The 1153433-nt window shown below is 39.0% G+C and overlaps 5 protein-coding genes and 2 long non-coding RNA genes across 23 annotated transcripts; 2 read left to right on the forward strand and 5 right to left on the reverse strand.

Annotated features, from left to right (window-relative positions):
• The first annotated feature begins 17763 nt into the window (after nucleotides 1-17763).
• Nucleotides 17764-742897, forward strand: RARB (retinoic acid receptor beta). Of its 6 annotated transcripts, XM_072793005.1 has the most exons (11): nucleotides 17764-17847; nucleotides 48617-48692; nucleotides 232442-232493; nucleotides 349361-349817; nucleotides 601514-601662; nucleotides 641019-641160; nucleotides 712962-713122; nucleotides 726261-726437; nucleotides 738358-738562; nucleotides 739413-739571; nucleotides 741386-742897. In XM_072793005.1, exons 4-11 carry the CDS (start codon nucleotides 349640-349642, stop codon nucleotides 741580-741582), a joined length of 1368 nt encoding a protein of 455 aa, XP_072649106.1. In that variant the 5' UTR covers nucleotides 17764-17847; nucleotides 48617-48692; nucleotides 232442-232493; nucleotides 349361-349639; the 3' UTR covers nucleotides 741583-742897. The 6 variants fall into 6 exon arrangements, with proteins under 6 accessions (XP_072649106.1, XP_072649112.1, XP_072649107.1 ...); XM_072793011.1 differs by lacking the exons at nucleotides 17764-17847; nucleotides 48617-48692; nucleotides 232442-232493; nucleotides 349361-349817 and adding an exon at nucleotides 571194-571317; XM_072793006.1 differs by lacking the exons at nucleotides 17764-17847; nucleotides 48617-48692; nucleotides 232442-232493; nucleotides 349361-349817 and adding an exon at nucleotides 571320-572158.
• Nucleotides 420595-424770, reverse strand: LOC140614475 (uncharacterized). 2 transcript variants are annotated; one of them, XR_012015330.1, is made up of 4 exons: nucleotides 424648-424770; nucleotides 423687-423880; nucleotides 422657-422767; nucleotides 420595-420864 (listed from the first exon to the last, which is right to left on the reverse strand). It is a non-coding gene; the product is annotated as an uncharacterized lncRNA (long non-coding RNA). The 2 variants fall into 2 exon arrangements; XR_012015329.1 differs by having other exon boundaries at nucleotides 424566-424769.
• Nucleotides 742898-742947: 50 nt separating the features above from the next.
• TOP2B (DNA topoisomerase II beta) lies at nucleotides 742948-801981 on the reverse strand. Of its 4 annotated transcripts, none has more exons than XM_072793002.1 (36): nucleotides 801830-801981; nucleotides 788497-788652; nucleotides 787244-787334; nucleotides 785795-785858; nucleotides 779877-780022; nucleotides 778832-778929; nucleotides 777499-777711; nucleotides 774418-774591; nucleotides 772884-772985; nucleotides 772663-772800; nucleotides 770979-771117; nucleotides 770492-770649; nucleotides 770118-770243; nucleotides 769073-769183; nucleotides 768888-768993; nucleotides 767265-767374; nucleotides 766834-766926; nucleotides 766629-766743; nucleotides 765116-765237; nucleotides 764775-764923; nucleotides 764017-764248; nucleotides 762323-762457; nucleotides 761565-761765; nucleotides 760368-760563; nucleotides 760132-760223; nucleotides 756915-757070; nucleotides 756692-756775; nucleotides 755730-755924; nucleotides 752685-752829; nucleotides 752310-752471; nucleotides 750534-750735; nucleotides 749454-749533; nucleotides 748111-748221; nucleotides 745931-746053; nucleotides 744334-744428; nucleotides 742948-743438 (listed from the first exon to the last, which is right to left on the reverse strand). In XM_072793002.1, the coding sequence occupies exons 1-36, from the start codon at nucleotides 801887-801889 to the stop codon at nucleotides 743271-743273; spliced, it is 4848 nt and encodes a 1615-aa protein (XP_072649103.1). In that variant the 5' UTR covers nucleotides 801890-801981; the 3' UTR covers nucleotides 742948-743270. The 4 variants fall into 4 exon arrangements, with proteins under 4 accessions (XP_072649103.1, XP_072649102.1, XP_072649105.1 ...); XM_072793001.1 differs by having other exon boundaries at nucleotides 788497-788667; nucleotides 801830-801942; XM_072793004.1 differs by lacking the exon at nucleotides 801830-801981 and adding an exon at nucleotides 789828-801084.
• Nucleotides 801982-847512: 45531 nt separating this feature from the next.
• On the reverse strand, nucleotides 847513-905237 carry NGLY1 (N-glycanase 1). 4 transcript variants are annotated; one of them, XM_072793012.1, is made up of 12 exons: nucleotides 905071-905236; nucleotides 894165-894279; nucleotides 889329-889577; nucleotides 879372-879537; nucleotides 869513-869735; nucleotides 866690-866811; nucleotides 865828-865973; nucleotides 863762-863872; nucleotides 862117-862281; nucleotides 857741-857926; nucleotides 850519-850696; nucleotides 847513-850143 (listed from the first exon to the last, which is right to left on the reverse strand). In XM_072793012.1, the coding sequence occupies exons 1-12, from the start codon at nucleotides 905199-905201 to the stop codon at nucleotides 849968-849970; spliced, it is 1968 nt and encodes a 655-aa protein (XP_072649113.1). In that variant the 5' UTR covers nucleotides 905202-905236; the 3' UTR covers nucleotides 847513-849967. The 4 variants fall into 4 exon arrangements, with proteins under 4 accessions (XP_072649113.1, XP_072649115.1, XP_072649114.1 ...); XM_072793014.1 differs by lacking the exon at nucleotides 905071-905236 and adding an exon at nucleotides 904519-904541; XM_072793013.1 differs by lacking the exon at nucleotides 905071-905236 and adding an exon at nucleotides 903262-903284.
• On the forward strand, nucleotides 904153-915551 carry OXSM (3-oxoacyl-ACP synthase, mitochondrial). Of its 4 annotated transcripts, XM_072793018.1 has the most exons (4): nucleotides 904153-904372; nucleotides 904473-904897; nucleotides 911394-912476; nucleotides 915064-915551. In XM_072793018.1, exons 3-4 carry the CDS (start codon nucleotides 911497-911499, stop codon nucleotides 915464-915466), a joined length of 1383 nt encoding a protein of 460 aa, XP_072649119.1. In that variant the 5' UTR covers nucleotides 904153-904372; nucleotides 904473-904897; nucleotides 911394-911496; the 3' UTR covers nucleotides 915467-915551. The 4 variants fall into 4 exon arrangements, with proteins under 4 accessions (XP_072649119.1, XP_072649117.1, XP_072649121.1 ...); XM_072793016.1 differs by lacking the exons at nucleotides 904153-904372; nucleotides 904473-904897 and adding an exon at nucleotides 910765-910835; XM_072793020.1 differs by lacking the exons at nucleotides 904153-904372; nucleotides 904473-904897 and adding an exon at nucleotides 910797-910839.
• Nucleotides 915552-991722: 76171 nt separating this feature from the next.
• Nucleotides 991723-999441, reverse strand: LOC140614476 (uncharacterized). Of its 2 annotated transcripts, none has more exons than XR_012015332.1 (4): nucleotides 999329-999441; nucleotides 996595-996649; nucleotides 996224-996304; nucleotides 991723-992078 (listed from the first exon to the last, which is right to left on the reverse strand). It is a non-coding gene; the product is annotated as an uncharacterized lncRNA (long non-coding RNA). The 2 variants fall into 2 exon arrangements; XR_012015331.1 differs by having other exon boundaries at nucleotides 999202-999435.
• A 69888-nt stretch (nucleotides 999442-1069329) lies between these two features.
• Nucleotides 1069330-1069764, reverse strand: LOC140614477 (large ribosomal subunit protein eL31-like). The gene has a single exon (XM_072793664.1). The coding sequence runs from the start codon at nucleotides 1069741-1069743 to the stop codon at nucleotides 1069366-1069368; it is 378 nt and encodes a 125-aa protein (XP_072649765.1). The 5' UTR covers nucleotides 1069744-1069764; the 3' UTR covers nucleotides 1069330-1069365.
• Nucleotides 1069765-1153433: the final 83669 nt, after the last annotated feature.

A 1153433-nucleotide genomic window follows, 5' to 3' on the forward strand; every position in this document is an offset into this window, starting at 1 on the left:
TTTCTTATTATCTTTTTTGAAAGAAAGTCCCTATGAATAGCCCATCCTTTAGAGTGGGGATAATGTTCTTCCTTCTATTCTAGAGGCAAATTTTGATCTACACAAGTTATTTAGAATTTTCCTAATGGGAGCTTGTGTCTCTATTTATTTGTTAATTCTATCATGTATTTATATTTATATAGATGTATTATTTTATATGCTGATTTTTTATTATAATCGAATAATACTTTATTTTGTTCAGGTTGTTCTAGCTTTGGAATTCTTTCAGCTGATTTCTGTGTCCCTTTTATATACCCCCAACATTACAGGCTTTATTTCCCCTCTAGCACTTCATTACTTTCTGGCACTGTAAGATACACCAGGCTTATCTTCTGTATTTTCTGTCCCAATCCTAGAGTCATCAATTTCTCCAAGAAGCCCTGGTTCTGTTTATAGGGGACTGGTATTAGAAACCAAGATACGGGAGCTAGGTGTGCTCATTGCTACTGGGGTGTTTGCCTCCAGGTCCACTCACCTGACAGAGCAAGAAGATACTAATCAGTACATATTAACATTTCTATAAACATTTGTATGTGTATCTATGTATATATACATAGTTAGCATATACTGTTATATTTGTTTCAAGTGCACAATGTAAACCATTCAGGAATTCTATACATTACTAAGTTCTCATCATGATAAGTGTAGCCTTTAATCCCCACACCTATTTTCCCTACTCACCTCCCCTCTGATAACCATGTTTGTTCTCTATAGTTAAGTCTATTTCTTAGGTTTTTTTCCTCTCTCTTTTTTTCCTGTGTTCATTTATTTGGTTTCTTAAATTCCACCTATGAGTGAAATCATGTGGTATTTGTTTTTCTCTGACTGACATTTTTCTTAGGATTTTATTCTCTAGCTCCATCATTGGCAAGATTGCATCCTTTTTTATGGCTGAATAATCTTCCATTGTATATGTATCCACATTTCTTTAGCCATTCATTTGTCCATGGATACTTGGGCTGCTTCCATAATTTGACTATCATAAACAATGTTGCAATAAACATAAGGATTCATGTAGCCCTTTGAATTAGTGTTTTTGTATTTTGGGGAAAAATACCTACTAGTGTAATTACTGGATCATAGGGTAGTGCTATTTTTAATTTTTGAGGAACTTCCATACTATTTTTGACAGTGGCTATATCAGTTTGAATTCCCACCAATAGTGAACAAGAGTTACTTTTTCTCCACGTCCTCACCAACACTTACTGTTTCTTGTGTTTCTAATTTTAGCCATTCTGACAGGTGTCAGGTGATATCTCATTGTAGTTTTTTTTTTAAGATTTTATTTATTTATTCACGAGAGACACACAGAGAGAGGCAGAGACACAGGCAGAGAGAGAAGCAGGCTCCCTGCAGGGAGCCTGATATGGGAGTTGATCCTGGGACCCCAGAATCATGCCCTGGGCTGAAGGCAGATGCTCAACCGCTGAGCCACCCAGGCATCTCTCATTGTAGTTTTGATTTGCATTTCCCTGATGATGATGATGAGCATCTTTTCATGTATCTGTTTGCCATCTGTATGTCTTTGGAGAAATGTCTGTTCATTTCCTCTGTCCACTTTTAGTTAGATTATTTGTGCTTTTTGGTGTTTAGTTACGTAAGTTCTTTACATATTCTGGACACTAACCCTTTATCAGGTATGTTTTTTTGTAAATATCTTCTCTTATTTAGTAATTTGTCTTTTGTTGATTGTTTTCTTTGATATACAGAAGCTTTTTATTTTAAACTAGTCCTAATAGTTTCTTTTTCCTTTTGTTTCTTTTTCCTTTAGGAGACAGATCTTGCTATCGCCCATGTCAGAGAAAATATAGCCTATGCTTTCTTTTAGGATTTTGATGGCTTCACGTTTCACATTGAGGCCTTTATTTTGAGTTTATTTTTGTGTATAATGTAAGAAGTGGTCCAATTTCATTCATTTGCATGTAGTTGTCCAGTTTCCCCAATACCATTTGTTGAAGATATTGACTTTTTCTCATTACATATTCTTGCCGCCTTTGTCAAAGATTAATTGATCATATAATTGTGGGTTTATTTCTGAGTTTTCTATTCTGTTCCATTGATCTATGTGTCTGTTTTTGTGCCAGTACCATACTGTCTTGATGATCACAGCTTTGCAATATTGCTTGAAATCCAAAATTGTGTTGCTTCCAGTTTTGTTTTTCGTTTTCAAGATTGCTATGGCTATTTGGAGCCTTTTGTAGTTCCATACAAATTTTAGGATGCTTCGTTCTAGTTTTGTGAAAAATGCTGTTGGCATTTTGATAGGATTGTATTAAATGGTAGATGGCTTTGGGTAATATAGACATTTTGATAGTATTTCTTTTTTCATCAATAAGTATGGAATGTCATTCCATTTTTTTGTGCCATCTTCAATTTCTCTCATCCATGTTTTAGAGTTTTCAGAGTAGGTCTCTTATGTCTCTGGTTAAGTTTATTCCTATTTATTCCTAGGTATTTTATTATTTTGGGTGCAGTTATAAATGGGATTGTTTTCTTAAATTTTCTTTCTGTTACTTCATTATTAGTGTATAGAAATGCAACAGATTTTTGTATATTGATTTTGTATCCTGCAACTTTACTGAACTCATCAGTTCAGTTCACTTTTTTGGTGGTATACTTAGGATTTTCTATATATGTAGTATCATATCATCTGCAAATAGTGAAAATTTTACTTCCTCCTTATCAATTTGGATGTCTTTTATTTCTTTTTGTTGTCTGATTGCTGCGGCTAAGGTTTCCAGTACCATAGTGAATAAAAGTGGTGAGAATGGACAACCTTGTCTTTTTTTAAAAGATTTTTATTTATTTACTCATGAGAGACACAGAAAGAAAGGCAGAGACATAGGCAGAGGAAGAAGCAGGCTCCATGTGGGGAGCCCAATGTAGGACTTGATCCCAGGACTCCAGGATCACGCCCTGAGCCAAAGGCGGATGCTCAACCACTGAACTGCCTACACATCCCATCTTGTTCATGACATTAGGGGAAAAGCTCTCAGTTTTCCTCCATTGAGTATGATGTTAGCTGTGAGTTTTTCATATACAGCCTTTATTATTTTGAGGTATGTTCCCTGTAAACCCACTTTGTTGAGGGATTTTATTATGACTGGATGTTGTGCTTTGTCAAATACCTTTTCTGCATCTATTCAAATGATCATATGGTTTTTATCCTTTCTCCTGTTGATGTGATATATCATGTTAATTAATTTGTGACTATTGAACCATATTTACATCCCAGGAATAAATCCCATTTGATTGGGGTGAATGATTTGTTGTTAATGTATTGTTGGACTCGGTTTGTTAATATTTTGTTGAATACTTTTGCATCTAGGGATGCCTGGGTGGCTCAGCAATAAGCATTGAGCAAATGAGCATCTGCCTTTGGCTCAAGGTGTGATCCTGGGGTCCTGAGATCAAGTCCCGCATCAGGCTCCCCACAGGGAGCCTGCTTCTCCCTCTGCCTATCTCTCTACCTCTCTCCCTCTGTGTCACTCATGAATAAATAAATAAAAATAAAATCTTTTAAAAAACATTTTGCATCTATGCTTATCAGAGATATTATCCTGTAGTTCTCTTTTTTTGTGGTGTCTTTATCTGGTTTTGGTATCAGGGTAATTTTGCCCTGATAGAATGAATTTGAAAGTTTTCCTTCCTCTTCTATTTTTTGGAATAGTTTGAGAAGACTAGGTATTAACTCTTCTTTAAATGTTAGGTAGAACTCTCCTGTGAAGCTATCTGTGGGTCTTATCTTTTAGCTATTCTGGACTTTTGTTGGAGTTTTTTGATTACTGATTCAATGCCATTGCTGGTAATTAGTTTGTTCAAATTTTATATCTCTTTCTGTTTCAGTTTTGGTAGTTTATGTGTCTGGGAGTGTATCCATTTCTTCTAGGTTGTCCACTTGTTGGAATATAATTTTTCATAATATTCCCTTACAATGTTTGTATTTCTGTGGTGTTTGTTGTTACTTCTCCTCTTTTTTCAGTGATTTTGTTTATTTGGATCCCCCCTCCCACTTTTTTTTATGAGATAGGCTAAAAGTTTATCAATTTTGTTGATTTTCTTCCAAAACCAGCTCCTGGTTTCACTGATCTGTTCTATTGTTTTTTTGTTGTTGTTTTTTTTTTTTTTTGGGGGGGGGAGTTTGCTTTTGTTTTTGTTTTTGTTTCTATATCATTTATTTCTACTCTAATCTTTTTTACTTTCTTCTTTCTAATGGTTTTGGGTTTGTTTGTTCTTATTTTCCAAGTTCCTTTAGGTGTAAAGTTAGGTTGTTTAAGTTGTTTGTTTGTTTGAGCTAGGCCTGTATTGGTATAAACTTCCCTCTTAGTACCACTTTTGCTGTATCCCAAAGGTTTTGGACCATTGTATTTTCATTTTCATTTCTCTCCATGTAATTTTTTACTTCTTTGGTTTCCTGATTGACCCATTCATTGTTTAGGAGCATGTTATTTAACCTTTATATATTTGTGCTCTTTCCAGATTTTTTTCTTGTGTTTGATTTCTACTTTCATAATGTTGTGGTCAGAAAAGATGCATCATATGATTGATTTTTTGAATTTATTGAGACTTGTTTTGTGGCTTCAAATGTAATCTATTTTGGAGAACGTTCCATGTGCACTTGAAAAGAATGTGTATTCTGCTGTTTTAGGATGCTGTATCCTGAATATATCTGTAAAATCCATCTGGTCCAGTGTGTCTTTCAAATCCAATTTTCTTGTTGATTTTTTGTTTGGAGGATCTATCCATTGATGTAAATAGGGTATTAAAGGCCTCTACTATTATTGTATTATTATTGATTTGTTCATTCATGTTTTTTTATTAACTGTTTTATGTATTTGGTACTCCCATGTTGGGTGCATAAATATTTACAATACTTCTATCTTCTTCTTGGATTGTCCTCTTTATTATTACATAATGTCTTCCTTCTTTGTTTCTTGTTACAGTTTTTGTTTTAAGGCTATTTCATTCAATATAAGTATTGCTACCCTGGCTTTCTTTTGACATCTATTTACATGATAAATGATTTTTCATCCCCTCACTTTCAATTTGCAGATGACTTTAGATCTGAGATGAATATCTTGTAGGTAGCATGGAGAAAAGTCTTATCTTTTAGCTACTTTGTCACCCTATGGCTTTTGATTGGAGCATTTGGTCCATTTTCATTCAAAGCGATTATTGATAGATCTATATTTATTGCCCCCCCCCCCTTTTTAACTTGTTTTGTGGTTGTTCTTTGTAGTTTTTTTCTGACTCTTCTCTTGCTGTCTTTTATGATTTGCTGGCTTTTTAAAATGATATACTTGGATTTCTTCCTCCTATTCTTTGCATATCTATTACTAGTTTTTGATTTGTGGTTACCATCAGTTTATATACAACATTTTTTTTGCATATGGCAGTCTATACTAAACATGATTGAGTAAACTTGAACCAATTCTTTACTCTCCTGCCCTGTGTCTTAGGTATATGGCATATCACTTTACATCCTTTCTTTTTTGAATTCTTTAACTGAGTTTTACAGATATACTTTATTTTTACTGGTTTTGTGTTTCTTACTTTTCATACATTTACTTATGGTCTTTCCTTCCCACTCAAAAAGTCCCCTTTAACATTTCTTGTAGAGCTTGATTAATGGTAATGAACTCCTTTAGTTTTGGCTTGTCTATGAAACTCTTTATCTCTCCTTCTATTCCGAATAATTGCCTTGATGGATTAACTGCCTTTAGCTGCTGATTGTTCCCATTCAGCACTTTGAATATATTGTGTCACATTTTTCTGGCCTGCAAAGTTTCTGCTGAAAAATCCACTGATAGCCTTCTGGGGTTTCCCTTGTATGTAACTGTCTTCTTTTCTCTTACTGCTTTAATTTTTTTCCATTTTAATTAGTTTTTACCATTTTAATTACTATGTGCCTTATTGTGGACCTCCTTGGGTTGATTTGGGGTGGGGGGCATCTCTGTGCCTCTTGGATCCAGATATCTATTTACTTCCCCAGATTAGGGAAGCTTTCAACTATTATTTCTTCAAATAAGTTTTCTGCCCCCTTTTTTCTCTGGAATCTTGGATCCTTATAATGTTATTATAGGGATCTGTCTGTTTCTATTTATTAGGAAAGTAAGCTATGTTTCCTGCTACTTCTGTTTGAAAGGAGTGAATGGGGCACACACTTTTTTAAAGTAAGCTCAATGTCCAACATGGGGCTTGAACTCATCATTCCAATACCAAGAGTTGCATGCTCTACTGACTGAGCCAGTCAGGCACTTCTGGGATGTATATTTTTTAACAAGGTGGAGCTTCTTATCTTCTATAGGGGATGGGCAGCTGCTGTGGAGACCAAGGCTGGCCAGGTAGTTGAGGGGTGGGGGGCGAAGTTTTAACAAGATGTACTTGTCCTCTTTGGGAGGTCACCAGCTGCCACTGTTGAGACCAATGCCTCACAAAGCACATGAATCAGGAGATGTGGTGTTTGTTGACAAAGTTTATGCTGGTCTTCTGGGAAAGGGGACCTGCAGCCCCAGGACTGAGGCAGGTGTAGGTGTGATTGGGAAGGGCAGATGTGTAGAAATGCAGGTTGTGGGCCTTGGTGGAAGCAATTTAGGTAGTAATTACAGGCACCATGATCATTCTTACAGGTGGCTGTGTGTTTATGTTGATAGCCAGGGGAGGGAAATGGCACCTGGGTAGCTCCTTTTTCCTGGAGAGATCTCCCTTTAACCCCTGCCTCTCTGGACATGCTCTGAAATGAGTAAATAACTCGTCTTTCCATATGCCCTGGGTGTTTTTCAAACTACACCTTCTATGCCTTATGTTAGGGAGCTATTTGTCATGCTATCTCTTTAAGGGCTAGTGCTTAGCTTCCTGCCACCTTAGGGCTCTCCAAGACCCCAGCTCACTGAGTTTTAAAATTCCAGGATTTAAATCCCACTGATTATAAGAATTCATGAAATCAGCCCCTCTTACTCTCAACACCAAATGTTATGGGGATTTATCTTCCCATTGTGGGCTCCCTGGAGTAATATCCCAATTTTTTGCCCTTCTCTGTTCCCACAGTTCCCTCCCCGACCTAGAGGGCCACAGTTTATTTCACTCCCTACAACGTCTCTGCCTTTTCTACCCTCTTTAAGTGTTATCAAGTTTCATCCATAGGATGAGGTAAGCTTAAGGTCCTCCCACTCCACCATATTCCCAGCTGCCAGTCCCTACAATAGGATTTTGAAAATCAAAACAGATGTTAAATGTACTTCTTAGAAGAGCATGTACAGAGTTCAGAACATAATAATATCTGGATCTCACATTCTGAAATTTTTTGGTTTTTGCTTGGAATATTTTGTGGGGAAGAAAAAGGTGTACAAAATTATCAATCTATCAGAATCATCTCTATGTTTGATAGAGATATTTAATTCCTGGCAAAGATAATGAAATATAGGTTAAGATGTCAATTAATAATGTAGAATAAAACTTGGTCATTATTACTTCCAGATCCCTAGAGAGAATAAGAAGGGAAATACTTCATCCTTCTAGTGAATTTAGGGAGCCTTGGTGGGTCAGTCAAGTGACTGACTCTTGATTTTGGCTCAGGTCATGATCTCAGGGTTGTGAGATTGAGCCCCATGTCAGGCTCCGCATTCAGCATGGAGTCTGCTTGAGATTCTCTTTCTGCCCCTCTACCTGCTTATGTGCTCTCTAAATAAATAAATAAAATCTTAAAAAAATAGGAATTTTTAAAAATCAAGCAATATTTTAATGTCAAAATTGTGTTTGTAACAAATTAATAAATGGAATTTTATTTATAATTCCCAAAGACTTTTTTTGGCAATTTACAGTTATATCTTTAAAGTTCAGTAAAAAAAAAAAATCCTACAAAGTCATTATAATTGTAAATGTAAAGAAAAAAATATGTATCATTTTGACATGACAGTTATGAAGAATTATCACCACCATCTGTGTAAGAGTTTATACACTCTAGATTTAAGGTCCTCAGTCCACAGTGAACAGGGAGGACTGTCCTTTTTCATCTTTGTGTTAATAGCCATACCACACGGCCAACACTTAGTGAATGTTAAATTGAAATGACCTTCCTTTATTCCAATTTAAGCAAAGGTGCATGATTGTTCATAGCTTTATGTAAAATCAAGGTAATAGTCCTTGTGGATACACATGTTGCAAAAAATATATATATAGTTTAGAATCATTGGAGATTTGTGATTCTTACACCATTTTGAAATCCAAGCAGAAAAGTGTTTATAATTTAGAAGTGATTATTAACATTAAAACAGAATTTACTCCTGGGGCCCTTTAAATTGGTGAGTACAAGTGCATTTATGTGTTGGTTTTACAGATCATTAAATACTTCACAAGGAGGCTTGATTTGATTGTAGGCAGATGTTTGAGAAGCAAAGAAGGAAAAAAAGGAAAAAGACACTTGAAGTTGAATCATCAGGAATTGGATATGATCTTCTAAAACTCAAGTTAAATTACCTGAGTATTGTAATAGAAATCAGTTACATGACTGGCATATAATTTACAGAAATTTGACAGACAAATGGTCTCAGATACATCTTTTTTGTTAATTGAAATTGACTTAATTTCACCCTTTGCTTAAAACCAATATATATATATTGGTGCCTGCATGGCTCAGTAAGTTGAGCATCTGACTCTTGGTTTCAGCTCAAGTTATGATCTTGGTGGTCCTGGGATCCAACTCTGCCTCTGGCTCTGTCTCAGCAGGGAGACTCCTTGGAGAGTCTCTCCCTCTGCCCCTCCTCCCCCACTTTCTCTCTTTCTTTAAAAAATAAATAAATAAATAAATAAATAAATAAATAAATAAATAAACAAACAAATAAATAAATAATAAATAAATAAGTAAATAAATAGTTTTTAATAAATAATAAGGCCTTTCTGGTGCTTTTTGTTTACTGCTTCTTATGGCCAGGACAGTGCTAATCGGCAAGATTCATGGACTGGTAGCATCAACCTGATCTGGTACTTGTTAAAAATGCAAATTATTGGGCAGTCTGGGTGGTTCCACGGTTTAGCGCTGCCTTCAGCCCAGGGTGTGATCCTGGGGACCCAGGATTGAGTCCCACCTCAGGCTCCCTGCATGGACCCTGCTTCTCCCTCTGCCTGTGTCTTTGCCTGTCTCTCTCTCTCTCTCTCTCTCTCTGTCTCTGTCTCATGAATAAATAAATAAAATCTTAAAAAAAAAAAGCAAATTATTAGAACCTACCCTAAATTAGAACCACCCTACTCTGGGGTGGAGTCCAGGTGTCTAAAGGTGTCTGTATTCTAACAAGCTTCCAGGCAAGTATGATGCATGTTAAAGTTTGAGAAATACTGGCTTTTTGTGTGTCTAGCTCTTTCCCAAACTTCATGTCCTGGCTTAAATGTCACTCCTCAGAGAGGTTATCCCTGACTATCTTCTCTAAAGCCATTTCGATCATTTTTCTTTTTTATTTATTAATTTTAAAATTTTGAAATAATTTTAAATTTACAGAAAAGCTGCACTAATAAAAAAATTCCTATATATACTCAGGTTAACTAATAGTTAATATTTCACTATACTTGCCTTATCAGTTTTCACACACACAGACATACACCTATACCTATATAAACATTTGAGGGTAATGAGGTGTCCCTAAATACTCGGTGTACATTTTCTAAAAACAAGACAACCTCTTTCATAACTATAGTATAATTATCAAAATCAAGAAATTAACACTGATACAACCATTTAATCAGTAGGCTTAATTACCTCATCACTTGTTTAATATCCTATGAAGCAAAGAAGAAACAGACTGATCACAAATAAATATTATGATCTCAGTTTTTACTCATAATTAATACAAGGATATGAGGGGAAAGAATTGCTACTTTATTAGCTATGCCTTATAGCTATGTTTCTTCCAGAGGATGAAAAATCTCCCTTTTTGTCCTGTCAGGAAGCTCAAAACTAATTTTGTGGCTTAAAAACCTTGACAATATTATGTTCTCTGCTTTTTCATAGTTTCCATGTGACATTTCTATTTTAACAGTAATCATCTCTCCACTTATCTCCATGCATTCTGTTGTGAGCTTGCTCTAAGACAGATAGAAGCAAATACAACAGATAATAATATAAAAATTAAATCTCCATGATTCTCCATATTGTTCTCATTCTTTAAATTAGAAAAACACTGAATTCCAAAGATTGCTTTGCATTTTAGAAATCTTTCTTAAATATTTATTGGGATTTGAAACTATCAATATGCCCTTTAAACTTTAAAAACAAACACATAAAAATAGTCAAACAATTTAATAATTTAACAGTATTGTTTATCAGTTGTTGCATGACACACTACTGTGAAAGTTAACAGCTGAAACAAAAATTATTTATTATCTTGCACCATTTCTGAGAGTCAAGTATATCAGGTAGATGGGTAGTTCCAACACAGGTTGCAGCCAAAGCTGCAGTCATCTCAAGAGGGCCATGGCTGGAGAGTTTATTTCCAAGGTTACACAGGGGGTTGTAGGCAGGCCTCATTTTCTTACCAATAGGTATCTCTAGGGGAATGCTCATGGCATGCCTCCACACCCCACCACAGTAAGAGAGCCCAAGGCAGAACCTGCAGTGTTTTATAAACTAATCATAAAAGTTGACAACTATCACCACTTCTAATTTTAGAACATTTCCATCACCCACAAAAAGAAACCCTGAAAATCTTTTGCTCTGTCAAAGACATTGTCAAGAGAAAACACAAGCCACAGATGGAAGAAAACATTTGCAAAAGATTTATCTGATATTCAAGATACACAAAGAACTCAAAACTCAGTGATAAAATGAAAATCCTAATTAAAAAATGGGCAAAAAGTCTGAACAGATATCTCATCAAAGAAGAAATACAGATGGCAAATCAGCGTAGGAAAAGATGTTCCACATCTTAGGTCACCAGGGACATGCATATTAAAAGAATGATTGGATATCAGTACATACCTATTAGAATGGCCTTAATCTGGAACACTAAAATTACCAAATCCTGACAAGGATGTAGAGTAAAAGAAACTCTTCATTCATTGCTGGTGCTTTAGGAAACACTTTGGCAGTTTCTCATAAAACAAAAAATACCCCAATATATGATCCAGCAATTCTGCTCCTTGGTATTTACCCAAAGGAGTTAAAAACTGATGGCCACACAAAAACCAAACATAGATATTTACGGCAGTTTTTTTTTTTTTTTTTCATAATAGTCAAAACTTAGAAGAAACCAAGATGTCCATCAGTAGGTGAATGGATAAATATACTCTAGTTCATCCGGAAAGTGGACTCTTACTCAGTGCTAAAAGACTTTGAAAAACCTTGTAAGACATGGAAGAACTTTAAAATGCATATTAATAAATGAAAGAAGTCAATCCAGAAAGGATACATATTGTATTATTCTATCTATATGACATCCTAGAAAAGGCAAAACTATGGAAACAATAAAGGATTAATGGTTGTCAGGGGTTAGACTGCTGGAAGGGAGCATAAAAGATATTTAGAACAGAGAAACAGCCCTGTATGATACTATAATGATGGATATGTGTCATTGTACATTTGCCCACCCCATAGAATGTACTACAACCAGAATGAACCATAATGTAAAAGTATGGACTTTGGGTGATAGTAATGTGCAATGTGTAGGTTCATCAATTTTAATAAACGTTATCACTTTTGTGTGGGATCTTCATAATGGGAATGTCTATGCATATGTGAAGGCAAGAGGTATATAGAAAATATGTGGGCAGCCCGGGTGGCTCAGCGGTTCAGCGCCTGCCTTTGGCCCAGAGCATGATCCTGGAGTCCTGGGATCGAGTCCCAGGTCAGGCTCCCTACATGGAGCCTGCTTCTCCCTCTGCCTGTGTCTCTGCCTCTCTCTCTCTCTCTCTGTCTCTCATGAATGAATAAATAAAATCTTAAAAAAAAAAAAGAAAATATGTATCTTTTTAAAAATTTTGCTGTGAACCTAAAACTAGGGAAAAAAAAGTCTATTTGAAAAAAAAATGAAACAAAAAACAAAAAGAAAAAAAGAAAAAGAAACTTTGAACTTATGAGCAATTACTCCCCATTCATTCCCTGCTACCACCTGCCCCTAGAAAACACTAATTTACTTTCTGTCTCCATGGATTTGCCTGTTCTGGGCCTTTCTTATATAAATCAAACCATAAAATGTGAGCCCTGGGTGTCTTCTTTCTTGAACTTAGTGTAATGGTTTGAAAGTTCATCCATGTTATAGGCTGTATCAGTACTTTATTCCTTTTTATAGCTGAATCGTGTTCTATTGTATGGAAATACCACATTTGTTTACCATTCCTTACTTTATGGACATTTGTTTTCACTTTTTGGCTATTATGAATAATGCTTTCAAAACCACTCATGTACACATTTTTGAGAGCATATGTTTCTTATTCTTTTGGGCTTACATCTAAGATTGGATTTGCTGGGTCTTTTGGTAACTCAGTGTTTAACATTTTGAGGAACTTCCAAACTGTTTTTCACAATGGCCATGCCTCTGTATATCCCCATAAGCAATGTATGAGGGTTTGAATTTCTCCACATCTTTACCAGCACTTGCTATTGTCCATCTTTATAAAAAGTATTATTATTCTTATTATACCCATCCAAGTAGATGCAAAGTGGTATCTCACTGTGGCTCTGATTTGAATTTTCCTTGACTAATGATGCTGAGCATCTTTACATGGGCTTATTGTACATTTGCAAATCTTCTTTGGAAAAATGTCTACTCAAACCTTTTGCCAACTTTAAAATTTGGTTATTTGTCTTTTTTCTGTTGAGTTGTGTTATTTATATCTTCTGCATACAAGACTCTACCAGATATATGATTTGCAAATTCTATATCTTTAAGGTTTAGTGTCGGATTAAGAAGGAAGTAGAAAACAGCCTATCTTTATGGCATTTTAGTAATGCCACGAACCACTCCACTTTTACTTTCATGATTGATGATACCACTGAGCACCCTGCATGAGATGACTATACTTTCTTGAATCTCAAACTGTAGAGCATTCATTATGTTGTATATTTTCTACCCTGACCTGATATTGATGTACACTGTGTTTAATGAATCATATTTATCACACTCAGTTTTTCCATAGGATGTACTGTGTCTCTTAGAGTCATGGTCCAAGTGGGAAATGCAACAAATGGGAATAGAATCAGCTAGAAGGCAGGTGAGGGAACTCTGACAGGAAGGAGGAAGAGAGAAAACTTGAGCTGGATTGTCCAGCTGGGCTTTGCAGAGCATGCCAAATACTGGTGAAAACCAACAGTGGGCTCCTACCATCTGCATGGTGGCAAAATGACAATGTCTGCAAAACCGGAAATCCTCTCAACTTCAGATTAGCATCTGAATCAATTTCCAACTGATGGTTGTAACAATTTCCCCAGGCGTTGAACCCATGTGCATATAACCAGAGCCAAACATTCTAAGCAAAATAAAAAAGTGTTTATATAGACATTCTAAATGAAATTACAAATGAAAGTAAGAAGAGAAACCATCCTATGCAAATTTCTAAACTAATATCTTTGTTAAAAAAGGAAAATAATTAGACTTACACATGGTATTTAACCACTTACATTATAGCTTTTCCTTTGTGCCTTGCCTTGCTAATATTTCCAACATTTCAGCGCATGTGATAATTGGGCAGGATATGTCCTCAGGCAGTGGACGAGCCTTGCCAGGCCACAACCATCCCAGCAAACACTGGTGTGGAGGCTCACCTAAGGTAGAAGAAGTTACTTGAGGACACATCACAGGAGGCAGGAGGCAGCCAGGAAAATAAATAATTCCAAATATAGCTAATTTATTGTACAAACTGAAGTGTAAACATGAAACTATTATGTTTTTCTCAAACCACTGGTCCCAAATGCGTATGTCAAATTTTCCTTTTTTACCAAGTGCGAGACCTCTTAACAGGACTTCAGGTAGATTCCCTAACTTCTGGATCACTTTTAGGTATTCACTTTCACCCATTTAAAATCCATCAAGGGGCGCCTGGGTGGTTCATTGTTTGAGCATCTGCCTTTGGCTCAGGGCATGATCCTGGGGTCCTGGGATCAAGTCCCCACATCAGGCTCCCCACAGGGAGCCTGCTTCTCCCTCTGCCTATGTCTCTGCCTCTCTCCATATGTCTTTTATGAATAAATAAATAAAATCTTAAAAAAAAAATCCACCAAGTTTACATTTCCAGTGTATCTCCAATTCAGAGCTCTGTCCCTAATCACAGGCCATGCTTAGGTCTAAGGAGCTCTAAATGGGAGGGGGCCTAGCTTGTGCTTATTTCTAAGCACCTAAGATTCAATATTTGGTTTTAGGATGTCTCTTTTTATTCTGTTTTAACCCTTCCCTTCTGGTCTTGGAAGGTGGGGGGAGGGGAGGAAGTGTATTGGAAGGGCAAATTCTCAAAATTTAACTGCTTTGGTGTGGCTTGTCACAGCTTCTCTGGCTAAGATGGGCTGGCCATCCATATATTCTCATGCCAGCATCCAAAATGCTGGCTCTCACAGGTGACAATATTAGTTGGACACTGCCAAATCAGCTGATAACTCAGCTCCATGAAAGGAGGTTGTCCAGGCTTCCTCAATACCCCTACTTTCAGAACCCATAAGATATCCCATAGCTACCTGCTGCTTTCCCAGTGTTGACCCCTCTTGGGTGGGGTTTCAGGTACTCAGCTTATGCTTGGTACAAGAGCTGGAAAAATTCACATATCAAAAGTCACGTATTGAAACAAAGTCAGTGCTCACCTCAGATACTCTCAAATCCTTTTTTAGTATTTTTGTGTGACATCCCACCTCCTCCATATTTCTGAGTTCCATTGCTTTCAATAGCAACGCTGACTTTTCTTTAAAGGACTACCCTCAAGCTACTGGAGCCTACTTAAGTACCAAGGAGTTTATTTCCCCTGGGAGGTTGTTAACCAATAAACTGTCCAGCAAAGGAATATGAATGCCCAGCTCTTTTAGCTCAGTTTGAGAGGAATTAGAGGCTAAAACTCCAGAGCTTCCCTGCAGAATGTGTCTAAGCCCTACTCACTGTGGGACTTCCCGTCCCTTGTTTGGCTTTCTCCTCTTTCCAGTTCTGCTTCCCCCTCTCCCCAATTCCCTTAGTGGTTTCCCCTGGGAGTGCTTTCTTCATAAATCACTTGCACATAAATCCTGCTCCTTGGAACCTGACGCAAGAAACCTACCCTTGACAAACAGTTCGGTAAGGATGGAGCTCTGCTCCCCTTGCCCCATGCTAGTTAATTTTAATGTGTCAATTTGACCGGATCACTTGGTGCCCAGATTTATGACTGAAAATGACTTCTGGGTATGTGTGTGACCGTGTTTCTGGAAGAGATCAGCATTTGAAGGGGTGGACTGAGTAAAGCAGATGGCCTTCCCCAGGGGGAGTGGGAATCCTCCAATCCCATGAGAGCCTGAACAGAACCAAAAGGTGGAGGAATGGATGATTTGGCCTCTCTCTGTTTAACTGCTGGAGCTGAAATGTCGGTCTTCTCCTGTCATCAGTGCTTCTAGTTCTCAGGCCTTTAGACTCTGGATGAAATGTACATGGTCACCTTCTTAATTCTCAGGACTTCAAAGTATGCCACTGGGTGCTTGAGACAGGAGATGGGGCTTCTCAGCCTCCATAATAATGTGAGCCAATAACATAATAATTCTCTCTAGCTCTCTATCTCATCTCTCTCCTTTTATTTCCTATTGGTTTTGTTGCTCTGCAGAACCTTAACACACCTCCTCTCTTTACCCTGTCATCTCTTTCCTTTTATTAAAAATTTTTTTTTTACTTATTTGAGAAAGAAAGAGAGAGAGAGTGAGCAGGGTGGAGTGGGGCAGAGAGGGGCAGAGGGAGAGGGATTGGCAGACTCCCGCTGAGCATGGAGCCCAACATGGGGCTCAATTCCAGGCCCCTGAGATCATGACCTGAGTAGACACCAAGAGTCGGTCGCTGACCACGCAGATGCCCCCTGCCATCTCTTTTAAATGTTCTTTTTGATTAATTTCTGAGACCTGAGCAGCAGTTATTGGTCCTTCCTCCCTCCTTTCCTTTTTTTAATTCTTTTTTTTTTGGGGGGGGGGTGTTATTCTTCCCCTTTCCAAACTCCCATCTAGAATAAGCCCTGTGATGCCAGATTTCTAGTTCTTTCTCTCACAACACTCATACAATTGGGGGCGGGTGCTAAACTGTTTCAAGTTTTTGATGGACTGGTTGTCTTGATAGTGATGCTCTCCTTTCATTACTTAAAATGGTAATGTTATTAGTGCTGGGAGCAAGTTGCCATTTTTGACGAAAACAGAACGTGACAGGAATGGAAAAGAGGTTTCATGAAGGTCCACCTGTTCTGGATATAGATGATCAGGCTTCCTTGAAGGCCCAAGCTTCTGGCTTCCAATTCTACCCAAAAGAACACTTCAAAGCCGGAATCAGTTTCTAGAGCTAGCGGTGGAAGCCAAAGCAGTCCCCTCCTTTCCTCCTTCTGACAAGCCATCAGCAGTTTCTCTGATGGCTTGTATTAGTATTTACTAATGTCTGAAGCTCTGGAAAATAGAGTAGAAAAAGGGTAGAGTGACATGACAAATAAAATGGTAAGGTGACTAAACAGCCAACTTTTATTTGGTTTTTAGAGTTTGAGCCAAGTGATGCCTCAGGAAGTTGAAAGAAGAAGCCTGGACAACAATGGGATGATTAAAATGGCTACATTGGCAGGGGATGGTTCCCCTTGTCTCTGATACATAGCACTTATGAATGAAAGTGCTCTGCATCCCAGTGGCTCTCCTTTTGAACTGGCTCATCCATTACTGGGGTAATGATTTTCCATCTGGGCAACAGCAAAGCCAAAGGCTTATTACACAGGCAACATAAAGTTAAAAAGACATTATGAATAAAACGTTGGCTCATGACGGCTTTTGCCAACTCTTCTTCTGAGAAGACTGTCTGATGCCGACACGTGTTTATTACACTTAATAATGTTTACATAATTCTTCCTTGAGCTCATTAGAGCTGTCAGATCAGAAGTAAATGTGTTCCCCCCTCTGTTTATCTCTAAAGACTTCGCAGTCAATAAAGCAAGATGAATGACATCCAGGGCGCAGACAGCGTACTCTCGGGCTTTGCAAATGCTGCCAAGTTAAACCTTCAGTTCGAGTGGGCTCCTGGATGCTAGGACTGCATCTGATCAACCCCTCAGTTCTCTGAGCAAAAGAGTAGTGCTTCTACAACTTTAATGTGCTTGGAATCGTCCCAGGAGCTCGCTAAAATACTTACTGTTAGGTCTTGTCCCTAGAGATTCTGATTCCGTTGATTTGGGATGGGGCCCAGAAATGTGCATTTCTAGCAAGCTCTCGGGAGGTGCTGATTCTGTTCCAGCGTGGACCATACTTGCCCTGTTCTAGAGGTCGTTTCAATCATCTCGTTTGTGTGTGTGAGGGGGGATCCCCCTCGACAATTCGGGGCTTCCTAGTCTATGCAATGCATCAGCAGCAGCGGCCACTCCGGCAGCGGAGGCAGGAGCCAGGGGCAGCGGGAGCTGCGGGCGGCACAGCGCGCGTGCAAACCGCACGGGGCCCGCGTGGCTCTGGGGGGCTGTCGGCCAGCGTGGAGGGGCGGGGCCTGGCGCTCGGGGGCGGGGCCTGGCGCTCGGGGGCGGGGCCTGGCGCTCGGGGGCGGGGCGCCCGGCGCCGGCTCCCGCTGCCTGCTCTCGGCGGCGGCGGCGGCGGCAGGGGCTGAGGGCACAGCCAGCGGGCGGCGCGCCGCGGACTCCCAGGCAGCCCGCGGAAAGGTAAAGCCGGGAGAGCGCGCTGGCGGGGCCTCCTGCCGGCAGCGGCTGTCCGAGTCCCGGAGCGTCCCCGGCGCCCCGAGCTGCGTCTGGGCTCGCAGGGTATTTGCACAGCATCCCGGGACCGCTGCCGAGCCAGGGTTTTGCGTGTACTGCGGCGGGGCCGGGGCTGGGGGCTCGGGGTCCGCAGCGGGAGCCTGCGGCCATCCCAGGACACCGGGACTCGGAGACAACTTTGCGCAGCGGTCCTCTCCCAAGTTCCCTTTATTGCTATTGTCTTAGCGCCTCCCGGCTGACAGTCTCCCCGGACTCCAGCTTTGTTCTCGTCAGGCCAAACCCGCGGTCCCCCAGGGCGTGAACCCGGGAGTCGTTGGCAAGTGGCACCTGCCAGCCGGGTCCGCCCAGGCTCCCTTCGCATCCCCGGAGACCCAGGGCTGCCCTGCGCTGCGCGCCGGGAGACGTGGCGCCCGCGGGGGCGCGGTGCTCGCCCCACTCCCCGGCGTGGTCTGGGTTACCCGCTAGGGCGTGCAGCCTCTGGGAGGCGCATGATTTGGGGCTGGAGAAAGGGCGAGAAAAAGTTTGGAGCCTCGGCTGGGGCTCAGGAGCCGGCAGCGCTGGGCTGCACATGGCAGGAGTTGGAGAGAGCGCCGGGGGCTGGCGCCAGGCAGAGGGACACGGACGGAGGGGGAGCCCTGGAGGCCGGGCTTAGGAGCTCGACTGTCGCAGACGCGGGGCCAGGTGTAATTGCAGAGAAGGTGGGCGAAAAAGAGGCAGAGAACTGTACTAGGGATAGACGTAATTGCAGTGTACCTAGTGTGCACCCCCCCCCCCCTTTCAGGTGTTTTTTGGGAAAAAAAAAAAAAAAACAAAAAACAAACAAACCCTGCGCCATGGGATGCCTTCTTGAACCTGAACTCCTGGAGGTGGGGGACGGAGATGGGGGGAGGGATAAGTTTCACCTAGCTCTAGGGCTACTGGCTTTGAAAGCGAACAGGTGACAGAAGACTTCTGAGTGTGTGTGTGTGCTTGTGTGTGTGTGCGCGCGCGCAGCGGCGGGGGGATGCTGGACCGCCCGTGGAGCCCCCCCCGCCCCCCCGCCCCCAGCTCGCCACTGCGCTGAGTTTTCCTGTCCCTCCTCGCCCGAGGCTGCCAGGCGAGAGGCTAAGCGATGGTCTCGGAGTGGAGCAGACAAAAGGGTGCACTTGGTGCACCCTCCGAGGGCGAGGCGGCTGGTGTGTGTGTGTGTGTGTGTGTGTGTGTGTGTGTGTGTGTTTGTGTGGAGGGCATCCCCTTCCTGCCAGCCAGAGAGAAAGCAGGTAGCGGAGAGAGGAGCTCAGAAGGGAGAAAGGTGAGATGGAGCACGGGAGAAGAAACAACGGGAGGAAGCAGGAGGGCAGGGATCTGAAAGCATCTTGCCTGATGGGCTGTAAAATTATAAGTTAATCTTAAAAAAGAGATGTCGGGTGGGGACCCTGGAGCTAAAATTTTAGAGAATGGGGGCGCATTTAGTTTGATGAATAAAGGTGAGCGGTGTTCAAGGAAGTCTGAAACCAGCGCCAAAGTTTATTGCTGGTTTTAGCTAACCTCCTTGACACATCTTTCCAGCACCTACTCTGGAAGTACCTTTTGACTGTCAGAAAGAAGTAAAAGGCATATATACACAAATAAAATGCAACTAAAATGAAGTTTAAATGAAGCTTTGAGCAGGATTAAATGGCTTGTGTAACTGCTGAATGTTGCTAAAGTACTGTCAGGGCTATAAAATAGCCAGGCAAAAATAAAGGAAAAAAATAATTGTAACAAGAAAATGAAGGCTTTACAAGAACTTCCGTAATGAACACATAACAATTGATGGTATGATGCAGTAATTATTTTCGTATTTACGCCATTAACGATTGTAATTTAACGTTAATGTCCTGGTATTTTATTCCTTCTCATTTGCAGACAAAAGCACATCTGAGACACCATCAGGGAGTAATTTGGTAATATAAAGTCATGAATAGAAAACACTAAACCATGCTCAGAACTCTGACAACATAAAGCGTGAAACAAAATAACCTCATTTGCTGTTTATTATCTGTCTTTATAATTCTGTTTACCATCATTTGCATAAATGAATAGCTAAATTGTATAGTATATCCTTTTTAGGAAAAAAAATACTTGATGCTTATAGATATACTGGCGGGTGAGACTAGTAGGTAACCCTTATATTGAGCAAGAAAGGGATAGAAAAAAAACTTTGTGGGATTAGAAGTCATCTGGAAATAATCAGAATGCAAATTCAGCCTACTTTAGGCATTCTTATTTTATTTAACTTGGTGCAAGTAGTTTTTAACAATATATATGTAATTAGTCAGTGGGCAGCCCTTAGACTTCTTTCCTAGCTAATCTTAACCAAACCAAACCAAGCCAAACCAAACCAAACCAAAGTACTGTACCTTACATCATGCAACAATTTTGTTAACCTGAAAAACTCTTTTTTTTTCTATTTCTATGTCCAAAGGGTAAATTTTCTAAAATTGAGAAGGAAGGAATTTATTGGAGGAAGCTCAAAAACAAAATTCTTTCAGCAGAAACTTAAATTATTAACATTTTGAGACAAATAAACATCAGAGTTCACACATCTTAAAATGATTGTGGATTACTTTAACTTTAGGATCTTTGCTAAAAGTGCCTTACTCATATGATAAAGAGAACAATTAATAACTGTATTCAAAAGGCTCTGAAGTAACATGCCAGCAAAACAGCTGAGCAAAACATGTAGTGGTTGGGAGGGATCAGTCAATCACATGAATGTTTTAAAAAAAAATCCATTTATTTTTGTGAGGCACAGAGAATATCACAATGATTGAATGCCCTTTTCCCTTTCCATACAGATACACTGGTATCATGTGGAACAGCACATAAAATCCGTATTACCTGAGAAGGGATTCCATGTGGGAATAAGGACCTTGTATGTATTTTAAGCTCTGGGGAAATAAAATAGTAAGTGACAAGCAAGCTTTTCATTACGGTGGGACGGGTGGTTGCATAAGATTAGGGCAAGTTCTTATCAGTTTTGCTGGTTACAAACTTGGCAAATGCAATTTTGTGAACAAACTACATTTTGAGTATAGGTTTAATTACTCTTTTCACTCTTAAAGAAAGTCACTACTCCTCTATTACCACTTTTATATGATAAATATTTCAGAGGCTCCCCAATTTCTCTATATTTCTATTGTTCTTTAAATCCCTGTTCTGTAGAGAAGTTCTGTTTTAAAGGCTAGACAGTCTGACTTTTGGTTAATTCATGGATTTCTCTATTTTTTAAATATTTTATTTATTTATTCGTGAGAGACACACAGAGAGAGGCAGAGACATAGACAGAGGGAGAAGTAGGCTCCCTATGGGGAGCCTGATGTGAGACTTGATCCTGGGAGCCAGGATCATGACCTGAGTGGAAGGCAGATACTCAACCACTGAGCCACCCACGCACTCCTAATTCATTCATTTCTATGACACATTTACTCGGTCCCTATTATTAACTACCGGATATTGCAGTAGGTGCCAGGGATTCAAGGATGAGTTTAGACTCAGTCCTGGTACTTAGAAAGTGAGGGAGGCACTTATTGGATAAATACATGTAATAAAGTGCAGTAAGTGGCAGTCTATCCTAGGGCTTTGGAATGAGATAGACTGGGCTCAACTTTCAGCTCTGCTTCATACCAGCTGTGAGTCCTTGATCAAGTTTTTAGACCTCTCTGAGCCTCAATTTTATTATCTGGTAAATGAAGGGAAATAATACCTCTCTAGACCCCAGCATTGGGAAGATTACATGTCAACATATTTTAATCTCTTCCATCTTTTTTTGTTAAAAGACCTTATTTATTCATGAGAGACACAGAGGGAGGCAGAGACACATGCAGAGGGAGAAGCAGGCGCCCTGTGAGGAGCCTGATGGGGGACTTGATCCTAGGACCCCGGAATCACGACCTGAACCAAAGGCAGATGCTCAACCACTGAGCCACCCAGGTGCCCTGTCTTCCATCTTGAAAACAAACCCTGAATCCCACACTTCTCAACATCCCTCACTTCTTTACTCTATGTCCTTATCAGATTTCTGATGAGGCTTGTCTGTCTAAGCCGTCTTCACTTTCTCTCTCCTTTTTTGTGCATCCCACTCTAAAATGACTGCTGCCTCCACCACTTACAGAAACAACTTTGATTGAGATCAGCTGTGGCCACTATGTGGTCTGATCCAGTGAGCTGTATTCTTATTCAATTTCTGGGAGCATTTGAAAGAATTGGCTGGTCCCTATCCCTTCAAAAGTTACCTTTTCTTGGCACCGGTGACTCTGGTATGGCTTCTGTCACACTGTACATCTCTATTTTTCCTCATTAGGCTTTTATTATTTCTCAGCTAGCTCCTCTTTCTGTCTCCAAATGAAGATGGGAATCCTTCCAATCTTGGGAGTCTACCCTGGGCCCTCTTCTTAGCTCCCCAGCCTCCTCCTGCCTTTAAGTAGTTTTTTCCATTCTCATGGCTCTAACTCTTATCTATATGCTGACTCAGTTTATTTGTTCATTCCTGGCCTCTGAGCTCCAGAAGCATCTATTCAGCCATCTGCTTCTCTGATGTTTCCTAAGCATTTCCAACTTCTTCCGTTAGAAATTAAATCTGTATTACTTCTACCACAATACACCAAATTTATTCTTCCTTCAATCTTTCTCATTTGGGGGAATGGTACTACCATACATCCAGTTGTGCATTTCAGGATCTTTACCCCTTTGCCACCAACATGGCACCAACGTATTTCTTAATTCATCATGTACTTTGTGTTCTGGGTGGGTGTTTACCTGATACACACAGATAAACCTGACGGTATTGATAGTTTATAGTGAGTAACTCTTCTGATGCAATGCCCTGGCCATACCAGCTAAGATATATATATTACTGTTATTCCTGTATTTACCTTCCTATGTCCATTCCCATTTCAACCTATAGGGTCCAGGTCAATAACACCCCTCACCTATATTTGTGTCCAGATATCCAGATATGATAGAGTTGTAAATGATTAATATCACTCTTTAAAGTTAAACGGACTTGCATTTTGTATGTTGTATGAAATACATTTTAAACAATTGAGTGTTAGGACATTGGACATCAATAAAGAAAGGCATCTGCTTGGCAAGGTATCCCATCAATTTAATGCTAAGTGGTAGGATACCTTATAAGGAGAAAGTCCTTTAGGGGAAGACAAATATCCTTGGTTGGATTCTATACTGACATGACAAATTATGGAATTTTAGGTTGTCAACATTTTGCCAAATTTGGAATACCTTTCCTGCATTTAATTTTGGGAAAGGGAAGTCAGATAAAGTTGTAAGTAGGCTTAAGTAATTGTAATCTTTAATGGTCTGTCTTTCTGTTCGTTTCTTTGTGTTTGGCCAACAGAGTAGATTTAATCAAAAAGCTAATCTAGAAACGTAAGAGACTGAGTATAAGGCATGTTAATTGTGGATATACAGATTTTTTGACAAATAGAAAATGAAAGCAAAATAACTGGATGAGATGAGGTGTATGGTCAGTTCACCCCAGAACTGTTTGAAATTCCAGCCTTGTCCACTTTGGTCCACTTACAAGTGTTCTTAGCAAAACAAGCATCTTTGAGTATTCTTCACTCTGTATTCATTCCCTTTGGAGTTATGAAGTGTTACTTCAACAGGGGTGGCAATGATGTACATCCATGTTACCATGTAAACAAGACTCAAATGATCACTCCATGCTGTCATTGGAACTCAAAGATCAAGAAAAGTCTAAGTTTTAATTTTCTAGAGGTAGAGGCATTTCCCTTTATAAAAGAGAGACAGGGATGCAAGAATTGGTTCAATTGTAAATGCACTTCATATTCTCTGGTAGTTTTACAGTGCTGGCCCTGCCTTTAACCTTTGGATGACACTGGGCTGCAGTGTTGGCCTTCTAGGAATCTTCTTTACTCACTTCTTTCTTGCTTCTCTCTCACTAGTATTTCCTTCCCTCTTCAGTGCTTCTCTTTTACTTCACTTTCTCTTAGTCCTTTCCTTTCTTACTCCCCTTCCTCTTTCCCTCATCTTTTGTCTTTTTTCATGTTCTTTTTATAAGCAACACCAAACAGAAGAGAAAGATCTACATGAGTTTTTGTCCCTGCTCTTATCATCACGGTAGGATTTAATTTACCACGTTGCCCCTGCCTTTTGTACTTGGCGGTCTTTGCAACCATTACCTCAGACTTACCTCCAGAATAAGTGAGATACCTTAAGGTATCTTAAGATTCTTGCCCCGTTTCCCCTCTGACAACAAATAAACATGTAAGGTGGAAGAAAGGGATTGGTAAATTACCTTGTGGATCCATGCTACGACATTCTAGAGTGACCTTTTCTCAAGAAGTAGTCTTTATTACCAGGTGATAGAAAGGTAGCAAAGCCTGCTTCCTGAGCCCAGGTACCATTTTGGAAGATGCATGTCCATCTTCACAATGATGATGACAGCTAGAATAATGGCCTAAATGACAGTGACTAATATCTATTGAGTGTTTGCTATGTGCCAGACTCTGTGTTAAATGTTTGATATGTGTGGTTTTATTTATTCCTCACTCTCAGTAGGCCTGTATTATAGGTGAGGAAACATTAAACAAGGTTAAATTACTTAAACAAAGATTGCAGGATTAAAAGCATGGGATTGACAACTCAGATCTTCTGAGCTGTCGTGCTCTATACTGCAAAAGAGGCACTTCCTCAGCAGCACCCAGATCCTGTATCTATGAATACATTCATATTGAGTGAGCTGCTGGAATGCTCCAAAGCCATAATATCAAAGAGATGATGTGTGTGGGGTGTGGCATTCATTGGTCCCATGGGTGCAACTGGTATAGATCAGTTGGGTAAATCTTAAGGTTAGATATTTCACAGGAAAGCATGGTAAAAGCAGCTCATCATAATCTGTCTCTCTAGTGTGATTAGTGGGGAAGCCTAAAAACTAGTGGGATTTGTAGAGTGAGATAACATTAGCACAACAGGCTTTGGAAGAATCTTAAGAGATTTAAGTGGCTCCCTGCTTTTCTTTGTCACTCTCAAGGCAATGTGCTTGTTCATTTTGGGGTACACATAGTCTTCAGTGAGAATGAATGCTATAAAACACTAGGTTTGAGCAGAGGAGAAATAAGAGGTCATTATGTAGGTGAAATGAGCCTTGATCAAGGAGTGATCAAACAGAGGTGATTGCAGTTAGTGTTCTCTTTGATTCTTCGCAGAAACCATGCTCCATGATGTTATACACAGAGAGGGACTGAGTATAAAGGAGACAACCATTGGCATTTGGTGTTGAATGTCTTACAAGGGACTCTAAAATGAATCCTGTGCTCCAACAAAGTTCATTAGGCAACTTAGTTTGAATTGGAGAACATGGAGAACACGGGCAGTCAGAAAACATTAGTATCCCAGTAACTTCCTGATTGCTGACCTTGTGTCTCCCAGGCCTCATATAGTAAATAGATTACCCTTTTTTTCAAATGTTACTCAGAATATGACACTTACAGTGTGAGGGTCCTCCAGTGGCTTCCGACCTCTCACTCTTACTAAAAGCCCAAGATCACAGTAGCCCAGGAGACTTCATGATCTAGCCCTCTGTTATCCTTCTGACTTCATCTGCTGATTTCCTTTGTTGAGTGAATGAATGAATGACACTTGAGTAAGCCAGGGGCTATCCAAGGTGCTCAGTCATATTGTTGAATAGATAAGGAAGGAGGGACTTCCTGTTTTAATGGGGACACTAGGGAAATTAAGGTTAGAAATCAAAGGCATAGGAACAATCTAGTGAGTAGGTAAATAAAGATAAAAATTAGTATATCAGAACAGCTGGATCCTGACTTAAGAGTTTTCATCACTTATTTTTTCATTCATTTAACGAGTATTTATTGAACATCTACTACTTTATACCAGGCACTAGTGTAAAGGCTACATGTACATCAATGAACAGGAATGTGTGGCTGACATGCTATTAAGAGACATATATTACAATAAAGTGGACACATAAAACTATAATTTTAGGTAACAATACATCCTATGAAGAATATTAGCATACAGTTACAGGAAGATATGTTCTACAGATCCCATATCTTCCTGGCTTTAAACACTGAGTAATGTGGTCATCTGTCCCCCTCTCTCCTGCGCTGAAAATGGTACTGCTTTCCGAGATGAATACAGTTTAAACAATCTTATATTGAGTGACTATATTGTAATGTCTTCCTTAAGATTTTCTTCACTAGTAAAATAAGGCTTACTTTTAAGGTATTTAAAAAACAGAGCTTGACAAAAGAAGGTCCCAAATTGATGGTCTATGAATGTGCTCTGCATTTGATTTTAAAACTGTAGCAAATGTCTCACTGATACAATGGCAACTGTGGTATTCTTTTGATAAATAATTTAATAAAGAAGTCAAATTTAGAGTAGAGAGCTCTTTCTTGCCAAACACATCAATACATTCAACATTATAGTTAAAAGAGATAATTCTGAAAAATTTAATTTGAAGAGGTTCAGTTTCCATGTGATTTATACATTACTTACTTAATTTTCTCAGTATCAATTTTAGCCCGTTTATTTTTCAGTTTGTGTTAATTTGTTGTGGCAGGGATAGAAAATGGATACAGGCTCCAAATCAATATGATTGGCTTAGAAACATAAATGATTAATGACAATGTCACATCAACAAAGAAATAATGATTGCTATGGATGAAGCATTCAGACCCTTTCTGATACTATCTACTGGGGTCACTAGTGACCATGGGACCTGTATTAGTTTTCTATCACTGCCTTAACAAATTAACACGCACTTACTGGCTTATAACATCACCAGTTTATTATGCCAGTTTCTGTAGGTGAGAAGTCTAGGCATGCAGGCATGACTGATACTCTGTTTAGGATGTCACAAGACAAAAAAAAAAATAAGATTTTGGCCATCCTGAGCTTTTAGCTGAAAGTTTTGGGAAGGCATTTGCTTCCAGGCTCGTTCATGTTGTTGGCAGAATTAATTTCCATTGGCTGTAGGACTGAGGTCCCTGTTTCCTTGCTGGCTGTCAGCTGGAGATCGTTCTCAACTTCTTAAGGCAGCTCTTGGCTCATGGACCCTTCTGTCTTCAAAACCAACAACAATGAGTTCAGCCCGTCTCTTCAAATATCTGACTTCTTCTTTTCCTACTTCTCATCTGCCTTCCAGCAGAGGACGTTCTCTGTTTCATGAGGGCTCACATGATTAGACTGGGCTCATCCAGATAATTCCAAGATAATCTCCCTATTATAAGGTAAACTGATTAAAAAAAAGATTACTGAAGATTTTATTCTTTTATTTGAGGGAGCAAGAGAGAATGTGGGAGTTAGGGGAGGGGTAGAGGGAGAGGGACAAGCTGACTCACGCACACTGAGCTTGGAGCCCTGTGTAGGGCTGGATCCCACAACTCTGAGATCATGCCCTGATTCAGATGCTTAACTGACTGAGCCACTGAGGCACCCCAAACCAATCAGTAATCATCATTACATCTGCCAAGTCTTTTTTTTCCAAACAGGGTAACGTACTTACCAGAATGACCTCAGGGAGTAAAAGATACGGAGGCCAAAATTTTGCCCACCACAGGGCCTATGAGATCTACCTCTGGGAATGTACTTATCAGCTGGGACAGACCAAATGATCTGACTGTATTAATTGGAAACCTCTAACTTTTGGTGAAGGTGAGAGTGGTGTTCTTTTAGCACACCCTATAACAGAGCCACTGCAGATTTAAAACACTCATGGTATTAAATAAAACAAAAATTGATTATTTAATTTTGGAAGACATGGTCTCCAAGAAACAAGCTTGAATAAATAAGGGAACTTTGTTTCATAGGGTAAAATATTCAAATGCCTACAAGGGTCAGAAGTCAGAAAGGAAGGTAGTCAGATGTATGACAATAGTAGTATAGACTAAGAATGTAAAAGAAGGTAGTGCTAACTCAGCTCCAGGTACCTGTTTTGCTCTCAAGCAATTTCTTTCTTTGTGTTTTTTCTTCAAAGATCCTATTTTTAAGTAATCTCTACACCTGACATGGGGCTGGAACTCACAACCTCGAGATCAAGAGTCATATGCTCCACTGACTGAGCCGGCCAGGCACACCTCAAGCAATTTCTGCCGGTAATGGCAAATATCTGACTTGAAATGAGAGTTTAGAAATCTAGATTTTTCTGCGAATCTGGAAATCTGTGTGAAATATCCAGGTTTTTTTTTTTTTTTATGCTGACAAAATCAAAATTAAAAATAATGGAGCATGAAACCTAATGTATTTGAAATTAAATTTTCCTTGTGGGCTACCAGTTGGCAATTCATGGTTTTACTCATACTAAGTAAAGTGCATGTTTGAGTAAAAAACTATTGAATTTGATGAAAAAATATTCAATTTAGGAATTGTCATTGACAAAGATATTAAAATACTCTGATATAGTAAGATGAGGAACTTTTTGGCTGCTGCTTTTGGACGTGACAGTATGACTTAATGTCCTACTTTGTTAACCTGGGGGGAGGGGAGGAAAATAATTAATGCAATAATATTGTTTCTGGAGTGTTTGACTTTACACAAGTATTTAAATACCACTTTTTCTTGATTTATATTCTTCAAGTTTGCACAAGCGAAAGGAATCCGGAAGAGGTGTGATAAATTATCAATTGAATTCTAAAGAGTGTGAAGAAACAGTTTGGATAATTCAAGCACAGATCTCAATCTAGACAAAATTGCATTTATCTTTAGTGTTAACCTTAAAAAGAAAAGTCGGTTATTTTACCAGTAAAAATAGATTTATTGGGGAGTAACAGAGAATTGCAATTTGAGACACGGAGGCTATGGCAAACCATAAGCAGGTCCAACAACCAAAGGAGAGGAACTTTATTTTATACAGAAGAAGGAGACAGTTGTGAGGGGTTGTTTTGAGTGAAAATCCATTGCAGAAAAGCAGAGTTCAGGGTGATGACGATTTTATACTGGCTGAGGTGCAGGGTAGTTGATTTCTTGTAGGAGATGCAATGTATATTTTGGGGCCTAGAATTGCTGATTCTTCCTGTTGAGATTGGTCTGTAAGGGCCTACAGCTGACAATGCTTCCTGCAATTGACCTTGGGTGGTCTGGCCCCTCCTTCTAGCCTTCTGATCCCCCTTAAGGAGGTTTCCCTTTATTGAGTTTTACAAGAGATAGGGAGCATAACCTTTAAAAATCTGATTTAAAAAGAGAATTTATTTTACAGTGTATCAAAGTGCATGAAGAGGCCTAAGGACCTGGATGCAAGTAGTGCTTTTACAACTTCCCAGCCAAGCCATGTGAAAATGGGCAATATACACACATCCTCTGAACTTTACATTCCCTTTGTATGAAAGAGAAATTCAAGTTCCCTAACTCACAATGAGTTTCAAAGGATTGCTTGAAGAATATATACTTTTTATAGATTTGGAATCTGAATGGTTAGTATTTGCTACTATCCCTACTGGGCCACTTTCTTTGATCTGGCATGAGAGAGAAGAAAGAAAAATGTGAAGAGGACACCCAGCACAGCCACTACTGAATCATTTAATAAATATTTGTTGAGCATCTATTCTGTTTCAGCTATAGTATGTGCAGAGGATAAAAACAAACAAATGCAAGCCAGTTACACAGTGCCTTCTGGAAGTCATGTTCTAGCTAGGAAGATAAACATCATAATATATACTGATTCAGGTTCTTGCCAAGTATTTTGGAGATCAATAGGGCAGTAGTGTGGGGAGAGAATCGAAGAAGACACCCTAAATGAAAGATTACAATATTTTTTGGCTGGAGATCGGTATCTAGGAGATGTTTTTTTTTTTTCTTTTTTAAGGATTTATTTATTTATTTTAGAGAGCGAGTGAGCACTGGGGAGGGGCAGAGGGAATGAGAGGAGAGAGAGAGAGAGAGAGAGAAAGTCCTAAGCTGACTCCAGGCTGATCATGGTGACCCATAAGGGCTTGATCTAATGACCCTGAGATCATGACTCGAGGCAAAAGGAAGAGTCTGACGCTTTTAATTGACTGTGGCACCCAGGTGCCCCTACAAGAGATACTCTAAAAGATAAAAACTAAGCCAAACTAGACCACGTTTTTCCCTATTTGCTTTCCTGAACTTCAGATACTGTGTATTTAATTGAACGAGTCCATGGACATAGTCCTAGTTTTCCACTCAAGGTCGTATTTCTAAAAGTATTACATAAGATTTAAAAATACAATTAGGAAAAAAAAGGAATTTACCTACCATAGCCCTAGTGATAACATCAGCATAGATTGTACATAAAAATGCAAACACAAATGCTGTGTCATTGGTCAGAATTGCTGCTTGGATGAGGACCACTGTAACTTTGCTAAGCTACAATAGCAAATCAGAAAATCCTTACTTAATGTAGGATATTCCAGAAGGTGCGTGATAGTTTTGAGGACTGTACAATACTGTACAGGATTTTAGTAAGGTGAAGCTCAGAGCTAGATTTGAAAGAAAAAAATTAAACCAAATTTATAGTAGCCCGTTATATCAAGACTGGATGCCATGCTCATATTTTAGATGAGTAGGAAAATTAGACTGACAGGAGGCAAGTTAATTATGTAATTCTAATCCTAATAGCCTTTTCTCATATAGCAAATAACAATACAATGGTTTACTATTAATGAAATCATTAGCAAACATTTTGTAATCACAAATAGGAGTTTTATATTGATTCATGATAATGGTTGTGCAGTAGGATTAGAAAGTACAGAAATTCTAGAAATTATTATTTTGAATTTATTAATGCATATATTTTGAGAATTTTATATCTATTGATTGTTATATTATTATGTGGAGCTAATACGTAAAATTATATATGAAAGAACCTATTAGAATATGTCACTTTCTGAGTTTTAATAATCAGAAGGCATTCCAGGACCCTTGTTTTTAATTGATGCAGTCTGTTTTTGTGCTCCAGAGGCCTAATGATGCATTAACAATTGTCCATTTTTGTTGGTTCGATTTTCTATTGAGCAGCATTCCTGAGAGTAATAGAATGAAGTAGGGAGGGACAAGATTGAAGACGCCCAAGACTGGCTACAGTTATGGAAATACGCAAATGATGGGAAATAATTCAGGTTATTTTCATTTTTAGTTCTTATCAGAGATTCATTGTATTTAGATATAAAGCATGGAAACCATCCCATTATAAATTCAAAGCTATAGTTAGATCAGCGTATTAAAGAGTACTTCAAAATGAAATTATTTTATCATTTTGAGTTCTTTATTTTCCTTATAGAAAAATAAATGCCAATTGGGCTGCAAATTATAGAGGATTATCTTCTCTTCTTTTAAGAGTTAGTAATATGAATATTATTTTGTGGGGGGCATTTGATTTGGGGATTGAGGGAGTGACCTTATTAGCATGAAATTCCTTGGCCAATAATCTCATGACTATGAGATATATATTAAATCCTTTTCTATTTATATTCTTTGGCAGGCTATCATTCACTGTTATCATGGAAATTTTGTTAAGTAATAGTTCTCTTGAGAAATCATGGGTGCTTTTTCGAGGTCATGATTTCCTATGAGCTTAAAGAGTGGGCTATCCATCCTTTCTTCAGTTAAGAATCCACTCTGTACCCATTTTCTTTAACACATACTTTATTTGTAAGGTTTCTGACATTCCTTTCTTCCGAGAACTTAAGAGTGATATATCACACTCTTTATTTTGTGAAGTAAAATTGATTAGAGGAAACAATAAACATAACTCTTTAGGCATGAAACTCAATATATTTTGAATACTGGGCCGGGCCACCATAGCAGCCTAAGCAGCCATTCTCTGGAGAATGCTGGGCTGTGCCAAAGGCCTCCTGGTAAACAGTCCTCACAGTATTTCTTCTTACGGTGGAAGGAATTTCACCCTTGACCTTTACTATTATTGTTTTGCTCTTACATAACAAAAATCCATCACTTCTAGATATTGATACCCGTTCATTGCTGTCAAGTTATTGCCAGAAGGGGAAAACTAGCTAATTTGGGGGGGGGGTGTCTATGTGTGTTTTAAATCTCTATCCAGAGGTTTTAATGGTAGCTGTGTTTTAAAAATTGGATTAATTGAGCAATACTGCTAAGCAGAGAATCACATATTATTTTTCACTGAGTTTCAAGGGTCACATGAAGGCAACTCCCATTTCTAAATCTTTGACACTTCAAACAATCTGTTTCCAGACAAAAGTCAGCTTGAATGGATGAGGGGACAACAGAAGGCAGCAGGTAAAACATGTATTTTAAAAGATAGGGAGACTTCATTTCAAGTCTTACCTTTACGCTTTACAGGCTGTGGGATACAGACAAGTGGCTTGCCTCTCTGTTCTGAATTTAAGTTTTTCACCTATGAAAGAGATGATGTAGTAGTGCCTGCCTGTGACAATTGTTCGAATTTACAAAGGCAAAGTGCCTGGTATCCTATAGGCTCTTTATACTGTGAGTGCTATACACCCATTTCCTTCATGGGCACATGTAGATTTAAGTCAAATAATACCTCCTGCCTGCTCATACAACGGCAAGCTGATAGATCACATCAACATGGAAAGTAAGTACATGTTTTACTTCTCTAAGTAGGATCCTCATGGAAGCAGCATCAGTATCATCTGGGAGCTTGTTAGAAATGTGGACACTCTGGCCCCACCACAGACCTGCTGAATCAGAACTTGCATGTCTCCTGGGGAATCGTGTGCACAGGCAAAGTGTGAGAAGCACTCCTATTGACTGTGTCACTTCTCTCCTGGCAAAGTTGATCCATTGTGGTATTTGCTGTTCATTTTTTTTTTTTTTTTCACTTTTCACGTGTTGTTTTGGGGATGTTTGCGGGGGGCATAGGTGTTCCCTCAGCACTGGTACCTTGGGGCACATCTGTGCATGCTCACCTCCATACATGTCAGTGGAACATCCCTCAGCATAGGGCCTGGCACAAGTGGGACCTCAATAAATGTTTATTGAGTGAAATAAAACAGTCCACAGTCAGATAGGCAGACTCTCCCATCTGTTCCACAGACTCACAGCAGCCCTAGAAGGGCCTGGAGAGAGATGAATGTGCTTGAGGTCTTTGCCAGGAGGCATTACCCATACCCAATGGGGAGGAGGGGTTTGCTCACTGCTGTTCTTGCCAAGAGATCTGCTGAGGTTCTGAAAGCCTGTCAAATATGTGTAGTCAGAACAAAGGACAGGGGGCTTCCTTTCTTTTTTATTTCCCTTGCTTGGCAAAGCTCATGCCATGATTCTTTGGGAGCAGTTATCTTTTGGTGGTAGTTTTTCTTGCTCATAAGGGACAATGGAGTGGGTACAGTGGCAGCGCACCATGGTCATATTTTCCTACCCCTGTGACTAACTGGCCTGTGTCTCAAATTTTCTCTATTTCAAATCGTGAAGCTGCTGATTCACAGGCTGGCATGGGGTATGGCTGGCCTAGGGGAAGCTGGGAAGCCAATGAAATGGCTGGACATGAGCTTTCTCTCTGGGGCACCGTGAGACACAGGAAGCTGTGACCTCTTCAAAGTTTGGCAAATGCTTTGCATTGCCATGGTCTTGAACAAATCAAACATGGTGCTTTCCAAGCCTATCGAATTGCAACAAATATATTGAGATCGAGTTTTGTCCACCTAAACCCAGAGTATATTTCCGTGAAGTTCACACACCAATGTTCCTGGACCTTTGAGATCTGGAACCTGCTTCCTTAGTGGTTAGTGCTCTACCACTCCTCTGTTCCTGTTCCCAAGGCCAGTCTTGGCAAAATTGTCAGGCAGGAGGCTTCTTTTGGGAGTCATCCCACCTCACTTTCTGACTCTGCTCAGTCTTAGGAATCTGGCGAACTCAGAATGACAAATGTCTTCCTCTTCAGCAAACTCCTCCTCATCCTTGCTGCAAAATCTCTCTCCTTATTCTTCTATCCAGCCATCAAACTCTCATTTACCCAGTGTGGCCAATCCCAGTGTGGAGTTAGGAAGAAAACAATGAGATGAATATACATTCAAGAGTAAAATTTCCCCTAATCCTTTTAAGGACAGCTTTCCTTTTTAACTTGGATGGAATCTTTATTCAAGGGAATTTGCAATGATCTGAATGACATTTAAAGTAGTCTATAGCAGATTAAAGAGAACTTTGATCAATATCATCTTTAGCTAATACCACCTACAGTAACAGACAAATGCTTGTATTTCATTTGCTTAATAAAATTACTTTTATATAATATGAAGGTAACAGTGTAATGGCTGCATGCCTGGACTGGGGAGGTAAGAGGATTGCTCCATGCATTCATTCAAGGACCCAGGCTGACAAAGTCTCTGCCACCTTCTATGCCTGGTTTGGCGGGTTGCCCTGGGTATTGGCATCCATTTGACAGTTGGGACGAGAGAAAGGAGCATGCATAGGGGCATCCATGTGGTACAAGAGCAGGAGGTATGCATGACCTCTGCTCACTTTCCATTGTTAAAAACTGAATCACATGGCATGCTCAATTGTAAAGGAGGCCGGGATATGTGGCCTAGTTGGGTGCTGGATTTGGTGATCATCCATTCATTGTTGCTGCTGTGGGCGTAGGAAGTGCCCTGTTCCTTTTTCTCTTTCTCCTGCAACTCCTTAGAGAGATTTGACATTCCCTCCCCCTCTTGAGAGTCAGTTCTCTGCAGCAGAAAGCCTCCCTCCACCCACCTGAAGAACAAAACTAGAATCTTGGCAGGCCACATTTTGATGGTTGCCAGCAGTTAATCCAGACTCAACTTCCTGTATTTCCGAAGGGTGTTGTGAGAATTAATGAATTATTTTAGGTGATTATCATCCCTTTGATCATTGTCTTTGTCCTGTGCTTTTATAGTTTATGTGATGCAGGCATAGACTTATACAGTACCTCAGTTAGAGGCAGAGTGCTTTTCTATTATCCTACCTACCACAGGAGGAAGTGGAGATGCACATAGGTCAAAAGACATATTCTTTAAAAAAATTTTTTTTAGGATTTATTTATGTATTTTAGGCCCACCTGGGTGGCTCAGTCAGTCTAGCAACCTACTCTTGATTTTGGCTCAGGTCGTGATCTTGTGGTTGTGAGATTGAGCCCTTTGTGGGGCTCAGAGTCTGCTTGTCCCCTCCCTCTGCTCTTCCCTGCTCACTTGCTCTTTCTCTCTCTCAAATAAATACATAAGTAAAGTCTTTAAAAAATAGTTATTTATTTATTTGAGAGAAAGAAAGTGCATGAATGCATATATATATATATATTAATTCCAGGAGAATAGGTACCTAGTACAGGGAATCCAAAGAAATGATAGAGTATGTGGCCTTTTGTTCCTGGCAAAAGTGAAGTGGAGATACAAAGTGTGACAGCAGCATTACCTATCTGCAGAAGGGAACATGCTGCCCTTTTACTAAAGTAAAAGTTCTTCAGAAAAGAATCAAACCTTCTAATGAGCCACAACCAATAAATCCTGTCCCTCCTTTGGGAAGTACAGAAACTTTTGCAAAGAGCAGGGATTCCTAGGTCGGCCTATGGGCACTGACTGTGTCCAGACTTCCTTAGTGGGCTGCGGTGGGCAACCAAGTGGCTGCATCCCTGGAAAGACCAGAAGACCTGCTGTGGCTTGAGCCAGTGTACATGCTCCATCACCATAAGCAATAGAGTTTTCTGTCCCTGGGGTTGAAGATAAGCTGTTTTAGCCATTCTGACCAATGAATGTAAGCAGCTGTGAGAAAACCAACGTTCTTCTTCTATGGTTGAAATTTTAAAAACTTAAAAAATAAAAGGAAGAGAAGGGCATTGAATACAGGCCCAGAGGACATTGAACATTTAGTTGTATTTATATATAGGAAGCAGATTTAACAACCTCTTGACAGCCCCTATATCAGTGCTTCTCCAACTTTATTGTGCAAATGAATCACTAGGAGATTTTGGTAAAATTTGGATTCTGACTCAGCAGATCTGTGGTGGGGCCTGGGATTCTGCATTTCTCATAAGCTCCCATTTGATTTGGATGCTGGTGGTCTGGGACCACACTTTAAGTAGCAGAATGCTACATTGCTTTATTGTTGGGGTTTTGTTCTGTTTGGTGAACAGGGCATGGAATAAGAGTAGTTCTCCTAGAATGGAAAAGCTGGGCCCTTCAGAGCAGTGGTTCACTGAGTGTGAGCCCAGCAAATCACCATGTGCATCCCTGGGGAACATGTTAGGAAAGCAAAATGTTGGGCTCCTCCCCAGATTTCCTCAAGCAAATAACCAGAGGTTGGGACCCAGCTGTCTGTTTACAAGCTCTGGGGGTGACTCTGAGTTGTAAACATTTGAGAATCATTGCAGGAAAGCAGCTGACAATGGCTTTGAAAGGTTTGGTGGTTACGTCAGCAATCCTATATAATGGCTGTAGGCTCCTGAACCATGTATCCTGGTCTTTTTCTGCTCAGTTTCAAACTGGATTCCTTGGGTTATTACATTCTTCAAAGTCTTAGCTTTTTATATGAATCCTTCCATCCTTGTTCTGCATTCTTTATGTGGGGACCACACAAAAGCAAATGTGCCTCCAAAATAAAGCCTGGGAATTATTTCAGGGTTCATTGATCACTAAGTGGCTGTGAGTCTCAAGTCTCTGCTGAGAACTCCCTTTGGTTGTGGTATTGGGACCAGTTGTCCAGATTTGTTGGAGACTGAGGATTCCCACAGCATGGGACTGTCCATGTTTACACTAGATCTGGGACCATGGGTCACCCTAATTGTAGGATGTTTCTTTTCCAGCTTTAAAGTGTGAATAACCTGAAGATTTTGTTAAAATGCAAGCTCTGCTGATTTCAGTACTTTCAGTTTGGTGCTGAAGAGTCTGCATTTCCAACAAGCCCCTAGGTGACATACTGTTGCTGGTCTGTGGACCACAGTTGGGCAGCAAGGTAGTATGCCAATCTTGGGATACAGAGTTGGCCTATATGCAGATAAATCGGGGTATCTATAGGCACTTATACTGCAGACTGGCTCCTTGGCCCTGACAAAGTCAAAGAAAATTTTTGAGCCATCTATAGGCATTAGAATTGTGAATTTTACCTACAAATATATGGTATCAACACATCTCTACCTTTTGGGGCTGTGGTTCTTTAACCCATCCAATCCAACACATGCCTTAAAAATTGTCCCTTATAAGGGCAGGTGACTTCCGTTATAAAGTAGAGTAGAACATTCTTAAGGCTACAGTTTTCTCAGTTTGCGTTTGAGTATTACTTAATAATTTTCCTAGTTTAGGCTAAGCATCTGCAGATGACCTGGGTATATCTGTCATTTTTGGTCTTGTCTTTGCCTCACGAATGGTTCATTTGTCCTTCAGTTTACAGCTGTGGTCGACCACAGGGTCTTTTGCTATTTGCAGGGTTAGTGCTTTTCAGCATAATGAGTTTTGCTTTATCCATATCCCCCTTTACTAATTGCAGCACAGCAGCACATTCTATATCCCATCTGTTTCCATGATTGATTGTCTTTTACTTCAGAGTGTCCTGGAGAGTTATTAAGAAAAAAATCAGACTTCACTGCGACCTTTAAAATCATCATAAATTGTGTTTGTATCCAAGTATACTGGTCTACATTATGACCACCCAAAGCACAAGAAATAACTTACTTGCTGTTGACTATGTGATTTCTCCTTACTTGTCACAGTGAGCTGTGCACTGAGCCTTTTTGCCTTATTATGTCTTCTTCATTCTGCTTATATCCTGTGTAATTAGTGTTTTTTGTCTACACACTTCATCTTTTCATTGATGAAGACAGAGAGGCAGAGCTTAGTAATGGCTCTTAAGAAGCTGCTGGTCATGAGTTTCTGGTAACATATAAAGTTGTTTTGATGTACTGTTAATTCTCATTATTCATGGTAGTTATGGTCTATAACAATACCTCAAATCCTGAATTAGTGAATACTGAACAATTACCCCTAGGAGAAATACAGGATTAGGTTCTTGGTCTTATGGTCACAACATTTTCATCAGCTAATTAAATGCATAAACTTGTGTTACATGTGCTTCTGTTAAAGACACCTTAAATATATATTGTTGATTAATTACCATTGAACTCATGGTCAACAGCACTATAACTCATGCCTGAACAAAGTTCATCTAATATGTGTATTTTCTCTGTGAGTCACTTCACACCCTTTTTGTACTTAGGACCACTAGACAGCACATAGCACTGGGCTTGGGAGCCATTTTTTTTTTTTTTAAGATTTTATTTATTTACTCATGAGAGACAGAGAGAGGCAGAGACATAGGCAGAGGGAGGAGAAGCAGGCTCCATGCAGGAGCGCGATGCGTGACTCGATTCCAGAACTCAGGGATCACATCCTGAGCTGATGGCAGACGCTCGACGCTGAGCCACCCAGGCATTCCTGGGAGCCATTTAGAACAGCAAAATCAACCAATACCACACAGAAAAAAATCATGGCACTAAAAAGGTATGACAAGTGCATTTGTTCACTGTGTGAGAAGTGAAACAAGAAGGTGGAGTGTTGCATGTGTGACCTCACCTAATGTATGCATAGGGTGACCCAGATTTTGGCCATATTCACAAATGACCATGAAAGTGCCACATGTTAGGATTTGGGGGTTATAATTACATATAAATTTTAGCAAGTAAGCAAATTCACAAATATGGACTCTGTGAATAATGAAGATTGATGTATGTTGTCATATAACCATACTCTTCATAGCTGGCTCTATTTAGTCTATGATTCTACTTAGTGGAGTAAAGGCATTTGCCTTCAACTATTGAAAAACTTCTAGAAGCATGTTGATAGAGGCCTGTTATATAAAGATATATCATCACTTTGGCAGCATCTTAGCATAATACAGTATCCAGGGCCCTCATTTATGAACAAACGTGGTATCAGGCTTTTTCCAGGTACCATGTATAGGGCACTAAGGCCAGTGCATGGATCTCTGTTTCAAGGAGCTTGCAATGTCCATGAGAAAAGAGGATCAACTATAACAGTAAACAGTAAGAGCCTAATAGATAGTACAGATAACGGGTATTAGAGAATTTCAAAACCACCACAGGTTGGCTAATTTTTGTTTCCTGCGAGACCAAAGTTCCACATCTGCCTTTTTACCATAGTGCCTAGCATATAGTAGGGGTTCAAAATTATTTATTTGAGTGAAAATGAAAATGAAAGTATTTGAGCTGATGTCTTGGGGCCTTCCATAGGTCAGTTTTCCAAACTCTACTTGATAAATTTCCATGGGATATTTATCAAGTAGAATTACATTTCACAAATCAATTGATTATACTTAGCATTTGTAGACTTTTAGCAATGTAGCATATAGGAATCACCTAGGGGAGATTATCACAATGCAGATTCTGATCAGTAGGTTAGGGATGAGGCTTGAAATTCTGTATTTAGTTTGATCCTCCCCCCCAAACATTTTATTATAAAAAAATCAAATATACAGAAAGATTGAAAGATTTTTACAGTGATTACACACACACACATATATATGTACACCATCCATATTTTACAATGAACATTTTACTTCATTGCTTTGCAGACCTAGCTATCCATACCTTTACTTATTCATTTTCTCATTCATCTTCTTTTTTTTTTTTTTTTTGTTTGATGCATTTCAAAGTAAATTGAAGACATCAGTGCATTCATCCCTCAATAGTTCATCCAGCCTGCATAACTTTAGCTAGAGTTCTGTATATGTTTCTGGATATGAATTTTTAATTTGTTTGGGTAGCAGTTTCTTTATGCATAAAAGTATAAGGTTGGGTAAACTTTCAGGTGAAATTTCTGTGGTTTTATGAGAACTTAATGCCTGGCTTAGTTACAGGGGTTAGAATGTGGGACAAATTAAGAGTAACCCCTAAGTTTTGAACCTTGGGCCAAGAAGGTTTTATTGGAACATAGCCATACGCCCATACTCATGCATTTGTAGTAGTTTCTCACCGTGCTTTCATGCTGCCATGGTAGAGGTGTGTAGTTATGGTAGAGACCATATGGTTTAAAAGGCCAAGATGTTTACTATCTGGACATTTACAGAATACATTTGCTGATCCCTGAGGTAAAGAAATAAAAATTACTATGCAGACTGGGAGAGATCTGGAAATTAGAAGAATGAAAACAAACTAAAAAAGTTGGCAGAGTTGACAGAGGAGAGTGGGATAACCTAGGTTCTAGAGAATTCAGATGTAAATGCACCTCTAAATAAGATTCCTTTCTAAGGTATGTTGTCCCCCCCCCACCCATTCTTTCTTTAATTGAAAAAGGGAAAAGCAACAGTGATTCAAGGTACATCAGTCAACTTAGGCTATTCTGTGCTGTAACAAATGGACCCCAAATCCCTGTGGCTTTTTTTTTTTTTTTAAATTTTTATTTATTCATGATAGGCACACAGTGAGAGAGAGAGAGGCAGAGACACAGGCAGAGGGAGAAGCAGGCTCCATGCACCGGGAGCCTGACGTGGGATTCGATCCCGGATCTCCAGGATCGCGCCCTGGGCCAAAGGCAGGCGCCAAACCGCTGCGCCACCCAGGGATCCCTCCCTGTGGCTTTCAACAGCAGCTCTGCTTGTCCTCCATAGGTCACCTTTGGTTCAGCTCCATGTTGTCCTCTCTGGACTCAGGTGATAGAGCCTCCACCATCTGGGCTATTAACAGGCTTGTGATAGTCAGGAAAGAGAGAGACAAAACATTAACCAACTCTTAAAGCTTCTTGCTTAGAAATGCACTTATCACCTTTGCTTAGATTTCATTGGCCAAAGCAAGTCATGCGGACAGACCTGGGTTCACCAGGATGAGGATCTTTAACACTCCTCCAGAGAGAGGAAGCAGATGAATATGAACAGTAGTGCACTCTTCCTTGCAAGGCAAAACTGTCAAGAGATTTTTGTCATTGTTTAAGGAGCATGGCTTCACTGTGCTTGGAGGAAGAGGGAAGAAACCTACACAGAGTGTTTTCTGAATAATTAATATCCCCTGCTGTTACTTATGGTAGGGGAAGTTTTTCACCTGGGCTTTATGAGTTTCTATGTCTGTGGGTTAGACCTGGTAGTCCATACTAGCTCAAGTTAATGATCTAGCACATAGAGATCTTCTGGGGAGATTGTTACAATGCAGATTCTGATCAGTAGGTTAGGAACGAGGTTTGAAATCCTGTATTAAAAAAAAAAAAATCCTGCATTTCTAATAAGGTCCTGGGGGATGCTGATGCTACCAGTCTATGGACCATACTTTGAGTAGTAACAACGATTTTCATCACCAGATGTTCTAAAACCAAACCAGAAACAGGTATTCATTAACAAACTATCTGGATCAAAAAGGTGAAATAATGAATCCAAAGGGAATAAAGTACCCAATCTGAAATGTTGAACATTTCTGGTCATTGCTCAGAACATCTCCAAGGCAGAGAAGAACCAGATATTGAGAGCAGGATTACGTTTCAAATGATGATGAGAGGATCACCTGGAGTCATGACTGGTGGTAGGGCAGTGGGTAGACCAAGAAGTGTGGCCAGAGAAGAGTTAGTTATTAGTTATAGATTTTGAGCTAGAGCAGTTCCACCCAGTGACTTTGGCCATCACCATTCTATCAACACCCTCTTTGTAGTGGAATGTGGGTCAAAGGAAACATCAATATTTTTAGTCGCAGATGGGACTTAGAAACTAGCAATAAATGTTTTTTGAGCACTCAAACATGAATAGCAGCTTTGTCAGAATTCATAACTTTAGATAGTGGCAGAGGATTCAGTACAGTTAATAAAAGCCATTCAGCAATTTCATTGCTATGAAGTATGTTTCATTTGAGTTTTGATTGTCATAAATATCTTGCTAGTTAAATCTGAAGCAAGACTACAACTATGAGATTTGATGTTTGAAGAGAATATTTTGAGGTGAAATGGTTCTCCAGAACTTTAGCATTGTTCCTTCAAAGGAACATCTGTAGTTATTAGGAACAATTGATTTTATTGTCTGTTGATTCCTCTTTTTAATGACATTGACAGAAGTGTTTTGGCCGTGATTAGCAAGATAAAGCCCATGCGTATATTTCAAATATGTCATGGTTTTTGCATGAATTGCTGTTGTATTTAGGTTTTGTGTCACACACATCTGGCATTGAATTCAGACTGCTACCTGCTTGCTAGGATTCCATGGGCAAATATTTAAACTCTGAACCTTATTTCTTTATTTGTGTCTTATAGGTGATATTGCATTAAAGATGGGCTAACTAATGTACATATATATCTTTAAAGATATATATGTATATAGATATATATGTATTTCTATATATATTTAAATATATTTATCTTTAAAGATTTTATTTATTTATTTGAAAGAGAGAGTATGAGCTGGGGGAGAGGGCAGAGGGACATGCAGACTCCCTGCTGAGTGAGGAGCCCCATGATATGGGGCTCCATCCCAAGACCCTGGGATCATGACCTGAGTCCTCTTTTTTTTTTTCTTTTTTTACCTTTGATGTCATGCTTTATTTGTTCATCCATTAAATATTTTATTTTTATGTCCTCTCTATACCCAACATGGAGTTCAAACTCCCAATCCTGAGATCAAGATCCCCCAACCAGGCCAGCCAGGCACCCCAGTGCCATGCTTCATAACTCTTTGCTTCCTTGCCTATCTCTGCATCGAACTGGAACATTGAGTCCTTGACGGGGAGCTTTAGTTACCTCAGAATCCTAGAACGTTCTCACTGTATCCCAATCCTAGATTGACATTTACCATTGAATAGCACTTTAAATAAATAGTCAGTACAATAACTACTACAGTAAAGGAAATTATCAACTTTTCACGTGTGTGGGCCCTGCTCCCTGGGCTCCCAGGGAAGCTATGGTTTCTTTAACATTGATCAAGGTCCAAATGACTCCACCACACCTCAAAGCGTGGGCTCAGTTTCTGCCCTGACACATGCAACACCTCTGCTTCAATTAATATGTATCAATTAATCAAAGGGAGCCTGACCGGCTCTGTGTGGTTCGTAAGAACATGGGATCCTGGGATCATGACCTGAGCCAAAGGCAGATGCTTAACCTATTGAGCCACTCAGGTGCTCCAGAGCTAACAGAAATGTATTTAAAGGACATTACACAGAGTAGGTCCTTAGTGAATGCTGGCTGTATTTTTTTATATTCGTGATACAAATTGAAATCACTCTTGTTTCAACATTTAGAGTGAACCATGTATATGGCTATAGTAAAAAAAGAAAATAGGCAGTAGCAAATATTGGACAGGATATGGAAAAACTGGAACCCTCATACATTGCTGGTGGGATTTTAATATAGTACAGCCACTTTGGAAAACAGTCTGGCATTTTTAAAAAATGTTAAACATAGATTTACCATATGACCCAGAAATTCTACTTCTAGGAATCTACCCAAGTGAAATGAAAATATATTTACAAAAGGCTTGTGTGCCAATGTTCATAACAGCATTATTCTTAATAGACAAAACAAAACAACTGTCCATCAACCAGTGAATGGATACACAAATCGTAATATATCTATACAATGAACACTGTTTGGCAATAAAAAGGAATGAAGTACTGCTATATGCTACAGTGTGGATGAACCTCAAAAACAATATGCTAAATGAAAGAAGCTAGACACAAAAGATCACATACTGTATGATTTCATTTATATAGCATTCCCATAAAAGGCAAATCTGTAGAGACAGCAAGTAGATTAGGAGTTGACTGGCTCTGGCAGGGGGTGCCAGTGGGTAACTGCACATGGGCTCGAGGTTTCTCTTCAGAAATGGTCTAAAATTAGATAGTGATGATAAGTGCACAGCTCTGTAAATTTACCAAAAAGCATTGCATCGAATGCTGAAACTGGTGAATTCCATAGCATGTAAATTATAACTCAGTAATGCTATTTTTTAAATAAAGTGTGAACTGTGTTCATTTTTTAAATTTTTGCTTATTTCTGTGTAGGTTCTCATTGTCATAAAATGAGGACAATCAGTGAAATACTTTTTCGCTTTCTGAAATGAGGTGGATTCCGGAGCTATCGTGAATGCTTCAGCTTTCTCAACTCAGTAGGGAACGCTTTGGTTTTTCAGGACAGCAAACTGAACCCTGAAACTAATAGCCTGCAGGCACCAGCTGAGGATCGTAACATCTGAAAACAATAGAAAGTCCAGTCAGTAAATGCAAATCAATAACACTGGCTGATGATTCCACGTAAGTAAAGAGAGATTTTTAAGATGGAGTGTCTTGACTCTAGCCATTAAACTTCTCATTCACCAGTTCTTCATTAAATGCCTGCCTTAACCAGGGCAATTGAGTCTAAGATATCAGACATTTTTGAGTTATGGAGATCACCTGCTTCATTTTTGGCCTTGGGCACAGGATAAAAGGAACTGAGTTGAATATTCCCCCAGAGAATGATGTAAGGAGAGGTAATTGGCAGCACCTGGAAGATACCATCTTGGAACAACTGCCATAGATGTGCTTATGGAAGCATAAGTACATTTAAGAAGAGGCACCGAGTCTCATTGTGTTAAAATGCTAGGGACCTCATTCAAGCATCAGATTTAAGAACTAGGTGTGTGTTTATGCGTGTGTGTGTGTGTGTGTGTGTGTGTGTGATAGAGAGAGAGAGAGAGAGAGAGAGAGAGAGAGAGAAAGAGAGAATTCTCTGGCCTTATTTTTGAGAATGGGAATAGCTTGGGCACCCAGGTGGCTCAGTGGTTGAGCGTCTGCCTTGGGCTCAGGTCATGATCCCAGGGTCCTGGGATCAAGTTTTGCATCGGACTCCCCACAGGGAGCCTGCTTCTTCCTCTGCCTATGTCTCTGCCTCTCTCTGTGTGTCTCTATTTGTTTCTTTTGTAGGGATCTCATTGTGGGGGTGCAATCCTAGCATTCTCCTGATCGGATAGACTAACACATATACTTTATCAGCCTTCTTTGGTTGGTAGTAAGTGAGTAATAGGAATAGAAGGTGTCCCAAAGTTGCTACCCAAACAGCAAAAACAAAAACAACTCATTTCTCAGTGTATAATATGAGGATCACTGGTATCAGAATAACCTTGTAGGGGGCAAGAAGTGTGAGTATCTTATTTTAACAATCAGAGACGTGAGTGGCTGTACTATGCCGTGCTCTGTTTCTGAGGAAACAGTGGTGCATAAAAGAGACCAAAGTCCCTGCTTCATGGAGTACTTGTTCTACTAAATTGTTCTCCAACTGTAGGCCCTGAACCAACAGCATCTCCTTTGCTTGGGTACATAGACATGTACAGTTTCTGGCCTTGCACTTGACCTACCTAACAAATCAGAAACTTTGAGGGGGCAGCCTGACAATACAAATGCTAATACGCTCTCTAAGTGTTGATGTGGGATAAGTGTTTGAGAAGCACTCTTCGAGGGCAGGGTTTCTCAACTTTAGCACTGTTGACATTTTGGGCTAGAAAATTCTTTGTTGTGGGGCTGTTCTGAGCAGTGTAAGATTTTTAGCACAAGAGATGCCATGTAGCTCTCTACCCTAGTTTTGACAATAAAGAATGTCTCCAGATAGTGTGAAATGTCTCCTGGGGGTGCAGAATCATCCCAGGTGAGAACCAGTGCCTTAGGGCAAGGCTGTTCAAGATGGCTTGCTGACTGGTACTATTAGCATCACTTCAATCACATCTCTAGGATGAGTGAGGAATCCACGTTTTAAAAAGTCCTTCTAGTGATTGTGATGCTGCTAAGGTTCAAGAACCACCATCCTAGTGGAAGAGATAGACACGTGCAAACCATTCAGAATGAGTAGTGTGCTACACATAAGATCTATAAGAAGGAGTGTCTTCACTTTACCCATTCAACATCTCCTTTCAGAAGGATAAGGAGGATATGGAAGGAGGACAGGGTGTTCCCAGGAAGAGAAAGGTTGTAGTTTTAAATAATATAGTCACGGAAGGTTTCATTGAGAAGGTGATTGATCAAAGAGTGAAGGAAGTGAGGAGTGAAGAGAGAATGGGGAAGAATGCTCCGGGCATTGAGAAGGGAAAGAGCAAAGGCCCTGGGGCAGATGTATGTCTAGTAGGTTAGAGGCTAGTAGGTAGCCCAGGGTGATCAAGTAGAGGAGTCTGGAAGTAGTTAGAAAACAAGTAAGAGAAGTAATACATGGATGAATCAATGAACAAGTTTACCTTGACTTCTATATATGCAAGTTATGTGGCTTTGAGTGTATTTTGTGATCTTTTTAGACCTCAGCTTTTTCTTTTATAAAGCAGGATTAATACTTGTTCCCTAGAAGTCTGCTTTGAAAAATAAAATGCTCAAATGATGGTAAACTTTCAAGAGGTTTGTCAGATTACATTGCTTATAGTATGTGATCAATAAATTGTATATGTGTTATAAGAAAACAAAACTAAACCTAGGAAAATTTAGACCTACCATGTCTGAATCTCTGTGATGGAGACTGGTAATCTGGGCTTGTAATAAGTCCCGCAAAATGATTCTTGAATATGTACACTATTTTGAAACTCTTTATTCTGCTCATATACAGTATTTGTATCCTGGTCCCATTGATTATTTGAAATGCCTTGTCAGTAGAATTTTTCAGGTGTGAATATTAACATATGAGGTTCCAAGGCTTTCCTAAGAAGGAACCAAATTGTAGATCAATATGGCAAGTTCAGGAGATTACACTGAGAGGCTTTTAACTTCCGGGTGAAGCTCTCTAGGGTGAACATTCAGAAGAGGACACCAGGGGAACTGACCCTTTTTTGGTTTGCTCCAGCCAATCAACAATACTAAGAAATAGAAATACTTCGTGATCCACTGTGCAAGGAAAATAACTGTGAGGTAAATAAGGTATTATGTCGACTATGATGTCCCTAAGGTTGGTACAGTTATCCAAGCAAAAGATTCCTTGTACCCAGTTATGTAAGTTTTTGTTTGTTTGGTTTTTTCTTTTCTTTTCTTTTTTGTACTCAATCCACCTCTCCCTGATGAGTTGCCTGTCTTTATCATTATGCTTTGGTAACTTAATATAATAACCTTGAACTTTTGTAAACACCTCTCCTCTTAAAGGCTCGGTGTTTGGGGCCATTTTCAGTTTTTAAAAATAAGCTATTCTTCAATATGTTACTCTCCGGTTATTTTGCTCCACCTTATTTGCCTTAGGGAACCTCGGAGATTAAATCTTACCAAATCTTGAAGCTGCCATGATTTGAACTGCTAGGTTTTTCTGCCTTAATTTCCCCTCTGTGAGTTCAAGAGGTCAGACGTAGTTTGAGGCAACACTTAAGGAGTCTGTATCTTGAAAAAGCAATTGGATTAGTTGGGTTGAATCTCTTTCCTTTTTTTTTTTCCACATTGAAATGATGGGGTGGGAGAGTGTCAAGATGAGTTTTAAATTGATTTATTTGGAGATAAAATGCACCAAAGCTGAAGAGGAAATGCCTTCTCATTATTTAGTTGCTGAGCTGCACCTGAGAGTTCATGATGATGCCAAGAGTATAAGTGAAAGCACCCAATTTTTGTTCAGTTAATTCACACATACATTATAAATATTATAAATTAATTATAATACTTATAAGATATATACCCAAGCAATTTAAGGAAGTTTAAAAAAGCAAGGGTGTTGCAGTTTGTCTTCTATCTACTGAACTACATTACTTTTAACAACTTCTCATTTTAGGCCCCTGCAATATTTAATTTATCACCCCTTCAATTTCACCTACTAGAGAATTGAGAATTAAGGATATTTTCGCCTGTTCCAAAGCTCTTATGAACTTTCACCTTCAAGGATTAGGCACAACACAGTCACCAAACCTTTTCCCCACTGCAGTGTCCGCCAAAAGACATTTTCAATTAAAGTTGCTCCTAAGAGTATCAGAAAAAATAAAGGACACCTGGTTAAATTAGAATTTCAGATAAACAGCAAGTACATTTTTAGTGCACATATTTTCCATGCACTATTTGGGATATAAAAATCTATTTGTGGTCTGTCTGAAACAACATTAATTGGGGAGTCTTGTAGTGATTTGTTAAATCAGGCCACCCTATTGGCTTCTCTTGGGATTGATGTTATTGGACTACAGGAATATCCAATTGTGATCATTAAGCTTCAACCTAAGGGAATCTTGGAGACAAGTTATTTGGCTTCTCTACCAGAAGGAAATTAGGACCAAATTCTATTCTCTGAAGAAAAGACAATTTAGAACCTAAGACTTCATTTTTTTTGAGAAACAGCTAGGGTCAAAAGCCACTGTCATGTTTCCCTAAGATGAGTGAAGCAGGAATTAGAGGTATTTCTCCTTAGGCCCTAGGGTGAATATTACCATGTGAAAAATGAAGAACCCAAGAAGATCACAACATGTCTTTTTCTCTTTTAAGTCTTCATGGATCTGGGTCACAGCTGAACGTTTATACAATCTACTTTTCAATTTGTTAGGGGATCAAAGGTCTATCCTAAAGGTAGCTACACCATTATCACATTTATCATCTGTGTGAATCCTTTTGCATACAGAAATACCTAGTTACATCTGAGTCCCGTTAATACAAAGCTTAGCACAAAGAAACCTGTGCCTCCTCACTTTTCTTCCTCTCGATGATCATGGCTACAGTGGACACAGTCCAGCTTAGTTTGAGATTTAGCAAAGGGGCTTGGTGGTTTCTTCTCATTATGACAAGGATGAACTTGTCACGTCGTGGAAAACGAGGTATTGCGAAGAAGGAGGCAAAGACCCGGAATAATCAAATCTACTTTTTTTTTTTAAGACCACTAACTCAAGGTATTTGTTATTACAGGATTCTGAATATTACTATGGTGACAGTCACCCTCCTTTTCATCTAGAGAACTGTTCTCAGGATCTACAGAAGAGAGGTATGCTCAGATTTACTCCTTTTAAACTCCTTAATACTCTTATTAGAAGCTACGTTCAGTAATTCCCTTTGTAATCCGCCTTATCTGGCTTCTGGAGTATTTATTTTGATTAATCACTTTGATCCATGGTAATAATTTCTTGCCAGGAAAAGCTCTGAGGAAAGAAATGATGTGCTGTTTTATGTTGAAGTATCTCCTGAAGGAACATGGTTCTGGGGGTTAAACAGCTCTAAGTCTGTTGAAGGTGGGGAGGTGAGTGGCCACTGGTAAAGTGAGGATGGATGCTGAGGGGAGGCATTTGTGTCAGAGCTATGTGGTAAAATAGGAACAGAGTTTCTCCTAAAACCCCCACGTAGTTATAATAAACAGTTTAACATCAAAATGACTGCAGGCGTCCTGTTATTGTACTCACCTGGAAGTGAAACAAAACAGCCTTTTCTCACTTCAGAGGACTGGAGTTTCAAACTGTGATATTCTGTTCTAAAAAGGATTTAGAATTCTAAATTTTTTGGGTTTCACATGTCCTACAAAATCCTAAACGCAACTGATAACTGTCTGCTAGACCATTATATTTTCCCGGGGTGAGATACACAAAGATAACAAAATCAGAAACATAAGCTTTATATATTTGCTGTTGGAAGTGGGAGTGCTTGAAAGTTTAGATCAGAGGTTTGCAGACTTCTGTAAAGGGACTAAATGGTAAACATTTTAGGCTTTGTGGGCCTCACGGTTTCCTTTACTCAATTTGGCCTTTACTCAATTGTAGAAGGAAAGCAGTATTAGGCCACATACAAGTGAAGGAGTGCAGACACTGAAATCTGATGTTGACATTCTCATGTATCCTCAAGAATTTTTTGTAAAGATATTCTTTGAGAGCACGAGGTTGCTCATGAGCAGAGGAAGGACAGAGGGAGAGGGAGAAGCAGGCTCCCCACTGAGCAGGGAGCCTAATAGGGGACCCAGTCCTGGGGCTCCATGATCATGACCTGAGCAGAAGGCGGACACAACCAACTGAGCCACCCAGGCACCCCTGTAATTTTATTTTGTGTGTTTTGTTTCACGTTTTTGTTTTCTAGCTCAAAGGCTAGATTTGGCCTTAGGTTGTAGTTTGCCTCTGCTTTAGATCCTAAACCAAGGCAAAGCCTCCTGCGAATCTCTGCATACTTTGTACTCATTATCATTGCAGAGACCTTATGCTACACTCCTGTTATAGTTTTCCAAAAAGACCCAGGCCCAAGGCAGAAGTGGTTAGTGCCTCACGGGGCCGGACAGCATATCTTAAGCTGTGCCTTGTGGGAGGAGGAAGGAGCGTCAGGTATTGACGATACCTGGTCTGGCTGTTTATTGCCAGAAGTCTGTGGACAAACCTTGTGCACCTGGGCTGTTCTGCTTCCCAGCCAGTGACCTTCCACCTGCTTTAACTTTAGTCTTGTAGCTCTTAAGCTAGTTAGCAGAACTTTAGGGAGCTAGAAGTTTGGCAGCTGTTTTTCAACATAGCAGAAGGTCAGAAGGCAGAAGGTTTCTTTATATTACATTTTTATTGTTTCTCTGTGATTAAAGGGTTTGATTTCAAACACTTGACAAGAGTTGTTTGAACATAGATCTGCCTCAGTGTAGGCAAACTCAAGTGAAAGAAACTAACAAACCCGTGGACCCCCTCCCATCCTTTATTCTCTACACCAAATAAATAGATCAATTGGGGCATGATGATTGAATAAAAATAATTCTTTGCAAAAGAAATAATTGTAAGCAGTTCTCAAATGTTTTCTTAAAATCACTGAAGCTTTCTCTAAATAATACACTTGCTGAATGTTGAAAATAAGACTATATGTAAAAATGAAAAGCTTTCCTTCCTTGTGTGAGCTAATAATGTGCTGTGTGACCTTAGATAGGTTACTTCACTTCTCTGTACCTGAGTTAAATAAAATGAGGAACTTGAGGCATATGAATTCAAAGGGTTCCTGGGTATACCTAAAAAGATGAAATAATAGAATATAGAGTGTAGGTGTCTCATAACCACTGAGTAAAAGAGCATTATTTTCTCACCATGGTGTTATAGGCTTAATTATGTTCCTCCAAAATTAATATATATTGAAGTCCTAACCCTGTAGTACCTCAGAATGTGACCAGGTTTGGAGACTGGGCTTTTGAAGTGGCAATTAAGGTTAAGTGAGGTCACATGGGTGCACCCTAACCCAGGTGACAGTCTTTGGAGATAGGCCTTCAAAGAGGGGACTGAATGAGACAGTAGGCTGGGGCCATTGGATGACAGCCTTTGGTGCCTTTTAGAGAGCTACTAGGGATGCCCTAGGACAGAGTGAAGGCCATGTGAGGACACAGAAAAAAGCTGCGTGCAAGCTAAGGAGAGTGGCCTCAGGGAGAAGCCAGAACTGCAACCACCTAGATATTTTAGCCTTGTCTAGAACCTCGAGAAATTTCTTAAGGCACCCAGTCTGTAGTATTTTGTTATGACAGCCTTAGCACACTAATATACGTAGTGTTGCAAAGAATGTGTGTAGGAGTGCCATCCTTGAGCTGACCTCATGAAGCAAAGGAGTAGTGTGAACTTGATTCCCTCCCCATTCCTTGCTCCGCCTAACCACTCCTGGTCTGGAGCGCAGGGTGGGGTTGGATTTGAAAGAAGAGGTGAGGGGTGCCTGAGTGGCTCAGTGGTTGAGCGTCTGCCTTCAGCTCAGGTCATGATCTCGGAGTTCTGGGATCGAGTCCTACATTGGACTTCTAATGGAGAGCCTGCTTCTCCCTCTGCCTATGTCTCTGCCTCTTTCTCTGTCTTTCATGAATAAATAAATAAAATCTTAGAAAGAAAGGAAAGAAAGAAAGATCATTGGATTGTGTGGACCTTCCTGGCTTTCTTTGGAGAAAAGTTTCAGGGTTCTGAACATCAATAAAAGATAAAATCTTAATCTGTTAGCAGCATATTTTTCATATGTCTTAGTGAGAATTCAGAGTTAAACTTCTTATTTGCCAGATACTGCTTTCATACCATTATTGATATAGAGAAGCCATTCTCAGATGTTTTTGTCTCTTTCATACCCTTCAGTCCTACAGGACTTCAAAGCTTTTATATGTGGGGTATGGCTATAGATATTTATATATTAGAAAGTAAAAATGAGAAATTTGCTAATTGCTTCATTTAGAATAAGCCTATTAACACAAATAACATTTTTTATGAAAAGGGATTTTCCCAAAGCAAAAACAGTGAAGAGCAGAACCTTTTCCTCCACATTTTTGTAAGTTTTTTAGTGTCTAGCCTAGTAGAAGGTAGCTGGATTGGCATATCTGCTTCTGCCTTCAAACTGTTGCGATATCACATATTATACTAGATTCAGAGAACTGCAGTATACACAAGAGCATGAGAAAGGCAAGTGCCACCTTGGCATCAGGAGGAAAGTACTTGAGGTTTCATGGATGTCCTGCACAGCCCTATCAGGACTTGTGAGATCAGTTTGAGAACCTCTGCTAGGGCAATATACCCAGAAAAAGGTGATTTATGGTTTCTCTAGTAAGACTTGGTTGCCTGCCCTGTTGACCAGGCACAAACTTCTCCTCGTAGTTGCCTTTTTAAAACTATGTCTAAAATGGTTGTCAGTGGAACACTTGTAAACATGTAACTGAACAACTCAAAATTAGGACCACTTCGTATGTAGGGCACAAATGGCCCTGCACAATTTAAAGGTACGGCTGAAAATAAATGAAGGCAAAGAGGAACTGTTGCTTGTAACCCACATGGCCTGTAAGGCATAGTGGGTTTTTTTGGTTTATTTTTTGCACCTGATTTAGATTTGCATTTACCTATGCATAGGATCTGTCTCCATCAGTCACATATTTGACGGCTACTAAAGACTGCAGTGATTAGAAAATCTAAGGCAGAGAATTTGAGCTATATGGCTTTTCATCCTATGAATGAGGAAATGAATGTCCACATAGGCTGGATGTATTGCCCAGGATTACCCAACCAAGAAATACAGCACTTGAGATAGGAAAGACCTTGTTTTTACATGGTACTGTGCCATACCTATACTACTATCCTCGGCCAGCTTAGCAACTCAAGCTGAATGTAATTGTGAACTAAATCAGAGACTATAGAGTCCAAGGGTGATCATTTGGTTGTATAAAGACTCCCGAAGACTGGAGTCAAGAGAGAAAAATAATAAGACTTCAGTGGATTTGGGGCAAACTTTGAAATTCAGGGAGGGGTAGGACGGGAACAGGTTAACCCAGTGAAAGGAAGAATTTTGAAAAAAAAAAACATAGGGGCAGGTGGCCAGAAAAAAAAGCTTTGTGAACATGGGCTGGTGGAGAGGTGGTGGTGATCAGGGGTGAGGGGAACAGTTGCTGAGGAATAAGGAGCAAGGAGACTGACAGATGGGGTGGTGGTAGCAACACCCTCTCTGAATCCAAGCTTTCATTTGTTAGATGCTTCATCTAACAGGGGTGGCAGGTAAGTGGCTCTTACCTGGAGCTTGACAAAGGATTCCATCCAAGCTTTTGGCCCTGAAACTCCCATCACTGAACCAACCCAGCTAACTAGCCACAGATGTTTTGTTTATAACCGGAGGAATTCATGTGAGGTTGGTGATGACATTTCCCTGTCTATAAAATGCTGATAGTTAAACAGTGATACTCTGTGCAGCATTTGGAATCTCCATCTTGAGAGGCAGTTCTTAAGTGTAATGGTTTAATGGTCATTTAGCATGATGGGCCTTTGGAGTGTAATATCATTTGCCTGCCAGTTAAAATGAACGCTTCTCTGTGGGAAGTCAAAGATCATGTCAGCATAACTTGGGTTAGGTGAAGGAGCGCATCAAGATGTGAATGCTAAAATTGAGAATAGGGAATAAAATCTCTTGTATGCCTAGCCTGTTCATAAATCCAGTGTAATTAAAGAACACCACTAATACCTACCAAATGGGAAATACACTCTGAATCGGTGAAAAGTTTGACTTATTTCTAAAGAAGTGATGCTTTATTATCTTGTCTATTTTTCACCTGTCCTCTGCGTAATGCTTTTCTAATTTATTGATAAGGTTGAGGTTACCACAATAAAGAAGCTGAACTTCTTGCCTGTCCTGAAGCTGCTGTGTCCCTCCTCTTGCTGCATTTGTGGAAGGAGGAGGTGTGGTCCCTGCCTTTCGGGGCCAGTGTTATACCCTTAGCCTCTCAAGGGGGCCTCTTCCCCATTCAGGAACATCATTGCTCCAATTTACCCTTCTCTCTCCTAGTCTCTTCCATCTGTTTCTGCTCACAGATTGTTTCTTTTTCCTTCACTTAGAAAAGCTCCCTGGCTGTTTGGACATACTTGTGTTACCCTCTGCACATAACCTTGAGCTGTGCACAGTCCCACCCTGGCTGCTCCTGGGGTAGCCACTATTGCATGCCTATGGCATGGCGGGGGCTGCAACTGATCACATCCATGTTCTTGGCTCTCTTGTCTGGCTCCTCATCTTTCTCAGTGTTTCCTCTTATTTTTTGGTCAGGATTGGTGGTCTACCTTCCTGCTCCTGCTCCATGCTCATCATGGGCAGTGTCACCTGCACCCAACTTTTCATAAGCATCTTACCCTGCCTTTGAATGTATATACCTTCAGCTCTGCTCTTTCCTTTAAGCTCCAGAGCCAGATACTCAACTGATAATCATCCACGTCTACCTCCAACTCACCATCTCAAAGCCAGACTTCAACATTGTCCTCCTTTACTGCTAGGCACAGCTGCTGTCCTCCACATCCTGGAGCAGGGGTCCACAAGCTGTAGCCAGTTGGCCAAATTCAGCCTGTACACAGTTCTGTAAATGATTTATTGGAACATACCCCTACCCATTTTTTAAAGTATTTTCAAGGGGACTGAGTGACCTGTAAAATGTAAGATATTTATATCTGACTGCCCCACCCACTTTTTAAAAAAGATTTTCTGTATTTATTCATGAGAGATACACAGAGGCAGAGACATAGGCAGAGGGAGAAGCAGGCTCCCTGCAGGAGCCCGATGTAGGACTCAATCCCAGTACCCCGGGATCACACCCTGAGCTGAAGACAGGTGCTCGACCACTGAGCCACCCAGGCATCCCTATATCTGAGCCTTTACAGAAGGAATCTGTCAACCCCTGTCCTGGAACGCGAAAATCCTTTGAAGGGCTTGATAGTACCCACCAAAGGGTTTTATCTCCAGACTTTTTTTTATTCAGAGATTGGAGAATTTGCATTTGTAACAAGTTCCCAGGTAATGCTGGTCTGGGAGCTACCCATTGAACAGACTCCCAGAACAGTGTTCTCAATTACATTGTCATTCACTTCGATCTTCCAAATGAGCTTAAATTTCTCCTCCTCATCAAATCTACATACTGAAATGATTTTTTAGAAATACACATTCATCTAAAACGTGACAAGTTTTCAGGGACTTCGTCTTACCTACAGGTAGGTTTCATCTCCTTGAACAAAGTATGGATCCCAGTAAAAGGAAAATGACATAAACCACAATAGTTAACCGCATGAGCGGTCTTTATTTTGTATCAAGCCCTTGACAGCATTAACTCCTGGAATCCTCACAATGACCCAGTGTGGTAGGAACTTTTATCAATTCCATTTTCCAGATGAGCACACTGAGATTCAGTGCCAAGGTCATGGGGCAGGAAGGTGGTACAATCAAAATTTGAACCTGAGCAGTCTGGATGCAGAGCCTATCTATGCTGCACTGAATCTCTTTATAACCCCTTACTCAGTGCCCCCCCCCTTAGTTTTGTTACAGTATTACCTTAATAGGTACAATTAGAAACCTAGATACATTCTCCTGTGCTAATAGTTCCTGTACAACTATAAAACCAAACCAAAGTGAATACAAAGACACAATTCCAATAAAATCTAAGTTAACATTAAATTGATGTTACACATGATACTGAATATTTTACTAAATATTAATTGTCTTTTGCAACATGAATTGGTATCTATTTGCTACAGTGAGGCTCTTGTGGGTTCAACCTAACTACAGCCTGAGGCATGTTCTGTTATTGCATTTCTTTTTCAAACTCCTGTGAAACCATTTTTACACAGTAATATAATGATTATTTGCCTGAATGTGTCATACAAATATTGTGTTGACCTCATTTCCCCTCATCAAACTTTCTAGGTAGTAAGACTTGCCACCCATGCCATCAAAAGAAAAGTGTTGGCTCTGAATCCTAGAGGGGTTCTGTGCTTTCAGGTGGTTAGTCACAGACCCTCGTTTGAGGAATCTGAAGTGTAGCTCCTGGGCGGACATCTAGAGCCCTTCACAGTGGATCCCAGGATACCCTTCCTTACTTCCTCTTACTACTTTCTTGTCTTTTAAATTTCACCAGTACTAAACTGCATGTAAGCTTAGGTGTCCAGTGAATTGCTTCATTTTTTCAGGCTTTGGTAAGAACTCTCCTCTGAATGACTCCTCCAATCCTTAAGCCCACCCCTCAAATCCAGTGTACTCCCAAGCCCTAGTCATCCTGTAAAATTCCATTTGAACACAGACTTCTCAGCAACCCACAAAATGGCCTGTGTGTAGCAGAACAAACTAATGCCTCAGTAATGCCCGGCAAGGTCCTTGTGAGCTACCTCCTGTCCTACACTATGGTTCGAGGTGAGCTCCACAGTGTCACAGCAAGCTTTAAGAAATAGGCTTTGTGAAGAATGAGAACACCGAAAAAGCCAGAAGCAGCAAGAGAAGCAGTTTTGTAGGTCCACTAACTTCCCCTCACCCTGCAAACTGTGCTGCTGGGTCCCAGTACTTGCTGGCCTCACTCACACTGGGGGATTTAGGTTCCACATGTAAAGTATTCTCCCTCTGTTTCTCTTCCTTTTCCAGGGAAAGCTTGAGGGAGCATCTCTCTCAGTGGAGGGATAATCAGACCTGCTTGGCAGCAGGCAGACTGGGTCTTGGAGTAGCAGCTATTCAATAGAGTTGTCTTGGAAAACCAGCTGCCCAGCATCTAGATACCTTAAAACCCATCGAAAGTTGCTTATCCGTCCTGTGGGAGGAAGGGAGCCTGCTGAGGTTGGGTCATTGGTCCCTGTGGAGGCTGACTTTGGGTGCAGTCCCAATAAATGGCTAAAGGGGGAACTGCTTCGGTGTTCAGGCAACTTGGAATTGGACCTCTGTGTTCTTTTCAGATCTGCTTGCACACTCCTCTGCCCTCATAATGTTCCAGTCCTGTCAGGTCTTCAGTGGCCCATTAAGTTGAAAAAGCAACTTTGGAAATTCTTCTAAGAAAAATGTACAAAAATAACAAAAGAATGTGTAGAGGCGGGATCCCTGGGTGGCACAGCGGTTTGGCACCTGCCTTTGGCCCAGGGCACGATCCTGGAGACCTGGGATCAAATCCCACGTGCATGGAGCCTGCTTCTCCCTCTGCCTGTGTCTCTGCCTCTCTCTTTCTCTCTCCCTGTGTGACTATCATAAATAAATAAATAAAATTAAAAAAAAAAAGAATGTGTAGAGGCTTGGGATTTTTCCATTGACTACCATTGAAATCAAATTGAACACCAGGCAGATTTCCAAGTCAAGTGTCAAATAATGAGTCCCCATTGAGAGCAAAGTAGTTACGGTGAGATTATAGGTGCCTATTGAAGTGATCAGAGATTGACAACTCCTTTCTACCAAGGAAAGTGCAATTCTATATCTCTGGATGGGTTATACAGAAAATAGGGCTTGATATGTGTGTTGTAAGAACTATCAAATTAAAATAATTTTGCTGGGCCACATTAGCACTGAAAATCCTTTCAATGCTGATTCGGTAACAGTATAAAGTGCATGTGTTACATGTGGGTGTTAGTTTCTTTTAAAATCTATCCTGATACTGTCTGGATGTAGAAAATCAAGGTTTTTGAAATCAAAATAATTCATTTAATATACAACAAGAATAGAAGACACTTCAGAAGCACATCTATAATGCATGATAGCATACTTAGTGTTGAATCCACTTTGAAGACTGATAAGGCTTTTAAAAAGTAAATCACTGTCAAAATACTTCATATGTTAATATCATTTGTGGCTACTTTCCATTTCTGTTTCTGTGAAGCAAGAAATCAACAGTCTATCTCCCTTTTGTACAAAAAAACTGAATAATTCTTAATACAGTGTAGTTCTTTATTCACTTAAGTAGATGTTGTTATAAATGCCTTACAGTGAACGTACACTTAAAATCACTCGTTGCAGTTGTTTGTATATGATTCTTTCATAATATTAAGTTGGCTTGTAAATCTGATCAACTTTGTATTTGTGTGCCTTATTTTTATATTGGAAAAAATCTGATATGAGGTACAGAGTGGATTTATAGAGTTCAGAAGAAAAAATCTGATATGAGGTACAGAGTGGATTTATAGAGTTCAGAATATATGGCTCTTATACAAATATGAAACTAATTTAAACTAACTAAAATAATGCTTTATGATCCTTATAAAATTTAGTTTAACACTTCTTGTAATTGGATAATTACGTTCAAAATCAAAACTTTGGAAAAGGGAAAAATAATGATGAATTATTCAAAGATTCCAGCTTTCTAGAATGTACACATATGGATTAATGTCCTTCCTCTAAATTTAGCATTATATAAGTCAAAAGTTCTCTAAGCAATAACCTGTTGCCTGTCATTAAATATCAGAAATTGGTTTTTTTTTTTTCGTATCTAGATAATTATCTGTTGTATGGATACATGATAGTGTATACTAACTATTCCTTTTGGTAGACCTAAAATACTTCTAATTTTTGCATCTTATGAAAAACCAACATACGTTTATCATCATTATTTCTTTAGGGTGAGTTCTTAGAAATGGAGCTATAAGATCACTAAGTCAAAGGGGGTCTTTATTCATGCCGACGGAGTGTTTTTCAGGGGAGGTAGATGAATTTACATTGCTATCAGTGAATTAAATTATTCATTTTACTAGTTTGCCAGTATAAGATTTTATAATTTTTAAAAATACCATTTGGTAAGTCATCTCTGCCGTCTGCTGTGAGATACTTTGTCATTAGGTCTATTCCTGGTTTCTGTATTTGATTCCATGGGTGCATCTGTTGATTCCTTAATTATTATAATTTTATAGCCTTTAATAATTGAGGGAGTCAGTCCCTCTCATTATTCTTTTTGTTGTTTTCAGAATTTTCATGGTCAAACCTGCCTACTTATTTGATGGTCTGATTCACATTTGTATAGTTCAGGGAGACTTTGAGTGCGGTATTCTTTCTCCAATCCAGAGTGATTGGCTTACTTCTATGGTTATCCATATATTTTTTTTCATGTTGGAAACCTGATGACTTTACCAAGGTGCCGCCTTGTTAATCACTTATTCTTTATCTTCCCTCCTGCCTGCTAGGACATAGTATAGACCTTTTTCATTTGTTGGTTTGGACCTGCCTTTATTTCAGAGAATTATTTGTGACTATTTTTGTTACTCATTTTGTTAAGACTATGTTTATAATTTTAATAATTTACTAGAATATATTTGCATTTCTTGTATAACCTTGATTCGATTTAGATATCAGTAATTTTTTTCTCCATTTTAACATGCAAATTTCATTTTGCTATTTCTCCTGGTCTGTTTTACATATATACAGAATCTCACCCCCTCCACTGCTATTACCTTGGTCTGATCCACTGTCCTCTCTTGCCTCCCAGTGGACCTCTGCTTTGTACTTTTGCCCTTCTACCGACTATTTTTAACACAACCATTGGTGTTCCAGTAATGTGGGTCCTGACACTCTTCAAAGTCCTGGAATGGTTCCCTATTTAACTTGGATAAAAGCCAAAATCCTTACAGTGGCCTACAAGGACCTACAGACTTTGTTTTCCTTCACCTTCCCGTAACATGTGTATTATCTTTCTGACTCCTCTGTAGCAGCATTATTCGCCTTGCACTGTGTCCCAGCATCACATGGCTATCCCATAACCACAGAAGGCACACTCCCACCTTGCAACCTTTTCCTTGCTTCCTCCTCCTACCTGGAATGCTGTTCCAACCAATTATTCATTTAGCTAATGACCACATCCCCTTCAAGTCCTGGCTCAAATCTTACCTTCTGTGTAAAGGTGCTCTACTCTATTTAATATTCTAAGCCATGAATAGTCCTTCCCTCCTAGACCTCTTCCTCTCCTATACCCTGATCTGCCTTTTGTCATAGCTTTTACTTTTGAGCCTTCTGTTTCAGAAGTTTCCTTTCTGAAACTTATTAACAGCAAACTTTCTCTGAGGGCCAGATGTAAAATTTTCTGCTTTGTGGACTCCATTGGTCCACAAAGCAGAATAGCTACTCAGCTTTGCCCTTCTAGCATGAAAGCTGTCACAGCATAGAAAACATGCTTTCTCATTATTTTTTTTTAAAGTAGCTGTGTTCCAGTAAAACTTTATTTACAAAAACAGATGACAAGCCAAATTTGGCCCATGGGCCATTATTATTTAATATTTTACATTTTATTACATTTGTCTTTTTCTAGGTTAATAGTATCTTGCATGAATGATTAGCTTATAAAACCATTTGGGCCTAGCATTTTCTTGGTGGAAGTACTTTTCTATTTCATTAATTGTTATAGAATCTTTCTGGTATTCCGGTTCTTTTCAAGTCTATATTACTATACTAAATTGTTCAGTTTTCTTTTTAATCTCTCTACCTCTGGTCATGTCTTTTATTCTAAATATTAATAAATTCCTTCTCTTGATTATTCGTGTCAGAGATTTTACTATTTTTAGTCTTTTCAGAGGATCAAAGGGATTTTATTACTTCCTATAGTATGATTTTCTAATTTATCATTTTCTATTCTTATTTTTAATGCTTTATTCTTTGAGCTTACTTTTTTTGAATAATTAGCTCATTAATTACTAGCTTTTTTCCCCCATAGAATTTATAGCTATCATCTTCCCTCAAACAAGTCATTCTAAATCATCCTACATGCTTTGATATGTGATATTAACATTTTTGCTTAGCCTGTTTTTGTTTTTTTTTTTTTTTTTTGATACTTGGGTAAGGTATGTTTCTAAGTATAATTAAAAAAATTATTAACACTTAACTAACTTGTTTTTTCATCAGAGACTAGGATGGTAAGGAAATACCGACTTTTTAAAATTAATTGAGCTTTGCTTCATGGACTAGCAGCAGTTCAACCTTAGAGTTTTTGGTGTTTATGTAAATTTGTAGTATGTTTCATGCTAGAAGTGTTCATTAAATTAAGCCTACTGATAGTGTTCCTCATTACTGATTCTTTTCACTTGCTAATTTATTAGTTACTAAGGCAGACTTGTTGGAATCTTCCAGGATGATGGTGATTTTTAAAATTTTTGTTGACATAGTTATATTAAAAATGCCCTTGAAATACTTCAAAGTCATGTTAATAGGAGCAGATAAATTTACAACTTGTGTTGTCTGCCTTAACATTTTACTGTGATGCTCTTTATTGCAAGTGGTACCTATTGTGAAATCTATTAATATGTCCGTATAGATCACTTCGATTAGATTTTGAAACATTTTTTCTGCTTATAATCTTGTTTTGTCCTTTTATATTAGGTGATTTTAGGGGTAAATATTATAAAGCTGGATTTGTTTTTTTATGGCTGTCTTTATCTTAAACTTTAGTTCATTTCTATTGATGGCAATTACTATAAAATTTCTAGCATATTTTATATTTGTCTTCATCTTTTTTCACCTTTGTTAAAATTTTCTTTGCATTTTTTTCTATACTCTACTAGAAGATATATTCATTGCCCTTCTCTTAATAATTGCTTTAGAAATGAATAATTATACTATTAAGTCAAAATCTAATGGTAATGAAAATCTTTACCTCTTCCCAAACAATATGCAAACCTTCAAATACCTTAACAGGAATAAATGTCTTCCCAGTTGGTATTCTTTTGTTGTGCAGGATTTTAATGCTATCTTATTTATTTTAATCCCAGGAATTTAACATTCTTCTCCTTATCCTCCCCATCCCCCACCTTCTCCTCCTCCTTTCTTCCATTTTAGATTTCCTTTCAGAGTCCTTTTCCTTCTTGATGTACATTGTTTTGCAGGTCTCTGCTGAAGGCTGTGTTGGCTGCCCAAGCTGAATGTAGATCTAGGAACCTTGGGCTGTGGGCAGGGTCAGATCCAGACGTTGGCCAGCTACTCAGGATGCAGGCTTAGGGCATACTATAGATCAGTGATGCAGTGTGCCAAGTGAGCATGCTGGCTCTGGGCTTAGGTATCCTGGGATCACATGGCAAATGTGCAATCTTGAGCAATTCCTTCTATACTTTAAGCTTTAGTTATTTTGTCCTTAAAGTAGGGATGATTATGGTACTGATTCACTGGTTTATCATGATGGTGGATGAAGTTAATGCATTCACAGTGCTCAGATCACTACTTTGGCTAAAGTGAACATTGAAATGTAAACAAATGCATTAATAGGATTAACTGACATTTGTTAGAACTTTTAAATGTTTTTATTATGATATAGTTGTCTATTTATAGAAATTTGCAAAGATATTTTGAGAAGTTCCCATACATCTTACAGACCTTGGTTGAAGTTAAAATCTTATGTAACCATAGTACAATTAAAAAAAAAAAAAAACAGGAAAATTACATCAGTACGATACTATTTATGAAATTGCAGGTCTTATTTAGATTTCACCAGTTATCCCACTAATTTCCTTTTCCTGTTGTAGATACAAATCAGCATCCTATATTATTCCAGCTCAGTTGGCATGTTGTCTTCATCTCTTCCCATCTGTGACTTCTTCATTCTTTCCTTGTCCTTCAAAACGTTGACCCTTTTTTTTTTTTTTTTAAATAAAAAGATTTTATTTATCTGACAGAGCACAAGCAGGGGGAGAAGCAGGCTCTCCATTGAGCAGGAAACTCAGTGTGGGACTTGATCCCAGGACCCTGGGATCACAACCCAAGCTAAAAGCAGACACTAAACCAACTGAGCCACCCACGCACCCTCCTGACACTTCTTAATGTTGGGGCTATTGATGACTGAAAGTTAGATTGAGGTTTCTTATTTTGACTAGCATACCACAGCAGTGATGTGCCCTTCTCAGTATATCATACCAGGGGCCATGACATCAATATATCCTATTACTGATGATATTAACTTTGATGACTTGTTGAGGTGTGGTGACTGCTGGGTTTCTCCACTGTAAAGTGAAATTGTTCCCTTTGTGAATAATAAATACCTCCAAGGTATTTCTGAGACTATGGAAGTAACTTGTTTCTCCTTCAAACTTTGAGCAACAAATTTTAGTATCTGGTGATCTTGACTGAAACAGTCATTATGAGAGTGTTTGCTTAATGGTGACTTTCTATTTCCCACACTTATTCTCTCTTTAATAATTCAATTTTTTCCCTAGAAGAAAGAGTTGTTCCTTTTTCATTTATTTAATTAAATTATTATGGGTTATAATCCAATAAAAATAAGTTAAAGTATTGGTATGGAGGAGAGAACTGCAGACAGGTAGTTAAGAATTGTGGAGTAATCAATGTTAATCAAATCAGAAATGTTTGAGTATGTGAACATATTAGCAAGCATTTAACACTTAATTTTTAGGGCAGCCCCGGTGGCACAGTGGTTTAGTGCTGCCTGCAGCCCGGGGCGTGATCCTGGAGACCCTGGATCAAGTCCCACATCAGGCTCTCTGTATGATGCCTGCTTCTCCCTCTGCCTGTGTCTCTGCCTCTCTCTCTGTCTCTATGAATAAATAAATAAAATCTTAAAAACAAAAACTTAATTTTTAAAGCCATAATACACTGGAATTCTAGGTATTATGAACTACATGTCTTATTTCTCAAACCTAATGATATAAACCAAAAATCTTAATTATATTGCAATTATGTGATTCTAAAGATGTGCTGTATATTTATTGCTTTGAGAAATAAAACTTGCCATGTTATATTATTCCAAAGCATGTATGAGAAAACAGCATTTTCTCATGTGTAAAAGCATAGTACCAATGAGAAAAATGGAATTTAGTGGCATTTTATTTATCAAGTATCTATTACTATGGGCTGATGTAAAACTGTACTATATAATCTCATTCCTAGGCCTCAGTATATTCAGAAGCAACAGTTACATCAATTTATCATAAAATAGTAGCAACAGAAATGTAATTTTATTAATGCTGGGGCTCTTCTGGAATAATAAGAATATTGAGGGCTGAGAGGTAATAGTACAAATTGGAATGGTGGGTCTCTACTAAAGGCAGACACACCTTTTTTTTATCCTGTGTATTTCCTCTAATTTTATTAGCAGTGCCTGAATTGAATAATAGTTTAGTGGTCAGATGTAGTAGATAGTATGTCAAGGTGATACCCAAATGTAACTTTTTGAAAACCGTTCCAGTTTAAATAGAAGCATTCCTTAGATGTACAGTGATTCTTAGAAGCTGTCTTTTAGCTATTTAAGTGTTGTTCTCAAAAAAGATAGATTAAAATCAGAAATTTTAATACATTTGCTTCGTGCATCTGAAATTGGTTCTAAGAAATTTTATATAATACAGTGAAGTTGGGATCCCTGGGTGGCGCAGCGGTTTGGCGCCTGCCTTTGGCCCAGGGCGTGATCCTGGAGACCTGGGATTGAATCCCACATCGGGCTCCCGGTGCATGGAGCCTGCTTCTCACTCTGCCTATGTCTCTGCCCCTCTCTCTCTCTCTCTCTCTCTCTCTCTCTCTCTGTGACTATCATAAATAAATAAAAATTTTAAAAAGTATATATTAATACAGTGAAGTTTTTTCAAAAAAAAGTAGCTATACTTTTTAAATATAAAATTCACAATCTTTCTAAAACTCTAGAAAGGCTTAGTAATAGAAAGCCCAAGAACCTTCAAAAACTGGAGTGCTGATGTGACTTGAAATAGGATTTGTCTGTAAGTCAGTGAAAAACAATTGCAAGGCCTTCAGCCTCCTTTGCTAATTCCCAAGGTTTGCTTGTGAAGATGTTGGAACACGGTCACACGATCACAGCCAAGCCATCCGGTACAGCTGTGACTGCTGTACCATGGTAAAGGCTGCCAGTTACAGTGAAAATCTACCTGACCAAGATGGAGAGTTCCAGGTCTGTTCCTCCACTTACCTCTGAGAACAGTGGCAGGTGGACAGAAACTTCTGAGGAGGGAGATTTAAGATCTCTGAGGGAAAATAAAAGGCCCAGAGGTAGTGATAATTGAGGGCCTGTTAATGGAATGGGAACACGCCCTATCTATAGGCCTTCAACATGCACATGAAATTTCTAAGCAGCCTGTAAAGATATTCATACACTTTCCTTTGTACTTACCTTTCAAGATATATTGTTTCCTAGGTGGTTTTACAACACAGACATGCTGTCAGAATGGGTGGTGTGGTGGAGAAGGCCCTGCTTACCACCCACAGAGACTACTTTCTTACAGAAAGGGAAAATAAAGGTGGTACAGGTGCAAGGTTCCAAAATGAGAACAGGAAAGGACACAAGATGAGTGCTTTGAGGCTGGATCTTTAGCGTATACATGTCGAGAGTTGTTAATTTTATGCTGGTGAATGGACTGTTAGCATTGCATGACAATTGTCCTCTAGGAAAACATTTGTCTTAAAATCTCTGGTTTATATTAATACCAAATTGGTTTACGTGAGACCAATTTTCTTTTTGTTGGTACTTTTCTGGCATGTCTTTTTCTTATCATCTTTAACTATTCTGTGCTTCCTATGGGCCCCTCATAAATAGCATATGGTTAAATTTTGTGAATTTTTTTTCCTGCTTGGCATATTTCCTTCATGTTGCTTTTTTTTTTTTTTAAGATTTTATTTGTTTATTCATGAGACACACAGAGAAGGCAGACACATAGGCAGAGGACAGAAGCAGGCTCCCTGCAGGCAGCCCCATGTGGAACTCGATCCTGCAACCCCAGGATCACACACTGAGTTGAAGGCAGATGCTCAACCGCTGAGCCACTCAGGTGTCCCTCCTTCATGTTGCTTTTTAAAAATTCTTTTTTTGCTTTCCTCATCCTCCACTTTTCTTGTAAAGATTTTATTTATTTATGAGAGACACACAGAGAGAGGCAGAGACATCGGCAGAGGGGAAAATCAGGTTCCCTGTGGGGAGCCTGATGTGGGACTAGATCCCAGGACTCTGGGATCATGACCTGAGCCAAAGGCAGTGCTCAACCGCTGAGACACCCAGGTGCCCCCTCATCCTCCATTTTAAATTCTTTCTTCAGATACCTCATCATAGTCTTGGTTGACTGTTTCTGGATATAGAATAGTGGAAAAGCTGGCTGGAGGCTCTGAGAGGTAGATGGGGCATAGCCATGATAAGGACTGCAAAGCAGGACTTCTCAGTACCAGCACTACTGGCATTGGGGGCCAGATCATTGTCAGGGACTGTCCTGTGTGTTGCAGGGCATTGAGCAGGCATCCTTGGTCTTTACCCATTAAATACCATTAGTACTCTGTAGCTGTGATAACCAAAAACATCCCCAGACTTTGCCATCTGTTCTCTGGAGTAGAGGGGTAAAATCAGCTCGGTTGAGAACCACTGCTGTAAGATGATCTACATGTACCATTTGGTGGGGAGCTCCCAGTGCCAATTTCTGTGGCTCTTTTTGGACTGATAGGATTTGCCAGGGAGAGAAAAAGAAACTATCTCCTACCTATAAAGACCTGGTTGAAAATATTTTTTTCTTTTTTCTTCCATTTTTTAAAAAAGATTTTATTTATTTATTTAAGAGAGCGCACATGAGTTGGGGGGAATGGCAGAGGGAGAGGAAGAAGCGGGCTCCCCTACTGCTCAACCAGCCCAATGTGGGGCTCAATCCCGGCACGCTGGGATCATGACCTGAGCCAAAGGTAGATGCTTAACTGACTGAGCCACCTAGGCACCTCTCATCCTCTGTGTCCTCTTTGGCAGAAGATCCATTTTGTTCAGCATTCTCCTCCTCCTTCCCATGAATATGGTTTAGCCAACACTGGCAGTCCCATTCTCAGAGCAATGATGGGTTGACAAATGCATATGTGACAGAAAACTATCTAAAGAGACTTAAGGGAGAGTTTTCACTGGTAATGGCAGAGTGTCTGGAAAAGCCTTCCTTAATAAAGAACACATAGGATGGGCAGTTTTCTCATTGGATGGATGGTGTGGGGATGGATTGTGATGCCTGGCTCTGCATGCAGCACTGCATGGAGCTAAAGTTGATGCAAAGCAGAAAGAGAAACAGCAAGGGGTCCTAGTGACAATGTGGAACCACTAATTCATCAACCCTGGATGCTAACTCTTAATTTTATTTTTCTAAACTTAGATTTTATAAATCTCCTTATTTAAGCCATTCATTTGAATCTGACTTTTTAAAAATTTGCCACCGAAGTCTTTCTCACATTTTCCCAAAAGTTAGTTGCATTTTTTAAAGTCCCGTTGATCTAGAATAATTACATCCTTCTATATGCATCAGTCCTTAGATACTCAGTGGTGAAAGATCCTCATTTACATAGACCTGTGTGAAGCCAGACTTTGAACAGTGTTCATGTGGGATTTTTTTTAGTTCCACTAAAGGAACATTTTTAAACCTGAAAGAATGGTGGGCTAAGAAGCAAATAAACTTTTAAATATTATAAAGTGCAAGAATTGAGAAACTGGGCAAAGCAGGAACACTATTGTTTTGACATTCTAATTATAAATACATTAGACTTGGTGCAAAAAAAATCATCAAACCATCAGTCTTGGCGATGGTTAAGTTAATTCACTTTTTGAAGTTCAATAACTCATCTGTGAAGTGTCAGCAGCTGGGTCTTGTTAATGGTAAGCCTTTCATTCCTGTTAAATCAATTGTAAATAATAGAACCCCTCAGAGAAAAATGATGAAATAAGCATTGATTTCCAAATTGGGTGTCAGATACAGCATTAATAAAACGCATTGCAAGCAAACAAGTACCTAATATACTCCGATCACTGAAATAGTAATCAAGAGGAAAAAAAATCATTGATTTTTGTGTAAGTTGCTAGTATTTTTACATTTCATTTGTATCTATGTATCATCTGATGAGATTTCTCATTTAGGCCCTATATGGTTATTTAATTTTCATTATCCTCATCAGCAGAACTAGGTTGTTTTGTGTAATGTTAGATTTGTTTCTCCCTTCTTTTAAATAGGTGACACATAGGTTTTTTTTGTTTTGTTTTGTTTTTTTTAGTTGACCGATACCAATGATTTTGTTATGTTTAATGCAATACAGTAATCATGTACAGCAAATCACATAAAACTGTGGAAAAAATGTAACCACTCTAATAAAATTTTTAAGGAAAATAAAGCTCTCTAGCAGGTGTACATGAAAATGCTTTATGCCTACGAACTCTATTTAATGTTAATGCCAGTATCTTGATTACTGCATACAGGATCTGGCTGAGATAAAAATGTGGCTGTGAACTGTTGATTATCCGGAAAACAGAGTTGGAAGGGCAATGTCATGTTATCTGTTAGACTGAAATACTGAAAACCATTAGGATCTCTATTCATTGAGCATTTTATGAAGGACTAGTTTGAGGGAAAGTACATAAATTTATTCTAAAGCCATACATAGGATGGGGGTGGAAAGAGAAAGGGTAGAACTTTCAAAAGGCATCCCAAACTTCATAAAGTTAAATAGCACAATTTTTTTTTTCCGAGGATGGTGTCTAAAGATAAAGTATTAGTGATGTAGTGGTGATTGATTTTGGCTTGATTTTTCTGTTTGAATGCTGTTTCCTCACATCTCATAACTAATTATATTTTGTCTTTTAGTCTATCGTTTTTTTTTTCTAGATTTCTTTATAAAACCTATTTGAAGGTATTCAGATAATGTTTTAACTATTGGTGATTCAATGGTATTTGACTATTTGCTATCTATTGTTGTCTTTGCCCTCAAGAGCAGACTAGTAACTCTTCATAGGAACTTCATTTTGATGTAGATGGAATCCAAGAGTAGATGATACTCAGATGCAAAAAAATTCACTACAAAAAAAATAGTCAGAAATGGAAGTTACCCCTCACAAGAAAGAAAATATTACAAGCTGAATACCAGATGTGAAGTGACCAATGTAGCAACATATTTACAGAGTACAAAGAACTTGGGACCTGACCTTGTTTTCTCAGGTCACACACAGACCAACTACTGTGTATTCCAAAAAGGAAAATGAGATGCTTACAGAACTTATGCCAGATGAAGAATACTTGAAGGTCATGGAAAATTGTGCTAGGCATAAAGAAAAAGTAGATTGCAGGTCTACCAGCTGGTCAAGATCTGTTGTATTAGGATGATCATAAAATTTACCAAACAAGGGGAACCTTTGAGGAAAAAAAGGAAAGTAATAGTAATGATTAGGTTGGGAGAACCATCACATACAAGGACTGCACTGGACAGGTTGTGTGGTCATCCTAATTTTGAAGAGTTTGACTACTAGCCTCAAAGCGTTCTTCAAGTAGGATCAATGGGAAGGAGAGAGGGCAGTGTGAGGGGGAGGCACTGGATTGCTGTCAAGGAAGGGATTGGTAAGGAACAGTTGACTGGCTGAAATGGGATGCCTATCCAAGAATTCCAGGTAGTCAATGGTATTGCTCAAATATGATCATGAGGCCATTTAAAAAGGACAGTTTTGTGGGGATTTGAGCATCAGAATTATGGTTGGACCAAATGAACTTGAATGTTCTTGCAAACCTTGAAAATCTATGGTTCTAAATTTTAAATGAAGTTCTGTGGAAAGATGTACTTTCTATGTCAAGTTGTCTTAAGATCCATTAGTAGAATTGTATTCTGGAATGAGTGCAGTCTAGTATGGCAGGAGTGTAGCTCTGAGTCACTGATGTCTGAATGAACTAAAGTTTTGTCAAGAATGATCTGGACAGAAACTGTTTAGGTTGTAGGACCTACTGTTAAGACCAGTACACTGAACTGGGTATGACACAAAATTAAGGTACAGTTTGGAGGCCTTGAGACATGAAGTAAAACTCCCTCCAAAGCAGGGTGTGTGATCCCTACAGTGCTCTTCCACTGGACTTGTGAGGCACCAGGATGATGTTTCAAATAGCACCTCTGAAATTTTATACAAGGAAGTTCTATCATATGTGCATTTATGCAATTTGAGCTGTAGAGATATATATTAGTGCTATAAAATTGTCCTCCGTATTTGTGTACTTTGCCTACCATGGATTTTATATATTATATGCTACTTCATAGAATGATTTAGAGATTTTTCAAAGATGATCTCAACTCCATGATCTTGTCCTCATTTGCCAACATAGCTCTGAACCCCTGTACTAAGGTACTCCTGATCTCTATCCAACAATTCCATTTTTCTAGGTCAGCTGTAGCTTCGTGTTCTTTGAGAAACCTTCCCTGCTAGCCATGGCTACACATGGGCAAACCTATCTTAGCCTTTGGTGGCATTTCCTGTCTGTAAGGCAGATTTTTGCACTGAATTATACCTGGCTCTGTTGTCCTCTATTTGTAGTTTGGGTACACCTGGCCTCTAACTAGACTCCACACCTCTTATTGGAGGGACTGAGTCACTCATTTCTTTGGAATCCTCCAGAATGAGGTGTACCCTGTGGATGGTTGTTCAGTTGAGCTGGGCTCCCTCTCCTTAATTGAAGAGACTGTTGCAGGAGCTTCATGATGCCTGACCTCCCAAGTGGAAACATCTAGAGATACTGCTTGCTACTCTGGGGGCAGCCTGATCCATACAGAAAGACTAAAGGGCAATCATGGGAAGGAGATTTTATTTGTTAATTCAATTTTAGACTGCTTTTCTATGTTAGACTTCAGTGTCTGTGGTGTCTAGGCCATGGGATCACAAAACGTTTCTAATTATATTTAAATGTTCTCCCTCCCTTTGGGAGTTACACATACAAACTGGCTGATTTCATAGTTAGGGATTCATATTTGGGATTCCTATTTTACATAAAATGCTGTGTTAATAGTTTGAAAAGTATTCCTCACATAAGAACCGTAACTTGAACTTCTTTAATTCCTGCTTTTTCGAATTACTGCCATGGAGGCATGAAAATTGGCATATTCTGAACACCTGCAGGTTTAGATTTCATAAGTAAGGACCATCAATTACAAAATACTCTGTGCATAATGGGATTGCAAGAGGATTTAAAGTCAGATTTCTTTTGTTAACTGGTATGCATGAGAAAAAAATGATATATGGAGAACTTTTAGGGGTGGGAGAGACAAAAGGGCACTTCTAGTACAACGGAAAAAATTTTTTTACAAACTATCTTCTCAACGTATGATTTATATCTGTAGTGTATTGGAAGGTAAATCTTGGCTGAGACCAATTTATTGTAGCACATCTCTGTAATGTATTAACTGAGCAATGCTTCATAAATGGGCATGTTGAACCTCACTTCAAGTACCCTTGCTTCTTAGATTAATAATTGCATCTTTGAGGCTCAATGCTATTTTATGAAAGAATGCATGGTTTTGCTTATGTACTGGTAAGTACTTAATTAAGAGACATAGCAACAAGTGAACAACAGATTGTTTCCACTTACTGTAATGAAAGTCTGTGTTGTGCAGGCCAGCCTCTGGAATAATCTAACTGGCACAGCCACTACTTCTGGATATGATGCTCAATATTATGGTTGACTATGCATTGTGACCTCTGAAAGCTTCTTTTTTCCTTCTGGTCTTTGCATTGTAATATAACCTTGCAGCTAGCTACTTGGGAGAAAGGACACTGTTGACTCGTAGCAACTCTGGTAGGCTTTGGTTCTGCCAGCAGTGCTTTGACTGTGGCATTAGTACTTGTGGAATGTGTAGGAGAAGGCTGACCACTACAGAGGACAGGCCAGTGCAGTACAGATTTAGGCAGTGTACATACCCCTAGTGGCTTTTCTCTAGATCTTGGTCCACGTGTGCTAGATCACTAGTTGGTTCATCAGCATTGTTAGGTGCCCATGGGATACAGGCACATGTTGGATACTATATTATAGGACTCTATTAGTGCTTAAACTACCATGAGTCTTCATTTTTAAGGATAAGAAAGCTTTATTCGTGGTATCACCAGAATAGCCATCTATAATCCTTTTCCCACACCCTGAAACCTGAAAGATAGGCTGTTTTACATAGGATATGAAGTTTTTTTTTTTTTACACCATAATAACAGTAATGAAGCTTAAGTAGAATAGCAAATACTTGGGTAGTTCTGGGTAGCTGCTAAGTAAATACTTCCTATATATTGATAAGCTGTCACCATAACCCTATGAGAATTAAAGCCAGAGAAGTAGGGATCCCTGGGTGGCGCAGCGGTTTGGCGCCTGCCTTTGGCCCAGGGCGCGATCCTGGAGACCCGGGATCGAATCCCATGTCGGGCTCCCGGTGCATGGAGCCTGCTTCTCCCTCTGCCTGTGTCTCTGCCTCTCTCTCTCTCTCTCTCTCTCTCTCTCTCTGTGACTATCATGAATAAATAAATAAAATCTTAAAAAAAAAAAAAAAAAAGCCAGAGAAGTAACTTACACAGATCCTAGTGGTGGAGCTGAAATCTGAACCTGGGCAGTCATAGCCTCTTCTTTTACCAGTCATGCATAGTGGTTTGAAGCTAAGGCCCAGTTATCTGTCGAAGTCAGATTTAAGTACTGACAACCTGAAATTTAACAATCAAGTTTTTTGTTGATGTGTTTATGCAGTCTGTAAAATGAGGATGGTCATAGGGGATCCCTGGGTGGCTCAGCAGTTTGGCACCTGCCGTTGGCCCAGGGCGTGATCCTGGAGTCCTGGGATCGAGTCCCGCGTCGGGCTCCTGGCATGGAGCCTGCTTCTCCCTCTGCCTGTGTCTCTGCCTCTCTCTCTCTCTCTATGTCAATTATAAATAAATAAATAAATAAATAAATAAATAATAAAATGAGGATGGTCATAGAATTTAATTCCAATGGTTTGGAAATTATGAGATCTCTGGCATCTAAAGCGCTCAATAAATGTTGGCCTTATGATTTATAGTGACGGAAATAGAAGGGTTATCCATTGATAGGTATAAAACAGTCTTGTGTATATATCCCATGTTTTATGGGCTGACATGAGGGAGGAACGGTCAGTGATAGGAAGAAGGGACTAGCCAGAAGTGAGGGAGGTGGGGGGTGCCCATATTCTTGTTTTGGACCACGGAGGTTAATCTCCACAGGGTTACCATCACCGGTGTGTGTGGAGAAACTTTACCTCAGACCTCTGGTTTAACTTCATTTATAGTAAGTTCACTTTACTTTACAGCTGACAGTCCTGGATCTTATTTAACTAGAAAACAGCAACTGTCAGACTAATTTCCTCCTGATAATTTTGTAAATTTCCTTCTCTAATTGGATAATAGAATTATTGGGAATTTTGCAAATAGAAAATCAGACAATCTGCTGAGGGCAGGAAGTGATAGCAGTGTGTTGGACTATATAAAACCTTACTGCACACAAACCAAGCCGCGTGTTGTGGATTCATCAAAATCCACGGAACGGCTGTATTGTTTCGTTTTACTTCCTCTTCTCACACTGCTGATGTGGGTCCGTTACCACAAACCATTATCATCTCTTTTATTTTTTATTTTTATTTATTTATTTTTAATTTTTTAAATTTATTTATGATAGTCACACAGAGAGAGAGAGAGAGAGAGAGAGAGAGAGAGAGAGAGAGAGGCAGAGACACAGGCAGAGGGAGAAGGAGGCTCCATGCACCGGGAGCCCGACGTGGGATTCGATCCCGGGTCTCCAGGATCGCACCCTGGGCCAAAGGCAGGCGCTAAACCACTGCGCCACCCAGGGATCCCATCATCTCTTTTAGTAGTTCTGCTTTTCTTCACTAACTCCTCCAGGGGCAGATGAATTTCACCAATATGATTGTCAACTTCATGTATTCAAATCAGGGTTTTTCCACTAGTGAACCAAGGGGGGAGAGAAATCTTGACTTTTGGAACCAAGGGGGGAGAGAAATCTTGACTTTTGGAAAAACCATGTGCTTGCCACATCTCCTTACTACACTGTTAACATTTTTTTCGTTACCTTTTATTTGTTAAAGGAGGGATAGTCAGCTCAGGAAACATCAGAAACCAATCACAATTTGACTATTTCAAAATAAATTTTTACATCAATGACATTATATGGTAGAAGTTGTTGACAAGTTTTGGTGATCTTCCAAGCACTGGCTTGGAATGCTTTTAAATTTTAACTTTCTACTTTCTCCCCTCTTCAAATGTATTTAGTTACCTTGTAAAGGAGTTGAGATTTTTGGCAAACCATTCAAAGTTAACTTCAGATTAAGAGTAAGAATGTAAAAGAAAAAAACTCTGAAAAGTTTGGATTGCCATGAAAGAAAATTTTTTTTTTGTTTTTTTTTTTAGAAAATTTTAATAATGAGTATTTGTATAGCACATTGGTATTTTAATGTGGTAAGCAGTACACTCAACAATTATATTTATCACCGCCCTGCGGTACCAAATGAAAAGAGTGAAGAATTCAGGTAACCCAAGTGTGACTGGTTTACTTCTGTTTGTGTTAACAATGATGTACTTTTTTCATTCTTTGAGGTTAACGTTTTTCTGTCCTCTATAAGTAGTTGCCTTGCTAGTGGGGTGTCTCGTGGCTCAATGACAACTATGCTGACTCCTTTATTTCCAGTTTGTCCTGAGCCTCAACCTGCATGCACTATTAACTTGTCAAGTCCCTGGCATTGAAGTTCCTTAGATATTTCTCTCACAGTAACTAATGGTAGATTCCAGGACACTCAGGACCTACCCTCTTGGTGATCAGATTTCACACTCTGAGAATTTAGACTTGGGGTTTTTGGGTAGCACCAAGGAGAAATGGGACTTTGCTATCTATATTTCCATTTTAATATAGCCTTGAAATGTGAGCCCCTGTAGGATGTAGGAAGACCTAGCTGAACAGAAAAATGGACTATCTGGCCTTAAACCAGTTCTTGAGTAGGGAGTTTTGTGTTCTGTCTTCCTGGGTGAAGAATTGTTTGTGTTAGTGCTGCCTAAATGCTTCAGTAGTGTTTCGTGCATTGATGGAGGCTCTCACATCTGATGGATGTGGTTTGAGTTTGGATTTAGTTATCAGTTGTGTGACCTGAGCAAATTACCTAATGCTGCTAAGCCTCCATTTCTTCTGTGAAATGGGAATTCTTGAGGTATTGGATGCATGCCCATCAGCAGCCTCTGTGAACTGTGGCTTAACACTTCTGAGTAAAGTAACCCAGTTACAAAGGGCATGGGAAGGTTTAGTGCCGTTACATCTGTCTGCAAAGTTGTGACCATACAGTCCATAAAATTTGATTTTTAGCAAATGAAGTCCTGGACATTAAAAAAAAAATTTACCAAGGACTGTAAATCTCCATTTTGAATGATATCCGGTGACATCTTGCCATAGAAGTCTCTATCTGCACATTTCTGTTTTTCACCTAGAGTGCCTTTGAAGCCAGGCTCTGTCTGGGTCAGTCCTGCAAGAGGTACCTTATGGTGTATGTGTCAGTTAGTACCATGGATTCTGGAGCCCAGGCTGCCTGTCTTCTCTGAGGGCTTACTGAGTGGTCTTGGTCAAGTTACTTAGGCTCTCCATGCTTTAGTTTTCCATCTCCCAAATGATAAGAATCACAACAGCTCTCTTAGAAGTTAGTTGTATTATAATGATTTAAGTGCTTTACCTGCCTTTCTCAGCATATGGTAAACATCCAGTCAATGTTGCCTGCTGCTTACTTACCGCCCCCCACTATAAGTATATAGTTAATGCTAATGAACATTTGCCTCAATCAGAATTTTTCTGTACAGCTAATTAAACATTAGGCATTAATGGGGCGGGGGGGTGGGTGGAAGATAAGTCAGGCAAGGACACAGGGGAGAGCAAAGAACAGTCTGACCATTTCCTGGCTTAGGAGAAATGAGGAACAAAGCAGTCAAACATTCTAGAATTAGGTTAATTGAAGAATTAAAAACAGCTACCTTCTTTACCTACAATTGACGCTGGGGAGCATCCCATCTCAGACTGCCCACAGCTGGGTGCATACCCCTAAATTTCAGTGCTTTTGAGTTACCTTTGATTCTGGAGGTGCATCTAAAGAAGTAGATAAGACAGTGGCCGAGAGCCTGCCTGAGGGGATCACTGGTGTGAGGAGAGTGGAGGGCTGCCAAGGAGACTTACAAGGCCCAGAAGTAGCCCTGCTAGACCGCTGAGGGAGTAAGAAGTCATGAGGAGACAGAAGGTGGGGAAAGCCATCCCTGCTGAAAGTAGTCAGCTGGACCAGGTCCTAGAGATGGACACCCCTTCTCCAGTTCCCTTGACTGCGATCTTAGAAAAAAGAACAGTGTGGGTGGCCTTCTTTAACCTTACACCTGCTGCTGTCCTAGAGAGAAAATAAGTTGCAGTTGGAGGGCTGAGGGTTCTTAGAGATGGTACGTTTTTATCCAAGGGAACAGGTTAAAACTTAGCTCAATTGATGGCATAAACTGGTCAATTATTTCCCTCTGGAGGAAACTTATGGAGGAGGCTTGAGACCAAATAAACCAGCTGGAGGAAACTTATGGAGAAGGCTTGAGACCAAATAAAAGAAACTTGCTTTTAAACTTAAACTGCAAATTAAACTTTGCAATCTTGATAGGCAAAATATGTGGCTTTTTGAAATTTTCCTATGAGCATTTTCCAGGGAGAATGACAAAGACATAATCCTTTCCTTGTTAAAGTAGTCAGTGACTCAAAACCCAGAGTTTGATTTTGCCAAAGATTTACCTAGGGAATTTGATTGTTTTCTTATTGATAAAATTCTAGCATATATTCATATCCTGTATGCTTTAAAGTAATTCAAAAGATGTACACTGAAAGCATAATGTTAAGTTCAATTGGTCTATTGTTTTAGGGTTTTTAAAAAGATTTTATTTATTCATGAGAGACAGAGAGAGACACAGAGACACAGGCAGAAGGAGAAGTAGCCTCCCTGTGGGGAGCCTGATGTGGGACTTGATCCCAGGATCCCTGGATCATGAGCTGAGCCAAAGGCAGACGCTCCACCCCTGAACCACACAGGCATTCCTCAGTTGGCCCATTGTAATAAAGGGACAGATGTTAGAGATCTGAGGCTTTCTCTGGATAAGTGATCTTGTGGCAGTTGCTTTCCAATCAGGATGGTATTCTTCGTGTTTTCATAGTGGTCACATTCAGAGTAGCTGATTGATAAAATTCTAAGTATTTTCTATTGTTAGACATGTAATAACAGGGTGACATTCAGTCAACAAGGGCTAGAGTCCTTTACATATCTACCCAAAAGAGGGAGACCCCTTGAGCTGCAGTAAGGACAACCACTTAACGACAACTTCACAAAGGTTTTTCCCCATTTGCATGGGATTAATTTGCATCTGAACCTTGTTGAAAGATTGTGTAAACCCGTTTGCTCTCTTGACCTTGGCAGACAATGAGGTAGCCCCATTGGAAAAGATTGTTTTATTTGAAAGGGCATTATTAATGTATGGTTACTCGGATTTGCTAAGTAAACAGAGCCTCGAAGTAGAGGAATAAAATGAGCATTCAGAATACATGGTCTAATACTTTAAATGTTCAAAATCTTATTCACAGTTTAATTTTTTACACTCTCTGTAAGGTACTAGGAGAGATGAATAAGATAGGGCTTTTGACTCTAAAGCTCTTACCCTAGCAAAATAAAAATAAATGCATGTATACAATAGTTTTATGTATGCCATCATGTGCATTTTCTAGGAGGAATGTCTGAACATATTTGCTTTTCAAACAAGCCAGTGACTCCAAAAGGTTAAGAACAATCACAGTTTTAGTCTACTTAATGTAAACCTGTGCTTTTCGATGATAATTATTCAGAAAGTTCTGGGCCTTCATCTGCTTTTGGCTAGCAGTGATGAATTTATATCAATAAGAAAAGTAATTCAATTATTGGGCATATTGGTAGAGTAACATCAAATAGGTGTTAGGGGCCAGAGAAACATGTAAGAAGGATGTAGTACTTGCCCTTATGGAGGCCGGTATCCAGTGAGAACAAAACATGCAGTACAAGTTCTGGCAGAGGTTTGTGCTAAGTTAATGGATAAGAAGAGAGTCGGTGAGGGTTCTCAAAGAAGTATCCTTTCAATTAACTTGAAGAACATAGATGGAGAGGCCAGTTTTTCTCTTTCCTTTAGCCAGGAAGATGTACTTAATTTATCTATTTTACTGAGTTAAGTAAGATGAAAATGAATCATATAGGACTTAATCCCCTTTATAACACTTAGGAAAAGTAAAACTGACTATTGATTACCAGGTGATATGCTAAGTGCTTTCCTAAGAATTATTTGATTTACTCAACCATTTAAGATAAAGGAACTGAAGCTAAGACATTTGTGAGCTAATATCACACAGCTAATTTATTAAATAAGTAGAGCAAATGGAGATATGATCCATCTACTTAGATTACAGGCAGCTCCCAGGTAGATTGGGAATGCATTTTTCAAAAGTTGCTGAGTCCCAGGATGGAGTCCCACATCTGGCTCCCTGCATGGAGCCTGCTTCTCCCTTTGCCTGTGTCTCTGTGCCTCTCTCTCTCTCATGAATAAATAAATAAAATCTATTTAAAAAAATGCACTCGAGAAGAGAGCCTGGGTGGCACAGCCTGTTAAAGCATTAGACTCTTGGCTTTGGCTCAGGTCTGATCTCAGGATTGTAAGACTGAGCCCTGCATCAGCTTGGAGTCAGCTTTAGTTTCTCTCTCTCTTTCCTTCTGCCCCTTCTCTCTCCCCAAGTAAATAAATCTTTAAAAAACACCATGCATTTGTGCATTAGTGACAAGTACACCATTTTTCTTTTTCTGTATGCAAATTCTCTCTTTCCCATTTGATCCCTACAGTTAGGCCCGTCAAAAGAAATTGAACCCTTTAGGATGGATATTGAAAATAAGTGCTGTTGGGCAGCCCGGGTGGCTCAGCGGTTTAGCACCCAGGGCCTGATCTTGGAGACCCTGGATCGAGTCCCACGTTAGGCTCCCTGCATGGAGCCTGCTTCTCCCTCTGCCTGTGTCTCTGCCTCTCTCTCTCTCTCTCTGTGTGCGTCTCTCATGAATAAATAGATAAAATCTTAAAAAAAAAAAAACTACCATTCCACAGTAACAAAACTATTAAAAAAAAAAACAAAAAGAAAATAAGTGCTGTTAAAGATATAGAGAAACTGGAATGCCTGTCCATTGCTAATGGGAATGTAAAATGGTGCATCTGTATTAGAAGACAGTATGTAGGCTTCTCCAAAATAGTTAAACATAGAATTAACATATGATCCAGCAAGTCAATTCCTAGGTATGCCCCAAATGATTGGAAGCAGGGTCTCAGATTATTTGTACACCCATGTTCATAAGAGCATTATTAATATTAGCCAAAAGGTAGTAACAACTCAACAGTGTTTACCAGGGGTTAGGAGGAGTGGGGATGGGAAGTTAAAATTCAACAGGTACGGTTTCAGTTTGGGATGAGGAAGTTCTGGAGATAGGTGGTGGTAATAGTTGTACCACATTGTGAATGTGCTTAATGTCACTGAACTGTACACTTAAAAACTCATTAAAACTGGAAAATTTTATGCCTATTTTACTATAATAAAAAGGGGACTGTAAAAAAAGGATTCACATTCCCTCTCTGACTCATCTGCCAAAGCATGCTTGAATAGTCTACACCATCTCATTTGAATGACTGAGATGTAGAGTGTGGCAGTATCTACTCCCCCAGTGGAAAACAGACCTCTTTTAGATACATCTAATACCAAATTTGAGCTGTTATGGAAACTAACCTAGAAAAACGACGTGCACCTTAAACTTGCCCAGAGGTTAACCCTTCATATCCAACTACAGGCCACACTGCCAGGAAAATGAGTCTCAATTTGTCTGAGTGGGAAGCCATTGTCTGTAAGTTTAGCTCATAGAAAATGGCTGCAAGTCAGAGACTGTCTGATTTGGCATCCCTGATGTCTGTCTCTGACACTTAGGGCTAAATTACACTGCTGCTAATTAAATAAACGTGTAAAGCCAGCACCATGCCCTGCCTCTCCTCTTCCATAAAGCAGGGCATTGCCACTTTGGGTAGTTGTCCGTATCCATCATTTCATAATTTCTAACCTTAGGCATAGCTGTTTAACTCAATTAAATGTGACTGAAGTAAACTGTGTTGAGAAACCTAATAGTAAAATAAATATATGGAGTGAAATGCTCAGGGTGATTTCTGCAACTCAAGTTGAAGCTATTAATTTTGGGCAGCATGTGCAGTTCTTGATCATGACATTTTTCAAAAGAAATCTCTTCTGTCTGAATTATCCTTTTGCAAAGGGAAAGACTGCTCCTGACTTGAATACCCTACTTCTCCTTTAAAAAAATTTTCATCGAAGTGACCAAGTTTTTCAATCCTTGCAAATACCATAACTACATACTCTAGAAGGGCATTAAAAATATAAGGCTATAGTTTAAAATATAAATTAGGTTCTTAGGTTAAATATTATTGGCTAGGAGATTAATACTTGATAATTTGTGGATGTCATTCTTTTTTGGTCTTCCATTTGTTTCACTCAATAAAACCTTAAAACCAGGAAGGACTTTTATCTAGAGAATACCTCAGTGTGCTCCATAGAATACAATGTTCTGAGAGCTGTTGACTAGTTTTCCTGTTTAAGAAAGTCTTGTTTTGTCAAGTAACTGTGATAAATTTTGGTTTAAATAAAGCTTAAACAAACAAAAACTACAGGACTTTTAAGAACCTTAACTTCCTAGTGTTTACACTGTGAGTTGCAGAGAAGAAATGTATGGAATTCAGTCCTCCAAAACATACTCATGGAACTTTGCTTTCCAAAAGGCATCTGTTAGAAGTAGGAGAAAATAAAATAGGCTCTGAGAAAGTCAAACTTTGTACCTAGGACAAATGGAGGATGTAAAGACTTCAAGCCTCATGGTTTATTTGGTATTCTGTGGCCTTAAAAATAGATTAGTTTTCACTTTGGAGTGGAAAGGCATGAGCTGAGGGTCCAAGCTAGAATCTGAGGCCCTTCTCTGAGTTGGCTGGCTGGATACCCTCAGACATCTCTGTAACTCTGATGTGTCCTGACTGGGTTGAGGCACTGATCCCTCCCGTGCCTCACTCAAAAGATTGTAGATTTAATGCTTTTGAAGTAGCCTTGCAAATTGTTAAGCACAATTGCAGATCACCGTCATCATAAGTACAGTTAGACGATAGCTCTGGTATTAATGGTTTTTCTGATTATATCAAGATGAATTTGATACGTAGTATGATTACATGGTTTGAGCACAGCAACATCCAAAAATAACCCTATGTATGAAACAAATAACATTGGAAGACAAGATGCCTGGATGTTAACCGTGTTTTGTTTTGATAAGGGTTTGGGTTCAGTACTTCTACTTTTTACTTGTGTATAATAGAAGTACAGATTTCTTATCAGTTCTACTGCCTAGGATTCTTCCTCCCCTTGAAGTAGAAACTCATACTACGATGGCCACTTTTTTAGCTTTCTGCTGTACTACGTTGAACATTTTGCTTTTGTCTTCCTCGTTACAAGATGGCTGTTCTGTTGGCCCCACTAGTGTGTTCTAAATGGGAGGGATGGAGAAGTTACTTTTTGGAAGGATCGTGCAGACTCAGGATGGGAGGCCCTTCTCAGTAAAATTCTAGTCACAATCCACTGGCCAAACTTTTGTTTTAGAACCACCTCTCGATTGAGGTGGCTTGGAAAATCAAGCGTTTAGCATTCTGACTTCCTGCACAAAGTGCTTTAAGTGTGGTCCCTAGACCAGCATCCGCATCACCTGTGATCCTGTTAGAAATGCAAGTTCTTCTGCCTCACCCCTGACTCTTTATCAGGACTAGCTACTTCCTTTGTGCAGCCTAGTGCAAAATAAAAATGTGGGGCCCCTAGTTCAGAAATGATTAAAATTTTCAAGACAATAACAGCAGAACATTAAAATCAAGCATGAGGTCCTGTGCAATGTCAAAGGTTACATACCCATGAAACTGGGCCTACCATATGTAACAGAAAATGTAACAAGTTTTCTAGGTGATTCTGAGGTATGCTCAGGTTTGAGAACCACTCTAGAGGTACGGAGAATAGGTACTTAATTATTTCCCAGATCTAACTACTTCTTGAGGAAACTGCCTGGCTATTTGTAGAAAGATTCACTCGCCGATCAGTCCTATGGGAGGCAGAATGTCCTATGATTTTCTTTGCCATTGGTGAAAAGCATCTCCTGACATCTGGGGACAAAAGCCCAGTGGGAACTGAGTAGGACCTGGAGGAGTTTCTGGCAGCCGACAGCTGTGGCCAAGGATAAATTCTAGATGAAAAAGCTGGGTAGTGTTGCTCTCCTGATGAATGGTTATTTCAAGGGGTTAAAAAAAATTGCTGATGAGCCTTCAATGAAAGTGAAATTAAAGTCATTTATCCCAGATCATTTGGAAATATCAACTCCCTTCTTAAAGAAGGAAAATATAATAAAGCTCCTTCATAAAGATATAAAATATTTAACATGTGACTTCTGCTTTGTACCAACATCACCTCTTAATAGTCACATTATTTTGTTAAGTTTAACTTCAATGAAAAATTTAGGAGGAGGGATGGCCAAATGTTTAACCCAAATCAGGATTTTTTGCCTGAAATCTGTGATTACATCATTGGCACATTTATATTGTAAGACACTTTTACGATATAAGCATTTTTTCATTTGGGCAGCAATCATAATAAATTGAAATAAAATTCAGTCTTGATTGATGTTGTAAGTGTCATGTACAGGGCAAGTGCCATCTATTAAGTGTGGTTTGCCAGGGCAGCAATAATAGTAGCATTTGAATGTTTTTCTTATTAAGGAGAAAAATGGTCAGTAACATTGGTTTGGTGGACTCCAAGGACGATGGTAAATGGAAAATGCCTGCAGCGTGTGTGACTCCTTCACTGGCTTTAGGACAAAGGTAGTCAGAAGGCTGCAAGAATTGTGTGTGTGTGTGTGTGTGTGTGTGTGTTTTTTTTTTGATTTTTTAAAAATTAGGATAAACTATTACAGTTTGTGGAATGAAAGAGAGAGGCTGATTACAACATAATGGAGTGTACCATATTCATCTCTTTGAAATATGACCTCACCCGGCCTTTTCCATTTTACAATCGATTCTCTCATTCCCTTAATGAACCTTTGCATTCATGAGTCTTCCTTGGAAGTATGCACATGAAGTATTGCTGGAGCAAAGAATAATTGTCTGCCAAGTAAGTAAGAACAAAGTGCCTCTCTTGTCGTTCGGTTCAATAACATTAGAAACTGTTAATGCATCATGTTGGGCACCGTATTGTTTTGCTTAATAATTATCTAATTTGCCAAAGCTTGCTTTAAAAAATGTTTTTTGAAAACTGGCACAATAGAGTTGTTTGCTATTTCTCTAAAGATGGGATGAGAGGCTGATGTAAATGCACTTAAGCACAATTTTTGTTCTTAAAAGTGTTTCTAAGCATGTCTAATTTGGGCAAAGTAGCACATTTATTTTGAGCAGATACTGTGACAGTGAGGCATAATAAACCTATAGAGAATACTTGGTTGCTTGTAACAGAAAGGAATACAAAACAATAAATGTAATTCTTGGGTTTTTGAATAATAACTTACATAATTTGGAATGCATACATACAAGGTTCATTGATCCAGTATTGGAAGACAATATGATAGATTTCGCATAACCCAAGACCTAAAATCTATTCTAGTTTCATTTTGATTTCTTCTCTCCACCTGTAGGGAAGAAATGTTAGCTCTGTTAAATGTTAGTTACATATATGACTCTGTAAATTGGGTGAAAAAGTTTGCATGAATTGATGGCATGAGAAAGGAAAGAACAGGATTGAACCATGACTGTGCTCGTCAGCCACATAACTATTTCAAAGACTTGTCCTTTCCTGGGAAGCAGGGGAATAGAATTGCCAGTGTGTGCTTGGCCATTTAATTGAGCCCAGGAGAATTATGGGTAGACACAACAGTGGAATTAGGAATCTCTTTAAAGAATATAAAAAGGAGACAGAAGTAGTGGGCATTACCACAGGGCTCCAATCTGAAAAGAGGGGAACCATAAGAGAACAGAAGTCCAAGCCTATGAGGGTAGTAAAAATAAAAAGCCAAGTACAAGGTTACCGAAGCCTGTGATAACCAATTCTTAAAAACATACATAAAGCATATATCATGCTACTGTTTTATTATAATGAATAAGGTTCCAAGCAGTGGTCCAGCATGTCTTTTGCCTCTTCTCTTCACCTAAATCTCAGGATGCCTAGTTCGGCTTCCTGCAGGGAGCCGTTTCTGACTGGCAGAGGGAGGGAGTGATTCCTCTTAGATCTCTTTCTTGCATAGAAGCACTTTAAAACTATACAATCATTAGGCCTTTGTGTATAGCTGAGGGTTTATTGAGCATTTGCTACAGCAGGTGCTAAGTGTTTCTACTTACATTTTCTTCCAATTCCACACTCTTCAGAGGAGCTAGGTACTGCTGTTTCAGTGAGATGCAGGAGGGTTAAGTGGCTTGCACAAATTCCTACAGCTGGCAAATAACATCTAAAATTGGAGCACTGATCGATCTGTCCCCAGAGAGTGTGAGCACTGCTTCCCAAAACACATCTCCTTATTTTAGGTAGGTTTTTTATGTATGTGGCATGCCTCCCTACTTAACCTGTAAACCCTTCAGGAGAAAGTAAATGAATCACTTCGAGTCTCACACCCACCTTCAGTTGGAACCAGTTCTTTCCCAGTTTTTGTCCACTTCGCAAAGGAAACACCTTTCACCCTCCCAAGTCGTGCCAGGGCTCATTGGTAGGGCTTTGAGATTTAGACCTATTCTGTTGAGGGCAACCAGAGATGATTGAATTAGGTCATGTGTTGAATTTCTGAATTTAAATACGTTGTAGAGTCAACTGAGAATGCTGATGATTCAAGCACTTCCCCTTTTTTGTCTTCTGATAAAAAGAATTGTCTGTCTCCCTGTCCATCTCCCTGTATGTCTCTAATAGAAAATGACATGGTCATCAAAGGACTGTGTGACATGTTTATTTGAAATAAGAAAACGAAGTCCTACCTTTGGTAAATCTAATTTTACCTTTTGGTTTGACACTGAGGACTGACTGTGCTAATTGGGTTATATAGTAGATGTTTTTACAGAAATTGTATACACTAAATCTGTAGTTGAAAGGTTTGAGTAAAAATTAAAAACAGGATAGGATCAAAGTATCTTATCAGCCTTACATTAGGAAAGGTGTTTTTAATTAACTTACAAATCTTTCAAAGTGTATTGAGATAAATAAGATGTCTTGAAGCAGAAGAGTAACAGGATAATTAAGTCATTTAAGTCTTAGAAAAACCATTTGAGATGCTTCCAAAGTTTACTGAAAAACTCAGCTTCACATCATTAAAATGTTCTAATAAAATTTCTCCTTATGTACAATGGCTATAAGAACTTTTAATATTTAATTTTAAAAACAGTAATTGTAATAATTCAATCGAAAATAATTCTTATTTTTCACTGTAGGACAGCTTTTCGACCATAGGAAATACAATTAAAATGAGGCATTATGGTGAGAAGTAGAATGCAGCTATAAACATACAAATACATTACGACAAAATTCTGTGATGTAGGTCACAGGAGTGCAGTAACCATGGTCCACTGATCGAGAGCTTTTCTAGAATACATTGTATTCTGTGTGAATAATACAGATCTCTATAAGCATTCAAATGATTTCATATATGCTTCATCTTTGTCAAAAATCCCTCAGATGCTCTGGTAGGTGATATTACCAGGTTTATACAGAAGGGGCCACAGACACCCAGGGATGCCCTGATTGACCAGAGTGATTTGCTTTGTGATTGAGCTCAGGATTAGAAACAAGCGTTCAGGCTCTTCTAGTCCTTCTCCTAAAACAAGTTTTCTTTATTCTGTTTTGTGAAGTAGACTCACCATCCAGTGTGGAGCCCAATGTGGGGATTGAACTCACAATTCTGAGATCAAGATCTGAGCTGAAATCAAGTCAGAAGCTTAACAGACTGAGCCACCCAGGAGCCCCCAAACCAGTTTTTTTTTTTTTTTTTTTTAATAAAAGAATAGGAGCAACTGGGTGACTCAGTTGGTTGAGAGGCCAACTCTTGTTTTTGGCTCAGGTCATGATTTCAAGGTCCTGAAATGAAGCCCTCGGAAGTCCTCTGGCTATGTGCTCAGTTGGGAGTCTGCCTGTCTCCCCCTCTCTCCCTCTCCTGCCCTACCCGCCACCTGTGCATGCATCTGTGTGGTCTCTAAAACAAGTAAATAAATTTTTTTTTTTAAAAGAAAGAATAAAGGGGAAAGGTACACAGTTTTTTTTTTTTTTTTTTAATGGCATAAAGTAACTGAAAATTACCAATAGTGGCAGATCCTTTGAAAAAAAGTCAATATATTAATGATGCAACTCTTAAGATGAGAGAATTTTATACTAAATCTGTTCAGGCCCTTGATACTCAAGTGGAATACATCCTGTTTCTGATTAATTTTCAGATAATGAGCAGAAAAGGAAGCATATTTTAAGAAACATCAATATTTTGTGTTTGGTAATATAAAACCTGAAATATGGGCAGCCCCAGTGGCCCAGAGGTTTAGCGCTGCCTTCAGCCCAGGGTGTGATCCTGGAGTCCCCAGATCGAGTCCGACGTTGGGCTCCCTGCATGGAGCCTGCTTCTCCCTCTGCCTCTGTCTCTGCCTCTCTCTCTCTCTCTCTCTCTCTCTCTCTCTGTCTGTCATGAATAAATAAATAGTTTTATAAAAAAAAAAAAAAACAAAAAACAAAACAAAAACAAAAAACCCTGAAATATATGCACCATACTTTTAAAAGAAGCTTTGGATTTAATTGGAGAAAAAAAAATTTTGCCACTACAATGTAAAATAGTTCTAGTAGGATCAACTACGAGACATGACTTATCTAACTACTGAAGTCACAGGTCTTAGAAGGAAGGAATACATTTCTGAAGGAATGCTACTACTCTGTAATTAGTTTTCCAGATCATGTTTGAAGTTGAATTACAAAGTTAGCCTCAATTTCCAGGTGTCTAGTAGAATCAGTCTTTTTCCTTAAGGTGGCAGAAAGTTGGATGTTAATTAAAAAAAAAAAAAATACTGGAATGCTTTACTCTGGCCCTTGCTAATCCAATGGGGGAGGGGCGGGGGCTATGGTTGAGCAATTTCTTTTTTTTTTATCATGTAAATAATATAAGTATTCTCTTTATTTTTTTTTAATTTAAATTCAATTTGCCAACATAAGTATAACACCCAGTACTCATCCCATCAAGTGCCCTCCTTAGTGCCCATCACCTAGTTACCCCATTCCCCACCCCACCTCCTCTTCTGTAACTCTTTGTTTCCCAGAGTTAGGGGTCTCTCATGGTTTATCTCCCTCCCTAGTTTTTCCCACTCAGTTCTCCTTTCTCTTATAGTCCCTTTCACTATTTCTTATAGTCCATGTATGAGTGAAACCATATGATTGTCCTTCTCCGATTGACTTATTTCACTCAGTATCATACCCTCCAGTTCCATCCACATCAAAGCAAATGGTGGGTATTCGTCCTTTCTGATGGCTGAGTAACATTCCATTGTACATATATACCACATCTTCTTTATGCATTCATCTGTCGAAGGACATCATGGCTCCTTCCACAGTTTGGCTGTTGTGGACATTGCTGCTATGAACATTGGGGTGCAGGTGTCCTGGTTGAGCCATTTCTTGAACTGTCTTCACCTTCAACTGTTTCTCTGCTTAGTGGGCAGTCTGCTTCTCCCTCTCTCTCTATTCCTCCTCCTCCCCCTACCCTCTCTCTCATTCTCTATGTCTCAATCTTAAAAAAAAAAAAATGTGTAAAGGTATGAATGGGGGACATGTGAGGAGGGAGCTAGGGAACACCAAGAGAGCCAGAGTCTGCAGTGAGGCAAGTCAGTGACCTCAATATGGTCAGAGGGAGGAAAGCGTTTAGACCTCCTGCAGTCTCAGGAAAGTTCACAGCTGCTGGAGCTCTGGGACAGGAGGTTTCCTATATTGTTGGAAGTCTATAAGGTGCATTCAGTGGCTCAGAATATGTGAAGATATCTGACACATGGCAGGTACCTGGATTTAGTTTGCATTGCTGTTTATAGTTTGAATCATTCTCCCCATGGATTCAGTTGAGTTTATTTTCTTAAGCTGTACTTTGCCTTCCTCCATTTTTAAGAATTTAACCAAAGCCCCTACCCTGGTGCTGCCTTAAAGGATGGTGAGTTTGTGATGTACTCACTTCACAGATGGTAGAGTGAAAAGCCATCTCTTCCTTACATGAGACCCTTGAGAGTTCCTGATTTGGTAGTTTCAGATGTGATTGTATGGGTAGTGAAAATGAGTTTTCCAAAATACAAATCCAATTATGTTTTTTTCTCTTTCTCATCATCTTAAGGCTAAGTACAATCTTGTAGCACACTATGAAAATCTCTCTGCTTACTCTGTGTCTAACCACATCTGTTCTCACTTTGTTCATCTTTCTGCTCCAGTGATAGTGGTGATGGTACTCAGCATTCATAGACTGACTCACTCCACTCTGCAGCCTCCTGCTCTCTGGGGATGGCCAACTGACATCATTCTAACCAGAGCAATGCTGGGGGAGATTACTAGGGTGGGCCTTGGGACAAACTATCTCTTTTCCAATTAAAAAAAAAAAAAGATATTTTTAAGCTGTTAAGCATTTTGTTCCTTGCCCTTCTTTCCTTCTTCCCACTGGAAACCTAGAGAAGCAGCATTCATCTTGAGAGAGGCAACAAGAATGAGAAACAAGCCATATGGTACACTACAGACATTGCTAGAACCTGGATCCTTAAAAGTGTCATTGAACAGTTGTACCAGACAAAAACACCCCTTGTCAGATTTCTCAGTGTTTTTTTTTATTTTTTATTTTTTATTTTTTTATTTATGATAGAGAGAGAGAGAGAGAAAGAGAGAGAGAGGCAGAGACACAGGCAGAGGCAGAAGCAGGCTCCATGCACCGGGGGCCCGACGTGGGATTCGATCCCGGGTCTCCAGGATCGTGCCCTGGGCCAAAGGCAGGCACTAAACCGCTGCACCACCCAGAGATCCCCCTTGTCAGATTTCTTACATGAATCTAGTTAACATCTGTCTATACTGGTCAGTAAGGTTTTTATGTTACAAATGTAATCTTGTTATTTCACCATAGAAGTATTTCATGTATCAAAGCATCTAAGATGTGATGTTTTGTTTGTTTCCTTGTCTAGAAGAGACAGTGAACTTTTTTTGCAGTTTACTATATTCAAGGCATTGTGTTAATCCCTGAAATACAGAAGTTCCCAATGACTTTTAGAAAATAGGTACAAGTCAACAAAAAATTACATCGAAGGAATGAATGTTGAAATAGCCTATACACCAAGGCAGAGAAGGTATCATGGATTCCTGAGTGGGAAATAGCCAGGTGGAGAGTATGAGTGAAAGTGGTTAAGAGTATGTGCAAAGTCCTCGAAGCCAGAGGGAGCACACACTGTATTCAAGGAACTGGAAAAAGTTTAGGATAGCCAATGTGAGAGCAGAAGAAAACTGTGGTAAGTGATGAAGAAGAACAGGAAAAGGGAGCCTTGCAGCTTATGAGAAAGAGTTTGGGTTTATCAGCAGTGTAAATATTGAGGATTCAGCAGGGATTGGTTAATGAGGGCTTTGTGGCCCTATCTCTGTTGAAAAAAGCTTGCTGTGCCTCATAGATGGCCAATAGGATGGAGTCTAGTAGAGAGCATTTTGTCAGATATCAGGGAGAGATACTGGAGTTTGGGGATGCAATTATGTGAGTGGGTTTGGAGAAAAGTGGGTGAGTACTACTGTTTGGATTGACAGGGTGTAAATGATGGAACAGAATGAAAATGAAGGAAAAACCAGAATGTGTCTAGATTTTTTACTTTGACAAAAATGGTATCACTACCACTCAGACCACTCATGTGAACCTTGGAGCATGGGAATAACATTTAGTATTAACCATTATTGTTGGATTTGGTTAAGTGAAGGAAGAGAAGGAAATCAATTTTGTACAGAGTGAATTTGAGAGGCTAAAAAATCATCACATGTAGAAAACCAATTGGAGGATTTGGGGCTGAGCTAGAGATACTCAGAATTTCTCATTGAATCAGCCAGTATTTATGGAACACTCACCATGTGATGGGTATTATACTAGGCACTGCTGTGTCCAATGGCAGTTGAAGCCATGAGAAAATGACTGTGGGCAAGCCCCTGATGAAACAGAATATTTGAGAGTGAGGGTGGAAGTTTTCAAACTTTAGCATCAGAATCATCTGGAGGGCTTATTAAATAGGTTGCGGTTTCTACCCCAGAGATTGGATATAATAGATCTGAAGTAAGGTGTGGGGCTCTGCATTTTAACAGTAGCCCTAGGTTATGATGTCGATGTTGCTGGTTTAGGGCCACACTTGAAGTAGACTAGGAAAGAGAGTGGCTATAGGGGACTGAGAAGGAAGAGCTAAAGGGGGATATAGGGAAAAGCCTAGAAAATGGAAGCTTTAAGAAGGAAGCAATAGATCTGTTAAATATTGCTGAAAGCACAAAAAAAGTCAAACTAAAACCACTCCTGTACTTAGTAAATCAGACAAGAGAAGCTAAGTAGTTGATGAGTAGGAACCAAAGAGTGTGAGTAGTAAAGATATATGGGATGATGTGGTTGGTCAACTTTAGAAATTTGCTTTTTTCCTAAATAAACAGACTTTGAGCACATTAATCACCAAAGTGCTTGGGTGAGGTAGATAAACTGCATTTAAATGGAAAGATTCTGTGGGAAATACCTGGTAGATACTGTCCATAGTAAAGCTAAACAGATATGAATATAGCAACATTTCTTCATGTTATTAATATGCAAATGAGCTTTGCACATTGCCAGTGGAATCCACTAAGCAATATTTCCCAAAATTATTTGACAATGAAGTAATTTTTTGTACAGCTGACTTTGGGGGCAAGCAGTCCAGGAACACCCTTTGGAACTAGTCTCTCTGCAATTTTAAGGCTGACCATGGTTTATAGAAGTCCCTGGGGAGGAAGGTCTCCTATCTTTATCAACCTCCCATAAAAGCTTGGGATTTGAGTGGGATCCCTTTTCAGAACCCAGGACTATGCACGAGTCACAGGTATCAAGCATCCTATCTGTGCAGTATCACAGTATATTCTAAGTCTTTAAGTGGATGGTAGACAACTTCAAAAAAAACACATTCTTGGCCAGGTATTTGTTTTCCTGGAGGTATACTTGGATTTTTATCATCAGAATGATTGAAAGCATATCTTCCCTTAAATTCTTCTGAAAGGTACCTGAAGTTAACGATAACCTCTATGTAACATAGAGTAGCTATATATTTTGGTGTTAATTATTTATTCCAAACATCTCTTTTCTTTAAAAGCTGTAGCAGAATCTCTACTAGAAGAGATTGCAGTTACCATATGCTCTGTACATTGAAAGCCAATACACACACAGCTTCCGTCAAGGAAAATCAATGAAGCAGGATCTTCTAATTGATAAGACTAATACTTCTTGGTGTGCAGCTTCAACATAATGAACAAAATTCAGCTGCTTTGGTTTGGAAATGGTTTTTTGAAGAGGAGAAGTAAGGTCAAATCAAAGACCTTCTGAGAGGAGGGATAAATTGGCTAGATAAACAGGACTTTACTAACTCAAAAATTCTGTAATTCTTGACAGGTAACCAGATCGGTGTTTTTTTTTTGGCTAACAAAACAGTTAATTCACATTTTACGGAAGATTGAGGGGGGATAAAATATGAAAAAGTAAAGGCAAAAAAAAAAAAAAAAAAAAAAAAAGGAAAGGCTTTGTTCCATACTGGCCCTTAGTATATTAGCTCTAGCATAACTTTCTAGTCATCTAAACCATCAGCATTTAAGAGCTAGTTGACCTGCTATTGTTTGAGTAAAATATAAAATTTTTGCCAATGTCCACTCTGACCGACCTTGCCTTTCCATACCCTTCACCTCTCTATGTGTGCTTCCCCCTTCCTGATGTAGCTGAATCCTAATTTTTCTATTAAGTGTTTCTTGGAGGGCTTCAACAGAAATGCATGCTATTAATATTGGCATCTGTCACTTGTATGATACGTTTGAAATGTCAAAGCATTTTTATAATCAGTATCTTTATTTTTCATGATAACCCTGAAAAGCAAGTTATCGCGATGGTGTATTGATGGAGGAAGGTACCAAGTTTCCAAGGGAGTAAAGGCTAATAAGTTATAGAGTTAGGACCAAGTCAGGATTTATGCTACCAATTTTATACTCCCTGCTCTTCTTTTCCTGTGTCTGTCCTCACTGATCTCTAGGTACTTATTTCTCCATGTATTCATTAAAGAAAAAAACTACTCTACTTGATTCTACTATAATGCATGTTTCTGCAATAGGAATTAGCACCACATACACAATTGGTAAAATGAAAGAGTGACATTAATGAAACATGGTGATAATCTTGTTTTTTTTTTTTTAATTTTTATTTATTTATGATAGTCACACAGAGAGAGAGAGAGAGAGAGGCAGAGACACAGGCAGAGGGAGAAGCAGGCTCCATGCACCGGGAGCCTGACATGGGATTCAATCCCGGGTCTCCAGGATCGCGCCCTGGGCCAAAGGCAGGCGCTAAACCACTGCGCCACCCAGGGATCCCTTGTTTGTTTTTTTTTTAAAGCATATACACGCTTAACATTTTAAAGTTGACAAAACCCGTTGAATGCAACAAGCTACGAGCAAGTGGGTTTTGCGCATGGTGCCCATTTCCTATATTGTTCCTGGCTTGGGGTGGCTATGTGTTCTGGCTGGGAAGCATTGATTTTAGTCTTCATCTTTTCGCGTTTTTACTTTGTCTCCAGGGCTCAATTGTTTGTTTTTGAAAGTCTGAGCATGCTTGCAAGTGGGGGAAAAGGGTAGAGGGAGAGAGACAATCTAAGCAGGCTCCATGCACAGCATGGAGCTGAACACAGGGCTCAATCTCCTGATCCTGAAGTCATGACCTGAGCCGAAATCCAGAGACTGATGCTTAACCGACTGAGCCAACCAGGTACCCCAAGGCTCAGTTTTAAAGTTTTCTTAAACCTACTTCCATCAAGCTACTACTTTCTCTTTATGTTTGTAAGTTGAGGTCCTTTTATATATAAAAGGATCATTTTTATATACAGTTTTACTTACTAGAAATTCATCATGTCTTTTAACTGCAACAGTATTTTTATTAGGATGTGCTCTGGATACAAGGTGCATGCATATGGAGTGGTCTCTCCTGACCTATTTTGTTCTATACCCTCTATTCTTAGTGTGTCATTTCATAAAGCAGAAGGATTTAAATAACATGTATTTGGCATATTTCCTTAAATGGCTGTATTTGTAGAGTAAATAATGAATATGCATGTATATGGTTATATCTGTAGATGTATGTATTCACCAGAGTAAAGTATCTAGCTTCCATAGCTTTCCATAAAATGTTTCTCACAAAAGTATATATATGTTTTCAACTCTATGTAGGAATTATGGAAAAGCTACCAGGTGCTAGGTACTTCATCATTTAATTCTCACAGCAAATGTAAATCTGGGTCTTTTGATTTCCAGTTTTGACAAAAGATTTGAACCTATCGCAGTCTGACTCTATAACCCTTGATTTTATGACCTATAAACACCATGTTTCCATTTCTTAAAAAGCTGAACATTGAATTTTATAATATAAAAATTATTCTACCTAAACCTAGAAACCGGGGAAGAGATGCTAGCAAAAAAAAGTTAAATTGTTTGCCTTTCTACTATCCCTTCAAAGACTTCTTAGTAATTTTTTGGTTTTCTCCCTCAGGTCCAGTCTCTTTAACACTAATGTTGAATTCTTTTTATCCTAAACTTTCTAATAATGAAACTACTTAGCAGAAACTCATTCAAAGATAAACACAAGAATGGCCATATGATATAAAGTGATAAATATACAATACAGAGTAAATAACCTTTGCAGTTTCTCGGGACACAGGTGCATCTGCTTCTATAAATGGGAGCTGTGTTGGTTAAACCGCTAGCTGCTATAACAGATACTCCTCTGATCTCCTCAAATCTAAATCTTAGAGAAATGTAAGAAAGATTTGTCACTCACCTAACAGTCCAACTTATATGCTCTTGGTCTGACAGCTCTTCTACAAGCTTGAATTCAGAACCTCCATTTCTTGCCATTTTGTAACCCTACAATTTTTAATGTATAGGTCTCAGATGGAGATGGAGATCACCTCCATTATAGCCAACCAGAGGCAGAAAAGGCCATGGAGAGATGGGAGAGTTTTATGTGGAGACCCCAAATGACAGACATTACTGCTGCCCCACGACAATGGCTAGAACTCAGTCATGTGGCTATTTCTTTTTTTTTTTTTTTTCATGTGGCTATTTCTAACCACAAGGAATATAGTCCGTGTGCCCCAAAGGAGGAAGAACTGCTAGTTTGTGAACAGCTAGCTGGTTTCTGCCACAGGGTCGACATAAGTTCTTTAATAGCTCAAGTTTTACGTCTAAAACTATTGCTTCCAGCAGAATAAATTTCTCCACGGCAAGCTGTGATAAATGTTATGACTTTATATTTTATTTTATAGCACCTCTGCTCCATTCCTGCTAAATTGCCTTACTGCGTTTCATTATGGGCACTAATGATGAATTAAGTTGGACTGCTTAATAATTAAAAGTATCTCTAGGATAAAACCATATTTTTCTCTTGGAAGAAATCTATTTGGCTTTGTTCACAGCTACAGTATTCAGTGTAAGAATTCTTGAATGACTTCTCAATAAGTGACATTGACAGGATTATTCAGCTTGTTTACTAGTGAAGTAACTTATATAAAATATAAGGGGGAGCTTTTTACTAAGATAAAATTTAAAAAATGAGCGGTATGAACTTTTAAGAATAACTGTGGGAATACTAAAACCCTTGGATAAACTGACATGTTCCAAAGAGAACTTTAGAAGCAACCAATTTCTGATGCAAATTTGAGAAAGATGGAGAAGGAATAGTCCCCTGGATCAGTATCAAGCATAGGTACTACCTAATTTTAAAGAGTTACCCATTTTTAACATTTTTGTTTTTGCTATGGAGTATATTTATTTGCCTACTTTTTAAAAAATATTTATTTGAGGGATAGAGTGAGAATGCTCAAGCATGAGCTGGGTGAGGGGCAGAGGGAGAGGCAGGCTCTCTGCTGAGCAGGGATCCGGATGCAGGGCTTGATCTCAGCTTTCTGGGATTGTGACCTGAACTGAAGGCAGATGCTTAACTGACTGAGCCACCTAGGTACTTCTAAAGTAGTATCATCTTGGGACACCTGGGTGGATCAGCGGTTGGGCAGTTGCCTTTAGCTCAGGTTGTGATCTTGGGATCTGGGATTGAGTCCCACATTGGGCTTTTGCAAAGAGCCTGCTTCTCCCTCTGACTATGTCTGCCTCTCTCTCTCTCTCTCTCTCTCTCTCTCTCTGTGTGTGTGTGTCTCAATGAATAAATAAATAAATCTTTAAAAAAGGTAGTATCATCTTAACATTGTAAAAGTTTGAGGGATGTTTGGGTGGTGCAGTTGGTTGAGTGTACAACTGTTGGTTTCAGTTCAGGTTGTGAGATCAGCCCTGCATTGGGAGGAGTCTGCCTGAGATTACCTCTCTTTCTCCCTCTATTCCTACCCTCCTGTGTGCGCTTGAACTCTTTCTCCCTACCCTTTCAAATCTTTAAAATTTTTTTGAATACACTTAGATCCTGTGATCACTCTATGGATAGTATTAGAAGATCTATGTACCAGATTGGGGTTAAAATGTGTAATTTGGGGTGCATTTTCCTGAAAAGAGAGTCCATGTCTTTGTTACATTGTCAAAGCATCTTGTGATACTCCCCCAAATGCTTAGAACCTGCTGAAATAAGAAGACTTGAATCTTAAGACTGGCAAAAACACAGAGCATATGGTTGCTTTAAAGAAGTTCAAATCTACAGGCCTAGAAGATATTACAGAATGCTAAATAGAATGAACATGGGATCTTAGAACCATTTTTAGTAACATTTACTCATGTACATATTCATCAGATATTGAGTGCCTTTTCCATGCCTCATGCTATGCTTAGATATTCTAATGGATGAAGGTAAAGTTGCTAAAAAATTTTAAATTAGAGTGGTCAAGAAGCAGGGCTCTATATTAGCATCTGAGCACTCAAGTGTGGGCATCAGGCATCCAAGGGTTCAAAGGCCACTTTGATTTAATATCTATATCATCTTGGGTAGTTGGGGAACCTCTCCATACTTCCATTTGTTTTTTATAAAAGGAGGCCGAATGTACCTATTTCTTTATGTTGTTAAGAAGAGTAAATTAATAATACACATAACATACTTAATGTGGTGGCCCATACGCAGTAAAATCTCAACGAGTGGTATAGTTGATGTCCTTTTAAATATTGTATCTAATAGGTATAAGACTGATTTAGACTTACTAGGGGTGATACTATAGATAGGATGGAAGCTGAGTTATAGGACCCAGTTCAGCTTAACATAGGGAATCTGTTAATAATTACAGAAATGGATAAAAAAAAGAACCAGGGCACAGGGTAATGAGGTCTGTCACACAGAGTATTTAAATAGAAGAAGCTGCCACTTCTCAGGGGATGAGAAAATCTTTACAAGATTAAACTAAGTTGCATTTGACATCTCTTCTATAATTAGTATCCCATTCGTGTTTTCAATGACTATCTTATCAATGATAGTTATAGAAGGAACTTGAATCTAGTTTAGGTGGTATTTCTGAGCTTCTCCAAGAAAAACATGTTTTCACAGAGGCAATTTATCCCATACAGATATAACTTCTTTAAAAATGCTTAATTGTTGAATATCTGAAGTGATAGTACATACATAAGGTAGTTACTGGCTTAACAGAAGTTTTCTTCCCCTCACTGATATTAACGTCAATTTACAGACAACTCTAGGGATATAGCAAATGTGATAGGTTATTTTATTTTAATCAGAGATCATCTATAGTGGTAAATATAGAAATTTATTTAACACGTCTCTTAGAGCAGAGTGAAAAATATACTTCAGAAAGAATTTGTGCCTTAGTCTCTTTCTAGAAGAGCAAAGTTGAAATTAAACGAAATACTTCATTAGAAAATATTTATGAAAAGTAGCTTCTTGTCAATCATGTTTAGTAGAAAACAATAAGCCAAGAATTTCTTCATGAAATCCCATGTTTTAAAGTAAGATGATGAAAATCAATGTTTATTCATCAGTCAAAAGGGGTTCCCCAGGTGGCTTAGTTTCTTAAGTGTTTGCCCTTGGCTCAGATCATGATCTCGAGGTCCTGGAGTAGATAGAGCCCCTTATCAGGGCTCCCTGCTCAGTGGGGAGTCTGCTTCTCCTCTCCCTCTGTCCCTCCTCCCTGCTCATTTTCTCTCTCTCTTTGTCTGTCTCTCTCAAATGAATTCTTTAAAAAAAAAAAAATCCAAAAAACAAAAAACTCCCAGAAACTAAGCCCGTCATGGATGTTAGTCTTCATGGTCCCATATTTTTTTACTTTTTTGGGAGAAGGAAGTTTCAAGATTAATTTTAATGATCAGGTCAGTAATTATAAATTCATAAATAAGCCTAGAAGTAACATAAGAGAATAATGGATGTCCAGTCTATAACAGTACTCTGGCATTGCCTATTCACATTAGAGGTTTACTTATTATCTCTTAGCAGTAGAGTAATTTATTTTGGAAATTTAATCCACTTTGTAGAATTCTTTGTAATACCAGCTTGTCTCTATCTATGCAGCAGAAGTAGGCACAAGTCCATCAGATGCTAAGGTAGTTATAACCACAGGGAAATAGATGGGCAGGGCCAAGATAGTGCCAACTGCAGTGAATGGTGTAGTCTGTGACATTAGTTAAACAGTGTTAAACAGGGAATCTGAGATGCCATCATCCCAAATCCTTTGCCCTCCACATTCTATAGGCCCGAGCATGGCATAGCTCAGGGTTCTGAGGCATGGAATGCTTAAATGCTTTAACATTCCTTAGCAGCACTGAAAGGATTCATATATATTCAGATCTCTTGACCAGTAATATTTTCCCAGGCTTTCCTGTAACATCTCAATGATGAGAGGGGCCTTGGATTGCTGAAATATTGACACTCCCCGAAGCATCAAAGTTTGAGAAGGTGGGAGATGATGCCACAGTATTGAGGCAGGGCAAGACAGGTACTGTGCCTTCTCAGATGGACCTCACTCTGTCCATGGGAAGAGGCAAATCCTCTGGAATTGGTACCTACAATACCTTATACCAATGACATTTAAAACAAAGTGGCCAGAATGATGTGGTATTCTCAGTACTATCAGAGGCGCAACTAGCCTGTTTTAACCACATGTATGTTACAAATACACTTCATTGCGATCTGTTTCTGATACTGTAGATTTGTCGTCTAACTTATTAAGGTGGATATAATACTTTTGCTTTCCATGGGAGACCCAGCTACTGTGTATGTAGCTCTATGGAGATCCATAATGTTTACCTTTAAAAAGCTAATTTGAAAGATTGAAGTGACCATTTAAAACTGTGCCCCTAGTGAAGGGAAGGGGAAAAAAGACTTTCTATAAGAGGTATATTTTTAAAAAGATTTTATTTATTTATTTGAGACAGAGAAAAAGCACAATTGTGGAAGAGGGTTAGAGAAAGAGGGAGAAGCAGACTCCTTGCTGAGCAGAGAGCCTGATACGGGACTCGATCCCAGGACCCCGAGACCATGACCTGAGCCAAAGGCAGATGCTTAACCAACTGAGCCACCCAGGTGCCCTGTAAGAGATATTTTTAAAGTGCTTGTTCTTTTGCCTTTAGATGAGAAATGCTGAAGTTGAAGTCAACAAGGATAAACTATTTTGAAAGACTTTCTTTTAAAATGCCCGAGAGCCTTGCCATCCAGTAGAAATGAGGTGCAACTCAAGTATGTTAATTTTTCCAATGGTCACATTGAGAAAAGACAAGGCACAGATGAGGTTAATTTTAATTTTACTTCCCTTGGATGTTGACGTATTTTGGGTGTACTATCAGTATTTTTTAAAATGAGCAAATTTTACCCTTTTTGCCCTATCTTTAAGATCCAGGGCACATTTCACAGTTGCAGCACATCTTAATTCTGAGAAGCCACAATTCTACTGGTGGAGAACCACATATGGCTAATGGCTATGATAACATATAGGCCGCTCTAGACAGAAGGCTACGCTCCTGAATTGCTAGGAAATCATGGCTGATCCATTGGAGCAATTTCCAGCTGGAGAGTAAATGCCCAAATTTTGTTTTATGAAAGAGCTTAAGCCCTTTAGAAAGGGAAAAACATTTTTGGGCTTTGTGTATGTGCTTGCCACGCAGCATTGTCTGTGATATGTGACTTTGGATCTGCTCCAGCTGACAGGTGAGATACTGTGACTCTCTCAGCTGTGGTGACCTCGCCAAACAATATGCTTCTGGAAATGCAATCAGTTCAGCCTTGGTCTCTACAAACGCAGGTGGGTAGGTAGAGCATTCAGCTGAATGATCAACCTGTGGAGATGGCTTCAAAATCCTACTCCTTCTACTGGATGCTAACCAACCTGGATAAGGAAGCCCTGGTGCCTGAAGTGAGCTCAGAGGATTAGAGGAGAGAGGCAGCTACAAGCAAGGCCAGAGCAGAGTGTTAATGCACATCAGAAGTGCAAGGCATTCGGAAGCTCCAAGGAGGTTTGTTGACTCTGGTTGACAAGGAGAATTAATAAAAAACCGAGCTTGTCAATATCAGTTTACTTCTCTGTAATGAGAGTACAAGCAGAGATGTCTGTGTTTACGTCTGAGTTAAGAGAGAGGAAAAAAGTACTCCCAGAAAGCAGCAGTAGGTCACAGTGAAGAGAGAGCTGGCTTTATGGTTGTATGCTCCTCCACTCCAGTCACAGCACAGAAGAGAAACAGTTGGAAAGAACTGTAGGGAGAAGCAACCTTTATACTTTCTTTAAATTTAATGATTTCATTAAAATTTAACACATTAATAATATGTCTGAGATCACAATTGTTTTCCATTCTATTTTAAGGTAAAATTCACATACATCAAAATGCACACATTTTAGATACACCAGTTGAAAAAAATTGACATGGTTTCCCGTATTTTGAAAAATTCAGTTTTAGCTTGAAATCTTATCAAGAGAGAAAAGATATTTATCACCCCCTAAGTTTTCCTTATATCCTTTCCCCCCTCAATTCCCAGCTCCAACTACCAATGCTTTGATTTTTTTCCCCCAAAATTAGTTCTTCCTCCTCTTCATCTTCATAAAAACTTCACACAAATGTAATGATCTAATATATATTCTTGGGCAATGCTTGTTTGACTCAGCAAAGTATTCTTGACATTCATGCACATGGCTCCTTAATGGCATCTCATTGTATGTACGTACTGCAGTTTGCTCATGCATTCTTCTGTTGGACACCTGGGCTGTTTCCCATTTTGAACAAGTATAAAAACCTGCTATGTACCTTCTTATACAATTTTTTGCACAGCTAACACTTAAGAATGAGATTGGGTCATAAAATAGATGTGTATTTTATGAGCAAGTATAAGATTTTTTCCTAAGTTGTGGTACCATCTTATACTCCCACAGTGGCATAGGAGATTCCAGTTGTTACTCGTCACCACCAACGTACTTTGAGTGAGGGAAAACCCCATTTTCAGAGAGGGTGTGTTACTCACTAGATCATCAGGTATCATCAGTGTCACACAGAGGAAAAAGACTTGTACAGTATGACCTGGGGAAATGTGTAATTTAACTAGATTAGCCTTCCATTTTATAAATGGGAGATCAGAACCTTCTCCCCAGGTCCTCTAAAGGACACTAAGATTTAGCACAAGCCCTGGAATAAAACATCACCAATCAAGTGACATGATATTGTTAGTCTTGCTCTCCTACTGCCTTTCTGTGGGTATTTGGAAAATAGGGCTGAAAGAGCATAAAGAAGGGGGTACCTGGGTGGCTCAGTGGCTGAGTGTTTACCTTCGGCTCAAGTTGTGATCCCGGGATCCTGGAATGGAGTCACTCATCAGGCTCCTCGAGGAGAGCCTGCTTCTGCTTCTCTCTCTGCCTGTATCTCTGCCTCTCTCTGTGTGTCTCTCATGAATGAATAAATAAAATCTTTAAAATAAATAAATTAATTAATTAATTTACTTTGACATGCATTAGAAAGATGAACTAACAGATGGCTGGATAAATGACTAAAATGACTACATTGAATGTTAACAATTAGAGTCTAAGTGATCTATGTACATATTTTCCCAACTTTTCTGGATTTTGACAACTTTCAAAATTCTTGAGGAGGGAGAGAGGGAAACAAGATTATTTGTAAACTCTGGTACGTCAGTGGGAACAAATTGCTGTTATCTCAGACCATAGACAAAAGCTAATTCAAAATGGAGCACAACCCTAAATATAACAGAGAACACTATAAAACTTATAGACAAATTTTCATGACCCTTGGGTTAGAGGTTTTAGATAAGACACCAAAATTATTCACAGAAAAAAATGGATAAATTGATAAATCATTGAGCTGATAAATTCAATAAAGTTCAAAACTTTGATGATTAAACATTAAGAAAATGTTTCCAAATCAGATATATGGGAAAGTGCTTGTATCCAGAATATAGAAAACCGCATGAAACTGCGGAGTAGAACAACCCAATAAAATATGGACAAAAGATTTAAATAATCTTTACTGAAGGAGGTACACAAAGATGTTCAGTGTTCTGAGACTTTAGTAAAAACCACATATACCTCCTAGCCACTAGAATGGTTAGACTCAAGGACACAAAGCAAATACTGGTCAAGATATGGAGAATCCAGGACTCTCATACATTGCTGCTGGTAACGTAAAGGGGTAGAGCTCCTTTGGAAATCGAGCAGTTTTCTTAAAGGCTAAATGTTCTAACCTTAGTATATGTGCTGCCAAAGTGAACACTCCAAAAGACTAACTGTAAATTTACCACTTGATCCAGCAAGTCTGCCCATGGGACTTTATGCAAGAGAAATGAAACCACATGTAAAGACTTGAAAGGGAATGATGAGAGTAGTGCCATTAATAGTAGCAAAAACTGAAAATCCTCCAAATGTCGAGCTGGTGAAAGGCTAGACAAAGTGTGGCATAGCTATACAACAGATTATTCAATAATAAAAAGGAACAGGGATCCCTGGGTGGCTCAGTGATTTAGCGCCTGCCTTCAGCCCAGGGCGTGATCTTGGAGACCTGGGATCAAATCCCATGTTGGGCTCCCTGCATGGAGCCTGCTTCTCCCTCTACCTGTGTCTCTGCCTCTCTCTCTCTCTCTCTCTCTTTCAGTGTCTCTCATGAATAAATAAATAAAATCTTCAAAAAAAGAAACTTCTTAAAATAAAAAAAAAATAAAAAAATAAAAAGGAACAAGCTAATAGATGCTCTGACCCAGCTGAACCTCAAAAACATTCTTCCAAGTAAAGGGGGCCAGAGACCAACAGACCTCATATTATAAGTTTTCATTTATATGGAATGTCTCGAAAGGCCAAACTTAGAAAACACGTAAGTGAGTTCCTAGGAGGGAACAGGGATTGACTGAAAATGAGCCAGGGGTATCTTTTTGAAGTGATGGAAAGTTTTTAAAGCTGCATTGTGGCCACAGTTGTATAAATTCACTTAAAAAGCATCACTGAGTTATACCCTTAAAACAGATGAATTGCATATTAATTTCTCAGCTAAGAATGGTATATGAAACCTGAAAAAATAGGTTCTCGTTCAATGGTGACTGAGTTTTGTGGCTAGGAGAATGGAATCTGGTATAGGATTTCCCTCATCCTTACTGGATGACTTGTAGAATTTAACCTCCCTGATTTATTCCACCACCACCCCCCCCACCCCCGCTTAAATGACAATAGTATCTACTTCATGTTAATGTAAAGACATTAAATTAGATAAACAGTGCTTTAGCACAGCATTAAGCACATGGAGAGCTTAATAAATGTCAACTCTTATGACCATGGTAATGGTGATCTAGGAGGATTGACCATAATTTCCCGGTTTCTTTTTGGCTCCAAGATTTTAATATATTTACTCCCAAGATTTGGTAGAGCCTAGAATTGTATGCTTCTCTAGTTCCTGGCCTGACTTTTAATTTTACTCTCTATCCCTCTTGGCCACAGTGCCTTTAATTTCTTCTCATCAGATTTTTCAGTGTTAACTGGAGCTTCTGCTTATTCCTCCTCATTTGTGGCTTCCTATGGTGCTGCCTAACTGTGATTAGCCTTGATAGCACTCTGTATGAAAGAAAAGTCCAGAATTAGCTATATAAGGGTCTAAGGTTTTCACCTACAAAGTATAGTGCATGGGTTTTAATACTCATTTTGTGATGACTTTGTTTAGAAACAGTTACTGTTTTATAATGCAATTTTTGGTTGACTCCTTCAGAGAGAGGGTCTTAGCTAAGAAAACTGGCAAGATAATGTTAAACCTGGTTGGGAGCCCATGGATCTGGGAGAAGTTAAGAGTTAAATTTCTGTTCACAGACTTGGGAGAATGCCAGTCATACAAACTGAAGGCTGAATTTAAGATTATTTGAAAATAAAAAGCAATTTTATTACTTTTCAAGAACACTAACAATGTGAACTAGCTGTTAACCAAGTGTTTTCATGAAGAGGTCCTGCTGGGACTTCTTTTAATTTGGCAATTAGCAGTACCATTTACATACAAACAAAGAATGCAAAGTCCTTAAACAGTCCATCCCCACCCCCAATTAAGGCAATAGCCAAAAGAAGTCTTCCTCTATTTGTGGAACAGTTATTTCCTAAATCTAAAATAGAGCTATAGCCTTAGAACTAATGTAGAAAGGATGATCAGAGACTTAAAATTGGGAAACTTGGAATTGACAGATCTAAATATTGTACCAAAAATGGTCCTCTTCTCCCTATACCTACTGTTATCTCCCCCTTTCCAGCTCTCTGTCACACATTTCAGCTTTAGCATTTAGTTTCTGTGGCCTTATCAGGTAAATTTAAAACTGGAGGTTAAAAATCTATTCCAGGGACATCTGAGTGGCTTGTGGTTGGCTCAGGTCATGACCCAGGGGTCCTGGAATCAGTCCTGAATCAGGCTCCCAGTAGGGAGCCTGCTTCTCCCTTTGCCTATGTCTCTGCCTCTCTCTCTCTGTCTCTCATGAATAAATAAATAAAATATTTAAAAAATAAAAATCTATTCCATTGCCTCGTTTTCCAGATAAAGAACTAAGGGGAAGGTGATGTCATCTTGGACAAGGTCATAATACTTGGCTGGCAGCTGTAGTGGACAGGAACTCTTCCTTCCTGACACCCAGTTATGTTTTCTGTCCCACACATTGTGTTAAGTTCCATCTGTGACTGTACAATAGTCTGTTTCCTTCTGCTCAGATCCATGTGTCCTAAGCTCACACCAGAGCCAACTTCTGCCCATGGCTCTTGCCCATGGCTCAAGCTTTGATCAGTCCCCCTTAGCCATGCTCATCTTTGTCAATCATCTTTTTAACTGGACACTGCATTTATAGCACATGCCCAGCAGAAGCCCAGTGAGAGCATCCTGCCTAGGTGACATGATTCTAGTGGTAAGTCAGAGTCCCCTTCACCCCTAATTAGCTTTTTGAAGCCATCTATGGAATCACATTACTTCCTGTGGTCTTTAATTCCCACTATTAGAGCCATGCATTCAGGTGCAGGCTTGCTAGTGCAGATGCCTCCAAAGCCAAGTAGGTAGAAACAGGTCAAGATGACATCTGCCAATGTTGTCAGATTGCTGATTTTGAAGGATATGTTAAGTCCAGTTTCTATGTAAAGTATCCCAATCAATAAATGCTGGGAGGGAATTCCTAGGTTTTTAAACATCAGGTAACCCTAGCAATTGGTGAGTATAACCTAATGAGCCTATCAATTGATGACTTACAGAGTTCATGATTTCATTCCAGGTTTCAGTTGAGATCCTGTTATGTGTCCAGTGCTGTGCTACATACTTTTATTCTGTAGCCGATGGGGTTGGAAAAATACTGCTTTCCCTGGTATAATGAACTTCTTTGCATCCCTCTGCTCTTTGAAGCTAGCAGTTCCTGGAAGTCTGTGTTATCCTTCTCCCCTCTTTTTTCCATCTTCTCATAAGTTCAGCCCTGACTCAGACTTTGGAGCACATTTTGGTTAGATGAAAATGAAGTCTTCCTGTGACCTTGCATCAGCACAACTGTCTCTGATCCTGCTGACCATGTGCACATGTTGATAGTGAGTTCCCTACCTTGCTCTTTCTCAGTACCCAATCATATGCCCTCTCCCCACCCTTTCTAGTCTAGTGTAGACTATATGATCTGTCCCAAAAAAACTACTCTAGTTTTCTTCATTCATGATGCCAAATGCTCCACCCCCCATTCATCCTCACTCTGGCACTCTAATCCCACTAAGATACACTTCCTCAGGTCCTAGTGAAAAGAATTAAGAGTGCATTGTTATGGTTTGAGTTTTGTGTCAACAAATCTTGCCTTTTCCTGATGCTGAGACTCTCTGAAATACTTCTGAACCTAGACCAAAACACAAAAATAGCAGGAAAAGAATGAATTTATGCAGAATAATCACAATTAATAACCCTATGGAGGAATTCTTAAATAATACTACAATTCTCAAAAATTATACATTTCTGATGCCCTGATTCTGGTATTGACTCATGCATTTGCTGACGAGGACAGTTTGGCTTGATGCAGCCTTCTGTCACCTGCCCAACCTTGCTGTTTTCCTCGTAGACCTCAGCACAGTCCTATCCTGTGGCCTGTATCCCTAGGGTCAGGAGATGCAGTGAGATCCCTAGTTCTACCTGCTATGATCTTATGAGCTGAGGCAATTTTGCTAAGGTGCCGTTTCCTTATGTAAAATGAGGATACCACCACCTTCCTCTTTAAAGGAAAGTATTTTGTAAAAGAACTTGTGTCAGAGTTTGATAACAGGCTTCAGAGTACAACAATCAGTTCAGATCTGGTTCTGCCATTGCCAGTCTGGGTCAGCCTGTAAGATGATGATACATATGGTGAAGAAAATATAGCTGGCTAAGTTCTAAAGATACATATGGTGGAAAAAAAATATATAGTTGGCTAAGTTCTCAGCACAAAACATGATACACAGAACTCTGTATTAGAGAAGATGATCCTTGTGATTTGGGAAGCATTTTTAAGTTGCTGTATCTTCACAGCAATCCTATGCTGTAGCTATTTATAGGAAGTGCTTATTCCCATTTCACAGATGAAGACATTGAGTTTAGCAGAAATAATTTGTCTAAATTCCTACATACCTTGGGAGAACCTAGATGCAAAGAGCCTATCTCCAAATCTATTCTTTCAACCCCTACATTAGGCTGCCTCACAGGTGGTGGGGAAAAAAGATGGGTGGAATCTGAGTCCAAGATACAAAGCCTTCCCTTCACAATGGGAAGATTAAATGTTCATTGCTACAGCTGGCTGTTTCTAGCTCTGCTGAGAATTTCTTGCTGAAAGGGGGTAGGGAGGAGGGGTTTTCAGAGTATAAACCCTTAGGGTCTCCATGGCCAACTCAGCTTGGGAAAATCAAATCTTGGGACAACAGGAGAAGGCTAAATCTATCAGAAAAATCACTGGGAAGTTATAAATAAAAAAAATTGATGTAGAGAGTATATTTTCTTTGTTCTTGGATTCTTTATTTATATCCTGCTGACTTACAAAATGATGACTTGCGGCAGGTTACAACAAAAGACACACAAACAATAGAAATGTTCAGACAAGGGTAAAAGGTCAAGAGACTGGGTATTTGAGCTATTCATTTAGTACATTATTTTCCCAGCTGGGAAATCTACTGCACAACTGAACTAAGATCAGAAAGGGTGCTTCATAAATATATAGGTTAATTCTAGCAATATATTTGAAGTGCTTAGATAGCAACCCTCTCCCTATTTCACTATAATGGCCCAGCTTAATTTGTCATCTTTTTTTCCCCTCCTTTTAAAGCATTGCTGAGACTTTAAGATACTCATTGTGAATTAATTTGGGATTTGGCATAATAACATTAATCATGCTAAAAGAATTCATTTGACAGTAATGCAGTATAATTAGTGATGTACTAAATCCATTGAGATCTACCAATAATTATAGAATCGCTATTTAAAACCTTATATAGGCATTCGTTTTTTCTTGTTCCCCCCCTGTTTTGAATGTGCAGCATGTAGAGGCAAAGTCTCAGCTCTGACAATTTGCTTTTTGAAATACTGGCCATGGGTATCCAGAATAAACCTTAGTAGACTTGGCTCTAACCTTAGAGGCCCCTTGCTAAGGGCAAGGTATAAAAACTGTCTGAAAGAAGACTATTTAATCCTGAAGATAGCCGCCCAAATCATGTGGAATTACTAAGGAGCCTCGAGAAAATAAATGGGTGTGGACAGACCTACAGTTTAAGAATTTAGAAAGCTTAAAGACTGGTGGAATAGAAAAGGAGACTTGAGATCCCTATTCCTAGATTGGAGTGAATGTTTTCTCTTTCTTGAAAGCACTAATGATTTGGAGTGAGAAGAGGTAAGGAAGATGGTTTCTGTGGTTGTAGCTATTTAAAAATTTCAACAGAAAGAGATCTGATTAAATCAACAGGCCAAATTGTATTATTTTCCATTATAGCTGGGGCCCATTGAGGTGTATGGCTTGTTCAGGTCCAAAATCTGGTGATCCAGCCAGGTCTAGACTCCCAACTGTCTGCCCTACAGTAGCCATGGTTTCCTCATCATGAGGTTTGTAGTTTTTGTAGCATCTCAGAATCTGTTCAATGGGAGTTAGTAGAGAGAAGCAAGCCTCAATGTCCTAAGGCATTTCTTGGTTCTAGAATGGGAGTAAACATGTGTTGTCTTTGAGAAAATTGTGAAGAGAGTCATCCAAATAAACTTTTGCATTCTTTGACTCACTGAGGAAACATGGTTGAGAAGCCTTAGCCTAGAACAGGATAATCCATTAGACCTTTCTGTGATGATGGAAATACTCTATCTGCTATGTCTATTACCTTAGCCACTGGCCATGTATGGCTGCTGCACTAGAGAAAGGAGGCTAGTGTGATGGAAGAAGTGACTTTTTAATTTAAATTTGAGACACAAGTGGTTGCTGGATGCCATATGGAGCAGCATAGCTCTCTGTATTTTTGCTTATTCAATATATAAAGCCACATAACAACCCTATTGCCAAGGGCATGTGAATATGTCCATGTTCTAGTCCAAGTCCTGTATTTTGGAATGAGCATAGCATTGTGCTTTAAAGGACATGATTTACAGGACCTGAGATCAAAACCTAGCAGCAGGGTGTGATTTAGAACAGTATCCTAACTTCTTGCAGGGTACTATCCTTACCCTACAGGCATGATGTGAAGTGTAAGGGAATTAATAGTGTGAACTACTTACAACAGAACTTGGTGTGTGCAAAGTGCTGATGGTGATGAACACTACCTATGAAAAATCCATGGTGGTGAACAATACACCTTGACTTCTATGACTCAGATACAGCTTTCTAGGTATTTAAAGAACAGTGGCACTTAGCTGCACAGACTACTTATGTCCTGAAGAGAAGGGACAGTGGTGGCAGTTAGCCCCAGTGGCAAGGAATATTTTATCAATGAAATTGTGTAGAATTACTGAAGCACAGTAATCATAAAATGCAGACAGACTTTTATTCAGTGTTTATTTAAAAATTCTCTCCAGGTAAAGCAACCCCGTAACACGTGTCACTGGACTGAACACTACCACTGTCCTCCACCTTCCTGCCTCAGGATCCTCTTGGCATGAATGAGGGCAAAATAATAAAGATCTAATTCACCTTTGTTCCTCCAGCCGTCAGATGTGCATTAATCACTGAAACAAAAATTATATCCCTATAACCTCATGTTCTACCTTGTATACCCAAGACATCTATATACTTGCTAAATGTAAGAATCTATCATTCTCACTTATTTGTAATTGTATAATTCTAGTAACAATATAAAAGCACAGAAAATCGGTGCCTGGGTGGCTCAGTCAGTTAAGTATCTGACTCTTAATTTGGGTAGAGGCCATGACCTCAGAGTCTCTTAGGGTCATGGGATCAAGCCCCAAGTCGGGTTCCCCACTCAGCAGGGAGATGCTTGAGATTCTCCCTCTGCCGCCCCCAATGCACACTCAAGTGCTCTTCCTCTAAAATCTTAAAAACACACACACACACACACACACACACACACAGAAAACATGACAGATTCCACTTACCCATAACTAGGTTTGTAGACAGTTAATATTTTGCTATATTTGTTTTTTGTATCTCCCTTTAAAAGAAATCTCCTCATGGTGTATAGTTATGAAAGCTGCCTCTACTGTTTTGGGAATGTAGTAGGTTACCAATAAAAAGATATGTCTTGGCATTTTCATGTACTATGGGATCCCCATGTTGTCTTCCAACAAGGAGAATGAGGCAAAAGTAGTAGGATATTAGTATATTAGAAGATAGGCAGAAAGGATGATAATAAAGTTGATACTGATTCCAGTGAAAAACATAAAACTGAAACCTATTTTTAGAGTATAGGTTACCTTGCATTGTGGGAATCAAAGCATGGTTTCTCTACAACTTGTTAAATTCTGTGGTGCTTTGTAAACAGATTATAATGTCCTTGCCCTCAAATACAGGTTCAACTGAAGAAATAATACTGACCCCCAGGTACATAGGTACTGAGGAGTGGAATAATTATTTGTGGATGGTGCTAAAATATCATTGGAAATGTGAGCAAGTCACCAGCACTTGGTGACTTAGGGTATAGCTATTACATAAGAAGGAAGACTTAGTGTTTGAGCCTGATTGAGAAAATGAGGTTACCAAGGAAAGTGGAGATCAAGAGCTATTTTTGTGACAAGAACAACAAGTTTGGTTTTGGGTTTATCAGAGCAGGAGAAGGCAACAGGGCAAGCATAAGTAAACATGTTGTATGCGTTTTGAAAACCAAAGCCCCTGAGTGTTATATTCTAGGCAGCTATAAGAACAAATTATACTATTGAGAGAGTTGTATTGTTAGATGAAGGATAAATTACCCAAATGAGGCTTAATATGATGTTCCTAACATTAACCTCTTCTCCAATCAAATGTGCTTGGCTTGAGAAATTAAGTGAAAAGGCCAGTCTTACTGTTTTCTTGTCAGAACTCAGCTGAACTTAGAGCCATGGGGGGTTGATTGCATTAATTTACAGAGTACACACAAGACTCTTAACGATAAGGATGGACTTCTGTCCATTACTACACCAATGAGGTAAACTGATCCAGTAATGCTGTTACCCTAACTGCCCTCATCCTGAAGTTATACTTTTCTCGCAGAACCATATTTATCCTTCCACTATCAAGTCAAATATTCCATTCAATGTCTGTGATATTTAACGACTCTTGGATCTATATAGGAAAAAAAAAAAAACCTGGAAATTGCCATGTAGGAGCTTAATTTTCATTAAATCTACTTAGCAGTATATAGTAATACCTTACCTTTTTCTGAATTCTTCGGTTCTGAATCCTCAAGTAAGTATGTATTCCATTGCCCTAAAAGAATAATTTAAAAAATGCATTAGTGGACTGGTTTTTATAAGGCAGTCTTGCAGGCCACATGGCTTCTACACAGCCATGGTATGTGGTGACCGTGATCTTTGTTTTTGGTTGGAGGATGTTTTGGGTTGAAAGCTTTATGTAACATCTGCTTATTTATCAGGCCTTAAACACTTGAGTGTCTGTAGCTGTTCTGATATAAGCTAAAGATCTATGGTCAGAGCCCAGAAACATGCAAAGGATACTGTGACTTTGAAAGTTTCTGTAGTCAAGGATCATTTATTCCCTGAATACATACTAAGAAATGCAGTTAGCCACAACTGATCTGTGTATTATGATATAGACTCTCCAACCTGTGTTTTTGCCTCAACAATGTAATCTTGTTAAACTTTATTTCTTGAAAGTATACCCCTTAGGCTGATTTTGATATGCATTCAGATGAGTTGGTTTGAGGAGGTGCTAGCAATTTTGCATGTTTTCAATACACACTAATGTGGATCTGCAGAGAAAAAAGGTAAAACTTAGTGTTCTGCAGCAGAAGTGACAAACACATCTGAGGGATTACTTTGTTTCCTGTAGTGTAGATGCATTGGCAAACCAGATCCTCACCAACTTTGTACAAGATGATAGTTTTATTGCTGGGCTTAATAGGGACAGGAGAGCCCTGAGGGGTTATGAATATTTTTGCACGGAGCGTGTTAAGTCTGGGTTCATCTTTATTGAGAAGAGAAGCAACTTGGAAAAGCAAAATTCACCTTATGGTAGAATTTTGAGGGGTAAAGTGGATTTAAGCTACTGGAAGTCAGTGAGTTGATGTGGATTGTTAGATACTTCTGTTGCTTATACAGTATTACCAATGAAGGGGTTAATTGACCCCTTACAAAAGTAACCCTGGTCTTAGGGGACAGGATTTGAAAGATCAAATGTTTTTTGTAGCTAGAGTACAGTCCATCTGCTATACGTACTCACAGTACAATCTGTACTCCAACCAAAGCATAACCCATTTATTAAATACACTTGAACAGCTTTCTGCGCATCATTAAATAGAAAGACGAAAAGACCTAAGGGCACCAGATAGTTCTTAATTCTTGAAATGCTTTACCACTTAAAAGAATCTTTTTCAATTTGCAAGGATTTTTCTTTCAGCTAAGTGATTGTTCTTTCTCTTCTTACAGTCTTAATCAGTTTTTATCTAGACTCAACCTCTGAAAGTACTTTTTTTGCAGTTCTGGTTTTTCCATGCAAGGTGTGCTTTTGTCAGCATCTGTGTTGTCTCACTATCAGCATGTGCTTTTTTTCCCAGTTCTCCTAGACTGCCAGGTAACATCCACCTGTCCCTCCACAGGTGGATGCTGGTGGTTAGTGCATATCCTCAGCCCCTAAATTCTCAGGTTTCCTCCAATTATACAAGCATTTTTCCTCCACATAGAGATAATCTCTTGTTTGGTAGAGCTCAGGGTGTGAGTCTGAATAATCTGGTAAAACAGATTTTCCTTGTTTTGCATTAGTGATGCCTAGAAATTGGGTTGATTTTAAGAACCCCGCTGGGTGCTTGGACATGGCAAATCTTGAAACAGAAAAAAAAAAATCTTAACACTCTGAAATGATCACTATTAGTATCTGGATCATGTTTTCCCCTAGTCTTTATTTTATACATTGAAATGCCTATTGTTTAGAAAAAGGGCTTTAGAAAATATGTTACCTAAAAGCAGTGATAGGAATATTCTCTTAAGTATCTTGCTGAATTTAAAATATCCTTTGAAAATGATACTTAATTAGCATGCTCATTTATGAAGAGAAAATATTTCCAAGTATTTCGAAAGAAAACTGAGTGAGGACAATAGGTCACTAATGTAATCCCCTAAGAGATGCACGTGGGTCCTAGCCTTACTTGATATCTTAGTAAATGATTTGGAAGTTAGAGTGCATAGTGAAATCTCTACGTTTGCACATTATACTAGCTTTTCTTATGGATAAATTATAGGAAGATCTCACCATGCTCTGAGAGTAAGCAGAAAAGTGACCGATGGTCTTTAATAAAAATGCATTTTAAGGGGAAAAATGTCATGAGCTGTAGTTTATAATATGATGGTTTGGAACCATCACTTATGAAAGAGCAAAGAAGAGCAATTTTATTTTGCTGTTTGAAAATATGATTTCAGGCAGAAAAAAAGCCAATAAAACATTGGTCATTATTCATTCATTACACAAATAATTATTGAGTCCCTAACATAATTATAAACACCATGTTAGATTCTGAAGTTGTTGGCTTAAAAAAATCCCAGTAATTTATGGCTCATTTTCAGCAGCTAGATTGTTAAATGCTTACTGCTGGCTCTCCTTTTTTACCCCATCTCTAAGAACTGTTCCTTAGCATTTTGAGAGGAAACAAAACTTCCAAACTCAATTCAATGCCAATATTTATGTTGTCAATATGGCCACCTGTAGTACCTGGGCAGTACTGCTACCTGGACCAATGCTGCTTCTTTGGAATTGATTCCTTAAACATATTCTTTTATTTTTTTTAATTTTTATTTATTTATGATAGTCACACACAGAGAGAGAGGCAGAGACACAGGCAGAGGGAGAAGCAGGCTCCATGCACCGGGAGCCCAACGTGGGATTCGATCCCTGGTCTCCAGGATCGTGCCCTGGGCCAAAGGCAGGCGCCAAACCGCTGCGCCACCCAGGGATCCCAAATATATACTTAATAATTATAGAAAACAAGGAGCACCTGGCTGGCTCAATGGGTAGAGCATGTGAATCTTGATCTCAGGGCTGTGAGTTCGAGCCTCATGTTGGGTGTAGACATTAAAAATGAAATCTTAAAAAAAATAAGTATGGAAAACAGTAACTACAAAGAAGTAAATATGAATAATGCTTCTTAATTATGAGGAATAATGTATATCATTCTGCTTATTTTAATATGCATTCTCTTGTCCTTTGAGCCCTCATTGTTAATCTGACATGGTTTATGATAGTTTAGTAAGTTAAAATCTAGTATTTTTAAGTAAATGACAGTGTTCTGGAGATCTATTCAGTAGATTCTGTATAAAGTAAAATTGCAACACAACAGCTGTCTGAATTTAGGCAGAGTGCAAAGAGCTCTCCTTTGGGGGCCATGTGCTAGGGGTCCTCCCCTTTATGATTCTGAATGAAAGGAAAGTGGGTAGGAGGTGGTATACATCTAGAGACTGAAGCTTTACTACCATTAACTTTGTATCTATGCATCCTGTTGGAATTGAAAAATATGGTTTGTACCTGTGGTCTTAAAATTATCAACAAAATTCCCTAAACCAAAGTAATCTTAATTCAGTCATTAAAGAAAACCAATGAAAGCCACTTAATAGGGTCTTAAATGCTCCTTTTTATAAATTATGTCAGAGCAGGTGGTTTCTTGTCTGTCTTCTTTATTTTTATATCCTCAATGCCTGGTACATGATAGAAATTCAGTTAATACTTGTTTACTATCCAACACTTATACAGTGCCTACTGTGTGCCAGACACCATTCTAAATGCTTTTCAAACAGGAACTGTTTGATTCTTACAGTGACACTATAAGCTATGCATCCACATAAAGGTGAGGAAAATTAAATACATGCCAGAATTTTAAGTGATTTGTTCAAGATCCCCCAACTTGTAATTAGTGGAGTTGGGATTCAAACACAGGCAGTCTGGCTCCACATTCCATGCTTTTAACTACCAGGTATGTCTCGTTGAATTGAATATAATTTGGAAAGAGCCACTGACTTATATGATTAATGCCTTCATTTTTCCTATATTTTTAAGTGTATACCCAATTATTTATCTCTTCTGCCTGAAAATTCTCCCACTCTCCAACAACACCAGAAGAGCTTAAATTTCTTGGCACATCATTTGTGTCTTTTCTTAATTTGACCTTGTTTATATTTCACCTTATTTCTCTGTCCTCCTCTATGGAAAGGAGCATGAAATATTCCAATGGCCTGTATAGGCTGTTTGTTTTTATACCTCAATGCTCATGACTGCCTTTTGCCCAACTTCAGTTCTACAGATCTGTCAAGACCAGATGAAATGTCCTCTGTTCTATGAAGTTTGCAGGAGCTATCTAATTTGCATATATCAAATTAGAGTCTAGCACCATGTCTGGTAAAAGGAACTGATGGGTACAAACACAAAGTGTGCACTGAATGGTTCCTGCAGACTACACACATGTGTTTGTAGGCATCCTCACACATGCCTTCGCTCACATAGTCTACAATATGAATTGTGACCCCTGGATTGGACAGTGCATGCTGGCACAACAGTACAGGGCAACTCTGCTGGTGAGTAGTAGGAACTCAGTATGGTTTTGTACAATGAGTTAGGCACTTCTTTTCTATCACAAGATCAGAGACTGTGCGAGTAGTTTGGGGAGTATTGACCATTCAGGACGTATCTGGATTTGTTTCTAAATTCATACCTTCTTCCACAAAATTTTATCTGGTAGAAAAACTAATGGGATTCCAACAGAATACCAAACTATATCTTGAGATACCTTTGACTTCCACAATAAGCAAAAATTCCTGAATTTTGGAATCTGCTTGAAAGAGTTACCTTTCTTCCTTTCTTTCCTTTCTTTCCTTTCTTTCCTTTCTTTCTTTTCTTTCTTTCTTTCTTCTTTTCTTTTACCTGTTCCATGAACCATATCCTCTGCTGTGCCTTGGAGTTTGAGCCTCTCACCCAGGGTGGTGGATGCCTGTTTCTTGATCTACATGACAAGCACAGGGAAAAAGAAGGAAGGCAGTAAACACCAAGAGTGTCTCAAAGTCACAGTGACAGTCATAGCCCTAGTCCTGAAACTCTCCCACTTGAACTATCCCAGCACCAACTTGGTGTATTGAGCACCAGATGATGTATGCAAGTGTTGAATCCCTATATTGTACATCTGCAACTAATACTGCACCGTCTGGTAACTCATTGGAATTTAAATAAAAACTTGAAAAATAAACACCCCAGCACCAGAACGAGAGATGTGGAAAGATCTGGCTGTGGTGGGTGCAGTAGCTCTTGTTTTTTTTCTTTTTAGCTCTTGTTTGTATAGTGACTTCTACCTGCTAGAACTGGTGAAGTTGCTGATAAGTTTATTTTAGTCCATCATTTCAATCAATATTAAATTCATGTTAAATAGCAACTTTGACAAGCTCATTAAGCATGCATTTTTAATGTGTTTTAAGCACACGTACACATGTATACATCTACATAGATAAATGAAGATACTGAATACTATTTTAAATTCTCAAGGACCCCAAAGTCTTCTATGTTGATCATGAGCTATGTTTATTAGATTTATCTAATGTGACAGTTTTAATAATTAGAAAAAATATAGAGACAAATAGTATTATATTCAAGTTATTCAGAGACTGTTTGTTAGAGGCTTAGATATGTGGCCAGGAAAATATTATTTATTAATCAGGAAACATCCAGTAGGATTAAATCATAATTAATTGCTACTTTGGTTGAAAAACTACCAATGACTGACAGAACTCATGGAGGTGCTAATCTCTCTTCAATTTTTATTTCTCTCTCTGCTTTAGAGAAAGTAATTAACCATTATGGAAGAGAGGAAGCCTATATAATTTGTTTACCAATAAAATATCCTTAAATGAGAGAACTAGCAGCTTCATTTAAATAGGCCTAAGAAATCAATCTTCTTTCAGAAAACTGAAATAAAATATGATTCAGATTTGTGACATTTCAGTGTGTGGCCATAATCTCTTAAAAAAGGTAAATAATTTTCTCGGAGGAATGAAGACACGTAATTGAATAAACGACTTAAGGTTATTTCCCTGTATATGAATCTGCTTTAAAAAAGAAAAAATGATGGCAAAACATGTAAATCCTGTATAGTATTCTTTCAGATGATTCTCTGCATTTTTTCAGTCTCTTAAAGGAGTACTGTTGACTTTTTACTTGAGGAAAAAGACAAAAATATTTCACCTAAAATTTCCTTCATAGATCTTGATGAAAGTGTTCTAAAATCTGAATGTATCAGGAAAGAGCATTTTACATCTTTTACATATTTTTTCCCAAGCTTATTTTTTGAAAGCCCCTAAATGTACACTTGAACTCTGGGAAGGAATTTTTTGAGAAGCCAACTCAAATAAACCTGAGTATTGAAATTTGGGGGCTTTCTTAGGCTTGTTAATGGCTCACTTTCCACACTTTGTCGTTGAGCAGAAGTGTATGTGTATGGAGCGTGAGCTCTTGCAGCCAGGAGAGGTAGGATGCTCCGATGGTTAGAGCAAGCTGGGACTTGGTGGCTGTGCATGTAGAACCACAGCTGAGCTCATCAGGAATGGAAATGGTTAGAACACTGAGCAACAGATGCTCGACAAGGTCAGAAACCTTATTCATTATAAAATGGCCCTTTTAAGACTTCTAAAAATAATTTACTTGAGAAATAAAATATCAGTAACTAGGTCTTTCATGATCATGTTTCCCAGCATCCCTTTCATATTTCTATTGTAGTGAATAAGATGTGGTAAGAAACATCAGACATGATATTAAACCACTGGCATTATAAACTCAAGTACACAAAAATATATATGCATTTATATTTGTGCTTTCCAATAAGGTAATAAACTACACACATTCTAATAAAAGTATAGAAACCTTTCTTCATATCCTTAGAACCTTTAGAGAAGGACGTTTTTGTTTTCTTAAGCAGACTTCCCAGCTTCTCAATAAAGTTCCCTTTGAAGGACATAATGATAAATAATGGAGCGATTTCAATTGTTATTTTGCCAAAAGGTATTGTCTGAGTTTTTGTGTTCATCATGACTTGTGAAATTCAGCTGTGTCCTTGGTCCTCCTAGCTAACCAGAGGAGGGAAAGGCAAAGCCATTCCATTGTGGCTCTCTCTAGAGTGAAAAATCAAATGCCATGGTTTAATGGTTGTTAGTCTGATAACTGCTTGCCTGCCATTCTGGCTGTGGGGTGGAAAAGTTACCAGCGCATCTCAGTCTGAATCATTGTTAACCCAGAGATAATCTAGCAGATCTTTCTGGTAAGAATAGCTCTTTCTAATGTATTGTTTGGATGACTTTGAAGATTTAAATTGCTTTTGTCTTTCCTACTTACACATCTGCTGAGGATCATACCATACGCCGTGAATTTCTTATTTTTGTTAAGTTGGATTTGGTCTGGGTCTGTAAGTTGTATATGAATAAGCCTGAAGTCTCCATTGATAGAATCTTCTGTCCTTTTGCAGTCTAATGCATGAAACTAATAATTTCATACCTCTTGTGCTATAGCTAGACCTATTTTTAGTAAGTGTTGTGGTTGCTTTCCTAATCAAAATAGGAATTTTGCCTGTCAGGAATATATCAATTTTAACATCAAGGAGGAAAATGCCTGGCTATATTCCTTATATTGTTAGGACCAAATATCATTTTATTTCAAACTTTCTTATTGAGGAATTTGCTACACTGGAAAAAGTTTTTGAGTGAGCTATCATAAAGCATAAAATGAATTTAGAGCCTATGAATGACGAATAAGATTTATCAAGCAGCAAAAAGCAAATTGGTACATTTAAAAGTTAATGGTATTTTGGAGTACCAAATTACAGTGGGGAGATGACAGAAATATTTTGCAATTCCGAAAAGCACCCTAAAGACTTGAAGTGTTTAACGAACCATATCATGTGGTATTATAATATTGGTTTACATTCCTTTTGGACCATGATCGCATTAACTTATGTTTTCCAGAGGTGGGTATTTTTGAAAGGCGGCTGTTTATTAATGTTTTGTCATTTTCTTCATAAAGCTCAGTAATGGGTTGTAGCTGGCTAATTTAATCCATAAGGCACTTTCATACTCTGTTGCAGGTTTTAAACAGAAGTCAAATTGCTTTGTTATATTTAGGATAGAACAAAGGCATTATGTCATTCTATATGTATACATCCCACTGAGCTCCCATAGTTAAAGGAAAGAGGACTTAATTCCTTTCTCCCTCTAGTAATGAAAGGCATACAACCTCCAAAGCAAACCAACAAAAACCATCATGCCTTTAAAAAAACACAAGAAAAAAACCCCAAAACACTATGGCAATATAGGCGAGCCTGGTAGCCTGTCCTATTTAAGCTATGGTTCCATGTTCATCTCTCTCTCTCTCTCTCTCTCTCTCTCTCTCTCTTTCTCTCTCTCTCTCTCTCTTTCTCTCTCCCCCACTCCCTTTTTGCTCTTCAATCCTTGCTCATACTGTAGTCTGTTCTGATTTCACAGAAATGAGTTTAATTTTAAAAATCTGTTAATGTTCTGAAATATTCACACTTCTAATTCTATAGGAAGATACTGGAAAACTAGTTTTGTGCTGATTTTTCACAATCCTTGGGTTGTGGAATATACTGCCATATGTTAGGGTAAGACTTTAGGATGGGAAATCGGGTAGAGTGTTTTTGAGCAGGCCTGGCAGGATGTGGGAATCTTGTTTAGATTCAAGAATTGGATTGTTTGTTTTCACTTTCTTACGTGATTAATGTGGCATAATCATAACAGAATCACAGCAACATGGCAGTCTGTTGGCTTGTTTTTATTGCAGGTTCATTGGCAGAGAGCTCTGATTGTTCATTGTTGCTACTCATTTTTAATCTTCTCTTGATTTCACCACCGATAAATTGGCACAGAGTAGGTGAATTTTGTTTCCTGGTATTTTAGGAGAATATATAAATTAAAAAATTGACTTGAGAGGATCTGGATGGCTTTTGGAACTTAACTGCAGGAAACAGTGTAGTTGCTGAAGAGCCAAACTGCGCCTTAAAAAAAAAAACAAAACAAAAACAGAAACCCTCTCAGGGTCTCAAAGACAAAGTCTTAGAGGAGTGCCTCTAAGTGCTTCGTAAATAGCATGTGTGATAGTGAAGGGGTCACAAGATTATTACTGAAATTCTATGTTACACATTGATACATTGAATAAAGTTTTCTGAATTGTATGTGTTGGCACCTCAGGTCACACAATAACATAAGAATATCCCAAGGCTATAGACTATAACATAATAATAAACCTTCTCAGGATACCCAACTTCAGATAATCTTTGTTAAAAGTCCTGGAGTAGTGCAGAGGATCGAAAGCCAGAAAGGCGTTTTTCACACCAGCTTAACCAGGAGTCTTATCTGAGGCAGCGAACAATCAGCCCAAATGACTAATTTGATTTTCTACTTCTCTTCCTTTCCTTAATCAGAACTCTGATAGAGGGATTAATTAGCAATAAAGCAACATGAGGAAGAAGGAAAGAAAATGAGGGCATAGATAATCCACAAACTATATATAATCATCCTTGCGTAATCAAAAGTTAACTGTCATTAACATGACATTTGCTTTTAAAGCCAGGCAGAAAATTATGATTTTTGGCACTAACCTAATCTTTAATTATAGCACAGTACCATTCTTTCCTTGTGTTAGTTCAGATAGCTATAAATTATATTAGTCTAGGGCTTTTGTGTCATTTCATTTCCTTTTCCATGATTTATATAGTCAGAAAACTGACCTATAATTAAGTGTACTTGAGAATGGTCTCTGGTTAATTAAATGCTGTGGAGTGTGTAGGGTGTGTTTTGCTAAAATTCCAAGGGAAAAGGCCATCCTTGGGTTAAATATTTATGAGGAGTCTGGATAAGTCTTTTCTGCTAGCGTTCTGTGACATGAGAGGTAAAAAGGAGTTTTTCTTGACTATTGTCTGTAAAAAAATGTAAGATTCATCTTTTTGTGTAATTAAAGGATATCATTTCAAAAAGTAATTGTGTCATTTGAGGCATACCCTGGTTTTTAATAACTGGTAACACAGATAAATTATTTGGAAACAAAAATTAAACTCTTGTCTTCCTTCCTCTTTATTTTTTGCCTTTTTGTGTTTCTCTGTAATGATTCTCCATTCACAGCCAGAAGAAACTAGTTGCTGCTCTATTTGATTCGATGTGTTTGAGAACTCCTTCTAAGCTGGACAGGGGCTTTATCAAGGCAAGCAGCTCCTAGCCAGAGTACCCACCCAGGTGCCAGAGATTGCCATAACTCCCGGACTAGGCTAAGACCACGTTCCACTTTATGCCACGTTCCATCCCTACCGCCCACTTTCAGCAACACCTCCCCACCCAGATGCACATATGCCCCAGATGATATGGAACTTGTTTCTATTTCAAGATCCCCAAAACAAATCCTAGGACCCAGACCATCTAAAAAGAGGGAGTGAGGAGAAGGGGAGGGCAGGAGGATGGAAGATTCTCATTCCTCTGTGGTTTGATGGAGAAAGGAAACTTTAGAACTGTCCAGGGGCTGCATTAAAACATTTATTCAGGCAGTTGGGTCTTCAGTATACAGCAGAAGAGGATATATACTGGCAGCTGGGTGGAGGGAGCTGGGCCTACAGATGTTTTCTTTGGCATGTGTAGTGTTTTAAAGAATTGAGCCAACGTTTTAAAAATTAATATTCCCATCTGAATCCCGAGTTTTGGCTTTTTTTGAAAAATTAGAGGATTGGCAACCTTGCATCTGTGTTCTCAGAGCCTGAGCTGACTGGGGGTCATAGGGTGATCGTATTCACTGTGTGATCGGTTAAATCACTCCTTGGCCCCTATGTGGACTGGAGTCCATGACCTCCCCTCCCCTTTCTCTTCACACCCACATAACCCAGTTACTGACTTGCTGGTTCGGGGTGATGTTTTGGATGGAGAGATAGAGAACTTGGGAGGGGATCAGGTTGGCAGAGCCAATATTAGCCTGAAAGTAAGGAGAGTGTCAAGGTAGCCTTCAGGTGTCAAGTTGAACCAAATGCAATTGACCTCCTCATAGCTCAAAACCAATCAAATACTGGCAGTTTCATATCTTCAATCCACCTTCCCTTCCTTTCTTTAAAGAAAAGTCCACGAGACCCCTAGAATTTTCATTGCTCTGTGGGGTTTGTTACAGGATGGTATGTTTTCCTTTTAGACCTCTAGGATTTCAGTGTGAGGTGCTTTTGTTTTAGGAGTGAGCTGACCCTTCATCCCCACCATAGATTTATTTTTTGATACTCAGCCTAGTAGATGTTGCTTCTCTCTAAAAAAAATGGGGGTAATTGATGGAAAGACTCACTGCCTTGTGATAACTCAGCTTTAATAACTTTAAACCCAGAAATAGTATTATATGCATTTGTTGTGGTCAAAAGCACATAACAAAATTTACCATTCTAAACATTTAGGTTTACAATTTAATGGCATTAAGTACAGTCACAATCTTGTATAACCATCAAAATGATCCATTTCCACAACTTCTCTATCGTCCCAAATAGAAATTCTATACCAAGTAAGTAATTCCCCATTCAGCCCTTTCCCAATCCTTGGTAACCCCCATTCTACTTTATATCTCTGTGAATTTGCCTGTTTCAGGTACCTCATTCAAGTGGGATCCTATAATATTTTTCCTTTTGTGTCTGGCTAATTTCAGTTGGCATAATGTCTCAAGGCTCATCCGTGTTGTGCCCAGAATTCCATTTCTTTTAAAGGCTGAATAATTCATTGTGTGTGTTTATCTCATTTTATTTTTCTACTTTTCTGTTGATGGACACTTGGTTTATTTCCCCCTTTTGGTTATTGAGAGTAATGCTGCATTGAACACTGATCTCAAGTATCTGTTTGAGTCCTTGCTTTCAGTTCTTCTGGATATATAGCTAGAAATGGGAATTACTGGATTATATGTTAAATCTATGTTTAACTTTTTGTGGAGCTGCCAAACTTAAATAATTTTATAGAGGTGACAAAGGTAAACTGCCTTACTGGTCCTTTTAAATCCAAGTATTTATTCCCTTTTAAACTAAAATAAAACTGGGGTCTTTTATCTTTTGCCATAGAAAATATTTGGTCAGAGAAAAAGGCAGATTTTTCCTAAATAATCAGAATTTCATGGGGGTCAAATTTTGTTCTACTGTTTCCAATTTTCAAGCCTCTTAGAAGTACTTTTTGGTTTCACCTTAACTATTTTGATAATGACTTCTTAAATTTCCTCACCATCATAGCTAATGAGACTGTTCTTTGCACAACCAGCAAAGTTAACTCTCTAACATTAGAAGTTAATTTGTTAGCACATTATAACACATTCCACACAGATGCCTTTATGGGATCATATGAACACTTGTGTTTTGCTTATTTAACTAATGCAGGTGCACACACACACTTTGAGGAAGAAGTTATACATGATGCAATCTATGGACATAAATGGCAGTTTGTGCCATATTTTTTCTTATAAAAAATGCCAGTCATTTTAGATAAATTTCAGGGTTCTCAGCAAAACAATTTTCTCACTCACTTAAATGCACTTTAATTTTATTATGTAAATGGACTCTGGGAATGACTATGTAGGTTCAAAGTGAGCTCTGAAATCCTTTACTGTTTACTTTAGTGGCAAAATATGTCAATACTGGCAATGACCTCAACACGTCTCCTTTAAATGGTGGCGATGGTCTGTGTCTGCTTTCAAAGGTGTAGCAGATCGTTTTATCTTTCCATAGTACAAAAGGAGTTCCATTTGACAATTTCATACCGAATAGTCCTTCTATTCAGCCATGGAAATAATGGAAGCAGCTCAGTGGGTGGCAGTTTCTTCATTGGTTCAAAAAGGTCTGAGGACTAAGACACAGTTCTGTGATGTTGACAATGTGTGTGTGTGTGTGTGTGGGGGGGAGATTCAGTGTGGAAAGGAGGAGCTATATATTTGGTTGAAAGATCTAAATTCCATTTGCTCTCACTTCTTACTGGAGGATCAGGGAATAGGAAGGACTTGATACCATTTCAGTTTTCCAAGTGATCATTCAAGTGAACTGCCTGGCTAAGCAACCACTTGGATTGCTTTGCCATCTAATTCCTTTACTGGATTTTTTTTTTCTTGTCTGACTTCTCTATGGCAATATCCCATAGGGTGCCCTCCTTCAGTGGGACCACAATGAGTGCGTATCCATGCGTGTTCCCAGGAGCCAGTCATTCTGACTCAGCATTATTCTGGGGAAGGCATAGACAGACCATAGTATTTCATCCTGCTATTGGACAGTGATGAAAGGCAGGGAAGGTAGGGACTCTGGGTTCGAGGCCTCATTCTGTCCCTTACTTAAACTCTAGCAAGTCAATTCTTGGAGCATTGAAAATACTCCTCTGATACGTTCTTCATGAGAAATGTACGAACTCAGAAAATGAAGATCAGGAATGAGGAAGAGGAGGTGGTTCTGAGGTAGAGTTGTTCAAGGGACTTTGAAGAGCAAATTCAGGCAATACTAAATTTTTAAGTTACCATCCCATGCTGTAATGGAACTCCTATTCCGTTACTAACATCTTATTGAAAAAAATATTGCTGATACTTTAGAATGGAAATGAGTTAGCAGCCCGGGTGGCTCAGCGGTTTAGCACCACCTTCAGCCCAGGGCGTGATCCTGGAGACCGAGGATCGAGTCCCACATTGGGCTCCCTGCATGGAGCCTGCTTCTCCCTCTGCCTGTCTCTCTGCCTGTCTGTCCGTCTGTCTGTCTCATGAATAAATAAATACAATCTTAAAAAAAATAATGGGAATGAGTTAAAGAGGGTTCTACTTCTGAACTAACAGAGCCTGCAGAGAGAAAAGAACAGCCATAGGTGAAGGATCTAGGGTGGATGGGGAAGTCCTCATAAACAGAAATCTAAGTGATTAGTAGGGGGAAATGGACCATTCCTGAGCATTCTTGGGGAGGTGGGACTAACTTTAGATTGCTATTTTTTTTAACATGTCCAAGAACGTTTAAAAAAATTACTCTTAAATCGTATTTCAATACCAAAAAGTAAGAAAAGAGCACAAAAGAGAGTGCTTTAAACTGAATAAATATAGCTTTATGAAAATTTCACTCAATTGTCATCTTTGACTCATTTTTTTTCTGTGGACTGTTGAATTCTTAATTTGTAGGCCAGCATTTGAGAATCTTGAGTCTAGATTTTAACTCCTTTTAAAGCTCAGGAGACTGACATTTATATAAAATAGCTTACCCAATTTGCATGGTTGGGAGGCTCAAACCTTAGGAGTAATTTCATGTTCTGGATTTGTGGTGTTTTGTCTTACCACACTTTCCCATGAGAGCAAAGTGTGGCTAATCAGGATCTCAGGCTGATGGATATAAATATTTTTTGCCCTGAAGAGAAGGCAAAGATTCCACAGTATGGGAATGATATGGTCATATTGATGTGGAAGATTTTTTAGATTTGGGGGGGGGGTCCTACATCCTCATTTTATGATGTTTTCATTGAAGCTTAGAAATGCAAAGTGATTTGTTCAAGGTAAAACAGCTATTTTGTGGTAAAAGTGATACTGAACCTGGTTTCATGATTCTCAGTTCATCTAGACACTGATCCATTTTTTTTTTTTTTAACAGCTCCTGGGTACCATCATAGCACTAGGTTCTGTGAAAGGGTAATCAACCAAATATTTTGTAACTGTGTTCAGAATTGTTGGAATAGGAAGGTGTCATCCCGGAAGCAGTAATTATAGATGTATCACACATTAAATTTGAAGTGGACCTTTGGGTTTATTTATTCTAATTCATATTTGAGATAATGAGGCTCTAATCTAATGAGGGTAGCATAAGATGAACAGACAGATGAGTAATTTTGGTGGGAAGCATCAATATGATGATGGCTAATTAACCATAGAGGCTGAAAGAGAAGTAAAAAATATACATGGAATTTAGAACCTGGGAGCAGAATAACATAGTAATTAAAAACAGGGACTATGGGGTTCTCTGCCTTTGTGTGACCTCAGTTAACTTATTTGTGAAATAATTATTTCAGTTTTAGGGGTTTTGTGAGCATGAGTGATACTGATTTATGAGAAGAATGAGATGTGTTGGTTTTGGGGGATTCTTACTCTATTAAATATTCAGGATTTCACTTGTGAAGCCCCTAGAAACCAGCTCCATCACTTAGCCATTATTTGTTTTTCTTGAATCCTTCCATCTAAAGGGTTTTTAATTGTTAAAATAATCTTAAGGAAATAAGTCAATTTGGGCTACCAAGGTTTAGTCATTTGTTCCAAATGAGGCCAGCATTTGGAACAAAGATTCACTGAAAATAAGCAGGGAGACCATCTAGTGCAGTCCAGGGGAAGAGTGATCTCCGAAGATGCCATAGTGTTGACGATGAACTCTTTAATGGATGATGCCAAAGAATTTCTAGACTTAGGTACCTAAATCAAATCCTGCAAGGGAGAATTCTTTTGGGGTAATCTTAGCAGTTCATGCTAGTTTGTAAAATACTTCTCTGAGTTGAAGGGGGAGAATTAGTAACCAAAAGCATCACATAAAACAAACTTCTATTTCCTTTTATTGCACTTGGTGAAAGTTATTAAGAATGTAATTCTTTCTGCTTGCTATGTGATTAGCAGTCGAACCTTTTGGGGGTAAATTTCCATTGCTACGCTCTTGTTATCGCAAATAGAATTTGCATGCCTAATTCTCTTCCCTCCATATTGAATCCATACCCCTTTAGGTCTAACGGCATGCTAAAAATGATTCCAAATCTCCAGTGTTGATTGTGGGCCATATGTTAGCACTAATTATATAAATGAGACTTGGTAGAAATGTGACATGCTAAGCATTCTGAGCTTAAGGAATTATCTAAATGAATTCTAGCTTGAGTTAGTGCTAGCAGAGGCAAGGAAATGCCGGCGCAGGTTTTGAGCAGATGTTAACAGGTCTGCATGGCTCTTCATTGTCATTATTTGTCTAACTACAAGGACCGCTGATGGAACATTGTGTCAGAATATTTTAAGGTGCCTTTTTCCTGAAGATTGCGTTTTGTACCTACAGATGGATCCATTTTCTGAATAAGCAGACTAGGATGACAGAACATCAAAGATTGGACTCTTGTTGTGAGTCTTGAAAACTTAGCATTCATTAGGCTCACTTGCTATGGTCATTATGGCACAGAAACTGGAAACTTCTAGAAAGGCATTTCATTTCAATATCAGGCATTCGTGAATTTTAGTTTTCAAAATGATAGTTGGGGTGGGGAATGTAGTTCTGATTCCAAGCAAAGTGAATAACAGTAATGAATAACAGCAAAAGTGAATAACAGACTATTTAAAACTCTGTCAAAAAATAAATAAAAATAAAACTCTGTGTCTAACAATTAAGAAAGATAGTGCGATGATACATGTTGATTGATGTGGTCAGGGGGACTTTGGGATCCTAAATAGTGTCCAGATGGAACTCCAACACATCTTTACTTGGAAATCATGAAGTCTTGGATGTGCCAATGATTGCCTATTTCAGAGCCCTTGGTAAACCTAACTAGTATCCTTGTTGATCTCACTCAGACTTTTTTTCCCCCACTCACAGACTTCTTTTTTTTTTTTAATTTTATGTATTTATTAATGAGAGATATACAGAGAGAGAGAGACACAGGCAGAGGGAGAAGCAGGCTCCTTGCAGGGAGCCTGATATGGGACTCCATCCCAGACCCAGGATCATACCCTGAGCCAAAGGCAGATGCTCAACCGCTGAGCCACCCAGGTGCCCCTCCACTCCTAGACTTCTTAAGATCGGATTGGATTGTTGTTTAAAAGTGGTGGGAAATGAGCTGGTTGGCAACAAATCCCCAAACAGTAAGCATACTTGGAGCATCTTCTTTAGCATGACACATATTCTACTGTCCTGCCTTTTCATATGTGTTTCACAGACTTTGATCCCCTTGAAGATGAAAATTCCACCTTTTCTTTCTGGGTCCCCAGACAAAGTCCCAAATAACAAATATTTGCTGAATGGAATGTTGGCAAACTCATAGAAATTGCTACCATTTACTGAAGACTTAGTATGTATTAATATTTTACTGGCATTATCTCATTAAATCCATACTACTGTGTTCTTTTTTTTTTTTAAGTTTTTTTTTATTTATTTATGATAGTCACAGAGAGAGAAAGAGAGGCAGAGACATAGGCAGAGGGAGAAGCAGGCTCCATGCACCGGGAGCCCGACGTGGGATTCGATCCCGGGTCTCCAGGATCGCGCCCTGGGCCAAAGGCAGGCGCCAAACCACTGCGCCACCCAGGGATCCCACATACTGCTGTGTTCTTAGATGGGTGCTACTCTTGTGGTTTTGCAGATGAGGAAACTGAAGCTAAGAGAGATTAAACAGCTTGCTTAAAAATCACAAGTAAGTCAGAGAGAGAGAGAGAGATGGAACTGAGGAACATCTGACACTGTGTCTGTTGCTCACTCTTGTAAGGTTGTGGATTCTTTTAGATACTTCCTTGCTAAGTTGATGTCCTCAAATGTAGGTCTCTAGCTATATTCTAGAGAGTTGCTGAGTTTCCTTGGGTGAGTTGTTCTGTATTTTGTTTGTTTTTATTGCAGTGGTAATCTAAGTAGAATGGATCTGAATGTATTCTTGATCATCTGGATGACCATATTGTGATGGTGTTTACTATCACGTTAGTGCCAACTAGTATTACTTTAATTGTAGAACATTATTCAGGGAGGAGCAGAGGCAGGCTAAATCTGGAAATGATAATGTATTTGTGCCAATGGAGGTTGGAGTGGTATTAAGGATTTGGAGTGGTTTAAATAGAGAACTGGAATACAAAATAATTTCCACAGAGCATAAAGCATTGGTGATACATAGAAACTGTGCCATTCCAGTCTGGCTGCCTTCACATGGGGCGCAGTGATAGAGTTTCAGTAGACTAATATTATCCATTTATATTTTAATTCCTTTACAGTCTACAGGTTTTTCTTTATGAAATTTTGGTTTCATGATCATATAGCATCTCAGACATAAGGAATTTACACTTTCATGTTTGTGCTTATTTATGTAATAGTGAAATGTTTCTGCCATAGTTTTTCTTATTTGGTTGTTTCAAAGGGATCTGTAAACTCTTTGAGATAGAGTGCTTGTATCATACTTTGGGTAATATGTGATCCCCAGGGATTGGAAAGAAACTAGATCAGGGTAATTGGTGTTTGTATATGTGTCTATGTGTGTACATACGCATATGCACACCTGCTAATCTCCATGAAACAAGTGGTGGCCCCAGAAGTTTGAGGGGGGTAGTTGGTTGACTATCATCTCCTGGGGCCCAACTATTTAGACCTTGATACAAGCAATGTTCCTGAAACACCTTTCCTTTCCCATAAAGCTCTTCTGGGAGTCTTTTTTTTTTTTTTTTAAATTTCTAATGTATCAAAGGAAGATGCCTTCTTTGGGCCAGGATAGTGCCAGAATCTTATTCTTCGTGATCCCTCCTTTGCCAAGAACTAAAAGGAAATTCTCTTGGCACACTTGGTCACTGTAATATCTTTATATCCTGGCCTCCAACCAGACCACAAACCTGAAAAAAAAGATGTATTCCTTATTCTTCCTGATGCCTGAAACAATGCCTGATGGTATTACTTATCTCGAAAGTCAGTAAGGCATCAAAGGGGCTTAAGGATGGTGACCAATGAGACCAGTTCATAGTAGTTAATATTCTACTTTCCAGTGGACACTATTTCATCCTTGGAAGTTTATTTGCTACTGTTCTCTTTGGAACTCAGACTCTACTCTCTCAAGCCATCTTGAGAACCCTATAATGTATCCCTAAGCATGGTTGTAATTGAAGTGGTTCTATCATTAGTGGACAATATCTTCTCCAGAGCTGAATGTTTTTACTAAAAGTTGGCCATTTCAGAGTGATAATTATATAACCAAGTCCCTTGCCTTTAAAAATTAAGAAGTAGTGAGAAGTCGGGGACAGTCAACACATAGTAAAGAAAGTGCTATGTGCTTTCTTGGAAGAATGTTGTTGGAAATAGGGTCACCAAGCTAAAGATAACACAGATGTTTCTGCTATAATACAATATATGCAAGCTTGGAAAAACCTGGAGTTATGGGAAATGACACATTAATAATGGCAAGGCTCATGGGAAAATATTGTTAGACCACTCAAAAGACATGCAGCTTTGTAATCCTAGCATAAATAAACCTAATTAAAAATTAGTCATGTTATTGAAAAGACATACTTCGTTCCTCTTCTTTAAGGAATGAATTATTTATGGAGTGTTATCTTGAAAAAAGTGAAAGTAACTTGATGGTAGGGCTGAGACTGCTGAATTAAGGAGCTAGATTTAATGGGGTGAACCACGTGATTAGCCTTTCCAAGACAAGGCATGTGGCTAAATTGAGCCAAGAAGAAGAAACATGAGTGAATTGAGTATAGTACAATATTAATCAACAATTTCTGTTCAGGGGTATCTTGTGTTCAACTGCTATTATGTGCTAAAAAGTATTAATGTACTGGGAAAAGTCATATATGACCCTATATAACTTCTCCCTTAAGATGACATCATCCCTCTATTTACCAATTCCATAATGCTAATCTCTTTTTCAGATGCACATCTGTAGCAAATCAGACTGTAAGTTTATCAGGATATATGGACAATAATCCACCTGATTGAATCTCAGGCATTTTATGTTTGAAGAGGAGTGTTGCTTCATGTTGAGAAGTAGAACAAGTGTAAACCATGAAATCAGGCAAAGGGAACCTCAGGCTATAAACTGACACCATCTCTACTCCATGAAAGCATGTACATCTCTACTGTGCTTTTATGGCTGCAAGGTAGACTCACACGTATAGAGAAGTATATTTAAACCAGCATTAATGGTGGTTTGTGACAAAAATTTTCCACTTAGTCTTGTGGGGTTAGAGTAGCAGGGTTTGGTTTCATTACCCTAATAAAGTATAATCCTTAAACATTACAAAATGACTATGTTTTATTTTTTCAGAAGGTGTGATAAGTAGTATGCATATAAATCTCCTTAGCATGATTCTTTTCTCTGTGTGGAATGACATGTACTCATTTGATATCCTTACCGTAGTCCAAACAATCCCATATTTGGATCATGGGACAATCTCCTTTGGATCATGACTCAAGTCTACTCTCTCAGGCTAGCTGACCTGGGGAGTTGTGCTCAGATTATTAAAGATGGTGGAAAGGATCTTTGAGCAGGAAACACTGGCATCCCTTTAGGGCTTAAAGTCTTGATGTGTCATTGGAGGAACACCAGTTATAGAAACAGGCCTCTTTGTCCATGATTGGAAAGTCAGGCAGTGGAAAGTCAGAGGGAGATAGAAAGAGAAACGTAGATATGACCTAAATTCTGGGTTCAAATCCTAATTTCTCTGTTTCTAGCTGGGTGACCTCACTTTCTTCATCTGTTATATGTGGAAAGTTGACCACATGGAGTACAGATGAAAAGAAGCTGGAATGATGTTTTCCTTGGATCTCTTCTCTAGAGCTTCTTTTTGATTTGCTTAATCAAAGCTGAAAGAAAATTTAGGAGAGAAAATATAACTCTAATTCTGTACCTCAGTATTATTTAGTATCCTATCCATATAACCCCTATAATTAACTCTCCATCTATTTCTGTAGGAAAAATACCATCTTAATTGTCATCAGTTTGGAGAGCAAGTTCAAAAGGACATGCCCTGATCCTACTGAAAGATCAAGACCTTCCCAGCCCCAGGGCCACATTTGCCCCATGTTCTCAACTGCCTATAAACCTGGGAAATCTCACTGTACTTCCTTCACCTTGTCGCTTACATTCATAGCTTTCCAATATGCAAGCAATAGAATAACTCACACTGTAGAAGGGGGAGTAGAGCTCTTTCCTGCTGGTGACTGTAGGTGGCAGGTTAGCTCCCCGAGAAGGGACAGCCAAGTTGCAGATGGCACCACAGAAGGGAAAAGTGTCACAGAACACACCTGAAGAACTTTTTCTAGGATATGGAAAAATATACATAATGCTCTTTCCTCCCTACACAGATTGTGTAAGAGGTGGACTCCAAGTTCACCTACTTGGAAGAGGGTGTATGTGAAATGGAGGGTCAAATTGGATTGCAGGCAAATTGTCAAAATACATAACGTCTGGCTACTAAAAGATTGTGAAATGATTTTATGTATTTTTATACTCTCCACGAGGGTGCATAATAATTAGAAAATGAAAAATAAAGTATTACTATTAAATATAGGCATGAGGATATATTCTTGACTCTTGTTCGAAATTTTACTTAGCTCTTTTGAAGCATGCCTGGGATTTTCCTCTGTATAGGACATTACCCTAGAGCCTCTGAGATAGAATGAAGTACTTGTCCATTCCAAAAACCAGTTTATAAATTGGATGCCTCTGAATGGACACATGATGCATTTGATTTGTTCCTTTAATTTTTCCTCTGATATCCGCAACTGGGTAGAAAAGACTAGCCTAGTTGGCACAGGTGTAGGAAATTGATGCAAGAGTCACCAGCCAGCCATATTATCGTACCTTTGGAATGCACCCAAGATCAGAGAGAAGAGGGAAGGGGCAGATTGCAGCAGTTGCAACAGTGTGTAACAAAAATATTGTGCCATTGAGATGCTAATGTGGGTGAGCATCACATTGTAAAATTCACATTGTTAGAAGGCAAACCTAACCACTTGAATCACATAGACTGATTTTTATGGGAGACCTCTTATTTTATTCTTGGGGTATTTCATTTTCATCCTGTGTTTTCTTTGGAATTAATAGAGCCTCTTAAAAACGGCTGTCTATAAATTTTCTCTCCTACATATGTCTCGAAACAGTTTCATTTCTTCATTTAAAACATTACAGCCATTTCAAAATGCCCTATTTTGTATTTAATTTCACCATCTCATATAAAATACATGTTCTTCACATAATTATGTAAAAATGGGTTTGCAAATGCCCTAGAGATCCATATGATGGGCACATTATAGGATTCTAAGTAATAATAATCTCCTGTTTACATGAGACCTGATTTTCATGCCAGTTTTTACACTTTAATATATCCAGAACACGGCTTTGCTCAAATATGCTAGTTTATTCTGGTCCATGAAATGCATTTGAAATATCACAGATGAGTTTGCCTGGCGGAATGTGCAGCTATATCTGGTATGTTAGAGGTGAACATAATGGAGCCAGAGATGGAAGCCATTGTTGTCCTGGTTGCTGTGAGCGTGGCTGAACAAAGCCCAGCTGGGTGACAGGAAGGTGTAGGCATGGGCTTCTTCCTCAAGAAGCAGAAAAAAGAAATTTTGGGGAAAAGGTGGATAATTAGACAAAAGGGAGAAAATGAAAAGGGATTATATGACTTAGATGAGAGCTTGAGTATGCCACAGGCAATGAATACAGAGAAGGCATAGTGTACAGCAGTGGTTTACATTGTGGTCCTTGGACAAGCAGCATCAGCATCCCCAGGCAACTTGTTAGAAGTGCACATGCTCAGGCCCTACCCCCATCCCCATATGGAATCGGAGACAATGGGGGTGGGGTCCAGGAATCTGTGCTAATAAGCCCTCCAGCTGATTCTGATGCACATTTAAGACTGAGCACTACCAGTCCACTGGAGGGTCCCGAGAGCTTCCGTTCGGTGTGCTGCTCCAGGCACTACGCCTGTGTGTAGGAGGGACACCAAGTGCACTTGCAAGAAGGGGAAGTCAGAGACCTGAACACCGTGTAGTTGAAGAGCAGAACACAGCTAGTAGAGCTGGATGGGAGTGGTTACTCCTTCTGGAGCAAATGTCTTTTCAGTGACTTAGGAAGTAATAGATGTCATGGTAGAGTTAAGACAGTTGAAGGAACCATGTTAAAGGCATGAAGGCAATCTTGGCCTACGGGTGGGGTTATGTGCTCATTCACAGCACTCAGTGATGGCCTTTTCCATCTCTTAATCCTCTTTGGTGAGACTCAAATTCATGGTGTAGGCAGTCCTTCAGGAGGAGTGGCAGAAAGGAGGATCCAGGCAGAAGACATAGCCCATGCAGAAGGAGAAGGTCATGGTACTGGGTGGGAGGTGAGAGGTATGTGGCGGGGGGGTGGGGGGGTGGGTGGGTTACTGGGTGGGAGTCAGGGCATCCAGAGCATAAAAGCGTGAAGGGGCTGTGGCCAGAGTCAAGGTTTAAGAGTACTTAGACACCCAAGGAAGAAAATTAGGTTACTTGGGACTTAGAGAATTAAATGAGTGAAGTAAAATGCTTGTGGAAGTTTTGTGAGATTAATATTACCAGGACAAAGTTTTGGGTCCCCTGGGAAATGGGAATCTGTAGTCTCCCCCAAACCCCAACCCTCCATAGGTACCTATTGTAGGGCTATGGGGTTCATCCCTGGAATACCTGATTGTGATCTGGTCCAAAGGGACTCGTCTATAGATAGTTGAGAGAATGAAAATCATCAAGTCAGTAGAAATCCAATACCAACTTCTGAAAGAAGCAGAAGATGCAAAGAGTAGAGATGCTGCTCCTTAAGACATTGAGTTCTCAGGAATGCCTGGTGGCTCCGCAGTTGAGCGTCTGCCTTCAGCTCATGGCGTGATCCTGGAGTTCTAGGATCCAGTCCTATGTTGGGCTCCTCACAGGGAGGCTGTTTCTTCCTCTGCCTGTGTCTTTGCCTCTCTCTGTGTGTCTCATGAATAAATAAATAAAATCTTAAAAAAAAAAAAAAGACATTGAGTTCTTTCTTTCAAGTTCATGAGAGTATTCAGGATAAACAATTTATCACTAGATCTTAGAGATGATGAAAAAAGGGGTTTGATTCATATTTATTTTCTTACAGAGAATAATTTCCAAAAACTTGGAATATGGGAAACATGGTAAATATATTTGCTGTATGTGGTGCATTGTAATTCTGTATTCAGGGGCAATTATCAAAATATTTTACCATCTGTTTAGACAGAAACAACTAATTCAGCCTTGTCCGTAACTTCCCATTTTAAAAAGTAGTGTGTGCTTCTCTCAGTGTTTAAATTTAAATAATGATTACAGAAAATGTATCTTAAATACTATTTTCATTGTGTGTTAATTGGATGTTTTTTCCCCAACTTTACAGAATTAAATGTACACAGATTTCCTGAGCTTTTCAACTTGTCTTTGACCCTTTCTAGAAATATTTTCTAGATTTTCCTTTTCTAAAATTCATTCTATCCTCCACCACCACTCCTAACCACTTAACAGCATTTCACCCTTGGCATTTAAGTGGCTTCCCTTCTTTGTTCTGTAAGGGCAAGATAGTATGGGCTTGGCTGGCCTCAGCCTCTAGCACGGGCCTGGCCCAGTAGGTGCTCAGTAAACATTCATTAAACCAATTGTCATCAAAGATTGCTCTACATACCTGCTTTTTGAAGCTGTTCTTTCTCCGTTGTCTTCTCTTGCCCTCTCTCCTCCCCCTGTCCCTGGTGGATTCATTACAAAGACATTAAACTCAGTCCTCAATTTCTCTGAATTGTTCATGCAACTCATTGAATTATATTAAAAGATAACAAAGCCCCACAGTAAAACTAATTCCTTTTTGCACCAGAAGCTGTATAATTTAGGGACATAAGGTAATTCACCATGCACGTTAATTATGAAAGAATGTATAGTACATCCTATAGACACTAAACATTGTAGCAGAAAAAAAAATCTTTTTGATTGTCTAGTGTCAAATGGACTCCCATTTAGTTGTAGCCTCTTCCAGGGAGAGGCTAACAAAAAGTATGAGCTGGGAATCAGTGTGGGGGCAGGGAAGTACATAGATGCATGTAGATAAATGAGTTCACGGGCAGAGTTTCATGAAATTTGAAGAAGTGGTATTATGCATCTCTTTTATTTAAATAACCTAAAATGAGTAATTCACTCCCTAGAACATTTGATAAAAATCCTTGGAAGTTTGCCAGCAGGCACAGTGGGAGGAAGAAATGCATATTCAAAAGGAGATGGGGGGGAAAAGGGAAAATCAGGAAGCAAAAACCTGAAAAAGCAATCTATACCTGATACAGTTTCTAAAATAAATTGGAACATCTTGGTTACAATTACTTTAAAGGGCCAGGGGCTCACTTTACACTGCTAAGCAATGTAGTCTTCTGGAAACACTCCTTTTGAAACACCAGTGCATTTCAGGAAGGACACAGAACACTTTCTCTGCATTGTGTTCACCTTAGGCGACAGATCCCATGAACTGGAAGCTCGGTTCTGGGGTGTCAAAACACCTACGTGCAATGGTGATTGTTGCCATAGAGATAACTGGATGATAGATAGCTAGATGATAGATAGACACTGAATAGATAGTAGATAAATGATCTCATATGTCAGAAGAGGCCTTTGTGCCTAGGAAATTACAGATTTTTTTTTCCAAAACAATTCTTCTGTCAAAATCAAAAATAGAACTCTTCTTTGCAGTACTCCCACTCTGTATGCATTCTTACTCTTCCAGGCTTTTTTCTTATCACATTTATGATGTGTTACGCCCATTCGATTTCCTACCTGACTTCTTGTCTGGGAGATTAACTTTCTTCAGAAGGTTGAATGTACTACCAGTGCTAGGGGGCAAGAGGGTAGAGAGCTGACTGCTAAGGTTTCTTCGTTATACAATAAATAGGGGTTTCATTCGTCCTTCCTCCTTCCTTTGTCCTTTTTTTTTTTTTTTTTCTGTACTTAGACCAGTTTTGCCCCCTTTGTGTTCTTTGTTTCTTGTTACTTGTCTCTTCCTTTCTGCTTATCTTTACTTTTTGGTATTCCCTGAGCCCTATCTCTTGTTTCTCCCTCCATGTCCTCCTGTCTTTGTTGCCTCCCTGTTTTCCATCTCTGCTTTTTTGATGTTACTTCTATGTATTTTTTTAATTCCAGACATTTTAACACATGGTGAATCTGCTTGATTCTTAAAATGACAAAGGGCAATTTCAACAGATCAAAACATTTTGTAAGGCGATAGTGAGATAGGACCCTGAAAAACTCATCTTAAAATTCAGCGTGTGCCCACTGGTGGGAAGGACTTTGTAGAATAAACAGGGAAGACTGAGGGTGCAGTCCTCTGCAGTATAACTCTGACAGCCTGAAAAGTCAGACCCCATTTTATAGGCCATCAAATGATGACAGAGGCCTGGATTTTGCTAGAAGCCATGGGAAATCATGAAGAAATCAGAAATCAAGATGTATTCCTTGGAGCGGCTTTAGAAAATCATGGAGCAAGTTCAGTTCCATCATTTTACAGATGAAAAAATATTGGGGTGCAGAGGGCTTGCAATTTGCTCAAACTTTTATAACTGACAACTCCAAGATTTTAGAATCTGGGGATTCTGACATGTGGGAAGTGACTATTTCAGCCCACCCTGCTATGGACAGGTGCAAGAGAAGATAGAAAGGAAGAGTTATTATTGCTAAGGGAGTAGAATTTGAGGCCCTTCTCCAAGTTGGAGATGAGTGAAGAAAATATTTTTTTTGAAATATTTTAAAGTAAGAGAGACATTAATGTTTCTTCTGAGGCAGATGAGGGAAGTGGGGACAAAGAAGATAATCAGGAATCTCTACCCATCTGTGGTTTCTCATTTGTCAAATGTAGATAATATTTTCATAAGCAGGTTGTCATTATTACATGAGAAATTTAGAGTGGTGATCTATAGAAGGCAGTCAGCAAAGAGTAATCATTACTGTTTTGGATTTAAGACTAAACTTTCTTCTTAATGACCCTCCCGTGAAGAATAGCAGTCTTACTGTTCTAGAGTCGCTGAGGCTGCTTTTAAACCTTCCATCTAGTTCCGAAACCAGAATCTGAAACTTGGCTTCAAGCTATTTGCTTCTTGTCACTGTAATCCCAGCCAAAGTTTGTGGCTTACAACCATAACCAGGGAAGCTAATATATGGACAAAAACTGCTGTTTGTCACAAAGGATGAACTGATGCCATGTGCATGAAAATATCTTTAACTTGATGTTGCATTACTGGGGGCTGATAGAGTGGATCTTCTTAACATTGTAGTGACAGAGCATGGTCATAGGTCACACAAAGGTTTAGGGTAGTGGTCCTCGTCTACTTCCCCAGGAGATGGGCTGTCAGCTGTATACTCATGCACAGGAAGGTTATTGGAAAGTGCCTGAGGGATTTATACCTGTGAGAGAATGGGGAAAATTGGAGTAGATGCAAGGAGGAATTCAATATAGTTTTAGTAGTTACTGTGGTTCCCAGTCCATCCTTTGAGGAGTTAGGGAGTTGGTATTGTTCTTTTGAATGGTCCAGAATTGAGGCAAAGGGCTTAGATCTTTGTACTTCACACCAACCAGCTGTTCAATGCTGGCTGCCTCTGTATAGGAGTGACCTTGAACAAGGTGTCTGTATTCTGAAACAAATTGTCACACAGGGCCTGAGCTATATAGGGTGAGCAACCAACACTGCAGGCAGCAGGGGACATGAGTACCTCTCTTCTGAAGTAGGATCTGGACCCAGCACTACAGAAGCCAAGACAGAAACACAAGGTATCTTCTCAGTAGGCAGGAGCAGCTTGGAGAGTGGTAGCTTGCTATTCTCAAGGTATTGTGAGTCCCAAGAAAATGACTAAGGTCTCTTGAAACCCAAGGAAACATTTGTCCTTCCTTGAGAAGTCTATAACCAGAGCTCCTTGAAGTTTTAACAAACATTGAAAAAATATCACTAATTGGACACTAATTGGGGACTTTGTTTGAAAACAGGCCCCATGAGGGCTGTCAGTCTGTGGAACTGGAGAGAACACCTTGGAAGTTCTCCCAGTTTGCTTCAGCATACTGTTGGGAGAGACTAAATGGCAGAGAAGAGAGCCCGGTATGTACCATCAGAATTATGAAAAGGAAGCAGATGAACTAGGTTCTGAGTATAGCTATGATTACTCATGGGACAAAATTCTTATTCAGATAGTAGGAGATTGAAAGTTAATCTCTTACCTTGATTATTTGGAGGTTCCCAGGAAAATTGTGTGCTGGTTGTAAGAACTTTGGCCTCATTTTGCTCACACAGAGTTAAGAGCATTGCTGCAGTATCTGTAGTTTTAAACAAAGCCATATTCTTCTTGCATATTCATCAACGGTTGATAATCTCCTAAGAGTTCTTTGTGTTAAGTCTAGTCTCAATTTCTTTGTCAGCAATTTCCACATAAATTTTATGGTGTTAGTCCAACTCATTCATCCATTGCATGAGCATAGAGAGATTAAAGCAAAGCTTTTGGTGTGGATGAGTGAAAGCCTGTATGAACTAATGTGTTGATCTCCAAAGACAATTTGGATAATTCAACCTTAACCCTGCTCTTGAGACTAAAATAGTTTTACCAGAAATATTACTAATAATCAACCTCTTTTTTCCACGGACGACTGACTTGCCTAATAGCCACTCTTTTAGAAAACTAAACTGAACATAACTGAAACAGTTAAGGTCCCCACCTTTCTTCCCCACTGTCAGCTCATCTGATCTTGCTGCTGCTTAGGCCTAGCAGTAAACTTAAACACTTGCTAAAACCATTAATTGTGCCAGTCAGAATATAGCACCTGTTTGACTTAGTTGCCAAAGCCAGAATAAGGAAATATTAAACTTCTTTTTCTCTTGTACTTTGTATATTTGCTATGTCACCAAGTACTGCCAATTCTCTTTTCTAGATACCTCATCTGTATTGTCTTCATGTTTCTCCTTCTACTTTATTTTGATCCAGGTGACTCTTACCTAGTTACAGTATTAGGGAAATCCCTATAAGCTGGTTTGGCCCGCTCCCACCATCTTCCATTCCACCAGTGTAAGGATGATCTCAAACAAGTCCTTCATTATTGCCCTTTTAACGGCCTAGAGTAGATGTTGGATCCCCATGAATGTCAGACAGTTTTTCATGATCTGGCCCCTATCTGCCTCATTCAATTAAAAAAAAATAATTTGGGAGAGATAGCCAGAAAGAGACCACAAGCAGGGGGAACAGCAGAGGGAGAGGGATAAACAGGCTCTGCTGAGCAGGAGAGTCTGACGTAGGGCCCCATCCCAGGAACCTGGCTGGGATCATGACCTGAGCCAAAGGCAGAGGCTTAACCAACTGAGCCACTCAGGCATCCTTGCTTCATTAGATTATTCCCTTCATGGACTCTTGCTCCATGCACTCCAAACTATTTTCCCCTATGATCCCGAGACACTTTCCAGAGCTAGACATGTCCTTCACCCCCAGGCCAACAGCTCTTCATTGCCCAAGACTCCACTTAAGCATTGTCTCCTTCATAGCGTTCCTTTGATGTCTCCCAACCCACATCCCTTTTCCGTACTTAGTGTCAAGCATAGTGTTTGGCATTTAATACATGTTCAGCAAGTGTTACCAGTTTCTCATTTCAGTGGATGAGGATGTTGTACAAAATGCTTTTAGCTCCTTAAAGACAGAGAAATTAGGCTTTTAATTATAATACAGTATTCATTCTTTAGTCAAATGAAACCTAAAATAAAAATTATTTTCTGATCAGATTAATTAAGTGCTTGGAGTCCTCAGAGCTATGGATGTATATTAATTTTTTTACCTTCCACTCCCTGCAGGAAGAATAATCTATCAAAATAATTCCCTACGTGGTTCATTCTAGAATTTAATATAATTTTAAAACTCTAGATGGTTTTGTTAGGTCTATTTTCTCCCAGAATCTATAGAGCCACTGCCTCAATTTGTGTCTGGTTGTATGAAAAGAAAGGGCATCAGAGATGAAAACATTTAATCATAGGAATATGTGTGGGGAAGGGTTGGGGAGACAGGGCCCCCAGAGTAAGAGCCACTGTGCATTGCAGACTTAGAGTATGAAGCAAAGGACAGTTCTGGACCAAGGCAGCTCTGCCAGCATAACCCAAGTCAATGACTACTCAGTGGATTAGCTACTATTGGATCAGGTGCCCTCCTGAAGTCTATCTAGTCTTCTGTCTGTATGAGAGTCCAGTGACAGACAAAATATGGTTGCTGAGGTGACCCATGATGTGAGCAGACTAGAAGCCCTTAGCAAAGAGTGGGTAGGTGGGGAAAAAAAATGACTCCTCTCTCCAGTATAACCACTGGAGTCCTTATTTTTTCATATATGCTCATACCTTACAGGTAAAAATAGGTGTAAGTAAACCCAAAATAATAGTAAAACATAAACATAAAAGACCAAAAATAGAAAATGATGAACTTTGAGAGTTGTTTACTTTGGTCTGGATATCATTTAACTGTAAATTTACATACTGCAACTTTTATTGGTGTTAATTTTATTAACAATTTGCTCACGAAAGTCCCTGAAACTTTAACACCTGGCTGTCAGAAGATTCAGCACACCCCTGGAACGACCCTGAGAGCTCTTGCTCCCTAGCTTCTGATAGTCATTTTTTTTTTTAAACTTGAGCATTCACAGCAAAGGGTATCTGGTGTTGGACTTTTTTAAAAACGCCAAAGAAAGTGAAGATGACTTGTCTCTTCCCCAGCCAATTTCAAGATTTCTTAAATAATCAGGAAGCACCCAGGCAACTTGAAAATTAATAGTTTACTCAAAACTCATTCTCCTTATATGCCCTCTAATAAAGGCAAAGAGAAAACTGCTTTCTGTTCTTAATTAGCCATTTGGTTCCCAGACGTCTGCCAAAGCGACCATAAAGGCAATTTAATTAAACAAAAAAAACAAAGAATCATTTAAATTCTCTCACACCCTGAGTTTTAGAAATACATGCTGCTCTTTTTGGGATTTTCTTTTGTTTTTCTTTTTTATTGGTTGGAAGTTTCATTCTCATTCCTTCTAGAATGACCGTAGGCAAGTTTGCATTATGCAATGAGGGGTAAACCTCATCCAGACTGCCACTGTGATAAAAGCAAAGATGCCAAGCATGTCTTTAAGAAAATTTATGGAGTTCTGGAGTTGATCAAATTGATATTTCCTAAGAAGATGTTTCTTGATGCATGGTGGGATGAGACCTTTTGGCCATGAACACTGTATCGTCACTGTCTTGTACTTAGACCAGGAATTGCACCTGATCTTTTTCATGTCTTTTCTAGCAATATTTTAAGTCTGAAAGGTGGCTGGGATAATAAATAATAATAATTTGGCAGTGATCTTTGTTTTTTTTAATGCTCATTGAAAAAAGTTATAAGTTATAGAACAGGGGGAATGAGGCAGAGGAAAATGTGCCTACTATGTTCCTGTCCCCTTTTTTTTAAGATTTTGTTTATTATTTATTCATGAGAGACAGAAGAGAGAGAAAGAGAGAAGCAGAGACACAGGCAGAGGGAGAAGCAGGCTCCATGCAAGGGAGCCCGACATGGGACTCGACCCCAAAGGCAGCGCTAAACTGCTGAGCCACCCAGGGTGCCCTACTCCTGCCCTTTGTTTATATTCATTTTATTTCATCCCCATAAAGAACCCTGTAAGGTCAACATTATTACCATAGACTTTTACAGTTGAAAAAAAAATGGTTTCAGAGAAGTTAGACTAATTCAAGATCTGACAGTTGGTAATTGGGTTTAAGGTTGGGGTCCAAGTCTATCCATAGAGGTCAAGACAGTGACTTATCCTTGAAAGAAATGGTACACAAACTGAAAGATCAATAAATCACAACAGAAGAAAGGATGATGTGTGGAGACCATTTTTTATTTATCAACCATTTTTTCCCCTCAAGTTCTAAACCTGAATATCTTCTGTTATAATGGCGTGATAGCCTATTTTGAAGGGGGGAAAACCAATGTCATAGCTACATTGGAGTTTTTAGTGAATAAATCTTTGGGTATTAGAAGATTTCTTTCAAAGTGTTATTTAGATGCAGGTTATGAAATTAACATATTGTAAGATGTGAGTAAGTTATGCATTACACCTGCTTTTACAAACGTTGAGATGTGTCCTGGGAAAAATAATTTAACTTCCAGGGAAAAAATAACACTGAAATGATTTTTGTCCAATCTATGATGAACTCCATTCTTTATATTTGAACCAGCATCAAGCCCTGCATGGAACCCCATATAAGACTCCACGCTCAGCAGGGAGTCTGCTTTTTCCCTCTCCCTCTGCTCTTTCCCCCCAACTTGTGCTCTCACTCTCTCATTCTCTCTAATGAATAAAATCTTAAGAATAGAAAATGGCAATTTCCAGTTGAGAATTGGGCCTTCAGATTTTTTCCCCAACTTTGTGACATGTAATACTTGTATTTCTACATATTTGTGGGTTAATGATATAAATTTATCAATCTATTTTCCTCTTTTGAATAAAACTTAGAATCAAACCTATGATGATAGCAGACTATCCCTTGACACAAACATAAGATACGTTTGGGAATGGGAACTTTGACCAGGAAAGTGCAGATTAGGAAATCTCTGACCATAACAAGTGCTGGGAGGCTGGTGGAAAGGGAGGAGAACTTCTCTTAAGTCTGTTTTCTTCTTGTCAGATTTGGTTAATGCAATCTGTCTTGTTGAAGTTATTAAATGACAGAAGAACTGGGAAAGCATTTTTGAGAACCACAAAGCACTGTTCAAATCTTTGTAAGCTACTTTGTTCTTACAAATATTGATGATAAATGGGAACCTCGGGTCTATTGTTGAATAAATATTTACTAAGCATCTACCGTTCTAGGCACCCTGCTAGGGTAGTCACACAACAGCTCTAATTTCCCCCTCCTTTTCCAAACCAAAAATAAATATTGTGCAAATATTGTGCAATGAATAACTGGAAATAACATTCACGTTCTCATTGAAATCGTCTTAACAGACTAATGGCTTCATTGCTCAGCTTTGTGGGTATTAACTGATGATGAAATTGATAAATCACATTACAATTAGCCATTTTCTATATCTGAGAGTTTGTAAAAGCAGAATTAATTTTTTTAGATCAAGCAATCTTCTAATAAAGGTAATAACTCATGATTTCTTTGTGACGGGTCATCTGAGACTCTTCAGGTCATTTGCAGAGATGAATTCAGTGAAGCTTGCCATACTGTGAGAAGGAGGGGACATGGAGTTTTGATGATGATCGAGGTGTCTCCTAGTGTTGGAAAGGAAGGATCAACTCAAAACCAAATAACCAAGATGTCAGGAAACAGGATCCCAGAGGCCCTTTGACCACCAACAAAGCACATGACTGACACATTGGGTTAATTGGAGTTTCCTAATCTAAGCTTGAGAACACCATGTAATTAATGTCCAGAAAAACAAAGCACTTGGATTTTCTAAAAGGATGTGCTTGAGAGAGAGAGAACGATACTGAGATCTATAGAAGATACTGTGTTCCATTCAGAGCGTCTTTGAAAGTCTGTTCTTAAATCAGGGTTTTTAGGCCTTGGCATTTGACAATTGGGGCCAGATAATTGTTTGTCATGAGCTATCTTGTTCATTATAGGATACATTAACAACATTCCTGGACTCTATCCACTAGATGTCAGTGACAAACCCCAGTCATATGACAATCAAAAACGTCTCTGGACATTGCCAAATATTGCTTCTGGACAAAATCACCTCTGGTTAAAAACCATTCCCTTAGCTGGTACACTAAATGATGTAAATGACTATTATGTATCAGGTACCCTTCTAAGCCTTTGATGTGTGTTCACTAGTTAATTATCATGGTTACTTGATAAAATAGATTCTAATATCATGCCCATTTACAAATGAGGAACTGATGCACAGAAAAGTTAGTAAGTAGCTTGCAGAGATCACCCAACTATAATTTTTTCAAAATCCTAAAAAGCATTGTTTAAAAAACTTAAATGTTTTAAATGTTGTTTCTACTTAAAAGATTTTATTTATTTATTATAAGAGACAAACACAGAGAGGCAAAGACATAGGCAGAGGTTGAGAAATAGGCTTCCTGTGGGCAGCCCAATGTGGGACTTGATCCCAGGACCCCAGAATCGTGACCTGAGCCAAAGGCCAACGCTCAACCACTGAGCCACCCAGGTGCCCCAGTTTCTGCTTTTTTTAAACAGAGAAGTTGGGTCTTGTTCTAGAAGTAAGGTAGATCTCTCCTTAATCCCTTAGTTATTTGAAGTGGGTTAACCTCTAGGCAAGTTCCTTTGCAATAGCAAACAAAGGAGCGCATGAATGTAATTGCCAGAGAATTAAAGAGGCTCTCTCGGGGTGAAACACTGGGAACTCATCTATTTTCCTCCTTGGTCAGCTGTGCTGTATCCAAAGCATTAGGGTCTAATGGCTTCCCCTCCTTGTTGTCACGCTCTTGGCTTCTTGATGTAGTTTGCCTTCTCGTGCTTGCTTTGGCCTTACTATAGCCTCCTCCGAGAATGAGATTATTGCCTATTGCATTATGACTGTTATTTGCTTAATGAACCAAATTCAGGAAGGAGAATAACTTTAGAACAAAACCCTCAAAATCCTCAAAAACATGATGGCCTCGGAGAATTCAACAAGACTGGCTAAATCTCACCAGTCACACAGATGAGAAACATTTCCCAAGCATCACGTGAAGAGGAACCCAGTCAGCATGAACATAGAGTCCCTACCAGAGCGTATAGTTCATGTTTTCTATCTTAGAGATCCTTCTGCGAGAAAGTGTCTAACAAAATTAGGAATCTAGAATAAAGGACTCCTCTTCAAAAGACAATTTATTTAGGTTCAATCAATATTTAATTAATCTTCAGAAGAAAATTTAGGGACAGATCCAATGCAATTTTGGGAGGGAACCTTAAAAAAAGTCATCTCCAGGATTCTAGTATATTGCCTTGTATACGGTCTTGACCAGCAGAGGGCTTCCATACCTGACAAATGATGTCTGAACAGAACAAAAGGGACTTGGAAAAGTTCGTAGCATTTTAACATGTTTTTTTGCTGCTGTTATTACCAAAGTCCTTTAAAGTTGAGATTTTTCCTGAAATATAACACATTGGTGTTTTTTTTTCCAGCACATATTGTACAGGGTATAATCAGCTCTCCTTTGTGAAAACTAAAGTTTGAATCACAGGAATTGTTTTCTCTTTATTTGGTTAGATAAAAGGCTGTTCCTAGGATGATTGAGATTTTCTAGGAATTTGCAAATCAAATACATTCAAAAGAATTGGTTTATTGCTAACCCTCATTAAGAGAAATACCTTTTTTTCCCTACATATATCACATGAAGCATTAGCTTTGGAATATAGTGAGTGTTTGTCTCTAGCAACTGTTCTGGAATCTGTGCTTTGGTACATGGCTGCCAAAGAGAACTTATTTTATCAGACCACTGCTTTCTACTCCCTATTTTATATTCTAATTTTTTTGACATCCAGAAAACTTGAGATCCTGAAAACACACCCAAGGCTCATAAAGATTGGTGTACATTCTGAACATAGGGGTAGATTCAGAGGAAGTTCAAAGATGTTGATGCCCAGCCTCCCAGCCATGTACGTAGGCTGGTGAAGTCAGAAGTGACCACTGGCTAATATGATGAATTCTGCAGTGCCAACAGTAGGAAGTATAGAAGGGACACCCTAGTAATCAGCTCTCTGCCTGGCATCCTGCACAGCTTTGCTGAAGTCCTGTGAAGGTAGTGCCCTCCTTTGGTGTTTTCCCTCAGGAGAGTTCTCTAAGAGCACGCACTTAGAGCACCCTCAGCCTTGTGGTGAAATTGTGGGCATCACATAGTTGGATGCTTATGTGTGCTAATCTCACTTAGGAGCTGTTCATGATGATAGGAAATACTGCCAACAAAAGATAATGTGAAGGTGAAGCACTTTGTTTCTAAAAATAGAACTGGAGCTCAATTCTGGATTTACTGAAACTCTGTCTTATGTAACAAATTCTTCTTTCCATGTTGGCAGTTGGAAATTTCACAGCCACATTTACTAGACTCAGCTCCAGTGAGGATACAGGACCTTAGGACAACAAGTATGCTCTCCTCATTTTTTCCACATACTTTCTTGTATTGAATGTATTTTTTTTTCAGGTACTTGGATCCTGTTGAGTGCCCAAGAGAGTATAAAAATATAGAAATACCAATACTGGAGCAGAATGGTCATGCTAAAGCATAACAAAATGTTGAAATGCTAAGGACAGGGAATACTTAGGTTGAAATCATTTTGAGGAAAGCCAGTGAATTATCCTCTCCTAATCTATGGAAAAACCGGTAGACTTTATTGCAAGTTTGTGAGCAAATCAATTGGGCAGAGTTAAGAGTAGATTTGGAACCAGGAAACCAAAATTTGCATTGTGAGGAGGCAATATTTTATAGCTTAGTTTTGTCACCTATAAAATTGGGTTGTAAGGATTAATTGAAGGTAATACAGGTAAAACACTTTAGAAGGTGTCTGCTCCATAGTAAAACATCAATAACAGTTACCTGGTTCTGTTACATGATTGGAGCTATGACTGTAGGTGAGAGTCCCAGTAACCCCCCCTGCCCCCAATAACAACAGCAACAGATATAATCTACTTGTGAAGATTAAGGAAGATAATTGTGAAAGAATTTGTAGGTGCAGCGCAATGGGGAAAAGTAATGTGGTATTAGTACTGCCTTTTTTGTGCATGTCTGAGTTTGGTATTAGAAAAGAATATGCAGCTGAACTCTGACAGGTGCTGAGGCCTGGTTAGCTTCATTTCTGTAGAGGAGTTGGGGTAACTTATGCAGAAAAGTTAAAAATACAAGCTGAAGTGGCACCTTTATTGTTGAAAACTTTCTTTTTTTAAAAATATTTTATTTATTTATTCATGAGAGAGACACAGAGAGAGAGAGAGAGAGAGAGGCAGAGACACAGGCAGAGGGAGAAGCAGGCTCCATGCAGGGAGCCTGATATGGGACTTGATCCCGGGTCTCCAGGATCACGCCCTGGACTGAAGGCGGCACTTAAACCGCTGAGCCACCGGGGCTGCCCTGTTGAAAACTTTCTTTGTTATTTTAGATGGTCATTAAATTATTTTTCTTTGGCACTGACCTTTGGCAGTTTTTAATACTTAATTGAAAGGCGTTCCAAAGTAGAGAGTTGACATATCTCTATGATTGAATTTGGAGAGATCAGAAGGAGAGGGAAACAAGGTGGGAGGGAGAAAGAGACTGTTAGGTCAGCAAGGAGTAAGATTGAGGATGGTGGAGGTGGGAGTTTTGGGGGAGCTGTACCTAATCACTTAAGAGAAACAATTTTGGAAATTAAAAGGAGGGGATTGGGTGTTGCTTTAAAACTTGGGGATTTCTATCCACATTTGTCTCTTACTATCACTTGTGCAATATCAGCAGGTGGCTTGCATTTCCAACCAACCCGGCTTTCTCATTTCCCTAGTGATATTTTATGGTTTCCACACCTCAGTGTGTGTTTTTCTTAGCACACTCCTTGGTCTGATTAAGTACAGGAATGTCAAGGGTCACTTTACCATCATCTCTGTCTGACCTTGGTTTACTCTCGTCTCTGTCTGTCTCTCTGAAGTCCCTAACAAGAAGCAGAGCAGTGAAGATATTGGGCAGATGCTTAGCAGACCAGGAACGTCTAACATAATGGCTAACTCACTTTAAAGAACAACCACCACAAAATTCAGACTCAGCTTTTACCTTTTTGATTATAAAAGCTTAAAATATTCCATAGATATCCTTAATATGGTTCAGATGGCCATTATATACATTAATAACACCTTGCACCTTCCAATTATATTGACTCACACTCTTGCCTGAATTCACCATACATTTTAATTCCTCCATATTTTGCTCATATATACTGGAATGCTTTCTGTCATGGATATCACAACCAGCTGCTTATATTCAAAAGTAAACTCTATGATAGGGTTCTTTTGCTTTGTGTAGTTTTTTTTTTTTTAAGATTTTATTTTTAATCTCTACACCCATCATGGGGCTTGAACCTGTAAACCTGAGATCAAGAGTCTCATGATCTACTGACCGAGCCACCCAGGCACTCCTGCTTTGTGCAGTTATTTTCATTTATTAAATAAGACTTAGTTGCAAAAGGAGTAAATGATTTTCCATACAGATTTTCCATATTACCTTAAAAAAGTTCAATCTGGCAACTTTGCTCATGATTCTCTGTAGCAGTAGTCAGAAATGTGTGGTAGATGTTAACTTTGACAGGGTACAAACTCTCTCATTGGTCACGGTTGCCAGCACTTCCGTTTGCTTTTCTTTCCCCTGGCTAGATTGAGTCCCTAAAGTATCTCTGTGTCTCCTATAAGGTTTGGCCTTAGGACTGTGAAGTAGAAGCCAGATCCTCCCTCATTGCTTCCTGGGTTTGCTCAAGCTTCTGGGTGTCCCTTAGCAGGTTGGTAGAGTAGCATTCATTTCTTTTTTAGATTTATATGTAGTTGCTTTGTAAATTTATCTCATCAACACAAATGGTCATCTTTTATGAGAGAATCTGGTGCCTTCCCACTTTGTTTCCTACAATACCAAGTATAGTATTTTGCCAACGTACATGTGTCTTTCAGCATCTATTCCTAGAGGTAGAATGAACTGGTTGAATGATAGTAAGAGCCTAGGAATGAGTTATTACCCTATCACTGGACTTTATGAGCTCCTCTACAGTCATGTAATTAAGAAGGCATTCACAGTTTGCTTTATAGCACTATCAAAGTTTCCAAAATGAATAAAATAGCTTCATCATTAATAATTTGGATTCCTCATCTTTGACCCAGAGTCATCCCACACTAGAGACTGCAAATATTATTTTAAGCAGTTTAATGGATTACTGGGAGAGTAACTAATGGATTAACAGGTCAAATAAATTAATGGGTAAATTGATGTGAACATGTGGTTGAACGACTTTCCAATTGTAATTGTAACTGTAAAAGGCAGACACCCTGAGGGGGAATTAAGCAGTAGCAACAAACACTATTATCATTAGAGTTTCCGGAAGCAAGCATAACAGACAGGATGTTTTCTAATGAAACTGTAAAACAATTATAATAGCTCTTTGGAGCTTTGGTGGGTTTTTTTGTTTGTTTGTTTGGTTTGGGTTTTTTTTTTTTTTTCTAGTGTATCCAAAGGCAGAAGCTGTGTTTGGAATGTCAGCCAGTTCAAGTATTACAAATATTATAAATAACCATCTACTAGAGGGGCAAAAGATGGACAGCAAAGTAGACAATTAAACATGTGCTACGTAAATAGCCATAAATCCAATACCATCTGCCACATTGTCCAATTTGACTAGTTGTCTTTATATACCTACCACATAAATCAGTTTAAAAGGGTTCCCTGAAGCAGTGTTCCCTATAATGACTGGGTAAAAGATCTTCATTCTTTTAAGACTATGGTTTTCATGTTTCCCATGACAAAAATAACATACTTTCCTTTTGGGGGTAGAGAATCCGTTAACTTTGCCATGTAATAAGCCAACTTTGAACTTAATGGCTTAAAATACCAGCCAATTATTTAACTCAGGCCTCTGCCAGACAGTTCTGGGCTGAGTTGAATCCACCTGATTTTAACTGGCCTGCCTCCTACTTCTGTGGTCAACTGACATGTCAGCTGGGGGCTGGCTGGTCCTCCATTGGCTTCACTCATACATTTGGTGATTGGCTGGCTATTGGCTGGATCACATTATCTTTCTTTCCCCTGCAGGCTAGCCCGAGCTCATTCACATGGTGTTCATGGGGCTGTAAGAACAGTGAGAGAGGGCAAGCCCTTGTGTGCAAGCTCATACTAAATTCTCCCTCACAATTGCTATTAAACCATTGGCTAAAGCAAGTCACATGGGTAAGCCCAGAGTCAGGCTGGAAGCAGTCTACCCTATGACATGGATGTGGGGAGTGATGGATGAATGGAATGCCATTATTCTGACCAGCTACTACAAGTAATTTTTCAGATTGAAATTGATTCACATTTATTGAATATGAATCACCTCTTATGTGCCAAGCACATTTCTGGAGAATCTTAAATATATTTGGCCATTCTTTTCTTCTTCTTTTTTTTTAATAAGAATTTATATAATGAAGAAATTACCTTAGGGATAAACTAAGGCAGAGGGAGGGATATACTGACTTGTGATATTGATGTAGTATTCGTTGTCAATGATTTACAAAATGCATGAATGGTAAGTCTTCTGAAATGTAAATGTATGTGAATATTACACAAATATGAGAATACTTGTCATTTTTATGCATGTTTATTTCCCTGTCATTCTCAATTTTCTCATCTTTAAAAACAATATGGCAGGAGTACCTTCCCTGTAGAGCTGCTGTGAAATTAAAAGCTTAACGTAGTGCCCAACACATAGTAAGCACCTTCTTGATGTTATCTGTGAGGGGCAATATGGAACTACAGTGATGCCTTGCTGCTGTTATTATTGTTAAATAGCAGTAATAAAGTCAGTTACAGTGACATTCTAAGAAGAGAGATTCTGATCCTATAAAAGCCACATATCACATCTTTCAGATGTGAGGACTCAATCTTTGCATAATTGTGTGTAAGTTTTCCCTGGCTCTCTTTTATTTATGTGCCATTTCATTTCACCATACCGGAGCTTGGATACTCATTATGTCTTTCTCAATACATCAAATTTCCAACTAATTTTGTTTTAAGAAGAAGAAGAGAGATAGAAAGTGGGTTGAATTTCAATTACTGTTTCCTCACTAAGCCCTCTGTGTAATTCCCAATGACTGTGATGAGACACGAAGTTCTGCTTCAGAGCTTTGGATAATAGGGGATGTGGAGAAGATGTTTCCTCAGAGAGTGGTGTGTCCATTCAGAGCATTACAGTTTCATTGTTAAATATAGTTTTAGGTATGCATTTCTTTCCCAGCCAAACCTAATATATAGCTGAAGAGCTCTGTCTACCACACAATACTTAAAGCTGTCTGTAAATCTTGTATTGGACAGGATATAATATACCATGACCTCATTTTAAAGGAAAAAATAAAACCATCACTCAAAATAAGAGTCAGCAAACTTTTTCTTTTCTTTTTTTTTTTTTTTTTTTGCTGATAAAAAAAGAGCCAGAGATAGTAGCTTAGGCTTTGTCGTCTGTAAGGTCTCTGTTGTAACTGCTCTAATCTGCTTTTGTAGCAAAAGCAACCACAGACAGTAGGTAAATGAATAGGTGTAGCTATATTCCAATAAAATTTTATCTGGCAAAATAACAACCAGATTTGGTCTGTGACCATAGATAACCCAACCTCAACCTAGAAGGAAATGTAATCTCTCAAGCAATCAGAAAAAAGAACATGTATTTTCAAGAAAGTGTAAGATGTAGGTATAATTTTTATGGTGGTAAGAACTAAATCCAGTACTGGTGTCCCTGCTTCCTTCTGGAGTGTGATGTCATCAATAAACATTTAAGATAACCAGAGAAGATTGTTTCCTTTATAATGAATGATTCCATTTGGGGGTGAGGGTCATCTCTATGTGTCTTTTAAATTTGTAGTTGGATATTGATAATGGTGTGTTTAACTGGACTTGTGAATTTCACAGAGCAGTAAATTTAAATAAGTGTTGGACCAATAGTTTCTTTTCTTTTTAGATTTATTTGCTTTTATTTTTTTAAAGATTTTATTTATTTATTCATGAGAGACACAAAGAGAGAGACAGAGACATGGGCAGAGAGAGAAGCAGGCTCCATGCTGGGAGCCTGATGTGGGACTCGATCCTGGGACTCCAGGATCACGCCCTGGACTGAAGGCAGGTGCTGAACTGCTGAGCCACCCAGGGGTCCCGATTTATTTGCTTTAAGAGAGAGAATGTGAGACACCATGCAAGCAGAGGGAGAGGTAAAGGGAGAGGGGGAGAGAGAATCTCAAGCAGATTCCCCACTAAGCATGGAGCCTGATGTGGGGCTCCATCATGACCTGAGCCAAATTCAAGAGCCTGACACTTAACCACCTGAGCCACCCAGGTGCCCCAATAGTTTTTTATTAAAGTAAGTCATTAACTCATTTAAACTCATATAGCCACTTTGCCATCATTTACTCTCAGACCTGTAGGAAAGGCGTTTGTTTTTCACACACAGAGAACACTGAAAGGGTATTCCTTTGAGTTAGAAAAATAGCATGGTGTGTAAAACATTGCCTATATTTTCTTCATTGCTTATAAATACTTTGTCATGGAACAATTTCAGTTCATAAACTTTATTTCAGACTACTGAGTCAGAAGACTGCTGTTTCCACCTGTTTGTGAGTCAGAATAGGGCGACTTCTTAGGAGCTTTGTGGCTTTAATGTCAGTTGAATAACTTGGCACTGGATGCCCAAACTGTTTGCTCTAATGAGTCAGCTCCTCGCTTACCAACATGCACAAGAATTGTCCCCCTTTCAATTACAACTGCGAGTTGCTTTCTTGAGGATTCTGATTGGGTCATCATAAGAATCCTGTGAGCTAGGCATTCATTTTTCTAATTGAAGCATGAGGAAACCAAGCTTCAGAGCAACTGTGGAATTTGTCTAACTTCGTGAATCTAATTTGCCTAAGCCAGGGCTTGAACCCATATCTCTGAGGCCAGATGTGTTTCTTTGGCTATTCCTGCTCCGTTCCCCCAGCAGCCACAGTGGTGATGCGCCCTTCATACTGTGAATCAGCTCAGAGCTGGACACGTTCTGTTGCTGACAAATTCTGCACTTTGGTACTCGCCGTATCCTTATTCTAGAGTCCACTGCGTTTGTTATCTGGACTTGCTCAGTGAGGAAGATCAAGGCATCACTGAAAAGATGGCAGCAATAATCAGAACCTCAAGATGAGGTCATATAATGAAGTCACTCCTGACATCTCCTGAAGGTTTACGCTGTGCCGAGTACCATGCTAGTTGCTCTCATGCATTATGTCATTTATTTTTCATGACAAGTCAGAGGTAGATACAATCATTCCAACAGACAAGGAATCTGAAGTTAAGAGGTTAGGCATTTAATCCTTTGCTATTTACTTTTGTATTGTGCTTATTGTTTGGACTCTAGCTTAACGTTATTTGAAAAAAAAACTATATTGTACACATAGTGTTTTGATGATAATCCTTAGAGTTTTTTGAACATGGATATGTCTCTAATGATAGATTTAGAATAGCATTAGTGTTATAAATCAGAAATAAACCAATTCTAGTAACTTGTTATGCATCTGAGTATTTATGCAGAGTATTTCTGTAAGTGATATTTCTAGATAATTAAAACTTTTTAACTGCCAAAACTTCAAAAAAAATTTGAAGTGTTTTAAAAAGCTCTTTCTAAAATAAGTTGCACATACCTATCTAAGGGAGCATTAATGAAGTAGGTAAACATCAGAATGATGACTTCAACTTCCAAGGGAAGTAAGGTATCATGCTTCTGACTTTTAATCGGTGTTTTTATTAGTATAACTTGGGCTTGGCATGGTTGGCTATTTGGGGTACAAATGACCCTATTAACCTATATCCAGATTATTAAAAAAATTGGTGATTTCATGTCAAATGTTAAAATATTCTCAAAATCATGAATCATGAATAAATATTAACTTTCAGAAGTCATGTCCTTATTTTTTAAAAAATTTATATATATATAAATATATATATTTATATATGTGTATGCACACACACACACACACACACACACACAAAGGGAAAGAATCTCAAGCAAACTCTGCTCTGAACACAGAGCCTGACATGGGGCTTGATCTCACCACCCTGATAGTGACCTGAGCTGAAACCAAGAATTAGAAGCTTTACTGACTGAGCTACCTAGGTGCCCTCAAAGTCCTGCCTTTTATTTATTTATTTTTTTGTATTTTTTTATTGGAGCTTGATTTGCCAACATATAGCATAGCACCCAGTGCTCATGCCATCAAGTGCCCCCCTCAGTGCCCGTCACCCAGTCACCCCATCTCCCCACCCCCGCCCACCTCCCCTTCCACTACCCCTTGTTTGTTTCCCAGTTAGGAGTCTCTCATGTTCTGTCATCCTCTCTGATTTTTCGCACTCATTTTCCCTCCTTTCCCCTTTATTCCCTTTCACTATTTTTTATATTCCCCAAATGAATGAGACCATATAATGTTTGTCCTTCTCCGATTGACTTACTTCACTCAGCATAATACCCTCCAGTTCCATCCACGTCGAAGCAAATGGTGGGTATTTGTCGTTTCTAATGGCTGAGTAATATTCCATTGTATACATAGACCACATCTTCTTTTTTTTTAAGATTTTATTTATTTATGATAGAGAGAGAGAGAGAGAGAGAGAGGCAGAGAGAGAGGCAGGCTCCATGCCGGGAGCCCGACACGGGACTCGATCCCAGGACTCCAGGATCGTGCCCTGGGCCAAAGACAGGCGCTAAACCACTGAGCCACCCAGGGATTCCCAGACCACATCTTCTTTATCCATTCATCTTTCGATGGACACCGAGGCTCCTTCCACAGTTTGGCTATTGTGGACATTGCTGCTATAAACATCGGGGTGCAGGTGTCCCAGCGTTTCACTCCATCTGTATCTTTGGGGTAAATCCCCAACAGTGCAATTGCTGGGTCATAGGCAGGTCTATTTTTAACTCTTTGAGGAACCTCCACACAGTTTTCCAGAGTGGCTACACCAGTTCTCATTCCCACCAACAGTGCAGGAGGGTTCCCCTTTCTCCACATCCTCTCCAACATTTGTTGTTTCCTGTCTTGTTAATTTTCCCCATTCTCACTGGTGTGAGGTGGTATCTCATTGTGGTTTTGATTTGTATTTCCCTGATGGCAAGTGATGCGGAGCATTTTCTCATGTGCATGTTGGCCATGTCTATGTCTTCTTTGGTGAAATTTCTGTTCATGTCTTTTGCCCATTTCATGATTGGATTGTTTGTTTCTTTGCTGTTGAGTTTATTTATTTTTAAAAAAGATTTTATTTATTTATTCATTCATGAAAGACACAGAGAAGCAGAGACACAGGCAGAGGGAGAAGCAGGCTCCATGCAGGGAGCCCGATATGGGACTCAATCCCAGGACCCCAGGATCATGCCCTGAGCCAAAGGCAGATGCTCAACTGCTGAGCCACCCAGGCATCCCTGCTGTTGAGTTTAATAAGTTCTTTATAAAACTTGGATACTAGCCCTTTATCTGATACGGCATTTGCAAATATCTTTTCCCAATCTGTAGGTTGTCTTTTAGTTTTGTTGACTGTTTCTTTTGCTGTGCAGAAGCTTTTTATCTTGATTAAGTCCTCTTTTAAAAAAGCTCACATGGAGAGTAAGAGTTTGACATTATAGCTCCTCCCTTCATTTGTTTTCCCCATCTCATCCTTGGTCCCAGTTTTGTGGGTGTCATTATAGATGATGGAGTGACCTGGTCTGCTGTGGCTACTGAATGGCCACTTCAAATGTAGTTAGCGTGGCTGACGAAGTGAATTTTAAATTTTATTTAGTTTTAATCAGTGGAGTTGAATTGCCAAAATAAATCAGGGGTGCATTTCTACTCCACAGTGAATAGCATAAGGATTTTAGTTTAGAATCTGTTGAATATCAGTTGAACTGTTAAGGTTAAAACTTGGTTTTCATGGTGAGAGGTAGCATGGATAAGCGATTGCTATTCTCTCTCCTCAATGTTAATTGCTCAATAAGTGACAGCCTCTATTATAGTTATTAGTGTTATTACTTAAATTAAAATTTATTCAAGATTTTTTTCGAGCACCTACTACATGCCAGGCACTGTTTTTGGTGTTGGGGATGCAACAGAGAAGAAATCAGATAACATCCCTGCCTTCATGGAGTTGCCATTCTAGTGAATTATTATTGAGCTAAATTCTACTTAGATGACTTCATGAGATGGAATTTTGCTTGTGCTACTCTGAGATGTGCAGAGATCACATAGGTTCCATTTTCTTATCATTAGATCTATCTTTCCCAGTCCTGTGGGATGGGGAAGAGGAAGAATTTAAATACTTGCTTCTATCCAGCAATTTTGACGGAGTCCAATGGAATAATTAATTTTTTTTTCTTTTTGGTTGGGGAGAGGCTAGGGAAAAAAAATACACAGAGTTGGAGTTTTACCTCTTTGCTCCTAAACTCTCAGATGGTATAGGAGCCTCTGGACAAGTAGTTTGTCTGTGAACTGAAGACAGTGGAGGGGAGGTAGGGAATCCTGGCAGTGCCCAGAATTATCTGTGTGCTGCTCCGGGCCCCAGCTGGCCTCTGCTACGGCACTGTCTCATGTCTGCCGGGTCGGTGTGTGCCCTGCCATGTGTGGTCAGATGATATCTGCAGGTGGTGGCACTCGTAGCCTGGGCTCTTTGTCAGCTTGGTCAGGGCCCAGCTGATTTTCCTGCTGCCTTGGCTCCACCTCTGCTTTCCCTGGCTGCACAAGCTCCCTGGGTTGGCTGTGACTCTGGCCAGGTGGACCCCCTTGCAGCTCTTTGCACAAGGCCACTTTGTTTTCCTTGCAGTCACTTCTTCGAGCTTAATCCTTATCCAGAACCTTGGCTAATCTGTACATCCCCTCTCAGAGTGTGTGGGGGTTTCAGGCTTCCTTCCAAACCAGAAGAACCAAGGCTAATTGAGGAGAGCTAAGCATGGGCTCTCTTTCCGCCTGCCCAGCCTGAGCTGCTTAGTTACTCTGGTGCAGCCTTTCTGTGAGGGGGGAATAGGGTGGGAGACTCTCTTCAATTATAGTCCTGGGTCAGCTAGGTCCATCCTTGGCTTTCCTGTCTATTTGTGTGATAAAAACTTTCTTCTGGGCAGAAAAGAAGAGAAGAGAGATCAGAGAGCAAATGTCTTAACCTCTCCCTTTTCTCCTCTTCCCATAATTCTCTGGAGTTGTTATTAGTTGTTAGTTTTAAATTCTCCCCCTTGGCTCAGCCCCAGCTTTTCTGTCAGTGTGTCTAAATAGTTACACCATCCTGGGAGGATTTTAGAAATGTGCCAGTCAGTATTTTGTGGTGGGGGTATCATAATAATTGAGAGACTCTATGAACATTTAGTCCAGGGATGTCGAACATCCTTCAAAGCATGGGACTCCTATCCAGCAACTCATACATACATCTTGTGTCCGTATGACCTTCAAGTGTCCTTGCAGAAATTCACATAAATGAGAACACTGTTAAAAATGATCGGAGCCTATATTATAACCCTCCCTTTTTTCTACACAAACACATATATGTAGGATGTTGAATTTTCTAAGAATGTAACAACCAAACAAATGGAAAGAATTTTACTTTATTTTGTTTGTAAATTTCTATTCATCACTGATAGCAGTGCCACTCCTGACATTTCAGTTGCCAATAAAACACACATATGCTAGTCAGAATTTGTAGCATCACATTCCTGATGATACTGCACATAGGTGTACACATCTGCCAACCTCATTATATCTTCCAGTAGAAATTTACCTGAGAACTTTCAGACTGAAATACATATTTCATCTTTATCATTCACTTTCCTTTTGTTTATCACTTCTGCTAGTGGTAGAGAACTGCTAAGTTTTTTGAATTATATTTGTAGATAGGTTGTATTTTTCTATGAATTTCATTTCAGGCCATTTTATAAAATGTTAAAGATTATCTTTAGTTTGCCCTACTTCTTTTCCATGACCTGAGCTTCTTGGCTGAATCATAACGTGGGGAAGAAAGTGATTAGCTTATAGCATAGAGGTAAAGGGAGTGGTCTTCACTTAAGTTTTAAGATACCAAAGAACACAAAATAAATACAATCATAAAAGACGTGTAGGCACAGACAATGCAATAAAAGTAAAATGAGAAGCACAAGCAATTTCCAATTAATTTCTATTTAGTTTTCATTTTTGGTGATTTTCATGAATTCCAATTTAAGTTGTAGTAGAGCCATTCTGCTGCTACCTTTGGTATCATTATAGATTAACAAAATTATTTGGGTAAGCAATTTGGCTATATAATGCCGAGTTCACTACAGAGTGCATTCCTATTTATCTGGCAGTTCTTTCATGAAAACTTAAGTTAAGCCAAGCAAAAGGGAAGAATTAAGATACGTCCATCACAGTGTAAAATCATATAAATAAGCATAGGTGGAAATGTTAATAAATACAGGAAATTAGCAAAACAGGCATAAATAATTATATTTACTCCAGAAATATGTTTGTGACTATTTACTCATTTTTTTTCATTGGCTCAATTAACATTTACTTAGTATATGCTAGTGAGAAGCATTATATTAGGTCCTGGGAATATTAGAAAAGGATAGGAGAAAAGAGGATAATAATATGCAAGAGGATGGGTTTTTAAAAATTCACATGGCATCGTTAGCTCAGTAAAATGTAAGTGCAAAAAGCAATAGCCTATGACCTCCTGATTTGAACTCTACTGCTAACCACCTGAGTGCTATGGGGCGGGTCCCTTCCCCCTTCTGAGGCTCAGTTTTTTCATCTGTAAAGTGGGGAGTTCGACTTTCAGAATTCAGAGGGGTCACCTGGTTCACTGATTCTGCAAATGCCTTAAACAAACATTGGGCTCTTCCGTCTCCATCATATCATAAACTATTACATCCACCTCATCTCTAGTACTTCTTGTGTAGAAATGGGGAGACGCTCTTTCCCAAATATCAGTAGTTAATATGTCTTTCAATTCATAGCCTTTTACTTGTTCACATTTTAGCTTAGTAGTTACCGTATATTGCGTGTTGTAATAGATCATAAGAATTTCCCTTCCTCACCATGAAATTTAATGAGGCATTGAGATTGCATATGAACATCTTAAAACCTTAAAAGCAACAACTGGATGTATGCTGCTTTCATCACTGCCATAGCATTTTGCTCGTGGTTATTTTTGATGAGAGTATTTCCCAACTGAACAATATTATATTTGGGTTAAGCCAAGGAGACAGTTTATATGACTTTGCTAAACCTGAAGGGGATAAACAAACAACAGACAAACCTTTGGCACAACAGTTTAGCTAATGTGTGATTTTACACAAAGCAATTTTATCTTACAAGTTTTCCTTATGGGAAAAATTTAAACAAAAATCATAATTCAAGAAATCCGAAATACACGTCCAGTGCCTTTCAGTTCGATCCCTCTAGATGGGCGAAATCTAAAGAATGAAAGCTTGCCTTTTTGCAAATGGGGAAATGTGGGTCTTTTGTTCCCAGAGATTTTGTTCAATGTTTTTCCCCCATTTTACGAGCCATGCTTTTTCCAGAGCACTTCCACTCTTTTGTACTTCACACAGTAGCTACAACAGCTGTGTTAATTAAATAGATATGTCACAGCTCTGAGGCCGGTGCCTGCTGCCACATTGGCAGCCAGGAGCCTCCATGCATGGCAGTATGTTGCCGCAGACGAACAGAAAGGACAGGGCGGACCACAATGAGGAAAATAATAAACTAAGAATAGAGACTTAGCGCTCATCTGTGTCCATATTAAATATACCATAAAATATTTATGGGATTAAATATGAGCACACTTTTCTCCCCGGCCTTGGAATATTTGAATATAATTCTAAGAAGCATGGGTAAGATCACCTAGAGTGGTGACAAGCTGGTTTTAAGTGCTTAAACTATAAATTGTTTGGTTCCGAACACTGCGGTACAGTTCATTGACTCGGGAAATATTTATTGAATGTCTGTGTGTACCTGCCCTGTGCTGGGGCTAGAAATACAGAGGTGAATAAGGTGGGACTTTAAAATTACACAGAACATGTTCAATTCTCATAAACATTTCCCGTGTAGCAAAAAAGCTAAATATATTGTGTGCGTGTGTAGTTATTCAGTATTACTAGCCATATGCCCAAGTCCTCTCTGTAAGATAAAGATCAGAGATCCAGAATATGAAAGTGATTTTAGATACATTGGAAAAAAAAATCACATCTCTGCAGTTCATTCTTGCCAGAGTTTCACTTTTTCCCAAAATTAGTCTTGGCTGTTTGTTGATTACTTTGGGATTAATGTCCAAATGGGTTTTGTGGTTTTAGTTAAAGAAATATTAATAGTAGTTAATGTTGTGTTGTTGAAATTTAATTTGTCTTCTTTGGATTCTGCTTGCATAATGCTATTTTTTGTTCTAATTGATTCATAAAGATCATTAAACAAGAGAATAAAAACAATTTGTAGTTAATTTCTGGGAGATTGCAGCGTGTGTGTTTTATGGTTCAAATAACAGATGTTATTTTGGAGAGGCTAAGCAGTACTGTAACTTCACTGGAAGTCAGCATGGTGATTCACATGGCAGCCCTCCCCTGTTATCTCCTGATAGCTGTGCAGTGAACTCCTGCCCCTTTGCCGAAAAGAGTAGAAAAGCAAACCTCAACAATTTTACCTCTCTGTGGGGGCTTTATGCTTCAGCTGGGCTAAAGAAACTAAAAGTAGCCTATCAAAACCTTATGACCTAAGAACGTTTGGAATACAACTGTGGTCATCTTTCCATTTTCAGAAATCTGATATTCATTCAGAAAATTAAAGGTTTGAAAACAAAATGCCTCTCATCCAAGAAAATTCTGATTTTAGTGCTTTTAGTGCTTTTAGTGCTATAGCTTTTAGTGCTATAGCTCTTACTAGCCTTCAGGAAGTTACTTGACTAAATTTTTGGGCAGTGAGTGGAATATATATTAGCACAGAATGCAGAAGAAATTATTCAGGAAAATAAGCCCTTAGCAATCTTCTATTTCTCTTGTACTACAACCTGAACAGTCTCCTTATCAACATTTGTTCTTTTATTCCCCTGCCCCATTTTTTTTAATACAACATTTCAAGTTAAGGACTCACACCAATGAAAACCTACAGAAGAGTCAACAGGATGGAAGTCTTTAACAGGAAAGTCGTTTAGTGGCTATGAAAGGGAGACCAGAAAAGAAGAAAGGCCTTAAGAAGGAGAAATGATGTGTGAAAAATGATGAACCCCAGAGGGGCAGATGGAATCTTTATCTTAAATACACCCTGCAAGAGGGGGTCAGAAAAAAGGAGACGGTTCCTCTGATGTGAAGTTGTTATACTATTCACTTGCCTTGGGGCAACGTGAGAAATATATTCCATTTTTAAGACAAGAGACTTATATCCCTCCTGAGGGAATGTACCGCACAGCTAAAGGCCAGGCTTTGAGAGAAAAATATATGGAAAGATTATTTAGGTCTGAATCCTTGTGGAAAATGGAAAAGAATTTCCAAATTTGACTCCACATACTTTGAAATGGGTAAATTGAAAGTAAGGTAATAGATTTGAGCTTTAGCCATGCAGCTGTCTTTTGCCCCCCTCTCTGAGCCCCTCTGCTCCCCAAACACCTACAGACAAAGGTTTCAGACACATATGCACGTGCACACACAAATCCAAAACAAAATACAAATAACACCAACAAAAAAAATAAAGCTCTTGACTTCTCTCCTTTTACACAAAGTTTAAGAACTTTTGCTCATTTTTCACATAATTATCACCCTTAGTCGTAATTGGAACTTTCTACAGTAAACATTAGAGAACTTGAGAAATTTTCTTGATTTTGGAATGAGCTTGAGTTGCTAGATGCTAGATCTCATACTGTTCCATGAGAAGCCCTTAACTAAGGCATTTTATTTTTTTTAAGATTTTATTTATTTATTCACGAGAGACAGAGAGAGAGAGAGAGAGAGAGAGAGAAGCAGAGACACAGGCAGAGGTAGAAGCAGGCTCCATGCAGGGAGCCTGACGTGGGACTCGATCCCGGGTCTCCAGGATCACACCTTGGGCTGCAGGCGGCGCTAAACCGCTGCGCCACCAGGGCTGCCCAACTAAGGCATTTTAAACATAATTCCAATTTCTGGATCTCGGAGTACCTCAGGTCATGATGGTATCCTCCATGGTTACCATGTATTATTTGTGTTATACTATATATTTTAATACTATGATTAACACAATTCTACTTGTTTACCATTAAGAATGACTGAATGTAAAGTCAAAGCCCTTCTTTGAGCTAGGGAGGTATGAGTAGTTATGGGCATTGAAATCCTGGAATGGATCTCTCTTTCAATAAAGGTAAAAAAAAAAAAAAAATTAGTTAAAAAAAAAAAGCAAGGTTGCTGATCCATTTTTTTTTCTGTGTACCATGTTTTTTAAATTATAAAATATTTCATTTTTTATAAAATATTTCAAATGTACTAGGACATATGAAGAGACGTATATCTTCCTTTTTACCAGACTTAAGGAATGTTAATTGAGAAGATGTAAATATTCCATGTGTAGTGCAAGATTTGTTCAATCTCATTTCCTTCCTTTGTTCTGCAGGTAGGTAATCCTAGCCCTGACCTTGGTAAATGTACTTCTAGATCATGTATTCATGTGTTTGTCCTTTGGTAACATATGCTTATTTCCTTAAACATACAAAACAAAATACATAGTTTTGGTCTTTCTGTTAGGACATTTTACTTTAATATTATCACATTATGTTTTCCTTTTACAGATTGATTTTTAAAAATCTGGTATTTTGTACTTAATAATACCAAATTATTTTAGGGGTACCTGGGTGGTTCAGTCGATTGAGCTTCCAACTCTAGGCCTTGGCTCAGGTCATGGTCTGGGTCGTGGGATCAAGTCCTGTGTTGGGTTCTGTGCTCAGCATGGAGTCTGCTAGAGGTTCTCTCTCTTTCTCTTTCCTTCTTCTCTGCCCCTCCCCACCACTCAGTTTTCTTTCTCTCTCAATAAATAAAATCTTTAAAAAATATATCAAATTATTTTTAGATGCACAAATTGTTAATCCATGTAACTGTCATGTAATAGTCAAAATTTTAAACAGTCTGTACAGCATAAGTGCCAGCCCAGCAGAATGGGATACTGAATTGTAGGTGTGGATGCCAGCCATCAACAGTTGTCAAAGCTGTATCAGGTGTGCCAGCTAAGCAAGACTCCTGTGTTCTAGAGTTCTTCTTAGATACATATTCTAAAGTAGGAATGTGTCACAGGGAGATACTCAACTACTCAATTAGAACTGGCTCTCTAACAATGTAGTATCAATGTACTCCTTCTACCAATACATTAGAGTTTCTACTACCCTACAACCTCACGAATTCTTGTTATTGCAACATATTTTAACATTTACATGCTGTGCATTTGAAGTATAATTTCTCCTTGATGCTTAATAGATATATTGTTTTGATTATCAGTGAGAGGGAACATCGTTTCATATGCTTACTAAAGATTTCATATGCCATCTGTGAGTTACTTACTTGCTCGTTTTCTATTTAGGCAGTAGTTAATTTTATCATGTTGAATACTAGTTCTTTATGAATTATATGCAAAGCAAATATAACTGCCCTGCCTATAGTTTGATTTTCAACTTAATATGTTGCTTATTGTCATATTTGTTTTGCATATCAAATAGTTGATTTTTTGTATTTTGTTTTAAAAAATCATATTTAACATCATAAATGATCTCAGTTATACTTCTAGAATTTTGAAGTTTTGTTTTTTAATTATTTTTAACTCATGTGGTATTTTAAAATGTATCAAAGAGGTATCTGATTTGCTATCTTTTTAAAACATAGGTGAAATTTAAATACATACATAGGTCTTTTCTGTCCCCTCTATTTAGTTCCATTATATCTAATTTGTCTAGCTCTGTATCAGTACCACCATGTATTATTATATTGCCTCTATGTTACATTTTTTGTTCTTTTTTGTCTCATCTCCCTATTAACTCTTCTTCAAAATGTTCTTTTTCTTGGCACTCAACTCTATCATAGGAATTTCAAATTAATTTGACAAGCATCCAAGAAATCCCTGATAGGATTTTGGTTTGGAACTACACTTAATTATAGAATAAGATGTATTGACATCTTTAAATATCAAATCTTTTAATCTATAATTTTGTTAAACTGATTTCTAAGTACATCAAGGCTCTTCTTGCTATTATGAATATGCTTATTTTATTTTATTTTTTTAATATGCTTATTTTAAAAGTTGCATTTTCTAATTGGCAGTTTCTACTGTATAAGAATGTTCTTGTTTGTACGCTGGCCTGTAACCAGCGGTTTTGATAAATTATCTTATTTCCTATTGTCTGCAGATGTTCTTGAATTTGTAAATTGACAGTTCTTAGGGGCTAAACGTTTGTGTTCCCCAAAATTCATGTTGAAATCTTACTCCCCAATGGGAGGATTTTAGGTTGTAGGGCCTTTGGGAGGCAATTAGGTTATGAGGGATGGAGCACTCATGAATGGGATTAGTGCCCTTATAAAAAGGACTCAAAAGCTATCTTACATTCTAATTTTGTTATTTATTCTTGTGTTTTATTAATTTCTGCTTATTTTTTCCTTTTACTTACTTTCTTTGGTTTTATACTTATTTTTCCAGCAATTTCTGAGTTGAAGAATCTTCTCATTGAATTTTTAGTGTTTCTTATTTCTTTTATATACATTTAAAGCTGTAAATTTGCCTCTGCACAGCCTGTAAATTATTGTATATGGTAGTTTCATTCTTACTCAGGTGAAGCTTCATTGTGATTCATTGTTGGGTTTATAGAACTTAACTGTATCTTAAAATGCTTAAACATAAGGATTTTTTTTGCTCTTTTTGTTATTTATTGCCAACAACAACATTTCTAATTTAATTGAATTGAATACTAAATTTATTGCTTTATATGCCTTTGAAATATGGAGATTTTGGAGAACTTTGCAGCCTATTCAGCATAAATTTCTAAAATATTGTGTATATATGTAAAATGTAGATTTTCTAAAGATTGGATTAATGTTCTACATACATTATATTTTTTTAGTTGAATTGTTAGAATCCCCCTTATTCTTTGAATTGTAATAAATGCATAGATATTCTAAATCATTTTAATCTTAATAGTGAATGATTCCTTTTATCACTATGTAATGATTTTCTTATCTTAGTATTTTTAGCCTTGTGATATTTTTTGTTATTGTTTTTCAACATCAGGATACTTAAACATTCTTTTGATCTTTATGTGTGCCTTGATTCTAGAGGTTTTACTTTTTTTTCAAACTGGTATAGTGGTTTTTTTCTTAGTTGCTTGCAGTTTGAGAATGTCTTTCAGGGCGCCTGTGTGTCCCAGCAGGGACCCTGCTACTCCCTCTGCCTCTGCCGACTGCTTGCCCTGATTGTACTCTCTCTCTCTGTCAAATAAATAAATAAAATCTTTTAAAAAAAAGAGAGAGAATGTTTTTCAGTCTTCACTTTCAGCTTTTCAAGAATTATAAACATTCTAGTAGGTGCTCATAGATTATTTTAACTCATTGGATACTCATTCTCCCTGTGGTTATCCTCAGTTGACTCCAACTTATAGGGTTCATCTTCTTCTGATTTGTGACTTTTGCTGGGTGTTTTTAGCGTATTATGGACTCTGGTACCCCAGGAATTTGAATAACAGAAAAGAACTTAAATTTGTTGTAGTGGGATCTTCCACCACTAAAGCTGAAACCTTCTATGTGTGTGACAGAATTATGGTGTTCATGGTTTGCATGGAAGATTTTTTTTCTCACCAATGAGACTCCTGACTGAAACTAACTGCATTTAAAGACCGTTTTTATAATGCTTGTTTTTGTGTTCTGGAAGTCATTTGAAGGTTTAGGCCTTAATGGGCCTAAGGTCATAGGTCTGTTTCTTGCCTTTTATCCGAAGGAGTTTTATCTAGTTCGATGTCCTTGATATTTCTACAGTCTTTTGGGGATGACCACTCTGACTTTACAGTTCTTCTTGACTTCTATCTTCCAGAGGGTTTCTCTTGTTATTCTCCTCAGAAATTCAACTAGTTTGCACATGGGTATGTAAATTAGGTTGAAGTCCTAACAGTCCTACAAAAACTCTAGAATCCTACGAGTTCCTAAAAACTTGATTGACATTGATTCTTAAAACAATATTTATACATAATGACCACAGGCTGGATACACTGCTAGGAACTTCCATATGTCTGATTCTGTTGTGTTGTAAAGGTCATCTGTGAGTATTACCCTGACCCTGCAAGGAAGAGATCTCGGATACAGCTTGTGCATAATAACCTAGAATCCTAACTATCCCAAAAGGGATGGAATTTTGGCTAGTTAAACTAAAATGTACAGAGCACTTTCCTGGATTGCATCAGGTTTCTTTATATTTTCCTTTTCTGTTACATTGATTAATAGCCTCAAATTTATTCAGAATGATATATTAGAGTCAGAAGTCCTTTATGTGTTCATTGAATGTTCATTTCCTGGTGTGAAATTTGAGATGGCTTGCATTACACTTTATGTAGCATGCATAAATACCCTCAAAAGCCTTTTCTGCCCTATACTTTTGTATAAAAGTGATCTATTTCCTGCAGCAGCAGATTCTACTAGTTCAGGACAGTAGTAAAGGCATCTTCTCATCACTCACAGCTCACAAGCCATGAACGTTGTGCTATAAGGCACTTCCAGTTAAGTAATCAAAGCCTACAGGGGTGCATCTCCTTAAATGTATTTAAGGTCAGTAGTTGATGATATTGAATGGTCAGACATAGGCAGAGAAGAAAGAAACATGGGCATTTCCTGGACTGTAGTGTGCAAATTGAGGACCAGTAAAATGGCATAATGAAGATGATAGCTGGTACTCAGGATTCCCAGTACAACTTAGACTTGCTTTAGCAAAAAGGACTTGTTAGCTCCTGTAGTTAAGCTCTCTAAGAGGTAGATTGGGCTTTGATCAGGGTGATGTGCCTCTCCCACTCCATCTCTTGTGTCTGTTGGGTGAACTTTAATTTTAGGGATATTCTCCCAAGTAGCAAAGATGGCCCTGGACACCTCCAGTATTACTACTACTTTTTATAGCCTTTGATGCAAGAAAAACAGAGACAAGAAAAGACCGATCCCCCTTTTTTTCCCAGCAGCTACATTAATCCAAGAAAACCCTTTGACTAGCTCTGCCCTGCTTGAATCTTCAGCTTACTCCTGAGATCTATGTATAAGAGAAAGAGGCTATGTTGTCCAGAGTCACATACCCAGTTTGGTGGCAGTGGCTTCAAACACTAGAATGACAGAGGAACAATTTATACAAGAAAAAAAGATTCTATTTCCTGAAGAGAGGATGCCGAGAAGTCAAAATGACAGATACTAACTACAAAATTTTTACTTTTACATGGGTACAATGACAGAAAGGTTCTGATAGTTTCATGAATTTAAAGTACCTGGTACTATACTTATTTCTGAAACATAAGTTTTAGATTGGCCTCATCTAATCTCTTTCTTTTCTTTACTTTTTTTTTTTTTTAAGTATATAATGCTGCCAAAATAAGCACTGGCTCCATCTAATCTCAATACAAAGTAATACAAGTATTTCATGAACCTTACTAATGGTAGGGTGGCAGGGGGACGGATAGAGATCCAAGTCCAACAATACCATAGGCACTATCCAGATACCTGTGTGTACTCAATTATAGACCACAGCTATTTTGGCTAATTTCTCTCTCTCTCTCTCTCTCTCTCTCTCTCTCTCATATTTCATTTATTCAAGAGAGACACAGGGAGAGAGGCAGAGACATAGGCAGAGGGAGAAGCAGGCTCCCTGTGGGGAGCATGATGTGGGACTCCATCTCCGGACTCAGGGATCACAACCTGAGCCCAAGGCAGATGCTCAACCACTGAGCCACCCAGGCATACCTCTTTCTCTTAATTAAAGAGAAAAGTCCCCTTCCCCTCCCAGTTTTTATTATCTGTTTTTGGAGGGTTTTTTTTAACCCCATGGAAATCCTAAATTTTCCCTTAAGAACTTCAACTTACCCCTGACTTTAAAACAATTTCATTGTTTGTTTTTAACCGGTAAATGCAAGTTACGCTCCTGAATTTTATTAGAACTAAAAACTTTTCCATGAAAGGCAATGTCAAGAGAATAAGACAAACCACAGAATGGAATAAAATATTTGCAAAGGTATATCTGATAAAGGACTATTATTGAAAATATACAAACATTTATAACTCAACAATAAGAAAATTAACTCCATTAAAAATGGACTAAGAGCTTAGCAGGCACCTTACTGAAGAAAATATCTACAGATAGCAAATAAGCACATTGAAAAAAGTGGTGTATATCTTGTGTTAGGAAATGCAAATTAATACAGTGACATGCTACTAGACATGAATTAAAATGGTGAAAATCCAAAATACTGAGAACACTAAATGTTGGTGAGGATGTGGTATAAGGGGAACTCTCACTCGTTGCTGGTGGGAATGTAAAATTCTATTCTTATGAACTCTAGAGTCTATGTATGTATTTGTTGAAAACCTTTAAAAAATCTTTTTTCAGGATCCCTGGGTGGCTCAGCAGTTTAGCACCTGCCTTTGGCCCAGGGTGTGATCCTGGAGTCCCGGGATGGAGTACTGCTTCAGGCTCCCAGCATGGAGCCTGCTTCTCCCTCTGACTGTGTCTCGTCCCTCCCCCGCCCAATGTCTATCATGATTAACTAAATAAAATCTTAAAAAAAAAATTTTTTTCCAGCAGGGAGTGTTTCAGTTATATGTAATTTATACATTGAAGTTGATAAACCTGATTTTGAAATGAGTAGAATTTAGAACAGTGACTCTCCCCAAACATGGACTTGAGCCGTTAAAAAAAGAGGATGTTTATAAACATTTTCTGAAATTTCAGTCAGTAACAACTTATTTAATGTTTTGTCTAACATTTAGAAATTTGTGGGAATGAGGAGGGAGAGAGACAAAGGAAGGGCTAAATCATGTTAGGTAGATGACAGTTTTTCTACTAACACTGCTAGGAACAAATAAATAAAGGCAAACCTTAATGTATTTCTAACAAAAATACATAATATAAAACCAGCTGTGGTTTTTATTTTTAAAGAACACATATGCCAAGCCTTAGAACTTTTTAGCAGTGGCCATGTTTCAAGAATGTGAAGACATTCCATCAAGAATTCCTATTTATTCAAAGGAACAAATAAATGTCTTTCTTAAGAGGTTTTGATAGGTCCTCAAACCACTCAGCAGAAGGGTAATATGGATATTTTTACCTTCCTTCTCAACTGTCTCCCCTCCCTCAGCAGGAACAAAATGGGAGTGGTAAGAGAGATTTCTTTTACACATTGATGTTGGCAAGCACCTCGGTGATAGACTGCAGGCCTGACCTCCTCGAAGTAAGCTGAAAGATTAGCTATTAGCCTGGTATTTCAGTTTTCTCCCCAAATTGTTTGTTCTTCTACTCCTGTTGTACTGAGAAGAAATCAACTTACATCAGTATGCCTGACTTGAGAAACATTGATAAATATTGTTCTATCTCATTTGTTGTAAATGGAAATCATGTGGACAATACTTTTTTTGTATCTCAAATTCTCTTGTACTATTTTTCATCCCAGGAGTGTGTTTATTGGATCCTATTACTACTGTCTATACATGGGGTTCACAGACTGGTGATTAGGGAAGGAGTCTCAGTTTATTTTTTTTATTTTTTTATTTTTTTTAATTTTTTTATTTATTTACTTATGATAGTCACAGAGAGAGAGAGAGGCAGAGACACAGGCAGAGGGAGAAGCAGGCTCCATGCATCGGGAGCCCAACATGGGATTCGATCCCGGGTCTCCAGGATCGCGCCCTGGGCCAAAGGCAGGCGCCAAACCGCTGCGCCACCCAGGGATCCCGGAGTCTCAGTTTAATATAGGGCTTCTGAAGTTGAAATTTAAAATCTGTTTTATGCAGTGATTCTCAACATTTATTGACCACCCTCTCTTGACTGTGATTGTGGTAGGGTGCAGTGGAGATGGCCCAGTTCCCACCTTCAGCAGGGTTCCTGTCTGCTTTAGGAAATCAGCAAGGTAATTTGTAGCTCACTGTGAAACATATAACCTTGTCCTCCTGAAGTGTTCACACATTGTCTCCCTGCCAGTGCTTAGAGCAGTACCTGACAAAAAGCAGGTGCTCATGAAACCAGCAGATGACAATCATGCAACCACACACCGGGCATTGTTCAGACTAAGATGCTGTTTAGAGTTAATTCAGTAGGTCTAGAGTGCTTGTATCTTCTTTTAGGGATTAAAAATCATTGTTTTTACATAATAAAGTCTACAAAAAAAAAACAGAATAGTTTTAAAAATAAGCAGAAAGTTAATATTTGGGCATATTTTCTTTTTTTTTTTAAAGATTTATTTATTTAAAAAAAAGATTTATTTATTTATGATAGAGAGAGAGAGAGAGAGAGAGAGAGAGGCAGAGACACAGGAGGAGGGAGAAGCAGGCCCATGCCGGGAGCCTGACGTGGGACTCGATCCCGGGACTCCAGGATCACGCCCTGGGCCAAAGGCAGACGCTAAACCGCTGAGCCACCCAGGGATCCCCTGGGCATATTCAGCTCTTTGAGTGCTACATATATATTTGAAGGTTTGTAAGTATACATGTATGCATATATGAAGAATCTATACACATAAATATATATAATATGGGCAGCCTGGGTGGCTCGACGGTTTAGTGCTGCCTTCAACCCAGGGCCTGATCCTGGAGACGCAGGATTAAGTCCCACGTCAGGCTTTCTGCATGGAGCCTACTTCTCCCTCTGCTTGTGTCTCTGCCTCTCTCTTTCTGTGTCTCTCATGAATAAACAAAATCTTTTTAAAAAAATAATAAAAAAATATATAATATATATGCTTTGGATACCAGATTATACTGTATGTGAAATATATATGTAAATTGAGCATGCATTCTGCATTTTTGTTTTGCATACTGGCTCCATAATTTATCAATTTATGATCAGACAAGTAACTTAATCACTTAATGCTTTGTTTTCATCCATAATATGGGATCAATAGGAATATTTGTCTCATAGTTGTTGGGAAAGGTCAATTGAGTCTATATATAAAATGCTTGGAAAAGACCTAGTACCTGGTTAATGTTATATAAGTTTGTTATGATTGTGCTGATGATGGCTTTACAGCAGTAAAAGATCTTTGTGCATAAACTTGCTGTGCAGGTATCCTTTGAACTGATATAATGAAATTTATTCAGTTTTTGGACATCCAATCATTTATGATTCTTCTGTATCACATATAATGCTATAATGGTCATCATTGATGTAATTCCTCACAGTCTTTGCTTCTCTTTTATAACTATGTGAATTGTTCTAAGGATTAAAGACTATAATGTAAGAAAAACAAAAAGATGCTATTGAAATGAAGTTTATTAGGAACAATTACAGAGTATTTCATTTAGGAAAGAAAACAAAACAGATATGAGATATATAGTCAGACCACCTTGTCAGGGGAAGTTCAGCATTATCAGTGGACCTGAGACCAAGGGCAAGTGACTATAGCCCTGAAATTACAAAATGAAGTCTACTAGTCAAATGAAGAGATGATCTTGATTCTTGTTTCTACTTTAGTCAAGTATATAGTAGCATTGGTATACATTTTGGTCAATTCCATAGATACTTTATATATTATGACACAAAGAGTAGCTGAATGTTTTCTTTGATACAAGTACTAGCCTCATTAATATGTCCAAAATTTATTGGGTACTGTCTGTGTCTGTATGTTAGGCACTTGTAGAAGCAGAAAATGAAGACAAAGATTCTTCCTTGAAGGGACTTATAATCAGTTAAAATATGATCTGTACTAGAATAAAGGTATTGACTAAGCAAAGTTTTATGAGGTAAGGGAGTAAGGAACCACTCCTTGCCTGGTGGGGCATAGGGATGGAAGGATATACAGCTAAAACCCTTGGAAAAGACTCAGGAAAATTAACCTCTGCTTTCACTGATGGGCTCCATACACATAGGACCAAATAGTTGGTAGAGGGTATGGTTTGGCAGCAGTTTTGGGCTACCTTCTGGCCATGAAACCTCCCTGAGAAATGAGTTTGATCTCTGAGCCAGATCATATATGGCAGCATAGTGTAGATTTTGCTGTGATGACAAACTCCAAATCCCAGTGGAGCCTATAAAAATTTTCTTTATCACACAAAGGCTAATGCAAGTTCCTCCACATGGAGCTTCAGGAATCCAAGCTTTATGTCTTATGATGCCACCATTTCAAGACATTGTAGCAGTAGGGAAGAGAGACGATGAAGGTTGCATGTGATGTTTTTAAATTCAGAGCTCTGTGTTATGACATCTTTCACAACCATCTTATAGGCCAGAATGAAGTAACTTGCCCCAGCCTAATATCAGGAGCCTTGAGAACATATTTTTTTTTTCTGTCTGCCCCCTAATAGAATTTAGTGAAAAACATCATATTGTCACTTCACTTCATGACATATAGATTCCCATTAAACTGTCCTGCTTCTGTTCACTCTCAGCATTTTGAGATGTAAGACATGAGACAACTGAAAAGTTTAAGTCATTAAGTAGAAGTTTTATGATAGTATCTGTAAAAATCAACTATTGAGTAGTATTTTTAGAGTTTTATAAAATATAATTTTATCATTATAATTTTTCAGTGATAGAGAAATTCTGACTATTTGATTATTTTACATTTTAATTCTTCACTCCTGTTCTTTTTGGCAGCTTTGCCTATTCAGCCAATGGGAATTCCATTCATCACCGAGGTCAAAATCTTGGAGTCTAACCTCGATTCCTTTCTGTTTTCTCATACCCTATCTCAAATCCCTAAGCAAACTCTGGCCCTACTTTCATAATATGTTCATCATCAAACTACTTCTCAGTGCCTCTACTGCTGCCAATTAGTCCAGACCACCAGGTCTCCTGCATTCCTGAAATAGTCTCCTATCTCTCTGCTCCACCTTTGCTTCACTGTTTCCATCTTTGTATCAGTTCTCTATTACTGTGTATAAAATTACCCCAAAGCTCAGTGTTATAAAACAACACCCTTTCCCTGTTTCTGTGGGTCAGGAATTCCAGTGTACTTTATCTGGTGGCTGTGCCACAGTGTATCTCAATCAGGTCATGGTTAAGATGTCAACCAGGATTGTAAGTCTTACTTGGGGTTGGAGGATTGGCTTCCAAGGCAGACTCACTTGAATTGTTGGCAAGTTAGTGTAAGCTGGCTGAGAAAGTTCCTGCTACATGAGTCTCTCTGATGGGCCATGTGTTGTCCTCATAACATATGGTGGAACACATGATTCAAGAGAGGAAAAAATGGAAATCACAATGTCTTTTATAAGCTGGCCTTGGAACTCACACATTGTGCTCTCCACAATGTCTTTTTGTTTGCATGAGTCAGGCAGGCCACTACGTTCCTAGTTGAACTAGACAAGACCATTAATACTTGAGGCAAGAAACATTGGCACTATCATGGCTATAGGCCACTATCCTCCCTGTGGTCTGTTCTCTTCCTAGCAGTGACAGTCTTTTTAAAAATGTAAATCAGATTGTATCATTTGTCTATTAAAAAGTGACCAGTGGTTTCCCATTTCATTCAACATTAAAATCAAGGTTCTAGAAGGTCCCATATCATGTAGCCCATTACCATCTTTCTGACTTCCCCTCTCTCTCTTTTCCTTTTCCCCATTTACACTAGACATTCCAGCTTCCTCACAGTTTGTAGAACAGGAAAATGGTAATCCGACCTCAGGGCTTTTGTACTCCCTGTATCCTTTACCTGAAACCGTCTTCCTCCAGACATCCAAAGGGTTTATTATTAGAAAGGCCTTTATTGACTACCTGACAAACTAGTCTTCCTTCAGTATGCTCTCTCCCTTTGCGCTGCTTCGTTTGCATTCATAATACTGATATTTCAATTTGTCAACCTCTTCGAAGTCAAGCAAATCTTATAAATGCAGACATTTTATCTGTTCTGTGCTTGCCCTGTCTCAATACTTGTGAATATGCATGGTATACTATAGTTGGAACCATAAGAAATTGCCATGTGATTCATCCTTCATTCGTATAAGCAGATAAAATCTTGACTGTAGGCTTTCAAATAAGGAAAACCACATATTTTGTATTGAATGGCTGTGGAATTAAAACTTTGATGTTGTTAAAAAACTTAAAAAAAAATACCTTTTGACATCCTCTTCTGGCTTCCAGTTAGGAAACACTATAATATATGTTGCACAAGACTTTGGAAATGTCATAGTTGGAGGTAAATTTGATTCTTTGTATGTCCTGTCACTGAAAAAATAGAAACAAAGTTAATATTGTTCATTGGTATACAGGAAAACAACTGACTTTTGTATATTAATTTTGTTATATAAGGAGTGCACTTGTTGTGATGAGCACCAGGTGTTGTATGGAAGTGTTGAATCACTAAATCGTACACCAGAATCATACTACACTGTGTGTTAACTAACTAGAATTTAAATAAAAACTTTTTTTTAAAAGTTCAACATCACTAATTACCAGGGGAATGCAAATCAAAGCCACAGTGAGGTATCACTTTACACCTGTCAGGATGGCTAAAATAAAAAAGACAAGTATAGGCAAGGATGTGGAGAAAAAGGAATCCTTGTGCACTGTTGGTGGGAATGTAAACTGGTGCATCCACTGTGGAAAAGAGTGTGGAAGTTCCTCAAAAAATTAAAGATAGAAATGCCATATGATCCAGATAATTTCACTACTGGGTATTTCTACTCCTGAGTATTTACCCCCAACAACCCCCAGAAATCATTAATTTGAAAAAGTCTCTGCACCCTCCTGTTGACTGCAGCATTATTTATAATAGACAACGTATGAAAGCAGCCCAAGTGTCCATCAATAGATAAATGGATAAAGATGTGGTGTATTGTTCTGTAGCGATCAAATGTTGTACCAGTATCTACTTTACTATCTCCTTACTTTATTGAAAAAAATTTAAGTACCAAATAAATACATTTTAATGTTAGAGCAAAAAAAAAAAAAAAAAGATGTGGTGTATTATGTATATACATAGTACATACAATGGAATATGACATAGCCATAAAAAGTATGAGATCTTGCAATTTGCAACAGTATACACTAAGTGAAATAAGTCAGAAAGATGAATACCATATGATTTCACTTATGTGGAATTTATAGAAACAAATGAGCAAACAAAAAGCAGAATAAAACCTATAAATACAGAGAACAAACTAATATTTGATGGAGGGGAAAGAGTGGGGGGTATGACAAAATGGGTGAAGGGGAATGGAGGTTATAAACTTCCAGTTATGGAATGAATAGGGCACAACATAAGGGATATAGTCAGTGACATTGTAAGAGTGTTGCACGATGACAGATAGTAGCTGCACTGATGGTGAGCATATAGTATGTAATGTATAAAGTTATTGAATCATTACATTGTATACCTGAAACATCATGTGTCAACTAAAATAAGAAAAAAACTTAAACTCACAATACCATTTATATTGGCACCCCCCCAAAGAGAAATCCTTATGTATAAACATAACCATACATATAAGATCAATATGAGGAAAGCTGCAAAACTGAATAAATCCAGGAAGAACTAAATGGAGAGAGATCCTGTGTTCACAGATAGAAAGACTCAATACTGTCAAGATGTCCATTCTTGCCAAGGATTTAATGTAATCCTAATCAATCCCAGTAAGTTATTTTGTGGATATTGACACACTGATTCTAAAGTGTATATGGGGAGCAAACCTTAAGGTAAACCGTATACTTGGGGTTATTATGATGTGTAATTAGAGCAGTTGTAACCATTGTACCACTGTGGGCGGGAATGCTGATGGTAGGAGAAGCTGTGCAAGTCTGGTGACAGGAGGTGCACATCTCTCTCAATTTTTCTGTGGACTTAAAACTACTCTTCCAAAAAAAATTAAAAAGGTAACTAATCATAAAAAATGGAATCAGGGTTTGATTACTTCTGGTTTAATCAAAGCCTGTTATAAAAGGCCTTATATCTTAGATAATTAAAAAAATAATGAGTACTGAACATGGATTTTTACTCTTATCTATGTTCCTCTAGTTGAGACCACTCTTACTCCAGAGGCAGGCATTACACCTTGGAGTTGTGTATTGTGTTTTGCTGTTTGATGTATATAATAATGGATAAATTCATTAAATAGACCTTTTTCTCAACAGAACCATATATTTTTATGTCGTGGAACTCCTTATGTGGAAGAAGAAGGCCACTGAGTTAATAACCTCCAATGTAACCTAGTAATAATTTATGGTATTTAAATTCATATTTTGATGTTCTGTGTCTTCCAAGTAAGAATGAGGAGCATGGTTATTGTGGGGAATCCTGAAAGGAACTATGAATTTCAGCCCTGCATTTGACTTAAACTTGAAACTTCTAGCATCTGCACAGCTCAAAGATACAACATAAATGCAGTGATACTTAAGAAATCTGCAATAAAGCAAAAGAGCATCGGACCTGAATCTTCTGATTACTACACATAGGAAGATGAAGGAAAATAAAACATTTGTCCCTTTGGTCTTATCCATGTCAGTCGAAGTCACTGAGGGGTACCTGATGAATAAGGGATGCCATTCTAAATGTGGGGTTCAATGCTAGTTGCCAGAATTGCAGTGGTATTTTTCTGAAAGAAGTGCATGCATTTGTTAGAAAATAAATACATTGGGAAGAAAATTTTTTAAAAAGTTCTGATAAGTTCTGGTTTGGTAAACCTAAAGTGTCTCCTGCACAATAAATGGGTTAAGACTTGAATCTAACACTTCAAGCTCTGTGATGCTCTATGTGTTGTGTGTTTGTGGTACAGAATGGTCTGGAATTGAGGTTAGATGATTCCTGTTCAATCCCATGACATACCCAGGTGTTAGCTTTGGGTGCATGATGGAACTAGAGCAATTATACCATGCTGAACATTGTCTGCCAAAGTCATAAGGTTTTCATGGATTTGTTAAACTAAGAAAAAATATATAAGTCCTAAACAGAACTTTTGGCATATAAACTCACACAGAAATTTGCATTTGAAGCTCCTGTAATATGTAGTGTATACACAGAAACCTTGACCCACAGGCTGATACATGGCTCATGAAAGTGTTTTGTTTGGCGAGTACAGAGTTTTTAAAAAGTGAATTTGAGTGTCTTTGGACACTCTGTGCTCATCTTGGCAGTTTACAACAAACCCTATCATCCTGTGACTGTCTTACTTTTGAGTAGGAACCTACCTTGTGCTGTCCTGACCCTATCCTTTCCTCCTACCCACAGATCACCGCTGAAGAGTTGTCTTTCCAAGGGAGTTTGGCCTCCCAAGTCCTAGTGTCTTAGCAGCTCTTAACTCTGATTCCATCTTGTGAGAATGGTGAACACAGTCTGAGGAGCTGTCATATTTTAGCTCCTCAAGGGCACTGCTGAAGACTCTTGGAATGCCTTGCAGGGAAAATTAGTGCTGAATATTGGGCTTGCTTCAGTGAGCTTCCTTTTTGGACCAAGTCCTGGCTGCCTTGGCTGGTATTCTCTAATGCCTTGAAACAGAGTGGTAATGATCATCATTATCACTATTGTATCCAACTTTCTGAGACCTTCTCAACAAAAAATTTCATTTGTTCCAAAGAAGTCTACCTTTCCCAGAAGCAGCCAACTCACTCTAACCCCAATTCACACATTTATTACCAGATTGTGCCTCAAGGTATTTGATATGGACACTTCCAATTTAATGTAGCCAATTGTAATTGTAGTTTGGTCAGGTGAACAGTGGTCTTCATCCTTTGTATGCTTTCCAAATTCTTATCAATTCTAGGCTTTTCACTATATATATATAGTCAAATCCTAATTGTAGGAAGCAGTATCTTCATTAGTTTTAATTTCTCAAGATATAGTATTTCTAGTAGTCTTGAATTGGCTTCAGAATTCAAAGTCATGAAGTGAAATCTGCTTGCCTAAAGAAGCAACATGACCTGTTAGGAAGCCCTGATAAATGAATCAGAAGACCAAATATAGGCTTTGTCACAATCTGTTAGTGTCCTTGAGTGAATCACTTAGTTCTAAGTATACTAGGCTAACTGTAAAATCTCCAAAATTCTATGTCTCTAAGAAGAAAAAGACCATGGGTGTGAAGGTAGATAGAAAGACAGAAGATCCTTATCTACTTGGATCCAGAATTATGTGACTGAGTTAATAGAGCAGTTTTCTTTTAAAATAATCGTTAATATATTTCATTTCTTCACATTGAAACTATGCCAGTTATTTACCACATCCACAATCCTACTTAAAGTTATTGTAACCTTCAGTTTTTCTTCTCTTACCCTACAATTTTCCTCACATGTAAAAATGGGTAATTGTTATCAGCATAAAAATTCAAACACTGTGGCTCCAGTAAGCAGCTCAAACTCCAGAGTTAAGATCTCTGACTTCACGTCACCCCTTAAGAATAGGGGCTCCTGACTGGCAGGAGAAAAGTCCCTATTCACACCATGGGTTCACTGCTGGCAGTACAGTCTACAGTTGGAGATCCCAAGAGATCTATACCCCAACCCCACCACAGCTGACCTTTTTTCACCAGGCTTCTCTGGTCAACTTCTGGGATTGTGAATTGGGATAAACCTCATTTGAAAGCTTAGAAGGGAGAGGAAAATAGGTTCATTTGCCTTGTTCTATCTGGAAAAGGTCAGAGTGGACTGGCTGTGGTGTCAGGGTTAGGGGAAGTGGTGCACGGGAGACAGGCAGGAAGGAAGGGATAATTTAACTGAACCCAATTTGAACCTTTAAGCAGTTCACTTCAGGGACACCACTGACGTCAAAGCTGTTTCTTATTTTATAAAAGCCAAGCTGTCTGATTTAAGTGGCCCCTCTTACCTTCTTCCAGCCCAAAGTGCTGGGTCATGACCCTTTGGTGGATTGTTCTTTATAACCTTAGTTCAGGTGAAGGTTTTCCTAGGATTACTTACCCCTTTTTCTCTCTTGTCAGATAGGGCTCCAGTAGGAGGACTAAATGACAGAGGAGCTAAAGAAAAACTTAAGAGTCACATCTGATTAGTTTTATATTCTTATTCCATCAGATTCCGTATCTTAAATAACCACCTCTCCTACAGGGATTTGATGCCTTCCCCAAATTTAAACATTCCTTTCTCTGTCCTGTTTAACATCAGTATAAATTTTTAAAATTAAATTAGGTTTTAAATAATTGCTGAGATAGTCAATTTTACAGCTGTGTATACACAAGATTTTTTTAAAACCTGTATAATATACAGTGAACCTGATATAGAAGTATGTCGGGCTTGGAAGGTATGAGCTTTTACTTTGCATGCGGACTTGTTATACAGCACAACATTTCCCCTGTTTTCAATCTGTGTCCATCATCATAGTTGAAATAACTATTTTTAAACTTAAATGTAATTAATTAATATATAGTGCATTATTAGGTTCAGAGGAAGAGTTCAGTGATTCATCAGTCTTTATTTAACACCCAGTGGTCATTACATCATGTGCCCTCCTTAATATTCATCACCCAGTTATCCCATCCCCCTACTTCCCTCCCATCCAGCAGCACTTAGTTTTTTTCCTATGATTGAGAATATCATATGGTTTGTCTCCCTCTCTGATTTTGTCTTGTTTTATTTTCCCTCCCTTACCCTATGATCCTGTTTTGTTTCTTAAATTCCACATATAAATGAGATCCTATGATAATCGTCTCTCTCTTATTTTTCACTTAGCTTCTGGTTTTTAGTTCTATCCACATCCTTGCAAATGGCAAGATTTCATTTTTTGATGGCTGAGTAATAGTCCATTGTATATATACACCACATCTTCTTCATCCATTCATCTCTCAGTGGACATCTGAGCTCTTTCCATCATTTGGCTATTGTGGACATTGCTGCTATAAACATTCCTCCTATTTCTCCATTTTGTAGGTGAGAAAGCTGAAGGACAGAGAAGTCAAGTGTCTTTCTTTCCTTGCCTTTAGATTGACCAATGACATTTTAGCATCCTGCTGAAAATCCAGTTGAACATTAACATCCAGGTCATTCTTGCATCCATCCACTTTCTTAGTAAGCTCTTACCTTCCACCTATTCTGGAAATTTCCAGGTAATTTCCAAGTACTTCAAGCTTGAAAACAATGTAAAAGAAACTGGCATGTCCTTGGTGGACTTTAATCCACATAGAAGACCTGTCCCATAACTAGGAATCAAGTCCAAGGCAAAATATAAACAGTATGGATTCAAATTAAGAGCATAATCACCAGGACGTGGAGTTGGTCAGAGTGTTGCATTTTGATCCAGTACCTAAAGAAAAGAAGCACCTTTTGGGGAGACCGGTCATTCTTCCCAAGCAAGGGCATAGGACCCTACAGTGTTAGTAGGTAAGGAGGACTGATATCTCCCAAGTGGGATTGGAAATCCCACACTGAGAAATAGTGGCACATGCTTCAAAGATAACATATAAATTTAATAGCAGTGGGGAAAAAAACAATTTAGCTTCTTTTAGTTTCTGACTTGGACAGAGTAAAATGTCCATATGTCTCCACATCTCTAAATTAAATAGGCTCAGCCTCAACACTGAACAGGAAATCAAAGGTACTTCAAAGTTGTCTGGACTTGTATGCTAAATATTTCAAGCTGATAATAACATCCTAGAATACTATTAAAATGTAGGAAATCCACTTTGATTTTTAAAGAAGTTTGTTTCTTATTGATGAGAAAGGGGTTCACAAATCTAGCTGACAAGCTGAATCACCTGGGAAGTGTTTAAAAAGCTATTCCTTGGTCCCCCACCCAGATGTTTTGATTCAGAAGGTCTTGAATAGGGCAACTGAATGAGTATTTTTAACAAGCTCCACATGAATTCACATAATCAGCCAGGTTCAGAAATGCCCTGTAATGGAGGGCTCAGCATTACACAGGTCTGTTAGCTGCTCACATCTACATGTTAGAAACTTGAATGATATACTGATTTCAATTTTAACTGTCTTATTACACTTTAGGAATGAAAAGTAAAGTGTCCTGTATCATTACTTCCTCAGGTTGGCATATTTTGACTTTCTAATAAGTGAGCTTGTAAATGTTGTTTGAAGTGATTTAGATTTCTTTTCTTTTAGGTAGAGAAAATTAGACACTTTTTTTTATTTCTAAGGGAAAAGTAATCTACACAAATAAAGTGATATACAAAATCTGTGCTCATAAGATGGAAAAACTTGATTTTTTTGCCTTTAGTGTATATAAGCAATACGATGGTACACTCTTTAAAATGAGAGTAATGATGGGGCCAATTCCATAGATCAAGTAAGAGATTTATTGTAAGCCATCTGGTATAATTTCTGGTATATAGTTAGGATTTCTAAATAATAGTACTCACTATTATTATATAAGAATCTCCTTAATGTCTTCCACAGACATCAAGACCTGACTGGACCAGATACATAAAATAATATGTATATATGGAGGAAGGATAGATGGGTGAAATAAAGGGTCTCATTTGCTAAGGACCATTTTACTGTTGCAAACCTGTTGGTTCTGCTCAAGTTGTAGCCTATTTGAATCAGCATAGCCTTAGGCAGTTCATTGCAAACAGTATTGCCTTAAGGAAATGACCAAGTGGTTACATTAGATTTGGAGTAGGTCAGGGTTTAAGAACAATTTTGGCATGAAGACCAGAGTTTAATTTTGCTAAGAATCTCAGAACTATTGCACATTCTTAGGTCAACCAGGAACATACTTTTGTCCCCTGGGAAATGTCCCATATGAAAGATGCGTTTGGTTGTGTGGGGTTCCTTTCACCTAGCTGGCACATACCTAGGCCATTCTGCTGTCATCACATAAGCCTCCAGAACCTGCTTTTGGTTTCACTGAATTCATGACAAACCATTGTCCTAACTTATTTTCCTCGTTATTTCTGTTCATCTCATCTTGTAACTTTGAGGTTGGTTTTTCTGTTTCCATCCTGATGCTGCCATGAAGTCTTCACAGTTGGTACTGACCTCTGACTTGGGCCCTTACCCACTTCTTCCTCTCATCTCAACACACATCCAGTTCTAATCTAGGATAATCAAGAACAATATAATCTAAATCCTGAGTGTAGACTTGCTAAATGTTAATAGCAAAATAAGAGCTGGAGAAGAACAGAACCATATGCTGTTCAGACAGCTTTTTGTCTTACTCAGAGCTTTGAGGTTCAAGCAGAGTGAACTGAGCTAGTTCCTCCTCTCTGTGCTAACCTAGGCTGTCTGTGCCATTCAGGATTGTTTTAATTATAGGCAATAAGAATGCTATTAAAACTGACTTAAACATAAGAGGGAAGATTTTGACTCAAAAAATTGGAACATCCAGGGTAGTACTTGACTCAGGAATGGTTGTGCTCAGGTGCTTAAAGAATACTGTGGAGACTTAAGCTCACTCCCTTTTTGAGCTGGGAGGATTGACTCCATCAAGGTTCATCTATGTTGTTACCAATGGCAAGATTCAGTTCATTTTTATATCTGAGTACTACTCTACCCCCATGCTGGTGTGTGTGTTTATCTGTCAGTATTATACAGACAATCTTTATCCATTATATTCATCAAAGGGCATTTAGGGTTTTTTTTTCTTATCTTGGCTATTGTAAATAATGCTCCCTTGAAAATGGGGGTTCATATATCTTTTCAAATCAGTGTTTTTGTTTTCTTTGGTTAAAATACCTGGAAGAGGAATTGCTAGATCATATGGTAGTGCTATGATTTTTTTGAAGAACCTCCATATTGTTTCTCATAGTGGCTGCAGTAATTTACATTCCCTCCAACAAGTGTACAAGAATTTCTTTTTCTCTACATTCTTTCCCAACATTTCTTATATCTTGTTTTTTGGTGACATTCTAATAAGTGTTAAATGATATCTCATTGTAGTTTTGATCTGCATTTCCCTGGTAATCATTGATAGTATTTTTTCACATGAATGTTGACCATTTGTGTATCTCCTCTGGAAAAATGTTTATTCAGGTCCTGTGTCCATTTGTTAAATAGGATTATTGGTGGTGGTGGGGGGGATGCGGTTTTTTTTTTTTTTTCAGATTTGTTTTGCTATTGAATTATATGTATTCTCTCTCTATTTGGGTTATTGGATATATGATTTGCAAATATTTTCTCCCATATAGTAGGTTACTTCATTTCATTAATGATTTCCTTTGCTGTGCAGAAGCTTTTTAGTTTGATGTAGTCCCACTTTTTAATTTCGTTACCTTTGCTTTTGGTGTCAAATCCAAAACATCATCACTAAGGCCAATGTCGAGGGGCTTACTACCTATGTTTTCTGTCAGTTTGATGTTTTCACGTCTTACATTCAAATTTTTAATCCATTTCAAGTTAATTTTTGTGTAAGCGGTTGTCTAGTTTCATTATTTTGTGCATGATTGTGCAGTTTTTTCCCAGCAGTATTGATTGAAAAGGCTGTCCTTTCCCTTCAGTTTATATTCTTGCCTCTTCAGTCAAAAACTAATTAATCATATATGCGTGGGTTTATTTCTAGGCTCTTTATTCCATTGAATGAGTTGTCTGTTTTTATGTCAATGCCATACTGTTGTGATTATAATAGCTTTATAACATAGTTTGAAATTAGGCAGTGTGATGCTTTGTGCTTTTAAAGATAGCTTTAGCTATTTGGAGTCTTTTATGGTTAGAATTTTAAGATTGTTCTATTTCTGTGACAAATGCCATTGGAATTTTGGTAGAGGTTACATTGAATCTGTCAATTATTTTGGGTAGTGTAGGCATATTAACAATAATGTTGCATTCTATGAGCACATAATATCTTCCAATTTTTGGGGTCTTTTTAGATTTCTTTCATCAATGTCTTAGTTTTCAGTGTACAGGTCTTTTACTTCCTTGGCTAGATTTGTTCCTAGATACTTTATTTTTTTCTGATGCAATTGTAGATGGAATTTTCAAAAGAAATTTTATATTTTGTTTTTAGTGTATAGAACACAACAGATTTTTTGTTACTGATTTTGTATCCTGGAACAATTCATTTATTCTAATTGGATTATATTAAATTTTTTGTTGCAGTCTTTAAGGTTTTCTGCATATAAATTTATGCCATCCACAAATTTAAGCAGTTTTATTCTTTTCCTTCCAATTTGGGTGCCTTTTCTCTTTCCTGCCTAATTACTCTGGATAGAACTTCCAATATTATGTTGAATAAAAGTGGTAATAGTGGGTATCCTTGGTAGTGATGTTAGCTGTGGTATTGTCATATGAGGCCTTTATTATGTTGAGGTATTTTATTGCTATACCAAGTTACTGAGAGCTTTTATCCTAAAAGGATGTTGAGTTTTGTCAAGTGCTTTTTCTGCATCTATTGAGATCACATGATTTTAATCCTACATTTAACTAAAATGGCATATCATGCTGATTGATTTGTGGATGTTGAAACATCCTTTAGTCACTGGAATAAATCCCACCTGGTCAAAATGTTCTTGCAATGTTGAATTTGGTTTGCTAATCTCTTTTTGAATATTTTTGCATCTATGTTCATTGGAGATGCTGGCCTATAATTTTCTTATGGATCTTGTCCATTTTGATTATCAGGGTAATGCTGGCTGCAGGGAATGAGTTTGGAAGCACTTGCTTCTCTTCAAGTTTTTGAATAGTTTGAAAAAGGTTGATATCAATTCGTCTTTGAATGTTTGGTAAAATTCTCTAGTAAGGCTGTCTGGTCCTGGACATTTGTTGGTTGAGATGTTTTTGATGACTGATTTAACTTCCTTATTAGTAATCCATCTACTCAGATTTTCTATTTCTTCATGGTTCAGTTTTAAAAGGCTGTATGTTTCTAGGAATTTATTCATTTCTTCTAGGTTTCAATTTGTTGCTGTATAATTGTTCATAGTAGTCTTATGATCCTTTGAATTTTTGTGATATCTGTTACAACTTCTTTAATTTCTGATTGGAATCTAGCTGTTTTTTTTTTCCTTGATGAATCTAGCTAAAGGTGTATGTTTTGCTTCTTTTCAGAGAATCAGCTCTTCATTTGATTAATCTTTTATTGCCTTTTTAGTGTTTGTTTCATTTATTTTCTCTCTGATCTTTATTTTCTTTCTTCTACTAATTTAGCTTCATCTGTTCTCCTTTTTCTAGTTCCTTGAGATGTAAAGTTAAATTGTTTGAAATTGTTCATTGTTCTTATTTCTTGAAGTAGGCCTCTATCACAAAGACATTCCCTTTAAACTGCTTTTTGCTGTACCCTATAAGTTTTGGTATGTTATATTTTCATTTTTCATTTTTTTGGAGGTATTTTTCTATATCTCCCCTGATTTATTCATTAACTCACTGGATATTCAGTAGCTTTTTTTTTTAAATCTCCACATATTTGTGATTTTTCCAGTTTTAATCTTGTAATTAATTTCTAGTTTCATACCATTGTAGTCAGAAAAGATGTTTAATACGATTTCCGTCTTAGATTTATTGAGACTTATTTTGTAGCCTAACATATGATCTGTTTTAGACCTTGTCCTTTGTATACTTGAGAGGAATGTGTATTCTGGTTTTGGATAGAATGTTCTATATATATCAAGTCTATCTGGTCTAGTGTGTTGAGGCTGCTATTTCCTTATTGATTTTCCATTTAGGTGGTCTGTCCATTGATGCCAGGTATTAAAGTCCCTTACTATTATTATGTTGCTGTCACCTTCTCCCTTTAAATCTGTTAATATTTGCTTTATGTATTTGGGTTTTCTGATGTTGGATGCATAAGTATTTTAAAAATGTCATATAATCTTGCAGGATTGATCCTTTTATTATTATATGATGCCCTTCTTTTTCTCTTACTACAGTCTTGATTTTAAAGTCTATTTCATCTGATGTAAGTATAGCTACCCTAACTTTCTTTTGGTTTCCATTTGCATGGAAGATCTTTTTTTATCCATTTACATTGTGTGTGTCCTTACTTTTGAAGTGAATCTCTTACACACAGCATATAGGTGTTCTTTTTTTCTTAGTCACCTGCTGTATGTCTTTTGATTTGAAAATTTAGTCCATTTACAGTTAAAGTAATTATTGATAGGTGTGTATTTACTGCCATTTTGTTAATTGTTTTCTGGCTGTTTTGTGATTCTATGTTACTTACTTTCTTCTTTGGCTCTCTTCTTTTGTAGCTTTAGGGCTTTTCTTAGAGTTATGGTTAGATTTATTTCTTATCTTTTGTGTATCTATAGATTTTTGCTTTTTGGTTACTATGAGGCTTAGACAACTACCTATACTGATAACAGTCTATTTTATGTTGATAACTTAAGTTTGAACACATTATAAAACACAGCATTTTTACTCCTGCCCCACATTTTGTTTTTTGGCAGACTGCAATAGCTGGTGCCATTCTTGGAAGTATCGGGTGAGATCAACCCTCCTAGAAAGATGCGGACTGAGAATTAGGGCTATTTGACCATGGGAAACTAGGATGTTATTATAGGAATAATTATGCAGACAAATCCTCAGATGCTCACCTCTCTTTCTACTTTGGTTATATTTCCCTAACTTCATCTATACTACTGTCTTCATGGAGCATCTAAAGAATAAAACCGTCTCTACTTTTTTTGCATTTTTCTATGAGTATGACACATCAGGGAAAGAGTATTGTTTATATACAAACAGATTTGAAATGCTTATAATCAGGAACTTTCCACATTTTGTGTTCTCCTGTTTTGAAAAATCTGGCTTTCAGAGTGTGCATATAAGCAGATGGCTTCATATAAATGCTCAAGAATTGAAGTTCTGCAACAAAAAGCAAAACAAAACAAAAAACCACAATGGTATGACTTCACCTCAAAAATACCCACTAATACTTGCCACAGTAACTTACATTAAATCAAAAAGCAACGGGAGGCAATTAAAGTACATATAGGATGGCAGCTGTTAAACACAAAGAATTTAATATTCATGGGTTTTTTAAGTTCATTCTAAATTTCTTATTACAGTGTGTTTTGTGAGGAGGTGTGAGAAATGCTTTGTACTTTCGAGAAACTAAATATTTCATGGGGAGAGAATATTATCTTTACAACTTGTTAAAATGTGAAATAAATGGACTGTTTTCTTCGGAGTGGAAAGGCTGGTTGACACCTTTCCTCATTTACGTGTAAGAAATATTTTTTTTTTCTGAATTAGGCATAATGGGAAACTCCCTAATAGGATATGTTGATAATTCCAAACTGATATAAAAAACTCATCTACTGAATGTTTAGACAACAAAATGAGCTTGGTTCCCACAGCCTCCCTCTTGATGCAGTTTAAAATTTCTAAAAGCCATTTATTCCTCTATACCCTCTAAGTTATTCCAAGGACAGAGATATTTTCTCTTTGTGGTCATAGATGAAATAGATTTAGTGCTTTTAGACTAAAGTCACATGAATATGAACTGCAAGACATTTCAAGAAGTCAGTAGACCAGCACATAGAGAACCAACAGCAGATTGTAAATATTATAAATATGGACCAGTCCAAGGCTCTTTGATGCCTTATAAGTAAATTTAGCCATATCCTGTTGACTCCTCCCACCACAGTTCAAGGACCCCCATGGATTATTCTCTAAGATTTTGCTTTGACTCTTTTTACAGCAAAACATTGTACAAAATCTTAGAATGTATTTATTTCTTTAATTATCTCCTGATAAGATCTTCAGACCTTTGGTAGAAAGATTTGGTGCCTGCTCTTTGTTGGTTGAATTAGTAAGTGGACAAGCATTTGAAGTTAAACAGGAGCAAATTCAGCCTAAGTAAGACAGAAGTCAACTACCTGTCATTGGTAAGAACTTTTGAAAGTGCTAACATTCCTGAGTAATGTGTAGAGCACACTGTACTTGCAAATTTACACATGAAAGAAATGAAACAGGATTAAGTATTTTGTGGATATTTTTATTGGTACACATGAGTCCCTATTCAACTAAGTCATGTTCAGAGAAAGTTCTTAGGGCATTAGAATTTGAAGAGTGTTTCTCAACTCCAGTGATATTGACGTTTTAGTCTGGATAATTCTTTGTTGTGGGAGGCTGCCCCATGGACTGTAGGAAGTTGAGCAGCCTCTCTGACTTTCTACACACTAGCTGCCAGTAGCCCTCTCCTCCCCCAATTGTGATAACTAATAATGTCTTTGGACATTGACCAATTTCTACTGGTGCAAAATGGGAGAAGAAGATAATCCTAGGCAGAGAACCACTGGTTTGAAACTATCACAGATACCACACATGTAGCTTTCAATCACTTGTCATGAAATACTCTAACCAGAACATCAATAAAATTCATCATTTATCCTACAACGCTGAGCTCAGAAGAAATTGCAGGGGGCATAATCATCTGACCATACACTTAGATGTGGTGGAAATAAAACTTCCTGGAGGGGGACGATTTTATTCTATTTTTATTATGATAACTTCCTCCAGTCCTATTCCATCAGGGTGGCAGAAATTTAATCATGGCCATTTGACAATCCTCCCCAACCCCCACCCAGAATATTCCAAGTGCCCAGGAATTAGGGGTGGAGTCCAACATCATTTGCCTTTACCGATATCCTTTGAAATGTCCATCATTCCATCTGGATCTCAACCATTGATCCTTGTTGGTCCATGCTAAATTGTTCTTATTCCCCATCCTCAAGTCTCCTCAAGATTTAGCTAGTCACTCTGTTACTCTTCTCTTCTGCTATTTTTAGACACAAGGAAGTCTTTCTGATGCTTTTACATTATTGTGAAAGACGAGAAATTTCACATTCTAAACAATTGGGAAAGTTGGAATAAAGGGTGAATGTTATCTAAGATGGTTACAGTTAGGGGCCATTTTTGTGTTCTAAGAACCTTTTGGTTAAAGATGGACTAATACCATATTCTATATGATTTTCCCTTCTTTTTTCCTCCGTCAACACTGGCTTTTGAGTTGTTTTCACTTTTATTTTGTAATAAATTTCTATAACCAGAGCTTTTAGGAAGTTACTATCTCTACTCTCTCTGAAGGGTATCTAGTTTAGTTATTCTTAAATCAGATCTAAATGAATTCTTGTGCCCGCAGTCTGTTCTTCCTTTTCTATCCACTCCCACCTCATCTCTACCCCTCCTCCTTTTTCTTTCCCTCCTCCTTCTCCTCTTCCCCCTTCCTTTCTCCATCCCAACTATGTTCTTGACATTTGTCTATATTCTAAAGTATCTCTGTTAGAATTCCTATTCCCCATCCTCACCCTTCTGGATGGTATTTACAAGTAATAAAAATTGATAGTGGCTAGCCAGACACAAGCATTTCGTTATTTCAGTAGATCCCCTAATTTCTCTGACTTCTGAGAAGAACATCCATTGCAAAAGACCAAGGCAGAAGTTGTAAGGTTTCTCTGACCTAGCCTTAAAAGTCACACAACATCACTTTCACTGCATTTTATTGGTTATAAATGAGCACTCCATATAAGATGAGGGAAGTTAGGCTCCATGCCTTGCTGGGGAGTGGCAGAGTCATGCTACAGAAGAGCATATGGGATGAGAGATTCTGTTACCACCATCATTGAAAAAAGCATTCACCACATCCATGTTTGGATACTGGCCCTGTTGTTTGCTAGTTGACTATTTTTTTTTCTTTTCCTTTCAGAGCCCAAGCACCCAAATCTCTAAAATGAGAGTTAACCTCTATTATAACTAATTTCTCTCCTATTAATAAAAAGTTCCTGTTTCTACAGAGACACCACATAACCCAGGCTATGCCTTCCTAAAGTTTAAACAAGTCATTCATCATGTTTAAAAAAAAGGGCGGGAGGAGAAAAATTCTGCCATTTTGATGAATCTACTGTCAACAATTAATTCAAATATAAAATTTAAAAGGAATCTGAAGGTCAGGGTTCCCCTAGAGCATTGGCTTATCTGTAGCATTTTTTTATATAATTTTCTAAGAAAGCAGTACACCTAACTATCTTGACTTCAGCTATTTGATTGATCAAATACCTTTGTGTTTAAAGATGAATAGCTATATGACAGGAGATGAGATAGAAACAGGAAGACAGCTTGTTAATACTGTGTCAACTCTAATTCTTTTTCTTTTAAGGTAAAATAAAAGGCACTTTTAATAACTACTACTAAACTTAATGACTCTGAATCAGGGCCAATCATTTCCTTTTTAAACAGAAGATCATAAAGAATAGCCTCAACCCTTAATATGTAGGTAGATTTAAAGTTTTAGAAGGCTTATTTTTCGACATTTAAGTGAATGGATGACATAATTACTACAAGCACAGATATGTTGCAGGAGACCAACGTATTATGCCCAGAGCATAGCAAATACAGTCAAATCTACTTCCTATAGCTGTAGGCTATCATATGTCAGTAAATGCATTGCTAAAAAAAAACAATAAGTATAATAATTCTTCTTATTCTGTTCTCTTATAAACTGGAGTACTAATTGTTGAACTGGTCATCATAGGCTGGAATCAAATAGGCAGAGGATGGAAAGAGAAGTCCGTTTTTTTTTTTTTTTTAAGATTTTGTTTATTTGAGAGTGAGAGCAAGCACAAGTGGGTGGGGGGGAGGAGCAGACAGAGAAGCAGACTCCCTGCTGAGCAGGGAGCCCAACTCAGCTTGATTCAGGACTCCAGGATCATGACCTGAGCTGAAGGCAGATGCTTGAATGACTGAGCCACCCAGCCGTCCCAACAAGTAAGTTTAGAAACATTATTTCAGAGAGTTGTCAAGAATTTCAGTATCTTGACAATATGTCTCAGAGTCTTAAATGGTATTTTCTTTATCACAACTATTTTTCTCTTTGAATTTTATCACTAATAATAGGCAATTGTTAAGACATTTATTTACTCCTTGACCTCAAAACCTAGGACAAATAAGCAAATAACATTTATTTTAAAAGTTAATATGAGGTGTGCCTGGGTGGTGGCTCAGTCAGTTAAATGTCTGCCTTCTGCTCAGGTCATGATCTCAGGGTCCTGGGATCAAGCTCCATGTTGTGATCCTTGCTCAGCAGGGAGTCTGCTTCTCCCCCTCCTTCCGCAGCTGCCCCTGCTCATGTGCATGCGGTCACTTGCTCGCTCGCTCTCTCTCTCTCTCTCTCTCAAGTAAGTAAGTAAATAGATAAATAAATAAATAAATAAAATCTTTATAAAAAAAAAGTTAAGATAATATTTCATGTACAGTTGACCTTTGAACAACACTGGTTTAACTGCATGTGTCCCTTTATATGTGGATTATTTTTCAGTAAATATAGTAGTATAAATGTATTTTCTCTTATGTTTTTCTTTCTCTAGCTTACAAGAACATAGAATATAATACATAAAACATAATGTGTATTAATAATTGTTATCCATAAGGCTTTCAGTCAATAGTAGGCCATTGGAAGTTTAGTTTTAAGGGAATCAAAATTAAACAGTGATTTTCAGTTACACAGGGGATCAGCACTCCTAAACCCAGTGTTCTACAAGGGTCACCTGTAATTGGAAAAACCACTATATGTGAAGTTAGAAAATTTGGAAAGCCTGGCTTGGAGTTTGCAACTCATTCACTTTGGGTAAGCACCTATCCTACCCAAGCTACAGTTTGCCTATGTAAAACTCTGATCCCTTCCAGTTCTTAAGTTCTACCCCTATTAAATTGTCCTTACATAGCAAGTCTTCTTGGTGATTAATGTCGAAAGAAATGCTCACCAGCACTAGCCCCTGGGCACACATAATTTTAAACTCTCAGTCATTTTACCCTTACCTTCTTAGCTCAAAAGTTGATGCTATAAACCCATTTAGGAATCTGAAGTCTGGGCAACCTGCGTGGCTCAGCGGTTTAGCGCCGCCTTTGGTCCAGGGCATGATCCTGGGGACCTGGGATTGAGTACCACGTCAGGCTCCTTGCATGGAGCCTGCTTCTCTCTCTGCCTGTGTCTCTGCCTCTCTCTCACTCTCTTTCTCTCTGTGTCTCTCATAAATAAATCTTTAAAAAGAAAAGAAAAGAAACCTGAAGTCTTCAAATTAAACATGCTCATATTTATAATGGCTTAAAAGTACTGCCTGTTTATACCATGAATAGAAGGAAAAACAAAACTTGTTTACATACTGAGCTTCTTTTGAAGCTAATTGCCCCCTTTTTTGAGAAAGAGAGCATGCACGTGTGAGGAGGGACAAAAAGAGGGGGGAGAGAATCTCAAGCAGGCTTCACACCCAGTGCCAGCCCAACAGCATGGGGCTCGATCTCACAACCTTGAGATCATGACCTGAGCAGAAATCAAGAGTTGGATCCTTAAGAGACTGAGCCGCCCAGATGACCCTCAAGGTAAATGTCTTGAACAGAGAGATGAATCTTGAGAAATCATCTTTTCAATGTAGACATGGAATTCCTGTATCATACCTTGTTTGAATGTTGGACTGTAGCATCCTCTGACGTATACTAAGTAGAAAGAATTTTATGTCTTATATTGTTGAGTGATTATTTTTTTAAATGTTTTAAAAATATGGAATCAAATTTAGAACTATATTTGAGTACAATAGAAACTCAAGAAAAAAAAATTAGTCAAAAATCCAGCATGATTGTTAGAGAAGCCCAAAAGAGAAATAGTATGACATAGCGTGTGAAGGATTGTATAGAGGGAAGCAAACTCTGCAATTGTGGATGGGGCCAGGTGGGGATTGGCATATGAAACCTAGCTGTGTATGTGACAGTACCAGTGATACCAGATCCCTTTTACTTTTTTTTCTTCATAGGTTTATAACCTTCTAAAAATAATTCTTTGTAGCTCAAGGTTCAGAAAGCTTAATTTGCATTAATACATAATGTGTGGTGAATGTGAATATCAGAGCTTTTTATCTATGCCTCTGAGAGGGAAGCAGAAACAATAACCAAACCCGATAACTAGCTCAAAAGACAGACAGGTAGGGCATTCATTTTCATTCCCCTTTGCTGCGGGAGGAGGATGGAGGAGGCTGAGGCATAGCATGATTATTCTCTTGCTTTTTAGGAGAATACCTAGCAAGATACTCAAGGAGAATGGAAGGATATTGTAGGAAGCACTCTTCTCCACCTCAGGCCAACCCATGATAAGTGGTTTGAACTTTAGTTGGTTCCATGTTGTGAAGTCTCCAATGGGGAACTTTGCTTTGTAGCCAGAAGGGCAGCACTCAGAATTAAAAGTTGGAAATTAAAGAAATTCTAGGTTATTATAGGTTTTGAGAAGCCTGCCCCAGAGAAGCTGTCCATCCACCCCATCCCTCAACCCAAACCTCATGCCCTAACCTCTGGGGAACAGATCACGTGGTGGTGATGGTGGTGGTGGTGTTGGTAGTAGCGGTAGCTGTGTCCCTTTGGGACCTCTCCAACATCCATAAATCATGCAGCCTTTCATACTCGACTGAATGTAAATTGGAGATTATGCCCACAACAAGCCCTCAGAATAAAAGGTATGAATTTATCCTGAGGTCTTTATAAAATGTTTCACATGTAAAGCAGTGTCATGGTCACTTCATTTTAAACAACCAAGAATCCTGTTTGGGTGAAACACATCAGCCTAATACATCCTCCATTGATGCTGGTTTTGAATACCTATAGAGCCACGTGAGAAGAATTCATCTTTTAAAAAAGAGATGAATGTTAACACGCTGTTGGATTTTGCTGGCTAAAAGACTTTTGAAGATTATTTGCAAAAACATGGAGCAAGTGCTTGTGTTGTGGAGTCACAAACACTTAAAGGATGAATAAGTAATGAATCCTAACGTTTTACAAATGAGTGCTTAAGGCTTGACTTAAATTTTCCAGTGGTATCATTTTACAGGGACTCAAAAAGTCAGCATCTCAAATGGAAATAAAATGATACTCTGGAAAATTCTTAGCTGATGAAAGTATGGTTCTCTTGATAGTGAAGACAGATTTAAAAGATGCATGTGGAATTTCAATAATATTGTTTGAAAGACGAGTGGTACTTCTGAAGGTAGTATATTGTGGGTATAATAGTTTTACATCTTAAAGTAAGAGATGAAATACCCTAAATCTGTACTTAATCATTTAATCTCCATCCCTAAAAACAATCTTCATCCTTTCTATGTTCAAATCAGTCAAGAAGTTTTTCTAGTGTTGCTGGCCTAGGGGGAAAAAAAAAAAAAAAAAAAAAAAACCAACAACCACAAACGATCGACAGTCTCATCATTTAGAAGCCCTGGTTGATTACCTATTTCTCCAATTAAGTCAGAAGTGTCCTAAAGTGTCTCCTTGTAAGTGGGCTAACAACCTACCTCACAAGCTGTAAGTTGACCAGAAAAACCAGATACTAGTGGGATCTGGGCCCATGAGGTGATGAGAATAAGGACTAGATTACACTCTACTGTAATTGTAAGAAAAATCCAGTCACAATTTTACCATGGGTCTGATTAATCCAGAAATCTATTTTGTGATTTCTAGGCACAAGAAAGGGAGATTATTAATTGGCTAACAGTTAAAGTGATGGGCTCCATTGTCTTTTCTTCATTTACTGTAGTTGAGATGAAAGCTGGTTTTGCTTTTTTATTCGTGAAATGAAAGCCTGGGACTACTATCTCAGTATGCATTGATGAGCACTCAAGATAGACTGATGCAGCCGACGTTTACTCCAATATAAAGGAAAGGTAGATGACAAGACTTTGTGACAGAAGGAACTTACCTTTCTTGTATTCCAGTCAAAACTATAGTATGGGTTTATAGGCCAGGGGTCATTATTATTAAAGATTTAGGATGAGTTTTTGCCACTGTGCTTAGTCATGAGAATATGAAATATGTAAATGTGATACATTGTTATGTATATACAATATAACTATGAAGGGATAGAGTGGAAGTTCTTTATGTGAATTTTTCTCGGGAAACCTCAATAGATTAGAATAGCTATCTAAATAGTTATTAAAATGACAACATAATCTAGAGGAATTAATTAAGAGTAAATTAAAAGGTAACATGCAGAAATCTGGATGTGGATGTCTTGGGATATAGATGAAGGATATATCTGAGTAGGATATGTATGTTTGCATGTACGTGTGTTATTATCATGGACTGAGGCTTATTATTTAGTCTTGTTGAACAATTCACTGCTTCTCATCAGACATTGGTTTGTACATCTGTGAAATGAAAGAATTGGCCTTAGGTAATCCTTAAGGACTATCAAGCTCTGATGTCTGGGTCTTCCATTATTAATCAGCCATAGGAGCATGCTCTCTAATGAGCCCTCTGTAACAGTCTAATCCCTTACTTTCAAATTAGAAAATTAGGATGATTACAACATGGAATGCATGAGATTTTTATAGGTTTTTATTTGTAGCCTGAGGAAATGTAGACAGTTCTATTCTTTTTTTTTTTTTCCTTCATTAGTTTTTGAAATGATTGTGTGATTTAGTGGCTATAGCCAAAATGCAGTGATTTGGTTAATATTATTTATTGACTCTTAGTCAATAAAATTATCAGAGAATACTTAGGCCAATTCACACTGAGAAATATTTCCAAACTTTGAGACCATAGAGATACATTGTGTTGTGCTTTTCAATCCATATAAATTGACATGATTAAAAGTAATAACATTTGAGTGTGATTATGAAGACTATCATAAACATTAATTAAGCAACAAATTGTGCCTTTGAGATCAATTTCTATTTATTTTCCTTGCAGATAAGAAACTTCTTTTAGGCATCTTTTCTTATCAATAAAGCAACTTAGAATAGGCCTTAAATACTAGAAATAAACCAACTAGCAGGCCAGAGATTTCAGTTGCAGCAAGATAAATGAAATGAGATCTTGATATTAAAAAAATAGGTTAGAGAGAGCTGTATCTGCCAATAAAAGTTCTAAGCATTTACATGAATAAAGATTTGACATTTTTCCTTTGAGGTTGTCCTTTTGAAATACAGTAATTATGACATTTTCATCTTCATAGCACTTCCAAGGTGAACTCTAAGTGTCATTTAATTGCATTTGGATGATACCAAATACTCATGGGAGTTGTCAGAAAATATTTCATTAATAACTTTGGTATCCATTGGTTTTGGGCCTCAGAGCCTTTCTCCACTTAGGTGCAAATGTGAAGTGATGTTTTTATTATGTCAAACAACTCTGTAGGATGGTGTTGAGTCCTGGGGAACCTACCTTTCTAGGCTTACCATCTTAACTTTAGATGATTCGTTATCTCACTTTGTATGTATCCTACTGGCTGATGAAGTGTGAACCACATAAGGAAGTAAAAATAATAGGAAGGATATATTTCAGAGTTACCCACATAGATATGTCTAGGACCAGGCAGGTATTACAGATACATGGTGACATGGGTAACATGGCTTGTATAAGGGATTGAGACTGTCTGGAGAGTCCAGATTGAGGCATTGGTTGCCAGGAGCGACGTGGACACAGTATTGCATGATCATTCATGTTTCAAGGAACTCAGAATCTCAGAGTTCTTCGGGCACTTGCTCAGTTTTTAAATGTTGGGAGCTAGTTCGAAGTGCAAATAAACACCTTGTGGGACAAACAGTATTTGTCTGTGGATCATAGGAATCCTACTCATAATCTTCAGTTTGCTAAAGCCTTGCAAGGATAAGTTACCTGACTTAGGTAGGTCCCAAGGAGCACAAATTCTATGAAATTGAACCATAGGATGTTGTCATTTTCATAACTCAAAAAAAGGTCAAAGCTAGCAATTTCCTATGGTTGAACTTAATAGTTGGCAGTTCCAAAATATTGAAATTGGTAGTTTGTACTGTAAGAACTAATGTGCAATTTAGATGAAATAGAAGAATAACAGAAAGTGAGTTTTAAGTTTCTAAGGGACCTATTCTTGTTCTTCACTGATGAATTGGTTAAAAGCTGTGGACCTTCATAGACATCTGCACTTTTGCCTAATGTTGTGGGATACATGGAGAAGGGATTTATAAAACCTCAAAGTCAAGGATTTCATAGTTAGAAACTCTTTGTGAGCAGGTCCAAATACAGTTGTGCTAGCTTGCCCAGCCTACCATAACGAAGTTCTAGACTAGGTGGCTTACACAAAAGCAATTTATTTTCTCAGTTCGGGAGGCTACAAGTCCAGAATCAAGGTATTGGTTTCTTCTGAGGCTTCTCACCCTGGCTTGCAGATGGCTGCCTTTTTGCTGTGAGCTCACAAGGACTTTTTTTGTCTGCGTGCATGTCCCTGGTGTCCTTTTATGTATCTAAATTTTCTTCTCCTGGAAGGGCACCAGTCAGATTGAATTAGGGCCCATCAATATGAATTTTCATCTGAATTACCTCTTTTAAAGGCCTATCTCCAAATATAGTCACATTTTGAGGGAGGCATAATTCAGCCTATGACAAGTAGCGTGCTGATACATTTTTAACAAACATCTCTCTGGGAAGAAAAATCCTTACTTGTAGCATTTGCCAACTTCTGTGGTGTAAATACTTCCACCATGGCTGATTTCAGGTTACCAATAGGACTTCACTGAACCTGACTTGGGACCAGAAGTGTGATGGCATACCATTCCATAGAAATTCCACCATCCATATGCAGTAGATATAAATAACCTCAAGACCATAGATAATAGTAAAATGTAATAAAATAAGAGATGAGGTTTTAGTCTTTTCTATGATAAGCTCATTGGTTTTTTGCAAGGTAACACAATTTAATTTTTTAAGATATTTTATTTATTTATTCATGAGAAACAGAGAGAGAGGCAGAGACACAGGCAGAGGGAAAAGCAGGCTCCCTGTAAGGAGCCCGATGTGGTACTCAGTCCTGGATCCCAGGATCACTCCCTAAGCTGAAGGCAGGCACTCAACTGCTGAGCCACCCAGGCATCATAACCCAACTTAATTTTTAATGGCTGTGTTTAATAATCAGGTAGCAAAATTTCTGAAAATTTAACAGAGTTCTCAAGAGCTAATACAAACTAGCTCTAGCACACCACTGACTCCCATAGTTAAGTAGAATTCTATCATGAGGAATGGAAAAGTAGAACAGCTTCCTCCCAAATTTTAAAGGGAGAATCAATTGGACATAAATGATAAGACATGGGCAGAAGTAAGCAGGAAGAATCAAAAATAAATTAGAGGAGAAATGGAAGGGAAAGCTATTTAGATGAGGTAGTGAATTCACAGAGCATCATGGAAAGAGAGAGCCTTAGAGTCAGTTGACTTGAATCTTTGTCTTACTTGGTGGCAAGGACAACAACTCTGAGTCTCAGTTTCTGTGCTCTAAAATATATCCCCTCTGTATGATTTCTCAGGTGACTCTCAACTCTAAAATCCTGGGATCCTATCACTTATTATATAATTGACAAGTCCTTTTCATTTTTTCTTTTTTTAAGAGTGGGGGAGAGCAAGAATCTTAAGCACGGCTGGATCTCACAACCCTGAGATCATGCCCTGAGCCAAAACCAAGGGTCAGATGCTTAATGGACTCAACCACCCAGGCGCCCCAAGTCCTTTTCATTTCTGTCTATATAAGCCAGAGACACATAGGCATGTATCTATCTCTTACATATGGTACAGTCACCCAAAAGATAAATTTAATATAAAGAAAAAAAATTCTATTGTCTCTCATAGTTAGCACGATTTTTATCAAAAAGATTTCTTTTGAAACTTTTTTTTTTCCTTATGACCCTCAGAGGCAAATATAAGTAACCTATTTAAATGTACCTTTGGCTTAGAAGAACCAGTATGTGAACTGTATCAGAAATGCAGGCAACCCCAGAGGGATTCTCCTTTCAGTTCAATAGTTAAGCCTCAGTATATGGTTTATGTTTTGACTACATCACAGCAGGGTGTCTCGTTGCTGTACTCCTGAAAAGGTTTTTTAAAAAGAAACGGGTTTTATGCACTTAAGACCCTCTGGGGGGAAAAAACAGGTCTTCTTTGGCTCATGGATTTTTCAGACTCTCCCGCAAATATGCCATCATCATCATTTCAAAACTGTTGTGTAAGTAGCTACATATTGACTAGAAATGAAAACAACCAGGTTTATAATATGTTGGTCACTCCACCCACCTCATTTTGTGATGTGATCCTTCCGCCAGTGCTTCTCAAAACATATTCCTGGACAGCAGCCTCAGCAGCAGTGCCTGGAAACTTGTTAGGAATGCAAACTCCCAGACCCTCAGAACTGATGAATGAGAATCTCCAAGAGTGAACCCCAGGATTTGTGTTTTAATGAACTCTCAAGGTGACTCTGATATAGGCCAATTGAGAGGAGGCTCTGCTGTACAAAACTCCTCTCATTTGTTCATCACATTTTTCATCTCTTTAGGTCCGTGATGCATAAAGTGAAGTCTTGAACCAGCAGCATCAGCATCACCTGGGAACCTGCTAGAATTGCAGCTTCCTGTACCTCCTTTATATTTCTTCCATTGAGAATTTGGGAGACAGGGTTCAGCAAGAGGAGAGTTATTGCCCAAGTGTAACTTAAAATGGTGGACTTGGATAGCTCCACTGGACTTGGGGAAGGAGGACATTAGTCTGGCAAAAAACACATCTGTTTTGGAGATAGAGTGGAGGTAGAAGCAGAAGGAGGAGGGGTGAGAAATGATTTTGTGGTTTCAAGTATGTCGGAGTAAAGGTGAGTTGGGAGAGATGAAAGCTATCCAAGAAGAGAGCCTTTCTTGTGGAAGTAGATTTGGCTGCCCCCTCTTCCTGATATTACTGTCCCCATTCCACTCTACTCCACCCCTTTTCCAGTTCTGGCCTGTCACTGGTACGGGGGAGTCAGGACATATTTTCAACACCATCCTGGGGATGAGGTTATTTCTCATTCCCCCGAGGAAAGCCCAGGGGAGCACATTTGGATAGGGTCCCTGGCAAAATCCTGACTGCTGTGTATACTAGCTCACTTCATCTTTCCTTTTGCACCTGTTTTAATGAGATGGTGCTGTTCAGCACTTGGGTTCTATACTTAGAGGGCATTTTGCAGAAGAGGAAAGTATTTCGGAGAAGACCTGCTCACAGTCTGAAAGCTGAGTCTAAAATGCAACCCTTCTGTCCCCCAGTATTTTTCTCACTAATATCCTTCCAATTCTCATAAAACCATAGGTCAGCATTGAGGAACCCAAGAGTTAAGTGACTGATACATTTTCTCCTCTTAGAAAGCAGAAGCCTCTGGGGCCCCCCCCCACCCCCCACCCCCCAAAAAAGGGAAAAAATCGCAAGGATAAGAAATAAATTAAATGAATTGGTCTTGAGTTTGGCCCAACTCTGATTTGCATAACTGCTTCAAAACTAGTGACCTGGGAATAAATTCCAAGTGGTAAGTATTTCCAAGTTCTTATAGATAAATGGCTCACGGGAGCCTTTTTCTTGGTCTTCACTGATGAGCCTTCTTAGCTTTTTAAAATGTGTGGCCAGTGGGGAGTTTACTTTTCTCCATGTGATTCTGACCCATTTCTCAACCACTTCACCGACACCCCGAGGCACCATTTAGCACTCCAGGATACCTTGTGTATTAAAGATAATCCTTCGAGAGATCTGGGTCCATAAACCAGTGAATAAGTCACGTGTGGCACAGCAGTGCTGCTTTTCATCTCAGGAATGGGCAATAAGGGTCATGCTACTATTTCATCTAAATGGGAAAAGGAAATTAACATGGTACAGAGTAGAAGGCAGAAATCCTTTCATTGCATTTAGCTGCCATAGAACGCTAGGTCCGAGAAATCCTACCAGAGTGAAAATATCTGCTTGATATATGAGGCAGGGCACCTGAATTTGGGGATGCATAGAATATGGTGTCAGGCAAGACAAATCACATCCTTCAGTTGTAGTGCAGTTGGAAAGCCCTTTTATTCCTCTGAGAGACAGATATCTCATGCCATCAAATTGAGCTTTCAGTGCTAAGAATGGAGTCATGCAGGGTGATCAAGTAGATCATATTGCTGGTCAATACCTTTATTATTATGTTACTGGAAAATAATTATTTTCTTCTGCTCGAGCCTGTGTGAGATTGAGAAAGATCAGGGAGAGGGAAATATTGCATTGTTCCACTTTTTTTTTTTTTTAATTCAGCCAGCAATGTGAGGTGAAGATGACTCTCTATTTTTAAAATCATCACCCTTTTGTCTTTTTCTGTGGTCATTAAGCTAGGTTGGGAATGTGATACTGAATTTTATAATTAAGGAAAGAGTATTGGACTTACCAATATTTAATTCTGTATTCTCCCATAGATTTAATTTTGGTTAAAAACTTGAGATAATCACAATAATGTCAAAGATGTTTAAAAAAATTGAGTGAGGAAAAAATGTTTGCAATTGTATTACATTATCTCATGCCTCCTCCTGATAACTATTAAATAAATTTGGGCTAGAAAACTTTAGCTCTTTTCAGTTGGAGGACCTGAGGGAACATTCAATATTTTGTCACATAACTTTGAAGAAGTCCTACAGCTTTCTGGAAAAGCTGTGGAGAATATCAGGCCCTGTTGAGGACATAGGCTTTTACTTGTATCATGTTCTGGAGCCCTCTCGAAACTATGAAATGTGTCTGTCTGCTTCTGATAATCCTAAAAGTATGTTCTTCAAGAGCAAAAGGTCTTGGAGTGTTTTCTTCTCATTTGTCTTCAGTGCTTTTTAGATACTCTAGTATTAGTTAACTTTAAACAAACAAACAAATAAAAAAAAACCTCTCTTTCCCCTTTCAACAGAGATATCCAACAGAAAATCAGTCTGACAACTCTCCTGTGATTTTTATTCTGGAGGCTTCTTTCCAGTCATATTCTCTCATAGAAATATAGAAACTTTGCTTTAATCAACTTTTGATTTGGGGCATGATCATCTTTGCTATGAAAGACTGTCCCTTGCCTTGTAGGATGTGTAATCCTGGCTTCTACTCACTGAGGACCAACAATACTTATTACCACCACCTGGGACAACTGGAATGAGCTCAGACATTGTCAGATGTGCCTCAGGGGTACAAATGCTTCCCTCTCCCTTTACATTGAGAACCACAGGCAGTGCCACTTCCCTCACATACACACGCAAGTGTGCATCAGTTCTCACACTGTGAAGTTAACAGCATAAATATATGGGGCAAGTTCTGAGCAAGTTTAGTCATCCTCTTCCTGACCCATGAACATTTCCTATAGATTCCCAGGGGAAGAGGGCTAATTGTTTGAAGGAAAGGATGGTTTATAAGCTTTGTTATAAACCCCCTGAAAAGTGCCTTTGTTTTGCTGATACCTGGAGTAGGGGATTTGGGTAAGAAGGTAGGGAGAAGATACATTGCAAAGAGAATGCAGTGAAAACTGAGTAAGTTCCTTGGTGTTCCCCTATTTTTGTGACCTCTAATTTCCTCTTAGCTAACAGATTGTCTCCCACCTCCCCCTCCTATGTAGCAAGTACATGGGGGCTAGTGATCAGGAAAAGAAGCCTCCGTGGACAGGCTTGTTTCCATTAGCCACACCTGTGAATATCAAACTTTTTGCCTTACCATGGTCTGAAGGACAACTAAAAAGGATAGTTGTAAATAATTCCATGTCTTTATATACTTTTCTAACTCTTAATACATATTTAGGGGATTGTTAATGCCCAAAAAATAAAAACCAAAAACCAAACCAAAACGCCTGCGTAGAATCAGCATCAGGAAAAAATACAATAAGAAAATTAATAAATTTGACTTTCCTTAACATGCTATTGTTACAATTAGTAACTTCTTATTCCTGGGAGATCTTGTCCTGATTAAAGCCATTAGAAGATTTTCCCCCCCTAAGCATCCACACCCATCTACTAATCCTGTAATCAAGGCAGAGTGTCAAGCTAAAAATATTTTCTTTCCCCCCCCAAAACTATTAATAGGACCATAATTCACAAACGTACTAATTGTTTTTCTCACTGCTAACGCTAGCTAGCCAATGTTGGCAACAATAGCATTGAGATTGCATTGTAAAAGACATCTGCAAACAGCGAGCTGTCTTATTTATCTTAATTAACCTATAGTCGGCATAATGGAGCCTGCCTTTCTACACCTTCCACTTACCTAATGCAAGAATGGTAAAACAAAGACAGTAAAAGCTAATGTCCCTATGGGCTATGATAATTAGCAAAAACACTTTTTTTCTCAAAGCCAGTTCCAGTCATTAGTTGAAGTGCTACATAAATGCTAAGTATCCCTTGTTGGTTTGTAAAGTTAATCCCATCCCAGGATGAGACTGGTTTATTGATTACGTGGATCTGAAGAGAAGCAGAGGTGAGAACTTAAGGCACTATTGGCTAGTCAAAAGGAAGGTTAACTTTAAACAACATTGATGGGCCATTATTCCCCTATCAGATTGGCACAGATAGAAAAGTTTGATCCTATACAGGTTTGCTCAGGGTATGTGGGAAACAGGCACTTTTATACACCAATGGTGAAAGTATAAACTGATAAAACGTAGATGGAAGATGTTTCAGCAGGGAGCAGAAATTACAACTGAACTACCCCCTCCCTGCCCTTTGTTCTAGCAATTTGACCTCAGAATTTATCTTACAAATCTCACAGAAGTTCACAAAGATGTAATTCAAGGTTATGTTGTGGTTGTTTTATATTTGTTTGTTTTCTAACAAAGCTAGAAAAGAAAACTCAGTGGTCAATCATAAAAGAATATATTACCTCATGCCATGGATATAGTATTTTGTAACCCATAGGCACTCAGTGAAACCTGTTAAGTTGAATTGAAAAGTCACTCATCACACATCAGCTTGTCATTCATTCCTTCTACTCATTTATTATTATTATTATTATATATATATATTTAAAGATTTTTTAATTTATTTATTCATGACAGACACAGAGAGAGAGAGGCAGAGACACAGGCAGAGGGAGAAGCAGGCCCCACGCAGGGAGCCCGACGATGGGACTCGATCCTGGGTCTGCAGGATCACACCCCGGGCCAAAGGCATCTCCAAACCACTGCGCCACCGGGGCTGCCCTTATTATTATATATATTTAAAGACTTTTTACTCATTCATGAGTGTCTCTCATGAATGCCCACAGAGAGAGGCAGAAACATAGAGGGTAAAGCTGGCTCCCTGCAGGGAGCCTGATTTGGGGCTTGATCCTGGGACCCTGGAATCACGACCTGAGCCAAAGTAAGATGCTCAACCACTGAGCCACCCAGGTGTCCCTTATTACTATTTTTTAGAGAAAATGTGCTCATGGACAAGGGACAGGGGAAGGGCAGAGGGAAGAAATCTTAAGCAGGCTCTACACCCAGTGTAGAGCCTGACATGAGGCTTGATCTCACAACCCTGAGATCATGACATGAGCTGAAATCAAGAGTCAGACACTTAACTGACTGAGCCACCCAGGCCCTCTCATTTACTGAATTATAAAATGTGTTTTGATTGCCAGGAATTCACTTGGAGTTTTGCTACTAATAAACTTTGTGCTCTTGTTTTCAAATTAGTTGGATAGTTTGATGATACAGATCATTTAATGCTTATATTTTGTTAATATTTGTTGACCAGACACTATTATGAGGCTCTGGAGACTTAAGGGGAAAAGGGTCCTGTCACAAGCATTGAGGTAGACACAACATAGTCATCGCTGAGCTATTATAGAAGAACATTGCACTGACCTGGGTTAAGTCAGGAAAGCAGAGCCTGCAATTAGTGTAGGATAAGGGATTCATGCTAGGAATTGGACCGTAACTGTAGGAGGAGCAGGAAAGCAAATGTCTGAAAGAGGAAAAGGTGGTGAATCAGAGAAGTCACCAAGCAGTAAACGTGACATGAAAGCAGTTCCACTTTTCAAAATGGGACTGAGAGAGGAAGTGCACGGGAGGACTTAGGGCAGCTGTCTCTCTGCAGCTACTAGTTTGTGGCACCACTACCAAGCTTCAGTGAGGAGCCTTGGAACGCTGCCTGGCAACCAGCTGAACAGTCAGGAAGAGCAAGAGGTGAACCTGCAGGAGAGCAAGGACGAGCCAGGACTGCATCTAAACATAAGGCCTGGGGATCCCTGGGTGGCGCAGCGGTTTAGCACCTGCCTTTGGCCCAGGGCGCGATCCTGGAGACCCGAGATCGAGTCCCACGTCGGGCTCCCGGTGCATGGAGCCTGCTTCTCCCTCTGCCTGTGTCTCTGCCTCTCTCTCTCTCTGTCTCTCTGTGTGACTATCATAAATAAAACAAAATAAAATAAACATAAGGCCTTCAGAAAGGAACGGCCATGGCTTCCTTTCTGCCTTCCAGGCCTTAGGCAGATTACTCTTGACCGACTAACTTGAACCCATGCAGAGAAGATGGTTCTGGGGAACAAATCTCAGCGTAGGGGCTTTGGCTCAATACAAAATGCCACAATAAACATTTGTGAGCTTAAGCCTTCCATCTCACATTACTGAAAAGCTTCTATTCAAGAAGAGTGTTCTCTCAGACCTCATCTCACAAGGAAGAGTAGACCATTTAAATGTTGGTTGAAATCTGCCTTCTCAGGTGTACTGAGGCCAAGAGGTGCAGGACTCTAAAAGATGCTGTGTCGCCCTGAGGGTGTTATGAGCCTTTGCTCACTAGTTCACACTCAGGTCAAAGGATGGATGTGTGGCTGTATCTCACACCTAAGGGGCCATGTTGGAAGGACCTTGGCATTATAGTTAATGACCTTTAAAAATGGGAGATTGTGCATAAGTATGCAAATCTCCAGTGTCTGTTGGAATCTGGAACACCTGGAAATGCTGGTCTGCTAATTCCATGTGACAATTTTGACTGGACCTCAGTGGCTCCTGCTCTCTCCTGATTGCCATGGCCCCCGCTGATTTGAATCATCCTTTGATGCAAAGGCTGCACATCCTTTGCTGTTTATCATTTCACATGCCATATGTTTTTTGTAAGTGTAGAAATATTGATGGGTCAATGATAAAGCTGCTGCAACTTATTTAATTCTTACCGTGTGCCAGGCACTCTGCTAAATACCTTAATACTTAATTTTTTCTTGAATTTTCCTCACCTTTTCAGGATAGCTATTATTTCTATCTTATGGATGAAAAACTAAAATTAAGGGCCTTCCTTGAGTTCAAAAGGAAGAATATAGCCAGCATTTAGGTAACAGGAAAATAGTCTTATGTGAGAACCCAGGTTCATGAGTAGGGTCAGCAGACTTTTTCTGTAAAGAGCAAGGTAGTACATCATTCAGTTTTAGCTCTGTGGGCCCTGTGCTCTCTGTTGTAACCTCTCAGCTCTGCCTTTGTCATGTGAATGTAGGTGCAGACAGTACATCAAGGAAAGGGGGTAGCTTATTTACAAAACCAGGCAGGAACTGGGTTTGAACTGGAGACCAGTTTATCTACACAGGACCTGTGAGTGAACGTCACCACTAAGGATGGTTCTACCACAGGGGGCGGTGGATGTTGCTGCGTGGTCCTCCGCATAACCCTCCACAGTAGGTGCAACTGTATGAAATTACTGTTGGGAAACATCAGAGATTTCATGAAGCACCAGTGCCATGCCAATCTGTGGATGAAAATTGAACTAATGTTTGCTTTGAACCCTTTGTTACGTACGGTTCCAAATTTGAGTTGTTTCTGGCTCCATTTGTTTTTCAAACACATGAAATCCTAACCATGGGGGCCAAAGGAAAGGCACGAATACCAGAGGGCTCCTGAGAAACCAGAACAGCCTCCTGGTGGCAGCTGCATGAGTTAGGTGTCTTTAGTGGCCTCTGCTGTACAGAGGGCTGACGTTCCGCGGTGTTTGGAGGCATGTACAAAGTCACACTGCTCGTCCGCAAGGTGGAATTTGCAGCTGCATGTTTTTGGTCCTGTGGGCCAAGCTGTCTTTATTTTACTGTGTCAACATCTGGTGTACCTTTTCTGAATTCAGCATTATTAAGTATTTCCCTGAAAAAGGCAGACCCACAGTTCATCCTTTCTTTTAAATGTGATATTCTTCAACATTATTTATTGGGGGCCTACTGGGTGCCAGGCACTGGGAATGTGATGCTGAATGAGGTAGAAAACAAGCCTGGAGATCACATTTCAGTGGAAAGAGAGATTGCAAATATCTCTAAGTGACAACAGTACCCGGCTAGCCCTCTGGACCTCAGGCTCACATGGGTACCTGACTATGGTGTGGACAGCATGAACTGCCTTTGTGGACAGGGCCACTCTGGAGAGCAATGGGATTGCTAGGATGTCAAAAAGGTATCACTACAAGCCATACGGCCAACTGACTCTCGAGTGTGCTTGTTTGTGTTCAGGGTGGGGTATGGGGATCTGGCCAGATTCTTTGGTGTCTTGTCCAAGAGCTACATTCTTTTGTCTTATAAACTAAGTATTGTCTTCTAACCTCTGGTAATTTTAAGATCACATATGAGAGGTGTCAGGTAGGCTCTGCGGGGACGAGGATTTACAAAAGTTGGTGTGTGTTGTGGTTTGATCCCCCCACCCTTTTAAGATTACCGCTGGCTCTAAGAGAGTCAAGAACTCAAACTTGCATGAACTCTTCAACACCTCTCCAAATTCAACAAAACTGACATTTATAGCTTCGTTGAAGCGGAGACATGGCATTTGGCTTCAGATTGTTTGGACTGTAGAGTGTCAGTATAAATAGCTTTGATTGACTTTTGTATCGTGCACATCTGGAAGCAATCTATGGCATTCCAGCTAGATTAAAGAGCGTTTTAAAGGAATTTCTTTTTTTTTCTTTTTCTTTTTTTTTTTTTCTTTTTTTCTGTTGGCCATGGTGAATAAAGTTTCAAAGAAGGTTTAGCTGCTGTTCTTAATGTAGACGATGGTGAAGTCAAATTCAGGGCAAATGCTGGGGGGGGGGGGGGGCGGGGGGAGGGAAGAAAGGAGGCAGGTTTGTTTTGCCAAAAGAGCTAAACACAGAAGTGACTTTTCCTCGATTGTTTTGTTCACACTGAAATGAGAGATAAAAGATCAGACACCAGGAAGTTGCTATCACTACACAGAAACCATGAACTAAGTCGTTTTTAAAGAGAAGAATAGATTGACCCAAGAGAGGTGAAAATAGCTAAGTATGTGTCACTTGGCTCAACTACCAGAAGGGCTGGGAAGAAGCAGGAAGATAGACTTTCATTTATGGAAAATGTACTATGCTGTTCATTTAGCAAGTGCTTATGAGACACCATCTCCTTGCATCCACTGTGGTCTAGGTGACAGAGTAGGAGCAAGCAAAAATGAAGACAGACTTGTTCCCCTCATGGAGCTTCTGCTCTGTCAAAACAGAGACCTGACAGACACAGCACTTTCCCCACACATTATTTAATCACTTTTGTGATGAAATAACAGTGGAGAAGTACAGGTGTCCTTGAGTGCCTATGGACCTAACTCAGAGGGATCAAGGACGTCCTCCTGGAAAGACATGAAATTTGTAGACAAGACAGGAAAGGGTCATACTTAACTGGAAAAGCAAGTCGAAGGAGAGAGAAGAAATAACATTCTGGGGGGGAGGTGGTTGGATTTTGATTTTTAAACCTCTAGAGATGACAAGGAGCACCTCAGTGAAGTATTTTTCTCATTTAGACAGGGGAAATATGAGGCTCAAATTGGTTCTCGCCTCTCCAATTTCTCTATTAACTGCCTTCCTCACTGGACACTATAATCTACCTTAGAAGCCATTTAATCCCTTTGCCCTGGTAGTCCACATAGGTGAAGGCACGTCAGGTTACATCTCTGGGCCTCAGTTTCTCCATTTGGGTGATTAGGGGAACTTTACAGATGCTCTGTGAGTTGAACCTTCAAGGAAGACAAGGCATCTATGTCAAGGAAGTAGTATGTAACATGGATAACAGATACAGATGGAAACAGTGCTGGTCACAGCATTTGAAGATGAAAAAAACTCTTGGATAAAGAGACTGAGAAGAACAGTAAAATTCTTGGAGGCATGAGAATGTACCCTCTAGTTTTTCTTAGATAAGAAAATGAATTATCCGTTATTAAATCGAACTCCTAAGCTTGGAGAGCCCAACCCCCACACGTTGTTAGAGCTGTAATATATAGGTCATTGTGGTCCTTCTTTTTCTTTTCGTTGCTGAAGGAAAGTGATGAAGTGGTGCCAAGAAAGTGGCAAATTGCCCTAAAAATCACATAAAAGTGCAATTTAGCGCACACAGTTCTGCTGAAGAAAACCACCTTTGTTTCATTATTAGCTTCCCAGGGATTTCTTTCCTTGGTTGGCATTTAAGTGTGGAAACTTGTCCTTTTTTTCTTAACATAATGAGACAGTTCTTATGTGTTAAGAACAATAGAAAAAAGCATGAAGAGTGATCGATACATTACCTGAGATTTATTAACTACCAACCAGAGCCTTATTGCCAACCTTTGGGTATGATTTGGAAAGACAAGGAGGCATAAACCTCTGTTGTTTTAAGTAAGAATAGAAAGAAATCTAATCTCTGAGACCATAGGATGAAAAATGTTCTATTAGGGACTTGCTTTGCCTTTTTCCCCCCTAATTCAGGTTCAAGCTTTGACCTATAGACAAAGGAGCAGCTACTTTGCTTAAAGGATTTTGAACTAATAGGAAGGTAAATGCTGAAGTTATTTGTTGACCTCATTTCTGGCAGTATTTTCCCAGCTTCTGTTTCAGTCCTCTTCCCATTTGTCTGTACAGGCTTGACAAAAATACATCAGAATAACGCTGTGCTAATGTGATCCCATATCCTATTTCATGCACTCTGCATTTGATTAAGAAGCATACATGAGACAAAATGGGGTGAGGTAGAGGGGGAAGTGATAGGCTAGGAGTGTGGAGTCCTGTTGACAATAGCAGGAGTTGATTGAAGTTTAGACCAGAATGAATGAAGACAGTGGTCTAGTAGATTAGTAAAGCCTTTCTATTCTGTTGATGAGAAATAGAAAGGTGATTTTGTGTAAGCCTGATCAGAGGGAGTCTACAGTTCAAATGATGCATTCCCTAATCTATTAATGGTTTAATTCAACAAATAGTAAGTACCTCCATTGTGGCAAGAATTATATCAGGCAATTGAGACACAGTAGCACAGAGTCAGATTGGAACTCAGAGCTTCCGTTCTTGGTGGACAACAACGTCCAATAACTAAGCACTATAAGTGGATTATATTGGTATAATTGCTTTATGCATTACAGAGAGGTATGGAAAGCTAAGAAACCATATGAGGATGAAAGCTAGCACCTAGAGGATAATGATCTGTTTTGTTTGCTACTTTCATTATGGTTGGTTAATATGAAAGTAGAACTTGGGTGCTGTATATGATTTTGGCTTCTAGAGTCTTGCATATGTTAATAAATTTCCCAACCTGAACGAGTGTTAAGTATGGATGTCAGGATGTCTTTGGGGAGGAGTCGGGAATGGGGAGAATCACTGCTGACTTTTTTGCCGAAAATTAGATGTGACTGCTGGGCAACTTAATTATATACCATTTTTAGCTGAATAGAAGACAAAGGGTCTTGTAGATTAGGATAGAAAATGGAGAAGCAACTGCTCACAGAATGGTTTTGCTTGGCTTAGAAATGAGAAAGAGATGTTAACTGGAGAAAGTCAACTTAATGGTGACATTCTCCCAATGACCTGAAGATGAGCCCTCCTGGCCAGGCCAGGGGCATTTATGGTAATATGAGTGTCATGTACATTTTTATTATTTGGTCTGAAATGTGGAAACAGTGAAAAAAATCAGAGACAAATTGAAATGGAGAAAAAAGTGGAGTTCTTTGGGGAGCAGATTATTTAGTTTGAATGTATCTATGCGACGGAATTTAGACAGGTTCTCTGCTTGGCCTTTTTAATATGGTCAGTGGAGTTACCATTCTTTTAAGAGAGTTGCATCAGATTTGGGTTATGGTAAAACCAATGGCAGTATTTTGTGGTTCATAGGATAGAATCCATTACTATGTTTTTTTTTTTCATATCATGACTGGCCATATGAACTGAATCGGTCATTGACATGTTAGAATTTACAACAAACATTTGTAGAGCCCCTTGATGTTCCAAAACATTTTTCCTGGCCATTGTCTCAGTAGACTGTTCAACAGTCTTAGAAGGTAAATGGGCTGTAGGTCTAATATTTATGTAGTGTCCTGTAGCCTGGATTGGCTTCAAACAGAGCTTATCCACTGGAATGTGAGCTCCTTGAGGGCAGGACTTTTTGGTGGTTTGATTCATGCTGTATCATCAGCACCCACAACAGTGCCTGGCATAGAAAACAAACTCAATAATTATCTTTTGAATTGAATATTAAAATTTTGATATGAATTTTACTTGCTCCTTAGAGGTTTAAAAAAAGGATGGGGTGGTAGTTAGTGAGATTATGAGAATGTCTATATTGTTAAATGTTTAATAACAAAAATTCTAGGGACATTCAAATTTGAGATTGATTCCTGGCTATTGCTAATTGTTTCCAAGACCTGAGAGATGTCACTTACCCAGTCTGAAATTCCCTATCTATAAAATGAAACATCTCTCCCAGCTCTAATATTCTATGCTAGAGTAATTTTTCTACATTTCAATATATTTTCTCCATAAGTTTTTTTTTCAAGATTGCCATGGAGTATTTAAATACTTAAATCTTGGGATTTCTGGGTGGCTCAGTGGTTGAGTATCTGCCTTTGGCTCAGGTTGTGATCTTGGAGTCCTGAGATCGAGTCCTGCATTGGGCTCCCTGCCAGAAGCCTGCTTCTCCTTCTGCCTATGTCTCTGCCTGTCTCTGTGTGTCTGTTGTAAATAAATAAATAAAATCTTTTTAAAAAATTAAATCTTTCAACAGCATCATTCAGAGGTTGCATTTAAAGTTTCAAGAACAAGGTCCATGGATCTGGCTCTCAAATATATATTCTGTTCTTCCCCCCACCGCCCCCCCCCCAGACCAAATAACATGCTTGATATCCTTAAAGGCAGTGGGGGGTGGGGGTAGAAGGCTTGAGGGTGGTAAAGACAGAGAATTTAGTTGAGAGGGAGGACATATGACAAAATTAAAGGTCTTGACCTTGTCCGCCTACAAAATGTAGAAGATCAAAATTTATGGTCTGGCACAGGCTCTCTGGCTAAGAATTTTTTTTTTAATCCCTGCTATGCTCCTCCACTCTGAAGTCCTCTTTTAGATTGTGAAGTTCTTGAAGTCATAGATTATGCCTTATACATCTATTTGCCCATTCTTAATACCCAATTAGTATAAAATAATAAGTAAATACCTATTGAAAAAATAAATGTGGGCAGCCCGGGTGGCTCAGCGGTTTAGCACCGCCTTCAGCCCAGGGCGTGATCCTGGAGACCCGGGATCCGGTCCCACATCGGGCTCCCTGCATGAAGCCTACTTCTCTCTCTGCCTGTGTCTCTGCCTCTCTCTCTGTATGTCTCCCCACCCCCCCATCATGTCTTTCATGAATAAATAAATAAAATATTTAAAAATAAATAAATAAATGAATAAATAAATGAATAATAAATAAATGTATGTGCAAGTGGTTGAGGATGGAGTTAGAGTTGCTGCAGAAATGCAGGAATAATGAATGAATAAAGGTATTAAGCAGAGGTGATAATATAGCATCCAAGGAACAGAGTAAGGCAAAATACTGAAAAGCCTAGATTGTTTTAATTGTGCAATTAAAGATCGAAATTTTCAAAGCAGCTGCCCCCAAATGCAGAGCATATAATAAAGTCAATGACTGAAGCCCACCTTGCCAACCTCCTCTACCTCTAGTCTAATAATGTTAGCAGTAAAAGAGATTATCCTAGATGGAGGGCACATTACCATTTCAGAGGAAGGTAAGCACTACTGTGATCCTGTTGATTGATGCTAATATGGCAATATTGCTGGTGTTACCCATTCTTTGAAAACAAAACAAAAGAAAAACACTCAACTAGATCATGTGGTTGGTTATACAAAATCTCACATTTAAGCTTGGCTGGTGATTTCTAGTAATTGTAAAACATTGCATGGCTCTCCCAGGCCACACTCACTGACCAACAGATTGACTAATAAAGAGAGAGGATAGTACAATATTTAATGAAGGCATTGGGAATGTAGATTAAGTTCTCAGATTGTGTCTAAGGCAAAATTAAGTAACTATTGTCTCATTCAAATGTTCTAGAATGGTATCTGTGTTTTAACACCCAGTAGTCTTTGGTGCTATGCTCCTTTGGTTTGCGGAATGCCTTACTATCTGCCCTTGACTCCCTGTGGCTAGTCGATTTAGCCCTTCCACGTTAAGCTGCTGCTCAATGGGCAGACTAGAGAAATGATACTAAATTAACACTGAGATTTATAATTGGATGGAATAGCTTGATGTGGAAAGGACCATTCAGAGAACTCTGGTTTATGCCACTTGACAGACACCAAATAATACGTGTATGACACTCTAATACACTGCATGATTGGTTATTGAATGTCCATAACCCCCAGAATATGAGCTCTGAGATCATATCTGTCTCCTTCACTACCATGTCCCCATTATCAGATACCGTTTTCTCAATTCTGATGGTTCACATGTTGTGGCTGTTGGTAGGCGCAACTTCAGATGTCCCTCATCTAATACCTGTCTTCACAGATGACAGTGTTCAAAACACAAGAGCGATGTTGTGACTTGGATGTGCCTGCATAATATAATGAATGAAAGTAGAAGAGTGGGCTTCAGAGGCCACTGTAGTAAACTTAGGCTTCTACATGCTCTTCCTGTAACCTGAGCATTTTCTTTTGTCCTTTTTTTATGTCCTTAACTCACCAAAACCCTGTTTTGACAAATACTCTAACGTTATTTGAATCCATTTCTTTCTTTAATGTTGAATTCACAAGCTGTATTTCTATGACATAATTATTTAGCAGTCACATAAAATGTGTATCTGGTCATTCTTAACAGGCTCATTTATACATGGGCCACATAAAATTTGCATTCTTACACCAGCGACTCATTTATTAATGGTAATAAATACACCCGGCAACAGGCCAAGCACACTTCAGAGGCTTGTAACCTGAGCATGGTCAGAGTAGATGTAAAATGTAATGTGTTTCTTTAAATTACATTAAAAAAAAAAATAAAAGAAACACTTTCATCAGAACTTGGAAGTGAATCAAAATTTTAAGAAAAAGAAAAAGGAAAATTTGGAGTGATGTATTAATACATTCAAAAAGAAGGTCTTTGTCCAGAAAGAAAGAAAGTTTATTCCTATTAGGGAATTCAAGGAGAGGAAAGGAAAAGTAAGCATTAGGGAACTTTTCTTTAAAAAAAAAAAAAAAAAAAAAAGCTACTTATAATTACATCAATATGATTCCTGTCTGAATAGCCTATTAAACCTTATAACTAAAGGCAGCTTTGACCATTTTATGACTACTCGGTATGTTCCCTAAGATGGAAAAAGGTTCGCCCATGGGTCAGAAAAGTATAGGGAATCTCAAGCCCATGGTAGGAGGTTAGACATGTGCAATAAAAGACAATCATTTCATGAATATTGGTGAGAATTAATAACACTTTATTTTGTAGCTCACTGAGGAAACGTGTGGTTGACACTGTTCAGGAGTACTTCTCAATGGTTTTAATAGAAACCGTGTGTGTGTAAGGACATGGAGCACAAGCCATCCCCACTGGGGACCTGATGCTCTACAGACCTCTCCGGCTTTCCCATTTCTTCTTTCTTTTCTTTCTTTCTTGTTCCAATCCAGTGAAATTTTTAAAAGTACATGAAAAGATCAACAGAAGGTAAACAAGTTCAGGGAAGAAATTCAGACAACAAAACCTTTCGGTCAGTCCTTTAAGAGACTCTTCCCTTTTCTTTGACAAAATTTGTATTTAATGCCTCATGGCCCTCCCACACACTCAAGGACTAATGACATTTATGTTTTCACTCATAAGTGAAATTTAAAAAGTTTGAGCTCTAAGAATCACTACGGAACAGTGATTGCCAGGGGTAGCGCATGGTGGAAATAGGGAGATTTCGGTCAGAGGACCCAGACATCCGGTTATAAGATGAGTAAGTTCTGAGGATCTAATGTACAGCATGGTGACTATAATTAATGCTATATTATGTACTTGCATTTTCTAAAAAGTAGGTCTCGAGACTTGGCACCACACACACACAAATGATAAGTATGTGAAGTGAAAGAGTAGCTTAATGGTGTTAATCATTTTACAGTGTGTACACATATTAAATCATTAGGCTAGACACCCTAAAAAAATCATACTGTGTATAACTTAAGTTTATTCAAATTTCATCAGTCATACCTCAATAAATTTGGGGGACAAAAATATACCAAGGATGAAAGACAGTTGAAATTTTAGACATTTGTATAATTCTCACATTAATATCTTAATCCCAAATTGGGCAAAACTTGAGAACTTGGACTTGTGTCAAGTGTTGTAAGTATAAGGCAGGAACCATACCTAGGTCTCCCACTGTTGTATCCTGTGTAGGGCTCTCTATCCTTCATGCATATGTATTAGAATAAAAGATGGAAGGGAGGGATGGAGGCAGGAAGCCTACTTATATAGATTCTAAAGTTCCAAATAATCCTTAAGTTCTTCCTTATCAGGCCCTACTATAGTAATCAGAGCCCTGAACTGGTGCATCGAGGTTCCCTGTGTTGGGACCCGTGGTGTGTGTGGCCAGCATGTCCCTGGCTTGTAATGAACACTCAGATGGGAAAGTGAATGAATTGTGTCTTCGGTGGCTTGTAAATAGTGTCTGGAGAATAGTAGGTACCCCATTTTTTGTAGACTAACTGAATAGTAAATTGAACCTAAGGGTCTTTCTAATGTAGAAATAATTTCTACAATTTTTACGCTTCTTTCTAGTAACAATGGGATCTGCAGGAAGCAATAGTTAACCAACTATCTAAGGCTAGTCCTGGAATCTTTGAACCGTTCCTGCACCTAAAACAGCAGTCGTCTCTCTCTTTGTCTCCATTATTTTCAGTGAATGCTCCATTTGCCTCTAGCAGTTTGTAGCTTGCAGGGGAGTCAGAGCATTTCTGTTGTAATTGGAGAAGTGGACGATAGCCAGAGACTTCCGAAGGACAAAGTCCCAAACTATGCTCTAGTTTGGTGGCACCAAGAGGTATAAGAAGAAGAAAGATGCCAGGTGTTTCTAGGAAATCAGTGGTCTAAAAGCGTGAGTAAGCACAGTTCGAGTGCATCCCTGCAAAAGCAACTTTCCCAACTGTTTGATGGAGGAGAGTCTTAAACTTCAAGGCTGGAAAGAGAGAGTGAGAGTTTGTCATTTATAGATGTCCCTGAGCTTTCTGGCCCCTTTTCTGCTCTTCCCAAATGAACAAAATCGAGAAAGAATAGGGATCCAAGGTAGGGGACAGGAATGTTGATCAGAAGGCCCTTCCAGGAGAGACGGTGAGGTAAGTATTCTTTTCTGGAAGGTTTAAGTTAATGGACAGCCTGTTGGCTCCCTTCCAGACATTCAGAGCCAGAGGAACCTCCCTCTAGGGGAGGGTACTGTTTCTGTGTGTTCATTGTTTGGGGCTCTGTTTGTGTTTAACTGTCAAAACGACTTCAGTGTTGCTACTTCTACAATGTACGCTTTGGCTTACATACCAAAGAATCAGAACAATCAGACTTGACTGAGTGGTTTTTCTGATTTATTTGTTTTTTCCTAAAACCTATGAAATTTTTATAAAATATGTGCTGTGAATATTTGGAAAATAAAATTCATTGTCATGGACTCAGATCAATAATTACTTCAGTAAATGACAAGTGTATTACTAGGTTCAGCCACACTAGTGAAGCTTCTGAAGTTCTTTAGGTTCAATATTACTCTAAACAGAATTTAATGTGGCTTTTTTCTTAAAATGTTTTAATGAACTGGAACTATAAAGGACAGTTCTAAATGCAGTTGAATTATGAACATGACTTAGTATTTTATTATACATTGGAAAATGCCTTGATCAGATTTAATATCGATTAGACCTAGCTGTTCAATAGCTTGGATAAATATGCATTTCTTTTTATTAGAAATCTATCATATCCAGGGCATAGGCCAACATGTTGGCTTTGTAAATCATGTAGTCTGCCCAACCTTTTAGACTGTAGACCAGAAAGAGGCTTTTATAAATCCACCATTCCTGGGGCCAGATAAGAAATTAGGGGAACCAGAGGGTCAGGAAAGGAATGAAGAGAAGTCTATTGTGCCTTTTGGTTCTGAGCATCCCCTGGAAAATATCCAGGGGCCTGTGTGACTTTCCTCTGTATTCCTTTTCAAAAGAGAGGGGGGAAAATCAATATAAGAAGTCTCCTAGTCTATTCCCTAAGTTAATAGAGACTGAACAACTACAACTTAATCGTAGAGTAATTCTAGAATATATTGGAGACTTTGGTATTCCACATGGCAGCATTCTCCTGCCTTGGTTTGGTATCGAGGTTTTATCAGAATAGTAATCAAGTTTTGCTGGTGGTTAATATGTGGCTCAATTATAGCAGATTATAGATCTGCAGATGTCTATAATGTATAAATAAATAGCACATATTTTGGGACTGCTTACTAATTTCTTAACTGATGAGATGTACACTCAGCCACTGCTGTTCTGGCTCAGGAGTGCTTCTTTTCTAAGAGCCAGCAGGGAGAATCTGCCTCATTAACTTATTGCGTGCCCAAATTTTTCTCCAAATTCATTTGTAGCATATCATTGGACCACTCTAGTCACCAAGAACATCAGGGTCTCATGTGGCAAATGATAATATTATTCTAAGTTCTCCTCCATTTTCAAAGACTTCTGGAGGAATTTCAGCCTTGAGCTTTACAGATTACTTACTGAAAAGATCCTGGGAGTTATTGCTATCCATTGGGTAATTAGGTAGTTCCAAGGAAAATAATAAAACTATTTTGTGCCTGGGAGATTAGAATGGCACACGGTGACTCATATTAGTCAGCTGAGTAATTATGTAATTACAAAAGAAGGGGAAGAAAACCCTTCAGATTGTTTTTCCTAAGAGGCCCTTTTGGAAGCTTTCCAGCCCATCAGGTACTTATGTAATTAGGTCGGGGGTGCAATCCATAAGGAAAGGCTGGTTGGGGTGTGGGGGAGGGATTCATTAAAAAAAATGTTTATGTTTATGTAAAAGAACCTGCTAGAAGAAGAGAAAGGAGTTTTTAAAAAAATTCACTCAGTTTTCATACCATATGTAAAGTAGCATAACAAAACATCAAAGAGTTTCATATTCAAATATGACCATGTGTATGTGGGTAAAATACAATGAAGGGCTGTGGTTTATTTTGGAGAAATCATCACTATTTATTAAGCCTATGCTGGGTCCTTTTTCCTAATCATTCAATATAATGGCTCTTTTGTTTGCCCTATTTTTGTAGATAAGTAAACGGAGAGGCTCAAAGAATTTAAATCTAGGTCCTTTGGGTTCCAATCCCTGCTCTTCCCACTGCATCATGCTCTCTACTAGCATTTCTGAACTGATTTATGCAGGTTGTTCTGTTCATAAAGATTAGCAAGATCATTGTTTATTTCATCCCTTTGCTTTGTATAAGTATTGTCTACATAGTGAAAAACACAGGATTGAAAAACAGTTCAGTTGGTGATTTGGGCCATCCAAATTACCATTTTGTATTTCCTACATGTTTTATCTGAATAGCTGTACATTGTAGAATACTTTATACAAAGTAGCTCCACCCACCCCTCCAGTGTATAATATCCCAATTCAGTGCATCCAACTTTCCCATGTTAATGCATGTCAGTAAAAGCAGAATGTTGATATTTTGAAGGAATGTATTGTTATGATGTCAAAGGGCTTACTTCATTGTACAAGTTTTGCTTATACACATTCACTCAAGTTGTTAAAAAATGTTTATAATGGTGTCTACATTTCTGAAACATCGTGTATGTGCTGATTAATCTTTATGGTGGCAGTGAACTAGTGGATTCTCCTGCCAGACACTTGCTCTCAGATTTCTTCATTCTTTATCTGATTGTTTTACTTCATCCAGCCATGCTTTCATGGTTTTATAGGACAAAAAAGATCTGCAGAGAAAGAAATTCAGGCTGCTGCTTTTTAGTTCAGTAATGATATAATTGTCCCTGGTACAGAAATATAACCAGGCATATTTTTTCAGCTGATTTAGAGAAGTCTTGTGGACCAGGCCAGTTTGGGGTAGCTCAGAACAAGAGTGGGGCTCTTCAGGAGTGCCTGTGGAATCCCTGAGATCCCAGGAACTGAGAGAAAGGAACTAGGTTTGGAAGGGCAGGCTGAGGCTCATCAAAAGACCTATCCTGCTGCCAATTCTAGATAAATTTGTCATCTTCCACTATAGACTCTAGCATTCATATGATTTGATTGAGAATTGTCAAAGTTCTGCCAAATATTGATGTAGAGTTTCAAGAATTTCAGCATTGACATTGGAATATGTACAGTTCACACCAGCAGTTTTTTTCTTGCTTATTTCCATCACTCTGACCCTTCTTTTTTCCAATTTAGATGCTTGTCATGAAAAAGCTAGGAGACTTTCCAGGATAGGCTGTGAGATTCATGAATGCAAGATTGCATACTTTGAACATTTTAGCTCTGTAGGCATATTTAAATAGCATACTTCTTGTATAGTGTTAAGAATTAAAATATGTTATCTTAGCTTACCATCTTCATATTGGTTGAACTTCCAGATAGAAGCAGATGCTGGGCTATGGGTGATTTCCTGTAAAATTAATGAAATTTCAGATATTTAATAGGAGCCATCTAATTTCCTGAATCTTTTTATTTGATAATATTTTGGCACTATGAATTAAAAAAGAAAAACTGCAGCTCCTTCCCTCAAGTACCTCAAAGTCTAGTAAAAGGGGAAGGCGTGTATGTAAAGAGGTAATTGGCTGTGTGTGATGTAATGAATAATCAAGCAAACAGGAAGGGGGCACCATTAATTATTTGAGGAGGAAAGCTTCAAAGAAGAAGGAGCATTTGCTCTGAATTTTTAAAACTATGTAGGTGTTTTCTAGGTAGGAGAGGAAAAGTTGCTTTTCCAACTCTTTGAAAAGCATATGCCAAGCTTATGTAAGAAAGTATGGCTATCTAGTCTCTAGAATCACAGTTTCATGTAGCAGCCTTTAGATGGCAGGTTGAGATGACTGTGGAAGAATCAAGCCTAGAAAGCTCTGCCCCCGCCCACTCTTAGACTGTGATTATGGAAAGGGATCTTGGAGGTGGCATGTTTGCCACCAGAGGGTTAGCTTTCTTTGAACACATGAGACACATTTCATTCCTTAACAACCAATGCCATCACGATATGGTCAATATTTTACACGAGAGATAATCTCACAAATGGAACCCTTGATTTAATACTTTTTAAATAAACCTTTACTTGTCAAAAGGCTCATGATTTCAGAAATATTAAAATTACATCATTACACTTGAGTTAAATGATGTCATTTTAAAAGAAAAGTATCACATGTATTCAAGAAGTCAAGTAGTTCTCTAAACCTAACAAAATACAGCAATTCCATGATCTACCATTTTCCAGCAGAGATTCCTACTCTCTTGAGGCTACCATTTCCAACTTTACAGCAGTTTTCTTTTATTCTCTTCTAATATTTCTAATTTAACTGTTCACGTTTTGTGTTGTGGTTATTCAAAAGGAGCAATCATTTTCTGACACACAACTATAGAAGATAAAGGTTTAACTCTTTGCCATTACGTTGGTGTGCTCATTGTTTATTATAGTTATATCATTGCTTTTGATCAGTTGTGCGTATGATTGTGCAAGTGTTGCTTGGAGATGTCCTTTGCTATGATTGCATTTTCTTTTGTTATATGAATTGATTTGGTTCTTGATGACCGTCTGCTCCTCTTTGACTCAGTCCACAGTTAAATGTTGTATTTCTCTGTGGTTTACTAAGTTTCCCATATAGTTTTCAGTTACTGAATTTTTTTAATGTGTTTCACCTGCTATTGTCCCCTCTCCCATTCTCTTTGACCTTATGGATTGATGCCATTGAGGAGCAGGTAAAGATGAATGTGTTATCTTTGATATGCCATGTTAAACAAAAGTGGAGTAGGGCTCTCTATGTGGGGCTACAGAAAAGGAAGGAGTAGAATCTTACGTGAAAATGTCTAATCCTTACAGAGGAAAAACAGGTGTGGAGATAGTGCAAAATTTAAACTATTTGTCAGAAATATTAAGACACAGATGAAGTACATGTATGGGGGAGGAATAGAAAGGTATAATTGTTATGAACATTCTGTTTATAAATGTAGGAGAGAGGGAGTATTTACAGCAATAAGACTGAGGGTTATGAAGAAAGAAAAAAGCTTGCAAATACTTTCAAAGAACTGTCTCAAGATGCCTCATACCAGAAACCATAGTAGAGTTCAGCTTCTTTGAATTTTTAAGTGGATATAAATATGAGAAGCACAAGAGGAAGATAAGGATATTTGCAAAAATAAAGTAATATAAATCCTTGAATTAGTAAAGAAAAAAGTTTTATTGTTAATAGAGCTTTGTTTGGTCACTAACCTGTTGAAAACTAATCTTACATTCAATTCAGTCAATATTTTTAAAGATATTAATGCATTAGTGAGTGTGAGCTATCAGTTAACAGATACCTTGAGTAAGTTATAGCTCAGAAAAGTTGATGAGGCAAGTGTATAAATAAAATAGTGCAAGATGAACAAACCTAAGTAGAGAGGAAAAGGGAGAGAAGGAAACCGGATTGAGTTAAGAATTTATGAAATGAGAAACTACCTTTATGCTTGAAGAAGGTAACATCATAACGGCTCTGAAATACACAATTCTTCAGCCTCCCTCCATCCCCCAAAATGGTGGAAAATGAATTCTATTTGAAGAGTTAAAATGCATGATGATGTAAGGGCTTGATGCCTTACCATGTCCTTACATGGAGGACAACTGGTAGTGAACTTGGACAAGACCCTCAGGTTGATGTTTCAAAAAAGTTGGTTAAGAGACTCATGAGATATACTGATACCAAATTGCAAACAGATTTTATCAGGGTTTTGGTGGCATCATCCATCTTCTTTCACCTATGGGTTCTTAGCATTTTGACAAAAAGAAATAAAAACCAGACAGATTAGGTACCAACAGAATTGCCAGTAAAGCTGGCATGGAGGGGATCCCTGGGTGGCTCAGTGGTTTGGCATCTGCTTTAGGCCCAGGGCAGGGCCCTGAAGTCTCAGGATCAAGTCCCGCCTCAGGCTTCCTGCATGGAGCCTGCTTCTCCCTCTGTCTGTGTCTCTGCCTCTCTCTCTCTCTCTCTCTCTCTCTCCCATGAATAAATAAATAAAGTCTTAAAAAAAAAAAAAAAGCCTGGCATGGAGGAATGTAGTATGGAAAAGAACGGAGTCAGACTTTGTAAATTTTGCCCATTTGGTCCCAACAGAGCATGTAGATAACTACAAGCCTCTGGACCCAAAGGTGGAATTAGTTGAAGAAGGGAAAATAGGGACCTGTCATAACAGACCACTGCCAAAGAAATCAGCCAAGCTCAGCTACATCACATATACACAATGATCTTTATCCCAGTCTTTTTTTTTTTTTTCTTTATCCCAGTCTTAATCAGGGTTTTCAGGATATGAATATTCTCTCCAAAGCTTCTCTATTCTGGAAGAGGGCCTGGAAGTGAGATTCCTTCTTTAGAAATGTGATGTGGAAAATTAAATGTGTCCACCAACACATTGACTGCTAAGTTGGAGAATTTGTGTGGAGTTAGTCGTGCATGGTGAGCCACCACAAACTTTGGATTATGATACAAGAGTGGTAGAGCTACACTGTAGGAAGAAAAACCAAGCAATTGTGTAAGTAAAATATTTTAGGATACAATGGAAAGAGAAGCAGGATGAGAAGATATGATGCTGAGATAGCAGCAGTGGAAATAAAAGGAAGGGGAAAATGTAGAGCAGCACACTGACAGGGGCTGTAGAAAAGTGAGCCCAAAGTTGAGGAAGGGGATAGAAAGAGCACTCTAGGACATTTGGAAGCATGGAGCAAAAGGACTCCATTCCATTCATTGAAGCATAGAAGTTATTAGAAGCAGAAACTGCAGAGGAAATGCGTTGTTTGGGGATCATAATTTCAACTTATCAATTGGCCAACCATAGGAAATGGTCCAAGGGAATGAATGCTGGAAATGTGGATTGAACTTCAGAAAGAATATGACAGCTGAAAGAGTCTGCAATGAAAGTAAAGAGCATGGGTAGATCATTCATCCTACTGTTTAATTTAGCTGCCTCCTTCCAATGCACCACCATCCAATTAAAAGCTTTTATCAGTGAAAAAAGCGATGTGCTGATTTACATATTGGCGTATACACCTTTTCTCATCATCTGCTATCCCTTTTAATTGTTCTGATCACATAACCAAACTTTTAAGTTAGCTAAGGTAGGCCACTTAATTTCCCTGTGCCTGTCTCATGGAAGAGACGAGGATAGTGATAGCACCTATCCTAAAGGGTGGTTGTAAGAATCAGATGAGTTAATATTTGTAAAGTACTTAGAACAGTGTCTGGTATGTGGTTAGTCCAATAAAGATGCTGTGGCTCCTCATTCGTGTGCTTTTGTTGTTGATGAAGTGATTGAGGACTGTGATAGTCAGTAAAATACACAGCATTATTGGGCATACTGTGAACATGCAGTCAATGCTCATTATAGTGAATCTCAGGTTGACAGAGAATCATCAACACTGTTTCTGATGCTTGACCTGTGGTGCAATTTGCCACACATCACAAAGCTAATCAGTAAAACATTCTTAAGATTGAGGTATATGTCTTGTGACTTCAGATTGATGCCTTTTCTCTCAAAAAAACTGTTACCTTACAAATCTTGCTAATTTAGCCCCCCAAAATGTATTTGTCATTCATGCTACATGCCTGTTATAAGATACCCTGCTTATTGTAGATATTTAGAGACCCATGCTAATGGAGGCTCTACTTCAGTATATGCCTCCATGATCACTCCAGAAGGGGAGAGAAAAGGGGCTTCCATTCTCATTTCATTGGCCAAAGCTAACTGGCCACACCTAGCTAACACTGGACAGAAGAAGTGGAATCGGGCCTTATATTCCAGAGGAGATGAGTATCAAACTATTCGTAAAAGTCATAATTATTATCACAATACGTGATATACACAGGATGCAAACTATTTTGTCTGATTGTAGAAGCTTTATTCTTTTTTTTTAAAAAAAAGACCGATTTATTTATTTAAAAGGAAGAGAAGACTTAGAAGCTTGTAGAAGCTTTATTCTTGACCAGCATACTAAAAACTGCCTCCCAAATCCTCTTGTAGGCCCATTAAAACTCGTTTTTGAGATATAAAAAAGTATAGTTGCCATATATTGAAAATAAGAAGCTACAGCACTGAGGCAAATTGGAATTTCAGATATTTTAGTATAAGTATGCCCATGCAATCAATATTTGAGACATATTTATTTATACTCGGTTGTTATTTATCTGGAATTCAAATGTGTTTCTTAATTTTTGTCATGATGGCTTTACTTTTTTCTTTAAGTTGAAGTATAATTAATAGAGTGCTTTATTAGTTTAAGGTGTATACATAATGATTCAGCAGTTCTATACATTATTCAGCACTCATGACAATAAATGAGTCACCATGTGTCACCAATGTTATTATCATCTTCTTGACTATATTCCCTATGCTGTACTTTTCATCTCTGTAGCTTATTTTGTAACTGGAAGTTTGTACCTCTTAATCCCCTTTATGTGTTTCATCCATGTCCCCATACCCCTGCCCTCTGGCAGCCACTAGTTTGTTCTCTGTATTTAGGGGTCTGGGTTTATGTTTTGTTTTGTTTTGTTTTTCTTTTTTTCTTTTTCATTTTTTAAATTTTTTCTTAAGTTCCACATATAAGTGAAATCATATGGTATTTGTCTTCCTGTCTGATTTATTTTACTTCTCATAATATCATTTAGGTTCAATCATATTGTTGCAAGTGGCAAAATCTCATTCTTTTTTATGGCTGAATAATATTCCATTGTGTGCATATACCACATCTTTATCCATTTAACTCTTGATAGACACTTAGGATGCTTCCATGTCTTGGCTATTGTAAAGAATGCTGCAATAAATATACAGGGGGCAAATATCTTTTCAAATTAGTGTTTTGGGGATTTTATTGTCTAAGTATTCAGTAGTAGGGACACCTGGGTGGCTCAGCAGTTAAGCATCTGCCTTCAGCTCAGGGCATGATCCTGGATACCCAGGATCAAGTCCCACATCAGGCTCCCTGCATGGAGCCTGCTTCTCCCTCTCCCTGTGTCTCTGCCTCTCTCCCTGTGTCTCTCAGGAATAAATAAATAAAATCTTAAAATAAATAAATATCCAGTAGTAGAATTAATGGATCATATGGCACTTTCATTTTTAATATTTTGAGGAACCTCCATACACTTTTCCACAGTGACTGCACCAGTTTGCATTCCCAGCAACAGTGCATGAGAGTTCTTTTTTCTCCACATTCTCACCAACACTTGTGATTTCTTATCTTTTTTAATTTAGCCATTTTGACAGTAGTTTTGGGAGTAGTTTTATGCTCTCCATCTAGAAAAAAATATATAAACCAGTGAGTTCTTGGACATGACAAGAAAAAAGAAGCCAGGATTAGTGAGGATGGGGCCACAATTAAGATGTGAAATAGTCATGTATTTTTAAAGAAAAAAATGTAGGTCTTGGAGATGTTGAGGAAAAGTACTGGGCAGAAGCAAGGAGATTGTCCTGCCTCTATGTTGCCTGACTCAATTTTTAATGCTTATTTATAATTTGGGGGTATTTCTACTTAATTGGGCTATGAGTTCAAAGCAGAACATCAAAAGTAATTAAAATTGGAAAGTATCTGGGGCACCTGAGTGATATCTGACTTTTGATTTTGCCTCAGGTCATGGTCTGGGGATGTGGGATGGAGCCCCACATGGGGCTCTGTGCCCAGCACAGAGTCTACTTGAAATTCTGTGGCTCCCTCTACCCCTCCCCCGCTTTCTTGCTACAAATAAATAAATAAATGGGTAGATAGATATCCTTTAAAATTGGAAAGTAGCCACAATAAGGAAAGGCAAAAAGAACTAAAGCAGGCTGGGGGAAGATGTGAGAGTTCTGAAGCAAATGAAGGCACATATGACCTGTTAGCAGCACCCCTGGGCCACTTGGGAGTAGGGCTTATGACACAGTTTGGTGGTGACAAGCCTACTGGGAAACCATGATGAAAGCATCCCCCTACACACACACACACACACACACAGGTGTACACGTAAGAACTTAAGGTGAGGGCCAGATGACACCCTTGGGTCTAGTTCCTGAACATTCTGTGGGTTATAGGGAAAGACACCAGAGACATATCCAAAACTCTTACCAGCTCTTGAATATATAAGTTATGAAATGAAAATGAATCCCTTTATACTGTCACACTGGGTGTCTTGTTCTTACAAGCTGTCACAGCTTGCCCCCTCTGCCCTGTAGCAACGGAATTACTCAAACCTTTCTTTCCCTCTCATATGATTGTAAGCTTTCTTGGGCTAAGAGGTGGTTCCCATCCTTATATGTATTTATCCTTATCCTTAGGTATTTATATTTGCTTTATTCCATATCCTTATCCATCCTCATTCTTCATCCAAGTGCAGTTTCCTTTGCTTTAGCAGGCACATGGTAAGCACTTCCTGAACTGAACTAAATCTTTGACAGACTGTAAGAGCCAAATACAGAGCATTGTTCTGGCATCCCAGCTCAGAGCCCCCTTCAGGAAAGTCTGATGTCCTTTCCTCTTAGGAACCTGTGATCCCTGGAGGGAAGTGTCTGCAACATTCTTGAGAATGACTTGCAAGCCAATAAAAAGAAATCCCATATCAATAAATAAAGCCCCCGTGTTGTGTCCCCTCAATGTTGATGGAGTACTGATAGGTCAGTGGGTTTGGAGGTCCCTTTGCTTTCGACATTAGGTAAAAACTTCCAAAGCTTCTGCGGAAGAGTTCAGTCAAATAGGGCGCCGGGGCAAGGTTAGAGTTTGTGGGTAAGGGCCCTATCTCTCTCCCTCACGGACCCTACAGACCCTCAAGCACCCTGATCCATGAAGTGCCTGACTGTAATCATCTTTTGAAATGTGAACTTCGGAAAGAAAAACTGACGAAATGCTAGGATGCTATGATCCTGCACGTTGCCCCGAAATGAACTGGAGCTCCTACTGGGGGTTTTGTGCACCATTGCCCTTGTCTTGCCCTTGAGGAGTTCTCAGTTTAGTGGGGGCTGTGTGGGACCCACATGGACACAGCACCAGTACAACTTGATCAGGGCTGGCATCTGTGGAGAGACCAAGGCAAATGGACCAAACTTATGTGGGAGGAAGTAATGTGGATTCATGTGGCTAACAAGAGAGAGACAAGCCTCTTACCCCAAGTACTCATTAATCCCCCCCCCCGTTACTTTATTTATTCATTCAGACTTCTTTGACAAGGGACACAGCTAAGCATTGCATGAAATATAGACGAATGGCTTGTCATTTGTTACCTTGAGAAGCTGATAGTTTAGTGAAGGAGAGAGATATGTGAAAACCTCTAAATCAGTAAGAAGAGATGGAGTCTCGAAGAGGCAAAGAGGAACCTAGCAAGGAACCACTTGTTTTCTTTTACCTGAGGAGATCCCAGAGTCTCTCTGGATCTGGTGGGCTGCCATGGGAACCCTAAGCTCACTTCCTGGTGTATTTGGATATGTGGGCTGAAGGCTACTTCAGGCAGAGGGCACAGGATTAAAAAGACAAAGGAGTTAGAAAACTCGGGTGTGTCAGTGACTTTCTCCTATCACTTGCCTCTGGGGTGGAGTGGGAGAGAAGAGGAGAAGAGGGCAGGGGTGGTAACGAGAAATCTGGAGAAGTAGGAGGGGCTGTATGTGCTAAAGAGACTCTGGCAAATGGGCTGTGGGGGGCAAACTGTGTCTGCTTAGCTATTTTGCCAAAGGGCAGCTCTGCTTAGGAATCTGAAAAGAAAACTGAGATTATTTATGTGCTACCACTGGCAATACGTCGGAGGCCAAGAGGAACGGAGAGTTATTGAGCTAGTTCAAAGCAATCTCGATTATTGAAAATGAATGAAATTGAATTCCACTTCCTACAGAGTCATTTATTGAGAGACAAAAGCAATTAATATTGAAAATAAAATAATTGTGAACTTCTGAACTAAATTACCATGCAGATATAATGTACTGTCTCATCAGTCTTTAAATACTTCATGTATTAGAAAATTGTAACACCAGTCTCTGAACTGGGGTCCTCAACATTATTAGCATTTATTCGCTCTGCTTTTGCCAGAGAGCGATTTTCAAGAGTCACAAATTAAAAGCCAAAGTTTCAGAAGTGTTATTCCAAATGTAAGCTTCACAACCATGTTGAGGTATGGGATTTCAGTTTGTAAATTAATGCTGGCTTTTGGTGTATTAAATACAAAACAACAACAACAACAACAACAACAAAAAACACAAACACAAAATCTGAACAACCCTGAACTTGTAAGGTATACCCACAGTTAGTTAACAGTCATTTTGGGGTATCATTGCAAATTTGGCATCGTCACGCGGTATATACTGCCAAGTACCATGGATGCATTTGATGGATGATGCTGTCATGACCTCAAGCATCTTGTGTCACTGAGTTATATACTGAGGGCCCTTAAGAACTGACAGTACCATGTGTGTACAGAGATGGCACATATACTGTAAGTCACACAAGGTCCAACTGGAACCACTGTTTTGGGAGAATAGTATAGGGTCTTGATGAGAACTGGTCACCCATTTTTCTTATTCGTCCCGGCTCAGGGAAATGAGCTGTCCTAGGTAGGCTTCCCCCAGCACAGCTGATGAGGATTGAGGAATATATTTAGGAAGAGCTGGAACAGAGCGGGACTGGAAAAAAGAAGCAGCCAACAAAGGGACAGTATCAGAAAAAAGTTTCCAAAGAGGAAGTTAGGTCCTATCTTGCTAGGCAGCTCTGGAACAAGTGTGGGACATACCCCAGAGTCCTCATCACCAGGAGCACTCCATTGGCATATTTATACTTCTTGTATCTGATGATCAGCCCACAAAATTATAGGTGCTGCCTGCTGATGTGAAAGCACACGAGGAAACTGGTCTGAACAAAGATGGGAAGGGATGTGAGGGGATGTGCACAGTGCCCTGAAAGTAGAGTATGCAAACTAGAAGAGGAACGCCTCTGAATAGCCAGAGATAGGCTCATCTAGAAAGGAATTGATATTCGGCCATCAAGAGTACTGGCTCAAAAATACATTAGAGTGCACAATTAGACCTATAACCACTAGTTTGCAAATTCAAATGTCTAAAATAAATGGTCTTAATATGGGTGTAACTATGGTTTGGACATTGATAGAAGACTTTCCAGAATATAGAAACCAGGCATAAAAAGCAAAGACTATCAAACCCTCTAGAGTCCTGCCACCTGTTTAAAAGTTGGGAGCATCTATTACTCTGACAGAGTAATAGATGCTCTTAGTATCCATTGTAATAAAATCTTTAGTATATGCCTAACACTTGCTTATTCATTTAATAATGACATATATCTCAGGGAAAATAAACCTTTATCTTGGTTGAGGGTTTTGCCATCAGCATTTTGGCAGGATAGGATTCTTTTAATTATTCCACAAAATATGGTGTTGTCTTTTAAAGACAAAATGCTGTCTCAATGCAGAGCTTCTGTTAATCCTCAGGATTTCCTTAATGGCCAATAACCCGCTAAAGTCCATGTAAATCAATTACTAGGCCTGGAGGTAAACCACACCATCAGTGTATAAGCCTTTGTTGTTAGATCTGCACCAGGTTGTATTTCATAATGGCATTCTCAAGTGTTTATCCGACATACCAGGACAGTTTTGGGTTTCCATAGTGATTTACCCTCAATTATCAGGCAGGTCACTAAAATGTTAGCTTCTAACCTTAAAGCTTATGAGCTAGTCTGAATGATTCCACTGTTACATTTAAGCTTTGCAAGTGTTTTGGCCAGAGACTTCTGTGCTTATTGCATTCAACACAGACACTAGGTCCTATTGACCGTTACAAACCAGTTGGGGATAGACGTTTCAGGAATGCTTTGCAGTAAGCACTCTTGTGTGATCAGGACTTGAAGTAAGATATTCCATTGTTAAGGGACTTAGGGTTACCATCATAATCTTTCCAGTTGTGTTTGAGAATAGGAGTTGGCTCTTGATAGCCCAATTACTTTTCCCCCCAATTAAAATTTAAAACAAAAATATTTATCCTGGAGACTGAATTTTAAATCTCAACTCTTTTAGAAAAATCATAAGCAAAAATAAGTATGAAAATAAAGCCTCAGTCTAGGTTGGCTTGCCTCACTGCCTGGATTTGCCAGAGAATTGAGTAGTTTTCCACTTCAGTTTTTGCTTTGAAGACTTGGCATAGGAGAGGCTTACTCATTCACGGATCCTATGGGATGAGAGCAGCTTCAAAGGAAAAATGAGAAGGACTTCTTTTGTTTCAGCTTCTTCATCTTGGAATTATATTTGTGCATGCTTTTATATTTTAAGAAGATGATGAACTTTTGTTTCAGACTCACTGGAGGAAGACTAGTCCAAATGATGGAGAAAGCTGAACTGTCAATTATTTTAAAAAAGAAAGAATATTTTTACTGTGAACCATACTTTTATTGTGGAGCTTGACCAATACAGACCTTTTAGAAGAGCTCTGAAATGGAATCACTGCTTAGCTAAGAATAGTTTCTCTAGAATTGGTTTAAAAACATGTTGCTTTGGAAGCCTGTCTTTATAGGTGATATAAAGATAGACTTCTGAGCAATCAGAATGTATCAATCAGTATGTATAGTTTTTTTTAACTAAACTCTTTCTTGATATCACCCAAGCTAATGCTTAATCATGCACTTTCACTTTGTTCAGGTTGTAAAAAAATGGCTTTCAGCATGAACTTCCTGCCCATTAACTTTCACCTAAATGGCACTAGGGTGCCATTTGGTTAATTATATTTGGAGTTCAAAGTTTTGATTATGGCTGATTTATCAGATGTAATCTTTTAAAGGCATAAAATTAAATAATAGGCAGTACATGTAAGGAAGATTAAATTTTCCTAAATCATCAAGATTGATGGTCTTGTTTTTCACAAATATACTGGATGCTGATATAGTATACTTTGCTTTTGTGTGTTAGGTTATGTAAGCTCCAAGTGGTTAAGTTCTGGGAATATTGTGCCAACCCATGGGTCGCAGGAACAAACTGAACCAGTCTAAGGACTTTTGATTTTAAGATGTTATAAAGCTTAAGTAGCTTTGTTCTTTTATCTAGTCCCACTGAACTATTTAATGAGATCTGTGCTAAATGAAGCAAAAAGAGAAAACTAGAGCTTGGATGGACACAAAACCAAGTAAAGGCAAATAAGCACAATTGTTATCATTTGTTTTAAAAAAGAGTAAGCAAACAAAAAACTTGGAAATTAAAGATCTGGGGTCCCTGGATGGCTCAGCGGTTTAGTGCCTGCCTTCAGCCCAGGGCATGGTCCTGGAGTCCCAGGATCGAGTTCTACGTCGGGCTCCCTGCATGGAGCCTGCTTCTCTCTCTGCCTATGTCTCTGCCTCTCTCTTTCTGTGTCTCTCATGAATAAATTATGAATAAATTAATAAAATCTTAAAAAAAAAAAAGAGAAATTAAAGACCTCAGAGAATGAGAGGGATGTGAAGGGATTGATGATCTTATTGCTCATTATCACTAGTTTTCATTTTCTTCAATACAAAGAAAAAATTCAGTTGATTATGCACCAGATCAAAATTATTAGATTCAGTAGAAAGGAAACACATACTGAATCCTTGAAATGACCAACTCCTTGAAGGTCTGATTATATAGCTAGGCATAATCTAGACATTTAAGTTATTTTTATAACTATAATTTACTACTCCTAAATAATTCTTACGGTAAACATAATATGTGATCCATGCAGTAATCTTGAAAATTACCAAAAGATCTACCTATAAATCTTTCAACAAGAGGTAACCAGAATTCACGTTTTGGCAGGTATCCACCCAGTCACTTTCTAACATGTGTAAATATTTATACATACGTATTTTTATAAGAAATAGAATGCTACTATACATTATTTTACAGCCGTTTTCTACTTTTTAGAATGAACATTTCCTCATGATCTTTTATATTGTTTTACATTATAATTTTAATGTCCACATGGTACTTCATTACATCGTTGCATCTCACTTGCACTCACCCAGCCAGTATTTACTTACATTTAAGATTCCAGGTTTTTATTTCTCTAAATAATGGGATGCCTGTCCTTTTCCTTACCTTTCATTATTTCCTCAGGGCATACTCCTAAAAATGGAATTTCATGGTTAAACTCTTAAGGCTTTGGATATATGCTTAACAATATCCCCTCAAAGGATCATACTGATGCATATACTTCACTAGCTGGAAATGTGTCCCCTCTCTCCATATATCGCTTGAACTGGATTCTTGTTTTGATTTTTAACTTTTTGTCATTGAAGCAGTCACAAAATGATTGTGAGAATGACTACTTTTATCTTATGTGATATTTAAATATATGTTTAATGACTTAGGATTTGTAATGTTGTTTTAAAATAAAACTATAAACAAAATCTAATTTAGAGGAAATGGGATCTGAGCATTCCGAGGACAAAGTTCAAGGTGATGATCTTTACAAAAGCAAGTCAACAAATTACAAATAAGAACATAAATAGAATGGGAACAAAAAAAGAAGTCCTGCTTAGAGAAAACAAGTTTGGAATCAGGGTAGAGAATCTTTATCCCCAAGAATTATAATTTGTTTTGTAATCTGATGAGAAATTTACTTCTAGATGGAGTTTTGAAAATATGATGGTATCTTAGAATTCCTGTGACTATTCTCTTTAAAGAGATTATAGTGAAAAAAATCTGAGAAGTGTGAATGGTCTGTGAAGACTATATTCTAACAAAAATAGTAAATAGGCTCTCCTGCAAACATCTCTGCTTATGACTGGTAGTTATCGAAATTAAATGATACAAAGAAAATTGAGTTGCCATGTTAAATACAGTGATAGAATGTTAGAATTAAAAGGAATTTGAAAGATTGTCTAACCCAGCTCCTTATTTTACAGATGAAATAGAGTACTGCAGAGATGATGTGATTTGCCCAAGGAGCCATACCTGGTGAGTAAAGAAAGAAGAAATAAATGAATTTGATCAAGTAAACATGATAAATGTCCTGGGTGTAGATAGAGAACTAGATTTGGGTTTCCATTACTAGCTGTGGGGAAAAAGCAGAAATTTTGTACAGACATGAACATAGATGAAGCATTTGGGCAAGGAAGAATTGACCAAATTTACTGTTACCCTGACAAGTCAAAGACTTGCATCACACAGATCCTCTTAAAATTCATGTTTTCAGATGTTTAGCAAAGCTTGGCTAGGCATGACTGTGCTAGAATGGTCCTGAGATTCCTCAAGAAAAGATTAACATCCTTGGCATGGAACTTTGCAATAAAGGAAACACTATAGTTTAATTCATAGTGATTTAAGAAGATGGAAGATTCTTGAGAGAAGAAATCTAATTATGGTGAAAATAAAATTTCATTTGCCCATCATTTCCTCCATTATTCATTAGAAAGATAAGTATGTACAAGGAAGAGCAAAGAGAAACATGAAAGTGTACTGGGGAAAAAATAAGGAATTGATGTAATGAATGCTATTTAACTATGAATTTCTCATATTGTGATCATATTTTAACTTAATCTTCAAGTGAACCTATTGGGTAAATTCAATTGGTTATTTTAAAACAGAATTCCTATAGCAGTTCCAAATAACTTCATTGCTTTTTCTAATTCATTTGGAATTTAATGCATTTTTTAATGACCTAATAACTTTGTTTTCTTCTCTAGTTGGTAGAGTTATTTAATGCATTTCTTAATGACTTTAATAACTTTGTTTTCTTCTCTACTTGATGGAGTTACATATTCTAGTTATAAACTTTAAGATTTGAACACAGCTTTCTTCTGCTTTATTTTGTTGTTGCTTTTTCTTATTAGGAGCCAGCTCCTTTCATCCAAATTTAAATGTAAACTGGAATAATTCTAATAATGCTGCAGTTTCACACCAATATATTGATCTCTTTCATTTTATATTCCTGAGAGCAAAGCATTTTATGCTTATTAAAGATTATTACTAATGATTATGGCACATAATTTAGAGAAAAAAGTTAAAATGACTCAAGCTGATATAATGTTCATTTTTGAGAAGAAGTATGTGAATAAAGTCAAAACATTTTAGAAAATGAACTTCTCCAACTTGATAATCACAGTATATGTTATAATGAAACTGAAATAATTAAAACGTTTTGGCACTGGCTTTTGAGTAAAGGAGATCGGTGGAACAGTCTAGAATGAAATCTGAAATATAGGAATTTCATGTAGGATAGAAGTGATATTTCAACTTAGTAGGAGAAATGACAAAAGGGTGAAGTAGCGAAGAGAAAAACAGACAACATAAAAATATAAAATATCTTTACAACAAAAGACAAAGCTAAAAATATAAAATATCTTTACAACAAAAGACAAAGCTAAAGCTTTTTTGTCAACAAATAGGGAACATACACATGTAGACACATCCATAAAAATAGGATAAACAATTCAGTGGGAATATAGACAAATAATATGAATTGGATATTGCCCAAAGAAATATCAATGGCCAATAAACAAAATGGAAAAAAAGGACACAAGGATACTAATACTTATATAGTATTTTTATTTTAGACTGACAAAATGTATGCTTAATAACTTAAAACATCAAGCAATGGGGAGACCATAGGAACATGTCTACTGCCTTTCATTGTAGATGGAAATGTGAAGTGAAACAACTTTTCTTGAAGTGAAATTGGCCACTATCTACTAAAATTCCAGTAATAGGTATCCTATCACTCAACTGTCTAATTTCTTAGAAAATAACTCTTAGAGATTACTCAAGTTCCAAAGGTAGATGTTCAAGATGTTCATTGTGCTTTGTTTGTAATAGGAAAAAAAAAATAAAATAGAAGACTTGCTAAATAAATCATGATGCCTCAAAATACAGAAATGATCTGTAGTTTTTATGAAAATACAGTAAATTGACATCAGATGACATGATAATATGTTGATGGTGATAAATACTATATACATTGCATAATCTTGTTTCATTAAAATAGTACCTTGTAATTTAAAAAGTACTTGTCTCTGGGTATGGAATTGGAGAAGTAGGTAGGTTACTTATTCATTTATATATAGTTGACACACAGTATATTAATTTCAGGTGTACAACTTAGTGATTTGACAAGTTTATGCATTATGTTTACCAGAAGTATAGCTATACATGTCCCACTGTATTGTTATTACAACATTATTGACCGTATTCCTCATGCTGTGCTTTTTATTCCCATGACATACTCATTCCATAATGGAGGCCTGTATCTCCTTCTTCTTTTCACCTCTTCTGCCCAACCCCACCCTCCCCTCTGACAAACATCATTTTATTTTCTGTATTTATAGTTCTGATTCTGCTTTCTGTTCTTTTTTTTAATTCCATTTGTGAACGGAATCATATGGTATTTGTCTTTCTCAGTCTGACTTGTTTCACTTAGCATAATAACCTCTAGGTCCAAGATGTTGACTCAGAAAGCAAGATCTCATCCTTTCTATGGCTGTATTAATATTCCATTGTGTGTATGTGTAAACATACATATCACCTTTTCTTTATCTATATTGATAAAAAAGAGATTAAACTGTCACTATTTGCAGACCACATGATACTACACATAGAAAATCCTAAGGATTCCATCAGAAAACTATTAGAAGTAACAAATTCAGTGGAGTGGCAGGATACAAAATTAATATCCAGAAACCAGTAGGATTTCTAAACACAGTGAAGTTGCAGAAAGAGAAATTTTTAATAATACCATTTACAATTGAGTCAAAAAGTATAAAATACCTAGGAATAAATTTAACCAACGAGATGAAAGACCTTATTTGAAAACTAGAAAAAACTGATGAAAGAAATTGAGGATGACAGAAATGGAAAGATATTTCACACTCATGGATTGGAAGAATTAACACTGTCAAAATGTACATATTACCCAAAGGTATCTACAGATTCAAAACAATCTCTCTGAAAATGGCAAGGGTATTTTTTGCAAAACTAGAACAAGTGACACTAAAATTTGTATGGAATTACAGAAGACCCAAACAGCCAAAGGGATCCTGAGAAAAAAGAACAAAGCTGGAGGTATTACAATCCCAGGTTTTAAGATATACTGCAAAGCTGTAGTAATCAAAACAGTATGGTACTGGCACAAAATAGACACATAGATCAGTGGAACAGGATAGAGACCCCAGAAATAAATCCACATATAATCAATCTATAGCAAAGAAGACAAGAATGTACAGTGAGAAAAAGACAATGAAACTGGACTACTTTCTGACACCATACACAAAATAAACTCAAAATGTATTAAAGACTTAGACATGAGACCTGAAACCATAAAAATCCTAGAAGAGAAAACAGGCAATAATTTCTCTGATATCAGCTTTAGCACTATTTTTCTAGATATATCTCCTAAGGCAAGGGGAAACAAAGCAAAAATAAACTGTTGGGACTACATCAAAGTAGAAAGCTTTTGCACAGCAAAGGAAACCATCAACAAAACAAAAAGACAACCTACCAAATGGGAGAAGATATTTGCAAATAATATATCCTATAAAGGGTTAATATCTGAAATATATAAAGATCCCACACAATACAACACCAAAAAAAACCAAACAGTCTGATTAAAAAGTGGGCAGAGGACCTGAATAAACATTTTTCCAAAGAAGACATATAGATGGCCAACAGATACATGTAAAGATGCCCAGTATCACTCATTATCTGGTAAATACAAGTCAAAACCATGATGAGATATCTGCTCATGCCGGTTAGAATGGCTAAAATTAAGGAGACAAGAAACAAGTATTGGTGAGGATGTGGAGAAAAAGGAACCCTTTTCCCTTTAGGTGGGAATATAAATTGGTGCAGCCACTGTGGAAAACAGTATGGAGATTTTTCCAAAAGAAACTTTTTAAATTAAAAATATAAATGCCGGGGATCCCTGGGTGGCGCAGCGGTTTAGCTCCTGCCTTTGGCCCACGGCGTGATCCTGGAGACCCGGGATCGAGTCCCACATCGGGCTCCCGGTGCATGGAGCCTGCTTCTCCCTCTGCCTGTGTCTCTGCCTGTGTCTCTGCCTCTCTCTCTCTCTCTCTCTCTCTCTCTCTCTGTAACTATCATAAATAAATAAATTTTAAAAAATATATATAAATGCCGTCTGATCCAATAATTCCACTATTATTTACCCAGAGAAAATGAGAGCACTAATTAAAAAAGATAAATGTGCACCTGTAAATGCACTTGTTTATTGCAGCATTATTTATAATAGCTAAGACCTAGAAGCAACCTAAGTGTCTGTCAATAGGTTATTATCTTACTGTCTGTTTTTAATATGTATTCTGGTTAAAGGTGCTTTTAAATGTATTATATTTTTCAAATGAAATATATAATTAGCATATAAACATGGAAAATAATAAAAAAGTGAATGTAGAACAATAAAAATAATGGGTACCGAATCTATTTTAGTCTTGTGGTAACTCACTGCATAATTACAATTTTTGTTTTTTTAAGATTTTATTTATTTGTGAGAGAGAAGCAAGAGACAGAGCATGGGCAGGAGGAGGGGCAGAGGGAGAAGCAGACTCCTCACTGAGCAGGGAGCCCAAGGTAGGGCTCGATCCCAGGACCCTAAAATTTTGACCTGAGCCAAAAGCAGACGCTTAACTGAATGAGCCACCCAGGAGCCCCCCAAATTATGTTTTGATATATAACATAAAATGAGTTATCTTCACTGAAATGTATATCTTCAAGAGATTTTACCCTTAGGTATATACCCAAGGAAAATGAAAATATGGCTGCACAAAATTTCTTTATACATGTTTATGAGCATTGTTCATAATTAGCCAAAATATGGAGACCACTCAGGTTTTCAATGATGATAATGGATAGATGTGGTACATCCATACAATGGACTATTACAATAATAATAAGTAAGGTACCAATGCATGCCATAACCTGAATAAACCCTGAAAACAATATGTTACATGAAAGAAGCCAGTCGCAAAAGAACACATGTAGGATTTAATTTATGTGAAATGTCTAGAATATGTAGATATAGAGACAGCAAGTAGATTATTGGTTGCCTGGTGCTGAGGCTAGAAGTAGTAAGAGAAGGAGCTACTGCTAATGTGTGTGGGCTTTTTTGGGGGAAAGATAAAATTGTTGTAAAAGTAGGTCCTGGTGATGGCTGCACAACTTTGAACATATTAGAAACACTGAATTGTGCACTTCATATAGGTGAACTTTATGGTCTATGGATTATCCTAATAATGACTTTTCAAAATACCTAACTTCCCTTGGATATTTTAGACAATTTCTGAGATCCTTTCTCAGAGTAATAAAGATTAAGAATAATGGAGTGTTTCAGTAATCTGCAGTTGAGTCTGAAAGGTAACATAACCTTTTAATAGCCACAGAAGATTTCCCAGAAGCTGGGATCACACAGTGGTTGTACCAGCCATAAGTTAAGCCCTACAGAAAGGAAAGTATTTTATGCCCCTTTCAGTTCTCCTCCAAAACTTCTGATTCTCTTGATAAGAGAGGCTATTTGATGGCATTTCATCTGCTGTGGCCCTTTTTAACAAAGATAGACTAGTCCTGACTCTCGGAGCTAACCTCAGATCACACCATCTAACCAGGACTCAATTAAATTGTTTCCATGCTTTTTATTTTTTATCTTCTACATGAGGTCCATGAAGCTGATTTATGGCTTTTGGAAGATTATAACCGTCCATCTTAAACACATTTATTCAAGTAAAAAACGAGTGTGCTAACCTAAAGAGAAATAATGAAAGTTGTTGACCTAAAAAGTCAAAATGTGTGCTAATGGAATCAGTTTACCTAAAGTCTGAGGAACAATTTAAAGACTAAGCAGTCATAAAATCTTGGAGTCTAAAGATGTCTGTAGATGATTGAGTTCAAGACATTTGTTTTATAAATGAGGTAACACAGACCCTGGCAAGTTAGGGACTTACACAGGTTCACATTTTCAGACCAGGCCTCAAGATAAGAAAAGTGCTGGTAACTAAGACAAGGTCTCAGAAGAAGGTGTGGGTTGGGTGAACTGAAGCAATGTTGTTAACTGCTCCATGCTTTAGCGATGCTCAGTTAGGGAATGCTGTGATTACCAAATTCCAGGTTACAACTGTCTCCCTATTTCTAGTTGCATTGGGTGTTTGTGAACTTTTGTTGTCAGACGCAGCCACAGAACTACAGAGGGAGGGGGGTTATGAAAGCCAGTGGGGAGGAAGGGCAGGCCTATCTTGCCTTTTTGTAAATGCCAAAGCTAATTTCAATGATTGCTTTAGCGATATAATGATAACCAAGATTAAAGCAAGCAGGAATCCACTTTAGGATATGAGAGCTGGAATTTTAGATTTCATTATAAGATTGGCATTTCAACAAAATAGTAATATAATGGCAATGGATTTCCATTTTTTCTCCATTTCTATTGAAATATTATCTCATAAATATACTTTGATACAAAAGAGATCTCTCAATTTCATGAGAGCCCTATTTTATTCTTATGCTGACTTATCCCTAAAATATCTTTTTGATGTACAGCTTCAATATTCTTTCCAATGTCCATGACATCAGCAATCAAAAATGGCATTAGTTTTAGTTTTTTTCACATATAGTTGTAGGTTATCCAAAAAAAAGAAGAAGAAGAAAGAGTTCCTGCTTAGTGCTCACTGAAACATCCTTCTGGTATTATCAAGAGATGTTTCTGGTTAATGCAGCTAATTCTTCCAAGAGGAGGAAAAAAAAATACCATCCATGAAGGGAGGCAAACTTGCCCACTACTATTCTAAAATGTATGTAAGGTATACAGGGAGGGAAGGAATACTTTTTTTTTTTTTTTACATATTAGTATTTCTTGTATTAAAGGAAAGGTCGTGTTTTCCCAGATTCTGTTTAAGAGATGGAAGTTGTGAGACCACGCAACTGGATGCCAGAGTTCTGAATCTCTCTATCCTGCTATGCTTATAGGTCCACGTAGTTAACTGCAGACCACATCCACAGGGGTCAGCCTTCCCAGGCCCCAGGAATGAAATCTTTCACCCACCAAAACTGTTAACTTATAAGGGTACTGATCAATGAGGATCATTTAGTTGGAGAAAGTAATAAATCGGTTAAGTATGCTTGATTTTAAGTACCATTCTGGAACCTCACTTTACTTTTAATTTTTTCTCCCTTCTGGAGTTACTCTGACATTCTTATAAAGTTTTTGTTAGGATGTTACTTATGAAAACCCCTTGCAAAGAATCTGACATTCACCTGGTTTGCATATAACTCCTATCTACATCAAATACTACTTCACGGAAACTTTAGCTTTTTGAAATACTGGCATTAGAGAATTAATCATTGGGTTAATAACCATGCTTTTTCTCTAGATGGTCCATTTTTTTTAAAAAAAGATGAATGCTTTGTTACACAAAGAATGTGTTAAATTACAGCAAAAACATAAATGAACCTTTGAAGTAGATTAGCAGCACTAGCTGGTGTTGATAGTGTTACACTGATTCTAGCATTATAGAAGTATTTTCACTAGGCATGCCACATATTCTGATCAATTTCTGTTGCTATACCTATGATCAATTAACAACCATGACCAACATATAGACATGAATATGATTGTTTCAGCCAAAGCATGACCAGAATTCCTGGCTACTTTCCCTATCATGGTGGATAGAAAATAAAAGTCCCTTAAATAAATGTGTAGTTAGGTAATATTCAGTACCATACCTGAGGCTCTAGGTTGTGAATGTCCTGTATAAATCAGCCACATATGTGAAAAATAATGCCAAGGCTGGCTCATGGATGAAAGACATTGGTAGCTTGACCCAGGAGGAGGAGGAGCTACTGTTACTTGGTACAGCTCATGGTATCCACACTTTGGCCTTTGATATTGCTCTCAAAAAGGATTCTGTAGAATCCCTCCCTCTAAACAATAAAGGAAACATTTTCTTTTTTTATTTTTAAGATTTTACTTATTTATTCATGAGAGACACAGAGAGAGAGGAAGAGACATAGGCAGAGGGAGAAGAAGTTTCCCTGCGGTGAGCCTAATGTGGGACTTGATCCCAGGATCGTGAGATCACAACCTGAGCCAAAGGCAGACACTCAACTGCTGAGCCATCCAGGTATCCCAGGAAACATATTTTTAAGGAATAATTTTTAAAAGGAAGAAATTGGTACTGCTTTCCTCTATGATCCATTAACTAGTCTGGCAATGTGCTCTACTCGCCACCCCCACCCGAACACAAGGATGAAAAAGTTGGACAGTGCCAGCTATAGAATAAACATTTTTTTTCTGAATGACCCACAGCTCCCTCATTACTGTGATGTCTAAAGAAGCTGCTGCCTTTTCATTTTAATGTGAGAGACATAATTTTCTTGTTGTTTTCCAAGGCTGTCAGATAATAGACAAATTGCCTTTGATAAAACATGCTTTCAATTTCTCCAGTGTAATAATTCAATTTTCATTTTCATAAGGGATTGTTTATTTTGATGGCTTGAATTGGTTGACTAGGATGTCAGTGTCTAGTGCTCATCAGTAAAGATTGTAGTGTGAGTTATAATTCAGGAGAGCATATGTTACTCTCAAATTTATTATGTACAAATGCTTTTCTGTGTTTAATTCTTGAAAATCAGGAGTGACAACTCATTTGAGGAAATAATTTCTCTTGGTCTGTTTCTCTCTAAAAGTCACTTAGACACAAAGACAATTTGTGCAACTATTTATTCAAGAATTTGCACAGTGCTGTTTATTGAAGAGATATGGGTTCTAACTCCTGGAAATTTCAACTCCTATAATTCCTGCAAATGGCTCATGTTCCTCTTCTTTACGTCACTACCCTGACTGTGTGTATGGACATACATACCTTTCTCTCTTGCTGTATCAATACATAAAGCAGACCTCAAAAGAACTTTAGTTTAAAAAGAAATAAATGAAAGTAGTATATATACATTGTAGAAAATTCTAATATCAGAAAAATGTTAAAATCATCTGTTAAATCCCTGTTTACTTCTTTGTCCCCATCTTATTTAAATCTCTTATAATTAAGAGATTAATATCTGAAAAGTTCTTCTGTTAACTATCTTATCTTATCCAGTCATGTATTCATTGTGCTAAGGCAGAGGAATCCAGCACCTTAGTATGATGCTGTGCCATCCTTCCCCTAAGCCCTGCCCTAATTCCAGTCAACAGCTGGGCAAATAGTGAACCCCTAACACACACCAGACACCCGTGTGAGGACACACAGGTGAATAATTCATAGGTCCTAACTAGCAGATATAGATAGACATGAATGTGTTGAGGAAGTGCCCTAGCAAGGGTCTGGCTAACCTTGAAAGGCAAGCATTTCACATAGCTTATAGAGGGAAATGTCTGCCTGGAGAGACCATTTGAATGTTCTTGGTATATGAAAGATGATCAAAACCATATGCTCAATTATATTCCCTAAAAAAGTATAGAGAAGAGAAGTAAACACAGTTCCAAAATTTGGAGACCTCTAATGGTTGGCAGGAGGAGGTGAGCTGTGAAAGAAATGAAAAAGAAACAGAAGTAGCTGAAAAACAAGAAAATGTGGTATCCAGTAGGCACAAGAAGAGAACGTTTCAAAATGGAGGAAGCGGTCCATTGGATATAATGCTATTTGTTAATAAGGTATGAAAGATGATCATTAGTTTCAGCAACATAAGTGTTATTGGTGACACTGACAAGAGCTGTTTTATGAGATGTTAGCAAGAAACCAGAGAGGAGTAAGTGCAGAGGCATTAGCAGAATCCCTAAATGCCTTTTATCACATTTTAACATGTTAATGTAATTATTTGGTATATGGTTCTGATGTTTCCATTATTTAAAATGTGGGCTCTGGGGATCCCTGGGTGGCTCAGCGGTTTAGCGTCTGCCTTTGGCCCAGGGCATGATACTGGAGACCCGGGATCAAGTCCCACATTGGGCTCCCTGTGTGGAGCCTGCTTCTCCCTCTGCCTGTGTCTCTGCCTCTCCCTCTCTCTGTGTATCTCATGAAAAAATAAATAAAATCTTTTTTAATTAATTAATTAATTAATTAATTAAAATGTGGGCTCCTTGTGTCTTACCTTTGATGACCCTAGTCATAGTACTATACTTACTACATACAAGGTTGTCAGTAAATACTTGGTAAGTAAATCTTGTTTCCCACAATTGCTCCTCCTTCTGGACTTCAAATTCTTCTTTCTCCTTGCTTTTCCTACATTTGATAGACTGCCAGGTTTTATCCATTTTTCTGCAACATCTCTTGATGTCACAGTTTTGGTTAGTTGCACATTAACTCCTTTTACTCCAAGAAATCAAATCTTCAGTTAAGAATTAAATTATAACCCCAAAATTAAATTATATGTATATAAAATCCCTCCCCTCCCACTCTGTATGTGTATCTCCTTCCTCCTCCATCTCCTCCCCTCCTCTCCCCGGAGTAAGTGTATGTATCTCCTCCCTCCCTTTCAACTCCTTTTCCTCCCTGTCCATCCTTTCCCTCATCTTTACCTTTTTATGAGAACCTAAATGCCATTTTGACTCAGAACATACAAGTTGTGGAAGTAGGGAAGAATCACTAATTACCACACTTGTTTCATGGAGAGATATTTGAAAGCTAGTTTGAGGACCATAAGAGATTGACGTGAAAACTAAAAGAACAAATCTTAAAGGAGTAAAATTTGGGGAATATTTAGATTAAATAAAAAGTCTCAAATTGTTGAACAATGAAGATTCTGTGATTCTGTGTGTGCCAACTTCCCCTTTGGTTAATGACACCAAGAGAAAACAGAAGTTAGGAAGTGGGATATTAGCTCCTCTTCTCTTTGTCCCATCCATGGCGATGCTTTAATCCTTAGGCACCCATTAACTAAATGGATTTGACTGAGCTTCTGTGTCCGGTGGTGCAGTCCCTCAGCGCAGAGCACTGCCTGGGCTGCTGAAGGATGAATCTGATTGAGGCAAGAAGCGCCATCTATAATGGTGGCCTCATCTATAATGGTGCCCGCCTTTACCTCCTGTAATGCTCAGGGGAGGAGCAGCTTATCTTCAGGATGGCCAATTCTTTATGGTTAGTATCAGAAATGAGCCTATCAATCAGCCACATGAGACTTTTAAAGGGGCACCAGGGCCATAAACTTTATGAAAAAGGCTAGAGATTGCATTCAGCCCTCAAGCAGATACACAATTACCCTAAACCCAGTTCAGGGCAGGGAGACTAAATCTTCTTTTTAAAAAACAAAACAAAACCTGACAAAGTCAAGACCCCCACACTCATCAAGGCTTTTAGAAGCAAAGAGATAAGAGATAGCAGTTGTCAGACAAATCATCTCTCCTATAGCTGCGCAAAGACAAGAAGAGGAAGGGCAAGGAAGGAAATGGTAGAGAGAAAGGAAAACTATTAGGCTGGAAGGGGAAGAAAAAGAAGAAAGACTAAAGAGAGATGTTTCTGGAGTCTGTAAATCCTTGCCTGCTTATGAGATTAACTCATTGATATTGAAGGGACTTGAAAAATCTCATTGATTTATTCACTGTAGGCAGAAGTTAGAGAAAATCTCATTTTCATGAGCTTCCCTTCCTATCACTCAGTTCCCTGGTGACACAGAATGTAAACCTTTTCTAAGGGTTTTCCCAGACAGTTTGACATTTTGTTGAATTAACTGGCATATATTGTACCAAATTTATATGTGGCATCTTTCCACCCAAGCAAGTAATGATTTTATGCTGAATAGAGTTTTGGGGGGTACTAGGAGAACTCTGGAAACTTTCTAGGGTGATCTTGCTTCTGAAGTCACCTGTCTGCCTTGAACACCCCCCACCCCCTATATCTCACTGCCTACCCACCTGGATATAAATGGTGAGGGCATTCTAAATCTCAGCAGGATTCTTCTTTGACACCAGAGATTGGTCCCCTGAGGCTCCCTGTGTATGCACTGTCACAATGTTTTATCTGGTAGATATCAAGAACATCTGAAATATTTGGAAAAAGGTGTGAGGAGGAAGGTTAGATGAATGAAGCATCATATTGCTGGTACAGCTGGCTCTGTTTTGATCCCAGTGGCAAATATTCCATATATAAATGTTGAGCTAAAAGTGAACAGTCTATATGTTGGTGTGTCCTCCGTTTAGGAAGCACATGCCATCTAACTACTGCTATGAATGACTGTGAGGCAGAGTATGTCTGTAGTTTCCGAGGGCTGCTGAAATGAAATTTCATGAAATGGGTGGCTTAAGATAACAAATTTATCATCTCTCACTTCTAGAGGCTAGAGGTCTGAATTCAAGTATCCATGGGCCATGCTGAAACCTATAGGGGGCAAGTCTCCACCTTTCCCATCACCCCATATCTTCCTTATGTCTTTATGTCTTCACATGACTGCCATCTTATAAGACATGGAGTCCTGTTGCATTGGGGCCCTTCTTCCACAGTGATTTTAACCTATTTATATCTGCAGTAATTGTATTTCCAAATAAGATCACATTCAGGGATTAAAACTTTTTTTTTTTTTTTTTGAGAGGGGCGGGGGCATAATTTAACCTGTGACAACAAGAAATGTTTGTTTGAAATCTTAACCAAATAGATCTAGACATATTTCTAGTTCAATATAATACACAATTAACTAGAAATCACTGGTATCAAAGGTTGTACTAGGTGCTGTTTGAGTTCTATGAGATGATCAATATAAGATCCTGTACACATACACACACACACACACACACACACACATATCCACAACCTCTAGGTACCTGAATACAGCAGTATTGCATTATTAAACATCTTTCAGACAGAGATATAATTATATGAAAACTTTCATACTTTTAATACACAGGTCAAAATGGATATCATAGTGATTAATAATAGTTGCTAATATTTATATAGTACAAAAACATTTGCCAGGCACAATTCTAAGTGCTTTACATTCGTATACTCTCCATGACAGTCTTGTATGGGGTGTACAAATAAGGTCAAGCCTTTTTCTTATGGAACTTATATTCTCATGGTTTGTTTTCTAGTCCCTGTGGGTCTGAATAGTTTCATCTTTGAAATGAGATTAAATGAACCTCAGGATCCTTTCGTGCATGTCTAGTGCACTAGTACTGTTGTCTCCATTACTTAGTTGCTGTAGTTTTGGGAAGATGCAGGCACCAGAGGGTTTTAGTGTTTAAAACATAGCTGGAATGGATTTCACTCTTGAAATTTCTTTGCCTTGGGTCGCTGAGTTGACATTGACCAGACTGAGTCCGCCATATTTGTTTGCGGTTTTGAGTGTTGCAGACAGAAATGAGTAAAACAGTCACTAAAATAAAAGATGGCCATTTGAAAGTAAGCTCCATGACCGCTAGAATTTCTCTCTGTTCATTGCTATTTCTGTATTGTCCAAAAGAGTAGCTGGCCCGTTAGAAGATGTTCAATAAATATTTGTAGAATGAATGGATGGCAGTAATTAGCAGGCATTTGAAACCCAAAGCTTAAATCATACCATGGAAAACAGTGTTACTGGCTTTTGGTACTTACAAACAAAATGTCCACTGTAAAATTGAAATTATATATTATGCTACTTTGGATAACTGATTTACTGAAACAAAACCACACTAGAAAGGCCAGCAATATTTCATTCCCAGACACCTAAACCAACATTAATAATCCATTACTTTGTCTGACTTCAGTGAGTGGGTAGTTTGTGTGGCATTCCTTCTTTTAACTGCTTCACACCAAAGGAGGAAAATAAACAGGAAGCTCCTTTACAACCTTAGTTCCTTTCACTTCTCCTCTGGACCACAGATTACCTCCTTTTTTGCTGGCGATATAATTAGTTGACTTAAAGGGATGATAAGGAATTATGAGATGCTGATGTCTGGCATGATTGAAAAGGTAAAAGGTGTGAGTTGGAAAATATTTAGAGAAGAAATACATTTCACAGTACAAGAAGAGATCTTGCTGAAAATCACTTTTCAGTCTAAGGTGGTGAATAAAATAAATGGTAGGACATTGGGTAATAAGCAAAAACAAAAACAAATTCCCAAAGGTGCTTGGGAGCCATCGATACAGTGTCTCACATGCTTTTGGGATCTACTGTTTTCAAGATAAATCATGCCATGAGTAACATATACTATTTGGAGAATACAAGTGGAGCATGAGCAGAACAAGCTGCCTCTCACCTTTCTCTGTAAATGCTTTCCTTTGAAAAGTTCTTATTTCTGTGTTTATATCTCCTGCTAGAAGAAGTCTGCATGAAGATTATGTGTCAAGTGGCCCGTGTGTGTGTGTGTGTGGTGTGTGTGTGTGTGTGTGTATATCTTTCCCAGTTCCCCTGCCTCTATGGTACAGTTTACAAACTAAAGTACATTTAATTTTAAAATCTAGAAAAATGTGGGAGTTTTTTTTCAGTGACACCTTTAAAAAAAAGAATTTTAGAGAGCTGAAGGGTGGGATGGGACAGGGGATGGGTAGAGGGAGAGAGACTGAGAATGAGAGTTTCAAGCAGACTCTGTGTTGAGCATGGACCCCGACATGGGCCTCAATCTCACAACCCTGAGATCATGACCTGAGCTGAAACTGAGAGTCAGACATTTATTTTTTTTTTTTTGAGAGTCAGACATTTAAACTATGCCCCCCACCCCAGGCACCCCTTTCAGTGACACATTTTCAGTCATACCACTGAGCAGTTTATCATATTACCTCAGAACAGCCAGTTGTTGGGGTTGGAGCCTAAAAAGATCTGAAATAATAAATAAGGAATGATCCCATTCAGAAACAAAGAGCCCTTTTAGGGGGGTACAAGTGAACTACCTCATAGTAATAATGTTTTATAACATCCCAAGATTCCTATATTAAGTGGATTATCGATTTGCAGATGCAAAAACGAAAAGGACAAAAGAAAAAGGGACTAATACCATTTAGAAGCCAAGACACTGATACAGGTACCTTCTTATTTTTTCCTCGAAGTTTAGCAGGCATAGAAATTACTTTGGATAGCTAAGAAGGGGGTTTCATATTATTCTGACCTATTTTTTTCCCTGCCATTTAAATACTGGCATTCCTTTATCCCAAAAGAGTAAGAGGGACAACTGAGTGATTAAGCTACCTCAGGATATGAGGTCCAAAGTCAAATATCAGCAGGAACCAGGCAAGTGATGTACATGTGAGAGATGATTTGGGAATAATAAGAGAATGCCAGAGTCATAATGAAGCAGAGAGTCTATGTTCCTTATAAAGGGGTAGTGGGATTTTTTTTTTTTTTTGGTAGTGGGATTTTTTAAAAGATTTTATTTATTTATTCATGAGAGATACAGGCAGAGGGAGCAGCAGGGAGCCTGATGAGAGACCTAGGATTACACCCTGAGCCAAAGGCAGATGTTCAACCGCTGAGCCACCCAGGCATCCCAGGGATAGTAGGATTGATGCTAGGTCAGGATGTGGCCCCGGGCTGCCAGGATGCACTAACTGTTCTCCCTGCCCTCCCTCTCAGTGTGTGGGATCACTCAAATTTAAAACACTGTACAGGCCATCAGTTTGCAATCTCTGCCTTAGGTGGTTGTCCCAAGGTTGCATCTCAGAACAGCTGTTCTGAAAGTGAGTGGTGAGGTTCCTTAGGCAAAACAGTTTGAGAAACACTGGGTTAAACAGTTAACTAGCTTTCTTGACTGCAGGGATTCTCAGAACCTTAAATGTATTACTTATAAAGTGAACCTTCAAGAGGAAGTTCAGGGTACCCATCATTTCCCAAACTGCTCTGACCTTTGGACCCCTTGCTGTGGATACTTCATCAATGTACTTTGAAGGACCATGCAGTAATTTACTTTGCAGTAAATAATGTGAGTGTAATTCCTGTAAGTGAAAATGCAAGAGGAAACTGTAGATGCAGAAAACAAACAGCCCTGCTAAAATTAAGATGCCTGTAAGTGACCTTGACAAGTTGGAAACCATGATTTCAAGCTATGGAGTAGATGGGGGAAACAGTGGTGTTTTTTTTTGTTTGTTTGTTTTGTTTTGTTTTGTTATCAGCTACTTTGTGAATTAGACTTTGTCAGCAATGGAGTGTTTGCGTTTTTGAGTTTTGAAGTGAGAGTGAGACTGGAGATAAAGGATAATCTATTCTGCAGAATTTGGTGAAATCTTGACTTCTGATAGTCACCCATTCAACAAATTATTTCTCATATCCCTACTGTGTGCCAGGCAATATGCCAGGCACTGAGTAGAGTCTGGGATTAAATTATTGGTCTCGCCCACACCAGTTTTAACCTAAACCCAGGAATCAAATTAAAGTATGTATTTTCAATTCATAATTTATCACAATGGAAAAGTGTAAACACAAAAAGGAATACTGTTTCCTTTCCTTCAGGGTCTTTCTGACATTAGGAAAGAGAATAGCTCGGTTCACAGCCATTACCGAGTCATAATATGACCTGACTTGGTTTGTAGTTATATAAATAGCTATGAACAATATTTGCTTCCCCATCAGATGCTGATAATCAGAATGATAGGAGTGTGTTCACTTTAGCCTGGATGATTCCTACGGACAAAATACCACTTCCCCTTCCTGTTAATTCCTAAGAATCCTCCACGTGTGTGTTCAGGCTCTGTTCTTTGTTTTTCCTCTCTGTCATTCTGAACCCCCAAATATTTATCAATACTGAAGGCCACATGTCCATAGAGTCATCTTGGATCTTCCCACCAGAGATTGGAAGCCCATCATTCATATCTAGAACTTTCTTACGTCTGTGATTCTTTTCTCCCTTAGGTAAGAAATATTAATTCAATAATATATTCAGCAAATGTATACTAAGGGCCTATTGTGTGGACTGTACTGCTGACAATTGGGGTTGAAGTAGACGTCAAGGTGAATGAGATAGATGATCGCCAGCCAGCCTGACACTGGTAACGCAGTTGTGTATTTGAGTATGTCTCCTTCTGCATAATTGAAGCTATAGGATCACTAACTAAATGAATGATTTCATCTCCTATCTGGAGTATAGTGGCTTATACATATTTGCTAAAAAGTTTACTAAGCATGGGCTTGATTATTCCCTCATTCCTCAGTCTTAGTTTTCACTGCTATGGTTTGATAATGCTTCGACGAAGAAAGTTCATCTTCCTGGAAATCACATGTCTGTTTCATCATGAAATGCTGTTGACTACCCCTGTTTATTTGCTGTAATTTCAATTCCATTTACAGGTAAAGATCTCCTCTGTTCCTAGTCATCAGGCATAGAGACTGTATAAGATGCAGATGTGGCTTCTTCCGAGAGTTCAGCAAGTGCTTGCCACTTGACAAGAAAATTACAACTCAATTAGAGTGTGTCTACTTGTGTTTTGTCCTCGAGTTTGCTCCACTTGTTTTCCATGCAGATCCAGCTCTGTTCTCTCCTCTACCCCATCTTTCTCTGTTAATGAAAATTGTCCTTCAATCTCTGTTTATCCTTTAGCCAACAAACTAGTTTCAGTGGCAGCATTATGGTTACAGCCCACAGAAACCTTTTCTGTGCAGTAATTTAGCTGTCAGTCTGGAAGTGGTAAAGCAGCAGAAAGATGGATGCTGAGCCTGGGGCATGCCTGAGCAGATACCCTGCATGTCCCTACTTTGGATGTGCACTTATTAAAGTAGAAAGGAAAAATGCTTGCACCAATTTCTCTGGGCTATTACTGCATTATAGCTAGGGGTTTTTTTGTTTGTTTTTTGTTTTTGTTTTTGTTTTTACTGGAACTCTGCTAATTGCTAAGAACCCTCTTATTATCTATACAAAGGATGGGGTAGAGGGTGGCGATCATTTAGTGAGAGAATTGTCCTCGAATAAAAACAACTGGAAAAGCAAATGACTATGACATTTGTGGTGGAATCCCTGGATACAATAATTATATTAGCACAATGTTTTGGCTTTTTTTTTTTTTTTTTTTTTTTTGGCAGGGAATAACAAAGATGAACTTGGGAATTTTCTATAGAAGAACTGGTATGTGAAATAATAATTTCAGGTCCATCCACTGACTAATGACCATGAGCAATCAACAAATTGACAAATTAACTCTCTTGACACTTTGGTTTGTAGACCAACAAGTTGTTTGATTGTGCCATTAGATGTCTGAGAGTGCTGGAAAACTCACAGTCAGCATCTGGTCATCAAAGTAAATTTTTGACCATTAATTCAGATACAGTTAATTGCATTGTATTCTCAACATACTTTATTAGGATGAACAGTCTATTCAGGATTTAAGCCCTCATAGTAATAAACCCACATTGAACAGTGTCTATACAAGTTTTTTTTTTTTTTTTAACTTGGGAGCATTATATATGGCTTATACATGGAATGGCAATTACTAGAATTCTGTGGCTTTTTTTAGACATGAATTTACCCACATGTTGTTTTCATTTCTTGAGCCCTTAAGAGAATGACAAACACTACTCTGCCCTAGTACATACAAAGTGTGTTTTCCCCAAAACTCCTTATTGCTGAAATTTTTAGTGAATAAATGATTTCCATGCTCAAGTAGGTTTGAAAAGTTTTCTCATTGGGTTTCCATTTTTGAAGAGTCACTCTGAGCATTTGCATATCAAAGATTTTGAAGAGGTCCTACAATAAATTAAATATTTTGAGTTTGTTTTTTGTTTTGTTTTTATTGTTTGTGATTGTATTTTTTTTTTTTTAGTGAAACAGAGTTCCCAAAACCTACTAAGCCACTGAAATCTTTATTCCAATCAAATCAATTACCATGTGGGAGAACAAGAGATTCTCACCCTGCTTTGAGAAGGAAGCTACCTTATGAACTGCAGTGCTTCTCATGAGGCAGAGGTTCTGAGGCTGGGATTTCTAAGAAAACTCTGGTCTAGTGTGATGAGAACTATAAATGGGGATCATGACAACCAAAGACATCAGATCTCTTTTTCCTAGTCTTTTAGATCTTTGTGTGAGAAAGCCACTTCTGTCATTTACTTTGTATCATCTATAGTAAGCCAACTCTACCTTAGGCTGAAAAACAAATATGTTGGTCTTAAAAAAAAAAAAGGAAGGTGGGAGGGAACATGTGCATGTGTGACTCAGTTGGTTAAGCATCCAACTCTTGATTTCAGCTCAAGTCATGATCTCAGGGTTGTAAGACTGAGCCCCACCTTGGGCTCCACATTAGGCATACAGCCTACTTAAGATTCTTTCTCTCCCTCTGTTCCCTCCCTTCTCTCTCTCTTTTTCTTTCTCCCCTTCTCTCTCCCTCTCCCCACTTTTCCGTGTGTGTGTGTGTGTGTGTCGGTCTTCCTCACATGCTCAAACCCAATGTTGATCATTAATGTGCTCCTCAAATGAAGAGTTTTTGTTTTCTTAAACTATTCCTTATGAACCAGCTGAATTTGTGCAACATTTTAAATATTTCTATTAATCAAGGTATAACATACACAGAGTGAAATATGCAGATCTTCTGTGTAGAAATCAGTGAGTTTGACATGTGTACCTGTATGCAGTATCCCTGTCAAGATATATTGCCATCCCTCTAGAGTTCTCTCAGTTTGATCAAACTCTTCTCCTCCCCAATTCCAAGTCAACCTGTGTTCTAGTTTCTATTGTCATAGGTTAATTTTGTCTGTTTTCAAAGTTTATATAAATGAATCTACCATTTTTTATTCACTTAGTATAATGCTTTTTAGATTCATCTACATTGTAGCATTTTCAACAGTTTGTTCCTTTTTACCCTGAGGAATATTCCATTGTATGAATATACCTCAATTTGGCCACATATGTGTGGGTTTATTTCTGTTCTCTGTTTCATAGGTCTTTGTGTCAGGCTTTATGTGGATACCATACCATTTCTTTTTAAGTTTATTTATTTACGTTTGATAATTTCTGCACCCAATATGGGGCTTGAACTCATGACCCTGTGAGTCAAGTCACACAGGCCCCTGACTCAGCCTGCCAGGCACCCCAATACTGTACCATTTTAATTACTATAGTTTTATTATATAGTTTGAAATCAGGAGTTGTGATGCCTTTAGCTTTGTTCTTAAGATTGCTTTGGATGCTTGTGTCTGGTGTTTACCTTACTGATTATGAAGGATTTTTGTATTTATTTTTTATCAGGGATATTTGTCTGCTATTTTCTTGTGAGGTTCTGGTGCAGTGTTGGTATCAGGCTAACAAATGAGTTTGGAGTGATCCATTCCATTCCATTTTTTTTTTTTTTTCAAGTTTAAGAAGGATTGGTATTCATTAGTTTGGTAGAATTCACTAAGCTATCTGGTCCTGGAATTTCCTTTGTTGGAACAACTTTTGCTAATGATTCAATTTTCATACCAGGAATTGATCTGCTTGGAATTCCTATTCCATCATGATTCAGTCTTGGTAGTTTTGTAGTTCTAGGAATTTATACATTTCTTCTCTATTGTCCAGTTTTGGGCATATAATTATTTCTTGAAGTCTCTTATGATTCTTTATAATTTTGTGATATCAGTTGCAACATCTCTTATTTTTTGAGTCTTCTTTTTTTCTTGGTGAATCTAGCTGAAGGGTCGTCTATTTTATCTTTTCAGTAAACCTGCTTAGTTACATCAACCTTTTTGATTGTCTTCTTAATCTCTGTCTCATTTATTTCCTCTCTAATATTTGTTATTTCCTTCATTATACTAAGTCTGGGCTCATGTTGTTCTTTTCTAGTTTGTTAAAGTGTAAAGTTAGATTAAGATCTTTCTTTTTCTGAAGATTTATTTATTTGAGAGAGAATGAGTGTGCACATGTGGGGTGAGGGGCAAAGGGAGAAGGAGAGCGAGAATCTTCAAGCAAACTCCCCACTGAGCATGGAACCTGAGGAGGCGTTGGAAACTATGACCCCTGAGATTATGACCTGAGCTGAAACCAAGAGTCAGAGGCTCAACTTACTGAGCCACTCACATGCTCCATCTTTGTTTCTGAGTGTAGTTGATTATCACAATGAACTTTCCATTTAGAACTACTTTTGCCACATCCCGTTAGGTTTGGTATGTTGTATTTTCATTTTTATTTATCTCAATGTATATTTCAAGTTTTCTTTTGATTTCTATTTTAACCCATTGATCGCTAGGGTGTTATTTAATCACTTTTTTGTGAATTCTCTGATTTTCTTCTTACAATTGATTTATTTTTTTAACGTTGTGCTTGGAATGGATGCTTGATGTGATTTTAATCTTCTTAAATGTACTAAGACTTATCTTGTGTCCTAAAATATCATCTCTCCTGGAGAATGTTCCATATGTGCTTGAGAAGAATGTATGAGTTCTCTTGCTTTTAGATTGAATGTCTCATAATCATCTGTTAAGTCTGTCTGGTCTAACTTATTGTTTAACACCAATATTTGCTTATTGATTTTCTGTCTGGATGATCTATTCATTGTTGAGAGTGGGACATTAAAATCCCCTCCAATCACTGTATTGCTATTTCTCACTTTACACTTATAATATTTGCTTTATATATGTGAGGTGCACAAATATTTACAAATGCTTTATCCTCTTGTTGAATTCACCCCTTTATCATTTTACAATGACCCTCTTTGTCTTGTATTACAATCTTTGTCTTTAATTCTATTCTGCCTGGTAAAAGTACAGCTACTCCAGCCTTTTCCCCCAGCCATTTTCCATTTGCAAGGAATATCATTTTTCATCTTTTCACTTTAAGTGTCTGTGTGTCCTTAAAGCTGAGGTAAGTCCCTTGTATGTGGTTTGCAGTTGGGTCTGGTGAGTTGTTGTTGTTGTTGTTGTTGTTGTTTTTTAATTCATTCAACCACTCTGTCTTTGGTTGGAGAATTTAGTCTGTTTATATGTAAAGTAATTATCATTAGGTATGGACATACTACCATTTTGTTAAGTGGTATTTGTTGTTGTTGTTTTGTAATTTCTTTGCTCCTTTCTTGCTCTCTTCCTTGGTGATTTGATGACTTTATTTAGTGGTATGCTTAGTTCCTTTATGTTTTGTATATCTACCATAGGTTTTTGCTTTGTGGTTATTACCATGAAGCTTATATTAAACCTCTTATATTTATAATAATCTATATTAAATTAATAAGTTAAAACACATTCTAAAGCTCTCCATTTTCACTATATTCTTCCATGTTTAATGTTTTTGATATCACAATTTGTCTTTTTATCTTGTGTATCTATTAAGATATTATTGTACTTAGAATTACTTTTTACTATTTTTGTCTTTCAACCTTCAACTAAGATTTGTAAGACATTAATTTACCACCATAAGAACATTCTATTATTCTGAATAGAACTAACTACATTTTACCTTTGCCAGTGAGATTTATATTTTCATATATTTCCCTATTACTAATCAGAACCCTGCTGTTTTAGTTTAAGAAAATCCCTTTACCATTGTAAGGTCTTTCTAGTGATGCTGAACTCCTTCAGGCTTGGCTTGTCTGGAAAACTTTTTATTTCTCCTTCCATTCTGGAAGACAACTTTAACACATAGAGTATTCTTGGCTGGCAGGTTTGTGGGGTTTTTTTTTCATCATCACTTTAAATATATTGTGCCGTTCTCTTCGGACCTGCAGTTTCTGCTGAAAAATCTATTTATGGTCTTATTGGTATTCCATTTTAAGTCATAAATTGTTCTTTTGCTGATTTTAAGATGCTCCCCATTTCTTATGACAGTTTACTCATAATGTGCCTCACTATGGATCTTTTTGGATTCATCTAATTTGGAATTCTGTGAACTTCCTGGATCTGGATGTCTCTCTCTTCCTTCTTTACTTCTTCTCTTTTCTTTTCTTTCTTTTCTTTTCTTTTCTTTTCTTTTCTTTTCTTTTCTTTCTTTTTCTTTTCTTTCTTTCAATGATTTTATTTATTTATTAATGAGAGACACAGAGTCAGAGACATAGGCAGATAGAGAAGCAGGTTCCCTCTGGGAAGCCTGATGCAGAACTCCATCCTAAGACCCTGGGATCACTACCTGAGCCAAAGGCAGATGCTCAACCACTGGGCCACCCAGGTACCTCTTGAAATCTATTTCTTTTCTCAGATTAGGGAAGTTTACAATGATCATTTCATCATATAAGTTATTTGCCCCTTTCTCACTCTCGTATTTTTCTGTGACACCTATGATGTGAATATTGTTCCATAAGCCCCTTAATCTAGTCTCACTTTTATTTATCCTCCTTTCTTTTCACTTCTCACTGGATGAATTCCACTGCTCTTTGAGTTGGCCAATCCTTTTTTTCCCTTCATCCCATCTACTATTGAACTCCTCTACTGACTATTTCAGTTCAGCGGTTGTATTGTTTAGCTCTGTGATTTCTACTCAGTACTTGTTAACATTTTCTGTCTCTTTGTTGAAATTCTCACTTTGTTCATGCATTGTTCTCCTGGCTTCAGTGAGCATATTTATGACTATTATTTAGAATTCTTCAGCAGATAAATCACTTATCTCCATTTCATTAAAGTCTTTAAGATTTGTCCTGTTCTTTTGTTTAGAGTATATTTCTCTGTTTCTTCATTTTTCTTGACTCTCTGTGCTGGTTTCAATACATTATATTAAAAAAGCCTCCTCTCCAAATCTTGAAAAAGTGATCTCATGTAGGAGATGAAAATTCTTTTTCAATCCTGCCCTACTTCTTGGTTGTCTTTCAAATCTTTGTGATTGTCCAAGCAGCTTCCTTTGTTCTTAGTGACTCCAAGTAGTTGAAGGTGTTCCAAGAACTGTCTGTGTCCCAAAGGGGAGGATATCAGGCTGCATCTAGAAGTAGGCTGATTGGAATTTGAACCCTATCGCAGCAGCTTTCAAAGTGGGCAGAAATACCTCTTTTAGCAGAAGACTGGGAGATGAACATTTCCGTTTGCTCCCTCTGCACTGAACTTTGGAAGAGTAGTCAGTTAAGAACTTTCTTTTTGGCTGCTATCCTATTGAACTTGTAAGCATAAGCCCCCCTGGTGGCCAAAGGCAGGCTATCAAGGGATATGTCCTCTGGGTGGCAGCCACAAAAGCTGAGGCACCAGATTTGTACCTAGCTCCCTTCTCAGAGACAGTGACAGTCTCAGGTAAGGTAGCAGGTGAGCACAAAGAGTGCCCCATCAGCATCTCCTATCTCTGAGAGGGTTGTAGTCAGCCTCTGGATATATGTTAAATTAGAAGCCTGCCCCTCAGGCCACAGCTTTCAAGATAAGCAAAAAGCCTTCTTTCAGGGAAAGATTGGGTTATTTCATCTGCTGTTTCTATACTGTGTCCAGGGCGATAGCCAGTTAAGAGCTATGTATTTGTTACAGTCATGTAGGACCCAAAGATTTGAAATATGTAGGATACCAGAGCCAGTTGATCAAGTGGGGTCCCCTGCATGGCAGCCACAAAACTGGGACAGCAGAAATGTACATAAGTACTTTTCTAGAAGATATTAGAAACCTGGAGAATATTACAGTCAGACTTTAGATGAGTTAAATTAGAAGCCTGCTCCTCAGCAGAAGCTTCTGAGATGAACAAATAGGCCTCTTTCACTGAAAGCCTGGGCACGTTTCAGTCTGTTGCCTCTTTGCTGGTTGGTTAGCCATGGTGAATCTATGCAAGTCCTTTGGGAACTATCTCTTACTTCACTGTAGCCTTGTGGGTCTTGTGGTTGCAAACCCCATTGGCTTTCAAAGCTGAATGTTTTAAGATCCTATCCCTCAATCTGAAGTCTTATTAGTTGGGTCACCAGATAGAGGGTCCAAACGCTTATGTCCTTAGAAGTGGAGAGTTTTGAATTCCCTTCCAGTTGTATGTCATTGTACATAGAACTGGAGGGAAGGGGTTTTTGGTAAGATCTTGTCTCGGATTGTCATACTCAGTTTTTGGTAAGTTTTTGTCTTATTCTCCCAATGTGTAGGAGTTTCTCTGTTAGTTTCTGGATTTCTTTCAGAAGGAGTTGTTTTGTATGGAGCTATAGATTTAGTGTGTTGATGAGAGGAGGTAAGTTCAGGAGCCTCCCACATCTTCAAATGGAACTGAAACTGCATAAACATACTCTATCATTATGAATTATACCTCTTTGTTTCTGATAATGCTCATCTTGAAGTTTACTTTGCTGATACTTATATACCCACTCCAGCTTAAAATACCTGTTTCTGTCATATTCAGTATTTTTCTCTTTTAAATTCTATGCCTTTATTTTTAAAATGTGTCACTGAGCATAGAAGTGAGACTTGGGTTTCTTGCCTAAATCCAGTCAATTTATTATTTTTAATTATTTAATCCATTTACATTTAATGTAATTATGATATGTTTGGATTTAGGTATAGCGTCTTGCTATTTATGTTATATTTCTCCCATTTTGTCTTTTCTTCCTTTCTTGCTTTTTAAAGATAATTTGGAAGATTTTTGGTATTGTTTTATCTCTAATATATGTTTATTAGCTATACTTCTTTATATTCTACTTTTGTATTGTTTTAGGGATTATAATACATGTCTTTAATTTATGCTGGTCTACTTTGATTTAATCTTATATCTCTTTAAGTATAATATTAAAAACCTTACAGTAATATCTTTCTATTTATTCCCTCCTGTCCTTTGTGTACTGCTCTCATTTCTTTTATATATTGAGTGAACCCCCAGGCATAGTGCTATTTTTATTTTAAGCAACCATTTGTCTTTTAGTAAATTAAGAAACAAGAAAGAAAATATTATTTATGTTTACCCACACATTCATCTATACAAGTGCTCTATTTCTTCGTGTAGGCTTAAATCTCTCTCAGATAGTATTTCACTTCAACCAGAATAACTTTATATGACATTTATTATAATGCAAGTATATTCCCTGGTGCTGGAATCTTTAAAATTTGTTAATGTGAAAGTGTTTTTGTATCACCTTTGTTCTTGAGGAATATTTTTGTTGGATATAGAATTCTAGTTTATAGGGTGTCTGGTTGTGTTTTGTTTTGTTTTCTTAGTTGCAGAATTTTAAGATGTTCTATTACCTTCTTGCCTGCATTGTTTCTAATCAACACAACTATTATTGTTTCTCTATGTAATATGTCTTTTCCCCTGTGGCTGCTTTTAAGACTTATCAATCTTTTGTTTTCGGTATTTTTAATAAGTACTTAATGTTTGTTACCATTATGTGTGAGATTCATTAAGCACCTAGAATCTTGATAGTTTTAAACAGTGTAGTGTTTTGGAATAACATGGAACATAATTGACCAATTTTTGTTTAAATACATTTCTTCTGCCCTAATCTGTCCCTTCTTTCTTTTGAGGACTCTGGTTCCATGTATTGCTAAGGCTCTTTTTTTTTTTTTTCCTTTTAATCTTCTATGTGCTTTACTTTTAGAAAAATTCTGTTGATATTTCTTCAAGTTCACTGGTCTTTTCTTTCACCATTATCAGTGTGCTATTGCTTTCATTCAGTGATTTTCTTTTCTTTTCCCTTTTGGATGCTGTTTTTCAATTCTGGAATTTCCATTTGGGTTCTTTTACAGTTTGTATCACTCTGTTGTGATTGTCACTTGTTCACTTATTATATCCATCTTTTATTTAAATAAATGAAAATATTCATAATAACTTTCAAAATCCTTATTTGCTAACACTGATGTGATATCTGTATTTTATATTCTGTTTTATCTCTCATTGTCATCCTCCCCACTTTTATTATCTATTAATTACTGAATATATGCTACATGTGATGAATGCTTTATTGTTGAGATTCTGGATTATATTATACCCTTTAAAGATAGCTTTGCTCTAGTAGGCAATTATGTGGAGTTTTTATTTTTTTTATTTTTTTTTAATTCTTTTTTTTAAAATATTTTTTATTTTTTTTAATTTTCATTTATTTATGATAGTTACAGAGAGAGAGAGAGGCAGAGACACAGGCAGAGGGAGAAGCAGGCTCCATGCACCGGGAGCCCGATGTGGGATTCGATCCCGGGTCTCCAGGATCGCACCCTGGGCCAAAGGCAGGCGCCAAACCGCTGCGCCACCCAGGGATCCCTATGTGGAGTTTTTAAACTGGAATTTTAGGTTTATTTTAGTCTTTGTTGGTTGGGACAGATCTATAGTAGTTCTCCTTCTAGGTCTAGAGTTGCCATACTTCTAAGGCATGCCTTTATAAAGTCCCACCTGGGTACTCTAGATATTCAACAAAGTCTACCCACTTTGAATCAAATTGAAATTCTTCCAGTACTGTGTGACCTTTGGAATCTTCATTCATCTCTCCTTTGACTGTAGCTATTCTCTGCCAGCCCTTAATTTCGACTTCAGGATGAAAACAGTATTTGACTATTCATTCATTAATTAATCTTTTATAGTGTAGAATAAACTATTCTTAAATATTTTTACAACTAGAAAAGTATTAGCATTTTGGAGGGTTTTACAAAATACTGTTTAAAAAGGAATGTGTAAACCATTTTTTTAGAATTCATCAGAAAATGCAAGGGAAGGGATGCCTATGTATCTCAGTGGTTGAGCAACTGCCTTTGGCTAAGGGTGTGATCCCAGAGTCCTGGGATCAAGTCCCACATCAGGCTCCCTGCAGGGAGCTTGCTTCTTCTTCTGCCTGTGTCTCTGCCTCTCTCTCTGTGTCTCTCATGAATAAATAAATAAAATTTTGAAAGGAAGAAGAAAGAAAAAAAAGAATGGAAGGAAGGAAGGAAGGAAGGAAGGAAGGAAGGAGGGAAGGAAATGCAAGGGGACATTTTTCACTATTATTTTTCTGGCTCTAATTATATTTTTGTATTTCTCCCCTTTTCATATTCCATTGTTTTGGGGGTCTTTAAATGTTTGTTCCCAGATCTTTGGATTTGTTTCTCTCTCTCTCTCTCTCTCTATATATATATATATATATATATATATATATATATTTATTTATTTATTTAAATCTAAAATTTTAATTAGATTTTAAAGTTAATTTGAGTACATATATTAAGAGGGCAATTGCCAGTATAGACCCCAACCATAAATCAATTTAATCTGCTAAATATCAGCATTTTGTCCACCACTTCACTGAATGATACATTTTTTACGTAAGAATCATGAAAAATAAATGATTTGTGTACTGTCTTCTCAATAGAAAATTATAAGGTAGAGCTTATAGTTCTTTCAGTTCCATAGGCTACAGATTATTAGAATCTATTATTTTGAATATGGCACAAGACATGCATCATCCCAAAAGCAGGATACCAAGAGGTTACAACTCTAGGTTTGTCATCTGAAGTTCAAAAATACTGTATTATTTTATCATTTGGGATTGATTCTTTGGCAAGAAATAAAGTCCTCTCTTTCATTAAGTAGGAAAACAAAAGATTTCTTTAACATATGTAGCAAAAGTCACAGAAAACAGAATGATTAGATACCCTACTGAGAAGCATGGGAAAATCATTCTCAGGTTAACGTGTTTTCAGGTTTTGTTCTTTTTAAATAATGGATCTACTTTTGTCTATTATGTCATGGAATGGAAAAAATTGAAATAAATTGTTCTTGAAGGATTTTTGTAAGATTTTGCTAAGAAGTATATTTGGGGGGGGCGGTTATTGGTTTAATTTTGTTTTACCATTTTCACATTTCTGTCTTCTCTCCTTCCCTTCTTTTTCTGTAACTTTTCCTTATTCTAGCATCTCATTTGCCCCCTGCCAAATTTTCTTAAACCTTTACCTATTTAGTTCATTTCCTTTTATTCCAAACACAATATGGAAAGATGAACACTGTCAAATTTTAAGAATCTAATTTCTTAGTCTTTATCAGGGCCCTCTTCCTCCCAAATAATGAATTAGAAACAGTTGGCTTCATCATCATCTTTCTATCTTACTGCATCTTCTTTCTGCCTTACTAAAATAGAAAGAAGTCTCATAATTGTCCAAATTTGTTCTGAGTTCATTTTCATGGTCTTCATTCCAAATTATATAATGAAATAATCTAAACTTAAAGTGTATTCACTTACATTGTTATTGTATTATCAAGGTAGGCTACCCTGCTGTAATAAATAAAACAAAATATATAATGCTTAAACCTGAGAAGTTCATTTCTTTCTTATATAATGACCTACCATAGGTATGTAGATTGGAGGTACCTCTTTTCTGTGCAATCATTCAGGGATCCAGGCTCCTTCCATCTTGTGGCTCTGCCATCCCCTATACCCTTGATGAGTCAGCATGCTCAAGATTGGTTTACCACATCCAGGTTTTTTTGCTAGAAGAGGAAAGAGAAATGAAGAGGGTCACTCACCTCTTAATGGTCTGGGCCCAGAAAGGGCCCATATCATACCCACTCTCATTACACTCTGACTGTGGGAGTGATGAATTCTGATTAGGCCTGAGTCATATGCCCGCCCACCACTTGTTCATTTCCTACCAGAAGAACATGAGGTAGATCTACAGGAAAAAGTAGTTGTTATTAACACAGACAAAGTGGTCACAGGCCAGGTAATTTCAGATGTTCTATGTAACTTAAAACATTTCCCTTCTATATTTGTATACAATATCATTTGATTTTCACAACTCACTAAGGTAAGAGGAGTGGGGCAAGTGAGAATATCTTTCCTCAGGAGTGAAGATTTTGAATCAATTTTTAGTGATTTAAGGAAGAATTATGTTTTTTTTTATTTTTAATATTTTAAAAAGTGTTTTATTTATCTTTTTTTGAAAGTGAGTGAGCACACAGGCATACTTGATCATGAGTGGGAGTGGAAGTGAGGGGGAGGGCCAGAGGGGGAGGGAGAGAGAATCGCAAGCAGGCTCCATACCCAGCATGGAGATTGATGTGGAGCTAGATCCCATGACCCTGAGATCATGACCTGAGCCAAAAAGTCAGACGCTCAACTGACTGAGGCACCCACATGTCTCAAAGGGAGATCTATATTTTTTTAAATTTTTTATTCCAAACACAAGGATTGGCATAGTGGTTTAAGAAGTCCTACATCCTGGATTCAAAGCCAGGATCCACCATATCTTTCTTATGTAACTTCATTCATTCATTTATTTGTTCATTCATTCATAATTTTAAAAGATATTATTTACTTGAGAGAGAGAGTACAAGGGGTGTGGGCAGAGGTAAAGAGGAGACACTACAGGGGGAGCCAGATGTGGGGTTGGATCCCAGAACCTTGAGATCATGACCTACTGAGCCACCTAGGTGCCCCACTTGTATAACTTCTTAACCATGCAACCTCCAACAGGTTAGCTTCTTTATGCATCAATTTCTTCTGCCATAAATTGGAGAGGATAATAGTCAATACTTGATATGTTTGTTCTAAAGAATAAATGAGCTTATACACATAAATTGCTTTGAAGCCTATCTGGCACATAGTAAATGCTCAATGAATGTTATAATTGTTACTAGAATTATTATTCTCTCACTCAAGTTTGTGTTTTTTAGGTCCTAGCAGTTTGGGTCTCTGATAGAGAAAGCCCTTGACAGATGTTAGAACTCAAAGATTAAAAAAAAAAAAAAAAAAAAAAACCTAGAAAACTTACAGTATTATTTATTTAATTTCATGCCTTCTGCACTTGCTTTGCCTCCTGATGGTATTTCTATTTGTTTTCACAGAAGTCAATATTTTCCTGTTTCTCCTTTTAAAATAGATTTTTATGTGGGGCATGTGAACAGTATCTGAAACAAGTGAAATTAAATTCTCCCAAGTGAAGGTTCAAAATAGAAAGAAAAGTATGAGCCTGACACCATGGTTCACAGGAAAGTTGTAAAGGCCAGTAAATTTGCTTACAGAGAACCCAAAAATAAGTGAGGGAAGATGGGAGTAAGTTTGATAATTAGAGATTTCGCAGTAGGGCTCTAGGGCAAAGGGTCCAATTTATATGGATAAAAACAGTACTTGGCAAAACTTTTCTGATCAAGGAAGAGCTTCATTTGGTTTCATATTAGCTTATTCACACTTCTCCTTGCTGTTTTCTCAATCAATCCTTAAGCGACTTGATACACCATGTCTAATTCTTCATAAATCAGCTAAACTTTAGAGTGATATTGACAGGGGCTTTGCTAACTCCATTGTTTCCTGTCAAGAGTTTTATTCGGCTTCAAAACAATTTGCCGTGAACGCCCTTGTTTGCTTGCCACACGGGTCTTTGTTTGGACTGAAAACTTTGATTTATAACTGTATATAATTGATGGCTGTGGGGTAGGGGGGACCATAGCTCATGCTCCTCCTCTTTTAATCTAGCTTTGCCTAGAAATCCATGTAGTGGAGCATTCTCAAGGGAACCAGGCTGGGAAATTTTCCATATACCCAATGGGAGGCCATTAATCATGGGGAGGAGTGTGTTTGTGAAAGTAAGGAAAACAAAAGTCAGGCCACCTCAAGATGGCTTATCAAAAGAATAGATGTTAAAGCTAATGTATTCATTGTAGAGTATTTATAAAGGAAAGCTGAGCTATTTGGTGAACCAGATATATTTGTTACTCCAAAAGTGAAATTTGACATTAGTACTTCAAATTATTAATATTGAAAAGCCACTCCGGAGTGCCTGAGGAGTCGCTCAGTCATTGACTGGGGAGCAGTTGAAAGCTCATTTTTAAAGGCACAAGTCTCTCTCTTTTTTTAATAATGAAAAAAAGAGGAAAGGGAAAATACTGTATTTTTTTGGCAGCTGCATCACAATGTAGCTTGCAGTACCTGTCATTCTAGAATTTGCTGAATTTAAGGCCTTGTTCTCTCCTCACCCTGCCCCCTTTAGGTTTTACTAATTCAAAAAGAACCTGTGAAAGTTTCTGTGTGTGTGTGTGTGTGTGTGTGAGAGAGAGAAACTTTCTAAGTTGCACATTTCTTTGGAGTGCAAAGAGTGTTATGAAGTTTCTTTTTTTTTTTTTTTTTTTTTTTTTTTGTTATGAAGTTTCTAAATGCAATTAGAGATCCTCAAGGGTGGAAGGAATAGAGTAAACCAGTTTTATTTCTTTAATATTCATCATGAAGATATCAGACTTTATTATTTGTTTGTGATTTATTTTGTTCTTCTGTAAAAACTGTCTTGCCCTGGTAAAGATATTTCATGATATTTCAATAGCTTATTTAGGAAAAAAGATTTTACATGTATTCTTGCCAAATGGATTATAATGCCAAAATTACAGTAATGCATCACTAGATACAGTAAATTTTAGGTGGTTTAGTTACACAAAGTATTTTAGTGATTGAGAATGTTGATCCAGCAGGGATAAACAAAGGAAGTAACAAAATCAAAGAGAGTTATAAGCACCAATGGGACTGGATCATATCCCACAAAAATATCCCAAATTGTGACCAAAAACTGCATTGAAATACTGCTTAATGTCAGGTCACTGTATTTACTAATTAAGCTGTGTTTATCATTGAAGTGGCACTTACAGTGGTCTGAAGCAACAAAGGTGGAGTTTACTTTTTTCACTTACCTATTGATATAGGCATTATTTGAAGTTATTTTTTTTTTATTTTGCATCATTTTATTTCAGTCAGATTCAGCAATAGCAAGCCTCTCCTTGGAAGAGAAGCCAAGAATATTTTCAGTTTCTTTCTTCCTCCTTAAAGGCATTTGAACTGATAAATAGTTCCCATGTGAAGGATGTTAAAGTCGCAATGGAAATAGTGCTTTTCCTAGATTCTATTCCTTGTTATATCAGAATCCTTTGAAATTAGGAGAAAGACTGTTCCCAGATGTTGGTACATTAGCACTCAGAGTTGCCGCTTAATGACATAAGAATCAATGGGTCTTGGAGAACAATGCCTTAACATTGACCCAATGTGGGATGTAACTTCAATCCAGGTCCGCTGATGTGACTTATCAGAAAAATATTCATTAACCAAATGACAGGAAGCAGTAATTAAAATCCATAATTAATCTGAATGAAAGCACAAAATAACACAGACATAGGACAACTTTGAAGAATTAAAAATCCACTTCCTTGAAAGGGGCAAGAGACAAGCTCTGAGCTACCTTATCATCAAAAAGAACTAGGTACCTTTGCACGTCATTGGAAAGCTTTGTTCAAAATAACCCCCCTGTAGAGATGAGACGCATGCATGGGAGTGTTTTTTTAGTTCTTTCTTGAGAAAAATGAGTGCTAGAGGAAAGACTGTATTAGGGGATACTTTTAAGCCTCTTCAAACTTCTGATATTTGTTCTTTGTTCTAACAGCTTTGCATTTCAAAACCAATATTTGTTTTGTACGAGTGTTCTAATCTTACGAATTATTTCGCTACCCATGTTCAATGTGTAACTTCCCTCCCTTACAAAAAAAAAAAAAAAAAAAAAATCTTGTCACTGTACTCACAATCCCCTATGCTCTTAAGAAGTTAAAGCTTCGGAACAAAATATCACGCTGGATTTTTTCCACTGAACCACCTTCCTGTTGTCTTATGCTGTTCATATAATGTGGATGTTTTTGCCTTGGGGGACAAGATTTTTTATTAGACTTTCAGGATATAACCCCTTTAATAGACAATCGATGAATCTCTTCTCACGTCCTGGATAAACAGTTCAGATTAGGCAAAAATAAAATATTCATGCCATGGTACTAAAGAGACAAGAATGCCCCCAAATAAAGGATAGAGTTTAAACTATAGCAGAGAAGACTTTCAGAAACAGCCAGTGTGCACTTAAATAAATAATTGCTGTATGGTGATCATAACAGGCATCTCTTGTTCAAACTCACACTCCATTTTTCATGTGGGGGAAGAGATGGCTTCCTTCAAAAAATGTTTAAAATAATCCATGATCTCAAAAGTACTGGATACATATTATTAAAATAAAATATGAAGGCCATTGGCTGTGTTCCAGAAAAGCTGAACTCCGTTAAAGGACATAATGAACAGTCATAGCTTCGTGTGCAATTATTTAATTGGGGAATAGATTTTTCTATCACTGTCCCTGGCAGTAGCAGCCATTTGATCCCGAGGCTTGGATTAAATGTTTCATCAGTAGTGCCTATTTAAGGATCTTTATGGAACAACAAGTCAGTCCCCTGGGCAAGCCCATGTCAACTGCGATAAAGAGATCTGCACAAGTGAAGGAGAGGTATTTTTTTGCAACACATGTACAGAGACTTGAACGTGCCCTGGGTTATCTGGATGCTTTCCGAGATTTGAGGGTACACAGTCTCCTGATGGCAAAGGTTGGAAGCTGAACTCACTTTATCCATGGGATTGTGTGGCTTCCTTAGGAAAATGAATTCTCGAGCTCCTACCTTCTTTCCAAGCACAGGTGAGTCCTTGCAAACAGGAAAATAGTACGGAGACTGTGACTTGCCTTTCTTTTTCAGGAAATCACTGCTTCTGAGCCTGAAACTGGACAGCTCATTGCTTTATGCTTTCTACAGAATCCACCATCTGTTTCACAAGGAGTAGATGTAAATTTTATAGACTTGACAATTATCTTTTAGTTGGGTTGGTTTTTTCCCCCCACTTACTCTCTGAGTGGTCGTAGACATAAATGCACGCAGCTAAGTAGGACTGGATTATTTGTGGAGTGGGCACTAAAAGGCATTTATCACATTAAAACAGTTGAATACATTTAAAAGCATTCTGAAAATTAAAGTCTGAACATCTGTAATTTTTTAAAAAGGCAGATGAGCTGTTGCTACCATCAATAACCTGGTTGTTAAAGGGTTTAATTTGGGGTTTGTTTTTCCCCCTTGATGGTGTGATCATATTGGTTTAGTCTGCATAATCTCTAAGTTAACTCCAAATTGATAAAAATGCATCCTGCAACATGGTTGAATCAGAAGATGTTGTGTGGAGATTTATTTTCAGGACCTGGGGATGTGTCTGGGCACGCCGTTTCACTCAAATTAAGAAACCAATTGCAGCACAATGTTCTTTTATAGACTTCTAGTATTTGGATAATTGAATGGCTATGCTCTGCCTCACTATAGCTTAAGAGGCATCTTTCGGATCGGGGGAAAAAGTGGAAATAGTGCTTTTACAGCCAGACTCTAGGAATCTGCTGACGAGGCACTTAGGAGAGATGAGGCGGTCCTGTCGGTTGCTTAGAAAAGTTCACAAAATCTTTCCCATCTGTTAAATGACAGGGGAAAAAGTATCCAACCAAAAAGGTTGCAAACCATTGTGATGTTTGGGCCCTTTTGAGACCAGGAGGGCAAAGAAATACTCCCAAATGCCTTTTGCTCTCAGTTTCATGTAGGACTTTCTTTTAGTTCATTTGTTTGCCCAAGATCTTAAAAAAAAAAGTGAGGTTGCATCCTAAATAAAGCATCCCAGTCTTAATTTGTGGGCAAGCATTCCTCCAGAACTTAGGGGAAAAAAAACTGAAGTAAAAGTGAGTGTCTCTCACTTTAATTTCTGCTGCTGTTTCTAATAGCCTCTGTCCCAGTGTGCAGAGATGAGATGCAGTCTGGGCTCCCTGCCCTGTCCCGTCCCCACACCACCGAAGACAGGCTGTTGTCTGGAAATGGCGATCTGTGACTCCGATTGCATCCTTGCTCTTTTTTCCCAGAAAAAGAATGGAAGGCAATATTTACAGTTGTGCAGAAGCTTTGTGCCTCCCTTATTTATAATAAAATATGTCTCTGTGAAGTATGTTGTCCTGCTATGTAATTGCTGTTGGCTATCGAAATAGTTTTCCACTGAATACATTCCCAGACAATAATGTCACCTAATGTGAGTTCTAGGTGTGAGGGAGAATATTCGATGCAAGCATTATTTTTCCTTATGCCCTTAGTCCATCTGTAATAGTAACTGAGGGAGGGGGGAGGCCTGAGCCTATAGCTCAGAACAACTAGGGCTTTCCTTAGAGCATGACAGGGATGTGACAGAAGGGATATTCACTTACAGTGTTCTGGTCGCCACATTCAAGTAAATGGTGGTCCAACCTAAATTGTACAAGTGTTGTTCACCACGGTATTGACTCTGGATTAGTCTCATGTTTTGATGGCCCCTTGCTCTGATGCAGGTGGTAAACTAGAACCCTCTTGCTCCTAGTGGACATGTTATTCTTCATGAATTTTGCTACCTTCTCCACTGGAAGGTTAGCTTTTAGTTGTTTTCATTTTTAGTTATGTGATCCAGCACTCCTTAAACTTCTGATTTTTGCCTTTCTTTTGTACAAGTATGTGGGTTGGATGGATTTCTCTTTCTTTTTACTTCAGTTTTTATCCATGAAAGCAAGGAATGCTACTTCTCAGGACCCCCTTTGGGGCTCAGAGTTTGTAAATCATCACCACAGTGTTATTCAGGATAAAATACAGGATTCTTCCCATGGCTACCATTATGCTGGGGTTGAAATATCTTTAGAGCACCTTCCTCTTCCTAGCTAACACATGATGAATTGTCCATATGCTTTCGCTTATCAAGTGCCTACTTGTGTATCTGGTGGGAGTGCAGAGATGTTTAGGACAGCTCTTCTCAAATGCTGGTGTGCTTTCAAATCCTTTGGGGACAGGGGGACTTGTTAAAATGAGATTCTGATGCAGAAATTCTGGGACAGGGGGGGCTGAGATTCTTCAGTCCTGAAAAGTAGCCAAATGATGTCAATGCTCCTGGTCTGTGGGTATCAAGAGTTTAGGATATGAACTTACACTGTACCAGGCTTTATGTGACCTTGCACAAATAACAGGACAAACTGTGAAGAGGACACAATGAGCTGACGTTGATCACCTATTGCTTGCAAGTCATGTGCTGTGCTGATTATGGTGTGGTTCTTTGTATTTTTGACACCTTCTATATGTTTGAGAGACAGGCATATAAATCACTAATTTCATTAGACTGTGACAGACAGAGCCCTGTACCAAGATGGCAGTGGCACCAAGGGAACAGAGCAGTTTTGCAAATGTGGGTCAGGGAAGCTTCACAGAAGTGATACTTGTTCATCTGGGCCTCGAAGGGTGAGAGATTTCCAAGCTGATGACATGGGAGATGTCTGTGAAGGTGAAGAAGCACAGTGTAGCACAGAGTATCAGAGGGAACTTGCATTTCCTAGGGCAAGGGCTGCATGTATCCGGAAAGGTAGTTCATGTTTATCAGGAAAATATATATGCTGTGAGGCTCCTGGGTGGCACAGTTGGTTAAGTGTCAGACTCTTGATTTTCAGCTCAGGTCCTGATCTTAGGGTCATGAGCTTAATCCCACATCAGGCTCCACCCTTAGCAGGAAATCTGCTTAAGACTCTCCCCCCACCACCAAAAAAAAAGAAAAAAAAAGACTCTCTTTGTCCCTCCCAAGCCTCTCTCTTTCTCAAAGTAATAAATCTTTATTTTTTAAAAAAATTAATTACTTGACAGAGTTAGCACAAGCAAGGAGAGCAGCAGGCAGAGGGAGAGGGAGAAGCAGGCTCCCTGATGAGCAGGGGTTCGATCCCAGAACCCCGGGATCATGACTTGAGCCAAAGACAGACACTTAACCAACTGAGCTGCCCAGGTGCCCCTAAAATAAATAAATAAAGCTTTACAAAAGAAAAGAAAATGTATGTGCTAGACATTTCACACTTATTAGTCCTAATCTTACAACAAACTTGAAAGGAAGTAATATTTTTCTCATTTTGCAGATAAAGAAACTGAAGTTCAGGGAAATTGTGGAACTCTGGCAGATGTACAGTTTGTAAGAGGTCAGGCTGGATTTTAACTCCTAATTTTAATAACACCAAAGCCCTGGCTATATCCCCCCCTGCCAAGCTTGGAGAATTCGGCAGAGGCCTGATCAGAAAGAGCCTTACAAACTGCCCTAAGGACTTTTAACTGGACCCTATGAATGATAGGAAACCTTGGAATACTTTTAAGTTGAGAGAGAAAATTTGTATTGTTGAAAAAATACTCAATTTCCCATGTAGGGGTAATTAAGGGGGCCTCGTGGAAATAGGTGAGAAATTGATGACTGGTAAGCACCAAAAATTATCAGCCCATGGATGCTCTAAGAAAACACAAACCTCATGAAATTCAAGGATCTTGTAGGCTAGTCCAACAGAAGAACTTGTATATACAAAACAAAATATCACATACAAGATCTGAAGGCACCTTCAAGTTCAGACTAGTACATAGGGAATCTGAAGAACAAACCACCTTATAAATGGGTACTGTCTAGATGCAGGGGGAAAGGACATGGTGCTCCCTAATTTTAAGGATGCTGCTGAGTTGAATCTTCATACACCCACAACTGTCTCTTGTCCACTTACGTGAGGTCTATTTGATGCTATTTTTCAGCCTTTCCACTGTTAATTTCACTAACCTCTGTTTGGATGTCTTCCCAAGGGGAGGCCTTCTCCATATCAAGGGATGATGACATATGTAATATATATATATACCCATTACATATGCCATAACAGTCATTTCTGGGGCATGTACTGTGTTCCAGGCAAATAGCAAAATTGCTCTGAAGGAACACCATCAGGAAGGTAGTGACATTCTGGCTTCACAAAGGAGGAAAGTACAGCACAGAGCAGTTAAATTCACTTGCTCAGGTCACAGAGCTAACCAGAACTGGGGTGCTGACCTGGGCTTCCTGCTGGCAGTCTTTGCATCACCCTGGGCAGCACCACCTCCCTTGCTATGCCTTGTATCTGTAGGCGCCTTCCTAATTTTCAAAACCACTTTACTTGTTTGATATATTTTTCTTGCTACTGGTGCTTGAGAGGCAAGTAAAGGGGTGGTCACCTTGTTTGACAGATGAAAAAGAGAGACTAGGTAAAGAGGATGGTCCCAAAGTCACAATTAATAAGGGTTATTCTTTCTTCTCCTCCTCCTCCTGGTCTCTGATCTAATGCTCTTTCTCATCATCTCCAAGCCTCATCCCAAGGTTCAGTGGTTCTCAAATCTGGATGTATCTCGTGATTACCTGGAGATCTTTGAAAATATAGATGCCTGGCTTAGAAACCTGAATGCCTGCATACATATTCTGATTTACTTGATGATTCTGAGATGCTGTGGTGTTTGAGAACCTCTTCTTTATCTTTAGAGATAGTAGGTTTGGGATTGGTTTAGAGCAGCGATTTTGATAGTATGGTTTCCGGACCAGCAGCATCAGTACCAATTGGGAACTTATTAGAAATGCAAATTTTTGGATCCCACACTAGACCTATATATCAGAAATTCTGAGGGTGGAGTCCAGAAATCTGTGTTTTAAACAAGCTTTCCAAGTGATTCTGATGCAAGCCAAGCTCCTTGGCCATACTTCCTCCCAACAGGTTTATGGTGTGGAACATGGTGACCAGCTGTCTGCTATTTTTACTGAGGCCAGAGCTCAGGGGAAATATATTTAAACCCAAATGACAGTACAAGGCATTCAGATTTATATTAAAGATGGATATCCTGGTAGTGTAGGTTGCCAACTGCAGGAATAAAAAACTGAAGAAAGATTCTGGAATCTTTCTGGGGGTGGGCAGAATACTGTACCATCAGAAGCAAAAAAAAAAAAAAATGAAAAGGAAGAAATTGGCCTCTGGAGAAAAATGAAAGCAATAAGTATTGTCATCTGATTTCACTTTAGTCATTTACAGCCCTTCCTTCCTGAACTTTGAAGTTCATGGTGATGTCTTAACTGGCATCTCTTGTTTTCTCCTGAAAATCTCAATGCAGTTGAAACCTCCGTCTTCTAGTTCTGTGCTAATGGCAGAAAGCAGGCATTCAGTGCCAGAGAAGTGAAGGGCTGAGTTATGGATGGCAAAGTGACTTTTCCCCTGCCTCTTTCCCATTACTGGGCCACTAATTGGCATCATTTCCCTGCTACCGCAATTTTTTTTCAACATTATAATTTTAAGTAATTCAGTATATTAGCCAATTTCCCTAATGCCCTTTGTTGCATGTTCATTCAATGTAGCTGGTTTTTGTCATATTTTTCTAAGTATTCCCAACTGGAGTTCACTCAGTAACTGCTTGGGTTAGGTCAGATGGGCTCTTAGGACAATGGTTTATGAAAGAATTAAGGGTCCAGCACTCCAATATTGGAGTGAGGAAGGTGTTAATGGGATATAATTGTTTAAACTGAGAATTTGTATGATGCTCCCCCAGGAGGGGATAGTAAAAGGGAAATATTTATGTAAGGCTGGATACCATTGCAGAGATTGTGGGAAGAGTTGGGAGAGATTGTATCTAAATGAATAAATTTAATACAGACTTAAAAAAAAACCAGCTGTTAGACTTCAGTCATTAGTTACCAATCCTACAATGCTTTTATAATATATGCAAAATGTTCCCCTATAATTTAGTAAATTTTTTATTATTTTTAGTTGTACCTTTTTCAACGAGTAAGTGACTTCAAGTTTTGACTTTGGCATCGTTTGACTTGTTCTGTTTTCATCCTGCAGTGAGGAACCTGTGTTTAAAATGTCGTGAAAATTCTAAGGAGAGGAGGCAAGAAAGGGTGCAGGGAAAGAGGACAGCTTAGCCGCTCTTACCTGGGGTAGGTGGGTGTTTCACCTCCTAGTATCTCAAGATGATTAATCTGGGGGTGGACCCTGCATATTAATCATCCATCAGCTAAGGCTCCTGGGAAGACTAATCTATTCATAGACAAAACCTTGACAAAGGCAGTAGGCCCCTCAGGAAAAAAATGGTAACTACTTCATCGTCAAAGAAGTGATATGGGATGTGAAATGATGTTTTATCTTATGCTACCTGAAACCTCTCAAATAGAGGCTTCCCCAGCCTGTGGGGTTGAACAAGGGAGGGACAGGCAAACCTTCATAGCACTAAGAATGAAATAAGCATCTCAGCACATCCTAATAACACCTTACTTTATAAGTTATTTCTTCTAGTTCTTTGCAGTGGTTGAGCTAAAAGGGTACAAGTGATTTGAAAGGTAGAAAGAGGCACGCCTGGGTGGCTCAGCGGTTGAGCGTCTGCCTTCGGCTCAGGGCGTGATGCCAGAGTCCTGGGATCAAGTCCAGCATTAGGCTCCCCCATGGGGAGCCTGCTTCTCACTCTGCCTGTGTCTCTGCCTTTTTCTCTGTTTCTCATGAATAAATTTTAAAAAATCTTTTAAAAAATTAATAAAAAAAAAAAAAGGGAGAGGAGAACAAACGGTGACAGTGTAGTCAAGATTCTGTCCATCATGTTGACATCTTTGGACCATAACTCAAAGACCCACTGGAACAAGAAGACATGTGGCTTGATAGATGTTGAACTCTAAACTCTTCATGGACATAAACCAAAGACTATTTGGTGACCACACCCAACAATTGAAAGCAGAGAGACTGGAAGAGAAGCTAAAAAGGAAAGACCAAGAAGCAGCATAAGTTAGAATAGAAATCTAACCAAAGCATATCCCCAGGTACTAAAAAAGAGTAATATGAAAACATTTAGGGTGTTACTTGAATGTTCTTATAACAAAGTCCTACAGCTTCATCAAGGGAGGGGAGGGAAATCAATTTCACTGAAATTGCATATGAAAATGTCTGCAATCAAAATACTTTCCAACTCTGTAATGAAAAATAAGCTACTTCAGGGAGGACATTGCCACCAGTAAAGTGACAGTAAACTCCTGGGCATCATCCCATCCAGGTTGTGCTCTCCTACTCACTCCTCTTGCCTCTTCAAGCTCAGTTTCATATCCACGTCCCAAGCCATCAGTGATTCCTCTTCTAGAGAATGTAATTTTTACCTCCCTTTAGGCTCATCCAAATCTTACCCCTATTTATGAATTTGGTAATTCAACTTGTGAATCCTGAACATCTACTGCACAAACATTGGGCTAGACTCCAAGAAGTAAAACAATAGTTCCTGCCCTTGAGTTGCTCACTGTCCTCAGGAGATTCAGACTTGGAGATAACCAGCCCATCGTGCCAGGTGATAAGCATTGTCAATTTTTGTTTGCTGGTCTTAATTTTAATAAGTATTATATAAATGTCGAAAAATGTGCACATAGGGCTATGGACTTTCACCAGGTGCAAAGTGAGCACTGTAAAGGGAGCATCTGACTATGCCTGAGGATTCTGGGGAGGCTTCCCATAGGAGGTGAAGCTGGAAGTGAGACCTGCAGACTGAGTAGTTATAGGCAGGCAGAGGTAGGTAGGGGAAGAAAGGGTGGGTATTTCAGGTCAGGAATGCTGCCAGCCAACTTCCTCCAGAAGGATTTCTATAACTGCTTCAACGTCTGGTCATTGCACCTAGTAACCCAGATTATAGCACTTAAGTTGGAAATCGGAGACCTCTAACACGCAGTATCTCCCAGACCTGTTTGTTTTATTCACCAACTACAGGAAGTTAGGAATGCAGACCGAGTTAGGGGAATTCTTACCTGTGTAACCTTAGGTAAAGGATTCTATCTAGTATAAATTCAGTTTCTTCATCATAAAGGATTGTTGGGAAAAGACGAACCTAGATGAGAATTGGCAAACAATGCATGTGGGCCAAGTCCAGCCTGCAGACTCTTTTTATGAATAAACTTTTATTGGAACACAGCTGTGGTCATGTATTTGCACATTGTTTTTGGATGATTTTGTGCCACAATGGAAAAGTTGAGTAGCTGGAATACAGACTGACCCACAAAGCTTAAAATATTCACTGTCTTGTCCTTTGCAGAAAAAGCTATTTGATCACCAACCTGTGCTTATTTGTCAGCCTATGTTTGTTTTGGTGGTGGTGGTTGTTAGTTTTGGATAAATCTAATTTTTAATGCTTCCTTTTTTAAAGTGTATCCTCCTCAACACCAATACTCTACCCCTACATCCAACTTAAATTATAAGTACTCTTCATTTTATTAGGCTTATTGTTTAAGGAATTTTTAGAAATGTTTTCTCTGAGATATTTAAGATACTACCACTCTGTGGCATACCTGCTTTGAGTGGCTAGGATCTCAGCCCCATAAAAGCCATGAGGTCCTTTCAGTGCTGTAACCACAATGTTTGGTTACGTGTCTAGCACAGAGAAGTCATGCAAGAATGACCCTTCGGGGGTGAAGTGATTTGTAGTCATGATGGGAGCTGGGAAGAATAAAAAGAAAGATGGTAGTAAAACAGGTAGGCACTCCTCAAACCCCTGGGCTTTAAAGAAAGTTCAGTTGTTATCCACTCCCAAGGAAAATTGCCCATACCCTGCTTACTTTTCTGTGCTCTTTAAAAAAAAAAAAAAAAATTTATTTATGTATTCACGAGGGTCAGAGAGAGAGAGAGGGAGAGAGAGAGAGGCAGAGACACAAGCAGAGGGAGAAGCAGGCTGCATGCTGGGATCCTGATGTGGGACTCCATTCCAGGACTCCAGGATCACAACCTGGGCCAAAGGCAGGTGCCAAACTGCTGAGCCACCCAGGGATCCCCGTTTTCTGTGCTCTTGAGCAAAGTCCAGTGTTGCTTGTCCATCCTTGTTTCAGAGAAGACACGGACATATTGCAGATAGATATTTTTTTATGTGGCATTTGGATAAAGAGGAGGGCTAGAACAAACTTTGAAAGGAAAAATATACAAATACAACAGAATATGAACATGCTGAGTGAAGCATTTCATTTATAATGTCTTAGAAAAGAAAAACTTACCAGGGAAAAAGTTCATCTGAAAAATACCAAGATTAAGATGCATATGTATCATTGAATCAAATTATATCTTCTAAGATATTATTATATTATTAACATTTTTCCATTACTGTCAATTTTCCTCTAACTTTTTCAGGAGTGTTTTCGGAATTAAAACACACACACACAGACACACACGCACAAAGGCTTTCATTATGCAGCGGATGATGGCTAAACATCTATGATAGGATTTTATTGATGTAAGTCTGTCCGTGGAAGGCCACTGGAGTTCTCCATTTGTCCTTTGCTGCCTTTGTTTCAATTCTCTAGTGTTTAGTGATCATCGGTAGACCTGGACATGGTGTATCTCAGAAGTACTCGAGGAGAGCTTGATATACCTCTACCCTCCATTGACTTTTGCCATTTTTTTTAAAGATTTGATTTATTTATTCATGGGAGACACAGAGAGGGAGAGGCAGAGACATAGGCAGAGGGAGAAGCAGGTTCTTCACAGGAGCCCAATGCGGGACTGGATTTGGGATCCTGGGATCACAACCTGAGCCAAAGGTAGCCGCCCAACCACTAAGCCACCTGGGTGTCCCATACTTTTGCCATTTTTAAATTAATTCCCCTGACTCAGAATAGGCAGGAAAGCTGGAGGAAGATATGACAGGCTGTTGGCAAACACTTTGCCTAATGGACTACCTTGGCTCCTAGACCTTTAGTCTTCATTCAGTTTAAAATACCATTTCCTGGTCCAGTTTCATTCTTTTGCATGTGGCTGTCCAATTTTCCCAACACCATTTATTTAAGAGACTGTTCTTTTTTCCAGTGGATATTCTTTCCTGCTTTGTCAAAGATGAGTTGACCATAGAGTTGAAAGTCCATTTCTGGGTTCTCTATTCTGTTCCATTGATCTATGTGTCTGTTCTTATGCCAGTACCACACTGTCTTGATGATCACAGCTTTGTAGTACAGCTTGAAATCAGGCATTGTGATGCCCTCAGGATTGGTTTTCTTTTTCAATATTCCTCTGGCTATTTGGCAGCGTCTTTTCTGATTCTGTACAAATCTTAAGATGATTTGTTCCAACTCTGTGAAGAAAGTCCATGGTATTTCGATAGGGATTGCACTGAATATGTAAATTGCCCTGGGTAGGTAGCATTGACATTTTCACAATATTTATTCTTCCAATCCATGAGCATGGAATGCTTTTTCCATCTCTTTATGTCTTCCTCTCGATTTCTTTCATAAGTGTTCTTTAGTTTTTAGAGTATAAATCCTTTACTTCTTTGGTTAGGTTTATTCCTAGGTACATTATCATTTGGGGTGCAATTGTAAATGGGACTGATTCCTTAAGTTATCTTTCTTCAGTCTCATTGTTAGTGTACAAAAATGCCACTGATTTCTGTGCATTTATTTTGGATCCTGCCATATTGCTATATTGCTGTATGAGTTCTAGCAATCTTAGGGTGGAGTCTTTTGGGTTTTCTATGTACAGTATCATGTCATCGGCGAAGAGGGAGAGTTTGACTTCTTTGCCAATTTGAATGCCTTTTATTTCTTTTTGTTGTCTGTTTGCTGAGGCTAGGAATTCTAGTACTGTGTTGAATAACAGTGTTATTCAGTGGTGAGAGTGCACATCCTTGTCATGTTCCTGATCTTAGGGGAAAGGCTCTCAGTTTTTCCCCCAATCTCTTACACCATATACAAATATAAACTCAAAATGGTTGAAAGGTCTAAATGTAAGACAGGAATCCATCAAGATACTAGAGGAGAATATAGGCAACAACCTTTTTGAACTTACCTACAGCAACATCTTGCTAGACACATCTATGAAGGCAAGGGAAACAAAAGCAAAAATGAACTATTGGGACTTCATCAAGATAAAAAGCTTCTGCACAGGAAAAGGAAACAGTCAACAAAACTAAAAATCTACAGAATGGGAGAAGATATTTGCAAATGACATATCAGATAAAGAGCTAGTATTCAAGATCTATAAAGAAATTATCAAACTGAACACCCAAGAAACAAACAATCCAGTCATGAAATGGGCAGAAGACATGAACAGACATTTCTCCAAAGAAGATGAACACATGTCCAACAAGCACAGGAAAAAATGCTCCACATCACTTGCCATCAGGGAAATACAAATCAAAACCACAATGAGATACTACCTCACACCCATGAGAATGGCTAAAATTAACAAGACTGGAAACAACAAATGTTGGAGAGGATGTGGAGGAAGGGGAACCCTCTTGCACTGTTGGTGGGAATGCAAACTCGTGCAACCACTCTGGAAAACAGTGTGGAGGTTCCTCAAGAAGTTAAAAATAGAGCTACCCTATGACCCAGAAATTGCACTACTGGGGACTTACCCCAAAGATACTGATGTAGTGAAATGCCAGGACAGCTGCACCCCAATGTTTTTAGCAGCAATGTCCATAACAGCCAAACTGTGGAAGGAGCCATGATGTCCTTCGACAGATGAAGATGTGGTGTGTGTGTGTGTGTATATATATATATATATATATATATATATGTGTGTGTGTGTGTGTGTGTACACATACATACAATGGAATATTATTTGACTATCAGGAAGGACAAATACCTACCATTTGCTTCGATGTGGATGGAACAGTAGATTATTATGCTGAGTGAAATAGTCAATTGGAGAAGGACAATCATCATATGATTTCACTCATACATGGAATATAAGAAATAGTGAAAGGGATTATAAGGGAAAGGAGGGAAACTAAGTGGGTAAAAATTAGAGAGGGACAAACCATGAGAGACTCCAAACTCTGGGAAACAAACAAAGGGTTGCAGAAGGGGAGGTGGGTGGGAATATGGGGTAACTGGGTGATGGGCATTAAGGAGGGCACTTGATGGGATGAGCACTGGGTGTTATATGTTGGCAAATTGAATTTAAAAATTTTTGTTAATAAAATATCATTTCCTGGGATGCCTGGGTGGCTCAGTCTGTTAAGGCCTGCCTTAGGCATAGGTCATGGTCCCAGAGTCCTGGGATCAAGCCCTGCATGGGGAGCGGGGGGGAGGGTCCCTTCTCAGCAGGGAGTCTCCTTCTCCTTTTCCCTCTGTCCCTCCCCCTGCTCTGATGTCTCTGTCTCACACTCTCTCAAATAAATAAAATGTTTTAAAAACATAAAATACCATTTCCTGGTTTTACCTAGCCTTTTTCCTACTAAACAAAAGCGGTACCTGCTTTGCCTTTTCCACCCCAAAACACCTGGCTTCCCTTTCTAGGGAATAGAAGGTGACAGAGTGTTCACTCATTTCACTGGAAAATGATTACCCAATACTACTGTGTTCCAGGGAATATACTGACAACCAAAACAGACATCATTTCTGTTTTTACAACATTTATATTTTGGGAGATGGAAAACAAACCAATAATACTTTAATACATAGCAAATAAAGAGAATAATCATAAGTAACGTGCAGAGAATTAAAATGTGACAGTACTTGTTTGGAGAAACAAACACAGGTGCCATGGAAGCTGTGATTTAGATAAAAAAGGAGCCAGCCTCGCCAAGATCATGGAAAAGACTGTTCTATGTAGAAGATCAGCCGAAGACTGAGGGTGTACTTTGATTATTTAAAAAAATATTTGAAGATGAATGGTTTAGGGATGCCTGGGTGGCTCAGTGGTTGAGCATCTGCCTTTGGCTCAGGCCATGATCCCAGGTTCCTGGGATGGAGTCCCACGACAGGCTCACCATAGGGGGCCTGCTTCTCCCTCTGCCTATGTCTCTGCCTCTCTCTCTGTGTCTCTCATGAATAAATAAATAAAATATTTTTAAAAAATGAATGTTTTAGGAAAAGTAGAGAAGAAATTAACTCAGAATAATAAAGCCTGAAGGCTAATCAGGCATCTGATTCTTAAGATTACATATATCTGCCAGTAGCTTGACCAACTAAGTTGGTTATTTTTACATGTTTTTACTGGACAAAAGGAGTACTATTAAGCATAATACTTATGTGCCAGCAATGAAAGGTAACTCTGCTCTTTATTGTCTTTCTAATCCAATTGCAATTCCAGGTAAGTTTAGAGCAGAGTTGAATTTTTGGATTGGGTCAAATTTTTGAATGGGTCCATAGAAATATTCATCCTGAGATTACTGTTCTGATTAAACCAGGAGATTCAGGTGTTAGAGAGGAGATCACACAGGCCGCTGTATATCAATATGTAACCCATCTTTTACATGCTTCGTGAGGTGGGCAATGGAAAGTGGAAAAACTGGGTCAGTACACTTAAGTTGCAGTTCAATTCATCACAACCTCTTCTTGGCTCTTAGTAGCACATCCAGAGCTGAAGCACAGATCATGCTCTTAGATCAGAAAGGCAGCTATATAGTTAATATACTTCACATAAGGCACATTTAAGGGGTAGGTAGAGGTGATTATTGGATTTATTTGGCAGAAGGTCATCTCTGGAATTCCATGATGTCATCTGTGGAGTTTCTTATTACTGTAGGTCTTTGGTCTATATTTAAGGGTCGATGGAGGTCAAGTTTAACTGGAGGGTGATAGGTGTCTTTGGTGGATGGAGACTTCCTTTCATGCCATTTGCAGTCTCAGGAAAGATGCTAGGTGACCTGTACTATACCTGGGCCTTCTAGAATTCCACAAGCTCCCTGTCAACCAGTAAGAGCCACATATGCACGTGGCAAAGCAAAAGGTTAAAAAACACACATAATGAAGGGTGAAAGCCTCCCTCTCTTGTTTTCATCCCTAATCATTACCACCTGTCATTTCCCATAAACATATGTGTAAGGGAAAAGTTGGCTTATTTAGAATATAAGTATATCCCTAGAAATTATAAAGATCATATATACATGTCTTTTATATATTTACTATACTACAAACTGCTTGGTTCCCTTACAGATTTATTTTGGGGACTTGTCCATATCATTACATCCAAGTCTACTTCATTTTCATGTTTTTAGATGTTGCATTGTATCATTTTGTGAAGTTACACCAAAATTTATTTAACCAGTCCTTACTGATAAACCGTTTTTAAAAAAAAAATTTTAAGATTTTATTTATTCATGAGAGACACACAGAGAGAGGTAGAGACAGAGGCAGAGGGAGAAGCAGGATCCCTCCAAGGAGCCCGATGTGGGACTCGATCCTGGACCCCAGGATCACGCCCTGAGCGGAAAGCAGAGGCTCAACTGCTGAATCACCCAGGCATCCCTAAAAATATTTTTATATAATATTCAATATGGCATACTCCTGACATACTCTTTTGACTTTTTCTGCAGAGTACTTTGCAGTAGAATTGCTGGGTCAAAATACATAATCCAATTTAAATTCCGTGAGAAAACTGCACATCACCTCTCAAAGTTTATCCCAATATACATTCCTACCAATAGTGTATAAGGGTCTCTGCTCCCCCACATCCTCTTCTACTCTGGATACTTTCAAATTTTTATTATTCTATTACATTCTTTTAGGTGAAAGCCTGTGTCCTCTTGTTTTGATTTGCTTCTCTTTAAAATAATTCAAACAAAAGTGTAAACACTCAACAGGACATACAGCTTGAAAACTAGGTCTGTTAGGAACGTGGTACATGTCTACAGTTTTTAATCCAACACATTTGGAGTCAGAATTATTTCAAAATTCAAAATTTTTCAGAGCTTGGAAGGTATTATGTATAGATGCAGTGAATCAGTACCACTCCCAACCCAGTCTGGGCCAGGACTCCCTAAGCCAGTCTAGCAGTCCTTACACAGCAAACTGTATAAATCTCCCCACAAAGTGGACCAAGTAAAGGTAATAAATATCCTCACATTAGTTTAGGAAAGGCTTTTGCCATCAAATAAATTTGGATTAGGTAAGATCTTGCTCCCAAATGAGTTATAAAAATGAAATTTGAGGGCTCAGAGCGATTTGTATTTCAGAATTGCCATCAAAATATTGTGAGGTTGTGTAAACAACTGCTTCATAAATAGGGAAGGAAAGAGCCTGAGTAGGATGAGTAGACAACACAGAAGTGGAATTCATTACCTGCCTGTGAGGGCAGACCAAAGATACTGAAACCATGCAAAGGTGGCCAAAAGGAGCAGCAGTGGGGTCTGATGGTTTTCCTTTCCTTTCGTAGTTTCCTTTGGGCAGGAGTTATGGTTAGGGTGTGCACCCTGGGCCAGTGGCTGATCTCATTGTTCCTAAAGAATCCGTGTGAGGACCTCTGCTAAGATGAGGTGAGTAAATTGAGAACTCTACAAAGCCTCAGATACAATGGGCACCATTGAAGTGTCATGGAAGGTGACCTTCTCCCTCTGGTAATTCCAGCACTGAATCTTCCTGCATACTTTTCCATAGTTACAAACAAAATGACCCAAAAAGTAAATGTCTTGATTTAGACAAAAATCAGGAAAGACCTCAGTGACTCATGGTCATTGCCTAAATTCTGGTATCCTCAGCAGGCTTTTAAGAAGTATGCTAATTCAAGAGCCAGTAGGTTCACAGAAATCATAAAAGATTTGTGCCTGGTAGAAACCTGTCCTTGAACAAGGGGAGGGATGATGAGAATTGGAAATGGTACAAATCTTTTTTTTTTAGTCCATCTTCATGATACTGCTTTCTAGGGATGAAGTAACTTGCCAGGATCACTCAGCTCAATTGAACATTGCTATGATAAAGCAAGTCATAACAACCTGATAAAGACAGTGTCACAAAGAGAAATCTTTTCTGCCATGGTGAATGGCAGATCTGAAATTTAAACCCAGAGCAATCTACCTTAGCCTTTTCTACTAGCTCTTCCTTTCTGCTTCTGATAAACTTTATCTGGTCAATAAGATTCCTCTTGTGAGTTTACTTTGTTTGCTTGGAAATGACTGTGTAAAGAGTTGTATCTGGAAAGTTTCTGAAGCTGAATCCAGGTCAGTGATCCATTGCATTGTATTCCAAAGCTACGAGAAGGGGTGGTATGGGCTTTAGTGGGGACATATGTGCCATACATTTGCTATTCATGCACTGGGTCATCTTTGAGATCCTTTACTATCGCAGGATTCTGTAAAATACACATTTATTTAAAAATAAATCAAAAAGTCTCATTCTGTTGAATATTATTAGCAGGGAAATGCAAATTAATATCATAGTGTAATTATACTGCACACTTACCTGAATGGCTAAAATGAAAAACACAGGTAATATTAAGTTTTAGTTGAGGATATGGAGCCACCAGAACTCCCATACATTGCGAGTAGACTTATAAATCGGTACAACCACCCTGGAAATACAAATCGGTAAACCACCTTGGAAAAGGTGTCAGTATTTACTAAACCTGAACATGCATACATCTACTGACCTCTTGATTCTATAGAGAAATATAAACCTAGTAAAAAGCACTAGCATGTGTACACCAAAACACATGTACACAAAACTCATACTAATGCTATTCCTAATAGCTCAAAACTGGACAACACACAAAGGCCCATTGACATTAGAATGGACAAATAAACTAGGTATATTGGCAACAATGGAATATCATATATGTCAATGAGAATAAACAAAGTACACTGCATATGACGTATGGATGAAGTTCATGGATATAAAAGTACAAACTGATTCTAGGGTGTGGATACACATAGGCAAAACGAATCTCCAGCGTTCAAAGTTCTGGGAGTGGTTTTCCTGGTAGAGTGGAGGTAATGACTGGAGTTTCTGTTTGTTGGTCCGGTTCTACTTCTTAAACTGAATTGATGGTCCTGTGAGTGGCGAAAATACATTGAGCTATATATTTAGAATTTGTGTACTTTTCCTTAAGTATGTATAATTGAATTATATGTTAAAGTATTTTGAAAATTCTTAATGAAGAAAATCATTCTATTTCTCACATTTTTATTCTAAAGGTAAAATTTTTTCATAATTACATTATTTTCAGTATGTTAGAGAATTTTTATTTTGGCTCCCTACAGTTTACACCACATACAAATATCCTGAGTCCCCATAGAGAATCTACACTTGCTGGACGTTATTCCTCTCCTACCTAATGAGCTTTAGGATGTGCATCCAGGCTTCTCTGAGACCTACTGTAAAAGAAAAAAAAATAAAGACAGTAAAAAGATAGTAAAACAAGTGCTTTGATAGCACTTTTAAAAAATTCATAACAGATATAAAAAGAGGTGACAGCTGTTTAGTGTGTACATGCACAAAAAAAACCCAAACAACAACAACAACAACAAAAGATTTGTGGTGCCATAAAGGGTATCAGTCATATGTTTTGCCAAGTAAGACTGCACTGCTTCTGACATAATAGTCTTAGTTTCCTCTTTGCTTTTATCTTGTGAATAATGGATTTGGCCGTTTATAGGCCTCAATACATTTGGAGGGAGAGATTGGAAGAATGTGCTCACCAAATTTGCACTCTCTGAAATTTCTCTAGTATGTAGATTGAAGCACCTTCTATTAACTGCCTCACAGTTGGGATTGTTTCCCATTCCAGTGTTTTTACTTGTCAGTCTCCCCCCCGCCAACCCCCATAGGCCACTTGGTCTAAATCATAAATGCACATTTGGTGGTACAAGCATGTCTATTATAAAGCAAATCATACCCACTTTATAAAGTCAGAATCATGAACAGGTATCTTCTTTTTTATGCATTATCAGTTTTAACGTAATAGGAAAATTAAAGCATGCATTTCCCAAGTATAGAAATCAAAAGTAATCTAAATGCAAGCCCCAGGTCGATTACACAGTAATATGTGGTAGTGTGGCTATTATTAATCCCAGCAGGAATGCCACCAAGACCACTTCTGCAGTTTACAGTGTGTGTCCCAAAATGACAGCAGTGGAAAGATAACCGGATAATAGGGAATGTGAGCCTAGGCAACAACTTGGGAGAATGAGTTCTTGTGATTCACATCAGTGAAGGAGGTGGTTGGTTTCCCATAAAATGGGACTGCATTAAAAAAAAAAAAAATGGAGACTCTTCCTGATACTCTGGTTTATCAAATCTAAACCCCATTTGAGTTTCCTGCAGGATTTACAGTTATGATGTTACAAAGGATTGTTTCTTAGATAAACAAATGCACACTGATGTACTGCTTTTGCAAATTTATTGTTCTATATAAGTAAATTTTCCAGCCAGCTAAAACACATCTTTTAAGCAGCAGGATTTTCTCTTTCTCCTTTTCCTTTTTTTTTCTTAATGTTGACCATGTCAGTTGAAAAATATTCACATGCATGTTGTAACACTTTCTTGCTTTCTTAAACAGAACTTAGGAAACATGACTTTTTCATCACTAAGCCATCATTATAAACATCTACTGTTGAAAGGAGCAATTATACTGTGATTCCTCTGAAAACTCTAAGGGTTAGTGGAGCTATAGCCCTATACCAGATGGCCCCACACTGCATACTTCTTTCTTACATGGTTTCTGTATTCCTTCTACCTCTTGCTTTGCCATCAAGCTATCAGCTGCCCATTTTTGATTCTCTTGGTGGTCTTTTTTATCTTACAGATAAATCTTTCTCTTTGTTTTCTAGTTTTCTTCTTCTGGTCTAAGGTGTGAAGATGTGAGGGTGGGAGATTTTCTGGACCAGATGCTGAAGGGCCACACAACGTGCCCACTCATAGTTCTATTGGCTGGGACTCAGTCAAGTGACCTGACTGCAAGGGAATCTGGGTAGTGTAGTCTCAGTCAGTGCCCAGAAAGAGGAGGAGGTTTTGATGGATCTCAGTCTCCGCTAGGATATTTTGGTTTTGTTTCCCTATGTATGTATTGTGACATTCACTTTAACAATTTTCTTCTCTGCAGTTTTTACTATGTTCAAATTGTGCAGGGTTTTAACGTTAAAACTATATATGAGCTAACGTTAATATATATATTACAAACAAGCTGATTTTTAAACTTACTTTGCTAAAACTGGTATCGCTTAAAATTAGCTTCACCATGTCAGCAGTATTTCTGCATCTTTTACTTCAGGTATTCTCTGCCAGTTTCCAGGTAGCAACTCCATACGGAATTAATCTTTATATGAAAACAATGAGATATAGAGCATAGATCCTGGGTGTTGGCACCACCCAGACCATATTTTATCCCTGCATTGCCACACACCAGCGGTAGAATCCTGGATATGACACTTCACTTGATTTACTTTCCTTCCTTCAAGCCCTACCTCAGCCATCCTCTTCACCCAGGAAGCACCAGTTTCTTTCAGTAGCTTCAGCTAATTCCAGTCTGTAGCTTTCCCAGCACTCCCAGAACAGGTTTCGAAGCCATAAGCACCTGTCAGGCAGTGTCCTCTCCTCTGAGATGTGGGTCCTTTCTTTGAGCTTTAAGTTGTGACAGTTCCAACCTCTCCCCTTTGTTTCTCCAGCCTGTGAGTGAAAGCTGATTCCTGTAATTATTATCTGTAATACTTCTGTTCCCCTTTTCCCTTTTTGGAGAATTTTCAGTTTTACCATAACTGGTTAAAAATTCTTGACATTAAATCCTGTTAAGCTACCAGTATTGTTCCTGTCTCCTGCCTGACTCAGAAATTCATGCCAGGACCGATCCCAGAAACAATCCCCTAAAGATGAGATGTAGGGGTGACAGTGCTCATAAATTGACAGTTTATCATGTCTAGGCTAAACATGTGTCAACATGTCTCAGTTTATGGTTTTCATGGTTCCTGCTCCTGATGTGACCTAAAATAACAAACTAGTATATTTGTAAGCATTCCTCAGTTTTCAAAGGGTATTCATTTGTGTTATCTTATTCAGTCTTCGCTGCATATCTCTAAGGAACTTTAAAAATGAGGAGACACAACTTCTGAGTTGTTTGAAATCACTGAGTTGGTAAGTGGAAGAGCCAGGGACTCAAAATCAGATATTTCAGTGCTTTTTTTTTTTTTTTTTTTTTTTGTCTGTAATAAAGCTAACTTTTAGAAATGCTTTAAAAGCACCAACTTCTTCATTAAGAGCAATTTGTGTTTTAAATATTAAGATTTCTTCCAGTGAGAGAATATAGTGCCTGTTGAAATGGTGAAGGGGAAAGATAATCCAAAAAAATTGGCTTAGTTGATTCGTGGAGCTACAGCCTTAGACAGCTATAATTATGTCTTGTTCTAGGAGAGAAATAATTTTTGGCTTTTCCCATTTTAAAAGATATTAAGTTTCAAAATCTCAGGAAGAAGGAGTATTTTCTGTATTGTAACAGTTTAAATTGATCAAGTAGTAAAAATCTGTTCTTAATTACCCAACTCAAATTGAATAATCTCAGTGTTGCCCCAGGTATCAAAATCTCTCATCCTCATTTCTCAGGGAAACAATGAGATACATTATGTGAAAGACACATAAAGCTCCAAATTTAAGTTTACTTTGACATAAATAGAGTGTGCTCTTACAAATGTGTGCGGATTATGTACATTTTTATGAGTTTGACAGAAAAGAGACAGTGGAATGGGGAGATATTTGTAACATCTTGGCTCTTTTTCCGGCCTGTTGAGTTTTTCCAAAGCTTGGCAGGATTATTTTCATACCAGTTAAATACTTGTATGGCCATGGCAGCAAGAAAGTCTAGAATTCATAACAAATCCATCTTGTTTTTTCAGATGCAAGTAATCAATCCTAATACTGTTTTGATTTCATTTACTGAGAGATATGTTTTTATAAAGCCTTTGGAGGAAAAGTTAGTGGCATAATTTTAGGAAATGCTTCGATTATATTTGAGAGTTAAAACTATATTTAATTTTAGTTGTTAATTACTAGCTGCTATTCTTAAATCTTCTACCACCTTTTTGAAAATAAAAAATATATATATTTAAGGTGTACAACATCATGATTTCATACACACACATAGCGAAATGATTACTACAGTGAAGCTAATTAACATATCATCTCCTCACATAGTTCCTTTTTTGTTCTTATGAGAGCACCTGAAATCTCTTAGCAAATGTCCAGTATTCAGTATAATATTAACAATAATCATCATGCTCTACATTAGATCTGTAGATTTGTTCATCCTTCATAGTGGCAAATTGTACCCTTTGACTAGTATCTCCCTGCTTTTCCCCGATTTCCCTACCCCTTGCAACTACCACTCTACTCCCTGCTTCTATGCAGTCGACTTTTTCAGATTCTACTTATAAATGTGATCACGCAGTATTTTTCTTTCTGTGCCTGGTTTATTTTACTTAGCATGATGCTCCCTAGTTTCATGTATGTTGTTGCAGATGGCAGGATCTCCTGTTTTGAAAAACGGAGAAATTATATGTGTATAATCATGTGGGTACACACACACACACACACACACACACACACACACACACACATCAATCAATTTTTTTAACTAGTCCTCTTATCAAGGGCACTCAAGTTGTTTCCATATCTTGGCTATTGAGAATAATAGCAATGGACATAAGAATGCAGATATCTCTTTGAGGTACTGATTTCATTTCCTTTGAATATATACCCAGAGAGGGTTTATTGGATCATACATTAATTCTATTTTTAGAATTCTTTCTAAAATTCTAATTTCTTTTTTGAGAAATTCCATACTGTTTTCTATAACACCTGTACCAATTTACATTCCTACCACCTGTATACATGGGTTCCCTTTCCTCCATATCCTTGCCAACACTTTTTTTTTTTTTAATAATAGCCATCTAAACAGATGTCAGGTGGTATCTTATTGTGGCTTTGATTTACATATCCCTGATCACTATTAGTAAATATCTATTTTAACCACCAAAATAGTGTTGACACCTACAGATGTATTTGCCATTGTGCATGTGGAAGTGCCCTGCTGCCTATCAAACTGCTTTCTTATCCTTTCTGAAATGCCACACTCTTTCCTAGGGAATCGTGCAAAAGAAACTCACAGCTCAATAATATGTTTTGCAGTTTGAGCTCCCTAAGTGAAATTATCTCTGTTTCCACCAAATTTTATACTCATTTTCTTTCCTTTCACTCCAAAAACAAATGAAACCTTTGAGTTGGATGTGGTTTAATAACATGCATCTGCTTTGGTGTGGTTTTCTGGTTTGGAGTATCGTATACACCCCAATACCAATGACTTTGTGTTAGACTATAAACTCTTAGGGGTCAGGAGTCTTTTTTTCTCCATTTATAACCTAGCCTGGCACTCCACAGATATTAGGCAGCTGTTCAGTGTTTTGGTTATGATAATGATTTTAAATAAAAGGGAAATCATCCTCTTAGAGAAGTTCACAGTTATTTGGTGATCTTAAACCAAAATAAATAACTGAGTCCAGACATGGTTCTAAGCTGGAAGTTAGTCATCCTTTTGGTTTACATATGGCTGGTGAAAGACTGCACCACAAACAGGGGCCACATGGTAAGTCTTGCTATTTAAATCAGGGTCCATAGGCCAGTAGCCTCCACATCTTTAACTTAGAAGTTGTTGAAATGCAGATTCTTGGGCCCCAGTTTAGACCCTCTGAATTATTCTTCATTTATGTGATCCCCAGGTGATTTGCATACACTGAAAACTTTGAGAATTATTGATGTTAGAAGATATGTTGATCTATTAACTGATTTACAGTTTAGTATAAGCATCAATTAAGTATCCTATTTGAAAACATAATCCATTTGAACTATTACACTACACTAGTAACAAAATTTCTCGAGAATCTTAGAAGATAATTTAAATATTTACTTTAATATAAAAATTAAAGAGACATTTTCTTACATACTAGGTTTTGTTTTTGTTTTGTTCTGAGAGAGAGGGAGAGAGTAGGGAGGAGAAGCAGAAGGAGTCAGAGAGAGACAATCCCAATCAGACTCCCTGCTGAGCCCAGAACCCCATGTAGGGCTCTATCTCATGACCCTGAGATCATGACCTAAGCTGAAATCAAGTGTAGAACACTTAACCAACTGAACCTCGTAGGCATTCCTGTATACTAGTCTTTCTTTCTATCTGTATTATGGTGTATTAAAAAAATAATATTTCCTTCCAAAAATTAATGGACTAATAGTTTTTCTAACCCTGGTCCATAGGAAATTAATGTTCAGTGTACTTTTTTTTTCATGCAGAGTCCTATCAGCCTCATGATATAAAAATTACAGGGACTGTAAAGTATCCTGTGTTCTTTTCAGATATATCCTCTGTTTTTTTCTGAATGTTAAGGTTTTTTCTATTTATCTAGTAAATACCTATTTTTTTGTGGTGTTCTGATAGATAATCAGCATCACTAAAAGCCAGTATTTTTTCTTGTGTCTTTGTCTTGACTTGCCATTTATTTTAAAACACATCCTGTTATAAAGTGATCTGTCTTTTGGTTTATTTTTGTTCTGATCTTTTTCTTCTTATTTCCTTTCCTCACTGATAATTTCCTTGCTTTTGCTCCTTTGTATTTGCATTATCTGACCTGACACAGACTGGTACCAGTGCTTGCAATTAGCTTCTTTCTGTGTTCCCTTCAGGAATTCTTTTTGGACTTGGGCACATTCTGTTCCCCATTTCTCTTGGGAGACTGATAAGGAAATTAAATTACTGCTGCTGTGATGCATTTCTAGCAACACTGTAAATTTCCTAAAAGCCTAAATTTTCATACAGCATTTATTTTGACAACCCTAAGACCCATCCTTTCTTAATTTAACAATAAATGTCCAGTGAAAATATTTTTGGCTTGTTTTCTTATTTGGAGAATAAAGTCATCTTTCAAATACAGAGGCTAAAAAAAATGGTAATTACTCTATTTAGTAGAAAGAGAGTAACTTGCATTATTCTTTTTGTACAACTTCCTGGTTATAATTGAGCTGACATTTAATTCTTCAAATTCTGGTAATCTCTACCCAGTGCTAGTTTCAAGTCCTTGGAACTTTCTCAACTAGAGAAAGCTGTGGACCCAAGGTTTCACAGGTAATAGTCTTGCCACCCAGCTGGGATGTAGACTCTGGATTTAGGAAAGACTTTGGAATTAAACAGTGGTAAGTAGAACTCTGGCTGGAAAGTTTCCCAGCAATAAATAATGGCCACCAAGCAGGAAGAATGGTCCCTGAGCGGACAACAGGAAAGCTTGGTTGCATTGGCAGTACCCATTCTTCCTTGGAAGGCAGAGGCTGAGAGCATGTGTGTACAGAACTGTGAGAATAAAAAGGCCTGTTCTATTCCCCTGGAAATGATTGGTGTCATTCCTGGATTTGTGTGTGGAAGCATTTGTGAATTAACCAAAAAGTTCAAGTGATTTGAAGATGGTATATAAAAAAAACATGCCTTGTCAACCTAGACCCCTGATTAACTAGTTTGGTTTCTTGGGTGTTTGAAGGTATGCACTTTGTATCATCATTATGTGTAAAAGGAAGCATGGGGTGAGGTAGGTAATAATATGTTTAAGCCGTTTGTGTTTCAAGTCTGTCCTTTTGCACCCACTCCATCTCTGTGTAGCTGGGAGAAGTAAAAAGTATTCCCCTTCATGAAACTTCTGCTTCATCTGGATCAGGATAGCTCGTGGTGAAATTCCTTTCACTAAAGAAGTCCCATGGGCCCAAACTGACTAGCTGGAATTATTATCAGTTTGTGTAGATTCTAACTACTTTGGAAATGTTCTAAAAGTGTTTTTGAGTTAAAATACTTGGTCTGGCAGAGGTAAAAATGATCAAGCCTGTTTTAAAGGGATTTTACTTTGTGTTCTAGAGTGACTCTCTAAGATTGTATTTCACTGATTCTAAAATATATTCCCCTCTCCACCTCACATCCACATTTTAGTATCCCTAAAATCAGGATTCAGCTTATACTTTATGGCATCTTGATGGTATTGTTGGCAGCAGCCATACCATAATTGCCATTCTTTGCATGTATGACCATGATTGCTCTTTCTAATTGCATGACCAGACAACCATAATGTCTTGACATTTAAGATAGCCATTCAAGGACCATTTGATGAAGGCAGGTTAGATTATTGACACCTGGTAAGATCAAAAAAGCTCTAGCATGAAACCTGCCGACTCGTTGGCAGTTTAGAGATAATAGTGGACCACTCTTTGGAGAAGTACTCCTCTCGGTATGCTGGGTGGCTCAGCAGTTGGGTGTCTGCCTTCAACTCAGGGCATGATCCCAGAGTTCTGGGATCGAGTTCTGCATCGGGCTTCCTGCATGGAGCCTGCTTCTCCCTCTGCCTGTGTCTCTACCTCTCTCTCTGTGTCTCTCATGAATAAATAAATAAAATCTTAAAAAAAAAACACCCCTCTCTTTCAGAAATGCATAGTTATCAAATACTGAATTGAAAAGTGACTTGTATGAGTTGAACTCTTGAGTATAAAGACATGTTAGGAGTACCTTAGCCAGTACAGGTTTCCCTTGTTTATGCATAAGAATGACATGTGCTAAAAATATGTGCTAAATCTGAAAAGAGCGACATCAAGGAGTATCAAATAAAAAAACAAGTGGTAAGAAAGTCTCTTATAACCATTTAATTCACAGTACTTTTGTTTGTTTTTTAGTAGTATGTAAAAAACAATGTGCTTTTTACTGCGAATGGCTTTTTAAGTCTATAGAACTCAGTTGTTAGAAAGGAGCAGATAATACCTTGGTCAGTGTGTACACATGTGCAGAGATGATTACTTAATTGTGCTGAATCTAGATGCAGAAGCCAGTGTTTCCTACTGTGCTTGGAATTCTTCAATCTTTCATTTTTGAAGATAATCATTTCTCTTTAAGGGGAGTGCAGATTCTCTCCTACATTGAGAAGTTCAAGAAGTAATTCTCTTTTTCCTCTAAGAATCTGTTATTTAAGACCATCTGTGTATCTTATTGATTGAGTTTACTTGCTCCATTAGTTGAGATTTTCTTGGTTGCAAGTTAACAGAGTTACTGAAGAGGAGCACAGAGCATCTGAGAGAACCCAAGGCCCAAGATGTAGCAGAGTCAGAAATTGAGTACTTTAGCAACCCAGAAGCCCCCTCTTCATTTACAAGTAACTAGCATTACTTGAGCATTTTAACTAGTTTGAAGATGTACATCCTTGAGTTTAAATGTTTGTTTTAGCACAGGTAAGAGTAATCATTTTGTCTGACTTTTATGGCAGTTATAACCTACATGATCCTCATGTATATCAAACAGGAGTCTCATTAATTTATAAATGAGCAAGAGTCAAGAATGCAGGAAGTAAAAGAAGTGAAGCCAAGCACCTGATAGACAATGCTAGGTCTATTTATATACTTTCAGTCCAAGAATAGAAGCCTGTGATATTGCTTGACTTTATAGTATGTGGCCCCTCACGCCCCAAAAAAGGTAACAGTACAACTTATTTTAACAGAAAGCAGAAACTACTGATGTGATGAGCAGGTTGTTTTATATGGATTGTGCAGGGGAATGTGAAGTTACCAGTGACTTTGTCAACCCAACAAGATCTTTATATTACTTGTTAATTAACTCTCTTCTCTGATTTCTCTCAGACAACCAAAGCCTTTCTTTAAATCTAAATAACAGTATCTTTTGATAAATAGAAAGATCTCTGAAGATACACCTTGCCTTTTATTGCTCCATTATCCTGGATGATTTGTGGCATCTGAATAAGTCATCAGTCAATAATCCTGGGTTGACAGTAGTCCTGTCAACCCAGGAATGACATGCTTGTTTGAATTCTCCTCTTCTCTATTTTAAAGTGAAAATATTGGAAGATAGAAAAGGACCAGTCAAATATAATGAATTTTTTTATATTAAATAAGAGCAATTTTGCAGGTTGTTTCATTACATTTGTGGGCTCACTAAGGATACACTCACCAGGAATCTTATATTGGCATTTCCTAATTTATAAATTATGGTGTTTTAATGGTGAGTCATCTCATTCAATCAATCAACTTGTATTTATTGAGTGCCTATAATGTGCCAAGCACTGGGACTAGAGCAGGGAACAAGACAGATGCAGGATACTTTCTGTCCTGTGGTGTAGCAGAGAAAACAAACTCTCCAGCTAGTAACTGCAGTCAAATGTAATAAGCCCACATAGTAAGTATTTTTGAGGGTAATGGGAATGGGTAACCCAACATAAGAGTCTAGGAAAACCTCCCCCTGGGAAAAAAAAATAGCATTTACATTGAGAACTGGAAACTAGGTAAAAGCCAGGGGTGTGAAATAAGGGTGTTTCAGGGAAACGGAGTGGCAAGTGCAAATGTCCAAAAGAGGGAGGAGGAAACATTGTATTTGGAGGAAGAGAGATTTCATGGGTTAAGTGAAAAAGTGTTCATTTCAGATTTTTAAGGGATTTTAAAGGTCTTTTAAGGAGTTTAGACTGTAACCTAAGGCCAAAGGGAAGCCAATATAGAGTTTCCAGCATAGCTGAAGCCCAGAGAATAGGTTGGGTAAGGAAGTGGACCAGACAAGAAGGAAGACAGACCAGTTACAATACTGGGGTGGAGTTATAAGTAGATGGAGTTAAAACAGAATTAATTATATGGGCATGAGGGAGAAGAAAGTCAAGCTTAGCTTTCAGGGTTTCATGGTAACAACTGGATCAATATTGGAACTAGTCAGTAGGGGGGGAAAAAAAGCAAAATAATTGCATTTTTACCTTTTTAAAAAAAATCTTACTAAAATGAATTACTATTATCTGTTCAGAATAACAAGAAAAAATAGTTGAGAGGAAGAGACCCAGCCCACTGATCTCCAACTTCCTTTGTAAAGAAGAAATATATAATTCACACTGAGCATTCAGCAGCGCAAGAGAAGGGGCAAACATGATTCATAGTGTTCATAAGTGAAATGAAACCCTCTGTTTGGAGAAGCCCCATTCTGGCTGATACTGAGGCCAAAGAGGAATTTCTCTAATAAATCTTTCTTGAAAGACATCATATAATGTCACGAACAACATCTTCATCAGAAACCGTGATAGCCTTCATAAGCTCCTTCCTATGTGGTCCCTCAGTATAGACCAGTGCACCTGCCATGGCAAAAGTAATTGAAAATCCATGCTATGAAAAAAGAGAATACTTCCATCAGATTTAACCTCACACGGTTCTGATTGTCACTCTCTGATGATCTGCCATCAATCCTGGGGGTGGAATGTGGAGTACCTTTTTCTCACCTTGTGAGGTCCCTGAACTTTTATTAAAAAAGAGTAAATATACATTCTGTGTAATTGTTTTGAATGTCAAAACAGGAAAGAGCCTGTTTCTGAGAAGTAGACAGACCTAGGTTTGGGGGAGTTCTCCAAAGTACATTTTCTCTCAACCAAATTTTTGAAAGACATTACTGGATCAGTAATGAATTTAAGGTATATTCTTAGAGAGGTACATGGAGAACAGCTGCTCTATTTTGTCAGCAAGTGCTAAGCCATGTGCTTTTTTAGTCAAGCTGGGGGTAGAATTAATACCCTCCTGTGGAAGTCAGGGTGTTTAACAATGAGATATGCCTCAGTATGAAGGTACCTGGTTTTGCTTAGCTATGAGCCACTCGAGTAGTCCCAGGCAACCCAAGATCCTCCCCAGAAAGTCATTCTGAGTCCATTATAACACAGACAGATGGGAAATGGAAGTCCCAGAGTTCCCAGTTTTAAGGTACAACTTTAATCTTTATTTCAGAAAAATTTTAAAGCAGCTGTAACCAAATGCCCACTTTGGTCATAAAAATAAAAATCTCAGCAAATAGAGTATCCAGAGAATAGCAAGCTTTGAGCAATGTCATTCCTAGTATACACTGAAAAAAATTATAATGCAATTTTTAAATTATCCATTAAATTTTTTTACCAATATCCCAGCTTCTTTAAGCATAGGAATAGTAAATCTGTATTTTTGTTGCTGTTGTAACTAAAGGAGAATATGAATAGTTCTAGAATGTAGTCTTACTACCATTAGATTTCAGTGTTATAATTGAATTAGTCTATTGCTAGCACTACCTTCAGTTTGAAGTTGATTGAACAAAAGTGTTGGCTCTGCTAAAAGAACATCTAGTAAGTATGAGGAGGAGGTGGCTGTTGAGGTTAGTAATTAAGAGAATACACTTTTTAAAAAGATTTTTGTTTATTTATGGATGAAAGATACAGAGAGAGAGAGGCAGAGACAAAGGCAGAGGGAGAAGCAGGCTCCCTGCAAGGAGCCTAATGTGGGACTCGATCCCGGGCCCTGGGATCATACCCTGAGCCAAAGGCAGACGCTCAATTGCTAAGCCACCCAGGCATCCCAAGAGAATAGACTTTGAAATTACGTTTCCTGGATCCTAATCCATGCTCTTCCATTGATCTTGGCAAATTACTTAACTTTTTGTGTCATTTTTCTCAGCTATAAGATAAATATAATAGTATATACTTCGTGAGTGTATTGTAAGGAGAAAACAAAATAATACAGGTAAGAGATCTTAGATACCCTTGGATATAGACGATACTCCATAAACATTGACTGTTGTTACAGGTCTTAGTTGAACTATATGCACTGACCCATTCCATCTGTATCACAAATGCAGACCGTAGGACATGAGGCAAGCTAGATGAATGGGTATCATTCAACCCAGCTCTTCTAGTGAGGCAGTGATCCCAAGGACATGTGCTCTCCTGCCAAAAGTAAGGGGGCTATCTTCATATTTGAAGACCTGCTGATTCGCTCAGATATAGCAAGTAACTACCATATTCAGATGCACTTTTTACTAGAACTTTAGATGCCTATTAGCTGGTACCTGTATTTTATCATTAAAAAGTACATGAGCATTTGCATTTTTTTAAAAAAGAATCTGATAAGTACATAAATGAGTTAACAGGAGAGATTTGCGCAATGTGAAGGCTGAATCAGAGCTGGAGGAAAGGAAAAGTGATGGTTTGAATACAGCACAAAGAATTTTAGGCCCCTCCCCAGTTTGGGGCACACAGTTTTAGAATTTATTTCATCACAAAACCTGGTAAGCCTACCTTGGGTGTACAAGAAAGAAAAAACAGAAATGGGTGCAAGAAAAGTGGAGGGCTTGTGCTCTGAAATCATCCAAGGATTCTTAATGCCTATAGCAGAGGTTGCAAACTCAAATGACCAGAGGAACCAGAAAGATAACATAAAGAAAGAGGCGAGGCATATGTAAGATGATAAATCGCAGCAAACACTCCCACTCAGTGCTGGAGAATAATAGAGAGTAGTGTGACTGAAGACCTGGAGATTATGTGCTCCTTTTATTTTTATTCTTTTTTTTTTTTTTTTTTTTAAAGAGAGAGAGAGTGTGTGAGCAGGGGGAGGAGCAGAAAAGAGAGAGAATCCCAAGCAGGCTCCATGCCCAGCACAGAGCTGATGCAGGGCTCAATCTCATGACTCCAAGATCACAACCTGAGCCAAAATCAAGAGTCACGCTTAACCAACTGAGCCACCCAGGCTCCCCTTATGTGTTCCTTTTAAAAGATAGCTACTTCTCAGATCCAACTGATTGTTGGTGAAGGTAGATGGAGTAAGGCCACATCTTCCAATTTGTCAGGAAACAGTGTTCTAATATTTTCAGTAACTATTTTAAAATATTATCAGCTAATTGAAATCTAAGGCACTGTGTGGGTCAACATTATAGGCCAAAGAAAACACATTTGTCTGCATACTTGAATGTGGTTTCTTGAACAGGTAGCTTACCTGCTTCACATTGGATGTGAGTTACTTATGTTACCTAAAACCTTTTCCAAAATTTCTCAGTTGAAAACCCATCCCGTTGGTAAGGTGTCCTCACAGAATTGGAAGAAATGGTTAAAGACCTAGCATGTTTTATGACGATAAATGATCTAGGAGACTTTATAAGCAATATGGGCCTTCCTGTCTTGAAGATTTGGATCAGAGGTTCATAAATTGTTGACCTTTGGCCTTCACTCAAAGCTTTACCAAAATTTAGCCACACCCAATGATTTGCTTATTGTCTCTGGCAGCTTTCCCATGGCTATGGGAGAATTGAGTAGTTGCCACAGAGACCCTATCGCCTACACAGTCTAAAACATTTATCATCAGGCCCTTTTCAGAAAAAGTTGGCTCACCACTCATCCAAATAAACACATCAACCAAAAATGGTTGTATAATCCCAAAAGTACTATAGCAGAAATACATATATAGTAATTCATGCACGTGTGTAAAGTGCTGGAACAGCCTGAAAGATGGGGAGGGATCCATTCCTTCTGGGAGGTGGTGTGGAAGGCTACACTGGAAAGGTAATATTTGACTTAAGTCTTGAAGGACAGGACAAGAGTTCCTCAAGTGCAGAAGGTAGAACTTTAAGCTATGACATGTTTGAATCACAGCTAATGATTTAAGCTTGTGGAAGAGAGGAGGCAAAAGAGGGCTTAACACTCCCAGGAATATGTCAGGGAAGCAAAAAAGAACTTTGCTCACATCCCTTTCAGCTCTCATACTCTCTAGGTCTTTACTTCAGTTTATTTAATGAATAACTCCTTGTAGTCAACTTTAATAGTTGAAAAGTAACCAAGCATAGCAGGACTAATCAAAGTGTGAACTATCCAGTAAAGATAGACAATGAATATGGTCCATAAGAAAAAAGTCTTACCACACCAATCTAATTTTTTTTTTTTTTCAGGGAACAATGTTGAAAACAGTGGACCTTTGATTTTTGGCTTACTGAGATACTAGAATCCAATCTGTGAAATGATTGTGGATTCATTCTTCCTACAGATACTATTCAACGAATATATTCTTTGAAGAGTGGTAGTGTGGATTTTGTATTTTAATACTCAGCAGTAAAGTATACATAGTGTTTAGAAAATACTGAATTAGTAGGCAAGCTATTCAAAAATCATTTACATTTATTCATTTCCTAATCATTCCTCAAACTTTGTCTAGTGAACATTCCAGAATTACAATTTGATAAGAGAGCCAGGAATAAGAGAGCCCTAGAAGTCTGGAAGCGCAGGCGGGGCTGGGGCTGGGGCCGGGGCTGGGGCCGGGGCCGGGGCCCACCCGGCTCCCCCCCCACCTCCCACTCCCGCCCGGCGTAAAAAAAAAAGAAAAAAAGAAAAAGAAAAAGAAGTCTGGAGGCCATTGGTGGTTGGTCATGATCTTTGGAGGGTTACATCCCAGAGAGCACTTGTTCTTTAATGTTCTTGCTCTTACATTTGGTTAAGCCCTCAAACAAGCAGTAGTGTGCCTGGTAAATCCATGTCTCATTCTGATTCAGCATGAAACTTTCTTACATTTGTTTGAAGGCTCTCCAAGAATTTAGTCAATGCATTAGCTAGAATAATGGTAATTATTACAACAGAGCAGCCCCAAATGCAAATAACACAGATCAATTTCAACATAAAATTTCACACTACATTCCTTTAGGAGATACCATGTCTTTGCAAAGCTGGTTTCTTTAGAAATTGTGATTTTTAAAAGCAAGGATTGAGCGAAAGTCAGTGTTGAATAGGAAATGAGGCTGATGGTATTTGAAAAGTACAAAGTTAAACATAAATCCCATCAGTAATTATGATTATGTAAGAACAAGATTATTTCTTGACTTCCATGTATTATTTTTTCAAATGACCAGTAGATTCATTAGGATATGAGTATTTTTCTTTTAACCTAATTGCTTTTACATGAAATTTATTTAGGATATTCTTTTTTTTTTTTTGGCCTGGGGCACTGTGAAAAGATTACTTAGACATAGAGTGCCATGACCTGTGAGGTTTTGGAACCTCTCTTCTGAGGCATTTTGGCAGGTGAAATGCAGAGGTTAAAGCCCGCTTACAGGTGTGTCTGTGCTGACGCTTAAGGCAAGGGAAGGGAGGGCAAGAGATGTCCACTCTCTTGAAGGTTTCCACCGGGTACTCTCATATCACTTTACTCATATTCGATTAGTGATGTCTTAAATGATCATAAACAATGGCAGGCTGGGGAATGTAACATAGCCAGCTGACGTGATCCAGGAAGCTACTTTAGAGGGGAGAATAAATTTTGGTGGACAGCTAAGTCTTTGTACAGTTCACTCCTCTAGCCACATATAGAATAGTCTCACTTTTCATAAGAAAAAAAAAAAAACAATAGCCAGAGCCCTTGATACTGTGATTTATATTAAATATATATTTGGTCTTCATCCCATTTTTGGCACACATCTCCTAATACCCTTGGAATTTCCTAAGTGATGAAAACAACAAAGGTGTCTTTTGTTATGTTAATGGTTTTGGACCACACGTAAGGTATAAGGCTGGTTGCCAGGGGAAATAACCAGGAGATTAGAGGGTTGGAGCTTTTATACCCACCCCCTAGGCCTCTGGGGAGGGTAGAGCGGTTGCAGGCTGAATCACTTGCCAGTGACCAATGATATCATCAATCGTGCCTGTATAATAATGCCTCCATAAAAACCCCAAGGACTGGGTTTGGAGAGCTTCTGGATTAGTGGATACATAGAGATTTGGGGAGAGTGGTGCACTTGAGCAGTCCAAGGAAGCTCTATGTCTTTTCTCTGTACCTTGCTCTGTGTATCTCTTCACTTGGCCATTCCTAAGTTGTATCTTTTATAATAAACTGATGATCTAGTAAGCAAAATGTTTCCTGAGTTCTGTAAGCCACTCTAGCAAATTAAACCCAAAGAGAGGGCCATTGGAACCTCCAATCTATAGCCAGTTGGCCAGAAACACAGATGGTAGCCTGGACTTGGGTCAGGTGCCTAAAGGTGGAGAAACAGTTTTTTGAAATCTGATGCTATCTTGTGTACATAGTGTCAGAATGGAAGTAAATAATGGGATTCTTAAATGGTGTTGGAGAATTTCTTAATAGTGTGGGGGGGGGGGGAATCCCCTGTTGACCAACAAGAGACAAGAGTGCAGACTGAAAAATAAAATGTGTACACTTATTTTGAGGTCTTAGGGATTGGCAGTTGGGAGACACAGAGTGGACCAAAATCGACGAATGCGTCAGAGAGACAAAGGAGTTTAGGGTTATTTAAAGAGATAAGAGGGAATTTATGTAAGTTGTTTTGAACGAAATGTGAGTGGTGCTAGTATAGCTGCAGTTAGGCTGATCTATACATGATTGGTTGCTAGGGCTATTACTAGGCAGAAAGCCCATTTATGTCCATTTTAACATGCAGCAGGTGCCTTGGCTTTCGACTGAGTTCAGCATCGATTCCAAGAATCTGAGACAAGAGACGTACATAAGTCCCACTTCCACCATGACCTTGTGACTCCATTTTAAAATGACTCTTTTAGCCATGCTTACTCTATTTGGAATCCTCTTTCACACCCCTCACTGCCCACATACCTCCATTGGAACTGGGTATTCTGAACCCTTGTAAGTCCCCAGCCAGTTACGGCATCGAGCTCAAATCCAGAATGTCTGATAACATTCAGTTGTTTTCATCAGGTTTCGTGTTGGCCCCTCCTGTTCTGCGCATTTAAATAATAATAAAAAAAAAGTTGTCTACACAGAACTCTCCCCCCCACCCACACACATATAAGACACACAACACAGTGGTGCCTCAAGGACAGTATAATGCATAACAAAATTGTCATTTAGATAAAGAAAGAATTGGTGCATAGTAGTAATGGAGTTCTCTTACACAGGAATTGGGGATACACTTGGACCTGGCAGGAGAGGGTTGGTGAGGGATGGTGGTAATTGGAGGATTAGTGTGTTTCTACTTCCTGGGTAAAACTCTCTTGTCCACTATTTTCTGTGGCCTCTGGCTCCATCCACTGACAGGTTGGTTTGTTTTGTTTTTTTTCCCCCATTATCTGCCATTGTTTTCTCTTACGTGGAAATTGGGACATCTGTTTCATAATCCTGTTACATAATCCAGTTTCTGCTTGTGTCACTTTGGAGGAAAACATCCATCTAGGGCCTGAATCATCACGGGCTTTCTTGCAGATGAGTTCTGTGATTTCTTTGGCAATATAATTTCCTCAAAATCATAGTAGCCTTCTCACCTATTTATGTCCAGGAGCTTCTCATGCCAGTAACTATACCCAGTGTTCTGTGCTAGGCACACTTCCCCCCTTTCTTTGTTACCTTGCTCTAACCATTTCTCTCACATTGATGGTGGTTCTTCTGAGGCCACTGAAACGTTAGACTTTGGTGGGAAATCCACAGTTGTTTACCCCTTTCCAGTCATATCAGTCCAGCACCTAGCTGCTGAACTACTTCCTCCCCTCATATTTGTGCTGGCAAACCAGCAACTTCTCTGAGCTCATCTCTTTCTTGTAACATTTTTTGGCAAATGGAAGCAAGCCAACATTCACTAAAACTCTGGCTCTTTTAAATGACTCTTCTACATTTAGGGGTTTAGTCTTTGTAAATCCATCTATTCAACCCCATCATCTAGGATTTTTTTTTTTAATCTCTCTGCCTTCAGTGATATTGATTTAATTTTAAGGTGGTTGCTTTACATGACTACTCAAGAGGCTTGCTTCCTGTGGCTTTCTCTGGGACTTCCCAAAAAGGCAGTAGCAGACATCTTCTCATAACTTCTTGACCAGATATCTCAGTCCTGAACTAATTAGTACCAAGCATAACTTGGAATAATCAGGAATAACATCTCTTAAGTAGAAGTAAATTCTTCAAACTACATAACCAGTACTCAAGTAGGGACGAGTGGAATGAGTATTGAAGACCTGAGCCAAGCAGGGACGAGTGGAATGAGTATTGAAGACCTGAGTCCATCACAGTGTCCACTACACAGGACTTGCAATTGCTGACAGAGCCTAATAGGGTCAGCATAATGGGCTAAACTGCCTTTCAAAGGTTTTCCTAGCTCCAGACCTCTGACTATTTAGCAATGAAATTTTTGGAAAGCTAGAGAATATAAATATAATTAAGCTTTCCTTTCTTTCTCAGATATATTTATGGCCACCCCTTTTAAGTCAATATACTAAGCTTCTTTCAGTGGTTTTGGTAGGCAAGTATATTAAACTGTTGAGTAGAAGACAAACTTTAAGATGCTAGTAAAAATGGGCAGCAAAATAATCTGTAGCCTCGGTGATACTAGCATTTGTAGGAGGCTTCCTTTAATTTGCTTACCTTTCAATTTATTTTTTAATAATCGTTATTCTTTTTATCATGAAAAGTACACTGAGAAAATTAATAGATATTGGAGCCTGAACTGGGAATTTTATGTAATGTACATGAGAGTCCCTCTTTTCTACCTTTATGGGCATAATAGACCTGGGAATTAAAATCAACTTGTAGAATTTTTTTTTTTTAATTTTGGAAGCAAAATGAACTGCTTCAGTAATTTTTTCTAAATATTTCTCCCAATCTCACTGTCTTCCTCCCTGTGAACTGATTAAGCATATTTACTCAAATGCAGTTTTGAAGTTTTGACCTAGAGACAAATTTAAGTAGAGGTATGCTTTGTCTTTTCACTTGATTGATGTTTCTTATTTGTAGCCCATCAGTTTTTTTCGTCATCTTTTTGTAGTCAGCCCACCTGTAGCTGTCTGTGTATGAACCAGGGACCATTCCATTGTGTCACATTGGTCTGTGTTCCTTACATATTTTCTAAATAGATCGATCTTTCTAGATTTCTTCTTTGAAATACATTATTCATTTGGCTAATATAGCCAAAGGTACGTAACCTTAATGAGAATTTTGCTACTACTGACTTACATGTTGAGCTTAATTGTTTAGCTTTTAGTAATGGATGAAAATCCCTGACTATGGTCATGCAGCTTACTACTGGCTTCCACATGTAGATCCAAATAAGAAAAATCAGGAATTAAAGAAAGCAATAAAAATGTGCTAATATTTCATGATTGCTGGATGATTAGGTCAGCTGAGATTTAGAATCAGAGGTCTCCAAAGATCGTGTCCATTCTCTTTTAGATAAATGTACCTGATATGCATATCTACCTAGATACACGTTGTGTTTCAAGTGAATAAGCAGATGAGGAAGAAACATAAGAATAGATGAGGTTTACTTAGGGCATCTGAAATGAAGAGGAGGTAATCAGTGGAGCAGAGCAGAGATTTGGCAGTTAATAATTTCATGTATTCACTCAACATATATTTATTGTCTGCCATGAAGAATCTTCTGGTAGGCAGCTCATATTCTCTGGGGAGCAAATCAGACCAGCCTCTGTTCTCAGGAGGAGTGATCTTGTGAGAAGACAGAGCAAAAAGCAAATAAAGATACACAAAATTAGAGCATATCTTAAATGCCCAGAAAGGAAAGAACTAGATTATGTGAGAGAGCAACCGGAGAGAACAAAAATGGCTATGCAGTTGGGTGGGCAGGAAAGATCTCTCTTAGTAGGGGCCATTTCAGCAGTATCATGAGATTCAGATATATAAAAACAACGGGAAAAGAAGACCCAATAAATTTCATACTCCAAAAATAGAACTGAATCTTCGGCACAGTTAGCGTTTTAAGCAAAGTTCACTCCTTTTGTCTTTGAAATTGTCAGCATGGAAACTTCTCTTCAAACTTTGGTTAATAATATCTCCACAAGCCAATACATAGACATCGGCACCTCAGCTCTGGAAAACATCTTGATTGAGTTTTGAAATGGATGGCTTTTGTGTTCAATTTTTAGGTGACTTTTTCCGGGAAGGAACCCCAGATTTTGAGGGAACTTCTCAGGTTCCCCTAACCTCCAATGAGAAATGAACTCTGTATAAATGGTTCCATTCTCAGTAGATTCACTGCCGGTTGGAAATGTAGTTGAGTACATAGAGTTTTATTATAATATTTGCTGCTCTGGTGTGTGTGATATATTGAAGTGTTGGCTTCTTTGCCTTTTTTTCATTAAAAACATCATAAAACATTTAGGGGTCTGTGCAGAAATTGCTGTGACCTCTATTTATAATTGAAGAAAGTAATGTTTTCTTTAAAATATTACTAGAGAGCAGTATTCCTGACCACAAGACCTGAAGTCTGCTAACCAGATTTGTGCAGATTTTCATCCTCTGGTGTGTAATCACTAAAATGACGAGAAAGTAAGACCGCTGGCAAGGGAAAGAAATCTGGTAGGCAAGATGATTTGAAACAAGCCTATAGAAGCTAGGTTTTATGTTTTGTTTTAGTATTTTTGTTGTTCCAGTGAAAGCTCTTTCTCTTTTTTTACGGTTGCTGTTGCTCAACTAGCATGGTACCTTTGTATGGTTCTTAAAGCAAGGGATCTGGCCTCCAGCTTGAACTTCTCCATCCCACTGCATCTCCAACCTTAGTATGCACACATATCCCCTGGGGATCTTGCTAGAAGCAGATCTGGATTCAGTGGGGCTGGAGTGGGAGTGAACACTGCATTTCCAACCAGATGATTCAGTCGTGTTGTCCTCAGGCCACACTTGAGTATCGAAGCTCTAAGTGCTGACTCATGTTTCCTGAAAGGTAAACTACATCATCTGTCATTTCAACACGCTTTACAGTCTTTCTCATTTTTTCCATGTTCTGGGACAGTGTCTTGTGGATAACTTGCCAAGATTGCTTGGTTGAGTTACTCAGCAGTTGCTTCTTTCATCTGAATTAGTCCTAAAGCAACTACAAGGCGAGACAAAGCTCTAGTCACCTGTGATTCCCTCTTCTTCCACAGCACATTCAGTGGGTCAGCAAGTCCTGTCAGCTGTACCTTCAAAATACACCTGTAGCCATCCTGTCCTCATAATCTCCACCACACCATTCCGGTCCGATCCTTTGCTATTGCTCACCTGGGCTCTGAGAATCCCCAGACTCCTCCTCCTACTTTTACTCTTGCCCCATAGAAGCTAGGTGATCTTCTAAGAGTATAAATCAAACTCTGTCACCTCCTGCTTAAAATCCTCCAGTAGCTTCCCACACACTCAGAATAAGACCCAGGCCCATGACCATAGCATGTAGGAGCCAGCTACCCGATCCGACCCTGTAAACACCTTAGTCCAGGCCCCTTTCCTTCAGTGAGCCTTACTCCCTCCCACCAGCCTCCTGTTTACTCTCTGAACACAGCAGTCTAAGCTCCTTCTTTCCTGTGAGCTTTGCACTGGTGTCTCTCTCATTGGGAGGCTTTTCCTGAGGCTCTGTGCCTTATCTTCAGGTTATTTCTTCTTTTTTTTTTTTTTTAAGAAAGATTTTATTTATTTATGCATGAGAGACACAGAAAGAGAGAAGCAGAGACACGGGCAGAGGAAGAAGCAGGCTCTATACTGGGAACCTGATGTGGGACTCGATCCTGGTACTCAAGGATCATGCAAGGCAGATGCACCCAACCGCTGAGCCACTCACACATCCCAAGGTTGCCTCTTCTGAATGGCAATCCCTAGGGGCCCAATATAAATTAGCTGTGCCCCATATTTCTGTGTTTTATCTGCCTGCTTTTTTTTCACTCTTAGCTCTGATCACTATCTGAAAGTATTTTTATTAAAAAAAATCTTTATTTACTTATTTTCTGGCTTACACCACCACACTAAACCATAAGTTCCTTCAGGACCTGGCATTTCATAGGAGGTTGGGATGAATGGTGGGAGGGAGAGAGGAAGGAAAGAAGGGAGACAGGCAATCCCAATTCCTTTGATCAAATGTTACCCATTTTTCTGTTTGATACTGAGTACTATTAGAACTTATTTTTCTCTCATGTTCTAGAAAAGACAGAAATTATCATATGTAATTGAAAGGCTTAAAAATATTTTTCTATATAAAGAGTAGTTCACTTCTATGTTGAGTTTTAGTAACATCATTAACTTTTATTTCCAGAAACTCAAATGAGTTAAGAAAAGGCACCATTTGGGGAAATTTACATGAGAATGACACTCTTCTCCACTATGGATAGTGCATTTGTGCTGACAGAGCTCTGGGCCTACCTGCTGCTTCAGGATATCAGGCAAACACTTGCTACATGGTCAACTGAGGCTGGGGCCATCTGTGGTCATAGGGCAGAATGTACTTCTCTGGTTCACTTTGGTGTTTCTTCCCTCCCCATGGCCTTCTTAGCAGGGTATTTGAAACTTTCTGCAACCCTGGACCAAAGGATCAGGAATCCCTGTCCTAGAGTAATTGAGCCCACCATTGGATGAGGCAAAGAATGTATACTTTGGAGTCCACCAAGTTGACATTCCAATCTTGGCTCCTTAGTCCTGTGATTCTGAGAGATTACCTTAGCCTTTCGGAGCCTCCTTATTTTCACCTGTATCATGAAAGAAAAGTCTGTTGTGAGGTTTTTAAATCACTAAGGAACCTGGGCTTGTATCTCTGGAGGCTGTGGGAATGTTGCAATTCCAGGAGGCAGCCTTTATTTTACATCCATGTAAATGGCACCACCACTTACATTCTCTCTATGTAAATGATTCCCCAGAGTGCCAATTCAGAATGTAATTTTGTATGGAATTTGGTACAAATGGTAGCCCCAGATTTATTGAAGGAGGCAGGCCTTGTTGAACTAGACACCCAGAACAGTCCTCTCATTAACAGCAACTCAGTATGTTGGGAGAGGTTAAGCGTCAGTTACTGGGGGAGGAAGAGAGAAAGTGGGGGGGGGGGGGAAGGGGAATTAAAGACATTTTATGAGAGATTTAGGGGAAAAAATCAAAATAAAAATTGTTAAAAATAGGGTTGCCTAGGTGGCTTAGTCAGTTAAGCATCTGCCTCCAGCTCAGGCATGATCCCAGGGTTCTGGGATAGAGCCCCATGTGGGGCTTCCAGCTCAGTGGGGAGCTTGCTTGCCCTCTCCCTCACCACCTCCCTCCGCTCATGCCTATGTGCTCTCTCTTCTCTGTGTGTATATGTCAAATAAATAAATAAAATTGTTAAAATTTTAACATAAAATTTTAAAAATTGTTAAAAATAAAAACTCAGGAAGAGGTAATCAACAGATTAGACCCTGCTGAAAAAAATTGTTGAGGAGAATCTAGATAGGATACAATGAGAAAGCCTAACATATATTTTAATGAGGAAGAGACAATCTAGGAGCAGGGGGTTAGCCCATAATATAAACAGTGAATTAGAATTTAGTGTTCTGGAAAATATTTTTTTTTCCTTTTACTATTTCACTAGATGTATGTCCTGCTATTTTGTTGGATGTAGGTAATAAACTATTAAAACAGCAGGCAAGTTTAGTGAAAAAAAATTAGATTCATGTCTCCACATATTTTAGTCAAATATTTTTCCTGTGTGTCAGTATTAGAACCTGTGATTTTTGAGTTTTCATACAAAGATGGATTTTTTTCAACCATTTCAATATATATTTTAAACTACCAATAGACTATGTCTTTTTGGAGAAATGGTCTCTGTTTCCTGAGCTTCCACTTTTTAAAACCCTCTCCAGTATAAATCTAAAACTGGGGCAGCCTGGGTGGCTCAGCTGTTTAGCACCGCCTTCAGCCCAGGGTGTGATTCTGGAGACCCAGGATCGAGTCCCATATTGGGCTCCCTGTATGGAGCCTGCTTCTCCCTCTGTCTATGTCTCTGCCTCTCTCTCTCTCTCTCTCTGTGCATCTCTCATGAATAAATAAATAAAATCTTTTTAAAGAATAAATAAATAAATAAATAAACCTATAACTGGCACATTTAGAATCAGATTATATAGGTTCTATTTGTGTTAAAGTAACTAATATTAAGACCTAGATGAACTAATGTCACAATCCGAGTCTTCATATTTAAACTTACTGTTGCTCTAACTCCTGAATTTGTCCAGATTATAGGCCAGAAAATATTTAATTGTAAATAAAAAATCAGAGCTAAGATTAATCCTTAGCATAGTGTTGCTATTTAGTAAATATTTGTCAAATAACTGAATTAATGACTTGGAAGTTAATATCAAATTTTAGGAAGGTTGATTAAAAACGTTTTTAAATCAAAGCATGTTTTTCCATTTGTTTGGATTGGCTATTGTCCTAAATGTTAGTGTCACCATTTGTCATCATTCTTGGTGTTAATTACACACTCTTTTGACACAAACTGACAAAGGAAGAAAATGATTAGGAAGTGTTTAGCAGTATTTCCTGCCCATTAAAAATTGATTTTTACGTTTTTATTTTACAAGCTCTTCTTTATAAGTCCTTGCATTTACTGTCCTCTATCTAGTCCCTAAAATAAAATCTTTGGATTTGATAACCCAGCTGAAAACATCAAGGCCTCGGTGAGACTTTACAACTCCCTATGGGAAACTGGTGGCAAAATGGTCTTTGTATAAGGACAGACAGGCACATGAAAGGCCCAGTGAGGGGAAGAGCTTGATGTTAGAGTGTAAGTAGGGGAAGAAAGCCAACTCTTCCTTTAGTAGGAGTCTTTGCTGAGCACTTTTGGTCTGGGAATGTCCTCCTTCATTAGACGATACAAGAATCTACTCATCTCGCAAAACTCAGCTGAAACTTCACCTCCAACAGCCTTCCCTGAATAGTTTCAGCTGAAATCCTAGCAGAAAATATTTTGTGTTAGGTAAATAACGCCCTCTGCAACTGACTTTGACAATTAGAGGGTAAAGAATTGTTCTAAGGTGCTCTGTTCTTGGACGACTTTTGCAGAAAGACTGAGCATGTTGTGATATTTTTTAAAAAATTGTGGCCAGGTTAGTGATATGTGGATTTGTATTTATTCTCCTTCCTCTCTGCCTCACTGCATTTCTCTCATTCTTGCTGTACTGGGATTACATCTCCTATTAAGCCTTATATTTTTTAAAAGATGGAGGAGATTTGATTTTTCTGTTCAAAATCAACACTGATCATTGTCATCCGTTACAATTACTGTTATAAATGTCTTGACTTTCTTGTAGTAATTCTGAGAGTCCAGAATCCTGTCTCATTCATCTTGTTATATCCAACAGTGCCATCTTTGCTTGTAGAAACTACTTGCTCTGGAAATTGGGAATGAACAAATTGCCCATCCTTGCTTCTACCTCATATCCCATACCACTGTGTCTCAACAGACTTGGAAATATGTATCATTAATTCTTCCAAACCTCTGTATTGATTTATATGAGGTCAACTTCTTTGTCTGCTGAAAAGCAAGCCTGAAGGGAATGTTGATTGAGATCTTAGGACATGCACAGAAATTAGACCCAAAGTTATGCAAGATGAGGTGCCTACAGAATAAGCCAAGTGTTGAGAAAAGTTCACAAGCTTAGAGCCAAGGACAACCAGACCCAGTGCAGACCCATGCCTTCCTCCTGAGCTCCTAATCATTTTGTGTTTAGCTTGAGTCCTTCACTCTTTAACATCAAGCTCTCCAGTGACTTGGCTCCTTCTGCAGATATCACACTCAAAATAATGGGCTTTGGAAAATAATTTTGGCATAGCCTTGTTTCTTTTTAAACATTTTTTATCAGATGTAGGGTTTTATGGTCATATTGTTTGTAAAATGCCTTTTCTGTACATTTTTATCATGGCAGTGTTTATGTTGCATGTCTAATTAGCTTCAACATACCAGATGAATTGTTTAAACCCGTCTGGCATGTTATAATTTTTCGAAGTTCCTCATCTGCTAAGAAAAATAGATTTGTAAAGGTTTTGGATTTCAGGAATTGAAAGTCTATCATGGATCCTGGTCACCATAAGAAACATTTCAAGGGAGGTAAATGGCATAGCCATTGCAGGGTAGCCAGTGGGAGAGAAGACAAGGCCCCAAACACGTTTGCAATTCTAATTTGAGAATCAGTGCAGAGATCAACACTCCTTCCCTTTCCCACCACCCCACCCCTCCTCAGGATTAAGGGAAACAAAATATGGAGCTGAGTAGTTTCTTACCATTACCATTACCAGTACTAGATATATTTAGGATGAAGGAAACCAGAGGAAATCACAGGCTCATGGGAGAAAGGATAGGCGATGGGATTAAGGGTGCAAAAGATGGTGAGGTTGGAGACGAGGAGAGGTTGGAGCTGAGCAGGGACCTAAGGTCTATGGCTCCATCCAAAGTCAGGTACTTGCCTGCCACACATTTCCTCAGTCTGACACATTATGCTAGATCAACGCATTAAACCTTATTGATAATCATTTTCAAAAAATCTTGAAGGAAGAGATGATCTGATCTCAGGTTCTCCTCTTCTAATCCCCAGAAAAAGTTTCAGTCCTTCTTTCAACCTCTGCTTGAACCAGGTGGTAAATCCCTTTTGTACCAAGGTACTCACGTAAATCCCTTTTGTACCAAGGTACTCATAACGATGGGAGGTGATAGCTTTGTCATTCAATGGAACCAATTGCTATTATAATGACAAACTATAATAGCGTATTTGCATAGCAGTTTACCATTTTGTGCTTTCGTAAGTATTCTTGTGTTTGGACACCACAACAGCCCTGTGAGATCAGACAGAAAATTTTAGACTCAACTTGACAATTAAGAAAACTCAGCAGCCAAAAATGTTGTGACTTTGCCATATTACACATATAATACTCACAAGAGCTAACATTTATAGAGTCCTCATTGTTTTTCCTGCATTATCTCATTAATCTTCCCAAAATACTGTGTTAAGTATTTTTTCTATTTTAATTTGAAAGATGGTGAAATTAAAAATCAAGGATGTAAATGAATTCATCCACAGACTCATATTTAATGAAAAGTAGAGGATTGAGGACTTATCTTGGCTTTGACTAATGTTCTAGCCACTGTGTTACAGTATTTTGTCAAATCTAAGATGATATCACTGTAAGACACACCATTTTTTTGTGTAGGTCCACTAAGAAAGAAAAAAATATTAATTAAACTACAGGACTATGCTTCTTACCTCTTAGAATTTTTGTTTTTAACTAATTGAAAGAGTTCTTTTGGATTTAATTTAGTCATAGGTTCTTATCATATATAAATTTTAGCCAAATGAAAGAGGGAAAGTATAAGTGAAATAAACTGGATAAGATTTTCCTAAACATCTCTACACTTAGAGATTGCTTCTTTATAATTACTTTTCAACTCAGAGCTACCAATTGTCTCTCCCCAAGAGTATCATACCTTCTTTTGTCAACAACACTGGTGATACGGCGTATCTTAAATGAGTACTCCACTATTTTAGGATTTTTTTTCAAGTTTCTGGTACTCCCCACTCCCCATGTTTTGAGGTACAGCACCCGTAAAGACAGAAATTGTAAGCAGAAATGTTCAAAAGGGAGAAAATCTGTGGTTTAGAATCAATGACCTATGGTTTGCTGCCTCCTGGGTTAAGGTAAAGCTGAGAATAAATACCAGGTATCTAGTATACCTCTTAAGTTAGCCGAAAAATTCACTCAAATCATGCAAATCAGCTTATATTTTTTAACTTCTACCAATTTTTAAGGATATTGTTTCCTGTAACTACACATTATCCTTAGATGTTTTTGGTTTTGTTTTCTCCAACACAACAGCCTTTTAAGAATTCAAACAAAGGCATGAAGACAAGATAAAGAGAGTTTTTGGCAAAGATAAGACCACATATTTCAAAATAAAAGGTTGATCAGTACTGATGAAAACAAGTGTGTGTGTAAATTGGAAGGAATGGGGGGAAGGTTGTGGCAAGATCATTACCACTGAAACATTTAAGAAAAATGAGTATAAAATATCATCAATATGTTGATCCAGCTGTGAAGTTAATTAAATATTACAGTCCTGGTTGAACAAAAACAAAAACTGAGATTTCCTGGGGAGTACTGTTTTTGTTTAAAAAAAAAAAAAAAAAAAAAAAAGACATTTTGCCATTATTTAAAAGAGCATTCCTTTTCTTGCCGCAATTCCTGTCAATCCTGCTTTTCATGCTCTAATTTTCTATTTTCTGACTACTGCCAAGGTAGAGGAGTAAGCCAGTTGCCTTACATTTTGTTAACAAACCTCTTTGGCACCAACACTGTAGAGATCATTAGTTTAGTAAAAATTCTTGCTCATACTAAAAATCAGGAGATCTGGTAACATCTGAATTGTTTTCTGAGCCACTAAAGAAATATTAAATGATACTTAGTGGAATTTTAGAACTGTGTATCATGGAATCTCTTAACTGGCCAAGAATTCAAAAGATGAACACAGGTTCTAGAGTCAGCCTGCGTGGTTTCAGCCCAGGTTTTTACTGCTTATTAATTGCCACCGGGGTTCTTATATTTTGTGTACCTCCATTTTTTGAGGATCCTACAAGTACCTTCTTAAAAGATTTGTTGTAAGAATAAAATAAGCTAATGTGTGTAAACTATTGACACATAGTAATCACTCAATGGTATTAGCTAGTATGATAATATATGTGGTTACTTTTTGTCAACTAAAATATTTTATTTCTCTGAAAACTTGATTTTCCATCCTTCCCATTTACAGAAAACAATTGACCCTTGAAGGACACAAGGGTTAGAGGTACTGATCCTCCAAGCAGTTGACAATCCATGTAAAAATCTTGACTCCCCCTAAATTTACCATCCTACTATTGACCAGAAGACTTACAGATAACATGAACAGTGGATTAACACGTATTTTGTATGCTACATGTGTTATGTACTTATAATAAAGTAAGCTAGAGAAAATAAAATGTTAAAATCAAAAAGAAGAGATAATATGATTATAGTGTTGTACTATAGTTCAAGGGTCGACCATGTTTTACTTTAGAAGCAAAAAGCCCCCAAACTCTAAAAGGTCCATATTATATTAGAATTGAGTTTTCTTTCTATTCTTCCTCTTTTTTTTAAAACCAGATTTATGCTTTTTAAAAATCCTCACATCCACCTTAGAAGAACTAGAATATAGCTAGGGATCAATCCCACCTAAACCATCACTGCCTCTCCCTTAGTCTGAATTATAAAAACATCACATCTGAAGCACTTTTGCTGTTTCACAGACGTTTTCCCCATAAGTGGATTATTTACTCTGTGAACTTTAAAGTTACTAATACTATATGAAGATTAAACTGTAGCTTATGATGCTGTTGCTTAGAAATAAGGTAATGAGAATTTAGTACAGGCATGATAAAGGTCCTTTGGAGTCCATCATTTCTTTACTTTAAATAGTCTATAATTTTTATAGTCCTTGGAACATGTTTTCCTAATCCTCTAAGGTAGCACTGTCCAGCTAAACTTTCTGTCATGGTGGAAATGTTTTTTTACACCATCTGATAAAGTAGCCACTAGCCATATGCAGCTGCTGAGCACATACAGTTAGTGCAACTGGGGAACTGAATTTTTATTTTAATTCATTTCAATTTGAATAGATACATGTGGCTAGTGGCTACCATATTGGACAGCACATTTTTAAAGTGTTTTCATATCATTTCTATTTTCATGGGAATCAGAGATACAACCCACTTATCTAGACATCTGATTTTTAGAGAACGTGTATATCTAATTGCTAGCTGAAGAAGCACAGAGGTAAGTAGAAAAAACCTAGAATGACAAATATTAGCCTTTGCTACAAATGATTCTTGGTGATGTCAAAGTGTTATACTCAACACTTTGAGGATAGGTTGAGTCACACTGGGACTCTCACCTAAACAACAGTGCATAAAATAAGACAGCCAGGAAAGCCAGGAACACATTGATGTCAGTGTGAAGATAAAGCTAAATGGTAGAAAGAAAAGAGAGCAAAGACTTTTTTAAAAGCAACTACTGCATTAAGTCATTTTTTTTAGACAGGCAGTATATGAAGCACAAATAAAAATGAAATAAAATAGAAAAAGTAGACAGTAGAACTATAAGGGCATATCTGTCTGAGGCCGTTTACCAAGGGGAAAAGCTCAATTTAGGGCAAACTCCAGAAAATGTCATAGTATCGGGGACAGTAGTCATAATGCTGAAACTAATTCATCAGGAGGAAAGAAAAAGGTGGGGGGAGCTTATTATCTTTGAAAAATTCCTGAGAGTAAAGTATAAAATTTTAAATATTTTATATGAAAACATGTGTAAGAAAAGTCTTGGCTTTTCGAAGGATAAGCAATATTCATATGTGGAAACATTCCTTATCTGGCCCAACCTCTTTGGAATCAGCAGTTTTTATTTCTGACTCCTTTTAGAATACAGGAGTAATATGCAATCTAAAATCACCAGAATATACAGTATTTTTGGCCCACTGGTCTCTTAGCATGCCAGGAAAATAGACTGAACCCTTGATGGACATTTGTCCTGATGAGAAAGCTTTATCCCAAGGACTTACTAAAAGATCTGTTAAAGATAGTAGGTACAACTGCATGATTAATACTTAACTAACAGGTCGAGGATGCATCTGGATAAGCTGTTGTCTTTATACCTTTATATAAAAAGAAATTCCCTTAGTTTTAAATTAAGAGATGGTTGTATAAAAATTCATTATGTGTGGTTCCTCTTTGAATGTATGGCTTATTGGGAAACTTTGCTTGATTTTTAACCTTAATTAGTGTATCTAGATTTTGATAAACATAACCCATAGAGCATGTTGAATTGGTTTCTTTCATAAATATCTGGATTTCCGCATTGTTAGGTTACAGCATGAAAATATTATACATGACCAATTAATGACAGTGATGGACATGGCTATAAAAGACCTCAATAGAAAAACCCACACAAAACAGAATATAATATGTGTCTCATAACTCCAATTAATAGTACATCTATTAATAGGTACTGCACTAAACTGGGAAGAGACAGAATAATGTGATGGGACTACATTTCAATGCTGAAGGATGCGGGGAGAGTTTGGGGATGAAAAAGAGGACCTTGGGAAAACCATCATTAGCTTAGAATTTGGGCTCAGGGAATTTGGACAAGGGAACTGGTGGTGTCTTGTGCAGATAATTCAGTGGGGAAGTAGAGGAATATATATTTGATGAGTTTGGTTGCACTGAGATTGTTATTGGTGCTGAAATCCTAATAAATTTGTTGAGAGCACAGAACAGCCAACAATTTCTTTGCACCTAGATTGTTGAAACAGAAAGTGTTAAGCAAGGAATAGCAGGTGGATTTTGAAGCTGTGTAATCAGTGAGGTACTCAAACATTGCTTTCAGATGAAGGTACATTAGTCTCAGACTTTTTAATGTCAACCAAAGTCCTATTATTTTCTTCAAATGCTGAATTTTTTTCCACCACTTTAAAATACTTGTTTTCTTATTTTATTTTTTATTTTTATTTATTTTTTTACCAAGAGTAGGATTTAAAAGAATGGGTTTATATAGCCAAAGAAAACAAGCTATAAGAACTTAAAACTTAAGGAATTTTGAATGCAGCTGAAATGGTTATAATTTCTCATTTCTCACATAAGATAGAGCTCAGTATTTTAAGATATGTTTTCTGCTTCAACCATGAGGTGAGCTTCTGCAAAAAGTATGATTCCTGTTCCCTTTTCCCTACCTTTTAAAACGACTTGGTAATGTTGAGATTCAGAAGTACTGGATCATGTATACAGCATGGTTTTGGTTTTGCTTGTTTACTTATTAATATTTTACAGTGACTTATAGAAAAACTGAGTGAAATCAGGTTGGTCAGATAACAAGTCAGCAAAGAAGTTTTGGCTTCCATAGAAAATTTTCATATTTTCCATGTGGGTGTTGAAGTTTGAAGAGCTTTATAAACTAAAAATGTGTCTTTTGATTTTGTGTGTGTGTGTGTGTGATTGTGATTCTGTACTTCCAGTGGAAATTAATACCTTAGAGCAATTTTTTTTTTCCTTAGAGCAAAATTTACCAGACCTATGAGTGCCTCTTAGCTGAAACTTGGTTTATTGCCATTTAAATAACCTGTGTAATATGAGGCCCTATACTCATGTTAAGGTCCCACTGGCATTTTTAAAAGAATGTTGGCCAAAGAGTCCCTCATTTTAATCCTTAATTGCCTCTGTCTTTTTAGCTCTCAGCCATGACTGAGAGGTGGAACATTTTGTAAGACCTAAAAGCAAGACGTAGTTGAGTTTAAAAGAAGCTTCTGCGTTTGAAAGACTAGAAGTCACTAAAGTAGCCATTGTCTACATAGAAGTAAAAAGGTACTGAAAACATCCTTTTCACCTAAGATCAATTTTGAGATCTCATTCACGGGGATGCCCGGTCAGGCAACTGAAGAGATAAAAGACTCCAGCAGAACAAGTCAAAAAAGCTTTGTTTTGACTTCAGATAATATACCTTAGGGTTATAGGGAATTCCAGTCTTTAGGGAGCTACAAGACCTTCTTTCAAGCAATTCCCCAACATCTGGCATGGCCAGGAGTCAGGAGGTGATTGGAGACTGTTAGGGAATGCTCAAATTACAGTTGTGCGTAGATGAAAGCAGACATAGCCGTGAAGAAATTACCAAAAGTTAGCTGTTTATATCTTGCCCCCAGGCTATGATACATCCTTTTAAAAGCAGCACCATAACTATGATATTAAAAAAAAAGAAAGAAAATGTTTCCAGTTTCTTAGATTGAACATTGGTTGAAATGGGACCACTCACTCAGTCCCTGCCCCTGGTTTGTTGAACCAAGGTGTACAGGATAGTGCAAAACAGACAAATATTCAACTTGCATTTGTGTCTTACTGTTTTTATTTAAGCTTGGAGCCTACTGTTCTAATTAGCAATGTAAGTAGTCATTCTTGATATGTTAGAGCAGGAAGGACATTTAAAAACAATATTCGTTTCTAAGACTCCTAACTCTGGGAAAAGAACTAGGGGTGGTGGAAGGGGAGGAGGGCGGGGAGGTGGGGGTGAATGGGTGATGGGCACTGAGGGGGGCACTTGACGGGATGAGCATTGGGTGTTATTCTGTATGTTGGTAAATTGAACACCAATAAAAAATAAATTTATTATAAAAAAATATTCGTTTCTAAGAAAAGAAAATCAAGGTGGTTGTTTGAGATTATTTGGTTATTACACTTATTATCAATGATCTGCAGAAATTTTCCACATAAATGATGTTTCTGTAATAGACCACTATTTTTAACTAAGTCCACATCACTATTTTTAACAAAAAGAAGAGTTAGTTTCAACCTTAACCTGACTAAATTAGTATTAGAATTATTAATTAATAAGAGTTCTATATTTTTTAAGGGAAGTATGGTTCTTTAAGAGAGTGTGCACAAATGCTGTAGGGACAAAATTTATAATACCAGGCAACTAATAAATGTTTTCAACAGATATTTACTTTTCCCTGGATAACTTTTGACACTGACAGTTACACATTCTGCCAGTATCTGAATTAAATATACTAGATGCGTAAGGATGGAACAGAATCAACTGTGGGTTCCTTTCACTTGTTTTCAGCTTAACCTTGTATCTCTAGTGGCTTTCAAATAAGCACCTGACCTATTTTTACTGACCCAATTCATTCACTTCCCAGGTGGCCACTCGTAGGTGGAATGATTTGCCAATTTTGGAGACTCTTTGGAGGGGAGTATCGACTAGAATCCTTCTGCCAATTGTCTGAGAGTAGCTGAAAGCTTGAAGACTCTGACAGAGTTAGCCACTTATTTGGTTAGCCAAATAAGCAATTAACTTATTTTATAATATCTCACCTTAGATATTTACCAGTTTGATCATGAATGATTTCTTATGTTTTTACATTCTAAGTAGATCTTTTAAAAATTGGTCCTTATTTTCCTAATAGAGGAGCTTTCTACTTACAGGAATCCTAAAACGAGTTCTTTTTTAAGAGAAATCTGATAAATCCAGATTTTTATCAAGTAAAGTTGCTTTTATAATTGAGGTGTGTCTCTCTCTCTGCTTCTACAGGCAGCATGGTGACATGGATGTCAGATGAGCGAGGTGTATGCATGTGATGGGTTTGCAGGTTGTAAGATTGGGCATTGGAAATATGAATATTTCTGATGACATGTATAGAATAGACACAGAATTCTTAGCCTTGACCCTCCCAAGGATAGCCTGGGACTAGCCACATAGGCTGACCTGAAAGCTTCTTAGAAATGGAGAATATCTGGCCCCAGAAAGCCTGGATCAGAATCTGCACTTTAATGGGATCACCAAGGGGCTGGCAGGCACGTTAAGGTTTGAGGAGTCATGCCCTGCGGCTTTGTAAATTCAGCACTAGCTCCTGTACCCCTCGCAATGATACCATGAGGCAAAGCTATGATCTCTGTGCCCTCGGCATTGAGGTTGGAAGTCTTCTCTGTTGCAGGTCGCTGCTAGTATTTTTTAATTGAGAGCATATCTGAGTACAGACATTTGCCATTATCATTAGCTTTCAGGGAAGGTAACTTTGGGTTAACAGGCAGATAATGCTTCTGCTTTTCTAAGAGGGAATGCCTCCTCCGGAAGAGCCCACAGGAACCCAGAGCCAGAGCGTGAAAGTCTGCAAACGGGCTATAATCCAAAGCTGGCTGGTTTGTTTTATCTCAGGATCTGTGGTCAAGATAAGAGAGAAAATGGGGTTACTGGGGGATTTTAGCTGTTTAGTAAATAAAACCAGAGCTGTCTCTATGTCTAGGCTGCTGCTTGGATGGATCCAACCTCAGAGACAATGACATATGCATGAAACCTTGTGATTTTTTTTTTTTTAAGTCATACTAGTGATAGGAATCTTTTGGACGGTTCCTGAAGGATTAAGTGAATGCTGGGACATGCTGCTAGGTTGAGTCTTTAGCTGAATGGCATTTACTCTGAGTAAAAGTTGGTGTGGAGTGTCCACTGATAGGTGAATTGTCTCTTGCCAATGACTTCTTTGCTCACTCTGCCATTCTGTCGAGAGAAACACACTTCCCTGACTGACCTTGCTGTTTCTTGAGGACCTTGCTGTTTCTTGAGGTGATAACTTAGCTAGCAGCTGCTAATGCATGGAGGCAAATGGAAAGGGGCACCTACTGAGCTTCTCTGACAGTGAGGGATGATGAGGGAAAGTGAATTGCTAAAGCCCTTTAAGAACTGGGTTTCTTGTATAAATCCCAACTAGACTTCCATTTTGTATGTTTTTTTTTTTTTCTTTCTCTCTTTAACATTTCTAAAACTACTACAGAATGCAATTTCGCTAAGCTGTGTAATTGGGTTTGGCCTAGTCCTTAGATTTAGATTGAGGCTACCTGATTCAATCCATGATGATGCTGCCTCCATGGGGAGCCTCCCAAAAGCATGTGCCACATGAAGTCAGGTTAGGTTTGTGTCCCTGGGCACTTCATTATGTGACCTAGCCAGCTAATTGCCATCCTTGCTGTACTTTTTGGCCTTCTCCTTAGCCCAGGGTTGTCCACAGAATGCCCTTTTAGCCTCTTTAGGTTTTTACCTTCCTTTCATGAGAACCAGAGTAACCCAGAACTCTCCCACCTTCAGGCCTACCAGTATAACTCAGTCGATGAGTTCTCTCTTTGGAATTTGACCATCAAGATTGCAATGCTGCCTTGGCCCTTGGGATTACATGGCTCAAAGCATGTGGCTTACCTTTTTTGGGTCCTCAATTTCCCGATCTGTTAACTGGACTGCTATTGTGAGGGCTAAGGTAACTTATACACACACACACACACACACACACACACACACACACACACATATATACACACACACATATATATAGTGCCTGGCACAAAGCCTGATACTAAGAGGGGAAAAAAAGCACAGTGCCTAAAGCCAAGCAATGAATTTATAAATGTTCATTTCCTTTTCCTCCAGTCCTGAATAGGAGAAATTATGCTAGTTCACCTTCAGTGTAAGTATTCATATGAACATACAGAGGCCAAGAGTCCCAGAACAGAAATTTTTATTGCAGAAAACAAATTTTCCTTCCTCTTTAGCTACCCAGGTAGAATCACCTGACATTGACCACCTTCACTTTATACATTCGGCAAACTTTGTTGGTCAACTATGCAAAGTTTCTAGTCTCAGGATTAGGAGTACTTGGAGGGGTGATTTAACATAAGTATCTAGAAAGCTAAAACAAAGCAGAAAACGTCAGGAGACTTATAAATGGTACAGAACTAAGAAACAGTATAGGTACCGAATCATTCAAAGAGCCTTCTTGAAGAAATGAGGTATTCAAATTGGGAATTTAATGGTATATTAGGATTTCAACCAGCTAAAATTAGGAAGAGTGTTTCAGAAGAAAAAGATGAGGCAAGCCAAGGTTAATTGGCAAAAAGGGAAAGAAAGGTTTTTGGAGAGCGTTTGGCCTAGCCCATTTTGGTTTCCCCATTTGACTGGGAAAAGGAGTCTGCCGAATATAGAGCAGAATTTGAATGTATTCTTAGGAGAGGGTGCACTCTGCTTCTCTGCCTTTCTGGGGCTCTGTGTGCTATAAGAAATAATAACCCAAACCTTGGAACATCCCATTCCCAATCTCTCCAGCTAAATCTGGACTTTCTAGATTATAACATCAGCTGTTAAAAGTTTTAGGTCCTTGGTTGTTATCTATGCTTGTGACCTCACTTGGAAACCATTCAGATGAATAATTCCTTCTCCCTTGTAATGTAGAAAAGAGGGTGCCACCCTTTGAGTGAAGAGGAGTCAGTAGTCCTTTCTGAATCCTGAGAGAGAGAGAGAGAGAGAGAGAAGCATCCTGGAAGAGGTTCTACAGCAGAGTTAGGGGTTAGGTACTACAAGGAAAGCTGTTCCCGAAGTATAGGGTGGTAAGAGAGGAGAAGGCCATCAGTAAATCTGAGACTGGAATTCTCTGGTTAAAGAATTCGGATCAAATCAATAGTAAACATTAAAAAAAGACAAAACAACAGTGTGACATAGCAAGACCAAAAAAGAAAAGTTTCATTGACTAAATTGAAAAAGCTTCAAATAATAGCTGGGAATCTGGCATAGTGCCATATGCTAAACAGGCTTGTCTGAACTGTTATGAACATTAGGTACACCTAGTTCAGCCCTTTGATTAGTGAGTAAGACCACTATCAGCCTTACCGATGGCCTTGCATTTTAAATGTCTGGTCTGCAGTGATAACAAATAAGGCTAGAGTGTGATTTCCAGCCAACAAGAATATGTGGCCAGGCATCTCAAGGGTATATGGGTCAATGAACAATAAATTAAACCAACAGAGGGAACTTGGTGACACAGTATGACTCAGGACTCTGTTCACCCTTCATTTACTTTGTCTGATTAGCATTTTGGCATATACTGTGCCTAATTTTAGGAATATAAAATTGTGGAATCCAAATTGATTAGAGAAACACACAGACCTTTTGTGGCTTTTACCCTTGCTCCTAAGATGATGTGGGCTCTACTATGAGTGGCAGATGATCTGGAAACTACCCCCAAGGCTCTTTTGTGGGCTAGGTTATCTCAGCATATAATTTATATGTTTCAATTGCTTTATTGGATCCCTGTAAAGCAAAATATTGACAATAAAATTGCTATTTTTGTCTTACCAGCCACTGCATGATCTTTGTTCCTCTGTGTTTAATGGCTACATGTTCTTCTCTTCCAACTGCTTAGCTGTTCCCCTGACAAACAGCCACAGCAAATGGAGATTCCAGAATAATGTCTAATCTTTAGCAGCAAACTGTCTATCCTGCTGACCCTGTGGAAAACTAGGAACATATTGAATATATCACAGAACAAATTAAGGGTGTGAGGCTTAATGCAGCCAAGGAAGTGATCATAATGCCATATGTCTGGGAGCCTTGAGTGATTCTTAGAGCTCTAGCTTATAGAGTTAGTCATATTGAACATTGTAAATTTCAAAAAGAAAAAGAAATTGTACAGTTCAGCACTCACCATTTTTCAAGCTTGATAAAAGAATGAATCCTTTTCAGTCTGACTGCTCCAGTGGACATTAGGTGCAAGGAAAAAGACAAGAGGTGGCTTAGATTTTTCAGCTATCTGTCCTCCTGAGTCACCCTTTCTCTTCTTACACCTTGTCACAGAAGTCATGCCTAAGAACTATATTAATTCAATTTAGAAGGGACATACTGATGTCTGGGAGTCATACAGCCTGCACTCAAATCCTGACCCTGTCCTTGGCTAGCTCTATGACCCTATATGAGTTTTTCAACCTCTCATATCTTCAGTTTCCCTATTAGGAAAATGTAGATTGAATTAATAGGTACAGGGCACTCAGCACCATGTCTTATATATAATCAGAGTTTATTGTGACTATAGTATTATGATATGTTAACTACCTATGATCCAGATGTTCATGGAGTTCAGGGATTGGTAAGCTTTTTCTATAAAGATCCATATAAATATCTGGGGCTTTGTGGGCCATATAAGATCTGTCACGGCTGTTCAGTTCTATGATGGTAGGTCAGAAAATAGCTACACATAGAAGATATGTAAATAAATGGACATGACTGTGTTCTAATAAAACTTACTTTACAAAGCAGGAAGAGCACAGGGTTTGGCCTATAGGCCATGGTTTGACCCCTGAACACATTCCTATGGCTGCCTCAACTCTTCTAAGCTGTTGTACTTACATATGGATTTCTATGCCATAGCCCCTGCCTTTGTCAGATCTGCACATGGATGTCCTTAAAATATAATTCTGGGCCACATGCTTTGATATTTTGGGTTAGAATCGGGTTCCAGTTGTTGGTGTTTTATATAAGCTCTCCAGGAGCTTCTAGTGAGGAGCCGGAGTTGAGAATCATAGATGATAACATTTATTAGTGCACTTATAAAAAAAAAAAAAAGGAAAAAAAGAAAATAGATTTTCAGACCTCTGTCAGCAAATTCTGATTCCCATTCTGAGTTACCCAAGAATCTATATTTGTCATAAGCACTCCAAGTGATCTTTAGGCAAGTTTGGGAAACTTGTCCTTCCTTTCCTGTTTCCTCCATTAAATACTACCTGTCCTATAGTTTCTTACAACACCTAGGATAGGAGATCCATGTCAGGGAAGTCCTGGGACATGGCTACATTTTGGGAAGGCCATATAGAGGCCAAAGGAAGAGTTACTTCTAGAGTAGGAATTTTGAAGTTTGTTCTGGTCTAGGAAGTATGACCCTTATATGATATGGATTTTCCTGGGAATTGAGTTGAAGTGATAGGTCTTATTTCCAGAAGAAGAGTCCCAGTTTTATATTAAAGTAAAAAATGTGTGGGAAATATCAGAAAGGGAGACAGAACGTAAAGACTGCTAACTCTGGGAAACGAACTAGGGGTGGTAGAAGGGGAGGAGGGCGGGGGGTGGGAGTGAATGGGTGACGGGCACTGGGTGTTATTCTGTATGTTAGTAAATTGAACACCAATAAAAAATAAATTAAAAAAAAAAAAGTAAAAAATGGATACTGTACCAAATAAGGAGATAGTTTAAGGACAGAAAGTCTTTCCATTTCATCTCAAGTATGGAGGAAACCAGAAATTATGTAAGACCTAACATTTGTGTGCAGGTAACACTAACTATAGCCTGTAGAATACCCAGGTATTCTATGAGTGCTTGGAAAGTACTGTTAGTATGAAATCAGCAGTGTTTGGTTATTTCTTGCCTCTCATCCAAAGTTGAAAAAATAATTATAAAGGGAGTCTAGAGGAGACTTCATATCAGGCTTTGCAAATTCTTGTAGTACAGAAATATGGTAAGATGTGTGTTGAAATCTGTACTAAGAGAACATGTGACATTAACAGTCTGAAACAAATTACTCTTTTCAAGTCAGCACATCAGTAAAGCACATAGCACTCATTGCCAACACATCAACCCTCTTCTCCCATATGGCTTTCACTAAAGAAGCTAGAAAGCTACTCACTTTCCTAGCTTGCTATCCAGCAAGGTTCTGCCCAATGAGACTTAAGCAGAAATATTCAGTCTTTTTAAGAAAGCTTTGGTTATCCTAGTGAAAGGTAGACATACCTTTTTACAACTCTTCTTCCTGCATTGATTGTAGAGATTATGACCATGAGGCAGGAAGTGAACATGTTAGTGAAGTAGAAAGAACACAGGGGGATCTGGGATCTTTCAGGATTTCCTTGAACTAAACTCCTTTTCTGGTTTGCCTTTTCTCCAGACTGTTGTGTATGTAACAAAGTCAAGCACGTCTACTGCTTTGACCACTCACATATTCTGTTACATGGAGCCAAAAGAATTCCTAACAGGCATATGTAAGGTACCTCTTTCTCTCTTACAAAAGATGCAGTGTTTAATAGGCATTAACACCCTCATATATTGATGTAAGCCTTCTGAATGAACCAGCGGGGAAGTCCCTTTGCTGACAAATTTAAAAAGCACAAATTGGGGCAGTTCAGGTGACTCAGCAGTTTAGGGCTGCCTGCAGCCTTGGGTGTGATCCTGGAGACCTAGGATCAAGTCCTACATCAGGCTCCTTGCATGGAGCCTGCTTCTCCCTCTGCATGTGTCTCTGCCTTTCTCTCTCTCTCTCTCTGTATCTCTCATGAATAAATAAATAAAATCTTAAAAAAAACACACACACACACACAAATTGCCTTGGCCAGAGGCAAGATTACTTCCGTTAATCTTGGGCAGAAATTTGAAAAGAAAAGGTAGTTGTTTACTAACACAACAGTTACTTTTCAAAAGTAGTTTTTAAATGCTTTGACAAATCATGACTTTCATGCATTCCAAAATTATTGGGAGAGTAGATCCCACTGAATCAGTGAGGTTGGATTCATGAGAGCTGGCCCTTCCTTTGGTTTGGATCTGGATCTTCCTTTAGTTTGACTCGCAACAAGGGCCATTTCTAAAGTCTACACCGCAATGATCACTAATTACTCAGTGATGACTATGACTTTTCTCTTAGGAAAGGAGCCAGTGCAGTGGATAATGCAGGTTCAGATCCTGTTTAAAAATTTCCTACGTTTGTGACCTTGAGCATACTCTCTAATTTCTCTGTGCCTCTGGTTCTTCATTTAGAAAGTATGGATAATAACTCATTGGCTCTCAGCATTACCAAAAAGGATTGAGTGAAATTATTATAAATCGTAATCCCGGACTCTTTTACCTATGAAGTACTTGCCAGATACTCTCTTACCTTTTCTTTTTTTTTTTTTAAGATTTTTTTTTAATTTTTCATGAGAGAGAGAGAGAGGCGCAGAGACACAGGAAGAGAGAGAAGCAGGCTCCATGAGAGAGCCTGACATGGGACTCAGTCCCAGGACTCCAGGGTCACACCCTGGTCTGAAGGCGGCGCTATACCCCTGAGCCACCCAGGCTGCCCTCTCTTACCCTTTTTAAAACACAACTTGGATATCTAGCCTACCACAGCTTAGCCTCTGAAAGTAAGGGGCTGTGAGCTATTTCCTCTACTTTCTTTTCAATTTTATATCCATCTCAGCTCATTTCAAACATTCCTCTCCATATCTGGTCTATCTTTGCAGTCTCTGCATAGAAAAAAGATATAAGATGGGACCAAAGAATTAATTTTATTCTGAAATGCTGTGGAGATGGACTGAAAACCCATCTCCTATTACCTTTCTCTGGACTTCATCCAGAAGCTCTTGAGCAGGGAGGAAAATTAATTGCCACTTGAATACATTTGGGAGAGAGGAGGGAGACAGGAGGGATGGGGAGGATGATTTAGTATGTAGGTAATACATAGAGTGGCATTCTGTAGGGTCTTCCACAGGAATAAATTCTAAAATCTAAAAAAAAATGCCTCTATTGACAATTGAGTATTGTCCAAATTACCCTAGAAAGTTAAATTATTTATAAACACCAATCATGTGTGGTTTGGTATCTACAATCCCTCATAGTAATACTTGCATATAAATGTATAACCTACAGCATATATGCTCTTTATTATATATATGTTCTTATTTATATATAAGAAGCATATATGCTGACCATCATTTTACCAGAAATTTTGCTGGTGGACAAGTTACTTCTCTAAGCCATTTCTAATATCTGCTAAGTGTGGTAATGCTCATACACATGCCATGAAAGCTGCCTGGGAAAATAGGCCAACTGAACACATTGACATTTAAAGCCCCCATTTCACACTGGTGTTGGAACACAAACTCAGAATAGGGAAGACCATCACCATCTAGTGTTTAAATTGATTGTTTTTGCCTCCCACTTACCTCCCACATCCACAGTCCATATAATTTAACTGTGCATGAATGAATGCATGTACGATGCAGTCTCTCTCTTTCTCTCTCTCTTTCTCCCATGAAGAAGGTCTCCACTTGTGCATGTCATTCTTTGTCTACAACTCCGCTGCAGGCCTTGAAAGAGTAGGTTATCAAAAATTGGCTGTTTATAAGTTTAATTATAACAGCTTCACCTATATTCATGAGCATTAAAACCATTTGCAAGGAATCTTAAACTAGATCTGAAAAGTTGTTAGCATAGCAAGTTAACACAGAGCAAACACTCGACAAAGAGGCTGGTTTATCTGACAGAAGAGCAAGCCTGGAGCTGGTTTCAGGAAGAAGAGCCTCCCCAAGAGAAAACAGCTCCTGTCTGTAGCCCCAGTTGCCTTCAAGCACCAACTCCTGGATCCCCTGTTTTAGAGCCCGTTGCCTGCAGCTGACACTGCTCAGCGTATTCTCTGGACACTCAACACAGTGGGGAAAAGCCAAGTATTTTATTTCTCTTGGCTTAGATACTTTGGGTAGGGAGAGTTTCATGTACAGACTCTTGGACATTCAGGAAGACAGATGCAAAGAAATCATGCCCAGCCTGACTTGTGGCAAACTCTGGACAAGTAAGAAGTTTTCTCCGTTACCTCCCTAAGATCCCCTGCCCAGTCTTCTTACACATGCACAGAGTACAAGCATTTGATAAAAACAGTCACGTATTGTACATTAGTGCACTACTCATACGATCAAAATGATCTTTTTAAACAGAATTCCACAAGAGCAGGAAAGAACCTCTCTGACTTTCATGGGAACAGAACAGTATGTTGCAAAAATAATGAGAAATGCTTAAAGACTCAAGCCTTCCAGTGGTTTAAGAATAACACAAGAGGCAGGATCCTGGTGGCGGTGCTCTCTAAGAAAGATGCCTGCACAGCTGTTTTCATGGGAACAAGCAATGTACAAATTGAGCATCCACTACCCAGAAGGAATTTCCTCTGTCTTTTTAAAGGCAGGTACATGGTATGTGTTGAGTAGGACGCTGATCTGCATAATATTTTTCCATTTACAGACAGTGGGCGATTGGCTCAGAGGCTCTGTATATCTACTCAGATCTCTTTTGAGTAGATTGGCCTGGAAAAAAAACATTTTGTGTTTTCTCTTTTATGGAGATACAGCTGGTCACATCACCCATTTTGCCCCATGGCTTCCAATTTGGCAGACACAAAATGCAGGTGCTGCATCTCTGAAGCGTTAGTTTGGTTGGAGAGGGGAGGATGGCACCTCCTGGAAATGTTTAGACTTACAGTTTGAGGGAGCGTTTTTTGTCCTGCATGATTATTTTGTTTTTACTGACATTCTTTACATTTTCCTAAGGCAAATAACAGGAATAACTTTAACACCTAGCCAGCTTTGGACATTTTTTTCCCCTATGTTTTCTTTAATCGTTCACAAAGGAGAAAGCCCCTTTATGCCAGACAGGGAAAGGCAAGAAATTAAGTTTCACTTCATCAAAGAGAAATCCTCCAACATCTTGCAATACTTTTCTTTTAAGAGCTTCATTTCTTTTTCTCCAGCTGCCTTCATCTCTTTGATACATAAGGGTACACTAAGTTGAATCTATAAACAGAACCCACTAATTAAGAGTGATTGCTTAGGAGATTGGTGCCGACGATTCAGCATTATATGCGTGTTCTTCTCAGATATCCATTAGCTGCTAATAAGATACTACAGATGTGCCAGTCTGTTTCCTGTTTCCGTCTATTGTACCTTTATTGCCATATATGGACCAATCGGATGGGCAGAACAATAAGTGGATGTCCTTTTGCTCCCAGAACATGTCTCAAAGGAATGTTTGTTATTAGATTGCTTTTTCTGTTTCACATCAGTATGTTAATAAAGAAAACATAACACAGAGAAAGTTTTTTGTTGCTTTTCTCTTCTTCACTTCTGCGACTGTAACTGGTTTATTGTTTAATTAAAACCTCTTGTATAGATATTTTAGAGTACGTAATGCAAATATGCCTGGCCGACGTGCGCAGAGGGAAAATGACATTCTTCCTCTCGCTCTCTTAAAGTTTCCATCTAAATGTTTTAAGTACTTAAAAATTCAGCATGAATATCATGTTGCTATATTTGACTGATTTACACTTGAGACTTGGTAAAAAGCCTATGAATTATTCATTCCCAAGTGATTCTATAAGCCAGAACACCAGAAATCACATCCCCCGTTGAAGTTTATAAAGTGAAATAGTTTAAATACTCTCTAGACGTGTGGATGTCTATAGAGCCGCTTTTCCCTCTGATTTCAAATCACTGTGCTTTCAACTCACTTATCATTTTATTTTAGGATAACATAGCTAAAGATCTTGCCTTTTTCCACAGTAAACCTGCTTAACATATTTTTAAGTTGGTACAAAATAGTATGTTATAAAGTAGACTAGTATTTGGTACCTTTGTTCCTCCTAGGTCCAAAGAGATTTTATTTCATTACAAGAAAAAGCAAGAGGGGAAAATAATCATTGACTTTGTCTTTGATTTATATGGAACTAAAAGTGGGAAAAAGTAAACTATAATTTATTAGGTAGAATTACACCATACCTGGGGATGGAAACAAATATGTTACTCCACACTACTATACAACTATCTCTCTACACACACACAGACACACACACACACACACACACACACATAAGGAGAGAGAGAAATACCTACCGGCCTGGTACTTTAAAACTACTTGTAATATGTGATTCTATGTAGTCTTTATACTGTGGAATCTACAGTTGTGGGTCTTGGCAGCTAACTTTTTATGGGAGTATATTAATATCACTTAAAATGCTACTTAGAGCCGTAACACTTTGACCTATGTGCTCATCAGAATTCATAAACTAAATAAGGTCAGGTGGGGCCACTAGCTGGATGACACTTTCTAAGAACAGCCAAAGCTTCTAAAAATATGTAAGCTCTAGAAGTAGACTGGAGCTTTTACTACCCATAATTTTGAGTGGAACTGTGACCGACCATTTTGAGGGGAGAAGAGGAGTGAAATTCTCTAGGGGAGAAGTAGCCAGAATTTTGAATCTGTTCATGGGTGCTATTCATTTCATGGAATTCCTCACTAATTGCCTAACCTCCATAATCCAAGCCATTCAAATTATAGACCTGAGGCTTGTGCATGTACGTGTGTGTGTGCACGCACATGGGGAAGAGAGGTATCTTGAATTAGCCTTTGCTAGGAAATGTGAACAGGAGTCATACAAACACAGAGGCACACACAGAGACATGTTTTATGCGGTGCACATCATTCCCAGACTCTTAATGAGACATTTCCAAATAACATTAGTCATCAGAGTATCACTAATAAACTGCCAAAATGTGGTTCAAAATTTCATTCACTACTAAGAACATAGAGAGATTATTTATTCGTGGAGAATCAGTATAAAGTACCCTGCCTCAAGTCTATTTGTGCAACTTCTGCTGTTACTGAAGGACTGATGAATAGCTACCAGTTGGGTGAAGTTGGCTTTAAAGGTCATGCCTTGAAGTTTGTGGGCACTGAGTTGATACCCAACAGTAATAGAATCTACAGCTACAATTAAACAATGTGAATATCTTCTAACTTGTTTTGATGAGTGGCTGCTACTGTAGTTCCAAAGAATCTTCCATTTTACAATATTCAGGCAAATGGATATTAAGTATTCACTGGGATGTGGACATATCTGAGGCACTGAGGATACAGCAGAGCACCTTCTGGAAAGAACTTCTTTCCCGAGGGAGTTTAGGTTGTAATAAAGGAGTCCGAAAATTCCAGTTTTCTTTTTATGCTCAAAATGTTGTTCTTGGACTCTAAAATGCATAGACCTTTTGGGGTATGGAAGGAAGGAATAGTCTTAAAGGAAATCAAAATACATCCTTATGTGAAATTGGAAATTACCCTTAGAAGAAACAAAACCATAAAATCTGAGCTAATTAATAATATCATCTATCTCCTGGTAATTCACTGTAAAGGATTTGCCCCAAAGGAAAGCAATAATCATTGCTAGTGGTTAAATTGTTTTGAGGAGGCCAGTCTACTCTTGAGAAAAGTGAAGAATAATTCAGATGCTCGAGTAATTTAGGAGTAGGAAGCTACAATTTGGCCATGATGAACCCTTTGTTTGTCTGCCTCATCCAAAATCTGAAACTTTTCCTGAGCCAAGATTGGGATGACCCAAGTAGGGCACTCACCTTGGTTACACAGTTTAAGGGCATGCAGAAAAATTCAATCAAGCTAATATTTTAATGAAAAGAGCAGTTTTTAAAAATTAATGCACAAAAATCTGTAATGAAAAAAGTACCAAAAATGGAATACAGACTAGTGCTCTATTGTCACTCGCTGTTCACTTGGACTATGTTTCCCTGCCCACCCTACTCTAAACTCCAAGAGCACTTTGGTTGCTCCAGAATTCCCAGCAGGTTTTATTGTGTGTTATGGTCACTTGCTTCTATGTCCTGTTGTCCGCAGGGGTGATATATTACTATGAATAGCAAGGCCATGTCTGTTTTGGTATTCCTCACTTTACCCAGCATTGTACATAGCAGCTACTCCCTAAGTGCTGGTTACATCAGAGGGCTGGGCAAATTAGAGCTCCAAACCCCTTGACATTTCCTGAGCCTTCTAAAGACCATTTTCTCTAAAGAGATAACTAAAAGAATGCAGAGAATCCACACTATGTGAAAGCCTTTTAAATTTGAGGCGTTATCTTTTTATGCTTTTCACTTTTATTGTATTCATTCTAAATTACTCTGTTCTGTGATCGGGCTGATTTTTGAAGAGCCGGTTATGTTGATGTACACAATTAGAGATACCTTGTTTTTTTCCTTGTACATTTTGACTTGTTTCAACATCGATTTGTGCTAATGAGCATGTCTGCTAGTTTGCCGCACAGACACTTGAAATTATGTCATCCAGAGCATTCATTCTTCCTTGAAACTTGTTGTTCCTTCTCTATTCCTGGTCTTGATGGAAGGCACCATCATTTGCTTCATTTCTAAAACCGGAATTCGGGAGTGATCCTTAATATTTTTCTACCCTGTATCCAATCCATGTCATATTTTACCCATGCTACCTTATGAATATCCTTGGGATTAATCATGGCCATGGACCAAAGTATCAGGCTCTCTAAGAGGGACCATTGCAATACTCTCTTGTGTAGTTTCCCAGCCACCAGTCCAGTCCAATCTCCACCCAGCTGCCAAAGGCGCGTCATAAAGTACAAACCCAATAAACATCACTCTCCTACTTTCAACCCCCTGGTGAATGACTTACTGGCCATTACCTTCAGGAGAACAGACCCAGTCTTTGTTTTTGTTTTAAAGATTTTATTTATTTATTAATGAGAGACACACAGAGAGAGGCAAAGACATAGGCAGAGGGAGAAGTAGGCTTTCTGTGGGGAGCCCGATGCGAGACTCCATCCCAGGACCCCGGGATCACGCCCTGAGCCGAAGGCAGATGCTCAACCACTGAGCCACCCAGGCATCCCAATCTTTGTAATGATGCAGTCAAGGTCTTTCTCCATCTGGTTCCTTCCTTGCCAGTCTCGTCTGGCACTATTCCCTGGCTGATTGCCTGCATTTTCTGTGTTGTGGAAGGCCCTTCTTCCAGTTCAACTGTCATCCTTCCTCTACCAGCCCTTGTTTGACTAGGTATTCACCTTCTGTGCTTCCATAATATTGGACACATACTTCCATCAAACATACAATAAACCATGACAGATTGCTTTTTACCCACCAGGATGTGAGCTACTTGGGGAGGGGTGTGCATGGCAGGAGTATGTCTTTTGGTTTTTGTGTCCCCGTATCCAGTGTAGGGTAAAGCAATCACTTACGAAACTCACCCAGGTCATTCAACCACTTGTTAAATTACATTATTCTCATGTCTGTCCCCTCCTGTTCATTCTCATAGCCATCTTCTGGTTTAGATGGGTATCACTCTCTTGCCTCTGCATGTTTTATATTCTATCTAACTCAGACTAATATTACTCCTGGAAGATATCTGTTTCCCCCTCATCTCTATATGCTGAAACCCTTTTGGTATCTTTCAGTATTCATCTTCTAAACTGTCTGCTTCATCAGATGTTTTCTGCTTTCCTGCACGTGAAAATAATCCCTCTTTCCTCTGGGCACTTCTTCACTCCCACCGCAACCCCCAGCACACATACACTTTATTTACATTGCATTGCTGTAATTGGCAAAGCGGTCAACATTCCTTCCTTAGATTGTGGGTAGAGACTGTTGTTTCTCCCTTGCTCTGTTCCCCTACAGGTCTAGCTCAGTGCTTTGGTCATAGAAGGGGCTCAGAATTGAATTGGAACTGAACTGAATTGAATAAACTAACCATTTATGAAATAATTTGCTTTAGAGTTGCCAGAATTAAATGGCTGCTCCAGTGGCAATATTACTCTAACTCACTAATATCATTTGATCCACTGAGGAGCTAGTTAATTAAGTAGGTGGATTAAAAATATAATCTGCTAGAGAAAGAATGTTTTGGCAGGGACCCATACATTGTGGTTTTGTTTTGTTTTGTTTTTTTAAAGCATTATGATCTCTCAGCTGTAATTCCTCTTGCTTCCACCCAACATAGCAATGGGACACTCTGCACATGACTGTTGATGGCTGGTTTAGGAATACAAGACCATACACCTGTGTGCCAGATGTGCTCTGCAGCCTGTGTGCTACCCCAGTCCATCTGCAAAGCCTACCCCATGCTGGCTTCTTTCTATAGACAAGGGGGCATTGGTCCCCAGCCTTTTTACATGATAGGTTCCCTGGTGCTTGCCTGTTTTCCTGAACTTAAAACCCCCTTCATTGAATTTCAATGTCTTGGATGACCTTTGCCAACACAAGAGGCCTTAGTTCATTTGCTTATCAGGGAGTCTGCTTTTTTTCTGCATGTTTGATTTTTGGCCTGGTGCTTTTTTTTTTTTTTTTTTTTTGACTTGTATCACCACTTGTGAGAATGCTGTTGGGTCTTCTGTAGCCAAATCAGCCACATCAGCACCAGCAGTAGTTAATAGCTGATCAAATCCTTAGGATTTCCATGTAGTGCCTTAAGAATGTCATCTGATATTGAATGTAGCTTTAACTGGAATGAATGGGATTCAATAACGAATGGGTCTGCATTGATGGGCACTGGAGACAGGATAGCTTTGTGATCCTCTTTGTTTCTGTAAGAATGCCTCTGCAACCGAATCCGGCCCATTTCTATGCCAATGTGCTAATAGTTGTGGAATCTCATTCATCTCAACAGAGGCCAGTTAGCTCTGGAATCCCATCTGTTTGAGTGGATGCAGTAAAATGTCATGAAAATGTGGCCATTCATTCACATCACCAGTGAGAGCTTTCTCACTATTAATTTCCTTTCATTTTAAGTGACTCCAATCACACAGTTTCTTATACCAACTGAAAAAAAAGTGTTTAGAGTGTTCACTTAATTTTTTATTTTGATTTTTAAGTGCTCATCCACAAGAGAGAATTAAACAGTTATAAAAATATGCACAGAGTCTAAATGGAGATGCTTGCCATCCCTACAACAGATTTAAAAAAAAAAAAATGCTTCAGCCAGATTTTTCAAGTCCCTCTTAGCATAGGATGCCCAAGGCTGTGTTTTGGCCCAGAGGAATTTTTAGGCTGATTTTTTTTTTCTCCTGAAAATATAAAGTTTAAGCAGTAGAGAAACAGGATGAGTGTTAACGAGAACGGGGTAAAAGAGTGCTGTCTCTTATAGATTGCTGGAATGACACAATAGTTAAGAATGTGGCAAGCCTTCTAGTTCTGCTCCTGGCTAGTTGGCTAGCAGAAATGCTGGAGCCAGGCCAGCTACAAATTGTAGCAGGAGCCCGTAAAATCACGGTCAGTAGGAATTACAACCGTTTTCATACATTTTGTCATTTCCTTAAGAAATTCCCTAAATTGATTTTTAAGTCAAGAAATTTGACTTCTAAAATAGAGTATCTGTGTGTATGCTTTATGTATTTCAACATGCATCTGATAGAAGTAAAGGAATGGATAAAGAACATAGGAGATAATCGATTATTTGCTAAAAATAAATATGGAGGAAAAGTGCTTTTCTCCCCCCCCCAGGTACCTGTAAGCATATAAATGGCTTAATCGCTCAAATATGTTTAAAGGTATCAGACATTTTTCATGGACTCAACAATATTAAGAATAACTAACCATTGCTTCCTAGGTGCCAGGCACAGTTCTAAGTGTTTTATGTACATTAACTCATTTGATCTTTGTCACAAAATTGTGAACTACTGCTGTCATTTCCATTTTATAAATCAGGAAAGTGAGATTCAATGAAGCTGAGACTTTATCCTTTGTCTCTAATATTAGCTTTATTATCACTTGATTCCTAGAATGAGATTCACCTTTTTATTTGCGAGGTGTGAATTAACAAAGCAATGTGCCTACCAATTTAAATCAAACATGCCAGAACAAATGCAGCAGACTACTGTTTATCCAGAATGTCTATAATTTGACACATTCTGAACTAATAACTTTTCCAAAATGTGGATATCTTGACTTTGAAAGAATGCAACAGTTGATAAACATAATTTTATCCCAGAATATGATATTTGCACAATTGAAGCTAAATGCTTTGAACATGATTTCCTGCCCAACATATAAACAACTAAGAAACATTACAGCACAAGTATTACTAGCCAAGCTGTTAAGATAATACTGTTCTATTTCTTACAAACTTCCCTTCTCTTACTCTTATTCTGGGGACTGGGCTACTGTAATTTCACCTGGGAGATCAAACCATCACTTTATACCATATGTTAAACCAAACCATGCTTCAATTATTAGAATGCTGTGATTATTAAGATGTTAATCTTTTAAGGTATTCTCATACAATGATCTCAATGCTTGAATTCTTATTATAATTTCTTATAAACTCTGCTCTGTATTCAAATGAGTGCTATTGGTTTTCAAAGATGATCCTTAAAGAAGTTATAGACATATTTTAATAGTGCTACTAAAGATTAAAATTTCTTTGAAATTCTTCTTCTTTTTTCATTTGTAGCAAGCATTAATTTATTAGGAAGTGGCTGTTTATCCTTGGAATTGCCTTAAAAATGTAATTTCTGAAGATGTAAATAAATGATAAGTTATTCCATATTCATGGATTGAAAGAATTAATATTGTTAAAATGTCCATACTACCTGAAGCAATCTACAGATTGAATGCAATCCCTATCAAAATTCCAGTGGCATTTTTCATAGAAATAGAACATTCTAGCAATTTTCAGGGATATTCTAAAGCTTCTGATAAACAATTAAAAAATAAAAACTATGTCACATGACATAGCAGAACGGCAAAAATAGTTACATAAATATTCTATGTACTTGTTCAGGAACAGCTGTACATTGCCGTCAAAGATAGCACAGTCTTGCATCTTTTCTTGGTACCACTGTGACCCCTGGCCTCTTTTTGAGCCCATGTCTTCCTCAGAACTGACATCACTTGGCTTCACCTCTGCTTTAATGCAGTAGGAAGTTTTAGAAGCCAGTGCTGATCAACTTTGAGATTTTCGCCCTGACCAACACCACACATTGGGTTTTTCCCCAGGAGAAAAAAATTATATTTTGGCAAAACTGGCTACTGGTTTCAGGATAAGTATTATGTCAGTGTTTGTGGTTTATGTTCTCGAGTAGGTCCTTGAAGGCTCAGAGTGGACCAATATATTCATTTCCCATTTCTTCTATAAAAAATGACCACAAACTTAGTGGTTCTAAAACCACACAGATTTATCCTTTCAGCTCTGGAGATGAAAAGTCCAAAATCAGTTTCACTGGGGTAAAGTCAAGATGTCAGCAGGGAGAGTTCCTCCTGGCTCTGAGGAGAGAATCAGTTTCTTTGCTTTTATCAACTTCTAGGGGCTGAGTATATACCTTGGCTTTTAGAACCTTTACCTTAACAGCAAATCACTACAAATTCTGCTTCTGTCATCATACCACCCCTTCCTGTAATCAGACTTCCCTTTGTCTTTCTCTTATAAGGACCTCTGTGATTACATTGGAAGACTCCGAGAATCCAAGATAATCTCCCTGTTTCAAGATCTTTAATTTTAATCACATCTGCAAAGTTCTTTTGGCCATATAAGATTACATTCCTTGGTTTCAGAAATTAGGACCTGGGCACCTGTGCGAGCCATTATTCAGTCTACCTTAGGTGGCTCAGCTACCACAAAGGCCTAAATCTGTGTCTGCTATGGTCTGAATGGTTGGTGCCCATGCAAATTCATGTTGAAAATCATAACCCTCAGGGTGATGGTGTAAGGAGGTGAAGCCTTTTATGAGTGATTAGGATATGAGGATGGAGCCTTTCTGATTAGTGATCTTAGAAAGGAGAACCCAAACGGCTAGTTTGCCCCTTCCACATGTGGGCACACACTGAGAAGGTACTCACCATGAGAGGTCTCACCAGAGCAGGACTATGTGGGAACCTTGACCTTGGACTTCCAGCCTTCAGAACTGTGAGAAGTAAGTTTCTACTGTTAATGAGGCACTTAGTTTGTGATACTTTGTTAGGGCAGCCCAAATGGATTGAGACAGTGTCCTATTCATGTTCATTACAACTGCAGGACTGTAAGTTGGCAACATTTCTGCTCCTCTACGCTTTCTTCATAGTCTGCCCTGGCTCAGAAATGTAAAACCCTCATCATACCTTTGCATTCTTTTGCCTTCCCACTTGTCTTAGAACATATTTTGGGGCATGCTTTTTTGCAGAGCTAGTTCTTACTATTTTTTTTTTTTTTCAAAATGTTTGTTGACTGTGTTTTAAGGAACAAATGCAGGTTTATTGACAAAATCTCTTCCAGGGGGAATAAAAGTAGATAAGAACATTTTAAAAAACTGAATTTATGAATTTAAGAAAAGACAGAAGAAATAAGGAGGGAGAGAAGGTGAGTAAACGTTCCCTAGAGGTAAGTAGAGAGCAGGAGTCCATGAGGCCTGGGAGTGGTGAGGACCCAGACCTGATCCTAACAGAGGGCCTTACCAGAGTAAATGGCTGTGTGATGCTCTGCAAAGGCTGGACCCTGTGCCCAGGGCACCAAGGCCAAGAAAGCCACATGTATGGGTAAATCTAGGCTTAGACTTTGGGTAAATCTAGGCTCTATCAGTAGAACCTGTGTGGACTGAGTCTACCCATTGGAGGTTTGTTGGTTTATGTACCTATTTCTTTTTTGTAATTATCAAGGTATAATTTGCATAACATAAATTCATTCTTTTAAGTTATATGATCAGTGGTTCTTTAGTATATTCTCAAAATTAGGCCGTTGTCATCATTACTCACTTCCAGAATATTTTCATCACCCAAAAAGGAAATCCTATACCCATTAAGAGTCACTCTTTCCTCCTTCCTTCCAGTTTCTGTCTAGGGATTTGCATAATCTAGACATTTTGTATAGATGGAATCATATGATATGCAGCCTTCATAGCTAAGGCTTTTATGGCTTCTTTCCCTTAGCACAATGTTTTCAGGATTCATCCATGATGTAGCGTGTGTCAGTACTTCATTCCTTTTGGTGACCAAATAATATTCCATTCTACAGGTATACCACATATTACTTATACATTCATTAATTCGTGGTCACTGTGGTTGTTTCTATTTTTTGGCTATAATGATTAAGGCTGCTGTGAATACTCATGTACAAGTTTTTGCTTAGATATGTTTTCACTTTCCTCATATATTCAATAGTGGGATTCCTACATCATATGGTAGCTCCATGTAACTTTTTTCCTTCCTTTTTTCCTTCCTTCCTTCTTTCCCTCCATCCATCCATCCATCCATCCATCCATCTTTCTGAAACTATCAAACTGTTTTCCGAAGCATCCAGACCATTTTATATTCTCACCAGCAATACTAAAGGGTTCAAATTCTCTCCAACATGCGTTATTGTCTTTTTTCTTGTAGTCCACCCCCAATGTTTTGGTTGCATGAGACCCCAGGTCCTTTTAATAACCCTGGAAAAGAAGAAAAATCTTAACAGATTGAATCTTCCCACTATCAGGTAGTATAAAATTTAGAGTCCATTCAAATATAATTTAAATTAGGCATCCTTCTACATTTGAAAAAATATATATTTGCTTGCTTGATCTGACCTTCTCTTTGTACTATTGTAATTCTAATGTAGTGCTTCTTAACCTTTTTTCCATACAACTACGTATTTGAGTGGCCCATGGTAGTAAACAAAGGAGTCACTAATGGATGAATAAATACATTGAGTCAAAGGCTTTGTTTTACCTCCCTACTATACTATTTTGGAGACTCTGACTTCTTTTGTATGAATTCTTTTATAAAAAGAATAAATGTGTGATGAATTTATTTTCAAATATCAGTGAATTTGTATACATACTGAACTTGACTATAGCAAAGTATATTGTATGTGTTTTCATGATCTCCATATTATTTCAAACTGCAAGATTCTAGAGACCTCAAATGTGTCCCTTGCCATAGTGATTTTCCAGCAGCCTGCCATTTACGAATGGACATTTACAAATCCTACTTGATAATGTTGTGTCAGTCTTAATCCTAACATATAGGTTGACATCCCATCAGTGGTCTATTACCACAGTCAGCTAAAGACTAGCCAGTTGGGCACCTAGGTGGCTCTGTGGTTGAACATCTGCCTTTGGCTCAGGTGGTGGTCCCAGGGTCTTGGGATCGAGCCCCACATCTGGCTCCCTGCATGGAGCCTGCTTCTCCCTCTGCCTATGTCTCTGCCTCTGTGTGTGTGTGTGTGTGTGTGTGTGTCTCACGAATAAATAAATGAAATCTAAAAAAAAAAAAAAAAAGAAAAGAAAAAAAGAAAAAGATTGGCCACTTTATCCTTCCAAAAGAGACAGAGTTAAGTACTGGGATAGTAAAGTTCTTCTTGGAGTTAAGGTCTAGCGATATAATTTGAGAGTTTGTCAGATAAAAGAGAAGGAAAAAAAACAAAACAACTGAACAAGTGAAACTTGGGCCTCAAAAAAGTCAGAATGATGTTCTTAACACTAAAGGTAACCTAGAGGCACAGTCATAACTATTGTGACCTGATTCATCCCCTTTTCTACAAATGTTTTGGTTCTATGTACTCTCTATCTCCTATTTCTCTTTCTCTAGGTTTCTCTAGTCTCGTGGCTTCTGTGAACTTACTTTCCTGTATATCTTTCCATTTCTATGCCAGTCTTTTACCTGCGTCTGTCTTTGCGTGTTAGGCATTCAAAAATGAATCAACAGTAAGAATGATAGGATAGACAGGTCATCATTCAATGTAGAGAATCTTCTAGGGTCCGACTGCATCTTCTAGGCTGCCTCCTAGGCTACTAGCCTGCCTCCAGATCATGGACTTTTCCTCGAATCAAATCCTAATCCAGTCATTATGCCCAATATGGCAGAACTCCACGATGCAAAGCATGGGAACCATTGTAGAAGGAGTTGCCTACTGTCGCTTCTCTTAGAAACAAGCCATGAGGGGATCCCTGAGTGGCTTAGCAGTTTAGCGCCGCCTTCAGCCCAGGGCATCATCCTGGAGTCCCAGGATCGAGTCCCACGTCGGGCTTTCTGCATGGAGCCTGCTTCTCCCTCTGCCTGTGTCTCTGCCTCTCTGTCTCTCTCTGTGTCTCTCATGAATAAATGAATAAAATATTAAAAAAAGAAACAAGCCATGGTACTAACAGATATTTGATTCAGTACATTCTCTACACCTTTCTGTTTTGGAATCCATATGAAAAGAACTTAGGAGAAAGCTGGCTCTTCAGGAGGTAGGTTTGGCAACGCTAGTGTATGTAACACCTTTGGTTTGAGTGTTGACTCCCTAAAAATTCATCTATACACTATTCCTCCTATAATTTATGAAATTAAAATCTTAGAGTTTTATGCTTTCTAATATATGTGTATTCCCTCATCATTTTCTGAGTCATATTTTCTCTTTGTATTTCTTTAGCAGATGGAATCTTATAAAAATGGCCCAAAAAGGAATGCAGGGACATTTTGTGTATGCTTTAAAAATATGTCTTCAATATGCCACATGACCTCTTCCTAAAGCAGCAGAGTGATTCAGCTTTCACTCTGCTCACTTGGTGGTCTGAGGGACTCGTTGAAGGCATCATTCTAAGTAAATTTCCTCTCTTTCATTTCTAAAGTAAAGAGTGGTAAGATTTCTCTTTTTGGCCAAATTCAAGTTACTCATTGTGTCATCCTCTTGGTTTAAGTTGACCATAATTTTATCACTAATATTTACAGTGGAGACGGTGTATATAAGAAAGGCTGCAAAACTACCAGGCAGGCAAACCTGACTTCTTTATAGCCGTGTTTCTTTTCTATCAAGACCAGCAGCAAAAGAAACTGACAGAATTTGTGCTGAGTTTGGCATTTTTGCTGAAAACAGGTATTTTTGGCTGAATGCATTTGAGAAATTTTAAGTGGCATTACCTGAAACCAATGCCTTAAATAAATAGGGAGGTTTGAGCTAAAATAAACTGGAAGAAGAGGCAATATACATGTAGTATCTGTTGAAGCAAAAATATCCCCCACAACAAATTCTAAATGAAGTGAAGAAATAGAGAAGAGTTTAGAGTGCTCCACCATGAGAATTTTAAAAATCTATCTTTTGTTCATCTCTGCATGTGTTTTATGTTAGCCACATCAATATGGTGTCACTAAATTTCAATGGAAGGAAATGGATACAATGTTTTCTACAGAAATCTTTTCTGTCACTTAGATTATACTCAAAGGCAGAATGGTGTGAAATGAACACTTTTCACCAGGTTAAAGTGTCTGGCTCCTGTGTCTCAAGATAGACTCTCAACAAGTGTCCTCTCTCCAATTTGGAGTCTTCTAGAAAGCACATATCAAATCACCAATGCATTAAATGACATTTCTAATTATCCAGTATGTGTGTAGGTCCGTGGCTAAGACAGGTCAAATTCCATTTTTATTTTATTTATTAGTAGAAGGCTTTTGACACAGCCCTGTGGCAAAGTCCATGATGGCAAGTCAAACCTCACTTTTTTGTTCAATTTCAGATTGAGATCAAACAAACAAAAAACAGACTCTTAAATACAGAGAACAACTGGTGATTGCCAGAAGGGTAGTGGGGGAGGGGTTATGGATGAAATAGATAAAGGGAATTAAAAGGTACAAACTTCAAGTTATAAATAAGTCACAGGAATAAAAAGTACAGTGTAGGGAATATAGCTGATAATACAGTAATAATGTGTAATGACAGATGGTAACTACATTTATTATGGTAAGCATTGAGTATAGAATTGTCAAATCAATATATTGTACCTTAAAACTAGTATAAAATTATATGTTAATTATATTTCAGTAAAATTATCATGAAATATCATATGTGACAAAAGAAAATTTAGTGAATTTCTAGGGAAATATAATGGGTAATAACATGTATTTTTACCTATTCCCTCCCAAATCTTAAATAAAATTATAGAAATGGGATATAAAATGTATAAACCATTAAAATTAACAAGAATATGAGAGATGCTAATTGCAGATAAGAAATGGCAACAACTAAAAAGAAAAAAAGAAACAGTAGTAACTTTTTTGAGGACAAAAAGTAAATGGGCAGTAATGAGTAAATTAGTAAAGTGCAGAGAGTAGAATGCTAACTGAATGCCTGAAGAAGGAGACACAAAGAAGCAAGGAAATGCAAGCTATAGGATTTTGGTCAGTCCCAGAAAGTAGAAGCACCAGATGTCCAGAAAGATGGAAGTGATGATTGAAATAGTAAGATTGGTTGGAGTTCTGAACAAGGAGTAGTTAAATTCACTTCTCCACCTGTTACATTCTGGTGATTACTGTAACCCAACCCTGGTAGGAAAGATAAGTCTCCTCTTTGAATAAATTAAATGAGAGACATTAGAGTTCTGGACACCAGGCATAAATGTAGAGTGGGGAGGTGTAGTGTTAAACTGAACACAGGAGGAAGAAGTGAAAGACTACTTATTTAATAGTAAGCCCACAGTCAGCCTGAGCCTTACTGTTCCATTCATCTACCAGAAGTGTTTTCTGTCAGGCATTTTCTTTTTTTCCCCATTTTGGGTAGAATCTTAGAGAATTTCTCAGTGAATTTACCAAAGAGCCTATAGAAAATGAAAAATCATTTCTCCTCTATCTTTCTGAGTTCTTGGCTGAGACCACTGTAATAAAAGATCAAGAAGGAAAAAACAACAAAAGTTTGTTAACATGTATACTTCACGCATACATGGGATAGACCAGAAAAAAATGAGTAAGTCCCTGAGATGGCTTAGAATTCAGAATTAAATACCATCTTGATAGGGAAAGGGGAAGGGGTGGGTGCAGTGTCTAAGGAAGTTGAGTGGGTCCTTAGAATAGACTGGAAGTATGATAGCTTGTGACAAAGTTTGTCTGGGGGTGCTGTTGACTTCTAGCTTCCTCTCCTGTGGCAAGAGTCCATCTTTGCTGGTTGATAAAACTCCCATGGAGGGGATTTATAATTGTGTTCCTTTTGGTGGCTATGTCTTCAGGCATATCAGGAGAGTTTTTAAAAAGCCCCTCCCTACTTTTATTGTTTTTCAAGTACTTACAACTCAAATAATCAATATACCAAATCATATGTTGGGGTGGCATGTCCTGAATCCCTACAGTTATGTTTTAGGGTGGTTTATTCTGCTACTTTCAATCCCCAAATAAGAAGTCCATAAATCTAACATTTGGGAAATCTCCCAAAGAAATGTCCACTTAGATCACTTTCTCATAAAACTCTCATCAATGTAGAAATCAGAGTAAAACATTAAAAAGAACTATCCTTAATATCCTAAAAGAAAAGATAAGCCATTTGTGGCAAGAACCAGAATGTGTAAAGAAGAAAAAATAAGAAAACTCTTCACTATTAATAAAATTCAATCAATATGAAATTCAATGAAGTTAAGGGTAAGGTTATCTTGCAAAAAAATGGATTAAAAGTTAGAATATGAGAGAAAATATAATAAAAATAGAGAATCAATTAGGAAGGTGCAATATCTCATATTTCCAAAAGGAGAGAACATAATATATAGAGAGGGAGATATTATCAAGGAAATATTAAATTAAGTTTTCTCTAACAGAAGGATATGGGTCACCAGACTGAAGAAGTCTACCAGAACTTAGCACAGTGTAGGAGGAAAAAAGATCCATAGGGGATAAAGAAAAGATTATGAAGGCTTCCAGAAAAGGAAAAAAAAAAAAAAAAGTAACACACAAAAGATTTGAAATCAGAGTGGTTTTAGAAATTTCCAAAGAAATGTCGAAAGCCTGAAAAAGTGGTGTAACATACTTCAAACTCTAATTTAAAAAGTTATTTTCAGGCAGCCCGAATGGCTCAGTGGTTTAGCGCCGCCTTCAGCCCAGGGCATGATCCCAGAGACCCAAGATTGAGTGCCACGTCAGGCTCCCTGCATGGAGCCTGCTTCTCCTCTGCCTGTGTTTCTGCCTCTCTCTCTCTCTCTCTCTCTCTCTCTCTCTCTTTATCTCATGAATAAATAAATAAAATCTTTAAAAAAAAAAGTTATTCTCAATCCACAATTTTATACCTACCCAAACTATCAAACAAGTGTGAGATATAAAATATTTTAATACATGCCAAGTCTCAAAAAATTACATCCCACATACCATCTTTCCAAAAGATCTTAGGGAAAAAAACCCACAAGATCAAGAAGCAAACCAAGAAGGAGAAGGGTGTGAGATCCGGGAAGTTTCCAAAAAAAGACAGAGAGAGAGAGAGAGATGTGCTAATTTGAAGTCTTAGTTTGACATCCATGCATGAGGCTAGGAAAACACCAATCAGCCTTGTGGCAAGTAGAATGTCTCTAATTATGGAACTCCTATATCATAGGACATGTCTGGGAGTTGGGGAAAAATTATTCGTAGATGGAAAATAATCCAATTATATAAACAAAGCAACTCTTAATTCCAGGAAAAACAAAAATTATTTGTAAGAACTGAAAATGTAGTATGTCATGTGGCTCAGCTATAACAATATTTACCTATTCATAATTAGGTCAATATAATGTAAATGATTTTCATTTTTTAAATTGTGATGACATTGTGAGGAGAGTAAGAGAGAAAAGAAGGTTTAGCATGTGTTAGCAATAGCTGAAGAAACTTTAATCATATTTATAGTAGAAACCAATAGGTAGTAAAGGAAATCTTAGATCATTATGAAAAAAATAGTTTAAGCACATTATCTAGAAATACAAGTAACAGGAAAAACCCAACTAAAATAGTTTCAAGTAATTGCATATAGAGAGGGGAGCTAAAGGATTGGGAAAGTTGGCTGCTGTTTTTCTTAATTAATCTAAAGCAGAGGTCAGCAAGCTATGGTCCATGAGCCTGGTTCAGCAGGCTGCCTATTTTTGTAAATCATGTTTTATTGGATTACAGCCATGTCCACTCCCTTACAGATTATCTGTGGTTGCTTTTGTCTCACAAGAAATTGGTACAAAAACAGAGTAGAGTATTTGTAACAGAGACTGTATGGCCTGCAATGTAAGTTATTTACTTTCTGTCCCTTACAGAAGAAATGTGCCAACCTCACATCTAGAGCATCTCAAATGTTAGGTACTTTAGAATCATCCAGAGGGCTTCTTAGAACACAGATTGCTGGGTCTTCCTTAGACCCTGATTCAGTCAAGCTTGGGCCTGGGGAATCTGTGTTTCTAACAAGTTTCCAGGTGATGGTGAGACAGCTGGTTCAGGGACAGGATAGTGCTTTGAGAACCACTGGTTTAAAGGAACCTATTTAAAAAAAAAAAAAATCATACATAAGTACCATGTTTATAAAACAAATTTTAAATGTTTAGAAATATAAGCTTGAAAACTCACATGCAAATTTAGGCTAAAATAAATACAGAAACGACCTCTGGTAAATTAAATGTGACAAGAAATTGAAATGCAATTTAATTTAAAAAAACATCTTTTTAATGGAACAAAAACATTAATAAATTAAACTGGAGAAAATATGCTGTGTGTTATTAAAATAATATCTCACGGATGCAGGCATAGATGTTAACAGTTCCCAGGATCCCTGTCACTGCATGGGCACATTTCATCCAAGTGGTTAGTAGGTAGACCTCTTCTACTACCTCCTGTCATTCTGCTGTTTATCAAAGGCAGATTATGCAGAACAAAATCAGCTATGCATACAGTTATGGAAAAATCCTTTCTTTTTTATTTCCTCTTAAATATTTTCAGGATTTCCATTTAATGTCTTAGGAGAGCACTTATTTTCTGGACAGCAGAGTCTAGAAACTTGGTTTAAAACCTCAGCAGTTTAGTGCCGTCTTCAGCTCAGGGCATGATCCTGGATACCCGGGATCAAGTCCTACGTCGGGGTCCCTGCATGGAGCCTGCTTCCCCCTCTGCCTGTGTCTCTACCACTCTCTCTCTGTTTCTCATGAATAAATAAATCTTTAAAAAAATATATATATATAAAATAAAACCTGTTCTTCCCTGTACCCCTTTCACTGACGTTGAAACTGACAGCAGGGAATCTCCTGGGTGGTAGATCCATGATCTGCTGACCTGCTGCCCACTTCCTTCCCCTTTTTCAGTCAGCTCCCATTTGCTTTGCTTCAGATTGTGAAGGAAGGAACCCAAACCCAAACTGAATGAACCCAAACTCAAATCAAGCATGAAGAGGGAAAAAAGAAGCACTGCTAATACCGCTAACCATCTTTTTTTTTTTTTTTTCGAGAAGCCTAAAACAAAGGAAATTCTCTGCTTCCAGAAATAGCCTTAATCAGTCACATATGTGAACATAGACCCAGTGACTGTTCAAACAATTTTCCAGCAACATAACAGGATTTTCCCAACGCACCGATTTTTTTTCCTTTTGCCCTATTATCAATATGTTTCTTTTTTTGTCTTTCTTTTTTCTTCTTTTTTTTTATTTTTTATTTTTCAGGATCCTAGGCATGATACCACACTTTTCAATCAGGCAGGCAGGATGCTGAAAATCTGCAGTGTTTGAAAGCAAAGAGAAATGAAGGATTATTGAGAGTAGAAATAGTCCCTGGTTGGTAAAAACAAACAAACAGCTTTAAAACTCTAAGAATTGTGCCCTGCGGGGGTGGGTTTGCTGAACTGTCAGCTCTACCAGTTAATGAGGTAGTTTGTCTAATGGAGATAGAAAAGACCATTTTTAACAATGCTGGGTTTTGTGTGTGTGATTTAAAAATCAAATTGAGTGGAAATGCAGCAAATACGAAATGGTATTGTTTATTTTCTAATTAATTTGCTACAAACCACAAAATAAAAGTGTTAAATATATTAGATGGTGTGTGATATTTTAGAAGAGAAAGCAGGGAAAACATTCACCTCTCATAGTCCATTTACTTTATTTTCATCAGAGAAAAAAGTTGTGGTTTGAAAGTGTGAAAAGGACAATGATATTTGGGGAGGGCATCACTTTTAGGGATAAATGTGTTACATAAGCAAATAGCAAATACGGTCTCCTTTGTAAGGGACAGCGAAGTTCTGGGGAACCTGGGACCAGATGGTCTCACTGTTGATGACATTCATTTGTAATATTAATAGGCCAGGGACTCAAGGCCCTGGGGAGAATGTCATCTGAGTGAGGCCAGCCACTCACATCACAACAGCTTGTGGACTTTTTCCTGTAGGGTACAACTAGGACACCTCAGGCACTCAGTGACATAAAAGCACAGCATGGTAGAGGGGAAAGCACAGAGATGTAGCCAGATCTAGGTTCAGATTGTGACTTAGCCACAGGCTGACTCTGTGACATTGCTGTTAAGTCAATTAAACTCATTGAGGGGGTGGCTCCATGGTTGAGCATCTGCCTTTGGTTCAGGTCGTGATCCCAGGATCCTGGGATCGAGTCCCACATCAGGCTCCCATAGGAAGCCTGTGCTTCTCCCTCTGTCTATGCCTCTGCCTCTCTGTGTCTCACATGAATAAATAAATAAATTCTTTAAACAAACAAACTCATTGAGACTTAGTTTTCTCACCTGGAAAATGAGGATAACTGCCTATGGACAGCTCTAAGGGCCAGAGCTTAAAGCCCCTAAGTCAAGTGCTTGACAACACAGTAAACAAATGGAAATTACTATGAATTAGAAAATGTGGGGATTCATAATCAAGCTGGCCAGCTTCACAGACTGAGAAGTCAGGAAGCCTTAATATGTCTTGGTTCTCCACTGTACCCGGATCCCACCTTTCCTTCTTCCATGACAAAAGTTTTAGTCCTAATGTTTTCCTCAAACAACTGTGCTGTGACTTCCTCCCTGCCCTGATCCCAAAGCCTCTTGTCTATTCCAGTGAGCTTGTTCTTAGAAGCATATCATTTGATGAGACAATACATATGTGAATAATGAACTTTGACTTAGTGGTTTGTTTTTTTTTTTTAAGATTTTATTTATTTATTCATGAGAGACAGAGAGAGAGAGGGAGGCAGAGACACAGGCAGAGGGAGAAGCAGGTTCCATGCAGGGAGCCTGACGTGGGACTCAATCCCAGGTCTCCAGGATCAGGCCCTGGGCTGAAGGCGGTGCTAAACCACTGAGCCACCCGGGTTGCCCTTGACCTAGTGTTGACTCCACACAGGGCACTCTTCTTCTCTTGATGTTACTTCATTTCCTCATGTACCCCTCGTAACCACCCTCTGAAGTAAATTCTATTATCATCCCCATTGTGTAATAAAAACTGCTATGTTGAGAAGTAAGATCACTGCCCATGGGATGGAACCATGATTTGAACCTAGGCAGTCTGGCTCTAGAATCATGCTCTTGACTGTGACTCTGTGCTGGCCCTGAGATATTGTTCTTGTTTTGTGTCATGTGGGTTTACTCTCAGGGCTTTCCTTCAGTGGAGTCTAGAGTTTGAGACTTTTGCTGAATATTGGTCTTCAGGACCAAAATGAGCCCATGGAGTCTACAGTCAGCCCACCCTATAATTGATTTCAGGCTTTTTCCACTCCTGGTCACCAGGAGTCCTAGGTCTCGATCATCCCTTGCATGTCTTTTGTGAGGGCAGAGCAATTTAACCCTCTTTAACAACATGATCTCAGTTAGAAGCTGTTAAAACTAGACAGCTCTGTGATGGCAGGATCCACATTAGCATTGTTTCATACTGTATCTCTACAGCCTACATCAGCACCAGGTGTCTAGTAGTAGTTTGCATTCCACTATTATTCCACAATAATATTTCACAACTGCTTTATTCCACAAAGCAGTTGTGTGGATCTACGGATGGTGTTCTTACAAGAAAGGTATATACTATTGACAATGAGAAACTGATATATTTCATGGGTCTTTGGCTATATCTCTTACTTACCTTTCTTTAGGATCTAGGGGTCTCCTAGAATTATATTTTATCTCGTTGGGCATCTCATTCCAAAAGAATGGGTTGAAATCCCGAATTTGTTTATAAAACGTATGTAACATCTTGAAAGAACCTAGGTTAGGACATCATAAAACAATGTGTCTCTAAAAGAAGCAAGAAAAAACATTCATTCATTCATTCATTCAATCAATATTTATTGAGTATCTGTGGCCTATCTGGTTTCCTTTTAATAGATTAAAACGTTGTGGTACACAAAACAGAAAAACTCTCCCCTCCTGGTCAGTTCATTCTAATGGGAGACTGACAAAGCACTCTCACAAAAACTTAAGTGCCATGGAGAAAACTTAAAGCAGGATGAGGAATATGGAGAAAGATTACCCCAGAGTGGGGGGACATGGCTATTTAATATAGGATAGTTGTGGCTATTGTGAAATTATTTGTAAATTTGATTCTATATTAGAATATAAGAATTTAAGAATAGTCAATATAGGGGAATAGCCAGGAGCTAGGAGAGCTAGATTAATACCTGAGATTTTTCATATAATTTGATAAAGAAGAAGATATTTTTAACTTGTGATATTTATTTATTTATTTATTTATTTATTTATTTATTATCTATCACTCTATCTTTTTTTTTCCCTTACAGAATTAGCAGCTCTGAATCATTAAAGTAATAGCATTTCCCAGCCTTAAATTGAGACGCTCAACAAAAAAGGCATCCTTCTTGTAAATCAACACAACAAGATGAGAGGTGGAAAAATCATGCTGAGAAGAAGCAAGGTCATATGTTGAACTGTTTTGCCTTTTGCCCAGAAGACAGCTCAGACTCAATCCTTGCCCCATATTTACCTCCCTCATTTTGGTTCAAGACCTGAAGTGATGTGTTCCAGCCCCAGAGCACCTTTCATCCTGTGAGGCCTGAAACATGACCACCAGTAGCCACGCATGTCCCGTCCCGGCAGTGAATGGACACATGACTCACTATCCAGCTGCACCCTACCCATTGCTCTTTCCACCAGTCATTGGAGGACTTTCCCTGCCTCCCCTCCATGGCCTTCACGGCCACCCTCCTCCAAGTGGATGCAGTACCCCATCACCTGCAAGTAAGTACCACTGCAATTTGGTCTTTTCTCTTGGTTGGCTGGCTTAATGGATGTCAGAAAACAAGGTGTTTCATATCCCTGGGTAAGTTTTTATTTTGGGGGGGGTTTGGTTTCTCTTGGTCTGCAATTGTACTTTTAGTTCTATTGCAGAAATCTAATTTGAAACCTGACAAATGATGCGTTTTAGAATGTGGTCCATTCAAAACTCTGTTTTATTTTGCTCCATTTCTTAAAATGTAAACCTAAAAAGTAATCAGCAGATATGTATGACTAACATTCCTGAAGAAATTGGCCGCTTGATAAATAATGTGGACAGAGGATTAGAAGATGATTCCATAAAAATCACTTAACAGTAATGCTGGACTTAACATCAATTTTGGTTGTGAGGTCTTCTTTGAATCTCTAACTCTGCTCCTGGGTATAGATAGTATCTTTAATTGTTTAATTCATATCACATAAGCTTTTGTGAGTGTCTTCATTCACTTTTGGTTCTGTACTAAGCTGTTCCTTACCTCTGCTCTTAACTGGAATGTTGGGTATAAAGTATTATAAGATAAAAATAGAGTTAGAATTGTTCAAGACTGATACGACTTACTTATAGAAAACATACATATTATGTGATTTTTTTTTTTAAGACCTGCCTATTTCCGCACAAGCTGTGGTTAGCCAGTGAGCTCTTTCGCCTTTGAGAAATAGGTTGGCCATATGACACCTGGAGGTGACAAAACACATTTATCCTATGGGGATGCATCAGGGTGCCATAGTGCCTTCTCCAGACTCTTTCACAGCTCAACAATAACTTTTGAGAGCTCTGTCTGGTGATTATTTCAAATTTTACTGCTCTTTAAGGAGTTCTTACCAGTATTGGCTTGGTACTTAAGAGATTTTCTTTTGAAGTATTACCTTAATTGTTTTGATATTTTGGTCTTTGTGCCTTAACTTCTTCTTCCCACTATGTTGTTAGCTCACTGGGAACAGGAAGTTTGCTCCACCTAACTCGGATTCCTCAGCAAATGGTAGGGTGCCTTCAGAACTAGTAGGATGTTTAGGTGTCTGGGTGTTTGGGAAGATGTTTGGATGGATGGACAGACGGACAGAGAGATGGAATGAATTTTACTACAGGGATGCTGATTGCAATCACAGTGATTATCATGCCTGATATATGCTAACTGGTTTTCCTTCCTGGTATGACCTGATCATAATTCTTCCCTTCTGTGTTTTGGATTTCTGACCAGAATATGTGATCAGTAAAGTCTTTGAAATTGCTTAATAACATTCTCCCATGCTTCTCAAGTTCAAATGGAAAGTCGATACAGCCAAAGTGGTTTCTTGGCTGTCAGGAGAAGTAGAAAAAGAGCCTGTATTCAAAATATCTTGCTGACCCACGTGCCAGTTCAAACCCTGTTCACTCAACATGCAAATGATAAAATGAAGTTACTTTCAGCTAACACACGAAGCAGTCTGACAACATGATTGTTAAAGCTATTAAAATTTCACCCAGAAGCGCCTGTATCCAATTCCATAGGTCAGCCAACCTAATGGATAGCACATTTGAATGTATTTCTTTCCTCAGATCACAACTATATTTTGTAGATGTAGCTAAGGAGTTAAGGCAGTATTATTCCCATCCTGAATGATGTAATCTTGCAGATGGCAAACCCTTAGGCAGCTGTAGACCCGAGGTCCCAGCAACTTTGGGCTACTTTAGGTGCTTATTAGTAAGATCTTTGTGCTGAATTAGCATTCATGAACACTTGAACACACTTTCAATATACAGATCCCTCACCCATCTGCTTGCAGATATTTTTAGGTCTAAGAATTCTATAGAGCAGTGCTTGGCAAACTACAGCCTGTGGGCCAAATCCAGCCTGCCATCTGTTTTTATAAATAAAGTTTTATTGGAACCCAGCCACACTCATTTGTTTACATATTGTCTATGGCTACTTTCATGCTACAGTGTTAGACCCCGAATAGCCCACAAATCCTAAAATATTTACTCTCTTGCCCTTTACAGAAAAAAATTTCTGACCCATGCCATGGAGATAAGAAGTCAAGTCATCCCAAATGTAATCAGGCTCTGTTCTCTAAGTGGTGATGTTTGATCTTCTAATTCCTTATGCTATTCTGAGTCTCAGTAGCTAGGCCTATACCTGAATGAACTGGGCTATATAATACCTAAGGCTCCACTCCATTTACCTCTAAATAAAAGGCTGGTTGGTTGGTTTGTTTGTTTGTTTGTTTGTTTTCATTTCACAGTTACTAATAAGGCACAGAGACTGTCACTACCAGGTTGAACTGTAATGCAGTTGTCATTGTTCTAGATCAGAGTTGATCAAATGATGGCAATTTTATATGATCCAACCTATAGGAGAGGTTTTGCAGTTCAGAAGAGGGAGGATAATTACAGTTTTTTTGAGGACCTTGGGGAGAGGGTGCTGAGTACATTGAAAAATGACTGGAAAGTGGCAGAAAAAGGATGAAGAACTGAAAATTCAGGCTGGAAACATTGAAATTGGCTAACTTTATATGCTGGCTAATATCTTATTTTATTATTTCTTGCTACAGACAAAGTACATGAAAGCTGCTCAGATGAAAATCATTAAAAGAAGCTGCTGTTAATATGCAAGCTGTTAGTTGGCCCTTAAACAGGGAGTTGTCTTTGTCTTTGTTATAGTCTGAGGTTTAGAAAGACCAGGAACAAGGGTAAGGTCTTAAAAGTTAAATGTAGACTTTCTCTTGGCTAAAATTAACCATCAAATTTTATTCATGTATTGAGGTTATTTAGGGAGGTAGCTGAATTCTATAAAATCTCAATAACTAGCAGAACACATGCTTGGGTGGAAAAGCCAGCTAATCTGGAATGGGTGTTGGGAATGACTCCATAAAGAGGGTCATGTCATTGAACTATGGGATTTGCTGATGTTTCTTTCCTAATCCATACACATCCAGATCCTGTAGTTCAGCCAGAAAGAATAAATTCTGCTACCCCTGTAACAAGGTTCTTTCAGCACCATGGAATTACAGAAGGCCAAGAACCTTCTACCTCAAAATCTAGTGAGAACAATTTCTGTAGCAGCTACTGATACTACCCCCATTCCTGACACTTCTCACCATTCACTTCTGATTCTCTAGTCAGCCTGTTCTCCCAGATGACAGCTTGAAATCTGTACATTAACCTCTTCCTTCGGGTAATACACATATCCCCATTCCCACATAGAAAAAGTCCTTGACCTGCCATCTCATTTATGGTCATTAAACCTCTCTAAAGTTTTCTTACATCAACTATAAACAATTTTTATTTAAAGAATAGTCTTCTATAGTAATCGTATTCAAATCTTTTAAAGATAAAGATGAGGTATGAACTTGAAAGAAAAGTTGTTCCAATAAAGGGGTAAATTCAGATAATCTCCAAGGCCTTTACAACTGTAGCAGGTGAGGATTCTATATATGGCAGTTCTGATTTTCTCCATGTCTTCATGCCCTTTGCAGCCAAACATGCCATCTTTCTTTGGTGTGTGTCAATGGTGAACTCTGTTCTGTAGCATGGAGCACTTGGCCATTGGTATGAACATTTGTGACAACTCACAATTATGACAACTCACAATTATGAGTGAAAGATGTGACCGCTTTCCAGAAAATCTGCTCTCCAGAACTTTATAACATAAAGGAAAATAAATATTTGCAGGGGAGAGGTGGATTTAAAAATTTTCTATGTGTGAATGTCCTTGTCTTTGAATTCTGACTTAAATCTCTATACTGTAGAGTCTCTATGAGATTAGAAATCTGGAGACAGTAAGAAAAGAGGAAGTTGAGATAAGTAATAAGAAAAACTAGCATGTATTGAGCATCAGTATATAATCCACTGAGCATTTCATGTATGCCATTCTTAATCTTTTTTAATAGCCTCCTAATACCACTGCTAAACCATTAGTAACAGTCCCATTTTGCAGACGAAGACTGTGAGGCTTAGAAAACGCAAAGAACAATTACAGCTGGTTCATGTTGGTGCCAGATTCCAAGGCCAAATCTTGGAGCCCCTAAGTGAATATTTTTCCCAATGTGTTGGGTAACGAGGCCAATTTAACTGCTCAGCTAATCAACTCCACCATGGCTGTCTCTTTCCCATGATGCTTCAGAGTCTTTGGAAATGAAGGACATTTAAAGGAATTCACAACCTCTTTAGTTCCATCCATTACTGTGGAAGCAGATATTGTTTTTCATCCACTTGAGGCATTGAGGGTGGGCCCCATTGTTAGGAAGTCACTAACATTGTTAGGAAGTCTCTGTCCTAAAGGCAGAGATCCTGTCACCTCCAGGCAAGCATGACTCCCCACAGGAGGAAAGCCTGATATACTATGCCAGGGAATGCTCAAAATTGAATGTTCCAGAGCTCTCTGTGAAAATTGGACAACTGTCTGTCTGTCTCTCTTTATGGTTCCTTTCATGGCTGCTTGTTCTGTTTTATTGCCACACATGTGCTTTTTTATAGGTTGTTGTAAGCTGGAAAATATTATTAACAGTGTTGGCTTCAGAGACTCTCTCAAAATGATCTCCGTTTAACTCTACAATCTTAAAATGAGAGTTCTTTTCCTTGCTTCTTTAATGATCAGAAAGTGCTCTCCTGTCAAAATCACAAAATAGGGTATTGACTTAAAAAAAAAATCAACAGCCTTTTGGAGAGACAGACTGAGAGTCTCAGAGTTACCAATGACAGGACATAAACTGAGTATTATTTCTATCTCTTGTCTTAAGCTAAGAGAAGCCATGTATATGCAGCTTGTCTAAAGCAGTGTATGTGGCCAAACTGGAATTCATGTTGGGCCTTTAAGACAACTGGCCCATAGGTGTTGATCATGTTTTGAATACATGCAGATTGATAGTAACTAAAACCAACTTGTTAATTCCTATTGTCCAGCACTCTTTGCTTTATACTCTTGTCTTCTTTCTACTGTAAGTTGTATTTGTCCTTAAACATACACAATGACCCCACTGGACAGGGATCATTTCTAGTTTTAAGATGTCTGGAGCTTAGTATATTATTGGTATTCAGTGAATATAATAATATGGTCCACATGCATGTATTTGTCACATTTTTTAAAAGATTTTATTTATTTATTCATGAGACACAGAGAGAGAGAGAGAGAGAGAGAGAGAGAGAGAGAGAGGCAGAGATATAGGCAGAAGGAGAAGCAGACTCCCTATGGGGAGCATGATGTGGGATGGAGTCCCAGGACCCTGGGATCATGCACTGAGCCAAAGACAGACATCCAACCACTGAGCCACCCAGGTGTCCCATGTACCTTTTTTTTTTGAAGCCAGATAAAACTAAGTTAAAGTAAGAGAAACTTGTTAGGAATTCCAGTAAACTGAGTATAACAGTTTTGCTCATTTTTCTGTCTTTGGTCATTGAGGATCTCTGAATTTCTGAGGTTTATGGAGGTCAAAGACTTTTACCTGGATGCTTTATATATAGTTTAAGTCTTTGGCATGATCAGACACTTTCAGTGGTCTTGTGTAGGCCTACAGCCTCATGTACAGTATGTAAGAGTCTATTCCTTAAAGGTGGACAGGTATTGATTACTGGAAGGCAGTGCCTCTCTTCCCCAATAATAAAGGAATCTTTGTGTCTTCTTCTTGATGTCTTTACAATTTCTCCAGACTCTGGTCGAGTACAACATGTAATCCTTTGAATAGTTCTAATGAGGAGCTGGGTTCATTCTGTTTGTTGAACTTTACCCCAAAGGGATCAAGAATATGTGAACATGAATTAGAAACAGAAAGATTATTGTTCAATTTCATCAAATTAACTACAATGCCCAAAGGAGAATCTCAACTCTGGAAGTGTGTTCTTGAATAGAAATAGGCTTTCAGTCTAAAGAGACAATTGTAAAAACAGGAATGGATTTTCCTCTGACTTACTTTTGCCAATGACTATTCCTACAGAGAGCATGATTGAAAGTATACCAAAATAAAAAAAGAAGAAGACTCAAAATGGAGAGAAGAGAGAGATTGGTGGTTTAGACGTAATATTAGATTCCTTTAGATACTCTGTTTATTAGATAAACAGAGACATTTTAAAGGAGCATTTTTGACCTTAGGAAGATGAACTTCTGAAAATAGCCATAACAGCTCCGAGTTGGCTATGAGATATGAGACTTTCCATGTGTTCCAAATTTCTGTACTGATGAAATCATCAATCTGCAGCTCCTGTACATTTCAGATGAATTATTTTGGTCCTAATGATGAAAAATTCATTCATATAACCTTGAGTGATAGGAGATTAACCTCCATACAAGGTAGATGAATATGAGGACAGGTAAAATTGCCACCAGATGGCTGCCCTCTGGGCCATCTTCAGGATATATCTCAAGCAGTACCACAGAAGCTCTGGTGATTTATGCTGTGTTATCAAAGTGATACAGCCCCCTATTATGTCTTTTTTCTCTATTTTCTATTTTGGATCCCTCAAACAGTTGAATGGTTTTTGGTAATTTATTTATTTTAATTATTTTTTAAAGATTTTATTTATGTTTCATGAGAGACACAGGGAGAGGCAGAGACACAGGCAGAGGGAGAAGCAGTCTCCCAGAGGGAGCCTGCTGCAGGACTCGATCCCAGGACCCCGGGATCACGACCTGAGCCAAAGAAAGGCAGATGCTCAAACACTGAGCCACCCAGGTGCCCCTGTTTTTAGGAATTTAAATGAACAAGAGAGAGGGAGAGGAGGAAGGGAATGTGGGAAGGAAGAAAGGAAAGAAGGAAGGAGGAAAAGATAGACAGGAGAAAGAGACATTCTGGCCCTATTATGTTCCCTCCATGCCACCTCCAAGAACTTGAGGCTGCTGAACCAACCAACAGCCAGTGGTACCATCAGCACTCTTGCTTTTTTCACTTTCCATTAGAATAAGGATTAAAAGAGCTGTCATCTGTTTAGTGTGCTACATACATTATCTCTATCTGCCATCCGGAAAAGAGAAATAGAGGAAGACTAATATAACCAACTTTCCTAAAATTGCTCAGGCAAAAATGATGGAACTGGGTTTCAGTTCTTCACTCTGGCCAGTCATCTTTTCACACCTGTATGTTAGATGTGGATGTTGAGGTGATACAAAGGTTTTAAAAACATTCTGTCTTTAAGGATCTTGCACTCCTATGGGGAAATCATAATTGCCTAAAATAATTTCGATCTCAAACTCTGATTGTTCTCTATTCTTTAAGGCCTTGATTTTATAAAGCTTATAACACCCCTCCCACCCACATACCTGCTATGCATATGGTAATTTACTCTACATGTCCTGTTCTGCTGTCTTCAGTAATTTTCATAGCTTTCCCTCCTTTACTCATCTGTTAACTTGATGCCTGGCTACAGTGAAAACTCATTTAAGGTTCACAGAATGACCAAATTTATGATTCTTGTTGATGGGGGACTTTGACAATTTGCAAGTGTGCTTTTGGATGTCACCATGATTGGCAACACTATAGGCATTTAGGGGGTAAGGGCTGGGAGACTGAATGTCTTGCACTATGCACAAGAGTTGCAAATAATACAGAATTATTTCATGTCCTCCTTGACTTCCCATTGTCCCACCAGACATTCATGTTAAGAACACTCCCCCCCAAATAAATTATGATTAACTGAACTTACCTATAACTCCATTTTACATATAAATGCAAAATACTATGTGCTTTTATTATACCGTGAATTATTTATAACTATAATTGCTGTGTAGATGGAGAGTAGGCTGATCTTTATTTTGTTTGGAATGTTCCTAAGAGTCATTTACAATTTCAGATTACAATGTCACCACTGACTAACCCATACCACATGTTTTTATCAGTCTGCATTTGTAGGTAAAATATTCACTGTAATTCTGCACAATAATCATCTTACTGCTTCTTTATTCCCGAGCATTTATACATTGAAATACTTATTATTTTATTACAACTTACTTTCTTTGAATTCATTCTTTATATTGCAGTGAAGGCCATATATTGATTTCTTTGAAATTATATGTATAGGTGGGCTATATTATCTATGACTGTCATTTTAAGATAGTAAAGCACATGTTATAAAATATGTTACTAAAAGAAGTATTACATTCAATATCTTGAAGATTGCTGGAATGATAGGGTGGGTGGGTGGATGGATGGATGGATGGATGAGTGAGTGAGTGAGTGAAGAATAGAACAGTGTCAACTAAACTGCTTGGAACTTAAATGTTCTAGCCGTTGAAAGAAAGTCAATAAGGGTCATGGACAGGAAAAGATTTGTGAAACCAAATCTGATGATCATGTCAGGCATGGGGCAGTGATATGGCATGGGGAAGTCATATGCAGAAGACCTGTGGAAAGTGTTTAAAGTTTCCCATCTTGGAAGGCATGTGGGGTTGGCAAGGAGCCATCCAGCCCTTGCCCCTATTTCTTGATGTGTAAACAGTGTCTCCAAGGTATACAGGAGGGAATCAAATGTTTTCTTATTCATGAATTTACTCTTTCAATATTTATTTGACTCATATGCGTTAAGTATTGAAATAGGCACCTTTGAGTCTCTCTGATGGTTTACTGGGTAAATTTATCAGAGTAATTGGTTCTTACTTGTGTGTCATGTCAGAGTCTGTCACCAAAAAATGCTCAGTATCACTCATCATCAAGGAAATGCAAATCAGAACAATGAACTATCACCTCACACCTGTCAGAATAGCTAAAGTAAAAAACATAGGAAATAACAAGGATCCAGGAGGATGTGGAGAAAAAGGGATGCTTGTGCAGGGTGCTGGGGATGCAAACTGGTGTAGCCACTGTGGGAAAACAGTATGGAGGTCTCTCAAAATTTTAAGAAGAAAATTACCCATAATCCAGTAATTCCACTACTGGGTACTTACCCAAAGAAAATGAAAACACTAATGCAGAAAGATATATGCACCCCTATGTTTATTGCAGCATTATTTACAATAGTCAAGATGTGAAAGCAACCAAAGTGTCCATCTATAGATGAATGGATAAAGATGTAGTGTGTATGTACACATGCACACACACACACACACACACACAGGAATATTATTCAGCTGTGAGAAAGAATAAATGCTTGCCATTAGCAACAAAATGGATGGATCTAGAGGGTATAATACTAAGTGAAATAAGTCAGAGAAAGACAAATATTTCACTCACATGTGGAATTTAAGAAAAAAAAAACAGACTCTTAAATATAGAAAACAAACTGGTGGTTGTTAGAAAGTGGGTGGGATGGATGAAATAGGTAAATGGGGTTAAGAATACACTTATTGTGATGAGCACAGAGTACTGTATAGAGTTTTCGAATCATTATATCATGTTATATGATCATTATGCTGTACACCTAAAATAATGTAATACTGTATTAATTATACTTGCATTAAAAAAAATCCACTTCCAAAAAAAAAAAATCCACTTTCAATGATACATCATTTTAGGATTTACCAGGACAAACGTATGGAACTGTTCTAGATTGAGTTTGCATATCCCAAAAGATGCTGAAGTCTGAACCCCCATTATACATGAATGTAACTTTACTTAGAATCTTCTCAGATGATCATGTTAAGATGAAGTCATTAGGGTGGGTCCTAATCAAGTATAACTGTGTCCTTATAAAAAGGGGAAATTTGGACACAAAAATAGAGATACAGGGAGAGTGCCATGTAAGGGTTGGAGTTATGCTTCTACAATGCAAGGACCACTAAAGATTGCCAGCAAATGAATAGAAATAGGGGAGCGGCATGGAAAAGATATTCCTTCATAGTCCTCAGATGGAAGCAAGCCTTCCATGTACTTTGGTTTGGGACTTCTCGTATCCAGAGCTATTTGTGGTACTTTGTTATAGTGGTCCTAGGAAACTAACTATCAGGACTCTAATTCGAAATTATACCTTCCTACTACTGAAGGAGGAAAAATCGTGCTTTTGGTCTCCCCCCACCACCCCCCATCTGAAAGTATCTAGTAATTTAGCTATTTTTCTCATAATTTTATGCTCACAAAGACCTCTTCTGCAATATGTGGCTGCTTTGGCTTGGAATAATGAATAATATTTCAGGAAAGTATTTTTTTTCCTTTCCTTTCCAAGCCAATCTCCCTTGATTCTGGTGGCTACAAGTCCATGGTCATAAATCACAATGGTCAATTTTTTTTTTTAATGAATATGTCTTTATTTCTCTGGCTTTATTTTGGTCTTATCCTTGGATACTAAATTTATACTCCCTTTCTTGACCTTCACATGTCTTTAATATCTATTTTACTCTTAATTTTAAACCCTTTGCCTCATGACTCTGCAGGGTTACTCATCACTATTGTATTGGAGCCTGTAGAATTCTCCAGAAGAGTCCTTCATTTAACAAAATCATATTTCAGGGGCACCTAGGTGGCTCAGTGAGTTAAGTGTCTGCCTTTGGCTCAGGTCATGATTTCAGGGTTCTCGGATTGAGCCCTGTATCAGGCTCCCTGTTCAGTTGGGAGTCTGCTTCTCCCTCTGCTGCTCCCCCTGCTTGTGCTCTCTCCCTGTCTTTCAAATAAATAAATAAAATCTTTATAAAAAACAAAAACAAAACAAATTCATATTTCAAGTTGCAGTCCCTGGGGGTTGGTGGCTGTGATCTTACTATAATTATTGGTCATTGATTATCTCAAACATCATTATTGGTTCATCTGACAGCCCTGGGCACTTGGGCATTCTTTCTTTAATACTGTGTTCTTCTTTTTTTGTCTTATGGTTAGTTCTGTTTGTTTCCTGGTCTTTACATCGATTCCCATTACTTCTCTGTATCTGGGATTTTTTTTAGTTACTTATAGCCAAAAGCCTTTTAAAATATTTTGGAAGCCAAATAAAGTTGTACCATGTATAAACTTCACGATTCTGGGCCTCACTAAACCTTTGTCTGGTTACCTTCACCCTCTGTAAAGTGGGTGCCTGGGCCATTGTTTTCTTATATAATAAGATACATTTAATAATATGAAAATCTGTATATATAAAGTTACTTTTTTCAGTTTGCTAAAATCTCAAAAAGTCATCATATTGATGAAAATGTCCCCTTTCTAATGAGAGTACATATTGTTAATTTAGTGTTGAGGTGTTTTATCAAATATCTGTTAGTTTTGCAGATGTTTAGACAAAACAAAATTTCTAGGGAGTTCTGGGACCAAGGACAGTAGTTATCTGTAGCCCTGTGGGCACTAATGACAGTAGCAAGTTATGTAGCCATTGCTTTGTGGTGGGCTACAAAATGTGGCACTAGTGAGAGGTACTGCCTCCATATTGCCTTTAACCTTGGGGAATTTACAAAGACAAATGTACTAATTAGGAAAGCTTCATCCCGTTGAACCAAAAATGGTATTCATGTAGATAATTTTGGGGGATGGAGGAGGATGTTTAAAAATGGGGGAGTTACTATTTTCAACCCCCAAACTGGGTCCTTGAACATAGTTGAACCTCCGTACATCATTTTCCTCAGCTTGTGAAATAAGGGTAATAACAGTACCTTCAAAGGGTCACCACAGTGAGATGGCTGTTAGTTAAGGCATGGAAGCGTCTACTAGCACTGTCCAGCTACCAGTGCTTACACTGTTTATAATAGAGCTATAACAGTAAAAACCATATCAGTAGTAGCAATCATTGTTATCAATGCTCTGCATTCAAAATCTGGCCACTCAGAGAAGCAAACACCTGTGCTGTCATAGGACTGACATTCTGATGATTGCTTCCAAAATATAAAGGCTGTTCTACACTCACGGGTACTTTTCTGTATTTCTTAGAAGTCCATATTATGCATGTAGAAGTTTTCACTTTCCAGAATTTGTACCCTACAAGATTTTCCTTTCAGCCAGAATTCTCCAGAGGGTGATTTTACACTTGGGTATTGGAAAGGACTCTCTTTCATCAGTAACCATGGCCCGTTTAATAATTTTGTACTTATCACAGAGGCCACATCCAAGAAATACACATGTATTCGGGTTCTCTTTCACAGATGAGCTCCTCTCAGAGTCAGAGAACGTAAGCAAAAGCTGAACCTCCCTGACCTCTTAGGGCCTGCAGGCTCTGCAGGTCACTTTGTTCCTATAAACCATCTCAAATAATGCTTGCTTGAATTTCAGTGATGTGTATAATAATGCACATTTCTCAAGCATTATGGTTTTGCTTCTACTAATACCAAGTTACTCTAATATTTAATGGTTGTGAAATTGGCCAATCCAAAAATAAGTACTTAGAGGAAAAAGTTATCTTGACATTTCATACAAGTGAATAGAGCTTTAATAATGACCACATAGTTCAAAAGAAAGCTACTCTTCAGCATTTTATCAGAATGGCTTAAAGGAATATTTGACAAAACAAGGATTAGGGATTTCCTTGACTTCTGATGGAAATCTCTGAATTAGGAAGTGGTCTTCATATCATCCTTGACTCTTGTTCTGACCTCCTATAGAAAGTTTTGGGATTTCTTTCTTCTTCCACAAAAAATCTTATTCCAGAACCAAAGCCAAAAAAAAAAAAAAAAAATCAAAAGATGCATGTAGCACTATCAATAATACTGTTTTGTTCAGTTCTGAATCCCATAATGGGTTAAGTATATGCATATTGCTGCAAAGGTTAACATGTTCTTTTTTTTTTTTTAAGATTTTGTTTATTTAAAAAATAAAAATAAAAAGATTTTGTTTATTTATTCATGAGAGACACAGAGAGAGAGGCAGAGATGTAGGCAGAGGGAGAAGCAGGCTCCCTGCAAGGAGCCCCAAGTGAGACTCAATCTAGACCCCAGGATCATGCCCTGAGCCAAAGGCAGATGCCCAACCACTGAACCACCCAGGCGTCCCAGTTAACATGTTCTTTAGTACTTGCCACAATTTTTTAATCCCTGCTTCGAGGACAGAAAGCAACGATATGTGTCTGGTATTTGGGCAAACAGAGAAGTGCTATGGAATAACAGAAGAAGATAAGGCTTGACACTGGGAATCCACCACTTCCATTGCAAACACAATGGGCAAAGACAGAATGTAAATAATATGTAAAGAACTTGTCCAATACAGAAAAATAGGCAAATAATTCAAACCAAAAATATACAATAGATTTCATTCTACTCAAAAAGAATTCAAATACACCGTATCAACTTCACATTAATAATAAGGATGTATAATTCAAGACCAAATGCAATGCCTTTTTATAGCCATAAAAGTTACATGAATTAAGTGTGGTGACAATACCAAGTGTTGGAGAGAATGTCAATCAACAGATACTCTGAGATATATTCCTGGTGAGAGCCTAAATTACTATCATCTTCTTGGAAATGGCTCACATTATCCTATAAAATTGAATATTCAGATTTCCTACTATTGAGCAGTTTGTCTTGTAGGTAACTATCCTAGAAAAACTCTTTAATATGAATACTAGGATTTATGTTTAAGAAAGTTTATAGTAGCACTGTTTGTAAATTGTAAAAAATTAGATACCAGCCAAATATTTATGAACAGATAAATGCAAAAATAAATGGTGGCATGGTCGCTAAATTCAGTAGTACCCATCACTGAAAATGAAGTCATAGCAACAACATGGATAGATCATAAAAACATAGTGTTGAGTTGAACAAATTTTTTGGCTATGTATAAGATTGTAATATTTTTTATAAATTCAAGAGAAATAGTGGTTAGAGAAATATATATAATAAAGCTGTGCATTAAGGAGTCAAGGGAATAATAAAGACCAAATTCAAGGTAATATATACCTCTGAGAGGTTAAACAGAATAGATAAGTAAGTGGATGGGATAGAGAAGGAGCACATGGGTGTGTGCAGCATAAGTTATAGAGTTCTAATTATTAAATATTTATTAGTATGTTTTATAACACATGCACATGTTAGGTTTATTTTTGTAGTTATTAAAGGTACATCAAAAAGATAAACTATGATTATATCTATTATGTGCTAGAACTAGAAGACAGGAAAAATAGCAGTAGCCTGAAGCAGGAAATTCACATACTGAAAGAAAGGGAAATGGCCAGTGAAAATATTTTTTTTTTAATTTCTGTCTTAAAAGTAATTGTACAAAAGCAAATTTAAAAGAAAAATGCAAATTAAGATTTTATTTCTTACTTAGAAACCAAAGATTTAAAAGAATGATCCCATTGTTATTCAGGCTACAGAGAACAGCATACTCAGTGCAGCCTTGATAGGGAGAATGAAAATTGATACATCCTTTCTATGGAATAATTTTACAGTAAATGACAAGGGCCTTAAAATATTCATACTGACGGCTTTGCATTTTTGCTCCTGTGAATTTATTTGTGAGAAGTAAATGTTTTAGTGTGCTTGGGAAAACAGATATTAGCACAGACTTGTTTATTTTTTTTTAAAAGCTGGAGACAACCTTCCTTGCTAATAAAATGTGACTGATTATAATAGAGAATGAAAATAATAAGCAGACTGTTAGAATGTTGATGGAGAAGCGAATATATTGACATGAAAATGCTCAGTGGAAAACACAAGTTACAGAACTAATAGAACGAAGTCTTAACTATTAAAAACTAAGATATTCAAAATATTTAATATTCTTTATCTTAGATATATATTATGTATATTTGGGGGTGTTTTGTGAGTTTAGGACAGAGACTGGGGAACATACTCATAGTTTTTATTTCTGGATCCATAATGTTTTTTTTATCTGTATTCAGGGGTCATGCTTACCCTAATCACCTCACTGTTCAGTGCTTGGCCCCTCATAGTAGACACTCACTGAATGCCTCTTGTGTGCATGAATGCATTGAATAATAGCTTCTGGAATTAAATAAAAGAAGGGACACTTTTCATTGTGTTAATTCAGTTAAATTTAACTGAAACAAATATCCTACCTCCATTAGTATCCTTATATTTGAAGTATCCCATTAAAGGTGTTCATGACTGATTCCATTTCATTTCCAAGGAATTAACCTTTCAGAGGGACATTTGCACTTTGGAATAGTAACTTTTAAGCTGAGATCCTGACTTCACTGAGACTCTGGTAGAATTTCCAAGGAAATATCTTAGGGTATGAAATTTATTCTCTCGACTTCTTCAAAGATTGTACCATATGGTATCCATATACTCTACCCATGCCCAAGGCCTCTTCTGTGCTAATAGACTCTAGATAGATTATAAATGTTATTAGCATCACTATGTATAAAAATCATAATTACCACCTATGAGAAACTATATACGTTGTCTCATTTTTTTCACAACAAATAGGTAAGCATTTTTTAAATTAACTCATTTATATCCTATTTCATTTGGGGAAAATTTTTTCATGACAACTTATAAAAATTATATATATAATTTTTAAAAATTATAAAGAAGTTTATTTGGGGAAGGGGAAAATAAATATTAGGAAAATGGGTGGAAACCATCTTGAGGCTAGTGTGTTAAAATGTGTCCTGTGAGGTAGATAATAAACGTTGCTCAGACAACCTAAAAGCCAGTCCCAAGTAGAGGGTCCCCACAGTCATATAGTTGATAGAATTCGTAAAATGAAGTCACCTGGCCATCTAAAGAAGCACAGATGACTGAATCATGAAGCACATCCCAAAGACACAGTAAATCCAACTCTGTATATGTGTGCTTGTGTTTTTAATAACATCCCTCAATGTAGGCCAAATTAATCATTCCAAACCTCATTCGGTGAAAGCAGGTCCCTGCGGGAGTCCCAAACAATGTCTCCAGGTACACAGCTCTCTCACAATCCAAACTTAATCCAAAAATAAATATTAGAGTGTCAAGATAAATAAATGGTCTTCATAGCCTTCCGGCAGTTCTCCATAAAAACTGTTTTCCTCAGCGAAGGATTTTTGTGAGCATTGAGAAGCCATGAATTTGAGGTTATACTCCCTTGACAGGGACCAAGGAGCCCAAGGCCTGCTTGGCCCATAGGAACAGGGTTTTCCCTCACAGAACAATTTTGAATCCACGCCAAAGGGCACCAGATCATGGAAAATGGAGAGCAGCACATTTAGAAGCATAGATCTTCAAGTCAGAAAAACCTCCGTGTGACCCAGCTGTAAGATCCTTGGATAAATCAGCACCCCTAGGACTGTCCTCTTGGCATTGCTATGTCCAAATTTTATCTGCCTGGAAATAGGGCCACATTAGGACTGAGTGAAAGAATGCTTGGAGGTGCCCTACATAGAGCTTCAGTCAGGCCTGATTTGTCCCTCAACGTGGGATATTTATAAGGAGGCGGGGAGTTGTGAGAAGAGGAATAATGTGAAGAGGAGAAATTGAAATGGAAAATAATAATATCAAGAGCGAAGCCTCTTTCTCACAGGACAGCTACCTCAGCAGAAGCAACTGGATTCAAGGATGCATTTTCCTCAGTTGGATTAATTTTCTTTGGCCACTGGAAGGAATAGTCGGCGAATGCACTCCCACACACCCAGCCCTCCCCACCCAGCCACATCCCCCAGACACACACTTGCAACACTGAAACACCCACTGGAGGAGACATTTTATGCTTCCAAATGTCTAAGCCTTCTTTTGTGTGGTCATTAAGATCCTGATATGTGCAATAATATGTTCCTTTTATTTGGGGGAAAATATGAAGTATTCCCTAATCCTATTGTGGACTTGCATTACAGAGCACAGCAGGAGATGTTTAACTGGCAAGTTCTCTCCGAGGTCACAGTGTGCCACATTTTTTCATGGAAAGCTTCAACTGCTCAACTAAAGAATGTGTTTCTTTAACAGACAAATGAAAAAGAGACTGCTGGGTGATTCCTTGAGGTATGCTTAATTAATTCCAATCTATTAATGACGGCAATTTTCTAGTTTCGGATGATAAATGGCAGCCCTTTCTAAAAGGCATCTTGAAGAGAAAGGATCTTCTCCCCACCCCCAGATTTTTTTTCTTTGTCCTTGGCTACTTCTGTCGCTTGGTGCTCAGAATGAGCTCACATCAGTAATAGTCATAAATGATTTACAAAAGTAATTCCTGTCTAATCACTTGGGACTTGGCGGTTTTATGATGTTGCCAGATGTGCCATCAAAAAAAAAAAAAAATCATCCGGTTGAGAAACTTGTGATAAATTGAGTCAGAATCCATTAATTCCCTGAAGGCAACTGGTTGGTTTGCAAGGATTTGTGTTGGGGCTTTGCCCATCTTCTTCTCTTTATCCCTCGTTCAAGTGTATAGAAGACAAAAAGAATTCTGTGAATACAAAGTTCCTGAGAGGTGGTTAGCATTTATTAAAGTCCCTAGAACAATTTTTATGTTTCTCTCATGTGGTAAGAGGACGTTTAGCCCAAAGGATAGGAGGGGGAAATGTGAAAAACTCTAGGGGATCCTATTTCTCACATAGATTCCTTCTGTCCCTCACAATGCTGATGTTTCTAATACTCTCCTCTTTTGAATGAAAGTTCCCCCTCAATTCATCTTTACTTCATCTGGACCCTCACCACATGAGTGTTATATCTCTAAAAAAGAATTTTGGGTATTCCACCTTATAAGTGGTTAGTGGTTTAAACATTTTTCCCTCCCATGAAATTGTCATTTTGTTAAGTTTGAGTCCCACATTTTCTCCAAGCATACTTTGGATGATATCTTTCACCAGGGAGAGTCTAACTAATTTTGGTGAATGAAGGAAAGAATCCCTAAGTGGATGACTGTGAATTTTTATCCCACAACCCATGAAGGAGTAAATGGAAAGATCTGTATTGTGTTTCTTAAACCACTTGTTGGATTGCATATAGTAACTAAGCTGGGCAGTCGAAGACTTTAAATCAGCTTATGCCATCTACCCAAGGACTTGAAATGGTACCTTCTCAACCAGGAATTCTCACAATGGAGATTAAATTTTCTATAATCCAGTGCAACAAGGCATAGTAGTGTGCTTTGCTGACGACTCTTTAGGGAAAAAGTTCCCCATGTTGTCTCTAATTACAAAGTCAAGGAATCCTGTGAATTTGCTAATGTATAGGTTTTCTTTTAATGTAAAAACAGGCAAGGAAGGGGGGTGGGGAACGTGGAGTCCTTTTGGGGGAATAGACGGAGTATTGACATAATTCAAAGTCTGGAGGTGCTTATTTATTTTTTTAATATTTTATTTAAATTCAATTTGCCAACACATAGTATAACACCCAGTGCTCATCTCAATGCCTGGCGGTGCTTATTTAAACAGCTTTGCTGGATGCCTGGGTGGCTCAGTGGATAGAATCCTAAATCTGGCTCCCTGGGGGGGAACATGCTTCTCTCTCTGCTTAGGTCTCTGCCTCTCTCTCTCTCTCTGTGTCTTTCATGAATAAATAAATAAAATCTTTAAAAATAAATAAATAAACAGCTTTGCAAAAGTGCACCCATGACGGAGAGCTTTGAATGTTCAAAATCGAATATTGACATAATTCTTCATCTTTGGCTCTTCTAGGACATAAAGGTAGTATCTTTTGCCCATTGACTGTAAATATCAGAATAGGAGTCAGAAACCTTTTTGATATCATTCTGTCAATACAACTAAATAACCTCTCATAGTTGAATAATTTATAGATCAAACAAAGGGAAGCACTGTAGCCTCTTGGGGCCCCTCATAAACTGATTATTCTCCAGATTTCCTGCTACCCTTTTAAAAGATTTTGACTGGTAGAAATGAATGTAATTGTTTTAAAACTACTAGCCAGTAATATTGGGGAGTTAGCTATGTTTTCAAGGACTATATTTACAATGAAGATAGACATTAGCCACTACAACTTTGATGACTTTCTCATATTAATTGATACCCTAGCCTGTAATTTATTTTAGTGCATGTGTTTATTGAATAGAAATAGCTTATAAATGTCCCAATATTGGAACATCAGAGTGTAATCTATCTAAAGTATGGCTCTAGAAAGTTAAACTATATTTTCCTCACTTCTATTTTGGTTTTGATCCATATGCAGACATGGTTTTATATTATTCCAGGCATGAAGCAAAGACTATTTTTAATTGTGGTTCTATTTGTCTTTCCATTACAAGTGCATGCTGTTGCTTGTCACTCTGATGAATATTGTTGAGGATATTGCTTGCTATATTCAACAATGTTGTCTTTCTGAACCATTATAGGGGAAAGATCTTTTCTGTTTTCTGTCATGCAATCATGTTTCTAGTGAGAAAAAAAAAATTATTGTATGGCCAGGAAGACTCATTTGGCAATCACATCTCCCTTTTGGTGTTGCTTCTCAGAAGGCTTAGAGTCACTGTGACAGTTAGCATCAAATACAAGATTAATGGTGAACATTTTCTAGATTTACCCACCTTTGTACATTACATTTTTTCTTTCTCATCCAGTTCTACTCTGTTCAACCAGTTTTCTGTTTTATTTCAGTTTATTTTATGTGTATTATATAAAGCACTTAAAATCCTTTTTACAGAAATTTTCCTTTTATTATTATATGCTTCATAATTATTGTCTTAGTTTCTGTATGACATTCTATGAAGTGGAGGTAAATGATTCTATGCATCTTTAGCATTTAAGTGGTTTCTATTTTTTTCCTACTGATGGAGAAAATAATAACTTTCACATCCAAGTTTTTTTCTTATGTCTATTTTTTTTTAAATTTTATTTATTAGAGAGAGAACACAAGTGGTGGGAGGGACAGAGAGAGAGAGACAATCTCCAACAGACTCTGTGCTGAGCACAGAGATTGATGTGAGGCTTAGTCCACAACCCAGAGTTCATTAGCAGAGCCTAAATCAAGAGTCAGACATTCAACTTACTGAATGACCTAGATGCTCCTTCTTATGTCCATTTTTAAAAATTGTTTTCTTTGGATAAATTTTCAAGGATGAAATGGCTTATTCAAAAATTTTACTCTGACAACCTTGATCTAATTTGCCCTTTTTGGAAGATAGGGGCAAGAATTAATCCATGATAAATCTGTATTTACATGTAGACTAAAGGATGTCATTTATTGCTGAAAATTTACTTTTTATAGGAAGTAGTTAAAACTTCACATTCAGATCTTCTCAGTGAATACCTTGTTTTTGTGTGGAAATGGGCCAAAGTGAATCTGTGTTTCAAGTCTCAACATTCCTTCTTGATCAGCAGAAGAGAAATTACAAAAAATAAAATATATTTACTCAGCAAAATATAACATAGACACTAAATGTGAACTTTTAATATGCCTATAATATGATTTAAAAGCTTTGTATAAAGAAGCTGTCATGCTCTTTAGTGATTTAGCGTTAAGTGACTTCCTTTACCACCTAGATTTTCCATCTGTGGTTCATAACTGGAGGTATAACTGTCCCCCAAAAACATTTGGAAATGTGTAGGAATTTCTTGGCTTGTCATTTACAACTGAGGGCTGCCATTGGCAATTTATGGGTGCCAGCCAAGTGTGCTCAACATATTACTGCGACCAAACAGTCCTGTACCACACACAAAAAAATGGTTCTGATCAAAATGTCAGCAGCCTCCACTGAGAAAAACAAGTGTCTATAAACTGGTCTTACTGAACATTGGGAGCAAATGGTTGAGTTGGTGCCTGGTCCATTGTAGACAAACACTTGCTGAGCACCACCTATGTACCAGGTATTCTTCAAGGCACTTAGGATATACATCTGTGAATGAAACAAAGTCAGCCCCTCATGAAACTTACATTCTAAAAAGGGACTCTTCATGAATCTTGCTTCAGTCCACGAAGATGGAAAAAACAATATGTAAAATTTCATTCACTCTATCACCAAATATGCAAAAGGAAGCTGAGTTAGGGGAAGGGCCAACAGTGGTAGCTAACATTCCACTCAAGAGAAAAGCACGTCACTTGGTCTATCTATCCACCCCTTTTGAGTTTGACCATTTTGGCTTAGTTGTTTGTCTCTCTCTCCCACTGATCCCACCTTCACCAAACACATGGTTTTACATTCTGCCTAAACCACAGAAAATTCATCTCTCATGGAATGGAAGCCATCTTCCCTTGGCGTTTAGACACCTCCCAGACTGTTCCAAAGTAGAAAGAAATCTTTTGAATATTAATTTTAAAGCAAAAAATAAATCAGCACTAGGATGAAAAGATAAGAACATTCAAACATTAAGACCCTAAAAAGTTCAGAAATCACTTCTTTGTTCTATGGAATTGCAATCTGATTGTGCTTTTTATTGTTTTATATGTTTCAATTAACTCAATTGTAATTGCTTGTCAGCATTTCATTCTAAGCAATAAATTTGTCATAAAAAAGAGTAGAAATAATCAAATTTCATTGTTCATCATTTCAGTGTTTATTCCCCTTATCTGTTTCTGCTACTTTGGAATATATTCTTTTGCTAGCAGCTGTTGTGATATGTTTTATAGGGAGCTATTTTAACAATTTTCTTTCTAATTTTCTTTCAGTTATATATGTAGATTATTGCTTTTCAGAGTAAGAAAGGAAATGATCAGATGGGAAAGGAAAAGGGGAAACGGAGAATATATGAAACATGGGCAGTGTGTACATTTTATATATTTATATGACATGTATAGTTTGCACACTATACACTTAGTTTTTTAAAAAAATCAACATTTAAAAACTATGTGATTAACCAATTAGTAAAATGATTATTTAGCTGTGCAGTTTGAATGAAAATATTTGTGTATTAAGATCAGACTGCCGGATATTGTTGGTATCTGTGAACTCCAGTAGATATTTACACTGGTCTGGACCTCTTTGAACATTCAGTAGCACTCTCTTCTTTTCTTGATTCAGTCATGCTTGAAGGAGTGTGGTGGGAAAGTATACTAATTTATACTAAAGGGTAGGTGACTAATACAATTTACTATCTTAAATATCCTGTGGATATTTATTTTAACAGAAACACAAGTTTTACTCAAAAATATTAAAATGTGACTCAAAATGTATGTGCTTGGCATCAGTCAGTATTTGGAAGACAGGAGATATTTCTTGATATAAAAGATCTTTGTAGTACCACTGAAATGGCATCACACAAACTGTTGATTGTTCTCCTTGTCATTCTTGATGGGAGAATTTCTTTGCCAAACAGTTTCACCTGTAGATATTTATCTCTTATGCGCCTACTAATTAACTACTTTTCAATGTGGGCCTTATTCTTGAAATCAGGTCACTTAAAAAATATGCAGTATCTTCTATGCCCAATTTCTGATACCATCATTTGTCAAAAGCTTTATTCTAGTTATTCATGGGCTAGGGAAATAGATTTTTAACATCATTGGATTTAGTTGGTAGGTTTCAGTAGTAACATGCTAAAGTAATATTTCTTAATATGATTTTAAAAAAGGACTTGTGGCATTAGCTTGGTTATCCCCTAATACTCTATTCAGTTTCTGCATTTATTCCAGATAAATCCATCAAGTTTCATTCCTATTACTGTTCTCATCTCTACTGAATTTCCAAGCATTTTCTTAACACCTTATAAAGTTCATTGAGTTTAAAATGCTTTTTATGGAACAAAGGTGCATTAAAAATTTAACTTGATAGTGAATTTCAATTCAGTGAATTGTATTTTACCACTGACTTATTGTGAAATTAGTTTCACTCCCAGAATGAAAAAAAAAGGGGGGGGTGCTAAATAAATCTAAGTTACAATTATATATAGAAATTTTGTGAATCTAATCACATGTTTAAAGAAACACCATAATGCTTTCATAAAACATGGGTAGTGAGAGAATATCAAAATATAAACAACTCCTGTAAAATACCCAAAGCTATATATATCTGAAGTGTATGCAGTTTGTTAATTTCCTAGAATCAGTGTTTTAGTATTCGTGACTCGATTTTAAATAAAATATTTTGTCAGTGGACTAATGCCAATGAGGCTGTTGGGGAGTTTTGTGGTTATGCTTCCTTGTTTCTGTTTGTTTCAAGTCATTTCAAAACCATTCATCATGGTCAGCTCCACCTGTAGAGTTAGGTTATCAGGTGTACCATTAACAGAATTTCAGATTTGCATAATCCCTTATATCTGTAGGTGAAATTTTCTCCTTAGTGCCTGCCTTTTAAGTGGGACATTCTTATACCTTGTTATTATTATATTACTCAAGGGGAGCTCTGACAGGCCAGAAAAGAAAAAAAAAAAAGAATTCCAGATGCATCTGTCAGGTTCTTAGTTTGTCTTCCCTTTGAAACAGACTCTGAGACAAAGATTTGAGTACAACTAGTTGTATTAGGAGGTACAAGAAATTAGAGGAGTGGAGGATATGATTGTAAGAGAATTAAGCCAATAGAGTATGTATTATCATGCAAACTACCATGTGGGCAACTGGCACTTCATCCCTCAGGAGGATTCTGGGAGACAATGTAGAACCTGCATCTGAGTCACCCTACCCAGGGGCAAGCAGCTTGGTTATTTACCCAACAGTCCACTGACTGAGGTTCTCAGGTAAGGATCCTCGTTGCCCAGTGTTTCCTGCCCCCACACCCTTGCTGAAAATGGACGCTGTGGCCAGAGAAAGCCCTGTCACAAAGAGTTGCAGTTACTGGCTGTTGAGACGCTCTGATCAGCCCCCCTACCCCTGCGGACAGCATCTGCTGAAGCAATTATCAATTCGCGGCCACCTAGCCTTTTGATCATTAGAGAAATATCACATTGCCATTTCCCTGTAAAATGAACGAATCATCACTAAACATTTTAGAAACAGCATAGATAATACCTACCCTCAGATGCCTTTTCTAATGTATCTAATTGCCCAAATATCTATATACTCTATAGGCTAATACTACAGCTAAATATTTGCCCAACTCTACTTTACCAGCCCTGAAAATATTCCATCTTGGATGACCCCCATCCTCTGGAATTTAAATTTCTGATGTCCTTTTATTATTAAGTTGATATTTTAAGGCTTCTCCAAGTGAAATTTCTAATTCTAGAGAGGCAATCTCTATGACTCACTCAAGTTTTTACTCCTAAATCATTCAGGTCACATTTTAACATGCAGGTAAAAATGATGTATAAACTGCTGATGTGCTATATTGAATATTTTGCTGGTTGGTCAGGGAATAATGAGGTCATTTGCCTGCGGACATAGTTCCAGCTTAGGTCTACTAAGTATGTTTTTTATTTTGAGCCTTAACCGAAGAAATCTCTAGGGGTCATCCCCTGTGCCTATCGAGAAAACTTTCCATTCTAAGCTTCGTATGTGTTTCAGGAACCATTTAATGAAAGTGCATCACCACATTAATAGTGTTCGGATGCAGCACAATAGCCTAATGAGACAAAAATTATGATGGGAATCACTGTAGATGCGAGAGACCTTAATTATTCAATTATTCTTCCTGAACCCCCCACCCCCACTAACGCCTGATACCTTTCAGGAGATTCCCCAAACCCTGGCTTTACTTTTCCTCGCTCACATTTCAAACTTACCTTGACTGTTGGATACCCTGAGCATTGGAATCAATTTTAGATGGCTTTGCAGTAGTTGGTCCCAGGCATGTGGCATGGGACAGCTCTCGGGCTCAGACCTATTCAACCGCATAAAAGTCAATCACAATGAATTCCATGAAAGGAAGGGATCTGCCCCTGACATCTTTCTTTTCCTGGGTGTTTGCTTCTCTCTTAATAAAGCCACGTTTCATTCTTTAAGTCACAAAATCATGAAGTTAAAATGAAAAGGAACTTTGAAAATACGTTATGAAGTTTAATGCCCTTATCCTAACAATGAGAAACCTGAGATTGCCTGAGGAAATCAGCACGTCTGGGACATGTACTCACATTTCCTCTTTCCTAGTTCAGTGTTCTCACACAGTCCACAAAATACTTACCCAAACATATAGAAAAAATAAACTACTTGTTGTTAACAAGTGGTGATAACTAGTAAAATTACAAAAGAAAAATAAAAACGTTAGTATTCCTTTTATCACCTGCTTTATTTTTTTTCCGTACTACTAAACCATTTTAATATACCAGATAATTTGCTTATTTATTTTGTTTCTCTGGCTCTGCTAGAAGAAAAACTCCAAAGAGAATAAGGATTTTGTCTGTTTTATTCCCTAAGGGTACTCCAGTCTTAGAACTGCATCAAGATGCTCAGTAAATATTTGTTGAATGAGTTAATGTATGGGATCCAGACTCTTCATAAGGATAGTATATTTTATCATTTTGAATTAAATCCTAAGCATCCCAAGATCTGTATTTCTATCAGATGAAGCTAATTTTGCAATCAGAAGAAATTCCTATTCTAATACTTTGAATATTTGAATTATTAACTATCAGAATAAATTCTCTTTGGAGATCATGATTCATCAAAAAGCTCTCCCACATATTGACAGTTAAATACTGATTGCTCAGCTTTATTCCAGTGACTGAGTTGAATTTCTGCTATTGACTTTTCAGGCAAGTCATTTACTCTCATTTGACGTTTCTTTTCTATATTTAAAAATTCTACAAATAAGGCCCACCTTGAGAGCTCCCCCCTGCTCTCTGACCACCCAGTGGATAGTCAGAATGTAGTCTGGAATGTAGTCTTATCCTAAATATCAGCATGACTCCTTTTTTTTTTTTTTTTTTTTTTTTTCTCTTTCTAGTCACTGTGCTATACATTAGATCCCTAGGATTTATTTATCTTCTAACTAGAAATTTATATTATTTGACCATATTCACCCAATTCACTCACTTCACTTCCACCTCCCCACTGCCTTTCCCCCTGCCCTGCATCTGCAGTCACCAATTCTGCTCTTGGTTTCTATGAATTTGTTTTAAGATTCCACATATAAGTTGGATCATTACAGTATTTCTTTCTGATTGATTCCACTTAGCATAATACCCTGAAGGTCCATCCATGTTGTGTCAAGTGGCAGGATATCCTTTTATGGCTAAATACTATTTGTGTGCATGTATACATTTTCTTTATCCATTCATCCATCAGTGGACACTTAGGTTGTCTCCATGTCTTGGCTATTGTAAAGAATGATCCAGTGAACACGGGGTATGTGTGTCTTTTAAGAGAATGATCATGTTTCCTTTGGGTAAATACCTAGAGTTTGAATTGTTGGGTTTTATGGTAGTTCGTTTTATTTTTTAATTTTTTGAGGAATCTTCATACTGTTTTCCATAGTGGCCAAACCAGTTTACACCAACAGTACATAAGGGTTCCCTGGCCAACACTCATTATTTCTTGTCTTTTTTGTATTATAGCCTTTCTGGTAGATGTGAGATATCTCTGTCGTTTTGACTTGCATCTCCCTGATGATGGATGATGTTGAGCACCTTTTCATGTACCTGTTGTCCATCTGTCTGTCTTCTTAGGAAAGATGTCTTTTCAGAGCCTCTGCCCATTTTTTAATTGAATTTTTTAAGTTGCATGAGTTTTTCAAACAGATTTTGGATATCAATCCCTTATCAGCATACAATTTGCAGATACTTTCTACCATTTCATGAGTTGCCTTTCCATTTTGTTGGTAGTTTGCCTTTGTGTCTGTACTCCCATTCTCTTGTTCTCTCCCATTTTGTTTTATTCTTTTTCTTAGAAAAGAGACAAGATGTCTGTTGGACCATCCATTTCACTCAGCCCTCTGACCTGACATTTTTATCTTCTTTTCCTCATTTATTTTACAGAAGAACTGTATTTCCTTTCTTAAACAAAGCAATGAGATCATACTGAACCGTTCAGTTTTGGCTGCCAGTTCCCCAACCTGCTGAACTTGTACCTTCTCTTAACCAGGAAGGGAAGGTGACCTGACACAGGGCCAGCCACCCTCCTGGGAGGCACTGGCCTGCTTCATTATCCTTGGGGTTCATGAAGAGGTCTTTCTTCTTATCAAGAAACCCTTCACTTGGGGATCCCTGGGTGGCTCAGTGGTTTAGCGCCTGCCTTTGGCCCAGGGCGCGATCCTGGAGTCCCGGGATCAAGTCCCACATCGGGCTCCCTGCATGGAGCCTGCTTCTCCCTCTGCATGTGTCTCTGCCTCTTTCTCCCTCTATGTCTATCATGAATAAATAAATAAAATCTTTAAAAAAAAAAAAAGAAACAAAAGAAACCCTTCATTTAATAAAGTGTCCCACATAGAATGCGTAAGCAATGAAGTACCCTGGGTTCAGTCTAGTGTTTGAAAACAAACATGAATAACTGCTCCCTGTGTTGAGATGAGGGCTTTAAGTTAAAAGGAAAACAGAAGGCTAAGGACGTGTCACCTATTCTCACTGTCATTGTGACGAGTAGCCACAAATATATGGGAGTCCACAGACCAGTGAGTCCACTCTTGGCTTCACATTTCTGTGTATCCCAGCCACTTGACCCCTTCATCAGTCAGCTGGCATCCTGCTTGCAGGCAGCAGAGTCAAGTTACTTATGCAAAGATCGCTGGAGACAAGAAAAAATGATCAACCTCTCACTATGTTGCTTCTGGCTCACTATTTCCTCATTTAATTTCTCTGTCTGAAAGCGTGAGTGCCTTTTTAGGTGCACAGTCATTCTGTGAGTGGGCATTGAAGACACCTTGAAGTTTCTTCCTTTTCTTTTTTTTGTTAAAGATTTTATTTATTTATTTATTTATTTATTTATTTATTTATTTATTCATGAGAGATACCAAGAGAGGCAGAGACACAGGCAGAGGGAGAAGCAGAATCCCTGATGGGAGAAGCAGGATCCCTGCGGGGAGCCCACTGCAGGACTCGATCCCGGGACCCCCGGGTCAGGCCCTGAGCCAAAGGCAGACGCTCAACCACTGAGCCACCAAGGCATCCCTGAAGTTTGTTCCTAACAGACATGTTTCTAGACGCAATGAGGACCTGTGATCCTAGGGTGATAGCACCCTTCATGGCCATGTAGTCACGATTCAGTGACAGATTTACTAAAGTCCCTTGTATACCAGACTGTGGGTAAACCATAGGATGCCTTTGTGAGCACTGAAAAAGGAAGCAGGCTGGCATGAGGCATACCCATGGATTCATGACTTGGAGGGTGTGTTTCAGCCCCTACACCGCCTTAGCTAGACTCCCCCTTCTGGTGGTAGCAACATGCACAACTGTGTAGAGTGGACTTCTATTACTTCTCCATCCCTAGATCTGTTCCCCACCGGTTCACTTTGGAAATCTAAAAGATGAGATTTCAGAATAGGCTCCATAACTTCTCAAGTGATCGGTGTGGGCCAGATTATAATAGAATTTGCTGCTAGCTCACAGATAAGATTTGTGAAGGAAGAAGGCTCAGGATGGATTCTCAGGGTATACCGGTCAGCAACTGATTCCAGAGATAATTATCATTACACCTTTCCTCATTCCAATGCAATACACCCAGCACAGTGCTAAGCACAAGAAAAGAGTAATATTTGTGGGTTAGCAGAATTATCTGGACCAAGGGTTGGCAGAGCACAGATGTGGGCCAAATCTAGTCTGCATCCTGTTTTTTAAAACAAGGGTTTTTTTGGAACACAGCCATCCATGCCCATTGGCTTATGCATTGTCTATGACTGCTTTCTTTCTTTTTTTAAAAGATTTTATTTATTTATTCATGAGAGAGACAGAGACATAGGCAGTAGGAGAAGCAGGCTCCATGCAGGGAGCCCGATGTGGGACTCAATCCTGGGACCACAGGATCACATTCTGAGCCAAGGGCAGACACTCAACCATTGAGACACTTAGGTGTCCCTCTATGACTACTTTCATACTATGGGGTCAGAAGTTGCAAAAAGACCTCATCTGATTCCCAAAGCCTGAGATATTTATTATCTGACCCTCGATAGAAAAAAAAGTTTGTACACTCTTGCCCTAGATCTGCCACATAAAAGTCCATGCAATAAACATTGATTTTTAATACTAACATGAATTCAGTTTCTGGCCCACACCCCAATTAACTGTGTGACTTCAGGCAAATTTTGTTTCTGTACCAGTTTCCCCATCTTGTTAAAATGAAGATAACCACACCTATATGATAGAGTTCCAAAGATGAATTTAGGTAGTAAATGTGAAACCTCAGAGCCACACCTGGGACATAATAAACACTCAGAAAATGTTAGCTCTTACTCATCAAATCAGTTGGTTTTATAGGTTCTGAGGATATGTCCCTATTACCAAGGATCAAGACATGTTCGAGGCATTTGATAATATTTTTTTCAGTGTGGCAAGAATATGAAACAGGACAGGGTCCTAAAAACTCCCTGACAACAGAATGGGCATTGAGTGGAGGGAAGGAATTTTATAAGCTCTCTTAGTGTACATTTGAGCCATTTCTACAAAAACATGACAAATAAGATTTTCTGAATATATATCATCACAGTGCCTTGGCAATTAATAACCAAAGCAGCAGAAGGCATGGTGCCCTGCATATACTTATATTTTGCAATATATTACAGAAGCCATTATGGTCTAGTGGAAATTTATTAATAATGATCACTGGCACATAGGAGAAGATGTATGGATTTTACCATAGCTGAGAACTAAAGCATCAAGGGATAAAATAGCTGCAAGTTTCATCTTCTCATGGTTCAAATCTGAAATTTGAAATCTAAGTGTATATAATGTCATCTAAACCAGGAGTTGGCCAATTTTTTCTGTAAAAAAACAGATAGCAAGTGGCTTTAGGTATCATGTGGTCTTGGTTACAGTTATTCAACTGATGTTGTCACACAAAAGGAGTTATGAACTACATAAATCAATTAGCATGGCTGTGTTCCAAAAAAACTTTATTTCTTTTTTTTAATATATTTTTTTATTTATTTATGATAGTCACATAGAGAGGCAGAGACACAGGCAGAGGAAGAAGCAGGCTCCATGCACTGGGAGCCCGATGTGGGATTCGATCTCGGGTCTCCAGGACCGCGCCCTGGGCCAAAGGCAGGTGCCAAACCGCTGCGCCACCCAGGGATCCCTAAAACTTTATTTCTAAAGACAAGTGGTGAACAACATCTGCCCCAAGGGCCATGATTTTCAGACCTATGATTATAAACAATTACAATTCATATTTTCTTTTTTCTTTCTCTTTTCTCTCTTCTGTCATTCTCTCATTTTTTTGTATACTCTATTCCCCCCATTCAAGTAGTCTCATTTTCAGGGACTATAAGGTCTACCTGAAGGAAAGAAGCATATTATGCTCTCTGAATTTCAATTTATTTTGTCAGATATTTCTGTGCAGTTAGGGTAGGAGTGAGGATGAGCTTTGCTGTTTTCTTCTAGTAAGTTGAAATGAGATTGTCCAACGTGAATGAACAAAGAGCCAGTAGTAGAATGAGGCTGGAATGTTTATTTAAACTCCATTCCCTAGTTTCATATTTTGAGAATAGAACTGAAAGGAGAACAGGCAAATTACATAAGTTAAGCCTAAGGCAGAAATTAATTCAATATTATAGACTCTGCCCAATTCATCATCAGTAATCAGCCATTAAATAGCATCTTGCTGTTTAACATTGCCTATGTTATACACAGGAATGTGTATTTTTTTGAACCACTTGAGATAGCTTTGACATAAAGAAATTGTGTATATTTAAGGGCTACGACTTGATGTTTTTATATATACACATACATTATGAAAGATCACAATAAAACTAAATGGCTTATCCATCACTTCTACAGTTATCTGTGTGCTCATGTATGTGGTGAGATTTAATTTAAAATGCTTCCTCTTAGAAAATTCCAAGTATGCAATCCAATATTATGATTGCTACCATACTGTACATTCTATTGACAAAATTTATTCACCCCACATAACTGAACCTCTGTAACCTTTGACCAACATTTCCCTGACCTCCCAGCCCTTGGCAACCACCATTTTGCTCTCTGTTTTTATAAGTTCAACTTTTTCAGATTCCACATAGATGTGGAAGACAGACAGTGATATCTATCTGTATCCAGCCTATTTCACTTGGCCATAATGTCCTTCATATTCATCATTGTTGTTGGAAATGGCAGGATTTTCTTTTTTGAAGGCTGAATAATATTACTCTGTGTGTGTGTGTGTTATGTGTATATCAATACCACTTTTTAAATCTCTTCATCCATATATGGACATTGAAGTTGTTCCCATATTTTGGCTACTGTGAATAATGCTGCAATGAACATGGGAGTACAAATATTCAAGATACTGGTTTTATTTCTAAAGAAATGAGTATCTTATTAACTACGAGACAGTGTACTATCCAGAGCATCATGTCACTAAATTTTCATGGCATCTATCAAATTAGATATTATAGTCTGATGCTATTTTCATGAATGTGCCAAATATTTGATTTCTCATTTTTTTATGAATGTGGAAGGAGAAAAAGAATTAAAACCTCTGGTTATCAGCTTGAAGTCCATATCCAAATAAACTGAAAGACCAAGGTGACTTAACTAGAAAACTCCAGGTTAAGCCAGGTGTAGTAAAATCTTAATTACTGGGGATTATTTACTTGGGAACCCAAACTAGGGCACAGAAAGGAAATAAGGGATGTCCCCGAGCATCATGACAACTGATGCTTTCATTCTTGGCTCATCAGCCAACCTCCCAGGCTCTCCTCAGTGTTCACATAGTTTTAATTTAAATAGAATTATTTGCCTTTTTTTCCTTGCTCACACAGCTTTTTATTTTTAACTTTTTATGGAAGCATGATACAAATACAGAAAAGTGCATATATCATAACTAAACAGCTCACTCAAGTCACAGTAGCCAGGTCAAAAACCAAATCACCAGTGCCCTGGAGCCTCTTTTCTCCTCTCTTCCCACTATCACTGCCCCCAGGAGTCCCACTATCTTGACTCCTAACAGCATGAATTTGTATAGCCTGTTCTTGTACTTTGCCTGCTACCATCACACAGTCTGGGCCATTTTGTTCCTGGCTTCTTTGACTCAATGTTTGGGAGATCATCCATATTGTTGCACATAACTATTATTTCTTTTTCATTTCCGTATGATACTCAGTTGTATGTGAGTGCACTGTGGTTTATTTACCTGTTTGATTGACAATGGGCCTCTGGGAATTTTCCAGTCTGGGACTCTGTCCTGTATGGCCACTGTTTAACTTCCTAGTACATGTCTTTTGGTGACCACTTAAGCACATCACCACTGAGTATACTCCTACAAGTGACACTGCTGAGTCATGCTACAGGAATATGCTCAGCTTTAGTCATTTTTCCCAAGCTCTTTCTTGAAGCTCACAGCCATTCTTAAACAAATTGGAAGTCAGTCCTGCTACAGGCAGGCATGCAACTGGCAACAATAAAAGCTAGAGTGACATTTAAAGAGTGCTCAGAACCAGGTCTCTTTACATAGGAGCATTGCTGTACTATGGCAAAGTAGTGGTAATTGATTTTAATTCTGTTGACCTTGACTGACCAAGAATGTTAAACCATGGTTAATCATTTCTGGTTTTTTGTTTGGTTTTGGTTTTGAGAGAAAGAGAGGGAGCCTGAGTGGAGGTGAGAGGGGGCAGAAGGAAAGGGAGAGAGAGAATCTTGAGCAGGGTCCACACCAAGCATGGAACCCAAGGCAGGGCTTGATCTCATGATCCTGAAATCATGATCTGAGTTGAAATCAAGAGTCAGATGTTCAACCGACTGAGCCACGAAGGCAGCCCAATCACTTCTGTTTTAAATAGCAAGAAAGGACATTTTTGATAATGTAACCATCATTTTTTTTTGTAAACATCATTTTTAAAGTCTCCACTTTTATACTGATAAATGCCTCTTGGAAACGTCATTTTTACTATCGCTCATTGTCCAGTATGACCCACTCTTTCTTTGGGGAATAAATTAACAAGTTCTATGATGTATTTCTAAACTATTGGCTTATCAGAACAGATATACTAGTAAAAACTGTGACTGTTTAGTAAGCCAGAGGAGCCAACTCAGCAAAACTATGCATAGAGTGTTTCCTATATTTCTGTGAAGTTGCACTATTTCAATTATAATTTCATAGTCAGGATAGAGGACCTTGATCTATAAAAGTTTTAAGGTCTCCAAGCATGTAAGAAATTCAGAAGTTTGGAACTCTAGACTATGGTGTAAAGATTTGTGCCATGACTACTGGGAAGAAGCTCTTTAATGGTGCTTTATCCTTGGTTTCTTTGCTTTCTTGCTCTTTTCATTGGTAGAGCTCTTGCTGACTTCAAAGAGAGAGCCTCTCACCAGGTACAGGAAGTGCCCCTGGAGGTGTTAGAGTGAGATGAGCAAATGGACTGCATGGGAGGTATTCCCCACTGGTAGGGGCTCCTGTTAATGCAGAGCACCGTGTTAACTCAGAGGACTATTAGTGCTTATAATATGTATGTCAGCCACATGCATGGAGACTGTCTCTGAGGAAATGGGGTGGCAGTCACTTTTTTTGCATTTAATAGAATATCTAAGTAGATATGAATAGAAATATAAATATTTGTGCATGTAGGTCTTATATATTTTTCACATTAAATTCACATGGCTGCAAAAGAAATCTATCTCCCTGTTGAAGAACCCGGAGCATTTTGTCAGGATGTCCTAAAATGCACATGAAAGGACTTAAGAACTTGAGCGCATCTGGTGCAAGTTACATGGCTTCCAGGGAGATTATGAGATTCCAGGTTCCCATGTTTTGTGCCCTCGACTATGGGCCAGGTTCTTTCTGATTACCATTTCTTATCTTATCTTCACAATAACCCTGAAAGGATAACATCATTGTTCCCATTTTATAGATCCAATGTCCTGTACTTAAAAAGTAGCGGAGCTGTGGCCTTCATCAATGGCCTTCCCATTATCCCCCTCCTGAATTAGGGGTTTTGCAGGGGCTGTTTCTAGGGGTGCCTATAAACCACAACAACCACAATAGGAATGACTGGGAAGAAGGGGATGGCAAGTGGAACCTATGCACAGTGAATACCAGATGGGAACTCTGAAAAAAAAAAAAAAAAGAGAGAGAGAAAAGAAAAAAAAAAAAAAAAAAACCCAACCTATCACATGAGGCAATTGATTTCAGCCAAATTTGTAAAGATCCCAGCCAGTGGTTGTCAATTTCGGCTGCATCTGGAATCACCCAAGGCCCAGACTCCAGTAGCCAAGCTTCTGTTTCCTTAGGTTTAGGAGATTTAGGATGTAGCCCCAGCAGGAGTATATTTGAAGCGCTTCCCAGGTGATTCTCAGCAGCCAGGGTTGAGAACCGTAGATTGAGATTAAATGCCTTTGTAGGCTGAGCAATTAAATCTAAATCATGAATGTAATTTTTTAAAGAAAGCATGAGAATGAAAGCATATATGCGAAAGGGCTTGACAAACTGCAAACTGTTCTACATATGGCACTTTAATGAAGAGATAAATGGTGAATGTAATGTATGAATGTAATTGGACACCTGGTCCATGGTGGCAAGGGGGAGGGGGAAACAGGACGTGTTGAAGGCTACCAAGGAGAGAATTTTTTTTTTATGTGACAAGATTGGGAGCCAGGCTTTCATGGTAACTGGACCTTCACAGCCCCTCTGGCCCATGGTCTGTGGGAAGGAAACATGGGGTGCAGAGCAGCCATTGTACCAAAGGGAGACACACAGAGAGGCAGAGACATAGGCAGAAGGAGAAGCAGGCTCCCTATGGGGAACCTGATGTGGGACGTGATTCCAGGGCCCCGGGATCACCACCTGAGCCCAAACCACTGAGCCACCTAGGCACCCATCATTTTAGTCAGGTTTTAAAAGGGATTCTTCAAAAAAAATAAAATAAAATAAATAAAATAAAAGGGATTCTTCTCAGAAGTGCATTTTGCACTAGAGGACATGGCCTAACTGTTTCAGAGCTCAGAGCCCTAGGCTACCATGTGAAAATGCATACTTGAGGCAAGTCAGAGAGGCACAGTCTCTCTCTCTCTCTCTCTCTCTCTCACACACACACACACACACACACAGTTTTATCTAAAAAGTAATTGCTAAAGTAACACAAATATGTAGCATAGTTATTAAAGGTGAATAACCTTATAACCACCACCCGTGGAAGGAGCTAGACTTTGCCAAATACCACAGGAGCTCTCTGTCTCTTCCCAAACACAACCCTCCTCCTCCAAGAGAAACCACTATCCTCATTTTGATGATCAACTTTATGATTTGTTTTCTTCAGATATTTTGTTTATCCAAATTTATATCTCCAAACACCAGAGGTAACACTACTTTTTTAATTATTCGTTTAGATCTCTTTTAATCTGTAGAAATCTATTTAAAAAAATTTTACTGCATGACAGTTGATTTGTAGAAGCAGACATTTCACATCTGTACAGTTTGCCTCAGCCTGGACTTTGCAGGTTGTGTTTCTACCTCATGGTTTCACATCTTTCTTTGGCTTCTACACTCCCTGCAAAACAGTAGCTGACTCTGAAGAGATCAATCATGTTCACATTTGGACATTTGTGGGGAGGATATCTGCTTAGGTGATGGGTGACATCTTCTTCATCAAGAGGTATGTACTGTCTGACTTTTTCTTTTTGTCTTGGAAGTAGCCACTGGTTCTCTGTGCTTACATCCTTAATTCGTGAGGAGTAAATGGTGATATTTCCAGTTGTGTCCTTCTTTGTTTGTTGAAATACTTCTGTGCAGAGAAACTTCTACTCATCTACTGTTTGCTTATCAGTTGGTATAGTTTGTAAAACCAAAATAGGACAAGTGCTTGACTATGTCATTTTATTTACCACTGTTCAAAATAGAGTCAGTTCCCCAACATCCTCTCTAAAAGAGGTCAGTTAATTTTTTTGTGTCATTAGGAACTCATGAAATAGACATACATTATTTGTTTCAATCTATCATGGTTGTGATTTATAATCTCATTAGGAGCTTGTGTTCATGGCTGCACAATGGCTGCAATCCTGTCTGTACAGCCATCAGCCCAGAAATGGTGGCTGGAAGATAAAGAGAGTCTGAAGGTTTCTCCCCTTCCTTTCTGAACCCTGAATGTTATAGGACCTAGGGAAAGAAAGACCTCATTTCAGAGTCACTGGAAGAAGACCTGGGCTTGACTCTGAGCTGTGTCATTTCTTAACTGTGTGACCTTGGGTCTCTCGCCAAGCCTCTCAGAGACTCTCCTTCCTCATCTGTGAAAGTGAGAGTAACAGCATTTGCCTTAGCTTTGTGCATTAATTGAGAATGTGCACACACACCAGGCCCAGTGTCCAACGGGTGGTAGGGATAGGATACAATTTCTTTCTCTTTCCTGCCCTCTGCAAAGCACAGCTCTGGGGATGTACTGAGTCTAAGAGCAGAGGCCCAGCTGGGGCTGAGGTTATCAGGAATGGAAGCATGTGAAGAATGGGGTCATCCCTTTGGAACATGTTGTTCAGAGATTTCAGCCCATCGGTGCATGCAGTTTTCCTTTTTCTCCTTCTTGTCTTTTTTTTTTTTTTTTTTTTGCTTCTACCTGAAGAGACTTTTCATTATTTGATAAAAACTATTTTAATTCCCTGTGTTTTCTGAGGAAAATTAACTGGTAACTCTTAGGAGCCCTTTACTATAACACAAATCAGCCTCTCCAGCTTTGAAAAGGATCATCTTAACCATAGCGCCATGGGCTTCCCAGGCAGACCATGGGCACCCCGGCCTGTGTCTAGTTGGAAGGACTCCAGCTTCTAGGAAGGGCAGTTTTCTCTGGCTACATTTCAGAGGTGCTGTGACAGTTGTCAGCTTTGCACTTCCTCTCCCCTACCCCCTACCCCTCTACCCCCCAACACACACACCACCACCACCACCACCACCACCACCACCACCACCACAGTCACTACTTATGTTGCTTTTTTGTTTTGCCCTCAGGCCCCTTTAAATTCTCAGGGTGCTGTTCAACATTTTCCTAAGTTATTCCTTTTCATTTGTGAGAACATATCATCATAAAATGTAAACATGCTTAGAAATTGCCATTTATTTCCAAAGAGAAAGAACGTCTCTCTGGGAAAGCTATAACTGAAACCAGATGCAGCTAGGTACATCCCAACCAGTGGTTTACCCAGCCTGGACGACCTCTCCAGCAGACAAGGAGGATTCCGGGGCATTCTGCCATAGTAACTTAAAACTTTATCAACACATAGATGTTTTTTCAGGAGAGGAGCAGGAAGTCATTTGCTAAGACCTTATGTTGCTATAGGGTTTGACTGTATCAGTGAAGGGATGTTCGAGACCACTTGTGCCTGTGGACCATGCAATAATACTGAAGAAAGCTAAGGAGATGTTTCTTTCACCTTTAATAAAAGAGGAAACTGAGGCTCAAAAAGGTGACTCAAGGTCAGAGCTGCTAGAGTCAGGACTAACACTCAGGTATCCTTGCTCCTTATCCAGTGGTCTCCGTGCTGCCCTAACCTGGGTGTCCATTTATCTCAGGCAGTGTGACTTCCTACCTCCACACATACCTTGCTCCCCCAGCAGGATGGCTCCTGGCCTCTGCACTTGAACTTCTAACTAATGTAGGCCCTGAATCTTATCAATTTCCCTTGTAGCCAGCTTGTCCTGAAGAGGCCCATTCATTCACCTGTAAGTATGTACTCAGCACCTAGTATATATCAAGCACTGTGACCCTGTTAGTAGAGAACCAAACACTCTCAGAGTGCTTACAGTCAGGGGGAAGAGTGATTATCTATATTGAAATTGATAAAAGAACCATCTCCAGGTTAAAAAAACCAATGTGTGTCCATATATCACCTTGTAGTAAAGAGGAGGGAAGTCTCAAAGTAACTTCACATTTCCTGGCTGCTTTGATGAGAAAAAAAAAAAAAAAAAGGAAGAGAATGTACAAGCACAAAGTTGAGAATAAGCACCTAATCACTCTGAATTGCTCTTGTACCTAAGCCGTTTTGTCTTGACAGTTTGAAGTAACACTAATATGTTGTTTGGGGCCTACTAGAACGCAATGCACCTTTTGGTGCCAAGACAGAGATCTATGGGGTGGCGGAGGGGGCTGACCCTTCGTTATTTTTCATCACACCTGCTGACAGGCTGTAAGCTGCCCTCCCCCAACTTCCCAGGACCAAACTCTGTTTTGTTAGAATCTTCAGATAAAGCATATGCTCACTCTTCTTGTTTTCAGAAGTGGCATTTTCAGGACAATTGTATTGGATCATGAATCATAACTTGAAGTTTTCAGAAAGTCCCATTAGGTTTATCAAAGAACTGTATTCCTAAATGGTTCTGGAATGCAGGCTTCTACAGACTCACCCTGCCAGCTCTGTGAAGATTTTTAGGCTCATACAAGGAGAGTCAAATGTGATCCTTGAAGTAGAGAAAAAATAATCTGAAATAAAAAATAGAAGTAATATCATGGCGCACATACCTCATTTTAAAACTATTATTGCTGGGCAGCCCGGGTGGCTCAACGGTTTAGTGCCGCCTTCAGCCCCGGGGCGAGATCCTAGAGACCTAGGATCGAGTCCTGCGTCGGGCTCCCTGCATGGAGCCTGTCTCTCTCTCTCTCTCATGAATAAATAAATAAAATCTTAAAAAATAAAAAAATGAAACTATTATTGCTGTGTTCAGAGTAAGACATTTGAGAAAAGTGTGCTGATTTGAATCCTTTTCTGTAGAGAATTATCGAATAGGCGTATATATAGTATTATCATAAAGAATGCATCTGTAATCATCTTACATACAAAAAATAATCTACTGCTTAACATGTTTTGTAAAACCTTCATATGCAACCAATGATTGAATATTGTTATTGCACTGCCTTTGGACTCCTTCACTGTAACTCCAGCTCAGCCAGTCAGTTTGACAGCTGTGTTGCCCTCCCTGCATGGTTCAACACACACTGACTAAGAGACAATTTTCTTTTGTTTAAAAAACAGAAGAGTTCTTTTCTGTATACGAGAATTCATCTTGCTACAGCTTAGCTGTTACAGTTTTAACCAATCTACTTAACAGTCACCTAAAGACTTTTGATTAGTATTGTGATTAATTTGGAGAAAGCACTGTGTAAGAGAAAGAGAATGAACTGATTTTGAGATTGCAGGATCCAAGTTCAAAAACTAACCCCTCCGCTTACACCTTATGTGGTATCAGACAGTCATCTATTAAGTAGGGATGGTCATTCGTGGTCTTGACTATCTAATGGGGTCACTGACGCAGGTCAAATGAGATGAGTACTTAGCACCTGCAAGAGTGTAAAGCAATGGATAATAAGACATTGTTGTCCTTTAGGTTTTGTTTTTATGCTCCACACATAAATACACAGACACTCAACAGCTTCACAAATTTACTTTTTTAGTTGTAATTTATGGTCTACTTCCAAAAAATTTTTTAAACTGTCTTATGATACAAGACACCGATATAATAGAATCGATCAAACAATGATATATGAACAACAACCAGATAATGATGGCAAGAAAATTTAGCTGCAGAGCAGTCAGGACAAAAGGAAAAACACATTTCTTGCATGGTTCTCCCAGTCTGATTGTGAAAACTCTTTTTGTTCTCACACTGACTCTTACTTAAAAAATAGGCTTCGGAGATCATTACCAAATACTTTTTTTAGGAAAGCAGGATCTTTCATTATTAAGGTACTTCATTTGGTAAAATGTTGTTACTGCATCTAAAGTTTGTCAAACCTCTTTTAGAACAGTGTTAAATGAAAACCACTTTTCTAGTGCTGTGTCCACATTTTGAGTGAACAGAAAATGTCCTTCAAAGCATTTAGGCCTGGGACGCCCATGTGGCTCAGTGATTGAGCATCTGCCTTCAGCTCCAGGGTGTGATCCTGGGGTCTTGAAATCGAGTCCCGCATCAGGCTCCCCACAGAGAGCCTGCTTCTCCTCTGCCTATGTCTCTGCCTCTCGCTATGTGTCTCTTATGAATAAATAAAACTTTAGGGATGCCTGGGTAGCTCAGCAGTTGGGTATCTACCTTTGGCTCAGGGCATGATCCCACAGTCCTGGGATCAAGTCCTACATCGGGCTCTCTGCAAAGGGCCTGCTTCTCCCTCTGCCTACGTTTCTGACTCTCTCTCTCTCTCTCTCTCTCTTTCTATGCCTCTCATGAATAAATAAAATAAATCTTTACTAAATAAACAAACAAACATACATACTTTTTAAAAATCTTTTTTAAAAAATGAAGTCCCATTGCTTTCATAACATTTCTATATCACATGAGGGGCACACGTGTCCCTGACATGTCTGTTTTTGTATACTCTAGAAATGACCCTAGCCCTGAGTTTTATTAATAGCTCTTTAATTTTTTGTTCTGGATTCTGTTAGTGGCATCTGGACCTCAGAGGTGACACTAAGAAATGGGAAAATAAACTAGATTATTTCCAAATTCAAATGTGTGTTGGGTTCCAGTTGAGGCAAAAAGTCCACCCTTAAAGATCCATGAAGTCTTAGAGGGTGCCTCCTTCACCGGAGAGCCACACAGACAGGAGTTTATTTCCAATTTTGGCATTCACTGCATGGCCATAGGAAACTCACTTGGTACTTCCAATCCTGAGTCTTTCTGTCTGTAAAATGAGATGACCAACTCCAACTTGCAGAGTTGCTCTATTCCCGGTGCAGCAGCTGCCATAGAGACAGAAATCAACACATATCAGTTACTACATTTCTACTAGCCCTTATCTGTGATTGTAAAATCCCCAAATTTCCAGAATCTGAAAATTCTTCTCCTAAGTCATTTGACAAAAATGTCTCCCCTGAAACTCAAGTGTAACCTGACCTGAACTGATGTAAGGATATTCATAGTCTTTCAACTATTCAGAGAAATTGAAAAACAAAAGCAGAAGTATTTATGCGTTTGGTTATGGAGTGCTGCCCCAGACTCTGTTGGGGATCATACATAACGAATGGCATATGCACTAAATTACCTTTCCAAACTCTAAAAAATTATGAATTCCCAAACACATCCAACCCCAGTGGTTTCAAATAAGAATTGATGACCTATTTTATTCCCAGGGTTGCAAATTTCCTTAATGTCTAGCTTGTCAGAGCATGCACCAAGAGGAGAAATCTCTTCTGCATCCCTAATGCACACTAACCTCTCCCTGGCCTGCCCTATCCATTTTGTGCTTTTTTCACTTGGGGGAGGTTGGTACTTTGGTAATAGGTAGCCTGGTTCCCTGATCTAGTAGTTAGAACGTTCTTTCTTATACTAAGCTGAACTCTGCCTTTCAATAAATTCTCCTACTTATGCCTATTCTGCAGAGCTGAGGAAACAGAGGATAAGTCAGCTCACTCTTCTAGGTGACTGCCCTTCAAATATTTGAGAAGAGTTCTGCTCTTCCTTAAGTCTTGTTTTTTGTTTAGTTTTGTTTTCATAGACAAACAGTTGCACTCTCTGTTGCCAGTCTTTATCCAGCCCACTTCCAGGCCTTTTCTAACTGTTCTTTGTCAGTTTCCTATTCTTTATTTTGTCATTGAACATATGTTATCCAGAATTAAGAACTTTATGAACTTTGTCTTGAAAACTCTGTTTCCACCCATTGATGATCAGCATCCTCTTCTCTGGCCCCAGACAGTATCTTCCTAATGGCTGAAGAGCCATGGATGATGCCTGCCCAGTTCAAATTCTACATTATCCATTTGATTAGATTTTAGGCAAGTGATATAAACTCAGACCCTCAGTCCCCTTATCCGCACAGTGGAGATAATTGAGCTTTGTGGTGTTGCTTTCAGTGTTGAAGTGTCTAGCACCTTGCCTGACACAGAGTAGACTCATAATTCATAGTAATGATCATTATAAGCAGCTTAATAAATAAGCCTCCTCTTCCTCTTCCTCATCATGTTCTTATTGCTTTCTTAGGCTGATCCTGGCATACACACGCCCAAGACATTGGTGGGTTTATTTTTAGGTCTAACCCATATGAAGGTAATCTGTCTTCATGAAGATACAATTTGTATAATAAACAGCCCCTGTCAATCTTAAAGGGAAGTCACTCTGCTTTTTCCTCCTCTTTTACCCATTTCTTTTGAAACAAATACAGCTGCCACGATAACTTGATCGACAAAAGCACTCAAACTTGTATCTTTCAGGCACCTATTTAGAGATCTACGGTAAAATTTTGGTTTTTTCTAGCCTAGAAACCAAGTGGATTCCAGGGTGTCTTGTTTCACAACTTGAGACTGCATATCCTGTGTAAGTGTTTCCAAGTGTACAGAGTAGAGCCATAAATTATATTTTGATCAGTGCCAAAAACTTGGTGCCAAAGAACATCTTGACATTACTATTAGTATATGTTGTATCCTGTAATTAAGCAGAATCGGCTCGTAGATGAGTTCTTCTGAAGATAGAGCCCTCCTTTCATGGGAGCATAATCGAAATGAGCTATTGCTCTCATTAAGTTACTTGGCAATACATCACCAGTGTGGCCTGTCATTCTAATGATGCATTAGTGTAATTCATCAACAGGGTGAATCCCACTAATAAGGTGTTACTCCAGAGGCAGGGCTATCCAGTGCAGAAAGCATCCAGGGGCAGATGTAGGATGGCTGCAGCCTAAGGCCCAAGAGGCTCTATGTAATGGATTGACCCCCTACCCTTCTTCTTACTTTATGAAGTTTAGCTATTTTTTAAGCTATCCAAATTAATGCCCATTTGTCCCCGGACTGTTCTAATTTTTCCTTTCTGACTACTCCCAGAATCCTTTACTGGCCCAGGGATATCCAACTTGAATTCCTTTGGGCATATATGATGGAGCCACTTTGTTCTTTCCTGAAGAGTTCTACTTTGAGAAAATTCAGTGTTATAGCTGACTTTGTCAGAGCACTTCTGGATTTCTATGATTTTTACCCTATTTATTCTAAAGGGTATAAGATTTTTTTAAAAAGACACACATTGATATAATGCCAATAAAAAGTAGGTGATAATGATACTAAAAATCAAGGCTTTGCAACTAGTAGATAAATAAATCCTAGAAATCTAATACACAATATAGAGATTATAGACAACAAATCTGTATTATAAAATTAAACTTGCTAAGAAACTAGATCTTAATTGTTCTTACCACTAGTAGAAATGATAATTATGTGACATGATAGAGGTGTTAGCTAATGCTACAATGGCAGTCATATTGCAGTATAAATCTGTCAAATCAATATGTTGTACACTTTAAATTTACATAATATTGCATGTTAATTACATCTAAAAAGGTTCTCTATGGAAAAAAAAAACAGAAATAAAGACTAATAAGGATGATGCAACTGAGTATCTCTGAGCTTCCTGGTAGCAAACTCAAAAAGGGATGATGGACTGAAAGAATGAAAAACATTTTGTTTGGAAACTTACTTTCTAGTACTAAATGATTTGGATGGATATCTAAGGAACTTTAAAGAACTTAATAGACTTTGCCTTCAATAGTGAGATCCCTGAAAATACAGAAATATTGTTCATAGTGATTTCTTATTGCCATCCTTTGATAAAGTGAAGCATATAATTATGGTATAGATTTTTAAGACATTTTCTTTGCAAAACAAAGAGAATGTGGTTCAGGCATATAACTTACCTTGGGAATAAAATCAGAAAGCCTATAGAAACAAATGGGACCATTTCTTTGTACTATTTTTCTCTAATATAATTTCTCTCCTGTGAATATTTTTTAGGAAATGGCTAAAGGGTTTTGGGGTTCCTGGGTGGTTCAGTTGGTTAAGCATCTGTCTGGCTTGGGTCATGATCCCAGGGTTGAGTTCCCTGATCAGTGGGGAGTCTGCTTCTCTCTCAGCCCCTCCCTGTGCTCATGCTCTCTCTCTCTCTCTCTCTCTCTCTCAAATAAATAAAATCTTTTTTTAAAAATATGTTTTTAAGCTTTACTCGGCTATAACTTAAAACCGATAAAATTTACCCTCCATAAATACACATTTTGATAAATTTTGAAAACATATCATCGTGTAAAAACTACTACAACCAAGATACTGAATGAGAGGTCCATTTTGCTGAAAAGTTCCTTCTTGCTCCTTTTTGGTGGTTCCCATCACCTGACACCCAGGTCTGTGCAACCACTTACATCCTTTCCATCATCATAGTGTTCCCCTTTCTAGAATTCCATACATATGGAAGATTCAAAAGTCATTTGCCTGACTTATTTTATTTCACCTCTCTGTTGTTGTGTGTACTCCTGTCTTGTTCATTTTTATTGCTGAGTAGTATGTCATTAGGATTTATATTTCTAAGGAAAAAGCTTAAAGGATATTAAAAGTAGTTGCTGAAAGAATATCCATATGAATTTAATAACAAGCATAAAGATGGCAATATGTATTCTCGCTTAAAAAGAGAATTAATGCCTTCTATTCCAATATATTTTTTTAATACTTTACAATGGCAAGCTTGAAAGCTAAATGATGGCAAGAACCATGTTCTACAGCTTGCCATTATATCTGCAATATCTAGCCCAGTGTCTGCTTTTACTAGGTGCTTCATAAATCATTGTTAGATGAGTGAATGAAGACATTAATAGATGTTCATCATCCATGCACAACAGTCATGTGAAGAGAACAGTCCCTCAAGATAAGGAACAGTAAAATATAGAAAGAAAAGTTACAGTCATTACCACTTATTGAGCACTTATCATAGAGGTGCTTGTAAAGTGACTGAGTATTTCGTACATATTTCAGGTTCCTTATTTTAAGCTCTATAACTTGTGCATTTTTAAAACCTTTTGATCTTGTGTATTTTATCCTGAACTCCCAGCTTTGGGATAATCAAGTGCATATATTACTATGCCTTGTCCTTTTATTTGCCCTAATAGTATTTATAAATATTTAGTAAGTTTCTGAATCATGCACTTTTCAGCTCCAAGAGTTTTTCTAAGATATAAAAGTGTAATCAAGGAATGGTGTACTTGGAAACAGAAGACCATAGAATATTAATACTTCAAGGTGGTTTAGACTAATGTCCTCATTAGAAAAGAGAAACAACTCTCAAAGACTGAGCTGCTCCAATTCACACACATTTCATGGGAAGTGTGCAACTGAAGATAAATTCATTAATAGCTGATTAATCCCAATAAGCAAATAGATAGTTTGCAGAATTGAACTGAAAACAAAAGGAAGATATTTTAGTTTGCTTGCTTGTTCATATTCAAAAGGGGAATTGGGAATGTGTTGTCTGTATTTTATTGAGTGGTACTTTAGAGCATGTCAAGGAAAAAATAATGTACTCAAAGAGAAGCTACATAGCTTGTAGTAGAATCTATGCCAAGGTAAGAAAAACAGATAAAATAAGGCCAAATTCTTTTTTTTAAAGATTTTATTTTATTTATTTATTCATGAGAGACACACAGAGAGAGATAGAGACACAGGCAGAGGGAGAAGCAGGCTCCATGCAGGAAGCCCAATGTGGGACTCGATCATGGGATTGGGATCATGCCCTGAGCCTAAGGCAGACACTCAACTGCTAAGCCACCCAGACATCCCAAGAAGGCCAAATTCTATATGAAGCAGATTGAACCTCACCTCAATTGGACATCTCAGTAGATGGCAAAGTCTGTTAATTATATGACTTAAATGAAACCTTTCTTCGTCTTTTAAGATTTATTCTCTCTGCCTAACCACTAAATATTCCAGAAATTAGGTTTTCAGGTGGATTGTTCATCTAAAATCTTAATAATTACTTTTGGCCTCTGTCAAATATTTATCTATACAACTTAACATCCATAAGGATTTGAATCCATCAGATAAAAATCCTTCAGGCTTCTGTAATATTCTGAATTTCATAGATCTGGTGAAAAATTAAGATATGACTGAATTGTATTGGTTTTATAAACCCAGCAAGATAATACTCAAACCAGTACTTGAGATGTCCCCTTCCCACTAGATGAAATTTTGGTTTGTTTTATCCATCCATTAATACAAAAAATATTTATCAAATGCTTGTCAGATGCCTAAGCACTTTAACACAGGAATAAGTAAGGTGTTCTGATGATGTGAAGGAAAATCAAAGGATTTCAATGTGGGATGGGAATTTAAGAAAACTTCAAGGGAAGGCAGCTTGTGGGTTGGGCTTTGAATGAAGAAAAGCATTTCAGAAGGTTAACATGATAATTCTTGGGAGTACAAAGGGAATCTATGAAAAGAGCAATAAGCACTGCACAGGGAAGCAAACAATTAGCAAAACTAAAAGACAACCAAACAAACAAACAAAAAAAAGACAACCAAACAGAATGGAAAAAAGATATTTGCAAATGACATATCTGATAAAGGGTAACCATCCAAAGATAAAGAACTTATAAAACTCAATACACAAAAAAACAACAAATAGGCAGAAGACATGAAATGAGATTTCTCCAAAGAAGACCTATAGAAGATGGTCAACAGACACATGAAAAGATGCTCCACATCACTCAGCATCAGGGAAATACATGTCAAAACTGCAATGAGCTATCAGGGCACACCTGTCAGAATGGCTGAAATCAACAACACAAGAAACCACACAGCTTGAAGAGGATGTAGAGAAAGAGGAACACACTTGCACTGTTGGTGGGAATGCAAACTGGTGCACCCACTCTGGGAAATAGTATGGAGGTTCCGCAAAAAGTTAAAAGTAGAACTACCCTATGATCCAGTGATTGCACCACTATTTGCCCAAAGAAAGGAAAAAATACTAATTCAAAGCAATATGTGCCACTAATGTTTACAGCAGTGTTACCTACTATAGCCAAGTTATGGAAATACCCCAATTGTCCATCAATTGACAAATGGATAAAGAAGAAATGGCATATGTATACATGTGTGTGTATATATATACACACACACTCGAATATTACTCAGCCATAAAAAAATGAAAGCTTGTCATTTTTTTTGAAAGCTTGTCATTTGCAACAACATAGAGCTAGAGAATATTAGGCTGAGTGAAATAACTCAGTCTGAGACAAATACCATATGATTTCACTCATATGTGAAATTTAAGAAACAAATGAGCATAAGGAAAAGGAGAGAGAGAGAGACAAACTAAGAAACAGACTCTTAATTTTAGAGAATAAACTGATGGTTACCAGAGGGAGGTGGTTTGGGGGCGGGTTAAACAGGTGATGGGCATTCAGAAGTGCAGTTGCTGTGATGAACACAGGGTATTGTATGAAAGTGTTGAATCACTAAAATATACACCTGAAAATAGTATTACACTGTACATTAACGACTTGGACATTAAATAAAAACTTAAAAGCAATAAGCAGGGTGTCTTTTCCCTGGATTCATTTTGGAAGAATATGATGCTTTCAAATGGAGGTGTAGATCAGTAGGCCAAAATGACTTTAGCCATATTTCAATACCAAGTAGATGGAACTCACTCATTTAAGATCCCATACTTTCTGGAATCCTTATATTTCCAATAATAAATATGCTATAACAAATGTTATGGTATTGTCAAAACATCCTGTTTTATCAATATTGCATTTTTGAGATATTTCATGTTTCATTAAAAGTAAGAAAAAGTTTTTTATGCAACATGACAACTAGATATAAATGATAAAGATGTGGATCCACTTGCATATACACATATTCTTGTAATTGAGATAACTACACCTCTACTGACAATAGTCATTTCTGATAGATATTTTTAATTTGTTTTAATAGTATGATGATATCTTTTATTGGACTTTAAAAAAGAAAAAGTTAGATTTGAACATCCTAGCACCCATTATAGATTTTTGTGTTACAAAGTTCTTCAGTCATCATCCAAGTAAGGATGTGTGTGTTACCCCCAAACCAGAAAATAGATACATGATAAAAGTCATTTTTTAAGGCCCCAGTGGTTTCAATGTTCATGGATAACTGTAATTGATGAAGACAACTGTAGCCTTTTTAGGAAAACTGCCCAACATGAACATTCAGTTTCATATGATGCATAAAGGATGGAGGTCCACTTTTCTAGAAGATCTGCCATTAGATTTTGGTTTTAAATGTTGTATTTTCCTTGTTCATTTAGATAATCCACAGAGTTACAAAATATCTGCAATTCAACTTCATGTTTACTCTATAAAATTAGGCACTTCTATTACATTATCATAGTTTATTTTAGTAGGTAATACAAGAGCCCTTATTAAACAAACAATGGAGCTAGATCATAATTACTTTAAAATAGCAGTGAACTTGCTCTGACTTCAGGATAATTTAGTTTTGCCCCCAAACCAGCCCTATTGCAATATTTCTCTTAGTAAAAAAGTACCATGGCCAGTCTCTTTTAAAAAGGAACTTAAAATCAGCTTCACGATGAATTTCTCAAGCATTTTATAGACCTCTCTATACAAATTTTCTAGTTTTCTCAGACTAAAACCTGCAAACTTGTCAATCCTTATGTCTTAATATAATCTATATACATTTATGACAGGTGAACATGAACAACATCTGCTGAGGGACATAAATTTGATTTTACATTCAACTTCTCTTCGAGCAGGTTGGCTGCTGTCTGAATTGCTAGTGGGTACTCAATCAAAAATAGTGTTTCCCTTCACTTTTTCTGGCAGGTTCTCCCAAGCTCTGTGTCCCTCCTTATCAAACTGCTCTGTGAATCAAACACAAGGAGACACACTAGAAACTGATCAGGATGTGACAGGTTCTGAAAGGCTGAGTGTAGGGACTTTGGAAAGACCCATAATTATCCATAATACCTCAGGACTATTTAATTTTGTGATTTTTCTCACAATCTAGAACATGTCATACTGTAAGACACCGATTGTATGACACCCCACAACATTTAACATTAGAGAGATTATTGTCGATTAATTTGGTTAGGTGCTTTGCTTTTCTCGATGAGCCCTATTAGCCAGGCTCCTGTTTCAAGCTGTAGCCTTTTATTCCAGAAGCTGATGGTTGGATGCTCTAAGGATACTGCTCAAAGAGATTCCCAGTACTGAGAGAGCATGGTCATTTAAAAGATGGTTGTTTGATGGGCTCATGAGCTCTCTTACCAGGTAAATATGTGTGCTGAAACTATATTTAAAATTTAAACAAGAGGTCTTCCTGGATGGTTCATTGGGTTGAGTGGTTGCCTTTGGTTCAGTGGTTGCCTTTGGTTCAGGTCATGATCCTAGGGTCCTAGGATCAAGCTATGCCTGGGGCTCTGTGCTCAGCAAAGAGTCTGCTTCTCCCTCTGCTCCCTCCTCCTGCTCATGCTTGTGCTCTCGCTCTCTCTCTCTCTCTCTGAAATAAAGAAATAATTTTTTTTAAAAATTAAACAAGAGAAATCGATGTAAGTCTGACTATTTTACCTTGAGTTAAAACAAAAGAAATATTTTCAGAAGATTAAGTTTTGCAGTAGAATCACTGAAATCATCAACTAGACATTTTGACTAAGCATGGAAGATAAAACATTTATCCATTCAAAAGGGGAGTTTATTTGGTATTAATTATAAAAGCACTGCAGAAATTTTATACTGTTGGTGTTAACTAAAAATTTTCTTTCTTGCCAATCCTAACCCTCTCACACCCTCCAGTTCACAGTTAGAATCATGCTACATATATACCTCTACTGTGTTGTTTTTTTTTTTTTTCCACTTTTCATCATAGTTTCCATACAGACACACAGTGATATCTTTAGAAAGTAATCTTTGACACATTGCTTTGGGAGATGAAGAATATGGCTTACGTACATTTCTTCCCATCACAACTACATTTTATTTGTTATGTTAGTAGATTCGCATTGTGAGTGTTTATAATATTTACATTCTCTTTTATAATCCTAGTTCTCATAATGGTTGATCATTAAGTTTCTTCTAAATTTATGTGGGATCAATTCCCACAGACCATCCCTTTATTTTATAGTTTTCCTTCCCTACGTTATATATCCTTTTCATTCATTTCTTGTTGGTCTGGATTCCATTCTCAACTAGACTTTGTCAATTATTCACTTATTTTTAGAAAGACTTTTTATGTCATTAAAAGTGACCAAAATCTGGGCTGGGTATATTATTTTTCTTTTTCTCTTTTCTTTTCTTAAAGATTTTATTTATTCATTTGAGAGAGAGAGCACGAGCAGGAGGGGCAGAGGGAAAGGGAGGAGCAGACTCCCTGCTGAACAGTGATCCTGATGTAGGACTCAATCCCAGGACCCCCAGATCATGACCTGAGCCAAAGGCAAATGCTTAACTAACTGAGCAACCCAGGTGCCCCAGTTTTATTTTTCTTTTAACAGTCAGGAGAGATTGTTTCTGTGCCTTCTGTGAGTGGGTGTTACTATGGGGAAATCTGAAGCCAGCCTGATTTTTATATCTTGTAGTTAATGTAACACTTTGTCTCAATACCTTTAGATTTCTTTCTCCATCCTTGCAGTTCAAAAACGTGACTGGAATATATCCTTTTACTAATTATTTTGTAAAAATTTTCTTAGGAAAAACTACCATGCCATGTGGATCTGCAGATACAGAACTTTGTTTTTCATAAGAAACTTTTCTTCTAGTGTGTCTGTGAGAGTCTCTTGTCTGTGATAGTGATTGTTGTTTGAGTTGATCATTTGTTCAATTCTCTACTTTAAGGATGCTCTACTCCAAAGAATGGACAAATCTGCCATGCCTAATACAACTTTGACTGAGTTTTGGGCTTCCTTTATATTGATTACTTTCTGATGCTTGTTTTCCGTGTTATTGCCTCTATTTCTAACAGTATCCATTTTACTTCTAGCTGCTTCTGATTGGCTTTCTTTTTCTTAATAATGGCTTAATTACTTTAATTTCTTTCCACACCATGGCCAGATTATGTTTCATCTCTTTAAGTATCTCTTCTTTCATCTCCTGTAATGATTTTTCAATATTCTCCACACCAATCAAAAATTCCATGTTTCTTTCCATTTTTTAAGAGCATGAGGGAGTGTTTGTCTGTAGTGTTCTTCATTCCCAATTCTCTGAAACGTATGGAATGCTTTTTATGTACCTTTTGATTTTTCTTGTTATGGGAGACAGGACACTATAATGGTAACTATGTGCAGATGTCATGTTGGATCATTGTTGAATAGTCATCTATCTGTGACTTTCTGTTTGCTTACCACTAGTATAAGCAAAAATATGCAGGTGGAGAGTAAATTGAGACTGACAAAGACACTTTCTCACTAATTAATGTACCTTCTGCTTTAGAAGAATATTTTTCTTTTGGTACAGCAAATTACGAAGGCAAAGAGGTTAGGATGGCTCATCATGAAGCTTCCTCACCAAGCTGCAATTTGTTTCTCTTCATTTTTTCTCATTTATCCTTTATTTCCTTTCTCCTAAGTTATCTTGGTATTATAAGGAGCCAGAATTCTGCAAGGACATTTCTATATTCTTGATGCCCTTGTCCACTAACTAATAGCCTCAGTCTTCTAGGGATGGGGCTATTCCTTGGATCTCTCAGAATGTGCCAATTCACTCTTAGAAAAATTTGTACTTTGCTAGGGACATCTTGATGGCTCAGTGGTTGAGCATCTGCCTTTGGTTTAGGGCGTGATCCCAGGGTCTGGGATCAAGTCCTGCATCAGGCTCCTTTCAGGGAGCCTGCTTCTTCCTCTATGTCTCTGCCTCTCTCTGTGTGTCTCTTATGAATAAACAAAATATTTTTTTAAGTTGTACCTTGCTAGAAAAGTTTGCCAGCATTTATTGGCATTTTTTAAATCTCAGTTTAAAACAAATGTCACTCTCTTGGGAAAACTATTTTCCTATCTGTGATTTGCAGTTGTTTTATAACTTAATTATGAATTTTATTTTGTTACTCCTTTTGTTCATTTCCATGAATTTTAGTAAAGGGACTCTACATACCTTTACTTAATCTTTTCTGTGTGAATTTCATGTGACTTTTTTAAAAAGTACAAAATTTAAAGATCTCTAAATTAAATTTGATAAGTATTTTCAAAATAAAAATCGTCTCCCAAATCCCTGATAGAAAATAATAATTTTCCATAAATAACCATCATTTATAGTGCCATTTACAAATAGATATGTTTTACTGATTTTTGTCTACTTTAATGGGTAAGTAAACATCCTACCCCAGTAATCCTTGGCTGTATTGTAAGTGGTTAAGAGATGTGGGGATCTTCTGCTACTATTTCCTTATCAAAGATAAACTGAGAGAACTTAATTTCACTGACATATACATCTCTGTTTTAAATGGGTGCCTTTTTTTTTTTTTTTTAAATAGACTTTTTCACCCCCAGCAGTCATTGTTAGAAAGCATTAAATTGAGCATTCAAGATTAATTCTCTGGCAGGTCAAGAGGAGAACAGCATGTAGCCAATCCCACCTTAGTGTTTCTTCTTAACGGCTCCAGCACAGTGTGAAAAAGTAAACAGTTGTGACAAGAGATGTAATGGATGAGCTAGTGTGACAGGTCACCCCAACTAAAGCTCATCCTCTCCCTAAGTATACTCTGTAATGAAGTGCACTATAGTTTTTCAGATCATCAAAGACTTGTATTGTAAACCCTATTTCTGGAGTGGGGAAGGATCTTGAGTAAATATATTATGAGTGATGGTGCCTAGTGACACCAAAGGAATAAAAACAAATAATGAATAAAGTATGCTTATCCTGAAGTATTAGCCTAGGAATCCCTGGTATTAAGATCCCCCTTCCCTCTTTCACATTCCTACCGCCATTCTCTCTTATGTATAAACACTTTCTATTCCAAATAATTTAGTTTCATAATAATTATTTAGAGAAGAAGGATTTTATAATTATTAAAGACATTAAGCTTATAGCATCCCCCCCAAAACCAACCAGCATTTCCTCATGCCTTTTCACACTCTGGGAACACAGAGATACATGGAAAATGAAGTTAGATAGTGGTCAAGCTGTCCTCCCATATTTCATGAAATTATAAATAAAAATGGGACACTTGCCTCTTCTACTAATCTGCAAATATCTAGAAGATAGAGTGATAGGAAGAAATAAAAGTAAAGTCCAAGCACCAACATAAATTGTTTCTCAAAACTGGAATAGGCTATTTCAAAGAGAAGTTAAATTCCTCAGTTAAGTTATATTTTTCTGGTGTTAACTGTCCAATAATAACTATCATTATTGTTAATATCGTCTCGTTTCCTCTTCCCAGATAACAAGCATTCTTTCTTCAGTTTACAGAAAGCTGAGGTTTCCTCAAGACTGTAGAATGGAAACCATAGCCTTTCAGACTCCCAAAGCCCACAGTCTTTATACTCTACTGTTGCAGTGCTATCCACTCTAGTAACCACTAGCCACGGGTCACTGTTGAGCACTTAAAATATGGCTAATGTGATTTAAAAAAAAAAAACTGAATTTTTAACTTTAATTTTGAATTTAATTAGCCACATTGAGTTACCATATTAAACAATACAGATTTAGTCAGTCTTCTATAAGATTTTTTTAAATTTTGTTATGCAGAAATGATCAATGCATTGAACATTGACTATGTATGATATCTTATAAAAATCCCTGTATCTAAAATTAAGAAAATAAGAAAATCTTATCAAAATACAAAAGTTGACATGTTTGTTTCTTTGGCTCTTGGCTCCTGGGAATACCTCCTTCTTAAAACAAACAAGTATTTAAAACCCAGTATCTAAGAACAAAATTACATTTTGTTGTTAATACTTTAAGGGTTATGCCAAAGAAACTTTTGAAAGTAAGAACTCAGTACTTTCAGCAAATTTAATAAAAAGCCTGTTGGTCAAGACATAGAGCAGTAAGGCAATGCCTGTTTTTCTCAGAAAACAGAAGGATTTCCTTTATTTGACTTACACCCACTTTGGTCCTTGTTTATTTATTTTTTAAAGCTTTTTTTAAAATTTTTATTTATTTATGATAGTCACACAGAGAGAGAGAGAGAGGCAGAGACACAGGCAGAGGGAGAAGCAGGCTCCATGCACCGGGAGCCGGACGTGGGACTGGATCCTGGGTCTGCAGGATCACACCCCAGGCCAAAGGCAGCGCCAAACCACTGCGCCACCCAGGGATCCCCTGGTCCTTGTTTAGAAGCACAAATGCAAATTGTTTTTGACTCCTGGGTATCCCTCAGCTCCTATGAAATGAATTTCAGAAGTCTTTGTAGGCTTTTAGTTTTTCTTCCTTGTAGCCAAGCAACACTACTAGGAAACAATCAGTACCCTGCAACATTGTAGGTTATTCCTTGGAGAAGTTAAAGTTGCATCTTTGTCTGTCAGTGTGTGAGAGTTCCAGATGCTCTAAATCTTGGCAGCAGTCGGAAATATTTTTTTTATTTTTAATATTAGCCATTCTAGTATCTCACAATACGTAGTTGTGGTGAAAATTCGCAATTCCTGAATGACTTTTGAAGTATCTTTTCTTTGCTTACTTGTCACCTAATGTATTTCATTGAAGGATCTGTTCAAGGTTTTTGTGCATTTTTTAATTGGGTTGTTTGCTTTCTTATTGTTGAATTTTTAGAGTTCCTTATTTATTCTGGTTAGAAGGCCTTTGTTGGGGATGTGATTTTCATTATCCTAACACTGTCTTTCACAGACTAAAAGGTCTCCATTTTGATGAAGTCCAATTTATCAGGTTTTTTTCTTTTGGTTTCCTATCTAAGATCTCACTGCCTGACTATGGTCACAAAGACTTTGTTCTTTGTTGTCTTCTAAAAGTCCTATGCCTTTATGTTTAACATTTAGATATATGAGATACTGTTTGTGATTCATTTTCCTTTTGTGTATAGATGTCAATTTTCCAAGGACCATTTGCTGCAAAGTCTAGCAATTCTTCACTTAACTGTGTTTGTACCTTTGTAGAAAATTAACTGGCCATATTGTGTAGATCTATTTCTGGATTCTATTGTATTCCACTGATCTATGTATTTATCTTTTTATCAATAACATACTGTGTTTATTTCTGTAGCTTTATCATAAGTCTTGAAATTGGATAATATGGTTGCTGATAGTTTGTTCCCCTTTTTCAAAATTATTTGACAATTTTAGTCTCTTTGACTTTCCATGTAATTGTTAGAATCAACTTCATGGTGTTTACAAACTAATTCTCAATGTGATTCTGTTGACTCTACACGTCTATTTAGGAAGAATTAGCATTTTGGCAATATCAAGACTTCTAATCCATGAACATAGCATATTTTTTCATTTCTTTAGGTTTTCTTTTCTTTTTTGACCAGTGTTTTATAATTTTCAGCATACACATTTTATATTTTTTAGATTTATGTGTATTTATCAGTGCTATTGTGAAGAGTATCTTTAAAAATTTTGCTTCTTAATTTTACATTGCTGATATATAGGGATGCATTTGATTTTTTAAAATATTGAACTTGTATCCTGATATCTTGATAATATCACTTATTCTAGAAGGTTTATGTATGTTTTTCTTAATTCCTTGGAATTTTTCATGCAGGCCATCATCTCGTGAATAGAGACACTTGTATTTCCTCTTTTCTAATCTGTATTTATTTGTGCTTATTTTACTTATTTTAGAGCACTGGTTAAGACTTCTAGAACAATATTGAATAAAAATAGTGAGAACAGATGTACTTGTGTTCATCCCAATATTATGTAAAAAGCATTCAGTCTTTTACCCTAAAATTCAATGTAAACTATAGATTTTTCTAGATGCCCTGTGTTAGGCTAGGTGCATTTATTTTTGTCCTTGGTTTGCTGGAAGGTTTTTCTTTTGTTTCAGGTTTGATTTTTGTTTCTGAATCCTGAATGGGTGTTGAATTTTTGTCAAATGATTTTTCTATATTCATTAAGAGAATCACATTTCTTTTTCTTTAACTAGAAATACCATGCTTAAATCAATTTTGAATGTTTATCCAACCTTGTTTCCCTACTTTGTTGTGATATATCTATATTCAGTATCCCATATTTTGTTGAGGATTTTGAGATTTTTTTTCATATTGGTCTATAGTTTTGGGTTTGTTTTGTTGTTGTCATTATATGTAATGTCTTTGTTTTTACTATAAAGGTAATGCTGGCTTCATGAAATGATTGGGAAATATTATTTCCTTTTGGATTTTCTAGAAGAAAATGGATAGAAATGCTTCTTTCTTTCTTTCTTTCTTTCTTTCAGTATGTCCTAAAATTCCCCATGGAAACCATATGGGTTTGGAATTTTATTGGAATTTTCCAACTTCTTTAATATCTACAGGCTATCCAGGTTATGTATTCCTTCTTGAGTAAGTTTTGATAGTCTAGATTTTTAAAGAAAATAGTATATTTCATCTCAGTTATCAAATTTCAGGTCTGTAGGGTCTGTAGTGATATTCTTCATTTATTCTTTATATTGGTAATTTGTGACTTTTCTCTTTTTTGGTCTACTTGTCTAGGTGCTTATGAGTTTTAATGATCTATATAAAGAGCTAGCTTTTATTTTCTCTTTATAACTTCTGTTTTCAATTTCATTCTATTCTGCTTTTATCTTTATTATTTTTTCTTTGTGTAGGGGAAGAAAAAAGTCTTTCCTACTACACTCCCAGGTTCTCTGACTGGGCTTCCATAAGTTAGACTGACATAAGACAGATAACAAGAAAAAAGCACACCATTTATTTATAATAAGTTTCACATGATGCAGGAGCCTTCATAAATAAATGAATAGTGGAAAGAATAATTAAACCCAACCTTTTTAGTCTAGGTTTTTTTTTTTTTAAGATTTATTTATTTATTTATTTATTTATTTATTTATGATAGAGAGAAAGAGAGAGAGAGAGAGAGAGGCAGAGACACAGGAGGAGGGATAAGCAGGCTCCATGCCGGGAGGCCGACACAGGACCCGAACCCAGGACCCCAGGATCCGCCCTGGGTCAAAGGCAGGCGCTAAACCGCTGAGCCACCCAGGGATCCCCCTTTAGTCTAGGTTTGATGAAGAGTGAAAAATCATGAGTAAACATGGTAGGACAAAAAGATATGAGCTAAGAATAATAAATTGGAAGAAACATAGCAAGAAGGCCTGTTCACTTGGATTCCACTCTGTACACTTTCATCTTCACAGAGATAAGAATGTTCCTTTCCTCCAACTATAAGAAGGGCACTTCTCACATGGGGTTCTTATGACCTCCTTCAGGAGAGGAGGCAGAGGTCAGAGTCCTACCACCTTCTGTTTCTATGATCCACTTTAGGTAAAAAAAAAAAAAAAAGTGGAGTGGGAGGAGATCAGAGAGTCCTTTCTGTATCTGACATTTCTCAAATTGCTCCAGCATAACGTATTTAGTATGCCAAATCACTATATTTTGGAGTAGCATGTTCTGAACCCCAGAATTTGCATGCATGGATTGAAAGCCTGGGATTTGTGTTAATTTATAATATAGAATTAGGGGATTAATTTTTCCAATCCTTTCTTCCCTGGGATTTTCTCATACTCTCTGGTTCCAGAGGGAACTTATACTGGTTTCTCTGGCCAGATGGTTGTTTCTTCCCTTAACTTTTTCATATTTCTAAGTGACTATATCCACCCTTGGAGTAAAGCAACAAGAGAAAAGAAGGAAGAAAAAAATTACAGGGATTCTCCCCACATGCTTCAGCCCTCAGAGACCTCTTTTTCTAGTTTCTATGGCTAGAGAGACAGGTTTTTCTCTTGGTGTTTTATATACCCATGCCACTGTTGTCACTGTTGCCACTGTTACTGTCCCTACCACATCAATATAGCTCATGACTGGGACTGTTCTCAGGGCAGGGCTGAGTGAGAACAAAAAATCCTCCAAACTTCAGGTATTTCCCCTATAACTTCTGGCTCACTATCCCCTCTTCCCCAGTTGTCTGGCCACAAAGATGGATTTCTCTCCATAGCCATTGCTTAATTCTACAACTTAAACCATTGGGCTATCCTAACCAGAAAATTCAATGGAACTGGTCATTTGTCAAGTTTTTCTTTTCCTCACTATTGGCTTGCAATTGAATGTTTACATTTTAGAAACCTCAGTTGTTTTTTTCTATTTTGTCTGAACTCTTTGGTTATAACATAGAGAGAACATCTCCAGCTGACTTCCTTCATCTTGGCAAGTACCATCCATTCTCTCCATCAAATATTATAAGGGAAATTTTATTCAGAAGACCAGAGAAGGTTCTGTAAGTTGAATATCAAGTAATAATAAATTTAAAAAGTTAGGGACATTTGAGGTAAGTTAGGATACTAAACTCTAGAAGAAACATCTTTCTCCTCATTGAAAAGAGATTGCATATATTTTCAGAGTTCCAGCAAAGGTGAAGGGTGTTCATTCTTCATTATAGTGAAGTCCAACTGGCCTCTTTCCTCTGTGTCTGTAATAGCCATCATGCCTTTTACTCACTTAAATCACAGACAAAACATTCCATAGATGTAATAAGCAAGTCTGCTGTTTCATGTGGTGGATCACTTTTCTCTTACTTATTACAGCCCTTGTGTGAGGTTACAAGGTAAGAAGGCAGACTGAAGAAACATACACACAGATATACACATGGAGTGGAATGTTTTGTTGCAAAAAGTCCTTCTTTGACTATTACTTTTTTATTTGTGCTTTAAAATAAAAATAGAAATGTCCTGATTTTTCCCATAGCATTTGTATCTGGGAATAAAAAATGCTTTAAACCACTCCAAATGTGTTCAAATGCTAGAGACTTTCATCACCTCTGTTTTCCATATTATCAAATATCTCTAGATATCTTATAAGATCAACAGCCCCAGGTCTACATAGCCTGAGAAAGGAGTACATGTGAATTGTTTCAGGGGATCTTAGTTTTAACTCTACTTCTTTGGCCTTTCTAGATACCCTTTTTGTGTATCCCTCAGAAATACTCATGTTTCTGATATATTTGTAGTACAGTTTTCTCATATGAATGAATGAACTTGTAGCTATAGCTTCTTGCCCTGCTATATTCATTTGGCAAATACTAATTGTGCCAAGAGTAATGCTGTTAGAATTACACAGTAAATAAAAAGAATAGATATAACAGAGTTAGGTGAACATCCACCTAATTTTAATAATCAGAAGCATTTAAACTACACATACTTTCAAAGAGAGTGATACCTTGTTTTTTCTTACCTCAAAACAGCAGATTGGCAATTTTTTTCTTTACATTTCTCTGCTGAAATATTTATTCTACTGGCTTTCTAAAGAATGAAAAGGCCTCTTCTAAAATGCCTTGCACCCTTCAAAAGCAAAAACTATGAGCAATATCTAAATGGCCATTATATTACTAATAAAGAAGAACAGAAGGAAAGACTGAAGTGTAGGATCTAGTGAAGAAGAGAGGGAAAGAAAGAGGGAGGAAGTCAGAGAGGAGGAAAGGAATATTTTTTCCCCTCAACATGCTTTCTAGTTGATGAAAGAACTGGTGGTTTAAACTATTAATACTAATATATACATGTATAATAGAGAAAATAAACATTAAATTTTACATCAACACTCTTCTTTTGGTTTGGTGACCTAGCATTTCATAGTGAATTTGGTAGAGAATGTAAGAAAAATAGAATAGAACTCTTCCTCATTAATTATTTTTCTTACAAAAAGTTCTAGGACCAGTTTTGAGTTTAGATGTTATTTATCTGGAAGATCAATTCTTATGGTTAATATACTTTTTCAATATTAAAGTTTTCACTTAAAACCTTAGAGATTGTAAGATGTACATAATTCTGATAATTATGTCCCTTTTTATCCCTTTATTTCTCTCTGAAACTCTAAGCATAGGTTATAAGTCTTCCAATATTGAGCTAATCAGACTATGCACTTTCCACATTTGATATTTTTCTCTACTTTTGGTATTGCTTGAAAGAGAGCATCTTGTGCTATTATCATAATTGCCAACTTTCCATTTAATAAAGTTCACTTTTTCATCTGAAAAGATTTCCTTTAATACTTAAAAGCTTTCCTGCATTAATACCTCACAACAGAAGGATTCTATATAGAACAATATTCAGTATACTTTGGGCAATCCATTTAGAGAATTTGGTTACTAAAGTACTAAAGTGATCTTATAATAAGTTGATGCCATTTATTAGACAATCGCTCAGAATGACTTCCAAAACAGCATTATAAAATGATCTTAAAGTAAGCAGAATATTATTTTAATACATTTTCTGTTTCTTTTCCCTTTCGTCTTTTATTTTCCTCTTGTCGCTTTCACATTCCAAATACCGTGTGGCATTTTACTGGGTCTTGTTTTACATGGGCTGGTAATTGTTGTTTAAAAATCATTCTCCAAAAGTAATGAATACGTTTTATGGCCAGTAACTCAGATATAATTTTTTTTAAAAAAGGAAAAAAGTACACTTATTTTAATAACAGCTTTACTAATAGATAATTCACATGTCACAAAGTTCACCACTATAAAGTGTACAATATAGTGGATTTTATTATATTCAGAGTTCTGTAAATACCACCACTACCTAATTCCAGAACATTTTTGCATCCCAAAAGAAACCCCAAACCCATTAGCAATCACTCCCTATTCCACCTTCCCTCAGCATCTGGCAACTACTGTTCTCCTTTTGTTTCCATGGATATGTCTATTCTGGACATTTCATATACATGGGCTCATATAATATGTGGTCTTTTGTGACTGGCTTCTTTCATTTACAGTGATGTAGTCAAGATTCACCTATGGTGTAGCAGGCATCAGTACTTTATTCATTTTTATGGCCAAATAATTTACCACTGTCTACATATACAATGCTTTGTTTATTCATTTTTTGCTTGATGAATGTTTGGGTTGTTTCCACTTATTGGATATTGTAAATAAGGCCACTATGCACATTTGTGTACAAGCTTTTATATAGATGTATTTTTCTAGTTCCCTTAGGTGTATACTTAGGAGTGGAATAGTTGAGTAATATGGTAGCTCTCTGTGTGACTTTTTGAGGGACAAACTTTTCCAAGGCAGCTGCACAATTGCACACTCTCATTATCAATGTATGACGGTTCCATTTTTCTACCTTCTCCCCTGTACTTGTTCATTCTAGCTCTATGTGATAGGGTTGAAGGGGAAACTCAGCATGGTTTTGATTTACATTTCCCTCCTGACTTTTGGTGATGATGTCTTTTCATGTGCATATTAACATTTGCATATCCTCTTTAGCAAAGTGTCTATTCAAACTTCGGCCACTTTTCCCTTGGGTTATTTGTCTTTTTGTGGTTGAATTTTAAGAAGTCTCTATATATCCTGAATAAAAGCCACTTGTAAGATATATGATTTGCAAATTCTTCCTCCTATTTTTTTGGCTTTTCTTTTCACTTTTTTGATGGTGTCATGTGAAGCCTCAAAGTCTGTATTTTAATGAGATCCAATTTATTTTTTTCTTTTTGATTTTGGTGACCTATCTTATGAATCATTGCCTAATCCAACGTCACCAAAATTTAGACCTGTGATTTTTCTTTTCACAGTTTTCTAGTTTCAGTTTTAGTGTTTGGGTCTCTGATCCATTTTGAGTTAATTTTTGTATGTGGTGTGAGGTTTTGGTCCAACTTATTCTTTTTGCATATGAATGGATATCCAGTTGTCCCATCATCCATTTTATAATGGATGAACTTCACCAATTCAGAATAAACAGCCTAAAAGAACAGTTGCAAACATGTTGTAGAATTGCATTTTTTTAAAGATTTTATTTATTTATTCATGAGAGACACAGAAAGAGAGAGAGAGGCAGAGACACAGGCAGAGGGAGAAGCAGGCTCTTTGCAAGGAGCCCGATGTGGGACTCGATCCCGGGACTCCAGGATCATGCCCTGGACTGAACGCAGGAGCTAAACTGCTAAGCCACCCAGGGATCCCTGTAGAATTGCATATTCTAAGGAAAATGTGATGCAATGATCTGAAATAAAATGTCAGCCCATTCAGTTGGTTGGCATTTCATGAGACATGTAATGACTCACTATTATAAATTTGTCTGGGTTTCCTGAGTGTTATCCAAAGGAGAGTTATATGTAGCTTGTATGGTTCATCAAAGATATGCATTGACTGCATTGACTGTAGAATGGAAGTAGTTCTTCAGGTTTTTCTACAGCCTGGATAGTAGGCTCCAGGAATATTTCCCCTCCTCTTTAATTTCTCTGGTACCCTACATAGAGAGGCAGTTCCATGTAGAACAGGATTTGCATCTCTGGGCATGGGTAGCTTCTCTACTTAACTAGTAAATGAGCATCCGTGCTAATAATCAGTTTCTTCCAAATTTGACAAACATGAGTTTACCTACAGCCTAATCATCTCTGAATCAACAAATGACATCCCACTTCTATTTCGCAAAGCTGAGAACCTGATTAAAGATAGCAGAAATGCTGTAGCTGAGGGCTCAACTTAATGGCCGGCTGGTTCTTCCTTCTCTGATAGCTTTCCTTAAATGTAGCACCTAAAGCATTAAAAGCATGCTTAGAATGTGTCCTATCAAGGAAAGGCCTCAGGGTGTATGTGGGAAAGGAGAATGCTGGATGACCTGGGAGCCTATCAAGCCACAACGTAAAAGTACTTAGCAACTACCCTACCTGTGACAAAAAAAAAAGGCGAGGTAGGGTAAAGCAGAAGACAATGCAATTGTATTTGGAGAGATTCTAGGCCCTGTCACTGACTGACTTTACAATGTTGGGCCATTTACATGTTTATGTCACGCTTGGTGATCTCATCTGCTCATCCATAAATTGGGCCTGTGTATCATTACTTGAATTGCTTGACATGGAACGTTTAAGGCACAACCAGAACCGTTCCGAATACTTGGCAGATTCCACAAATGTTAGCATCCTAGCTCTCTCTGCATCTAACCTAGGCACTGCCCTTGATATTGGTGAAGAGGTCAAGTTTGCTGACAAGTTTAAATTTGGAGTTCACTTTAGGGTAACACGCACCCACCCATTTTTTTTTTTTTTTTGTTACCAGTCATGATCACAAAGGAAATGCCTGCTGAATTCTCTCAAATATCTGTACCCTCAACTTCCCAGACACACTGGATTAAGACAAATAGAAATTTTCTCTGGAGATCAAGACCTAGATGTTTAATCTGTTGTTAGGACACAAAGCAGGTCCTTACATCTCTAGCCATCTCAGTGGTGATTAGCGGTGAGTGATCAGAGATCATTCTTTGTGCCAAAAACAATTTCTTTCCCTCACACCTTGAATATCATTATGAATTCCTCATGGGACTCTATTATTATCTGCTTTGTGTCACTTTTGTGAATTTCCTCCTCTGCCTTCCCCATCCCTCAGAAAGGGTGCAATTACAAATTCACAAAACAATTGAACTTGGAGTTTGAAACAGCATTTCACCCTTGGCAACCAAAATCCTTAATTATTATGCACCTTGTAAGTGAAAAAATAAAAGCTAAAAAAGATAAAATTTATCTTGACGAGTAAGAATCAGTACTTGCCATGAAGGGCTCTCACAGAGCTGAATTTTGGGAGAAAAAAGCTGTAATTTGAGATTCTGATTGTACAGATTTTATACCATATTAGAGTCGTTTGTGCAGTATAGTTTTATTTATTTTTTTAGTTGAGCTGCTAAAGTCCATAGGCTATCAAAACCTGGTCTTTTGTTTTGTTTTTGTTTTATTTTTTTGTATTAATAACATGAGATCCTTCATTCATTTGGTTATTTTAAGTACCATTACTGGGAGATATGATGGGAACAAACTTTCCTTGTTGGCCTGATAGAGAAATTGAGGATACAGAGCATATACCTGCATAGAGTCATAGTTTTGTTTTTTACTGAGATAGAATTGACATAAAATTCCCTTAGGTTCAGGTACGATTCAATATTTGTGTACATTGGGAAATGATCACCATAGTAAGTCTGGTTACCATCTCATCAAAGTGACACTTTTTTTTGAGATAAGAAATGCTAGGATTTACTCTCCTGGTAATTTTCAAATATACATTCTAATATTATTGACTATAGTCATCACACTGTCATTACATCTTGATGACTTATTTTAAAACTGGGAGTTTGTACCTCTTGACCTCCTTTAACAACCCCCCTCCTGTCTCCCTGCTGACAAACACTATTGTGTTCTCTGTATCTGAATTTTGTTTTGTTCGATTCCTTTAGGTTTTAGATTGCAAATACAAATGAGATCACAAAGTATTTGTCTTTCTCTGACTTCTTTCACCTTCAAGGTGAAATAATACATTCAAGGTCCATTTATGTTGTCATAAGTGGCAAAATGTCATTCTTCGTATGGCTGAGTAATATTCTAGTGCGTGCGTGTGTGTGTGTGTGTGTGTGTGTGTGTGTGTACACCACTTTTTCTTCATCCATCTATTTATGGACATTTAGTTGTTTCTGTATCTTAACTATTATAAATAATGCTGCAATGAACATAGGAGTACATATATATTTTTGAATTAGTGTTTTCATTTTCTTCAAATACCTATATGTGAAACTGCCAGATCTGTGCTGTTCCTATTTTTAATTTTTTGAGGAACCTTCATACTTTTCTCCACAGTGGCTGCACCAATTTACATTCCCACCAACAATGCATGAATTTCCCTTTTCTCCACATCCTTACCACTTGTTATTTCTTGTCTTTTTGATAATAGCTTTTCTAAAAGGTGTGAGGTAATAGCTTACTGTGGTTTTGATTTGCATTTCCCTAATGACAAAGGATGTTGAGCATCTTTTCATTTGCCTGCTGGCCATCTGTATGTCTTCTTTAGAAAATTGCCTGTTCAGATCCTCTGCCCATTTTTAAATTGGATTGTTTTTCACCTATTGAGTTGTGTGAGTTCTTTATATATTTTGGATATTAATCCCTAATCAGATATATGATTTGTATTTTCTCCTATTCCGTGGGTTGCCTTTTCATTTTGATGACTTTATTTGCTATGCAGAAGATTTTCAATATGATGTAATCCCACTTATTTATTTTTGCTTTTGGAGTCAGACCAAAAAAAAAAAATAACAAGACTGATGTTAAGGAGCTTACCACCAATGTTTTCTTCCAGGAATTTTGTGGTTTCAGGTCTTACGTCTAAGTCTTTAATCCATTGTGAGTTAATTTTTATGTATGGTAGAAGACAATCTAGCTTCATTCTTTTGTATATGTTCCAGTTTACACCATTGTCCCATTTAAAATCCACTTACTGAAGAAACTACCCTTTCCCCATTGCATATTCATGCTCCTTTTTTGCAAATTGTTCATATATATACATGGATTTATTACTGGGTTCTCTATTCTGTTCATTGATCTATGGGTCTGTTTTTATGTCAGTATCATCTGTTTTGATTGCTATAGCTTTGTAGTATAGTTTAAAATCAGGAGGCATGTATCCAGCTTTGCTCTTCTTTCTCAAGATTACTTTGGCTATTTGAGATCTTCTGTGGTTTTATACAAATTGTAGATTGTTTTAATTCTGTGAAAAATGATATTTGGATTTTGGTGGGAGGTGCTTTGAATCTATAGACTATTTTGGTAATATGGACATCCTAACAGTATTCTTTCAATTCATGAGCACGGAATATCTTTCCATTTATTTGTGTCTTCATCAATTTTTTTCATCACTCTGTTATAGTTTTCAGTGTATAGATCTTTGATCTCCTTGGTTAAATTTATCCTCAATGGTTTATTCTTTTAATTCATTTGCAAATGGAATTTTTTTCTTCATTTCTCTTTTGGATGGTTTGTTGTTAGTGTATGAAAGCACAACAGATTTTTGTACCCTGCATCTCTAATAAATTAATGTATTAGTTCTAACAGCTTTATTATGGAGTTTTTAGGATTTTATATATAGAGAGAGAGAGAGACAGACAGACAGACAGAGACAGAGACAGAGAGACAGAGAGAGAAAATCATGTTGTTCACAAATAGAGCTTTACATTTTCCTTTTCAATTTAGATGCCTTTTGTTTCTTTTTTCTTGCCTAATTGCTCTACCTAGGACTTCTAATGTGTTGAGTAAAAAATATTTGGAGTGGTTCTTGTGTTCCTGATCTTAGAGGAAGAGCTTTCAGCTTTTTACCATTGAGTATGTTAACTATGGGCTTGTCATATATGACTTTTATTATGTTGAGGTATTTCCTCTATACCTATCTTGCTGATTGTTTTTATCATAAATGCAGGTTGAATTTTATCAAATACTTTTTCTACATCTATTAAAATCATATGATTTTTCTTCATTTTGTTAATGATGTGTCATGTTAATTGTTTTGTGGATGTTGAACCATCCTTGCATCCCTGGAATAAATCCCATTTGATTATAGTGTATGATCCTTTTAATAATATTGTTTAACTTGGTTTGTTAATATTCTGTTGACAATTTTTACATGTATGTTCATCAGAGATATTGGGCTATAATTTCCTTTATTGATGTCCTTATCTGGACTTGGCTTTATTGAATGAGTTTGGGGAAATTTCCCCCTCTTCAATTTTTTAGTAGCATTTGAGAAGAATTAAATTTTCTTTTAATGTTTGGTAAAACTCATCCTCAAAGCTACCCAGTCCTGGACATTATCTGTTGGGAAATATTGATTACTGATTTAATCACCTTACTAGTTATCTATTTAGATTTTCTAGTTATGTTTCAGTCTTAGAAAATTGTGTTTCCAGGCATTATCCATTTCTCCCAGTATTATCCAATCTGATGATGTAAAATTGTTTATAGTAGTTTCATAATCCTTTTTATTTCTATAGTGTTAGTTGTAAATTCTTTGATTTCTTATTTATCTCTTTAAACTCTGGTGCATCTAGCTATAATGCTTGTCAATTTAATCTTTTAAAAGAACAAGCTCTTAGTCTCATGGATCTTGTCTGTTTTTTTAGTCTCTGTTTTTGCTCTGATCTTTGTTATTTTCTTTCTTCTATGAAGTTTGAACTTCACTTATTCTCATTTTTTCTCTTCTTTTAGGTATAACATTGTATTGTTCACTTGAGTTTTTTTCTTATTTCTTGAGGTAGGCCTGTATTGCTATGAACTTCCCTCTTAGAGCTTTTTTCTCTGCATTCTACAGATTTTGGTAAATTGTATTTATATTTTCATCTATCACAAGGTAATTTTTTAGTGATTTCTTCTTTGACCACTGGTTATTTAGTAGTGTATTATTTAATCCCCAACTATTTGTGATTTTTTCCAGTTTCTTTTTTTTATAATTGATTTCTAGTTTAATACAGTTGTGGTCAGAAAATATACTTGATATGATTTCTATTTTTAAAACATCTTTTGAGGGCAGCCTGGGTGGCTCAGTGGTTTAGCACCACCTTCAGCCCAGGGTGTGATCCTGGATACCCCAGATTGAGTCCCACATCAGGCTCCCTGCATGGGGCCTGCTTCTCCCTCCGCCTGTGTCTCTGCCTCCCTCTCTCTCTGTGTTTCTCATGAATGAATAAATAAAATATTTATTAAAAAAATAAAAAGAAAAAAGAAAAAAAGAAAAAATCTTTTGAAATTTGTTTTATGGCTTAACATATGATCTATTTTGGAGAATGTTCCATGTGCACCTAGGAAGAATATGTATTCTGCTGCCCTTAGATGGAATTGTTTGTATAAATCTATTAATTCATCTAGTCCAATGTGTCATTTAAGACCCATGTTTCCTTATTGATTTTCTATTTGAGACATCTATCCACTGATATAAGTTAGGAATTAAAGTTACCCACAATGATTGTATTGCTGTACTCTTTCTTTAGGTGTGTAATATATGCTTTATATGTTTACATGCTCCTATATTGGGTGCATAAATATTTATCAATGTTATATCCTCTTGTTGGGATATATATCATTATGCAATGCCCTTCTTTTTTTTCTATCTTTAAAAAATTTTTGTTGTTTTTAAAATTCCTGTGTAGTTAACATAGTATTACATTAGATTAGGTGTATAATATAGTGATTCAATCATTGAATCCATTACTCAGTGTTCATTGTGATTAGTGTATTCTTAATCCTCTTCACCTATTTCACTAGTCCCCCTACCAAACACCCCTCTGGTAACCATCAGTTCTCTATAGTCAAGAGTCTGTTTTTTTGGTTTGTCTGCTGTCTTGCTTTTGCTTTCTCTAGATCCATCCATGTTGTTGCAAATGCTAAGATTTTATTCTTTTTATGGCTCAGTAATATTCCATTGTGTATATATATACCACACCTTATTTATACAATTCATCTATCATTGGGCACTTGGGCTGCTTCCAAAATTTGGCTATTGTAAATATCAACATAGCAGTACATAAATATTTTTAAATCATATTCTTTTAGTAAATATCCAGTAGTGAAATTACTGGATCATACGGTAATTCTACTTATTTCTTCATACTGTTTTCCATGTAGCTGCACCAGTTTGAATTCCCACCAACAGTGTAGAAGGGTTCCTTTTTCTTGACTTTTTAATAATACCCATTCTAATAGGTGTGATGTAATATGTTATGGTGGTTTTTTTTTTTTTAAGATTTTATTTATTCATTTATGAGAGACAGAGACAGACAGAGAGAGGCAGAGACATAGGAAGAGGGAGGAGCAGGCTCCATGCAGGGAGCCCGATGTGGGACTCGATCCTGGGACTCCAGGATCACACCCTGAGCCAAAGGCAGACTTAACCTCTGAGCCACCCAGGTATGGTCCCATTACCAGGGTTTTGATTTGCATTTCCCTAATGATGAGTGATGTCGATCATCTTTTATGTGTCTTTTGGCCATCTGAATGTCTTCTTTGGAGAAATGTCTATTCATGTCTTCTGCCCATGTTTGAATTGCATTATTATTATTATTATTATTATTATTAGTGTTGAGTTGTATAAGTTCTTTTTTTAAATTTTTTTACAAGTTCTTTATACATTTTGGATACTAACCCTTTATTGGATATATCATTTGCAAATATCTTCTCCCATTCAGTAGGTTGCCTTTAAGTTTTATTGAGTTTTACTGATTGTTTCCTCTGTTGTACAGAAGCTTTATATTTTGATGTAACCCCAATAGTTTATTTTTGTTTTTATTTCCCTTACCTCAGGAGACCTATCTAGAAAAAGGTTTCCATGGCCAGTGTCAGAGAAATTACTGCCTGTGCTCTCTTCTAGGATTTTTATGGTTTCAGGTTTCACATTTAGGTCCTCAATCTATTTTGAGTTTATTTTTGTATGTGGTATAAGAAAGCTTCATTTTTATACATTTGTTATCCAGTTTTCCTAGCACCATTTCTTGAAGAGACAATTTTTTGCATAGTCTTTATGCTATGTTCTTTTTTGTCTTTCATTATAATTTTTGTTTAAAGTCTATTTTGTCAGGGATGCAATAAAATCTTTTTTTTTTTTTTAAGTCCATTTTGTCTGATATAAGTATAGGTACTCCAGCTTTCTTTTGTTTTCCTTTTTCATGGAATCTTTTTCCATCCTTTCACATTCAGTCAGTGTGTGTACTTAGATGTGACATGATCTTCTTATCAACAGCATATAGATTGGCCTTGGGTTTTTGTTTGTTTGTTTGTTTTAATGCATTCAGCCATGCTCTCTTTTTTGATGAGAGAATTTAGTCCATTTACCTTTAAAGTAATTATTGATGCGTATGTACTTATTGCCATTTGTTCACTGTTTTTTGGCTATTTTATAGTTCTACTTGCTTCATTTCTTCTTCTCTTGTTCTCTTTTCTTGTGGTTTGATGACTTACAGTGTTATGCTTAGATTTCTTTCTCATTATCTTTTGTGTATATACTGTAGGTTTTTGCTTTGTGGTTACCATGAGGCTCACATATAACAGCCCATATATAACAGTGTATTTTAAGTTGATAGCAAGTTAAGATTTTACACATTCTAAACCCCCACATTTTTACCCCCACCCTATGCTTCATGTTTTTGGAGTTGTTTTGTTTTGTTTTGTTTGCATTTTTTTTTTTAATTTTTATTTATGATAGTCACACAGAGAGAGAGAGAGAGAGAGGCAGAGACACAGGCAGAGGGAGAAGCAGGCTCCATGCCGGGAGCCTGACGTGGGATTCGATCCCGGGTCCCCAGGATCGCGCCCTGGTCCAAAGGCAGGCGCTAAACCGCTGCGCCACCCAGGGATCCTTGTTTGCATTTTTTAAAAATTTTATTTATTTATTCATGAGAGACACACAGAGAGAGGCAGAGACATAGGCGGAGGGAGAAGCAGGCTCCCTGCAAGGAGCCCGATGCAAGATTTGATCCTGGGACTCCAGGATCATGCCCTGAGCTGAAGACAAATGCTAAACCACTGAGCAACCCAGGAGTCCCTGTTTCATGTTTTTGATGTCACATCTGACATCGTTTTATTTTATGCATCCCCTGATTATCACAGTTATAGTTATTTTTGTTACTTTTGTTTTAACCTTCATACTAGCCTCATTTAATTAATTCACTATTTTTACTATGTATTTACCTTTACCAGAGAGATTTATACTTTCTTATGTTTTCTTGTTACTAATTAATGATCTTTCTTTTCAGCTTAAAAAAATCTCTTTGACTTTTCTTTTAAGGCTGGTTTAGTGGTGGTAAACATTTTTGCTTTTTGTTGACTGAAAAGCTTCTTCTCTTTCCTTAAATTCTGAATGATAATCTTACCAGATATGGTTAGTTGGAAGATTTTTCCTTCAGCATTTTGAATATATTGTGTCATTCCCTTCTGGCTGGCAGTTTTTGCTGAAGATCTGCTGATAGTCTTGTGGGGTTCTTCTGTTCATAATAAGTTGTTGTTTTTCTTTTTTTTTTTTTTCTTTTTATTTTCCCTCTCACTGCTTTTAAGATTCTCTCTTTAACTCTTGACATTTTAATTATAATGTGCTTTGGTGTGGGTCTTTTTGGTCTCATCTTATTTGGAATTCTGGGCTTCTTGCATCTAGATACCTGTTTCCTTCCCCAAATTAGGAAGTTTTCAACCATTACATCTTCAAACAAGTTTTCTGCTCCTTTCTTTCTCTCTTCTCCTTCTGGAACTCATAACACAAAAATTACTCTGCTTGATGTTGTCCCATTGTCCCTTATGCTGTCTTCACTTTTTAAAATACTCTTTTCTTTAGCTTCTCTGTTTGTGGGAGTTCCACTGCCTTGTTTTATAGATCATTTATTCTTTTTTTTTTTTTTTTCATCTAGTCTGCTCTTGAACTTGTCTAGTATATTTTTCAGTTGAGTTATTATGTTGTTCAGCTCTGTGACTTCTGTTTGGTACTTTCTTATATTTTATTTCTTCTTGTTGAAGTTTCTGCTATGTTCATTCTTCTCCCAATTTGGGTAAACATCTTAATGACCTTACTTGAAAGTCTTTATCAGGTAAACTTCTTATTCCATTTTATTAAGGTCTTTTTTTTTCCCCCTGATGTTTTATCTTGTTCTTTCATTAGGAACATATTACACTGTTCCCCATTTTGCTTGACTCTCTGCTTCCATAGACTAGTCAAACAGTTACTTCTAGGCCTGAAGGAGTAGCCTTGTGTAGGACATAAACCTTCTCATTCACATTCGCCTTAGCTCTTGATTTATTCTTGATAGGTCCCATTTGTTGAGGGTGTGCCAAGACCTGTAAGTGTTCCAAGGGGAGGAATCTTAATCAGTTTTAGTTTCATTCTGATTGTAAGCCAGATCCTCAGGCAGCAGCTTTTAAAGTATGCAAATATAAATATGCAGTCCTTTGTGACTGGAACTGTTATACCCTAATGCCCTTTAAACCAGGTGATATAGTATGCCCTTGGTGACTGTTGCAAATATAGGGGCTCCAGACAAGTGTATGAGCTCCTTCCTACAAGTTACTGGTGATCTGAAGAAAAGGATAGGAAGAGCACATAGATGGCATTCTTCGGCCCATGTTCCCTGACAACTTTGTAACCTCTAAATGTGTGGCAAATCTGAACTCTCTTCCTCAGAATGAAGGTCCAGGAGAAATAAATAACGCTTTTTTTTTATAGGAAGACTTGGGATATGTTTTAGACTGCTGTCTAAACTCTGGAGCAGTAGCCTACCAAAAGCTGTCTCTGATTGTTACAGTCCTTTGGGACCCAGAAATGTAAGCCCTTCCTGCTACCAGAGCCAGATGATAAAGGGGCACCCCTTTGTGGACTTCATATGCACACTAGCTTAGCAAAACTGTGGGAGAATGCATGGCTTGGGCACATCCACTGGCATTAGTAAGGCAAGGGGAGACTACAGGGCTAAGGTGCATTTGCCAGTGCTATGAAGGTAGAGGAAGAGTGCAGAAATGGCTCCTGCCAGTGTCTCAAGTCCCTAAAGAAAGTCCCAACATAGGCCTGTCCCTCTTACAGATGTGTAAGATTAGCAAATGAACCTCCTTCATATATAGTCTAGGTACCATTTCAAATGTTTTTTTTTTTTTTTTTTTTTTTTTTTTTTGCTGGTCCTGGGGACAAGCGAGTCTGCATGTGAGCTCTTTAAGAGAAGTACCTCTGTTCCCTACAGCCCTTTTGGTCTCCTGGATATAAATCCTATTGGTTTTCCAAGCCAGACCTTTTGGGGACTCATCTCTCTGTTGCAAGTTCCAAGGGTTGGAATGGCTTATTTGGGACAGGAACCCCTCACTCCTCAGAAGCTCCTAGTTTGTGAGATCCCTCTCAATAGTGATTTACCACCCTGGGTGAGGGGAGGAGTTGGGGGGGACCATGCCCCTACTTTTCATACTCATCTCAATGTGACCCTTTTATCATTTGTTTGAAGGATTTGTTCAGCTAATTTCCAGGATTTTTTCCATAAAAAAAGAGGAAATTGTTCAATATATAGCTGTGCATTCAATGTGTCCTTGAGAGGAGGTGTGTTCAGGAGCTTCCTATGCTACCATCTTGGACAGCCCCCCAGAATCAAGTCTTATATAACTTTTTTTTGGGGGGTGGGGGGAACTTTAAAAATGAATTATTTTTATACTTGCCGTCTGGGCAAATAATGGCCATTGTGGATGTGTGTTTGTGTGTGCTTATAAATTCATTTATAACATTTATTTCTTACCCATTTACTGACTTTTCAGTGAGACGTTTCTAAAGGTAATTTTTTTCCTTGTAAGCTGTTATTTATTCATGACCATTTCTTGACCTATCATGTAAATGCCTGTGTTTATAGATATTTCTATGAGGAACGGTCTTCTAAGCTCCAAGATTTTAATTGCTTCAACCAGAATGTGGAAATTTGTGTACATTTAAACATTAACCCATGTTGTTGTTGTTGTTGATAGTTATTCAAAAACATCTGTCGATCCCCTATTGTGTATTTGCTATTCCTCTGTGATAAAAGAAAAAGAAGTAGTATTCTACAGAAAAGATGTAGCTTCTTCCTCTCTACTTGTGAGGTTATGAACCAAACATACATACATGGAAAATCTGCAGAATACGCTGTTATCTTTACTTTTCTTTTTTCTTGTGGTTCCCTCATTGTAGAAAATCCATTTTCTTTGTTCATACCACCTTTGTTGACGTAATCTCCTAGGATGCAAGAGCAACAAGGGAAGCTTATTTAATCATTAAGTGAGGAAGATTGAAGGATGAGAAAGAAATTGATTAGGAAGGTAGATTTCTCTAAGGATGTCCATGAATTTATACAGAAAAAGAAGCAAGATACTGTACTAAGAAATGGTTCATAATGAGACGTATAACCAAGACTTGAGAATTTTTTTTTTTAAGACTTGAGAATTTAAAAAAAATATTTGGGCAAACTTAGTAGAAATAGATGAACAGCAGGGTGCTGGGTGGCTGTCAGTTAAGCATCCAACTGATAATTTTGGCTCAGGTTATGATCTCATGGGACATGGGGTTGAGCCCCATGTCGGGCTCCATGTTTGGTGTCTCTCTCTCTCTCTCTCTTTCTCTCTCTCTCAAATAAATAAAATCTTAAAAAAAGAAATTTATGAATAGCAGCCCAATGTATAGTCTTCCCAAACAGACTAGGAAGGTGTCAGAAATGAAATTCTGATTGTGTAATGTGTGAAGCAGACAAGGACAAAGAAACGCAAGGAACTAAGCTGGCCGCTGCTCATGGACTTCTCTGATTAACCCAGATATGAAAATAAAAGATGTTAAAATATGGGAAAACATAAGACCAAAGGATGAAGACAAAGAGTGATACAAAGAGTTTATGCTTTAGAGGTCTTTTGTGACAGTTTATGGAGTTCTGTCTCAGCCTTGAATCAATATACATCATTATCAAGACTGTGAAAGAGGACATTGGTGTCATGTTTATCATACTTGCCTAAGACATCATAAAATGAGTACTATTCCAAAGCTCTTGACAACATAGAAAAATGGACCAAATCTTACCAAGGGAAACATTAACTGATATCTGTAAAGTTACACACTCACATTTAAAAAAACATCTGCCTGTGAATAGAATAGGGAATGAGCTTACCAGCAACACTCACAGTGGTTGACAGGAAGTTCAGCATGACTCAGTAATGTGGTATGCCTGCTTGGTAACTTCATTTGATGCTCAAATGCAGATCAAAGATTATGTGGGTGAACCACACTGAAATAGTATGTTGCATCTGGGTGCCATATTTTAAGGGAAATGTGGACCAAATAGAATATGCCCAGGACAGAGGACTATGATAAGGATGAAAAGAAGATTAAAAACATACAGAAAAACACATATGAAGGGGGACTTTAGCCTGGAAAAGAGTAGATACTCATGGAGCTCTAATAACTGTCTTTGGACTCTAAAAGGGCTGATCTATGGAATAGTGATTATGCTCCGTCTCTGTGTCTAGGAGAATAGAACCAGGGCATAGGGTAGGAACTAAGGCAGGTATTGGCTAAGTATTGAGAAGACCTTTGGAACATCTAAAGTTGTCAGATGTGAGGTTTGTTTCCTCAGGAGGTCTGTATCATTAGAGATGTTTACACCAAAGGCCCAATCTCCATGTCCCTTCAAGTCTATCAGGATGCTTGCTGCCTCCACTCCCTCTCACACTTGGCTCACCCTCTGTTTCACAGTAGTCCTCTCAGACCTTCCCTTTCTATCCAATTTACACCAATCCATCCATCTCATTTCCCTTCTACCTTTCCCAGGCTCCTTATTCTTTCCTAAACTTCCTAGGCTTCTTCCATCCCCAAGTCCCTTATAATACTTATAGTCTCCCCAAGTATGTGCCTACTGATACTGTCACTACCACCCTAGTGTTTCAATCTGGAAAACTCAACCTTTTCCATTGAAGCACACAAATCAATGTCTTCTAAGAAGCCAGTCTAGTCCCTCCCTCATTTGTATTCCACTGCATTTCCTTCCTACCTGAGCCTTGGCATTTACCTACTTCCATTGTAAAGATCCACCTATGTACTAGTCTTTCTTATTAAACTATGAGGTCACTAACTTATTTTTCACTGCATTGTGCTCAGGACACATGATGTTGAATGAATAAAGGTTGAGGAACTCTTGGCAGAGGCATAATAAAAAGTATGGACAAGACAGAACGTTGAACTCAGGAGCCTCTGTGGTTCCCTGAAGGTCAGTGACTACACGTTTTTACATAGTGCTGTCACAGAAGATGATTCCAAAAGGACAGTTCTGAAACATTTAAAGAAATGGTAACCTTATTACATTAAATGGCTAGTCGCCCTGAGGTGTTTGCAGTGGAGTCAGGCACATCGGTATATGGTCACATCTGCTATGGTAAAGTAGGAAGAACACATGACATTCTAGGGAGATGTTAATAAGAGTGGAACCCACTGGAAGGTTTGTTTGATGAGATAATTCTGATATCCTGATCCAGCAAGAGTTAACAGTTGGCTGATACTTTGAAGTTCTGACTTTTTGTGGTTTTCAGCCATCGTAGTCCCAACCCTGAGGAAGACATTTGGAAATGTATAGCATTTTTGGTTGTCATAGTGTCTGGAATTACTCTGGCATTAGTGGGCAGGGGTCAGAGATATGAACTTACCACAGTGTGAGACACTGTCCAGCAATTGAAGAAGTGTCTCACCTAAAGTGACAATAGCTCTCTTCTCAAGAAACACTAATTAAACAGAGCAGGGTATTAATTTGTGATTTTGCTTCCTCTCTTCCTCTATTGTTTTCCAAACCCCTACAATAAGCAGATGTGGTAAAGATCAGCAAATCCATAGGAAAATAGACATCTTGCTTCCACCAATGGTGGTGTTCCCTTTCCACAATGGGGAGTTTTTGCTGGAAAGTGGTTGCCCAGCCAAAGGCTACATCTCCCAACACTCCCAGTATTTAAGGTGCAGCCATGTGACCAAGTTCTGTCTGTCAGTGATATATAAGCAAAAATATCATATATCACTTGACCTGGTGAATAAAATCTCCTGTATAATTCTTATCTCTCTTATCTTTCTGCTAGCTGGATCCAGAGCAACCTAGGAAGCTACATGTGTCAGATGACAGCGCTATCTTTATGCTAGGTCCCTAAATGACTGCCTAGAGCAGAGCATTGCTGTGCCCATCCACTGGTTGGACATTCCATGACCAAAAAATAAACTTCTGTTGTGTTAAGCCACTGAAATTTCAAGTTTCTCTGTTACAAATAGCTATTATTGTTTTAATCAATACATTTCCAAATAAGTGTTTCAATTAGGATAGCTCTACATGTAAATAATATAGAAGATGTTAAAGCATTTCTGTTTTTGGTTTTGTTTTTTTTTTTTTTTCATTTTAAACAAAGCTTACTTTATTTTATACATGAACCAAAACCATTTCCTCTCTCATTAGAGTCAGAGCTCTTGGTCTCTGTCATTGCTTTCCAAGCAAGTCAAAAGATTAAAGCTCCTTTCTAGGCAAGTCTAGGGAAGCTTTTCTTTCTCAAGCCCTGTCTCTCACACATTCATGTGGGGTCCAGTCAGGATGGAGCCAGCTTCTCAGCCTGCCTTTTTCTCTCCTCAGTTTGTTTTTGGAACTTTTTTCCCTTTCTCCTTCCCCCGTGGTGTGAGTTCATGTGTGGCTGGTTTTCTTGGGCACAAGGCCCAGCTGAGTTTCAGTTCTGTTTGTTGTTTGTACTAACTGTGTTCAGAGATCAGCCTCTGATACCCGGTGGTCAGAGTTCCCTGGAATAGAGGACCCTGATTGCATTCCTGCAAACCTAGTTGGAAGACAGCAAATGCAAGAACACTAGGGCTATGCAGGACTTTGTTCACAGAGAAAAAAGCTGCAGTATTTTTTGTAGCATTCCATTTATATAGGAACCAAATGACTAAAAGTTCATTTATTTGGAATTTGTTCACACTCCTTTATCATGAGGGGGGGAAAAGTAACAAACCCCCAAAAGGCAGAATGGAATCTCCCACAATCCCACAGGAGACAGAGACTCTCCACGTTGCTAGTCAGAAGCCTGAGAGTCTATGCCCAAGGGATAAGAACAAAGCAGAATTGAACTAAAGTTTAAAAACTGATCAGTTCTTGATTGGATGAGATTAGCCCCTCACTTTATCTCCCAATTAAGAGACAAGAGAGAACTCATGTCTTAAAACAGAGGGAAGGGGGAACCTATGTCTTATGAGGGACATAATCCGGGGCCTCCTCCCTCTGACTAGGCTAGTACTGATTAGTTACAATACACAGGTCAGTTCATTCAGCCTGATCTCAGCCCACCGCTGAAGCTGGCTGACCTTGGGCAAAGTTGACTAACTTTGCTGATCCTTGGCTCCTTTCTCTTCAATTAGGATGATGGTGGAACCTAATCACTGGCTTATATATGGTGAAAAATAAATGAGATAGAACGTGAGATAGCAGTGCTTAGTGGTTAAGAGTCACATCTAAAGAGGCTTGGCCCTGTCACTTACTGAGTAGTTTTGGACAAGTTACTTAATCTCTTGTGTTTCTATTTCATTATATATAAAATAGGGTTAGCAGTAGTACCTTCCCCATAGGATTGTTAAAGGAATTAAGTAAGTTCAAACTTATTGAGCACTTAGAGTAATTTCTGGTAGGATATATGTGGTACATGTGTGTTGGTTAAATAAATGTCATAATGTATTGGTTGCTATTGTAGTTATTATTATATGATGATCAGAACCATCACCACCACTATTACCATCATCATCTTTCTAAATCCTGCTACATTTGACCCTATGTCTCCTTCCCTTCCCTTCTTGAAACTATTGCCTTGGCTCTGGGATGCTATCCTTGCTAGTTCTTGCAGCTATTTCCTGCTCATTTCTCTTTCATTTTTTTCATGAGCATCTCTTTTTTTATTCCAGCATTTCTTACATGCTACTATCTCCCAGGACCCTGCCTTCAGCCCACTGTTCTCATTCTGGAGTGATGTCATCCTATCTTACTGTTCAATTGTCTTCTATACACTTTAAAAAAGGAACTCATCATCTTCCCCTAAATCAACCCCTCTTCTCTCCCATTGTATATCTTGTTTGTGGGCACCTTCATCTCCTTAGACCCCCAAGCTACAAATGCAGAAGTTGTTCTGGATTCCATCTCTATCCTCATACCTCACATTCAAAGCATTATGATTAGGCAGCCAATTTTGCTGGCCAATATCTCCTCAAATGGTTCTTCCTTTCCTTTCTGCTTCCTACAGCCTTAATGCAGACTCTACCAACCCTCACTTGGAACCTTGTACATGATCTCCTCTGTCTTGGCATGCCCTCTTCAAGCCTGTTCTCCATCTTGATACTCTGGTAACATTTCTAAGACAGAGATGGCCTTATTATTCCCTAAATTAAAGCCCTCTGATGCCCCCTTTTTTATTGGCTGAAGACTATATTCCCTATTATGCCATATTCTTTATGACTGGATCTCTGTAAATTTTTTTAAAAATATTTATTTATTTATTTATTTATTTATTTATTTATTTATTTATTTATTTATTTTTGAGTGAGAGAGAGAGTGGGAGGAGAGGCAAAGGGAGAGAATCTCCAGAAGACTCCCCATTGAGTGCACAGCCCAATGTGGGGCTTGATCATATGATCCCAAGATCACGTCTGAGCCAAAAATCAAGTGTCAGACACTCAACCAACTAAGCCACCCAGGTACCCCTGGGCCTCTGCAGATTTATGCAGCCTCATTTAAAAATATTCAGTCTCTTAATTTTGGGTGAATTAAACTATCACATCTGCATCTTTGTCCAAACTAAAGCCTCGGCCCAGAATGTTCTCACTATACATAACTACTGTTTGTCCTTCTAAATGAGTCTTATTAGACTAAAATCAAAGCTTCTACAGGTCTTGTCCCTTTCTATAGGCTTCAAATAGATCTATATCCTTTTTCAGGTTCTACAAGCCTCCTCTACTCTTTGGTTCATGGTTTCCTTTCTCCAGTTTCAAATCCAGTAATGTCCGGTTGAGTATTTCTCACATTACATTGGTGATTCATTTGGCTTCCACCCACCCCCCAATTTTAAGGATATTTCTGTTTATATTGGACCCACCCAGAAAATCCAGAATAGTCACCCTATTTTATTTTATTTATTTTATTTTATTTTATTTTATTTTATTTTATTTTATTTTATTTTATTTTATTTTATTTTATTTTATTTTTCATTTATTTATGATAGTCACACAGAGAGAGAGAGGCAGAGACATAGGCAGAGGGAGAAGCAGGCTCCATGCACCGGGAGCCCGATGTGGGATTCGATCCCGGGTCTCCAGGATCGCGCCCTGGGCCAAAGGCAGGCGCTAAACCGCTGCGCCACCCAGGGATCCCCAATCGCCCTATTTTAAGGTCAGCTATTTAGCAATCTTAATTTTTCCTTGACATATATGTAACATATTCATATTTTCTGGGGGTTAGAACATATGTATCTCTGGACAGGCTGTTGTTAGGCTAACCACAATGTTCCTTCCCACATTCCCATAAAATTCTATGTGTGTCTCTATCATTCCATATAATAAATATTGTCATAGAATTTTGGTTTTGTTTTCTGGGTTTTTATTTTTCAATTGCTATGTAATCGACACATCACATTGTTCAAGTTTCAGGTGTCCAACATATATGATACATTTATATACTGCTTCAGCATTCGTGCATTTGTCAGTCTCCTTGACCTAACTTTGATCTTAGAGTCTTACTGATTTTTGAATTCCTGTTTTAAGAACAAATAGTAGACCCTCAGTAAATGTTTTTGAGACAGTGTAGATAATTCCAATCCCTAGTGATAACTGAAAATTCCTTTAAGGATCAACACACAAGAGGGCTTGGCCTGTTCACAGTATTACAGTTATTCGTGTCAATAATTGAGTTTCTCTGGACATTGGTCCACCAATTTGTGATATGAATAATATAAGTTGCATTATTCTTGTTGCAATAGCTAGCAAACATTTATTGTATCTCTCAGTACATCTCAGACACTGTTTTTAGTGCTTTCCACGTACTCGTTAAGGTTTACAACAATCTCCTGGTAAAGGTAGAATTACTGTCACCCATTTTATGCATGTGGCAACTGAGAGATTAGATGACTTTCTTGGTGTCGGCCAGCTTAGTAGACAGTAACTCTGAGTTAACCACTGTATCCTGCCAACCCAAACAATCCCTTCTATGGCTGGTCTACATAAATGGGAGGTCGGTGTAGTTAATTTGAAATTTTGTTTATTTCTCATGAAACTCAATAGCCTTTAGCCTCCTGGGTTTAAGGAAAGAACTGAGTGAATTAGCTGGCTCCATATGAGATTTTTCAACCAGCCAACTTCTAAGGCACATAGGCTAAGGCCTCAAGTGTAAAAATGAGCTGTGTATTATCTTTCAAAGCCACCTTGGTCTTTGGGAAAATCCGTGGGCCTAACCACGAGTCCACACACGATCATTTTGTCAGTTTGATGAGAGTCGGTCCCAAGGGAAGGCCAGTGTGCCAGGGAGGAAGGATGGAGGAAGAAGCGCATTAAATCTGCAGTTGCTTACAGCATCTGCCTTTGATGCCGTCTCTGGGGGACACACTGATCGCCTCCTCTCAGTCAACAAATTCTACGTCTTCTCAGCAGTTCTGAAGGGGGAGAGCCCTTTAAGGCATTTTGTACTGACAAGCTTATTTCTCTTAGAGCTCTAGAATGTAATAGAAGCCATCAAAGGCAAGGGATATTAGGAGGTTGTTTTGCACGACGGCAACAAAATTCATGTTTTCAGGCAACTTCCTCACTTCTATCAGCAGTTCAATTAGAGGCCTGGTAAACTAATAATATGTATTTTTTAGTTTGCGTACTGTTTGTTTGTTTTTTAGAGGTTGATTCTGTTTTGTTGCAAACAACTTTAGAAAGCCAATGGCATTTTTCACTGAATTCAAAGCTCTTGCTAAACTGTAACCTGGTCGATTTATAATCTGAGAAAGTGGGGAGGACCATGTGCACAACCTGACGGGGTGGCCGCCATCCCAGTATGCCTTCAAGAACCCTGAGGTGAAGGGGAGACTGTTTTTCCTCCACTCTATAGGCATGGTGTTTGAGAGACACTATTCTGTTTTCTTCTGTGGGAGACAGGCTGAGACATGCCTTCTTGATAAAACTTGAACAGTGCCATGTGAATTCAGTCCTTCTCTCGGTTTTCTGTTGCTAGCATCTTCGAAAAGTTTGAAAGAGCTAACTGAACAACTTGCTTGCGATGAACTTACTCTTAGTTACTTTGGAGCCATAGTTACATTTTACTTGTTTTAGTGCAATCTGATGTCAGTGTCTTTTTTAAAATAGAAAACTAACATGTATATCAATTTTTATAAAGTTGAGACACCACACAAAACAAAGTTATAGTGAAAGCCATAATCCTCCTATATTCTTGCCCCAAGATTGATTCAATTGATTTGGTGTTTCTTTTTTAAGATTTTATTTATTTGACAGAGAGAGAGAACACAAGTAGGCAGAGCAGCAGGCAGTGGCAGAGGGAAAAGCAGGCTCCCTGCTGAGCAGGGAGCCAATACAGGACTCAATCCCAGGACCCTGGGATCATGACCTGAGCCAAAGGCAGACACTTAACCAACTGAGCCACTCAGGTGCCCCATTCTGATTCAGTATTAAGTACCTGCATTTTACTCAGATTTTATTTATTGAATGCATTATTAATTTTGAGTAGCTACAGTATATTAGACCATGTGGGGAAATGGTGGCAGCACAGAAATGTTTTGGATGGTTTGAAATGTTTCAAATGTTTCAAGCAGTGAAGGCCTCTTTTTAGAAACCAAATAGTGGGCCCTCTCTTCCACCTCACACTGCTGCTGCCAATTCTCTATCTGGATGATTTCATTGTTTTTATTTTTAGCCTCTCTCTGTATGTTTAAACTGTTTCCCCAACTCTTCCACTTACTCCTTGATGTGCCTTTAGTTTATCACCTCTTATGTTTAGTGTCCTCTTGTTTTTAAGAATAAAATTCCATGCTTGGCAGTGGTGTTTGGCAGCTGTGATCCTAAAGGACCCTTTCTTTTCTGCACTTGACTGAGGATATTTTTATTCTATAACAAACATGACAGGCTCTTTTTGGAAAGACATTTTGAATGTTTGCAAATTATTCTTTAAAAAAAAAAAAAAGATTTTATTTAGTTATTCACGAGAGACACAGAGAAACAAGCAGAGACATAGGAAGACAGAGGAGAAGCAGGCTCCAAGCAGGGAGCCCGGTGTGGGACTCATCCTGGGACTCCGGGATCACTCCTTGAGCTGAAGGCAGATGCTCAACCACTGAACCACTGAACCACCCAGACACCCCTAAATTATTCTAAAATACAGTCACTTGCATTGTTCCAATTTGGGAGTTTTCTAGGTGGGAGTTCATTCTATATGAGCTGAAGAAATTTGTGGTTACTCCAATATTTTCTTAAATATACAGCAAAAATCAGACCATTATATATAATAATGGCGTAGAATTAAGTACTGTTATTGTCCAGCATATGTGGATTGAGATATTCAGGATTAACTATAGAAATCTAATACGGAAAATTGGCAGATGTACACACGTAATGCTGAAACTAATACATTTTCTTAATTTTGATTTCTCAAGCTTTTTATAAATGCTAGAAGGGTTATATTTTTCCTAAATTATCTGTGGTTCTAATGTCAAATTTTTTGGAACATCTAGTTGTATGGCAAAATTTTTTGAACAAAAGTATATAGTAAGAAAATTATATTTGAACACACAGATGAACCCTCACACATGAATCCTCTTCTTTGAATCTTTTAACAAATCTCAACTGTAGACTTATTTTTCCTTTCTCCAGTAGAGAAGATTTGGTGACCCTCACTGGTTTTTTGAAAGAGCAAATGAATCCAATATTGAAGGGCTCATCATTTGATATAGAAGAAATTAATCTTAACTTCCTGTTGAGTATGTGTACATGTAGAACATAGTATTTTTAATCCAGACCAAGAAGTGTCTTACTCCCTGGATAATTCTTTTTCATAATGCTTCTGATGCATGCCCCACCCCCCACTCCAGGTGAGAGAAAAATAATCCAGGTGTCATGTGCTCTACAAGAGCAGTCTATATTTTTGTATTTTATCTCCCAACACAGATCTTAGATGTGGTGTATTTCAGCTCTGGTCCCCACCAGGGTCACTGCCATCTGATAAATTCTGCTCTTGTCAATTTAACAATAGAGCTCAAGGAACAGCAGAGTTAGTGAGTTTCAGCTCCCCTTTCATGCTGTTCTGCTCACCCTTACTTCTCATTATACAAACAGTCCAGGGAGACTCTTGCTTTAGGGCTTTAGCACTAGTTGTTCCCTTTGCCTAAAATCCTCGTCACCCATTATTCGTTTTCTTATTTCATTCTGGCTTCTCTCAAACATCATCTCAACATAAACACATTCCCTGGCAGCCCTGTCTAAAATGTCAGTCCCTCCTCACACCCTTAGACCTTCTCTCTTCTCTTATCCTGCTTTATTCTTCTTCCTAGAACTCACCATTACTTGATGCAGAAATTGTTATGCAATTCCATGTTCACTGCCTGTCGTATCTTCCTTCAACACCTAGTAAAGCACCCATTATGTGTTTGTATACCTAGGAGGTGGACTCATTCCTAGCACATGATAGGCACTCAATTAAGGTTTGTGGTGTTTCCAGTGTGTGGAAAATGGATAAGGTGAAAATGTGCTCTTCCAGTAGTCTATAAAAATACTGAACACCACAAGTAATTATGCCTTACCTTTATCCTTCTAGTAAACTGTTAAGCCATGACAGTATGGTGTTGTGGAATATAATTTTTCAGGCATATTCCAAAATACATCTCATCTTTGGGCTATTAAATAAGAGCAGATGATAGCCATATTGCTGGATCGCTTCAGAAGAACATAGAATAGTCATAGAAATGAGTCCATGAATCTCCTTAAGTATTCTGAAATGAAAGATCATGAGCAATAACCTATTATTTATTGTTCCTCTAACACACATGTCCCATAAGGTTTGTCAGTATATCATAGAGGAGCATTCATCATGGAGAGGTAGTCATGTATGGTGGTTAAGAGCAAGGATTTTGACATCTGAGTTCAAATTCCCCTTCTTCCACTTAGTAACTCCATGAAACTCAACCACATTGCTTAGCTTCTTGAAGCCTCAGTCTCTTCCACTGTAAAATGGGAGTGCTAATAATTTTTGCTTTGTAGAATGGGTGTGAAGATCCAATAAGTCTATACTTGTGCACAATTTAGCTCAGTGCTTGGAACATGGCCAGTATTTGATCATTTTAGATTAAATAGCAGTAAGAATGATAAAGTTTAAAATAACAGTAAAAACAATAACAATATGGACTCATTTAACTGTTACTTTTAAGGACATTATGACGTTGCTGTTAGATCCTAAAACTTTTTTTTGACAAAATGAGTAATACTCTCATTGACATTAAGAATGTCATGTTTAAATGGGCAAAATACTTCAAGAAAAATTTCTCCAAAGAATATATACAAATGGCAACAAGCAAATGAAAATATATTTAAATCATTAATCACTAGAGAAAAGCAAAGCAAAACCAAAGTGAGATCTACTTCATACCCATTAGGATGGCTCTTATCAAAAACAAAAAACAAAACAGAAAATAACTGAGGTTGTGGAAAAATTGGAATCTTTGTGCCTTGTTGGTAGGAATGTAAAATGGCACTGCCTCTATGGAAAACAATGTGGCAGTTCCTCAAAAGATTAAAAATAAAATTACCATATGATCCAGCAATTTCACTTCTGAGTATAAACCCAAGGAATTGAAAGCAGGAACTCGAACAGTTATTTGTATACACATGTTCATAGCAGCATTATTCACAATAATGAAAGGTGGAAATAAGCCAGCTGTCCATGGACAGAAAAATGGATAAACAAAATATGGTGTATATATACAACAGAATATCACTCAGCCTTAAGAGAGGAAGTTCTGACATACGCTACAGCACAGATGAACCTTGAGACATTATACTAAGTGACAGAAGCCAGACTCAAAAGGACAAATACTGTATGATTCGGCTTATAGTAAGATACCACAACAGTCAAATTCATAGAGTAGAATGGTAGTTGCCAGATGCTGTGATGGGGAAAGGTGGGTGGAAGGGCGGAGCAGTTGTTTACTAGGTGCAGTGTTTCGGTTTGGGAAGATGAAACAATTCTGAAGCTAGCCAATGGTGATGGTTACACAGCTGTGAATGCATTTAATGCCATTGAACAACAGTTCACATAAAAAAATGTTAAAATGGTCAATTATATTATGTCTGTTCTACCACAATAAAATTGTTAAAGAATATTAATTTTACATAAAAACAAACAAAAGAATATCAGTTCTGAGCCAAATGAAACCTATACACATAGGGTCAAATCTACCATGGACCCCAGAATGAAGGGCTATATGCAGGACTTGGAAAAGAAATGGCCACGTTATCCCATCCTGATAACTCAAACCCAGATAATACTTTCAGTTTACAAAACCCATAAAGATGTATCACCTTATAATGTTTTCACAGCCCCCCGTGGGCTAATATTGTTGTTATGCAGATAAGGAGAACGGATCTCAGAAAAATTAAGTGATGCATTACTCAAGGTTACATTATTGGTAAATTGGTGTCAGGGCTTAAAGTTTAGCCTACAGGCACCGACTCCTGTGCACTGTCCTCTAAATTATACTACCTCTTGACTAGATCTTCTTTTACTCCATAAATGAATGGCCTCTCCCACCTTTCCATGAAATACAAAGAATGCTTATCCTCTGGCTGGCGAAGAATCAGTCATCGCTCATAACCACTGGTTTTACAATAGTGAAATGAGGTTGGCCAGACCCATTACAACCACCAAGTGTGATGGACCATGGCTTGAATTCATTATCCTTCAGATTTTAGAATAAATTAAGTAACTCTGTCAAATATTTAAGGATGAGATAAAATATCAAGATAGAGATAACGGCAGGTTTGCATTTCCGTGGGCATGAGGTGGTTTTTCATATGAAAAATAAAGTGCTGACCAAAAATAACTGACTGTTGGAATGTTTCATGGGAGAAGCATACCAACTTCCCAGGAATCTCATCTCAAGTGCAGGCCCAAAAGAGTCTGTTGCTGGAACTGAAAGAAGTAATCAAAAAAGTTTAGTCACGTTCCTTGGCCAAGGGTCTCTGCATTAGGAGAATTTGGTGCTTAAGTGTAACTGGGAGAGTAAGTTGATATTGGCATTCACATAACTTGCTTTTGGAAGAGTTTCCATGGAAAGGTTGTCATTACATGAAACAATAGCTCCATCATTCCTGCAACCTGACTCTCAAGCATCTGAGAGCAAGGCAGTTGCTATAAAACATTTGCTGTTCCTAAAACTTGTCATATACTATAATATTCAGCAAGAGCGTTCTTATTAAACTCCATGATTTTGTTTAAAAGGAAAACCAAACACACAAAAGTACTTTAAAAAATTAATGTTACTTGTGCCTTTATTGTCAAAAAACTAAGGTTTTTTTATTATTAATGTTCAATCTTGCTGAGCAAGCTACTGACGTATAAATGAGTAAGTGACAACATGGTTTGAAGTTAAAATATTTATCTTCTTCATCTACAAATTTCTATGTTACCTACCTGGTTGGGATAGTTCTAAGACGACTTTTTCATTGTCCAATGCAGTGGTCACTAAACATGTGTGATATTTAAATTTAACATATAAAATAATTTAAGAGGAAATAAGAATTTCTTCATTCTCCTTGCAACTTTTCAATGCTCAGTAGCATATGTGGCCAATGGCAACTGTATAGGGCAGTGCAGATAGAGAATGTTTCCATCATTGCACAAAGTTCTATGGACAGTTCTGTGTTGCTTTAAAAACTTTTTCATCTTAGGTTGGATACCATCCTGGTCACATGCAAGTGGGGTGGAAGAGTCTACTGTTGCACCAACTGAGAACAAAGCTGGCATCACCCAGTCAGGACTCATAGATGTGCCTTAATTTTTTCTGGGCACCAATAAGGTGACTTTGCAACTCACCAGTGTCAGTCTGGCTAATAAAAAAAGTCTTGAGGTAAAGATAATATTGCTAGCTTTATCTCCACCTCCTATACAGCTGAATCGTCTAGATTCAACCTGGACATGACAGTTCTCTCAATCCTCTCAAAGAGCCTGCTTTGAATGCTGAGTCTTCTCTAAAATTGTTCAGGTGCCCCCTTAGGCACTAATTCTCAACTACAAATTAGAATCACCAGGAGAGCTTTTTTTTTTTTTTTTAAATGAAGATACCCAGAGAATCTGAATTAATTGCTCTGGTTTGCAGCCAGGATTTTTCCAAAATTCCTCCAGGGATTCTAGTATGCAGCCAGAGTTGAGAACCATCACCTAACACCAGATCCTAGCATCTCAAGTAGCTTTATGTCAAGACATCTCAGCCTCTTGGGTCAGCTTACAGGTAGCAAGTCGTACAAGAAATCTGAGCAGGACAGGGACACAGGAGACTCCGTTTGGGTTTCCAGCCTTGCACCTGAACAAGTTGTGGCCCTTGGATGGGTCACTATCTTGCCTGGGTCTCGGTATCTCCCCGTTTGATGAATAGGGCTGATTGTCACTTTTACCTGAATTCTACTAGTCTATGAAATGCCAATTCCTCCTCAACCTGATCAAATAGAATTCTTCATACTCGTTTGTAGGAAGAAATATTTTTTTATCTCTTGCCACCCAACTAGTTCGTATGCATTTTGTATCCAGTATAAGCTGATGTTGTGTCAGCCTCAAATAGCCCTGAGCTTCCCAGACAGCCTCAGCTGTCCTGCTGTACTGGGGGAATGGGGGTCACCTGTACTAAGCAGTTCTGTCCACTGTGATTAGAATCCAGTGGAATATTTAGTGGCTTCTGTGTTGTAGTCCATGTAGAATCATCACTGATGTTGGTGTAGCTCACAAAGGTCTCTAACTGGACTCTGTTACTGTGCGTGAGAAGCTAATGTTTCTTTCTATGTCCCAAGGAATTTCCAGGTCCTCACTTGTACAACCATTGTATTTTCTGCTCTAGAAGTTTTTACAGCCAACCTTTAAAATCTTCACCTAATGGGCACAGAGGTGAAAGTTGTGTTTATAGGACATTCTAATATGGTTACGACTTGCGTTTCTTCCCTCCTGCCTTTTTGCCAAAGCAGGGCTGGCTTTGTTTGTGGCTGCCCAATTTATCTTCACATGCTCCCGTATCTCATGGTGCTGTTGGAAGTGACATCTCCCTGCTCATGCCGTCAGAGACAGTGATGGGATAACACCTTTCAAGGTGACAGTGTATGTGACAGCAGGCAGAGGGGAGCGTGTGCTCACTGGCAATGATAAGAAATGTGATATCATTTGGTGTCCATGTTTCATCACCGTAACTGCTTATGGGTTCAAATTGCCCATGAATCAACCTGTAAGGGCCTTAGAATAGCAAAGCAGTTGCTAGCTAGCACTTGACTCCACTACTGCAAATATCTCACTTCCTCAGCACCGGCCAGTCTCCTCCTGTGATCCCCCACCTAATGTCTTTGCAATGCCTGGCCTTTCTGCCTTTAGAAAGATCTCTTTCAGGCCCCTCTAGGAAATGGCTGCGGCCCTCAGTGTGGTGTTCAGGCCTCCATAGCTGTGAATCCTCCTGGCCTGCTACTTCTGCACTACTTAGCCTGTATGCCCCAGCCAGGCTGCATGGGATAATCTAACCTCCACCCCACCTCACTTGCTAGGCTTTGCACACATTGTCTCATTGTCCTGGGAATCTCTGGAGCCCAGAGCTCTCCAGTAGACATGTACTCTGGGCCACCTATGCATTTTTAAGCTTTCTCATCACTACAGGAAAAAAAAAAGAAGGAAAGGAAAGGAAAGGAAAGGAAAGGAAAGGAAAGGAAAGGAAAGGAAAGGAAAGGAAAGGAAAGGAAAAAGAAAAGAAAAGAAAAGAAAAGAAAAGAAAAGAAAAGAAAAAAGAAGAGAAGAGAAGAAAAGAAAAGAAAAAAAGAAAGGAAGGAAGGAAGGAAGGAAGGGAGGGAGGGAGAGAGAAAGGAAGAAAGAAAGAAAGAGAAAGAAAAAGAAAGAAAAAGAAAGAAAGGAAGGAAGGAAGGAAGGAAGGAAGGAAGGAAGGAAGGAAGGAAGGAAGGAAGGAGCAGGTGAAGTTAATTTCAGCAATGTCTTTTAACCCAGCATATCCAAAATGCTATTTCAACATATAGCAAATACAAGAATTGTTAATGAAATAGTTGACATTCCCTTTTTCATACTGAAGTATTCAAAATCCAGCGTGTATTTTATACTTCCAACACACCTCCATTTGAACTAGGTACATTTCAGGTGCTCACATGTGGCTGGTTGCTGCAGGCTCCCCTCCTGGACTGTGTACTTCCAGACTTTCCCATCCCTGTCACCAGCCTTATCCCAACTCCTCTTGTAAGATTCCAATCAGCTGTGGCCCTTAGCAAGCCAGGTCTGACTCCAGCCTCCATCACCCAAGTTCAGTGGTTCTCAACTTTTACTGCATATTAGGATTACTCAGGGATTTTTTTTTTAAAGGCTGAAGACCAGGTCTCACTATGGGTCAATTTGATCAGAATCTTTCTGGGACCCAGACTTTAGTTTGGGGGTGAGGAAAGAGGGAGGGTTGGGGAGACAGGAAATAAATAAGTAGATCACATATAAAATGGTTATCTATACAATATGGAAACATAAAGCAGAGGAAAAAAAGAACAGAGACTGCTGGGGGCAGGGTGCTTGCCTCTCTATAGCAGGTAACTGGGGAAGGCCTGTCTTACCCAGGGCTACTGAGACAATGGGGAAACCAGGACAAATTTCTGGATCCTAACCATCTAGAAATAAGACACGAGGTACATCCTGTGTGTAGCTGCTATAATAATGCTGTGAAACAACCCTCAAATCTCAATGATTACAACAGACATTTTTTTTTTCTATAGGTCAGCCAGATTCTGCAGGGTCTTGCAGGCCTTGGAGTCAAGGATTGGCCTCGCTTGGAGGTTGGGTTCAGGTGTATTCCCCATGTCTCCTTGTTCTGGGACCAGTAGCTTCCTCTTCACATTTTCTTCCCATAGTGGTAGCAGAAGTACAAGATGGCAGCAGGGGTTGAAGGGACACAGGAGGCAACACATAAGGCATCTTAAGGCCTAGGCTTGGGACTGGTACATTGTCACTTCTATGCACATTCCACTGGCCAAGGCAAGTCAATGACTCGGCCTGATAACCTAGCATGCTACTACCCCTAGCAGTAATGGGGTGAAGTGTTCTGCACCCACTGTGATTGTGGCAGGGGCAGGAAAGGAAAAGGTCTGAGCCAAAAATCCCCCTCAGATATTATATAAGGATGATTAGCTGGCCAGCTTTTGCTTGGAAGCTTGAAACATTTTGTTTTGTTTTTTAAAATAAGAACCATTCTCCTTTGGCCACATGCTCTCATGTGCTCCTATCCCTGTACGCTCAGTGGGCCCACACACTTCTCAAATAGTGATTACCTTATCATAGTCACAGGCTCTCCATGTGGTACTCTTAGGAACTCAGAGTCTTGACTCATTCACTTAACGGATATTTTAGCAACCAGCTTATTCCTGAAACTATCCCCCCTCCTTACACTGTCAGCCACAGGAGGACTCGCTGCTCTGCCCCTTTTGATACTATGTACCACTCTCAGAACCACACATACTCAATATTATGTATGCCTTACAGCCTTACAAACCCAATGAGGATGATAACCAGGCTCCCTTGTTCAGACTGAATCTCCAATGCCAAGTTCAGTAACTAGCACATTATAGACTCTTAATAGGTGTTCATTCAATTGAATGAAATTATCCTAAAATGTACAGCAAAGTTAGAACTACATAAAGCGTCTCATATAAAACCAAGACATCTCTAGACCACTCAGTTTCCTCTTCTAGTAAATTTTATTTTATTATAATATGAAGTTTACATCATGGGGATGATGTAACGATTAAATGAGATAATTCATGTAAATGCCTTTAAATACACGTACATCATAAAAACTCAATAAATAAATAGGTAATTTGTGGAATGGGAATATAGGAAACCAAATGAAGTGAAATATAATAGAAGGAATTTCATTTAGACTCATTCTACACCTCATTTGCTCTCTCTTATAACTAGGGAACTGGTCAAAGTAATCCACAGCACATTGGCTGCTACTTAACAAAGTTTTGGGAAAAAGAAAAAGTGTCAGAAGATAATGTCTCTCTAATTTCAAAGTAGGGCTGAGGTGATCACAGAAATGATAAGCTGAACACTTAGCATAAGAAAGATCTGGGAGAAAAAACAAAGCCAGCTCAAAATCCATTTGCAGATACCTGGAAGTTGGCAGAGCAGAGTCATTTGTAATATGCCACATGGCTATGTGAAGACCAAGCTTTGTCAGATCAGGTTTAGGGATCAAGAGCACTTGACTACTACAATATATCTTGGCTGTCAGAAGTCCGTACTATAAACATTGCATAAACTGGAAACTTGTGTCCTAGATCCAGCACTGGTCATCTTTTCTGGTTGGTTAAGAGTTTGAACAGGAGAGGAGAAAAAAGGAAAATAAATGAATTAGATGGATAGATGGATGAATATTTGCTTGGTTGAAAGGATACAGATAAAGGGTTTTGCCATTCAAGGCTGACAATAATAATAATGGTAAAGCCTATATCCACACATTACCGGGGAACTTCCAAAAGTTAATTGACTAGCTGACCAAGGAGCAGAGCAAAAACATAAAGCTGCAAGGTTTGTTTTAAGGTGGAGCTGGTGAGGAAGAACTCTAGGCAGGTGTCAAGGAATTAGTAGACTGCATTGTGGAGACTGCTAGAAGTAGAGAGGGGGCTGATTGGAGTCACTTGGGTCACCTAGAAAAGCAGCCTGGTCAGAAGGGTCCAGGATGTTTTCAGCCGCCCAAAAAGCATATTGATTCACTCATTCAACCCCAGGAGGTCACCATTAACCTAAGCTTCTCACTTGCAGAAGTAAGGAGAACAGATGCACATTAAATCTCCCATGGGTCAGAAACAATAAGAATTCCTACCCAGGGACTGAGCTTTATCCTGGCTTTTATCCAGATTCCCCAAAACAGCAGCTTTCAAATAACAGTTTGTAAATGGAGATTGATCTTGGAAAGGGTCTAGAGTCTAGAGATCCAGAGCAAAATGAGCAAAAATATGGCCAATATACAAGTGGGTTTTTTCTAAATTTATGCAATATAAACAACTGTATGTCTTTCCTACTTTTTAGTGCTGTCTTGTCCTTTCTTAAAATGTATAGACTGGGGGATCCCTGGGTGGCTCAGCAGTTTAGTGCCTGCCTTTGGCCCAGAGTGTGATCCTGGAGTCCCGGGATTGAGTCCCACGTCAGGCTCCCAGCATGGAGCCTGCTTCTCCCTCTGCCTGTGTCTCTGCCTCTCTCTCTCTCTCTCTCTGTCTCTCTCTCTCTCTCTGTCTATCATGAATAAATAAATAAAATCTTAAAAAAAAAATGTATAGACTGTGGTAATGGAGGGTAATTGGTGGTTGGTTGATTTATTTATTTATTTTTGTAATGCCCTTAGCAAAATAGAAGTTGGCTATCCTGTGTGGGTCCCTCTGCCTTTTGCGTATGTGTAAATTTTTACTGAAGTATAACACATAAGTGCACAGCTTGATTAATGTTTACAAAGTGAACACACAGGTTACCAGAAACTAGATCAAGAACAGAACATGCCATGTATCTCTGAAGGCCCCTGTCTTGTCGTTTTCTGTCATAACCCGTTTCCAAGCATAACCACTGCCAGACTTCTGACAGCCTGCTTGTGTAATTTATATAAATGGAATCATACTGTATTTTCTCTTTTGTGTCTGACATCTTTCACTTGCATGACATTTGAGAGATTCCTCTCTTTTGTGCAGCTCATTGTAGTTGGTTCATTCTCCTTGCTGTGAGGAAATCAGTGTTCTGTTCATGTTTGTTTCTTCATCCTGAGGATGGAAATTTGGGTGTGTCTAGTTTGGAGCTATCATGAATCCTGTAGCTACTACTCATCTTGTATATGCCTTTTGGGACACATATGTTCACATTTCTGTGTGGTTACACCTCTAAGCACCTGTTTAGAGCTAGAAAATGAATATTCATCTCACAGGTTTATTGTAAAGATTCAATGAGATGACATATTTGAAACTTTGAATTTAAATGTGAGGCATGTATAGGAGTTGGCACTTTTAGAAAGAACCTTTACCATTTTTCTGTACCCATTGAAAAATCCAACACATTTCTTGAAATATTCTCTGACCATTCTCAGGCCTTCCAAACCCATATAGTGCATGGCATCTATAGTGGTGCTCAAGTCTAGGCCAAAATATGTAGGTACACCAATGTCTACCTGGGGCCATTGCCAAATACCTGTCGACATGTAGATTTTATTTCTATAACTGAAACTCCATTAGGTTATAATAGCCTCTGTCAAAAAGAAACACTGAGTAGGTTATATACACAGATGGCAACCAAGACAGCTTATTCATAGTGAAGGGAAAGAGAGATAGCAAAATATCAACCCATCTACAAGGCAATTTGCATATTGATTAGATTATATGTGAAGTTAGCCTTAGGAACATATAAGAGAACATAGTTGGAGAGCGACATTCTACTCAACCAGAACCACTATTAAAGATCAAACATGAGAGCTAAGAATATTTTTGTAGATTTAGGGAGATACTGAGATACGTGGCTGTGGTTTTATTGTAACAATTCTTGATTACTATGTTTGATTTCTTTTTAAAAATTTTTTTTTATTTTTTTAAGGTCTTATTTATTTAAGAGAGGGAGTGAGAGAGAATGAGAGCAGAAGCTGGTTGGAGGGCAGAGGAAGAAGCAGACTCCCCACTGATCAGGGAGCCCAATGTGGGGCTCCTTCCTAGGACCCCGGGATCATGACCTGAGCCAAAGGCAGACACTTAACCAACCGAGCCACACAGGCACCCCTAGTTTCTTTAGTCCCTCAACCATGACACCAACTTTTTTAACATTTGAACCCAAAAAGATTGTGTACCAATGGGAGTTGCACTTATAGCTAAATAATGTGTGTTATTTCTCACATAGTGATCATAGCAATGCTGTACACTTGTACCATGCTTTATGGTTTCCATAATGCTTCTTTACACATCATTCCCTTTTATCCTCAGAGCCAACCCAGAAATGAGGCAGGGAATGGAGTGTTCATATCCCTGTATTACTTAAAACTGAAACTCAGGCTGCTTATCTTGTCCATGAGTACAGCATTACAAAGCAGTAGAAGCCAACATTGAACCTTGGGTTTCCCTGGTTTCTAATGTTCTGCACAGCCTCTTGGGTATATATCCACCTCCCCTGCTACACTATAAATGCCCAGAAAGCAGAGGGTACCCATTATCCTGTGTTCTGTTCTCTTCTGCATTCTCAGCAGAGTGGATGCTTAAAGTACTTGGAACTACATGTGCTTCTTTATAAGCTAGTTACAATTTAAACAGGTTGCTCTAGGAGTTAAGAATTGCTAGTAGAGAGTGAAAGGCATTCTTTTGTTTTTAAGAGTTTTTTGTTTATTTATTAGAGTGTACACGCATGACCATGAGTGAGGGTGGGGGCAGAGGACGAGGGAGAAGCAGAAGGGAGGTCTGCTCAGCAGGGAGTCTGACTCAGGGCTCAATCCAAGAACCCCAAGATCATGACCTGAGCCAAAGGCAGACGCTTAACCAACTGAGCCACCCAGGTGCCCCAAGAGTGAAAGGCATTCTTGAGTGAAAAAAAATATCTTAAAGAATCTTTTGACTATGCAAAGAGAGATCTCAGAGCAAATCTAGAAAAGAGACAGATTTTTATTCACCTATGGGTGAAAAAAGTTGGTATTTTTTTCCCTGACACCATGAGAGGAAGCCTGGTACCAAAAGAGAGGAGGAGGAAAGATGAGAGAAGTTCTCAAAAATATGGTGGATAGGGAACCCTGGGTGGCACAGCGGTTTGGCGCCTGCCTTTGGCCCAGGGCGCGATCCTGGAGACCCGGGATCGAATCCCATGTCGGGCTCCCGGTGCATGGAGCCTGCTTCTCCCTCTGCTTGTGTCTCTGCCTCTCTCTCTCTCTCTCTCTCTGTGAGACTATCATAAATAAATAAAAATTTAAAAAAAAAAAAAAAAAGAAAAATATGGTGGATAGCCAGAGCCCATGAGAGAAACGTGGTCTGTGGTAAATTCTCTGTGGTGAGGAAGGTTGGTGCTGGCGATATCTAATATTAACTATTAGGTATTTCTGACTCTGCTCTTTGTTATAAGATCTCACTGGACAATTTTGCCCTGAGCTTCAGTAAAATTATATATATTGTGTTAGTGATGCTTTAGGAAATGAAATAAGGATTAGATCAGTCTTTGTTCTAAAGAGGGAAGACATTATAGAGGCCAATTGCTCCAGAAGGTGAGACAGAAAAAGGAGGTTGAGAGATAGGTCAAGAGCAAGAGTGCTGAATGGAAATAACCTGGGATGTGAACCTCCTCAGGTATGCTTAGAAATGTGGGAAAGGTCTCTAGATTCACTGTAGAATGTGGGATAGTGGGGCTAATCATTTTAATTGGATGTTGAACAAAGCATTGACCTCAGAAAGCTGGAAGACTTGCAGACAAAAAGGGGGTACGTCTGTATTTATTGAATGATTCAAATTAAGATCTAGTCCCTCATTCTATGATCAGTTTACAATTTAAAATAAAATTGTCACTTTTTCACCTTCCATTTTATTCTTGTTGTTACCCACCCCACCCCTATTATTCCACTGGGAAATGACTTAATTTAACATTCTTTGCTTGCTTACCACATGACAAACCAAGGTCATGTGCAAATCCAGGATCCTGGTGGTATGGGGATCTTTGTATGCTCTACCCCATCCTGAGTCTCAGAGGGTGTGTGTGTGTGTGTGTGTGTGTGTGTGCACGCACGTGTGTGTATTTAAGGGAGGGAATAAGCAGGGTCACCAGGAGAAGGAAGATCGCTTACCAGCTTAAGTACAAACTTGTTTACTCTTAAATATACATTTTTTTCAGAGTCAGCAAAAGCCAGAGCCATCGTGCCTATGAAACTGCATTTGCATTTATAGTACAAATAAGAAAAATGAATTCTAGCTAGAGCATGTCCTTAAAGAGATTATAAATCCACTCTCTTGACTGGAGTGCTGGGCAGTACTTTGATTGGTATATGAGCGTGTATGTTGCACTTGAAAGTTAAGGGAAGCGAGAAATTTGGGAAAGGAGCCAGTGGGGACATTTTACCATGGGAACAATTTAGTTCCCAGAGAGCCATCTCTTCTGTGGAAAACTGCTTATACCTGGCTAACTTTGTAGACATTTAATCCACAATGAAGTTTGGCTTATGGTGGGTTAATAATTAGATACTCTTTGTGTATAGTTCAAGTGAAGGCCACTAGCTATGACTTCACTTTGGCTGGGGTTTCCCTGTAATCCATTTAGCAAATTAAAGAGATTACTTTGATTGGTGCCATTATCTCCTATTCTCTTGCGGGTGAACCACTTAACCTGTGCTTAATTGAAAGAGATAGAGAGGGTACAGTAACAAATACAATCAAAAGGAAGGGGCAATAGGATCTGTAGGCCAAACAAATGATGGCACTGAGCTAACAATAGCAGATTAGAGGTGAGATCAATTAATTAGAAGCTATTGTAGGCGTTGGGTGGTTGCCAAGGTTTCTAATGGCCTAAGCCATCATGCCAGCTCTGTTTAGGAGGATTTTAATGACTGGGAGTTGATGTGGTTATTTCAATAATTACTTACTTTTATAATTACTTCATTAGAATACTAAATGTATTACTTCAAGGAGGAAGATCTTTATCCCCCACACATCCAGCCATATTGGGAGGCTACATCTTTCCACAAAGAAGTCTCCTGTTTGGAAGAGGCAGTGGTTTGGAAATAGTTCTCCTCAAATAGTAGTAAGAATTACATATCAGGTGTATGCTCAGTAAGACCCTGGGCTAGGCATTTGGAATACAGAGATAAATAAGGCACCACCTTTGTGGCAGGTACAAACAAGAAAGCATAGTTTCAGGGCAACTGGATAAAGACTGGGATCAAATTATGCAAAGGGTATGCATGTACTGGTAACCATTTAGTAGAAGAAAAGAGAAGTCCAGTCTAGTTGTTTCAAGCAGAAAGGGATTTAATATAGGGGAATTAAGTAGCAGGTCTGGCCTGCCACCACCTGACTGACCTATTCCGCCCTCTCTCCCCCTTGCCCTGCTTCAACACGTGAACTCCTTCCTGTTCTTTGAGTTGCCCAGTCACACTCCCAATGAGAGGTCCTGCAGCAACTTTTCCCTCTGTCTAGAATATTCCCTCTTCCTTCAAAGCTGTCCTCAAATGTCACTTCTTCAGCAAGGCTTACCCCAGCTGCCTGGTTTCCTTTACAATATTTTGCCTAGCCCTTAAATTATTTTTAAGTACAAAACATGTGCTTAATATGTTTATTCCCATGTATGTGGTAGGGTGCAAAGTCCGCAGACAGGATCCTGTGCCTCTTGATCACTGATGAGTCCTAAGGGCCCAAGGCAGTACTTGGTATGTAGATGGTGTTTGAGAAATATTTACTGAGTGAATGGGGGCCTATAGTATCCCTGGAAGAGCTGGTGGAGAGGAAGCCATGGCACTGCTACTGGACTGATGGGTTGAAGGTCACACCACCCTAGCTGGGATCCATAGTTCAGGAAACCGTTGCTGATGTCCTGCCGGCACAACACTGAGGCAGCTTGTACTGCAGCCGCTCCCATGATTGGGATTATTTCAGGCCACAGGAAGATGGCTTCTGCTTCACTCCAAGCCCAAGGAAGACAAGCTGACAAATGCAGTATCTAAGTTTTCAACTTCTCCAAGAAAAAAAAAGAGGGATGAGGGGGTGGAGAAAACAATTCAGCTGTCATAGGACCTTGTGGGCACGTGAATGAGGACCCCTGTGCCCCCTTTCAGGTGAGCTGCCCGAGACTCATGGTTGCATAATGTGCTGTAGGGCCCACCTGTCTCAGAACCAGGCTTATCCCGCAAGAGATAAGCTTCATTCTGAAGCCTTTGTTTCACTCCACCTCCTCTGTCACCGCAAAATACCCGTAAGACCAAAATCAAGAGTTTAGTTGTCCACAAAGGCTTTGATGTATCCTGGAATCATGGCTGTGAGCCCTAAGTTTTGTCAACATAGACCAGACCAGAACGTAGAGCTGGCTATGGACACCAGGCAGAGCCCTGAGCACAACGACTCAAAGCGTGGGCCTTTTCCTGGGTAGGTTCTTTGTTATTATACACAGTCCACTCAAGGAGGAAGAACATTAATGACTTTCCTCTCTATTTTGGGCCTGACCCCGAGTGGAAATTCTTCAGTTGCTCTGTATCTCAACACTGGTGTCACATAAATCTGACAGAAGGCCACATAATTGCTGAAATTAAAGCGTAATACCTGACACCTTGGAGGTGGCTCGCTAGAGTCTGTGAATATTTATTTAATGGAAATGGGGTAAGTGTGACCTTGCAGGGTCAAACTGACTGTTTCTCTCCCTGACATACTTTGTGAAGAAACAAGGAAATTTTAAGCTGCAGATCAGTAGGTCATCTGCTCTGGGGCTGCCCTACTGAGCAGGATTATTCCATCATCAGAAACACCCGCAAGCCTTCCTAAGGGGACAATTTGTGGATGGTACTGGGTTAGGGTCCATTCAAACAGGATTAGGGATGTGGTCACTGAGTAAACCCTACTTTTGCTCATTTGTGTGAGTGGGGCTGCCAGCCTTCTGAAATGACTTCCAACGATCCCCACCTTCTACCATTCACTCCCTTATATAACTTCCCTCCTCCTGTGTATGTACAGTGGACCTGCTGACTTCCTTCTGATAAATAGCACATGCAACGATGATGGGATGTACTTTCCAAGGTTAGGTTATAAAAGGCTGCTGTGACTTCTGTCTTGCTGGCACTCTCTTACTAGCATCTTTTTTCAACAAAGTAAGCTACCATGTTGGAGAGGCCTACGTGGCAACAAACTGAGGGTAGCTTTCATCCACTATTCGCTGAAGAACTAAGGCCCTCAATCTAACATCTCCTGAGAAACTGAATTCTACAAAGGTACAGATGAACTTGAAAGTGGATCTTTCTCCTAATCAGGCTTTAAGATAACTGTAGCCTAGTCAAGACCTTGTTTATAGCCAGTAAGCCTGGAGTAGAGAGCCGAGTTAAGTTGTGCTCAGATTCTTGACCAAAAGAAACTATTGAGATTATAAATGTTGTTGTTTTAAGCCACTAAGCTCGGAGTAATTTTTTAAGCAGAAATAGATATTATGAAGGAGACAGCCTTCTAAAATATGGATAATCAGAGCTCCATAAATCCCTGTAAGATGAAAAGTAAAGGAGGGTTTCAAGATGCTTAGTGAAGCCATTTGGATGTTCATTCAGGAATATTCAGAATTATAAATCAAAACCGTGACTCATGTTTGAATAGTAATTATGTTTACCTAGAGTCCTTAGAGCAGCTCTGTGAGTTAGGTGTCCCCAAATTCATTAATTCATATATTCATTCATGTATTCCTTTATTCCCTCATTTATTCACCTGTGCCTCTCTGGGTACTGCGTTAGCTGAATGGAGAGTCCTCATGGACCTTCCAGTTTAATAGGTAAGGGCAGCATTGCCTCAATCATCACAACAATGAATGTGTGATTAAGACCTAAGATGTTTCCCAAAGTAAATGCATAGTCCTACCAAAGGAGACTGACCCATATCATGGTGTGGTCAGGGAAGGCTTCTCTACGAAGTGATGCTTTGAACACTGATGTATGAGTTAACTAGGTGATGTGGGAAAATAGAAGCCATCCAGCTAAAGGGAATAGTATATACTTAGGCCACATGTTGGATAGACCCATTGTTTGCACTCAAGAGAGAAGAAGACATAGGTGTGACATGTGGGTGGAGGCCAGGCTTTGCTGGGGTCTGTAGGAAACATGGATAGGAACCCATCTGAAGAGGGCAGTTGGTGGAATGTGATCAGATATCCACTGAAAGGTCACTCTGCCTACAGTGTAGAAACCTGTTGAAGAGGATCTTGAGTTTACCCTGGGAGACCAGTTAAGATGCTCCTGCAGTAATCCTGATGAAAGGATGGTGTTTTCCACTGGGGTGGTGGCTGAGATCTGGAGAGCATTTTTAAGAGAGACCTATCTGGTGAACACAGGCTGAGTGATGAACTGGAGGTGATGCAGATGAGGTTTCATGACTATCTCCATCTTAGAGATGATGCTCTTACTGAGGCTTACAGAAGGTAACAACGTGTCCAAAGTCAACAGCAGAGCCAAAGAAGTAAGATTATATATACTAAACTCCACTTTAGACAATTGAGAAGACCAGGTTTTTTCTGTCTCCATCCCTAGATAACCACTGGTACGCACATACAAATACATCTACACAGGCTCATGCGTGCCCAGTAACATGGGTGTCCGCAGGACCACACACGCAAATTCAAACTGTTCAAAGCCATTTTTCTGCCCTCCCTCTCCGTGTTTCCCTTAATCCCTCTATTTCAAGCAATGGCTGTTGTTCAGCTACTGAACCGCATTCAGTTAATTGCTAATTAGTAATCCTTCTCCCATACGCTCTCTTGAGTCTGTTTTCTTCTGTCTCCACTGCTATCCCTCTGCAGTAGTGCAATAACCTTTTCATGCTTCCTCTCCAGCCTCTTTCTTCTCTTCTGTGTCCCCTACAGCACAGCTGGATTGATTTTTCTTTTCTTTTCTTTTCTTTTCTTTTCTTTTTTTAAAAAGATTTTGTTTATTTATTCATGAGAGACACAGAGAGAGAGGCAGAGATACAGGCAGAGGGAGAAGCAGGCTCCACGCAGGGAGCCCGATGCGGGACCAGATAGATCCCAGGACCCCAGGATCACACCCTAGGCCGAAGGCAGGCACTAAACCACTGAGACATCCAGGGATCCCCTGATTTTTCTTTTCGATGATCTCTTCTTAACACACCCTGTTAAAAAAAATTTCGGGTGCTCCCCAAGCTAAAAGTCCCAACTCCTTGTCTGCCCTTTATGCCTTCTCTAGGAAACTTCCTAATTATTTTTCTTTATTTTTGAAAGATTTTATTTATTTATTCATGAGAGACACACAGAGAGAGGCAGAGACACAGGCAGAGGGAGAAGGAGGCTCCATGCAGGGAGCCTGATGTGGGACTCAATCCTGGGACTCCAGGATCACGCCCTGAGCCGAAGGCAGACACTTAACGACTGAGCCACCCAGGTGTCCCAAAAGTCCAGGATCTTTAGCACAGCTGACTTGATGTGGTCTCTGTCTACCTTGTAGCCCCATCTCATACCACTCCCCTCCAACCATCATGAGCTCCTTTCAGTTCCTCAATGTCAAATAGCAAATTCCCTCCCGCTACAGCGTCTTACTACATGCTGTTCTCTCAGGAAAATTTCATCCCCCTTACCTTACTAACCTCTACTCCTTCTTAATAGCTCAACTTGTCTCATTTCTTTTTTTTTTTTTTTTTTTTTTAACTTGTCTCATTTCTTCAAGAAAGCCTTTCCTATTGTTTTCAGGCTAGGTCAGTTTCTTCTGTTGCATAATTCTACAGAACTTTGTTCCATTCCTTCACAGCACTACCCCTTTTTTCAGGGTCTTTATTTATTATTTTCAGGGAAAAAGGATCACAACTGTCCTTACTCATCAGTGTATCCCTAGCACCTAACACAGCATGTTGTAAATGCTCAACCGCTGAACCACCCAGGCGTCCCTTCTTTATGATTTTTGGTTCCCCCAAAGTGGATTAATCTTTACACACATCTAACTGGTCATTTGAATATTTTAATAGTACCTAAGAATTAACAAAGTTCTTTCTCATGTTCAGGGCAACCCTACAAGGTTGGCATTTCCACATTACACAGGGGAGTAAATTGAGGCTCAGAGAGATGATTCTACCACAGTGACTAACCACCTGTACTATTACTATTATTCTCTCAACACTTCTCTTTAAGCCTATATTTGTACTTAAATGCATTTCTTTTGCAAGAAACATTATACACCATGACCATAAATGAAAATCTCCCTATCACTCATGATATTCCCTCTCTTGAGGGAATATAAGAGATGTGATAAAGACACATTGCAACACATGAAGACTTTCTTCTGGCTGTGATTAGGAGAAATCGAAGACGCCATTTGTTTCAAGCTGTGTGACTCTGTTTTCTCATTTGTATTGGTGAACCACATAAAATAATCTGCATCCAACAAGTGACACATGTCTCACATCTTGGGTGGAAATGCATTGTTGAAATGGACATCATCTTGAACAAAGTTAACAACTCGTGGTATTCTGTAGATTCTGGTGCTCTCCTTTTTCTAGCAAACATTAAATATATCCTCCTTTCTCCACCCAAAATTCATTTCTGACTTGGCTTTGTTTTTCCCATGTACTCTGTGTTCCAAATTACATCTCTTCCTATGTTTCCACTTAGGAAAAAAAAAAAAAGAAGCTAAATTTTTGGAATAAGCAATTTCTCTATGGAGAGTCCCAAGGCTGCACTCATATCAAAGCTAAATAACCTCTCATTCTAAGGGATGTTGGTCCCTCAGGCCAGGGCTGAGGTCATCAGCAGGGCAGAAGGAGGAAGCATGGAAGGTAAATGCTTCCATCTATCCTGGTCCACACAGAGACACCCTGAGCTTCCCTTAGCATTGTGCCAGCAGCCTTCCCTGGCATTAGGAGTCATCGCGCAAATTCTGGCTGCTTCTTTATGAGTGCAAACATTTTAAGGGTTCTGCCCCTTTGTCAGCCAATAAGATGCATGGCAAATCTTTTGTAAATTACAGAATGTTCTACATAAATATAATGTCTTCCATATTTCATATTTTTTTCCACTCTTCAGTTTCTTTTGGAAACTAAATCCGGGAAGGATGCAAATAAACATTTTGAGAAATGATTGTAGCCTGTGATAGAAGCATTTCTCTTCATTTATTGTTGTCCATATTCACTTAGAGCTCAAATAAAGCAGATGGACTGTGATCCTAAACAATTTAGGCAGTTCATGTAGAATCATGAACTTACACATTCAGTGTGCATTAAAAGGGGGAGGAGCATAATTTCCCACTATTTAGTTTTCCTTGAAGCTGGTAGGTTTTTAAAATATAAAAAATTCATATTTAATAAAAATCTGTTGACACAACTAAAAATACCTAATTTCGTGTTAATAAGAATTGGCAAATCCAGCAAAACATTGTCAAAGAGACTCAAGCTGTGCATACTATAAAGCAATTACAGGGACTTGTCCAAGTGGATTATAGGCACTATTGCATTTAGCGGTCAGTTTTGTTTGTAGTGTAGCCCCAGCTTGGAAAGAAGAGGCAGTAATGGCTAAGATGCTCTGGAATATAAAAATAAACAAACAGCAAAATAAATGATCTAGAGAGACTTTGGAACTGAGTTCAAAAGCGGACTACAAAGCAGTTGGTCACTGCCTGTTCACCTAATCACACCAGGCTGGTGGGGGAATTACTGTAAGACTTTTGGAACTAACTGAAGCTGAGAGGACACAAGTCAACATGCTATTTTCTTTGGTCCAAGTCTTTAGTGCAGAATATTCTCAGTATTGTTGTTGCCACTCCATATCAAATCCCAGCTGTGCCCATTGAAATCACCCCTGAGCCCAGGACCTGATGTGGGCCAATTTGCATGTGTGAGGGTTTACCCCAGGTGGTAGCCATTTGGTAAATGATTACCTGGCTACAGACTGCCTTTTTCCACTGGAGAATCTTCTGTTCCTGAGCATCAGCAGAATTTCCTAGGGCAGAAACAATGAAAGAGGAAAGCCAAGCAATTTCATCCCAGAGTTGCCCTCTTCAAAGAGAATCTGCCATCCTTTGGAGCTGTGCTCTTCTCTTCTTTCTCTCCTTCTCTCCTGAAGATTGAAATTTCTGCTTTTAACTGTCCCTGCAGAAATTTGAGACACTGATCTTTACCCAACCTGTCCATAAAAAATATTTTGTTCATTTATTATTTGAGATAGAGAGAGAGAGAGAGCAAGAGCTAGCAGGGAGAGGGGCCAGCCGACTCCATGCTGAGTGTAGAGCCCTATGCGGGGCTCAATTTCATGACCTGGAGATCATGGCCTGAGCTGAAATCAAGAGTTGATCATTTTTATGCAAGTTCCCATTCAATGGTCATTTTCTAACAGGCAGAAAACCTCTATTATTCCTTATTCCTCATACTTCACCTGTATTTGGAAGCCTAAACTTCTGGAATAATAATCCAAAGAGTCAGAAGTGTTAGCTCAGTTATAATGTCCCACTATTGGGGCAGTGCTTCATGACGTCACAGTGCATGCAGTTTCCTGGACCAGCAGAGATGTTCATATGTGCCATGTAGTAGGTAAGAGACCAGAGTTAGAGCAAAAGTTGAATTCAAATATCAGCTCCATCTCCCACACGCTGTGGAGCACTGGTCAGGTTCCTTAGTGTGTCTGATCTTATTTCTTCATTTGCCAAAAATGATGAATAAGGCTTCTCTTATGGGGATACTGTAAGGTGGAAATGAGATATGTTTGTAAAGTAGGAAGCACCGTGGTGGAGACTGGGCCAATGCTCCATGAAGACAGCTTGATGAACTGCAGGCTCTTTAAGAGACAGAGTATCTACAGTCCCTGTTACTACCAACCACCTCTCAACCACAAAGAGTTACTGCTTTAGAATGCCAGGATTGTCCACAGATGTCTTTATTGTGTATTTGTGCGTGTTGTCTAACAAAACTGAGCTGCAAGGAGGTGTAGATCAACAGAATGGCATGTCTTCATTCATCCAATGTTAGCAAAAACAGATTCTGTTAGCCATAGCTCATATCCACTTGAAATAATTTCCCTTGACTTCATTAAGCTTGAAGAATTGCACTTTTCCTTCACCCCTTTCTTCCTCATACTTACTTAGCCTTTACAACTCAAAAGATAATTGCTCTATTAACAAATGTTTATAGCATAATAAAGGAGTGGGAGGGAGGAAAGGATTTTTTTTTTTTTTTTCCCCCTGTCTGGGCCATTCCCTTTAGTTTCTTGGAAGTACTGGAGAGCAGAGGAATAAGCCATAAATTATTTTTGGAATTAAACCAAAGGATTCATTTTTCAGCCACTAGCAAATAGTTCTTAGCCAAAAGCCTCCAAGACCTTGTGGGGAATGAGGCTACCAGGAATTCCTAATGGTTGAAAGGCTGTCACCACGACTCAGAACTGTGAAGAAATGCTGGCTTTACTGGAAATCAGGAAAAGGCTCTGGCAGGTATTGGTAGGGCCTGTGGAAATCCCCCTCTGGGACCTGGGGTTGGGGGATTTAAGAGAACCTTCTGCAGAAAGCTCCCCTCTTCTTCAGACTGATGAAGTGTTGGACTCTTCTCGTAGTTAGATTTGTGCTGAATTGTGTCTATCCAAAACTCCTGTATTGAAGTCCTGCCCACCAGTATCTAAGAATCAGACTATATTTGGAGATAAGTCCAAAAGAGATAATTAAGGTTAAATCAAGTCATTAGGGTGGGCCCTAATCCAATCTGGCTGGTATCCTTATAAGAAGAAGAGATTAGGACAGGACAAACAGAAGACCATGAGAAGATGGCCATCTGCAAGCCAAGGAGAGGTCTCTGAGAAAAAACAACCCCACCAACACCTTGACCTAGAACTTCTAACCTCCAGACTGTCATTTAAGCCACCAAGCCTGTGGCATTTTGTGATGGCAGTCCTGGCAAACTGATACATGTGTTAAAGGACACACATAGCATCCCCTCATGACCGAAGGAGATTCCTTCATGGTCTCCCCCAAAACATCCATAAGACTTTACAAGTCATACACCTGAGATGAGGAGGCTCCATTTGAGCACGTGGCAGGAAGGTTCAGGACTCAGAAGTGACCCTCCTTACATGCTTCACTTCCTTGAAGAGACTGCACTTTATTACTTGATAACCAGCCTCTTGGGCTGTCTTGACCTCTCTCTAGGACATTGTTTTCTTTATAAGGGCCTTTGATAGTGAAGAGGGTACTTAGCTTCTTGCTTGCTCTTCAGCTTCCTCCTCCTCCCCCCTTCCCTTGCTCTCCCCCAGAACATAAATTATAGTTTGTCTTTGATCCAGTGATAATATATTCCTTAGGAATTAAATGCAAGATTACTCCATCATCAATATCCAAGCCATCTCCTTACCTCTGATTCTGGTTTTCTACGGTTTGCTCAGCAGTAAGGATGGGTGGCAAGGGTGTTGATAAAGAAACAGTGTATACTCTACCTCAGATCACCTATGTCACACTGGGTATATTCCCTGGATTCTGTAGTACCTCAGTTTCCTCTCCTGAAAAACAGGGGGTCCAGGCTAACTTTTCTTTAAGATCCTTCTAGAGTTAACACGCAGTGCCTCTAATCCACCCACTCAACAAAAGTAGACACCAAAAAAAAAACAAAAACAAAAACAAAAGTAGACACCAATACACACACAGATATACACATCTCTCTCTACTTAGATCACAAAGGCACAACTGTATCGGAAGATGAGTTTGAATTCAAATATTGAATCCTGTGCATCCTCTAAAATAATTGAAGCACTAAGCTGCCCTTGCAGAAACCAGTCATTAATAGCCCCAAATAGGAAAATGAACTTTCTTTGTACTCGTGTTTTTAAGGGCTGTTAAAATGCTTGCCCTAAGTCTTGGATATAATAAGTCATAATTTAAGAAAGATGTGTGAAAATGCTTGAGCCAGATGTTTGATTTTTTTTTTTTTTTAAACACATACAGCTTGTTTGCACACTGCCTTTTACCCAGTGCAGCAGTTTGGCCTCTGAGGATAACTAAGAAAAACCTCTGAGATTGTTAGGGGGAGCTTCACCTGCCAGTCTGGGCTGCAAGATCTCTATAGCAACCAAACATAAATCAAGGAAATGGCCCCTTTTGTAAGTTGGTTAATAGGCACAACATGCTTCTTTAGAAAATCCAACCATTCTTTCAATAGACTTTGATTGAAAGTCAGCCTTTTCTTCAGACACATTCACATTCACATCTAGTAGCAGCTTGTATGGCTGTCCACGGGCTAATTTATTACCCTTTAAAGATCTGGCAAAGAAAAAATGGCTCTCAGAACAATGTTTACATTCAGAGGCATAAGCACAGAGCCACAAAAGAGCATCCTTTTGTTCTGAACTTGGAATATTAATCTTTAACCTAGGACTTTAACTTTCCCCTTCTAATGGAGGGTTCCACAGGACCATCCTCTCATTAAAATTTTACCAATTTAATAGGACTTTGTTTCTAATACCAAGAGAAGGGGGAGTAAACCTTCCTCCCATTGTTTTGCCAAACCTTGATAGAGATTAATTGTTCTCAAACTCCCTGCCCTTTGCATGCAGAATACTTCAGGGATTGCTGATGAGGAAAGTTGGTTCTCTTGTCCGTAACAGAAGAATTTGGCTATTAACAAAAATACAAGGGATGCTCCTCACCCCTCTTCATGGAACAAGGGAAGGGCCATCCTTTGATCAGTTGGTGAGTTGGCCCCTCTTACCCCATCCCACCAAAATGTAATTTGGAGAAGCATCCAAGAAATGCCTCACACTGAGCCAGTCTTCCCCGATGTCATAGAGAGTAAAGGTGAAGTGGGGACACACACTAGCTCCTCCTTTCATATAGGCAGGGGCACGTCACTAAGTAAATGGTATGCTTTCTCGCAAGTGGAGAGCCAAACTCTGGGTCCTCTCTTCCTTTGAGGTAGGGAGAGGAGATGAGGAAAACCTTTAGAAACAAACCTTTGTAGTTTTTTTTTTTTTTTTAAAGTAGATTATGAGATGAAAAGGTACTTCTAAAACAAGAGGGAGCTTGCATTGCTCTGTGTAGCTTCATATCACAGATGGAGTTGGGCAAGAAAAGATTTATATTAATGCCTCCCTCTTTGGCTTTCTTAAATCTTCAGAAACCAGAGTCTTGAGAAACCAGACTCTTCAGGAGCTCTCTTCCCTTTGATATGGTCAGCTGTCCCCACTGGCATGAGGAGAATAAAGGGTTGGTTTCAAAATGTGCGTGTTCAAACGTGCCCTTTATTATAGTCATAGCACTGTGTAAGTAAAAAAAAAAGAAAGAAAAAAAAGTCGCCCTTTGCTATGTAGGGCTGACTGCTTAGAAATAGCTTTGCCTTAGCATTAGCCTGGAAATACCTTTGGGGTCTGTGAAACCGAAGGGCCTTCCAGAATGTAACACAAAATAAGAACAGTGTGTCTGAGGTCCTCTTAAAGGCAGGAAAAGATCTTAGATGCTCACTGAAGGGAGTTGAATTTTCTTTTCTGCGTCTGGATGTCACATGGAGCCAAAAGGTAGCTCTCCTAGTTATTCACAGCCTGGCCAGATAAAACACATTGTGCATAATATTCCACCACATTCCCCTATCCATGCTCTGACACATCTTGGAGACACAGTACAGTAATCAAAATGGCAAGCAAGGCTCCAAATGATCAGTGTTCAAATTCCATTTCTGCTCCTTACAAGGCTCTGTCACTTTGGTCAAGTAACTTCAACCTCCTTGGGCTCAGTTTCCTCATTTGAAAGAGAAAGTTAGAGTAGTACCTACTTCATAGAGTTGTTAATAGGATTCAATGTGTTATAATAAGCGACTTAGAACAGTGACCAGCCTATCATAAGTCCAATGTTAGTTGCTCTCACACTTTTAATGTTTCTGTTGTACTTGATGCTATTGTAATGTTGATATTGTTGACTACGGGAAGAATGCACATTACCCAACATAAAATGTTTTCCAAGTTCGGCTGACATTTTGCAGAACACTGACCAAGAAGAAAATAATTTCTCAAGGCTGGAGTTACTCCATTAAGAAAATCCAGAGATAGGAATCAGGTTGTGTCTGTGGCAATAATTCATCCCACTTGCCTAAAACTATTATCACCTGATATCTCCACTGTTGGCTGTTTATCTCAAGATTAGGAGTTCTGGCTCAAGAGGTTGTGTCCGTGTGTCTCCCATCTGTTCTCTGCCACCAACATGAAGACCTAGTTGCATTTCTGCAGTTCAAGTACAGAATGCCGGGGCCCAATTTAACATCACCAGGAGTGGTTATCAGAGCTCATTCATCCTCAGCCTGTTTGTTTAAAGGGCTTTGTTCCTTTCACTAAGCCCATTCAGCTTCTGCCCAAGTATTAAGGAAACAATAACTTCAGAAGAGATAAGAAGGGATATTCACCAAAGGATTCACCGAGGAAAATGCAGCCTGACTCCCAGGAAAGAGCCCCACATTAGGATGCCTGGGTTGCTCAGTGGTTGAGCTCTGCCTCCAGCTCAGGGTGTGGTCCTAGAGTCCCAGGATCGAGTCCCACATCGGGCTCCCTTTGAAGAAACTGCTTCTCCCTCTGCCTGCATCTCTGCCTCTCTCTGTGTGTCTCTCATGAATAAATAAATAAATTTTTTTAATTAAAAAAAAAAGCCCCACATCTATAAGAATTCCATAAGCAAATAAGAACTTGCCAAAAAAGATCAACGGACCTAACAAAATGACTGAGATCTTGTTTTTAATTGCGATTTTGTCACTAATTTAAGAATTGTAAACATTGGATACTCACTAAGGAACAGCACATTCTAAAGGAAAGGATTTAGGTTTTGAAGACAGTTGAACCCCAGGAACTCAACTTCTGTACTTATGGTGTGGCCTTTGGCAAGGCCACATCTTGACCTCATTTCAGCTGGCCATCTGTCAATATCCAGTAAGGAAAAACAAACACCATTCCAGCAATTTCTGACGGAAGGAATTGAATACAGGGAATTGATTGTATAGTTAATGAAGAGCAGAAAGAGGAAGCTCAAAGCTAGGACAACTCAGACATTCACTTCAACAGAAAGTTGACTCCAAGACTAAAGAGACAACGGGAAGAGGTGGTGCTTCCAGAGCATAAGACCTTAAGACAGTGGGAGCTAGAACCCCAGAGAGGATTCAGTTACACAGGAGAAACCCCTAAGACAGAGAAAGAAATGTCCTAGCTTCTCCTCTCATCTGCCCCCCATGGTAGGAACTTCCTGGAAGCCAGTTGGCCATGTATTCATGTTTTCCCAATGTCTTTCTCCATCTGTTGCTATAAAAATAGAAGAGAAAATATTTTTCTTTTCTTTTCTTTTCTTTTCTTTTCTTTTCTTTTCTTTTCTTTTCTTTTCTTTTCTTTTCTTTTCTTTTCTTTTCTTTTCTTTTCTTTTTGAAGGGGGGGAGGCACAGATTTGCTCTCAGATTCATTCCTTGCCCTTTCCCTGCTCTGCTGCTCATCAGGGAACTGAGGCATATAGGTGGATAATAATGGGCCGTTAACCCAATATTATGTGTCATCTCATGGGATACCAGAAAATATTTCTATGTGTTTCTCTCCAAAGACAGTCTTCATCTGTTCATTTTCCCTGATGGACCATATATAGCCCTAAGTGGTAGACTTGTACATGTCCATTTACCACGTAACTTTCTTCTGCTGGAGAAGCAATATGATATAGCGTTCAAACCCTGGCTGTGCCTGCTGTGTGATGTTGGGCAATTGAACTTCTCTGTACTTCAGTTTTCTCATCTATAAAGAGGAATTAAGAACAGTCCCAACCTCATGGCTTGCTTGCTTTCTTTCTTTCTTTCTTTCTTTCTTTCTTTCTTTCTTTCTTTCTTTCTTTCTTATCTACCTGATGATACAGGGCTGTGTTCTCCCAGGTATTAACCAAAAAATTTCCCAGGCTCTGCCTTAAGTTCTGGCACACCAGCAGCCTGTTTTTATTACTGTGATAGGATGATGAAATGGGACTCTTTCTGCCTGGGTTCTGATACCAGTATTGCTAGATATTAGATACCAACCTGAGGGTAAGGCACATCATCAAAAGCAAGAAAGAACATGTTGAGAATAAATTCTATGACTCTTCAACTCCATCACCACCAGCAGCCACAAGAATTCAGAAGTATCAAGAAGGGGAACAAGTATTTGTGATGGATTTGCAAAAAGGAGAGCTTTGCCTCATGTACTTAAGGTGTTTCTAAAAACATTGTCTTGCTGACTAATTCCACAAATTTCCAAGGCTTTTTATATCACAGACTAGGTCTGGTTGAGGTGTTTGTCCAAGAGAAAGTACATTCAAAGGTACATGATCTAACTTAATATTATAAACTCAGGGGATAGTCAGATAACAAAAGAGGCAAAACTTGAGCTGAGCCTTGAAAGAAGAAACTTGGGAAAGGATCAGGAGATAAACATATCATGAAATGTTCCAGAATTAAGGAAAAGTCCTCTTATTCACAGTAGAAAATATGAATGGAAAGGCAATCTGAAGTACTCCAAAAAGACTCTTTCTGTCCCAAAGAAGCTGGGAATTAAGGTTTTCATTGGAAGATACCCTTCAAAGGAAAACCAAGATAGCTATATCCATGGGAAAAGGGTCAGGAATAAATTCACCATTTTCTAGCTTGGTGACCTCATGCAAATTACATCTCTGTGCCTCCATTTTATCATCTGTAAAATTCTGATTTTAAATTGTGTCTACCTCTTGATGTGAGGTTAAGATGAAATTGTAGGTGAAAGTGCTTAGCATGATACCTGGCAGGTAGTAAACATCCAAAATTCTTAGTTCAGTTGTTACAAGTATTTGGTGGTAAAGGTCTGATAAATTTAAGGGGGGAAAAAAAGGATGGGAATGATCTGGATCGCTGTGGGGGAAATAATCTCATTCTACTTAGGAAGGTAGTCTTCTTCCCTGTCCAAATTGTTTTACTGTCTAATTCAATGATTCTCAGGGTGATCTCCCACCTGACCCATGAGGCTGATCCATGTCATTATTATTGTTTTAAGTTGGAAGTCCTACTACTTTTGTGCTTTTGACTGGATCATGAGATTGGTCAAGAGAACCAGCCTTCTCATTAGAATGCCATCCCTAGTAGTGCTTTCCTTCCCAGCTATTCTGGAGAGAATGTTTTATAGGAACAAGGACATGTTCCTTCAGTATCCTGGGAGATATCTGAGGCCCATGAACCAAGATAGTTCTTAGAGACTTTGAGTTTGATACAGGGCTCTTATTCCCTTTGTATCTATCATCTAGACAAAGAATTCAGTGGACTACAAAGTGGCTCGAGGTCCAGTCCCTTTATCTGGCCTCTGTAAACTTTTAAGAGTTCTGCATATATAGACCTTAGAATATTCATATGCCTCTGTGATGAGATGCAAATTGATATGTGCCTAATATGAATGTACATCTTTCTTAGGAGAGGATTCATGGATTTCTTCATATTTCAAATGATTATGAAAATAATAATGACTGGCTTATGATAAAGCAAGGGAATTACAGTCTAGATTCCCTACCAGCAGAATAGTCAGACCAATAACTGCAGCATTGTATAGTAGAGAAAAGGAAGGAGCTTATAATCAACTCATTTATCCCCAGCACCTCCCTGCCATCCCACTCGCTGCAGAGTTGAAAAAAACGGTGGACCCAGAGCCACTTTTCTTTTTCCCAACTTCTGGTTTACTTTTAATTTTCTTTTGGATTTAGACTGGTCAAAGGCTTTCCTGCTTTCTCTGCAGAGATGTAATACAATATGAACTCACAAGAATCATGGTTTGTTTGTTTTCTTGTAATCTGAAACAGCTTTTATCAAAAACCTAATTCATGAGGAGAAGATAATCATGTGCAGGAAAAAGCAGATCTTTGTGGGGGTCTTTTTCCTTTCATTTAAGATATCAGGACTATATTTTTTTCCTTTGTTTTCTTTCCTATTAAAAGCAAGAGTCAATCCGATTTTTTTTCCCTTCATCTTCGAGTCTAGTCTCACGCATGGGATTAATTAGACAAGACGAATCACTGAGAGAACATTTATCTTTATCCAGGAGATTGTTTTCAGAATTTTTTGATGTTGTCCTGGCATTTCCACTTTTTTAGTGGCTTTTCATAATGACGGATAGACTCCACTGCTTCTAATGCGTGGTGAGGCAAGCATTCACTTATGTGTGTGTATGTACATATGAGAAACATTAATTTTTAATTTACTCTGTTTACCTTGAGAAACTGCCAGCGGATGATTCAGATATTCCACAAAAAGGGGCTTTTCTTTTGTAATATAGGACAAAGGACAGCTAAGCTTGTGTTCTTTCTTCAAAGCAAGGTTCGGAGGGAGGGGGCAATAGTATTTATTTGTGCAGCTTAGAAAAGGACTATTTTGACTATGTAAACACTCATATAATTGTATTAAGAATTGCTACCAAATCTTTTCATCCAGTATATGCTTAAAAACTAGGCTTAGATACAGTGATAAAGAACCAGCATGGGCTGTTCCCACGTTCCTTTATTTCAATAGTTCGTTGTGTGACTGTTTAAGAAGAGAATGTCAGGATAGTCATTTGCATAGTGGTAAGTTTAGACTGGTCTCTGATTTCTCGACCCAGGTATGACACCAACATTGGGAATGTCCATAGCCTTCCTCACCTGTCTTGGGCTTGGGTACCCTAGAAGGATGGTTGCCTGGGGTCTGCTTGTTCCAAGGGGGAGCAATACCTTGCAGCTTCTTTCTGGGGGCTTGGGAAGGAAAACTGGAAAATTCTGGAGGATCTCTGAGAACTAAGGTAGGCAACTTTACATAGGAGATTGGAGACCTATTCAACTCTACCCCGAAATTGTCCAGAGACTACCAGGGATTTACTCGGAAGCAAGGGGCTAGTCCTGATCCCAAATGCCAGAAGACAGCTGGAGAATATGAGTGAGTCACTGCTGTCACAGCTGTGCAGGGCCTCCTATTAAGCCTGCCTTGTCCAGTTGCACTCATGTGCACTGCACAAGGGCAGCACGTCTGAGAGGACACAGTTCACATCCTCAATATCATAGATGTGTCATTATTAAAACCGTTTTCTGGCAGACAGCATTAAGGTAACAGTGTATTAGCTCAGTTTTAGGTAACATGAAAACTTATTAGTGCAGTTTTCATGTTAAATAGCTAACATTTAGTGAGCATTTACTGGATAATGGTGGTTAATTGCTTTGACCTCTCCCCTTAGAACAGGCTTCTTAATATACATTCAGAGGATCTGTCAGCTTTGATAGGAAAACAAATTGTATCCCCATTATTACTCACTCCTAACTGAAATCTAGGATTATGAATGGGGATGCCAACCACAATACTATTAGCAGTGCCTATGGTTTCTTTTCTCATAACACATTTAAATTATCACAATATCTCAAAATATTATTCATGCTCATCACTTTTTCAAAGTTGTGCTAGTTGTTAAGACCACAACTAATATGCTATTTAACAAGTTAATAAAAAGGAACATCTATTATTATATCACAAAAGTTTTTAAAACTACTTTAACTGTCTTTTAATAAAATTGGCTTCCGTGTTAATCCTGTATATTTTATCTCATGAAACGTTGTTCTGAGAATGGGTTTATAAGACTCACCAGCCTATGAAAGAGTCTGTGTCACCAAAATAATAACAATAACAATAATAATAATAACATTAATTAATTAAATACAAAGAGATTTTGTGAAAAAAGTACAAGAATAGGAAATACTGTTATCTCTCCTTTCCTTTTTTTTTTTAAGATTTTTAAAATTTATTCTTGAGAAACACAGAGACATAGGCAGAGGGAGAAGCAGGGAGCCTGCAGGGAGCCTAGTGTGGGACTCAATCCCAGGACCCTAGGATCACGCCCTGAACCCAAGGCAGATGCTCAACCACTGAGCCACCCAGGCGTCCCTTATCTCTCCTTTTCAAGAATCCTTTGACCACCCCTTGCCAAAAAAACTGGGGAACAGTCATAATAATTGTGTGTGTTCACCTGAACAGTTTGCCTTTTGTGTCTAATTGCCATGCAGTATAATTACAACGATGTATGGTATATAATGTATGTCCAATTGATCTTCAGTTCATTTGATTGGATTTCAGCACCAAAATCCAGTCATTTTAGTAGTCTCTATCATTTCGTAGTTTGTGCCTTTGAAAGATCAGGTTAAGGGATAGAAGATATCACATGAAGTCACTTGAGAGTCACTGCTCTAAATTTAACCTGTGCTGTGTGATTGCTGCTGTGATGTCTGACAGACACTCTCTTATATAACAAAAAATGACTGTTTTTGACAAAATGTCCTTGCATTATGTCTAACATAAATACGTGCTCTCCTCAATGTGGAAAAATGATTAAGATGCTGCAAAATGTGTCACAACTTTTAGGTTGCGTTTCTGTGGAGGAAGGACAGCAAATGTGTGCTGAGCAATACTCTGATTTTTTTAAGTACGCAAGATGGTCACATGCAAAACACAGTCTCTCTCTATAGCTCCTGAACCCACATGGTCTCTTCATCTAAGCATTAGCAAAGATGATCTAGTCTCTGAATCATTCAGTCCAAATTCTAGAAGGAACAATATGACTGTCCAAGTCTGATGTCCTCTGGGCCCACTCAGGAACCAAGGAGACCAGGTCCCATAGTACAAACAATCCTGCAGGGACCCCTGTAGGTAGAGGATAGATCTCTGAGAAAATGGAGAGAGCCAGAGCTTTCTCTAATGGGATCATAGGGACTTAAAAAGGAGAGACCATAAAGGCTTCTTAGGGAAGCCAAGACTGTATGCATCCCTGCCCATGAGCATTGACTGTACATACCCTCTGTGGCCCTGAGTGACCTGAGACCTGAGCACAAAGAAGAGGTTCACAGTTCTTTTTTTTTTTAATTTTTATTTATTTATGATAGTCACAGAGAGAGAGAGAGAGAGGCAGAGACACAGGCAGAGGGAGGAGCAGGCTCCATGCACCAGGAGCCCGATGTGGGATTCGATCACGGGTCTCCAGGATCGCGCCCTGGGCCAAAGACAGGTGCTAAACCGCTGCGCCACCCAGGGATCCCGGTTCACAGTTCTTTATATTTTCAGGGAACACAAAAGGGTCTTTTACATGTGTGACTCTGTGTTAGGCAACTTTTAGGTATATTGTCTCGTTTAGTCTGAGACTTCCCCCACACTGCACCTGCCAATATTTCTGTGACATCAATCCCATTTTGGAATTTCTTCATAGGATTTTAATCCTCTCTTTAATGCCAACTATTTCCAGTAGTCCCCAGGCTCACATACAAAACAGCTTCCTGATATCTCACATTTGCTCCTCAACTTTGCCTGCTGAGCCATTTGCCTTCTCTTCTCCTTGGCTGTCTTGAATCATGGCAGTAGCCGAGGCCTCTGCTGCTTCTGGGGCTGCTAGAGGGTTTTATTCCAACACCATGATCCTGGTGCTGTGCCAAAGATACTTTCCCTGATCTAGTACTACCTCCACTGGTTAAAGTGGTTAAAGCCACTGGTGACAGCAACTCCTACCACAGGAGCCGCAGATGCTGAGGACAGCACCAGGATCTCTGTCCTCATTGAGACCAGGACCTTAAGACTGCCTGATATTCTGGAATTTTAAATGTTCTGAAGCTCTGCTGAATTTCCAGTTCAAGATTGGAACACATGCAAACACTGACTCCTAACACACTCAAACAAGATGCAGAAATAAGAAATATAATTAACAAATCTATTTCTATACCCAGCACCAAAACATGAAAGGGATATATTTTCTACTAAGGAGAAATGAAGGAAGCAGGCAAGACCCCGTGGTTATAAGCAGAAGATCCCATGCTTACACACCCCTGCACAGAGCTGTGAATAACTCACCATCTCCAGAGAGCCAACAACATCACAATGCTGCTTCACCTCCAGGCCATGACAGTGCAGGACATGCAAGGGAAAATCCACCCGTGGAAGGTAAGCATAGAACTGAGAGTCCCCAAATATCCAAGGGAGACGAATCCTGAGGAAAAGATTCAACAAGTGCAAGAACTAATACCACATGAAATAGGAATATTAGAATAATGTTTAAAGGACTTTAAAATCCAAAAAAGAAAGGAGGAAAGAAAGAATGAATGAATCAGCCTCAGAGAGCCAAAGGAGGGAATCCTATCACTAAAGTACGAATAGGAAGTCATGTAAAAAGAACAGAGTTGTTAGAAGAAAAAAAAAGAGAGAGAGAGATCTTAAAGTGAAAAAAACATTATTATTAAAATTTAAAACTCCAAAGATTAGCTGGATTGTATCCTGGACTCAAGTGGAAAGTCACTCCCTGAGCTGGAAGATAAATAATGAGATAGGGATTAGCAAAAGAACCATAAACATTGTACAAAAAGGGAAAATAGCATGAAAAAGAGAAGAATGGTCATCATTTTTTTTAGGACATGAGTCCTCTGAGTACGTTTACGCAAATGCCAAGCTGAATGAATAAAAGCAAGTCATAAGCACAGTGATGTTACTTCCCAGTCACTAGGGAGGCTAAAACCAAAAAGTTGGACAATAAAAAGTGTTAGCAATGAGTGGAGAAGTTGGACCCCTCCTCCATTCTGGTGGGAATTTTAAATGGTGCAGCAGCTATGGAAAGTAGTCTGGCAGTTCTCCAAAGGTTAAACGTCAAGTAAACTATAGGAACCAGCAAGTGTATTCCTCAGATACACCCAAAAGGCTTAAAAACAGATTTGTGTAAAAACTTGAAAACACACACACACACACACACACACACACACACAAAAACAAACTTGAACACAAAAGTTCATACAAAATTATATATAACAAAACAAAACAAAACAAAATTATACACAACAGCCAAAAAGTGGAAGCAATCCAAATGTTCATTAGTGGATGAGTGGATAAGCATAAAATGGAGTATTATCTAGACATGAAAAGAAAGTACTGATGTGTGCCACAGCATGCATGTACCCTGAGAACATTATGCTAAGGAAGCCAGTCATGAAAAGCCACATATCCTATGATCCCATTTGGATGAAATGTCCAAAATAGACCAATATGGGCAGCCCGGGTGGCTCAGCGGTTTAGCGCTGTCTTCAGCCCAGTTCATGATCCTGGAGACCCGGGATCAACTCCCACATCGGGCCCCCTGCATGCCTGCTTCTTCCTCTGCCTATGTCTCTGCTTCTCTCTCTCTCAGTGTGTGTGTATGTGTCTCATGAATGAATGAATGAATGAATGAATGAATGAATAAAAATAAATTTTATGTTCTGTGAATTATGTCTCAAACTATTTTAAAAAAGAAGTCTCCCCAAAGCTGGGCTGTGCTGTGTCAAGGTCATACTTGGTCCTGTGAGAATAATTCCTTTAACCCCATACTTTTGTGGTTTGGGTGTTAAAGTACTGTTCTCTGTTTGTCACAAAACTTGTTTGTGTGTGTGAGAGGGAGAAATGGCCTTTTCTGTATTTTTCTTGACACCCTAGTATCTGTTTCTAAGGGGACTGGGCAGGAAGATCCTGTGAAGGGCGGGCTCGCACTGTCCTGAGGATGGCTCCAGCCCTCTGTGCATGGATGCATGGATTCCCTTCAATTCTTTCCCCGCAGGCTCCTTGGTCCTTCCCAGAAGCAGCCTTTAGGCCAGTGCAGCCGCTCCAGCTCGGAAGCCTGGTGCGTTCTGCAGGACCCCAGGTGGAAAACCCGAGCTCAGAGAGACTGTGACCCCAAAAGCAAAGAAAACAGACACTGATTTTAACCTCTTGAGCCTCCCCATCCCCCTTTAACTGGATTCTTCAAGTGCTTGTAACCGTGTGTGAATCTGTTCACTAAATTTGTCATAGGCCTTTCTGCTCAATAATAACCACAATTAAGCTAGAACATAACATTTGACAACAGTGGCAAAGCTGAGTTTCAGTTAATTTTTCGGAGCAAGCCCAGAGAGTTAGTAAAACAAAGGGCCATGAACAAATGGGTGCAAAATGCAGACACACCCTTGTCTGACTTCAGATTTTTTTTAAGGATCTTATTTATTTATTCATGAGAGACAGAGAGAGAGAGAGAGAGAGAGAGAGAGAGAGAGAGAGGCAGAGACATAGGCAGAGGGAGAAGCAGGCTTCCTGCGGGGAGCCCAATGTAGGACTCGATCCCAGGACCATGGGATCACAACCTGAGCCAAAGACAGACGCTCAACCACTGAGCCACCCAGGTGCCCCCTGACTTCAAATCTAACTGATTCTCCATGACCCTCAGCTGGGCAGATACCAGCAGTCACCACCCCCCCTCACCATGGCTCCCCCCAACACTGTTGAAACCTCACCAAGTAAAACTGATTTTTTCATGGCAGTATTCATCATCCCTCCTCCCTCGGTAATTGGGTTGTTTAGATCCTCCGGTGCCCGTCTTTGTGGAAGTTGGCTGTAGTAACACCTTACCACGATCACTGGCGTAATTTCGACAGAGCTTCTTCTGAGCCCCATAGAGCCACCACCAGCCTGCCAGAATGTTTCTATTTTATTTTGTCTGATTTGGTCTTGGTTTTTCTTTTTTTTAAGATTTCTTTATTTGAGAGGGAGAGAGTATGTGCATGTGTGAGCCAGGGGAGGGGCAGAGGGAGAAGGAGAATCCCAAGCAGACAGATTCTGTGCTAAGTAGGGAGCTCAACAGGGCGTTGGATCCCACAACTCATGAGATCATGACCTGAGCTGAAACAGAGAGTCAGCTTAACGGACTGAGCCACCCAGGTGCCAGTTGGTTTGTTTCTTCATTGCAGACTGCAGTGACCAGGGTTCCCTGGTGAAGCATAACTGCCAATGCCCACTGGTTTAACAAGCTTTGTGAATACCTCCAGGTCATAGTCCATGCAGTCCTGAGGCTTAGGGGTGTCAGGTATGACAGAGAACACAGAGCAGCTCAGAAGTTCCAGGAAAAAAAACAAAACAAAACCTGGACACCTAGTAGTTCTTCCTAGATCCCTCTCCCTCCAGCACAGGCACCTACACACCCGACACAAACACATTTAACTTCCTTGACCTCAGTGATAAGAGCATACCTTGCCTTTGCTAATCTTAAAAATAAAATAATCTTAAAATAAGCCAAATAAACCTAAAGCAGTAGATCTCAAACTCTGCCACACATTAGAATCACCCCAAAGGATCTTAACGATCCTGATGCCCAGGCCTCGTCCTGGATCAATTAAATCCTAATCTCCTGGGCCTGACCAAGCAGCAGGAGTTTTTAAAGCTCCCCAGGTGATTCCAGTATGCAGTCAAGACTGGGAAGCAGTGCTTTGAACAAATTTGCATCTTATTCAAGGCCTACATTTTAAAATCCAAGATTGAAAACAGAAAAAATTATCTTGATAAATCCTTTAAATTGCCCACAGAGTAGAGTAAAAGTGGCTTTGCATCTACAGTCCTGAATGGTTAATATGTGTAAATGCTTAATGCACCTAGAAATGTAGAGCATAGTAAATGGTACATATGCAAAATATAACTCTGCTTTAATTACATAACTAAAAGCACACACTGAGTTGAATTCGGGTTATTAAAATCTACGGATGGTGCATATCACTGTCCAAATGTGGAGTCAAAGTAGTGTTTGTATAAATGATTAATCTTTAAATTTTAGGTCACCTGATATCAATTTTAAGATCTGAGGGTTTTCATGACATGTCTCTGGTAGTAGTTTGACAGATTTACTGGGGTTCATGAAACAAAGTACATTCTCTTGTGATGCACAGATCATGCTAAACCTAGAAGCCAGCCAGTCCCGACTCCTAGCCCATTAGGAGGCCAGAGCAAGTCTTGCAGAGTCGAGGCCTTCTAAAATCCAGCTCACCTGGCTGCACTAGCCTTATTTGCAGTGCTTCCTGGAAAAGCTGCTTTATTCAGCTCTATTAGTCTCTTCATGACATGAAATGTTCATTCCATTCCCACAATCTTGTTCAGGCTTTGCTCTCTGGTCCTTTAAATGCCTTCCACTTGTCCATTATCCCAAACCTACCAACCTCTGTGTGCCATTGGTGACTAGTATTGCTCCCTGAGTGTGCCGAACGTGGCCTATTTCTTCATTATTCAGCTTGCCTCTTATCCTCACTCTTTGGGACTTTTTCATTGACCTCGATCAATTCCAATTGGTCATTCTACACTTGGAATAAACTTTGACTATTTTTTCCTCTTATCCCCAACATTTAATCCTCCCATGAGTCCTATGGGCTCTAGCTTGAAAGTCACCCAGAATCTAACCGCTACCTACCGCTGCCACAAATTCAAGACACCAAATGATCCCACCTAGGTTATTGTAATAATCACCAAATATCCTCCTTGCTTCTACTTTGTGCTTATGGACTGGCTTCCAAGGTGACCCTTTCAGATAGTAATTCCAGTCACATCCCCTATCCAGAGCCCTCCAGTGACTCCCATCAGCCTGAGGATGGAATCCAAAACTCACCAAATTCTGCCAAGACACACTAGCTAGCAATCCAGACTTTCTCCATGGAGTTTTACTATTCGTATTAGCAACAACAGCTGGCATTTGACAAGCATTTACCCTCTATAAGGTACTGGTGGGAGCCTTTGACATATTTTACACGTTAGGAAACCAAGGCACAAAGAGGTCAGGAGGCTTTCACAAAGTACACAGCCCAGAAGTGGTGAGCTCGGATTTAAACCTCAGCCACAGTCTTGACCACTGTCCCGCCTTTCCTCTGTGGGCACAAGAGACACCAAGATGTGCCACAACCCACCCTATCAACCCCTCATTTTCATTTCAAATATTTCAGCAAGAACCCCGGCACTCTATTTGTTTTCTTACATTCGTGGATGTATCAGTGTGTGACTTTAACTGTAGAAGGAAAGGTTTTAGGGAAGAACAAAGAGAAAAGGAGGGCTGGAGCCTGAATTCATTAGGGAAACCCAAGTTGCTCAGACACCAATGCCCCAGAGCCAAGCTGGGAGCCAAGAAATTTGTTTTAAAAATATGATCTCTCCCAAGCCGGAGATGATGTAAAATATAGGGTGATATACCACCCAAAAGGCAAAACCACAGTTTGCTTGTTTAAAGGCTGTCTTAGGTTGGTTTGGCTGCTGCCCGGAGCCGTACCACAAGCAGCAGGCCGCAGTTGCCAGGCAAGGGTTGAAAAGTTTTCAAGAGAAAAGAAACTGAGGTCCTCCCAGCCCAGAGGCTCTGAGCCTTTAGAGGGTCATCCCCCAGGGCTGCTGGCTCTGAGCCTTTAGAGGGTCAACCCCCCCAGACTGCTGGCTTGCTCCCTGCTGCATCTGAGCAACAGTGTCCACTACCACCTCCCTCTACCTCGTGAAGAGGGAGGCGTCCCATTTGTTGAGCAGCAGAGAGCCCTTGGGCTGTAACTGGAATTTCCTCAGAAGGAGTAAAGTGTCACCCAGTGGTATGCAAATCAGTGAGAGAGAAGGGTCTTCAGATATTCTGGTAGTTAAACCAAAGAATGATGAGGAGTCCAAGGCAAGTGACTGGTTGGTTGAAACATTCAAACATTTCAAGTGACTCAGCCTTGTCCCAAGTGCCCAAGCTCTTTGGCTTCTGGCACTTTAGTGACACACAGGTGACCTTACTGGAGCCCTGTGTAAGTATTTGGGGGAAAAGAGTTGAGGAGGCTTAGCCTGCCCCCCACCCCCACCCCCTTGGCTATATTCTAAACAGTTGTTATCTGGAACAATTAAGGACCCAGGAGGAGAGGCCAGTCACCCTCAGGAAGTGCTGCCGGCACCCTGGTTTTGGCGGAGGGGAGTGAGAGGCGGTTGGGTTTCCCTGATTGGGTCTCCGCGGCAAGCTGGCTGCCCCCCAGGAAGGCCTGGTATTCCTGTCCTCTCCGTGAACCTGCTTGAAAGGGATACAGGAGTTATTGGGTAATCAGGACTTGTCAGCACCTCGGTTATGCAGGATGGTTCAATCCGATAATGTGAATGGAACCTGTAATAGTGCTGATGAAAAGCACTCCACTTTCAAAAGGGCCTTGAATGATTTTTTGTTCATTTTCTGTTTACATGTAATGTGTTATTGATGTCATTACCTTATAATACAGCGGCTTGTTTCATAGAAAAACCAGGAATTATTCATTCTTAAAAAAAAAAAGGGCGAAGAAGAAAAAAGAAGGAAAGAAAGCGACCCTGTTACGTGAGGAAAATTGCATCCGAATGCTGCAAGCATATTGATTTTCTGGCACCAGACTTTTTAGATTAAAAATGCCAATACTAAATCCTTTCATGACCTATAGTTCATATGAAGTTCGCATGTCATTTACTATTATTCTGGGGGGAAAAAAAAGCTGAATCTTTAATGAAAACATAGTTGGAAAGAATGTCTGCCGTTTCTACAATTTGCATACCATTATAATAATGCCTGATTATGAGCTAAGCACGTTGCTGGTAGGGTGGGTTGAACATTTTTCTTAGTTCAAATCAAAAGGCATTTGTCAGTTTTAATTGTCTGCTTGTCATGGCTGCATCCTTGGTGAGAGCCATGGATGTCCACACTCTGATTGTCAAGGCCTGTTAAGGATTGGCATGTGAAGGTCCACCCGATACCAAGACACATTCCTTCACATTCTACAAGGGTCGGAGACTTGCGTCTGGTCTTACCCTAGTCCAGGAAACATTAATGGTAATGATTAGTTGTTCTTTCCAGTTAAGAATTGTAATGTAGCCACATAAGTCCCTGACATAGTCCTGATTTTGTTATGTAGTTACTACCAATCTCAAAAGTCTCTCAGTGGACATGGGGATGCCTCGAGAAAGTAAATAAATAAAGTTTTTTGTAAATAAAGCTTGTAAATAAAGTTTTATCAGAACACAACCTCATCCATTTGTCTATGTGTTACCTGTGACTGGTTTGGCACTTCACAGCAGAGTTGAATAGTTGTGATAGAGACCATATAGCCCACAAACCTAAGATATTTATTATTTGGCCCTTGATAGGGATTTGCAAATTTCTGGCCTAAATATGATATTCTTCCAAAATCTTTTCCTATATTATGATGACCAGGAGTAGGTGTGGCTGCTTTTCAGAGTTGTATCGCAAGCAGCTAACTTAAGAGTAGGTGAAATCAGGAATTTTAAATCATGGATTTTTTTTTTTTTTTAAATTCATGAGAGACACAGAGAGAGAGGCAGAGACATAGGCAGAGGGAGAAGCAGGCTCCCTGCGGAGAACCTGATGCAGGACCAGATCCCAGGACCCCGGGATCATGACCTGAGCCAAAGGCACTCAGCCACTAAGCCACTCAGGTGTCTGGATTTTTGAATGAGACGGAATCTTAATTAGAAGTCACATGGTTCTACTTCCTAACTGACTGATGTTGAATTACCCTCAATAGCATTTCCAGTATTGGGAAAACTATTTTAAAACATGCCATTCTGTATATTGATATTTCGGTTAAGAATTCTTCCTTGTATCCCCTCATAGGTTCTCTCCATTGGTCAGATTCCTCTGCTTTGTAGGCATACAAACTAGTATGAATCATTCAGGAATTGAAAGCTACCTCTATTTTCTCCCAGAGTGTTTTCTTCTTCAAATTAAGTATTCCAGTTCATTCCCTTTGTTCCTTTTGAGCCCTTTATCAACCTACTCACATTTCTCTGGACGCATAAATCCATCACTAGGTACTAATACAGAATTCCAAATGGGGTTCTACCAACGTGGAGTCAAAATCATCACCTCCATCATTCTAGAAGTAATATTTCTGTTACTGTAAACAATAATTTGCCTTTGGGGAGACCACATCTCACTGTTGATTTAGATTATGCATGAAATCAACTGTCTTAGTCTGCTCAGGCCGCTATAACAAAAGACCATAGACTGGGTGCCTTAAACAGCACGCATGTGTTTCTTAGAGTTGTGGAGGTTGGGAATTCCAAGACCAGGGCTGACAGATTCAGTTCTTAGTGACAGCCCACTTCCTGGTTTGTAGACAGCCACTTTCTCACCATGTTCTTGTATGGTCTTTCATTGTGGATGCATGAAGAGAGACCTCTTTGTCTTCCTCTTCTTGTAAGGACACTAATCCCATCATGAGGATCCCACCCTCCTGACCTCATTTAAACCTAATTATCCCACCCTCCTGACCTCATTTAAACCTAATTATCTTCCAAAGGCCTCACCTTTGGTGTTGGAATCACCTTCACTCTATGAATTTGGGGGAGACACAAACATTCAGCCCAAATCTAACTCCACTACCTTTGCTGATAAATAGGAAATTATCCTGCTGTTCTCCTACCTTTGTTCTCTTTCTGCCCTCAATCATACCTGGCTGAACTACATCCTTATTTTTACAATGGAGCCTGATCCCTTCATATCTGATAATTGTCTCTTAATTGGGAAGGAATAAATGTCTTTAATTCTTCCTTCCCTTATCCATTCATGCGAAGGGTGATGTCTTCCAGACTAATTACTCTTTTCCAACCTACTTTATCTTCTATACGTGGAAGGGAAGTGGTTAAAAGCAAAGTTACTTTATGGAAATCACAGATGCTGCTCTACACATATTTCTGACTCTCCTCCTTTTGTCAGCTTAGTAGGATTGCCAGCCACGTGATATGTTCTGGCCAATTCAAAACACTACCTCCCTCTCTCCCTCTCCCTCCCTCTCCCTCTCTCTCTCTCTGTCTCTTTCTCTCTCTGATATGGTGACCAACAGCATTTAAGATGGTGGCTGTTTTATCTCTCTGGCTCCCAGAATAAGGTGGCATTAAGCAGAGTCCCATCCTGACTCAGGACGGACACAGAGCCTGAATGAGAAATAATCCTTTGTTTTCTGTAAGTGGAGGAGATTTAGAAGTTGTTCTTGCAACATAGCTTATCTAACTGATACTTAGGTTTTCTGGTCACTGATTCATATCCCATTAGTCAGCTCTTTGTTTTGTGCCTACTGTGTGCAAAGCACTTAAACTGTGAGCAAACTAAAAATCTCTCTCCTTGTAGAAATACAGGGTTTGGACCTTTGGTTCAATGGCCGCACTAGACCAGACTCCTCCATAAACAGTGTGGCAGATAGAATGTAGCACATTCAGGCCATCTCCAGATGTATGATGATCACTGAACAGGTTAGAGAGAGACCTCACTGGGAGTAGGAGAGCCACTTTTGTCTCTTACCTACCATATGATGTTGGGTTGACCACTTTACCTGTCTAGGCCACTATTTCCTCTACCCATTTCCACTCCTGCTTAGTTTGTTTGTTTGTTTGTTTCTTTCTTTCTTTCTTTCTTTCTTTCTTTCTTTTTTTCTCCTGCTTAGTTTCATTCTATACCGTTCATGCATGCCAATGGTTGTCCAGTCTCTACTTTAAGGCTTTCAAAGATATGATGCTTGCCACTTCCCAAGGCAGTGTTACATCTCTAAGCACCTGTGTCTGCTCCAATGTTTTTTCCTCTGAAGCTCTTATGTTCTAGAAGCCTGGAAATATGTTGATTTATTTTTTGTTATGGAACCCCTTCCCCAATGTCCGAATTTGCATGTAAATAAATTTTTATTGAATTCCTATTCTGTGCCAAGCACAGCCTTGGAATAGACACTCTGGAGGGTAGAGAAGTATACATGATGACCTTCAACTTAAAGTTCAATCAGATAAGAGCAGCATTTAGATACTAGGGCTCAGCATATTGTGCTACATTGTGGGACAGAGTTGGACACAAAGGAGGTGTAGAAGGGATAAGGGTAATCAAGGAAGCCTTCCTGGAGGGCACTGGACTATGCTCAGCTTGGAAGGACTGCCAGTTCTAGGTAGGTAGAGGGCATCAGGGAGAGGCACATCTGACAGGGGGAACGACTCTAGAGAATGCAAAAAGAGGGTGAACATGGTGGGTTGCAAAAACAGAATGACGTCCCGCATGGTAAGAACAGAGAATGGGAGCGAGCACTAGATTCAGACCAGCTCTGTGTGGACAAATTTTAGAAGAATTCACTGACAAGAATTTTGAAAGATAGCGTACCTTTGTCTCTTACCTATCATGTGACTTTGGGTTGACCAGCCCAAAAACCAACCACCATGCTATCTAGGTATATAGTAAAAGATGTCTTTTTTTTTTTTTTTGTAAAAGATGTCTTAAATTCCCTTTTATTAAAAAAAAAATCTTTGCCACTATAAGACTTACTTTTATCGCAGATTCTCCACAGTTATTTAATTAACACCAGCAACTGTATCATATTATAGATGTATTTCTCTGGACATTTCTTGTGTTGATGGCAGATTTTGTCATGTCATTATAAATGGGTCAGTCAAGAGCTCCGTGGGAATGCAGGGTGGGGCTTAAGCCCGTCTTTGGGCTGTAACAAGACATTTGGAGAAGAGAAATATAGAAAGGAATACCTTTGCCAATGAGTTCCATTCTTTATATGAGTGATGGGTTTATTTTGCCTTTTAATGAGAATGGCTTTCTCTGCGGGCACATCTGGTACATAGACAGTTCAGGCTCATGACATAGACTCAAAAAACACATGGAATGACACACACTCAAGCTGCCCTTGCTCTGCCTTTCCACTGCCCTAAGTCATTCCGTCTTCTCATTCAAGTTAGTTTCTAATCTCTATGAAACATCCAAGTGAGAACAAAACTCATTAATGTTGTATTTGGTTGGGATGTCTGGGTAGCTCAGTGGTTGAGCATCTGCCTTTGGCTCAGGTTGTGATCGCGGGGTACCAGGATTGAGTCCCGCATCAGGCTCTCCGCAGGGAGCCTGCTTCTCCCTCTGCCTATGTCTCTGCCTCCCTCTCTGTGTCTCTTATGAATAAATAAATAAAATCTTTTTTTTTAAATGTTGTATTTGGTTGAAAAAAAAGAGGTGAAAAAATAGATGCTATGTTCAAAATGTGGGTTAGTTGAGGCAGATGAGTTGTTTCCCACTGTGTAATAGGAAGTGGATAATGAATGTATTGAATCCAAGGCAATCATTTTTGAAATGCCAAGGAGGATGGAGGTAGAATCAGAAACAGTGAAAAATTAATGTGTTATTTTCTATAAATGGGAAGGGGGAATTTTAGCTAATTGCCTTTAGGAAAATTAAGGTTATTAAAAATAATAAGTTAACTTTTCTATAGATCTTGATAGTTTTCAAAATACATTGAGATGCATTATTTCATTTGATTCCCTTAACAACCCAGGAGGAATGCAACCCAGGAGGAATGCAGATTTTTTTTTTTAACCTACATTTTATAAATGAGAAACTAAGATTTTGAAAAGTTAAAGGACTCACTCTAGATTACACAGCTAATAAGCAGGAAAGTCAGGGCTTTATTAAAACCTCAGCCCTAACTCTAGTCTGGTCAAGTATAGAGGAAAGCAAAACCTGTGAGCTAACAGCGGGTTTATTAAAAGCAATTGACTTCACAGAGATGGTGTAGCAATCAATGTAGTTTAGTGGGCAGGGGCTCACTGAAATTGCAAAGAGAAGCCTGAAGTCATAATCTGGAAGCAGATGAGCTTGCACAGCTATGGCCCAAACAATATTTACAGGTTTCTTCCATTTTTGACAAGATTTAAAAACTAGGACATTTTATACTAAAATCTAGATATCTGTCTTCTCTTTTAAAATCAAAATCAGTATACCTGATCTCACTGGCCAGTGCTTCCACATGAGCACAACTATCAGGAGCCTAGAGGCTGCTGTTTCTCTTAGATGGACATGAGCTCTCTGGTTTGCTACAGTCCCCACCACTCCCTATTGCTGCCTGCCCTCAAAACCAAGGATTCGCTGATGTTTTTCATCACATCTATGTTGTTATTTTTCACTTACCCATCTACATCACTCACTGAGTTCTGTAGGCATTTGAATTTGTGTACGTACTCAGGTCTGGAGGCAGCTTCTGGCCTCTATCAATTTTGACTATGTGAACATGGGCAGGTTACTTTCACCCAATGGAAATGCTTCCATTTCTATTTCCATTCTTTGAAAAAGAATGATAATTCCTTTGGAAAAGGAATGATAATGGTGTCATGCTAGTGGATACTTAGGACTTTGTTGTCACTGTCATTTTTTTCTTTCAACATTATTTCTTCCATTAGAAGTTCCCATCTTATGGAGATGAGGAAACCTACGTTTTCCAAGCATCCTTAACACCTGGGGCACAAATGAGGAACTCTGATACTCCAACCAAATGGATTTGACAGCTCATGACCCAAAGGAACACATGTGTGCTATTTATCTTGCAAGAGTCTGAGGATAACCATAGTGGATGTGTCAGTGGTACCATTCAAAACTCATCATCAGTATGTTGGTGGAGTATGAACTGGAATGTGTGTTCCCATTATAGGAAGCATCTGGGCTTCCTCCATTCTCTGATATGATGTTAGCCATTATCTCTGGTTGTGTAACTTCCAAGCCTGGTTCTCTGATCCTCCAAGAGAAGCTGTGAGCCCTGTAAGGTCCTGTTGCCTATTTCTTGCCTGTTGGCTCTCAGATCCATTCCCCACCCTTCCCCTGTACTATATGAGTTGCACAGGGTGATCACTATAAAGTACATTTGCCAAGATCCTATGTCAGCAGGTAGGGCCTAAAGTTTATGCACGCTGGGAGCTTTCTTTTATGAAAAATAATTTAAAATTATAAATACAAAGTTATGTACAAAGGGAATGTTTATTTTAAATCAGAAAAAAATCACAACAAATTATAAATCTTTTTTAACAAATTACAAATCTTAAAAATTTCGAATGAGAAAAAACAACAAATAAAAAATTCAAAGCTGGAAAAATAAGATCACATTTTTATTTGTGAACTGTTGATCTCTCTCTCATACATTTTTCTGAGAATTTTTTACTTTATATATTTGCTTATCTCTTCCTAGGAAATAATTTTCTGAAGAAAAAAACAAAAATATAATTATGTCTTTCCTCAGTATGCTAATGGAATTGACATTTTTTTACTATTGACAGCTTTAAAAAATTTCCATTCTCCTAATTAATGTGGTTAGGAAATTTTTAGGATCATTTTCAATTGCAGGCAAGCCTCTGCAAGTTGCTTTCAGAGAAGAGCTGTAAGATTTTAAGGCAGTTGAAGTTTCTTATGTTGCAACCAAATGGCTTGTCACTGGCATCCTCGTGGTGAGACGTCTGAGGTGAAAGCCAGAAGAAATGGCATAATGGACACTCACGTTTTACTGCAGGCCATCCTGGGATTGATGAAAGACTTGGAAAAATTCTCAGGGGTGTGGGACAGTCTGATATCTGCAGGCAACTCCAGCCTCTACATACTCAGTAGAAGCTCCGTCCTGATGGCAACCACACCAAACTCAATTCTACACAGAAATAACTGTGAGCCACATATATACATCCCACTAAATCAGCTTCCCCTAGCCAGCCCTTAAATATAGCCCAGGCCACTAACTGGAGAGGAAGTATGGGGAAGGGGATGTCAGAGCACAGAGACAGCAGTCGGAACCATGAGTTATAATGGCATATTTTCAAATTCTATATGTAGAACTATGCACACAAGTTGCTAGAACCCTCCTCGTGCCTTGTACTAAAATGAGAAGCCCTTAAGCTTGGGTCTCACTAACTTTGCTCTCAACCTACTTCTTCTAGCCTGGTTTGGCCAAAAGCTCACATTGGTAAGACCTTTGTTAACACCTTCTCTTCTTTATACCCCTCCAGTTCTAGGAAGGGTAGATAGTGGCTTCCTTCCTGTTAACCTCTGTCACTGTTCCACTGGATTTTCAGTTATGGCAAAACATTTGTGAAAAGTAATTGTATTAGATTTGTTCTACTGGATCACCTAGAATAGGTGGGCCCTGGTCCATATTCTTTTTTCTGCTTAAAAGATACTTGAAAATGTCTATTTCTAAATTTGACCTAAAACTTTTGTATAAATAGATGCTTATTGTCTTCAATAAACTTTAAAAAAAATTTTAATTTAAATTCAATTTGCCAACATATAGTATAACACCCAATGGTTATCCCATCAGGAGTCCTCCTTAGTGCCTGTCACCCAGTCACCCCATTCCCCAACCCTCCTCCCCTTTGTTTGTTTCCCAGAGTTCAATAAACTTTTTATACGTGGCACCTGGTTGAGCCCACAGGTTAATCTGAGGGCCATTATATCCATATGCACTTTTTTTGTATAATTTCTACTCTGTTCAGAGATAAAGTGTCATTTTTCTCCATAATTGACAAATACATACAAGATGACATATACTATATTAGAAGGAAGTCATAATTGTGGTGAGCACAATTCAGAACCCCTACAAGCACCAGACATAATACATATGATAGGACTAAATTATAAAAAATGGTACAAAGTGGTATCTGTAAATATTTTAAGCCAAGGAATCTAGTGGGATTAGAACTAGAAACGGAAAATTAAATTTTATTTCATTTGGAAAAGCGTGCCCGGGGGAAATAATGTATAATTCAGATATATCAGTAGAAGAGAATACCAGGATAGTGCTGGTACCGAAAAAGGAATGAATCGTAGTGACAACAAATTTGGTGCTGCACTGTAATCAGATAGTTAGAATTTTTTAGGACCATAAACTGGACTGTAAATTGATGCAGGAACAGCAAATCTGATGTTGTTAGTAAATGGTAAAAAGAAAAGATGCAATGGTACAAATTGCATTACTGAGGACTAGCCAATACAACAATGATGAGATTTTGTACTTCTTTGTCTTTTTCTATATCGGAGACATTTTCATAAATGGAACACATTATTGTAAGAGACAGCACAAATTATTCAAAACCTAGAAGGTGAGAAGGAATAGTCGAAACTATCTGGTTGACCCCCTCATTAAACAGAGGAAGAAATGAGGACCAGAGAGAGAAATAGTTCACATCGGGTTAGCCATATTGGCCAAACAAGGGCCTCTCTTTTCCCATAGAATTTTACTTCTATAGCAACTTACAACTCTATAAATGTTGAATGAAGGAAAACTTAGAACTAATCGTAAGTATCGAGGATTATAAATGGTATTTAAAAACCATACAACATGTTTGCATAGATAAAAAAATAACATAATCATTGAAAATATCTTGTTATCAAAGAGTAGCTACTCTGTCTTGTTCTTTCCTTGTATTCTTCCTTGTGTCTGACACAGAGAAGGCATTAAGTAGATGTTGGATATTCATGAGCTGGATCATTGGTTGATGAGTGGATTATTAGGTGGTTGGATGAATGGGAGGGAGGGAGGGACAGAGGATGGTTGGAAGGATAGGTGTGTGACCTTCGAGGGGGAAATTTAATCTATTCTCTCATTTCCTGAGGAACAAGTGACCTTGGCAATTCTGGGCCGTGCTATCTCAGAATGAACACAGCAATAAACACATTTTTTAATAATCCTAAATGGCAAGGACTTCATATCAGGTAAAATAATAAAGCCAGTCAGTCTCATTTTCATCATCAGCAGACTTGAGATTTCCGAGAGAGGTGCCCAAGAGTGTCAATAGCATGGATAGTAATCATTTGCCTAAAATTACAAACAAGACCTCACTATTTGTGACTAAGTGGAGGAATACCAACTTAGTAAAGAATCGGAATTACAGAGCACAATTTTATTGCTTCTAGAAACCTACAGGAAAATGGAGGCAGCTCATAAAATATTATCTGGAAGAGATCATTGGGGAAAATTCTTCATTAATTGATAAGGATGTGTAATTATCATCTCTTATAAGTGAAAGTGCACCTCCTACAAACTTCAGGATGCTTTTAGGGAGTTCTCTGCATAAAAACATTCTCCTGGCACCTCTTTTACACTCTTAATTAGATACACAAACTTTTCTGTTCACACCCCCCCACCCCCACCCCAGCCTCTGTCTGAATTTTCCCAAGTTTGGAATTAACACAGTTATTCTGCATTAGTGATGATTTCCAGGACACCACTATTGTTGGTAACAACAGGCATCCTGTTGAATAGTCCACTAGAGATCTGGACCATGCGCTGCCGAGAGAAAGTTTCATTTGAACGTGCCTTCCCCTCGTAAGATTTGTCTGTCTCACTGATTAATTGTGTAATTATTAATCTGCTACGTTTTGTAAACCGATGAACAGAAAATCCGTCTGCCATTTCTCTCCCTCTTTTCTCCTCTGTAGCTGAATTCAGTCACCATCAGCACTAAATTCTGCTCAGAGTTCACAGCCGTCACGATCGCTGGTGCAGTTTTAGGTTAAGCATATTTTATCCATAAATTGCTATATTTGGTTCTCGAGTTATTATTGCAGTTCCTTGGGGTACATTTAAATCCACCTTATTGTAATAGATTATGGAATATAGTGGCTAATGTGTCTAATGTAAAATAAATGACTATAATGATTTATGATGCGACACTTCAATTTTATTGAACATAAGGATCATTGTACTAAAATGGATGGTGTATTGCTGGTTTAGCATAAAATACTGAATAACATATTCAAGAAAATGAATGGCTCGGCCAGTTCATAATATCCTGCCCTTTCAGCTGAGAGGTCTTTAATAAGCAAGAGTGTCATTACACTTGAAAATGTATGTATAGGTAATCCATTATCTAGAACAATGACAGGGATCTGCTCCAGTCCTTATTAAGAAGGGACTCTTCAGGAGAAAAAGCCATTCTTTGGTCTTCCTGAAAGAATGATGTCCACCCAACCGCCGGGCAACTATAACAGTGCTTAGCAGAATTGTAAGTGGCCCCCACATTTAAAAATTATCGCCTTAAGACTCTCTTGTAACCTGTGAGACAGAAGCGAATTTCAGGGAGGTTTTGATTTTTTTTTCACCATTGTCCTCAGGCAATATCCTTAATGTCCTTTCTGTGTCCATTCGCCAACCTTTTGTTTTAACTCTTACAGTGCCATTTACAGGAACTCCTGCTGTGTGTCTTTCCCTGCGACCCCATGTTTGTGTTTGAACACTGAGTAAGGAGGTAGACTGAAGAAGACCTGAGTGAGCTGTTACTTCTTATTAACTGTGATATTAAAGATAGTTTTCAGTGATATATTGAGCCAATATATGTGTGTTCTCAGGCCTGGCAAATAAAAGGAAATTCTTCTATAAAAGGTAGCAGGTTCAAATTAATGGTACAGGTCTATCTTCCAAAAAGTAGGGGGACATGAAGAATAAGTGAAGTGATATGAACATTTTATCCCCTTTGTGATCTGTGATGCTGCCCTCTGAGCCCCATGATTCTCCTGGGGTCTGATGTGATGATGTAGACAATTCCCACCAAATAATTCTATCCTCATAGAACTTTCTTAATGGTGTCCATCTCTCATGGAAAGGATAACTAGCTTTCCTCCTCTGGCATGGCCATGTTGTTCTTGGGGGTGAGGGAACTGGAATATTTTGAACCAAACTGCTATATTTTGGGTTGGACTCTCACAAATTCACTACCTGTGCCCTCCTCCCCCAGCATGCTCTGAGCTTGTGCCCATCCTCCATCCCTCAGCCCAGACAAGCTCATCTGACCAGCCAAAACTGAGGCGCGGTCAGGTGCCACAGGAGCTCGTGCAGGCCAGAGAACACAGGTCAACATGATGCCATGCATTCCATGGCAGTTTGGGTTTCTTTCTCCTCAACAGAAGATTTCACCACTGCTTGAAAAGACATGGGTCACAAAGAGAAGTTAATAAGACCGTGAGGTGAACACTGTGTGTGGAGTTAAGGAGTTTTACATTCCAGAACTGAAACATAATATTGACAGTGGATCTGCACTATGTGGATTTCAGGCATTTATTTATTCAGGATACACTCTGGGGGCATTATTATTATTATTATTATTATTATTATTATTATTATTATTGTTTTGAAAAGGTAACAAACATAGCCTAGAGCTATTCACTGCAAAGAGTGACTAGGGATATCTTGATATCCTAAGTGAATTTGGGAGGTCAAAGTCTTGTGGTAAAGCAGTCTATTTCTGGAACACTGTGGATGTTTTCTCTGTCATCAACTAAAAACGAAAGTGATTAGTGACTATCTTTTTGCTAATGGTCAAGTTGCTTTTGGATCTCTTGATACATTAATCTAGAAAAGACCAAGGCAAAGGGTGCTGAGATACTTCTGGCCCCAAAAGACCTCTTGACCTCTGTAACCTGGCCATCCTCCATTTTTAAACCTCAGGATTCTTTTCCACCATAAATTCTGCACTGTCATCAAAGATTGCCGGGATGTTTTCATAATGCATATTAGGGCTTTTTCTTTTTTTCTTCACACCTTCACTATTTTCCCTCAAAATATTGTAGTACCTTTAAATGGTTCATAAGGTCTTACCACTGCCCCCTAAGACCTTGTTTTCTCCGCATTATACACCCACACTATCTTCAGATTGAATCCCTATCGGATCGTCTTGGGAATGGTTCCACAGTATTACAACTACAGAAAAGGAGCTTACCAGGGCCAAAACACACAATCTAGAGATTGGCCATTGAAGGGCCTTCTTGCTCTGACTCCATTACCAGTGCCGCAACCTACCCTACCTCCCCACCCAGTGTTCCCAGCGCCTTCTCCTTCCTACTGCCCCTTCATACTGTGCTACCTACATAGTCTTCTGCTTTCACTTGTTCATCAAGGCAAATGTCTACTTGACTTTCTAAATTCTTATGTCTTACATCTAGTGCCATGATAATATTCAGAATCCAGGCTTCCCTTTACTGTGGGTCCATAGGTAGAGTTACTGATGTTAAATGTGTTTTTCAAAGTGCTAAAGGAGCTCTTTCTAAAACCTGGGATTTGCATCCATATTTTGACTGGTGGTGATATTTGACTTCTTTCCCAGTGAATTCTTTCCACTATTTCTTCTTTCAATCCTGAATCATATATTAAGAACCCAGGTAAACCCTCGATGTTCTTTACTTAATCCCCTCAAAATACTTTGATTTACAGAATAGAGACTTCTACCTGAGAAATATTGAAATATCCACCCATCATTAATATTTAAAAATTGTTTAATCTCTATCCTCCTTCAAATGACAAGCTGTATAAACTCATCAAATGAGCTCTGGGTTTCTTTGTAGGAGCTCTGTTTCTCTAAGTGTTATATTATCTGTATGATAATCTGCTTCAGGTTAACAGGCAGACCCTATTCTTGAGTTGGAGGGCTCAGTGTTAATAAGTCGTAACTTCTCTATAGAATGAACTCTGAATTCAGTGGGATAGCTTCTAGACCAAAAAATAGTTGTTTGAGGAATGTATGGAGGCAGGCAGTTGGAGGATGGATGTGAGGATTCTTAAGCTCATCTGGAAAAATTTAAAGACAATTAAAGTTAAAAGAAAAAAGTTTATGAAAAGAGACAAAGAAGAGAAGACCTCCTTTCCGTATAATAAAATACATTATAAGCAGTGGCAATTGAAACAGTGAATGAGTGGTGTAGGAGTAGCAAGAGAGGTGGTCCCAAGTATATGAATCAGTACATGAGGTGGCCATTTAGATGGTGAAATGGTGTATCACTTAATACATGTTGGAGGAGAAATAAAGCAAGCTTTCTATTTCATTCCTTCCACCTGAAATAAACTTCAGGTAACTCACAGAGGGACAAATGATCATAATGGGAAAAAATATATAGTTGCTACACAAAATTTTTAAAAGAAAGCATAGGTGTATTTATGCTAAAGAAGGGAGAACCTTTCTGGGAGTGACATGAAATGCAGGAGCTGTAAAATAAAATATTGATACATCTGACTACAAAACAAAATTAGGCTCTCATCAAAAATCAGAAGCCAAACAACAAATTAGTATAAGATATTTACAATACATATTTCAAAGATCTGACTTCTTTACTGAGCAAAATAATTCACTTATATATGAATATACATATGCAGATAGAGACACATGATGTATGAATACACAGGTAGCAGTTTAACTTCTCCAAATAGATTCATGATCTTTATGTGCTCTGGGAGGATACACACAAATTTTTTACCCTGCTTTTTTGGATAATCTTTCATTGAATATAATTTTGGAATCTTACTCTTCTAATAGTACAAGCATGCATTATTTTTACAAAGAATGAAAACCAGGATACCTGGGTGGCTGAGCCATTGAGCGTCTGCCTTTGGCTTAGGGTGTGATCTTAGAGTCCCTGGATGGAGTCCCACATTGGGCTCCCTGCGTGGAGTCTGCTTCTCCCTCTGCCTGTGTCTCTGCCTCTCTCTCTGTGTCTCTCATGAATAAATAAATAAGATCTTTAAAAAGAAAATGAAAACCTTTGTTGATACTGTGTTTAACTTTGAGTGACCCATAAATCAGTGGTTCTTACTCCTTTTGGAGATAAAGACTCCTTTAAGAGTCAGGTGATAGCTATGAGTTCCATTTCCTGACAGGGCACAAAAATATAGACACTCCAAATGCCGCCTAAATTATGAATCCTTGCTCTAAGTGATTCTCCTAAAGTGAGTTAGTCACAGTTACAATTGCTATATAACCACAGCTAAACATAGTGGCTTAAAACATGAACCATGATTCTGTGGATCAGAAATTCAGGCAGGAAGGATACAGCCAAGTGCAGCTTATCTCTGCTTCAGGTGAGATTGGCTGTGTATAACAGGTTGTGAGGATCCACTAAGGCCTTGGTCTGGGGCCTCGGTCCTATCTGTCACCTGAGGTGATTCAGTACTGCTCCATGCAGCTTCTGTCTGACAAAGTCCCCTGACCTAGCTACATGATCTTTGGAGACCTGGACCTGGCAGTTACACAGCATCATTTTCACCACCTCTATTGGCCAGAGCAAGCCGTGGTGGCTACCCCAGATTCAAGGTGAGGGGAATTAGACTCACAGTCTTTTTGCAGACAGAGACAGCATAGTCATCCTGCAAAAGGACTCGAGGTAGGGTTGGGATTGCTGTAACCATTTTTTGAAAATAAGCTCCCACAGTTTGACTCTGAAAATGTGGTACTTTTAGCCAACATATGAATTTGTCTGTGACCTAACATTCATATTCAACAAAACTGATCTAGGAGTGACTGTAAACTTACAATGGTCATCTATTCAATTTAAATACCCAAGATTTTTGGTGGTGGTGGTGGTTGGTTGGTTGGTTGGGTTTTTGTTTTGTTTTGTTTTGTAGCTTATTCAAAATTACTATATGTATGGAATGGAAAAGTAGATGCCATAAGTTTAGCTGCTATATAATGTATTTCACCCATTTTGATATAAAAATATTTTGCCTATAACTTGACAACTCCACTTTCTAGTTTGGAAGCTCTTCAGAAAACTAATGCTGTCCTGGGTAATGAAAGGTCATGCATTTTAATGCTGGACCTTTAGGCCCACACCAAGGGGAAGAACTGGAAAACAAAACAAAACAAAACAAACAAACAAACAAAAAAAACACAAGCCATGGCCTTAGAGTGGATTAATATAGTGAAAAGATGTAAAAATTAAGGCTAATTTATGGCCCCAAAGCCCAAGGGAGCTTCTAGTTAAGTATGATAAATTGAGCCACAAGTTTATCTTCCTTCTGAAACACCAGTCACACACTAGTACTTCACTTTTCAATGACAACAGACAATTAAGAATCACTGGACATATGAGGAAAGCTTCTGATATAAACTAGGCCCCAGAATAAACAAACAAGAGAGGAACTTGAAAAAAATATGATAAAGGAAAGAGAAGAAAACCATGAAAATTACTGCTTGCAGTCTCTGATAAATTTGAAGCTATTTTAATAAAGATCAGAAAAATGAAAAGAAGAAACAAGAAAGAGCTCTTGGAAATAAATGTAAAATAGCTAAAGTAAAAAAAAAAATGTCAACTCCACATTTTCTTGTGGTCTCAGTTTTAGCTGAATTCAAAAGAAATGCGAGATGATTTTTCATTCTTATCATCACTCACCTTAAACATATGTGAGAGAAGGTGAGGAGATCTATGGAGGAAGGGCAGTATTGAGAATTTTTCTAGAGAGAGTTGGTGTCTTTTTTGCTCAGTTTACCCTGGGGAAAGGAAATTAACTTTTAGAGAAACATCAGAGATGTTGCCACACATCTTCCTAAAATGCAGGAGGACAGAATGGTGTCTAACTCCAACAAGAGAACAGGGAGAAAAGACTTTGCACAGTGCATCCCACTGGTGCTTGAACAAATGTTTGTGCTTCCCATGGGTCACATGGGGAAATTATGAAAAGGAGCAGAAATGGAGTCACTCTCAAAGGGACCCCTAGATGGGCAAAATGTCCCCAACTGTCAATTGAGACAGTTGCCTAATTGAGTCTATTTTCAATACCTGGAAGAGGCTGAAGTTTCTTTCAAATGCAGGATGAAAATATTCAAAATAATATGGTCAGCAGACTATGGTATTAAAAAACAATGCCCTTATTTCCTGAATTCAGCCTTCCAAGTCCAACTTTTTTTCAACAGAGTAGTTACATTTGTGGTCTCACCATCCTTTAGCATGCCCTTAGAGGATCAGTAGCTCCTATTATCAACCCCTGAGTCTCTTCTGAAAGTCTGAGGTAATCTGAAAGTCACAATATCCTTTAATAAACATTAAAATATTTAACCAGTAGACTAAGTGAGAATGTTGACACATTTCCAAAAAATGTAGAATAAAAAGACAAAGGGATTGTAAAATAAGAGGGAGAAACAAAAAGAGTTAGATTAACCCAGAAAGTTTAACATTTGACTATGTAGAACTCCAGAAAGAGAAAAGAGAACAGGTGGGTAGGAGGGAAATAAAAAAAGGAAGTTTCTAAGATCTGAAGGGCATGAAGTTTCAGACTAAAAGGACACAATAAATGCTTAGGTACAATAATTGAAAAATTAATAAATACAAAGATCCACACCAAGAAATGCTACTGGGATATTTCAAAATAATCCATAAAAGAAAACTCAGAAAGCATTCAAAAAAGGGGGAAAAGTCATACTGAAAGTGATTGGAATCAGAAAGACATAAGACTTTTTAATAGACACATTAGAAGAGAGAAAAACATAAAACCAGTATTTTTTATCATTCTGATTGGAAAATAATCTGATGCACCTGCCTAAACTTTTCATCCAGTGCGAGCATAGAATAAAGACATCTTCAGATATGCATGGTCTCAGAATATTTCCCCTGCACACTTTCCTAATGTGATCCTCAGGATTTGACTTTAGCCAAATGAGGCAATTAACTCCAAAATAGAAAGGATCCACGAAATAGAGTGTTCAACACAGGAAATCAGAAATATAAAACAATATCCAGACAATGGGAAAGATAAGGTACTAAATGACAGGCTATACCATTAGTCTGTAGAGAAAGGGGTTCAAGATAGATCAAGAGAATAAAGTGCTCTGGGAATGGGTTCTCCAAAGAGGGAGTGAAAAGAAGTTGATATATTATCTGGTCTATTTGACTATTGGAAAATAATACTTATAATAGGGCATTTAAAAGAAAATTAAGGATATGTAGAAAACTAGCAAATTTTTAAAAAGAAGCAATTTTGAACTCATCTGTACAAGAAATGAAAATAAATCATAGTACACTACTTGGCTCTGCAATAAATAATAGTCCTGAAAACACTGTTGATTTCACAAATCTTTATTAGGAATTATAAATATTCCTGCTATATCATTATAAATATACACTTAAAATTGAATGGGGAGGGCAGCCCAGGTAGCTCATTGGTTTAGCCCTGCCTTCAGCCCAGGGTGTATCCTGGAGACCTGGGATCGAGTCCCATGTCAGACTCCCTGCAAGGAACCTGCTTCTCCCTCTGTCTGTGTCTCGCCTCCCTCTCTCTCTCCATCTCTGTCTCTCATGAATAAATAAATAAAATATTTTTTTAAAAAATGGAATGGGGAGAATGATGTAAAAACTATATTTTCATGTCTCATAAAGAATATCAATATATAAACTATAAAATTAATATACTAATAAATATTAATATAAGGAATTTGGCAATCTGGTGACCAGAATAAATTGCTCAAAGGAGATTTCAGGAAAAGAGATGGGAGTTCAGGGTATGGGGAAGGAGGGATTGCATGTTATATTTCTTTTTCTTTCTTTTTTTTTTTTTTTTTTTAGCAATGTATGTGTGTCACTTTGGCAAAGAAATTAAAAGGAAACAAAAAGAAGGATATCCAAAGTGGATTGATTCAATTTCATCATTCAATATTATTTTTTGGTCACCTTTTTTCCAATCAGTATGAGTTGCGGAGAGTGTAAAAATGAGACCCAACCATTTTCCCCGTGGAGGGTTTGGCATACAGAGGGAGGAAAATAGGGGAGTGGTGTAGTGAATGGAGAGCACCAACTCTGAGTCTAGCCTCCACCCTTAGTGGGTAGCTGATTCCGAGTAACCTCTGTGCTTGTTTCCTCATCTGTATATGGAAATGATAATGGAACAAACCTGTTGTGTAGATTTGTTGAGAGGATTAAGTGAGCAGATATAGAGTGCTTCAGTACTTAGCACATAGTAAGTGCTCAATAAGCAGCAGTTATCACTAGATTTTAGCTAATAACACACACATCATGAACTGGTAAGTGCAGTGCTAAAAGGCCACCCAAAATGCTTAGGAAACAAAACCCATGGATTAAAAAAAAAATGTGTGTGTGTGTATATATAAATATATATAATATACATATTATAAATATATATAAATATAAATATATATTCACTGATAAAGACAATATTTAGTTACAGGGCCCTGATTGTGAAATGAAAAGCTTTGCAAAAGCAATCCATCATTTGACAGATTTCCAGAACCCAGCGTGTCAGTATGTAATTGCTTGGCCTCTGTCTCCTGCATTTTGCACGTCAGGCCAGGTTTGGCGCTTCATTACCTTGCCTTGGCTCCACTAGGTCCATCGGGGCAGTTGCCTCTTAAGGTTTCTGCCCCAGCATAACTGCTAATAACATTCATCCCATCTTCTGGCTGTCAACTGAAAGGCCACTGAGAGTTTACTTCCTGAGAGGAGCTCTGCTGAAGAAGAGATAACCGAGCCAAATAGCCAGAATCCCACATGTTTACTTTTTACAAGGGCAGGCAAGCAAATACTGAGCCTGTGCTTCTGAGGCCCTTATCTATATGTTCTCTGCTATATTCTTTTCTTGAACTGATTTTGTCACCTATGCAACCAGGGAACAGACCAAAGGAAAGCACCACAGAGAGTGGGAAGCATCCAAATATGGAAATTTTGTTGGAGTATAAAGTAATATAGCCATTCATAAACTTTCAAAGTGAAGTCAATAAATCATTTATTTGATTATTATTTACCCAATAGACAGAGATTTTTAAAACATGCTAAACATACTGTGACCTTAGGAGGAAAATAGGAAAGAAAATTATGTATTCCATATGATCTTATCTATGTAAGAAGAGGACAAAAAAACAACAACAACAACAACTGGAAGGAAATAAACCAAAATGTTAAGAGAGGTCATTCTGAGTTCAAAGATTATGAATAGTTTTTATTTCCTTCCTTATTCCTTTTCTTTCCTTTTTTGTTTTTATTTAGGAAGTCTATTACTTTATCATGAAAAAATATATATATGATTTACAAATAAGTAGTAATAGCCTCAAGATAAATAACACAAATTTAATTCCACAAATATTTGAGTACTTATTTTCTAATACCCCGTTAGATGCTTTTAGAATTCAGTACACTTTGGTAATGAAATTTATTTTATTCATTTAGTATTTAGTTTAATGGTATCTTGTTTTTGCCATTTTCCTCAGATTTTAAAACTTTTGCAGGCAGGAACCAATTGTTAGACTTCTCTGTAACATAGGTGCCTGGCCCAGTTCTCTTCTGATATCAAGCACTTATAAATACCCCAGTCTTGGAGAAGAAAGGAAGGAGTGTGATGTTCCCACCAAGTTAAGATACGTGGAACAGATTCTCGACAATGATGTGAACCACTGGAATATGGCCACCTCTCTCATTACTTGGAACTCCACTGAACTGTTCCTAAGTTTAGTGCCAATTACCTAAAGGTTAATGTGCTGAGCAATACCAGGAGAATTGGGGTTTTCCCAAGAAATGGTCTGTAGCACATTATGTTCAGGCTGAGAGAGTATGATTGTCCGCTTGGAAGCCCCGGAGTGTCCTGTGGTGTTTCTCTCCAAGTACTGTTCTACTCTAGGAGGCTTTAAGAGAGGAAATCAAAATGCCAGGGAAGTAAATGAAACTGGACAGAGTATGAACATATCATCAGTAACTATTTGCAACTCATCATGGATGCAGTGATGAACACACCCCTGCCCTCATGGAAATTACATTCTAATAGAGAAGCTCCATTAGATCCCAGTCTGTTGGAAAGGGATACCATTGACAAGTGAGACTGGGAATAGAGGGAGCTTTGGATCTGGGTGCTAAATGAGAAGAGGCAGGAATTGGAAAGGCGTACTTTGTTGTTTTTCATAGTTTTCAGTTTGGATGTGTCAACCACTATCACCACCACCCTGCACCCTACTCTTCCCCACATGCAGAAAAGAAAAAATCAGAACATGTCTGCTATAGAATTGTATGGGAAATCATTCCATACCATGTACCAACAGTCATAAATATTTATTTTTTAGGAATATGATTCTCCAATTCAGGATCCTAATCACCACCAGTTTAGCTATTTTAGGAAGCATTTTGTTTTTCAAAGAGAACTTACAGCATTTATTTGAAAAGTTCCCCCAATCTGACGGAATGCTGACTCTTCTGGGGCTTTAGCAAGAGGAGCAATCAATCTCATCTCCTTCATTTGCACCTTGTTCAGTCTGCTCCAGAAACTGGATTTCTTGATGTGACTTGAACACATCAGGAATCCTTCCCATCTCAAGGCTTTTGCTGTTATTGTCCTCTGTGCCTGGAAAGGGCTCCCACTGAATACTTATCACTCTTTCTTGTTCATTGTTCAATTTCTTGTTTAGAGGTCATCTCCTTACAGAGGCTTTTCCCCTAACCATGCTAGCTATGACATCCCCAGCCTTTATCCTGCTTAAATTGTCTTTAGAGTACTTATTCTTTCCTGAAATTATAAGTATTTATTTGCTTATTTATTTTCAATTTTTTTTCCCTAGGATGTAATTTCCATAAGTATAAATTTCTTATTTGTCATCTTCTCTTCTACATCTCCAGAGCCTAAAAGAGTAGATGATGCAGTGGATACTCAATAAATATTTGTTGAATGAATAAATGGATTAATTTAATTGAATTGAGTTTACCTAGGGCTAATAATTAAAAGCTCAAGAAAATGAGATCTAAAAATTATAAGTTACCTCTACAAATAATTAATAGTATGTCATTCATTGAATCATAGGCTTTAAGAATAAAATCACCATTACTGAGCACCCCAAAACACACAGAAATAGGAAAGTACCAAAACATTAAAGTTTCCTTGGGCTTATTTGCTCTATTTTGATCATAGAAGATGACATAACCTGTAATTTCCAAACCCACTCAACTTTGAGATCCAGCCTATTTTGCAAGAGGCATCCCATGGGAGAGCTAGAGATAGAATCTAGAGGCTATGTTTACCAAGGGAATGCTCTCGTCTGTAGGTCCCCTGGCTATTGTCACACTGTTTGTTTTTCATGATTGGAATGTGTAGCACTATTTGGGGGTGGGCTAGTGTCTAAATTGAATGGGTGAAGAGAAACAGAAAGACATTCTCTTTGCCACCTTTGTAGAAAGGCGGCTGGGAATATATGTACTGAATTACCCGCTGTCAATTATTGATGGCTTTGGCTGGAGTCATTTACCCTCTCTAGTTACTTTGACATATGGCCAAAAGGCAGCTGTCAGCCTGCCTTTTCTTCACCAACCCCTTATCCACAGGAAAGTTCTTAGGAAAAACTCAGCAAACTGAACTCACCCTTTAGAAGCTTCAATGGATTTCTGAAGAATTTAAGACAACCTGATTATCTCTAAGAGGATAAGTCAGTCATCTGTTGATTCATTTAATTTCATCTAGGAGAGTAAGGCTGTCATTTAGCAGTTCGCAGCAATACAGCTGCTCTGGTTATTACAAGAAATACTTGGGTACCACATGGTAAATAGCCATTACCCTGAGCACTCTGCCCCCCACCAGAGTTACCTGGGTTTCCCTACAAAAACCTGTTACTAGACCTTCCCCAAACCACCACTAAAAGGTGACTGCCTCACAGCAGGGAGCCTTCTGGAACTGGTATTTGAGAAAATAGCTGGGATCTGTTCTGAGTAGCAGTGCCCATTACCTTTCCATTTGATAAATATTTTAATATCTCCCTGCCCAATACTGTAAGCAATGAAACCTTCCTTTGAAAGTTCCATGTCCTTTACTTCATAACAATCCAAGCACAGCTTAACAGAGATGGAGCTCACATAACCTGAAAATATTAACTGGATTCAAAACATACTAAAAGAGAAGTCTCCCAGGTTCTATTTCTGTTGCCTTACCAAAACAAACCTCACACTCGTTGCCTAATTTGAGAGCCTTTCCAAAGAAAGGACATTCTGGTTTTACCATGTCCACCCATGAGTACACGAGCTCTCCCACTCCCTCTCCCGCTCTGTCCCTGCATTTGCCGCCATGGCTGGGATAGATGAGTATTAGATTCCCAGACTCTATCGTTGCACTTCCAGAGAAGTTCTGAGGACTGGATCCAGCCAATAACATATATTGCGATGCTTAGCAACCTGTTCGTCTTCTGGAAAGGAACTTTGTCCTGGTAGTTTCCACATAACACTGCTTGAATTCCACATAACTCTGGCCAGTTTCTGTGCTGTGATTTAGACAGTTTCTCAGAAATAAATTAATAAGAGCCCCACTGTGAAGATGACCAGCAGCTTCAGGCATGCAGGAGGTCCTGAATCGGTTTAAAGACTCTTAAACAGGCAAATGAAAAACAAGACCTCAGCCTATTAGCCATTGGTAAGGAACACATAAAGCAAGATGGAACACTAGGGACCAAATATCATTGACATTAAAGTGCATTTTTCTTCCTCTGGAGAAGAATGAAGAGTGTTAGGTGCTGACCTCCCCACTCATTTTGCTCTGCTGACTCCAAAGATTGTGAAGAACCAACGGAAGAAAAAGGGGTGGTGGTGGGGGGGGGGCTGTCTTTAACCTACAGCTGCAGATTAGCCTCAGTTACCTCATTACACCATATTAGCAATATTCATTCTTTTAGGGAGTTCCTTTTGTGAGTTGCTTTCACCTCCATGGGATAAAAGTTTAACTGTCCAATTACTTGACTACTGGATTTAACCATCCTTCTATTTTGGGTCCTGGTTTCCTCAAAACTTCAAGTCTATTCTTCAGTGCACGAGGGATGAGCCACCACCATCAAGCTCCTTTTGGTAGAGAAAAGAAATAGAAATGCAGATTGGTATCAGTCATCATGCCTCCGATTTTATAAGTTAGCCTGGACACGTAAATTGATGTGTGGTACTGACCAAAACAAAGTGTGACTTAGAAAGCAAAAAAAAAAAAAAAAAGTACTTCATTTTTCTTTGGTTCCTCAAAGCAGGAAAGATATACTTTGCCTCCCTTTCAGCCTTCCTGTCCTTGGCAACCTGACTTGGCTAGACAGGTGATAAACAAAATATTAGGGGGAAGCTCTGACTTGGGAAGAAGACACGAGAAGGAACTAGGTCAAAATCCTAGTAGAGTAGGGCCTGGGTGGCTCAGTCAGTTAAATATCTGACTCTTGATTTCTACTCAGGTCATGATCTCAGGGTCATGAGATAGAGCTTCATGTTGGGCTCCACGCTCAGTGGGTTGTCTACTTGAGATTCTCTCTCCCTCTCCCCTGCCCCTCCCCCCATGTGTTCATTCTCTCTCTCTCTCTCTCTCTCTCTCTCTCTCTCTCTCTCTCTCCCTCCCTCCCTCCCTCAAATAAGTAAATAAAAATAAATCTTAAAAAAAAAAAACCTAGCAGGGAATTTTAGGAGAACTCTCACTTTGGGAAAGTTATCAACCAAATGTGAAGCAAATAAAAACCAGTGTCAGTAGTTCAGCAAATAATTATGAAGATCCAAACCTACTGGAATTGCCACTTTGGTTGCAGGTTGTCTTCGTGAGTGTAAAATCATTGTCATTAATCACTTAATACCAGAATTATCTTCCATCAAATCCTCCGCTGATATTCTCTCTATAATGTCATAGATACTGAATTGTGAACTAAATAGGCATTGCCCTTGCCTCTCAATCTGTTTTCATTTGAAAGAACATGAGGACAACAGAAACTAAGGGATTGCACACAAAAGGTGTGCCTCTACAACTCAATTAGTTTTGTACTGAGTGAGTTAAGAGAAGGTGTTCTCGGAGATCACAGCTCTTTCCTTATGCATATTGATCCTGTAGCATCTAGAACAGTGCCTGGCATGAAATAAGCCCTTGGTGCCTGTCTATGGAGTAGTCGAAAGAAATAAGTATCCAGGGTATCCATAAGGTCTGGAAATACAGGTGAATATGCACAATGTCCTCAAGACAGCTTCCATTTGTGAAAAAGTAAAATAACATTATGTTTTCAGACTACATGGGTACCCTGTAGTTTGCAGAATATTGAGAAGGAAAAGATCACAGGACTTAATATTTATTCAGGGTATGAACAAAGGGAATTTAGCACCAATTTTCTAATTATTCAACAAACACTTTGATGAGAAGAAGTAATTTTTTTTTTTTTTTTTAGGGATTTTATTTATTTATTCATGAAAGTCAGAGACATAGGCAGAGGGAGAAGCAGGTTCCCTGTGGGGAGCCCAATGCACGATTGGATCCCAGGACCCAGGACCATGCCCTGGGCCAAAGGCAGACACTCAACCACTGAGCCACCCAGACGTCCCAAGAAGAAGTAATTTTTTAAGGCTTTTTGAATAAAGCAAGAAAGCTTCCAAATGTTATCAAAGGAAGAGGTTTGGCAGAAAGGTGAACACAAATTTTTTACCTCTCCCTTTTGGTACGATTGAGTCAATCTCTCATTTACCTTTCAAATATTTGTGTCTTTGTTTAAATCCTTGGTTTCCAGACTAGGGGCGATTTTACCCTCCTCTCCCCCCCACCCACTCCCCCATCCCCAGGAATAATTTTTAATGTCTAGAGCTATCTTTGGTTGTCACAACTGGAAGAGAAGAGCCATTAACATTTAGTGAGTAGAGGCTAGGGGTGCCACTAGATACCCTCCAATGCACAGGACAGCCCCTCACAACAAAAAATCATCCAACACAAAATGTCAGTGGTGCCAGGCTTAGAAACTGCAGCTTCTGTGTACTATGGGGAAGCTTTACCTCAAACTATGTTAACTTCCTATGATACCTGCGTTTCACTCTTTACTTTCCTTCTGTAGTGTTTATCACAATTGTAATGAAATGCATCCTATTTGTTTCTTCTGTTACAGCCCAAGCCTCCTGGAAAAAGAAATAGTGGGTATCTCATTCACCACAACATGACAGCACCTGTCACAATGGCTGGCACTTAGTACGACCTCAACAAATGTCTGTTGAATGAATAAATCAACAAACAGCTAATAGTAGAAAATAATCAAAATATATAGTCTCATTAAGTAGAATTGTAGTTGTAGCAATCATTTGAAGCTTTTCAGGTGGTCCTGGATTTCTCCTCTATTTCACCTCAAGAAACTGATGAGTTTATCTCTGGTGTCAGGGGAAAGTAGAACTAATATTCAAACTCCTCTGTGTATACACTTAGTTTATAGATTTAATGCAGTATTTCACAATTTAGCTCTTTGTCGGTAAAGTCACTGGCATATCAACTATGACAAAAAATGTTTGGAAGTTGAACGAGGATTGATCTTGTGGCAAAAGCTCTTCACTGGCTCCCACAGTACCCATTCAGGTTCACTTCACTTTCTCATTCTCTCTTGCAGACATGGTGCTTTTCAGTTATCCCAAAAAGGGGATCTTTTAAGACAGAATTTCTGGAAGGGCCTTTGCTTTCCTCACAAAAGGGAGAGGTAAAACTGGCACCAAACTTCTTTCTCCTGGATGGAACAGCAAAATGCCAACCCTGACACTAATTATTAAGTGAGAAGAGTAACCCAGCTTTGTTTTTAGCCACAGTTAGTCAGGTTTTTCTCTTACCTGCAGCTAAACACAGCTTGACCTGATGATAGATTCTTTTGCCTTGGCAGCCAATCTATCTCCATGGTCTTTTTTTTTTTTTTTCTCCATGGTCTTTTTAATGATGTAAGAGCAGAAACAAAGATGGTAGCCATCATAGTTTGCCCTGGGCTTAAATCTCATCCAAAGTATGAAGTAAATAAAAGATCTGAGGTTACAAAGATTGTGGCATTGAAATATTAATGGGGGGGTCCAGTCTATAGAATAGTGAGTACAGCAAGGAGAAATGCCAGAGCTCATGGTTTAAGAGGGAAAATAATCATATACTTAGAATACAAAGTGTACCTGGCTGATTTCCTACTTACGTTTTGCAGACCTTTTCTTTTTTCTGGTTGTGAGTGGGTGACTAGATGAGAATTTCAGATGCAGATTTAAAAGTTCTGCATGGAAGGGAAGCCCTTAGGATAAAGCAGCTATCCTACAAATCTTCGTGGATCCAGGCTTCAGAGTGTTTCTACCTCATTCTGCTCCTTTTTCTCCATTAGACTGAGAATCTTGGAGATGGGGACCATGTCTTCTTGATCTCAGTTTTTTCTGGTCCCAGCAGAGTGCCAGGCCTACAGGCCATTCTCAGTCAATACTCTCCCAACTAAACAGTTTTCCCCTCTTTGGTATTTAAAGTGCATAAATCTGAAAAGAAGGGACACTTGGGTGGCTTAATGGTTGAGCGACTGCCTTTGGCTCAGGTCGTGATCCCAGGGTTCTGGGGTCAAGTCCCACATTGGGCTCCCCACAGGGAGCCTGCTTCTCCCTCTGCCTGTGTCTCTGCCTCTCTCTGTGTGTCTCTCAGGAATAAATAAAATCTTTTTTTAAAATTTTGAAAAGTGGAGACAAAATCTGGAGAAGGAGATAGATTTCATTTTTTACTCCCATCTCTTGTTTTTTAATTGCAAGCGATAGTCCCTATATTTTGAAGAGAAAGATTAAGGAAAATCCTGACAGTAAAAAATAATGTATTCAGAAAAAGAATATTTTAAAAAGGAAATTTTCCCAAATTAAATTCCTCAGAACCCAGTTATTTAAATAAATGAGTAAATAGCATTTTTTAGGAAATACTGTGTCTAATGGTTACTGCCTTTGATATGCCAGTGTGTGCTGTGTCTTTCCAAGAGATATGTGGTTTGCTACCATTCAAAATCCTATTTATATAACCCAAAAAGTGTTCTAGGACAAGAAGATCATAAAATAATGATCACCCAGTCACTTGCTCACTTGTGTCAAAGTTTGGGAACTGCTGTTTAACATCATGAGGATAATAATGGAGCATAAAAGAAAGGACCAAATGGATAGAACAGGAAAATTTAAGCAGACAGACCCAGAAGTTAGGAGAGGCAAGTTTGAGTTTCATTCTTGCCGTGACAGTCTCTATATATATAGCTTAGTATGGAAATCAAGGAAAGAATGTTGGCAGAAGTTTTAAGCCAAAAATCAGGAACCTGGCTGTATATTCCAGAAACTTCCTGTGAATAACTTGGATTACCTCAGTAAATGAATTGCCTCAAGGATAATGGGATGATAAAATTCTTCATTTCTTCTTTCACATACTCATGTTTGAAATGAGTTGAAGCTCAAGTTGGTGGTGAATTTTTTATTTAGTTAAAGAAGGATCAAATAACATGAATAAAAGACTTGGTCTTTTGTGAAAACGTTACGTTTATTAATTTTTTCTGAGTTTCTGAGAATCTTGGGCAAGTTTTCACATTAATGAACCAGGAATGGTTAACTTCTGAGCAATGTCTATGTGAGAGAGACTTACAAGTGGTTGGGCCAATTAGCAAATAAATGAAATAATTTATCATAGTATGGTGTGTGTAGTGAGCACTGTCCAAGTAGGAAATTGAGTCAGGAGTGGGCCCACCATTCATGTTTCAGAAGTATTGGGTCTGATACTTGGTAGTGAATTTTAAAGTTCAAGTAAACAAGCATGTGGTTTTTCCTTTTGACTGAATTAAAAGCTCTAAGATGGGAACCCGAAAGCCATAAACATTTACACAGCTTGGCAAGCTCTTCATTATGTAAATACTTTGTGAAAACAACTTTGGTCCATAAAGTATTAATGCTATTTAGTAAAAATCAGTTTTTGTTTGGTGTGTCTTTTGAAGCTAGTGTGACTCCTGGTTATTCTATATGACTATAAAAGCTTTTTGGAATCAAATCCTAATCCCAACATGTTTTTCTTGTTCATTTAAACCTTTTATATACATGTGGGAGCCAGAGAGAGTAGAAAGCTTTTAGGGATTAAGCTTAAATTGTTTGTCATTCTCATGCATGCTCTCTGAAAAGTATTTGCCATGTTTGTGTTTGTAAGTTAAGATATACATTTGTGTTTTGAAGCATTTTCTTTCTTTTTCCCTTTATGCTCATCTGTTCGGTTCACAGAGACCATCTTAATTTGGGAGAGCCGATACGCTGAAGTTTTGATGTTTGGCTTACCACCTTGTAAAAATATCTGTGGGTGTTGATTTGCTAGGTTAGCCCCTGATTCAAGCTTCCAAAGAGAAAAAGGTTTCTCAAACCAAAATCAATAGAAGTAATATCCCCAGGAGCCGAAAAAGCCGAAACAAACAGACCTGGCCAAAGCTCCTTGTTTAGTGCTATAGGAGTCAAATTGCCCATCTAGAATATTTTTTTGTTGTTGTTTTTGTCATGAAAAAGAAGCAACTGAGGCTCCTGAGCAGAAATTCATAGTACTTTCCACCCATGTCCAGTAAGCATGAGATTGGCAGATGGGATTAAGCTACATGAAATTCCATCAAAGGATTAAATTTAAATGGACTTCGAGGAAACGTCAAAAGATTTTTGTCTTTTAGTATAGCTGCAGATTGAAGCCAATAAGCATTTGTTTCTCAAAAGGTGATCATATGTGAAGTGAACTGTATCAGTTAGCTTTTGCTATAAAAGGAACATCTCCAAAACTTGTAGTTTACTATTAACCCCACCATTTAAATTGTTCATGATTCTAGAAGTTTGCATTTTGGAGTGGGTTCAGATGAGTGGTTCTCCCGATCTGGATGGACTTGTCTGATCTTAGTTAGGTTTGCTCATGCATCTGTGGCCAGATGCTGGGTTAGTTGTGGACTTTCTGCTCTAGGATAGCCAAAGCAAGGACAGCTGAGGCCTCTCTTCCTGTGGTCTCTCAGCCTGGTCCTTATTCAGATAAAAATTCCATATCTTCTTTCATTTGTTTAGAATCTGTCCATGTTTCTCAATTCCTTTTCTCATGTCCTTAACCTGTATCTTATTAGAACATCCCCAAGGGCAGCACCCTCTAGCATGGTTGCCTAAATTTTCTTGAGATAGGGAATGAAGAGAAAGGCAACATTTCTTCTGATGTATTTTCAGTAACTTTTAGGGTTATTTGTGGGTTGTTCTGTTTGTTTGTTTATTGGTTGGTCATCAGCCCCAAGGCTTTCAGGGAGGAGCCACAATCTAAACAAAACAAATTGATTAATAAGATGATTAAATGGTTAAAAATTGATGAGTAAATGAATTAGCATTATTATGGAATTTATTGCTTTTTATTTCTACTTCCTACTTCCTGTATGTCTCAGAGAAGCTCACCAGTCCTTGACAACATTGCCTTTAGAAATTTCATCCTATGGCTGACATGGGACACCACTTATAAACTCTGCAGCCACTGCAGAATGTGCCCTAGTTGTCCCTCACTAATTAATCAGGAAGCTTGTGACTGATTGCAGCCTCCATCAACACAGGATGTTTTGACACAGCTGTTTGGACAAGGCTGTTTGAGGCCCCCTACAGGGCTTGCTGGCATTTGGGAGGGGACATGGCCCAAGGGTCAAGGTTTGAAAGCAGTCACTCATCTCTCAACAAAGTCAATATTCATATGCATACCAGAGCACCTACCCTGTGCTGGGTCCCCAGAAGACTACGGTGAGCAAAATTGATATTGACACTGCCCTTGTGAGGCTTGAGTCAAATTGGTGAGAGAATGGTTGATTAGTAATCTTCCAAAAAGGTACAAGTTGGAATGACTGCTGTGAAGAAAAAGCATTGGGAAAGGAAGGTTTGAGGACAGGGAGGAACATATAAAATTGTGATTGTAGAGTATGAAAGAGCAGATTGACCACGAAGACATACCAGATTCCCAGATGGCAAAATTAACACCTAAATACCATGGATTTTCTCCCAAAGGGCTTGGCTGCCTGGGTGCAGAGCATGGGAAACTGGATAGTTGGATATGTCCATGGCCAGATGCATGCAAACTGGATATGATGAAATTATCAAGGTACAAGGGAGTTCAAAGCATAGGCAAGAAAGTTCAGAAATGATGAATTGTGGAATGTAAGCTCAATCATGTAAGTGAAGAATGATGAGACTCCCCTCCCCTCCAGTGGAAGACTTGACTAGCGATCTTAAGCCTGTAAAGAGGTAAAGAGTTGCCTGATTGTTGGAGTGTCCATCCCATCTAAAGGCTACCATTGCCACTCAACTGAAAATGACACTTGAAAGTATTCTAAAAAAAAAAATGAGAAATGGTAGGTAACAAAGATTATTATCTTACAGGCCCACTTAGAATAAAACTTCATTGAAAAATCTAATTTTTGTTTATAGAATCCCTTCTTTCAAACTTATTTTTCCAAACACAGTGACAAGGGAGTCCATGTAAGTGGCCCAAAGCAGTAGAAGATAAGATAGTAATGAAAACCTGCAGCATGTGTAGACATCTTGTAAAATCAGCAGAAGGCCTGAAAGCCCGTGCTCTTTAAGTCCACACCAGTTTCCAGGATTTGTATTTTCTGAAGAAGGGTATATCTGTATGATGTTGCGAAATGGTTAATACAATGATGATGGCATTCAATCATGTGTGTTCATTCATTGCCTGCAAGACACAGGGCAAGTCCCATTAATAGCACCAGAGATGCTATATGAGATTCTTCTCAAGAAAGTTCTGCCTCCTTTGGCCTTCCTACCTTCCTATCAACTAGTCTATGAGAATACTTCTGGCCCTGTCTTCTCAGAATCCATCAGGTTCTCTGATTAACACAGAGAGTCTCCAACCTGACTCCAATTTGTAAGGCCCACCTGTATCTTCTGTCGTGATCATCATGGGATTCATGGGCTGAAAGACCACATTTTGGCAGTCACCTCATAACAGCAGTTTGTAGGATCCAACGGATGCTCTAGAGTTTAAATCTATCTAGATTTTTTTTAAGTTGAGACATAATTGACATATAATATTATATTAGTTTCATGTACAATATAATGATTCAATTTATGTTTACAATGCAAAATCTTTGCTACAGTAAGTCTAGTTACCATTGATCACCACACATAGCTACAACTCTTTTTTTCTTGTGATGAGAACTTTTAAGATCTACTCTCTTAGCAACTTTCAAATATACAATAGAGTATTATTACTAACATGCTGTATATTGCATCCCCAGGACTTACTTATCTTATAACTGAGAGTTTGTACCTCTTCACCACCTTCACCCATTTTGCCCACCTCCTCCCTCGCCTCTGGCAACCACCAGTGTGTTCTCCGTATCTTTGATTTGTGTTTGTTAAGATTCCATATGCCAATGAGATCAAATGGTATTTATCTTTCTCTAACTTATTTCATTCAGCATATTGTCTTCAAGGTCCATCTCTCTTAGACTTTTTGATAAATGTATGTGACTTCTTGGATCCTCAATTTCTTCATCTGTCAACTAGGGTTGATCAAATACTGATGTGAGATAGAGAAATGCTGTATCAAGTCTTATTTATAAAACATCTTAAATCGGGCAGCCTGGGTGACTCAGCGGTTTGGCACCTTCCTTCAGCCCAGGGCATGATCCTAGAGACTCAGGATCGAGTCCCACATCAGGCTCCCTACTTGGAGCCTTCTTCTCCCTCTGCTTGTGTCTCTGCCTCTCTCTCTCTCTCTCTCTCTCTCTCTGTCTGTCTCTCATGAATAAATAAATAAAATCTTTAAAAAAAATCTTAAATCTTAACTGTGACCATTTCTGTATAGTGGTATCTACTAATTTTTGTGGCATTGATTCTGCCAAATTTAACCATTTTAAAATATTTCATATTTGTATACCACATACAGGTACCTATGTGTCTCATTCCCAAGTAGTCTCTGATTATTCTAGTAGATACCTTCCTTGGATTAAAAATCTTGGATTTTTATCTTGGATTAAAAATGTAACTTGGCTGTGGAGTCTCCATAACTGATTGTACAAACCTGTTCATATACTACCAAGAAATACATTTTTGTATAGATTTTTAAATTTTATTTATTTGAGACAGAGAGAGAGAACCTGAGTGAGAAGAGAGGGGCAGAGGGAGGGAAAGAACGAGAAGCAAACTCCCTGTTCAGTGGGGAGCCTGACATGAGGCTTGATCCAGGGCTCATGACCCAAGCCAAAGGCAGAGGCTTAATCGACTGAGCTACCTAGGTATCCCAAGAAATACAATTTAAAAGAGCACAATAGAGTATATGTATCAGTATACTCTATCAATGAGAGGTGCCTGGCTGGATCAATTGATGAAGGGTGCTATTCCTAATCTCAGGGTTGTGAGTTTGGGCCCCACACTGGGTATAGAGACTGCTTAAAAATGAAACCTTAAAAGTAAAAATAAATAAATAAATAAAAAGGTATTTAAGACTGAGTCCCCAAAATATGTACAGGTATATATATATTCATATATGCTGTGCATTAATGTATTTTTATATTGTCAAATATAATAATAATATATGTTAAGAGATGATGTAGGTAAAGTATATAATATCTTAAAGAGTTCCATTATATTAAATAAAATTAAAATTTTGGTACTCGCTAAAATAGTCTTTTAATATTTATGATGGGGACAGTGTCATAGCTTGTAAAAGTATGAGCAGATTGTAAAAGTGTCAACTCTGCCCATTTTTTAAATTTGCTTCAGCTTGGTGGTCTCTTTGCAGAAATCCTTGAAGCCACATGGCCATTTGAGACAGGTTAGTAAAAGTAAAATTGGGTAATATAATTTGTAAATCCACCAAGGGGCATAAGCAAAGAGTGATATTTTGAAATAAGCTGCAAGCAAATGAAACAAGTAGGGATAATAATCTTAAACCCTTTGGGTTGTAGAAATTTCATATCACATATGACATGAGACTTAAGGGTTAAATCAGAAGAGGAGAGTCTGTTGCTCTTAGATGTTAGTAAAACTTAAGGTTTTTCCTTTTTAAATTATAAATTAATATACATAGAAGTTCTCATTTTTTTTCTTTCTGAATTCCAGTACATTTAGTGGTTCTCAAGCTTGCGTGTGCACCAATATCAAGTGGAAGGCTTGTTAAAATATAGATTGCTGGGCCCCACTCCCAGAGTTTTAGATTCATTCGATCTGGGGCAAGGCCCGAGAATTTGCAGTTATAACAAATTTCCAGGTGTTGCTGATGCCGCAGGTCTTAGGACCGTACTTTGAGAATCACTGTCATAGATCACCTTGAAGACCCCCTGGGCTGTATCCTGTCCCAGACTTTTGATATATATAATACAAATGTAGTTAAGATCAATGCCACCAAGAAGTAATGTTCCCATTACATTTTGGTTTGCCCATTCGTGGCCTACGTTTCCCTACCCTGCATCTCATCCTTGGCCCTTCCCCCACAACGGAGGAGGAAAGGGCTCAGGGGACAAGGGAAGGATGATGCATCCTCTCTGTGAAGGCAGCTGACAGTTTGCACTACCTGGTGAATTCATGGCCTCAGCATGTTTCCCTAGAGTGAATTAATTGCTTTGCTTTTCCTTTTCCTTTGCATAAAGCCAAGCAGATTTGTCCCCTGTTTGGACGAGACCTTGCTGCTAGCACTTTCCGAGGATGGCCAGAAAGTGGCTGCTGTATGAGGTTGATAGTGTTGTCAGGAATTCCAGGGCGGGGTATTGTCACTTGAGTTGGGAAATGCTAACTGAGGTCAATTCTAGTTCAGTTTCCTACCTACAGAATTATGGCAGGACGTAAGTTTGGCCCGCGTGAGATGAATAGGTCAGCAGAAACGTATTCTTGTCTTCCGAATAGCAGACGACTCTATTTTTAAGCCTTAAGTCAGAACATATTTTTCCCCCTATTTGAGATCCAGCAATTCCTGTCCTCAAATGAGATATTTTAAAATCAAAGACATATACAACAAAACCGAGAAAAACCTAAACCAAAAAAAAAAAAAGGAATTTTTTTCCGAGTCAAAATTGTACATAAAAAGTTGTCATCTTTATGGGCCATTATGGGTGGCTCAGTGGTTGAGTGTCTGCCTTTGGCTTGGGTTGGGATCCTGGGATCCTGGGATCAAGTCCTGCATCAGGCTCCTCTCGAGGATCCTGCTTCTCCCTCTGCCTATGTCTCTGCCTCTCTCAATCTATGTCTCTCATGAATAAATAAATAAAATATATTTTTTTAAAGTTATCATCTTTAGTACCTGAAACTAAAAATCATTGTTCCAGCTAATCATTGCTGAATAACAAACTACCCCCCAAATTTAATAGCTGAAACCAACAACCCTTTTATTATTTTGCTCATGGGTCTGCATGCTGTGCACTGCTCAGTAGAATAGCTCATCTCCACTCTCCTTGGGGTCAGCTAGGGTGGCTTGACTGGTGCATGACCATCTACTTCCAGGTCAGCATCACTCACCCTCACCTCTGTTGACAAGACGGTATCAGGGCCGTTGGCCAGCACCTGGATTTTCCTCTTTGTGGTGTCACTATGCGGTGAGGCTGGGCTTCTGGCAGCCCAGTGGTCTCAGAGTAGTAGGGCTTCTTACAAGGCCCCATGTACAAAAGCAGAAACCACCAGACCTTCCTAAGGCTTAAGCCAGGAACTGGCACCCGCACTGCTTCCATGACATTTTATTGGTTAAAAGGAGTCACAGAGCCAGCACAAACTCAAGAGGACAGTCTACAGGAGGCATAAACAGCAGGAAGCGTGGGTTAGTGGGGCCACCAAGGAGACAGTCTACCACACTCACAATGGCTGGATTTTCTGCTCCCTATTCCTTTGGAGCTCTCTGCATTCCGTCCCACGTACAGGCTGTTCAGCATAAACCGGAGCAAAGCATCGATTTCAGGTGGACATCAGTGCCTCCCAAAGATAGAAGTGGCTTTGACTATATCTACCAGAGAGTTTTCAAAGCACGAGGATGTGTATCTGCTGAACAGGCATCTCTGTTGCACTTCCTGCCAAAACTTCCCCTCTAAGTCACTCCCTTACTTACCCTGTTGTCTTTTCTTCCTTCACAAGGCTCACCTCGGCCTAATACTTTATCAGGTTGCTGTTTGCATGGTTATTTTCTGTCTTCCCCTACAGAAATGTTTATGGAATGCAAAACCCTCTGGGGATGGGGACCGGGCACTCACCACGTTGCCTGACACAGAGAAGGCTCCGCAAAAACCTCGATTGAAGGAATGGGTATAGAAACGTGGTATTTGAGAGTATGCCTACGAGGCAGAAATGACAACCCGACAGGAAGTTGTTCTACTGCAGAGGCTACAGCTAGGGTTTGTGTCTCCTCCAGAGGCTCGGGCAGTGCACATCCTGGTTGCGTACGGTGTGTGCCCTCTGCCAGTTCCCATGGTGTCATTGTTCAGAGGTGTCAGGGGGCATCAATCATGGGTTTAGAGGGTTTGCTATGGAGCCTACAGCTCCTTTATTTGGCCAATTAGGCTTTATGCTCCTGTTTCCAAATACAGAGGTAGGAGAAACCCGAACCTTGCTTTATCTAATGCCTTAGTTTTAAGGAATAGCCTCTGGTGCAATGCTATCTTATTTCCAATTAAACCGTGGATATCCTCATCCTTGCTAAAACTGGTTGGTGAGCATTAGCTATTCATTCCTAAAAAGAGGCTTAAGCAGATAGGTTTTCATTTATGTTCTGCTTTTTACTAGGCTACCGTGAGGGGTTCTCTTTCTTCCGTTCTATCTTTCTCTCTTTTCTGCTTTCTACCAATCTGTATTCCTTCTTTCTTTGCTCATTTTTCTTTTTCCCTTGAAAAGTTGGTACTATTGGTGAGAATCCTTGTTTGTGCTCATTCCCCTGTCCATTTACTCTTTTGATTGTTTATCGATCACAGAAAAACACATCAGATTTCCTTAATGAATTTTACGTGCTTGCATCTGATTTGCTTACAGGTCACCTAGGTCTGTCATTTGTAGAGACTCTTATTGGAACGCCCTGTCTATTTCTTACCCTTTAAAGAGTCTTTATCAGGGCTGTGGCTTTCAACCCTCTTACAAGCCCCAGAACATTTGTGTGTTTTCTAACAAGGCTAAAAAATTTCTTTGGAAAACCATTTTAAATGTTTCCCTTGGACTGTATCCTGGTTATTTTCCTCCTTGTCTTGTTTCCCTTTTTACACATACACACACACACACACACACACACATTCCTGGCTCTGCTTGTAGTACTAGAGTGTGTCAACTCTTTCCATGGGAGCCTCAGCCCTGTATAGTTGCAATAGGAGAGCATCTGGCTAAGACGGTCTTTCAGAAGCACTAATATGAGTGCTGTTTCTGATTATGTTAACCTTACCCAAATTCTTCAAACATGCTAAAGCTGTGCATCAGAGTTCTCTGGCATTTTAGACTCTAGGCCTAGAGATGCATGAACACAATTGTGTGTCTTAAGTTCAAATAAGAGACCATTCACGTCCCGTGGAGTTTGCACCTTGTATGAAAACACCACTCCATGTCACTTACCAAGACACAGCTTTAAGTTTATGAATCTGGAATTGTACATTGCAATGGTCCAGTTGAACTCCTGAAAGCAAATCCAGTCCAGGCCATGGGCATGGTGGGACCTCAGCAAAGAGAGAATGTGAACTCCAGCTCCTTTGGAGTCATCCCAGTTTCCTCTCTCTCTCTCTCTCTCTCCATTTGAATCCCTATCTTTCCAGCTCCGGCTCTTCTAAAGTGGAAGAAAACAAGCCCAGATTCTCTTGGGTTTGGCAAAGCCTCAAAGCCTTTGGTTTCGGCTCAGGTCTTGCCTAAAGTCTGCCTAAAGCTAGAGTAAAACCACTTACCTTCTCTCTTCACCTTTGGCAAGTAAGTCTGCCTTTAGCATTGCTCATGTCTGATTTTTTTATGTGCTTAATGTGTCCCAATTTTTAAGGAACTTGATGTTTTCATTTATTCTCTTTTTCTTTCTCTCCTGCGTGGTTCCAGTTTAGTAACTAATTAGCTAATTGCTCATTTCCCTCCAAACTTGCCCATTTAATGTCAACAGGGCAAAATTACCAGGCAGCTCTGAACAGAACTAAATGCAAGTTTACAGACCCTCATCTTCCATGATTTTCTGCATCTATTTCAGGAGTATAGACAAATCACTCATTACTCTCTACCATCCCGTTGGGCTATGTATGTAGTGGGAGGAACACTGAACTGGGAGCTGAAAAGTCCTGAATTCTAGACATGGATCTCCAGTGTGTCAGCTGTGCTACCTTTAGACATCCACTTACCTTCTTTAAAACTAAGATTTTCTCATCTGTATAGTAGGGATAATCGTGACTACCCTGCCGGTTCTGGAGTCATTGAACAAACAAGTAAGAAGCAAAACTTTCATCTACTCAGTGAGCACTAATCATGCACTTACTATGCACTAAGTGAGGCACTTAGACTATAGAAGTAAAGTGAAGACACTTCCTGCCCTTTGGAGGTGGTGTTGTCATCATCATCATCATCATCATCATCATCATCATCACTACCACCACCACCACCACCAACACACAACTGCCTTTATTTTGTGTTCAGATCCATGATAGCATGGAGCCCACAGTTTGGCTTTTGTTCTCATGATTCAGTTGACATCAGCAGGCAGGAAACCTGGCTCTGAATATCCACAGTACTTTATTGTTACTTCTGGACAGGGGCTGCTGAATCAATTTAGAATCTGCCGCTTATTAGAGTCTCAATGGAAACTCACTTAAATTAATTAATGAATAAGTAATGAATGAGTGAATAAATGATTAAATTTTACCCTGGGAAATTTATATTTGCTTCCTATGCTTGATAGTATCAATGAAGATCACTGTGAAAGTCTTATTTTTTTTTTTCTTTATCTGATTCCAGCTGGTTTTCACTGGAAACTGATTCTCTCTTCTTAAACTTAACTGTAAGATTGATTCTCTCTAGGGTAAAACTACTGCTGAGATTCTTTTATCTTACCCAAAGTAGATTCAGAAATATTTGTGAAAATAAGTGATTAAAACCAAAATTCAGTTTATCCCTTGCCTCTCTGATAACTCTTTTTTTTTTTTTTCTAAAGATATATTTACTTATTTTAGCAAGGATAGAGGGGCAGAAGGAAAGGATCTTCAAGCATACTCCTGTGCACAGAGCCCAACACGGGGCTTGATCTGATGACCTTTCAGATCATGACCTGAGCCAAAACCAAGAGTGGGATGCTCAACTGATTGAGCCACCCAGGTGCCCCAACCTCTCTGATAACTCATAACATTGGAAGTGGGCAACCATAGCTGAATATTTCCATACTTCCTACCCTTACATTTCCTCCTTTGGCCAGGTGATTGTGTGGAGACCAGAGAGTTGCTGGAGTTTGGAACAATGGTCTTTGACCTGTTTGCAACAATAAGCCTTGCTCAAGTAGTTCCATACCTTCATCTTAAACCGTCAGTGGAATTCCATTAGTAGCCAAACATATAACATGGTTTTCTAAGGACAGGGAGTTAAGAGGTTTGTGAACCCCAATGAAATAAAACGCAGTGTATTATAACTCGATACCCATGCATTCTTCTTTTTTTTAAGATTTTATTTATTTATTTGAGAGAGAGAGAGCATGAGCAGGGGCAGAGGCAGAGGAAGAGGGAGAAGGAGAAGCAGACCCCAGTGGAGTGTGGAGCCCATGGTAGGGGCTCGACTCAGTGATCGACATAGGGCTCCACACGGGGCTGGATCCCAGGACCCTGAGATCATGACCTGAGCTAAAGTCAGATACTTAAACAACTGAACCACCGAGGTACCCCTATACCCATGCATTTTTCTGGGGAGCACATGCATCCTCCCCACCTTTCCTCAAATTATCAAAGGGATCCATGACCCTCCCCATTTCCACCACCAAAAAAAAAAAAAGTTTAAGAATGATTGATTGAAAGATTCTGGTCCACTTGGAGAATGTGATTTTTTATGACTAAATATTTTCCTTTTCCCAGAACTGCTATGTAGCAGTAATAAAATTGTAACCCTCCAAACTGCCGGTGGTAGACTTCAAATTAGACAAGTCTATCGTGTGACTCATGGAACTTTCTCATGCTTTTGCATTCAATAATCAGGAAAATCCCGTGTAACTTTTTCATGCTTCTGAAGACAGTAATCAGGAAAATCCTTGAGGAGACTGTGGTTTTAAAGGATGCGAAATCAGGTTATGATCGTGTGTGCCCTGATAGTATGCTTTTCCTCTCTGGAATTTCCTCTTGGGGGTGGTCTGTTCTTCTCGTTTCCAAAACTTGTATCAACATCCTCTTGGACACAGAACTGTAAGCTACTAATTTATTTTATGTTGTATTATTTTGTACAAAGGAGAAAGGGAACTACCATAGACCATGGCATACCTTCCCATGGTATAAGCAAACCAGATTATTATTTTTCATCATGTATTGTAGAACTGAAAGCTAAACCTGCTAGCCCCCTCCAATGCCTGCCTTTCAGCCACTCAGTGTAAACTAAACCATTCATCCCCGATAGCCTACTCTGAGTTAAATGCCCTAGTTATTTTGTTTTGCCTTTGCTGGGTTTGATTTATTGGTAACAGAGTTGTACACTCTTAGGGAACATAGAGGTGCTAATACTTAAAAAACAGCCTGTGCTCTGCTACTACTCAACTGTTGAAGGATGAAAGATGTTCCCTAGGAGTTTCATGAAGTGGAAAAAACAGGAGTTTCGAGTCACATAAATTCGTTGGCAATGTTTTTTCCATTTCCTTCCAGCACAGCATAGTGACCATGTGCGCACACTCTGGATTCAGAATGTCTAGGTTTGAATCCCATCTCTGCCACTTACAAATCAGGCCACTTTGGGCAGGTTTAAAGAGTCATCTGCATCTACAGTCCCTATCTAGAGACTAGAGATACTAATACTGCTCACCTCATAAGGTTTGTGGAAAAATTAGATCTTTGTGAAACTCTTAGAATACTGCTTGACATGAGCCAAGTGCTGCATAGGTCTTCTTTATTTATTTTATTTTATTAAAGATTTATTTATTTATGTATTCATTCATTCATTCATTCACTCATGAGAGAGGCAGAGACATAGGCAGACACAGGTTCACAGGGAGCCTGATACAGGACTCGACCCCAGGACCTTGGGATCACAACCTGAGCCAAAGGCAGATGCTCAACCACTGAACCATCCAGATGCCCTGCCTATGTCTTTTAAAAATCAGTCTGGTGACAAAGGGAAACACGAGAGCTTGTGTGGATGTGTTGAACTCAGAGCAGGCCTCAGAAGCCAGTTGCTACTGTGAGGCCAGTTATAGTGGTGGTGGGTTTTTTTGTGATTTCCTTCTTTCCCTCACAACTCCTCGGAGGGCAAGGTTTCCCTTGACCAGCCTCCCCCACCATGCTCCAAGGGCTTTCAAATCTGAGATAATCTGATGGAATGAATCCCTGTCATTTAACTCTTTTGTCACATAGTGAGGTGCTTCAATCAAAGCCACTTCATTATTCTTGTCAGGAGTTTCTTTGGCCGGAGGGGGTTTTGTTTGTTTCTTTCTTTTTGTGCCCCTTCTTTACCTGTGGTTAACTTCCAACCAGCTCTGAGAGGAGCCATGTGTCAATTAATCATGATGTTCATGATTAAATATAACCCCCTGTTAGTAGGCTTGACCAGAAAAGAAAAGCAAGACTCTTGGACACGGTAACTTTTCAAAACCTCATAATCAGCTAAAATAGTTTTAATGTAAGAATCACAAGATTCAGTTCTGTAATGCAAGTTGATCCTAGAGTCTCGTGAAATACACTCAGGCCAGAACACAGAGAATAATTTTGTTTGCCTCGTGATTAGGTTTATTTTTTATGGGATGCATCTACAATAGACTTAGCTATTATTATTTGGGGAAAAAAATGATAAACAGGAACTCAGAAAAAGACTCTTTTTAATCCTTACACAGAAAATGCCCAATAGCATTCTTGAGAATTTTCTTTTATTTAAAAAAAAAAAAATTCTCTATTTGCAAGGTAATAGCAAAGAGTTGTAGTAAAGGTTACTCACTGCAAGATCTAGTTCTTACTCATATTTATGCTGATCACATATAATTTCAAGCAGAGCAAATGGTGTATTGCCAGCAATTTGAGTGATTTAATAGAGCCATTCTGGTTTTTTCAAGAAGTATTTGCAGAATTTTAGAATCTTCTAGCCAAGTTTCTTTATCTTTTGGATAAGAAACATGAGACCCACCAAGCCACTAATTATACCCAGCTAAGTGAGAGCAGAGTACAATAGCGAATTTTCAGGGAAACTTTTTTTAAGTTTGCATTTTGCCTTTTGACATATTTTCTGTTCTGTTTACAACAAATATTCTTAGTGTTTGGGTTTTTTTTTAATAATCTCTTCTAAAGAGAAAATTGGTTTGCTAATGATTTACACTAAAGAGAAAATGAAAACAGACCCTGAATTTTATAGCAAATACCAAGCAAGAAGAAAAGAAAACGAAGTTATTACTTTTAGTCCATGTACAACGTCTTGGCAATTGAAATATGAAAGCCTAAGGGAGAGGAGCTTAAACCAGTGTTTTCTGGAGGCAAAACAAGGGATACAAAGCTGGACAGAACACAATTTGAGGACTTTATTGTCTAGTAAGGAGAATGAGAAAAGCATAGAGAAAACTAGAGTACAAAGAAAAATGTAAAAGTTTTCACTAGGGAAGTATAGCAGAATGTCTTAGAGGATAAGAGAAGGATTGCAGGCCACTGAGGATTGCTCTCCTTATTATCTATAATTGATGACTCCCAATCATTTATCCCCAGCTGAACCTTCCCCTGGAATTTCTGACTCATCCAGCTGCCAACTAGACATCCCCACTTGGATATCTAACTTACCATATCCAAAGTACAATTCCCAGCCTTGCTCCCAAAAAAGTACTCTCCTGTGGGCTTCTCCAACTTGGTTGATGGCAACCATGCTTCCAGTTGTTCAGGTTACAAACCTTGGCATCATCCTTGTCCCCTTTCTTTCTCTCTCACATATATCTGACCTGTGACAACATTCTATCAACTTTGCCTTCAGAGTATGTGCAGAATCTGATGATTTTTCCACTCCATCATTCTGGTCCAAGCCACCATTGTTTTTCACCGAGATTATCAAAGTAGCCTCCTGGGTGGTTCTTCTTGCTTTCACTGTTTTAATACTTTACAGATTCTTCTCAACACAGCACAGATCAGATTCCATCATTCATTTCCCAGAATCCTCCTAGGCTCCACATTTATATAACAGTACCTCACAGCCTTGTCTCCTACTCTTCTCTCCTTCCCTAATTTTGCTTTAGCACATTGGCCTCCTTGCTATTTCTTTTACATGCAAGATGGACTCTCATATTAGGACCTTTGCACTGGTTTTCCCCCATTCTTGAGTGCTTTTCTCTCAGATATCCATATAGATCACTTGTTAACCATCTTTAGTGCTTTGCTTAAATGTCTTCTTAATGGGACCTATTTTGAGCATTTTATTTAAAATTGAATTCCTCCCCTCCAGCACTTCTGATTCTCTTTATACACTTTTTTTTTCTTTTCCCATAGGACCTTAAATTTTTGCATACTATATAATTTATATATCTGTTTTTCATTTATTTATTATGTGATCTATTTTCTACATCCTTCTGCTAGAATGTAAGGTCCAAGAGGATAGGATCCTCATTTGTTTTGTTTGTTGCTGTATCCCAAGTGCCTGGAATAATGCCTAGCACATAATAGGCACTAGACAGACATCTGTCAATAAGTGAATAAGTGAATTCATGGGGGAATTAGGGTTTTCTGTAAAAAAAAAAAAAAAAAAGGGAAGGAAAGAAAGAAGAAAGAAAAAAAGTAGTGGGTTGTTTTGTTTTTGTTTTTGTTTGAAGATTTTGTTTATTTATTCATGAGAGACACAGAGAGAGAGACAGAGACACAGGCAGAGGGAGAAGCAGGCTCCATGCAGGGAACCTGATGCGGGATTCCATCCCAGGACCCCGGGATCATGACCTGAGCCAAAGGTAAATGCTCAACCACTGAGCCACCCAGGTGCCCCAGAAATAGTAGTTTTTAAAAAGGTTTGAATTACAGTCCCCTTTGTAAATCTGGTCAGTCTTAATAAACCTCCTTCCAAGAATGGCACACATATGCAAATTTACACAAAATTTTGCATTCACTTTCAGGATAATTTTGAATTCACTTCTACATATTCAGATTCATCCATGAACCCAAGTTGAAAGACCCATGTCCTAGCCAGAAAGAACAACATGCACAAAGGCTCTGAGGTGTTTGAGGCTCAGCAGGAACCATTTGGCTTGGGTGGGTAGTAAAGGAGAAGAGTAATGGAAGATAAGTTTGAGCTATACTGGATAGGGCCTAGAATGCCAGAGTAAGGGTTATTTCTATTTGATATAGAAGGTGAGAGGGAGCCATGAGGAGCAATGCCTGGTTGCCTGGTAATCTTGCCCTGTGGTCACCTCTAACTCGACATGGACCTGAACACCCTCCATTTGCTTTTAAGTAAGTGAAATTAATAGAATTGCTGCAACACTTTTACAAGCCTGCTCTGTTTATAAAAGGTATAGATAAGTACTTTATCATTATGATAATTAAAATGCATCCATGCTCCTATTAAAACTATTTTAGTTATCAGCTTTCGTTACACTTCTGAGAATATGTATCAGTTCTGTCATTCTCCAGGTATCTGATTATTATCACTGTCATTTGATTAAGAACTAAGTTTTCAATTTGATATTACCCATCTCCTGCCGTGCTTTGCTTATGATTTGGGGGCTACCTGAAGGAGGTTTTCCATAAGTCAAAGGCCCTAAAAAACCCCTCTGAATGAGAGGATATGTAAAAGGAGGCCATCTATGCTCCTAGACTCCATATGTCCTCTGTAAAAAAAAAAAAAAAAAAAAAGAGGCTAAATAAGCCATCTATGCTTTCTATCTCCCCAAGTTGAAAGTATGTTTCAGTTATAATTGCCATGTCACAAACCACTCAAAACTTAATGATATAAAACAACAAACTACACACAACTTAGTGTTCTAAAGCAACGATTGATTCTGTTCAGAGATCCTCAATTAAGAATTTGGACAAAGCACGACAAAGGTGGCTTATCCCTCCTCCACTATGTCTAGAGTTTCTGCTGACAATACCTGGAAACCAGGAGTGATTGGAAAGCTGGACATTGTAATCATGTAGAGGAATACTCATTTACATGTGTAAAACCTGGGATAGAATAACTTGAGGAGGGGATCTCTGGGTGGCTCAGCGGTTTAGTGCCTGCCTTTGGCTCAGGGAGTGGTCCCGGGTTCCAGGATCGAGTCCCACGTTGGGCTCCCTACATAGGGCCTGCTTCTCTCTCTGCCTGTGTCTCTGCCTCTGTGTGTGTGTGTCTCTCATGAATAAATAAATAAAAATCTTAAAATATATATATATAACTTAAGGACTGGGATTGTGGACCAAAGTGCCTCACTTTCCATGTGTTTTGATCTTCCTCACAGTATAGAGGCCTCGGGGTAATCAGATTTATTATGTGGCAGCTCTGATGAACAAGGTGGAAATAGCATAGCTTAATGACTTAACCTTGGAAATCACATGGCAACACGTCTGCCATACTGAAATATCCACACTGTGCCTCTATTCAAAGAGAAGGAACAGAGACACCACCTCTCTATGGGAAAAGTGTCCCCCAAAATTATGGCCATTTGAAAGTCTTTATTTATTTACTTTTCAATTGAAGTATAGTTTGAAATGCAACATTACATTAGTTTCAGGTATACAACATAGTGATTCACCAAGTCTGTACATTATGCCCTGCTCACCACAAGTGTATCTACCATCTGTTACCATGAAATCTTATTACAGTGCCATTGCCTATACTCCCTGTGTCATACCTTCATCCCCAGGACTTATTCATTCCACAGCTGGAAGCCTATATCTCCCACTTCCCTTCACCCATTTTGCTCATCCCCTCTCCCCGCCCCCCCACCTCTGGCAACCATCAGTTTGTTCTCTGCATTTATGGGTCTGTTTCTGCTTTTTGTTTATTTGTCATTTTGTTTTTTAGATTCCACATATAAGTGAAATCATATGGTATTTTTGTTTCTCAATCTGACTTATTTCACTTAGTATAATAGTCTCTAGGTTCATCCATGTTGTCATAGGTGGCAAGACCTCATTGTTAGTGTGGCCAACTTTTTAAACACCACACTCTTAGAAATGTAAGCATCCTATGGAGAATGTAGGACAGATTATTGGACATTTTCCTATGAGACACAACTAAATTCACCATTAATCCAGTACCTGCACAAAAATACAATTAAGTTCTAGTTGTGTGAAGCAAATTATCAGATTAACAGAAACAACGTATGTTTTGAGGGGCTGTAGAATCTACAGAGACAGTACTAAGATTCATGAAAATGGTTGGAAACCATTTAAAAATGGAGAGGAGGAGGAGATCACTAAATAAATGAAATAATCTACAAGGCACAAATTATTTATAGCTTATGGTTCCTAAACACCTGTCAACCACTCTTTTTAGAAGTTCACCTTTCTAAGGGGACTTGTTCTTATTAATCTATATTGAGAGTTGTTTGTTCTATTGCCTACATGTGTTGGATCTCTGCCAATGAACTCTCTGTAGGACAGAGAAAATGGGTTATTTCAAGGGTCTTCAGGGAGAGCATTTCCCAGATATTACCCTCACATCTGGAATAGTTCACAGGTCTGAATTTACTCATAAAGTGAGCAGACTACTCCCAGAGTGGTGAGCACATAGTTAGGTCCAGACTTAGTCATTTTTGCCTTTTCTGTGATAGAATCCTCTGGATTATAGCAACAAAATGCCATTAAAAAAAAAAAAGTTGATTGAGACAGGGGAAGGAGAGGATGACCCTAAATTGGCAGCCTGTTTGGTACTCTCTTTATGCCAGACAAGAGTTCATACTCCATCATTATCTTCTTGTCAGTCTGAACAGTAGAACTAGAAATCTAAAAAGACTAGCATTCTCTCAGGTTGTAATAAGCCCCAGGAAAAGCAAAAGATAGACTTGCTTATTAATGCATACTTGAAAATTGTGTTTCTAGCATTGGCATGGGCATCATTTTGGTGGATAGTTCCAAGCTATGGTAGCATTTGAACACTGTCTTTCAACACCTAGCATAATGGCATCTATTAGTCATAAGAATTTTTTCCCCTTGGGCACCTGGATTGTTCAGTTGGTAAGGGGTCTGCCTTCAGGTTCAGGTCATGGCCCCAGCATCCTGAGATCTGGGCCCTCAGCGGGCAGCCTGCTTCTCTCTCTCCCTCTGCCTTTCCTCTTTCTGTCAAATAAATAAATAAATAAATAAATAAAATCTTAGGAAAAAAAAGAATTTTCTCCCCATATTCTGGTTTTTGTCAGAAACTCATCTGGCTGAAATGACAAAAGGGAGCATGGGAATGAACACAACTTATAGAATGGCATTCCTGCTTTGTTGTCCTTTGGCAAAGCATCTACGTCAGGGCTGAGCACATAGTAGGGCCTCAACACATGCTCGTAGAATTGCATCAGCCCCCAATATGGCCTCGTGAAACAGTGGCCATATTGGATTTCATAGGAGAATTTCAGATCAAAAGAACTATGAAAGCAGCCAAACTGGAAAGGTGATTTCCTACTGCAGGCATAAAGACAATCCAGTTTTCGGTGCTCCTCCGTGCAACAAGAAAATATGAGAAAATATTTTTGTAAAACTTAAATTTTTTTTACAAACCTGATTTCTTTAAGCTAAAACACTTCCCCTTATTCTGAGAATGTCCCTCTGACCTTTTAGGGGAGGTAGGAGCTTAAAAATTGTTCCTTTTATGAAATGAGATGGTAGTAAATAACTTGTTTTTCTTTCTGAATTTCCTTCCTTGTCAAAATGAAAAGCTGGCAAGCTGTAACAAACCCCAAATTTGTTTATTGGTTTGCTTTTTTAATCATTCCATGGAATGTGAAGATTGGGGAACTTTTGTAGACCAGGCAATTGAGAATTTTTCTCTTGCATTTCAGAGAAACTAAAGAATTCCTTAAACAGAACAGGCAACAAAGTAGTAAGAAATAGTTCACCACCTTATGTGAGAAAAAAATTTGCATTTATCATTCATATAGGCCATAATTAGGACATATAGTATGTTTACAGCACTTATTACAAGGACAGGTTCAGAGATGTTCATTATTATACATTGTTTACTTACACATACTCTCTTTCATATAGTTCAAGACCAAAAATATATCAGCACACAAATGCTAAGGGCGGCGTTCTGCTTATGAGGAGTTGTATATGTTTTCATTGAAAACTCCCATCTTCTCAAGGCATTCCTAGTCCTGCTGCCTAAGCCTCTGACATACAGACCTGGCCTTGATAGATGAGTTCATTATCCCTTTCTAATTGCAAGCAGATTTCCAGGTGTGTTCATTACGATTTAAATGCAGTCTGCCTAATTGTATGTGGTGCTAGCCCAGGGGTCAGCCAGTGGGATCCATTGTTCCTTTTCTCTCCCTGGCCTCCTTTTCTTACCTGCGAATTCCTGCAGATAATGTAGGCCCCTACGAGTAATTCCTCACTGAGGAATCAGCTGTCCACATGCGCTGCTTCATAAATACAAGTGAGGAGGCAGAGATACGCCATGGTATGTGCTCTTGTAAAGTCCTACTTATACATAGATTTGATTATGTATTCAAAATGCTGATTGCATTTTTTGACTGAATGTGTGACATCTTCATTTATAATTATTTTCATTTGGGTAGGGAAGTAGGTGGAGAACAGAGTTTCCATGTTTTTAACTAAATAGCAGTTTCTTTTGCTTACTCTGATTTTGATAAGTGCCTAGATGGTATACACTCACACATACATACATATAACTTGTGTAATTTTTAAAAACACATAAAATAATAATATACATTTTCTAAGATTTAGGTACACAAATAAAATAGATTGGAAAAATGCAAGCTATATCTCTGGGGAGAACAACAGGTTTTGGGTAGGGGTAGTAGGGGGTAGTTAAAGGGATCTTTTAGCTTTATAATGCTCTTTTTAAATAAGGAGATTTTATTCATGAAATGCTTTATCATTAAAACTAATTAATAAAATGTAACCATCAAGATATAATAGCATAAAAATTAGTGTTACAGTAAATGTAACACTTCCAAGTACCTTCCAGTAAAAGTAACAATTCCAAGCTCTGGAGAGTTCATAGGGAAGTAACTGGCAGCATACAGTAGTAGAGTGCTGGCCTTACGTGAAAGTGAAGAACCAGGGCAATATACACTGGGCCTTAAAATATGAGTAGGAGTTTACTAGCATAACTATAGTGGGAAATGGGTGGAAGAGCAGCACAGGCAAAAAGACTAGATTAAGCATAAAAGAAGAGGGAGTTTTTAGAGAACATGAATAATCCTGACTCAAGCAGAGCTTGTGTACCTGCAAAAAGTTGTGGCTTATGGAAAGCAGTTCTAGGACCTGGAGATAAGACTGTAAAAGCAGGGATCCCTGGGTGGCGCAGCGGTTTAGCGCCTGCCTTTGGCCCAGGGCGCGATCCTGGAGACCCGGGATCGAATCCCACATCGGGCTCCCGGTGCATGGAGCCTGCTTCTCTCTCTGCCTGTGTCTCCGCCTCTCTCTCTCTCTCAATGTGTGACTATCATAAATAAATAAAAATTAAAAAAAAAAAAAAAAAGACTGTAAAAGCAGAGGCCAGAACCAGGAGAACCTCAGTGACAAGCTGAAGTGCTAATTGTATGTCACTGCAAGTATTTGTGCTTGTTTCCTATGGCTCCCCCCAAAAATTACCAAAAACTTGGTGGCTTTAAACAATGAAAATTTAATATCTCAGAGTTGTGAAGGCCAGAAGTCCAAAATTCAGCAGGGTCACACTCCTTATGGGGTTTCTAAGAGAGAATCTTTCTTACTTTTTCCAGCTTTTGAGACTTGTAGTTACATAGTTCCAATCTCTGCCTCCATCCCCAGAACCCTCTCCTCTTCTTCTTCTTCTTTTTTTTTTTTTTAATTTACTTATTTGAGACTGCGAGCAGGGGGAGGGGTAGAGGCAGAGGGAGAGAGAATCTCAAGCAGACTGCACACTGGGTGGGGAGCCTGATGAAGGGCTCGATCTCACAACTCTGACATCATGACTCGAGAGGAAATCAAGAGTCAAATGCTCAACCAAATGAGCCACCCAGGCGCCCCCAGGCTCCTCCTCTATCTGTATCTCTCCCCTCTGTGTCCCTTCTAAGGACACTAGCCATTGGATTTAGGATAATCCAGGATGATTTCATCCATGGATCCTTAATTATATCTGTAAATATTCTCTTTCCAAATAAGGTCACATTCACCAGTTCTCTATGTTAGGATGTGGACAAATCCTTTTTGGTGGTGTGGGAGGAGATGTGGTGGGGGACACCATCCAGCTCACAGCAGTGCTGATGGGGCAAATCAAATGTGGAGAAATAATATTATCATATTTGATTTCTTGGAAGGTGATGCAGGCAAGCCAAGCCCGAGAAGTTTCTCAAGGACAAGAGATGTTTTTTGTCTGTTGTTAAGAACAAAGGACCTACCATGATTTCTGACATGCTGATTATTGAAATAATAAACAAATAGATAAATTATGCAAGACCAGTGAAGAAGAAAAGGTGTAGCTGACATATAAACATTTAGAGATGAGAAGAGTACTTGTCTTGTGGGAAGTGCTCATTAAGTGTTTTGAAAAATGTTGTTCCTGGAGAAAAAATTACTCTTGCAGATAGATGTTCTTTAGGAGGTCACTCAGACACACAAAGCCAGAGGATCCTTACTGTAAAAACATCAAGTTAATCTATTCAACAAATATTTATAGAGCATTTATTGTGGCTTTTATAGATAAAGGGCAAGAAGATTCCCAGCTATCCTGAGCTAATAATCAATACATAGGCAATATGTAAACCAGAAAAAATAACAGAGTAATAAATGCAAAAAATAAAATAACATACGATTATGTAAAAGAAAGTACAAAGAAAGAAGATATTGATGGTATTTGAGATTGGGTGGTCAGGGAAGGCCTTGCTAAGGAGGTGACATGTGACCTGGAACACTAAAAAATCTGGGTGATGGGCATTTTAGCCTTCATTGGTAATTTGAGGAGCAAGCCTGGCCTGCATGAGTGGCAATAAGAACAGGGAGAAGGGTTACATAATAAGGCTCAGTAAGCATGAAAGGACCACATCATTCAAGGCATTAGGGGCCCTGGTAAAAAGTATTTTTAATATAAGCAGAAGTCATCAGAGCATTTTAGAGAGATGTATGGGGGCATCTGGATAGCTCAGAGGTTGAGCATCTGCCTTTGGCTCAGGTCATGGTCCCGGGGTCCTGGGATCCAATCCCACATCAGGCACTCTGCAGGGAGCCTGCTTCTCCCTCTGTCTATGTCTCTGCCTCTCTCTGTGTGTCTCATGAATAAATAAATAAAATCTCAAAAAAAAAAAAAAAAAGAGAGAGAGATGTATGACTTGGTCTGATTTCCATCTAAATTATGGCTTCTCAACCTTGGCAGTCTTTTAACATTTGGGGCCAGACAGTTCTTTGTTTGGGGGGCCATCATGTGCAGGTTTATCAGCATCCCTGGCTTCTACCCACTAGATGTCAATAGAACCCATTCTCCCAGTTGTGACAACCAGAAATGCCTCCAAACATTGCCAAATGTCCCTATAGGACCAAATCAGCCCCAGATGAGAACCATTGATTTAAATAAATCACTCTCTGACTACTCCAAGGAGAAATGTTTGTAGGGAAGATAATAGTGGAAGCTAAAAGACGAGTTAAGAGGCTTAACATGCTCTAGGCAAGAGAAAATGATGGTTTCTAATTGCCAAGAGAGAGAAATAAGTGAATTTGGAATGTGCTTTAGAGGTGGAATCACAGGACTGACTGACAATTTAGAAGTGTGGGTGCAAGAGAAAGAGAAGAACCAGAGGAAGGTTTATGGCCTTCCTCTGATTGGCTGACTAGTGGTATCTTTAGCTGACATGAAGAAGAGTGACAGAGAACAAGGTTGGGTGGAGATCACTGGGTAGGAAGGAATATGGCATGTTCTGATGTGGATATGTGCATTTGGAATGCCTATTAGACATCCAGGGGAGAAAAGAATTCAAGTAGACTGTTGGATACACAAGTCTAGAGTTCGGGAGGGAGGTCAGCCTAGAGGTATAATTTTTGGAGTTTTTGGCATGTAGATGGCTTTGAAAGCCATGGTCAAGATGAGATTTCTTGGAGGGAGAGAAAAAGAGGGAAGAGACAAGGAGAGAAGAGAGAGAATAAGAGTAGAGCAGAGGCAAAGGGGGTCCCAAGACTGAGCTTGAAGTTCTGTCGAGGAGAAGTCAAGGTAAGAAATCAAGAGAGAAGGGGGCCGCTTGGCTGGCTCAGTTGGTGAAGCATGCAACTCTTGATCTCAAGGTTGTGGGTTCAGGCCCCAGGCTGGATATAGAAATCACTTACAAATAAACTCTTAAAAAAAGAAAGAAAGAAAGAAAAGAAAAGAAAGCTCAAGAGAAAGAGCCCAGTGAAACAGTGCAGAAAACAATCCCATAAAACAGTGAAGGCCACTAGAAGGCATATGAAAGACCTAATACTTTTGAGGTGTTGCTTTTTGGGGAGCTAGAAAGAAAAAGGGTAAGAAACAGCTGCTAGAAGCTAGAATACACAATCCTATTAGTGTTGAGAGATCCTAAATGTTTTTCTCTTCTAATCATTTTTCGTTATAAAGTCCCATCTATAAGCTAATTACCCAATATCCTGAAGCACTTAAAGAACTAATTGCTTCATAGTCTTAAGATCTGTATTTTTGGGGTTTTTCTTCTTCTCTGATAAACTGAAAGGGGACTACAGACTTCCTTTTACTACCATGGTAGAGGATGGACCACATAACCTCTCACAGTTCCTTCTAACTTGTGAGTCAGTGTTACATACCTAACAGGGACTTAAACTGTATCCAGATAGAAAATCCATTTTTCTTAGTCTTGGTTTGACATCCCACCTCAGGTGTTGGTGGACTAACAGGCAGGAAAAAAATTAGCCAGAAACTAGAGTAGTTCACAGATGAGAAGCCAGAGCAATGTATGGATTGATAGAGCACATTGTTGGGAAACCATTCTATCTTAAGTTGCAGAAAAAAACAAAAAAACAAAACAACAACAACGAAACACACACACACCAAAAACAGTGAAGGAGGCTCATGATGATATTAAGTCTTCAGGTGTGTTTTGATAGTTCAAGCCACTGGCAAACAAAGTCAAGTTTGAATTGGAATCTTCCTCAGCCTTTCAGAAGTACAATGAGAAGCACAGGCAGCGTGAACAGTCAGAGTAGGAAGGCTGAGTGGACACAGTGGGATGGAGAAGCCAGGAACTGGGGTCAGCATTTAAAGAGGGATGTAGTCAGAGGGATGCCTGGGTGGCTCAGTGGTTGAGCATCTGCCTTTGACTCAGGTCGTAGTCCCAGAGTCCAGAGATTGAGTCCTGCATCAGACTCACTGCATGGGCCTGCTTCTCCCTCTGCCTATGTCTCTGCCTCTCTCTGTGTGTGTCTCTCATGGATGAATAAAATAAAATCTTAAAATAAAATAAAGAGTATAGTCAGACACAAAGATATGTTCACATGTTAGATCATGCATGAAGAAACAGTGGACAGCAGAAAACAAGATCTGACGACTGGGACCAGATGAGCAAGTCTCAGAATCAGTTGTTTCAGGCCAGGACTTTGTTTCAGATATCTTCCCTGCAGAAAGCAGGTTAACTGAGGAGAATACAAAGATGTGGATAGGGTTAAGAGAGATCAACAAGAGATGAAGAACTACTCTGGTACTAGCAATAGCAGGGCTTTATTATCCTTCCTGGACCTAAAGAGTGGGTGGGAGAGAGCCACCCCTATCGGAGCGGGGGCCCTTAAGGTAGAACACTGCCAACCTGCTGTTCCTGGGAGGTAACTGGGGGAGTGGGCATCTCAACTTCAGTCTCGTTTTACCTGCCAATCTATCTCCAACCAGAAGCCAGAGTAGATGTTAGCCTCTGGGGGCATGAAAAGTAGGGTGGGGATCTAGAGGGACAAATAGAAGATGTCCCCGACAGATGCCTTCTGGGATGAGTGAGGTCAACCTAACAAGTATGTTTTGTTCTTCAGAGTGAACAAGGTGTCTGTCTTCAAGTGTTAATGACTTTCATAGAAATTTAGCTACACCGAGCAGTGCTAACCTTGACTTTGCCTGGGGAAGAAACAACATCCAGTTGCTCTGGATGTTCAAGACAACATCCAGAAAAACCCCACAAGGGAGAACAGATGCTACGATCATGTTGTGTTTCTTGTGCTTTCCTAAGTATCTTTTCTAAAACTCATGTCTTTTATTTAGTGCAGGAAGCACTGCTTATCTTCCAGGCTGAGAATGAGAGTAGCCTTACTGAAAACTTAAAGCACAGAGAAATAAACCAGGTTGTCAAAAAAAACATGAAAAATCATTACTCTGAGGTGCTGGGCACCAAAACTGATACAGGATATCTGCCAGGAAGAAAATAAAGCCTGGAAAATTATTCTCCATCAGCATATTCCACCTCTGAAAAACCATTAGCTTCAAACTAGGGAATAAATACAGAACCCTACGCATAGTAGGTGAGCTGGTGCCTTCTCAATAATAAGGATATATTTCTACCTTTCTATTGTTGGAGCTGAATTGGCTCATAATGATGATCTATTTTATGTCTAGAGAACCATAAGTGTTGTAGGCAACATCACAGCCATCAATCCTCAACTGTGAAGTTTCTTGTATGAAGTGTCGTTGATTTAATACAAATGGTTACCACCTTACAGAGGAGCTCCGCAGTGATACAGTGATTTTTGAGTCAGACAAGGTGATTGGTTACTTTTGGGTCCTCTGGCTCTTGTAACTGTTGAAATTGAAGAAGTACCATTTTAAAGTTCTGATGGATAGAGACACCTGGGGGGGGGGGTGCTCAGTGGTTGAGCATCTGCCTTCAGCTCAGGGTGTGATCCCAGGGTCCTGGGATCAAGTTCCATATCAGACTCCCCATAGGAAGCCTGCTTATCCCTCTGCCTGTGTCTCTGCCTCTCTCTGTGTCTCTCATGAATAAGTAACTAAAATCTTTTTAAAAAATAAAATTCCGTTAGAAAAGAAGGCTAAAAGGGGCTGTCACATATTAGTTAAATAATAAATACATTCATCTGAAGCAAACCTGGATCCTTTCTTGGCCTATATTTTGTTATCCAGCAGTTAATAGATGATCACTACCTATTGGGTGAGAAAATCTGTACAATCCATTTTATGACTAAATTCTCTATGCAAAAACATAGATGGATGCTGGGACACATGTGTCATGATCAAAATTGAGGTTCTGTTTGTGATCAGCTATAATCTTTGTAATCTTTGAGCCAGACATTTTTTTTTTTTTTTTTTTTTTTTTTAGTAAGCATGATTAAAAGCATGGAATCCAAAGCCAGACTCGCAGGATTCAAGTTTCTACCAACCATTTGCTAGCTCTGTGGCCTAGAGGGACGTTACTGAACCTCCCTGTGGTTCAATTTCCTCATCTGTGAAACGGGGATAATGTTACCCCTACCTCTTCAGGATTAATGAGGAATAAATGAGTTAATCCATGTAAAGCTCTTAAAACCATGCCTGACCCATAGGGAGTACTCCGTAAATGTGAGCTCTTAGAGTATTATTTTTTTTTGCAGGTCTAAAGTATTGCACTGTTTATTAAGAAAACCTCAAAGATAAGCTGTTATCACTTCTGTATGTAGAATCAGCCACACAAAATGGCATTTTTCTCACTCCACTTTGCATATGTTACCATTCCCCTACTCACCACGATATTATCTTCCTACCTCTCCATAAACCCATATTAACCACCCAGAAGAGTGCCTGATGCATAACATATAGTAGGGATGCCACTAAGGTTTGTAGGATGCATGTAGTCCAATAAAACATGCTTCTATTTTGTATCAAAGTATTATCTCTAGTGTAGAGAACACTGAAAGAAAAAGAAACTTTTGTCTCTGAGTAATTACCAGCCCCTGTGGTCCCGGATACAATCATGTCTTCATGTCACCTTGTAGTCCATGCTTTACTCAAAAACTAAAGTCCTCCTGGGAAAGCCAACAATAAATGTGCTGTTCCTGAGTAGTAGGGGGTTTTTTGTTTGTTTGTTTGTTTTTTGGAAACAGGCTTCTGCTGATAGATGTGTAAAAGTGCACCAACCTATACAATTCTGTATCAGCTTGACAGCTGTGGATAGCCAGGAAACTGCACTATTTCTTTTTCTTTGGCATTAATGGACACTTGAATTTTTTTTCCCAGGTCTACCTGTATCTGATGATATCAGGCTGTCCCAAGGATTGTTTGGCTCATTGCATCCACTTGGGTTTCCTGGTGGAAGCAATTCTAACACAAATATTGAAGACGTGCAAATCTGAACTTTCGTTTCTTTTTTTTTTTTTTTTTTATGATAGTCACACAGAGAGAGAGAGAGAGAGAGGCAGAGACACAGGCAGAGGGAGAAGCAGGCTCCATGCACCCAGAGCCCGATGTGGGATTCGATCCCGGGTCTCCAGGATCGCGCCCTGGGCCAAAGGCAGGTGCCAAACCGCTGCACCACCCAGTGATCCCTGAACTTTCGTTTTCTTCTGGAGGAAATGAGAACTACCAGGGTGTCCTTAGTTGGGCATTGGTCCCATTTCCAACCCCCTATGTCCCTCAGGGTCTCCCCAATACTCTATGTAAAACATGGACTTAGTGGGACCTGGGTGGGCTCTTTTCACAATAGTGAAGAATGCCTTGTTTTTATTCTGTGTTATCCTCTTTCAATCCATTAGGTTCATTTTTTTTTCATCGTTGTTTGAGAAATACTAAGTAAGTGATTAATAACCGTCTTGGTTTTGCTTTTGCTTTTTACTGGCTTGTAGAGAAATAATGTGACCTACAGATGTTTGGACAAATAGTACATTGTGTTGATGACAGATTCCGCTCAGACATGCCCCATGCAATTGAGCTTTTCAGCACTGAAAGGACAGGTATTCCTGGACTTTGTCTAATTGTCCCTTCTTTGCTTTTCTTGTTAGACTAAATACCAACCATATTGAAAAGAGAACTGGAAAAAACGGTGTTCAGAGCTGTGTATTGCTTTTGTCCTCCCCGAGGCAGACAGAAGGAGAAATGTGCAGATAAGCAGATGAGGAGGTCATATAAACAGTCCTAACAGAATAGAAGCATTCTTCTTATGTGCTAGGCATGGACTGTGTAGGTCAGATATTTCTTTATTTAAATTGCTTTTTATTTTTACTTAAAGTGTGGTAATAGGAAATAGGGTTTCTTAAGCAGATAAAAATTACCAGCCAGAGTTAATTAAGTCATCTTTTATAGTATGTGGTTTCATTTAAAATAGGTGATAAATGATAACTTAAACTCTCTGGGCTGGTTTATAAAAAAGGTTTAGCTGGGATTGTCAAGCAAAAGGAAGGATAGAATTTCCATATTGAGTCATGTTCCTTGGATAAGAAAATTCAAACATGATTAGAGTTACCCCTGAGTGAAAAATCATTAAATTTAAAATCCAAATTTTAGAGCCAGCAGGAACCTAGGATTAAGTCATCCAACATGCCCATTTTACCAAGGGGGAGGTGACCCAAAGGGTTCAAGTCACATGGCCAAGGTCATATGGCTCTTCCATAGCTGAGCAATAGCCAAAACCCACCTTTTTTAGCTGTCAGTCTTGTGTTTTCCCCACATTGCTGCCCCACACCTCTTCCTAGTCACATATATATTTTTTTTAGTTCAAAAATATTTGTTAAGCACATACTAGACACAGGGCACTGAAGTGTGGTAATTCCGATGAGAAAATAGAACGTGAGAGTTCATCACGTCAGCCATCAAAGTAATGTTTTTCATCTGCAGCACAGAGACAGCTGCAAAGCATTTGATCTTAACAATGACAATTAAAATGAGCCTTATTTGAAGTTGCAAAATCACCACACTGCATTAGCGCAAGACTCCAGCATGCGTGCGCCAGGGCACTTTGCAGATGGCGTGCAGAGACTTAGTTTATATAGGCACTTTAGGGAACAGATGGAACCCATGGCATCCCATGGTAAATGTGGATTTATAGCACGACCGTCACGAGCCAGAGGGGCTCTCTTCTACCTGAGGGAGCAGCTGAAGTGATATGATGCCTCTGGCCTGTGAATCAGTGAATCACTGGCATAGGAGTCCCCAAAGGAAATTTCGTCCCTAGTGGTAACATTGTCTCCATCCTGTGCCCATGCAGTGAATCATCAATGGGTGTTTGATGTCAATGAAAGATTCTTTTTATTTAGACTTGATAAAGGGAAAATGAACATCCCCCAGAAGGCTAGATGATTAAGAGGTAAACCTGCATGAGTCTAAATGCTCATTGTCATAAACCTAACCTAGTTTTTGTTTTCCTTCCAACTTCTGTCTAGGATGGGTGGTACCTACCTCCTTCCCTCATTCATCTGCCCCCAAATGTTTTAAGCATCCAAGATGAGAGAATTAAGGGAAAATACATACAAAGCTGAGCTTAAAAAAACAAAAAACTGATCTTCATCAAGATTCGGCTAATGGGAATCTTCAGGGTCTTTAGTCTGTAAAATACTAAGAATGTGTGTCCTGGTTCCTCCTAGGATAGAATCTCAGCATCTCATAAAGAAGTCATCAGAGAAGATAGCTGCTTTGGAAACACACACACAATATCAAACAAAAGGGATCAATGAGATGAATGCCAAAGATCTTACCGGGAATGTAGACTACCCTATGATGGCGTCTTCCCTAATTATTTAAGATCGCTTGTAAAATTGATTTTATGTAAACACAACAACACTCAGCAACAGCCAGCTCCTTGGAGGCAACATAAGTTGTCTGGGATTTATTGACCTGTCGTTCACATGTGTTACTTTACTACCACTTAATGGCCTGTTTAGATAGTCTTGGTGTGTACAGGCTCCCCCCACCCCCCCATCAGCCCCGAGCAGGTAGCTGCCGCAGAGCTAGAGTAAGGGACCCCCTCCCAGAACACATGGAGGCACAGGAAGTTTCATTTTTCTCCACTCAAATGCAGGGCTTTTCTCAGGAACTGGAATGAGAGGTGAGCAGTCAGTATCTTTCTACTTTTTACTGTCTTGAACATGGAAAGCCTAGAAGAAGGCGAGACGTAGATCTGATTTTGCGTCCTACTCCTGCTGGCAATGTGACTGTGAGTATACTATGTCACATCTCTGGGCTGGCCAGCTATATGACCGGCAAAATTCGGTACCTGCCTGGTGCCTGAATTTCTTGGGAAAATTTAAGTATAAAATGGGTGCAATGTGCTGTGCAAATGCATAATTGCACACAGACACACGCTCTCTCTCCCTCATTGCCTGCCTGCCCCCCCACCCCATCTCCCTCAATTTAAAGCTGTTAGCAAGATAGCTTTGGAAATACAAAAAGCCAATCTCTGCCTTGGGGTGACTTCAGAGATAAGAGACTACAGTATAGTCCCTACCTGCAGAGAGCTTACAATCTAGCAGAGGAGATTCCGCATTTCATGGATTTTGAGGCAGTGTTCATTTAACATAACTTCTCTGCAGTTGAGATAAATCTCACAACTAACGATGGATCGTGGTTGAATTAGCAGGCTTTTTCTTTCTTTAGTGGCTGATGAAATAATGATGCCTCTTTGTAAAACTCGTGTTGTCTTAGATGCAATGAGATATAGTAATATGGCTCACAGATAACTCTCCTCCAGGATCAAGGGAGCTCTGGGGGAAGAGGGTGATGGATCCCCAGAGGACAGCTTCTGCAAGACTTTGCAGGAAACGTGGCTATGTAAACTGCAGGGCTGGATAGGAGCTCATTTTAGGGGAAAAGAGAATAAATTTTGCAAGCATTTCATTTTCAAAGTCAGGAGTTTCCTATTACATCAAAAGAGAAATGTGTGGAAAAGAACTGGACAACTGATGACAGGAGGTAGAGTAACAGGTGGATGCTGCTCCCCACCCATCCTTTGCCCCCATTTAACGGAACAGCCACCTTCTAGAGAGGTTCCAGAGTGGTGAGATGCTCCCATGCAGGACGCAGGCCTTCAGACGAGCTGACATCATCCACGCTCTTCCCCACGCTGTACCCCTTGAGTGAACCCAGCTCTTAATCTAAAACAGAACGTTCAGAGTCTCAGGCTCTGTGACTGGCCTCTGAGGCGACCCCAACTCGATCCCAGGGCAGAGCAAACAGCCTTCCTGCAGGTTTCATTTTCCGCAGGCCTTTCCTCTCAGGAATGCAGTTATGTGGCCATTTCCCTGACCCGGCCCTTGTCATAATGAATCCTTCCTTCCCACTGAATTATTTCCCCCTCTTTCCTCTCAAAGATTTATCCCACATGCCAACCTTTAGTGAAACTTCTTTTGCTCAAGAAAAAATAAACAAGCAACCAGAACTTGAGTAGCCAGAGTTGGGACAAAATCAAATGGCATTTCCTGTATTTTAAAAGATTGCAAAATATTCTAAAGATGAAAAAGAATGTTGATATAGCTTAAATGCCCAATTATAATAACTGGAGTTCAAAATCCAATTAATGGCATCTTTCATTCCCACCCCCACCCCTCCTAATTTCCCCTCCTTGTTTCCTGCATTCCCTCCTCTTGACTGGTTCTACTCTTAGATTTTATATTTCTATTTTCTCAGTGTGATATCTACCCAGAGTTTGACTTTCCTATCATGCATGTTTCGTTTTTAGGATTTTTTTTCTCCTGTAGAGCCCTTACTCCACATGTTTTAACCACCCTGACCTTTCCATCTGGTTATTTTTACCCTTCTTCCTATTGCTTTATTATTTTCGCTTTCCTGTTTACCATTTCTCTTCCTTCACTCACGTTTCCATTTTTCTATTTTTCAAGTCCTTCTACATCCCTTGTAAAATAATGATTGAATCAAAGGGACTCCCAAGACGTCAAGGTGTAGGCAGATAAGAAACTGTGCCCTCCTAGAGTTACTAGGTTTCCAAAATAAACTTGACCAAGGCTACCCCCAACAGGTCGCCATGTAGGGAGGGGAGGCTCCCAAGTGGTGCTCTCTTAAAGGAAGAGATGTCCTCATCCGCCCAGAGATGAGGACAAAGATGGAAAAGGAATGGGAGTGGAAAAAAAAAAAAAGGAATGGGAGTGGAAGGGAGAGGACGTGTTGTATAGTGGTTCTAGCCTCTAGGGCCAGAATTCCTGTGTTCAAACCCCAGCCAAATATACAACTCTTAGACAACTTTTTGTGAGGATTAAATGAGATAAACATATTTAAGCACTTAGAACCATGTCTGTAACACAGTAAAACTATGTAAGTCCTAACTGTTACCATTATTTGCCTACGTCACTTGAGTTTATATCAGGTATAAGAAAATACAAATTTGGGGAAATATATTTTCTCTTGCATGTGTCCACCTGGGATCAAGTTTGAAAAGTCTTAAAAATAGTGATTCTTAAAGTTTAGTTTTCTGACCAGAAGCAGCAGCATCTAGGAACCTGTTAAAAATGCAAATTATTAAGCTCTACCAATGATACACCCCCAGCCAAACTGAATCATCAACTTTTAGTGGGGTCAAGCAGTTCAAGTTTTAACAAGCCCTTTAAGTAATTCTGCTAATGCTAAAGTTTGAGGACCATGACCCTATGGCAAGTATCCTCTCTATTCTAATGGAGCATCCAAAACACAGTATAGCTGTATCCACCCACCCCACCACCTACAGCAATATGATGAGCCTTTGTATGGTCCATGGTCATGCTTCTTGGAGCAACTTGAAGACAAGCAAGCAATAGGTACAATGTAACTATATTCTGAGAAATATTAGCATCATATCTTCCTTTGGCATACAGTAGTGAACTGCCTATTTCTTTGGATTTAAAAAGTAGGACCCCAAAATCATAGAGTGGGTAAGGACAAAGAATGTCCTTGACGCACATGGAATAGGCAAGCAAGACTAGGTAGTCCAGACATAAACTCAAAGATTAGTGCCTTTCATTTCTCAAAATAATCAGGTTGCCTGGCAAAAAATACTCAGTGACCTCTGTTTGATGTTTCTAAGTTGTTCATTTTAGGAGATGTTTGGGAAATTTTGAAGTTAATATTTAGGACAAATCACCATGTTCTCCTTCAGGAACCTCTTGATTGAAGTTCCCCTTTCAGGTACGTGGACTAGGTAGCCCCATCCATAGGTGTGATTGTGTGTGGCAGTGCCTATGTCCTGTGAGCACTGGGTGATCCCTAAGGACCTGTGAAGCTCTCTGTTGAATATGAGGGAAGGTCACATACATCTTTCTTCTTAATTGAATCAAGTTGACAGATGACATCTGCTGACATCCTCAAAGAGACAGTAGCTCAGAGGCCATGGCTTTCATCCATAGGCAGACTTCCCAGAAATCCTCATAGAAGAACCAGAATGAGGGGCACTAGGATGGCACAGTTGGATAAGAGTCCAACTCTTGATTTTGGTTCAGATCATGATCTCCAGGGTCATGAGTTCTAGCCCCATGTGGAGCTTCACACTTAGCATCAAGTCGCTCAGGATGCTCTCTCCCGTGTCCCTCCCATTCATTCTCTCTCTTCTCATTCTCTCTCTCTCCTTCTCCCCAAAATAAATAAATAAATCCTTTAAAAATAAAAAGAAGGGGCACCTCGGCGGCTCAGTGGTTGAGGGTCTGCCTTCAGCTCAGGGCGTGATCTCAGGGTACTGGAATTGGGTGCCACATCATGTTCCCTGCGGGGAACTTGCTTCTTCTTCTTCTGCCTAGGTCTCCCTGTGTGTCTCTCACGAATAAATAAAATCTTTTAAATTTTTTTAAAAAGAAGAGGAGGAAGAACCAGAGTGAAAGCATCTAGTGCAGAAGCCTCATTGTCTACACTACAGTCTCAGAGCCACGATTCCTGAATGCGTGGTACCAATGCAGTCATTGTGCAAGCACGAATTGTTGTATTTGATTGGATATTATACCTTGCTGTTTACTTAACTGGACACATTGATTTGGTTATCTCCAGTTTATAGATGCAGCAACAGATGCAGCTCAGAGAGGCTGTAAGGACAAAAGGCACAAAACTAGTCATATAACCAAAGTGAGAGCCCATGTTCTCTGAATCCCAATCCAGGGCATTTTCCACTTCACCATGAGGCATCTCTCTGCCAGCCCATAACATAGGATGGCCTGTAGGTCTTTAGCATAAAAAGAACATGGATTCTTGATGGGAAAGCCCCTTTTAATATCTTAGAAATGAAGAGGTGATTTGCTTCCGGAGTTTGGCAGCCCCTGTGTTGACAACCTCTGCTATCTGCCAAGAATTTTCCCAGATTTTAACCTGATAGAACTAGGGGGCTGGGCAGTGCTAGAAAGGATGGCACCATTGGTATATAGCAGTACTTTCCAAGAGAACATTTGTGGTTAGAGAAATTTATGTATCTATGCTGTCCAATATAGTAACCGCTAGATGAGTGAGTTTTTAATTTTATTTGATTTAATATAAACTTAAATAGCCACAGTGTAGGTAGTGGCTACCATATGAGACAACATACATCTATAAGATCATTTTTTAGTTGGGTTCTGGGTAGGTTCTACCTGGAGAAATAAGAAACAAAAATATAATTTAATCTCCATCCCCTCAATCTCTCAAACAAAATCACTTATCCCCAAATATCTATCTATTTAGACATGTGTCCCCAGCAGAACCCCTTACTGCATCAGTTGCTAAATTGTCTGGTTATCTGCAAAATCAGTACAGTGGTTCTCTATATATATCTTTCTCTCTTCCTCTCTCTCTCTCTCTCTCTTTGAGCAAATTCTGTTTATTGTCGTTTCCTATTAACCAACAGTAGGATGAGAGTCATGTATAGACTAACAATGAACATGCTATTCTGTGCATTGGGCAGTGAAAGGCGTGGATGGTGATGTGCCTGCATGGTTGTTTGATGACAGAGTGTTAGAAATTGGCATAGGGACTTATTCCTCAGCTCGCTCTCGCTCTCTCTCTTTCTTTTAAAGCATCAGAACCCCAGCTGTGTAATCACACCTACACACAGGACTGGCTCCCCTTTCTCTACAATGAGGCTGGCATTCCTCCTCACCTGAGACTGTTCTTTTCTCTGTGAGGAGCTGGCAGTGGCAGGAGGTGGGCTGATGTGCCATACATTTAGCAGTGGTGAGTTGCAATTTATCTCAGCTCTTTACATACTTTCCGTGTCAGAGATCCTTTTAGAAAGTCCAGCCTTCTTTATGCTTTTAGTGTAGAAGACCAGCTAGCCAAACTGTTCATTCAGAAAGCGTAAAGGGAATAAGAAATAAATTGTTTTCCCAGTTCAGCACACTTCTTTCCTTCATTAGCATGTTGATGATAAAAAAAAAATTGTAAGGTGCACTTGTTCCAAATCATTACATATTGCGTAGCATCTACAATCTGTTTTGCCTTAATGCATCATAAACTTTTACCTGTGAGGTCGTATGTTGAGTAGCACCCATGGCCCGAACAGGTACTTGTAGGCAGAATGACACATACACCCTTCACTCTGTGCTTGTCTCCAATTTATCTTCCTGGCCTTGTGGCGTGCCACACATTCTGCATATGCGACACTCCAGTCACACGCATCTGTTGGCTATTTCTGAGTTGTGCCCCCTCTCTTCTTACAGTGGACCCAGACTGTTCCCTTTGTCTCAAGTGCCTTTTCCTGACTCCTTCACTTGCCAAAGGTTTGAAAAAAGAGACCTGGGCTCCAGATATTCACATACTTCCTCAATTCACATTTATAGAACACCTGGACTGTCAGTCACTGAGTGGGACCCAGACAATGAGAAGATGACAGGCTAGGTTTCTGTGTCCACATCAGGCTCTGTGATCCTTCTAGCTGGATAGCTCTGGACAGTTGACTTAATAAACCCCATGTGTAAAATCACGAGAATGCTGCTTTCCTCTTGACGCAGTGGAATGAGATCACGAGCCTCCACCTAGTTGAAAGGCTTGTGTGTGAGCTAAGTCTTCATTGTCACTTCCATCCTTCTAACTTTCTGCTCAGTCCCACCCATTCCAAGGACACGTCCTGAGCTTACCAAGTTGGAATTCATCTCTCCCTCTCTGTCACACCCATAGCATGTTGGCTGAATGAAAGGAGCACATATTTCTTTCTGTTTTCTACCAGTTATTTACATGAACTTCAGCCTCCAAAATGAGATTTCAAGTCTTTAGGGGAGGTGCGTCAGGTGTCTGTCCTCTGTAACTCGTTGATTGCTTACGTTGAATTCAACATATAATTTTTGACTGCCTTCTGTGGGCCAAGCACGGTGTTAGATGGGGCCTATGGCAACAGGTATATAATCACATTTTCTGAATGCATAAAAGTTATAGCCTTACCAGGGAGAACATAATGAGAATTATTGTTTTTGTTTGCTTAGCACCTGTTCCTTCTTGCAGAAATTATATCATCCTTCCTTCAAAAAGTCCTTCCTGTAGTAACTGGAATCATTGGCCTCTTATCTTCACCCCCTTCTGGATCCATGCCCTTAGCCCTGTGACTGTTCTGGTCCTTCCCACCTAGTGGTATGGTACCTCCCTCACCCTTTGACTTTGTGCTCAGCCATATAACTTGCTTTAGCCAACAGAAGAGTGTAGAATTCAATGTGCCACTTCTGAGCCTGGTCCTTAAGATCCACGATGGGCTTTCCCTTCTTCTCTTGCACCTCTATAACTGCTCTAAGAAGAGTTTTCCCATTCATTCAGCCTGGTCACTAGAATGAGGCATATTAATAGCACATGCCTGAGTTTAACAGGCCACAAGAACTATTCAGCCAGACAAGCCACTGAAAGAGCTACCTGGTCTAGATCAGTCAACCTCTAGCCAACTTACAACCGCATAAAAAATAAAGGCTTATTATACTTTGCCACTGAGATTTTGCGGTTGTTGATTTCGTGGTAGTAGGTGGTCCAAACACTGGCTCCTGCTCTAATTGTCTGTCCTCCTTCATGTTCTTTGCTCTACCTGAGAGTTTGAAATATCTCAAGGGATGGCCATCTTCCTATCTCCCCCAAACCAGAGTCGTAGTCCTCAGTCTAGGGCAAGCACGTGACCCAGGAAGGAGCAATCAGAGTTCCTCCGTTTGACCTGTAATGTTAGAACCAAGGAAAATGTGAGCCTCCGCCCACCTGGCAGACACGATTCCACAATTCCACTTTTCTGGTGAGAGCCAGTACATCATCAACAGAAGAAAAGGGACAGAGAAGAGACAGAGGCAGGGAGAATAAACAGACCAGCATACTAAGAACAGTTGTCAAAGCCCTGACGCAACATCTGGGATTTGAGAGGCTCCCCAGTTTCAGCTTTCCTCAAACTTGATCAGTCAAGGGGCACCTGGGTGGCTCAGTGGTTGAGCATCTGCCTTGCGCTCAGGTCATGATCCTAGGGTCTGGGGATCAAGTCCTGCATGGGGCTCCCCACAGGGAGCCTGCTTCTCCCTCTGCTTATGTCTCTGCCTCTGTGTGTGTGTGTGTGTGTGTGTGTGTGTGTGTGTCTCATGAATAAATAAATAAAATCCTAAAAGAAAAAAAAAAAAACTTGATCGGTCAGTATTTCCCTCAGCTTCGTGAGCTAACCTAACGTCCAATAAATTTCCTTTTCAGATTAAGCTGATTTGGGTCGAGTTTCTATCTCTTGCAACCTCAAAAACACCAGAGACAAAATAAAGAGGCAGTTCAGCCTGAGGCAGCTATCATCCCCTGAGGTGGGTGGGGGGAGGAGAATGAGGGCCATGGGAGCACCGAGGGAAGGGCCTCCACCACCGGGGCTGGTGGCAGCAGAGAAGGCTTCTGGGGAAAGAGGCAATTTCCCTCCTGTCTGCAGGATGAGTGGGACAGGCTCAGAAAAGGGAACAGCCTCTCCAAGGGGTGGAGGCCAGGGGCTCAAGGTGAGAAGTGAGTTTGGGAAGTTGTCAAGGGCCAGCGTGGGAGGACCTTGCGAGTCAGCCCAAAGGAGGACTTCTGATGGCAAGTGGGAGCCCTGGAAGGATTTTGAGCGGGGGAGTAGCAGCCTTTTAGAAGCCCTTTTCTTCTCTGGCCTCAGGGTGGACATTGAGGTCAGAAAACCAGTTGGGAGGCTGTTAAAAGCATCCAGGCATGAGATGAAGGGCTCCTGCGTCCTGGCAGAGGCCTGAGGCTTTCTAACAGGGTTTTTTTTTTTCCTGAGTCGGTGTGCAGTATTTGTCTGTCGAATTGTGAATTGGAAAATTGAAGCCATTTTCTCCTTTGAAGGGACTTGTGCCTCCCACTTCAGATCTCGAGGAGCCACGCTGCGATAAGGGGACAATTGTTTGGCCACTTGTTCCCCGGTTCTTCTCCTAGGAGACTCTTCTGAATGCGCACAACCTGGGTGTCACCGCCCTCGGGCCATCAACTCCTCATTGTTCAAGATGTGCTGTGTTGCACTTACCCAGAATAAAATGATTCTCATTTACTTACCTAGCAGCTGTCAAAGCCTGAAATTTCATTCTGTGGGCGTAAGCAATTTCTCCCCTGTAAATGTGGCTTCATCTTGAGTTTGTTATCTGCCAGCAACAGAGAACGGCGCTGCTAGTCGCTTTTCCTTTCTCCTACAAGCAACAATTAAAGGCCAATTCTGCCCAAGTACCAATGCATCTGTTAGTGATTGTCACTCTGGAGTCAGGAGCTCAGGAGCTTCACTATTTTGCCGGAAGACCTGCAGATGAAAAAAAAAAAAAAGGCTCGGTGATATACAGAGAAAACCCAAAAGGAAGAAAAAAAAAAAAAATTAGGGACTTAGCTCCTTTTGGACCGAGCAGGGAAGAATCATTTTGTTTCCTGGGCAGACAAAGGGACACTGGCTTTGGGAGAAGGCAGAAGCCAACTCTTTATTGAGGAAGATACATTCAAATGGAAGACATCAGAGAAAGTGCTTAGATGAGCAAAATTTGAATTTCACCCTGGTTGGCCTGATTCCTGTGGCCCCTATAGATGCAAAACGCGATGGCCAGATTATGTTCTGTGAACTGAAGTGGGGAGAAGGTGAACGAGCAAGAAGAAAATAATTGGTTTCCAGATTGTGTGGGCAGTCTTTCCAGTTTTTGTAGAATTCTCTTTGTGATATTGCCTATGCATTTCCCTACAGGCCCTTAGGTAGGCAGGGACAAGGCGACCCAGGGCACCTGCCAGCCCCAGCCAGGCTCCAGGACACAGGAGGGCCTTGGCTTTGATAGCAGGTCCCTGTGAGTGCCCAGAGGCTCACCATCAGGTCCCAACCCACGTCTCTTTGGGGGTTTTGACCACACACATAATGAGGTCGCACTTCAGCAATGTCTTTGTTCGACCCCAAATGATGTTCCCACCCTCCTGACAGAGCAGCTTTTGTGTCTTATGTCAAAATAATCACTTACCCAAAATGATGGCTAGGCTCAGAAACATCCCTGCTTTAACCTTAGGGAATATAAAAAAAAGGAGTGTTAAATGTTTAACCTGGATTGATGAGGTTTGCTGAAACTATTGGATAAAATGAAAACTTTCTTCGAGGCATAAATCACTGGGGAGATTTCCCCCTCTCTCATTGATTTTTGGGCTCGGCTAATGATTCCAGCACTGAGAACACAAGACTAGGTAGAAGTTAAAGAAATGGAAAGCCACATTAACCTCTAAATTTTACCTATATGTTGATTTTTGACAGTGAAATACTATAATTAACCCAGACTATTTTCCTAAGATTTAATTTTTTGCTGATGTTCAAAAGTATCGCAGAAAAGCTGATTCCTAATTATTACATACAGCATTGCATAAATTTCTTCCTAATTAAAAAGCCTCTAAATTCTAAATAATCAATTTATGAAGACATATGGTTTTGAAAAATTGGGCATTTAATTTCTAAAGATTTATTGGTAATTTGTACCGTAGCTAATTAATTATGGTTATAATACTATTGCAGTCATAGTAGAGATTGATGTGATGATACAATTGCAAATTTATTTTGATATGTCTTCTTTAATATCAGAGCATTACATTATACTTAGTTTTCCAGCCCCTTCTTAATTATGCTTGAAAGCATTAGTTTAATGAAAGATAAGAGGGCTTGATAAGTGTACCATCAGAATTTATTTGAAAAACTATTTTCAACATGAAACAAACAAATTGTTTTTTGCCCTGGCAAAATGAAATTTGCAGTTGGTAATAAATTAGCAGACAGAAATGCCTTAAAATTAAATAGTATTTGGTACAGAATTTCCCATTAACCATTGTGACAATTTGCAGAGAGCTTAGCATGAGAAAGTAGTTAAACTGTACAGAGGAAGTCTGCAGACAAAAATGAATAGAACCCAACATAAACAATGATGGCATTGTAAACACTCACAAACACATGGGCTAGGTGGGGAAGGGTTTTTCCTATTTCCTTTGTCATGTGAATTTCTAGGCATTAAAAAAGAAATCTAGAAGCTGTTTTAGATATTACCAGGGTTTTCTTTGAAGTTGTAGGAAGAGGGAGATTTTTGATTTAGTGGTAGAAAAATGCCGCTGAACCCTTTTATTGAATAAAGAAACACATGACCCTGAGGAATCATGACACAGAAGCAAATTGCTGGTTGCCAGGAAAAAGGAGAAGAGGGCAAAAGTAGCTTCTGAGCTGGGCTCAGAGTACAGCATGCCAAACGCAGGTTAGCTAAAGAGCACGGTTCCACATGGAGGGCCCTCCCGGGGGAGGTGACAGTAACTGTTCATCTGGACATCTTCCCAATGAGACCCCAGGTACCAAGGTCTGCCCTGCCTTCCTTGTTTTACCTGGTAACGAACTGGGGCTTTTTGTTCTGCAGCTTCTCTAGTGGTCACCTTGCTTTGGATTGCTCTTGTTGACTTCTGTGACTTTTCCCAGACAGGGTCCCTTTGCTTCAGATTTCTTCCCTCTTGTTTCCATGGCACGATCTCTCTGTCAAGCTGTGTGACTTTGAGAAAGTCACTACGTAGCTCTTAAGTAAGTCCCACTTTCCTCTTCAACGAAAGGGTGCTACTAACAGAATCCACAGTAGCATTACAGCGAGGATAAAACGTAATGCGTGCTAACCCCCGCTCAGCAAGCTCCCGGGAAGCTCACCATCACAGTGCGCGGAGGAGAGGGCCAGCTCAGAGGACCGGGTGTCTGGTTTGTGGGAGGGCTTGGCATTGTTCGTTCATTCATCTTACAGATATTGATTGTCTGTCCACTCTGTTTTCAGTAGAGCTTATTTGCTATGGATACAGAAATAAATAGAATGTAAGCGTATTTGCTCTCTTGGAATCCACAATCTAATAGAAAAGAAAATTGTGTGCATAAAAATAATGCAAATCATAGTGGTTGTGCATGAGTTACACGGGGGCACCAAAGGAAGAGCCTTAGAGAGCTCGAGAAGGCCTGAAAGAGAAGACAATAAATCTCAGAGTTTTGAACAAAGGCAAAGTAGGTAGGGAAGAGTTCTGAAGCAGATAGTACAGCAAGAAGGAAGCTTCCGTGACAGATGTTAAGGTGCTCCAAGGAACTGGAGTTGGTTAGAGCTAAAGAGGCAAAGTGAGGCTGGTGACGGAAGAGTCCGGAGGCTCAGCAGGGCCTGGGATGATCTACTGGATACAGGCACCTGTGAGATGCAGAAATGCCAGAGGTACCTGTATAGTAGTGGTCACATTGATTTTTCCTCTCCAAAAATATAGCACAGGTTTTTTTTATTTATTTATTTATTTATTTTTTATGATAGGCACACAGTGAGAGAGAGAGAGAGACAGAGACAGAGAGAGAGAGGCAGAGACACAGGCAGAGGGAGAAGCAGGCTCCATGCACCGGGAGCCTGATGTGGGATTTGATCCCGGGTCTCCAGGATCGCACCCTGGGCCAAAGGCAGGCGCCAAACCGCTGCGCCACCCAGGGATTCCCTAGCACAGGTTTTAAAATAGGTAGTGGGAATCTACTCCAAAAAGAATAACCAAATGCATATCCTATTATATTGATCAAGTTTAGACTTCACAGTAATAGTTGTCGTCAAAGGAAAAAGTGATATAGCCTAAGAAATTACTCTTTGGGAATGTTTTATCACATGCATGATAAGCTTTTAACACGCTTTCTTCACTCACCAAATATTTATTCAGCTCTTATTATGTGCCGGCATCCTGCTAAGCCCTGCATGACTATATTAGCTGACTTCTCCTAGTCCTCTTTAGTAAAATATGAAGAATTTTGACAATTTTATATCCGTTTAGCACTGTTCTTTGGATTTTAAGAACCCGATATTGAATTTATTTAAAAAGTATTTCTTGAATAACCATTCTGTTCCAAGTCTGCATATATATACTTATTCGGTGGTCAGGTTCCACATTATAATCTTTTCAAAATTCATGGTCAGGGATTAGAATTAACTGTATGACTGTGGGTAATTCATTTAAACTCAGTGGGCCTCAATTTCCTTTTCTATAAAATTAGTCCATCTCAAAAACAAGTGTGAATTGTGAAAATGAGTGGGATCTTTTGATTAGGAAGAAATGTATCTCCTTGTATAAATCTCAAAGGCGGATCTCCATATATGAACTTTATTTTATTTATTTATTTTTTTATTAACATCAGTGGCAGATTTTTTTTTCATTGGAGTTCGATTTGCCAACATATAGCATAACACCCAGTGCTCATCCCATCCAGTGCCCCCCTCAGTGCCCGTCACCCAGTCACCCCAACCCTCTGTCCACCTCCCTGTCCACTACCCCTTGTTCGTTTCCCAGAGTTAGGAGTCTCTCATGTTCCGTCATCCTCACTGATATTTTCACTCATTTTTTCTCTATATGAACTTTAATTGAAGATGATAAAAATTTCCATATACTCTCTAACTAAAATTCAGGCTAATGCCAACTTACATCTTTTGGGTGACAATGCCCCTAATTTTGGATTTTGGCTATCACACAGCCTTACATGAAATTTATCGTCACTCTGTCTCCCTTTATGTGTCCATGCACTAGCTTCTATCTAAATAAAAAGGTAGAAAAGCTCCAAGTTTGGGGGTTAGCTAAAACAGGAAATGACTATGCCCCCTCCATTCCCATCCATTCCCCTCTGAGAGCTTACGTAACTGAGACGAGCTCCTGAACTCCAAGCCATGGTTTCAAGGCTGGTCAATCACCATAAACTACAGGAGCCCCATAACCAGCCCATGTGCTCTAACATAGCTCCCATTATTATCGATAAAAGTTACACTACTGTTCCGAAGGGAGAGAAAGGCCACAATAAGGCTTTTAAAAAGCTATTTAATATATCAGCTTTCACAAAGATAGACGGCATCACTAAGACAAAACAAGAAAAGATGTGCCCGACTTTGCAAGGTATTGGCACTGTTAATCATATTTTGAAATATTGCTGGCATATATCTTGGAAAACACAACACAGTTGCCATATTTCCAATGGGAGAGATGACAGTTTTAATGTTGAGATACACCGATAATTCCAAGCCCTCTTTGCCCCCCCTCCCCAATATGGGATAAACCAAAGAAGATTAGGCATCTAGGTGGGTTTGAGAAGCTTAAGTACTGAAATTGAACATCATAAATTCTGGCACATTCCAATACAAAGTTATCACAAAATTTCCTAAGCAAACGACTATATATGTGTGTGTGTGTGTGTGTGTGTGTGTGTGTGTGTGTGCACTGTGTGTATATGCTATCATGTTATAAAATTATTTACATTAACATTTTATTTATATATACAAAATGTTAAAACATAGATTTATATGCATATATAATTTTGGATGAACTTACGAAAAGGTTATTGAAATAATTAGCTCATTTCCGTTCATACTTCTCTATTTCCAATTTTTAAATACCTTGTGAGAAATCAGATGCACAGGTCAATAGATTTCACAGCTTTTCCATGTCCATTATTTTGGTCACACCAGTTCTGTGAAGTGGGTAGGACACATGCATTGATGTCCATTTTACTGATAAGGAATGTAATGTTTTTATCTTGCCCATGGTCTCCCAGATTCTATGTGGCAAAAGCAGAATGTGATGCCTGTTCTTCTGCTTCTGAATTCAAGGCTTTTCTTACTACACTATCCTGGCTGTGTAGCACGAGATCATTTACAGATAGTAGACACATAGACCTGATCCAGGGGGACATGGGTTTGTTGCTCAAGCCCCATGTATCACAGTGATGCTCCCCAAGAAATATGGCCCATGGGGCATGCTGATGTTTGATGAGGTTCTTTCCTCTCATTTCAGCTAGGACTTTATTAATAATGGCAAACACTTTGGATTGCTATTGTCCTTTCTTCCTTATTAAAAGAACCTTAATTTCCTTCAGTGTAGCAATGGTACCCATGTAAAATATCCCAGCGCCCATGAATATGGGGTAGCCATGTGACACAGTCCTGGCCAGCTAGATGTGGAGCAAGTCCCCAGATGGGGCTTCTGGAGAAGCTATTTAAATAGAAACAGAATTATTGGCTTCACTCTTTATCTTATCCTCTTCTTCCTGCCTAAAATACAAACACAATGCTGAAGAGGTAGCAGCCACCTTGCAAGCATGAGAATGAAAGCGACATATTTAGTTGAGTAGAAAGGTAGGAAGAGCCTGGATCCCTCAGAGCATTACTGAGCCACATCAGAAACCGATCTGCCTACCTTCAAACTTCTTATTCTGGGAAAAAATATAGGCCCTTATCTCATTAAGCCACTATAGTTGCTGTGACTGAACTTTGTCCTCATTGATAGAGTTAAAAGAGTTAAAAATGGGAAGAAGAAAATGTTAGATGGAACCAGAAGGAAACCCAAGGCATGTCTCTTGGGCAAGGATCATTGTATACAATTAGCAAGTCTCCCCCCAACTATCCAACCAACTCTCCGTGGCTAGAGGCCATCACCAGGGATGCCTCATGCTGGGACCAGGATCCACCACCAGTAATGCCTTGAGTTAGTCTCAGCTGCTGTTTCCAGAAAAGTGAGCCTTAGGGTTGGGTCTCTCTGTTTCTTTACTTGGAAAATAAGGATGATAATAAAACCTACCTCTTAGGATTGTTCTAAAGGTTGAATGGAAGAATAGATGTAATGTGCTTAAAATAATGCCAAGCACACTGGAAGCACTTAGTAAACGCCATCCTAAAATCTGAGAAAGGAGGGGCCAATCATTACTGATTCTGCATAAGTGAGATCTAACTTCCAGAGACCCAGTTATAGCAATTCTTCCTTTTATACTGGCAGGAACCTATAAAAAGGGTCAATTTCTTCTCCTCATTTTTTCTCATACGAAAGATACTGGAAGTAGGAAAGCTTGCTCAGAGAGTAATCATAATTTTAAAAAAGAAAATCCAGAAATATACATTGGGTGATTTGGAGGTTACAGCATAAATATCAAACCTAGTTCTCTTTAAAAGAACACACAATCTGATGTGGGGGAGGGAATAGGGGACAGTTTATTAACTAGGGCTTTGTGGCATGTTGCTCTGCCAGGTGCTGATAATAAATAGCACAAGGTTTCAGAGAAAGAATATTTGAATATTTGCCTGAGTCTTCGAGCAAAGGTTTATTGGTGGTCTTGAACTAAATATTAAAAATGAGCAAAAAGGGAGGATCAGAATGGAATGGAATTAAGTGTGCCTTAGAAGAGGTCTGATAGGATGTGAATGCCCCAGAGTAAGGATATCATCTTACTCATTTTAAAGCCCCAGTACAAGTACACACAGAATGAATTTCCCCAGTTGGATTTTTGGTAGTTTTCTGCCTCTAGGATTTTGTTTTTGCAAAAAACCACAGTTATTCAACATTTCTACATATGGGGCCAATGAAGTAGCTTATAGCACACCAATGGTCCCGGGGGGATAACAAGAAATACCAGAGAATTTTTTGAAGTCATCAGAGATCTACTATGGCATTCAAGACTTGAGGGCCCAAGCTCTCTGAGAAAGGAAGGCCCCAAACAATTCCCCCCCAACAATTTTCTTGTTCTTAATTGCATAGGGCAAGGAGTTAAAAACCCAAGCAAATGAAAACTTCTAAGAAGCAGAATGGGGTTTTCAGGATTTCATGGTACCTCAAAGATAAAAACTAGAATTTAGGAGGAGAGGCTCTTGTAAATATCCCAGGCTCCTCTTGGGATCCCTAGAAGACAATACCCCAGGAGAAGGTGAACCCACAGTTGACCCACCCTGACTAGGGCAAAACTTTCTGGTCAACTGAGCCCTTAATTAGATTGAGGTAAACTTGCCCAGCATTAGATATCTAGATACCTACTGCTTTCAGAGAGGTCAATGCTTTCCGAAGAAATATTATATCATCCAAAGCCTCCAAAATTTTTCATATACAACATCTCTCATTCTAACAAAACTACCAGATATATTGAGAAATGGGACCAAGAAGCAATAGATATTAGAAGCAGACCCATGGATGATCCAAATATTCTGCTTCTCTTTAAAATAAATGTGATGAGTATATTCAAGAAATAAATGACCAGATGAAGAATTTCTCCAGAAAATGAAGCTGAATGAAAAAAGAATGAAATAGAAATTCTGGAATGAAAAATGCATTACATTCATTAAATGAAGATGAATGTCCCAGTAGAAAAATTTAATAGCAGATTAGATACAGCTGAAAAGTGGGTAAGTGCTCTTTAAGATAGGTCAGGAGGAAGTGTTCAGACTGAAGCACAGAGGAGAGCTAAATGTATAGAAAACACAGAAATGAGACACAGGAGACCCTGAAAAGTTTGAACATATACATGTGGATTCCCAGAAGGAGAGAAGAGAGATGATAGGACAGAAGCAAATCCCAGGAGAAAAAGACCATGAATTTTTCAAAATTGATGGAAGATATTAACTACAAGTTAAAGAACATAATTTGAACCCTAAGCTAAATAAAACCCAATTACTTAAAGCTAGTTTCATTCAACACTATTGATTTGTTTATGATTTAGAAGTAAAATCTTTTGAAGCTTCATTGAGTACATGTGATTTCAGCTAAAGAATAAGATACTAGTGTTAATTTGACCTTGACTTTGCCTTTAAACCAGAGTGAACCTAGGAAGATCGGGCTAGGATCAAGTTACTCTGGCTTAACTTTAGAACCAGAACAAAAATACAGATTTCAGCCCTGTGATTTTATTTGGTTTAATTTGTTCTGAGGCAAGAAGAGACTGGGTCCCAAACTCTACTGCCATCCCAATAACCTTTCTCAGCTTTTTCTTTTTAAAAATCAGCCCTGATATTTGCCTGGAAAATCTTGTCGTTTTGACATTTGAGTGTTGGTATTTAGCACTTTTATTTCCATTTCTTATTCTTGTATAAAGTCAGCCATCATCTTTACTTTTTAGAAAAGGTGCCAAGTTTTACAAGCTGTGGATTCTTTTTTCAGAAAAAAACACCTAGATCGTTTTTTCCCCAAGAAGCTTACTGTTGAAGGGCAAAGCCTCCCTAATAACTTTTTACTGAATAGTTCAAGATTTCTTCTTTTCCTGGACAGAATCCACCTGGAGTCTTTCAGAGGCTGTTGATATGGCAAGGAAGAGCCTAATCTTGGACTATGAAAACTCTACTTAGAAATTACTCATGCTTTCACTGCTTGATTCTGATTTGAGGAAAGCAGGGAGGAGTGATATTTGTCAACATGTCATTGGATTCTCAGATTGTTTTACCACTTTCTTCAGTGATCTTTGTTACTTCATTTTTTCCAGAGGACTCTTCTCACTGATGAGTAGTCCTGGCAAAGCCCTGATGGTTTCCTTCCACATTCACAAGGGGTTGGCTGCACTCTGTTTAACATTCCAACAGGGTTAGCTTAGCCGGCCTGGAGTACTGCATAGCCAACAGTAACATGCTCCCTGGTAGAAAGCTGACTTGCTATTGCTTATCCGCCTTTAACTCCCCAGTGCCACTGGGTTTTTGTTTTTTTGTTTTTTTCCAAGAGTTTCTGCTTATTAGACCAAAGGAAGACCAGATGGCTGACTTAGTGTCCTCCATTTTTATAAAGGATATGGTTCTAGGGAATAGAGAATTGACCCAACGGATAGAAAGTAAGAATAAATATCCCTCAACATTCTCTTCCTTTTATTTTCTAACAGACATTATTTAAGCAATAAACAGAAGGGGACCAAATGAATTGAGGCAAGGTGTCTGTATTTCAAGGGTTACCCACAAAGAGAAAGACCCTCTTTGATGATATATCAATGTTATAGTTACATAAGACAAAGTGAAGTTTTTCAAAGTTTCTATCCTGAAAGACCTCCCCTCATTCTTCTTCTACTTCTACCCTCTAGTTGTTGATTGCCTCTCAAAGAATATAATGTGCTGACTGCATTTTGTCAAGGATCCTAACATGTTTCATGTCCTATCACCATTTAGTCTATATATTTTTTTCAATCTGAGGAAACAGAAAATTGATTCCATAGGATCTAAGAAAAAATACTAGGAGTTTAATCTGAAGTCCCTTCAGGCAAACCACAGGTCTGCCTAAATTGTATTTTCATTCACTTCTCTGCTTATTCCATGAGACTTGAGCCCTTCCAGGCTAAGGCTATATTGTAACTATGTCTTAATTCCCAGAGACTGCAGCAGAGACCTGGCATCCAGTGGAACTCAGGAAAACCATTACAAGTTTATTCTCTTGAGTCACAAGATTGATAAGTAATCTATATCAGTGATCAAAGATAAAATGGCAACCACAGTATGCTCACAAACATGATAAAAGTATTACTGTAATCCATTACTAGCTTGTTGTTGTGGGAATGCATAATTAAGAGAGAACCCCAAGTCTCATCTGGCTTGAGAGAGTGTGGTGAACAAATGGAGACAGGTACAGAAATATCCATTACCGAAGGCAATATGGGATGAGGCCAGGAGTATAGTAAACACTCTAGATCTGTATTGCCAAACATGTTAGCTACTAGCAATATGTGGCTATTTAAATTTAAATTAAATAACAAGATAAAATTTTAACTTCTGTCCTTTAGTCACACTAGCCACACTTCAAGTTCTCAGTATCCACATGTGGGTAATGACTATAGTATTATGGAGCACAGATATAGTTCCATCATCACAGAAAGCTTTATTGGGTAGTGCTGCTCTAGAAGTTCAGAGAGATGAGAAGGCGGTTCTATTAGGCTGGTCATGGGAAGTTTCATGGCAGATGTGACATAGGAGGCAGCTTTTGGCAGAGGGGAGACAAGAAAAGGGAAGATCTCCCAGAAGAGTGGTGTAAGCCAAGGAACCTGTTAAAGCATGTTTGGTGGTAGCATTAGTAGCAATAATATAGTCACTCTCCTGACTGTATTCCTTCTCTTCTTGCTTTGGTTGGATCCCACTAACCTAACAATGAGGAATATTTATGATCTTTGGTGCTCCTTCTTTTTCCTTGATAACTTTTTTTAATTTATTTATGATAGTCACACAGAGAGAGAGAGAGAGGCAGAGACACAGGCAGAGGGAGAAGCAGGCTCCATGCACCCGGAGCCCGACGTGGGATTCGATCCTGGGTCTCCAGGATCGCGCCCTGGGCCAAAGGCAGGCGCCAAACCGCTGCGCCACCCAGGGATCCCTTCTTGATAATTTTTTTCAGGGGGTTGCCACCGGTTTCCATGACTAACCTTTACCAACATGTCCTGGCATCCTTCCATATCCTGAACTGGCCTCACTCAGATCGCAGATACACAGATACACATACGTGTTGTCTGCGTTCAAACCCTTCTTTGGAGGTTTGAGTAAGAGAATAACAGTGAGTCAGAAGAGTTGCCCTGTGTGTGGGAGCACACGCTCTGAGGATGAACATAGTGCTCATCAGGAATTTAGTTTACTAGGGCTTCTATAACAAAATACCACAAAAGGGTGGCTTAATCAACAGAAATTTATTGTCTCACACTACTGGAGTCTAAAAGTATGAAATCAAGGTGATCATAGGATTGGTTTCTCTCAAGGCTTCAGTCTTTGACTTAAAAATGGCCACCCTCCTGCTGCCTTTTCATGTGGGCATTCCTCTGTGCACACACACACCCCTGGTGTCACCCTAACAATCTCATTTTAACTCATTTACCTCTTTAAAGACCTTCTCTTCGTATATGGTTATGTTTTGAGGCACTGGCAGTTGAGACTTCAACTTGTAAATTTTGCAAGGACACAGTTCAGCCCGTAACAGCAGTGAAGCAGGACAGGGGTCAGCTGCCCCACAGCCCGATCAGCAACAGCAATGAGCAGAGTGACAGAGGCCACAGCCACCACTGTCACACTGGACCTTTATGCTCAAATATTTTGCATTGCCTCGATTCACAGCAGTAACAACTGAGTTCTTCATTCCAGACAAGGCTTGGTGATGGCTGCTATTCACCCCACCAGCCCCTTGTCTTTTTTTTTTTTTTTTAAGATTTTATTTATTTATTCATGATACTCCATCCCAGAACCCCGGCATCATGCCCAGAGCCAAGGCAGATAGATGCTCAACCACTGAGTCACCCAGGCGTCCCAAGCCCCTTGTCTTGACATCTCTAAGTTAGCTTTGCCTCCCTCTGTCTGCCTTTATTGTGGAGTAGTTTACCAATCCCATGAGATTTTCTAGAGTAAACACTGTCTCTCTCAGCTATTTTTTTTCTTTTTTGTCCCATCCACACTGTTGGACAGTTACCTAACTGGGTGCCTCCACCATCATCTTTTCAATATCTTTTTGCTGGCCACGTCACGTGCCTCTTTGTTTAACATGCCTTCAGTGCTTTCCGGCTTCCGGTGGTCCAGTATTTGAGAAGTTTCTCAGTAGAGACCAACAACCTAATCTGCCACAACAGGCTTCATGACAGGTGAGTAAGCTTCCCAGTAAGCCCCCCAGATTGCTTCCCAGGCAATGTGGTAGTCAAAAGAACAGTCTTTAGAGTAAAAACGGATTCAAATTCAAATTGCTCACTGACATTTGAGACATGTCAAGTGAAGCAGAGGTTCCTCATCTCTAATGTGAAAATAATAATATCTTGAATGTTGCTGGAGAAGATCCTTTATAATATATACAAGGTGCTTGCTTGACTATAGAATGTTCTCAGTTAAGGGTGCAATAATTTTTATCATTCCTGACTCTCCTTTGAATACCTTCTTTCTGTACCTTTGAGCATACTACTCCACCTGCTGCCTGTGAGTGCTCTCCTTGTCATGCCTATCTTAGTTACATTCTTCATGGTCCATCTCTTTTTTTATATCTATGTGCACACACACATATGCATGCACACACACATATAGTTGCAAAAAAAACGGTCAGAGTCCTATTTGTATCCTTCCATCCTCCCTTCTGCACAACAGAGGTTGCTTATGTGAATTTCTGCAGTTCTCTGCCTGAAGGCATTTTTCCTGGCCATGAGAACATTCTTGGCTCTCATGCAGTACAAGCTAGAAGTGGCAGAAAATTAAACAGCCCTCAGCAAAAACAGATGGGAAGTTGGTGGATAAATCCTTGAGCCTTCTTGCTCTTTTGGGAGGATAACTCTCAAGTGCATTCTACACTCTTTCCAAGATGCTCAGATAGATCGAACTCCATTGGCCCACAATGGCACCTTCTCAGTAACACACCCTGTATCTCTCTGCCCCTTCACCATTTCCCTATCACTGCTTCCTGGGATTCCCCCATAGAAGCTACATGCACTGAAAACCTGTCAATATCTGCCTCAGAGAGAACCCAACCTAAGACACAAACATGGCAGCTGTCCCTTTTGGTCAACTGTGTAGAATAGGCTCAGTCCTTCATCTCTTGACTACTCAGTAGCACCTCCCTTTACAGGCTGCAAACAAATGGTGCTCACTCTGGACAGTTGCCACAAGGAAGCTGGAATTCATGCATCCTAGCATTATCAGAAGTTCTTTTACCATTAACGAATTGTTAAGAGAAGCCCTATTGGCTCTATGTAGCAGGCAAAGCCATGACACAATAAATGCCACCACAGCATATAAAATACGACACCAAAAACTAGGGGTGAGAGTGCTGGTGCAGCAACTTCTTTCTGATTGTGATGACCTGGTGCCCTCTGGCCTCAGCCCACAGCCATGAGCTCACTCTCCCTTGTTCCTTGAGACCAGAGGAAAAATGTGTAGCTCACAAATATCTTCTACTGACATGACAAAAAAAAATTTTTTTTTACCTTTATTTTCTTGTTGTTTCCCTGAGAGGCCATACAACTGACTTTGCTTTTGTCATTGAGCATCTGCTAGTGAAGGTTCTGCAAACCTTCTTCCCCTTCATCAGATCACACACCATATGCCATTATCTGCTGGGGTTGCACATTTTCCCGGTTGACAGTCACCGTAAACTTCTGCATGTCTGGAACACATTCATCATAAACTCAAGACATTATTCAAAATTGTGTTAACTCTATAGTGCCGTGCAGTACAAGGACCTCTTCCAATTGACTTGAATATTCAGGATTCATAGATGTGAAGCCCCAGAATTGTGTATTTTTAACATTGGCCATCAGAGTCTCTAAATTGGGACTGTGCTTGAAATCTCTGAACACTTGACAGCACTAAAAAGGTATACAGAGTATAGGCTGTACAAAATTTTGCTCTCTTTATTACAATGGACTCTGTGGTATCTGTCCTTTTCCAGTAATAAGCAGACTTTAAAGCTGCCAGTAGAACCTGGTGTGCACATCCAAGCCACCTGAGCATCTCCCCATGTCTGTTCTCCAGAAATTTCACTGCGCATGTCTCTTTGTATACAGAAAATACTTTAATGCCTTTTATACAATGGGGTCTTACTTTCATGGTGCTCTTTGTATAGTTCTTCAGTGTTCTTTGTCAGGAATTGCAGAAACACTGGAAGTATTGCTAACTTGGGTCCTAGACAAATTCTAAATCAGACATGCATGTGTTTACACTGGGCAGTTTCCCATTGCTGCAGATCTTGATCACTTTTTCATGTTGGTGCACCATTTACATTAATCCAGTTCTTGTTACCATCCATTTGGTTAGCCCATAATCCATCCACCATTCTCTCCTGGTGAGATTTTGTACTCTGGCCAAAACTGCCTGGATACCCTAGTCCTTAAACTGACCAACAACAGGACAACTGAACGTGGGTTATCCCACTGCTCACAATAGGCTGCCCTTCTTTGATCTAGCACCTGTTTACGAGCTAAGGTATGACCAAGTAGACCTAGTCTATAGCCCATGGATTTCCATTGCCTGGCTAATTAAAGGATGCTTTCCCAGGTGCTTCCCTTAAGTAGTTTCACAAATGTTGTCTCCAGTGTTTTCTTTCAAACCAGCAGCAAAATAAATGCTAGTAACATATTGCCATATCCCCTAGTTCTCATCTGAACAGGGTATTTCTTTTTATCCTGGAATCTCAACTGATTACAGCTGATTTTTAAAGAATTGTTTAACTCATGCTTGTCTTTATTTCTTTGGAACAGTGAACTCCCTGAGCCTACAGGTATCTGTTGTTACCCATATTGGGTCTGACATGTTTGTTTCATTTATTCTTTGCTAATTTGCTTCGTGGTCCTCTGCGCCTTGTTAGAGAAAACCTAGAAAAAAATCAGGGTGGTATCTAAGCAGAAATTTGATTACTAATGGGTGATGGGGTTCTCTTACTTGTAGAAGTTTGCAGGAGCTAATTTTTGGTATCTTTACCCAATTCTGTGTCCAGTGATGTCGTGTTACGTAATTCTTGAAATTGGCTATGGTCAGAGTATTTACACCATGGAAATCAGCAAATACTGCAAATCAGGGCTTCTCCCCCACAGAGAGTCAGTTGTTAAATATTTACTAGCACACCACTGGGCAAAGGTCAGCCCATATTTGTCATTAAGAGTCAAGATTTTATAGAAGCATTTTCAAATGTTTCAGAGGAAAGTGGAGCGGTTTCTCTAAATCCATGGATCCCATCCCTTTCAGGCCCAGTATTTCCTTGATATACAAAATATTTTATAACACGTCCTATACCATTCTGAAATGAAATTCATAGATAATACACTCTATCTACACAAAACTTTTTAAAAATAAATCAGCATAATATCCAATGACAGTACAAATGAAAAATAAAAGTTATTTATAATATATTACTTTGTATTTTAATAAGTAAATATCTGGGCATTACTAAACTGGAAGACAAGATAAGATAGCCAAATGCTCATGCTGTTATGTAGAACCAGTATGAAAGCAGGAGCTACAGTGCAAACCAATGGAAGTGAAGTCCTGGTAAATCAGAGTGATTTTCTGTAATGATAAACACTTGGTAAAATTTTGTGCGGTACAAAATATAATCCCTCAATGCACAAGGTTCTTGCATGTTTGAAGATCCTACAACAAAGAAACAGTTTGTGTGTATGTATAAGAAAGAATTCATTTCTAGGTTCAGGTTATTTACTATTATGAATTACCTGCATTTTAAAGTTGTGTGGGATCTAGGTAGTTCTTGATTGCATAGAACAGCTGACATCCTAGCACCCCCACCAAATGCCATCAGTAACCCCCATTATAGAGGCAAGCAAAAATATCTCCCAAAGATTCACAGAGTGGCCAAGGAGTAGTACTGCCATGATTGGAAATCAGTACTCTAAATCAAGGCCAAAGAACTGCCCTCGAGGGCCTGGCCTATACCCCTTTGTCTTGATGCATTGATATCAAAAAGGAAAATTTACTGGCTGAAAGGATGGTGACCCCTGGGCATCTGGAGAGGAAGTCCCAAGGTATCCAAACTCAGCAAATGGAACAGGTACAGATTACTGGGAGAGATAACTGGGGGGCTCTGAGGAACAGGAACAATATGGAAAAGACTCCTGTCCAGCAGGGGCAGTGTCGCAGGAGCCCAGGAAGTAGGAGACTGGGTGAGGAAGAGGGTGGGAGCCGCTTACTGACTTTGGGGAAATGGTAAGCTGCAAATGGAAGAGCCAGTTCTGCCTTAGAAATGGTCTGTTAGCAAAGAATTGTAGAAGGCACAAGAAACAGTCAGTATGGGTCATTACAGACCTGAGGACTCCTTAGAAATAACTGTGAATTATCTAATGGCTCTTGGCTCCTATTAATACATTGTGGTCAAGGTGCATCTTAGTGGAGAATTGATAGCAGACAGTTACTAGAAGAAAATTGATATTTGCTTTATCTTTTGTCCTATATGCCTCATTCCCTTTTTTCTCCTACATTTAATTTCTTAGATATTTATTTTAAAAGATAAAAATTATGTACTGATATATTAAGGCTTTGGTATTCATTAGGTGTTGCTATTAACCAAGGGATCTAGTTATATAGATGCTGACATAAGTTTTCATCAAAACGCTCTTTGTACCTTAGAGTTAAATATTCAAAGGTAGTTCTTTAGTGACTCCTAGCCTCTTCTCTTCTTCTCACCCCTGTATTTGACCTGCTTATGGTACAAACACATTACCTTCTCAATATTGTTGACTAGATTAGTTGTTCTCAAAATTGTTCAATACAAGGATCAGTTAAGAAGATTTTTATTTAGAAATTCTGTGAGTCATGTGTCCCATCCACTCTATTTTTTTAAAAAGATTTTATTTATTTATTCATGAGAGACACAGAGCGAGAGAGAGAGAGGCAGAGACACAGGCAGAGGGAGAAGGAGGTTCCATGCAGGGAGCCTGACATGGTACTTGATACTGGGTCTCCAGGATCACAACCTGGGCCGAAGGTGGCACTAAACCGGTGAGCCACCCAGGCTGCCCCTATTTTTTTAAGTGAACATTTTTATTGCAATATACATAGACATGCATAAATCACAAGTGTACAGTGTGATGGGATTTTTTTTTTTTTTTTACAACTGAATATCTAACCAGCACTCAGATCGAGAAACAGAATGTGACCAGAACACCAAAAGCCACTTTGTACCTTCTTTTATTCACTAATCCTGACACAATGGTAACAGGTGTTTTAACTCCTAATAGCATAGATTAATAAGGCCTATTTTTTATCTTTATATAAATAGAATCATAAGGGATGTACTTTTTTGTGTTTCTGGCTTTTTTTCATTCAATATTATGTTGTGGCAATTACCCACATTCGAATACAATGAACTTCATTCATTCTCATGGCTGGATAGAATTCTATTGCATGAATACATATTTTATTTATTCATTCTACCATTGGTATATACTTGGGTAGTTTTCTGTTTGGAGCTATTATAGTGAATGCTGCTATGACCATTTCTTCTACATGTCTTTTACATAAACATATGGATATGTTTCTATTGGGTGTATATGTGGGGATGGAATCATCACATCCTAGAATTCAAAGAATGTCAGATTTCAGTAGATACTGACAAATGATTTTCCAAAATAGTTACACAAATTTCCATTCCCATTGGCCATGTATGACTATCTAGATTTCTTCATATGTTTGCATACCCTTGGTATCATTGCTTGTTTGTTTGTTTGTTTTAATTTTAACCATGCTGATAGGTATATTGTGCTATTTCATTATGGTCTTAAATTTTGTTTCCCAGAAAAACCGATGAACACCTCCGTGGCTACAAGTGGTTGATTGGTGTTCAGTCGCAACATGCTAGCATGGTCAATATTATCTTCAAGGATTAATGTCTGTACTATACTTGTTAAATGTTTTTTTAAATACTGTTTTCTATGACAGCTTTATTGAGGTATGATTGACATTAAGCTTTACATATTTAAAGTATAAAATTTGGTAAGTTTTGACATATGTATATATGTGTGTGAAACCATCACCATACTCAAAGTAATAAATATACACAGCAAAGGAAACCATCAACAAAATGAAAAGGCAATGTACCAAATGGGAGAAAATATTTGCAAATCGTGTACCTAAAAAAGGGTTAATGTTCAAAATATATAAAGAACTCAAAAAATCAATAGCAAAATAATAATAATAATCATGATCTAATTTAACAATGGAAAGAGGATCTGCATAGACCTTTTTCCATAGAAGAAATACAGATGGCCAATAGGCATATAAAAAGGTGCTCAACATCACCAATCATCAGGGAAATGCAAATCAAAACTACAATGAGGTATCACCTTGTAACTGTTAGAATGTCTACTATAAAAAAGACAAGTTAATAACTAGCATTATCACATCCGATAAATGTTGGAGACGATGTGGAAAAAGGGGAACCTTTGTGCACTGTTGGTGGGAATATAAATTAGTACAGCCACCATGGAAAAAAGAATGAAGTTTCCTCAAAAAATTAAAAATATGTTTACCATATAATCCAGCAATTCTACTTGTGGGTATTTATCCAAAGGGAAATAAAAACATTAACTTGAAAAAAAAACAAGAACACGGACTTCAAAAGATACCTATACTGCCATGTTCACTGCAGCATAATTTCAGTAGCTAAGACTTGGAAGAAATTGTCTGTCCATGGATAGATAAAGAAGACATGGTATATATATATCTACAGTGGAGTATTACTCAGCCATAAAAAAAGGAAATGTTGCCATTTGCAACAACATGGATAGACCTTGAAGGCATTATGCTAATTGAAACAAGTGAGACAGTAAAAAACAAATACCATATGATTTCATTTATATGTGAAATCTAAAAACTAAAACCAAGCTCATAGATACAGAGAACATATTGGTGATTGCTAGAGTCAGGTGGTGGTGGGTGGGAAAGATAGATGAAGGTCATCAAAAGCACAAACTTTAGGGGTGCCTGGGTGGCTGAGTTGGTTAATTGTCTGCCTTCGGCTCAGGTCATGATCCCAGGGTCCTGGGACCAAGCCCTGCATCAGGGGAGAGCCTGTTTCTCCCTCTCCCCACCCTTCCCCGACCTATGCTTGCTCCCTCTCTCAAATAAATAAATAAAATCTTAAAAAAAAAAAAAAGCACAAACATCCAGTTGTAAAGTAAATCCTGGATATGTAACATATAGCCTAGTGACTATAGTTAACAATATTGTATTTTATATTTGAAAGTTGTTAAGAGAGTAGATCTTAAAAGTTCTCAACACAAGAAAAAAAAATTGTAGTTGAGTAATGATAAATCTTAACCAGACTTATTGTAGTCATCATTTCACAATATATACATAAATTGTATAATTATGTTGTATACCTGAAACTAATTTTTATGTCAATCATCTTTCAATTTTTTAAGAAATGAACATATCTACCACCACCCCTAGAAGTTTTCCCATGTGTTTTTTTTTTTTTTTCAATCCTATCTTTCTGCCTTATTTTCCTAAACCCCATCTTTAGGCAGCCATTGATCTTCTTTCTGCTACCATGTATTAGTTTGAGTTTTCTAGAATTTCCTTACATAAGTGGAACCATACACTAAATACTATTTTGTATCTTTTTTCCCTCAGCATAATTATTACAGAATTCATTCTAGGTTGTCACATTTATCACCAGTTCATTTCTTTTTATTGCCAAGAGTTTTCCATTGTATGGATATACCATAGTTGGTCAATTCACCTGTTGAGAGGCAATTGGATTGTTTCCAGTTCCTGGCTGTAAAAAAAGGTTATATGATTTTACAGTTCTACTATTAGATGAGAGTTTCAGTTTCTCCACGTCCACAGCAACATTTTATGTGGCAGTCTTTTTCTTTAGTGATTATAGTAGATGTGTCATGGTGTCTCACTGTGGTTTGAGTGTGCATTTCCCTAATAACTAATAATATTGATGCCTTTTCATGTGTTTATTTGCCATCCATATATTTGATGACATTTTTGTTAAATTTGCTCACTCTCTTGGGGTGAGGGTAAGGGGTTAGCTTTGTTATTTTTGAACCTGACTTTCTTTATACTAGATATCACCTCACTATCTCATATATGTTTTGCATGGTTTCCTTCTTGTTTTTTATTCATTTTCTCATTCTTTTAGCAGAATCGTTCAAAGAATAGAAGTGTTTTGTTTTGTTTTTAAGTAGGTTCCATGCCCAACGTGGGGCTTGAACACATGACCCCGGGATCAAGAGTTCTGTGTTCTAAGCCAGCCAGGCACCCTTCAAAAAATAGAAGTTTTAATTGTGATAAGATCCACATTATTAATTTCACTTATTATGTCATACTTTGGTGCCATTTCTGAGAAACCTGTGCCAACTCAAGGTCACAAGACTTTCTCCTATTGTTTTCTCTTCTAAAAGTTTATATTTCAATGTTTTACATTTAGGCCCATGATCCATGTTGAGTTAACTTTTGTATGTAGTGTCAGCTATGGATCAAATCATATTGTTTTGTTTATTGTTTTTTTGCAATGGATACCTAAGTGTGCTTGCTCTATTTTTTGAAAAGACAATTAATTTTTTTTCTTCTGCTCTGTGTAGAGGTTGAACTTCTTTATCAGAGAATTAAAAGAATAAGGCTTATGCCATAGATTTCATTTTTAAAATGAGATCATTTAATAATTAGTCTTAATTTTGTTTTGGTTGTAGCAGGGCCATTCTAATCGATTGGAAGCAATAGATTATTGTTGGTGCCGATTTTAAATTTTTACCAAGTTTTATGTGTCTCTACTAAGCAGTGTCTGCCAAGAGGGGCTATTTGTTCATTCACTCATTTATTCACTTGACAAACATTTGTTGAAGGATTGCTATATATCATGTAATGTTCTTATTATGAGGGTCATTGCAGTGAACTAGATAGAGTTGCTGCCCTCAGTGATATTACTTTCCATTATATAATAAAAAATAAGTGTTTGGCAGGTAATAATAAAGGCTATAAATTTCAAAACATAGGGGCAAGGGAAAGAAAGTAATGGTCATGACCTGGAGGTCTTGATTTTTAGGATCATTAGTATCTCAAGGCAACATATTCAAAAAGACTTAAAGAAAGGGATGGAATAAGTCACTTTTATATCTAAATGAAATATTCCAGACAGAGCAAAAATAAACTCTAAACTAGACACTAAAGAGGTCTATTTGGCATGTTTTAGAAATAGCCACAGAGGGTTCTTAGGTATTTGAATTAAGAATCTTAGACCGTGAGAAAGCCCTCAGTACTACTATCCAGTTCTAGGATTGCCAGTAGATTTCATCTTCAAAGCCCCTTCAAATGGATTGGTAGTAAATGCCTGGAGCTGCACTCAGCCTTCCCCCCACCCACCCCCCGCCCCATAAAGGTCCAGATCATAAATATTTTCAGCTCTGTGTGACATAATGTTTCACTCAACTCTGTTGTTTTGTAAAAGCAACCATAGACAGTGTGTAAGCAAACACATGAGTGTGCTGTGCTCCAAGCAAACTTTAATTTTACCAGAGGAGGTAGCCTGGACTGCCCAGGAAACCACCAGCCTCTGGGCTAGTGTGGCGTTGAGCAGCCTTGCTGGGATCTTTCCAAGGAATGCACCTTAGCCAAGTCTGCCCTAGGCTTTTGGGAAGTACCTGAGCCATGTACTTGCCACTGTGACTAACAACAGCCTCCTCATGTTACTGATTAGACCAGACAAGTTCTCACAAGGTGTTAGTGGAAAGTTAGATTTCTGGCCTCACCGCCTCACTGCTCAGTTTTGTTACACTAGCCCTGCCCTTCCTCCTTCAGATTTGCCACAAATTACTTTACATATAGGACAGTAATAGAATTCTGAGGGTTACCTCCCCAAATCAGCCAAAGCCTGAATGGCAGTATTTCCTGGGAAGCTGCTGGTAATGTCCAGAGTTAGAAATGAAGGCTTCTGCAGAGCTTTCTCTCATTTTGTCTGTGCTGCAGAAATACAAATGAAAAACTCTGCCATTTGTCTCTGGATCCGGAGCACAGAGGACAGTGGAAATCAGCTGTGTCCCCCTGCCACTGACCAGTCATCCCAGTGGGAAAGGAGAGGGGAGCCTGGCTCAGTGAGGGAAGAAGAACAGGCCTTTAATACAAGGTAGATCTCAAAGGGGTTGGGCGATTAATTGCATAAGGGAATACCAAGATGATCCTTTCTCTGATTTTCAATTTTATTTTTTTTCTTATTTTAAATGTTAAGCACTTCAAATGAGATTCAATTAATTAGAATATAGACTAAATCTGATTTTAAGAGATACCCAAAACTATGACAACATAAATGTGATAGAAGTTTATTTTCTCTCTCCTGTAACTGTCTAGAGAGAAATAATCCAAGCTGGTAGGGTGGCAGTGCTTCACATGATGTTCACAGTCTCCAGTTGCTTCCATCTTCATGGCTTTGCCTTCCCCTGGGCTGCTGTCCTCATCTATCCAGTCTGTACAGGGTCCTGTGGCATTCCAGTTGGCATGGAAGGGGGGAAAGAGAAAGTGGAAGCTGGGAAATTACTTTTTAAGGAAGTGATACAGAAGTAGGGCACAGCACTTCTGATCACATTTTGCTGCTGAGAATGAGGTCACATGATAGCCACACCTAGCTGGAAAGGACGCTGGGCAATGTGGCCTCTATCTGTGAAGTCCTAAGCTCAGATAATAATCTACTCTGGATATTTATTTTTTTATTTTATTATTTTTACTGTGGATTTTTAAAGGGGATTACAAATTAGATGGGATGCTAGATTAGCAGTTTTCAGCAGAGCTTATAAAAGAGTGGAAAATTTTTTTTGTTCGTTCTACCACATGTGTGAATTGTAATGACTAATGTTACCTAATACTTTAGAGATTTATAATTTTCCTCATACATTATTTTGCTTAATTCTTTAACGTTAGCTTCCTTTAAACTAGACATTATCTTTGGAAGTAGACATTAATCTTCCTAGATGTGAAGAATAAGTATGGTTCAGAAAGATGATGAGATTACTCAAACCCACGTATCTGCAGAGGACAGAGCCAAGACTTTTGTCCAGGCTCAGAGCTCTGCCATTTCCAGTCCTCACAGTCTTTCTTAATACCTAATCCTTTGGAGGGTTTCCTGTTCCTTGGCATTCACCAAATGGAATGTTCCATCATAGCAGAGGTCTGATACTTCAGTGTGCTGGGTAAGTACCTAAGCACCTGGATTAAAATACCCATTACTCTACCAGAACTTGAGAAATTTTCATGAGGTACCTGTAGGTGTGAGGCCCTAAAATTGCAGTGCTTTGGGAATCACTGCAGTGATCTTGCATTTTATCATTGCATTTGCTTGAACAGAGAGAGGAGATGTTTCATATTTCTGTCTTTTTTTTTCTTTTCTTGCCCTCCTGTGCTTATATGCATTACCTTAAATTTTGGAAAATTGCTTTTGAAAAGTCTTTGCTAATCTCTTTTGAAGCATCACTAACTCAGAATGAAAAAGCAAACAATGACAAAATGTCAAAAACTAATTTGGGAAGCCACCATGGTATCTTCTCAAACAGAAGTTTTCAAAGCCCTTGGTTGAAGTAGATGTTCAGAAGGGGGCTTTATACTCTGCAGTTTGAAAGGAAAGAGAGAGAAAATTATTTTTTCATCAAAAATCTATATAATGTATTCAGAGTGTGTGTGTATGTGTGTGTGTGTGTGTGTGTGTGTGTGTGTAAGGTACACATATACATATCATTGTTTCCCCAACAGAAATTTCACAGAGATTTCTACTTGACTTCGTGTTACCCTCAATTCCCATTAAATCACATTGGGCTTTTTTATTTGCCCTTTTCTCTGTCAGACACCAGGATGAATTTAAACTCCAATCCCTTTCCAATGGCCTCTCTGATGTATTTGCTACTTTTTACATTCCCTTTCCCTGTAGAGTCTGATGGAAATTCCTTTGGAGCCTTTAGCTTTCCCTCAGAGTCAAAAACTTTTGTGTTGCTAATAGAACCCAGCCTCATTAGCATTTCAAATCCTAAGATGCTCTTAGAGATCAGTGTGTTAGATCTGAGGGGCTCCCCAGCCACAACCTGATTTATCAAACTTGTTTAACTAAAATCTCCAGTGGCCTGTGCCTTTGACCTTATTTCTGCCAGCACATCTCATCAGGAAATCCTTTTCAAGGAGTCTAGGGAAAGACACATGCATAATCTGAGAAGCTTTACTGTTGTCCCTCTCTCTACTCTATATTGCCTGCTTGAAAAGCCAATCCATGCTTTCTTCTTCACTTTTGATCCTTAGATCATGGGTAGATGATGAGTCAGAGCATGGATAGATGGGTAGATGGATGAGTACATGAGTAGATGGACAAGTAGTTGGGTGGGTAACTAGAAAAGCAGATGGATTGTTAAATGGGTAAATAGATGGGTGGGCAGATAGTTGAAGTAGATGAATGAGAAGAAGGATGGGATGGATGGATGGATGGATGGATGGAAAGACAAGATAGATAAATAATGCAAGTCTTCTGTTTTGTACAATCCTTGCCATCTAATTAACCATAATTGGTCTTGGTGTTCTTGAGGCTGAATACCATTTCTGCAGAAAACAGCAAGTCATGTGATATGGCAAGAACAGGGTGGGGCTTGTCAAATAATTCATTGCTATTCTGACTCAGTGTCCAATTTGTACAATGAAAGAAATCATTCTCTTTTCTGAAATTTATAAAAATGTTTCAATGTAGTGATACTTAACCAGACCTATACAGCAAAATCGCTTGGAGAAGTTGCCCTAACTGCATATGCCTGGCCCCCAGACCCTGAAATGTGCATCCTGATTGAAAATTAACTGCCCTGACAGACTAGTCTCTGTGCCTAATAGCAGTAGTATTTGAGCTATGTGTCCTGACTTTATTTTCTTCTTGCAAACATTCCACTAACACTTAAAAAGTTTTACTTACTCTATCTTGGGCAATGTTGTAAGTGCTTTTTACTTGTATTACCTCATTTAATCTTTACAGCAATATTTTAATGTATTTACCATTAATATCTCTATTTTACAGGTGAGGGAATTAAGACATGTAGAGGTGAGGTAACTTGCTCAGGATCACACAACTAGTATGAGGCAAATCGTGGGTTCTAACACAGGCAGTCTGTGTCCAGACTCAATGGCTTCACCCACCATGAACGTCTCTGATCACTAAACTGAGCTTTCAGAGCACTGTGATCCAATAGAACTTTCAGTGATGGTGAAAATGCTCTATATCTGTGCTGTCCCATGAACATGGTCGCCACTAGCCACATGAAGCTTTTGAGCCGTTGAAATGTGGCTAGTCTGACTGAGGAACTAAGTTTTTAGTTGCACTGAATTTTAATTAATTTAAACAGCACAGTTGATCTCCAAAAAAAAAAAAAAAAATGAAGTGTTGAATTAGGTACTAAGGTAGGCATCCAGTTATAGACATTCTCCTTTATTAATAATATTAACGTGAAATAATTACAAAGCACTCTTAGAATCCTTTGTGCTTCTTTCCATCAGTGAAAAGAGCCTCGCTGTTCTTTTAAGCCCTCTGCCAACTAGGTGGCACATCTACTCTTAGCTCATTGGAAGATGTATTGAGATGAGACAGAAAAAGTAATTCAGGCAGAATAATACAGGGACGTCATGGGCAAGTTGTAGCGTGGTGGTGCCATTGGCATTTATTCTCAGGAGTCGTTGTTATATTTTCCATCTCCTCAATATTGCCATCATATATTAGGGGGAGAAGGGGTTGATGGAAATAATGGACTTTAAAGCAGGGTTTGATGGTGGAGGAAAGAAAGTACAAGGGCATCTGGGCTCATGTGAAGGAGATATGCAATCCTGCACCCCTTCCTAAGGACGTGCAGAGTGAAGTAGGAAAGTGGGAATTAATGAGCCAAGAGAGAAGAAGAGAGGATTCTAGATGAAATAATATGATAAAAGAGCCATATCATTCTTGGTATACAAGTTGAAACTGGGTAAAGCTTTTAAAAGAGAAGGAAGATTAAAGTGTTAACAGAACCCAAATGTATAGAGCTGGGTTTTGAAGAGAGAAAGAAACAAGACAGTATAAAATTTGGTGCAATTGTTAAAGGAATGGTTTAGAATAGAGGTGGACAAACTGTAGCCCATAGGTCAATGCCAGTCCACTGCTGATTTTTGTAAATAAAGTTTTATTGAACATGCCTACACACACACACACACACACACACACACACACACACACACACACATTTATATCCTTTATACTACAATGGCAGAACTGAGCTGTTACAACAAACTATATATACTATAAAACCTAAAATCTTTCCTATGACCATAAGCAGAAAAAATTTACTGACCCCTATTTTAGAACAAAAGAGGAATGTATTAGCACAACCATTTTGGAGTACAATTTTGTGTGGTCATCAAATTTTAACATGCACATCATCTTTGACCTGGCAATACTGCTACTAGAATTTTATCCAGCAGATGTTTGGCTACATATACAGGTAGGTCTTCTTAAACACTGAAAACCTGGAAACAAACTAACTATCCAGTAGGTGAGCACTAGCCAAATGAATTATATGTATTAATGTAGAGAGATACTATTCAGCTTTTGTTATTGTTTTTTTAATTTTTATTTTAATGATTTATTTATTTGAGAGAGAGTGTCCATGATGTGGGAGCAAAAGTCTACGGAGGGGCAAAGGGAAAGAATCCTCAAGCAGACTCCGCACCAAGTGTGGAACCTGATGGGGGTTGGATCACAGGACCCCTAGATCATGACCTGAACCAAAACCAAGAGTCCAACACTCAACCCACCAAGCCACCCTGGTGTCCCTTCTTTTTGTTTTTTAGTGCAAGTTCTATATGTACTGTTTATTATGAAGGAATTTCAAGAAATGTGCCAAATAGAAAAATGTTACAGAAGAATATGTATTATTTTATCATATTTGTGTAAAAGCAACAACCCTCCCAAGAGATATACAGATATATGCCCAGCAACTTTTCACTTTATATCTTCCAGATCAAAGTATGAGTTTTTATGAATGTGTATTACTTTTTTAAAAAATTTTATTTCCAATGTAGTTAACATACAGTGTTATATTAGTTTCAGGTGTACAATATAGTGATTCAACACTTGTATACATCACCCTGTGCTCATCAAGATAAGTGTGCTCTTGATCCTCATCACCTCTTTCACCCCTCTCCCCCCTCTGGGAACCATCTGTTTGTTCTCTTATCGTTAAAAGTCTATTTTTTTGGTTTGTCTCTTTTTTCTTTTTTCCCTTTGTTCATTTGTTTTGTCTCTTAGATTCCACATATGAGTGAAATCATATGGTATTTGTCTTTCTCTGACTGGCTTATTTCATTTAGCATTTATATTCTCAAGATCCATCCATGTTGTTGCAGAATGTATATTACTCTAAAAAAAAAACAAAAACAAAATCTAAATTAAAAAAATGAAAAATAATGGGATTCCCTGGATAGCTCCACAGTTTAGTGCCTGCCTTCAACCCAGGGTGTGGTCCTGGAGTCCTGGTATCGAGTCCCACATCGGGCTCCCTGCATGGAGCCTCTTTCTCCCTCTGTCTGTGTCTCTGCCTCTCTCTCTCTCTCTCTCTCTCTCTGTATGTGTGTGTGTGTCTCATGAATAAATAAATACAATCTTAAAAAAAAATAAAAATTTTTTTAAAAATAAAAAAATGAAAAATAAGAGGGAGAAAAGAAAACAAACAAAGCTAGGTCTCTCCCAAACTGAAAAATTCAATACTGAGGTATTCATTCAGGAGGGTAAGTGCCAAGTTGGGACCAACAGAAACTGTCGGACTTGAAGAGATGTCTTTATGAGTCCTGTGCAGCGAAAGCAGAGAAGTAAAGTGCTAAAGAAAGCAAGTCAAGGGTGGAAAGGGAGAAGTGTTCCCCTTGTCTTGAGGAATGGCATTTGTAAGTTCCCCGGGTGGGAAGACTTCATGGAAGAAACTAGAAAAAACAGGAAGCTGGAGAGAAAGGAACCAAATGAAAGAAGGACACAGTGGCCAATGCTGAAGATGGAGAAACATTTTTGAGGAAGAACAGATGTTCCTTGGGATTCTGAGAAGACCCAGTCTCTACACAGATGCGTAGACCCACTCCACAAATTCATGTTTGCAGAGCACTTTGGTGTCTTCTGGCCTAGGATCCATGGCCATCAACAGTCCTGGTACGTTATCAGGTGTTCAGATGGAAGGGCCAGAAACAGTTTCCCTGTGTTGACTGGTGTGAGAACTTCCCCCAGCCCCCGACACAGCAAGCAGCTCTGCCTGGTGGGGGGAAGCCCTGGGAAGTGCCTCCCTGCTCGCCTTGTGCCGCAGCACGTCCCTGCCTTGGCTTCCCAGACCAAAATGCACACAGCACTCAGTGCTAGTCATCTCTTTTTCTGGCAAAACTGTGGCAAGAGGAGTTTGTATGAGATTAACGGTTAAGAAAACCACACAAATAAATAAAAGTAAAGCAAACCAAAAACCATGGAGGAGGCAGGTGTGTTTTTTACAATGAGCCGTGTCTACCTCCCTGCAGCCCACCCCCATGTCTGCCTGCACTTTGCATGACTTGTGCCTGGGGTGGGTATGTCTGCGCCTGTGAGAATCTTTTTATTTAGACATCACAAGGCATTTGACCAATTTTGAACACGGCCGGCTTCAGTACGGGTACACAGAGACGCCTGCTCTTTCTTCACAAACCTCTCCAGTTCAAACATGTTTGCAGAGCATGATTCATGGTGTTTCTTTCTGGATTGTCCAGTGGGTAATTGCTATACGAAAACCAGAGAAACAGATGTAGACCGTGAACCTTGGCTATAAATTTTTGTTTTATGATTATGGGTTTCAAATGTGCTGTGTCACACTGACAAATCTACAGTTACTCCGAAACAAAATGGATTTTGGTCTCAAACTTTTGCTTTTTTTGTTTGTGGCTGGAAATACTTTTATTAGAGTTTCTTTTATCGTTGATCAAATACAAAACAGAGGAGATGACACATATCAGATTGTTATTCTATGTCACACCAAGAGAATATTTGTGAAAGGTTCCTTCCAACTGTTGGATTCATGTTTAAAATAGGCGTCGATAACTTAAACTTCATTTATCCCCAAATTAACTAGGCCATTTTTTGCCGTCTACCTACTCATTAATCTTTATGGTACATGGATATGTTCTTTAAAGAAGTGTGGATTGTTTGCCTGTCTTTCCTAAATTTTACTTAAGATGAAGAATGTGGGGGAAGACAGGTTTTCCAGAAGTATAAGAATTAGATTTCCTGATGAAGAAATGATAAGAAACATGTGGCTAAATTTGGGGGCTGCTTTATAAATTAATACTTGGATTAAATAATAGCTCTAATAGTTGCCATCAGCATAATTAACTCATGATGAGAAATGATGAATAGACTAGTGAATGCTGTTGCACTATAAGAAACCCATACTATTCTATTCACACGCATTGAAATAAAAGATCAGTATTCAAAAGCCCAAGTTTATTCCTCTACAGTTAAGAGAACCCCAAGATGATTATAAATTTAAAATGTTCTCTTGCAAAGAAAGAAAATATCCAATCTCCTACCATCTCCCCCCATCCCTGCACACTTTGTTATTGTTTTTGTGTCATGACATGGTATTCAGGGTAGAAATTAGGGAGCAGTCATTTCCCTTCCTAGGCTGTCCTCTAGCTTGTGAAATGAGAGTAAACAGAATTTGGGAGACACCATCCCCATCTTTACCTCCTTGTGACCAGTGCACCCTTCCCTTTGGAAAGATGTTTGAGCAGGAAGTGCTATGCATCCCCACCCCAACAGATACCTGAATACACACACTTGGGAGTTTGGGGGTGGGGAGATTTCTCTCTTGATGCCTCCTGCTGTGCTTTAAATGTAGCTCCTTCCTCCTTTCATCCGAAACACCTTTTCAGTGGCTTCCATTACAGCATATAAGATGAGTCCAGTTTCCAAGGAACTCTTAAGGACCGTAAGGACCGTAAGTTAGCATTTGAGCTGTAAGTCCACGCACACATGCAGAGGTTGGTACATAATGTGGTGCTTTGTGTATCTTTACAACTATCTTAATGACAGTGTGTTAAATGTTTTGTAAATTCCTCTGTGCAACCTAAGTCGTGTGTTTTCTTTGTAGTTAAAGAGTTTCTTATAAACCCCTGTTACAAAATGATGGCCACTTGAGAGAGAGAGAGAGAGAGAGAGAGAGAGAGAGAATAACAAACATAGTTTCAGCAAAATCTCACCCTTCTATTGCCCTGGACTTTTCAATAGCAAGAACTGAGCTTGCTGGGCTGAAAATTGTTTTAATGTACCTTCATAAAAGGATCTTTGACTTAGTAAGTGTGTGTGATGCATACTTTTCATGTTACACCATGAGTGCCACTTAGCAACTCCTGAAGACAGAGCAGCCGTTCAGCATGGGGCGGGGTGCCCCCTGACAGGCTTTTAAAGGGCCTGGATGCCAATGAGCATTCCAGCATTATCCACAGAAAGGAGACTGGGGCAGCACTTTTCTCTGAAAGGGGCAAGGAAACTCCCTCATGCCCACTTGCTTGACTGCCCTGTTTTGTGGGAGAGTTACAACAAGTAAATCCTGGAGAGGTAGTAGAGGAGATAGGGTGTTTTAAATCATCCACAGAGTTTCCTTCCTTTGATGTACTTTGCATCCTTTAAGCAAGTTGTACAAAATGACTGCAATGTGGATCGGCTCTCCCTTTGAAAGCTCTCTGCCCGGGTTTATTTGTAAATTTTGCATCTGTCCTTCTCAGGGTTTTAGGACCTGCTACAAGCTTTCTCCTTCCTCTAGGTGGGTCAATATGGGAAGGATAAAAAAGAATCTCTCTTAAAATTATTCTAATAAGTAACCAAGATTGGGCAGGGGCTAATATTGGTGAAAACAGGCCTTTGGAGGTATAAAACCTTCACACTTAGCCAGTTTTCAAAATATGTGTTTAATTATGTGGTGGTGGTGGTGTGTGTGTGTGTGTGTATGTACGTGCATGAGGTGATGGAGGTCACCAACATGCTGTTCAGGGTGCAAGGCTGTGGGAACAGCAAAGTAATTTTCACATTGGGCTGGGATTCCGGGGAGTTGCGTCTGGTCATAGTTCTCAGCTTTGCGGCCTCAGACAGGTCTCAGCCTCCCGTCGCAGGGCTTGTTTCCCCAGTGAAAAATAAGAGGGTGAAATGAGAATTAGTACTTGTTGCAGGGTACATACTGAGTGCCATACAAGCGCTTTGGGGGAGGGGAGCGGCTCACAGCAACCCACCCAAGTGGGTAGTAGTCCATCTCCATTCTACAGATGAGAACACTGAGGCTAGGAGAGATTAAATACTCATCCCAGATCACACCGCTGGTAAAAAAAAAAAAAAAAAAGAAGTGGAATTGGAATCGATTTCAGTTTCAGCCCCACATCCACTCCTGACCAGTCTGTCTCCTCTGATCAGGACCTGAAATCCTGTGTATCTGTGTGATTTCTGTGTGTGTGCGTGTTTGGGGCAGGAATCATGCCTTCTTGACGGCCGCCTCCAGACTTGAGAGAGTGCTTAAAAAAGTAAATGGATCCACGAAGTTGGATTTTTACTCCGGAGCAAATGCAATCCCTCCGGAGGCCCGAGGCTTTTGCAGGAGGGATGCAGGAGTGGGGGGGGGGGGGGGGGGAAGCTCTCCATCCAATGGAAAGTTTCTCGACCCAAGGCTTCCCCGAGGAGCAGCTCTCCCCTGCTCTACAGTTTAGGGCTTGCACGCGCTTTGTCGCGAGTGGAAAAATCCGTAGGTTGCGAGGGATTGAGCAGCCCGGCGGGCGCTCGGAGGGCTTGACGGGGCGGGCGCGGGGCGGGCGCGGGGCGGGCGCGGGGCGGGCGCGGGGCAGGCGCGGGGCGGGCGCGCTCCCGGGCTCGGGCCGCCGCGGCGCGGGCGAGGGCGAGGGCGCGGGCGAGGGCGGACCCGGAGCGGAGTCGGCGCTCGGCGCGAGCCGGCGGCGGGGGCCCGGCTCCTCCCCCGCCCGTTTGCACAAGCACCCCTTGCATTGTTTTTCAGGTGAGAAATGGGAAAGAAAGAGGCGGCTCGCGCGCTCGCCCGCTGCCTGCCTCCCGGGCTGTCTGCTTTTGCAGGGCTGCTGGGAGTTTTTAAGCTCTGTGAGAATCCTGGGAGTTGGTGATGTCAGACTCGTTGGGTCATTTGAAGGTTAGCAGCCCGGGAAGGGTTCACCGAAAGTTCACTCGCATATATTAGGCAATTCAATCTTTCATTCTGTGTGACAGAAGTAGTAGGAAGTGAGCTGTTCAGAGGCAGGAGGGTCTATTCTCTGCCAAAGGGGGGACCAGAATCCCCCAAGCGCGCTGCTGGAGGACCGGGATGCCGAGGACGCGAGCGAGCCGGGCAGGGTCTGTCTGGGCACCGTCGGGCTAGGATCCGGACCGCCTTCGGAAGGCTTCTTGCAGGCATTTGCTTGGAAGGAGAACTTGGGATCTTTCTGGGAACCCCCGCCCCGGCTGGATTGGCCGAGCGAGCCTGGAAAATGGTAAATGATCATTTGGATCAATTACAGGCTTTTAGCTGGCTTGTCTGTCATAATTCATGATTCGGGGCTGGGAAAAAGACCAACAGCCTACGTGCCAAAAAAGGGGCAGAGTTTGATGGAGTTGGGTGGACTTTTCTATGCCATTTGCCTCCACACCTAGAGGATAAGCACTTTTGCAGACATTCGGTGCAGGGGAGATCATGTTTGACTGTATGGATGTTCTGTCAGTGAGTCCTGGGCAAATCCTGGATTTCTACACTGCGAGTCCGTCTTCCTGCATGCTCCAGGAGAAAGCTCTCAAAGCATGCTTCAGTGGATTGACCCAAACCGAATGGCAGCATCGGCACACTGCTCAATGTAGGTTTATTTTTTCCCTTCTTCTACCAAGAAAAAAAAAAAATGAATTGTCTCTCTTGCATGCAATAAAGACGTTGGAAGCAAACTGCATTGGTAGCAAGACAAAGGATTTAATGATTTAATGCTGAAAGGGTGTGATATGCTGGCGTGCATATTGATTCCCTCTGCTGAAAATTTCCTGTTAGATGTTTTCTTCCCAAACAACCCCTCCCGAACCCCGCTCCTCTCCTTAACCAACCTTAGGGTCTCTCGAAAAACGGTTTTTAAAAATATGCATGGAGGGGGTGGTGGTGAAAAGTAGAGTGTGACCACAGGACTTTGAAACATTCTTCAAGTAAGGCAGTTTGACACATTGTGCAGTTTTTTACTAAAATGTATGCAGAGGGGAATTTAACTTTGCTGTTCTTTGGATTAGCTGCTAGTTGTATATATTCCCCCCTTGTGTGTTTCAACAGTCCCAAGTAATTAAAATATGACATCGTCCTTGCAAGGAATTTAGCCTAATTAGGGTGGCTGCTGCTCCTGAAGTTCATAAACCACCAGTTAAAGCTGCTGCTTCCAATGTTTTCCTTGCTAAGGAAAGGCAATATTTCTTAGCATTGACCCTGCTGCCACCTTTCCGAGTCACTTTGTTGCTCTAAGAAGTTGCTGTTTTGCTAGAAAACTACTGGCAATGAACACCCCTTGGGCTGAGCCATCCATTATTTCCATATCTTGCAATTCATCCTCGAACCTGGACATCACTTAAAGGAAAGGAAATATAAGTGGAGTAGCCCAGTTTTTTTTTTTTTTTTTTAATATTGACTATTTGGTTATCTGATGCTGACATGATGCCGAGGCACGCATCTGGTCAACAGTAGTGTGGCTGCAAGGCTTGAGAAATGACCAGGAGCCCCAGAAAATCCCACCTTCGGGTGGCTGTGGTGGGAGCCTGCAGGATGCATCGCTGCCCTGACAGTGATTTAGATAAATGGCTCAGCTATCTATCAAAATGTTTTTAGTACTTTATTTGACAATTCATTGGAGCATTAGCCTGAAAATGACATTTTAAATCTTTGTTTTCAAAGAGGTCAAAGTTTAACTGGAAGAAATTGAGTTTTCCTAATAACATGGTGCCTTATGTAAAGAGGGAGAAGAAAAGGGAAAGAGAGTGGACAGTGACCAGATTTAAATTGCTCTCTCTGAAACTTTGTCTTAGCAATAAAGACTCGCTTCTTGGGCCAGGAAATCAACAGGTTTGTAGCTGAAAAATCAATAACCATTTGATGCCAACAGTCTGGCTGTCTGACTTAATATTTCGTAGAGCCATAACCAGGGCAAAAAGAATATAGTTTTCAGAAAGTGTCTTCATCTTCAGCGGCTCCCCAAATGCCTTTTCTTTCCTGCTGTGCCTGTTTTCTTTCTGGAGAATTCAAAGAAACTCAGTGTTACAAAATAATTTTTATAATCCACTAACAGATCTTTCAGACCTGTCCTCTCCGTAGCAGTTAAAAGAGTGTGAACAGTTTCACTCGGGATCTCAGGGAACTGGGGCTCTCCAGAAGTTTTTCTTATAAGAGAAAGTTCTATGAAACATATTTTTAATGAAGGGAGGGGGGGAATGCTCAGGACCCTTGGCGGAAAGCTATTAGACCTAACAGAGCCTTCACAAGTAGACATTCTCCCTTTTGTAATTAACCCTCCAAACATGCCTATTAAGTTGTAGGAGTAGGGGGAAAAGCTTTGTTTGTTCTTGAACAAGTTAAACAAGGGATTTGCCTTATCTAGGGAGAGCGAGTGGTGAATGTGTCATTCGCCTAGGGCCAGCCGATAAGCAAGAAGTGTTGATAACAGCAAAGTTCAGCTAATCAAAGAAACTTGCATTAGAAAAAGTAAATAAAGGCGTTTGACAAAGGGATTTCAGAAATTCCAGTGTCTTATTTTTGTAAGCAGGGCAATTAGAGCTTATTGTGGTCAATTTCACAAGAGTTCCACTCGCATACCCCCCAGCTATAGGTTAAATGAATAAATTGTAAAAATTGCATATGCCCCTGCAGAGCACTTTATCCTCCATCAACCACTTTATGACGGTCAGTTTAGTTCTTCAAGAGATTCAGGTTTTTAAGCGTAAATAAAAATTCTAACAAATGTCTGCCACATGGTGTTTGGTTCGGGGTGGCATGGGTAGTAAGGACTTTTGAAATGAAAGCATATTAGGGCTTCATTTGGATAAGTAAGAACATAAAAACCACAACCTTTTCCATTTTACTTAATGACTGTTTTGACGAGAAGCAGATCTGTTTGCGCTCTTCACACAGAGGAAACAGTGGGCAAGGAGAAAAAAAAATAGCACTGAATTCCTACCAAAAGTATTTTCTGCTTTGAGATTCTATTTTTGACATGTGGTGTGTATGTGTGTGTATGTGTAGTAATTGGAGTAAACCCTTTGAATGAAAAAACACATCAGAAGCGGTCTTTGAAAGGGGTCAGGATATTCTTTTTATTTTCTTTTTAAAATTTTAACGACAGATAAATGATATGCCAACCAGCTACCGGTTGGAGTAGGGCCTGCAAATGGCTTGTTATAAAAATTCGAAGTCAGGATTAGCGGGCTCTAAGGGAATGTGGTATAAATAATACGATTTCAGACTGCCCCTGGAAGGTATCATAGTCACAAAGTTTCTATTCATATGCCTCCTGGATTATCTCGGTTTTAGGGCTGCTCCAGATGTTTTCAGCATTCATTGCTCAGTGGGCATAGGATAAATCCTAATATTTGTGGTCTAAATATAGTTGCTTACGGTGAAATCCTGAGTGTGACAACTTCTTGGCCCTCTTCCCCGTCATCTCCATACTCAGCCCATCAAAAGAAAAAAGGAAAAAATATTTTCTTTTTGAAATAGTATTTTGCCCATTTAAAGAGGATAAATCATCTGTTTTAAAAACAAACAGTGATGTGTGATCAAGGAAGGAAGAAAAGTCCCCTTCTCAAAGCCCTGGGACCTGAATTTTAAGTATTACACAGTATCCAAATCCTCTCCTAGTGAGATATAAATTGGGGTCAAAGTGGCAAAATCAAAGATACTCTCTGAAAGAGACGAAATAAAGACTGAAATAAAGACTGACAGCCACCGTATGAATTGAATGGGGTTTTGAATAAATATTTCGATGAAAAGGCTCAATTGTTTTTCTAAAGTAGGACATAATTTTCTGCTTCTCAGCCACATGACAGTGGTAACTAATACCATCAGAAAGAAAAAAGAAAAGGAACTTTTGCTTACATCTCCCGAACACAAGATAGGGTCACTTGAAAACAAGCAGAAGATTCACAAAGTTTTCCTCCCCTGTAGGAAAAAAAAATACTAAAATTTTGTCATTACGCTGATAACTTGGTACTTTGGGTAGGGAAGAGTTGATGAGCAACCTAGAAGGAAAGAAAAAAAAAAAAAAAAACAACGCAGAAGTTTTAAATTTTCTCACCATAGAGTGTGGATTCCAAAAAATAAGATAGGAGAAGTAGACCTCTGTCTTCTTAAACTTAGGCTATGGAATTGATCTGGAAGCTCCAGCTGGCGTTCGATTCGCCAGCCCAAACGCGAAAGCCTTTGGTTTGAAACAGGCCTTTTAAAAATATTTATTTATTTATTTATTTATTTATTTATTTATTTATTTATTCAACCAACCTTATTAGATAAATGATCAGAATTGCCGTTTCTGATAACTGACCTGAAACAGAAGTTTTGTTCTTATTTCTGGAAGCCTGGCTTTGACCATATATAACCAGTCAGTACTGTCATGAACTTTAAAACATAAAAGTAAAAGAACGTTCTTCTGGATATCAGATGCTTGTAATTTTATCTTCAACATGTTAAGTCTCTGAGATGAAAAGAGAAGAAAATCATACATTTTCTCCTTTGTACATTCTCCCAGCATCAATAAACTATCTCTGAACGGAATACATGAGAAATGATTAAGATTGTAAGTTCTGCTCTCAAGGAATTTGTAATCTTTAAAATCAGATTTTTTTGTTTCTTTCTTTTCTTTTCTTTTTTTTTTTTTTTACAAAAGGCTAGGAATTTTTAAATGAGAAAGTTACTCTCTAGGAGGAAAATAGAGATGTGAAACCGAGATGCAAAATACAGAACTCTCTTCAGGTCACACAGGACTTATTAAACAATAAACGCAGTATTCATATTAGAACATCTTAAAAAGAATCTTCTACAGAGTTTGAGTTACATGTAAGTGCTAATAAATTTATCTTTAAATGACATTTTTATATTTTAAATGTTCTACTATAGATTCAGTTAACTGTCAATTAAATACATTCTTTTGGAAATGGGAGCTTTTGATGAAGGTTAATCAGAAAAATCTTGGCTAAAAACCTTTCCAAAAGATATTAATGTAGAATCTTGCCTTTCAAATTATAGGGTAGTTAGGGCAATCGTACATCTCTGGTTTTCTAGAATAACCCACTTCCAGATATACTGCCACAATTCCCACATAAATCATGGAAATACGCCAGATATTTCAATATTACGACATTTCTGAGGCTGCCCCTTGAACCCAGGAGTGGCACAGAAAGTCTTTGTTTGGATTCTATGGTCAATATAGCTAGAGCGCTCGCAGTTTAATTTTTCCATTATGACTGAACACTGCCTTGTGCTTCTGGGTCATTCTTCTGAACACGAATTCCTTTTGTGGCAAACTGTAGATCTGTAAATAGCACCCCTTGCAAAATGGATTTAAGTATTATGGCTGTGGTTCTGATTCCAGCACGTGTGTATTGGGAGTGGGGGAGGGGTCGACTTATTAAATGGAATCACTAGGAACAAATCTGTATCAGTTCTCTGCCAGCTTCTTTTAAAAAGTTGAAATGGGTGGTGATGGGGAGAGGAGAGCAGAGTTAACTCAGGTTCCAGATTTATCAGTATCCTGTCTGTAAGTGGCTTGGCCTAAGTACCTCTTGTTAAATAGGAGATGAGATAACCTTCCCCATCTGTAAGATCTAATAACACAACCTCATCAGTCAATATGTTGCCCTGAATTCTTTTTTCCTTTCTGGCTTCCTTACCTCATCGTTAAGAAGTTATGATTCCCGCCTCACCCCACACCCCTAAACCCCTTTAAATGAATAATAAAAAAAAAGTTGCCCAAGTTCTCTCCACCTGGGAAGTAGTAAGGGTGAGTCTGCAGGTATCATTTATCTTGAGCTTTATTATTTATCTTGAGCTTTCAGAGCTTCTTAGATGAGAATTCAAACAGGCAATGGAACTGCTGACTTGCTTTTTCTTTGGACTTGCAGGGTGGGGAGCTGAAAGGGGGCCATTCAGTAAGATAAGACTCTTGGTCCCCTGTACGATAAGGCGAGGATAACAGGAACTGACGTCAGCCAGGCGACCCAGGCTGGCCAAGCATTTCCTCTAGTCAGGGCCCATGGATTCCAGGAGTCTCCAGGCCTCCCCCCGCTGCTGCTGAACTGAACCAGCTGGGGGTGGGGGTTGGGGGGGGGCATGAAGAAAGCTACTTTCCACAGGAGTGATGGTGGGTGACCATGTCCCTATTCCCCAAAGGAGATTCCTCTAAATAGAACAAAGAATCACTGGGGTGGAAGGGAGTGATTTCTCTAAAAGCAGATTCTGAGAATATAATTGCAATTTTACGTTGTCCTAGAATAGGTATTTGTTTTCCAGCTGTCCACAGTTTTCCTCTGATGTGTCTTGAGCCGGTCTATCCAGCACTCACCAAATCCCATCATCCCTGAGCCCCGCCAACTCTCTGTATAACAAAATGGGAGGGAATTCACCTTGTCAGTCAGTCCCTGGGACTCCTATTTACTTTCCCAAGTACCGAGTTCCCACCCCCATCCGCATCATATGACAGCGCTGCTAAAACCATTTCATCTGCCACCAGCCCTGACAGCGTCCAGCAGTTTTTGCTCTCCTTTCTCCCGTCTTTTCTCTTAAACACAGATTATTTTTGCCTTCGCGAGTATCTGTGATTTGAGGTCCGGAGGGGAATCTCGAATGAAAGAGCCTATTTTTTTTTTTTTTTCCCAAGTTCACAGGTTCTCCAGACTCTACTCTTTTCTCAAAGATTGCTCTGTTGTTGTTGTTTTCAAGTTTGAGTGTGGAATAAAGGGTGACTCTCCTGATTTGACCCAGATATGGTGAAATGTTTTTTTTGTTATTATTGACCAATTACTGTTTGCCACAGATTGCATTTGACCACATCAGGAAAGACCAAATTGCTGATTCCAAAATACTCTCTGGTAGAAGTAATGCAGATGAGACCATAAGACGAGTATGTCTGTTAACTGGTAGAAAATTTGGATCAGACGTTTATCTCGGTTTTTCTCTAATTTCCAGAGCAAATGAAGACCTCACCTAATAAATGCCTCTTCTCAGAAATATTAAAGCTTTCGGGGCTACAGTACCTATGTCTTGTTATCAAAGTCCATAATTATAAAAAGGCTGATGATCTGAAGGCTGTTTCAGCTTCAAAAGATTTTTTAGGGTCTGGTCTATTGGAAAGCTTGGGGGTATAATTAAGTAAAATGGAAATGGAGGCAAGCGAAATTTAGTTCCTGATGTTTTAATTTAGCTCAGTACTGCCATGTGTTATTGAAGAGAATTCTTAAAGGCAAACATAATTATTTCATTATGGTCCTCAGAATGCTTTCATTGGCTTTAATGACAAGAAGCTGTATAAAAAGGCATACATTTTAATTAGTCCTTCTTATATTTACATCAGATAAATAACAAATAATTGATGAAAAACAAGTCTTTGGAATGGATGATTTCACATAGTGCGCTGGTTACAGTTTAATGATGAAACATTTCTCTGTTGCTTTGCATTTTAATTATCCAGACATTACAGTAGTGGTGCCATGGAGTTAAAATACTGTTGTTGCCATTTTATTACAAAAAAATCACAATTAATGCCTATGAATCAGAAGTGGAAAAAGGTAGCTAGAAGCGCATCTTAGAGGAAGCAAATTGCCAGTCCCATTAATTTTACTACGTTTGTTAGCACTCACTTTGATCACTTTTTATCTTTTATGCTTTATCCTTTTGGGTTAAGACTGTCAGGGGTTTCACATGCGTTTTTATGGCCACATCTCCTAAATACCTTTCTGTCTCTCTTGCCGCCTGTTAGGAAGACTTGCCTGAAAGGTACTTTGCCAAATGTGTGCTGGAAATTCAGAGCCTTTTTTCCATGTTGCAGGCTGCCTTACCTTTGATTTTATATGAAAACCCATTTCACATGATTCATCCGTTTTGGTGTACAGAACACTAATTGTTATTATTGATTTTAAATTCCGTGACCATTACAAGTAACCCAGATGACTGGCAGATAAAGGGTAATAATCCATGGAGTTCTGGAACTGTTTCATGTTTGTCTGGAGTACTTTATGTGATCAATATTAACTGCCCCATTGAAACTAACTGCTGTATCAAATAACAGTCAATCAAATGAATGTGCTTAGAGATTATTTATTGAAAGCTTTAATTGTTCACTGGGGCCCTGCTTATCAGAGGGAACAATAGGAATTAGAGATAGGATGAACAGGTTTGGATTTGCAAAGAAAGTTGGAGGATGCAGTAGAACAGGGCATCTCTCTGCTACTTGGGCAAGTTTCCAGAAACCCGTGTTGGGCTTACAGTGGACAGAAGTTGCCTATATTCTGACAAAGGTTATCCTATTACCTGTCCCTCTAGAGCTCTCTGGCAAAGAATGATTTTCTTGCCCCCAGACCAGGGGCTGTGAAAAGTTGCCATTCTCTCAGAGTTTTACCACTTCTCCTCTGTGTGCCCACTCGTGTTGACTGCCCTCCCATGCATCTCTCCACCCGTGTGCCCTGCCACTGCCTGCTGGTCTGAGATGTTGGGAATAGCCTGACTTGACACAGGATTAATTTCTGCAGCTGTGAAATGGGCATAATAATGTCTACATTGCAGGATTTGCAGAAAGATCAGAGATCCTGTAAAGGAGGATTCTGTTCTCGCCCAGAAAGCATATGGAAGCCACCGAGGAGACAGACTTTCTGCTCTGATTCCAGCGTGACACCTGTGGCTCATGTGTCTTTGCTAATAGCAAACATGCTGTTTCAGTTGGTATCTCTTGTCCCCAGTGAAATGGTTCCTCTGTCTGTGGCTCATAAACTAGGTGACAGTTCTTCCCACTGGTTGCTGTTTGGGTAGCCCTGGCCCTGATTCAGTGGCATCCATTGAACCAAACCCCCAGATTTAGAACAAATGATTGCTTTTTTACATGTGAGCACTGTTACAACGCAGCTTCACCCAAAGGTGCATCAGGGGTGTAGTCCATTTTATTGCTCAGCGATGGATTAGATCTTGCATTGTTACTCAGCAAACACCTCTTGGGTTGGCCATGTTCCAGGCACTCTGTTATGTTCTGTTCTATGGGCAAACACCAAGATGATTCCTACCCGGTTCTGGCTCTCTCTGGACTCGTAAAGTGTGGGAGAAATTGTGTACACAAGTCACCGTGACACAGCCCCCTTATAACACAGACACAAGTATCTCCTCGGGACTTGGCACATGACTTTGATTATGGAAAGAACTCAAAACTCCTGTAACTGCAGCTGGCGCATCAGGTGAGGGATCAGGCGGGTGAAACATTTTTGTCACAGGAGCAAGCAGAGGTTTTCCTGTGTGTAGGCCTCATAGGTAATTTCTAAATGTGGCATACGTAGCAGTGTTTTAAAATTCACTTGAGCAGTAGAGTAAGTGTATACCTTCTGAACTTGCTTCATGAAGACTCTTGTGTGGATATTTTTAGTGTGTTTGTTAAATAATGTTCTTTGGGGGTACGTCTCATTAGCTTAGCTTTCTTTAATTTTTAAAAAAGTTTTTTAAAGATTTTATTTATTTATTCATGAGAGACACACAGAGAAAGAGAGAGGCAGAGACACAGGCAGAGGGAGAAGCAGGCTCCATGCAGGGAGCCTGACGTGGGACTCAATCCGGGTCTCCAGGATCACACCCCCCGGCTGAAGGCGGTACTAAATCGCTGGGCCACTGGGGCTGCCCTTAGCTTAGCTTTTTAACAAATCACCTCCTTCTCTACGATTGTTTCTATGACTTCTTGCTATGTAACCATCCACCCCCCAAAGTTAGTGGCCTAACAATTTACGATCTCATTAGTCTGTGGATGGACTGGGCTCAGCTGGGCAGGTCTTCTGCTCCACATGATGTCAGCTGAGGCTGCACGGCGGCAAGTCCCGGAAGGCTCACTCCCATGGCTGGCAGTCAATGATGTTGCTCGTTGGCAGAGAGCTCAGCTGGGGCTGTCAACTGGAGTAGCTGCATGTGACCGGCGCTTCTCACAGCATGGCAGCAGTATTCTGAGAGGCAAGGAGGAAACGGAAGCTCCCAGTCCTCCGAGGGGCTGGATGCAGAGCTGGCACAAGTCACTTGCACAGTATTCTGCTGGGTAAGGTGCCCCGGGGCCAGCCCAGATCCCCCAAAAATCCGCCTCTGAATGCAGATTGACAAAGAAAGTGCATACATCCTTAGTCCACCATAACAATCGTCTTCTCGAAGAGGCACACCTTCTCTAGGAAAGGAATGATTGTCTTCTGGCAGTAGAGGCTAAATTGAAGCAGTATGGTGGGCTGTGGTTTGTTATTGTTTGGCTATTGTCTGGTTATGTATTTCACAAAATTCTACTCTCACAACTCTGGGAACGTTGTCATCAGTTGATCCTCGCAAACAATCCGATGTGGAAGGTGCAGTTCTCCTCATTGTATAGGGGAGGCAGTTGTCACTCAGACAAGGAGAGGAGTGTGGCCGAAGGCACAGGGACAGGGAGTTGCACTGTCAACCCCGGGAAGGTCTTGCCTCCATCCTCCGTGTGGAGGTCCTCACTTCCAGTTTAAATCTCATCTCTGTCAGCTGCGTGAAGAATTCCTGGAAAAATTTCTTAGGCCCTCATCATGCGGAGAAAAGACCATGGCGTGTTTTGGTTTGGGGGGAAATGTGAAAAAGAGAGAAGTCAAGGAACTGTAACTCACCTAGGTCCCTCTGACATTATTCCTCCAACAGAAGCCACAGGCTTTTATGTTGTGGAAGAAAGTGTGAGGCCATTTTCTCCTCTTTTGTCCTGTTTTCCATCCTGTTTGTGGCTCAAGTCCACATGGTTCTTATCCCTCCACAGCTCGTAGGCATTGGGGCAGGATGAGTCTTGTATTTATGGAGGAGTCACAGGAAGGTGAGAGATGAGGAGTAAGGTTTCTTGTGTTATTCCGGTTCATTGGTTACCCTCCTGTAGGGATGGCTACTGGCAATCCTACTGGTGATACCTCCGCCTGAAGCATCACCGTTGTACACTTCCATCACTTGAAAGGAAAGGGCGGGCAAGAAAGCTTCCTAGGAGATGATGAAGTTATATCGCCATTTTGGGATTTGCCATCTGTCTTAAGGATGTTTTTTCTTAAAGATTTTATTTATTCATGAAAGACACAGAAAAAGAGGCAGAGACATAGGCAGAGAGAGGAGCAGGTTCCCTGTGGGGAATCTGATGTGAGCTCCATCCCAGAACCCTGGGATCACAACCTGAGCCAAAGGCAGACACTCAACCACTGAGCCACCAGGTGCCCCAAGTATGTGTTTTCTTTTTCTTTTTCTTTTTTTTTTTAAGGTTTTATTTATTTATTCATGAGAGAGAGACACACACACACACAGAGAAAGAGAAAGAGAGAGACACGCAGGCAGAGGGACAAGCAGACTCCATGCAGGAAGCCCAACACAGGACTCAATCCCGGGACTCCAGGATCACAGCTGGAGTGGGCTGAAGGCAGGTGCCAAACCGCTGAACCACCCAGGGTTCCCCTAAGTATGTGTTTTCTGTAGAGGGTCCCAAACCTCACAAAACTATTACTGCTTAATGAAATTTACATAAATAAGTACGATTATTAGCCTCTCCCATAATGCTCTTATTTCAGTGATTTCAGGTACATTTGAAATGCATTATAGTGCTCTGTGTTTTGGATTTTTATAGGCCATGTTCTACCTGGGGTTTTGTTTGTTCGGTTGTTTGGAAACTATTGTTGAATTATTTATGTTGAGGAAATAGAGACAGACGGATGCAATGAGGTGACTTACTAGAGATCATAGTAGGTTCTTGGGGATCCCTGAGTGGCTCAGTGGTTCAGTGCCTGCCTTCGGCCCAGGGTGTAATCCTGGAGTCCCAGGATCAAGTCCCTTCATGGAGCCTGCTTCTCCCTCTGCCTATGTCTCTGCCTCTCTCTCTCTCTGTGTCTCTCATGAATAAATAAAATCTTAAAAAAAAGAGAGAGAGATCAAGGGATCATATAGTAGGTTCTGAATGGAAGTGGATCTAAATCTGGAAATGCTGCCCTGTGTTATAGGAATACAGCGCTGTCCTGTGTCCCTGTGCTCATGTGTGATGCAGTGGAGCTGGACATTCTTTATGCAGTGCATCTGCTATGGGAGCTAGAACTCCAGGTTCCCTCATTTTTCCATCTGTAAAATGGATCCAGGCTACTTACCCTGAAAGCTTACCATAGACTTAAATAAAAATGTATATAAAGACCCTGTAGTACTCAGTAAATAGATGTTCCCCCCATATTTTATTCAGAAAGTATTTTTGAAATATTTTCAGAAAAGCTGAAAAATTTTACAGGGAACACCTAGCTACTCTTGTGTGTCTACCCGTTTCTCCTTTTTTGTGCTTGTGTTTTTTTCTGTTTTGTATTATCAGTTGTGTTCCCTTTCTAAGCTGGCACATTTTTGAGGTCAGGTATTGTGTCTTTCTGTTTTCCAGTCCTAGCTTAATACTTAGTACCTGGTCAGTACTGAATGGATTATGGTTAAGTCAATAGATATGTTCAAGCACACCACCACTTGGTATACTAGTTATCGGTGCTGTCCGATAGAATTTCCTACAGCGATAGAAATGATCTATAATTCTGCATTGTTCAATATAGTAGCTGCTCGCCCTGTGTGGCACTGGAAATGTGGCTAATATGTCTGAGGAACTGAATTTTTTATTTCATTTTAATCTATTAAGGTTTCAGTAGTTGCATGTGGCTGGTGACTATTGTATTGAACAGTGCAGCTCTCCATACTATTAATACTTTCCCAGTATTTGTTCCTTCTCAATTTTCCTTTAGCCCTTCTTCTTTCCTATTGCTATTAAGGAGCTCTAATTATCTCTTTATGTAGATGGTGAATAGATTGGGGGAGTGGAATGTAAACAGAATATTAGGGTGGTGATTTGGGTCATTGTTTAACTTGTTTTCCTTCTGGGTGGAACTAGTTTTCCTAGGGCCTGGCAAATGCAGAGCAGCACTTATTGACTAACTATAGAGCTAAACCAAGATTTTCCCAGAATCCCGGTGCTCTGGACTTCAATTATATTCCTTGTAGCAATCATATCTCAGGTAGCATCAAATTCTATTCCTGTGCTCTGTGCCCTCTTGGCTTTCAAATGAACACACAGTGTCTTCCAACATTTTCAAGCTATGTTCAACTCATTTGAAAATCTTCAACTGCAGGGAGGCAGAGATGAACAGGTTACACTCTAGGGAAGGCTCACTGTGTGTTCTAGAGAATGCCATGCTGTCTCTCCCACAGGCACCTTCTCCTGCTCACGTAGGCATACTCTACTTCCTAACCCAGTGCCCGGCACACAGTAGGTGCTCAGGAAATATGCTGAGAAGAGTTCAGTAGTAACGAACATAAAATTCAGAACATCTCAAGTGGTTTCTGATTTATGTGTATATTTTGGGGTCTCTTAGAAGACCCGAAGTAAACTTGCAGAGAGCTGTCAAAACTTGGGAAGTACAAGTTGGCTGTTAGGATGAGCCTTAGTCCATGTGTTAGCTGAAAAGCTGGCCTGAACGGGCATGGGATGTTTTCTTGGACTTCTGGCACTTGTTTTCAGATCCTGGGAATGGATTTTCTGTTACCCAGGACATGGTCATTCCTCTCCTCCCCATTTTTTTATTGTCTATCCTAGGAAATGATGTCAAGAAGGTAAAGAGAAATAAGACCAAATCAAAAATCAAGAGAAAATTTGAGCAAGGTCTATTCCACCCACCTGGGCCCCAAATGACTTCAAGCTGTGATTGATTTTCATGAGACTGCAAAACTACCATCATCGTAATTATTTATTAAGTGCATATTATCTCTGCCAAGTGCACAAAATGAATTATGTCACCTGGGGAGGGCCCTGTTACCGCTCTTTTGTTTCTTACAGATGAGAGTTCCCAGGCACAGGCCGGTTCTGGGACCAAATTCAGGTCTCCCAAGTAGGAGCAAACAGTTGGAAGCTCCCATCCTAGCTTTGCATAATGTGGGTTGCCTTCCCTCTGCCAGCTATGCAAAGTAAACTCCTATTTGCTTTGTGGGGAGGGGGAATAAGAAAGTTGGAAGCCTCAGAACCCACAGAATAATAGGAGGGTTTCCAAGTGAAAGCTGGAAACAATACATTTTTAACAAAATGGGCAGTTACTCTAATTGCTGTGCCCCTACTGTTCAATTCCTTTTTATGTCCTAATTCATTAAATTATGTGCACACACAGGCTTATTATTTACAGATGTATGCACTTTTAACTGGCTCATATGAAACAGATGTTTCACGAAAGGTAACGGAGAGCAAGTGTTCTAAACCCTCCTTTAGTGGGTATCAAGTGAGTATTATAGCCCATTACCTGCAGGTCTTTTGCTATTATTTTGAACCACAATGTCCAGTGTGGGGAGAAGAATTCAATCTGTCCCCTGGAGGAACAAATAAAAATACAACGACCCTATAAGCAGACATCTGCATCTCAAAATAAAAGAGGGTGTGTGCAGGTGAGAGGCAGGTGGTGTTCACATGTGGGCTCAGGTGGATATGAATGAGTTTTATAAGCAGTTTGAGAAAAAAAAAGGACCCACTGCATTACAGTCAACTTTTGAAAAAAAAATTAATAGCCTTATTCTATGATATTTTAGTCATTACTGTCCTGGAATTTATAGCTGAGCAATTATCCTACTCCTTTTCATGCAGAATTTCTTAATAATTTTTTTAGATGGAATTATTCCGTTGCTCTTGTACCTGACAGGGATGCATGCAAAGCGCACAGTACATGAGATGTCAAGTTATTGTCTAAAGAATCTAAGAGTTGAAGTGAGCCCTTTCTGCAGGTTCTTTATGACTCTGCCAAAATTATCTTTAATTAATAATTATAGAGTTAATTAACTTATTGCTATGTAACAGACCAACTCAATACTTAAGTGGCTTAAAATACAATTGATTAACTTTCAAGGTTCTGTCTCACTTGGGCTCTTTCGCATGGCTGCATTCGGAAGTGACCAGGGCTGGACTCATCTCTGGGTTTGAGCTGGCTGGATGTTCAAGAAGGCTTGTCAATGTGTCCAGCTCCCCAGTTGAAATTGCTGGAATGGGTAGAAACCCCCATAAGCATCTTTCTCTCCCTGTGGCCTCCTCCCGTGATGTGGTCTTCCTTATGGCATGGTGGTCACAGGGCTCTGTATATGGCTTCCCCTAGAATAAGCATTCCTGGAAACCCAGATGGAAGCTGCGAGGCTTCTTATGATCTAGCCTCATGTGTCACACAGCATTACTCTTGCCACATTCTGTCAGTCGGACAGAAATCACAGTAGCAGCTCAGATTCAAGAGGAAGGGCCTTATACATTGGCATGGATTCCTGGAGGTGTGGTTCATTGAGCAGGCCATCTGTGGAGGCCGCTTACCATACAAATAGCTGTAAAAATAAATGTATACCTCTGTCAATGCAAGGCAACACGGCCTAATTGAAAATAAGCATGACCAGTTCACATCGCAGTGGACTGGGTGGCATATGTCAGAGGACAGTCATTTCAAGTACCTCTTCAGAATATCGGGGAGCAACAATAGTCACCCCTGAGAGTCCACAGTGAGATTTATTGTTTATGATTTGTCCGGTCTCTAAACAAAAAAAAAAAAAACAAAAAAAAATTGGAGCAAAAGATGGCTGAAAAATATGTCATTTTGCACATTGAAAAAGCTGGAAACCATCACAACTGAAATATAAAATGGGACATGAAATATTAAGTGGTATATTATATTAGGTCTATTGCATATATGACCATGAGAGTGCATTTTATTTTGTCTTATGGAGCTCTAAAAAAAAAATCCATGTAATGGATTAAAGGTATTAAAACTCCCATATTCTGCTTGGCTCTGGGCCAGGGAACAAGGCACGATAAATAATCCCAATAGACAGAATATGTAGGAAGGAATTTTAAAATGTATTTATGATAGACATATTGACCTCCCTAACTAATAAAAATGTGTACATGAGGTTAGTTTTGAAGGAAATGTGCAGACCTTACACATTTATAGTGCATATAAATACTATATGCACTATAGTGTTAGCATCCTTAAAATACTTCCCACATCTCTGTGACATATGGCTGTCATACTCTATCTTTACCCTGGAAGCAAAGAAAAGCACGGATTTTATAGTAACAAGTACAGTTACTATAAGAAGGGATAGTTTTAATTTCCTTTATCTTAAAGCAGGGGTCAGGAAACTAAGCCAAATCTGGCTTGTAGTATGTTTTTATAAATAATGTTTTATTGGAACATGCCACGCCTGTTCATTTATGTCTTGTCTAGCGCTGCTTTCTTCCTACAGTGGCAGAGTTGAATCGCTGTGACAGAGACCATATGGTCCTCAAGACTAGTATTTACTACCTGGCCCTTCACAGAAAAAGTTTGCTGACCTTGTCCTAAAACATTAACAAATTAATAAGAGGCCTCGGAATAGAAACGAGTGCTTTGTTTCTCATTTATAATAACCCCCTACGTGGATTCAGGAAGCCCATTCTAGATCGAGCCATTCCCTGTGTGACCTTTACCAAGTCTTGTAGCTTCTCTGGGCCTCAGTTTCCTCCTGTGAATAATGGAGATTAACACACGGATAATGATAATAAAGCCTGCTCTTCTTCATGCTCTAGTCACAAGTGAGCACACAGGGGGTAACGTGAGAGCAAACACATCGCGAGTCATCCGATGCCACGTAATGGGTGCTGTTGGCACATTCCCCTGAACTGGCCACAACAATCATCATTGGTTTGATACTGCATATGAAAATTTTTTTTTTCCAGATTGTGTTTATTTATTCATGAGAGGCACACAGAGAAAGGCAGGGACATAGAGGGAGAAGCAAGCTCCCCGTGGGGATCCCCATGCAAGACTCAACCCCAGGACCCCAGGATTACACCCTGAGCCACCCAGGTGCCCTGCGTATGAGAATTTTTGCACAGATTTTCTTCTTTCACTCACTCGGTTTTTCAACTAATGTGAATTGAGTCCCTCCTGGGTGCCAGGCACTCCTTTAAGCACCAAGTGGCATGTAAGGAGGTATTCAAGGAAGCTGTTTCTGAGGGTGCTGTGCTTACAAAAAAGGGATGAGCCAGGAGAAGAGCCAGGAGAACCCATGAAGAGAGGATTGTAGTAGCATGTTGGCTTAATGCCCAAGTGGCTAGGAAGAAAGGGAGTTGAGAGAGATCATAAGGAGGTAGAGCTGACACATAACTGCTTTCCTGGTATAAGCTTGTAAAGAATCTCTTCTGTGAGGAAGGACAACTATTTGGGCAAGGAAAATGGGAAAATGGAAGTGAAGTCAGCAAATCAAGACATGAAAGTGTAGTGTAGAAGAAAGATGGGAAGGTAGGGGCACTTTGGCTGGTGCAGTCAGTAGAGCGTGGCTCTTGATCTCCAGGGTTGTGAGTTCTAGCCCCATGTCGGGTGTAGAGATTATTTAAAGATAAAACCTAGAAAAGAAAAGAAAAGAAAAGAAAAAAAAGAAAAGAAAAAAAGAAAGAAGGAGAAAGAAAGAAAGAAAGAAAGAAAGAAAGAAAGAAAGGAAGGAAAGGACATTGAGATTCATCAACACAAGTGTATTCTTGATACCTTAGTGATGTTAACTGCACCATACTATGTGACAGGCATTGTGCTTGTCATTGTGTCACTTTACAGTGATTTATAATTTAATGCTCACGATGACCCAATGAGGAGTACACTCTCATTGTGTACAAGGAGAAATTGAAACTCAGAGAGGTTAAGTAACTTGCTCACAGTCACACAGCAGGTTGCAGAATTAGGATTTGAACCCAGACACATCTCCAACCACATGCCTTGACTTATCTGTAAAGTTGGAAAGTTCCCTAAAGGAAGGAATATCCAAAAAAGACTCGACCTTGGGGACTGCTCATGATGGGAACTTTGGTGAACATTTCTTTGAGTTAGCCATTTTGTTTTTAAGAACTACAATTAAAACACTTTGAAGCTGTCATTCTTCTCAAGAAACATTGAAAAAAAAATCAGTTATGAAAGAGAAACACAACAGTTACAGCATTTCCATAAACCTCATTCCATATAGAAACTTCAGATTCTTTTAAATGTCCCCAAGCGCATCATTCTTGACCTGATGTGTTAAAATCTTCTTAGGTAAGTAGAAGGTGCAGGGAGTATGTTCTCTATCATCCTTCTTCTAGTTATTCTCTGACCCACCCTGGTCCTCCTGGGAAGAGAGTAATGCAGCCCCTAACATGGAGAATTCCAGATCTGTAGACAGTGACCCAGAAGCCACGGCACAACTTTAGAACTCTGGATGTTGCCTTCATTTCTTGTGCCAATTAAGCTTTGGTTAGAGGAGTATATATGGCCCACTGGCAAGAGAGGGGGAAAAACCAGCTCAGGGTGGGGCTTCCAGAGCTGCCCCCCACCCCCCACCCCTGGCCCCCAAAGCTGGCAGTTGTGCAGGTCACATTTGGCCTGAGTGACTGCTCCCGACAGTGTGTAGTCACACGCCCTTGGAGCACCGCCAAAGGCCTCTGCAACCTTGGTTTTAGCTGCTGCCATTCTGCCTGCTGGGGGTTGGTTTCTCGGCAGGGCAGGGAAGATGTGGGAGGGGTTTGTGGGTGTGTGTGGGTGTGTATGCGCCTTCTAATTCCTGTGTTTGCTTCTGGGGGACTTTCCTACTTTATTGCTCTGACTGGAAAGAAAAGAGGGCATTATTTCTCTATGCGTAGTTTCTTTTTTATTTTCCAGTTTTACTTTTAGTCTTTATGCTGGGATAACTGTGTGTGTGTGTGTGTGTGTGTGTGTGTGTGTGTGTGTGTATCTTAGATGTAGTCTGTATATTCTCAAACTTGCTGGCAGGGAATATGTCAGCCTCTTGCTGGAGAAGTTCCATGTGGTCGTAGGGGCGTCATTATTTTCTGCCAACACCATGGTCACACTCCTTCTCATGAACCCCAGACCATTTGCATCCCCATCCCTGCCCATGGGTTCCCATCTGTGTGGCCTTAAACAGTTACGTAACCACTGTGCCCCCAGTTTCTTGCCCGTAAAGACAAAATACTAAGACTGCTTATTTCCTAGGGTCATTATGGGGATCAAGCCGGTTACTATATGGAACGTTCTTAGAACAGAATGGGGGCTGGAGGCTAGGTCACAGTACATGCTCTATAAATGTTAGCTATTAATATTGTTATGTTACTATTTGACTAGACTCTAGAGATGTTTCTGTCATCTTCTCAGGTAACAATATTAGTCATATTCAGATAGGACTTATCCACCTTTCCCTAAATACCCTAATAATGAAGTTCTGACTGTTATTTTCATGTATTTGTATAGAGTTCACAAAGTGTTAGCCCTGCCATGTAGTAAGTATGCTTGCCATCTCCACGTTTCAGATTCGGGAACCTGAGGCTCTGGAAACTAAAGTGACTGCTGGTATGTGACAGGGTTAGGAACCTAGTATAGGCCTTCTGTCGGCTAGGATGCTGGGCCCACTTCTCTGGCGCTGCAGGAAATCATCTTCTTTGCTGTTCCACAGCTTTGTCCTAAAGTCTCCCCACAAGTACCATCCTTACCCTAGATTGAGGTTTTCAGCCTCAGCACTCCTTGTAATTTGGGCCAGATAATTCATTTGGGGGAGAGGGAGGGTGCAGGGCTGTCTTGTGCATTGTGGGATGTTTAGAAGCTTCCCTGGCCTCAGCCCACTCACTAGCTGCCAGTAGCAGCCTCCAATCATGACAGCCACAATGTCTCCAGAGATTGCAAAATATCTCTTGGGGGGCAAAATCAATGTTGGTTAAGAACCACTCCTTGGGTTAAGAAAGAGAAGGGAAATGTTGGGGGAGGGTGATGGAGGTAAGGGTTGGCTGTCACTCATTAACCACTTATTGTGTGCCAGGGAAGTTGCAAATATTGTCTCCCTTTCACCCACAAGAATTTTAAGATTATCTGCATTTTCATGAAAGGGAAACTGGACTCAGAAAAGTAGAGAAAATAGAGAAAACTGTATGGCCATTAAATTAGTAAGTGCCTAAAGAGGGACCCAAATCCAGGTTCATCTGGCAGGAAGCCCATGCCCTTCCCATCACTTCCTACGCACAGTTTTCTGCAGGCTTCTGTGTTGTAGTTCTTCTTAGGACCCAAGAAAACCCACCCCGTGAGGATTATGTGGGTTTCAAAGTTATTTTGACACCACTCATGAGTGTGTACCTATAAAAATAAAACAAAACCAAAAACCTTCTTTGCAGCCAACTTACAAGCCAAGTAAGCAGATCATCATTTTGTTGAGAAAGGTAGTTTGGGCTCAATTTTGGTGTCACCACCAAACTTGAGCTTTCTCAGCTCTCGGGATATAGCAAGAATCCCCATGTGATACAGCATAATTTCATTACCCTCTCCTTTAAATACAGTATTCCAAAAACTATCCCTTCATAACTCTTCTGTTAGGCTGATATCACCGTGGTTTTTAGTATATATTAGCAATACATAAGCAAAGAATTTTGTATGTGAGATGATATATATTTTAGTGCTACAGTTTTAATCAACTTTATGTGCAGGAAATTTGAACAGATAATAGAATGTCATTTATTAGTGCAATAATTGCTTTTTTAGAAATTATGGGAATCCTGATTAGAAGTAGAATATTGAACTGAATCATTTGGTGTTGAGATAAACTCTTCAGGGGGACCTTAATATTGCAATGCAATTAGCTTCATCTATACATGACTCCCGAGACTGGTTCCAGCATTTGCTCAGTTAATGCAGTTCCATTTCTGATGCCTCTCAGTTCAGATCATTAATAAGTAGTTAGATGTGTCGGCCCGTTAAGTGATTTTAAGGGAGAATTTATTTGAACCCTGTCATAAGCTATCTTAGTATGTCCTAGAAAATAGTGATATAAAGCATCGTCTGTTAAAAACGTCACCCAAAACAACCTATGAGATAATTTTCGACTATGTTCCTTGAAGCAAGAAAGCATATTATCAAAATGAAATGTAGGTGTTGAACGTGTCATGGTCCCTTATGAAAATATGACAGCACTTCCCATGGTAAAAGTCAGTCCCAGGAGTAATTTCTACTGCTGGCCGTGAGCCCAGGCAGGTGTAGCTATAATATAGAGTGATTAGTGGATGCTGAGCCTCTCTCTCTCTCTCTCTCACTCATTTTAAAGCCCAAAGTATCTTGTCGAATTTAGCCATGTCTGGAATCAGATCAGTGTTTGGAAAATTATCACCATGACTTAAAAGAAAGGGGGGTACACATCCTGCAGGTCTCAATTTTAGTCAATAGGCCTGACCAGACCAGATCCGGTGACGTTTCTAGCAAAGAAAAAAGAAGGTTAAAAGCTGTGGATCTTCATAAAGTAATAGCGATAGATATTAAGCCATTTCCGCCTCTTTTGTAAAGGCTGAGAGTGGTGTTTTTTTAAATTCCTAATCCTAAAGTGCGGAGTTCCTGGTCCCTTCCCTTCCCCTGGTTTTGGGGAGGAGTCAGATGTGTTAATAGGTATTAAGCAACTAGCACCGCCCCTGGCACCTAGTAAGTGCTCAGTAAATAGCAGATACTATTAGTTCAGGCTCTTCCTGTGCAACTTTGAACCCGCTGCCAACTACAGTCCACTGCCAGGATTCTGGTGAGCATAAACACACCGCCTGAAGTTCTCAATGTATTAAGTACTTAACAAGGTGGGGTATTTAGTAAGGACCTGTGCAAGGGGGAAGCTGACAGAGTTTCCACGCCAAATTGACTCAGCAAACTGGGATTCTCGGAAGATTAGAGCAGTAATAAGACATTATCATGTCACGGTGTCTCAAATGTTCACACGCATAGGAATTTTTTTTTAATTAAAATTTTTTTGTTTTGTTTTGTTTTGAGATGCCTGTTTTGATCCGGCAGGCCTATCGCAGGTGGAGCTGAGAGCCTGCCTTTTAACCAGTTGCCAGGTGATGCCGATACTGCTGGTCCCGGGACAAAACTTTGAAAAGCAAGGCTTTTCTATAAGGACTCCAAAATCAAAGTCTCCCCCAACCCCCCTTCCCCACCCCCCCACCCCGCCCCTGCTTTTGTCCCCTGCCTGTGTTCAGCACCTGTTGCATGTGTGGTCAGAATAGCAGGGATTCTCATAACCCAGCTCCAGCCCTCGGCCAGGATCCCGGGTGACCCGGGCAAACACACACTCCTCAGGGTCACGGGCAGGTTACTGAGTCAAGACTGCCAGAGCCCCGCGTTGATGTTTTCCTTCTCCCCCCGCCCCTTTGCCAGCCCCAAACCCAGGACTAATCTTGGAGCTGCTTAATAATAACAAAGCCAGCAGCAGAGTGAGGCGAGACCATTGGAAAGCAAAGGTTTTCTTGTTTGGCAGTTACCTAACTTCACAATGCGATTCACAGATTTGCAAATCCCATGCGTGTGGAAACAAACCGCTTCTACTGAAAGACGATCAAAAGCTGACCTCGCCCACCCCCCCCCCCAGCCCCCGCCACCGCCAGGAGGAGGCGACAGGAAAATTAAATGAGCGACAGTTTGGAGGAGCTTTTTTTTCCCCTCCCCCATTCTACCGTGTCGAGGCGTGCAGATTATATTTTAATAAAACGTCTACACCCGCGCTCGCACGCGCATGCGCACACGCAGGCAGCGGAGAATCTGGTTCTAATTACTTGTACTTTAGTTGAACTTTGGCGTTTCCTTTGACTTTCTCCCTAATGTATGTGAGCTGTGGGCCCTGCAATCCTGCAGTGAATCCACAGAAAAAGGGGGAAAAAATCCAGACCGGCTCTCTTTGGTGCCAACAAAAATGAAGCCCCACTGAATGTTTTGACCAAATGCAACACTTTGCTATTCTCCCTTAATTAGCTGAAATTACTCCCTCCCACCGGGTCCCGGAGCTCTGGGCTCAAAATTCCCCCGGGGCCATGCAGGAAATGCCTTTTGCTTTACAACTCCTTTTTCTTTTAAGGTTCAGCTGCCCAGAGAGTGCATTAAAATACTGTCTTAATCATCCGAAGGTTCTAGTAAAGAGGCAGGGCTCTCATAACGTTTGATGCCTGCCTGCTGCTAATCAGGCCCCACATAAAATCCTGAAATCTGTCAACATGGTTTAGGCAGCACTAAATTAGTTCTCACAAAGGGGAAAAAAAAATAGTATACTGTGCTCTCTCTTAAAAATGTTATCTGCTACTTAATCTAACCTTTAGAAAAATGCCAAGCATGTTAGGAATCGTGAAGGGAGCTATTGTTGGAGACTTTCTGTGTGTTTAAATGACACTCAGGTGTGTTGTAACAACAAGGACATTTATACTGTGTTTTCTCAGGTGAGTTAGGTTCGCAAGTGCCAAGTCCTTTTAAACAGGCAACAGCGTTAATTCTTTTCTTTTTCTTTTCTTTTTTTTTTTTTTTTTTTTGGTTTTCTTTTCTTTGGGGGCATGAATTCACTCCCAGGGTTGGGGCAGTCACTTGGGAGCGCTGGTATTGTGCATTCACGCCGGCTCAGTCGGTGGAGATTCCCTTTACTTTGTTTTTGTTTTGTCTGCCGAGCCCTGGAGTCGAAGGCCCTCAGAGTGGGTCTCCTCCGTGCCACCTGCTCCCAGGAAGGGAGGCATAGCGGCCGGACAGCCCGGGTTAGAAACTTCTACAGCAGCTTGACAGAGTAGTTTTATGTCGAGTCCGGCTTTCCTTTTCCTTTAAGGTGTCGCTTGCATTTCAAGCATCTTATTCTTTATTCCCTTTTTCCAAAAATTCACTTTGTGTGCATGTGTTTTTTTTTTTTTTTTCTCCTAGGGACGTGTTTTTATTGGATTTTGTCACCCCCCAAGGGGCTGGGGCGAGGGAGTTAGAAACGGTCCTTTACCTAGAGAGTCTGAAAGTCACTAATTTAAAGCAAATGCCTCCCCCCGCCCAGGAATGCTGTTGCTGGTTGCTGATCTGGATCACACTTTGAGGAATATTCATTCATTCTTTTAAAAAGATTTTATTTATTTGAGAGACACAGAGAGAGAGAGGCAGAGACACAGGCAGAGGAAGAAGCAGGCTCCATGCAGGGAGCCCGATGTGGGACTCGATCCCGGGACTCCAGGATCATGCCGTGATCTGAAGGCAGGTGCCAAACCGCTGAGCCACCCAGGGATCACAAGGAACAATAATTTAAAGGCAAACAAGACCTGTAATGAATTTTTTCCAGAAGGAAGGTGATTCTAGCTTTGTTTCCCCAGTGACAGCCATCTTTACATTGCGGGGATGGAAAGGTCTCAAATAGGGGCTAGAAGCTTCTGTCAGTGCAGGTTTGAGTTCAGCTCACTCTCTCCTTTTGCATGTGTGCAGCCCAGAGAAGCCCCCTCAGCACCCCTGGTGCTGACTCTGCTCTGGGCAGGGACCCACGGAGCCAAGCATCCATCTCACTCGAGGAGCAGAAGTTCCTGTGTCTTGGCCATTCCCTGACAAAGCAAGGCAGCCCATCTGGTTAGCAGTTTGGATGCCACATTGGAGGCTGCTGCTTACTGGGGATGCACTCACCAGACAGACTGAGTAAGTCAATAAGTAAGCAAGGAAATAAATAAAAGCAGGAGGCAAAAAAACAGATCCAAATTATTCCTCAAAGACTGCTTCCCCAAACTGAAATCACATCAGGATGGCTGGAGTGCAGTTGTTTTATTGAATGACACAAGCCTCTTTCCCCCTGGGAAGTCTAAAAACTGCTTTTTTGGCCTGCCTGAGATCGCTGAATGAGCTAATACAGGACACATTGTCTGCTGAGCCTGCAGAGTTTTCGAGCAAAAATTTTATCATTCCATAGACTGATTGTGCTTGCCTGGAATAAGGAACAAAATGTTTGAGACCTCTCAAGGGCATTTGATGAATCTAACTCTAATTTAAAGGGACTAATAGATTATTGATTTAAGCAGGATGACAGTGAACAGATCAATGGCCAAGCACTGTGTAGCTCTCTTAAATACCAACAATGGCTAGTGAGAGGGAAGCTATAGGCTGCCCCCCCTCCCTGGTTTCCCATTGTCTTTATTGGTGGTGCTGCTAAGGGGTGGGTGGGGGGTGGGAGGAGGTAGGGACAGGAGGGGAAGGGGATCGCTGATAAACTTTGCCAAAGTATATTTTACTGAAAAGTCCAGAGGTTGCGTTAAAGTACAAATGTGCGTTTATACTGATGCCATATCCTGGTTGTAATTCTAGAACTTGTCTTGACGAGTTTGCTTAAGGCTAGCTTTGGCATTCAACCATACCACAGAGATTTGCTTTTCTGTTTTTGCTTTGCATTGTTCTCTGTGGTATAGACCACACAAAGGAAATACAGGACCATCGATTATCAATTTGGAGGGGATATTTGAGTGTATATATAGCACCAGTATTGAATTCTTTACCACCAGTGGGACAATTTTTCTGAAGATGATTATTTCTTGTCATATATGTCTTTTCTATTTATGTTTGTATGGGATTCATTTATGGCATTTGTAGGACTCAGATTACAAACCTCAATAGAAAGAATTCATTCATCCTTCAAAACACAGCCTGGTCACTTCCTCTGGGAAGTCTCCTGTGATTTCTCTGGGCTCAATAAGGCTTTTAGCTCTCCATGTCATTGTATTTTATCAGTGGTTCCCAAACTGCTACGTTTTGGACTCACCTGGGATGTTTTTTGTTTTTGTTTTTAACACCGATATCTGACTCCCACTCTCAGACATTCTGGCATAATAGTTTTGGGGTACAACCTGGGCATTAAAATGTTTAAAAGCTCCCTACATGGGTCTAATGTAAAATCAGGTTAGAGAACTGTCTGTATCATATTCTCATTGTTGGTTTACTATCCATCAGGCGAAACCATCAAGGCTAAGGCATTATACCCATTATACCGTGCACCATCCATAGAATATAACACAATGCCTGGCATACTCTGGTCACTCCAAAAATGATTGAACACGTGAACATCCACTGCACAAATATGGAAAGGTTCATACAAACATTACTGCTGAAACCACCACAGCTTTATTTTTTTATTTTATTTTATTTTTATTTATTTATTTATTTTTATTTATTTATGATAGTCACAGAGAGAGAGAGAGAGAGAGAGAGAGGCAGAGACATAGGCAGAGGGAGAAGCAGGCTCCGTGCACCGGGAGCCTGATGTGGGATTCGATCCCGGGTCTCCAGGATTGTGCCCTGGGCCAAAGGCAGGCACCAAACCGCTGTGCCACACAGGGATCCCTATTTTTTTATTTTATTTAAAAAATTTTATTTATTCATGAGAAACACACAAAGAGAGGTAGAGAAGCAGACTCCTGGCAGGGAGCCTGATGTGGGACTCCATCCCCGGACCAGGATCACGTCCTGGGCCGAGGGCAGATGCTCAACCACTGAACCACCCAGGCGTCCCTCACCACAGCTTTAATAAAAGTCTAGAGCCATCACTATTGGTTGGTTACAACAGAACTTCTCCATTCATGGCAACTGCTCAGGAAAAGCATTCTGGATTCATTTGTTTGTTTTAAGCAACTCTTATCCATAGAAAAAGGCTTTTACCAAACCTTGTAAAATGTTTTGGGGTTTTTAAGGTCTCCCCGTTTTTCAAAAGTGTGCTTTGCCCTAAATTTCTTGGGAATTAAATTGCCCAAGTTCTGCTTCCTCTCTTTGGGAGGGTGAAATGCTGGATTCCCTTTAGGACATGTATTTGAAGTGACATATTTATGGAAATTACCACCCACTTTTGAAATTCAGGGCATAACTCTGACAGCTGAATCCAGCCCTAACAGAATTCTATTTACAACTTTCCTAGACAAGCCAGATTAGCTGTTCTACACGAGCGAATACACGAGCAAGTAGAACATTAAAACACACACACCCCACATTGCTTCTGTGGAGAACACAATGCAGGATTGATCATGTTGGTGATGACACAATTCTTTCAGAGTTGTTGAAACACTTGGGTGGAAGCAGAGCCATACAAATAAAACTAATCCAAGAGTTTGGGGAGGCATTTAGGGAAGGACTCCTTATGTTGATGTATTGGGAATGACATAGCCTTTCTAGAAGTCAGTTTATCAATGTGAATTAAAAACTAACAAAATATTTCTAAATAACCATACCTTTTGAGCTAGTAATTCGGCTTCTGAGAATCTATCTTAAATAGGCATGTGCTGAGATTAGCTACAAAGAGTTTCATCATAATGGAAACTGTTTTGCAGGAAAAATATTTATGGACATAGAAATAAACTCATGACATAAGTTAAACAGAGTCCCAAACAAAATCTATGCTATAAATCCACGTTAGTAAACAAACACACCAAAATCATTTATCTGCATAGAAAAGTGGTTTGGAAAGATGTATGCTAAGGTGATAACAATGTTTTTCTCTAAGCAGAAGGTTTGGGGTGATTCTCTGCATGTTTGTTTTTCTTACATTTTAACAAAGAGCGATAAATTATTCTGTACTTTTAACAAGTACTGTTTTCTTGTTGATGTCATTATTACTAATTTGCTTTCAGTGAAGCTGATTAGTGTGTGGACTGCTTTTGCATTTACAGCTTGGTAGCTGATCTGATAGGCCTTAGTGACATCTCAGATGCCAACCTTTATGTAGCATACTTGTCATAATTGTGCCAAACTACCCAGAGTAAGGACTGTCTTCGTCCCGGATGTCTTGCTTCTAACCAGTAAGGACTGTAATAGATTTATCTCCTAGACCTGCATTACTGTAATGAATTCATTCCAAGATACTTCTGAATTATGAAAATACTGTAATTATAGTTGATTCTACTCCAAAATGGATAATTAACTTTTTAAGGAAGCAAATGAGTATATGAAAGCTCTTTGATTTGTAATTGTGTTACCCTAACACATTAGAGGGGCACTTGGTACTTAGAATGAAGAAGCATAAGGAATAGGGAAAAGTTCATGTATTAATTCAACAAATATTTATCGATAGCCTATCTACCATTTATCGATAACCTACCTGGCACCTAAGAAGAGGTGCCAGGATCTCTTCTTGGCCTGGAACATAGTTGTAAATGATGCAGTTAAGTTCCTTGGCCTCATGAAACCCATAGTTGGAAGGTAACAGAGGTAGAATATAAAATTGTACATAGGGGGATTGCTGGGTGGCTCAGCGGTTTCGCGCCTGCCTTTGGCCCAGGGTGCGATCCTGGAGTCCCAGGATCGAGTCCCGCGTCGGGCTCCCGGCATGGAGCCTGCTTCTCCCTCTGCCTGCGTCTCTGCCTCTCTCTCTCTCTATGTCTATCATAAATAAATAAATAAAAATAAATCTTTAAAATAAAATAAAATAAAATTGTACATAGACTTTCTAAACTTTGATACTAGGTAGGGTTTTGCAGAAAATAATGTGTAGTGATTAGGAGCGGGGAGGAGCATTTTACTTAGAAAAGCCATCTCTGAGGAGGTGACATTTGCTTTAAGATTTAAGAAATGAAACGGAACCAGATGTGTGAAGTCTGAGGATATCCAGGTGGGGGAAATGGTAAGCAGCCTACATTGGCATGAGATCTTGGCCTATCCAAGAGCTGGCATAGAAGCCAAGTATTTAGAAGTTGATAAATGAGAATGATTGAATTCAGTGATGTTGATGTTGCGAGGGGCCATATCCTAAAGAGCCTTATTGAACACAGCAGTGAGATTGACTTTGACCTAACTGGTGACTCTTGGAGGGCCTTAGACATGTAAGGGAGAGGGATTGCTTTTAACTTTTTGAACAGTTATCTGACTATGTATTTGAAGAAGGGATCCTAGGATAGAAGCACAGACACAGGGAGACCATTGAAGAGGCTGTGGTAGTAGCTCAGGTGAGAGGTGATGGTGGCCTGCTAGCCTAGCATGGTAGCAGGATTATGAGATGAGGATGGATTCACAGAGTGTGTAAGGAGTAGAGTTGCCCTGACTTCCTGAAGGTTTGTCTATAGGACAATAAAGTCAGTGGAATGCCTAGTCTGGAGATTGTGAGTAATGGAACAACTGGAAATCTTATAATGTGGGGGCTATCCTGTATATTGTAGAGAAATTTGGAGATTGGAATATTCTGGAACATTATTTGATGACTTTGAGTCACACCCTCCCTTCTCCATTACCTTCAAACTTTATTTGCATTTTTGCCTGTGGTTGGAGAAGGGCCAGGTCTTGCTTTGACTTGGAACGTAAATCTGAAGAGAAGGGATGGGAGAGCCATTGGGTCTTAAATTTTATGTATTCCTATTTGGGTGTTTAGAAAAACGAAATGGGGAATACTATATTTTTAAATCTAGGACAAAGAGCAGTGTGACTCTGCCGTCATCAGCATATGCTTCTCAAACATTAATTGTATATTTGGCAATCTGAGAGTTTTGTTAAAATGCAGATTCTGATTCCCTCGGCCTGGGCTGGTCCTGATGCTATGTTTGCTGATAATCTCTGAGGTGATGCTGTGCTGCTGGTCCAAGGAGCAGTCCTGGCGTAGTAGCAGAGGTCTTCCGGGTGCTGTTATTAGTGGAGATCCGTCATGGCTGCATGCTACAGGCCCTCCTCATATGCTTGTCACATGGCTGCTATGGCATTTTCTTGATTTGTCCTAGGAAATTTACTTTTGGTTGAGTGAGCAACAGGGTCAAAGAAGTCCTTTCAGAGACTACATGATTCAGAAGCTAGGGGAAACAGAAGAGCAGAAAGAGCTTGGGGTTTGCAGTGTGAAGATCTGACTTTGTGTCTTGGCTCTACCACTGGGCCTGTTCATGTCGGAGGAGTCTTGGCACTCCTCTGAGTTTGTTTCTCTCGAGGGCAGCAGGGTCCTAAAATCATCTCCCTCACAGTGCTGAGGTACGCTGTGAAGAAGAGAGGTGAATGGGCTTGCTCTGTGAACTACAGAGCACCACGTCGATGTCCATATCCCCACTGCTGTGCCTACAATGACGACTGTTTCTGTGGGCCTATCCTTGCTGGTGTTCTTGCTGGATTGGGAGCAGAGACCTATGATTCCGCTGGTGAAAAAGAAATGACACATTTTCTCTTTTCTCTCCTTCCCCTTACTCCCCACCCCGTCTACACCACAGCGATTGAAACACAGAGCACCAGCTCCGAGGAACTGGTCCCAAGCCCTCCGTCTCCACTTCCTCCCCCTCGTGTGTACAAACCCTGCTTCGTCTGCCAGGACAAATCATCGGGGTACCACTATGGGGTCAGCGCCTGTGAGGGCTGTAAGGTGAGTATCCACGCTCCTGTGTCCTGTGGGGGTCACCTGCTCAGCTCCAGAAGCAGGTTGCTTTGCCACCTGTAATGCCACCTCTGGTGTGATGGTCTCAGCTGGACTTGATGGTTTAATTTCTTCCTTATATCTCATGAGTTAAAAATTCCTTAACTTCTGCAAATGACTGATTGGGGCCAAACGTTCTGGGGCCCTTAAAATAACATAACAGTTCTTTGCAGGTAACAAGAGCTTTTTGAAGGAGTCCTGAAAAGCATCATCCTGTTTCTCTTTAAAACGTGCCGTCTGCTGTCTTTGTAGTTTTATTTTATTTTTAAATATGACTGACAATCCACTAAATCAACTTGCTGAGAATCCAAGGTTGAAATTGGGATTTATCTTCTGGCTGTTTCCTCAGCCCTGTGGCCTTTGAATTACAGTTTGATTTTCAGCCTGTAGGGACTTGCTACTGTGTGCATGTCATAAATTCAGGAGAGCTGGATTTAACGTTCCAGCCTGCAGAGTAGTGGAGGCTGAACATGTGTCAAAGAGGGTATGGCTGCTTTGAATCAAGCTAGACAATTGCTATCGAGTCCAACAGTCTTAATTGAATGAGAGAGCTGCTTTTTTTTTTTTTTTTTGAAAGAGAGAAAAGAAACAAAGAATGACTTCATAGACAAGTCCAACTCATCCACAGATAGTTTTTCAAAGGAACTATTGCTGTCTAGAGCTAGCCCTTCCCTAGATAGATAGCTTCTTTATGGTCTGTCCTACAGTTGGTCAGACCTGTTCTTTATATAGCTCCATTGGATGATTCTTTGTAGTGGTAAACATGTTGCAATAACATTACAGGTGCTCCCCTCAGGTGCTCTGTGGCATTTTGTATTTGGCTTGTCAGAGCTAGCTTCATTGTCATTGTATGTCTGGGTTAGGCACTGTGATGTAACAACCATCCTAAGGCTGAATGGCTTAACACAGCCACTTTTCATTCAGCCTACAGTTCTATGTGGTAGCACTTGAGGCCAGCCTCCTCTGGATGGTCACCTGCTCTCAGCCATGCTATCTCTGGTCAGCTGTGGGTTCACTAGCTGGATGTGTTTCTGGGGGTTGCAGAGGGCACTTGTTGGCTGATGACTCTTGGTGCGCTGATGACATATGGTGTCTCATGCCTATTGGGCTGGTACTGGCTTATTTGCACTGGCAGGGTTCCAGAAGAAAGAACAGAGGCATCCAAGATCTCCTGAGGCCTAGGCTCATGTATGGCACACCGTCACCGCTGACACATTCTGTTGGCCAAAGTAAGACATAAGGCCAGTGATACTTGGGAAGGTAGAAATATAAACTCAACTTTCTAATGCAAGGTGCCGCAAAGTCACATTTTAAAAGACAGGAATATAGGAAAAGGAGAAACGGGGTCATTTTTGCATGAAGTCTACCACACTGAATGCCTTACTGTCCGTGACGAAGAGTTGGAATCCTAGCTTGAGTGTGCAGAGCCTCACACACAGTCTGGCGTATAGTGGGTACATTAAAGATATAGGCTGAACAAACACAGGAATGTCACTCAGCTCCTAAAAGAAATGATGTGAGTTTTCCCTTCTTTTCAAGCCACTTGAATAAACATGGATTACTGTACTGAGGAAGGCTAATTTAGAGAGCATCTCTCTCTCTGCCTTTGGGATTGTGTTGGTTGTTTTAAAGGAGTGTCTTTTCCTCTAGTAGCTTCAGATAAGGTGGTCAGGAAAGTTCACACAACTGCCACTTGGCAGCTGGAGAAAAAGCAAAACATTTGTGTGTCTAATTATTACTTTTATTATTGATTGCTAGCTGAACCTGCTTAAGTGTATCTTGAGATTTGAGAAAGCCACAACCAAACACCAGTTTACTTTGCCCACTTGTACAACATATAAATAAACCCTTTCCTAGTGATCATTTGAAAGTTAAATCAAAAGACACTCTTTTATTTCAAAAAATGTTAAGTCATGTCCTGTCCAGAAATTGGAATGCAGTTATGTTCTAACTCAGCTTACCTGCTCCCATTATGTCCTAGGAAAAAGAAATTATCCAGCATCTCTCGTCCCTGCCAGATTCCAGGCCCTACAATATTCAGCTGTTTCACAGTCTGTACAGTACACACTGTTTTAATCAGCTCTTAGTCAGCTAATTCCCTGACCTCTTGCTTTAATTTTGAACTCTGATTCTTTTTAGGAAAAACCCCAATAAAAACAAAGTCCGTACCAGCACAGGCAACTTTGATAAACTTGGTGAAGCTGTTCAAAGTCATGTTATGGCATAACTTTGTAACAGAGTAAGAGGCCAAGAAGGCTGGCCAGACTTATTGAGGTTTGAGGGGTTCTGTATTGTGGGTACGTCTCTGAAAACGTGGACTGCCTTTCCCCTGGGTTTGTTGAGAAAGACTGGTCTGCGTTTTGGCTTACTGGGAAAATATAATTGTAGAATTCACAGAACTGAAAACCGTTAAGGCCAAAGTATAACGTAACAGCTGAAGGAGAAGAAATACAATTTAAAAAATTAAATATAACAGCATTTTTGAAAGTTACTAAGACAGTGCAAAATTTATTGTATAAAAAATAGAAAATTAAAACCACCATAGTTCTACCCTGGGAGAAAACCTCTGTTAAGTCTATTTTTTCTATGAATATATGTGTGTGTGTATTGTTATCTTTGGTTTTTATATATATATATAAAAGAATTTTGTGCTGCATGCCGGTTTTAATCTGCTTTTTAAATTTAATAATCTTTCATGACCAAAATTTAAATAACTGCTTAAGTGTTTGTTGTTAGAACATTAATGAGTAATTTATGGTTATATCATAGTTTATTTAATGAATTCCCTGTTGTTCATTTAAGGTGTTTGCAGGTTTTCTCTGTTATAAATAATACTTTAATACATAACCTTGAGGTATACCTGTGATAATTTTTTTTAGGATAAATTATAAGAATTGGAATTCCTAGGTCATTGGCTTTGAATATTTTAAAGACTTTTGATACACATTGCCAAAATGCCCTCTAAAAGAGACATATCAATTTACGTTCTGTTAGTCTGTTAAAAGGTAATCATTTTAGAGACTATCTATTAGGAATCTATCCCATGTGATAATAAGCTAATGAATCAAGAAACAACTTCTCTTCTGGAGTTATGCCTATATTTCCTTTGGTTGTTTATAATGAGTCTAATACATGTTATCATTTTGGGCTCCCAGCAGATGGGAGCCTGATTGACCTATAAGGGCTGGCCTTTTTTGGCTAGAGATCAAAGATCACTCTTCTGGGTTTCCCAACCCAGAGCCTCTGCTCTAAAATAGGACTCTCCAACAGAACCTAGTTGACAGCTATAAGAAGTAATGCCCAAGGTGGCTTCAGTCTGTCATGATCAGGATGGCCTTATTGACTATTGTTTGCAGAAGACAACTTTCCACTTTCTTAAGGAACAGGTGGCAGTTTCAGACTCAGAATTTAATGAATAGGTTATGGTCCATCTCTGGGAATGGCCAGTGGCTACTGCATTGACATAATATTACCATGGCAACATAACCACTAAATGCGCCCCTGGGATGTCCCCTTTAGGGGATTTCCAGCTAAGCAATGGCAGTTTTTTGCAAGAGATACAGAGTACATAAAGTGAACATGTGTTGTGGTTAGCCAAGAGGGTTCAACAATATAAAGTGATAAAGTTGATTTTCATGTGTCCTTGAGAAACAGCTTCATTGCTCATAGCTAGAATTTATGCAAACTTTTGGCCTTCATCATATTTTATATTAATTATGGAGTTTAGAGTGAGAACACCAGGATTTAAATTCTAGTTAGGCTACTTAATAACTTTGTGACCTTGGGCAAACATCTTTAACTCTCAGTGTCTCTCTCTTCTCATCTGGAAAAACAGAGTTAATAATACTGCATATTTCATAATCTTGTGAGTATAAAGTGAGTTACTATGAAGCATACAGACAGTACCTGGCACATAGTAAATGGTATATACATTCGGTTATGGTTTATGTTATCATAAACTTAATGACTTTTGTACAGTGATGTAACATCAATTATACTCTTAGTATACTTTCTTGTAAGCTCTTTTAGCAATTCTCCATTTCTTTATACCAAAGATAAACACTGCCGCTTTTCTTCAAGACTCAAGTTAGGACCCAACCACTTCATGGAACTTACCCTGATTACTCCATTACAGGGGTTGGGAAATCATTTCTGTAAAGAACCAAAACATTTTAGGCTATGAAGGCCATCTGGTCTCTGTCACAACTACTCAACTCTGTCATTATAGTATGAAAGGAGCCAAAGATAGTATGTTAAAGAATGGCCATGGGCATGTTTCAATAAAACTTTATTTATAATAATAAGCTGTGGGACACACTTGGCCCTTGGGCCTGGTTTCCTGAGCTCTGCTAAAGTACATGGTGATATGCTCTTTTTTTTTTACAATATCTAAAACTCAGAAGCTGATGGTCCAAAGCACTCATGCCAGAGGAGCCAGGCCAGTTGTTTCTTGTGGACTGCAGCACAGGGAATGCGGTACTTCTTCCCCATTTCCTTCAGAAATGGTGTTTAACAAAAATTGATGTCCACTTGCCCAGAGCTCCCCAGTGGGAGCTTTAAGACTAGTCTCTGTTTTTACTCCATCCCCTCATTCCAACTCAGCTCCTACTTCTTTATCATCCAAAGTCAGAGAAATTAGCTTCCAGAAACACCTAGAATCTTACTTTGGAGAAGTTTGTGGGATGTATTCTATGAACTACGGTGTTGGTAAGATTTTCTTGCTTAAAAAAATAACCTAAATGTTGTTGGCTTAAACAATAGGCATGAATCGTTGGTCACAATTCTGTGCAGGTTTTCTTATCTTGGAGGGCTTGTCTTGAGTCAGGTGGTTTAGATGGCCTCATATGACTGGGTCCTTGGCAGGATGACTGGATCCTCTTCACATGTTATCAGTTCTCATCCATTAGCCTAGCCTGGACTTGTTCACATGGTGGTGGATGGGTTGCCATCAGTAAGAGAGGATGAGCACCAACGTGCAAACCTCTGGTTGCATCACATTTGCTCACGTCCCATTGGTGAAACAAGTTATGTGGTGAAGTTACATGGTCTGATGGGTGGAGAAATTGACTCCACCTTTGAAGGGGAAAGTGGCAAAGTGACCTTGCAAAAGAGTGAGTATATTAGAGCTGGCATTTGATTACATACCATCCTCAACTCCTGATTTCATGTGTAAGTCTGTTCTGACAGCTGGATTCACCATCCCTTCATCTGTTAGCAGATAATTATTGAACACCTACTAAGTTCCAGGGCCTTTGCCAGACACTGGAGATACAACGCCAGAGACATGTTCCTCCTGGACCTTACTGTCTCGTGCAAATGACATACAGATGATATCTGTATTGAGTTGGAAGAAAAGGGACAGAAAGACTGGTAAACAACAGTGGAGAGGTACCTGATTTACTGGGGAGTCAGAGGAAGTCTTATGACCAGCTTTGTGAGTAACAGGGAAAAGTGTTTCAGGGCAGAAACTGAGTACTTGGAATCCAGGACTATTTCTTCCTTTCTTTGCTGTATCCTTTGCCTTCCTTTCTTTGCTGCTCTGGGCCTCAACAGATTTATAAAACTCACATTCACAAGTTTGAACCCAGTCCTACGCCAAATACAGTGGTAAAGTTATTTCTGACTAATTAATTATGTGCAGTATTGTACTCATTTCTTGTTAGGGATGGCTAATATGATACGGGTATTTATAAGTTGAGGGGTGGGTAAGGGGAAGGAGAAAACTGCCCTTGTTGGGTACCTTCTCTATACCAGGCATTGGGGCATTGTATACTCTTATTTATTTATCACAAGAGCACAGTAGGGGGTAGGCTCAATAATACCCATTTTACAGATGAGGAAACTGAGTTTCAGAGAGGTAATGGAACTTGGCTAAATTCACACAGCTAGTCTTTTCGAGGGCAGGGATTGAACTCCTAGGGCTGCTGGAAGACATTCATTCCCCTGCTTTTGCCACATTGAAACAGAAGGCGGGAAGCAGTGATATGTTATGTTCTGGAGTGGGGGGTCTCATTAAAAACAGGTGGGAGTATCGTCTCAATCATTTCATAAAAGAAATGACATTTCTGTAACAAAAAGTAAAAGAAAGAAGAGCATACAAGGCAGTCTTTCCCAAGAAGGGATGGTTAACAGACATGACCCACCCACGGGCACAGTCCCAAATGCTGCTTTGTCCCTGTTTGCTCTGCTCTGCCATTGATGGGTGGGAACTTCCCATCCATAAGCTGGCGTTGGGGAGCCTCTGTCCAGCTCCCATGGAGAGCCTCCGGGTGCCGCCATGATGGTGCGCCTTCCCCACAAGGGCACAGAGGAAATGCTTGCTCAAGGTCACACTGGTAGCCTTCTATTTAAAGCCGCCTTTAAGAGTTTAGACTCCACTAGCCCCCTCAGTCCCTCAGGGCTAATTTTGTCCATTTTCTCATCTGCCTTTGTTTTCTTTGCTGCTGAAGAAGGGAGGCCCTCATCTCCATGACAGTTGGGCTGCTGGGCTGTTTTTTTCCTGGCAGACAGCAAAGTAGTATGCTCTGTCACAAAAAGTTTTGCAATCAGGAAGATGGATGTCTGCACTTAATTTTAGACCTTCTATTAAATACTACAAATGTGCTTAATGATTTTATTTGACCAAGGGCATTTAAAACAACTTTTTTTTTCCTGGTTTTTTTTTTTTTTTTTCCCGTTTTTTCCGTTTTTGTGGTTTTAATTGGCATGGATAAACATGAACATTGTGCTCTGTCTGGAGACCATTTCTGGCTTTGCTGCCCTGAGAGTTGCTTCTGTTCAGAGTTTCCTGCAGTATTGAGCCCCCAGAACGATATACCATGCTAAAGGCAAGAACAAAATCTGGACAATGTCTGCACTGCATGCTTTAATAGCTGAAAGTGAATTGTGAAGCTTGCCATTAAGTTCGTTATCATAGTTCTTGAACTGCACAAAGTAGGTCCTCTAGTAGACCCAAAGAGCTATTCTCCTTATTAACATCGGCTAACAGTGGAGAATTGACTTATTCTCTCATTAATCAGACATCTATTAAACAACTTCTGAGATAGGCTGTAGGTGTATTTTGTTCCCAAAGTTGTATCCCAGTGTTTATAAGGTACATAGGTCAGTGCCTGTTGGGTACATGGTAAATATTTATGGCCTGAATGGATGAATGAAAAGCAGGGAGACAAACAGTGCATGTACCATGTGCCGGGACACCTAGGGGGTTTGGTGAGTGCAGAGACAGAGCCTCCCATCCCTCTGATACGTTCAGGGAAGACTTTATACAAGAGACGATTTTATAGATGTAGAGGCAATTTCTAGATGGGAAAAGGGAGAGAAGAGTTCGAGGCACAGGTTGAAGACAAGAGTACTTGGAATAGCCTATGAAGAATTATGTGGAAAATGAAATTTATCCATTCTGTTGACATCAGTTTTGCATAGCCCTGTGCAAGCCACTGGGGATCTGCCAGGCTTTTTTTTTTTTTTTTTTTAATTTTTTATTTAAATTCAATTTGCCAACATAGTATAACACCCAGTGCTCATCCCATTAAGTGCCCTCCTTAGTGCCCATCACCGAGTCATCCTATCTCCCTACCCCCCTCCCTTTCCACAACCATTTGTTTCCCAGATTTAGGAGTCTCTCATGGTTTGTCTTCCTCTCTAATTTTTCCCCATTCAGTTTCTCTCATTTCCCTTATAGTCCCTTTCACTGTTTCTTGTATTCCACATATCAGTTAAACCATATGATGATTGTCCTTCTCTGACTGACTTACTTCACTCAGCATAATACCCTCCAGTTCATCCATGTCAAAGCAAATGGTAGGTACTAGTCCTTTCTGATGGCTGAGTAATATTCCATTGTACATATATACCATATCTTCTTTATCCATTCATCTGTCGAAGGACATCATGGCTCCTTCTACAGTTTGGCCATTGTGGACATTGCTGCTGTGAACATTGGGGTGCAGGTGTCCCAGGGTTGCACTACATCAGTATCTTTGGGGTAACTAACCTATAATGCAATTGCTCAGCCAGGCTTTAAAGACACTCTGGAGGACTCATTGCATATCATTTCCTCAAAAAGCCTTTTCCCAAACCCCCTTCGATATTTTTTATTGTTCTCCTTTGTAGCACTTCACTGCAACTGGAAGCAGCTTATTATTTATGGAGTCATTGGTTTGATACCAGCCTCTTCTTTCAGACTAGAAGTGGGCTGGGCTCAGTGCCTAGCACAGTGCTCTGCACCTCGTAGGGCCTCAGTGCATGAAGGATTTTCATCACCAATTAGTTCTAATTATATAGTAATACAGTAATATATGACATAATCAAGCAGGTATATAATTCTATGGTAATGCACATAGTAGTATAATTTTATACATCCTATCTAATTAATTGCATCTAATTATATAGGGTTGATGATGCGTTATTGAAAACTTTTATAAAACTTATAAACAGGAAAAAGCTTTTCACGACCAGAGTGCAGCTCATTTTCTTAATAATTCCTGCCTTCTACCTCAGAGTTAACCCTTCTGTGCAAAAGATTTATCTTTTCTTTGATGCCATCCGGAAGCAAACTGTTACGGCTAGCAACTAGAATGATATACTCAAGAACACCGTGGGCTCTTAGTGCTTTAAAAGAAATAAAAATCTCAACATCTAGAATCTGCTCCCATGTGGAGAAACATCAAGACCACTGAAATGGCAATCTGGCTTTTCCCAGTAATAGATCCTACTGAAGGAGAAAACACTTTTCTTCTTCTGGATAAATGTTCTAAATTGAGAAATCATTTTGTTTGAAAAGGCAGAAAGGTCTTTTTTTTTTTTTTTTTCCTGGCATATGAATAAACAGGAAGTGGAGGGTATATTTTGAATTAGCCTGCAACTCTGTATTTTTCTTTGCTCCTGCTGTATTGGTAAAATACTTTATTTAATTTAGTGGTTTTAAATGGTTCATACATTTTCTAATTGTTAAAAGTTCATAAATGCTGTTGAAATGCTCACTTTGCTTGTATTTAAAAATATCTGGAGCACTTTCATTGGCCATTTTAGTTACATCAAACAAGGTAAAGGTCCAACATTTTTGGTGAGAGTTTTACCTCCGTCATACAGTAGAGAAGCAGTTCCCAATATTCATGTCATAGTTAACCTGTTGCTTTGAAAATGGCTTACCTCCCAGGGATGTCTCAAGTGCCTGTTTCATGTTTTGGTCAGTTAAAAAAAAATCACCAAAAACCAACACTATTTTTTTCTGATTTAAAGCAAATGGTGGGAAGGTGGGAGGAAGCAAAAGAAGTTGCTTTTACAGAATTCCTAGGGACCGTCATCTAAAAGTGAATTGTGACAATGTCTTACAATTACACCAAACAAAAACAAAAATATATTTTTGTCAGAGAAATAAAAGTATACTTCCAGGGTTTCCTGAGAGTGCTAGAAATTATGACTGAAATCATTTCTGTTTAAATCAAATTTACACCATCCTAGGTGATGATTTAGTTACTTTTGGGAAATGAGTGTTTTCAGCCTTTTCTCTTTCTAAACCTTTTACTAGAGAGGTTAAATAGAGAGCTTTCAGTTCGGTATTTCCTCCTCCTAGGTGAACTCTTAGAAAAAAGTAATAAGTGAAATTGGCAAAGGCATCCTGTTGTAGCAGCCCCTTTATTTCTCTTCATGAGGGCACAACTGTGAGCTCTCAGTTTCCCCTCTATTTTGGTTGCTTCGCTCCCATCTGCAGACCAGGGTAAGCCCACAGAAACAATAAAAATATCTTACGTTGATTATTGCCTTTTAATGTTTCTAGAGCACTTTCACATATAGAATTAAGCTGAGCTTAGCTGCGGTACCAAAAACAAACCAGAATAACCCAGAAACCACACTAAAATGTGTGATACCTCATACAGATTTTTTTCCTTTTCATATAACAGTTCAAGGTATGTATTCCAGGTAGATTTCTTCTCTCTTCCACACAGAGATTAGGAAGTCTGGCTCCCTCCAGCATTCTAGCTTGGCATCCACTAGGTCCTTAGCATCATGTGGAATGAGAAAGAGTGCATGGAAGAAGCAAGGGCCTGAAGTGGGATGCATCATTCAGCCAGAACTGCTCATATGACCAAAAGCAAGTGCAAGAAACGTAGTCTAGCCATATGCCTGGGTACAGACCGATTGTTCTGGAAAGAAATAATGAATTCAATGGAGAGCTAACAGTTTCTGCCTTAGGTTTTTTTCTATTTGATCTTTATACCAATTAGAGAAGTAGGTGGCATGGGCTTTGCCCCCTCCAATATTTGAGGAAACTTTTAAGAGTCTATGGGACCAAGTTCTACCATCCACACTCTTGATTTATAACCTAATTCGGTTAGTTGAAGTGATTTATTGTGGAAACCAACTTGAATACGTTTCTGCATTTAATTTTCCCCGAATCTTATCAAACTGTCTTTTCAAAGTGTATGATTCTTAAACATCTCCATTTTCCTATCATGTTCCGTTTTGATATTTTGAGAGACTTACCCTTACAGCTAGACCTCTAGCAGGGGTTAGATTCCACAAGGCAAAAATCACAGGTAACCAGAATGACCCCAGAAAATCCCTTCGGCAAGCCGGCTCTTGGAGACTACTGGCGTGTGTCTTGTCACTAAGACCTACAAAGCCAGTTCTTCCTCCAGCTTTGGAAACCAGATGGAACAGTTGCTTTGTTTTCATGCTGTACCAAACATATGTGTCCTTAAGCACAAGAATCATACTCATGTCATGAAAATCCCACATCATTCTAGATACGTCTTTGTTAGTGAACTGCCTCTACCATAATAGTTTCTTTGGGATTTGGGATTTCTCTTGTGCCCTATACGAACTGGTTCTTTTTTTGATTTGTTTCTGTATTTGTTCAGTGTTTTTCCACTTCAGAAAGGCAGCTAGATGTGTCATATGGATGAGCAGTGCCAGAATGGGGAAAACTTTGTCCTGTGGACCCTAGAACTCATCCCTGAAAAAAACTCTAGAGCGGGGAATAAAACTCTGTGCGCCTCTCTGCCTGTACAATGCTAGCATTGTCTGGGGTGGAGAGGAAAAGCGGGGTTCTGGCGGCAGGCCTGCCCCATTAGGGCCTTGTTCCTTGTTCCGTATTGAAAAGATGACATTCCTTTGCTAGCAACGTCCTGCCCGGATTTCTGGCACCAGTTCTGTGGCCAGCACTGTCGCCTGGGGCATTTTTGTTTGGGTTGGTTTTGTTTTATTTCAGAAGTAGCAAAGTGCAAGCTGCATAAGTGTACAAGGTAGAACTGTTTTTATAAAGCTTGTCATCGAACTTGTCAGGAGAGGCAAAGCGGCCCATCTGCCAGGGCGTCTGCTTCCTGTTCACTAGTGTCACAATGCAAAAGGGCGTATATAGTAAGTTTAACTTACTAACTTGTTCTCAAGTGTTTCTGAGGCAGCCTTTGGGCTTTACCATGGGCCACCTCCTCCCTCTCATGATTTCAGTGTAATGCTTCATTTATAAGAGAGATTGGTGGATTTGCAAAGTAAATATTCCAATAAGGAAAAGCAAAATCTTCAGTGACCCTCTCAGTTCTGCTTCTATGGAGGCTTTTTTTTTCTGCGTCTGGAAAAGAAAAATCCTTTCTATTGGCTGCAGTTCTGAACTGGAGCATGTAAAATGTACTTCTCAGGATCTGTGAGCCTTAAAATAATGAGCCTTAGAAAACTCTGAGGTAGGTCAGTGAGGGGGAGTGTACTTTGGTTTTATAAAGGATTTTCATGGCTACACAAATTTGGAGAAACTAGAATGATCTGGCAATTCTGTGCCTCTGAATCTGAAAATAGCAGCATTCTAACTATACAACACCACTATTCATACGGGCCTGGAAAGTCCCCCAAATCATGAAAATTATCCTTATCAGTCAAACCCAGCAGGGATCATCTGACTGCTCCTCAGGGAAATGAGAATTTTAGTTTGGATCTCACATCCATATGTCAAACTCAAATTGTAGATGAGCTATGCTATATCTGGGGACCTTGGGAGTGTGGGCATACTTCTAACCAACAAGTACTTCTGAAAGCTGCTGTCCTAATTTGTATTATTCCTCGGTAACATAAAGAATTAGTTTTAGAATAAGAGAACTGGGGAGGGGTTGCGTGATTTTGATATTTATTAGTTTCCAGAGGCATGTCCTGCTGTGTTAGATGCTCCTTCAACTGGTTGGTACCTTAAGTTAACAAATTTATAGACACAGTACTCCATAAGATATTTTTGATGGCATCTATTCCATTTGAATGTACAATGTATTATGTTTATGATAGGATCAAAACATTTTGCTAAAATGCTCGAATAGTTTTCAGTATATGTGTTGTGTTGAATTGTGACAGAAAAAGTAGGAAAGTTAGCAGGCCAATGCCAGAAATTGTGGGAAGAGGGTATTAGAAACTGAGTTCGCAAATTCTGATTACTTCCCCAAAATGGAATTAAATGTAAACTTCCTCATTCAGTGGTGTTTTGGTCTTACATGATTATTGCTTGATTTAAGAGTCATGTGGGAAACAGGTTTTGTTTCAGTGCATATGTCATGCAAATTCTTGCCTGTTGACCTACAGTTTGAATTTCATGTACATATCACACATACGGATATGGTATTTATGTCTGTAAATATTTGTGGCAGGTAGGATCTGAATAAAACTGTGAGTTACATAGCAAACCTAAGTGAGTCTGTCACTACCAAATGTACTTGTTCTTTTCCTTTTTCTTTTTTTGAGATTTAATTTATTTGAGAGAGAGAGAGAGAGCACAAGCAGGAGAAAGGGCAAAGGGAGAGAGAGAAGCAGATTCCCCACTGAGAAGGGAGCCCGATGTGGGGCTCCATCCCTGGACCCTGAGATCATGATCTGGGCCAAAGGCAGACCCTTAACCAACTTGAGCCACCCAAGTGTCCTCAAGTGTACTTGTTTCTAACATAAACTCCTAATGAAGTCATTTCTTTTGCTATACCCAAATGTGGGATGTTTGTTATGAGAGAGTTCACAAGACTGATATCAAAACAAAACAAAACAAAAAAACAAGACTGATATCATGGATCTGGTGGTTTAAGAAACATAAAAGAGTATTGTTGAATTAGTGAGTCTAGATCAGGTATTCCTTTATTATTTGATTCTGTTTCATCCATCTTTTTTTTTTTTTTTTTTTTTTTTTAAAGATTTTATTTATTTATTCAAGACAGACAGAGAGAGAGAGAGAGAGAGAGAGAGAGAAGCAGAGACACAGGCAGAGGGAGAAGCAGACTCCATGCAGGGAGCCTGATGTGGGACTCGATCCCGGGTCTCCAGGATCACGCCCTGGGACCAAGGCGGTGCCAAACCGCTGGGCCATCGGGGCTGCCCTGTTTCATCCATCTCATGAGCTCTAGGCCTCAGAAACAGTATTCCTTTCCTCCACTATCACTGGAGAAAAAGAGCACTGATGATAGTGACCTCCAAGGAACTAATCTTTACCTGTATCGTATCTAGACATTGTTAGTTACTCTAGGCACACCGAGGTGGTTTGTGTTCTAGCAAGGCTTCAGAACCTAAGATTAAGCCACACCACTTTACACTCCTAGGTGGCTTGAATAAAAGAAGAAAGTGTTCAAAGACATCATGTTTCAAAAAAATCATTTTTTCTAACCAATTTAAATTGCTGTGTATGTCCTTGTAGGAATTTCATCTTTATTATTTTAAAATAAGTTATTAAAATTCTAAATGCTGGGATGCCTGCATGGCTCAGTGGTTGAGTGTCTACCTTTGGCCCAGGACATGATCCTGGAGACCCGGGATCGGGTCCCACATCGGGCTTCCTACACGGATCCTGCTTCTCCCTCTGCCTATGTCTCTGCCACTCTCTCTCTGTGTCTTATGAATAAATAAATAAAATCTTTTTAAAATACTGAATACTGTAATAAACGTAACCTAGAACACAAACCACCTCTCTTCTCCCCATCATGAAGGCCTTCTCTTTGTTGAGGCTGTCACTTATATGTACAACTGTACTGAGTAAAAATAACTTTTATGGCCCTACCCAACACAAGTGGAATAGAGAGATGCAACCATACTGTGTGTCTAGGAGGATGGGCAATATTGCCAGTATTTACCCCCTCCCTCTCCTTCAAGAATCACCACAGATTATTTCTTTTCTCCGTATTCTTGTGATTGTCGGTGCACTTGTTACATACACATGGTTGCATTCACATGCCATGGGAGATTTCTCTCCCCATCAGTATCAAACTCTATTGGGCCCTTAGCAAGGGGTTTACAGAAGACCTCTTGGGTAAAAATACTCTTATGAGTTTGTGCTTTCTGTTTTTTATACCATTAGTCTCTGCCAAAAAAAAAAAAAAAAAAAGCTTTTTTTTTCTTGCCAAAAATATTTAAGAGTTCCTTAAGCATAGTTCATAGGAGAGATTTAGGGAAGGAATTGTGTTCCACCCCAAACTGCCTCTCTGAACTGAACTTGATCATAACATATCTGTCATTTTATTTTATTTTTTTAGTTTTTTAAAGATTTTATTAATTCATGAGAGATATATAGAGGCAGAGACCTAGGCAGAGGGAGAAGCATGCTCCCTGTGGGGAGCCCGATGTGGAACTCGACCCCAGGACCCCAGGATCATGACCTGAGCTAAAGGCAGACACTCAACCACTGAAGCCACCCAGGTATCCCTCTGTCATTTTATTTTTAAAGAAATTTTAAATAAAAAATTTTAAATGAATCCCTGCCCCTCTGGGAAACTCTGCCAAGAAGTTAAAGGGCAGCTGCCTTCCCTGTCTTTATATGAGAGACCCAGTCCTGAACTTACAACTATCCTTTGCTGTGCACTCAACATTTCTCCAGTGTGGTCTGTTGGGTCTTCAATGAAATAAAAGTGCTGGCGGCCATCCTGACGTGCCAGGGCTCCCGTAGTGAAGTGGAGCTTTCTTTGTAGTACTTCTACTCTTTGAAATTATTTCATCATCTACTGATTTACTGGTTTTCTCTCCCACTGGCATATGAGTACTGTGAAATTAGGGGTTTCATGCGAGTCTTATTTACCTGTGCATTTCCAGTGCCTGTGACAAACTCGGCATGATATAGCCGCTCAATAGATGTTTGTTGAATCAATGTAATAAGTAAAATGAGAAGCAATAGGAAGGAGACAAACTGGATTAGAGTGCATTCGTGCCCAAAGATGGTGTTAGGTCCAAGTTAGCACAGGGCAGAGGCTAAGGGGCGGATGAAGGAGAAAATACTTAGGATGATGTTGGCTGAACATGTCCAAACAAGCAAGAAAGGGAGAATGACAATTTCAGTAGGCATCCTGCTCCGTTCCATTTTTTATTTTTAGGCGAGGTCTCCTCTGAGCACTCCCAAGTTATACAGGGGCATCTGCTCCATCTGTCCCACTCCCTCTTTCCCACTCTCCATTGCCATGCTGCTCTTTGGCATCAGGTAGATGATGCAAGCACAGCACTCAGGTTCGTTTTGCCACCTGATGAGATGGCCCTTTGGTGTCTGCCAAGGGTGACTATTTTCTTATCAATTATTAAGGTCACTTCTTGGCCTCAAGTTGAACTGGTTTTGAATTTCAAATATGGGTCTTTCCCCACTTGTCATATACACCAGTGAAATAACAGATACCTTTTTTTCATTGTGAAATGATAAATCTTGTAATAATAAGCACAGGACATACCGCAGTTTACAGAGGATTTATAAGTGCAGTATCTCCTTGCTTCATATTACTTTACCATGTAGGGAAGACAGGAGAGTACAGTCCCTTTCCATTTAGGGCTTAATTTCTAAAATAAGTAGATGAGGGAAAAATTGTATAGGGTTGAAATGACCCCGAGTCATCCAAACCATGTGCTCCAGTTACCCTTGCTGTATAACAGACCATCACAAGGGGCACCTGGGTGGCTCAGTGGTTGAGCGAGGGTCACTTTGGAAGATCTTCTGGGAAAGGAGAGGTCACCTAAGGTGGCCACCTTAGGTTTTATTTCCAACCACAGGCTCGCTCTTTAGTTGGATGCCAGAAGGAGTAAGTGAAGTGTTTTTCAGACCTTATTGTAGGGAAAACATGCATCTTGGTATTTTTGGTATTTTTCACCTTGAAAAATAGATGGGAACCAAGAGAGAGCAAAGGGCCTATGGATTCCCACCACCAATCTTACGTGTTAGGACGTGCACTCCCTGAGTTAACAGGCTGATCAGCATTTGCCAACCACCCCCCTTTAAGCTGCTGCTGTGAGTGGCTTCGTGCTTTCCAAATAACTAGAAAAAAATGAAATGCACATAGGGTGTAATAATGTCTGTGACAACAGAGAGGGAAAGAATTTCCCAGAAGGCCCGAGTGAGACCTCAGCTCTGCCAGCTATCTCAAAACAGACGGCCAGCTCATCTCCCAGGGAATGGCTTCCAGTTCAGGGCCCCTGCCTTCCCCTGGCTTGTGTCACATCATACAATTATTACCTTATTGATTCTAAGCCACTGAATGAATTTTTTTTTTTACTAACTGTGGGTTCTATTGTTTGATGCTCTCATCCTTGTGCTTCCCTGTGTTTCTTGCCAGGATAGTTATTTATTCCTTTTTGGGTGAGCTATTCTTGTGCATGGTCAGAGTGCTGAACTCCCACTGACTTCTACTGCAGTTCTCTTTGGCCTCAGTTTAGAAGTTGTCTGTGGGCCTTTAATTACACCCTCTGGCAAAGGAGAAAGAGCGCTTGAAACATGCATAAATTCTGTACATATTTCCAAGGCTGGCCTGTTTAAAAAATGTTGTCTGTCTTTCTTCTTTTTTTTTTCCCCCTCTTTGAACTTGGACATGGATTTTTTTGTAAAGTACAGTATGTCAAGGGAAGGGCAGTGAGAAAATATGCACGGGTATTTACTTAAAAATTACTTAGTAAATCCATCACAGTGTGTTCATTGGTTTTAGTATGATATACCATATCCTGAAATGAGAGGTGTTTTACTATGTTTATTTAGTATATACTATATGTTTATATGCCTTGCCATACATAGTATTAGGCAGTCCATGCCCGTCTTGGACCGTTTTGTTTTCCTTTTTTACAAATTAGATTAAAACCCCTCCAACTTTATTAATTTGTTCCCTTTTAAAATTTAAACACAAAACTGTGAAATGTGAATTTTGTTCAAGTCTGTATAAATAAATACTTGCAATTACTTTTTTTAAAGTAGCAAGTTTCATGGATCTTGAGATCTGTAGAACGATGGAAGGGTTTTTCATTGTTGGTTGGTTGGGCAGTTGTGAGATCTTGAAAGTCTTCAGATCTCTTTCTTAGCCAAAACATTTCCTCTGGTTACCACCTGCCACGCCTCTGCTATCTATTGTAGAGGGAGGCTGGATTATCACTGATCACAGAATCCCCAGGTCCTATTAATGCCTGTCTGTTTCAGCTCCTCCCCTACTGGATGTTTTGAATAAAAGCCGCATGGAAGTGAAGTAGGCTGATTCAGCTTCCTCCAGGTCCCCGCTTCATTACCAGCGGTGCAGTGACCAGGAAGCTAGTAAAGAACTTGAATGATCCACAGACTGACAGTTATCCCTGAATAACAAAAGGTTGGTTGTATTCCCATAGAAAAGAGAAATTTGTATCCTTTGCAGCAGGCTCAGTCTTGGTGAGATGGAATATTGCAATCTTGTGGTTCCTGGTGTTCCTCTTGATGGTTTGCATCCCCTCAGCCTGAGCTGGTCATTTGCATTTGTCTGGGAACCTGGTGGCCTGGTTCATAGCCTGCCCACTCTGCACCTGAAACCTAGTTTCATCTTGTGTAGAATGAGGATAATCCCTTTGCCATCAGGACGCTAGAATTATTTTGAGGAATAAACACTACAGTGTATATACCCAATGTTTCTTTAGCGAGAAGAGGACTTGTCTAGCACTTTCTACATGCTGGACATATATTTTAACTCCATTAATGTTCATACCAACTCTATGAAGAAGACACTGTCACTGCTCTCATTTTCCAGGCGAGGCATAGCCCCTGGGCCAGGTCAGTGGGCCCCTGGCTTATTTCCCTTTTTTTCCTTCAGAGACCTGATTCTCCACCTGTGATATGAGCCGGGTTAGGCTCAAATGATAATTGAGGCTACTAACTTTCATCTTTGAAATTCTCTGATTCATTACTTCCTGGAAGTATGGCAAGGATGCATTTTGGTCATGTTTCATGTATTTCTAGATGTAGAAAGTTCATATTCCAATCTGTCTAAGGTTAGGATAAAAATGATGCCTGATTGTTTTCTTTTTCTTTTTTCTTTTTTTTTTTAAGATTTTATTTATTTATTCATGAGAGACACAGAGAGAGAGGCAGAGACACAGGCAGAGGGAGAAGCAGGCTCCCTCTGGGGAGCCTGATGTGGGACCCGATCCCAGGATCCTGGGATCAGGCCCTGAGCTGAAGGCAGCCGCTAAACCACTAAGCCACTCAGGCATCCCGAGGCCTGATTGTTTTCTACCGAAAGTAACCTCATTAAGAAGTTATGTTTACTTTTTCTTACTGGAGTTAGCTTTACAGTTGGAGTTTAGAATTCAGGTGCCTTATCAGGAGGGCCAGGCAAGGAAGTGAATGATGCAGGCTAATTTGGGATAATAGGGAGGGGTGGAGAGTATGCCCAAGATAAGGTTATCTTCCCAGTAGTTGCTGCTCTGGGTGAGTGGAGTTCAAGCCTTAGCATGGATCAGCCTCATCAGGATGGCCTGTCAAACTGTAGATTGCTGGGGCCCACCACCAGCGTTTCAGGTTCAGGAGCTCTGGGTGGAGCCTGAGAATCTGCATGTCTAACCTGCTCCCATGTGATGCTCCCAAGCCTCCACTTTTTGAGAGTTCCTGCTCAGTGAGAATGTGGAACTATCATTGCCAGGTTTTCCGATATTTCAAGTGAATCTCTTTGTTACATGAGCACTGTGACTTTTTCAAGGTCTTTTCTAGTCCTCCAGACATTTTACTACTGAAAAACACTCAGACCATACAGTGATTTGTCAAGAAAAACAGGGAGAAACATCAAGTCAATCTCTTCTGTAATTGAAATCTACTTTTTAAATGTTGGCAACACATTTAAAAGTTTTTAAGTCCGTGCTGGCCACCACTGCCTCAGCCAGAAATAAACATGTCTTTTGGCTCAATTCAGCTTATAGATTAACAGTTTGCAACTTCTGCTTTAGAAATTTAGGAGACACCATGGATGAGAATAAAATAATTTTTTTAAAAGATTTATTTATTCATGAGAGACACACACAGAGAGAGGCAGAGGGAGAAGCAGGCTCCATGCAGGGAGCCCGATGTGGGACTGGATCCCGGGTCTCTAGGATCAGGCCCTGGGCTGAAGGCAGACGTTCAACCACTGAGCCACCCAGGTGTCATAAAAGAATTAAATTTTTAAAGAATTTCTGTCAGTAAAAATATTAGGAGAGACTTCCACAGAATAAAAGAAAAGCTAGTGTAGAAACCTACCGCATGTACTTTGCTTTTATAACAGGAGACGGAAATCTATAAACTATTAAAATGAACAACACATCATCCCCTCCAGTAGGCATACGCATCCTGTGAGTTGTGGCCACTAAGTGAGCCTATCATCTAGTGACAGGCATGGCTCACTCAAGAGACCCTAGCAGGGTAGCAGCTTTTTCCTTTTATGAGAGACAGAGAGACAGAGAGGGAGAGAGGCCGGCAGAGACACAGGCAGAGGGAGAAGCAGGCTCCATGCAGGGAGCCCGATATGGGACTCGATCCCGGGTCTCCAGGATCACACCCTGGACCGAAGGCAAGCGCTAAACCGCTGAGCCACCCAGGGATCCCTGGCTTTTTCGTCCTCACCTTGCTCTACCCGGGGTACATCCCAGACTCTTCTCTGAATTCCCCCTGCAATCAGCTTGCTGGCTTTCCGGATCTCACTTTATTTTTGGTTTCAGCTTCCCTTGCACCTTTTGCCACTCCCATCTGTGCTATGAAAGCTTCTGTTTGCCCTTCTGGTTAGACTAATAATAGTCACAATGACAACAGCTCACTCATATTTGTGAGCATTTGTACTGTTTTAGGCTCTCCACCTGTGTTCACTCATTTAATCTTCATGACAACCCCACGTGATGGAAAATATTATTCCTATTTTAAAGGTAAGGAAACAAGGCACAGAGAGGTTATGTGACTTGTCTAAGATCACACAGTTAATAGCAGGAAGAGGCCTTTAATCCAGACTAACCAGGGCAGGACACAAGCCCTGGTTATTTATTTATTTATTTTTTAAAAGGTTGTATTTATTTATTCATGAGAGACACACAGAGAGAGGCAGAGACACAGGCAGAGGGAGAAGCAGGCCCCATGCAGGGAGCCTGATGTGGGACTCGATCCCGGGACTCCAGGATCACGCCCTGGGCTGAAGGCAGGTGCTAAACTGCTGAGCCATTCAGGGATCCCCACAAGCACTGGTTATGGTATTAACTAGAACAGCCCTGTACCAAAGAAATGTGGAAATCACACAGTGAGAAATTCCTGAAATGTCAAATGCAAATGGGAGAGGAGCCGAAGAGAAGAAAATCAAGAAAGCATCTGGATACAGTTATAAAGAAGTAATTTTGTGGGGCACCTTGGTGGCTGAGTTGGTTAAGGGTCTGACTTGATTTTGGCTCAGGTCATGATCTCAGGTTCATGAGATCGAGCCCGGCATCGGGCTCCACGTTTGGTGGGGAGTCTGAGATTCTCTCTGCCCCTCTGCCCCTGTTCATACTCTCTCTCTCCCTCTCATTCTCTGTTTCTAGAATAAACCTTAAAAACAAAACAAAAAAAACTTTAAAATAAACCTTGGAGGAAGATAATGAGAAACTTTGGGGAAATTTTGCTAATTGTTGGAAAGTCTAGTTGGAAAAAAAAAATACATGTGTTTGCTCCTCACTGATTTAGTCAAGTTGATTTTTATTCAAAGCTAGGGAAAGAAACTACACATGCCATAGTTGAGGACGTTGGATCATAATGAGAGAGAACTTCAGAAAGAATGATTTGAGGACCAGAGTTATTCCATTTGAATGGCTTAAGCTTCTTGACCTCTAGACAGACCCTTTCAGCTTCCTAGATCAGATGAGCATAATGAGTGTTTAAATCATATTTCCTTTTTTTTCCCTGCTGGTGAGAAGATGCACCTTCAGCTCTCTTGTCACTTTGGGTTCGGATGGTACAAATAAAGTGTTGGCTTTCTAGGCCTTGTTTAAGTAGTGTGGAAAAAAAAATCACACAGATAAGAGCCAGGGAGACTGGAGGATGTGATTATGAGTAAAACTTCTTTAGATATGTAATGCCAGCAGCACAAACTGTTTTCATTCCCATGTTAGTTAATGGCTAATCTAGAGATTGTACTGCCGTTTGCTGATAGAGCACAGTTTAAAATATTTTATCATTAATGTGACAGGGAGTTGGATAAAGAAAATGAAGCGTGATTATAAAATGCTAATTATCGTCCTCAAGTGCATATTGGGCACTCTCGAATATTTGCAGCGTAATTTGCTTTATTTATTATTTCGGTTTGGTTATAAATGTTAATTCAATTGCAGATGGTATGTTGGCAATTTACAGAGCTATAAAGTTATTTGGAAATCCTAATATTTTCTACCAAAATGTTCTATTGGTGATGGATGAGGTAAATTAAAAAGCCCCTGCTCTTTAGAGTTAAATACATTAATTGGCAAGTAGGCTGCAGGGATTTCCAGAACCGCGCTGTCTACGTTAACTCCTTAAAGGAGTAAAGGACATGATTTGTAATTTAGAGTAGGAATTCTCTCCATGAGAAAGGGTGGGAGGGGCGAGGTCTCTTTTTCCCTACCACCCTGCTAATGTTTCTTCAAGGCTGAGATTTTCTTCATGTTCTGGTTCACAGGTCTAGACACATGCTTGAAGCCACATTTTTGCTGTACTACATCAGTGGTTTCAGAGACCATGATGTTGACAGCTGAGGTGTATTTGTGTGTGACAGTGTATGTGTGTGTCTGTGCCTGAGAGAGAGAAATGGAGTTTTCTCCAACCTTACTGATGACTTAAAAAATATACACCTGTGTGAGGCCACTGGTTGCCAAACTATGGCCCACGGGCTTTAGGCAGATTTATCTCGTTTGCCACCTGTTTTTTGTAGAGTCGAAAGTGAAGAATTTTTACATTTTAAAACTTGAAAAAAAAAATAAAAAAATAGAGTATTTTATGACACATAAAAATTATAGGAAATTCATATTCAGTAACTATGAATAAAGTTATCTCAAAACGCAGCCAGGCCCATCCATTTATGAATTGTCCATGGCTTCTTTTCACCCTGCCACAGCAGAGTCGAATGTTTGTGGCAGAAACTATATGGCCCGTAGCCTAAAAAGTTTACATCTGGCCCTTTACAGAAGCAGTCTGCCAGCCTCTGGATCAGACTATCTAAGGTGTAGTTTATAAAATGCATCCTTGGGGATCCCTGGGTGGCTCAGCGGTTTAGCACCTGCCTTCAGCGTAGGGTGTGATCCTGGAGTCCTGGGATCGAGTCCCACGTTGGGCTCCTGCATGGAGCCTGCTTCTCCCTCTGCCTGTGTCTCCGCCTCTCTCTCTCTCTCTCTCATGAATAAATAAAAATCTTTTTTAAAAAATGCATCCTTAACCTTTGTGTGTGGGTTTGTTTTTCTAACTCTACAAAATTTATCGGAACATAAGCCATTTGGGGAACAAATAGGTTCAAAACACGACTCTTCGTTTTTGAAAGGTGAGAAAGAGATTATAATACCAGTGCTGGCTTCCTTCTTTGTGGCCACGTTGATAATTCAAAGAAGTGACACCATATTCCTCATGTGAATAATTTTGTGCTTCGCATACGCACAATGTGCTCAAAACATTCTCTTCGCGCCCCAAATCAGGAGAAAAATAAAGATTGTTTTCTCATATTGTCAAATTAAAAACATAAAGTAAGCCATGTTCCTGGATCATTCTATTTGCGTTAACAATTAAGGATCGTACATGGAAAATATGGCTACCTTATAGAACTCATCTGGAAAAATGTCATTCTTTACTAAGAAATACTGTGCTTAATTAATTCTTGCTCCTAGGAAGTCAACTTGGGGCACTCATTATGGCCTTAATTGGTGGTATAAATTCTGAGACCCCGGAGGAAAACACACTTAATGGTTAGTGGTCTCTGGCCCTTGGGCTGAGCATACACCAGTGCCAGCCCCATCTCAGAGAGTGACAGCTTCTGGTTTTGATGGCTTCGGATCTGGCCACACTGATATTAGGTTTAAAGGCCAGTGTGCACTAAGAAAAGAAATGCAAGACTTGTCCCGGTGTTTTGCATTAAACAGTGTGAGACAACCTTCTGACTTGGAAAAATGTGTTTCTTTGAACTCCGGTTTTTCGTATTAAATTATATTCATTATACGGCCCATCTGGAATCTCCTGCCAGGCCAAAAATCATCTTACAGACATTAGCAAAAGGAAGTTAAATGTAATTTTTTTTAATTGTATACTTTTCATTTCCATTTATTTTTTTCCCTTTTATTGGAGAAACCAGATGGAAAGGAAGGCAGGAACCTCTCCCTCACTCTGGTTCCCTTCGGGAACAGAGGCGGAACATTCCTGGCTCTGCTCCTCTCATCTACTGACTTGAGGTGATGACGGGGCTGTCTAGATTCTGGGGATAATTGCTGGAAAGGTCAGGAGTTCAATTTGAAGCACACACCGGATCGGAGTGGTGGGGTTTGGAGAGTAAGTGTGGTGTGGTGGCTAACTTTGGGCTTTCACTGATGTGGGTTGTCACCAATTATACTTGACAGCATGGAAATGAGACTCACAAATATCACATGTGATGTGGTCCATTTTTGTAGACTGGTATTGACTGTGATTTTGCTGGGAGTTGTTTGTTTGCTGGATTTTGACCCTGTGTGAAAAGGACCCATATTTGGGAGACTTCTGGCCCTCTCCCTCTCTCTGCTTCTTACCACACCAGACACGTCCCACAAAACGTGCAGACCTGAGGCTCATACTGGGAACATAGGAATGTGTTTTTCCTTGTTCAGACACATGGAAATCTCAGTTGTCAGCACTAGAAGGTATAGAGATAACTTCAAATGTGTGAAATGGAACTGCAAGGACAGCTCAATAGTTTGCTCTGACGGCCCAAAGCCACATAAAGGCAGAGCATAAACCAGCCCACTACCCTCTGGACTTACACTTGCGTGCTTTTCTCTTCAGCCATCTGCCAGAGAATATTTGGCAAACTGAGTCCTTTCCCCATGCAACCCTCTGCCCATGTATATGAGCAAATTTTTATTGAAAGCTGGGTAAGGTACTGGATTTGCTGTGGAGGATACAAAAACTAAAGAGTGTTGACAAGTCTCTGGCTTAATAAGCTACATCAGAATGATGCTAGTCATTATCTATATATACTCTACCACTCATCTGGAGATTGACCCAAATGAATTCCGAGTTGCTGTCTTTTGAAGGAATATTTTAAATTCAGATAAGGGTGAGGTACTTTTTGGGAGCACACTAACATACCTAGTACCTATGATCATTTATTTTTTATTTTTAAGATTTATTTATTTATTTATTTGAGAGAGAATGAGGAGGGGTAGAGATGGGGGGGGGGAGAGGCAGAAAATCTCAAGTGGACTCCCCGCTGAGTGTGGAGCCCAGCTCCAGGCTCGATCCCAGGACCCTGAGATAATGACTTGAGCTGAAACCTTTAGAGTTGGACACCCAACTGACTGAGCCACCCAAGCACCCCTACCTGTGGTTATTTTTTGATGATGGTCTTTGTGGGTCAAAAGAGAAGGGAAGCATTAGGACTCATTTTGAATTTCTAGTAATGAATCTTCATATCTTATGTATGATTTCATTGCAGTCAGGTTCAAATCACAGATTAGTAATTTAATTATCTAAATATATTGTCATTGCTCTGAATATTTTTTTTTCTAGGACAGTGTATTCAAGCGTACCTAGAGATGATCTCCTCTTATTTATGTTGCTTTTTAACACATACCTGGGAAGTGGAGGGCAGAGGGCAGAGGAATGCAGGGTGATCCCCCTTGTCGCTCACACACAATGGGTGCCTTTGTGCCTGGGTGCTGGTGTGAGGTGCGTGCTGTCACGGATTCCCTCACCCAAGAGCTTCTTTATGGAAGCCGCCTCTGTCCTACCCTCGTTCGTGTTTGACACAGTAATAGACACACATTACAAACATAAATAGCAGCTCCAGGTTTTCTCTTCCTTAGCAGTGTGTTAAAAGGTACTTCCACTAAATGGGTTACTTTGGCTTTAAATAATAGACCCCATCACTTCTGGTCCTCAGCGTGTGAGGTGGTTTCACATACCACTCTCCACTTTCAACAAAGCAGATAAGGTATCAACACAATTAAAAGTGAAAAATAATCTGTCTGCTTTGCCGGTAGTGAATGCTTACAGAACACACACTGATACAATAGATTTTAAATAATTTATGTCCGGCACTTTTTTTTTTTCCCCCAATCTGTAAATGAGGACACCTAATGCGGAATAGCCAGCATGGTACTCTATCCCTCCCCCATTAAGATAACAAGATGAGGGGGCAACGATCAGATCGGCATGTTTTTGGAGCAACGTGTGGATAAAAATTAAAAATTAAAAAAGATGATGCTCTGAAATACTTTGGGTAAGCAAGCTCGTAAAAGCTGTTAGGAAACCTGGAATTACAAATTAATTCAGAATCTCCTTCTGAGGGGCTCCTAAAAGCCCTTTCCGTTTTCTTGGCAGGATGAAAACATTACTTTTGTGTCACTGCCTGGTGTTTTCACAAGGTCTGTTCTAACACCCGCTAAGGTGGAATGCTCAGTCCTAATGTGTCTTTGGTCTGAACCAGGTAAACTTCTGGTGATGTTAAAAACAAACAGGAATTAGTATATGATACATTAGGTCTTCCTCTCCCCATAGATATGTTAACTCTTAAATTACCAGGATAATGTGATTAGTGACTCCTTTTCTAGCTAGCCCTGAAGGGTTGGTCGGATCCTGAAGGATTTATCCAGCTGCCCTAACTCCTGTTGGCAGTAAAGGGAATTGCGCCCACAGATCCCTGAGGTCTAGGGACAGTGATTTCCCACAGAAACAAAACTGCTAAACTGTTTACAAAACTGCATTCAGTCCTTTGGTGGTTAAATGTAGCTTGATCATGATTTATGGAGGCCCAGCTCTTTTTCCTACACCTGCCCATGGACATCTCCTAATTATTCATTTGAGAAAACACTGGATAAAACTCTCAATCCTGAAAACATGTGTGTTCCAAAAAGAAGGCCAAGCATGTCCAAGGATATTTTTACTCCCGTTTGATCTAAGGAAAATAATTCCCAATTTCCATGCACAGGCCAATGCTTAAGGGAGGCAAGTTCTTTCAGATGGGTTCAACATAAGCATACCCTCTTAAGTTCTCTATTCTTGGCTTTTTGAAGAAACTGAAGGAGGGTCGGTAAAGTTCCAGCGGATGATCATCTGAAGAGAGCAAAAATAGGGCAAAGCACCCCCAAACTCCCACGTCAGCCTGACCCCTCCATCTTCCAGAGTGGGGTACAAGATCAGGGACTGCTTGCTGTCCATTAGCAAACCCATCGTGGGCAGCAGAGCTTTGTGAAGCCAAATGGGAAGTAGCCACTGAGGAGAGAAATACAATTTCAATACAGGAAATAGAAGAAAATCATAGAGCTTTTCACTCAAGATAGATGTTTCTTCTGTCTAAAGCCAGCAATTTTGGAAAATGAAGCTAAGAGTTTAAAAATAAGGGCTCTGTTAGGGAAAATAAAACAGGTCCCCCTGCATCCATTAGGCTGTCTTTAATTGAAAACTGGAGAACAATCTAACTAATTGGCAGGTACCTCTTTTATTGCTGGGCCTATCTTCCCCCTTCTCTCCAGTGTAATCAGAAGACAACTCCTTTTTTTTTTTATCAACCAAAGTCAGGTATGAAATGGAAAAGCGGAGAAGTAACACTTAAAAATTAATTGTGTGTATTCTGCAAAATTTTCTCTTATAAAATAGGAAGAGAAAGCACAGAAGTTCAGGTCTTCAACACAGCAGTAGCTCCAGGAGTGGATTTTTATATAGCGCGGTGCTGAGGTGGAGGCTATAACGTGCTTAATTGCAGGCAAATTCGTGTTGTTTAAAAGAACTTTACCTTTTACATTGGGGACCTATTTAATTTCAAATCCTGGCAACTATGCTGACATTATACAGCAACTTTAATTTTAAAGATCAAGGAAGAGGAGCTATGGGTGAAATTTGAGCCTATTTCTTGCTAATTTGGAGTAAGAAAGAAGGGAGGTTGGGATAAATCATGAAGTTAGAATTGCTGTCTGAGTTATGATATTGGAGTTTCGCTCTTGAAAATAGAACTTCCTTCTTTCTTTTCCTTATACTGAAAGAATTTAGGTGGTGGTTGTATTTATTGAAGTTAGGGTTCTCTGCTAATCTTTTTCTTCCATTCTCCACTGAATCTCCATATGATTTTAAACAGCAAAATAACTTTGCAACATGTTATTTTTTAATTATAAAGGTTGCATGTGCGCCATCACAAAGACAATTAAGATACCCTCAAAGGATTCTGGCTTTGAGGAAGAAAGAGACACAAAGATCAACGGTTACAGCATTGTACAATGAATGTTAAACAGGGTATGCTGGTACCCTGGTATGTGATTCAGAGGTGCCTTATGCTATGTTGGAGCGTAAGTAGGTGTGAACAAGGCAGGGAAAGGACTTTTGAAGCCTAGGGAACAGCATGTGTAAAGGTACAAAGGCAAAAGAGAACACTCTAGATTTGAGGGGCCTGGCTAAGTATGAGTACACAAAGGGCCCAGGTGCCACTGAAGGCCGCTAGGCTCTCAACTATTTCGCCAGTGGTGTCGTTGTTCAGATGCTGTGGGTTTGGGATAACATGGCACATCAGCTCTTTGCCTAAAGCCACCAGGGTTTTTCCATACAAGGACAGAATGCGTTTTGAGAGCTAGAACTTTAGGCAGTATTTTCTCAGTAAACTGTTAGCAAGATTTTTGTACTGTCTGAGCAGTGTCTGTGCTGAGGAGAAGCAGAAGGCTGCATCCGATAAATGCCCATTATTTTACAGTTGTCAGGCTCTTGAAGACCTAAATGTAAATGCCTGACTGGCTTCCCTTCTGCTCCCACATCCTCTGTGATTTCTTCCTTTTCAATTCAGATTCAGGATGTAACCACCTATAAAATAAGCAGGAAAGATTCCAGTGAGAAGGTCCCAGAATGGCCCTGGAAATTAAGTTTACTTGGAAAGAGTGCAACACATTGTGGACAAGCATTTTTTCTTTTCAATTTAGGTCCTTCCTAGCATTATGAAATAATGTAAGTGCATGATGATCATTGGATTCTGTGAAAGGCTTTTGAATCATGTGATATGTAGAGTTGCCATGGTGATGTACGTTGTCATCAACCCACATGTTATGACAGACCTAAGACCTGGCTTTGTTGATGGTGAAATGTTGCATACCAAACTTCTAAAAGAGATTTAAAAATTTATGCTCCTCTGCAAAGGGTTTAAGCATATTTGAGCATGTTTTGGCTCTGTCTCCTTCTGCCTGCCTCCCCACCACCCCTTCAGTACAATTGAGGATCTTGAATTTAGGTCCAGATGAGATTTAGTAATTAATGTACAAAGCACCTGGGGTCTCCTAACTCCTGGGCTGTAGCTGAGGAGCTATTTTGGTGCATTTTCTCAGTGAAATATTTGAGAATTAGAAACCTTAAAATGCATTGGCTTCTTGCCCAGTTATATTTAGAGTAATCCTGATAATAAATCGGTAACTATGGGTTTCACTGAGGAAGGGCACAAAATAACTGACCCAAGTAATCTAGAAAACAGATGTCTCTAGTTGGTTTAAAGTAAATTCTCAAGACCAGATTTAAAGAAAGCTCTATGGGGCTGAGTGAAATCTTCCATTTCAGATTTTTTTTTTCCTGTCTTAGGGTTCTTTTCCCTACTACCATATCTCAACTCAAAGTCTTGAGAAGAGGGGTAGTGGTCCCCAAGGTACAGTGTTGATAATATTTAACCCGCTGTGCAGAAATGCTTTGGGTAACAGATAAACTGCTTGACCTCATATTTCTTGCGTTCTTCTAATCCACTCTTTATTTCAGTAGCTTCCAAGTAGGGATCAGAGTCATCTAGGAGGTGTATGAGTGAGCTTCTGGGCACCCTCTTGAACTCACAACTAAATATATATATGCTATTTGGGAGGATGCTGTATCCCAATCTTTTTTTTTTTTTTTTAAGATTTATTTATTTATTCATGAGAGACATAGAGAAGGAGCAGAGGGAGAAGCAGGTTCCCTGTCCGGAGCCTGATGCAGGACTCGATCCCCATACCCAGGATCACGCCCTGAGCCAAAGACAGATGCTCAACCGGTGAGCCATCCAGGTGTCCAACTGTATGACATTCTGAAAAAGTTCTTTTCAGTCTTCATGTTCCTCCTCCAGCTCCCTCCAAAGGCCCTTATCCATGGGGAAAATAAAGCCCAATAGTAGAACATAAGATGATTCCCAAATGGTTTTCCCTTCTGGCTCTTGCTGGGGTTGTGGACTGCTCGGAAGCACCCCTGAGAGATCCTGGATGAAGTGTGACCGTGGTAGACTTTCTATCTGTGGTAGCATTTCTATCTGATCTATAGTCTTAAAACTAGCATCGAGGTCAACCAGAGAAGAGAGATTACCCAAGACTTACTCATCCTCACTAACATAACGCGTTGGAAACCTTTCCTGTAGATGGTATTCTAAAGCCCAGACTGGCGACTTAATTTGCAGGACCCCATACAAAAATACAAAATGAAAAGTACTGTCCACTTGACCAAAAATTATTCAGAATTTCAAGACAGTGACAGTGGGGCAGCAAACTAAGCATGAAGCCCTTCCAAGGACCAGGCTCCATGTGTGCCCAGGTCACACGCCTGTGAAATTGGCCCTGCCCAGAACAGATCCTTTCAGTTTTTGAAAACAGCCAGTTTAACTAGCAGTGTACATACCCTATCAAAGGTGTGTACACCTCAATCCCAAAATTGTGTTTTGAGATTACTGGCCCCCAAACCTGGTGGATGAAAATGGTGTTCTAATAATCAGACCCATAGGATAGCTAGTCACATAAAAAAAAATTATCCAAGGTCATGTTTTTGAAAAATAATAAGACATAATAAGACACCTAAATTAAAAGACCTTTTATCCAACTGATTAATCTCTCCTTACTGTTGGTTTCCAGTTTATATTACCTTGTAGCATTTCTTCCCCAGATCATGTTACTCTAAAATAAAGAACACTGTGAACTGAATGTATTGGCTCAGTGCCCTCCTTGGAACATTGAACACTTTGGAAGTTTAGACCGTGATTTTCTGATGTTGTGAGTTCAGGTTCTCAGTTAAGAACATGGGTTGTCTATTCATTGGTATTCCTTCCCAGGGAGTTTTAATTAATTGGGGATTAAAAGGGTTGAGAGTATTGGCCTCTGGGTCTCCAGGGGTTGAGCTTTCAGGGGTTCACCTGACAAAGTCCAGGGAGATGCCATCATCACCCTCTACCAGAATGACTGGTTCCCACAGAGGTGATGTTTTTGCTAAACCTATCGTCATTGTCTTTTGAGTACCATCTTTCTAGAGCTTTTCCAAAATTAAGGCTTGCCTTGGTAACCTAGGGAAGAGCATACACGCCAAGGGAGCTACTGGTCCAAGGGACTTGAAAGGAGACAGACCTAAAATCTATGGTCACTTTTTTTTTTTTTTTTTTTTTTTTTTTTAAGATTTTTATTTGTCTATTCTTGAGAGACTCAGAGAGGCAGAGAACATAGGCAGAGGAAGAAGCAGGCTCCATGCAGGGAGCCTGATGCAGGACTCCGTCCCAGGACCCTGGGATCACAACCTGAGCCGAAGGCAGATGCTCAACCACAGAGCCACCCAGGCATCCTATCTATGGTCAGATTCTAAGTGAAGGGACAGGAGACACTTTCCCGGTTAGCAGGCAAGAGGCAGTGTGGAATGACAGACCTTCTAGAAGCCACGGTTACTAAACAGTAGAGCACTCAGACTTCACTATTTTCATTCATTCATTTTTACTAAATTCCCAAAAGTGGGACCTTGTCCTGTCAGGAATTTTTTAAACAAAAAAAAATAAAAAATAAACAACTCTAAGCCTCTACGCCTTGGGACAACTCCGCTTTCTTGTTTGGAATATGAACCTTAGGTTGTTTCCCTTTTCGTGGCTCCAAGTGCCGGCGGGGGGGGGGGGGCTCCCCCAACTTGATCAGCATCCTTTGAGTTGCATTCATGCCCACCCTCCCTGCTTAGGAGGAAACTCTGTTTGTCATCAAAAAAGTAGGCTGTTTTTCTACTTTCTCCCTCCCTCTCACCCATTGTCTTTCAGTGGGGTGAAAAGGTCTTCACTTTTCTCTTTCTCCCCCACAAATCTTGCTATTAATAACTTTTTAGACGTTGTCACGCATAGACTTCCACTCACTCCGGAGGGTGTTTTTTGTTTGTTTAAGGCAACGTGTTTCCTGGTCTGAAAACCGTGTTTCCCAAAGTAGCCGCGATGGGATTATTCCATACTCGCCTCCCACTGGCAGCGTCTTTGCTTCTGGCTGGAAATGGGAATTACAGCTCGATGCTGGCCTGGGGCTGCACGTCACCGGCCCGGCCTTGCTGGCCAGGGCGAAGGACTACCCCAGGCAGCCACCTGGTTACTTTTTGATTGAGATGGGGTTGCAATATTTTCCCTTTAATGACCGAGGGCAAATGCCTAAGTAACACTCCTTGATGTCTCTCTCTCTCCTTTCACTCTAGAAGGAAAAATTACCCTTTTGAACTTTGCATGGGATAGAAATTAACTCTGCAAAAGCCTAGTGCAAACAGATGTGCTTCCCACACTACTTTTTGGGTGGATTTCTCCTGATCCAGTGCTTTTTATGACTAACTCTGCGCCAAGTTGTCATTTTGTTTTGTTTTGTTTTTTTAATAATAGAAATAAGTGTGGTACCTGGGTGGCTCAGCAGTTGAGTGTCTGCCTTTGGCTCAGGGCGTGATCCCAGGGTCCTAGGATGGAGTCCTGCATCAAGGTCCCTACAGGGAGCCTGCTTCTCCCTCTGCCTATGTCTCTGCCTCTCTCTGTGTGTCTCTCATGAATAAATAAGTAAATAAACCTTAAAAAATAATAATAATAGAAATTAGTTTTTTCTTAGTGCTTTTCTTCAGTCACGACACATTTCACACATGTTGAACCTGATATAAAGTAGCTCTAGGCCTAAAAAGCTACTTCCATTCAAAACACCACGCTTTGAATTCTCACAAGTAGCTTTATGATTAACTATGAATCAGCAGATTGCACTGTTATTTCAGAAATCAAGGATTCTTGGGCTACCTTCCTGACCAGACCTGAGGGCAAATTCAGGGGTATTGGTATTTATATTCATACCCAGAGCTCACTATCCACTTGAGTAGGTGTTAAATTAATGCATGATGAAACCAGTGACTCAGGACCTCCTGAAGATCCTGGCAGATTAGCATTCTGACCCTAGCTTTCTCCTGTACAGAAGAGTGAGTGCCTTCCCAGGAAATACCTGGCGTGGCCGTCAAGATCCTGCTCAGTCTGATTGATTGTCAACCTGCTCTTTCAGTTGTGCTTTACACACACACACACACACACACACACACACACACACACCGTCCATTATTTACATCTCTGCCAACCTGGACCACAGCCCCTTCCCTGTATGATCGCACCTGTGATCTTGGCAAAGCTGAGATGTTCCTGAGGGGGGTGGGGGGACTTGCTGTTCAAATCCTCCTCCTTCATTAGAGCTGGAATCAAGTGCTGATTCCCTTCTAACTCCTTTGAATTCCTGTGACCTTTACTCTAAATATTTTAAGTGGGCCTATTATGTGCCAGGTACTATACTGGGCACTTTTCCACTTTGTGCGTCCATTAAATTCTTATCACACTGCATGGTGGCATCTGCTCCAAGGTGTTCACTTGATTTAATGTTCCTGGTAAGCTGAGAAAGGGCAGGAGATCTATCTTTGTACACTTAAGGGAGCCCACCACATCCACTCCAGTTAATTGGCATTAGATAAATGAATCAGTATGGAAATGAATATATATATAAAGATGGCCGTTGGAATCATGAGGCTGTCTACCCACAATAGTCTGTATTGTTCAGAGATTCAGAATAGTGTTCTTTCCTCTTCGGGAATCTTTATTTTAAATATAAAATGTCTATTGGAAGTTTTCTAGAAGAAAGCTTTGGAGAGAAGAGGTTTCATCCATAACAAAAGCTGCCATTCCCTGGGCACTTGCTATGTGTTGAGCATTGGCTTCCCACCTCATACGTGTCCCCTAATTGGGTACAGTAGGTAATCCCATGAAGTGTAGGTATGTTCATTATCCCCACATTACAAATGAAGAAACAGGCCTTCGCGTAACTCACTTAATGGCCCACAGATAGTCAGCAGCAGAGTCAGAGTTCAAATCCACAGGTACTCAAGCTAAATTCCAGTTTTTAATCACCAGGCTAGTATCTAAACCAACAAAAAGTGCTCTATTTGGGGGACAGTGGGGAATATTATGTGTGATGAAATCTGAAAAACAGAAGTTGAAATGTGATCCATGAAAGAAAAGAAAAAAATTAATCAGAATTAGAGCAATGGTTTGAGAGTATTAGAGGAGAGAAGGTGGCCCAAGTTACTCTCAGATCAAAACATGAAGCAGGGAGTACAGTGAGCCACATTTCTTCATGTCCTTGATAGATTTGGGCCATATAACTGGTCTCTCAGGTAATTATGAATTTTGGATACTTAGGGACAGAGAATATTCAGATTTAAAAGAGATGGTTGCCTTTCCTTTTGATTGAGGAGTGTGTCTGCACTCTAGATAAGACAGGATTACGTAGAACCTCTACAGGTACGTAGAGGGTACCTCGTGTCCCCAAGGGGAGACAGAAGTAATCTGAGTAGGCAATGGGAATTCCAGGATTATTGCTAAGACATGAAGCAGATCACCCCAATGCATATGTGACCTTCTCCACCATAGAAGTAGTTTCTTTTTATTCCAATTTCTTGATAGCAAGAATAGAAGAGCATGAGCTAAGAAAGGTCGGAAAAACTGGTCAGAAAACACGGGACTCAGTTTGTGGTGAAGACCTATCCTGTCGATTTAAGTGGCTAGAGTGTTAAATGTGTTTCTCACAAACCACGGAAGTCCTGATTAACCACTAAAAGTCATAATAAGAGAAATCGAGATTAACCAACAGAAAACATAACTAACCAACATGAATCATGGTTAACCAACAGAACTCTTGACTTTCTAATCTGATTACATCTCAAACCGGTGGATCTTCTACTAACTTCTGAGAAATCCAGCTGCTCACTTTATTAAGTACACCCAGTATCATCTTCAGCGAATGCATGACTGTGGAGGAATATTTTATGGAATTAAGTTTTAATACATTCAGGACTCTTACTCGGATTCTGCTTAGAGCTGAGGATATCATCATTCACTCACTCATTCATTTAACAGCTATTTATTAACTCTCTACCGTGTGTCAAGTCCTGTCCCACTACTGAGGATATTCAGCTAATATGCACCAATACGGTTTTATTAGGTGTTGAAATACTGAAATACTTCCCTACCATCTGTCAAATAACCATTGCATCCAGTCTTTTGATCCTCTCTACCCAAGTCCACTGTCTTGCTTCCAGGGAAGACATTTTAAACACTGCTTCAAGGGGCGCCTGGATGGCTCAGTGGTTGAGCGTCTGCTTTTGGCTCAGGGCATGATCCTGGGGTTCCCGGGATCAAGTCCCACATTGGGCTTCTCACAGGGAGCCTGTTTCTCCCAATGCTTATGTCTCTGCCTCTCTCCCTGTGTCTCGAATGAATGAACGAATGGATACATACATACATACATACATACATACTGCTTTGAGGCCATGTGGGAGCCCAACAACATGCCCATTTTAGTTCCAAGAAAGTTGGTCTCCACGTCCCTGCCTCTTATCTGTCAGGGTATCAGCAAGGAGAATGTCACACTGGGTGGTAGTACTGTTACATCCAGTTGTGGATATCTATGATGCCCATTTGGCTCCCCGAAGCTGTGACTGCTGGCCACAGGCAGGCATTCCTCCCTGTCACCCATGTATCCTCTAAAGTGAATGGTACTATTGTTTACTATTTTTAATATTATACTTGAATTGGAATAATATAGAAAGATAAGCAAAATACCAAGGTCGCCTAGGAAAGGAAGCATTTATGTGGGATTGGATTAGTCAGAGAAGGCTTCCTGGATGAGGTGACATACATCTTGAAGACAGAATTTTTCTGAGTTTATGGGGAAAAGTATGTTTCAGGAAAGAAGAAATAAAATTGGGGGGGCACCTGGGTGGCTCAATCTGTTTAGCGTCAAACTCTTGATTTCTCCTCAGGTCATGATCTCAGGGTTGTGTGATCTGGCCCCGTGTCCAGCACATGCTGAACATGGAGCCTGCTTAAGATTCTCTTTTTCCCTCTCTCTCTCCCTCTGCCCCTCCCCTAGCCCCTCCCTTCCCTCCCACCCCCCAAAAAAGAGAATAAAATTGTGATCTCAGTTACCCTAGACTAATCCTCTGCAAATTGCAGTATTTGCCTGTATAGGCAGAGGACCAACACGTTCTTCCTTAGTCTTCAAACACCACCTCTTCCTTGGCCAATTTCTGTGCTCCCAGAAACTCCTTCATCCTCACTTGTGAGGTGTCCCACCTTGTCACTCTCTGGTATGATAATGTACTTGGAGTCCCAGAAATGTACAGCTGGAAAGGATCTGGGAAATCAGCTCCCCAACCCCTCACTGAGGAGGTAAGAGAGCTTTGCCTCCTTGAGCTGACTTGCCCAAGGCTGCACAGTGGTAATGAGGCTGCAGTCCAGCCTTTCCTGGACTTCTTTCCTGGGCTCTGCCTCTACTGCTTCCTACCTCTTCTGTCTCTCTGTACCTGCTCCCACCCCACAACCCTCACCCTGGGACTGCTCCTTCAAGTGGGACCAAATCCTTCCTTTTATATGCTCAGCTTTTCAGTGTTTTCTCCTCTAGATGTGTCTCTATCCATCCACTTGCTTCAAGGACTGTCACCCATTGAATTCAGCACTTCTAAGCCCATTTTTTTTACGTATGACAGGTTTTGGGTTGCAGTTTTGTTTCTCAAAGCATGAGGCTTCCAATTTTAGGTGGCACAGATTTGTGGCTTTATACTTCAGTGAACCACATAATGAGACACATTTTCTCTGAATTCCTCAAAGAGAAAGTCTCAGTCAGGGCTGATCTAACACTTGCTTAGCTCCCTTTTCAGTAAGAAGTGACACGGTCTGGGTGTTAAGCCCTTAGCAGATCCAAGATCCAGTGAGAGTGAGATAATATCTGATTATCATTTTGTTTGACTTTCATTTTATTTGTGTTACATTTGCCTTTTAATATTGACAGTAGGTATTGGTTTTCAAATGAAGCCAGAGGTTAAAGGTCTCCATTTTAAGGAATGTTAAAAATAAAAGGAAGAGGCAACCTAAGTAAAAATATTAAGTAGATGGAACTTAGGGGGCATGTGGCTACCATTTCCCATACAGGCACACACTAGATCCTCAAAGTGGTGGTCTGCAAGGAAATAAAGTTTAAATAATAACATCTACTGGGGAGGAGGATTTATAGAATGCAAACCTATCTTTGGCCTCAGAGGGTTTTTCTGTTTAACCCAGTCAATGTATAAAAATACCTCCCAGCATATATGTTAGTCAGCAGGTATTCTACTATGGTAGAAATGATTTGCTGAAACTTAAACCGTCTCCTGATATCTAGCCAAAAATCTGATTTGGGAAACCAAGAAGTCCTATTTAGTTTCTGCCGACATGGTTACTGAACCAGGCTGAGCGGATAACTAATGACACAGAAAGTTCCTTAATTCTCTCTTCTTCAGGGCACCTGGGTGGCTCAGCAGTTGAGCATCTGCCTTTGGCTCAGGTCATGATCCCAGGGTCCTGGGATCGAGTCCTGGATTGGGTTCCCCATAGGGAACCTGTTTCTCCTTCTACCTATGTCTTTGCCTCTCTCTGTGTCTCTCATGAATAAAATCTTCCTTCATTTGAGTATCAGGAGATTGTATTTCTCCCCCTCTTGGTCACTCACTAAGAATTTGCTGAACTGAGTATTTGGTTTTTAATAAACGGAGCAGGTCACCTTTGCCCATACCTCACTTGCTTCACACATGCAGAAAAGACTGGGTCTTCCATCGTGTCAGTGTTTCTTGGCAGGAGAGCAGTGCAGTTTCTGTAAATTGAGTTTGTACATCTGGCAACCAAAAGCGTCCCGTAGGTATATTTTTTGCATGCAAAGATATGTTTGAGGTGACCACTCTGCACAGATTCTATTAGAGGTTCGGAGCATTGGTAACCTGTTATTTTAGATTTGGAGCATATTTGTAGCTCCAGAGGTACCAAAATAAGCAGTGTTTTCTTGGAAAATGTGTGTGTCTGGGATGTGACAGGAGTTGCAAACTTAAACAAGATTTTCAGGCATTTACAGTTGAACCATACCAGTAAAAATATGTTTATTTAGACATTAGAATCCTAGGGTGCCCACGTAAATATCCTAAACAATGTGTGTTACATGAGCTTCCTTTGTTAATGCACTTTAACTTTAAATGTTTTTAGTTCTGGCTCCTGGAGTGCTAATGTACTACAGGGAAAGTTGAACTCAGATGGTGAGTCTTATGTGCTGTTTAGCACATTCAGTGGTGTGTTTCTTACATCCAAGAGAATTGTTGCTAGTGTCGGTAAAAGTCACATCACAGTGGAGAAGGTAAAACTCCCTACTCTTAATACTCATAGCAACATAGATGTTTTTGTTGGGCAATTAGGAGACAGAAAAGACAGCAGGTATGCCCTTCACTCACTGTTCATTCATCTGTGTAGTAACAAGCATCCCTTGATTATCCATTGTCTGCAAAACCATGTGGGAGAATGAGGAGAACAAAGAGGACAAAGTGGCCACCATGTGCTCATGAGCCTATAATCTGCTTTATCCCATCAGTGTTTCACAAAAATCGGGATAAATTGCTTCTCTTGCCAAAATATAATTTTCAAAAGTTGAGAAGTAACAACGCACTCAAATATTCAGTAAGCATGTAGTCGAAGATTCATTGAACTTGAGAATGAGAAGTAAGATGACAGAGCTGGTTCAGAGAGGGATTGGAGCAAAATATCGAGGTGGCTGGAATAAGACTGCAGAGGTAGATACAGAACTGGTTAATGTCCTACAAGGCAACCAAGCCATGCTCTTTGGTTATATTTCAGCCAGACAGAAATCTTTGCACTTATCCTTAACAAATAGATTTGTAATTTACCAGCCTTCTACAGTCTTTAAAAGAGTCTGTGTCCAATCAATGGCAAATAGTAAGTCAAACAAAGTTACATTTCCCAAGAGTGTCAGATGACTCTTAGGTAAGCTTGTCAAAAAGCCAATGCTGCAGGACAGTGCTGCCCCACAGAACTTTCTGCCATGATGAAAATCTTCTATATATGTGCTGTCTAGTGGGGTAGCCACTAGGTGTATATGGCCAGTGCAACTGAGTAATCGAATTTTAAATTTTACTTCATTGTTAAAAATTTTGATTTAAATATCTGCATGTGATTAGGGGCTGCCGTATTGGACAGTGGCCGCTCGTTTGTGCCATTAAATGGGCAGTCCTTTTTATGCCTTGCTTCCAATCTTGGATAATACTTTTTTTAAAACACTCTGTAAATTAAATCACATTTTAAAATACTGTAACAAGCTAAATATGTGGGGAAAAAATTGGAAGAGACTTTCTCGAGCAGACCTAATTCTTCCACAAATCTTATCATTTCTTTTACAAATGGGATGCTTCTCGTATCCAGTTTCTTGAGAGTGGGCTCACCTGAAATTGTTCTCTCTCCCTCTCTCTTTTTAAAAAAAAATTGTTCTAGCTGCTTATGAAGCTAAGCCTGTTTGGAGGGAACCCAGCTCCGCATTATGTTTTCTGAGTGAATCAGCTTCGTGTTCATTTTCCTTCAGCAAGATGATAACGGTCATGTGTAGTTTTGATTAAAAGGGGCTTTCTGATTTGAAACAAAGGGAGAGCTGACTATTAATATCTCACAAGGATTTTTAAGGCTTAAATAAGTGAACTTTTCTACTGCCATCACTTCATTACTCAGACCAAGCAATCAATGCATTGATAAGGCTGGTTTTGATTTCTCATGAAACTTGGTAGTTTTACTTAGTTTTCTCATCTTCTCACTTGCTTGCAGGGGTTTTTCCGCAGAAGTATTCAGAAGAACATGATTTACACTTGTCACCGAGATAAGAACTGTGTTATTAATAAAGTCACCAGGAATCGATGCCAGTACTGTCGACTCCAGAAGTGCTTTGAAGTGGGAATGTCCAAAGAATGTAAGTGGAGTCTCAAAAACTTTTTTTCTGTCTTTGCCTTATCTATAAATATGATTTGCTCAGCTTCCAAAATCAAGTTGTGGAGGGCACATTATGTGGAATTCAGACATGACACTGAAGATATATTGCCAAAGCTAAGTGTAAACAGAGGTAGTAGGACAACAGAATACCTGTGGGGATTTTCAGATAAAACTTGAGTGGCTGTTGGGGAAAAGACAGGAGCTGTGTGTTGTGGCTGGCAGATTTGTATTCCTGAGCAGTACTCGCTCACTGTATGTTTCACAGCCATTGGTAGCTCAAACATACCACAAAGTCACTTAGAGACTCCATTTCCCTATCCTGACAATGGGAACAAAAAGTATTGCCTGTATCGATGAGAACAAGATGAGGAGCTCCAGTAGCACAATTGATTAGTGCGTGGTACTTATACAAGAACAAGATGAGATGATAGGTGTGAATATTAACAGTAGTAATAATTAGCCCTTTTTCAGACAGAAGGGGGCATAAAACTTCTGTTGTGGAAGAAATACTTAGAAACTTGGTGCATTGGCAATTTTCCAAACTTGATTTAGCTTTTTTTTCCCTCCCAGCCACCCCCTCCTCCAAATAATTACACATTTTTTTTAATGCAAAAGAGAACATTTTAGTAAATAATTAGTGGTCTGTAAACCTCGGATAATGGGGACTTGAAATATATATCATTTAATACAGATAGTATATACACTACAAAAAAATTGCACTACTTATATTTCTCTCTTTGGTGCTTTCAGTTAGGACAAGAAAGTGACTGGCAAATGGCTTGACTAAGGCAGGCCTAAGGAAGACATAGGGTTGTGTGCCAGGTGAAGTGCTTCACGTGGTTGCTGCTTCTCCATTCATCCCATTACTTGGGGATTTGGTGAAGGAAGACTGTTAGTGAGGTCCTGGGCTAGTGGTATGAGGGGACGCTGGAGATGCATGAGACATGGCCCCTCCCCTCTAAGAATATGGGACAAAAAGCCAGGTACTGGGGTGCCTGGATGGCTCAGTCGGTTTAGCATCCGACTTTTGATTTCGGCTCAGGTCGTGATCTCAGGGTTGTGAGATGGAGCCCTGCATTAGGCTCTGTGCTCAGCAAGGAGTCTACTTGAGATTCTTTCACTCTCTCCGTCTGCCCCTCCTTGGGTTTCTATACTTGAGGAGAAACAGCAGGATTGGGAATAATTCAGTTGACTCAAGCCGAGCATCCTTTTCTGTGTTCCAGCCTGTCATGTTACTGGTTCATGGTGTGAATCTGTAATCTAGGCCAGTCCAATGAGAATGAAACTCAGGCTTATGATCCACAAAAGAGTAAAAGATAAATTCAACTTCATCAAAATAGGAAATGTCTGCTCTACTACAAAATGAATGAAAAGACAAGGCACACAGTAGGAGAAAGTATTTACAAATTGCACATCTGACTCAGGACTTGTATCTAGAATATACTAACCTCTGAAAACTCAAGAAGAAAGCAAATAACCCAATTTAAAAAAAAAAAAAAAACAAGCCTTAGTGCCCTTCAAAAATGCCAAGAGTACATGGCAAAGGCAGACTGAAAGACTGTTCCAGATTAAAAGAGACATGCCAGTTACATGCAGTGCATAATCCAGTCTTGATCCTGGGGTCAGAGGGAAAATAACTATAAAGGACATAATTGGAACAGTGAGTGAAATCGGAATATGGACTATAGATTATAGCATTGTAATATACTGTTGTATATTATTACATACTAAGAATTGTGAATTAGATGAAGCGTGTAAAGGGGTTCTTTGTACTATTCTTGTAACTTTTGAGCAAATTTGAAATTTTATCCTAATAAAATTACCCAAACAGAACAAAAGACTCATGCTTAGGATATTGAGACAATTCCTGATGCATGTGAACAGGGAAACAAGTAGCCCGAAGTGCCCCTAATAGCTAGCTTCCCACTCCAAGGGAAGTCACCTCTAGGACAAAGCAGACACTATGGATGGAAGGGTGGAAGAATAGATAAATAGGGCCCTGAATGTCATTCTTGAATTGCTAAACCAACCGACCCTAAAACCTCTGCCTCCAGCTAATTTTGTTATATTTGCCAAGAGATGCTCATTAAAGCAATTGAGGTTGGAGCTTGATCATATTTAGGGTCCTGATGAACAAAAATGGACTGGGTCATTGGACAGGCAAGCATCCTACCATTTCTCCTAGGAGGGTCTTTTTTCTTCTAGAAAGTTCTATCTGTGGATGTTGGGTCAACTGACCACAGTTCAGCCAGTTGTCTTCGATCCCTCCAAACTTTAGAGCTATTAAATTACTTAAAATCAATGAATGTGAAGATATAGAGCTAATATTTACTTAGCTCAGGCCCCCAACGCCACCATTGAAGAGAACAGCGTGACATTCCCCTGAAATAACTGGATTTTTTATATGTCTAAGTGAGACTCGCAGAGCAATCCCCTGACACTCCATTTTTGGTCTGACATTCTGTAGACATGGATGTCACACTGCAGTTCTGTGGGAGAATTTTAGTCTAGGCTGAAATTATAAATGAGTAAGCCAGATGTGGACTCGGGGTAAATCAGTACTTTTGCATTTATTTTGTGTGGGCTGGAGACCCATTTCCTGCTTACATTACTTAAAACCCATATCCTGCTGCTCTGTAAAAACTGGCAGCTTGGTTGCCAATTAAAAAAAAAATAATGTTTACACCCACAGGAAAACTCTAGTTTCAACCCTCAAGGAACTTATCACCTTAATTAGATTTAAAAATATAGAAATGAGAAGAAAATGGGATCATTATGCCCAAGTATACAAAAATAAATATATTTTCCTTAGAAGGGAATTGAAGGGGAAGGAATAAACACTTGGAATATAGAGACTGAGGGTCTAATAGGGTATTTTTTTAAGGTGAAACCCAAAGAAGCAGGAAACTATGAGAATCAGTAACCAATTATACCACGGTATTCACAACTGAAACGAATCCAGGCATAATAGAGACTCATAGAATGTTAGAACTGAAAAAAGATCTTCGAGATTGATTTTCACTCACCTCTCTCACTTGACACACAAGCACACTGGGACCCAGAAAGATGAAACGGTTTTCCCAGCAATCACCAACTGGCTAAAGACAGAAGCAAGATTACCGTTCAGGTCTTGCCTTTTCTCTCCATGCTTTCTCTGCAGTATCAAGATCAGCAAGATTTGCATTCAGTGCCTGTGTGGGTCATAAGGATTCATTAGTATGCATCAGAATTTTTGGATGCAAGTGAACTCTGAGAACTCAGCTCAAACTTGGCATAAGCTTTAAACATCAGTGCAGGTAACTGGACAGTCCAGAGTAACACACCTGCGTGCATGGGCTTGCGTTCCTTTTCAGGGGGGCATGTCTCACCTTTCTGTCCCACAGCTGTTTTTTACTGTGTTGGTTTGGTTTCCAGGAAGATTTTATAAATGGCTAAGTGTAAAGATACCACCAACCACTGTGGCTGAGAGTCTACCTGACAAAAAGAGAATCTTGGATCCCCATCATCCCATTGGTGTCAGGGAACTGGTTCTCATTGGCTTAACTGGAGTTACAAGCCCCTTATAACTACCTGGCCTCGGGGAGGCTGGGGGTGTTAGACCACTGTGATTGGCTAGATCTGGATCATGTGCTAGTCCCTGGAGCCAGGGGATGGAGTTTGACCCCACCTGAGCCAGGGGGCCCGGAGTGTCATGTCCCGGAGGACAGCATTCCTAGGTAGGGAATCAGAAAGACAGAAGGTAGAAATGCTCCATGTTCACAAAGCCCTGTCAGTCCCCATGGTGCTCTTGCTTATTCTTCATGCTGTAGAAGGAAAGGAAGACACCTAAGAATCCTAGGATAGTAGTAGCTGACATAGGCTCCGTGTTTTCTATATGCCAGGCACTGCTTAACTATTTTTAATACTTTATCCCATTCGATCCTAACAATAACCCTATGAGACAGATCAGTTATAAACCCTTTCTTCCCCTTTTTTTGGGGCAGATGTGGAAGCTTAGGTACAAAGAGGTTGATTAATTTAGGGTAACACAATTAGTAAGGGCAGTGTGGGGATTTGGATCCCAGTAGTAATATACACTATATGCCATAAAGAGCAGCTTTTAAAACTCTGACTTCCCTTCTTGACGCTATTGCAAGTGGTTAATTAAACAGTACTCGCACTGCTTATTGTATATGAGAGATGTACCCCCTAGAAAATCATGTGTAAATTTAATTTTTATAGCTCAAATTTGGTTTAAAATGTATAAGGGGATTACCTCGTAAAAGAAATCCTTTAGTGTGGCGGATCAGAAAAGCATGATTATTTCTTCACATTTCTGTTCTGTAAATGCTGGTGGGTATACCGTGTATTTTCCAAGGGCTTTGTAAAACTAGGGGAGCCTTTTTGCAGAGGAATAGCTATTTGTCAAAGCATGGGATTTGAAAGCGGTAGCAGCAAGTGAAAAAAATCGATTTTCAGCAGCATTCTAAAAGTGGTACAAAAATTTATGAAGAACTTAGGGAGGAGGCAAAGGAAGCAAAGTGACTCAAAGTTGAGTGATGAGCTTCTGCTGGTGGGGTGGGAGGCTTGAAACGATGTCAGCAAAGGAAAGTATGTGGCCCTAAAATAAGAAATAAAAAAGAGAATAAAGGAAGACATAAAATTTGGGATTGTGAAAGACATGTCAGGACAAGCTTATGATACAGATAAACCACTAATTGTCCATGATGGAGAAAGAGAAGATTTAAAACGATACCACTTAGAGACCGTAGGAGTACATAAAGCCTGACCATGTGCATTTGGGTCTGTTACAGAAGTCCAAATGAATAGTTCAAATCCATAAGCCAGGGATTGGCAAACTTTCTTAAAAGGGTCAAATAGCAAGTATTTTTGGTCTTGTGGGCTGTGTGATCTCTGTTCTGTCACCATATCCCAGAAGGAGCCAAGAAAGTACATACACAAAGACTGTGTTCCAATAAAACTTTATTTACAAAAACAAGCGGAGGGCTAGGTTTGGCTCAAGGCCATACTTTGCCTACTTCTGCGGTAGGAGGCTCACCCAGTGGTCAGATAGGCCACTTAAGGCTGCTCTGTGATGTCATGCTCGGCTCACCTCCCACTGCCGCCTGTTCCCTCCTACCAAGAGACATCCCAGCTTCCAGCCACACTGGGCCATGCTGACCCATGAACCTTGCAACTCCATGTTCTGTAGGGGCTGTGCCCTGGAATTGAGTTTCTGCCTCCTTCTTCTTCAGATGAGCCCCAGCAACTGGCAGAAAAGTCAGTTGCTCTGGGAAGCCCCCATGAACCCCAGCCCTGCACTCTACTTAATTTGTTCTTCGTTATATTCCTCTAGCACTTCGAATATCCCTCCATGAACTGTAGACTTCTTACAGTGTGATTATTCACACACCGGTGAGGCTCCCTGGCTCAATTATGAATTCCTACAGGTTAAGGCAAAAGCGTCATGTCCTCCTCACCTTTGTAGCTCTGAGGTTAGCAGATGCTTTGCCCAGTGATGTTGGATTGGTCACAGGGTTAACAGTAGCTATTTATTTTATTTAAAGTGTAAGCCGGCTCTGCCCCTAATGAGGGACTTGAAATCATGACCCTGAGATCAGGAGTCGAATGCTCCACAAACTGAGCCAGATGGGTGCCCCCGAAAGTGGCTGTTTTTAAAAGGCAACCAAATCCGACATCTCCCCAGCTTTACTTCTGATAAGTTGTCAGATGCAAAAAACTATTCTGGTTATGCTTGGTATTCATCTCTCAGACATTCACTTACCTGCTGCGAGCCCAGGAACAAGGTGTGTTTTCTTTCAATGTAATGGGAACAGTAATATTGGCGGACAGCCTGAGCATGATGTGAAAACTGATGCTTTTAATCCTGTTTAGCCAACAGTGTTTCTCCAATCAGCTTCCTCTTGCCCAGTTCTCTCCCCTCTGGAGGACCCGAGATCTTCTAGTGGATTTTCTCTCGAAAATGGTTGAGCTGAGTGGGCATCTTGTACAACTGTGTGTGACAAAATCCCACAAAGGGGGAGAGGCTAACATGGACAAGTGGTGGGATTTGGGACTCACTGAGCCAGTTCCAGGCCATCAGTTTGCTTGCTGACAAGAAGGGGGATCCAAGGATGGGCTAGACCCTGGGGTCAGGAGGCCAATAGGAAAATGAAAGATAAAAAGGAGATCAGAATCAAAACTCATGTACCATGATAAAGGGGAAGTAGTGGACTCTGGATGCCTCTGACATTTGACCAGATTCCCTGGGCTTCTGGCCTTCCAGATGGGATGCCCTCACCTCACGTCTGTGACAGAAACATTGGAGATTACTGTGCCTGCCACCCTCCATGCTATTTCTTTTCTTTCTGAAAACCATTGGCCACTGGTTCACAAAGGAACATCTTCATATTGCCTTTGAGCTTATGTTTATGTGGGCCATGCTTTTGAGTGGTGGGCCAGAGTTGTCTTGGATTTTGTTGGAGAATGCTGCTTAGCTTATTTTCACAGCATCCCCCCCATGACAGTTGCGTAAGTCTATCTGTAGAATAAAGCAATTGAATAATCTCAATTTAGGAACCCCCTACTCATTGACACCTTCTTATTTAGGGCATATTGAGCTTAAAAACTTTTTAGGGTCACCTGGGTGGCTCAGTGACTGACCACCTGCCTTCGGCTCAGGTGGTGTTCCTGGGGTCCTGGGATTGAGTTCCACATCGGGCTCCCTGCAAGGAGCCTGCTTCTCCCTCTTCCTATGTTCCTGCCTGTCTCTCTGTGTGTGTCTCTCATGAATAAATACATAAAATCTTTTAAAAATAAAAGCAAAAAATAGCTTTTTATAAAGTCTCCAAATTCTGATTTATGCTTTGGACATGAACGCCCTCATGGGTCGATTGGGTAGAAGGAAAGTGCTTTGCATGGATGCCTTGATACCTCCACGAGAGGCTTCTGTTGTTCTGTGTTTTCCCTTTACTGTTAAACTTACATTAAAACAAACCTTTTGGATTAAAGGCACTTAACCTCAGTTAAAATCACCTCTGTTGATGCACAAATTCTACCTATGTGCTCATTGGTTCTATGGATGGATTTTACTGGCTTTAGAATGAGGAAATTCACATTGTAGGTTGCCCTGTGTACTTGGGAAATTACATAAAAATCATCATCAGGCATTTAATGTCTTTCTAATTTTAGTTTATTTCTGCCTTTGTCCCCATATTGCATCCCAGCCTGTTACTGTGTTCCCAGGGTTCGGTGGGATCGTTTTGTTCTGCTCAACAGAGTTAGCATTAACCCTGCACCTCTCTTTTTTGCCCCGCCACACACAAGTTCCTCAAAGAGCCCCCCAAAAGTCAATGAAAGGCTGGAAACTTTATATTTTTGTATCTAAAAATGTCACGGAAGCTGGAAAGTAAAAATCTGCTGTCCCTTTCCACTTGCCAAATGTTAATGTTTTCCTGCATCTGTTCGGGAGATTAAAAAAAACCCAATTCCGTTTGGGCACTGGCAGCCCGGTGATGTCAATGCCACTGTGGGACTTCAGGCCCATTAACACTCAGACTGCAGAGGAAGTATTAAAATTCCTTCAGCTTTACTAACACATTTCTCCCTGCAGCCTGTCTCCTAGAATAAGGGACGCTTGGCACATTCTCACCTCAGAAAAAGGAGAAATTTCCATGACACGATAGGACAGAGCAGAGCAAAGGAACAGAGGGCTTCAAAGTGAGCCTGAGCTGGGTTCAAATCCGACCTTGCCCTCTGGCTGCCTGTGATTTTGTTTCGAGTGGAAGGAGCTAATGTTGGCCAGTAGATCAGCCTTGCTGGATTGTTTTGTGCCTCGGACCTCATGAGGGTGATGCCTTTAGCACCCTGATTGGCACCCAGTAGCTGCTAAATAATGATAGCTGTTCTCTCGGGTTCTTCCTCTGGTTGGTGACATGGGCTCCATCCTTTGCTCGCCTCAATTCTCCCACAGCTGCTTTTTATATAAATAACTGCACAGCCCGGCTCCTCCTTCAGGAGAAAAGTGAAAGGCAGAGGCTCTACCGGGTTTGAATTGTTTATAACACCACAGTGTAGACCTATAGCCCCAAATATTATGTCACAGCCTTAAAAATAAAGCTTGCAGGCTTCATTTCTAAAAGAAATATCTGCCTTCCTCGGCTGCTGTAAACTGGGGGGCAGATGGCTCATTTGCCCGGAGATGCTGGGACATGTGTAATCAGAGAATGGGATGGGATCCTGGTATCATGGAACCCAACTCCATGGGGAAAACCGAACTGGGGTATTAGAGAGGACTCCTGGGCCCCTCCCAGCATCAGTCAGCTCAGGGTGAGGCCATTGGGGTGTCCTGGGCAACATCCACTTGGCACCTGCTCACCAAGGAGGCTAAGTCTTTTTCACTCCCCACTTCCTCCTTTGTTTATCCTTATGGTACCTCCCATCTCTCCCCAGCTTTTATTTGGGACTCTGAGGCCCACTTCTCCAAGTCCATCTCCCTCCTCCCAACCAAATCTTACCCTGTCCTGTTCCCTGGTGCTGCTCTAGCAGTCAGTCATGTGGCAGGAAGGCTGCAGAGGACATGGGTGGTAATATGGCAGTCAGTGGTCACCAAGTGCTTTACCAGCAGCAGAGTCTCCCAAGACTTCGAGTCATCCTACGTGGCAGGTGGATCAGGAATAGTACTTGGATCCCAGGGGTCCCGACATCCAGAGAGGCCAAGCGACCTGCCTGCCGGCACGCTGCCAGCCCTAAGCCCTGGGTCCTCATTCTAGTTTCTGTGAGCTTTTCAACTACTCTTTGCTTCTCTAAAGACATGGGTCTTGTGTGAATTTAATGCTACACAGTTTCAGTATCTTCACCCATTTTTGCTCCCTAATCACATCTTCTACGGTGTATGATTTAATGTCAAATATGTACAAGTTCAGTATGGTTTTTTTCCCAGAATAAGTTCTGCACAAAGCCTATGAAATCTAAATTGGGGGAGTCCTAAACTTAGCAAGCAACAATCTCAACTCAGAGCGTGATAACGTCATTCCCTTTTCAATATTCATTCAGTCTTTATATTGCTAATGAGAAGATATCAGTTTGACGCCAGTCCATCCTTAATTAATACCTCTTAAACCTTGGCTACTCCCTCTTTTTTACAGAGGGCGGGCAGGCAACTGGACCTAGTTAGGACTAAGTTCTATTCATTTCAGAGATGTGCAAACTTTCTGATGTGGCCAGACAGCACTTATTTTAAGCCTCACAGGCCATTCAGTGTCTGTTGCAACTGCTTGACCCTCCTGTTGCAGCATGAACGCTTCATGAGAGAGCGTGGCTTTATTCCAGTAAAACTTTATTGAGGCAGTCAACCTGAGAACCCCATTTATTTTTTTACTCTTCACTTCTATTGATGTCCAACAATACTGCTTTTACCTTTATAGTAGTAATATAAAATTCAGTAAATTTTATTTAAGCCAAAAAAAGAGAATCAATTTTGGGACACTTGGGTGGCTCAGTGGCTGAGCGTCTGCCTTTGGCTCAGATTGTGATCCTGGGATCCTGGGATCCTGGGACGGAATCCCATGTCCCCACAGGGACCCTGCTTCTCCCTCTGCCCATGTCTCTGCCTCTTTCTGCGTGCCTCTTGTGAATAAATAAAATATTTTTTAAGAAATCAATTTAGATAGAAATCCTAAGAGTATAGGGGCCTGTGTGTGAAAGATCATGAAGGGAGTACAGAAAGCACAGAAGTTGGTTTTATGTTAGTTGGTCAGGTGCCCCTATATCTTGGCAAGATTAGAGGAGATTCCGGAGGAACCTCAGCCCCTTCCAGAGCCTGTGTAGTGCTTCAGTTGTTGGTCAGCAGCTCACTGACCTGCCTTTGGTTTACTCAGGCCTCTGAGCTGAGAACAGTTTGAGGATTGACAGCTAGGTCTTACTTTTCTGGGATCCTCTAGGTTTGGTCTATCTCCTCTCCTCTCCTGATGTAACAGAGGGTCAGTAAAGGGGTGGATCTGTCTTGGTGGGGTTTCAAGGATCAGGTGTACCTGGTGGAGGGAATATGAGGAACAGGGGAGATTTCAAGTTGCATCTCTCACTCCCCCTTCCTCAGAGCAGCAGGGTAGTGTTGTGGCTTAAAGCACAGACTTGAGGGACAGTCTAGATTCTGATCCCAGCCCACCACTCATGTTGCTCTGTGTGATCTCCGATAGGTTACTTAGCATCTCTGTGCCGCTGGTTTCTTGTCTGTGGCACCAAGATGATAATAGTACCTCATGGACTGCCTGGGTGGCCTAGCCAGTTAAGTATTTGCCTTGGGCTCAGGTCATGGTCCCCGTGTCCTGGGGAGCAGTGGCGGGGGGCGGGGAGGGGCGGGTCCCTTCTCAGCGGGGAGTCTCCTTCTCCTTCTCCTTCTGCACCTGCCCTGTTTGCACTCTCTCTCAAATAAAATAAATAACATCTTTAAAAAAAAAATAGTGCCTACATCATATGGCTATTGTAAAGAGTAAATGGATTAATTTATGGGAGGAACTAAAGACATTTCTTAGCTAAGTGTTAGCTCTTGTTACTCTTCACCCTGCTATGCTAATGATCCATTCTGGCCTCCAGAAATCAGCCTGTTTGATCATCAGTGTAGTCTTTAGTGACTATACGGAACAGCTGATGCTCCTTATGGTCCAGTGGTCCATTTACTCAAAACAAAAGGTACTCTTAAATTTGACATGTATCCTTGGGGCTCAGACCTAACACCCACAAAGCAAAATGTCATCACTGAGCCAAATAATCCCATGCTGGGATTCATGGCCCTTCATCACTTACAGAATCCATTCCAAGTATATCAGCATGGGCAGGGCCCTGCACAGCTGGCTCAGCCTGCCCCAGCCTGCCCAGGACACTGACCTTCTGTCATGTTCCCCCAAATGACCCCCACCCCACCCCGAACTAGTCACTGCTGACTACTCAGCATGCCTGTCGTGTGAGGCAGTCTCAGGGTGTGTGTGCTGCTCTTTCTGCCTGTGATGCCCATCCCCAGCTTGCCCTCCCACTCATCTTCCTTTTCCTTTTCAAGCCACCTTTTTCCTAAGTATGCACCCACATTTCTCTAATAAGAGGTGTGGGTCACCCTCACCTCTCAGCAGTGTGACATATTCCAGTGTAACACCTCTATTGGGTGACTTTGAAAGTCAGACTTGCTTTGGAGTCCAGGAGGGAGGTAGGAGTGTGTGTGTGTGTGTGTGTGTGTGTGTGTGTGTGTGTGTAAAAGAAAGAAAACATACACAGGTTTTCTCTACACTCATTGTGAGCATTTTGAAGGCAGGCACAGAGTCTCCTTCCTATCTGAATCCTCAACTGAAAGCCCAGTGCCTTGTACCTAATAGATATTTCTTTTCTTTATTTTTTTTTAACATTTTATTTATTCATGAGAGAAACAGAGAAGCAGAGACAGAGGCAGAGGGAGAAGCAGCCTCCCTGGGGGAGCCTGATACGGGACTTGATCCCAGGACCCCGGGATCACACTGTGAGCCAAAGGCAGATACTCAACCACTGAACCACCCGGATGCCCCCTGATAGATATTTCTGGAATGAACTGGAGGTAAAGAGCAATTGAGGAGTAGAAATCTGAATTTGGGAACTTTCATCTGATCTTTCCAAGAGTTCGAGATTTAGATCCAGTCCCACTGACATAATGAGCTTGTTTTTCTCTTTTCCCCTGTGCGTCCTTCCCGAAACTTGCACCATACGATTTCTAGCATATAATCCCTTGCATGACAAGGAGTCTCACCGTTGGCTGGTTCGTGGTGGACACAGCCAGATGGAGCTTGTAAATCGGTCCTGACGGGGAAGATTTGCTCGCTCTCAAAACCGTACACACATGCACACCATAGTTCATCGAATCTATAATTTGTTAAGGCGCACTGTTATTTTACGTGCCACTGAGAGCAAAACAGCAGCAATTAAACGAGGACACGCCAAAGATTGTGAGACAGGTGGCAATTTCAGAGACGGAGAGAGGGAGAAACCAGATACCAGCGCCCTAAGAAAAGGCGGCATCTCACATTCTGGGCTGGAAATATTCTATGTTTCCATCTTGAGCTATTTTTCATTCTGCTTTAAATAGACATTGATAAAACCTCCGTGCCCAAAGACAATCCCCAGCACAGAGTTGAGTGAATAAATATGCAAGTGCTTCTGGAATAGCTGGCAGAGAGCCCTTTGTTTGGAAACAAATGTCTCCGTGAAAATAGCAACCCGAAATGTCCCCGCGGTCCCTGTGTTCCGGGGCGATGAACGTGGCCCTTTAAGTACCTTGTCCCAGTGACAGCGGTCTCCGGAGGTGGCTGCCGAAATTGCTCAATAAATCCGTGCATAGGGTACGCTCTGCATTTGCTCTTCCTGGAGTGGCATTGAGCACTTAAACCACTTTCTTCTCCCCCTGCCATCGAAAAATATTAACTCTCACAGTTAGGTTATTTCTCTCATCTGTCTCCCCTTAAAGCCAGCAAACAAAGACTTGAGCAATTATCCGATGAACTAGACTAATGGAGACAGGTGTCTTTTTAGCACCAGGGCCGAGGAGCACCAACACCCCGTTTCCTCACGAGAAAGAATGTTTTTGTCCCAACTTTGCACTTGATCGTTCCAGCACTTCATCTCAGTGACGTGAAATACCTACATGACTTCCAAAAATTTCTGATTGCCTTCCTTTCAGAATAATTTTAGGACAGAAATGTTCCTTTTGGGTGTTGGAGAATGCAAGTCCCCCGTTTTTCTCGTCTTTTTAGGGGGGCAGGGTGTTTTATGACATTACGTGGTCAGGCTTATAAAGCAGTGTCTTGGTTCAGCAATGTTGGTTAAATCTGTTTTAAAATAGCACGAAGGAATTCCACTGGCATTTCAAAAGGGACCTGCTTAGGATCCGGTCATATGATATGGCTCTTCCAAAAGGAAAGATGAAAGTTGCGTCTAGTAAACTCTGTCAACTCAGGGGATTTAATGAGGACAGGAAGGGAATCCAGTGCAAAATGTAATGAGTGAAGGATTCCCACTTCGTGTCCTAGAAGTGTCGGGACAACGCTTGAGCAATTTTAGACTAAATGGAAACTTGGCTGAGGTGCCCTTGGACTCTGAGCTCTCAGAAATGTGAAAATATGCAGGCTCAGAATGTACTCCTCCCTCCACCCCCCACCCCCCCCCAGTGGATGTGGCCCAGTGAGTTATTTCTGGAAGAGAGACATCAGGACTTCCTCCTGCCTCCTGGGGCCGAGCAAATCTTAGAGATGGCTTTCCCCACATTCCCCATGATGATGATGGGATCCAGGTCTTCAGAATGCAAAGCCCCATTTCGTTTTTTAAAAATAATGCCTTTTACGTAGCTCTGTGTTCCTGAATAACAGAATTATGTCCATGAAATTAAAATGTGGTGCTTTACTCCACCCGAAAGTCTGACGTTAAAAGGACTGGCAATACCAAGTGTTGGCGAGATGTGAAGTGACTGGAACTCTCGAATGTGGCTGGTGGAAGTATAAATCAAGCCAGAGTTTGGTGCTATCTCCTAAAGCTAAACATGAATGTGGCTCAGTAATTCTAGTCCTGGGAACATCTTCAAAAGAAATGAGTGCATAGGCCCACCAAAAGATAGATACAAGAATGTCCACAGCAGCTTATTCACAATAGCCAAGGACAGCAGCATGGATGAATCTCATAGACATAATGTTGAATAAAAGAGAGCATTCTTTATAATTCTATTCCCATATAAAGGAACAAAACTAATCAGTATGATAGAAGTGAGTGTGGTGGTCACTCTTGGGACTTGAAAGGGACACCTAGAAGCCTTGTGGCGTATTGGGCATTCTAATCCTTAACTGGTGTGTACTTAACTGTGTCTAATGTCTTAACCTCAGTCAAAACGAAAAAAGAAAGATGGAAATGTGGAGTGTTGGAGAGCACCATGCCATCCTGTGCATAAAGAAACTGTGTTATCACAGACGAGAAGTGTAACATCCTTTCGATAAGAAAACCTCCCTCCCTTTCAACACATTAAATTATCTCCTGAAAATGTATTGACCTTTCTGCCTTTGCCTTTTTTTCTCATTTGGGACCTTTCTCACTTGCAGCTTTGAATGCATAAGGAGCACCAGAGAGGGGATGTTATCCCTGATTTACTCTGAGCTCTCTGAGGATGGTTATGTAATACCTGTAATCCCATCAACGCACCTAAAGAGCTTCTCCCTTTGGTGCCATGCACTGCAAATTAATAGCCCATGGATCCATTTACAGCTTGTTGTGTTTTGGAAAACTGTTTCAGCCATCAAATAATAAAACGGCTTAAAAAATGAGAGTTGTTATTTTTAAATGTTAAATTAGCAGTAGTGTCAGTAATTCTTCTCAAATATATAGTATGACCAAAATTGATTTATGAGCCTGTGTAGATTCTAGTTTATTTTTTTTTAAAGATTTTATTTATTTATTTACGAAAGACACAGAGACAGAGAGAGACAGAGAGAGGCAGAGACACAGGCAGAGGGAGAAGCAGGCTCCATGCAGGGAGCCTGATGCAGGACTCCATCCCAGACTCCAGGATCATGCCCTGGGCTGAAGGCAGTGCTAAACCACTTAGCCACCCAGGGATCCCCAAGATTCTAGTTTAATAATTAGCCAACCCTCCCTGTTTTCCCAGAATGCAAAAAAAAAAAAAAAAAAAAATCAAAATGAGAGGTCTTCTCATTTTGATTCATTCATTACAGGCAAATGGGACTTTATTTAGTAAGTGACCAAATTGAGACTGGTTTAGAAAAGTTAACAAGAAGGTTTGACTGACAGAATTTTCTTTTCGTTAATTTTTTCCTTTTTTTTTTCTTTTTTTTTTCAGCCATCAGAGTCATTTCTCTGTGAGGTTGTTCACATTCAAAGAAAGGGTTCTGGATTTGCAGAACATCTATCTTAGTTTCCTTGTCCTTTTCAGTATTTTAAAAAAAGTATTTAGTATATACTGACAGCAGAGAAGAAGGCACTGAAAATTGCAGTCCTTTCCTAATGCCCATTGGCAGTTGAACAATTAATTCAGCATCAGAAATTTAGACACAAAAACAGGTTTTGTGGGATAGTATATTAGAGTTAATTTAGGATATAGACTATGACTTTAAACATATCAAAACTAACAGAAGCAGCATTTCTGTAAATTTATAAATATAAATAAACTCCAGCCCTTTTTAGAGAGATATATTTATCTCTCAGTGCCATCTTTGAAGAATTCAAAAGAATTTAAAAAAAATATTGTTCTGGGCCTCTGGGTGACTCATTTGGTTAGGTGTCTGACTCTTGGTTTGGCTCAGGTCGGAATCTAATGGGTTGTGGATCAAGCCCCACATCCGGCTCTGCCCTCAGCAGTGTGTCTGCTTAAAAAGATTCTCTCCCTTTCTCTCTATCCCTCCCCCCACTTGCGCACGCTTTCTTGCTCTCACTTTCTCTCTCTCTCTCTCTCAAATCAATATATAAAAAATGTTTCTGAAAAAAAAAAAACTTTTTAAACAGATTACAACTCAGCAATAAGACAACCCATTTAAAAGATGGGCAGGCAGGGGATCCCTGGGTGGCTCAGTGGTTTAGCGCCCCTTCAGCAAAGGGTGTGATTCTGGAGACCCGGGATCGAGTCCACATCAGGCTCCCTGCATGGAGCCTGCTTCTCCCTCTGCCTGTGTCTCTGCCTCTCTCTCTCTCTCTGTATCTCTCATGAATAAATAAATAAAATCTTAAAAAAAAAATAGATGGCCAGGCAGCAGATTTGAAGAGACATTATAGCAAAAATGATAGACGGTCAATAAGCACATTAAAGGATCCTCAGCATCTTTAGTTATTGGGGAAATACAAATCAGAACCACAATGAGATGTCACCTCGCACCCATATCAAAGAGACATTAACAGATGTTGGCAAAGATAAGCAGAAATCTGGACTCTTGCACACTGCTGGTGTAAAATGGTGGTAAAATGGTAAAGCCACTTTGGAAAATAATTTGGCAGTTCCTCAATTAAACATAGAGCTTACTGTATAAGCCATCAGTTCTCCTAGGGTGTTTACCTGTGAGAAATAAAAACATACACCAACACAAAAACTTGAGAGGCTATTCATAGCAGCGCATTATTCATAATAACGAAAAAGTAGAAATAACCGAAATGCCAATTAAGGATGAGACAAAGACAGTGTAGTGCATCCATGCAATGGAATACTCAGCCATAAAAAGGCATGATGTATTGACAGGTAGAATAACATGGAAGACCTTTGAAGACATGATGCTAGGTGAAAGAAGCCAGACACACAGGCTGCAGACTATGTATTCACCTATGTAAAACATCCGGAATGGGCAGATTTATAGAGACAGAAAATATATTTGTAGTTGCCAGAGGCTGGAGACATTGGAAATGGGGAGTGACTGCTAATGGGTTTCTTTTGAGGGAGATGGTATTATTACTTCAGAAATAAAAACCACTGAATTTCACACAGTTTTAAAAGTATGAGCTCTGGGACAGCCTGGGTGGTTCAGCGGTTCAGCGCCTGCCTTTGGCCCAGGGCGTGATCCTGGAGACCCGGGATCGAGTCCCACGTCGGGCTCCCTGCATGGAGCCTGCTTCTCCCTCTGCCTGTGTCTCTGCCTCTCTCTCTCTTTCTCTGTGTCTCCTATGAACAAATAAATAAAATCTTTAAGAAAAAAAAAAAGAGTATGAGGTCTGTAGCATGTGAATTATATCTTAATTTAAAAAAAAAAACACCATAGAACTAAAAAACAAGTTAACTTATTGGCTTAAGGGGAAAAGAGGAAAATGAACTTCGAAGTCAGATATGGTCACTAAGGTGTATATATATATTAGATAAGGATCCCATTTGGGTCTGGTGTTCTTGTGTTCTTGGTAGGGCAAAACGGATGAAGTCAGTGGCAGGATTCTGGCTGTTTGCATCTGCCTTGTTGTGCAGAAGAATCACAGATTTTCCAGACACCGATGTTGGAGATGAATGTCTCTCGTGAGTCCTTGTGAAGAGAGTACTGGGAGATGTCATTTAGGATGTCCTTGACATTTTTCATTGTTCTTCCTTAGGACGGAACTTCCATGTAGTTAAATCTCATCTGTTTTCCAAATTGGAATAAAAAGAGCATAGAAAAGGAAGACAATCTTTATCACCTTAGACTCCAAAAGATATACTTACAGATATGAAACTGAAGAGTCCGTAAAGATCGTCCCCTCAAAACACCGGTTGGCTCTCCTCCTCATTCCATTTCAAATTTTATCATTTAAAAGCTCTTTCCTGGGATGCTTGGGTAGCTCAGTGGTGGAGCATCTGCCTTTGGCTTAGGGCATGATTCTGGAGTCCCTGGATCGAGTCCTGCATCAGGCTCCCCAGAGGGAGCCTGCTTCTCCCTCTGCCTATGTCTGCCTCTCTCTGTGTGTCTCTCATGAATAAATAAATAAAATCTTTAAAATAAATAAATAAATGAATAAAAGCTGTCTCCTTCACATAATGCCTTTCCAGGTATTTCCTCAGTTTCTTTTGATCTTCCCTTTTACAGCAAAAATCAATAGTATTCTAGAACATTTTTCTCTTTATTGAGGTATGCTCTACATATCTTAATGGTACAGACCTTAAGAATACTGTTTCATAAGTTTGATAAATGTATACATCCTTCTAACTACCTTCCAAGTCAAAATACTAGAAAGAGACTAAGAACTTTCTGGGTTTGAAATGTTCGTTATCTTGATTTTGGTGGTGGTTATGCTGTAAGGTACACTGTTCTGATGTCCACCTCCAGAGATTAGTTTTGCCTGTAGAACTTCATCTGCATTGAATCATGTAGTCTGCACTCTTCTGTGTTCCATGTCTTTCCTTCGTCATTGTGTTTGTAGGATTTTTCGATAGTGGTACAAGTATGGGTTGGTTGTTCCTTTTTTGCTGAGTAGTATTTCATTCTATAGGTACACAGTTCTCACCTCGATGGATGTTCAGGTCATTTTCAGCTTAGAGCTACTATAATGAAAACTCTCATGAAGATCCTTGTACATGCTTTGTGGGGGACATAGATGCTTACACCTCTTAGGTACATACTCAGGAGTAGAATTACTGGGTCATAGAGGCAGTAATGGGCATTTCATTTTATAAAAGATGCCCAGTTTTCCAAAGGTTCTACGTACCATTTACACTCCAGCACTGTATGCGAATTCCAGTTGTCCCACATCCTTGCCAAACCTTGATATTTCAGTCTTTTTAATTTTGACATTCTACAGGATATGAAACAGTATCTCTTTTTTTTTTGTATATTTTTTCATTAGAGTTCAATTTGCCAACATATATCACCCAGTGCTCATCCTGTCAAGTGCCCCTCTCAGTGCCCGTCACCCAGTCACCGCAACCCCCCCGCCACCTCCCTTTCCACTACCCCTTGTTTGTTTCCCAGAGTTAGGAGTCTCTCATGTTCTGTCTCCTTTTCTGATATTTCCCACTCATTTTCTCTCCTTTCCCCCTTAATCCCTTTCACTATTTTTTATATTCCCCAAATGAATGAGACCGTATAATGTTTGTCCTTCTCCGATTGACTTAGTTCACTCAGCATAATACCCTCCAGTTCCATCTCCATGTTGAAGCAAATGGTGGGTATTTGTCATTTCTAATGGCTGCAGTAATATTCCATTGTATACATAAACCACATCTTCTTTATCCATTCATCTTTCGATGAACACCGAGGCTCCTTCCACAGTTTGGCTGTTGTGGACATTGCTGCTATAAACATCGGGGTGCAGGTGTCCCGGCGTTTCATTGCATCTGTATCTTTGGGGTAAATCCCCAACAGTGCAATTGCTGGGTCGTAGGGCAGGTCTATTTTTAACTCTTTGAGGAACCTCCACACAGTTTTCCAGAGTGGCTGCACCAGCTCACATTCCCACCAACAGTGCAAGAGGGTCCCCTTTTCTCCACATCCTCTCCAACATTTGTGGTTTCCTGCCTTGTTAATTTTCCCCATTCTCACTGGGGTGAGGTGGTATCTCATTGTGGTTTTGATTTGTATTTCCCTGATGGCAAGTGATGCAGAGCATTTTCTCATGTGCATGTTGGCATGTCTGTGTCTTCCTCTGTGAGATTTCTGTTCATGTCTTTTGCCCATTTCATGATTGGATTGTTTGTTTGTTGTTGAGTTTAATAAGTTCTTTATAGGTCTTGGATACTAGCCCTTTATCTGATATGTCATTTGCAAATATCTTCTACCATTATGTAGGTTGTCTTTTAGTTTTGTAAAACTAAAAGTATCTCATTGTGGTTTTCATTTGAATCTTCCTGACAACTGGTAACATGCATTTCTTTTTAATTTAGTAAAAACTCGACCTCTTGTTAAATGAGAAAATATAAAACACAACTATACATAGTTTGATCTCATAGTTGTAAAAACAAAGCTTGGCAGATATATCTCACGATGTTAAAAGCTGTTATTTTTTTTTAACTTATCTGTATTTTCATTTTATTATTTAACCCCTGTGCACATTTGTTAGTTGCATGATAAAGAAGAAAAGCTGGTTTTTTTGTTTGTTTGGTTTTGGTTTTGTTTTTTTAAGAAAAAGAGGATAGCTCTTAGATTGGGGTAGAACTTCTGTTTTCCTAGTTGTCTAACATTTTAGGCTTAGGAACATTGGGTATTGACAGTGCTTTAGGCAGAAATGGTTGAGGAAATAGATGCCAACACTGTTTTTGCATTTGTCTGTTTGTTTCCCCAGCAAAAGACAAATCCATTTCCATACATTTAGACATCTTGATTTCTGAGGATAACATCCATTTTTTATCTCAATTTAATAGACCATAAATCAGGGGCGCCTGGGTGGCTCAGTCAGTTAAGCCTCTGCTTTTGGCTCAGGTCATGATCCCAGGGTCCTGGGATCAAGCCCCACATTGGACTCCCTGCTCAGTGGGGAGTCTGCTTCTCCTCTCCCTCTGCCTCTCCCCTCCACTTGTGCAGACACTCTCTCTTGCTCACTCTCTCAAATAAATAAAATCTTTTTTAAAAAATATAATAGACCAGGGACACCTGGGTGGCTCAGCGATTGAGCATCTGCCTTTGTCCCAAGGCGTGATCCTGGAGTCCCGGGATCGAGTCCCACACCAGGCTCTCTGCATGGAGCCTGCTTCTCCCTCTGCTTGTGTCTCTTTCTCTGTGTCTCTCATGAATAAATAAATAAATAAAATCTTAGAAATATAAATATAATAGACCATAAATCAGGGGTCAGCAAACCTAAACCTTTAAGCCAAATCTGGCCTGCCTCCTGCTTTGATCAATAAAATTTTATTGGAATATAGCCATGTACATTCATTTATATATTATCTACAGCTGCTTCCCTGCTCTAATAGCAGAATTGAGTAGTTGGGATAGAGACCATACAGACTGCAAAGTCTAAAATATTTACTGTTTGGTCCTTTCAGGAGGAGTTTGCCAACCCCTGCCATAATCCATTCACTCTCTTTAAATTTTCTATTTTAATTCAAGCACTGGTTTATAAGAGTTTAGTTCTATGCCAGACATATGCGCAATTTGTAACTGCACCTGTGTTTCTGTCCAATTCATGTAAGCTACTAGTGGTTATGCGCCTTACAATCATATCTCTGTACTTCAGTAGGGACCATGTCTAATTTCAACTTTGCACTGGAAATTCATAAACAAATCCTTTTCCAGCATCACCCCCAAATCCTTTCATGTTAAAGGGAGGAAAATTAAAAGGATTTTGTTCTGGATGGAAATGCAGCTAACTCTGAAGCCGTCTCTCTCCTTTAAACACATACACACATGAGAACTTAAGCATCCAACTGGTAACTCTTTTTAAGGTAAACTAAGTAGTGACTGAATAAGCGAGCTTGATTTTCTTGTCCAGAAATCGTGGAGAGAGAGTAATGTTGTGAGCGGTAGCACCAGAGTTGGAACAGCATCCCATGACTTCTCTTTGTCTAAATGGTCACATGTTATATTGAACCTCATACATTATGTATAATGAAATGCTTGAATTCTTACATGCACTCGTCACAAACATATTACTGTATACCGGCACCTTTTATAAACTTCCACCAAGGAGGAACACATGAAATAAGCTAGCATGGTGTCCTGGCCCATTGTAAAGACGAACTCCAAGGCAGAAGAACAGCCACTACCTCTGTTTTATAACTTATAATATGAAGATACACATTCCTACCCTTTCTGCTAGATATCTAAGGAGTTTGAGAATAAATTATCAAGAGTAAGAAGAAGCTGTGAAAGTACTTTGATGAAACAAAATGCTTGAGAAACAGGAGATGTGATTGTGGTTCATTTTATTGGCCCACAATGATAGAGGATAGGGCAGCACTTGGGTCCTGAAATCCCATCACCCATGCCTTCCCATGTGCGCAGCGCAGAGCCCAGCTCCAGTGGGGGAAGGTACTCTCTGCAGATCCGTGTTCCGGTAGAACTTCTCCGACCTACTTAGCCTTCCAACTTCGCTCATCTAAAAGATACATTCATCTTTCCTCGAGTTTCCTCCTAGAATCTAATTATATGAAACCGGGGGTGCGCCAAACATCGCCTCACATCCGAACTCATCACAGAGGTTTCTGCTTCAAGGGTGAATCAACATGTGCACTTTGCTGCTGCAGGAAGCTGACAGCTCCTAAATTATTCCTGGTGCGTCTGACAGTTTCTAGGATGTATATAAAAAAAGAGAGAGAGATCGATCCACTGGGGCTTTGGTTCCGCTGGACTGTAACTCATTAATAAATGGACAAGAGATCTGTGCAGTAGGCATGAACATACCCTCCATAGCCTATTTTAATCATGGTCTGTTAAAAAGCAGTATGCTGGGTGCCTGGGTGGCTCAGTCATTCAAGCGTCTGCCTTTGGCTCAGGTCATGATCTCAGGGTCCTGGGATCTAGCCCTGCATCAGGCTCCCTGCTTGGCAGGGAGTCTGCTTCTCCATCTCCCTCTGCCTGTTGCTCCCCCTGCTTGTGCTCTCTCTCTCACACACACATGCTCCCTCTCAAATAAAGAAGTAAAATCTTTGAAAAACAAAAAAAGCATACTGAGAGTCCCAAAGGTGAGACCTAGGGAGTAGCCATGCCCCCAGCTAGCTGGGTAACCATGTGCAAGTTACCTCTCTGGGCCTTACACATATGTAACTCAGGGCCATTGAGGCAATGATTGGTACCATCCTTTCCAGACATTGCCCCATCTGAAACAAAAGACTATAACATTTAATTAAAATTGGTAAGACCTCTTCATTGAAAACCATTTTTACTTCCAGGACACAATTACAGTGAAAGCTAATTCCTATTGTGCTCTGCTCCTAATAAAATAGAAAATTTTCAAGTGGTTTTGGAACATATGATGTGCCAAAATTGACTTTTCTTGCTGCTTTTTCTTCATATGTCACCTCTTTATGTGGGGATCTCTGAACACTCCTGCCATGGCAAGCTATGAAAGAGTAGGACTGTCTTTGAGATGAAATACCTGAGACACAAAGCGGTTCATTATTTTGTCCAAGAAGATATATGATACAAAATACTTTAAACAGTAGTAGTTGAAAGGTGGAGTTATAGGCTTGGCATAAGAGAGGTAAAGTTGTACTTATGCACTCTATGATTTTTAGGGCTTCAGCATTGATATGTTAAATAACATATCAATAATAAATTTAAATAAATTTTTAAATAAATTTAAAAATCCATGAGATGTGTATTTGCTCCATCCTATTGTTTCTAGTCAATAGTTGGGAAGGTAGAAACTAAGAGGATTTGTGTAAATAACCCCCAAGGAGACATGAGGAGCCGGGCATATCTATGAGTAGGTGGCAGTGTTCACCCATTCCTTCCACCCCAAGTCCCAGGCAAAGCCCACTCATCACTGACTTCCCACCTTGACTTTGAAGGATTCTTCACTTAGTAGGAAGGTTTTCTTTATAATTCCATGAAAATAAAGTTCCCAGGGAAAGGTGGCAGGTTTATCACTTTTTAGTATTTTAGAGCAAACAAGTGTTGGCTCTTATTCTGTGAGCACATTTTGAAGAGGGAAAAAAGGTTTGGGGGCACTCTAGGGGAGAAGTAAAGATGGAGAACACAGGGGAGGTCTGGCCCAGAATCAACCATGGCACAACCCCGGCTCTGGGGAAGTGAGAGGTCTACAGATCCTCAGAGAGCTCCCCCAGCAGCCCCCATTCCTGAGGAGCCTCTGTCCTGCCCTCCATGCCTATGCCGGTAGTAGACCTGGGGTGTGTTTGGGTTATGGCCCTACATTCTTGGCTCAGGTTCTGTCCATAGAGCAGGAGACCCAGGCTGGTTGGTCTCCAAGAGTCCATCCAGACACGGCCTCAGTAGGCACTGGATAGGGAACAAATGGATGCATGATCAGAATCCAGTTTGAATGGTCATCATTTTTGTGGTGCTATCTAGGAAGTTCTCTTGGTTACACGTTTCAATTGGTGACAACTTTGCTCAGAAGCCCAGGGCCTAACATGTAGTGGTATCACGATAAACATGTGCCTGAATGTATTGAAAATATCACTGTTTTCCAGTAAGTTCTGCTGACAATCAGAAGCATTTTCTCTTCACATATGAGAAGTTGAGGGATGTCTTCCCAGGGGAATGGTTTTCTGCCTTTGTTTCTACTTGATTTCTGATCTCTTGATTTCCTCTTACAGGATAAATCAAATCCTTATCAATAGGAAACTTTGTTTTCACATATACAGTTGAGGTAGGGAGATCACTGTTTAAAGAAGGTGTGGGGTAAGGTTTTGCAGAGCAAATAGTCCTCAACATGAGCAATCAATACCTTCAGGTAGTGGGGTCTTGGCAGGTATCATGTGAAACAAGCAAGGGAGATACTGAAAAATCCTGTAAGACTCAGGAATATAAGATGTATACAACTTAAATGACTTGACCAGTGTCAACAGCTGATAGCAGTGGTGCCAGAAATAGAACGTGGGTGCCCTGATTCTGAGGGGAGTGCCCTTAATCGCTTAGCATCCTGCTCCTAGGGGAGCATCTCACCAGCTGAGCTGAATCAGCTGCAAATTGGGAGCCTCTATCACATCTACCCCGTGTACTTTATACAGTTTCCTCAAAAACCTCTTAAGTGCTTCTGGAAAATGATGAGAAAGAAAGCTTACCTATCACTTCCCTTTTTGAATAAAAAAACCAGCCCTCGCTCACACCTGCAGAATGGGAAGGGGGGAAGAATAACCATAAAACTTCTGCAGTGATTTTTTTTACACTCTTTTTCTTTCACAGGACGTATTAGTAACATCACATATTTTTTTTTTTAATGGGCCATTTTTAGCAATAGAAGTAAGAAAAAAAAGCCTCTCATTCCCATTCCCATATAAAGTATGATTTGAAAAGTGCCTCTGACAAAGTTGTAGCATCGCATCCTATGGGCAAGGCCTCAGGCTGGTGCACTTTTAATTTTCTGTGGGCTTTCACTATGGTGCCCTCAATATGGAATAGGTTGCTCACTGCAGCTGGGAGGGAATTTGTTTAAAAAGTAAAGGGAATTCTTGAGCTGAGAAGCATTTTGAAGTCGGAGCTAAATGGCTCGCTGCCTTTCCCTCAGCAACAACATGTGGCTGAGGCAGACCCTTGTTTTCTGAGGAGCTTGAGCTTGGAGAGTCACCTGACAGTCCTAATGGAGTCGGAAAGACACGCAACCCAATCACGGTGACCTACTTTTGTTACCACGGCACCCGGCATAAACGTTGAGCTCCTTGAAAATTCAGATTGAACAAAAGGTGAGGTGCATTAGTGGTTTTTTTTTTCAGCTCTCTTTAGTCAAGGTGTTGGTCAGAGGAGGAAGATCAAAGGATAATTTAACTGGAACCTTTTCCCAGTAGGAATTAGGGTTAGATTTGAAAAGTGCCGGCAGCCCCATTGTTACTGCCATCTTCTCCATCTTGGTTGGAATAAAGATGAGGCTCCTGAGTAATTTGGTGCAAATCTTTTTCATCTCATAAAGGCAAGCATTAAAACCTCAGTCTAACAAACACCTTCAAAAGAAGTTCTTTCTCTCTCCTCCCTCTGCCCCCCTGCCCCACTGTCCCTTCTGCTTGCCTCCATTTTGAATGGTTTGCTTTTATGGCTCTGGGAATACAATCTGAAATTAGGCTTTGTGTGGAAGTTTTTCAGCTTTCAATTTATTTCACAACCTCATAAAATGTTCTGACAAAGCTCTCCAAAAATCCCCAGGCTTGTGGTGCTAAATGGAGGGCCCAGAACAAGCACTCTCACAGATCTTTCATGAAAATAGAATTCCCAGGAGGCTGTTTTCTCCTATCTTGGAGTGAAAACACCCAATATTTACTTGAAGGCAAAAACAAGATGAAATTAAAGCCAGGTGTCATTTGGAGGGGAGAGGCAGAGGACAGAAGGGGCAGAGAGAGCTGGTGTTGAAAGGAGCAGAGAAGGGCTATAGATAGGATGCTGATGGGTGAATATTTATGTGTCACCAAGTTGCCCCTGTCCTGTCCTCAAGAGTAAGGTCCTTGAGGTCAGAAATTTTAACTTCATTGTCTTCATAAACCTCCCCCTGTGCCTCTAGCAAATATGGTTTCTGGCTCATGACAACATGAGTTCACTCATTTATTCATATATTTCTTGAGTATTTACCATTTGGTCTTTCAACATAAAATGTTTATTGGGTGCCTGTTATATAGGTCAGATGTTCTGCGTGCTGAGAATCAACTTTGAAGAAAGTCCCTGATGTCATGGAGCTTTTGCTTGGAGGTGGGGAGAGAGTAGACAGATGCTATTAGTAAGCAATTTTACATATTACATCAGATGGTCATCACTGCTTAGAACTGGGCTGTGCAATGTGGAAGCCAATACATATGGCTCCTGAGCACTTAAAATATGAAGAAAAACATAAAGCAGAGTATTTGGAGTTGATGGTGGCTATTTAATAAAGCGTGGAGAAGGAAGGTCTTGTCTGGCAGGGTAAGATTCAGTCAGGAAATGGGGGAGTGGGCCGGGGTAGATATCAGGGAGTGTTCCCAGCAGAGGAATAGCAGGTGCAAAGCTCTGCGCTGTATGCTGAAGGTTGGGTGGTAAACGAGAGAGACAGTCATAGTGTGTCCCCTTGGACCTTTCACTCTTCAGGTCAGGTGGATGTAAAACTAGGAAGCAAAGAAATACATATGCAGTTGACCCTTGAACGATGCAGGCTGAGGGGCACCGGCCCCACACCCAGTCAAAAATCCATGTATGACTTTTGACTCCCCAAAAACTTAACTAGTAATAGCCTTACTGGTGACATAAGCCACAAATTAACTTATTTTATATGTTCTATGTATCCTATACTGTATTCTCACAGTAGAGTAAGCTAGAGAAAAGAAAATGGCAAGAAAATGCTGTACTGTGTTTACCGAAAAAAATCTTTGTGTAAGTAGACCCACACAGTTCAAACCCATGTTGTTCAAGGGTCAACTGTGTAGTTAAAAATCAAACTATGAGGGCAGCCCTGGTGGCGCAGCGGTTTAGCGCCGCCTGCAGCCCAGGGTGTGATCCTGGAGACCTGGGATCGAGTCTCACATCAGGCTTCCTGCATGGTGCCTGCTTCTCCCTCTGCCTGTGTCTCTGCCTCTCTCTCTAGCTGTGTCTTTATGAATAAATAATAAATAAAATCTTTAAAAAAATCAAACTATGATAGAAAATAAGTGGGAAAAGGGACTTCAAGTTGGTTGATGAGAGAAGAACTCAGTGAGGCAAGTGTGAAAAGGAGCTGACCATGTATTTAGAAGGGAGAGGCTATTATAGGCAGTGGGAACCACATGTGAGAAGGTCTGAGGCTGGAATAAATCTGATGCTTCTGGGAACCCACATGAAAGAAGATCCCTGGGGCCGGGCTAATGAGTGTGGGGAGATATGGTCTCACATGCCCTCGGAGAGGAAGCCAAGGGCCAGATTAGCAGACTTTTGTAGCCCACCTGAAGGAATTTGATTTTATCCTTATTGTGATGTGGCACCACAGATAAGTGCTGAACATTGAGGGACATCACTTCTGTGGCTTTAAAATATTCACTGCTCAGGCTACTGTGTGGGGAATGAGTTGGGACAGAGCTGGAATGAAAGTGGGACAACCAGTTAGGAAGTCCAGGCAAGAGTTGCTGATGGCTTGGACTGAGATGGTGGCAGTGATGATAAAGGAAAATGAAAAATAAAATCTGAAAATAAAGAGAGGTGGAAGGATTTTGGTAAATTGGAGATGGAACCGACATGATATAGCACATAAAAGGCACACAGGGAATGTTGGATAAATGGTGGTTTGGATGGATGGATAGATGGGTGGGTTGATGGATGGATGGGTGTTTGCATAGCCAGGTGAGTGGATGGGTGGAAGGATGGATAGATGGGTGGCTAGTTACTAGTTCTCTGGCTTCAGTACAATTCTGATAGCCAATCTCAACCTTTAAGAGGACAGAATGATATTTATGCTGGTTTCTAGAAGTGTTCCCCTTATTCGGGTGGATCTCTACTTTTCCATGACTGCTCACTCATGATTATAGTGATGGAGTTCTGCTGGTGAAGGTATTACATTATTTACCAGCAATCCTGCCAGAAAAACTTATTTACGGTTAAGCATGCAACTGGATGAGTGATCATGTGTGTGTAATTACCTGGGAGCAGGGTCTGTAGAGAGCCAGCTTTTTTGCAGTCTTTATTAGGCCAGGTAGTATGCTGGCTGTTTTTTTATACATGACTTCGTTTAATCCTTAGGACTGCCCTATGAGGTTGACACCATCCAGCCCCTTACACAGGTTAAAAAACTTAAAGCTTAAAGAAGGCAGGTCACTCACTTGAGGTCACAGAGGGTCAGTGGTGGGAATGATTCTCTGTGTGACTCAGATGTGTAGTTGAGAAACTCGAGTATCTATTCTAACTTACTAGCCCTCCAAATTCTGGTTTTCTGTGGTAATTTAATGACCATGATTTTGAACTGCAGCCCTGAACATTCAGTGTTCTAGCTTCATTCCTCAGTGAAGCAAAGGCTCCAGGAATCCCCATGAGCCACTGCTAATGTAGACCCAGTGGTGGGCACTCTGACTCAATTTCTTCCACAGGGAGACCTAGCTAGGAGTCCCTTCAGCTGAGGAGCACTAAGTTGGTCGTTGAATGATCATTGCATGTTTCCAGTAAACCAATTCCCTTAGGGTAGTGGTCAAGAAAGTTGGGCTTTCAAGGCAGTTAGCTGTCGGTTCAATTCCAGCTCCAAGCCGTCCATGAATTGGAGTTTCCTTAAGTATAAAATAGGGCTAAGCAAACCTCAGGAGTGTGTGACAGGATTAGCTTATACGTGAAGCATTTAGTCCAGATCCTTCCAAGCACAGAGTAAGTGGAACAAAGGACCACTATTACCCTTATGTCTCAAGGCAAGGAGGGTTTTTGTTTTTTTTTTTTTTTTTTTTTTGAGGGTAACTAGATGTCGTTGGCATTCTTCTGACAAACCTAAATGTGATTATTTCTCCTTCAGTGAATAAAAATTAACTGGAGGTAATTATCTTTGCCTCCACAGAACTTAAGAGGAAAAATAAACAGTTCACTCTTTAAACCTCAGAAAAAAAGCCTGCTCCCCCAGATTTCTTACTGTTTGTTTCTTCCCCTCAGTGTCTCCTATTCAGAGCATAATGAGCACTGCCTTTGCTCCATCCAGCAAGGCCCCCTCACAAAGCCAGGCAGGAGGCCTATGGATGAGGTGCTCCACAGGCCGAGCCAGAAGCCTGAGGAAAATGCTTGCCAAACACTGATGTTTGACTAATTGGTAATGTCTGGGGAGTTGGCACCAGGAGAAAAGAAAATATAGAGGCTGGTAGATGTTGAGGAAGGAAGAAAGAGAGACTTGAAGCCAAGCATCAAGATTCTGGAGAAAGAGCTTGGCCAACACGGAGTTCAAGGAAGTTTGTCAAACTGTTTTGAAATGGTCAATTAAACCCCTGAAGGACAGCTGGCCTAAGTTTCCAGCATTAGCTCTAATGGAGTCAGACCGCGGGAGGGGTGAGGCAGGAAAATGAGTGGAGTTTCGGGTGCGCCTTCTTGAGGCCAGACAACTCCATGCAACAATGGCCTGAGACCCCCGTTACAGCGTTTAGTGGCACCAATCAAGGGTAGTGGGTCAGGAGTCTAGGAGCAGGCCTCTTCTGGGTTCAGCTGAGGTAACTCACCCATCCTATTCCCTATGCTAGTGAAGCTGGAAATGAGCGGCCTTATGGAGGAGAAAGGTTTCTACTTCTCTGTTTGCACATCTCTGATAGGCCACTCTACATAGAATCACCCAACTGGTGCAATTCCAGAAGTGGGCCGGCAGCTTTGAAAAGGTTCCCTTCTTCTTAAAATAGAACCATAAAAAAAAATAAATAAATAAAAAATAAAATAAAATAAAATAAAATAGAACCATAAAGAGCCACCTCATTAGGAACCGTTCTATGAATCTGATCTGCTCTTTTCAGGTTAGAATATTCTGTCCTACACATTCTTCGGCCACGTTCATTTTCTCATATTTTCTCTTGGGTCATAGTGGTCTTTCTGAGGTAAAAAAAAAAAATGCAACTATGGTGGCACTCTCTTGCTGAAAATTGTTCAGCAGGGCAACGAGATGAGTAACTGGAATCTTATTCACAGCTGTTTAGATGGTGAATGACCCAGCAGCTTTGAAAAAATAATTTAGCATTATCTGGTGAAGTGGGAGATATGTGTACCTGGTGACCTACCCATATTCTCTCTTGAATATATATGTGTGGGTTTTTTTTTCTTCTCCTAGAAAAAAATGTATATAAGAATGTTCCTGGTCAGCAGTATTCAAAGTAGCAAAATGCTAGAAATAAGTCCATTTTCCGCAGCAGTAGAATACATAAGTAAATTCAAACTAAGAAATACTATACGGCAATAAATTGTAGAGTACAGAACATGAATGAATCTTAGGTGCATCTTGCCATAGGATTAAGTCACAGAAAAATCTAGATGTTTTCATATATATAAATTTCAAACAATGTAAAACAAAAACTGCCTTTTCTTTATGGATGGAAATGTGGTGAAATTAAAAAAGAAACCACAGAAATTATAAACACCAAATTTATCATAGAGTCGCTTCTGAAGGATGAGGAAATGGGAAGGGGAACCTAGGAGACTTCGAAGGAAGACAAGGTGTGTGCTTTGTCTTAAAATACTCAATGGAATTTTGGGAGGTAAGGGAACTATTCTGTATCTTGATCTTGGTGGTGTTCACAAGACTATGTATTTGTTAAAATTCCTAGAACTATCCACCTAAAAGGGTGAATTTTGTAGTATGTAAATGAAAGCTCAGTTGAAACAACACTTTGAAAGGAAAGTGTATGGTAGGCACATGGTATGTTTATTATACTGTGATTTTATTTAAAAGATTTATTTATTTGTGGGGAGAGTGGAAGCATACAGGTGGGAGGAGGGGCAGAGAGAGGGAGAGAAATCTCCAAGCAGATCTGCCTCTGAGTATGAAGCCCTTATATTGTGATTTTTTAAAAAAATATCTCATATGGAATTTATATTCTTTTTTTTTTATGTTAGAGAGAGAGAGAGAGGCAGAGACATAGCACATGGCTTAATACATAATAGGAGTTCCAAGATTTGCACGGTTTTGTCAAGACATAGACATCCATCCACATTGATGCTGTTGGAGCAGGAGCAGTGCGAAGAAATGGGTGGGGAATGAGAATGATACATGACTGATACTCACTTCAGAGTTGCTAGTTCTATAGGTTATAATGGTGAATGGGTTTCCTATGGCCCTGATAGCAAACTACCACAAATTTAGTAACTTAACACAAATTTATTATCTTATATTTCTGGAAGTCAGAGGTCTGAAATGAGTCTCAGCTCAAACTAAGGAGTCAGAGGTCAGTGTTCCTTTCTGGAGGCTCTAGGGGATGCTGTTTCCTTGTCTTCCCCAGCTCCTAGAGGCTGCCTGCCTTCCTTCCCTGTCTTTATTATTTTTTTAAATATATATTTATTTATTTATTTATTTATGAGAGAAAGAGAGAGAGAGAGAGAAGCAGGCTCCATGCTGGGAGCCCGACGCAGGACTCGATCCCGGGACTCCAGGACCGCGCCCGGGGCCAAAGGCAGGCGCCAAACCGCTGAGCCACCCAGGGATCCCCCCTTCCCTGTCTTTAAAGCCAGCAAAGGCTGGTCTCTCTCAGTCTGGTCCTTAAGGCTTCTGGCCCCATCTTCCAAGTTTAAAGACTTTTGTGATTGGTCTACCTGGATTATCCAGCCTAATCTCCTTATTCAAAGGTCACTTGATTAGCAACCTTAATCTCATCTGCAACCTTAATTCCCACCCCCACCTCCATGTAATTTAATACATTCACACATTCTGGGGCCCAGGATGTAGACATTTTGGGGAGTTTGGTGAGGGACAGCATTCGTGCAGCATATGTAGTAAAGAACTAATGAAATTGCTGAAATTTAAGAGAGTGACAGCATCTAGCAAAGCACCTGCTTCTTGATTTTGGGATGTCATTGGACTGAACTTTTAGTGTGTGTACCCCAGAAGCAGACCCAGAGGATTTGAGTGCATACAGTTGGTTTTGTTTTTGTTTTGGATAATCCCTGGAACACTGGTGGGCAGTGAAGGCAGATGGGGAGGAGAAGACAGCAATAAAAAGTGTGTTACCAAGGTACTTACCATCTGCGCAGTAGAATTTAACTAGGATCAATGAGAGGCAGTGGAAAATGTGAGCCTCAGAGTTATCCCTCAACAAGCATTAGTTTTTTGTGGAGGGCTGCTCTTGGGGAAATTTAATTCTAAGACCTTTGGACCACATGCACTCCAGGCCAAAGAAAGCACTCAAGCAAAGTGTTGGGCATTGGAAGTCAGGTTAGAATACACTGAAAAAGTCAAGGCCGAAGGAATACACACACACACACAAACACACACACACACACACACACACGGGGGCACCAGCAATGTCCACTAAAACTTGCATTGGAATTTGGAAATCTGAATGTAGTAAAATCATGGTGTTGAGTAACTAAATAGGTTTTTTTTTAGTGACAGTTCATGGAACTTTCCAACCTGTTTTGTGAAAGAGGATACAAAGAAGCCCCACAGCTTCTTACAGGAAAGTCCCCAGCCTATCCATGCTTCAACCAGAGGCATTCCTGTTTTGTTTTCTATGTCGATAGATTTTGTTTGAGAGAAAGGAAAGATACAGACACTTAAAGAAAAAAAAAAAAAACCCAGAAAGAAAGAAAGCCACTTTCTTGGCCTACAAACGACAAAAATTGTGTGTCAGGGATCTTTTCTGCCAGGTAGGAATTTGGGGAGCAGAGAAGAGCACAATTTAATTTCCCTTGGGGTCTTTGCTGAAGGAACAAGAACAGAAATCTGGTTTCAGTTTTGTTGGTAAAAATAATCTTTCCAACAAAAAAATGTGAAAAGCTACATTGTTCAGGATCTTTGGACTTACTCATTTTAACACAGGCTGGGAGGTAGGAGTGAGGAGGGGAGATTTTGAGCTGTTTAGTTTTAATGAAATGTTTAAGGCTGAAATAATGGTTCTATGTAGCCTTTGACATAATTTATTCTATTTTGTGTCAATTTGCCTGAAGACTGTAATGTTGCAGGGTAGGGGGTTGGGAACTGCAAGAGGCTCTCACTGAGTCATGGATTATAATTTACATCTAGAAAGTCTACATATTCCATAATTATGGTGTGCTATGAATTAGTAGAGTAATATTGAATATCTCCAAACCTCTTATTATGGCTTCTCACTTGAAATATGTTTTCAATATACATTTATTCAGCAGTGCTTAAACATGGCAAGTCATAAACACACGCTTTTTAAATCATGTGGCTACATTTTCTTCCTGCTTAAATGTAAGATCAGATGTTATTAACAGCAGAGGGGGGTGGAGCGAGGAGAGAGGAGCTGTTAAAAAACAAATAGTATTTTTCATTTTAAAAGAAATGTCTCCTGTTTATGATACTGTTTTCCCTTGACAAGAGAGGAAAGGGTGCTTAGAGGCTTTTGGTAGTTTCTCTGGTGACAATTTATTTTATTTTTGTAGCACTTTACCTCGTAAGAGCAGTGTGTTTGAAGTCTGCCGTATATTACATGAATATGCTTGACCAACTGATTTGGTTAGTAATGCTCTCTGGCTAAGATCCAGGAAGAAGAGCTAATGATCCAGCTCTCAGATGATTAAGAACGTGGTCCAAATGGCTGAAGCCCTGAAGAGACTTCCTATAACTGTCTCTGAAGTGAGAATTTAACTTCATTCTTGTGGCACTGAGCCACAAGATGAGGGAATTCCTCCCAGGGAACACAATTAAGTATTTTGGAAAAAGGCATTGCTCTCCAGGACATTTAAAATTCACTGTAGAGGCTTGTTTCTCCATGTCGAGGACTCCTGAACCTGCTGGAGTCCTATGCTTGCAATTTCAGCATGCTGACACCAGGTGGCAGGCAGTGCTGAGGTCCTGCCAGATTTCCTATTAGACACAGCAAGGTTCTCTTCAGTGCAGCAAATGAGTTGAAAGATATTGAGGAATCAAAGAACAAAAGAGAGTTCTTTATAAAAAAGTAACACTTGCTAAAAATACTCCAGAGGTCACCTCCACTTTTAAATTGAACGCATTCATTGTAAAGGTCATGTGAATATGCAGCTTTACCTGTTTTTATAAATATATTGAGCTTAATTATACTGTGGTCTTATAGGGAGAACATTATTGTGTTTATGTAAACACAGTACGCTCACTACCGCAGTTCAACAAGACATATCAAGTTTTGGATATACGGTATGTTTTAATAACCTTGAAAAACAAATCCCATAGATAAAATAAATATATTAGTATCAGTAAATAATATATAGAAAATTACAATAGTACTAAAGTAAATCTAAAATACTAAGATGATGGACCAAACTTTATGTCTAATGAGTTGCCTGACTTGTGGCTTGTTATTTCACAAGAGGATAAAATTATTATTTTACATCTGTGCTTTTGGTTTTCCATAGGTAGTATATGCATATGAAATGCAGGATAATGTTTGAATATATTTTATTAGGAGGAGAGGGGAGATTACATTCATATGCCAGCAAATAAAATAAGCATTTACTTTGCAAATGATATATCCAGGTTTCTACTTGGTTGGTTTGATTCTGCTCAGTCATTGGCAGAAATCAAAAAGTGATCTGACAAAAGGAGCAAAAGGTAACCCATTAAAAAAAAAAAGTTACCTATAGGGCTTGATAAGTGCTAAATGAATTAAACCAATTACAAGGTTTAGGTTAAAAGGAGGAACTGTTGTTGTTTTTTAAGATTTTCTTTTTTTGAGAGAGAGCAGGGGGAGGAGAGGGGGCAGAGAGTGTAGGACAAGCAGACTCTTGCTGAGTAGGGAGCCTGATACAGGGCTTGATCCCAGGACCCCAAGATCATGACCTGAGCCAAAGTCATGCTTAACCGCCTGAGCCACCCAAGTACCCCAAGGAGGAACTGTCTTATTTAATAAAAGTTATTAAGTTATATAATTGAGAGCATGATTTAAAGAAATGGGAACTCATAGGCAAAAATTAGTGCCATCCTTACTAACACTTTAACTCTTCGAAATTAATTTTACTTTTTATTATTTTTATTACTTTTATTTTTTTAAGATTTTTATTTATTCATGAGAGACACAGAGAAAGAGGCAGAGACATAGGCAGAGGGAGAAGTAGGCTCCCTGTGGGGAGCCTGACACGGGACTTGATCCCAGGACCCCGAGATCATGACCTGAGCCAAAGGCAGATGCTCAACCACTGAGCCACCCAGGCACCCCTCAAAATTAACTTTAAATTAAACATTGGTTTCCTCTCTTGTGGTAGTGACACTGACTCCCACTGAGTCTTCCAGTGTCCTTCCAGAGCTTCTCACAGCTCCTCCATGGAAGTGAACTGAGTCCTTCCTCATGTCTTCCACGTTATCTTAATTTATTTAAATGTTCTTACACCTGGTACTTCAAGCCCCCCAGATTATGTTTAACTCACCTCTAACCTCTTGTAGTGTTAAGTGTTCAGTTTATCCTTTTATAACTAATTTTCAGAAAGCAAGAACATTGAGGTATAGACTTTGGAATGAGTCAGAAACCAAACTTCAGTATATGCTGGCCTTTTTTGAGCAAGTAATCAAAGCATTTGTAAAATTAGAATAATAGTACCTACCGCCTGGGTGGAGAAGGTTGAATGGGAACCTATGTACAGTGCATAGGTTCTCTGGACCTAGTTTACAGTGACTACTCAACTCAAAAAATGTTACTTATTATGACTGTTACTGTTCTTAGTTTTAAGAATGGGTCTTCACTTCAGTTTCTAAATCTGAGTATTCCAGGTTTCTGAAGTAAAAGCAGAGAAGGGTCCCTGCTTCACAAATCCTATAACAATATCACATGTGCTTTTCCACTTCCCCTTTTCCATTAAGTATCTGAGTGTAAGCGCATAGTCAGTGTCCTTGGCAGTGGTTTTCCTGGGTCCTTCTGGCATAGTCTTTGCTAAACACACATGTTTGGATTCAGGCTTATTTCTTATCAGAAGCTATATTTCTTTTTAGAGAAAATACTATAAGTAAACACATCTAGCCATGTTTCACATTAACATTTTGTTTTAGGTAAGGAGTGGATTATATTTTTTTTAATTGAAGTATAATTGACATACAGTGTTACATTAGTTTCAGGTGTACAACACAATGATTTGACAATTCTATATTCAGTGCTCACCATGATAAGTGTGCTTACCATACATTATTACAATATTATTGACTATATTCCCTATGCTGTACTTTTCATCTCTCTTATTTATTTTATAACTGGAAGTTTGTACCTCTTAATTTCCATGATCTATTTTGCCCATCACCCCGTCCACTTTCCCTCTGGCAACCACCAATTTGTTCTCTATATTTAAGAGTTTGTTTGGTTTTTGTTTGTTCATTCATCTTTTAGATTCCACATCTAAGTGAAATCATTTGTATTTGTCTTTCTCAGTCTGACTTACTTCACTTAGTATAATACCTTTCAAGTCCCACCTGCAGTATACAAGGGTTCCCTTTCCTCTGCATCTTTGCCAACACTTTTTATTTCTTGTCTTTTTGATAATACCATTCTGGCATGTGTGAGGTGGTATCTTATTGTGGTTATGATTTGTATTTCCCTGATAATTAGTGATGATCATTGTTTCATGTGTTTGTTGGCCATCTGCATGTCTTCTCTGGAAAAAAAAAATGTCTATTTAGCTCCTCTGTCCATTTTCTAATTGGATTTTTTTTTTTTTTGCTATTGAGTCATATGAGTTCTTTACATATTTTTCGATATTAAACCGTTATCTAATACATCATTTGCAAATATCTTCTCCCACTCCCACTGGTTAGGTTGCCTTTTTTTTTTTAAGATTTTATTTATTTATTCATGAGACACAGAGAGAGAGAGAGAGAGAGAGAGGCAGAGACATAGGCAGAGGGACAAGCAGGCTCCATGCAGGGAGCCTGATGTGGGATTCGATCCTGGATACCAGGATCACACCCTGAGCCAAAGGTAGACGCTCAAATGCTGAGCCACTCAGGCATCCCTAGGTTGCCTTTTTTTGTTGTTCATTGTTTCATTTGCTGTGCAAAAGCTTTTTATTTTGATGCAGTCCCAATAGTTATTTTTGCTTATGTTTTCATTGTCTGAAGAGATACGTCCATAAGTATGTTGCTAAGGCTGATGTCTAAGAGATTACTACCTATGTTTTCTTTTAGAAGTTTTACGGTTTCAGGTCTCACATTTAGGTCTTTTATCCATTTTGAGTTTATTTTCGTGTATGGTATAAGAAACTGATTCAGTTTCATTCTTTTGCATGTAGCTATCCAGTTTTTCCAACATCATTTATTGGAGACTGTCTTTTCTCCATTGTTTGTTCTTGCTTCTTTATTGTAGATTAACCATAATATGTGTGAGTTTCTGAGCTCTCTGTTCAATTCTACTGATCTATGAGTATGTTTTTACACCTATACCGTACTGTTTTGACATTATAGCTTTGTAGTATATCTTAAAATCTGGAATTGTGATACCTCCAGCGGTGTTCTTCTTTCTCAAGATTGCTTTGGCTGAGTTGATCATCTATAACTAAAAGGACAGGCAAATATAGGGCTACCAGTGCATTGAAAACTTGAAGAAGTTCCTTCTTTTGCTGACACGGGGTGAGAGGGTACCCTCTTAGCCCCTTCAAAGACTCTTCCATGAGGGTCACCTGTATTACTCTGAAGCATAAACCATATTCTATAGGCTTACTAATAATATGAATGAAATGGTCAAAATATCAATGTGACTGTGGGAGAAATAAAATAAGATCAGGTTGGGGGGAATCCCTGGGTGGCTCAGCGGTTAAGTGCCTGCCTTTGGCCCAGGGTGTGATCCTAGAGTCCCGGGATCGAGTCCCATGTCAGGCTCCCTGCATGGAGCCTGCTTCTCCCTCTGCCTGTGTCTCTGCCTCTCTCTCTCTATGTCTCTCATGAATAAATGAATAAAATCTTTAAAAAAAAATAAGATCAGGTTGGATTTATTGTATTCATATGGAGTAGGGGGTGCTGAAAGTAATCAGATTTGGGTTTCCCAGTGGAAGAGAAAAGGCAATGATGCAGACTTGTTTAATTTAGTCATTAGCTGGGCCAACTGAATGTTCTGGGAGTTACTTAATTTCTCAGTGCTTTGGGTCAGTAACTGTAGAACTCGGTCCTCCTTTTTGTTTCTCTATCAATCAGTGAGTATTGATGAGTTCCGAATTGGAGATCTCTTGGTCAAGGTCAAGTGGTCATTTGGTTGGGATGAGGTCAGAGGGGACATTATTGTCTGTTTTTTAGGAGCATGACTTAGCTTTAGCTCCTGCCTCCACCATACAATCATGGGCAAAACAGAAAAACAAAACAAAAAAACAAAAAAACCCTACCCCTGCCTCATTGTCCTTATCTCTATAATGGGAGGGGTAGGGACTCCTGTCTCAGTAGGTTGCTCTGCAGATGGTAGAAGTGCATACTGGGGTGCTGGGCACTTTGGAAGCCTCCATAAATGTTAAGCCAAAGTGAAGAGACAATTGAAGATGAAGGCAGTGATGCCAGGGTCCCCCATCCACCATCACCCCTACTACACAAAACTTTTTTTCCTATCTGCTATCTCATCCATGTTACAGTCAATGGGGACACACAAAAAAGCATCTAATCTCGTTTTAAGGACATGAAACTATAAAGAGTGGTTAAGTGTCTTTTCTAAAGTCACACAGCTGGTTAGAAACAAAGCCAGGCTCCAAACTGTCAACTGCAAAATACCATTCTAGTGCTAATCACATCTGCCATGCCAAAGTCCCACTGGAATGGGGCATTTTAAAGTGTAAATGCCCAAGAAGACTTAGCAAGTCCAGTTTTTTCAAGACTTAAGTGGAAGTTAGATTATACCCATTCATTTTCAACCACATAGCTAACTTATAGAAAAGCCCATGAGGGGAGAAAGACAAAATGGAATTGAAACATTTATGGGTTCCAGGTCAAACTATTCCTCACAAAGTAGAGTGCAAAATTAGGTAACATTTGTGGTTTCCGAAAACACAGATTTTTTAAAAAAATTTTTGGGCTCTGGCAAATATGGGGAACTTCATTTGGAACAACTAAAAAAGTAGAAGCGCAGTGAAAAATAAAATGCAGATGTCCTGCTGTTCTGAGCAAATGCGGCTGGGTATTTCTGGAAGAAATAGTCTCTCAGAAATTCATTGGAGGCTGGAGGCCTAAAGGGCAAGGTTGATGAGGTAAATGGTAGGGACCTGTCCATGGAAGTTTCATAAGCTTCTGGGAGAGGAGATGCACCACCATTAGACAAGAACTTTTAAAGCCCTAGAAAAAGAAAGTTGGGGAGTTTTCTGGTGAAATTTTGGATTGAGAAAGAAAAGAAATCCACGTTTTGTTAATAAGCAGGATGGCCAATCCAGTTCAGAGAATTGAGTAAGAGCCGAAATTCCCAGAAGCATGGGAAAAACTAGTCAAGGACTTCCCTGGGGAGCACCCAGATCAAACAGTGACCCCGGGGATCTCCTGCAGTTTGCTGCTGGTGGGGTGGGAGGGGGAGGTGGCGCTGCTGCAGTTGGAGGCTTGGAACTGAGTCAGGAAAAGACCCCAAACCCATTGGGACACAGGGAGTTGAAAGTGTGGTTTGGCCCTAGTGGAAAAGAAAGAAGGTTGGTCAAGAGAGGTCTGCTAATAGAAAAGCGGCTGAAAACAAGAAGCATCTGGAAAGGGCCGTTGAATGCTTTAAACTCATGCCAAGCTAATTGAGTAATGTGAGCACATGTTCTTGTAAATTATTTCAACTGCATATAGTTCTTCCCCTGAGATTGCCTTACCCTGCAGTTCAAGATTGGTTGTGTGTTTGAATGGACTCCGAGGGGGCTGTCGCTGTGTGTGTACACACAGGGTTTATAGATTACAGTCTGCATTCCTGGGACTGTGCACAGATTGGTCAGTTTTTCACAACTGTGGCAGATACTTTAATCCCCATATTGCAGATGTAGAAACTGAGGCTCTTGCAGGGCTCTTTGGCTGTGGTGATCATGCCACCATGTCCTGAGAATGCAGTGGGGTGGGGGGAACACACAGACAAGTGTGTATTTCTAAGTCCTTTCATAGGAGGCTCTCCTCTGTTGGCCAGCCTTGGATGATGATTCCTTTTTACTTATGAATCCCTTCTGGAAATCTTGGCGGGGGCCCCTTTGGTTCATAAAGCTGAGGGTGACAGGACGCTTGGGTGGCTCAGTGGTTGAGCATCTTCCTTTGGCTCAGGACATGATCCTGGAGTCCTGGGATCGAGTCCTGCATCGGGCTCTCTGCAGGGAGTCTGATTCTCCCTCTGCCTGTATCTCTGTCTCCCTTTCTGTGTCTCTCATGAACAGATAAGATATTTTTTTAAAAAAAGAAAAGAAATAAAGCCAAGGATGAAAGTTCTAGTTTATAATCCAAATGAAGAGTCTCACTGTTCTTCACACAGGATTGTCCCCCATCCCTGCTGTCCTACCCCCTCTGTCCTCCTCACAGCTCCCGAGATCTCAGCCAGCCTATTGTGTTTCTGCGTGGAAGTCAGAGAATCTAGGTCAGTTTATCCAAGTAGAAAGTGTTATTTTATTGAGTTAACTCTGTGCAAACTGCTGCCTCAGTGCTTTATAGAAACAAAGTCCCTTGTGTCCGGGGCATTTTCTCTGGAAGTTTTCAGAGGCCTCCAAGTAATCACTTAGATTTAAAATCAAACAATGAAAACCCTTCTTTTTTTAGAAATGGTGTTTCCCGGTAACACATGTCTCTCTCTTTAACTGTTTTGTCAGACACTAAATCAATTCAGCCTTTTGGACTGTGGAAAGGCTGTAAGTGAAATTGCCAGTGCCACTGCATCAATGTCCGGAAAGATCGGAATGCACCTGACAGAATGGGAGGCTTAGACCCATTTCATAATTACAGAATTTCCTTATTCTTCCCGTAACCGGACCCAGTAAATATCATTAAGCCCAAACTGGTTATCAAATGAGACCGGGATCATTTTGGTTGCTAAACATCATTTGAGTTCTCTTTTCTCATCAGGGATAGATGCTTTTATAATCATGGTTTTTTTTTTTTTTTTTTTTAATGTCTTAACATGATAGTATTGCCATTTTACAATAATACTTTCCACCATTTTAGAGTAGTGTCACTCATAGAGCTGGCTCACAAACGCTTCATTACCAGACCCCAGAAGATAGGTACAGAAGTTAAGAATAGGAATTTAGAAACTCTTAGCATTGTGCTATCACTGTAACATCCAAACAGCATTTTATTTTTCTAGCAGTTTCTCTTTATTTTATTACAGTCTTTATGTAGAGTAGACTAGAAATGAATGCCCCCCCACCCCCAACCACAGACACAAAATTCTGGTCTTTCCCCAAAGATCGTTGGACAAAAACGATGATGACAGCATCGATCATCTCGTTTGATGCTGCCTGCAGTTTTGTGAGGAAGATGGGGATTGCATGTTAAGGTCCATGTTATGAATAAATAAAGCCGGGCTCAAAGAGGTAAAGACACCTGGCCCATCACATGTGTAGTGTTGTGATCTAGTTCCTCTTACCCGGAGCCAGAAGTTTTCCAAGGTATTGCTCTGCTAATCATAGACAAAATAAAGGAAGCTCATCTGCAAACACTCTTGCCTGGGCCTTTTTTTCTTTTTTTTTTTCTTTTAGGAGGTATCTCTTGTACAAGTGACCTTGAGTGATCTATGAACAGATAACCTTTGATAACATTGGAGTTCTCCTAATTCAGAAAACCAGTTAGACTTCTACAGACTGGCTAATTCCCTGTGCTTTGCAAAACAGTTAAAAGATAATAACTGCAAAGAAGGTCAAGGTCTGGAAGAGCAGCTAGGGGACCATGCAGCCCTGTGGCATTGGTCTCCACCCTACCTGGGACAGCCCCTGCACCGTGGGAGGAATGCACCATGCTAGATAGCATACTTTTGGGAGCAAAAGGACAGTTAGAAAGTCTTCCTCCTGTCATGCCCACCCTTCTCTCTTTGACCTGTTGGCCCTAGATCTACCTCCTCAAGATTTTAAGAATGAGTCCCAAAGTTTAGTCATAGGTATTGTGCCTTTTACCCAAGGTAAAAAAATCTCATTTTTTGAAGGGTCCCCAGGTTGGTATGGCTTCAAGAATACCCCACCCCAGGCTCTTCGTCCTAGCCATGCTCTGTATTGTCTTTAGTCAATGCGTGTCCTAAGGGGGGTGAGTCCCACCAAACTAAATCTGGCACATTCAAAGGTGGCCTGCTGAGATTATGGGAAATGGATCATTTCCCTCCATCCACACGCTATTTCATATAATGCAATCTGAGGCTACATTACCTATTTTGCAGCCACATAACATTGCTGTGTTATAATAAGGTACAGGTACTAAGTCTTTTTGATATGAACATCTGCATTTGGCTAGCAGTTATTCTCTTTGTTGACCCACTAATTTATTAATTGATGGATTTCTTTCTTCACCCACCGTCCAGCCAAACATCCAGCCAGCCAACCAGTGGCATTCTGTAATACCTGCTTTAGGGTTTTCATCCTATAATTTATTTTGGGATGAACTACTGATCAGCGGAAGGAAAGCAGTTTAGGTCTTTTCATCTTCCTGGTTAATTTGATCTGGAGCCTCAGTGTCTGCGTAGGCATCAACCCTCTGGTCCACACCTCGGGGCATGGTTAGCTAATTAATGAAATCCCCACTAGCTGCTGAGCTCTCTAGAACCTGAGTTATTAGTGGGCTCCCCAGGTAGACACTTCATTGGTTTTGGCTGCCTCCCTCATCCTTCTTCCCTTTTAGAATATCTGATCAAGGAGCTCTGTTTGCCATGACCTTTATGATATCTGCTTCTGTGACATCCAGGTGGTGCCTTTGATTGTACCCAGCATCCCGGTCTCTGATGGCACAGTCACTGCATCTGAGGACCACACCAGAAATTTTATGTGGTTGCCTCAGGGGCCTTGGGGTTGGAAGAGGAGTAGGAGGGAGATCATTAATGTCATTGTTTCACATGTTATAATAAGCATGTATGACTTCTGTAATTAAGAAAAGTAATAATAGAAAAGATGAAAGAGAGAAGAAAGAAATCGCCCCTACTTGCTTGTTGGCTGGAGTTCAGTCCACAGTAGAACCCTCCTCCTCAGTGGCTGCCTAACTTACTCATGACCCACTCATTTCCTGACTCCTCACATTCTGGCCTCTACCCTAACCTAGAGAGGGAGTAAATGCTTCTTCCAGGTTTACTAATGACCTAATTCAGAGGTCAGCGGACTACAGCCCATGAGCCAAATCCAACAGGTCACCTGTTTTTGTAAATAAAGTTTTATTGGAACACAGCCATGCCCATTTGTTTATACTGATCGCCTATGGCTGCCGTCCCAGTGCAAGCACAAAACTAAGGAATGCTGACAGAGACGGGATAGCTCACAAAGCCTGAGGTATTACTCTGGGGTCCTTAGAAAACTCAGTTTGCTGACCCCTGTCCTGTGTCAGTAAATGCATTGACCCAGCCACTTTGGCAGTCCCGATTCCCTTCCCACTCTCCTCAGCATCTCAGCTACCTTTGGCTCTCAGGACCTGCATTCCTGATGATTTCTTCCCCTCAACCCCTGTGACAGTGAATCCTCATCATCCTCTGCGTGTCACTCCACTTTTTTTTCCCTGTCTTCCATCCTGACCCTTCAGCCATAAGCATATAAGCAAGGGCAAAGGCTTTTGTCTTTTTGTTCACTTTTGTCACCCTCATGGCTAGAAAATGCCTGGCACGTGTGTAGTGACTGGATGAGTGACTCTTAACTGTCTGGAGGAAGGTTGCTCAGAGCTGTTCCTTTCACATCCCCTTAATGGAAAATCCTGTTTGGATTTCACAGGTGAACAGGTGTATCTGTAATAGTCTCAAGAGGTGAGTTTAGCTTGGAGTCATGAACATTCCCCCATACACAGCCAAGACTCTGGGGCCCTGCCCCACTGCTTTCCATTTCATTGGTGCCAACACTCAAGCCTTTATTCTGATAGATCATGTGTGTGATGCATGAAGGCAGTGGTGCTTCTGTAAATCTCCCTCTATTCACTTCCACATTTGGTCTAGTCTCCTAGATCACACAAAGGAGAGTAGCTGAGAACTTGTAAGAGTCCCAAGGAAAGAAACTAAAACAAATGAGGATGTCATAAAAAGGTTCTCGGGCCCCTCTCTCCACGGACTCCTGGGTCTCCCTCTGTGGCCACCACCGTAATAATAGATGAGGATTCTGCCATTCGTTTTGTGGAAGGTGTTTTTTTTCCCCCCTTGCCTCTTTGCATAGTTGATTGAGATTTTGCTTTCAAATAAATTATCATCTGGAAAAGGACAAAAGGGAAGGAACAGGAAGGGGAGGGGAGAGGAAAGCTAACTTGAGTCTTTTATTATTAAGGGAAGGGTTGGCAAAGAGGTTTCATTTCCTTTGTTAACACTGATCCATTAGTGGTTGCTGGGATCTACTTCAGTCACTGTTGAGAAGGATTCTGAGGCTATCTTCAAGTTCAGTGAGAAGAACTATAATCAGTTAGTAAAGTCTGCATGCGTGTGAAAGAAAGGAAGTTGTGACTTCCAGAAAAATAAAAGAGTCAAGAGGGAAAGTGAACACAGTGTAGGCACTGGAGGAGGGGACACATTATTATTTCACACCAGGTATCTCAGGAAGACCTCCCTCAGAAGATGATAGTTCAGTAAAGACCTGGAGATGAGGAAGTAAGCCATGTGCATTGTCCAAGGGAAGAGCTTTCCAGGCAAGAGGAAGTGCAAGTCCCAGGATGCTGGTGCGGTCAGGGAACGGCCAGGAGACCACTGGAGCTGGAACAGAAGAAGCCACATGGGGGCTGAAGTCATTATATTTCTGCTACCCGCCTTAGAGAAATACGTATATAATTTTGGAAGTTGTGACCAACTGCCCACTTACGGAAATCTTAATCTTTAGAGGAACAGCAAACATCACTGATTGAGAGTATAGCTATGGCTCTGTTCTAGGTGGGCCAAATGCCTGTCTCCACAGCTGTGGAGTTTGAGACTGATAATAATAGCAAAAGCGAGAGTTTTCTTCATAATATTGTGCCTCTCCCATTTTCTGTTTGCATTTAAGCCAGCTAACGGTGGATTCTCCTCTGTGCAGAGAGTTTTTCTGAACCTCTTTCACCTTGACTATTTCTCTGGTTTTCTCTTTTCCCCTCAGAAGTCTCTGTGAGCATGTATCCATCAGGGTCATTTGGTCATAGGCAACAGAAACCAAGTTGGCCAACTTAGGCAAAGAGGAATTAATTGAAAACCTATGGGGCTCAGTGAGAGTGGGGGCTCCCTGGATAGACTAGAGGCGAGAGAACCAGACATGGAAAAGAACTGGAACCAAGTGGCTCTGGGAGGCTGGGAAAGAAGTCTCCTTTGGGGTGGTTTGACCAGAAGGCTGCCATTTAAAAGACTGAACCTAAGTCACGTATTTTATCCTCCAGATTCTGAGTTCCGAGAGAGAGAGCCCCCTGGCAGACTGGGACCAGTCTCCCCTGCCCATACAGAGGAAAGGGGGGATGACTGGGTCTCCTCAGCCTCTCTAATAAACAAATGGGGCAGGTACCTGGATTTTCCTTCCTATCGGAATTGTACCCAGTGCAGTAGAGGTGATTTCCCCAGAGGAAATTAAGATAGTGATAAGGAGGAGAAATTGATACTCAGAACTGCCCCCACCCCCTAGCTCTAATGTCTACTCCAGGATGCAATCAAGAGTCTCCTATTTCTGGGCACCCTGGGTGGCTCAATTGGTTGAGCCTCTGACTCTTGGTTTTGTCGGCTCAGGTCATGATCCCAGGGTCATGGGGTCTGTTCCACGTGGGCTCCATGCTCAGTGGGGCGTCTGCCTGTCCTTCTCCCTCTGCTCCCCCTACCTCATGTGCAAGCTCTCTCTCTCTCAAATGAATAAATCTTAAAAAAAAAATGAGAGTCTCCTATTTCTACTGTAGTCATTAAAAAAAAAAAAAAAAAAAGCAGTTCAGTTGGATCTTGATTGATTTAAGAATGGCTGAAACACGTGAAATTTGGCCAAATGACAGAATTTGATGTAATGAAGCTTTGCAGCCATCACCTGTCATCATTTCCCTGAGAGTGTCTGCAGATAAGCCCATGATACTAGTTGCCACCATTTATGCAGTGCTTTCCAAGGACCCTTCCAAGTACTTTCCAAGCATTTTCTTGCATAATCTTTACAGCTCTATGACATATATGTTATTTTCTCTGTTTGCAGATGAGGATCAGAGGGAAGGAAGGCTAAATGACTGGCTCACATAGTGCTGGTGATAGGTCTGCTTCCTATGCTTATGCTGTAATCCCTCATTAATTCAAGATGATGACATTCATATACACCAGTGGATCTCAATCCCCAGGGCAGTTTTACCCTCCAGCAACATTGGCAGTGTCTAGAAACATTTTTGGTTATTACATACAGCTGGGGAAGGTGCTACTGGCTTCTAGTGGGTCGAGGCCAGGTGTACTACGAAATGTGCTACCATGCACAAGACAGGCCCCTCACCAGAAAGAATCATCTAATCCCAGATGTCAGTCATGCTGAGACTGAGGAAGCCTGAAATACACACATGGATATGTGGTTTGTGATCGCCCAAAGTCCCCACAGTGCTGTGGCGTCTGAACATACACATGGGTTAGCTCTTAGAAGATAAAGCTCACTGGGAGTGGGAATCAGCTACTAATGCTGTCTTAATTAACTATGAATTGCCATGAAGAAATCTCACCTAGAGTCCCACCAGCTCCTGCTCTCCCTTGACACACATCCTCCCAAGAGGACAGAGGTCAGTGGGTCTGCTCAGGCAGTGACACTGAAGAAGCCCTGTGCTTCAGGATGAGCCCTGCCCTCTATGAGTGTCTCAATAGCTCTGCAGGGACGGGCAGCCTGGCAGATATACTCCCTCTGAGCAGTGGCTATTTGCAAAGCAAGGGGGAGGTTGGCCAAAGAGGTCACAGTTGTCCTGTAATCAGATTATGTTGCTATATCTGATCATTGGCCATCTGTGGCCCAAAAGGCCACTATTAAGCCAATAGCGCTGGCCTAAGTGAGACGGACAATAGCAATGCTCCTTGGAACGATGGAATGACCAGAGAGACTGTGTAATAGCCCTGCTAACAGGGTTTAGCAGATGGGACTTTCTGACAGGAGTAGGGCTTGTCTGCTCCCCATAGAGGTGAATGAGATCAGAAACGCAAAATTCACCTCCTTTTCTAGAATGTATCCCATGATCTGCAGAGGAGGGCAAGAGCGAAGCCTATGGCAGAATAACCCAAGGTTAATATTAGAAACTGCCTGTGATTTGACCATGTATTTCAAAAGCCTTGATAGTCTCCTTCCTGGAACCTGTTTTAAAGAAATAAAGTAAATATATATATTTATATACATATATATGTGTGCAGTGATGATAATATAGAGATGTTCATTGCGGCATTATATATATAAAACAGGTGGTAACATAAAGGACTAACAAGAAAAGAATGCTCTATAAATTAATTCACACCCATAGAAGGAAACATTCTGCTGCCGTGGAAAGCAATATTTTCATGATAGGGGGCTATCTCCATAATGTTAAGTTTAAATGAAAAACAAGATTTAAAAAATGTGGATATTTTGTGATCCATAATAAAAAAAATGAATGCATAAAGAGAAGAATAAAATAAATCATAATAATAAGGGCTTCCTTCTAGAACACAAATTAATTTTGATTTATATTTTCTTTTTTGCACATTTCATTATTTTCCAGATAATCTGCAGTGAACCTCTCTGTTGCTTTGTTGTTGTTGTTGTTTTTAAAAGGTGCTCTTTCCCCCACCCTCCCAAAAAAGAAGGAATCAGGTCCTCATATTGTATGAAGACTCTAGGAAACTAGTTGCCCTAAATCTAGTTTAGCAGCTGTTTTCACCCAAAAAAAAAATTTTTTTTTTTTTACCTGGAAAATTAAGTAAGTACATCTCATGCCTTCTGTCCCTTGTTGGGCTCAATACCGATGTTTATTTGAACACTGGAGAATCTTCCTCTTGCTCCTGCTGGGAAATTACATCCCTGCCTGTCTGGAATTTAGAAAATGGATGAAAATAGTTGCTTGACTTATTTGACCTGGTCATCCTGGACATGCTTTGCCAGCCTACCTACCTACATTGTGGATAGGATTTTCAGGGGGCTGCTACCTTCCCAAGCATTTCCAAGGCCTTTCTTCTTGCCCTCTCTCGGCAGTATTTAGATTTTCATTCTAAACTTGAGGCAGTTTTCCAAGCAGCAGCCTGTGGTAGATCTATGATTGTCATCATTGCATTGAGTTCACCCAAGTTGTTGGTTTCAAGAATGAGGATGTAGAAGTCTCAGGAATTTTGTTCATTCTCTCTACATTTCTACCCGACATACCTTTGCACTCTCTCTTAGGAAAGATAGCAGTGATGGGCAATCTTAAACCACTTTTTTTTTTTTTTTTTTGTCTGTTTTGTACACATCACCTGCTAATGGTGCCCTGAGTGGCTCAGACATCTTCAGACACAGAAGTGGCTTCTGTGTCCATCTTTCCCAAAGCAGAAGCCCGCATGAGAGCCTGGGTTAGGATCATTTAACGCTGTGTGACCTGAATGGACTGATCTCCACAGGCCCAGCCAGCAATCAGATGTTCCCATGTTCGTCACCCTCACTGCCACCATCCTCCTGTGCACATAGTTGGCACCATTCTGAGTAGGGTAAGGTTGGAAGAGTGAGGCAGCCTTAGATTCAGGGCTTCCAAGGTGGGTAGAATGTCCTCTGCCACCTGCACTTCCACTGCAGCTCCTACATGGGTAGCTGTGAGCCCCCAGACTGAGTGGTACCTCCCCTCCCTGCCCAGCACGAGGCTCCCATTCCAGAGCCTTTGTCCACAACCAAGGCTCATCCAGGACCTGACGCACGGGGCACTGTTCTGGATGGTGGTGATACCATGGGAGGAATTCCTCAAATTCCTGCCCTCCTAGAGCTTTAATTCTAGGGAGGAGAAAGATAAGAAAGGAGGCAAATAAAATAAGGAGATAAATAAAACTGGGAAGGGCAATAGGATTGTTAGAGGCAGGGCATTGCAATTTTGGACATGGTGGTCTGATGGCAGCCGTCTATGGATATTCTATTCTCTGGTTTTTAAATTCTACTCTGAGGAAAGCCTCTTGAGAAGATGACATCTGAGTAGAGACTCAGAAGGTGAGGCTATCGGAGGGGAGAGTTACTCTAGGTAGAGGGCCCAGCCAGTGCAAAAGCCCTAACTTGAGAGCCTTCCTCTATTTGAGGACCAACAAGGAAGCCAGTGTGTCAAGAGGGGAATAAACAAATGGGCATAAGACAAGGAGATAGAATCCGAGAGGCCCCAGGGGGCTTTGCACAGACCAGCTCCTACTCCAAGTATGGTAGGAAGCTATTGGGTGTTTGGGGCAGAAGGTTGACATCTTGGGCTTTAGTAGGCCCTAGCTGACCATGAGCCTGAAACTAGACTACAGGGGAAGTGAGGGCAGAAGCAGAGAGAATGGTTGGCAGGCTCTGACCAGGTGGGGGTGGTGAGGCAGGGGTAGGGTTTCTGGGAATCACAAGCCTCTCTTTCCCTCATGGATTCAGGCCCAGTTAAGAAATCACTACATAAATCAGAAGATCAAAATGTCTGCCACTAGTTTCCAAGAGTCACCTTGGAGTCAGAGAACCTTATGAGCACTGGAGCAGAGCTGTTTTGTTTTAAAAGAAAAGAAAAAAACAAACAAAAAAACCCCTGCATTTTTAAAAATAATTGAAACCACACAGGCTTGCTGCGGACAATTTGGAAAGTACTGAAATTTATAAAGATGAAAATATAATCTCATGTCCCAGATACAAGCCCTATTAATATTTTGATTTATTTTATTCTCCCCTTGGTTCTATGCCCATAGGTGTGTACATTTATTATTTTAGTTAAAATCAACTTTGTGATGATTTCCCCTTGTTATTAGTCTTCGATACAGTATTTTTAACAGCAACATAATGTTCCTCCCTATGATTATAAACTAACTTAAATAGCCGTTTGCTTATTGGAGGATGTTGCTTACCTATGTGCCCAGACGGACTTCCTAAACTACAGCCCCAAATCAGATAAACTTAACCACACTTTCAACGGCAGTGTTGCTCCCCAAAGGTCTCCTACCATGGCAGAGCCTGCTCGTGGGAACTCCCACATGATGGAACCCAGGCCTGGTGCCCTTCCCTACAGGCAGGCAGGCAAGTGGATGTCAAGAAGGCCCAAGGGGCTTGAACCTGTAACACTAGGTGTCTTCCTTCAGACTCACCAAGACAAAACCCTTGTGCTTCTTTGGGGAAAGGAGAAAGAGAGGTAGGGAGAAAGGGCAAGAGTGTCACCCTACTGAAGACCTGCACATGGGAACCCAAGGCCAGGGAAGCAGAGGTACCCTCCTTCCACTGAGGATTTAATGGGTCATAAATGTCAAGTTCTTGGTCATGGCCATTGCTTAATCTCATCCCTTCCCCTACCACTCTCAGGGAAATGCCAAAATTCCATAAAGTGAATGTGCCAGTGTAAAGGCATAAGCTCAATTAGTGGACAGTCATTCCTATTTGTGCCAACCTAGTGAACCCTCTACGGACTGTAGGATCAGTTCGGTAACTCTCCCTTGGATGTAATGTCATTAGCCGTCCTTCTCCCCTTGGGCATATTCGAATCGCCTCAAGAGAAGAAAGAACCCCAAGTTGACTGGTTTCTAAGTGACCTCGGTCAGAGTTGAATAATTGTTTATTGATGAATGGATGAAGAGGTGGATGGGTACATGTACGGATGGATGGAAGGAAGGAAAGAAGGAAAGGAAAGATGGTGGATGATTGAAGGAAGAGTAAATCAAGATGGTCATTTATAATCTATTTCTTCTTTCCCTGAAAAGATGAAAGGGGAATAATGTTTTTACACAAGCCAGTGTCTTTTCCATTTTGCAGGTGAAATAAAAACCCAATATGAAAATCCCTCATTTCTGCTGGAAGAAAGTAAAGAGCCACATTATGATCTAAGTAGCATATTTTATCTATTTGAGCTGGAGGGAGGAAGAAGGGGTTGGTTTTCTGGCTTGAGTGACATAAATCTGTGCCCCCCCATCATATATATTGTTATTGCCGTGATTCATTTGGCTTTTTTTTTTGAAGTGGACTATGGTTTGTGTGCAGTGGATGAAGTAATTGGAGTGAGTGCTTCTCCCTAGAGACAGAATCAATCACTGTTGCAGAAGATGATGACATTTTAGAAAGAAACTCTGAGGAAAATGTCATGCTTAAAAAATTAGATTTAAACACACTGGCTCCAGATTGATTTTTATTACACACAAATGGATACCCTGATTGATTATCAGTCTTACAAATGTTTAGCACATTTCTCACTTCTCTAATAATCAGAATAATCTAATTTTCAATGTCATTTAATGTACTGTATTCAAGGTTATAATAGATCATATTTCTAATAAAACACAGCAATTATGTAATGAATAATACAGAAGGACCAGCATTCAGATTCCCTGGATTTTAAGGCAGTGCCAATGGAAAGTCTCAGATAAGCCCATTCCTTTAAATGTGATGTACATTCCAAGTCTTTGCATCATAAAGGTGTGGGGTTTTTTTCCTGCTGGTGCTCTGAATGAAACTCTGCCAGACTTGACCAAAAAACAAAACAAAACAAAAAACAAACAAACACCCCCCCCCCAAAAAAAAAAAAAGAAAAGAAATTTCTGGGAGGATACCACAAGTTTTGAGTCTTTTTGATATATGTTATTGGTGCACCTGGAGAAAAGTGACAGGTTGCCAAGTTATTTATTGAGTTTTTTTGGTAACTTCTGCTTTCCCCCCATTTTTGATATACATGCCCAGGAGAAATACCATATTTTAGTTCTAAATATTTTTCCAATATCCATTGTAGCAGCAGCTGACATTACAGATGTTCCACAGTGAGCCACGAGATATCTAATTTTGAGGAGGTTTGGATCTATATTTAGAGCCTAATATTTACCTGATGGGGTTTACTTTGTTGTTGTTGTGTTGTTGTTTTCCTTGTGAGAGGTCTGACTCACTTTGGGATATAAGTTGTGCTTTTTATATATGTGGCTTCTGTTTAGTTCTAGTCATGTCAAAATCTGAGTTAGGAATTGCAAATTTGGGGGGTGCCCGGTGGCTCAGTCAGTTAAGCAACTGCCTTTGGCTCAGGTCATAATTCTGGGGTCCTGGGATCGAGCCCCACATTGGGGGAGGCGTCCCTGCTCAGCGGGGAGTCTGCTTCTATCTTTCCCTCTGCCTCTCCTCCTGCTTGTGCTGTCTCTTTCTCTCTCTCAAATAAAAAAAAAAAAAATCTTTTAAAAAGGGAATTATGCATTCCTCTGTGACAACTTGTGGCTCAGTTTGATGATCTGGTATATATGAAATGGTATCAAAACCTGATAAGCTAACAGGCAATAGCCTTTCAGGACCTTCCCCTTTGATGCTGTACTCTTTGGCAAGGGCATTCAGGGGCAGCAAGAGGAATGAAGGAGGCCAATGAGCTGTCTGGCCTCAAGACATTTAGAGGCTAAATGGAGGAGCTTCCAGCAGAAGACTCACTCCTAAAATCAGCCCAAGTATGAACCTAGTAGAGTGAGAACCTCAGAAGGTCCGATGCTTCCAGAAGATCTCAACAGGAGCTCAACTGAGGGACCAGTACAAACAAGATTACCATTTAACAGAGATGTGTGTCGAGTCCTGATTCAGATTCAGCCAGGTCAGTAGTGGAAGGACCGGCTGGGGACACCAGAGGTAAGGATTGAATGGTCCAGTGTGATCTAACTCAGGGTGCTACTGTGTCTTCCTTCCTAAAAGCCTTGTGACAGACCACCCAGACCACCTGTATTTGTGGCTGGTCAGAACATCTTGGGACATATTGGTTTTTGTTCTGAGCACCTTATTTTAAGAGTTAATTTATCTAGGACTGCACATTATCCAAACCAGGATGACTAGGATGGCATGAGATCATCAAGCTCTCTGCTATGAGATATCAGTGAACACACTGGAAATTCAGAGGGCAGAGAAAATCCAATGTTGGGAAAAGGTAATTGCTCTAACCTGTTTGAAAGGTTAGAAGCGGAAAAGAGAAGTTTATTAACATTTCTTGGGTACTTGATCTTTTCAACACCTCTGTTAGATTGTCTCCAGTTTTTAATGGTTGTGGCAACTAATGTTGAGAGAGGCCAGGTAAACTGCCCAAATTTACACAACTACTAAGCTACAGAGTTGAGATAAAAACCCAGCTCTCGTGATCACCGTAACCGAGCCATCACAGTTGTGGTCACTTGTGATACGCCATAACTGGAGGATGGCTAAGGTCCCTCTCAATTCTAAGTTTGGTAGGTTTCCACTCAGAAGACAAGTTCAAAATCATTTCCTGATATTTAGAAACATTTCAAGCATAAGGAGGAAGTACTCTCTCATAGGACCCAAAATAAGATGAGGTTCATCTGAGAATGCTTGCTGCTTAAATAAATTTAGGTTGAGAAAGTATAGACACCCTTGCAGTTAAGCTGTCTACACTGGCAGTAAAACCCTCTACACTGTTGAAAATGACAGTTCCTGATGCTGGCTTACCACCATGGACTTTCTTGGAGCCTCAAGGAAAGGGAGTGTATGTGTCTGTGTGTCTACGTTGAGAAGGAGATGGCTTAAAAAGTTAATGAGAAAAAAAATCATTTTTAAAGGCTTTAGGGATAAAGCCTGAGCAGGGCACTTAAAATGGGAAGGAGATGCTTTAGATGATGTCTCTGTGGTAAGGACTGAAGGTTATCTGAGTTCACAGGATGTTATTGGGGCCCAGCAAGAGAGAGTAAGGACACATCTGTGGAAACCGCCTGTTTTCGCTCTTAACAGTAATATTAGTACTTTTACTTCTAATTGCATTGTATTTTCCTACCACTCACAGATGAGCTGATGTCTGCAAAACATCATTCAGAGAGAGAAGGGAGTTGAGTAAAGCAGGTAGACTTAGTGGACCTTGGTAGACCCATAGGATGAGGAGGAGAGAAGGATGGGTCGGCCTGTCTCACTAGGACTTGAGCCCCTGAGTGGGCTGTGGTTCTGGTCACAGAGATGACAGCACCAGTGGATGAGGAGCCATGCAGGACAGCTAAGGAGTCTTTTTAAGACACAATCAGACAATCAATTGGGGCCAGGAGATGTCTAGTGAGAAATCAGATACACATATCTCCTGGCTTAGGAGAAAGGCCAGGGCTGGGGCCCGGGATCTGAGCCTTCTGGATCCCCTTGATAGGAGAGGGCTGGGGTGTGACTGCATGACCCACGAAGAGTGAGGGAGGGCTAGGGATTCCAGAGGTGTAGGAATCCTTCTAGTGTACTGCCAGATTGGCTTTGTGGGGCTCCCAGGATGAAGGTTTCTCAATGGAGTGTTTCTTTACTTCTTCGATCAAGCCCTCAGTTTCCTTTTTATCAAGCTGGGAGTTGACAGCAGTTCTCAGAGAACACAACCTGGTCCCCATCCACCAGCATTCCTCGTTTTGAAGTTAGTTAGCCCAAGATACTTTTTAATAACCCTGTTTCATAATTCTTGCTATTTTGTAAAGTCTGGACACATCCTAAGAAAGTCCCATAACCCATTGACCTTTCCCTGTTTCTAAATAAATGTGGACATCAATGAGAGTTTCAGGACAAGAAGGTGAAGCGAATAATCACAGGGGGCCATAAGCCCCTCTGCAGTTAAGATGCATGGTAGCCAGAACAATCTATATGATTGGAAATGGCAGTTTCTGGAGCTGACCAATCATTGTGCAATTTCCTGAATTCAGTCAGAAGATCACGGGGTAAGTGGGGGAACAGGCTGGGCAAGGGATTCAGTGGCATTAATGAGAAAAGTATTACTTTAGAGCCCAGCATTCCTTTCCAGCTTCAGGTCTGGCCAACCTTAAATGCACGCAAAGTCATGCCATATGTTTCTCAAAATAATGAAAGTGGTGAAGCAGGGGTAGGGAAAGGGCTGGGGGCAGGACTGCCCACTCTTGTTGAAATTGACTTGGTCGTTAAGTGGAAGGGACTTGGTGAAGAAGAGGGCAACACCCCTCATGTCGGTGGCTGCTTAGGACAACTTGTTCCCTCTGCTTATGCTCTGGATGTTTCCAGCTGCCTCTGCTTTGAGTACATCAAGGTCAGGGGGGCACCTGCACTGTCTCTTTCATTCGGGTTTCCCCTCCTGTGTTTTTAGACCATCAGTTCTCACCTTTGACTTCTCTCCCTACTAAATTCTATCTAAAGGAGAAAATAGGGGATCCCTGGGGGGCTCAGCGGTTTAGTGCCTGCCTTCGGCCCAGGGCGTGATCCTGGAGACCCGGGATCGAGTCCCACATCAGGCTCCCTTCATGGAGCCTGCTTCTCCCTCTGCCTATGTCTCTGCCTCTCTCTCTCTGTGTGTGTCACTCATGAATAAATAAAATCTTTAAAAGTAATAATAAATAAAAATAAATAAAGGAGAAAATATTTCACCTTTTCCCCCAGAGTGAAGCAAGAATGTGATAAAAAGTTATGAAAACAGGGAACCTTGGGTGGCTAAGCATGGACTCTTGATTTGGGCTCAAGTCGTGATCTCAGCGTGAGATCAAGGGCCGCTTTGGGCTCCGCACTGGGCATGGAGCCTGCTTAGGAGCTCCCTCTCCTTCTCCCTCTGTCCCTCCCTCTACTTCTCTCCCTCTCAAAAAAGAAAAAAAAGTTATGAAAGAAAGGAGTTTGAAATATGTACAGATGAAAACACTCAACATCAAGTTTGCTTCAAAATAATCTGGAGGAAGGGATGGGAGTAGAGAGGAAAGACGATAGGCCTAGTAAAGTGATAATTGATTGTGGGCTTTGAGTGGATGGGGGCTCATTACTTATACTATTTTCTCTACTTTCTGCTTTTTGTTTGAAATTTTCTGTAATGTGCTTGAATATAAACATGTATGTCAGTTGTCAAGACAGGGAAAGTTCATGATGGACCCTTTAAGGTACGATTCTGTGATTTGAAGCTTTAAAATATAAAAACAGAAACCTTACAAAGGAGATGTGCAAAGTATAATTCACTTGGTGTATTATATGAAACACATGAAAAGCAACAGTGTTAATTTTTCAATATTAAATTTTTATTTTTCAATTAAAATATTTAAAATTTTAATTTTTAAACAATTTAAAATTCAGTAATTTTTAAATATAAAATCATTTTTAAATATTTTAAAATTTTACTCCTAGGGAAATATTTTTCTGCCATCTTTTGTGTGTTTTGTCTTGGGTTTTTTTCAGGATGGACCTGGGTAAATAAAACAGAACTCCTTTGGTTTGCAGCCTGTAGACTTTTCCAGTGTCCGAACCTTACTGAGTCTTCATGGGATGGGAGACTTGCTGGTAGGGGGTGGCCTTTGCCTCCAGGATCCAGGTGCACCCTTCAACATCCCCAAGAGGAAGGTTAGGCAGGACAGCAGATAACTTTTCTTTGGAGAATTCCCAGAATCTTTACATCTTCCCGCCAGCTCTGTGTGAAATGGATTTAGCTCTCCGTGAAATTCTTTTTTGGACTAAGCCACCTTCCCAAACAGCAGCTGGTAGTGCCAGGACTTGAGAGAAACTATGAGCACTTCCTTATTGAAGAAGAATTCGTATTTGCAGAGAATGTCATCGGATGCCACTATAACCTGGCAGGTTTGGAGGCCATGCTTTTTATGAGGCTTGATGAGAACTGAAACGTCACTCACATCTCCAGAACACCTCTCAGCTACCACAGCCTCAAGTGCTTGGGTCTCCTTATGTTCCCAAGATCTTGCTCCTGCTTTCTCTCAGCCTAGAATGTTCTTCACCTAATTGGCTGCTACTCAGCTCAGATCTTCCTTATCATGGGAAGATTTTCTCTGGCCACCCTCCCCTCTCCACTTCCCACTGGGTGGAAGCCAGTGTCCTATATCTCTGTTACCCTTACTGCTCTGGGGTGTAATAAGCCATTATTCCACACATGGGTTAGCTGAGAAGAGCCTGCCTCTCCCCTGGACCAGGGGTCTGGAAATACCACAGGCCATTATCAGGGTAAGGGAAGGGAGATTTCCCAGAAGAAATTGTCTGTGGGAGCACGGGTTTGTTGCTGGGCAGGAGAAAAAAAAAAAAACAAAAAAACAACAATTGGCACTTGTTATGTTGCCTGATAACTGAAATAAAACCAGAAGACAGACATGGGAGAAGGTGGGTATTAAAATGTTTTCTTTTTTGTTAAATGTACTTTCTTCCCTAATTTGGATTTATTGCACAAACAACTTCTTAACAGTCAAGGACAGTTTCTAAAGTATGGGTCTGCAAACTACATTCAGCATCCTATATCCAAATCCGGCTTCCCTGCTTGTTTTGGGAATAGAAAGTTCTATTGGAACACCGCCGTGCTCTTCCTTGACGTCCAGTCCTGCCTCCTGTTGCCCTACAATGGCACAGTAGTGAGCAACAGAGTCTCTAAGGCCTGCAAAGCCTACTACCTATTTGCTACCTGGCATTTTACAGAAAAAGTTTGCCACCCCTGGTCTAGACTGAGACTTGATGAGAGAACCCGTGGCCTCCCTCACTGTCAACATCTCCAGCAGCTGCCACAGTGCCAGGCACGGGGCGGCATAGGTTCCCTATAAAGATTTGAGTTAAATTATTGAATAAGTGAATAAGCAGATTAACCAATAGCTATTCCAGCTTGGAGTTTTAATTTACATGACAAGCTCTTTGCCCCAGTACACGCGATCCTTTCCGCCTCCAGCCATCCACGCTACTGCTCATCAAAGAGGCTTCTCCTGCCCACGCTTCCTTACACAGCATCCCCTGCTCCTTCTCTGTCCCCTCTGTGATTTTTCTTCATGACACTTGTCATGATCTGACATTATATGGCATTTGCATTTGCTTATTGATGGCCTTCCCCCAAGAAGAAAATAAACTCTGAGAAGCCAAGAACGTTGTTTTGTTCAGTTATGCCCCCGGTGCCTGGAACGGTGCCTGAAACACAGGCACCTGGTAAATATTTTTAAATTAATGACCATGTTTAGAATTGACAACCTGCACCCCAGGACCTCCTTGTGTGTCCTTCATGGTTTCTTGGATGGGGAGCTCTCTTCCCAATAGGTCCCAGATGCTGTCTTTACTGATGACCACACCCCAACATATGGATTGGTGAGAAATAGGTGGCCATGGGTGGGAGGTGGGGATCCTCCACTGCTTTCTGTTCTAGATGCTCCCCTCTCTCCCCTGAGCCCTGACAGCTGGGTCTACCTTAGAAGGCCTGGGCAGATGTCTTTTTGATTAAAAGGAAAGAAAAGTGTGTTCTGGGTGTGGGTGTGGGTGTTAAAGGAAGGGCAGAAGGAAGTGAATTGTGCAGGTCTGGCAGGAACGTCGTGTGTCAGTTCTTGGATTTCTTGGAATTTTTTTTTTTTTTTTTTTTTTTTTTTTTTTTTTTTGACCCCGCAGCCGAAGCGTTCCCAGGAATAGAGACTCGGTTCTCTGCTCATGTCAGGCATCCAAGTACATGGCTGGGAGCAACAGAGAGGATGGGGAAGATGGCTTTATTTCTTTTCCAAACGACGCTCTGGAGAAATAAATACCTGAGAATTAAAGTTGTGTAGGCCAGAAAAAGGATTTTTGTGAACTAAATAAGATTTTAGCAATCCCTCACAGATGAGGACAATTTAGGATGATCTATTTATATTGAAAAACTGATAAGTTCACTCGAGGGAAGGCTAAGTTGGCTCCAATCTGGCCGGCACTTCACGTACTGAGATTGACTTGGGGGCTGTGGCTTGTGTCTGCTGTTTGATTTCTAACGTTTTCTCTTAGTCACACATGTGGCCTGAAAGTGACCTCTCCATAGCATTCACGGCAACCCAGGCCAAGTAGGAAAGTTCCTTAATTATAGTCCTTGGTTTTTTTTGTTTTTTTTTTTGTTTTTAATCTTTTTTATTTTTACTTTTATTTTTTTAAGATTTTATTTATCACAGAGAGAGTGAGGCGGAGACATGGGCAGAGGGAGAGGCAGGCTCCCTACAGGGAGCCCAATTCAGGATTTGATCCCAGGACCCCAGGATCACCACCTGAGCCAAAAGCAGATGCTTAACCACTGAGCTACCCAGGCACCTAACACTAAACTTTTTAGAAGGAAACTGATGGGCAGCCCGGGTGGCTCAGCGGTTTAGCACCTGCCTTCAGCCCAGGCCCTGATCCTGGGGACCCGGGATCAAGTCCCACGTCGGGCTCCCTGCATGGAGCCAGTTTCTGCCTCTGCCTCTGTCTCTCTTTCTCTGTCTCTCATGAATCAATGAATAAAATCTTAAAAAAATAAAAGGAAACTGATTCAAGAGTTATTTCATGAGCAATGTGGAGTTCAGAGTTAGAACCCGGTTTGAATTCTGGCCACATGGCATTTAAGGCACACGGGCCCTGAGAATTCCATACATCGTGTTCCTCCTCCTTTGTCCCTCCATCATTCTCCAAACCGGGGACCAGCCAGGCTCCGCTTTCCCCTTCCCACGGCCCGGCGCCCCACGTCTCTTACCCTGACCCGTCCCCACAGTCCTGCCCCGGTTCAGACATTTGCCCTCTTTGGAACTTCTCGAAGCCAACTCAGCATTCTATCCACCGCCACCCATTTCTTCACCACGAACCGAGGGGCCTTTCTCAAAGGCAACTCTGCTAACATCACTGCCACTAGCACCCCAAAGGAAGCCGAAACCCAAGTCTCCTTGGTGAGATCCGCAGGATCACGTGAGCTGTGGTCCAGCCGGAGTCTGACCTCGAGCCCGGGCCCCGCTTGCAGAGCTTCAGGGCTGCCCTGTCGCTCCCGTCCAGGCCCCACGCCGCCAGACTTGCTCTGCCCCTGCCTGCACAGACCCCCGCCTTGCAGCCTCGGCTTGGCTGCAGCCCCCCCTTGCTTTCCTTCTCTGCATGGACAGAACATAAGTGAGTGCGTCTTCCAGGATCTTTCTGCTCCTGCTGACCTCCCAGGGAGCCTCTACGAGTGAACAATTTCTCATCCTCTGGGAGATCCGTACAGCTTTTCGTGTTTGTAAATACGGGTGGTTCTACTGACCTTCTCTTACAGGTTTGATTATAGAAAAACAAGTTTTCAAGTGCCTGGACTCAAGTTTATTTCCTAGGTTCAGTTTTGAAGGGCTTCCTCTGGCCTCCTCTTAACCCTCCCCGCCCCTAGTCTGGCTTCCATCCTTGTGGCTCTGCTGTAAATGTTCTCTCGAAAGTCGCCACTTTCCCCATTGCCAAAACCAATGAACTTTGCTTCCTCTTCATTCCTTCTGACTGTCAGCTACAGTGGATGCTCGGCCAGGCTGCTGCTGCTGCTTCCAGTCCTTTTCCCCACTGGCTTTGGTGAATTGTTAGGATCCCCGTTTTCCTGCCCGCCCTTCATTTGCTTCCATCATCGTGTCGTCTTCTCTTCCCCACCAACTGCCAGCAGCTGCCCAGGATCAGTTCCTAAGCCTCCTTTCCTCCTTCCTCTCTCTCATACTGTTCACCGCCCCCCTCCTGACTTAGGACAGTCATCTCTCAGATTTCAACTCCTAAAGAATCTAACTTCCTGTTCTCGTGTCTGATCCATAGTGCCATCTCTCAAAGAGCCTCTGGGCTTGCCACCTGGATTCCTGTCTCACGTTCCCCCAAGCCACACTTATCATTTTCCTGCCCCAAACCGAATACTGTCTTCCTACCAGCTTCCCCACTTTTATTTGGGAAACTCTCAATATCCCAGTACCAGGCTTAAAATATTATTGGTACCTCCAGGTCTTCTCCAACCCCCATATTTAGCCCATTACAAGCCCAGCAGATGTCTTCCTTGGAGTGCATCCCTACAAATCCCCTTTCTCCCCGTCCTCATTATACCAATCTAATCTTTTCTTCCCACCAATCCCCTGTCTCCACTTTTTCCTCTAGGCACATCAGCCACCTTGCTCTTCTACAGACCTGATGCAGACATTTCTGGAAACATTTCCTCCTATCTCCCCATCCAAAATGTTCTTCCCATCTCTTTTTACCTCCCCACTGAGACCCATCCTTTAAAAGCCATCTGAAAACTAACTTCCCTTTCATATAACTATGTTGTTTTGACCCTTAGGCCTTTCACATACTGCTTTCATCATCCCGAGTATCTCCTGCCCCTTCAAGCCTTATTCATTTAAGGAATATTTGTTGAGTGTCCTTGGAAAACACACTGCTCTGAGGACACCCAAATGAATAAGGCCTAGGGTACTCCTATAGAACACTCAGCTCAAAATTCCTCTGTACTGTGACATTTTTCATGACTCCCACAGACTGAACCTAGTAGCTCCTTCATCTGTGGGTCTAAGTTCCATCTCACAACATACACCTCAGATTTTATACTCCTGCTGCTCCAATCAGCGAATGAATGTTCTGGCATCTAGCTCACTGCATGATAGTTATTTGTTTAGGTGACTATCTTTTACTAGAATGTGAATCTCTTAAAATAGTTATTATTTGAACAGATGAAGAACTAAATAAATGAATAGATGAGTGGGTAGGTATATAGATAAATAGATGAAAGTATAGACAAATGGATGGATAAATGGATAGACAGTTCAATGAAAGAAAACAATGGGAGGGAGGGAGGGATAAACAGTTGAACAGATGAACAGCTGAGTGGATGGACAAATGGATAGATGAAGGATGGACAGGTAGACTGTGTAAATGAATGGATAGGTGGATGGATGGATGGATGGATGAATAAAACCCTACAGTTAAGAGAAACTTTAGTGGTAACACTCCCACCCATTGTAAACATGCCTTTTTAAATAGCTGAGAACTAAGATAGCCTCCCAAAATGTCAACAGTAAATTTAAATTAATTCAAATTATTAGGAAAGGAGGTTATGGCTAATTGACTAATTATATCCAATAGTAGGCTAACATACATGGATTACCAATTCTCTAAAAATTAAAACTAATAGATTGCATTTAGAATAAAAGCTGAACTGAAATATACTTATTTGGTGATTCCTAAAAGCCTTAGAATGCTTAGTGCTTCAGGGATACCAGTGAGAATCACTTAGGGATATATAGGCTGGCATAAATCATTGAAATGCCTTAAAGTGAGAGTTTTTCATTTAAACTAGGTATATAATTTATACAACCACACATTCACATGTAGACCATTCCTCTGGGGATTTGGGTTTCTAAAATTGATTTGACAACATGCAGGCAGTTCTCTACAGTAATATCCTAAATAGGGTATTTGGCACACATTAGGCAAACATGCAGACATTTGTCTATCTCTTTTGAACGCCTCACTGACACATGGGTGGTGCAGGCAGAGGTTCGTCAAGTGTGTCAAGGAGTATCTGGAAAAGTTGGATCCCAAGTAGGTGAACATGGTCACATCATTTACTAAGTCAAGTTCACATGGAAAGCCCTGCCATTGAGATGAACCCATTGAAAGTCTAAAAACTGTTCAGTTTACCTATCCTCCATCTTCGCCTTAATCTCCAGGCTGGGGCACTGGTCTTGCCTTGTATAAAAATTTTTTCCTTCCTTTCTCCTTTACTTTCTTCCTTATTTTCCTTGTTTCTTTCTCTTTTCTTTCTCCACCGCTGCATTAACATATCATTTCAAATCATTACATGTATATTAAACCGTCATAGTTTATATTATATATCATGTGCATTTCATTTGAGGAATAAAGCATGCTTTATTTGACTTAGTATCTTCAGTAGCTACAGGGATTCAGTAACTGTTTGGTGATAAGAAATTGGTGTGGGGCTCCCACTATTTTATTACATATTACACTGTGATGCAATCATTTACATATCTAAATGTATGTTAAAATCCTGTATATAATGGAAAACATGAATGTCCCCATTTTTCAGATGAGGAAGCTGTGGCTTGGGACCATTTAGAGACTATCCAGAGTTTTCACAGGTAGTAAATGATGAACTCAATGCAGGCCACTGGAATTTTAGCCCAGTCCTTCCCACTTATCTGTTGTACCTTTCATATTATTTGAGACCATGGAGAACAGTTTCATAACTTCTGTGTGTTGTAGCAGATATGGGTAAGATCTTGAACCTTGAGTTGGAGGAATGACAGATTGTCTTCTTTCTTGCCTTAACCACTGAATAAAAGCAACCATTGATTCAGACATACTATGGAGCAAAAGAACATGTAGGCATGTGCTACTGTTGCATAAATACTCCTTACACAGACCATATCAGTTAGTTATTGCTGTATAACAAACCATCCCAAAGCTCAATGACTTGAAACAATAAGCACTTATTATTGGTTACAAAATTATTGATCAGCTGGGTGGTACTTTTGGGTTCACTGGGCTCTCTCCTGAGCCAGTGGTCAGCTTCAGATTGAGTAAGCATTCTACTCATCTTCCTGAATGCTCTCCCAGGTTCATGGGCAAGTTGGCTCTAGATTGATCTCAGGTGGTCTTAACTCGACTAATTGGGCTCTCCTCTGGATGGTCTCTCATTTTCCAGCAGGTTAGCCTAGACTTGTTCACACACTGTGATGAGGTTCTGAGAGGAACATGCAGAAGTGTGCAAGATTTCTTGATGTCTAGGCTTGGAAATGGTATAACATTATTACCACTGCATACTGTTGGTTTAAGTGAGTCACAGGCCATCCCAGATAAATGGGCTGTGGAATAGTCTCCACTTGTTAATGGGAGGAGCTGCAAAGTCAGTGCAAACAGGGTACAATAAGAAGACACAGCAGATTAGGGCCACCATGGCGGTCAAACCACATGCAAACATCACCCAAATTTCTAGCACTCTAGAGCTTCCTGACCCTCCAGTTCCGCAGGGTTTGTCAAAGTGTCATACTCCCCAAGAGGAATTGCTGAGCCTCCAGACTAAGTGAAGTACCTCATTTCTATTTTAAAAAACATTTTGGGACACCTGGGTAGCTCAGTGGTTGAGCCTCTGCCTTTGGCAAAGGGCGTGATCCCAGAGTCCCGGGATTGAGTCCCGCATTGGGCTTCCTGCATGGAGCCTGCTTCTCCCTCAGCCTATGTCTCTGCCTCTCTTTCCATGTCTCTCATGAATAAGTGGATAAAATCTTTTAAAAAAAAAATTTAAGAGGGGAAAATATAAGAATGTCAAGGAAAACTGCAATTCATTTTTTGAAAATTAATTGGGTTTAGAGAACAGTAGCAATGAAAATTCTGACCATTGGAATTTACCATGATAAAGATTCTTGTTTAATGCTTGAAAGCCTGTAACTTGCCATGAAGAATATACATGACACAGAGCAGGATACATGTTTATCTGGAACAGTCTGCTGCTGGGAAATTTCGTTTTGTCATTTCCCACCCCCCAGGCAGATACTGCTTTGAAAGGCTGTCCTTGTGCCTGGATCTCTGCTCAATCATTTACCCTACATATGTGGATCCTTACTTGAAAATGATAGATTCCCAAATCTGAGATTGGCTGCATTTTTACAAAGTTTATTAAAAAAAAGAAAAAAACACGACCACAGTCTTTCAGATACATGAGGGCACGTTGAACTTCAACAAACTTGAATATGGTGAACTTCAGATTGACATGACAAAGACCTTGCTGCCCACAGTGTGGCTTATGGGAATAGATGCCAAACTCTCCTTTTTCTAAGACGTTCATCTCAGCCTCAGTCATGTGGGATAACTGCCATAAATACAAAGCCAAGGACACATCCTCCTCCCATGGACAGGACTTAGGGAATGCCATCACCGACAGTAGCCCATTGCTGCCGGAGGGAACGTGCAGAGAAGCTGCACTGATTCTGAAAGAGGGCATCTCAGAGGCACTATGCACTTTCTCAGCTGCTCATTGTCAAAGTTCCTGTTTTTAAACATCACACAGGAATGTTTTATTGTGTCTCATCTCTGGAGTTGAACTTAGGATATTTCCTATAGTTCACACAAGACTCTTGTCCAAAGGAAAGGATCTGTCACCAGCAATAGCCTCTAAACTTCGTATCTCTTGCCTTGCAAGGACAGCCACCACGTGGGGCCTGCCCAGAAAAGTAAGTGGCCGTGGCAGGGCTGGCCACAGCAGGCCGGACAGAGGAAGGAGAACATATTTGGGAAATAAAAGGGGAAGGCTCACCGCTTGAAAGGAGGCACAATCTTCAGACCTAAAAGCAACCAGTGAGGGGGGAAATGGGTTTAAAACTGTTTTCAAAGTTTTATTAGTATAATATACCACTTTGACTAGAAAGAGGTATTTGGCATTGGTGCGTTCTGATATTTCAGGGATTTTCTGTAAGTGCTTTGAATAACTCTAAGCAGCTGAGCCAGGCTGGTAGATCCTTGTTAAACTCTCAGAATGCTATGTCCAGACGATTTCCCCCATGACTTGAATATTTAATATTCCGTAAAAATTCTAAGTATGCTCCCTGCTCTGTTACTGGCCCCATGAAAGCTAGGCCATCCTTCACACTCTGCACCAGCGGGGAGGGGGTCACATCGCCCTGGCAAGTCCTTAGCCCCAGCGCCGCTGCCTGGCAGGCCAGAGCCGTCCGGTCACCGCGGCGCTCAGCGAGCCGCGCTCTCGGGCGAGGCCGGGACCCTGAGCCGCAGCCTCCTTCACTAACCTCCTTTCTCCGTACATTTCTTTCTTGCTTTTTTTTTTTTTTTTTTTTTAAGAATTTATTTATTCACGAGAGGCAGAGAGAGAGAAAGAGGCAGAGACACAGGCAGAGGGAGAAGCAGGCTCCATGCGGGGAGCCCGACACAGGACTCGATCCCGGGTCTCCAGGATCAGGCCCTGGGCCAAAGGCGGTGCAAACCGCTGCACCACTGGGGCTGCCCTCTCGGTACATTTCATTCAAACTTCTGCTAGGCTTCCATGGAATTCTATTCTTGGTGCAGGCACAGTCTGTACCTTTGAGGTGATTCTGATCTCGAGGCAGGATTGGCTCACCCCGACTCCACCCAGCTTTGCTGTGGGACCTGCTCTGCTCTTGAGCACCAACCCCCAAGTCCTGAAATTATGGGAAAAGGTATCTCTGTTACTCATAGATCTGCCTGCCTTTGGGTCCATTCATTTCCAGTTCATTTCCATAATTAGTTCAGAAAATCTTCTTCATACTAAGATTAAACTCTGGTTTTGGTGGTTTTCCTTTAATTGTATTGGTGTGTTAGTTACAGGCTCTCCCCGACGCAGGGCGACCAGATAACTCAAATCACCAACTGTGACCCATTATTCCTGTAGTTAGCAAGATGAAGAGTCAAGATGAACGAATTCCAGACTTTAATATTCAAGCAAGAATAAATAGACCGTTATGCTTCCTTTGCTAAACTGAATATAGAGAACTTTACGGACAAAACTCTGCCAATTGTATTTCCCCTTTTCTCTTTCTTTTTTTCCTTCTTTCTTTGATGTCAGGGAATTTTTAGTGAAGCATTGTTTTCATCTCTTCCTGAATCCAAGTGAAATCCACATCTTTTGCATGTTTCCTGCATTACATTTTTATTGTGTGCGTGGAAATCAATATTCTAGATACATGCACAAGTGCACACATTAAAATGAACATGACTTCATTTATTTCCATGATTAGACATTCAAATAAAAGTGCTTGGGTGTCTGTTTTCATATTCATAGGTCGAGATCCGTACATCAGAGGTATTTGTATAAGTGACACTTTTATTACATTCATTTCATTTGCAATATGATAGTGGATCATAAATATGTTACTTTTATGCCACCAAATCTGATTTGTGGCACTTGGCCCTCACAAGGAGAATACTTGATATTTTATGGAGCACCTTGCGTCCAAGAGGCGCTTTGCAGACATCAGGCCCGGTTCTCCCAGGTGTGTAAATCATGCTCATGACCCTTTGGATGCCTCACCTGCTTTATCAGCCTGCCGGCTCGTGCCGCAGGAGTAGAGAGTGGTTCCTGAATCCCCTGCAGGTCTTGAGGTGGTGATAAGACCTTTAATGGCTGGAAGAAAGAGGCTCAGGTGAGCTCCATGTTACGCACAGAGGCCCTGGCGGCTGACCAAACTCCATACTTTGTCACATGTTCACTTCATCCTTCACAAAACAGTTTTTGTACCCCCCTGTGGGCCAAACACTGTATTACGCCCCGGGGAAACACAGACTAAATGGGACCCTTGCCTATTCAGACTGGGAGAGGAGAGCTGTTTGGAACAGTAATTGGCCTCCACTTGTTGATAGGCGCTCTGATGCAGAGGTAACAGTATAGGCCCCCCACCCTCCGCATCTCATTGCCCAAGCCTTCCCAGGGTTGCACTGTGCCTGAGAGCAGCTTGTCAACACCCTGATCCGTCACAGGTATATTGGTGCTCATGCCAGCCAGCATCACTTCCATTGGGCTGGAAGAAGAGGCCAGCCGCCGACATCACAGGCAGCCTTTGGGGCCAGGCATGAGTTAGACAGCCCAGACTCCCCAGGCTCCCCACCCACCTTCCCATCCCTCCTCTCAGCTCGCTTTCCCCCTTCCCCAGCCTCAGCCTTCCCATCCTGGATCTGCCCCCCTGCCCCTACATGCACACGCCGGTAATACATACACAGCAGCCTTCACGGCACTCAACATGCAGCAGGATCGTGAATATATGTGACAGGACAGAGCACAGTGGTTCAGAGTGAGGGGCCCGGTGCCAGGTCTTTTGAATTCAGATTCCAACTATGTCATTGACAGGATGCACGGCCTTGGGCAGGCTACTTAGCTTTCTGCACCTCAATTTTCTCATCTGAGAAACAGGCATAATAACAATACTTCGCTCTCAGGTTGTTGAAGGGTCTAATGTGAATAGAAGGCTTCTATCGGTGCCCATTGCTGCTGCAGTAGCCGTAATGAACATTTCCGGTATTATGATAATGCGCCAGTGTGAGTCACAGTACATGTCATAACAGCGATGCCAATATTATTATTGTTACTGTTGCTATTGTATGATTAATGTCTGTCTCTCACCATAAGTGAGTTCCATGGCAGCAGGAACCATCTGTGTGGCTCACCCGTTGTTTCATCCCTGCAGCAGATGGTACATACTAGATGCTCAAAAAATATCCGAATGAATGAATGGACAGAAAATGAAGGAACAAATGAGTCCATCTGCTCATTTGGGGCCGCTACCAGGCAGCTCTTCTGAAGCATCACTGCCACTTGCAGCCATGAACCTCATGATAAAGCCCACAGATCCTCATGTTCAGATCTACCATTTCCACATGGAAGGGCCTGAAATTCTTCCTCCTGTATGACCAGCCTGCATAAGCCTTTACAATAGACTCACTGTTTCCCACCTAGCAGGGTGTCCACATGTCTCTGGGAGCATGTTGCTGCTTTCGGAGAGGCTCTGAGAGGGGCCGGATCCCCTGAAAGGGTGGTGAAGCCAGTGTTTGCACCGAGTCCCTGGTCCCCTTGCAGCACCTGTGTCACCCCCTGCCCCACACCGGTACCCTACATGCAGGCAAGCTCATGGTGTCCCGTGCCTCGCCCAGATACCCTGTCTGCAATTCACGGCAGTTTAAAACCATTGAGCAAGGCAGTTGCTGAAGCCATGTGTTTAGAAGACTCATCCATCAACTTCTGGCCCTTTACATAATTGGGGCATTATCACCAGAGGGGTCATTGCATCTTGCCGTTGCTGAGGAGTTCCCGAAAGACTCAGGAATCCTCTGATCATGGCGACAGTAGGAGAGGCACTCTGCCTTGGGAGGTCAGGATCTATCTGGAAGGGAGCCTGCGGTTACGCACGGGTCCCCTGGCAACCAGTCAGCTGGTAAAGCGTGCTCAGAGTTTGGGCCTCAAAGCACAGAAGATGGAGCTCTGGCTTTACAGCTGTTATTTTTGTAAATGGTGGGTGCTCTCTACACGACCCAACCGAGTTCCCCCACTGGGTGCCCTGGTACAGCTCTCCAGGGCCACCTTCCCACCTGACCTCATCTGTCCCTATCTGGCTTGGCGTGGATGCTCAGTGGCGGCAGCTCACAGAGTGCCCCTCGCACATTGCAGGTAACCTCTTGGGGGGCTGTGTTGCCTCACATGAGTTTCCCAGGTGATTTTCCAGGGGGCTGTGAGTGGATGGTGGACGGAGAAGCAGAATGCTGGCAAGCGTGGACACAAGTCCTCCAGACATACCTGGGGATGGGACTATGGGTAATTGTGTGTGTGCACGCGCGTGCGTGTGTGCGGGTCCTCCCTCTGCCATTCTGTATATCCCACTGAAATCTTGGCTTGACTACTTTCAAACATGGTGATCTTGGGCCTCAAGCTTTGAGAGTACAGAAGTGGAATTTTAATGCCTACCTCATCCAGTTCACTGTGGAATTTAGGGAACTAGAACTCTGTGTTGCTTATGGTGATGGCTGGCCCTTGCTAAGCAACCTATAAGGTGTATCACTGCTGTGTTAAGTGGTCCAAGCTGCCATGTTGGCTTCTGCCTCCAGTCAGAGCAGCTCCTAGTGTTCAGTGACTTGTGGCCTCCCTCAGGGGTCGGGGTTTTGTTATTCTGGTTTTAAGGTATGATTCATATAGCGTAACATTCCTCATTTTTAAGTGTTCGGTTCAGTGGTTTGTAGTATGTTCAGAAGGTTGGACAGCCATTACTGCTGCCTAATTCCAGAACATTTTCATCTCCCTAGAAAGAAACCCCATGCCGGTCAGCAGTCACTCCCTATCATCCACACACCCCAGCCCTTGGCAACCAGTGATCTGTCTTGTGTCTATGAATTTGCTTTCTCTGAACATCTCACAGATGGAATCATATGATAAGTGGCCTGTGGCGACCGGCTTCTTGCACGGAGCATGATGTTTATGGGGCTCATCCATGTTGTAATATGTGTCAGTCCTTCCTTTATGGCCAATACTGTTCCACTGTGTGGCACTGCCACATTTGGGTGTCCATCAGTTGATGGGCATGTGGGTTGTTTCCACTTTGGGGCTATTCTGAGTCATGCCACTGTGAACATTTGTGCGCAAGTTCTGCATGAACATCTATTTTCTGTTCTCTTGGGTGGACCCGGGCTTAGGACTGCTGGGTCATATGGTAAGTCTGTGTTTACCTTTCCAAGGGACTGCCAGACTGCTTCCCTCAGGGCTCTGTTTTAGAAGGACCCCGACTGCTTCGAGATGATTCTTGTGTTAACTAACAAAAAGGGTCACGAACAGGAGCCAGGGAAGGAGAGGGCTGCTAACATACACCGAGAGCCCGTACTGTTCTCACCAAGGCTTCTGGCCACCGCCTCCCCTCCTGGGCCCGGGCTCTGCCCTCCTGGAGAGCCCCCGGGGCATCCCTGCCGCCAAGCACTACCCTCCTCCTCTCCCGTCGTCCTCTCCTGCTGACTATATTCTTTGCTTTCTCACTGCTTTAAACCACATGCTGCCCTCACCCGGCGTCCCGCACCTGCTAGGAGTGGTCTGGGCACTTGGCCAGGCTGCACTGGAAAGGAATACACTTGAGGCCGAGTAACTTCGCGCTGTCTTTACCCACTCACCTTCGATCTGGAAATGTTCTGAGCCAAAGAACAGTGTTGTTTCAGAGTCCTGGGGGAAGAGAATCAACTGGAGAGGTATTGTTTTCTTCTCCAACGGGTCCACTCCCTTAGGAATAAGTGAGTCCAAGTGAAGAAAGAATTTGGCAACTGTGTAAACATTCTTTGGTCTATCTGATGCTCAGTTTGTTCATCTGTAAAATGAGTTTACAACTGCCTACCCGATAAGGGGATTAAGGGAGATACTGTGGACACAGTTCCCAGTACAGCGCTTAAGACATTCAAGAAATGTGCGTATTCTCCTGGACTGCCTTCCCTCCTAGCCAGGAGTCCGGGACTTATACAGACACTGGGATTGTTCGGTACCATTCATTCCCTCCCTCCCCATTCCCAGCTGTTTCCTTTCACCTTACTGCCCTCCCCAGGCCTGCCTTTTACCTTGCCCTCAGCTCCTGCCCCGTGCGGGGCCTTGGGATCCTCGCGGTGTAGACCCAGGGAACTGCTAGTTCTCAGATCACCCTGGGTGCTCTCAGGGAGGCCATGCAGGCCAAATCCTCTTAGGGCAGATCGGATTATGACCTGGGTCATTTTGCAACACAGATTCTCAGGTCATGGTGGTGGCATACACGGCCAGGTGGTGTCCAGCCTGCCAACCCCTGGGTCCCCAGGGAATGTGGACTGCCCGGAGGGGATTGGTGTGGTCTAGTTTTACCTGTTGGACTCTGGGTTTCAGTTTCCCTCCCCAGGAGATCTTCACCAGAGGCCAGAGCTTTGCATTACACTCAGTTTGAAGTCATCTGAGAGCTCTGCACTGTGAGGGGAGGCATGGGCTTCCACAGCCCCAGGGTCTCGGTCCGGACTCTCCCTGGCAGTAGCCGCAGCTGGGAAGGTGCCGAGGCAAATACACACACCCGCCAAGGGGCTGGCGGACCAGATGAGATGTGGAGTCGAGCAGCTACAGATGAATAAGCGAATATTGAATGGACAAATAGCTTTTCAGGCCAAAAGCTCCTAATGCATAGATTATTATCTTAAAATAACTTTTTATAACAACAAATAATTTTTCATTTGTATATTATATATAATGTATATAATAAGTAATCTGTATAAATAATAATATAAGACTACATGATTAGTACCAAAAGTCTAGGAAGCAGAAAAAGCATGAAGGAACAAAAATTATCATCCCATCACCTTTAAGATGAATCTCTTCAAAAGTGTTAGTTAATTCAGAAAACTAAATAACAACAATAACAACAAAAACCAGAAGGGTTAGCCAGGAATCTTAATTAATGATGCAACAAAGGTTTTGTTCAGCGACATGTCTCCCAGGCCCAAGTGGTTCCCTTGTAATGCCTCGTGAGCCCCTCTGGAACCAGGGAGCCCCTCTGGAACCAGGGAGAACATGCTTGGAAAAATCGTCTGTTCGAGGACCATTCCACTCAAACAGAGGCTCTCAGCCTTCTGGGTGAGCCTAACCTTTCTTGAAGAATGGGTTGGCAGGTATACACACAGAAGGACAAACTGCCCTCTCTGCTGGGGTCCTCTGGCCACCAAACCTCTCTTCTTGGGAGATGTGTTTATGGCAACTTTTCCCACTGTTCCTGTTCCAAGTGTCAAGTGAGTCCAGGCAGCATCAGGAAATGGAAACTTCCAGCTCAGGCAGCGCAGGCCCGGCCATTAGTGACCACTGACTTGCCTTCTCTCTCATTTCCAGCTGTCAGGAATGATAGGAACAAGAAGAAGAAGGAGCCTTCGAAGCAGGAATGCACGGAAAGCTATGAAATGACAGCTGAGCTGGACGATCTCACGGAGAAGATCCGCAAAGCCCACCAGGAAACCTTCCCCTCACTCTGCCAGCTGGGCAAATACACCACGGTAAGAAACGCTGCCACCCCAGGCTGCAGGCCCTTGCGTTCATGCCCCCTCCCTTCTTCCCTGTCCCCTGGCCTCAGACCCGGAGGGGACATCCACCCAGACGTGGCCCAGGACATCTGAGTGGGGCTACATGGTGGCCACCTCCCTCCATGTGGCCATCTGTGGACAGTCAGATGGGTGTTGCCTCCGATCGAGTCATGCATGCGTGCATTCACTCAAGAACCACAGACTGAGCATGAGCGCTCATTATGTGCCAGGCCGCGTGCAGGGTGCCAGTGACAGGGGTGAATAAGATAAGGTTTCTGCTCGCAGGGACGTGCAGTCTGGCAAAGGAGACACGTGAAGCCAATAAGGTGTTATAGGAGTCATGACAGACATCTGTACGGAGCCCAGTGGGGACCTAGAGGGGACACGAGGCAGTGTTTTAAAAATACCCATCCAGCTGTAAGGTCCAACCTGGCCCCAGGTCCGGCTGGAGAGAGGATGTCAAGCCCTTGAGCCAGGGCTGGAAAAAGCACAGATGTGACTCCTCCCTGGGGAGGTGGAGGTCCCGCTGTGCTTCCCAGAGCTCCATTAGAAATAGCTCTCACTGCAGGTCGAAATAAAGAAGCTAGGCGGGAGAGGATGTGGGATCAAGGGCAGGTGGCATATGATGACTGGTCTGAAATATGTCGCTGGAGACGCATAAGGTACTTCAGTCTTTTATACTGGTTTTTGCGGGTATTATGTTTGCTGACATCAATTCGCAGTGTGTGGCACGTGGTAGGCAGTCAATAAGATTTTGTTGAATGAATGAATGAATGAATGAATGAATGAATATAACTAGAATGCTATTCTGGCCTCCCTAAGTAGCTTATGTTGCTTGCTTAAAAGGCTGATAAACGTACTTTTAAAATAATCCAAAATGGGCAGCCCCGGTGGCCCAGCGGTTGAGCGCCACCTTCAGCTCAGGGTGTGATCCTGGGGTCCTGGGATGAGTCCCACATCGGGCTCCCTGCAGGGAGCCTGCTTCTCCCTCTGCCTGTGTCTGTCTCTCTCTCTCTCTCTCTCTCTCTCTCTCTCCCCCCCCCCCCGCCCCGTGTGTGTGTGTGTGTGTGTGTGTGTGTGTGTGTGTGTGTGTCTGTCATGAATAAATAAATAAAATCTTTAAAAAAAAATAATCCAAGTTATCGTATTTGCTGGCTTGGTGACTGGCGTACTAGAAAAAGAACAGGAGGAAAGCTCCTGACGATCCAGAATTGAAGTGTTGGTGCTGAAAGGAGGACAGTGAGCGCCGGGCTGGGAAGCTGCTCCGAGGGAGCCCGCGTCTTGCATTCGGGTGTTGTCGCCACAGCTCTTTCTGTACAATGGGAATGGTAAGCAGGAGCGGGCCCAGGGGGTTTGCTGCGCAGATTTGTACTAGAACCTGCTGGGGCGGCATCCCAGCTAAGCCCAAGGCTGCTGGTGGGTAGCCCGGGAGTTAGATGGCGCCAAGCCGAAGACCAGCTCAGAAAGCAGAAGACCGTCCTAGAGCAGCGCTCTCCAGACCTCCGTGTGCTCACTTCTGAAGCATCTGGCAATCATATTGAGATGCGGGTTCTGACTCCGCAGGTTTGGCGGTGCTGGGGGGCCGGGGTGGGAGGGGGAGCATTTCTAACAAGCTTCTAGGTGACCTGCTGCGGCTGGGCTGCAGACCACACTCTATTTTTTTTTTTTTTTAATTTTTATTTATTTATGATAGTCACACAGAGAGAGAGAGAGAGAGAGAGGCAGAGACATAGGCAGAAGGAGAAGCAGGCTCCATGCACCGGGAGCCCGACGTGGGATTCGATCCCGGGTCTCCAGGATCGCGCCCTGGGCCAAAGGCAGGCGCCAAACCGCTGCGCCACCCAGGGATCCCTGCAGACCACACTCTAAACAGCAGACGCCGTGAAGCGTACTTAGTAGCCGGACCCAGGATGACCTGCTGGGCCCAGCCAGGCCCTTGGTGTCAAGGAGAAGGAGAGACATGGGTGTGCTTCACCCACCAGTGTGGAAAGCTGGTGACCTACCCTCCCAGGCTACGAAAAAGGCTTGATTCAGTGGATAGGCCCCCCCTGAGCTTGGGGAGCATATCCTAGCCCAGAGAGACACAGAGCAGGCAAGGCTGGACGCCATAAGGGAGCTTTGTTTTAACCCAGGAGGTAAAGCAGGCCCATGAGCCAAGAGGTGGTGGAGGTAATGCTTTTTATCAAGAGCAAGAGCACTAGAAGCTTAAATCCTGCTTAGCTAACACCAGTCAGCCGAGTGACTGTGTGCAAGTTATTAACTTCTCTCAGCCTCATTTTTCCCATCTGTTGAATGGGGAGGATATAAAACGGTCAGAAAAATTCAACAATTCATGAGAAGCTTCTGTGATGGGAAATACCTATACAACAGAGATGTGGCAAGAGCACCATCTACCCCACATCCACCCACTGGATATGAACTGATAGTCCGGGGAGCTAGTCCCATGCTGGGTGCATCTGATGCCACAGAGAAGTAAGATGATTAACCAGTGCCGAGGAGCATATCATTTATTCCTTTTAGAAATATTAACGATTGCCGACTGCTGCAGGCACTGTTTTGGGCTAAGGATCAAACTGGATGCACCCTGACCTAGGAAAATCAGGAAGTCAACTGAGGATGGGCTCAGGGGGACGGACAGAAGGAGGCGAGCGGATTAGTGGGACTGTGTTGGGAGTGAGTGGGAAGTAAGAAATAGCTTTGCAAGTGTGCCTGGGAGGCTCAGTCGGTTTAAGTGTCTGACTTGATTTCGGCTCATGTCACGACATCAAGGCCATGAGATCGAGCCCCACATCAGGCTCTCTGCTCAGTGGAGGTGGGTGGGGGTCTGGTTGAAATCCTCTGTCTCCCACTGCCCCTCATCCTGTGCTCACTCTCTCTAAAATAAGTGAATAAATAAATCAGAAAGAACGAAAGAAAGCCTTGCAGAGTCTTGAACACTGACTGAGGAATTTGTACTTTAGTCTGTAAATAATGGAGAGAAAGAGGAAGTCTTCTCAGGAGTCTTTGTTATCGTTATCAGCATTATTATTACAGCTAGTAGTTACTGAGCATTTACTCTGTACCAGGGACCCTGCTAAGTACTGTGAATATTCATTCTTTGCCTCCTTATGGGACGTTATAAAGCAGGTGTTGTTGCTTCCATGTTACAGATGAGTAAGCTGGTGTGTGGAAAGGCCAAATAATGTGCCCCGTGTCTCATAGCAAATACTTGGGACTTGAACGTGAACTGCCTGAGTCCAGGGACGGCCCTTGTAGCCACACCATACACTGGAGACATCAAGGGGGAGGTTGACGAAGCAGGATGGAAGCAGGAGCCTTTGGGCATCTAGTTAGGAGGGAGTGGCTGTTATCCAGGAATAAATCAAACTGTTAGCTCCCGAAAAGAGTAAAAGAGACAAAGCAGGGAGGACTTCCTGGAAGTGGAAATTTCGGAGCCAGATCAGATGAGACACATTTTATGACAATCCTTAGGATCATTTGCTATGGTCTCAGGGGTCTCCTCCTCTCTTCCCCAGACGGGGCTTTCTTAGTGTGGCCTAGACAGTCCACCAGGCCCCGACTCACCTGGTAACTGGATGGTGTCTGCTGTACTCCAGGGGAGGGCTGGGCAAACACAAGGCATAGCATCGCCTCTGCCCAGAATGTACGCCCTGCTGTGACCCAGCTTCCTACAGGGCCTGAGACCAAATGGTCTTTCAGGCTGGACCTCCCCCTGTTCCCTCCCACCCCAAAAGGCAGCTAGGGATTCTGGCCAGGCTCACCAGGGTCTCTACTACCCTCCCTCCCCCAGGACTCCCTTTCCTTTTGGGTTCCCATTATACCACAGGTCTGATTCCACATGTCTCCAGGCTGTGGGGCTACCTGCCCAGCCTTCCCGGAGAATGCAGCAGGGGCTGGCAGGGCCCTGTCCCGAGGCTCACACTGCAAGTCCCAGGGACCTGCGGGAGGGCTCTCGAGGGCTGCTAGAGCCGCTTGGCTCACATGTGGGGCACTGACACTCCTGGGGGATCCCCCACCCAAGAACAAAAAGAAGCTGATGGGTGAATGCCCCAGCTCCCTTGCCCCTAGGAAAGATACCTCTTAGGTTCTCTAAACCATTTCTTAGGGGTCCCCAGCAAGATGAGCCCAGGTGCCCACAGGGATGGTCTTTACTGGCTGCCTCCCCTCCCCAGCCCTCCTCTGGTGCTTCCTGGGACTCATTCCCAGAAAGCTGCTTGCATTCAAATCCTAGTCTCAAGGTCTGCTTTTGGCCCAAGGTGGCAGGGGGTGGGGTGGGGGGTAGTTCCTGAGGGCCTCCAGGCCCCTTCCCACCCACCCCTCTTTGGGTGAGACACCATCCATCCCCAGTTGGGGTCCACCATCCTAAGCACTTTGTGGGGATTTCTGCCCCTAGTTTTTTAGATTGATTTATTTTAGAGAGAGCGAGCCAGCACATGTGAGTGGGGGAGGGGCAGGCTGAGAGACCCTCCAGCAGGCTCCCTGCTGAGCACAGAGCCCAACGTGGGGCTCGATCTCACCACCCATGGGATCATGACCTGAGCCAAAACCAAGAGTTGGACACTTAACCGACTGAGCCACCCAGGTGCCCCTTTCTGCACCTGTTTTCATCCATCAAGGAAAATGGAAATACAGCCTCCCTTCTCCAGAGGGTGATCCTTAACTACAGGACAGCCAACCTCCTTCCAGAAGCACGCTGCCCGTTTGTGGGATCCCATCTGCTCTGATAACAGTCTCTCATCCGGCTTTTCTCTTTATTTCTACTCTGTATACAGATGTAGCTCAGTTTTTATTGTAAGCAACTTCAAATCCTTTCTGGAAGTAGGTGGGGATATAAATAAATAACAGCAGCCATAACACATTCTCGGCAAGCTCTTAGTTCTGAGTTGAGCTTTTTTTTTTTTTTTTTTTTTTTTTAAGAGCTTTTTTTAGACAGGCAGTTGCTTCCACTGCAAGGAAACTTCCTGCCATCCTCACTAGCCTGGCCTCCCTGTCAGATGCCTTTAGAATAAGTGGGCAGAGAGGAATTAAAAAGGCAGCTAGCCACCCACCTATAGACCTTTGAAAAAGTACTTCCCTTTTCTTTTCTCATTACAGTAGATTTGGGACACATAGCCCAGCCCCAGGGGGCATAGAAGTGGGTGATGAGGCAGGAATATATACTCCTCTGCCCTCCACTCCCAGGCCTGGGCAGGGTGCTCACCTCCAAACTTCAGAGCTAGTCTCTTTGGGAAGGTTCCTAACCAGTGATCACCTCTCCACAAACGAGGAGAGTTGGAGGGGGATTCCACGGAGCGAGTGGAAAGCAAGCCAGTGGCTATTTATAGATGAGTCTCCAAAATAGAATGAAGAAGCAAACCAAAGGAAGCAGCATCCCAGTTCTGAGGATATTTACTCTGCTTCCAGAGGTCACATTCCAGCAACAATGTAGTTTGCGTTTTTGGACTTTGTAGACCTAGGGTTAAATCTGGCCTGTGCTACCTAAGATCGCATGACCTCGGACTCATCCTAGGAACCTCGGCCCCGTCCTCTGTGTAATGGGATTTGCATGACACCCACCTCGTGGGTTCCTGGAAAGGTTAAGTGAAACAACTGTGTCAGCCTCTTGTGTAGTTTCTGGCGGAGGGATGTGCAAAACGGGCCAGTCTCCTCTCGATCGTGTTAGGAACACTGTGTCACACACACAGGTTCTTGGAAGGGAAAGTGGTAGGTGGGCAAGCGAGGCAGTCTCCAGGCAGCGTGAACCCAGCCTGGGCTGTCCGCTCCCGCATCCCGCTGCTCGGCACGCCGTGTGGGGGCTGTTCGTCTCCTTGCAGAGCTTGATGGCACATAAGCTGCCCTCCAAGGGGCTCGTGGAGTTGAGCTATGGAGATTTAAGGAGCCCTTCATCTACTCAGAAAAATGACCACCAACAAAATCATTAAACCTCCAAAAGACTTTCCAGGAAACAACTGCTTTAGAAAAGGAAGGATATTGTGAGTAGTTCTGGCCACGGTGCACTTGGCTTTCATTCTAGCAAACTAACACTGGGATCAACCAGAGAATCAGAACCTGACACTCAGAAGGTCACCCTCCCAGGAGAGACGCACCTGGTTGGGGGGAAGATGAACGGGGTGTCATGAGTTCTAGTCTCCACTCGACCGGCCTCCCTGTTGGCTGACCTTGAACCAGTTCTTATCTTTTGTGAGCCTGTTTCCTGTCAGTAAACATACCTGCCCTGCCTGTATCACGTCGACTATTCTTTCATTTTCCAGCACGCATAGACTGTGTCCCTGCTGTATTCGTCTGCTAAGGCCGCCGTAACAAAGTACCACAGACTGGGTGGCTTCAGTCAACAGCAATTTATTGCTCTCCAGTCCGGAAGCCGGAAGCCCAATACCAAGATGTCAGGGCCATGCTCGCTCCGTTGGCTCTAGGGAACAATCCTTCCTTGCCTCTTCTAGCTTCTGCTCTTGGGGGCCATTCTTGGCACTACTCGGCTTGGAGAAGTGTCATTCCAATCCTGTGTCTTCACATGGCTTCTCCCGCCTGAGTGTTTTCATGCCATCTTCTCTCCATTCGCTTCTGTCTCTCTCCAAATGTCCCCTTATAGGAGCACCGGTCATACGAGAATGAGCCCTGCCTAATGACCTCATTTTCAGTTGATAACTTGTGTTAAGGACCCCATTTCTGGGTAAGGTCACACTCTGAAGTTACTAGGGATTAGGACTTCAACGTGTCTTCTGTGGCGACGGTGGCAGGAGAGGTACACAGCTCAACCCTAGCACCCACGGAGTGCAAAGTCGGAGGGCGCAGACACCTACCCTCCCGGGCTTGCAGCTCTTCTCTGAGGCCTGGCTGAAAAGCAAATGTTGTCACATGTTTGTGAGCTTTTAGAAGCCTCTGGCAGTATACATCACGCGTCTTGTCTTTGGCTTTTAGTGAAAAGTGCCCTCTGGGTACTGTGCTACATTCCCTGGATCTTACTGGGCGGTGGAAAAAGGAAAAGACGTTTTCAGTCAAGGGAATAGCATGAGCGTGGCCAGGAGTTTGGCAGAGGAGGGGCTGGATGCAGAGCCTGAGGAGATAGGTGAGGGCTGGCAGGCGGGGCCTTTGTGAGCTGGGGTAAGGTTTGTGTGTGAACATGGGCCAAGTGAGGTTTCCAGACGGAAGAAGCAGGGCCAAGGGGGTGAGCCTGTGCTCTGTGCCCGGCCACAGGCTTTGGCAGGTCAGCAGGGCAGAGCTTTCGTTCATCCTTAGACGTGCCCCTGGGACTCCAGAAGCCATCCGTGGACTTTCAGAGCAGCTGAGACCACCCCAAAATCTAGCACCTCCTGGACATCCTCTGGAACACTGATCTGTACCTTCCAGCCGATCTATTCCAAAGGTTATACCCCTGCACTCCACCAAGGTCCCTGAATCTCTGGGATCGCCAGCAATGAATAGGCTGCGGCCGTCCCTTTTAGTCTCATGTGTGGGTCTCAGAATCTTAGGTTGATGGGGGTACAGGAGCACCCCTAAAACATTACCTTCAGGGATATCGTGTTTGCTTCTAGCCAGACTTCCCAGAAACTCTTGGGGAGGTCCTCCGAGACCCTTGTTGCCTCTCCCTTCCCGTTGCCCATGGCCCGTTGCTCAGAGCCCTCTCCCTCTCTGCCCATGGGCTGCTCCATGCCTGTCTGTCCACCCGTAATGCAGGATGGCTGCCAACCTGCCTGTCCCCACCTGTTGGAAGCAGGTCTTAAGGGAAATGTTAAAAGTGTGCCGGGGGCCCCGACACTGCCCTCCTCCCGCTGATGAACGTACCCCAGCTGGCACATTCCTGAGGCCGTGTTGTCACAGTGCCTAGATACGTGTTTGTTGACCACAGAGGGATGCGGCCTGGCACATAACGTTCTCTTCATGATGACCCTGGGGATCTTTCAGCCACCTTCTGGAAGCATCCAGCATTCCAACCAGGAGGGAGATCACAAATGCAATAGCAGGTTCTAGAAGGCAGAAAGTTCAGGCCACAGGCCACGAAGCAGAACCCGAGCTGGACCGAGGAGCAGGAGGGTGGGTGGCACAGTATGGGGGTCAGGAGCATGGACTGTGCGGCCGCACTGCCCTGTGCGAATCCCGTGCCCTCCATCTAACGGCTGGGCGTCTTGCCCAAGTGACTTCACGTCTCTGGGCCTCAGCCTCCACCCCAGCCGGATGGGCCGGGAACAGCCTTCCCGAAGGAGGGTGCTGTGAGGATTAGAGGGAGCTGGTTGTGAAGCCCTCCGGAGGGGGCCTGGCCCCAGGGCTTGTGGCATGGGACACGTGTGCCACGGGGACACGGAAGGCGGATGACAGGAACAGTCTGCGGTGCGACTGGAAGGGGCGTCGGCCTGTCCGGGCGGCCGAGGGCAGATCAGGCCCAGGGAAGGAGGCACCGGGCAGGTGCGCCCAGCACCCCCTGGGCAGCGTAGCTCCTTGCTGGGGGGAGCTGCGTTTCCCCCTTAGCTGAGCAGGAGCAACAGGCAGCCCGGCTCGACCACCGTGGTGTCCAGGGGGGCCCGCGCAGCCCTGTGGGAAGGCAGAGTGGGGTGCCCACCTGGAGGGGGGCTCCCACCCCCTAGGAGGAGCAGGGGATGGGAGGAGAGCCAGGGTTTGAGGGGGGCCCGCTGCTCCCCACAGGCTGTGCTCCTCCCCAGCCCGGGCCTCCCCCGCCGCCCTGGCCTCCCACTCCTCCACCAGTTCCAGAAGGGCCTCCCCAACCCCACCCTTCCCTCCCTGCTCCCCGAACCGCCTTCCTTGCCACCCCAAACAAGCAGGGCTCTCCATTTGCTGCCGCCGGCAGATAATATATAAGCCATTTTAAACCTCATGCCTATGAATCGAGCGCCCGGTATAATAAAACACCGGGTTATTTTGTGTTTTATTAACTGCCTCTTCCCTTCGGTTTGCATAATAGTGAGTTAGATTTACATGCCATTAAGACGGCTGTGCATTATTTTTAATAGAAGGTGCGACAGGCTTCTCTCCCGCAGCCCGGGGTGTGATGAAGTAACCTCATAGGATGCTGATGAAGGTTTTGTTCACACTCGCTGGGTCGGGCCAATGTCTTTTTTTCCAGATGGATACTCCATTGTCAAATGATTTCCCGCCGTAAGCTCGCCTCTGTGTGCCTCTCTTCCGTGTCATCTTCCTACAAACTGGATAAACTGCCTATTAAATTTAATTACAGCCCGAATGGCCGCACATCTTGATCCTCTGTTCCCCTGGGTGTACTGTATGCCACCAAGGTCCTTGAGGAAGGAATAAAATAAATCTGGACGAAGAGTGCCTCGCTCCTGCAGAGGGTGCTGCAGGAGGCGACGGTGGCACCCAACTTTTGAAGGCCTTCCGGGGCACCCCTTAGGCCCACTTTCCTTTTTGGCTCTCCTCCCCGGCATTTAAAATGAAAGCTAAGTTTTATTGGCTCTGGGCTGATCTTCACTGGGGTGAGGAACTAAGGATGGGTATTTGGGACGCACAGTTCCCTTCACTGAACTGTTGACATTTGTCAGAGGCCTAAACGCCAGGCCCGTGAGCCTTGTCTTTCACTGGATGGTTCCACTTTGCTTCCACAGGCAGCAGAGGCTCCTGAGCAGGCCTAGACCGCAGCGTGGGGAGCCTCATCCTCAGGATGTAGTTGTCCTGAGACGTCTGGGACAAGCCAAGACTTGGGGGAACATCGTTCCTCATTGGTTCGTTTAACGAATGTCTATTGGGCCCCTGCTTGCTATGTACCAGGCACTGTTCTAGACCTTGAGGATGCAGCAGGGGGAAATGAGACAAGAAGGCCCGTGTTAGTAAGGCCTTATAGTGCGGTAGGCGGTAAGTGCCGTGGACACCGAGCAGGATGGGGAGCAGCTGCAGTGCCAGCAGAAGGATCCTGTAGATCTCGACAGAGTGGGCTGGTGCGGGCTCAAGAGAGATGACATTTGATCAAAGACTTGAAGGAATGAGGGCGTGCACCACGTAGGTAGTGAGGGGAACAGGAATCCAGGTGGACGGAACAGCCAGTGCAAAGACCCAGAGGCGGTGCGTGCCCACTTGTTCGGGGACAGCAAGAGACCCATGAGGCTTGGGGGCGGGAGTGAGCTAGGAGGGAGTGGGAAGGTAGGGAGTCAGATCTGGGGTTGGATCCGGGAGGGCCTTGCAGGCCAGTGAGAGGACTGTGGCTTTTGGTCTGTTTTTTGTTTGTTTGTTTATTTTTTCAAAAAAGTCATGGTGTGGATCAGGTGTGGCTGGATCCAGCGTTTCAGTACCTTCAGGACAGACTCACTCTTCCTCTCTCTCCATCACTCACCACAGCTTTCCTCTGAGTTGGCTTCATTCTTAAGAGGCCTTCTCCACCTGGTAGCCCCTGAAAACCCCTGGCCACCCACACTGACAGCTTTGCTTCCCTTTATTCTAACTCGAGCCCCAGAAGTGAGCCTCATGGGCCTGCTGTCGGTCACCCACTCCTCTCGGAGCCAATGCCTGTAGCCAGGAAGAGGGCCTGTTGTGATTAGCGAGACCACGGTCAAGTGCCCTCCGATACTTGAGGGGGTCCCAGAGCCCTGCCCAAACCCCGAGGGCTCGGAGGGAGGGAGGAGCAAGGGGATGACAAAAAGGCAAGCAATACAAGGTAGTCATTTGACTGCGTTCACACCAGAGATTCTGCTCTGGAGATTGGATAAAGAAAAGAAAAAAAAAGAAAAACCCCACAAAAGGCACTTTCCTGGGTATGTTTTAGTGTAACCGCAGCTGAAAGCCGAGACCGTCAGTACGTTCTGGCAACTACCGAGTGGTACCCTATTTCCTGTGTGTACTGTGCGCATCCTCTTTATGGACTAACTGAAGAGAGCGAGGCTGAGGAGTGTGATGGGCGGCGGAGTGCGGACCCGGATGGGGACCTTGCTGGCCGTGCTACCTCTGCTCGTGGAGAAGACGGTCACAGCTGTGGTCTGGGCCCTCGGGCGGCGCGGTGGGCAAGAACGGGTGCCGAGGAAAGGGTTGCAATACTGGCCAACCCCCGGAACACACCAGGCCCCCTCTGTGCCCTGGGGTCCCACTTAATCTTCCTGGCAGCCTTTGAGGGCAGGTGGCCTGTCGCCCACTTTACAAAAGGGGAGAATGAGGCGCTGCTTACTGGAGGGCACACCTGTCACCTGGCGGCCGGGCAGACGTGGGAGCCACTTCCAGCCCCTCGGGGGCAAGTTAGCTCCATGTCTCAGGATGGAGCTCAGAACAGCCAGCGCCTTCTTTGCCGAGTGGGCTTGGGTGAGGTCCCGAGCGGGGCCCTGGACGGGGCCTGTCGTGGCAAGTCCCAGGGAGCAGCAGGTGCCTGGCCCGCCCGGCTGTCAGCTCATCGGGGCTGGAAGCGTGTGTGTGTGTGTGCGCGCTCAGCCCCTGGCTGCACACGTGCGTGCGTGTGTGCGAGTGGGTCAGGAAAGTTCGTGGAGCGAGGGAGGGATGAGAGAGGCAGGCCAAGAAGTGAATGAATGAAGGAATATGCAGATGGATGGAGGAACCCGGCCAGTAGGTGGACAGAAATCTGAGGTCACCGCGGTGCCAGAGGAAGGGTTCCCCCTGATTTATTCTGTGGCTTCCAGAAGCTCCTGCAGGAAGCTGGGCGTGGGGTCCAAGATTAAAGGCACCGAGGGGAGAGAAGGCCGGGCCCTCCCCAGGGGAGCAGCTGTGTCACCCTCCCACCCCGAGTGGGACCGTGTCATCGTGCTGCGCGGGGCCCCGAGGTCGCCCAGCGCTGGGACCAGGGGCGCCCGGAGAAGCTTGCCTGTGGCCCTCACAGCACTGAGGTCGCCTAGAGAGTCCATGTTCTGTTGTTGTCATTTTGTTTGAATTCACTCTGGCTCTGGCTTGTCTTTTATCTTTATGGTGAACGACTGCAAATGCGGCGTGGAGCAGAGAGAGTAGAGAAGCCGACGCCCCCGGCGATCACTCCCCGCCCACCTTGTTGCACCCTCCCGCCGGCGCACTCTCTCCCCATCATCTGTTACGTGGAAGTAAATTACAGACGTGCTATTTGGCCTGGAAATATGTTTAATGTTCTCAATGGTGGGAACTTCCCACCAAAAGCAATGTCAACAAAAGCAGTGTTTTCATCGCAGAAAATTAGCATCTCAGACACCTTAATATCTCACATTCCCACTTTTCTCACACGTGTCAGTTTCTGTGGTTTATTTGAATGAGAATTCGCATAAGATCTACACGTTGTAATTGTAAGACTCCTCAGTTTTTCTTTTCTTTTTTCTTTTTTTTTTTTTTTAGTTCCCTCCCGGGCCTCTGTCCCTACCTTGGCCCTGGACGCCCCCGATCTGCTCTCTCTCCCTCCAGCTTTGCTGTTTTCAGAATGTCCTGTACGTGGAGTCGTTCTGTGTGCAGGTGTCTGGCATCCCTTGGCGTGGTCATGGTGCGTCTGAGGCTCACCCACGTTGCGGCCCACGTTGGCCGTCCCTTTGCTGTTACTCTTGGCCGGCATTCCATCGCGTGGGGTGCCACGGATGTATCCATACTGGTTAATGAGCATTTAGGTGGAGTTGCTTTTAGTCTGTAGGTTTCTCTTCCATCTCGCGTTACCCTCTTGCAGTGTATTTGTTGAAGACCCTGATTTGCTGTTTCGATGGAAGCTCCAGCATTCTGCATGGTGACAGGTTCCTCCCCCGTGGTGTAGCTTGCCACGTTCCTCTGACTCCCGGATTTCCAGCAGTTCCATCTAGAGCTCCGCTCTCATTCTGCTTTGACTGTTTTGTAGATGATGGTTGTGATTCCATGACATCACCCGTTTTTAAGATTTTAGCAGCCACTGTTGGTCAGGGCCTGGAGCCACTAATTCATCGGTGTTCCAAAATGGTGACTCCTTACTGCATCGTTCCTTCGCTCACTAGCTGGGATAATCGCATAAAGAGAAACTCCCTTTATCTGTTACTTGATGTTCCAGTGGTTCAGGGATAGGATGTTGAGCATTTTTAAAAGAATCCAAGCTAAACACTCAGCCACCCCAACAGGAAGCTCCCTGGTCAAGACTTAACTATTAGCACATCAGGAGGAAATGCGCCGAGTTCCTGTCTTCTGTCGAGCTTTCCACAAACTACTCCTGACAGTGTTTTCTCTCCCCACTTAGAATTCCAGTGCTGACCATCGAGTCCGACTAGACCTGGGCCTCTGGGACAAATTCAGTGAACTGGCCACCAAGTGCATTATTAAGATTGTGGAGTTTGCTAAACGTCTGCCAGGCTTCACCGGCTTGACCATCGCGGACCAAATCACCCTGCTGAAGGCCGCCTGCCTGGACATTCTGGTAGGTGCCCTGCTGAACTCATAGTCAGAGGTTGGGTGGGGGGAGGAGGTGACTGAGATGCTTTGAAGAACTCCAGAGGCTTTGGTCCACCCAGCCCCTCCTCCTGCCACTTCCATTGCACACTGAGCCCCATCCTCCCTGCCTGAATCTCGGCTCCACCACCAAAGGTTCAGAGACCCCCTGGAAATAAGCAGAACCTCCTACCTTCTCCACCTGGTTGTGGGAGCCTCCCTGCATGACCTCGGGACGGACCCAGGCTGTCTTGGTCACAGGCCTCCTTGCTCCCCTAGAGCCCCTTCCATGGGCCCCCCTTGTAAGTCATTGATTAGGCCGTCAGGCTTCTCCAAGCTACACCGACTGGAGGTGGCACATAGTGCCCTGCTTCTACCCTCTATCGGTGGCCTTGGAAAATCACTTCCTTCCATAGGATTCAGGGTCCCTGTCTGTGCAAAGAGAATGGATCCCTGTTGCCTCTTTTCACTCTGCTGTTCCTACACTGTGGCTCCTAGGGCTCTAGAGGGGTTAAGGATGCTGTCACACCTTGTCCTCTGTGGGTCTACTGGCCGGATGCCTGCCCTCCCTCTCCCCGCTTGGAGCTTCAGGGATGGTGTGATTAATTCTGGCTGGGGGGTTGGTTTCCATGGGTGAGAAACAGCCCCCATTACAGGTGACAGGGATGTATCTTGCCTTGGGGGAGTGGAAGGGGTGTGCTAAGGGCCTCTGGAGGAACTGGGAGGGGACGTTGGCCCCCAGGGAAGTATCAGAAAATAGAGAAAGTAAAATTAGCTTTTGAGGTGCTTTAAAAGCATAGATGTTTCTTTTTATGACATCTTTCCTAGCTTTGGGTATAAACAATTCTGCAAAGCAAATATAGTTACTCACTGTAATTAAACACACACAGGGGATCCCTGGGTGGCTCAGCGGTTTAGCACCACCTTTGGCCCAGTGCATGATCCTGGAGACCAGGGATCGAGTCCCGCGTCGGGCTCCCTGCGTGGAGCCTGCTTCTCCCTCTGCCTGTGTCTCTGCCTCTCTCTCTCTCTCTCTCTCTCTCTGTCTGTCTCTCATGAATAAATAAATAAAATCTTTAAAACACACACACACACAATCCTCAGGAGGAGAAAGGACCCCATATGAGGCAGTTGTGCAGGACACTTGGACGTTTATGTGTCTTTCTGCTCACTGGTTGGATCTTAGGAGGGGTGGTAATGGTTACTCAGTAACCTACAAGTGCCAGGGATCCTGAGAGTGTATATAGTATTTTTTCATCTCATAAAATCAGACGGTCTGGGATGAACCTAGGGACATTCAGAAAAAATGAAAGCTTACAGCAGCTTTCACTTATCACCTACCTGCATCCTATAGCTTCTCTAAACCTCAGCTCATTTGAGCCTCACACAACTCAGTGAGCCTGGCTGGGTATGGAGATTCAGCCCAGTTTACAGACGAGGAGCTAGAGACGGGGTCAGTCACCTGGGTCAGGTGAATGCTGGAATCAAAACCCAAGACCCACATCTTTCGATTCCAAAAGCCATGAGAGGATTAGAAGCATAAACAGGGGACAGTATTAGGTAGGCCCTGGGCAGAGAACTAGCCAGGCCACCAGGGATTAATAGAGGCCACCAAGCAAATCAATAATGTCATTAACAACGAGCTACTGGAAGAATTCACAACAAAGCCCGGGCTTTCTTATCCTTTCCTCACAATTCCTTACGGTATAGTACATCCCCGAGATAGGAGTAGAGACCGGAGTTATCAGCACGTGGTGAGAGGTGCCCCAGAGGCCTGGGGTGGCTGAAGGAGCCGTAGGTGGTACAAGCAGGCCGGTGTCTGCACCAGGCCAGGTGGTGGAATTCTGACTCCCTGCGTCACGCGGCCACCCAGCAGGCCTGGAGCCTTCCCGATGCTTGGGCTCTGACTCTGGTTCTTTGCTTGTTTCTTAGTCCTCCTCTTGTCTGGCTGCCAGGTGGTGTCAGTTTGGGGTTCCTTCAACTTCAGTCCTTTGGGAGAGATGAGAAGGACGCTTTGAGATCCTCCAGGGAAGCTTCTTGTTTCCACCACACCCCATGCTTCATGGTCAAGGTGCTTAGATTCCCTCCTTAACATCCTCCTCCAACCTCCAGCTGTCTTCCCACATCCCACGTTTACAATGAAACCTAAGCACTCCTCTGATTTGCCCGTGGATCCAAGAGTCGGCCCCTAGCCCCTTGGTGGAATTGGGGAGAACAGGAGCCAATTTCTGTGACCCTGGTCAAGTTATTTAACCTCTCCCAGTCTCGGTTTACCTATCTCTATGACAGGAATATAAATGAATAAGGTATTCACCAAAGTAACTCTTTAAATGTGCGTAAATATAGTCATGGGTGTGAGCATGGACCATGTAGTAGATGCGATGCTCGGTCAGTGGTGCTGAAATCAGGAGCACAGCTGTCATGAGCGTGTGGGGACAATTCCAGCCCCTGTGGCAGGACTCAGGAAACTCTTTCAACCACTCCTTCTTGGCTTCCCAGGCTTGAGGGGCTGGGGTTGGGATGCAGTAGACACAGAAGGAAAAACCTCAATTCAGGGCAGGGCAGAGACCTCCAGTCATATGAGACGAAGCAGAAGGCGTACTTATTTGGCCCCAGATAAGAGCTCATTTCCAAGAATTTGTAGCAGAGGCAATTAATCACAAGAGCCTGAGAAATGCACAACTTCAAAGAGCATCTTTCGGATGAGAATGTCAACTGGCTGAGCCATTTAGAAGAATCTTCTTATCGAGGCCATTGATGTATGGATGGAGCGAGACAGAAAGACCAGGACAGACAGACACAGGCTGAAGCTGTTGTCCGCCCCCGGAAAGGAAAGTTGCCGGCGTCCCAAGGGTCGACGGCTCTGGCCTGGCACCGCGCTCACAGCCACCCACGCGTCGTGCTGTGTGTGGCCTGAGTCGGGGCTGCCCGCCGGGCCGGCGCTGCGATGGCACGTCACGGGCGGCGCGGGCCATGGGTTGCTTTATGACACGAGGTGGGAGCCCCTCAGGAAGCAGGCCCGAGGGGAGAGCCTGCCCTGAGTCTGTGCCTCCGGAGGGGTGAGGGGTGTCCGGTCCTGGCGGCTGCCCGGTGGGCACCCTCGGTGTGGAGGCCGCAGCCAGGCCTCCGTCGGGGCTGGGACCTGGCCCTGAGCTTCACCGTGTCCCAGGAGGGTCGAGTCGCCAAAGGGTCCCTCGTAGGCTGGGCCAAATCTCCCAAACCACTGTGTGTAGAAGTTTGCGCCCGTTCCTCACCCCAGAGCGGTGGCGGCCTCGGTTTGTGGTCAGGACAAGAACGGGAGCCCCGGGAGCACCCCCGCCTGTGCTCTGTGCCCCTGTTCTCCTGCCTTCCCTGTCCTGTTTCTCCTCCTCCTCCTGCCTCTCAACTGCCTCTTCTCTGTGGGTGATTAGGGTCACGTCTCTCTCAACTTAAACCTCCTTTAAAACAAACCCTGGGGCCGTCTGACCTTCCCTCCGTGTCCCCTGCACTCCCTGCTCACCCCTCTGCTCTCTCCCTGTTACAAATGTTCCCGGGACCTGCCGTGTGCCGGGCACTGCTCTGGGCGCTGGGAGCTGATCTGCTGCGGCGATGGGTGAGGAGATGCGGGCGGGCAGGATCTTGCGGGCGCCGAGGACCACAGGGGCACGATCCAGCCCAAGAGCGTGACTCAGGTGGGCCTGGGCTGCTCTCTGCAGTGTGGTCGGGGAGGCAGGTGACCTCGGAAGAGGCCTGAGCGAAAGGACACCAAGAGTCCGGCGTGCCCTGGAGGAGGAGGGCCTGGGCCTCAGAGGACGCGCCGAGATGCCCTGGATGGTCCTCCTCGGCCCGAGCCCCGGGGCCGGCGGGAGCCGCGCCACACGCAGGCTTCTCGGTGCCATTGACGTGCCCGCGCGCAGCACGAGGCAAGGAGGCGCCCACGCGGGGCCTGGGGACGCCTCGGCCTTCCAGCGGCCCGGCCCTGCTCCCGGCCCTGCACCGGGCCCTGCACCCGGCCCTGCTCCCGGCCCTGCTCCCGGCCCTGCACCCGGCCCTGCACCCGGCCCTGCACCCGGCCCTGCTCCCGGCCCTGCACCCGGCCCTGCACCCGGCCCTGCTCCCGGCCCTGCACCCGGCCCTGCACCCGGCCCTGCTCCCGGCCCTGCACCCGGCCCTGCTCCCGGCCCTGCACCCGGCCCTGCACCCGGCCCTGCTCCCGGCCCTGCTCCCGGCCCTGCTCCCGGCCCTGCACCCGGCCCTGCTCCCGGCCCTGCACCCGGCCCTGCTCCCGGCCCTGCACCGGCCCCGCGCCCGCCCGCGCTGCCCCTGCCTGTGCGCAGACGTGTCTCCCCGGCGCCCCCGCCCCGCGGCCCAGCTCCCGGCCCTGCCCCGGCCCCTGGTGGCTGCCCTGCCCGTGCGGGCTCTGGAGCAGCGGCCTGGGCCTGCGCTCTGTGGCCCGCGCTGCCGCCTGCCGCTGTGTGGCCTTGGGCAAGCTCCTGTCCCTCCCCACACCGAAGACGGGGGGTGAGAGAAGCTTCCTCTCGGGTTCTGGAGAGCGGGAGATGAGTGGTCCTCAGGGGGCTGGACAGTGTCCGGGACGTTGTCGGCTCCGGTCACCTCACGTTTTATTAGGCCTCTGTACACCCTCCAGGGATTTTGTTCCCGTCTCCGTCTTGCAGATGAGGCAGCCACAGCCCAAGTGGGCGCCAGAGGCCCCTTGTATCTGGGTCCCCCCGTCCACTTTCTTCCCGGCCAACTCCTCATCTCGGCTGAGAGGCCACCTCTGCAGAGCAGCCCTTCCTGACCAGACACCCGGCCCTCGCCGTACGGAGTGAACGCGGGAGCCAACGAGTGAGCTCACGGCCGGAATTCCGGAGCCTGAGCCCCTTCCGAGTGCTGCATCTGGGCGGGTGCGAGCAGGAGGCCCGCGCGGGGCTCACCCGGGGCCGTCCTGGGTTCTGCTGCCCTGAGGAGACGTCCCCACGCCAGCGGCAGCAGCGCCTTGCTCTGGTGACGCAGAAGCGGCCGCCCCGTGTGACTTCAAAACAGGATATGCGGCTCCCGAGGTCCCGGGGACCGTGTGGCTCTGCAGCCGCGGAGGCCGTTCCCACATGAACCTGTCCTTCCCTTCCAGAAGCTCAGTAGTGACAAGACCCAGCCTGAAGAGGAGCAGGCCCCGGCCTCGGAGCCCACAGCCTGAGTTCTGGCTCCAGCATCACCATGGCCACCCGCGCCATCGTGAGGAGGTCCTGTGTCTCTCTGAAACTCAGCTTTCCCACGCCTGGGGCCAGCGATTGCCTGGCTGTCACTGGAAGTCAGCGGGAGGCAGTCAGGGTGGTGGTTAAGGGTGCGGGCTCTGCAGCCAGACTCCCTGGGTTCAAATCCCAGCTCTGCCCTACAGAAGCTCTGTGAACTGGGGAGGTAATGTGTCACCTCTAAGCCTCGGTTACTGCTCAGTGCAATGGGGAGAATAGTGCTCCTCCCTCGTAAGGCTGTTGGGATAATTTTTCAGGTTAACAGCACGTAGTAAGTGCTCTTTAAATTAGCTATCATCACCAGTATCAGGAACGAGTAAGGTCAGACTGTCCCCATGAGCTCTTGGGTACCAAGCACATGGACCCCCCCCACACAGAGGCTGGAGCGTGCTGTCCGGTACAGGAGCCACAGCCACCCGCAGATGTTGAGTGCCCAAAATGTGCCTGGTTTGAAATGCTCTAATTGTAAAATAAATAAAACTTTCAAACGCTTAGTATTTAAACATCTCGGAGATCTCCTTAAAGACCGTTTTTTTAAAAAAATATTTTTATTTATTCATAGAGACAGAGAGAGAGAGAGGCAGAGACACAGGCAGAGGCAGAAGCAGGCCCCATGCAGAGAGCCTGACGTGGGACTCGATCCAGGGTCTCCAGGATCACGCCCTGGGCTGCAGGCGGCGCTAAACCGTTGCACCACCGGGGCTGCCCTCCTTAAAGACCTTTTATATGGATTACATATTGCAACAAAAATATTTTGAATATGTTGCGTTAAATAAAATATATTAGATTTAATTCCCCACATTTCTCTTAACATGTTAAAATGACAGTCCCTAGAGTGCCAGTCTAGGGAGTAGTGGCAGTACAAGGAGGTCCTGCTCCCAGCACGTGTGTTCCCTCCCCAGGGAAGGCAGGCTGGCGGCAGGTGCCACGGGGGACAACGTTTTGTTCCAATGAGCTCAGCATCATAGGTGCTCCGCACCGCCAGGGAGGACAGCCACGTGAAGCTCTGTATGTGTTACTGTTGTTACTGTCACCACTTCAACATTCCCACAAGCGCTGGAGGATAGTCACATCAGATCAGGATCTGCCCACGAAGTTGCCAAATACAATTAGTGCACGGACTGAGATGCGTGAGCAATTTGAGCTTTTCTCCTTTGCTTAGAAACTCTGAAATCCCTGGTTGCTACGAGGTGGGAGAGATTCTGATGAGGGAACCCGCCTCATTAATAATTGAACAGATATTCATTAGCCACCTGCTGTGTGGACTGCATTGCCCTAGATGCTAGAGATACCGCAGGGAGGGAGCGAGGCCGATGAAGAGCAGGCTCCGGCTCCTCTCCTAGAGGAGCAGTGGTCAGCAGGCTCAGAGAGTGACGGCGCCCTGCAGAAAGCAAAGCAGGCCGTGGGCAGCCCGGAATACTACCCAGCCATGAAAAAGTACCATGGCTTCATGCACCCCCGCGCGGAATCTCGGATAGGACACAGAGTACATAAAGGCCAGACACAGGAGAGAATATGCCGTGTGATTGCATTGACCTCAAGTGCAAGAACGGGCAAAACTAATCGGCAGGAATTGAGGTCAAAATAATGGTTATCTGGGGGAGGGGATTGGATCAGGAGGGGTCAAGGGAGCCTGTAGGAGCTGGAAGTCTTGGTGTCTTTTTTTTTTTTTTTTTTTAAAGATCTCAACACTTTATTTTTTTTTATTTATGATAGTCACAGAGAGAGAGAGAGAGGGAGAAGCAGGCTCCATGCACTGGGAGCCTGATGTGGGATTCGATCCTGGGTCTCCAGGATCGCGCCCTGGGCCAAAGGCAAGTGCCAAACCGCTGCGCCACCCAGGGATCCCTGGTGTCTTGATCTGAGTAGTAGTTACACAGGTGTAGGCTTAGGGCAAAATGCAGTCAGCTGTACACCTGAGCCATGTGCACAGCTCAAGGCCAGTACGTTGTGCTCCTAATCTGTGGCTGTATATCAAGTTGCCACGAAACTTAGCAGCGTTCAACAGTAAGTGTTACTATCTTGCAGGGTCCCCGTGCCTTAGGAAGTGACTTAGCCCGGTGCTTGTGGATCAGGGTTGCTGAAAAGTTTGCATGGCCAGGGCTTCATCCTCTGAAGGCTTATCAGGGCCTTAGGAAGTGACTTAGCCCGGTGCTTGTGGATCAGGGTTGCTGAAAAGTTTGCATGGCCAGGGCTTCATCCTCTGAAGGCTTATCAGGATAGAAGGGCTGCTTCCAGGGTGGCTCCTCACAGGTGCCTGGCAAGCAAGAGCTGGTTACTGGTAGGAGGGCTCAGTTCCTTGCCACATGGACCTTTCCATGGGGCTGCTTGAGTGTCCTCATGATGTGTCAACCGGCTTCCCCCAAAATGAGATTTAAGAGAGCCAACAAGGAGGAGTCCACGGTGCCTCGCCTCCTGTGACTTACTCTCCAGAGTCACACCTGTTGCTTCCCCTGGATTCTGTGTTGGAATCCAGTCACTGGGTCCTGCCCTCACTCAAGGGGAGGGGAATGAAACTTTACTCCTTTCAGAGAGTAGTAGCAAAGAATTCAGAGGCATATTCTAAAACCACTGTACATGCTGTACGTACCTCGTTTTAAAACCATTTTATTGCATATTTCAAAAAAATAATCGGGTGATAGGGTAGAAAGCAGTAGGTTTTAGGAAGTGTGTTCACCGTGCTTTCTGAGGAGGTGACATTTGAACTGAGCTCTGAGAGGAAGAATCATGAAGATCAAGGGCAAAGCATCAAAGGCAGAGGGAACAGCAAGTGCAAATATGCTTTGCTGCGGCGCTGAGTTACTAGAGATTCAGAAAGACCGACGTGGCCAGAAGTTAAGGAGCAAGGGGAAAGGAGGAGCGGTGATGGGATAGGTGGAGGCCGTGGAGGCTGCTGTGGGAAGAAGTTTGGATGTTACGGATCTAAGGCAGCTCGAAGCCCCTGGAGGGGTTTTAGCAAGAGCGAGGTCCCCTGTGATGGAGATTTTGAACACCATGCTCCAGCTGTAGGAGCAGGAGCGGAGGCCCTCACCAGAGGAGACGTGATGGTGGCTTGGATCAGAGTGGCCCCAGGGACAAGGAGCAAAAGGGACAGGTCTCTATTTCCTGGGATCCCACATGCTCGGGTCCTCCCAGGGCTCCAGTCTCAGGCGGTCTGCTCCCAGAGGGCACCCCAAAGCCGTAGTACGATACTCAGCTGTCCTTGCTGAAGGCAGGAAGGCTGCGGGTCCTTCTCACTCTGAGGAGCATCAGGTTTGCCCATCAGCAGAGCCCTGTGCCGCCCAACGGGGCCCTCCTTGGGGAAGTCAGCCTCGCCTGGACTGTTGATACCCCCCTCGTGGGGCGTGCGTGCTCCCCTGTGCAGATGAGAAGCCCCCGTTTCAAACAAAGGGCGTTTTAATACTGGTGAGGCATTTGGTAGTTGCCGCTGGTGTCTGACTTTCACGGAATGGAACTCCTTGGTTCCTGTCCAGCGGCAGGCCCAGCCACAAACCTCGAGGGGGACGCCTGCCGCCCACTGGGCCCGGCAGGGCAGGGTGGGAGTGCAGGCTCCCCTGATAAAAGAAGACATTGACCATTCACCCGTCTCACGCCATGTGCCTTCCTCTCTGGACAGCCCATTAATACTTGGTTTGGGTTTTGAACTTTCGAGGGAGAGAGGCAACAGAACATAGTTTAAATGCTTCATTAGAATCCAAATGTTTTCCGACTTTTGAGGAGGGGCACCCTTCAGAATAGAATCGTTCAAAAGAGACATTTGTGCGTTCCTGTTCGGACTTGGATTTCTAAGTGATCTGTTGACAGCTTGCAAATGCCTAAATCTTGGTCTTCTGTTCCTTTCCAGCAAATCCTGGTTTCTTTCATTCTTGCAGGGACAGATCTAGTGCACTCACTTCTTGGCAGCGTGCTGCAGCTGCAAAGACTTATTTAGTACCTATTTGATTCCAAACTGGAAATGTGTCTGGGGATTTTGAGCCCATAAATACTGAGCATCTGACTCTGCCCGTCCCGTGACACCTCCCCAGGCAGGCATATTTCCCCATGATCCTCCAGCGGGTGGAGGGGAACACGGGCTGGGGGCTAGGAGTCCTGTGTTCTGTCCCGGCACCATTACTTGGGTGATCTTGGACACTGTACTTCAGCTCCTGTGGTTTTCAGGGGAACTAAGGTTTATCACCTGTTGGTTCCTTTGCTGCTCTGACATTGGGAATGGCTTTGTACAAGCTCCTTAGCTACCAAGATGAAGTGCAACAGGTCAGCCACTCGGGGACCCAGAGGAAATGGCTGGACTGGCTCAGAGAGGTCCCCAGGCAAATATCTGGGAGGCAAAAATGGCCACCCATCCACTGAAGAGGAATCTTTGTAATGTTTTAGTAACTACCCACATTCAGTTGCTTTCCAGTTCACTGTGTCACTTGATCACATGATAAGAATGTTAAGTTAAAGTGAAGTTTGCAAAATTTTCCATTTCCAAGCTGCTGGCCATGCACTCCTATATACCAGGTAGGTCACCATGAATAACTGTTCAGGTTGTGCACTGCACAGAGGCACCCAGCCAAGGAGACAACTGAGGTTAACCTCCAAATTAATGCTAGGCTAGATGTCGTTTCACCATAGGCAGCTGAGTGTGGAGAGTGGTGGGAAGGGGGAGGACGCAGCTGTGAAGCAGAGGTTAAGAGCACAGTGGAGTGGAGTGCTAAGTGCTAGGGACAGATTGCCTGAAACAATCATGCCACCTAATGGTTATGTGACCTAGGACAAGCTTCTAGCATTTGTTTCCCTATCTGTAAAATGGGATAACAGTAGTACCTAACATATGAGTTGATAGGAGAATTAAGTAATATGTTAGAACACTTCGCACAGCACCTAGCATGATCAAAAAACATTAGCTATTACCCATTAGAGGTGGGAGTGTGAATCATTCACCCTTCTCCTCTCAGATGTTCTTCTGACCAAGAAGACATTGGAGTCGGGCTGGTTTGTTTGTTTTGTTTTGTTTAATCAGCCGATGTCCCATGCCCTCACTTTACAGGGTGTCCTAATGCTCTCCAAGTTCACACTGGAGTCCTGACTGTAAGAGGACGGCTGGCTCCTAGCCCACTGTCTTGGAGGTTCAGAGAGCATGTGACTTTTCCAGCATGACAGCCCTGTCCCCCAGCTAATGTGGTAACTTAGCCAGTCAGATAGGATGGTCTTCTGCACAGGAAATGTCCTTGCCCTAAACCCCTGGCACTGAAAAACTTGACCTGGTTCTTGCTTTAGGAGTCCTGGTGGGAATATGGAGTGGAGAGGGGGCTCTTCTACAGGGACTTCCATCTTAGCTGGGAGTCCTGTGGCTCTGTCAGAGAGCCACGCCCTCCGCATATGGCCGGGTCACAAGAAAATCGCAGACCCTTCTGATCACATCTGTCATCCTCTATGTTGACACAAAGGTGGACATTCATGGCAACCACACCCAAACTGAGCACTAGCATCTGGAAAGAACACTCCGCTACCTCAGCCTATTGGGTTATTCACTCCTGTCCAGATGGAATAAATTTCTGTCTGTGCTTCATGCAGCTCTGAGGCTTTTTTTAGAGGGATAAGTCAAATGTAGAAGAAACCTGGCTGGCAGAAAGGCCCCTCATCGTGGTTGGTACAGAAATAAGCTTCTGGGTGGATGAGTGCTCTGGATTACATGGAACTTCTTGCCAGCAGTGTGGACTGATAGGGCAGTGGGAATACCAGCTGGCTTGACTATATATATACAGAGGGCATTTTGGAGTTTACCATGCTGAGCAAGGCCCGAAGGTCCAGAGCACCAAGCAGGCAACTTCCTAGCAGCAGATGTGTCAGAGTTTTAAATCAAGGGCATGCCAGGTGGCATTGGAAGATCACGGTCTCATGACCCAGGCTTCTCACTTAACAGAAATCCCCACCATATTTCTGGGCTTAATTGAAATGCTGCCTCTTTTGAATCTGCCCTTGAGATCCTCCTGGCTGTGTCAGAGCTTTCCTCCTCCCAAATGCCCAAGCACTTTGCAGTTCCCTTTGTGCTGCTTGTATTCTAGTAGTCTGTGAACTGTGGGGTCAGGGAGCCTCACCTGGGTTTGAATTAAATCCAGCCTCATGTTAACTGTGTGACATTGGTCATGTGGCTTAACCTTTCTGAGCTTCAGTCCCTCATCTGTAAAATAAGAGTAACATTCACTTTACTGAAGTGTTTGAAAGCTTGAACGTAGGCCATGTATAACACTTGACATATACTAGGCATTTAATAAATGGTAGATATTGCTTTTTTTTTTTCCTTTTTGTAGACTGTAAGCTCTTAAAAAAAAATACTTTTCTTTCTATCCCCAGCACCTGGCACAGTGCCTGGGACATAAGTAGGTACTCAGTAAATGTTTACTTGAGTCAAATGAATTACTTTCAGCACAGATATTTCTCACAATTTCTTGTGTCCTATTTATTATTCCCTAAATAAAGTTTAGCCCATGTTTGACTTCTACAGTCTTTTAATGAAAGGGCTGAAGACATTCCACGTTCAAAGAGGGCCAGGAGGGCAGTGTGCCTCATGGGATGCAAGAGCTTCTTGGAAATCTTCAGTGTTATTTCCTGCCTAGATCTGGTTGATGCTGTAAGGACAGGCTGGCTTTCATGACCCCATCAAATATGGTTTGTTTGTTTTTTCCCTTCCAGATTCTTAGAATTTGCACCAGGTATACCCCAGAACAAGACACCATGACTTTTTCAGATGGCCTTACCCTAAATCGAACTCAGATGCACAATGCTGGATTTGGTCCTCTGACTGACCTTGTGTTCACCTTTGCCAACCAGCTCCTGCCTTTGGAAATGGATGACACAGAAACAGGCCTTCTCAGTGCCATCTGCTTAATCTGTGGAGGTACCAACCACCTAGAAAACCTTCATGAGATTCCATCAAAAGCAGCTTACACTTATAATTTATGGGGAATTCCTATCTCCATTTTGGAGTTCTTTTGCATGGAAAAAGACACGTGAATAAACAGCCAGGCATGCATGTTTGGGGTTTGTTGCATCTTTCTGTATCGTTGTACGTTAAATAAAGCTATTTGGGATCCTTTTGCTCTGAAATACCAAAATGCTATTTCTCCAGTTGCCACCAGTATTTTTTTCCAAGCAGGATCAGACTGTTGTAAAATAAATTGCCTAAGGACATTTTAATGATAAGTAAGGGACTGCCATGTGCTGTTCTGTTTGTGAATTTAGTGGCTGGGACTACAAGTCACTGGGTTGTCTGGCCCCCACCCCACCCCCAGCCCTGGAAGGACTGGGATAAAATATGGCTTTCTTCTTTGTACTGACTCCTCCTGGCTCACAGGAGGTTGACTTGTAAGTGGTTAAAAAGTAATGGCTTTAATTACGGGGCCGTTTTACCTTGCCTTTCTAACCAGGCGGCTGCTTGAAGTTGGTTTGAATTCAGTTCAGTAGTGACACCTCCTGGTCACGAGAAGTAATGGTCTCCCTGGAACAAAAGCTACCAGGCATCAAAATGTGCTTTTGACCAGCAAGAGGGACATTTTCAAGTATCACTGCTTAAAGCAGTCGCATGTATCTTCAAACCTGTATATGTGTTTGAATCATCAAATTAATAAAATCATAATATATGAGGACCAAGGAAACAAGAAAGGGAAATGAGTGGCAGCCCTTTTGCCTGGTAAGCATGTAACTCTGTCCTGATACTAATTGTTCAATACTTTATTCCTGCAAACTAGACCGCCAGGACCTTGAGGAACCAACAAAAGTAGATAAGCTACAGGAACCACTGCTGGAAGCACTAAAAATTTATATCAGAAAGAGACGACCCAGCAAGCCTCACATGTTTCCAAAGATCTTAATGAAAATCACAGATCTCCGCAGCATCAGTGCTAAAGGTATGTCTTCAGAGTCTACATGGTATTTACGAAGTGGTCCTGACTTGTTTTTTGTTTGTTTTTTGTTCTGACTTGTTTTTTTAAACTCGACGTTTTCATTCGGGATGTTTGATAATAGCTTATTTGTTGTTGGTCTGGAACTCATTTCTCATGGAAATCAAAATGAATAGTGTCCACCCTTTAAAAAACCTTGTATCTTACCCTACTCAATGATCTTAATAGATTAGGAATTTATAATTCAGGTGACTACATGAACAGAAAAACTGTTTTTTTTTTTTTAAAAGATTCATTTATTTTAGAGTATGCACGCCCATGAGTGCAAGGCAATAGGGAGGGGCAGAGGAAGGAAGAGAATTGCAAGCAGACTCCCTGCTGAGCGCCAAGCCCTACTGAGGGCTCGATTGCAAGAACCCTGAGATCACGACCTGAGTTGAAACTGAGAGTCAGACAGGACCGTTTTACTGACTGAGCCACCCAGGGAGCTGCTAGAAAAAGTATTTTCAAGAGAACATACTATATATTGACAGGCTTTTTAATTTCATAGTTTTATCCATTTCATTCCTTTCCACATATGCTCTGGTAGATATAAACTTGACTGAATTTTTTCTGACCATCCAAACCTCAGAAAATGAATAGTAATTAAGGCAACAGTTATTGGTGAAGTTTCTCTCTCAATTAATGTTGCATTGCTCTCTTGTGTATAGGCAAATTTGCTTCTGCACATTTCTCAGCAAAGGAATTCTTGCCGTCCTGTAAGGTATAAATATCCCCTGCCTAGTGATTTTTAGTTTGTGTGGCAACTCAAGCAATTACAGGAGTGCCTAGAGCCATATGACAGTTGAGTGCTAGCATTAGGGCTTTTCTGTGTAGAGAGAAAACTCAGCAGCCATCCGTGGTACCGAGTGTGCTGTTGTCCTTCTCCTTCCCCATTAGCATGCTCTGTCCCTGAAGATCTCGCTGTGCCAGGGAACAAACTCTACATCTCAGAAAGTGCTTTAAAAACAGAGTGAACTTGCTTGACAAGGAGTCTCCGTTCTTGAGCTACTTCTAAGAGATTTCCTCAGTGAGCCATTCTGAGTTCATCCCTAACATGGGATTAAGAGTATCTGCAAACAGCAGATACCAGTGCTTGGCCATTATAATTATGATGATTTTAAAAACAATGAGGCTGTTTAACTTAATACTGTCATTCTCTATATCTAGCTAGACCAGTGCTAATAGAATTTACTGTGATTATGGAAATATTCTATAATCTGCATTGTCCAATACAAGTAGCCACTAGCCACACGTGGCTCTCAAGCACTTAAAAAGTGGCTAATGCAATTGAGGCACTGTTTTTCCTAATTGTATTTAATTTAACGAATTTAAATTTAAATCGCCACATGTAGCTGGTGCCTCCTGTGCTGGACAGTGCCGAGCTACATCAACTTGATAATCAATCACTACACATTCATTACTTAAGTCACTTCCTTCATTTGTGGGTAACTGGTATCCTTTACAACGATCTCGTTTTAAGATAGGCTCTTTCTGGTCTTTTATCAGGAACTTCTTTTTGTAGATTATGTTAAGTAAATATATACTGCTAACCTTGCCTAAAACAGACTCAGGCATGGAATATCCTCAAATTTAAGCAAGTTGCCATACCCGTGCTGCTTTCCTACACATGAAGTAAGAAAGACTATTTAAATGTTGTAAAGTCAGGACGGCCACTGGTGGCACAGTTTACACCTTTGTTAAAGTAAATGGAAGACGATCCCTCATTATTCAGCTTAACTCCTTATCTCTACCAGATTTCTATTATCTCTCTTTAAAAGGTGCAGAACGTGTAATTACCTTGAAAATGGAAATTCCTGGATCAATGCCACCTCTCATTCAGGAAATGCTGGAGAATTCTGAAGGACATGAACCCTTGACCCCAAGTTCAAGTGGGAACCCAGCGGAGCACAGTCCCAGCATCTCACCTAGCTCAGTGGAAAACAGCGGTGTCAGTCAATCACCACTGGTGCAATAAGACACTTTCCAGCTACTTCAAACATTCCCCAAGACTTTCAGTTCCAGGACTTAAAACGCAAGAAAAAAGAAAAACATTTTTACTGCTGCTTAGTTTTTGGACTGAAAATATATTAAAACTCAAGAAGGACCAAGAAGTTTTCATATGTATCAATATATACTCCTCACTGTCTAACTTACCTAGAAGTACAGACTTTTTAAATTCTAAAAATCAGCCATTTCATGCAACCAGAAACTAGTTAAAAGCTTCTATTTTCCTCTTTGAACACTCAAGATTGCATGGCAAAGACCCAGTCAAAATGATTTACCCTGGTTAAGTTTCTGAAGACTTTGTACATACAGAAGTATGGCTCTGTTCTTTCTATACTGTATGTTTGGTGCTTTCCTTTTGCCTTGCATACTCAGAATAACCAAGACACCAAGGTTGTGAAACAGACTACTGTACGTGTCCAGCTCAGAAAGGCTCAAAAAAAACACAAAAAACAAAAAACTGTCTTGCTTTCACAGAGCAATCAGAACATCAAGGTAAGGAAAGGGGACTGTTGTACAGTATGACAAGATAAAGCTAGAGATAATTCTAATTTAGTTAGTATGGAAGCTTGTCCTTGCTCTTTTTGACGCTCTCAAATTGCGTCTATTTCATGTTGCCCAGTAAAAAGATACAAATTCACTGCACTAGCAGAAGAGAATTCTGTATCCGTGTAACTGCCAGTTCAGTTAATCAGATGTCATTTGTTCAATTGTTAATGTCACTTTAACAGTGGTTTATTAATGGCATAGCTACACAATTTAAAAAAAATACATTTTTACAGTAATGGTAGCCTCAAAGGCAGAAACACTTTTCAGTGTTAATAAGTTTTTTGTTTACCTAGTCACAAGCCATTAGGGAAATTTCATGGGATAATTCATGGGATAATTAGACTGGTCTACCACCTACACCATGTAACTCCAGTGTCCTTTCTGATTCGTGCCTGGTATTGAGGGTTTTCTTCCAGCCTCCCTGACGCCCAGGGGCTAAAATATGGACTCCCAAAGGCATGGACAGAGAATCTGCATCCTTTGACCTTGTTCGATCACTATGAAGCAGAGTGAAAGCTGTGGTAGAGTGGTTAACAGATACAAGTGTCAGTTTCTTAGTTCTCATTTAAGCACTAGTGGAATTTTTTTTTTTTTTGATATATTAGCAAGTCTGTGATGTACTTTCACTGGCTCTGTTTGTACATTGAGATTGTTTAACAATGCTTTCTATGTTCATATACTGTTTACCTTTTTCCATGGAGTCTCCTGGCAAAGAATAAAATATATTTATTTTAAAAGTGTATGGGAGATTTTACTACACTTTCATCTTTAGTAAAGACACCGAGTACACAGTTCCATTTTTAATGTTTAAATTTCATTTCAAAAAGCAGGTCTGTAGTCTGCAACCATGACAATTAAAATCTGTGCTAATGCACGGCAGTCTATAACAATTCTACAAGCCAATCAGACAGTACATGACATTTCAATGAGTAAAAAAGAGCATAAAACTGTATGTGTAAGAACAAAATGTTAAAAGGCCTACCACAATAATAAAAAACCATCAATTACATCATCACATTAAAATAAGCCAGATGTACAAAAGTCTGAGACAGAAAAGACAAAAGGACAACACAATTTATCTGTTGAAAAATGTTTGTGCTCTTTGGGCACTTAATTAAACATTGCAAAATCAACATCTTCTTCTTCATCAGACTCTGCAAAATATTTTACTTCTTTCCTAGCCCTACCGGTCCGTGGCAGAGAAGGTGGTTCAGAAGTGAAGTCTGATGGGAAGATGTCCACATCTGAATCCTGATCAAAAGATGTTTTCTTCGGTTTCTAGACAGGTTGAAAAAAAAAAAAAAGATTTAAAAATATCCGAGTTAAAATAGAATTATTCCTTATACTCGAGAAATATTGTAAATGATGAGGTTTCTAAAATCAGAATTGTAATGCTGACTTAAGTGTAAGGCCAGTTACCTAATCCTTTATCCGCTTTGTAAAAATAAGTCTAATAATCTACCACCCTGGTGCTCTGTTTGTTCTGAACTTCTATATCGCCAAGCAAATATACAAAGTGCCCAGATTAGTAAAAAGTACTCATTTATAAGTACCTAGAAATTCATGAAAGGAAAAACAAGACTTATGCACAGTATGGAGTGCACTCTATGTTTATAAAAATGCAGGGAAGAGTCACCAAGATGGACCAGAGGCACGAAATCAAGATGGAAAGCAGCATAAAGCTGAAATCATCTATGTTTGTATTTTTAAGTTCTAATACGAAGAGAGAGAGAAAAAAAGAGGGACACCTGATGCTTTTCTTTTACCTTAAAAAGATTGTGTGCTTCTGGAGAAAGGTCAGACTGTCAAAATTAGCCAGAGTCCAAAAAAAAAAAAAAAGTTAGCCCTAGTTAAATAAATCCAAGTTAAAAAGAAATAGCCTTTATTTGGTCTGGAAAATATTATTTCAGACAGGTAGCATATAAGTTCTATGGCTCACTGGGTGAAATAGAATACTCTTAATTAAGTAGGCTAATTTATGCCCATAGTTTTATCCAAGAAATAGTCCTGATTATATGGGTTTTATACTTGGATAATTCTTTAACCATCCATAAGCCCTCTATGCATAAGACAGGCTAGGTTTAAAGCTGTTAAAAGACATTTTAGTAATAAGCCAACTAAGCCAGTTATAGATCATCATAAAACAATGCATTAAAAAGATGTTCCTAATTACCTTGCTTGTTGTTTTGGATGTTTTCCTGCCAGGGTTATAATCACCTTCATTTTCAGAGCCAGATGCTTTCCTTTTCTTTGCCCCTCGGCCTTTACCTTAAAATGATACAAAGGATATTTTTCTCCAAGGTTAAGTGCGACAGAAAAAATAAATGCCACAACATTATACCTCACTTCTTTGGCATGCCCCAATCAGTACTGCAATCCTGGTCTCTAAATATAAATGATGAAGCAACGTTTTGGCAGCATCATTTCAGTTCTGGGATTGATATGACTGAAGAGTATTTCACAAATACATTTAAAACTAGTTGAAAGGTCCTGGTGATAAATTTTAATAACCAAGTCCCTGATATACAAGAGAAAATATTTGCATTTTGAACATGTAGTCCTTGGGCAGGAAAAGAAAATGTCTTCGAAGAGCGCTTTTTTAACTTGTATGTGATGATAAAAAAATCTTAGTTTCTAAATTGTAATAGGCTAGTACCTTTAAAAATACAGTATGAATTACTAGAAAAATAATACATATTTATTAGTACAAATTATATGTTTGAACGTTTACTCTAAATTTTACTTATCACATATTAGCAACAACCACTTTAAGGAGCACAGTATTAGAATAAACTCCCAGCATGAATCATGCAATGATCTGTCAAATCCACGTTCTTTCTCAGATTTAGAAGCAGCACATGCAGCAGTTGTTGTTGCCATCTACCTAACCTCTTACTCTTGTTGGAGGAGGAAGAGGGAAAGGTAATATGCAAATGGTGCCAAAATATTCTCCATCCTACAATGATGCCAGATGTCAGTGAAAGAGAAAATGGAACCAAACTACAACTTTTAAAAATTCCTTAAGACCAAAAACTAACCAGGTTGAACTTGGAATATTTATCAAATGAATCAATGAAATGGCACTTGTGAACGTATAAAAGTTTCAAACCATGCATACCATACATACTGATCTCCTCGGTCACTGTTTCTTTTTTGCCCCTATTCTCCCTTGTTTTCATGTAGGTATCTCCTTATCCCAACCACCACTTTAAGACCTAAATACACTGATGGTAACATCTGTTGGTTGGAAAAAAGGTTGACCAGCTACTCTTAAAAAAAAAAATTACACCTTACATGTAGTTTTTAAAAAGCACCTTTGAAGACTTTCTAGATAGATTCTGGGGCAAAGAGGAGTACCAGGGAGAAGAACTGATGCTGCTGCCCTTACAGATCCCTAAGTATAGTGATTGCATTTCCTAGATGAGCAAAAAGCTCCTGTCTCAGAGTCCTAGCTCCAACAAGAGTCACTCTCTAGTTGTGAGGAACCCTCACCTGACTAATAACTACTTTCAGTGAGTCTGCGGCAGGAGGTCTTTTGATCCATTCTTAGAGGTGCAAATTGCTTACTTAACCTTTTTGAGTCTCAATTCCTTAATTTCTAAAACAAAGTGCTAGACTTCCTCTGAACTCCAATTCAGCACTGATTCTTAAGACACATTACTTATTGAAGAGCAAAGCAATTTAAAACAAAACTGGTCTCCCAAAATTCAGTAAGTAGAAGAGATTCTTTTCCACATAGCATACATTAGAGGGTTAAAAATAATCCTCACCTTTTGGGGGTGTAGTCTTCTTTGGAATGCCAAATTCTGAATCTGAGTCAGAGTTTATAGTTTCTACTTTCTTCTGTTTAGGGGTTCTCTTAGGCTTAGCAGCTGTATCTGAAGACGGCTTTCCTATGAAGCAAATTTCCATTTCATAAATCAATATACTTACTAACAAACCACACTCAAGTGAATCAATCCTATAATACAATTTCTTACTGCTGATATGAAATTGAGTAGCCTTAAATAACAAAATGATACTTGGTGCCAGTGTAAAAGGCAAACAATTTCTCATAGATGACAAAATGCTTTTTATTATTAATAATTTGCCTTTTGATATTTCAAGTGAGATTATTTTATACAAAGGCCATAAAAGTGAATTAAGCAGTAACATACGTTATTTATTTATTTATTTATTTTTTTTAAGATTTTTTATTTTATTTATTCATAGAGACAGAGAGAGGCAGAGACACAGGTAGAGGGAGAAGCAGGCACCACCCAGAGAGCCCGACGTGGGACTCAATCCCGGGTCCCCAGGATCACGCCCTGGGCTGCAGGCAGCGCTAAACCGCTGCACCACCGGGGCTGCCCTAAGCAGTAACTTTTAAAAAGCAGTAGGAAAGATACAGTATAGTCATGACAGAAAAATAACTATTGGACATTAATTACAAGTCAAGTATTAATCACATGTTAGAAGTCCTAACTTCTAAAATATTTTAGAGAAAAAGAAAAACATTTTTATGGGACCCTCAAATACTCTGAATAGAAGCTGATTCACTTCCAGTCAAAAGTTGAAATCTAGACATGGCACTTTTATGTGGAAAGAAATAAGTGCACAATAGATCCAAAGGCCTTTGTTCTTATGAATTTTGCTTTTAAAATAGACTGTAAATAGAGCTGAAAAACAAAGTCTATGTGAAAACTATGATAAGTCAGTCTTTACTTGTGTGATTAGTAAAAACTAATGTGAGGGACACCTGGGTAGCTCGGCGGTTAAGCATCTGCCTTTGGCTCAGGTCATGATCCTGGGGTCCTGAGAACAAGTCCTGCATCAGGCTCCCCCAAGAGAGTCTCTGTGTGTCTCCCATGAATAAATAAATACAGTCTTTTAAAAAAAATGGTATTTTGTGGGAACTGTAGTTTTGGAAGACTAGGGGCTTCAACTATTTCACACAGGCATCATCCATTCAACTGACACAAGGCTAGTTCAGCTACTGGTGAAACAACCAAATAGCATAGGTGGTGTAGTGTGCTAGCTTTTTAGTCAATGCTCAACTCTAAATAAGAGTGAAGAGCTTGATAAAGGAAACAAGTTAATATGTTCAAAAAAGTGATATGGCTCCCAAGTTTTCAGGGTGGTTATAAGTGCTCACATGAAGACAACTTAAAAAAAGATGCATAAAGGGAAGCTGTAGGGCCTGTTAAAGTTTGAGTTCCCCAGAAGCAGATCCCATTTCATTCCAAAACAAAGTATAGGTACTTATTTGGGAGGTGAAAAAAAGATACAAAAATGAGACACGAAGAGAGAAGCCTCTCATCACTCAGGGCTTATTATCTCTTATCATGAACAATCTCTGAGCCACTGTAAAACACACATCCCAGAGTTAGCCTACCTGAGAGAAGAGCACTAACATATTTGCAAACCAGCTTTCCTCAATCACTGATAAAGGGTGGCTGGGGTGGGGAAATATGAACATTCCAACATAGTAACAAAAAGTCCTGAGGCAAAAAGAAATATAGTCCCTGGCCAATGTGTACTGAAGTAGTATGGCGAGGGGATATGGGCAGGGCACCTGCTGTGTTGGCCACAGAAGCTTCTGCAGTTAATTAATTTCTTACCATGGTCCGTGAATTCAAAATAAGGAGGGATTTTTGTTTTTGTTTTGCTATATCTAATGCCTGACATGGGGCTCAACACGGGGCTCAACCCCAGGACTCTGAGATCATGACCTGAGCCAAAGGCAGATGCTTAACCCACTGAGCCAGTCAGGTCCCCCTTAAAATGATATCTTATACACATTTTAAATAATTACCTCATATGGTTAGAAAACAAGAGGGATTCTCCTTATATGCATTTATACTATTTTCTACTAAAGTCCAAGTGCAGTTTTAAGTTATATTAAATTTATTTTAATATCAACTATATATCATTTATGCAATGCTTAACAACATCAAATAGAAGTACATACCCTTTTTAGCAGCTATTGTTTTACTTGGAACCTTATCTGTTTGTTTCAGACCAAATGACGGTGAAAAAACAGAGGCAGAATCTTCTTCATTGCTATCAAATTTAGCTGAATCTAAAAATTACAAAGCTTTTTTTCAGTTAAGAGATTCTATAAGGATCACTTAATAGTTAAACTTTGATTCTATTTACTAATGGCTTCTCTTTAGATAATTAATCTTATAAATTTCTACTTTGTGATCATATAGTCCATAATGTATCAACAGCTGAAAACAATATAAAAATGTTACATTTCAAAAATGTTAAATCTTAAATGTTAAATGTTAAATCTGTTACAAAACAATATACAAATATTGTATTGTATTCTTAATTTTTATTTACTTTATTACTCAAATATTGAGTAATAGAGTAATAAAAATTCTTAATAGTCCCAAATGCTAATCATTTAAAACATACTGACCAACTCAAAAATATTATTTTAAAATGGAATATTAAAAAGTTCTCACTGTTGATTATTTTAGTATCTACACATCTAATGCTACTAACCATTTGAGGAATATCAGTAATGGTCAAATCTAAGAGAGTAGTAACTTCATCTTTTAAAAAGCAATTTTAAATCATTGAAAATCAATTTAAAAGGTAGGTAGGCTTACCTTCAATTTACTTTTACACTCAATTAATTAATCAATTTCTCCCTCCATTTCTCCCTCCCTCCTGCCCCCTGTCAAACCAAAACTGGAACTGTTTTGGTTTGTTAAAATGTCTACTTTGATATTATAGTTTTATATAAATGTTCTGACATGCTGTCAAAAATGCTTGTCTATATACATAGAACATATACCAAATCTGTCTGCCTATATGTGTTAGGTGTATACAAGACAATTATGCCTAACTAGTTTTGACCTTAAAAATTCTACACACAAAAATATAGAGAATAAAAAATACATACCCTGATTAAATTTGTTTCTATGAAGGTTTTAGTCTTTTAGCTACTACAGTTTAATACAGCAAATCTGAATATTAGTCCCCTTGTAGTTTTTAGAAAACTGTCACATATATATTCACATTGCCATAAAAATCAAATTTCATCTTCAAAATTTCTTTCCATATCTTTTTCTCTATCAAAACACTACACCCACATCCATATACTTCATACACACATCTACCTTTCCACCTAAATGGTTCCATAATGCCTATTTTGATTAATTAGTTAAGTACTCATCTCAGGAAAAGCAAATAAAACTTATTATGTTGAGGAAAATGTAAAACGAAGGTAAGTTTTCTATCATAAAAAAATCCATAGCGATAGTACAGTAAGTAACCGGTGAAAAGACTGAGTGAGCGTACCATCTTCTGACTTCTGAGAGTATGAAGGAAATGAGAAGAGATTCCCAAAATCTTGACTTTTTTTGTCATGTGAAGATTTTCTATTAGAAAGAAAAATTAACCACAATATAATTTAAATACACAGTTTCAACTTGGTAAATTCTATATAATATGTACTGCAGGATTATAATTAACAAAGAGAAACCAGTGAGAGGACTGTAAAGACAGGTCAACCAAACTTTATTTTTCTGTCTCATATGCACAGGAATGCATACATACACAGAGACACCAGAAAAACTAATGATTTAATGTAAGACAATGGAAACTAGCAAAAGCTAAAGTTATTCAAAATACTGCTACATTAAATTTTATGATTAATAGAACTATTCCAGAATCCAACATCAGTAAATTACTGCCAAAAACCGAAGGAGAAAGCCTGAATCTATAAGTCATCAGTAATCCTATTTCTGATCTTAGATTGCATACGATAAAACACTTCTTTAACATAGTAAAGCACTTCCTTTAAAAATCTGGAATAAAAAAAAAATAAATAAAAAATAAAAAATAAAAATCTGGAATAGCTCACAAACTTCACATCCTACACATTGGTGTTCAATACTCTCTGGAGGCCAAAAAAAGAAAAAAAAATCAATCAAGGCCAAAGTTAGGAAAGAAAATTAAACCTCCCAATTCTAAAGTTTTAGTAACTTCTTTTAACTATGTTGTTGGGCTGTGTCCCATAGGCCTGCTGCCTATTTTAAAAAAGAAAGTTTTACTGGAACTCAGCTATATTTATTCATTTACATACTGCTTATGGCTGCTTTCTTGCTACAACGGCAACAATGAGTAGTTAGAACAGAAACGATATGATATGGCCTGCAAAGCCAAAAAATATTTTCTATAGAACCCTTTACGGGGAAAAAACCCTGTCCATGCGATAAGATATAGCAATAGTTCTGTAAATAGCCACAATACTACCCAGATTTTTTTCCTTTGTGAGGAAGACAAATTCTTAAGACACAGCTTGCTATGAGATCTCTGATAGCTGTGTAAATAACTAACTGCACCATGTAACTGAATAGTAGTTGCTTCATTACTTACTCTGGAGTAGCTTTTGATTTGCCTGGTGAAAATGTATATTCATCTTTATCTAGGCCATCTGAAGGAACGAATTCATCTTCCCCATCATTTGTTATGGGAGATGCTTTAACTTTCAATTCCTCTAAATCATTATTGTCATCATCATCATCAGCATCATCATCCTCTTCTTCTGAGAAATCAAATGTGTACTTAGGTCTTTCAGCTAGGAGAAAAATAAAAGTGAAGGTTAACTTAAATCCAGTTTTACCCATGATATATTATGAATAATACATTTGAAAAATATTCCAGCTATCTCTAAAACTCGGAAAAAGAAAGAAAAGCATTCAGGAAAAAAAAAAAAGCCAACAACTTTGGCCTCAATGACTTTGATAATGTTAAATGTTCATCGTAGACTTCCCAGGAGGCTAATGTGGTAATGCTGCATATGGTACAGGGGAGCATATACTAATAAGATTAATTACTAGGGAGCTATTTGTCATACTCAAATATCAATTCAGAAATAGTGGGGAATATAGGCTATTGTAAAAGTGACTACTAAGATTTCCCACTTTTACAATTACAAAAGACCAATCTTACTAGTTTTAGAGCTCAACTTTCTCTTAACAAGAGTGCATAAAAGCTTCTATCTTCTATTCACAGTAGTTTTACTATGAAATGACAAACAGTAATAAATGAGAAAAAAGTAGAGATAAGACCTCAGGATATTACTAAAAAATAATTTAATATAAAGCATACAGAGGAAGACACATTGGATAATGCAAGTAACTTTTAGAATTTCTAACATCTACTGTGGAATAAAATTTTTTAAACATTTGGGTGCTAAATAATTTTATATTTCATTTTAGATGTATGAAAATGCCTATATAAATTTTGAAGCATCTAATTTAATAAATTAATTTTCAAAAGTTACTCATGTTAATTCACCAACATTTTATTACTTCTGCACATTAGGAAAATAAATTCAATCGCTGGTGATTAGAGAACCAAAGAATTTTAAGGCCTGACCTATAATTTTTTTTTTACAAAAAATTTATTTTTTATTGGTGTTCACAATTTGCCAACATACAGAATGCTCATCCCGTCAAGTGCCCCCCTCAGTGCCCGTCACCCATTCACCCCCAACCCCTGCCCTCCTCCCGACATATAATTTAAAAAGTATCTCCCAGAGGTTAAAACAACCATTTTATTGTATCATTCATTTTAAGTAGATCAGGACTTAATAAAACTTGAGAAAAATCTATAAAATAGGACACTCAATTTTTAAGTTATTTGAAGACTTCAAATTAATGAATATTCAGAAAGGATAAAGCTGCATATTCAGAAAGAATAACAAAATGATATCTTTATTTTAATTCTAGCTTTGCAATTATATAAATTATGCTATGTGCATGGAATCAGACTCCTTAAGTAGGAGGAAATTTTTCATGAAAACAAACAAAATGAAACTAAACTACAAAGCACTTCTGATCTATCACTGTTGGTGTTCTAAGATACACTTTTACCAAACATCTTCAAACCACTGAAGGAATATAACCCAAACTTTCTAATAAAATGCAATAAAACTTGATTCACTTTATAGCAATTATGTTCAACTTTGCTTAAAAACATCATTCTGTAAAGCAATTTTTTTAATTTTGTGAACTATAACTTCTGAAATACTAATAATTTAGTACTTTAATAGCATTGATAATACTAATAACACCAACATATCTGAGTAATACTAACTTGGTCAATATACAATATACAATAAAATAAATATAAAATGTATCAGAATACCAGCTGCTCTCCTAAGCAAAGAATCTCTTGGAATAACCACAGGTTCTGTTTCTTCCAAATCACTTTCTGACTTGGATTCATCATCTGACCAAGGATTCCGTTTCTTCACTTTCTTTGCACTGGATTTACCAGATGATGTAGGTGTTTTTCTCACCCTGGTACCTAACAACAACAACAATACGATATGTATCAATACTTGCACAAATGTCATTAGTAAAAATAAAACTGTTAATAATGAACAGTTAATTATAACAAGTGTTCACGAAAACTGAAGACATTACATCAACTACTTGACGAAAAAGCATAAAAACAAAACAAACAAAACCTGTACATATATATATGTTTTCTCACAAAAAACTTTGTAACAATCCTCACCAGGCTCCTTTTTCTCCCTTTTGGGTTTGGGACCTTTATTTACAGGAGCTGACGGGATCAATGCCTCTTCTCCAGTACCCTCTACTGGTGTTCCACTGAATTCTTCATCAAATTCTACTTTTACTGCTGTAGTATCAAGGTCGCCCTACACATTAAACAAACAAATAACCAGAAGTGAAAATAAAAATTAACATCATACATTTTAGAGATACATTTCTAGCTATAGATCACTTCTTATCAGTTAAGTAAAAATAAAATAATAAAATTATTTATTTTATGATTCTACTGAGGTCCAAATAGAGGATTTTGACCAGACCTGTTTTACTCTTTTTATCTACAGCAAATGATACTGCTTACCACTCTAATATTCTGATACATTCTATGAGATGATGGCTACTTAAAAGCAACTGTAAAAAAATAAGGCAGCTTTTGATTATCAAAGGGACTTTCAAACCAATAGCAAACTACACCAAAGGGTACCTGCAAAATAAGTTTCTATATGTTCAGGCCTCTACGTACTAGAAAAAAATCAGATTATTGAAGGAAGATAAGCAACACATGTCATGTACTGCTTGGCATTAGTCAAAGTATCCCTACCCTGAGATTATTAAGACAAAGAAAGACCCAAGGACAGGTCATCACAATACAAATAACATATATGGAGGGAGGTATAAAAGTAACCCATGGGAAGAAGTGAGCATCTCTGCTGAGAGCAGGGCCAGGAAAGATTCCATGGAGAAGGGGCCTTTCTCATTGGGTTTTTAAAGAATTACGTATGTTTGCTAGGTGAGCAGAGGGAAAGAAGAGCATTCCAAGCAAAACACAGAGAAGCATGATCGCCACACTATTTAGGGAATCACAAATAGTCTGCTAGGATTCAAGGAAACGTAAGAGGAAAGAGTACCCACACAGAAACATAGGGAAGCACGCAGTTGCTAAAACACTGAATACCAGAATCTGTGTGTAGTCAGTGGGAAGTCACTGAAAACTTTAAACCATTTGTGCGATAATCAGACTTATTTTTGGAAATATCATCTGGTAGTAAGAAATTAAACAGAGATAAATGAAGTGGAATAAAGTAGGAATCATGATAAAATCACTAGAAACAGGAAAACTAATTAAGAGGAACACTTTACATCAAAGAAAACTCATGGAATTCCAAGACAGTATCAATGGGGACGAAGATAAAGAGGGTGGATTTTGGAATTGCTTCATAGGCAGTTAATAGGATTTATTTTTATCTTTTTTTTTTTAAGATTTTATTTATTTATTCATGAGAGACAGAGAGAGAGGCAGAGACACAGGCAGAGGGAGAAGCAGGCTCCATGCAGGGAGCCCGACATGGGACTCAATTCTAGGTCTCCAGGATCCCACGCTGGGCTGAAGGTGGCGCTAAACCGCTAAGCCACCCAGCCTGCCCAGTTAACAGGATTTAGTTACTGATTAAATGAGGAAGTCCCTGGTTTTGAAATTGTTGATGATGGCTGATAAGGCACAGAGGTGGAAGAGCTTTTGAAATCAGGATAATGGGCTCAGCTTCAAATATGTGGAGTTTGAGGGGCTTTGGGCATTCAGGTAGCTATATTACCCTGGCACTCCTGAAAACATTACAGGTTAGGGACTAGATTTAAGAGTCATCAGTGTGAGGGCAGCCCCAGTGGCTCAGTGATTTAGCACCGCCTTCAGCCTGGGGTGTGATCCTGGAGACCTGGGATCGAGTCCCACATCAGGCTCCCTGCATGGAGCCTGCTTCTCCCTCTGCCTGTGTCTCTGCCTCTCTGTGTGTGTGTGCCTCTCATGAATAAACAAATAAAATCTTTAAATTAAAAAAAAAGTCATCAGTGTGAGTGAAAAAAAGCTCTGGGCATAGATGAGGTTACTTGAGACTGTGTAAGGTTAAGAGAAGAATGCTAAGAACAAACACCAACTGAAAAGGAGACAAGCCATTTCCTAAGGAGGAACCTGTGTGTAGCTAGGAAGCTAGCTAGGTAAAAGGGAAAATAGTATAGATGTAAAAAAAAAAGAAAAAAAAAAAAGAAAAGAAGTAGTATAGATGTCAATTTATCAGAACAGTAAAAGAGCGCAATGTTTCTGGTGTCACATGTTCCTATGCTTTCAAATATTAACTCGGTATAGAGAACTCTCCAATCTCTTACTCCAGCTCCAAGGCTCATTTCCTGAGCTCTAATAAGACTACTGGACTTATCTACATATCCACATCCCCTGGGTTCTAAAATCAACCTGCCAGAAACATTTGCCTCTCTCTTTTAGACCATCATGCCTCCTGTTTCCTCAACTCTGAACAGCTCTCTCAGGAGTTTCCTTCTTCTGGCTAACTCTTGCCCAACATGCTGGAGGGTAGGTAAGCCCCATACTTTTAAATCCTCAATAGCTCTAATCAATGCTAATGACAGAAGAGGTAGTCCTGGTAATTTTTAAACTAAGGGTAATAACAAATAAATAGTAAAAAATAGCTTACTTTAAAAACTACACAGACCTTTTTCTGTTTATGAGACTTCTTTAATTGGCCATAATGTAGAACTAAAGTTTCACTGTTAAGCTGATATATTTTTTTGGTTTTTGTTCCATGATTTTAAAGTAGAATGCTTCTAAATAGAGTATTTCTATTTTAAAAATGTAATCAACTAAGTAGCTCTTAAATATATATATGGATCCCTAGTTTACATTTTCTTTCTGTGCACCAAATGCTCTCATAGAACAAATTATTTCCTATCATAGTGAAATATATTAGAAACAAAGCATGAGGGATGCCTGCGTGGCTCAGTGGTTGAGTGTCTGCCTTTGGCTCAGCTTGTGATCCTGGGGTCCTGGGATCGAGTCCCACATCGGGCTCCCTGCAGGGAGCCTGCTTCTCCCTCTGCCTGTGTCTCTGCCTCTCTCTGTGTCTCTCTCATGAATAAATAAATAAAATCTTAAAAAAAATAAAGAAAGCATGACTTAAGCATACAGTAAAATTAAAATACATATATACATCATGATGAGGATGGAATCCCCCAATGAGTTAAAACAAGAGATATGTCATACCTTTTTCTTCTTCAGCAACTTTTTGCTGGCATCTGCCTTCATAGCAGTAATTTCAGGAACTATTCTTCTCCCATAGGGTGAGGGCATTGTCTCTTCCAATTGAAGTTTCTTCACCTTAGGTTTGCCAACTTTACCTTTTATTGCTTTTCCAGCCATTCCGGCCAAAATATCCTCTCGTTCTTGCGCTTCCACTTTCTAAAGTATAATTATAAAGGGGGCAAGGGGAAGAGGGTGGGTACATAAATAACTCATTAAAAAAAGACAATCACTACTGCATAAGAAATTAAAACTAATATCATGCATTCAGTAAGGAATAAACCTTTCCTTTTAACTGATCTAATCTAAAATAAATGCAAAAAAAACCCCACAATAATTCTAAATCAAAAGACCTGGGTTGTAGTCCTAAGCCTAACTAGTCTCTCATTTGTAAAACAAAAAGGTAGTAACTAAACGATCTATATGGTCCCTTCTAACTCTACGATCCCATGATGTATTGGGCAATTTTAGAAAAAGTTTAAATTTTCTACATTTTTTTTTTTAATTAGAATTCTACCTGGAGAAAACTAAGTTATAAAGAAAAAAAAAATCAAAATGTCTCTATTATAAACCTAAAGACACTATTATTCTACATTATAAAAATCAAAGTACCTATCATATATATTCTCTCTTGCCTCTTTTGGGGAAAAGAAACTGAATCAATAAGCTATTTTGAAGTCCTTTAAGAAAGTTAACAAAAAGTATCAGAATTCAATTTATTCTAAATCCCTACTCCCTATAGCTTTTTACATTAGACCTAACGTTTCTTTTTAACTTCATGTAGCTAGAAGCTTAATCCTAATGTGGCTTATAAACACATTCAACTTTACAGAGTTAAAAGAAACTAAAATAATTAAAGAAGAATTCTCATTCTTATTTCATAAACATTACTTTTCCAAATATATTTCAATGGAGACTTAACCTACATCCAGTTCTTCGACAAATGCTGCTAAGTCTTCTTTCCAAAGATCTGAAGGAGACTTTCTTTTAAGATCATTGACCTCTCGCCCCTACAATAAGAAAGTAGTATAATTTAAACATTCAGTAACTTAATAATGTACAAAGGGTAAATCAAAATACTTCTTTTTGGAAAAAGAAATGGATAATACTGAAATAGTTTCAAATTATTTAACCCACAAAAGTTCATACTTTTGCATCTCTCTGTTTAATCAGTTCTTCAACTTTTTCTTTAGTAAGAGACCACAGAGACATATTTAAAATATAATTAAAATCGGGGCCTGAAGGAGTTCCTGAATCAGAGGAACTATCATCATGCTGGTTTTGTGTTTCTTCCTCTTCTGCTGCCTGTAAAAAATAATAAACTTTATATTAAAGTCCTGTATGGTATCAAATCAATGCTGAATTTTACTGAATATTGAGTTAAAAATTCCACAAATGCTATACTTTTAATAGTCTATCTTAAGGGTGGTTGGGATTCTTTTAGGTTATCTGCAGGATTACCTATAAAAATGTATTTCCTGGGATCCCTGGGTGGCGCAGTGGTTTGGCGCCTGCCTTTTTGGCCCAGGGCGCGATCCTGGAGACCCGGGATCGAATCCCACATCGGGCTCCCAGTGCATGGAGCCTGCTTCTCCCTCTGCCTATGTCTCTGCCTCTCTCTCTTTCTCTCTCTGTGACTATCATAAATAAATAAATTTTTTTAAAAAAAAAGTATTTCCTATAAAAATATTCTAAAAATACACAATAATAAATCTTCAAAAGGAATGAGTATATTCAGTCACCATTTATCTGGGAATGTGATGAAAAATTAACTGCTTTGCCCAGGCACTAAGTCATGAAATGAGAAGATACCACATCTTGAAATTAATAGAGTAGAACTAATGTTTTATCACTGTATCTTGTCAGATTTTTATGTTGGTGAGTGAATGAACAATTTGAAAGCCAAAATAAGTATCACTTATGAAGAATGTTTTACAGTTGTAATATAAATAAATATGCTGAGGTACAGTCACTCATTATGTATGATTTCTTAATAAAATTTCTAAAGCAAGAGTACTCATGTAAGAATGAACAAAAGGTTCAATTAGGAATTTAAAAGCTGGTAAGTTAGAGTAAGAATTGTGAGGGCTATTCTGAAACTTTATTTATAAGGTCTTTTTATCATAGAAAAGATTGCAGTAAAAAATCCTCTAATGCTAGTATTAAATTTCAAAATTCAATGAATTTAACAGAAGTTATTATAGGTGACATCACTTTTCAGATTTTAAAAATAACAACAGCCATTAAATAAAACTGCATCTAAGTTGTTTAAGGCACTCAGATAGTTAATGACTGAGTTAACCATGACACTCCATGAAACAAAAAGTTCACTTTTGGTAACCAAAAAAGAAAAAATTGTTTTCATTTTAGTTTAAAATTTCAGTAAAATAATGTGTATATACAAAGTAAAATTTAGTGTACTTTCAAAGGGATAAAAATAAAAATTGCAAAGCAACATGCTTCATTACATAAACAAAACTATAAATTCAAATTAAGCAACAATAGCCAAATTAGAAATGCTATTGCTGAGTTGATCAATGATTAATAAGTACCTAGACAAACAGTACTTACGACAAATTCTACCATTTTAAAAATTCTTCATGAAACAGTGTGTTTGTATGGAATATTTAAGTTGTTACACTACTATTAAAATATTAGGGTGTCATAAAATCCTGTTTAGATCCATACTTTAGAAGCTTATTTGTTCTAGGTTTTGATGACACCCAAAGTATTGTAAATGAACACTCTATGAATATATGTGTATCTATCCTTGTTAACATGAAGATAACTAAGGATATTATCAGAAATCAAGAAAAATAAACTTTTCAAGTTCCAATAACAGAATTCTATTATGTTTAAAAAAAAAAAAAAAACTCTAATCTCATAACTATCTGCTTTATAATTCTGTCTCCTCCAACTCTATACAATAGGAAGAGTACCTCCTTTTGTTACCTTAACCCCCAAAGTGGACACATGGCCAAGATACTGAGAAAATTTTGATGGTGACAATGAAATTACTAAAACCAACCACTAAGTTTTACCCATGAAGTCTACTTCCACTGGAAGGGCATTCTCAAATCCTAAATACCTTTATCTTTTTTAACTAAGCATTAAATTTACTAGCTTACTAAGTTAATTTTTTTAAAGATATAGTTTAAACCAACAATGATACAGAGGGCAAGCAGTGTATAAACCATAATTGTGGGATTCAAAAATGCAGTAAAACACATTAAAAGGAAAGCAAAGTGCTTGGATCATCTTAATTTTGAACACTCCCCATCTTGTCCTACTACCCCATTTTCCCCAAATGGTAAATAAGCCTATTATCTTAATATGTAATTGCTAAGTATATAATTTATTCTAATTTTACTTGCTCTGATATCTGGCATTCTATTGACCAAAATTTTTTAAAGCTTAAATAATATAAACAAAAGCAGCATATCAATGTAGTTGATAAAAAATATGGAAAACATTGTGGGTTGAGAATTCATAAATGTTGGAAAGTTTGAAGTTTCAGTTTAAGTTATGTCATATAATCATAACTGTATTTTTTAAGGATAGTAATATTATCAGTATCATATATACACAACATTCTAAATAAAAAATTAGTCATTTCCACTATTTTCTTCCTTTCATACATTTGTGTTCTCAATCACAATGTTATACTGCCTTTTTAAATTTTTCTTTTAATTATTACACAACAGCAAGAAACTAATTCTTGAGAAGAATCTCAAAGTTTCAATATTCCAGTCACCAAGTACTAGTACTTTATAATCTGAAATGGACAATTTAATTAATAAAACATCAGACTTTTAATCTGAAGTTCCAGGGTTTAAATCTCTAGTCCAAGATCTAAGCACAGGACAAAACATATACTTGGTGCTCAATACATACTATATAATATTGAACATTTTGTCTCTAGTCTTTCCAGCATAAACCGAAACATACCAAGTGAATTGTGACTGGATACCATACTATGACCATAGTAAGACCAGTGTGAAATGATTTATGTGCTACCAGTGTAGTTCCCAGATAGTTCACATGCATCACAAAAACCACCACCACAACTAACACCCTTTAATGGCAGGCTCAGAAAAAAGGCCAAGGAGACTGAGCTACCTTCTCACACCTGGAGTCATTTCTCCAGGCCCTGGTTGAGTCACACTGGCAAAGTGCTTTGTGGTGGGTGTGCACTGCAAATTCCTGTACTGTATCTGTTCTGTGGATAAACAGAAGACTTCAGTCTCTAAACAGACAACTTGGCACCTTTATAGCAGTACTAAATTTAAAATTTAGGGGTTGGGTTTTTTGTTTTGGAATTTGCTTTTAAAAGCTTCTCTGAATATCTTGTTCTGCAAATGATTACCTTTTCTTGTGCTTCTTTCCAGGCTTTCACTGGGTCAGATTCATAACCTCTCTGGACTAACATTTGAATCAAATCTTTCTTTGACCTATTCTCTATGTGAGGGAAAAATAAAGTTAGGATCAAGAAAAGAGATTCAATTTGTATTTGTTTATATTCTACTGATAAAAATGTCTTCTATTTAATAAACTTTTTTTTCCATTTTAACTAATGTTAAAATTTTAAAGGTTGCATCTTACCTATAGTAATTTTTCCTTGTATCTTCTCTAAAATGAAACGGGCTTGATTGTTAAGCTTTGTAGACTCTGCTCCCAACATTCCTACAAGCCATTCCTTACGTAAACCATAATAACTTAATCGTAAATCAAAGAATTCTTTCAAAATGTCTTGCACAGTTTCATACTTCTTGAGACATCCCATATGATCAAATAGTACCTAAGAAAAACACACAGTTTTTAAAGATGACATAAACCTGTATTGGTATTTTTAACTTGTATGACATCTACAGTATTGAAAATAACTATGACACACTTAAATGAACACACATCACCCCTAAAAGCTGTTGAAAAGAACCAAAACTATTAAGTATATTTTGCTAAATATTTTTTGGTGGCTCTAAGAACTGAATCCATTCAATTCTTAAAACTATGAAAATATTTTAAATAATTCTGAAAGATAAATAGGTACTTTAAAAAAAAAGGTTCTAATTCAAAATGGCCATAAAACCATCTAAGAAATTTTTTTTTCAAACCCAAAACCTTTTATATCTAAGTTTACAAATGTTAAATTTGAAGTTCTCTCTACCCCACATACTCAATAGATGTGTATTTGTCTCTTTTTGTTTGTTTTTAATTGTCCTATAATACAAACTTTCTCAACTTGGAGGAAAATTTTATTTCTTCTCTATCATTTTTCTCCTTTTTTCTGTCTTTCTTAGCAAATTATGGCAGTCTGTCTCAACCACTGTGCTACTGGATTTTTTCTTTATGTCTAAAGGCTAATTGAGAATGGAATGAAGGTAATCATATATGATGCTCACTTTCTACCTTTCTCCTCGATTATATAAAAACACAAATATACAAGTTTAATAAAGCAGATTAGAATTATGGGGAGATAAGTACTCCACAATTAAAATGCTAAAAGACACAGGCATAAGGAACATGAAAATCCTGTACCAATCACTCCCATAAATTTTGGTCAGTGTGTGTATCCTGTGTGCTCAAGCCCAGATGCATAAATGCAGAGTTGGGATTGAGGGTGGTGGATAATAGTAGTGGATAAGAATCTAAAGGAATGAACCATCAGATTCTTCATCAAATATACAGGGGGAAAACTATTCAGACTTACTACAGCCACAACCATCATGAAACCAATTACAAAAATTCTACTTATGGCATGGAAAAAACATTAAATTAATAATGAATCTAATCAATTACCATGGAATTACAAGTAAGAGTAGTTTGAAGTTTAAAAACTTTGTGCAATCCAGCAGCTTCTGCTTGTGCTAGCTTTTCTTCAGTCATTTTCACCACAAATTTCACAGTTGTATCAGTATGATACTCTTTATAATCAGAAATTAATGCCGGTGTTTTATCTGTTCCATTTAGCATAGGTTCTAAAACCTGTTCTTTGTATACCTATAAAAGATTTAAAAATAAGTAATTCTTTTCCTGAAACACACATGTTCTCATACTACAAGTCATGAAAATTTTAAATATTCCCAACTCTGGTAGGATAAAAAGAAAAACCTCCCTCACTGTCATCTGTCCAGTCACCACAGAGGACAAAATACCGGGATCTCAATGGTGAAAGAAGATATACAACGTAATAGTTTTGATCTGCTCATACACCAAAGGCAAGGAAAAGTCTGAGCATATCAAGAGGATGACATCAACTACATCTGACAAGAGATGACATGCATACTTTTAGATCTGGAAGAGCTGATACTGACATGAATTTACTGACCATATTTATAAAGGTTGCAAATTAGTGTAAGTCATTCTACATTTAGAGAAATTAAACTTTTAAATTACTATTTGAATACTCAAGGCACAAATTCAATTGGATAGGTCAAAAATGTATATAGGAATTTTTGAACACTATATAGACTTCGGACAAACAATGATGGAATCATATTCTTACCGGAAAGTATTGCACTGCCCTTCTGACAGGAAGCTAAAATACTTCTACTAACCTGAGTCCAAGTTCTAACTGGAAGCTCTGTAATCTCTACTGTGTTTCTATCCACCACAAATATTTCACCACTGACAGCATACTGGTTTTGACCAAGCTCTTGGATCGTTCCTTTAAAGTTTTTGTAGTTAGGAAGCTGCAGAGAAAAATAAAAATAACTTAAGGCCCCGACTTCTCTCCTAACTCCCAGTGTGGTATTTGAATGTCCCTTAGCCTATGGTCTACTGCTACTGACAGATTAGTATGACTGAAACTAAATTCCCCGTCGTCAAAAGTCCGTCTCCAAATAGTCACTTAATCTTGGATTCACAACCTCCGTTAACTTAATCTCAACATCTCCCAATTTCCAAACCTTAGCTTCAGGTGCCTGGGTGGCTAAGTCTGTTAAGCATCTGCCTTCGGCTCAGATCATGATCCCAGGGTAGTCGAATCAAGTCCCATGTCAGGCTCCCTGCTCAGTGAGGAATCTGCTTCTTCCTCTCCCTCTGCTCCACACCCCCACTCTTGCACATGCCCACGCACTCTCTCTCTCTCAAATAAATAAATATATCTTTAAAAAAAAACAAAAACCAAACCAAAAAAAACTTAGCTCCATCTTTCTATATACACATATATGTATCTACCTATATATGTTGAGCACATGAAAAGCATGTATTGACCGATTGTCTTAATATTCTAAAACACATCTGAAATAATTAAAACACTATAATCATAAAACATTTTATGCTTCCGTTACAAATATTTTAAAATACTTTAAAGTATTTATGGAAGAAAAGATTTTAAACCATATTCATAACATAATGGGGTTTTTTGTTGTTGTTGTTGTTTTAAAGATTTTATTTATTCATGAGAGACAGAGAAGGAGGCAGAGACATAGGCAGAGGGAGATGCAGGCTCCCTGTGAGGAGACCGATTTGGGACTCAGTCCCAGGACTCTAGGATCACGCCCTGAGCTGAAGGCAGACACCCACCTACTGAGCCACCCAGGCATCCCATGTTTTATTTTAAAATATAAGAATGAAATAAAACTTGGAGAGAAATATGTAAAAATATGAAGTTTGTTTTCATGTGCTGGTTTTATGAAGCATTTTTTCTCTTTGCTTATTTATATTTTCTACAATGAGCACTACCATTTTTGTTATACAAATACACTTTTACTTAAAGTGTATCATGATAAAGGGGAATTTCCAGATGATTTTAAATCATGTAGAAAAGAGGAGGTCACTTTTTGATAAGTTTTTCTTGGAGGGAGTTTGGGGCAAAAACAAGCATAGTGGATGACATAAGGGCAAAAATTTAAAAAATATGGGGATACATTAAAATATATACAATTTCTTAAGACTCCTTACAACTTTAATATGACTTAGAGAATAAAAACAAAGTTGCATATAATTTTGCCATAAGAACATTGTTCTCTATATAATTCAGTTACTTAAAAACCTGAAATATTAGAGATTTTTCATTTTCAATGTGATTTTTTCCCCAATAATCCTTATCTCCAGGCTTTTTCTAGAGCTAATCTCTTTTACTATAAGCACATATTAAGTTACACAAGAAGGTCTTTATTGTCTGCAATATGTTCCAAAATGAAAATGGTTCCATTATCTTTATAAAATGACTGTACGTTGTAGCTTACACATTATTTGTTAAATAAAAAATATAATATTATATAAGCAGTAAGTTCTAAATAATTACCATGGGATGAGGATCCAAGCCATCTAGCATTCTTCTGACATTGTTCACAATTTCTCTAGCATCATAGTTGGGTAGCTTACAAGCCCATCCAGTACCAATGCCCTCCGCACCATTTATTAAAACCATGGGAATTATAGGAATATACCACTCAGGCTCTACACGTTGATTATCATCATAAAGGAATTTAAGCAGGTTGTCATCCACAGCAGGAAAAAGGAGTCTTGATAAAGAGCTAGTGAAAGGAAATAAAGATAAGAAAATGTCCTGGTTTTAGCAATTAAAACATTATACATAGAAGACTTTACATTTTAAAAATTCAGAAAAATGTTTTTTAAAATTTTGATTACATGTACTTAACAATACAATTTACCTAAAATAATTACCGAATACATTTCTCTCAGGCAGGAAGCCAGAATAAAATAGCCTTATTGTACTTATGTTGCTTACTTAATAATTTCTTAGTATTGATAAATTACATTTTATGGATTTCCTTTTACTCTCACTTAATCCCAAAACCCTTCTTCAGCCTAAAAAGTAAAGTTGGATCAGAAAAAAATCCTTAATTAGGACTGGTTTCATCAATAATTCACAAACACTGAGATCAACAAACTTCATTCTATTTGCAATCAACTAATTTGGAACACACACCCTCGACAGAGTACCCTATCATCTCTCCCTACTTATAATTCTATTAAACATTTAGTTAGTTCCAATATACTTCAAGTAGACTTTATACCACCATATCAGCAAACTGTTACCTTAACATTGTGAAAATATAACGAGGGCTTGCAGCATCTTTGCCACCATGAAGCCGAGTTCCAAACTGACCAATAGGCTGAAGCAAATTAATGTTGTTACTTCCCACAAAGTTCTGAGCCAAATTCACAATAGTCATCATCAATGCTTGCTATAACACAAAAATATAATATTAACATTCTAAATTTACTATACATATTCCCTAATTTTTATTAAAACCCAAATTCTTGATTCTCTTACATTTCCAAAGAACTTATAAAAAGAAAAACACTTTATTATGCTTAATTATCATTCTTCATGCCAGTAAGTATAGTTTTCAACTGATTCCAGTTTTAATGCTTACTTCTCCATGATGATAAGCAGACATCTCTGCAACAGATCCAGCCAACTGAGCAACTTTTACTTCACGTTTATCATTCCTCTTGAAACAGGTAAATAAAACTTTTCGTTGTCCTGGTTTAAAACCTATTTTTAAAAAGAACAACCCTCTTTTAAAAATATTACTCCAGATACAGCTGCAATGTTTCTTTTAATGACAACAATGTCCTAGATACTCAAGAGACCGAAGAAGCAAAGATACAGTTTGCTTTTGAAAAATAACTGAAATTGTTACTTGAGATTCTATAACACAGTAAATACATAGTAACATGTTTTTATACCATCTCAGTCTATTCCAAAAGTAAGGTGCCAGGTAAAAGACCACCTTCCAGTCTTAAAGAACTGCTAAGTGGCATCAAATACCTTTCACAGGAGTTGCCGAGTTGTTGGACATTCAGGCATCCAAAGTTTTAGATGTAACTAAAGCAGCAGCAAACCATCAATGAGTCTAAAAAGTATATTGTTAGAGTATCCCAAATCAGAAAATCCTTATAAGGAAGAGATGTGGTGTGGCAATTAAGAATGCAGGCTTTAGAATCTCACCAATCTGGATACTCTTCTCAACTTGGCCATCTACCATTTGACTTTCTGCAAATTACTAAACCAACAGTTTCAGCATCCTCATCAGTGTAATAGAAGTAATTACCTTCCTAACAGGGTGATCATAAGGATTACATGAGATAATGCAAGGAAAGCATTCTGCTCCCTTATTATTCTTCTGGATAGAATCATTCTACTAGGCCAAAGAGCATAGTAATAAACTTTTCAGTATATGCTAGCTATCATCGTGGGCTCAGAGCATGGTAGAAACAAGATGACAAAATATGGCCACTTTCCTTGAGAATTTTATAATCTAATTGAGGAGGCAAAATTGACATAAGTAAATTAAGAGGCACACAATACTGGAATAGAAGCTTAGGTATCTGAAACCAATTTAGACTGCAACTGTTAGAAGAGACTTCATAAAAGGGATGTAACTTAAAGCTGAATCAGACGGATGGGTAGAACCATATGCTATTGGCTGAAAACCCAAGGAACCCAAAGATCAACTTGCTAAAAGTTATAAAATGAAAATTACATATTTCTAGATAGAAGGCAAAAATCTGCTCTAACTAGTGGGTACCAGTTTCTAAGCATTTTTTTCTAGCAAGTTTGATAAGTTAGGTTTGGGTACTAAGATACAAAGGTATTTTTAAAATTTATTCTTAGATGGTTATTTCAGAATTTATCAAAATACTTTTTACTTTATAAAGTGTGCAATCAACCTGAGGCAAAACTTAAAAAATTTGAAAAACTTAAAAAAGAGTTTAAGAGATTCAAATTAAGAAATATAAAAGATTTCATTGCTACCAAAAGATCTCAAAAATAAATTCAGAATTTTAAAATTTATTATAAGAATGGCTTTGAGTACATGAAATTAAAATATACTCAATAACTACATACAAAAGTGAGAAGATTTTAAAATAAAAGCTACTTACCATCAACAAGAGATGGTATAGATCTTTCATTGTCTGAGTTTGAGAAGAGAATCAGTTCCTTATTGATGAAATCATTGTAAGTCAAATGCTTTGTTGCTGTACCATACAAAAATTGCTAAGAGAAAAGTTATATAGCAACATTGTCATTATTCCTGCATGAATTTTATCTCTTTCTTCCCCCAGACCACCGCTTTTTATGACTAACCTCTGGTAAGCCATGTAACCTACGCTGTCTCCGGTCTTCCATAAAATTTGTTAACCATTCTTTTCTGTCATCAATCTTCTTTTTACTGAATGCCTGAAAGATTCCAGGTAACAATTTCACATGTTAAAAATTAAATTAATTTCATTATACAATTAAAATTTATAAAGGCAATTAATCAATTATTAATTTCTCAGAAATTGAGTTTTTTTTCCAACAGACTTTTGTCAAAAATATACTTGAACAGAAATCTTACAAAGAACTTTAAAGGCGGAGCATAATCTGCGTGAGAGACTGAGGTGAAGAAACATTAAGATTAATTAGTTTGGGCATTAGAGTTCAAAGGAGACTTACAGAAAACCAAGACTTGGAAGAAAGGTATGGCAGGAAGGGGGATGGGTGTTAGGAACAAAATTTTTAATTAACTTGATTACCAAGGTAATGGCAGCATCATCTTCAGGACCAGCATATCTAAACAAGATGCGGTGTCTTTCCATATCAGCAAAATATTCTTTTGCTTCTTTAGCTGTACTGGTACCCAACCCTGCACAATTTAAAAAATAAAACTGAAAAAACTCCAGAGAATGACAAATACCATATGAGCTCACTTACATGCAGAATATAAAAAAAATTGAACTCAAAAAAAGAGAAAAAACGGTAGTTGCCAGCAACTAGGGAGAGGGGGAAGTGCAGAAATGTCAATCAGAGAGTACAAACTTTCAGTTATAAGGTAAATACATTCTGGGGATTTAATGCATAGCATGGTGCCTACAGTTAATAATACTACATTGTATACTTGAGAACTGTAGAGAGTAGACCTTAAAATGTTCCATCCATACTCACAAAAAATTAACTATGTGAGGTGATGGATATATTAATTGACTTGATTGTGGTAATCATTTTATAACATAAACATATATCAAATCATGTTGTACACTTTAGATATGTATAATTTTACTTGTCAATTATTTGATAAAGCTGAAAAAAGTTAGATGAATTATGAACATTAATAGCTATTTAAAACCATTAGGTGAAAAGCTAATAGATCAAGCTGGCCACACCTGTACCAATGAATCAGTTTTAGTAAACAACAAATGCCAGACATTACATGCCTCCTGACGTAAATATACAATATAAATATATAATACATCTGTTAAATGTTAAATGTTTCTGCCACATAAATCTAATCCAAATCTGTATCAAGCCTCCAATTTAACTGCCAGTTAATAGAAAACAAGGGGCAGAGGAATACATCATATATTCAGTGAAATTGCAGGGATAATCAGCAAAATCCAGAATGTGGAAAATTATATAGGACAAACCATCTAACTTTTTGAACAAATAAATTGGAAGGAAAAAAATATGAAATGAGAAATAGTATATTAAGATTTAATAGCCTTATCAAACTGAATATGCATTGTGTGGACCTTGATTGGATATGGACTCAAAACAAATAAAAAAACATTTTAATATAATCAGGAGAAGTTTAACACTGACTAGAATATATAAGGTTATTTTAAAAAGATGCAATAATGGGGCAGCCCTGGTGGCCCAGCGGTTTAGTGCCACCTTCGGCCTGGGGTGTAATCCTGGAGACCCAGGATTGAGTCCCACGTCAGGCTCCCTGCATGGAGCCCGCTTCTCCCTCTGCCTGTGTGTCTGCCTCTCTCTCTCTCTTTCTCTGTCTGTCATGAATAAATAAATAAAATCTTTAAAAAAAAAAAAAGATACAATAATGAAATTATGGGCATTTTTAAAACATGCTACATGCTAAAGTATTATGGAAATAATATAACATCTAGAAGTTATTTCAAATTAATAAGGAGGAGATGAGAAGCATTTTGATAAACAGGATTGGCAGTGGAATGGTTATTATTAGAGTACATGGGAAGCCTATCATACCACTCTCTCTACTTTTATAAAATTTTCCATAAATTCTTTAAAAATCAGCAATAGCTGTTTTTGTCATCTAAAACTTTCAAAATATTTTATGATCTCAAAAACATATTTATGTCACTGGTAAACTTCACAAAATTTAAGTATTTTAAAATACAAACCTTTGTAGTATTTTATTTTCCAGGCTTTCTGGTTTTCTATATGTTTTTTCCACTCATCAAATTCAGGAATACTATAGAAGGAAAGTTCCTGCTTATTTTTGCTAGCCTTAAATTAATAAAAAAAAAATTAGTTTTCTGCTATTCTTTAAGACAACAGTATAAAAATATATTAATGTAAATAGTACCTTTACAATAGGAGTAATGAACTCTTCAAGAAAACCATGCTTCAAAAGTGATGGCCAATTGTGATGGATGAAATTAATAAGTAGGCCTTTTATATGAGAACCATCTTGATCCTAAATAAATGTTAGTAAAAAGTGCTATAATTTTATGAAATATAATTTATTTATATAACTAACTTTTAAAAAGTAGAAATGTAGCACAGGCAAAATTCCATTCAAATTTTGGAACTGCACTTTACAAGCCAGTAAAGACCATCCTTTGGAGGATCACAGTAAGGAATTTTTCTTAAAATTCAAATAATGAATACAGCTAGTGATAGACTAAATCTTCCTCTCATTTCAAAATACACTATCATTATATGTTTTATATAGATTTCACTAAAAGAATGATTTAAGAATGGAAATACATAAAACATGGTTATAATGCCACTTCACTTAGCAAGGGAAGGAGTAATACACAGAATACAGGTATTCACAAGTCTTATCTTGATATAAAAACTGCTAAATTTCTGCTTAAAACTACACAGCAGCTTTTTCAGGGGAAGATTTTCTCTACAAATGCTTTTAATTAAGTACAAGAGACATGCAGGTGAATGCATATGAAATTCTTCCTTTTCGGTTTTCTAGCTCTTTCCTAATTACTATCATTTTACTATTTAAGTCCTAGTTTTTGCACATCCCAAATTATGCCATCATATACAAACATTGACCATTATCCTATCAATTAATCTTTCTTGCTTATAAATTTCATAATTTCCTTTCAACTTATAGGTAGGCTTCTACCCCATAATACTATAATATGTTCTACTCTTCTCATATTTATTACATTTAAAAACATTTTTAAAATAGCCAAAAAGATGGCTGTGCCGTAATTAAGATAATATAAAATGAGCTTCAAACAAACAGTGCCACTGAATGTTTTCTACTCCTCCCTTTGATGTACAATTATTTTCCCTTTTACTTTTTTGAAGCAAGTTGCATGAAACAAATATCAAAAGGGCACTCTGAAAAAGATAACTTTTAAATATGTGGCAACCTTTAAACCAACCTGATCAGTCATAATCATAATCTTCCCATAGCGTAAAGTTTTCAAAGATTCTGCATCATCATAACTTTTCTTGTATTGTAGACCAACTATTTTGATAATATTGTTTATTTCTGCATTTTCCATGATCTGTACAAAAAGAGAAATTCAAAGTATGTTACAAGTGTTGAGGGGTACCTGGTTGGCTTAGTCAGTAGAGTATGTGACTGTTGATCTCAGGGTTGAAAGTTCAAACCCCATATTAGGTGGAGAAAGTACTTAAAAGTAGAATTTTTTAAAAAAGGGTTGAAATACATAAAAAATAAGTCAGAATTTACTTTTAAAATTCAACAATTTTAATAAAGTGGGAGATATATATGAGAGAGAAAGTTACATACCTGTTTATGAGAAGCTTCCCGTACATTAAGAATCTTTCCCCTAAGTGGAAAGACTCCGTATCTGTCTCGCCCAATCACACCTAATCCAGACACAGCCAGCGATTTGGCAGAGTCTCCCTCTGTTAGTATCAGTGTACACTCCAGGGAATGTTTGCCACCTGAGAGATATTAAAAATGACATATATTCCAAATTCCTCAACTTTACCAATGAGAAATACAAAGCCAGAAAAATTAGTAATCACAGGATAATAGTGAAAGACTATATAAGATTAACATTATGCTCAGCATAGTTTCAATGTTAGGTATATTTTATTGAATTCCTATCCCTTAAAAATTTATAATATGTGATGCATGTGACAAATTTAATGAAGAAAAATTATTCTCTGAACATAAAATTATAAACTCTATGTGGAAAATGAGTATTTTCTGTAACTTGATAAATAAAAACTTAAATCAAAATCTTGAAAAAAAAAAATCTGAATCTTACCAGCATCATTAGCATCATCCAGTTTGGGAATACCTTTGATTTTACTATACTTTACTGATGAACACTTCTTGTTCAGCTGAGTCTGAGCCTTAAATTTCACCCAATTCAGAATACTTTCTACAATGCCACAGTTAGAAGCCTAAAAATCAAACAATAATGATATACAAACAAGCTGTAAGCTCATACACTTAGCTAAAATTAATGTAATACTTGGAATCTGTGCAGTTATATGGCCAAAGGCTAATGGTGATGATAATAATAATGATACACTCTAGTAAATTTTACCCTAACTACAGTTAAGCTAACTCAGGCAGCTATATACAATAACCTATTGTACAGAAATGCAAACATATGAATAAAGAGCAACTTTCCAGATACAATAAAAACTCTATTATAATAAACTCCATGAAAAGTACACATAGCTTCTGTTACAAATTTATTTTGTTAAAATTAACAAGGTAAAAGCTGATCCATTCATGAATTTACTAGCTGGGAGATTCTAGACATTGGCATTTCTTATATTCCTCAAAAATACAAATCTTAAATTTGATAATAAGAACTTCAACTTATATATTGTGTGTCAGCATGCAGTGGGGACAAGATGTTAACCCAAAAGAAGAGTGAAGAATCTCTGAGTTGGAGCCATTTATTTTCCATTATCCTGGGTAGTTTGATTTTAGGTATGAGAAATCGTTTACTGGAATGTTTGAGATATAAAAAGAGGTGGACTATATTGCCAAATCTAAACTTAATCCATTCAAAACGGAAAAGTACAAAATCTAAAATCAAATCACTTCATAATGAATCCGATGAGGGCAGAAACTTACAAAACCATTAATGTAGGGTCCTTTGTATTCAGAATTCATTATTAGATGCAAAAATACTATTTCTATAGGCTTTACGTTAGAACCTGAAAAAAACTTTTGTTTTTGTTTTTGAGAATGTATCTTTGAATTTACAATACCAGAATGTGACAAGTTATTTCTGACAATTATACAACACTCCTCCACCAAACTATAAATTTCCACAGAGGAGGAGCTATGATTTATTCATCTTTACATTATCAGTGCAAATATATTTAAAGGCACTTTACATATGCTTATTTAATATTGGTGTACAGTAATGGTACTGCCGAACAAGGGAAGTGAAGTAAATCCTGCTTATATACAATAGATTATGAGAAATTATTAACTGCATGGCTCAGTTATAAATCTAAGATTATTTATTTGTATTCTCACCTCATTTCAAAAAGGTTAAAACAGTCCAAAGAAATATGTGCAAAGTAAAATGTAATTTTAAAATATGTAGAACATGATAAATTTTACATTATACACAGATTACCAAAATTTCAAAAAAAAATATGCAAAAGTAAAAATCAATAAAGTTGAAAGGAGTAAAAAAAGTGAAATCTGGAGTCCTTTAAGGATCTGTAAATTTGTTAGAGGAAAATTGGGCTGTATAATGGCCAAGAAAAAGCTAAAAACACTTTATTCTTGGCAAAACAATCCATTGTTTTACCAAAGTCTATATTTAGTAGTTCTCAGAATTAAGTCTATTAGTTTACAGTATAAATGCCTATGCCCATAGTCAATATAAGAGAAACTAATCACAAATAGAAAAAAGAAAACTACTTAATCCACTCTCAATAAAAACACATTGAAAAATAATAAAAAATTTTACTTACTGCTTTAAAAAATTTTTCTGATAGTTGGCATTTAGACCCAAAACTTTTGGGTTGCAGAGTCATGTTTTCCTTAGTCTGAGAATCAAAAGTTGGATTTTCAATAAGGCAATTAATAAAAACCCATATGTGGTTTTTCACCTGTCAAAAACATAACCAAAAAAGATCAACATCAGAACTGATATCATTAAATAATTCAACAGAATATATAAAGGACCACTTACTTGAAATGGTTTTACTGATACACCAGCTTTGTTCTTTTTCTTAACTACTTCAATCAGTTTACCAACAACTTGATCTACTACATAATCCACATGCCGTCCACCCTAAAGAGGAACAAAAAAATAGAATATAAAATCTTCTATAGTTAGGATAGCAAAATACTTTACATAGTTGTCTTTTTTTTTTTTTTTAATGAGCATTTAATCTTCACAACTTTGTGGAGTCAATAGTATTAACCCAATTACACAGAGGCATAATATGAATCTCAAAATTGCAGAGTTGGGTTTAAAAATAGGGTCTTTTTGGCTCTAGGACCAATTAGCCGACTGCATAAAACTCTACACAAAGTAAAAACAATAGAATAAAAACACAAAGAAGTGAGAATGAATACTGGCAGACACAAGATTTAAACTTAGGGAATGGGGCAGCCATTACCAGTTGGTCATCCAATGTCCATTCCTCCTTTTATTGAAAAACCTTTATGGTTTTTACCTGGCAACATGCCCATTTGAAAACATTAACCAATCCAGACACCATTACAGCTAGAGGTAGCCACTTGACCCAGTGCTAGCCAGAGATGTTAGTAAGGAACACTGGATGGGATTTCCAGGAAAACTACTATATCCCTGATCAAAAGGGAGTGATTTAGTTGGTATACACATTTACCCCTTCCTCTCTTCCTAGAACCTGGAATTAAAACATACAGAAGCCAGCAGGCACTGTAAAAACATGAGAATGAAAGCCACATGCTAAGGATGGCAGAAAAGAAAGCCAGGAAGAGCCTGGTCCCTGATAATACTGTAGAGTCACAATACCAAACTAGGACTGTCCCAGTTCCCAGTTAGAAGAAAAACAAAACAAAACAAAACTTTTACATCTTTATGCCACTGTATTCTATTACATATAGTAAGATGCAATTATAATTGATGCAAAATTTTTTGACTTGAGAAAGTGATGCTAGATTATAGAAAACAATTGAGTCTTGAAAAAATTAGTTAAAATTTGAATAAGAGTGACAAATTATCAAACCACTGCTTTAGATTATCCTAAGATATATGCTTGTATTGCCTAAGACTTTATTATGATCAGTGGACAAATGCTTTTAGACGAGAAAAATTTTATTTGCTTTTGAAATCCAAAAAGCCCACAGAAGAGTGGTTCAAACTCCTTGGAATGGCATATAACAAGTTCCACAACCTGACCCAAAACAGACTCCTCTCCTTTTAGTCTTTTTTACACTCTAAACTCAGAACACAGAATAAGGAATGTGTTAAATTCTAAATTCAATAAAATATTAGATTCTAAATTTATAAAATATAAATGTATTCAACTATAAACACTAATATAAACTCAATGCTCAATGGATGTTTAAATTTTAAGTTATTTTCATAGAAAATAAGCTTTCATCTTCATAAGCCAATTTTGATTTCACAAAAGAAGATTTGGGGCTTTTTGTTATCGTTAGTGTTTCTTATTTTGTTTTTAATGAAATATTGTTTTATCACTGACATGGTAACAAAGAAGTAGTACACTTACTTTTGTTGTTGCAATACTATTTACAAAGCTGATTTGCTGGAATCCCTTTTCACTCAATGTGAGACAAACATCCCATCTTTCATTTGCAAGTTCATGAATAACTTTCAGGGCCACTCCAGTTTCATCCAACTTGTCTTTCACATAAAGATCTACATAACTACGAAATCCATTCACCTATTAATTTGAAAACCAAAACCCATGAGTAATCTAATATTAGCAACTCAACCAGGTGAATGCCATCAGGTACTCTTACACACTTCCCCTCATGTACAACAGCTCTTCTCAGATCCAAAATTTCAAGACTTCCCCCATTCTATTCCTTGATCCCTGATTCATTTTTATATGTACCTGATAAAGAGAGGTTATGAAGGAACAACTGGACAGGTAAATTATAAACTCTTTAAAGTTTAAGTTTCAAAATGACAAAGACTTCCAGTTTGAGTTCAGATATGTACAAGGCTTTAAAAAAGGATGAAAGATAAGAAGCTTCTGCCTTTACAAGGAAACAGCTGGTCAGACAGCAAACTGATTTTTTAAGAACGCTCAAAAAATTGAATTCACAGGACAGCTGGTCATCCTGAATATGAAGAGAAACAGGTGTCTGTAGGGAGACACAGAATACTAACCAGTTTGCTTAAGTGAGGCAGAAGCTGCCTAATGTTATACAAGCCAAAAGGAACATTAAACTAGAAATTCTGACAAGATGCTTAGAGGACAAATGTAGATGGTGTGTGAAGCACCTGAGGATTGTCATCATATAAATTGCTACATTTACAGGCTTTTTCTCCAGAAATTCCAGCAGGTTCTCACAGGCAAGGTCAGGGAAAACCTAGAAGAAGCTCCCCACCATGGTGCTGCTGGTTGAAGGGGCGGGGAGAATAATAGCAGCCACTGAGAATTCCACCCAGACCCATCTCTCTTACCCAACCCATCCACCTAAATAAATAAATGCTTAGTTTTCTGGAGGGGGGGGGGGATACTGCTAAAGTGTATTGGTAAAATATCACTATAGCTGGAATAAAATAATTACATCTTAGCCCTACTACCTCATCCCACACCCATTTCATTAACAAAAAAAAAAAGTTTATTTTACACAGAAGGGAGCCTGAAGAATACTAAATGAGAATACTGGTGGATACATGCTACAGCTAGGGGAAAATAAAGGGCAGAGGAAAAATCTCTACCTCTAAAAGAGAGGCAGAAACACTTGTGAAGGCCAAACCCAAGACACAGGGACAGTATATAGTCCAAAGTCTTGAGACTCAATCAGACATAAATATCCTACAACCTACCACCATGTTAATAGGCCTTCAATAGTAACTGTGGGTTTCAGCAGGAAGGGCTGCAGAGACAGACCCTTCTTGAAGGGGCAATTCCAAGGCAAGGCCCAAAAACAAAAGACAAAAACAAGGAAGAATTTGAAGTTCCCGGTGCCCAGAGCAACAACAAACTTCAACGCTAGTTAAGTACAACAATAAACTGCAAACACAGCCATTTTCTGTACAGATTAAACATAAATCCTGATACTACTAAGCCTATTTACTCCATATCTACTATCCAACATGGCTGATTGTCAACAAAAACTTACAAGGCGTGCCAAAAGGCAAGAAAAAACAGAAAAGACAAAGCAATCATAAGAACCAAACTCAGAGGGGATCCCTGGGTGGCTTAGTGGTTTAGCGCCTGCCTTCGGCCCAGAGCACATAATCCTGGAGTCCTGGGATCGAGTCCCACATCAGGCTCTCTGCATGGAGCCTGCTTCTCCCTATGCCTGTGTCTCTGCCTCTCTGTGTCTCTCGTAAATAAATAAATCTTAAAAAAAAAAAAAGAACCAAACTCAGATATGTCACATATTTTTAACTATCACATAAGACATTTAAAATAACTATGATTGGGATCCCTGGGTGGCTTAGCAGTTGAGTGTCTGCCTTTGACTCGGGGCATGATCCTGGAGTTCTGGGATCGAGTCCCGCATCGGGTTCCCTGCATGGAGCCTGCTTTTCCCTCTGCCTGTGTCTTTGCCTCTTCCTGTGTTTCTCATGAATAAATGAATCAAATACTTTAAAAAATAAATAAAATATAAAATAAAATAAAATAAAATAAAATAAAATAAAATAAAATAAAATAACTATGATTACTATGTTAAAGCTCTACTGGAAAAGACAGACAACATACAACTTCATCAGAGACATGGAGCCTATAAGAAAGAATCACATGGAAATGCTAGGAATCAAAGACACAGTTAAAGATATGAAGAATGCCCCTGGCAGACTCTCATCAACAGACCCGACATATAAAGGAAAAAAATTAGTGAATTTAAAAATAGGGCAACAGAAATTAACAAACTGAAACACAAATAGAAAATAATGAATAAAGCAGAGCAAAACATCCAGGAACTTAGGACAATAGCAAACTACATAAGATATACATAACTGGAATACCAGAAGAAAGGAACAGCAAAGAAATATTTGAGAAATAATGGCCAAAATTTTTCCAAAATTAGTGACAGACAACAAACAGATCCAAGAAGCTCAGAAAATAGAATGAAAAAAAAATACATCAAAAAACAAAAAACCCCCATATAAACACCTAAGTATATCATATTCAAAAAAACAAAAGAAAAAGACAAAATCTTCAAAGCAGTGAGAGAGAAAAATAAACACCTTACCAAAAGAGGAAGAAGGAAATGAACTATAGCAGACTTCTCATCAGAAACCATACAAACAAGACAATTGGATGACATTAAAAGAAATATACTGTAAAACCATAATTTCTTTATCTAGTGAAATTCTGTATCTTTTGAAAGTGAAGGAAAATACTCTCTCAAGCAGACTGAGGGAATTTGCCAGACCTACCTATAAAAAATTAAAATTTCCGGGCAGAAGGAATATGATTAGGATCAGAAACTCAGATCTATACCAAGAAATTAGGAGTACTGAAAATGGAATAAATGAAGTAAAATAGAATCCTGTGTTGTATTTTTAATTGTTCTAAAAGATAACTGACTACTTAAAGCAGTTAGATTTTACTATAAGCTGCCCACAAAATAACAAAGCATTTACTATTTTAGAAGACACTTACAGGCAATTTCTTTCCATTAAACATGACCTTGACCCCCTTGCATGAACCAGCCAAATCATAAGCTCTTCTGGTCATGAGGGCCACAATATCCTTGTCAAGCTTTTCCATCTTAAATTTAGACAGATCTGGTTGGAATGTTATGCATGTGTAATCTTCACCATCAAAATGTTTAATTTTGGCTTCAGAAGTCTTCATCATGTTATTCATCCATGTCTTTAAAAGAAAAGATACTCAAATATTTCTATAACGCTTCTATATTTTATAATACATACTCAGTTCATGAAATACATTCACTTACCACAACTATATCCATTTTCCAGCTTCCCAACAAACCAAACAAATCCTTAAAACTGATATTAAAGATGAAAAAAATTTAACAATATAGTAGTCCCTCCTTATCTATGTTCCAAGACCAGAAACCATGGATAGTACGAAACCCTATACATACTTTTTTTTCCTGTACACACCAATGATAAATCTTAATTTATAAATTAGGCACAGTAAGAGATTAACAATTAATAAAATAGAACAATTATACTGTAATAAAAGTTATGTTATTGTGGTCTTTCTCTCTCTCAAAATATCTTACTGTACTGTACTCAACCTTCTTGGATGATGTAAGATGATTAAATGCCAACATGACAAGATAAAGTGAAGTGAATGATGTATGCACTGTGAAAGAGCATTAGGCTACTACTGACCTTCCAACAATATGTCAGAAGGAGGATCATTTGCTTCTGAACCGCGGTTCACCGCGGTTAACTAAAATCATGAAAAGTGAAACCACAGATAAGGAGGGTGGGGGGAACACTACTATATTATAATAACCTCATTTGAAAATAAGCAAAATGAACTGCACAACTTTATACACTATTAGTAAAATAACTTTTAAATTCTTCAACATAACCATTTAGAATTTTATAGAAAAAAATAAGTATGATGCTTTCCTGACCAAATTACGTTAGCTTATGTAAAATTTCAAACTATTTTCAAAGGCCTACCACCAAAGTAAAATAAAACAATTTTAAAATATGAATTTGATGAATCAATGAGGACTTTTTCAAATATGCTAACTGGATACATTTCAATGAGTCTATAAGGTTCAAGCCTATTAAATAAAGCTCTTTGTTTTGAAAGAACAGGAGAAAGACAGGTTTATGTAAAATCTCCTAGGCATTCTGAAGTCTTTATACTCTGCTGACATGGTCAATGCTTTTTAAAAAAAAGTGGGGTGGGGGGTGGGATGTAGGCATCACTGCCATTTACCTAAGGTTCTATTATCGTCACAAAGGAACAAAACACACACACAAAATTAGACACAATTCTTTCATACCTGCTTAAAACTATGTTTGTATTCTTTGCAAGCAGTTTCTACTGTAAACTTCGTACTGAAAATATTACAAAGTTTTGCACCATAACCATTACGACCACCTGTAAGAACAATAAAATGTGAAAGGTTTAATGAAAAGGATTTTAGGAATTTTGTTAACTTACCCACCATGTGGCAGGTCTGTTGCAAATAGTTCCACTTACTGCATTATCTTAACAATCACCAATTGAATATTTCAGAGTATATTTAGATTTTTTTTATTTAAAGAAAAATACAATTAAGACATAGCACATATAGTAATAAAATTAACATGCATTTTGTAGATTCATTAACTTCATCACAATTTAAAATTCAAAAACAATTAAGCTTGTTGACTCCTATAATCAAGTAAATCTATGTGAGTATGAAATCTGAGCTTTCTATCAGTTACTTCTCGATTACAAAATTTTAATCTACATATCTTCCTAAAGCCTTGGTTTCATTTTTTGTTTTTGTTTTTGTATTTGTTTTTGTTTTGTTTTGTTTTTTTAAGCCTTGGTTTTGAAAAATAAATAAAAACCACTGGCCCCCTTAAGCAATGGAATAAGTGGGAAAACATTTGATTTTGATCACAGTACTTCGATTCTATTTCTAAAACCTAGATTTGCATTCTTGACCCTTGTAAAAAAAAAAAAACAGTTTAGAAGTAATTTGATACCATAAGACATGGTGCTTATGTAATAAGAAATTCACATGTATAGGAATCCTATATCTCACTTTCATCAGTACTCTAATTCAAAACTCCAACTATCAGCCAAGTTAGAGTTCTAGGAATTGTAGCATAATCCCATGTACTATCAATTAAGCTTTTAAAATGTCTATGTCAGACTATAATCAAGATATTACTTACACATGATAGTTTTTTTAATAGATACTATTCTGAAAAGAATTTTCTCACAATAAAGCTACACAGGTTTCCTTTGTAATATCTTGTATAGGAATAGTTAAATTTTATGTTAGAAGCATAAAAAATTCAATAAAAAAATCTGATCAGCCATTTAGACATTACCTGTTACTTTTTTCTCATCATCATCATAGTTACTGGATGTTAAAAGCTGTCCAAAAATTAATGCAGGAACATAAACTTTCTCTACTTTGTGTTCTACTACTGGAATGCCTTTCCCATTATTCCAAATGCTTATAATGTTAGATTCACTGTAAATAAACAAGCAGAGTTTAGAGCTTAAAATGACTTAACAGTCTATTAATTTCCATAAAAAGTAAAGTAATCCAGAATAAACATGAATAATTATAAGCAAAACTCCAAACATTCCTAATTGGCCAGCACTCATTCTTCAAGAAAATACTTGCTGAGAATACATACTTCTACCTGAATCATAACTCAAAATAGGACCACTAAGCACTACAGGTAACTGAAAAATTTCTCAGGAAAAGAAACTCTTCTCAACCTCCCAAAAACTAGGAAAGCAGTGAAGCTTTTACAAAATCAGCTCCAGATTCTGTTTTCTCTTCATATACATGAGCCAGGAACCTCTGCTTCCTTCTACCAGTATACCACCTGTAAACCACAAGCTTTGTAGAGTCAGCTGCCATTCCCATTTTCATTTCCTACCTAACCATTACTACACTACAAATGGAAAACAACAAACAGTGTGAAATGTATTCCATTCTCACCCTAAATATTATAGGGTTGTTTACATTGTGGCAATCACTGTCATAAATTAATTTTAATGGTTTTTAAATATGTAGATACCTATTTTAAGTTTTCCTATCACAAAGCCATCCATTTAAACCCTGAATGGTATGCAGTAGAGGCTCCTATAGCTAACTGTAACTTTACAGAGGCAATAGTCCTAATGGAAAATCTTGCCTATTCAATCATTTCGAGTAGTATATACTACAATGCCTTTACCCATTTAAACGCCAAATTTGCAAAGAAACACAGCTTCATAACCAACACTTAGAATTGACCTAAAAAGCTACCATTTGACAATTTGATCTATAATCATTCTTAGATATACAGTTTCACTCACACATATACACCTTAACCTTTGAAGAATTATTAGAAGTAGTTATTACAATTAAAGTTTGTTATAAGAGACAAAATTAAAACTATATATTCAGGGAAAAATCAACTAATTAAAACAGGAAAGGAGGGAAGGAGAGAGGAAGGGAAACTAACATAATTTTTAGCATATCTTCTCTCTCTAAATCAGCAACCAACTTTTCTTTCCCTCATTGTACAATACAGGTTCAGCTCTTCAAATGCCCTGGGCTCAAATTTTGATAGCATTTTTTAAAAGATTTTATTTATTTATTCATGGAAGACACACACACAGAGAAAGAGAGAGAGAGAGAGAGAGAGAGAGAGAGGCAGAGACACAGGCAGAGGGAGAAGCAGGCTCCATGTAAGGAGCCCGAAGCGGGAACTCGATCCCAGGTGTCCAGGATCACTCCCTGGGCAGAAGGTAGCGCTAAACCACTGAGCCACTGGGGCTGTCCTTGATAGCATTTTTTTTTTTTAAAGATTTTATTTACTTATTCACAAACGACACGGAGAGAGAGGCAGAGACACAGGCAGAGAGCCAGGAGAAACAGGCTCCATGCAGGAAGCCCTGTGCGGGACTCAACCCTGGGACTCCAAGGGATCATGCCTGAGCCAAAGGCAGACGCTCAACCACTGAGCCACCTAGGCATCCCTTGACAGCATTCTTTTTTAAGTTTGTTTGTTTTTTTACTTATTTAATAGAGAGAAAGACCATGAGCAAGGGGAGCAGCAGACAGAGGGAGAAGCAGGACCCTGCGATCACAACCTGAGCAGAAGGCAGACACTCAATTAACTGAGTCACCCAGGCACCCATTTTTTAATTCAGATCTCCTGGTCATTCTCTAGAGTCCTTAGTCATCAAGACTTACTTGTTTGTCCTTAAATACATTTCTTTCTTAAATTTTTTTTTTCTTAGATACATTTCTTATCAGTATTCAATCCTTTCTTCATTCCAAATGCCAATATACAAGTCTAAAATGATATCACCTGAAATATTGTTAGGTCAAGCTTAAAAGTCCTCTATTGCACTTTCACAGTCCATTATCCAGATCCTTAATTACAGTCAAACTTAATTGCCACTATTTGGCAACATGTACCCTGCTTTTTCTTCAAGTCAGTTTATTACTTGTCCTGAATCTTCATTCCCAGTTCTTCCATTTCTTTGTTTATTGGTTTTTCCCTTGCCTTAAGGTCTTTTTATTCTTTTGTCTAGCCAAAATTTACCCTAACTTTGAGAGTCAGTTTTATGACTTCAGTTCTCCATTAAGCCTTTTACCCAGTCTATAACAATGTTTCCCAACCCTCCTTATATACCAAGACTAGATGATTAGATTATCTCACTTATGAGTAAACATACTCTACAGAATACACAGATGAATGTAACAGTTTCAAATTGCCTACTGCACTTCTACTTGTGCCTCCTATCTCCAGAGGTAAAAACAGTGGGCCCTAGAAACAAGGACCAGATACTGCTTTCTTAGACTTTCAAATAGTTTTTAGCTTAGGCTCAAAATTAATAGAGAAGAATCCTGAAGGAAATAAAGAAAGGCAATGAATGGAAAATTACACATCTTAAACATCTCAGAATGATACAAAAGCCAATATACTCATGAGTAAACCTTTAAAAAATTTTTCATCCACTGTAGCATATCATATATGGTACTATAATTAAGATGGGAATTTTGTAAACTCATTAGCTTTATGTTTTTTTAAAAAATAAGGCTTGACATCTACATTCAGTAAGTCTCTATGAGTATGAAATTTGAACTATCAAAGTCCTCTATTGAAAAATTTCAATCTCTATCACTTCCAAGATCTGGTATTTAGTTCTGTAAGCTCTAAACAGTGCTTCAGAGTTCTATTCTTTTCTTTGCTCCATCAATAATCTTCACAAAAATATTAGGAAAAAGAATACTTTTGAATAAGCTACAAATAAAGTTTCAAAATAACTAAAGCAAAAAAAGAAACTTGGAAAGCAATCTAAATATCTAATATTCATCAACTGTTAAGAGGTTAAATTATGATATATTAAGAGGTTAAACTATGATCTAGTGACATAATAAAATAATAGTTAAAAAGATTTAAGCAGATTTTTCTTTATTTAAGCAGATCTATATAAGTTAATAAGAAAGGCTGTCCACAATGTCAGATAAAAATAGAAAAAGTATATAATCCCACTTTTTAAAAAATAAAACTGTATCTGTATACATATTTCAATATGAATGTGTACTATTTTTTAAAGCTACAGATTTAAGAGTTTTAACCGTAAGCAAGAATACTTAAACTAGAGGGATAATTAGAACTCTGGTTAATGTGCTTTCCACATTGGGTTTTGTTTTTAAAACTTTTTATTTATTTGAGAGAGAGTAAGCAAGAGAGAGAGAATGGGCATGCACACACAGAGTACAAGCCAGAGGGAGGACAAGAGGATCAGATCGCTGGCTGAGCAGGGAGCCCGATGTGGGACTCAACCCGATGTGGGACTTAACCCCAGGACCCTGGGATCATGACCTGAGCCAAAAGCAGATGCTTAACCAACTAAGCCACCCAGGCACCCTTCACATTTGTTTTTAATCAGACAGATGCCAGCAAATACTAAACATCATATTGTATTATTTAATGAGTTTTAAGCTCCTTTGTAAAAAGTTGCTTCAAATTCTCTAATTTTTTAAAAGACCTGTCCAAATTCTGCATGGTACCCCTTGCTAATATTCTTATGCCTTTTACAACCATGGCTATTATTTAAATTTTACCCTTATGCTGAAAAAGAAAGAATAAGAGGCAAGTTGTGCTGTCTAGCCTCCACACTTAATCCATTAATTATCAAAATTTAACCTTTTACACAGAGTTCATGTACTCTCATGCACAAAGAAAACTTTTGCTATACAAAATGTTAGAAAAAATGAAACTCAGAGGATATAAAAAATGGACAGCAGAAAAAAAGCTGGGCCAATGAAATAAACAGCAAAATAGCATGTTTTCCCATTTCAATTTTGCTTTTAAATTTTAACTTCTTAATAAGAAATCTAAAATTACAGCTCTGAAATAAAATTCATTTTTATAACAACAGCATTAGTTCAGTATTATACATAGTAAAAGAAAAATAAGGAATCAGTTTGTGAAAGGAAATTCACAAAAGACAAAATGTTATGGTTAAAATTCGGAAATACAATATAAATAAATAATAAAATATAAGGATTAGCAACATCTCCCAAAATGCTTGTCTACTGCCAATTTTAAATATATATTTTAATATTTTAAACATATATTAAAATATACAATATATATTTCAATTAAAAGCAGGAGAAAGATTCAATAGTCTCTCATTAATGATTTATAAACAAAAAAAGTAAAATTCACACCTTCTTCCTTGGAAGTAGCTACGAATTTTTGTCTCACAGTGGAAAAAAAAGAACTTTCTAGCAGAAGTAAATAACAGAGATAAATAAAAAAAAAAAAACTAGTATCTGATTGTCGTTAAAAACCATATAAATTTAGTTATAACCTACGCCACTGTTATGTCCATACAAAAATGTTGATTAAAAAGGTAGAAAGAACTCACTAAAGTGTTATACAGAATTACTCTGTCCAGAACCTATAATGAATTTAAAGGCAAAGCACACCACCAAGAGCCACTATTCAGTCTACAGAGTTGTTTTATAATAGCTCACTTTGTTATGATGGGATTCTATGTAAGCTGTTTATGTCCATGCTGTTGGATTAATATGGCCAAAATTATTAAGATAAAAAGAACCAACTGTTACTGTAACATGTTCATCAAGAATGTATTTGAGAGCCCCTCCTTCCTTAGTTTTTAGTCAGAATCTTTCCATTACGAATTTTAAAAAGCTTAAAGATATCTAACATTCAACATCCATTACTACTAACCAGCTATCTCTCCTAAAGCATAATAAATGATACTGTTTTTAACTGACAATTTCCTAAATACAGAAAAGGAATCTTGAAGCTAAAATGTCCTTAAAACTATTTTAAGCTTCTGCATATATTACAATTTATAAGTGTCTTATGCACCTTACCACATAAATCCTCAAGAATGTATTCATTATCGAAAGGATCCAAATGGGGAAAAAAGAAAAAGAAAAATCTAGAATTTCAACAGTGTAGTTATGTGGTAATATTTTAATATAAGATATGGTTAATTCATGTTATAAGCAAATATGTTATATTTTCATATATAAATATATACTTAACCATACCATCTAAAATTAGATTAGTAACAGTGAGACTATACCTGAATTGGTTGAATTTTCATGTTAAAGAAAATTCTTAACATCATTCTAAATTACTAATAAAATTATAAATGTAAATGTGATAGTTTACAAAAGGCATTCCATTGAAAACAGAATAAATAGAACAGTAATATTTCTAACTTAAAACGGTATTATTTTCACTTGCCTTCAGCTCTCCAAAACAAATCATCATAGGGAGATCTAATTAGCTGAACACCTGGTATATATTCTAAAATACCAGCAGTTCCTAATTTACAAATAATGTTATAAATAATGGAAAAGCCCAAATATTGCCCATAACAAATAAATGTAACCCACAATATAACTGGAATACTACTAGCAATAGCACTTAGCCTTGACTCCCAAAGCAAAGACAAGTAGAAAAGATTTAGTGACCACTCTATCACCTGCAACAATACCCACAATATCAAAGAGAGAAAAAAATGGGTTTCCAAGTGCTCCGATAGGGAAGTACTTTGGTGGAAAAGATCATGAATTACAGAAAAAAACTATAAAAGTATAGTATATTCTGGCTAAAAGAGGCAAAAATAACAAGATCTCAAGCAACAGGGAAACTTTAGGAGTACTAATTATATACAGTATTCATAAGTTGGGGACTATCAGAATAAAACAACTTAGCATAAAAAATTAAACTTGAAATATACTTACGGATCAATAGAAACTTTAATACAGGTCATATTCTTATCCCTCTGTTTATTGTCAGCTGCATTAACTACAAATTAAATATTTTGATGAGTAATAAAGTTATATAAATAAATATACAACTGCATGTGCATCCCTACTTAATATAAACACTCACATATGGTAATAGTTAATGAAATTATTACTACTAACTGCCAATAAAAATTTTATTTTCTAAATAATATTCTTAAATTTTAAATCACACTAAATTACTGCTATTTCCTTTACTACAAAATGGGGGTAGGGGAAGGGTAGATTTTGTGATATATAAAAATAAAAACAAACATCTGCAGGTTGCAACCCCCTAATCCAGGTTAGATCTAAAAGAAAAAAAAAAATTGAGTTTAATTATATTTTATCTTTGGTAACAACTACTTTCTCTTGATTTCCTTCAAAAAACTAGTGGTTTTATATACAAGTTGAGCTAAAATCAGTTATTTTTAAGTTAGAAAGGCAAAATCTTCAGCATTTTAGAAATCAAAATTTTAAATTCTATGCACATAATTGATAACATACTTGCATACATTAACCACTGCTGTGCTTAGACACATGACTACACAAATTTGAACACAAGCTAGCTGTCAAATTCAACTTCAATCACAGAAAACATATGTTCCTGATAAACACTATGTAACATAAAAATAAAATCAAGTGGACAGCTGGGAAGCAAGAGTAAAAAGTATAAAATACAAGTAACCAGTTTTACTCCTCTACCCTTTCCCCAAAGAGTGACCAGAACAAGCTCAGAAAGACATACAACCCAGGTGTCTAGGAAATTTCAAGTGGCACTAATGAGGTAGCAGAATCCAGAGTCTCTAGAAAGTGCTTGGCTAAAAATACTACCAAAGTGCAAGCATTCTCTAGGAATCAATTAAGCATCCACACTTCATTTTGATTTCATTTATCATGTCATTTGGAAAAAACAGAGATCATTCAGAACAATGGTTGTTATAAGTGGCTGCCCAACAGAAATTTCTGATTTGTTGATAAAAAACACAATTTTACATGTCTCACAGCAAACTCACCAAATCTACAAAGATCAAGCGCTGTAATCTCTATTTTTAACATGCCCCCCCAGGTGACTGGTATGTATGCAACCTTCAGATAACTACACATCCAAGATTACAAACCAACTGGACTTCTGATCAAATACAATACATATATTTTGCAGATAAACACAAAGATATGATGTGCACAGATATGAAAATATTATACTGACAAAATTTCCTGAAGAACATTTATATTCAGCACAGAAGCCAAAGATATGCCCTTAAAATGTATACTGTAAGTCTGGCTTTATATACACATTGATATATATATACACACACACACACACACACACACACACACACACACACACACACACACATACGTATCAATGGACACAGAGGAGTTAAATCTTAAGCAAGTACTCACCCAAAATTTCATCAAAGATCTTGTATAAACCTGGCACAAAGGTAACCTCTCTGCAATTCATTCCTACATCTTCATCATATACCCACATTAGCTGCATTATAAGAAAAATTCAAAAGGACTTATGGGGTAAAAAAGCATTTAACATCAGTTTTGCAAATTATAAACCCACATCTGTCATTTCCTCTGTAAATACTTAGATCTTCAAAGTAGAAAAACAGCTGAGTGAAGTAAGTCAATCGGAGAAGGACAAAGATTATATGTTCTCATTCATTTGGGGAATATAAATAATAGTGAAAGGGAATATAAGGGAAGGGAGAAGAAATGTGTGGGAAATATCAGAAAGGGAGACAGAACATAAAGACTGCTAACTCTGGGAAACGAACTAGGGGTGGTAGAAGGGGAGGAAGGCGGGGGGTGGGAGTGAATGGGTGACGGGCACTGGGGGTTATTCTGTATGTTGGTAAATTGAACACCAATAAAAAATAAATTAAAAAAAAAAAACCAAAGTAGAAAAACATATACCATTTTAGTGGCACTCAACCTCACTATATTCATATTCAATTTAAATAACTTCAAAATTGAGAAATCATTTTGTATTGAGTCTATATTCTTACTTATACACTATAATTGTTTAAAACTATATTTAAATAAAATAGAAAAATACAAAAATATTTTATATTTACTTTACACTTTTACTTCATTCTTTATATTTTTCTATAAGGCTCACAGAGTAAAATAATATGAACATAGCCATGACTTTGGAGCCAGAGACCTAGCTTTGAATCTCAGCTCTTAGCAGTTAAGGGATGTGAGCAAGTTATTTAAATTTATTTAAACTTCGGTTTCCTCATCTATAAAATAGGGATAATAGTACCTACTTTCCAAAATTGTTAGAATTGGACAAGATAATATAGGTAAGTCAAGTCCACAGTAAGCATCAAATAGTCATCACTGTATATGTACACATTCTAGGATTGGAAGCAAACCACAGCATAAACTTAAGGACTTTTAAAATAAAAGTTCACACACTACCATCTTCCTCTATACTTAACTCTGATAGCTTCTATCTCCTAGTTTTTTATCTTTAGCAAAAACTAAAGGCATTTCTACCTCTCTTAGATCTCTTACCCTACTTTGCTTATGAGCATCAAGCCATGAAATCATGTACTTCTAAAGCATACAATCACAAAAATTTTATTAAAAAGTAAATATAGATACATATCTTCTAATCTCAAAATTTAACAAATAATTACCTGTGTCAATGGTTCCACTGACCCAATGTATGTATCAGGACGAAGGAGAATATGTTCAAGTTGTGTCTTTTTCTGATATACTCTCTCCACAGACAACTTCTTTGAAGAATCATTTTTGTTTGCAGTTTCTGATTCTTCTTTTTTGGCAGCATTGTTCTGATCAAAAAGAGTCTAAAATTAACCAAAAAATCAAATTTAAATAACCTACCAGAGGTTAAACTAAAATGCAAATGGACACATGTCACAGGTTTTCTTTTTTTCTTTTTTAAATTTTTTTATTTATTTATGATAGTCACAGAGAGAGAGAGAGAGAGAGAGAGGCAGAGACACAGGCAGAGGGAGAAGCAGGCTCCATGCACCGGGAGCCCGACGTGGGATTCGATCCCGGGTCTCCAGGATCGCGCCCTGGGCCAAAGGCAGGCGCTAAACCGCTGTGCCACCCAGGGATCCCCCACAGGTTTTCTTTTTAATGACAAAATGACCTCTTAGGCTGATTTTTCAGTGTTGAAGAAACAGAGGTCCATTTATTGACAGTCCAGTTCTTTTTATAGTACAGTGTAAAACTATTGTTTTGACTAAGCCCAAAAAGTAGGTATACATAATCACTAGAATAGCTAGAAATGCCTACATCTGTTCAATCCAGAAATATAAAAATTTCCCAATTATGTAAGTTACCCAGTTAATTTTTATAGTCTTCAAAACTTTCCAAGGAATATGAGTTCTGGTCAGGTTATAGGTTCACAATAACTAAACCTGGATACCTGCAGAAATCCTCAAATCTACGTTTCAGTTCCCTGCCATTAAACTACTGATGATTTAGTCAAGAGAGTGGGCAAAAGTAACCTATGCAAAACAGTAAACAATGTAGTTAAAATACTGATATGGCAGGGCAGCCTGGGTGGTTCAGTGGTTTAGCGCCACCTTAGGCACAGGGCGTGATCCTAGAGACCCGGGATCAGGTCCCACGTCGGGCTCCCTACATGAAGCCTGCTTCTCCCTCTGCTTATGTCTCTGCCTCTCTCTCTGGGTCTCTCATGAATAAATAAATAAAATATTTAAAAATTAAAAAATAAAAATATATACTGATATGGCTGGTAATACTAAGCATGGTTTATGAAATCTCAAATTTCACACTTTTATAGGTCATGCCAATAATTCCTTATAAATCATTGCTAGATGCTCCATTACTGAGGCACTCGCTAATTCCAGTTTCTGTGCCAGTTTCAAGTAAATAGAGGTTAGTGATCTTAATTCTAATCATTCCTATGTAGATAAGAATTGCAAACTCAAATTCCCAAGGTTTAGAGATTTCTTAATGACAGAAAACACACCTCTCTCCTTCTGGAATTCCTTGATGTTGACAAATAAGACATCCCACTAAAAGAAAGGTATTATAGTGGCATACTTTTTCACAAAAAATAATTCACATATAAGACACAATGAAAATTGAGATATCTTCACAAGTTTTTGAACTTTAGTAGAAATAAAGCAGTCAGAAGACAATGGAAGAGATTTTATGAATTTGAACAAGCAACAAACCACTTCAATTCAGGTCATATACATAGCCATATCATTATATTTAATGTTCATACTTGAAAAAAGTCAGTATACCTAATCTACATTTAAACAACGTATATTTAAAAATCAAATACATAACCTCTAAGCAGTCTAAACCAGAACTGTAATGTACAAACACTATGGAAATTCAAACATTAATCATAATCTTCCAGTGCCATAAATTTTACATAAAATTAATGAAACTTAATAAAATTACAAAATAAAAAATAAAATTGCAAAATAAAGTATTATAAATAACTCATTTTCTGTATTTTTAATTATATTCTTATATATTCTTTCATTTATAAGGTTACCTATTAACACTGCTCTGAGTTAATTAAAAATAGCTCTGAACAAAAGAGTTTTAATAAAATCTTCATAGACTATTTCTCTCAAGTAGATGATGAACTAGCCAAAAATACATTGCATTTTAAAAATACCAGTCTCCAAATTTCTAATCATGTTCCTTGCTTTTCATGAGATAGCTGATTAACTTACCGAAACAAATCCAAAGTTAAAAACATAACTGTGTATAATATAATAGGTCCTCAGAATAGCTAGTAAGGACTAAGATCACATTCTTAGAAAGTGTTTAAAGACAATAAATGCTATGGAATCAAAGAGAGGTAACTTCTTACCATTAATTTAGAACTGTTTGCAATCAATGGCACAAAGGTCAGGAACTTACAGTAACCATGCAATAAAGGCTTTCTGATCCCAGGCTACGATTCCAAATCCCAGAACAAAGAAAATATCTTTAAGATTAGACTTAACCAGAGACTCACAGCCACCTAATTGGGGCTTCCACATTTGACCCAGATGAGTTATATACTTAACTAAAAGGGCACACAAGTATGGAAAATAAGGATAAAGTCCTTCATCACTCCTTTTTCAAGAATTTACAACTTTTCCTATATCCCCTCACTACCAATCACTTCTTCCTCCCTCCCTTTAACCTAACAGATAGACCCCTATCAAGTTCAAAAGTTGTCATGCTTGCTAGCATAATGTCTCAAAATTCAAAGAACAAGTAAAATGTACTTGGCTTTGTCAGATTACTATTTATAATTTTCTCTAGGAATAATATATGTCAAAAATAAGTTTGGCAATACTTAAAATATTTAATGTCAAAATATTTTTTCCTAAATATATGACAGGTATTAAGTAAAAAAGGTACCATTCTATTTAAAGTAATGAAAAGCATTAAGGAACACACATTATTTATAGAATGTCATAATAAAACAGATGTTTTGAGATTTTGTCAATATTTTAAGTCAACTCTCATTTATATTAAATAATTTCTAAAACTCACATATAAACTTTTAAACCTGGATATTTATTAAGTAAATATTTTTAGTTACTTTTATCAAAACTTATTTGTGTTGACTATATAAACTTCTATTGCTATAACTTTTATGTAAAAACGTTATGTAATCAAGTATTTTTAAATTAGTAGCTTATTAAAAATATACTCTTTAGTGAACAAAATTACAAGAGTATAAAAATGAGCCCATTTTCATCAAAAAAAGATTATACACGTAGGAAAAAATATAAAATATACTCAACAGAATATCAATCATTAAATTATCTGTGAGAAGTAGAAATAGAAGTTATTTTCATTTTCTTTTCTGATACACATTTTCTAGTTTTCTACAATGAGCATATATGGATATATTTTAAGATCGTGTTAATCCATGTATGTGAAAATGTCATTACGCTGGAATAAAACTAAAGGGTTGGTTTTTTTTTTTTTTTCCTAGTGGCACTGCTAATAACCTACTTACTACTTCTGTAGTCCCAACTTTCTCACTAGAATCTAGCCAAAAAGGTAATTGAAACCAAAATAAACAGATAAGACTGGCGAGTTTGGCAGAGCAGAAAACAGAAAATAACACATTGTCTTTTACTTTCCCATTCTCAATAAATGGTAGTTTGCACTGCTCACTGGCTCACTAGCAGCAAAGAGAAAAAGGAAGTTCTCTCCTGAGAAGTCTGTAAGTTTTTCTCACAGAAACCTGAAATAATGATCTCTTTTAGCTCCTCTTTATTAGCAGAAAGTTGCTCCCTGAATAATGTCCAGACCATGAAAAATCAAAATCTGCTGATGAAGGGACAGACAGCAACTACTCTGCCCCCCTCAAAGGGATATCTCATCCCTAGAATAGGTATGAATATAAACACCTTCGGCCTGAGAACTAAGTAAAATGAGAAAAATCTATTGATCATCTTCCCTCCAGCTCTTACTACCACAGAAAGAAAGAGAAAGAAAGAAAGAAAGAAAGAAAGAAAGAAAGAAAGAAAGAAAGAAAGAAAGAAAGAAAGAAAGAAAGATAGATCATCCCTAGTAGTTCTTCAGTTTTAACACCGTTACTAATAATATTCAGAGAAAAGAGATCATAAAATTAGCTTGAACACAAACAGATCAGCAAACTCCCATCTACACATTTATAAAAGTATTCTCAATCCCACAAATAATAAAGGAGACTGATATATATCTGATACTTGCAGGCTAAAAGAATAATGCTTATTTGGGGTGGGGAGGGGTGTTAAACTTTCCATATTTGTGTCAGTATATTAAGGTTTTCATTCACAACTCACTTGGTTTACTTGTAAATCCACCAGTTTTCCCAGTGAATCTTTTGTGTGATTAACAATATTTGAGAAGCTGAAAAATTCTTGAATTATTATCATCTCCTCATCCTCATGTTTAATTGAGGCAGGTATACATTGGCATAGAGGTTTGATTTTTAAATTTTTGTTGTTGTTGCTGTCTTACTAGTTTTTTTTGCTTTTCAAGTCCTTGTTTCACTAATTTTTTAATGTTTAAGTTTTTTAATTACACTCATTTTAAACACTTTTGATTCATAATAATAATCTAACCTTTTATTATGTTTATAGTAGCAAAATATCTTGTACAACAGTGACTATTCCACGTTAAATAAAAATTCACAGTATGCCCTTAAAAATAACCAATTACCAAAAAAACATTCTAAATAAACTTTAAGGTTTGATAAAAATTAAAAATGTACAATTTAAGTTTATTTGTAATTTATTTCACTGCCTAAATTTATGTGGATGAAATACCAAGCTATTTATAGTAGTAAATAATTCCAGCATCTAATAACAGCAGAATAGAAGAAATCAGAGCAACATTTTCATAAAGACAATGAAAATGTAAAGAAACCCCTGTATGAAAATATCCTCTGCAAATCTAAAAACATCTTAATTCTAGTCTTTGTGGTTTATACATATGATGCCATAACTGACTTTTTCTGAAGTTCAAAAGAGGGTTGCCAAATTAAACAAGGCATTGTTCAGAATTTTTAAATTATAACAAAACATCAAAATAATACATAAAATCTATACTAAAATATCAATCTATTTTATAACACTTTTGCAATGTTGCTAACTCCTAGTGAAAGAATACAGATCTAATACTTATCTCAGACTCAACCTTTATCAAGAACATTCCTCAATCATAAGAAAAATACTGCACTAAAATAAATTTATTTAAACTCAATTTGCCAACATATAACACCCAGTTTTAATCACATCACATGCCCTCCTTAATGCCTGTCACTCAGTTACCCTATCCCCCCACCCACCTCCTCTTCTTTGTTTGTTTTAAAACAAATTTTTATTTCAGAATGAGTATGTACCAAGATCATTCTGTTAAGGAAAAAAAAAAAAGATTCTTCCATACACAGAGTTGTCACGTGAGACATAGCAATTTGGGGCAATCACCCAGTTCCTGTTTTTCTGTGAGAGAATGAATTGCTGCCAAAGAGGGGAAAGGAGATGGTTTGCCAGTTGGTGCTAAAAAGGAACTGAGCCATTCATTCACATAATCGGCACAGAAATTTCACCATCACCAAGCCAACAAGAGTGGCACTAGCAAAACCTTGGCAACAAGCCTTTTCTCCTATCTTCTATAAATGACCCCCTCAGACTTCACATTACCCTTTTGTTTTATCTCCTCCCCTTCCTTTCTCCCTCAAACCCACCATGCTTTGATGTTCCTTTCACTCATATTTCATCTATGTAACAATAGAGAGGGCCATGTATCTATCTACCATTAATGAAAACAAAACCAACACTTTGCCTTCCATCTATGCTCTTCAAGAAATGCCCTCCCAAACCAAGGAACAAGGAAAAAGACAGAAGGTGAGGGATACTTAAGATCATAAGGAATGTTTAAACATCCACCGTGAAAATAAAAAATACACTTTCCCTAAATGGCATCCAAATTGAAAAGGAAGAAATAAAATTGTCACTGTTTGCAGATGATATAGTATATACAGAAAAACCTAAGGACTCCACCAAAAAAACGATTAAAACAAATCCAATAAAGTTGCAGAATACAAAACCAATACACATAACTCTGTTGTTTCTGTACAATAACAACTACCAGAAAGAGGAATTGGCAATCCCATGTACAACTGAATCAAAAAGAATACTTAGTAATAAATTCAACCAGGGAAGTAAAAGACCTGAACACTGAAAACTAAGACACTAATGAAAGAAACGGAAGACACAAATAATAGACATTCCATGCTCATGAACTGGAATAATTAACATTGTTTAAAAGTCCCTACTACAGGGGAGCCTGTGTGGCTCAGTTGGTTGAGTGTCCCATGCTTGATTTTGGCTCAGATCATGATCTCAGGGTCATGAGATCCAGCCCTGCAACAGACTCTACGCTGAGCACAGAGCCTACTTAACATTCTCTTCTTCTCCCTCTACCCCTTGCCACTCTCATTCTGTCTTAAAAAAAAAAAAATAAAAAGGGGATCCCTGGGTGGCGCAGCGGTTTGGCACCTGCCTTTGGCCCAGGGCGCGATCCTGGAGACCCGGGATCAAATCCCACGTCGGGCTCCCGGTGCATGGAGCCTGCTTCTCCCTCTGCCTATGTCTCTGACTCTCTCTCTCTCTCTCTCTCTCTCTCTCTCTCTCTCTCTCACTCTCTGTGTGTGTGTGTGACTATCATAAATAAATAAAAATTAAAAAAAAATAAATAAAAATAAAAAAATATAAAAAGTAAAAAATAAAAGTCCCTATCCCTATCAAAATTGCAACAGCCTTTTTTATAGAAATAAAACAATCTTAAAATTTGTATAGAATCACAAAAGTCCTCAAATAGCCAAAGCAATCTTGAGAAAGAAGAAAAGAGAGGCATCCCAGTCACCAGTTTCAAACTATATTAAAAGCCATACTAATCAAAACAGTATGGTACTGGCAGGAAAACAGACACAAAGACAAATGGAACAGAATAGAGAGCCCATAAATAAACCCACACATACGTGGTCAATTAATTTATGACAAAAGAGCCAATAATATAAAATGGGGAAAGGACAGTCTCTTCAATAAATAAAGGACAGTCATATGCATGAACAAAATTGGACCCCTATCTTATCCATACACAAAAACAACTCAAAATGAATTATAGACTTGAATATAAGCTCTTTGGTGTGGGTCTTGACAATGATATTTTTTTTTTTTTGAAGCTGACACAAAAAGTAAAGGCAACAAAAGCAAAAATAAGTGAAACTACATCACACTAAAAAGCTTCTGCACTGCAAAGGAAACCATGAGCAAAATGAAAAGGCAACCTACTGAATAGGAAAAAATATTTACAAATGATAAATCTAATAAGGGGTTAATATCCAAAACATATAAAGAACTCTCACAACTGAATAGCAAGAAAAAAAATAAATTAAAAAATGGGAAAAGGCTCTGAATAAACATTTTTCCAAAGAAGATATATAGATGTCCAACAGACACATGAAAAGACATGCAACATCACTAATCAATCATGAGGGAAATGCAAATCAAAACCACTATAAGATACTACTTCACACCTGTCAGGATGGCTATTATCAAAAAGACAAGAAACAACAAGTGTTGACAGGAAAATGGAAAAAGGGGACTCCTCATGCACTGTTGGTAGGAATATAAATTGGTGCAGCCACTATGGAAAACAATATGGAGTTTCCTCAAAAAAATTACAAACAGAATTAACATATGATCCAGAAATTCTATTTCTGGGTATTTATCCAAAGAAAACAAAAACATTAACTTGGAAAGATATATGCACCCCCATATTCATTGCATCATTATTTACAAGAGCCAAGACACACAAGCACTGATAAATAGATAAAAAAAAAAATGTAGCACACAGAGGAATATCATAAAAAAAGAAGGAACTTTTTCCATTTGCAACAACATGAGTGAATCTTGAGACCATTATGCTACATGAAATATGTCAGAGAGAGAAAGACAAATACTGTATGATCTTATATGTAGAATCTAAAGACAAAAACAAAACCCTTGAATTTGGGGCTAGAGGCAACAACATGGTTGAAGGTGACCAATGGGTACAAACTTCCAGTTAAAAAATAAGAAAGTCCTGTGAATGTAACGTACAGCATGGTGACTATAGTTAATAATACTGCATTGTATATTTAGAAGTTGCTAAGAGAGTAAATAAAAGTCCCCATGACAAGAAAAAAATTGTAACTGTGTGGTGACAGATGTTCACTTATTGTAATTTCACAATATTAAAAAAAAAAACCTTTCTGTGAGACAAAAGATATGAAAATTCTTTTCAATTTATTTGAAGAAAAATACATGCAAATATACCCATCTGAGAGCTTATTATGTTGCAGCATCATGGGAATTATATGGACAATCTCAATCAATTCTCATAAGAGCTCCATGAAGTAGGCACTGTTGCCATGATTTCCTTTCTACAATGAGGAAATAGAACTCTGAAGAAGTGGTTCCCCAAAGCTAACAAAGTTAGTACTTAAAGAAGCTGAATTAGGAACCCACAGGATCTGATTTTATATAGCTCATTATCTTAAAAAAGCATTGTTACACAGATACATACATTCTGAAAAGGAAATGTATTTCCTAGCTTTCTCTGTAAAAAGAAAGGTTAATACAAAAATATACAAGTATATCCCAGAAGGCTTTTTTAATCTTGTCACATCAGGGTATAAAAGATGAGTGGTATTAAAAAAAAAAAAAAAAGATTTATTTATTTGAGAGACCAAGAGCAAGGGTGGTGCGTAGGAGACAGAAAGGTACGAGACAGGCAGAAAGAATCTCCACCAGACTCCACACTAAGGGTAGAACCCTGAAGAGGGTTGGATCTTATGACCCAGAGGTTATCACCTGAGCCGAAACCAAGAGTCAGTCACTTAAATTACTGAGCTATCCAGGCACCCCAAGGTTTTTTGGTTTTCAATGTTTTTTTAAAGTGGGGAGCCGTATAAATCATGGTTAAGAAGATAAATCTGGTTTCAATCCCACCTCTGCTTTAGCCAGGTAATTAACAGTTTGTTACCTAATCTCTAAACCTGTTTTCTTTTCTGCAAATGAAAATAATTCTGATCTCAAAAAGGAGGTCTAAAGGAGGTTCTATTTTTAAAAACTATGAAAAGAGGCTTATTTTTTTAAAGTACTTAGTAAAATGCAACTACTGACACCTAAGAAATTAACATCTAAAACTACAAGTAAACACTCCCATTCAGAAAAGTTAGCACCAAATATAATTAGTTTCTAAGTACTGCTATTATGTTACTTGAGAACGTTGCCTAAAGAACATTGCTACCTGACCACTTGTCTTAATAATGACTTTTTGTGGTTCTTTGGTCCTAGGATCCAGCCCTTGATAAGCCTGCAAGGGGCTATGAGCTGAATAGGGAGTCCGCCTGAGGATTCTCTCTCCCTTTGCCCCTATGCCTCTCTGTCTCTCAAATGAATAAATAAACCTTTAAAAAAAATAATGATGATGATGGACTTTTCAGGAAGTTAGCATGTCAACTGTCCAATTTGTTAAAATAACTGAGGTTGGATTATGAATCCAGCTCTTTGCTAAACTGTATAAAAGATACAAATAGGTATAATACATGGTCCTTAGCTTTAGTTTATAATCTAATAGTTTTTTTTTTAATTTTTTTTTTTTAATTTTTATTTATTTATGATAGTCACAGAGAGAGAGAGAGAGAGGCAGAGACACAGGCAGAGGGAGAAGCAGGCTCCATGCACCGGGAGCCTGACGTGGGATTCGATCCCAGGTCTCCAGGATCGCGCCCTGGGCCAAAGGCAGGCGCTAAACCACTGCGCCACCCAGGGATCCCTATAATCTAATTGTTAAGACTAAATTATCATGCATGAAAGTTACATAAAAAGAAATTTATGTTTTCTGATCCATAGGGGTAACAGAAAAAAATGAGTGAAAACTGGAGGATAAAAGTTTGGTGAGACTCTGAGCTAGCTTTGAAGAGTAATTAACATTTACACTTATAAAGAGAAGAGAAAGAGGCATTCCTGATGGAAGGTAAGCATGTATAGCAACATGACAAAAACCACGATGTTCAGGGGACAGTGAAGAGATAAATTTAACTATGATGACTATACAAAATAAATTTCAACTGAGACATAAGAGAACTGGCTTGAAAGTCTGGTTGAGGAGTTCAGACTTGCAACAATAAGCCACTAAAGCAAGGTTCTTAATATAAATCTTTAAATATCTAAATGTACAATGATGGTTTGAATTAGACATATAGGGGATCCCGGAGTGGCTCAGAGGTTTAGGACCTGCCTTTGGCCCAGGGCGTGATCCTGGAGTCCCGGGATCGAGTCCCGCATTGGGCTCCCTGCATGGGGCCTGCTTCTCCCTCTGCCTGTGTCTCTGCCTCTCTCTCTCTCTGTCTCTGTCTCTCATGGATAAATAAATGAAATCTTTAAAAAATAGATAAATAAAAAATAAAGAGAAGGGGCAAGGTGGGTGATCTTGAGTTGGTAATCGGTGAGACTTGATAAATGGAGAAAAGGCTCCTTATATTATTCTAGCCACCACTTTTTTATATGCTTACTGTTTTTAATTATAATATAGTTTAATCTACCAAATTAGAGTATTCAAGAAAAAAGATCAATATTCACATAGTAATTAACTATCTTCTAATATTTCCACAGAAGTGTTACCAATCACCTAAAAATTATAAATGGCTTAATGAAATAAGACTACAGGGTCTACTAATCAAAGCTTTACAAACTAAAAGTTAATTCAAGAAACTGCTTGGTTCAGGAAGCCTTCATAGCTGTTGTCAATGTTAACTCAAAATAGTTTGCTATATTTATGTTTTCCACTTCTTTTCTAATTTTAAAAAATCTGCTTAAGACCCTGCAAATAAAACACAAACATTAAAAGGAGAAGTTAATGTCAATCTTAAACCACTTTGCCTTGTGGGTTTAGGTATTAAAATGTAAACTTTCATGCAGTGACGATGTTAATACTACATGCTGGCAAGCATCCCAACAGAAGTTAATACTAGCAACACATGGCATTACCCATCCCCCTCCCAAAAGAACACTATCAGGGACTAATTCCATTTTTATTTCTTCCTGTTACCCACAAGCAGGTGGCAACATAACACCAGTTTCATTCAACAAAGCAGGCAAAGTTACCCCTCTGCAGAAATAGATGACCACTGAAACAAATCCCTGAATTCTTTCAAAGAAATAATTTGCTTTCACCCTGATTTAAAAGCACCTCATGTAAGAGCCACTTCATTATTCTGAGTGTACATTTCTTGAACTTCACCACCACCAACAAAAAATATTTACCAAGTCCAGCACTGGCTACATGTGTTATTTAATTCTCAATGCAACCTTATTTTACAGGTGAGAAAATAGGCTTTGAAAGGTTAGATCTTTTGCAATATGGGTTGGAGAAAGGATCAGAATCTACATCAATCTGACATCGAAGTCCATGCTCACTTCACTATATTGCCTCTCATAAAATTAGTCTATGATCAATGATGTAAATCATGGACATAAAGATGCTCATATACCCTGACAAATTTAAAGCAAGCATCAAATCTTAAAGCAGACTTATGGAGTGATTATATTTTAATAAACTTTGAATTCAACACGCAGATATAATCTGTAAATATTAAGTGATTTTTACTTTATTTTACTGTATTTCCCATATTTGTCTTATAATGAAAAAATCTTTACTAAATAAGTCAATTTTATTATCAAATGAATCTGATACTGAATGAGACCATCTAAGTTTCAGGAAATTTTTTACGTAAGTGGTTTCCTACTGAGCTTGAAAAGAAAAAGCAGTCATTTATGTACAAAGTTAAATAACAGTAAATTAAAATATTGCTATCAAATGCCAACCAATTCAATCCTGAAGCAAAATGTTTACCATTACAGAATCAGAGGTCCTCAGAAACTCAAATCAGGCCTCTCACACCTCCAAACAGTGAACGAGAACTTATCTGGCTAACTTAATTTTCAGAAGTTGCTTGATTTTAGTAATGGGGGGAGGGCCACCCATTTTTTAAAAATGATTATATTTCACTTACGCAACCCCCCCCCCCTTCCAGAATGGTCCACATGGACCACCAGTTTATAATGTGGCATTTTATCTATCCTGGCTCTAGTCTGTTCGTACCCCATTAGTGGAGTAACAAACAAAATTCGGAAAATTCAACATGAAGAGCTTGGCAAGTTATTTTGCAAAGCAACTTGACACTCAAACATAAATGGTTAAAATGTTTTCCCGCTATAACATGCTTTTTCTCAAGGAAGTCTGGTTAATTCAGCAGAACTGCTACTCAACTCCCCTAAACCTCGCCCAAGCAAAGAGAAAAGAAAGAATTAGTAATAAAAACGCCAATACGAAAGTTTCCTTGAGTGTTCTTCTGAAAAAGGAAGGATCCATCGAAAGTACCTGTTAAATGTAATGCGTTTTAAAATGTTTCTCCTGGAAACCAAGTACGTCGGCTGAGCTGGGCTTTGTGTGTGTGTGTGTGTGTGTGTGTGTGTGTAGGAAATGACCCTGCTCTGAACTCTATGCTGAGCAAGTAAAACGCTGGTGAATTATCGATCGGCCGTGGGAATCGGATCTCTCTAGGTCTTCCCTCCTCTACTACTTCCCAGCAGGAACGGAGCGCCGAGGTCCCTTAACTCCAGGACTAAGCATTTCAGTCACCTCTCGGGCACTCTCCACTCGGCCCCCACCCCGCCTCACCTGGGATGCTGACGCAGGTGAACGCTTCTTTTAATAATCCCACCCTGACAGATGGACGACCTGCCGTGTGCTAACTGCTGCGAAACGGCCGTCCGAACGCGCTTTCAATTGAACGAGACTCTGAACCCAAGTGTTAAATTGCCTTGGACTGATCCCCCCCCCCCCCCACACACACACACCAAATCCATTCTTTGAGAGGTTAGAGCAGCAGAACTGGGTGCATCTGCATTTACAACACACACACACACACACACACACCCTTGTCTCCGGGATTTTCTTAAGCACATGGAGACCAAAGTGCTGACCCACAGAGCCACACAGGCGTCACGGCGGGTACCCACCGCCTCACGCCCGACTGCCCCGAAGAGTCTGAGAGAGGGCAAAAAACAAAAAACAAAACAAAACAAAACAAAAAGCTGAAGCGAGGGCTTCGCGTCAGGTTCAGGGTTTGTCCCCCTAAGTTTCCAGTGCACGTCACGCTCCCGCAGCCGGAGCCTCCACAGAGGGCAAAGAAAGAAAAGGGGCGGGGAGCGGGGGGTTCTGCGGGCAGGAGCCCCGACGGGCGCCCGTTCCGGACGCCGATTTCCCCCTCGTTTCCCTGCCCCCCCGCCCCCCCCCGGACGGGCCCGCGGACTCCCTCCCCCCCTCCCCCCCCCGCGGGCCGGGAACAATGCCTCGGCCGGGCCCCCCGCCCCCGCCCCCCGCCCCCCGCCGCCCGCCACTCACCACCCAGGTCAGCGCCCCGTTGCCGCCGGCTCCCGCGCCGCCGCCGCCCGCCTTGGCCATGGCGGGTGCCTCCGCTCACAGGCCCCGAGGCCGCGGCCGCCGCCGCCGCTCCCGCCTCCCTGCCGGCCGCCGGGCCCTCTGCGCCGCACCGACCGCTCCGCCCGCCGTGCTCCTAGCGGCGCCGCCCCCCGCGCCCCATCGCCGAGACCCGGGACGCACGCCCGGCCGAGCCCGCCGAGGAGGCCGCGCCGCCCGGCGCCCTCAAACTCGAGGCGCGGCGGCCGCGTCGCCCGGGCCTAGGCTGCCGCCGAGAAGAGGGGGAGGAGAAGGAAGCGGGAGGCCGGCGGCGGAGAGCGGCGGCGCTTCCTCCTCGCCCGCCCGCCCGCCCGCCCGCGGGCGCCGCAGCAGGCCGGGCCGAGCCGGGGGTGCGCTCGCCGAGCGCCGCCGAGAGCCCCGGGGCGTCCAGACGTGGCGCGGACGCAAAGGCGCCTCGTCCTTCCCTCGCGCTCGGCGAGGCCCGGCCGCCGCCGCCTCCGCCGCCGCCTCCAAGGCCGCCGCCGCCTCCAAGGCCGCCGCCGTCGGCCGCGCCGCACCCCCGGCTTCCTCACATCCACACACCGACAGGGACAATAAACAGAGCCGCCGCCGCCGCGGTCGCCTCCCTCCTGTCCGGCATAACACGGCGCACACACATTCGCACACCGGGGAGGGCGGGCGGGGGGGAGGGCGCGGCGGCCGCCCGCTGTCAGTCAGCGCCTCGGCGCCCAATCGGGGCCCTCTCGCCGCAGCCCCTCGGCCAATCCCAAAATTCCAAGCCCCCGGAGGGGCGGGGCCCGAGGGGGAAACGTCATTGCGGGTAGCAACCGAAGGGAAGACTTGGGGTTTTTTTGTTTGTGTGTGTGTGTGTGTGTGTGTGTGTGTGTGGGGTTTGCACTTGAGGGGAGAGCAGGGGCCGCTGTCAGGGGTCCCTTGAGGGCGGCCGAAGGAAAGGGTCGCGTGGGCCTCGGCTCGGTGGTAACCCTCCGGGCGTGCTGTTTACTCTGAGCCCTGCCGGCGAGGCCGAGGCATTTCTCCGCCCGGGGCCGCGGCGGGGGGGCGGGGTGGGGAGGAGGCAGAGAAGGAGGGGTGGCAGGAAGAAGCCGAGGGCAGTCCCAAAGGGAAAGTATTTTTAAAGAGCGGTTGTAAACCGCAGGCAAGACGTTGTCGATCACTGGTGCAAGGAGGGCCCTGTGACCCCGGCTCCCCGCGGCCCCAAGCGGACGCTGCTGTCCAAAGAGTCCTTGCTCAGACCTTCCCCTCCTCCTCCCTCTCCTTCCCTCCCCGGTCGTCCCCTCACCCTCAAATGGGATCAGGGCGGTTAAAAGGGAGCTGCGTTTAAGGAACCCGAAGGACAAGGGATGCCCAGGGAACGTTCCCGGGAAGGAATGCGGGGTGGGCGCAGGGTTCCTTCTCTGCTCTTTGTTGACCTTTCTCTCTCCTCTCTGAACAATGCGGATTTGCCGCTGTCACTTTGCATTCTCCGGTGTCCAGCTACCTCTACGAGGGCTTGCTTAATTTCTTTTTCTTTTTTTTTTTAAAAAAAAAAAAAACTGCTTTCAGTGGAATTTTTAAATGCCCACGAAGGAATCATTTCATTCACATTAAAGCTTTCTAAGAATGAGAATTACCCATAGAGCCGCACCAAAGTCTTTTGGCAGATGGAAGAAGGCTTCACCTCACCCTGCTTTTCAGTGGAATTCCGTTCAACAAGTATTGATTGGATGCACACTCTGCCACTCTGTGCCAGGCTCCGCGATGGGTCCAAAATAAAAACAGGGCCCCTGATTCCAAAGTCATTTATAATGCGGCTGGTGAGACAGTCTAAAAGGGAGTGACTATCACTAAAACGAGCACTTGAGGGCATGAATTGCCACCAAAGAGCTATAACAAGAGAGCTTTTTAAAAAAAAAAAAAAAAAAAAAAAAAAAAAGATAAAAGCCCTATTGCTGCTTTGTGGAAAAGGTGTTTTTGTGAACTTCTCTTCCCACTGTGCATTTCCTCTCAAGGGAAAACAAAAATGTCTCAGGTCACATATTTTAACTGCCTGCTGAGTCCAGAGAGGTGGGGAACTCTGAAACATGGAAATAATTTAAACAGTTTTTCTTAATTAGCTCTCTAGTGGCCATGTAATTCTGGCATCTTTGGGACTTGGGTTTAGAACAGTGAAGCCTTTCTTTACCTTGAACTTGAGGTGCAAGCTTGTAAATCAGACAGACCAGGGCTAATCTGGGCTCTGAACCTGACCAACTAAGTATTCGTGTGCCTTGTTATTGGACTTCTCTGAGCCTGTCTGTGCCTTGTTAAAATGAGGATTTTTGCTCTTTTGCTAACTGTGACTTTACACTTCAAAGTAAACATCTATTTTATAAGTTTGAAATGGGCAAGTAATTTTAAAAGTTGTGAGGTTTTTTTTATAAAGATATATGCATTAAGTAGAAGCCAAGCTATAAAATATGTAACCGTCTCCTTTTTTGAACTTTAGTTTTCAGAGCTCTTCAGCCTCAGATTTTGAGTGAACAAAACAATATACTCAAAACTCAGACTAATTCATGGAAATTCATGTTTATCTTTTCACTTGCCTCATAGGTAAAGCACTGAGCCTTTTGCCTCCTAAGGGTGAAGACACCGTGGTAAAGGTAACATTTTATTCTTATGAAAATACTGACTTACCTAAAAGAATCACAAATAAAATAGTTGCGTACACATGCAAATCAACAACTTAAAGCAGATATTCATGAAGAATGGGAGAAAGTATCTAGATCAAAAGTATCTCAGCTCCTGAAGAACTGTTTTGTTTAACTGAGTGCAACAGACTTAATATGTCTTTACAATAAAATTGATTATGCCCAACTTGAGCACAGCTTTCTCTTCTGGGGCTTTGTACATAAATACTTTGCATTTATGTACAGAGTGATTATGGCAATAACTGCCACATTAAGAAGCTTCTTTATCAGGTTTGTCTTGTTTGGAATTCTACTTTATGCAATATATGCATGTTACACTTAAAGACTTAATTTTTACCCCATAGCAAATACCAGCCAAAATAAAAAATTGTAGAAATCAAAAATAAAGGCCTTTAACCAAACTTTTTGAGTAGCTTCCATGAGAGCTTATCCTAAGTACTTAAGAATTTTTAATTTTAGATTTTACATTTCCCTATTATATTCATTTGTGGCCTACAATAAACCCAATAAATGGTTGTCCAGGTGATATTGTCCAGGTACTAAATGTTGTGAATGTAATTTAGCATGATTGTATTGCTTTAGAAGTGAACTTAAGGGATCCCTGGGTGGCGCAGCGGTTTGGCGCCTGCCTTTGGCCCAGGGCGCGATCCTGGAGACCCGGGATCGAATCCCACGTCGGGCTCCCGGTGCATGGAGCCTGCTTCTCCCTCTGCCTGTGTCTCTGCGCCTCTGTCTCTCTCTCTGTGACTATCATAAATAATTTAAAAAAAAAAATAGAAGTGAACTTAAGGTAAAGAAGAAAGCTACCATCAATGTAGCTTTTGGGATTTCAGCATTTCTATAATAAATATAATAGATTATGAACTGATTTTCAAAAGTATGTGATTGCTCCAAATATTTTATATTTTTACTTTTAAAAAGGTACTTTAGGGATGCCTGGGTGGCTCAGTCAGTTAAGTGTCAGACTCCTGGTTTCCACTCAGGTCATGATCTCAGGGTTGTGAGATTGAGCCCTTATGTTGGGCTCTGTGCTAAGTGGGGAGTCTGCTTGAGATTCTCTCTCTCTGCACGTCCCCCTGCCCCACCTCTAAAATAAACCTAAAAAAAAAAGTTAAGGGTACTTAAGAACCAAAAGTAATAAATGTTTATGAATGGATGAAGATATCGACAATCACCACATTCCTGTGTATTATCACCACTGAGAAGACAGATAAAGGCTAAAGGTCTCCAATTTCTAATCTATAATAAATATAGGATGTTTGTTTTGTTTGACTTTTTTTGGTTTGGAGGAGTTTGATTGGTTTTGGCCAATCCTGTCAGCATCTGCTGATCCTCTGGTGAGGTCTCTAATTACTTACACAGACAGAAGGGACATTTTCAGTTATTGTACATAATATAGGTCAGCAATAATTCAGGGCTCTTAAGTACTCTACTGAATTATATAATATGGAGAATATAATTAGCATGCACCTTAGTTAAAAAGGCTTTAAGAGGGATTTGGGAAAAAATTGCGACTTCCAAAGAAGCATTTTGTTCCAAGAAAACCCTGCTTTGGAGGACATTAGATGCCATCATTTACATAATCTTCACCAAAAGAATATTATAGGATCCTAGCATGTGTATTGCAAAGTTGCATTTAAAGTATGGTTGCCCAGAGGCATCTGATTCAGTTACTCAGTAGACTTAGAAGACTCAGATCAAAAGAAAGAAGATAAAAGTGGCTTTCCTAACTGAACTGTTTCCATTTCAGAAGAGCTGGGAACTCTAAAGCTAGAGTTGCCAAGTTGTTTTCATTCTGTAGTATATTTAAAAACTTATTGTCATAGGTGAGGGGAACCCAGGAAGTATAAGGAATAGCTACACCAGAAGAATCTAAGATATAAAGCCTACAAGTTAAAGGAGTATCTGAAACAGAACAAAAGAAGTACCTGCAAGTTACCTAAGGTGATAAGTAAATTCAGAACTTTGAAAAGATCTTTAGTGTACCAATTAACAACAAAAATGCAATTTTCCCCTATTTCCAAAATACTTAAGCACAGATCAGCCCAGATATCTTATGTCACTGATATCTGTGTCTATTAATTTTCTTTTTTTTGCTTTGAGAGTGCTGTCTGAACGTGGAAAGATCTAGAAGGTTCAAGAATGCTGATTCGTTAAGAGATAGATTTCTGGTTTAAATATTCTTTGAGAAAACTGAAAGAACAAGACCAGTCTATTCAGTCAAGGGTCTACTATACAGTGTTAGCTAAGCCTAGAAAGTATCTCGCTTGTAGTAGGTAGGTGTTCAATAACTACTCAAAGAATGAATTTGAGGCATATCAAGAAATTCCCTGAAGCAAAATATCACCATAAAGGATGGTCCTAAAACTTGGTCAGGATCCTTAAGTCTTTTGTTTTTTCAAGTGTTCTTGGTTGAATACCAGAGAGAGTAAAGTACCTTAAATTTTAAGTTAACATTATCAAGAACTGGTTGAAGCATTGTTCCTTTTGGAGAATGAAAAACAAGATGGTGTGAGGAGAGAAAGAAGAGGTTATGGTACCAGCAGAAAGAATTGGGGGTGGGGGAAGTCAGAGTGATCACAAAAGCATCCAATTGTGGAAACTGAGTGGAGAAATAAAGACATTTTGGCTATGGAGGTAGATCAGTTGTAGCCTTGCCAATGCTTACACTTCATTTCATCAAAGAAGGAAACCCCATTTATTGAGAACCCTGCTGTCTTTGGTACGGGGCAGGCGCTTTCACAAATATCAGCTTAACTAAATTCCAATAACCTAAAAGAGATACTATCATTCTTATTTCATAGTCAAGGAAATTAAATGTCATAGAAAGTCACAGAACGAAGTAAGTGGTGGAACTGAAACTCAAACCCAAGTCTCTTACTCTGAACCACACCCTTTTGTAACACTGCCAAGTTGGCTAACACACTTGGCAATATAGCATATCTGGCAGTGTGTTAGAAACTTGGCAATACTGGAGAATAATTCTGGCCCTTAGTAAAACTCTTTGGTTGTCAAATTTTATTTTTGGACTAGGGTGACAAGTATCTATGATTTGCATGACCAACTAGAAGTTCTCTTTGAAACCAGCCTGAAACTGCTTGGTCTTACCTTCTTACAAAATAAGTTGGTTTTTGGAGTCCAAAGGATCACTGGGATGCCTGGGCGGCTCAGTGGTTGAACATCTGCCTTTGGCTCAGGATGTGATCCTAGATTCCTGGGATCGAGTCCCACATCGGGCTCCTTGCATGGAACCTGCTTCTTCCTCTGCCTGTGTTTCTGCCTCTTTCTCTGTGTCTCTCATGAATAAATAAATAAAAATTAAAAAAAAAAAAACCCACAAAGTGTCATCAAAGGAAACCTGAGGCCCCACATGCTGTGGGTTCTGTGACAGCTATAGGATTTTAAACCTTCTTATCTAGGGGATGCCTAGGTGGCTCGGTGGTTGAGCGTCTGCCTTTGGCTCAGGGTGTAATCCCAGATTCTCGGGTTCGAGTACTACATCGGGCTCCTTGCATAGAGCCTGCTTCTCCCTCTGCCTGTGTCTCTGCCTCTCTCTGTGTCTCTCATGAATAAATAAATAAAATCTTCAAATAAATGAATAAATAAATAAACCTTCTCATCTAAACCCAGTATAATGATTGTCATATTCCTCAAAATAGCTAACTTTCCAATATAGGAGGAAAAACAGAAAAGTACCATGGGATTAGGCTCTTAGATTGATATTTTGGATAATTTCTGATTCACTGACAGCAGCATAAAAATTCTTAAAGTATTCAGTCACATGGGGAAGACTTGTTTGTGGACACTACTTCTTCTATTATAAGGATCATTTGCTTTATTGTAATCTACTTTTACGCATTACATTTCTGGACCTTTTTCAAATAATGTTTGTCTCCCTGAGGTAAAAAGGGATATTTTGGAAATTAAAGTCCCAGAAACCAGGCACTCTATATTATACAATCCCCACGCATACAGGATTCAGAAAACACGTTAGCATTTTAAAATCTGAGCAATCTTGTGGTGAACAAGTCATACTTAACCTTGAAACTACTTTCAGGAATATCTATTAGCATCCTTGGAATTTATGGCTTAATAAAAAGACTGGGAAATATTGCCACTTTTTATGTTATTTCTGTTATCACAACACATTTATTTTACAAATTTAAAAGGTAGAAATAAATATAAAGCAAAGAAACAAAATGACCCATAATTCCACCACCAAGATCTTTACTATTAACAATTTGGTGAATAGCTTTCCACCAAAACAAATAACATACATTCAAAAACATATACTTTTTTTTAAGGGAGCAATAGGCTCTAGCAAGTTACTTAAAATTTAAAAATGAGTTCTATCCACCAGAAGAGCTAAAATTAAAATACTGTTGGTGAGGATGTGGAACAAGAGAAACACTCATATACTGCTGGTAGCACATAGCTTAGTAAAAAACCACTCTAGAAAACTGTTTAGTAGCAGTTGCTAAAGCTAAAAACTCATATAGAATATGAGCCAAAAAGGCCACTCCTAGGTAGGTGCAGGTAGAAACACATACTTATGGTGCATGTGGTCAGCTCAGTTGGTTAAGTGTCTGCCTTTGACTGGGATCATGATTCCAGGGTCCTGGGATCAAGCCCCAGCCCCACATTGAGCTCCCTGCTCAAAGGAGAGCCTACTTCTCCCTCTCTCTCTGCCACCCCCTCTGTAGCTCCCCCTTGTTTGTCCTCTCTCACTTTCTTTCTCAAACAAATAAGGAAATAAAATCTTTTTTTAAAAAAATAAAAAGAAATTTTAAAAAAGAAATGCATACTTATATATATATATACACCAAAGATATATATAAGATGCACAGTGCAACAAAATTCATTGTACCCTCAAATTAGAAAATCCAAATATCCATCAGTGATAGAATGGTTATGTTGTATATGCATAGAATGAACTACTGTTTAGCAATGAAAATGAGTGATCTGCTACACTTAACACATAGAAATTTCTCCAGTATAAGGTAAAGAAGTCAAACAGAAAAGACTATGTACTGTGTGATTCCCTTTCTATAAAGTTTAGAAACAGCAAAACTAATCTATGATGTTAGAAGTCAGGATGTGGTTACCCGTGGGAGGAGGATTCTGGGTACCAGTAATTTTTACTCTTTGAACTACGTGGTGAATACATGATTCTGTTCATTTTGAAAATTCATCCAGCTGTACACTTTTCTATATGAATATTATGCTTTGATTCAAAAGTTTACTTTAAAAAACACTATCACGAACACTTGACAAGAAAGGATAAGTGCATGGAAAGACCGATTCGATGCCTCTGAGGTCATCAGTAATTAGAAGATTTGTAGTCTGAATGTGAAATAGTAGGGATACCCTTATGTATTTCATGACTGTATTCCCTTTTCTATGTGCACAAAATGACATGAGATTGAAGAGTTATTTTAATAAGCACAAGATGAAACTTACGTAATTTTTAAAAAACTAATGAATGCCGCTACATCCGAAGTTCTGCAAAATCATAAATGAAAATCTCTTAACTACTGTATTTACCTGCACACCTTCACTTCCTAAACTAACTCCTTCAATTTTCAAGAAAAAAAATATAGACTTTTTCTAGTAACAAACAATAACTGTAACTATTATTTTTTGGCACTTACTATATATTGGCATTTGGCTGACATTTCACTTGCATTATCTACTTACATTAGTCCTCATGAGAACTGCATGGGTTTGGAATTTATTTTTAAAAGTTATCAAAATTATAAATGTAATACCTTCTGGTTGTAAAATCCATTGAAAATGTGTTGAGTAAGAAATGCAAACAGTCCTTAACATGTCTTTTCCCCATAAATGTCACTGGTAAGAAGCTGGTGTGCATCCTTCCAGATCTTTTTCTTTTTCTTTTTTTTTTAAGATTTTATTTATTCATAAGAGACACAGAGAGAGAGGCAGAGACACAGGCAGAGGGAAAAGCAGTCTCCCCAAGGGGAATCCAGTGTGGGACTTGATCCCAGAACCCCTGGATCACGACCTGAGCCAAAGGCAGATGTTCAACCACTGAGCCACCCAGGTGCCCCCAAATCTTTTATATCTATGTAGAAACCCACATAGGCACACAGAAGAGAGATCATTTATTAATGGCATTGTATTATAAACACAACTCTGTGAGTTGCTTTACCTACCTTAACTATGTATCTTGGAAATCTTTCTATGTCTGTCCATAGATCATCTCATTCTTTTAATGACTATAGTAATTATTTAACCATTTTACTATAAACAGGATTTTTCAGTCTCATTATAAGCAGGTACTCAGCCAAGAGTACTATTGACTTTTTGAACTGGAATATTCTTTCGAGGCCTGTCATATGCATTTTGAGATGTTTATTAGTGTTCCTGGTCTCTACCCACTAGAAGACAGAAACATCCCACTTCTCCCCAACTCATCCACCTCCCCACCCACCCCTACGGGAACAAAAATGTCTCCAGATATTTTGTCCTCTGGAAGACAAAATCCTTCCTTCCTACCACTGTCAAGAAATAATTAGTAGAGAAGGATATTTATGTCATTATTTTCAAAAATGTCAAATGGATTTGCCAAATATCCGTATTGCTTATTATAAACCACATTTTACAGATGAACAAATGGAGGTGAGAAAGGTTGATATGCCCAAGGTTGATATGATACATTGTGCTGCTATAAGTAGTAAAGATATGAACTCAATTCTGTCTCCTCCAGATTGTATGATTTTAATCTCCCTCCAAATGCTACTATAATTTTACTACCCAGGAGGTTGTTTTAGGGACCACTCTAAAGGAAATAATCAGAACGGTAATATCACTACTTGTTGAGAAAAGATATTAAAAATATCTTATTTCTGATAAACATTCTTCAGCTTCTTTTGAAAGAACCAAGAGTTAAAACTTTTCTGTTTTCTAAAGGTATCCATTGCAGGATAAGTGATTTGTAATCGACACTTAAATTAAGAAAACCTTATGAATTTTTAAACAGATAGCTAATATAGTATCACCAGAGGTAATGTATTTAACAATGATGAAGTAGAGTACCCTGAAAGCTAACCTAGTTTATATTGGTAGTAGGCCTAAAATCGGGATTCTAGATCTTTCTGGACCAGACAACCTTTCTGTCTTTATCGTTCATGAGTACAGATGTGTATCAGGCTCCTTTTGCATATGGTAGCACACTGCTAGCTAGTCCCTTGTACTCCAGATTTCCTCCCCAATGCTGGGTAGACATCTTGTAACACCCAACAACTGATAACAAGGCATATCAAGCAACAGAGGGAAAGTAAAACAAATTCAAAATTAACATAGTTGTTAATATTCAGTACTTACTAAATATCAAGTATTGAAATCAGCTGTTATCTTCTTTCATTCCACAATCTGAGCCCTACTATGTGCCAGATGGGACACCAGATATAGGAGTAAATAGGAGGCAGAGATCATGACTCCATGAAAGGGTGCGAAGGGGGTCCCTGGGTGGCTCAGCGGTGGAGCGTCTGCCTTTAGCTCAGGGCATGATCACAGATTCCCCGGATCGAGTCCTACATTGGGCTCTCATGCATAGAGCCTGCTTCTCCCTCTGCCTGTGTCTCCCTCATATAAACAAAATCTTTAAAAAAGAAAGGGTGTGAAGGACATTAACTAGTTGCTTAAATAACTGATTAGTGGGGGAAAAATAATGAGGGACAGGGGGGAGGGAAGGTTTTCCCAGGAAAATAGGTTGAGGCCTAGGACTAAGCAATAGCATGTGTGAAACTGTCAGGTCGGATGGATCGTGGTATAGTTGAGGAAGTGAGAGTAGACTATGGCCAATCAAGCAGAGTATACAATAGGGATTCTATCTTTGGCCCTAAAAAGTCCATGGAAAACATTGAAGGATTTTTTTTAATATTTTATTTATTTATTTATTCATCAGAGACAGAGAGAGAGGCAGAGACACAGGCAGAGGGAGAAGCAGGCTCCATGCAGGGAGTCCCACGCGGGACTCAATCCGGGGTCTCCAGGATCAGGCCCTGGGCTAAAGGCGGTGCTAAACCACTGAGCCACCTGGGCTGCCCCATTGAAGGATTTTTAGGCTGTGGAGTGTCATGATTACATTTGACATTTCTTAATCTATTTGCTCTAATGTTATTAGTATTATCTCATTCTTACAGAAAAGGGTTTTAGAGACCATGGCTTGGAAATTATACTAACTTGCCTAACACAATACCTTCTTTCATTACTAGGAAAATGAGATAAAATGGGTCAGGGTTATCATTGTCTCCCTCTCACTAACAAGTAATGGTTCCTTCACAGTTTTGGCCTTGACATTTTCCCCTGATGGAGGATTATGGGACCTCTGGTTAAACAATGAATCAAGGCCTTGGAAGCTTAAGAGAGGACATGTTACTATTGATTCTCCGCTTCTATTTTGTTCTTAATTTTCATACCTATGGAATGAAAAGGTCCCTTCCAATAAACAACCTGATGGAGAATAACATGATGAATAAAGAGCTATGGCTAGTAGAGTTCTAGAAACAAAACAAAAAAATTCCCAGTGATTCCAGTATTAGGTTCGGGCAACCACCATTTACAGGCTGTCATTTTAAAAATCTGTCTCTTGGGCGCCTGGGTGGTTCAGTGGCTGAGTCTCTGCCTTTGGCTCAGGGTGTGATCCTGGAGTTTCAGAATCGAGTCCCACATCGGGCTCCCTGTATGGACTTGCTTCTTCCTCTGCCTATGTCTCTGCCTCTCTCTGTGTCTCTCATGAATAAATAAATAAAATCTTTAAAAATAAAATAAATAAATAAAAATCTGTCTCTCTGAACACTTCATCCATAAATTCATGGCTTTCTTCTGTTACTGGTGGTGAAGTAATCTCTATAATAGCTGAGCTGACCCTTCCCAGAGGGTCTCTGACAACCACATAATGATTGCTTCACCTGATTATGGAGATCTGATAATACAGAAGAGTAAAAGCCTGAAGCTCTCTTATTCTATTCCTTGACTGATTTTTTTAATGTTAAATTTTAATCATCAAGTGTCAAGTGTCTCGCCATTACCTCGGTTATGAATTTCTCTCAGGAATTTAACACACTGCAAAATTCTTGCTTTTTAATTAAGTTCTCTCCCACCTTCACTTTTTCCACATTCTCGTTTGTTCAATTGTCTCCAGAAACTGATCTCAAATGATGTTTTTCACAGCTGTTTTTGATTCCTTGGTGTTGGTTTTACAGGTTTTATTCATTAAATCATTTGTTCTGAAGCCGAATTTCTCTGGGTCTCTAGTTTCTTCATCTGTAAAATATAAGGAATTTAGATTCAGTACTCCCTTCTAGCTAAATATTTCTATGATCTGACTCTCACTATTATTCAAATATAAGAGTAGTAATTTGAGATAGATGACCAATGAGTCACATTCTCCCTTTCACAGCTTTGGAGAACCTTCTTTTCTGCAACTTGATACTAAACATTTCATATTTTGCCTACACTGTTGGCGTTTGAAAGTACGAATGCAGCCAGGCTTCTTTCAACAGGACTGAATGAGAGCATCCATTGTTTGCCAGTAAGGCTCAAAAAGCGTAAAATATTCTAGTATAACAATTAGGAGAAAGACCTGCGACTAGATCCATTTTGTGCTTGGTTTTGGCAATGTCAAAAATGCCTTTCCACTGTTTAGAAAATTATTCTGATATCTTGCCCTTTTATTAGGGTATCCTCTTCAAAGGTCATGGGGAAAAAGTCATGATTCTGGGAAATGTCTAGTTTCACCTTATCTCACCATCCAACTTTTTTTCCACTCTGAGAGTTGAGCTAAGAAATATCTTAGCTTTAGGGCTGTTTGGGTCCTGAAAGAGCTAACCATTCATTTTACTTCTCCCAAGAAAAGCCATCTACATTTTCCCTATTCCTTAAAGGCCTCCACATGGACTGGGGAAATTTGTGTTAAATTGATTTGTTCTTACTTCTGAAGCTCTCTTATTCTATTCCTTGACTGATTTTTTTAATGTTAAATTTTAATCATCAGCTTAAAACAAGTCACAAAATCATTTGCTAATAAACCTAAATTGTAGGGAAATCAAGAATTAAAAAAAAATCAATGCCATACCTCCCAGTAACTTGCTATAATTCTATCTTCATATCAACAGATATGTTTGGAGAATTGTTATTTTCAGTACCAAAACCAAAACAAAACAAAAAGAAAAACCCTTCCAAAACCCCAACCATTCTGGAGACTAATAACAAACACTAGCAGCCACATAGTTATGCTTTATTGTTAGGTCTGAATTCTATTGATATTTTCCATCTGTCTAGTCTCCTTGCAGATAGCTTTTCTGTGTCGTCCTCCTACCCCCAACTTCCTAGCATTAGACATAAAGCCAAGAAAGCATCAAATAGCCAAGATTGATGCTTTCCTCTCCCAGACAGTTGGTGATTGATAACCAAGCAGAAGAGGTGTAATTGAATTGGTCATCAGGCAAATATAAGAAAATCAGAAACATTAGGAAAGGATTACCTGTTCAAAATAGAATTCATACCCTCTCATGGCCTCCATGACAAAGTTCCAACATTAATCTAGAAATAATGCCTTTCAGTCCACAGAGGGAACAGAAAAATTGCAAATATCCCTGCTGGAGGTAACTTGTTGGCTCAATATTTTTTTTTGAGATTTTATTTATTTATTCATGAGACACACACACACACAGAGAGAGAGAGAGAGAGAGAGAGAGATTGAGAGGCAGAGACATAGGCAGAGGAAGAAGCAGGCTCCATGCAGGGAGCCTGAGGTGGAACTCAATCCTGGGACTCCGGGATCATGCCCTGGGCTAAAGGCAGACACTCAACTACTGAGCCACCCAGGCATCCTTTGGCTCAATTTTACATTATGCTATGGTTTGAAAGTGAGTGTCCTCCCAAAATTTATCCTAATGTCCAGTGAGATGGTGTTAGGAGTGGGGCCTTTGGAAAGTGGTTAGGCCATAAGGGTGGAGCCCTCCTGAATGAGATTAATGCCTTGGGAGAAGTGAAATTAATGTTCTCATAAAAACTGAATACGGCCCTTGAGGAAAGGGCAAACCAGGGGAGAATGATCTACAAAGCTATAATATTAATATGTATGTTTATGATAAGAAGAAAGACTATAGAACCATTAAATTCTACTCCTGAAATCAATATTATATTAACTAACTAGAATTTAAATAAAAATTTGAAGCAAAACAAAACAAACAAAAAAAAAAGATATACAAATTGTTTCCTACTATCCATTGGTATATCAGGCCATTGAAACTATTTTATACAAGAACTATAGGGCAGCCTGGGTGGCTCAGCGGTTTAGAGCCACCTTCACCCAGGGCATGATCCTGGAAACTCAGGATCCAGTCCCATGTCAGGCTCCTTGCATGGAGCCTGCTTCTCCCTCTGCCTGTGTCTCTGCCTCTGTGTGTGTGTGTGTGTGTCTCTAGGAATAAATAAATAAAATCTTTTTAAAAAGAATAACTTTCAATTAAACTATAAATGAGATTGGGTGGTGATTGACAAGGTGCACTGATGTTCCTCAGAAATAAACTAGTTGCTAAGGTAAATTAATAAGAATTAAAGAAGAAAAGGAAAGAAAAGAGGCCTGACTACGTGAGCACACAGCAAGAAGTTGACAGTCTGCAACCCAGAAGAGAGCTTTCATTAGACACCAGATCTGTCAGTGCCATCATCCTGGGTTTACCAGACTCCAGAACTGTGAGGAACAAATGTTTATTGTTTATAACTCACTCAGTCTCTGGAATTTTGTTATAGCAGCTCAGACAGACTGACACATTACTTTTTCCAGGAAGCTGATTGTGTCAGGACAGACTGGTATTTCTGAGAAAGGAAGGGAATGAGTTACAGGGAAAGCAGATGGAAAGAAAAATGAGGGACATCTGGGTGGCTCAGTGGTTGAGCACCTGCCTTTGGCTCAAGTTGTGACCCTGGGGTCCTGGGATCGAGTCCCACATTGGACTTCCTGCTTCTCTCTCGATCTATGTCTCTGCCTCTCTCTCCGTGTCTCTCATGAATAAACAAAAAGAAGAAGATGAAAGAATAATGTGGAACGCAAATGATAAATTTCCCAGTTCCAAATTTTGCCTGGAGCCAGCTGTGAATGTAGTTCAGATGGGTGGAATACTTGGATCCACTCTTTAAGCAAGGCCCTAGAATGATTAGCACCAGAGTTCAAACTCCAGTTTTCCTTCAAATCAAATTGGAAGGATAGGGATATATATATATATATATATATATATATATATATATATATATATATATCTGCTTCTCCCTCTGCCTATGTCTGTGCCTTTCTCTGTGTTTCTCACGAATAAGTAAATAAAATTTAAAGAAATAAAAATAAAATTACTGTGTGCTTATTATTCATCTAATTACTCCCAAAGGCCCCATTCTTCCAAGTCTTAAGTATATTACTCTTATTATCAAGTATTGATATTAACATTTATTAGGAAACCTATTCAGAAAACTTAATCCAAGGGAAAAATTAAAAGGCAGTATTTTACTGGCAAACGTTAAATGTTACTTTCAAAAAGAACTATTTTTACTGGTACCTAATGAAGCTTACAACAACTATCATGAACAACTATTAATAATTACTCTAGGCAAAATTATTAAATAGTTTGATTTTATCTTTTAAGACCTCAGCCACATAAATCCTCTATCTTATCACATCATAAGGATCTGAAAAATCATTTGCATTCAGGATTATGTACTTTAAAATAGACAAAGGTCTTTAGAGGGGGAGGGGCAGAGGAGAGGGAGAGAAAGAATCTCAGGCAGGCTCCACATCCAGTGCAGAGCCCATATGGGGCACAGTCTCACAATCCTGAGATCATGACCTAAACTGAAATCAAGAGTTGGATACTTAATGAACTGAGCCATCCAGGCGCCACTCAGCATTATTTACAATAGCCAAATTATGGAAGCAACCCTAGTGTTCTTCAATAGATGAATGGATAAAGAAGATATGTTGTGTACATACACACACAGAGGAAGATCACTCAGCCATAGACAAGAATAAAATCTTGCTATTTGTAACAACACAGATGGATCTAGTGGTATAATGCTCAGTGAAATAAGTCAAAGAAAGACAAAAAACATATAATTTCACTTATATGTGAATTTAAGAAATAAAACAAACAAACAAAAAAAAACGAGACAAACGAAAAACCCACTCTTAAATATAAAGAGCAAACTGGCAATTACCAGGAATGAGCAAAATAGGCAAAGGGGATTAAGAGTATAATTATTGTGATGAGCACTGAGTAATGTATAGAGTTGTTGAATCACTATATTGTACACTTACAACTAATATAACACTGTACATTAATTACACTAGAATTAAAACATTAAATTAATTAATTTTTAAAAGACAATATGGAACTGGCATAAGTATAAACATTATTGGTCAATGAAATAGAGTTGAAAGTCCAGAAACAAATCCATATCTACTGTCAATTGATTTTCAGCAATGGTCCCAAGATTATTCAATAGAGAAAGAATCATTTTGTCAATAGATGGTACTGGAACAACTGGAAAGCCACATACAAAAAAACTGAAGTTGGACCCTGACTTCACACCATATACAATAATAAACTAAAAAGTGGATCAAACAGCTAAATGGCAGAGTCAAAACTATAAAACTCTTAGACAAAAACATAGGGTAATTATTCATGACCCTGGATTTAGAAGAAAATTTTTTAAGATTTTATTTTTAAGTAATCTCTATACCCAATGTGGGGCTTCAGCTCAAAATCCCAAGATCAAGAGTCACATCCTCTACTGACTGAGCCAGCCAGGCATCTCTGGAAGGAATTCTTAAATGTAACACCAAAAGCATGAGCATCAACAGAAAAATAGACAATTTGGACTTCATCAAAATTAACTTTGTGGGCAGCTCTGGTGGCTCAGCGGTTTAGCGCCGCCTTCGGCCCAGGGTATGATCCTGGAAACCTGGGATGGAGTCCCACGTTGGGGCTCCCTGCGTGGAGCCTGCTTCTCCCTATGCCTGTGTCTCTGCCCCTCTCTCTCTCTCTCTCTCTCTCTCTCTCTCTGTGTCTCTCATGAATAAATAAATAAAATCTTTTTTAAAAAATTAACTTTTGTGCTGCAAAAGATACCATCAAAACTGGAAAGACAAACCACAGGAAAAAATCTTTGCAAATCATATATCTGGTAAGTGACTTGTCTCCAGAATATATAAAGAACTCTCCTAATTTCCAATGATAAAAAGACAACTCAATTTTTAAAAGGGCAAAGGATCTGAATTGACATTTCTCCAAAGACAGTCAATAAGCACATGAAAAGATGTTCGTCACCATTAGTCATGAAAGAAATGCAAATTAAAATCCCAATGAGATACCACTTCAGACCCAGTAGGAGCGCTATAATCAAAAAGTTGGATAACAATAAGTGCTGACAGAATGTGGAGAAATCAGAATTCTCATATTCTGCAGATAGAAACAAAATGCTCCACCCACTTTGGAAAACGGCCTAATAGCTCCTCACTGTTTAAACATAGAATTGCTATTTGACTCTATAATTCCATTCCTCAGTATACACCCAGGAGAATTCAAAACATACGTCCACACAAAGGCTTGTATAGGAATGTTCATAGCAGTATTATGCATAATATCCAAAAGATGAAAACTACCCATAGGTCCATCAATTGATAAATGAATAAATAAAATCTATCCATATAATGAGAGATTATTTGGCCATAAAAGGAATGGAATACTAATACATGCTACAACATGAATAAACTTTAAAAATATTATGCAAGGTGAAAGAAGCTAGCCACAAAAGATCACATGTTACATGATTCCATTCATATAAAATATCCAGAACAGGAAAGTATACAGTGATAGGAGACCATGATCAGCTGAGGGAAGGGGGGCTGGGGAGACTGGTGGGTGATAGTTAAAGTATTGAGTTTCTTTTTGAGGTGATGAAATGTTCCAAAGTTGGTTGTAGTAAAGGTTGCACAACTCTGAATCTACTTTTTGTGTACTTAAATGAATGGATTATTCATTTAATTATAAATCTTTATATGAATATTTATAATTATAAATATTACATTATATTAATGATAAATAATTATTCATTAATTATGAATCTTTAAAAATGCATCAGTAACATAAATACTCAAAATGTGGTTAGTGAACTAGTGCCTTCCATGAACTGTGTTATTGGTCCATGAAGAGTTAAGGAGCTTGCACCAGAATACAAAATTGTAACAATACTTTATCAAAAGGAATTAGTGCGTTGATTAACCAAGCACAAACTGCTTCTCTCACAGACAGGCTCCTTTGAGTAGCACTGACCTACAGCACCTCACATGTTAAACAGAAGGATTTCCAGTGACTCTGACTCTTGAGATGGAAGCCAGGAAGTCAAGTGATTCTGTAAGAGGGACTACTCCAAAGTTTTCATACTGGCAGGCAGATGCATCACCAAGGGCATGAGAAAGAATAGGAACAGAAATACAAAGATAATTGCAAGAGGGAAAGTTGGACAGGAGAACCAGAGCTAAGGCAACAGCAACAGCAATTTATTCAAACTTAGCTTCTTTACGAAGCACCTGCAGAGCGAAAGATGTGAGCGCCAAGCTGCCACCCCACTGCCCTGGTTGGGATATAGAAGAACCTGAGGTGAGGGTAAGGAATCTATACAAGCACTCCAGACAATTCTAATTCAAGCTGTCCTTGAGCTCCACGTTGAAACAGTGAAGCAGAGGAAGGAGCAGAAAATAAATGTGCAGGGCAATGTAGGAATACTTTCAGGGATTTTATGAAATCCCTAGTAGTCATGGGAGGACTCAAAAAACAAAACAAAACAAAACAAACAAACAAACAAAAAACAATTCTGCTCTCATCTTAAGAAAAATCTATCCTGGGGCACCTGGGTGGCTCAGTCTGTTGGGTGGTTGCCTGCAGCTCGGGTCATGATTCCTGGATAGAGGCCAATGTTGGGCTTCCTGCTTTGCAGTCTGCTTCTCCCTCTCCCTCTGCTCCTCCTCCCACTTGTGCTGTCTCTCTCTCTCTGAATCTTGCTCATTCTCTCTCAAATAAATAAATAAATAAATAAAATCTTAAAAAAAAAAAGAAAAATCTATCCTTAGCCATTTTACAATATAAGCTTTTGACTTATTCTTACTCTACTTATAAATCAGAATTTTAAACAAGTTCCGATTTTTAATTCAAACATTAAAAGTAGGATGTAGGGGACACCTGGGTGGCTCAGAGGTTGAGCTTCTGCCTTCAGCTCAGGCCGAGATCCCAGGATCTGGGTTCGAGTCCCTCATCGGGCTCCTTACAGGGAGCCTGCTTTTCCCTCTGCCTATATCTCTGCCTCTCTCTCTGTGTCTCTCATAAATAAATTTTTTAAAAAAGCAGGATGTAGTAATAAAAGATGTTAGCATGTAATAATAGAATTAACAATAAAATTATAGCTTACATGAATTTCAGCTTTTCTCAATTTAGACTTGTAGAGGTATACTTCAATAATGCATCACAATTAAAATAATTTTATTAGGCTAAATATTGGGTTAGAGTCAAGAGATCTATGGGTTAGGGTTAAATTTAAAGATAGCTACAAACATAGGAAAAGTAGGCCTTAAATAATCAACGAATTTACAAGCATTTATTGAATACCAACCACGTAACCATCATTATATAGGTACCGTGAAAAAGAAGACAAATTTAAAACACTGTCCTTGACTCCAAGGATACTATAAATATGGAGACAAGGCATTTAATAATAAATGAGAATCATTTATTCATTCAACAAACATTGACTGAGTACCTACAGAGCTGCTGAACTATGAAGGAATATTTTATATGTTATATTATTCTTTATGTCTTCTTATATGTCTAAAATAATTTATGATGATTTTAAAGCAGTAATTAAATTGTCCAGTATGAGTATTGGTATCTAACAACTGCTGTATTAAATTTCAGGTTTTGAAAAAGAAATACAGCACTCAAGGCAGAATTAGGATTAACACTAATTGGAAATGATGCTTTCAAATTATCCCAGCCAAAATAATCTGGTAACTCCTTTTTGCTTTGAATGACTTGGATTTGCCTTTCCTTTCAAGGTGGGTTTTTTATGAACTCTTCCTTCATAATGACACTTAATGAACATGATGCCCAGTGTTGTTTGTAAGACTTTTACACATGTGTATTTTGGTCTCTGAATAGAGTCAAGGGACGGAAGCCCTACATTATGCCTCTTTGTATTCCCATCATGCAGCACCATATCCTAAAGTTTGTTAATAATGTCGTTCAAATATGAAAGATCCTTGTTATAGAAACAATATAATTGGACAGCATAATAGTAAGCTAAGCTATGGGCTTGTCACATTATTTTAATCTTTCACTGAAAGGGTTAGGTTTCTAAGAATGTAAGCGATGCCCTATTCCAAAGAAAAGTAAACAGTGAAATAATGGAATGATGCCGTTTTACGAAGAAAGCTGGTAACAGGTTTCCCTGATGAAGAATGATTAGATTCATGGATCATTTAAGTCCATGTGGTTGCCCAGAACTAAAGTATTTGAATATGCTGATCCGCCCAGCTCCCTATGCAATGTGCGCCTGTGTAAATGCAAATCCCAAAGTAAAATCTCTGCCCAGTAGAAATGTAAAATCCAAAGCAAAGATAACAGGGAAAGGGGAGACATTTATTTAAAAGGAAAGAAGATAAGAATTTTAATGCACTTGGTTTAGCTTTTGTGTATTTAGAAAGTACTATGAACTGATTGTGGGTGGTAGGATTTTTCCCGCAGAGCATGGCAATATTAGGTGCGCTCATATATCAGCTTCTGGAAACTACATGACTTGTTTTTATTCTGCTTTGCCAAACAAATCAAACAACTCGGACCTACGTTAAGTTCTGTCAGCTTGTTACTTCTACTCAAATGCCTGCTTCCACCTTCAAAGTCCTCCTCGTTGGACCTGTAGCCCCTGGCTGATGGCCCCTCTTAACCTCCTCAGCTTTCCTTTCCCCCCTTTCCTTCTATGGAGCTCCAGCCCTGGCTCCTACCCTCCACCGGTCCTCTGGGACCCTGGGGCTGCTGAGCGTGGCTGGAAAAAAACCCCAAACCACCTTTGACTCAATGGTCCTCAGCATCAGCATCACCTGGGCATTTCTGGGAACTGCAGAATCTCAGGCCTGCCCCAGGCCCACTGACTCTGCATCTGTAGTGTACAAAGGTCCCCGGGTGATTCTTATGCATATTAAGATTGGGACACTAGTGTTGCTACAAGAATCATGGTCTCATGTCCCAACTGGCCTCGGCCACCTCCAGACACCCTCGAGAGGTTTCCCTAGGCGGCATGCCATCCCATTCCCGGGAGCTGGGACTTCAAACTCGATACTCCCTTTAGAAATCTACCCATTACTTTTCCCCTTTTGTCAGCAGTTCACATTACCTCTTCTTTTATTGAGAGAGACAGACAGACTGAGTATGCACCTCAGGCAGGAAGTCCTCCATTGCTGCCCAACTACCTAAATCCCACCTCAGTGTCACTTCCATGCCTACTCCTTCCTCCTCTCCTCAACAATAGAAGAGGTGCTTTCCCACCTCCTATAGTCAGATCTTCTTCTGTAGCCTCAAATCCATCTTCTCCCTCCACCTCCTGGGTTTCACTCCATCAACAGACAAATTTCATCCGCCATCTTCATTCAAATAGGCTTCTGTTACGGCCTCAACTAACTCCATTCTTTCGCCTCCAGCTTCTACCCTCACTGTCTCATCTCTGATTCAATCCTCAGCTCGTTGCCATCTGGCTTTTCCCTTCACTATTCAGGGAACCCTACTCCAAGAACCCAGTCTCACTCGGCAGCATCTGACACTGCCACTCTCTCATCGGGGCCCTGTCTGGAGTTCACTTCTGGGATACCTCTCCACCTGGCTTTGATTTGCAATCTCTCACTATCCTTCCAAGATATTCCCTTCAAAAATCCATTCTCTTTTACCCAGACCTCAAGATTGGTGTTCCCAGAGACACATCCTTCACTTTTCCCTTCTCTCCTTCTTCACTGTCTGATCTCATCCACTTTGCCATATGCTGCTGATTCCCAGTCTACAGCCCAGACCTCCCTGATGAACCTGCATTATCCATCTGCTTGTGTGTACCTCCACTGAGCTGTAACTGAGCCAACTCTAATTCAGCACATCCTAAATTGATGTCATTTGTTCATTCAAGAACTATTGATGGAGCATCTACCTTGAGCCAATTCTAGGTGCTGGAGATATAGTAATAATTAGGCACATCCTCTGCCCTCAGTCTGAAGTTTCTATGAGGGAAATGTATAGACATAAATAGACACTGGGTGGTGGTGTTGGGAAGACCATTGAAAGGACATTGTAGCTGATTGACCTGTGAGCTGAACCCAGGCATTCGGAGGCTCCTATCTCCACCCCTGTCTTTGGGGGTTCTGCTTGCATTTCCTGCTCCCAGAGGCTCTAAGGACACAGCCTTTAGATAACAAAGTGGTGTTCAGAACACTAGCATACATATGTGACTGAACCCAGTTGAGGCCTCTTTATGAACTTCTGAAGTTTGGCAGGTGGGTGTGGAGGTCCATTCATCTTGCTGCCATCCAACAGAGGCCTCATGTGTAAGTTCCTCTGCTGTTAAACCTGCTACCTGCCCACCTAGAATGGCTGGACTCTTTCTTCCTTCTAGGCCTGCCCTCCATCCAGGGCCAGTTTCAGATTTCACTCAAGAAGCTTCTAGGAGGGTTGCAAACCAGTAGGTGGTAAGGGTATGAGAAAAATAAAGGCCGCCAAGGGAGAGAAAGGACACCAGGTGAGAGAAGGTGTGTTCATTGATTTGTGGTGTGCTCTTCGACATGCTGACATTTGAGAAGAACTTGAAGGAAGGGAGGCAAGGAGCCAATGGGGAGAGAATATTCCAGGATTAGGGAAGGGCAGGTGCAGACACCCAGGGGTGGAAGTATGTTCCAGAACCAGCCAGGCTGGCGCAACAGAATGAAAGGGAAAGAGGCAGGAGGTGAACTGGAGAAGCTGGGCCATGTAGTCCAGAATCCAGAGAGTTGTGGGAAGGACTTCTCTTTTACACTAGTGAAGCAAGAGCCACTTGAGCAACAGAATGGCATGTTCTGATGTGATTCATATCTACCCAGACTCACCCTCCCCAACCTGTTCTTCTCCTTGTCCTCCGTCCCAGGGAAAGGACCTCCTATCATCTTGACTCTTAGTTCTCATTCTCTTTCTGAAGCTTCATGGGCTCCCAATAAAATACTCCAGTTTTAAAAACCATTATTCTGCATTAAGGGTCTTGGTTGTTTAGAGCTCACAATTTATAATGACGTGCCACATAATGCCATTAATCTGAAAATTAATTTTCCAAATCCAGCAAGTAATAAAAGGACTTCAAATCTAAGGATTGTTTTAAAAGGAGAAAACACATGAATTACTTTAGCATTAGAATAATAGAAATCTTGAAGTAAGGTAGTTGGTCTTTCTGTGTTATAAGAATGTATTTATCACAAAGCAGTACATTCCCAAAGTGTTCTATTAGAGATCCCAGAGGATTTTGCCATGAATTACAAAAATGATCATTTCACAGAACAGGAAACTGAAGCTGGGAAAACAGGGTGACCTGGTTCACACTTCACAATTCCTGGGAATATAAACTGTCTCCTGGCTCCTTGCTTTTTCCACTTTACCATGTCTCTGCAGGAAAGCCAAACTGCAACAGGTACACCTTTATTTTTTGACAACCCTTGTGAAGAAGCAAAAACCAAATCGTCACATTGTTCTGTTTGAGAGAGGATGGCAAGACATGTTAACTGCAGAGAGGAGGTCAAGTGTGCTCAGAAGTCCTTGGGCCCTCCCTGGAGAAGGGTATAGGTCCCAGCAATTGGGATCATCAAGTCACAACTTGGAACCTTTCCCACTACTTCCAAACTTCTCAAACTACTCAGCCCCTAGGCAAGGATTCATCATACTCATCCCTTAGTTCTCTCCTGGCTGAAGCATATGGTTTCCCCCTATTCAGTATGGCATTTATGTTATATCACTCACAAAGGAAACCAAAGGCCTTCTTCCTGGTCGTCTTTTCAAAAAGTCTTCCTTCAGGGTAATGCTTTAAATACAAGTCACGCACATAGCAGGAGAGAAGGTGGGCAGTGTACAGACTTAGAAGGAGTGTGTATATCACAGAGAGACTGGTTATTCAAGAAATGGTTAAAATACCCCGGCGCATATAAAGAAAACAGCACACCCAGGCATTATTTATCTAAATAACTCTTCTTATCCTTGCCCCATATCTGGCATCATTAATGATGCCTAATAAATGAATGAACATGTCCCATCCTGAAGCCCTGAACTTGTGCACAGAATGCCTCAGATCATAATGTTACTGATGAAGGCATGAAGCAATGCCAGCCGCACTTTTTGATGCACTGGGCTCTAATTAGCTTTGGCTGAGAGCAAGAGACAAAGGTCTTCACTTTCATGGCTTTTGATTTGTTGGCTTTTTTTCCCCCCTCCAGAGATCTTAGATCCTGACAATATGGAGAAAAGCAGATTTGAGAGAGAAGATGTACTTTGTCTGAGACTCGTTAAGTGAATATCTCCAGTAACTTGGAGGAGATGGGTCTGGAACTGCCCTGAGTATAAACATTTCAGATACAATTTTTGCAACATGTCCACACAGGTCGACTAGGGGAAACTGGGAAGGTAGGTGCATAGGTCCAGGAAGAGCACACAAAGTGGGAGGAGGCTGTAAGGCGGACTCCATGGATTTCACCAGCAGCCCAACAAACTGCAGGGAATGCAGGGAAGCATGGCCCAGTTGAGAGATGAGGGATGGTAGAGAGAGTGATGGAGAAGCTGAAAGGAAAAGAAACAAAGGAAGCAAAGCCATGAGCAGGGTGAAAGGCTTACAGAAAAGGAAGAGGATTGGTTGTAGCTCTCAGCTGTGTAACCTTGAATTTGCCATTTCATATCCCTCTCATCATTTGTACCTCCCATATGCAACTGTGCCAAGGTTCTAGCTTCTGCCCTTACGATGACGAATAAGCTCTCTGATCAACATGTTAGGAGTTCTCCTCAAAACACAGTGCCTGAACCCAAACCAGTAACTCTTTCTAAGGGTAGAAGTCAGGCCATTTGAAAAGAATAGAGAAGGAAAAAGGAGAGAAGATATCCCAGAATATGGATAATCTTTCTATCTCTCCCTACCCCACCCTGACAAAATAAGTTACACACGAGTAAGTCCAACCTCAGTGGGCTCGCTTACACCCATTAACCTGCATGGCTCCATTTATAACATGTCCTGTACAAAGCCTAGGAGTTGCAAGATACACATTTCTGGCAGCAGCAACAAGCAGAGAGGCCCCTCACTCCCATAAACTCCACATTCTTCCTCCAGCTGCATGCCAGACCAACAATAACCAAACTATACTACTCCCTCAGGACAAGCAGGAATGTGAAAATAGAACAGAACTGAAATCTATTAAGATTCATATCCATAGACGTTTTTATGAGGCCAACAAAGGACATTAGAAAAAAACTGAGACCAACTGTAACACAACCCCCATCTTTAAATTGCTCAGAGGTTGAATCAAAGTGCTCGAGTTAATTAGGATTTCCTTTGTGGGGAAGAGAACACAGTTCAACAAAGCTATTAGCTGTTTGGATATTGGAAGAGAAACCCGGTAATATATTGTGCTTTGGAGAAAAGTAATAAAACCCATTCATGATCTGAATCCCAAAAAGCTCAAAATTCCCAATTTATTTAATCATAGATTCTGTTCTTATAATGCTGTGAACACTGCAAAAGGAGGAGAAGTAAAGCCATACTTCCTACTCTTAAAAACAAAGACATCTATCCTAGATATCTGTCTGTATATTGTTTCAGCCTTGTGCGAGAGCGCTCCAAACCTGGAATGCAAAGTTTTTCTTGTTTTTGTTTTTAATTTTTAAAGAACTTAAAATACCTTTGTAAAGATAACAATAATCATAGAATGTCGCTGGACTGTAGAAAATAAGATGCCTTGACTTTCGGTGCTTCAAGAAGTTGACCAGACCAAGAGTTTGTCTGTGGAAACTATTATGTAGTTAAGAACAAAAAATAGGACTTTCTGGAACTCCCAGCACTGCTCTGCCTTGGTATAACAAGAAACCTCTCTGGTTCTGAGACATTCTGGAATCTGTGTAGACTGGTAGGGAGAGTGCTATGATCTGAATGCTTGCCTCCCCCCCAAATTCCTATGTTGAAATCCTAATAACTGATGTGATAGTATTAGGAGATGGGGACTTTGGGCTCTGAAGTCATGAGAATGAGGACGAGGATTAGTTCGTTTATAAAAGAGGCTACAGAGAACTCCTCAGCTCCTTCTGCCATGTGAGGACACAACAGAAAAGTCTGCAACCCAGACAGTCTGCACCTGTCTGTGCTATCATTGATTGTGAGCAATACATGTTTCTTGTTTATAAGGTATCCAGTGTGTAATCTTTTTTAAAATTTAAATTCAATTTGCCAACGTATAGTATAACACCCAGTGCTCATCTCATTATGTGCCCTCCTTAATGCCCATCACCAAGTGTGATCTTTTTTATAGCAGTGAACAGACTAAGGCAAGGAAAGGGCCTTACTTGGTCCAAACAGAGAGGAAAATCCTGGGGAGGAAGGTCTGTATTGTGTGTAGTTTTGGGAGAGGGGGTAAGGGTGGGGGATTATAGTTATTTCCATATCCCTATTATTGGTATATACTTGGCACATGTTTCCATAAAATAAGTGAACTACTGCAAAAAAAAAAAAAAGTAAACTAATTCTAGTTGCCATTTTGCTGTGACTTCAGGAAAGTGAATTTGCTTAATCTTCAGTTTTTCCATCTGTAAAGTGGGGATGGCCCCTAAGATAACACCCATGAACAAATTTATGAACTCTAAAGCTCTGTGCACATGAAAAGGATGGAGAATTAGAGTTGCCTCTGTTTTTCCTCTTCTCAGATACTGGCAGATATTAAACTTTCAGTCTCAAAACCACTACCAGTATTCTCAATGACTTTCTTCTGATCAGAAAGTTTCTTTGGCCTGTAAACATATATTTCCCCATAGGTTAAAAGTTAATTTCATTATGAAATTTTTTTAAAAATGCTCTAAAACATCTTTTTTTTTTTCAGAATTGGATCTCAGAAAACATGTTCACCTTGGTTTAAAGTAAGATGGGGTTTGGGGTTTCTAAGCTATTCTACAATAGCTCATTTTAGTGCACAGTGTAGTAACCTGCTGTCAATCCTAAATTCTGACAACAGACTGCAGCTCTATCTATCACTGCTAGTCTATTATGTTAATAATTAAATACTTATTATGTCCTAGGCTCTGCACTTTGCATTTTATATATATTCTCTTAAAGCTTTCTACCGGGATCCCTGGGTGGCGCAGCGGTTTGGCGCCTGCCTTTGGCCCAGGGCGCGATCCTGGAGACCCGGGATCGAATCCCACATCGGGCTCCCGGTGCATGGAGCCTGCTTCTCCCTCGGCCTGTGTCTCTGTCTCTCTCTCTCTCTCTGTGACTATCATAAATAAATAAAAATTGAAAAAAAATACTTTAAAAAAAAAAAAAAAAGCTTTCTACCAACTCAGTAGGGAAGATACTCCTTTTCTACACATGTAAAAAGAGGCACTGAAGTTAAAGGACTTCATCCAGCCGGTACATAATACAATCAAGATTTGACCAGGCTTGACTTACTTAAAAGTCCTTGGTCTTTCCACTATGTGGATTGATTGATTGATTGATTGATTGGAGAGAGAGAATGAATACTGAGCAGGAGGAGGGGGAAGGAGAGTAGCAGGGGGAGGAAGGGGGTGAGGTAGAGGGATAAGGAGACTCCCAGCTGAGCCTGCCCTGGCAGCTAGATCCCAGGACCCTGAGATTATGGACTGAGCCATCCAGGTGCCCCGTGACTGGCTGACTTTAAAATACACTTATGGAACACAACCCACTGATAAACTAGAGCCTGTATTTATCAATATTAGAACCATTGATTTGTTTAAAAAAGAAGAAAAGAACCCCTAGTAATTTGTAACTTTTCCAAAACTCTATTTGTGGTGCCTCAAATCACCATACTCAGTGCTCTTCATTATTTGGTGTGAACTGAATCAAATCAATAATATGCACTTTTTGAACATTTTCTAATTCAAATAACAAAACAGCCTTGAAAATACTCAAATAGAAAGGTGCTGTGAAGAAGACAATGCTCCCTGTGTAAAAAGAATTTTGAAGGATTAAAAAAATAATACCCACCATCAGACACACAAAGGAAATCCCTGCATCTTTGCTGTATTACATTATATATTCCTGATTCCGACTTCAGCAGGGAATAACTTGCTTAGTGGTCACTGGTGGGTCTTTTCGGATTTAGCTACAGGCATTGTCTTGTCCTTAAGAATGAGTAGCTTCTTCTAGTGTTATCACACTGGCTAGAGGCAAAATTGTCAAGAAACATGTAGTAGAATTTGGCTTAAAGCCCTCCGAACATATAATTACTTTCTAAAGTTCCAATCTACACAATAGCAATTTACAGTAGCAACATCATCTCAGCACATTGAGAGAAATGTTAAACTTAGCTTATTGGCAAGAAGAGTCTAAGGCAGCTTCAAAGAGTGATACATGTTTTAAATAACTTTGAAACATAAGCTAAATTCCCACATTTCTCCCCAGTCTGCTTGGAACATGGGCAACTTGACACTCAGCCTACAATTAGAAAGTTTGGAGTGTGCAATCAAAAGAGCTAAAAGAGCTTATAACTGTGAACCAAAGAAATATGCATATTCCAGTCAATTATTGAAGAGTGAATTATCCAGAATGACTCCATATTAGCCAGAATGGATCTGGCTAATCTACTTCTTCTTCCTCATTTTCAGTCACCGGTCAGCAAGTTGTACATCTTTCAGAAATAGTGACAAAAACTAAGCTGAGAAAAAAGGGAACTCTCCCTTCAGTTGATATTTAATATTCTAAAATCTAATTTTCATAAAGAATAGCAATGGTTATCTACTGGGGTGATTGAGAGGAAACAATAAGCCACGATCACCCTATGAACTATTTAAACCAACTCGTTGGTTTTTTTCAGTTTGTGAACTTTGATTATACTGTGAACATAGCTGGACTATGTGATTAATCTAAAGTTCTTACCAAACCTTGCTTAAAGTTAGATTAACACCACCTTTGGAAATCTGAAATGGGGGAATGGGTGGGAGGGGAAAGCACTTCCACTCCAAATGCAAACATTTAACATTTCATGTAAAACTTCTCTTCAATGTAAAATAATTAAACTCCACATGCTCAATGTATTCAACTGATTTACAAACATTTATGCAGTAGCCCAAAACCCTAACATTACAATCCTGTTTAGCGATGGTCTTGCTCATGAGCAGCTCATAGACAGATGATTGGCAGGTTGGCTGGGTCTAAAAATAAAAGAATGAGAAAAAAGGATTGAGCATACACAGAGACATAGAAAATAATGAGGCTGATTTGCAAGTGAGGATTATGGAAATCAGTATCTTCACCTTAAAGACACACATTGTGAATGATTCAAGTTTTAATGAATCACAAGTTAGATTGTGACTCCAAATTATTTCATGAGATTGAAGTGTACTTAAAACTTTAATCTCCTTAGTCCATTTCACTGTCAACAATCATTTTACAATGCCACGGTGCATTTATTAGTTGTAAATGAAAATAACCTGAAAGAAGTGTAATATTATAGTTATGAATTCAATCTTAATGAATTGCACATTTAAGCTAAAACAAAACTGTAACCTCACATTTTGGAAACCAACCAATGAGTTAGTTCATGAGGCATTCAACATTTCTTAAAAACCTACTATGTTCCAGGAATCCAATTTGTGAGGAATAAAGGGCAAGTTTGATCTGGGGATTGATCTGATGAAATGAATGATTTAGAAAGATCACCTATCATGGTAACAATGGTATGTGGAATATCTTGGAAGGGAGATACCAGAAGCATGGAAACCAGTTGGGGGGGCGGGGGGATGAGGGCCTGGATTGTGTTGTGGGATTAGAAAGGAGTGGGTGAAAGAAACATTTTAAAGGAATAATCAACAAAAAGGACTTGATAGTTTTGTGTGGCATTATTGATAGGGGAAATATGGGAAATGGAATTGCTTGGAGATGTGGAGCTGCATTTGGGGTTGGTGTAGAATACCTTCAATTTAAGATGATGGTGGCTCATCTAAATGGTTGCTGGATCAATTTCATTGACTAAGAATCCACACTATCTGTAATTTCTTCCCAATGGTGCCTACCACAATGTATATGGTGATTAGTTTTGAAAGAAGCAATCTATTATTTATATTTTTACACATTTACCTTCTGTTGACTAATACTAGTCACATATAACATCTATTGCAGAAAGCTGAGATTTAACTGTATATTTGAGGCCATATTTTCTTCTAGAATGAACACTGCCTACATCTTATCTATATACAGTCAACAGTTTCATACTTTGCCCATGTCAGGAGATTGGGGACTACACCTGTCTTGCATAATACTGAGTTAATCATAGCTTGCCATTAACTTTGAAACAGCCCACAGAGGCCAGTGTGTTTAATGTGGATCTCTGAATTCTAGAAATTGGAGTCTCCATATCTATGATTTCTTGTAAACAGGCAACAGCTCCCCAGGCCTATACTTAGCCATCAGACTCTATTTTAATCTCACTTCCTCTTCAAAATTACTGTCATTCTGCAATGCCAAACATATCTGCCACTGATTATGGAGCCCTTTCCAATTCTTGTGATATTCAGCTAATCTTTATGTTACATGAGAATAAGCAGTAAGATTGTTTTTTGTTTTTTAAGCACATAAGTAAGAAACAAGAAGACTAGAAAATGGTATATTTGATATTCTATATGTTTAGATTAGCTAATACATTTGAGATTAAAATTTAAAAAATATCTCTGTACCAATCATGCATGTTCCACTAAATCTGGCTGATTTAACTTTTATTAGAGTAAACCAAAAATGTCTTCCTAAGACCCTTGTTTAACAGAAACAGACCCATAAATATGGAGAAAAAACTGATGGTTGCCAGAGGGAAGAGTTTGCAAGGAGGGGAAAAATGGCTGAAGGGGAGTGGGAGGTACAGGCTATGAAAAGAATAAACGGTGGGGATAAAAGATACAGCATAGGGACCATAGCCAATGGTGTTGTAGTAAGTGCTGTATCGTGACAGATGGTCACTACACTTGTGGTGAGCACAGGATAACATATAGAGTTACCAGATCACTATGTTGTACACCTGAAACTGATATAACAAGGTGTGTCAATTACACTTCAATGGAAAAATATGTAATATGTATAATCTATGTTATATATATATATACATTTACATATATGTATAAAACAAAATAAAAGAAAACCTTGCCTAAGTATTTCTCTCCCAAAAGTATTAGTCCTAGGCTAAGGAGTCAGGAAGCTCCTTGAAGCCTGGGCTGGGATCCTGAGTCCCACTATAGCATTTGATATACAAGAGATATCCAGCAGTGACAGGAGGAGGAAGGAAGAAGTTATGTGCCTTGGTGATGGTCACAGTGAATTGGTGATTGTCTCTAAGAGGTAACTAAACGAAGTGTTGGAAACTAGACTTGAGTCTATATCATCTCAAGACATGTTCTGAGTATTTGATTTTTTAAAAGATTTTATTATTTATTTATTCATGAGAGACACATGCAGAGAGAGAGAGAGAGAGAGAGAGAGAGAGAGAGGTAGAGACACAGGCAGAGGGAGAAACAGGCTCCACGCAGGGAGCCCAACGCAGGACCGATCCTGGGTCTCCAGAATCACACCCTGGGCCAAAAGCGGTACTAAACCGCCAAGCCACCCAGGCTGCCCATGATCTTTTTTCAAATATTTGCGGAGAGCTGCCTTTTCTCTTCCTTTACCTCTTAAAAAAAAAATTGACAAAAAACACAACAAAACAAACTAAATCATTAAAAACCCAACAAGAAACTGGAATGCTGTATAACTGACTACTATGCAATCATAAAAAATGATGAAAAGCACATTATTTATATTCACACATATATTTATAGAACATTATATATAGAGCAATTCTATTTTTGAAAAAATAGATATATAAACTTTAAAATAGGTATCCTTATTTATAAAAAGACAAATATTAGAATCTAACAGTGGTTATCTCTGAGTAATGGAATTTAGGTAATTTTTAATTTTTTCATCTGTATTTTAATTTTTTCTGTAGTGAAAGAATTTATAATAAGTAAAAGTTAGCTCAAGTGTCCATCAATTGATGAATGGATAAATAAGATGTAGTATTTATATATAAAATGGAATATGACTCAGCCATAAAAAGAATGTAATCTTGTAATCTTGCCATTTGCAAGGACATGGTTGGACCTAGAGAGTATAATGCTAAGTGAAATAAGTCAGAGAAAAACAAATATCATATGATTTCAATCATATGTGGAATTTAGGAAACAAAACAAACAAGCAAAGGGAGAAAAAAAGGGAAAGAGACAAATCAAGAAGAAGACTCTTAATTATAGAGAACAAACTGACCATTACCAGAGGTGTGGGGAGAGATGAGTGAAACAGGTGATGGAAATTCAGGAGTGCACTGACTGTGATGAAGTCTGGTATGGAATTGTTGAATCACTATATTGTACACCTGAAACTAATATAACATTTTATGTCAACTAACTGGAATTAAAATAAAAATTAAAAAAATAAGAAAAAATCCAAAAATTTAATTGCTTTCAAGTTAATAAACATCACTGCATGCTATTAAATGTCTTCAATATCTCTAATATTCTTGCTACATTTTTGAAAACAAGAACTGCAAATTTACAAAATGATGTGAAAAGTGAAGCAAAATTACGAATGAGAAGAAAAATATCTAAACAGAAATGGCCAAGGCCAAAATTTTGGAATAAGGTACAGTTTGGTCAGGCCTGGCCCTCTAAGGAGACGGAAGATCAATCACAATGATCACTACTGTGCATTGAGTCCTACTATATTCAAGTTTTATGCTTATGCTTTGTATTCTTGAAAGATTGAAATCATTATCCCTATGTATTGTATAATAACACAGAAAGAAATTACTTAAAGCTATACATGATTTAATAAGGTTACTGTACTAGAGCTGACAAGATACTGTGAGACCAAATTAAGACAGCAAATTTGATCCAGGTGGAAATGGAGCGATGTTGATAAGCACCAAGTTTCACTTCCATGTTTCTCCTAATCAATATTTGTCCACCACCACTAGGCCAAAGGCTGGTCCTTTAACAGGTAAGGTCACAACATCACTAACAGATAGAAGAGCAAAGCATTACAAATGACAGGAAAGGTGCATGATCACAAAGGTAATGTATGGGCAACCCAGCATCAAAGAAAAGGGGATGCTTGCACTCAGCTCAAGGAATTATGCAAAATCCATAGCCTATTTAAGTTCTTCAGTGCTTGCGTTGAGAGACACACAAGAATCACAGTGGGATGCTGATATGTTCTTTGTAGCCATCACCTGTCAGGTAAAGGTGAGTGTAGGCAATAAAGCCACACCAAAATGCCAGTCCTTGTATTCAGAGGCTAGACAGTTGGCTAGGTTTGTGAGCTAAATGAATCACTCCTGTTTCAACAGCCTGATTTTGTTTTGGCAAAATAATAATCACATTTTTTTTCTCTTTGGAATGTATCACTTTCTAAATACTTATCTACAAATTTATTGCTATCTAAAGATATGTGTGGGGGCAGCTGGCTAGGCTCAGTCAGAAGAGTGAGATTAAGAATGACTCTTAATCTTGGGGTCATGAGTTCAAACCCTATGCTGGGTGTAGAGATTACATAACTAAATAAAACTTAAAAAAAATATGTGTGTGAATCTTGGTTAAAATCCACCTCCTTGGGGATCCCTGGGTGGCTCAGCAGTTTAGAGCCTGCCTTCGGCCGGGGCATGGTTCTGGAATCCCGGGATCGAGTCCCACATCGGGCTCCCTGCATGGAGCCTGCTTCTCCCTCTGCCTGTATCTCTGCCTCTCTCTGTGTGTGTGTCTCTCGTGAATAAATAAATAAAATCTTTAAAGAAAAAATCCATCTCCTTCTCCACAGTATATATTCCATGAGGGCAGGGAGTTTTGTCTGTTATTTGTTGTATTCTCTGTAGCTAAAACAATTTTTAACACAGAATAAGATGCCAATAATATTTATTGAATAACTGAGTCAAATGTGTCATCAACATCAAGATGGTGCATTTGCAGTGGTTAACCAGAAGGTTGCCACTGTGGAGGCAGGGCTGTGATTGAGAATGGCAATGAGGGATGCCTGGATGGCTCAGCGGATGGGCGTCTGCCTTCAGCTCAGGGCGTGATCCTGGGGTTCTGGAATCGAGTTCTGTATTGGGCTTCCTGCATGGAGCCTGCTTCCCCCTCTGCCTGTGTCTCTGCTTCTCTCTTGAATAAATTTTAAAAATCTAGGAAAAAAAAAAAAGAGAGAGAATGGCAATGAGATATCCATGGAAACTGACAACGGGTGGCTGGAGCCATGGAACTCAGACATCTTTGAGAGGTCAGCATGAGGCTCAGCTGTGGGAGTTGTCTATGTTTAGACTGATCAGTGAAACTATATGTTCACTTCTGTAAGAGAAATAGTGCATTAGAAAGACGAATCAAATGGAGCTTCCAACAGAAAGGTGGACAAGAACTGACCATGACAAACACAGTTGTAAGAAAGATGTGGTATGTGCCACTAGCTGTCCCAGTGTCCCAGTGATTATTTTAACCATAGATTTTAATTTAAATAATACATCAAAAAATAAATAAATAATACATCAATTTTAATAACTACTTGTTGAACCGATTAGAGTAACAGGAAGTCAATTTATATTATGCTGATAGATACAATCAGAAAAAGAACCAGGATGTGGATTGAGAGAGAGCAGGTCCCAGTGACTAAAGAAGAATGAAAAGATACCTGTGTATCTGAGGCTACTACCTAAAAAAAAGGTAGAGAAGAGTTCCAGAGCAGATCTGCAATGACACTTCACAAGTTTATGCAAGAATCACAGTGGGTGCAAAGTTTTAAAAATATGTCCTGGGGCAAAACAGTTAAACATACTCCCAAAGAGTACCAGTCCTCTGTGGAGGAAGAGAAGCCACTTTGGGTTCCTTTTACTCTGCAGCTTACCTGCTTTTTCCTTTGCTGCCCCTTACTATAGTTAACCCTTGAAAAACAAGGGTTTGAACTGCATGGGTCCATTTATATGTGCATTTTGGGGGGGATTATTGCTGTACAGTACTATATATGTATTTTCTCTTTCTTATGGTTTTCTTAATGACATTTTATTTTCTTTAGCTTACTCTATTGCAAGAATGCAGGATATAACACATGTCAGATACAAAATATGTGTTGACTATTTATGTTGTCAGTAAGGAATCAAAAAGGAATTTTCGACCACATGAGAGGTCAGTGCCCCTGACCTCATGTTGTACAAGGGTCAACTGTAGATCCCTTCTGGATGCTGTCCTAGGTATCATAGGGACAACCAAAAAAAGGGAATAGGGCATGGTTCCTGGTATTAAGGGGCTTGCCATTTTATGTTTTCAGCGGAGTATAGAACAACAAAATGCAGTGTGTTCAAAGTGAAATAAGACATGAATAAATGGGCTCAGTTAATCTAGAACACCATTTTTCTTTCTTTTCCTTTCTCATCCTCTACCTGTGGAGGTTATCTTCATCTACTCTAAGACTTGAGAGACAAGAACCAGAAAAGAATTTGAGTACTTTTCCATTAAAAAAAAAAAAAAAAAAGGCAGCTACACATAACAATGCGGAGAAAAAACAAACAGAATGTTAGCAAAATCTTTATAAAAATGAGAATGAAAAAAATGAGAACAAATCAGGTTAGCAATACTAGAGGCTTCCAAATATTAGGCGCCAAACAAGCAATCACTAACTTGTGTGAACTTGGGCTGATGTATTTTTTGGAGGAAGGGAGGCAGTATCTAACCTCTCTGACCTTCAATTTCCTCATCGTGTAAGAGCATTAGGTTAGAACAGTAGTTCTCAAATGTTTGTCCGTTTAAGAATTGGAATGGTTAATAAACCCAATCTACTAGTCTCACCCTATGAGTTTTGTTTTGTTTTTTAAAGATTTTATTTATTTATTCATGAGAGACACAGAGAGAGAGAGGCAGAGACATAGGCAAAGGGAGAAAGAAGCAGGCTCTATGCAGGAAGCCGGATGTGGGACTTGATCCTGGGACTTGAGGACCACGCCCTGGGCCAAAGGCAGGCGCTAAAGTGCTGAGCCATCCAGGGATTCCACCCTATGAGTTTTGATTCAAAATTTCCTGCAAGAGGCCCAGGAATGTGCATTTTAAGTGAACTCAGACGGTGTGATACAGTCCACACTCTGGGAAACATTGCCTGAAATAGTCTGAAAAATCCTGAGCGATCCTACCCGAAAGAGACTCTGTGTGAGGCATCACCATTACAAAAGGGAACTAGTAGAAATATTAAATACACATCTTGTAATTTCTTTTCTTCCTGTTTCTATTTATGTATTCCCATAGTAATACATTTATAGATACTTTAGGAGTTATTTCATAAGTAGTATAATTTAATCTGTATGCAATTTGTTCTGCAGTGAGTGAAATCAAAATTATGGTTTATCAGAAAATGTGGCTTAAACATAACAGTGCATTCGAACTCAGAAAAATAATTAACTTGCTCTCACACAGAGCAAAATGAAAAGGTTCTCCCAAATATCATGAGTTATGATTTGTGATATGGAGAGTAGCATCTGAGAAGTCCGATGTAGAATATTTCCATTCTCCCACTGCAAGCACGTTTTAGTAGTTATCGTTTAATATGCATGCATATGTGTTAACAGGCATTCCTGCAGCTCCTCTGTGATCCAGGAACTGGCATGGAAATACTCCATGGAGAAGTGGAAGGAGAGCAGGAGGCAAAGCATCCCACTCTTGGCTGGCGCTTCAGACAGAACAGGAACTTGGTGACACCTCAGTGGAGGCACACATTCCCATACATCTGGATAAAGGGGAAATGGCACCCAGGTTTGCACCGTAGCTTTTGTGCAGCTGTTCTCCCACCTGGAGCTTTCAGGCTGACAATATTTTTCCTTAGCGGCAAAGATGGTTGACTTGATTGCCTGACCGTTTGGTGCTGACACCCCTTATCCTGTGAGGCGATTGGAATCCAACTGAAATTACAGCAGTCATTTTTTTCAACCATGAAGTTTTGAAACTCAACTACTTTCTGATTCACTTTACAAAGTTCTCCCACCGTCTTTCTCCTTCAGCATTTAATCTGTTTCAAATTTAAGTTTACAAGGAGTACAAGAGCTTTGATGATTCCATATTTATTAAATGAAGATCAAAGGCCCTCTTTGCTTTTTTTAGTCTTTTACATCTGTGAGGGATGACATAACATTTCAGATGACAGTCTTTCTTTCCACCAAAGAATGCCTTCATTTTCAACCATTTGCCTCTTTCTAAGCCTAAATGTTCTCCAAATTATAAGCATGCTGCCATCACACATGGCATTTCATTCAGTGTTACATTTCGAGAACGCCAGGAATATAACACATTATTCTATACTGCCACCAGATTCTGCTTTGTCTCTTTACTTTGCACAAAGACCTGTGCCTAATAAGACTGGCTTCAGTGCTTAAAGAAGATTTAAGTCAAAGATTGTTATCTTCCTAAGCAGATCTTGTCGAGAAGATGGCTTTTTGCTGTATTATGTTGTTTCTGTCTAATAAAGGATAATCAACAAATTTAAAAGATGGATCACATTTAAAGGGTAACACATCATAGACAAACGATTACTGCCCCAATACATAAAGACCTAAAAGTCAATAAGAAAAGGACAAAGAACCCAATACAAAAGGGAGCAAAATATCTGAACAGGCATTTACAGAATAGGGAACCCAAATGATCAATACATGTGAAAGAAAACTCAAATTCACCAGTAATCAAGAAAATACAAAGTAAAGCAACAAAATACTATTTTACACAGTTCATAGTGGCAAAATTATAAAGCTTAATGTGCAGGCCAGGATGTAGAAAAGCAGAAATTTGGGTAAATTACCAAAGCACTGTTAAGTTGGCAGTAAACATCTTGGAGAACAATTGGGAATAAATTCGAAAATGTGCATAGCCTATGACTTAGGAGTTTTATTTCTAAGACTATATCCTAGAGAAACTGCATTTTCCCACAAGGAGCTATAGATAGCATTGGTTGTAATAGTAATAATAATTGCTTGTCACAAACACTGAGCATCAGCTAACTATCCATCAGGCTGATAAGGGGGAAATCAATTGTGCTACCGTTAAATGACGGAATGTATGCACGGTTAAGATAGTTAATATCTATACATATCAACATGCATATAGAAAATAATGGAAAGGGGTATCTGAGTGGCTCAGTCAGTTAAGCATCTGCCTTCAGCTCAGGTCACGATCTCAGGGTCCTGGGATAGAGCCTCACATCAGGCTCCCTGCTAGGGAGGGAGCCTGCTTCTCTCCTCTCCCTCTCCTTCTCCCCCTGCTTGTGCTTGTTCTCTTTCTCTGTCAAATAAATAATCTTTTAAAAGAAGAAGAGAAAGGAAAAAGCAAATTGTAGAACCATTATGTACTATTTATAATGATTTAAAACTATACAAATCAATGTAATTAAATAATATATAAAGTACAAGGAAAAAATCATAAAATAAATAAACTCTAATTTTTTTAAAGTTCTGATTATGACTACCCCTGGGGAAAGAGAAAAAGGGGTTGGGACTGAGAAAGAGGTCCTTGGGGACTTCAGTTGAGGAAGTGCTGTTTTAATTTTCATTAGAAGATAAAGCAAATAAAATAAAATGTTAGTGTAGTTCACTTCTGAGTGGAGAGTACATTGTTTTTTGTCATATCATTCTTTGCACATCTGTATATTAAAAAAAAATTACAACCAAAACATTAACAAGTAATATGGGGCCTTAACTGGAAGAAAACCACTGCAGGTACCCTTTAAACTGTGAGAGTGCTGAGGTGGGACTGGCCACTCAGCAGAGCCAGTCTCCCAAAATGCAAACGGTAGAATTTACAAAGCATTCTGAGCATTAATCGCAAGATCCAAAGACAACTAAAGAAGGGAGTATATTTGCTTCACAGAAAATTAAAAGAAGCTGGGGAAAGGTGCAAATTATAGAAATAAAGATATAAAAATTGGTACATTTCCTACATTTGGCTTTTGATAACAGAAATGATAACAATCTTGGAGCATTTGGATGGCTCAATCGTTGAGCACCTGCCTTTGGCTCAGGTCATGATGCTGGGGTCCTGGCACTAAGTCCTGCATCAGGCTCCCCAGAAGAAGCCTGCTTCTCCCTCTGCCTGTGTCTCTTCCTCTCTCTCTGTGTTTCTCATGAATAAATAAATCTTAAAAAAATGATAACAATCTTAAGTAACTTACTGATGAATTTGAAGTTCCTGAAAATTCAAAGTCAACAACCTTCCCCAAAGCTATTCAATATGTCAATTATCTTGCTTTAAACAACTTATACTATGAAGTAATTACTTCAAACTTGACTGAAATACGCACAAATAAAATAGTACATCTCTTTAGGGCAGTGACATACTCCAAAATGTATAGGCAGACAACTTTATACGTGACTGTAAGTAAAAATGAGTTAATGAATAAATAAAACCATGCAACCCAATAGGTCTTTGATTTTACAGTTTTGGCAGACATGACAATGGAGGAATATTTCTCTAAGACTAGTAGTGCAAGTGTTAGAGTAAATAGTGACTAATGCTGGGGTTTAGCATTGGAGCTGGGGGCAGGGGATACAGGTCCCTAAAACCTCCATAATGGGGAATGCAGGTCTTGTCTTAAAGGAAGCACAGCTATTAGTCAGGCACAGCTAAGTGTTTCCATTATGGACATGTTGTTGTGTCATCCAATTTTATTTTATTTTATTTTATTTTTTAAATTTTTATTTATTTATGATAGTCACAGAGAGAGAAAGAGAGAGAGGCAGAGACATAGGCAGAGGGAGAAGCAGGCTCCATGCACTGGAAGCCCGATGTGGGATTCGATCCCGGGTCTCCAGGATCGCGCCCTGGGCCAAAGGCAGGCGCCAAACCGCTGCGCCACCCAGGGATCCCTCATCCAATTTTATAGTACAAGCTGGAATACAGATTTCTTATTAAATCTACTAACATAATCTTAAATTGTCGGTTGTAAAAGGCTGGAGACAGCCCAAAATGTGAATTATCATGCACTCAAAGAAATATTATACACCTATAAAAAGGATGAGGAAGCCCTTACGGTACTGATACAGAGTGATAAAATAAAAAAACACAAGATGCAAAACAGTGTCTGTAGAATAGTAGAGTGTCTATTGTGATGGGAAGGGGGAGGTTTTTGTTTTTTGCTTACATTTTCAAAAAAGAAAAAACAATAGAATAAACCCAAATAAGTAATATGGATACCTGTGAGGGTAGGGTGGGTGGGAGAAGAGAACAGGGATGGAAACAAGACTTCTTTGCCTCCAACTTATTGTATAGTTTTGACTTTGAAATTATGTAAATGTTTAATTTAAGAAAAACATAAAATTAGATCATAAAGAAAAAAAAGAAAACCCCTGAAACAAATGAACCTATGAATACTGAGCAGGGAGGGACTAGGTGTGAGAGTCTCTATCTAGCATGTCTGTCTGCTTGATGATCAGGCACCCAGTAATGAAGCTCACTGTTGGCCTGCCACACCCATCACTTACAGGATTCTGCAATTATACCTCCTAACCAGGGGAGTGGTGAAGAAATACCCTACACCTCAAACCAGCTACCTCTTATGAGTTTATTTCTTAATCATAAATACAGTGAAACAAACATTTAAAGAAAATGAATAGCAGGAAAGAGAAACCAGAATGAACCATATATGATCCAGAAGAAAATAGATTTAACAAAAGAGACCTCTAGAAAAGTTCTGATTAGTAATCTTATAGAAATAAAATATTACAATCATTAAGCAAGCACAAGATGATATGAAGGAAAGCAATCATAAAAAGTTAGGGATATAGCAATGATTATCAAAGAATACACTCAGGCATACCTTGGAGAAATTACGGGTTTGGTTAAGACCACTGCAATAAAGTACCACAGTAAAGCAAGTCAAATGAATTTTTTGGTTTCTCAGTGCATATGAGAATTGTCTTTACATTTTATCATAGTCTATTAAGTGTGTAATAGCATTATGTCTAAAAATACAAGTTACATACCTTAATTGAAAATACTTTATGCTAAAAAAAACAAAACAAAAACCCCAGCCATCATTTGAGCTTTCAGCGAGTCATAAACTTATTCTGGTGGAGAGTTTTTCTTGATGTTGATGGCTGATGACTGATCAAGGTAGTGATTGCTGAAGGGTGGGGCGGCTGTGGCAATTTCTGAAAATAAGACAACAATGAAGTTTTGCACATCAATTGACTCTTCCTTTTATGAACAATCGATTTCTCTGTAGCATGCTATGATGTTTGATAGCATTTTATCCTAAGAACTTCTTTCAAAATTGGAATCAGCTCCCTCAAACCCTGCCACTGCTTTATCCACTCAATTTACGTTCTATTCTAAATCCTTTGCCTTTTCAACAATCTTCACAGCATCTTCACCAAGAGTAGATTCCATCTCAAGAAACCACTTTCTTTGCTCAACCATAAGAACAGCTCATTCCTTTAAGTTTTATCATGAATTTGTAGCAATTCGGTCCCATCTTCAGGCCCCACTTCTAATTCTGGTTCTCTTGCTATTTCCACCATATCTGCAGTTACTTCCTCCACCAAAGTCTTGCACCTTCAGTCATCTGTGACAGTTGGAATCAACTTCTTCCAAACTCCTTGTTAATCTTGGTATTTTGACCTCTTCCCATGAATCACAAATGTTAATGGCCTTTAGAATGGTGAATCTTTTCCAGAGGTTGCAATTTCCTTTGCCCAGATCCATTAGAGAAATCATTATCTATAGCAGCTATAGCCTAAAAAATGTTTCTTAAATAGTAAGACTTGAAAGTCCAGATGACTCCTTGATTCACAGGCTACAGAATGGATGTCAACAGGCATGAAAATCTTAATCTTATTGTACATTTCCATCAGAGCTCTTGGGTGGCCAGGTGCATTGTCAATGAGCAATAACATCTATATATATATATTTTTTTTTTTTTCTTTTTCTGAGCAGTAGGTCTCAACAGTGGGCTTGTAATGTTTAGCAAACCATGATGTAAACAGATGTGCTGTCATCCAGGCTTTGTTCCATTTATAAAGTATAGGTAGAGTAGATCTAGCCTAATTCTTAAGGGCCTAAGATTTTCAGAATAATCAATGAGCTTCAACCTGAAGCAACCAGCTGCATTAACCCCTAAGAGTCAGATCGTCCTTTGAAGCTTGAAAGCCAGACAGTGTCTCCTTTCTAGGTATGAAAGTCCTAGGTGGCATCTTCCTCCAATAGAAGGCTGTGTGGTCTACACTGAAAACCTGTTGTTTAGTGTAGCCACCTTCATTAATGCTCTTAGCTAGGTCTTTTTGAAGAACTTGCTGTGGCTTCTACATCAGTACTTTCTGCTTCACCTTGCACTTTTATGTTATGGAGATGGCTTTCCTTACACCTCATGAGCCTATCTCTGCCAGATTCAAACTTTTCTTTTGCAGCTTCCTCACCTCTTTGAGCCTTCATGGAATTGAAGAGAGCTAAGACCTTGCTCTGGATTAGACTTCAGCTTAAGGATATACTATAGGACTGCTTTGATCTTCTATCAGACCACTCAAACTTTCTCCAGGTCAGCAATTTGGTTATTTTGCTTTTTTATTATTTGTGTGTTCTAATTTCCTTCAAGAAATTTTCTTACCATTCATAACTTATTTGTTTGGTATAAGAGGCCAAGGCTTTGGCCTATCCTTACTTTTGACATGCCTTCCTCACTTAGTTGAATCATTTTTAGCTTTTGATTTGCATTGAGAGATGTGTACCTTTTCTTTTCACATGAACACTGAAGAGGCCATTGCAGGGTTATTAATTGGCCTAATTTCAATATTGTGTTTCAGGAATTAAGAGAGGCCCAAGAAGAGGGAGAGGAAGGGACCAGGGGCTTGATAGACCAGTCAGAACATAGACATTTATTGGGTTGCTGTCTTATATACCAGTGCTGTTCATAGCACCCCAAAACAATTACAACAGTAACATCAAAAATTCAACTGATCAACAGATCACCTTAACAAATATAATGAAAAAGCTCGAAATATAGCCAGGATCATTTAAAGGTGACACAGAGACACAGAGTGAGCAAAAACGGTGCTGATAGACTTGCTGGAAGCAAGGTTGCCACAAACCTTCCATTTGTAAAAAAAAAATGCAAAGTCTGCAAAGCATAATAAAGTGGAGTGCAATAAAACAAGGTATGCCTGTATATAGAAAATTTAAATAAGAAGCAAAAATGGCAAACACGTGAAAAATTGTTTAACCTAACAACTAATCAAGGAAATGTAACTTAAAACTAGATATTTTTCATTCATAAGATTGGCAAATATAACATTGCCGTTTTACTAAATGTCTTAATTTGGGCTGCAGTAACAAATTGCCATAGGCAAAAGGCTTAAACAGCATTTATTTCTCACAGTTGTGGAAGCTGGAAGTCTGAAATCAGGTTGGGTTCTGGGTAAAATCCCTCCTCTCTTCTGGGTTTATAGATAGACCCCTAGTGTTCTCACGTGGTGGTAAGTATAAAGAAGTAGTAGCAAGCGCTCTCAAGGGCACTAATCCCATTCATGAGGGCTCCACCTTCATAACTTATTATTTTTCAAAGGCCTCACTTGTTAATAGTATCACAGTTTGAGGGGCAGGATTTCAACATCTGCCTTGGTAGGGAGGTTGGAAAGGGGAACACATTTAGTCCATGACAGTAACCTAATGCTGTATAAACAAATCCGTTACAAATTGTCTTTTCAAAAAATCAATGAGCTCTAATAGTTTTCTGGGCATTAGGGATTCAGAGTGGTTTGGTTGGCATTTCCACCATGAGGTGTCTCATTCTCATGAAGCTAGTCATTGAAGGCTTGCTTGGGGCTGGAGGATCCATTTCGATGGCTGGCAAATTGGTGCTAGTTTGGAGGGAGCCTCTTCCTCCCTGCAGACCTGCTTGACTGGTCTTATGGCATGGCAACTGATTTCCTTTAGAGTAAGCAATATAAACAAGCAGTTTTTGTTGTTGTTGTTGTTGTTGTTGTTGTTTTTAATGACAAAGCCTCAGAAATACCCCATGGTCACTTTTTACCGTATTCTACTGGGCACACAGGCCAGCTCTAATTTACTGTGGGAGTGACAACGCAAAGACATGGGACCCAGAAGTTGAGGATCATTGGAGGCTGGCTACCAAATATTTGGTTTTGGCAAGAATGAGAGGAAATAGGTGCCCTTATACTCTTATCACTGAGTGTGTAAATTGGTGTACCTCCTTTAGGAAATGACGGGATGGCAGACAGGTAAGACTGAGTCCACGTATCTGGGCAGCCTCGGTGGCGCGCAGCGGTTTAGCACCGCCTGCAGCCCAGGGTGTGACCCTGGAGACCCAGGATTGAGTCCCAGAGTCCCACGTTAGGCTCCCTGCATGGAGCCTGCTTTTCCCGCTGCCTGGGTCTCTGCCTCTCTCTGAATGAATAAATAAATCTTAAAAAAAAATCCACATATCTTTGTATATATTCTGTGTGAAAGAAATATGAATAACGATGTTTACTGCAGCAGTATTTGAAATAACAAAAAAGGGAAGAACTAAAATATATGTATATAAGGGAATAGATAAAGGAATGCTGCGGGGCAGTTAAAAAAGAATGTTGCAGATCTTTGGCTAATCATGGAAAGTTTCCTTTGAAGACCCATTGTTAAGAAAACAAGCAAGGAGAAAATAAGCTTCCATTTACATAAAAAAGGAAAAAAACCCCGAATACATGAAAACTGATTTTGCATATATGTACATGTATGAATACAAAAATCTCCAGAAAAGTTCTGGAAAAACACATGCAAACATTTTGGCAGTTACTTCTGTAAATGGTTAGTGTGGAGAGCACTTTTACTTTATTGAGTTTTTAACAACAAAAAATGGCTTTAATAATTCAAACATTTAAAATCAGTAAATAAGACTTTGAGTGACTACCCAAAATGCTCTCACAAAAAAGAATAGGGACTTTAGTGGTTAGACGTTATATTTATTTCAGTTTTTCAGAGGTCCTTTCTGGCTTACTTATAGATTTCTAGTTGTTGCTACAATTAATTGTGTTGATCTCAGAGCAAATCTTTAGAAAATTAAGTGATGAGAGCAAGGTCTCAATTTTTTTTTTTTAAAGATTTTATTTATTCATGAGAGACACAGAAGCAGAAGCCATAGGCAGAGCAGGGTCCATGCAGGAAGCCTGATGTGGGACTCGATCCTGGGACTCCAGGATCACCCCCTGAGCCAAAGGCAGATGCTCAACGGCTGAGCCACCCAAGCGTCCCAAGGTTTCAACTTCTGAGTCTGTATTCACTTGTGGTGTCATAATGATAGGGAATGGCATTAAAATACTGCTGGCACCCCTTTCAAAATACATAAAATGTCAGTAGGCTTAGATATGATGCCACTATGATCGAATGAGACACTGATGTCATTGGCATTCATACACACTACAAAGGTGACCATCATTCGTTCATGTCTGTTCTAAATTTCATACCAGAAATAAAGCACTGTTTTGGTCCATATAAATATGTGACTGGAATACATACTAAGTGGAATAAAACCAATCATGACTTGTGTTGGTTTATTCTTATTCTTCTTCCCCCAAGAGTATTTAAGGAAGGAATGCCACCTGAGTCAGAGTTATTAGTTTATAAGAGTGTATTCACTTGGGCTATAAAATCAACATACAATTTATTGTTACAGAGGAAAAAAATGTTTAAAAAATTATTACACAACCACCAAAGCATCCATATCTAGAACAATCTATCATCAAATTACAATCAATTTGTTCTCCAGGAAAGCTTACCTATAAATTAGAAAAATCATTGGTTCTAATAACAATTTTAACACCTCAAACTTGAACATTCCTACCAAAGTAGCTATATTCACCAACACCTACTAAAACAGCAACTCATTGTTTAGACAGGTCATTTAAGTTCTCTGGGTTTGAGTTTCCTCTGAAAAGTGAGGAGTCCGGGTGAAGTTATCACCAGCAACGCTTCCTATCCCAAAAGTCCACCATAAACTATTCTCCAATCCTCCTTTAATGCGAGGCACTTCTTTTCCTTGCAAACTGATAAGGCTTACAATTTTATCAGATGTAGCTTCTTATTCATCTTGAGGATGTGAATTTCAGCACAAGTACGTTTTTAAACCGCCCTTATACAAACCCACTGTAACAATGTTTGAAAAATGGTCATGATGGGACTTGACCTAAAGCAGAAGTAGAAACCCTTTTTAAACACTGAGCAATGGCAGTAGAAAGCTGGTCAACCAGAGCCTGTTTCAAGGTGGTGGTGGACGTACCCTCTTAGTGATCTGGGACTCACTTTAGGCACAACACCATGTATTTCTAAGAAGATACTAAAGGGCTGCTTACATAAACTGTGCTCTAAGATTAGTGCCACTTTATTGAGGAAGAGTGTCCTATTAATTAACCTTTCCTTGCCTGTTACTTTTGCCTTTCCAGTTTACTGTCACTTAGCTTTACTCATTATGGAGAATTGTTTTGCTTCATTAATTCTGTACTATTGCCAAAAAATTTCTGTAGGATAGAATATTATTATGTATCAGGTACCCTTGGGGTTGAGAGTCTCGTGGAATACCTTTCAGAAAAGTGTGCAACTACTTTTCCTCAACATTTCACCTCTATAAAAATAAGACACTTGAACTCTAATCATTCTTCTGCTTACTGCCACAGTAACATTTAGAATGTATCCTTTTCATGGGTGAGATACATTCAGTTGAGACTGACATTTTTCTTATCATCTCTAGGTTTTCTCATGAGGGTTAAGAGGGTTGGTTGGTTGATCTGCTCATCACAATACTCATGGGCCAATACCAGAAACTTCAAGACAGGTAAGAGTCAAGGCTCTCCAAATTTATGTATTTGGCCACTATATGAAACTATGATTAATCCAAGAAAATTCCAGAAAACTTTCTAATATTCAAGACTCATACCTTGAGATATATGAAAAATTTTTTGAAATGTAACTTTTTAGCAAGAAACTGATCCTCAACAGTTTGACTACAATTAAAAAGCAAATATAAGACCTTTGTTCAGGATCTTAGTGCATTTTTTATAATGCATATGAATGTCCTACTGAGTTGCACAGGGTGAGAATCTCTGAGAATGTACTCTTCTTGTATGAAGAGTTGAGAACTTTGCAGAACATCACAAAGATAGTGAGAGTACAGGAGCTGTATCCTTCTCACCACTGCCTCCTTTGGTGCTATCACCACACTTGCACACAAATGCTTAATAAATGTTCACTAAATTCAATTGGAGGGGTTATATGGACACACCAAAAACTCTTGATTAACATATACTGTAGAACCTCGTTACATAGTTTCAAAGACAAGAACAGATCAGATCTTTATTCGATGAGGTAGATAGAAATACTCAAAAGTAAACTCAAAAGTAAAGCATATTCTGAACCATCCACACATGAATTTATAATATATCTCTGAATATACGCAATGTTATTTTCGTAACTCCTATCTATTCCAACAGTTTTCAATGTTCAGCATACTTATCAGATTCTTATTTAGCCAAAGTAACCACTAAAATGATATAAGGCAAAATAATTCATTTTATTTCTTAAATGCCTATGTATTTACAATCATAAAAATGTTCACGCTTATAACTTAGGAGATACTATACTTTCACATTTATTAAAAATTAAAAATATTAGGAAATCTAATTACTTATGAAGAAATTAATGGCTGATCAAAAAATGTCAAATTATTATTAGCTTAAGATTATATCATAATCATGAATAGCACTTCATCATGAATACCTTCATTTTACTTTTAAAACTATACTTATGGTTTTTAGATTAAAATCTCATATTGAGGCAAGACTTTACTTCAAATTACAGTCACATATGGAAGGGAGCTTTTAATTCAAGGTTTCATTATGGTCCATAGTATAAAGATATATTTTCATGAGGGGGTACATGATGGATAGCCAGCAGAAGAAATAATGCTAGCAGAGGGTAGTAAATTGCTAACTAAGCATGCACTGAACCAAGAGACTACTTTGTAACACGGTAAGTCCATGATTTTTGCCAGATTTTCTATAATGTTCAGGTTCTCAAAGGTCACTGAATTTTATAATTATCTCCAAACAATTTTCTTCATGGTCATTTAAGCTTTGTCTAAACAGCTGGGTGTGTTGCCAAGCAACAACACCATCTCCTCTGCTTAATTCTGCTTCCAAAATAACTTCAGTGGCACCAGAAAAATCATGATATGAGCGAAGAGTTTTATCTGTTGGAGGAAAAAAAATAATTAATACTTTGCTTTTGGTAACTTAAAGAATATAAAGAAATAGTTTTGGAATACATATTATATACCTAACCTGTAGGTAAAATCAACCCTTAAAAAGATAAATACAAATTATCCCTTATGGAGGAAATATGTCCTTCGAAACAAAAGAAATGGTTTTTCTTTATCCATTTGTATTTCACAATAAAAAACAGAAGTGGTTTTATTAGAATAAGGTTATAGAAGTTTTAATTTTTTTCTTTTCTTTTTTTTTACTTGCAGTACTATGAATGAATCTTGGGTATGAGCAACTCAAGTACAATTATTCTTCAGAGTGTTAAATACACGTCACGATTAATTCTCTAGTCAAATGCTTACCGCCCAATAGTTCTACTTGGGCTGTTTCAGATCGCAATTTCCACTGTATTGTTCCAGTCTGAAAGGTTTGACTACTTGTTCTAATGGAAACATTATCTACTTTTAGGCCAACTGATGCACACTTGAACTTCCAGGAAATATAAGCATAAGATGATCCTTCCCTTCGGGCTAAATATACCTACAAAGGAGGAGGGGAACAAAGAATTGTTATAAATAATAAAATAATGCAGAAAACACATATAGTCAAAGTCTTACTGTTGTAGGGTACTATATACAAATTATTAAAAATCTAATTTCTTCCTCACTGAGAAGATTTTCACTGTGAACATTTTGCATTTCATCAGCAATTTTTCCTATAGTATATTTTGGTTTGGAAGAAAGATACTTGGATACAGGTGCACTGGTAAGTATAGCCCTAAGGGGGGCATGCTAACCAAATTTTGGTAAATCAAATTTTCTTTTAAATTAGTTAAGTCCAGCTATCTCATATGACCTTTAGGATGAATCCTGGTGAAAATGAAGAATCCTTTTAAATACAATTATTCTTTATCTTCTTTTCTAAATCTGGATTTTTAGATAAGATTTCCTAGAGCGAGATGGGCTATATATTCTAAGTTAAGAAAATAAGTCATCGTTAACTAGTAGTTTAAAATATAGTATTCATGCTTGCCTCTCTAAATAATATGCTCCCATTCCTTCATTATTAGTCACCCTTACCACTTTTAATGTATACTATTTAAGGCATCCAAGTTTACTGGCTACTTCCAGCTCATCTTCTCTCAGTTTCATCCACATTCTTGAAGATGTGGACGTGAACGCTGACATCCACAGCCTTGGCCTTTCACAAGTAACTCCATTCACCCAGGCTCAAACCCCCAAGAATCTGACTCTTTAATCAGTTATCCCAGATGCTCAAACTCACAAAACAACTCATGCATTTCTTTGAAGTAAGTCTCAAAAAAACCCTTTCCTCATTTATACTGCACTTACCACTACAGTCATGACTCCATGCTCATCTTTCACCAACTGCCTAATTAATGTTTTTGAAAGCCCACTTTGTTCCTGTCATTTGCATGGTCTAGAATGTATAGCAAGTAACTGGGTTGAAATCTAAACTCTCATCTTTAACAGTCCTCCAGAATTTCACTCCACCTTGAACTGCCAATAATTCTTTACCCAAATGTAACTATTTTATTTCAGGTGTACTTAGTATGATCTTAACCAAATCTTAACTTTTCTGGGGTCACCAGTTCTGGATTCACATGGATTTAATAAATAGTATTTAAGTATTAAAAGTCTGCATATACATATATTCCTCCAGAAACATCAAACTTACTTGTTGAGAGCAACAAAAGTACCATATAACACATATGTCATGGAAATGTCCTACTACTTGTTTTTAGTCATCAAGTAAAAAAAAAAATCAATCACTGCTAGCAGTCTATTGATATTCTATTTCACAACCTATAGTTTTTCTTCCAGGTTAAATATGTCAGCTAATTGAATTGGAAAGTTTTTTAGAATCAGTGAGCTGGAGGTTATCAACTAAAAACAATCACTCCCCAAGGAAAACTATTTGATCTCTTCAGACTACGTATGTATAATCAACAATTGCACTAGAGGGCATACCTAGATATATGGTGTTGATTGCTCCACTTAAGTTTAGGACGACCTCACTATAACCTCCTCTAATACCTACCTGGTTCCTACTGCAGTGCTCCTCTTACACCTGTGGGTAAGGAGAACCTGGGGCTGAGAATTCCACCAATGCTCCCTGGGAGTCATTGGTTCCATCTATCCCAAACTACTGGCAAATCTGGGGATTATCTATAACCTAATTACTACTTCAAAGACATGGCTAGTATAGGGGATTAACTGGAAAAGATGAGCTGAACAGTAGGTTATTGGAAGAAAGGTGGTTGGAAGAAACTAAAAGACTGGGGAAAAGTAGTCCAAAGACCAACACATTCAGATTTATGTCTCAGTATATACTTTTTCATGCCTTGTTGTCTTTTTAGAACTCAGTAGTTTCAAATGATCCCCTCCCCCAAAAAGTGTGGGCATAAAATATGACAGATTGAAGTCAGGTTAGTTTCAAATTCCTAGCTTACCCTCAGAGTTGTCTTAATTATACCACATGGGTCCAGGCCACAACTGTGGTTTTAACCGTCATAGGTTTATAATAGCTGCTGAACACGTCTGAGAGAATTGCTTCTTCTAAAATTTACATTTTTCAGTCCTAAAGGCATCAGCTTTAAGACTCTAAAAAGTTAAAGGATAGGATAGAATTCATCACTGAATTCTTAAATGCTTAAATAAACATTCAAAACATTGTAAGAAAATAAAAGGTCTCTCAGGCTAAAGAAACAGTATATGGAAACAAAATAGACTATTGATATTGAAAATTCATGTCATATTTTTCTCACAATATACTAATTTTAATTCAGTGTTTTTATAGGTGGAAGTTACTAAGAATATAACAGTTTGATAATTGAAGCGTGCCAAAACAATACCATTTATTATATAAACACTCCATTGTAATCCTTTCTATGTGTAATAGCAACAGAACCAGTAATTATAATTTATTTAGGAGAACAAAAAACTTTATAAGCTTTCAAATATTCAGTTGTTTGGTCTAGAGAACCACACCCCCTCTGTTTTTTTTTTACTATTGGATGTTCCTCTTCTTGAGTTGTCTTACACAGATTTTTGGCTGTCGGCTTTTTAATTCACAGGTGTCACTTACCATGTGCATTTATACATGCTCACTCTTGCAATTTCAGGGGCTACCAAGAGCTACCTTACTTTAGCAGCAAGGACAGTAAAATCAGAAGTCATGGAGTTTTCCTTCTACAGACCTGATATCCATACAACATCCCACCCCCTCCCTCTAGGGACTCATCCCTGCCCCTTTTTGGCAACTGTAAGGCATATAGTACAGGCAGATCACAGCCTGTGGGTGCCAAGGAGACCAGTATGTCTATGGCTTAAGGTCTAAGCTATGTCACTAATAATGTACACAATGGAAACTTGTCCTTTGGGTTATGGCTGTAACCACTATTTTCAAGACTGAGAACAATTTGCATGTCAGCTTCTTTAATGCTTCAGCTTCTTTAATGCTTCAGGTTTTTCACATTCTACAAAAGATCTTCGCTTCAAGATTTTTTGATTACTATATGACAGGCTGTTCTGTCCACTGCTATGGTTTCCTGGAGGTTTGGTTTTTACTGGACTGTTTTTCTTATTTATTTATTCATGAGAGAGAGAGAGAGAGAGAGAGAGAGAGAGAGAGGCGAGGGAGAGGGGGAGGGAGAAGCAGACTCCATGCAGGGAGCCTGATGTGGGACTTGATCCTGGGACTCCAGGATCACACCTTGAGCTGAAGGCAGATGCTCAACCACTAAGCCACCCAGTAGTCCCTTTACTATGCTCTTAAAATGATTCTTCTGCTTAGCCTGGTAAGATTAACTCTAGTTAAAAAACAAACAAACAAACAAACAAACAGATTAGCTTAATGAAGTTTGCTGTACAGCAGACACTCTGTAGTCATTCCTGAACATATCTAGCCGAACGACTGTATTTCAACATTTTAATTTAATGCTGGTAAACTGCTATTGCTCATGAATCTCATTTTTGGTTATTCCATTCTATCACTGAAACCAAACATGACATTGTCAGTCTGCACTGTATTTACATCTTTCTATACTATGCTAATTTCTTGTATCTGTAGCCTCTGGAATTACCTCTGAATCATTAGTGTGATCATGTCCTTCCCTTGCCTGGAATCTTTCATGGTTTCCTGTTATATAACTGCAAGGTCTTGGGACTTGACCACTGTTCACCTCTTTAGTCTCATTTCCCACTCTTCTCCCCTATATTCCCTACTACTTACTCTTCCTTTAACATACCAGATGTTTCCCCTTCCAGTGCTTTTGGGCATGCCATCTCTCCTGCTCCCTTCTACATCCTGTCTTCACAATGAGAAACTCTCCCTCTGCCTCCTTCTCTAAGCTTTTCAGATTTCACTTTTTCTGCAAGGTCATCATCTCTGATCCAAGAAAGGACAGTGGCTCTTCCTTCTCTCTTCTCTCTCTTAGAGTCATGTTAAGAGTCATATCTTCTGGCATATATCTCACTAACCTAAACAGTTGGTCCACATGTCCTTCTCCTTTACTAGTCTATTCTCACCTTGAGGCTTGACTCATAATTGACCACTATGATCCAAAGTGCCAGGCACAAGGTCTGACAATGCACATTTACTGAATGGCTAAATGAATCAATTCTTGACATAATGCTACACACTGAAAGTGTAGTGACAAAGATGATACTTTGCAAAAATGCAATGTACTTAACATGCAAGGCATAGTCTGAATGAAGATGAGTACCTATGACACTCTGCACAGCCTGAAGGTGGTATAGAACTTACGCCATATGCAGTCAAACATTCTTTCCTACATTCAGCAATCTTTATTAAACATTAGGCACTATGCTAGATATATGCTACTGAGAGTACAAGTGAGTAGAAAAAGACAAAGTCTTTTCTTTGAGAATGTTTACAATTTTAGTAGGACAGAGACAATCTATTCTTACACAAACTTGCTCAATAAATGTCATGAAGAAGAGGTACATGATACAGTGAATAAAGGGGGAAAGGGATCCAGTTAGTTGGGACTAGAGGGAGTGAGGCTTACACCAAGTTCTAAGCAAAGAAATAAGTGAATCTAATAAAAGGGAAAGTAAAAAGAGGTTCAATGGAGAGAGCAGAAGAGCAGTGCAATGGAGAGCAAGGTGGTAGCACAGTGCAAGGTGAGGCCAGAGAAGGCAGAGGCCAGACTCAGAGAGACTTGAGCTGTTTCTTACCCTAAGAGCACTCAGTAACAACTGGGGTCCAGAAAATGCTTTTCTGGCTTAACAGCATGGAAAACAACTGTGAGATGCAGGCAGAATAATCAGGAGGCTATTAACACTTTTATCAAGGTGTTATCATTTGCCTCCTAAAAGATATACTGGTCTTGATTCAGCTTTTTATATTTCTTCCGAATCAGACATCACTGAACTGTGTATTTGTTAAGTAGTAACGTTTATTAAGTCTCTGTGTTCCTGGGAGGCTAACTCTCCCAATTGTCAAAAATCTGCTTTAAATATCTGAGGGCAGGCTGCATGTGATCTGTCATGATTCAAAGCTAGAAGTTACTGAGGAAAGGTGTGGTGGGAAATAGGCTTCTTCTTTTAGTGGAGCTAGAGATTCCCTAATTGGGAACATGCCAATACAAAACTAAAAATATTGACTTGGGTGGAAAATTCAATGTTCAATGGCAATACATTACTTTTGAGTTATTAAGCTCTGCAAGTATAATTAAGATTCTAATATTTTTCATTTGATATTACATATTACAACTCAAAACAAATTCATTTAACTTTTAAAAGTGATGCCCTTTGTACAGGTATATCAAGGCATAAACTCTGAGTAGGAGCCTGTTTTTTGTTTACTGGCTCTGCATATCTCATTTACATTTAAATCTTACTCAGAGAATACACCTTCTGGCCACATGGTCTATTTAGAGAACTCCAAACATGCCATGTACTCCATGCTTTTCCCCTACTGTTCCCTTGCTTTATGAACACCTACTCATCCTTCAGCGTCCAGCTCAAATGTCGCCTGCTCTGCGGAGCTTTCCCCAACTCCCACAGCCCAGAGCTAATTACTCCCTCCTCGGTGTTTCCATAGCAATGTGTTGATATCCTTATTATAGCACTCTGCATCGTGGGTAAGATGGCTGTTTATGCTTCAGCTTCCCCTGTTAGACGGTGAGGGCAGAAACTGTGTCTCTATCTTTTTATCCATGTAGCTGAGAACAACACTGGACATAACAGGCATTCAGTGAGCAAGACAGAGAAAAAAACATGTCATAGAATTGATCTGTTTCTCATCACACCACATCTTCTGCAGAATGTCATTATTTTCTCCATTAACTTTCTACATTAACACTGCTGGTGAAAAAGAAAGGTATACTCTTTCTTTAGTTCCACAAGGACAGCTTTTTCCTTGAATAAGTGACATGTCTATCCTATCCTGCTTTCTGTTCAGAAGAATCTTTAGGTTAAGGATAGTCTGTCTTCCAGAGAAGTTCATCCTCTGTCATCAACTATATGATCAACTACAGATATACATAAAATTTTCAATTTGATCTGAACTCAAGAAGAAAATTCCTAAACCTACAATTTTAATAATGTTGTAAGTTATTCTTGGTTTAATACAAAAAGATCACCAAAATAAGCACCGAGGTAAGTTTTAGAACAAAAACTTATGATTGGGGGAAAAAAAACCCCACAGGGATCTTATTTCTGTATGTCTTCTGTATTCTGATTAATGCCTAGGACAGTGATAAGTATTTAGGAGATGCTCATAAACACTAGCAGCTGCTAATCTGTGACTCACTTTTTATTTTATTTTTAAAAGAATTATGTGACTCATTTATTAAATCTAGCCAATGCGTCTTACAAATGAGCAACTTCTCTTCCTACTAAAACATCTTGGCAAATCAACTTTAAAAGTTCCCTATAAGTTGATTACCTTATGAAAGGTAACAATATGGTTAGATTTATTGAGGTCATGTGAATAGTTTTGTGTTCATTTTTGGTGTGTATCCAAGGGAGGGCAGTTTAAAAGCAAAGTTCCTCACTTTTAACAGATAACCTGTGATAACAATGTACAAGTTGGTATAAGTGAACTACTATAGTCCTAGTATCCATTTCTTTTATAGGATGCAGGGAAGAAAACACCAGTATTGCTGCTTAATCATCCACATTCTTATGAAATGAAAGTGTGTTAAACAGTTAGCTCTTGGGACTTTGGATTAAATGTTAGAGTCCCCAATAGCCTGCAGTTAGTAGGTAATCAGTAAGTATCTGTGAAGGAATTAATTAACAGTATATTTTATATATTCATGCAAAAACTAGTCACGAAATTGGCCATACACTTATTTTTCCCCATGAATGAATTAAGTTTAGCCTCTTTGATGAAAATGGATGCTTCCTTGATACAAATGCACACGTTTCTTAGGGACTTTTGATTAAACGTGGGAGCAGGTTTTCTTTTACAGGTCTGAAGATTAATAAAAGTGATTTTGATATATCAATTTTCACATTATACACAATTCAAGCAATCTATATTTGCTTAAACAATGACAAAATTTTAAACTAGCTTCATGCATGAAATTACCATGTTCCAGTCTGCTTCAACTTTTCTGAATATGGATTCCATTTTCCACACACCATTCTCCCATCCAGAAATGGTTTGATTATTATTTGAAACTCGGACATAACGATCTTTCACAATATTATAACAAAGGTGGAGCTGTTTCAAAATCTTCTCATTTTCAGAAGGAATGAACAGGGTTTCTTTTCTCTTAAAAAGAAAGCAGAATTAGTTTTTCAACATATGGAAGACTATATATGAGGAACTGCTATGTACAGTAGTAAAGATTCCTTCAACTTGAAAATGAAAAAGTTGGTGCCATTAAAAAATTTGGAAAGCATTTTATAGGTTAAATATGATCAATATGATGTAGGTAAAACACCAACCATTACTAAACAGAAAATGAGAAATATAAACTATATATAGCTCTGATTTATATTTTTGTGCTTTGTGTTCAACCTAAATTCATTTCTTTTTCATATCTACCACCAACATCTCCAAATTGGACTCTGTCTCCTAAAGTTGACTCCCAGCTATCAACTCTTACCTCTCTTATCCATCCTCCACATAGCAATGAAAGTGATTTTCTAGAAATTGGGATAAATTGGGATATGTCACTTTCTTGCTTAACTCACTCCAATGATTTCCACTTAATGTACTTAAACTCCAAACCTTTACCAAGGCTACTAGGACTCAAAATGATCTATTCCCTATTTACTTCTCCAACCAATATCATGTTACTATTCCCTTTGCTCCTCAAAAAGGTCCAGCTAACTCCTGCCTCAGGGCCCTGACACATGCTGTTCTTGCTATCTGGAATGCTGTTCTTTTTACTCTTCATATACTTGATTCTCTCTCATCCTTCTGGCCTCAACTTAAAGCCATTTCACTAGAGTGTCTTTTCCTGATACCCTAAACTAGGAGAGTGCCTGGGACACATAGCTTGAAACAATCTTCTACATGTGTGAAATTACTACAAAAGGTTATGTTTTACAACTTAAATTCCAGGAAAAAATTGCACTCTAGCCCCAAATAAATCCCTGTTTCTTGTAATGTAAATCAGTCCCCAGAAATCCTGAAATCACTGAATGAGAAGATAATAGATTTGTCCTGTGTTTTTATGTGCCACTAACACAATGGTCCCTTGTTTTTTAAACATGAGCATAGTAGCATTTTGTTATAGGGGCTGCCCTGTGCATTGCAGGGTGTCTTATCAGACATTGCCAAATATGCCCTGGAAGGCAAAAATCATCCTCCACTGACAAACACTGCTTTAGTCTGTGTCAATGTCTTGCCACAGTATTTGCTAATCAATTAAAAGAGTAGGCAAGGGTTTTTTTTGTTAAAGACTGGGTGCTAGGTATTAAACAATATGAAAATTTCAAATATCTAAGAATCAACAAGCAGAACATAAAACAGAAACAAAACAAGAAAAAAAGTATGTGTATGTACTTATCACTGTCACTATTATTAAAATAGTAACATTAAATGTATGAAAAAAGATAATTCCCTAGAACTTGTGAATAATACTGTCAAAAAAAAAGCTTATTTTTAGAAAATGATTTATAATTATGATCATTTCAAAACAAGCATATAACAAAATTTCCCAATTCTTTTCTTCTTTATCGAAGATATTTTAAAGATGCTGACATAAACCAAATGAAAATAAAATTTATAAGTAGTATTATCTACTAATTTACAAAGGATAACTAATTTACAAGGGGAAAAGAAAGATATTTATGCAACCAAACATAATCATGTATGCAACTGAATAATCTGGAGTAAGAATAACATTAATATTTCACAAAATCTTTATAAAAAACCCTTTTTAAAAAATATTTTATTTATTTATTTGAGAGAAAGAGAGCAAGTGAGTGGGGGGAGAAGTAGAGGGAAAGGGACAAGCAGACTCTGCATTGAATTTGGAGCCTGATGTGGGACTCCATCTCACCATCCTGAGGTCATGACCCAAGCTGAAATCAAGAGTTGCACAACCAACTGAGCCAGCCAGGAGCCCCTCATAAAATATTTAAAATATAAGATTAGGATATAAAACTTTTCTTTCTGGAAATAATATCACCAATGTTTCCTTCTCTTTCCAAATGATTTTAAGGTATAGCTCCATAACTTTTTAGGACTGACATTTTTCATTATTCAATTTACTTTTAAAACAAACATCAACTTCTAAAGAAGAAAGTGATTCTTTAAATCCATGGCCATAATAGTTTCCACTAACTCAGAAATTTAAAAAAAATTTCAAAAGGGAAGACAATCTGGGCATATGACCCAATTCATATTTTTAAAGTTTAATCAACTTATATGCCATACAAGAGGAAGCACATCCAACCATAAAAGGAAAAAAGAATGAAGACCTAATATCGATGTTTTATTTAAATTGAACACAGCTGTGAATTAAATTAGCTCTTTAAATTGGCTTCATTTGGATTTAAACTTGTAACTTGCACTGCATCAGCAGTGATTTGAATTATCTGTTGAATTTAGATCTTGTAATTCTATGGCTCAACCAACACTTTCAACTGCTTCCTATAGATGATGAAGTAAATTAAAAAGCAAAAAAGCAAACAAAGTTTACTGGGGGGTAATTCACTCATTTTGGACATATTCCTTTATTGGAGATAAGAGTTGCAACAATGGCAAATTTAGAAAAAGCAGATATAAAACTCCAGTTTTTTGGAACTGTTTGATATGATACTGTGGTGGGTTATTTTCCTTCCAAGCATTTTTTCATTACATATCTAGATATTTATATAAAATAATTTTTAGTGAGTCAACTTTAAGTTTCCTAAGGACAAGGGACAGGTCTACTGCAGGTCTTTCTTAACGTCCATTACAGAGCACATGACTTTTCACCTAGCCCCTAACTATAGGCATATTTCCATTGTTCATTATTTAATTTTGGGACATTAATCAAGAGGCAATGTCTTAGAGACGCCTGGATGGCTCAGCAGTTGACTGTCTTTGCTTCAGGGCATGATCCAGGGGCCCTGGGATAGAGTCCTGCATCGGGCTCCCTGCAAGGAGACTGTTTCTCCTTCTACCTAAGTCTCTGCCTCTCTCTGTCTCTCATGAATAAATAAATTAAAAACAAATCTTAAAAAAAAAGAGATAATGTCTTAATATAAATCTGACAATATAATAGTAATCACACCAGCAATGATAATTTGTAGGCAATACTAGATGCGATGCATATAACAAGTATATAAGAAATAAACATTTTCATCCACTGAATTATCCAGATTCTATTATATTTCTCACTGTACTTCATAAAACCTATACATATACATATGTATAAATACACACACACACACACACACACACACACACACACAAGTAAGCAAGGCTCTCTAAAATGTATAAAATCCTGAACAGGCATTTCCCAAAAGAGGATATCCAAAAATTTAAAGAACAGGCATTCAGCTTCATTAGTCATCACTAAAATGCAAAGTAAAATCACAATATAATACTACTATATACCACCAGAACTGCTAAAATGAAAAAGACAATACCAACTAAAGGCAAAAATGTGCAAAATTCTCATACATTGCTGGTGAGAGTGTAAACTGGCACAACAGCTTTGGAAAACTGCTTGGTAGTATCAACCAAAGCTGAACATACTCCTAACTCCTACTCTATCACCTAGCAATTCCACTCCTAGGTACAAACCTAACTCAAATGCATAAATACATTCACTGAAAACATGTATATAAATGTTCACAACAGTACAATTTTTAACAGTCAAAACCTAAAAACAGCTCAAATACCTATCAATGGTGGCATGGACAAATTGCATTTATACAATGGAATATTGCATAGCAATGGGAATAAATGTGCCACAAACATGCTGCAAAACGTCTGAGTTTTATGAAATAATGTTAAGAGAAAAAAATATTTACAAGAGTATATATATTACAATTCCATTTAACCAAGCATAATAACAGGCAAAACTAATCTATGATGTTAGAAACCAAGATAATGGTTACTCTTAGTGGTGTAAGAAGTGACTGAAAAGAAACTCTTCATTGTTCCTTGGATTCTGATGGTCTATTTCTCACTCTGGTTAGTGGTTTTGTGGGTGCTTTCACAAATCTGTGAAAATCTGTTAAGCTGTACATTCCTGATTTGTGCATTTTTCTGTATGTACCTCAGTTACAGTTACACTGTACTGAAAGTTCACATAGAAAAATCCCATTTTAAAATGCCTTGCTAAGTCCTGCATTTGAATATGTCAGTTACTGGTTCTTTCAAATGTTTATTTTTTAAAATAATTACTCTAAAAAGTTAATTGAAAGGTCATAACCAATGCATTTTTCTGTAGGTACAGAGCACAGTACTGGAAGCAGTCAAGTGAGAAGATTATCATGCTATAATGAATTAAATACCTCTAGACCCATTTCACCTCGGGCTACTCTCCAAGCCACTGACCCAGATATTCTTCCACCAAGTTCTCCAGGTTTAGGGGTTTTGGGAGATATAAATTCAACAAGCTCCACAATTATCCTCTGGAGAAGTTCTTTTCTTCTGTTTTCTGACATAGATATTTGCCTCTGTAATTCATGTTTTAAAAAAAGCCATTAATATTAGGGAAATGTAGAAGTCCGTCTCTAAGAAAGAATATACATAAAACATTTGTATTTTAACAGGATCTTGAAAGATAACCAACTTTTTGTTCATGTGTAATTATTTGGAAAATAAGACACTATGGAAAACTTAAAATAATTTTATAAGCTTTATGTAAAAAAATAATTTGACAACCATATCCAACTCTTCATGACCTAGATTTAAAATGGAGGTAGCAATATCTGCTTCCAGCTACGAGAGACTAACTTATGTCAGAAACAACTATCTGGACAGCCCAGGTGGTTCAGCAGTTTAGCGCCGCCTTCAGCCCAGTGCGGGATCCTAGAGACGTGGGATTGAGTCCCAAGTTGGGCTCCCTGCATGAAGCCTGCTTCTCCCTCTGCCTGTGTCTCTGCCTCTCTCTCTCGCTCTGTGTCTCTCATGAATAAATAAATAAAATCTTATTAAAAAAAAAAAAAAAAGAAACTACCCTACCAAGAAAGAAGTACAAAAGCCGTGCAAAACATTAAATGCAAACACCCATGTATACACACCACACCTGTTTAAATACAACAGAAAGCTACCAAGGTAACCAGAACTAAAGAAGCTATGATCCCAGGGAAAGAAATGAATTGTATGAAAGGAACATATTCTGACTCTTTCCCTTCCAGGCATTTGCCAATTATTAACCGGTATGAGCAAAAGAGGGTGAGAAAGCAAGCACAAAATGATGGCTGCCGTGCTGAAAAACAGCAAAATTTTACAGAACCACAGTACTGTGGAGTAAATAAGCTGGAGTTCAGAGCCTTTCAAGGTGAGAGGCTCCAGTAAATACTCCAGATTTTCAGGTTAGGATCTCTGAAGGGCTGCACATTAGGTGAAATTCCAAAGAGACTGAAAACTTCACCTTGAATCTCAATCACTGAGTTAAGGGGATCTGCCCTATTCTAATTGCTTGCCAGAAGCAAAATTAGGTTTGGCTTTTAAATTATAAAAACCCTTACACATGTATAAGGGTAAAAAATTTCAATACTACCAAAGGGATATAAAATAAAAACTGAATTTTCCTTTTTGAACCTCTGAGTTTCTCTTTTTAGAAGTACTCATTGTTAACAATTTCCTGTGCCTTGTTTCAAAAATTTCCACCCTTGGAGAAGTGTGTATAATTATATTCAAGAGATAATTTCTTTGAAAAGTAAAACATACTATATATGTCTAGTATTACATATATTAAAATTTTGTTTCTAAACTTTGGAAAAGAGATGGGACAATTCAATACACAAAACCCCCACAATATTTAAAATGAGTCCTCAAAATTTTCAATGAACAAAAAAAAATTATGATATTAGAATACTTTTGCTTGCAAAATAATGCTACTACTTTCAGAATTTCAATGGGTTAAAAACTGGCCATTCTTGATTATATAAAAACTTCAAATCTCTTCTTAAAAGTGCCAAATGCCCATACCTGTTTATTAAGTCCATTAATAGTTTCTCGAAGTAATTCTTCTTTAACCTCAGTTCTTCTGGAGATTACCTCATCATGTTTACAAGAATATCGCCAAGTGACATCAACCACCTCAAATGACAGAATACAGTATTTAACAAGATTTTAAAAATCAACCTTAATTTGCTAACTACCTAGAATGTATGTAATCCTTAAATAGATTTTTAAAATTGTATCCTTTGTTTAAAATTTTAAAACATATGAAAAAAGAATGTACTTTTTATTCATTTTTTCTAACAGGTATACTCCCAAGAAAGACTGTGATAAAACGAGATTTTCAGAACACTCAGCTTTTTAAAACTTATCTCCAGAGTTGATTTCATAAAATTCAACAAATAAAACATTGTTCTGTTTTATTATATTACATTTATATTAAAGAATGAATTTTTGACAAAGGTACAAAGACAATTCAATGGAAAAAAGACAACCTTTTCAACAAATGATGCTAGAACAATTCGTTATCCATATGGAAAATAATGAATTTCAAAATACACAGTGTACTATATATAAAAATGAACTCAAAATGGATGATAGATCCAAATATAATACTTAAAGTATAAAACTTTTTAAAGAAAACAGGATAAAATCATTATGGCTTGGGCTATGGAAAAATTTCTTAGATACATCAAAAAGCACAATGCATTTCATCATCTACATAAATACTAAATTATTATATGTTGTACATGTGCAAGTATATAATGTTGTATGTTACTTATATGTCATATGAAAAAGAAAAAAACACAATCCTTAAAAGAACAAACTGATAAGCTGGACTTTATCAATTTTATCTCTTCAAAAGTCACTGACAGAATGAAAAGACATGCCACAGACAGGGAGAAAATCTTTGCAAAGGATTTATCTGAAAAATGACTCCTATGCAGAATATATAAAGAATCCTCAACAATAAGAAAATGAACAACCCAATGAAAAAATATTGGCAAAGAGGATGTGCATGGCAAATAAGTACATAAGAAGATACTCAGTATCATTTGTCATTAGAGAAGTGTAAATGAAAACCATAATGAGATACTACTTCATATCTATTAAAAGGGCTAAAATTAAAACAAAAAAACAAAACAGATGACCATACTCTGTGTTAACAAGGATATGGAGAAATTGGGAACTCTCACATATTGCTGGTGAGAATGTAAAATGGCACATAACTCTGGAAAAGAGTTCAGCAGTTTCTTAAAAAGTTAAACATACGCCTACCATATGATCCAGTCATTCTACTTCTAGGCATTTTTCAAAGAGAAAGGGGAGCATATGGCGATATAAAGACTTGTGCCTAAATGTTTACAGCAGCTTTATTTCAAATAGTAAAAAACTGGAAATTACCCAAATGCCCATCAACAGGTGAGAATGGATAAACTATGGTACATGAATTCAATGGAATACCTAGCAATAAAAATAATTTTTAAAAAATATTTTAAAAAATTATTTGAGAGAGTGCAGTGAGCAAGAGAGAACATGAGCAGGGGGGTGGAGAGGGAGAGGGAGAAGCAGCAAGGAGTCTGACTTGGGACTCTATCCCAGGACTGTGAGATCCATGACCTGAGCCAAAAGCAGATGCTTAACTAACTAAGCCACACAGGCACCCCCATATAATAAATTATTGATACAGGAGAATAAATGGGCGAATCTCAAAATAATTATTAGGCTAAGTAAAAGAAGTAAAAGAAACCAGACCACACGCACCAAAGAGCACATACTGTATGATTCCATTTTATGTAAAGTTCTGGAAATGCAGATTAATCTATCATGAAAGAAAGCAGATCCATAGTTGCCTAGAGAGGGGCAAGAGGGATAACAAAGGGCATAAGGAAATTTCCAGGGATAGTGAGTATGTTCACTACCTTAACTACAAAGATAGTTTCATGGGTGCATACAAATGACAAAATGTATTAAGTTATACATTTGAAATAGACGCCGCTTGCTATATGTCAGTAATACCTTCAAAGCTGTCCAAAAGCAAAGAAATTATATTTCATTCTTAGAAAAAAATTTTTCTTTTGCTTATGACTTACCTCATCCTTAGAAAATGCAATGACATAGGAAAGCTTCTTGCCCCACCCTATTTCATAAAGGAGTGGCTTATCACATACATCTTCACATGCGTCACAGTGCAGCCACCGCTGCTGAGAAGGAGAATAGACTTCTGTCCAGACATGGTCTACTCAAGTAACAGATAACAGAGCAACAGAAAGAAAGGAAATAAAAGTTAAGTTTATAAAACCCGAATGATTTCCAACAACTACACACAAACTCCTAAGATAAGGATCTTATAATAATTTGTAACAGTCTGAAATTTAATTCATAGGTCAGAGTATTTTGGGGCACACAAGACTCTAGAATACTTGTTTTAAATTTTTTGTCTCTTTGAAATCCTTGAAAATGTTTTTGGAATATATCCTTTAATGTAGTCAGTTTTAAGCTTAATTGAAAATAATGTGAGCTATAACTCTAAGGTGAAATACTGAATAGTAGCATCAAAAACATCAGGTTTAGTCTTTGCTAATGTGAAGGAGCTAATGCCACTTTTGAAACTGCAGTCTCTCTTGACCTTTAAGACCCAGAACCAGTAGGTGGTCTAATAAAGATTATTATGTTCTGGTTATTGATGTTCTATATTTGATTGGAAGAGAATAGTAATTTTTAAATGAAGGTTTCATTTTATCCTAAAAAAAACAACAGAACCACAAATAAAAATCTGAGAACAAGGGAAACAACTTTTTAACATTTAGATGATGAGTCACTTCTAAATAAGGACAATATAAATTTCACATGGCTTTTATTATATATATATATATATACACACACACACACACACACACATACATACATACATACTGGGATTTAGGGTAAGTCTGCCCACATCATGTTTTATACCTGTATAATCCCAAACATAGCGAGCTTCAAACCCTAAGGCTCGGCAGCACAGTGTAAAACAATTGGCCCACTCGCCACACCGTCCACATCTTGTTTCCAAAAGTTTCTCAGGGTTATTATACCTATTTTAAAATAGCCACAAAAAAACTTTGATTCATTAATGAAATTAAGAATTTTAAACACTTCACATGATCTCTGTGCTAAATAGTATTATTTCTTGATTCCACATTTAAAAAAATTATTTTTAACTGAAATACAGTTGACATATAGTATTCACATTCTTAAGTAGTGATTAAAGAGTCTAGAATATATGAGGTGTTACGTTAGAATGTTTAGTGAAAAATGATTAATCAGTGGTACAGTCTTCAAGGAGCTTACAGTTTTCGGAAAAAGGAATTAACACAAATAACTAATAATATATGGCAGAATGCAACCAAACCATACAATAGCACAGATGTAGTGTTACGAGGCAGTGGTTGAGAGGAGAGCTTATATTTGAAGTGGGCCCTTCAGGACAGATTAGATTTGAACAGGTAGAGATTCTCTAGGAAATCTGCTTAAAGCATTAGTATTATTCTAACAAGTGGTATAATTAGCTCATGCATTTAAAAGGTAAACAACTTTAACAAACTACTCAATCAAGATTTTAAAACTTAGTTGAACTCAATTCCACTTAAAATACTTTTCTAATGATCTTTTTGGTTAAAACTTTTTCCTTAACTACTTAAAGGTGCTTGCTAATTTGAAAGTTGTTTTTTGAAAGATATTTACAGTGACGTTTAAAAAAGTTATTCTCATTAAAAAATTATCATAAAACCAGAGAACACCAAATTTTGCATACTGTGTTAAGGAGGATTTCAGTTGATAAGGCTAAGCAAGGAATGTGCCCCAGCTGAGCAGAGATGTTGGCCGTGAGCCTCTAGAAGGAAACCATTACATGAATAAACTGGCTTGGCAATGACAAGTTTGTCTTAAGCAGATGCTATTGCTTAAACTAGCTAAATTAAATTAATTTATAACTAAAGTAGTTAAGTAATTGAAAAAAGATGTAAATTTACATGAAGAAGTAATAATGGCAGAATTAGAGCATCCTTTGCCTCTTCTATATACGTGTGCCAAGCTGAATGACCAGCTTAGCCTAGAATTAATAGCGTTCATTATCCCAACTCTATACAGAGAACAGCTAACAGTAAAACAAGTATCTTTGTTAGCCTGTGCTCCTCCACAGTGCATTATCAGTTTATATCTAATTGCCTAAAAAAGGGGCAGATCAGGTGGTTCAGCGGTTTAGCTTCAGCCCAGGGTGTGAACCTGGAGACCCGGGATCCAGTCCCACATCAGGCTCCCTGCATGGAGCCTGCTTCTCCCTCTTCCTGTGTCTCTGCCTCTCTCTGTCTCTAATAAATAAATTTAAAAAAAAAATTGCGTAAAAAAGTTTAGGAGGAAAGAGATTTATATATATATATTTTTACCTCCCAATCTTTGCAAAATTACTGTGCAAATGTATGCTGAATGAAAAAAACAACTTGGACTAATTTTATATAATTACTGGATATTGGATTCTGTATATTCTATATTGTATATGTCACAGGACTGGTACCAAGTTTTGTCCTAGTTAGGACAAAACGGGAGTCCCTGAGCTCCAAAAATTAGGGATTTCAAATACTTGGTATCTTTTCTTGACTGATGATACAAAGTTTTTAAATATTGTCAACTGAAAAAATCTGATAAGAGACTTATGAATTAAAATATGAAAAACGTTAATTGAAAAGTTCAAACTTCTTTAGTTTAAAATTTAGATAATGGGGTGCCTGGGTTGCTCAGCTGGTTAAACGTCTGCCATCTGCCTTCTGCTTTCAGCTCAGGTCAAGATCCCAGGGTCCTGGGATCAAGGCCCAAGGTCAGGCTTCTCTGCTCAGCGAGGAGTCTGCTTCTCCCTCTGCCTCTGCCCCTCCTCCCTGCTCATTCTCTCTCTCCCTCTCAAATAAATAAATAAAATTAAAGACAAATAAAATTTAGATAATGAAGATAGGTTGGGTGGAGGAGGCACCTGATTAAAAAGAAAATAATATGATGGTACTAGACTTCTACCTTCCTTATTACCATTTAATGATTATTTTAAGCACAGCACTGTGTTTACTATCATGATTTATCAATATTATTAATGTCTAGTGTTATTTTTATGTGCTATCATTGTTAAAGTTACCAGAAAGTTAAAAGTTACATAATTAAAAGAGCAATACAGGATTTACAGTATTAAATGTGCTCAGACTACACTCAATTTATATTCTGCAGCAAGAATAAACAAACTTCTCCTATAAAAAGGCAGTAATTATTTTAGAGATTGCAGGCCATATGGCCTCTGTTACCAGTATTCAACCCTGCCACTGGAATGTAAAAAGAATCATAGACCATAATAAGCACACAAATCAGCATAAATGTGTTCCAATAAAGCTTTATTTACAAAAATAGGATGTGGGCTGGATTTAGTCTGCCAGCTATAGCTTGCTGACCTCTGTCCTAGAGAAATATTTTTTTTTTTTTTAATTTTTATTTATTTATGATAGTCACACAGAGAGAGAGAGAGAGGCAGAGACACAGGCAGAGGGAGAAGCAGGCTCCATGCACTGGGAGCCTGACGTGGGATTTGATCCCGGTTCTCCAGGATCACGCCCTGGGCCAAAGGCAGGCGCTAAACCACTGCGTCACCCAGGGATCCCGAGAAATACATTTCTAATAATTAAAAAGTTCATTTAATAAAAATCATTTTCTAACCATTCCATTAAGAGATCACTCTAACTTTACTGTCCAGTGGACACCCACCTTGGGAATCGATTGCTGAACTGGCACACATCACAGTAATGATCTTCTACTCTGTTTGCACCCCATTTCATCTCATCATCATTGGGAAATAATGATTCACCTCTAGACTTAGTCTGGCCACCACATTTGCTGCACAAAATGTCATTCACCCATTGAAAAAATTCTTCCTTAAACCAGTGTAAAAGCTCCAGCAGAAGAAAATCCTCATCACTTAATTTAGTACCTGAGAAGTTAAAGCACAGTCAAGTTAAGATCTAAAGCTGACAAAAGCTAAAAATAGTACACATATTTTATTCTTGACTATGGAACTGAAATATATGAAAATAGAAGATCTAAAAGGTTTTCACAAATATGATGCAAGAGAAGAACTGTCAAAAAAAAAAAAAAAACTGTAAGCATATTGTGAACCAGGCTGAAATACGACATAATACATTGCACATTTATAGCAGTAGAACATTTACCACTCTCTAACCTCTAACTAACATTATATACTAACAAGTGAGCTGAATATGATAACCTCTTGGGAAACTATGGTCAATGTGTAATTGATCTTGAAACACAGGGAGGTTAAAAAAATCAGTCTAATTTTTAAAAATATTTAAAAAGAACTATAGTCAACTTGTTACCAGGTATATAAACAACAAGAAATAATCACGAAATCACAAACAGAAATCACAGAATTCCAAACACCTAAAAAAAATCAACCTATCAGGTTTTCTATCAGTTTTTTAACTATACAATATTATCCATCTGTGAATACTCACCACAAATCACCTAAAATACAACAATGTCTGCACAGTATAAAACAACCTAGCAAGTAAGTGTGGCTTCTAATATTATAATATTGTATCTATTTATCAAATAAAAAGATGTCTCTTGACCATATTCAAGACTGGTATGTCTGGGAAGAAGAGAAGGAGAGGAGAAAAGAATCTAGGAGATACCAGGAGTTCTCATCTCTTTCATGTTTTATTATTAAGAGGTGATTATAGAACATATATATGAAGGAAATATATGGCATAATGTTAAGATCTAGTAAAGTTTAATGCTGGTCATAGGTGTTTGATACATTATACTCTATTTCTATACTCATACTCAATTTTTTTGATATAGTTCAAAATGAAAATAATTATACTAGAAAAAAACTAGAAAATATAAAGCCTGGAAATATATTACGTTCCTGGATGGGAAAACAATATTCTAAAGTTAATTCTCTATTAATTAATCTGTAATTTAATGTAAACCCCATAACAATCATAAAGCAATTTAAAAAGTATTTAATTTATAAATTTATTTAATTAAAACTTTATAAAATAATTTTTCATAAAATTTGACTAAGAACTATACGATAAATTCATCTAGTACATGTAAAATACATTAAAGAATTCTAATAATTAGAAGTTGTGATATTCGTGAAGAACAAAGCAGATCACTGAAACAAAAGAATGACTCCTGAAAGACTTCTGAGTGATACATAGTATCTAATGAAGTTAGCCTTTCAAAGTAGTTCTAAGAGGATGGACTGTTCAATAAATGATTTAGGGACAATATAAAATACTATATTGAGAGAAGGAATAGTATAAAGGTAATAGAAGTTACAAAAGAATCTGTTTATGACTTTGTGGTAGGGAAAGGCCTTCTTAAGCAAGATGCAGACTGTGAAATCAATAACGGGGAAAAATACACTTTCTTATATTAAAATTAAGCTTACAAATTTCAAAAGATACACTAAATGAAATTAAACGAAGAACACTGGGAGAAAAAAAAATGTAACATGTCTAACAAAGAAAAGATCCAGAATATAAAGAACCTCTATAAATTGGTAAGCATATTAGCAAACCCATTAGAAAATTTCAAAATCCATAAAAGAAGTCCAATAATTTCATTAAGTGGAAATAAATACTCTCGGACACTTCTGATGTAAATTGAAAGGCAATTTGTTTGACAGGATCCTTTACAGTGTTAAATACCACATACCCTTGACATTTTTATGTTTCTCTCCCAGAAACGCTTGTGCATATATACCACAAGACATGCTGTACAAGAATTCTCACTGCAGAAGCATTTAAAACAGATATAAATGGTAAGTAATCTTAATGTGTATTAATAAGGAACTGTATAAATAACAGTATATGCATATTATAGAACACTATGGAGAGTTACAAAGATTTCTAAAATAAATTAGTAAATGAAAAACACCAAGAAACTGAAGATATATGTGACGATTAGTTTTATGTAAACTCACACTATTTTTACAGGTAACTATTTATGGGTGTAAATACATAAGAAAATATATGAAAAGGAACATCTCACACGATAATAGCTGTTACCTACGGAAGAGGTGTAGTACCGATTAGCAGGAAGAGTTTAGCTTTTCTCATGAAATTAAGGTTTATATTAGATTAAAAATGAACTTTAGAAATACAGCACTGCTCCCCTTCTTCTCCATCAAGTACCTAAAGCAGAGTAATCTTTTTAAAAATGCAATATTGTATCACTCAAAACCCTCCAATGGGTTTCTATCTCACTAGGATACAATCCAAAGTCTTTACTCTTACTCTTTCTTACCACAATTGGTCTCCTCTGGTAGGCTGAAAAATGGTCTACCGAAAGTTATCCACATTCTAACCCCTGGAGTCTATAACTGTTACCAAATACAGAAAAAAAAGAAGCACTCGCAGCCTTTAAAGCTATGATGAAGTTAAGAATTTGAAAACGGGGGATTATAGTGGATTATCTGGGTGGACCCTAAATGCATACAATCTTAGAAGACGGAAGCAGAGGGAAATTTTACACATACCCACAAACACACACACAGAAGGCAACGTGATAGCAGAACAGAGAGAGATAGCGTGGCCTTGTTAATGTCATTTCAGCCCAGTGATACTGAATATGGATTTCTGGCTTCCAGAACTGGGAGTGAATAAATTTTGTTGTTTTAGGTCACCAAGTTTGTGATAATTTGTTACAGCAGACACAGGAAACTAGTATACCCCCTTTATTTCTCTGATCTTGTTCATTCTGCTACAGGCACCATGTCCTCATCCTTTAAACATGCCAAACTCACTCTCACCTAGAGGAGCCTTTTCAGTTGCTGGTGCCTCTACCTGGAATGGAAATCATTGCTTTCCCAAGAAGCCTTTTCTGACAACCCTGTACCAACTAGCATCCTTCCTAACCACTCTCTATTCTGTTATCCTGACTTATTTGTTCTTCCTGGCACTTATCTACTTGCTATCTTTGAGTATTTGGGTTTTTTAATCTGTCTTACCCATGACAGCAGGGACTTTTGTTCTGCTCTTTGCTGTATTCCTAACACCTCGAGCTGTGTTGTCACACAACAGGTGCTCAGTAAATATCTGAATGAATGATGGACTAAAAAAATAAGTCTCATAATATTAGAATTAATACTGTTCACCAAATAGTCATTATCAAATTGGGAAAAGAAGGGAAAGGAAGACAGCATCCTTGTACTTCTCTGTATTATATATGCTCCAGACATACATTAGCGGCCTCCCAGTTAGAAGTAGGACAGAGAATGAGGCCCATCTGAGGATCAGTACTCCTTGATCAAGCAATATCTTTAATTATGGCTCAGAGAAACCCACGTGGAATCCTGTCTGTAGAGGATAAGAGCTCAGAAAGCTCACAGATACGGGGCTTAAAGGGAGGTTTGACTTAGATACTGAATTCTTTTTTTATTTGCTTTTTGGTTTTTTTAGATGCTAAATTCTGTGAGAGTATGGACAATGTATCAGAGTGTGAAGAGTACATTTTAAAATTATAAACAAGACTTCAGATTAATACATTTATCATCTTCAAAAATATCATGCAAATAGATTTCTGGTTAACTTTCAGTGACAAAAATGAAGGTCTTTTTGTTGTTGTTGTTAAAGATTTTATCGATCGGAGAGACAGAATGAGTGAGAGAAGCATATGAACAGAGGCAGAGGGAGAGGGAGAAGCAAACTCCCAGTGAGTGGGGAGCCCGATGTGGGGCTCGATCCCGGGATTCCTGGATCATGACCTGAGGCCAAAGGCAGACCCTCAACTGACCGAGCCACCCAGGCACTGCAAAAATGTACATCTTGAGTTCATCCTATGAAAATTACACACATTAGTGTGCATAAGAGGAAATGAGAAGAAAACCAGTAAAAACATCAGTACAGGTAGTCTCATCCTTATATACACCTTAATACTCAAGATTCTTCCTCCCATGTCTTCATATTCAATTTAGTAGGCCAACATATATTTTATTTCACTTTTTCAAAATGACAGGGTTCTTTCCTCTTTACAAAAGGTGTCTCGCCTATATTTGGAACACTCAATCATGACAAATCTTCTTCTGTCTTCCAAGCTAGAACTATGAAATCATGCTTCTCTGAGCCTCACCTATCTCTAACGGTATCTCAGTGGGTAGGATTGTCAGGTCCTCGCTTCTGCTTCAAACCAGAACATTTTTCTTTGTTCAGAAAGCCAGAATAAGATTTACATGGGGATAAAATGAAAATAAAAAAATGAATGAAAGAAAATCACCATTATATCTACATGTCTCTAGTAATGCTGTTTTCTAGAACCTCTGCAATCCCTCCTTTCCCCCTTGCCTTTTCATTCTAGAAAATCTCATTTACTTGCACAGCTTTACCTATCATCTTAAAATGTACATCAAGGCTTGACCTCTTAATAGAACTCCAGGCTTATATTTTCACCTGTCCCAGATAATGGTCAGCAGGTACTTTAAACCATTTCTTTTCAAAGCCCGTTCCTATTGACTCCTCTAATCTTCTAGTTTCCTGAATTCAAAACTAGACAGTTCTTGAGATTTTCCTTAAGCATATCACAGCAAACATACTCATCACCTGCAAACATTACGTATTCTATCACCCCAATAACTCACATCCATTTTCTTCCCTGCTGCCACAATACCCCATTCACCCTAATTCCTCTTATAGAAATTCTATTACTACTGTTTCAGCCGTTTTCTCCTTGTACTCCGGTATTCTTGTTCATCTTACAACTTATTGCTAGATCAATCTTCCTTAAGCACACTTCTGATGTCACTCACTTGCTTAAAGCTTCAATGGTTAATGCTGCTGAATTAAGTAATCAAGAATACTTGGCTTCTCCGAGCAATTGCTTTATTGCCTCTTTGCTAATGAGTACAGTTACATGATATTTTTGCTTAATGTTCAATCATACTAGCATTGCAATGTTAGCCTTACAAATAAGACATGTACATCCTCCTAAGTTCTTTGGTCCTTATTTTCTGTATCAAAACTTTATTAGAAGTATTCTTTGTTGCATCCTATCTCTAGTTCTTTGGTGTACATTTTTTTGCCTGAAATTCAGTGTCAACCAAAATATGGTCTCAGCCTATTTGATCTCTCACTACTGTTTTACCCACTCCTTATGCTATACACAGCCAGGCTGTATTACTCATTGTTCCCCATATAGAGCCTGTAACTTTTCTGCCTTCATACATGCTGTTCACTACATTCGTAATAATATCCCTTATCCCTGCCTTAATAAGTCCTTTGGCATCTCAGGTTATTATTCCAACTTACCCTTCAAAACCTTTTTAAAAAAAATAAGCTCAATCTTTAACTGATTTTCACAATACCATTCTACCAACCTGATGTTCCTTCTTTCCTACTAAACCTCCATTATAGTGCTTTTATTTTATTTTATTTATTTTTTTTTTAAAGTTTTTTTGTTTTTTATTTATTTATGATAGTCACACACACAGAGAGAGATAGAGAGAGGCAGAGACACAGGCAGAGGGAGAAGCAGGCTCCATGCACCGGGAGCCCGACGTGGGATTCGATCCCGGGTCTCCAGGATCGCGCCCCGGGCCAAAGGCAGGCGCTAAACCGCTGCGCCACCCAGGGATCCCTAGTGCTTTTAATTTTAAGTATGAAAGGATATATACAGAAATATCAAAAATCATACTCTGATGTGAAGTTATAGATGGCTTATCTTACCCATATTTTCCAAATTTTCTACAAAACAGCCATGTATTACCTTTATAAATAGAGGGAAAAAATGCCAGGCAAATATCAACAGGGACACTGCTGTGTTTCCCTTATGGGGCTCAGCCCAATGACTCACATATAAAACATGCTTCAGTAAGTACCTGTTAAATAGGCATTTATGGAGGGATCATCTAAAGGAGCACAGTACTTTAATGTGAACAGGGCCTTTGTGATCACATAAATAAGCATTCTCGTTTCATAAATAGTAAAAAAACTGTTAATCCAAGAAGATGGAAGAACTGTCTCAAGGTCTCACAACAATGTTATTGAATTAAGTCTAAGGCCCATTCTGGTCTTCAAATACAAGGAAATGACACAATATAATACTATAATAAAAACAAAACTACCAAAATACAATGGGCAGCTAAATACCTAAATGACATATGTAAGAAGTGATTAATAATCAAAAAAAAAAAAAAAAGGAAAAGAGATACATAGTTAATCCCTCAGAGAGACTTCTGGTTTTAGCTCTGACATGTAAAGAACTTAGAGTTGTCATTCCCATCATTATGACAACAAAAAACTGAACAAACCAAAATCATTGACTTTTCTTGAGCTCCTTAGAGTTCACAGGGCAAAGTATCTCCTGAAATCTGAAGAGACAGACAAATACAGAGAATCTTGGCCAAATACAGAAAATCACAACCAGCCATCTGCTTTATGGAACAGAAGCCACTGGAGTCATAAGTTCGAAGAAACACTTAAAGTGTAATTTTGACAAATTGCTGGAGGCCGAATATGGACTAGTTTGAGTAAGAAATACAATCTTAGGAGGGGTTCCTAACATTTTTGTCTGTTTTCCCTCTAAGAATCAGATTTTCTTGGTGAAGAATCAAAAAAGATCCCCTAATAGGTCTGAGAAGGAGAGGAGAAGGTTAAGATATACAAAGTATGCCCAGGGTGCTCTCTACAATTAAGGCCTTACTCTTCAGGGAAAGAGATTTTACCAGAGCCTTTTCTGAAGTGGGGAAAGGAACTTCCCTGACCCTAGCCACCTCTAGCCTTCCTATCTTGCTTAAGGGAGGGGCAGGGGAAGTTAAGAAAGACTAGGGAAGGTCACAGACACACTAAAACACTGAGATTTAATCATAAGATTACAGAGGCCTTCTGCACCCCATGCCCTACCACTACACCAAGGCTGGCTCTGATGTAACAACAATGGAGTCTAATAAGAGATGCAGACCATATCTAAGGAGGAGTTCTTAGAAAACCCCAAAGACAATGGGGGAGACAAGAAGAATACCAGAGGAATGCTGAAGTTCCTAACATTTGCAGCTAACATTAAACACAGCCCAACTCGGGATCCCTGAGTGGCTCAGAGGTTTGGCGCCTGCCTTTGGCCCAGGGCCCGATCCTGGGGTCCCGGGATGGAGTCCCACATTGGGCTCCTGGCATGGAGCCTGCTTCTCCTCCCTCTGCCTATGTCTCTGCCTCTGTCTCTATGTCTATCGTGAATAAATGAATAAAATCTTAAAAAAAAAAAAAACAAAAAACAAAAACACAGCCCAACTTCTCTTTAAAGACATAAGACCTTATTTATATAAAGGGCCTATTCACCTCAGCTCCTACTACCCAATACATCATGTCCAACTTCCAACAAGTACAAGATGTGTTAAAAAGCAAGAAAACACAGTCTGAAGAGATAATGCAAGTATCAGAACCACTCAAGATTTTGGAATTAACCGGGGATCCTTGGGTGGCTCAGCAGTTTGGTGCCTGCCTTCAGCCCAGGGCATGATCCTAGAGACCCGGAACTGAGTCCCACATCAGGCTACTGCATGGAGCCTGCTTCTCCCTCTGCCTGTGTCTCTGCCTCTCCCTCTCTGTGTCTCTCATGAATAAATAAATAAAATCTTTAAAAAAAGATTTTGGAATTAACCAACAAAGGACTTAAAATAACTATGATTAATAATAATCTTAATAATATAATAACCATGATCAATAATATTAGGTGCTCTCATGAAAAAAGTAAACAACATGTTGAACAGATGGATAATGTAAATACAATTTTTTTGTTTGTTTAGAAACCTTAAACAAATCCAGAGGAAATGCCAGAAATCAAAAACACTGTAACAGAAGGGAAGAATGCCTTTCATGAGCCCACAGTAGATGGGACACAGCCAGGGACAGTCAGTGAGCTTGAAAATAGGTTAATAGAAACTTCCCAAACTGAAAATCAAAGAGAAAAAAAAAAAAAAATGCGGGGGGAGGGAGGCACAGAACATCCAAGGACTGCAGGAGAATCTCAAAACGGACCAGAACATCTAAGAACTGTGGGAAATTAGGCAGAGATACATGATAGCAAAATAGGATACCTTCATTTTGAAATACCAGAAGGAAAAGAGAAACAAAAATATTTGAAGCAATAATGGCCAAGAATTTCCAAAATTAATGAGATTCCAAAACCACAGATCTAGGAGCTCAGAAAACACCAACCAAGAAACTATACTTGGGCCTGTCATAATTCAAATTGCAGAAATCCAAAGACAAAATTTTGAACAAAGCTGGGGATAGGGAGTAAGCTAGGGAATGTAGGGGGGAAACCTTAACTATACAGGAATAAGGATGGGAATTATAGCAGACTTCTTGTCATAAACAATGTAGGTAAGAAGACAGCGGAGTAAAATATTTAAAGTGCTGTAGAAAGAAAAACCTCACCAACCTAGAACCTATATCCCAGTGATATTATTCTTCAAAAGTAAACAAGAAATACAGGTTTTCTCATGCAATGAAAAAAACTGAGGGAATTCATCTCTAGCAGATCTGCCCTGAAAGAAATATTAAAAGATCTTTAGGAAGAGAGAAAATAATATAGATCAGAAATATGGATCTACAGAAACTGTCAGAAAAAGGAGTATATGAAGGTAAAAAGAGAATCTCGTTTTTCTTATTCTTGGCCTAAAATAACTTCTTTAAATAATTACAATAGCAATGTATTGGGTGACTGCAGCATATGAGAGCAATGTTATAAGGATGAGAGGAAAGAACTGGAATAATTCTGTTAAAATGTTATCTATACTATACATGAAGCAGAACAGTGTTTTTGAAGGTGGATTTAGTTAAAACATTTATTGCAAACTACAGTAACTGCCAGAAAAATTACATAATCCCCTAGAAAATATAGTACTAAGAAATGGTTTAGATAAAAGCTAATTACATAAAAACTTAAAGTAAAAATGCTGACATTGGGAAAATTTAACAACTAAAATCCTAAGACTATTAATGATAACACACAAATATTATTGGTTGATGGACGTGGTATCATTCTGAGCCATTTACATGTACTATTTCATTTATTTTTAAAAATCATCCTATTTTCAAATGAAGAAACTGAGGTATAGATTAAATTACTTGCTCAGTGATGCACAGTAAAGTGGCAGAGCTGAATTTATCCCCAGACAGTAGACAGCAGTTGGTGAGGAAGAACCAGATAGCAGTGGACACGATCTCTTTATTAGCCAAAGTGAGTTAATGGTCTATTCATATGGATTGATCTTAAATATGGTTTCTGTCCAATTCACATTAAAATTCACTCATAATACTATCATATGTCCCACAGACTTAAGTTCTACTATACCTACAAAATCTACATACCAATGATTAAATTACAAACACATATACTGAGGTTAAAAAATATATATATTAAAAAAAGATGTGTTAATAGATGTGTCTATGAGGTACATGCAGTAAAATTTTACTATCGTACTTCTTAAAAATCAAAATAGAAATAGGTTAGGATTTTATGATGTATACAGCAAAAGGCACCATTTCAGTGTTTCTCTGCAATGATGTATTCTTAGCAATGAATGGTTATATAAAACCACTACCTTTATCCAATTTTCTAGCTCTAGATAACTTTTCTTGAGATCTCCTTTTTAGTTCTTGGACTGGAATACAAGCCAGTGCTTTCTCCTGGAGAGCAAGGTTCTCATAGACCAGCACATGCTGAATGTTGGACCGAAGAACTTTTAGAATGACTGAATCAGTAGTAACCTAATAGAAAAAAAATACTGATTAGCTTTTCTCCATATGCTACAAAAATAACACATAACAGAATATGATGGTTCTATGATTTCATACATAAAGAAGAATATATGGATTCACTGAAATATATCACTCAAAGCCTGTACAATATTATTTTTAGGAGATACTCATATCTAACAGTCTAAGATATATCTATTCTTTTCCTCTGAATGTACTATTGAGGATATATTTAAACAGAGATATGTGGCGCTTGGGTGGCTTAGTCAGTTGGGTGTCTGCCTCCAGCTCAGGTCGGGATCCCAGTTTTCTGGGGTCAAGCCCCACCTTGTTGGACTCCTGGCTCAGTAGAGTCTTGCTTCTCCCTCTGCCCCTTCTTCCAGCTCATGATCTCTCTCTCTCTCAAATAAAGTCTTTCAACAAAACAAAAACAGAGATATGCTAAATTCTTGATTATAAGTTTGGATCAAGATAGTGCTGAGAGGCGCCTGCATCATGACCTGAGCCAAAAATCAAGAGTGGGGTTGGTTAAGCACCCCACTCTTGATTTTTGGCTCAGGTCATGATTGCAGGGTCCTGGGATTGAGCTCTGAGTTGGGCTCCACGCTCAGTGGGGAGTCTGCGTGAGGATTCTCTTTCCCCCTCCTTCTGCATCTCCCCCAGCTTCTCAGTGGGGAACACACACTCCTGTGTGTAAATGTGCGTGTGCACGCATAGTCTCTCTCTAGTAAGTAAATCTTAAAAAAAATAGAGTGCTCTAAGCAACACATCTGACAGCCTTTCCACTTCAAATCCCTATAAGTAACATAATTAAAAAAAAAACAAACAAACCCAAAACACTCTACATGGCATTAGCAAAGGAGGAACATTCTAAAGGGATCAGGACTTTTGATAAATTCCTGAAAGGAAAAATAGATACATATGGATTAAAGGAAAAAACCATGGCAATATGCTCCCTTCAAAAGAGTGATTATACTAACACAAAAAAGGGTCTCAAAATAATCCCAAGGGCAGAGGAGCCACAGAATCCACAGGGCAGAAAAGGGCCTTGAATAAACAGTGATCCTGGCTGGGCTCTGCAGGAGGAACCGCTAGACAAATCTCACCCCTCCACCACCATCATTCCTTCTCAACAAAGAACTATGCCTCTGAGAAGTGAGGGAGGCTGCTTAGATTCCCAAAAGGAAAGAGAAATGTCCAACCTCAGAACAGTTGCTTCTGGTATAGCCCATCTTGAAGCATGTCCTACACCTCCCCACAGTTGCTGCATTCATAGAAGGTAGGCTAGCAGATTTCTGACTCACTAGATCTGCAACAGACCCATACTGTTATGAAGATACATTAGAATCAACATCAGAAGAACTAACCCTGTAGCCATAGCAGCAAGTCTATCTTCAGAGATTCAACAGTATACTGTATTCAGAGAAAGGCAACTATGAATCCTGGAAATTAAAAATTTAAACACTAAAATAAGAAAGTACAGAAGATGTCAAACAGTAGAACAAACATAGCTAAAGTGTGATCAATTAGAAGACTGAGCCAAGACATTTTCTGAGAATGTGGCACAAAAAACCCAAATAGACACTGAGGATAAATCCAAAAGTTTCCAAATTCAGCTAACAGAAAGTCTAGAAAGTAGAGTAGAAAAAAGTGGAAAAGAGAAACTTCTCAAAGAAATAATGGAAGCCAATTTCAGAGTTAAAGAAAGAGCCAGTATGAATGGGGGGATAAAACTAGGCATATAATAGTGACATTTCATAACAGTAAGTAGAAAAAAAAATCCTAAAAGCCTTTTATTTATCAGACATCTCAGAAACAATGAAGCAGAATCTCCGAAATTCTGAGGGAAAATGACTGGGAACACAGGACTCCTGCCCAGCCAAACTTAATCTCACAGAATAAGATGTGTGTATATGTAAGTGTAGAAAGTATATTGCTCCAAAATCTAAAATAATTCTTAGAGATGTTACTGTCCCCTCAAAATATAATATAACCAAAGTAAATAAACAGATTACCCAGGAGTAGAAATTGAGATAAAAGTAGCAGGAGTGCATTAAAAAAATAAACTAGTAAGACCTAAGTTCTGATTATTATAATCATAATTAAAAAGCAAAATCTCTAACTTTCTCATAAACAGGATAGCAGGGAAGGGAGCAGAAAAAGAGTAAAAGCTTTCTGAGGTTCTTGTTATGTTAGTAAAAAAATATAAAAGTAAATATTTGCATTAAAAATTTAAGGGCAATAATAGAAGACTAAAAAAAATATTTAACTTTTTTATTTTAAAAGATTTTATTTATTCATTTGAGAGAGAGAGAGAGAGAGAGAGAGAGAGCAGGAGCAGGAGGGGGAGCGATGAAGCAGACTCCCCACAGAGCAGGGAGCCTGATGTGGGGTTTGATCCCAGGACCCTGGGATCATGACCTGAGCTGAAGGCAAACGCTTAACCAGCAGCTGAGCCAGCCAGGTGCCCCGATATTTAACTTTCTAATTTTTAAGGGGAAGATAATAGAAGAAAACTGTTCTCAATATAAAACAAAAATAGGGAGAAAAAAGGGGAAAAAGCAAAAAGACACAGGCAACACAAAAATAAAATGTCAGAAACAAAGTTCAAAAATATTAACAATGATGGTAAATACGAATGGGTTAAATGCGTATATTAAAAGGTAGACATAGATTAATTTAAAAAATAAAGCCATTATCAAACACTCTCTTTAATGTTCAGGACTTTCAAAAGCTTGCGGATGGGTACATGAGACAGACACGGTCACTTTATTGTTTAAGGGAGGGACAGGCATTAAATAACGACAAAACCACTGTACTGTCAACAAATATTTAAGTATGTGTGTGGGTCACATACTGGAAAAATAGACTGAAATAGTCAAGTCAATATCTTCACAAAGTAGTCTATGGATACAGAAACTAATATTGGTACAATGTTCATTTCCTGGGAGTGTGTGTCTATGGGGACACACTTAGGAAATTATGTAGGATCAGAATAGAGAGCATGGAGAACCCAGAAGAAATGGTGGAGAGAGAAAGCTGGGGATGAAGCGGAGTTGATAAGCAGCTAGATCTTTCTGGTCTCTTTCACTGTAATGGGAAGCTATTAAAGATACTTAAGCAAGAGAGTAAAATGGTCAGATTCACATTTTCGGAGTATCACTCTAACTTAGCTAGAGAAAGGACGTTACAGACGACCCAAGGGGGGACCACTGCAGAACTCTAAGAGAGTTGGTGGCTTCAACTAGATGGCTTAGTAGCAGTAGAAAAGTGAATAAAAAATAATTTAGGAAATAGGATCAACAAGTCTTGAAGACTGAATTGTGGAGTCAGGGGGCAGTTAGGAAAGAAAAATACATTAGGAATGATCTGTGGATTCTGAGTGAACAACTAACTGACTCAATAGTTGAACTAGAAGAAAAACCAGGAAATGATTGAGCTAAAGATGATGAACAGTCAAGTACAAATGAACTGGAAAAAAGTACGTTAAATTTAGCAGCATGGAGATCTTTGATGATCTTAGAAGTTTTGTAATAGTGTTAATAAGGAAAAAAAAGTTATAAGAAAGTTGAACAGCATAATGGCTTAACAGTACATTATAGAATATATAAACAAAATGTATATTGAAAGAGTATGCTCAAATATTTTACTGATAGGATACATGATTAAAGAATGGAAGCTTGCTAGACAGGTGTGTGAGAAGTAAAGGTACAAGGATGAGTATAAGAGGCCCTTCCAGAAACTTGCTGTAAAGAAGAAATGAGAACTATAGGACATATAGGATCCAGGATATATAGGAACCAGCATGCTGCCTGTTTCTAAGGTAGAAGAGTTTGCAGGAAAGGTCCCTAAACATTAATCTGCTTGTGAAAAATACAGATTTCCCCAATTCCTTCCCTCTTTTTCTGATTTAGCCAGTCTGGGGTTACACCTAGGAATTTGAATGTCCAGCTCAGTCTGATGCTAACAGTCTAACCTTAGACAAAAACTGGCCTAAAGCAAGGTTTAAATGACAACAAGGAGAATCCCCAAGAGAAGAGGAGGTTCAAGACTGCACAGTCCATGTGAGATTCCACAGTGAGCAGAGAAGGGATGCAGGAACAAAGGAGGAACTGGCTTTTATTAAGAGCAGACATGTTTCTCCCATTTACGGAAGGGATGAGTGAACAGATGACTGAAGAAATTTACGATCCAGTGATGAGAAATCCAGGGTATTCCCAGCAGGGAGGAATGTGCTCCTTTACCAGAACTGATACAGAAACACACAAAAATAAAGATCTCCATTTTTGTTTTAAAGGATTCTTACAACAATGAGGCACAGCAGTATTCTTGTTGTTCTTATTTTTTTTTTCTTGTTGTTCTTAAATGTAGGTTTTCATATACTGAGAGGATAAGAACTCATTTAGGGAATTTTTATTTTCAATTTAATACTTCCAATCTGGAAATTACTTCATTCATTGTAGTTTGTATGGCACTCAAACAATTCTGAACAGTAGAGTTTATTTTCTTGCCTTATTTCTATACATACTCTTTGGCACAATTCCATAAATACTAAGTGATAAGAGTGAAGTCTGCCAATTGCGTGGCGACTCCAGCAGCTGGGCAACCAGGGACACAAGGCAGCAGTTAATTCCCTGAGTGAGCTGAAGTTATTTGGAGTAGGAACAGAAGTTCAAAAGGTGCAATCTGTCTGGTTTTAGGTCAAATAAATAGGCAGTTTGCTTCACTGACCATACCTGGATTTCAATTATTTTGGTTTCTAATGTGAAAAATATTCAAGACTCTTCTAAGAAAAAATTATATAATATGTATATTTTGCTAAATCATGTGATAAAACCTGTGGAAGACGGATTATCAAATTCACTTCTTTAGTAAAAAAAAACATAGGTCTTCAAGCCCACCAGTCTTCCTTTTGCCTTTAAGCAGCCTTTTAAATTTAGAACCTGCTTTTAAACACAAAAGTTCTGTTTAATAATTTTTTGATGATAGTTTTAATCAACTTGGGACTTCTATCACTTTATTTCTTACAAACCCTTCCCTTTTTTTTTCTATTTACAAAAGTAATAAATGTTGTTGCAAGAAATTCTCAGGAAATACTGAGTGGTATAAATAATGTGGAATCACTTGTAATTTCACCCTAAGATAAAATTATGGCTGTCTATGTATAGCTTTCTAGACATTTTAAAATGAACGTATTTATGAACGTATATTTTTATTTTTTTTAAGATTTCATTTATTCATTCATAGAGACACAGAGAGAGAGAGAGGCAGAGACACAGGCAGAGGGAGAAGCAGGCTCCATGCAGAGCCTGACGTGGGACTTGATCCAGGGTCTCCAGGATCATGCCCTGGGCTGCAGGCGGCGCTAAACCGCTGCACCACTGGGGATGCCCGAACGTACATTTTTAATAAGAAAATTGAAATATTACACACACACACACACACACAACATATGTTGTTTTAACTTTGGAATTAGTAGTTTACTGTTTTTTTCTCCCATATAATAACTCTTGTAATGCCAAAATAGACATCATCATTTTTAATGGAGGCTAAGAATTCCGGTATACAGATGTGTTATAATTTAAGTGATCCCCTAATGAAGGGAATGCAGTATATTTTACCTTTAAGAATTGTAGGTTCACAACAAGAAATTGGACATTTAAATCTTATGTCCAAATAGAACATTTCTTCTCTAATAAAGATCAGATATAGATCCAAACTGAAAGGTTTCTTATGAGATTAAGTTTAAAAATAAACCAGTTCCTAAAAACATAAATAAACCAACTCATTTTATTGTTTACCATTGTCTAACAATATAGTATATTTATAATTTCAACAGAATAATTTCAAATGATAATTCTTTTAAATAAATGCATACCCATATACACAATGGGCAATAATTTCTAGAGTGATTAGAATTGATGAAAAGTCCTTAACAATTCTATACACATTCTAAAAGTAGGCATGGGCCAAATAAAGGTATGCATCTAAACTAGCTGTGTAATAACTGCTGCAGGCTTATTTTAAGCAAATCATAGTTCAGAATCACCTGTTTTCAACCTAGATGAAGTTGCAAAATTGGAAATATAATGCTTTTAACATTGTAAGGTTCTTTGTCTTTGAAAAACTCTCTGCTGTTTTGAAATGCTTTCCGAAGGCAAAGGATACATAAAGGGTTATTGGGAAATTATGTCCTTTAGGAACACTAAACATTCAGCATGTATAACCAGCAAATTTAAAAGTCAATTGAGTCACTGGGGAAATGCAAATTAAAGCCACAATAAGATATTACCTAATATCCACTAAAATTGCCATAATAAAAAAGACAATAACAAGTGTCAGTGAGGGTACTGAGAAATCGTAACATCACACACTGCTGGTGAGAATGTAAAATGGTGCAACAACTTTGGAAAACAGCTTGGCAATTTCTTAAAACATTAAACATAAACTTAACATACAACCTGTAGCTCCATTCCTAGGAATCAACTCAAGAGAAATGCAAACCTATGCCCACACAAAGTCTTGTATGTGAATGTTCAGAGCAGCATTATTCATAATTTGCAAAGATGGGAAACAACCCGAATGTCCATCATGGAATATTATCAAGCAATAAGAAGGAATAAAATACTGATATATCCTACAATATGAATAAACTTCAAAAACATACAAAATAAAGAAGCCAAAAGCAAAAAACTACATATTGTGTAATTCCATTTACATAAAATATCCAGAGAGAGCAGCAAAGTAAGTTTCTAACAACATCACCTTTTATTGAGTACCAATATACTTCAGTACTTTAGATCTTAAAGGAAAAGTTTATTGGCAAACTTCAACATTAGTGACTATCACTTTAATTTATATTTCAAAATTTTACTTGATGTAGTTTCAACCAAAGAAATATTATAATAGCTATGAAGGTATCAATGCTCAGGATCTGTCTATTTAAATGCATTCAATACTTTTTAAATTTTTCTCTTGCTGCTTGACTTTGATCTTTAATTATCAACTGAGTACCCCCACTCAAAATGCGCAAGGCAGGGGAACATAGCTGTCAAATTCTGTAGTATAACAAATAATAGTGATGAATGCTTACATAACAAAATACTTTTTTAAACTATGTATTCCAGTGATCCATGGATAACCAAGACTTGGTGATAAAAAACAAGATTTATTCTAATTTCTTCCAATTCCCTTAAGAAACTCAGAAAAAGATACTGTGTCTCATGGACTAGAGAAATAAGAATTGGTAACAGATTGTCTACTAAAAGCATATGTCTGTAAGAAAGTTTATTTTCTTTTAAACTCTACATTTGTTGTGTCAATAAAATGACCTTTTCCATTTTTTTTAGTTTAGTATCCAGAGGCTTTCTGGTGATTATAGAGTTTCAAAGGCCTCAAATTATATCTGAATTGCAAGGTTAAGAATCAAAAAAAGGAAAGAGGTTACAGTAGAGTCAAAAAATATGAATGGATCTCCTGAGTCAGAACACTAACAAAATACTGCTTAGTCCAGGAAAAAGCTATTTTGTAAAATAAAATGTTTTCATGTATTATATGCTTTTCTCTAAGAGTGGTTAGTACTGTGCATTTTAAACTGTAACACGGAGATTCCACAAAGGATGAAGTAGGGAATCTTAAAAGATATATTCTAACACTATAATTAGAAAACAAGAAATAGGGATCCCTGGGTGGCGCAGCGGTTTGGCGCCTGCCTTTGGCCCAGGGCGCGATCCTGGAGACCCGGGATCGAATCCCACATCGGGCTCCCGGTGCATGGAGCCTGCTTCTCCCTCTGCCTGTGTCTCTGCCTCTCTCTCTCTATCTGTGTGTGACTATCATAAATAAATAAAAATTAAAAAAAAAAAAAAATTAAAAAAAAAAAAAAAAAAAGAAAACAAGAAATAGAGCTCAAAATGAAGAACTTAAGTGTACTTCTATATCAACCTTAACCACAAAACCGAAGAGAGCCTCAGCTCATCTCACGAGGGGCACAAAAGAATCTCCTGGGGCACATTTCAGATTTACTTTTTATTTCACCATTTTTACACAATTGCTGTATAAGGTACATATTAGAAGTACATAATTTATAAGGAAATAAACACTGGGTTATATACTCAACATTTTATTACTGTTAAGATGTGTAATCAAAAGAGTAGAAACCACTCTTCTAAGGAATGGACTGACTAGGGTTACTATTAAGTCACATTAAAGTTAAGTAGTCACATTTTTCCATTACTCTGGGAATGCAGCAGCTCAGATACTTTACAAAAAGAATTATTATTACCATGGGCAAACCTTTATAGTTTACAAAGTCCTTTATAGTTTACTAAGTTTTCATGTATGCTATCTCATGGAATACCCAGCCATTTAGCATCTTTACTAGTTGATCTGACATATTCAGTAACAGTTTCTCAAAAGCTTCCTAAACACTAGTTGTATTTATTATTATTAAAAGCAAACAGCTGTGAAGCTGATGAGAGGAGAAAATATTTTAATCACTTAAAGGTTAATCTAAGTAAACTGAAGCACAAAGAAATATGTTTAAGTTGAGTTAATCCTCCACAAAAAAAAGTTTGGAAACCACTCAATAAGAATTATATAAAAGGACAGTTAACATTCTGTCACTTCCCCTGATGGCCTTTACCACCTTTATTCTTTATTTTTTCAAGACAAGCTTAGGGTCTTCTCAGCATAAACAAAGAAATAACCACCAGGGAAGTGAAGTTAAAGACTCTGGAATTACTCAATGAGAAGATTAAGGGTAGATTTCATAACTGACTCTATATACAAGTTCTGCTTTATGGAGGGTAGTGACAAGATGTTTTACCAAAATTAAGAGGATACAAGTTGAAGCTGGCTACTAAATAAAATTACTACAGAAAAAAATTATGAAGTTTTTCCAAGTGAAAATTCAGAGGAAAACTTAAGGACCTCTATCAAAAGGCATTTTTGTTTTGCAAACAGGATAGTTTCCTATTAAATGAGATCAGTTAAGTGTACCAAGGATGCCTGTAAGCAATCAAAAAGTTTGACTGCAGTTCTTCAGATCTATTTATCTGTGTATGTTAAACTAAAGCAAAACTTAACTAACCTGGTAGCACACTCCTCTCAAAAAATTAATATATTATTATTTGCCTTGAAGAAGCTGACTTCTTTTACTAAACTGAGGGATTGATAATGATTAGGTTATTGGAATTAATAATCTTCATAATGAATGGCAACAGGTAAAAAGTAGTATTGGTGTAGCAGAGGAAATCTAGTATGACTGCCATTGTCTGGCAAATCTGTTACTTTGTTTTAGGTTAGAGACATATTCTAATTTATGTTACTGATTTACCTACCAAGGCAATGGGTAGATTTATCAATGATACAATGATGAAATGCCTAAGAAGCAATAAACCAAAAGATTTAAAAGTATATAAAAAAAATAACCATTTTCCCCTACTGTTATAAATTTGACAATTTTTTAAAGAGCTAATGAAATCTGGATATATTAGTTTGTTTGTTTGTTTATTTATTTATTTATTTTAATTAATTCACGAGAGACGCAGAGAGAGAGGCAGAGACACAGGCAGAGAGAGAAGCAGGAAGCCCGATGTGGGACTTGATCCCAGGACTCCAGGATCACGCCCTGGGCCAAAGGCAGGCGCTAAACCGCTGAGCCACCCAGCGATCCCCATGGATATATTACAGTTCTAAGAACCAAGAAAATGATGGCATAAATTCAAGAATCACAACATATTTCAAAGCTGTTGTTATTTCCATACTTTGAATGGTTAAAAATGGTTTAATTCTAACATTACCATTGGAGCAGACGGTGGGTTTGATGACTGTCCTTCACTGTTCCCTGCATGCTGCTGGGTTAACCCATTAGGATTTGAAGACTGTGTTATAGGAAGCTGGGTACTGGATGCAGGTTGCTGAGATAATTCTACTTTGTAACTCTTATTTGATCCATCCAATCTGCTACTTCTCTCTATGGCAATCAGGTCGCGAATTTTTTGCAGCTGCTCCACTGAAGCTTTTTTAGGAAAGATAAGATGTGTTTCTCCCTGGAATTTATAAAATTGGGGAAAATTTTAACCTTTGCTTTTTACTGACGTTCATATGCATACCTATAAAATGAAACCAATACTATAAAATACATAGTTCTTTAACATTCTATTTTCATACCATTATAAGTATTTTCTTTTAGATGGTCAAAGGTAAAAAGTGCCTATATATGAACTAGGAAGTTAAGAAAACTGGTCTCCTTCTTTGCATTTAATGCTTAGCTTATTTGAGTGGTTCAAAGGCCTTTAGAAAAAATATTTTCTTTTAGGAATAAGAGGTCACAAAGTCTCATAAGAATTATAAAAATGCACTTTCTCTGCAAAAGTATGTATTACTACTATTCTCTGTGAAATTCCCTATGCAATAATAGGAATTAGTAGAGATGCAGCCATACAAAATGATCTGGGGTCGCATAAAACCAAGAAGTTATATAATAACCTTTGAATCTCTTAAACCTAAGACTTTAAAGAATAGCTACATGATTAGAAGTTTGGATATGGGGTCCACTAATTTGTCCAAGAAAACAAAAAGTACACCCTGATAGTCAGTTCAAAACTATGGACTGTTAACAGTAATACAAAGGTGGTCCAAACAAAACAAACAAACAATAAAAATCCCATTTTTAAGTAGTAGTTCATTTAATGAATACTCCTAATCAGAGTGCTTTAAGATGCAATAAACATTACAACAAAGCTCACAATGCAAAACAGCAAATTATAAAACAAAAAACAAGTTAAATGAAAAGATCTTCAATTAAATTTCAAAGTGTTAAGAAGCAACAATGTTAAAATAGTAATTCCACCAACTGCATGTGAGATACAATGATTGTTAATATACAGAAGACAGACTTGTTGATTCTAAGCATTTAAGTTGAGCTCCACAACTGAGAATGATCTTATTTCACTGGTGATGGCAGACCTATCAGAATCAACTGACCAACACATTTCTCACTAATGACATGAAAATTAGTTCCAAATAAATCCCTTTTAAAAAGCTAGAAGAGGCCATTAAGCTCTATATATTCTTTAAAAACAAAACTGAACTATCACTTATTGTGTTTATGGTGCTATGCTAAACATTTTATGTATGTTATTTAGAATAATTCTCACAATCACCCTGAAATGTAGGTATTAGATTTATCCCTATTCTTTATATGAAAATACAAAAGCTCAGAAAAGTTAACCTGCCTGAAGCTACAGAATAATTGTTGGGAGTAAAGATTCAAACTTAACAAAACTTAATTGTTAAGCTATAATTGACTCCATCTAAGACTAACAGAGACCAAAAACCATAAGCTTGTACTAACGGATGGAAATTTTGAGCAAAAAGAGAATATTTCTACAGCTGAGATGATTACATATATGATTAACACAATTCGGACCACAATGATTTTCTAACATTAGAAAGGAACCACCTCACATCTCTGATGAAGTTTCTCTTCAGAAATTAGACATCTAGGTTAAAACCAAATATAGAGGTTTCCCATCTCATACTGTTAGTGGAGCAGCACTGAGAGAGACAGAAGACACCATGGGCTGAGGTGGAAATACAGTAAACCAAGTGTCTGGATCTGTTCAGTCTATACCTTAGAGAAGGCCCTTATAGGACAGAGATGCTGCTTGTGCCTTGCTCCCTTCCCTTCCAACTTTTCAAAACTAGTCCTAAAAGAACATATGATATGGCCAAAGTGCTTGTGCCAAAAAGTTTCATCAGCAGCACTGTATTTTCACAAAAAGACAAAATCACAGGCTTAATGCACCAGATCCAATAACACTTTATGAATGAGAACTGTAGTATTTAGCAAAATCCGTATTTCTCAACATATTTTTGCTAAGACAATTCTTACAGCCAGATGTTAAACAAACCTGGCTCCTGCCCACTAAATGCTGGTAATATCTTCCAGTCATCAGGACAACCAAAATTGCCCTCCTCCCATGGTGTCTGGTGAGAACCACCGCACTCAGCAAGCCAGATGAGTCACATATATACCCATGTGGATCCCAGTCTTTCTCAACCTTCTTCTCAGAATTTTCACAAAGACTATAGCCTCAGAGGCAAGGAGGCCCAAAAGTGCCCAGGATTTTAATATACAACTGAACATTTTGGGATGGATCTGAGATTCCCACTTCATCTTAAAGCCGATTCAGTTTCTTTCTAATGATAGAGTTCAGGTGCAGTTCCACTGGTTGCTTCTGCAACTTAGCCAGTGATAGAACATTTACTTGACAGGTCCTGAGGTGTGAAGTCCAAAGACAATCGGAAACCTGAAGTATAAATTAGTCTCATCAAAACATGGTAATCTTTTCTGAAACTGTTGCTCCATTTGTGTCAAATATTTCTGCAAGTTTTAATCTGGCTTATTACCTGGCACTGGTGTAACCAACCTTTCGGTCTGCCTGAGATGGGTTTTCTAGAATGTGGAATTTTGAGTGCTAAAACCAGGACAGCAAAAACAAAACAAAACAAAACAAACAAAAAAACCCCATAAAAATAAATACATTAAAAACAAAACAAAACAGGACAGCCTGAGGGAAACTGGGATGGTTGGTCATCACACCCGGCACTCAAATATTTGTTGAATGAAAGACAAATATGACTCCACAAAATGTGTAACACTTCAAAACTGAGAAATCAGTACAGTTTCCAGTTGTCATTTACTACATTTTTCTGTCATTTAACTCAAAAATCTGTATTTCTTTGAACAAAATGGGCAATGTTTACAATTTTGCCTCCTATATTTTTAAGTTCTCTATGTTCAGATGTCTGTAACTACAAGCAGATGACACCATAATTTCTATCTCCAGCCTGACCTCTCCTTTTGAGTTATAGACTCAAATATCCAACTGCCTGCTGGCTATCTCTATTGAAAGTTTAGCAGCAGTATGTCACTTATAATTATCCAAAGGTAAGTAGTGATTTCTCCCATCATCTGCTATACTCCCAAGGTTTCTCAATTTGAATTAATGGTATTTGTATCCGCTTCTATGCTCAAACCAAAACCTAGAAGAATCCCTCATTCCTTCCTTTCCCTTATACTCCACATTGAGTTAATTAGTGAGTCCTGCAGGCTCTGTTTAAAAAGAAAATTCTAGATGCCTCTACTTTTTCCTCATCTCCACTGCTATCAGTCGTTAATTCAACATATGCTTACTGAGTGCCTCAATGTATTCTAGGAGCTAGCAACAGAGGGGACAAAAGGCTTTTTAGACAAAAGGCTCTGTCCACATGGAACTTACACAAACCATTACCATTTCTCCTTTAGGCTGAGAAAAGCTTTCTAACTGATCTTCCTGCTTCATCCCTTGCTCTCATCCCAGAATATCCAGAACATTTCTCTTTACAACCGGTAATCTTTTAAATATTCTTCCCTGCCTAAAATCTTCCTATGGTTTCCCATCTCACTTAGAATGAAATCCAAGTCTTTATCAGAATCCTCAAAACCCCATGTCCTGGATCCTGCCTGCCTCTGTAGCTACTTTCTGTGTCAAAGCTAATCCTGCCAGAAGTCTGTTGCACACCTGAATCCTTCTCTCTGAAGTACTCTTACCTGAGGGTTTCAGATACCTGAAATGCTTTTCATTTAGGTCCCAGCTCAAATGTTTTCTCCTGAGAGGCCTTCTCATACCACTCATTCTTTTAGAGCTGTCCCTCTACAGGTGCTTTTTTAGTATATTACCATGCCTTCTTTTCTTCTTTGCATTCATCTTTGCTTTCATGTCTACATGTCTACTGTTTGTCCAACCTATTAGAATCCAGGCTCCATGTGAAATGGGATCTATTTCTCTAGTTCACTACTATACCCTCCAAGGGCTTGAACACAATCTGGGGAGGCTGGAAGGAAAGTACTTTTCATGGCAACTCAGCATATCTCTTTGATCATTTCTACAGCCTTGACAATTCTAACTGCTATAGATTACTATGTATCCACAACCTGGTTCAACTTCTTTCAGTATTCCATAAACTAGAAATGGTTAAGCATATATTACATAAAGAAAATTGAAAATATTGATAACTACTTTCATTGTGTCATAAAATTAAACCATGCCACAAGATTCCAGAAGATGAAACTACCAAACTTATTTTGACTTAAAAACAAAAAAAAACACTGATATTCTCCTCTTGTGTCACAGAATAAATTCCTTACATGCAGCAACTGAACTCAGCTTTTCTGCATTTACTCTTTTCATTTCTTACTGGAGACAGGCAGTTAGACCTTATCAATATTCATGGGTACTCACAAATTAAGTTTTTGCGGAAAGTCTAAAGTGACCCACAATTTGGTCTTTGGGTTTTATGTCCGATCTCCCTATTCTAAAGGATTAAAATTTGTAAGAATTTTCCCTGTGGGGGAAAAATATATATATATATTTTTATATATGATATATATAATATATTTTTATTGTGATTTTAAAATACATTTACTGTGACTTTTAAATGTCCAATAGGCGAAGAATTAACTAGTTCCACAGATTTCCAAAATGACCCATTAATTTAAAAATATTATCTTATTTAGGTAATTATCCAACAACATTATAATAAACTCTTTACAAATGAACTGGGGAGAAGAAATCCTTCAACATACTTACCTCTTCAAAGCCCATTTCAAATAAACATTCAACGGCTCCTCTGACAGGTAGGAGTCTAGTAGAAAAAGCTGTGTTTCCAATCCGGATAGATCTGTATTTTTCATCATTAGGGTTTCTGGTTTAAATAAAAAAGTTTGATTATATATAACAACTTATACTTTCCGCAGTGTTTTTGAACTCCTTTTTACATTTTATATTGGCTATACTGCTAGAAGATAGTATAGTTCCCTACTTTAAAGAAAAAGGAAGCACAGTCTGGAAAAATAGCCTGATTTTGTGATTCTTACCTCAATATACATTTACCACCACCTACCATTTCACAGCTGATAATATTAATGTTTCCATAAGGGAAATCCATGCGACATTTTAATTCTGTGCTGTTAAAGCCACATACCTTTATGAGTTTTTAGGTTGCTAAGAAAAAAATCCAGGTAAGCTCTAGACATGGGTGCATAAGGCCTTGCCTATTTTGTTCTGATGGATCTCAATCATTAAGAATGGTGCCTGATGCATATATGATAGTTAATAAATACTTGTGAAATGGATGAATAAAAGAAACTAAGAAGCTATATAAAAATGGGTCTTTGAGTTCCTCAAAGACTTTACCTCTGACAAATACAAATTTAGATATATCTTATAGTCACTTGATTTTCTTTCTTCCCTAGATGATTGTTTTTACTCTAAATTCTGCTTCAGCTCAAAGTATATTTTTGCCACAATTTTTTTTTTACCACGATTAAGATTTTAAATAGCATACATAGGATGAGACCAGCATATGAAAAGCTTTGAGATTTTTAATAACCTTTTAAAAAATATTTCATTTATTCATGAGAGACACACACACACACAGAGAGGCAGACAGAGGCAGAGGGAGAAGCAGGCTCCATGCAGGAAGCCCAACACTGGACTCGATCCCAGGACTCCAGGATCACTCCCTGAGCCAAAGGCAGACGCTCAACCACTGAGCCACCCAGGCATCCCAAGATTTTTAATAACCTCAATAAATCAGAAAGGCTGTTTAAAAAAAAAATCAGAAAAAAAAATACAAGATTAAGATAATCACAGTTTGGGGCTCCTGGGTGGCTCAGTCAGTTAAACATCTGCCTTTGGCTCAGGTCATGATCCTGGGCTCCTGGGATTAAGCCCTGAGTTGGGTTTCTGCTCAGTGGGGAATCTGCTTCTTCCTCTCCCTATGCTCCTCCTCTCTGTTGATGCACGCCCTCTCTCTCAAATAAATAAACAAAATCTTAAAAAAATAAAAAAAGATAATCACAGTATTATACTCAAAAAACCTCAGAACATAATTTAGGATGAGTAGATTTCACATCTGATATAAATTCTCTTCCAATGGTAGTGGACTCCACCAGCACTATTTTAAGAAGGATTCTGAGGTTGCGTCAGGGGTCCGTAGGAAAGAGTGCTGAGGCCATCTGCTTGGGGTATGGAATGGGGATGGTGGACAAATGCTGGCAACAGCTAGCAACTCATTAACCATTTTTGTCCTAATTTAATTGTGGAAATTTCAACATATTTCACATTTGTTTTTTATCAAGCAACTCTCTATTGCCAAACTGTATTAAATACATTAATCTTCTTTAAACTTTTCTTTAATTTCAAAAATTATACAAGTTTGTTACAGAACGTTCAGAGACAAAGCTCTAATATAGTGTTATTCAAAATGTCCACAGACCAGTGACCATCTATAAACTTCCTAGTCATTCATGAGAAGTGCAAAAATTGAGAGTACTCAGCAATTTTTATAGCAATTTGATTTGCCATGAAATTTTTATTGTATTTTACAAAGTTGTAGCTCCACAAAAGATTGGAATTAAAAACAAACATTATTCTTTACCCAGGTCATTTGAGTATCATAGGTGGTTGAAAAACACAAAGAAAAATATATGCTCTACTCTTTTTTTCTGTGTTTTATCTTTTTTTTTTAAGAGTTTATGTATGTATGTATGTATGTATGTATGTATGTATTTATGAGAGAGAGATAGGCAGAGACACAGGCAGAGGGAGAAGCAGGCTCCATGCAGGGAGTCTGATGTGGGACTCGATCCCGGGACCCCAGGATCACGCCCTGGGCTGAAGGCAAGCACTAAACTGCTGAGCCACCCAGGGATCCCCTTTTTCTGTGTTTTAAATGAGAATTACTCAACTTTGGTATTTGAAGTCTTTGTTGTAGGGGCATTTGAAGTCTTTATTGTAGGGGCCTGCCCTGGGCACAGCAAGAGATTTAGCATCCCTGTTTTTATGCCACACTGTATCCTAAGTGCCTCCTTTTCTTACCACTTAAACAAAAAAATATTGAGATCCCTGTCTCTCATGAATAAATAAAATCTTAAAAAAAAATTAAACCATACAACACTCTTACATTTATCAAGGCCAGTTACACATAAATGAAGCATCTTTTCATGATATTCAATACATTTCACCGGGTCATAAATATCAGTACCACCAGGATGATATAACCTACTGGTACAAAACTGCTTGATTTTTTTTTTTAACCTATTTTTTTTCCCCAATAGCTTCCAGATTTTTACATGATCAAAGTCTTTCTCTGGCTTTAATTTCCTAGTTTTTCCTATTTCACCACTCTTTAAGAATTCTTATAAAAACTACACTAGGTGATCTGATACAGCTTATTATTTTGATACATGTTTCAAAGTAACTTGATACAGCTTTTCTGCTCTAGTTAGCAATTTTCTATGTTTTAACATCTATGGGCCTCACATAATATTTATGTTTTTTTTCACTAAAAACATAACACAAACAAACACAAACCAAAAAAACCAAGAGTAATGTCCAGTTACCCAAATCCTAGCTTCCTCTTTTTTTTTAAGTATGTTGAGCATACCAGCCATAATCTTGAACATATAATAATGCCAAAGTTCATCCTGAAGCCCTCAAAGGCTTAGAGAACTTGGCCATTAGAGCTCAAATCCATCACATCCCATTTCCTGACCTTGGAAAACTACCAAACCAACACTTTCTAAATCTTTAACTTCATAGTGTCATCCCAGTGTATCCACCATCCTTGAACTCATTACTACTATTCTCCTTATCTTACAGTGTCTAAAATGCCCGTAAGGATCACCTTTATTTTTGTTCCTCTTCTTCCACTAAATTTTCTCTGCAGACTTTTCTCAAGTATTTTTTGCTATAATTCTTCAATGTGTTTTTTCTACCTCTGCTGACCATTAATTATTTCTGCAACTTGTAATATTTATCTTGCTGTTAGCAATAATCTTGCACCTTTACTTGAGGGTTTTTTTTTTTTTTTTTTTTTTTTTGGTTGTTTGTTGGATGATGTTGAATGAATGGGATCTTGAAAGGGCAGCAAAATGGCCTGCATCTCACTCACCATCACTTTGAACATATTTTGGTGTATCTCTAGTTGTCTTACCCACCCCCCCCCCAGTTGTCTTTGTTTTTACAACTGAATGGTAGAAAAAAAGTCATGCTTTTCACCTTGAAAGTCATAATCTACCATATACTTAAGATCTTTTTTTTTTTTTTTAATTTTTATTTATTTATGATAGGCACACAGTGAGAGAGAGAGAGGCAGAGACACAGGCAGAGGGAGAAGCAGGCTCCATGCACCGGGAGCCCGATGTGGGATTTGATCCTGGGTCTCCAGGATCGCGCCCTGGGCCAAAGGCAGGCGCTAAACCGCTGCGCCACACAGGGATCCCTATACTTAAGATCTTAAGACATGTTGGGGCACCTGAGTGGCTCAGTCAGTTGAGGGTGTGGCTCTTGGTATCTGCTCAGGTCATGATCTCAGGTTGTGAGATCAAGCCCCATGTTGGTCTCCGCACTCAACACAGGGGTCTGACTGAAATTCTTTTCCTGTTTCTCTCCGTTCTGAATCCACACCCCTCTCCCTGCTCTAAAATAAATGAAAAAATAAAATCTTAAAAAAGATTTTTTTAAATAAATCATTTTTAAAGTAAATCTTTTAAAAAGATTTTATTTATTTATTTTAAAAAGAGAGAGAGGGCGCGCACAAGCCAGGGGAAGTGGGAAAGGGAGAAGCAGACTCCCTGTTGAGCAGTGATGTGATGCGGGGTTGGATCCCAGACCCTGGGGGATCATGACCTGGGCCAAAGGCAAGACACTTAACCGACTGAGCCACCCAGGTGCCCAAAAAAGATCTTAAGACATGTCAACAAGTAGGTGTCCCACTGAGGTCACAGACTCAGAAAAAAGAAAAATGTAAATGTTTCTATTTCAGAACTTCAGAAATGATGAGAGTACATCTAACCATTTACTAGCCCTCTTTCTCTTTAGAATACATAATCCTAGAAAGAGTTTATATAAATGGAAATTCAGTATATGAGCGAGATCCTATAGTCTTGTATTTTTATTACTAATCACAAAAGTTGGTTTGTAGGACATTTAAAAAAATTATTTCTAGTCCTTCTGAAAACCTATTATTCTGAGAAACATGTAAATTTTTCAAAAACATCTTTAGAACCATCTGGGAACCATCTCTGGCTCTAACTCTACCATTCTATGTAGCTGACAAAAAGGGAAACATACACATAATCTAGCTTGTTCAACATGAAAAACTGAATAATGGTAATAATAGATAACATATGTGCCTTCATTTCTCTTTTGCAACAATCCTATAACACAGGCATTTTGCTTTCCTCTCAAAAATGGAAAAAAAAAAAAAAAGAAAAGAAACTGAAACTCAGAGACTTTACATAAAATTGCCTATAACCACAATCTTAGGAAATGGATTTAAACCCACTGGTCTGATCACAAGCTTACTCTCCATCATACAATATGCCAACTAACTCACCAATCTCAGTAACTACCCTCTCTCAATTTCTCCAGTTGTCAACTGTTACCTAGATTAGAAATCTGAAGTTATTTGTGTTGTCTCCTTTCATTACTGGTTCTATTCCTTGCATTCAGTCAAGACTGCCATTCCCTGCCTCCAATTGTTCTCTCTCCATTCTAACCCCATTTATGCTTGTGATTACTGTAACAGCTTTACAAATGAGGCCCATGCCTTGTGTCTTTTTATATCATTATTCTACATGAAACTCTTTCATTATGTTTCTCTTTGATTCTAGAAAGTATAATCATTTTCTCTTGCCTCTTATGTCAAATATATGTTCTCTGCTATTCCATCAACCCATCCCATCTTATAAAATCTCCATTCTCAAAATTCTTCCACACTAGGTTCCCCTGCTATCTCCAGACATAAACATGCTTGAACAATATTTTGCATTTGTTCTCTAGATTTTATGCTGTGGCTATTTTCCATACTTTTGTCTTTCTCCTAAACATATTTATTTTCTTGGAAGAAACCACTTTCCATTCTTGGCCCTTCCCAATCATACGCAGTGTAGTTTGTAACCAATAACTGTGTGCAGTTTGCAAGGAAATTAGTGGGACATCAAACTTATTTTTTAAAGAATGAAAAGAACAAATTATCTAAGGAACACATGTGGAATGCTAGTCCAACTATTATAAACTTTGAAAAGCAGATACTACTGAAGACAGCTCATTTTTATCCAGAAGTCAGTGAACTGAAAAAAAAACTAAAAAGTTCAATCCCGTAGCATATTGTGCATATAAGTTGCTTATATTTTATTCTATAATTTCATTAGCTTTTTGATTCTTAATTGGGAAATAGGTAAACATTACCTGAAGCAGAAAATTGAACTGTAAACAAAAGTATTATCTTCACTTGAGTGCAGTGACAAGTATTGCTGTTAAAAAAATAAAAACAAAAACTACTAATAAAATTCTCATTTCAGCTCTCATTTCATAAAATACCATGTCAAACTCTGAGGCAGGAACAAGACATATCAAGACATCCCTGACATAGTCCCTTATCTCTAACACTGATGGACTTCCCAAAACAGCAAAAGGAACAGAAACATTGGTTTTCTCTACTTTTAAATAAACCACATCAGGAGCTTTTCTGTTAAGAGATTAATATGTCACTGGACTTAGAAATAGAAGAGTCTTCCTGAAGCCTAAAGGAGTTTTCATTCTAATATGAGAATAGGGACTAATACTATTACAAACATACCACTGAGATATTATAGGTTTGTGTCTAGACAACTGTAATAAAGAGAAAATTGCAGTAAAGCAAGTCAAAATAATTTTTAAAATTTCCCACTGCATATAAAAGTTATGTACTGTACTGTAGTCTTTTAAGTATTTAATAGCATTATGTTTAAAAAAGTTGTACGTTAATTAAACAGTATCTTAATGCTTGAAAATGCTAAGTACTATATGAACTTTCAGTGAGTTGTAATCTTTTTTCTGGGGGAAGGTTTGCCTCGATGTTGATGGTTACTAAAGGTTGGAGTGGCTGTGGCAATTTCTTAAAAAAAAAAAGACAGTAAGTTTGCCACATCAATTGACTCTTCCTTTTATGAACAATTTATCTGTAGTATGCAATGCTGCTTGACAGACATCTTTCAAAATTACAATCAACTGGGCAGCCCGGGTGGCTCAGCGGTTTAGCGCCGCCTTGAGCCCAGGGCGTGATCCTGGAGACCTGGGATCGAGTCCTGTGTCAGGCTCCCTGCATGGAGCCTGCTTCTCCCTCTGTGTCTCTGCCTCTCTCTCTCTGTCATGAATAAATAAATAAAATCTTTAAAAAAATTAGAATAAAGTCTCTCAACCCTGCCACTGTTTTATCAACAAAGTTTGTTATATTCTAAATTCTTTGTCGTTGTTTCAACAATCTTCACAGCATCTTCACCAGTAGATTCCATCTCAAGAAACCACTTCCTTTGCTAATCCATAAAAAGCAATGTTCCTCATCCATGAACGTTTTATCATGAGATTGCAGCAATTTAGCTATATATTCAGGCTCCACTTCTAATTCTAGTTCTCTTGCTATTTCCACATTTGCAGTTACTTCCTTCACTGGTTTTGAATCCTTCAAAGTCATCCATGAGGGTTGGAAACAATTTCTTCCCAACTCCTATTATTGTTATTTTGACCTCCTTCCATGAACACAAATGTTAATGGCATCTAGAATCCTTTCCAAGAGGTTTTCAACTTTGCCCGGATTGATCAGAGGAATCATTATCTATGGCAGCTATAGCTTTATAAAATATAATTGTTAAAATAAAAGACTTGTGAGTCCAAATGACTCCTTGACCCATGGGCTGCAGTTATGGATGCTGTGTAAACAGGCATGAAAACAACAGTATGTCATAGCATATTTCCATCAGAGCTCTTAGGTGACCTGATACATTGTCAATGAGCAATAATATTTTGAAAGCTATCTTTTTCTGAGTAGATCTCAACAGTGACCTAAAAATAGTAAATTACATGGCAAACGGATGTGCTGCCATCCAGGCTTTGTTTTTTCCATTTATAAAGTGTACACCAAATAGATTTAGCATAATTCTTAATGGCCCTAAGAATTTCATCATGGTTAATAAGCACTGGCTTCAACTTAAAGCCACCACCTAACATAAGAATCAGCCTGTCCTTTAAAGCCAGATATTGACTTTTCCTCTCTAGCTATGAAATCCTAGATGGCACCTTCTTGCAATAGAAGGCTATTTGGTGCACACTGAAAATCTATTGCAGTGTAGCCATAGTCACAAATTATCCTAGCTAGGTCTTCTAGATAACTTGTAGCTCCTCATCAGCACTTACTGTTTCACCTTGCTCTTTTGTGTTATGGAGACAGCTTCTGTCCTTAAACCTCATGAATCAACCTCTGCTAGCCCGCAACTTTTTTCTTCAACTTCATCACCTTTCTCAGCCTTTACAGGACTGAAGAGCCTGAGCTTTGCTCAGGATTAGGCTTTGGGTTTTCAGGGGAATGTTGTGGCTGGCTTGATCTTCTATCTAGACCACGAAACCTTTTTATATTAGTAGCGTTAAGGCTGTTTCACTTTCTCACCATTTGTGTGTTCACTGCAGTAGCACTTTTAATTTTCTTCATGAACTTCTCTTGCATTTGCAACTTGGCTGCTTGGCACAATAGGCCTAGCTTTTGGGCTAGCATGGATTTTGACATGCCTTGCTCACTAGGCTGAATCATTTCTAGCTTTGCATTTAAAGTAAGAGACAAGCACCCCTTCCTTTCACTTCACTTAGGCTATTACAGGGTTATTGATTGGCCTAATTTCAATTATTATTGCGTTGCAGGAAACAGGGAAGCCTAAGGAAAAGACGGACAGGAAAAGACCAATGGGTGGAGCGGTCAGAACACACACAGCGTTTATAGATTAAGTTTGCCATCTTATGTGGGTGCAATTGGTGCACCCTAAAACAATATTAACATCAAAGATAACTGGTCACAGGATAAATAAGATGTGGTATATGTATATACAACAGAATATTACTCAGCCATAAAAAAAGAATTAGCTCTTGCCACCTGCAACATGGATGGACCTAGATAGTATTATGACAAGTCAGTCAGTCAGTCAAACACAGAAAGACAAATACTGTATTTTTTCACTTATATATGGATAAAAACCCAAAACAAACAAAAAACAGAATCAAACAAATTGAGTACAAATGATGTTTGTGGGGGTAGGGAAGGGAGTGTGGAATGGGCAAAATTGGTGAAGGATAGTAGGAGACATAGGCTTCCAGTTATGGAATAAATAAGTCATGGGGGTGGGGGTGGGCACCTGGCTGGCTCAGTCAGTTGAGCATGTGATTCTTGATCTTAGGGTCATGAGTTCAAGCCCCACACTGGGCACAGAGCTCACTTAAAAAAAGTCACGGAGATAAAAGGTATATAGGGAATATAGTTAATGGCATTATAACAGAATTATATGTGAGAGATAATTATACTCCTGAGCAGAGCATAATGTACACTTGTGGAATCACTACATCGTACTACTGAAACTAATGTGACAGTGTGTGTCTAACTATATTTCAATTAAAAGAAGAGCTCACAGATCACAACAAATATAATAATGAAAAAGTGTGAATATTACAAGAATTACCAAAATGTGACACAGAGATATAAATTGAGCTATTGGAAAAAATGGCACTGACAGACTGGCTCAACACCACAAACCTTTAATCTATGAAAAACAGTCCTTGCAAAGCACAATGAAGTGGAGAGCAATAAAACAAGGCATACCTGTACTTAAATTAACAAGGGTAGCTTTTCATACCATCTCGAATTATGAGTTCCACACTAATTCCCTTTTTAGATTAAAAACTTTTCAAGATCAAAAAAAAAAAAAAAAAAAAACCACTTTTCAAGATCAGAAACAAGCCATAGTTAGACCGCAACATGAACTGACAGCATGCGAAGTTTCTTCTATGAGTTTGATAAATATTCATAATGGTGATTATGATGCCAGGTCATTATTTGCATGCAAAGGTTTTCCTTCCTCAAAACACCTTGATCTTAGTGTTTTGGGTTTCGCTAAATTAAAAGCAGAAGTGAATCTTATTACAAGGCCACTTCCCTTTTCTGAATAATAGGGTTTAAATAGTTTGGTGGCTTTCCAGGTTGAAGGTCCCAGCTCATAAGATCTGGAGGACTCAGCTTAGGAGTTCATTTATGCAGAGTCCATCGGCAATCCTGTACTTTGTTGTTGTTGTTGTTTTTTAATCCTGTACTTTGAAGAGCTGTTAGACTCAAGGGGAGAGGTGAGTTGAGATGGTGTCATAGAGGAGAAAGGCAGTCTCTACATATGTCACAATTGTGTAACTGTGTACACTGCATATGCTGTACAATCCCTTATAGCATTTGGTAAATAATAAAGGTTCATTTTTCCTTCAACTTACTTTTAAAATCCTTAATGTTATCTCTGTGAACAATATATTGCCATGAACAATGAAATGCTATGAGTTAAAACACTAGCAACCAGGGTCACTAAAATGGGACCACATTAAATCTATAACCTTGCAACCAAGAGTTTCCTTTTAGACTTCATGTCAATATACCTGCCACGTAGGAGAACAAGTGCACCCCAGGGGTAAGGTGGGAGAGAGAACCTAGACAGTAACCATGGGGACCTGATGAATGAGGTAACCCCACTCAAGTACCTGGCACCTGGAGGTCCTTTAACTTTGGCTCCATTTCCCTCCCCGACACAAACCACTACATGATTTGATCTAAGAACTGAAGTGGATAATGCTTCAAAATGAATAACCAAACTTGTCTCCCAATTCCCCAAATCTGAGGACCTACAAGTGTACTTCTGCTCGCAGGAGAAGGAAACAAATTACTCTCCGCCAAGGTACTCTTCACTAATCCTTATCTAAAAGGTCACGCTGAAAAGCAGAATTACAGGTATTAATATGAAAATTGTAACTTTAATTTGGTTAATAATATTTCAGTCAGTAACAGTGGGCACGAAAAGACCATGAAAAGACCAGACCAGACCAGACCAGACCGGACCAGACCGGACCCCACCACTTGAGCAGCATGCTTTACTCTCAAGGTCTTCACAAAACGCTGGAGCAGGGGGCGGACTCCGCCGGGGACTAACTTCTCACAATCCTGCGGCGACTTAAAGCACCACGTTCGGGGAAAGCCACGCAGCGGGGCTGAACTATGACCGTTTCGGTGCCGACAGGAAGACAGTTCACGCGACGGAGGCCAGCGTTCAGGGCGCGCCTCCTCACCTGCCTCCGCCCTGCGCGTCCTCGCGCCCTCCAGTTCACCCCCGGAGCACCCCGACATCAGGTGCCAAGTCACAAGTGCAAAGAAACTTGCTCCTCTCAGCAGCGAGGGCCCGGCCGCGCCGCCAGGCCCCTGGCAGGTAGGCTCCGACGCTGCGCCGCGCTCAGGCCCAGGCCCCGGCCCCGGCCCCGGCCCCGGCCCCTCTGGGCCTCGCCACCCTTGAGGGGCCCGAGCCCCGCGACCCCAGCCCAGGCCGACCAGGCGCCCCGACCGCCCGCCCTGGCGCCCCGGTGCGACTCCTCAGCTCCGCACCTGAGGATGTTGTCCGCATAGGTGAGCAACAGCTTGGAGGCCTCCAGAAAGGTCTCCGGGCTGTTCTGGCACAGCTCGGCCACCGCCGGGGACGCGGAGCCCGACGAGCTGCCCAGCGCCGCCGCCGCCATGCTTGAGCGCCCGCGGCCGTCGCCGCCCCTCGCGCGCCGCGTGCCGCACTGAGCAGGCGCCACAGCGAGCGGCCGAGTCCGCGGCGGGCCGGGAGGGGCGGGGCCCGGCGGGGAGGGGCGGGGCCTGGGAGGAGAGGGGCGGGGCCTGGGAGGGGCGGGGAGGGGCGGGGAAGGGCGGGGATTTGGACCTGGAGGGTCTGGGGCGGCGTCGCCAGGGCCTCGGGGCTCCGCTCGGAAACAAGGGGGCGGGGTGCTTGGTTGTAGGGCCGGGGGCTTTGGCTCCTTGGGAGCGGGGATGCCGCCCTGTGCTGGCCCGCGTGTCCCGAAACCCGGAGCCTAACGCGCGCCAGCTTGGCCTTCGATTCATCCAGCTACGAAGGTGGGGGGACCCCCTGGTACAACCGCCCCTCCCCCCAGGACCCCTCCTCGCAGACTGCCAGGCATTCCGAGATAACGTGTAGTTGGAAGACCCCAGAAGCTAGGAGCAACAAAATGTTCAAAACCGAATGGGTGTCTGTGACCCTGCTGGGTTTCTGGTACATAGATGAATGATGTATGAAGAATCTTTCTCATAGGGGATCCCTGGGTGGCGCAGCGGTTTAGCGCCTGCCTTCGGCCCAGGGCGTGATCCTGGAGACCTGGGATTGAGTCCCAAATTGGGGTCCCTGCATGGAGCCTGCTGCTCCCTCCGCCTGTGTCTCTGCCTCTCTCTCAGTCTGTGTCTCTCATGAATAAAAAAATCTTTTTCATAAGTACCCGTTCAAATAGTATGAGGTCTCCATAGAGAAGGAGTTTTCAAACCGCAGGTTGCAACATAGTAGGTTGTGGACTCAATTTATCATGTAGTGACCAGCATAAAACATACCATAAGGACAAAATAGGATAAAATGGGAGGGGGAGTAGTAAAAATACGCATCTTGCATAGTAAGGGGGTAGGTTATTATTTTATGACTTTGTATCACAGGTAGATCATGTGATTAATGTTTTTTATTACTTTTAGAAGATGAATCCTAACTTCTTTAATCCATTTTCTGCCTCTCAATGTTAAAAGTATACTTTACCAGGGTGCCTGAGTGGCTCGGTGGTTGAGCGTGTCCCCTGCCTCAGGGCGTGATTCTAGGGTCCTGGGATCAAGTCCCACGTCCTGCTCCCAGGAGTGAGCCTGCTTCTCCCTCTGCCTATTTCTCTGCCTCTCTCTGTGTCTCTTATGAATAAATAAATAAAATCTCTTATTTTTTTAAAAAAGGTAATTTACCAATGGCTTCCTTCTTTGCAGACTTATCTTTCCAAACCTCAACAAATATTTTTCTTGACCTTATGTTTTTAAGGTAAATTATTTGCGTAAGTAGCTTATTTAAATGTTCTTGATGATTTATCTTCTGTTTGCTTTTTAAATTTGAAGTTTTCTTCCAGTATCTCAGAGGAAGTGCTTGAACTATGCCATGCACTTCAATTACCATTCATCTGCTGGATACATGGGAAAAGTTTTTAATATGTTGGTTTGGGGACCAACTTCTAAGACTAGTGTTTAACTGATAGCTGTTACTAGCTGCTATCACTAAAATTTTCAGTGACTTAACAGAAATCTTTCTTGCTCACGTAACAGTTTTTAAAAGCAGGTGTCCTTAGTCATTGGACAACTTTCCCCATTCAGGCTCCCAGGCTCCTTCCATCCTGTAAAATAGAGGTCAATAAACATTTTTTTTTGTAAAGGGCCAGATTGTAAATGTTTAAGACTTTGTGGCCGGGATCCCTGGGTGGCGCAGCGGTTTGGCGCCTGCCTTTGGCCCAGGGCGTGATCCTGGAGACCCGGGATCGAATCCCACATCAGGCTCCCGGTGCATGGAGCCTGCTTCTCCCTCTGCCTGTGTCTCTGCGCCTCTCTCTCTGTGACTATCATAAAAAAAAAAAAAAAATCTATGTTGGACAATAAGGGAAATTCTATAGAAGAAAAATTCTTTAAAGATGTCAGACAAAAGTCACTCCTTAATTTACCTCTTCTGTAAATTCCAATTTGAGGCGTTTTAGAAAAAAAAAAAAAAAAAAAAAAGACTTTGTGGCCATAGGGTCTCTGTTTCTTTTTTAAAAGACTTTATTTATTAATGAAAGACACACAGAGAGAAAGGCAGAAATGTAGGCAGAGGGAGAAGCAGGCTCCAGGCAGGGAGCCTGATGTGGGACTCAATCCCGGGACTCCAGGATTACACCCTGGGCCGAAGGCAGGTGCTCAACCGATGAGCCACCCAGGCACCCAGGGTCTCCGTTTCAAACTCTTAATTCTGCCTCTTCATCTGTAGTTCTGTAGACAGTACTCCATATGAATGGACATGGCTACATTCCCATGAAACTCTTGTTTACAAAAACAGGCAGCCCACTGGATTTGGCCTGTAGTTTAACTCCTGCCATTGAGCCACAAAGGCTTCTGCATTTAGTTGGTGGTTGGGCAGAAAGAAGGCATACCTATTCAACCACATGGGCCCAAAATGACATACAGCATTTTCTCTACCATATAATTGGAGAAAATGAAGCCCCATTTAGATAAAAGAGGGAAGGCTGGGAAATGTAGTCTCTAGCTAGACACGTACTATCCACAATTTCAAAGGATGGAAAGGTGTGGGGAGGGGGGCTATAAAATTATAGCTAGATGTCTCTAATCACCAACTATATTCACCTTCATTTGAGTCTCTTTTTTCACATTTATCCTTAGAATAGCTTAGGGTTATTATATACTATATAGTATTTTGATTTTTTAAAAGTAACAAGACACTTTTTTTTTTTTTTTTCAAATAGATTCTTAGGAGGAAACCTAGTATGTATAAAACACCAAAGTGGAGAGATGCTCTAGAATTGAAGCAGGAGAGCATGGGGAGTGGGAGGGACAGAATGCCATTAGCTTAGCCTGTCTCCTGAAAGAGATAACGACTAGAAGGCATCTTTGTGGGGAACATGCAAACACAGTGTCAAAACCAATGCCATAGAGTTAATACTGTGATAATAATGCAAAGTCTAAAAAAAATCATAGAAATCATCATTTCAAGGGTAATTCAGTAAGTTATTGCTTATTTTAAATCACCTGAAATTTAAATCATTCCAAATTCCTGTTTACCAAAACTCCTGTTGAAGTTCTTGAGTACAATCTCTCTTGGATACCACCATTTATGTGTTGTGAAGAGAATTTATTATAAGGGACTTTGACTTGTTCTTTTCCCTGTCTGCTTCTTCCACTAAGTTGAAAATATTTTGATTTTCCAGTTCCTTTAGAAAAATTGGAGATAGTAAGCTACTCTTAACCTCTTTATACGTACAATTGCTTCAACTAAAGGGTTTTCTTCTATTAAATCAGCATTGAAGTTTCTCCATTCTTTTACTTGATTTTTTTTTCCTACAAAATAATGATTTTTTTTTTTCAGGATTCCAGTTTTATTAAGCACACCAAGGTTAGAGTTGACACATGGTGGCACTATTCTTAAATGGAACAGAAAAAAGAAATAACCTGTTAAATTTCCCCAGGATCAGTTTTGACATAAAAAATAAAACACTGACCTCAGTGAAGACTGTAACATGGAGAGAGGTTGTAACTTTTCACGAACTGGTATGGTAATTCACTACTGTGTGATTGCTTAAGTGATTAACCAACAATTATTTATTGAGCACCTGTTGTGTACAAAGCAGTCTGATGGTGGACATAAAAGATTTATAATGTACTAGGAAAGACAAAATTGATGATCATACCTTACATACAAATAGCCCTTATGCTGATGAAACAGGTACTGTGAAAAGAAAATAAGTCATTTGGTAAAAACACACAAAACATTATGTATATATACTAACCGATAGAAGTGTATGTTTATTCATTCATTTCATAATTCAGTCATTCACCAAAGATTTGTGAGGTGGCTACTAAATGCCAGGCACTATGCTACGTACTGTGAGGCAGGGAATCTTTTTTTTTTTTTTTTTTTTTTTTTGAGGCAGGGAATCTTATAAGCATGGGCCCTTCTTTCATGGAAGTCATAATGAGTTTACAGCAGTGGCTAGATCAGCATCACTAGCAAGAAATATGGTACTAAATCATTTTACAGCTATTGGAATATCATAGACATTTTTATTTAATTAATTAATTTATTTATTTATTCATGAGAGACACAGAGAGAGAGACAGGCAGAGGGAGAAGCAGGCTTCCTACAGGGAGCCCGATGTGGGACCCAATGCTGGGACTCCAGGATCACGCCTTGAGCCGAAGGCAGATGCTCAACCGCTGAGCCACCCTGGTGTGCCTAAATGAAATCTTTAAAAAAAAAACAAAACTGTTTCATAGAGTTTGGGTTCAAAAAGTATATTTTAAGTCTCTCACATTATAATTTCAACATAGTGTATTACAATGAAAAGGGACAGTAATATTGGGTATTTCTCACCAAATTTTAGTTATTACCACATGTGTTTATTTAATCTCTCTTATAGTTAATGAATGATAAGTCATACTAAGAAATAACTAAACAGGCCTTTGATCACAGAAGACTCAAGGTCATATTTAGCTTTCCTAAACTATTTTAGGCAAAGCACACTTTCAAATTCATTTAAATCCAGTAGTAACCTGGAAAAGCTAAGCTTGACCAAAATTCTCTAGAGCTGGGAAAGAAGGCAGAGCACTCGGAAACAATCATTTCAAGAGACACTGTCCAGAAAGACACAATAGGGCTGGGAGGATCAAATGCACATTACATCATCAATCTTTTATCTAAAAAAGAATAAAAAGGACACAAACCTGACGCCTGGGATAGCATCTGAGCAAATACATACCTTACTGCCTTCTTGTTTTTTAAAGGTCTACGATCTCTTTTCTTGTCTCCATCCTTGTTAGACATTGCGTCTGGCATTTTGAGCCCTGCCCCAGATCCAATAGTTTTTGAAAAGTAAAAAAACAGCTTATTATCATTACAAAAGTATTATTTATTGTAGAAACGATAGTAAAGAAGACTAAGCAAAAATGGGAAAAGGAACTTCACAATCATTGCACATCCCTGCAGATCTCAACATAAACATCTTTTTGAAAGGTATATATGCTATTCTGTAACCTGTTACCTCCTGATGTGCTTTCAACATCTCTCCATAGAACATTCACTTACAAAATCATTTTATTTTATTTTTTCCAAAATTATTTTAAAAGGCGGCACGGCCTTTAGGTATACTACAAAATAAGCCATTTCCTGATGTTGGGCGCTTCGGTTAGTCCTACTTTACCATTATAAGCAACTATGGGAGGAACCGTAGTAACTGTGAGGCTACAGGAATTTCCTTAATGCTTTCCAAAGCTTTCGGTGGAAGATGACGGCGTCCCTTCTCCCAGGAGGCGCAACGATTTGGACATCATAGTTACCCGCCTCCCCCTCCCCGGCCCGGCCCGGCCCTCTCATCGCGTTCCCCGCACGCTCTCGGTCTCCCAGTCACTGAGGTCTCGCGCGGGGCCGCTCGTCCCCGGCACCTGGGCCCGCCGCCTCCCGCGCTCTGACCTCCACCAAGGTGACGTGGACGCAGGGCCGCTGGCCACGCCCCGCTCAGACGCAGTGCGTGCGCGCGCGCATGCGCGGACGTGCCCGCGCAGACGGCGGCTGCGCGGCCGGCGCCGGGCCTCGCGTAGGTATCAGCTGCTTGCTGCTTGCCGCTCTCTTCCTCCCGCCCCGCCGCCGCCGGACCGGGTGGGGGTTGCCTCGGGAAAGGGGGGTCTGACGACCCGGGCCTGGTTTCCTTCTCCCTCGGCGTCCTTCGGGTGTGTGCGCGTGTGGTGGTGCTCTAGAGGCGGTGGCCACATCGTCTCACTCCCACCCCCCCCCCCCCGACCCCGGATTAAAAACCAAATGATCTCCACGTTTTGATGATCAATAAAGCTCACACCCCTAACTCAAAGAATAGGCCCTGAAGGATTTTTTGTCACACTGACGCCAGAAATACTCCCTAGAATAAGGCCTCAGTGATGCTGAACGAGGATGCTCTCTGCAGCCCGTAAAAGGCCTAAAAGGCCGGGAGTGCCTTTCTATTTTTCATGGCGTAATTCTGTTGTGAATTGAATGAACCATCATTTCACCTTTGTCTCGGAATGTCTGAGGGTACTCAGCCTAAAAAGGGAACTCCACACGGTTTGATAAGCATAAATTGTAGTGATGTTAACGTTATTTTCCTTGCGTTCATCAACAGCTCACACCCAGCGCCCGAGTGGAGGTTTCGGCTCTTGTGCCCTAGGCCCTCAAGTATCGTGAGCTGTTACAGGAATGGGTTTCTGATCATCTGAGTCTCAACCATGTTGTCAGACTGCTTGCAAAATTTCTTAAAAATCACAAGCCCTCATCTAGGTTCAAGATTATGCCAGCCATTAAGAGGAGGCAAAAGGCGGCTTTTCGGAACCGTGCCGACGTCCAGATTTCGTAGGCGGGTTGTCATTACAGGCATCGGCTTAGTGACTCCTCTGGGTGTTGGAACTCAGCTGGTATGGGATCGTCTTATCCGAGGAGAGAGTGGAATTATGTCACTGGTCGGTGAGGAGTATAAGAGTATCCCTTGCAGTGTTGCTGCTTATGTGCCAAGAGGTTGTGATGAAGGTCAGTTCAATGAACAAAACTTTGTGTCCAAATCCGATATCAAGTCCATGTCTTCTCCCACCATTATGGCCATTGGAGCTGCAGAGTTAGCCATGAGAGATTCCGGCTGGCTCCCTCAATCAGAAGCTGATCAAGCCGCTACTGGAGTTGCAATTGGCATGGGGATGGTTCCTCTTGAAATTGTTTCTGAAACTGCTTTGATGTTTCAGACAAAAGGTTACAGTAAAGTCAGCCCATTCTTTGTCCCTAAGATTTTGGTCAATATGGCAGCAGGCCAGGTCAGCATTCGATATAAACTCAAGGGCCCCAATCATGCAGTGTCTACAGCCTGTACCACAGGAGCTCACGCTGTGGGAGACTCTTTTAGATTTATAGCCCAAGGTGATGCTGATGTGATGGTGGCTGGAGGGACAGATTCTTGCATTAGTCCTCTGTCTCTCGCTGGGTTTTCCAGAGCCCGTGCTCTGAGCACAAACCCTGATCCTAAGTTGGCATGTCGACCGTTTCACCCAAAGAGAGATGGGTTTGTCATGGGAGAAGGTGCAGCTGTGCTGGTGCTGGAAGAATATGATCATGCTGTTCAACGAGGAGCGCGGATCTATGCAGAAGTTTTGGGCTATGGACTTTCAGGTGATGCTGGTCACATAACTGCACCTGACCCTGAAGGAGAAGGAGCCTTAAGGTAAACCTTTTTTTTTTTTTTTTTTTTAAGATGTATTTATCTATTTGAGAAGGAGAGAGAAAGAGAGACCATGGGGTGGAGGGGAGGGAGCAGAGGGAGAGAGAATCCCAAGCAGAATCCATGTTGATTCCAGGACCCCAGAGATCACCGTCTGAGCTGGAACCAAGAGTGGGCTGTTCAACCAACTGCACCACTCAAGTGCCCCAAGACTTGTTGTTTTATTTAAAATATTTCTCCAAATAAGACGTTTTATTAGACTTTCAAACTAGGGAGTCCAGTATTGTAGTATCTGCCCTTGGTGTACAGTATCTTTGATGTTTTTCCATTTTAGACTAAACAAAATGGCTTTGAATTCTTTGCTTTAACATGTTTGATATATTTGACATTCCTTTTTTTAAAAGATTATTTATTTTTTGAAATAGAAAGAGAGAAAGCACAAACAGAGGGAGAGGGAGAAGTAAGCTCTCCGCTGAGCAGGGAGCCCGACATGGCTCAATCCCAGGATTCTGGGATCATGACCTGAACCAAAGGCAGAGGCTTAACTGACTGAGCTACCCAGGCACCACATTTGAATATTCTTAACAAAAATTGGATTTTAAAGTTGTGGAGAAGGCCATGTGTGTTTTTTCCGACTTTTCATACTTCCAGTTGTAACAGCTGTTTTGAGTGCTCCCTCCCACAGTTCTTCTCTTTGGCCCTTCATCAGACTCAGACAATATAATTAACCCTTTCTGCTAGTGGTGTCTGGGCCCTGCGCCATTTCAGCAGGATTCTGCTGTTCTTAAATCAGTACTTTCTAACTTTTCACCACCCAGGAATACTAAAATGCAGATTTTGACTCTAGGCCTAGGATGCTGCTGGAGATCTGCCATTTGTAACAAGCTCCCATGATGCTGATGCTGCTGGTCTGAGGACCACGATTAGAAAAGCAAGTTGATATTGCAGAAGAGATAGTTAAGTTAAAAAAAAAGAAAAATCCGTGCTTATGTGTTAGCTAATAGGCTAGCCTGCTTAGATCATATTATGTTTTATTTTTCTTTAAGATATTATTATTTATTCATGAGACACACAAAGAGATGCAGAGACGCAGGCAGAGGGAGAAGCAGGCTCCTGGTGGGAGCCCGATGCGGGACTTGAATCCGGAACCCCAGAATTATGTCCTGAGCCAAAGGCAGATGTTCAACCACTGAGCCACCCAGGTGCCCTAGATTGTATTATGTTTTAACCAGTTAACTTGACCAGGGCAAACCTTTTCTGTAAAGGGACAAATAGTTTTTTTAGCTTTGTGGGCCATAGGGTTGCTGTCACAATTATTCAAATCTGTCTTGTAGTGTGAAAGCAGCCAGATATTATAAATAAATGAATGGGCATGCTCCAGTGAAACTACAGTTGATCTTTGAACAATGCAGCGGTTAGGAGCACTGACCCGTTGTGCAGTCAAAAATAACATACATAACTTTTGACTCCTCCAAAACTTAACTTCTAGTAGCCTACTGTTGACAAAATGCCTTATTGATAACATAATCAATGAACACATGTTCTGTATATTAATAGTGTATTCTTGCAATAAGGTAAGCTAGAGAAAAGAAATGTTACCAAGAAAATCATAAGGAGGAGAAAATACATTTACAGTACAGTACTATAAAAAATCCACATGTAAGTGGACCCACATAGTTCAAACCCATATTATTCAAGGGTCAGCTGTATTAGTGAAAATAGTTATCTGGCCAGGGCCATAGTTTACTGACCCCTGAGTTATGCTTTTGAGTTTTAGTAAATAGTTGCTGGTGCTAGAAGGTTTGAACATAGTAGCCAGCTAGATGGGGAAATAGTTATGTTTAGGTGAGACTTTTCATCACACTTCAAATTATACCCTTAAGTTGCCTCTTTAGGAAATATATGCAACCCAGAGATCGGGAACTAAAAAAGAAGGTGTTGACATTCATGACATTTTCAAACATTCTTCCAGAGAAGTATTTTATTTTTGGGTTTGTTTGTTTTGTTTGGCTTAGTGTACTTCATTTATTTAGAATTCTTAAAACCTAAATAGAATTTTGAAAGGTTATTTGAAGCACCAAAGTAATGGTGCAGACATTTTTAGATTATTGGGAAATATGCCAAGTTTTACATTTAAATGTGAGAGAAAAAAATTAAAACATAGTTATAAATTTTTTTTCCACATTTGGAATCACTACATACACACACATATACACACACACTCCACTGATAAAAAAAAAATTCCTAGAAGAAGAACTATTCTCGGCTTGCGTCAATATGGTTTTGCCCCCAGGGAACAGTATCAATTCAAAAAAGTGGAAATGCATTTTATTAGAGATGATAAAACCCACAGGCCTGTATATTTATCTCATGGCGTTGAATCAGTCTGGAGTATTGAGGGTGACTCATTATTTCCATGCAGGTAGCATTCTAACTCATATGGTAATCCAAGTTTGGGTTCTGTTATTAGAGCAAAGGATTCTCTTCATCCAGGATATATGTTCCTTTCTTTCTCATAAGCTATATAGTTAAAGACTCCTGTGTTAAAATTAGACTTAGTTCTGATAAATTTCTTCTCTTATTTTATTAGATGTATGGCTGCAGCTGTAAAAGACGCAGGTGTACAACCTGAAGAGATATCCTATGTCAACGCACATGCGACTTCCACCCCATTGGGAGATGCTGCTGAAAACAAAGCTATCAAACATCTTTTCAAAGACCATGCACCTGCCCTTGCAGTTTCGTCAACCAAGGGAGCCACAGGACATCTGTTGGGAGCTGCAGGGGCGGTTGAGGCAGCTTTTACAGCTCTGGCTTGTTATTATCAAAAACTACCACCTACTTTAAACCTGGATTGTACAGAACCAGAATTTGATCTCAATTATGTTCCACTAAAGGCACAGGAATGGAAAATTGAGAAAAGATGTATTGGACTCACCAATTCCTTTGGTTTTGGCGGTACTAATGCAACACTTTGTATTGCTGGCATGTAGGACAAATCATTTGTAATTAAACATTGATTTCTTAAAATGTTATAGACTATATTAAGCAGAGAAATAAAATGTTTATATAAATATATCAATATTTACCAACTATATATCAATCTATTATCAACACCCAGATACCCTTTATCCGTGTCAGGTTTTCTCAACCCTGCCACTATTGATATTTTGGGCAGGATAATTCTTTGTTGGGTTAAGGGAAACTGTCCTATATATCATAGGATGCTTGGTAGCATCTTTTTCTTTACCCGGTAGATTCCAGAAGCACCCTCTTCTCTAGTTGTAACAACCAAAAATGTCTCTAGACATTCCCAGGTCTTTTCTAGGTGGCAAAATAGTCCCTATTTGAGAATCACTGATCTATATTTTCCTAATACTCTAGGTCAAACAACTCTTTGATATTTCACCTGCTCTTGTCCCTTCTACCAACATTTGGTGAGTAGCTGCTCGGTGCTAGGCAATGTTGCAGGGTACAACTCCAGGTTTACCATTCCCATACAACAGGAGGAGAAGGAATACAAGTATAACTGGGAGTTTGCATCATTGATCAACATTCTTTGGATAAAGCAGTCAGCCAGTAATGAGCTACTTACCCTTTCTAGCTAGCTAGCTCTTTTTTCTTCATATTATTATACCGAGATGTAATAAATGAGTGGAGTTTCCCTAAACTCCCAGGTCATGAGTTTTCTGAAAGAAGGAGGTAAAATTAGCTTGGTGTTTCTTACCTCATTTGTTGTGGCAACTAGTGATTAATGGAGATAAAATCCTTGGGAAGTGGAACAGAACTTGTTGGTGACTCAAGCTGCATCACTCCTGCCCACCCTTGTTGCAGCTCTGGTAGATAGTTTTTTTTTTTTTTTTTTAATTTTTATTTATTCATGATAGGCACACAGTGAGAGAGAGAGAGGCAGAGACACAGGCAGAGGGAGAAGCAGGCTCCATGCACCGGGAGCCCGACGTGGGATTAGATCCCGGATCTCCAGGATCGCGCCCTGGGCCAAAGGCAGGCGCCAAACCGCTGCGCCACCCAGGGATCCCATGGTAGATAGTTTTTGCCTAATATCCTGCCACAAGTGCTGGTGGTGCCTTTGGTTTTCTATCTTGAGGCCTTTTCTAAAGATCTTTTGAGATCTCATTCATCCCCACCTGGCTGGAAGTATTGGGAAAGAGACAGGGACAAGTTCCTAGGGCAACAGTCAAAAATAGTGAAGGATGGGGTTAGTAGTTAAGTGTGTCAGCCTCCTCTCAGAGGGATATCTAAGGTTTTCCACAGGTCCTCAGAGGGTTTCTGGTCAGATAAAACTTCTGCTCAGGGCAGTAGCCAGCTCAATAACCCTGTTTACTGGCCTTTTCCCCCTTCCCTTTCCTCCCTCCCTGATTTTTAATCCTGCTCCCAGGAATCACCTTCTAAATAAATTACCTTGTGTTAGGCTCTGTTTGGGGGAGAGTCAAACTAAGGCAAGCAGGATGTGTTGAAATGGCAGCTTATATAGCAAAGGGATAGAGTGAATAAGTGGATAAATGGAATGTGTATATTTCTGCAGTACTGAATAGTGTTCCACACATTTTAATAGACTGGATGTATTGTCTACTCACTGACCTTGACTATAGCACTTTCTCTGCTGTATGCCTAAGACTGCAGCTATGTTCATTCACTTAGAATCAGTTTTCATTGTCATTGGCATATATTAATTTATTTAACCAAGATTTGTTGGATGCTAACTACGGACCTGATTTTGTACTGGCCACCAATGATAAAGAGATGTGTCAGGGAAGGTTTCCAAAAAGAAGCTGAGCCCATTCACCTATTCGGGTGAATAGGTTTCAGCCAGGTTAAGGGAAAGAGAAGAAAGGAAGGAAGAATATTCCAGCCACAAGGAATAGTGTGGAAAGATTAGAAAATTTAGAACGTTTGTACTAAACATAAATACATATAGCCTGAGATGGGGTGTGTGTGTGGGAGGATAAGAGATAAAGCCAGAACGTCTGGCAGATGTTAGGTCCCAAGAATCTCGCAAGTTTTTTTAAGAGTATAAAAGTAATAGGAAGTCATTTAAGGTAAGGTTATGATGATTTTGTAAGGTGTCAACTTGGCTAGGCTGAGCTACCTTTCCTAGAATTCTCTTTACTGTATGTTTTTGGTTAGTACCAGCCATAAGAAATTCTTGTGGGAGATTTGGAGGGTAGCAGCCACTTTGTAGCAGATACATGTTGAGGCTTTGCTGGATCACCTTGATGAGAAGGCAGTGGCTGAGCCAGCAACTTCTTCCCCTTCTGCTGGATCTTCCTTCAGTTTCCATGGCTCCTGGACCAAGTATGTGTCTAGTGCCATGACAGTGAAGGGCCCCAGCTTTGCCCCATACCATCAATATCAGAAGCAGCAAGGTCTGAGTGGTTTCAGTTTCTTTTTGTGGTTGTGGGTTCCAGCTTGTTATTGAAACTTTATATCCATCTTCCCTTTCCAACTGCCTGCCCTGTGGACTTCAGATTTTAGCATCAGAGGATGACACGTGAACATAACAGCCTAAAAGAGACTGCTTAACCAGTTCTCATAGAAGAGGAAGCTTAGCAGGACACATAGTAGCTCCTAATGCTGCAGTAGGTTTCAGGGTCACATTGGTCTTCAGCCTCCCTCTAATCTGCTATTCATCCTAAATTCCCCTCGTACTCAGTTATTATCTTGGCAGGACTTGCTTGCTCCCCTGGTGGTGTGACTCAAACCTTCATTCTCGATAGCCTGGGGCCTAGGCAATCATATCATAACTTTTTCAGATGGCAGTTGCTGTTTGTATCTACAACACTGGCATCAGGAGGCAAGGAAATACCAGAAGGCACCCAAGTACACCACCTAGATTCCACACATATTCTCTCTGTCCTCCTTGTAAAGAAAGCAGTGCCACTTTCTTCAGCTTATTAGGGTCAAATACCACAGCCAGTATGTTGACTTTCTGGGCTCTGGGCATAAGGAGTCCAAAGTGTCCTAGTGGTAACTACAGTTTGTTGTTTAATGAGACACTTTCTGTGTTTCCTGCCAAGAGGATGTATACCCATTGGAAACCGGAACTTTTAACACTGCGGAGCCCAGAGTTACAAGGACGGGAAGCACAAAATTCCCTGTTGTGATTGGATCATTGAGAGTGTTGGTAAGTGGGGCCGCTCCTGTTCCCCACACTGTTTGTGTTCTTCTTATTGGGGACTTAGCCCCATACAGAAGTCTTTGATTTAAGCATATACCATAACCTGAGGATGGCACCACATTCAGAATATTGCTTCTGACCTGCTGATTCAGGTTTGCCTTTGGAAGGCTGTTCCAGCATTCTTTGAGGCTGGCTGCTTCCGGATGGTGTGACGTGATATAACTCCTAGATCCCATGTCTTTGACTTGCTCTCATGGTCCATCTCCTTTTCTATGCGGGAAGCCCCCTGCTCAGTATCGGAGGAGTCATCAAAAGGATGTGTCGGGATGCATGATGGCTCAGCTGTTTAGTGTCTGCCTTTGGCTCAGGGTGTGATTCTGGAAACCCAGAATCGAGTCCCACATCAGGCTTCCTGCATGGAGCCTGCTTCTCCCTCTGCCTATGTCTCTGTCTCTCTTTCTGTGTCTCTCATGAGTAAATAAATAAAATCTTTTTTAAAAAAAGAGGATATGTGTCACAGGAATAACCAAATTTCCATGTTAATCACATTGTAATGAACTCTTACCAGATCTTTAGCCATAGCTACTTTTAAGTCTTTTGTCATTTACAGATAGTTATTGTTGTGCTCTGATGCCCTTGCAAAGGTGTTCCTGCAAAAGTACTTCATCTTCAAGGAGATTCATGGAACAGACTGACAAGTACAGCTGTCTGATAACTGAGAGCATACTACTGGACTGAATAAGAATTTACAGAATTCTAATGGAAAAACTGATAAGGATGACTATAATTTCCATGACTTTTTATTGGGAATTGTTCATGAAGGTGTATGTTGGCAAACTGCTTATAGCTTAAGAAAACAGAGAAAGAAAAAAGCTTTCTTCTTTTTTTTTTTTAGAATTTTATTTATTCATGAGAGACGGAGAGAGAGAGAGGGAGAGAGAGAGAGAGAGGCAGAGACATAGGAAGAGGGAGGAGCAGGCTCCATGCAGGAAGCCTGATGTGGGACTCGGTCCCCTGACTCGGGATTACACCCTGAGCCAAAGGCAGACGCTTAACCACTGAGCCACCCAGGCGTCCTGAAAAAGGTTTTCTTAAGTCTGGAAAAATAAAACATAAAAAAACCCAACAAAGTTGAAACATTTATCTTTTCCTCTTTATCTGATCCCTCCAGAATTTGGAAACTCTTAGTGTGTATTCTTATTTTCATGTTCATATAGTTATTTGCATAAGTTGGATAAGAATCTGTCTTCCTTGTAACAGGAAAGAACCACAGCAGCCAGTGAGTTGAACTCAGAGCATTTTGGTTGATGATCACTCATGAGCCCTGGACATTAACCCTTTGTTGGACCCTCAGTTGGACTTTTCTAAAGGGATTATCCCAATGGCTTAAACCAGTAGGAAATTGAGAGGTGGATGATAATGAATTAGCCCTTGTGAGGTCAGGATATGTGGAAAGACATTTAGGTTCACCTGCAAGAGCTGAGACATTTCTCACTGCCTTTTACATCCCAGCTCATAAGACATTGACACCTCCTGGCAATCAGGAAGTTGATGCCATTTCTCTATACTGGCCCTCATATACTTTAGTAGACCCACCTTAGTGCCCATGTGGAATGGGATATTGCCAAGGATGCCAAATTGCCCTCGAAATACAGTGACTTGGTTAGTGAAGTAACATGTCTTGTGTGTTCTATGCAATGCCCAAGGCAATTGCCAAAACACTCTAGAGCCATTCAATGGAGTTCCAACCGATGAGGGATTGGCAAGTTGATGACCCTGTCCCTGTCCCTCCAAGTGAATGTTCTAAATATGCCTTGGTTTGTGTGGGCACTATCTGGCCTAACTCAAGTATTCCTCTGTCACCACACAAACCATGTTGCCACCATTAGGGGATTAGGGGATTAGAGAAGCGGAGTACCATGTAGATACCTCATCAAATAGACTGTGGTCAGGGATCACATTTCAAACGTCACGATGAACAAAACTGGGCAAAAGAGTATGACTTTGAATGGAGGTTCCATCTTCCCTATAACCTGCAAGAACTAAATTAAATTACTAAAGGGTAAAGCCACCTTGCTGGGTAGGTTAAGGAACTATCCCATGTTTTAATACATTTGAATGATCAGCCAGTAGCACTTATTGCTCCATATACCAGACTGAGTACTCTGCTGAGATACCCACTACCACAAAGGTATGGGAATTGTGGGAAATAGTCCCCTTTCCCCTCAATTGTCACCATGGATCAAAGTGCTATGCTGCTGAGAATACCAAGTCCTATGATGCCTGGGAAAGGTGTCACCTATGGGAATTTCCAATGGGATGCTCCACTAGAATGGATGAATAATTACTTTGCACCCTTGGGTGAGTAGGAACTACTTAATCTCTACTGAGATTCAGTTGTTCTGCAGAAAGCTGGACCTTTGAAATGTACTATACCTGGAATAAAGCACGCACCATTGTAAAAGAGGAGAAGATAGAGGTCCTGGTCTGGCACATCCAACCCCCAGTTCATCTCCTCATGCCTGACAGTGTTGCTTCCCCCAGGAAACATGTATGGGATTATAGCCAGGTCAAATTCCTAATGTTGCCAACCTCACTCTCCTCTAGGCCAGAAAGACACATTCTGTTTTCCACCAGTACAATCATTTGGCCATTGTCTTTGTTCCCACCATTGGCCTGGAGGACGTTATAGCTCACATAGAAGGCCTTACTGAATTCACCTAGGAAGACTTAAGTGATAGCCAACGAAGCCTGTCCTTAGTAAACACTGAAATGTCTCTAATGAGAAAACCTATTCTCCAAAGAAGGATGGCCTTGAATGTTATTGCTGACTTGCAAGAAGTCACCTATGCTGGGCAGCCCTGGTGGCTCAGCAGTTTAGCGCTGCCTTCAGCCCAGGGCATCATCCTGGAGTCCTGGGATCGAGTCCCCCATCAGGGTCCCTGCATGGAGCCTGCTTCTCCCTCTGCCTGTGTCTCTGCTTCTCTCTCTGTGTCTCTCATGAATAAATAAATAAATAAATAAAATCTTAAAAAAAAAAAGAAGTCACCTATGCCATTTACTCAAGAGAATGCTGTGTGTTCATACCTGATAACTCTAATGTATGAGCAGAGTCACGTCAGGATACAACTGAATGTTCTGAATGATCTGACATTCTTCTTAGGTGAGTTAATAAATTGGTGGTTTGGATCATGGGGTCATGGTGGAAAAACTTGTTCTTTATTTTGGGAATCGTTCTCTTAATCTGTGTTCTCTTACATTGTTATGGTATCTGCCTCCAATGCAGTCAGGTAGTCGTCAAGTGAGTCACCTCCATCCCAGTGAAACTCCTTGTTGCCTGCTCAAGGTAATTTGCAGAAGAGGCTGGGGTGGGGGTGGGGCCATGTAAGATTGGAAAGACGGGTCACCAGGGGTAAAGTGTCGGAGGAGGTCATGCAGAGGACGGAAACACTAGTTGACCCTCGGGCTAGACCCAGGCAATTAGAAGCTCCTGACACCCTCCCCTGTCCTTGAAATGTACAGTCAGCCCTCAGTTTCTATAGAGGGAGGCAATTTAAAGGACACAGCCTTGAGTGAGCAATGTGTGCAGTTACATGACTGAACCTCATTAAGGTCTCTATATAAACTCTGAAGATTTTTTTTAAGATTTTTATTTATTTATTTGAGAGAGAAAGGGCACAAGCAGGCTGAGCGGCACACGGAGAGGGAGAAGCAGACTCCCCACTAAGCAGAGAGCCCGATGCAGAGCTCAATCCCAGCACCCTGGGATCATGACCCCAGCCAAAGGCAGATGCCCAACCAACTAAGCCACGTAGGCACCCCTAAACTTTAAAGATTCTTGTAGCGGATGCAGAGATCTATTCATCTAGGGATCCACTGGAAACAGGTGTCATAAAGTTCTCTTCCCTGTTAAAACAGCCACCTACCAATCAGGGGTGACCAGCCTCTTTCTTGTCTTTCCTTGCCCTCTGGTGGAAGGTACCAGTTTCAGGTTTTGTCAGGGGAGCTTCGGAGTTTGTGAAGCACCATTCAGATGCTGTGCTGTGCGGGGCTCCATGCCTACAGGTCAGATATTCCACGAGCCTGCAGATCGTGGTGCTGGTTGAGGCTCTGTGGGCAGGAAAGGTGCACCCACTCCTGAAGTAGATATCTATACCTATGACGATGAAACACAGATGCTTCCTTCAGAGCTATGTGCACTTTCAGAGGCAACGGTACAGAAGATCTCCCTTACCTGCAGTTTGGCTTTCCGTGGTTTAAATTCCCTACCCTCACCCAATTCTAGAAGCCAGTCATCTTCCTGATGGATGGTCAGAAAGTCAGTAAGAGCTCAGTGCTTGGTCACAGCGCTGGCAACATTCGCTTCATGTCATCTCCTCATGTAGCCATCTTGCATCTCCCATCATCACAAGAAGGGTGAGTACAGGGCAATATGGTATTTTGAAAGCACACACTCACATAACTTTTATTACAGCATCTTGTTATAATTGTTATATATTATTATAATTGTCAATCTCTCATTGTGCCTAATTTATAAATTAAGCTCTATCATAGGTATGTATAGGAAAAAACATAGTACATGTAGGGTTCTGTACTATGTGTAGTTTCAGGCATCCACTGGGGATTTTGGAAGGCATCCCCTGCAGACAAGGGGGCGCTGCTGTAGCTAAATTAGTAAATGGAGGCAGAGTAAATTAGCTAGGTCCATCTGGTAAGTGGGAGTCCATATTGGTTGCCCATATGTAGCCTCCATTTCTGCCACTGCGACTACTTCATTCATGGGTCTTTCATGCAAGTTCTGAGGTGACTAATGTCAGTCGGCAGAGTCCCTTTGTCTACTTGGTTGTTCAGTTCCTATATGGCGGTGTATGTTTTCTGGTGGGTATGTGTGACACAAAGTCTATAACTGTTATTATTCTTCAACTAAGTGTCTATCTGTCCATCTGCATGACTCTGTACCAGATATTCTTATCTCTGTTCTTTCTTTTTCTTTCCAGACTTTGGCTACTTTCTAGGAATCTTTGTATATTCTCACTTCTTGAGCTTCTTTTGTACAAAGTAGATGGCCAGTTGAGTTGTTTGCAGCTCTGCCCTTTGGGAGGACTTCCCCTCACCAATGTCTTTCAAATCTCCTTGTTAAAAGATAAAAATGAGGCATACTAAACATTTTCAGAGTTTATCTGAAAATATATTGTTTCAAATTGGCCAGTAACAAACCAGACATGGTTAGGAGCATTCCACCAGCAAGAGCTCAGGGAGAGACTTTATAGAGAAAAGGCAGCAGTAAAGTAAAGCAATTTTTGATTGGCTATAGCTTAAATCCTAGCTGGCTGTTTGTGATTCATTGTCCTTAGGTTTCTATTTAATAACTTTGAGGCATAGACAGGCTTAGATTTTGGTTTGTTTACATCAGCTGCCACAATATTGGAGCCACCTCAGGATAATAGCCTCCTCATTTAATTAATTTAACAAGGTGAATGTGGCTTTAATGCAGCTGCCATCTTTTTCAACTGGAATTACTACAAGAAATATTTAGAAGACAGAATCAGGAGGATCTGATTCTCAGAATCTTCCTCCTCAGACTCTTTGCTTCTCCCTTAATGCTCTGCATTCTCTGTTCCCTTCTAGAATATAAATTTTGCCAGAGCAGGAATTTTTGCTGCTTATTTTATTGCTAGAGTTCCTGGTGCCTAGAATAGCACCTGACACAAAGTATGTCCTCAATAAACATTTGCCGAGTGAACAAATCAGTACATTTTGAAAATTGCTGTATCAATTACCTGGTTGCTTAGACCACAAGACTAGTAAGAGTCGGCCTCGATTCCCCTTTTTTTGCTTTCCCATTTCTAATCCTTCAGCAGTTCCAACTGATTATATACCTAATATATACCTTGAGTAGTCACTGCTCTTCATATCCATCACTACTATCATCTCTCCCCCAAAATAACAAGAGCCAACTTTGTGTTCTCCCTGCTTCTGCTCTCTAATGCTTCCCAAACACTATTCACATTTGTCATAGCTGCCAAACTGATCTTTGTATGATATAAATCAGATCATGTCATTTCTCTGCTGAAAAGCTTCCCATGGCTTCCCATTTGATGTAGGATGCAATTCAAACACCTTACCAAGGCCTGAGTCCCTTTGTGATTTGGCCCTGAAATCCCTATCCAATCTCACCTCATACTACTTACTTTCAAGCCACACTGATATTTTTCTCTTCCTCAAATGTGCAGTGCTCAATTCTGCTTTTATGCTTGCTCTTCCCTTGTCCTGGAACATTTTTAAAAGATTTATATGCAAATTGGCTTCCTCTTGTTATTCAGGTATCAGCACCAATGCCTCTTCTTGGGAGAGGTATTCCTTGGTCATCCAATCTAAAGTGGCCCCCTCTCTTCCTTACTAATCCCTCTTCAACCCAGAGCCCTATGGTATTTCTTTTTATCTCTTGTTACTATCAGAAATTATCCCCTTTTAACAATATACTTTCTGGGCTTTAAAAAAAATCTCTGTTAGAATATAAGCTTTATGGAAAAAGAAATCTTATCAATCCTTGGAACAAAAATGGTATCCCCTTGCCTCTGTCAAAATTGTATTTCCAGAATCCAGCAAAGTGTGTGGCACACACAGGTGTCACACACTAATCTACACAAACACATACACAAAAACAAATATATTAGTCCCATCAGTGACTAAAAATACCTTTGTTCCAGAAAGGTAATGAGGAAGAGCCATTCATCCATGGTCTTAGGAAACCAAAAGAGTTGTTATTAAGGCAAAAGTTGCACATTTAGGGTAAGTAGATGGGATGGACCTCATGACCATAATTAGTGGAAGCTGTCATGCTTTTTCTTTGTTTAGTTACTCAAGATTCAGCTTTGATGTTTGGGATCAAATAGGAAAGCTCATGGTTATCTAGGTAGTTCTTTAGAATTGCTCACAAGTAATGTTATCTTGAATTGTAAGAAACTAAATATGCTGTCTTGAGCAAAAATACCTTTAACTCAGGGTTCAACCCATTTTTTTCTGTAAAGGGCTGGATAGAGAATATTTTTGGCTTTGTGTGTCATATGGTCTCAGTTACACCTTCTCAACCTTCCCCTTATAGTTCAAAAGGAGCCATGGACAATGCATGAATGAGTGGGTAGGTGTGGCAGGATTTGGCTTAGATGGGGGCAGATTTGGTCAATGGGCTATATTTTTACATTTCTTGTCCTAACTCTTCAAGGGAGCCCATTCTTTGAAATGTTTAGCCATATAATCTTTCTGGATCAGTAAAGTGTCCAGAAACTTTGCAGTATAACCTTAGAAAGCTGGATTTTGGTTCCAGAGTAATAATAATAAAAAATAATTATTACATAATATATAATAATTATATAATATTAATATTATATAATTAATATTATATATAATCATATGTAATTACATTATATAATAATAATTATTATTATTATGAGAACAATAGCTAATGCTTAATATGCCACACATTGTTTCAAAAGCCTTTCTTAATATATTTTCATTTAATCCTCATCACAGGGCAGCCCGGTGGCTCAGCGGTTTAGCGCCGCCTTCAGCCCCGGGGCGAGATCCTTGAGACCCGGAGTCGAGTCCCATGTTGGGCTTCTTGCGTGGAGCCTGCTTCTCTCTCTGCCTGTGTCTCTGCCTCTTTCTCTCTTTCTCTGTGTCTCTCATGAATAAATAAATAAAATCTTTTAAAAAAAAAAGAACTTGAAATTCCATGAAATTAAAAACTTGGCCTAAAGTTACACAGTCAAAACGTGGCAGAGCAGGGGCTCAAGAGTATCTTCTGAACCCAAAGATCATCTTCTTAACCTCAAGTATATACCACCTGCCTAAAGAGCAAGGGTTGAAGCTACCTACTAGGAGAAATCATACAGAAAGTGGTGAAGATAACTCTTTTGGATCCTGTTTTGAATTGGGGAAAGGAACGATGGAAAAATTATTGAACATCTTCTTTTGTCTGTTTGGAAAAGAACAATGATGTGGCCTATTTGGGTTTTGCAGATATTGGTAGATTAAATTAGAATGTTTAAAGTCTGATAATCAAATCCCAACTAGAAAATCAAAATAATCCTTCTCTAAGTGTAAATATTCTGCTCTTTCCATGTACAATATTTGTATATCTTTATTTAGAATTTTAAAATTCATCGTTGTATTTTAGGGGAAGGACCTGTTAATTTATAGGTAAAAACACTGATATATTTTTCATATACCACAGACGGTATGTGATATATGCCCACATTTTTTTTTTTTTTTTAGAGAGTGAGAGCTAGAGAGAAAAAGCAGCGAGCAAGTGCAGGGCAGGGGAGGGGCAGAGGGAGAGAGAGAATCTTCAGCAGACTCTACAGCCAAGCACAGAGCCCGGTGTGGGGCTCCATCTTACAATCCTGAGATCATGACTTGAGCTGAAATCGTGTCAGACTCCTAATTGATTAAGCTACCCGGGCACCCCAATATATGCTCATTTTTAAAAATTAAAGCAATATGAAAGAATATAAGTCAACCCTTTCTCCACACCCCTCACCACTGGCTAGTAATGTTTTATAACCTCAAAGTAACTGAAGTGTATGTTGCCATTTTGGTCTGGCCTGACTTTAGCAAACAGCATATGAGAATTTCCTTTTTCCTTTCACTGCTTAATTCTACCCTAGCCAAGCTCTGTTAACCATGGTCTAGTGGTAAACAACCCACCTGAAGATCTCCTTGCTTTCCAAGAGTAGGATGGTGGGCAGAGTGGGAGATTGGCCTCAGTAGACCTAGATTGAAATCACTGCTGCTGGGCCTTGGTGTTCTCATCTGTAAATGGATCAGTAATACTACTTGTGCAACAGTGATTTTGAGCCTTAAATAGGTTGATCAATAATACACTGAATGTAAGCATCTGTATATATCATATAAGCATCATGTAAGCAGCTTATATGTTAAGAGACAGTATGATCTTTTCCATATTAATGAATTCTCCAGGAGATTTGTTGCTATGTCCAGAAAATTCAATTGCTTTTGGATTTTATCATTATTTTTATACTATATATATATTATTATTATCATAGTGTCATTCTTGAGACCTATTATTAAATGGAGAAAAGCTTTGTCAAGGTAAAAAGCACCATATCCAGACTTCAGGAATTTTCCCTAAAATAAGCGTTTTAAAGCATAGAAATGTTAACAAAGAAGCTTATGAAATTCCTGGTGAAGGGATGAAAGGTTGCCTCTCTTGGCTGGCTCAGGCCCACCCCTTTCTAGCAGCAGGGGGGATTAGATGACCTCTCAAGGTTCCTTGTAGCCTGGGTTTTGTTTTTTGATGTCTATTTAAAGATTATGCTAATACTGCTGATGTGAAATCCTTTGTACACAGTGATGGTTGAAAATACTGGCTCCTGACCCGAATCTATGCCTGCCTGGTTAAAATTGTATACTTGAGATTAACAGGACTCAAATGCTCATGTTTTATACAAGCCATTGGGTCTTTTTTCTCAAGAAGATTTTTTTTGTTGTTGTATTTTGGATGAAAGCAAGAGGGAGAAGGTTGATAAAAAATGCATTCAGAGACAGAAGGATTTAGATTATTTTAATAACTAAGCTTAGTTATCATATTGCAGTTCAGAGAGATGAATGAATAATAATGTAGAATGCAAAGATCCAGGAGGTAATCCTCCCAGACTAGACATTACTGGAGCAGCATATTAACTAGAAAAGAGTCATTGTTAGCAGAGAACAGAAAGAGAATTCTACAAATCTATAAGCGTCTTATACCTAATAAGTGACTTGTGTAGTATTTTAGGAGACTCGGCTCTGGAGCCAGCCTGCCTGGGGCAGATACAGGTTCTGATCTTTTATGAGCTCTGTGACTTTGGCTATTTATTTAATCTTTTTGTATCTCGTGCTCCTCATCTGTAAAATGGGAATTATAATAGTATCTACTTCTTCAGGTTGTTTTGAATATTAAATAAGTTAGTACATATAAAGTGGTTAGCGCTGTTCCTGGAGTATAATGTGTTCAATAATAGTGATAAATTCAAAATATTAAGTATTATTGTGTTTTGTTTTGTTTGCTTTTTGTTTTGCTTCTATTTTACTTTTTTTAAACCTTTATGATGGGAAATAGTAAAAATATTTTAAAAATATATAGGGAAGTATAATAAACTTTTATGTACTCATCAGCAGATATCTGTTTATAGGCAACCTTGTTTTACCTAGATGTCCACTCACTTCCCCTGCTTGATGATTTTCAAACAGATTTCATACATCATATTATTTCATGTATAAATATTCCAAATGTATCTCTAACATAGAGGTAGCGAATTACAGCCCAATGTCTGTTTTACAGTAAAGTTTAATTGGAATATAGTGAAAAGTTATTTTGTGGCATAAAGATTATTTTGAGCTGAAGTCATTTGAGAATAGGCTTTTCTTCTATCTACCCCCTTATCTGCCTAAGAGCAGAGTCTCCCAAAAGAACTCAATTGTCATAAATCCCTTCCCAAAGGAATTTCAGGACTTTGAAAGATTGATTCTTATCACAAAGAAGTTGGAACCACATTTAAACAGACATTGTCACAAAACCATCATATCTGTCATCTATTTTCCTAAGGGCCCATTTATCTTCCCTAAAAGTCATTTGGTTTCCCAAAAGTGTCCTTTGTCCCCTCCTTCTCTTATTAAGGTGGTATAGAAGTCCCCATTTCTAATCACTTTTTATGTGTGTGAACTCTTATGCATGTACATGAATAAAAATCTGTCTTTCCTGATCTGTTTTTCAATCAGTTTAGCTCACACTCCCCCCAACAAGTGAATCTAAGAGGGTAGAGGAAAAGATTTTCCTCCTCAACAAGAGTGATGCCTATTCATTTACTTATTGTGAATGGTTGTTTTTGTGCTAAATAGTGGAGTTCAGTAGTTGTGACAGACTGTTTGATACACAAACTTAAAATATTTTCTATCTGACTCTTTTTAGAAACTGTCAACTTCTACTCTAAAAACAAGGATACTCTCTTTTTCTTTTAAGAGCATAACGATCCATTTTTCACACCTAAAAGCATTAACAATAGTGTGTTAATATTATCAAATATCAAATTGGTGTTAAAATTTTCCAGAATAAGTCATAAACTTTTAAAAATAAGATTTATTGAAAAACGATATCCAAATGAGGTTAATACATTTAGAAGATGTGGCTCTTAAGTCATTTTCAATCTAAAGGAGTCAGTCTCTTTCCTCTCTTTTCCCCTTGCAATTTATCTGTTAAAGAAACAGATCATTTGTTTTATAGAATTTTATGCATTTGTATTCTTCTGGTTGCAGATCTATGGTTTTATTTAACATGTTCCTGTATCCTCTGTTTTGCCTAAAAATTAGTGGTTAGAACTGGGGGCTTGACTTGATCCAAGTTCATAACACACACTGTTTAAGGGTAGTATGAACCTTCATGGGTCAGCACATAACAACTATATTTTGGTCATCTTAACAGACAGGCCAAATTTTGTAATTCTGAATAAAAATCAGCAGTAGAGGCAATGCTTCTTTGAATAGGGCAAGGCCCACCCCCTGTAATTTTACAAAATTATTCACATTTATCTTTACCAATTGGACATCATGGCATTTGTAAATGGGTGGAGGTGAGCAGACCTTCACTGGGGCAAATCTCTGACCTCTATTGCCTTAAAATATAGCTGGAATCTATCTGTTTCTTGCCATTTCCCAGGCCCCTGCTTACCATGGTCCTTGTGACCATCATCTCCTGTACATATCACTGCAATAGCTTCTTCACAAGTGTCCCTGTTTGTGTACTTGCTTTCCTATGACATATTCTCAACTCAGCAGCCAGAATAACCCCTTTAAAATGGGCCCAGGCCATGTCAAATGACTCCTCTCTGTTTAAACCCTTCCTATCATACCTGTACTACTCAAAATAAGTATTGAAGTCCTTACAATGGCTTACCAGCTTCTAAATAATCTGCACCCACTTCTGCTCACTCTACTCTGGCCCTGATTATCTCTTTTCAGACCCATCATGCACCTGGCATTGCACTGGCTGTTCCATTTTAATTCCAGTGCTCTTCTCCCAGATACCTACATGACCAATTCTCTCACCTCCTTCAAGTCATTGCTCAAATGTTACCACCAAGACAATAGTCACCTTCTAACGTATCTTATACTTTATTTATATATTTCATCTGTTGCTTATACATTTGTTTCTGCTAAAAGCTTATAAGCTTTCTGACAGTAGCGTTCTTTGTTTTGTTTGCTGAAGCATCCCATGTGTATACATCAATGTCTGGTGCATAGAAAGTGCCTACAACATATTTGCTGAGTGAATGAATGGATTGCTGTCACTTATACCTGTAAAGAGAACACAAATGCAGTACATAAACTGAAGGACCTCTGGACCTCTGATTCACATGACCACCCTTGCAATACTCATAGCTTTACTTCCTCCCGGCAATTGGTCTATGTGCCAGGTACTGTGTTAAATGTTTTCCATGTGTTATCTCATGTAATCCTTCAAACAATCCTAAGAAAGTATATACTATAATTATTTTCATTTCCAGATGATGAAATTCAAGCCTAGGAGTTTAGATCCTGCCCAAGCTCACATAGTTTGTAAGATGCAGAGCTAGAAATGGAACTCAAAACTCAAATCTGTCAGACCCCTAAATCACTGCTGTAAACCACTAGACCAATTACTTCCTTGGTAATTGGCCATTTATGGTGATTTCTGTATTCATTCATTCAACAAATATTTACTGAATACCAACTATGTGTCAGGTCCTTGGGATATGTTAATAAACCAACAAAAAACTTTGCCCTCACTAAGTTTTTTATTACAACTACTTCTTTTAAGAGCTGTGATTCAGGGCCAATGTAAAGGAGGAATCAGGTAGCCTCCTAGGCAGCATGATCTTAGGGTCATAGACAAAGTTCCCTCATCTAAAATCACTGTCCTTCATCTCAATTTGTCATAATATTTTATCTGAAGTGTCTGAAGTAATAGTACTTTTGGTGAGATTTGAAAGCCTGACTTAAAGTACATTTTTTCTCTGCTTAGATTCATTTTCACTTTGTAGATGATAAAGCCAAGGCTTAAGATGATTATGAGATATTCTTTTTTTTCTTTTTGAGGGGGAGAGAGAGAGAGAGAGAGAGAGAGAGAGAGCAAGAATGAAGGGGAAGGGGGAGAGGGAGAGAATAGTTTTTTTGTTTGTTTGTTTGAGAGGGAGAGAATCTTAAGCAGGCTCCACACTCAACTCACAGCCTCACATGGGGCTGGATCTCACTACCCCAAGATCATGACTTGAGCTGAAATTAAGAGTCTGACACTCAACTGACTGAGCCACCCAGGTGCCCCAATTATAAGACATTCTTAAAATCAGTTAGTAAATGACAGAGCTGGGATTACTGGTTCCAAATTTTATGCACATGATATTATAGCAAACACTGGACAGGAAAATGGTGAGCTAAGGGGATGCAGGGAGTGTTCTGAGTAGCCAAGTAGATAAGAGGACAATTAGAAGATTAAGGGTCCCTGGGAGCCCCAATTAGCCCATATGTTTTCCTAGAGCTGGATAACAGGGTCATCTTTATAGAGGTACAAGGGCAGGTCAGTGTGTTTTGCAGGGTGGTTGACCAATGAGAGAACTAGGTGAGGACTGGAGCTGAGGCCCTACTGGTAGACACTCTGCTTGGAAATACCAAGATAACTTACTTCCAGAGGGTAACTTCACCTTGGCTTATTTATTTATTTATTTATTTATTTATTTATTTATTTATTTATTTATTTATTTTAAAAGATTTTATTTATTTATTTGGAAGAGAATGAGAGAGAGAGAGAGAGAGAGAGAGAGAGAGAGAGAGAACATGAGCAGGAGCAGAGTGAGGGAGAAGCAGATTCCCTGCTGAGCAGGGAGCCCAGGGCTGCATTTCAGGACCCTGGGATCGTGACCTGAACTGAAGGCAGACACTTAACTGACTGAGCCACCCAGATGTCCCTTGCCTTGGTTTAGATCAGAAATATCTAAAGAGCTAGGATTCTGTTAGTTTACTTTCTGTTGTGTCTACACTAGAGAGGGAGTGAGTTGTAATAGAATGTACTATGTGTCCTAGGCTCGGGTTTGGATTCAGAAAGTTTCTTTCAATTCTGGCTCTGTCACATGCTACACAAAGTATTTAAATTCTTTAAGTCTCATTTTTCTTATCTGTAAGAAGTAATATTCATTCATTAAGTATTCATTAGCTTCTATTACATATAAAGAACTGTATGGGGATGCCTGGGTTGCTCAGTGGTTGAGTGTCTGCCTTTGGCTCAGGGCATGATCCTGGGGTCCTGGGATGAGTCCCATATGAGGCTCCCTGCTTCTTCCTCTGCCTATGTCTCTGCCCTTCTCTCTCTTCTCTTTGTATTTATAATTAATTAATAAATAAAATCTTAAAAAAAAGAACTATATATAATAGGTGTTGGGAATAAGATAATATATATAAAGTTCCAGGCATATAGTAGTTGTTCAGTAAGTGGTAGCTATTAATATTGTTATTATTATTAGTGTGCATAATTAAATCAGCAGTGAGTCTTTTGGAATGATAATAGTACAAATATTACATCAGTTATTCTTCCAAGTAACTAAGTAGGGTCCTCAGCCTGGTACTCTTTTGAAGCTTTATCTGCCAGGAGGAATAATTGTTTTCCTCTTTAACTGGAAGTACCACATCCTTCTGCAATGGTTGTGTGACTTCTGACAACCCTGGTCAACCATATCCCCAAAGGAAATTAGGCTGGTTGCCCTGAATATCATTTTGTTTCATGATGAATGGTTGATACGGATTTGCTAATAGTTTTGATCTGGTGAAGAGTCAGTCAGCAGAAAATTAGAAATTTTAATGAAGATTCCCATTAGCTGTTCCTCACAAATAATGGAGCTATAATCTAACTTAAGATTCTTGGCAAAGCAATTCTCATTTCAATTCTCACAAGTAACTATTATTTAGTGTTTATATTGCTTTGTATTTCTTAAATGTTTTCAATTATTTTTTCCATTATTCTTTGGAAAAAAATCCAACCCATAAAATAGAACCCTTTGAAGCATCTTAGCATGTTAATCTCCATTTCACAGATGGGGGAAGGTGAGATACTTCTTGAACAAACACAAATGTATCCTGCTATACTTACAAAAATAATGCAAAATTCTCACCTAATGAGTGGCCACAGCCAGATGTGCAATTAAACAAGAAATATGTTTATATATACACACACACAATAGGAAAGATGTACTTGGATCAATGATTATAATGCTCAGTAAAGAAAAAAAACTGTGCATGATTTCTCTCCAGAAAATTCATGTGTTGAACAAACTCAGATTAAAGATAGTGAATCCATCACCTCTTTGCTGGTTTCTTGCCTTCAGAATTTCCAGTCTCCTTGTTGCCTTTTTTCTTTACTCTTTTAATTCAGTTTATTAATAATTCATTCAATGTTTGCTGTTTAGCAGCCACACAATTTCAGTTACATACAATGGAAAGAATTTGTTTTTGGATCACGCACCTGTGGATTGTCTGGGCTGGTTTGCTCCATGCTGACGAGGCAGTGTCTACTCCGGGTCTGTTTTTTTTTTTTTTTTTTTTTTTTGTGGCCCAGGCCTAAATGCAATAATATAAGCAATGTATAAACAAATTTTATTTTTATTTATATATTTTTAAAAAGATTTATTTATTTATTTGGGAGAGAGGGAGAGAGCAGAAGGGGAGGGGCAAAGGGAGAGAGAGAAAATCCTGAAACAGGCTCACTGATGAGCACAGAGCCTCTCGTGGGGCTCCATCCCAAGACCCCAAGATTGTGACCTGAGCTGAAATCAAGAGTTGGCTGCTCAACTGACTAAGACCCCCAAGCACTCCAAACACATTTTAAACCTTTGCTGTTGGCACATGTCATTGGCCAAAGCAAGGCACATTGGGTCTCCCAAAGTCAAAGGGTGGCTCTGTCATGTGCTACCCCCCACCTAGCAGCCATAGCAAGTATTTTGGATGTGCTGGTAGGAGTTGAGAGACAATGAAGTCTTATAGATGCAGGCAGCATCTTCTTCTTTTCCTCTGGCTCTATCTCTTCTCTGGCTTGCCCTTTAGGGTGTAACAGAATCTGCAATATGAAGCCACAGTGAGAGAAAGTCTTAGCATGAACATGATCCCAAGAATGTGCCAGTTAGAGATGTAATACCCAAGGAGGCTATCCAGGGATTTCCTATGAATGTTAGTTTTTTTTTTTTTTAAGATTTTATTTATTTATTCATGAGAGACACTGAGAGAGAGAGAGGCAGAGACACAGGCAGAGGGAGAAACAGGCTCCATCCAGGGAGTCCAATTTGGGACTTGATCCCAGGACTCCAGGATTACGCCCTGAGCCAAGGGAGATGCTAAACCATTGAGCCATCCAGGGGTCCATGAATGTTAGTCTAATGGCTACTGGCTAAACCACTTTAATAATGTTCTACCCCTCTATTTTAGCTCTTTGCAATGTGATTTTAAAATCTCATCAAGAAGTAGAATCCACTTTCTTGCACCTTGGATCTGGGCTGACTGGTGACTTCCTAACAGCATGTTGTGGGCTACACGGAATGACCATTCCAAGCCCACTAAAGGGTTTGCATGCTTCTGTTCTCTCCTTATGACTGTCCTGGGAATAAGCCCAGGCTAGCTTGCTGAAAGGTAAGACCACAGGGAGGAGAGTTGAGACCTTCAAGTTGTCCTTCTGGAACGATGGCTGAGGCACAAGCAACCTGCCAGCTGGCTGCAGACACATAATTGGAATCAAATTAACTACCTGCCTGGCTGACCTATAGATGTATGAGGAATAATACATGGCTGCTGTTTTGAGCCACTGAAGTTTAGCTGGCTTGGTAGGCAGAAGTAGTAACTTAAACACCCTGACATGCTCCATCTTGGGTACCTAGTACGATAGTGTCACTTTCCCAGATCCTACCTATTCTTGGGAGCAGACTAGAGGTGACAAAAAATTGGCTGAAACCTCCTATTCCCCAAAACTGTGTCTCCACAGTCATGAAGTTCTTGTGCCTGAGGGAGACCCAAACCCAGTGACTTTTCTGCAGTAAGTATGTATAGGGGGTAGCTATTTCTTTAGGAAGATTATGGGGTGCTAATTGATTTTGGAGACTGTATTACTGATATGATAAAAAGGAAAGCAAAACACACAGTGTTTTGTGTTCAAGCTGACAGATGCATTCCTATTTCAATAACAATAGTAATTAATTTTAGCTGGGTAGAAAATCCATTTTCTTAGAGGAATCAGTGAACTATAGAGAAATTTGTCAGTAGCCATTGTTTGGAATTTTAGTCTGAATGTAGGAGGCACAATAATTTTTACAGTGACAGCTAATATACAGGGAAACCACCCCAAGATAGAGAAAGCTATTTGGCACTATTGTATATTTCTGGAAATATGTGATAATGGGATTGAAGTCAAATCAAAAGGTAAGAGGCATGATATCAGAGCTCTATTTTTTCTCCCCTATTTTATTTTATCAGCACTAAAATGCAGTATACAAAGAGAAATGTGTAGAGATAAGTGTGGTGACTTACAGTTGAAATTTTTACAATTATAGAACATATTGAAGGGCATGATCTTTGGGGTTTGAAGAACACATTATTTTATGAAAATGTCAGGGAAATGCTCTATTTCTGCACTTAATCTATAATTCCACTGTGAATTTTCTGTGGTGTAGTGTTTTGTTATCAATATTTTTCTGTTCATATGGAACTCTAATAGACTTACTTTCACATTTGTGACTGTGTGTCACATATTCATTTTTATGATGCACTGTTGTAGTTGAACTATGGTGGCAGTTTTAATTAGTCTATTAAAGTAGGGGAGAATGTCACAAGTGAAATTTGTATAAACTAAGGGATACAATAGAATGTTTTGTTTCTTTTTTATATGGACTGATAAGCCTATTAATCTACTTGGAAAAAGTTTCTCAGATGTGGTGATGGATTTCCATTCTTCATGGACATTCACCTCATATCCCTGCAGGAGGATAGAGATGTTCTTTTTTTGTTGTAATATCAGAGCTCAGCATGGATAAAAATGAAGTAGGTGCATCAGTCATTCTGGGATGAGCAGGGGGTCAGCTTCCAGCAAGCCTCTTTGTAGAAGCCATGGGAACATGAAGGATCCAGGGTTTCTTTGCCTACAGACCTTTACTTGTAAGTTTTCCCAGTATAAAGTTTTTGCTTTAAAGTGTTTCAAGTGGTATTTTGGAATTCTTCATGAACCTTTGAGCTTGACGTGGAGTTGATCACAAAGGGACTCAAATTGCATGATGACTTCTTTCAAAATAACTCATTAAGGGGAGAAAATAAATATTACTACTAAGAATGTGAATGCAGAAACTTCTGTGTTTTGTTCTTTGTTCTATCACCAGCAGTGGGAATAGTATCTGACACTATTGAGTAAGAAGCTCAATTAATAACTGTTCAATGAATGAAAAGAAATTTGAAGAGGATAGAGACTAAGAGGTCTAATGAATACTCATACCAGCTGAAGAAACCCTGAACAGTTTATAAGTTATTCTTATAACTTAACAGTTTAAGTTATTCTTCTTTATATTCCCTGGCGAAAAGGATTCCATTATCAGTTTTGAAGATAAATGGGCTTTATGCCTCCTGACACTTTTTATTTACATTAATCCTGGTCCTCCCCATCCTTTCAGGCTCATGTCAGATTCAACTCCAACACCAACATATTCTTTTACAGTTACACCCCTCATGATCTTTCCTTTTTCTAAACACATGGGATCAGATATGCCTGTGGGATCATAGTAAGTTTGTTATGCCTGTTGTGCCTGGGAACTTGTTAAAATGTAGGTTCTGACTCAGAAGGCCTGGGGTGAGCCCAAGATTCTGAATTTCTATCAAGCTCTATGACGGTGGTGATGTTACTGGTCCATGGGCCACCCTTGGAAAATGAAGAGGGTGAATGATTGACACTTAAGGAAAAACATTTAAATAATAGGCAAAGGGGAAAAAAACTATAAAGAAATTGTTAAAAGCCAGAAAAGGAATAAATCAGAAAGTTATTGGTGTCATGGAGTCAAGTGTGGAAAGATTTTCAAGGTAGAGGACACACTCAAGTTGGCCAAATATTTCTGAGAAACAGTAATATAAAGATAGAAGATACTGTGTTGGATTTTCCAAGAGGAGGTACTTTAGAGTTTACAGTTTTAATAGAGTAAGGAAGGTAGATTTGTACAAAAGGTTGCAGAGAAGGCAAGCAGTAGCAATAATTAGATTTATATAATTTCAATACAATGGAAGTTTGAACTTCAGATGCTGAAGAGAGAGGGAAGGAAAAAAGAAAGGTTGAATATGCAAAGGGTGGTGTAATTGATTGAGAAAGCCCTGACAAAGGTGAGCGGTGACTGCAATTAGACAAGAAACCAAAGAGGATGGATAAAGGTTGAAGCCTGGAGTTTGAAGGAGGAAACAGATATAGGGAAATGGAGCTCTTATGTGAAGCTTCCATTTCTCTATGAAGAAAGGTTGAAGTTGCCCGTAGAAGAATGGCAGAAAAAGATGGTGTGCAAAGGTAGTGGACTTAAAGAAAATGGTGAAGACATGAAATTGCTTTTGAGGACAAGAGCAAAGGGAATGGATGAGGGACAGGATTTTTTGGGTAATATTGAGTTTCAAGTTTCAAGATTTGAAGTCTTGAATTTGTAATGATACCAATGCTCAGAGTTACAGGATTTTTCTACAAGAGAGAGTTCAATGATCTAGGTGCAGGTGCAGAGTAGATGACTTATAGTTGTGTGTCTGCTGGAGAGGTATAATAGTCCACAAGGGGTATTTCAAGTTCTTGGCACATATGTCTGGATGTACCCACATCCACATGTAATCTTGAAATTTTCCTTTTAAAATATCAAAGATGGAATTTTTATTTATCATATTGGTGAGTCTTTGGATTAGGGAAAATCACCCTGATTCCCAGCTCAAAGAGTAATAGGGAGCTGCCATAGAAACTTAAAAACCAGGATATTTTTTCTCCAGACCTTTACTATCTAATATAGTAGCCACTAGCCACATGTGGCTATTGAGCACTTGAAATATGGCTGGGGTACCTGGGTGGCACTGTTGGTTGAGCATCTAACTCTTGATTTCCCCTCAGATCATGATCTTGGGGTCATGGGATCAAGCCCCTCATTAGGCTCTATGCTTAGCACTCAGCACGGAGTCTGCCTGGGACTCTCTCTTCCTCTCCTTCTCCTGAATCTCTCTCTAAAATAAATAAGTACATCTTAAAAGAAATATGGCTAGTCTGAATTGAGATGAGCTATAAGTATAAAATACACAGAGGATTTCCAGACATACTACTAAAAAAAGAAAGAATATGTCACTAACAATTTAAAAATACTAATTGCATGTTAAAATGATAAGATTTTGGCTACTTTAGGTTAAATAAAATATATTGGTAGAATTATTTTCACCTTTTATTTTACTTTCTAAAATATAGCTACTACTGGGAGATTTAACGTTAGATTTGGCTCACAGGATGTTTTTGTTGGATGGTGCTGCTCTAGATTCTTCCTTGGATCAATTAATCTGTACTCTTAATTACCCTTTATTTCTGCTTGTTATGTTAATTAGTGTTCTAATGGTATAGATAATCCAAGTCTTTCCTGAATTCTACCTGCATTCAGATGACAGCTGATTTTATTGCTCACTTTTTGCTTGCTACCATCTGGAGGAAAAATTGAATCACATCCTTGGGTTAACCAGTGAATATTTGTGAGAAGTCATTTATATTGGCAACCTGCCAGTTATGCAGAAGCTAAAAGCCTGACCCAAACAATGAAACTAGTTATTTCTGTATGCTGAGCTGGTTCTATTTTGTGAAGATAGCCTTTTCCTAACGTTCATATAGTAAGTCCAGAGTAGGATTCTATTTGGCCCTACAAGGGTCACATGCACATTCCAGAACCAGTCACAGGAGGGTGATGCATTTAACTGACTTTGTTTGGGTCACATGCCCAGGCCTATGACTAGTGGGGAAAGTTTGTTACCAGAAGAAAAGAGAGAGGAAAGTGTGTATGCTGAGAGGATAAAATAGTACTTCCTATGGTCTGCTGTGATCAGCAAGAAGTCAAGCCTAAGCCTCTCACCTGGGGCAGGTTGAGCTGTGCCTCTGCTTGTTTGAGTTTAGGCTGGCTGGAGTTCACTCACACAAATGTGTGCAACTAAGAATATCAAATCATCCTGAATCATAGACTAGGCAACTGGAAGGTAAAATGCTTATGCTTTTCTTGATCCATGTACTCTTCTAAAATCTATTGTTTAGTATTTTTATGGTTTCATTTGGCAAAGGCATAGAAAGTACTTAGCTGTAAATGCTGAGTAATTATATGCTGTTGTAAGTGACTGAGCCATTACAGGTTATAGTTTGCAATCTGTCATAGAAAAACAGCCTTTGGATTTATCCTGTAATTAGTCCATATTTGCTACAATTATGTTCCAGAAAAATTTCTCTTGGTCCACTTTAAACATATTTTAAGAATCAAATCCATATTGTTTCAAATCACATTGTTGTAGTATTTTATGAAAAAGCTAATTCTTGGAGTTGGTCAAATGAGGCTTGAGAGTTCTCCTTGATAGGAAGATAATCTAGAAATATAAGAAATTTAATTGCTTCTGTTGGTCAGCAAATTTTGATCTTGTTTTTATGGTATACTTTTCTTTACCTGTTGATTTTGCAATTTGAGGACATGGTCTGTCAACAATGATTGAAAAAATATGAGAATATCTTTAGTTTCAACTTGCAGTTAAATTAATTTTTATAGCTATTAGTGGTCCTCCTTTCATTATATCATCCTTGTCAGGAAGCTCATGATGGATAAAGAAATGAAGAATCATAGATACTAAGAAGTTTTTCTAAGGTCATGCAGATAGTAAGTGGAAGAACGGAACTTAAACCTATGCTCTCTATATCAAATATGGTACTTTTGGCTCATTATGACAGGCTACCTAGCTAACAGTGTTGTAAACAAAAAAGATTAAAAAAAGATTTTATTTATTTATTCATAAGAGAGAGAGAGAAAGAGAGAGAGAGAGAGAGAGAGAGAGAGAGAGGCAGAGACACAGGCAGAGGGAGAGGCAGGCTTCTTATCGGAAGCCTGATGCAGAACTGGATTCCAGGATCCTGACATCATGCCTTGAGCCAAAGGTAGATGCTCAACTGCTGAGCCACCCAAGCATCCCCAGAAAAGAGATTTAATAATCTCATATTAAAAGAAGACTGGAGGCAAATTGTTCAGGGAGCTAGACTGATGTCTCCGAGTCTCTTGATCTTTACCTCAAAGTCACAAGATGATTGCAGTAGCTCCAAACATCACATCTTCACATTACAGAATCAATCTTAAGCAGAAAGAGAAAGATAGGAGACAGACCTCTTTCTCTCTCTCAATCTCTCCTTCTGCCTCTTCTTTTCTCTCTCCCTTTCTTCTTCCCTATTTCTGTCATTCTGTTTCTCTCTCTCCCCTCTTCTTCTTGATTTTGTTTACCTCTTTCTCTGTCTTTTCATCTTTCACATTCTTTCCTTCTTCCTTTCTTTAATTAGGAGATACATCTTTCCAAGAAATAATTCTGCAAACATTTATCTATATATCTCTTTGGCTAGCACTTGGTTATATTTTTATCCCTAGTAACAAGGAATGCAGGAAAAGTAAATAGCTAGCATTTTTAATCTCTCTCACTGGAGGCATATTTTGCTGTAAAAGGTTATAGTATTGCAAAGTGAATGTGTACTTTGGTAGCCAACAGCATCTACTACATCTCTGTACTCAAAGTCCAGTGTTCTTTTAATTTTATCTCATCAGATTTGTTTTTATTGCTTAGAATAGAATTAGAACTCATTCATTTATTTGGAAACCACTTATTGAGAGTCCTCTCTACCAGGCAATGTGGTAGGGGTTCTAGGGCTTCAGTGATTAATAGATACTGTTCTTGTCTTTGAGGAATATATGGCCAATGAAGGATGGCAGCACCTGAATGAAAGTGCTTTAAATGCATATCAACATCTAAATGCAATTGTACTGAAAAACTGAACTATGGGAATTTATTTATTTATTTATTTATTTATTTATTTATTTATTTATTATTTTTTGAACTATAGGAGTTTAAAGTAAAGAAGCAAGTATTGTCTTCTATTGGTATTCAGTATTCAAGACCTAAAATGAGTGTATCACCAATTCAGCATTCTACTAGGAAGCCTGGCAGCAATATGATGTTTGGTAATGATGCAAAGCTCTTGCAATGTATATTAACATACAGACAGCTGGAATCCCTATTTTTGGTGGAAAATGGAGGACAATGAGTTGAAAATGTGTCAGCTGGATTTGTTTACACAGTCATATTAAGCTCAGACTGAGTTATATACACTAGATTCTCTTGACAACAAACTATATTCAGGAACTTTAAGTAGTCTTTGGTGAATAATCACCTTGGGATATTGGCCAATTTTGTATCACCATACTAGGTTTACTACTTAATATCACTCTTTTTGTTCTTTTTCTTTAGCATAAATTCTTTTTTTGTGCCCTGTAGTCAGAATGCCTGTAACTGGGGGCATAAAGTTGCTTATTGACTGCCCACAGTTTTTTGGAGCAGTTTCAAGCCAGTAGAAGCATGGACCCAGAATACCTACGTAGTCATTTCAAGCCATTGATGCTAACATGCTAACATGAGAACATTATAAATGAGATGTATCTTCTTCATGAAATTTAGCTTCGATACTTAGATAATTTTAGAGGTATAAATTCTTCATATCATTTTATACTTGGAGAATATTCTTCAGAATATGAAACTTTTAGCTCTTTGAGAGTAAACTCTTTCTCATATATGTTAAAAAAGCCCCCCATAGCCCTTGATATTGTATATTGTATACAGTAGGAATTCAATAAATGATTGTTTTATTAAATGAGTGATTATTTCTTAGAGGATTCCAACAAATTATTAAAAATAGTCTCAAATTTGAACATCTTCCTTTTTGGACATCAAGACTCAGACTAATAAAAAATTGCATTTATAATACAAATACACTGAGTAGTAAAACAGATTTGGCTTAGGAATTTTTCAAAAATATTTAATATGAAATATTTAAGACACATAAGAGTACAAAGCATAATATAACAAATACCCTTGTACTTTCTACCTTGTTAATTAAAAAGTAAACTTTTTAAAAAGATTTTATTTATTTATTTATTTATTTATTTATTTATTTATTTATTTACTTATTTGTTTGTTTTTTAAGATTTTATTTATTTATCTGAGAAAGAGAGAAAGAGATAGCGAGAGAGCATGAGTTGGGGCAGGTGCAGGGAGAGGGAGAAGCAGGTTCCTGCCAAGCAGGGAACCTGATGCAGGGCTTGATCCCAGGACCCCAGGATCATGACCTGAGACAAAGGCAGACACTTAACTGAGTCACTCAGGTGTCCTGGACATCTTTCCATTTAAAAAAGAAAATAATTGGGTACTTGGATGGCTTAGTCATTTGACTCTTGATTTTGGCTTAGGTCATGATCTCATGGGTCATGAGATCAAGCCCAGTGATGGGCTCCACACTCAGCAGGGAGTCTACTTGAAGATTCTCTACCTTGGCTCCTGCCAGGCTCCTGGGCAGGCTTTCTCTCTCTCTCAAATAAATAAATAAATATTAAAAAGAAGAAGAAGAAGAAGAAGATCTACATCGATTTTATTTTATTTTTAAAAGATTTTAAAGATTTTATTTATTCATAAGAGACACAGAGAGAGAAGCAGAGACACAGGCAGAGGGAGAAGCAGGCTCCCTGTGGGAACCTGATGTGGAACTCGAACCCAGGACCCCAGGATCACACCCTGAGCAGAAGGCAGACACTCAACCACTGAACTACCCAGGTGCCCCCTACATCAATTTTAATAGCAGTATAAATGATCGTTTTCTTATATCACGATGTGCTTCACAAGGCTTCTATTCATGGATATTTACATTTCTAATTTTTCCGTATTGTAATCAGTATGCTAATGACAGTCCTATGAATAGTTTTGTTTTTTTATCCTTTTAAAATATTTCCTTGGGTAAATTCTGAAAAATGGGTATGGTAGATTACACCAGTGGCTGGGTTTTTCCCTCACTGTATCTGTGCCCTTTGCCATGTTACTTTTCAGCCTCTTCCACTGTGAGCAGGATATAATGTCCCAACTTTGAGCTCAGATGACTTGCTTTGGTCAATGAGATGCTAGAAGTGTGGCTCAGTGATTGAGTGTCTGCCTTCAGCTCAGGTAGTGATCCGGGGGTTGCAGGATCAAGTTCCACATTAGGCTCCCTGCATGGAGCCTGCTTCTCCCTCTGCCTGTGTCTCTGCCTCTCTCTGTGTGTCTCTCATGAATAAATAAAATATTAAAAGAAAAAAAGAAATGTGTTCCAAGAAGAGTCTTGAAGAGCGTTTTTTGCAATTGAGCTTCTGCTATCACCATGAGGACATTCCTTGCTAGCCTGCTGTTTTCAAGAAAGTAAAAGAACTAGCTCAGTTAAGTGGATTCATAAAGCTCTGACTAAATCAGAACCACCTACCCAACCCACAGACATTTGAATGAGCCTGGCAAGATCAGCAGAAACATACCACAGTGATGTGAACACTGAATGATTGTCTGTGTGTGCCAATGAGGATTTGTGGGTGTTTGTTACAAAGCATTAATGTGGCAATAGATAACTGATGCAGTGGGATTTGGCTATTTACTTTTTTATTGGTACATATATTGATTTGTAGTTTTTTAAGCCTTGATATATTTTGCCTTTGGCCTTTTCTTAAGGTGATAACCATTATACGTAGGTAAAAGTAAAACAAACAAACAAACAAGCAAAAATCTCCTTGGTGGTTTACAGACCTCATTCTTATCATGGCTTTTACATGTATCTCTGCTGTTTATTTTTCATGTATATGAAAATCATTTTAATAGTAAAAAGGAAGATGATTAATTCTTCAATTACAGAAAGAAAATGGAAAAGTTAAATTACTAAGAAAAAGGAAAAATCGCCAAATTGATAAACCAAATTTATATTTAAAGGTGGCTTAAAAGATTGTTAATTTATTATATTGGTATCAGTGTGGTTAACTCTTATAAATACTATAGCATTTAGTTCTGACCATTATTCTAAGTAAATTTAAGGCTGTACTCTGACCTCATTTTTCTAGCTCTGTATCCATGGACCCATATTAATATTTATGCTGAACTAATAGAAAGTTTTTGTCCATTCTCACTTTAGACTTTGAAATGAGATCATTAGTTCCCATCAGTTAAGCAGAATTGAATTTCATTGCATATTCAGTCCAATTATCTTTGAAATCCACCAATAATCCCTAAACCTCATCTGAGTGATTAGTATCCATGTAGTCTATATCAAGCCTTCCACTCAGAATTGTAATTAAAGAAGTAAGATGGACATTTTAAAGTTTCACCTTTTTGTCCCTTGTCAAACCCACCACTTTTTGACCATCTTGATTCTTTTAGACTATTCATTGTGCCTGGCTTCTGTACCTTTCCCATTCAATATGAGTCCATGATCTATCCCTTGAACCACATCATCACATCACCATATTCCCTCATCTGTTTATCTTTCCTCTGCAACTATCCTGCCAGCCCCTCAACCCAGGGCAACCCAACCCTCCACATGAGGACCTCACTGAGGAGGGGCATGTCTACCATTCCCCTGGGGCCCTGGTTCGCTCCTAGGCCCAGCACTATTGGCAGATTATCAGTTTTGAGGAGAGACTAATCATTCAGAGGGTATATTCTTCAACTTACTTTGCTCCTCATCTTCATGGCTCCAGACTTTCTTCTTCCCATCTACCATCTACACGGTCATTGGTTATTTTTCTAAAATAAGATCATATTCCTCCCCTGATTAAAAACATCTAATGAATCTCTTCTGCCTACAAACTCTGGGCATGGCATCCCAGCCCTTTGGCAATCTGCTGGTCACCTGTTTTCTGGGTTCATTTTCTCCTTCTGGCTGTGAGGAACAGAGGGAGTAAACGGGCAACCAGAGTAGAACCGGTAGTCAATCAAGGCGAGGTGAGTATGACAATTTGTGACATTCCAGGCAGGTACCACATTCTAGGGTGCTGTATTCTGGAGGAATAAGGGGACAGTTTCAAAGTGTAGGGAGGTGTCTTAATCTGTATTTCCCCTAATTTCCCACAGAACTTGAGATATGTTTCTGTGAAGTCAATTTATGTGGAGATATGGTCTCAGCAGGAATACAGGATGTAAGAGTGAAACTAGAGAGCAGTAAAAGCCAATAGAAGGATGTGTTACTGAGCTGAACCAGTGCTAGAAGCATCCTGTACTGGATCCAGTGAGACTTCATGAGAAGCCTTATGAAATGCATCTAAGAACTGTTTTCTTGGTCGGGATGCATTAGGGAAGCATTTACTCATTGACTTCTATTCCCCATGGTCATGAATGGCTTCTCTCATGTTAACTTCCCTGAACATCTGGATGAAGAATTCCAAGTGATTTGGAAAATATCTTGGTTTAACCTCAAAAGAATCCCTGGACAGAAAGCAAGTGGTATGCAGTGCAGCATAAAGCAGGGCATGGTCTAGTTGCTTGGGGACAAAGGATGTCAAAAACTAGTAACTCCAATAGTGACTAAAGTCAGAGGTGGGGTTAAGAAGATTCAGAAGTGTGCTCCAGAAGCCTGTGATTCAGGAAGTATTATGCTGAGCTGGAGTCATTGAGGGAAACCCAGCTTGCATAATGAGAAGTTAAGCTGGCCACGAGCAGGGCCTCTGCTCAGAACCTTGTTATTTGCTCGTGACCAAAGTCCTTATAATTGCCCACAAGGACCTGATGTAATCTGTATCCCCCTTTGCCCCTCTGATCTCATTTCCATCTTCTCTTCCATTCTTACTCCTTTCTGACCACACTGGTCAGTTTGGGTGCTGAGCCTCTAACATGCTCCAGCCTTAGGACATTTGCCTAGGCTCCGCCTGAAGCACTCTTCATGGTAAGTATCAGATTCCTGGAGATCTACCTCTTTCTTCCTTAACACCTGTGTTCACATGCTACTCTTCCAACGAGCCTTAGCTTGATCACCTATTAGAAATGTTAACCCTCTTACGCTTCTAATGCTCCTTACCTTTCTCTTTTCCCACAGTACCTCATCATCTTCTAACATACTATAAAATTTACTTCCTTGTTAAGTTTATTATTATTTTCTCTCTCTCTCTTTACAGAAGGCAAGCTCGACAAGGACTGGTATTTTTGACCGGTTTGTTGATAAATGTATCCCAAGTACTTGACACATAGTTGATGCTCAACAATGTTTAATTTCTGAATAAGAAAATAAAACAGCAACCCCAAAATGAACTGTGCCCTTAGGGAAGGGGCTTGCAGTTGTTGCCTTTTGTGCTTTTTTGAGTCCACACAGTTTGTAATCCAGTCAGTAGGAACACCAGCTGCCTGTTCCTAATTGGAGCAGGGACAGAGATGGGCTAGAATTTTAACCATGACCTTCCTTTTATTGAAATTCAAGCAGAGCAGGGGTGGAAACTAAGCAATTTGTTGTCCTAACAGATTTACGAATGACAAACCACAGCTGAGAAGCTTTGAAAGGAAGGCAAAATCTGTCCTAGAAGAGAAAACAGCATGATTATGATCTATTGGATCATGCTGTATTTGTACAATGCTCTAACTTTCTGTGTATCATCTAAGAATTTTAAGAATCATTTGCAGTAGGTAGAGATTAAGGTTCCCACCTTAGAAAGAAATGTTTATTATATATTTGTATTTAAAGAAAACTGAGGTAAAATTCACAAAATGTAAATCTAACCATTTATTTATTTATGTATTGCTTTTTAAAGATTTTACTTACTTATTCATGAGAGACATGGAGAGAGAGAGAGGCAGAGACATATGTAGAGGGAGAAGCAGGCTCCCAGTAGGAAGCCTGATGTGGAACTCAATCTCAGGACCCTGGGATCACAGCCTGAGCCAAAGGCAGACACTCAACCACTGAGTCACCCAGGTGCCCCAAAACTTAACCATTTAAAGTGTACAGTTCAGTGGCATTTAGTATATTCACAAATGTTATGCAACCATTCCTCTATGTAGTTCCAAAACATTTTCATCAACCCATGCAATCAATCTCCATTACTCTCTCCCCACAGTCTGTGGCAACACTCATTTGCTTTCTTTCTCTAGGGATTCACTTATTCTCGATGATTTCATATAAGTGGAATAATACAGTATGTGAACTTTTGTATCTGGTTCCTTTTACTTAACATAATGTTTTCAAAGTTCATTAGGTTGTGGTATGTATCAATATTTCATGCCTAGTAATGACCGAATTACTATTCCAATGTATGATATACCACATTTTATTTATTCATTCATCATGTGATAGATATTTGGGTTGTTTCCACCCTCTGGGCTTTTTTTTTTTTTTTTAATTTTATTTATTTATTTATTTGAGAGAGAGAGAGAGAGAGAGAGAGTGAGGGAACTAGGGTGAGGGAGGGGAGAAGCAGACTCCCCACTGAGCAAGAAGTCTGACATGGAGCTTCATCCAGGTCTCCAGGGTCATTCCCTGAGACTAAGGCAGCTGCCTAATCGACTTAGCCATCCAGGCAACCCTCACCTTTTGACTTTTGTGATCAGTGCTGCTATAAACATCTGTGTATGAGTTTTTGTTTGAACATCTGGTTTCAATTCTTTGAGGGTATGCACCTAGGAAGGAACAAACATTTATTTTTACCCACTGTGTGCTAGTACTTAATTTCCTATAAGACTGAAACATTTATTGAAGTAGCATTACATATATTAGCTAAATGAAATATTAAATAATATTAAGAAAATTAGAATGCTGAGATGAGAAAGCAAAAATTTCAGATGAAAATATGTAAACCACAGATTCCACATGGTTGCTACAATTAAACTGAGAATTTGACTCCTGGGCACCTGGCAGGTGTCACAGGCTTTTTAAAGTTTGAAATGAAACTCAGAAGTAAAATGCTTCTACAAGCTGTGAAATCTAAAAGATGGGTTTGTCTACATAAAAATGAAGAACTGTACAACAACAACAAAAAGTTAAAAGGTAAGTAGGAAAATGGAAGGAACTATTTACAAATTGGTAAAAAGGTCAGTGTATAATATGTAAACAGTACCAAAAACACATTAAAAATATCACCCAATATATTATTATTTTTTAATTATTATTTTTTATTTTTTAATCACCCAATATATTAAAGGATAAGCATGCATTTTGAAAAAAAGGAAGATTTTTTTTAAGGGGGGAGTCTAGTAGATTGGAAAAAATAATTAAAAAGACACATAACATTTAGTGTTGATGGGGATATGGATAAAAGGTCAATGTAAAACAGTGTTGGTGGGAGTATGTATTTGTAAACCTTTCTTGGAGAGCAAACTGATAGCTTGTTGGTGAAAGAACAGACACATAGATTGACGTAAACCAATGGAACTGAATAGACCTCACAGATCTTTGAGAAAGGAGCAAAGGCACTTCAATAGAGAAAGAATAATCTTTTCAGCAAATGGTGCTGAAAAAATTGGAAATCCATATGCAAAAAAAAAAAAAAAATGAACCTACATACAGGCATTATACCTTTCACAAAAAGTAACCCATTGTAGTGAAACTTCTAATAAACACTAGGGATACAAAGAAAATCCTAAAGGCTACCAGTTATAAAAACTAGATTACCTACAAAGAAAAGAAAATCAGAATGATATCAGACTTTTCATCAGCAATACTTGATGCATAAAACAAATGTGCAGTACATTCAGGATCAATGGGAGAGTTCTCTGGGCAGGAAGAAATGGACACAGATAGAACTTATATATGCATCCTTTGGCTATGAGAGAAGGTATTGCATTCTGTAAACCTAGACAGAAAGCTAGAGTGTAGCCTAAGCCTGGGGATAAGGGTACAATTAACTTGTAAGAAAGAGAAGCAAAAGCAGGATATGTTAAGGGGAAAATGATTAGTGCATTCAGTTGTGGCTAAGCTAATTAAGTAATGTGCATCTGGATAGCTGTAATTTTCCTCAATTGTGTATTTATTCTCTTTATACCAATCGTGGCAAAGCAGTTACCAAAGGTACTCATTTAATCTCTGTGCCATACTGTACTTTCTATAGAGCCTGAGCAGCTGACAGGGTTTGCTTTAAAGAAAGCCTTCTGGTCAGTGTGATTGCTTAGAGCATGACAGCTCCTTCTGCTGTAAAACATGGTTTGGGGAGAAAGGCTTTTGCTCAAAAACAATGTAGTTTAGCCTAGTCAGTCATTCAAAAAGTAAAATGCTGGGAGATGCAATTTCATCATGTGGAAAACTTCTGATGTATTATCTCATCCACTCGCCAAATGCAGTCTTGCAATTAAAATCCCTCCATATACCACCAGATGGAATTTTATGCAAGCACACATAGATGTGTGCCAGGAGAGTAAGAGAAGTTCCAAATCACAGCTGCCAGCTCTACCTGACAGAGGGCTAGAAGAACCAAATTTATAAGTGAGTGCTTGCCAGACAGCAGACCTCTCAGTTTAGCCAATTATGTAAATGGAACTTAAAGAATGATTTGTGCCAGGCACAGTTTCGGGTAAAACTCCATTGTTGTAAAGCTCCATCCTGAGTCTACATTGTTTTAAAAGTTTTTTCCTCCTTTCCACTTTTGATTTGATTTTTCTGACTTCTGGAGAAGCTGTCTCTCCTTAAGCAGCTGTGGGCAGACAGAGTGAGACCTTTTGTTAAATTCATAATCTTCATAAAGTCATAAAATCAGCAGAAACATTGGTATTTTAATCACTCAGTGTGGTATGTTTTTAAGGTCAAGAGATAGGAATTTTCAAGAAGGAGCTAAATAGGTTTTAAAGCAAAGAGTCACCACGTACTGTATTTTGTTTTTTGGTTCCTTAAAGCCAAATCAAATTCCAGAATATGATGGTCATGGAATATTCCATTAGGACTGTAGTAAATGCCCTATTTATTTGTGTCTAAAAGTTATCTTGGGACCCCCATACATTGAAGAAGAGTAATTTTTAGAGCAGCATCAACCAGACAAGCTCAATTTTACATATTGTGCTCCTCCCCAAGTTTTCATTTGGAAAAAACTTAAAAAGTATGTGAACAACACCACTGCCCAGATGGAGAATGACATTAGGAACCTTAGTTCAGGAACCACATACTTACTTGTTTTACAAAACAATTTTATTTCTAAATATGTGTAATTTTGTGGTTCCCTACTCTCTTTCCCCAGGTGTTTAGCAGTAAAATTCCCCTGAACTGCAATCGTATTTAACAGCTCCTGTTGGGGGGGAGAGACGGAAATATAAAAAGTAGAAGGGGTAGGTAATGAAACTACTGGAAACAATAGATGGTTCAATAAGGAGTTCAATTATAAATTAAACATGAAATCAGCAGATTTCTTATATAAAAGCAACACATTTTATACAACCGTATAGAAATTTATATAGAAAATATAATAGAAAAATATATTCCATTCATAGTGGGATCACAGAACATAAACTATATAGAAATTAACTTAACAAAACCTGTAAAGGTCCTTCTAGGAGAAATTGTAAAATTTCATTGTGGTACTATAAAAGAAGTCTTGAATAAATACATTAAGTAATTCTTTTTTTTTTTTTTAAGATTTTATTTATTTATTCAGCAGACACACAGAGAAAGAAAGAGGCAGAGACACAGGCAGAGGGAGAAGCAGGCTCCATGCAGGGAGCCTGATGTGGGACTTGAACCCAGGACTCCAGGATCACGCCCTGGGCTGAAGGCAGAGGCTCAACCACTGAGCTACTCAGGTGTCCCAAGTGCTTTTTTTTTTTTTTTTTGAGATAAGACTGACTATTTATCATGCTTTTGTTATTTAAATACAAACCATGGACATTTTCTTAAGACAGTAGGTGAGTTACAACAGGCCTTTATCACATGCATAGAACCTTACTGAATGGATATACCTACCCTAACCAGTTCCTAATAGTGAATGTTAAATTGTTTCCAATTTTTCTGCATTGAAAACAATGTAACAAGAGGTTGCTCGTACATATGTTTCTGTATATTCACTTAATTTCTAGAAGTGGAATAGCTGGCTCAAAAAATCTGCACGTTTAATATTTTGGCAAATGTTGTCAAGTTGTCCACTAAGAAAGGTTTTCCAACATACACTCCTACCTGTGCTGTTCTATAGTGCCTTTTTTGGTGTCCCTTTGACCCTGTTATATGTCTCTTAACATTTTTTTCTCAATCTACTATATACTCCCCAAATACAATTATTTTTTTCCAAAGGTCTGCTTATGCTTCTATTTGTTGGGTTTTCTTTAAAAAAAAAAAAAGATTTGTGAGTGTTATTTATGTATTGTGGACGTTGGCCTTTTGTTACGTATGCTGCAAATAATTCCCTAGTTTCCTAGTCATCTTTTAACTTTTTTTCTTTTGTCATACAGAAGTTCTCCATTTTTATGTAGTCAAACCTGTCTTTTAGATTTCATGGCTTCTGTAAATATTTTACTTCTGGGTTTCATTTCCAGCTTGGAAAAGCCTTTGACACCTGTCAGTTGCCTAGGAGTCAAATTCTCTGTAATTATAGCAACCATGTGGAACCTGAGGCTCCCAGTTTACCACTCCAGCGGCTTCTCCTCCAGGTAAGCAGACCTTGGCTGTAACTCACTGCGCGCACCTGCCTCTCCGGATTTCAGGGTGTGATCTGCCTTGATACCTCAGTTCTGTGATGGGTCCTAGAAAAGGCATCGATTTTTCACCTTGTTCAGCTGTTTCTTGTTGGAATTTAAGAGTGATAATTCGAGTCTTTTCAGATTGGAGCTGCAATTGGTGGCCTTTTATTGTAAATCATTTTTGTTTGAGTGGTAAATAGGTTTGTGTAGATCTAATTTAGCAAGACAAGGAATCCTGGGTGAGCAGGTGTTAGCAGGACAGGGAGGAGTGGCATATCAGGAATCAGTGTTGTCGATGTAACAGCTGCAAGAGTATTTTTAAAAAGATTTTATTTATTCATGAGAGACAGAGAGAGGCAGAGACACAGGCAGAGGGAGAAGCAGGCTCCATGCAGGGAGCCCGATGTGGGACTCGATCCTGCATCTCATCTCCAGCATCACGCCCTGGGCTGAAGGCGGCGCTAAACCGCTGAGCCACCCGGGCTGCCTCTGAGTTTTTAGACGACCAAGGGAAGATGTGGAGTGATTGGATATACAGGTTCGAATCAGGTAAAGAGCTAGGGCTGGAGATAAAGTTTCCTTCTTTTTTTCTTTCCTCCTCTTTCTCCCCCCCCCCCCTTTCTCTCTCTCTTGCTCTCTCTTTCCCGCAAGAGTGAGAGAGCATGCTACAGGGAGAGGAGAATCTTAAGCAGACTTGAAGCTGAGCGCATAGCCTCACACGGTCCAACCTCATGGCCCTGAAATCATGACCTGAGTCAAAACCAAGTTGGATGCTTAACTGACTGACCATGCCTCCAGGTGTCCCTGGAGATAAAATTTCTGAGTCAGCATAAATGTGATATTGACAATCTCTGGTAGCTTCCTAACTCCCTCAGCTAGAGTCCTTACTACATCCTTTAAGAGTCTAAATGATCTGGTTCTTGGTATTACCCTGATCTCTCCTCTCCTTGTTTGCTGAACACAAGCCACATTGACCTCTTTGCCAGTTCTTAAATAAACAAGGTCTGCCCCTGCCTTTGCTCTTGCTGTTTCCTCTGCCCACAATGATTTTCCTCCTAGTGTCTTCCTTCACTTTTCCTACAACTCAAAATCACCTACTCAATAACGCCTTACCTAGAATGGGTTATGTAAAATTCAGCCACGGGTCTGGGTACCTCATGTCTCCCTTTTTGTTAGCATATGTCATTATCTTACATATTCTCTGATTTACGTTGTTTATGCCCTCTTTCTCCCATGAGATCATAAGTACCATAGGGGAAGGAAATTTTCCCATTGCCTTCACCAGAGCCTCAGGTTTTAGGTCCACATTTGTAGAAGTAAAAAGAAACCTGTGAAAACAAGTTTCAAATGTATTGTATTTAGCCCATTTTATCCGAAGTATTATCATTTCATGTAACGTAATCATGTAATCACTATAAAAATTAGTAATGAGGGGTACCTGGGTGGCTCAGTGGTTGAGCATCTGCCTTTGGCTCGGGTTGTGATCCCAGGGTCCTGGGATGGAGTCCTGCATCAGCTCCCCACAGGGAGCCTGCTTCTCCCTCTGCCTATGTCTCTCCCTCTCTCTCTCTCCATGTCTCTCATGAATGAATGAATGAATGAATAAAATCTTATGTTTTTTAAAAGTTAATTTTAATTCAATTCAATCAATTTATTAAATACATAGTGTATTATTGGTTTCAGAGGTAGAGGTCAGTGATCCATCAGTCTTATATAACACCCAATGCTTATTCTATCACATGCTCTTCTTAATGTCCATCACCGAGTTACCCCATCCCCCCAAACACACGCTTCCTTCCAGGGACTCTCAGTTTGTTTCCTATGATTAAGAGTCTCTTATGGTTTGTCTCTGACTTCATCTTGTTTTAGTTTTCTCTCCCTTCCTCTATGCTCCTCTGTTTTGTTTCTTAAATTCCACATGAGTGAAATCATATGTTAATTGCCTTTCATTGACTTATTTCGCTTAACCTAATACCCTCTAGCTCCATCTACGTCATTGCAAATAGCAAGATTTCTTTTTTATGCTTTAAGGATTCAAAGTCTGGGGTACATTTTACACTGACAGCACACTTAATTTGCACCAGCTATATTTCAAAGGCTCAGTAACCACAGATGGCTAGAGGCTACTGCTTTGGACAGCTCTATGAAGCTTGTGGGCTGTGTTAGGATTAGGACATTTTTCTTAGGAGAAGTGGGATGTTACTGAAAGGCCTTAGGTAGAGTTTAGGAGTTATACGATCAGTTTTGTAGTAACACAAATCACTGTGGCAGCAGAGGAGAGAATGAATCGGAGGGAATCAATAGTGTATGCAGGGAGCTAGGTCTAGAAGCCTATGAGACAGACTGGCTGAGAAACAGATGTGGTACCCGACAAAGGAGCGGGCAGTGGGAGAGACAAGAGGGAAGATTCAGGCAACATTTAGCCAGTACATTCTACAAGGCTTAACTTTCTAAGTCAGGTAATAGTTTGATTATAATAATCTTTTGTCCCCTATCAGAGGACAGGTTTGACTGAAACCTGGTTTTGAAGAGTTTCCTTTCTATTTCCAGATGTTGGTTATGATTTGTTTGGAGTTATGGGAATATCCTGGTTACAGTGGCACTTGTTTTAGTTTTTAACAGATAAATCTAAATGGCCACATGATGGTGCCAAAACCTTGATAGTTGGTATGGCTTTTCAGATCAGCTTGCAAACTCCTTCTGCATAAATGTTGCCATCTTCGCCTAGTTATTTCATTTTAAAAAGCAAATTCAGAAGATAAGTGAAAAATTTTCAAAGTAATGTTTTATTTCTAATCATGTTCTGAGGTCAATAGGTAAAGCTGACTTTGTTCTCATTAGGAGTTTTCTTTTTTTAAGATTTTATTTATTAATTTATGAGAGACACACAGAGGCAAAGACATAAGCAGAGGGAGAAGCAAGTTCCTCAAGGGGAACCTGATGCAGGACTCGGTCCTAGGACCCCAGGATTACAACCTGAGCCAAAGGCAGAAGCTCAACCACTGAGCCACCCAGGTGCCCCTTAAAATTGGAGTTTTCTAATGCATAGTAGCACATTCTCATAGTGGTGCAGAAGAAAGATAAAATTCCATATTTATATAGTTATTTATTTAAGAACGAGACCAGTAGGATCTGAGTATAATACCATTCCCATTCCTTTGGGATTGCAGAAATTTCTACATAGTGCTTTGAGAGATACACCAAGCTTCAATAAGAGGTATTTATAAAGCTGTGCACCCAGATACAACATTTGAAATGGTTAGAGGAAGTCCTATACCCTGCACATAGTAGATTCTTAATTAATATTTTTTAAAAATGGTAACTATGAGTATGAATTAATGAAAGCCCAAGGGACCTGTTGGCCAAAGTCTGTCACTTTTTCCAAATTAAGTAGCCAGTTTTTGTTGACTACAAGGCATGGAATAGAGATACAATATTTAGCATACCCTGAAGATCCCCAAAGAGGTCATTTATTCACTCAACAAACATTCTTTGAGTGTTTACTATGGGCTGAGGCCTATGCCTTCAGGATTGGCAAGTGAACTGTAAGGCTCCTAGATAACCATCTTCTAGAAATGTAAATATCACTAGCACTCACAGCTACAAGGATCATCAAGCATAAAACCTCAAGTGCCATCAAGTCTCAAAAAGCCTTCATCCTTTGTTAGTTTCACAAACTACCAGAAAACACCAAAATCAAGATTGTATGTGCCATTAAGGTATTATCAAGTGCTACAAAGTGCCAAGGTAGTAACATCTAGAAGAGCAAGTTCTATCAGCTTCTAGACCAGAGGCTAGCAAACTATGGCCTGCAGGCCTACCATCTGCTTTGGTAAATGAAGTATCACTGGGACATAGCCACACCTATTCCTTTAAACAAAGTCTATGGCTGTTTTTGTGCTGTAATAGCAGAGTGGAATAGTTGCAACAGGGACCTTTGCCTACAAAGGCTAAAATCTTTACTATCTGGCTATCTAAGAAAAAAGTGTCTGGACACATGCGCTAGACCCACAAATGCCCCCAATCTATAACCACAAGTATCTTTAATTCCTAGAACCAGATTTGCCTCAACTAATTTAAATTACAGTTGCTACCCTGTGCAACCAACACCTAGAAACACAGCTTCATCAATGAGTAAACTTAGAGAAACCATTTTGGGAGGAGTGATTAAGAACCAGCTAGAGGGATCCCTGGGTGGCGCAGCGGTTTGGCGCCTGCCTTTGGCCCAGGGCGCGATCCTGGAGACCCGGGATCGAATCCCACATCGGGCTCCCGGTGCATGGAGCCTGCTTCTCCCTCTGCCTGTGTCTCTGCCTCTCTCTCTCTCTCTGTGACTATCATAAAAAAAAAAAAAGAACCAGCTAGAAAGTTTGTAGACTCTATCTTTGCATTTCATTAAGAATAAGATTATAGAAGAGAGAAAATAGAGATTATAGGGTTTGTCAAAATTCTGACATTAATTATTCTTGCCTCTAATTGTAACCTTTCTTGGGGACAAATATATACACACATATATTTTAATATATAAATTATATAAAACATATAAATTCATTTTGCCAACATATAGTATAATCCCCAGTGCTCATCCCATCAAGTGCCTGCCTTAGTGGCCATCACCCAGTTACCCCATCTTCCTACCCACCTCCCCTTCTACAACCCTTTGTTTGTTTCTCAAAGTCATGAGTCTCTCATGTTTTGTCTTCCTCTCTAATTTTTCCCCACTTAGTTTACTCCCCTTTCCTTATGGGCCCTTTCACTATTTCTTATGTTCTACATATGAGTGAAATCATATGATAATTGTCTTTCTCTAACTGACTTATTTCACTCAGCATAATACCCTCCAGTTCCATCCACATCGATGTAAATGGTAGGTATTCATCTTTTCTGATTGGCGAGTAATATTCTATTGTATATGTATATCACATCTTCTTTATGCATTCACCTGTCACAGGACAACTTGGCTCCTTCCACAGTTTGGCTATTGTGGATATTGCTGCTATGAACATTGGGGTACAAGTCTCCTGTTGTTTCACTGCATCTGTATCTTTGGGATAAATACCCAGTAGTACAATTGCTGGGTTGTAGGGTAGCTCTATTTTTAATTTCTTAAGGAACCTCCACATTGTTTTCCAGAGTGGCTATACCAGCTTGCATTCCCACCAACAGTGCAAGAGGGTTCCCCTTTCTTTCTTGAGTATATTGTTTTTGTAAAGGAAGAAATAAAAACGAGGAAGTATTACATTTTTTTTTCATGTGAATTCTTCATGGATATTCTCAGTTTCAGGATTACTGATTTCATTAACCTTGAAATATCAGAACGTGCATAAAAGATTATGAATATAAATGAACTCAGTTAGAACTTGTCGACATCTTCTTTAATAGCCATCTAAATACTGTCAGAAGGGAAACTGCTGTGGCAAATTTAGTGACCAGGCTGATATAAGGGCCTGAAGACACAAATATTATGCCACATAATGTTCATCTGTTACTTGTTTAATTTAAAAAATAAAAAGGAAAAAAGCATTGCTTCTGGATTTGTGTAGTGGGTTAGAGATGGACCAGTAGGGTCTAAGAATCTGGAAGGAACAGATTGGCTGATATCTGGGACTTAGAAGTCAGTCTGCAAATGAAATGTCCCCAAGAGTGAGTAAGAAATCAAAAGTATTTATATACCCAAAGTCCCAGGAGATCCTTGGGTGCCACCAAAGTGAAAGTCCAAAAGGCATAATTTAGTTCGAAGTGCTCTTTGCCAAATATATGGCATCAGGCAAGACATTAAAATATGAACCTCAGTTCTTCACAAATAAACTGAAGCTCAGCATCACTGTCATTATCGCCTTCGTCACCACTGTTATCAATCTCATCATCATTTCATAGCATCTTCACTGGTGTTTGGAAGTTGCTTATTGTGGGCCATCTTTACATAGATTTTTCTTTTTTTAAATTCTCACAGAAGGCATAGATTATGTTCCTCTTTTGACAGGTGGCATAATTCAAGCTTAAAGTAGAAGTGACTGCCCAAGGTCACACTGGAGTCTATGACAGAGCTGGGCTGCTCCATGCCCATTTTTTTTTTAACCCTGTGCTAATGAAAACTGCTTTGTGTAATTACTTTGAAGGGAAGGTCCAAAGCATATTAATAATCAAAGACTGTTACTGTTTATCTGGTAATCTAATTTCTGGGAATATCAAGGAAATACTCCTATAAAAGTAAATTGAATAAAGACCTTCATTGCAGCATTATTTATCATGGTAAATAATTGGAAAGTTCCTAAATGTCCACCAAAGCAGAAAGGATTCAATAAATAATGACATGTTACACAGAATCTTAAATATTCACCATGAGGCCTATTTAGTAATATGGTGTAATGCACAGATCCACTATGTGAAGAATTGGAATATATCATTTTATCCACATGATGATGCCGATTTGGTAAAAGTTTGCATACATGTGAAAAAAAGGATAGAGAAGTATAAAGAAAAATGTCAAATATATTTTCCTTAGGTGGTGATATTTTGGGTTAATTCTTCTTCTATTATTGTCATTATAACCTGTACAAAAAGTGAACAAATTTGAAATGCAATATACACATGTATCTGCTCTATGTATCTAATAAAATGATTGTGAAGAGCAAACAAGACAATGTGAGTTACTGGATAAATTTGATAAACTCTAAGACAATTCAAATACTATCATTAAAAAGTCAAGACCTCTGAGTTAGGAGATCTCTTACATTCAAACTGAAAGAAGCCCTGGGATACCAGGACAAGCAGGATTAGCTGCTTTTCTTATCCGCCCTCACCATCCATGCCAGACATTAGCAAACTATAGCCCCTGGATTGAATCCTGCCCACCACCTGTTTTTGTATGGCCCTTGAGCTAATTAATAGTACTTTTTACATTTTTAAATGGTTCCAACCTTCCCCACCACCCCAAACAACAAAGAGTATTGTTTCATGACCCATGAGATTTGCATGAAATCCAACTTTCAGTGTCCATAAGTAAAGTTTTACTGGAACACAGTAATACCTATTTATTTACATATTGTAAATAAATGTCTGCTTTCCCACTACAGCAGCAGAGTTACCTTGTGGCCCATTGTATGGGGCCCACTGTATGGGGACTGTATGGCTCACAAAGTTTAAAATATTTACTATCTGGCCTTTTACCAAAAGAATTTACTTGTCTCTGACAGAGGCCAGATCAGTTCTCCAAATCTTGTCCCGGCCTCATGAGATTTTTATTCCATAGATTTTTCTCAGTTGTCCTTACATAAATGTTGTCTTTTCTTAATATTTAGATTTTTAAAAATGTTTTCCAAACATTAGGATTGAAGATCAGTGGGTGGCTCTGACACTGACCAGGGTTATAGGACAGCGTTTGCTAACGTGCAAATATAGGATCTGATAACGACTCTTTGGGAGGTATAAGACCCATTTTGGGCATCAGGAGATTCAGTCTTTGATCTGTTCAATGTTTGACCCACCAGGGCCTCCATTCCCCCATCTGTAATAACAAAGTTGACTGGATGATTTCTGAGGCCCTGTACAACTCTACATTTCTACAAGGACTTGTATCATTTTAATACTTGGTGGTTCTTTATGGCATTGAATGTTTTACTCTTTTTATTATCTTCCTGACTTTGGGGGACAAGTAACCAATCAAGTTTAAGGCTAGGAATCAAGACTTACATGCCTACCTGGCCCAGGCGGGTCAAATAAATGAATGAACCCACCTGAGGTAATAAAGAGTCTTGTTAAGCATGGTGGCAAGCTACAGAGTGAAGGCAGCTGCTGTAACTAGGCTCCAGCCGACTATTATATTTTGCTGGAGTTTTCATATTTTTAAGAGATCATAGAAAATATGGATTTTAGGATGAAATCTTCTAATGTTTGAAATACATAAAAATACAGTGTATGTCCTGCCGACCCCACCCCCGATCCCTAAATACAGAATGGGCCTCTGGGTCGCCATTTTAAGAACTCTTACTTCCGTGTGTAGGAAATTCTTACATAGCTTCCCACTGAGATTGTACAGCAAAGTTTTCCAGCAACCCTTGTTCATCACAAAACCCTATCTTTAGAGTGTGACACCAAGCTGAAGTGACTGAGCATGTTTCCAAACGGACTTGGGGCACTGTAGTCACTTAGGACTTGAAGGACTAAGGCTTTTAGCACCATGGCTCTGATTCGCTAACAATACTGTTTCCAAAACTTTTCAGAGGAGTCATCTTGCCCAAACCCACCCCCCACCCCCACCTTTGTACCCTTTTGAAGCTGATCTTTTCTTTGTTTGGTTTCATGCAGTTAGTTGGACAGACTGTTTAGCTCAATTAGAATGGGGGCAGAGAGCCTGGGCCTGCCATGTAAAAATTTCTAAACACAGTATCCTTTTGTTTCTTCTTTTCTGTGATGTGGGCATATGCAAAGGATTTATTTATTCAACAGATGTCTATTGAGTGTTTATTGTGAATAACAGGAATAGCTGCAGCATTGAACTAAATAAAATCTTCCTCTTAAAGGACTTACATTCTGGAGGGAGAGATAGGTAATGGATAATTACATGTAATGATAGATATTGACAAGTGTTAGGAGGAAAAATCAAGTCAAATAAGGGGAGGGTACATAGTAGTTTCAATGGTATGGTCCTGGAGGGCCTCTCTGAGGAAGTGATATTTGAGCAGAGACCCAAATGGAGTGAGTAGGCCATTAGAATATTTCTAAGCAGAGGGAACAGCAAGTACAAAGACCCTAAAGTAGCTTTCTTGTTGTGTTTGAGGAATTTCTAAGGTTCAAATGCGGATGGAGAGCAGTGAGCCAGGGGAAGAGTTATAGGAAATGAAATTGAATAGGTAGCCAGATATCAGATCATAGAGGTTCTTATAGACATGGTGAAAACTTTTATTTTAAGGATATAGGAAAGCCATTTGAGGGATGAATTGTCTGATTTACCATTTAAGAGACCCCCTCTGGCCTCTGTAGGGTCATGAGTTCACAGCAGGAAGACCTATTAGGAGGCTCTTGTAGTGACCCAGGTAGGTGGATGATGGACTTGGCTAGTAGAGGTGGGTATGTGGAAGAGTTAGATTTGAATATATTTATAGTAGGTAGATGTAACTTCTGTTCATTGTTTAGGATACCTCAAAGGCCATTTTCTCTGAGAAAAATTTTTTGTGTTGTTCTATCATGCTAGGATAGGTTTCTCTCTTTGATTTCTCAGAACAGCCCATGCTTACTTCTATTAGACACATGATATTGTATTGAAATGCCCTATTGAGTGTTTGTATCTGTCTGTGAATTCTGTAGTTCGAGATCCTGGACCATGCCTTATTTCTTTCTAGTGCCTGGATTGCCTAACTCTGACCTTCTCATTGTGTGAGAAAAGTAACCTCTACTTGGTTTCCTATTATTATTTTTATTATTTCTATTACGCTTGCATGTAATTGGTGTTTATATCTATTTATATAATAGATATATAAATCAGTAAATTTGGAGGAGACATTGTTGGGAAAAAGGAAATTTATAGGGAGATAGCTGAATTGAGTGTCATACCACCAGTGGCTGGTGATTTTGGTGGAAAGTTTTCCTGAACCTCAGCGAATGTGGATTTGCTTCAAGGTCAGGCTTTTCTTGGGGTCTTCTTACATCACAATCAAACAGGTGAAAACGTCATTTAGGTAAATAGAATCTCAACACACCTTTTGTGTCTAGGATTTTATAACAAATTGCCAAATACACAACTTCTGAAGTTTCATAAAAAATACTTTAACATTTTCTCTACCTTTGTGAATAGATAGTAATTTGAAGCTTATTGATAGTGGAGGGATAATTATAGACATGCCATTTATCTCTCAGCTCCCCTGAAACTGAAGCATTTTAAGTAATATGCTATATGTTTATACAGCCCCACAGCCTATGTGTCAAATTTTCCTCCCCTTTGTATATGAGACACAGATGAAAAAAGTGTCAAAAATGATCTTACTGGAGAAATGCTTTGCTTGTTGTTCATTTTCATGTGGCAATACTATAAAAGGAATAGCATGAATATAGTTTTGAACTGAAAAAGGGAAGGATGAAGTGAGCAGATTTGAGCCAAGGAGTGGGCAGTCAGGGACCAGACTACTTTTAGGGCTTTATGCCTTATTACTGGCTAACTTTCTGGATTTGACCAGGGAATGTGGGGGTAACCTAATAGTAAGAACTATCTTTCATTTGTTCATTTACTCAATCAATGAATTAACATACAATGGCCAAGGCGTGGTATTTGCAGCAGGCATAGTAAGTGCCAACTGGGGAGATTTTCTCAGCTAGGGTTGATAATTGGGTTCTATTATTGTACATAATAGAAAGCCAAGTAGAGGTTACTTTGCTCACACAATGAGAAGGTCAGAGTTAGGTAATCCAGGGCAGTCATTACTGCTCCACAAAGGCTCTTTCTGGCTCTTTTCTGCTATCCCTTGGATCGTTGCTTTCATTTTCATTCTTGCAACATGGCTGCTTCACCTCCAGTTTGTGTTGCATTCCAGATATTTTTCAGGTTATCTTTGCCAATGCCCAGCTCAGGGAAGGCACTTGAATATTTATTGAATAAATGAGTAAATGGGGATTCAGTAAAAACATCTGAAGCACAAAAGCATATAAAAGCAAAAGTTAAGTATTCCAAATTATTTAATAGCCTATCATTGTCAGATGATCTGAGCAATTTGCTTTTGCACTGTTGTAGACTATGTTCTCCACAGGTAGTCATAGACATATAGTTTGGGGTGCAAGATTTTTATCAGGGATATCTTGAAATAAGGAGGGCTGGAAGCAGCGTTAACTGGGGGACAAAGGTGACATGTAGTGCAGGCCCAGCAAAGCTCTAGGACAAGCATTGTTTGTCACAATTGTTCTGCACTGGGTTGAAGTGGTTGGGTCTCCATATCCCTATCCACCCTCCCTGTACCCCTGAGGCAGGCCGCTCTAGGAAGGCAGGGCTTGAATGGGGTGGCTTTCTGTAGCCGAGACTGTGAGGGAGCTGATAGCTGCACTCTGATGACTGCACTCTTCACAGCTGGGCTGCCAGGCTTTTCCTAAAGAATAATCTGGGTGGCATATCTCCATATCTGCTATTGCATGACATTTCACTTTACTTGTCATAACACAAAAATAAAATAACAAGATCTAAGAAATAAAAAGAAAGAAGAAAAAGGGGGAGGCATAGAGCTCAGTTCCCTAGCACGAAGCTCAGCTTGAGGAAAGGAAATGATGGCTGTAGATGCTGAAATTTAGAGAAGACTTTTCCCCTGTAGATGCAGCATCAGTAATGAGGGATCCTCATTGGACAGAACTCTGATACGTGCGTAGTGTGTTTCAATGGCAACTATCCCTATTTAACACTGAACTGACTGGAGGAACATGGTTTATAGATGGGATTTCTAATGCAAGCTTCCCATTGTTTCAGCTCTAAACACGCAATCCAAGTTTGCAGATCCTAAGGAGAGCCCCACCTTGTGTTTAGAAGAGGAAGTAGTTTATTTCAGGGAGTGAGTGGTTTGCTTTCTGGGCCTTAATAGAATGGGATCAAGCGGATGCTTCCTTGATTTTAAAAGGGTATCAGTTATTTTTCTCTAGAATTAGATGATTATATGCATTATCTATATATGGATACCTAGCAGTGCTTGCTTTCATGATCTTTTCACTTTGCCTTGTGCTCACTGTATGCCTTCCCATATGTATGCCCTTCGTACACGTTCTCCTCACCCGGCTATGTTTGTCTTGGTCACTTTCTTACTGGCAACTAACCAAGGACTAGTTGAATTTGGCTCATAGAGCATTTGCTTTCAAGTAATGAATGATTCTTGATAAAGTAAATCCCCACAGGACCCCAGGATATAACTCAATAATGGTGTATTTTGGTCCCTTGGGCATAAGGTGGCAGAAATATTTGGGAAGGGGAGCAGAACAGGAAGAGAGGAGCCAGATTTGCTTAAACCTAACTCAATGTAATAGAGAGCAAACTCATGGTCACCAAAGGGGAGGCGAGTGGGGGGATGGGTCTGATAGATAATGAGGACTAAAGAGTACACTTATCGCGTTGAAAAAAAATCAAATAATAAAAAAACCCCTAAGACGGTTTTTACTGTTTCTATGAAATAAAAAATCCAGTACATTTAAAAAGTAATTATCTGCATATAGTATGTTTTGTTTTTGAAAATTGCAAATAATATGTTCCCTCTTCTACCAATTACACTCCTCAATGTGAACACTCTCAGAGCTATCTACCTCCGGTCATGAAAGCATTATGAGAGGAAAATGAAGTCATTTTGGCATTGGCATTCTCAAATCAAAGCTCTTATTAAAGAAAATAAAGTCCTCCCAATGAGACCCTGGACATTTTCAACAGTAAGCCCTTGTTTTTAATGAGATGACCTTGTTTTGATTTTGTATTTTATCCTTTTTACTGTGTATTTATTCTGTTGCTATTATTTGTATTATTGCTTTTGAAGACTCTGAATAATGTCTTAATTATTTTGGTAGGAATTCATCATCAAAAGCAAATTGCTCTTATTAGAAATGTACGATTGTGTTTTGCTCCAGGAAGGAATATTTAAAAAGGCTTCACAAATTTCTAAATAGGACAGTTTACTTATAGTCATGCAGGATGAGCTGACACCTTTGTGACCTCCTTCAATAGGCTCAAACCTATTTGAATCTGCACATAGACTAGATGAGTGGAAATAATGCCTTCTTTGAAAAATTTGCATTTTTATTTTAAAGTAATTGTATTCTGATTATAAGAATAATGCAACTTAATTTATTATGGAAACTATGAAAAATAGAGAACAACAACTATATGTACAAAGTGAAAATCTCCTAAAACCCAATGCAGAAAGAGCTACTGTTAATAGTTTGGTGTGTATCTGATGAATATTTTAAATTATTTCTATTATGTGTTATGTATAATGTATAATACTTGCCTTCCTTTTTTTAAATACTTGCATTCCTAAGTTGTATAGATAAGTAAACATAATCTCATAATTTACCCTTTTCACTTAATTATTCACAGCATTACTATTTGTTAGAGCATACCTCCTGGTGGTTGTAAACAATTATGATATATGGATGGATCAACTTTCTTTAAGCAATAGTTATTCTTGGATATTACGTGTTTTCAGTTTTTATTGATATTTGTGTATAAACACAGTACCATTTATAGTCTTTGAGATCTAATTTTTGTCTTAGAATATATTCCTAGATATGCAAGTGTTGGGCCAAAAGGCAGACACATGTTTGAATTTTTTGATACTATTGACTAAATGTGTTTCAGAAAATGCATACCATTTATATATTCACTTGCAATATTAAGAAAGCCCATATCCGTATATCCTCCACAAAACTCTGGTTCTTTTTTTTTAAAAAAGATTTTATTTATTTATTCATGAGACACACTGAGAGAGAGGCAGAGTCATAGGGAGAGGGAGAAGCAGGCTTGATTCTAGGACCCCGGGATCATACCCTGAGCCAAAGGCAGATGCTCAACCATTGAGCCACCCAGGCGTCCCCTTGGTTCTTATTACTAAAAAAAGCATGAGAAAACTTGCAGTTGGATAGACAAATAGTAGGGTTACATTTTTTCCTAAGTTCTCTGCCCTTTTGCTATAGAAGCATTTAATGTTTTCTTATTGTATGACCTCTTTAGATATTGAGAATAGTCATTACTATCATAAATGTTACTCAGGATTTCCAATTTAACTTTATATTGGTATTACTTGCCTATAAATAACTTTTAATTTTTCTGTAATGTGATATATCTTTATTTCCCCTCCTTCATTATTTCTTTTTTGTTTTTAGATTTGAATATTTCATTTTACTTGACACCAAAGTTTTCCTCTTGGAAATTTTAGGCTTTAGTAAGCAAACAGGGCAGCATTTTGGTGGTACAACTGTAGGTGGGTAGAGAAAAGTATGTTTACTTTTATTTTTTTGGTATCATACTCTGCCTCCAAATGTATTGTTGTTTCATCTTCAGACTTATGTGTAGTATAAAAAAAATCAGTACCTCATGGCTTTTTAATGTGCTCCAATGTTTTTCTAAGAATTTCATGCCAAATCTTGAAAATGTGGGGTAATCATGTGGTAGAGAGAACATATGCTTTGGACTCAGACACACCTGAACTGGAATCCTGGTTCTACTTACTAATTAGTGGTCTTGAGGAGTTTGTGAAATCCTGAGTCCAGTTTCCTCATCTGAAAATGAGATTGATAATTCCTGCCTCATGAGGTATGTATGACATGGTAGGACTTACTTCCCTTCCTCCTTGTCTGTCTGCCTTTCTCTTTCCTTTCCTTCTCTTCTTCTTCTCCCTTCCCTCTCACCATTTTTCCCTTCCCCCTTTCTTTCCTTATATATTCCTGTTGCATGAGCAAATGAGTAAATAATACTTGAGACTAAAAGTTACTCAATAAATATAAGTCTCCATTCATCTTTTAGGTCATAGAATATCTCAGGTCTTTATCTGCTTGAAATTCTCTTCAGTGCATTCAAGATTATGCTTTTTTGATTTCTTAGAACCAATGGATTTAGATCATTTGGATTTGCTTTTCTCTGAGTTTATTACCTTACCCTTATACTCAATGAAATTTATCTGTTGGTATTTTATTCCTATCACCTTAACTTACTTATATATTCCAGAGATCTTTGTTTATCTGCAAATGTGAATTTTTCTTTCTTTCTTTCTTTCTTTCTTTCTTTCTTTCTTTCTTTCTTTCTTTCTTTCTTTCTTTCTTTCTTTCTTTCTTTCTTCCCATTTACTTTTCACATAATTTAGAAAAATATTAAATGCAGAAACTATCACGTAGCCCCGGGAGATGCTTTTTTAGACATTGTCATTTATTCAGGGCAGCTATTGTTTTTCTCTAAACTGAATAAAAGGAGCAGTATCAGAGCTACTTTTTGGGGCATCTTCTCAACTCACAAATGGCTCCTTACCTGCCTCCTTGACCCACAAAGATGGGTCCCTACAGCCACATTTTTACTGTGTGATCCATTGCTGGTTGTTCTCAAGGGGGCCAATCAGACAGTGTCTCTTGGAGTTAAAGACCTGGAACTAAAAGAGTCTAGCTTTTTTAGAAAGTAAACTCAGAGTTGTGAAGGGGCCCTCATGCATAGTTGTGTGACCCGAGAAACAAAAAAATGGGAATGTCAGAGAGAGAGAGGCAAACATACAGAGAGAAGCCATGAGGTCTTTTGACACTGGGTCTCTGTTCCTTCTGGAGGCCAGATTGCATTTTTGCATTTGTAGTTCATGAGTTGCTCCTTCATGATTATGACAAAGTCTCATTTGTCTTAATCTAGCTCTAATTAACTTCCCTCATATGTAGCTAAAGAGACCTTTATCTTTTTCTCTTTTAGCTCAACTATGTGCTATTTGGTTAGGCTTGTCTACGTCTTCTATTAGCTCTCCATATTTTGATTCCAGAAAGTACTCCCAAATGGACTCTCTCTTTCTCTCATCCCCTATAAACTGCTTTCTTCATTTACGATGATTCTCTAAAACCAAACAGAATCATTTGCACACAAGAAGAAAATGTCCATTCATGGTTTTGCCAAGAAGAACACCCATTCATGGGTTTGCCTCCCATGAATATTGATCTTAATGACATCCTTCTTGGGTAAAGTTGAACTGAAATATTTCTGTGCTTATTTTACAAAGAGACTATAGGAGGGACGGCATCAATTTTGGAGCTTGATTATGTTTAAGTTCTCTGTGTGCAGATCCTTGTTCATATTTCCTAGGGTCTTGCTTTATGCACCTGTGCTTTTCATAATTGTAGAACTTGCATTTAGATGTATTGTCTGATGCCTGCCAAGTCCGTGTTCTACTCTCTGAGAATTGTTAGGCCCATTTTGAAGCACCCTGTGGCTTGTCCTTCTAATCACAGCTTTTTAAACCAATGATCTCTTGACTCAAGCTGTGGTATTTAGACTTTCTCTCCTAGAGATTTAAAATGGTAACTCAGGGATATTAGTCAGTTAGTTGGAGCTGAGTAGTGAAACTGAATGGTTATATCAGACTGGAGCACTGTAGCTGGGACAGCTGTGATTGACCAGAATCTTGGAGCCAGGAATGCCTGTGTGCTGAGAAAGAATATTTAAAAAGACTATGCAGAGAGAATCTGAGATGAGATGTTGTATAATAAGGAATTTGGCCTTTGTTCTAGGTCCTGGCACAGAGCTTCTAAACTCTTAGAATTTCCCAAGTGATAGAAGTGTCTTTGTTATTCACAAGCCCCTTGGATCACACCTGAGTTTATGCAAATGAGATGTCTTAAGATTAGCCTCTAAAATAGCTTTAGGGTGAGGGTTGGCCAGCAGAAGGACTGACTATATGGTTAGAAGGTTGGGACCTTAAGCAGTCTGACCTCTAGGAAGAAGCAAAGGGCTACTACAACCCAGCAATTGCACTGCTGGGGATTACCCCAAAGATGCAGATGCAATGAAACGCTGGGACACCTGCACCCCGATGTTTATAGCAGCAATGGCCACAATAGCCAAACTGTGGAAGGAGCCTCGGTGTCCATTGAAAGATGAATGGATAAAGAAGATGTGGTTTATGTATACAATGGAATATTACTCAGCCATTAGAAATGACAAATACCCACCCTTTGCTTCAACGTGGATGGACCTGGAGGGTATTATGCTGAGTGAAATAAGTCAATCAGAGAAGGACAAACATTATATGTTCTCATTCATTTGGGGAATATAAATAATAGTGAAAGGGAATAGAAGGGAGAAGAAATGGGTAGGAAATATCAGAAAGGGAGACAGAACATAGACTCCTAACTCTGGGAAACGAATTAGGGGTGGTGGAAGAGGGGGAGGGCGGGTGGGTGGGGGTGAATGGGTGACGGGCACTGAGGGGGGCACTTGATGGGATGAGCACTGGGTGTTATTCTGTATGTTGGCAAATTGAACACCAATAAAGAATAAATTTATTATTAAAAAAAAAAAGCAAAGGGCTAGAAATGCAGTTTAATCACATGGTCAATGATTTAATCAATCCTGACTCTATAATGAAACCCCAGTAAACACTCTAGACACTGAAGCTCAGTGGAGCTCCCTGATATATAAATACATCAATGTGCCAGGAGGGTAGCATGTCCTGATTCCATGGGAAGAGGGTGTGGATGCTCTGTGTTTAGAAAATTCCCAGACCTTTGCCTTTGTGACTCTTCATTTGACTCGTCCTGATCTGTATCCTTTAATAATAAAACTGTAATAATAAGCATAGCACTTTTATGAGTTCTTGTGAGTCAGTCTAGCAAATTAGAAAGCTTGAGGGGTTTGTGGGACCCCTGAATTTATAGCCAGTCAGTCAGAAGTGCAGGTGGCCCCTGGGGACCCCTGATGCCTGGCTAGCATTAAAATGAGGGTAGTCTTGTGGAGGACTCAGCCTTTAACTTGTGGGGTCTGTGCTGATTCCAGGTAGTTAGTGCTACAGTTAATTTGCAGTCTATCAGTTGGTGCCAGAATAAGCTCTAATATAGCCCCAGAGAATCAAGAAGAAGAACTTCAAGTCCCGATGTTCTGTTTTAGCACCTTCTGAGCACTTGTTCCTCCTGAGTTCCATGTAATCTGTTGGTATTTTTCTAGTAGACTACAGGTTTTGCTTGAGCTGGTTGGAGTTGGCTGCTATTTCCACAATCTCTTAGAAAGAGAAAATAGAACTTTGAAGGAATGGGACACGGTATATGAAGCTGTGATTTGCTAATTTTTCTTAAACTTCATGTATTGAATTTCAAATACTGTAATTCACATTTTGTAATTCACATTTTCCTCCTGTTTGCATCAGTGAGAAATTAGTTTCTATGATAAATCCCCCCAATGGAGATTTTTGAGGAAAGTATGATTTTACTACTCTCTGAAACTGTACAACCTTGATCTACTATGGCATTTAAGTTTTACAGGCCTCAAAATTTTCTCCCATTTGGCTTTTTGACTTTGAAGTTTTAATGGCTCCTTATCCAAGTCCAAATTGTCATAGAACTCTTAGAATGTGAATACATGAATGGACCTGAGGGATCATATTTATTACCACAATGACTCTGAGGAGCAGGAAAGTGAGACATTGGCCTCAAAATCATATTACTTATTTGTGGCAAAGTCTGAATTTGAATAATTTCCTTATTATCTGTGTCAACAAATTTATTCTGACTTTCCAGTGACAAACCTGTTTACTAAGGATTTAGTTACTATTTTTCCAGTGCTATAAAATAATGTGAATTGGGATGCCTGGGTGGCTCAGCGGTTGAGCGTCTGCCTTTGGCTAAGGGCAGGATCATGGAGTCCCAGGATTGAGACCCACATTGGGTTCCTTGCTTGGAGCTTGCTTCTCCCTTTTCTGTGTCTCTGCCTCTCTCTCTCTCTCTCTCTCTGTCTCTCATGAATAAATAAATAAAATATATTTTTTTTAAATAAAATCTTTAAAAAAATGTGAATATTTTCTGTTACAAAGTTTTCAACCATAGATGTGGCTGTCACATTTGTGTTAACACCAAACCTCACCAGGGAAGCTGCTTCCCATGTGAGGCTGCCTCATCCATGTCTGTTTTTGAGGACCAGTATTCAGTTAAGTCTTAAATCACTGAACCCTTAGTAGGATTTGAATCTGCTTTTTCCTATGGCTTTGTTTGAGTGAGTTTATTGCTTAATGTATCTGCACAAATTCTTATTCTCCGAATGAATATGTCTGTTTTGTTCTGTTTTCTGTCTGTGGAGATCTTGAAAGAGAAAAGATTGTTGTTGTTGTTTTTTTTTTAATGTCAGATACTGAGGTATAATTTGCATATAGTAAGATTCTCTCTTTTAGATGCCCAGTTTGATGAGTTTTGACAAAACAGTTTTGTAACCCCACAATAATCAAATTATAAAATATTTCCATCATCCCTCCAAAAATCCCTAGTGCCTTTTGTAGTTAATAACATCTTCCAACTCCCATTTTCAGATAAACAAAAACAGAGTTTACTACCATTACCAAAGGAATGTCTGAAGACCTAATTCAGAAATCAAGAAATAGTTGAGATACTCATTATTCTATTTTTAATTTCTTTAATAATTTTAAATACAGTCTATAAATATTTTTAGTTTGTAAAGTTTTCCATTATTTTTGTTGGCTCTGGTCATTCATTTTCTTATATGATTTGCAATTTTTGATTGTGAGTTTATCTTTAACTTGGTTTTATCATGTGTTAATACCTGAGTTGCAGTGAGTTAGAAATGTCACTTCACCATGATTTTGTTTGCTTCTGACAGTGATTCATGTTTCATCACTTCTAGACCAGCTTTCTTTTGTTAATTTCTTTGCTTGAAATTCCTATAATGTGGAGGAATCCCTGTAACTCCAGGTTTTGATTTTATTACTATATAAAAAACTATCCCAGAAGCTATGAAATAAAATAACAATTTATTATTATCACTCATAGAGTAGTATCTCTTGACTCTACCCCTGCATGTAGGGCACAATTGGGTTTTTAAATTGTTTTTAGGAGGCTTCCTTTATTTTCCAAGTTTCCCCAGACACTGTCTTCCATGTGGACAGAGTCTAGTTTCTATTTCATATACTGGATGCCTGGGTCTAGTTTCTGGTTCTCTGTAGGGGTCCTAGTCCTAGGGTCACTATCCCTATCCTGAACCCCATGCAGTTCAGTTACCTCCTAGAGCCTACATTTGGGTCCAATACCACGTTGGGCTGCTGGAGTGCCAGGTATAGGTATCTTCACCCATATCTTGAACTTTTATAGTGTGTAATGGGAAGGGGGCCCATACGAGCTCAATCTACTAGGTATCTAGATATTATCTTCCCTGATAATTGTTCATCAGTGGATCTTCCTTTCTAAAGAGCTTTGTCCAACTTTTCAAATATCTTACTTTTTCTTTCATGTTTATTTGATTATCAATATGAAATAATCTACTGTTTTCACTTTTTAAAAATTGGAGTATAGTTGACATGCAATGTTTCAGGTGTACAACATAGTGGTTCAACAACTCTATATGTTATGCTGTGCTCACCACAAGTGTAGCTACCATGTCTTAGCATATAATACTTATTACAATACCATTGACAATATTCCTTATGCTGTGACTTTCATTTCCATGACTTATACATTCCATACCTAGAAGCTTTATGTCTCTTTCCTCTTCACCCATTTTGCCCATTCTCCCTCTCCTCCCTCTGGTAGTCATCACTGTATTCTCTGTATTTATGGGTCTGTTTATGCTTTTTTTTTTGCTTGCTTACATTTCACATATAAGTGAAATCATATGTTATTTCTCTGTTTGATTCATTTCACTTAGCATAATACCCTCTAGGTGCTTCCATGTTGTCAAAAATGACAAGATCTCATTCTTTTATTAAGGCTAAGTAATATTCCATTGTATAGGTATACCACATCTTTATCCATTCACCTATCAATGACACTTAGATTGTTTCCATATATTGGCTATTGTAAACAATGCTGCAATAAATATAAGGGTGCATATATATTTTCAAATTAGTGTTTGTATTTTTTTAGGAGGGGGTAAATACCCAGTAGTGGAATTACTTGATCATATAGTATTTCTATTTTTAATTTTTTGAAGAACCTCCATACTGTTTTCCACACCTGTTGAACCAATTTACATTCCTGCCAATAGTGCACAAGAGTGCTCTTTTTTCTATATCCTCACCAATACTTGTTATTTCTTGTCTTTTTGATACTAGCCATCTGATAGGTGTGAGGATATCTTATCATGGTTTTGATTTGCATTTCCCTGATGATTAGTGATGTTAAGCATCTTTTCATATGTCTACTGGACATCTGTATGTTCCTTGGAAAAATGTCTATGCAGGTCTTCTGCTCATTTTAGAATTAGATTATTTATTTATTTGTTCATTTTTGGTGTTGACTTGTATAAGTAATTTTTATATTTTTGGGTATTAACCCCTTATCAGACATATCATTGGCAAATATCTTTTCCTATTCAGTAGGCTGCCCTTTTGTTTTGTTGATTGTCTTTTACTCAGTACAAAAGCCTTTTCTTTTGCCTGAGTACCCAATAGTTTATTTTTGCTTTTGTTTAATTTGCCTGAGGTATATCTAGAAAATGTCACTAAGGCTGATGCCCAAGAGATTACTGCCTACCATTGTTTTTAAGGAGTTTTATAGTTTCAGGCGTCATTTAGGTCCCACTCTTTTTAGAGAGGGGGAGGTGGGATTAAGGGCAGAGGGCGAGAGAGAATCTGAAGGAGGCTCCAGGCTGGGCATGGAGCCCAACATGGGGCTCCAACTCACAACTCTGAGATCATGACCTGAGCTGAAATCAAGAGTTGGACTCTTAACCAACTGAGCCACCCAGGTGCTCCTCATTTAGGTCTTTAATCCATCTTGAGTTTGTTTTTTGTATGATACAAAACAGTGGTCCAATTTCAATCTTTTGTATGTAGCTGTCCAGTTTTCCCACCACCGTTTATTGAAGAGACTGTCTTTTTCCCATTGCATAATATCACCTGGTTTGTCATAAATTAGTTGGCTGTATAAGCATGGGATTACTTCTGTACTCTATATTCTGTTCCATTGATCTCTGTATCTATTCTGTGTCAGTATCAATGTTTTGATTACAATAGCTTTATAGTATGTCTTGAAATCTGAATTCTGATACCTAAGCTTTGTTTTATCTCAAGATTACTTTGTCATTTCAAGGTCTTTTGTGATTCCAAACAAATTTTATAATTATTTGCTCTAGTTCTGTGAAAAAATGGTATTTTGACAAGGATTATATTGAATATTTAGATTGCTTTGGATAGTATGGATATTTTAACAGTATTAATTCTTCCAATCTATGACTGGGAATATCTTTCCATTTATTTGTGTCATTTTTAATTTCTTTCATCAGTGTTTTACTGTCTTCAGAGTAGAGGTCTTTTACTTCTTTAGGTACGTTTCTGCCTAGGCATTTTATTATTTTTGGTGCAATTGTAACTGGGATTGTTTTCTTAGTTTCTCTTTCTGCTATTTCATTATTAGTATATAGAAATGCAACGGATTTCTGAATGTTAGTTTTGTATCCTGCAACTTCATTGAATTAATTTTATTGTTCTAATACTTTGTTGGATGTGAAGTGTTTAGGGTTTTTGGTTGTTGTTGTTGTTGTTATAGTATCATGTCATCTGCAAATAGTGACAGTTTTAATTTTTCCTTTCCAATTTGGATGACTTCTATTTCTTTTTCTTGTCTGATTGCTGCAGCTAGAACTTCCAGTGCTATGTTGAAAAAAAGTGGTGAGAGTGCACATCCTTGTACTCCAAGCAAGGGGTACTTTGGCAGAGCAGTTGGAGTGATGGCATGTGCATTCTGGGGGAATCCTGGGTGTTTTGTGCAGGGGTGCCTTCACTTGGTTTTTTACCTGTCTCTGTGGGTTGATATACAATTCTGGCTGATTAGTTATCACTGATAGATAATTTTAATTTCTTTACACTTTTATTTAAAGAACTTAGGTCTAATATTGTGTTCCTTCACCTTACATTTCAAAAACCATATATACTTGCTAGAGATTCTCTTTTGAGTTTTGGTTTTGTTTCTTCCTCTCCTGCCTGCCTGTGCTAAGATTGATATTACCCCAGTAAAACCCATTCCTCAAGGATTACTGCTAACATTACTTTGTGCATTGTCATTACTTAATCTTCAGCACGGTCTGTGTGCTTTCTGATTTACAGCACTCTGCATCCTATTGCAGATCTTATGTGATGCCTGTAAATGTTTTTATGATTTCATTATATGAGAGATTGCAGGCTAATTTTTAATTTATCTCTTAGTGTTCCCATAAGATTGTCATACCGTAGAAGGAAACTCAATTCTTTCTTTAATTCCAGCTGTCAGCCAAGAACCAGGCAAACACACTACTGAAAGAGAATTAGAACCATCTGCCTGGAGTCTCTTAGCTAATGGATAAGTCACCAACACCAGGTTTTTTAATAAGTCGAAATTACAAGTTGCATTGCAGACCATTTATATGTCCATCTTGTGTTACATGTAAAAGATGAAGCAATAGTGGCAGGAATCTGTGTTTCCACATTAATTACTGTGGATACACTAGTGGCCCATATTTGTAAAACAAGGCCACCAACCAACTTTTAACAGGCTATTAGTCTAGGGCTACTTTTCCTCTCTAAACAAAGGATGACTGTGCTTTCCAAACAAAGCTCAGGATGCAGTGCCTGGTAGAATTGTAGTTTTGAGAACAAGGAGGAAAAACTATCAAAAAAATTCCAGGTCATGTGGTCATTATACCTTTTAAAATGATGTATCATATTCTTCTCACTTCTCATTCTGTTTTAGTGCAGGGTGCTGCTACTGTTTGAGCTAAATGCTTCCCTGTTTCACCTCTAAGGCTAAATGTCTCCTAGATAGTAAAGATGTGACTTAAATAAAGTAGAAGTTAGGTCATTTAAGAAAAATATAACTTTTCTGAAAGCTAAGGCATAGAGAAACGGCCATATATAAAAACAGAGATGAACTTTACATTAGAAAACCAATTCTAATGTTAACACATCATGATGAAAACAGGATTGATTCCAACCTGTTTGATTCTAGAGTCTATAATTCTAATGTCAAGCAGCAAAATAGGGGAAGGAAGCAAACCAAACCTGATATCCCTAAGCCTTAGTTTCTTTTTCACTAAAAGAAAGATAATAGCACCTCATTGAATTGCTACAGGGATTAAATTAAATAATGTATGGCAAAGCAGTATATACACAAGAGACAATCTATAAAATTTTTTTCCTCCTTCTATCTAGCTCAAACTTTCATGGGAGGTGATTGGGTATTTAGATTTGAAAGAACTTAGTTGTGATAGCAAAATTATAATTAAACAGATTGGATTTCCAGATGTGCCCAAATGTCAATGAAGGCAATATTTAAGCAGAGCTCTAATGGACTGAACTGCAGTTCCATAAGCCTTGGATAATTGAGAATTAACTGTAAACTGAGAATCACTTTCTGTGCTGCATTATGTTCCTGCATTACCAGGGACTGAATAACTAAAGGTTTAGAGGTAAGCGAAATAGCCTGACACCTGTAATATTTCAGGAGGAAATGTAACAACATAACAAATAGCACAGTGCTGGTATTAATTGTATGAGAAAGCTCTGATTTATCTCTCTGGAAAATTTCTCCCTGTGAATGGCAATTATCACCAGGGTATGGATTCTCTAAGGTGTTCAGTAATTGCTCAATTATCTCTAATGCTTATGCTCTATCCTGGATTTTTAATAGAGACTGTTCCACATTTTTGATTGTTCTAGGCTTCAGCCAAATCTCAAGTACATGCAACAGTAGCCATTACAGAGACAGTGCAAGCCAGACTCCCCAGATACTACCAAATTTAATTTTAACTTTCAGGTTCTCCCTCCACCAAACCTTTTGTAAAAACATCAAAGGCAGTGGATGGGAGAAATGGTGAATTTCTGAGTCTGCTAGAGGTGATAATTGTAAATGACATGGCCCCGATATTACTAGCTATAGATAGAGGTAATTTCAAAAATCATCCCTTTAACTCCAGGTACTGATTATCTACTGCTACATAACAAGCCACTCCAAAACATACAGCTTAAAATAACAACTTATTATTATCTCTCGTGGTTTTGTGGATTGACTGGGCTTAGCTTGGGGTCTCTCATGCAATTGAAGTCAAACAGAGGCTGAGGCTGCATTTATTTGAAGGTTCTGGTGATTTGGAATGTCACGTGGCTAGCAGTTGATGCCAACGGCTGAGAGCTCAGCTGGGCCTCCCAGGTACCTATCCATGGACTTTCATTGTTGTCTAGAGTTTTCATAGGACAGCAGCAAGTTCTCAAAGGGATCGGCCCCAGAATGACCCTTCTAAGAGGCCAAGGTGGAAACTGCAAGGCTTCTGGTAATCCTATCTCAGAAGTCCGAGAGCGGCACTTCTGCTTCGTTCTGTAGGTCAAGAACGTCACTAAGGCCACACTCAGAAGAGTAATGAGATGACTTCTTGATGGCAAAATGGCCAGATCTCATGGCAGAGGAGCACATTTGTTGGGAGACAGTGCAGTGGCCATCTTTGGAAAATATAATCTGCCACACTCAGTTCATCTATTCCTGTTCTAGCTGCCGACAGAACTCACCTGTATCGGGAATGCCCCTGGGCTCCAGCTACTTTAATGGCTTTCTCCATTTACCTGCGAACATGGAATAATTCACAATTAGTAAAATGCATGGAGGGAGTCAGAGGGTATTCGTATCACAAATGATCATGTTTATTTCACAAATCACACTTTTGCAATCTTATTCTTGGTGCCAGTGTCTTGATCAGTATAACATTCACAATTCTGTGTTTATGTCTATCTTGACCATTCAAATCCTGTTGTGTTCCTCACTTGCTTTGGCATTTTTGTGTTTCACATGTTTGACTTACTCCTGATCCCTAGTATCCAGAGGAATCTATGTATTCCCACGAATGGCTCTTAACAGACTCTTAACACCTGTCTTCAATGTTGGGCTTCCAGACCTTTGGATTATACTTGGCAACTGCTGGCCTAGGCTCTGTAGCTCCTGCCTGTAGGCAGAAGATGCCTCAGGATGGAGGTTCTAATGCCTATCATCTGAAGTTCTCCTTTCACTGAAAAACAAAGATTCCTTACTACACAACCTTTGGTATCACGGCCTTAAGACGTCCTAATGCTTCAATCTTTGACACTTCCTATATACTTAGGCTATTATTCTCTTCAGATGTTTGATATTCCTGTATTTGGATGACGCAGAAGATATATTTTCTCTAGTCTCGGTATTTAGTGTGTTTTGGCAAGGATTCAGCAAAAGCTTCTGTTTCTCTTTTAACATATTGATGGAAATACTTTTAGGAAGGAAGGTAGGGGAAATCCCAAGGGTTTGAATAAGTGTTTCAATGGACTGCAAATAACTGATACAAATGGAACATAATTGGATAAATAGTCAGAATCTATAACCTGTACTGACTCTTCATGTGTCTCCAACTTTTGGATGGGATGATAGTTAAAATCCATTGTTAACTAGAGACTAGATTTTTTTTTCTCCCAGAAATTTTTCTTTTGGTAGTGTCATATTAAATTTTTTTCTACTTGCATCATCTCAAATCTCTATTTTGTCTACCCAGAAATTATTGTATAGAATGTCTTTTCCAATTTGGGAAAACTAGAAATGTCCTGCTTTATTAGATAACAGTTTTCTTGACCTCTTTTCAGCTTTTAAATTTGAAAAATTTTTATTGATCATCTATCATGTCTTAGTGTACTGTAGGAGTCTGTGAAAATGTGGGTGAGGAACATCATTAAGACATATAATCCTTGCCCTTGATGGTTTGCAGAGCAATAGAGCAGATAATATGCTTATCCAAATAGTCAGGATATAGGCACTGAGTTGATGTTTGTTATTGAGAAATATAATTTTTGTTAGGGGTCATTTGAAATGCACTTTAAGAACCAGGCTATAATTTGCCTGGGGTGACCAGAGAGTAAAAAGGGAATTCCAAGTGGAGAGAACAGTTTTTAACAGAAGTAGAGAGGCAGGGCCACACAGGTTCTGTTAGAAAGATGGTAACTAGATGAGTTTTGACAGGATAAAAGATATATTTAGGGAAATAATGGGCTGTAAAGCTGGAAAGGTAGATTTGAACCATTTGAAAATGACTTTGAATCCCTTGAGAGTATCCATATTATTCTCTAAGCAGTAATGGCTACCGAAAATTTTTGTGCCATGTTAGTCCAGTTGTCCAATTAACTCATATTGGGAAGAGCGTTCACAGTACATTTGTGGTGGAGAGCTTCAGGAGTTTCAAAGAGTAGTTGCAGAATTAGCTTGCTGGAATCTTGCAGTATTATAGCATGTATAGTTTGGCCTTGGTGGCATTGAAGGATGCTAGGAGCTTGGGTTAGTAGAAAAGGGTAGGAAGTGAGGAAGTATAGGTTTAGGTGAACTAGTGTGGAAATAGAGCTGGGTCTATTGAGAGAAGGGTCCACAGAGACCAAATGGAAGTAGTCGAGAATGTCTTGGTCTTAGAAAGCCTTACTTAGTTCTAGAAAACTTCAGGCAGCAGTAAAACTGGATCAATTGGGAGGCACCACCTTGTTCCTTGTAGGTTTGTCCAATTTGAAATAGGACCCCAAGCAGAGGCTGAAGATACAGAATCAGTCTCCAACTGGAGGTGGAGGATTCTAGGAGGATTAGTTCCTTTGAAGGGTTCTGATAGGGTAGAGTTCAGGGACATATAGCATGATGGTAAAGTGGTGGGATTTTGCAGTCAGGTGATCTAGATTCAAATATTAATTGAGCCCTTTTTAAATTATGTAACCATGGGAATATTCCATCACCTTCCTGAATTTAGCTTCTCTTTCTGTTAATGGAGAAAGTGTACACGACATAATTTAGCATAGTGTTTGGCACATTCCAAGCGTTCAGTAAATGTTTAGTGTGCTTGCCTGTCTGCTGTCAAATCAGCATCATTACTAGCCCCTTGAAAGTTCTCTGCACTCTCTAGAAGCTGGGATTGCACCTTCCAGACTTCCCTTCTCTCTCTAGATCTGTTAGGGTGTTTCCAAGAGAAACGCTTGAGTGAGATTTGAAAGGTAAGAGAAGGAAGCCTTTGGAGGCAGTGCATTTGGAAACATGAACGGAGAATTTTCCAGAGCCTTCCAGCAAGCCTTAAAGAATCAGCCATATCAGTGCTGTAGGCCAAGGTGGCTGGTGGCCTGATCCTTTCTCCTGAAGTTCTTCCAACAAGTGTGTAAACTTCTAAATCTCTGTATTAAAATACCTCTACAGAGTAGCTTCTATTTTTCTTATTCCATCTTGACAGATATAAGTAACTATTTTTATTATTATTAATTTTGCAAGGCAGGACTTTTACTCCAGAGAGGTAAAGTGGAGTGGAAACCAGAATGGAAGTTTAGCCATAGGTCAGACACTAGAGTGGTGGACCCAATTTTTGGTGGACAGGGAGGTCCTCAATGCTCCCCTCTGCCCAGGTGTCATGTGTACTGTAACCATAGCTTAAGGTACTTGCTGAGTAGGTAGAGCATGGGAAGGACTGCAGTATGGTTGTCCAGAGGCTGGAGGCAAGAGAGGGAAGTTTACTTAAGACAATGGGAAGTACTGGAAACAGGACCAGGTTATGGCAAAAAAGCAAGCACTGGAATGTGGGGGAAGGTGTCAAATCCTGGAAGAGCCTCCAAGTAAGCGCCTACACTGGGGGTAAAGAACCAGAAACATCACAACAGGAATAGATAAACCAGAAGCTTTCTTCTGGTTGGAAGGTAGGGCTAGAAAAATAGCCAACAGTGCCGGCATCATGTGATGCTCCTTCTCATGGGGTAAATGGGGCTGTGATGTGTATATAAGGAACAGCTAAACTTGGGAGACCAAGTGTGGTGTGGATTGGAAAGCCAGATTGTTTAGGGCAGTAAGATGAAACTTAGAGCCCACCAGATGATGTTTCTTAGGCTATTAATATCCTGGATGCCTCGGTTACAACTGACTCAGGGCTGGGCAGGGCTCAAAGGGCCCCTGCACCTGAGTGGGATGAGTTAAGGCAAGGAGCCACACATGGCAGATACAGGACCCAGGCTTTGTGATGCCACTTAGGTGTTCCTTCTGTGGTTCCACAGATGTTAGAACACACTTGAAAGGCAAAGAATGATTTCTATTGAAGGAACATAAGAATCAAACTCGAAGTTATGTAGGATATTTGTCACTTTTTTAATGGAGGGTTGCACAAATTTATTGATTACATTTCCAAGAAGATTGTATCTCATTTTGTTCTTCTTCTCAGCATTTTCTAGTTTAATGCTCAGAGAATCATCCATAGGCATTTTTCACTGAACACAGACTAAATTTGTTATAAAATGTCATTCATTTTTATTTCTAAGATGACACTTGTCCAGAAGTTCTAACAATTTTTATTGCTACTATTTGTGAATCTAAGAGTTCTGTTCTCTTTCAACTACCTTTCAGCCAGTTAGCTTTCTTGGGGAATTTTCTGATGAAAATTATTGAAAAAACATTTTTATTAGAAAATAGTCAAAGAAATTTACAAGTACATAAAAAAGAGGCTTGTATTAACAACTCAGCTCCAATATCTTCTGCATTTAGTTTAGTTCTTTTCTTTTAAGAAATAGGTGTTGGGGTCCGTGGGTGGCTCAGTTGTTTATGCATTTGCCTTTGGCTCAGGTCATGATCCCAGGGTCCTGGAACTGAGCCCTGCATTGGGCTCCCTGCTCTGAGGGCAGTCTGCTTCTTCCTCTCCTTCTGCTTTTCTCCACAGCTCATGCTCTTGCTCGCTCTCTGTCTAAATAAATAAAATCTTAAAAAAAAAAAAAAGTGTTGTGGCTCCTTTTTTTTTTTTTAAAGGTTTTATTTATTTATTCATGAGAGAGAGAGACGCAGAGACAGAAGCAGGCTCCATGCAGTGAGCCTGACATGGGATTTGATCCTGGGTCTCCAGGATCATGCCCTGGGCTGAAGGCAGGCACTTAACCACTGAGCCACCCAGGAGTCCCATGTGTTGTGGCTCCTTAATGGCATTACTATTTCCTCACTCCCCAGAGATACACACTTTGCTTAAGTCATTAGCTTTTATGCAGCTTTCTTCAAAAAGATGTATATCTGTACAAAATACTATTTTGTCTGTTTTGAAACATATTAGATCAAACTGTATATGTATATGTAGTTCTACCACCAGACTTTTTCTTCTCAACCTTGTTTCCCAGATTTATACATTACAATACCTTTAGCTCCTGTTCATTCATTTGTACTGCTCTATAGTATACCGTATTACTGAACAATGACTTGTTTGTTCACTTTCCAATTATGGATATTTAGATGGTTTCTGTCTTCATTTAAAAAATATTATTATGAGTCAAATTGCAGTGAAAGGTCATGTATGTGTGTATGGAACAGCTGAACTTCAGGACCAAATGTGGAGTAGGTTAGAGTATATGTGGACACACAACCTTATTTTTCTCTCTTCTTGTGCATATGTATGAGTTTCAAAGCACATATCTAGGGAATTGCTTGATAAAAGAAATCACATCTGCAGTTCTATTTGATGTTGCCAAATTACTTTTCAAGTCATCACACCGTTTTCTCTACTACCAGCAGTGTGTATCAGAATTCCTGTTTTTCTTCTTGCTCTTCAGCACCTGGTATTTTCACACTTGTTACTTTCTGCTAGTTTGATGAGTGTGAAATAATCTTCTGTTGATGTTTTAATTTGAATTGCCTCCACTATTAGGGAGGCTGAGCACCCTTTCAAATATGTGGTTTTCTATTAATTGTTCACTTCCTTTGCTTCCAGGTGGTTTGTCTCTTACTGATTTAGAGGATTTCCTCTGATATTCTGGATATTGATCTTTCATTGGTTGTATGTTATCTTCTCCCAGTCTAGGCTTATGTTTTAACTTTTTAAAATTATGCTGTTTGAGACAGAGGCACATTGAGATTTAACTTGGTGGATTTTTAAAAATCAGTTTTATCCCTAATGATCTGTACTCTGTCCAACATAAAAGTATTTTCCTGTATTTACTTCTGAAAATTTTAACTTTCAGTTAGCTAGGTTATCTTTATTTTTACTTATTCATTTTTATTTGAGAGAGAGAGAGAGAGACAGGGAGGGACTGAGGGAGAGGGAGAGAAAATCTTAAACAGACTCTGCTAACACAGAGCCAGAGATGGGGTTTGATCTCATGACTCTGAGATCATGACCTCTGCTAAAACTTCAGAGTGAGATGCTAACTGACCGTGCCACCCAGATGCCCCTCAGATAGCTAGTTGTTTCCATGGTTATTATCCTAGAACATTTATTAATTAGCCCTTTCTGGTTTATAGGGACATCTCTGTCATATACCAAGTTTCAACATTATGCAGATATGTCTGTTTCTGAGCTTCCTTTTCTGTTTCATTAGCACTTTGTTCCATTCTTTCATGAGCCTCACACCATTTTAATTACCAAAGCTTAATAAGTCTTTATATTAACTTATGATTGTAGAAGAGAAGTTATTTGTCCTTGAAGATGGGGCAAATATGTCTATAAAATTGTAGGGGATTTGGATCCTCTTTTGGTAAAAATTAAAAAAAAATAATTCAACTTCTTCAATGGCTATTTATTTAGGAATTCCATTTTTTTTCCCTTGAGCCAATTTTGATGTTTTTATGCTGTTCTAGAAAATTATTTGTTTTATTTAACTTAAAGGATATTTATTGGCATAATCTTATTTATATTCTTATCAATTCTGGAAGACCTGAGCAGTTATCTTTGAGAATATTATTTTTCTACCATGTCCTTTATTCTATTTTTATGGCACTACTATTAGGTATTTGTTTGAGCCTCTCTGCCTTCACGTTTCTCTTGCTCCTTTTCTCTATCCACATAGATATAGGTACCTTTAAAACCCCTGGGTCACTCTGTGCTGCATTCTGAGTTAATTCTTTAGAATGCCTTCCAATTTGGTCTTCCTTCTTTCTCTTTTGTGTCCAACTAGGGGTGTGATCTTGTTTGTTCATTGTATTTTAGTGTTTGCAAGTGCATTGTATTTTAGTGTTAGTGTTTGCAAGTCTTCCTTCTTTCTCTTTTGTGTCCAGCTAGGGGTGTTATCTTATTTGTTCATTGTATTTTAGTGTTTGCAAGAGTGCAAGTTGCACTCTTACTAATTTCTATTTACCATCATCTGTTCTTATTTTATTACCAACTGCTTTGGATTTAGGATTTCTTGCTTGTTTTTATGAGTGTTACTGTTTTATTTCTGAGCATGCTGACCAATTTGTTTGTCATAAATCTATTTTCTGATTTATGGACTATCTTTTTTTGCTATAGTTTTATTTATGTATTCTGGTCTTAGGGTTTGCAGGCTTACCATGTACTAAGGCTATCTCTTGCTCTGTACTCTGTTCTCCCTGATTAGTAGTTTTCAGGTTATATCTACCTGCTTTCCACTTGACTACCCCCAGGCCTCTGACTTAGAACCATGTCTCATATTGGTGGTTCCCAACACTTGTCCTTCAGTGATAATGAGACTATTGCAGAACTTGTTACTGAGTCATGGGTAGTTTGTGGCTCAGAGTCTTGCTACAGGTGGTATATATATTCATCTGCCTCTTTAGGCATGAGGCTCATACAAGTAGCAGCCACAGAGAGTGGTTAGCAGAATCTCTTTCCCTTCCTTTCAAGAGTACAGGGATCCAATACCAACCTGTTTCTCAATAGGAGCCAAATTCCAAGACTCTTTTGCTTACTTATATGTGCAGAGAACCTGATGTTTTGCTCAATATTGAATGCCTCTGTACAATTTATTCCTTGGAGTTGCTTTTCTCAGTTTTACATTATTCACATTTTATTTTATTTTATTTTTTTAAGATTTTTGCCTGATGCGGGACTCGATCCGCGGTCCCTAGGATCACACCCCAGGCTGCAGGCGGCGCTAAACCGCTGCGCCACCGGTGCTGCCCCGTTATTCACATTTTAAAATACTTTTTAAATGTTTAACTTGCCATTGTTATATGTTTGAAACACACAAAGTCTTCAAAACATAAACATAAAGAGACAAGAAGAACAAACTAATTTTAAAAACTAAAATCTTTTTAAGAATAGTTTAAGGTGGACTCGCATTTATTTTAAATAGCAGATTTTCAGCCTTTCTTATTTGTCTTTCTGTGGTGAGTAAGGGTTGACTAATCTTATAGTTAATTACTCATTTTTATCTTTGCATTTGAACTTCATCTGCCCACATACTGTAATTTTGTTCAATGGTTCAAACCAGTCATTTAGGCTCAAGAATTATTTAAGCATTATAATTCTAGTCTTGAGGGAATTTTTGCTAGTTTTATCAAGAAAAAAGTTGTGAGGTTTCTTTTGTAAATTTAAGGTAGTTCTCAATTCATTCTTAGAGCCACTACTATTTGCATTATTTTCATCTTAGATTGTATAATTGGAAATTTGAATATTCAGCTTACAGTCCACAAAACAATATATTAATGAGGATTAAGTGAGGAAATGTTAAAACACTTTGTAAATTTTAAAACCCTATGTAAGTGTAAGTTAATTATTATCAGTTTCATGCAAATTATTCTTTTTCCATTTATGCATAAAGACTGTTTTAATAGATTTTGTTCTGTAGTCGATTTATGCATGAAGGCTGTTTTAATAGATTTTGTTCTGTAGAACAAAAGTTCTGTTTCCAAGTCATAGAAAAGTGTATGAATTATCATGGTTTGCATTTTAATACTATCATTGAAGCTTAATTGACAATTGCTAATGTCTTCCTAAGCAGTGAGTCTGTCAATCATAAACTCAAGACTGTGAGTACTCATAGTCCCCAAATTAATAGTCTTTAGATCAAAGAGTTTGAATATTTCAGCAATTTTTGCAATAATAGAATTAAAACATACTAGAACTGTGAGGACCTTAGAGGTTGAGCATTGATCAACTAAATCAGTTCTGTTTTGATCAGGCCAATCCAGTGGTTATTTCCATTAAAATCTAAGTTGCTAAAATATAGCCAAAGAAATTGTGACCTTGGTCTTAGCACTGTGCTTTTTTTAAGGCTTAGTACAGCTTTGTATATCACATTTTATTTATCCATTTGTCTGTTGATAGAAACTTGAGTCATGTCTACATTTTAGCTATTGTGAATAATACTGCATTGAACATTGTACATACCTGTTTGAGTCTCTGCTTTTAATTTAGATATAGACCTAAAAGTGGCATGCTGGATTATATGATAATTCTATGCTTAACTCTCGAGGAACTCCAAACTGGTTTCCACAGTGGTTGCACTGTTTTACATTCACATCAGCAATGCACAAGGGTTCTATTTCTTTACATCCTTGACAACAGTGGTTATTTTCCTAATGGATTTGAAGTGGTATTTCATTGAGTTTTAACTCTTTTTCCTAATGGCTAATGATGCTGAACATGTCTTCATGAACTTTTTGGCCATGTCTGTATTTTTTTTTGGAGAAATGTCTATCTAAGTCCTTTACCCAACTTTAAAATGGGCAATTACTTTTTAATTATTAATTTGGTTTAGACTGTATGTTAGAGTTCCTTTATTGTAGAGTTATCTTGTCGACCAAATGATACATGTGAAAATAATGTTGTAGTAAATGTTTAATTTCTTACCTGAAATTTGAAAAATAATTTGTTATTTATTTTTTGTTCTGATTGAAGGCTTGATTATCAAATATATTTCTGTCTTATTGATAATAGTTTTGAGACCATTAACTTAGACACCATCACTGCTTGGTACAATTGATATGTCCACAAATAATTGCATACTACTTTTTCTTCTAGAATCATTTGTTAAAAATGGTAGAGAAAGTTGCCAATAAAAGATTTCTCTATGTAGATGCAAAATCACCTGCTAATTTTTTGTCATAATTCTGGAATTTATACATTAATTTTACTCTAAATGGAACATGCCTGTGACAAAATTTCCGTCTGGGATACAATAACATAGCAACAAATATCAAGAGGCTTTGAAAAGAATCATTATTTCAGGTACCAATGACAGCTTCAAAAGAGTATAGGATCCGGTCTCTGGTCCTATGGAGTTTAAATTTTTGGTTTGTGGTAGACTCTGTGGTTAGAGACTGTGTAAGAACGTCAGAAGATGATAATAGTGACAAGGAGATTGAAAATTTGTGTCTCGAGTCTGCAAGACATATTTATCTTCTTTAAGGTCTCTTTGGTATCTGAGGAATGTTCGTTACGGAAGTAATTGGTAAATATCTGAGAGTAAGAAAGATTGTTTATTATTTATTTATGTTTTTAAAGAAGTAAAGTTATCTTTATTCACAGACAACATAATTCTACATGTAGAAAATGCTTCCCCCTCCCCAATTAAATAACATTTTATTTATTTACTTTTTCTTCCAAGGTTTTTTTTTCTTCCAAGTTTTTATTTAAATTCCAGTTAGTAAACATAGTGTAATACTAGTTTCAGATGTAGGATCTGGTGATTTCATGATTACATACAACACTCAGTGCTCATCACAAGTGCCACCCTTAATCCCCATCATGCATTTAATGCATCCACCCACCCACTCACATCCCTTTCATCAACCCTCTGTTCTCTGTAGTTGAGTCTGTTTTATGTCTTGCCTCTCTCTTTATTTTACTTTTCCCCTATGTTCATCTGTTTTATTTCTTAAACTCCACGTATGAATGAAATCATATAGTATTTGTCTTTCTTTGACTGACTTATTTTGCTTAGCTTAATACTAACTAGCTCCACTCCCATAAGAAACATTGTTTAAATCTAGAACAGAGAAAATGCTGTTTGGTCTGCTGACAAGAGAGAGTCTCCTTTATATCCCTGGTCTATACACTGTTTAAGAGAATTTTGGAGCCACCCTTAGTCAACAATGCTGCATAATGCACTTAAAAATTTGTTAGGAGGGTAAATCTCATGTTAAGTGTTATACTCACAAAAAATAAAGGGACACAAGAAAACTTTCGGAAATGATGGATATATCTATTACCTTGATTGTGACATTGGTTTTGCAAGCAGATGCATATGTCCAAATTCATCATATCGTATACAGTTAAATGTGTGCAATATTTTGTATATCAATCATAGCTCAACAAAGCTGCTTTTTTTTTTTACAAAAAGTAAATTTTAGCCAACATATAAAAGCCAAGATACTTCACATGGAAACATATGTTTTTGGTTTTTCTTGAAAAACCAGAAGATCTGGGGGAAAAAAAGAAAAACCAGAAGATTGGACACACTAGCTCCTTTATTTCTGGATTCTTTATGTCTGTGTTGTCTAACAAGATACCACATGTGTATATTTTATATTTAGATTTAAATTAATGAATATTAAACATAACTAAAAATTCAGCTTCTCATTCATACTGGCATGTGTCAAATACTCGATAGCTGCAGGTGGCTATTTGGCTATCCTACTGGACAGTATGGATATAGAATATTTCCATCACAGTGGGAAGACCTCTTGCATGGCACTGAGGTACATAGTATATGCATTCTCTAGTGTGCCTCAGTCTTCACCGATCCCCAGTTTCTTATATTCATCCAATTCTCTAATTTATATTACCTGCTGTCACTACCATTTGAATGTCTTACTTCTGATCTAAAGAGATTAGCCACGTAGGATGGTATAAGCAGATAGACCTAAATTATCCTAACTGAAAAGGTAGCAGAAGTTCCTTAAGAGTTGTTGAAGCAACTACTAGAGAGGAGGCCTTCTTAGTTGTTATGACATTGAATAACAGGAATCTTGTATTAGTTTCCTATTGCTGCTGTAACAAACTATCATAAACTGTGCTAAAAGAACAAAAAAGTTATTACCTTGAAGTCCTGTAGGTCAGAAGTCTAAAGTGCATCTCAATGGCTAAGGTCAGAGTGATGGCAGAGCCACATTCATTCTGGAGACTACAGGGAGACCCATTTCCTTGCCTCTTTTAGGTTCTAGAGATTGCCCATATTCATTGCTTATGGTTTCCTTCCATTTTCAATACAAGCAATGGTCAGTTAAGTTTTTCTCACACTGCATCACTCTGACACTGACTCTTCTTCTACCTCCCTCTTCCATTTATAAGGACCTTGATAATTACATTGGCTCACCCACATAATCCAGGATAATCTCTCAATCTCAATATTCTTAATTTACTCACATCTACAAAGTCCTCTTTCCAGGTAAGACAACATAGACAAGATTTTAAAGATGATGACATGGGCATATTTAGAGGCCTGTTATTTTGCCAACCACAAATTTCTTTGCCTTAATTGCTCTACCACTGTCCCTACGTTTCCTAAACACTAATCCAGATTACAAAATCAGTCTATTTAATGAATTGAACAAGATTTCAAAGGAAAGGGAAAGAAGTACAACTTATACCATGTTCCTAATGCTCTCATTAAAAATACGTTTTTATTGTTTTTGTTGGAACTAAATGGATGACATGTACATTATCACTGTTTTAGAAAGTTGAATTATTTTGCAGAGACAATATTTAGCATGGAGATGCTATGGTATTTTGGGGTTGTTTCCCATCTTAGAAAAGAATCAAACATAAATGTAGTGGTAGGGCCATTGCAACACACAAACTATGGAGACAGAGGCACTGAGATAGGGAGTCAGAAGATGGTGTTCAAGGAATCAGAAGATGACAAACTATGTGGCTATGGGCTCCTGGCAAGTCATTTATCTTCCTTTTGTCTCTGTGACAGGAGATAAGGAGATAACTCTTAAATATGTGAGTGGGCTTTGTCCAATCATTGAAGGCTTTCAAAGCAAAAACTGTATCTTTTTTTTTTTTAAGATTTTATTTATTTATTCATTCATGAGAGAGACACACACACACACACACACAGAGAGAGAGAGAGAGAGGCAGAGACACAGGCAGAGGGAGAAGCAGGCCCCATGCAGGGAGTGCGATGGGGGACTTGATCCTGGGTCTCCAGGATCATGCCCTGGGCGGAAGGCAGGTGCTAAGCCGCTGAGCCACCCAGGGATCCCCCTGCAAAAACTGTTTCTTGAAAAAGAAATTCTGTGTCAACACTGCATCACCATGTCCCAAACTTTTGAGTTTCCAGGGTTCTGGCTTCACCTGTGAATTTTAGACTTGCCAGTCTCTATGACCATGTGAGCTAGTTCATTAAAATAGATTCTTTCTCTAAGTTTGTTTCTCTCATTTAATCTGTCTCCTGTTCTTTCCGTTTCTCTGTAGAACCTTAACTAATCCAACTGCAAGAGGCCTGTAGAGAGAATTGGAGACCAAGAAATTTGAGGAAAGTTTTGCTGCGGCTTGTAAAGGTCAGAACCTACAGTCAGATTTCAGTTTCTTTTGTGTGTGATGGCTTCTATGCCTTGAATTTTAAGGAGATGGGGGTGGGATTTGAGTCTCTAAAGTCTGGCTCTGGCAATACTCATCTTTCTTCTCAGAATGAAGTGAGAACCAAAATCATTTACTTCTATGCAGCCTGGACAATTAGAACAGAAGCCACCACTTAATGTCTATAATAACATGACTTTGTTATTCTGCTGTTTTAATTAGCATAGCTTTATGTTATTAAGAAGCTCTTTACAGACACACAACTTGATTATTCATTATAAGAACAGTCCCCAAATCTCACTAACTCTTCAGTGGAAAGCATCAATGGGCAATTTGCACACTAAGATTCTTTGAATCCCTCACTACAAAATCCTCCCTTTGCTGTTCCCACCAATACTGGACTGTTGTAGTACAATCCAATCAAGTCCCCACAGTGAAAGATCCTCCTTAAACCAAACTCCCAATTCTGAATAAATTCTGAATTCCTTCCCTGACCAGCAGCGCCCCCACCCCAACATTGAGCAGTGAATTCTGCTTTATCTTATTAACTGGCTGTACTGGTTTTATTGGGGGGGGGGCAACATTCCCAGAGGGGAGGTGATGATGAACTGGCTACTCCTCGTTATAAATTACATAAATTACATAATTATACTTTTCGTCTGCAGGCACGATCACTTTCTCATTCATCTTGTATTCCTATTGTCTGATAAATTAGAGATGGCCACCCCTTCATGAGTGGCTTTTGTCCCTTACTCTATCTCCTTTGTTAACTACACTCATGGGCAGAAAGTTACTGAATATGTACAGCTCAGTCTAAAGAGATGCATATTATATGTTCTCTTCATTTCTGCTGCCGTTCGGTGTGCAGACAAGCTCTGGTAGGGCTTCTTGGCCCCAATACTAGGTGAATAAATTTATCCAACTCAGAGAGAGGCAAGAGAAAGTGTAGTTTCACCCTCAGGTTCAAACTGTACCTTTTAATTCAGCTTTGCAAGCAGTAAAGCTGGCATTTTGACCCCTGCCTGACCCCTGTATCTGTTTTAATTGTTTTAGAATTCACAGAGGGAAGAGATGTGATTGCCAATTTTGTTATTTGTTCTCATAGCAGATCCAGTCTGCCTGTAATACTTATTCCTTCTGAGTTAGCCTACCTTGCACCACCGAATGGATGGCAAAGAGAAGCTGTAAGTGTTAAAGACATACAGATGTAATGTCACTTCCAGCTGGAATGGTCAGGAAGAACTTTGCAGAAGAGATGATATTTGAGTTAATCCTGCAAGGAAAGTTCATTTGCATTGGCAGAAAAGTGCAAGGAGGATTCAGAAATGAATTGTTGGCAGTCAGGAGGGGCCTGATGGGTGTGATGGTGAGTCCCTGGGAGAAGCCAGGAATGTGGCTTCAAGGCAATCAAGTCTGACACTGTGGACGACTTTTGTTGTGGTGTAGTGGGAGTTACGGCAGGAGAAGTAGGTGAGAGCTCGATTCAGCTGGTATTAGCATTTTAATAGTGAAAGGCACAATTTTGAAAGGAGAGCATATTGACTAATGAAATTGGAAATAATTCCTCAAACCTGCAGCAAGGAGGTGATTTTAAAATAATTCGTTCTAGAATCTTGGGTTATTTTGTTTTCTCTGGGTGTTCACTGAAGGTAGGGTACCCACCCCAAGTTGATAATTCTCTCAGAAGTACTACACCTTTTCATCTACTGCCCACCCAATGGCTTTCACACACAGTGAAGCCTGTCTGCCTCCAATAGATATTTGAGAAGTGAAAAATAATATAGTAATCACATTGTGAAACCAAATACTATTGCTATAAAATTCAGCATCTCATTGTGGTTCTGAGTCATGGTCACATCTGCAAAATGAATCAGAAGGATAGAGTTATAAAATACTGTCAGGGTATTTTAACATTTCACAATATAATCAGAATCTTTATTTTCAGAGCATGCTATCAACTTTTTTATTTTCTATAAGCCTTGCATAACAGATATCTATTATTCAATCTTTTGAGATAAATCACTGATATGCTAAATTTAGGGTTTGCTAGGGCAAATTTGCTTCAGGATCCCAAGTACTTTCTCATAGGGAAAAGACTGAGACTTTCATTAAAAGATAGTTTTCAGAAAAAGTAAAATCTTACTTTTCTTATAGATACAGAAATTAACATATGTTCAAGATTTTATTTTACTCATATATGAGAAAATATCTTAAGCCACCTCAAAGAAAAAGTTAAAAAGCACACATTTATATGAAATAAGGAAATTGAAATTGCAAATGGAAGTAATTTTTTATTATTTATTTATTAATTTTTAAAAGAATGTTATTTGTCTATTCATGAGAGACACAGAGAGAAAGAGAGGCAGAGACACAGGCAGAGGGAGAAGCAGGCTCCATGCAGGGAGTCTGATGTGGGACTTGATCCCGGGGCTCTAGGATCACGCCCTGGGCTGAAAGCAGGCGCTAAATTGCTGAGCCACCCAGGGATTCTGAATTTTTTTTTTTAAACTAAAGGGATGAAGTCAACAGAAACTTTACTGGAAGAAGCAGAATTGGCATGTCTAACTTACAAAAAGTTACAAAATAGCTCAAATAAATGAAAGGCTACAGTCTGATAACCCAAAAAGATATGCTATACATTGACAATGTACAGTTTTCCATTGAAACACACATTTTATTCTTTACTGCCAACTCTACCTTGAGGGTCAGAGTTTTGAAACCTTTTGGGGGAGAACATTAGTGTCCTTGACCGATGAACTATCAGAGGGTAGTCAGGAAAAAATTATTATGAAGGTAGAAAGTGATAGGGCCACTGGGGAAGATTCTTCTGGATCTCTGAAGTGGTGGGTTCTAGCCTAGGCTAGAAACAGACTGTGTCCTGTGAAGTAGCTGTATGAGGGCTGGATATTTTTAGTTTTTCTCTCTAGATGCACTTGTTCCTCTTCCCCAGTCTAGGGTGCTATACTGTCTGGATTATATCATGAGGGCTCGCTTGCCCCCTTGTTTCTGATTGGGTTTGCCAATGGCACACACTAGCAGGATACTCAGGATGCTGAAGGGTGAAGCTGGGTATGCCCCTCCCTTGAATTCCCTTCCTCTGGAGTTGTAGGCTGGTTCGGTCCTTCAACCAAACATCACAGCTCTTTCCTAGCCCCATTTCACAGAGTCCCATCTATGATTTATTATATACTCCCCCAACCCCTTGGCCCATCAGGTATGGGGGTAGTAACAGTTCTCTACTGTTACTTATCTGGAGTATTGTGCTATTCCTTAGATTTCCTTGTTATGTTGCCCATACTTTTGAAAATAGTCTCCTTTAAACAATAGCTGTCTGTTTTAAAATATATGTGGGACTTTGAAAAGTCGAATGAATGAATTTAAAGGCATGAAATTGGAAGCACAGGCCAATGTTGACAAGAAGTAAGCATGATTCATTGTTGCAGTGACTGGGGTAGGAGTGGGAAGGTGTTGAGGGAAGAACCTCTTGTCTTGCATCTAGAAGATCTGAGCCTTGGTAGGGGTCTCAACCAAGGACAGTGTCAGTAAGGAGAACACAAGGTGTTGGCTTTCTTTGGATGTTTTAGGGGTCATATTCAACAGATGTTTGGGATGCCTGGGTGGTTCAGCGGTTGGGTGTCTTCCTTTGGCCCAGGGCGTGATCCTGGGATCCGGGACCAAGTCTCACATCCGGCTCCTTGCAGGGAGCCTACTTCTCCCTCAGCTTGTGTCTCTGCCTCTCTCTCTCTGTGTCTGTCATGAATAAATAAATAAAATCTTAAAAAAAAACCCATATAGAAAACAACAAAAACACAAATGTTTTACAGCTTGGTAATTATATAGCTCTTTCTAAAGCAACTTGCTTCTGATGACAGTTTTCTCCAGTGTCAGGGATGGCACATGTGGAGTCCCAACACCTCCAAAAAGGCAGTGAAAAATCTGATTTAATCCTTTAGTTATGTGTGAGCATTCTAGAGAGTTTTGAGGATCTTGATGGGAGATATGTCCTTAGAAAATAGAAGAGACTTTTTTGGGGAAAGTGGGGGATAAGTAAGATGAGAGCTTGATCTATTTTACTGATATTGTATTGTCTATAATTAACTATAATATGCTAGTTTAGGCTGGGATATATATGTGCATGTAGATTAACTTTAATTTGTACTCTAAGGTTAAATTAATATTTGAGGTTAATTAATATTTCAAGATAACCTAACTGGAAATCTAAACTTCAAAATAGATGATAGCTATTTGAATCTGCACCACAGAGTTCACTATTTAGTGTAATGGAGAGAAATACTTTTTCATTGATTAAATGAATGGCTTTTAAGATATGTGGTTGACAAAGATGATTGTGTAGGTACCAGGTACCTTGTCATTGCATGGATGGGTCAAAGTCTGGTGAATTTAGCCACTTAACTTTAGCATATTTCCCTAGACACAACAGCTGGCTCATCCCCACTTCCTACTCTCCCTCACATTGAATATGGAAAATTCTAGGTGGTCCTATTGTAATAACCTTGCAATTACTTCGGAATGAAATTTTTACTCAAAGCAGTTGTTGGACAAAAAAATGGGACTTTACTGGGCTTGCAATGACAACTGGGCATCAGTCAGGATAGCTAGGTGATGCTGTAGGAATAAATTACACTTTGAATCTCAGTAGCTTAAAGCAACAAAGGTCTATTTCTTACTCATTATTCATGTCTGCTGAGGGTTTGTTCTGCATGGCTATCATCCTGAGAGCCTGTCTGACACAGCAGCCATAACCTGAAACACGGCTCATTGTCTTGGAAGAAGGAAAAGGTGAGCTGTCTCCTGGAGGGTCTTCTACTGGCAAATATGAAGCTATTATATATCCAGAAGGCAGATAGTTTGAGGTATTTGGGTAACAGTGCTCTGAATACCACAGTTTGAATGATTTTGTTGGTGTTCCTTCTTGTTGAAATCTGTTTATATGAGTGGCACAATTTAGCCTGAGACTTAATATCATTGTACCCTAGCATCTGGCAGAGAGTTTGGGGGCAGAGGAAACAAAAAGTCTTCACCCATTTTTAATAAGTGGAAACTATTGGTATTAGTCACAAAATATTGGGCAATTATTGAATGGACAATTGGGAAGAAGTTAATTTGAATCAAGTGGAATCTTAAAAGAAGACATGACTTCCCGCTGTGGAAAAGGGGCATATTGGCTCTAGTATTTTGGCTCATGACATATGTAGCCTAAATGCTTGTCAATGATGATGGGCACTGGAGTACAAAGATAACATTCTGAAGGCGATCTAGTAGATTCCTCAGAATATTCTAGAGTCTCTTTCCTTCTTTTCCTTTTGCTTCCTTCATATTTTCCTAGCATACTGTTGGCACTTAGTAAATATTTCAACACCTCGATGATAATTCTATGGGACTTTATGGCACTAAAGACAAAGAGGGAACATTTGACTTTCTCTCATTCCGGTATTCAAGCAGGTGGGCTCTTTTAAATGATCCCCTTGACTATTAATGATTCTGAAGTCCTATTTAAAAGTTCCTCCAGTTAGTCTCCAAAGCCAGGGAATAGTCAGAAAAACTTCTAAATGAGAGTTAATTTCCAGCAGACAATATCCCTGCATTCACTGCCAATTAACTGTAGCCTAGAGCTAAGCATAAGATTCGGGGATGAAACTTTTTGCAACACACACACACACACAAAGCAATTATGGTGTTTTCTTATAACCAGTTCAGTGGTAGAGGAAATAAAACTGTTACTCAGTAATTATCACACTCTGCCCAGCTTTCTCCATAATTTAATAGGCATAAAATCCTTTTAAAGCTCAAATTATTCAACAGTTCAGCTCATTTGTAACCCAGATAAGTCATCTTACATTTTGCTAGGTAAACCAATCAACTAGCTAAAATGTTGAAGTTAAAATATATATCATCTAGAGCTTTACTCAGAAATGTTTAAATTCCATATTTATTCTGAATATAAAATAATTACATTTAAACTAAAAAAAAAGTCAGCCTTACCTGCATCATGACAGTATATGGTCTTATTTAATTGTAGCGATCCTTCGGCAGAAAGGAATAGACACCTATATTTTCCTTGGCCTGAATTTAAAAGAAAAATTGCTTGAGAAGTGGTTCGTATGTTAACAACAACCCATTAAAATTTTTTTTCTTCTTGACTCTCAAAAGCAAAAGTTTGCCCACTTACAAACGGAGTGACATGTGGGGTGCCTAGGTGGTGCAATTGGTTAGATGTCCCACTCTTGGTTTGGGCTTCCGTGGTGATCTCAGGGTCCTAGATTGAGCCCCATATCCACCTCTGCACTCTTTCCACAGTCTGCTTGGGATTCTCTATCCCTCTCCCTGTGCCCCACCCTTTCCCTGTGCCCCACCTTTTTCATGTGCTCTTTCCTTTCTCTGTGCCCTTTCCACTGGTGCTCTCTCTCTCTAAAAGAAAGAAATAAGTCTTAAAAAAAAAACCAAACTTGAGTGACATCCACAATATTGCTGATTTAAATGCAGTATTTCTGTTCCGTTGTATATTCACAAACTAAAGGAACAACTTCTTAACTACACCAACAAAGCAAGTTACAAATTTATATTTAGGATTAATTGACTTCATTAAGAATACATTCAGTTTTCTTTTTTAGAATTCTGACCTTTAAAATAAATAGAAATCCTAGGAGAGATACGAGAATGGAAATGGAGTAGTGATGAATGTGTAGGGAGAGAGTGACTGTATGTTGAAAGGAATCAGGCCAACCTGGGGGTCCCATTAGCTTTTTCAGTTTGCAAACCATCCACTCAAACCTCCTCAAACTAGGGAATCTTGTGCATTTGGACAAGTTTGTTTTTGGCTTCCCTTCAAAGTTTCCTTTGATTTTTCTTAGGAGCTTGAAGCTCCTGATATTTTTATAGGCTCTGTCATGCCTCCTTTTAATAAAACACATGTATCCCCGGGTTTATTCTATTATTCTGCAAAATGGCAATGATGCAAAGAAATTTTGTATAAACTGTTAGAAAGTAATATGCCTTTATGATGGCATAGTGCCTCAAACTGGTGAAGATATTCCAGGCCCTACAAAGGCCTCAACAAGTCAGATTCACTGACACTCATTTTTATGAGACCATAGATGTGAAACTTTAGCACAATGCCTGGCATATTGGGGGATGTTCAGTACTCTTAATTAAGAGTATTATTATATCCATTATTATTATACCCACTATTATGTAATAGTGGATACAATCATATTAAAAAATGTGGAGAATCTGAACATTTTCAGAGATTATAGAATGCTTTTACCAGTCTCTCTTTTTTGTGCAGCATTTTGAAATTAATATTTATTTGACACTGTAACCCAGAGGAGGCATGCAGGGGCAGAGTTACAGTCTGCATTTTCCACATGGGGAAATGGGTCAAATAAGCAATCAGTTATAGAACCTAGGCCTGCTGACTCTATAAATGTAGTGCTCTTTTCTGCCATACTATTAACTTAAAAGTATTTTCTTTCCTTTTTAAAGTTTTGTTTTGTTTTTATTTTGTCTCCTTTTAATTGCTCCTATGTTTGTTTCTGAATCAAATTTCGATCATTATAATTTAAATTATTTTTAAAGTCCCCTCTGTGTTTCAGAGATTTCTCAGAGAAGGAAAGTAACCAATATATATAAAAAAAACCAACAGGCCCAAGACAGTGAGGATTTGCACCTTTCAGCCTTCCCTCTATTTCCTTGTCTCTTAAACACATCATTAAATAGAGAAATTAGTAAACAAATGAGTATTTGTCATAACAAATATATACATACAGGTAGGTATTTTAAAAACACTTTACTTTAGGTCTTAGCCATGCCATAAGTTGAATGTGTAGACTTGGGCCAGGCAGTTCATCCTCTGAAATGGGGACTGAACTTGATCTCTATTTTCAAACTGTCATTCCTTGAGTGGGTGTCTGCCATGATTGGTTGACATGTGATGGGATTCAGGAAATGCTACCCCAAAATATGGCATGTTGGCTTTTTGGATATTTTAGGGGGAAGGAATTTAATTTAGGGGAATGGCAGGAGTAGGAAGGTTACTCTGACCTGTCATTACCCTTCCCAACTCTTTCCCTTGAAACAGGTCATAGAACCCTGACATGAGAGATGCCTTCCCTATACTCGGAGGGAAGGAACTCCCTTATCTTTGAAGACAAAGGGATGCCTAGAAGAATCCTAAGGAACAGGCCTTGCTAAGTTTCCTCCACTGTACTACACTTACCTCCTACTCCTTGACCTATCATGTTCCCCCATGGCTGTCCGCTCTTCATCAGACTTAACATAAAAATACCCTGGCTTAATGGTTTCTTCAGGTCTCCATTTCCTTATGAAGACTCTCATGTCAAATAAAACTTACATTAAAAAATTATGCTCTTCTCCTGTTGATCCATCTTTGTCAGTTTAATTTTCAGATCTAGCCAAGGACCCTGAGAAGGTGTAGGAAAAATCCCCTCTCCTGCCCCCAACAGGACTAAGGGGAAAACCCAAGTATACAGGGCCCTGGCTCCCACTCTTGCCTTTACCAAACCAAGCATACTTTTATGTTTGCTATATTGGTGATCCATAAAAGTACATATGAAGAAATAACAACAAAACTCCAGATTCCAGTCTGATTTCAAGGTTGGAGAAGTACATCTAGGTTTTCTTGAGTGCTTTAAAAAGATTAAAGAGTCTGCTCCAAGCTAACAGCAGGAAGGCTTCTTTTCAGTTCTTTTGTTTCAGGGTTGTATAATTCCCATTGGTGTGGAGAGTGGAATTTCACTTGGTGTCATAAAGTTAGTAGGGAAAGAGAGTTTCTGTTTCAGAAGTTACTCTGATGGGGGCACTTATCCCTTGAGAAAGCCAGGCTTCTCCACATAGAAAGCCATTGAAATTACCTACTATGTGTGTGTGTTCTTCACCAAGTTACTCATTCTCTGCCTCAGGTTGTTAATTTAAAAAAGAGGGCTATTAATATTTATCCTTACCCTTTTCACAGTGGACTCTGTAATAGTAATTGATCGTAATAACCTGACGATCAGTTCATATTCAAAAGATGGGCACTATAGGGGTGCCTGGGTATCTTAGTCGTTTAAGCATTTGCTTTCAGCTCACGTCATGATCCTGGGGTCCTGGGATAGAGCCCCTCATCCAACTCCTTGTTCAGCAGGAGCCTGCTTCTCCCTCTTCCTCTGCCTGCTGCTCTGCTTGGTTGTACTCTCTCTCTGTCAAATAAATAAGTAAAATCTTAAGTAAAAAAAAAACCAAAGGACTGTAAGCACAAATGTGATGATGATTAGGTTGTGATAGTAATGAAGTACAAAATCAACTATTTTTCTTTTTTTTTCTTTTTAAAGATTTTTATATATTCATTCATGAGAGACACAGAGAAAGAGGTAGAGACATAGGCAGAGGAAGAGGCAGGCTCCCTGTGAGGAGACTGATGTGGGACTCAATCCCAGTACCCCAGGATCATGACTTGAGCCAAAGGCAGACGATCAATCACTGAGTCACCCAAGCATCCCAAATCAACTATTTTTCAAAAACAAATTTAGAAAATTCATCAACATTTTCATGTGACTGAGTTAAATTTCAATCTCTAAAGGTATCCTGGTCTGGACCCAGGTTCAGTGCATGGGATTCAGTGATCTCTTCAACTGCTTTGATCTTGTCCTGCACTCCATCCCAGCTACCTGATTTCATGGGCCTACCTTACATGCTAATACTGACTATAACTTCAAGCCTCTTGTAATCTCAATTTCAAACGTCTCATGCTCTTATCAATTCTTCAACCCCATCAGTACCTTTAATCCAAGATTGTTAACATATTTTCACTGTCACTCAGCTCTCCTGTGGCTTCACTTTCTTTATTTCTTCATTTAGATCCCACTCTACTGCATACAGTCTTGACACTTTTGTGTCTCTCTCCACTTGTATGGTTGGCAAGGCTCCAACTCTGATAAATCTCCTTTCTCTGCATTCAAGCAACTGAGAAAAATATAACCATGATGACTAAGATCACTCTAAATATATAACCGCATAGCTCTAGCTGGCTTGGCACATTCTTGGCATTGCCCCTTTCAACGTTCTCATACTCCCATATGATTATTTCATACCATATATTGTTGGAATTAGACTCAAGTCCTGATGGATCTTCTCATATAAAACACATAAAGGTAGTACTTGGCTCCTTTGACAGTCACACAAAAACATGAAAGGTCCAAGAAACTCCCCTTTTTTTGCTTTCTCATGCTTTGCAGTTAACTTTCATCCTCAAGGTGAGTAAGAGAGTTGGCTGCTGGAATGTCAGTCATCACATCTGAGTTACAGGAAGTAGAAAGGAGGAAGGTGAAAAACAAATGAGGCACCTCTCAAGAGAGGCTCTTTCCTTTAAAGAGTCTTCCTTGTAGTCTCATATAACATTTCTGCATATTTCTCTCTTGCCAGAATTTATCAGTTGGTCACACCTAATTGTAGGGTTTTTTGTTTTTTGTTTTGGAAATTATAGTCTTTCTTCTGGGTAACCAAGGGTCCAGCTAAAAATAGGAGTTCTTGAGGGTACCTGGGTGGCTCAGTCGGTTAAGTGTCTGGTTCTGGAATTGAGCTCCACTTCAGCCTCCCTGCTCAGTGGGGCATCTGCTTCTCTCTCCCTCTGCTTGCTCTCTCTTTCTCTCTCTCTCTCTCTCTCAAATAAATAAATAAAACCTTTTAAAAAATAGGAGTTCTCTTTTAAGGAAAATGGAGAGAATAGATATCAGGCAAATTATTATTGCTATATACCTTTTCTTCTCTCCTCAGATTTTAACCTTTCCTCTCCCCACTGCCCTGCCTCCCACTAAGATTTTGTTTATATCACTGAGACACTAGAAGCAATTGGAAGAGAACATTAATATACTTCTACCAGCAAATTAACCAACTCACCAATGTTCAACTCCACTTACTTAGTTATTGTTCCATTTCCCTGCTCTCCTTGAGAATAAACTTGTCTGTTGCCTTATCTACTCCATTGCCTGCCATTCTAGAATCTAGTGCAATAAGTCTTTGTCTTCTGAAACTGTGTGATCAAGGTTGCCAATGACTTCCATGCTATCAAATCCAAATCCAGTGGTCCTCATCTTATTGACATAGTTCCTCAGTCTCTCCTCCTTTAAACTCTTTCATCCCTTGGCATTCAGTGGATACCATAATCTCTTGGGTTTCTACCCACCTCTCTGGCTACCCAGTCCCCATTCTCTTTGCTGGATCCTTTTCATCTTTATGACCTTAACATCTCCATCTGGATGTCGAATAGAAACCTCAAATTTAATATGTCCCCAATTAAAACTCTTCAAGTGACTCTCACCTTCTAGTCTTCCTTATCTCAGTTGATAGCAACTCTATCATTACCATTGCTCAGGCCCAAAACTTTGAAGCCATCATTGCCTTTTCTTTTTGTTTTATGTTCCACATCCTGTCAGAAAATCCCGTTGGTTCCATGTTCAAAACATATCCATGGTCTGACCACTTCTCACCACATGCTTCTACTGTAAAAGCCTAGTACAAGCCCCATAATTTCTCATGGACCAGTGTAATTAGACATTATGTTTTTGCCCTCTCCTTAGAATTTTCATCTCAACATAGTGGCCAGAGTAATGCTTTAAAATATGTTATATCCCACCACTTCTTTGCTAAAAATGTTCAAGTAAAATCCCAATTTAGAATGAAACCCAAACTTCTTAGCCTCTTGACACAACCTACACTCCTGCTACTCATCTAAACTCATCTCCTACTATTTCCCTATACTTCCTTATGCTCCACTTATACAAATCTACTTGCTTTTTATTAAACATGGCAAAATATTTTCAACTCTGGGCCTATGCACTTGGCATATCTGCTGCTGGAATATTCTTCTAGTTATAGATCCCTTGATGCTACTTACTATATTCAGTTGTTTACTCAAATGTCACCAGTTCAGAGAGCTCATCCCTGCCACTCTATTTAAACAGCACCTTCTTTCACTTTCTGTCACCCTCTCCTGCTTTTCTTTTTTGCATGACCCTTAGCATCACCTGGCACAGTTGCTTGTTTGTTTGTTACTTATCCAACTTCCTCTATTAGAATGTACATTTCAGTAGAGTGGAGAGATCTTATCCTTTTTTCTTTTCACCTATATATTTTCAGCATCTAGAATAGTGTCTGGCATACATTAGATATTTAATAAATACATATTAAATAATGATGTCTCTTGGAGACCAACCTGTATATCTAGAGCTATGTTGGATACTTCCCGAATTCCTTGCTAGATAAGCTGCTGACCAGTTATGACTGACAATAAATTAATTTCTTTAGATCTGCTGTCCAAATCTTGCTCATCCCCTGAGTGAATTTTCTGGCCTCACCACTGTCAAGATTCAAGATAGGGATAAAGGAACAGATGCGAGAGCCAGACAGTATGGCTCACAGCCACCCAGTTGGAATCCCTTTGGAATTTCCATTTTTGAGAACAGAAAAAAAGATGCATTATAAATTGAGGCTAGAGTAAGTAGATCTGATGCTTCAGTCTTCATATTTTTCCCTTATTCTTTGGTTACAACCATCTGAACATTCTTTTCATTTTATGGGAATCCATCATGCCATCTCTCTTGTTGAATGTAGGGTGCTATCTTACATTATGGAAGCCCAAAATATCCAATATTCTCTGTACCTGGAGCAGAGGCTAAAGAGTGGGCATGTGACTCGGGCTTGGATAATCTAATGTCTCCATGTGACCTTAGGTCTCTGTTGAACAGCACAAAGGTAATGGCAGCAGTATTAATAAAGGCAGCAGGAATATTGACATGGGGCAGGGGCAATGACATGGAGGAGTGGGCAGTTGCACTATGTTACAGTAGTGTGGGCTCCTGGTTGTCCAACCTCCGCAGTTACCTTGGTTCCTTTCCATTTTATAGGCTTGGTTATCCAAGTTATTCTTCATTCTATCATCTCTTCATGTCCTTCCAATAAATTATCTTTGATTAAGACAACCAGAATCAGTTTCTGTTGCTTGAATTTAAGAATTTAACTGAGATGGAAGGCTAAACAAAAAACATAACAAAAAGAAAACTTTGTATGAAAACAGTGTAACTTTGACATTAATTTTTTATCATATGAAAATTAATGTGCAAATTATTAATGGAACTGTGTTCATCTAGTATCTTTAATGTCTTAATAGTAGTGATGGTTAATTTTATGTGTCACCTTCCTAGGCCACACTACCCAGACATTTGCTCAAACATTATTCTAGATGTTTCTGTGAAGTATTTTTCAAGATAAGATTAATATCTAAGTCAGTAAACTTTGATTAAGGCAGATTACTTTCCATAGTGTGAGTGGGTCCCATTCAAACAGTTGAAGGCCTTAAGAAAAAGACTGACCGGCTCTGATGAAGAGGATAATCTACTAGCCGACTGCTTTTGAACTCCAAGTGCAGTTCTTCCCCAGGTCTCCAAACTGCCCCCTACCCTGCAGATTTTGGGCTTGCCATCCACTGCAACTGCATGCACCAATTCTTTATAATAAACTTCTCATTTTTCTTTTGGTATATGCATCCTATTGGTTCTGTCTCTGAAGAACCCCGACTAACCCAATAGCCAAACATATAACACTGCGATATTTGTTCTGTGTGCTAAATAGCTCCAATAATACTCTATGGTACAATTATGCACTTCCACCCCCTTATTGGATTTAGGCAAAGATTCTCCGTGGGGGGACTGGATGGCTCTCTGGTGTTCCGTATCATACAGCTGGGAGCAACCAGCCAATGGACTCTGACTTACTTCTCTTATTATCTTCTTTTGTGGGTTTGCTGTGAGTATCAAACAAATGAGATGATTCATGTGACAGTGCCAGATGAACCAGCAGAAGTGTAATTTAATAAGGGGTGTGTGAATGTTCAGGAGAAAAACTTTGAAAGAGAAGTTGGTGCATCATGTCTCCATTCCACCAGCATGCCCCAGCGTGTCTACATTCCACCAGTTTCCTCTGATTTCAAGTACTAACCAAGAAGAGGGAAAGGAGGAATAGGAAAACTTATCACCTCTGGGTTATACTATCAAAAAAGGGCCTCCCTTCTTGTAGTTGCTGGATTGATCCTTCTAAAGCAGATTTTCTTATATCACTTTCCACCCTGCTAGATATGGAGACATGCCACCTAGATCCTCCTTGATTCTCTACAGTAGAGTGTGGTCAGTAGGCAACGTCAGCTTTCAGCAACTTTGGGTCCTGCCTCAGCTGCAGAGTTCCCCCCACCTCCTCTGCTCACCCAGATCACACCATCCCCCTGGAGGCCTACACCCAGGCTAGAGGGATAGAGAGATAAAGGTTATTTCTGTTGGAACCTGGTCAATTCAAAGAGCCATGCTTGTTCCCAGGCTTCCTACTGGGTTGGCCAAGGCATGGTTGGGCCTGTAGTTTAGGTTAACTTTACTCTTTACCCATTCGTGCTTCATCTTTCTTTCTTCCCCTCACATTTGTTGATCCTTCATAAACATCTTACACCCTTTACAGTCTGTTTCAATACCTGCTTCAGAGAACCCAACCTATAACACCATCTTTAATCCTTTAAATGGTTGCCCCTTTGCCCCCAGAGCTTCTCAGCAAGAGTACATGGTGGTATGCCAATCCAAATAGTGCCTGGCACATGGTAGGGGAGGTCTCAATAAATACTTATTGGTTGTTGGTATGCGAAGCTCCAGGATGAGTAGGAGAAACGCAGGCCCCCTCCTCTGCCCCTTCCAGGAGCATTAATGGAAATTGAAACATTAAAAAATGTTAAAATAAACGCGGATATCATATAGACTAGGGTATAAATTGGCATGAATTTTAAAGTTGAAATATATGAATTTCAAATAATTTTGAACCAAGCTGGAAGTTCCTTTACTCTTCAGCTTTTAAATTCTAGGGGAAACATGTTGTTGATTCTGTGTTGTTAGGACATTTGTTACAAATCTGAGAAGTTCTGACTTCTTCTATATTCTGACCTACATAGTATAGCATGTAATTTTCTCCATCATCTGCTACCACCTTCTTTGTAGCCAGATACCCTATTCTCCTGTACTACATGTTTCACTTTAGCTTTGTATATATGCCTTAAGTCACACCTTGCTCCCACCCCCATCATCCCTACCTTGGTAAATACCCTCACTTAAGGTAAGAATAAGTACAAAAGTCACCTCCCATGTGAACCAGAATCTCTTAGGCAGAGGCTGAGTTATCATCTTCTTGGGTCTCTCATAGCATCCAGTCTATATAGTTTCAATAGAACGTTTTACTCTTTACCTGTTTACACTTCCCACTGTTGGAAGGTGATCCCATTTCCCCTCCACTCCTAGAACAAAAACTGTATATTTTTCATTCTCCTTTCCCCAGTGTATCATAGAGTATCTGGCACAGAGTAGGTGCTCATTATATCTACATAAATGAATGCAAATAGAGATGAACTGTATCTATTATTGAAATGTAGCTAAAATATTGAGTAGGGATATTTTTGACTCTATTAATAGAGCTCTATAGTTTTCCCTTTATAGGAAATTTTATTTCTCGGAAAATTTTAGAAATACAATTGCATGAAGTATAATTTCTAACTGGAATAGATGATTTCAAGAAGAACATTTTATAATGACATGAAGAGTACACTATGGTGCCTCCATTGTTGTACCTTCTGGAGGGCAATTTCAGATGCCTGTTTTTGTAATGATTAGGAAATAACTTTAACATTTTTTTGGTGAAGAATATTTGATGTTTGCAACAATGCTAGAAACTTCTTTATCATGCAGGATTTGAGGTAGACTAGAAGATTCAAATCTGCCCTTCTTCAAGTGATGCTTGGAGTTTTCATACATATTGTGAGAAAACACCTGTTTCTTATTAGCTTAGCCTAAAATAAAAACCAGTTAGTCTTTTGAACATTTAATGAGTTATTTTCTTGGTTGCTTGGGTGGAACATTTCTCTGTAGTTGAGCAAATATATTAGAGGCATGTACAAATCTGTCAAAACTTGGTGTGTTGACTTTACTCAGAATTTTGCTATTAATAATTTCTTGATAAGCGACCCTTTAATCCTTCTGGTTTTGTAGAATGAACCTTTCTGATATCAAAGGATGAAGAGAGAGACACAGTAAACCCTTCTATAAACACTGAAGGGAAGTTGGTAGGAGGCTCTTTGGCCCTGATGTGGTTTGCAAAATACGTCAAAAGACAGCAATAGGAAATAATTATTGTAAGCAAAAAATAGAAAACTGTGGCATGGATATAGTTTTCTTTTGGTAGAACTCTTCCACCATCATACCATTTGACTGGAATAGTTGGGAATTGCAATAAGTAGATTTCATTATTAAGAAAAACGGAAGAATTTTATCTTTTAACTATATGACACATAGACAGATCTACAAACTATATTTGTTTTCTCTTTTTTTTTTCCAACAATTTTATTATAATTTTATTGTTCTTGGCAATAAACTTGCATTCTGTAGGTTAATTCATCTCAATTTGCAATGACCTTACGTGTCATAGTGTCATATAACAACCAGATGATATGGTAGTGTTTGTGTCTATCTGCCAGTTGGAAAAGCAAATGATAATATGGTTGTTTTTATTAGCAAATACAAAATTTGTTGAGTAAGACTGGAAAACAGATAAGATAAAGGATGAAAATAAATATAATTTGAAGTCTGTTAAAATGCACAGTGACATTTCATAAAAAAAATATACTTAGCTGCCTACTTTTTGATAAAACAAAGATCAGAGGAGTGAAATGTGGGAGTGATTCTATTAACATTTCTGGTGGAGCTTCCTCTATTCTTAAGACCTCAAGATTCTTTCAGATACATACACTAATAATTGTGTAAAGAGGGCAGAGAAAACAGCAATTTATTATGATGACTGGATTAAGTACTCTGGCATAGAACAGAGAAAAACAAGCATCTCTGCAGATGGGAATGTGGCCACATAATGTTTTCAGCAACAGATTTCTATGGAGGATTTTTTGGCACAAGGGAGGAACATTCATATTGCTGGAATTGCCGTATGAGTTATATTGGTGGCTATTTTAAGATCAACTGAAACCTGTTAATTATTTCCTGGCCTTTACAGTTCTGATTTATGTACTGGAGGATAAGAAAAATATAAGTTGTTGACAGCTGTCCTCTGCAGTATTATTAGGCCAGGTGTTCATGGTTGTGAAATAATTAGAAAATTAAAATTTTGAGGTTCCTGGTGGCTCAGTTGGTTAAGTGTCTGACTCTTGATTTTGGCTCAGGTCATGATCTTGGGTTTGTGAGTTGGAGCCCCACATTAGCCTCTGTATTCAGTGGGGAGTCTGCTTGAGATTCTCTCTCTCCCTCTGCTCCTCCCCCTGCTCACATGTTCTCTCTCTCTCCTTCTCTCTCAAATAAGTAAATAAATCTTAAAAAAATTAAAAATTTTGTTTAGCATTTCCAAGTCAGGGGTGTAGAGTATATTGATTATTCAAATGAAGATATTTTGATTAATTCACTTCTAACTGGAAGAGGGAGACTAGAACTCTCAGTAGGATGGAGTAGTGTTACCATTATCAGCTTTTCTGATCCTCAGAACTTTATGAGGAAAATGTGGTAATAATAAGGTCAGTCTCATAGTATGTCTACTATGAGAACCAAATGTAACTGTGTATGTGAAGGGCATTTTGTAAATTACAAGGTCCCAAAAAGTGCTGTAATTACTTCTATTTTAAAACCAGTAATGTTACTTCTAGTAGATGCTTAGGATACAAGGTGCTACATCCTGTTAGGCCCATTTTAGTGTCACTGAGGTGGACGGATCCATGCAAGTTATCAGAATCCCTCATCAAGTGTAAGAAGTGGCATCTTTTGACTATGCTGCCTCAGAGGGCCTTTCTGAAGTCACAGAAGGATGATCAAGCACATACAGACATGACCTGGAAGTTCAGAGAAGTTAATACCCTATGGAGTATCCTGCCTCAGAGGCTGATGGAAGGCTGCACCCTAACATCCTAGGCTTGTCTTCTGGTGAGACAAGCGTCAAGTATGGTTCACATAGTTCCCTAGGGAATTGTCAGCAGGAGTGAGCGGTAGTTGTAACCAGCATGCTAATGCACAATTTTATTGTCTTTTCTAGCTCTCTTGTATTGCTTTTCTCACTCTCTCACTTCTTTCAGGGACTGACTCCTAAAAAATCACCCGCACTCTGGTGCTTGTCTCAAACTTCGCTTTCTGGAGATATTACCCTGGGCTGACTTCCTCAAGGCATTTTTAGCACAGTGCTAATGATAAAAAAAAAGACATCAAACTACTGCAAAGGGAGAGATTTCAGTAAGCACCCTATGAAGAAAACTCCTGATAGTTTCCCTGCCCTCCTGGAGGGATTAGGGACTGCTGTGAAGATAGTCAAGGTATTTAGGACTTCTAAAGTTTCAGAGCTCTTGTTTGCATTGTTTTTCAATCCTTTAATTGTAGAAAAAAGTCCTGAATATGGGGAGCAGTTTTTGAGTCATTGACTAATACTGGATAAAGTACTGCTGTGATAAAGCTCTGTGGAATGCGGTGAGTGAGGGAAGGATGAACAACTATCAAAGGAACAAGAGAGGAGAAAAAAGTAGGAACAATGCATAATTGCATCCCCACACTTTCCTTTGCCCTGTATTCCAGGCTTCCTCATAATCCAGTGTTCATCTTGCAACTGCTGGGAACTCTGTATATTGCTCACATGGTGCTCCCAGGCACAGTACGTGGAACACAGCAGCTGCTCAATGAGCAATCTTCAAATGAATGAATACATTAACTGATTTTTCCCCCCTTAGGTGTGTGATGGTAGAGAGAGCCCTGGACCAGAAAGTGTTAGAACTGTTTCAAGCCCAGGATCTGTCATTAACCCAGGACACCAATTAATATGGGCAGCTCTACCAATCACACTGGTCTGGATGCCCAATACTCAAATGGAAGTTTTTTTTAAGATTCAGTTTATTTATTGGAGAGGGGAGAGGGGCAGAGGGATGAGTAGACTCCCTCCCTGCTGAGTGGGGAGCCTGACATAATGCTGGCTCCATCCCAGGACCCTGAGTCATGCTTTGAGCCAAAGTCAGATGCTTAACTGACTGAGCCACTTAGGCACTCCTCAAATGGAGGCCTTTAATTGGTTTCAGAGTTCTAAAGAACCATGTTAAGTGACTGGGCTTTAGAGTTAGGCAAAAGTGGGTTTGAATCTGGCACATGTAAGAAGTAAGAAATTGTGAGTTAGTTTATTGTCTTAATCCCTAGAATTTTGACGTTCTTAAAGGAATAAAATGACAGTTTCCTCTCTGGGTTGTTGGGATGCTAACATTGAACATTTATAAAGTTTCTGTTATATAGTAGTCAATAATTTTTATTATCTTCTGCTATCTTTTTCCATTAGCATGTATTGCAAATCTCCATTTACCTGCCCAAATGCCTAGGCTGAAGGAAATAGGAAAAGGGAAAACAGTGGACCAGACAATCCATAGCTTGGGAAAAAACTCTTTATTTTTGTTAAAAGACTTTATTTATTTGAGAAAAGAGAGAGAGAGAGAAAGAGAGAGAGAGAGAAAGAGAGAGAGAGAGAGAATATGAGAGAACACCAGCGGTGAGGAGCAGAGGAAGAAGCAGACTCCCCGTTGAGCAGGGAGTCCAATGTGGGTCTCAATCCCAGAACTCCGGGATCATGACCTGAGCCAAAGGCAGATGCTTAACTGACTGAGCCCCCCAGGTGCCCATGGAATAAACTCTTTAAATATCAAGGAGCTATTTATATTTGTTGCTGTATATACAAATACCATAGGTATGCCCTCAGGAAATTGGCATGCATGTTTGTGATTCATTTTCCAGAAAGACTAGTATTTTTGAACTTTGTTGGAATTCAAGTCCTTTTATTTTTGGTCTTCCAGATTTCTCTTGCCTCTTTGTTGTTTTTCATTTTCTCTGTCTTTGGTTTTTACGGGTATTCTGCTTTCTTCTGTCAGGAGTCTTCCCTCTTACCCTCTTTTGTCCCCAGGGGCTTTGAGCCTCCCTGGGAGTTCATGGTACCTTGGCGAGCACCGCGGGGTATGTTTGTTCTTGCACTGACCTTTACTGCCAGTTCCTCTGCTCTCCAGCTCCCTCCTTTAGAAGGAGCCAAGCATTTATTTGTCCATCAAGTGTTTTATTTTTGTAGCTCCTGAATCTTCCAGTTCAGTGGATGCATTCCAGGCCAGAGGCTGTTTAAATTACTTTTCAACTAACATTGTCCTCCAAACCTCCTTCCTGGGTGGGAACTGAGAGATTGTTTGATGGGCGTGGCAGTGTGTGGCCACAGAACTGAGAACTGAGGAGCACACTGGGGATTTGAATGCACTGGAGGCCTGGCTCTACCTGGCTTAATATGGTTAGATTTGTGAATACCCTTTCGTGTTACAAAGTTCTCCCTATTCCAAATTAAACTCCTTATACAGAAACAGTTTTTCACATGGAAGGAATCTTGTTTCTGTGGCAAAAATAATGACCATTCTTCACCTCCACCTATATCCCTTCCTTTTGCAATTGGAGGCAATATGTCTTTTCCCATAAAGAGGCAAAGCCCATTTCTTTTTTTTTTTTTTAATTAAAAAAAATTTTTTTAAGTCCATTTCTTCAAATTGAACCTAGGCCAGGCTTGTGACTTCCTTTGGCAAATAGAATGTGTCAGGTGATTGTGTGTGCATTAAGAGCCTGGGCTCAAGAAACCTTATGGGCTTCCACTCTTTCTTTTGGAAAACTGCCAGTCATTATGGAAATAGGCTTGGACAGCCAGATGGAGGATGAGGTCCTTTGTGGACTACAGTGGAGTCATCTCAGTTTTTCAGGCAAAGCTTCAGACGTAAAATAGCTTAGCTAGGACCAGTCAAACCTAGTCCAGATCAATAAAACCATCTAGATGACTATAAACTCATGGGTCATAATAAAGGGTTGTTCTAAACAACTAAACTTTTGGATGGTTCGCTATACACCAAATCTAACTGATTTGGGTTTTATAAACCCACAAACACATTATATTAAATTGATTGTTTAGATACTAGAAAAACAATGACAGGCAAGCATAATAATGATTAGCCAAGCAGAGATGAGAATAGAGTGCAACCATCCAGTATGCAAGGATGTTTCTTCCAAATGTATTTACCTGATCCCGCTGACAGGTAAATCTTTGAGGATTCACATTCTTTAGTGGCTTTCATAGTAAAAAACTCAGAATGTCATCAATTACTATTTCAGCTGAGGAGATCTCAAACTAAGCGACTTCTGTATGTCATGGGATTCTGTGAAAGATGGGCACACAGGATAAATCAGATGAGGACTGAACTAGTTAGAAGGCACTGGTGGGGGATGGCCAAGTTTGAAGTGAAGGTTATGGGAAACATTCTATGTTATATCTTATATATCACATTAAATTATGTGACTTTAATGAATTATTTTTCAGAAAGTCATATTTTGCTTCCAAATAATCGAAAAGCATTAAGTAAAAGTTGAAAATGCATAGTTCAGCTCTTATTTACTCAGCATTTAATCCTGTGCTCATTGGCCCATACATGACACCAAAAAGTCTTTAACTAAAAGTCTAAAAGCAATTTAAACAAATTTGATGTTGTACTTTCTTTCCTGAAATTTCTTTTCTTACTTAGCAAATTATCTTCTTTCCATAGAAAATGAATGCTATACCCAAGGTTCCTTTTTTTTCTTTTCTTTTTAAAATTTTATTTATTTATTTGAAAGAGAGAGAGAGAGAGAGAGAACAAGTGGGGGAGAGCAGAGGGAAAGGGACAAGCAGACCCCCTACTGAGCAGGGAGCCCTAAATGGGGCTGATCCCAGGACCCTGAGACCACAACCTGAAATGAAGGCAGATGCCTAACCAACTGAGCCACCCAGGTACCCACCACTCCTCTAAGGCTCCTTTTTCTTCACTAGGTGACAACATCCAGATTTTATTGGTTTTATCCAAAAGAGGCAATTTTTCATTGTTAGCCAAACTCAAAATACTCAGAGTAAAATTTGGTAAACTCAAGCAGAAGTAGTCTCCAGATATTAGAAGACATTTCTGCATGTATATGTTTTTCCTTTAGGAAATTTTAGTACTAATGTAAATTAGTCTTTTAAAATTTAAGATGACCAGCTTTCTCATTTTTTAGTAGGACTGCAAAATATTCCTCACTTAAAAACATATTTGAGATTCAAGAGCAATAAAAACTAGATAAAGAAAAACAGTGTTGTGAATAATGTGCTTTCAAAAGGAAAATGTTAAAATTTTCACAGAATTGCATACTGTTTGGCTGGTCAGCTGTGCCAAGATGAGTTTGGAACTTAGCCCATCAGATTCCTTGGCTTACTGAGCAGAGTCTCGCTTGTACTAGGGCTGCAGTAAAATTTTTGCTATTTATTTAAGACACAAATCAACATAGAAATTTACATTTTAGACCTAGAGAATCAGAAAGAAAACTGGTTCTGACAAATTGGCAACACTAAAACACTCCTTAAAAGTTCATGTTAAAGATTCCTTCTGGATAGACGCATATTATCACATTACCTGTTATTATATATCAAGAGTCTGTGCCCAGATTGGGTAAAAGCAAGAGCTCCCCTCCCCCTCCTTCCTTGCTGAATGCCATCTGATGTTGGCTTATTTCTGCCCAGTTGTGCTATGTTTATAATCCAGATGGGAAGGTGAAGTAATGTAGGTTTGCCTTTTGGAGACTGTATTTGTGTCCAGAGACATAGCAGCTCCTCACAGAAGAGGAGATGCTATCAGATCTTGAGCATATAGCACCTAGCATGGAGTTCATTTTAAATGGCCACAGGGCTATTTGGTTACAGAGGATGGTTATCTTCCATTCCCAAAATGGTCATTTCTGATTCCATTGTCAGTTCCCAATCACTGTTTTCTGGGTCTGACTTTAATACATCTTCTAAATCAACCTCAAAATCATTGGTTCTTAATTTGGACAATCCAAGGCATGAATCAGGGGGCCCGTGAAACTCATGGAAGTATACCCAGACAGCAGTGTAAAGTGTGGAAGTGCATTTTTCTCAGGAAAAATTCCCATTCTCTTGTTAGGTTCTCCCAGGGATATACTTTTCTCCCTCAAAGTTATACCATCATCACTTAACGTAGACGTTCTGATTAAAGATTCTCCACTCACTATGACTCATGGCTCCTTCCCAGAGAAATTGGCATGAAGAAACTCGCTGTCTAACAGCTTATAATTACCACCCACAATTACCAAGAAAGTTCTAAGCAAATAGTACCAATACTAAGTAGTAGAGCTTTGTGGAGGATATCAGACTTTGAATCTCTAACAATTCCCATGAATACACAGGAATTCTGGATTATTGTTACTAAAATGCATTATAAACAAATTCTACACAGCATTTAATGAAAAAAATTGTATCAATTAGGAATAGTTCTTGATGGTGTATACCAACTACCTACTTAATAGTGGCTTAAATAATAAACCTGTTTTATTCTCTCATATGACATAAAGAGTAGAGATAGATGTTCCCAGAGTTCTATCAGTGGTTTATCAATCTCAGAACTTGTTATGGATTGAATGTTTGTGTTTTCTCAAAATTCATGGGACAAAGCCCTAACCCCCAATACTAACATATTGGTGATGGAACCTTTGGGAGGTACTTAGGATTAGATTAAGTCATGAGGGTGAGAACCTTATGATGAGATTAGTGCTCTTATAAGAAATGACACCAAAGAGCTTGCTCTCTCTGCTGGCACATACAGAAAGAGATCATGTGAGCACACAGCAAGATGATGGCTGCCTTTGGGCCAACAGAAAAGGCTTCAGAATGAAATCTACCTGTGTGCATCTTGACCTTGGGTTCTCCAGCTTCTAGCAGAGAGATACATTTCTGTTAAGGCACCCAGTCCATGGTATTTTGTTATGGCAGCCTGAGCAGACTAATCCAGGGCTCTCGGTTGACATTTCTGTATTTCTCTTGTCCTCATCATGCTTATAAAATGGCTCCCACACCTCTAGGCATCTCATCACATAAGTGCTGTTAACTAAGGGCACAATGCTACATAATAGCCAGAACAGTGAATATGATTTCTCTTCACACTGTTTTCTTCTTTTTGCAGAGAAGGAAAAAAAAAAACTCTTTCCAAAATTTTTTCTTTCCAATCTCCTCAGAAGAATTTTCATTACATCTAAAAGGCCAGAATTGGATTACACGGCAGTTCCTAAAAGTAGGGAGTCTGGGGAAGTGAGTACCTTGTTTTTTAGCTTTTGGAAAGGAAAGCAGGAGATGTTTATGAGAAATGACTATTGAGCCACAACAGTAAGATCTCTGATGTGGTGGCAAAATTAAAAAAAAAATTGAGACATTTCACATAAAAATCTGAATTGTGTCCTTTTGAAAAATGAGAAAATCTGGAAATTCTGGAGATGCTTGCTTGGAAGCCAGAAGCCAGCTCTCTGTCGCAGCTGCTCCATCCGAGTGGGGCATGAGAACTGATTTTGCAACGGGCCTCATTGTTCCCCATTTTATTCCCATCACTGAGACTCCATTATTTGCCATTCCTCATTGTGTTTGCCTTGTTGTTTTTACTATATGAGGAATCTTTCATTTGTTCATGTTGTCTGGTTTACCCCTGTAGTCATTTCAGTTGAATTGTCTTTAACAGTTGGACTAAGGAAAAAAATCATCCCAGAGGGATTTGTTTTTGGGCCTTGGATCCATATGTAAAGTTTTGCTTGTAAAGAAGAGAAATCTAATTTTTATTTTTATTTATTTATTAATCAATTGTATTTATTTATTTGACAGAGAGAGAGCATGAGCACAAGCAGGGAGAGAGGCAGAGGGAGAGGGAGAAATAGAATCTCCACTGAGCAGGGAACCTGATGCGGGGCTTAATCCCAGGACCTTGGGATCATGACCTGAGCCAAAGGCAGATGCTTAACCAACTGAACCACCCAGGTTCCTGGAAAATCTAACTTTTAAACAGATCATTTAGTCTTAAGGTTTGTAGATCATATAAAAGTAGTGCATTTGACTTGAGATGTCAACTTGTCATGTCCAGCAGGAGAAGGTAAAGAAGACAGAGAAATCAATTTGCATCTACCTAGAATAGAAGACAGATTTGGAGTAAAAAAACCCCACAACTTTTGAAACAAAATAAATCCCAATCAAAAAATTGTTAAAGATTTTATTTATTTATTCAGGACAGACACACAGAGAGAGGCAGAGACACAGGCAGAGGGAGAAGTATGCTCTATGCAGGGAGCCCGATGTGGGATTCGATCTTGGGACTCCAGGATCATGCCCAGAGTGTGAAGGCAGTTTTTACTGCTGAGCCACCCAGGTGTCCCCCAATCAAATTTTCTTTAAAAAAGAGTTAGCGAGCTTGTTCACATGAGAACAGTAAGGCAAAAACATGACACACAGTGATTTCAGGAGGACTGCAATGAATCCCCTCATGAAAACCTCATTAAAGAGTTCAGAAAGCAGCCCCCAAAGTTGGGAAGATTTACTTGCACTATTCTTGGGATGTCTCCAACTAATTTTCATCTACATATTGACTTCATGAACCCAGAGGATTGAAATTGTCCCACTCAATACAGAATGGCATGGCAGCACCACTACTTCCTAACTCTTGATAGTGGAAGATGTGCATAGGTTAAAAATTCACGAGTATTTATGGATCAGGCCACTGTTGGCGTGAAGGTCTCTGCTTCTATCAAATAGTCCCCTTCTGTATAAGGCTCCAATAGTCCTCTAATGTATAGGCATCAAATCCTTTTTTTTTTTTTTTTTTTTTACTGTTACATAACACTTTACTTAATGTATCTGATTTTGAAATGCTTCTTGGGGCACCTGGTTGGCTTAGTCGGTTAAGTGTCTGACTCTTGGTTTTGGTTTACATCATGATCCCAGAGTCATGAGATTGAGCCCTCGTAGGGAGGGCTCCATGCTCATTGAGAAATCTGCTTAAGACTCTCTCTCACTTCCCCTCTCCTCTTCCCTCCACACACACTCTCTCTCTCTCTAAAATAAATAAGTCAATCTTTAAAAAAATAAAATGCTTCTTTAAACATAATTACTCAGGGAACATCTGAACAATGTATTTCAAAAATTACAATATAAACAAACCAGCATCCAATGAAATATAAAATTACAAACCATGGGGTGCCAACTAATTTAAAGAAGACCATTTGCAGATTTCAGTCTTTGAGCTGGTCATTTTAAATGTATAAGGGAGTAATTAATAAATTTGATCCCCAAGATACCTTTTAGGATTCTAGGATTCTGATTTTCTTTTTTGGAGGAAAGGTGAAAATATTTCCCAAAGTTGTTTAAAATGCCTGCCAATATAGGCAAATAATCTGCCTTTACTAGGGAAAGAACAGTGTTGAACTATTTGTGTCTTCCATGAATAGGAATTTCTGATGCTCTGCCATCTGAGGGAGTGCTGCATTCACTCAGGATTGATGTTTTACATCAAAGTTTATCCCAACTTGGAATTACAGAAATTTTCCTCTGAGGTATGTTATTGTGTAGAATATTTCACTTAAAAATTTATATATATGTTAAATCTTGTCTGCTCAACTCATAAAGTTTGACTCCAGCAAGCCACTCACATTCTTGTCCATTATTGTCTGCTAATGCCTTTTATTCCAGAAAGATTAATTTCTTTGCTGTTTCAGACATACAATGGCTATATTTTTCCCTGTTCTCTCTCACTCCATTTCTTTCCTTTGGACAAGAACACTTTGCCCAGAAAGCTAAGTGTTTTGCATGCAACTCCTACCCAAATCAAAACAAATTTTAAGGTCCAACTGAAGGCTTGACCTCTCCCAGGAAGCTTATCTCATCTTCAGCATTATTAATATCCCTTTGAACTGAGTTGCAACACTCTATACAGCCTTGCTAAGAACATTATTGCTCTGTGGATGAAGATGATATGCTCATCAAGGACAAGGACAGAACATTTTATTTCTTTCGTAGCCTTCACACTGCCTATCATAGCACTGAGTACAGACTGGGGACTCAGTAAGAGTTGGTGAATAATGCTAACCTGACATCTTCAAGCAGAGTTGAGTGTTTCCTTTTTTCTTACCCTATGATGACCTGTTCAGAGCTCTATTATAACGGGCTATAAATACTTGTTTATAACCTGTCTTCCATACTCCACAGTAAATTCTTGGTGACTTGCAAGTATATTCTCTTTATTCTCAAATCTCCTTGTGTCTTTCGCATTGCTAAGCACACAGTGGGCCCTTAATAAATATTTGTTGACTAAATATGTATACTATGTATTTTCAGGTTAGAATAACAAGGATCATGAAAGATAATTCAGTTGGTAAAGTGACATCTGCAGTGCTAGATGCTGGTGATGTAGACATGTATATGATGCGACTGGGAATTTTGATCAGGTGGGAAGTTTGATGTATTCAGAGAAAGGGAGGATTTGTCAGGATAAAAAATATATTTGGAAAAGTTGCCTTGTAAGAGTTTCTAGGCCTGGTCTTTAAAGGCTGGAATTATTTTTCATGTTATATTTCATTAGAGAAAATGAATAAATTCGACATTCATGACTTAGCTTGTACAATGCTTAGAAGTAAAGCCATGATCATGATGGCAGTATTACTGAATTCTTATCTTTCTGACAAGAGACAAGATGGAATTAGGGGGAGTTTGGGAGGAGGTTATATAAAGGAATAAACCTGATACTGTAAGAGAAAGAGTTGAGTAATAGGTAGAAGAGGATAAAAGAGAATGCACAGCCCCTCTGCCCTGTTATTTTATCTGCTGGGGTGATCTTAACCAAAGTAGATGAACCAAGAATGTTAGAGTCAACTAGTTGACCACCAATATCTATGGTCTCCCTACATAGTGACTAGAATTTGTGAGGGTATATAGAATGGATTACATTTCCCAGCCTTTGTAGTATGTGTGTCCATGGGACAAAATGCATGCTACCTCTGGGCTAGGGCTTTTAAGAAGATGTGTATGTCTCCTCCATACTCTCTTTTTCTTTATGAAAGCTGGATATAGATGATGATGAGGCCACAGGTATTCTAGAAACACAAGACAGAGGAGCCTGGGTTCCTGAATTATTACATGGTGTCACAGTCAACCAGGAACCCCTAACTTGGATTGTTTTGTGACCAAAAGACAAACTTCAATTTTGTTTGTACCAGTTAACATTTTTGGATCTATTTGTGACAGTGGTTCAGTGTAACCTAACTAATGCACCCTATGTTTCTGAGTTGATATAATCTTGCCTGTCTTTTCTATTGGCATGTCACAAGAGAAAATCCTATGGCTGCTTTCTTGGGTTGGCTTGGGTAGCTATTACTCACACAAACAAAGAAGAGCGAGGCCTCTCAAGGGTTGTATAGATCGAATGAGTAGAATAAAGCTTAATCCACAAAGACACTGCACCACTATTGTATAGTCTGAGGTGTAATGATATAACATCTGTTTGCAGTAAGGTCATAGGGTAGTTGAAGGCATATGATATTCACAAATGCGAAGTAAATTAATAGACCATAAACACAAGCCAAACGGATGGATGATATATGCTCTTGGAGCTCATAAATGTATTCTTAATGTAGGCTGCTCTCAATAGAAGCAAATTATGTGGAAGTAGGAACTTGGAGACAGTGATGACTCCACAGAAACTTTCAGGAAGGTTTTGAACTTTCATGGGTCATAGAATAGGGACAGAGTATCATATTAACTAAGTCTTGAGGGACCAAGAGTCCCCAACTGATAAGTGCATTAAATTTGTATCTCCTTATCAGTACCCTACATCATTCTCATTCATCTTTATATCCCTAGCGCCTAGCCTGGAATGAATGATGTGGTAGGAGCACAGTATATATGTTGAGTAGTTATTTTTACTTTTTGTTGCATTCTTAGTACTCTTAAGCTGCGTTTCAGAGAACTGGAGGATGCCAGAAGTTTCTTCAAAGTGGCTTTTTTAAAAAAATGATTATTTATTTAGTTGAGAGAGAGAGAAAGAGGATGAGCACGGGGAGGGGGTTGGGCAGAGAGGGAGAGGGAGAAGCAGGCTCTCCGTTGCACAGGGAGGCTGACTCAGGGCTCAATCCCTGGACCCTAAGATCATGACCTGAGCCAAAGGTAGATGTTTAATTGACTGAGCCACCCAGCCACCCCTCAGAGTGTTTTTTGAAGTACACTAATGACTCCCAAATCCATAATTGCAACCTGGATCTAACCACCTCCTGGATATCACCAACAGAATGTCCCAGGATGCCTTAAATTCATCCCACAGCAGGTTCCTGGGGCCCCCTTTAGAATAGCAAGGAAGGAGAGAAGTTCTCTTGTTCCAAGAAATTGTAATAGCTTTTGAAAAAGGAAACAGTCCCAAACTGTCCTGGGATTCATGCTGTGCCTGGGGAGTTGGAATAATATAATTGGTTCACTTGGGTCATGTGAATTACTCTCTGGGGGAAGGCAAAGCAAGCCTCCTTGATTGACAGCTCCATTAGAAGCTACCACAAATTAAGGGAGATGTAGTTCCCCCAAGGGAAGTAAAGTGGGGCAGATAAAATAACAGACACTATCCATGGTAGGAACTCAATAAATGCTTGTTAAATTGAATTGTGTGAGAATCTTCACAACCAAAACTTGTTCTGAACTTTAAAAAGATAATTTTTTTGGCCTAGCTTTCAGTATGAACTTACTTTTTGTTGAGCCAGCTTGCTCATCCTTGAGAAAATTCTTGGTCTAGAAGCTGTCATGCCAAGTTTTAGCTCAGGCTATCTTAGGCAGATTTATAACCTCCTGAGATGCTAGCATTATAATGAAAATGCTGACAGCCCCAGAGTTTTGCTGACAGGAATGGCACAGCTGTGATAAAGCTAGAAGATGAATGGAAATGTGGTGCCTCATCCTTGTGGAGTTGTCGTGAGTTTAGGTCAAAGAAAAACAAGTCCTTAATTAGTTCAGGGTTGGAAGAGAGGCCCTCCATCTCAGTCCCAAGTTGATTTGAATTCAATTGACTGGATATTTCTCCAGTTATTTTAAAACAAGCCTGAAAGAGTTGAGAGATAGATCATTATTTATAAAATTCACTTTTGGCTTCACATTTAAATCGGGGGGTCAGCAAACTAGAACTTGTGGGCCAAATGTAGCCCACTATAGGTTTTTGTAAATAAAGGTTTATTACAACACAGCTATGTCCATCCATTTACATATTATCTATGGCTACTTTTGCACCATGGCAGAATTGAGTAGTTACAACAAAGATGATGTATCACCCCAAATTTGCTATCTGGTCTTTTACAGAATAAGTTTGCCAACCCTCATTTAAATGAATAAGTCTTAAGATTTTTTATTGGTTTCATGATATCATACATTACCTCCTTACCTTATACAAGTATCTTTCTAATTATGCTTAGAATATCTACTTACATATTAAAGAATAAGTAGCCTTGTTTAGAAAATTCCATTATAGCCCTTAAGATAATGGGAGACACTTGGGGTTCCCAAGATTGCAATGGCGACTTACATTTTCTAGTAAGAAACAAATAGTTCATCAGAGCTATCATCTTCCATCTAATGGAAGAAACAAACAAATAGTTCATCAGAGCTATTATTTTCTAGAGAACATGTGACCAAAGGTGAAAGTGGAAAGAATTTCAAACAGATAAATCTGAATCATTGAAAATTGTTGAGTTTCCTAGGAAAGTAGATTAAGTCTCTTTCTTATAGTCTTATTTTTCTTTGTTCATTTCACGTGGGAATAGTATGACACATAGAAATTCCACCAATGTTTATGGAACTCCTACTATATATTGGACACCATGGTGGGCATTTTCACTTAACTTGTATGCCATTTACTTCTAGCTTCTCTAGCTATTGTAACAATTAATGTATACACTTGAAGGAGCAGAGGCTCAGAGACATGAAATAATTGCCCCACAGCTACCTTGCTAGCAAATGTTGGTATTAGAATTCTTCTTGCTGCTCTCTGAAATGTAAATGAATTAGCTTTTTATAATTCACAGTTATGGAATAAAATTATCCTAAACTTCAGTTTACTTTTAAGGGAACTTTCTATATGTGTAGAAGAAAGTATATTAATCATTCATTTATAGCGCATTTATTACAAAATGAGTCCATTAACCGCCCCCCCCCCCCCATGTCAAGAAAGTGAACATTGCCGTATCTCAGAAGTCCTCTTTCCTTTTTTGTGGTCACTGTTCCTGATCTATTACCCAAGGATAAGCACTATACTGACTTGTAATATTATAGACAAGTTTTTGCCTGTTTTTGGACTTCATATAACTGAAGTCATACATATGTACGATTTTGTATCTGGCTTCTTGCACTCATTATTCTGTTTGTAAGATTTACCTGTGTTGTTATGAGTAAGTCGTAAGTAGTTCTTTATCATTGTCGACAGTTTTCCATAGTATGAATATACATAATACACTCATCTATCCTACTCTTGATGGATATTTGGGCCATTTCCAGGTTTTGCTATTATGAATAGTGCTGTTATGAACATTTTTGTTCATGTTTGGACAAAAATTTCTGTTGGAGGAATATTTAGGTGTGAAATTGCTGGGTTATAGGGATCACAAATTGCTGTGTCACAGAGGCACCTATTAATAGGTCACAGAGGGTATGTATTTTCAGCTTTCTAATACTTTTCCAAAGTGATTGTATCAGTTTACACCCCCACCAGCAGGGTATAAGAGTCCAGTTACCAATACTTGATATTTTCTATCTATTTAATTTTAGTCATCCTTGTTGATGTGTATAGGTATCTTACTATGTTCTGAATTTTCATTTCCCTGCTGACTAGTGAAGCTGAGTATCTATTCACATGTTATGGGATAACCACATCTGTGAAGGGCATGTTCAAATCACTTGCATATATATATATATTTTTTTTTCTATTGGGTTCTCTTCTTTCCTATTGATTTGAAGAATTTTTAAATATATCCTACTTGTATGTCCTTTGATAGCTTTAGGACATTTTTAAGGGCCCTTGTGGATTCCTTCTAGTATTCTACAGCCTCAGTTATTCAAAATTTAAAGTAGCAAAGGAGCTTTATTAGTACAGTATCTAATCTCAAGTCCATCACCATAAACTTTGCTATTATTGTGGACAGGCAAGTTTAAGTGTTCAGAGGGGGAAAACAAAAGGAATTTTGCTTCTGTAAGTTAGTGTTTACATTTCAGCGATTCTGTTTATACACCATTAAATATACACTCCAGCATGTGGTAGAACAAGAGAGACAATAATACTGTATTTAGAACTCATCCAGAAGACATGCTCCATGGTACTTTACAAATGATCAGCAATCAGCTTTGAGCTGGGAGGCTCAGAAAATAGGTAGACAATACCCTGATTTATAGCTGTACACCCACCATCTGAATGACTGAAGAATGGCTTATGGAGAAATGTTCAAATCTACTTTCTAACTTAACACTATAGTCTTTTATTATGGAACACAGAGGCACAGTTCATTCCCAAATGAACTTCCCATTCACACTGGTCAAGGACTTTAACATACAAGAAGGGTAATCAGTTCTTGACTTTGGATTTGAAGGGTTTTCCCCAAACTTCTCATCACTAGTAGCTTTACATTAAAATCATCTGAGGAATTTCTAAACAAGATTAATGCCCAACTGTGGCCCCTGGAATCAGCTTTTTTTTTTTTTTTAATTCTACTTGCAGCCAATGTTGAGAGCCACTTCTCTACCATATCCAGTGTGGTAGCTTCATGTGTTTTGTGAAAGAATTCGGAAAGAGCCCATAAACTATTTGTTCCACTCCTTAGGGTCCCTAAAGGGTAGATACTGGGTCTGAGTTTCCTACTTATAGGGCATCCTACTGTTCACCTTTTCAAAGTCAGCTAAGGATCTTGCAACTTCTGGTTCTCTATAGGTTATTCCCCCTTTCTTCCAGCTTTTGGTTTTTTTAAATCTTCCTCTTCCCTCCTTCTATGTCTCCTGTCCAGGAATCTACCTTTTCTTATGTCTAGACCATTGTGAAAGTTTGGGTCATTATTCTATGTCCAGTTCTACCCTGGAAGTATCAAAGGGCTTTGGATACTGGAGGTGGGTTGATTGGAGGTGTATAGGGAAGATCAGGCCTTCAGCATGACTCACTTTTAGGATAGAATACAAAAAAAGACCTTTCACATGCTGAAATGAACTTTCTGCCAATGCATCTTCTGTATATTATTATTATTATTATTATTATTAATTATTATTATAAAAATTTATTTTAAATTCAATTTAATGGACATATACTGTATTATTAGTTCAGGGGTAGAATTTAGTGATTCATCAGTTGCATTCAACACCCAGTGCTCATTATCAATGAACTCTCCTTAATGCCCATCACCCAATTACTCCATCCCCCCATGCATCTTCCCTCCAGCAACCCTTGGTTTGTTCCCTGTAGTGAAGAGTCTCTTGATGAGGGGCACTTGGGTGGCTCAGTGGTTGAGTATCTGCCTTCGGCTCAGGTCATGATCCCAGGGTCCTGGGAAGGACTCCCATATCAGGCTGCCCATGGGGAGCCTGCTTCTTCCTCTGCCTATGTCTCTGCCTCTCTCTCTGTGTCTCTTATGAATAAATAAATAAAATATTAAAAAAGAGTCTCTTAATGATTTGTTTCCTACTCTGTTTTTATCTTATTTTTCCTTCTCTTCCCCTATGTTTATCTGTTTTATTTCTTTATTTTCACATATGAGTGAAATAATGTGATAATTGTCTTTCTCTGACTTATTTCAGTTAACATAATACCCTCTAGTTCCATCCATGTTGTTGCAAATGGCATGATTTTATTCTTTATGATAGCTGAGTAATATTCCATTGGATATATATATATATATATATATATATATATATATATATATATACACCACATCTTCTTTATCCATTCATCTGTCCATGGACATTTGGTCTCTTTCCGTATTTTGGCTATTGTGGACATTGCTGCAGTAAACGTTGGGTGTATGTGCTCCTTTGAGTTACTATGTTTGTATCCTTTGGATAAATATCTAGTAGTGCAATTGCTTGGTCATAGGGTAGTTCTATTTTTAACCTTTTGAGGAACTTCCAAACAATTTTCCAGAATGGCTGCATCAGTTTGCATTTCCACCAAGAGGATTTTCCTTTTTCTGCATTCTCGCCAACATCTGATATTTCCTGAGTTGTTAGTTCTAGCCATTCTGACAAGTGTGAGGTGACATCTCATTGTGGTTTTGATTTGTATTTCCTTGATGCTGAGTGATGTTAAGCATTTTTTCATGTGTCTGTTAGCCATTCATATGTTTTCCTTGGAGAAATGTCTGTCCACGTCTTCTGCTCATTTATTGACAGAATTTTTTGTTTTTTTGGGTGTTGAGTTTGATAAGTTCTTTATAGATTTTGGATATTAGCCCTTTATCTGATATGTTATTTGCAAATATCTTCTCCTATTCCATAGGTTGCCTTTTAGTTTTGTTGATTATTTCCTTTGCTGTGCAGAAGCTTTTCATTCTGATGAAGTCTCAATAGTTCATTTTCACTTTTGTTTCCCTTGCCTTTGGAGATGTGTCTAGCAAGAAGTTGTTACAGCTGAGGTCACAGAAGTTACTGCTTTTGTTTTCCTCTAGGATTTAGATGGATTCCTGTCTCATATTTAGGTATTTCAACTATTTTGAGTTTATTTCTATGGTGTAAGAAAGTGGCTCAGTTTCATTCTTCTGCATGTGGCTGTCCAATTTTCCCAACACCATTTGTTGAAGAGACTTGCTTTTTTCCACTGGGTATTCTTTCCTGCTTTGTCAAAGATTAGTTGACCATAGAGTTGAGAGTTTATTTCTGGGTTCTGTATTCTGTTCCATTGATCTATGTGTCTGTTTTTGTGCTAGTACCATACTGTCTTGATGAATACAGCTTTGTAATACAGCTTGAAGTCAAGAATTGTGATGCCTCCAGCTTTGGTTTTCTTTTTCAGCATTACTTTGTCTAGGATTTTTCTGGTTCCATACAAATTTTAGAATTGTTTGTTCTGGCTCTGTGAAAAATGCTGATGATATTTTCATAGGGATTGCGCTGAATGTGTAGATTGCTTTGGGTAGCAGAAACATTTTAACAATATTTGTTCTTCCAGTCCATGAGCATGGAATGTTTTTCCATTTCTTTGTGTCTTCCTCAATTTCTTTCATAAGTGTTCTATAGTTTTCAGAGTACAGATTTTTTACCTCTTTGGTTAGGTTTATTCTTAGATATCATGGTTTTCAGTGCAATTGTAAATGGGATCGATTCCTTGATTTCTCTTTTTGCTGCCTTATTGTTAGTATATAAAAATGCAACAGGGGATCCCTGGGTGGCGCAGCGGTTTGGCGCCTGCCTTTGGCCCAGGGCGCGGTCCTGGAGACCCGGGATCGAGTCCCACGTCGGGCTCCCGGTGCATGGAGCCTGCCTGTGTCTCTGCCTCTCTCTCTCTCTCTCTCTCTCTCTCTCTCTCTGTGACTATCATAAATTAAAAAAAAAAATGCAACAGACTTCTGTGCATTGATTTTATATCCTGCAACTTTGCTGAATTCCTGTATCAGTTCTAGTAACTTTTTTGATGGAGTCTTTCAGATTTTCTACATTCCTCTGTATATTATTATGATGAAGGATGTTCTGGCCTTGCTTCCTACCAGAATTTTATTATCAAAGACCCCCTATGTTATGCTAGTTTTGGTGTGTGCCTGGGTTCCAGGAAATGTTGGAGTATGCAGGGTATTAGGAAAACTATTCCTTGACAACAAAACAAAACCAAAAAATAAAACCAAACAGAAAAAACAAAACAAAAAACCAACAACTAAGAAAAGCAAACCTAACCAATAATGAGATACTTTTTTTCCTGCATTAAATTAACAAAATGAAAAAAAATAAATTAACAAAATGGGGCACCTGGATGGCTCAGCTGGTTAAGTGTCAACCTTTGGCTCAGGTCATGATCCCAGGTCCCTGTGATCAAGTCCCGCATTGGGCAACCTGCTCCGAGGGGAGTTTGCTTCCCCCTCTCCCTTGCCTGCCATTCCCCCTGCTTGTGTGCTCACTCTCTCTTTCTTTCTCTCCCTCTCTCAAATAAATAGATATTTTTTAAAAATTAAGAAAATAGTGATTTTTCCCTCCTGTGAGAATATGCAATGTTGATTACTACAGTACATTTTTGAGAAAAGAATTTGGTCATTTGTATCTGAGAGGGGTCCTGTAATTATTCTTTTCATAATTTATCAGGGGGAGTAATATAAAAAATCAGAAATGACTTCATTTATAAAGGTGTTCAGTGTGGCTTTACGTACTAATACTGAAAAATTGATAATAGCCCAAGAGCACAACATTAGGAGAATGATGAAGCAATTATGAAACATCCATTGGTAGGAATATTATGTTGTTTTAAAAAAATGATGTTTAGAAACTTCTAGTTTAAAATGGTATCTGGCTAGAAGCCCTTAAAACACCCTTTTTCAATAAAATATCTATAATAACCTCTCCTGAAAGCCAAAACCAACAGATAAGTTAACACTAGAAATTTTTATTTCTTCAAATGAGAGAAAACTTATTCAAGCTTGGCTTCATGATATAGAACCTAGCTGGGAAAAAAAGGCATTCTCCACTCTCACTGTCTAATTTGGCTCTGGGGGTCTTCTTAATCAGAAAAAAGGGCATACATCCCTCTACTACAGTGGATCTCAGTGCATGGTCCTCAGATCAGCAGCATCAAAATTATTTGATAACTTGATAGAAATGGAGATTCACAAGCCTCATCTCAGATTACTGAATCAGAAACTCAGGGTGGAGGATGCACCTAAAATTTGAGAGCCATTGGTCTACTGACTTGGTGCTGATTTTTGAGGCAGCCATGTCACTCTTCCCCCTCCCCTTTCCCTCATCAACTTTATTTGAGAGATCAGAGGCAACCACTCTTAGACACTAAGGGCAAAGTAGTTCAGGGTATCAGGTAGTGGCCAATGGCACCCTGGGTGATAGGATCTCCAGGAAAAAAATGTGAAAGGTAGCAGAGTGTAAAAGCACATTGAGTGCATTCTGTAAATGGTAACTTGTCTTCTTTGACTTGGAGAACCAGAGAACCAGCAAGATGGTGGGAAAAGGAACATTATCTCAGGAGGACAGAGAGCACTGCTCCAGGCAAGTGGCAGTGAGAAACTAGCAACTTTGGCGACTACTTTAGTGGTCAAAGAACTGAGCCTACCACAAGCAGTATTTTCTCAGAAAGGATGAAGAAAGATCATGAACTGAACTCACAACCAATTTGGAGCTAATGGGAAAGTTACATAGAATAAGGAAAGAGAACAGACTCATGAAATCTTTGAAGAGGATCACGACTTTAAAAACTGACCAACTGTAGATTTAGAATAAACTATGAAGAAGCAGACATTCTCAATAGGATGCAAGGAAGCATGGACTCTGTGGAATAGTAGCCAAAAATTATAAAGGGAAAAAAGGCGGGATGCCTGGGGGGCTCAGTGGTTGAGAGTCTGCCTTTGGCTCAGAGCGTGATCCCGGAGTGGCAGGATCGAGTCCCGCATCAGGCTCTCTGCATGGAGCTTGCTTCTCCTCCCTCTTCCTATGTTTCTGCCTCTCTCTCTGTGTCTCTCATGAATAAATAAATAAAATCTTAAAAAAGAAAATAAAGGGAGAAAAGCCACTGATGAAAAGACAAGAGGGTGAAATGAAAAGGGAGAATAATAATATTAAAAAGGATTACAAGTACATTAAAAATTAAATAGTAAAACTAAAGTTACCTTGGAGGCAAAAAAGTGATGATTTAGCATTATATGAAGACACATCCTCCCAGAATGCAGAAATAAAAGATAAATTTGACAATAATAATAAGAAAGAAGATAATATAAGCAGAAACAGAAAATTCAACAAATGGATAATTTGCGTTCACAAGATGAACATAATAACAATGACAACAACGTAATTGTAATAAATGAGCTAAGAAGGCTGGTTTAGGCATATGAAAGATTCCATAATGATTCTGGACAAATAAGTGAAAAGAGATCCATATTCAAACTATCCAGATAATAAGTATTGCATTAAATGACAAGGAAAAACAGTCTTGTGAGTATCTAACCAGGGAGGAGAGAGCTACAAAGGTATAAAAATCAGATGGCCCTACAACTGGATTTGCCTTGTGACCGTTTGAATGATGAATGAAATTTGGAGTTCATGGATGAGGATGCTGTGTGAAAGATGACTGTGGTGTCACTGGAATTAGCTCAACAAGACACATCTAAAAAATAATTACTGTAAATCTTCTTATGTAACCAAATATTTTTATTAAATTAGTTTTTTGAAAAGCTGAGTACTTCAAAAACAAAAAATTAGTTTAATAAACTTAATATTTTTCATACTTATTTATTAATTAGTAATGCGTTTAACTGCAAATTAATAAATAACTTAATGTAATAATATTGATTAGAATGTATTACTAGATTGTAGCAATAAAGATTGAGAAGTGCGTGTAGAAGGAGCCCATGGTGGGTGGGTGGTTAAAAGAGTACCTCCACACCTTATAAACAAATGAAAAAGACACACTTCTACCCTTGATTCTGAGAAGTTGAGGAATGTAGGTCCAAGGATGATCTTAGAAAAAAACTTAAGGTAACTATTAATGAAATTAAAAATAGGCCACGTGCCTTCACAAAAAGCAGAGAAAACAAGAAAAATAGAAACAAAGAAGGTTTAAAAATGGAGCTAAAAACGCTAAATAAACTAAATGAGTGCATTAAACCATAAATAAAGGGTATTAAAATCTCTGTGAAATTGTTAAAAAAAAAATCCGGTGTCATTAATATTACATTCTTTCCTGTTTCTGCCACTTGCTGACTTTTGTTTCTTACTATTGTTCTGTAACTCCGTTAAGCTTCCGTTATCCAGTCTGCTAAATGGGAATAATAAAACCTGCGTTGTTCAGAAGACTAAGTGAGTCTTTATGTAAACAAGTCAGTAAACAGTATTCACTATTCGGCATCCTGAGGAATTGGAGGACTCTCCAGATTCAGAGCCTGGATTCTGATGTCTGATAGGATTTAATCTGGCTCTGTCACTTACTAATCTTACCAAACTGAGGTAAGTTATTGATCTCTCCAAGCCTTGGTTTATTCATCATAAAATGGCGATAAGATAGTACTTATCACATTGGATTGTCATGAAGATTAACTGAAATGCTTGGAACAATGCCTGGGACAGAGTCAACAGCTCTATAATATTGTAATTATTATAGTGAACTAGCAGCTTTAAATTTGAAATGTTAAAATATATATTAATAAAACTAGTATTATTAATAAAAAAGCAATAGTAACAGCTGATTTTTAAAAATCAGATTGGATTAAAAACCTAAACATGCATAAGAGATTACATAAATACGTTTGGCAGTTTCCTGTGATCAAGTACTACATAGCTCTTACTTGATGTAAAAAATTAGTATGGAAAATTTTTATAATATATATCTGGAATATTTACATCCAAGGATTAATAGGAATTAACCTTTAGGACATATAAAATTTTATTCTTTATGTTTTTCTGTTAGTTTGCATCCTATAGTAAATGCATATTACTTTTAAATCAGTAAAACCATTTATTTTGAAATGTATGTTTCTGAAAAATATTTGATTACACTGGGAAAAATTCTTTCTTTTTTTAAAGAAGATTTTATTTATTTATTTGAGAGAATGTGCACGTGTCTGCACAAGTGAGGGGTGTGGGGTGGGAGGTGGAGGTTTGAGGGTGATGAGCAGAAGAAGGAGAAGCAGACTCCCCACTGAGCAGGGCAGACACTTAACCCACTAAGCCACCCAGGTGCCCTGAAAAATTCTTAATATAATACTAAGAGAAAACAGATGAAAAATTTCATGTGCAACATTTTATAAGCCATGTAAAAATGTTCTTGGAAAAAACTAACAATATTGTTAGCATTGTTGTTTTTGGGTGGTAGGATTATTATTAATTTTTTCTTCATATTTTGTGTTCATTTTTCCAACTTTTCTACAGTACTCAAAATGCTAATATAATTGGAAAGAGAAAAACAAAAGTAATAAGAATAAAATAAGTTCTTTGTAAATAAGCCATTAGCTCAGATGTTGTCAAGTAGAGTTTAATGGAGCTGAAAGGAAGATTAGAGAGCAATGTTCTCAGTCTTTCTTTCTACTAGTGAGGAAGTGAGACCAAGAAACATTTAATGGTTTGCTAGGAGTCATAGTGACTCAAAACAAGGTGGAGAACCCAGACTTGTCTGTATGGCTTTTCTTTTCTTTAAAGATTTATTTATTTATTTATGATAGAGAGAGAGAGAGAGAGAGAGAGACAGAGAGACAGAGACAGAGACACAGGCAGAGGGAGAAGCAGGCTCCATGCACCGGGAGCCCGACGTGGGATTCGATCCCGGGTCTCCAGGATCGCGCCCTGGGCCAAAGGCAGGCGCCAAACCGCTGCGCCACCCAGGGATCCCTGTATGGCTTTTCTACTGAACTTTATTCCTCTTTCAGGTAGTGCAAATTTTGTGCAAAATTTATATAACATAAACAACTAATTCTAAGAAAGTTACCTGAGCTTCCTCATTTGTTCCCAGCTTCAGGAAATGTTTAATTTCAATACAGAAATGTCTTTCATCAAAGTGACAATTTTTAGAGAACTGTGGCAAACATAGTATCTGCTCTCGAAAGTGACAGCAGATACCTTATGTATGTTGGCTTGAAATGGTCTATATGTTCTCCTCCTCCTCCATACAAATTTATATTTTATTTTTTAAAAAAAAAGATTATTTGTTGGGAGGAGAGAGAGAAAGAGAGAGCGAGCACAGGGAGTGGGGTGGGGAGGGGCAGAGGCAGAGGGAGAAGCGGACTCCGCACTGAGCTGGGAGCCCCAGGTGGGGCTTGGTCCCAGGACCCCCAAGATCATGACCTGAGCCAAAGGCAGATGCTTAACTGACTGAGGCACCTGGGCACCCTCAAATTTATATTTTCCCCATGTTCTTCTGGACATCTTGATCCATGTAGATGGCTGGAAGTTAGCAAAGTAGGCCCCTGACAGCTTTTAGGTTTTCAGCAGTAGATCCAACTCAATTCCAGGTGGAGGTGCTTTGTTGCCATTGTACCATGAAGAGGCTCTCTGGCTACATGCAGCAGTTCCCAAGGCAAGACCTCAGAAGTTCAGTGCTGAGCTGAAGTTTTCACCACCTGATTAAAATTTCCCCATTTGAGGCAATGTAATAAAAGTAAGGCTATATAGCAAGGTTTTTATGAAGCTAGGTTTATTCACTCTTTTGGTGTTAAAATGTTCATTGTTGAAATGATGCTGACAGGTTGTGTGTATGTGTGTGTATTTAATGTCTTAGAAGAATAAGTTAGTAATCTTATGTTGATCTCAGAATGTTCTTGAGATTTTACTGGTCTATGAAATTTCAAAGTCTGGGATGTACTGACTTAGTATTAGACATGAGAGTTTGAGCTTAGAAGAATCAGAGTTGAAATCCTGGGGCTGCCTCATACCTTGAGAACTTTTTAAATTTCTATGAGTCTTCCTTTCCTCAGCTGTGAACTAGCAAAGGTAATATTTCCCTCCAGAAGATTAAATATTCTCATAAAATATACAGAGAAATGGCTGGCACAGTTTCCTCCAAACACACCTGCTACCACATAAGGGCCTGAGAGAAGATAGACATGATTTGGACATTGATTGTATAAGATAACTTACAAATCAATACATGTTGGTTCCATTTCCCTTTCTTCTTACTTGGCACCATATAGCCATTTAAAAAATTTCATTAGATAGAGCTGAGCTGTCTTGAAGAAAATGATGGCTTTTACCATTTCTATAGTTTTTCTCACTATAATCATGTATCTTTAAAAAATTAGGTCTTAAAGCTTTCATTGTGGGTTTCTAGTAGTCATTTTCTAATAACTTATATTCTGAGAACTTGAGGTTTACTTCAAAAGGATTGTTGTTTAAGTTGTCATCATATTTACTCTATTACAGCTTGGCTTTCTGGCAAATGTTTCTGGAACAAACAATGGGCATTACATTGTCCTGATAGGCAAGCATAGAGCAGAAGCTGGCAACAATGTCCATATGTTTGCAGAATGATAGATAATATTAGATAGCACCCAATTTTTCCATCTTATAGCATTACTCATGGTGCTTTAACTTCCTTGTCTCTGACATTGCTTTAGTTCTCTCTCTCAATGCACTATTCAGTCTATGTTAGCTTCTTGCGTGGTTCAGCTGCTGGGGTGCTTTGCTGTCTTGACACCACATCATTCTCTCACCTTCTAGGTCTTTGAGATACTTTCCTAAGTCTTCATCAAACTTTTACTCCTAAGAAAGAAACTCTAAAGCCTCATTTATTCAAGAAATAAACCCTGACAGACTGCATGTCAAGTTATAAGGAGGGTTTTTTTTTTTTTGCCCATTTTTTTGTGTCCCAAAGTAAGAAAATTACACCTAAGCCCTTCAACTAGGAGCAAATTCTTTTTTATTTTACTATAGTTCAGAAACATTCTATGTTTTTGGAGGTTGTTGCTGATGGTGGCATTATGGTTTTTAGTATGATTTATTCTTCATTTTTCCTTATTTATTTTTCTCATTGGGAAAAATTCGTGTGAGAATCAGCATGTACTTGTTTGATATATAAATATAACACAAAGATATATTTATTTAATAACTCCCTTCTATGATATTAGGATAAGGTATCTCTTTAAGCAAGTATTTGTTTAGCAAGTGCTCATATCTACACTCTGTAGGGCTCCATGGTAGAAAGAGTTGAATTCAGCAGTGTTAACCAATGAGTAATATGGTATGGATGGATCCTGTCCTCAAAAAGTCAGAGTTAACAGTAAAGGAGATATTTTTCTTTTTATATTATTCATTAAGACACAAATCGCACATGGTTTTTAATACTAAACAACTGATTGTAAGTGGTAGGCAGTTAATATAGAAGAAACAGTTCTCAGGTGGGGAAGAGTCAACTCTTAACATGCACTGGGTGTAGGTACAGTAGCTAAGGTCATGAGGTCAAAGAGTACTGACACTGGGAGACAGGTGTACTTGGGAGAATATTTGAGGGTGGTCTTTTAAAAAAGAATATAAGAAAAGACTGAGGAATCAGTTAATTTATTAAGCGCCCAGTCAGTATAAGTGAGGCATTCTGTTGCATATTGAGTATATAAGACAAAAATTAAGTTCCATCTCTCATATGCATAGGTGTTTTGAGGTAGAAAGAGATGTGTAAAGAAATAGAGAACTATGAGAACTTCTATAGTTGATGTCTTTATTTATACAATTTTCTTATCTAAAAAGCTGGATGCCATGTCCTGGGAAGATTTGATTGAAAAGAATCTTTCCTGACATCCATCTGTTTGGATTCCTTCCCTCCCTTCCTTCCTTCCTTCCTTCCTTCCTTCCTTCCTTCCTTCCTTCCTTCCTTCCTTCCTTCCTTCCTTCCTTCCTTCATTTCTTTCTGGCTTTTGGATTTCTTAAACCTGATACTTTGGGCTTATTTTTGGTTTTATTGTTTGATTTTTTTTTACAAGCCTGATAAATCATGTATTTTCCACTGACATGAGCCTGAAACTATGTCCACAGGTACAGCATGAAATTCAGCAGTTCCTGACATCCAATGGTATGCTCTGATGGAGCCAGTGGACAAAGCCCAGAAAACCAGCAGGCATCCCATAAAACTTCATTCTCTGCCAGGTGGTCTAGTGCTTGCACACTATAGGTGTTACTAATTCCAGATACCCAAATTGAAGGAGCAGGACTATATTCTTTGATTCGAAGTAGGTGGGCAATTTGTTCAATCCCAGGGGCCTTTGGGCCTTGAGATGTAGGCTGAGGGAACCAGTTATTTGAAATGAAGGTGGTTGGCACAGACAGGCTAAGGGCCCAGCAGGGAGGGCAGAGAAGGAGCAGAAAGCCTTCCAAGAAGAAGCTGAAAATTGACCTAGTTATTTTGATGGCACGCTCTGTTGCATTTTCCCTTTAGGCCAAGTCCAGACTCCCTGACATGAAATTGAAGCACTCGATGCCAAGGGCTTAAAGTTTGGGGATTTTTCAAGTTTGTTTGTTTTTTGTTTTCTTTCTTTCTTTCTTTCTTTCTTTCTTTCTTTCTTTCTTTCTTTTTTTCTTTCTTTTTCTTTCTTTCTGAATATTCTGCTCGTTTAAGAAATGTCTGTCTTTACGTTGAAATAGCAATGGTAATTAGGATTATTTGTGTCGCGTCAACAAGTCCAGAGGAGTGGACAAGCAGAGGGTGAGAGGCAAGGCCATCTGGCTTCTGTGCACGGCTCCCTTCAGGATCCGGAGAGCCTATGGGGACATATGGGAAAGAGCGTGGGTAGAATGTGGGGGCTGAAGAAATGGAGGCAGGTGTAGTTATTCTCTTGGGCTCTCTGCCAAAAGCACACCCCTCCTCCCCTCTAGTGATGAGGACTGTTTTTTTCCTATTTCCATTTTTCTTTGGGGCCCTTTCTTGGGCTTGTAGGCCAAACTATAGTGCAAGGTTTATCAACAGTAGCACTATGGACATTTTGGATCAGATAATTCTATATAGGGATGGTAGGGGGCTGTTCTGTGCATTGTAGCATGTTCAATGGCATCTCTGGCCTCTACCCACTAGATGAGGAGCCCCTGTTCCTTCTAACCTCCCCTCCTCTGATTTATGATAACCAAAAATGTCTCCAGACATTAACACATTTTTTTTCTGAGGGAGCAAAATTACGCATTTTGAGAACCACTGCTAAAGAGCTATGAAGCAATTCATCCTTTTCAAAGACTGAACATGGAGCATTGTTACCCTGCTGTCTGAAGCACAAAACCTTCCACATTCTTTCATCAGACTCTTAATGTCCTCTATATGCAGAAATGCTCAGAATGCAGAAATGTTCCAAGGACCCTTTATTATTTAGTATTGTTACTAAAGTCTCAAGAAATATACACACTTAATTTGGAGGTGACATTCTTAATAGCTTACTAATTCTGAATAATTTACCACATTATTTTGATTCTATAGAATCAAAAAGAAATAAAAGAAAATGAGACTAGAAAGTCAGGTTGGTGCTGGTCTCTGAAGGGTCTTAGCTCTTAGCTTAAGAGTTAGGACTTTATCCTGTAGACAATGGAAGACAAATCAAAGGATTACTTAAATCTTTTGCTGCCATTACTCTGCATCAACTTTTCACTTTGGCTAAATGAATCTCCTTAAAGATATTTGACTAAGCTGTGTCTACATCTACTTTGTAGAGATTTACCAACCTCTTTGGTTCACTGCTCAAATGCCTTGATGCTTTTGCCTCAGTACTTGCTTTAAATCCTTCTTCAGATACAACAAAGAAGTTTAACTGAAAAGGATGACACTTTTCAAGGTCTGGGGCAAGATCCGTGGAGAACAGTGGACAGGCGAGCTATTCAGAGATTACAAAATCAGAGCCAGATGAAGAAATATTCCCCACTCCAGAGTCTTGGTCACTCACTACATCTTCCTGGCTGGATTTCAGTCTCGCAATGGACCAGAGACTGCTGTGTGCTCCCATCCTTCTTCTTTGCAAATGAAAAGGTTTATTTCTGAATGAATTATTTATTGCAATTTTGTCATTCTTGTTTAACTGTTGTCTTTTAGATGTATGGTAACACGGATAATTTGTCCTTTTACTACCTGGGTCTCTGGATCAAGAAGAGGTGCCACATCTGGAAATCAGGTATCAGTTAGAGATTCTCGACTTTGGAGTTGATATCTTTCTTTCCTCTGTCTCTCTTTTTTTTCTCTTCTTCTCTCCTTCCCTCCCTTTCTCCTTCCTTCCTTCCTTCCTTCCTTCCTTCCTTCCTTCCTTCCTTCCTTCCTTCCTTGTATTTACTTCTTTATCCCCTTCCCTTTTCCTTCCTTTCTCTCTCCCCCCATTCATTCTCCCTATTTCTTTGTATTTTCTTTCCTCTTACTTTTATTTATTGATCTCTAGTCTGCTAATATGATTCTCATGATGCTTCATCTAGCTCCTAGTGTGTGCCATAACCAGAATTAATCTTTAGTTATAGTATTGATGAATTCTTGTTGACATTATTATTATTATTATTTTGGATCATAAACACACTTATTTTTCCTGAACCAGATTTTTAAACTTTGGTATTGTGTCTCAACTACTTTTCTCTGGCTTGAGATTTTGGGAGTTGGGTCATGAAAAGAATCATTTATAGAAAACTAGGCTTTGGTCTCCTGATAATTCTGTTAAATATGCATATCACCCCTGGGGGATGCATACACAGATCATTTTCCACATTCAGCTTGCAGCCATTTCTACTTTTGCATTTTGTGCCATTAAATCAAGAACTTTTCTAATTGATTTCTGCTGATGAATTTTTTTGAGGGAAGTTGGGTTCTATTGTTTGTTGTTCATCTCATTCATATTAGAGATAGAGCCTAAGTGATTTAGATCATGTCATCATCTTTACTGAGAAGTTCAAAGCCAGCTTTTAAAATAGACTCATTTGTTATTTTAATTAAATTTTTGAATTGAAGTGTAACATACATTTAGGAGCTTATAAGCATATAGCTCAATGAATTTTCACAACATGAACACATTTACCAGATCAAGAAGCAGGATGTTGGAGCACTCCCAAATTTCATGGCCCCTCTGGTCAGTACCCACTTTCAAGAGGACTGACTTACAACATCATTGATTTCTTTAGCCTATTTTGAAATTTATAGGAATACAGATCATACTGTATATTTTCTTTTGTTTCTGAAATTTTCCCAATGTTGTGAAATTCATGCATGTTGTTGTGTGTGTGTGGTATGTTTTATAGATGATTAAAATTCCATCCAGATCCTTCAAAAAGTATCATTGATAATAAACATTTCCTGAAAAAAATATGATGTTAAATATTGGTGATAGAAAAAAGGTGTAGGGGCGCATGCGTGGCTCATTCAGTTAAGCATCTGCCTTCTGCTCATGTCATGATCCAGGGTCCTGATATCAAGCCCCATGTCAGGCTCCCTGCTCCGAGGGGAGTCTGCTTCTCTCTTTCCCTCTGCCCCTCCCCCTGCTCATGCTCTCTCTCTTGCTCTCAAATAAATAAAAATATTTAAAAAAAGGTGTAAAATGATGAGTGTCAACCTTGACTTCATCTTTGAAAGGTCCAGGAAGCTTAAAAAATATGGAAGCTCATCCCCCTTCCCCGAACCCCTGAAGTACTGGTTTAGTTGGAGTGTGTCCTGGACATGTTGATTTTCAGACCTTCCCAGGTGAGTCTCATTTGCAGCAAAGTTTGAGAAACACTGGTATGAAACACCATTACTGTCCTTGGAGGCATGTAGTCTGAGGAGACAGGGTTTCATGTAAAAAGATAAGTAAGGTTCTACAGAACATCCAGTGCAGAGATGAACAGTATTAAATGTGAACCAGATAGGGAAAGGCACATGGTGGTTTCCTTTATTTTGATTTTTCTTTTCCATAAAATTATAGCCTGTATTATATGGTGTATTTCTTAATTACAACATTGCTGTTGTTACAAAGCATACGTATTTTTATGATTTAGCATTTTTAGAATTGAAATACATCTCTTTTCTCTAAGAATTTATCTAAGAAATTGATGTGAGCTAAATTGATGTAAGATAATTAGTGACATCTCAGAATGGAAGACACAGCATAAGCTGTTTTCACTTGTTGCTGTTGTATGGGATGTGTTACTTTCATCCTGTTTGTTAGAATATAAGATCATTGAGGACAAGGATCAAGTGTTTTGCTATTTTTCTCTTCCCCCAAACATCTAGGACAATGCCAACATTTAAGCTCAACAAATACTTGCATATGATTGGACACTCTTTTCTACTTTTTATTACTCAACAGATAGAGATCCATGAGGCTGGGAAAGATTTATAATCCATTTGCAAAATTCTAGAGAGAGGATTGTAGGGCTTTCCACAATATACTTTTGTTGTTGTTGTTACATAAATTAATCCATTTATTATAGCTTAGCAGTGTCTCAAATGGTGGGGCTTCTATTGGTCTTTCAACTCCTTCAGTCTTCTGATTGCCGACTTTCCTGTGGTGGTAGAAGAGGCGATGGTGATGTAGGTATAGGTGCCACCAGCTATAGTGTATATGCAGGATGCACGGTGCCAGATCCCCACAGCGCATCTTTTCATCTTGGTTTTGCCACAGAAGGAGCAAGTGTACTTGGCTGTGCTGGCTTATTTCAATCTTCTTAACCATTTTCCTGTGTGAGGCACATAATGGGTCTGCATTTACCTACAATTCCAACCTTCTTGGTGCTTTTGGCCATGTCACCACAAACTATATCTGAGCCCAGGAGCACGATATACATTTTAATCCATGTTAGTGTTTAATACCTTGGAACTTGTGCACAATTAAACTAAATAATTTTAAGCTTTCATCACAAGATGTTTCTTGTGTTCTGTTGTTTTTCAGGGTGGAGTAGGAAGCATCTAGATTACCTTTTCCCATAAAACTACCATATATATTGTTGGAGCATATAAATACAGCTGCAGCACAGCATATTGTTGGCCTGAAGGATTAGGATTTTTATAAATCCTCTTTATTTAGTATGCTTTATAGCTGGAACCCACTAAATCAAGTGCTGCTCTTTCCCTTAACACATTTCTTATGAGTACTACTAGCACAGAATTATATTAATAAATTTAATCAACAAACCTCTCAATATTCCACATTCAATCAGTGGCTGGTGCATGAACCTGATAAATCCTCTTTCCTCATCGTGCATGCCACCAAGTTGTTGCTTTCTGATTATATTTGTTTTATTTAAGATAAAGAAATGGGAAGTTCTCCCATTAAGTCTTCCTCAACTCTGTGACCTGCTTTTTTAACACTCACCCTGAACAGATCCCACTTCCTTAGATTCTATGGGGGCATTTCTCACCTGATAATTTAGGCTTATGGGAGCCAGGCCTGCTATACAGAACTAGGAGGATACATGCTGAACTCCCCTGTGGCATCATACGTGGGGGGTCGGGAGGCTTCTTTTCCTTTAGTGTTGTCATATCTTTTTCTTTTTCCCTCTATAACATTTTATTTGCTGGCCAGAGGTAATATCTAGTTGCTCTCCAAGTCTCTCACTCTCTTTCCCCAGGTATCCCCTAAAGTCCAATTGCATAAATACAGGATTCATAGTTTATTCTGTTTTCCATCTGGGTTCATGACCCAGGCTGCATATTAGGATTATCTATGGATCTTGAAAATGCAGGTAGTTAGGATCTACCCAGGAAATGCTAAATCAAAACATTTGGGTATTTGGCTCAGGCATCTGTGTTTTTAAAGACAAGTCATAGGTGATCCTTGTATACAAGCCCCTTTGAAGGCCACTGTCTGAGACAACCTGAAAACGTATTTTTCAATGAAGCTTTATGTACATTGTGCAGATGGTCCTGGATTTACGATTTTTCAACTTTACGATGGTGTGAAAGCAATAGGCATTCAATAGAAACCATACTTCAGATTTTGAATTTTGATCTTTCCCCGGGCTGGGACTCTGCAGCTCATCCTCTCTTGTGCTGATGAGCAATGGCAGCCACAGCTGCCAGTCAGCCCCAGTCATGAGGGTAAATGACTGATACACCGACAACCACTCTAGACCCATGCAGCCATTCTTGGTTTCACTTTCAGTACAATCTTCAGCCAGTTAAATGAGATATTCAACACTTTATTATCAGATAGACTTTGTGTTGGATGGTTTTGCCCAACCGTAGGCTAATGTAAGTATTCTGAGCATGTTTGAGGCAGATGAGGCTAAGCTAGGATGTTCAGGAGGTTAGGTGTATTATGTGTATTTTCAACTTATGATGTGTGTATTGCGATATAACCCCATCATAAGTTGAGGAAGACCTGTACCTCATAGGCCTTCACTTCAGGCCAGTGTTGTTCATTCCTTTGCTCTATAAAATAAAGATTTTAAGTGTTAGCCTTTGCTCAAGTTTTTACTTTCTAACACATGAATTTTATTTTGCGTTTTCTTTTCCCAAGTTGCTTTCTTTCTGAACCAAGAGCTGTTCATTTTCTGGTGAGAGTTTAATCTGATCTGTGTACAATGAGATGATTCCTACAAACACAAAGATTCTAAGATGAAAGTAATGTCCCCCCCCCCATAAATAGCCGGCTACTTGAAAAAGGCAGTTTCTTGGGATTCTTGCTGTCACCTTCTCCCAGTTCCCTCTTCTCTCTTCTCACTCATGCTATTTTTCTCGACCAATTCACAGTGCATTGTTTAAGCAATCTGAAATGTCATCCCTCAAAGTCTTTACTGACTGTAGCAGAGTTGGCTTTGCTAGTATCTCCCTGACATTCACCTTTCCAGTTCCTGCAGATGGCATCCTATTGCAAGCATAGTTCATCCTCTGCCTACGGGCTTCTTCCCTCTCCTCTACAAGGTAGGCTGAAAGTGCTGGGGAATTAACACCTCCCCCCTTCCTCAGCCAAAGATGGATGGGTGCTGAGTGAGACAACTTTGTATATTTCATGATGTCTCCTGAGTTCTTAAGCAGGAAAGATCAAGTCAGTTGCCCTCAATGGTCAGCTTTGAGAGTGCCTTTCTGTTACTCATACTTCCTGATTTATGTAGTGTGCTTCCTGGGATTGCTGTTCAAATAAACTCCTTGTACTCAAAACTTTGTCTCTAGTTATATTTTTCAAGAAACCATTTAAGACACTGGCCATTTTCAGGATATCTGGGTGGCTTGGTGGTTGAGCATCTGCCTTCAGCTCAGGGTGTGATCCCAGTGTCCTTGAATCAAGTCCCACATCGGGCTCCCTACAGGGAGCCTGCATCTCCCTCTGTGTATGTCTGTGCTTCTCTCTCTGTGTCTTTCATGAATAAATAAATAAAATCTAAAAAAAAAAAAAAAAAAGGACACTGACCATTTTCTGTTCTCTGGCAATTCAATTGAGCAACTTGATTCTCTGTGGTTTCTTATAAGTGCATCTGTTTTCCCAATCTGATCATGATGACATTCAGAGCTGGAACTGAGGTATATGACTCCTAAGAGTCAATCTGCAGAGTTTTGCACATTGCTGAGCCCTAGACTTACCTCTAAGTGTGAAGTAGGGGCAAAAGTACAGACTGGGCATATATCATCATTAAGCTCTTGATAAATGGATCCTGAAAAGAAAGCCAGAATAGGAAATAAAATCCTTTGGGGATTGTTTTTAAAAAATGTATTGAAGACTTTGAGGAGAAATAGTTCTGGCAGGTCTTAACATCATTCCATAAGAGCCAGGGGTAGAATGGAGGGGGAAGAAACAGGAAGGAAGAGGATGTAGGGACAGAGGAGGAAGGCATCCTTTGCTATGCATTTCAAAGTCATCTGTATTATATTTCATGAAGAAAGAGCTCATCTGAGTACAACAAAAAGGAAATGTTTTTATAATTCCAAAGCAGGAATATGTGAAAAATTGCTCTGAGGTTTCAAAGGAAAGGAAATGTGCTTTCATCCTAGTCTTAAGTGCAAGCCCAAAAATTACTTAGAAAATGGAGTAATTTTCAGAAAGTTGCAGTATATTTTACAGAGAGATCAATTAATGTGACCTCTTTAGGAGGGTGCTCTCAGGAAAGCATTCTTATTTGGCTTGTTCTACTGGTAAAAAGAAAAAAAACAGACATTGTTTAGAGTAGACTGACAGTTATCATACCTGGTTTGTCCAAGGATATTATAAGGATGGGCAACCTACCTTATGTGCCAGTATCAGCATATTGAACAAAGTTTTATCAGCAGGCTGCCTTATTGTAGTCACTAATAATTTCTTCAGTATTTTGAAGATATGCTCCCACCATTTAAATTAATTTTGTAGTTGGGTATGAACAAATTCCACATCCTTCATAGCCCATCTTTAAGAAAAAGATTAACATCTTGTCACATGATTTTGTCCCTATTTTTCACAAGGCATATTTATGTACAATAAAATTCCCCACTTGTAAATGTACAATTAAATTTTTTTAAAAGTAAATTTATGGAATTACGTAATCATCATTATAATACAAATTTGGAACATGTCCATAACTCCAGGAAATTCTGTGAAGCTTATGTGCAGTCATTCTTTGTGATCACTCCTACCTCCAGGAAACTACTAATCTGCTTCCTGTCTCTAGAAATATGTATTTTCTGATCATTTCATAAAAATGGAATCATATATCTTTCTCTGATTTATTTCACTTAGCATAATAACCTTTAGATTCATTCATGCTGTTGCAAATGGCAGGATATCATTCTTTTTTATGGTTGTGTAATATTCTATAAAATTCCATATATATATCTTTATATATATATACGGAATATATATATCTTATTTATACATTCATTTATTGATAGACACTTAGGTTGTTTTCGTATCTTGGCTATTATAAATAATACTCTGATGAATATGGAGTGTATGTAACTTTTGGATTAGTGTTTTCATTTTATTTGGATAAATACCCAGTAGTGGAATTACTGAGTCATATGACATTTCTATTTTTTAATTTTTCAAGGAAATTCCATACTGTTTTCCAAAATGGCTACACCAATTTACATTCCCACCAACAGTGCATGAGGCTTAATCTGCATATCCTTGCCAATCTTGTTATTTCTTGCATTTTTGTACTAGATATTCTGACCTGTGTAAGGTGACATCTCATTGTGGTTTTGATTTGTATCTCCCTGATGATTGGTGTTGTTGATAATCTTTTCATGTGTGTTGGACAACTAACTCTACGTCTTCATTGGAAAAATGTCTATTCATTTCCTCTGCCCATTTTTTAAATTGGGTTATTTGCTCTTTTGGGTGTTGAATTGTATGAGTTCTGTATATAGTTTGGATACTGAGCTCTTATTTGATATATCATTTGTAAATATCTTCTCTCATACAATAGGTTGCTTTTTTCATTCATGGATGGTTTCCTTTGCTGTGCAAACATTTTCTATTTTGTTTCAGTTTCAATAATTTATTTTTGCTTTTGTTGTCCTTGCTGTAGGAAATGTATCTAGAAAAATGTTGCTATAGCTGATACCATATGATTTCATTTACATGTGATTCTAATAAACAAAACAAATGAATAAATAAGCAAACATAAAGCAGAGTCAGACCTATAAAAGGAGAGAACAAATTGATGGTTGCTAGGGGATAGGGGGATGGGCAAAATGGGTGAAAAGGAGTGGAGATACAGGCTTCCAGTTATGGAATGAATAAATCACAGGAATAAAAGGTACAGCCATAGGGAATATAGTCAGTGGTATTGTAATAGCACTGTATGGTGAGAGATGGCATGTCTACACTTGTGGTGAACCTATGTAGATGTTGAATCATTATGTTGCACACCTGAAACTAATGTAACATTGTGTGTCAACTGTAGTCATTTAAAAAAAAAGGAATCACATGCAATATGTATTCTCTTGCATTTGGCTTCTTTTACTTAGTATGTTTTTTTTTTCCTTTTTTTCCTATTTTCTAGTTTATTGAACTTTGCTTTTATCTTTTTTTTTAGCTTAAGTGAGGTATGATTGACAAAATTGTATATATTTAAGATGTACAGTGTAATGTTTTGATATACTAATACATTGTGAAATGATTGCTACAATTAAACTAATTGACACATCCATCACTTCACATAGTTACCGTGCGTGCGTGTGTGTGTGTGTGTGTGTGTGTGTGTGTGGTGAGAACACTTGGGATATATTATCTTAGCAAATTTTAAGTATGTAATACATTATTAACTATATCTGCTATATTTTCTTTATTCATTTATCTGTGGATGGACACTTAAGAATGTTTCCATATCTTGCCTACTGTGAATAATGCTGAAATAAACATGGGAGTACAGATATCTCTTTGAGATAGTGGTTTTATTTTCTTTGGATATATACATCAAAGTATATATAAAGTTTTTGGATCATGTGGTAGTCTACTTTTAATTTTCTAAGAACCTTCATATTGTTTTTCATAGTGGGTGCACTGATAGACATTCCCTCCACAGTATCAGGGTTCCCATTTTGCATATCCTCACCAATACTTGTTATTTCTTGTCTCTTTGATAATAGCCATCCTAACAGGTATGAAGTGTTATCTCATTGTGATTTTGATTGCATTTTCCTGATGATTTAGAAATGTTGAGCATCTTTTTGTGTATATGTTGGCTTTTTTGTGTATATGTTGTATATATGTATATGTCTTCTTTGAAGACATATATACTTTATTGTATATATACACTTTATTTATATATACTTTACAGTGTGTGTATATATATAATTTATTGTATATATTTATATATATGTAAACTTTATTATTTTTATGGTGTATCTATGTTGTAGAATGGATCAGGACATTTTTACTGATGAATAGCATTTCAGTATGTGAATATGTTACATTTTATTTATCCATTCATTAGTTAATGGACATTTGGATGGTTTTCAATTTTAATACTACTATCAATGTTCATTTACAAATCTTCATGTGTGTGTGGTATTCACTTAATTTGGGTGGGTTTTTAGAAGTGGGATTGTTGGATTATATAGTGAATTTGTGTTTAACTTCATAAGAAACTGCCAAACTGTATGCCACAAGGCTGCATCATTTTACCTTTCCACCAGCAATGAACGAGGGCTTCAGTTCCTCCAGATTTTTGTCAATATTTTAGATTATCTTTTTGATTACAGTCATTCTAGTAGGTGCGTAGTAGTATCACATTGTGGTTTTAATTTTCATTTCTCTAATGTCTAATTTGCATGAATCATTAATGCATTGCTCATTTGCATTCATATGTCTTTTTTTGTGATTTATCTATTCAAGTCTTCTGCCTATTTAAAGATTGGGTTGTTTGTCTTATAATTCTTGAATTACGAGTTTTCTTTTTGTATATTTTGGGTACATTTTTCAGGTGTATGATTTGCAAATATTTTCTCCCATTCTTTTGGCTTTTCACTTTCTAGTTGATGTTCTTTTTGTGCCAAAAAAAATTCTATTCATCTCTCTTGGCTTAAAAACCCTGTATTATTTTCTTTGTCTTTTTCCCAATCTTAGAGGAAAACCACTCAGTCTTTCACCAGTAAATATGATGTTATTTGTAGGCTTTTATTAGATGCCCTTTATGAAGTTCAAGAAGTGCTCTCCTGGTCCCAGTGCACTGAAATTTTTAAAAATCAGGAATGAGTGTTGACTTTTATCATAAGATAATCATGGGGTTTTTGTCCTTTACTAATAGAGTGTGTCACATTAACAATTTTTAGAGGTTAACCTTGCATTCCTGGAATAAATATTGTTTGGTCATAGTCTATAATAAAATTTTGCAAAGATTTTATTTATTTATTTTAGAGAGAGAGAGAGAGCAGGGGGAGGGGCCAAGGGAGAGGGAGAGAGAATCTTAAGCAGACTCCTTGCTGAGCTTGGAACCTGATGCAGGGCTTGATCCCAGGACCCTGAGATCATGACCTGAGTTGAAATCAAGAGTCAGATGCCCAACTTATGAGCCACCCAGTTGCTCCTATAATCATTTTTATATGTTGCTGAATTTAGCTTGCTATTATTTTACTAATGATATTTGCATTTATGTTCATGAGGAATATTAACTTATGGATTATTCTCTTAAGATATCTTGTCTTATGTTAGCCTCATAGAATGAGCTGAGAATTGTTTCCTCTATTTTCTGAAGGAGTTTATGAAATATTAGTATTATTTCTTTCTTGCATATTTGATAGAATTCACCAGTAAAACCTTCTGACCCTGAGCTTTTCTTTGTAGTAATTTCTCTGAAATTACTAATTCAGTTTCTTTACTTCTAAGTCAATTAAGATTGTATATTTCTTCTTGAATCAGTTTTGGTTATTGTGGCTTTTTAGGAAAATGTCCATTTCATTAAAGTTGTATGGTTTGTTGGTATAACATTGTTTATAACATTACCATATAATCCTATCAATTTCTGTAGAATAAGAAATCATTCCTAATTTTGATAGGTTGTATTTCTTCTCTTACTTTCTTTGGCTAGTTTAGATAAGGGTTTGTCAGTCTTTTCAAAAAACAAGCTTTTGGTTTCATTGATGTTCTCTATTATTTTGTTTTCTTTCTCATTGGTTTCCATTATAATCATTACTGTATCTTTTATTTACTTGCATTAGTTTGGTTTGCTCTTCTGTTTCTAGTTTATTAAAGTGGGCTAATATCTTTTTTTTTAAGATTTTATTTATTTATTCGAGAGAGAGAGAGAGAGAGAGAGAGAGAGGCAGAAACAGGCTCCATGCAGGGAGCCTGAGGTGGGACTCAATCCTGGGTCTCCAGGATCAGGCCCTGGGCCGAAGGCAGCACTAAACCGCTGAGCCACCGGGGCTGCCCTCTTTTTCTTTGATAAGCACTTTAAGATATAAATTTTCCTCAAAACACTACATTAGCTGCATTCTGTAAATTTAGTATACTATATTTTTGTTTTCATTCATTATTTTATTTTTAGGGTATTTTACATTATTTTTGGCTCATGATTCATCTAGAAGTATTTTGTTTAATTTCCAAACATTTTGAGTTTTCCTATATTTCTTTCCGTTATAGACCTTTAAGGTAATCGTATTATGATGAGAAGACACCATAATAGGATTTCAGTCCTTTGAAATTTATTAAAACTATTTTTTTAAATGATATAGATAGGGAGACTATTCCATACAGGCTTGTTCAAATGTTTTGCTCTCTCTCTCTCTCTCTCTCTCTCTCTCTCTCTCTCTTTTTTTTTGGTTATTGCATTGTGTGCCAGTTTCAGTCCTGACAAGAAAACGTACATTCTCCATTAGGGTAGAACACATAAAAGAAGTATTTATAAAGATGTGAATATGGTAAAGATAAACCAATGAAAGATGGTATAGCATCCTAGGACTAACAATAGTTAAAATGTTAAGAGTCATGTACTTGAAGGAGTAAGGAATGGAAGTAATTACTGGAATCTGGAGTGAGAACTATAATGTAGGAAAGGGCTACACACAGGGGCTGGGCTTTTGATAAAGACAGCTAAATTACAACAACCCACCAGATAAGTGCTGGAAGAAAAAAACCCTTGACTTTACTCGTCTTCCCTTCTAATTCTCTGCCACTGTCTCCTGTTGGTCAAACTTAATGGGAAGCCAGAGGGCAAGGGATCCCATTAATGTCTCTCCTGCAGTACATAATGGGTGGAGAAGAGTAAAGAGTAGATTTGAGAGGGCACAGAGTAAATATCCAACGTTTGCTCCTAAGCACTACCACTATTCTTTGAGTAAAAAAAAAGTATATTTCTTACATGGGGGCACACAAAATGCCATCAGATACATATTATCACAAGATAATGTCAGTTAAGGTGCGCTTCCACCTAAAATCTAAAATATTAGCCATTACCAATACTTTATGTAAGGTAGCAGGGAATGAACATAAACACTGTTGCCAAAACTCCTGTATCTGGTCACGAAGTATAATTTGATGATCATAGCTTTCATTTTCTTTCTTTTTTTAATTTATTTTTTATTGGTGTTGAATTTACCAACATACAGAATAACCCCCAGTGCCCGTCACCCATTCACTCCCACCCCCCGCCCTCCTCCCCTTCTACTACCCCTATCTCATTTCCCAGAGTTAGGAGTCTTGACGTTCTGTCTCCCTTTCTGATATTTCCCACACATTTCTTCTCCCTTCCCTTGTATTCCCTTTCACTATTATTTATATTCCCCAAATGAATGAGAACATATAATGTTTGTCCTTCTCCAATTGACTTACTTCACTCAGCATAATACCCTCCAATTCCATCCATGTTGAAGCAAATGGTGGGTATTTGTCATTTCTAATAGCTGAGTAATATTCCATTGTATACATAAACCACATCTTCTTTATCCATTCATCTTTCGTTGGACACTGAGGCTCCTTCCACAGTTTGGCTATCGTGGCCATTGCTGCTAGAAACATCGGGGTGCAGGTGTCCCGGAGTTTCATTGCATTTGTATCTTTGGGGTAAATTGCCAACAGTGCAATTGCTGGGTCGTAGGGCAGGTATATTTTTAACTGTTTGAGGAACCTCCACACAGTTTTCCAGAGTGGCTGTACCAGTTCACATTCCCACCAACAGTGTATGAAGGTTCCCTTTTCTCCACATCCTCTCCAACATTTGTTGTTTCCTGCCTTGTTAATTTTCCCCATTCTCACTGGTGTGAGGTGGTATCTCATTGTGGTTTGGATTTGTATTTCCCTGATGGCAAGTGATGCAGAGCATTTTCTCAGGTGCATGTTGGCCATGTCTATGTCTTCCTCTGTGAGATTTCTGTTCATGTCTTTTGCCCATTTCATGATTGGATTGTTTGTTTCTTTGGTGTTGAGTTTAATAAGTTCTTTATAGATCTTGGAAACTAGCCCTTTATCTGATATGTCATTTGCAAATATCTTCTCCCATTCTGTAGGTTGTCTTTGAGTTTTGTTGACTGTATCCTTTGCTGTGCAAAAGCTTCTTATCTTGATGAAGTCCCAATAGTTCATTTTTGCTTTTGTTTCTTTTGCCTTCGTGGATGTATCTTGCAAGAAGTTACTATGGCCGAGTTCAAAAAGGGTGTTGCCTGTGTTCTTCTCTAGGATTTTGATGGAATTTTGTCTCACATTTAGATCTTTCATCCATTTTGAGTTTATCTTTGTGTATGGTGAAAGAGAGTGGTCTAGTTTCATTCTTCTGCATGTGGATGTCCAATTTTCCCAGCACCATTTACTGAAGAGACTGTCTTTCTTCCAATGGATAGTCTTTCCTCCTTTATCGAATATTAGTTGCCCATAAAGTTCAGGGTCCACTTCTGGATTCTCTATTCTGTTCCACTGATCTATGTGTCTGTTTTTGTGCCAGTACCACACTGTCTTGATGACCACAGCTTTGTAGTACAACCTGAAATCTGGCATTGTGATGCCCCCAGATATGGTTTTCTTTTTTAAAATTCCCCTGGCTATTCGGGGTCTTTTCTGATTCCACACAAATCTTAAAATAATTTGTTCTAACTCTCTGAAGAAAGTCCATGGTATTTTGATAGGGATTGCATTAAACGTGTATATTGCCCTGGGTAACATTGACATTTTCACAATATTAATTCTGCCAATCCATGAGCATGGAATATTTTTCCATCTCTTTGTGTCTTCCTCAATTTCTTTCAGAAGTGTTCTATAGTTTTTAGGGTATAGATCCTTTACATCTTTGGTTAGGTTTATTCCTAGGTATCTTATGCTTTTGGGTGCAATTGTAAATGGGATTGACTCCTTAATTTCTCTTTCTTCAGTCTCATTGTTAGTGTATAGAAATGCCACTGACTTCTGGGCATTGATTTTGTATCCTGCCACGCTACCGAATTGCTGTATGAGTTCTAGCAATCTTGGGGTGGAGGCTTTTGGGTTTTCTATGTAGAGTATCATGTCATCGGCGAAGAGGAAGAGTTTGACTTCTTCTTTGCCAATTTGAATGCCTTTAATGTCTTTTTGTTGTCTGATTGCTGAGGCTAGGACTTCCAGTACTATGTTGAACAGCAGTGGTGAGAGTGGACATCCCTGTCTTGTTCCTGATCTTAAGGGAAAGGCTCCCAGTGCTTCCCCATTGAGAATGATATTTGCTGTGGGCTTTTCATAGATGGCTTTTAAGATGCCGAGGAATGTTCCCTCTATCCCTACACTCTGAAGAGTTTTGATCAGGAATGGATGCTGTATTTTGTCAAATGCTTTCTCTGCATCCAATGAGAGGATCATATGGTTCTTGGTTTTTCTCTTGCTGATATGATGAATCACATTGATTGTTTTACGGGTGTTGAACCAGCCTTGTGTCCCAGGGATAAATCCTACTTGGTCATGGTGAATAATTTTCTTAATGTACTGTTGGATCCTATTGGCCAGTATCTTGTTGAGAATTTTTGCATCCATGTTCATCAGGGATATTGGTCTGTAATTCTCCTTTTTGGTGGGGTCTTTGTCTGGTTTTGGAATTAAGGTGATGCTGGCCTCATAGAACAAATTTGGAAGTACTCCATCTCTTTCTATCTTTCCAAACAGCTTTAGGAGAATAGGTATGGTTTCTTCTTTAAACGTTTCATAGAATTCCCCTGGGAAGCCATCTGGCCCTGGACTCTTGTGTCTTGGGAGGTTTTTGATGACTGCTTCAATTTCCTCCCTGGTTATTGGCCTGTTCAGGTTTTCTATTTCTTCCTGTTCCAGTTTTGGTAGTTTGTGGCTTTCCAGGAATGCGTCCATTTCTTCTAGATTGCCTAATTTATTGGCGTATAGCTGTTCATAATATGTTTTAAAAATCGTTTGTATTTCCTTGGTGTTGGTAGTGATCTCTCCTTTCTCATTCATGATTTTATTAATTTGAGTCTCCTCTCTCTTCTTTTTAATAAGGCTGGCTAATGGTTTATCTATCTTATTAATTCTTTCAAAGAACCAACTCCTGGTTCTGTTGATCTGTTCCACAGTTCTTCTGGTCTCGATTTCGTTGAGTTCTGCTCGAATCTTTATTAACTCTCTTCTTCTGCTGGGTGTAGGATCTATCTGCTGTTTTTTTCTGTAGCTCCTTTGTGTGTAAGGTTAGCTTTTGTATTTGAGTTCTTTCCAGTTTTTGAATGGATGCTTGTATTGTGATGTATTTCCCCCTTAGGACTGCTTTTGCTGCATCCCAAAGATTTTGAACGGTTGTATCTTCATTCTCATTAGTTTCCATGAATCTTTTTAATTCTTCCTTAATTTCCTGGTTGACCCTTTCATCTTTTAGCAGGATGGTCCTTAACCTCCACGTGTTTGAGGTCCTTCCAAACTTCTTGTTGTGATTTAGTTCTAATTTCAAGGCATTATGGTCTGAGAGTATGCAGGGGACGATCCCAGTCTTTTGGTATCGGTTCAGACCTGATTTGTGACCCAGTATGTGGTCTATTCTGGAGAAAGTTCCATGTGCACTTGAGAAGAATGTGTATTCAGTTGAGTTTGGATGTAAAGTTCTGTAGATATCTGTGAAATCCATCTGGTCCAGTGTATCATTTAAAGCTCTTGTTTCTTTGGAGATGTTGTGCTTAGAAGACCTATCGAGTATAGAAAGAGCTAGATTGAAGTCACCAAGTATAAGTGTATTATTATCTAAGTATTTCTTCACTTTGGTTATTAATTGATTTATATATTTGGCAGCTCCCACATTCGAGGCATATATATTGAGGATTGTTAAGTCCTCTTGTTGGATAGATTCTTTAAGTATGAGATAGTGTCCCTCTTCATCTCTCACTACAGTCCTCGGGGTAAATTTTAGTTTATCTGATATAAGGATGGCTACCCCTGCTTTCTTTTGAGGACCATTCGAATGGTAAATGGTTCTCCAACCTTTTATTTTCAGGCTGTAGGTGTCCTGTCTAAAATGAGTCTCTTGTAGACAGCAAATAGATGGGTCCTGCTTTTTTATCCAGTCTGAAACCCTGTGCCTTTTGATGGGGTCATTAAGCCCGTTCACGTTCAGAGTTACTATTGACAGATATGAGTTTAGTATCATCATGATATCTATTCAGTCCTTGTTTTTATGGATTGTTCCAGTGAACTTCTTCTTAAAGGGGAATTTTAAGAGTCCCCCTTAAAATTTCTTGCAGAGCTGGTTTGGAGGTCACATATTCTTTCAGTTCCTGCCTGTCTTGGAAGCTCTTTATCTCTCCTTCCATTTTGAATGAGAGCCTTGCTGGATAAAGTATTCTTGGTTGCATGTTCTTCTCATTTAGGACCCTGAAAATATCCTGCCAGCCCTTTCGGGCCTGCCAGGTCTCTGTGGAGAGGTCTGCTGTTACCCTAACACTCCTCCCCATAAAAGTCAGGGATTTCTTGTCTCTTGCTGCTTTAAGGATCTTCTCTTTATCTTTGGAATTTGCAAGCTTCAGTATTAAATGTCAAGGTGTTGAACGGTTTTTATTGATTTTAGGGGGGGATCTCTCTATTTCCTGGATCTGAATGCCTGTTTCCCTTCCCAGATTAGGAAAGTTTTCAGCTAGAATTTGTTCAAATACATATTCTGGCCCTCTGTCCCTTTCGGCGCCCTCGGGAACCCCAATTAAACGTAGGTTTTTCTTCCTCAGGCTGTCGTTTATTTCCCTTAATCTATCTTCATGGTCTTTTAATTGTTTGTCTCTTTTTTCCTCAGTTTCCCTCTTTGCCATCAACTTGTCTTCTATGTCACTCACTCATTCTTCTACCTCGTTAACCCTCGTCCTTAGGACTTCTAGTTTGGATTGCATCTCATTCGATTGATTTTTAATTTCTGCCTGATTAGCTCTAAATTCTGCAGTCATGAAGTCTCTTGAGTCCTTTATGCTTTTTTCTAGAGCCACCAGTAGCTGTATAATAGTGCTTCTGAATTGGCTTTCTGACATTGAATTGTAATCCAGATTTTGTAACTCTTTGGAATGAGGACTGTTTCTGATTCTTTCTTTTGAGGTGAGGTTTTCCTTCTAGGCATTTTGCTCAGTGCAGAGAGGCCAAAAAGCAAGTTGTATTGGGAAAAGGAGAAAAAGAGAGGAGAGAAAGAAGGAAAAAAAAGAGAAAGAGAAAAAAAAAGGAAGAAAAAAGAAAAAAAAAGAAGAAAAATAGAAAGAAAAGAAAGAAAGGGAAAAAAAGGGTGGGGGAAAGCAAACAAATAAAAAAGGAAAACAAAACAAAACAAAACAACAAAAAACCCACGGGGGAGTATCTTCTGATTCTGTGTACTTTAAGTTCCTTGGCTTCCCCTGGAACTTGTCCGTCTAGCTGGTCTTCTGGGGGGGGGGCTGCTGTGCTGATTTTCAGGTGTTAGCAGTTGGGGGAGCTGCTCTGCCCCCTGCCTGGTGCAGGGCTCAGTGGGGGTTGTTCACCCCGTGAGGCCCCTGGAGGAACAATCCCAGTGGCAGCTGCCAGCTCTGCAGCCCTGGAGTGAGCTCCCGCAGTAACTCTGGAGCTCTCCGTCTGCAGGGTCTGGAGGCTCCGGGGCGGGGCCGCTGATCTGCTCAGCTCGGGGCAGGAGCGTCCTTGCTGTCCTGGGCCCTCCCGGCCTCTGCCTGTCCCGGGGGAGGCCGGATCCTGGGCTGTGTCCCGGCGCCCTGTGCTCCGGGGCCTGCGCTGGTGGATTTGCGCTCCCGCCCCGCAGCCCCCTCCGCGGAGCCGCCCCCGAGCCCCCCGAGCTGCTCCGGGTCCCGCCGGGCGCTGCAGCCCTTAGGGAGCTCGGCGCACTCTCCCGGGGCGCAGTTGCTCTGTTAGTGTCCCCGGAGCCCGAGGGCATCCCCGCCCTCCTGGGTCCTGCTCCACCTCCCCGCGAGCCCCTTTCCGCCCGGGAAGGTCGGTGCAGCTCCTGCTCCTCCGGGACGGGGCTCTCCTGTCCTGGGGACACTCGCCCCGGCCTCAGCCCCACTCCTCGGGGGCCCCTCCCCCTTGGAGGCCTTTTGTTTCTTTATTTCTTTTTCCGCGTCTTCCTACCTTGATAGAAGCGCGAACTCTTCTCACTGTAGCATTCCAGCTGTTCTCTCTTTAAATCTCAGGCCGAATTCATAGATTTTCAGGATAATTTGAAGGTTTTCTAGGTAATTTGGTGGAGACAGGTGATTTGGGGACCCTACTCTTCCGCCATCTTGCCCCTCAGCTTTCATTTTCTATAACTCATTTCTTGTTCTCCTAATCCTCTGCCAGTACCTTGGCTAGCCTCTGTTCTTTCCTAGAGGGTGATCAAACTTTTGTTCCTGAAGGATTTGAGTCCTTGGTACTTCTATTTTTACTTGGGTGCTCAAGTTTTCTATTAAGAAGGAACATTGGTTGAGAGAATACTAAGGCACATCCTAAGGAGTCATCTGGGTTCCAAACATATTCCCCTTTGCTTCATTATGTTCCTCCACACCTCAAGTTCACCTTAGTAATTGGAACTGACCATAGAACATGACCCCTTTTTCTGCCAGTTGGTTCAGACTATTCAGCTTTTCAGTATTGGGGGGTGTTAATAGAAAAACCTCCCAGAATATGAATAAAAATAGTAAAGTACTGTTGTAAGTTGGCTTTATGGGCAATTTCCATTAATAAAAGAGTCCAGAGAAGAAAAACCATAAAATTCGTGGTAAGCCTTGTGAGATACCTCTTGAAACTACATGACACTCTTAGAGGGATTTCTGCAGGAGTGTGCAATACTGCATTAGGTGAGTGAAAGACCCAAGGAAATTAATTTCATTATTATTACTGTGAACCACACTTACACCAACAGTATGGTAAAATCTTGGCAATCTAAGTGTAAAGTAACTTAAGATACAGGAAATCAGGGACACCTGGGTGGCTCAGCGGTTGAACGTCTGCCTTTGGCTCAGGACATGATCCTGGGATCCGGGATCAAGTCCCGCATCAGGCTCCTCATAGGGAGCCTAGTTCTCTCTCTGCCTGTGTCTCTCTCATGAATAAATAAATAAAATCTTTAAAAAAAGATACAGGAAATGATTCTGTTATAGCTTCTAATTTATAAATTAAGAGAGAGTTAGGTAGGAGTGGCAATGAGTTAATAAATATGCTGTCAGAAAGAAACCAATCATGGAATTAATGTTGTATGAAGTCAGACATTCAATTCAGAGCACACTGCCAATTTATGATGCTGAAGACCCACCTGGAACAGGTATTCAATTTCTTGGCCCTCAGATTTGACTCTTCTTGACTGAACTCATTATGTCATGCAAGTGCAGGTGTAAAATCAAGGGATACCATACCACCACAATACTACTTTAGAGCATGACTTTAAAAAATGTACTAACCTCCAGTTCCATCCACACTGATATAAATGGTAGGTATTCATCTGAAACTAGTGATGTACTATATGTTGGCAAATTGAATTTAAATAAAAGAAAAAAAGAAAAAAATGTACTAACCAACGCTACTGCGTGGGACAGATTTAATAAATTTTCAGTGGTCGTTTTCAGCTCCTCCTGCCTTATCATTGTTAGAATGAATTGTTGGTTGCTTGTTATTTACCATGTATTAAATTAGCTGTGGGCCTATCCTTTTATTGTTAAAGAGAGATTAAAATTCTGGTCTTGGTGCTATATATCTTGAGTTTGATTGGATAAAATTTGAATGATGATACAACATTTCAATTAGTAATTGCCCTATCATCATGCAGCGTGAATACTGTTAATGGCAGCTAACGTCTGTGAATTTCCCTGGCTTTGTTTTTGACTTGACAGGCAGATTTTTCTATACTGAATGCTCAAAGTCTGCCATTTAGTTGGTGGATTGGGTTATGGTCACCATACATTTAAGTGGTAGTTGCTTGGATGTAGCTGAAGCAGGCTTGAATAATTTTAACAAAGCTGCATGTCACCCAGAACTAATTCTGTGTTTCTTAGAACAAAACACAGATTCCTTATTTTCTCCTTGATCCCTATGTTATTGGTCATGCTGCTCCTGCCATACTGTCATCCTGCATTCATTTTGAGGAGTTTTAGCACCTGAATAAGTTGAAAGTAATTGTAGATGAATGTTACTGGGGTAATATGTAATTTCCTTCTGAATTATTCATATAAAAACCTATTTCTGTAGCACTCACTGGTGCTGTATAAAATATTACACGGTGTGTATAAAATGTCTTTAGCATATTTTATTTCTACAAACTATTTAGAAGGTATTTGGCAAGAATAAAAATCCCATCCTAAACCAAACAAAAACTTCTTTATTCTTGTATAATGATTTTTCACTCTCAAAAATATTAGTCATCTGAACAATAGCACATCTATTTTTCATGCTTCTTTCATAATTTTTCCATTTTAAGTCATTATTAAAAAGTGTTAAAACCAAATTTATTTTCTTTCCACCTACTTTTTCCTCAGTGAATTATTGAAAGATTATTGCTGCTGCTTCCAACTGAGACACAACACTTATTATTGAATTTCTTATGAATACTGTGTTAGACATATAGAGTAGGATGATCCATGTGATTTTATTAACTTCATTTAATTGTAAGAGGACCACAAGATCGCATCTATTTTCTCTGAATTACCTTTGCTATTCTTGGGATATAATAGGAGGAACATGACTCTTGAGTCAAGAATTGTGAGTTTGGATCCAGGATCTACCCTTTACTGGCTTTATATCCTGAAGTCCCAGTATTTCATTTGCTCTTAACACTCAATGCCAGTTTTTACTGCCCCTTTTGAACAAAAAGCCATAGGGCCAATAGTAGAGGAGGTGGAATAAGAGAAGCAGTTGGCAGGAAAGAGCACATCTACTTCCAGTGCCTTGTGCCGAGATTCTCAGTCCCAGACCCTGGTGTGAATTTTGCTGGGAGCCTAAATTCACTGACTGCTTCAGCTGTATGAGTGCAAGGCTAAGAGGAAGAAGAAAAGAGAAGAATTTATGATCTCATGTAGCAACCTGCAATTCCATTTTTTAACCATTTAGAAAATCTAACATGGATGCTTCAGAATCCAACCAATTAAGATTGGTATTCCTCTTTGGTTGGATGTCATTTCTTTTTTTGGATGTCATTTCTCCTTGACTCTGACCTTTGAGATAGAGATGGGGTGGGAAGTTGTGGTAGAGTGGTAGTGAGAAGCTTTGCATTCCTCTGGGAACCAATTTCTATTTTGCAGAGATATGACATCTGGGCAATATTACTTTCATTATTAGAATATTAAAATTTATATTTTTATTACAAGAAAGCAGAATTTCTTTCTTTGAAATAGGGCAACTAATTTTTAAATAATTTTATAATGGTCTTGCTGGAAGGGAAATTAAGAATTTATTTAGTCCATCCATATATCTATTTTTTATGTACCAGCTAATTAAGTCCAGAATATTCAAGTGGTTTGTCAAATATTACATAGCTACCTGCTGATTCTGATATTTGCATGTAAAACCATTGTTGTAACTCTTTAAAAATTATAACACCATTTAGCAACTCAATATTCAAATATCAAATATCAAGAATAAAATGTAATGTTTAGTTGTAACATATGTTAAATGAAAAACTATGTAAGAAAATATGGTTAAGCACGTTTATGGTTTTAGGCTTTTGATATCATTTGTGATTTTCTTCTTCCTCTATAGACAAGTAATATGGTGTTCGTTAAGTCTAATGGATAGTTAGTCCTGGAAGCCCAGTGCAGTTCTGTGGGCACAAACTAGCTTGTGCTTCTGAAGCTATTACATTGTACTTCAGTTACAGATATGTATTGAAGTGACATCATTGGTGAAAAAAAAAACAAAACAGAGTGAGAAGTGGTGTATTTTCTAGGCAGTGTGAGTGAAGGTAAAGTATTGTAATAGCTTGAAGTGAGTCTACTGGTAACCCATTACCTTTTATTTTATTATACTTTATTATGTTTTATTTTTATCAAAGTTATAAATGTACATAAAGAGTCTGTTATATAATGTTTGTTAAGGCAGTTTTTCTTATGCTTATTTCCCCATTTCTGATTTTCCAGAAACAACCACTTTCATCTCTTTTAACTGAGATGTGTAAGATTTTACATGTTAAGTATGCGTATATATGTGTGTTATTTACCTCAGTAGCAATAGATATTTTGCTTTTATGGCTTTTATTTTATTTTCTTCATTTGAACAACACCCATAGCCTTATTTCAGAAGATGAATATTTAGTTCTTTATCCTTCTCCTGCCCCACCACTCACATGCACACTTTTATTTTAAATTAATTCCTAACAAAAGTGGTTAAAAATGGACAGATTAATTCTTCAGAATTTTAATTTTAAACTGTAATAAGGAGCACATTACATTAAGAAACATATTAACATAGCAACATTAAACATAGAATTTAATCTACCAATTATAATTATTAATTATTTAATAATTGGGGGATATACAACCTTCTTTAGAGGATATCATTGTGGATTAGTGTGATACCAATGTAAGTGAGGAATTGTTATCATAAGAGTAATATGTGAATCAAAATTTCAAGTCAGAGGCAGGAATTAGGAAGCTACTAGAAGTGGTAGTGTTAGGGATGAACTGGTATTTGTCAAGCACGTGTTATGTATTAAACACTGTGTTGCAAGATTTTAATATGCCTGGAGTGAGACTTCTTTAGTATGAGAGTGAACCCATACTAGCTTAAATAAAAGGGAATTTAACAGGAATTTTCTGAGATAAAGTGCACTTCACCCATGAATATTCAGGAGCTCAAACAATGGTGCCAGGGATCTGGTTCTCTCTTGAAGCATTGCTTGTGTCAGCTTGGTGTCTTTGCAGATAGGCTGTCTCTTTGTATCTGCTGAGATGGCTACTGGCCTCTCCATAACTTCATCCTGTCATTTTAGCAAAGCAGTAGATAAGAAATTTCCTCTACCAGAATCATTATTTTAACCTCAGGAAAAACTCAAGTTGGCCCTGCCTGAGTCACCTCTGTTGGGGGGTGACCAGCTACTATGGTCATAGCTCCCCCATGGACACACAAAATGAAGGAGGGCTATTTTTTTCAAAGAAAGAAATACTTCAAAGGTAAAGAATACACATCTTGAGTATCCATGAGTCATGAGTCAAATATCCATGAGTCAAATATCATCATTTCTATTTTCCACATAATAGAATAGGTGGAGAGAGGTTAAGCCACTTGTCCTAAATCACATAGCTCAAAAAAGCTGGTTTTAAAATGTTACTCTTATTTTTTCCTCTATGTAAAACTGTTCATGCACTGAATAATTTTATGGAAGTTTACTGTTATCTTTACTATAACTTTGGTAAAATTTTACTAATGCAATATGATGGCCAGAGTACTTTGTACTTAACTATGCAATATATTTTCAAAGGAGCTTTGATTCTGAGGCTGTATGATTTAAACAAATGGGAAAGTAGTATTAACTTTATAGAACTACAGTTTTATATAATTACAGCTATCTTTATGGGAAACCATTTATCCTTTGAAGTGAGAGCCAGGCACATCAAGATGTGTAAGGATACTGCTGATGCCCTTTCTACATCCTCTGAGTTCTCAGCATTGCTGTGACAACTGACCCCGGGATTCCCAACTGTAAGACATGCCACTCTTTGCCTGAGGGTTGTCTCTGGCTGCCAGAGAAGTGTCAGATACTAATAGTCCCCAGAATTAGCTTTCCACCAATGCCAAGAGCTGGTAGGTAAATACCCCAGCTCCCTCATGCCCTGGGGAGGCATCTGCATATGGCTACCCAGATTTCCCTAGTGAGACTCAGCCACAATTTCCCACAGGAGTCATATGTTCAGGAATGTACTGTACTAGCTTTTCTCTCTTTGCTGTCTCACGTACCTGCATTCCTTCTGGTGCTTCCCAAGACCACTCCCAAACTGCTTGCTCTCACATCTTTGTCTCAACATCTGCTTCTGGGGGTAACTTTCATAGGATAAGAGGCACTCCAACATCAGATACATGGGTAACTCTGGTTACTTCAGTCAGCTTTTAATATGTTCATTAGCCATAATGGTAAAATACCATAAACTAACTTCTGTTATCTGTTTTCAGATAAAAATTAAATGGAGTTAAAGTTCATAAAACTATTCCCAGTGTTATGACAACTACTTTGCCTTAACATAGACTCTGGGGATAGACGGCTTGCATTTGAATCTTTTCTAGTTGTGGTTCCTTGGGCAAGCTCCATAGCCTTACTATGCCTCTGTTTCCTATATGAAATAGACAGTATATATCACAATGTTTGATAAGATTATTAAATGGATTAAAATTTGTCATGTGTTTAGAAGGGTACCTGGCATACAGTAAGTGCCATGTAAGTACTGGTTACGTAGTTGAACAAAAAATTAGGTTACATGGTTAAAGTTAACACTATGCATTTCCAAGAAGGCCACAGACTGACCATTGCATTAACAAATTATTTTATTTTAATAATACAGTCTCTTTCATATTAATTATACATTTTAAGCCAGAGCACAATTATGTTTAGCTTCATGAGCTGTTCATCTTTAATGAGTACTGAGTTAATTAGCAAGACCTGTCTTTTTGGGCGCTGCATCTGTTCTGCAACATTCAGTTCAGTATTAATTATTTTAAGACGGCAATTCTCTTTTTCAAAAATATTTGGAGAAGGAAGTAATTACTCTGTTATTCTACATCCCTAGGCTTCAAAATACAAAAAAAAAAAAAAAAGGGGGAAAATATGAACGTGAGGATGGTTATACCTGAGACGTGACTCCATATTTTATTATGCACAAGAAATACTTGCTTATTGCGTTGGGGCAATTCATTATTTTTCTCCTAAGAACTATTTTCAGTCTGTTTACAGAATGCCTATTTGTGCCTTCCTTTTGTCCCTTGCATGCCAATCTAACTCTCCTCTTGTAAAGCTGTAAATCATCCAGATTTTCCTCCATTCTTAGAGGTGGTGCCAATCCCTAGCATATGAATTAGGTCATCGGTTTAAAGAATTATAACTTCCCCAGTAATGACTCCTCATCCTCTTTTTAGTTCTTTATTTTCAGCTCTCAATAACTGTGATTCCAAATGATCGTCCATGGATTGACTGTATCAGAGCTACCTAAGATCAGGGGGATTTTTTTTTCATTCTATTTGCTTAATTTATGATTCAGTATTTGGGCACAATTTGTACCATTTCAGATGTGTACTCCAGGCAAAAAATAGTAACTTGAAATATTGTGTTTAAAGGAATTACAGAGTTCTATCGTCATTAAATTATTTACCTAAAAAATTGCACACATGTACATTCATGCGTGTATCACATTAATGCCCACATCTATATGTACAAAATACACATAAGCCAATATACACCCACTCCTAGAGATTCTGATAAAGTAGTTGTGGGCTGGGACTTAGAGTATAGTATTTTTTGAAAATTCCTCAGATACTTTGATCCCAAGAACACCTAGTTTGGGAGCCCCTGGACCATTGTTCAACCAATGGTCCACTGTTGTTTCAAACGAATCCTCTATAAATTTGCCAAACTCATTCTCATTTCTGTTCATGTACTTTCAATCCTTCTGGAACTTTAGGCTTAAAGTTTTAGAATCATATTTGGTTCCACCTGCTGCTTCATTTCCATTAGCAGTCATTATACCACCCAGTAGCTTTTTTCTTCTCACCTTCTTTTCCTTTCTGACACCTCATGCTGTACCTTATATTAGAGTTATTTAAGCACATGTTTTATTTGCTATATTTGATTATGAACACCTAGAGACAAGAACCTGTCTTACTCATATTTAAATGTAGCTCAGTGTTGGCACCCAACACAGTATCTTGCATGGAGTAAGCATTTAATAAGTGCTTGATGCATATCATTTCACAGTCAGTTCCCCTGTATACAAGTTTATCTTCCATTGCTTCCAACGTGGCCCTGTTTTCCAAACAGTCTATCACAGCCTGCACCTTCTGCCTTCATTTTCTCCCTCATTTTCTCTTCACCTCAGCTGGAACAGGTTGTCTTTTTCCTTTCCTCAAGGAACAGTGTATGCTTCAAGAACTGGTTTTCCAAGCTTGTTATGGTATAATGTAGTACAGGTTTAAGAAAAAGCAAGATACAGCAATCCACCAGTTGATACCTTAAAAGGGTTTAAGGTTGGCCACGCAGTACATGAGTATTAAACAGTGGCTGTGCAAGCTATGATATCCTAGTCATACAGGTCTTCCAGGTCTCCCATTCTTCTAGTGATATGAATTTAGATCATGATATCATTGTGGCTTATTCTTATTCAGCCATTCATTTCATATTTGAAATATACATGTTGAATGACTACTGTGGGTTACATGCTCTGGCAGGCACTAGGAATATAGCAACAAATGGAAACAGAGATCCTTACTCTCATAGAGTTTAAGGAATGATAGAAAATAAATATGTGAATATAGATTATGTTAGATGGTGATAAGTGCTATGTGAGAAAACATAGCTGAGTGAAGGGAATAAGGAAATTCCTCTATTATATTGGATGGCAGGGGAAAAAGAGTAAAAGAGTAATAAGTCAAGAGAGATGTTGGTTTAGATGAGGGGAGTAATGTGGAGATGGTAAGAAAAGGTGAGGTTTTGATTATATTCTGAAGGTGCCACCAACAGGATTTGCTGAAAAATAAGGTACAGGATGTGCAAAGAAAGAGAAGTCAAAGATGGCTCAGATGACTGAGGAGCTGGAAGAATGAAGTTGCTACCTTCTGAGATGGAGCAGGTTAGTGGAATAGGTTCAGAGACAGGTGGGTGGGGATGTTCAGTGGTTTGATTTTGGACATGCTAAATTTGAGGAGCCTCGTATGCCTCAAAGTTTATTGACTATACAGGTATATTAGACACCCTATAGCTTGAAGGAGAGGTTAGGGTAGGGAAAAATGGAATTTAAAGACATGAGGTGAGATGAAGTTACTTAAATCCACAAATGTAGAAGCCTGAGTCTTAGGGCATTCCATCATTAGTTGGGGGGTCAACCAGCAAAATCTACTAGAAAGGAGCACATAGTGAGGTAGCAAATAACCAAGAAAGAGTGTTTTCCTAGAGGCAAGGAAAGAAAGGAAAGGAAGTATTTCAAGGAGAGAGTAATCACATGCATCAAATGCTGCTGCTGTGTCCTTGTGGGTGTTGACTAGTTGGTAGCCACTGGACTTACCAGTGGGGAGGCCATTGGTGACTGGAGGATGACTGTTTTTGTTAAGTGTTAGAGAAGGATGCTTGTTTGGAATGAGATCTATAGGGAATGTTAAGGAGGCCTGGAAGATAAAATAGACCACACTTTGGAGGGTTTTGCTTTAAAGTGGAACAGAGAGGGATCCCTGGGTGGCGCAACGGTTTGGTGCCTGCCTTTGGCCCAGGGCGCGATCCTGGAGACCCGGGATCGAATCCCACGTCGGGCTCCCGGTGCATGGAGCCTGCTTCTCCCTCTGCCTGTGTCTCTGCCTCTCTCTCTCTCTCTCTCTCTGTATGACTATCATAAATAAAAAACAAAAAAAACAAAAAAACAAAAAAACAAAAAAAAAACCCAATAAAGTGGAACAGAGAAATGGGGCAGTTGCTGGAAAGAGATATGAGGAAGAGGGAGGATTTATAACTGAGCTCTTCGGGGATGTTTGCATTCTTATTGGTATGATCCAGTAAAAAGAAAAAATAAGATGAAGCAGGAGCAAAAATGATTAATTGCTAGATAGTTATCCTTTAATCAGTGAGAGAGTCTGGGGACAAGTGTAGGGATTGGCCTAGAAAAGAACCAGACTGTTCATCCTTGTAACAGGAGAGCTGGCAGAGAGTAAGGCACAGATGAAATAGATGAGAATAAGTCAGAAGGACTCTGACAGGGAATTGAGAGCATATTTGAATGGGGTAATTGATGAGAGGTTAGTAAAGTAATTACTTACAAAGAAATGGGCAAGTTTGGGACAACTAATAAGAGTTTTTGAAGTATCTCATGTGAGCCATAGTATCAACCACCCTAGGCCTGAAGAGTCAAGTGGAAGGAATGTTATTGGAACCTAGTGGAGCTCTAGCTGTACCTATAAACCGAAGCCAGAGCCTCATGATAGGAGCTGGGGACTCTAATAAAAGAAATGCAGTAACTGTCAACCCATAGACCAGAAGGGAGAAAGTCAAGGGAATAAAGTCTTGGATTTTACTCTCCTCCTACTTTCAATTCTCTAGTCTTTTCATTGGCTGAACCAACTAGAGGGTAACATAGCTGATGCAATCCATAGAGGTCAAACCTCTCAGGCACAGAGCAGGCTGGATGAGAGTGGAGAGTGAATGTGAAGGGAAAAATTGAAAATGTCCAGCATGATGGTGGTGAAAATGTTAGCTTCCGACCTCTTCTATTTTCTTGTGAAATAGAAGGGATCATTCCCAACTGAAAATAAGGATTAGGGAGGACATATTGAAGGTTTGAGGAGAGAGAAGATGTATTCAACAGCTCTGGAATACTGTAGGAGAGTTAAAGGAGTAGATAAAAAGAGTATGCTTATTGGGCCTAAATGAGCTTTCCCAAGTTAGTAATTATGACTGTACAATAAGATAAGTCACCATGAGTTTGAAATCTTCTACTGATGTGAAGATTTCACAGAAGGTATTTTACAGGCCCTATTAGCTCTGTGGAAGAAAGCACAGAGATGTCAAGAGCTGGATTTAACCAGGGTTGGGTTTTGCCGGATGAGTGTAATGAAGGGTAATGGCACAAGGGAGTTGAGGGCACATGGAAAGAAGAGACTATAATAACAGACCATGCACTGGGCATTTAATAATGTGCAAGGAAATCTGAACATGAGTGAATAGGTTGTAGAATCCAAACACTAAGATAACTTGTAAGGCAAATAACTGTTGGAGTCAGGGCGTGAGCTAAAAGATACGAGACAATGGTCAGAGAATGAAGCTGTAGGAGGGGGATGTTTTTATTGGCAATGGTAAGGTCTATAACCAGGATGTAACCAGGGGAGAGAGTTGTTGAGTTGAAGTTAAGGAGAGAAATCACTGGAGGTGAAATGATGAAGAAAGTAAAAAACAAAAACAAAAAACAGGGATTTGAAAGGATCAACACTTACATCACCAGAAAGCATGGCAACAGTAGAGCTAGAGTAGTAAGGGTGCAGGAATTGAAATTCTCAGTGAATAAAAGAGGTGGTCTGCCACTCTATAAATGATTCTACAAGGAGTAATCATGGGTGATGTAGTTTGATGCATGAACTTTAGATTTGGAGAGGGTCATTGGGAGGAGGATAACAGCCTGAAAGGTGAAATGAGAGGTAAAAAAGACTTCTATTTAACCTTCAGTCATGTTAGTATGAGGGATATGGGGGAGAAAACAGATACCACTTAGTAGAGATTTGGGGAAAGAAGGGTCTCAGGGAAGAATAAGGGCTTATTGGGAGCATAAAGGTGAAAGAGAAAGAAAGAAAGAAAGAAAGAAAGAAAGAAAGAAAGAAAGAAAGAAAGAAAGAAAGAAAGAAAGAAAGAAAGAAAGAAAGAAAGAAAGAAAAGAAAAGAGAAAGAAAAAGAAAGAAAGAAAGAAAAGAAAGAAAGAAAGAAAGAAAGAAAGAAAGAAAGAAGAGAAAAAAACCTACAAAGTACTTACTATGTGGTGCCAGGAACTCTTCTATGATGTTTATATATTAATTATTTAATCCTCAAAACAAGGTGTCTGAGGAGGATACTAGTTTTAGCCTTATTTTAAAGATGGGGAAATTAGAACATAGGTTAAGTATCTTGCTTATGATCAGTAGTAGTAAGTGACAGAGCTTGGACTTGAGCTCAGGTAGGCCGCCTCAGAATCTTGGTGTACATAATCCCTGTGCTATATCATCCAGCAGCAAGTATTTGGAGAATAATGTTTTACTGATGTTATATCATGAGCTCCAAAGAGTGCAATGGAAGAATTTGGGGCTAAGTCAGATTAAGGACTGTGAAGGATGGTCTGGGATTTGGGTCTTTGTATTCGGAGGAAAATGGAGCTAGTGTTGATGGTCTCCAAGACCAGTGGTGATGAGGCTGTGAGTGTTCGGTGATGGTATCCCGGGTAGGGTAGAGACCTGCCAAGAACCCAAGCCCCACCTCCTCCTTTTTACTCATGCTGATGGCGGGCAGAGACTGGGAAGAGGCAGTATTACTTGGAGCATGATGAGATTTGGGGCCCTCTCTGCACTGAGCCCACCACCGACCATAACCTAGTTTTTTGTTTTATATTTTATTTTATTTTATTTTATATTTTTTGTTTTATTTTTTAATAACTACTACAAGTCTTCAGGAAACTTCTGGAAAGAAACAATATTAAAATCATCCCCATTTTCTATTTTATGATTTTCTTTGAAATACAAATTTTCTCATTAGTTTATTAAAGGGATCTTATCACTTTCACAAGATCCAACAAATCTTTTTACATCGACTTATACTTTTAGATGCATGATTTCACTTTTCCACTTTGCCAGTTACCAGTGTTCAGCCCAGTTTCTTTATATTTTGGTAACAAAAATTTACTTATCTGAAGGATGGACAAAATAAAATATTGAGTTTGGTAAAAGAGCAGGGGCTGAAATGTGAGCTATCTGGAAATACTTATCCTTGATTTTTATTAATCCCTTTTTTCTTGAGTTTTTAAAATAAAATATTCTCTTCTTCAGAAGATAGAACAGAGAAAAATTAGCATGAAGCTTTTGCTGGCAGCTTTTCAATTGGCATTTATTACACTGATCTACTGTATTTTAAGTGGAATTACTTAGACACTCAGCTTTGCACTTGGGAAAACATACGGTAATAATAGAAAGCATTTTAAGTGTCCAATCTGGTCAGACTGAATTTTCACTCTTATTGATGAATCAGCAAAAGGATCATTTTATACTTCAAAGGCATTTATTACATTTTGAACTGTTTGTGCAATGGGTTTTTGCTGCTAATAGAAACCATCAGGAAGTTGGAGATGACTTTCAAAACAATTTTTCTTTTGTTGTTAAAGAGAACAGCAGGATAAGAAGAAACTAGTTAGAGAAGGAAGTAATGGCTTTTTCTTATGTAAATAAGCTCCTGTGTCTTACCATTCATTATGATTTCTTCCAAGTGGAAGAAATTCTATTGAGGCAACACTTCTGATCCTTCTCTGCTTTTTGATGTTGTTCATGAATGATTTGCTCTGCTCGGTTGGTAAAATTGGAAATAATAACTGGGTATGCATAGCCCAGCTCTGCCTTTCTTGCTTAACCTGGTCCAGCACTACTTGGTCTGGGTAGGTGCATAAATATATTTAATTCTAGTCTCTTTGGCTTTCATGATAAGTAATGTCCTTCAATTAAGGCTCTAGCAATAAAAAAGATGATTATTTTAGCCTCCTCTGTCATTTCATTGCTTTATACCTTAAATTGTGCAAAGGCTGGGCATTATGCTGCTGTTTGCTTGTTTGTTTGTTTATTTATAAAGATTTTATTTATTCATGAGACACACACACACACACACACACATACACACACAGAGGTAGAGATACAGGTAGAGGAAGAAGCAGGCTCCCTGCGAGGAGCCTGATGTGGGACTCCATCCCCAGACTCTAGGATCACGCCCTGAGCAGAAGGCAGACGCTTAACCACTGAGCCACCCAGGCATCCCTATGGGGCTGTTTATTGGGATCAAGTTGTATGATGTACAGGCAGTCTTCTCAGACCTTCCATACTGTGTTAAATTCCTCTTCTATGTGCTTGTATAGTTCCTTGTGTTTTCTCCTTTTAGCTCTTACCACACTTCTATTGGTTGAATATGTTCTTTGCTAGAATATGAACTCCATGGTAGTGACCAAGTCTGTCTCATTTACCTTGGTATTATTAAGACCTGACATAGTATCTAACAAATAGTATAGCACCCAATTTGTTGAATGAGTGAATGAATCAACCAATCAATGAGCTACTCCTTGAGAAAATATTAAATTCCTAATTTATGTAATGAATGAGAAAAATGGACAACTCATTTGAAACACTCCACTCAGAAAGTAAGAATAGATTGTAGAAGATATTGTCCTTCCATACTTCAATTGTGAACAAGTTTAATTAAAGCTATTAAAAATGTGTATCTTCTTCAATAAGTCATGGCTGAACTGAGCTAGGAAACTGTGCTTGACCTGGAAAACTTCATGTGTTGTTGTTGTTTTTTTACATTTCACTGATGTCCAATCCTCATCCCAATACATTGTCAGCTCAGCCTTCTAGACAGTGTTCATTTTCCTCCTCTAGAATTTTGCATATAAAATTATAAAGATGAAAGCCCATAACTTAGAAAGTGGTTAATTTAATCTGTTGCTCATTAGTAAGAATATTAAAGTGTATTTTTACAATACTTTTAAGTACTACTAGGTAGATATAACTGATCTAGGAAGATACAACATTTCTTCTGCATAAAGAAAACTGGAGGATGGTATAAAAAAGTAGTTCTGTGGTTATGCTTTTAAAAGTAAAAGAACCAATTTCTTTTTTAAAAAAAGATTTTATTTATTTATTCACGAGAGACACAGAGAGAGGCAGAGACACAGGCAGGGGGAGAAACAGGCTCCATGCAGGGAGTCTGACATGGGACTCGATTCCAGGTCACCAGGATCACGCCCCGGCGGAAGATGGTGCTAAACCGCTGAGCCACCGGGCTGCCCAGAGAACCAATTTCTAATTGGAAGACATTGGCTTGAGAATCTGCAATAAAGCTTGTGGAATTAGACCCCTCATTCTAGATCTACCATTATATAATACATAAAACAGGAGTAGAAGGAAATTTTATCTTTCTTTCAGTTAACTCTTCTATCAATAAATGAAAGACAATGTTATTCAGGTTATCTACAGTATAATAATAAACTCTTACTGATCTGGAGATTGGGGATACAGATGGGTGATTCTTGCTTAGGGTCCCTCATAGGATTGAAGTCAGATGGTGGCTCAGGCTGGAGTCATTTAAATACTTGTTATTCACATATTTGCTGCCTGGAATAGCTGCAGGCTGGTTGTGTGTGTGTGTGTGTGTGTGTGTGTATCTCATTGTAAACTAGCCATGTGGCTGTCATGGGTTTATTCACTGTATGGTGGTCTCAGGGTAGCTGGAGCCTTAATGGAGCCTCACTTTTGTTGGAGGATGCCATCAAGATTTTGTGATCTCTGGTTGACCAAGAAACTGGACCTGGGCAATTGGAAGCTCCTGCCTCTGTCCCCATCCTTGGAATGTATGTTCTACCCACCATTCCCATAGTGGGAGTCACTTTCAAAGATGCAGCCTTGAAAGCAAGGAATGTTGTTAGGATCATCTGGACTGAATCTGTGACTGAGCCCAGCTAAGGCCTCCTTGTAAATGCTTAGGATTCTGGTGGGTGGCCACATAAGACAAACCTTATTAAGTGTCCTTGCTTATTAAACCTGCCACCTCCTGACCAGGAATGGCCTGCTTCTTCCTTCAGTCTCTTTGCCTTCCATGCACAGGGGACAGTTTCATATTTCATGGAAGTTTGCAAACCAACAAATTCTGCCAGAGACAGTGATCCAAAAGACAGGAGCTGGAGGCTACCGGTCTCTTACCTGCTAGGCCCAGACATTGAAACAGTGTCCCTTCTGCCATGTTCTCCATGTGAAAACTGTCACGGCGTGCACCTATTTTCTTTTCTCTTTTTTTTGTGGATTTTTATTTTATTTTTTTAAATACTCTTATGTATTTTTATTTTTATTTATTTATTTATTTTTTGCAGTTTTATACCTTTATTTGACAATCAGCGATTAGTTCTCATCCACATTAACAGTCTGTAGATTTTTGAAAGTGGTGACAGGTACGTAGGTAACCAGCGTGTAGAGCTTGTTTGGTGAATCTTCATCCTCGTTACGTTTTCTGGACAACCGCACACGGATACGGTATGGAACATTCCTTATTCCTTTGGCCCAGACAGCTTTGTTGAGCCTGGTGTCAATGCGCACATCTGGAGTTCCCATCTCCTTCATGGCAAATTTCCGGATCTCTTTGAGTGCCCGAGGGGCACGCTTCTTGAAACCCACTCCATGGATACGTTTGTGAACGTTGATGGTGTATTCTCTGGTCACTACCTTGTTGATGGCAGAACGGCCCTTCTTCTTCTCGCCACCCTTCTTTGCGGGAGCCATTCTGCCGGGCCCTAGTTGGAAAGGAAGCTCTTACGTATTTTTAATGCCCGAAGTTTGCATATCATTTAAAACAAGATACAAGATATGTGCTGGGGCACCTGGCTGGCTCAGTTGGGAAAGCATATGACTCAGGGTCATGAGTTTGAGCCCCACATGGTGTGTAGAGATTCCTTAAATGCATAAATAATAAAAAAAGATATGTGGTTTAAAAACATTCTAATACATAAATAGACCAATGGAGGGTTAAGTAATTTATCTCTAAAACATGCACATCGTTTTTATTCAGGTGTATATAAGAAAGGGGAATACGCTTTAAGTCTTTTCCTTGGGACTAAAGACATTTGGAAATTATCATTCAGGGATGCCTAATATTTTCCTGTAACAAATGTGCTTCCAATAGGAATTACTGATGTAATTAAAAGGCATTAGTTTTGATAAAGAAGACCAAGAAACATCTGTGCTATGTGTCATCACCAAGAAAAGAGTTCTAGTGGGCCTAAACTATACGTGAAATAAATGAATGACGTAGCATGAATCAAAAAGGTTTAAGTGGAAAAACAGGTAGCCTGGGCCAGATTAGGTGACGTACATACGTTCAAGGCACATGACTAGGAACATGGGTGGCTACGTTTTATAGACTACTCTCTTATTCCATTTGGAAAATAGTCAAATGTAATATAATTTCCATTTATTGATGAATAAATGCAATTAGATTTAGGGCAGCAAGTGTCCTTTCAGATACACACCAAAAGTACACAATGGCTAACTGATACCAGTGTAGCCAAAGTAGTATGATTACACTCCAATTTTCCCACACTGCAGGTTAAATGGATGTTAAACTGTCTGGTATTGTTTCTGCACATCATACTGTCTACTCTCAAGTTTCACAAAAGAATTATTCAAAACTAGTTAGACAAAAGAATGTATTAATCCTTAAAGGATAGTGAAACTATTATTTACCAGCAATCCAACCCAAACCCTAGAGTTGACTATTGACTATGGTGTATGAAGAGGAGGTAGTATGGGAATATATTTGTTTGTTTATTTATTCATTTATTTATTTTTAACAGTATTTTCTTTAAAGAGTTTTATTTCTTTATTCATGAAAGACACACAGTAAGAGGCAGAGACACAGGCTGAGGGAGAAGCAGGTTCCCCATGGGGAGCCCTATGCGGGACTCCATCCCAGAACCCCAGGATCATGCCCTGAGTCAAAGGCAGATGCTCAACCACTGAGCAACCCAGGCTTCCCCAATTTTTTATTTTTTAATTGAAGTATAGTTGGTGTACAATATCATATTAGTTTCAGGTATACAACATATTGACTTGACATTATATATATTATGAAATGCTCACCATGATAAGTATAATAACCATCTATACCATAGAAAATTATTGCAATATTGTTGACTATATTTCTTATGCTGTACTTTTCATCTTCGTGACTTATTTATTTTATAACTGGAAGTTAGTGCCTGTTAATTCCCTCCATCAATTTCCTCCATCTCCCCACTCCCATTTTCTCTAGTAACCACCAGTTTGTTCTCTGTATTTATGAGCCTATTTTTATTTTCTCTTTGTTTGTTTTTCAGATTCCACATTCCAATTTTGTAAGTGGAATTATATGGTATTTGTCTTTCTCTGTCTGACTTATTTCACTTGGTGAAATGGGCCTCTAGGCCCATTTGTGTTGTTGCAAATGGAAAGATATCTTTTTTTTAAGGATTTTATTTATTCATGAGAGACACACACAGAGAGAGAGAGAGAGGCAGAGAAACAGGCAGAGGGAGAAGCAGGCCCCAAGCAGGGAGCCCGATGTGGGACTCGATCCTAGGTATCCAGGATCACACCCTGGGCTGAAGGCAGCACTAAACTGCTGAGCCACTGGGGCTGCCCAAAGATATCTTTTTAAAATTGGCTGATTAATATTCCATTGTATAGGGACACCTGGGTGGCTCCGTGGGTGAGTGCCTGCCTTTGGCCCAGGGCGTGATCCTGGAGTCTTGGCATTGAGTCCCACATTGGGCTCCCTGCATGGAGCCTGCTTCTCTGTGAGTGTCTCTGTCTCTCTTTGTGTGTCTCAGAAAATAAATAAATAAAATCCTTAAAAAATTACATTGTGTATATATACCATGTCTTCTTCTTTTCTTTAAAGGTTTTATTTATTTATTTATTTGAGAGAGAGAGAGAAAGAGAGAGAGAGAGAGAGAATGAGTGGGCGGGAGGGGGAGAGGAAGAGGCAGAAGCAGACTCCCCGCTGAGCAGGAAGCCCCGATGCAGGGCTCTATCCCAGGACCCCGAGATCATGATCTGAGCTGAAGGCAGATGCTCAACTGACTAAGCCACCCAGGTACCCCCATAACATATCTTCTTTATCTACTCATCTATTGATGGACACTAAGGTTGTTTCCATGTCTTGGTGATTGTAAATAATGCTACAATAAATATAGGGGTGCATATAACTTTTCAAATTAGTGTTTTCATTTCCTTAGGGTAAATATCCAGTAGGAATTACTAGATCATATGATAGCTCTGTTTTTAATTTTTTAAGGTACCTCCACACTGATTTCCACAGTGATTGCACTAGTGTAATCCCACCAGCAGTGTTTAAAGGTTGTCTTTTCTCCACATCCTTTCAAACACTTGTTATTTCTTCTTGTCTTTTAGATTCTAGCCATCTGACTGGTGTGAAGTAATATCTCATTTGGTTTTGATTCACATTTTCCTGATGATTAGTGATGTTGAACATCTTTTCATGTATGTGTCGGCCATCTGTGTGTCTTATTTGGAAAACTGTCTATTTAAGAGTTCACCCATTTTCAAAGGGAGAGAATATAGGCACCACTTCTTAATGGGAAGAGTGTCAAAGTGTCAAACTTGTGGCTTTACTTTGCCTGCAATGTTAATGTCCCCTCAGCTGAAAGTTGTTCTCACTAGCATCACTTGGTTGTAATAGAATAAATGGAAGGTGTTAGCATAAGATTAGTTCTTAAAAATTATGTACTCATTAAATCAAGAAATACTAAATTTGTAATACTTGTCTATGTTTTTTTTATTTTTTATTTTTTATTTTTTTATTATTTATTTATGATAGGCACACAGTGAGAGAGAGAGGCAGAGACACAGGCAGAGGGAGAAGCAGGCTCCATGCACCGGGAGCCCGACGTGGGATTCGATCCTGGGTCTCCAGGATCGTGCCCTGGGCCAAAGGCAGGCGCTAAACCGCTGCGCCACCCAGGGATCCCAATACTTGTCTATGTTATATGTACACTGTTTATTGATTCTTGTAGCCCATTTAAAATTGCAACTTCAGAAGGTAGGAAAAAAATCAAAGGTAGAATAGATGAGATCTAATTTTCTTTCTATTAGTTTAGGAAATTAATATATATCTTAAGGCCATCATGAAGGGGTTGCATATAAAGTCTTTGAAGATTTATTTTCCCCATTTAGGTCTTTATATTATGCACTAGCAAATGATTTTGGTGCCCTCATTTTGTTTTTTTTTGTCATTGGAGGAAATAAACTTATTTACACAGTTCTCTCAATTGAAGATGTTTAGACAATTAAAGGAGGGATTTGTAAAGCCCAAAGCAAAATTAATTTTGACCTTGAGAAAAAAAATGTTAAAATGAACACGTGCTTTTTTTTTTTTTAATCTTCCCATTTAAAATCTAAGAAACCAATATTTGGTGTATGTTGTTCCCTAAAGGCATAACCCGGATTCTGTAGCTGTATAAAGTTCCACCTCTTCTCATGATATGATTCATTGTAAATGCTACAGTTTTATTGTGCACAGTTGTTTAAAACAATAATTTCATAATAACTAATACTTATTGAACACAAAGTATGTGCTAAGTGCTGAGACAAGTGCATTATCTCAATCCTCTCAATAGTACTAATATTATCTCCATTTTTCAGAGGTGGGTTCTGGAGATGCTGAGAGGTTACATCAATTGCCCAAGTTTACATGACTAGTCATTGGTGATTTGGGAATTCATACCTAAACATGACTGATTCTGGGGACTGAGTTCTTTTTTTTTCTTTTTTAAAGTTTTATTTATTTAGGTAATCTCTACACCAGACATGGGGCTCAAACTCATAATCAAGAGTCATTTGTTCCTTTGACTGAGCCAGCCAGGCACCTAAGGAGACAGAGTGCTTAATCACCTAGTCATACACTCTACAAACACAGTCAGTGACTCTAAGATCAGTGATCTCATATATATAAAAGATTTTATTTATTTTGGCTCAGGTCATAATCTGAGGGTTGTGGGACTCAGCCCCATGTTGCGCCTCACATCCAGCTCTGCACTCAGCATGGAGTGTGCTTGTCCCTCTCCCTTTGCTCCTACCTCTATGCGCCCCTCTCCTGCCTATCTCTTTAAAAAAAAAAAAAAAAAAAAAAACTTTAAAAAAAATTTTAAAAAGAATGTTTAAAAAGAAAGAGTAAATAAAATAAGTAAGTTGTATCACCTGCCAGTAGTTGACAATTACTATCTAAGAAGAAAAATAGAGAGACAAGTAAAGAGATCAGGAGTATTAAGTGTAGGGATTAGTTACAATTTTAAATATAGGGAGATAAGAGCAAGACTCATTGAGGAGAGTCATTGAACAGACTTCAAGTGAGGAAGTTTGCCAAATAAATTTCTAAGAGAAGGACATCTAGGGAGAGGGCACAGCCAATGTACAGTCTCTTAGGCAGGAGAGTGTCCATGGAGGGAGGTGAGCAGGGGAAAAATGATGTCAGAAGTGTTGGTATGATGGGAGGTGTTCTTCATGTCTGAGTGAGATGGGAAGTTGTTGACGGGTTTTGTGCAGAGCAATATGATAGAACTTATAATCTATTAGGCTGCTATATTGAGAATAGATTGTAGGAAGGTGAGAATATAAGCAAGGACTCCAGTTAGAAGTCTATTACAGTCATCCTGGTAGAAGATGATGGTGGCTCATATTAGGGTCCTAACAGTGGAAGTGTTGAGAAGCAGCCATATTGTGTATGTTTTGAAGTAGAGCCTTCTTGGACTTTATGCAGCATGTGAAAACAAGAGAAGAGTCAAGGGCTCCAAGGTTTTTCATCTTGGACAAGTAGAAGAAAGAAGTTAATATCTTTTGGAGATGAAGAAGGCCATGTAAGGGGGAAAGATCAGAAGCCCTGTTCAAGTCATATTAAGATTCAAGTGTTTATTAGATATCTAAATGAAGGCATTGAAGTAGGCAGTTGGTAGGAGAGTTTGGAGCTCCGGAAAGAGAAAGAAGGCTGAGCTGGAGTTATACATTTAGGAGTTATTGGCATGTAAATAGATAGTATCTAAGTTGTGAGAATGGATAATCTAACCAAAAAACTACGTGCTATTACATTAAGAAAGAAGGATGAAGGACTGTGCTCTGGTGCTTTCCAGAATTATCAAGTCTATAAAAGGAGGAGCAAGCCACGGAGACCAAGAAGCAATGGCTAAGGATGCCCCTTTCAGGAGAGACTGGTACTCTGGAAGAAAAGAAGAGAAATTATACTGAAGAGCTGGGAGGCTGAGTCAAATGCTACTGATCAAGTACAGTCAGGATTGAGAATTGACCATTGGACTTAGCAATTTAGAATCAAGTACTGTTTATGCTTATGCTTAATAGGAGATTTGCTATGTTGCATGGTAAACAACAAGCCTACTAGAATATTGAATGAGAGTCCCTAGTAAACACTAGCAAACTGCTGATTTTAGTTCATAAGTGACAATTTTAATACTGCTCCATAGCTCAAACAAAGGCTTGGTAACACAGCGCCCCAGCCAGAATGCCTGGATTCAGACTGGTTCTACTGGTTACTGACTATGTGATCTTGGGCAATGAATTATACTTCTCTTTGTGTTTCTGTTTTGCCACCTGTAAATAGGGATGACAAAGAATCTATCCCTTAGGTTTGGTGTGAAAAATAAATGACTTAATATATATATATAAAGAAAGCATTACTGAGAGTACCTGGCACATTAATAAACCCTCAACAAATGCTAGCTATTATTATTATTTCTATTGGTAACATATTGCTAGAATAGGATGAAAATAATAAAGTCTGTGAAATACACACAGCATGGTACATCACCCACGTAACAACCACAGAACTTGCAGAGGTGATCATTTGGTGGCCTCTCAGGATAATCTTTGTGGCTTACCAATTTCATGTGGACCACACTGTGGATCTCCTTAGTTCAAGTGAATGAATTGGGGATATTGTTATCCTCAATCTTTTTTTTAAAAAAAAGATTTATTTATTTATTTATGAGAGAGAGAGAGAGAGAGGCAGAGGCACAGGCAGAGGGAGAAGCAGGCTCCACGCAGGGAGCCTGATGTGGGACTCAATCCTGGGTCTCCAGGATCAGGCCCTGGACTGAAGGTGGTGCTAAACAGCTGAGCCACCTGGGCTGCCCTAGAGTTCACTTTTGTTTGGGGCTTAAGAGGAGGAAAATATTGCTGAAATCATTTTATTAAATATTGACCCTTTTTCCTGCTCCTTCCTTCCACCCTGGCTTTCTACTCCTCTACTCTGGACTTTGGGAGACAGTGGGAGAAGGAAAACTAAAGAAGGGTAAAAGATAATGAATAAGAAGGAAAAAGGAAGGACCATAGAGGAACAACGTTGTGGAGACATATACCTCTACTTATTTGTGAACGAGAAAAAGAAAAAGAAATTATAGGTTTGGTTTGACTTCTTTATTGCCAAATGGTAAAAAGAAACAGAGTGGTGGTGGTATGAATTGAAGAGAATTTTTTAATCTTTATAAATTTAGATACAGGCATGCCTAGAGGTTTGAGGTCAGACAATTTGCTTTGGAATGGAAACGACTCAAATGTGAACTGCTGTGACCTCCAATGTTTGGGTAAACATTTGTTTCTCCTCTTAATCTCCATTCAGAGACACTGTGCCCAAATAAGGCTTGAAGTCATAAACTGATACAGCTGCCAGTATTCACAAAATCAACCTTTTGTCTTTGGAGGCAAGTAGTAGAGAAGCTATCAGCGAGCAGAAAATTCATCTTTTCCACCTTTTTGTGCTCCCAAACAGCTAAATGGCTTATATACTCAATAAATGTTCAATGGATGAATTAATGTGGAAAAATACATTACAGGCACATTAGATATGAGGTAAGCAGGCAGCAATCTATTGATTGCCAAGATTTGATTAATCAGATCGAGGTTGGATTCTTCTGTATGTGAAGTGGGTAAGAATATCCCAGACCACAAAAAGCAGATGCGCAGAAAGTATAGCTTTCTAAATCTTTCTGTAACTCAATCTAATCTCTTCCCTGAATCCCTATTCTGTCGATCGCAGAAAAAGAATAATCTTAATAAATTCTGAAAAACCTAACAGATAAGATGCCCTTGCACCCCCAATCACATCATCTTTGCCTTGCTTCTGATTTAAGGCTTGGCTGTGTGCACAGTTCTGTATGGGCTTTGACTTACTTCCAACTGTCAGCCTCCGGACTGAAGTCTATGTGCTGAGTCTTTTTTTTTTTTTTTTTTTGCCCATGGATCTGTTCAAACCCACGAACGTTGGCAGGCGCCAGCTTGGCTTGTAGTGTCCAGGCAGATTGGAAGTGAAGAAGAATGAGCACTTCTGAGGGTGTGATGGTTAATTTTATGTATCAACTTGACTGGGGCTGCAGGGTTCCCGGATAGTAAGTGTTGTTCTGGGTGTTTCTGTGAGAGTTTTCAGATGAGATTAATGTTTATTTATTTATTTATTTATTTTTTTTTAAAGATTTTATTTATTTATTCATGATAGTCACACAGAGAGAGACAGAGAGGCAGAGACACAGGCAGAGGGAGAAGCAGGCTCCATGCACCGGGAGCCCGATGTGGGATTCGATCCCGGGTCTCCAGGATCACGCCCCGGGCCAAAGGCAGGCGCCAAACCGCTGCGCCACCCAGGGATCCCGAGATTAATGTTTAAATTGGTAGGCTGAGCAAAGCAGATTGCCTGGGATACTGTGGGTGGGCCCCATCCAATCAGTTGAAGGCCTGGATAGAACAAAAAGGCTGATTGTCTCTCAAGTAAGAGAGAACTCCTCCTGCCTCATGACCAGTGGACTGGTACATTGTCTTTTTCCTGTTTTCAGACTCAAATGGAATCAATGGCTCTTCCCAAGCCTCGAGCCTGTCCTTCAGACTAGAACTATATCCTCAGCTCTCCTAGGTCTCCAGTTTGCCAATTCACCCCGCAGAATTTGTGACTTGTCACTTTCTATAATCATGTGGTCAATTCCTTATTATGAATCTCTCTCTTTCTACACACACACACACACACACACACACCCTACTATTTCTGTTTTTCTGGTGAATCAGACTAACACAGAGGGCGTCCCTTGACCATTTGGGGATGAGAGTCAACGGATAAATGCCTCAGCCTCCTGTCCTTCAGGTGGACAGTTCTCCACTGATTCTCAGGAGGTCCCAAGGTAAATGAGTTCCTCTTGCTCACAAAGGCTACCTTAGTAACACTCCCTCGCATTGGCTTTGTTGCTTTCCCAGGTTCTGTCTTTCAGTCCCTCACTCCTGCTCTCTGAAATCATCTCCCTTCCACTTCACCCCTCCCCCGCCCTCAAAGCACCTACATTCAAATTCAGGCTCTTCTTTTAGGGAAACCCAGACTAAGACACATAGGCATTTTAGAGGGGAAATATCACCTCCCTAGCTCCTCCCTGAAGCAGCAGATAAGATTTCAGGGAATTGATAAAGTGCCATGGTTTTGGAGGGAGGAGTCTGGAATGTTTCTGGTCTCTGTTTTTTGCTAGCATCTGCTGCGGTAGTCTCAACTGTGTTCTTCTTAGCCATCACTACCCTTCTCCCTGACTTTGCTGAAATATCCGTATTCTCCTTGACCTGACTTATTTATTTAGTAATAAATACTTATTCAGTTCATGAACTCTGTTTCTTTTTCATCATGGCCTAGAGGCTTTTATGATTTACCTCTCTAGCCTTCTTATATTTCTTTGTTTTCTGAGATTGCCCTTGCTGACCTCATTTTTACTCTGTGTTGCTGTTCTAAGCCAGTGAGATATAGGGGACCTCAAGGACCCTGCTTGCTTTCAGGGGCCCTGCCAGGAACTTGAAGTCAGGTTCTCATTGCCCTTAGATTCTAAAACTTATGTGGGGGCTCAATCAGTCTTCCCTACACTGGATTTGATCAGTGGAGGCTGAGGGACTGAAGGGGGAGAGCCCCTTCTCTCTTTTTTTCCCCCGTTTTTAAGATTTTATTTATTTATTCATGAGAGAGAGAGAGAGAGAGAGAGAGAGGCAGAGACACAGGCAGAGGGAGAAACAGGCTCTCCGCAGGGAGCCTGATGTGGGACTTGATCCCGGGATTCTGGGATCACACCCTAAGCTAAAGGCAGACACTCAACTAGTGAGCCACTCAGGTGCCCTGAGGCCCTTCTCAAAGAGTCACATGGTATCTCAGGGCCTTACTTTCCTCTCTCCATCCCTTACTGTCTTCTCTTCAACCCTCAAGCATATTAAAGCAGACACTGTTCATGCCTTGCCCCATTTTCTCTGATCCCCTCACCCACCTGAGCTGCAGATAGAACGCTGCCACCACATTGCCAGGTCCCCAAAGTACCTGCACCTGTCTCTGTGTTTCTCTGCTTGAGGGCTCTCTAGTTCTCATGGGAGCTTGCTTGGCTGAGCAGGTACAGCCCAGAATTATACAATATTGACATCTCTGTGGGAAGCTGTTGGCCAGATGCGTGAGAGGATTTGGGAGAAAAAGGCCTCATCTGCTTGTCTTTCAGTGGGAAGATTCTGGGGGGCGCTTCCCACAATTTCTCAGTGGGTCCCTCATCAGTTTTTGTTCCAACTGCCCACACTGCACACCAGCTCATCAACAACCATTTATTTACTTTCCTCCTTCTCTGTCTCACATCTCACCTGTGCTTCCTGGAACCACCTCCTAAATAAACTACTTGCACCCAAGTCATTGTCTCAGGATGATAAAAATTTCTTTGATGGGTGGAGCAAAATTCTCTTTGCCTGTATTCTTGAACATTTCCTGCGAAGGAAGTTGTACGCCTTTAAAATGCCTTCAACTATAATTATTTTTTTCATCTACAGTGGACTGTAGCTTTTTAACTTAAAAGCCAAAGATTTTTCATTTTTCCCCTTTTCTTTCTTGACAACTCAAATGGATCCAAATGGTTAAGAGCCACAGGTTAAAAGGAAGTAAAGAAGACCGAATACAAACATGCCCCTTACCACATCTATCTGTCATCTAAGACAACCTTCCCACGTAAAGGAGAGCTGTTCATGGTTAAGTGTTTGTGTAGTCATCTACCACCTGGAACTGCCACTCCTGGCGTAGCATCCAAACCCTCTGGAGGTCTTTGCCCCATCTGTCATCCCTTGCCATGAGAGCAATTCTCTGGTTATATCTGCCTATGCAAATAGGCTAACAGCAGGTAATCTTGAGGTAGATGGAGAGCATTTCCCTGGACAGCTGCTGCTGAATACAGATGTGGGTACTTGAGCAGCCAACAAGTTGCTATAAGTGGGTGCCAGACACAACCATTCAGAGAAGATTGATTTTATTGTCTGCTAGGTTTATGACTGAGGAATATGCTTCACCAACCAGCTTTTGATTAAGTCACAGAGAATGCTAAGGATGTTTTCTTGTTGAGTGCATGGGCCCTTCTGATAAACAATAAACACCACGCTGGAGAAATCAGCACTTTCTGCAAACAGTCTGCGCCTTACAGGCATTAGCATATGCCAAGGTCACTCATGACTACTTCAAATAACTGGTTCAGTCAGGGAAAAAAAAGTGTAAATTGCAATGAAAGGGAGGCAATTTAGCCTAGGGATACAGGTCATTCCTTTTTTTAAAAAAAAATGTCTATTTTTATCATATAGAGAAAATGAGTAAAGAAGCTTCTTGGAGGCATTTTTGGTTGAGTTATCCCCAAAGTATAGGGTTATCCGCTTATCCTGAGATAAGGATTTAAATGCACATAGTTTGTTTAGGAAGCACAAGTAAAGGGTGAGGAAGTGCGATGGGGAAAGGAAGAAATCCAATAAATGGTGTGCTATCAAGCAGATTATTGTTTTGGGCAACTGAGGCTCAACTCAACTGGGGAATTCTGGGAGACAGTGTGCAATATGCTATAGAGGTATCTCCCCACCAGTCCCAACCCCAAGAGATGAGGAAGAAGGGGCACTTATTCTCCAACCCTTATCAGTCATTGGCTGAGGGCTGCTGGCTGGGGGACCTTGTGGGGGCCACCACGAGGTACCACCCAGACTCACCTTTAGGAAAGGACTTGTTGCCTAGCTTCAGTGAGTGTGTGTTGTCTGCCCATGAATAGCCTTCCACTATCCAGCTACCCATTCAGTAATTGCCTTAGGTGCAGAAACCTGCCTTGCCAAGGTCACGTCCTTCCATGGTGACCCATATCCAATGGCTGATTGAAGTGGGGATATAAAAGCCTGGCCATCTAAACTCAACTTGGGACAACTCTAATTTGCTTCGAGAACTCCCCACAGGGTTGGCGGAGGCTGTCACTGGGCTGGTGCACTGGGCCAACTTGAATTTTCCCTCTGCCCACTTCTATTTCCTTTCCCTAGCTCAGTGGATAGCAATCCCAAGACAACTCTTTAACAAACATCCTGCACACTAAATAACACCTCCATGGTGCTTCCTGGAGAACCTAATCTGGGATGGGCATTCATTCACTGCTACTCAGGCAGAGTCACAGGGGATATCAGTAGGAGGCTAAGGGTGTGTGTCGAGTTGTTGAGGTCAGGGTACCCTGTGTCTGCTGAAGAGGTGGGGGGAGGCTCAGTAGTTATTTCTTTGTTTCTATTGATCAGGGGAGGTAAGATCACAGGAGGGCAATGGGAACTAAGAGGCTTAATGAATGGCTGGGGAGCTAGGGAGGGGAGGCACTGAGGCATGATTTGGTGTCCAATGTGATGGTGGTGAATTCAGAGCCCTGGGAAATAAGTAGGAGGGTAGATGGGCTAACAGATGGATAGCTGAGGATAGAGAAGGGAGGTGGAAAAGGAAACAAAGATAGTCCAGAATGGTGAAAAGTGAGACAATAGAACTCATAGGCCCTCTAGGTATCAGCTATTACTATTTTTATTACTCCATTATGGGCTGAATTGTGTATCCCCCAAATTATTATGTTGAAGCCTTAACCTTTAGGAACTCACAATATGAGGTTTGTTTTTGGAGATGGGGCCTTTAAAGATCTAATTAAAGTAAAAGGAGGCTGTTGGGATGGGTCATAATTCAACCTGACTTGAGTCCTTATAACAAGAGATTAGGGCATACAGGGACACTAGGAAAGCATGCACACAGATATACAGCCATGTGAAGACACGGTGAGAAGGTGGTCATCTGAAAGCCAAAGAGACAGGCCTCAGAGGAACCCACACCTGCTGACGCATGGACTTTGGACCTCTAGCCTCCAGAACTATGAAGAAACAAATCTTTCTCATTTAAGCCACCCAGTTGTGGTATTTTCTTATGGCAGCCCTAGCAAACAAATATAACCTCTGTTATAATTATTTTTTTAATTTCTCCTTCACTACTTAATCTCTTAGTAAATCCTGCCACTTCTGTCTTTTAAGAATCTTGAAACCTGTCTAGTTCTCTTTCTCTAATGTTAGCCTCTTCCATTTTTTTTCAAGTGATTCTTCATAGTAGAAGGGCTCTGAGCTTACCCCTACCAGATTCTCCCTCAGCAAATCAGACAGAATGACCATCCTATTGAAGTGTATATTTGATTATGATAGTTGTGCTTGCTTATGAAGTCTTCAATGGCTCGCTATTGCTCCTGGAATAAGGTCAAACATGGCTTTCAAAAGGCTCTGCTCAGCCTTGTACTATTGCGCGCTTTGGCATCACTGACTTTATCTTTAGCACACTGTACTGGGTTCAGTTCCATCTCTTGTCCAATCTCCATGCTTTTTTTTTTCTTTTTTTTTTTTCCCCATGCTTTTGCATACACTATTCTTCCTTCAAAATATTGTCCCTGAAGCAGTCATGGTTTAGATTCCTATCTGCAGTCCACAGCAGGGTCCCACTATCTCATACTTGGAACAAAAATCATGGTTTAGAACTCACAGCAGCCTGGAAACTGCTCTGTGTTACATTTCCATCATACTAATGAGGACACCAAAACCAAAGGGCAAAATGATGCATGTCAGCTCACAGTATTAGTGACACAGTTGACTTTGGAACACCCCTGACTTTGGGACGTGACTCTCTACTTCCTTAATTCTAGGCATTTGTTAATGACATTTTCTTCCATCTCCTGGCTTTTCTTCATGTGGAGTCCAGTCACTTTTTTCTTTTTTTTCTTTTTAAAGATTTTTATTTATTTATTCATGAGGGACACAGAGAGAGACAGAGACATAGGCAGAGGGAGAAGTAGGCTCCCTGTGGAGAGCCTGATGTGGGACTGGATCCTGGGACCCAGGGATCATGACCTGAGCCAAAGGCTGTTGCTTAACTACTGAGCCACCCAAGTGTCCCAGTCACTTCTTTCTTAAACACTGTTTCAGTGAAGTTACTCCTGTGCCCAGAAAATCACTATGGCTCCCTATTATTTTTCTTTTTTTTTTAATTTATTTTTTATTGGTGTTCCATTTACTAACATACAGAATAACCCCCAGTGCCCGTCACCCATTCACTCCCACCCCCCGCCCTCCTCCCCTTCTACCACCCCTAGTTCGTTTCCCAGAGTTAGCAGTCTTTACGTTCTGTCTCCCTTTCTGATATTTCCCACACATTTCTTCTCCCTTCCCTTATATTCCCTTTCACTATTATTTATATTCCCCAAATGAATGAGAACATATAATGTTTGTCCTTCTCCGACTGACTTACTTCACTCAGCATAATACCCTCCAGTTCCATCCACGTTGAAGCAAATGGTGGGTATTTGTCATTTCTAATAGCTGAGTAATATTCCATTGTATACATAAACCACATCTTCTTTATCCATTCATCTTTCGTTGGACACCGAGGCTCCTTCCACAGTTTGGCTATCGTGGCCATTGCTGCTATAAACATCGGGGTGCAGGTGTCCCGGCGTTTCATTGCATCTGTATCTTTGGGGTAAATCCTCAGCAGTGCAATTGCTGGGTCGTAGGGCAGGTATATTTTTAACTGTTTGAGGAACCTCCACACAGTTTTCCAGAGTGGCTGCACCAGCTCACATTCCCACCAACAGTGCAAGAGGGTCCCCTTTTCTCCGCATCCTCTCCAACATTTGTTGTTTCCTACCTTGTTAATTTTCCCCATTCTCACTGGTGTGAGGTGGTATCTCATTGTGGTTTTGATTTGTATTTCCCTGATGGCAAGTGATGCAGAGCATTTTCTCATATGCATGTTGGCCATGTCTATGTCTTCCTCTGTGAGATTTCTGTTCATGTCTTTTGCCCATTTCATGATTGGATGGTTTGTTTCTTTGGTGTTGAGTTTAAGAAGTTCTTTATAGATCTTGGAAACTAGCCCTTTATCTGATATGTCATTTGCAAATATCTTCTCCCATTCTGTAGGTTGTCTTTGAGTTTTGTTGACTGTTTTGTGACTATTTTTCATATCAGGCTTACAATAAGACTGGCTTCTAGGACACTCCATAGTGTGATTTGTCCTCCACATTCATTTCCTAATAGGCATTGTCTATAGGTGGCAGACAAGCCATTTTTACATCAATACTTTATTTCATTAAGTATTGACATCTAAGATGTCATCAGCTATAAAATGGACTATGATCTTAAACCATCACTTAAGGTAGAAAAAGTGATGCCAATTCAGCTAAAATATACTATTGATTAAAAGTGGATTCTAATTTCACTGTCACTCACTTCACATAGGAAATATGCAAATCTGAGAATCAATGCAATATAATGCATTTAAAAATTGCTGCTTGGTTCAGATTCTACCAACCACATGAAGCTCTCCATGACCAATCTTGGACAGATTTCTTGAATTCCTGCAGAATTTATCAACTCCTTACTAATTTCTTAACTTTTCCAATTTACTTTTTTAAAAAAAATTATTTTATTTTTAAAGATTTTACTTATTTATTCATGAGAAACACACACACACACACACACACACACACACACACAGAGAGAGAGAGAGAGGTAGGCAGAGAGAGAAGAAGGCTCCATACAGGGAAACTGATGTGGGACTCAATCCCGGGACTCCAGGATCATGTCTTGGGCCAAAGGCAGACATTCTACTGCTGAGCCACCCAGGCAACCTGATTTTTCCAATTTCCTTTCTTCTTTCTCCCACTCATTGGTGATGATTGAGTGTCTTCTGTGTGCCTGGCATTAGGCATGTAGTGATGAAGAGAATCCAGTCCCTGCCCTCGTAGTGTTAATATAAGGCAGTATAACTGAATAATTACAAACCATAAACTGCCATGAAGGAAATAATGCCAAAGATAGAGAATAAAGGCAGGGTAGTGGAGAGAAATCTATTTGGGTAAAATATTTTCCCCTTGGAACTCACCCTCCTTCCACCTGTCCACCTGTTTTCCAAAAACCAGTTTGAAAGTTTCATTTTCCCCTGAAAACTTATTTTCTCCCACATACTATTCTACTTTACAGCCTCAAGAAATCATTCCCTCCTCTAGCTTTGAATCTGTGTTTCTCCTTTGAGAATGACAGTGTAAGCAAGGTGTTGGCAGCATGGATTCTTGGAGCCCCAGTTTCCCTGTGCTCAAATTTCAGCATGGTCATTTATTGGTTGCATGACTTTTGGTAAATCGCTCTGTGCTTCTGTTTTTCCTATTCTTAAAATGGAGATAATACTAGTACCTACATTATGACATCACTGTGGGGATTCAGTGAATTAAAACATGTACAGTGTTTAGAAAAATGTTGGGCATATAGAAAGCATTATAAGGATCATTATATCTACCCTGATTATTTACTTTTCTCCACGTTTTATCTCTCCTTTTAGACTCTAAGGTAGGCATAGCTAAGGGGAAGGGATTTGGGAACAGAATAGAAGAAAATCAAATTCTGGTTGAATACATGAGCTTGGCTACATATTTCTTGACCATTCTAAATCTCATTCTCTTTATCATTTAAATAACGATAACAAATACTTACATTTTGGAATTTTCAGAAAAACAAATAAGATAAATATGCAAAATGCCTGCTACATAGATCTCGGTAAAGATTGCTATCATTTTACCTCAACTCAGGAAGGGCATATTCCCACTCCATATTCTTACTTTTTGTATTTTCATATCACTCAGCAGAACTCAACATCCATGATGTCACTGATATTAATTGTTTGATAACAACTCGTTGTATGAAAGAAAGTGTGTAAGTAAACAGAAGGTGGTGTCCACTAGAGACTTTGTCATAGGGGTTGGTATGATATTCACACTCCCACTTCTGCTTTTTTGGGGGGGGGGACAAATGATGAAGTGTATGGGGTCTCTCTGGAGAGGGAATCTTACCTTTTTCCCAATCTCCTTCTAGGTACCCTAGAACAGCAAGCACAACTTTCAATGTGTTGATTATGCCACCCAGACAGGTTTATCAGGTCAAAACCTGTTGCTTTCCTGTTCTTGAGATTAGTGGGGCTTTGGTTAAGGGTGATGGAAAACTGGCATTTTTTATTTTGAATGCAATTTGAAATTTCCACTGGAGAATGCAATCATCAAGACCCAGCAAAATATCTGCTTCCAGCTCTGGTTTTCCAGCTGCAACTTCTGCATTTGAAGGCTAAATGAACCCCATGGAATACCATATTCCATGATTATGAACCTTGGAAATTTTCACTCTCAATAAAGCAGGTGTCTGTAGCCCTGAGAATGCACAGAACTTGTATCAGCAAATGCAACATTTGATTTACAGGCCCCTTCAGCTCTTATGTGTCACTGTTATCATGCTACTTTGTGACTCCCCATTCAAGCTGACATCTGGCTTCATGGCTTATATTAAGCACTAATTTATTTTGGACAATTTTCAGGGCTAATCAACCAAAAGCCATATCCGTTTGGCTCTGGGAAAACATTTCTCTTCTCACCTCGCCCACGGTATATCATTTAGAATATAATGCTTCAGTAAACTAGATCCTAGGGATAGACGTGTCATAAGTTATCGTACCTTGCAACACTCCCAAGAGATCAGTGTAAAATCAAAGTAAAGCTGTAATAGAAATGGGTCAGTTTTGGTAATAAATAAAATTCAGATGCCCCATGCTGTTTCTTACATAATGCTATTTTCTCTCTTTTGTCATTCTCTTTGATAACAAAAATATTTGATGACTTAGAGCCCCACTGAAAAGCAAAAAGAGAAAATATTGCAGGGAGTACTTGACTGCTCCTTGCCTCCCGACCTGTTCTCCTCTTCCTGTGATTTAATCAATTCCAAGTCTTCTTCACTAGCTTCTAGATATCTCTGACATTGGTCTGTTTCTCTCCATTCTCACAAGCTCCCTTTCAGCTCGGGCTACCATTTTCTTATCTGGGTTACTGAAATAGTCTTGCTTGTTCTTACTTAGGGCTAGTTCATTCCCTTTCCCCACTGCCCTAGCCTGACAGTGATTGTTTTGTATGTTATATTGACTGATTTCAAGGCTCCACAACTTCATTCCTCTTGATACAGTTGACATGACACTGCAATTCTCCTCACTAAAGAGAGGAATCGATCTATTTCTCCACTTAAGTCCAGGCTGGTTTCATGACTTTGCATTGGACAATGGGATGTAGTACAAGTGGAAGAATGTCCTTTCTTAGTCTAAGCCTCAAGAGGCCTTATTTACTTTGCTCTCTTGCACCTCTGCCATCACCAGGAGAGCAAGGCCAGGCTAGCCTGCTGGAGGGCAAGGGACACATGGAGATGAGCTATTATCACTGTGAGCCCACTGAAACCAGCCTGGATCAACCAACAGCCAGCCCAGTCCTAGGCATGTAGCAGAGAGAGACAGAGAGCCAGCCAATATTAGCACAGCCACCTAGCCAAAGTTCAGTTGACCCTGGACACATGGGCATTCATTGTGTATGCTATGAGAGTTTTCTGCCTGTTGTTATGAAGCATTATTGTGGCAATAGAAAAACCAATAGACTTTCTAAAGTAGAATCTAATCATCTTGCTTAAGAATCTCTGACAATGCTAATTGCCTTCCAAATAGCCGTTTTGTCCTTTTTATAACAGAACCTGACTTTGTTGACGGCTAATTTTGTTAGTCAAACTCCCTTACCACTAAGATTGGTTATGTGATGCAGTTTTGGTCAGTGATATCTGGGGGATATCACAAGAAGGAACTTCCTTCTTAAATAAAAAGGAAAAACTTCCCTAGGAAGATCCATGAAAGAAGGAAGTGATGAATTGAACTTCATTAAAGTTTTAAAATTTTGTGCCTCAAGAGACATCGTTAAAAAAATGAAAAGACAAGCCATAGACCCAGGGAAAATATTTTTTGAATCACATATCTGATTAAGGACTTCTATCCATAATAAAATAAAAAGCTTTTAGAGCTCAAAAGTAAGACAAATAACCCAATTTAAGAATTATGCAGATCTGAACAGGCACTTCACCAGAGAAGATATACAAATTGCCAACAAGCCTGTGAAAAGATGCTCTACATCGTTAGTCATTAGGAAGATGTGAATCCAGACCATAATGAGATACCACTTTATTCCCACTAGAATGGCTATCATTAAGGACAAACAATAAAAACTGTTAGCAAGGAAGTGGGGATTTTGGAATCCTTATATCACAGGTGGAATATAAAATAGTGCAGCCGCTTGGGAAGAGTTTGGAAAATTTTAAAAAAGATTTATTTATTTTTTTAGTTTTATTGACATATAACATTGTGTAAGTTTAAGATATATACGTGATGATTTGATACACATATCTATTGCAAAGTGTGTACCATAATAGCTTTAATGAACACCTCCATTACCTCACATAATTAATTACCTTATGTGTGTTGAAAACATTTAAGATCTACTGTTCTAGCAACTTTCAAGTGTATCATTCTTAAGTACCCATGCTATACATTACATCTCAAAAACTTACTTATTTTATAACTGGGAGTTTGTATCTTTTGACAGCATCTCTATTTCCCCAACCTCTGACCCTTGGCAACCACCATTCTGTTTCTAGGAGTTCAGCTTTTTTAGATTCCTCATGTAAGTAAGATTATACAGTATTTGTGCTGTCTAGATCCATTCATATTGTCACAAATAGCAGGATTTTCTTCTTTCTCATGGTCACATAATGTTCCATTGTGTATTTATATTACTTTTTCTTTATCCATTTATTGGTGCATGAACACTTAGGTTGTTTCCATAACTTGGCTATTGTGAATAATTCTGCAGTGAACACGGGAGTGGAGATATTTCTTCAAAATCCTGATTAAATTTTCTTTTGATATGTATCCAGAAGTGGGATTGCTGGATCATATAGTAGCCCCACTTTAATTTCTTTAAAAACCTCCAAACTATTTACACCAATTTACATTCCCAACAACAATGCATGAGGGTTCCCTTTATTCCACATCCTCTCAGCACTTGTTCTCTCTTGACTTTTTGATGACAGCCATTCTAATTGTTGTGAGGTGGTATCTCATTGTGCTATTGATTTACACTTCCCTGAAAATTAGTGATGTTGAACATCTTACCTGTACCTATTGTCTATTTGTATTCTTCTTTGGAGAAATATGTGCTTAGTTCCTCTGCTGATTTCTTAATCATGTTGGTTGTTTTAGTTATATGAGTTCCTTATATATTTTGTTTATTAAGTCCTTATGAGGGACCCCTGGATGGCTCCTGCTATTGAGTCCCGCATTGGGCTCCCTGAGAGGAGCCTGCTTCTCCCTCTGCCTATGTCTCTGCCTCTCTCTCTGTGTCTGTCATGAATAAATAAATAAATTCTTTAAAAAGTCCTTATCAGATAGATGGTTTGCAAATGTTTTCTCACATTCTTTATATTGCCTTTTCATTTTGTTAATGGTTTCCTTTGCTGTGCAGAAACTTTTTAGTTTGATTTAGTCTCATTTATTGATTTTTGCTTTTGTTGCTTGTATTTTTGGTGTAATATCCAAGAAATCATTGCTAAGAGCATCATCAAGAAACTTGCTCCCTATGTTTTCTTCTAAAAGTTTTAGGGGTTCAATCAAGTCTTATGTTTAAATCCTTAATCTGTTTAGAGTTAATTTCTGTGGATAGTACAGGATAGGAATCCAATTTCATTTTCTGCATGATTATTCAGTTTCCCCAGCACTATTTATTGAAAAGACTATCCTTTCCTCATTGAGTATTCTTGGTTCTCTTACCAAATAATAGTTGACTGTATACATTAGAGTTTATTTCTGGGCTCTTGATTCTGTTCAATTAATCATTGTCTATTTTTATGCCAGTATAATATCCTTTGGTTACTATAGCTTTGTAGTATATAGTTTATCATCAGGAATTGTGAGACTTCCAGCTTTGTTTTTCTTTTTCAGTATTGTTTTAGCTATTTGGAGCTTTTTGTGGTTCTATATGAATTTTATGATTGTTTTTCTATTTCTGTAAGAATACCTATGGAATTTTGATAGGGATTGCATTGAATCTATAGGCAGCTTTGGGTAGTGTGGACTTTTTAACAATATGAATTCTTACTATCCATAAATATGAGTTTACTTTCTATTTATTTATGTTTTCAGTTTCCTTTAACAAATTTGTATAGTGTTCAGTGTATAGATCTGTCACCTCCTTGATTATATTTATACTTAATTATTTTATTGTATTGTTTTTCTGTGTTTATTGTTTTTGATGCTATTACAAGTGAGATTGCTTTCTTGATTTCTTTTTCAGAGATAAATTCAACTGATTTCTGCAAACTGATTTTGTACCCTGGAATTTATTAAAGTCACTGAATAGTTATAACAGTTTTTGAAGGAGTATTTAGAATTTTCTATATTTAATATCCTGCCATCTGCAAACAGACAATTTTACTTCTTTCTTTCTGGTTTAGATTATTTTCATTTATTTTTCTTGCCTAATTGCTCTGGCTAAGATTTCTAGTATTACGTAGAATAGGAGTGGTGGTGAGAGTGGGCATCCTTGTCCTTAATGGAGAAACTTTTAATCTTTTATTGTTCAGTATGATGTTAAAAGTTTCAGTATGATGAAACTTTTAATCTTTTATTGTTCAGGCTTTGTCACATATGGCCTTTATCATGTTGAACTGTATTCCTTCTATATTCAGTTTTTTGAGTTCTAATCATGAAAACATGTTGTGTTTTGTCAAATGCTTTCCATGGTCATGATTTTTATCTTTCATTCTATTAATGTGTACCACAGCTACAGTTGGTTTGCATAGGTTGAACCATCTTTGCATCTGAGGGATAAATCTCATTTGATCATGCTCTATGATCCTTTTAATGTGCAGTTCAATTAAGTTTGCTGGTATTATGAGAATTTTTGCCTGTATACTTATCAAGGATATTGGCCTATAGTTTTCTTTTCTTATAGTTTTTCTATCTGGTTTTGATAAAGGGTAATTAATACTGATCTTGTAAATTGAATTTAGGAGTGTTCCTTCTTCATTTTTTGGGAAAAGTTTGAGAAGGATTGGCATTAATTCTTTTTTTTTTTTGATCTTGACATACAGTGTTATATTCTCAGTGCTCATCATAAATAGTATACTCTTTAATCCCCATCACATATTTCACTGATCACCCACCACTTCCCTTCTGTTAGCCATCAGTATCTTCTCTATAGTTAAGAGTCTGTTTCTTGCTTTACCCATCTTTTTCTTTCCTTTGCTCATTTGTTTTGTTTCGTAAATTCCATATATAACTGAAATCATATGGTATTTGTCTGTCTCTGATTTATTTCACTTAGCATTATACTCTCTAGCTCCATCCATGTTGTTACAAATGGCAAGATTTCATTCTTTTTTATGGCTGAATAGTATTTCATGGTATATTCAATATTTCATGGTATATGCCATATCTTTATCCATTCATCGATTGATAGGCACTTGTGTTGCTTTCATAATTTGGCTATTGTGAATAATGCTGCAATAAACATATGTGTGCATATACACATTTTCAAATTATTTTTTTTTTGTATTTTTTTTTTTTTTTTGTGGGGGGTAAATACCCTATGGTGGAATTCCTGGATGGTAGGGTAGTTCTATTTTTAATTTTTTGAGGAACCACTACATAGTCTTCCACAGTGGCTGCACTAATTTGTATTCTCAGAAACAGTGCAAAAGGGTTCCTTTTTCTCCAGATCCTCACCAACATTTGATGTTTCTTGAATTTTTTTATTTCAGCCACTCTGACAGATATGAGATGATATATCATTGTAGTTTTTGTTTGCATTTCTTAATGATAAGTGATGTTGAGCATCTTTTCATCTATCTGTTGGCCATCTGTATGTCTTCTTTGGAGAAATGTCCATTCATGCTTCTGTTCATTTTTTAGTTTAATTATTTGTTTTTTTTTGATGTTGAGTTATATAAGCTCTTTATATATTTTGTATACTAACTCTTCATTAGGTATATCATTTGCAAATATCTTCTCCCATTCAGTAGGTTGTTTAGTTTTGTTGGTTGGTTGTTTCCTTCACTGTGTAAAAGCTTTTCCTTTTGATGTAACCCAATAGTTTATTTTTGCTTGTATTTCCTTTGCTTCAGGAGACAACATCTAGAAAGATGTTACTATGACCAATGTCAGAAAAATTACTGCTTTTGCTCTCCTAGAATTTTTTTTTTTTTGAGAGAGGGTAGTTTTTTTTTTTTAAGATTTATTTATTTATTTATGATATAGAGAGACAGAGACAGAGACAGAGACACAGGCAGAGGGATAAGCAGGCTCCATGCAGGGAGCCCGATGTGGGACTTGATCCTGGGACCTGGGCCGAAGGCAGGCTCTAAACTGCCAAGCCACCCAGGGATCCCCTCTTATACAGCTTTTTAAGGTTTCAGGTCTCACAATTAGGTCTTCTATACATTTTGAGGTGGTTTTGTGTGTGTGTGTGTGTGTGTGTGTGTGTATGGTATAAGAAAGTGGTCCAGTTTCATTCTTTTGCTTATAGGTGTCCAGTTTTCAGAGACATCATCCTTGAATAGACTTTTTCCAATTGCAATTTCTTGCTTCCTTTGTCAAAGATTAATTGCCCATGTAATTGTGGGCTTATCTCTGGACTTTCTATTTAGTTCCATTCATCTATGTATCTATGTTTTGTGCTACTACTATACCGTTTTGATTACCACAGTTTCGTAATATACTTGAAGTCTGGAATTGCAATACATTCAGTTTTGTTTTTCATTTTCAAGATTGCTTTGGCTATTCAGGGTTTTTTGTGGTTCCATGCCAATTTTAGGATTGTGTGTTCTAGTTCTGTGAAAAATGCTGTTGGAATTTTGATAGGGATTGCCTTAAATGTACAGATTACTTTGGGTAGTATAGACATTTTAATAATATTTATTCTTCCAATCCATGAGCATGAAATGTCTTTCCTTTTTTTTTTTTTTTTGCAGTATCTTCAGTTTCATTCATCTATGTTTTATACATAGAGTACATGCCTTTCACCTCTTTTTAAAGTTTATTCCTAGATATATTATTATTTTTGCTGAAATTTTTCTTAAAGATTTAATTTATTTATTCATGAGACACACAGAGAGAGAGAAAAAGAGAGAGAGAGAGAGAGAAAGAGAGAGAGAGAGAGAGCGAGAGAGAGAGGCAGAGACACAGGCAGAGGGAGAAGCAGGCTCCATGCAGGGAGCCCGATGTGAGACTCGATCCCGGGTCTCCAGGATCAGGCCTTGCAGTGAAGGCGGCACAAAACTGCTGAGCCACCCAGGCTGCCCTATTTTTGCTGAAGTTGTAAATGGGATTGTTTTCTTAATTTCTCTTTCTACGGTTTCATTATTAATGTATAGAAGTGCAATAACTTTTTGTACATTGATTTTGTATTCTCCCACCTTAACTGAATTCATTCATCAGTTTTGGTAATTTTTTTTTGTGGAGTCCTTGGGTTTTCTATATGTAGTATCATGTCACCTGCAAACAAGGCAAGTTTTACTTCTTCCTTACCAATTTGGATGCCTTTTATTTCTTTTTGTTGTCTGATGCTGTGTCTCCGACTTAAATAAAAGTGGTGAGAGTGGACATCCTTGTCTTGTTCCTGACCTTAGGGGAAAAGTTCACAGTTTTTCCCCATTGAATACGATGTTAGCTATAGGTTTTCCATATGAAGCCTTTGTTATGTTGAGCTATGTTCCTTTTAAACCTACTTTGTTTCCCTGGTGGTCTAGTGGTTAGGATTCGGCGCTCTCTAAACCTACTTTGTTGAGGGCTTTATCATGAATGGATGTTGCACTTTGTTGAATCCTTCTTCTAGATCTATTGAAATGATCAGATGGTTCTTATTCTTTCTTTTATTGATATGATGTATCACATTGATTTATAAATATTGAACTATGCTTGCCTCTTGGGAATGAATCCCACTTGATCATGGTAAATGATTTTTTTAACGTATTGCTGGATTTGGTTTTCTAGTATTTTGTTGAGAATTTTTGCATCTATGTTCATCAGGGATATTGGTCTACAATTCCCTTTTGTTGTGGTGTCTTTCTCTGGTTTTGGAGTCAGTGTAATGCTGGCCTCATAGAATTAAGATGGAAGTTTTCCTTCCTCTTGTATTTTTTGGAATCGTTTGGGAAAAATAGATATTAACTCTTCGATTTTGTTTATTTGTTTATTTATTTATGAGAGAATACAAACAGGAGTAGGATCAGAGGAAGAGAGAGAAACAGACTCCATATTGAGCATGGAGCCTGACACAGGGCTCAATCTCACCACCCTGAGATCATGACCTGCGCTGAAATCAAGAGTCATATGCTCAACTGACTAAGCCACCAGGACCCAGGTATTAACTCTTTAATTATTTGGTAGAGTTCACCTGTGAAGATGTCTGGTCATGGGCTGTTTTGTTTTGGGAATTTTTTGATTAGTGATTCAATGTTGTTGTGGTAATTGGTCTGTTCAAACTTTCTAATACTTTCTACTTCAGTTTGGTATTTTATATGTTTCTGGGAATTTATCCATTTATTCTACATTGTCCAGTTTGTTCAGACATAATTTTAAAATAATATTCTCCTATTTCATTGATTTGTCTTATTGTATTTTTTCTTTTTTTAGTTTCTATATTATTTTTTCTGTTCTAATCTTTTCTATTTCCTTTCTTTACTAGTTTTGAGGTTTGTTTGCTCATCTTTTTCTAACTCCTTTCAGTGTAAGGTTAGATTGTTTGAGATTTTTCTTGCTTCTTGAGGTAGGCCTGTAATGTTATAAAGTTCCTTCTTAGAAGTGCTGTTATCATATCCCAAAGATTTTGACTTTTGTGTTTTCATTTTCATTTTTTCTCCATTTAATTTTTTATTTCTTCTTTGATTTTTGGTTGACTAATTCATTGTTTAGGAGCATGTTATTTGTCCCCCATGTATTTGTGCTCTTTCCAGTTTTTTTCTTGTGGTTGGTTTCTGATTTTATAGGGTTATAGTCAGAAAAGATGCATAGTATGACTTTGATCTTTTTGAACTGTGGAGACTTATTTATGATCTAATATGTTATTTATTCTGGAGAATGTTCCATGTGCACTTGGAAAAAATGTGTATTCTGCTCTTTTAGGATGGAATGTTCTGAATATATCTGTTAAATCCGTCTGGTCCAGTGTGTCATTCAAAGCCACTATTTTGTTGTTGACTTTCTGTTTGGATTATCTATCCATTGATGTGAATGCGGTGTTAAAGTCCCCTATTATTTATTATATGACTGTTGATTGGTTCTTTTAACTTTGCCATTAACTGTTCTATGTATTTTGGTGCTCTCATGTTGGGTGCATAGATATTTTCAATTGTTATAGCTTCTTGTTGGATTTTTCCTTTTATTATTATGTAATGTCTTTGTTTCTTGTTACAGTCTTTGTTTTGAGTCTATTTGTCTGATATAAGTATTTCTATCCCAGATTTCTTTGACATACATTTGCATGATGAATGTTGCATGATAAAATAGGGATGGAGATCCCTACATCTTTCTTTCTTTATTTTTGGGAGAGAGGGAGAAAGAGAGAGAGAGAGAGAGAGAGAGAGAGAGAGAGAGAGAAAGGCAGAGGGTGAGAGAGAATCCCAAGTAGATTCCAAGCCCAGCCCAGTATGGAGGCTGACATGGGGCTTGATCTCACAACCCTGAGACCATTACTGAGATGAAATTGAGTTGTACATTAAACTTACTGAGCCACTCAGGTGCCCCTCTTCATCCCTTTTCAATCTGCCTGTGTGTTTATTAGTCTGAAATGAGTCTCTTCTAAACAGCATATAGATGGATTTTTAAAAATTCATTCTGTTGCCATGTCTTTTGATTAGAGCATTTAGCCCAGTTACATTCAAAGTAATTATTGATAGATATGTATTAATTGCCATTTGGTACTTGTTTATGATTTATTTTTTATTTTTTATGTTTTTAAGATTTTATTTATTTATGAGAGAGAGAGAGAGGCAGAGACACAGGCAGAGGGAGAAGCAGGCTCCATGCAGGGAGCCTGACGTGGGACTTGATCCCGGGACTCCAGGATCACTCCCTGGGCTGAAGGCAGGTGCTAAACCACTGAGCCACCCAGGGATCCCATTTTGTGATTATTTATATAGTTCTTTTCTTATTCTTTCTTTTGCCCTCTTTTATGTTTGCTGACTTTTCTTAGTGATATACTTGGATTCCATTCTTTTTATGTTTTGCATATCTATTACCAGTTTTTGATTTGTAGTAACCATTAGTTTGTATGTAACATCTTCTGCACATAGCAATCTATATCAAGTTTATGGTTGCTTAAGTTTGAACTCATTGTTTCCTCCCCTACCCTATGTTTTAGGCATATGGTGTCATATTTTGCATCCCTTTATTTTGTGAATCCTTGAGTGATTTTTGCAGATACACTTATTTTACTGCTTTTGTGTTTCCTACTTTTCTTACTCTTACTTATGGTCTTACATATCCACTCAAAAAGCCCACTTTAACATTTCTTGTAGGGCTAGTTTAGTGGTCATGAACTCCTTTAGCTTTAGTTTATCTGAATAACTATTTCTCCTTCTTTTCTGAATGGTAACCTTGCTGGATACACTATTCTTGGATGATTTTTTTCCCTTTTAGCACTTTGAATATATCATGCTGCTCTCTTTTTGGTCTGCAAAGTTTCTACTGAAAAATACACTCGTAGTCTTATGGACTTTCCTCATAGCCTTATATGGACTTTCCTCATAGCCTGTTTTAAAAATTCTCTATCACTATTTTCTTTTGCCATTTTAATTACTATGTGTTTTGGTGTGGACTTCCTTGGGTTGATTTTGTTGAAATATCTCTCTGCTTCCTAGATCTGGGAATCTATTTCCTTCCCCAGATTAGGGAAATTTTCAGCTATTATTTCTTTAAATAAAATTTCTTCTCCCTTTTCTCTCTCTTCCAGGATTTCTATAATGTGAATGTTATTGTGCTTGATGGCATTGCTAAGTTCCCTAAGTTTATTCTCATTTTTGCATAATTTTTTTCTCTCACTTGCTTAGCTTGATTACTTTCCATTACTCTGTCCTCCAGGTCATTAATTCATTCCTCAGCTTCTTCCAGCCTGCAACTTATCCCACCTGTGTATTTTAAATTTCATTTATTGTGTTCTTCATCTCTGATTGGTTCTTTTTTATGTTTTCTATCTCTTTGCTAAAGATCTCACTAATGTCCTTTATTCTTTTCTCAAGTCCAGTGAGTATCTTTATGATCATTACTTTAAATTTTTGATCAGGCATATTATTTATATACATTTCACTTGGGTCTCTTGCAGTGGTTTTGTCCTGTTTTTTCATTTGTAACATATTCCTCTGTCTCTTCATTTTGCCTAACTCCTTGTGCCTGTTTCTGCACGTTAGGAAAGTCAGCTAGGTCTCTTGCTCTCGAAAGCAATGGCTTTATGGAGAAGAGGTCCTCTAGTGCCCTGCAGTGCATTGTCCCCTATTCACCATAACTTGGAGCTTTAGGGGGTGTCTCCTATGTGTGTTGTGTGCACCCTGCTATTGTGTCTTAGCCACTTTTTCCTTTGATCTAGTCTTCTGCAGAGACTCTCTTTGGCTGTTGTGGGCAGTGTTTGGTCCTTGGCCAGAGTAGGGCATGTAGTTTTAATAAGATGCATATTGATCTGCTTTTGGCATGAAATCACTTCTGCAGACACTGGGATGGGGCCACTGCAAAGCGGGATCCGCAAAGCTTGCAAAGTGGGTGGGGTTCACAATTTTAACAATGTATGCCTCAGGCTTCCACAGGGTCCACTGCAGCCTCAGGTACTGCTGCCAGGAGAATGCATGGTTTGGGAGAGGTATGCACAAGGTTTGTGCAGGTCTTCTGTGGGGAGGGGACCTGTAATGCCAGGACTGACTGGGAGGGTGGAAGATGTAAGCTTGCAGGTGGCCCTGCTTTTATGCTGAGGAGCAGAGGAGGGAGATGGTGTCTGCCAGCTCATTTGTTCTTAGAGGAGTCCCTCAGTGATCCCTGCCCTTCTGGGACATGCACCAAAGATGAGTAAACTACTCTCCGTCTCTTATGTCCCAGGCATTTTTCAAATTGCTTCTTCTATGCTGTATCTCAGCAGGCTGTTTACCATGCTGTCTTTTTAAGGGTGGGGACTCGGATTCCTCTTGCCCTCTGGCTTTTCCCAGAGACAATCCTACTGATTTTTAAAATTCCAGGCTTTAAGTCCCACTGGTTGTTAGAACCCACAAAATTCAGCCTCTCCCACTTTCAAAGCAAAATATTATGGAGGTTTGTCTTGCTGTGAGGGCTCCCCAGTTTAATAGTCTGTTTCCTGACCTTGTCCAGGCCATGGTTCTCTCCTTCTCCTTCCACCCAGGATGACCACAGCTCTCCACTGAGTCTCCACCCTTTCTACCTTCTTTGATGTGGTTATTTCTCTACCTTTACTTGGTGAATTTGTTCTGCCAATCTTTGGGCTGTTTTCTGGGTTATATACACTAATGTGGGCATTATCTAATTGTATCCTTGCAAGAAGGTGAGCTTAGAGTCTTCCTACTTGACCATCTTCCCAGCCTAACTAGAGTTATTTTTAATTTTTTTGTCCTTTAATCTTTATTTAGGCAATTTCTTAAAAATTAAACAGTTTATCATAAATTGATCCTATGGCCCAGCTATTTTACTCCTAGTAATCTATCTAAAAGAAATGAAAACAGTCTACCCAAAGACTTGTACATAAATGTTCACAGAAGTATTATTCATAATAGCTCAATACTGAAAAACCTAAATGCCCACCAACTGCTGAAAGGATAAATAAAATTAATATTTCCAAATAATAGAATGCCATTTACCAATAAAAAGGAATGGGCTAGGGCAGCCCGGGTGGCTCAGCGGTTTAGCGCCGCCGCCTTCAGCCCAGGGTGTGATCCTGGAGACCCGGGATCGAGTCCCACGTCAGGCTGCTCCCTGCATGGAGCCTGCATCTCCCTCTGCCTGTGTCTCTGCCTCTCTCTCTCTCTCTGTGTCTCTCATGAATAAATAAATAAAATCTTAAAAAAAAAGGAATGGGCTAGTAACACACATATCATATGGATGAATCCCAAAATCAATGTGTGAAGTAAAAGAAATCAAACACAAAATGCCACATATTATATAATTTCATTTTTATGAAATGTCTGAAAAAGGCAAATCTGCAGAGACAGAAAGTAGTTGCCCGTGACTGGAGATGGGAATTGAGATTGACTTCAGATGGGTGTAAGAAATTTTTCTGGGGCAATGAAAATGCTATAAAATTGGATTTTAGTGACAGTTGCACAATTCTGTGAATTTTTTAAACTTATTGAATTGTATCCCAAAAAGAGTGAATTTAATGGTTATATAAGTAGTATCCCAGTAAAGCTGTCAAAAATAATGAAGGAAAAATGAAATAGTTAAAAAATTTCTCCAGTTCTTTAGTAGATGAGTATAATAAAATACACCACAATTATAATGACAATATGTAAAAATAAAACAAAATGAAACATCTTACCAGGATAAAACTCTTTTGTCTTCTACCCTTTGGCCTTCTATCTTTTTTGTGGCTGGAATGCAGGCTGGGCTAGTGGATGTATTGCAACTATCTTTTCATGCATGAGGATGAAAGCAACACACAAAGAGCAGTGTAGCAGGAAGATAGAAAAAACTTGAGTGTTTGACAACATGTTTGAGTTGCTGTACCAGCCCAGAATTATCTCTCTATAGACTTCTGGACATTAACAATGAGAGATACCTGTCTATAACAATATTAGTTGAATTTTTTTTCATTTGTAAAAAAAATTGTATGTTCAAAGGCTTTTCACTGCTCATAAGTAAAGTTAAAACTCTAACAAGATCTTAATGATCTGGCTTTTGCCAGTATCTCCATGAGGTTTAAAAGGCCAACGAGCCAATGATGGAAATAGATGTCTTTCTTTTCTCCATCTCTTTCATTCTTCTACTGGCCTCCTGCTCCATTTAGAGCCCATCCAATCTGGTTCTTAGGTTTGACCTTCTTCTACAAGGTGCCTACCAAGATATAGAAATCATCTCATAGAGGATTTAAGTGTCTAATCTTCCATGGTCTCTAGCCATCAGGTCAGCATAGATCACCTGGCTTACTTCTTATTCCAAACACTAGGTTTTGTTTTTTTGTTTTTGTTTTGAAGGAGGAAGAGGGCATGTTCTGTTAGGCCTTGCTTGGCCCTTATTTGTTATTTTCAAGGGCATATGGAAGTTACAGCTGTTCTTCATGGGCATCCATGGAAAAGCCTGTGTGGTCACCTGGTTCCTACCTTGACATAGACACCCCTGCCAGCTATCCCTGCTGTGTTAAACTCATGCCATTGTTTCATGAGGGATATCAGCAAGGCAGCCAACTTACCATGTTTTAGGAAAGACACAAGAAGCATGGGTATCCTAGTCTGGTATTCCTCAAATCTATCTAGGAGATTCCATCACTTCTCCTTTTTATCAGCTCTGGGACTTGGAAATAGAAGCTGTGGCACAGAGATGGACCACTATCTAAAGTCTCCTTCCCTTCCTCCTCCTCCTCCCCCTCCTTCCCCTCTTCTCTCCTCCTCCTCCTCCTCCTTCTTCGTCTTCATCTTCGTCTTCTTCATCTTCTTCTATTTGTCCCCTGCTTAAATACTCAGGAGCAAGGATCCATTCTGTTGGATTACATATCTACTATATTCACTTTGGTCTTGCATTGACTTAAATATTTAAGGACAAAGCATTGTATGTACTGTTAACTGGCCTAATTTGAGAAATTCTTATTCCTGGGGCATCAGAAGGGGATGGTAAGGTTACTCCTAAGGGGAGTAAAGAATATGAGACACATGAGCTAATTCTTCATAATATTATTCTATCACACCTGGAATCTGGCTCACACGGTTCAGGCTTTTCTCTGTTCTGTTTTAATGAAATTCTTGGAAAGACCCAAACTGATAACTGTGTGTTTTCTCTCACAACTGGCTATGAAAGATCTGTACTTTGCACTCTTGAATGACATATTTCATTTCTACTGATCCTCAGTAATAAATATAGTTTGATTTTGCTGTCTCTGTTCAAATTTGGACTTTTTGGGACTATCTCCTTCTTGAAGCTGCATTTTTGTTTATTCCAAAAACTCCATGATCCCTTCAGTGTTTTCTTCCTGTAAGTCCCAGCATGCCATGCAGCTGGTGCAGCTGGGAAATCTATACCATCCCCCTGCTGAGGGATAATTACAGCAATTAAAGCCTAGACTAGTATTTCAAGGAAGCAGTATTTCCACATCATTGTTAAAATTGGTTCAATTTGCCATGTGATTTGAGAGGTAAACACTTTTTTTCCAATATTGTGAATTTCAAAACATTCTACTGTCAGTGCTACAGAAATCTGGAAAATGTATAGCTTATGATAATGCATTCGACCAGAGTATAAACAACCAGAAAGGCTCTAGTTTACTATATAAAATATTATAGTGTGATTCAGCTATCTTAGGAAGGGGATCTGGCAATTTGAGCAGAGAAATAGGAAATGCAAACTAAGTAAGTGTAATGGGATAAAAATTGGAAAGAAAAATAGTAACATGCAAATCATAGTGATTTCTTTCAAATAACTTAAAGGCAATTAAGCTCAAATAGGAGTCTAGTTCCAATACGATTCAGTCCACCAAAGGTTGAATTTTCTTAGACTACACTTAAAACATTCATGGACTAAGTTTCCCTTCAATTGACTACTTTGTCCTCCCTATGTTCACTATTTTAATGGGGAAAAAAAAGTGAAAAAATAAAAGTCACTGTACATTCTTACAGCTTCCATCTAAGTATGATCCCAAAGAGCTAATGAGTTCTTCAAAAGCATCAGATTTATGAACCATGGTAATGGAAAAGGCAGACTTAAGTAAAGTGTTCCATATATTTCTGTAACTCATTAAGGTAAGTGATAAACTGGAATCTACTTTTTTTCTCCACAACTTGCTGAGGGTGTTAGCAAGCCACAAATAATAATAGGATCTAGAAATTTCAGAGTTTAGAAAAATTGCTCAAATTATTTCCTATTGCCTGAAAGTTTAGCTATGTATACTTTTTTCTTTTTATTTGAGCACATGCTAGGTTTAAGGTTTACTTAATCAGACCAGTTCTTCAGTAGGTGATTTCCCATCACCCTTTTCTGAACATAGTATATACGAGTCAACTATGGGTATAACAGTGTAAGCACCACCACAACAAAATCACAAAATCTCAATAGCACACACAACTAGCATCTATCTAGCTCATGATTCAGTGGATGGTCTGGGAGTCAGTTGACCGACAGCAGACTTGACCATGTGGCTCAGTTCCACATGCCTCTCATCTTCCTTTTGGGATAAACATACTAGTTTTAATGCATTCTTCTTGTAGCAACAAAAGAATTGCAAGAAAATTGAAATGAAAAAATTCAAAGTCTATTAAACCTACGCTCATAGTTGACACTCTGTTGTTTCTGCCTTGCTCAGTTTGCTAAAGCAAATTATGTAGCTAATCCCAATGTCAAGAGATAGGAAAATATATTTTACCTTTTTGATGTGAAAAATGGCCAAGTCAGATGGGAAAAAGCAGAAACATAGAAAAAGGTAAACATTTGGGGCTAATTATACCATCAAGTGCACAATTCTTTTGTCATTCAAGTATAAAAGAGGAAGAACAAAGACTTGATAAATATCAAGGCCATAAAATAGAGAAAAATACATGTATTGATTGATTCATCTGCTCATTTACTGTACTAGTAATGTATCGCTGCATAAAAAATTATCCCAAAACTTAGCAGTTCAAAATATACACTTTATTATCTCATTGTTTTTGTAGGTCAGGAATCACACTTGGCTGGGTCTCCTGGCTCTGGATATGATCGTGCAGTCATATCAAGGTTTGACTGAGAAGAATCTACTTCCATGGTTGTTGATAGGAATTAATTCCTGTAGTCTGTTAAATTGAGGCTTATGTTCCCCATGAGTTGTTGGCTGGAGGTCTCTCTCAGCTTCCTGCCATGGCAGCCTCTCTGTACAATGTATTAGAACATAGAGCCAGCAAAAGTACAGGAGTGAATTCCAGCAAGAGAGAGTGGGAAGTAAGATGGAGAGTCACAATCTTCTGTCACCTAATTGCAGGAGTGGCATCCTATGCTGTATTCTGTTTGTTAGAAGCAAGTCACTAGGTCTGGCATAGCTAAAGGGGAGGGGATTACAGAAAGGCCGTGGAGGCCAAGAGGGCAGGGGTCATTGTGAATCATTTCAGAAGCTGTCTAAAGCACCCAAACACTCGTCAACTTGTGGAGGTTCTACTATGTGTAAAGTCCTGGGCTTGGAATGTATGTAACCACATGCTTGGATTACCATACACCATAGCATCTTCAAATTTTTCCTCTATTTAGAAACATTTACTGTCCCTATAATATTCAGGATAAAATTCTAGTGCCTTCAATTATACCCTTTTTGATCCAACATACACCTATCCATCTAGTCCCAGATTTTCTCCATTCCATAAACTACCAATTTTATGAACTGTTAATAAAATTTCACATTGAGTTTGATAAATACTAGTCAAAAGTTAGGTCAAGTTGCTTTGAATATCGTAGGGTTTCTCAGAACTTTCAATATGCTAAAATGTGCATATAATCTGCTATATTTTCCAAACATTTTACACATTTAACCATTGAATCCCTTCATCACAGAGGATTTCAGGAGACTCATAATTCTTATGAATACTGGACTCTTAACTTCTGTGACTATGTCTCCTCTATTTTCTGATCCAACTTGTCTCTGAAACCATTATGCTATTACCATTTTCTAAGTGTTCTCACATCTTGGCCTTTCTGCCTAGAATGTTCTTTTCCCTTCATCTGCTTAATTTAAACTAGATCTTTGGGGCCCCTGGGTGGAACCATCTGTTAAGCCTCTGACTCTTGATTTTGGCTCAGGTCATGATCTTGAGATACTGGGATGGAGCCGCATGTCAGGCTCCATGCTCAGTTGAGAGTCTGCTTGAGATTCTTTCCCGCTCTTTCTGCCTCATCCCCCACTGTGCACACACTCTCTTTTCTCTCCCTCTCTCTAAAAAAATAAATAAAAAATTAAACTAGATCCTTAAAAACCCAGCTTAAAAATCACCTCCCCTAAAAATCTTACCCTGTTTTCTTTTTTGTGTGTGTGCTTTAACAGTAACCTGTGTACTGTACTTAATATACAGTATTGTAAATGGTTTGATTTATTTTTCACCTTTCCCCATTTCCTTAAATTATAATTTTCTGGAGGAAAGACCCATGTACAGCTCAAGTTCATAGCCCTGGTGCATACAAAGTTTCAGACCTACATCAGCTACTAAAGAAAATAATTATTTTTAAATGCTAGACCAATGAATAATACCTGGTTATTTTTTTCATCTGTAGCAGAGATGGTATTTCTCAGGCATTCACAGCCTCCTTAGCCATTAGGCTGGACATATGACTAGTTCTGGCCAAAGGGCTCTAGAAGTCATATATTGAGATTGTAGAACCACACATTTCAGCATCTTGGATTTCTATGTCATTGCATGGAGAAAAGTAGCCCTTTAGCAGACATTAGATGAATGAAATATAAATAAAATGAAACTTTGCTGTGCCAGTCACTAAAATTCCTGAGTTTTGTCCATTTTAATTTATATGTTACTCCAAGGCTAGTGGAAGTTTAATGCAGGCATGAGTGTGTGGCATAAAGACTTAAAAAAAATCTGGCAGTCCCTGACAAGTACTAAAAGATTGCTTTGGAATTACCTGAATTCTTTTTAATTTTGGTCACTAAGAAGCTGCTAGATGAACATTTTCTTAGCAAAGATGGCTGGGGAAAACTTACAGACATGGTAGCAATTACTGCTATATTTTAAATAGAACTGCCTAATTTGGCTTATTTTATGCAGAGAAAATGAAGTATATAGAAAGGATACCAGAATATCCAAGGAAATATACAATAGTTTAAAGAAAAAGAAGCATTTTATAAAGTGAATGACAGCTTTGCTGTCTGCACTTAGCGAATTCAGTGGAGAATTGCTCAATTTAGCTCTTGTTTTTCCTAGGCAGTCTAAATTTGAATCTCTAAGAAATTCCTCTGGATTGATTTGATTGTAGCTTGGGTGCCAGGTCTACAATTCAAGAAAGAGGAAACTCCTTTCTTCTTCATTTATGGAGAAGTTGGGAATTTTTGTTTTACTAAGATAAAATTGACATATAACATTGTGTAGGTTTAAGGTGTACAATGGAATTATTTGATATATGTACATATTGCAAAATGGTCACCAAAATAAGATAAGTTAACATCCATTACTTCAATAGTTACATTTTATTTTTGTAGTGAGAACTTTCTGAATCTACTCTCTTAGCAACTTTCAAATATACAATATTGTTAATTATATATACAAATAACTATAAATACTGTATACTATGCTGTACATTACGTCCCCAGAACTTATTCATCATGTATAACTGGAAGTTGACTATTTTCACCCATTTCTCTCACTTCTCAACTCCCCATCCTGGCAACCACCAATCTTCTCTCTTTTACTACGAGTTCTTTTTTTTTTTTTTTAATGTCTCACATATAAGTGAGATTATATAATATTTGTCTTTCTCTGCCTGACTTATTTTACTTAGCGTAATGTTCTCAATGTTCAGCCAGGTTTTTTTGTAAATGGTAGGATTTTGAGAAGTTGGGAATTTAGGGCTTTATTTCAAAAGGATAGTGACTGAATAGAAATCCCAAGGGCTTTATTTTTCTGACTATGGTCTTAGTTGCAAGTAGCAGAAACTGACTCTGAACTGCAAAGGGATTTATTGGGAGGAAATTGTGTAGCCCACAGAATCAGTAGGAAGGCTAGAGAAACAGATTTGGAAATGATTGACTGCAGGGACAATTAGTAAGGACATCTCGTCACCACCCAAATCCAGAAATAGTGATTATTCCAGTGGGGGGAAATATATCTATGTCCTCACCTTAATGGAAGGGGTCTAATCCAATCAATCTATTATAGGATAGCTAGGTTGCTTTGCCCTCACTCTGAGGAAATGTGTTTATAATCAGAACTTAGGGTTGGTTGCTGCTGCTGGCAATCGGAGCACTCACTGGTGGTCACAGCCAGTTGACTTTCATGGGGAGATTTCTCTGCCTGTTGGCATAGCCACTTAGTTCATGAGTTCATTGACTGAAGACAGGCTTACTGACATTCACTAGATAAATCATCTGATTACTAAGAGTTTCCTCCACGATGGGACTCTCTCTGACCCAGTTAAATTATCAGCCACCCTCTATGAATAGGAATTGAATCATATCTTGAAAAGTTTTTATTTCCAGCAAAAGTGAGAAATGGTATGTACTGCTTATGGTAGATTATACTATTTTCCTCATTATTAACACCCCTTTTATTAAAGGATTATATAACCTATCCATTGTCATGTGATTGACAGTTCTTCCTGTAGAGACAATTTATTAGGCTTTTCCATATGACATGTTTTAACAAATAGAGTGTGACCAGACATGGCATCTGGCATCCTCAGATAAAACATCAGAATGCCATATGAGCTCTGACATCATCCCTTTTCACTCTGACACAAGAATGCAATGCCACAGATGGCGGATACTCTTTTATTCTGGATAAGACTGAGAAAGCACGTAGAACAAAGCTGTAGCTCACCCAGAGCCAACCTGATAATGAGTGACAAATAACCTTTATTGTAAGCACTAATGTTTTGGGGTTATTTGAACCACAACTTACTCAGTGGAAGATAACTTATATCCTACTCAGTCTTCTACCCATGGGAAAACTTCTCTTTATTGTCTTTCATGGCTACTCATTAGGAAAGTTATCAAGTTGCCCATGGTCCCCTTTTGGTTGATCCTGGCACCATATTCTGGAACTGTCTGTAAGCTACACTTCTGTCTTTCTCTTCTCAGATCACTAGCCAGAGGAAACTCCTCAGGAGGCCATAAGTGAGGGCTGAGGGAAAGTGGCAGAAGACATGAGTGAATATTCAGGGAGTGTAAACCCCTTACTCAGGCAAATCACTTGTACCTTTAAGATGTATCTCAGTTCTTTATCTCTCTCTCTAGATCTGTGTCTTTGTCTCTTTCTCTACGTAATTCTACCTACCTTTAAAATAGGTAAATATATCAATATATATCAATGATATGATTATGGTTTTGTGAACTGTGCCTGAGTTTATAATGTTGCCATTAGTTAAATAATATTTAATATGTGATGTTACAAGAAGCTATATGATCAGCTGGCATCCCTTGGAGGTGTTAGGTCTTCATTTTCCCCAATAGTAAACCAAGAGATGTTTTTCAAAGGGACAATAACCTGAAAAGGGCATGTTTGTCCCCCAAGCAAGAAATTGCCTCTTAAATCTTGTGGAATTCTGCACAGAGTATCACAGTCTGCCATAAATCCATCAAGTCTTATTAGATTTGTTAAGTCAAGTGTTAGGGCGGGTGGTAGCAGCTTGGACCAGCTGGAGAATCTCCATTTTCCTTTAGTCTCACTTAACCATTGAACTCAACAGGAAATGGGGTAGAGAAGTACACCAAAGTGTGGTGTATATTACCTCTATAACCCAAGAAGGCCACTAAGTATTGTGACTTTTTTTTTTTTTGTAGGAGGTTTAAGTTGCAGCAAGTTTCTGCCACTTGGAGGGACATCTCAACATACCCCATAGTACTAGATCCCAGAAACTCCACTGGAGGGTCAGGTCCCTGTATTTCCATGCAATGTATTGTCCTCAATCTGGAATGTATGTTTTTACTTAAGGAGGTTGAGGACATTTACTACTTTCTGTTCTCCAGGCCTTAATAGAGTAAACCAGATTGTTTCCATGTTTCGTTTATACTTTTTAGTGAGATTTTTGGCAGATATTTTGCTATTACCCAATACTTCTGAAGGTTATGAAGATACTTATTCAGGAGGTTTAGGCTTTATTTTAAATTTTCTTTAGCCATGTAATATTTCTAATAGGCATGGAATAAGAAAGATGAAAGGGAGTTATCTAGTGTGATAGTTTGACTAATTCATAAAGAGAAATAAGTTGTGTGTGGCTCTGACAGAATTAGTAGCCCTTCTAAAGAAGTCTTGGGTATATTTGCTTATGGGTTGGCCTGTCAACATATGATATCCAAGAACCATATTTAATCTGAGGCAGTGAGCTCAACTTTTTTGGGGTCTTGGAATCCTTTACAAATCAATTACATCTATAAACCCTCTTCTTAGAAATATAAACATGAAACTCTTTAAATAGGTAAATGAGGTTTGCCAAATTGCTGAAGCTTATTCATAGAGGTCTGAGAACCCACACTCTAATCTGTGCTCCAGGAGAACTGGCAAGGGATATATTTGAATGGGAAAGGCTATGTGAGTGGTTTTGTAAAGTTAGTCTTGGGAGGCTAGATATCATCCTCTCTCTTGACAATTAAGGCTGCTTATTTCCTCCACTGGCATTATCTTGAATCATTGTCAATATTTTGCTCATGGGTTCTTTCTTCCTTCCCAGGATTTGATTATTGTAATTCTTCATTATGTGCACACTCTTTGGGAATCCAACTCCTTAGGTAAACCTTTTAAATTGAGTCAGATGCTTTTTCTTTAGAACCTGACAGATTAAACAATTTCAGTTTAATTATGGAAAAATAAAACATTTATTTCCCTTTTGGCTAGTTAATATCTAGTACAGCAAAGTCATTCTGGTTTCTGGAAGTCATATACCCCATACATGCGTGGGATGATACCAATATTGCCAACAAACATTTCAGGAAAGCTTGGTACTGCCAAAAATTGCATTGGAATTTATCCTAAAGGGACATACTGAATAATTTCTCTCTTATTCTGCCAGTAATCACATACAGAATCCCTGGGAAAAAAACAGTATTTTAACATTTCATGTATTAATTGGGATAGACTGGTAGTTCAAATAATTTAATTTCAATATATATTTACTAAGAACTAAGGGGCTTATGGTTCAAGGAGAGCTATCAAAATTATGATGAAAGGCAAAATTGACTTTTAAAAAAGTACAGAAAAATTGTGGTCACATAAATGGAAAATTGAAATACATCAAGCTTTGAGCAATTAGTGAGAGTAGGAGAGGGAGAAGTAAAAAAGAAAACTCATTTGACCTTGTCGTTACGAAGATTGCCCTTTGAGTATCGCAGATATAATTACATTACAATCTCGGGGAAGGAAATTTCATCATAGTTCCTACGTAGCTGTGCTCTGAACAAGAGTAATAATAATAGAAACATTGTTAATTGTTTTTCAACATTTAGGGTTAACCAACAGACTAAGTGCAAAAAATAAAAATGTTTCAGAACAGAATGTAAATATTATCAACCTTGACAATGGAAAAATAAAAGTATTCCTAAATGAAGCTGAGAAAATGAAAAAGGGAGAAAATGTGAAGGAAACAAAGGGTTGCAATGAACCTTTTATTATGAATGTGAAGAATAAGATTCCATTTCTGTTGGTGGGAAAAATTATATTATATTAATAACCTAAAGTAAAAGTAACCGTTAAAAAACTAAAAATAAGGATCTAAGCATCATAATTTTTGAAGTTATAGCAGTAAGGGAATAATAATATCTAGATTTGATAAATGAAGAGTTAGTGGTATAAACATATTATTTAAAATGTGAAGATAATTTTTCAAAGAACTCAGAACATAAATTGTTGAAAATGGTTCACTCTGGGACAGAGGACTATTACTTTCTGTCATTAATGTTTGGGGTATATTTAACTTTGGTCATGCTTTAATTTGATTAACATTTTCAAAAACTTAAAAAAAAAATGAACCAAGTAGTGAAGAGAGAAGAGAAGAGTCAATAAAGCGTGTTTTCTAATCTGTAAGAGGTTGCTTGCTGTGTGTCCACTTGCCCTGTGACTCTGTTAGTGAAGCATGACAAACTGTCATGTCTATGCAGAGTGGATAGTGGTGATCAAATGGATTCTTTTATTGATCTATATACAGCTTTTTTCCCTTTTCAGTTTGATCCTGTAGACTCTTAGCTGTCATAGGACAAGAAAGGATGTATAACTGGGTACATATTAAAGCAGATAATAAAACCACTAAAAAAGCTATTTAAAAATTATGTGAGGAAGTGACATCAGGAGGAATGGTAGAGTAAGGACCTTCAAAAATCCTCTCTTTCATAAAGGAATGAGAATAGTGGAAAATCAACTTTTCCAAAACCCTGGAAATTAACCAAAGATTGCAACAATTTGAAAAATATTTATTTGAGAAAATTCTGAATCAGAAAGAACACCAAGCTTTGTGGTGTTTTAACTTGCTTAGTCTTATTCTCCTTTTTCCATCTCAGTGGTAGCCTTGGAGACCAATAACATATACTGAATACCTGCAGCCTAGCAGCCTCTGTAGAGACCAAATGAGACTGCAGCTCCTCTAAGCTCAATTACCATATAACTAATATTTGACCAGTATGTCAGCCTCTTGGAAATCCCACTAACAAGGAGTGTTTTTATTTGAACTGACTCAAAGCCAACCCATTGTAGTCTTTTCTCAAGGAGCATTTATCTAAAGTCATCAGTGTCAATTATTAAACATTGCAGTTGCCTGAGGTGGTAATAACAGTTGGGGAAAACAACGAGCTGAACAAGAACAAAAAAATCTAAAAGGAAAAGCTGGGAAATTAGATGTATATAGAGGACTTTGAATGGATTCAGCATATTCCTAGGAATATAAAAAACTACTCCTATATGTAGAGCAGTGTACATTCTCAGAAAAAAAACTTGAAAAGGTTCTAAGCTCTCATCTCCAGCTGATTTTAAAGCTATATGCAAGCAGGATGTGAAGGCTAAGACAGAGTTGTAAACTGTCTGCCTGAGTGTGGAAAATATGCCCCAGTATGTACACAAAGATCCTCAGCAGAGTCTGGGAGACTTAACTGGTTCCAGGCATTTAAGGAAATCTAATTCAAGCATGAGATGACCATTAACCTAAATGGGCAAAGAATCCAGTGGCCACACACAATGTAGAATACAATTAGTGCTAGAATACAAATGACAGATCAGCTCAGAAAATCACTAAAAAACACTGAAACAACAGTAACAAACAGGAACTACCAATCCTGGGGAAGGAAGATCTGATTTCCAGAATTGCCACATTATATTACTTCAAATGTCCTGCTTTCAACAAAAAATGATGCGATTTACAAAGAAACAAGAAAGTGTGATGCATACATAGGGAAAAAAGCTAGTCAATAGAAATTATCTTTGAGAAAGCACAGGCATGACACTTATTAAGTGAATGTTTTTAATCAGCTATTCAGATGAGGTGACTGGGTGACGGGCCCCCGAGGAGGGCACTTGACGGGATGAGCACTGGGTGTTATACTATATGTTGGCAAATTGAACTCCAATAAAATATACATAAAAATATATATATAAAATATACAATACAAAATATAAAAAAAATATATATATAAAATCAAAGAACATATTTAGAAAGGAAATTTAGGAGAATAAACCATGTCTAGGAACTAAAAGAAATACAAGAATGATGTCTTACCAAATAGAGAATGTCAGTGAAAAGATGGAAGTTACAAACAAGAACTAAATATAAATTCTGGAGTCCAAAAATATTATAAGTGAAGTGAAATTTAACTTAGAGATTCAACAGCAGATTTGAGTTGGCAGAATAAAGAATCAGTGCACTTAAAGATAGATCACTTAAAATTATCTCATATGAGAAAAGACAGAATAAAGTGTGAAGAAAAGTGAACAATCTCAGAAAACCTGTGGGACACCATCAAGTTAAAGAACATATGCAGAGATTCCTGGGGGGCTCAGGGGTTGAGAGTCTGCCTTTGGCTCAGGTCGTGATTCCGGGGTCCTGGGATCGAGTCCTGCATCGGGCTCCCTGCATGGAGCCTGCTTCTCGCTCTGCCCGTGTCTCTGCTTCTCTCTCTCTCTCTGTGTCTCTCATGAAAAATAAAGAAAATCTTAAAAAAAAATAAAGAACATATGCATAATGGGAATTCTGGAAGGAAAGGAGAGAGGGGGGAAAAAGAATATTTGAAGAAATAATGGTTTTTGTAAGGAAAATTAGCCAAATAAAGGCATCCAGATTGAAAAGGAGAAATAAAACTACCTCTTTTCACAGGTGGCATTGATCTTGTATATAAAATTTGTATTTAAAACTTTGATAAATGTATTAATATATATATCCAGGAAGTTTAATAAACTCTAGGTAAGATAGATTAAAAGAGACTGACACCTAGACACATCATAGTCAAACTTTCAGAACTTGAAGACATAGAAAGACTCTTGAAAATAAGATGAGAAAAATGGCTTATCCTGTACTAGGGATCCACAATATGATTAACAACTGAGTTCTCTTCAGAAACCATGGAGGAAAAAGCTAGTAAGATGATATATTCAATGTGTTGAGAGAAAAATAAAAATAATTTTAATTAATAATTTGATTTCCAGAAAATCTATCCTTCAAAAATGAGGGCAATATTAAGACATACGTGTGATAAACAGAAACAGAAAATTTGTTAGCAGGCATGCCCTGTAAGAAATGCTAAAAAGAGTCATTCAGGCTAATATGAAAGAATACTACATAATGTCTTGAATCCACATGAAGAAATAAAGAATATTAGCAAAAGGAACTATATAGGTAAATGTAAAAGACAAGAATTTTTTTGAAAACTCTTTCTTCATCCTATCAATTTAAAAGACACCTCCATAAAGAATAATTATAAATACATGTTGATGGTGGTATAATGTATAAAATGTAATTTATATGACAATAATAGCACAGAAGAAGGGGTAGAGAATGAATATAAAGAAACATTTTTGTGAACTATTAAAATTGAGTTGATATTAATTTGAATTAGACTGTTATAATTTAAGATATTAATTATAATCCTTAATCACTAAACAAACAAACAAAAATGCATTGTGAAAGAAACAGGGAAATTGAAATGGTACACTAGAAGATACTTATTTAACACTAAAGGCAGCAGTAATGAAGGAATAGAGGAACAAAAAAGACAATATATATAAAAAGACATGACAAAATAGCAGATATAAATTCTTTTTTATGAGCAATTAGTCAAATGTAAATCAATTAAATGTTCCACTCAAAAAGCAAAGTCTGACAGAATGGATTTTAAAATGATCTCACTATATTTTGTCTCTAAGATATTCAAAGACACACTTTAGATTCAAAGACATGAAAAGAAGAAAGTAACAGGATGGATAAATGTATACCATGCACATAGTAACCAAAAGAGAGCTAGGTGGTTATATAATCATTAGAAAAAAATAGACTTTAGTACAAAAACAGTTACTAGAGACAAAGAAGGGTATTTTATAAAGATTAAAAATTCAAACCATCAAGAAAATGTAACAAATATAGACATATGTTTATCTAACAAAGCCCCAAAATATGTAAAGCAAAAACTGACAGGGTTATAGGGAGAAATAGACAATTCAACATTAATAGTTGGGACCTTTAAAATCCCATTTTCAATAATGGATAGAGTAATTAGACATAAGATCCACAAGAGAATAGAAGATTTGAATAACACAATAAACCAAGTAGTCCTAATGACATATATAGAACAGTTCACTTGATAACAGTAGTGTACATAAGACAATTGCACGTGGGATATTCTCTAGGATAGGCCATAAGTTGGACCATCAACAATGATTCAATATATTAAAAAAAAAGACCGAAATCATGCAAAGTATGTTTTCTGACCACGTTGGAGTAAAATTAGAAATCAATAACAGAAGGAAATTTGAGAAATTTGCAAATATGTGGGAATTAAACACATACCCTAAACAACAAATGGAGCAAAGAAATCACAAGAGAAAGTAGAAAATACTTTACGATGAATTAAAATGCAACCACAACATACTAAAACTTTTGCACTGGAGTTAAGCAATCATGCTTAGAGAAAAATTTAGAGCTATAAATGTTGATATTAAAAAAAAAAAACCTCAACTCAACAACCTGATCTTTTACTTTATTTTTTTTTTTTTGATCTTTTTTTTTTTGATCTTTTTTTTTTTTTTTTGATCTTTTACTTTAAAAAAATTAGAAAAAGAAGAGTAAATGAATCTGAAGCAAGAAGAAGAAAGGAAATAGCACAGATTAGAGAAAAATAAATGATATAATAATAGAAAAACAATTGAAAAAATCAATAAAACCAAAAGATTCTTTGAAAATACCAACACAGGGATCCCTGGGTGGCGCAGCGGTTTGGCGCCTGCCTTTGGCCTGGGGCGCAATCCTGGAGACCAGGGATCGAATCCCACATCGGGCTCCCGGTGCATGGAGCCTGCTTCTCCCTCTGCCTATGTCTCTGCCTCTCTCTCTCTCTCTCTGTGACTATCATAAATAAATAAAAATTAAAAAAAATTAAAAAAAAAGAAAATACCAACACATTGTCAAACCTTTATCTAGATTTATGAAGAAAATAGAAGACTAATTAGTAAATTTAAGAGTAAAGAAGGTTATAGACCTTAAGGAAATCAAAAGGCCAGAAGTGAATGCTATGACAAATTATATGCGAACAAACTAGATAACCTGGATATAGTGGAAAAATTCCTAGAAAGTCACATCTATCATAACTAACTCAAGAAAATCTGTATAGACATATAACAAATAAAGAAATTGAATTTTAATCAAGAAAGTTCCTACAAAGAAATGATCAGGACCTGATCAGAAATGATCAGAATCAGAATTCACTAGTGAATTCTATCAAACATTTAAAGAAGAATTGACACCTTTCACAAATTCTTCCAGAAATTAGAAGAGGAGGTAACATTTTCCAACTCATTTTCATTAGTCAGCATTACTCTTATACTAAAATTGTCAAAGACATCAAAAGAAAAAAAACAACTGTAGACTAACATTCTTTATGAATATAGAAGCAAAAATTTTCAAGAAACTACCAAAAATTTAAATCCAACAAGATAAAAAAGGGTTGTACACTAAATCCAAAAGAATTTATTCCAGGAATACAAGGTTGTTTCAAGATAGGGAAACCAATCAATGTAATACAACATTTTAATAGAATAAAGGATCAAAATCACATCATCCTCCCAATTAATACAGAAAATATATTTTAAAAATCTAACACATTTCACTATAAAAACAGCCAACCAACTAATCCTCAATCTGATAAAGGCTATCTATGAAAACCTGAAAATATCATACGTAGTAGTGAAGATTGAAAACTTTTCCCCTAAAATTGGTAAACAAAGCAAAGATGTCTGTTCTTACCAACTATAATCAGCACTATACTGGAGGTTCTAGCCAGGGCAATTGGACAAGAAAAGAAAATAAAAGGCATCCATATCAGAAAGGAAGAACTTAAACTATCTCTATTCACAGATGACCTGATCTTGCAGAGGGAACATCCTTAGGAATCTAAACACACACACACGCACACACACACCCCTATTAAACCATATCGCAGGATCCCTGGGTAGCTCGGCGGTTTAGCGCCTGCCATGGGCCCAGGGCATGATCCTGGAGTCCCGAGATCTAGTCCCACATCAGGCTGCCTCCATGGAGCCTGCTTCTCCCTCTGCCTGTGTCTCTTCCTCTGTCTCTCTCTCTCTCTCTCTCTCTCTCTTTGTGTGTGTGTCTCTCATGAATAGATAAATAAAATCTTAAAAAAATATATAGGAAAGCTCTAGGATACAGGATCAGCATACAAAAGTCAGTCATATTTGTATACAAACATAATGAACAACCCAAAAATATAATTATAAAAGTAATTCCATGTGTAACAACATCAAAAGGAATAAAATACTTAGGAATAAATTTAACAAAATAAGTGGAAAACTTGTACATCAAAAACTATAAAACATATTTGAAAGAAAATTGAGACTTAAATAAATGGAAATATATCCTGTTTTCATGGATTAGTCAGTTAATATTTTAAAGACAGAAATACTTTCCAAATTGGCCTATGGATCCAATGCAATCCCTTTCAAAATCTCAGCTGCCCTTTCTTTTTTTTTTTTTTTTTTTTGGCAGAGATCAGCAAATTGATCTTAAAATTCATATGGAAATGTGTGGGATCCCAAATGGACATAATACTCTTGGAAAAAAGAGATTTGGAGGACTCCTACTTCCCACTTTGAAAACTTACTACGAAGTTGCAATATCAAGATTGTGTGGCATAAAGATAGATGTACACATCATTAAATAGATTGAGAGTCCATACAAACTCTTACATTTATTGATTGATTTTAATTGATTTTTGATAATAGGGACAAAATCATTCGGGGGTGAGGTTGGGGAGAAGAACCAATAAATAGTGCTGTGACAATTGAATATCCACATGCAAAGTAATGAAGTTGGACCCTTACCTAATACAGTGTTAAGAAATGTATCAGAGCTAATGTATTAAAAGATAAAATTATAAAAATTATAGAAGGAAACACAGGCATAAGTCTTTGCATGCTTGTATCAGGCCATGGTTTCTAGATATGATAGCACATGCAGCTAAAGAAAAAATGTGTAAAGTTGACTTCATATTTAAAACCTTATGTACTTTAATGGACAAAATCAAGAAAATGGAACGACAACCTGTAAAATGAGAGGAACTACCTATAAATTTGTATAAGTTATATAGCATTGTTATAAGTTATGTAGTGTTGAGAATATATAAATAGCTGTACAACTCAACAAAGGGACAGAAGGGACAAAAATCCAACAAAGAGACAAATGGACAAAAAAATCCAACAAAATTCGGAAAAGGATTTAAATAGACATTTATCTAAAGAAGATATGTAAGTGTCCATCAAGCAGATGAAGAAATGCTCAACATTATTCATCATTAGAAGAATACAAATGAAAACCAAAATGAATGCTGCTTCATATTCACTAAGATGGCTATGATTAAAAAGATGGATGATAGCAAGTGTTCGCAAGGACGCAGAGCCACCATGTTTATCAGAGATAGTGGATTGCTTGGAATTTGAATATTCTTTTTCATGGCATTGTAAGGGAGAGCGATCCCCTTTGGGTACTAAGATAAACCAGAATGGTGGTGGGGGCCCCAGGAAGGGAATCTACACTTCCTGATAATAGAGCAGGTGAGAGATCCTTGATATTCCCCTCTGGTCATAATCTCAGAGTTGTGGGATCGAGCCCCGTGTCAGGCTCTATGCATGACAGGGAGTCTGCTTGAAATTCTCTCCCTTTCCCACTGCCCCTCCACTTGCTCACACACACACTCTCTCACATTTCCTCTTTCTCTCTCAAGTAAATAAATGAATCTTAAAAAAAATAAGACAGGGGAGAGTCTGACTGATTATTTGAAGAAATGAAAGATGTCCTAATTGTGCTCCAAGTTGGTGAATCAGGTCAGAGTGATTGCAGGGAGTGGAGGTGGAAGACTGAGAGAGGGTGGGAAAATATTAATAAATCCTCAGCTCAAAAAACTTCAGACAGCACATGGCACATGGTAATAAATGGCACAATACTATGATTTTCATGTAATTAAGATTTCTTGTTGTGATGTTGTATTCAAACCAGTTAAGATGGTGGTACAGGACTCTGGTACAGAATCTGGTGAGGAGATTATTTCTGGTCTAACTCACCTGTTCCCTGGCTGTCATTGTGTTATCAGACTATTCTCTTTATTTCTCATGTTGTCAGAGAGCCAGATATACCACTTGAGTGAAAGTGTAGCATGCACAGAAACCACTTTAGGTGATCAAGACCTGATGAATAAATCAGCTGGCCTTAAATTTTGAGAGAGTATTCTTTTCTTTTTCTATGTAATCCTTCCTTTAGAGAAACAATAGACATTTTAAAATCAGAAGACTGTCACACAACCAGCAGCTTGAATCCCTTTACCTCTTCTCTTGGCTGACAAACACTGGAGCTCTGGGGGCACCTGCTTTTGTGGCGCCAATTGCAATTATAGCAAACTTATCAAGTGCAGAAGGAAATGCTTGACCTTGAACAAAGACCTCTGATTGTGTGGTGAAAAATCATGCTGCAATTTTATCTTTTCTAAAGGCCAGTGATAAGGTCTTTTGTTCTTTTGTTGTTTTCAGAGTTTCTCCGGGAGGAGAATTTATGGCAAATGCTACCCTGGAATTATAGGACATTTTAAGGACATAGTGATTTCACATAGGTCTCTGAGTGGGGGTGAAGTTTTCCATACAAATCTTTTCTAGTACTTGTAACTATTTTTCAGTCCAGTTTTGATACTGGCCTTGGCTTTTTTTCCAACCCAGAATGGTATCAGAAGGAATATGGATCTATGGCAAAGTTTTCACATCATTAAACATTGGGGGAGCTGGAAACAGATTGATTAAAGTGGATTGATCAGCAGGCTTGATTTTCTAGCCATTATTCAACCGACTTGAATATCCATAACCTTCAGGACAACAGTGGTATATGTTTTCCTTTGTGGGAAGCTGCAGGTGTGGAAGTGGAAGGCTTTATGGGCATGTAGTATGGTAGGGAACTGCAGTGGGGATATGCCCTGTGTTGGGACTAGTGCTTACAGCCTATCATGGAACATGCCAGTTTAAAACAGCTCTACCTAAGGGCTGTTCAAATGACATATCTGTAAAGAACAAACACTCTGGGGGATTGAGTGCCTGCCTCAAAGGAATAGTAAGGGCTATTTCCCCTACTCCTTTCTTTGTTATTTGTCAATCTTCACAACTGTATTTCTTTTTAGAATCTCATTCTATAAATTGATGCCTTGCTGTTGCCTTTGTTCCCTTTGATGTGAAGCAGCAGATTTTGTGTGTGTGTGTGTGTACAGAGGAGTAACCAGCATGTTTGTTATGGATGCTTTTGCAGTTTGTCCTTCAGATGGCTAAAAATGCCAGTACACTGGCAAAATCCAGTATCAAAACCTCTACCGTCAAGCTAAGGGATCTCTCAAAAGGTACCTTAGTTTCTTTTGACTTGGATATATGTGTATAGCTGTCAGATATCAACTAGTCCTCCTTCAGATTCTAGGAAAGGTTAGTTTAAACCTTAAGTATCTTATTCTGTGGCTGGCTACAAGATTCCTGATGCTTTCCAGAGGGTCTTTCACTTTGTAGAAATCCTGGCTTTGGAAGACTCCCAGCCTTCCCTTAATGCACCAGTGAGTAGTCCTATATTCCCCCTCTTTGTTCTCTACCATATGGACGGAGAAGTGACTGTGGTTTTTAAAATTTTTTTATTTATTTAATCATGAAAGACACACAGAGAGAGAGAAAGAGGCAGAGGCACAGGCAGAGGGAGAAGCAGGCTCCATGCAGGGAGCCCAACGTGGGACTTGATTCCCGGTCTCCAGGATCATGCCCTGGGCCAAAGGCGGTGCTAAACCGCTGAGCCACCGGGACTGCCCTCTCTGTGATTTTCTTAATTTCCACAAAAGCTTCCTCCCACAAGACAATTTCTATGCCCAGGAGACCCAATGAGGATCTGGGAGTGGGAATGGCTTTGGGGATCCAGAACTGGGGATTATATTTCAGCAATACAACCTCAAGTTGATCATTACACATTAACTTTCCTCTTCTTCCTCCTTTCCCTCCTTTTCTTTCCTCTTGGTTCCATTCATGCAAGAGCAAACCAGTTTCTTCTTGGCTCATACACAGCCTTTTCAGCCACTTCAGCCCTGTGACCGTTCAAGCCTTTAGATTTTGCCTACTTTTCCAAGTGGCACATGGAAAATAAAGACACTTTCCTTTATAAAAGAGGTTCTTGTATCTACTATAAAAGTAACACATTATCGTCCACTTTTGTTTTCCAGATACCACCCAAACACCCAGATTTCCTTGGAGGTTACTATGAGGGTTAAGCACTCAGAGGAATGGGTATGTAATTTTGGTGAACAACAGAATCCCTTGGGAAGATCATCAAGCATGCAGATACCCAAGCCCCTGGAATAACCAGATATAATCAGCATCATTTCTGAGTATGGTGTGCAATATAACTTAACTAGGGCCAAGTGCCAGTGAACACATTATGCTATCTCCTGATCACTTTTGTGTCTGTCCAAGAATAGGAAATTACCAGAAGATTAATCTTTTGGTTAATCAATTCACTAGATTTTTTTCCTCCTGTAAAATATATTCTGTCTAAAAAGTGACCTCACATGGATATTTGCATTTTAACTCAATAGATCTTTTAACTCAATAGATTAAAGATCCACTCCCCACCCCCAATCCAACCAAAGGGAATTCTAGGCATTCAGAAGAAGATGGGGAAATATAAATTAATTTATTCACTGACAGTTTGAAATCATACCAGACCTATTCTCTTATCCTTGAAAGTACATCTATTTTACCAGGTGCTTGGGCATAGACATATCTACTGAGCTCATTCTAGGTCTCTCAACTCTGGGAAGGCCCCAGGAATTAGTCCTAGAAAATATTAAAGGAGGAAGTGATATTCATTGGTAATTAGGTTCTCTCAGGACCCTGATCTCGTCTTCTTCTAGGATAGGTCTAGCTATGCTTATAACTTCAAGACCTTCTCCAAAACCTGCTTCATTTGTTCCCAAATTACATTGACAGGCATAGTTATCAAGCTAAATTAATATAATTATGTTTTATATGGTAACCCACTCATATCCTCTTATGCCCTAGAATATGTTTGGTACCTCTGATGGAAAGTTTCTAAAAGGGAATACAACATGGAGTTGACCTGAGACTTTTTTTCTGGTGAATGATCCTATGAAATAAAACACTTGTTGAGGCTTTATTTTTTCAGGGACTATACAAAATATTTTATTTATTTAGAGCAGTCTTGGGTTCATGGCAAAACTGAGTGGAAAGTACACAGAGTTCCAATATATACCCTGCTCTCCCCCACCCCAGGTGCAGTCTCATCTACATAAACATCAGACAAGAGAATGGTACATTTGTTACAGTCAGTGAGTCAACGCTGAGATATCATTATCACTCGATGTCCATAGTTTACATTAGGGTTTGCTTTTGGTGTAAATTTTATGTGTTTTGATAAATCTATAGTGCCATGAATCCTTTATTATTATTATATCATGCAGAATTGTTTCACTGTCTTAAAATTCTTCTGTGCTCTACTTATTCATTCCTCCCTCCCCTCAAGTCAGACGACCACTTTTATTTTTTTTACTATCTTCACAAATTTGCTTTTCTCACAGTGTCATATGCTGTACGTAGCCTTTACAGATTGACTTATTTCACTTAGTAATACCCATGTAAGTGCCTCCATGTCTTTTCATGGCTTGATAGTTCATTTGTTTTAGTATTGAATAATATTCCATCATACAAGTGTACCACTATTTATGTTTCCATTTATTCACTGAATGATAATGAGATTCACCTACTGAAGGACGCCTTGGTTGCTTCCAAGTTCTGGGAATTATGAATAAAGCTGCTATAAGCATCCATGTGCAGGTTTTTGTATGGATATTCATTTTTAATTTCTTTGAATAAATATTAAGGAGCTTTGATTCTTCTTGTCCTACCTACGAAAACTTCATCTACTGTTAGGCAAATATTCTCCCATGTAGTCTAGCTTTTACATTTAGGCTTCTGAGCCATTTTGAGTTAATTATGAGTATAGGGTAACATGGAAATTCAGGTTCATTTTTCTATATGAATATCTAGTTGTACAACACCACTTACTGAAGAACTGTCCTATGCCTTTGTTGAAAATAAAATAATAATACACTTGTGGGGCTTTGTCTGAGCTATCAACTCTATTCTATTTATTTATTTGTCTTATGCCCCTTCCACACAGTTTGATTATGGTAGTTTTATAATAAATCTGGTCACTGGTAGTAAGTATAGGTGTGTTTTTTTTTTCAGATTGTTTCGGTTATTCTAGGTCACTTGTAATTCCATATAAATTTTTGAATCATTTCGTCAACTTTTATTTAAAAAGTCCTTTGCTGTTATGAAATGCATTGTACTGAATGCATAGATTAATTTGCAGGGTTTTGAAGGAGACTGATTATCTTAACAAAATTGACTCTGCCATTCTATCAGCACTGCATGTGGGTCAGTTTATCTAGGTTTTCTTTACTTTCTCTCAGCAATGTTTGCAGGTTCACTTTTGTAGGTTCATGTCATTTTTTGTAGGTTCATGTCTCTTGTTAAATTTATTCCTAGGTATATTATGCTGTTTGGTGGTATTGCAGAAATAATCTTAGAAATTATTTTCCAATATTTGATGCCAGCACATATTTTTTGAATATTAACTTAGTATGCTGTGGCATTGATCAATTTATGTATTAATTCTGCTAAGTTCTGCTAGTTATTTTATAGATTCTTTAGGAATTACTATATAAAAATTCATGTCATCTACAAATAGAATTTTATCTCTCCCTTACTGATCTTTGCCTTTTATGTCTTTTTCTTGACTTTTTGCACTGAACACCTCATCCTAATTAACAGATCTGATAGCATCACTTTTTTCCTCAAAAGCTTTTGAATGTTCCACACCATTGTCCCTGAAATCAAGTATAAACCCCTATTCCCAGACATATCTCTTAAAGACTTCCCCTGCTCCCTATATTATACTTGGCTTTATTTGATCTCATGATCACTTTTTTTTTCACTTTATCCATTCAAAGTGAGATGTATTTCAAAATTGATCCATATATTTAATGCATTTCTTCCAGCCCATATTATGTTGATAATGCATCTAACGTTAAAGGCTAGAAGAAATGTAACATTCAGGCTTTCTGTTGTATAGCAAGTATAGTCACATACCATGAGGTTTTGCTCAAACCGTTTCATCAAACAAGAATAACATATGCCTGTTGAAATTCTATACCTATTGAAATTCTGCTCATTCTTCAAGGACCAGTTTAGATACCACATTTTTTCAGGAGTCAGTGTTCATTTTGGTAAGCTGAAATTAATCTCCCATTCCTGTATATTTCGATAGAGAATGCATTTTTTTACCTTACGGCAACACTTAACAATTTTGTTTTGCAAATGTGTTACATGTTGTATTCATCTCTATATTCTTGCTGGTGCCTGGCATAGCATACGTAGATAGTAAGGGATTATTTCCTAAATAGCCGTGTCAACGATTCTTTTGTTGCAGTGTCTAATGAGTAAATAGTCTCAGTGTTGCTATGAATATATTGACCTACAGTGTTAATGAATTGGGTGTATAAGGCCATTTAATCAAATGATAATTTAAATTACTAATTATCTCTAGGCTCAGAGGATCCAATTGACTGAGACAGGGTCATCCTTGGGGGTCATCCTTGACCCCCCTTTTCCCTCAGCTCCATGTCCAGTTAGTCTTTAGTTTTATTTCTAACTGTCCCTCGTATCTGTCCATTTCTCTCCATTTTATAGCATGTTATTTAGGTCCCCCTTGAACATAATATCACCCTGGATTATTGTAACAGATACTCTCTGCCTTCTGGCTAATCTTTCTTAATTCATTTTTCCCATGTTTCCAAGTAGATCTTTCTATAACCCAAATCTGACCATGTTACTCTCAATGCCTAAAGCCACTTAGTGTGCCTGGATCCCAAGGGTCATTTTGACAATTGCTTTCTAGCTGTGGAAACTCCATAAAAGAACCATTATTTCCAGATTTCTTGCTTCATTTTGGGGATAGGGCGGAGTGTTTTTTCTTCTTGGTGGCAGTAAGATTGAATGATCGTAATAAAGAACAAGATGAAGAGACATAAGGGAGGAAGGGAGAGAGGGAGAAAGCATTTCACTACCAGGTGTTTACCCTGCAGAATCTAGTTTCTAGCGAGGCCATTAGCATGCAGATCAGGGCACAGGGTCCTGCATGCATTAGAAACTGAACACCAGCTTGCCAAGCCCTTCTCTGCTTCGTCAAAAATTCACACACCTTCTGGCTGCTCTGACACAGCCCCAGTTCAGAATCCATTAACTGGAATTTTAGTCCATGAACAAAAATGATTGTGCATGCTTATGATTAATGAGGAAGCTATTTCAAAATCACAAGGCGCCATACTGGCTAACTACTATTAATTATTTTTATCATCATTATACTGAGAAACCGTTTCATCATACTAGAAGCAATTGTGCAAATTGGCTTGCTTGGATAGAAAATGCACTGTATATCATTTTGAAAAGCCAGTATTTTTTTGATGTCTTTGATTTATGAAGATAATCATAATAATCATAGCCAACCGTGTGTGCTTATAGTAAGTATCCTATTGCAGTAAGTTATTTATATATCTTGATTTATGTAATCCTCACAACTACTATATGGAGTAAATATGATTACTATCTCTCTTTTAGAGATGAGAAAACATAAGCTCAGTGGTTAGGTCATAGATAGCAAGTGGTAGGGCCTGGATTAAAACAGGTAATTTCATGCCAGAACCTGCACTTGAACTCTTATCCTATACAATGTTGGGAGAGAGGACTATTTGTTAAGATAGATTTTTATTGTCATAGTCAGAAATACCCTGGACCAAGCTATTTTTTGAGAAGCAGTAGGGCAGATGCTATTCTGTATAGCATTGCAAAAAAGAACTAAGAGGGCAATATATGTGATCCTCACTTTCATCTAAGTTAAAATCAGCAGTTAATATAAGATCAAGGAATTTTAGTGAAATTCAGTTCAATCTGGAACTTTCCAAGGGTCTAATTCAAGGGAAGGAGCATCAGAGCATAGTTGTAGATAATTAGATGACCAGCAAACAAAGATTTTCAAATTTGTAGGCCAAGTAAAGAGAAGGGTACCAGAAGCAGGGTTTGAGAGAAACTTGGCTTTGGCAGATAGCATGGTGCTTCAGTGTGATATGTGTGGGTGTCACATGCTTTGAGATACAAATCCTGGCTCAGCCATTATGCTGTGAAGTTCATCAAGTTTCTTAACTTCTTCAAACTTTAGTTTTCTCATCTGTAAAAAGAGATTAAACCTCATTACCTCAAAGGATTGTAGGTAGGGTAAATGAGATAAAGTTTATAAATCATCCAGTATAGGCCAAAGCAGGAACTTTTTAAGTGGAAGTGCCTTTTCATGACAATAAAGACAATGATGATGATAAAGATGATATACTGGGTTACCATTTGGCTGGTTTGGGTTTTAAGCCTGGATCACAGTCCCAAAGAAAAAGCAGTGTAAGTACTATAAATAATGTAGAAACCCAGGCAAAAAGGCTCCTCAGGACTCCAATCTACATCCCCATCCCTGTGGGAAAGATGGTGGGCTCTTTTCAGGTACTGGTTACCACCAGGTAAATCTTGCCTATGGCATTGCCAAGTGTAGGTTGGTTTGCATGCTGAATTGTGTTTTCAACTCTGCATGATTACTTCCCCCTCCTATGCCTGGTCTATGTTTCCCAGAATCCCTCTTCTTCTGCAGTTCTGGGTTAGAGTTTAACCACTGGGAGGAACTTGCAGAGTTTTGGAAAGCAAAAGTGAAGGAGAAGCCATCATTCTCAGGAGGTACTGTCAGATGTAGCAGCTTTGTAGACTTTTCCACAGGCTCTGTCTTTGGGGTTGTGCAGCCAGATGTAGCAGTTCCTCAGAGATCCCCCACCAACTCTGCTTTCTCCACCTACTCCAGTGTTTCAAGTTGAGGTTAAAAGTGGCTGTTTCCTTAAACTTCTTGCTGTATCCTCAAGATCTTGGCTCTTCCAGCTGCTTTCTCTTTCTTGTAAACCTGATTCCTATATCAAACCCTTTATTATCTTAATAGTATAGTAGCTCTGTTTTGCTGATCAAACTTAGAATGAGACAGCTTATTACTCATTTACTGCTTCAAGGGTGCTTGATTATCAAGAGGAGGCGTTGAAAAACTTTCTTTTAAATGACTAGTAAATATTTTAGCCTTTGTGGGTCAACTGGTCTCTGTTGCAACTCTTCAACTCCGCTGTTCAACAGCATGAATGCAGCCAAAGACAATACATAATGAATCAATGTGCCTGGTCCAGTAAAACTTTATTTATGGGTGCTGAAATTTGAATTTTATATAATTTTTATTTGTCATAAAATTTTTTTTCTACCATTTGTAAACATAATGTCCATTCTTAGCTCATGGGCTGTACAGAAACAAATGGATAGCTGTTTTGAGCTATAGTTTTCCAACCCCTGATCCCAAGGAGGGCTAGTAGAGTCAGCCAGATGTGCACATAAACCTTTGCTTGCTGCTTACTATGTGATGTGGGGTGATATATTTAATCTCTGAGCCTCACTTTTAAAATGGGGACATTTACATTGACATTGTAGAGTAGGGTTGCTGTGAAGATTAAATAGGATAATGTATGTAAAATCTTTACTTGGGTGCTGGGTGCACAGTTCATGCTCCTCATTCATCATTATTACTGTGGTTTGTGGAGCGGCTATTGGGTGTTCACAGTTCATTCATGCAGTTAAAAGGGAACTGATAGGTTTTGCAGCCATTGGGACTTCCACAGGCAAGGTAAAATGATTTCTAGGCAAAAGAACAATGAGAGAACTCCTGAGGCTTTTTGCAAACTATCCACCAAACTTGAATTAAATATAAGAGCGCTGTTGGCAATCCAGCCACTAGATTGTTACTAGTGATTCTTTTCAGTGCACAGAGGGGATTAGCCACAGGGTCCTAGAGATTGGAAGGATGGGAGAAACAGAAAAATGGAAAATTTTAACTTTATTGTATGATTGAGGTTAAGTGGTGGGATTATGAGTGATATTTAATTTCTTGATGTGTTAATTTCTCTTCAAATAAATTGTTAAAATGATCCTGTTAGAAGAGTTTAAAAAGTAGAAATACTGTCATAACAGTTTGAGTAAATACCGTGTTATAAAATATGTAAGCCCATTTAAAAATATAAAAGAACATTCTAAAGCATTCAAAGCCATTTGGCTATGATTTATCTTTCAGTTTTCATCTCAACTGTCATCTCTCATAAGAAAATTTTCTTGATCTAAAATATTCAAAAACAGGGGTGCCTGGGTGACTCAGTTCGTTAAGCATCTGCCTTCAGCTCAGCTCATGATCTCCGGGTCCTGGGGTCCAGCCCCATGTTGGACTCCCTGCGCAGTGGAGAGTCTGCTTCTCCCTCTCCCTCTGCACTTTCCCCTACCATGCCCATACTTTCTGTCTCTCTCAAATAAATAAAATCTTAAAATAAAGTGAAATAAAATAAAATATCAAAAACAGCCAGCAACCTCCATTCCTCATTACTGTGTCTCATTGCCCTATTTTCTTCATTGTGCTTATTTTTGTTAGACATCATTTGTTTACCTGCTTATCATCCATCTTCCTTTCTCTAGAATGTGAGTTTTCTGGGAGGCACCCTTCATGTCTCCTTGCAATTCAAAATGGCATTCTTTTGACTGACAGGCCACTCCTTCCTTTACTGGACAAGGAAGAAAGTAAAGCATCAGTGTTCTAGAAGGTTAGATTGCCATTACAGCTGCTGCTGGGCTGGCAGCCTTCTTGGTGCCTGACTGTACTCATTTTTCTCCCCTGCTAACTTTTAAGGAGGAGGAAACATCTGGAAAATTGTCTTGGCCACAGAAAATAAAAAAGTGCTTACACTCAAGGCAGATGGTACTGTCAAGCAATAACATCTGGAGATGAAAATCTAGCTGACAACAGGGTAATTGTCAAAATATTTAAAGACTGCCCAGGTTGTTCATTTCACAATATATCTTCATCCCTGCTGAATTTTTGATTTGGTCAACACATATTGATTGGCTTTCCCACGTGCATATAGAGACTATGGATTCCATTTATCCACCGGAAATGAGAGCTGGCCTCAGTACTAGGCCCTGTCTGTAGGTCCAAACTAGGCGTGTGCCTGAAAAGCCATTTGAAGATCCCCACACCTTCAGAAGGAAAATGCTTTTAAGATATTAGGCTTCAGTGAGTATCTTTAGCAATGGACTTGCTGGAAAACCTAATCTGCTTTTCTTCCAAAGGGATGTATCTTATTTTAAAAATCATCTCCAAATGTCCTGTTAATATCCTGGAAATTAGGCAGAATGGTGAAAAAGGCAAAGCATTTTACTTTTTTGTTAAAAAAAAAAAAAAGAAAAAGAAAGAAAAGAAAAGAAAGAAAGCTTTGCCCTGCTGACCTAAGCATTTGGTTGATGAACTAGGAGAAAGAAGACTGTCCCAAATTAAGGTCTTAATATAGATTAGATGGGTCCCAGTTGCTTTTCAGCAGAATACACACCATTTATTATATTTTGAGCTTCACACGTTTTGGAGCTATTAATGCTTTTCTAGTGTCTATAACCTGATTAGTATTTTTGCTCAGATAAAATTGGTCTATATTTTACCTGCTCTTTCTTCAAAATGAGAAATATCTTCTAGAGTCTCAAAGCCATTCTTGTCCCAGGAGGGAGTTGGTCTTCTATCAAGAGGAAACTATGTGGGAACTTGATCTTTTAAGGCTGACTAATGACACTGGTTTAGATCATTTTTTTAATTCTGTGACCAGAGCAAGCAAGAGAGCTTGGAAATGGAGTTATTGTAATATCTCAAGGAAAAGTCTTAATTTACAGATATTCTCGCTCCCAAAGCCTAGAAAATGATTTTTCCTTCTTAGACTAGATTTAGCTAAGTAAGCAGCACTTTAAGAACTAATGTCTAGCGTCATCAGACTAACTGAGTCTAAGCCATCTCACTTTTTATAACTTTATTTTATGGTCTCACGATCCACAAAGCTTCTCTTCTTGTATTAAGAAATATGACTTTAAAACATTGTGGTATTAGTGTTATGCATTTTTCTACAGGAATTTACCTTTCTTTATAGACATCTCTGAAGCTGCATGTTTCCCCTCAAGCCCCACTGTTCTGACTTTTACATAGAAAGCTGAAACCCTGAGAAATCCAGTTTACAATGTCATGGTCCAAAGAGTCTCAGACCTAAATTTTGGAGCTCCAGAGTTTACTCCCTACCTTTCATGTGGCAGCAGTATTTTAGTACACCTCCCTTTTTTTTCTCTGAAAACTCTTAATAGTTTCCCCTTGAAAAATATGAAGTCAGAACTTGTGCTTCCCACATTAATATTCCCATATTTAAACAAACCCCTCAATTCAATTTTTCCATTTCTAATACTCTATCATTAAAAATGATAATTTATTTTATTTTGATATAAATAACGAAGAAGGGATGCTTTAAAAATGTTAAGAGCTCGGGGTGCCTAGGTCACTCAGTTTGTTAAGCATCTGACTCTTGATCTCAGCTTAGGTCTTGGTCTTGGGGTCATGAGTTCAAGGACTGTACTGGGCTTCATGCAGGGTGTGGAACCTACTTTAAAAAATAAAGATAAATTTTAAAAATGCCAAGAGCTCAAAGAGGTTTGCTAAGGCCTATAGGAAAGTGAAGAACTAGAATCAAGAGCATTTGGGTAAAGCTGAGAGTCACTCAAGCCTTCTTTATCTATGACATGGGGACCAGATGAGTCTACAACTACCGACTTGAGGGAGGTAATAAGGAAACTGGCCTTATGGGAAAACGGAATGTGAAATCTTCAAGACTTATGGATATAGGGTCACAATTCCTTTTTTCTGTGTCATTTGAGAACTAGCTGAATAAGTCATTTATAAAACAGTTAGACATTGGAGAAACTGTTGGATGAGATAGATACAAACACAAAACAACCACATAAAGAAACTCCTCAGCCCAGATCATGTGGGAACTTCTTTCTATACAACTTCTACTTCCATGTTTGCAAGCTAAAAGCTGTAAGAATCAGCAAATCAGACAAACTGCAAAACTCACAGCTCAATAACTATCAATTATGGGACAATAAAATAATGAGTATTATGAAAAAGCAAAAAGAATATTTGAGAAAATTTTGGAAAAGGGAAATATATGCTTTGAAATAACCTCTATGGATTGTTTCCATAGAAGTTTATATAGAGTTAATGATGGACTTAGGCAATATATCTTGGAAGTCACTCAGAAGACAGTACAGGGACAGAAAGGAATGGAAAACATGAAGAAGAATATTAGAGATACTGAACATAACATGAGGTATTTAAGTATAATTACACAAAAACACAATTCAAAGAATGTTAGAGAATATTTGAAGTCATAATGGTATAAAACTTCTCAGAATTGAGAAAAATTCAACTAGTCTTGAGATCAAAATAGCATTACAAATCTCAAATAGGACGAGTTTTACACCCAGATGTATCATAATGGAAATGTAAAATGCAAAGGCAGAAAAAATTTTAAAAGCCTCACAAAGACATCACCTGTGAAATCCCAATAATCAGACTGAAAGAAAAACTATTCAACATAAAAAAAGTATTCAAAAAAAAAAAAAACGTATTCCATAAGACCATAAAATACATTCTGGGTTATGAAGAAGAATAGTATCTGTTTATAACTCTGTACTCAGTGAAATCATGACTAAACAGTGAGGGTAAAATGGTATTTTCAAACTATAAAGATTTACAAGATATTGGAGTACCTGAGTAGCTCAGTCGGTTAAGCGTCTGTCCGGCTCAGATGATGATCCCGGGATTCTGGAATTGATTCCCACACTGGGCTCCCTGCTCAGTGGGGAGTCTGCTTCTCCTTCTATTCCTCACCTCACTCGTGATTTCTCTCTCATACTCTCTCTCTCAAATAAATAAATAAATAAAATATTAAAAGATTGACAAGATTCTACTTACAGACCATTCCTGAATCAAAACAAAATAAATGACAAAAACTAGGAATGGATGTATTTTACTAGGAAGGAAGTTAAACCCAGAAGAAACTATATAATGCAAGAAGTAAAGGTAAAAAAGATGATGGTAAACATGTTGGTAATACTAAATAAATAATAGCTATAGAAATAATGATATTGATTTTGGGAGAGACATTTGAAAGCAAAGGAGAATCAAACTCCTAAGCAAGAATGTGGACGATAGAGATAGGAGTTCAGAGTTATAGCATTTTAATTTTCTTGTTTTGTTTGGGAAAGGAGTGGAGATATTAATTAACTTAAAGCTTACATAGATAAGCATATTGAAAAATTAAGAATAGTCATTGAAAGAATGGAAACAGAATATATAAACTTTTAACAACTGGAAGAATTAGAATAAAATGGTAGGACAGAAACAACATCATTTAGAGTAGGCCTCCAGAGGTGAAGTAATATGAAGTACACAGATATATATGAGGTGATGTTGTTCCAAAGTGTTGAGTTTATGTACACTTAGACCTTAGAGATAATTTCCAGTTTACAGGAAACACGGGGATAGAAAAACTAGTTAAATGACATAAGAGTGAAAGTGGAGCAAACAGAATGTAGGCCATTCTGTGGAAAAACTGACTTGTCTTGGGGGAAGATAGGCATAAAAAGGAAAAAAAAAAAGAAGAGAGATTACTTTTATTAAAAAGCCATAAAAATTATATGTAACATGTAAATCTTGTTTAGATCTTCATTTGAACAAAGAAATCATAAAAAATAAACAAAAACCCCAAATACCCCCAAAATATTTTGAAGACCATTGGTAGATTTGAGGGTAAACTGGAATCAGATAACACTGACAAATTAGTCTTAATTGTATTAGAAGTGGAAGTAACATGGTAGTTTGTGAGACAATGTAATTTTGAAATCTTCAAAGTATACAAGGGTAAAATGATATGAGTTGTGGGGTTTGCTGTAAAATACTTTAGCAAAAAGAAAAAAGAAAGAAAGAAAAAAAAAAGAATAGAGAAAGCAAGTGTGGGCAAAGTCTAGCTAATTGTTGAATTTGCATTAGGCCATAATGGAATTAATTATCTCAACCTCTATACTTTTGTTCATGTGTGAATAATTTTATCAGATTTAAAATAACATTTTACTTCAGAAAGTTAAAAAATGAAAGAATGGAAAATTATATACTGGGTAAATGCTAATATAAAAATCAGTTTAGGGGATCCCTGGGTGGCTCAGCGGTTTAGCGCCTGCCTTTGGCCCAGGGCACAGTCCTGGGGACCCGGGATGGAGTCCCACATCAGGCTCCCTGCATGGAGCCTGTTTCTCCGTCTGCCTGTGTCTCTGCCTCTCTCTCTCTCTCTCTCTCTCTCTCTCTCTCTCCATGTCTATCATGAATAAATAAAATCTTAAAAAAAAAAAAAGAGTCTCTCTCTTAAAAAAAATCAGTTTAGAGGGAGTTGTGGTGGTTAGTGAAATGGGAGGAGGGGATCAAGAGGTATGAATTTCTAGTCATAAAATAAATAAATCATGAGAATGTGATGTACAATATGATGACTAAAGTTAGTAATATTGTATCATATATTATGTAGCTTTATATGGGGGCAGGGCAAACTACACTTATGGTGATCATTGTACAGTGTTTACACATATCAGATCACTTTGTTGTACCCTGAAAGTAATATAATGTTATATGTCAACTATATCTCAATCAAGAAAAAAGGGGATATCCACCTCTTAAATTTACCTTTGAACTGGAGTTGTATGAAATTAAACTAAGTGATTTGAGATTTTGGAGTTTTAGGAGAAAATAAACAAACAAACAAACAAATAAATAAATAAATTTTCTTATTTAAAAGGACCCTATTTATTTATTCATGAGACACAGAGAGAGAGAGGCAGAGACATGGGCAGAGGGAGAAGCAGGCTCCCTGCGAGGAGCTGGATGTAGGAATCGATCCTGGGGCCCGAGATCACCGCCTGAGCCAAAGGCAGATGCTCAACCCCTAAGCCACCTAGGCATCCCCCGAGAAAACTTATTTTAAATAAATTTATGTGATATAAAAAAGAGCCAGTTTAACTATTTTTATATCATATAAAATATAATGTAACACAAAAATGCTAATTATGATAGTGATATATTCTAATGATAATAATTGACTGAAGAAGCTATAACTATTATGAGTCTGTATACACCATACAACACAGCCTCCAAACATATAAAACAACCACTGGCAGAATTACAAGAAGAAATTGAAACCTCTGTTACCCAAAGGAAGGTTGTAATACATGCGTTTTTGAAACTACAAGTTACAGAAAAACATTATGAAAGATATTTAAGATTTTAGTAACAGATTTAACCAACTGCTAATAGAGATATATGATTTCTACCCCCAATGTATACATATATATACATATATATGTTTTAAAGACACAGAGAATAATTATAGAAATTGGCTACAAAAGTAAATCTCAATGACACTCCATGAATCTGTATTATATACACCATGCTCCCTGAACACAAAGTCATAAAATTAGAAATGAATAACAGAAATACAATAGAAATCCCTATATTTGGACAGTAAACTATACTTATAAATATTCATGTGTTTATAAAGTTACAATGGGGAATTTAAAATATTTAGAATGAAATAAAAGAACTAGTTACATATCACAATTTGTGAGATATAGCTAAAGAAGTAGTTGAAATGATTAACAAAATCTCAAAGCTGAATATTTGAAATACTTATGCAATTGATAAAAAGCAATAAAGAATAACAACTTTAGAAATAAAAAGGAGCATAGCTACAGACAAAATAGCTCTATAAAAAAACTGTGGACAAATCAACCATTTTGTGCCAAATTTCTAGTATCTACCAGGTAATATATACGTTTTTAGAAAAATAGGTTATTGAAATTGATTCAAGGGAAATAAAGCCAGATTTATCAAATAACTATGAAAGAGGCTGAATTGGAGTATAAATCTCCTTCTTTCATCTTTTTCTAAGGGTACCAACCACAAAGAGTTTTATTTTATCAAGCCTTCAAGAATAATTCCTTTCTAATTTAATTGTTTCAGAGGGAAAGCTTTCCAACTAATTTTAAGCTCATATCAACTTGTCACCAAAATTGGACACACTATACAAAAAAAAAAAAGGAATAAGCTGATTTACACAGAGATTGAAAAACCTTCTAGATATCAATAACTCATATCTAGTAGTATACAAAACATATCCTGACTACATATAGTTTACCCAAAGAATGAAAGATAGCTTAACTGTACAAAATCTATTAATGGTATATACTACAAAAATACATCGAAGGAGAAAAAACTATTATCATTCTTGAAGATGCTGATAAAATTTACAAGTATTCATGATTAAAAATTCTTAGCAACTAGGAAGAACTTCCTTTACTTGAAAAAAGATTATCAAAAATTTAAATATATAAAAATATTGTAAATAATTCAAACAATTTAGAAGAATTTTCATTAAAATAAAGAACAAAATAAAGATGCATCTATAATTATTACTATTCACTCATTAGTGTCCTGGTGGTCTTATCCAATGCAATAGAGTAGGAAAAGTTAATTGCTAGTGTAAGATTTGGAAAAGAAAAGAGAAAATTGTCATATGTGTAGCTTGTAAATTGTTTGGTTAGTGAATCTAGCAAAATGTATTGACAATGTGTTGAAACTATTAAGAAAGTTTGGCAAACTTCCTGGGTCTAGATAAATATTTTAAAACCAATAGTATTCCAATATTCCAGGAATAACCAATTCAAAAATATAATGAAATTTAAAAATGACCCTAGTTATAAAAATAAGAAAACTAGGAATATTTTTTAGGAACATTGGGGCAATATCTTTAGGGAGAAAAGTATATAATTTATTGAAGGGCATACACAAGTCTTGAATATATGGCAAGATATAATATATTCATAAATGGGAAGAATTACTGTTTAGAAATTACAAAAACTATTGTAAAAGTTAAAAGAGGTGTGTGTTTGTGTATGGAGTTTGACAAGTAGTTCTCATCATCCACATGGATGAATAAAAGTCCAAGAATAATATTCATAATTTAAAGAAAAAAAGGACAGGCATCTTCATGCACCAATTATCAAAGTTTTACTCTTATTCTATTAACTTTTTAAATTCCAGTATAGTTAACATACAGTGTTATTAGTTTCAGTTGTAGAATATAGTGATTCAATAATTCTGTACACTACTTAGTGCTCATCATGAGACATGTACTCTTTAACCCCCATTCCCTATTGCAACCATATCCCCACTCACCTCCCCTCTAGTAACTGTCAGTTTTTTCTCTATAGTTGAGTCTATTTCCCTCTCTCCTTTTTTCTTTGATCCTTTGTTTTGATTCTTCAATTCCACATAGGAGCGAAATTATATGGTTTTTGTTTTTCTCTGACTAATTTTGCTTAGCATTGTACTCTCTAGCTCCATCCATGTTTTTGCAAATGGCAAGATTCCATTCTTTTTTATGAGTGAATGATATTCTGTATCTTCTTTGTCCATTCATCTGTTGATAGATATTTGGGCTGCTTCCATAATTTGGCTATTGTAAATAATACTTCAATCAACACAGAGGTGCATGGATCCCTTTGAACTAGTGTTTTGTATTTTGGGGGTAAATACCCAGGAGTGTGAATACTGAATTATAGGGTAGTTTTATATTTAACTTGTTGAGGAGCCTCCATTCTGTTTTCCACAGTAGCTGTACCAGTTTGCATTTCCACAAACAGTGCACAAATGTTCCTTTTTCTCCACATCTTTCCCAACATTTGTTGTTTTTTATTTTAGCCACTCTGACAAGTGTGAAGTGACATCTCATTGTGGTCTTGATTTGCATTTCCCTGATGATTTGTGATGTTGAACATCTTTTCATGTGTCTGTTGGCCATCTGGATGTCTTTTTTGGAGAAATTTTCATTCATGTCTTCTGCCCAATTTTTTTTTATTGGATTGTTTGTTTTCTGGATTTTGAGTTGTATAAATCCTTTATATATTTTGGATACTAACCCTTTGTCAGATATATCATTTGTAAATATCTTCTCCCATTCAGTAGGATGCCTTTTAATTTTGTTGATTGTTTCTTATGCTGTGCAGAAGCCTTTTATTTTGATGTAGTCCCAATAGTTTATTTTTGCTTTTGTTTTCCTTGCCTCAGGAGACATATTTAGAAAAATGTTGCTAAGGCTGATATCAGAGAAATTACTGTCTGTGGTCTCTTCTAGGATTTTTATGGTTTCAGGTCTCACATTTAGGTCTTTTTTTTTTTAATTTTTATTTATTTATGATAGTCACAGAGAGAGAGAGAGAGAGAGAGAGGCAGAGACATAGGCAGAGGGAGAACCAGGCTCCATGCACCGGGAGCCCGATGTGGGATTCGATCCCGGGTCTCCAGGATCGCGCCCTGGGCCAAAGGCAGGTGCTAAACCGCTGCGCCACCCAGGGATCCCTCACATTTAGGTCTTTAATCCATTTTGAGTTTATTTTTGTGGATGGTGAAAGAAAGTGATCCTGTTTCATTCTTTTGACTGTTGTCCAGTTTTCTCAACACCATTTGTTGAAGAGTGTCTTTTTCCCATTGTATGTTCATTCCTCCTTTGTTGAAGATTAATTGACCATATAGTTGTGGATTCATTTCTGGGTTTTATATTCTGTTCTATTGATTTATGTATCTATTCTTGTGCTGGTACCGTACTGTTTTGATTAGTACAGTTTTGTAATATACCTTGAAGTCTGGAATTGCAATACCTCTAGTTTTGTTTTTCATTTTCAAGGTTTCTTTCACTATTTGGGATCTTCTGTGGTTCCATACAAATTTAGGATTGTTGTTCTAGCTCTGGAAAAGTGCCGTTGGTATTTTGATAGGGATTACATTGAATGTGTAGATGTCTTTGGGTAGTATAGACATATTAACAATACTTGTTCTTTCAATCCATGTGCATAGGATGTTTTCCTATTTCTTTCAGTTCAATTTCTTTCATCAATGTTTTATAGTTTTCAGATGTTTTTTACCTCTTTGGTTAAGTTTATTCTTAGATATTTTATTATTTTTAGAGCAATTTTAAATGAAGTTGTTTTCTCGATTTCACTTTCTGCTGCTTCATTACCAGTGTGTAGAAATGGAACAAATTTCTGTATATTTCCAAATATCAACGTTTTTAAAAAGATATGATTAAGACAATGTGATTAAGAAACGTTATGGAAATTAATAAAAGAAACAAAATAGAGAAGCCAGAAATAAATCTATGTATACATGGGAACTTTGTAGTGAGAGAGAAGCCATTGTACATCATTGGCAAAAATTGGAACACAATATAAGTTACATGAATAAAAAGATTCCTTAATAAGAAAAATAAAACTTTTGGGATAAAAAGGAGAATATTGTTATAAGTGTAGTGTTGGCAATGATATTTTAACTGGAACTTAAAAAGGCAGAAATCAGAAGGAAAATATTGATGCATTTGATTATATTGAAGCCTTAACAGTATGTGTGACAAAGATAACATAAACAATTTAAAAGCAAAACTAGAGTAGCATATATATATATATGTATATATATATATATATATATATATGAAGAGCATATATATCTGAGAAAGAAAACATTTTCAGAATATATAAAGAACTCCAAGGATAAGAAAAAAACTTACTAAAAGATGTGAATCTTACAAACAAATTTCAAAAACTTGGTTTTGAACAAAAAGAGCAAGGTACAGAAATACAACATGTAATGTTAATTATATAAAATTAAAATAATCCCCCCAAACTTATATATCATTTATGATTCACATATGAATTGAAAGCATAAACACATGGACTTAATAGCTACTCATCTACTTCAGAAGAGTAGTGTTTTGGAGGAAAGGAGCTAGTGGCATAAATCTAGGTAGAGTCACAAGGAATAATTCAACTGAATTCATAAATTTTAATCTGGAAAAGATAAAAGATCTGAAGGAAAAAAATGAAAATTGAAAACTGGCACTGCTTCTGAATTAATGAAATGTTAATATATGGCTACATTTGAAAAGCAACAATACAGAGGCATCTCTCAAATCTTTGATTCTGAAATTTTATCTGAAGCCACATCTTAAAACTAGCCAGGCAACTTGTAACCTACAGGACATGTATTGCTTATTTCCCTTGGCTTAGACCTCTACTTCTGAGAACTATGTCTCAACGTTTCTTTGTTGGGGCTAACCCAGCTTATACAGTTCTCATGAAACCAGGGCAAAAGGTGGGAGTGCCTCTTACTAGTAGTCATGAGTGTGTGAAGCCAGAAAATCTTTATCAATAGTTTTAAAAGACAACTGTATAAATGGCATTGTGGAATTGGACAGTGCACAGTCTGTGCAACTGTACACTATATCATTCTATGAGAGTGATGAAGGGTAAAAGTTGAAAGAGAATGTGCAAGCCTATTATATACCAAACAGGGAAAGCCTGGGATGGGTATAGAGAGCCAAAGAAATTCTCCAGTAGCAAGAAGCAACAGCTAAACAGCTGGAGGTGGGAGTTTGATTTAGAGATCCCAAATACTATTGGATTTCAGCTCTGTCTCTATCTAGTGGCATGGTGCCAAGGTACTGGATCCAGTTACAGGGTCTGGAGTAGGATGAATACCTTTTCCTCCTGGCCCTCCATCCTCTGAGGTGGGAGCAGGGCTGAAATTTTTCCAAGTTTGCTTAGTGATAGGACTTAAAGGATTTAAATCATTCTCGCATGTTCTGGAGGCAGAAGGCAGGTTTCCTTTCTGGTCCTTCCAGCTGACATCCTCTCTGGAACTAGCGATGATGTTTGGAAGACTAGTATTTCTTTCATGACTTTCTCAGAGGTATCATCTAATGTGGACAGAGCCAAATGCTAGCCTGAGGGGTAGAGGCTTTTGTTGGGTAGAGGCAGGTGCAGCAGAGTCTAGTGAAAGATGAAAGTGGAACAAGTGAAGTGGTCATTTGAGTTGGAAAGCTGTGGATTTGCCAACTTAAGCTACCTGAAACAGCTACAGCCGAGGAAGTGATGTGACTGTCTCATTTGGATATGAACTCTTAGCCCTGCTTGTCAGATCCCTTAAACTATCAGTAGAGTGTCCACAGTGCAGTATTCTGGCCATCACCAGTCATTGGTGTGGTCCTCTTTGGGGGTATACAACCAGATGTGCTTTTTTGGTTAGAAATGATTTTATCTTGCTTGGTTATGATGGAAAAGGATTGGCCAGGATAGTTGTTGGGTTGTGATGGGGAAGGTCTGCCTTGAGGATACCCTTTGTCTTTCATTCTCAGGAGAAGCCTTGGGTGGAATCAGTCTCTGAAGAAGTGCATGCAGAATTGTTGACTGCCCCACCAACTCCCCACTCTGGTCAGGCCTAGACCTCTAAGATGATAGAAATGTAGGGAGAACAATCTTAGTCCTGGCTTTAGGCACCAACTGAATGAGTATCTGCTCTTTCTAGATCTTGCTCTTGGTGGTAAGGATCTCCTTTTAATCATTGAGGCTTGAAAGAGAACTAGTGAAGCAATGAGAGTATATCACTACATGACTTATTTCTTGATCCTGACACCAATCAGATTCAGCAGGAACAAGGCATATCCAGAACCTGGAAGCCCTTCTTAGCCCCAGAAGCAAGGGAACCTTTCTGTATTTAGGTCAGAATCCTTCTCCACTTTGACATCATTCTTTGTTTGGTAACATAAACTCCTCCAGACCTCCCTCCAAAGGGAAGTTGTCTTGTCATTGAAGTGATGCTCCTTTCTTCCTCCATTTTGTCTCTTCTACCACCAGGCCTGGCTCACTTAAACAATTTCACCTTAATTTAGTAACTCCTACTTCTTCTAGCTAGACTTATACCCTTTCACATATTCTCTTTTGGATCCAAATTTCACCCTTACAACATCTACCCACTTTTTATAAGTGTTTTTCTAAATTTTATTGTATGAAAAGGATCCTATTTGTAATTTTTCCCCATCTGTTTTTCTTGTTTCATTTTTCTTTTGTATTGCTTAGCTGCTTGAATACATTACTATCACAGGAATAGCCTTATCCCCTATTAGTAAAACTCCCCACACTGAACCATATGAACTTGCAACCAATCATCCTTTCTTTTCAGGGTAATCTCCTCTTAACCAGGCCCAGGTGTTGAATTCAGAAATAACATTGTCCCACTGCCAGAGAGAGCTGTGACCTATTTCCTCATCCCATTGTTCCAAGGGTTGCCATGTTACCATGGTCCTTTGTGATTCATTGGTTCCTCTAATTATAACTTTATGCTATTCTTATAATAGGCACCAGAGCTCAGGGTAGTTCTCCATATGCCACATCCTGGGTATTTCTTCCATTAGGAACCACTTCACTTCTGTGGAAACAGATGTGGGGACACACAGATTCCAAAGAGACCTATCCTTTTTTCTCTTTTTTTAAGATTTTATTTATTTGAGAGAGAAAGAGAGAGGGAGAGGGAGAGGGAGAGAGAGAGGGAGAGAGAGAGGGAGAGAGAAAACAAGCAGGACAAGTGGCAGAGGGAGAGTGAGAAGCAGGCTCCCTACTGAGCAGGGGGCCCAATGTGGGGCTTGATCTCAGGACCCTGGAATCACAACCCGAGCTGAAGGCAGATGCATAACCAACTGAGCCACCCAGGTGCTCCAAGGAGGCCTGTTCTAAGTATCCCTGTGTACACCGAGAGAATTTCATGTGTGGGTTTCAAATATGTCCTTCCTGGGATAATTTAAGAGCTAGTATTCAAAATCATTATTCTATTTTTAAAAATATTACTATTTTTCCTACCGGAGGACTTCTTTTCCTCTCCAATGTAAGTCATATTATAACACATTCCTGGTTGTTGGTCTTATAACCAGATTGTATTTTATCCCATTTGATTTCTTGCCAGTTCTCTATAGCTCTGGGTTTGGTTCCAGACAACTCAGCATGTGATCTTTATGAACATGACCCTGAAGTCCTATAGATATCAATCCCTAATGGCTCTTTCACAATTTTGCAGACCAAACAGCCAAAGTACAATTCATTTTAACAATCAGGAGCAGCCTGGGCTACCTGGTTCTCTTACACAAAAAGCCAAACATGTGCCCCGCTCTGAGATTCTCTTTACCTTAGATGTCACCACCATGGGCAGGGGAATCAGATTTCAATTTTAATTCCTCAGCAGAATCAAAGTTCTGCCAAAACCAGAGGAGAAGTTAATAGATTTTTTTAAAAGTATTAATTTCACATCTAATCCTGAATATATTTTTCTATATAAGGTTAAATTCCCCTTTAACCTCCATCCCTTATTCTAGTCCTCCACTAGCTCCCCAGTTTTGATCATCAATTTTTTTACTTTCTGCTGTATAGTTCCAGACTTTCATCTATACATTTTCATACATAAACATATTACCTATAAATAATATCATTCTGCATTTTGCCACTTTTTTCTTGAACTTAATAGCATGTTGTCTTAGTTCGCAAGGGCTGCCATAACAAGTGGGTGGCTTAGACAGCAGAAATTTATTTTCTCACAGTTCTGGAGGCCAGAGATCCAGAGGCATCTGCAGGGTTTTTTTATCCTTTTGAGGCTTCTCCCCTTGCCTTGCAGATGGCTACCTTCTTGCTGTGTCCTCACATGGCCCTTCCTTTGTGCATACATATCCCTGGGGTCTCTGCGTGCCCTAATTCTTATTAGGACACCAGTCAGATTGGATTAGGACCCACCCTAACAGCCTCATTTTAAATGAATCATGTCTTTAAAGTCTCTATCTGCAAATACACTGACATTCTGATGTACGAGGTGTTAAGGCTTCAACATATGAATTTGGGTGGGTGTTAGTGGCACAATTTAACCCTTAACACATACCTTTGCTGATCTTTCCATGTTAGTGTATATAGATTATGTTAGTTATAATGAGATTTAGGTAACAGAAATCACCAAATATTTGTGGCTTAAGAATATAAAAATATATCTCTGTCACCTATTTTTTTTTCTCTGTCACCTATTTAAAAAGGAGAGAGATAGTCAAGTGAGGACTGGCTTAGTGTTGCATGAAGTCAGAAATTCAACCTCCTTCCAGCTTGCTGCTCCACCATACATGTCATTCCTTCTCAGTGTTAACTCATGAGGCTTTCCAGATGGCTCCTGGAAAGCCAGGCATTTTGCCTGAATTTGCAGTCAGCTGGAAGGAGGAACCTTAAGAACAAGTCCCTGAAGTATGGACATCATTTGCACTTATGCACCATTGGCTAGAAGTCAGTCACATTACATATAAAACTGCATGTGAGATGGGAAATATCTTGTAGGTGAGATGGCCACATTTCCAGGTAAGATTGAGGAGTTCTACTACTGATAAAGAAGGTAAGAACAGTCAGTATGGGAACACTACTAATAAAATATATCTTTTTTTAATAAAATATATCTTTAAAAAATTTTGAATAGGGGGTGGTTTCAGGGATCCCTTCTTTTTTTTTTTTAATATTTTATTTATTTATTAATGATAGATACAGAGAGGCAGATACATAGGCAGAGGGAGAAGCAGGTTCCATGCAGGAACCCAATGTGGGACTCGATCCCAGGACTCCGGGATCACGCCCCGAGCCAAAGGCAGACACCCAACCACTGAGGCACCCAGGCATCTCTCAGGGATCCCTTCTTGAGAAGAAAATAGTAGTTGGAGCACAGAAGAGGGGAATGAATTCCTAGTATTTATTGTGAATTCCAGTAATTTCTGGCCACTTTTGATTTTATACTGTATCAGAAATCTCCCATTTGCCCTTCTAAATTTACTCTGTCCTTCTCACTCCTCACTCAGCCTGGGGAGGGTGCCTGTATGAATTGTACATGAGATTCTTTATTTTCTGGCTTTCATTTGGGTTGACCTAAAAGAAGTCCTAACAAAATCAAAGAGATGGTGGAGAGTGAGGTCAGGGATTTTTGGCTCTTGGATCCTTCCTGTTTGGTGGCCTCAGGCTGTCTGTGTCCCATGAATCAAGATCACCACACTTTTCAAGGCTGCCTTTTATACATAGTTCTTCCCTCCCCCTCCCCTCCAGTGTCCCCCACCCCTACACCAGCCCTTTGCCCCTTTAGGCCTGTGAGTGGAATATGCTCTTCTGTTGTTTCTAGTTTGAGGTGCTTGTTCTCCAGAATCCCAACACCAACTTCAGTGTGTGTTGTGTGAGATTTCTACCTCATTCTTGTCATCCATTGGGCAACTTGTTTCACCTCTATGGGTTTCAGATTGTTCACTTTCAAAGTAAGAAACTGTCTAGACCAGGAGTTCTCAAACTTAGGTGAGCACCAAGATCACCTGGAAGACATGTTAAAACACAGATGGATTGTACCTCCAAAAGTATCTGAGTCATTTGGTCTAGGGTAGGGTCAAGAATTTGTATTTCTTACCAGTTCCCCTGTAATACTGCTGCTGCTGGTGGTATAAGGACCTTACTTTGTGGAACAGTGGTCTAGAAGATGATCTTTAAGACTCAACTTGTGTCATTATTCAGTGACTTAATATCAACATGCCATTTTGGCACAGCTCCATTTTATTGTTCTTGTGGATGAAATAATCCTACTGGTGGTCTATTGGAAGAATCCTTCTGGTAATAGTTACCACAGATATTGGACTATGGCCATCTAAATAAAATGGGCATCATGTGGAATTATTCAGTGAATAATAGAAACCAGGTCAAGGGTCCATACTTGAAGAAATAGTTGTTCAATTCCAGGTCTGGTTTTAAAGCACATGTTCAAGGGTTTCCTATGTATGTAGTTCCTCAGTAGATTTCAATATGCAAGAATTTTCTTTTGTCTCTCATTCTTACATTTGTGTTGCCTCTGAATTCTATTGTTGGTCAAAAGAATCAGAGATTAGAAGAATATGCTTCCTAAACATTTATTTTGTTAAACTTTGTTAGACTATTGGAGCCTTTATAAGACAATGTGTCTTCATTTGTAGGTGAAAAGTTAGGAGAAGGTTTTAGGAATAGGATCCAGAAGAGAAAAGGAACAATGAAATATAATTGTAGTTTCTCTCTTTCTCACTGGTAATTCAGTGGAATGAAATAGGAAGAAATATTTTGGGATTATAAGTGTATAAGGAGGAGATTAATAAATATGGAGCAGACACATAATAAACACAGTTATTTTTTCCTCCACAGTACTGATCAGCACAAAGGATGTTCAACAACATAAGCTGTATATGTTTAACACATGTTTATACATCCATAGAAAGTACATAGATAATGGATATACACATATACACATATGTTGTCTAACTGGCAGTCTACTCTTTTAGAATTTTGTGTAAACAAATCCAAAAAGCTCATGTAATTCAGCTGATGAGAATTGTTGCAGTGTCCATTCATGATTCATTCTACCTTATATTAAGATTTATGTAGGTGCCAGTAATGTTTATGGCTAGGATATGCTAAATAAATGATCTTGGAGATGGTAATGCACCTAAGAGCAGCCTGCACAGGGCAGGTTACTTAGTAGCCAAGTGGCTACATTATGGGCCAGTAAATATTGTTTATAGAAGTCATGAGGAGGTAAGCAAAAAGAAAATGTCAAAAGCCACAGGTAGACCAGGCATAGGAGGTGATGGTCAAGGTAGCATGAGAGAGAGTTGAAAAGTAGCTGTTTCCTCAACAGTTGATGCAACCCTTACTATAACATTTTTCTCACCTGACACTCTTCATCATGGCTGGATCCCATGTGGGTTGACTTCTGTCCTGGATTGGCTGCACCTGACAATTAAACATGTCTTAGAGCAGCCCGGATGGCTCAGGAGTTTAGCGCTGCCTTCCGCCCAGGGTGTGATCCTGAAGACTCAGGATTGAGTCCCACGTTGGGCTCCCTGCATGGAGCCTGCTTCTCCCCCTGCCTGTGTCTCTGCTTCTCTCTCTCTCTCTCTCTCTCTCTCTCTCTCTGTGTGTGTCTCTCATGAATAAATAAATAAAATCTTAAAAAAAAAAACATGTTTTAGCCATATGCTAGAGTCAGGCTATAGACCAAGATCTGTATCTACTTTTTCTTTTCTGCTCGACAACTCCTATTAATGTTTCCAGTATATATTAGGCAGTTAATAGGTGTTAAAGAGAGGCAATCTTTTATTTTGATTTAATTTACAGTTGCTACAACTTGTCACACACATTGAGTTATATTGTGCAGCTTTTCAATAATGATGTGATTCTTAGTAAGCTGTGTGTTTCGGGTCTGCTGGAGATGTTTGCAAGCTATTCAATCCATGGGCGTTACATCAAACCACTGCCAATCTGAGCTCCTTAATGTGAATTTCCTATTGATAATGAGCTCATTGCCAGCAGCTTAGACTTTTTCCAGTCTTTAACTGCCTGGCTAGTTATTTATATCTTACCTATTGGTCATGGGAAGAAACAAAAAAGACACAAATAAGAGGGATGGAAGCAGTCACATGATGGACTGTGTCTTGATTTCTATATTCCAGAGTCTGCAATTTTGGAAACCAAGTAGACAAGCCTGTATTTTATTAAATGAGACTGAATCCTACATGACAAGTTTTAATAACTCAGACTCAAAATACCTCTAGGTTTGTGGTGAACGAAAGAGATTGGCAGCACTCTGATAGGGAGTAGTGTGTAGAGCTACTATCCTAGTGGTCCAGGAAAAAATATTTGGATGTTATATTCCCTTACTCCTTGCATCCCTTCCTCACTTTCCTTCTGAAGTAGGATTGTAAAAAATTCTACTTTACCAGGAATAATTCTGGATTTGGTTATAAGGAGAGAATAAATTTTAACTCATTTAGAAAAAAAATAGGATTATATTACAGGATATTATTCATTCATTCATTTATTCATTCATTCTTCAGGAAATATGTAGTGGATGTCTACTATGTGCCAGACACTGTTCTAGATGCTAGGGATACATTAGTAATAAAAAGATATAGAAATCCTTGATCTCATAGAACTAATGCTATGCCATGTCATTACCAAAAGGCAGATTTGAGACTGGGCTTCCAGAACCAAGGACTCAGATCCCAACATGTCTGTCTGTGTTTTTGCCTCTACTCTTTTAACTATGTTTCTTTATTTTTTCAGACTGGAGTCACTCAAATATTTAGAGACTTGGCTGTAATTACACCCAAGCCTCCCACCTCATGCCTTTGCCATTAGAAAAGTTCCACCCTCTTCCCTCCATTCTTAATGTAAAAAATTCTCTGACTTTCCTGGCTTGGATCACATGACTAAATCACATGCACATTTCCTGACCTACCAACTGTGGCCAGTCAGGCCAGTGGCTTCTATAATTGGCTATCTTCACATCAGTGTTGGATTGGAGGAGAAATAGTTCTTCCAAAGAAGGATGCTATTCCCTGAAGAAAGAAGTAATGCTGGGCAGATAAAGTAATAGTAGTTTATTATGACATCTGTTATGTTACAATATTCTTGTTTTTTTTAAAGATTTTATTTATTTATTAATGAGAGACAGAGACAGAGAGAGAGAGGCAGAGACACAGGCAGAGGGAGAAGCAGACTCCATGCAGGGAGCCCGATGTGGGACTCGATCCCGGGTCTCCAGGATCAGGCCCTGGGCTGAAGGTGGCACTAAAACGCTAAGCCACCCGGGGCCGCCCATTCTTGTTTTTTATTAAGGTTATTTGGGACATGATTTATATTCCCAGGTGTATTCCCAAGATTCTTGAGGGCAGATATTATTTTATTCATCTGTGTTTTCCTCAACTCAGGTAGCATAAAGCATTGCTAATAATAGTTGCTTAGTAAGTGACTGACAAACTAATAAATGGCCTTGGGTTTTGAAATTCCTCCACCGTCTTGGGACAGATCAAAAATTATAATGGGAACAAATATCTATTGAGCACTTATTCTGTGTCATGTGGTATACTAAGTGCTTAGCAAATATTCAGTCATTTAATTTGTGCTCTAGAAATTAACGTATGCTGTAAAATTGTTATTTCCACATTTTGATGGGAAACTAAAGCTTGGCAAAGAAGTAAATTTTTAAAAGTTACACTCTTCTATGTTAATGTATCTGCCTTGTTTAAAAAAATCAACTGTATAGTATTCCTTAGGTAGTATGTGTTTTGCCATTCCCATAAAAGGACACTTAGGTTATTTTCAGGTTGGAACTGGGACTAGGATTTGAATCTAGGAGTCTGTGACTTTTAAGAATCTGTTCCTAACCAACCTGTTGTAGCTTTCTCGTTTTCTTTGGAAAAGTTCTAACTTTCTTTATTTCAGTCTGACAGGTGCATTTTACTTATTTATTTTTATTTAAATTCAATTAGCCAACATATAGTACTGCCTTAGTTTATATAGAGAGTTCAGTAGTTCATCAGTTGCACATAACACTGAGTGCTCATCATATCATGTGTCCTCCTAAACACCCATCACCCAAATACTACATCCCCCCACCCACTTGCCCTCCAGCAACCACCTCAGTTTGTTTCCCATAGTTAAGGTTTTTCTCACTCTCTGATGACTTCCCATTCAGTTTTCCCTCCCTTCCCCTATGATCCTCTGTGCTGTTTTCTTATATTCCACATATGAATGAAACCATATAATAATTGTCTTTCTCTGATTGACATATTTCACTCAGCATAATACATTCCAGTTCCGTCCATGTCGACAGAAATGGTAAGTATTCATCCTTTCTGGTAGCTGAGTAATATTCCATTGTAAATATATACTACATCTTTATTCATCTGTCAATGGACATCTGGGCTCTTTCCATAGTTTGGCTATTGTGGACATTGCTACTGTAAACAATGGGGTACAGATGCCCCTTCAGATCAGCATGTTAGTATCTTTAGGGTAAATACCTAGTAGTGCAATTGCTGGGTCATAGTGTAGCTCTATTTTTAACTTCTTGAGGAACTTCCATACTGTTTTCCAGAGAGGCTACTCTGGAAAAACCAGCTTGCATTCTCACCAGCAGTGTAAGAGAGTTCCCCTTTCTCCACATCCTCACCAACATCTGTTGTTTCCTGGCTTGTTAATTTTAGCCATTCTGACTGGTGTGTAACAGGTGCATTTTATTCCATTCTTTATTCCCTATTATTTTAGCACACCACTTAAAAAACTCAAGACATTTCTCTTGTCTTTTACTCTGAAAAAACATGTTGAGGAGTATCCAAGGATGTATTATGAAAAGATGCTCATTGAAGAGTTTTTATAAAAGCAAATAATTAGGGGCAGCCCCGGTGGCTTAGCGGTTTAGTGCCGCCTTCAGCCCGGGGCGTGATCCTGGAGACCCAGGATCAAATCCCATGTCAGGTTCCCTGCATGGAGCTTGCTTCTCCCTCTGCCTCTGTCTCTGCCTCTCTCTCTCTCTGTGTCTCTCATGAATAAATAAATAAATAAATCTTAAACAATAAAAAAAAGCAAATAATTAAAAACAACCTAGTTATCAATGGAGAATGGCAAGACACATACTAAAATTCTCAAGGAATACTATGCAGCTGATCAAAAAGATTAAGGCAGGTCTATTTTTACTACCATAAACAGTTCCATATCTCATTGATCAATGAACAAAACCAAGAAAGATATGTATAATATGATTCAATATCTGGAACAGAAACACTACAAAATATATGTGCTCTAATGTGTATATTCTAGAGACAGGGGTTGGAGAAAGTAGGGCAAACCAGAGATGTTTAGGCATTTTTATAATGTTCTAATTTTTTAACAAAGAAAATATTTTCAAAAAAAAAAAAAAAGAAAATATTTTCAAATGTTACTGGTATTTATTTAAAATAGTATAGAAGAACAGACAAGCTTTGTCAAAGTTTTGTTAATGAGCATGTTTACCAGGGAGACATTAGGGCCCGTATTAAGCAGGAATTAATTAAGGCAGATATTGACTGAGTCAGAGTTTCCCTTCTGAATCAGGTAAACGATCCCAATCTTACATTCTTAAGTTAATATAGCCAATCAAAAGAAGTGAAAGAAAAGGAAGTTTTCCTTTGGCAAACAATACAGATTTGTCATTCATAAGCATATATTCCTCTCCTTGGAGACTTTGTAACCCAACAGAACAGATGAGTGTTATTAGGAAACTCAGAATATTCATTTGTGATATTTTCTCTGGCCAGTGTCCCAGTTTTACCATTTGGACAGACTCATGCTAGAGAGGTGTTTTTTTGTTTTGTTTTGTTTTAAATAAAAAGAAATATATTATTTTAAGAATACATTTGTTATAATTATCAGATGAATTTACTGGTTATGTGGTGGCTTCTCTCTTTGGCTGGGATCTGTCATGTTCTGCAGTGCTTCTGGGAGTTTTTATCTAATTTTTCATCTGCTCCAATTTACATTTCCCAAAGCTTATTTCTCTAATTGATTTTTGGTGTGATTTTTGCACCTCTGTGATTTTTGTACTAGTTTTTCCTGGTGTGCCTGTTAGGGATATTGGCAAAGATGCCTCACAAAGAATTAAATAAAAAACAAACACATTTATTGACTTAGCACAGCCTTTTATCACTTCAGCCCAAATGTCCAGCAGTCCCACTTGGCATTTAGAACCACCTGATGATTCAAAGCCCCTTTGAGGTGAGCTGAAATCATTAAAACAAATATAAAAATCTTTTGGCATTTTCCACCGTGATTTTCTGAACTGCAGTGTACAGTTCCAATTCTCGCTTAAGACCTCAGCTCTAGATGCAATTTTTCCGACAAAATCTAACTTAAAATTGCCTTTGTTTGAGAAGAAGAAGGATGCTGAGGTTGGAAGACTCTTTCTGCACAGCTTCTGTGGTGCCATCTCCAGCTGTGAATTTTTGCAAGTGTTCCACGTTTCTCTTTGCAACACTATCCTTCATTTCATGTTAGCTCTGCTGTGTGAAAATCGAAGCAGGCAAACACCACAGGATTCTAATAAGTTTCTCAGTTTTGCAAGCAGTGTGACTTTTCTTACTGTGGAACAATATAACAAAACGAAACTCCAAACCACAAACACACTTCCAGCAACAAAATCTGTAAAACTATGCAATATAAACTTCAGCTCCAGAAGACTCCAGAACCTAGCCCACTTGAATGCTTCATCTCCTGCTTCTTTATTTTGGAGAAGATTAATGTATTCCTTCTTGTTATTCAGTCTTCCGTGATAAGAAGGCTACTGAGTTTCACGTAGAGAGAATATTTTGGTAGCATATGATGGAAGATTGACTTTACCTGTATGCATGTTCAGAGAAAACAAGGGGCTCCTATCACAAACACAATAAACTGAGGAGCTGAACGTAGATATTCACAGAAGGACTTTGATCCCTTTCTTTTTAGGATTCACAGGACTTATGGGTTTAGGCAGATGAATCAACAAAATGAAGGTAGAATAAAATATGTTTTATAATGATATATGTGCTTGGAGAGTTTTCCTTCAAAAACAAGACTCATGCAACTATTTTAACTTATAAAAGAGGTAGATTCAATGATCACTGAATTAGCTGAAGTTTTAAAAAAAATGCTATTTTTTAATGAATGAAAAGAGATGCAAAAATACCTAATGGATCCAGGTATGTGGATGCTGGGAGTTCATGCAGAATGTATAAAATAGCTAAAAACATACAGACAAGAATATCACAATTGAGAAAAACAATGAACTCATGGTAAGCAATCTCAGCTGGTACTTACATGAAAATGATAGAAATTGATTTTGGGTGGGTGCCTGGGTGACTCAGTTAAGCATCTGCCTTCCGCTCAGGTCATGATCCTGGGGTCCTGGGATCGATTCCGACATTGGTCTCCCTGCTCAGCTGCTTTTCTCTCTCCCTCTCCCCCATTCCTGCTCACGCTCTCTTTCTCTGCTCTCTCTCAAATAAATAAATAAAGTCTTAAAAATTATTTTGGAGATAGAAGTGACTAAAAGAGTTTGCTAAATGTCACCTTCTTTGGGAATTTTTCTTCTCTAATTCTCTACAGTCACAGCATCTTTCAAGCACCTTTGGTGTTTTGCACTTATTTCTTTACTACCTGTATTAGCTCAGGCTGCCATCACAGAATATCGCAGATTGGATGACTTAACCCATAGACCTTTATTTCCCATGGTTCTGAACTAGGAAGACCAAGATCAAGGTGCCAGCTGATTCAGTTCCTGATGAGGCGTCTGCCCTTCTCCTTGCTCATTCTTCTCCAGGATCATTACTCCATGGTCTCCTTATTATTCCTTGAATACTCCAAACCAGTTTTGCCCCAGAGACTTTGCACTTGCTCTTCTCTCTGTCTGGATGCTGTGTCTGGAGCACTGCTTGCTTTCTCATTTTGTTCAAATTTCCATTCAAATGCCATCTCTTCACTCCTCCTTGATCATTCTGTCTCTTCATTCTTCTATTATTCTCTTGCTCTTTTCCCTAATTTATTTTTTTCTGTATAGTGTAGATCACATTCTGATAATTATTACTTATTAATACATGTATTGTTTATTTCTCCTATTAGGATGTCAGCTCCATGAAGGTGGGGTTTTTGTACTATTCAGCACAGTATTCTCAGAATTTAGGACAGTATGTGGCACTGTTGTATGAAAGAAAGGAAGCAGGAAAGAGAAAGGAAGGAAGAATGAAAGGAGGAAAGAAAGAGAAAGGAATGAAGAAAGGAAGAAAAAGAAAGAAAAAAGAAAAAAGGGGGATGCCTGGGTGGCTCAGCGGTTGAGCGTTTGCCTTCGGCTCAGGGCATGATCCCGGGGTTTGGGATTGAGTCCCACATTGGGTTCCTTGCAGGGAGCCTGCTTCTCTCTCTGCCTCTGTCTCTGCCTCTTTCTCTCTGTATCTCTCATGAATAAATAAAAATATTTATAACAAAAAAAAAAAGAAAAGAAAAAGAAAGAAGGAAAGGAAAACAGGCAGCTTCCTTAGAATGATCTGATCTGATAAAAGCTTCTGGTTGAAATTATGATAATTTGGTGACTAAGGAAGAGGGAATTTTATGTTAAGAGACTCTTTCTTGGATTTTGTGAAAGACTTGAGAAAATAATCTTTCCCCAAATGGAGTTTCTTGCTACGTAAAATTAGCAGCGTGAATTTAATTGGCAAAGTATTTTGGATGTAATTACATATTTCTTTCAAATAATAAAAGAAAATTCTTTGAACCTTTTGTTCTGTAGTTTGTGTCTTGCCATATATCTCTGCAAAAAGTCCTGTGTTCAGTGGTGATTACTAGGAAGGTTTGGTGGCATGGCATGGTGCTACCACTGCAGAGGGTATGAAGACATCCAAGGAGAGTGCATGTCATCAAGTTTATGATCTGGCTGGGGAGACAAGACTTTCACTTGCAACACCTTAGACTGTGCATGTGCGAATTAAGAATGAAGATGAATCCCATAGTTTAAAAATACTGTAGAGATTTAGAGAAAGTGATGCATGAAGCCCAGAAAGGAAAGGAAGCCTTGTAAAGAAGACAAGATTTGCCCCATTTCATGAAGGAAAGATAAGATTCTGCTGGCACAGAGAACTAGGGAAGATGGACAGCACGATTCAGTTGCAAAGGTGGAAATGCCTGATGTGTCTGAGGGATCAGGAGAGCAAGGAATTCTGTCTTTGGCTGCAGCAACAGAGTGGAAGCAATTGCTTCTCTGTGCCCTTTAGAAATACCACTTTTCATGGTGGACTTTGCCATCTCATTTCCTTTTCAACTTTTGTTGTCAAGTTGGACCTTTTCTTGTCTCAGACACTCTTTGCCCTTGAGCAAAAGCATTGTCGGTAAATCACAGGACCCTCCCTTTTCAACCTGTAGGCTGAGCACTTTCTTGTCTCAGGGATGTGACAATGACCTGCATCATCCATATTTATTTTGGAACTTTAATGCCAGTGGTGGAAAAGATGGAAGATAACAGTTTTCTTAATCCCTGTCTTTAGAGGGGTGGTGTGGGAAACTAGCTCAGCCAGGGATGTCACCCGGCATGGTTTGGGGCAATGGCATGTCTCAAAAATAAAGTTGTAGGGAGCACTGACATTAAGGACATCTCAGGAGCACCTGTCATTCTGTGATTCAGGGCCTCATAAAGGGCTGAAGCCAGCTGGGTAACAGATGCTCCCTGAATTAAAAAATAGTATCTGCTGCCTATTTGCTGTTTCATCTTTTCAAGGAAGTATGGAGAACAATTATTTATTTATTTTAAAAGCAAAATCACTAAGCTTGCAGGCTGTCATCTGGGACCCCAGTTGGGTGATTTAGGAGTAATTTTGGCTTCAGTGATGATGTTGGAACCCATACAGTGGCTTCGAGTCCAGATTTACGGCCGGGATGAGGAGGTTCGTGATACTCTGTTATGTATCCTGATTTCAGCTCTATCTCTTCACCCAGGGAAGGGTTTCTGCTTATTGTGGCATCTTTGTGCTCACAGCTCAATTCCCAGCTGCCTGGGAAGAGAGAGAGTGATGCCCAGGAAAACCTGGCTCCTTTGGGGAGTTCCAGATGTCTCCAAAGAAGGCAGCAGATAGGGATTTGAGAGATCACATGAAAGACATGGTCTCTCCAGCATCTGCACACATCAGGGACAAGTTGGTGGTTGAAAACATCACTTTGTATATTAATCCTGATGTAGGTAT

The sequence above is a fragment of the Canis lupus genome, chromosome 22 (assembly GCF_048164855.1).
Source record: "Canis lupus baileyi chromosome 22, mCanLup2.hap1, whole genome shotgun sequence".
In the NCBI taxonomy this organism is placed as follows: Eukaryota; Metazoa; Chordata; class Mammalia; order Carnivora; family Canidae; genus Canis; species Canis lupus.

Excerpts from the sequence above, each read along its gene's own strand:
- TOP2B (XM_072793001.1), bottom strand. The coding sequence starts at position 801,889 with ATGGCCAAGGCGGGCGGCGGCGGCGCGGGAGCCGGCGGCAACGGGGCG. Across the intron at positions 766,744-766,833 it reads GGTTACATGGCTTACCAGAG|CAATTTTTGTATGGTACAGC; the intron begins GTTAGTCATAAA and ends CTTTTCTCTTAG. Across the intron at positions 764,924-765,115 it reads CTGCTTATCATCATGGAGAA|CAAGCATTGATGATGACTAT; the intron begins GTAAGCATTAAA and ends TTTGTGTTATAG.
- LOC140614477 (XM_072793664.1), bottom strand. The coding sequence starts at position 1,069,743 with ATGGCTCCCGCAAAGAAGGGTGGCGAGAAGAAGAAGGGCCGTTCTGCC.
- OXSM (XM_072793018.1), top strand. The coding sequence starts at position 911,497 with ATGTTGTCAGACTGCTTGCAAAATTTCTTAAAAATCACAAGCCCTCAT. Across the intron at positions 912,477-915,063 it reads GAAGGAGAAGGAGCCTTAAG|ATGTATGGCTGCAGCTGTAA; the intron begins GTAAACCTTTTT and ends TTATTTTATTAG.
- NGLY1 (XM_072793012.1), bottom strand. The coding sequence starts at position 905,201 with ATGGCGGCGGCGGCGCTGGGCAGCTCGTCGGGCTCCGCGTCCCCGGCG. Across the intron at positions 894,280-905,070 it reads TATGCGGACAACATCCTCAG|AAACCCTAATGATGAAAAAT; the intron begins GTGCGGAGCTGA and ends TATTTAAACCAG. Across the intron at positions 879,538-889,328 it reads ACCCACCGTCTGCTCCAATG|GTTACTACTGATTCAGTCAT; the intron begins GTAATGTTAGAA and ends TTTTTCTATTAG.
- RARB (XM_072793005.1), top strand. The coding sequence starts at position 349,640 with ATGACCACCAGTAGCCACGCATGTCCCGTCCCGGCAGTGAATGGACAC. Across the intron at positions 713,123-726,260 it reads AGCTGGGCAAATACACCACG|AATTCCAGTGCTGACCATCG; the intron begins GTAAGAAACGCT and ends CTCCCCACTTAG. Across the intron at positions 738,563-739,412 it reads CATCTGCTTAATCTGTGGAG|ACCGCCAGGACCTTGAGGAA; the intron begins GTACCAACCACC and ends CCTGCAAACTAG.